The sequence below is a fragment of the Anser brachyrhynchus genome (genome assembly GCF_964034855.1).
Source record: "Anser brachyrhynchus genome assembly, chromosome: 10".
NCBI lineage: Eukaryota > Metazoa > Chordata > Aves > Anseriformes > Anatidae > Anser > Anser brachyrhynchus.
Window position 1 is genome coordinate 12,451,876 of NC_137705.1, and position 904,112 is coordinate 13,355,987.

General features: G+C 50.0%; 39 protein-coding genes, 4 long non-coding RNA genes and 1 pseudogene across 144 annotated transcripts; 18 read left to right on the forward strand and 26 right to left on the reverse strand.

Moving 5' to 3' along the window:
* Window positions 1-719: 719 nt before the first annotated feature.
* On the reverse strand, window positions 720-28,477 carry CELSR3 (cadherin EGF LAG seven-pass G-type receptor 3). 3 transcript variants are annotated; one of them, XM_080606119.1, is made up of 36 exons: window positions 25,316-28,472; window positions 19,863-20,495; window positions 18,511-18,733; window positions 18,263-18,378; window positions 17,866-17,954; window positions 17,464-17,621; window positions 17,091-17,254; window positions 16,782-16,907; window positions 16,269-16,438; window positions 15,897-16,082; window positions 15,659-15,769; window positions 15,240-15,408; window positions 14,833-14,974; window positions 14,535-14,655; window positions 14,069-14,252; window positions 13,878-13,979; window positions 13,338-13,352; window positions 11,689-11,783; window positions 11,266-11,475; window positions 10,624-10,807; window positions 10,313-10,462; window positions 9,800-9,980; window positions 9,399-9,566; window positions 8,929-9,055; window positions 8,565-8,771; window positions 8,305-8,479; window positions 7,989-8,101; window positions 7,624-7,703; window positions 6,866-6,992; window positions 6,066-6,179; window positions 5,812-5,948; window positions 5,610-5,716; window positions 4,728-4,901; window positions 4,367-4,567; window positions 3,106-4,186; window positions 720-2,683 (listed from the first exon to the last, which is right to left on the reverse strand). In XM_080606119.1, exons 1-36 carry the CDS (start codon window positions 28,398-28,400, stop codon window positions 2,656-2,658), a joined length of 9,453 nt encoding a protein of 3,150 aa, XP_080462245.1. In that variant the 5' UTR covers window positions 28,401-28,472; the 3' UTR covers window positions 720-2,655. The 3 variants fall into 3 exon arrangements, 2 of the variants coding, with proteins under 2 accessions (XP_080462245.1, XP_080462246.1); XM_080606120.1 differs by lacking the exon at window positions 13,338-13,352; XR_013955608.1 differs by lacking the exons at window positions 720-2,683; window positions 3,106-4,186; window positions 4,367-4,567; ... (1 more) ...; window positions 5,610-5,716; window positions 6,866-6,992 and having other exon boundaries at window positions 25,316-28,477.
* Window positions 28,478-29,984: 1,507 nt separating this feature from the next.
* NCKIPSD (NCK interacting protein with SH3 domain) lies at window positions 29,985-78,482 on the reverse strand. 2 transcript variants are annotated; one of them, XM_080606137.1, is made up of 13 exons: window positions 78,244-78,482; window positions 59,275-59,387; window positions 58,323-58,524; window positions 54,529-54,616; window positions 51,710-52,338; window positions 44,978-45,148; window positions 43,455-43,541; window positions 42,536-42,674; window positions 37,339-37,419; window positions 35,919-36,047; window positions 33,907-33,999; window positions 32,185-32,357; window positions 29,985-31,622 (listed from the first exon to the last, which is right to left on the reverse strand). In XM_080606137.1, exons 1-13 carry the CDS (start codon window positions 78,412-78,414, stop codon window positions 31,419-31,421), a joined length of 2,280 nt encoding a protein of 759 aa, XP_080462263.1. In that variant the 5' UTR covers window positions 78,415-78,482; the 3' UTR covers window positions 29,985-31,418. The 2 variants fall into 2 exon arrangements, with proteins under 2 accessions (XP_080462263.1, XP_080462264.1); XM_080606138.1 differs by lacking the exon at window positions 78,244-78,482 and adding an exon at window positions 64,976-65,133.
* An 8,054-nt stretch (window positions 78,483-86,536) lies between these two features.
* Window positions 86,537-107,903, reverse strand: IP6K2 (inositol hexakisphosphate kinase 2). 2 transcript variants are annotated; one of them, XM_080606230.1, is made up of 6 exons: window positions 107,764-107,903; window positions 93,347-93,642; window positions 91,016-91,238; window positions 90,133-90,308; window positions 88,668-88,843; window positions 86,537-87,321 (listed from the first exon to the last, which is right to left on the reverse strand). In XM_080606230.1, the coding sequence occupies exons 2-6, from the start codon at window positions 93,546-93,548 to the stop codon at window positions 86,824-86,826; spliced, it is 1,275 nt and encodes a 424-aa protein (XP_080462356.1). In that variant the 5' UTR covers window positions 93,549-93,642; window positions 107,764-107,903; the 3' UTR covers window positions 86,537-86,823. The 2 variants fall into 2 exon arrangements, with proteins under 2 accessions (XP_080462356.1, XP_080462357.1); XM_080606231.1 differs by lacking the exon at window positions 107,764-107,903 and having other exon boundaries at window positions 93,347-93,769.
* On the reverse strand, window positions 91,535-93,340 carry LOC308200441. The gene is made up of 2 exons (XR_013955616.1): window positions 93,108-93,340; window positions 91,535-92,291 (listed from the first exon to the last, which is right to left on the reverse strand). It is a non-coding gene; the product is annotated as an uncharacterized lncRNA (long non-coding RNA).
* Window positions 107,904-116,096: 8,193 nt separating the features above from the next.
* LOC308200440 lies at window positions 116,097-124,366 on the forward strand. The gene is made up of 3 exons (XR_013955615.1): window positions 116,097-122,682; window positions 123,881-123,985; window positions 124,103-124,366. It is a non-coding gene; the product is annotated as an uncharacterized lncRNA (long non-coding RNA).
* Window positions 124,367-125,924: 1,558 nt separating this feature from the next.
* Window positions 125,925-137,272, reverse strand: ABHD6 (abhydrolase domain containing 6, acylglycerol lipase). 4 transcript variants are annotated; one of them, XM_080606233.1, is made up of 10 exons: window positions 137,147-137,272; window positions 134,726-134,801; window positions 132,970-133,113; window positions 130,656-130,812; window positions 130,153-130,266; window positions 129,739-129,871; window positions 128,828-128,985; window positions 128,144-128,198; window positions 127,693-127,793; window positions 125,925-127,224 (listed from the first exon to the last, which is right to left on the reverse strand). In XM_080606233.1, exons 3-10 carry the CDS (start codon window positions 133,086-133,088, stop codon window positions 127,048-127,050), a joined length of 1,014 nt encoding a protein of 337 aa, XP_080462359.1. In that variant the 5' UTR covers window positions 133,089-133,113; window positions 134,726-134,801; window positions 137,147-137,272; the 3' UTR covers window positions 125,925-127,047. The 4 variants fall into 4 exon arrangements, with proteins under 4 accessions (XP_080462359.1, XP_080462360.1, XP_080462358.1 ...); XM_080606234.1 differs by lacking the exon at window positions 134,726-134,801 and having other exon boundaries at window positions 137,147-137,223; XM_080606232.1 differs by lacking the exon at window positions 137,147-137,272 and having other exon boundaries at window positions 134,726-134,864.
* Window positions 137,273-142,637: 5,365 nt separating this feature from the next.
* On the forward strand, window positions 142,638-147,501 carry DNASE1L3 (deoxyribonuclease 1L3). Of its 2 annotated transcripts, XM_080606242.1 has the most exons (9): window positions 142,638-142,696; window positions 142,788-142,881; window positions 143,957-144,045; window positions 144,404-144,496; window positions 144,635-144,747; window positions 145,118-145,230; window positions 145,937-146,094; window positions 146,815-146,911; window positions 147,158-147,501. In XM_080606242.1, the coding sequence occupies exons 2-9, from the start codon at window positions 142,864-142,866 to the stop codon at window positions 147,284-147,286; spliced, it is 810 nt and encodes a 269-aa protein (XP_080462368.1). In that variant the 5' UTR covers window positions 142,638-142,696; window positions 142,788-142,863; the 3' UTR covers window positions 147,287-147,501. The 2 variants fall into 2 exon arrangements, with proteins under 2 accessions (XP_080462368.1, XP_080462367.1); XM_080606241.1 differs by lacking the exon at window positions 142,638-142,696 and having other exon boundaries at window positions 142,712-142,881.
* Window positions 147,502-153,385: 5,884 nt separating this feature from the next.
* Window positions 153,386-241,247, reverse strand: FLNB (filamin B). 5 transcript variants are annotated; one of them, XM_080606151.1, is made up of 50 exons: window positions 241,162-241,247; window positions 238,491-238,547; window positions 226,881-226,978; window positions 225,147-225,537; window positions 201,412-201,660; window positions 200,373-200,470; window positions 199,364-199,511; window positions 196,704-196,822; window positions 195,917-195,994; window positions 195,093-195,255; window positions 193,645-193,842; window positions 191,789-191,926; window positions 190,552-190,678; window positions 189,790-189,926; window positions 189,186-189,379; window positions 188,723-188,836; window positions 188,058-188,201; window positions 187,587-187,710; window positions 187,163-187,323; window positions 186,480-186,570; window positions 186,056-186,225; window positions 183,551-183,668; window positions 182,531-182,793; window positions 181,332-181,929; window positions 180,925-181,098; window positions 180,377-180,539; window positions 179,844-180,004; window positions 178,409-178,576; window positions 177,579-177,665; window positions 176,620-176,743; window positions 175,831-175,987; window positions 174,022-174,211; window positions 171,831-172,078; window positions 171,098-171,172; window positions 170,264-170,366; window positions 169,277-169,417; window positions 167,616-167,744; window positions 166,921-167,094; window positions 166,611-166,769; window positions 166,035-166,238; window positions 165,256-165,408; window positions 164,827-164,949; window positions 163,992-164,258; window positions 163,392-163,529; window positions 163,186-163,301; window positions 161,175-161,307; window positions 159,912-160,088; window positions 157,206-157,424; window positions 156,046-156,249; window positions 153,386-155,211 (listed from the first exon to the last, which is right to left on the reverse strand). In XM_080606151.1, the coding sequence occupies exons 4-50, from the start codon at window positions 225,493-225,495 to the stop codon at window positions 155,024-155,026; spliced, it is 7,956 nt and encodes a 2,651-aa protein (XP_080462277.1). In that variant the 5' UTR covers window positions 225,496-225,537; window positions 226,881-226,978; window positions 238,491-238,547; window positions 241,162-241,247; the 3' UTR covers window positions 153,386-155,023. The 5 variants fall into 5 exon arrangements, with proteins under 5 accessions (XP_080462277.1, XP_080462273.1, XP_080462274.1 ...); XM_080606147.1 differs by lacking the exon at window positions 177,579-177,665 and having other exon boundaries at window positions 241,162-241,240; XM_080606148.1 differs by lacking the exons at window positions 171,098-171,172; window positions 177,579-177,665 and having other exon boundaries at window positions 241,162-241,240.
* Window positions 241,248-246,490: 5,243 nt separating this feature from the next.
* Window positions 246,491-347,440, reverse strand: SLMAP (sarcolemma associated protein). Of its 42 annotated transcripts, none has more exons than XM_080606163.1 (25): window positions 347,251-347,440; window positions 345,734-347,071; window positions 312,060-312,213; window positions 306,420-306,492; window positions 305,099-305,135; window positions 303,971-304,033; window positions 302,506-302,601; window positions 302,116-302,187; window positions 301,141-301,281; window positions 299,975-300,112; window positions 298,556-298,724; window positions 298,422-298,472; window positions 297,800-297,850; window positions 293,564-293,626; window positions 287,495-287,551; window positions 284,004-284,084; window positions 283,675-283,734; window positions 278,777-278,899; window positions 277,957-278,031; window positions 273,484-273,804; window positions 272,055-272,172; window positions 271,225-271,396; window positions 268,767-268,901; window positions 265,349-265,438; window positions 262,395-264,325 (listed from the first exon to the last, which is right to left on the reverse strand). In XM_080606163.1, the coding sequence occupies exons 2-24, from the start codon at window positions 345,929-345,931 to the stop codon at window positions 265,355-265,357; spliced, it is 2,532 nt and encodes an 843-aa protein (XP_080462289.1). In that variant the 5' UTR covers window positions 345,932-347,071; window positions 347,251-347,440; the 3' UTR covers window positions 262,395-264,325; window positions 265,349-265,354. The 42 variants fall into 42 exon arrangements, with proteins under 42 accessions (XP_080462311.1, XP_080462289.1, XP_080462315.1 ...); XM_080606189.1 differs by having other exon boundaries at window positions 312,066-312,213; window positions 347,251-347,434; XM_080606185.1 differs by lacking the exons at window positions 262,395-264,325; window positions 265,349-265,438 and adding an exon at window positions 246,491-252,627.
* Window positions 312,220-331,586, reverse strand: LOC308200442. Its single transcript, XR_013955617.1, has 3 exons — window positions 328,160-331,586; window positions 326,033-326,049; window positions 312,220-312,937 (listed from the first exon to the last, which is right to left on the reverse strand). It is a non-coding gene; the product is annotated as an uncharacterized lncRNA (long non-coding RNA).
* Window positions 347,441-354,817: 7,377 nt separating the features above from the next.
* DENND6A (DENN domain containing 6A) lies at window positions 354,818-381,143 on the forward strand. Of its 2 annotated transcripts, XM_080606210.1 has the most exons (21): window positions 354,818-355,043; window positions 358,287-358,325; window positions 358,419-358,461; window positions 361,999-362,111; window positions 363,058-363,138; window positions 363,503-363,608; window positions 364,667-364,746; window positions 366,097-366,159; window positions 366,814-366,869; window positions 367,195-367,317; window positions 367,494-367,589; window positions 370,599-370,693; window positions 372,582-372,647; window positions 372,750-372,814; window positions 373,375-373,464; window positions 376,320-376,373; window positions 376,472-376,581; window positions 377,060-377,162; window positions 378,659-378,733; window positions 378,842-378,932; window positions 379,251-379,388. In XM_080606210.1, the coding sequence occupies exons 1-20, from the start codon at window positions 354,861-354,863 to the stop codon at window positions 378,926-378,928; spliced, it is 1,728 nt and encodes a 575-aa protein (XP_080462336.1). In that variant the 5' UTR covers window positions 354,818-354,860; the 3' UTR covers window positions 378,929-378,932; window positions 379,251-379,388. The 2 variants fall into 2 exon arrangements, with proteins under 2 accessions (XP_080462336.1, XP_080462335.1); XM_080606209.1 differs by lacking the exon at window positions 378,842-378,932 and having other exon boundaries at window positions 354,820-355,043; window positions 379,251-381,143.
* Window positions 381,144-382,395: 1,252 nt separating this feature from the next.
* Window positions 382,396-392,659, forward strand: ARF4 (ARF GTPase 4). The gene is made up of 6 exons (XM_080606243.1): window positions 382,396-382,763; window positions 388,512-388,592; window positions 389,127-389,236; window positions 389,832-389,903; window positions 390,379-390,504; window positions 391,388-392,659. The coding sequence occupies exons 1-6, from the start codon at window positions 382,697-382,699 to the stop codon at window positions 391,472-391,474; spliced, it is 543 nt and encodes a 180-aa protein (XP_080462369.1). The 5' UTR covers window positions 382,396-382,696; the 3' UTR covers window positions 391,475-392,659.
* A 4,254-nt stretch (window positions 392,660-396,913) lies between these two features.
* PDE12 (phosphodiesterase 12) lies at window positions 396,914-401,574 on the reverse strand. Its single transcript, XM_080606212.1, has 3 exons — window positions 400,236-401,574; window positions 399,109-399,187; window positions 396,914-398,407 (listed from the first exon to the last, which is right to left on the reverse strand). The coding sequence occupies exons 1-3, from the start codon at window positions 401,484-401,486 to the stop codon at window positions 397,965-397,967; spliced, it is 1,773 nt and encodes a 590-aa protein (XP_080462338.1). The 5' UTR covers window positions 401,487-401,574; the 3' UTR covers window positions 396,914-397,964.
* Window positions 401,575-401,978: 404 nt separating this feature from the next.
* DNAH12 (dynein axonemal heavy chain 12) lies at window positions 401,979-471,003 on the forward strand (the record flags this gene model as incomplete). Of its 2 annotated transcripts, XM_080606146.1 has the most annotated exons (75): window positions 402,531-402,606; window positions 402,848-403,364; window positions 403,946-404,109; window positions 405,547-405,637; window positions 405,929-405,955; window positions 406,929-407,118; window positions 408,256-408,331; window positions 409,112-409,270; window positions 409,925-410,120; window positions 410,753-410,941; window positions 412,037-412,187; window positions 412,288-412,379; window positions 412,649-412,827; window positions 413,706-413,841; window positions 414,752-414,877; window positions 417,672-417,806; window positions 418,356-418,549; window positions 419,330-419,570; window positions 420,560-420,745; window positions 421,103-421,303; window positions 422,467-422,661; window positions 422,869-422,990; window positions 423,155-423,437; window positions 424,731-424,850; window positions 425,265-425,421; window positions 425,672-425,844; window positions 426,784-426,936; window positions 427,337-427,576; window positions 428,665-428,910; window positions 429,246-429,365; window positions 430,253-430,362; window positions 431,193-431,376; window positions 432,486-432,626; window positions 433,513-433,596; window positions 433,680-433,868; window positions 434,604-434,723; window positions 435,451-435,639; window positions 436,145-436,296; window positions 437,039-437,177; window positions 437,265-437,431; window positions 438,458-438,713; window positions 440,557-440,856; window positions 441,607-441,785; window positions 442,810-443,002; window positions 443,093-443,254; window positions 444,943-445,137; window positions 445,914-446,047; window positions 446,382-446,544; window positions 447,276-447,356; window positions 448,588-448,764; window positions 449,588-449,719; window positions 450,172-450,261; window positions 451,783-451,923; window positions 452,053-452,294; window positions 452,675-452,822; window positions 453,298-453,443; window positions 454,473-454,687; window positions 455,264-455,456; window positions 456,690-456,882; window positions 457,844-458,016; window positions 458,502-458,642; window positions 459,571-459,729; window positions 460,083-460,227; window positions 461,101-461,251; window positions 461,573-461,826; window positions 462,403-462,543; window positions 464,437-464,574; window positions 465,504-465,737; window positions 466,156-466,344; window positions 466,845-466,948; window positions 468,002-468,206; window positions 468,403-468,540; window positions 469,000-469,091; window positions 469,643-469,710; window positions 470,813-471,003. In XM_080606146.1, exons 3-75 carry the CDS (start codon window positions 403,946-403,948, stop codon window positions 471,001-471,003), a joined length of 11,880 nt encoding a protein of 3,959 aa, XP_080462272.1. In that variant the 5' UTR covers window positions 402,531-402,606; window positions 402,848-403,364. The 2 variants fall into 2 exon arrangements, with proteins under 2 accessions (XP_080462271.1, XP_080462272.1); XM_080606145.1 differs by lacking the exon at window positions 402,848-403,364 and having other exon boundaries at window positions 401,979-402,606.
* A 3,166-nt stretch (window positions 471,004-474,169) lies between these two features.
* Window positions 474,170-486,522, forward strand: ASB14 (ankyrin repeat and SOCS box containing 14). 3 transcript variants are annotated; one of them, XM_080606228.1, is made up of 9 exons: window positions 474,170-474,302; window positions 474,744-474,803; window positions 475,061-475,194; window positions 475,291-475,449; window positions 477,385-477,630; window positions 479,096-479,267; window positions 480,137-480,680; window positions 481,866-482,019; window positions 482,777-484,584. In XM_080606228.1, exons 1-9 carry the CDS (start codon window positions 474,175-474,177, stop codon window positions 482,968-482,970), a joined length of 1,791 nt encoding a protein of 596 aa, XP_080462354.1. In that variant the 5' UTR covers window positions 474,170-474,174; the 3' UTR covers window positions 482,971-484,584. The 3 variants fall into 3 exon arrangements, 2 of the variants coding, with proteins under 2 accessions (XP_080462354.1, XP_080462353.1); XR_013955614.1 differs by lacking the exons at window positions 474,170-474,302; window positions 474,744-474,803 and adding an exon at window positions 485,201-486,522 and having other exon boundaries at window positions 474,894-475,194; window positions 482,777-483,130; XM_080606227.1 differs by lacking the exons at window positions 474,170-474,302; window positions 474,744-474,803 and having other exon boundaries at window positions 474,895-475,194; window positions 475,265-475,445; window positions 479,116-479,267.
* A 201-nt stretch (window positions 486,523-486,723) lies between these two features.
* LOC308200433 (DCC-interacting protein 13-alpha-like) lies at window positions 486,724-519,856 on the reverse strand (annotated as a pseudogene). The gene is made up of 15 exons (XR_013956145.1): window positions 519,756-519,856; window positions 516,040-519,142; window positions 506,312-506,388; window positions 496,794-497,034; window positions 496,418-496,458; window positions 495,007-495,063; window positions 494,005-494,096; window positions 493,288-493,470; window positions 491,013-491,062; window positions 490,416-490,590; window positions 490,283-490,319; window positions 488,704-488,850; window positions 488,418-488,468; window positions 487,981-488,064; window positions 486,724-487,331 (listed from the first exon to the last, which is right to left on the reverse strand). The product of XR_013956145.1 is annotated as a DCC-interacting protein 13-alpha-like (transcript).
* A 4,421-nt stretch (window positions 519,857-524,277) lies between these two features.
* Window positions 524,278-531,560, forward strand: ALAS1 (5'-aminolevulinate synthase 1). The gene is made up of 10 exons (XM_080606211.1): window positions 524,278-524,594; window positions 525,222-525,428; window positions 526,364-526,519; window positions 526,602-526,824; window positions 527,270-527,454; window positions 528,075-528,254; window positions 528,428-528,592; window positions 529,691-529,959; window positions 530,443-530,605; window positions 531,166-531,560. The coding sequence occupies exons 1-10, from the start codon at window positions 524,396-524,398 to the stop codon at window positions 531,324-531,326; spliced, it is 1,908 nt and encodes a 635-aa protein (XP_080462337.1). The 5' UTR covers window positions 524,278-524,395; the 3' UTR covers window positions 531,327-531,560.
* On the reverse strand, window positions 531,165-566,036 carry TWF2 (twinfilin actin binding protein 2). Of its 3 annotated transcripts, none has more exons than XM_080606238.1 (10): window positions 565,879-566,036; window positions 554,518-554,595; window positions 549,828-550,006; window positions 547,769-547,864; window positions 546,735-546,839; window positions 540,705-540,830; window positions 540,470-540,620; window positions 539,932-540,053; window positions 535,036-539,223; window positions 531,165-534,955 (listed from the first exon to the last, which is right to left on the reverse strand). In XM_080606238.1, exons 1-9 carry the CDS (start codon window positions 565,901-565,903, stop codon window positions 539,056-539,058), a joined length of 1,050 nt encoding a protein of 349 aa, XP_080462364.1. In that variant the 5' UTR covers window positions 565,904-566,036; the 3' UTR covers window positions 531,165-534,955; window positions 535,036-539,055. The 3 variants fall into 3 exon arrangements, with proteins under 3 accessions (XP_080462364.1, XP_080462363.1, XP_080462362.1); XM_080606237.1 differs by lacking the exon at window positions 565,879-566,036 and adding an exon at window positions 558,071-558,522; XM_080606236.1 differs by lacking the exon at window positions 554,518-554,595 and having other exon boundaries at window positions 565,879-566,000.
* A 2,119-nt stretch (window positions 566,037-568,155) lies between these two features.
* On the forward strand, window positions 568,156-576,532 carry PPM1M (protein phosphatase, Mg2+/Mn2+ dependent 1M). The gene is made up of 10 exons (XM_080606229.1): window positions 568,156-568,442; window positions 569,724-569,847; window positions 570,850-571,104; window positions 571,473-571,585; window positions 572,191-572,275; window positions 572,602-572,720; window positions 573,222-573,285; window positions 574,180-574,287; window positions 574,810-574,958; window positions 575,228-576,532. The coding sequence occupies exons 1-10, from the start codon at window positions 568,216-568,218 to the stop codon at window positions 575,373-575,375; spliced, it is 1,392 nt and encodes a 463-aa protein (XP_080462355.1). The 5' UTR covers window positions 568,156-568,215; the 3' UTR covers window positions 575,376-576,532.
* Window positions 576,533-577,257: 725 nt separating this feature from the next.
* On the reverse strand, window positions 577,258-595,412 carry WDR82 (WD repeat domain 82). The gene is made up of 10 exons (XM_080606239.1): window positions 595,256-595,412; window positions 595,022-595,201; window positions 589,320-589,417; window positions 586,078-586,144; window positions 585,776-585,875; window positions 584,114-584,230; window positions 583,605-583,760; window positions 583,114-583,183; window positions 581,241-581,383; window positions 577,258-580,769 (listed from the first exon to the last, which is right to left on the reverse strand). The coding sequence occupies exons 2-10, from the start codon at window positions 595,180-595,182 to the stop codon at window positions 580,740-580,742; spliced, it is 942 nt and encodes a 313-aa protein (XP_080462365.1). The 5' UTR covers window positions 595,183-595,201; window positions 595,256-595,412; the 3' UTR covers window positions 577,258-580,739.
* Window positions 595,413-595,525: 113 nt separating this feature from the next.
* GLYCTK (glycerate kinase) lies at window positions 595,526-608,501 on the forward strand. 14 transcript variants are annotated; one of them, XM_080606214.1, is made up of 9 exons: window positions 595,526-595,653; window positions 595,996-596,073; window positions 596,173-596,770; window positions 599,011-599,058; window positions 601,992-602,097; window positions 604,033-604,423; window positions 604,792-604,943; window positions 606,795-606,970; window positions 607,592-608,501. In XM_080606214.1, exons 6-9 carry the CDS (start codon window positions 604,137-604,139, stop codon window positions 608,495-608,497), a joined length of 1,521 nt encoding a protein of 506 aa, XP_080462340.1. In that variant the 5' UTR covers window positions 595,526-595,653; window positions 595,996-596,073; window positions 596,173-596,770; window positions 599,011-599,058; window positions 601,992-602,097; window positions 604,033-604,136; the 3' UTR covers window positions 608,498-608,501. The 14 variants fall into 14 exon arrangements, with proteins under 14 accessions (XP_080462340.1, XP_080462350.1, XP_080462348.1 ...); XM_080606224.1 differs by having other exon boundaries at window positions 596,581-596,770; XM_080606215.1 differs by having other exon boundaries at window positions 595,530-595,691.
* A 1,617-nt stretch (window positions 608,502-610,118) lies between these two features.
* Window positions 610,119-622,621, reverse strand: LOC308200437 (mediator of RNA polymerase II transcription subunit 27-like; the record flags this gene model as incomplete). Its single annotated transcript, XM_080606240.1, is given in 3 exon segments — window positions 610,119-610,491; window positions 610,493-613,569; window positions 614,173-622,621. Coding segments are annotated over 2 exon segments (930 nt in total). The 5' UTR covers window positions 611,050-613,569; window positions 614,173-622,621.
* Window positions 622,622-657,365: 34,744 nt separating this feature from the next.
* DNAH1 (dynein axonemal heavy chain 1) lies at window positions 657,366-735,766 on the forward strand. 12 transcript variants are annotated; one of them, XM_080606254.1, is made up of 78 exons: window positions 657,366-658,111; window positions 662,215-662,467; window positions 663,038-663,110; window positions 665,477-665,651; window positions 666,749-666,905; window positions 667,748-667,880; window positions 668,838-668,999; window positions 669,527-669,779; window positions 671,001-671,158; window positions 671,968-672,179; window positions 673,190-673,488; window positions 674,483-674,633; window positions 675,204-675,397; window positions 676,739-676,964; window positions 677,739-677,858; window positions 679,735-679,817; window positions 681,223-681,364; window positions 681,832-681,987; window positions 682,930-683,128; window positions 684,527-684,780; window positions 685,701-685,913; window positions 687,611-687,775; window positions 689,369-689,490; window positions 690,044-690,149; window positions 691,567-691,746; window positions 692,592-692,732; window positions 693,729-693,892; window positions 694,360-694,473; window positions 695,083-695,271; window positions 696,343-696,448; window positions 697,524-697,637; window positions 697,975-698,124; window positions 698,611-698,697; window positions 698,803-698,989; window positions 699,107-699,198; window positions 699,712-699,866; window positions 701,470-701,647; window positions 701,887-702,081; window positions 702,578-702,697; window positions 703,312-703,470; window positions 703,759-703,863; window positions 705,042-705,182; window positions 705,685-705,845; window positions 706,556-706,713; window positions 706,845-707,018; window positions 708,475-708,653; window positions 709,450-709,680; window positions 711,064-711,260; window positions 712,076-712,211; window positions 713,075-713,283; window positions 714,074-714,245; window positions 714,605-714,796; window positions 714,930-715,040; window positions 716,145-716,330; window positions 721,249-721,440; window positions 721,905-722,072; window positions 722,686-722,877; window positions 723,261-723,392; window positions 723,779-723,904; window positions 724,558-724,677; window positions 725,691-725,840; window positions 726,248-726,408; window positions 726,508-726,733; window positions 726,818-727,013; window positions 727,806-727,957; window positions 728,443-728,643; window positions 729,051-729,191; window positions 729,680-729,838; window positions 730,286-730,417; window positions 730,894-731,064; window positions 731,495-731,674; window positions 731,762-731,938; window positions 732,697-732,867; window positions 733,055-733,185; window positions 733,596-733,740; window positions 733,994-734,200; window positions 734,613-734,847; window positions 735,179-735,766. In XM_080606254.1, the coding sequence occupies exons 2-78, from the start codon at window positions 662,258-662,260 to the stop codon at window positions 735,298-735,300; spliced, it is 12,633 nt and encodes a 4,210-aa protein (XP_080462380.1). In that variant the 5' UTR covers window positions 657,366-658,111; window positions 662,215-662,257; the 3' UTR covers window positions 735,301-735,766. The 12 variants fall into 12 exon arrangements, with proteins under 12 accessions (XP_080462380.1, XP_080462371.1, XP_080462375.1 ...); XM_080606245.1 differs by having other exon boundaries at window positions 734,689-734,847; XM_080606249.1 differs by lacking the exon at window positions 735,179-735,766 and having other exon boundaries at window positions 657,366-658,177; window positions 734,613-735,165.
* Window positions 673,355-708,461, reverse strand: LOC308200455. Its single transcript, XR_013955618.1, has 7 exons — window positions 707,456-708,461; window positions 707,308-707,361; window positions 705,755-705,955; window positions 705,515-705,614; window positions 689,802-689,919; window positions 681,735-681,944; window positions 673,355-673,482 (listed from the first exon to the last, which is right to left on the reverse strand). It is a non-coding gene; the product is annotated as an uncharacterized lncRNA (long non-coding RNA).
* Window positions 716,715-725,600, reverse strand: LOC308200447 (HAUS augmin-like complex subunit 3). 5 transcript variants are annotated; one of them, XM_080606264.1, is made up of 6 exons: window positions 725,033-725,600; window positions 723,204-723,314; window positions 719,539-720,760; window positions 718,930-719,369; window positions 718,047-718,263; window positions 716,715-717,643 (listed from the first exon to the last, which is right to left on the reverse strand). In XM_080606264.1, the coding sequence occupies exons 2-6, from the start codon at window positions 723,242-723,244 to the stop codon at window positions 717,392-717,394; spliced, it is 2,172 nt and encodes a 723-aa protein (XP_080462390.1). In that variant the 5' UTR covers window positions 723,245-723,314; window positions 725,033-725,600; the 3' UTR covers window positions 716,715-717,391. The 5 variants fall into 5 exon arrangements, with proteins under 5 accessions (XP_080462390.1, XP_080462389.1, XP_080462392.1 ...); XM_080606263.1 differs by having other exon boundaries at window positions 725,024-725,600; XM_080606266.1 differs by lacking the exon at window positions 723,204-723,314.
* On the reverse strand, window positions 735,584-749,207 carry BAP1 (BRCA1 associated deubiquitinase 1). 2 transcript variants are annotated; one of them, XM_080606268.1, is made up of 17 exons: window positions 749,060-749,207; window positions 746,895-746,924; window positions 746,739-746,793; window positions 745,860-745,992; window positions 745,174-745,293; window positions 744,637-744,698; window positions 744,415-744,557; window positions 743,449-743,527; window positions 742,066-742,189; window positions 741,605-741,722; window positions 740,987-741,174; window positions 740,167-740,300; window positions 738,914-739,386; window positions 738,665-738,825; window positions 737,853-737,945; window positions 737,313-737,385; window positions 735,584-737,118 (listed from the first exon to the last, which is right to left on the reverse strand). In XM_080606268.1, exons 1-17 carry the CDS (start codon window positions 749,094-749,096, stop codon window positions 736,985-736,987), a joined length of 2,157 nt encoding a protein of 718 aa, XP_080462394.1. In that variant the 5' UTR covers window positions 749,097-749,207; the 3' UTR covers window positions 735,584-736,984. The 2 variants fall into 2 exon arrangements, with proteins under 2 accessions (XP_080462394.1, XP_080462395.1); XM_080606269.1 differs by having other exon boundaries at window positions 738,719-738,825; window positions 749,060-749,201.
* Window positions 749,208-750,703: 1,496 nt separating this feature from the next.
* On the reverse strand, window positions 750,704-759,933 carry SEMA3G (semaphorin 3G). 3 transcript variants are annotated; one of them, XM_080606258.1, is made up of 16 exons: window positions 759,782-759,933; window positions 757,085-757,245; window positions 756,822-756,884; window positions 755,323-755,442; window positions 754,707-754,797; window positions 754,484-754,600; window positions 754,188-754,330; window positions 753,829-753,943; window positions 753,646-753,715; window positions 753,345-753,489; window positions 752,890-753,121; window positions 752,703-752,794; window positions 752,317-752,358; window positions 751,988-752,201; window positions 751,512-751,651; window positions 750,704-751,435 (listed from the first exon to the last, which is right to left on the reverse strand). In XM_080606258.1, exons 1-16 carry the CDS (start codon window positions 759,870-759,872, stop codon window positions 750,989-750,991), a joined length of 2,283 nt encoding a protein of 760 aa, XP_080462384.1. In that variant the 5' UTR covers window positions 759,873-759,933; the 3' UTR covers window positions 750,704-750,988. The 3 variants fall into 3 exon arrangements, with proteins under 3 accessions (XP_080462384.1, XP_080462383.1, XP_080462382.1); XM_080606257.1 differs by having other exon boundaries at window positions 754,197-754,330; window positions 754,707-754,818; XM_080606256.1 differs by having other exon boundaries at window positions 754,707-754,818.
* A 1,006-nt stretch (window positions 759,934-760,939) lies between these two features.
* On the reverse strand, window positions 760,940-765,885 carry ACY1 (aminoacylase 1). 2 transcript variants are annotated; one of them, XM_080606273.1, is made up of 15 exons: window positions 765,808-765,885; window positions 765,144-765,269; window positions 764,616-764,680; window positions 764,070-764,174; window positions 763,902-763,996; window positions 763,648-763,724; window positions 763,310-763,399; window positions 763,044-763,100; window positions 762,852-762,925; window positions 762,581-762,630; window positions 762,232-762,376; window positions 762,081-762,149; window positions 761,918-761,997; window positions 761,595-761,655; window positions 760,940-761,515 (listed from the first exon to the last, which is right to left on the reverse strand). In XM_080606273.1, exons 2-15 carry the CDS (start codon window positions 765,250-765,252, stop codon window positions 761,351-761,353), a joined length of 1,242 nt encoding a protein of 413 aa, XP_080462399.1. In that variant the 5' UTR covers window positions 765,253-765,269; window positions 765,808-765,885; the 3' UTR covers window positions 760,940-761,350. The 2 variants fall into 2 exon arrangements, with proteins under 2 accessions (XP_080462399.1, XP_080462400.1); XM_080606274.1 differs by lacking the exon at window positions 765,808-765,885 and adding an exon at window positions 765,651-765,801.
* Window positions 765,886-765,956: 71 nt separating this feature from the next.
* ABHD14A (abhydrolase domain containing 14A) lies at window positions 765,957-768,177 on the reverse strand. Its single transcript, XM_080606276.1, has 4 exons — window positions 767,476-768,177; window positions 767,249-767,364; window positions 766,788-767,023; window positions 765,957-766,602 (listed from the first exon to the last, which is right to left on the reverse strand). Exons 1-4 carry the CDS (start codon window positions 767,682-767,684, stop codon window positions 766,420-766,422), a joined length of 744 nt encoding a protein of 247 aa, XP_080462402.1. The 5' UTR covers window positions 767,685-768,177; the 3' UTR covers window positions 765,957-766,419.
* Window positions 768,178-768,225: 48 nt separating this feature from the next.
* LOC308200454 (putative protein-lysine deacylase ABHD14B) lies at window positions 768,226-769,442 on the forward strand. Its single transcript, XM_080606277.1, has 3 exons — window positions 768,226-768,573; window positions 768,728-768,969; window positions 769,175-769,442. Exons 1-3 carry the CDS (start codon window positions 768,366-768,368, stop codon window positions 769,355-769,357), a joined length of 633 nt encoding a protein of 210 aa, XP_080462403.1. The 5' UTR covers window positions 768,226-768,365; the 3' UTR covers window positions 769,358-769,442.
* Window positions 769,443-770,387: 945 nt separating this feature from the next.
* Window positions 770,388-775,783, forward strand: PCBP4 (poly(rC) binding protein 4). Of its 2 annotated transcripts, none has more exons than XM_080606272.1 (13): window positions 770,388-770,618; window positions 771,651-771,749; window positions 771,861-771,973; window positions 772,054-772,086; window positions 772,379-772,495; window positions 772,611-772,742; window positions 772,945-773,073; window positions 773,219-773,293; window positions 773,448-773,492; window positions 773,716-773,791; window positions 774,127-774,179; window positions 774,356-774,525; window positions 774,852-775,783. In XM_080606272.1, exons 5-13 carry the CDS (start codon window positions 772,472-772,474, stop codon window positions 775,165-775,167), a joined length of 1,020 nt encoding a protein of 339 aa, XP_080462398.1. In that variant the 5' UTR covers window positions 770,388-770,618; window positions 771,651-771,749; window positions 771,861-771,973; window positions 772,054-772,086; window positions 772,379-772,471; the 3' UTR covers window positions 775,168-775,783. The 2 variants fall into 2 exon arrangements, with proteins under 2 accessions (XP_080462398.1, XP_080462397.1); XM_080606271.1 differs by having other exon boundaries at window positions 771,950-771,973.
* LOC308200452 (putative G-protein coupled receptor) lies at window positions 775,715-779,020 on the reverse strand. Its single transcript, XM_080606275.1, has 2 exons — window positions 778,095-779,020; window positions 775,715-777,790 (listed from the first exon to the last, which is right to left on the reverse strand). The coding sequence occupies exon 2, from the start codon at window positions 777,666-777,668 to the stop codon at window positions 776,439-776,441; it is 1,230 nt and encodes a 409-aa protein (XP_080462401.1). The 5' UTR covers window positions 777,669-777,790; window positions 778,095-779,020; the 3' UTR covers window positions 775,715-776,438.
* A 39-nt stretch (window positions 779,021-779,059) lies between these two features.
* PARP3 (poly(ADP-ribose) polymerase family member 3) lies at window positions 779,060-784,816 on the reverse strand (the record flags this gene model as incomplete). The annotated part of the gene is made up of 11 exons (XM_080606350.1): window positions 779,060-779,229; window positions 779,315-779,461; window positions 779,625-779,802; window positions 779,963-780,040; window positions 780,196-780,683; window positions 780,870-781,005; window positions 781,425-781,616; window positions 781,879-782,004; window positions 782,203-782,421; window positions 784,178-784,599; window positions 784,699-784,816. The coding sequence occupies 11 exons, from the start codon at window positions 784,814-784,816 to the stop codon at window positions 779,060-779,062; spliced, it is 2,274 nt and encodes a 757-aa protein (XP_080462476.1).
* RBM5 (RNA binding motif protein 5) lies at window positions 784,590-800,501 on the forward strand. The gene is made up of 24 exons (XM_080606259.1): window positions 784,590-784,931; window positions 785,051-785,513; window positions 785,811-785,966; window positions 787,958-788,027; window positions 788,509-788,582; window positions 790,896-790,979; window positions 792,001-792,061; window positions 792,195-792,260; window positions 792,663-792,823; window positions 793,730-793,827; window positions 794,286-794,373; window positions 794,540-794,617; window positions 794,706-794,778; window positions 795,307-795,392; window positions 795,740-795,818; window positions 796,071-796,162; window positions 796,689-796,853; window positions 797,316-797,462; window positions 797,539-797,610; window positions 798,101-798,280; window positions 798,506-798,580; window positions 799,106-799,203; window positions 799,282-799,411; window positions 799,884-800,501. The coding sequence occupies exons 1-24, from the start codon at window positions 784,915-784,917 to the stop codon at window positions 800,007-800,009; spliced, it is 2,739 nt and encodes a 912-aa protein (XP_080462385.1). The 5' UTR covers window positions 784,590-784,914; the 3' UTR covers window positions 800,010-800,501.
* Window positions 800,502-806,785: 6,284 nt separating this feature from the next.
* Window positions 806,786-810,429, forward strand: LOC308200449 (uncharacterized protein). Its single transcript, XM_080606270.1, has 3 exons — window positions 806,786-806,859; window positions 807,186-807,278; window positions 808,114-810,429. The coding sequence occupies exon 3, from the start codon at window positions 808,249-808,251 to the stop codon at window positions 809,890-809,892; it is 1,644 nt and encodes a 547-aa protein (XP_080462396.1). The 5' UTR covers window positions 806,786-806,859; window positions 807,186-807,278; window positions 808,114-808,248; the 3' UTR covers window positions 809,893-810,429.
* Window positions 810,430-814,633: 4,204 nt separating this feature from the next.
* Window positions 814,634-834,706, forward strand: LOC308200446 (semaphorin-3F-like). 3 transcript variants are annotated; one of them, XM_080606260.1, is made up of 19 exons: window positions 814,652-814,808; window positions 817,662-817,825; window positions 824,316-824,476; window positions 824,628-824,690; window positions 825,239-825,358; window positions 826,323-826,412; window positions 828,770-828,863; window positions 829,174-829,293; window positions 830,249-830,388; window positions 830,471-830,585; window positions 830,839-830,908; window positions 831,064-831,208; window positions 831,303-831,525; window positions 832,261-832,349; window positions 832,575-832,616; window positions 832,870-833,027; window positions 833,101-833,168; window positions 833,989-834,122; window positions 834,197-834,706. In XM_080606260.1, the coding sequence occupies exons 2-19, from the start codon at window positions 817,714-817,716 to the stop codon at window positions 834,611-834,613; spliced, it is 2,361 nt and encodes a 786-aa protein (XP_080462386.1). In that variant the 5' UTR covers window positions 814,652-814,808; window positions 817,662-817,713; the 3' UTR covers window positions 834,614-834,706. The 3 variants fall into 3 exon arrangements, with proteins under 3 accessions (XP_080462388.1, XP_080462386.1, XP_080462387.1); XM_080606262.1 differs by lacking the exon at window positions 826,323-826,412 and having other exon boundaries at window positions 814,634-814,808; XM_080606261.1 differs by lacking the exon at window positions 814,652-814,808 and having other exon boundaries at window positions 817,555-817,825.
* A 2,413-nt stretch (window positions 834,707-837,119) lies between these two features.
* Window positions 837,120-841,290, forward strand: GNAT1 (G protein subunit alpha transducin 1). Of its 2 annotated transcripts, XM_080606279.1 has the most exons (8): window positions 837,120-837,777; window positions 838,609-838,651; window positions 838,742-838,883; window positions 838,964-839,121; window positions 839,210-839,338; window positions 839,425-839,554; window positions 839,631-839,784; window positions 839,990-841,290. In XM_080606279.1, the coding sequence occupies exons 1-8, from the start codon at window positions 837,672-837,674 to the stop codon at window positions 840,178-840,180; spliced, it is 1,053 nt and encodes a 350-aa protein (XP_080462405.1). In that variant the 5' UTR covers window positions 837,120-837,671; the 3' UTR covers window positions 840,181-841,290. The 2 variants fall into 2 exon arrangements, with proteins under 2 accessions (XP_080462405.1, XP_080462404.1); XM_080606278.1 differs by having other exon boundaries at window positions 839,631-841,290.
* On the reverse strand, window positions 840,726-854,524 carry GNAI2 (G protein subunit alpha i2). Its single transcript, XM_080606280.1, has 9 exons — window positions 854,339-854,524; window positions 846,894-846,936; window positions 846,172-846,313; window positions 845,689-845,849; window positions 843,560-843,688; window positions 842,698-842,827; window positions 842,350-842,503; window positions 841,797-841,997; window positions 840,726-841,682 (listed from the first exon to the last, which is right to left on the reverse strand). Exons 1-8 carry the CDS (start codon window positions 854,454-854,456, stop codon window positions 841,807-841,809), a joined length of 1,068 nt encoding a protein of 355 aa, XP_080462406.1. The 5' UTR covers window positions 854,457-854,524; the 3' UTR covers window positions 840,726-841,682; window positions 841,797-841,806.
* Window positions 854,525-857,293: 2,769 nt separating this feature from the next.
* SLC38A3 (solute carrier family 38 member 3) lies at window positions 857,294-868,459 on the reverse strand. Its single transcript, XM_080606970.1, has 16 exons — window positions 868,128-868,459; window positions 863,357-863,548; window positions 862,820-862,901; window positions 862,618-862,733; window positions 862,417-862,490; window positions 862,244-862,336; window positions 862,064-862,145; window positions 861,218-861,300; window positions 861,085-861,143; window positions 860,765-860,938; window positions 860,594-860,673; window positions 860,411-860,511; window positions 860,177-860,301; window positions 859,105-859,249; window positions 858,847-858,950; window positions 857,294-858,591 (listed from the first exon to the last, which is right to left on the reverse strand). Exons 2-16 carry the CDS (start codon window positions 863,464-863,466, stop codon window positions 858,487-858,489), a joined length of 1,533 nt encoding a protein of 510 aa, XP_080463096.1. The 5' UTR covers window positions 863,467-863,548; window positions 868,128-868,459; the 3' UTR covers window positions 857,294-858,486.
* A 3,929-nt stretch (window positions 868,460-872,388) lies between these two features.
* On the forward strand, window positions 872,389-880,849 carry SEMA3B (semaphorin 3B). Of its 3 annotated transcripts, none has more exons than XM_080606315.1 (18): window positions 872,389-872,489; window positions 876,242-876,384; window positions 877,123-877,280; window positions 877,395-877,457; window positions 877,539-877,658; window positions 877,733-877,826; window positions 877,914-878,033; window positions 878,252-878,397; window positions 878,482-878,596; window positions 878,696-878,765; window positions 878,839-878,983; window positions 879,081-879,300; window positions 879,384-879,475; window positions 879,586-879,627; window positions 879,725-879,882; window positions 879,970-880,025; window positions 880,096-880,235; window positions 880,313-880,849. In XM_080606315.1, the coding sequence occupies exons 2-18, from the start codon at window positions 876,270-876,272 to the stop codon at window positions 880,700-880,702; spliced, it is 2,244 nt and encodes a 747-aa protein (XP_080462441.1). In that variant the 5' UTR covers window positions 872,389-872,489; window positions 876,242-876,269; the 3' UTR covers window positions 880,703-880,849. The 3 variants fall into 3 exon arrangements, with proteins under 3 accessions (XP_080462441.1, XP_080462440.1, XP_080462442.1); XM_080606314.1 differs by lacking the exon at window positions 872,389-872,489 and adding an exon at window positions 875,367-875,508; XM_080606316.1 differs by lacking the exon at window positions 872,389-872,489 and adding an exon at window positions 875,670-875,776.
* Window positions 880,850-881,310: 461 nt separating this feature from the next.
* On the reverse strand, window positions 881,311-883,384 carry OASL (2'-5'-oligoadenylate synthetase like). Its single transcript, XM_080606317.1, has 6 exons — window positions 883,179-883,384; window positions 882,819-883,092; window positions 882,568-882,743; window positions 882,231-882,472; window positions 881,994-882,129; window positions 881,311-881,918 (listed from the first exon to the last, which is right to left on the reverse strand). The coding sequence occupies exons 1-6, from the start codon at window positions 883,344-883,346 to the stop codon at window positions 881,403-881,405; spliced, it is 1,512 nt and encodes a 503-aa protein (XP_080462443.1). The 5' UTR covers window positions 883,347-883,384; the 3' UTR covers window positions 881,311-881,402.
* Window positions 883,385-884,729: 1,345 nt separating this feature from the next.
* On the forward strand, window positions 884,730-887,415 carry IFRD2 (interferon related developmental regulator 2). Its single transcript, XM_080606318.1, is given in 12 exon segments — window positions 884,730-884,808; window positions 884,909-885,077; window positions 885,156-885,280; window positions 885,358-885,515; window positions 885,641-885,691; window positions 885,955-886,056; window positions 886,058-886,125; window positions 886,254-886,359; window positions 886,494-886,631; window positions 886,732-886,860; window positions 886,932-887,027; window positions 887,146-887,415. Coding segments are annotated over 12 exon segments (1,251 nt in total). The 5' UTR covers window positions 884,730-884,780; the 3' UTR covers window positions 887,227-887,415.
* Window positions 887,327-893,753, reverse strand: LOC308200462 (hyaluronidase-3-like). 4 transcript variants are annotated; one of them, XM_080606309.1, is made up of 5 exons: window positions 890,664-892,179; window positions 890,488-890,577; window positions 889,523-889,629; window positions 888,406-889,043; window positions 887,327-888,317 (listed from the first exon to the last, which is right to left on the reverse strand). In XM_080606309.1, exons 1-5 carry the CDS (start codon window positions 891,588-891,590, stop codon window positions 887,701-887,703), a joined length of 2,379 nt encoding a protein of 792 aa, XP_080462435.1. In that variant the 5' UTR covers window positions 891,591-892,179; the 3' UTR covers window positions 887,327-887,700. The 4 variants fall into 4 exon arrangements, with proteins under 4 accessions (XP_080462435.1, XP_080462437.1, XP_080462436.1 ...); XM_080606311.1 differs by having other exon boundaries at window positions 887,327-888,019; window positions 888,129-888,317; window positions 888,406-888,546; window positions 890,488-892,179; XM_080606310.1 differs by having other exon boundaries at window positions 888,406-888,546; window positions 890,488-892,179.
* NAA80 (N-alpha-acetyltransferase 80, NatH catalytic subunit) lies at window positions 892,335-893,592 on the reverse strand. Its single transcript, XM_080606329.1, has one exon. The coding sequence runs from the start codon at window positions 893,092-893,094 to the stop codon at window positions 892,384-892,386; it is 711 nt and encodes a 236-aa protein (XP_080462455.1). The 5' UTR covers window positions 893,095-893,592; the 3' UTR covers window positions 892,335-892,383.
* Window positions 893,754-904,112: the final 10,359 nt, after the last annotated feature.

The following is a 904,112-nucleotide window of genomic DNA, read 5'->3' on the forward strand; positions in this document are numbered from 1 at the left end:
CCCTCTGCCCACGGCCACCCACCCGAGCCCCTTGGCCATGGCCTGGCCACCCGACCGTCCCCAGCCCTTCTTTTTCAGCCTCAGGACCACCAACGTGGGAGTCCCCGTGGGATGCCCAGGACCGTCAGCGCGGGGCTCCCCAGGGGATGCGAGCAATGGCAGCGCCGCAGGCCCGCAGCTCGGGGGCTGCCTGGGCTCAGGCCAGCGATAAGGAGGGTGTAGGGAGGGACGGCGCTCGTCGATAGCAAACCTTGCTCAGGGTGCTTGGGTCAATACTGCCCTTTGCTCACCTGCTCTTTCCCCTCCATCAGTAAGGGAGGGACGGAAGACACGGGATCGCGCTCGGTGCCTCCTTTCCTTCCTCGTGGCCCAAGACCAATGCCGTTGCCTTCAGGTTTCCTCCCACTGGCCTCACCCAGGCTGCTGGCTGCGAGCACAGGCTGCTGCCAGGGCCCCACGGCTAACCACACACACGGCAGCTCCGCAGGCCTGCGGGATGCCAGCCAGGGCCACGGGGCACCGGAGCAGCTGACTCCATCTCCGGGTGACCTGGCCTGAAGTCCTCCGCCCGCTGGCAGGGCCTGCGGTCCCCCATCACCTGCCGTCACCTCACCCAGGGCCACCGAGACGGCAGCGCTGGCTGCGAGCCGCTGCCAAGCCCCTGGTGTGGATCCTCTGCCGCGTGCCCCGGGCGCAGGGAGAGAGAGCAGGGAGCCCGCTGCCGTTTTATAGACTTTTTATTTCCAAATCTGGCGCTTCCATGATACACTTTTACACAGCCAGGGAGGGAGTGCGGGCTTCTCCCTGCCCACAGAGTCGGGATATGGAGAGAGAACAACAACCGAAGAAAAACAAAAACAGAAAAAAAAAACAAAAACAAAAACAACCAAAAACCCCCAAAAGGAACAAACCCAAACCCCAGGAGGATGCTCCCCGGAGCCCAGGCCACAGCACCGCAGTCAGGGACCGGGCCGCAGCCCCACAGGCTGCCCCCTGCTCCCTGCCCAGACGCCACCAGCTCCGCTGCACGCTCTTTTTTTTTCCTGTTTTTTTTGGCACTTGTCACTTGCTCTCCGTTTGGCACTAGCAGGCTGCGGTCCCCTTGCCTGAGCTGCAGAGAAACGTGTAAACGAGTGGTCCCGTAGGGTGTGTAAACATGTCGGCGAGCCTCCCCGCCGCGGGGAGAGGGGCCGCAGCCCCCCCGGGCCCACAGAGCCGCTCAGCTCCGGGCCGGGAGCGGGCTGGAGGCCAGCCCTTCCCTCTGCTGCCCGGGCAGAGCCCCGGAGGACGGTGGCACAAGCACGAGTTCCCCCATGTAAACATCCCGGGCGGCGAGGCGAGGCGGCAGTAAGGCAGCGAGGGGCGCGCGGGGGCACGGCCCCGGTAGCACCGCGGGGACACGGCCTCGGGGGGGCCGGGGGGAGCGTGCCGGACCCCCGAGCCGGCGGCCCCCGCTCCCAGGCCGGTGTAGGCACAGAACGAGCTGCCTGGCAGGGGGAGGCTGGGGACGGGGCAAGCCCCCCGGCTCACAGAGAAGCCCGCAGAGCGGCCTGGATTCCCAGAGGGGGCAAAGTGCTGTTTTTCTTCATCTCCTGAAATCCAGGCTGCTCTGAGCTGGGAGCTTCCGCCGGCAGGGGAGCGCAGGGACGTGTGCGTGCATACACAGAGCCTGCAGGGAAGCCGCCAGGAATAACTTTTGTGGGCAATGCCAGCACCGGAGGCCAGAGCCATGTCTTGGTCATCCTCTGCAGGGCGAGCACCGGCTCTGAAACAGCCTCACCTACTGCTGAGCTGCCCCAAACGGGGCCAGGGCTATCCAGCTCCTTGCCCAGAGCCCTCTCGCTCATGCACAGCCCTGGTTTGCAGACGGGGGCAGCCCCAGTGAGAGCAGGGGGAGGCCTGGCTGCGGGGCCAGCAGGGCTGCAGGGGGCTGAGGGACACCGCGGCAGCAGGGGGACCCCACTGAGACGCGTGGGGAGCTGCAGGGCAAGATGGGCAGCAGGGCTGGCTGGGCACTCGCTGCCTGCCCTGGGGAGGGGAAGCAGTGGTGCTGGCAAAGCCCTGAGGGCTGCCCAGTGCTTTCTATCCAGCCCTCTGGTCCCTGGTACCCCAGGGATGCCAGAAAAGGGTGAGACAGGTGCCCCAGGTCCTGGGAACAGACCATCCGCAAAAATAACCATAGAAATTTCTCTTCTCTCTGATTACAAAGATACAAAAAGGTAGAAAACCCTCCCCTGCCCCCATGTCCTGGGCTCCCTTTCTATCCCCCTGCCCGCACACACACACACACACACACACACACACAGACACACGCACGCACATACGTGCCCCCCGCACAGAAACGGGTTGCAAAGGAAGAGTTCAGCCCCGGGGGGTCGGCGACGCGACCCTCGCCTGAGCGGGCTCCTGCGATACCTCTCACAGCGGGCAGGCGAGGGGAGCACAGCAGCAGGGAGCCTGCGGGCTCCCGGAGGCGGGTGGTTGGGTTGCTGGCCCCTCAGCCCGGAGGGCAGGGAAAGGCAGGGTTGGTTTTGGGGCCTCTGAGCACCATCAGTTCTGGCCCCCGCCCCTGGGGACACCAAACCTCAGCTGGCAGTGTCCGGCTAGGCGAAGGGCCCTGCCTCTTCTGTTTCTCTTGTGGACGGCTTCGGCCCCTCAGGAATGGCCCTCATTTCTCATTATTCTTCTCGGAGGAAAGAAAAACAGCGTTAAGCCACAGCACCTCCCCAGGGCTCCAGCTGCGCTCCCTACTGCCTCCTGGCTACGTCAGATGGGGACAGAAACCTGCTCCCGGGTCAGGGCAGGAACCACTGTGTCCAAGTCCCTGCGTTCAGGGAATAGGAAAAGGGGGATGGAATAGGAATGGATGGCGGCAGTGCCAGCAGGGCACAGAGCTGGATGTTTCTGCTTGTGCACTGCAACGGCCTGGAGCTGCCGCAGCCAAGGGTCCTCCCTACACAGCCACCTTTCAGGGCCAGGAGACATCTGCCACCCACCCTGGGGGCTCGCCTATACACGGCCCTCCCCTCCAAGCAAAAACCCCGAGGGAAGGAGCCAGGCAGCCGCACGACGCACGAGACCTGGCTGAGGAAGGGACGCACTTACTCTGAATCTGGCGACAGCTCCGAAATGCTGTGGGAGGTGGTGGAGCAAGGCGTCGAGGGGCACATTGCGGAGGGCGGCGAGGAGGTCTGCACAGCAGAGGGGGTGGCGGTGGTCTGGGGGCCCGAAGGCGTGCTGGAAGATTGCACCGAGGACAGGACGGAGGTGTTAAAAGAAGCAAGGATGGAAGAAAGGATATCTAACTGTTCAGTGGAAGGATGGCGGCTGGGGATGGCCTCCAGGTTCTCTCTGGAAGGCTGCCTCCTAGACAGCGGCTCTAGGCTTTCCCTAGACAGCTGTCTCCTAGAGAGACTCCCCAGATTCTCCTGCGAGGGCTGCCTGCTGGGCACCGTACCCAGAGGCTCTCTGGAATTAGATCTTCTGGAGAGAAAGTCCAGCTGCTCTCTTGAAGTTTGTCTAGCCGATGCTAGCTGGTCCCTTGAAGGCTGTCTTCTAGAAAGCAAATCCAATTGTTCTCGAGAAGTATCTCGACTTGGCAATGTATCTATTCGGTCTCTGGACACTTGCCTACTTGGCAATGTGTTTAGCCACTCTCTCGAGACCTCTCTTACCAGCCCACAGTCCAGCTGCTCTCTTGACCCAAATCTGCAGGGTAAAGTTTCAAGGTGGTCTCTGGAGCCCTGCCTCCGGGGCAGCGTGTTCCCGTGATCTCTCTGACTGGGCCGAGGAGCAAGCAGATCCAAGTTTTCTCTCGACCCATGTCTGCTCGGGATATTTTCTAGGTGTTCGGTAGACCCATGCCTGCTGGGGATAGTGTCCAGCTCCTCCCTGGACCCGTGTCGGCTGGGCACAGTCTCCAAGCACTCCCCCGAGTTGTTCCTGCTCAGCTGCTCCCGGGACATCTGTCTCCTCATCAGCATGTCGAGCTGCTCCCGCGACGAGTACCGGCTGGCCGGCTGCGACAGACTGCCCGCCCCGGAGTAGATCCTGCCGTAGGAGGCAGCGGGCACAGCCCTGTGACCCAGCGTGGAGGTCTTGTACCAGGACAGCTCGTTGGTCATCCTGCCCACGGACGGCAAGCCTTGGATAGCTGGAGGGTACTGGAGGCGGTTCTTCAAAATCCCTGCGCCAGACAGAACGAGAAGTCAGATCTTTGCAGAGCAGAGAAACCAGCACGGAAGTTGTGGGAGATGCATTGTACCTCCCCGGGGGCGTGACAAGATGGATCTGATGCTGAGCCTCTGGGGCCACAGTGACTTCAGACAGGCCAGACCGCGCTCGCCCGCCTGCTGCAGGCTGTTACCTTTTCTTTGCCGCTGGGTCTGGGTGAGGGAGTTCTCATCCCCGCTGGTCAGGGCCAGGTCCGGCTGGTTATTGTTGGCCGCATCCTTGTTGACGTCGAACCCCAGCTTCCTCTCGGAGCCCCACTTCTGCAGGGAGCAGGGGTGAACCTCGCACTCGCCCAGCGCCGGCCAGTACGACATCAGGTCGTTGCCGTCCACGTCTGGTGGAGGACGCAGCGAAACAGACCCCGGGGAAGAGGGAGAGAACACTTCTGTGAGGGGTGGACGAAGTCACAGCAAGACATGGCCCAGCCCCGTGCCTCCCCGTGGCACAGCAGACCCGAGGCCGCCCCTTCCCCTGCCAGAGCCCGCGGGCCTTGCCTTTGGGGGTGGTGTTGGCGGGGTTGGTGAGGAGGCGCTCGCTGTGCGCCGCTCGCTTGAACTGGCGCTGGAAGCGGCCCCGCAGGCGCACGTTCTCCTCGCTCTCCGAGGACGGGATGGAGAGGCTGCGCTCCTCGTCCAGAGACAGGTCGCTGTCCGAATCCGAGTCCTGGTCTGGAGGGACGTGTGTGGGGGAGACATTCGGGAAGAGGGTGGGTGAGGAAGGGCAGACTAGTGCCTGCGAGCAGTTAGGTGACAGACGCTGAGTAACAGAGGCAGGGAGGGACCAGGGGGCTCTGCTCCCAGGGCAGGGCCAGCTGCAGCAGCGTGACCAGCGCCTCAGCCAGCTGGGCTCTGATTGCCTCCAGGAACACAGAATCACCTGCACCGGGGCCGACTGCCCTCTCACAACTTACTGTCCGTCCCTATGGTGCAGCCTGTGCCTGCTGCCTCTGCCCTACCACCAGACACCCATGAGAAAAGCCCGGCTCCATCTCTCCACTCCCTTCAAGGGAACTAAGGTCCCTTTTGCCCCCTCCTCTTCCAGGCTGAGCAAACCCAGCTCCCTCAGCTTCTTCTCGTCCTGTATCACTGCCTGGGAACAACACATGTCCCCAGGGACCCCTTGACAGCTCCCAGGGCAATTCTTGCCTCCTCCATCTTTAGCTCCCCGGAGGCTCATTATGCCCTTTCCTATCTGTCCAGGGAAAGGCTGCGCTAAGCGACACAGGTGCTGCCTCTCCCTCATATCTGCAGCCTGTTTGGGAGTCACAGCCAAACACGGGCTGGAGGACACAACCATGCAGTCGCAGCCTACCCAAGGAATGATTTCTTTAAGCCCGAGTTAATTCAGGGCATGCTGGCTCAGTCCCAAAGCCTCACCTCCCCCAGCATCACGGTGGAACATGGCCACGTCGATGTCCGTGGGGCCGGCGTGACCCAGCAGGCTGTGATCCAGGGCCGAGCCCTGACGTGCCGTCATGTTGTCTCTGAAAGACACAGGGCCCGAGTGGTGACACTGCCACGAGCCCTTGGCTCTGCCCAGGCGCTCTGCGCACCCCGGAGCCCCGTGCCGCTCCCCTACCTGAGGTACCCCCGCTGGCTGGAGTGGGTGCGGGCAGAGCGCACGCTGCTCACCGATGAGATGGTGGAGGCCCCCAGGGTGATGCGGATGAGGCCGCTCTCCTCAAATAGCGCCGTGTTGTTGTAGGCGTTGGGGCCCTGTTAAGGCAGGGAGAGAAGCACGGGCTCTGTTAAGGAGACGCAGCCCAGGGGATGACCTTCCCTCCTTCCCACACCTCCAGGCGCCCAGCCGGGGCTGCTCTCGCTCTCCCCCACCTGCGTGCTCCGAGCAGCCTCCTCGCTCTGCCCCTTCTTGCCGAGACAGGCCAGCTTCCAGGCCTCCTGCACCTCCTCGTTCAGCACGCAGAAGAGGACCAGCACGGCCAGGCCCTGAGGGGAGACAGCGTGAGCCTGCGGGCCGTGGGGAGCCCCTGGCAGCGGGCTTGTGCTCCCTGCGGCAGGGGCAGGAGGGGTGGCTGGCTGCTGGCCTCCAACGTGGTGGCCCTCTTGGGCCCCCGAAGAGTCATCCCCACAAGAGCTACAGGCACAAGCCCCTGGGCCGGTGGCCGTGGGTGCGGGAGAAAGGGATGTTGAGTCCCCCAGGCAGGCAGTGCCCGAGGAGGGGCTGGCAGGTCCCCTGCAGCCCCACCAGCCCCACGCAGGTATCCCCAGCAAGGCGCCTCAGAGTGACCGTGGTGGTGGCCGTGGTGTTGCTGTGGGTCATGTTTGGGGTGCGACACCTCTTTTTGCAGGCTGTTCTCTTGCTCTGCCCTCCGAGAGCAGGGACGCCCCTTCAAGATGGCCCTCACTGCCCCGTGGGCGCCAGCTCTGAGCTCAGCACCTCGCGCCCACACGCGTGCCATTCCTGCCACCCCAGCACCTCCTCCCCGCAGCGGCACGCGGGGCCTGGAGGAGCTGCGAGTTCGGTGGCAGGGTGCTCCCGCCCCTCACACCCCAGCCTCACCGAAGGCCATCGCAGTCTCTGCAGGGGACCCCCCGCAGCCCCAGAGAGGGGTGGGGGGCACAGAAAGCACCTTCGCCCCCCAGGCCTCCCCTGGTGGAGGCTGGGCAGTTACCTGGAGGCTGCAGAGGACAGTGTAGAGGTAGTGGAAAGCCAGGACACTGTTGTTGACAGCCAAGAGGCCAAAGAGCCAGGTAGTGCTAATAACTAGAAGCAGAACAAAGGAGCTCCGTAACGTCATGCTGGAGGGAGAGAGACAGACAGACAGGCACACACACACACCCAGAGGTTAGTGCGTGTTGTTAATCTACAGTCTAGCGCTCGCAGACAGAGATCCAGAGGGGAAGGTGTGTCTCCTGCCCGGCCCTCCTCGCTGCCCCACGGGCTGCTCCCCGCTGCAGGCACGTCGCCACGCAGCAGTTCTGCTCCCCCCGTGCCCGGGGCCTTCCCTTCTGGATCACACGTGGCAAACACAGGGCCCAAACGACACAGGTCATTTGGAGCTGCAGAGAGCTGAGCCAAGCTCCGGGGCTGGCCCAAGAGGAGGGTGAGTGGGGAAAGGTTTTGCCAGGAGCATTTAAGGAGCAGAAGAAGCTGGCGCTGAGAGCTGGCAAGAGCAGATGTGACGGGTGGCTGTGAGGGCAGGCAGGGAAGGGGACAGACTGTCAGGACAGTGTGAAGACAGGGATGAAGGAACAGGAGGAAAGGACAAAGTTTAGGAAGAGTTAACATGGCCACCAGGTGGAGAGGAGAGCAGCTGCAAGGCTGACACTGATGCGCTCTGCGATGGTGGAAGAGGAGGGATGATCGCTGAAAATGCTGAAAACCATGAGCCACGGGAGCTCTGCTGGGAACTTGGCCACTAATACTCACAGAACCGATTTCTTCTTGGTCTCCTTTTGGCCTGGGGAACAGGACATCTTGGCCACAAGCAGGAACATCACCCCATTCATCTGAAAGTGTTGGCACTGATTAGAAGCTGTGCCAAGGGCTGGCTCTGACCCAATACACCCAGTACAGAGCATGGGCAGATTCCAGGTCCACCAGGCACACATGAAGCTCCCCTCCTTTCCCCGTAACGCCCAAGCCCTGGCCTCCCCCAGGCTTGGTTGGAGCCAGCAGGGACAGAGAGAGGGGCTCTAGCAGAGGGAGGAGAATACAGAGAAGGGCAGGCAGTGCCCGTGGTGCAGAGAAGGGAGGTAGGAGAGGGCTGTGGGTGAAACAGGACAGGGTTTTACCACAACGACGACAGTAATGGGGCCTGCAAAGCTCCAGACCAGCTTATCATGAATGGAAATCCAGCAGAAGTCAGGGTTCCCGTAGCCCTCAGGATCCAGGCCAACAGCCAGCCCTGGGGAAGGAAGGGAGAGGCCGGCTCCAGACCCAGCAGGCGCCCCGTGCCCATCCAGGGGGCCACAGAGAGACGCACCGAGGGATTGTTTGTCCCCGGGAAGCAAGGCAACAGCCCGTGCTACACATCCCCAGCTGGACAACGCGGCACTCCTCAGTGCCTGCACACTCTCCCTATCACAACCATATCTCCATCGCTCCTACCGGTGATGATGGCGGGCACCCCCCAGCCGATGGCGTAGTAGAAACGCATGGCCCCGAAGTTGACGTTGCGGGCTTCGGTCTGCATGCGGTAGATGTGGAGGCCCTGAACGAAGAGCCAGGCGAAGGTAGAGAGGAAGAAGCAGTGGAGGAGGATGGCAATCACAGTGCAGAGAAACTGGGGAGACAAAAGCCACTCAGAGACAGCCCCGCTGTGCCAGCGCTCATTGCCCTCACGGGTGTGCTTGTTCAACCCCACGGACCTGGTTCTCGGTGCGGTTGATGCCCAGGAGGAAGAGCAGCTCCGAGAAAAAGAGGGTGACTGATATGTTGGAGTGGATGCCACGCGTGTTGGACTTGAGGCCTTTGAGGCAGGTCAGGAAGGAGAAGGTGAGCAGCAGGGCCACCAGGGAGAGGGACACCAAGGAGTAGGTGACAATTGCCAGCGTCTCCAGGTCACCTTCCAGTTGCTGCAGCAGCAGAGAAGCAAAGGCAAATGGCAGCGTTAGGGGGAGACGTGGGAAGCTCTCAAACTATTTGCGTCCCACAGGGAATTTTCTGCCCGTGCCTGCTTATTCTGGTGGCTAAGTTCCCCCCGCTGCCCCCAGCCCTGCAGGCTGAGGTTACCTCTCGGTGCGAGCTGTCCATCAGAACCCCAAAGGTGCCAAACTGGGAGCACTGGCAATGGACGTGCGTGGTGTTTCGGTACACGAGCTCACAGTCTCTGGCTGTCCAGAAGCCCGACGGGTTGGTCCTGCAGCCACCAAAAAGCAGAGCGCGCTTAGGAGAGAGGGCAGATGAGCATGGTGCTTGGGGAAGGAACTGCAGAGGGACCATCAGCAAAGTTTTTCTACCAGCAGATACAGCTGCGCTCCCGCAGCTGAAATACTGGAGCCAGAGCCCTGCAGGGACCCCGCCATGCCCTACCAGCAGGAATGAAGCCCCTGGGAGAGGGCAGAACCCCCACAACCCAGTGCTGCCCAGGCACACAGCCTGTCACGGGCAGAGAGACTCTGGGAACTAGGAGCTGCCTGCGGAAAGCAGCTCAAAGCAAGCAGTTTGTGGGGCAGTGCTAAGCCCAGTCATGCCCAACTCACGGGCTGGAGTGGTTCCACTGGACGCAGAGAGGCTTGCTCCTGTTGGCCGTCTCCAGCAGGCGAAACTCCAGCACGAGAGGGGTGTCCAGGGGCCCCCGCAGGAAGGTGTGATTGCTGAACACGGACACGCTCACGATGGGGGAGTTCATCACGGGATTCTTGGGGAGCCTGCAAGGAGCGACAGAGCTCTGCCATCGCCGTGCCTGGGGGCTGCAGGGCTCCCTAAGGCCCCGTGCTGACACCTCGGGAGGAACAGCTCTGCCCAACCCACACCAAGGGGTCAGGAAGCATGGGGCAGAGTGCTGCGGGACCAAACCCCAGGCCCAGCACCCAGACTCGGGGGAGTCCAGGCAGCCTCTCCCCGCCAGTGCTCACAGAAGGTGAAGGGGAGGAGGACGTACCTGACGCTGCGGCGATCCACCTGGTAGCGCGGGGGGAGCAGCCCCCCCAGGGTGCGGTACATGATGAGGATGATGACAGTGAGGGAGGGCTCGGGCTCCGGCAGCGCCTGCCTCGGGGAGGAGCTCTCCACGGTGTAGTTCCCTTCGCCCCCACCAAGCGTAGGCACTGCCGTGGGGGCAGCTGAGGCACACGAGGGGACAGTAAGAATGGGCACACACACACACGGCCTCGAGCCTTCTTGGGGGACCCTAGCGGTGCCCTGGCCTCTGGGCCAGAGCCAGGCTGAAGGAGGCAGCCAGTGCCCTCTGCGTTCACTAGCCCACGGGATCTGGGGGCTTTTCTCCACAATCTTCACCCAAGGCTGGTGAGGACCGCAGAGAGAAGCGGTGCTGGCGTTTGCTGGCAGCAGCAGGGCTCCCAGGCTCGTGAGACCATCAGGAGCTAGGTCTCAGCGGGGGCACACATCCCCTGAAAGCCATGCCTGTACGCGCTGTGCCCCAAGCGATGCTCACCTTCAGCTTTCGGGGGGCTCAGCACCGACAGCGGCAGCACGACGTGGGTGTGGGGGTCCCAGGCGGGCTGGCCGCGGAAGAGGCTGCTGTGGTAGCGCGGGTAGCGCCGGCGGATGTGCGAGTGGTTCTCCATGCGGTCGATGCTGAGCACTGCGGAGGAGATGTTAGTGAACGCCAGCTCTAGGATGGCCACCTGGAGAGCAACCACGCTCCGGGGCACCCCAGGGTTGATGTCTCTGGCAAAGGGACTGCAGGAGCCACAGCTCTGCACCACCCCGGCCAGGCCCCACCGCCAGCCGGCTCCGACTCACTGATGTTGGGGGTGACGACGCCGACAGGGTTGAGGTAGGTGAGCTTCATGTTGCTGGCCAGCGTGCCCGAGTAGTCCCGCAGCTGCTCCATCAGGCTGGCGCTGCCGTGCTCGCTGTGCGGCAGCATGGCCCAGTGCTCCCGGTTCTCGGGCGCCAGCACGGAGCTGCCCGCGCGCAGCAGGTTCTGCACGGGAGAGACGGGGCACATGGGAGCACGGGGTGAGGGAAGCAGAGCCTTTGGGACACATCCTGCCCCCCAGGCTGCCAGCACCGTACCCCTCTGCCCAGCGCGGTAGTTTCCCTTACGATGGACATCCACCTTAATGTTCATCAGCGAGTGTCCTGCAGAGACATCTCTGCACCACCCCGTTAGGGAATTGGGGACAGCACTGAGACCCCTCTTTGCCTTCCCTCCCCCAGGCTGAGCAAACCTATCTCTGCCTCTCCTCATCCCTCCTGTGCTCCAGCCCTGGCCACGCAGGCGGCCTCCGCTGGTCTCGCTCCTGGGCCTCGATGCCTGCGCAGTGCTGGGGAGCCCAGCACCCCGAAGCGGCCTCACAACCTCCTCAAACCCCACAGAGACACGGGCGGCTGACAGAGGAGCAGCAGCAGCAGCCGCCCCGATGCAGGGGAAGGCCTCACCTCGTTGAAGTGGGCATCCTGCGTGGCTGTCAGCCCAAAGCCGCGCTGCCGGCTCTCGAAGGCCATCAGGCGAGACAGCAGGCGGTAGGTGATGTGCACGTCGTTGCCGAAGTAGTGCTCCATGTGGTCCGTCACCGCCCGCAGCCGGTGGGCCAGCTTCTTGGCTTCAATTGTGTTGAGCTCGGTCTCGTTCCTCTCCAAGCCCTCCAGCTGCCAGCAGGGAGAAAGGAGGGGGTTAGCCCGCAGTGGTTCCTCCCTGGGGAATCCCGCAGCTCCCAGGGAGCGGGCTGTGGGGTGCTGCGGGTCCTGCAGGGCCCAGGAATGACTTCTGAAACCACAGCACGAGCTGAGGACACTCGCAGCAGTGGTCACTTGGGCAGGGAGAGTCTCGGGCAGACAAAGGGACACGCAGCAGTGCATTACCAGGATGGAGAGCTCCTTGAAGGCAGGCGAAGTGCAGTTGAAGAGATCTGGCTCCAGCCAGCCTTTCTCCTCATCACAGTGTCTGACGGCTGCGCCTGAAGGCAGGAGGAAGATCGCATCAAAGGGTGCAGGACATGCAGCTCCCCCCCTGTGCCCCCCAGCAGAACACTGCACCAGGTAACCCCAAAGAGCAGCACCAGCAAGTGATGGGGAGGGCCTGTGGCACCCCAGAGCTGTCCTCCTGCTGTGCACCACCATCACCTCTGGTCTGCACCACCTCTGCAGGCTGCTGCCAGCCCCTCTCTCCGTGAGCTGGTTCCTCGTGTGGTTCACGCAGCCTGCATGGCAGCAGGCACCGTCACACAGAGTGGTAAAGAGCAATAAGTGACGTGGCAGGGCTAAGGGTGAACCCCCTGGCTCCTGGTGGGGCCGTGTCCCTGTCCTCAGGACACATCTGACCCCAACCTACAGAAGCCCGCGCAGCCCCAGGCTTCCCCTGGCTCAGTCTGCAACGCCTGCTGAGGGGCTGCCCCCGTCTGCATGGGGGAGCTGCCCTGGGACGAGAGCCCTGCAGTGGGACTGGTGAGCCTGCTCCAGGGGCTTGTCTTCCAAGGCAGTGGGGGACAACCCATCCGGCAGCATGGGTACAGCACCCACTGCAAGACCCCGTCCCTGGCTGGGGCCCGAGCACTGCTGGGCAGGAGCAGAGACACCAGCAGGGAACGGGATCGGCTGCTAACACCACCAAGAGCACTGCCAGCGCCCACACCGGGAGCGTCACCGTGCGCGCCTTGAGCACGAGGGAGCAGGGTGACCCCAGCGCACCAGTCCCTCCTGGGGAAGGTGCCAGGGCAGGGGAGCTCACCGAGCGCCCATGGCTGGGAGAAGGCAGCAGCGTGCCCAGGGAGGGGAGAGGGAGCCTGGGGCAGAGCCCAGCTCCTGCCTGGACAAGCCCCGTTGCCAAGCCTGCTCCCTCCCACCAGCCCCAGCTCCCCACTGCGCATCCCCACCGCCCCCTCCCCAGCTGCATAAGCACAGGGACCAGCACCACCGCAGCTGGGGGCAAACAGAACAAAGAAACCTCCTTGCTGCCGGCCTTCCCCCGGCAGAGAACAGGCCTTCACCCATGCCTGTGGCCAGGCTCGGCTGCAGAATCCGGACCCCGTGTGCCTCCGCCTTGCCTGCTGGGCAGCAGGAACGGGACCTTGCACAGCTCCTGCCCCCATTCCACCACACCAAGCAGCTCCCCCTTCTTCCGCCCCGCAGCCATTCCTCCCCACCTTGCCATCCAGCGCTCATCACCAGCTCCTTCCCCTCCCAGCCTAAGCAAGCAGCCCAGGACAGTCAGCAGCCATCCCGGCCGGGGCACAGAGCGCAGACCCCGCTCAGCAGCCCCCCGGGGCCACCCAGAGCCCATGCTGCAGGCTAAGGACAGCGGGAGCCAGGTTTGTGCTGGTTAGTGTGCTGGGAGCAGGGAAGCGACGTGTAGGAGCGGTGAGGCCAGGCAAAGCGTTGGGGAGACACTCGGCAGCTCCAGAAGCGGCAGGGAAAGCGCAGGGGTGTGCAGGGTGCCAGGCAGGGAGCAGGGAGGGAAAGCCACGTGGCACAGTCCTTAGAGCAGGGGAGGAGGGAGGTGGGAACAACCTTACCTGCACCCCTCAAACCTGAGCACGGATGGCGAGAGAACCGGGGAGAGAAGCGACAACAGTTAGGAGCCGAACCTGCCTCCTCCCGGAGCGAACGGCTGGAGAAGGACAGGGTTTGTATTGTCCCCTGGGGCTCGCGCTGCCCTGCAGTCCCAGACACCCTGCTCGCACCTCTTGCCGTCACCCAGGACAGCCTTCTCCAACCGGGGCCGTGACTTCTACCCGAGGCACTCACCAAACGCCGTGCCTGCTCCCTGCACAGCGCTCGCTGTGCCAGGCCTGACCCCAGCCTCGATGAAACCGAAAGGCAGCAGGGAGAAGGTGGGGACAGAGGCTGGGTGACGGCATTGGCCCTACAGCCTGCTCCCAGCCCCCTGTGCTCGCCCTCGGGCTGGGTGCTTTCTCCTCCACCTTCCTGCTCCCAGCCCTCCAGCCCAGCTAAACGGGACCGGCACAGTACTGCGAGGGGGTGACCTTGCTGGGGCTGCAACAGCCCCCACACGACGCCCGGATTCTCCCCTCCCCACTGCATCCCCAACTCACCCAAGGAGCCTTTGGGGCACAGCACCACAGCCGACAAGCCAAACTTGGTCTGGGGCCACCACACGCCTGCTTTCAGGCTTTTGGGGCATCCGTCGTAGAGCACTGCGGAGACAGGCGGCCCGGGGCCGGTCACGGCGGGGCAGCTCGCACCCAGCCCCGCGGTGCCGGCGCCCTGCCACGTCCCCGCTCACCCTCGCAGCCGCTGGGTGTCACCTCGGCAAAGGGGCTGTCACAGCTGTTGCACTGGCGGCCGATGACCCCGGGCCTGCAGTGGCAGCGGCCGGTCTCCTTGTCGCAGGAGCGCGAGGAGGAGCCCACGGGGTAGCAGTCGCAAGGCAGGCAGGTGTCGCTGCCTTTCGGGCGGTAGTGGAAGTCCTGGGGGAGACGGGGACGGCCGTCAGACTGCCCATGGGGACAGCAGCCCAGGCAGGTGCTTGGGGAACTGCTGGAGCCAGGGCTGCCCACTGGGGACTTGTCACAGAGATCCCCACTTGCAAGCACCGCTGGCTGGCCCCATCGCCACCTTGCTGGGCCGGGAGGGCCACAAGGAGGTGAGCAAGGGCCAAGCACACAAAGCAGCGCCCAGGCAGCTGCCAGGCCTGAGGAGGGGACAAGGCACAGGCGGGCCATGTCCCCATGGGCACAGCTGCCCCTCACCTTGCAGTGGCACTGCCCGTTGGTTTTGTTGCAGTCAGGATCGAAGCCCTTGTTCACATCGCAGTTACACGGCCCGCAGCTGGGGTTCCCCCACCAGCCCTTCGGACACTGCTGGTCCATCCTAGGGACAGAAACGTTCCCGCCGTTACACCGACCACATCTCCTGGGCCTTCTCCTCCCAGCAGCCCAGCAGCTCCAAGGAGCAGGGTGGCAGCGAGGTGTCACACAGCTGGGATGAGCGAGCAGCACGGAGCCAGGCACTGGAGGCCAAGGCCCTGCTGTGCGCCCTGCATCTCACCTGTGTTCGCAGTACTGCCCGAAAAAGTTCCCTGCGCACTCGCACACGTAGCCCAGGGGCGAGCCCGGCTTGCGGCGACACACGGACTTGTTCTTGCAGGGGTTGAGGTGACAGGCATCCACGCAGTCCCCTCCATAGTACCCTGAGGTGCAGACAGAGAGCACCACGTAAGGAAAGCACCTTCTCCACAGGAGCGGCCGGAGAGCCCAGGAGTGGATTCAAGGGGCTCAGGGGAGATTTTGCCCTCCACAAAAACCACTGCACGCCTGGCAGGGGTTTCTGGGCACACAACTTGCCCAAGGAAGGGGCAGGAGAGCAGTCACAGGCAGGCTGTGGGAGCCCCAGGGGCAGAGGAGAAGACGCGCAGTGTGGAGAGCCAAGGGGTGGCAGGGCTCTGCAGGCCCTACCTGGCAGGCACACGCACGAGTAGCTCTGCCACTCGTCCTTGCAGACGCTGTTGGCTGGGCAGGGGCTGGAGTCGCAGGGGCTCGGCACGCTGCAGCCAGCCTCCACCCTCAGGGCATGGCTGGGCTTGGGCAGCACGGTCCCGGTGACGCTGTCACCCAGTCGCACACCCTGCAACACAGGGGAGAGTCACACAACGCTCCAGTCTGCCTAACTTCCACAACCCCTGGGTGCAGCCACCCTTCCCCATTGACCCCGCTCCGTGGATTTAAGGCTGCCTCACAGCACCTCGGAGCCCTGAATGCTCAGAGGGGGAGCATCACCAGCAGGAGGGATGTTGGCAGCAGCTCCCAGGCCTGCGTTCCCACCTCTCCACCTAACAGACCCGCTTGAAAGGGAAGGCTCAGAGCAATGGACTCACCTGTATGCAGCCCCTCAGCCCGTTCTGCACCTCGCCAGAGCCCAGGACTCCCCCCACGTGCAGATGTTTCACCTTCAGGCCATGCAGCTCATTCCCGACAACCACCGTATCCTGCAGAACAAAAGGGATTAACGGGGGCCAACTGCCACCATCCCATCCCTGCCCCCTCTGAGGGTGCAGGCAAAGCATCCCCCAGTGGTTCCCGTCCCGGGGCTGGGGTCTCGCATGCAGCACGTACCTGGTAGAGCCCAAAGTCCAGGGTGAGGGTGATGACGTAGCGCGAGTCTCGCCCACTGCGGACATCCCGCAGCTCCAGCTGGAGGTCGTGCCATCGCCCGTCGCTGAGCTGCAGCTGGTCCAGCACCAGGCTGGTGCTGCGCCCCGAGCCCCTGCTCACCGTGAAGGAGAGCAGGCCCCCCGCCAGCTGCAGGGAGGGAAGCAGCAGAGGCAGCAGTGAGCCAAGCGAGCTGCCTCCATCCTACCTTCCCTGCGCACTCTGAGCACGGGGAGGGAAACCCAGCCCTGCCGAACACCACCCTCTGCTTGGGCTGGGGTCAGGGAGGAGGGCAGGGCCGCCCTGGGGAGGATGGTACGGGTGCTGAGGCCCTACCTGGCAGAGCAGGGTGGTGTACTGGCCGGCGTGTGCCTGCAGGAGCACCCCGTCGGGCTGGCGCGTCCGAAACGCCAGCCCCAGGTACCACGGCACCGAGATCTTCACGTCCGTCTTGAAGTCCCAGGTGAGGACACTGTTGCCCTGGAAATAGTGGGCATGGTGCATGGCTGGAAAGGAAAGTGGAGGTGAGAAGGGATGGGGAGCACCTTCTTCTGCCCTCATGCACTGCAGGACAAAGGGCCGTTGAAGGCTGAGGATGGACAGCAAGCAGCTCGTGCTGCTGGCTCAGTGACACCAGCACCCGCACGCAGCCACCTTGTCCTCCCTGACGCCTCCTGTGCATGGAGCCACAGCAACTCCATTTTCCAAGAACTGGTGTTGCTACACAGGGATCAGCAGACGCAGGGACAACAGAGCCAGCTCTCCCCACACGTACCCCCTACCCTGCTGCCACAGCACCACCCTGCCCACACCCACCCTGCCCGTGCTCAGGACCGCCCGCTCACTCACTGTGGCGGCAGTCTTTGCCCCCGAAGCCCACAGGACAGAGGCAGGAGTAGGTCCCCCAGCTGACCGAGCAGGTGCCGCCGTTCTTGCAGGGGTTGGAGTCGCAGAAGGTGTGCTTGGCGTGGCAGCCTGGAGGTACCAAAGGTGCCTATGTCAGCCTCGACCCTGTCACCCCCTCCCTCCAGCCCGCACGCGAGGCACCGCCACCCCCAGCCCTGCCCCGCTGCCCGAGGGGCAGACCCAGCCGCTCAGCACAGCCCCTGCTCCTTACGGCAGAAGACAGGCACTGGCAGGGGGCAGAGGCACCGGTACCTGTAGTGGTCCCGTTGTTGGCGATGTAGGAGGCCAGGTCGATGCGTTTGCTGTCGATGTACAGGTCTCTCATGCACCCCACAAAGTCCCGGTGAGTGACGGGGAAGTTCTCCGGCAGGTTGGGGACCCCTCCGAGGAGCAAGGGACCTGTGAGGTCCAGGGACCTGCAAGGAGAGAAGCCCAGTGACCTCAGGCTGGCCGGACGGCTCCCTTGGCGAGGGGCTGGGAGGCTGACATCCCCGGGGACAGGCACACACAGCTGGGGCCCCTGATGCTACAGCTGCCCCAGATGTAGGGCAGACTCTGCAGGGGACCCCATTGCCCTGCTCCTCTCTCCACTGCAGCAGCACCCGGCAGCCCCCGGGGAACTCACTTTTTGGAGCTGGTCTGTACTCCCTCGGCGGCACAGGAGTAGTTCCCAATCTCGCTGCCGAACTGCAGGGCCACCGAGGCGTCGCATTCGTCCACTGTCAGTATGGCCACCTTGTCCTTGGAGGGGCCCTGCACCACCCCCAGAGCGCTGACCTTGGGCTGAAACCAAAGGCGGGGTGTCAGCAGCTCACGGCCCCCCGGAGTCGGACACCCCACGGCTCACACTACAGCAGGGAAAGGGCGGGTGGCCCTGGCACCACCGCGCCGGGCACAGGTGAGCCACGAGGGACACGCCTGGCTGAGGACAGCACGTGGTGCGCGACGTGGGTGCAGGTGAGGACGAAGCGGGTGGCCCCACGGGCAGACAGACCCACACGCACAGGGGGACAGCAGGGGACAGTACCTTGTTGTAGTAGCGGAGCTGCAGCGTGTGCCACTGCCCGTCGCTCACGCCCCCAGGCAGGTAGGGGCTCACCACCGTGCTGGACTCCCCTGCGGAGACAGGGATAAGTGCTGTGGGGAGCCGGGTGGCCCTGCGGCGTGTCAGACCCTCCGGGTAGGGGACAGCAGCCCTGGGACGGTGCCCAGCAGCTCCAGGGCCCGAGACCTGCATGCAGGCTGTGCCCAGCGCTCCTAACTGCTGATCCTGGCACCCCCCGGGGCAGGCAAGGCAATGGGACCAGGAGGACAACCAGCACCCACCCAAGAGGGTCCTCATCCCCAGACCGGCTCGTGGCCAAGGCTGGAGGTGAAGCTCCCGGTGACACCCCACATCCCGCGACAGGCAGGGCTGAGCCTACCTGTGGAGTATTTCAGCTGCACCTGCCCCTGGATGATCTCCACCGCCAGGAAGTCGTGCCGCTCGTTCAGGCGCCCGTTGTAGAGCAGGAGGCCGCTGGGCTCCACCGTGCTGAACCTGGGCAGGGAGGGAGCGGGAGCGCAGGGTGTGCACGGGGCGCGTGCAGAAACCCCGCTGTCCCAGCACTGGGACGAGGCGAGGTAACACAGGGTCCCGAGGAGGGACCAGCAGAGGAGGGAGAGCACTCACGAGAGGGCGAGGGTGAGGTGGAAGCGCTGGCGCAGGCCCCGGAACATGACGAAGGAGCGGGGCGGGAAGGAGCGCGCGGACACCTCGCAGAAGGGCGCCTCGAAGCCGCCCGCCGGGCACTGGCAGCGGAAGCCGCCGTCGGCGCCGTTGGTGCAGGTGCCCCCGTTGCGGCACACGCCGGGCTGGCAGCGCCCCGAGCGGCTGTCCACCTCGCAGTTCTCGCCTGTGGGAGCACGACAAGGGGTTTGGGACACGTCCCCTCGGCCGACCCTCGCCCCGGGGCACAGGCCCAGCTGTGGGGCGGCTGGGGCAGGCGGAGGACGGGAATGATTCTATGAACCGGCTTGCTCAGCTCCAGCAGAGGGCTGGGAACTCCTCTCCCTCTCCCCCACACCCACAGCTGACCTCAGAGCCCAGCTTGCCACCTTTCCTTGGCCTCTCTTCAGCTGGCTTTGTCCACCCCAAAGGCCCCTGGTGAGGCTGATGCAGCAGCGGCATGGCACAGGGGGCTGTGCTGGCCCCACAGAGGGCCATGAATTGCTCAGCCGCAGTCCTACACCCCCGGCCCAGCTCCCGTTACTTGCTCAGAAGCACCCAAGGAGGAGGATGCAGGGACAGCACGAAGTGACAGGGAAACGAGCTCATTAACCCTTCTGCTAATGGCTGTTCACGCTTCAAACGCCAGGGGTTAATTACCACTGCCTCTGCTTATCTCACCAGGAGCCACGGTGGCTCCAAGGCAGCCATCTGCTGCCGCGCTCCCCTGCCTCCCCAGCACCCCTCCTGGCGGGCAGGGCAGGGCAGGGCCTCCTCCTCCTCCTCCCTGGTAGCCACGGGCCTCCTTCACCCGACCCCAAGCTGAGGGTGGCCAGCACGGCTCTCGGCAGCCTGGTGGGGGCTCGTGGCAGTGAGGCACTGGCTGTCCCCTGGCGTTACCCCAAAGCCAGGACTGGATCCCGCCCAGCGGGGCAGCGAGGCCCAGCCTCCCCTTCCACGCTCAGCGGGGAGGCTGAGGCAGCAGCTTCCCCATCGCCCGCAGTGCCAGCATGGGGTGCGCAGCCCCGCCACACCAGCCGGCACTGGCCAAAAAAACAGCGCCTCAGACAGTCCCGCAGCCCACCACAGGGGGAGAGGGCCGAGGACCCCGCACCCCAGCCAGGCGAGGCCCAGCTCGCTCCTCCCGCTCCGCCAAAGGTCCCCGGGAGCCCTCCATCCCAGCTCCCCGCACGGCACATTTCTATGGCAACCTCAGCCCTGCGCATCCAGCGCCATGGAAACAGGAGAGCGGGGAGCGCGGCCGGACCTCGGCGGTGAGGCCGAGACCCCCCCACCCCCCCCGGCCCGGCACTCACCACTGAAGTGCTGGCGGCAAACGCAGGTGTAGCCCCCTTCCCTGCGGGTGCAGGTGCCGCCGTTGAGGCAGGGGTTGGAGTAGCAGAGGTTGATCTCCGTCTCGCAGTAGTCGCCGGTGAAGCCCTGCGGGCAGCGGCACCGCAGGCCGGTGATGGGGTGGATGGGGCGGAAGAGGGTGGACGGGGAGGCGATGAAGGGGGCCGAGCTGTCGAACTTGAGGACGGAGATGCACTTCATGTAGTTCTGGCAGGGCTCCCGCAGGCAGACGTTGTCGTCGAAGGGCAGCACCTCCAGCATGGAGGCGCCCGTCAGCGCCATGCGCTTCATGTACAGCTGCTCCTGCAGCTCCTCCGAGCTGAAGTAGTGCCCGCCCCGCGGCGCCAGCGCCGAGAAGCTGACGTTGAGCACCGTGCCGCCCACGTCCGTGTCGTTCTGGATGTTGAAGATGAAGACGTCCTCCTTGGGCGTCGCGAGCACGGTGGCCACCCCTTCCAGGAAGGTGGCCAGCAGCGGGGAGAGGAAGCGCTCCTGCCACATGTTCTCCAGCCGCACCGTGATGCTGTTGGCCAGCATGTCCTCCGTGATGATGATCACCCGCAGGACGCACTGGGCCGTCACGCTGTGGATGCCGTCTGGGGGAGGGAACAGGGACGCGCTGCAGGTCTCCTCCTTCCCACCCCGGGCCATGCACCCGAAAACGGCCCCCGAAGGCCCGGGTCTTCAGCTAAGGAAGCTTGAAGCCACGGCCCAGGGAGCATCCAGCTGCCATGTGCCCCAGGGCGTCCCCACATGCACGCCTGAGCTTTGTCCCCCACGCCAGGATCTCCACTGAGATAACTCCCAGGTTTCCATCCAATCCTGGTTCTGGGCAGCAAACTGAGCTCTCGTCAGCAAGGATGGTGGTGAGAAACAGGCAGAAGGAGGTCCCAGCAGGAGGCTGGGCAAACACCGGAGCCCGATGCCAGCACCCGGGGTGTTTTCCGCCCCCTCTGCGCCCCGTGCCCCCTGCACGCTGCCTTTCCCCACGCTCTCTTCCTGCCGTTTCCTTCCTCTCTCCTCCAGGGCCTCCGAGGCTTTTGTACCCAGCTCCCTGCTTCCCCCTTCTCACCATCTGCTCCGCATCCCTTCCTCCCTGGGCCCATCTCTGGTTTGTTTAATTCCCTTTAATCTTTATTTTCCTTGGAAACAAACTCCCTGCCCCTTGGGACCCCGCACCACGTGAGCCACCTCCGAGCGTGGCTGCGCTCCGCCAGCGCCGGGGCTGTTGGCAGCAGCTTCGCCCCTGCCAGGCGTGCTGAAAAGCCACCGGCAGCCGCAGCCATGAGTCCTGGGGAAGGGGGACAGCCCGTGCAAAGCCACCGGGCCTGCCGTGACCTGCTGGGTTGCCTCCCAGCACGTGGCCATCCGAGCCTCTCACAGCCACCAGTACTTTGCAAAACACCGGTGTCGCGGTGCTGGCCACGTCTGGGTGGAAGCACAAGGGCTGCCAGGACAGACAGACAGAAGCGACCATGTTCCGACTTCCTCTAGGAGAGCCTGCACGCAGCACCTCTTCCAGCAGGATGGAGAGCCAGGGGTGTGCCAGGGCAGCGAGCCCCAACCCCTGCTCAGACACAGCCATCCCAGCTCGTTCCCCTGCCTCACCAGGTTACACTGCCCCAGACTCCAGCGCCTGGCCCTTTGCTGGCCCCACAAAACAGCCAACATCCCCCTCACTTGGGCCACCCCAGAAGCACCCCACCCGGGGAGCCCACCGCCACAAACGCCTGATGAGGCTCACCAAGAGCCCCACCGCTCCCGAGGAAACGGGGCGAGCCACCTCCCAGCCCATTCGCACCATCCCCACGTGCGTCGGCAGCACGTGGTGGTCACCCACGATTCCTTCTCCTACCCCGCACGGAACAGGGAGCCTGAAGCCTCCGAGTTTCTTTGGAAAGCCAGCTCTCCATCACCACCACCACCCCAAAACAGCACTTACACCAGCCCATCCCATACACACGGCCGACGGGTGAGGAACACCAGCCACCTCCTTCCCCTGGGGACCCAGCCTCCACCCCCTGCCCACGCCACGGCTCCATCCTCGCTGCCACGCCGCCTTCGCTGCTTCACACGCTGCAGAGCCTTTTGATTCCCCCCCGACCCCTTTTGAAGTTTGCGGTGCTGGAAGATTTAAGGCCCGAAACATCTCCCTTTTCTCTCGCTCCGTCTTCAGAAGGTGACGGCTCTCCAGCGACCCTGCAAATCCCAGGGCTGGCGCTCCGCAGATAAGGCAGGCGCGGGGCTGGGAGCGGGCGAGCAGAGGTGCCAGCAGCCGCCCGGGGGCTCATCTCCTGCTGAAGGGGGGGGCGCCTCCCTCTGAAATCAAACTGCTCCACGCTGACGTGGAAGCCGGCAGGCAGGCGTCCGCCTGATTTATGGCCGTTATTCAGCCTCAGCTAACGCCACGCTAAGGTCTGAGGCAGGCGGGGGAGCAGCGAAGTCTCCGAGGAGGATGGAGGCTGCAGCCTGGGAAGAGGTCGTGCTGCGGGGTGCCTGGCACCTCCAGCGCCATCCTCCACAGGGACGGGGGGCAAATCCCCCTGCGGTGTGAGGTCCTGCCCCAGCAGCACAGCTCTCCCCTGTAACTCCTTGCCCAGCCTCCACCCCGCACCCAGGGCTGCCTCCCCGCTGGCTCCGTGCAAGGGGAAGCAGATGGCTGGGAGAATGACCCTCGGTAAATAAGGAGGAAAAAAAAAAAAAAAAAAGGGAAGGAAAAAAAAGGCTACCAAAAGAAAGCCCAAAGCTGGCTGGAGGCACCGACCCCCCTGGGAGGCATTTTAATCATGGATGCTCACCCTTTCTGATTAAATCCTGGGGCCGGAGAGCTGGTGCCTGGTGAATATTCATGCGGCAGAGCGAGGAGCCCCAGAACACGCCTACAGGGAGAGAGGGGCCGCGGGAGGCTCCGACCCCGGTGCCGAGCAGCACCAGGTCATCACGGCTGCGTGTCCAAGTGTGACGCCCACCAGCTCCAAAAGCAGCAGGGGGGGCAGCTACAGCCAGGGCCAGACCGCATCCCTCCTGTCACCCCCCTTCTCCTACGTGGCACAAAGGCACGGGATCCAGCCCACACACCCACCCCGAGGACCTCGGGGTCCCCGTCACTGTCAGGGAACGCTGCGGCCCTCAGCCCCTCTCCTCCATCCCTCAGGCCTCAGGACAACTCCAAAACCATTCCCTAACCAGAAAGGAAGCCCACACCTCCCACCCTAACTCATGGTCAGCTCCTCCAGCCGTGATGGACCTAACAGGGGAGGAGGCTCCTGGATGGGGCTCCTCGAGAGAAGAGACACGCAAGTTGTACAGGGCAAAGGCAGCCCTGGGACCCCATCCCTGACTTGAAATGAAGGCTCGGAGCTGCTCAGACACAGGAGTGGGGACACACGTGTTCTGGGGGGCAGCCTCCCTGCCAGGAGACATCGTGGGTGAACGAAAGCACCAGGGCAAACCCGCCCAGCAGCCAGGAGGAGCCCAGGCCAGCACGGAGGGACACCAGGACAAGCACTTGGGCTCCTCTCAGCACCTCTCCAGCCCCCAGCCACACACCGACCCCACACCGCGCTGCTGGCCGCGGGCACAGCTGTTTAGAGCAGACGTCGGTGCCCGCACGTCTGCGAGGAGCTGCAGGCGGTTTTGAGCCCGTCGGTCCCCCAGAAAGGGGCCGGTTTCTGGTGGCCCCCTGCCTCTGCGAGGCTCCCCCTGCGGAGGACCCCGTGCCTTGGGTGCTGAGCCCTGCAGCACCCAGCTACGTGCTTTTGTCACCTTCCCGCAGGAGGCAGGAGCCGGCCGGGCAGACAATGCAGCCGGGTCTGGGCCACCCGGCCATCCTCTCTGCAAGCCCCCACCCCTGCACAGAGCCACAGCACGGGGGCTGTCGGCTGGGAGGTCTGATGGTAAAGAAAGAAAAACCCAAGCCAGACCCCTGCAGCTCCACCAAAGCCAACAAAAGGCCTGCTTTCCACTGCCTGGCTGCACACATCCCCCCGGCACAGCTCTTCCCCTCCATCCTCCCCTCCGCTGGCGCACCTCTCGCACTCTCCCTTCCCGCTGGAAGATGACGACACGCTAATTGCAGGGGCCCTCTCGCTGCCAGGCGGCTCAGCGCAGGACTTCAGGACGTGATTTTCTCCTGCCTTTGTGCGGGGTTAAGTGCGTGAGGAGGCAGGGCTCCTGTAAACACCGGGGCAGAAGCTGGAAAGGTCAAAACCGGCCCCCATCTCCGGCAACCCGCACGCATGTAGCACATAGCGTGCGGTGCCAGCCAGCCCTGCGGCTACTATTAGTCCCCAAAGAGCCCCGATCCACCGGCAGGCTGGAGCTGGCCATGCCGGATTGCCTTGAGCAGGTCTGCTTCCACCCCTCCATCTCCTGAAAGAAATCCTCCCCCTGCTCAATTAGCTGGATGGAGAGCGGGTGGAAGGGTGTCAGCTGGCGGCCAGGGGAGAACCGCGATTTAACGCACCGCTCCCCAGGCACGCTCGGGAATTTGGTGCTTGGTCCCTCCGAAAAGGGCTCCTGCCCTCCCTCCCCCAGCACTGCTCCTCAGTTCAGCCAGGGATGGATGGAGGGAGGGAGGGATGGATGGATGCCTCCATTTCAGATCACACATCCGCAGGCAAAGAAAGGCCCGTGGTACCGGCAGAGCTTGGGCAGCGGGGGGCTCCAGGTGCAGACCCCGCTCGCTCACAGACCAGCCCTGTCCATCTTCGCCCCATTCCCAGCTTGGCTGGAGGCAACCCTAGCACTTCCCCAAACAACCCCGGGGAGCTACCACGAGCATTCAGCTACCCCAGCAACACACACGATGCAAGAGTTTTAAGCACCTGAGGTCTGTTACAGCCGTCATCCGCAACACGAAGTTGGCTTCAGAACGGCGGCACCGCATTTTGGAAGCCCCAGCCACCGCTAGGTACCACGGCCAGCACCCAGACCCGAGCTGCTTGCTAACAGCACCCTCCAGCAGCCCGGCTTCGTCGCTCCCAGGCACGGCCGGGAAGCGCACCCGCTGCCGGCAGGGAGACGGCTCATTAGGGGCACGGGGAGAAGCGGCCACCCCAGGAACCCGCTGCTCGCCTGGCCGGCGCCCCACGGCACAGCTTTGCCGGTGACAGCACCTCCAAAGGTGCCTCGCTGGCAGCTGCACGCGATCCTCGCAGCCGAGTAACGATGCTTTGTTCTTACAGACCACCACCGACCTCAGCCCCCCTTGCAAAACGCTCTCGTACAGCACATCTCCCCTTCCACGATTCCCAGACTCTCCGGGATTTCCCGATTTGAAGCAAGTCCCCATCCAAACCTTGTTGCCAGTCCCCAACACCCCAGGTGCAGAACAGGCTGCCCATGAGGACCACGCAAAGCCCGCAGGCGTTATCACCCCAGAGCAACAAGGCATTTAAAGATTTTCGCAGCCTACCTGTGACGGTCACCAGCATGGAGGCCACGAGCGGACGGTTGTTGTCCAGCTTGCGGCTCAGCCTCAGCTCCCCGCTCGACTGATTTACAATCAACAAGTGCAGTTCGTTTCCCCGTTCAAAGGTGTAGAAGAGGCGGTCGGACACGTCGGGGTCATATGCTGGGACCTTCCCTATGACCCCTGAGGGGAAGGTGTTGGACTTATTGGACACGTAGTTATTGAACAGGATCTGGAAGTTCTTGAGAACAGGGCTGTTGTCGTTCTGGTCAATGAGTTTGATGTGGACCGTGGCTCTGCTGACCAAAGGGGCAGAGGTGGCTTGCACTACAATCACATACTCTGGTTTTGTCTCATAATCCAGGTCTATCAAGGCTGTGAGCTCCCCAGAAAAGATGTCCATCTGGAATATCTCGGGGATGTTGCCTTCCACAATTTGGTACATGATTTGGGCATTGGGTCCCTCATCTGGGTCGATGGCTGTGATCTGGGCCACGACAGAGCCTACGATGCTGTTCTCCTTTACCAAGACCTCGAACTCTTCAGCTGGAAAGACAGGGGCATTGTCATTCACGTCCTGAATGGTAACCTGGATATGGACAGGAGTTCGCTGAGGAGGAATGCCCCTGTCCACAGCGTACGCAGTCAACTCATAGACGGGGACGTTCTCACGGTCCAGCCTGCGGACGGTGCGAATGATGCCTGAGGTGGGCTCTATGGTGAAGTCTCCATCCCCGTCATCCCCGTTCTGGAAGGTGTACTGAACTCGCCCGTTGGTGTGGGCATCCCGGTCGGTGGCAGAGATCTGGAGCACACTGGTGAAGGGAGGTGCGTCCTCAGAGATCATGCCCTGGTAATGAGGGCTGACGAACTGGGGCGCATTGTCATTAACGTCATTCACCATGATTTCAACATAGGTGGTGTCTGCTTTCTGAGGGATCCCATTGTCCTTGGCAGTGATAGCCAACGTGTAGGTGACCTGGTCCTCGTAGTCCAGTTCTGCCTGGAGAGTGATGGCCCCGGAGTCTGGATCGATGCGAAACTGAGGGACATTGTCTTCTAGGTAGTATGTGATGCGGGCGTTTTCCCCCACGTCATCGTCCGTGGCACTGATCACCACCACAGTGCTGCCAACAGGCCGGTCCTCGTTGATGCTCACAGAGTAGTGGGCGCTCTGGAAGACGGGCCGGTGCGTGTTGGCGTCAGTGATGTTGATGTGAACATGGCAGTTGTCACGCAGGGTGCGGTCGGAGGCCGTCACGGTGAGCACGTAGCGCCTCTCCTGCTTGTAGTCCAGCGGCAGGGACAGAGTGATGATCCCCACCCCACCCTGCGTGCTGATGGAGAAGCGGTTCCGCGTGTTGCCTCCCGTGATCTGGTAGGTGATGGCGCTGTTCACGTCCCGATCAATTGCTGTGACACTGAGGACGCTGGTCCCCACAGCCGCATCCTCGTTCAGGCGGATAAAGTACTCTTTCTGGGTGAACTCGGGGCGGTTGTCGTTGACATCCATGACCGTGATGGTGACACTGGCAGACGCAGACAAAGACGGGGAGCCGTGATCCCGAGCCTCTACCCCAAAGAAATAGTGCTCTACCAACTCCCGGTCCAAGGGCCCGCTGACCGTGATCCACCCTGTGGCACTGTTCACCACGAAGGGCGTGTCGGCCGAGACCCCCGTCAGTTTGTACTCCAGGCGCGCGTTCTCGCCGTAGTCCGCGTCCACGGCCTGGATGTGGATGACGGAGTGGCCGAGGGGGGCGTTCTCCAGGACGGAGATTTGGAAAGGGGTGCTGACAAAGATGGGGGCATGGTCGTTGATGTCCACCACTTGGATGCTGGCCATGCCGGTGTTGTTGGAGAGGGGAGGGCGCCCTGCGTCCTGCGCCCGGATCCTCAGGGCGTACTCCCGCTCCACCTCAAAATCCAGTGGGGCCACCACCTGTATCTCCCCAGTGACGCTGTCGATGGAGAACTGGCCCCGGCTGTTCCCGCTGATGATGTTGTAGTGAACGAGTGCGTTGTTGTCCTTGTCCAAGTCCGTGGCGGTGACGCGCAGGATTTCCGTGTGGGGCCGTATGTCCTCCCTCACCTGGACGATGTAGCGCTTCTCGCTGAACTGTGGGGTGTTGTCGTTCTCGTCCAGCACCGTGATGTAGACCTTGACAGTGGCGGAGCGAGGCCCCGGCTCCCTCCCCTGGTCGTTGGCCTCCACCACCAGGGAGTACCTCTCCATCTTCTCCCTGTCCACCGGCCCGCTGGTGGTGATGAGGCCGGAGCGGGGGTCGATCTCGAAGACGGCGTGGGCGGCCCGCTCGTTGACGAAGCGGTAGCGGATGTTGGCGTTGGGCGGCGAGTCGACGTCGGTGGCCCGCAGCTGCAGGATGGGGTAGCCTTCCTCCACGTTCTCCCGGATGGTCTCCCGGTACTCGCCCTGCTCGAAGACCGGGTCGTGGTCGTTGCGGTCGGCCACGGCGATGGCCACCATGGTGGTGGCGGACAGCCGGGGCGCCCCGTGGTCGGCGGCCGTCACTCGGAAGTAGTGCAGCTCCATGCTCTCCCGGTCGAGGGCCTGGGTGGTGGTGATGAGCCCGGCCCGCGGGTCGATGCTGAAGAGCTCCCGCGACCGGCTGTTCATCAGGGCGTCCATGGAGTACACCAGCCGCCCCGCCTCGCCCCCGTCGGGGTCCTGCGCCGCCACCGCCACCACCGCCGTCCCCGCCGGCTGGTTCTCGGCCACCTCCGCCTGGTAGTTGTACTGCGGGAACAGCGGGTGCCGGTTGGGGGCCGCTCGCCTCCCCCGCGATGCCGGCGGCGGCGGCGGGGCGCTGCGGGGCGGGCAGCGCTGCGGGGACCGGCGGCGGAGCCCCGGGGGCAGCCCCGGGGGGGCGGCAGCAGCCGCCGCCACCCAGCACGGCGAGGCGGCGGGGCACCCCCCGCTGCCCGGCGGCGCGGCGGCCCCCAGCCCGGGGGGGAACAAAGGGAGCAGCAGCAGAAGGAGGAGGAGGAGAAGCGGCGGCGGTCCCCGCTGGCGGCGGCGGCTGGGGGCGGCCGGCGGCTGCTGCCGCTGCTGCTCCTCCGCCGCCATGGTGGCTCGGCGGCCGCCGCCCGGGCCGGGCGCTCGGCGGCTGGGCTCGGCGCCGCCCCCGCCTAGCGGCGGCGATGGGCGCCCCCCGCCCCGCTCCGCTCCGCCGCGGCCGGGGGTGGCGGCGGCTCCTCCCGCAGCCCCAACATGGCTCCCGCCGCCCCGCCCCGCCCCGCCCCGCCCGCCGCCGCCATCTTGAGGAGGGCGGGCGGGCGGCCGGGGGATCCTCGGCTTCGGTGCCGCCGGGTTGTGCCGAACCGACAGCCCTCGTTCTCGTTGTCACCTCGTTCTCGGTGCCGAACAGCGCGGCCCGAGATGCTGACGCTTGTAACGGGCTCCCCGGTAATGGGCTTTGTGGTCCCGTTAGCGTCCAGCACCAGGGAAGCGTGAGGTGCAGGTTACGGGGTGCGCGCTGGGGAAGAAAGGGACACGTCGGGGTGAGAGTATGTGAGGGAGCGGTGTGTGGGGAGGAGTGGGGATGGAGCAGGGCAGGGAGCACCCTGGGTGCACCCAGTGCCGCCCTGCACAGCCCAGCCCAGCTGGGTGACACACCTGGAGGAAGGCGAGGAGATGCTGTCAGCCCCTGGGCACAGCGGGCTGGGGGCCACCGAGGGGTTTGGGTCCCCAGAGGGGTTCAGCAGCCCCATACCGGCTGCAGACGGGGCCACAACACCCCACATACTGCTGCTGCAGCGCGAACCCCAGTGTCAAACCCACCTCTGGCCCCCGACCCTGCACCCACCAAGCGCAACCACCACCACTCAGGACAGCATGTGGTGGGTGCAGGTTGCTAAGCCCCGGAGAAGCTGGCACGAGAGCTTGTAACGGGCCAGTGTGTGTGTCAGCACCGAGCTGTGTGCGTGCGGTGCCCGGGGGGGATTCACATTCTCCGGGTGCCTGCCCCAGCCCTGTTAGCCTAACAGCAAGTGGCAGAGCAGCCCTGGCCCGGTGACAGCCTGACCTACTTCGGGGAAGTGTCACAGCCCTCAGGCCAGCATCGGAGACCGGGCGCTGTCACCTCCCCCCCAGGACGTGCCAGCTTCACGCCAGCCTCTGCCACCGGCTCCTTAGGCATCGTGCCTCCTTAACCACAGCATTTCCCATCAAGAAATCCAATCAGAAGAGAGGTGATGCTTTTAAAAAAATTATGAAAGCTTTCAAGTTTATTTGCTCTAATTACGCAGCTGGCAGCTCGGGAGGATGAGGAAGTCATCGGGGTATTACTGCCACAAAATAGTCATAATTGAATCATTCCAGACAATAAACCAGAGGTGGAGGTCGCAGACTGCTTCTGCTGCACCAGGCCCCCAACACCCCGAGCTGCCGCAAACACGCTGATACGAGGAGATAGCACCCTAATAACGGCCTGAAACGGCTAATGGAAACTCGTGTCTCAGTGCTGGAAGCCAAGTGTGGGAAAAGTGACTGCAGCACCACTCCCATTTGGGGTGAGCAGCCGGTGCTTTGCTTTCCAGGCAGCAGACACCCACCCCACAGCCGGCACCCAGCCACCCCTCTGCCTCGGTCCCCCCCTCGACAGGGCTCACCCACACCATGCTGGGACAGACAGAGCTACATTCACACAAGTCCAGTTTAAGACATTTTATTCCTCTGCATGTTACACTTAGTGTTTAAGAAAATACAGGACCCCTTTTGACATTCATACATTTTTACAGGGGAAAAATAGGTTTCTCTATTAGGGCGGTTATTATGCTTTGGACGCTCCCAGGCTGACTCGAGGGGGTCCTCACCCCTCTGTTCCTGAGCATCGCTGCCCCTGTGCCCAGAGCCCAGGCCTGCAGAGCAGAGCTCAGGTGTTGTTTCCTCAAGCTATAAAACACAGCGCCCAGTACTTCCAGTTCCAAATGCCAATAGCTCCTACCAGGATACTGCAAAGGAACAGCTGGGGACAGCGAGTGACCAGACTGCGGACACCAATATTTAAGAGACCCATGTTAGTGTGTGTGACCATCTGTAACAGGGAAACAGGTTAATCCCATTTGCTAGAAACATAGAGGAAATATAAATAAGGGTTCCCCACACTCGTGCATAGTCACAAACAGCTACTGGACACCAGGCTCACGCTGCCTCTGAGCGCTGCCGCATGGAGAGGAAGGGCAGCGAGGCAGAGCTGCTACAAAGCTCAAGGCAAGAAAATCCACAGGCTTTACAAAGAGAGTGCCCCTGCCCACACGCAGCCCCTCTGCCCGGGGCAATGCTGCTAGAGAGGCAGCAAGCAGCAGCTTCTGCTTGGCAGGACGTGTCTTTGCACTGTGTCCACGCCAAAGGCTTCCTAAGAGCAGCGTCGCCCAGGCAGCCGTTAGTTCTAGGCTGCCACAGTGGGCAAGAAATTCAGATTTAAACATCACTATAGAAAGCAGGTTGAAAAAAGCAGCTGCTGCGCTAAGACCTCTATGACCCTACGTGGACTGCTACCTCTAGTCAAAGCTGAGGGCCAGGAGGGAGGGGAAGGCTCACTAGACAAGGCGTTAGACAGCGAGCAGGCTACCTCCCTTGGCAGGGCTGCAGCACATTGGCACTAGCAGCAGCGAACAAAACAGATGTTACAAAAGCTTCTTCCAAGCACCAGCGGACTCCACTTGGACACTGCAGGGAGATGCACATGGAAAAGAAGTGATACTCGAAGGCAAAGGCCTTTCGCTTCGGGACCTCAGGACACCAGCGCAGCTGAACGCACACCGCCACCCTGGCTAAGTCCCTCTCGAGCTCTCTGCCCCTCGTGCCGGTTAAATGCCTCCTGCCCGAGTGCTGGAGGCAAACCACGTGCCAGCGCCCACCCCGCTCTGCCCAGCGCCAATCTCCCGGAGCGCCAGGCCCCAGGGCACCCCATGCCCTTTCTGCTGCTTGCGTTTCTAAAGGGCCGGTGAACACTGTCCGAACCTAGGCCTCGCACGGAGGAATATAAGGTATGAGCTGTACTGGAAGGAAACGAGGAGAAAGTGTCAACAAGAGACGTCTTTGATCCAAGTGGTTCGAACTCCAGTCCGAGCCGAGGGGCAGTTAGCTGGTACCAGGAGAGATTTCTGGGAACTCCTTGTAAATCTCCAAGATGATCAGTTTGTCCATCTGGCACTGCTGCCCCTCCTCCTCCTCCCCTAGGATGCGCTGCAAGATGCCCTGCAGGTCAGAGAGGCGGTGCTGGTGCTGCAGATACGGCGTGGAGCGGATGATGGCGTGCATCAGAGACAGATACTCCATCCTCAGCTGCCAAGTGGGAGGGGAGAAAAAACAGAGAGCACAATGAAAGATTCAAAGTGAGATAAACAAGCATGCCAGCCTCCATTACAGCATGAGCACAGGAACAGCTGCTGCTGCACGACCAGCCAGAGAGCAACTCCAAAGGCACCTGCTTTGCTTAAGGACTCAGTGGTATGGAAAACTGCACTTTTCCCACAGCACCTTAATATTGCTCTTGACCAACTCAAACAGACACACCCCCTCCTCTTGCACTAACAAAAAACAAGAGGTCCCTCCTACTTCTACGACTCACAGAGGGGCCCAAAAGTTGCTGGACAGAAGGGTGCAGACCACCAAAAGCCTGGCAGATGTTTCTTCAAATACACCTTTCTACGACGGTGTGCCAGGCAGGATAAATCCCCCCTCCTCCTCCCCAGACCCCAAGACAGATTTGGGCACCCAGAAATGTTGTGCCCACCCCAGGACTCCACTCCTGTCTGCATCAGCAGGCCCTACAGAGGACAAGGAAAAACACTATTTCTTAGGGACTGTGCTCCCTTTTTCAAAGCCTACAGCCTCCTGCGAGCACCTTGTCTCCAGGGGAGAGATCAGCGATCTGCCGCACCAGGATGTCTATCAGGACCATCATGTCTGTGTGGTAGAAGATGCTGGCTGTATCCTTGCTGGCAAAGATGTCCTGCAGAAACTTCAGCACTGAGTGCGGCGGCTGAGGCTGATGCTTGAAGATACAAACTGGATCATCTGGAGGTGGCAGAGAGATTGCATTAAGGCCAAGCACTCCTCCCACCTCCTCCATCTTCAGTGTCAACCCCTGCGTTAGGCCCTACAGGATTTGGAGGAGGCTGCCCCTGACCTCTGTGAGCTGCTCCCTGCCCTACAGCTAGCTTTTGTGCTGGCAGACCTCCGTGCCTCACACAAAGCTGTGTAATCAGGATGGCAGCTCTGCAGGGCACCAAGCAGAGTCCAAATTCATTAGCATTAGCATTAATCATTGTTTATGTTTCACCTAACATCCCAGGTGAAAGCTCATTAGTGCATCACCTCCTCCCAGTGCCTCCCCTCCTTGCTCAACAGCTACCACTCATTTTCGCCCTGGTTTATTAAGTCTGGTCGAATGACCCCTCTGAAAAGCCCACCAGGGCCTGTGTCAGAGACACGCTTTCACCATGGAGACAAGGCTAGTACCATCCTGGAAGCACGAAAAGAAACACCTCCAAGTTTAAATTAGCCGTCATGTCCTGTTTTCTACCAAAACACGTCCCTGCAGACCCCAAGAGGGGCTCTAGAACACTGCAGGACCCTCCAGCAGAAGGAGGGCACAAGAGAAGCATCTTCATTAGGTTTTCACCCCCCCCCCCCTTTCTTCCCCCAGCCCCTCACAGTAAGGTGATCCCTGTAGGGAATCTGGCATGGAAAAGGCTAAACAAAGGCTTTGGGACGAGGCCAGACAGAGGAGCACGGATATCCAGGCTGTCCTCAAGCTGATATAGCATGGAGACTGATTTGCAACCCCAAAGAGAACTAAAGCCTGAGTAAGATGAGCTGCAAGCATCACAGGATGAGTTATTTACCAGCAAATCAACAAAATGAATCTCAGGCAGCAAAGCCCCTGTGATCCAGAAGGTATTAGAAAGCACAATAGTGGCATGCAGCACAGGCAGAAATACCTGGCACTGCTCTGCCTGCAGCGATCTCCAGCTTTCTAACAATCTGCCGTGCAAAAGCTCTGCACATACAGCGGCTTTCACTCCACGCCTGGAGCAGGCACGGAGCTAACCCTCTGCTGGCAATTTTGAGATGGGAAGTTTCACTCTAAGCGGCCTGTCGGAAAGCAGGAACTCCCTCTGGATCTGTCCCCCGGAGCAGCTGACTGCCAGCACACGCTGTGGTTTGTGTGCCAGCGCTGACGGAGCCCCGTCTGTCCGAGGACAGAAGTGGCCCAGCACCAGCTTTCCTCCCGACAAGAGCTTGCCTAGAGGCAGCTGCACTGCGAGACGGGGCTGGTCTGACACAGGAACACCAGTTTGCATGGAAAAGCTGGCCCAGAGGCCTCTTCTCCCTTCCCTGCTGCAGTCAGTATCGCTTCATTCTTTATGCAGCTCCGTCCTCAGCAATGCAGCCTGTCACCCCCACAAACTCACCGGGAAGCACCGCATCCTGCCCGAGCCCCCAGCTCCTCAGCTACCTGCATCCGACACATCCCAGCCCTTCAGGAGCACCGGGCTCCTCTCCCTGAGTCACCATTAGCTGCGCCCCCCACCAGCCCCGTAACAATGCCACGAACACTCACCTCCCCTGTTCAGCAGCAGCAGCAGCTTCTCCGTGAACGTCTTGACATTCGAGTGCTTGCTTATCATAGTCATGATCACGCTGTGTTCTGGAACTAGGGAAGAAACCTCATTCAGCACATGCCTTTGTTTGCTGAGACCACAGTAACACCACCACCAACAACAAAAAAAAAGCAGCAGAGGGCTCCTACTCCACATCGTTGCTCTGGGGAGCTACCGGGAACCAGCGTGAACCAAAAAGTTTCAGCCCCCCAGAACGGGCAAGCAGGGAAAGGGACCGATAGGAGAGGTGAAACAAGTCTGGAAGCAATGCATTAAATAATTAGGTCTTTCTGTGTGCAGATTCACATGTGGGCTTCAGTTCAGCAAGCCAAAATACCTTGCAGAGGCTTTATATTGTGAAACGTGGCCCCTGCTCACAGCCCTCTGAAGCCAAGGGCTCCTCTCTCCAGCACCTTCACACTCTGCATCAGCAGTGCCCCGCTGGAATTTACTGCCTTGCAAGCTCTCACAAAAGGTGACGGCCAGCTCCTAGAAGCATGCCAGAAGGGAAAAGTACTTCTTCCCAACACTCAGCACTGGGCTGTGCCACAGGAAGGGTTGAAGAGTTCCTCCGGGAGATGTCCCCTGACCTGCTTTGGGGGTGAGTTCTTGTAGCTAAAATACACTCACCCCAGCAGACCTCATGCACATCAGTGTGCCTGCTGAGAAGCATCCGAACAGCACAGTGTGGCTACTTCTGCATCGGGATTGGCGACCCTGTAATATTTCATGGGCTGTGAAGGGCTTTAGGATCCTTCACATTGAAAGGCATCAGTTTAAAAAAAAATCTGCTAAAATGAATTATATTAACTCCACACAATTGAAATACAAGACAGATGAACCTTGCAGACAGAGGAATAAAAATTCCATCCACTAATAAGCAACCTGAAAATCATTTAACATGTTCTTAGCATCAGAGAACAAGTCACCGCTCTTGGCTATACCCCAGGTGGGCAATAATCCCCCAGAAACACACTGCCTGTCATGCATTATTGCCTAATTACTGCAGTCAGGAAGTATATGGGTAGCTGTGAGAAGGTGTAATGAACGAAAGCAGCAGAGACTATGCTTGATCAGCCTCTGTGCAATCAACTTTCACATGAAATTAGAAACTTTCCCACAAATATTAATGAAGCACAACTCAAGATAACAGGTAAATTACTGGACATGTCCTTGTTCCTTTATCCTCCCCTCTCTCCACAAAGCCAAGGATAAAGGCATGAAGCTGACCAAGAGGAAATAATTAAAAGACAACTGGAGCAATAGGAGGTTTTGCACACTCAGGGTGAACAAGTGGCCTCTCTTACCAGGACATGGCACTACTCCAGTCTTCCAACAGCAGACTTTGAAGCTCACAGACAGCCCTGGTAGGGATAGGGCAAATGCTCTTCTCTGGGGACCAGGGGTTTCGTCTATTAAGGAGCTCAGCAGGGAAGGGAGGATTGAGAATGAGGGGAGCCAGGAGAGCATGCAGCTCAGGCTAAGGTTGAAGAGCCTGGCCCCAGTGCATGAGCACTGAATGAAGCGCAAGAGGTGCAGCGACGTAAGCAGGTCTGTAAAGACCTACAAAAAGCAGACGACTTTCTTTTTGGACTGATTTCAAGAAATGCCCATTGGAGCATCTTCTCTTCCAAATTAACTGTGCCTGAGTCAGCCACGTGCACGCTCTACAAGCACAGGCCAGCAATTGCTTTGATCCAGCCAGCTTGCAAGTATGGAGAGAAATCCACTGGGCTTCAGAGGGTCAGCTGGTAGGAAATGGGCTCTCAGGCTGTTCTTTCCTCTGGGGTTTTGAACAATATTGAACAACACAAAAGCCTTGGGGGAAACAGCGTACTGCCAGAGGCTATGGGAGCTGGACAGGTTATCACAGCACCTTTAAGTCCCAGGGAGATTCAGCATCCCCATTCTTCATCCCCTTGCTGCTCCAGACCACTGAAATCCTGCCAAGGCAGAACAGCACCAAACCAACCTGGAATGTGGAGATTGAAGGCCAAAAGGACGTTGACAAACAAGTCAGGCAGCTGGTCAGTGGTGTCTGAGGGCAGCCCGTCCTCAATCACGTCCAGCAAGAACTGCACAAACTGAGAGTTGAGATGTTCTGCACAAGGAGAAAGATGGGCATTTACAGCACTGTGAAAATAAACCAAGTAACAAGGGACCGTGCAAACCACTTCCCCATGCTTTTATGCTTAAAACCATTAGTAGAGTGCCAGTGTCAGCCACCAGGGAATTAACAAATGTCTTTGTGCAAGAGACAAATGACTCAGAGAACTACCCACAGTTCAGACAAATGCTGAATGTTGGTCTCCCACTGGCAATTTTTTGGAGTAAATAAAATGCCAAATTCTGCTTTAGCTGTTGTTCCAGCATCACTGCTACCAAGGAAGGCTTCAGATAGGAAGAGATTTGTATTCTTGACCACGGGTCTAATCCGTCTGTTTAAAAAAGAATAATCATCCAGATCATTAGTAATAACCCATTTTTCAATTTAGCTATTAAGAAAGCTCAGGAGCTCATGCAAATAAGTCCACCTGCTGGAAATAATTGCCAGGGTTACACGAGGAGAGAAAAGCAGGAGATGTGGAGGCTCACTCCTCAGTCCCTGCTGCACCGGCTTAAATCTTGTACGTGTTTATTGGGGTGTTAAGGTGAAGCTGCTGAGGAGATGATTATGAAAATCTCTACTGTGTTTCTATAGGAAAACTGAGGAAAACTGAACCCAGAGCTTCCCAAGTATTGGGAAAACAATACCTGGCCAAGGAAAGAGACAGGCAGAGAGTGCTTTCTAGCTGAAGGTTGGAATGAGAGGACAATGGATAAAACAGATCTGGAACATTTGCACTTCCCTATTGATTGCAATACTCTCAATCATCTCTGCTCTCACTAAGAGCTTGAAACTCACAGGGCTGCACCACACTGTTACAAGGGAGAGCAAGGAGAGGCCACATTATGCAGCTGATGGATTTAGTGGGCGTTCGTGGAACAATCTGGACTCAGCCTCATCAGCAGACGGAATGTCTCAGACAAATGAGGCGCGTGTTATCCTGAAGGACAGCAGTAAAAAAAATATTTGGATAAGTATGCCACTTAGCCATAAGTGATGGGCCAAACTGCATCTTCTGCAGCATGGCATCAGCCCTCCACTGCTCCAACCCAGACGTGTGCTGCTTGTTCTGAAAATCTGTCATCTCAGCTGTTTCCAGCAGGCAGGCTCTAGTGGTGAAGAGCAGACCCCATTCTTGCCTTGCTGATGCTGAGCTCTCCCCTAGCTGTCCCTGATTTGGCCACCAGAAAAGCTCCCTCTCTTCTCCTGTGCCTGCTGACGTGCCCTAAATGTCCCAGCATCAGCTCTGCCATCCTACCCAGCCGCGAGCACGTGCCACTCTTACCGTAGTGATGATAGGGAAGGGGCTCCCCCATGGAGAATATCATTGCCAGCACCAGGGCAGAGTAGCACATCTTCTGATGATCTGCAAGACAAACCCAGAGGTCCTGCCATTAATTCTTCTGAGGGTGCAACACGCTATTCCCTAGCTGCAGAGGCAAAGTCACACATTTCGTACAGACATTTAACACTGATTAAACTGCTCTTTGTTCCTGTATTTATTGAACTATAAGGGTGTTTTCCCCTTGTTTAAGCACATGCCTTCTGTACCATGCATTTCTAAATCAATTTAAAAATACAACAAAATTCTCAATTTTTTTTTCCCTTCCACTTAAGAGGATCTGGGCAAACTCGATCTGAATAATTAAAAACCTCCCCTGCACAGTCCCAGGACGCATACCATAGTTATGCAATTACTGAACCCAAAAAAGCATCCATCTGGCCACCTTGAAATACCGCCTGTTCCAACCAGCACCACCCCCGGACCGCTGTGCTGCTCGTTACCGTCTCTGCACTGCTCCACTTGTGCTACCTCAGCTCTGCCCGGAGGTACGAGAGGTCTCTGGGGAGCCCAGATCCCCGCTCACGACTCCGGCTGTCCATCTGCCCGCTTCCCAGGCCACACGCATCTCCAGCGCTAACACGTCCTGCAGCCTGCTAGTCCAACACAATTTTTTGCTGGCAGCAGCTATATGTAAATATCCCACAGAACCACAGCCGGTGCCTTCCCGGAATTTTAATTAACTGATACACCTCAGTAGATATTTGCAGGGGGAAAAAAAAAGTCACAGAATACGATCTGTGTTGTAACAAAAGGCAGCCTCCATCCGTTTTAGCGATTCTGAGGATGATAAGAAAAGTTGTACTATTTTTATGAAGCAGGTTACCACATGTACTGGCTAAATAAAGTTCAGCTACATCTGTCCAAATAGCCTACAGGCACCTGTTACAAGAAAACCATGTGTTTTGTTATTAGAAGACCAAAACAGTACTTCTTATCGGACCAGAAAAAAACAGTCCCTTTGATGTCTGATCCTTCCCTGCAAGACATACTGGTTCCAGTTCCCCCACCGACCCATTACGACACATCACTGCTCTGTGCACAGATCGATCCAGCTCTAAGCACCTGTGTCCTGCAGTTTGACTTTGACTGCACAGGCTGATGCCTTCACTGCTACTAGGTGCTCCTGGAATTGGCCACTGGACTTGCAGCACTTGGCAGCTCACAGACTTACTGTTAGCAAGAGGGAAAAAATTAAATCCTGTCTGCCTACTAATCCTGAGAAGTCATCTCAATAAGCAGAGTCTCTGTAAATAAGGAACGTGCAGACTTCGTCTAAACTCCACAAGATGCTTGAGGTTTCGAACAGCAAATACTTTAGTAAGAACGTATCATTTGGGGCTTTATGCATTAAAAAGATTAAGAGTTTGTACGAGAGCAGTCTGGACCACGTGGCAGCAAAGAAAGCTGGGAACTGCTGTTTACTCTTGCTAAATGGAGAGGGAGGACATTCAATAACTTAACTATATTTCATACTTACATAAGGACCTCCCAGCTACAAGGTGTCAGTGATGCCAAAGCTCATTGTAGTAGGAAAAGACTCTGACAAAAGTAGCAGGAACCTGCACGGTTGGAGCTGACAGGTAAAAGTTGCTCCTAGGTGTAACCAACCAGCTACCGTGGGTATGTTCCCACACTTGGGAGTGCTTTTTTCCTAATTGTTCACTACGCGGTCTCTTCACTCCTTCCTCCAAGGCATCTGGAGCCGGTACCTGAGGCGGGATGCTGCAGTAGATATAGGGACCTGCTGTTCCTGTGTTCTTAATAAGGCTTTCACAATCAAAGCATTTTCTCTCATCGCATCAGGAGCGATAAAATAATGATCTGAGAACTAGAAGCCAGTGATAAACATACAGTTGTAGAAAATAGGGAAGGAGATTAATTAGATATGGATGGGGAGGGTGGTTTCACATGTCCTTGGCCCATCTGCCATGAACTATTGTCCATTCATCTTGGCTGACAGCAGACTCACTATTAGGTGGCAAATTTTGTTGGATTTGCCTAAGAATGCTGAATGAAAGGATGATGAAAACAGTCTGAAAGCTGAACTCGGAGAAAATCTGGATTAACCTGGTGCACTTGCTCACCACAGACTCTACAAGTTTTTGGAGTGTTCCTGCTGTCACAAGTCTCATCCAAGGCTGCGCCCTTTAAGATGCTGAAGAACAGAGTAATTGCCAGCCGAAGCACAGCCTTTTTTCCTTCCAGAGCAGCACGCGTGGCTGCAAGCACGTAAATAGCATTAACACAACTCTCCTGAAGCAGAGGGACGCTGTTGACGTCAGACCGATGAATGTCACTCAAGTGGCCACGAAGGGTGGCAGAGATGCGGCTGTGCGCTCACCGGCCTGCACTTCCCGAGCCTGCTGAGGTGCTGGCAAGAAAGCTGCTGTTATGTGTGACAGGAATTTCTCAGAGGCCTTCAAAGACCTTGCTTTCCACCTCTAAACACAGCAGCACGAATTCAGGCGCTGGGAGCAGACACAGCTGTCTACAACTCAAATAAAAGGAGCCTGACAGCTGACTTGCATGTACACTGAGCTGCAACAGGGGAGAAAGTCACAATTACTGAGTGGATTATCCCCGTCTGTTTTCTATGGAATTGTTCTGGCTAATTCTGCCTCACTGTGTCTTATTATAAGCTCTTCTAACACTGATAGATGTGCAGGCCAGGCGCATCAGAGGGAAGTGGCTGTCCAGAAGCAATAAGACCCAAGCATCTGGCAGAAGAACTGGCCAGCAGCCAACACGCCTGCCTCGACCCCAGGGTAAAGCTCCTTCTCATCAAAGGCACCCAGCATCCACGCGCAGAGCTTCAGCCTCGGCTGCTCTTCAGTAACAAGCCAGGAGGGATCCCACAGAGCTGCTGCAGCCAGTTCGACAGTCCCCGGTGGCTCAGTGCTGGCACTGATTGCTCCAGCCCCTGCCATCCGCAGAAGGGATTAGCTATTGCACGGGATGTCACGGATCAGCTGCTATTCCCCAGTTCCTAGTACCAAAATACGCTCAAGTCATTCCAGCATTCAAGGTCGTGTTTTCACACGAGGTACTGCTTGCCATTTGGCAGCAGGACACGAAGCAGTAAGCACCAGAATGGCAGCAGGGAACTACTAATGCCCTAAGTCACCTCTGAAGGACAGATACGTCTGGGTCAAGGATGGTTACTTCGCCGCAGCCCTGCCGAGAAGGCCAGGAGGATTGGATGCTGCACAGATGAGATGCTTGCAAGCATTAGCACGAGGAAGGCAGCAGAGCATCAGGACATCACTTTGGGGGGCTCCTGTAACCAAAGAAGAGCAGCTTTTAACTGTTTAACAGTATTGCCTACATATTACAGTGAAGAGGGCAAATAGCATCTCACTTGAGACAAAGTTAAGGAAAGAAGGGACACCACACAGCGGCAGGTTAGAAGTCCAGGGGACGTAGCAGAGCCACTTTCCGTTCACTTCCGCTGCAATGCTTTTAGGTCCCCAAAGCAGAGTCTCACACTTGCTAGGAGACGGGCCTGACTCAGCCCACCACAGGTAGATCAGCAAAGGTGTACAGAAGTCACCCATGTCAGAGCTTGATGCTCCAGCACAAGCAACAGGCAGAGGTAGCTGTGCTACTTGGGATGATGCAGCCCCTGGGAAAATGCCCTGGACAGCAACGCCGTGACCAGGCAGGACGTAACAAGGGGCTCTGAGACAGCTCCGGATCAGCTGAACAGAGCAGAAGACTAAAGGAACAGAGCAGAAGACTGAAGGCTGCTTGCATGGCACAGGAGAGGTTCACCTGGAGACAATCTTTACAAGTTAGTGACAGGTACATAATAAAGTTATTTTTGGCAGCACAAAATCAGTAGCATTGTCAGAGAAGCACAGTCATAGCTCTGTAACCGAGTATTATTTGCTTCTCAGGCAGAAATACCTCCGCCTAGGGAAGAGGCTTCTCATGCACATACTCAGAAAAAACACCAACAGCGTGACAGGTTCACTGCATATAATTGATATGCTGCGGTAACACAAGGAGAAAGCTTAGCCAACACAGCCGTAATGATCTCAGTCCCCCTCCACACTAACCCAGCGCACTTTGTGCAGCCCTCAGCTCAAACAGGATTTTTCAGTCAGTCCCCACACGAGAAATAACTGCACTCCAAAGCATCTAAGCAAAGGTGATCACAAAGCCTCGTGGCTTGGCTTTCACCCCCCACACCCCTGCCCAGACACCGGATTAACCCCATGAATCCTGTCCACCACACAGGCTGTTTGGCACAGGCTGTAGCAGCACGCTGCGGACAGGGACAACTATTATGCATGTCCAAGGCAGTCATCTTGGACATTTCCCTGGCTCACATGAAATGGGTGTGACGGTCCTGTTCTGAGCAGAACCGTCACCCTACAGGCTCATCTCCAAATTGCACTTCTCCATCGGCCCCAGGATGCTCACAGCAAACCAACAGGGTGCAGGCTGCAACCAGTGCGCAGGCAGCAAGACCTCAATATGCAGCTTCTTCTGATTTGATCCACACAGTCACTCAACAGCTACTTTAATTGCAGGCCGCAATTAGAACAAAACACATTTTCAATATCCACTTAAGGGAAAATGTAGTATATGCCACTGGCAACACTGGTGGCCTATAGACTGACCTCAAAATGAGAAGTAAAGTTGTGACTGCCCCAGGCCAGGAATGCATAAGGGGCTGGAATGTAATGTCATGGCAGTATTACTGCATGTTCACCTTGCTCTTTGGTTCTTCCTGGGAGACAAAGGATACCGAGCTAAGTAGGAGCTCTGGGGGACAACAACAGCAAAATCTGGCAACACAACCTCCAGGTCCGCAGGTGTCTCTGGTCAGCATCATGAATCAAACTGGAACAGCTCAAAACGTGCTTTAAGACCTGTACAAGCAGTGACACAGATCACTAGTGGCACGTTCAAGAGCTGAAGGGCCTTGCACCATTGGACTGAAACATCCTCTCCCATGCATTCTCCACTTACATCTGTAATAACCTAAAAAACTGTAAAAACAGACACCCTTATCCCCAGAGCACTGAGCATGTAGAGCAGTCAGGCAGTGACAGGCTACCAGCGCTGCTGTAATCCATCTATCTAAGGGAAAGATGTCCCTGGAGACCTGAGCACAGCAGCTCTGGCTCACCTTGTGTGTGAGTCTGCATGTCCCGGGCCAGCTCCATGGGCAGCACAGAGTTGACAAGCGTTGAGATAACTGCAGCATCCAAGTTGCACATGGCTCCAAAGCATTTCAACAGCAGCAGCCGCAGTGGCACCCTGTGTTCCTGCAAAAACAATTTACTAGATCAAATCATGTCACAGATGAGGGTTACCCAAAGGTGAGAGACATAACTGGCTAAAGTTCCCACTGCTGGGAAGGCTACAGATCCTCCCAGGGTAACAGAGAACCTAATGCTGAGCTCTGGGTTCAGATACAGATGTGCCAGATGACAGCTAAACGCAGCAAGGCTTGATGTGCTGCAGCTGGGGACTCAGACAGGATGGGGAAAAGCCTCCAAGCCCCGCAGCATCCTATGGCAGCAAGGTCCAGGAAAGAGGGGAGCAAAGCAATGCTGCGTAGCCATTGAAGGCAAAACTTCCATTCTTCCTGTGAATACTGATTTTCTTCCTCACTCCCAAGGCTTCTGCTCACAACCTACTTTCCTAAGCAAAGCCATTTACTAATGCACAGGAGTGCATCAATTAAATGAGGAGCAGTCACAGCCTGTCAGCTTACCCAAGGCATCCTCGGATATCCATTCTCTAGACATTAGAGATGGTGATTCTGTCCCTCAACGGAGCTAATAAAAGCAGCAAGCTTTCCCCTTCACAGGGCTAGCTTCCGCTTCGGCGTCTGTAGCGTCCTCTGCTCTTCCATGCAGCGTGCATGCATAACACGAGATTTGCCAGCACGGGGAAGAGACGTGCTACAACTCCAACAAGTTCACAGAACTGCCCTGTCCAGGGGGAACGTGTTTCATACATTCATCAGAGCAACCCTGCTCTTTTGCATCTTCAGGGAAGCCTCAAAAAGAAGAGATATTCAAGGCACGCTGCCACCTTACCATCTGATAATATGCCACAAGGGACAGGACGGATTCAAACTCATTCTTCTTGCACATTTTCTTGCAAACTTCTGGGTCTGCATCTGTCTGGAAGCAGGAATGAACTGGTCAGCCCAGTGACACATCAAAGCAGCAAGGCGGCCGCCGCAGAGAGCTCCAGGGAGGCTAGCTGCTCTTGGATTTCAGTAGCCCCAGCTCAACCACCTTACAAAGCAACCAAAGCTAGAGCACAAACAGCTCCAAACCCACCACCCTGGAGATTCTGCATCAAAGCGAATTCTTAAGAAACATCTCTGCAGTACAGCACGTCTTGGGCTGAAAACATCTAAAAACCCCTTGACCTGAGCAGTACCTTGATGAGCGCCTCCTGCAGTTCTGTATGGCAGCTCCAGTGCCGGTCCCGTACTGAGAAGCACTGTACCTCCCCCCACGCTGAATTTGGAGGAAATTGTTACACAAAGAAGCAGGCCCCGCAGTGAGACGGTAGCTCATGTTTTGAGCTAAAAAGACAACGGCATTTACTACACAAAAAAATAAAAATTTGTTCTGCTTATGTCAGAACCAGAGAGGAATACAAAACAGGTGCCACAGCAAAGTCAGTGCTGGCGCTTGTTTGTAACGCAGGCCATGTCACTGCACCAGGTGACAGCTCCCATACCGTTGTGCTCCCCGTACACAGGCGGGCTTATACGGCCTAGAGACAGCACCAGAACAGCATTTCTCCCTGCTGTGCACTGCGGGGATGCACCTCTCCCATACACACAAACGTTTTATAAATTTATAAGTGTTTTATACTTGCTCGCAAAACCAGCTTTGAAGCTCTCTTTCATGAGAACTGAAGAACTTTCACATTTTTGCATTTCCTGGGCATCACTCTCCAAGTACTTGTTGGAATAAAGGCAGGGAGAAAATAGCTTGGTCTGCCTGGACACACTGTATACTTGAGAAATTCCACGTATTTAGAGCCAGTTAAGACACTGGTTACAAAGACCAGCAGAGCTTTGGAAGCTACAATTTGGTGCAGCTCTGTATCACGCTTCCACTAAAGACTTACAGCAGGGAGGGTACGAGCAGACCACAGAAGGGAGCGCTCAGGATATGGCACAGACCCTGATGTCAACTTGCACACACTGGTCAGCCACACCAGCCACAGAAGGTGTTTTAAATGGACCTACCTGTGCAATATTTGCTCTGGGAGTTTTTTTGTTTGTTTGTTTTTGAAGGGGAGGTTAGTATTCTCCTGTGAGAGGTATATACCACAACCACCATGAGTAACAGTTCTGTGATTCCTTTCATAAGCGCTTTATAAGGTGGAGTGAAAGGTAGTTCAAGAGCACTGAGGACCCTGCACAGAAGGGGCAAGGCTTCACACCAACTGTAAGAGATGCACAAGAAGCCTATACTCCCTGAAACAGCAAATCTGATGGCAACACAAGGACAAAGGAGACCAGAAAAAAAAAAAAGAAGAACTTCACCAGCATCTGTCTGCTGTGCTATGCCTGCAAAGAGAGAAATTTGCTCACCAGGATGCGAAGCAGCTCCTCCAGGTAGCAGCAGATGACATTCTCGTCCTCGTAGAGTGCCCAGCTGCGCTGCTGAGCATCGTCCTTGTGCCTGGCCAGGTCTGCGAATATCACCTCCAGCCGCTGCTCATCGTGGCAGATCTGTCCCGAGGGCAGCCCTGAGCTCAGATCCTGCAAGAGGACAGTCAGTGGTCACTGGGGTCCTGACAGGTAGCTGTTGTTCGGGTGATTGTTTCATGCAATCTTCGTCTCAGGACTGGCAGTTGGCCTCATTCAGTCAAGAACTGGCAGCAAAAAGACAGTAAATTTAAGACCTGGCCATTATTTCAGCTTTCCTACTTTTTGGGGTCTCTACTCCCCCCGCTTTCCTTTCACAGCCAGTGCAGCCAATGAATCAAATTGGACTCCTGCCCTCAAAAATAGGTGCCAGAACTGGTGCACGGTCACAAAGTCTTTAAATCCAAGCTGTCATCACCCTGCTGGAGCTTTCACTGGCTTCCAAGGATGCTGAAATATCCAAGAAGCCTCCCTCAAGCAACTCACACCCTTTTTTCCTTACTGCCTGTAACAGCCTATGGCCGAGCCAGTCAAGCCAACGTTCCCAGCTCTTTTCTGGGTGACAGAACGGTAACATAGCAGACTCGCACATCACCAACTTCCCACTCCCTCAGCAGCAGGGCAGCGTGCTCACAGAACAGCAGCAGCCATCTCCCTGTGCAGGGGGTGAACGCTGCACTAAGGGGAATGCCCACGTACTATAAGACAAACTTACGGCAACAAGCCAGCTCAGATGACTACAGCCCTCTGCACATTTCTGAATATTTAAAGAAGATTCAAAACGCTTGGCCAGAGTACTACACCCAGCACCAGCCGAACCCTCATTCCCCCTTCCCACGGGGCAGCAAAACATTGCTGCAGCGTTCACAAAAGCAGCCCGGTGTGCACCACGAGTATCAGGCACCCCAACCTCGCTGAACCCCAGGGTTACTCCCTGCAAAACAAACAAGATGTTGAATGATGTGAGGGTATCGTAAGAACTACCTGGTTTCCTGAAAGCAGAGCAAGATCAGGAACCTGCACACGGAATGGGGCTGATTACAGATGATGAGCTTAGGCAGCATTAGGAGAGGTAAGGACTAATTTGCAGAAGAACCTAAATTATATACACAAGGGCTTGGCAGCAGTGACAACAAACAGCAGGAGATCAGCAAGGTAGAAGAGAAATGAGCTGAGAAATCCAGGCAACAGGGCTAACCAACTCACCGAGACCAAAGCCTTAGCAATTTCGGGATGAAGCTGTCTTGCAGCATGTGGTGACAAGTCACGAGCATTCAGTGTGAAGAGGCCTGCCCTGCTATCAGCCAGGGCACCCCGCTGCCGCGCAGCATCTTCACCTCCCGAACACCCAGAGAAGATTTAATCCTGCCCTGGCACAGCCCCTTTCAGCAGGTCGGCCGCGCAGCTGGTGGCAGCGAGCCTTAAGCAGAGCTCACAATACCAGCAGAGTGACTTTGCACAGAAAAACGAGCCCGTGTCCTCCGCCAGGGACAACAAACAGCCACACACCCAAAGTAAGGGCGGCACGCGCCTGCCAAGCGAAGGAGCACGCACCCCTCCTGTGCATCGTCAGCCCTGCAGCCTTCTTGGGAGAACGGCTCCAAGTTTATTAACTGTAACATTTAATCTGCTTTATTAGAGACGGGATTGTTAGCAATTTGCTTCGTGGTATTTGGGGTGTGAACTAATTAAGGCTTTGATTCAATGTTTCAATTACATAATAAGAAAATATTTTTGTTCCGGCTGTTCATTACATAATCGTTGCCAGCAGATAATGAAGGAGCACACGCGCAAGTTTAATTCTAACATCAGACTCTCTCTCAAACTACCGGGGAGCTGCGGATGGCCAAGCAGCTAACTGGGCAACCAGCTCTGAGAGAGGACGGACTGCTTTCCGTACGCGAGCACAGACAAGAAGTCGGTGCTGCGCGGTGTTTGAGCACAGAGCAGGTTTGCTGAGGGCTCGCTTGGCCCTGCCACCTCCCTCTCTGCAGGAGGACCTGCGGCACCACAGTGTCGCCTCCTGGCCTCACGTGCCCCAGCTGCCAGAGAGGGCTCCCCGCTCCCATACCTCGCTCCACTGCCGGGGTGTCTCGGGGTGAGCACTTTAACAATTACCTGTTTTAATCATCGCTTGATTCAACCTCTTATCACACATCTGCTTCCTCCGACCCCTCACCTGCAGCCCTTACACCTCCACCGAACATCGAGCTCCTAAAGGACTCGGAGGAGAGGAGCAGTCGTACAGTTGATGAAGTCATACAGCAGCTTTTCATACAGATTTGAGACAACTACTTGAGGGGGATCATTTTGGGAATTGCCTTTGCTGGGGCAGCAAACCTGGCCCCCGCGGGGATGCGGCGCTGCAGGGAGGCACAGCTGCCGCACGCAGGTGTCACAGAGACAGAGGGGAGCTGGGCTGGCTCCCACCACGCTGGCCGTGCTTTGGTAAGGTCTTCGCAGCCTTTGCTTTTCAGGTGTGCCATCTGCAGCCCAGCAAACGCTTGCTCTGCAGATGTACTGGTCTCTCTCCGGGTGACTGCGGCCCATCCAGCGCTGAGCGCAGACGGCTGCGTGAAGGCTGGCACGGCCCTGTGAAGGCTGCTCCTCTAGCAATTAGCGAGCAAAGGACTTGCCTAAGCACTAATGCATTCCTCCCCCCTCCACATTCACGTTTCTTACAATATCTCGCTAAGGAGGAGCCCTGCTTAGATACGCTAACAGCACAGCCAGATGAGTCAGCCTTGAAAGCACTCACCCCGCTGACTTCCCCATTATCCCAGGAAAGCAAAGGGACAAAGACTCCCTCGGAGAAAAGCCAAACCCCAGAGAAGCATTTGTGTCTCGGTAAAAGCAATTTCTTCTTTAAGCAGAGCCGAGCCAAAGAACGAAGGGGAACTGAAGGTGAGAGGCGGCGAGGGCTCGGGTCAGAGCTGGAGAAGCGCGACCACGCCAGCCTCGAGGTCTGACGGGGCTCGTCGGGGACAGCAGGCGGATCATGAGCACATGTGGTGGTGACAAGTCACAGCCCAGCCCTTCAAGGGAAGCCCTCTCACGTCCCACCCCGACCCCCTACCTTGCTCCTCCGTCTCCAGCATGGCCAAGAACCGTTTGACCTCACCCAGCAGCCCGGGCAGATCTCCACGCCCCAGCTGACCGACAGGGCTTTGTCGGTAGCTTCCGAGCTTCAATCGAAGGCAACCAGAGATGGTTGAGTAACAAGTGGCACTGCTAATTCAATAAAAAGCAGGTAAGTGATTTCTAAGCACGCTCACTCAAGGTGTAGCTATCTTATTAGGCGATTTTTCTTGCCTCACACTCAGCTTAACAAATCCTGAAATCGACCTCCCTAGACAAGACAGCTGCGGTGCTCTCCCCTCCTCTCAGACAAGAGATAATTCGGCAGAGCTGAATGCAATCACACATCACCGACACATACTAATTCCAGCGATTCTCTAGATGCTTGGAAATCAGGCAGCATCTATACTGTCTTCAGCTACAGCCAAATTTCAAAGAGATCCCATGAAAGCCAGCTCCACTTTATCGCTTACACGGTTCTTGCAGCGATGCATTTGAAAAGAAAACGAAAAGGAAGCTGTCATCTCCCTTCGCTTGCTTTGCCCAGTCACCACCCTGCTCACAAGGAGGGGACATTGCCAAGGCCAGGCCAATTCCTAAATGGGGAAGCCAATTGGGCACTTCTGCTCCCACGGGTCAGGCTTCCCAAAGCAGTGCGATATTTCTGAAGTCTCTCTTGAAAGAGATGAGCCCCTGCGGGCCCTCCTTGCCTGAGCTGTTCTCCCAGCCTACCTCTGCAGCACCTTTCCAGAGGCTGGGGTGCAAGGCTGCCCCAGCAGAGGGGTCTTGTCTCCCTCCACAAAACCCACTTCTGGGTTGTACAGACTCCGCAGTTGAGGAGCAAGGTAAATAAAAGGGAAATGCCACCGCGATTCAACCTTCAGAGAGCACTGGGAATAAGAGCGAGGTAATGGATTCTGAAATTGATTTAGTAAACCAGTGATTTGACTTCAAATTAAGACTGGAATAAGAGCAGAAAGGATACAACTAATTAAAGGCTGTGATATAACAGGTTGAAACACGTATACCTACTATAACCACAGCAAAGTTTTAATCAAGGATAAAATCTCACTTTGTTTTAGGGGGTAGAAGAAAAACCTTGAGGAAAACATGCAAAAATATCGACCATGTATTTGCATGGATTGGGGTGCAGAGGGATTTCAGAAGTTATAAATTAAAGAAGAAAATGCCCTTGACCTAGAACAGACGACTCAGCAACAAATCTACACAGAAATCCCTGAGATGGTGGAACGATTTGGTATACTGAGCAACACAAAGTCTACAGCAGTAATTTGTACCATTAAACTGGGCTGGTGGAGCCGCAGCAGTACAGCCATCTTGCAGTTAGAGCTGGTCTTTTACTCTAGAAGGAACAACCTCCCCTGGTACCAGGCTGCTGTCCATCAGCGGAGATACATCTCTGTGGGATGCTCAGGAAAAACACACGCCCTAACCACAACACTTACATCCGAGCGCTGGGCAAGCCAGCCCTGCCTCTCCCTCTGAGAGCAGCGCCGCTCAAGATACGTAATGAAGTCTCTTAAGCAGAGACAGGCAGACTGTACCAGGCATTTTTAAGCCTCACAGATGTTGTAAGTGACCTATCTATCAGCTGCAGGTAGATCCATCCTCGCCCCCGTGGCACCATCAGAATTTCTTCCCGTGCCTTTCAAACCGGTTGCAGCGATGGCCATGAAACAGGTTCTCAAATCCCAGCTGCAGAAACCTGGCACACCATCACCTTCTGCAACCTGACTTCTGTGGCGTTACGTTCAACACCTGTTCTCAGGATACAATAAAGATAAAAATAATATTCAAGTCTTGTCCACGATCCTAGTAACAGAGTCAGAGCCAAAGCATTTGTGTGAAACAGCTAATTTTTTTTTTTTGCTGAATCTAGCCCACACATTACCCTGCATTGTTATTGAAGCAGGAAGCAATTAACCGTCGGGTTATAGCCACAAACTGAGAACTGTTGATTGCTTACGGGACACTATTCCATGAGACGTTTAACTAGATCATGATTTGATCTGAAATTTGAATGCCAGTAGTTTTCATATTCAAATGCCTCTGAGCAGTTCATTATAATTTTGCCATCAGCAATGGAACTCCAATCTTAGATGTTGATAGGAAACGCACTCCTTGGGGCTGTATTTAACAAGTGGGAGCTAAAACTTATTATCCCTCCAACTAAAGCAGAGGGCTGCCCAGATGTGCTTTGCTATTTCAACGACTGCTGCAAGAAGCACTCTTATTTCCCCCTTCTCTGTCTGTAACAGAGGAAGGAAGAACAATGTGATCATTTGGTATAAGGTTTAGAACAAGGTCAAGATAATTCTCTTCCTCCAGTGGATGAAAAACTACTCCTTGGCAGTTGTTCTGAAAAAAAAAAAAAATAGGGCCGAGGAATGTTTTAATGTAATAATAGAGAAGTACACATCTGTGGAAAACTAGTTTTTATCACTTTGATGAAAGACCAAGCCAGACAAACAGAAACTTTGGGAACTCCACAGTCAAGAGAGACAAGAACCACACGGATTTATACTATGCACAGGCATGCTGAATCTATGCAGAGTATGTACAGCACAGTAGAAGAAAAAGTTTATACAATGCCTTATTTTATTACAAGGCTTTTATTAAAAAGCACTTATTACTAAGGCTCCATTTTCCACAGCTTCTATTTGTTGCATCTGTAGCAGAAAATACCTCTTTTAAAAGTCACTGTTAATTTCTCTCCGATTTTATGCTGCCACAATGGCTCTCCATAAGCTTTCACAATCAGTGGTCAACAACTTGCATCAGAGTAAAAAGAGAAGGAAAACAAGCAAGCTTGTTTTTTTTTTTCAATCCCAATCCATCTTTTTGCCACAGCCACAAGCTGGAATAGTTATTCTCCTTCTTGCTTCTGCACAGGTACAGTGAATTAATGCTAAACATTCAACATAGCCTCACTGGATTCTTCCCCATTCTTTGATAGCGAGTCTCTTGCAATTTTATTTATTTTTCCCTTTTAATTTCTTGAGTTCTTTAGGGTCCCTCTGCAAGCTTTCACCGATTAATGACAATCATGACTGCTAAGCACAGGCTTTCATGATTTCCCCTTCCCATCTGATCAAAAAAAATGCTCCCGAATAAACCCCACTTGTCACCTCAAGTCCTGCTGCATCCATCCCATCGCTGCTCGGTCACCAGCACCGCCCTTGGGACCCGGAAGGCGGTCATCTCCCAGCGATGCCCTCATGTGGTTCAATTCACTGCCGCCCACACCACCACCTCTTCCCCCGCTGAAACCTCCTCCGAAGCACCCACCCCTCCACCACCGCCTCCCAGCTCCAAACTCAGATTTAAGCTGGATATCTGCAGCTTGTTTGGGGAACAAACTCCCGTCTTCCATTTCCCTGAGGCCAGTACTCACGCCTGGTTTAAACCCTTGGTCTCCCCAGCTCGTTATTTACACCCAGCTCGTGCTTTCCCCTGTTCTTTGGCATCTCCCTGCACTTCCCAGCCCGAACACCAGGACAGAATTTCTCCTGAGCTCTTAACACTGGCGCCGTGGCCTTTCAGAGCAGCCAGCCAGCTGCACCCCACGTGCGTTACCTTACTCTCCACCACGGAGATGAGAATCTGCTCCATGATGCCGCTGGTTACCGGCACGGAGGTCTGGATGTGGCCGATCACCACGCCGATGGCCACGCGGGACAGCTCGTAGCTGAGGTGGGTGTTCCTGCGGACCAGCTCGATCAGTTCGGCACCTATCGTCTTGGGAACGGATGCCACCAGCCCACTGGGCTCTGGTGGCACCGGCTCCACCGCAGCCGCCTTCTTATCCTCGAGGCAGAGGGAGCTGAAAGCATCCAGGCTTGCTGGGGCTGCTGGGGCGGCTTTCTTCCCCTGCGGGGCCTTCTCCCCATCCACGGTGTGGGACCTCCGGACCCCGCCTTCAGACGGCGGTGCTGGGGCAGCCCGCTTGCTCTGGGGAGATTTGCTGGCCCCGTCCTTCGAGGAAGTCCCGTAGCGGGAGTGGGTGACGGAGCCGGCGTCCAAATTGCGCGTGATGGTGGTGTGCACGCTGCGGCTGGGCACGGGGGGAGGCGTGTTGGCAGGGCTGGAGGTGGCTGTCGGCAGAGCGGTCTCCGAGGCGGAGGAAGCGGTGTACAAGGTATCCAGGGATGTCGTGCTCATGGAGGAGGCACTAGAAGCTGACCCGGGGATAATTTCAACAGCATCTGAAAAGGGAACAATTAAAAATGCCTTAGCAACAGCATCAAAGGGAAAAAAGGAAAAAACAAATTGCTACAGCGCGGTCCATTAAAAGGTTCATTGTGCATGCTACCAGAGCAGTTTAACTCCTCTTCCTGCCTCACTTATCTCAAAGCAAAATTGTATCAAGTTCCCTCTGGAGCATTCCCACACAATCACCTCTTTAGAAAGGGGAAAACTACCCTATTGAGATAAATACCCTTCAAAGGGCTTAGTATTTTACGCAGGGGAAAGGAGGGAGGGAGAAACAGGACTAAGGGACAGAAAGAGTCTTTTCCCCTGGCTTAGCAAGGGCTTTTTTCTGGATTCAGGATATGAGCCCTCGCTTTTGAATACTGGTGCCCGAGAACTGCAAGCCACTGATGGCTTTGCATGCCAGCACCCCTCTCCTGCCCAGACCTCTCGCTGCAGCACCAGCGTGCACCACGGTCAGTGCAACAGCAAGGCTCACGTCTGGTTGGCACACACCTGCAGTCACTCCTTTTCAGCACACTTGAACGTTTGACCACAAGTCCCACAGGCCTGCTGGCACACACTGCTTTCACATCCCGCCACGTTATCTGCTCTACCCTACTTCTACACGCTTCTCTAGTGCTGACTCACTCTAGCAGGGGTGGCTGTCCAGCCTTTCCAGGAAAACACACACTACAACCAAAGAGGTGTTAAGAGTTTTCTTTCCTAGCATCCGCTCTAATATACAGTTGCGGTGAACCTTGCCCAGTTATTTCTAGGGGGCAGAAACATATCCAGGCCCTTCCCTGACTACAAAAACAGACACTTGCTTGGGCAAACACTGGGATATCTTCACCTAGAGCTCAGGGAGAGCAGCTGATGTCACCTGCCCAAGTAACCCTGCTGCCTTGCGGGGTTTGTTTGGTTTGGTTTGATACAACTGCTTATGTCCTTGCCTTCGGGCAAAATATCCTTCCCTTCACCAGATGAGGGTCCGGTGGGACAGACACGTGGAACACCTCCCGTGTGTCTCGCAGCCAGCACAAATCACACCCTTTGCTGTGCATTTGCTGGCCAGACCCCAGCTTTCCTGCCCTTTGTTTCTGGAAGCCCTCCACCAGTCCAGCCACCGGTAGGAAGGCTCCAATCTCATGGCAAAGCACAAGCTATGCAGAAAGGAAGGACCCCTCCCTCCCACTGTGGGGGGTCAGCATCCCTTTCTTCCCCCTCCCCTCCGTCACAGAGGAGGGCACACAAATTATAGCCCCCACTATGTTTCATTAATCAAGATAAAGAGTTCAAGGGAACTGACCTTTGCCATGTCCCACTACGAGGGTGAAAATGGCTCAATACCATTACGGAAGCTGGTGCCAGCCTCAAGTTTCCATCAACTACCTACAATTCAACACATCTGCCCTGCTTCTCACCAGGGGAGCAAGCTTGAAATGAGCTGTGTCACTAACTGCGTGTCTATCACAGCACAGGAGAGCCCTTGGGCAAGCTGACAGCATCTCAGCAAAAGGACTGCTCCCTCCCTCTGCCAGCCCTGCCGTGCTGAAGGCGGAGAAGCTCCTGTGCTGGCCCCGACGCCTGGCTCTGCTCAGAAGTGCTCACAAGTAGTGGTCCCCCTGCCTGCTGGCAGCACGTACATGCCCTTGGCATTACCACTGCTTCTTACAGAGACCAGCCGCTGATTTCATGAAAATCTCATCTGACCACTGTACAAAGAAAGCACCCGACGGGCAGGCAGCCAAAAGCAGACCTGAGCCTGTCCCAAAAGCACTACCTGTGAGCTCCCCCTGGTGAACCACTGCACTTAGCACAGCCTGGAAAAGTCCCAATGCGGTGTCAGGAGAGAAATGGCCACCAGGCTCCTGTACCCCGAGGCAGTGCTCTAGCTGGGTGAGCAGGCAGAAAGGCTGGTCTGATTCCCAGGGGGACACCGTACCCAGCATCTTTCTGCAGCCAGCAGGAGAAAGCACCGTGCCAGGCTGCCAGGGCCCCCCACGGACCAGAGGACACACAAAGGAGCACTGGCCACCAGCCCGACGTCACTGGGCCTGAAACCTGCAGGAATTTAAGACCTAGCGGTCTTGCTGGCACCGAAGGGATGTCTTTCTAAGCAGAAAGCAAAAGCAGCTGGTCACTGTGACTGCTGTGCTGCCTGTTTCTTGCCCACGATCCCCAAAGCAGGCTGTCCTTACTTTTCGCGGGTGCAGCAATCTGGGCGTTCTTGCGTTTCTCTGGAGGTGGGGGCGTGATAGGAGCAGCGCGTCGAGGCTGTGGTGGGATCTGTAAGGGAAGATTTCAGAGCAATCAAAGGAGGTAGACAATAAAGACATTCTCTGTTATGAAACCTTCTTTCTTGTGTGCGTGTGTAAATTTGTCCTTACATCTCTCTCATCATTCCGGGAAGTTTTCTCGGGAGGACAGATATTAATAGGCGGCTTCCTAGAAGAACAAAGCAGGACTCAAACCTGCTTCATCCCCTCCCCGCGACGGGAAAAGCAGCCCTTGTTTAATTGCTGTGTTCAGCAGCACACAGCACACGCCGTGTAGACCTGTCAAGCATTTACTCCTCCTTTCTTCCAAATGCAATCCCACACACTCACCGTGACTTTACATTACTCTCAATAGCTCCACAGAGGCTGCAAACAGAGCGCGTATTTAGACACTCTTCGGGAGAGATCCATTACATCAGCTACAAATACCCTTGCAGAAAGACAAAGCCAAGGACTGGAGATGTGTAAATGCCTTTTCCATGCTTTCATTGCTATTCCTGCTCATGCAGGAGGGAGAAAATAGGGCTGGACCCTCTGTGCAATCCTACACTACCTACAACAAAACCCGCTGGGAGAGGCTTTTGCTGGGGAGCTGCACTAACTCTGCTGTCCCTGCTGCACGTCTCCTCTGCTAGGAATGCCGAGGGAGGAACACGCAAGTTCCTGTGCTCTGATTCAGATACCGCGGTCCCCTACAGCTCTCTCACTCAGAATCTCCCCGGTGAGCTGCACCCTCAGGTTTAATCCCTGCTCAGCAGGAAGCTGAACACAACGGCCAAACTAAGCAGAAGCACGTTGCATCAGTACTCCGATGCCCTGGGTCAGGAGATGCGCATCTGGGTCTCTCGGGACTTCTGTTTCAGAGGCTGCCTGCCTGAAACGTGCCTCTGCTTTTATGGGATATTGCGGTTGCTGCCTGCAACAAAACCATTCAGCTCCGAATGGGAAGGGACAGGAGGTGATGGGTGAACATCTCTGACAGCCCAGGCTGGCACCAGCTGGAATCTGCCAGTGGCATTCAGGCCATCACACAGTGATGATTTTCTAGGTTTCTTTAGCCCTGGAAGAGAAGCCTTTCTGTGAACCAGACAGAGGAACCTTTAGAAAGGGGCTTTGTGATCCCCTTCTCCCACCTAACACCTAACGTATCCAACCTTTTACTACATCACGTAGCAAGGCACTTCTTTACAAGTGCCTTTAGCCAGTAGATGACAATGAGATACTGCTGCAAACTCCCAGGCTGAGCTCTGCTGTTATTGTCAATCCATCTCACACTGTTATCTGGGCAAAATGCTACATGATACTTGCACGCAGAACCAGATGGAATCCAGCAAGCAGGTACTTGTCCTTTTTTAAAGCGATCCAAAAAGAGACCGCACAGCTGAGAGCGCCAAAACTGATCAGGAGGGGCTCTGCAACGTGCAGCTGGGAGGCTGGTCCAAAATCTGGAAAGCTCAGCTGTGCTAAAAGCAGACCCCTCTCCGCAGACGGGCAGAGCTGACAGCACGAGTCAGAGCTGCTTGGCACAGCACAGCCACAATTACAGAAGCAGCAGGATTTAGCAGGCAGGCGGGCGTAGAGTTTAGAGCAGCAGCGTGACATTATTTGGAGACTGCTAGGGCTGGGTCATTCTGGAGTATTTCCATGGCTTCAGTCCCTTCCAAATTTACCATGCAAGTTTAACACAACTATTACGGATTAGTGTGTAAATTAATAGATGCACGGCTGCTGTTAGCTCAGAGCCCTACATAGCCTCACGCAGGCAGCTCTCCAGCCCCGTTCAGACAGCCCCATGCCGCAGCCCGAGCGGCTGCAATGGGAATGCGAAGCATCAAGTGAATTTCGCAGCATTAATGCCTGCCCAAGCTGCGAGCCGCGGCACGGCCAGGCGTCGGGGGGTGACAGATGGCTGCCCGCTCCCTTGGCCCTGCGCTCCAGCCACCGAGTGGGTTCAAGCAGAGGATGTACAACACCAAAATCGTCAAGGGAAGGGGAAGAAAGGGCAGAGAACACCCTCTGTCCAGCTGCCGTGGGGAAGGCGGCCATACAGGAGTCCTTGCAGCTCTGACGTCTCCTGTCCAGAGGCAAGAACAGAGGATGGAGCTTGCCAAGGGACCAGAGAAAATATTCCAAGAGCCCAACCTCCTCCTTTGGCAGCTGGTGTAGAACTGCCCCTGATTCCTGCCCCATGCTAACTACAGAGGAGAGACTCAGCATGGGTGCCATCACCAAGGACTTTATCCAGTTCAGCTCCCGGGGAGCAAAGCTACCAACAGGAAATTTGCACTTCAAATTCTGCTCAAGCTTTTATATGCAAACATAAAATGCACCTGAAAATCCAAAGCAACAAAAAGCACATCCCGAGACTTCTGCTTTTCTGGAGTTACTGATAAAAATGCAGATTTCAGTAGGTCTCTTAGGCAGCTGCATAACCAGATACAGTGGAAGAAAGCTATGATGCTTCCTCCATTTTCGTATTTTCAAAGCATACAGGAAATTCCTCTACTGAGCAGTTATAAGATCAACGAGCCCTTTCAGCACAGGGCAAAGCTAGGATCCCTTCGACTGCATCCTCAGTGTCACCCAGACAGAAACAGCTCTGTTAGCCAAGGAGTCCTTTTTGGCAAGCAACCAAACCACATGCCAGATAAAGAAGGAAAACCAGCACGGTGAATGGGCCTTAAGGTGCTCCATTTTCTTAGCTTATAACGTAGAGGCTTGAGAACGGAGCTGGTTTGGCTGCCCAGAAAAGAAAACTAAGAAGAAAAATGGGGTTTGTAGGGATCACTGCATTCTGCATGAGCCAGAGCTACCTTTCATCTCTGTAAACTTGCAATTCTTTATGTGTAAAAGAAGCCTCATCTGCTAAGGAGTGACAGAATATCAGTACCTTATAAACACTGCCCATTTAAGATAACTGCGTGGAGATGAAGACAAACTATGGTGTACATGATCATCTATAGGAGAAAAAAAATCTTTGTGCTCATCCCCGCTTAGCCTTTAGCCCTAACATCCAGTTATACCCACACAGCATAATCTGCCCCATCATTCTTCCTGAACAACTGCTGCATCCATCCTTGTCCTTGGCTACTTCTCTGAAGCCTCATTGACGCCACGCGGTAACCTTGGAACTGTATACCACTTAGATTAAAAATAAAAAATCCGCTCTAAATCATATTCCCTGCATTTTATCTTTAATGCAGCATGACAAGGAATATTCAGACAAAGGATCTTTTTTTTAAAAAAAAAAAAGTAGTTAACATTGGCAGCCACAGCAGATAAACACTTAAGAACCGAAGATGGTATTGTGCAGATTTAACAAGGGGGAAACAGAGCAGTGCTCAGTCCTCAGAGGGAGTTCTGCTTGCTTACATCAAAGCTGTTTTGCAAAGTATTCTCTGGGGAGCTTGCAACTCTTTTAGAAAGTCATCAGGAAACAGTCACGCAATCTAGACCAGCACTTGCACATCACCAAAAGATCTTGGATCTCGTCAAGGATCCCAAAAGCCATTACAAGTGTAAACGACAGAGGAACTGTTCCAGACTTCTTGGATAGAGCACAGGATCAATTTAGAGCACCCAGGGACACACTGAAACAGCCCCAGGCAAGCAACACAACACCTGATATGCTTCAGCTACAAAGGCATTTTATTAAACAAGAAAAGCAATATCACACCACTGAAGGAGGAACCTAGAAGGTATCCAGCTGCTGTTACCTGATAGAGACCTTCATCCTCCTCCTCGAACTCTGTGTTCGGAAGACTGTGATGTCGCTCGTATCCCGTCCGGCACACCCCGTTGGGCTGCCGTGCCACATCCAGATGGTGATCGCTGGTGGACTGTGTCATAACCATCCCCTGTGGGGTGGGAGAGTGACTTTTGCGGGACACGGTCTCCTTCCGGTGATGGATCAGTTTTCTGAAATGGAATGACGACATCAGGAACAGCAAAGCTAAAGGATGGGAGCGACTATGCTGAAACATTTAAATGATATATTGCTTTGGGGTTATATTTACCAGAACGGGTTATATTACCCTGAGTACCGACTCCAGTTTCATTAACAACTAAGGAAGCACTTTTGGGGGAGGAAGGAAGAGGCTTTGCAAGAAGCCTATGATTTATTCATCACTTCACAGGAGAAAAATGCCTCTTCCTCAAGGGAGAGTCACATATTGCATTGCAAGCTTCAGAAATTGCCTGCACTTTAGAATCACTGTTCAACTGAGATTAAACCAGTGTGCCTCAGTGCAGAGTGCAAGGTGTCAGAGGAGGAAAAAAATAAAATTCTCCTCACAAGCAATTATTTGAGAACATTTTAAGGGCTCTGTGCCACATAGCCGACAACCTCTACAATTCCTCGCTGGTGGAGAGGAGAAAATGTAGCCAGAGAGATTTTGGATTGCTCTTCTAAGCCTATAGTGCAGCTAAACGTTCCCTCTTCTTTACAGGTACAGGGAGAGAGTGGCAAGACCAAAGCACTGCTGTACTGGACATGGTCGACAGGAGTAGCATCAGCTCAAACACTAGCCAGCTCCGAGCACATCAGCACTTTGCAGCAGAGTGACTCAGATCAGTGACATCCAACTTCTCCCCCAGGAACAGAAAAGACACCCATCACACGGCGAGCACCCTCCACCTGCACCTCACCCCGGCTCCTGTCCTACTTACTGAAGGACATCCCTCTGCTCCAGGTTGTACTTCCCTCCATTCTTCATGGCTGCGTTGTGCACAGCCTCGATGGCACGGTCGATAGACTGGAGAACCACATCTTGCTCCAGCACCTGAGAAACACAACGTCCTGCACGTTACTGTACTGCCTCAGCCGTGACTCTTTTGGTGGGGCTGGGGGGAGCATCAGAGATTACCGCAGGAGAGACGGCAGTACACGAAACCCACGGCGCAGACACCGCATGAGCCGAAAGGCCAACATGCAGGTCCCTGAGCCTGAATCTATCTTGTGACAGGCTCACTTCTCCCTCCTCCCTCCAAAGGAAGCATACACGATTCTGTGCTTCAAACACGGTTTGCCCATTCCAGGCTTATGGTTGGAAAACAAAGTCCCTGTGTGGAGCTCCAGCAAGCACACCACAGCCCTGTTGTCTCCCTCACCCCTCCGGCACTCAAGTCCCACGATCACTGCAGGAAGACCAGGGCAGAGCTCCAGCAGCATGCAGCAGCCCCGGGTACTCGGCCTGCTACAGGGAGCCTTCGGGACCCCATTACTGCAAGCTCAACTCTCGCTGCTCTCACTGCCCTGGCTAGAGCAGATATGCAGCCATAAATATTACAGGCCCAGCCACAAGCTGGTGGCCTTCAAAGCCACCTGGCTCTGGGTTGGCATCTTTGCTTGCTGTTTTTCTTGACGGTTGTTTTGCAACTTGCAGTGGCTTTTCCAAATCTCCACCCAAACTGTCATAGCAACATTTATTCCTCCCGCCAGCCAGCTTAGCACTCGTTGCTGCAGCCGAAATAAACACCAGCCTTGAAACAAGAAATACCAAAAGGCGTCATTCCCCAGGCTTATGGGGGAGGCTGGGAGAGAGCTGTGGTGAAGGGGCAAGGGAACAACAAGCAGGTTTCCATGCCTAGGATGTTCTTCAAGGCTTTAACAACAGTTGACACATCTTCAAAAGAAAAGACCTTTACAAGAAAGAAGCTGAAGGCAAAGGACGTGCTACCAAGCCTTTCCCACATGTGCAGGAGAGCTGCAGGCCTGCCACAGGCCGCCAGAGCCATCTCCTCACCGCCAGCTCCTCAACACCTCCAGCGCCATCTCCTCTCACGGCCTCAGCCCTTGCACGCGGGGGGTGAGCAGGGGCAGGGGGGGAGGTTGGGCTCCGGCACCTGCAGCAGCTGTTTGAACACCGACATCCCCTTCATCTTGGCTCGCTGTGCCCCCCTCCCTGCATCACAGCAGCCATTTATCCAGCCAAGGAGCGGCTGGAATCTCATCAAGGATGCACCTTAATTGGCCTTAGGGGGCTGCCGAGCAGCAGAAGGCAACCCCTCCCTGCAGGGGCCAAAAGTGCCTGCCTCCATAGCACTGGCATGCAGCTTCCTGATAAACACGCTATGTATTATTTATATCCTGATTAATTACTAAACCAAACGTGAATTAACAGCGACTGCAGACTGTGGAAAAAAATACAAACCAAACAAGGTGGGGATGAGAGGCCTTCTCTGGAATATTCAGCTTTGAAAGTGAAAAATTTAGGAGGAATTTTTTTTGGTTGTTTTCCTAGGAAAGAAAGATAAAGAACAAAGCAATGCAGGAAATCTTAAAATAAATTTAAAAAGCAGGTATGTTAAAATAAATCTACAAAATCCATTAAGGTATCCAATCAAGGCCAAAAAAACACTGAGAATGCAACTTTGTGATAAAGCCTCCAAGCAGCCCCATCATGGTGAGAATTTCACCGCCTCTGACTGCAGCCCTAAGTAAGGAAATGGAGCACAGCTCATTCCAATGCATTCAAAGGGACGTTGGAAGGAAAGACACATTATTACATAGTTTTTGCTGACTTCCCCATCGTTTAAGCGAACCCTACTTCCCACCCTTGACTGAAAGGCCGCATAGATCAGCAAGGGCAGCACCCGGTGTACCCATAACACAGCTGCCCCTGGCACCACGGCCACAGAAACCCGCAGGCTGGTGCTGCTGCTCGCTCTGTGTGATGCCATTTGTTACGGAGACGGTGCTTCTTTTCTGATAAAGCACAGCGTTTTCACACTGATGCAACAGTGCTGTGACAACTGGCTTTTTGCTGCTGTGCTCTTTCCTTTGTTTTCACCACCCAACCCTCTATTAACACAGCCCTGTCAAAAAGGGATTGAATAAAAAAGCAGCATTAACTTGCCACTTGCACTTTATGATGATCATGCTGCTCATAAAGTATGTCCCTTTCCCTTGCTCGCTGGTCTGTTCAGCTGGCAGATCGGGGGTTTTTGGGATACGCAGCACTATGTTAATAAACTCAAAAAATACAAATCAAGATCCTGCATAAATCAGCGATTAGAAGGAACAAGTCAGCCACTCGTTCCTGGAGGTTAACCAAAACAGCATCGCTTTGTCTGAACAGGATGGGAGGGAAAAAACAAGCCCACTGCAGTTAAAAGGAGCACAGACTGCATGGAGGTAAAAGCCAGGTCTGCCAACACCTCAGCCACCGCTTCCCCCTGCCGAGGGCTCGCAGGGTGACCAGCTCACGGGCACTCTCCTGCAGTGGCTGGGGACCAGAGACCCCACACTGCCAGCTCCGGCAGAGACTCGCCTGCCGGGCCCGGCACCCGCTCCCAAGGAAGCTCAGAGTTCGTTGGACACACACAGGCACAGATCCTGGTCACGCAGTGCATTCCTGCACCTCCTTGCACACTTGTGTGCCGTCCTATGGCCTGCAGAACAGGGACACCAAGGACAGGGAGCAGAGCCACCAAGCTGATGCAAGGGAAACTCGCACCACTGTCCCCCCAGGGTCCTTCACTACAAACGTGCTCCCTGTCCCCTCCCACACTCGAGGATACACCGAGACGAAACCCTGCTCATCGCACGCTAAGCTCCGGCTCAGACGGGAGCAGATGAAAAGGGCACGGCTATATGGCATGCTGTCAGAGGAGACGCCGCACAAAGCCCAGGAATTCAGCCAGATTTATTGCAGTGTGCTGGTAATGGGGGCCAGAGGAGCCCTGAGCAGCCGCTGCATCACGCTAGCTGTTAACTACACACCCTAACAAATCCCCTAAAAGGCACAGGGTTGACAAGGCAGCGGAGATCCTGTGGGGACAGTGTCTGAAGGGCAGGCCCACATGGGATGAAGGTGCATGGTGGCACCCGCAGTCTCTTGTTCAGCAGGGGTGGCATAGACATCTGTGTGATAGGAAGCAACAGGACTTTCTTGTGCTCAAAGTAAGTGAAAAGAGAGGAGTATTTGGGTGATGCATTGATACATTTGAAGAGCCATTCCTACTGCATCTCATTCCGCAGAGGAGCGGCCATCACCCTGCTGTGAGATACCCCTAGTATCATCAAATGTGCTGCAGCAGAGAAACCCTGGACTCTATGAACAGCCTGCCAAGGCCAGTCTGGATATACCACGGGGCTGAGGAAGAGCAATCACCAACTAGACTGGTTAATGGGATGCACACGGCTTCAGTTGTGGTAGAGAATGAAGGGCACTTCCAGCACCCAACAGCTCCCCCCTGCAGGTGAGCTCCCCTCCAGGAAGGAGTTACATCTCAATTAGACCCAGGAATATCAGCGAGAAATCTGAATTTCTTCCTTCATAGCCCAGTGAAGGAGAATTACAGCAGCATCAATAAATCATTATTTCCTCTCTCCTTGCTAATAACATGAGCAAACAGAGGCTCTCCCCAGAGCCGCCAGCCAATTTCCTTCTGCCCCCATCCACAGGAGACTCCCCACGTGAGGAGGGGCAGGACCAGGCCCCAGCTCCTCACACCCCCCTCCCCGTTCCTCAGCCGGGAGGGGACGGATGCCTCTCCCAGAGCCACAGACATGCTTTCAAGAAGCATCTTTCCAGCACATTTTGCAGTACCTGAGCGTGGCCAACGCCGGGCACAGCCACGCTGAGGGGTGCGGATGCATGTGCATGAGCGAGGATGCGTTTGTCCCTGCAGCTCACGTTGCTTTCATCTTCTGCACGCTAGAAAACGCTGCCTCGGGAGAAGCCTCCCCAGAGAGAAGACATGCACAGGATGCCTCCTTCACAAGCCTCTGCCTTCCCCATGTGCAGAGGAATGGGCTGCGGAGAAAACTGAGTGTTTTCTGAACGGCTAAGACTGCCAGTGTCCTGACCAGGCAGGTAGCACCATCTCCTCCCCTGGTCTCCCAGGGGTACCCAAAACATCGTCCCCCTCCCTCCTTGTTTTGATTTCTTCCACGTGCGTGGCCCCGCTCAGCACCTGTGTTGTTTAAATGCAGTCACACAGAATAACTTGCTCAGTAGTCTAGAATAATCACACCTTTCAGAAAAGCATTTTCTAGACAAACAGGTTGACAGCTGCATCAGCGCAGCAAACACAGGCTGAGCCACCCTGTGCGTGCAAGACTCCTACATTTTATGAAAGTGGCCCATTAACGTATGGCAGGCTTTTCTTTGCCTCTGCAGGAAGCTGATCCAAGGAAAACAGAATTTTTTCCCTTGCCTCCCCAGTTTTTCATGATCAAAGGCGCTTGCTCTTCAGCATGTGCAGGAATCGGTGCCCTCATTTCAGCAGCTGCCACCAGCAGCTTTTGCCATAATAGCAGCGCCCAAGCAGGGCTGCTGATTTTTACCTTCATGTCATTGCTCCGGCTCTCATAACAAGACAGACAAAGTTTTGTCTCCAGTGACAGCTCAGTTTTCATGCAGCTGCACTGACACGGACTACTGCTGAAATTAGGATATTTATCCCGCTAGCGTACACAGGCACAGACTGGTTCTTTGTTGCTCAAATCAGAGACAAACACCACCTCTTAGGTCACATGCAGTTCGTCCCCAGTCACCGCCCGACTGTCTGCACACTGTAATCCTTCCAGATTTGCATGATCGCTGCAGCAATTTACAAAAAAAATCAACCAGCCTTTGTTCTGCCAGGCCCGTGACAGAGATGTACCCAATACGAGTTCCCTCTTCTGAAACACACAGCTCATACAAAAAAAAAAAAAACTCAGCTCATTTGTATCACTTTTGGAAATTCAGCTCTTTCCTCTTCCCCTTTTTAGAGCCCCAATCAGAATTTTTTAGTCCCAAGGCCGCTGGCTAAGAGATAGGCATTAACTTATTCTTGTCAGTGTGAATCTGCTGTGCCTTGCAGCGCTTAAAAACGCATGATAAAAATGCAAGTGAAACAACGGGCAACTGTCCTGGTTACTGAGCAAATAATATGAGAAATGCTCCCAAATAACCTGCAGCATCTCCTCCTAGCTAGTGAGCAAACAAAGACATGGCTGAGCTCTTCTGACAAAGAGTCAGCCCAGAAACGGATCTTGAATTCCTGCTGATACGCCGTAGTGGGTTTTTAACAGATCAGTGTTTTCTGCTGTACGCTGACAGCTGCTGCTCAAGCGGACAGCGTGCACAAATGAGAAATGAAGAGAAAGGAGAGCCAGGGAAAGGGCTTAAGTTGTGCAAATCATGCTAAAGCAGAAGCCAGAGTCCCTGGCAAGAGAGATATCCTAACTAGGGACAGCAGAGGCAGAAGTGGCTCTTGGAATACACAAAATCCCAAAGGCAGCAGAGGGACGCACAGCAACCAAGCTTCAACTGCTCTGCAGCCAGAGGCCGGTTTCTCCCTCGGCAGCAGGCAACTCTGCAGTCAGAGAGAAGGCGGCAGAGACACGCTGAGGGACAACGAAATGCATGCAACCCACCACTGCACACGTGTACTTCCGAAGGTGCCAACGCTTCATCCAGAGTCTCTCCAGTCATGCTCAGACCCTGCTTACTGGCCACGATGATCCCGTGCAGCTGATCAGCAGAATCAGCCCCTGCTTTCTTCCCTTTGCAATTCTGTGCCCTCCAGTAACCAGAACACGTCTCTTAAGCCAAAACACGCTAAGAGAATAAAAGCACAGAGACATAGGTTTTTAAAACAAAGCAGTCAACACATACTTACATATCTTGCCATTCCCTGATGCTTTAATTCTTATGGTTCTCAGTGCTTCGGGGGACTTCTCTGCCTCTGTCCCAGGCAAATAGCTGCCAGACAACAGAGCTCCCCCTCTTTAAGGTTTAGCTGTTTAATATCCTTTTGGCACACAATCGTCAAGAAGGGAAAATATCAGGCATGATCAAGTAACAATCACTGCATCTGTGCAAGGGAAACATGTTTCTACTTACATATGTGTGTATATATATATTTAATATATATTTTAGAGCTACCATCTGCTACTTACTGAAAAAGAAAGCTGCAGATAGTCTCTACACCGCAGAAAGTTCAGGATTACGAACGAGGATATATAAAGGTGGAAGGAAAGCTGCTGCAGTGAAGTGCAAGAAGCTATTCCAGGACTTTTGACATATTAGCAGTAAAAGAAGAAAAAAATACCACAACAGTTGTGCTAGTGTTTGCAGTTATCCTTAGTCTTCAGTTTGGTAACCCAAAAAAACCCACTGCAGATGCCCCTCATTTCTCAGGGAGATTCAGTACAGCTCCTAGGTTACATACATGCAGTTATTGCAAGTGGATTAAGAAGAATCTACATTAAGCATGATCACAAATGCAACTAATTTGTGACTTCCCAGAGCGTTGGAGACATGCAGTGCAGACTACAAGTCTCAGGCCATATTTATTTTGAATAACAAAGACATGGATGTGAGTCAAAAACCTAGCTGCAGAAACACTTTGCAGCTGATCACATTTGCTAAGTGTTAGTTAGACATGGGGCAAAGATGGAGCCCAGAAGAAACAAGCCTGGGAAACCATGCAAGTTCCTGGCTCCTCATTCAAGAAGGAAGGTCCTGCTTTCTCAAAATTTATTTCTATAGAAGGGATTGTAGCAAAATGCTGGGAAGGTAACAGTAATACAAGAGGCAGGACCAGGAAATTCAAGTTTTTGCCATGGAGTAAATTTCCAGCACACAAGAATCGACTAAGCAAGGTTTTCAGGGGTCAAGCACAAAAATCTGCAAACAGGTTGTCAATGCCATTGATGCATAAAGCCAGATGCGAGAGGAGAACATGTACGTGCGTGTAAACTGAAGGGGACTTTCCTACCGCATCCCCCAGCCTGACACAGATTCCAGAGCAGACAGCTACGTGAGACGGAGGCAATAACTTGTGATTCATCTCCATTTCTGATTTATCAGCTTTTCTTCCAAAATCCTTCCTCTCCTGTGGAACGGCAGAGGGAGAAGGCAAACTGCAGCTATGCTGCTCTCCGGGCATAATTAATGCACTGCCAAAAGCCAAAACGGCAGGCAAAGTGCGAAGCTCCTCTTAGCGAAGGAGCAGGAAGAGGGGGCTGTGGCAGAAAGCCCAGCTGCCGTCGCAGCCCACGCTGGACCAGTGGGGAACATCGGACAGAGAAGTCGGAGGCACGGCGGCTGCCAGCAGTGCTGGCCAGGGATGAAGGGAACAGGGAGAGGAGAGCTGACAGCTCCAGATCTGAGGGAACACAGAACCCACAGATTCGGGCTCGAACAACTCAGGCCCGTCACGCGGAGAACAAGCGCGGTTTTCCGGTGCCTGCTGCACGAACAGCCACACGGACTTTATTACAGCCACTAATGAGGAAAAGGAGTTGCCATCCTCATGGGGCGAGTGCAGGAAAGTCCTCAGCTCATTTTAATCCCAGACAGATGCAAATTGCACAAAATCATAAACCAAACATCGGTCCCCAGGATCTTTTTATCAGCTCCTTCCCACAAAGCCGTCACCGCGGGATGGAAACCTGCCTCGCGTTACCAGCAGCAAACCTGAGAGAGGCCTCGCAAAGCTCTCCCCAAACAAAGATTATTCCGGTCGGAAGGATGAAAGGCAGCCTGCCTGCCGCAGGATCAGCTGGCAGTCTGGAGAGAAAAAAATTTTCCAGCGTCCCAGGCTCTGCATGCAGAGCAAAAGCTGCTTCTGCCATGACGGGATGTGGCTCCCTCTTCAAGCCCCAAAATTAAAAGAAGGCCAGCAGGGCAGAATCAGAAACCATATTATGTCACCCAGAAAAACCAGTACTTTCCTCTGTAACAAGCACCTCTCGTCTTCAGGATATCTGCACGTCCTTTCGGAAATGCAGCTTATCACGGTAATGGGATCAGATACGACACCTATACTGTGAGATGAAACAGCCCCCAAAACACCATACGAAAATCCCTGAACATTTGTCACGAGGAGTGAAATTGCTCCATGCAACAGCAAGCAGAAAGGCCAGGCCTGCACCGCCGCCATGCCCAGGGAGAGCAGCACCACCTTCCCAAGGAGCAAGGCTCCGTTCCAAGGTGGACGGATGGTAAATAGTCCTCTTACCATCATCCTTTCAGACAACCCGGAGCACATCAGGTGGACCGAGATCCTTGAGGACTTCTGCTAACGATATTTCAAGCCAGGGACCCAGGAGAGCAAGCACACTTATGAAGTTTTTCCAAAGTAGGTACCCCATAAAAACAACTCATTTCTATATAACGCTCCCTCACTACGGATCTCACCAGCAACGTCTCTTCTGTCCACAGCCTCCCTGGGTCACAGGCACAGGTGTCTGAAGTATCAGTGCCAGGAGACCAGGATACCCTACGACATGCAGCCACTCCCTCCCCAGCACCTTCTGGCTGCACACATCGGCTCCACCGGTGCCCCCAAACAAGCCTTTCGCCCCAGCACCTCCCTCTTTCGTGACGTTAACCTGGGTGCAAAATACTCCGTAAGGGATTTAAACAAGAGCTACCTGACTCTTAAAAGGCACGTCCTGTTCCACCATCCTGTGAATAGACCGCACGTCATCCCAGGCTGCTGGTGGTGGTACGAGCAAACCATAAGGCCTCTGCAGACAGGGAGCAGACCGAGGACCTCCTCCCACAGCCTGCACACAACCTGACAGCTGGGCTCGAGACAAGATTCAAATGCTCATTTGCTTTCAGGTGGGCCATTAGGAACACCTGAACGACGATGGGCATCGCCCTTTTCCCCCATCACCACAGACTCTGGCAACCAGATGTACTGGCACGCTCTGAGCTGTGCTACACAGCAGGGGATGCTAGTCACACCGCTGCCTTATTAGCGAGCTATACAGAAAAGCTACACGAAGTTAAGTGTGCTGGCTAATTATAACAAAGCCATTTAAAGACCATTGAGGGTGCAGGTGCAGGGCAGCGAGGGAAAAGGCATCGGAAGGGCTGAAATATGCCCCAGGCTGCATTGTCAAGAGGTGGATCATGCTAATTGGCCATACACAAAAATCCCAAGTATGCCAACATGCTTATTAGTTAAGAGGTGCTGCTGCAAGCACATTTATTCCTGGTAAAGGGGATGCTTCTGCTGAAGCAATCAGCACCAAGACGCTACCCAAATTCAGGGAGTTGACGCAATTGAGCTATCTTGGGACAATGATAAATCTAACATGAACTCTTGCCCCAAAAGGAACAAAGACACCATCAAGATCCGTAGCTGCATCTTACAACTAGAACTGTTATGTGCACGACCAAAATGGCAGAGCATAAGCCAAAAAAAGCCAGAAATTTGTGAAATAAAGACTCTGCAGCCTTGTGAGTTGCTTTTTGACTGGCAGATGGTGGGAGTGGACAATGCACTATTTTTCTGTGCTGCAAAACTTAGACACAGTGACAGTTTCCACATTGACCTACAAAAGTATCTTGAGAATTGCAAGTTTAGCTATGTTTATCAGTGGAATGAGGCTAACTTGCTGTTATCGTCAGATTCAGTTCAAGAACAAATCCATGGGTTGTTTAGTGTTCTTCTCCCCCCTGTAGAGAAGATTAAAGGGTTCAACTAGATTTGCTGACATTTCACCCATAGTGAAATAGGAGGTGGGTCACGGAAGAAAAGCAATTCATTAGTGTCCCACACTATCTGCAGGAAAAAAATAGCCTCCTGCTCTAGCTGCAAGTTATAATCCCATCTCCTTTTGCAGCTTAGAATGGCGCTGGCTCCCCAGAAAACATGAAGAAATTGGAACAGGAGGGAAATGTCCTCTTAGGACATTGTGCTAAAGGCAGCAGAACAGCCATAATCCTGTTTTCCTCACTTCCCAAGGCAGCGGATAAGAAAAACCTACATTTGTTGGACTGCTCACTTCTCAGGCACAAAACTTTCACCCCAACTCATTTGCCTTATTACAGTATTGATTTCTCATGCCCACCTTTTCACATGCCCCACTCACCCTTGTCAGCTTTCACTTCACTCAACAGCACGAGAGCAAATTAAAATGAACACGTTGCAGGAAGCCTTTCCAGCCCATCTCCAGCACAACAAATCCCGTGGGAAGGGAGATGGCCAGGACCTTGCTCACGTCCAAGAGCCAGATGGTGGCCCCTCCATGGGGGGACCTGGAGAAGAACCCTCTGGTGCCCAAGACCCCAAGAAGTGGGTGGAAGCTGCCTGATAGCAAGCAAGAGGCAACAGGAGCTCTCATGTGTGCGCTTTGGGCAGCCCAAGCTGGCTGCCTCTCCCGTATTTCGCGCTCCAAACACCTACACGTTGAGCTGTTTGCTCTTCCTCACGCATTCATGATTTAGTGATGAGACTTGGTAGGTCAAGCTGGTGGTTAGCGATGGACTTGATGCTCTGGAAGATCTTTTCCAGCCTAGATGATTCTGCGCACCCCACGGCCCAACTCTCAGACGGTCAGGTGTTCCTCCACATCTCCAGAGCTACGCAAGACCAAACGTTGTCAACAGTGGTTTTGTCAGGAGAATTTTTTGCTCAGCCATTAATAGCATAGTACATTTAAAAGCTTTTGAAGCGATCAGAGCTCAATGTCATCTTGAGACCTTAAGCCTCTGAGTGAGAGCTCAAGAGCACACCCGGTTCAGACGTGGTTCATGCAGGTCGAAGTCTCAGATGCCAGCCCGTAACACAGGAGAAGGCTTCTACGAGAGCCTGAGACCACAGACAAGATGATGCTTCCCTGGTTGCTGGAGGGGTTTCTTTCTATCCCTGATGTAAAGTATTATTAAAAGGCCTGTGCAACGTAATAACAAATTATTTCATTGCAGTTATCTCTTGTAATCAAGCTACTGAAGACAGATGCCCTAAAATCAATTCCAAAAACAAGTTAAAGGGGATGAATTTGTTAGGCTCAGTCAATAAAGGTGATTCTAGGGCAGACAAAAACTTCATCACTTAGAACACAGCACTTCAAGGGACGTGATGTCAACTGGAAAAAGTCTTCAGCTACAAACACTTTGATTCTACAAGGCTGGCTCAGGGAAGTCCCTAAGCTTATGTATTAAGTATGTAAAGAATTTTTATTCTTATTGTTCTTAGTTAAGGTATTGGGTTTGAATGCAGCTATTATTTTTACTTGTCAACAAACGTGGGCTTCCACCGACAGCAGCACTTGACACAAAGACTCCCGACAGCTCCTGCACAGGCGACCGGCTGCTGCCTGCCTCTCCCACATGCTCCTCGGGAGCAGGACCAAAAGGAAGGGACCGCGGTCCTGCCATTTATCCACCGGGCATACCGCACTTCCTCTCAGATGGTCAAATCGCGTTAGTCCCTCTTTCCCCCGCAAACACGCATCCTTTCCTCAGGAGTGGAGGAGAAAAGGCTAACTTCGAGCAGCCTGGGAAGCCCCAGAACTCACCGAGTTCACCCAAAATGGAATTGTCACCACATTAGACCGAGAGGCTGTGGAGGTTTGTGTTTGTCTGCTTCGTGGGGAGCTTCAGTTTGATCTCTTCAGGCAGCCATCTGCTTTTTCTAGGAGCTGCCATTGCTCTCAGCACACCCATGGCAGCGCACAGACACTGCGCTGAACTCGACCGGCACCAAACCCCCGACTTTGAAAATCTGTCAGCAACAATTCTGATCTTCCACTTGCAAGAGGATGAAAATCGCCTGCTTGGCCTGCCAAGGCTTCCTTCCTACCTCCTCCTCCTCCTGAGGTGGGAGGATGCAGCCCTGGGGCTTGGCTCAGCCTCCTGCCCGTTGCTGGTGGGACGGACAGAGACCTTTCTCCAACAAAAGCACCACAGATCTCATCTGCAGGTGGCTCACTGAGCCAGGCAGCCCCAGGTCCTGAAGCAGCTTTGGAGAGCAAAGACAAGACCGTGACAGGCACTGAGGACTGTTCCTGTCCGCCCCATCTGAGCCCTTCCTCCTCGTAGGCAAGTCACTATTTTTGCCGGTCTTGCCAACATCTCCCCCTCACCCCTTTGGTTTTTTTACTAATATAATAAAAGCTTTGGAGCTGGGGCCTGCCCTCGGATTTCCATCCTGCAATGCACTACGCAACTTGTGCTGGGGGAAGAAAAATAAAGAGAAATAATAGCTATTACTTGGATCTAATCTGAATCTGGAACCAGTGATTTAGCAAGACATGACCCACAGCCTGGAATTATCTAGCACACTTAGTCCGACAGCTTCATTTTTTATTTTTTCTTTTAAATTAAACCTCTTGAGCAGCTGAACAAAGCGAAATATCAGTGTATGCTGGCATTTCCAGATGCCAGGCACAGAAGTCAGTGTCTCGGACTGCTTTCACGCTCACAAGCTCAAGCCCAGCAGCCTGAGCAGGACGCAGGGACAACATGGTGTAGATGGGACCCACGCTGCTGGAACAAAAGGCAACAGCCCAAGCTCGGGGAGTGGGTTTAATCCTCTCGCAGCTGCGTGCCGCTGGCTCCGTAGCTGCAGCAGACAGACAGGAGGACAGACACAGCCTGCATGCGATCAAAGCCACCTAGCTGCCAAGCAGGAAGGCAGTGACAGCTCCTTATAAACAACTCGCACAGGCAAACAAATAACCAGGAAACACAAAGCCGGGAACTTTCCATCCCATTCTAAAAAGCCCACGCTGCCAAAGTTTTACTTCCCCTTCTTGTCTAAGCCTTATTCGAAAAAGAGAACAAGTATTTAGTATTTTGTTCCCTTGCAAGGAAAGCACACAGCTCTGCCAAGCCAGCTCTGCACAGCAGGGCCTGAACAGAGATGAAGCTGACGCGAAGATACTTCTCCTCTCTTGCTGCAGGTTAGCAGGTCTTGCGTTTGGGACAGCTCTGCTCCTCTGCTAGTGGCGAGGGAGCTTTGCCCAAACCAGCACTTCATGTCCCCACGGCACAAAAGCAATGGCAGGCTGCAGGGGAGCAGAGAGAAACACACGCGGTCGTGAATCATGTCCTCGGATCCACTTCGCTTATGACAAATTCAAAGGGTTGCTGTTTTGCTTGTTTTTAAAGCAAAGGTTTCGCCGTGTGATAAAAATCAAGGCACATCAGGCCTGACAAGTAAAGGTCAAGCCTGACTTGTGAGCCAGCACACAGAGCTCCGTCAGAACCTGCGCCTTGTAAAATTTTGGTTATAGCACTGACCACATCGGACGGCAGCCTCTGTGAAGTCCAGTTTTCTCAGGGACTATCTAAGGCTACAGTCACACACAAAGGCTACCGTTTCCTCTCGCCTTATAACCCCTTCTGGAATTTTTTACCCTTTTTCCAGGGCCCAGACTGACAGTTCAAACGCTGAAGACATAACCTTGAATGGGAATGCCGAAGTTTAAATCCTTCATGAGGGAGTAAAGCTGGGATGCTCTTAAAAATTCTGTTTATTTTTATGCACATCTGAGCTATACAAGGAAGAAAAGGAGGAGGCTGTTCCTGTTCCAACAGAGCTCTCCTAGCAATGATCTTAACAGATTCAGCTGTTTTCCAGGTTTCAGCCGAGAGATGTAAATACCTATTTTGTACCTTGGGATTTGACCTTCCCCACAGGAATTAATGTGCCCCAGACCCTGCAGGGAATCCTCTCAGGCCAGTCAGCAACCACGATACAACCTGCTGCTGCCAAAGCCTCTCCCAGCACACAGCCCGCACCCAGCACGGAGGTCACTCTTCTCTAGCGCGGAGCCCTTCACCCTCTTTACGCTGTTTTCCCATCATCACTAACACCAGCACATTTTCCTTCAAGATAAAGCAACACAAATTTCTTCTCCCTGCTCTTCGGAGCTCCTTCTCTCCCATGGGCTGATCGCAGAGTCCATCACCTTCGATTCGCATCCACTACATTTTGCATCGTGGCCTCTTGCCTCCCTCCTCACTTGCAGGCCAGGGATCGAGACCTGGTAGAGAGAGCCACGTGCGTGGAGCCCCACAGCGAGCTGGTGGGGGATTTGAACAGAAACCAGATCCTGCGTCCCGTGTGTTAATCACAGACGCACCTCGCTCGATAAACGTACACAATTCAGTCATTACTGAAGTCTTTTCCCTGCAAATGGGTGAGAGGGAGGGTGGTTGCATTTTCTGCCCACAAGGCTCAGCACCTTGCCTACCATTTTGAGCAGACGCTTCTTGTCTTTGTCCAAACCCAGCAGTCCTTCCCTTTGATAACAAATAACAAATCAGTCATTTTGCAGGTGTAAACAAGGGAAGAAAGTTTAACCTTCCTCTCCTGATCAAAGTACTAATACGCACTCATAAGCGCAGCCTGCCCCTACTGCTCAAATGGGGGAGTCCAGCTCTTGGGGCAGACTGCATCTGAAACCAAAATGCCTAATTATTTTTAGTCAAAGTACCCTAAGTAAGAACATATCTTCGTAGCAAAGCAAAAGCTGAAGATCATTAGCGCATTTCTACTTTAATCATTCTGAGCTGTGAAAGATTGCAGAACTTCTGGCTAAAATTTCGAGTCTTTAGCTACAGTAATTAGAAATGGTTATAATTCCCCTGACTGTGTAATTTAGTTTCAAGAATAAAACTTGATCTCGAAGCATTAGCAGCTCTGATATGATAGCATCTCTGTTATTTCCACAGCCCAGGGAAAAATGTCTCATTCTTTCAGTTTCTTACGTGTGTCAAGAAACACAGCCTCAGCTGCAAAGCACTGCCAGCTGCTTATTCTCCAAAATAAAACTTTATTTTTAGTTTAAGTGCTTATTCAGGATCTGAGCGCTCTGATTAAGCTCTCACGCCCATTAAAAGCTCTGTCAAATCCGAAACAGATGACAAATGGCAATTGAGGCTCCAGAGCAGTGCAGGAGGTGGTCTGTACGTTCAACAGCTTGCACTTGTGTCTTCTGCCCAGGAGCAAGGGCAGAAACCTGCCAGCAGCCAGAGCCGGATTTGGCGCAGATGAGGGAGAACAGCTCTACCACGTAGCTCCCTTACAGCTGAGCACAATTGCTAAAGCTCAAATTTCCAGTGGCTGGGGATTTGCCTCCTAACAAGCATCACGAACGGAGCATCTGAGCATTCGGTGAGCACTGCAGCACGTGCTGCTTCGCTGCTGAACCAACGCGTTTGCTACCTCGGCAAAAAAGCAGCCAGATTAGCCCAGAGCGTGCGTCAACGCCACAAAATGAATCAGGAGTTTCCTGCGAGCAAATGGAGCTCACGTTTCACTCCTGGACAAAACCCTCGCTTCTCTCTGCAGCTCGGGGAGCGAAACCATTCCCGTGCCCACCAAACAAACCGGCAGTACCCGCGCTGTGCCTCTGTGCGTCTGCTTATGCTGCAGGGGGATTCTCAGTTGTTGCTAGGCTGCATGAAGCAGCCTCTTATTTTTATCACATGCCTGTTTGTTCTTGTAGAAGATACAGCAAATAGCAACCCGAGGCATCCTTAAAATGCTTGCTATACTCTTGGCTGTGTCCATTTTCTAACCAGATGGTCCAAAGCTTCTTGGCAACCAGCACGAGCACCTTCCCACCTAGACAGCTCCCTTCTTGCTCTTCCAGAGCTACAACAGGAATGCGCAAGAGCTAAGAGAAGGCCCCAACCGACCAGAGATTCAACGTTTCCAACCGTTTTTCAGTTATTAGAAATGAACTTTAAGGAATTTTGAAAAGGCTATTAATAATTTCAGAGCTATTTCCTAACTGCTCAGCTCAGCTGCGCAGCTGACTTGCCTCTGTCGGGCAGCGGGCAGCATGTGAAACCAGCCCCACAACTTGCTGCTTATTTTTGCGCCACCATCATACACCAACAAAGCCCGGTGGTTTCCAGCTGCCACCCCCACCTCAGTGTGTAGTATCAACACTGCTCTTGATGGGGGAATACAGCCTGGGCTAGGACGGACCGAGGACAGGGCAAAACCAGTTGTGGTGTCTGGAGAAGATGAGGGCCGACACAGACGCTGCTCCCTATGCAGGTCCCATATCCAGGAGCAAACCACTGCAGCCTTCAGCCGAAGCTGGAGTAATCCAGACTCCTGTTACGAAATTACATGGCCCACCATAATCATGGTAATGTATGTACTGCTTAAGCCAGTCACAGGACCCTAACTTGCTAGGCTTGGCATTCCCCCCGTCCCGACACCAAATCACCCCCTGCTCCTAAGGAAGCTTCCTGAACTGAACCTTTTACTACTTCCTATGAAGCACCAGAAGGCCCATCTGCTGGAGTGACTTTCTGACCCCAGAGGAACCCTGAGCTCCATTTTAACCTCCACGTTTTTCCACCATCCACCACGTAAGCACCAGCCCATCGCTGCAGACACGGGACCAACCTCGTGCAGACGGGCAGCTCTCTGCAGAGCCAGAAGCCACAGCACTCGTGCCGACACTTTCACTGCAGCAGCATTTGCCCGGCAGTAGATCCCCCAGACACCAGCGCTTGTCCCTCGCTCTGACGATTTTTCGAGGGGACCACGCTCGTGCTGCAGCCGGCCTGCTTGCGATCACCACCACGGGCCCGCGGAGCCAGGGCTCGGTCGCGCACGAGGCCAGCCTCTGGGCAAGCACCTCTCTGCTTTTAACTCGCATGCTACCCTCGTCCAGCAGCCCACGGCCTGATCCTCCCCTCCTGCTCCTTGGTGGCTCCAGTATTTATCCCTGGAGCCACACTCGACTTGAAATGACTCTTAATAACACAGCCAAAGGGGAACCACGGAAGAGTAAGATCAGCAGGAATACCGGCTGAAGTTGGGCCTTCCTAATTGACCACAATTAACTTCGCATCATGTGCAGCTCCACGTGCCCTGGCTGGGGCCCAGCTCGCTTCTTAGAGGCATTATGTGCTTCTGGAGAGTCTCTTTTTCTTTCCCCTACAACTCTCTGAATAGCAACACTGCTAGCCACAAGGATTTCAGTGCAAACTTCTGCAGCATTTGCGACAAGGAGACACCAGCCGAGAATAAGCTTTCAATAATAAATGGGAATTATTTTTTCCCCTCTAGAAAAGCCAAGGCGCGAGTTACCCGTACCTATGAAAGCTGAGCAAAAAAACTGAAAATTGAGAAGAGCCTGGAAGAAAGCTAATGCTCCTCATAGAGGATGGCACCAGCGAAAGCAGCCCAATCCTCTCCCACGAGCATCACTTTGGCGGGCTGCTGCGAGGGGCTTTCGGGAGATTTGCTGCTGGCTGCGACTGCTGTGCAACCTTGTGCTTACCTGAAACCTGACTGCACTGCTAACGAGCCCCAGGCTTACTTTTACAATGGTGACTCCTGTTGGCCACTGCTCTCCCTGCTAAGCATGCTAACACTCATCGTTACCCCTGTTTTTCCTGTGATGTATGGGGCAGCGCTAATTGCCTCCCAAATCACCGTTGCTAACTGGTATCGGTGTCCTTTTTAAAGCGAGGCTGGGTGACAAATTGCTTATACTCCTATGCAGACACTCAGACAGACACAAGCAAGCTTTCAGGCAGAGGATGCTCACTCCCAAGCTGGGCCTGCTTGCTTGCCGTGAATAAAAGCGGGTTCTGATTTCAGAGCCGGCAGGATGCTACGGCGGGAAGCAGCCAGGCACGCTGGGCACAACTGCAGCTGCAGAGCAGCAAACGAGGTCCTGCTGCCTCACGCACCACCAGGCCAGCCCTAGCTCCGGAAACCTAACTGCCAAAAAAAGATGGGAGGATGCAGGAAAGGCTCTTCTGTTTCCTGCCACCAGATCCAAGGGCATTTGGGAAGTTGCATCTAAACAAGAGGAGAGCGCCCACAAAGTCACCAGCAATTCTACACCAGTGTCAGTGAAGTAACAGACCGTCAGGAGTCACCCACGGCATGTTGCAAGCGACCTCGGAGCACTTTGAGCGTTAACATTAAGCACATTAAAATGAATGCAAGTTCAGCAAAACACGCTTTTCCTGTAAGATTTTGCAACCAGAGGGAGCGTGGTGGAACGACACAGGGAGGCTGCTCCAAAAGGAGTTGCTGCAAGGGAGAAGCCTCCTGCACCCACGGCCGAGCAGGCGTCACGCCACACAAGCAAACGCAGCGGGGGCTGCAGAGCGGCAACGCCACCGCGGGGGTTTACAACCCGGCGTTTAGCAGGGCCTTTGCCCTGCAACTAAACAGCCCCCGTAAGGAGCTTAAGGGCTTATTTATCCAGGGATGGCCCCTCCTGGCCGCCCGATCTGCCCAGCAGCAGAGGCCAGGGATCGGCTGGCTTTTTGCAGGGAGTGCTCCCGGTTCTGCACGGGCTGGGGCAGCGCCCTAGGGACCAGCACCACCAGCAGCACCAGCAGCACCAGGACCAGCAGCACCAGCAGCACCAGGACCAGCAGCACCAGCAGCACCATCCCGCCGGGATGCCGGGGCTTGGCCCCGCGGCCAGGCCCACGCAGGGCTGCGCGCAGCTGCCCCGCACTAACGCGGCCCCGCCACGCCGCGGGCCGGCACCGGAGCCGCTCGGTGAGGCCGGGAGCGGCGCTGGCCCCGCGGAGCTCCACCGAGGGACGGCGGGGCTGGACCCCCGGGGGCCCGGCCTCGGCACGGCGAGGTCCCCACGGTGGCTCCCGGTGCCGGTGGCTCCCGGTGCCGCTCCCCGTGCCGGTCCCGGTCCCAGTCCCGGTGCCGCTCCCGGTCCTATTCCCGGTGCCGATCCCAATGGGTCCCGGTCCTACCCCCGGTCCCAGTCCCAGTGGCTCCCGGTGCCGTTCCCGGTGCCGCTCCCGGTGCCGGTGGCTCCCGGTGCCGCTCCCGGTCCTATTCCCGGTGCCGCTCCCAGTGCCGGTGCCGGTCCCGGTGGGTCCCGGTCCTACCCCCGGTCCCAATCCCACTCCCACCCCCGGTCCCGGTGCCGCTGCCCACCTGCAGCCGCTGGAGGTAGGAGGCCGGCGCGTACCCCGTCTCCCCGGAGCCCGCCCGCGTGACGAGCCACCAGTGCTGGTTGCTGCGCTCCAGCAGCAGGAAGGTCTCCCCGGCGGCGAAGGGCAGCGAGTTGGGCTCGGCCGAGCGGAAGCTGTACAGGGCCCGGTACATGGCGGCACCGCCGCGCTCCCACCCCGCGCCGCCCGCTCGCCGCGCGCCACCCCGCGCCGCGCGCCCCGCCCCCCGCGCGTCACCGCGCGGCCACGCCCCCTCGTGGCCACGCCCACCGACGCCGCCGTGACCACGCCCCCTTCTCGTGGCCACGCCCCCCGCGCCCAGGTGTGCGGCAGCGCCCCCTGGCGGCACGGAGGGCACGGGGCGGGGAGGGTGCATGGGGAGAGGGGTGGGGGGATTGGGGGGTACAGGGGTGGGGATTTGGGGGTACGGGGTGGGGATTTGGGGGTACGGGGGTGGGGATTTGGGGTACAGGGGTGGGGATTTGGGGGTACGGGGGTGGGGATTTGGGGGTACGGGGGTGGGGATTTGGGGTACGGGGTGGGGATTTGGGGTACAGGGGTGGGGATTTGGGGGTACGGGGGGTGGGGATTTGGGGTACAGGGGTGGGGATTTGGGGGTACGGGGGTGGGGATTTGGGGGTACGGGGGTGGGGATTTGGGGTACGGGGTGGGGATTTGGGGTACAGGGGTGGGGATTTGGGGTACGGGGGTGGGGATTTGGGGGTACGGGGGTGGGGATGCAGGGCTGCAGGGTGCAGGGATGTAGGGTGCGGGATGCAGGTACAGGTGCAGGGTGCAGGGCTGGGGTGCAGTGATACAGGGCGCAGGGTGCAGGGATACAGGGTGCAGGGTGCAGGCTGTAGGGTTCAGGGATGCAGGGTGCAGGGTGTAGGATATAGGGGCAGGGGTGCAGTGATGAAGGGTTCGGGGTGCAGGATACAGGTGCAGGATGTAGGGTGCGGGTTGCAGGTACAGGTGCAGGGGTGGGGTGCAGTGATACAGGGCGCAGGATGTAGGGTGCAGGGGTGCAGAGCTGCAGTGATGCAGGGTGTAGGATACAGGTGCAGTGATGCGGGGGTGCAGGACGTAGGGTGCAGTGATGCAGTGATACAGGGTTCAGGGCTGCAGGATAAAGGTGCAGGGCTGCAGGGCTGCAGGATGTAGGGTGCAGGGGCGCAGTGATGCAGGGTGTAGGATACAGGTGCAGGGGTGCAGTCGCTCAGGGTTCAGGGGCACAGGATGCAGGTTCAGGGGTGCAGTGATTCAGGGGTGCAGGGCACAGGGATGCAGGTGTGGGATACGGGGTGCAGGGGTGCAGGATACAGGTGCAGTGATGCAGCGCGTAGGATCTAGGTGCAGGGTTACAGTGATGCAGGGTGCAGGGGTGCAGGGTGTAGGATATAAACGCGGGGTCGCAGGGGTGCAGGGTGCAGGTGCAGGGACGCAGGGGTGCAGCAATACGCAGTTCGCAGCTCACAGGTGCATGGTGCAGGTGCTCCCCAGCAGGCTGCTGCTCAGCAGAGGGCACCAATGGCTCGCGAATCGACGCGGACGCATTTCGGCTGCAGGTTTGTCTGCAGCGCTGTGCGGGCTGCAGGCTGCGGGGACAGGCACCGCTGCAGGCCCCGAGCTCAGCAGGACGGGGCGGCCGGGCAGGGTGCTGTGCGGCCCTCGGCACCCACCTGCAGCACCGCCGGCTGGGGAGGCCACGCAGCATGGCTGTGGGGTGCCTCTGCCTGGCACCGGGGCATGCACGGTGCCCTCCGGCCTGGGACACCCCAAAAACCCCTCTGCTGTGTGTGTTGTCACAAAGCACGGCGACAGCCAGGTGGGAGAGCACCCTGGTGCTGCAGAGCCGTCTTCGGGGCGGTTTCCAACCCGCCTTCAAGGACGGATGTTTGGGAAGGTCATTAGGACGCGTCTGGAAAAGCAGCACCTTGCCGGGGCACGGGTTCACACTGGGGTCCCAGCGGGGCTGTGCTCCCCCGGGGTGCAGGTCACCGCCCGGCTGGGGGGGCCCCGGGCTCCCCGTGCCCTTGCCAGCTGCAGGGGCCGTGGAAATCGCCCGGCGCCAATTGAGGGCACAGAAAGAATAGGTGGAGAGCCAGCGCTCAGAACAGGAGCGGTTTGGTGTTTCCGTAGAGATTAGCTGTATTCCAGGGTGAGGTTTCCTTGCTCTGGACAATATTAAATCTGTTTTGTGTTCCTCCGAGAGGGCTCCGCGTCCCCTATCGCGGCTGGCATCGCTGCGCCGAGCAGAACGGCCCCTCCGGGTTGGGCGTGCAGGAGCCCCACGGCACCAGCTACGTGACTGCTCAGCACCACCGCTCGCTGCAGACCCCCTGCAGTTATCCCCGAGGGGCCGGGACGGGCAGCGAATGCCCAGCACCCGTTGGCACAGGCGCTGCGGGCGTTACGGTCACCAGGCAGGGAGAGAAGTGCTGGAGCCTCTGGATCAGCACCATTTGCTGGGGGCTCGCTTTGGGCCGAGGTGTCTGCCCTGCAGGCCGCCGGGTGAGGGCCTGGATGCGGCCCAGCTCCTGTTTGCACTGGGATAAGGGAGCTCCGTTTCCGTGAAGCCAGCAGCACAGCGTGTGCCGGGAGGCGAAGGCAGCCCCGGGATGTGGAGGCCCCAGCCTCCCACAGGAGCACCGTGGGCACTCCCTCGGTTCAGCACATCGGGAAGGGGCCTGGGTTTCCTCCACCGGGGTGGGGAAGCCGAGGCGATGCTCTGCCTGTCCCATGGAGCCCCAAAGCAGCCCCTCTCCTTGCCCCAGGGTGTCGCGGCGGGGTGAGGACACCCGCCTGGGCTGGTCCCAGCAGACCCCCAAGGGGGGCTTTGTGCCGTGCCCCATGGCTGGGGCTCGCCCAGGGGCTCGCAGGGCAGCGCATTGAGCCCGCACCCGGCTGCGGTGCACTGAGGGCAAGGAGCCTCTGACGGCACCCTGAGAGCAGGGTGAGCGGCTGCTGCCCACGGTGATGAGGAACCGGCTCTTAATTGCGAGCCGCAGGTGATTTATCTAGGGCTGGGTGGGGCAACGAGCAAGGATCCCACTGCGTCATTCGTGTGACTTCAAGAGGTGACCTTCAGCCCCCAGATAACAGCACTTTCATCTGCTGCCCTCAAAGCAGGGGAGACCAACGCCGTCACACTGGGCGAGGGAAAAAGCGATAAAACGGTTCCCAGGCCTGGAGGTGGAACAGGGAGGCACGAGGCCTTCAATCCCTGCTGCCTCCACAGCACCCCCAGAGCCCCTAACGCGGGCAGGGGGCTGCTCCAGCGGGGGCTCGGTGCTGAGCAGCAGCAGTGGTCCCGGGGAAGCCGCTGCGGTGCCCGGATGGGAAGCGTTGCACAAGGGCGCTCATACGATCGCAACGCAAACCCGCCGGCGCTGTGTACACTTATATAACTCCGCACCGCCCGCTCGTCAACAAGTTGCAAAACAGCAGCGGGATCGATCCTTCCACTTTTAGGTGTGCAAATATTATTGTGCTCCCGCGGGGCCCCTCTGGGTGAAATGTCAGGCGGGGCGGGAGGCGCTGCGGGACCCCGGGCTCCGGAAACCGGGCAAGGCCACCGGGAAGCGGGGTGACCGTGAATGGCACCGGGAGGCGGCACCGGGATGCTGCTCTGCCATCCTCATGTTTCGTGGCATCCTGGCAGCTCATCCTCGTGGAAAAACTCACTAGGGTTGGGAGCGGGTGGCTCGGCACCCCCTGGTCCTGGCCACCCTGCTGGTGAGCACCCCAGAGGGGACGGCAGAGAGGGGGACACCCACCAGGGACACCTGGCTCCTGCCACCATCCCCATGAGGCCCCATTGTGCGCCCTGTGGGACCCTGCTCCCCCAAATCCCCGGCAGGAGAAGCCCTCAGACACACCCAGCAACGGGGAACAGCCAGACCGGGGCCGTGTGGGGCAGCTGGGGGGGCCCCAAATGGGAAGCAGCAGCATGGAGCCGAGCGGCCGGGGCTGCCTTGCGCAACGCTTGTACACGGAGCCTATGGACGGGCTGGCCGGGGCCCAGGGCCCCTCCTTCGGCTCTGGGGAAGGAACATCCAGCTGCTGTCAACAGCTGCAATTCCTAGAAACGACCAAGACAGAAGGTCGGACGGGTGTAGGGAGCGCAGCGGTCGCGGACAGCCGGGGGGCTCAGCCTGCACGCGCGGACACGCTGCAGGTTTCACGACGAGCGGCTCTCCTGGCCAGCTCCGCTCAGAAAAACAACCCCTCGGCTCCGTGCAGCTGCGCCCCGGACAGAAAAGAGGCAGTGGGACAGAGCCCACGGCCCCGGGAGGAGCTGTCAGCCCGGCGCAGACAGCCCGGCGTGGCGGCTGCCAGCCCGCAATGCAGGGCTCGGCGTGGGCTTTGTGCTGCCTCCGCCGGGCCGCAGGCTGCGAGGGAAGGCTCCGGGAGGCCGAAGGCTGCGGGAGGCCGCTCGTCTCGCCCTCATTTCCATACAATGCAGGGAAGGCGGCTTCGCCTCCTGGCAGCTCCCGTCCCGGGACACGCGCTGCTCCGTGTCCTCCCCACCCTGCCCCGGGGACTCCGGGCTGCGGCACCGGGCAAGCACCAGCACAGGACCCTCAGCTCCCGGTGCCACGGACGGACACGTGTGTGGGACAGATGGCTGCCCCAGCCCCGCTATGGCATATGGCTGTGGGTGCTCGTGGATGCCCTCGGGGATTGCCACGTGCAGCCGCGACACCCCAGCTCGTCCCCTGGCGGCGGCACTGCTGGCTGGGTGCAGCCTGACGCCTCGCTCTGCCGCAGGGTAGCAGTTTCTGTTCCCAGTTAATGGTCTTGTGGAAATGGCTCGAAACCAGTTTTATTGCCCCGGTTACATAAACCTGAATCCGGCACTGTTAGACACCACAGCGGGACGTGCCCTGCGCCTTGCCGGGGGCACAGCACTTTGCAGGCTGGGGGGACGCACGCTCGGGCGGGCATCGCAGCGCTGAGGAAACATTTTGCCCTTGCTCCGTGCTGCCTGGCGCTGCCTGCTGGCAGGGACCCAGCCGGGGGAAGCAGCCCGGCCCTGCCAGCCGCAGCACCCGGCACGGGGCCGCCCTGCGCCGCGGGACCTCCTCCACAGCCTGGGGACCCCCCGGCCACGAGTGCCAGGGACACGCTGCTGGCAGGTCCCCGCCGTCAAAGCGGGGCTCGGTTCACAGCTCCGGACACAGGAATGCGATTCATCTCCATCCAGCCGACCCGCGGCGATTCCCAGCAGCCGCCTCCTGCCCCAATTTTTGGGCTAGAAGTGACCTATTTGTGTAATGAGTGGTCCCCGTGAGCCCGGCGCAGCATCGTGCGGGGAGGCAGCGGGGCGGCGGGTGCCCGGCTCCCGGACCAGGCGCTGCACCTCGCTTGGCCCCTCAAAATGCCATCAGGCAGCAGCGGGAGGGAAGGCGGGGTGCTCAGGAGGGCTGGCAGGAAAAGGTGGGTCTCCTCCGAGCATCAGGAAACGGCTGGGGAGGAGACCAGACACCGGGGAGCCAGCGGCGCCACGAGGAAGGGGTCAGGGGAGCAGGGACGTGCACTCAGCATCACCCTCGGCCAAGGCAGTGCTCGGTCTGGAGCTCTCTGTGCTCTACAGCCACGGGAAGGGGGCTACTCTGCTTTAGGTTTCCTCCCTGGTACCTGCAGTGACACGTGGGTGTCCCTCCGGCCACGAGGGGACATCTCCAGAGCACAAGGTCAGCCTGCTGCTGCCTGCCAGCATCGGCCCTGTGCTGATGTTGGAAAAACAGGAAAAAAACAGGAGCATTGGAAGAAAAGCCTCGCACAAATACACAGCTCCAGGGCAGAGGGCGGCCGCCCTGGTCCCAAGGGAGCAAGGCAGGACAAGTGTCCGCTCCGGGCGTGCACAGCCCCAGGGAAAGGCAGGACAGTCCCCGAGAGCCCCGCACCCAGGGGTGCCAGCAGGAGCCCTGCTGCTGCCGCGGCCCGGCTTTACGTAATTCGCTTTCCACAAACACAAGGAACCGCTCGGAGGAATTTGTGCAGAGCAGCATGGAAGGAAAACAGCCCCGCTCTTGAACTTTGCAGGATAATGTTCCATTCAGAGCCGCTCGCTGTCTGGGTCGCCCCCGCGCTAACCCTGGAGGACGTGGGCTGGGCCAAGCGCCAGCAGGAGAAGGGGCTTAGATCACGGGCAGGCGAGGGACGTCCTCCTCCCAACATTTTGATCTTGCTCCTTTTAAAGCATCTAAAAGAAGAGCTGCCCCTGCTTTCCCCATCCCGCTCCCCGACCCTGTCTTTGCTTCTCTGTCAAGCAAAAGGACTGGCAAAAGGGTTTAAGCAGGGAGAAGCGAGGTCCATCTCCCCCTGTTCTCACGCACCCATTGCACCCGGATAATTGCCATCACACACCCCAACTGCGGGCACTGTGGGGCTCAGAGCAGTCTGGAGCCCCGTTACGCCGCTCCCCGGGCAGAGCCCTGCCTGCGAGCAGCAGAACAAAGAGGGCTTGTTGAGGAGGCAGCTTGCATCAGAGCAAATGCGATTGTTCTCATCGGATTTTATGAATTCCCTCCAGAGTTCATACGTAACACAAGTACATTAGAGGACTTTATCCCTGCTAATTTCAGACTACAAAGTCAAACCGTGTATCAGATGAATCTGCACAGCCAGGCTTATTTATATTCCGCAGCGGCGCTGGGTGACTGCAGCGCCTGCCAGGAGGCTCGGCATTAGCTCGTTAGCAGAGGGCACCGCAGCCTGCGCGGCAGAACCCGAAAGTAAACGTCACATTGCTTCAAGCAATCCTCCTCCTGCTTCCCAGTCCCCCTCCTGGTTCCCGGCACTGACTCACACCTGGGGCACAGGGCGGAGGGACGGCAGGGAGTTTCGCTGATCGCTGCCCAAAGCGTTTTGCAACCCAAAAGCACGCGGAGCCCACGGCCCCAGCCCCCTCCCCGGGCATTTTCACAGCTCAGGGCAGGAGCAGCTTAGCGGGGCTGAGCACGGAGACTCACGAAGCACAAAATGGCAAGGGAGTGATGGACAAACCTGCCTCCTGGGGAATCCCCCCACCTCCAAGTGGGGCCACAGAACAGCGGGGTGACTGCAAAACATAAAAAACCCTTCAATACCAACACCAGTTTGTGCACAGGTACTATGGAACAAACAAGAAAAGCAACCACCAACTCGTGTTGCAAGAGTAAAGGTAAAAAACCTCTCAGAAAAGTACAAAAGAGCACAGGACAGCCAGCAGACTTTGAACGGGAGAAGCCGATAGCAAGAGCCTGGCTGTCGCCCTGCCGATCACATGCTCCCTCCAGACACTGAGGGGTACCCAGGGACTCAGGAGGACGACCTCCCGCCCCGGTACCCGCAGCCTTCCCCGTGTCCCCCTGCCCTGGCATGCCTGTGGGCAGAGGATGGGCCAGGGAAGAGCACCCCAGCACCACCCCAACTCCACAACCCCTTCATTTCTGCATGCCCTCGCTGCTTTATTCCGAACAACTGCAATAAGCAACAGCACTCCTGTGCTCCTGCGCCCTCCTCACAGCCCGCTTCCCATTTGTGCTATCACCATGACTTGCAAGCTGCCCAAGGGGAGAAGTCAGCCAGCAAAAAATGGCTAGATAAATAATGGCTAGATAAACAAACAGGCCTCTTCCAAAAGGAAAAGTGGAGTTACTCTTATCTTTGGTGCCGTTATTCGCTGTCTTCTCACCTTTTGACACTTCTTCCCACCTATTTGTCCCGAGTAAGATTTTAAGCTACTTAGGGTAACTTTCAGGCTCTGCAGCCCTGCCCTGGGAGCTGCTGTAACAGCTAATCCTGTAGGAGTCTCTTACGTATGTCTTGGCTCAGCCTAGATTAAGAAAATGTATATAGAAACGGGTTACACAGCAGGGGATTCAGTTTACAAGGTCCTGAAATTGGAAACAGCTTGTTGGCTATTTTAAAAGACAAGTTCTCACTTAAAGTCACATTTTTTTTTTCTGGCTGGGAGACCTCTGGAGGTCTCCATCCAGCCTTTGTGTGTTTGGTTGCTCTGAGCTGTCTTTCTTTCCCTGACCTACAGAGGCCCTGTTCCTTGGCCTCTCCTCAAAGGCAGGTGCTCCGGCCCCTGGCCAGGCTGGCAGCTCTCCACTGGACTTGCTCATCGTTCTTGAGAGGAAGCCCAGAAGTGATGTTATTCTGCACGCAGCGTAACGAGCCAGGTGAGCCGTGCTGGTTTTACGCTGCCTTTGCATTACGCACCCAGGAAGATCTCAGAATTTCACCTCTTCCTCAGCCAGCAGCAATGACAGAAGCAGCGCTTACAATGAACAAAAAGAATTTTATTGGAACGTATACACACAGGGATAACAGAGGTATCTGAGTAATCAAATATGGAATGTTTAAGAAAGTTAAAATAAATAAGGATACCAAGTTTTGCCAGTGCTAGGTCCAGCACCAATGTAAGTAAATGCCCTCCGAACAAGTCTGACTCTGATGGGACCATCCCTGCAGAGCCTGTAAAGGTTCCTACCACCAGAAAGTGGCCAATAATTTTGGAATACGAAGAGTCACAATAGTGCTTTCTACCGCTGTGCATTCACACTGTTTATTCGCTACTTTCGTCTCTTATTTCTTTAATAATATCTATTAAATTCTGAAGTCCAAAAACATAACCCGTGTCTTGGCCCTCATGTACCACGCTATCTTCTCCATAGTACTTGCAGGTTGTGTGGGCAAAGTCTATCATGCGAACATCAACAGTACTAGCAGTGGGTTTGTAGGCATATGCTCCTGCTGACTCATCTGAAGACTCCTCTGAAAGGTCCTCCAAGTCCTCTGGGTCTGAGTCAACAGCAACTTCCTGCCTTTCCTTCCCATCATAAATGATCAGCAAGGAGCTCGAATAGAAGCGGTAAGACTCCTGTTTCTCCAGGACAGACTTCAGTTCAGTCAGTTTTTTAATAACAGATTCAAAGAGTTCCCTGCGCAGGTATTTGCCGTTATGAAAGAACTGGTAAAGTGCTTCTTTAAATCCTTGGACTGAGAGTTTTCTTCCATGGTATTTATTCATGAACATTAGCTGGCCAGTGCCTGCCTGGTAGACCTGCATGTTTCAAGGAGACAAGAGAAAAGAAGAGTTAAAATTGTTGGCAACAGTTTTGCGAAGACATGGGGACAAGGTGTGGGAGACATGCTATGCAAAGCTCTTGCAAGACAAGGTACTGCTCTTAAAACTGCTCTTGTAGTTACAGAAACTGTTAGCAACAACACATCCAGCCGTGTCTATGGAGCTTGGAGGCACAGAGGAAGTGGAAAATTCCTTCAGTTTAGATTTGAGCTTTTCCACTTGGAATGTAAGAATGGGGAGGTTAAGTGAGATGAGGAAAGCTGGGGCCAAGATCTCCAAAGTCACGCTCCAGCTTGTACCACAGCCACTCACTCAGTTCGTTACCTGCCTCTGCTCACAGGCACACCACGAGTCCCAGAATGCTGGGCTCTAAGTGACAGCAACCACCACTTTACAAGACAAGGTGTGCCCCATAATCCTCTGTATTTCAAAGAAGTCAGAATTGCTCCTGCAGGCAGATTGCTTCCTATAGCAGAGCGTTCTATATATCGCACAGCTCGCTAATGCCAAAGTATCTACATCACGTAAGGATTGCAGGTGCCTCTGTTTTCCGCCACAGGTCTAAACTGGAAAACGAACTGGCAAGCCAGCCCTGCAGTCAGAAATGCAGCTCCCACACTTTTGTTTCTGCCTTGTGCTTTTCTCCGAACTGAAACAGTGAGCTGAACACCAAGCATGCCAAGAGTCATGCTGTGGAACAAGTCCTAGCAAACACTGCTGGCATTCCTGGAATCTACTGGATGGGAGGAGAGAGGCTTCGGAAAAGCCTCAAAAACAAACAAGTTGTTTCCCACTTGTCACTCTAGGAATACAGAAACAAGTAAACAACTCAGGTGAAAGTCCGCACATCTATCTTGTTTGACCAATAGTTCTATCATGCTTATTAATCCACTTCTTGTCAACACTTCACAACAACTCCACTTTAAGCAGTGAAAGATCTATGGCTTTGCAAAGTCTGCAAGACGGACCTAATTACTAGTTAATATTTTGGCAAATTTCCGCATTTTATTTAAAACACATGTGCCAACAGACCTTCAATTGTTTCTTACGCTATCCTAAGATGTTAACCACATCAATAATTTTACTACACATTTTTCAGCTACTGTTATGGAGCAGGAGTCTGTTTCCTTGCTCAGAGAACACAATCACCGGGATGCACAAGGTGCTACAGGCTGCTCCTGCAGATGCTGCCACCTTCAACTGGTGGAAGGGAATGAAGCACAGCATCTCAAGGACAGCAACATACAGGATTACTACCTAAGCCAAAAAAACACCACGAGAAACGGGTGCAAGCTTGTCCCCTTGCATGTAATTCCTCTCACCTGCATGCCACAAACTCGGACTCCAATAACAGCTGATGTACTCTGCTGACATTTGCGAATCTGATTAGCCTTCTTCTCTTCTGATGCATCATCTCCGTGCTGTCGGGTTCCCATTTTAAGGTCCAACACGCATGGTACTTCATATCGAGATGTCAGGTTTTCCAGCAAAATGAATTCTGACTAGTTAAGGAACAACCCTCACAACAGAATGCAGCTTATTGCAGACAGATTTTAGTGTCACAATCTTCATTCTAAGCACACCAAGTATACAGTAGCCTATCAAAACTTAGGTAAGACTTGGTATCATAGTGGATATCTATTCCCAGTTCCAATGGTCTCTAAAAAAAGACAAGCGATTTTCTACATTAAGTGGGAAAAATATAACTAGGTCACACAGAAACACGATCTGGCAGATAAGCCAGACTTGGAATTATGAAGTATTGCCTACTTAGCAGAAGACTTATCTTCTTTTGTGGGAAATTAAGATTGCATGTGCTTCAGTTCCTACTGAAAAAATGCCGAAGCATTTCCACATCTGAAATGCCAAAGTTCAATAATACTTCAGAACATTTGCTATCTGTTTCAGAGACGTTACACACTAGTACTTAGATAATTCAATAATCGTCATGGCTTCACTGTAGGTGATAACAGCCATCAAGTACTTTCTACCAATCTGAACAGTTTTAGTCACCGAGTTGTTCTGGTAATTCATTCACCAGAACTCCTCACATAGGGGAATTTGCTTACGAAAGTGAATAGACACTAATATTTTTGCAAGATTTACTGGTTGCATGCAAGCCTGCATACAGCAATAACCCCCCAAGAATGCACAGGGGAGAGATGTTTACCTACAGCTGCAGAGCCCAGAAGTGGGCTTCAGCTTTTGCACTTTGTCACTTTTTTCTTTACTCCCATCCTGACAGTTTATATCCAACTTCTCTTTATCAAAAAGTCTCACTATGAGGAGACTCCTAGAAGCAGACAACTCCTTGCATCAGAACATCCTATCCCTTATATTTAAAGCAACACTGAGAAGTTGCTGGAAAAGCAAAGAGGAAGTTTGTTTTTAAGATCACCAATACTGAACGCAAATATTCGTGGTTCTTGCCAATGAAAAAAAAGCTACAGAATTCCTATTCTCCCTTGAAAGCTTACGCTAATAAACTGGTTTTGTGGAAGATCCCAAACACAGCATACTATAAAGCCTTTCCACTAACTAATGCACAGTATGTAGATTTAAATCAAGTTATTTAGATTTCTTAGCCTAGCTACTTTACTACATGCTACAAAAGCCTGCGTTTTGGAGCTGGCAATCCCTTCAAAGTCACCAAGTAAACGACTGCTTCACAGAGTCTCTCTGGATTACAGTTAAGCCTGTGCTGAGTTTTTTATCTGCCACGTCCAAGAAATAAAAAGCAGAGCCCTTCTCATTCCATTGTCATGAGGTCTTTTCAGGAAAGGATACTATATTGATTCCGATGTTTTGCATTTTCCTTCATCCGTTGTAACTGTTGCTGGTGACATTTCATGCTCCAAGGATTATGGTGTTTAAACTGTGAACTGACATTTCCTTTTTTCTCTACAGTATAATATAAAACTTCAGATTTCTTCAGCCACTCAAATTCTTCTTCCAATTTGTGACTAGAAAACAGAAGCAGTACATTAGAGTCAAATTCCAAAACAAGCTCCTCGAAAGGTTCATCAGTGGGTTTAACTTTTTGATCTGTTTTGCTCACCTTCACCAACAGCTAGCCTAAGTTTTGTTTTGCTTTCTGTATGTCTGGACAACTTCCAAATCAATAATGTATCAACCTTTGTAAAGCTACTTCCACATTAGTACAGACCAGCATACAGCCGAGTCATGTTACAGAACATTTAGTAATTCTATTTGTACATTCTTTATCTGAGCTACTTCTGCAGAAATAACCGATACTCTAAGGTCTACCCTTTGCTAAGGACAGTGGTTTAGCACAATGCATCACAGCTCAGAGTGGTCACAAGTATTGTAAATGTGGGGTGGGGGGAATGCATCACTAACAGGGACAAAGCAGGATCCTCCAGCACAGCAGAAATGTGGTGGTTTGTTTGTAATATATGTTGTCCAACACTGGAAAGCCCTTATCAACTGATCACAGCAAAAAGGACTCAATATGCTAGCAGGCTGAGCACAAAGTAGTTTCACTACTGACCCTGACTGCACTGAGATCAGGAAAAACAAAATGTGAAAAGAAACTGAAAGCTGGAGGTCTGGAGAATTCTCTGGAGTTCTGGAGATCACACCCCAGTTTGGCAGGAAAAAAACGTTCTGCTTTAACACTTTGCAGTCCAGTTCTCCCTAGCAAACCTACCTTTTCATTTTTTCCTCTTTCCTGTGCTGTCGTACCCACTCCTTAGATATCTTCTCGTTTTCTAACAACATTGTCTTTTTGTTAGTCCATCGCAACAGCTTACTTTTGGGTTCACAGTCAGAATTATCTAAGTTTTCCAAGTTATCGTGGTCCCCATTTAACGGATATGCTATTAGACACAAGTTTCCATCTTCATCCTCTTCAAAGCTCACTGACACCACACCTGAAGAGAGACAGAACATAAGAAGCTGTGAACTGCTGAAGTGAGGAGCGAGCCCTTTACAACACGTAATGTTACACTGAGAATAGAGCAACTTTTGGTTTGTTTCTCTTACCCTTGTCCTTAGTTTCTATCTCGCCACAGGCCAAACCTCATCTGTCAACCTAACAAATATCAAAAGACCTAGACAAAAATGACACCCCACAAAAGACAATTCATCACATTAACAAGACAACGATACAAAAAGTTCTTTTCTCTCTCTGATGCAGAATTAAGAACCAAATAATAACAGGAGACAATTTCAATTAATAAAAGCTTTTATTAATTTGAAAAACCTGACTGGTCTGACCCTAAGTGAGATGTAAAGCATGTGTTAACATCTTGCAGTGAGAAGTGACCTGCACAAAAAAACAACAAAAGCTGCAAGTTTTGCATGGCAGCAAAACAAAGAGCACTTATCCAAACAAGATCTGGTTAACAGAACCCCAGGGGAAAGGAAAGACTTGCAAGCAGGGCAACAACACAAGAAAACATCGCATTACAACAGAAACTAGTCCAAACGCTTCTCCTTAGAATCACCACGTTTAATTATACATTTTCTCCTCTGTTTTGGAATATATTTTATTGATACTGGTAATGCAGCAGTCTCGTGAAATAAATAACAGAATGCGATACAGAACAAATCTGACTGTGGTACACAGAAACAAGGTGAACCTTGAAAGCACTTCCTTCTCAAACTCCCTCTCAAGAGTCTCTAGAGCACTACACTGCGTCTTAAGAGTCTTAGCAGAGCGCTCTGACAGATGCCCTTAGTGCTACATTAGCACATTTCAACACTTAGCAAAGGAGCCATAACGATTGTCTGAATTGTCTTTTAATTTTATTTTTCAGTCCTCTCTCTTTATTCTCAAATCAATCAATCTGCACAGTTCTTGCAGCTCATCGCTAGGCCAGAGGGGAGAGGTCTCGGTGAGAGAGTGGCACTTCTGAGCTGGGCAGGCGGCTCTGAGACCTACAGTAGCTGGGGCAGGGAGCACAGAAGCTCTGACAGTCCTGCTGCCACAAAGGAAAGGACAACAGGAAAAAATGGGGAAAACCAGCCAGCAAATGGCCTTTGGCTTTATCCTGGAAAAAATAACAGAGAAGGACCGAGTGAGGCCCCTTATCCCTCCCCACACTCCCCCAAAAGCCACACACACTGGTACAATTGTTCTGTTACATTGTGAAAAGTATCATTCAATGACCACATTTTCTTCCAGTCCAACAGAACGTGTAGTACGATGTGCCAGAACGTCTCTGTAAGCACGCAGGGAGCATAACTCTGCGACATCTCCTCTGAAGTCTTCCACCAGTTTTACAAACAGTATGCAAAACTCGGTCACCCTTACAGCTGTTCAAGTCAGTGTGCTTTAAAAAGCAACTCCGTTCAAAAAATGCTTCGGTCATTATTTATTAATCACTAGGCAGCAGTGGATGGAATACCAAAGGGAAAGAGAAGTATTTCTGTTAACTAGCGCAACGCTTAGGAGAACTGGAATTTCCACTCCTACATAACATCTGACTCAGCCTCATCACGGCTACTTGATCCTTGCCTACCTCAATGCCATGAATTTTCATTTCCTTAATGGCAGAAACAACACTGCACATAGTTAACAAGACACTTTACCGACATGTATTTATTGTGATCAAAATGAGAGAGAGAGGACACATCCAAAAATAAGAGAGACCACAACTAAGCTCACATAAAACACCAGCAACCAATCTTATTAAATCCCTGTAAACAGACATTAAACAAGTGGCAAAAAAAAAAAGAATCCACAAAAAAAGCAGCAGCAAATTACTGAGAACATTTACAAGCTGTTAGCTACTTACCTGTGCCTAAGGGAGATATATGGGCTATCACCAGCAGAGCTGCTCTACTCTAATGCTGTTAGTCAGCCCAAACGCCAACTTGGCAAGCATTTCCACCCTGCCTCAGACAACATCAAAATACATGAAAAGAAAACCCTAAAATCTCTTCCTGTAGAAGAGACTTCAGAGACAACAGAGAGCACGGCACGCTCGCAGTTAGAGGAAACAGCGCCCAGCCCCGCTAAGCGTCGGCGACTTACCCTCGTACTGCGGAGTGAATTTACGCATTTCCGTCGGGAGGGTCTCGTAGAACTGGTGCTCCCGCTGGATGAGGGGCTTGCAGATGGTCTTGTCGTTAAACCGGAGGACGCAGGAGTGCCCCCCGACCTGGTGGACAAAGGGCTCGAGCAAGACTCCCTTGGAATAGTGCTCCACTTCCATGGCTCCGAACGCTGGGCTCATCCTTGTAGCGCATTAGACAGAGGCAGGGGACGGCGGCGGAGGCGGCAGCGGGGAGCCAGGGGGCTGGCCGAGGCGCGGGCTCCAGCGCGGCCGGCTGCGGAGGCAAGCACAGGGCGCCCGCTCAGCCCCGCACGCCGCCGCCCCACTGCGGCCGCGCCGGGGGAGCAGCCAGAAGGGCGCCACGGCAAGCCCCGCCCACCGCCCGCCGACCAATGGCGAGCGGAGGGGGGCGTGGCCAGCGAACCGGGGGGCGTGGTCATGGCTCGGTGGGCGGGGCCAGGGGTCATTCCCCCCCCCCCCCCCCCGCGGTGCGTTACAGGAGCGGTCCCGCACGGGCTGCCGGGCGTCCCGGGCACGGCTCTGCTTCTGCTCGGCCTCCCAGGCGCTCCCCTCGGAGAGCTGAGGACCGCTAGCACCTGCAGCCCGCCCCGTCCGTATTACTGGAAGTAAACACCTGATCGGAGAACCTCATCGATCAGCCCAGCTCAGCTCCCGGAATGTTTACCCGCGCCCGCGGATAACAGATCGATACCGGCTTACTCGCTACGCACCTCCTAGCTGGGTTTTTTCCTCCCCCTTTGCTTTTAAGACCCTCAAGAGCAGCACTGAATCAGCAAGCCTCCCCTCCCCAGCTGCTTTCCTGGTGTTTTTCATCACCTGCAGCTCCTCCCAGAGCACCCTCACCCCCCCTCAGCACCAACCAACAGGCAGGGAAAGCCTCCCGGCCTCACCCCGGACACCTGCCACTGCCAAATCCGCTTGGCTCCAAGCCCCACACCAGCACAGAGAGGGGCAGGCCCTGCCCGACCCCCACGGCACCGAGCACCGCCAGGTAGGACCCCTCTGCGCGCACGGGAGCCCACCCCAAGCTCACCTTGGGTAAGGCACCACCTCCCCAAACATGCCTCGGGAGCTGCTCCGCTCCCCAGCACGGCTCTGCCACGTGCTGCCAAAGAACTGCTACGCACCCGTCTGTACTTGCATAACGCAGCAGTGATTTTAGGACTCAGGAGTTTTAATGGGATCTCTTAGAGCCAACACCGCTCCTGGAATTTCCCAGCGAAAGCCAGAGCAGTGCTGCCGAGGCAGGGAGGCACGGCTAGGCGCACGCAGCGAGACCCCGTGCTGGGGGAGCCTTACACCAGCACGGCTGCGCCTCTAACAGCACCAGCACCGCAGCACATCACCCCTGCAAGGGGCGCTCCTCACAAGCTGCTGATCCTGAGGCCGCCTTCCTGCTTACCCCGCGGTACCGATGCCGACTGGCACCTGCAGTGGTTCAAAAGCGGCTCGCAACACCCCTGTCCTCTACCACCTGGAGAGCCCCGGTCCCGGCGCATCAGAGCTGCCCGAGCAGCTGAGCCTTGCGCAGGCTGCTGCTGCAGGAAGCACTGCCCGGCAAAAAGCACCTCCGGCACAGGCAACGCACCACCTCGTTTACCCAGCGCATCTTCAGGGAGCTCACTAGCAGCAGCTCAGGGAGTTCTCTTTAACAGGTGCCCAAGCACCCTGGACAACATCCCTCGCCACAGCGCGCACGCACTCAGATGGGATCGCGGAGCACAGCCCTGACTGCTCGCACCACTTCACTTTCCTGAAAGACCCAGACCTGGCAGCACATCACACGCTGCAACCTCTCATTCAAGGGCTCACAAAGCGAGGGTTTTTTATAGTTCTGATATTACAAAAATAGCCGTTACGCAATATTTAGGCAGGCTGCGAGAAATGTTAGAAACATCTCCACAAGTCAAACACAGAGCGCTTGGTCGGCGTGACCACAAGGCAAACGGGAATACCGAGGAGAAGGAGGGAACTCGCCTCAGAAAAGACAACTTTACCGTGCCTGCATTAACAAGCTCTGCTGGGTTTGTCTCCCAAAAACACAGCACAACTCTCAAGTGGTATTTCAGATTTTTGTACTACATCACCTGATTCTGTAACCAGCTTGTTTTCAATGCTCTTCAGAGAAAAAAGCGCACAGGCTAGCTGTTTTTCAGCGTTTTTCCCAGACGCTAAACTCAGGCTCGGTGTACTCTGCCCTTTACCCCACCACCACACGCTTCTAAGTGCCTTTGATGGAGTCTTTTGTTCAAAAAACACATCAGAAAAAAAAAGCAGATGTGCAATTCCTTCACAAGTGTCGAGAATTTTAAGAAAAACCTGACGTAACTTGAAGGAGGCAAACAAACTTGTCTAGACACAACAATAGCTTGAGCAATGTCATTCTCACAGTAAGCAGCAAAAGATGTTAAAAACCCCAATCTATAAAACAAGAGTGATGTGTAATGACATCTTATTCTCAGCCTAGCATGACAGTGACCAGCAACAGAACACCACAATGCACTCATCTTTGCAGAGTTTTAAAACTAAAATTAATCTCAGGTGACGGCATCCTTTGGCAGGTATTTCATGGCATTACAGATTCTCCGCTCAGTCCCACACGGAATTGCATTAACGAACGCAGCCTCTGGAGAGCATGGCTCTCAATTAGGCAGCGACTCCTTCCTGCACAACAAGCTGGCAAAAACAACCCCCTTCCCCCAGCCCCTGCGACAGCAGACTTTCTGATGCAGAGCTGCCCTCCGAACCAGTCTGCTTGAACCGGGCTCCCCCAGCAGAGACTTTTACATCAGGCGGCCACCCGCAGCTCCCAAGAGACCCAAGTCAGCTTTGCAGCACGACAGACAAGGCAAAGCTTTCTGCCTGCCTTCCCACGGCTCACCGGGCAGTGCAAAGGGGAAGCTGGCGGAGCAGCTACCTGCACGGCACAGCTGCTGCACGACGTGATAACCCTACCGAGCCAAAGTGGTTCTGAGGAAAGAGAAAATCACACAGCCAGCAACAGGAGAGAGGAAAATCCATGAGCCACTGAAGCAGCCAAAGAGAAAGCCGGCTCAACTTGAAGAATACTCAGAACGCCAGCTGAAAAGGGATGGAGGAACATGCGAACATCAGTGTCGAAGAGCTACGGAAAGCTGGCGAAACCCAACACCTGCTTTGTGCACAGATCTGGACTTATACCGCAGGTCTCAGAGGTAAGTCATTACAGCGACCGGAGAGAACGACCCTTCACAGCTGAAGCAAGAAGCACACCAAGAACCTACCACATCCCTAACTGCAGCAGTTACAGGTGTGCTACAAGTCCTCCTGTAGCACAGGAGGCCAGCCTCCTCTCCTGCTCCGCCACCAGCGCTGCAAGTCTTCCACTCCCGAGCAGTGAGGGACGTGAACCCAACAACGCGGAGCACCCAGCGCTGGGATATCAGAGCCATGAGACTGGTTAAATGGGCCCAGGCTCAAAGCTCTCGCTCAACATGTGGCTCATCGTGATGGAAACACACAGCACTATTTTATTAGTACACGTGCCCCATCTAGCACCAGTGAAGAACTGCTTCTAACATTCGCTGTGGTTGCTGCTTGGCTCATGAACAGAAGCTGCTCTGGTGTGTTTTACTCCACGAGATCTTAAGACAGGAACGGGGATACCCTAATCCTCCAGTGCTCAGTCAGTTACCTTACCACAGTGTCAGAAATACAAAACTATAGAAATAAACTGCATACAGAATAGGAACCAAGCCCTGTACAATAGGCTGTTTCTCGATAGGAAAAAAAAAACACCTTCCGCATTCTTTTATCACAACTGTTTTACTAGATTCCTAACTTTCAGGATCATTATACCTCTAAATAAGGTAAAAACAGCCCCACAAAATGCTTTTGAAACCTTTCCTACCTTGAATAACAACAATGTAATTAAGGTTAAACAGTAAAAGAGAGTTTCTAGCATTTTTTTCTCGTTAGGGTAGAAGTGCTGAGCCCACAGAGTAACACGCTTCCAAAAGCCACGGCTGAGAGCAGCCTCACATTCTGCGTGCTTCCAGAAAACAATCACCTATTCTGGTAACTGATTTTTAGGGAAAAGGTCATCTTCACTACACGCGTGTGCTCGCACTGTAAAGTCTCCAAAAACGTTTTTTGCTGTAAACAAGAAGCCCTTCCCCAAAGAGCAGAAGCGTAAGTGGAGCAGAGCAGATTTAATAGTGCTTCCAGCACAGGGCGAAGAGCCACAGAATCAGGAAGGGGAGACCCGACAGGCGAGCACACTGCGCTTTTTACTTCTCTCATTTCGTTTTCCCTAAATGCAGGAGCAAAGACAGACGGCAGCAGCACGCTGTAGGTCTTTGCAAGGTTCCTTAACAAATTTGGATAGCATATCCCCCAACACTCCACCCTGTATTTCAGAAAACTTCACAACTGAGCTCTCTTTTAAAGACTGACTAGATTGGAAAAAAACGTCTTTTTGTTAAGTGCGGTGTTAAGCCGAGCGGCTGTGATGCCTCTCGCTACACCACTTACTGAGACCACTAAGAAAAAAGCTGAGCTACAAGTTTCTATGCAAACCAACGTTACTTAAGCTCCTCTGCAGCAAATTCATCAATCTAATGATAATTAAGTTGTCTCCAGGACACGTACTCAGAGATGAGCAAGCATGAGGCTTTGTAAAAATACTCAGCATGAACACTTAAAGGAGTGAGCTATCGACTCCTCCACACCGAGGCTCCGCGTGCTTCATTCCCCAAGCAGAAATATTTCTGCTCTAGCCTTCGCTGCTAAGCCACGAGGGCGCTGGGAGTCAGGCGCTGCAATGACGGGCTCATCCCCACCGCCCCACGGCAAGCCACCCGTACAAAAATCCAAAAAAGCGAATCCTGCTTGGGGAACGTAAGGTGCTTGGGGCAGGCCAGGAGAAGAAACCACCCGCTTCTTAGAAGTGCTGACACAGGATAAGTTTTCCTCTAATCTGCCCTTATCAAATGGGTGGCAATTGCAGTGACACACTGATATAGTTTAGGACAATGAAAAAACTTCACCAAAGGAAAAAAAGATTCCTTGAAGTCCTTTACTAAATCCCACAAAACAGATGGACCTAGGGACCCAGAATTATTCATGAATCCTGGAACGGAGTTTACACAAAACAAGCTTGCAAAGCCCTTCTGGGCAAGTGACAGAACTAACCAGCTAGCAGCCTTGGCCCACTGAGGTAGAAATCTAATCCTGTTTTTAACATCAGACATACAAAAGACTCCCACCAACAAAAACGCATACTTATTGTCAGGTGGAAAGTACCTGCTCACCAGCTCAACAGACTAAAGCCGCAGCAGCGGCCCTCCTGCGCACAGTTACAGGCACTCCCATTCCAAGTTGTGTACACTTTTCCTGCTGGGCTATTGGAGGAACGTAGCAATAAATTCTGGAACACACCCACTGGCAGTAGCTTTTAAGAAAATTCTGTGCTCTGTGCCAGAGCTCATCCATCACTGGCACATGACAAGCAAAACACAGCTGGAAGCAGTTAGTTCTAAAAAAGTTTCACTGTTTTTTAAGCCTTTACCAGTTTTACAGCTCTTCGAAATTAGTGCTAAACAAACCAAAGAAGTTGAGGGGTGTTTAAAACAACTAGGATGTGCAGGAGAACCCCCTGAAATACCCCAGGCTCCTCTGAGGACATCGTCAGGTGTGTGACACTAGAGGCACTCGACCTTTTTCCCCCGCACTGAAAGGAGGGAAGGGCAGCCCGGCACTGGCTGCCACAGCCAGCACCTCTTACAGAGAGCCCCTTCTGCAGGGAGAGCGCTGGGCCCTTCCTGGCCAACACCACTTTCACCTGTAACATACAAACGAAAGATGAAGCATTCCAGTACTGATACACGTACAGAAAGAAGTCTATTTTCAGCGTATAATGGACTTTTTAGTAAAAATATTGCTGATTTTTATTTATCTCCTTTTACTCTCTTAACACAGAGTTCTATTTTTTTCCTTTAAATATAACCCAATCCCAGCAATATTTACTATGGGAGAAAGCCACTGCCCCACAGGTTAAGAGTCATTCACACCTGTAACTGTAACCCCACAGCTGCAGACCACCTCTTGTAGCAGATACCAGCAGGACTTTTGGATACAACTTCACAAAACAAACACAAAAGCCTGACTTGCATCATGTTCCATCACTGCGCCTCACGCAGGACCATCATCCCTACCTTAAACCAGCCCTACACCACCAGGAGAGCCCAGTTCCCCTACATTTTGTCTTAGAAAGCGAGGCAGTAACCAAGGCAGCCTCCAAGAGCTTCTGGCTTTTTCTTACCAGGAGCACACAGGGCAGCCGCTCAGCCAGGGAAGGCAGTTTCTCCAACCTCAACGCAGATTTTGGGTGCTCAGTACAAAGAGTACAAAGTACCAAAAAGCAACACTTTTGGCTTTCCCTACACCCTTTGTAATCTGCAAGCTTAACAACTACAGACGCAAAGCTGCAGAGAAATGCCAGATTTACCCCTCAAAGCTATTTTATCTCCCTAGAACTAAAATAAAGCCAAGTTACAGGTTACTAAGCATACCCAGCCAGAAAAGAACACACAATTCTGACCCATGCAGTTTTTCCAGTGATTGTGTAATTTAAGAACTAGCCTCTTTTCCAAGTAAAAATGCCATGGAAACTAAGAAACCCGAACCACCAAAGCTAAGCTACTTAAACTTCCTATTTAGAAACTGATCCATCTTAAAACAGCATTCTGGCACCAGTGGCTAAAAACACCAGTTGCTATAAAAAGACAATACTGCCCTTTGTAATGGAGAAGCCAGAATAGCACTCAGCCTTTAATCTTCTGAAAATATGACAGCAAGAGCTAAATTGCATGGACTGCACATGTGAAAGTGTTATTCAAGACACAAAAGAAAGCGAAATTCAAGCACTGAAGTTAAAATAAATTCATGTCCACACCTTTCTCATTACCATGAAGTCGGCAGCCTGGTAACTGTGTTTCCAACCCTTCCATCCAAGGACACGGCACGTTTAGGATTGGCCCTTGAAACTGTGACCAAGTTGTCCTAAATGAGAATTGCTCTGAAGTGCAGCTATCAAGTCCCTTCCAAAGGTCTTAAACTCAAGCTTACATGTCCAAATCCAGTCCAACTCCTTGAGCCAAAATTTCCAGGAATGCCATGCCAAACAATGATAATCTATAAATAAACTACAAGAAGAATAGCGCCAACAACCTACAGTTACCTATTTCATGCCTCCTAATTATACACATACTCATTTGTACCGTCACAGTATCACAGATTTCTAGGTTGGAAGAGACCTCAAGATCATCGAGTCCAACCTCCAACCTAACACTAAGTACTCCACTAAACCATATCGCTAAGCTCTACATCTAAACGTCTTTTAAAGACCTCCAGGGATGGTGACTCCACCACCTCCCTGGGCAGCCCGTTCCAATGCTTAATAACCCTTTCAGTAAAGAAGTACTTCCTAACATCCAACCTAAACCTCCCCTGTCGCAACTTTCGCCCATTCCCCCTTGTCCTGTCACCAGGCACGTAGGAGAACAGACCAACCCCCACCTCTTTACAGCCTCCTTTAAGGTAACTGTAGAGAGCGATAAGGTCGCCCCTGAGCCCCCTCTTCTCCAGGCTGAACAAGCCCAGCTCCCTCAGCCGCTCCTCGTAAGACTTGTTCTCCAGACCCCTCACCAGCTTGGTCGCCCTTCTCTGGACTCGCCCGAGCACGTCCATGTCCTTCCTGTAGCGAGGGGCCCAAAACTGAACACAGTACTCGAGGTGCGGCCTCACCAGAGCCGAGCACAGGGGCACAATCACTTCCCTCGACCTGCTGGCCACACTGCTTCTTATACAGGCCAGGATGCTGTTGGCCTTCTTGGCCGACATACTCCAAACAAAGTTTAGTCCCTTTTTGGAGAAACTAGTCAAAAAAGCAACCCGTTGTAGAAGAAACTGGTCAAAAACAACCCAGACAGAGCCAGTAAGCAGACGTGAAATGCTCATCCACAGTTCAAGCCACGGTTCCTCGAGTGTTGGCTTTGAGATGTTACTTCTGATGCTCATGACAGATGGAGTTTCCACTCCCCAGCAGCTGAGGTTCACGAGATGCATTTAACGGATCTTTTGAAACTGCATTTGTTTCAAAACACTTCAAGCTACTGAAAACACATCTCTAACCAACTAAAAGCCTGGACTCACAACCTAAAGGGAGATGATACATGACTCAGCAATTTTACACACTCTTCTTTCCCCTTTCATGCTTGTTAGAGGGATAATGAAATAAAATTCAGTCCCAAGACCTTGAACATGAGCTCCTTCCAGGATGCCTAAGCACTACAGAAATTTAATTCCAGAACACAGAAAAGAGTGATTTCACTGTGCTTCTTGCTGAAGTACAGATTGGACACGAGCAGGTCAGGACAGGAGAGGAGTTTTACAAGAATGACTCCAGTGCAGCACAGTAAAACCACAATATTATTTTATTTACACAATAAAAAGGGACAAGGGCCTTTTGTACAAGTATGCTTGCTAACATAAAAAAAATGTTTCTTTTAAAAAATATTTACGTTTTTCATCTTTCAGTGATCTCCCAGTACACCATTTGGGACCAATTACAGGCTCACATAATAATTACTGTCAAAGAATTAATCCATCCTCATCTCGCACAGTTTACATACTCAAACAGCGGTACAGAAACACTTGACAAAAATCTTATCAGTTTCAGTAATCCGTAAAAGGAAGCTTTCACAGGAGCTTGGCTGCATCGCTCTCATGCCCCAGCAGGCTGAAATACACTCAATAATGCAAAAAATGAGCTAGTTTTATTAGTCCATTAACTGGGACACAACCAGGATAATTTTTATGCCCTCAAAGACCTTTGCTGCTTTACAGGAAGTTTTTAGAGCACGAGCAAGCACGGCTTGCCCAAGTGCCTTCAAAGAGACACCATCACTAACCAAAAAGGGAAGGCTCAGACAGGATGACTGCCAAAAAACTATTTTTTCTTCAAAACCCTGCAATACTGCACCACCATCCATGCTGTGCTCACTTTCCAATTCTGTGTTTCTGAAAAACAGCCTACTGTTTGAAAAAAATGTGTCAGGGAAAAATCAAGCTCATGAAAGACCATTTTATTTTTTCAGATCAAACTGTGCGGTGATGTTAGATCATTATTCACTCTTAAACACAAGAAACCACCATTAGGCATTTACAGTTAAATATGTAAAAGGCTTTGTTTCAATAGAACGAGCCTCAGACAGCCCTCCTCTCACCACTCAACTCGCTGTGCCTCAATCAGCCTTTATTCAATTTACCCCCCATCCTTGGGAGACTACTTAATTCTATGAATTCTGAAGTGATTCTCCAACACATTGTTCCCTCATCTAGAACTTTCCCTTTGGTTTAATATTCACAGGCTTCCCTCCAGAAAACCGGCCAATTATATCGAGCTAAACCCGATTTTTTATTGTTTGCTTACATGTACTATTCCCTGTTACAAAGCTAATTATTTCAGTACGAACACATCCACCAAATTTAACCTCAAACCTCTAGTTAAATGGAACCAACCTTCTGAAAGAGCTAACACCTCAGAGACATCAAGATGATGCCTATCGTGCCCGCAGTTCCACTTCAGGACAAGGTACTACATTAGCATCTGTAGGCTGACGTCAGATTAAAGCGGTAATTTGCCATCGCATTCTTAACGTATATCCGAAGCACAAGACAGATAATGTGCCGTTCTTCTGGAAAAACATGTGAAAAGCAAAAGAGCAATTGTTAGAAGGAAGCTGTCATCCTCAATGAGCATAAAATTAGGCAGCACCCACAATTCCTGATAGGGTTTCAGGCACTGTTGAAGTTTTCTGCATCACAGCACCGCGCTGCTATTTGGGTACTGCCGTCAGAGCCATCTGTGCCTCAGGAAGAAAATCAACATTTCTGCTATGCCTGTTCTAATGCGGACCCGATGGTACTTGTGATACCGGTCTTGTTCTGGCATAAAGCCCCCAAACGCTTCCTTCTTCCAAATGCGATCTTCCGAGGCAGGACAGCCCCAACAGCTGTATCTGCTGCCCTTGGGTCTGCCTGCCCCATCCACAACCTGGGGCCTCATCAGCCAGTTTCCGCGAGTCGTCCCCACCTCGTCAGCTCCTTCCAGCTCCGTCAGTGTCAGCACAGCAGGATGAGAACACCGGGACCAAGACTCGCAGTCCCACTGACAGGCTGCTGTGTGAAGTCAGTAATTACTGTTTCTGTGGGGCCTACTAATTGGCCGATCAGCACGTACGCAGCTCCAAACCAACCCCAGCTCGTGCACTGCCTCCTAGCCGTTCATCACGGCACACGCACAGAGCTTGTCTTCACCAAGCAGGACTCTCAGAGACCCAAGTCATTTTATGAGCAAACCTTGACTTCTTCCAGTAAAACAATGCAAAACCGGGCACTTGCTGGCTCCAGCCGCCTCCAGGAAAAGACCTTCCATCCGCACCAGCAATCCGGGTGCAGAGTCATCAAAGATAATTTAAGAATCCGACAGCCAGCACAGCGGGAGTACTTTCTGTACCTATTATGAAGGTTATCACTGCCCTATTCCAACACACCCTGGCTTTCAGAGGCAGGCTCAGGATCTCAAAGACTTAGTCCTACACAAGTCAAGAGGCAGCATGAAACACCCAGTGAGGATTCCAAGCTCCTAAACACTTGATTAAACATCAGCAAACACCTTCATTTGAACAATTTTGCTTCCACTGCATCAGCAGAAATTCAGACTTTGCAGGAACAGAAATATTCTGGCTACTTCCAGCTCATTATGTTGTGTCACCGAGCTTTTTGCAAAGGGGAAGAAACGAATTATTTTGAAACCAAATCGTTATTATGAAAAGCCCCCAAATAACATTGTACTGAGGCATTTCTAAGAAAAGCTAGAGAAATATCCACCTACAATTATACCTTAAAACCATATAGCGTGGCCTCTTAATACCTGAAAACCATCCCTATACCGTTTCAAAGATACATTAACCTTGGGCAAGACGGAAAGCCAGATAAAAGAATTAGAGACAGAGGAAAAATCCTCTCCCCTGCAATGGAAAATTTTCAGCTCTGGGAGCGAGGCACGGAGATGCTCAGCCGGACCCGCGTTGCCTAGGCACCGCGCGCAGCCGCCTGCCAACAGGGACGAGCCGAGCGTCAGCACATTCAGCCGCCGCTCAGTGCGTGGAGCGGGTGCGAGGCAGCAGGTTTGTCCACGCCAGTGTAAAATACCTGGCTGCCTTGGTGCCGGGGCTCTAGTCTTTGCCCAACAGATGCACAAGACCCATGATGAATATAAAAATATTGACGTACTGAGGGCGTTCAAGTCTAAATTTTTATCTGCGGCTCCGTTTCTGCCCTTTCCACCTTTTGATGTAGCACCTCAGCTTTGGAAGGCATTGCTACCCATCACACCAGCTCTGCATTTAAACACTGGTACAGAAATATGAAGGAAACCAACGAACTTCTTCAAAAGGAGGAAGTTATACCTTGGCTCGGCGTCACAAGCCACATCAAACCGTACCTCACTCCAAAACCCCGCCTTCGCCACGGCTGCCCCACGTCTCTCCCACGCGAAGCGCGGCTCCCCCAGGCAGGGCAGCATCAAAGGGACACCACAGAGGCACTTACTCCGCATGCCGTGGGTCTGGAGCAGCTCCAGAGCTCAGGGAAGCACCAGCTCCGTTCCCTGGCCCTGCAGCAGCGCTCCTGCCTTCCTGGAGGCGCACCTGACCCGGCTCCCCTGATTTCCAAATGCCCCCAGAAGAAGATCACAAAATAAGTGACATTTAATACCAGTCAGCCCCAAATTCCCAACCTTTACCTGAGTTCCCTGAACTTAGACAGTGAAGATTTAAAGATTCAGAGTGTTTAAAGATTCAGAGTGACTACCATTTATCACTTTAGGTGAAATTTCTTCACAGACTCTCTATCACCAGCAGGTTTTTCACCATCAGCCTGACACCATACACTGCTGTGCCACCACCTTTCCCTAAGCCAAGGCAGACACTTGTGACCACAGCAACACTGCTGACAGACTGAGGCACTCTCCCTCATGACAAGGCATGCCTACTCTCCCCAACCTTCAGAAGAAAAAAGTCATCCCGAAAACATCCTCTCTCACCGCCCAGCTGATCAGAGGACAATTAGAAAGTGTCACCATACCACTGATCTGGCTGCGGGCCCAACCACTGACAGGCGGCTGAGAGTTTCTTTCTTTAACATCTTTTCTCATCCTGCTTTTACAAAACCTCATGCCTGACAAATCTGAAGTATTCTTTGCAAGCAACTGGTAGGGAAGGAATTTTTCAGAGCATACAGCCTCGCGTTCACATGTCTGACCACTATCCAGATTTCCAGCTTCATCCCGTTACTGTACCACATCGTTATGCTCATTCTGATCTATCTTGCTTCAAGAAGAGATAGCGACATAAATCTTATGTTATTAGCACAACCAAAGTACTGCAGACAAGTTAACAGATTACTCCAGGCAGATATAAACAGCAAAGGCAGAAGAGAGAAAAAGAGCTTTTCAATTACATTAATGAATCTAAATTTATGAAAAGCTACTTGGCTCCGTTTAAGGTCCTAATTTTTTAGGAAGAAGTATACATGAATGGCTATAATCCTTGCCAACATCTTACAGTTCTTCCCTGAAATCCTTCTGCAAGGCTTAACCAGGCTACACTTCTGGTCACCTGAGACTATTTTAGGAGAAGAAACACTCCTGGATGTTTGCAGTTCAATTGTTGTCCCCTGTTCTCCCTCTCCCCCCCCTACATTTACCAATTACAACAACAGTCTGGAAGATGCTGAAGAACCCAAATGGAAGTAAGCATTAGGTGGCAAATCCATTTTAAAGCACACATACTGGTGTGCTCATGTATGTATATATAAAAGCAGTCTCCACTCCAGGATATTATATGCCCTGAAAATATGCAAAAACAACTCAAAGGCAATTTTAAATGTTACAAATAGTTCATTTATCTTTAATAAACAAAGCCATGAGCACGGATACCAATTCTTCAAGACATTTAAAAAGCCAAAATAATCCTGATCTTTTTATTCTCAAGGATCATATTTGACCTGTAATATTCCCACTTAATTTCACACATTGAATACCAATAACACATCCCATGGCATCTAACTCAAAAGTTAAAAGAACTCAGAGCCGCATTAGCTTAACTCAGAGTCGCATTAGCTTAAACGTTTCAGAAATAAATACTAAAATTCTGACCTCATTATTTGGCACAGAAGGGCCCCCTTAGATGTCCATGAGGATAAGAAGCACACACGCACTGGATGCATTTTTTAAATATCTGAGTAGCCATGGGACACATAAGGCACCACGCCAAAAAGTAAAAGATGACAGACTAGAAGTAAGGGCAATTAAGTTCCAGCTTGTATCAGGAAAGGTATCTGTGTTCAACATGTGTACTTTTCACAGTGGAATTAAGGCCAAGGACATATCAGGGTGTAGCTACCAAGAGGCTGTTATTCTATCAACAACGATAACGTTTATTTCCTTTAGCTGAACGCCGACTTCCAAAGCCCCAACCCCAAGTGTTTTTGTCGGGGACCCGAGGGCCCCCAGCCGCGTTAGCAGGATGCCGCAGCAGCCCGCGATGCTCGGGGCAGCACGTAGCGAGACGTCCCCGAGCGCTTCCGACTTCGCGCGGCGGCGTCGCTGAACGGCACATCCCGTTACGCAACGCTCCCCAACACGTTATTTTGTCATTCCGCAATTTCACGAAGCAGACCCCAAACCTGCAGCACATCCCGCACAGGGCCAACACCTCACAAACCAACACCAGACCGTGTCGGAGGGGTTTTCCGACCTCGGCGACTCCACGAAGCAGGCTAACACCTACACCTACACCACTGCGGCCTCCCACAGACGGGCCAGAAGCCCCGCACCGGCGGGGGCACCGATGCAGGACGAGGCAGGACAAGGCAATACGAGGCAGGGCCAAGTGGGATGAGGCAGAATAAGGCTGAAAGCTCGTCGCAGGGCACAAATAGGGTGACACTGGGGCAGCACCCCCCATCCCATCCCATCCCATCCCATCCCATCCCATCCCATCCCACTCACCCCATCCCATCCTATCCCACACATCCCATCCCATCCCATCCCATCCCATCCCATCCCACTCACCCCACCCTCCCTCCCTCACCCCATCCCACCCTCACCCCACAGCCAACCCCAGCCACCACCACCCACCCCCGGAGCACCCCAGCGCGCAGCTTGGTGGGGAGAGGGCCCCCCCCACACCCCTCAGAGCCCACCCCCGGGACGCTGAGGAGGGCACGGAGCCGGCGGAGGGCCGCGGAGCGGCGGCCGGGCCATTACCTGCTGTCAGGGCCGGCGCCGGCGGCGGCTTCGCCTCTTTTGTTTCTCAGACGCCAAAATGGCGGCGCGGGGCCGGCCTCCCCCTCCCGTTCCCCCCCTCCCGTTCCCATCCCCACCCCGGCCCGAGGCCACGCCCCGCCTCCGGGCCCGCCTCGCCATTGGCTCGGCCCGCGCCGCCGCGCGCTGATTGGGCGGCCGCCAGCTGCCGCTGTTGCTAGGGGAGCGGGGCGGGAGGGAGCGGGGCGCCTCAGGCCGCCTGAGGGGGGGAGCTTGTCCCCCTCAGGGCCCCGCTGAGGTGGCAGGGGTCTTGCCCCGGGTTGTTGTCCAAAATCAGTACTAGTGGCCCAAAAACACTCAAATAATGCCCCCTCGGTGGCTCCCCAGCCTCCCCATCAAGGAGGAGCCCCGGTACTGAGGCCACACAGGCCCATGGGGCTGTGCGTGTTAGGCTCACCCTAAACATCTGACCCTAAACATCTGTAGGGTTACACAGGTTTTATAGGGGCGACCCTGCCTCAATTCACCCTGAGGGACCTCGTGGTGCCACTGCAGCAGTCAGGGCTTGTGTGCCGGCCCGCCGGTGGGCCTGTGACAACACGGGGCTGGGAAGGAAAAAGGCTGAATAATGGGATTGCTGCGGTTTAAATTACTAAGCGACAGTCTCTCTGGCAATGAACTTAGTGACGCCCTGCCGTCTATTTAATCACGTTAATGAGACAGAACAACTCCTCTTAGATACAAATTACTCCGCGTTTCATTTAAATAAAGGTCAGAGAGCTAAAAGCTGCGCAAGCCGCCACAATTCTGCTTTGCAAAACACCCAGCAAAAGGCACCCTTTGTCTGCGGAGGCAGGCTGACGTTTCTGGAGACCAGCTGCAGCGGGGCTGGGAGCACAGGGTGTCCCTGGGGACACGCACCGTGCACAGCTCCCACCGCCGAGCGCGGGCTTGGGGTGCAAATGCTTTCCACAGGGCCTGGGAACGCTGCTCGATCCAGAGGCCTGAGCATAGGTTCATGAAAGAGATTCAGAGGACAGGAGGTCTTGGGTTTCTCCTTGTACTAAAACACTAGCGTGCATACAGTCTTCTATAAGAAATAACAATGTGTGCTGGTTCTCACTGCTTAAAATACATCAGTCTCGCTCGGGTAACAGTTGAAGCCAAGCAGGGCTTCCTGTTGACAGTTTTCTGATTTATCTGGTTGGTGCCATAAGAATTGTCTTAATTTCAAAACGCATTTTCTTATGCGTCTCTCACCATTCACCACTGGTGACCTTCCTTGGGTTTTTAAAGATTTTAAGTCCAATCTCTTTGGGCTGAAGCTGGCCATGAGTGGTCAGGTCAGTAATTTACCCAAGAGACTGGCAGTTATGACTGGAGATTATCACTACATGCTACCAGTTTTAATCTGTGTTTGCAAGCCCAGGAATACTACAAACAGCCCAGAGCTGGTCCAAGCTCCTGCCTGATTTATGCCCCCAGCCACAGGGAGGTGGGAGCCGCAGAGCTCCCGTTGTGTGACAGCACGGTCCTTCCGAGCGCTGGGGACGTTCCCACAGGATCACGGAAGCATTAGGTTTCCTCAAGCCTTGCTTCTTGCTGCTCTTCTTTCCGTCCCTCTTAATTAGCCAGGGAGCAATTCCAGGCTACACGAGTCACTCAGACATCTCCTGCCTCCCTGCGATCAGCTTCCCCGATCCGGGTCATGCCTGTAATGCGAAGACGTTGACACCGAGCGTGGCTTGGCAGGGCTATGCTGTTGCTCGGCTCTCGCTGCCCCTTTCATTCCCCCGCTGCCCTTGACCGCACGTGGCTCACGGTCACTTCCCTGCCACCAGCCTGCAGCGAGCCCTGCTCACAGACACAGACCCGGGGCTGATCCTGGGGCTGCCCCACACCACTGCTGGGGAACATCGCACCCCAAGCAATGGCTCGGGGCTATGGAGCCGAAGCCGCTGAGCTCCGCAGGCCCCGGGGAGCTGCTCGCAGAGACAGCGGAGGTGTCTCTGGAGCCAGTAGGGATCTGCTCAGGCAGGCACTGGGAAAGGTGCCTGTCTCACACTGCCAAAACCATTCACAAAGTAAATAGGCAATAAACATCCTGCTTCCCTAAACACCCTCCTCTCCCTTGTGTGTGCGTGTATATCTATGTTCGCATTTTTAAAGAGCCGTTGAAAAGCACCAGACTGACAGTTTAAAGGAACAAGCACTTCCCTTTATTAACAGAACTCATACAATATAAGAAGCAGCAGAGAAAAATCCTCTTTGCTGGGCTGTGTTAAATACACGACCCAGAGGAAACACCCCTGAACATAAAGTTCATGCACGTTCATTTTGTTGTCTCCTGGCCAAGGGCCAAGGAACTGTTCCTCTTTTACAGGGAGCAGAGGAATGCTCTGAAGTTCCATGGTTCAATATTACTTTTGCCAGGATGAGGGCTGCAAAATTTCATTATATAAATGAAAACTGAGACCCTGAATCAGAAGATGTAAGCCAAAAAAATTCAGTCACTTCTCACCAGATCAGCCCAGTTCCAACCCAAGACAGTTTTCTTCCCCACTGCACAATCCTCACACTCAGTCTTCAGCCTGTGGTCTGTGCCATTTTTGTTGTGCCTACATTAGTTCAAATTAATGCACATGGTTCTCATTATTTACTTGCAAAACATTTCATCAGATGCTGTGTCTGATTCAGTACACAAAAAGCCAGGCCACTAAAGGAGGACAGCACTTAATTTAATAAGGAAGATGGGAAATGTCATGCTTTAAAGATGCCTTGCACGGAAATAGATTCCATGCTCTATCCTCAGTCCTGGCGGGGTCAAAAATAATAATATTAGGAGCATGGAGCTGGAAGGAGAAGGCTAGCGATGGGGGGATTTCTGTGCGTGGGCAGCAAAGCTGGTTGCCAGAGCCTCTGCAGCTCTGCTGCCGGCCTTGCCAAGCACCTTCTGTCACCCCTGAGCAGTTACAGGCTGAGGGCTGAGGCACAGGGATAAACACCGCATAAACACGGCCGGGCTCTGTTTACCAGGGTGGAAGCTCTGCTCTGGGATTTCTCAAGAGCTGTGGGGATGGGGAGCTGACAGCCACTGCCTGATGAGCCAGGGCATGAGGGGTCACAGGTGATGGATCCGCGCTTTCCTGCAGGAGGCTGTGATTAATGGAATGTTTTTTTTTTTCCCCCTCCAAGTTCCTTTTAACTGATTTGATCAGATCCAGGAACCACAAGCAAAAACATCTGTAGCTTATGGTTTACGGGCTCGGTTTGTTGGCTGCGCTGCAGGCGAGCGGGGAGGACACAGCAGTGCTGAAGCCGTGAGCAGCACCAGTGCCCAGCCAGGAAGAGCGGTCACCGAGCAGCACAGCCCAGCTGTATTCACTGGCCCAGCTGCGCCTCTCCATGTCCTGCAAAGCCTCGGATGCCCTACATGCGCCAGGGTCCTGCTGGGACCTGCTTGCACCCGGGAAAGCAGCAGGAGAGTGACCGGGAAAAGAGCTCTGAGCCAGGAATATGGGCAAACTGCTCCCTGCCCCTTCCCACAGAGTTGTTCACCCCCTTCAGAGATCTGGGTGTTACATAGATCCAGCTTGGGCTCCTGATAACAAAACACCAGCTACTGCCGTGTCTCTCCTTCCCCAGCCTTTATCGGCCGTGTCTCCTGCGGCTGCACTTCTCCAGCAGGACTCTCTCTTCCCTAGTGAGCTGCTGGCACAGCAGAATTCCTCTGCGCTCTTGCAAGATAAAACCATTACTCGTCAAAAGACACATGAGCAGAACAATATGTAGATAGCCCAAAGGTTAGGGCAGGCCAGAAGAATCTTTTTTCCTTGCGATTTTTCTATGTTTTCCTGCCCGGCAAGGCAGTGCCTGCAGTCCCGTGGGTGCCACCTCCCCGGGGCTTGCAGCCCTGGCACAGGGTGGCATTGCCGGGGCTCTGCGCCGTGGGCGAGCTCAGCCGTTTCGGTGCAGGGTGGCCGTCCCGACAGGAAAGCACCGGTGGTTTTGGTTTCCTCTTCTCGCTTCTCTGCTCAGGCAGCTCCGGCCCCCACCGTACGCCCTCCTGCAGCTTCACTTTCTATTTCTGCTTCTCCTGAGCCTCCCTCAGACGTTTCTCAGTGAATAAATCCCTGCTCTCCTGCTCGTCTCCGCATCCCAGTGGGGACAGGCAGTGGCACAGGGGCCATCTCGGCGCCCAGCCTGTGCCACGCCGAGCGGCTCTCTGCCCTCTGAGCATTCACCCTGCCGTGGTCTCACCTCAGCAAAGACCAGCTCCCCGGGGTGCGGAGGAGCACGGCTGGGAGGTGAAGCTCCTTGGGGCAACATTTTGAGAACTTCCCACGCCGGCTGACACCAGGGTTTGGTCAATGTGCCACGCTCCCACCCCACCGCAGCTCCCCACGCAGACATCGCCGTCACTGCTTGGAGGAGCTCAGCCATGCAGGCTATTTAGGGCAGGGAAAAGCCACTTTAGCTAAAAATATCAATCAAAACGAGAGAGCTCGTCCTTCAGCTGCTGCCAGCTTGCCATCCGCACCCTCCAATTACCATCTTCTCTGCAACTGCTCTGCACAGCCGGGTTTCACTCGGAGATGTGCCCCCCAAATTCTGCTGTCCTTGTGTTTCTGCAGGACCAGGGTCCCAGCAGACCCCGTGTGAGGTGTTTGCGAGGCAGGAGGAGGTCGGAGCTGCAGATGTCCCTCACTGAGCCACCCCGGTGAAGAACCAGTTTTGCAGAGAACTTCTCGTCCCCATTCAAGCCCATTTAATGCTTGCAAGGTTCTGCACAAGTAAATCAACTGAGGGAAAGAAACGCTGGCAAAAATAGCGGTTCAGAGGAGACTGTCTGTATTTCACACATCACAGGGTGCCTTTGTGCAGCCAAGCCAGGAAGAAAAGGGCTTGTGACTCCTCGCTCATCGCTCTTGCTGCAGATGGGCCGAGCGCTACATGGCAGATCTGCTTCCTTGCAGAAATTCAGCGTGACTCCTGCTCGTCGAGCTCGCTGGCAGCTCTGCTCCCTGCCAGCCAAACCTGCAGCCACCGAATAACCGCGGGGCTCGTGCCAAGGGCACACAGGCACTAACCTGCCGCAGCAGGGACCAAAGCCCCTCTGTCCTCCTCATCCCTTTAGCCATCTGTCCCCAGAGGCAGCCCCCGGTTTATCTCCCGTGGAGGAGCCTGGATGCATTTTTCCTCCTGTTATTTTCTCTTGCCTGCTCGTCCATCAGCCTGCCCCAAAATGCAGCCATCGGGGAGGAAGTAGGACTGGCAATGCCAAGGCATCAGGGCGAAGCAGCACTGATTGGAAATGTCATTTCTTGTGGATCCAGCCTGCCCATATCGCCCTCCCCGGCAGCTTCTCCTGCTGCTCCAGGGACTCTTCCTGCAGCTATTTTTGGTGCCGGGTTACATCACCGCCAGTCGAGCTGCTTTTAAACAGGAGCTGGCTGCGAACATCCAGGCATCAGCTACAGCAAGCCGCATTGCTGCCGTGACAGCAGCTGGGAGGTGCCCAGGCTGCACCCACCAGGGAAGAAGAAGCAAGGAGCACCTCCGTGCTGCTGGTGCCCCGAGCAGCGCCCACCGAAAGAGCCTGGCTCCCCCTGGCACCAGGGGATGCTTTCCGGCAGCATCGCTATTGCCTGGCTGTGAGATACCAAGCAAGTTAATTAATCGTCTCCACTTCTCCTCTTTCCAAAGAGAGATTTGATGCTGACCTACTTCTTAGAGGGGAATTTGCAGAGAGCTTCGGTGCCCGTGACAAGTGGATGGCACTGCAAGTGCCGCTGCTGCCCATTCCCAGCACCCCGACCACCGCGGGGCTGAAACAGCAGGGAGTGAATGCCAAATATCACGGCTGCAGGGCACATAACAGAGTGCTGCTCCTGCAAAAAGCTCACGATTTCCAGCCTGGCGAGAGGCTCTTGCTTTTGGGCGAGAGCAGTTCACGTGCTGGCCGGCCACGTGGCTCCGCTGTGAGCCTGCCACAGGCTTGCCATGTGCGGGGCCGCGAGCCCTCAGCGTGTCTGGCACTGTCACCGCCACCGCACTTCTCCCAGCCGCCCCGTCTTCCAGCCTCCCCTGCTAGCTACTGAAAGCTGTGCAGGAGAGATCAGCAGAAAGGGGGAAATAGGGGGACCCCTGCATGGCCCCTCAGCAGCATCCCACGCAGCCCCCCCAGCCCCCTGCATCCCAGACGGCCAAAATCCCTCCCCTGAGAGCCTGCGCCCAGAACGAGGGCCAGAGCCCTTAAGGAGGAAATTCTGCATTAAATTCCTTCCTCCCGAGTCACTTGCAGAAAGGGAACAGCGTGTGCTCCCAGCACACAGATGACGTCTCGCTGGCCGCCCGCCGCTCCTGGCTGCTGTCGCTGCACGGCCATGGCGGGGGGCCGGGGGACAAATACCTCCCCAGGGCCCCCCGCATCCCTGGCGGGCAGAGCATGCAGACGGTCACCGGAGAGCTGCACAGACCCCTCTCCCCTTCTCCTCCGTCCTCTGGAGGAAAGCAAAGGCAGAGTCACGCTGCAGGTTGTACGTGAGCCCAGGGCAAGGCAGCGATTAGCAAGGGCTCAATGACCAAGCCCAGGATTAAGCAGAAGGACCAAAGCCTCATCCGGTGCAAACGGACACAGCTGTGCAGAGGCCACCAGCAACACGTTAATTCGTCCTCAATTCCTCCAGGGGAATAATGAAACAGTTAAAGCGACCCAAAGAAGCAGTTAATTTTGTATTTGCATTGAGCTGCTTAAAAAATAAACAGAGAGCAAGGCCAGGCGTGCCAGCAGCTGCCACTGACCTCAAAATAAAAGATGTTGTGGGCTGATCTGGAGCAGGGCAGGCTTGTGAGCAAAGTGAGGAAAGAATGTGGCAGCTTTGCCTGGCACGGAGCAAGCGCTGCTGCCCCCTTCTTGGTCCCAATCTGCCAACAGGGGCATGACACTGGAGAAGTTATCTGAAAAAATATTCCCAGTGATTCTCTCTCATCTCAGAGATGAGGCAGACGTTGCCCTGATCTGGGCAATGCATGCAGGGATTATTCAAGCAAACTATCTGGGCCAAGGTTAATGAAAAAGCCTGCAAAATTCTGCTGGCCCCAGCGTTCTGGTTCCCTCGCCACGGGCGAACTGGCGTCATGGGGAGGTGCAAGGCCAGAGCCGGGCACGCACCCGGGCTCGCTTTGGGTTTCCCATCCTTGCGAAGGCGACAAGAGGCTTAGTTCCTCCCTGCCCATGAAGCACACAGAGCACCTCTGCTGAGAGCTGGGAGGGATTATTATTACAGTTATTATTATCATTATCCGTTACCTCCGTCATCCCGCAGGAACGAGCTCCGTGCTGCTCAGCAAGAGCTGGGGTCATCACAGAGCAAGCTCAGCTGGCACAGCCCTGCCCCAGTGGGCTACTCTGCGGGAGCAGCTTCCAGCATCTCAGCCCTGACTTTAAAATCATTATGTCTCTGGCCGTTAATGCAAGGAGCACCTAGACACCAGGGCACGGCAGTAATTGGGGCAAGAAGGTCTTTGCGAGTGTGCAGGCAGACACCAGGAGTCGTCTGAGGGCAGCACTGGCTCTGGAAATTGGGCTATGAGTCCTGCCCACACCTCTTTGCAGAGGTCCCCAGCTGCTTTCCCTGGGACAGTCCCCATCTTGGAGGTCCCAGGCTGCCTCTCCCTTCCGATGGCAGCTCTTTGACAGCTACCGGGTGGTGCTGTCACATTCCCCTCCATCCGCCAAGTGATCAATTCATTATGCACCAAAATTCATCCCGAACCTGTACGGGTTCACGGAGTTGGGCTCCTCAAGGTGGAAGCAGCTCCAGCGCCCAACCTCTTCTGTCAGCAGCCTCCACCCCTCAGCACAATTACCCGTTTGCTTAAGAGCAAGGGTAATTAACCGCGCAAATAGCTGCCAAGGAATGTCAGAGTCACAATGGTCCCTGTTACGGAGGAGATGGCACTAAATGGGGATCATTGTTCTTCTTGGCCCTAAAAATCTGCTGTTGGCACCCAGCACTGGAAACCAAACCCGTAGAAGCCTCAGGCTGAAGATGCACAGGGCACGGGCTCCTGCTTGTCTCCTCCTGCGTGGCCACCCCAGCGCGGTGTCCCCTGAGGCCACCAAGAGCCTGTCACCGCACCGGCTGGCACCAGGGCTCAGGATGCTGCAGGAAGGGGTGGTGCGGGGACATCCAGACAGCAGCGTCAGGGGGGGCTGTTGCCAAGAAATCGCCCAAAATAAGGTGAAGGGGAGGCGGCCCCAGACAGAGCCACTCGCCCACTGCCGCTCAAGTCCCTGCCGGGAGGCCAGCCGCTCACGTCATGCCTGGGAGGGGGACAGTGACAGCTGGGCCACGGCCATGGGGAGAAAAACCTATTTATAGTCCATATAATGAGCTACAACTGAGAGAAGATGACAGGGAAGGCGATGCGTCAGCAGGGCAAGCGGGGCTGAGCTTTCCCGCTAACGGGGCAGTTGTTTCACATAGAGCCATGGCCTGTGTCACTTCCAGCAGTGTCACCTCCAGCAAACGGCGGCTGACAGCCCTGTCCTGCCTCTGTGCCCAAATCACGGTGACCACCCCGCCACGGTGACCACCGGCTCCTGCTCGCCATCTCCGACCTTGCTGCAGGCAGCACGGGGAGCGCAGAGCACCCCTGTGAGCCACTGTCACCCACGGTCCTGTGGGGACCACTCACGTCCTCACACCGCCAAGGGCCACCAGCCGCCATGGCGGGGACACCTCTGCCCCAAATGAGGCCTACCCAAGCCTAGCTCCAGGGGAAAACAGACCAGGGCTCGGCCCTGGGACCAGCCTGCAAGCTCCAGGGTTAAATGTTGGTGAGGGTCCCCTCATCAACCTGGTGACTGCGCCACCAGGTCCCCTCCGCAGGAGCACAGGGCCCAGCAGCTCTGGCAGCCAGCGGCTCCCCGGGGTTATTTTTAGCCTCCTCGCTCAGCCTTTCGTTTCAAAGCCGCCCACGGGAAACATTTCCATTTTATCATGAAAACAGCTGGCCTGCAAAAATACATTATAAGGACATCAAAGTGCTGGAATAAAAGGGGGAGGAGGGGAGAGGCCTGCTTGCAGCAGAGCTGGGGAGAGCGGAGGGGCAGCCCCCCGCCATCCCATGGCTAGGGCACTGGGCGACCTCCTGAAGGAGAACTGTCCCCAAGGAGAACCCCTGTGGTGGTTGGGTGCGCAGAGACCCCAGGACCTGCTTGCTGGGAACCCCAACCAGGCCACCAGCCCCTGAGGTGTCAGCCGTGCATACAGACCACAAGCAGCTCCACCAAAACCCCTCAAAATGTCCCCTCCCACACGCAGCCCCACGCCACTAAGACGCTGCGGAGCGGTGGCCATGGGGAGCCACCAGGCTGGGGACGAGCCAAGAGCCTGACCTTCGCTTGGCCTCCCGCCTGGTGAAACCCAAACCTCGCCCATGGTGTCTCTTACCGAATTAACAGATCATAACCTGCCCGAGGAAATTAACCTGGGAGACGTGGGACAGAGCAGTCCCTGGGGTCTTCACAGGGCCCAGAAAAAAAAAATAAAAATAAAGGTAAAAATAATCAAAGAGCCTTCATTCAGCAGCCACAGGGGCCACAGGTACAACTTCTGCCCCACGATTATGGCCATTTGCCGGCCCCGAGGGGTCTCCGAACAAGCTACACGCTGAGGTGGGGGCACCAAGCAGGGCTCCCGCAGTGGTGGGAGACATTTCTGTGTCAGGCTGTGCTGCTTTCAGCAACTCAAACCCTCAGCCTGCTGAAAAAGCAGACTGAAATTCAGAGAGGAAGATGACACAAGCCCTCTCCCCTGTGGATACACACAGCAGGGGGGCCGCAAGCAGAATTGGCCAAAATCTGCCCGGCGTGCTGGAGAGAAATCCCAGAGGTGAGCCCTGGGGTGGGGACGCAAGGGGCAGGGACATGGGGACAACCCGAGGGAGCTGCTCGCGGGGCTGGCACCCAGCCGGGGGCACCCGTCCCCGTGGGGCCGGCTGTGACCCAGCTCTCAAGAGGCTCTGCCAAGCATTGCTGTGGTAGGCCCTTATGAACACTTCAGCTGTTTTATTTATTTTATTTTATTTTAGTGTTGCCAATTTAGCTGGCTGGGTGGGGAGCGCCGAATTACCCTGAGTCAGGGCTGGCACCCAGCAAACCGCCTGCTACTGTTAGCGATCACCTGCGCCCAGTGGAAGGGCTCTCCTCAGCCCAATTTTCCAATTAAAGAAATGCCCTCGGGGGAAAAAACACGTTGTATCACTGGAGATGGTATCAGCCTGCATTCACCCCGGGTGAGAAAGTCGGGCTGGCACGGGCAGCCGTGGGAGCTGGTTGTTTTTTCAGGCCGCCAGCATTGCAAAACGCCTTTTCCAGTGGCGATACCGATGGGGCAATTCTGCACCTCCGCACGCAGGGCTGTGCCGCTCTTACAGAGCCCTCCGCTGGGGACCAAACCACAGAGAAAACTGCTTTTGTTTCGGTCTCCCTGCCACAAACCCACTTTCTATCCATCCATTTCAAGCAGTCATCGGGGGCAGACGCGCACGGCTTTGTCTTTGGAGAGGCAGCCGCGGCGGCAGGGAGCCCGCCCTGTCATTAGGGTGTGGGTGTTCTGGGTGCTCGTGTTCGCCCTGGGGTTTGCCCGTGTGCTTGTTTTCCTCAGTGCTCAGCTCTGCAGCTGCAGCCCACCGCGCTGCCCAGCCTGGCTCCTGTCCTGCGGGCGAGGGGAGCATCCCCAGCATCAGCCATGGCACCCAAAATGATGGGTTTGTCGCCCACCTACAGCACACGGAGGGGATTCAGCGTGGGGCAGGGGGACAAGCTCGTCCCCAGCCCCATCCCTCATGGGGCAAAGGGGCAGTCGCAGAGCAGCAGTGCCCATCGCACACTCCTCCGTCCTCCTCCAGCCTTGCACTGCTGTGCCGGCTGCGAGGTTTTAGGCGTGTGATCACACCTACAACACAGACATACGTTTTAGTAACACACATTATGTATTGCCCTCGTATACAAGCACAAGTAAGGCGCCCTTCCCTGGGCTCCCGGCGCAGGCAGCCCAACGTTATTGTCATTTCATGCCCGATGCCGGAGCGCAGCCGCACCTCCCTCTTGGCTCTCCCCTTCCCCTGCCCTGCCCGCTCCCCGGGCCGAGCTGCCTGGCTCCTGCAGGTCTATTTCCGCACGGCAGACTGGTCATTTCCCTGTCACAGGTCCGGGTTTTTATTTAACTCCCTTTCAGCTTCCCAAATTAGTAAGGACGGGCTCCTGCTCTGTTTGCTTTGGAAGAAGATGCATTGCCGCAAATTATTTTTGATTAAAGTAAACAAAGTCTCTCTCTTTCTCTTTTTTCCTCCCTGCTTTGATGTCGTGGCTAATTTTAGCTCTCAGAGGAGTGATCCCAAGGGCACTGGCCAGGGCCCAGCACGGGGCACCGGGGACGCCCGATGCTGCCAGCGCTGCCCAGGCACCGCTGCCAGGGTCATGCGTGCCTCCGAGCCGTGAAACCGCCCTGGCTGGGGGCTTCCATGGGCAGCAGCCATCAGGAAATGCCCCCAGACACCAGAGCGAGCATCGGTGCTTGGGGCACCATCTCCAAACCTGCAGGAGTGGCACCAGGGTGCCCAACATCCCTCCTGTCCTGCTGGCCCTTTGTGACCCACAAGGCACAGGCCGCCCCAGAGCCGTTTCTGTTTCGTTTCCCAGCCTTGGGGACTTTCCGTGCGGAGCAGCCTGGCACAGCAGGAGACACCACAGCCATGAGAAACCAGGCTCTGGGACAGGCACAAGGTGCAGATCCCAAGCATGGGGGAACAGGAGGGGTGGCCGCATGGACAGGGGGAAAACACAGCCTATTTCCAGCACACGCACAGGGTTGCGAAATGCAGGATTTGTCCCGGCTGGGCTGTTCCTGGTGGCCGAGCCAAGGGATTAGCGGGTGCAGTAATTCCTATTTAACCTGCAGGGAACCAGTGCTGGTTCACATTCCCATTTCCTGAGTCTGTTTACTACCCACCCGTGCTCATCCACTGAGCCGGGGAAGCAGCCAGACGGGGGTGCAGGTGTTAAAGCAGGGGCTGCAGCAAGCCCTGGCTGGCATGGCACAGCACGGCACAGCACGGCAGCACGGGGCCAGGCCATGGGCAGGATGACACCAGCTCGGACCCACGCGGGGTCCTGCAGCCTGAACAGCGAGGGGGGGGTTCAGGTGAAGACTTGCACAAGGTCCTGAGTCAGCAAGGGCATACGGGGCGTTATTTACCCAGGCTATTTTTGGTAGCTGTTTTGCAAGGGGACAGCACCTCCTCACCCTGTCCCCATGTGTTCACCGCGGGGAGCATCCTTCCCACCCCAGCCAGCCCTCGCCTCAGGTTTGGGGTGGCTGTCCTTCTGGGGGGACATCTGTGTGCTGTCCCACGGAGGGTCCCCCACATCCTCCCCCTGCAGCCCCCACCGACGGGCCCCCTCCCGACAGCAATCCCGGTCGGCACAGACGAGGCTATTTATAGCTCGGGCTGATGTTGATTTGGATGAAGTGGGAGATAACCAGGTTATTTTTAGGTGCAGGGCAACATGCTCTGCTGGCTCAGGCAGGCTCTGTCCCACCTGCCGGGGCACGGCCGGGCGCTGGGGCAGGGCATGGCCCGAGCTGGCACCATGCCTGAGGATGGGGCAGGATGAGCCCAGTCCCTTCCCCTGGAGCCCAAACCCACGCTGCGGGGACCTCTACGACGTTAGGAATTAACAATATTTTCAGTAACAGCCGCCCCAGGCAGGCCACGGGTCATGTAAAACATCAGCCCACACAGCCAGGACCAAGAAAAGAAGCGAGCGGCTGAGCATCGAGCTTCCTAAAGGGAACCCCTGGGCAATTTTACTAACAAGTGGCACCAGCCCGTCCAGCCTGCAGCGGCTGTGATGCTTTGTGAGCGTTCAGACGGGCTCTAATGGCCAAAATCTGGTCTTATTGAAGGCTGCGCTGGCATGGGGTTCAGCGCCAGCTCTTTGATCCCTCTGCTCCAGCACGCTCGCAGGAACCATCGGGAAGGCCACGGCAGCGACAATTAACCTTCGGGCACGTTATGCAAGTGCATTGTGTTCAGGAAGGACGGGAGCGGCGCGGAGCCTGGAAGCGCGGAGCCAGCAGCAAGCAGGGGGGGGGATTCGCTGCGACCACAGGCACGGCCACAGAAAATCACCCCCGGGTGATAAAATCTTGGATAAATCCTCACTGCCCAACAGGAGCTGTAAAAAAACTCATCGCTCCTGGTGTCTGGAAGGGGAGCAGAGCTGCCCTGCTCCTGGCACCCGCAAACGACGGGAACAGCCCTGGCCATGGCGCGGTGTCACGTCCTGTCCCCACCGGCTGGGACACGGGGACGCCTCCCAGGAAAGCTCCTGGTGGCGGTGCAGCTTTTGATTTACAGCCACGCTTATCAAGGAAACTGTCTGTGCTCCGTATAATGGGGAAAAAGCAGCCGCACAGAGGTTTGTACGTCTGTTTTCCCCAGGTGCTGGTGGTGGCGGGCAGGAGGTCCTGTCCTCCCTGCGCCCCTGGCACCGGCAGCACAGCGGAGAGCTGGATGTGGCCCCAGCCGCGCTGCTGGCAGGCACCTCTTTGGCTTGATTAAAAGAAAACTGAGCGGGAGCAGTGCCCAGCCGCTCGCTGGAGTCGAGTGACAAACGCACGATTTCCAGCATGCCCTGCACGAGGGCAAGGTCTGGTTAATACAGGTCCAGCCAAAAGCAGGCGTGAACTCCAAAGAGGAGCCTGCCCTAAGCCGAGAGCTCACCCAACCCCGCTGGCACCCTGACGGATGAGGGGATCACATCGTGGGGGTGCCAGCAGGGCACGGCTGACAAAGCAGAGGGAGATTTAGCAGGCAGCCACCGGACCAGCCTCCCCCTCTCTACCCTGGCTTGTTCAAAGCACCAGAAGCACAGGTCAGCAAGCAGAGCCCTGTGTCACGGAGATACAAAACCCTGATGCCAGTGAAGACGTGAGCGTTACACCGGGCCAGCCAGCCGGATCACCCCAGGACGATCCAGGAGGGGACCAGGCCAAAACCCAGGCTGGGGAAGGCAGGGAAGGGGCAGGTGTGGGAGCACAGAGGGGCTCACGTCCCGGCACAAAGCCCCACAGGCAGAACTCACACGGGCCCACGTGGCAGGGGTCGAGCTCAGCAGTGCCACACAGCGCCTGGGGGTGTGGGGGGGCTGGTACCAAAGCCCAGGCTCCCCCAGTGCAGGCAGGGATGGTTGAGCAGCCCCATATCACGGGTTAAACTATTATATAAGGGCAGGACCACGTGCAGGCTGCGTGGTGAAAATGTAAATAACGTTTGTGCCAAAGCTCGGCCGCGGGGCCAGCAGGAGCGCAGAGCCACGCACGCGGACGCCGCGGCCAGGACAAGGGTGGCGGGGCTCATGGCAGCGCTTCGTGCCTCGGCCTGCGCTGTTTGAATCCCTCCCTTCTGAAAGCAAGACCTGAAACAAGCAAATAAACACTATCTGGAAGCACAAAAGGCCTGACAAATCTCCCAAAAATTCTCTACGTGGGCTGCTGGCGGCGGTTGCACAACAGGAAGAGGCTGTTGATCACATTTGCCGCGTGCCAGCTCCGTGCACGCGTGCTCCGGAGCTGGGCCGGCCCAGGCCCCGCGCTCAGCTGAAGCCAAAATTTTGCTGTGGGCCAGCACCCCTGGCTCTCGGCCTCCCACCCGTCCCGGTGCCCTGCTCCGAGCCAGAGCGCGGAGAAGCAGCCTTTGTGCCCCAGGAGCACCGAGGGCTTTGCTTTCAGTCTCAGCACAAGTTAATGAGTTAATCCCTGTCAGAGCTGACTTGTCCTTAAACTTCAAAGTCTGGACATCTCGTGGAAGGACAGAATTTGACCCCGAGTGCAGCCAGCTCCGAAGGCGAGGCGGGAGCTGGGCTTTGCCCTGGGATGGGTGACGTGCAGGTGGGTGCCATGGGACACCCAGCTCCCGACAGAGCCCGGCCGGACCCTGTGCTCTTGTAGGGCATCGACACCCAGCCCGGAGAGGGTGGGGAGTGGGCACGGGGACAGGGGCAGCTCCTCCTCCCCGTCAGCGATGCGCAGGGCCAAGCACACACGTGCTCTGCCTTCCCCCGGCCAGAGGGAGTTATTTCCGACCCCTACAAAAATAGATTTGGGCAACGTCTTAGATCCGCTTGTTGACATCGTATTGCTTCCTCGACTCTGCAAACGCTCCCCCAGGAGCCAGCCCAGCCAGGGCGTGCTGCAAGGACCGAACACCAAATGGGCTCCAGCGGGACCCGCAAACGGTGCCTGGGTGTTCTGGGGGGGGCCCGGGGCCCTGCTGCTGTGGGTGCAGCGGGTGCAGGAGCACCCAGGCCACCCCTGCTCCCTGGGTGCTGCAGCCTCTCCCCACGCCGGTCACTTGCTGCCACCTGGTGCCACCACGCCACAAGTGCTGGTGCACGGAGCTGGCCAAAGCAGGGACCCCACAGGCGCGTTTGTCCACGTTGCTTGCAACAGGGCAAAGAAAGAGCTACAGGAGCAATGTTTCTTTGGTGGTGTTTTTGTCATGCAGGACAATGTCATTCCCAATGGAAAAATAGGGACCCCCAGCTTACACCAGCCCGCAGCGATGCACGACATCTCGCAGCTCCAGCAGGACTTAGTTCCCTGTGCGAGCTGTGGGAGGGAGCTCAGCAGCCACCCAAAAGGTGCTGGGACTCGGGATCCTGGCAAATAGAACATAAAAAGGAGGAAAAGAAAGGGGGGGGGGATAATTCTGGAAAAACAAAGGTGAAATTCTGTGCTTAGGTATGAATAACCAGTTGCGCAAAGGCAGATGACAGGCTCGAAAGTAAGACTGCAGAAAAGGGTGGGGGTGAATCACGGCTGAGCAATGTCATTTGGGGGGGCTTGGGGGTGTTGGTCGGGAGTTTTACTTTAAACCATGCTGGCTGGTGCGTGTGTTCCTAACATGCTCGTGAAGTGAGCCCCCCACTGTCTGCAGGCAGCAAAGCTGGGGACTGGGTTGTTCCAGCTCTGTGCGTCGCCCCACCAGGTACACGAGGGGCAGCTGGCAGAGCCTGCAGGGTCAGGGAGATTTTGTCCCGCAGACACGCAAGAGGGAGCCGCAGGGAGCTATGAAGACACTCCTGGAGTCCTGCCTCGCGAGGACTTCATGCTACGTGCCCCAGGAATGCAGGTCACCCTGCGCCCAGGTAGCCCACGCCAAGGTGACAGACCTCAGTGCTCTTCTTTGGTCTTACAGCCCCCGCGTGACAAAGAACGCACCCTGTCCTCTCTGCTGGGACAAAGCACATTTGTCACTTCTCTAGGCTGACTTGGAATAAGAGCACCTGGCAAAAAAAGGCACCCCTGGCCCTATCGATCTTTAGCTTGAATTCTGCATGAGAGGAAGATGACTGATCAGAAGCAAACGCTGCCCTGGTGGGAGCAGCGCGCCGCTGGCCAGCACAGTTGGGAAAAAACATGAATCCCTGCTCTGTGAGCAGAAATCCGATGGCTCACCCCGTGCTCCCACACAGCTTTTCCCTGAATACACATTAAAAAAAATAATAAAAAAAATCAATAGAGCAGTACGTCAAGGCTGCGCGTGGGTCCCATTTTCCAGAGCAAACCAAGGGTTTCTAGGAAGCGGCTCAATGCAACGCCACTGCCTTCGGAGCAGCATTCTCACAGCTATTTGCTGGGCCCTAACATAATAATAAAAAGACAGCAGTTGCTGCCCCCTGGGACATATTGGGCAGCCCCAAAAAGGGCCTGCCAGAAGGGGGAAAAACACCAACACCGACCAAACAGAAAAAAACCACTATCCCATACTGAAAAAAAAAAAAACCAACCCAAACACAGATCCTATGCGTTTCCTTGGCGTTCCCCCTGCTGCTTTCAGTGGGGCAGCACGGCAGGGCTGGCAGGGCGCAGTGCTCTCCGCGGGCACCCCGTCCCATGCGGGCAGGACGGGCATGTCCCGGGGTGCTCCCATCCCGGCTTCCCCGGGATAAACACATTTCACGGCCAAGGGGGTTGCGAAACGCGTTGAGTCAGGGGAAGGTTCACCGGCCTGTTTGCAGAGCTGGGTGAAGGACTCGGGGGGAGCGGGGCTGCTCCCCACTGGCACCCTGCACCGTTCGCTCCTGCTCCCGGGTGCCACCAGCACCCCAACCGCAGCACCCACCACGGGACGGTGCCAGCAGCTGGCAGAGCCCCAGCCGTGTTCTCAGACGCAGCGTACAGAGTGCTACAAAGGCTTCGAGCCGAGCACCCAGCCCCACGTGTTTATCCACCGCTTACCAAGGCCTGCAAGCAGCCCAGGCCAGCAGCAGCAGCAGGACGCCCCTTTTTCCCAGCCCTGAGCACCCAGGAGCAGCTGCTACTGGCTTCATCCTCCCCTCCCACTGCCCAGGCTTACCCTAACTGGGACCCGCTGGGCTCCCAGTGCCCCAGCAGGGCAGCCAGACCCCCATCAAGCAGCAGGAGCCCCCCACCCCTTCCCAAGCCCCATTCTGGGGACACTGCCCTACCTTGGGGTGAGGAGGCCAGTGCCAAGGAGCAGCTGAAACTGCTGGAGCAGCCCTAAATGTTGGGCAGTGCTGGGCTTTGCTGGCTCCCAGCAGGAAATGAGGGGCAAGCCCCACCGTGCCCCACCAGCAGGTGTTTCTGCCGTGTTTCCTGCTGCTCATCAGTGGGCTCAGCTGCTGCCAGCCCCCTCCCCTAGAGGCGAGGGGTTTCTATCACCCAGGGACGCGCTGCCCCCAACCCCTTTCCCTGCGGCTGCTCCTGCAGAGACATCCAGCTACAGCCAGGAGCTGCTCTGAGCACACTTTTGACATGTTTTAAAGTTAATCTCTGCACTTAAAACCTAAATCTCCTGAGCTTTGAGGTTGTTTTGTGTTTCTTGAGTGTTTAGGGCTATCTCCACTTAAAAAAAAAAAAAGGGGGGGGAAATTCCTGTCCTCTTTGAAGAGGTGAGCATAGCCTTCCCCGCTTGCCACCATCTCTCCTGATATTACCAAGCATCCTCGTGGCAAAACCTGGAACTTGCAGAAATGTGGAGAGAAACGAAGGAAACAAGCAAGGCCCCGGTGCTGCCATCCCACACAAGCCCAGAGGAAAAAGAAATCACCACATGGCGCACTCTTTAAATTACTAGATTTTAATAGCCATATAAATCCCCTGAATACAGCAATCTGTGGCATATGAGAAACCATAGAGATCCAACAATTTTTTCTGCCTTTTACCACATAAAACTATCAATGATTTATTTATTTATTTTAAATCAACTCCTGTAGTAGAAACAATAACCAAGCAATTAACATCAAATTTCTAATTTTCTAAAAGAACAAACGTTTCTTCTCTCAAAAAGAGCAGAGAAACCACCGGGGAGTTTCAAATATATGTACAGGTCGTAGTACCTCGGACCGACGGCAAGAAGATGGCTCAGAAATACAAGCGCCGGGAGCCTCGCGGGCGCGCTGGAGCCACCCGTTAGTGCGACCACGCTTCCCCCTCTTCCACGCATTTCCAGCACCGTCACCACTCACAGAATTCACAGAATTCATTAAGGAGTTCGTTATTTACATCGGAGCGTTCAGCAGCACGACGGGATAGAAAAGAGCCGAGACACGCGCTCGCCCCTGCGCTGGCTGCACGCGCAGGCTGCCCGGGGGCTGTTAAGGCATCACACATGCACAGGAGCTGCTCGGGGATTGGAGAAAATCCGCTCGCCAGAAGTGTAAACAGGTTTGCACACACAGCCGTCTGCCTTCCACGCGTTTTTCTCGTGTGTTCTGCGTGACCGACAAGGTAAGGAGCTACACGGAGGGCGCTGCGCTGGAGCACGGGTTCTCGCAGCACGGCGGCATGCAACGAGGGGTCTGGGTGCAGGGGGCACAGCGAGTCTCGGCCCGGGGCGCTTCCCCCTTCCTGCGCTTGTATACTTCAGGTAAAGGTCATTAACAGCTATCTGCAGGTAACTGGGATAACACGGGCTGCATAGGGAGCTTCAGCACACTGCATGGCTAGCGTTTTGTCATTTCAGCTCACTTTTACCTAGGAGTAGAAAAGGTACGGATCCTGTTCCTGCATCTACGAAGGTTGCTCAGAGGTCCTAGATCAGTGTGTCAGCAGTGCTATAGGTTCGTGTATCAGCGGCTCTGCCCGCCTCAGGGACTTTGGCACGTTCACCACGGTTTGTACAAGATCCCTGAGAACTCATCGACGCTTCGGTAGGTTACGACTCCCAGGCACGGCGTCAGCCCCGTCACGCCTGCTTCTTGCTGTTGCCCGTGCTGTGCAGCAGCGCCAGGAACTCCAGCATGAGGTTCGCCGTCTTCCGCGGCCGCTCCACCACCACCGAGTGGCCGCAGTTCTCCAGGATGGACACGTGGCAGTCCGGGACGGCGCTCGCTAAGAGGTTGGCACCAGAAACATCCAGGACCTGGGCATCAGGGAAAAAACAATCACTGCCACGGAGCTGGGCTTTACTGGCCACAGTAGAAACCCTGCTGGAGACGCCTTTGCAAGCTCAGGCGAGATGCTGAGCAGGAACGTGGTCCTTGTGATGCCTCTGGGGGCTGGGGCCGTGCTGTACCCCCCTCCCTGGGGCTCTGTGCTGCGTGCCAGCTCATGCCTTTGCATGCCAGTGCCTTGCCCCCTTTCCCACCCTCCAGATGTCTTCGCTCTTCCCCCCATAACCGCACGGACACCCAGGGAGATGGAGCCCCACACTTCTCCCTTGCCGCCTACCCACGGAACAGCACAGAGCAGCACATCTCCCCCAGTTGCCAAGACAACTCTGCTGGCATGTTATTCCTCTTCCTAGCCCACACCAGCCTCGGCAGCGTTGATGTGGGCAGGGATGCAGATGCGGTCACCAAGAGCCCAAAGCCAAGAGGTGTCTACGTACCTGGTCCTGCTTTCCCCAGATGACCTGCGTCGGCGCTTTGATCTTGCCCATGTTCTCCTGGAGGGAGTGCCTGGACTTCTCATCCACGATTTCTAAAAACACTGGGGTGGGCAGGGGGGAGAGTCAGTCCCATGTGGGAGGCACACTTCGCAGGCAGCCCCTGTGACACCGGTGGGAACCAGCCCGTGGGCAGGGGCGATGGGCCGAGCCCCGAAGGGCTGTCCTTGCGAAGGTGTGACAGAGACATCCCCCTCCGACCCCACCTCCCCACAGACACCGGTAGGAGTTGGACCAGCTGGGAGGACGAGGGCAAAGCAGCAGCCCCACCACCCATGCATCCCCAAATCCACTCGCCCCCTTGCTCCCTTGGGCCCTCAGCACAGGAACGTGGGGCCAGGGCGCCAGGGACATGGTGACAGCCCGGGGGGCGTGGGTGCCACCTTGCACTTACGTTTCCGATAGAAATCGTTGTGTGGGATGCGGACGTCAACCAGGCCCTGGAGGATCTGCGGGGAGAGCACAGAGACCTGCCAGTGGGGCCGAGCACAGGGCAGGCGGCCAGGAGCATCGCTCGGCCCCAGAACGCCCGGCTGTCACAGGGCACTAAGGGAACACGCCTTTCAGCAACAACTATTTCGGTCTTTTATGATGCAAAGTGGCATTTTTCCTCCGATGGCTGGCAGGCTGTCTGTCTCAGCCATGACTCTGCTTTTCTTCCTTCTTTTATTCTTTTGCCAAAAAATTGGTTTTGGCATTATCTTACTGTTTTTTTTTTCTTATTCTCCAATCTACTCATCCCAGATTTCCTAAGGAAAACCAGCTAAATAGCGAGCCCCTTGCCAAGTTCCTCTCACCTCACAATGTGATGATTAACATTCCCATTGCTTCTGCTAGAAAAGCAACAAACAATCCCCCTCCAGGCCAGACAATAGCCTTCTTCTTTATTTGTTTAGCGCTTCCTGCCAGCCGTATTTATTGAAAAACACTTGTACATCCCAGCCCACTGCCCAAGCTCACGTGGGGATATTTCAGCTCGTGCTGCTGAAGGACAGGGGGAGAAGCAAGCTGCTGGAGGACAGAGCTGGGCAGAAGCAACCCTACTTCCACCCCAAAATCTCCCCTTCTTGCTTCTCACCTGCTGCGGCACCTTGAAGCGAACGTAGGAGCAGAGCTTCAGCATGTCGGCCATCTCCTCGGGCGTCGAGGGAATTAAAGGGATCCTGTCGATGCGCTCGGACTCCTGCAGCTCCCGGAGCTGCTTGACGAACTTGCTGTCGGTGGCACTCGGCAGACCTGGGCCGAAGGAGAAGGGGTGCACACGCTGGAACCCACGCGAGACCACCACGTGCCCAGCGGGCTGGTGCTACACGAGGTGTGTTCCCTGCAGGCAGGCGCGAATACCTGGGGAAAACTGCGGCACGTAGCCTCATGCATACAGTGGGTGCAAATACCAGTACCCAGCCTGCCAGGGCCAAGGAGAGGACATGAAATTGCAGGAGCGCCCCACCCGTGGGTGCCTCTGCAAGGGCTGTTCCCAAAGGGCTGGAAATCCGGCAGCAGTGCAGACCCCGCACAGGGGTCACGCATCCAGTAACACAGGGGGTATCAGCCAAAACCCCTCCAGAGAGGGAAGAGCAGGGCTCGTGGCGGCTAGGTGATGTTTTGATTTGCTTCGTTACTGATTTCTCATCTTGGAGCTGATCTGGTGCAGGAAGGAGCTGCTGGAGCAGCACAGCTGCAGCACAGCCCCCGGTGGAAGCCCTCTGCCCTGCACCCATTTGCCCCTGGCTCAGCTCTTGCTGTGGCACAGAAGGGCAAACTCCAAAGCCCTGGGGAACAGCAATCTGGGCAGGGCTGGGATTTCCTCCTGTGTGCTCTGTGCCCTGGCAGTGTGCCCTGCCAGAGAATTTCAGACTATGCATATTAATTATATCCAAAATTACTGCACTAACAGGCAAGGCCTACTTTGCCCTCAGCACTGCTCTGGGCTTTCGCACCAGCTCCCGCTCGCTCTCCTCCACGTTTCCCCCTCCTCACGTCACGCACCCGCGGGGCAGATAAGAGTCAGGCTGCAGATGTCCTCTGGGTACTGCGCGGCATAGACTCCAGCAACGTTCCCACCCATGGAGGTGCCGACCAGGTGGAAGGGCCTCTTGTTCAGCTTGATGCACTCCACGAACTGCACGGGGGCAGGAGGAGCATATTTAGGGCAGGGGAAGCAAGAGTGTGGGGTCATTAGAGAAATTCAACTCAAAACCTTGAGGCCAGTGGTCCCGGCAGCCCGGGAAGGGCCACGGGAGGGAGCGGGGCCACGCAGGAACCAGCATCCCTCACATCCCCGTGTGGTTTCAAGGCCAGGCACAGCAGGAGCAAAGCACCGAGAGCACCAGTGGCCTCACCAGCGCCGACACGCCGCAGGGCAGGCACAAGGAGCGGGACCGGGTGGCAACGGGGCTTTACCTGGTGGATCCTCTTTGCTTGTCCCATAATGGAGTAATCGTCCAAGGCCGAGCGGGTCGTGCCCTCGTGCCCAGGCATGTCAACGCACACCAAGTGCAGGTTCTTGGGGAGGAACTGCCGGAACAAAACAGGGGCGGTTACACCAGTGGGGAAATGCTGGGAAATTCATGGAGGGAAGGATGGGGGCTGGTAACTGTGGTGGGAATGTTTGTTTTTTTTTTTTTCCTCCCAGCAGCCCTCGATTACTCTTGCTCTAGAATAAATCAGCTCACATACCAGGGGTGAAATGCTGAGAAACCACAGGCGAGACTTGCTACCACTCTTACCCTGCATGTCAGAGGGATGCAAAGGATTCAATGGACACTGAGCACAGAGCTGGGGGTACTCCTAGCACCTTACAGACACCATCCCAGACCAATGCATGCAGCTCTGCGGTCCCCACACTGCCCACAAGCCCAGGACTGTTGATTCCCTAAGTAGTGACAGGAGGAGCGGCGCCCCACCTTGACTATGGACAGCCACATGTCCTTGTGGGCTGAGAAGCCGTGGAGCATCAGGATAGACGGCCGGTACCCAGGTCTCCCTCTATAGGAGTAACAAAACTGGTAGTCGTCGTAGTTGGCGTATCGGACCTGCATGCCCAGCGCTCGACGCCAGTACCTGGAAACAAGGAGAAAATAACTCCAGGAGCAAGGCAAGACCAGGGCACAAGAGGACCTCTTCCCCATATGCCACCCCAATGATCTTTAAAAACGTGCATACAACCACAAAAAGATTGGAGGTGGCCATCCCCACTCAGATGATACCGGCCTGACCCCAAGGAAAGCCGGGCCATTTCTCTGCAAGCAGGTGCAGACAGCTCCCAGCAGAGCAGGCTTGCAGCCTGCTGAAGGACGATGCAGTGAAATTACCAGCCAGAGGGGACCTGGGCAGAGATTATCGGTGACACTTTGGACACATGATGTGTACGTGCGGCCCAGGACTGAGGAGCAGGCACGGTTTCTCTGCATTTCCCCTTATGGCCAAAAGTGACCCTTGTCAGGGCAACTGCTGGGCGACTCCCAGCTGCCAAGATGCTTCCAGATACCTTTGTACAAAACATCAAAATTTACACGAGACACAAGAGCAAGGTCACCAACACTGTGCCGGACTGTCCTAGCTCTCTGCCCACTCAAAGCTTATGCATAGCGCAATCCTCTTTTATCATAATCCCTTTTTTTGAGGGAGTTAGGGGGACTTAGGCAGCATCGTGGCCGTGTGCCGGTCCTACAAGGAGAAGTGAATTTCTCCCTGAATAAGTGTCTTAAGAGTGCTCGCCTCAAAGGCACCGGTGTAAACTACCGATGGGCAAGATGATAACATTTTTAGCAACTGATCCCGATGGATCAATTGAGCAGAAGACAAAATAATCTGCGCAAAGCTGAACTGATCCCCTGCAAGGTGTTAACAGGCTTAGTGGCAGCAGCTAAACCGATTAACCCCGCGGGTAGCAGAGGCCGGTGGCCCCGGGTGCCTCCCAGCCCCCATTAGCGGCGGGGGGGCACGATCAGCCACCGAGGTCCCTGCGTGGCCCTGTGCCACGGCAGCTGAGGATGCGTGCAGCAATGGCAGTGGTGACAATACGGAGGGAAGTGAGTGATGGGAGAAAGGAGAGGTGTCCCGGGGATGTGCTGCTGCTTTCTCCTCTCACTCAGCCCCTGAAGGACAATGCTGTGGGCTCTTCTCTCGCCCCTTCTCAACACGAAGCTCCCCGGCGCCAGCCCCCCACCCCTCATTCCCCTGCCATCTCTGCCCACGTCCCTCCAAAGGCTTCGCTCCTACCAAACCCCACCCGGCACAAACACCTTTTTCTGGCCGTGCTCCTCTGACCTGCAGCCCATCATTGTCCCCCCTACCCTCCGTCATCCACTCAGGACGTGGGACGGAAAAATCCTTTCACTGACCGAGCTGGCAAGGTCTGCACCTATTCCCGGTCCCTGAGAAGCCGGCTCACTTAACTCACAGATACTGAGATGTCAGACACGGGAGAAGCACGTCCCCTTTGCCATGTGAGGCTCGGCCCCAGGTCCCACCGACGGCCCTTGGCACCCGCCCTGGTTCCTGAGGCGACGCATTGCCTCACCACGGGGTGTGAGGAGCTGTGTCCCCCTGTGCCGCTTCGGCTGCGGGGGCTGGAGCCGCCTCACCCCCTGCCAGCTCCCAGCTGCTTTGATCAAAGTGCTGCTGGTGAACGCTCCCTCGGGAAGACGGCCTTTGCGGGACAGCGGCCTGCTCCGTCGGGAGGTGACTTTGGTCGGGAACACCCGCGAGCAGGACGGCGGGAGCCACCATCTGCTGCTGGCACGTGCCGGCAGCCCACGCGGGAGGCCGGGTGAGACACCGGGACACTGCCCGGCTTCCCGCAGGAGCGCTAGTTCGGCTTTCCTCCGCGACAAACCCAGAAATGAAAGCCAACAGCATGCTTATCGCTCATTTCCAGGGACGAACCACGACTGAAGGACGTGGCGCCTGCCTGCTGTTATCAGAAAGGACAAGGTAAGGAAAACCATCGCTGAGACCTCTCTGGTGCCTCAGCCCAGAAGAGAGGGGGAGAATGGGGGGAGCCCCCTCCGTAACTGCTGGTGCGAGGATAGACCTTGCCCTCGGAGCAGATCCCAGACCAGGAGGGAGCCGGTGACCTCGGGGAGGCTGGGGGGGGCCCAGCCTGCTTGGGCTGAGGGCAGGAACAGCAATTCTTGGCCCGGCCACAGCCTCGTCCTTCCTAAAATGCCCAAGCCCCCCACGCTGAAATGCAAGCAGCCGGAGTAACTCACTCACCAGTAGTAGATCCGGATGAGCGCCGAGGGCCACAGGAGGAAGGAGGCCACGAAGGCCAGGATGGGGATGGCCAGGGTGCCGCCGGCTATGACGAACATGTTCAGCACATCCAGGTCCATGCTGCTCCTCACGGCCCGGCCCTACCTGTGTGCATCGAGTGAGGGTCAGTCGGTGCTAAATGACATCTCCGCAGCCAGGAGAAAAGGAAAGCGGCGGTGCAAGAGGCAAAGGAGAGCAAAAAGCAGTGCAGCAAGGTGTCTTTCAGTTTTAAAGCTCAGTATTTCTTCTGGCTCCCGAATGATGTCTACTGCAATGTTATCCTCTCAGAGAGCCCATCCCGAGAGGGCAATAAGCCTCCAGATGGGCACGGACTGAGGCAGCGTTGATGGGGTTCAGTTTCTGCAGCGCCTGGCAAACCCACCAAACGCAGCCCCACACCCATGAGATGCTGGGGGCCCCGCAGGGCTGCCCCCACGCCAGCTCCACGTTGCTTTAGGGTGCCCAGCTCCCTCCCACCTCCCCTGCCTGCTCCCAAATCCCCAGCACACAACCACTGACCTAGAATTCGCGGTTTGAGCCCGGCTCCAGACTCATTACCGCTCCGCACAGCCACCAACTAATCAAGGGAGCAGAGCCTATTAGTGCTCTCGGGAAGTGATGGAAGAAACCTGGCAGGGTGCTCTTTGGCCACCCGCCCTCATCTAAGACAAATTCATCCCCGTCCCTGATACAGCATTGAAATATCCCTGTCCTTCCCCCTGCCCTAGAAGCATTTTGCCCTTGCTGCCATTCCCAGGTCCCATCCCAGCTCCCGAGTGTCCTCAGGACAAAGTCTCCGGCAGGTATCGCGCACAAAGACAAGCGTTCATGCAGCTTCTTGCTCCGCTCTCCTGCTCATGGGCAGCATGGATATATTTTTCTCATTAAGGGATTAAACCCTGTTACATACACACAGCCTTTAATTCCTGCTGCTAACCAAGGTATGCCTCGTCCATTTCCTCAGCGCTAGCTCTTGGGTCACAGTTATAAAACAAAACGCTTCCAGTGCCTCGTGTCCCCCACCATCGCTCCTCCTGCCCCCCGCCTTTCCCCACGTCAGTGCAGGCAGGGTATTTCTGCTTCCTTTAACTGTCATGTTATGCTGCAAAACAGGAACCAAGTCACCACGGTGATATCCTCTCCCACACCGACACCGTAATACTGAGTCACATTAAAAACACAAATTACATATGGCCGAGATATAAAGTTTAGAGAAGCTCTGCAGCAAAATCCAGGTTCTCCCTCTTCCCCAGAGAGAAGAGGGAGTAACTGAAATTTGACGAATACAGTAAATATTTGCATTAGACACCTCCTTAACAAAACCAAACATCGGTTACTTCTTCAAGCCTCAACAACACACGTTATTTGTTTAATTAACATTTTCTAGAAAGACCTTTGTTCCCTGCGCAGCCTGCCCGTAAGCCCACATTTTGTGCAGCGGGTCCACCTTGTGCCCGGGAGCAGGGCTGCAGCACCCAGACCCACCCGTGAGCACTTGTTGCCTTTGGCTACGCCACTAAAATAGGGAAGAAATGAGGCACAGAAAACAGATGACACCGACCGACCCCCAAGGACAAGAAGCCCGCAGCGGGGCCGGTGCAGGGGCGAAGCGCAGGCCAGGGGCTACTGCCCCCGGGTCACCACCTCGGCTCTTCCACCTCCAAAGCTCTTGGAAAGCAAAACACCAAGGGGAGAGGCGTTGGAAAGCCCAGCTTACTCTGCAGAGATCCCCTCCTGCTCCTCCTCTCGGCACAGATCCCGCTTGCTGTGGGTGTCGGCGGCGCCCGCAAGCACTGTCAGAAGAGGAAAACAAGGTTAGGAGCTCTCCTGCTTGCCTTCTTTCTGACCCTGCAGGCACGGAAGGCGGCCACTTCAGGGTATTTAAGGAAGCAGCTCCCCTTCCAGATACATCATCGTTGCCTTCTGACCAACCTTTCCCCTATTTGTGTAAATATGGTGTTTTGTGCAATACAGTGCTATCAGGGCGCCCGTTCCGAGCAGGACCAAAGTGCGAGCCGCCGGCGGAGCCAAAAGGAAAAGCCGGGCAGTGCAAGTGTGGGGCACAAGAGGATGGCAGTGATAAGGCTGAGATCGTGGCAGGGCACGGGATGCTGAACCAGGGCCACCCGTTTGGCCCCCGCATCCCACAGCTGCTGGGAAGGGGCTGGGGGTGCCCCAGAGCCAGCGGTCCGGGCAGGCTGGAGGGGTGCCCCCAGCCCTGCCAAGCCCCTGCAGCTAGCGGGGTGCACCACCGATGGATGCTGATGACAGTCCCCAGGGCCACTGGCCAAAAGGACAAGTTACAGTGGGCAAGGTTGGAATCCCCATCAGTATTTTTTTCTCTTTCAAGCCTGTTGGATCATGCCAGGAGGCCAGAGAAGATCTAACGGTGCAGCTCAGATGTACATATTGATTTTTTTCAAGCCCCGTGTAAGACGCAGCAGCAGCACACGCCAGTGTGTGGGATTAGAAACCTGCATTTAGCTCAAAAGAAAAAAAAAACCAACACCCAAACCCACAAATGTGAAGCAGCTCAGCTCGTTACCCAGGGAGACCAGGAGGCTTTGCAATAGGATCGCTGCTGCTCACAGAGCAGGTCTCGGCTGCAACAGGCGCAGGGCGAACCCCTCTGATGGGACGAGGGCTGGCGGAGGCCGCACAGGGGTGCCGGGGGGGCTGTGGCCTCACAGTGCAGCCTGGTTCAGCAGGCTCTGGCTGGGGAGGGATGCACTGCACTGTGTGCAAGGCCGGGGAGGATTTTCACGGGGAGAAATCCCCTGTGCACACCCACTAATCAGACGTGTCAACGTTCAAGTGTAAAGGTTACGGGTCCATGCCGCACACGCAGGGCTGCTCCCCTGCACGCTGCTCCCCGTGCCCACGGCTGCTGGTTTCTGACCTGCAGACCAACCAATTTTAAATCTCCAAATATCCAGAAGACCAGCAGCACATTTAGGCATACTCGAATTTTTGCTTGAAGAGCAAACATCAGGCAATTTTAAGTTCCCACTGCAGAAACAGGGGGCTTTGGTGGGCCTCAGCAGCTGAAAGAGGGCCCCAGGAGCCCTGACACACCACTACCCGGGTAGGAAAACCCAGCAGCATGCAAATGAACATTTCCCTTGGAAACCACCTCCCCCTCGTCAGCCTCAACACCCAGCAAAACACCACTGACCATAATCCAGGACACCCCTAACATTACAGCTCCTCAGAGGTACGTTTTGCAGCGTGACCTTTCGGATACCACTCAGGGTGCAGTTATAATTTCAGATCTGTTGGTATTTGTATGATCTCTGTCCATCAGCCAGCTCTCTGTCTTAATCCAGCCTCTGGAGGGCTGGAAGTAGGAAATGTGCCCTTTCACCTTCACTTATTTATAGACGGCAGGAATGAGATCATTATTTCTGCAGCGCCGCTTCATAAAGCGCCCATCTCTGACCCACTTGCATCTGCACGGCGCGGCTCGCCAACGTGCGCGGGAGAGCCCCCGGCCCTGGTGCTGCACCCGGGGACGAGCCGTCAGCGTCACCGCCGGCAGCCTGGGGACAGCCGGAGCCGTGCCACCAGCCAGCCGATGGCTCGGGAACCCACAACGCGTCTGTCCCCATGCCGGGACCCCACCGCCGTCCCCATCCCGCTGCACACGCGGATGCTCGGCGAAGCTGATGTCACGAGTGCGCCCGGACTCAGCCCCCCCCGGGGGTGGGGTTGGGGTGCTGGGGGCCACCTCTCGGACCCCCCTGCCGGCACACAGCCGCCCCCCCCATACATCTCCCCCCACGCACACACCCGAAAGCTGCCCCAGCACCATGACGGCATCCTCTAGGCAGCGGTGCCCGAGCAGCATCGCTGCTCTCCTCCCCTTCGTGCCCTGCCTTCCGATTATTATTATTATTATTTTTTAATTTGAAAGCAAATTCTTTACGATTTTTAAACAAATCGTTAAAAATTCCCTCTTGCCTTCCAACCAAGGCCTTTCGGCTTCTCCCCCAGTCTCCTCCTCCCTCCCCGCCTCCGTCAATACCAGGGCCTGGAGGCACCGGGAGGCACCGGGGAGCGGGGGCGGACGGCGGAACGGTGCCCCCCGGCCCCGGCATTGCCTCCATCAGCTCCTCGCCCCCCCCCCCCCCCCGCTTACCGTGCCGAGCCGAGCCGTGCTGCGATGGCAGCGCTGGGCGAAACGAGACGGCTCCGCTGCGCCCTCCCTTCCGCGCCGGTACCGGCGAGGCTCCGCGGGGGCGCAGCGGAGCGCACCGGCGGCGCTGGAGAGGCGGGGGGGGTGCGGGGGGGGGATGCAACGGGGAGGTGCAAAGGGAGCTGCAGTGGGAGAGGAAGGGGGCTCAGGTGGGGTGCAAGGGGGTGGGGGGGAATGGGGTGAAGTGGGGTGCGGGGGGGGGATGTAATAGGGGTGCAAGGGGGGGCTGCAATGGGGGGGTTGTAATGGGGCTTCAATGGAGTTGTCCGTGGGGGTGCAATAGGGTTGCAGCGGGGGTCTGTGAGGGATACGAGTGAAAGGGGAGGATATAATGGAGCTGCAGTGGGACTTTAACCGTGGTGCAAGGGGGCCACGCAATAGGGATGCAGCGAGGATGCAACAGGGGTGCAACATCACGGGGCTTCCATGGGGGTACAAGGGGTACCGCAATGGGAGCGAGTGAGGTGATGCAATGGGAGGGCAGCGGGGTTACTACAGGATCCGAAGGGGCTGCAAGGGGGATGCAATGGGGTGGGAGGGGGCTGAAATGAGGCTGCAGAAGGGAGGTTGCAAGGAAGGCATGCTGGGGACATACAGAGGTATACAAAGTAAATACAGCTGGGGTGCAAGGGGGGTGCACTGAGGATGCAGCAGAGATAGAGGGGTTGCAATAGGGATATAGGAGGGGATTTGGTGTGGCTGCAACGGGGTTACAACAAGCATATACAGAAGTGGATGCAACGGGTTACATCAGGGATGTAAACGGGACGCAGCATAGTGGCTGCAGGGATACAAGGGCAAAATCCAGTGCTGCACCCTAAACAGAGGCTGCACAGCCCTCTTGCACCAGGCCCAAAAATATGAGATAATTAAATTAGAAATAACATCAGCTCCTGAATAATTGCAAGCAAACCGCATCAAATTCTCACCATATCTGTGCTTTGATAAAGCATGTTCCTTTGGCCTGCCTGGCTGGAAAAGCTGCAAGAACTGGCACGCACAGCTTTACAGGCCAGAGTTTACTCCAATAACCCAAAGCTTTTGATAACATGAGCTGTCAGAAGACATTCATCGAACCAAGTACAGGCAAGTTAAAGCAGACATAATCCAGCTGTGCTGCCAGCTCAGGATGGTGCCAGTAAACAAAATCCTGGTTTCTAACTGGGCTGGTGAAGCCAAGGCACAGATGTTTTAGGAGAGTCATTTAAAGAACTTCCCAGCCAAGTTAGGCTAAGCAAAGAAGAGCTCCGACTAAGGTGACCTAAGCAGACATATGAGTCATTTCATGAGTTTCTCAGCGCTGTTTGCATCATATTTGTTTGTCCACACCTGCTGTGCCAGGCGCGGGGCTGGGGCAGCCCAGGGCACCTCCCGCAGGACACGTGCGGGCAGTGAGTTACAAAGGGGGTGTTTGGTGCAAGTCACCTGGCAGGAACCCCCTGCAAACAGCCATGATGAACCACCACACTTAAATAGGGAAGCTGAAGCAGAAACTTGCAATGGTTTTGTGCTGAATCATGGTGGGAGCTAGCTGCGAGCCCACGTACCCCGTGCTGGCCTGCTCCAGCAATCCCAGCACTGGTGCTCACACTGAAGACCGGTGGCTGCACTAACCTGCCCTGTGTGCCTGGTGTCTCCTCTCAGTACAGACACGGCCCAGTTTGGCAGCTGAACAGGACGGGGGCACCCCCATCTCACCCCATGGCTGGTGGTGGTGTTTCGTAGCCAGGTGCTGGCCACCCTGTCCCTCAGCTGAAATGCTTCATTCCTGGTCCCAGCGTCAGGAGCGGTGCGTCCCACCAGGGCAGGAGCACAGCTGTGAAGTTGTGAGGAGAGGGGCAGATGACTTAGCATGTAGTCAGAAACAAAAACATTTCTAAATCAGAATAGCCACAGGATTTCAGCCAGGAAAAAAATAAATCAGAGTTGGCTGGCCTTTGCCCTCAGAAAGGAGGCAGCAGGACAACCACAAACCATCTTGTTTCCCATAGGAAAGTGGAAACTCTGGCTGTACCCAGGCCTGCGTAGCTACGGATAACCAAAGCTCTGGCTTCACCAAGCTGGAGAGCAGCACTGCTTCACCAGATAAAAGGCTTCCACGCTATTTTCCACCGCTGGGTCACGCATCCGCAGAGAGCACGGCGCGATTACTTGCAACCACAACAAGCGACCGCGCGCCGCTCCGGCGATGTGAGTCACCTTCCCGGGATGAATCCTCCCTGCCTGCTCCCACTCACCGCACGGTGCTGCCAGCAGCCCCAGGGACACCCCAGGACCGGCTGCTGAGAGCACCTCACTTGTAATACGGGAGGACAAAATGCAGCCCGGGGGCAGGGGCAGGCTCCCAGCACCTTCATCGCACAATCGGGGAGCACAGCAACAGGTGTACCTGGCTCCCACAGCGCTATGAAGCAAGACTTTTAGCAGCTTTCAGTGATACTTTTTTGACTCAAAGTCGTTGCACATATTACACGTGTTTTAATTGCATGTTTAACTGCTAACGATTGCTGCATACTAATCGTCACAAAAAAAACCCTTGCTTATTTGGTGGCTGCAACACCTTTGTGTCTGTGTACTTCAAAGCCCTGTGTAATTGCCACGCGTCAAGGGCTTCCTCGAGGGTTCAGTTCAGAGCATCCCAAGTTCTTCTGCGCCTCAGCTACACAGCCTTGCTCAAGAGGCTGAAAACATGACGGGGCACCCTACCTTGAACTGCCTTCGCAGGCAGGCTTTCCTGCTTTAAATCACTACTTGACCAACACAGAGGTATCACGTTTAAAGGAAAACCCTGCCAGAGCCCTGCACAGCAAGGAGCTGTGCTCCAGCAGTGACGTACCAGGCAGAACGTGCACCTTCCAGACCTGCAGACAGACTGAGCCAGGAAGGAGACCCTGCTGACTCCGAACAAACACCTTTCACCTTGCACAGCTCATTTTCACCCCCAGCTAACTCTAGATTCCCGCAGGGTGACGTGAGGACAACTGTTTGTGTTACAACAACATAAAAAACCCTTCCCAAATGGCCATATTTGGTCTGCAGCCTGGTTGTGAACTTTAGCAACACAGAACAGCCTCAGCCCTATTACTTATTAACTTGAAATTCCAAGGGACGGCAATAAAGCGCTGCCTGACAGCTGTGGTAAAGCCAAAGGCCCTCACCCAGGCCGCCCCACTCGCCCAGCGCCACCAGTGACCACAGGCCGGCTCCCACTGCCGACACACAATGGGATGCGGCCTGGCCCACGGCTTCCTCCCCCTTGCCCCTTCCAGTGGGGCGCAGGAAGCATCAGAGCGGCCAGCCCCGGCTCTCCAGCAGGGAAAACAAAGCTGCGAGTGCCCCGCATGGCAGCCAGGGCCATGACTGAAAGGAAGCGTCTGCGCCTGAGGGGTGAGGAGGCTGCTCCAGACATCCCGTGTCCCCGTAGGAACCCCAGTGAGACGCACAATGAGGAGACACGTCCCACCCCACCCATCCCTCAGCACCTTCCTGGGAAGGGAAGATGATGGAGAGCTGAATCGCTGCTCCAGAAATAGCAAGGCCCCAACACCTGCGTGGTGCAGGGCAAGCAGGCAGAGCCCCCACCACCACGAGCTGCCCCCAGCCCCACTGATCTCACCCTCTACACCCCAGCTGGGGGAGGTTTTATGGGAGGGTGAATTAGGGAACGGCCTGCAGCTGCTGCTCAGGTGGAGGCAACGTTTTCGTGCCAGCATCCCTCAGGGCAGGGGCAAATAGAAAAGGAAAAGCATCCCTTAGCGAAGCAAAAAGGATTCCTATATCTATGGCCAGTGCCAGGGGTGCTTGTCACCCGCGTGGTGGCAGGGACAGGTACGGCACCCACAGAGTGGCTGGAGGTGCTCTTGTGCAAGTCTGGGACAGCCCGGAGCTGGCAAGGGCTCACACTGCGTGTTACAGCTTGGTACGGAGCAAAGAGTACAAGCAGTGAACCGGGAGATAAAGCAGTGCGGGAAGGAGCAAGAGCCACCCAGTAACATCGTTGTGTTGCTGTCACCTCCGCAGAGGGTGACGCCGGCCGTACTTCTGATCAGGCGCGGCCCGGAGGGGAAAGTGGAGCTGAGTCAGGCTCTGACAGCAGCCGCCCTTGGGCAAACACAGCTGCAGGAGGCAGGGCACCCAGTTCAGGACTAAAAGCCCTCAGAGGCACCACAGCAAACCACAGCAAACGTTTTTGATGTAGCACAAGCAGGCCTGATGTGGCGTTTTGGTGTCTCAGACACACACTGAGGCTGTGCCCACGCCACAAGCATCCCAGGATGAGGTGGGAGGCAGGTTCACCCCCCTGAGCTGCTGCTCTCCCTCCTGGCCACCCACAGCTGGGAACACAGCAAATCTTTGGTCCCCCAAAATTACACGCAGCCATCTGTAGCCGAGGAGCTTCCCACTTACCTCCTTTAAAACAAGGCTACTCCTGAGCGTGGAAAGGCCCTTTACATCACTTTATAATTTACTGTTTTCCTGTGGAGTCTTGGCCCCAAGCAGGGCCCAAAGGAGAGAAAGCAGCTGGGACAGGCTCGCTCCTGTCCCCCTGGTGTCCAGGACAGTTGCTGTTATTTCTGACCACAGCACAAACCTGTTTAATTAATTAGGTGGTGATTAGAGCTTGTGCTTCTGGATATGGCATTAAGAGGGGCCCTCCCGCCCTTCCCCAGCACGTGGCCGTGCAGGCAGGGCAGGGGTGCGCTGGGGCTGTGGGGCTTTCTCAGGAAAAGCAGAGAGGATGTGAAAGCACGCTATCAACCGAGAGAAAATTCCAGAATGCATAACACCATCTGGCCTGACTTCTTGTTATACCTCCTTTCCCATCCACTGTGCAGCATGGGGCTGAGCCACATGCAGGCTCCTTGGGCCAGCAGCCCAGGACTGCTGTTTGCTGGGGACACTTGGCTGGGAGATTTTGGGGCTGGGGCCGTCACGTACCTGCCCGTTACTGGGCTGGGATGGCTGAGCCAGGGCGAAGAAGCAGAACAAAACATGGGCACAGTCAAACCCTCCATGTTCAGGGTATCCCACCACCATCCCCTCTCACCGGAGCTTTTGGTGCCCACCATTAGCGCCCTTCAGGCATCCCCATCTCCCCACCGCTGCCTCCCAGACCCGTTCACCACCCACCCCCTCCACCTCCTGCTCCTCCAGGCTCACCCAGGGAGCCTGGTCCTGACCCAGGGTGGCCCCAGCTGGTGGCCAGGGCTGGTGGGCACCCCACGGCGGGTGCCTCCCCATCAGGAGGGGTGCTGGGGGCCGGCAGAGCAGTTGCCTCTCTGGGACACAGAGGCCAGCTCAGAAAAGCGGGTTGTCCCCAAAGGGCAGAAGTTCAAAGTCTCAGTGCTGCCTTGGGAGATGGAAGTGAGGGAAAGGAGGAAATGGCAATTCCTGTTCGTGCTTTTGATTGACAAAACTGAGCGTGCGTTTTGACCTCTCAGCTGGCTGCAGGGGGACGGATGCACAAACGCACACACACGTGCACACACACGGGTATATATTTATAGGCACACTCCCAGCGGCTCATTTTGTCCGAGGCCCTGAAGATGTTGCTCTTTGTCTTGTTCTCGCTCTTCTATTTCAGCCCATCTCTGAGCCTAAAAATCTGCTCCTTCAATGTGAGGTCTTTCGGAGAGACAAAAATAGGCAGACCTGAAGTCATGGATGTCGTGGTAAAGGTACGTTCATTTGCCTGGGGGAAACAGATGTGGAGCTTTGCAGGGGCTTCTTATCCGCATAATCTCGCACTTTATTTATTCATACTTGAATTTCAAGTAAAAGAATGAGTGAATAATTGAAACCATTTATACTGTTAGAGTGAAAATCAAGCCTGCAGTTGAGCAGGGCATTCACAGTTATTTTAGCTTGCGTGAGAGTATAACAGAAACAGCATTTGCTATTTCCTTTGGAAATTGAGTTAGGAAAAGGATGAAAATTTCTGTGCACAGTAAAAATAGCTTTTGCTTTGAATCCACAGAGCTTTGTTTTGCGATACATTATTTACCTTTCTCATGTGCTAACTATTCTGAAATATCCTTGCCTAATTAAGTGTATTCTCAAGATAGCAGAGTATCATCTTGGAGTGTGGTGCAAAACTGAAAAACCTGAGTGCTAATTTATTTAAACAAAACCTCACCAACTTGCTAGCTCTGTGGCAGCTGAAGGTAACTTTTCCATTCGAGTGGAAGGAGCCAGGTTGCGGACTTGCAGCCTGGAAGCGCCACCCGTGACACCACGGTGGCGGAGGACGTGGTGCAGGTGCTCGTAGCATGCCCACGTGCACCAAGCTGCAGCAGGAGGGGCTGCTGCTCTCTGTGCTTTAATCCTGCCGTTGTGAAGAGCTGGAGAAGAGGGGTTTGTTGCAAAGGGATTAGACCTGCCGTTCGGGACTGTCTTTACTATAGTCCGTGCTACGTGCAAGATAAAGTAAATGATGGCAGTATATGCATTTGCTATGGTTTTAGGGGACGAAAGGGGCTCTTTCTCACAAATATCACCCGCAAAATTTGAACAACAAAACCAGCTCACACTGCAGCCCCAAAAATGCTCTGCTCCCAAGTTCCCTCTCCCAGCTCCTGCGTGGGCCGGCAGCAGCACCAAAGGAGAAGGGCTTTGCTCGAGTCGCTGCCCGCCTCCGGGACCCCGGGGGCAGCGCTCTGCTCCTTCCACAAAGGACTTCCTTCGCACCAGTAACCACTTCTTTCTAGCCTCTTCCTAATGCTCCAGGCTTGCTTCAGCTCTTTCCTGTTGCAGATCATCTCTCGCTGCGACATCATGCTGCTGATGGAAATAAAGGAAGCCAAGAACAGGACGTGTCCCCTCTTGGTGGAGAAGCTCTCCGGGTAAAACGATGTGTTGTGCCCCTGGGCCAGCACACGTGAGGCGCGGGCACCACGGGAGGGCAGGAGGCCGCGTGGCCAGGCGGGCGTCCCTGGGCTGCACAGACCAGCTCTGACCACAGCCTGGGCTGGATGTTTCTAAGGAAAGCTTAGAAATAAATAAACCTCACAGCAGGCAAGAACTGGGCACGACACTCAGTCTGTGCCCATCTCTAAGACGATTCTGTCTCCATATCCCCCTCTGAAGCCAGGCAGCCAGTCTCTCACCCGGGGCATAGGCGCTGATGTGAGACCCGTGGGACATCAGCTCCTCTGCCTCTGGCAACACGGGAGCGAGCTAAGGCAGCCCCTCTCCTTCCAGCCAGACGAAAGGGCAGAAGGAGGAATACAGCTGCATGGTCAGCGGGCGGCTGGGCAGGAAGACCTACAAGGAGCAGTACGCCTTCATCTACAGGCAAGTGAGCTCGGGAGGGACAGCACGCCCGTCCGTGGCCGGTCCACAGCACGTCACCCTGCCCTCCTGCAGCATGGGGACGGGATGCACGTCCAGCGAGCCACGAGCACCTCCAGGAGCTCTGCTATTCCATTGCAGGCAAAATCTGGTATCGGTGAAACAAACCTACCAGTACCCTGACACCCAGCCCGGGGACGAGGATGCCTTCTCCAGAGAGCCCTTCGTTGTCTGGTTCCAGTCGCCAAAAACTGGTGGGATGCTCTCAGAAACGTGTCCTTCTGCTGGTGGCGGGGCTGGGGTGGGTAAGGGGCAGCGTCCGAGCCCCTTGCCACAGCACCTGCCCCTCAGCAGCCCTAGGGGCCTGGCAGCTCTGTCCTGCACTGGTGGCACTGGGTCTGGAGCAGGTTTGCAGCAGCATGGCATGTCCTCACATCCCCAGCTTGGCCTCGGCGCTCGTGCTGCAGATGCTGCAATTACCCAGCAAACATCCTCTGATGTGCAGCCAAAGCAGAAGCTGTTTCTTCTTTCAGAAAATTCTTCTGGCTTCCAAGCCAGTCTCTTTGTGATTCATTGCGTGTTTAACCATTATATTATTTCCTTTTCTTTTGCTTTGTTTTTAAGCTGTCAAAGAGTTCGCTGTAGTCCCTCTGCACACCACACCGGAGATGGCAGTACGGGAGATCGACGAGCTCTATGATGTGTATTTAGACGTAAAACAGCGCTGGGACACCAAGGTTGGTTGCCACATATGTGTTACTATAGCAGCTCTGACACTCATTCACCCCGCACAGTACTCAGAGCCTGATAACCTGAAAACTGTTGACACTGAGCCCCAGATTTTGAGCATCTCTTTGACGTACGTTCATTGAGGTCTCCACCTTTTGACCAGTAAATGTGATCCCCGGTAAAACCGCCACACCTCAGAGGGGTGCATTGCCTGCCCCTTCTCTGCCAGCCCCTTCTCTGGCTCCCAGCCAGGCAGGGATGGAGCTGGGAAGCGCAGGGCTCATCCTGAGCAGCACAGCCATCAAAATCAGCAGCTCATTGGTAACTACATTACAGCAGAGGTGCAGAACGTCCTCCAGGAAAAGTACCTTTTTTTTTTTTTCATACTCTTTTCTGCTCTTCCATTAATGGACTAGTGTGTGCTTCCCTGGGATTGTAAAATATTTAGGTTTTTCTTCTTATGTGGGTCCAGATCAGGGAAACCTCCCCTGACATCAGCAGTGCCTCTCCCCTGTGCACCCCGGGGGTGCCAGCTTGGCACAGGCAGCAGCAGGCTGGGTGCACGGCCCCTGCCAAGCCCCACAGCGCTCCTGAGCGCTCGCTGCACGCACTGCAAGGGCCGCTCGTCACTTCTGCGGACCATGGAAACCCTTACTGGTCTTATTTTGAAGATCTGTCCTCACGACTGCCTTTGAAATCCCTCCTGCCTTGCAGAACTTCGTCTTCATGGGGGACTTCAACGCCGGGTGCAGCTACGTTCCCCGGAAGCATTGGAAGAACATCCGGCTGAGGACCTACTCGGAGTTCGCCTGGCTAATTGGTGACAAAAATGACACCACGGTGAAAAGCAGCACAAGCTGCCCATATGACAGGTAAACAGCTCACAGCCCAACCAGTCCCTGCACAAAACACTCTCATCAAAAAAAATAAAAGTAATGGGAAGGTGTCACTGACCATCAGACAAAGCAAACTGCGTTGCTTTGGGGATGGATCTGAAATCATCCCATCAGCAGGGAGAGTTGCAGCTGCCCTGCTGCAGAGGGGCCTTGGCGATGCCAGCTTTGTGCCCCGGTTTCGTGCTGAGGTTCTTGTTATTGCACTCATAATCTGAAGGGACAAACGCAGAGCCTTGTTCTGCACAGCTGGTGTGAAGCCTCGCCCGGACCCGGCATACGGCAAGTCCTGCTGGGGCAGGCAGCTCCCTCGGCAGGGACAGGGCATGCAGCAGCTTGCTAGAGCACGGGCAGCCAGGGCTTCAACCCCTTTAATGAGCTCCTGCACCAAAGCCTGACTTTGGGACACTCCAGTCCTCGGTGGCTTCTGTGTCCAGACTCCTGCTTTGAGCTCTGTGGTGGGTTTCGATGCACATCATTGCACGTTGGCTTCCAAGGCCAAGGTATTTGGGTGGCTCGCTGCCAAGGAAAGCAGTCAGACAGCTGTGGCACGACAGCAGCTGCTGGCACCTCTCCGCAGCCAGCCCCAGGTGGGGACAAACCTTTTGTAGCTGTGCCTGCGTGGAGGCCACCTCTCCGGCCACCGGCACGGCTGCCACTGGTTGTGGAACCGGTGCCCCATTCCCTCGCCCCTCGCAGGATCGTGGTCAGCGGGGAGCAGCTCAGCCAAGCCGTCATGCCGCACTCCGTCAATATCTTTGATTTCCAGACGGCTTTCCAGATGACCGAGGAGCAGGTAGGCACAGCACAGCCCACGCGGCACCACCGGGTTCCCCTAGGAGGGCCAACGCGGCGCACCTTGGCCAGCACAGAGCCATCTCCCTGCAGCAGGGAGGTGCAGACACGGGCACAGCTTGGGCCATGCATCCTCCCAAAGTGACACAGCATGCACGTGTCCCCCCCCAACGCCACCAGAACCCCTCCAAACAGGGCCTGGAAGGCGCGTGGATGCTCCCAGCACCCCTGTGCCCATCTCTTGCAGGCGCTGGGGGTGAGCGACCACTTCCCGGTGGAGTTTGAGTTGAAAGCAAAGGGCGGCTTCTTCGACTGGATAAAATCCAAGTTCTCAAAGAAGAGGAGAGGAAGAAAGAATCGCCAGGCAAACTCATGAGCATGCTGGATCTGCTCACACGGAGTGACAATACAAGGATGCCACCAGGTCTTTCAGCAGACCAGCATCACTATACTCACAGCAAGTGCAATATTTAGCAGGGGAAAAAAAAAAAAGGAGTTTGTTAAACCAAAAATAGAGTGCGAAGGTGAATTAAACCTTCAGGTTATTTTCCTGATTGTAAGTGCAGCAAAAATAAATCATCTAGAAGCAGCACGCTAGACTTACTGTACCAATTACCCATGTAAAGCAGTAACACAAAATGCTTCCCCGTGCTTTATTTGTAACACCCGAGGGGCAGAGGCCCCCCACACTGGCTCCACCACTCCCCCGTCAGCAGCAGAGGGGCTGCAGGACCTCTCTGCATCGTGTTGTGCTTCAGGGCTGCCACCGACAAGATGCAGGGCTGTGCGTGGCACCTTGCAATGAAAAACATGCAGAACGCCGCTGAACTCGACTACTTGGTCGGTCTGTGAAATGCAGAGCGCTCACAGCATCAAGGGCTTGGGGAAAGACAGAAGGAAAAGACAGATGGGCAGACAGCAAGAGTCCCTTCTCGGCGCCGACACAGCCACAAGGCAGCAGCAGTAACACACGGGTGTTTGCACGCCCGTCCCGCTGCCAGGTGCGCCCACCCTTCCTGGCTCACAAGCCTCAGGTGAGAAGTCTTGCAGAGGTCAGGTGAAAGGAGGGCAGGCTCAAAATTGCAATTAAAATCTGATTTCAGCACCCTGACATGCAAATAATCCAACAGTTTGTGAGGGCAAATATTCACAGTCCTTAATCCACGCCCCTCATTTTGTCTGCTGACCAGGGGAGGGCTGGCAAACAAGGTACTCTTGTAGGGGAGGAAAACAGTTTGGCCTTTGTGAAAACGGCCTGTCTGGGGAGAAAGAATTTGAAGAAAGAAAATAAATCTGGAGGAGATCATGCCAAAAGGGGGACAGCAACAGTCCCAATTTTCAGTAGCAATTAATCTGAAAGTGATACAGCATTTCATAAGCTCCCTTGATTAATGTCCCAGCCAAGGCAAAAGGAAAGAAAGAGCCTGATTTAGAACAAATATTTACATTGGGATTTTTATAGAAATGCCACTGTCTGGCTGACAGCAGCGATGTTTCATGTGAAGGTTGAAATCAATCTAAGTCTCTGGCCTCGCATCTTAGTCCACATGACAGATGCTTTCTGGCTTTCAGAAAGAGGCAATGCACACAGGAACAAAGCTCACTCCAGCAAAGTAATAATGGATATAGTCAATCATGAAAAATATGTAAATATGACTAAGCGTTACTGAAAAAGGTTTATCCTTATTTGCGACATCGAACATTATGTTTTATCCAGCATCTGAGAACAAGAGGCATGCTCAGATACTAATCACTGCAGTGGCTGCAGCATGGGGCATGGTGTTAGCAGATGGCACTCTGTGGATGGCACAGAGGATGAGAATTTGAACTGCAGAGAGACATCTTCTGCAAAGTGCTGCTCCTTTGCACTTTTGGAGGACTCAGAGCAGACAGACAGCATCGCTTCGTAACATTGCAGAGGGGCTGGGAGGTGCCCAAAGCTTGTACGGTCAGTGCAGCAGGTCTCTAGATATATTCCTATGCTTATCCCACACATTCATCAGACAATATTGCAAATATATATATATAAACTTTTAACAGTTTATGCCTTCTCTGAATTTTCCACACCAGGGGATCATTACCCAGTTCTCCCAGCTGCAGAGAGGTTTTTAAATAGTTCAAGCCTCCGGGATCCTGGATGCTCTGCAGCCAGAACAAAGCCCCTCTTTAGATGAAGGAGGCTTCTGGAGCTTTATTTATGACCAAACAGGAGTTTCACGCTAGAAATCAGAAATGGCCCGGGGAGACTTTGTCTTGCGCGAGCCAGGTCTCAGCTGAGGGCTGGGAGAGAAACAAAGAGGCTGTTCTGAGGCTGGGAACTCTCCGCTTCCTCCACCAGGGCCTTGGCCAAGCGCAAACAAAGAGCAGAAGGGGTTCAGCTAAACAAAAGGTGCCGAGCCCTTTGGCCCTGGGCAAGCATCGCCATGCCTCCCGTCGGGTACCAGAGGCTGGGAGAATGGGGAAATGGGTACCGGTGGCAGGAAGAGCAGGGGGACACCAGTACAAATCTGCACGGGGATCTGGCCGTTTGGGGGGGCTCTGCATGTGCCCCAGAGCAAACTGGCACAGAACACACTGCGGTTGAAAATGCAACGCTGGGAGAGCATTAAGAAATGATAAATAAATCATCATCAATCAGAACGTGCTGTTTAACCAACTGGGGTCAGCAGGACTGGGGACTGTCCCCTCTCTGCAGCAGTACAAGCATCCCCAGCTCCAAATTCCTCCAGCACAGCGATACCCACGTGCAGCACAGCCCCTTCTTTGTGTTTACACCCATGTTTGTTTTGCTTTTCCAAAAGTTTAACTGTGCACGAATACAAACAGAAGCAACTCCAGCCTGCACAGCTTCCAGCGCTCCTGCTGCTTTCCTGCTCCTGTGGCAAGGGGAGGCCAGCAGCAGGCACTGGCCACCCACCAAAGCCACACCAAACACGGGGTGTGCAGCGAGCCCCCAGGCTGCAGCCCCAAAGCGGGCTGTGCTGTGCATTCACCTCAAAGCAGGCCAGCAGCAGAAATATCAGAGGCAGAGAAATCAGGGAGCCTGCTTTCTTGGTCATTAAAAGCATTTCCACGACCTCTGTAAGCCCCACGCCCAGGATAACACCGGTTTCTGCCTTCCGCAAGCCTCTCTCCACCCCTCGCGTGGGGAGCTACGCGTGCAATAAATATTATTATGGCCCCCCCTGGTGGCACCATTATAAATCCCAGTGCCTGTGGTGGCACCGCTGCAAATCCCAGTATCTGCGTGGGCCCCGCGCTATCCGGACACCCATACCGCGGCACCACCGCCTGCAGACCTGGCACGGGAAGGAGACGCAGCTCCGACCGCAGAGCCTCACGGACCTGCATCCCCACACACGCCTCATGCAGCCCCTTCCCACTGACCCTCGAGAGTTGCCCCCAAAATGGCCCTGGTCTCACCATATCTGTAGGTGAGCCGGTCACAAACCCAGGCTGCAGTTGGAAACGCGCTGCGGTGACCATGAGGAAGCCTGCCCTGCCCAGCTGAGGCAGACAGCGTCGAGAAGCTGGGATTTTGGGGGGGGGGGTCTTCCTGCTCAGCCCCCCTGCCTTCCTGAGACGCGAGGCCACGTTTTCACCATCTGTCACCTGGTATAAAAGCATGAATGCCCTCTCTGTGCACTCTGGTTGTCTATCAGGAAGGAAAAAACAAGGTTAAATGCTTCAGGTGTCGTTTTAAATATAGCGTCTCAGCTGTCGGCATTTGCACGGTATTTTCTATTAGGCAGAAGGCAGATTTATAGGCGTTAATTTACATATTGGCAAAGGAGATAGAAACCTTCAGTGAAACGCTCTGTAAATGCTGGTAGTTGGACTGGGACCTCCTTTCTGTGCCTCCGAGCTAGGAGGGGGCTTGGCCCCAGCTATTTTCAGTGATGCCAGATGCAAAAAATCCCCCAATTCCCCCCAAAATCCTTAGGACGTTGCTGTCAGAAAGAAATATCCTCGCAACCTCTCAGAGCAGGGCCAGCTCCTCCACAGGGCTCAGAAGACTCACAGGCTTCAAGCTCAGCATATATGTAAATATTTGCAGTACCAAGGTCCTGCAGAAAGGCAGTTCATCATAGGAAGGAGCTGTCAAACATACCTCTGGGTCCTGCTAAATTATATTTTGCCTATCAATTTTTTTTTAAAACTCACATATATTAGCCTTTCATTCGTGTTGTATGAAGAATGCACTTTAAATTCACTCAAATTAATAGCGACACAACCATAAATCCAGCCTGATCTCGTGACATTGCCAGTATTTTTTCTAAGCGTGCAATATGAATTCATAGCCCTGGCAACAAACCCTGCAAGCCTGGGAAACGTAGGGAAGCAATGGAAAAGCTTTTTCCCAGGCGGCCCCGTGGAAGCAGGATAGCACACGCGGGATTTCTGGCAGCAGGGCTGTTTCGATGCCCTTCTGTGAGAGGGACCTGCTGGTGGGTAACTCAGCTGCAGCCTGTCCTGCTGCTTCTGCCCAGCTCTGTGCCCTGCCCTGCGTTAACACTCTCACTTCAGCATCCCAGCTGCTGCCAACCGATGCCTGTTTGTACGTAATCTCTCTGGGCAGTCTTTGAAATGCAATTAGGACGTGGTTTGTTTCCTTTAAGCAAGACAAGTGCATTAAAATGCAGAGTAAAAACAAACAAACAAAAAAAAAGGCAAAAATAAAATCAATTCAGTTTTAAATACATTTGGACGCTAAAACTGCCCACAGAATAAAACAACTGGAAATTTCACAATCTTGCTTTCCACAGAATGACAATTAGAGGGGGAAATGATTACAGGATTTGCACAATCTGAATAAAAACAGTCCTGCTAAGCAACAGCCCAGCGATCTGCACTGCCGATGCACGTCACGAACACCAGAACAGCTCGATGCCTGTCAGGGGGTGCAGGGAGACCCGTCCTGGACACACGAGGTACTCTGCACAGTCCGAGACCTAGCACAAGCTCCAGAAGAAATAAGCTAGGTTGCCTTTAAAATATAAATGTATATTTAAGGTCCACAGGGCTCTCCTGCTGGTGGCCTGGAGCAGGAGCAGCGGTGCCGCAGGAGGGAGCCAGGCCTTGAGGCGCTGACGCAGCAAGCCTGAGGTGGCTGAGGAAAACATGTCCCCAGGCCAGCAGGCCACGGCAATGAGAGGCTGTGGAGAAGCCACACTGTGGCACTACACACACGTGCTTAAAAACCAGCCAGTCCGCTCAGAAGACTGGAATTAAGCAGATGCGTGGCTGCCTACAGAATTAGGGCCACCTGGTACCTGAGGAGAAACAACACAAGTCCTGTTTGGACAAGCTCCGAAGAGCCCCCGCAAGCCACGCAGCCTGCGCTCTGACCGGCCTGTGCCCGGGCCCTGCCAAGCCTTGGGTTTTCCTTTGGGGTTTTCCCCCAAAAGGATGCACGAATTTGGGCCTACATCAGTGGGGTGCCACAGGGCAGTGGGCTTAGAAAGGCCGTCCTGTGCAGCTCACCCCGCAGTCCTCCTCCCAGTCTCTCTCCCAGGCGAGACCCCAGGGCATGGCAGGAAGGAGCACGGCGAGAGGCACCGGGACACCGGTAACCAGGCACACCGACATCCCAGCCCCACTGCAGCCTGCCTGCCGTGGTGTAACCCCGTGGTGTAACCCCTCAGACAAGCTAATGATCACAGCCCATCGACTTCAGACAACTCTCCTTAATTCCAGCTAACGTGATTAGACCAAGTGGTAACAGGCAAGAGGAGGCCTGACAAGAGCAGGGCAATTGGGTAACACCAGTTACACAGGCACAAGCCTCTCAGGTTTACTCAACCTGACAACTATATTCAGGCTTTTTTTTTTTTTCCTTTCAAAATTTTAAATAGGAGCTTCAAGCTGACACAGCACAAAGCTAATGAAACACAATTAACTACAAAAAGGAAACAATCTGATAAACCTGGGGCAGGAAAGTCCTTGGCAGCAGCTCCTGGCCCGCTGCCTCTCGGGTTTCAGTGGTGTTTCCAGTGGGAGCTGTGTTTGGGAAAACATCTGCTGGTTTCCATAGCCGTGCACTGGAGCCGGCTGGCCTGAGGTGCCACGCCAGGAGCCACCTTCTGCAAACAGCCCCACGGTGCTGCTGGAGAGCACCAGAGAGCTGCATGGGTGCCGCTGGCAGCGACGCAGGAGCAGCCTCGCAACCCCACAACACTTCTGCTCTCCAGCTCCGCTGATCCCCCATCACCGCGGTCTGTGCAGAAAGACCTGGCACAACACGGTCACGTCCTGCCATGCTGATGCCGTGGCTTAAGCTTTTGCAATACGTTTTGTTTTAGCAACAAAATAAGTGAGGTTACAGGAAAACATACAATGGCACTGAAGCTAGGCCCAAGTTTTTGGATGCCTCCTGCATGGCTCGTGGTCCGGAGGTCACTTGGCATGTCTGGAGCTGCTACACGCTGTAGTTTTGGTTTGGACTTTATGGACTACATATGAAAAGAACCCGGTGTTGTTTTTAACATGCACATTTTAATGAAGCAAACATTTCTATTTAATAAGTTATAAGATACAATTTTACAATCCTGCATTTTATTCCAGTTTATTTTGTTTTCACTTCCTAGTTTACAATGTAGTGAGCATTTCACATTAAGGCACAAAAAAGCACAGTAAAAAAACAAACAACCGTCCTTTATTTCCCAAATCAACTGTGCTCAAGGGTAGTGCATCCACAAGTAACTACAGAACTGTAAGCGTGAACTTCTCCATAGGGACAGACAGTGACATTTCAACACGTTTTCAACAAATCCTATCTTCTCCTAATCACAGAGTTAAAGCTCATTTGGAGAGTTTTACTAAAGCCCCAGCAGCTGACAGCAATTCCGATACACACTTGGAAAGTAGTATTGAGTAATCCAGGACAAACATATAAGTTACAATGGAAGTTTTCTCTCCTTGACCCTAAGCATGAATCTCCCTCACGGCACTAAAGGAAATTTTGGAAGAGATGAGCATGCTTCAGGCACGTCCTTGGACTGAGATATAATAAAACAGTTTGCACCAAAACCAAGGGTTTGTTGGGTCTTATTGCCATTGTGTCAGCACATTTACACACCCACCCGCCCTCCCGCCCACTACCCAAGTACAGATGTGGGTCTCCATGCCCAGGAGGGGTTTGCACCATCTCACTCATTGCCTGCCCAGCAGCAGCCAGGGAAACTGCTGATCCCTTCGCCATTAGACTGCTGTGCTCTGACCTGCGTGGATTTTGGGTCACTCAGATGAGAGCTATGCCTGGCTTGGCAAGCTAGGGACTTTATTTAATGCAGCCGAACTGGGAGTTGTTCTTAAAAAGAAAATAAATCAGTAAGCGTGTTGGGAGTTACCTGTAAAGCAAAGTTTTAGAAATTTCACCAGAATCCCAAGCTAATTAAAAAACGCATTGCTAGCATCACGGCCAAAAAGCTACCTGTATAGATTTACAAAGCATTAACATAAGGGCTGAAAGCTCTCAGGAAAGAATTTTAAGTCTGCTTTTGGTCTGCTATAAAAGATAAACTTTTCCTAAATGTAAACCATTAGCAATGCATTTCCAAAAACATTTTAAATTTGAGTGGTAAAGCCACTTTTAGTAGCCTTTTATTATGTTAAGCATTAAAATTGATCAAGTATACAAAGGCACCTATTATAGTACCAGTTTTATCTCATTTCTTTACAGAAAAGAATTTGAACTGGGGACAGCCCAAGTCATATTCCATAACTAAAATGTAAAGTCTCCAGTCAAATAAAATCAGTAGTTAAGATACCCAATTACAAAGACAAATTCCAGTTTTCAATTAACATCTAAAGTCTTTAACATCCACAAGGGAAATTAGTGTCTAGTTATCCACATGATTCTCCAAACATTGACAGTGACCTGGACAGTACTGCAAAGGTACAATTTGAAGAGGATATTAAATAGATTTACATTATGTTGATAAGTAGAAGAGAAGTGAAATGCTTGTAAAAACAAAGTTACAGAATTTACTTCTGAGCGTATTGAAATGTGAGCCGTGTGTATCTAGATACTGCATTTTGCAACAGGACTGCACCCAGTATAACTCTACATCTGAATTGCAAACACACAGACTGACTCGGATGTGGGTTGGGATTAAGGAACAGTGATATGGAAAGGACTCCCAGGAATGTGCTCGTCGCCCCACTTCACCGCCAGGACGTAGTCACCCCTCTCCTTGACGACGTAGGTCACATTGTACTGATGGCTGCCCAAATGCTTGATGGATACTTCTTCGCACGGTATTGTAGGCCCGTGGACGCCGACTAACAACATATTTGAACCTAAAGCAAAACAACAGACTGTTAGCATTCATAAGCTTAAACAAACAAGCGTGACGACTGTACCACATTAGCTCCATAATATTACCACAAGATTTTGTTATTTTAATTCACAATTCAGAGCAGTAATCTGAGGTATGGCTAAGGTAGTTTGGTTTAAGAGGGAATTTTATTTAAAAATCCTCAATCTCATAGAGGCAAGGGTCTATTTGTGCACTTTGCTGGACCTGACACGCTACCATTATCTAATTACAGCACAGGAGAGATGAACACTGTGAAAGCAAGCAGGCGCTGCCTCTCAGGTACTTCCTTAGAAGTCAGCAGCAGAGACCAGCAAGCACAGCTGGCCTGTCCTCTGCCCACCACAACGCCTGCAGGTGGTGATCAGCACTCAGCTTATGGGAACATCTGGCACTACAGGCTGCGATGCACCAAGAGGGATGCTTAAGCTTAGCAACCTGCCTGTTCTCATGCCATAACCCCATTTTTCTTTCAGGTGCTCCTGGCTAAGAAAAGCCATTTGGAGAGGACGTGGAATCTTTATAGCCTCTTAAGATTGATTTGGTGAGCACCATGCAGCACTTAGAGTGTTTCTTTACAGCCAGATCAGCACCTCGAGCTCTGAATTTCAACTTCACAAAATGCTGATTTACAGCTGAAGCTGAAATCAGGTCTCAGATTGCTGCTAAGAGCTCTCGTTAATTCATAGCTGCCAGCTCACAAAGTCATGCTTTTCCTCTTTCCTAACACAGAGTTCGCAATTAACTGAATGATGTTTTAATGCAAAAACCACCCAGCTAAGCCACCATAACATACAGCTAGTTCCTATACCCTTACCTGCTTTGCTGCAGTCCACAGAAAAGGAGCTTTTCTGACCCACAAAAGCCTTTGAGAGTCCTGCTCCCCGGGAAACCACTTTGCTGGCATCCGAGGTGGATTTGGGAATGGCACTATAGCAGGTTTCAGTCGATGACCTCGTCACTGACTCTACCATGATGGAAGAAGTTTCGTTTGCGCTGCCTGGGCTGACCAGTCGCTGTCCTGGAAACAGAAAAGACTTCTGACACTCAGATTCACCCCATCTGAAAGGCATCTAGCAGGAGGTTTTGAAATCCTCCTAGCAACTAGCATGCATTCTGCATCCAAAATGCATTTTCAGAGGAGCAATTTCCTTCTTCGGTATTTAAACCAACATCTTCCAGTAACACTGGCAACAGTCCCATCCCAGAGCCCTTAAGTGGTTAAAGGACCACAGGAACTTCAGGATTCATTAAGCAAAGCTGGCCGCTGGAGAAGAGTTAATTGTGCTCCAATCACCAAAATGCCAAAAATGGCTTGAGTTGGCAGAAAAGCAGGTGCAATTTCGCAACAATCCATTTTGAAAGCAGAGCATGTCCCAGCCCGGGGGAGTGCAGTCCCTACCATCTGCCCCCCAAGACCACCACCACGCCTGGGCACCAGGAAGGATTCCTCTAGCTCGGGGCAGCAGTAGAGCTAGCCTATGCTTCAACACAGCACTGAAGAGAAAGAGCTCCTAGATGTAAAACCAGCCTTCCTCACATCATCTGAAAGCCCCTAGACACTATGGCCTTTGGTCAGGCCATGGCAGCACCAAAATGAGACCAAGAGGGGCATCATTTGTGCTGCAAGTCTCCAGGTTTCAGGGGCTGGGGAGGAAGAGTGGGTAACCAAGTCGTATTTCCCCACTGCCAATGTAACACCTTAGAGCTAGGTCAAAGTCTAGCATTTCCCCTGAAGCTGTTTTAGAGCTGAGCTGGTGAGCTCCACGACTGATGCTTCTGCAGCCCGCAGGCAGTTCTCAGCATCTCCCCAAATCCCTATCTAGGGTTTGGAGGTGATGGGGAAAGTGTTTTTTGCCTCTCGTGTTTTTGGGCACCAGGCATCTAACCCTGACTGCTGCGCTATCTCAGAGGGACATACTTGCTGAGTGACACAAACTAATTCAGGCACGCAGTAAATACTGGTTAGCTTTTTACCTGTAACCTTTGCCTTGAAGGGGCTGCCCACTATGTGGTTAGGTCCACCATATTTAACTCCAATTAAATAGTTTCCTGGAGCCATGGGTGTGTACATGACTTTGTAACCTTCTGGAGTTTCCTGGCAGTCCATTTTCACCTTTGATGGCCCTTCAATTGTAACAGAGAGGGTACCTGGACCAGCCTTGGTCGTGTTAATGAAAAACTCCGACTGCAACCCTAGAAAGACGTAGCACAGTAAGACACACTCTTCCTCACAGCCGTTGTTACAAAAGCAGCCTCAGTTATTAAATAGGAGCTGGTGATTTGATGTAATGGACAAGACAGCCCTTCAGGACCGAAAGGGAAGTGTCTCGGCATCAAAAGGCCGACTTAACAAGGAAAGGCAGAACTCTTTAAACGAGGGCCCTTCTGCTGGGAGCTGGAGCCCGCACTGAGGCGAGTTCCTTCGTGTCTAAGCTCAGGGAAGTTCAGAGCCGTCCCACCACACAGACCATAAATCAGTGGTGAAGGGCCCACAAGAAAGCCTGAGAGACAAGGGCTGAGAGGTCTCCTGGAGGAGCCGGGTGTTTGAACTGCTCTGCAACAACACTCCAAGCAGTTTGTGGAAACAAAAGCTTGTTTAATTACAGCATCTGGCTAACAGAGCTGAATTACTGCTCTTAATACTAAGCCAATGACACAATGCCAGCAGCACGAGAAGAATTTAAAAGTGAGGCTTTTAGTCCTCAAGTAATTTACTGTCAAACTGGCTTCAAATATTTACGATCTTTGGTCGCTGTATCAGACGCTGCTGACAAGGAATAAAGGGCTCGAGTGCCATCAGAACCAAGACGGCTATGGGAAAGTTTACTACAGAGAGACTGAAGCATGTATGTGTGGTGGCAAACCCGGGGAAGTTTCTAGCCTTTCTGCACAAGCAGCCGCTGTGTTGCAATGCTGGAAGAGCCCGTAGCTCCCAGAGGCACCGTCCCCGAGCGTGGCAGCAGGAAGCCTTACCAAGGAGGCCGGGCAGCCAGCTTGCAACACGCACTGCTTAGCCACAGAGCGCTCCTGGTGCAGCCCCGTCCCCTCCCACACGCTGCTAACAGTAAACAGGCTCTGCCAATTAATACATCAGAAGCTGGAGGAAAATTAATTTCCCAGAGCAGCAAGCCTCACAGCTTCTCCCTGCAGACTCCTCGCTCAGGAGCCGCGGCTTTTTCCCGGTGCCCCCGCTGAAGGCCTGCCTTGTTGGAGGCTCCCGGGGGACACGTTTCAGGTGCTCAGCCCCCAGCTATCCAGGTCTGACACTGGGCCATTGTTCGAGAATGCTGCTCCCTTAGCAGTGGCCAGGATTCAACAAGGGGGCACAGAGTAACCTTGCTGAAGTTAAACAGTCTATTTAGATTAAAAACAACCCCAAGCACCTTTATAGATGGAGGAAAATTCCCCCGTCCCTGATGCATCAGTGGCTAGTATTAATGAGTGCTTTTGTTTCCACCTATTAAAGCAGCGCAGGCTGCAATATCTTTTTTTTACACAGTATATCCATACGCTTCCAAAACTAACTGCTTGGTTTCTCCAGAACAGCACAAGCTTTGGCTGAATAAACACAGTATTTCTTCCAGGGACAAAAAAAAAAAAAAAAAAAAAAAAAAAAAAAAAAAAAAAGGTATAAATAGAATCCTCAAAAGACAGCAGTGGATAGAATAAAGGGAACTAGCTGCTGCCTTGCATATCAAAGGGAAAAAAAAACAGCTTTATTCTGCTCTTCACCTGTGTGTGGCCCACAAAAGCACACAATTAAACAAATCAAAGCGCATATTCTGGAATGCTTTCATATTTTCTTACAAAGACCAAAATCATACAAATGAAAAAAAAAATATCTACATTTCTGAGTTGAGAACTGTCAGATGGGGCAGCCAAAGTAGATAAATAGGTGTCAGATTTCCAAGTAGTGTCAGTATTCATGCTGCATCTGAAGCATATATGAAATACTACGAACAGAACACAATTCATCATATTCCCTAGGTTTTACACGTCATGTTACATTTAACTTGACATTTCTTAGAGGTGCAAGCACTAAGGAAAAGCTAACTGGGTACACCCTCGCACCCAGTTGATTAACAGGGGTATGCAAGTTAAATGAGACTCCTTAAACTAGTCAGCCGGCTGAATAACTGCATTCACTACAGGAAAAGCTTCCAAAAACCCTGTTTTCTTCTCATTACCAAGTTTCAAGACAAAGGAAAATAAAAACTAATCGACTACATTTGTTCCCCCCCAGTATTTCGCCCACTCTGGAGCATACATGCAGGGCAGTCACTGACTGCTTTCTGACAGCTGTGTAACTCTGCAAAAGCCTCCGTCCCTTGCAGGTTCAAGTGTGGAACAGGGCCAAAGCATCTCCAGAGCTCTGGGGGACCACCTAAGCAGAGTTCGGCTAACCAGCTCAAGTGAACTTTTGCTGCAGTTGCTGCTTTACAAAGGTTTTAAGTTTATTAAGGCTCAGTGTAGCATGCAGACCTGCTAGTGATGGTTATGAGACTTCAGGAGCATGCGAGAAAGCAAAATTAGTCTGCACCCAGGTCAGCAAAGAATGTGTTAGTTCAGCTGCCTTAGCAGAGCAAGTCATGTAAAAATACGCCTACAAACAGCTTCTGGCTCCTTCAAGAAAGCCAGAAGGCCAACAGGTTTGTACAGGAGCTCTAAAAGAAGGGTTACCCGTGGTACCGCTCTCCAGGCCCGGTCCGTACGCCGTGACGAGCGCAGGGTTGCCCGCCTGCCCAGGCTCGCCAACGCGCACTTTGAAGGGGCTGCCCACCACGTGGCTTCCGTTGAACTTCACGTCGATGGAGTGGATTCCGTTCTCGTGGGGGATAAACCGAACAGCGTACTTGTCTGCAGGAGAGAAGAGGCTTTTCTGACATTTCGGAGATGACAGCAGCAGCAACTAAACCCAACGCGGAGCTGGTTAGCAGCCCAAGCAAGGCTTCCACGTTTCAACATATTTTGGTCCCAACATAAGCAAACTTGGCTTTACAAGCTGCTACACTCCTATTTAAGTAGAAAAACGATGTATTTATCACAGGAGGTGTCACGGATTGCATTTTCACCTTGTCTACCAGGAACTGATCTCAGCTGTCATCCAGCCAGCAGCGTGAGTCTCAGGGCTATGTGCCTCACCCGCGAAACCAGAGGTGACAGCTGAATCACAGCCCAACCTGTCAGTGGCAGACAGAGCAGCACACTGGGCTTCCTTACGAAAAGCAGCTGGGAAAAAGCAAGTCAAGTTGTACCAGCAGGCTGAGCGTGCTGCTCTGACACCACAGACGTGGCACCTTTAAGAGTTATCCAGCAATTTGCTGATATTTCATGTTTTTGATTAACCCAGAGGAGTGACTGACCTTCCCCAGCTGGACTACAGCTAGACTGGCACGGTACAGACCATAATTCATTCAAACTTCAATTGAAAAAGAAAAGCTCATTGCTGAAACAGGTGTTGAGCTTTCTGTAGCGTTTGCTTATATTCAGTTTCCTTAATGTTTCATATGAAGGAGTGCAAGTTAAAAATAAACTATTTGTCAAAGATGGAAGCATAGCTTTGAAAAATAAACTTCTTCACTGGCTAAATTCAACAACCACATCATATTTCACCCCCTTCCTTTACGAATAATATCGCTGTGCCTCCACTGGCAAGCCAAGACTTCATGCAAAAACTCTTTAGAGTTTGCCCTTAAATATTAGCATCTTACACAAGTTAGGACTCGGTCACTTCATTAGTTATCTAGGAAGAACATGAACGTAAACTTGATTGAACAGCTCTTAATGAAATTGCTGACAAGGAGAAGTCATTCTCCAAGCAAGCTGCTCACTCCTTGGGTACACTATTAGCAAGCCAAGGGATTAAATCCAGACACTGTGAGGCTGGGAGAGTGTTTTTGCAAGTCACCCCATGTGTTTTGATAAACGTAAAGCTGTTCTCACCTGGCTCCAGCTCAGACACATGGCACTCTTCTACAGCTCCGGAGGGGCTGTGGACTTTAGCATCAATCTTGCCCTTTGCCCCATTCAGCCTTATAGCAAAGGATGCTGGCTGATTAACTTTTAATCCAGACTCCTGAGAATGCAACAGTCAGATTTAAACCAAATTTAAACTTTTGTTTAAGATTAGTGACAGGGAAATAACCATTTCAACATAATTTTTTAGATTTCAACAAAAAGACAGCGTTATGACTTAACAGTAACTCTCAAATCAGAAGTTTTTTCTTCTCTATTCTTTTTAAACTCTTATGGAGTGACTGATTTAAGTCACCTACATCCACTCAGTTGATTTTTTTTTGATAGTAAAAGACCATTTTTGGAAGCCAGATGACACTCTGCCAAATCAGGCAAAGGCAGGTTTACAAGACTAGTCACCCATTATCACCGAGGTCAGACCCCTGTACGCAGGCACTTGATTTAAAGGATGTTTAAGTGATAGCTCCATTTTCAGCCCATTCATTCATTCCAGATTCATTCAGGGGAAAAGCCTCTGATAATCCAGTTGTCTGAAAGAGTAATAGGCATGTTTATATTTGCCACAAGAGGCTACATTTAGAACGCCACCACAAGATGTCTTAAAATGAGAAAGTAATTTAAAGCACGAAACCAGATGTTGCTGTGCTGTCAGACCATCGGCGCTGTGCAGCATTGCTTGCTGGAAGGTGACTCAGCTCAGCACCCATGCTGCACTGCTCGTCACAGCTAGAGGAAAGCTCTTGCAGCTATTAGAAGTAATATTTTATGCTGAACATACGTTACCTGATTTCATTTTCAACTAAATCCTGGAGAGGTAAATAAATGCAACTGAGTAGAACTGAGGTACAATATACAAAGCAAATCCCTGATGCAGGTTTAGCAGAGTGATGCTGCACACAGAGCTCCTTTACAGAGTACTCAGCTTTATCTGCCTCTCCAGGACTTAATTGAAGTGAGTATTCCTGTCAAAGAGTCTTTAAATGAAACACAAGAGAAACATCAATACCACAGTGACTAATTAACGCCCTTGTAACTCGTTGGCAGAAGAGACGCTACAGGAACAGGCTGTCACCATTTGTTTACACAGAGAAGGTGGAGAAGCCCAGGCAAAGTCCAGTACAGGCACATCAAAAATAGCCTCAACTGAAGTACTAATTGCTCGTCACCACTCAATGAGGACTGAGGTACAGTATATTTAGACACACACTCTACTCTCAGTCTCCCTTCCAAGTTTCTGGCTTTGGAGGTTTAAGTCAGACCTTTAATGTTACTTGTACTTTAATGCAAGTAACCACACACACAAAAATAATGGTAAGGTTAACAGATGAACCCGGACCAACTACAAAGCTGGAATTCTCTCCTACAGATTTGCTGCCATTCATGAATTATCTGCGCTGTGACTGTGGTTTCGTGACATCAGCCAGAGCGAATTCGTGCTCTGACTTCATCGGGGGGCCTCATCCATCTGCCTGTGCAGATGCTCAGCTCTCAGACAAGGCTGCAGTAATGTCCTGACCAAGCAGGCCTACACTGTCTCACCTGCAGAAACGCAGCTTTTCAGCGCACGTGCTGACACAGCAACTTAGTTATCAGCATGATCACTGCTTGTTCATTTTCATGCTTCAGTTGTAACTGGGCCTCCCCTAGCTAACTGTGGGGGAAAATCAAGTTTTAGCTCTACCAGTGCTGCTTCTAGAGCCTTTTATTTTTAATTCTCAAATGTTACTACCTGTAATAGACTTATTTTAGCCTTCTGCCTTCAAATCCTAGCTAGCTAAAGCTGGACCAACTCTACTGGCCTAAGTTACCAAGAGGCTAACTGTCAAAAACCTCTCCCTGTCTGCAAGCTGAACTTGAAAACAAGCACCAACCAAGGCAAGGTTATCCCTAAGAAGAAAGGACAACCATTTTGGTCTCAGAGAACAAGGACGAAATCAGTCTCTGTGGCAAGTTGTGGAGATGTTTCCTTATGTCTCACCTGAAGGCTAGTGACAGTGAGCCTGCGAGCATCATCAGACGGGGCGATGACTGGAACCAGGTAGGGGCTTTCAGGAATGTGCTCATCATTGAACTTTATGGACACCTCATAGTTGCCTGGGGGGAGAAAAGATGCAGTGAGTTTCCTTCATGTCTTTGGAAACAGCTTTCAGTTTTATTTCAGTACATTTTGGTCTTACTGTGTACCTGGCTCTTGAACTATGTATGATACACCACAAGATCCATCTTTATGGTCTTCAAAGGCAATTTCTGCTTTACTTGGGCCTTCTACTGCAATAGACAGTCCTCCAGCTCCAGCTTCCCGTGTCCATATGCTGAACTCAGCTGTTGAAACACACAAGAGCATACACAAGAGTAAGCTCACTGCTGCTGGGTTTCAGCTTCCTTCTAACAGACAACCCCTTTCTAATAGCAGCATCCCATAATTACGTGTATGAGAAATGGTACGTTGAGCCATGGTGCTGGGTGATAACACTTGGCAGCTTTTCCAAGAGCCTTGAATTAGCCTATTAGCTTCGAATAGTACACTAACAACTTCAGACTCATTCTGAGAGCAGTCACCCAAACATGGGTTTCCATGCTGTGAGCTTCTCCATCTGCACGATGCAGCAGTATTATTTCTTTGCACGTGTTTCTCCGCTGACCACCCCCAGGCGTGGGGCGAGCCTGCAGTGTTACACTGAGCTCCGCTCAGGCTCTCAGAAGCAGGACTTTCACAAAGGCCAACAGAAACCAAAGCACTGCACTGCAGACCCAGGCACTGAAGCCCAAGAGCAGAGGACTCACCTGGGATGCCTGTCTCTCCACGCTCCAGCCCCGGGCCTCCAGCTCTCACTTTATGAGCTCCACCCTCACCAAGCGGCCCCACGGTGAACTGGAAGGGGCTGCCCGGCACAGGCTGCCCTCTGTATTTGACATCCACAGTGTGAACTCCCATTTCTTGCGGTACAAAGCGGACGCAATAGGTGTTTTTGTCAACTTCTACTATTTCTGCATCAAAGTTTCTTCCAGAGGGACTAGTTACCTGGGCTGTCATGTCCGCGCAGTCAATTTCTAACAAGAACAGAATACAAAATGCAGAAGAGAGTGACAAAGGGGCTGGGTACTTTGTTTTTTGAAGCAGAAACTGAGTTCAGGTGATAATGATGACAGCACAGATGACAGAACAGGTACATAGGTGCTAGGTTGTACTGTCAGCTAGATGCATGCTGCTGAGCAGCAAGCCCGACCAGTTGCAGCTCTCCAGGTGCTACAAAGGCAGACGAAAAGGCTGGATAAGCACAGCCAGCTTATACTGGTCTATGATTCACATTTGCCAAGCAGCAGTACAAACACTTAACAGATTATCTTAAAACCCTGGAGACAGGCTGAGCTGTGCAGCCCATCCTCCAGCTTGCTTTACGCGGAACAGATTAAGGTCTCCCTGTTATTTATTTCTCCATTTGCTGATCATGGTTATGCATATTTTTAACAGTTCATAGAGACCACACTACCAGTATTTCTTCCCTACACTGCCTTAACACGAGGATGACTTAACACTGAAGTTCCTATGTCCATTGCTTCAGGTACACCTACACTATACAAGTGCAATTTATGGTTACGGGGAAAGAATGTTGCTTACCTGGAATTTTTAGGTTCAGATCACATATGCTTCCAACTGTTGCAACAGAGGGAGCCCGTCTTGTTCGTGTGATGCTCTCCTTAACTCTTCCCTCACCACTTATCTTCACAGTAAATGGGCTGCCTGCAAGTGCCACAGCAAGTCATTCCTCTTTTACTCACTACACACTGCATCAAGGGGAGGAGTGAAAGCTTCCTCTAACTTGCACGGTATCACAGTGGAAGTTTTACAGCCAGTTTACAGTGAAATACAGCCATGTAACTAGAACAGTTTTGGATGCCTGCTTGAAGCGTACTGGTAAGACCTCCTCAAATCTTCAGGACTTACGGTATGGTCCAGATCACACAGCCCACCCACAGTTCCAGCATGCTGGCCAGCTAGGTAAGACCTTTGCTGCACTAAACAAAGGTGCCAAACACTCCTGCTTACCTGGAATATGTTCATCTGCAAATTTAGTAGACACAATGTACACGCCAGGTACAGTTGGAAAATAGGACACTTTGCAAGTTCCATCTTCAAGGTCTTCGGTTTGGATATCTACCTTGCTGGGTCCTTCAACTGCCAGTGAGATGCCACCATAACCTACAAAATAGTTAAGTTAACGTCACATTTCTACAGTTGTATCATAAATTTGACATAATATAGTCTAAACCCAAAGCAGTAGCTAGTCATTAGCCAGCTTGTTTCAGAATGGGTATGCAGGAGCTGCATGATGACTTAATAGTACTTTGGTAGTCCTCATAGGTCAGATCACATTTAATGAATGCACAGAATGCATTCAGCTCCTAAAACGCTCTGACCATATCCCTTTTATTTCATTAACATTGAAAAGTTAGCTTCAAAGACTGCAGTCAAGGCTCCACGTCAAACCAACAGGAAAATATCTTCCTCATGTCCTTCTTGCTGTACACTACGATTCTAGAATCAGCACCATCAAATGGAAGAAAAGCTTTGTCAGTGCCTCAGTGACAGTCCCTGTTGGCTGTAAAGAAAGACACTGGCCAAAATACAAAGCACTTTAGAAGTTCATAGCATTGCCTGAAGTTAATAACTGAGAACAACAGTGCATGCTTAATGTGCTCTTTGCATTACAAACAGATCTGCTGCTTTGCAGCTTGTGACCTGGGGATTCCCTGCTGAGGAAGGCAATGCTGTCCTTCAGAGAGCGTGTCTCACAGCAACTCACAGTCCCGTGCAATGGAACTAACCCGCATCTCTTGTGTCTACAATGAAGTCACACATTTCAAAGGTTCGTCCTTCTACCAAACCACGTCCAAAAACTCTCGCTCGTCTGGCATCTCCTATCTCAGACTGGACCACCATGATCGTTACAGGGCTGTTTGGTACATGGCTCCCGTTTTTCTTGATGCTAACCAGATGTTCTCCTACTTCCCGTGGAATGAATGAGATACCTACAAAGCAGAGAAATGTGACAAACTTACTCACTTTTTACGCATGTTTTACTTGATTAAAAAGCCTTAAGCATACCAAGCAATACTGAAAGAACACTCTTTACACATGTTGAAGTGTTATTCTCAAATGGGCTACAAAACCATTCACATATGCTGACAAATAGCAGCTCAGTCACAGCCTGGAATGCTAACAGAAAAGGTCAGTATTCAGATCCTTCTGTGTTTCACCAACCGTACCAAACAACGACAACCATTTGGTTTGACAACATACTTTTGGGAAGGTGCAGAGAAGAATTAAGTCATTTTACATAGCAAAGAAAACTGGAGTAGAGGCTGCTAAACTGCTCCCAGATGAAGACTATCAGAACTTACCAATGTGGTTATTGGGCAGCCTCTTCAGAAGACAAGGCTCATCACGACCTGATGGGGCTTTAATGCTGGCTGTTAGGAGACTGAGATCAGTCTCAGTGATGTCCAATAAAAAGTCAGCAGCAGAACCAAGCTTAACCTGGGACCGTCTTCTGTTATCATCTGTGGAAATAAAGATAAATGAGTCCAAGATATCAGGGGGTTAAATGCAGAACAAGTTGGGGGACTTCATGCTCTTGCTGAAAACCAGCCCCCCATGCTATCAGAGGTTAACTTTCACTCTGAAGTGCTTCCAGAAGTCTAAGCTTTATACCTGTAATCTTGGCTGTGAACGGGCTGCCTGGGATGTGCTTGTCATTGTACTTGACCAGTATGCTGTAGTTCCCGGGTAGAGTAGGCAGGTATGTGACTGTGCACGTCCCATCTTTGTTATCAATGCAGCTGATTTCTGCTTTTGAAGGTCCTTCAATAGCCAAGTCCAGTCCACCTAGGAAATAAGGAAAACAGCACTGCTGTAAACCTTCATGCACAACAAGATCAACGACTTTTAAAGAGGAAGATCCAGTACTTGGTACTGGAAATGCAGCTCAGATTTACCTTTTCCAAGGATAGCAGCAAAAAGAGCTCAGGCCAATCCATCGAGGCCACGAAACCATTCGATCTGTTAGATTTACTTAATAGTGATTCTACATCCACTACTCATATTCCACCAAATCTAGGCTGCCTTCAGCTTAATTTTAATCAAGTGAACTATTTGTACCTTGTACCATATCCGAGTCTACTTCTCTCAGAAAGAAGTAATAAAACAGTTCAGTTGTCACTGCACAGAAGATGCAGCTTAATGAAAGCCATTTTGCATTGTATTTGCATAAACCATTATTTGTATTATACCAGAGATTCTTATTTGGACAAATGAATGCAAATTATGCTTCAAATTAAGGCTGACACACATTACACTTCTTAGAAGTTTCTAGTTTAGAGTAGGATGGATTTAAAGAACAGACTTACCCTCTCCTGCATCTTCTGTGACAATGGTAAAGGTCGCTGGCTTATTGGCAACCCCATAAATGAGGCCAGGCCCATAAGCAGACACACTGCCGCTGTTTGGATAATTCACATAGAATTGCAGAGGGCTCTCTAAAGAAAAAAAGGAAGAAGCACTTTTAAGGATGAGTGGCCTGGACTACAAGTTTGAAACAGGCATCAAGCTGCTCTGACCCAATGGAATCTTAGGCTATGAATATACCCACATTTTTCAATGCCATTCTCACCATTTGGTATTTGAAGAACCTTTGCATGACTCTAGGGCACTTTAAAATGAATAATCCTTCCCTTTCATCTTCAAAAGATACGTCTCCACAATTTGTTCCACATTTAGTCATGACAAAGTGCTACTCTAATCACCACAGATAAGCTTAAATGATGTCGTAAAAGGGTCTTGCGCATCACAATTTTATATTTAGCACATTACATCAGAACATGACTCAGAGAAGCGCTCTTTCAGTTCAGATACAAATCCTGAATTTCACTATTTCAGAATTAGGAACGAGCACCGCACACTGCCTGACTCAATGAACCTGAACTAGAGAATTTGAAGGGTATCCAGAAACACATTTGCCAGCCTCAGATTAGTAAAGCTGGTGCACAAGAACAAAAAGTACAGTCACCAAAAGCCAATAATAGTTTCAAGAAAAAAGGCACAGATAGCTCTCAAGTCCAAAACGAAATTTTGCAGCTGAGACAGAAGCAAGCTTAATTCATGATAGCCATCAAGAAGGAAGCATTGCAGCATATCATCCTTCTGGCCAGGCACAGGCCAGTGCTCTCACTGAGCCAATACGTCAGACAGTTTGGCACTTATTGAGGTGCTACATCCACACGCACTACTGCAGATACTGAAGTAGCACTGTGCATCACATTATCTGAGCTCCCTGTTTCAGCCGTTATCCTGTGTTTCCATGTACCAGCAGAACCAGCAGTGCTGATGGTATTTTGTCCCATGTCTGCACAATCTGCCATGGAGCTGTCATGCCTGTGATTACAGGGCAGCGTGAGCTGCCAGGCGAGGCAGAGCGCCGGTTGTAGAGCTGGTGAATTAAGGACAAAAGAAGAGAAGAGAAAGGGAATGAAAGGCAGTGGTTTCTCTTTGTTAAGAAGCAGCCAGGAAGAAAGAAAGATTACAGCACAGCCTGCATGAGTGTTTTATTTTATTGCAATGAGATGGAAAGAGTAACTATAGTGTTTTAACCACTTAGTCTTCCCCACAGATGACAGCTTTTATGCCAATGCAGTTTTAAGGATAAACATGTACTGTAACTATTAGTTTTGTTGAGCACCAAGGCAGTAAATTTCAACCTGAAAAAAATGGTAGTTAGAAAATTGTATGTTTCTTCTTCATAATAAAATGCCACAAAAGCTAGCTTCCAAAACCAAAATCCATTTTAAGCCTGGCTGGTACTATTAAACCACAATGGAAGCTCGCGTGTGCCTGCACTTACTCCTTTGCTTTCGATTCTCTTTGGACTGTCTGCAGATGAACTGCTGCTGAACAGTAAGATGTCCTAGGCAGCTTCTACTGCAGTGCGTACGACTAAGCTACAGAAACCTTAACAGGGAAAAGATGCATCAGGACACTTGACTCAGATCTGTGTGTCTGTTATCAGACTCACCTGGGATGTGCTTTCCCATATATTTAATGTGCATTTCATGCAGTCCAACTTCAGTAGGAGCATATCTCACTGTTACTGTGCCGTCCTTGTTATCCACAATATCTGGAGTATCGGTTTTTCCAGAGGGCATGTGTACTTCACCTACAAAAAGCCACCATGTGAGTTACAAAAGGAGAAACTGCCTGCTTCCTCTCTCCCACCCACAAAGAATGGTCCAGCCTTTTTAAACAAGCATTTTAAATTGTTAAACTTTTTACCCACAGGCACAAATAGGAGACTAATGGGAACACTAAACAGACATGCTTTCTACTAAGCTACATGAATACAGCACAGTGGTAGACATCTGGCAAACAGTCCTGTGACCTTACAAACTCCACAGGCAGAGCTGTTTGCTTCAGCCACTGGAATTTCCATGGCAAGCCCCAGGAAAGGCACTGATGTACTTCATCACAAGGCACCCCCCTCTCTAAGATCAAGAATCCCTTCAGCAGGGGCAGACCAGGGCTCGGGGTGGGACTGCTGAGCTAGAGAGCAAGGGGGCCCCAGCTTTGTGTGACTGGGGTGCTGCCAGATGAAGTTTCATGCAGAAGGGAATTGCTTTGGAGAAGGGAAGTGACAGGGATGCAAGATTAGATATTTTTTTTCAGCATCTGCACAAAATATATTCAAAGATAATCAAGGATGTATATAGCTGCTCCAGAGGGTAAAAAGCAGCAGCAGGTCCTGCAGCACGGTAATTCACAGCCTAGCGCCAAGGGCCATGGCAGCACCAAGAACTCCCTCGTTTAACTCAAACCAGCACATGGGTGTATCCCACTTAACCCTCAGCGGGTGCCACTTGATGTGAAATTAAGCAACTAAGTTACTGGCACAATACAATTCTTCTCCACATGCTATGGCCTAGACCACACAGACTGTTAGCTGCAAACGGCTAAACACGCTAACAAAGAGCAAAACCTCTCCGGAGACTCTGTGTCCTTTGGGTACCTGTTATTTCTCCTTTCCTTACAGCAAAGGGGATAACCATATCAAAGGGCCTGAATCCCATGCCGTTCATGTCTCCAACCGGTACATAAGCTTCTTCTGTCACCTGCAGGAAGCAAAAGGGTCAGTCACATTGTGGATGAAGGTAGGCACGAGATAGCTGAGCTCTGAGCAGCTCCACCGCGAGCAGAAGCAGGACAAGGCGCAGTGATTATGGTGGTCAGGCAGCCCCTGGACTGGGCCCAGCTAGAGCAGCGGCCAGTCAAGCTTTCCTCCACAACACCACCACATGGCAGAGCAGAGCAAATCAAACACGGTGCGGGTGGATGGGAGGCATGCTGGAAAAAAGTGAGGTCAAAATGGAACACGAGAGCATGGGAGACAACGTAGTGCACACAAGACCCAGAGTGGCTCCATCTGAAAGGATTTAGTTGCTAAGGCCTGGAAGAGAAAGTGATTTGAATGTGGCAGGGTGATTGCAACACAAAATTGACAAAAGAAACTAGTTTCACAATGCGACTCTGGACTCAAGACACGGTGCTATTTTACTGGGAAAACAGAGCAATGCAGTCAGGTTGCTTTTGCTAACAGGAGACATTGCAGAAGTAGAAGCTGTGGGCGTAATGATCCTCTTCGTGTTTAAGGTTATGGAGAGTTTACTTGGAGATTCCCTTCAAGCAACATGGAACAAGCAGGTCTGGATCCCAAGAACAATTGATCAAACAGAAAGAATGAATACAATGACCAGACAGAATCAAGCAGTCCCAAGAAGCAGGCCGTCATCTGAAATGGAACACAGATGGGGGAAACCAACCAAAAAATGTAAAAATTGTGTACCCAAGGGCGGAATCCAGCGGGGGGCGCACCCACTGTCTCCTGTGACCGCACGGCAGCAGCATCTGCATCTACAGCCTGGTTGGTGGTAAAGGCAGGTTAGGCGTTATTCCAGTGCCATTATTCCCACATTTCATGACAGAAGGCACGGCACCTGCCAGCTTCTGAACACCTTCCTCCCCCCACCGCCCCTCCCAGCGGTCCCAAAACCATGGCCACCTCCAGCTTTGGGGGCTGCTAAACCACCTGTACCCACCACCGGGCTGAGGCACGGGGGAATGTCACCGGTGGCACAGCAAAGGGACAACGCAGTTTGGGAGGGAAGCTGGAAAGCAGTGCCTAAACACGGGTCAAACTGAGTTGCACACCGTTTCTTAGTTTGGGGTCAACATTACAGAGTGAAAAACAGACAAGTCAGAGCACTGTATCTGATGACAGCTGAAATAATTAGCTATAGAAGCTGATTACAACCACCCTTACATCATTTAGAAAGAGAACTACATGGTCAGGAAATGAAATATTTTGTTCAGAGCAGCCAAGTGTTCAGCCTCTGATAGTTTCTATCCCTTTTCACCTAACCACATTGCCTACTCAAAATAAGCTCTGCAAGTAACAAGGACTCATTAGCTAGGCTAATAAATACCTAAAAAATTACACACACAGTTAACCTATCACTAAATAAAACATGGAAGCAGGAATCTGAGCGGGAGGTATTTGTGGAGCAGAGCTGGCTTACCATAACAGTGAAAGGACTGTTGGGAATGTCCACCCCACCAAAGCGGACATAAATCACATAGGTTCCTGGTTTGGCAGCAGTGTAGAAGATATCGTAAGTCCCGTCCTCATTTTCAACAACATCTGCCTCAGCTTCTGTCCCATCTGGTGTCAGGACGGTGCAAGTCACTTTTCCCTTCCCTGCTGATTTGGCATCGACCACAAAACCAACCTCCTCACCAGTCTTCACAGTGGGTGCAATCCCAGGACCTACAAGGCAAGTTTTGTTACAGAAACCATTCAGAGCGCAGCCTTCCCAGGCAGGCAGCCTGGCACCAGAGCCCCACAGAAATTGCTGGGGAAGCAGATGTATGGCAAGGGACGCTCACAGCACTGGCCAGCACAGGAAAGGCTGGCGGTGTGCAAGAGCTCACCACCCACCTTCCTCCTCCTCTGCAGTCATGGAGACTGGATGAGAATAGAGAAGAAGGAAGTTTGAAGGAAGCAGCGCCTTACACATGCCCTTATCACCATACTCTTTATGCAGTGCCACGGGCATTATCTTTTACTGCCCTGGCCAGTGGCTTAGCTTTAGCTATCACTGCTTTAACCCCAAACTCCCTGTGCAAGCATCTGCACCACCACAGCCTGTAAAATGGCACAGTAGCAGTCATGGCCATGCTTCTTCTTACATTTACAGCAAACAATTTTCCACTGCTTTGCCACGCGTCCAAAAAAATCATGAAACAATGCCCAAATCAAGCAGATCCAGCCTAAAGAGCGCTGTGTTTAAATGAGAACTATTAACTCTTGTTTGCAGTGTGTATTTGATACTCCTGCTTTTGACCACCGCTTGTTACTGGGTAAATGGCTCATTTTCAAATGGCAACAAACCTGCCATTTTAGTACCTGAACAGTATTCCAGCAGCTACTCCTACAGCGACTGCATTTCAGCTTGGCAGCTGCGAATCAAAGCCACTTCTTGGAAATGGGAAATTTAACCTGGCATCTGCGAGGAATTGCCATTACTGTTATTTTGAACAGTTAGGGACTTGAGTTACTTGGAACAGTATCAGATTCAGCAGTCATTAGGCTCTGAACAATTTTTGTAGCAAAGGGGATACATGCCGCTCTGTTCTTTCCATTGTGCCAGCAACATATTTCTGGTTTAAACAGGCCTGAAAGCAGCCAGCTGCTGGTCTGGCACTGGGTACACTCTCACTGCACAATTCAGGTCGGTACAATGCCCAGACAACTCTCACGGGTCTACAACCAGAGATTAAGTTTCCCTGTTCAGTTTGGTCTTGCCCAATATATTTATTTATAAATCACAGGACTTAACATTCAGTGATGTTGCTGTAACTAGTTCCTACCCCTTCTGCTCCTTCCCACAGCCTCTTGCTGCCTGGGAGGTGGCAGCTTGCCACGGTGGCCAGCCCAAAGCTGCATGATGACCACTCTGCATGAGAATGGGCAAGGGCTGAAGCTGTAAATGTGCTCCACCAGCAACAAATTCAGAATTCCTCCCCTCTACCGAGGTACTGATTTTTGAGTTGTAGTAACTTTTTACCTTGAAGATCTCTCCTTCCACTCCCCCTTCCAAAAGTCTGTCCGTACTCTGGCCAACTTCAACCAGACAGAAAAGCAGCAGAAAACATACCCAGCCTGAGCAGGATTTGCTAACCTTAAAGTACACAGCCAGCTACTTTCACCCACAGCACGAATTCTGCTCTTGCTCAGAATGAAAAGCTTCTTGCAATTCTAGCAGTGTAAAGAGCATGAATGCAGTGAACATGTGCAGATGTGTTATTCTTAAATCAACCTCACTGCAATTCTCAACAGGGCTTACCTAGGCCAAAATAAGCATCAAACTTCAGTTGCATCTAGCTGTTTATAACAACACCCCGGCCGGTTTAAAAGATTTTGCTAGAGAATGCAAGAGATTCTTGTTCATTCCATGGGATAGAGGGTTCTCTACCTTTATGAAAATCCCTCTTGTAAGAGCAGCCAGATTACACAAATCTCTAGTGTCTTCTACAGAGTCAGATCCCTCGTGCTCTTCCCCCCCTCAAATTAGCACTTTTTCAGAATTAACACTCATTAGACAGTGCACAGGGAGCACATGCAGCCTGTTGCATCAATTGTACCACACCCTCTGAAGGCAGCTTTACACCAAGTACAAACAACTGCAATACACAGGACCCAGCACACACCTGTAGCCAAACACTTGCTGGCATCCCCTGCTGGAGATGCCCGGATGCGGTAGGGAGAGGACGGGATGTCATCGCCACCGTACTTCACGCCGATTGTATAGCGGCCCGTTTTGTCGGGGACGTAGGTCACGGTGTAAGTGCCATCCTTGTTGTCATGAATGTCCACTCTCTTGGGCTTGCCCTCTTGGTCCTGAGGAAAGCAAAGCAGATGATCTAGGCACCATGAAGTTAGTTATGATTTCCTTCAGCAGGATAGCAAACCTTTCACAAACATATTTAGATGGTATCAAACAGGTTCAGAACTGAAGCTCGGAATCAAAGTACTAGGAATAGACTATTATAAGCACTGTAAAACAGTCAGTGCTATCAGCAGCTAGGCTTTGCTTGATACCAAAACCTTTAAGAGATGTAGCAAGCCATTTTAATTAACTTTGCATGAACTGTACGAAATTTTAGGCTTTGTTGTCATATAGCTGCTGGAAATGAAGAACACCTCCCACGTCCCCAAGGCACAGATCAGGAGTTAGACCAGGCATCTCTATCCTGATAAAGCACCGGGTTGCTTTGCCCAGCTGCTCCCTGAAAGTTTTGACGTCAGGAAGTACTGAGGAGGGCTGACAACAGACTCCAGTGTGAGGCATCGAGCTCTTGAGATACTGCAAGGTCTACAGTTAAAAGCAGGTCTGTGCAGTCCCTTCAAACACTACTTGTATACTGAATAGAAGAATTAAAGAGCTGCATAAACAATACAGACCTGAGCTTCAGCATCAAGCCTTCTTATCTAAAACCAAGATCAGTACTGTGTAAAATGATTTGGACAGAGCTAGTCCCAGCTTTCAATGCAACTCAACAGCTGCAAAGCGTGAAGCACTTTACAAAGTCCTCCAGGCCTGCTCACACACAAATCTACATGTTGATGCCATTTATAATTTATGGCTTAAACTGCCTGGACTACAGTATAAGCTGTGATGGACTTGAGATTTCAGGTACAGTGTGGAAGAGCTTGCTCCTTTCAGAGAGCCCTGTGAAACATTTGACATTCAAGAGCTGAGAACCACAAGCTGTAGCAAATGCATTCCCACCACGCAGGGCTTGTGGAACTTAATCTTCAAAGCCATAGCCATGCTGGGAGCTCTGATAAATATCCCGGATCCTTTAAAGGGCACACTTGCATTCCAGAATAAAGCCAATTGTTTTGCAGCACCTGAGCAGATGGGACAGCACGGGAGCAAGAATGCAGAATGGCAAGTACAACCGGCCATGCCATGACCTAGGCATGCCAGAGCTGAGAAATGTGCTTTATGGCCCACTAAACAGAGACATTTTTGCTGAGGCCATGGAGACCAAGCATCTGAAACTTCAGGGAAAGCAATAACCAAGTCAAACAAAAAACATTCCTGTAATATCTCTTTAAATGGCTTACGACTTCAAGCAACCTTGAGGGAAACTCGTTATCATCACATAATGCTCAGTGTGGATGTTACATCGTGGCCTTGCTGAACTACACTGATAGCAGGCTGTCTCCATTTCAAATTCCAGCATTTCTGTAATCTTGTAAAGAACCTGTATTTATCTCTTTTGGGGCATTTGCAGAGTGTAAGGTTAATTATGAGCCGAATATAGTACGGGTGATGACTAAGACAGAAGTCTCAGAGAAGCAATTTCAAGAGCTTCACAAACAGAGCTTAAGGCCCAGCCAGCAGTCCAGTCTTCAGAACACCAAAGGCTGTGCAGACTTCATACAGGAGCCACTCAATCCCACCTAGAAACAATTTGTTGCAACCCCTGCATGGCTTTGCAATTACTCACAGTTATCTGTACAGCGAGAAGCCCCTGCCCGGCATCTTTAGCATCCACAGCAAACTCCACAGGCAGGCTGGCTGGTATGCCATAGGAACTGAGACCTGGTCCGCTTGCTGTCACTTTACTGGCATCATACGTAGGAAGCACCTTCACCTTGAAGGGACTTTAAGAGAAACCCATTATCAACCCCTCCTCCTAAGTCACGGTTGATCATTGTTGCAGAACATACTACACAGGTGGACAACACAAGGGTCATTTGACAACACTACCAGCTTCATTTGAGCCTTTAGCCAATGCCCAATCACTGGGACAGTTTTCCCTTCCCTCAAAGATTGATACAGGACACTGCTAACTCAAGAGGAGATCTGACATGCTGTGGAGCCTTTGAGCTACTGGGGCACACGCGCATCCCAGAGTCTCTGCAGTGCCTGAACCCACGGAACAGTGTTCTGGTTACTGCCCTGAGGAGTAGGCATGGCTCTCCCAGTAACTGTCCGGAGTGGAAAGGAAAGCTTAAAGCAGAGCTTTGTCGCTGGGATGAACAACCTCAGAAAGATCACAGGCAGACAAGCTGAGACAGAGCCGGTGCTGAGGTGCAGATACACCTCCCCTCTGGCATCACCGCTGTAGAAGCAGCAGTCTCAAACCACCGCTAAACCCAGAAGCCGTGCATGTAGCTGCACTGGTTTTAGTAGAAAGGACCACAGCTAGGCCTTAAATGGTGCTCAAGTGCTGCAAGAGCACAATCAGGTCACAAATTCTTCAGGTTATCTAAGTTTATCCTCACCACCTTACCTCCGAGGAATCTCTTCATCAGCATACTTGACAGAGATCATATATGGTCCCTCCAGGGTAGGGGTGTACACCACTGTGTGGGTGCCATCTCCATTGTCTACCACATTAACGGGCTCCACGATTCCTAAAAAAGCAACAGACAATTCTCAGCTGCAATATTAAAACTCAATTCCTCATCAGCCATTTGATGCTCCAAGATGCTCTGCTGATTTACAGTTTGGAACAAGTTAAATTTCATTTTTTTTTTTATTTTTTTATTTTTTTGAATGAAGATAGTGGGCACGGATCAGTGATCAGTTTCCCTTATTTTGTATTTAAGAGCCATTAACTTAAGATAGTTTTGCCATCAACTGCTCTCTGGGCACCCATCTTCTCACTGCAAACAAAAGCTAGCATGAAAATACTGGAGAAAAAAATCTGCCTTTTTGTACAGTCCTGGTCAAGAGCAATTGCTCAAAATACTCTGAAGATCTTCCCACGAAGAAAATGAGTAATGGTTATAATTGCCTGAACTGCCATTTACAAGATTACATACTGCTACTGGGATTCACTGCACAGAGTTGAGCCCTAAAGCCTGTTAGTGCATAGCATTCACCAATTTGAGTCTTTCACAATCAGGTATTAGGAAAGGCAGGCTCACTGCCTAGACAGGAGAACCCTGCAAGCTGCCAAAGTCCTAAGAAAGCAGGATCAATTATTTCAATTTGCATTAAGCTAAACCTACAGCAGATAATGCGACATATCAGTCCAGATCGACACACAAAGCAGTCTACAATTACAACTTGGCTTGAAACACAGGAAAGATTAGCAGTATAGTGAGTGCAAAAGAAATGTATAGTTGTCATGCAAAGCCTGAAAAGGAGCACAGTTTGTTCCCACTCCCTCCTCCAGATGATTCTTGCTGTTGCCAGTTGGATTTCTGAGAGCCAAAGTTGCCAGTAGTTACTAAGAGTTCAAACCTGTTGCAGTGTCACCCTTTGGATCACCTTTAAAATCCGAAATCGTTTTCAAAGGAGAGCTCGATCCCTGGGAATCCGTCTCATCCACTAAAATTAAAGAACCGTTACCTGAAAGTCACTTGCACCAGGACGACCCGATACTTGAGCGGTGAACTGACTCTCACCTTCTAGCAAGGTGCAGCTTAGAGGCATCTGAACAGTTCAGTAGGGGCGACCTGTACACTACCCCTTGCTACTATTCTAGTAGGGCTTAAAGTTGCCCCTCAGCTGTGCCTCATGGATGGACAGTTATTTCACTGCTGGGCTCTGGGGATCTTTTTAGTGATGTTGCTCCACAGAGGGGCAAGGCTGTAGCAATGGTCCTGCAATGGTCTGAGCAGCGCCCTCGCTAACAGAGCTCTGCTGTGTGCTCAGCGAGCGGCGGCTGCCCTGACCGAGGGGCTGCTTGTTCTAGGTGAGATGCTGTGCTATGCCAGCCAGCCCAGGTTCAGATGGAGGCTGCTGTGAGATGTTGGATTTACTTGTTTATGCCTAAACCTAAGCCATGTTTGTTCCTCGGTGATGCTTACTCATCTCACTTCTCTAACCTCTGAAGATTAGGATAAAGCGATTTAAAGACATTGCTCAAAGCAGCCCTGCGCAGCACACAGTTCTCCTCCTCTTACAGCAACACAGGTGGATCAGCTCTCCAGATGCATGCACCAGAAGAATGGGAACCAAGGGAAATGCTCCTACAAGGGGCATCGCCACCCTTGCAAGTAGGACCAGGAGCATGATACCCACCCGAGTGCAGAGATGGGCACAGCCAGGTTGAGTTTTTCGCTTCTTACCTCTGGGTCCTGCCACCACCACCTCCAGGGGCGCTACTCCTGCCTTGCTGGTGTCTACAGTAAAGGACTGTGGGATTTTGGCTCGAACAGCTGTTCCCAGACCTGGCCCTGCAATCTTCACCTTGCTGGGATCCACAACATCCTTCACAGGAACCTTGAAAGGACTGCCTGGAAGTTAAGGCAGATAGTGTTAAATCAACACAGCTTTAACAGTTACAGTAAAATGCCCAAACGCCTGAAAGTGGCCGGCTCTGGCTTTGTGGGCTGAACCATTTTAATACCTTGGGCACTTCTGTGGTACCCAAACAAGACGAGTTACTATCAAAGACAGCACCAGTTCAACCTATGCTATGCACTAAATCAATATAGAATAAAACTTGCAAGGCACAGGCAACTGATCAAATGGCAGGTTGCAGTACATAACTTTAAATGTAGAAATAACACTTTTAAAGGGGAATATATGAAGGGTTGGCAGACTGCACCTGGAAGTAGCCAGGCTGAGTGCTGCAGACTGCTGAACCCAAATCGTCTGCTGTAAGTTTTAGTCCTCAGACCATCTGCTTCTGCTCTGATCACAGAGTAACAGTTGTGATTTATCAGCTTTGAACACCTGAGAAGAAATTCATGAAACCAACCAGAAGCACAAACAAAGCTTCACACAGGCACTTGTTTCTTTCATTTTTTTAACAGTTTCGGTATGTTGATAAATAAAATGGGGCCAATAGGAAAAAAACAGCTCCCTCTGAGTGCCTGGGAAAGAATATTAGATATATGCTCTATGACAGCACTAAGCACACAGTGCAGCAAAACGTGCCTGGTGTTTAGGAGCATTAATCACTGGTTTCAAGCAAAACATCCTTCTTTTAATTGTAAACTGCTGGCTTCCAGATGCATCTGGAACACTGCTTAAATCTACTTCAGCTTAATACCAGTGCAAATACACACACAGATTAATGCTTGCTTTCAGAAACGGTCACTACTCTTCCCTGCAGTGACCAAAACTTAGAGCATTTAATACAATCCCCATGACAATACACTTATTACATTGTCCATCCTCATGACAATATAGGCTTCATAAAACCCCCATTAGACCATATTACTGCAGAACAGTCTGGAAGGCATCCAACAAACCAAATGGCTATTTTCTTACCCTAACAAGTTACACTGCGCTTAAATCACATCCTCCCTGACCAAACACAACCAGCATGGGCTATATGTGCTGTTTGTCAAGGCTAGCGTCCCTGTCCTTATCCCACCCATCTGGACATGCTCTTTTGCTCCCCTGAGCCAGCTACTAAAGTTTCTTCTGGTACTCCCAAGAAAAGCAGAATGTTAAAACCTCAACATCCTCAGCAAGAGTGAGATGCAGCGAAGGCATCAAGTCCTTAGCTCAACACCTTCCCTCCTCAGAAAGCCACTGAGCAAGAGCTCTTACCAGGAATATGTTCTCCCCCATATGTGATGTTGACATCATAGTCTCCTGGAACATAAGGAACATACTCGGCGCTGCAGCTCCCGTCCTTGTTATCTTTACAGCTGATTTTAGATTCTGAAGGTCCCTCAACAGTTATTCCTAGGCCACCAATTCCTGCCCCTCTGCAAAAGAGAAATACAGATTGTTAGAATTACCCATTTGTAGGAGCACTCGTGCTACCTTTTTACCCTTAATGAAAATGCAGCAACCTGACTTGTGATGTCCAGCCTTTAGTGTGCTCTGGAATGCAAAGCAGTTCAGCGTAACCTCACCCACGTTTTCCCAAAATTTTATCCTCAACCATTATCAGCTTGTAATCTCTGCAGAGCAAAGTGCTCAGTAACCTATGAGGTAGCATACACATTAATCAAGAGTACATAGTTTGGCCCTTTTATAAATATTTGTACTGGATTTAGCATCTTGCACTGCACAACCCATTACGCTCCTCCCTCTCTCCCTCAGATATTCTTGAAAGATCAAGTAGGCCTAGGTACCTGGTCACAACCGAAAAGGCATTTGGCTGATTTGTGAAAGCTTCTTTGAGTCCGGGTCCTTGCGCCTTTACACGTGACGGGTGGCAGCCCTCTGTCACATTCACTCTGAAGGGACTGTTTGGCACAGGCACACCATCGTATGTTACGCTGACTGTGTGGGGACCTGTTAGAGGAGGAAAACACACACTAAATTCCCTAAATATTTTAAACACTTCACTTCTACAAGATCCTATGGACTTAGATGTCAGCAGATGCATAAGACCATCCTCCTGCATTTCACAAAATTTGAGTAGCATTTCATAACTGAGACACCACCTACACACTGTTCTTCTGAAGCTAAGTTACAGTAAGTCATTTATTCAAATTAAAATAGGTACTTTCTGTAGAATTAGCTTCTCTACTGGCAAAAAAAAACAACTGCCAGAATGCTAAGTTACTGGCAGACCTCAACAGTTTGCCAAATGAAAGTGTCAGAAGAGATGTTTGCTGTTGGTTTTCCCCTCTCAAGTGGAAAAAAAGACAAAAAACAACAAAACAACAGAGGTTACCCTTTTCAAACGGCGTGTACTCTACTGCATATGTTCCATCAGCATTGTCTTGGATCTGACAGTCTGCGGGGGAGCCAGATGGGCTTGTGATCTGTGTCCTGATGTGGTCACCACCAGCTTTTGTTAGAGGTCGAGCATCCACAGTGAACTCAGTTGTAGCTTCCCGGAATACATCTGCAAAACAACATTTTGAAGAGTCACTTCAAGAACCACATGCATTTCAGACGACAAAACATTTCATGAACCAGCATGATAAACAACTCGTTTGGGAACATAACAAAACAACCCCTTTGAAGGTCACCATGGAAACACACAAAGCTGTTACAACTTGAATTGTTTAGAATAGCCTGTGTAGGGTAAAAGACCTTCAGTCCTACAAACTCTGACAAGAGCTGGGTTATTCTCACCTTTCCCTTCCACTCCTGGTCCAAACACTTTAACTCTGCTTGTGTCCACTGCTGGCTCCACTTTGACCCGGGCAGGGAATTTAGGCACTTGCTCTCCTCCATATTTCATCTTGATTGTGTACATGCCAGCCGAGAGAGGCACATATGTCACAGCATAGGTCCCGTCTTTGTTGTCGTCAATCTGGACTTCAGCTTTAGAACCAGTATCCGACACCATGTCCACTCGAAGGTCACCGGGACCCGCTTCCGTACAGTCTACATTCAGCAGCCCTGCCTCACCTACTTTGCCACGTTCGAGACCTGGGCCTGTGGCAACAACTTTAGAGACATCAAATGGCATTTGTATGTCTGCTTTAAATGGTGAACCAGGAATGTGGACCTCTTCGAAGAGGATGTTTACGAAATACTCTCCAGGCTTTGTGGGCAGATAGGAGACAGAGCAGGTTCCATCACCGTTGTCTGAGCATTCAATCTTAGCTTCACATGGGCCTTCTACTGTCAAACCCAAACCACCAGTTCCTGCCCCTTTGGTATCTATCGTGAATTGGGCTGGTTTTCCAACAAGGCCTCCTCGAAGACCTGGGCCATGAGCTTTTACCTAGAAGAGAATATGCAGTTGAGCTTAACTTTTCATGTTATTAATAGCACAGACCACCTAGACAGTTGTTTATATGTGAGACTTGACTAACAAGCTCTTAAAAATAGACAGAAAGCAAAGTCTCTGTCACTCCTCCCAGCTTTACTGTACAGTTGGTGTCTCATTACTCCAAACAAGTTTCTAGACAAGGATATCCATGCTCTTGCCACAGTTATTTTTATCCAGCCACTGAATATAAGAGGTAGACATATTGAATAGTGGATAGCTGTGGACAAGTTTTCCTTGAAATTTATTTCCTTAGAAAGAAACATCTCAATTAATATATTTGATACAGTCATGAAGCCAACTTCTATTAAATTAGGAGCAACTCTTGCATGTGCCACACTATGCAAGATGCCTGCGGTATTCTTAATTAGTTCAAAATGTTTCCAAATGGCGTTTTAAGGATGACTTCCATGAGTCACAGAGTCTGCAAAAGAAACAACTCAACGCTCTGAGGAAGGATGTTCCAGGGACTAGTTCGGCCAAAAGTTTCATACCATAGCACACGATTCAGTTTTCAGTTATTATCTGCTGTTACAGCCATTAACCATTCCCTTACCTTGGAGGGATCTGGAGGTAGAGTGGCCTCCACAGTATAGGGGCTCCCTGGGATCGGATTGCCATCATAACTCACATCAACCATGTACAGTCCTTCTTCTCTTGGGATGTATTTCGCCGTACTGCACTCCTTACCCGGAACTGGCTCCACCAGACATGGCACAGCTTTCCTTGAAGGACTGGCAATATTAACATCTAGTTTACCTTGTCCACCAGCTCCTTTGGTGTCAATTACAAATTCCTGATCCTTCCCTACTTCCACTCCTGAAAAAAGTACAAAATCCATATTACTACATTGAGTACTTAATGTTTGACAATGCTCCAAGAAATCCCTAATGCACATATCATTGAGGGAGCAAGCACTGGCAGGGCCTTACTCAGCCTACGCCCTTCTACATAAAAAAAAAAAACCACACAACACAAAACGAACAAAAAAATCAAACAAAAAATAACAAAGTGCCCTGGCTAATTGGAAGTTACAAAGCTACAGTGCTAAACAAGGCTGCCAGACATGGTCTAACAGTGTAATAGAGGCTCATTTCAGGAACACAACATTTCACAGCCCTAAGTTGTTCTGCTTTCAGAAAATGAGACCGTATGAATGAAACTCCACACTGTGGCAGTTACATATATTTGAACAATGATCTAGCCCCAGGAAAACCAATTTCGTCAGCAGGTTCCTGGTTTGGTGAAAAATCCAGTCCTGTTCACCAAAAGGGACTAAACCCCAACACAAACCTTGCTACATATTTTTTTTTGCCACATTTTTTTTTCCAAAACAAAAACAAATAAAACAAAACAAGAAAAGAGGAAATTTGAAATTCAGTCCTCTAAAGGACCAGCTAAGTCAGAGTAGCAATGCTATGAAATTGCACGAAGCTGGTTTATCCCTCGATTACAGCAAGTTAAAGAAAAGCTTGTTTCGCCCACTTATGTTATAGCAGAACGTGTTGGCTGTTGCACAGACCTAGGAGACCCTTCAGAGGCAGGCTATGGGGCTTCCAAGCCCAGACGTACTTACTGTTTTCGAGTCCATTGACTTTAATTTTGCTTAGGTCAAGCGGAGCAGCAACTCCCACAGTGAAAGGGCTTTTAGGGATAGGATCACCACCATAAGTTACCAAGACCTTCATTGGACCCTAGTTGGAGAATTTATGAGTTAGATTAACGCCTCACTTCATACAGATGCACTAATATTCAAGCAGTACATAATCATTTCACCTAATCCGTTTTTTTCTCCTGGCATGGAGGCGGCACAGGCCGTCTCCCACCCTCCAGGCCCTGCAGACCAGGTATCCCACCCTGCTGCCCCGAGGCCAGGCCAGAGCCCGGCCTGCAAAGAGGCCATATTATTACAGCATTTCAAATACCAGGGCTTTAAGCTGTACAAGTCAGAAAGATTAATGCTCTTGTGTATTTTGGCTGAAATACCACACAGCCATGGCAAGTTCCAGCCCAAGATGTGTGCTCCTTTTATTCTCTTCTACCGCAGTCCATATTTTAGCTATATTCACTGTTTGCTTACTTTTCGTTCTTGGCTCGTTCAGCTCCCAAGTGAAATAATCATGGATGTTTCACACAAGCTAGTGAATAGCTTCCATGATTATTCTTAGTTGTTTTTAGAAAACACACACACGGGTAGCTGTAGCAACACCACAAGTGAGAGAGATAAGGCTGAGTAAACAGCATTAAACCAAGGATCCTCTGCTGCTGACGTGGTCCCTCAGGAATTTAACTACCTAGACAGTCCTCCCACCGCTCTTTAAGAGTACAGAGTCTCACCGCTCTGCTCTTAGGTAAGCTCCTGCTGGCGAGCCCTAAAAAGGCAGGGTTCAGGAATGATTTACGCACTCACAGGCTGGAGGAAAAGCAAGGCTACTAATTACTGTACAGTCTAATTTCACCTCTTTCTAACCACTGTTTTCCTACCACCGCTACCTGTGAGCATCTCCTGTCAGTCCACAGCTTTTCCACGACCCAGCATGCTCCCTCAGATGCAGGTTTCCACCACACGGCCACGTACACACTCACTCTGCAGCCAAGGGACTTGTACTGCCCCAATGTTGAAACACTACCAGCTGAGATGCTCCCCAGAGCGCTGCAGAGCTACCCCTGCAGCATCCGAATGCCACGGTCTAGCAGCTGAAGCTATGTTATTACACACCAAGTGTTGTCCATAGGTTCTTCAAGGTTTTCTTATTTTTCCCAGCTTTGGGACTACACAAGGAAAGATGTGAAAAGCTACCAGGTCTGCCCATGGCTTAATAAAATCCAAACTCATTCACTAACGAAACTATCCCTCACACAGAGACAATAAGCCAGAGGGTTTCTAATTCTGGCACCAGGGTGCAGTAACCCTGAGGACAACCTATGCAGAGGACACCTGGTTTCAGTATCTGGCTTGTCTCACCTCTGCCCTTTGCACGAAGCAAGGTCACTGCTCACAATACACACCCGCAGGGTTCGGGTTACTTTGCTCCCTCCTGCATACCAACCCTGACTGAACAAGCAAAAGCTTCTCCAAATAGACACACCAGCCACATCCTGAGATCACGCAGCTACTTTATTCAAAAACAAACGCTAGCTCTACGATGCGCCCAAGAATGCTAATCCGGTATTATCAGATAAATAATGTCGCAGCCCCCCATATCAGCCCATTTTTATACAGCTACATTCAAGGAAGTCAGTACAGATGACCATGAAGCTCACTTGTTTGCTCAGGATAGCAAAACACTTTAATCTCAGCACTACAGTGCCTGTGTCTTCAGAAATACATGAGAGTTAGGCATTCTGGAGTTTAACACCACTTTACAAACACACAAGCACAGCACAAGCAAAAATACTTCTAGTTATTAGCAGCTTCCACTTTCAGCTCTTTAATGGTGTTGCTAGGAAGCATCTGTCTGAACCAAAATGTTAGACTGAAGTTATTTTCAACCCAAGGGCAAACCTCAAATACAGGCAAATACTTTGACGTGTTTAATCTGCAGTCCAGCTTCCCTGCTCAGCACCAATTCCTTCACTTTTCTACTTGTGTGGGGCAGTACCATTGCCCAAATGCTGTGCTTTTTCACCTTGTTCTGGTTTTGCAGCAGAGCAGTGGCCCGCTGAAAGCTGGCACACTGCAGCCCCAGCATTACAGCACTGCAGACGGCAGCAGCAGCCAGGCCAGCTGTGCAGCAGCTGGCTCCGTTTCAGACCCCAGAATGGATCACCACCTTTCCTCTTCAACAGATAAGGCAGCACAGATATCACCAGTGTGGAATGACAACATGAGCTCTGTGCTGCTGCTTCAATAACTTGGTCCCAGGAAAGAAAACAGTGAAAAGCTACCCATAACTAAACCAGAAATCTGTACCACTAGCTTCCCATTCACTCTGTCATGACGGCTTTGTCTTAGCGGAACAGGACATCCTGGCAGGTTTTAACCACTAATTCCCCTGTGTACAGGCACCAGGGAAGGCAGTCATGGCATTACAGCAACATGAGACATTCTCTTTTGTATTCCTACAGGAGTCAGACCTACCTGCTGTATTGGGGTGTACCGAACGGTGTGGGAATAGTCATAGTTGTCAATGATATCCAGATCTGTCACTGCCTCTCCTGGCACAGGGCTGCTGAACTGCACATCCAGTGGTGCTTTTCCAGCTCCCTTGGTGAACACGGTGAAGTGTGTTGGCTTGCCATTTTCCACACCTGAAGAAAAATGTTAATTCTAATTTACGCAGAGCTCACACACAGAAACTCTTCTCAAGAAGCATTCAGTACCTATAAATGCTGCTCAAGCAAAAAGCCAAAGGAACAGAGCCCTTTCCAATTGCCTGCCACCCCAACCAGCTGTATCCAGCACTGCATTGCTGAATCCCGGCAGTGTCCAGCAAGGCAGCAGCTACCCCACAGCAGCTGCTCGTGGTCTAGCACTAGCCATGCCATCTCAACCTAGGTCTCACCAGTTTTGTTCAGCCCGGGTCCTTCAGCTTTCACTTTGCTGGCGTCATGTGAAGGGTCCACTTTAACTCTGAAAGGGCTGGCAGGAATTTCCTGCAATAGAAAATGGAGCTCTAAACATAACCATGTCACTCTTCACTACCCAAACTAGAAAGATAAAATGAAAGCAGCAACATCTTTAAATGGTTATCTCCAGCAGCATCTTAAGTAAAGTTTCACCTCACTTAAATGTTCTGCCTTACTGAACAGCAGCATTCAAAGTCTAGGACATTGTTAACAGCTGGACTGCTTGCAGGGGCCTCTCCCACTTTTTTCTTTAAGACCTTATTTTTATTCCCAAATTCCCTGGTGAGTAAGATAGGTTTTCTATCATTTAGAATGTAGCTTTGCCTTGCCTCTAGACCTAGGAGGTAAGCCATGACTCACACCACACTCACTATGCCAGCTCAACATGTTACTTGCTTGAACTTCTTGAACTTCATAGTCTCCAGCCAACTCCCCCTTATTTGTGTACCTTCAAGTATGAGAAAAGAGTTCTTAAAACACTGACTAGACAAGGTGCATGTAAGCGGAAGTGAGAAGAGCCATCTGTACATTGCCACAGTCAGCTGTTGAGTGCCAGGTGCTATGCGGCCGGAGAACACAGACTCTGGAAATATTAGGCTGTAAAATGAAGATTACAAACCTCTCCTGCAAAAAGCACTTTAATAGTGTAGCGCCCAGCGGCAGGTGGGGCATACTTCACTGTGAACGTATCGTTAGCATTGTGGATAATGTCAAAATCTATGTCTTCTTCCTCATCGCTGACCACACGAGCATCACACTTAATTCCGACACTGACATCACCTAGGAAAAGCAAATGGAAATTTTTCACCAGATGGTACAGACATCACTAGCCAAACAGCCAGCACATTCTGATTTCCAGCAGTTGCACAAGTCGCAACGTTAACTGATGAAATGGATCACATCACAACTCATTTTAACGTTCTGTTGCCCGAGGTTCTTCCATTTAAAAAAAAAGGAATACCAGCAGCAGGAAACAAAACATAATTCCCACCCCTGCATGACCTGCAGTTCTGATACCACAGCAAAACCCAGTTTGCCTTTACCTTCTCCTGCATCAGTGCAGTCAACAGTGAAGTGGGTTGGCTCGCTCGCTTTCAGGCCAGTTCTCTCCACACCAGGTCCGAACACCTTCACTTTCTGAGGATGACTCCCCTGACCTATTAGGACCTGTATGGATTCACAAGGGTCAGAATCACACACCTGAGTCATGCTTGAGATCAGAGTCAAGCTGGAGCATTACCTGGGCAGAGGCTATATGAAAACAGCACCAAGGTAAGAGCAAACTGCCCTAACTCCCCCAGGCTGCGTCTGGATTGATATTAGACCTCCAACATGTGAGCTTACAAAAGCAGAAAGCTCTTTCCAAGTGGAAATATTCCCACAAAAGACAACAGACAGGCACACTTTCTTCAGGATCACAGAAGGGGTTTATCATCCTAGATATAATGACAAGTAGTCTTAAGCACCAGTGTCCTGCTTGGATAGAAGTAGTAATATCCCCCATCTGTACTTACCCTAAATGGGCTATTGGGCACGTTGGCTCCTCCCCAGACAACAGAAATTGTATGTTTGATTGGCTTAACTGGCACATAGGAACAAGCAAACACACCGTCAGGCTTGCTCTTTATCTGGATATCAATAGGGTTTCCTTCTCCATCCTAAAGAGCAGGGAATGTAAGCAGAAGGGTCAGGTACTTCAAGAATCTTTGTATAATTTGAATATCCCAAGACTTTCAAAATGTTTTTTTCCTCAGAACTGCAGCTCAGAAACACTGAAGAAACATACAGATTACACTCCTGTAAGTCTTCCTCAACTAAACTGCTTGTTTCTAACATCATCTCACAATACATATTTCAACAAGTTCACCTGAGATTCACCGGCTCAAAGACACTCCAGGTGCTTTTTAATGACAAATCCATAAAATTACAGCCTGCCTCTTTGAGGAGGCTCCAAGTGCAGGAGTAAAGCCATGTGTTTCATACTCGAGGGAGAAGTCACCTCGTCTTCAGTTGGATTTGCTGCCTGACTACATTATACAGATCAAAGCACAGAGCTGCAACAGAATTACACACTCAGAATTAAGTGGTGTGTAATTGAGTAGAAATACTTAAGGCATTTTTCTCAATGGTTCTAAAGCCCTTTTGCTGGAGTTTCACATCTCTGCCTTTGGCTTTTTACCTGCGCATACATCTTCAGAGGCGCTTTTCCAGCATCCTTGGTTTCAACTGTGAACTCAGCAGGATTGTTCACTATACAGCCAGTTTTCTCCAAGCCTGGACCATAAGCCTTCACCTGAAAACAAAACCAAGAGTCTTAGCTTGCAATCCAGAAATTAGCAAAATTAAGCTATTTATTTCTACAGACCTTCCCTTCCCACAAAATTCATGAAGCACAGGATACAAGTAGAGGCTTGTCTGCAAGTTGATAATTTTGACTAATTCAGCAAGTTTCCATTATATTTAATTGAAACCACAGCAGTATTATTAGAAAAAGCTGAGTAATATCTGGCTGGAGCATGGCAAATTCAGAGCTGTAAGTAGAGTCAAGCTTAAGAGTCTAGTGTGTTACCAAAAGCCTTTAGAAACATCTCTGTAATAGTTTTATCAAGGACTCGTATGCCACAGTGAGCTCTATACACTACCTTATCCGGGTTGAAGTCTCCTGAAGCTGGTCGGATGAAGGCCATGTAAGGACTGTCTTTTATGTCCTCATCATCGCACATGATGTGCACAGCATATTCACCAGGCTCTTTGGGCCAATACCTTACATCACATGAACCATCATTCTTGTCATCACATTCAATTTTAGCCTGAGAAGGACCTTCTATTGCAAAGCCTGAAAAAGAAACACTTATTTACCAACTACACAATAGGTTTGTGGTAGCTGCTAATCTGTTTCCCCAAACTGCTTTTTATTAGCCTTAACCATTCCTTACGCTCTCTATCTCCCTTCTTCAGCAACATCATTTCCTTCTGTATCTCATCCCACAAAACTACAGAAAACATTCCCTGTCACAAGCATGCTCCTGTCTCTAGGACTTGCCTTCAGTACAGACTTCCGCCCTGATATATAAATTTGTGTTTAGACTAGAACATCTTACTGATCTGTTTTGGTTTTTTTTGTTGTTGTTGTTGTTGTTTTTGTTTTGTTTTTAGTTTGTTTTACTGCTTCTCACATTTCTCATTAGTTTGTTACTGGCATTGCAATATTTAAGTATTTCAGGCAAACTAAGTGAAGTAACATACCAAGAGAGCCAACTTCTGTGCCAATGGACTCTACCACAAAGTCAGCTGATTTGCCCACAATCCCTTCATGCAGTCCTGGCCCCCAGGCTCGTACTTTCTGAGGACCTGCTTCATGACCTATGTGAACCTCAAAGGGGCTACAAGAGAAAAGAAAAGCACACAATTAGAAACAAGGACACATACAGCATACATGCTTTTTCCCCAGGCATTTTAATAAGGCTTCACACTGGATTTCCCAAATTAACAGATGCTATCTTGTGGTGGCACAGCGCCCAGCAGACAGTCTTTCTAGCAGAGAGGTCATCTAATGTATCATGCACTTATACCTCGCACCACAGATCCTGAGTGTCAAGTACTTCGTTTGCGCTGCTTGCTGTAGTCTCTGACACTAAAATAACAGATCCCTTCAGAAACTTACAGTGAAGTTCAAGCTGCAGGAGTTACCTGAGCCATCAAGGTTGTGTGTGTGTTTTTTTGTTTTAATTTGTTTTTTGTGTGTGTTTTTGTTTTTTTTGGTATTTTTTGTTGGTTTGGTTTGCATTCACCATTTTGGGATTATCAAGACTCATGCGAATCACCTTTCAAAACCTTCCCAAAGCCTCTGCAGCCCTAAAACTGGCTGCAGATAAACTGTCACAGCAACTGCTGGCTGTAAATGTCCCACCAGAGCTTCTTCGAAAGTCAGCTTTGCTTTAAAAGCCTGCCAACTACACAACCTGCTGAATGACACAAAAACCTCAAACAACGCTACTTCTAACTCACCTTTTGGGGATGTTGTGTCCACCCCACGTAATCGTGACAATGTATTTCCCTGGGGTAGCTGGATAATATTCAAATGCATATACACCGTCCATAAAGCCTTTTTGTTTCACAAGCTCCTCCAAGCCCTCTGTTGAAAGATCAGTTCAGCATTAAACTTAACAGCTTCCATCCTGCCGTCAATTACTCAGACAAGTTCATGTTTTCTAGTATTTATTTTAACTTGTAAGAATAAATTTCTCCCACCAGAGGAAAAAAAAAAAAAAAAAGGTCAGGTTATAAAGGAAGTTAGTTCTAGTTGCCCTCTAGGACAAAGACAGCAAACACTTCCAGAAGAAATACAGCAGAAAGTATTTTAAGTTACCAGACTTAATAGGTTCCCTTGTGTTTTATTTTCTTAGTCTGCAGTATGATGCATGTCATATGTTAAAACAAAAAAGCTTAACATTTGTCAGACTTTGCAACCACAAGTATGCAGGGAATGCCTACTTTTCATTTTCTTCAAGATGAAGAATCTGGGGAGAAAAGCCTAATACACTAAAATTTACATCGCTACGGCTGCTGCTTCCCCCCGCCCCCCCGTAACCGCACGAAGCCACACAGTCAGAAGGCTGTGCGAGTGGAGGAGGTGAAGGCAATACAATGCACCTTTTAATACAGCCCCAGCCTGGGGGGAGGTGACTGACTCAAAGTACAACACAAACAAAGCCATTCCCTGAGCCCAAGCACGGGGAATGGGGAGCAGCAGCACAGCCACCACTGCTGCGCAGCCCCAGGACCCCCCAGCACAAGGCAGCGGCCACCAGTGCGCCCATTGCACTGCTGTGCTGTGGGCTGAGCTCGTGGCAGAGTGAAGGACCTGGGGCCAGATCCTGGCAGAACGTCTCCATGCCCGCCTGCAGGTTCCCTCGATCTTCTCCTTCCCTGTTCACGCAGTGCTGAGCACCCAGCGCAGCCAGGATGCTGCTCTAAGGCATTCCTAGCTTTATGAGGGCAGGTTTTCCACCTTGCCAGAGACCCTGGAGTATGACTTGCTCCCACAGACCAGATAAAGATGCAATGTGAGCCCATAAAGCTTGGAGGACAGACAGTGGTGTGGATTTTCTCAGTTATGCTATGGTGATGCAAACCCCACCGGCTCCAGTAGGCCACCATCTCCTCACTGCTCCTCCTCGCAATCTCTGCTTTGCTCCCTTCCCCAAAACCCATCCACGGCACAAGTTCATCCCACCACACTTACTTGGTCCTTTTATAGTCACGCCGAGGTCTCCGCTGCCCGCTGCTCTCGTATCAACCTTGAAGTCAGCTGTTTCCCTGATGCGGACGCCCTTGGGTTGCAGGCCTCTACCGGTGGCACGACAAGCATTTGGATTGCAGGCTGCAAGGGAATTTCAGACATCAATGCAGCCTTTGATTCTCAAAACACACGCAGCCTAGCCAGCTTGGAACAACCTTTAGTTAAATGTTGACTCAGGGCAACCACAGCTGAGCTTGCAGCACAAGTCTTAATGTTATGGTAGTAAGAAGAACGCATACAGAGTCTGCCTTGCCATTGTCCGTGTTCCCCAGCTTTTGGACAGCAGCATTCAGTGCAGCCAGGTGACACTGAACCCCTACAAGAGCCATATAAGAAGCAAAGCAACTCTGAAGCCATGTTGCTTTCTAATTTGATGACAGTTAAGAGAACAAAACTTTTCCATGGATATCACCCCCAGATATTCACTGTACTAGGCACAATCTTCTTTAGACTGTGCCACATGTAGAGGCACGCTGCAGTATGGGGTGAAATTCTCCTTTGCAGCTAAGCCCTAGTGAACAATGTTATTGTGCCGTTCTCCTTCAGACGCACCAGACTGGAACAGCAGTCACTACTGGAGCCAAGTTCTGCACTTGCTTCTTTAAGAGATGTCACATCAACCCTCTGCTTGCGGCAGCTCACACCTACAGAAGCAGAGCCATAAAGACCCCACAGACCAAAGTAGTCATGGGTCGGGGCAGAAGGTTACACATGGCGGAGCTTAACCTTAGGCTTGCCACCTTTACTCAAGTGCTTCTCCAGGCCTGCAGAGCTGCTACAGAAACAAGCTAACGCACACTTAGGAACGACTGTCGTTACATAATCCAACTATCAGGTGGTCTTCAATTCCAGAGACCTAGAGGGTTTGAAAAGACTTAGAAATCACAGTTTCCCGGTAGCTTAATCCCAACATGCGTTTCCCCACAATATGCCGTGCTTACAGCAGGAGCACCAATCTGCCAAGCTGCTCGTTAGGTTCTGACATGTTTCAGTAGCTTACCACCTTTACCCTCACCCCGGCAGCAGCCACACCACTACACGTCCCGTGCCGGACGGTACAAGCGCAGATCGCATGCCATCTGCTAGCTCTGAGAACTCGTGGGGTGGGAGCACACGTGAGCAAGCCTACCTGGGAGTGGGAAAGGCTGGTGGAACCCTTACACAACTGAGTCAGGCTGTTTGTGGTTAAGCAAGTTTCACTGACTGGGTCACACACCACTTCAGTTTGCTTGCAACTTTCTTCCCCAACCCCAACAAAAACAAAAACCCTTTTGGCTGGGACAAGCTGCAGGCTAGAAGCTTACAAAAAGCAAACATGACAGAGCATCCTGCACACCTCTTACCAACTATGAAGCCATTAGCAGTGAAGTCCAAAATTCCACAAATGGAGGGTAGCTCAGGAGAGATGAGCAGAGATCTAAAAGCATAGGAGCACGTAAGGATGGAACAGAAAGCAAGTTAGGTGTCAGTTAGGAAAGAAAACTGTAAATACAGTAATCTGAGGAACAAAGGTGGAAAATAGCAAGATACTGCATAGCTGCTTAAAACATCTCAACAAAATACAAAGGGCAGCTTAATGTTTAGAGTTCTAGGCAGAAAGAAAACTCTCACAGCAAAAGCAATATTACTGTTAGGGAGCACTGTTTTGACCAGGTGAACACTCAGGTGACCTGGTGAAATCAGGTCTAAGATGTTGAAAGGTAAAGAAAAGGCCCAAGGCGACATTTGAGCATATTCTGCGATCGTACCCAACGTGAAAAGTGACCATCTATATTTAGGTGCATTTTTAAAAAGCATACCCTCTCCAACGAGAACATTGCAAGGAGTTTTGGGAATTGCCTCCCCTGCAAAAGTCACTTTGACAACGTGAGGACCAGCTTGAACGGGTTTGTAGACACAGCGGTAGACTTGGTTGCCTTTGTCTTCAACTGTAACTTCAGCAAGGCTTCTCCCCTGAGGATCCTCCACTTCCACGTTCACATCACCCACACCGGCACCTGCAAAGGAAACCAGCCAAGCTGAGCCTTGGCTTCCCCACGGCAGCGCGCGGCGGCCAGGATCAGAGCCAGCACCTGGGCTCAGCTCTGCTGTCATCTCCGAGCACAGCCTAAATTTTCAGCCTCTACCGACAGCAACCAGCTGTGGAAGCAGGGTGGGGACAAGACAGCATGGTGGCATCTCCACGAAGCTATCAAACTGACAGGACCAGTTACGTGGCCCTCTCCACAAGGTTTATTACATTACTGGATACACATGTGGCCCGGTTACCCTACTGCTACTGCTCTGTCACAGAGTAGCCCATAACTTCAGGCAATTCAATTCGCTCATGCTTTGGAGCACTTTAGATTAAGAGCTCAGACAACAGACATCCTGGCCTGGGCAAGGATCCTTCTCTGTATATATTCACTTTTGCTTGGACACCTGCTCCGTACAGGTTTTATTTAACTCATCACGCAACAAAAACGGTTTTCCAGACACTTGCAGAGGCCAGACATGCCTTTACATGATTCAGACCACTCCCTCGCTCAATTAGAGACCGAATATAACACTTCCCCTCACCAAAACCACACTTAATTTTATTTCTGAGCACCCTCAGGTAGAAGGCAATTTAAAATATGATACTCAGCACATTTCAGTGTTTAATAATGCAAGTAACTACCCAAAGTAGTTTCGCATTGTTCAAACTGAATTGACAGCTGCAGCACCTTATTGACTCACTCCTCAAGGCTACAGCATTGGCCTAACAGCAGGCAACAAGCCACGTGATGGAGATGTTCTAATGAAGACAGAAGTCCTCTAATAATTAGAAGAGTTTGAAATCAGTTTGTCAGTGAAGTGTGAACTCAGAGTAGCACTAGATCAGATTCTTTTTTGGTAACGCTAAATACAGAGTCCACTAAGCATTTAGTTTATTTACAGTTCATCCTTCAGAGGCGGGTATTTCACATCCCTGTTTAAAATGAGTAGTGGGAAGAAACCAGCCGGGAACTTGCCTGCTACCATTCTGCAAGTTCGTGGCAAAAATCTGGGTAATACTTAGCATCTTCCTGCCCCAGCTCAGCTCAGCACTTCAAATGTTTCACCCACAGCAAAAGCCTCCAGAGCAGCTTATTATTTCACCTCTGAACTCAACAGGCTGCAAATCCTCATCTACTTTTCAGTTAGAGCTTGTTTGTTCCTCCGAGACCTAGGCTTTCTTCACATCTGAGGACACTGCAGAATTTCAGCCCCCGTTTGTTCTGCTTACCTGCAGTGTAGAGGTCAAAGTAGGTAGGCTTGTTGGCAATGTTTCCTGTCGCCTCCAATCCAGGTCCCTTTGCTGTCACTTTGCTCGCATCTCCCTGGGCTTTGTCAACGTTCACTTCAAAGGGGCTCTTCGAGATGTGCTGGCCGGCAAACAGGACCGAGACCTGGAGACAGACAGCGTCAGCTCTGACCCACGGGGCAGGGGCAGAGCTCAGCTCCACTGCCACACAGCTGAGCATGAGGCTGAGTGCATGCATGGCTCAGAGGCAAGAGAGACAATGTAGTGGACAACCCAAATAGTTGTATCTATCTTTTCAGGCTGGCTGTAGGGACCAGCAATCAATGCGCCAAGCAATGGCATCACTCAGCAAAAACCTGCTTCTGCAGGCCCCTGGGAACAGAGCTGGGTGGAGAACCTTCTCTGCAAAACCCCCACAGCAGACAGTGTTATCAGCAAAGAAACACCTCACAGAAACAACCTGATACTCTCCTCTGCACTTCTGTGACAAGCCACAAAACTGGTTTCATGAGCTGCAAGAAGTGGCCCCAGGTGAGAAGAGAGCCAGCTGTTGCACTGCCTACAAACCCGATTCCCTCAAACACCCACACATGTTCTCCCAACACATGCACACCCTCCCCCTTGAAAAGGTGGCAGCCCAATAGTCCAGACAAAGGATTAAGGCCACATCAGGTTACTGCTCCTTTAGGACGCCCAGAGAGGCTCTTACACCACTAGTAAACTTGCAGCCCTCATGGGCTCACACTAACAATCAGCAAAGCAGCTCATTTAGCAAGAGAATCCTGGGTATTTGACACACAACCTACCTTGTGAGGTCCGGTAACCTTTGGCACATACTGAACTGAATAGGTCTTGTTTTTGTCACTGGATGGCATTATCTTCGCCTAGGAAAGAAAACACATCTGCCTTCGAGCTGTGCCCATGCACACCAGCCTAAGACTTCGCTGGGTAGCACTTGATACTGCAGTCAGCAATGTCAGAGCCACGTTTCTGCGGAAGCAGGTATATACTTGCTAACTCCCCATTCCATATGGAAAAATGATTTGTCTTTAGATGAGAACCACGCTACCTTTTCCCCAGCCCCCTCCCTTGCTGTTAATTGCTCTACTAAGGCAGGCCAAAACTGAGGAGACATTAAGTCCAATGTACAGCTGTATTTTTCTGGAATGTCGTAACATGATCAAGTGGAGCACTTGGATGAGAAATTTCTATAAACATTAAAACCAGCATTTTAACTCAAAATGATTCATGGCTTCTAAATAGCTGCTTTAGCCATTCTTGCAGAATGAGTAAGGGCAGTGATTTAGTGCTGTGTGTTATCTAAACCCCCGTCAGAATGTACTTGGCCACTCAAGCTAAAGCACTACAACTACCGGACATTTGACTTGTGTTGCGTATTTGCAGGCAGTGAAGACTTTCAGGCTCACCCAGTAAGGCAATTATGAGGGAACGCTTGAAGCTTACACTTTTGATAGATGGTACCGTGCAGATTCTTTTCAGATTACTTATCTTGTGAAAGATGGAGGCTACTGCAAAAACTTCAGCGTTCAGACTAGCTTTATGTTTACCCAACAAAACATTTAGCATACACACCTCTTCCCTGTTTCCTTCTGGATCCTCTACAAAGACCATCAGGTCTCCCTGCCCAGCACTGATGGTGTCTACTGTGAAGATGGCAGGCTGCTTCACCATGTTCCCATGAGGCTCAATCCCTGCGAAGCAGATGCAGAGCGGCACGTTAGCTGTTGCTACAAAACTCAAGAGGTGCTCAGAAGTGCTCAGATTTACCATTCTTCGAAAGCTGCTCAAACTATTTTGCCAGTAAGCTCTGTACAAATGGCATGCAGGAACCTCTTCAAACCATGAAAATCCTGCAATCCAGTACCACTTCCATTTCACTTAATCAGAGTTTCCTTATTCCTTAGCACAGGGCCTGCTACAGCATGCAGTTACCAGCAGGGTTTCGTCATCTCTCTATACTTAGCCCCAAGTCATTACACCTGTCATGGTGGTGTCAGACTGGGCGGGAGGAAGAACTTCCCAAAGCTGCTGGTCCAGACTAGCCCAGACTTATTTATCTTCCTTCCAAGGGAATTACTCCTCAGCTTATTCATAAAACCGTGGGCACTGCTTCTCCGTCGTACAATTAGTGGAAAGTGCAATGTCTGAGAGATTATAAGGGAAGTGGTTGTGTACAACAGAATTCCTGAACTTGTTTATCTTTGGAAAACAATAACTTGAGAGCAATGCAAGGAAGATTGTGTTTTTACTAGGAAATCTGAGCATTCTGATAAGGTGTTAACAATTGACATATTCATTCTTTCAAACTAACCCCTAGATTATCATCTAGTTTAAACGGCTATAAATTCACTCTGCATATCTTCAATCCTCTGCACAGACATTACAATACAGTATTTGGGTATCCCTCCTCCTGCAGGCACAAAGACAAGGACAGCTTATCCTCGGAAGATGCTTTCAGACAGGACAGCATTAGTCATAGCTGTCCTATGCCTACGTTTAATCTTCTAGATTTCTCTCTCTTCTCAGAGATCTGCTTTGGCTGGTTCACTGAGAACTCATCATGCGTCACTCATGATCTGCACACTACCTCCACAGGCTCACTTCGCAGCAAGCCTGCAGACAGCAGACTCCCTAGGAATAAATCACAGCAGTGTCCAGGGAGATGTGCTGCACCTAAGATTCACGTTAGGATGTTCTTACTTCAGCACGTGAAAAAAACAATAATAAACAATTAAGACTGACCAACTTCACACTTGACAATTACCTTTTTCTGGAAGCATAAAGAAGTGTTATTTATTTGCTCAAAAGACCCTGCCCCGTTTGGCAGCACTTCTTGCTGTTGGAGTCACCTTTCAGTCCTGACACACGTTACCAGTCAGAACTGTCATTTATATTCAGTGACTCAATTTTGGCAATTAACTAACTATGGGAAAACATCCGTCTTTCAAGAAGAGCTGCTTATCCATTATATTTTCCATTAGAATGGCTTCAGAGCACAGTATGCAGTAAAGCTGACAGCAAAATTATTTCAATTTTTGAAAGAATGTGAATGTGACTAGAGCCAGACCTAGCAAACTGATGCAGGCTGATCAGTCATTTACGCAGTCTGACAGATGTGTCCATGTGCTGTGGTTTGCTGTGCAAGCCACCACCAAAGGATGTAAACCTAAAGCAGGGAAACTGCTGAACTTCTGACTACAGTAATTGCTTGTCAGTGCACAGGTAGCATGCTCATCCACTTGACTAGTTAAATTTCAATAGAAAATCAAGTCAAAAAAACAATCAAGAAAAAACAAAACAAAACTAAGGAAAGTCTCATTCCTTTCCATTCCATTTTTATACACCCAATTCTGAAATACACTAATTCTAAAAATCTTGAAGGACCAGCAGTAGGCTGCAGGTCTGAAACAAGACGGAAGGGAGAACAAAGTGCACTGCATAAATTATGTCTTGCTACGTACTAAGCACATTAAACATAAAAGTCTGTTATTCATTTAGCTGTTACTGTATTCCAACCTAGAGTAGAACCACATCAGAAGTTATGGGAATTTTCTATTTAAAACCTAAGTTAAAAATACGAATGTCTATGCAGATCTACAACTGCATAAACACCGTGGACGAGTCATTCCAATTAGGAAATACAACCTTTACAACAAAAGCTCAGCACTATTTAGCATTTGAAGGGTTACCAACCCACCTGTGTGCATGTGCAATAAAGTATTCACACCTATCAATCAATTCAAATAACTCATTTAGAATTAGCATACCCTAATATGTATTGCCACCTGTCCGGAAAACGGGACTCTCTGCCTCTACAGAGTGCCCACTCAGAGATGCACACAGATGCAAAGAGGTTTTTCTCTTTAAAGGCGTGCTGTTACCAGCAGAAGCATTTGCTGCTCTATCACTGACCACCAGCAGCAAGACAGCCAGCTCGAATTTCCTACCAGGGTTGTTTTAGCCCCCATGTCATGCTACTTCTTCCATCTGTGGACTGCAAGACCAACAGCTTGCAAAACAGGTTCAGAGAGCTCGGGGAATTCACGTTAGAACTAGGAGTGTCTTTTGGACTATATCCACGTATTTCTGAAACTAGGCACCACACCAAGAGTACACAAGTGAAACTTTGAAGTCTGTTACAGTAGGTCTGGAGTTCAACATAAGCAAAAAACCCCACCCAGCTTTCTGAAGAGTTAAATACTCTGCGCAGCTTAAGCTTACTGAGTCCTTACCTCTGCCATAAGCTCTTGCTTTCTTTGGATTCAGTTTGGGCTTTAAAGGAGCTCCTGGTTTCAGCTTGGCTTTAGGGAATTGTGACAGGTAAGTCATTACAGAGTGCTCATCCACATCAGGGTGGATAATTTCCTCAGGAGTAATAACCTGAAAGACAGTGCAATTAAGTATATGATATCAGTGCTTGGATACCGCATGTCAACACAGAAACAGAGCTACAGCACAAATTCTTGCATTTGAAAACTCCCACACGCTAATGTGCTTTCTTCCATTTATTTCCCTGTGATACACACTACTTCATTTATTATCTCATGGCAAGAAAATCAAGAAGCTCATTATGGTCCCAATGTGATTTGGGAGGCAGGGGGTTTTTGCACGTTCATTATCTAGGGGTTGTCAGGAGACTGTGACAAGCTGAATGGTAGCAAGCCAAGACAGCTGCAGCCATGCTCACCCCAAAAAGCACCACAGGATAACTGAAACTGAGAGAATCAAGAAATCAGAATCCTGCGTGCAACAGCCCTGAAGTGAGACTTGTGACCAGTTTCTTTTCGAGCTCCCAAGGTACAAGCTGCTCCAACAGCTCCAGAGACTTCAGCACTTTTGTCCAGCTTTATCAGCATGAAAACAAACTGGTCTGCAAATATACTGTTCTCTGTTTAGAAGTCATCTTTGCAGATGATTTTGTAGCCCGGTGAGTTTTTCTTCCACAGAATTCAATGCAGCAGAACAGACTCACCCCATGGACTAATAAGGCAAGCATCACCAAACGTGCCCTTTTCCCCCACTCCACCTACATGCTGCAACACTGGCTACCTTCAGCAGAGACACAAAGAAATAAAAACTCACAACTGGAGCACTGAAATATAATGGTGTTTTTCATTAAAATTTGTCCTCTCAGGCACTTTTGCTTAAATGAACTGTAACTTTTTCACCTGTTTTTCCCAATCTCAGTTCAAGCTAGCTGCAAGTACAAAGCTCAGCGCTGCGCCTCCCGCAGTGCCTTACCTGCGGCACACCCAGCCAGTCATCCGCCTGTTGCATGGCCTCGCGCGCGTTGTCGACGGGTTTGCTCGGGTCCCAGGTCTCCCAGTCAGGGCACAGGCCTGCAAATACATTTCAGCCATTAGGTGTCATCTGCAGAGAAGCTTCCTTAGCTAAAGAAGCAAGGTATAACCTCTGTAACTACTTGTATTACGCTACCATAAAGACATTTGGACCCTCATAAATGTAACCAAAATAGGGTGAGCAAAGCTGCTCACTGAAACGCTTCTTGGACAACCACCACCATCTCCAGGGGCTCTTCCAGCAAAGTATTAAAAAGCCGGTTCAAAAAGTCTCCCTCCCATCTTGCCTGTCAGCAGAAGAGACGTGTATCATTTCAGACAGCCACACAATGCATGGCTTTAAATTTAAATCGTGGAAGACACTGCTCTAAATTCAGCACAAATACATCTACGGATCCTTTATGTTCTGGTGGTTCTCCTGTGGCAAATTTCAGCAAGCAAATTTCAGCTGCCTGCCATAGAACCCCCGATAGCATTAGCGAGGCTGTATTACGAGGAAGTGAGGAAACTGCCTTTTTCACACTTCATCACATTGTTCGCCTTAAGCAGCGCAGCCATAACTTGCTAAACACTGAAGCTGCAGGTAGCGTGCAGCTTCTGGCTGCCCCGCTCTCCCTGTGCAGTCTTATTTCAGGAGGACACATGAAGCCTTGAAGTTGAAAGGCTGCTGGCACTTGCTGTGGGAACTTTCTGCCATTTGGGAGCCAGCATTTGCGCCTTCGTCCCGTGCACCCAATACAAAACTTAGAGGCGGCACCTCCAACAAAGCAGTCATGCATTCTGCTTGTATTTCTCTTGGCCAGGTCTTCTACAATGTGCTGCCCAGCAGCTGGCCTCTTCGGACTCGAGTTTTCTCAACAGCCTTGCTGTTGCTCAACAGCCTCCAGCACAGCGCTGAAAAACCTCCTCCTTCATGAGCAGCAGATCAGGCACAAGAAGAGAGAGCAAGAGAACACTGACCATCAGAGCAAAGGACTTACCTGGAGCACAGCTGTCAACAAGAGCCCCCAGTGCTTTGCCATCCTGCCAGTTCTGGTTGAAGTTTGTGATTGGCAAGTAAGGAATTTTGTTCTGAATCCAGCCCAGCAGCCTCTGCTTCGGGGTCTGCTTCTTTGCATCGTCATCACCCTCATCCTCCCACACGGGCATAGAAATCGAGTAGTGGAGGATCAGGGTCCATATTAGGCCAAGGATCAACTTCAAGTTTCCATCAACTATGGCTTTACTATCTGGAAGACAAAAGACATGCATCTCATTATTTCCCAGTACGTTCTTAAGTACTGCACTCATGTAATCAAGGAGAGAATCCTGCAGGCCACCACAAGCATGTGCTCAGCAACAACCTCAGTTTGTCCAAGCTCAGCCAAACGAGGGCTGCTCTGCAACGCTACAGGATGGCCTCAGACCAAGTGATCTTTTCGTGCACAGCAAGTTTTCAATACATGCTGTCAATACAAAAAGGTCTTGACTTTCAAAATAAAGTGATTATAGGGAACAGCTACCAAGAACAGTACGCACCAGGGCACTCCCTTTAACCCAATGCTCAGATGAAGCTGTTAATGCTCAGACAGTTTCACAATAGGTCAGTATGTCCCGAGCAGATAGTACCCTAACATCAGACCTTGAATGGCATTTTATCTTTGTGGATAGCTAACATCTCGTTTTGCTCAGGTTTTATTTGCCTTTCTTTTTTTTAATATCAGTTTTGACTAATCTTACAGGATATGATAAGTGTCTGGCACATCGCTGCTCAGAGCTGATTTCACATTCACTCTGAGACACGAGATAGATAGCCAGGAAGTGATTAAGCCCCAGTGGATTTTAATTACCGTCTTGAGGTGAAAGTCTGCCTTGCGCAAGCAGTGCCATCTCCTAGCACAAGCCCCACAGCCGGCCTCGTGTCCCTCCGCCTGCCTCCTCCCGTGTGAAGGGCAAGCTGTTCAGCAGAGCGAGATCGTTCCCTAATCAGTTCAAAGGGAACATCTCCTGTACCAGAGCCGAAGGCATAACTACATTTTCCATGGCAGTGACCCCCAGACCTTGCTGGCAGGCTTCACATGGTGCCTGAGCTCTGCGAACTGGAACCACGGGCTGGAGTGTGCCAAGACGTGACCAGCAGTGCCAGAGCATCTCTGTCCCATGGCAGGACCAACCCCCATAATACTGCACTGGAGCACACGGCTGGCCATCGCATCCTCATGCCAGAAATGTCTCTGAGCTTTAATTTGGGATTTATCCTGACATCGGCATTTTTACTAGAGTGGATGCAGCAATGATTTAGTGTATTATACGTAAACTCGTCTCAGAAAGCCAGCCACATTCCCGGGGATGAAAGCCAGCAGGACAGCCACCTCGAGCAGACATGTTACTCGGGATAAAGGATAGCCCGTCTCATGTTTACGGCACATAAATATGTCTCCGCACAGACGTGCCGCGGTCACTGCGGCAGCCGAGCGGCTTCCTCCAGCCCCACCGCCACCTCCGAGGGCAGGACACAGCAGAGGTCCTCAAGCAGGGTTAAGAGCCCGTGCACGAGGGCTTCTGCTGCAGCGCAGGAACCTCCGTCTCACCGGGCTCGGTGGGTGGCTGCCCGAGGGCAGGAAAAGGCCGCAGCAGGAGCGGGACGGCTCTTCCTCCCCAGGGCCGGTGTCATTCCCGCAGCAGTACTTGGGTAGCAAAGTCGGTTTGCTTTTTCAGTCTCCGCACTTCCTGACGCGCATAAGGATCTCATGATGTCATTTTTTCCAAGCCTGCTTGCAGGAGGACTTGTCTGCTTCCATTTGGGGTGGGGAGGAGAGCTGCAGAAGGCAGGCCAGACCCTAGCGGCGCCGCGCAGAGCACCCACGCGCCCTGCCTGCAGGGATGCATCCCGGCTTCCCACCCGCAGCTCATCACCACCATCTCCAACACGCCGCAAAAGGACGTGCTGAGGTTCAAGAAGAAACCAGAGCCCAAAGCAGCGGTGTGACGCTCAGCCCCGCCGGAGCACTCAGTCTCCAGAAGAGCCAGTTCAGCACCACCACGCCTGCAGCCGTCCCCACCAGCTCTACGCGCACGCCACCAGTGTAAAACATCCACAAGTTTGGAGCGGTGAAAAAAAAAATTGTTTCCGATGACACTTAAGCACCAACAATTACGACTCCAGGCACTGCCGCGTACCCCAGCTCGGCCGGTTTTCCAGTGGAATTCCCCCATTCCCTGGTTTGCTTCAAGCCACTTTTCCTGGCGGTACCAGAGTGGAAAATGAATGATACAAAGCGCAGATCTTGCAGCACTGCTTTCCTACCACAAATGCTACTTTTAGCCATACTTATTACTCATACAATCTCCACTGAAGCTTTACAGAGCCTTTCAAACTACGTTTCCTCAATGTCTCCCCTGGAGCTCACGGTACATTTGCAGCAGAGACATCCACCTACTGCGGTCACCGCCTCAGGATTACAACGCTGCTGCAGAGACCCTCCTCACACCTCACCCACCGAGACCACTGCAAGCAGTTTGAGGTAAGCGTTTTTGTGAAAGCGTGATCTGCATGATTTACCTCATTCATGTTATGACGCCTAAGTGAACGTCTGCAAGACCCACTTACGCATACGCTGGTGGAGCCACTGGGAGATGCCTGCCTTGGACTCGAGCCCAGCTGGGAACAGACACCCAGCTTTACTAGTGCCACCTAAGGCAACCAAGGGGGTTGGTGGTTTTTTTGTTTTGATTTTTTTTTGCATTAGAATTCAAAATATTTGGCCTGGTACGTGCAAGTACCGCTGACGCTCAGTTGCAGGCTGTGAATGCTGCTACATGACCACTTCCAGAACATCTGCAAGCATCACGGCCAGAGACCTGGTCCACAACCCACAGGCAGCAGAGCAAGCAGAAACCCCCACGTTCACATTTACCAGGAACCTTATCCCCACCTACCCCGTTCAATGCACATTTTAACTCGGGTTACACTAGAACTGCGACTCGCTTTCCTCCTGCGAAAGACGCGGACGGCAATCCAACCCCAACAGCGCCGCACGCCTCGCGCCGCCTTCCTCCCGCGGCACGGCCTGGCGGCCCGCAGGGACGCAGCGAGGCCGGGCTGCCGGTGCGGCGCTAGGCCCTGCCGACCCGCCGGCTGCTCGGGAAGGCCTGCCAGCGGGACTTAAGCTGTTCTGCAGAACCAACGCCGGCGCTGAACAAGCAAGCACTCACTCTTCTGTTTTAAGAAAGAAAGAAGAAAAAAAAAAAAAGCCTATATATAGCCTGCTACATTAAGTTTTATGTAGGAGTATCCTGCTTCTTAGTCAGCTATTAGGATTTAAGTGGCTGCCCGGTAGGGTAAAGAGGAAAACAGACCGAACCAGAGCTGGTTTGCTTCCCCCATCACACCTCAGAGTCTAGATTGTAATTCTTACCCTTTTATTATCCTATTAACTAAGTGGCAACCAGCCCAAAAAATGGATTATGGAGATTCCATAGGCCTGCAGTACACGCCACCAATTCCAGCCTTGAAAAGGAACCAAGTTTTAACTGCTCGAGCTGATTTATAATTGTTGCTCTATACTAAATATTAATATGATATGTTACACTTGGACTGTTAACATCGCAGTCTTTGCAGCACAAAGACATTACAGTGCCTAGTTCCAAGCCAGCAACGTAACTCATTGGAGCCCAAAACGTGGCCATCCCAAAACAAATGTGTGCCGTTCTTACAGCTTGGGCCACAACAGACCTCAGGACCCAACATACCACATGGAAAAGAGCCAACGCTGCAGAACTTGGTGCTCTGCGTTCGGACCTGCAGCTGCCCCAAGAGCAAGAGCCAAAACTGAAACCTGGCCTTGATCTGAAGCTTACAAATTCACTTCTTCTAGTAGAGATCTCTGAATTCCACCCAGTTCTGCGCCATTACAAGCAGGATGGTAAGGTAAGAGTTGTCTTAGGGTCTAAATCACCAGATCGCTAAGTAAATCCAGCATCTTTTGCCTTTAACCTCAGCACCGTGGACACACTACAATTTTATTTGAAGCTTCTTCAGAGCTATAAGAATATTAGACTATAATCATTGCTTGACTTCAAGAGCTCGTGCTTCAGGTGAAATTCCTGTGCTCTTATGCATCTTTCAGAACAGCTTCACTCATCCTGCTCAGGCTTTTTCCTAGCCCTGTCTACGTCCTTGATTTCAGTCAGCTTCATACTAGAAGCAGCATAGTTTCTGGAGTTTAAAAAAATAAATGAAAAGATCTTGTCCCATGTGCAGTGCTGGGGGCCCCTCACTCCTCTGCTAAAGAGCTTCCAAGTTGCAACATGGAAAATTCCAAGCAGATTTCTGGGAAAAAGGGGAAAGTCTTCTCCATCAGGGCTGCTGCGTACTGGAACAGGAGCCCAGGCAGGCCACAAGGTCTCCCTCCTCTGAGATATTCAAACTCAATGGATGCAGCCTTGAGCAACCTGAACGAGCTGAACCTACAAGTACATGGCTTGGACTATAAAGAAACAGAATATCCCGAGCTGGAAGGGGCCCACAGGTCATATAAGTCCATAAGGAGTCCATGATCCCTGCAGGTCTCTTCAAAATAAAATTATTCTACAATTCAAAAAAAAATCCTATCTTGCAAATAAGTCTTGGAATGGTATCTTTTGCTCATGTGCAAGTCTGCCTTACGTTCAGACAAAGGACAAGTATTACACTCAGCTGTGGCGAGGCTCCTTGAACTCTGCCCTACAGCAGAACTGCAAGTCATTTTCGTTGGACAATTAGTGGAAGCAAGATAAGCTACCGCAGCAGACAGTTTCCTCACTAAACTAAGCTACTAACACAGACTATAATAAGTCTTGTGAAACAAATGAAGGACTGAAAAACCAACTCAGAGTAGTGAATTTAAAACAGTTTCTTAGCTAAGCTGCAGTTGCTAGATCATTCTCAGCAAAGTCATCTCAAGTTTTGCTGTTGGTCTTCACACATGGAAGTTCTGTCACAACCAGGATAAATCTTCACATGCAGGTCCTCTACAAAGCTGTCGCCCTCTCCCATCTTGATGTCAGCTACATTTACAATTTAAGAAAGAAGACAAACCCAAAATGCCTGGTCCTTAACAGAAGACAAAGGCGTGGTTCCAACGACAGCACTTTCTCCGTATGTCCAGACGCGGAAGGAACTTTGTATAGTGCAAAGTTCATCTCGGTTACTTATCATCACTTATGCCCACATCTTAGGAATTTTAAATCCTGCTGTCCTGCAGCTTGTGAGCACTCTCCCACCTCTAATTATTCTCAAATATTATTGAACAGTTATAGCAACTCGGGAGGGGAGAGCAAAAGTTAAGCACTCATTAGGGCTTTATATTCTGCAACAGTTAAAACTGAGCACAGAACCGAGCTTCAAAGCCCTTCTCCACGCTGTGCACGCCGAACAGAAGTATGCAGATGAGATGGAGCTGAGCAAGCTAAGGAAATTCCTTGCTGAAGCATACAGTATGTGTTCACAGGCTTACCGTGGCTGCTAAAGACATTAGCAACAGCCTCTGCAGGGATAATATGTCTGTAAATCAATTACACGGGTTTCTCTGTGCTTTGAGAACATGCTTCAACCATTTCCTTCAATGACCCCTTAAGCCTAGGTGCACCTCTGAGCTCCTCAGGGCTCGGCGCAGAGCTGTCGCCTGGCCGCACGCGCTCGGCTCGCCCAGGGGAAGCACAGGCTGTGCTCGTCTCACATAGTTGGCACCACAGCCGCTGAATGCCGGCCAGTTTCTTGGGTTCCCAGCTATGACCTGGTAGCCTCTAACGGCAACGCGCTCCAGCCCGACCGCGTCGCGGCTTCTCAGCCGTGTTTGCAGTGTGCTGCGACCCGTGGGAGAGCTCTTCCTCCGCACCCAGCTCACCTGAACGCTGGCAGGTGGTCACCTCCTCGCCTCCAGCTCCGGCTTTGCACCGTGCCAAGAGTGAGCACAGCCACAGCTTCACTAACCAGCCTCAGGGCACCGTCCGCACCTTCAGGAAGTGTAAGTGACACCACGAGCACGTCGGCTCCACCAAGCTTTTCACAAGGGGAATTTTCCGAGGGGGATGGCATTACGCTGGAGGACCAAAACCACTGAGTGTTCATCTGGACACAGGCGGATGGAAAAAGTGTGGGGTTTTTTTTGCAAGAGGAGGGAAATGATTTTCCTCTGTGCCTACCAGGGTATCTAATTATTAAGAAATTTATAAGATTCCTCTATGAAAGGCTCACCTTTGTATTTAGGACATTAAACCCTGCAACCCAGGGGAGGGTTTTTTTTGCTTTGGTTTGGTTTGTGTTTTTTTTTACTTTAACTAGATTTGAAACCCTCCAGACCAGCGAGCAATCTTCAGGCAGCTACTGCATCCATGCCCCGGACTTCTCATTCCTGCACGCTGGGCCCTTGGAAGGATCTCTCAGGAGGTGGCACAGGCAACTGGAAAAATAAGGTCAAATTCCACCCCCCAGCGTAGGCTTGACAAAAGAATCAAACAGGCCTTTAATACAGAAAGGACTATAGAATCAAACCAGTTGGGCTCACAATGAAATACAGATTAAAACAGCTCTGCCCGACTTAGTGGGCACCTAGAGGCCACTGACTTCTCACATCTGGAAGGGTGAGGTGTAAGGCAGCAGAAGGGGTGAATTGAAGCCAGCAGTGTAACAGCCACAGCCACCAACCCAGTTTCTCCAGAAGTAAGTGGAAACCCTATAGGGTTGGGAGGAGAAGTCATGAATTTCAAAGTTGGGAACTGTTGGGGTAGGAGTGGAGGAAAAACAAAAGACTACAGGTGGCTTCTGATCAAATTCCTTCATACTCTCACTACACTAGGGCTTTTGTTGCCTTCAGAGCCATGTACCAAGTTATGGACGCAAGGAAAATGTGTGGAACTGGCCTTCAGGAAGAGCCACATGCGGCAGCTGCTGGCGCACACCTTCCTGACTCCTGCAGTGAGTGCTCCCTGGGGACACCCATATACCGCCAGCTCTCGCAGGAGAAGGCATTGGGGACACCCGGGCTTGGCGGCACTGCCACGGAGCACGAGGACACACCGGCTGTGCTCAGGCCAGGTTGCTCAGGAAAAGCATTTTCAGAGATGTCAGGAGGGCTTGGTATAGCCTGCAAGCTGCTGGGATGGACTGACAGAGAGCAAGGAAGCAGAGCAGCAGACTAAGAGCTGCTGTCCATGCCGGCTGTTTAAGACTCAGCTCCTCGTTGCCAAGCAGGTTTTGGTTTGCAGCAGGAGGACCAGGGATGCAGACACCCAGCCACCAAGCCGTGCACAGGAACACCACACTAACGATCTGAAACCCTTTTCAGGGAAAAACAAAACAAAAAAAAGTCAGTCTGAACTTATTCACTGCCAGCCAGCCCTGTGGGGCAGTGTGCCAGCCCCAGCCCGTGCCACCACCACGGTGCGACCCCAAGCCCTGGCTCGGCCAGCGAGCCCTGGCACGGCACCGCCAGCACCCCAACGCCGCCGGCTCCTGCAAGCCCCCCGCGGATCGCGACGGGCAGCAGGCCTGCCGCGGCACGCTGCGGGCCGTGACATCACCGCCGAAACCGCCCGGCCGCGGCCCCGCGCGCCGAACAAAGCGCATTCCCCGCTGCTGAGCTCATCCCCACGCTGTGCCGGTGCCGGCCGGGCCACCGCGGCTCCCGCTCGCCTCCGCTGGGGATGTGCCCTGCATCGCTGGCCCAGCCACCCTCGGCTCCAGAGCCCTGCTGTTGCGTGGAGGAAGGAGTGGAAGGTGGCTGCGGAGGCTGGCAGCCCCTGCGAACCACCCCGTGCGATGCAGACGGAGGGTTTGGTTCACGAGGGGTGTTGCATCTCCCCACTGGCATGTGGGGAAGGGTGCAGGCAGCAGCCCCCGTCCCCATAGCGGCGAGTGGCCGCAGCGAGCCCGCAGGGGACGAGTGGCCTGGGAAAGGCCATGGAAGGCGTGGGAATGCGCCCACACCGCCGCACGTCCCCATCGGCCGGGAGGGAAGCACCAAAGGCTGGGAGGACAGTCGGCGCAAGGCATCCCAGCGGTGACTAATCATCCAGGAATTCGTGCGAAGGAAAGTCCCCGTGGCTTGGGAGTGAGCTGCTGGGAAGTGGATTGCTGTGAAGCGATGGAGAGGGGGCAAGGAGGAAGGTGTTTTCCTGCCTTCGCCGTATCCTGTTAAGTTAGCCAGGAGAAACGCTCACCTCTGCTGCCGAAACCAAGTGCCGTGGTACAAACCACACGGCCCTCCTCCGGACGCGGGGCAGGGTGAGGGGAACGACCCCACCGCAGGTCTCTGCTCACCACGGGCCAGCACATTGCTACGGCACAGCAAGCCTCTGCCCTCCGCCACAGTGAGCTCGTACATCCAAGTCAGCAACACTGCCACCCGATTCAGAGGAATTAAGTTCCATTTTAAGCAAGACATGAAGATTTTAGACAATTTTGCATTTGACTAAGCTTAGCGAGAAATGCTTGTCTGATAAACTGGAGGACATTACTGCATGCATGCAAACAAAAAATGCCTTCTCACAACACACCACGGGCTTACACAACCAGAAAACCCAGCCTTGATCAGCAAGGCTGAACTGATAAAAACAGCCACGCAGTTAGATGTCTGCAAGTTTAACAACAAAACTCGGTATTTTCTCTGAAGAAGGAGAGCCCTGTAACCACCTCTGCAGGATTAAGATAGCCCTAAACCACCCTGGTTCGCATCAGGTTGGATCCAAGTTAAAAATCTGACTAGTTTTTGCAAAAACCTCCCAGGGCCATCAGAGACCCCAGCAGGCCAGATCCCGATGGCATTAATGCCATCACCTCCACGGAGCTCAGCCCCAGAGCTGTGCACGTCCAGTGCAGCAAGCTGTGCTGCATCTGCTTGGGAAAGGCTCTGCTCGCCCAAGAGCCCGACTCTTCCCATCTCCAGCCACACCTGAACTGGTCCCAGTTCACCACCCTGCTCCAGACCTTGGGTACGCTGCCTCTGTTCCCAGCACGGGCACCCCCACCGAGAGCGGCGAGGCCGAACAGGAGCAAGCAGCACGGAGGTTTCCAGACGCCAGGGTGACCTCTGCGCCCCTGAGGAGCGTGTTTACTCACACTGCGGGTAGGTCAGGACAGTTGTAAGAAACAGCACGGAGAGCTGTGCCGAGATAAATGAGCCCATTCAGATAGGGCTGCCTAATGCCTTCTGGTCCGCAGACGCCAGGCACGGAGGCTGCAGTGGATGGAGTTCCCGAAGCCAAAACCAACACGTTGGAAATTATCAGAAGTGATTGCTGTTTGGGGAAATCCTTGGCCACAACATACACCGAGATTCAATTTTTCCACCTGAAAAGCGGAATCATTGTATTGTCACGGGACCGTCTGAAGGAAATTCCCATTCATGCAGCCCTGCATGGCTCCACCAATCCCCACTCCGTGCTGCAGCACCAAGGAGCTCAAGATCAGAGCACGCTTTGTGCTCCTGGGCTGGTAACACGTCAAAAAAATATCCTGCCAGGTATTTCAGCTACTGAAAGGATTTGTGGCTTGTCCAAGCCTTGACGTTCTCTGATGCTGAGCACCTCACAGCACAGCTCCAGGTTTTTCTGGAAGCATGTAAGCACAGAAACCCTGTTACAGATGCTCTATAGCTGCCTACAGCTTAGTGATAAACTTACCCCTGAACTTACCAGCAGGTCAGCTCCCTGTCCTACCACTTCTCCGAGAAGCGGGAGGAAAGGTGATTAATCCCTACAATCACATCCTCACTACAGAGAGCACCAGTTACTTTGAAAATTACTTTGAAAAACTCTCTCCAACACCTGAGCCATTTTAACAACTCATGTCGGCACTGAGGCAGGTAGGCACTCTCAGCATGGCCACACAGCACCGAAAGCAGCCCTACAGCCACACGCTGCCACCAGCAAACACCCCGTCACCCCATCTCAGCCAAGCGTCAGGCTCAGCAACCACCCGCTGCCACTCGGGGCCACCACGACGGCACAAAGCGCCGGGGCCAGCAGTCGTTGTGCCTCCGAGCACTGCCACAAGTGTGTGCGCCCACCCAGAGGGGTGACGAACCCTCACAGAGCAGGCTGCTCCCTGTGGCCACGTGCCCCTGCCACCCCTCTGCCACCTGCGGGAGCCAACAACCCCGAGCCCCTAGCTCTATTCACACGTGGGGGATTCGTTCCAGGGTTTGAGGGTAGTTGTCGGGTTTTGTTTTGTTTTTCAAGTACGCTGCACAGCTGTATTGCTTTTCCATGACCGCTGCGAAAATGTCTTTGTGCTTTTGCATCCAGCTAGATGTTAGCTCCTCACTACCTTTCATAAACAGGTACCTGCGCTCCCCTCCACTGGAAACCGTGCCCATCCCATCTTTGGCAGCAATTCCGCACACCTGTACAGCCCAGCAGCACACACACTTCCACCTACATGGAGCACCAAGCACAAGGCTTGCCCCTGCACGGTCAGGATTTAAGACCTGCGTGCTGAACATCCTGCGCAGGACAGCACTGGGTTTACACAGCTTCAGCCAGAAGCTGCCAACACCAGAACAGCCGCCTGGCTCCAGGCCCGGGGAATTCACCCGTCGGTGGCAGCCACGATCAGACAGACCCCTCAGATGCAGGAGAGCGGTGGCAGATCCACGGAGAGGCACTGTCGCATGGGTGGTCTCCGAGCACCTTAAGAAGGACCGTATGGGATTAATGGCACAGCCTCAGCAGACATCAGCCACAGCTGCACCACACGCGCCTGTGCAGAGCGCATACCCACGCCTCCCGCCCCAGCACCCTGTCCCTGCCTGGTGCTCGCTGCACGGCAAAGCTCTAAGACGACTGCTTCGGACGCTCTCCAGCTCCGTGCACGGGCTCCCACCGCCTGCAGGCCCGCTGCTAACCAGCAGCAGCTCTGCCCATCTGACGCAGCCAGCCTAGCCCAACTTTGTCGGGAGCTGCTCACGCGTAACAGGCTCTGGCCGCTAACAGCGTTTCCGAGCCAGGCAGCGCCCAGAGGGACACCTCCTTTCCTCTCCGGAGGCTGGACCTGAAGCCTTCCAGCCGGGCGCTCCGTACAACCCCTCCCAAGCATTGCAAGCTCCCAGCCGTCTGCACAGCCTCCAGGGACAGCACTCTGCCACACACGAGCTGACTGCGCAGGGTGCAGCCAATTACCCAAATACTCACCAGCTGCAGGACCTAGCCGTTCACCTGCAGTCTCACATTGTCTGCATTTGCAAGCCAATTGTATTTTGCATTCCTAACATAACACAAAAATAAAGGACTGGCTTTAGGGGCAATTTTGCTAGAACCAGAACAGCTGCTCTGCCTGGTTGCCCTCTGTGCCACCTCCTGACTTCGCACCCATCAGTAGCACTGAAGACAAGCTCAACTAGCAATAAGCCTTATGCCCCGAGACAGTCAAAACTCACATCCCACAGCAAGGAGCAGCACCTCAGAGTTTACGTATCATTACCATTTCTGCACGTGCACGCCGCAGGCCTGCTATTTAAGCCACAGTCGGTTCCCAGGGATGAAGCCATGCCGTCCCAGCACAGATAACTGCACACAGATCCAGGCAGGCAAGTCCACTCTAGCCTGCACGAGACCCGTCTTTGCTTCTGGGACTCACACATTGGCACCTGTGACCATACCCCTCACAGTTACCCAGCAGACTATCAGGTATTTACACCTTGTTTGTTACCAAATCCTCAGTTTCACCATGAAAAGTGTTTAGTAGCATGCCTCACTGCTACCCCATCCAGAGGTATTTGCCCTGTTCCCATAAGGGACTGGCGTGCTCCTTGTTGTTTCAGTGCTCAGCCTGAATCCATTTGCTTGCCCAGGCACCACATCAGGAGCCTCAGCTCTTTTTCTCACAGGTAGGGTATGAAATATTCTACAGCTAGTTAAAGCCTATGTTTAAGTAATAAAGTTGGTTAATTAAAATATTTAAGTTTCCTCTGCCTTAGGCAGTATTTTCAACCAATAGGTGCAGCAGCTAGCGTTAGGCAGTTTATTTTTCTCCTTGCAATTAAAAATCTGTTAGGTGTTATGTAGCTTCAGTTATTTATCTCTATCAGAAGAGGCATTTCTTTAGTTTTAAGCACTGAGCTCACAGCTATGCTGCAGTACCGCAGCGAAACGTGAAGTACATTTACAGAAGTAGGTTTCTGTGCCACTGACTCCAGGGAAATTCCCTGGCTGAGTCAGGGGCGCCGGGCAGAGCTTTACTCAGCAAACCCCGCACACCTCAGCTGTTCCCAGGGACCGAGCCGGCAACATCTTACTCATGGCTGCCGCTCCTGGCATTGCAGCATCGCCTGCCAAATTGGCGTTTTACCTGTTCGACAGCACCAAAGCATACAGCAGGCCCCAGTGCCGCTGCTGATCACAGCTTTCCGTGAGCGCCTTGCAGAAAAGCTCCGTCCTGCAGGAGCTCACCAGGTCAGGCACTTCTGCCGACTCAGCAACCAGGAGCTCAAGAGCAGCCCAGAGGCAGCACGCAGCAGGCGCAGCTCGGCCTTCAGGACAGCCTCAGGGTGACCCAAGACCCAAGCTCGGGGCTCTGGTGTGCAGGCTGAGCCTGCTTCCACAGCAGAGCGAGACACCCCCAGGACCCTCGCGGGGTAGCTCCAAACCTCCACCTTTCAAAAAGCTCTTCCTAGGCAAAATCCTGACTTTTGGAGGCCTATTATTTTTAAGTTCCTATCACCCCCACAGTGCAGTGACAGATCTGGAAGCCCCCAGCTGGTGGTAAGGCACGCCATGCCCCAGCTGTCCCCAGGGGGTGCTCAGCCAGGAGCCAACCACCCTTTGCCCAGGCTGGCAAATGTGACCCTAAGAGAGGACAGCACAACCGTCTTGCCTCATGGCATTATAGATACCACACATATATAGGTGGGAGCAGAGGGAGAAGTATTCTATTAAGTGTAAGTGCCACACGTTTTGGGAGCATGCCATACTTTATGCCATGTGTCGGGAAGAGTCTAGGAATATGCCCAATAACCTTTGTGATATGCTCCTCCTGTGCTGAGGTTCACAGCAAATGAAGATGCCGGTGGCCACAGGGTTAATTCTTAGGGACAAGGTCTCTGCAATATCCTTGCTCAGGAGTCCCATATGCTGCTGTCTCTATAACTGCAGATGTCTGCAAGTCGTTAGCTTGTTCACTAATGCTCACTGAGCAGCCACTAATCATCCGGCTGTGACAGCACCAAGGTCAGGGCTGTGCCGTCCAGCCTTTAAAGTGGCCGTGTGCTGAATGAAAAGCTTAAATTGGTGCTTTTTCACCTCCTATGCACGAGGGGAGAATCTGAACCACTAGAAGACAATCTCAGAATTTTCCAGCTTTTTTTGTGTATGAAAATAGAAACTTTAACTGGCTAGCTGAGAGCTGTACCTGCTTCTGCACAGCTCCATGGGGCACTACGGCACATGGCAGCGCATGACCACAGCAATCCTCAACAACCTGATGCTGTAGTTCCTCAAGCAGACATCACCTTCTGCTTTTGGCAGCTGGGCTGAGCTGGCAATCCTTGCTCTTCCTCACTCCTAGGTTAGGTCAGGGAAATACAATCAGTACAGAAGTTGCTTTACCAGCACACTCTGCCAGCTGGGGTCTTCTGTGGTAGGGCTTCCTTGACCACTCTCATTTGTTGCAGCCATTCAGTTGTCTACTATGCACACCACATCCTCAGCTAAGAGGATCTAGTTCAGTTCAAACAGCACTAGACACCACAGGGATACATAGTTACCACAAAGCTCACATTCACACAAACTGCTGGGAGTTTCCACACCCAGCACCATGCTAGCTCTCACTGTACACATTTTTTCTCACATACAGGCTTTGTTTTCGGTCTATGAAGAAAAGAAGATACTTCATTCTTTTGGACATGTCACAGGCATGGCCTCTCAGATGTACAGTTACTCCCGAACACTCATTTTGGTTTTTTTTTTTGGGCAGCACATCACTGTGAGTGCAGCACAGACCAGCCAAAGGAGCCCGTTAGGCCTAATAAAGTTTTGGTGGACAGCAAGATGCAGTGCAGGCAATTACCATCACCTAGCCTGAGTCCCCCAAGGAGCAGAAAGACACTTCCCCACCCACCCTAGACTATGAATATTTGAGGAAGATTCACCATGACCTGTTTTGGCCATTCAGTATAGACCTCCAACCTAGCCCAGGCAGTTCGAGCTACTTCTGCACAGGGGGATCCCCACAAGGCAGTTTGTAAGAGGTCCTCACATGGTCAAAGTCAACAGGTCTATGGCTGGTAAGCTCTGTATGGTTATGGTAGCAGTCTGCACATCCACACTGGAAAGGGGAACCATTCATGGGTTGGGAGCATTATGATTTCATGGCTAGAGAAGATCCTACGGTGCCAGTCTAAAAGCTTCCACGCCTTTGTCCTCACATCCAACAGCTGCAGCATCGGGCACCCCCAAGGTTGGGCTGTGGCACTGAAGTTACATTTTTTTCCCCAGCAGTCACCAGCTTGTTTTTTTCTTTATAGCTGTATTTTCACCCCAAGCCTAAAAGAATTACTGAAAGAAATAATCCTCAGAGACAACCAAAGCTGTTTCCATTTGACTTTTAATTAGACCATTGATTTTGTTCAAGCAGTTACATAAGCTATCAGACATTTGCATGCAGCCACACTGTTAATCAACAGCCAGAACAGAGCTGAAACAATGTGATTAGCATCCCAGCCTTCCCACAGTCAGTAAGTTAGGTCTGCTCAGAAACCAACACTTCCCCCACAGAGGAATTTGATAACAAATTATGTCTGCGCAAGTGACAACCACTCACAGAGAACCACTGCAACTAATAGCTGCTGCAGCAAACAGCAGCTCTGCAAAAGCAGCCAGGTGTTGGAGCAGGCTCATCCAAGTCCACTCACAAATTAGTGGACTTAGTCCACTAATTAGTCCACTCACAAATGTTTAGCATTCAACAGCATTCCTGTTCTAGTCCGTGCATCAAAACTTGCTTTCCCGTGTTTGTGGAGCAACTCAGATTGATGCAAAGATCACTCAATTTGGTGTTTTAGAGCAGGCTCAGGGATGCCAGGGCTACAGATTATTTGTGAGAGCAATGAGAAGAGTTACAGGGTCTTGCAAAGAAGGAAACCCCACGGAAATCCACTGTCTAGCTATGAAGTGAGGTAACACTTGGTATCTTGCACAGTCAAGATGACAGTTTGACACCAACATTGTTTAGTAAGCTGCTGTTCCCCATTCTACGGCAGGGATCCGAAGTCAGATTAACCCAAGTTTTGGGTCTCACACCACAGCGGACAAGGTATGTTTGTCACACTGCCCCTTACCAGGCAGGGAGATGCCCTCGGGCAGATGCAGGCCCAAGGCAGCACCACCATCTCGGGCACTTCTCTCCCACAGCCTGAACCCAGGGACCTCCTTCATGCAGCAGGAGCGAGCGCACGTGCCTTGCAATAAAAGGATGATTGCACAGAGGTGAAGGTCCGCTCCAAGATGTATATGTCAGGGTTTTAGCCTTGAGACCTACACCAGCTCTGAGAACTGGTTTGCCAGTGGTTGGAAGTCCACCAAAACCGTGCTGCATCTACTTACCACTGCAGGATTGTTGTGAGAAAAGGGCATGTAAAACAGTTAATTACACCAATTAAAGGAAGGATAGCTAGCACATGTTAGTATCTAGCCAAAAGAGAGCACTATTTCCTCTTCTGTGTTTGAATAACCTTCAGATTCGCATATCATGGATGTTTGCTCAGAGCGCAGGTCTGCTCCCCCAGCTCTGTGCATTGTGCCCAGGAGGAGACATTTCAAAGCTTGTTTACATGACAGAGTTCACGAGCTGCCACCTACAGCTCATTTCAGCCCACCAACCACGCCAGTGCCCTTTAATACAGTCTCAGAAACGCATACACATGGGTTTTGTCTCCTCACAAGGGTGGCCGTAGACTAATCAAGACCAGCAGGCAGCCACGAGCGGCCCGGTCGGCCTGACATGGCCGCAGGCGAGGCCACAGCCACCCGGTGCACAGGCCGGCAGCAGCTGCCCTCCAGACCTCAGCACAGAAGGCCGGTGGGAACGGCGCAGCCAGGAGGCAGCAGGAAGGGTGGGCTCACAGCTTTCGGGTACTGCCCCGCAGCGGCACAAGCGCTGCCACCACACCCATGCTCACAGAAGACGGCCTCACGGATCCCACAGCCAGAGCTGGGAGCTGCTCGCGTGCACCTCAGCAGCGCCAGGACCGCATCTGAGGGCAGGCCTCACCCAGCTCAGCCCTGACGGTCACAGGGACACATTGTGCAGGGCACCTTCAGCGTATTCCTGCACTGACTTCAGCTTGAGGGGCCACAAGCAGAGGCAGAGACAGCAGGCCACCACCCCTTCTCGCTTCCTCAGGGGCACTGAGGGCTAGGGCTGCTGTTCCGCTCTCATAACCGCTGTCTCCAGCGACCTGTACCACCCAGGAAGGGTTCTGGTTACAGAAGCTCTCAGTAAAAACAGCACTAAGTGTCGCAGCCGCCTCAAGGCTCCCACCACCCAGCATCAGCCGCTCTGGGGCTGCTCTCCTCCTCCCCACCGAGCAGAGGCCCCTCGCAGCAGGCGGGCTGGGTTCCAGCACAGAAGTCTGTCTGTCCATCCGTGCCCACCTGGCCCTCAGAGGCACCACCTCCTGGGAGATGTGCTGTTGCTGCCACGGAGCCCGGCACAGCTCATGCTGGAGTAATTCAGTGCTCTGACAAAGAAATGCGTCATGCTTTGCTGAGTGCCCCGGAGCACGGCAGAAGGAGCGGCAGCCCATGATGTCACCGCAGCCCGCGGCCATTTTTATGCTATTGCTGGGTAACCCTGGCAGGGGAGCTCATGCAACCTGCTGTTGCTGTTAGGAACAGCTCATCCCTCCGCAAGAACAATCCCAGCCTGGATGTTCAAAGCTGCGCCAACAACCTGCAGGCTGATCACCACAGCTTGCTGTATTTCAGAGCTCTTTTCTGTAGGTCAGTGAAATATCAGCCGAATTTACGCTTTAAAGTTAGAGCTCGCCTTCAGCATTGATTAGTTCCTCCCCATTAGACGAGCTGTCTGCTTCTGTAAGCTGCAGGGAACAGAAGAGGACCATCACCCAACAGACTCAGAGGAAACACCCCATTAACGATGAGGCTGCGCAGCTATGAATGATCGTTCTCCTCAAAGGGTTTGTTAGAGAACCGTGGCTGCTTTGTTCAAGGGCAGTACCAGCAGGAGGCCCAAACCACCCCAATCCATCACAGCCGCAGAGACCAGATTGTGCTGCTCCAGCCTCTGCCCACCCCCGGGCAGGAGAGTGTCTGGTGTTACTCACCACAAGGCAGCCCACGCTTCCCAGGAACTTGGGCAAGGCTGCAGATGGCTGTTTGAAGTGGCCTAGCTTGTTTTCCCTAACAAAAAAAAAACTCCAATTCTATTCCTGCAAGGGTCTTGAGTATTACAGATGGAACATGCTAGCAAAGTAGAAGGCATTGCATACATCTTACTACAGATGTTAAGCTTCCAACTGCTTACAGCAGAACAGCGCCTGCACCAGGAATTGCAATCCATTGAGCCCACTGCAGCAGATCCACTCCTTACTATGATGCACCAGATGCTACGCAGACACCCCCAAAAACTCAAGGTTAGTTGTAGAAGGGGACGGTAGGCTGAAGGAAGCTCACATAGGCATCATTAGAGTCCAGAGAAACATCTGGTTATGATGCAACAAACTCACTGCAAGGCTTTCAACTACAAGATCCTAGATTTACCTCTGACCTGTGATGTGGAAGAAAGTGTCCTTCCTATTAGATTACAGAGTACTGGCCTTTATTCAGGAGGAAGGTTAAGGGATAGGATTTTTTTTTTTTTTTTTGCCTGGTGGGGGATAAAAATCTGTACCAAGCAAAAGCAAGGCTCGGGGAACAAACCTCTCTCAAACTTCACTAAATTAGTCCAAACCAACAGGCAGAGCTTGCTCAGCCCATTCAGAAGATAACCTCAGACATCGGTTGACTCAACTTGAACCCAAGATTAAGTTCTTCAGAGGAACCAGTGCAGCTCACCCCACCCCACCCCACCCAGGCACCCGTTACAGGAAGGGCGGGTGAGCACCCACCACTACCGCACTGACTGTGGCAATCGAGAAAAATATAACAGCGGCTAACGCAGACTTCAAATCCTCAATACTTTCATAGCAACTGCTACTCATTTCCCCAAACATAAGATAAAAGGGCATGTATCTGTTCCCTGCTGTTAGCAGTTCAGCCTGCAACAAACCAAGCCTTGTGAGTAGTGCCACACTCACACAGTGAAAGCTGTAGGAAAGTTCTCAGATTTCCTTTTCGGGATGGGCAGTGCCTTTCCTTAGCCTTTTTTACATGGGTTTTGTTTTACATTCTTCCCCCGACAGTTAACACTCAGCTACACAGCATTTCCTTCCTCCAGCACAGACATGCTTGGAACGTCTTTTTCTGTTTTGTTGCCAAGTCCAGGCGGATTGCAGCAACACATCCTCACCTACTTCTACCTGACATGCATCTCCATCACTACCTTGGTGCACCTTGCCCAGAGGTGAGAATCCCTCTTCAGGGAGAGCTGCTCTGGAACAGGGACCACAGCGCTATCATGGTGTGCACACACCAGAAAGAAGGAAGAAAACCTCACAGCAGCCTAGAGGTTTCTCTACAGAAAGCCTGGCTACTTCATCCAGAGCCCAAGTCAGATGTGATGCTTTGCAAATGATAACTGCTGGGACAGGCTCTTCATGCACATTGGTACCAAGCTGTAACAGAGCCAAACCCTGCATCTCAGAGCTTTGAATCCCCCTTTCATTACTGCAGCAGTTACAGGCCAGGTGCCCTGCCTGTGACCTGTGTACCGCTTCGGGCAGTGCAGGATGACACGTCCACGCGCAGGTACACCCGATGTTGGTGGCAGAGAACTGGGCAAGCGCTGCAGCACAGCACAAGTCTGTTCACACCAGCGTCACCTGCAACAACCATTTTGCTCTGGTGCGCTTGCTTCGCATCTATTATTGGTCTGAACTTGGCACGCCCTTGTTCAGGTCCCACGCAGGCTGCACAAAGCCTTTTCCTGATGGGCAGAGAGAAAACAGAATTCCTCTAAAGCTTGAGGGAGTCAGAGATCATTGTTTTACTTCCCATTGCTTGCAGCAGACACCAAACAATACTGGGAATGCAAAAACCCGGCCACACACGAGGCTAACCACATTCTTAGATTACAGTTGTAGGCTAGGAAAATAGTTATCCTGCCCACTTTAGGTTTAAACATCCCCACGTAAGTCAAACAGGACACAGCATTACAATATGGAACAGTCAAGACTTCAGTCCTTCTTGAATGGCTTGTATAGTTTTCAGTGCCTTAAACAAAAAAGCTGTTTAGCACATTAGCCTAACTGGTCCCAAGTAATTTTACGAAAGAATTTGATCACTTTACAAGTTTCCTCTCAGATGTAAAAGAATGCAAGAACAGCCTACCTAAGCTACTTTAAACTGTAACTTGGAGCAAATGGCTCAGGCAAAACCACTTACTCTTTAGTCCAACAGTCAGATTATTGAAATGCCAGGTCCTGAGGAGACCCAACCACCCCTTAAAACACAAAGCACCTCCAGTCTCCAGTAGTGAGGCCCATTGTCAGTCTATCAAAAATAATTTTAGAGGGGAAGGATTAAGTGTCATGTTTCCAAGAAGCAGAAAGCTGCTTCCAAGAAACACTGGATATTTTCCAGAAAACAGCCTCCAGGGCAGTCACAGGTAAGTGGCAGACAAAATGCAAGTGTGTTTTGACTACCTCCTTATGATGTGTTAATAGCACCTGGAGTGAGACAGAGAGAGACCCTAAGTGTATACAGGCTGAAAATACATTTGCCTTCTTTGAGGTTTCAAGCACCTAGCTCTAGGCATTAGACGATAATACATTTATCTAGTTTAAGAAATCTAAGACTCACTCTGTCACCCCATAGTGCATCAACAGCCTAGGGATAAAAAAAGAGCTGTCCCCCAACCATTTTCCTGGAATGACATTTCAAATGGGTACTCAAAGGACCCACAGGTTGAGACAACTCATCTTTACAGCATGCTGGAGGTCTGCACTACAGGGCACAGTGCACATCAAGTACTCAGCCCTTAGCCAAAAACCCACCTGAGACACAGGTTAGGATGGTCAGGCTGGGCCAGCAGATGTCCTTTCCAGAAGTTCTCCTGCAGCTGGGACATCAAGGCCACCAAGGTCCCCAGGAAGCAAGTACCAGCAGACCGTGATTACAACCCCATTCCCTCCTGGCATGGTTCAGCTCCCTCTAGGCACTGCAGTGGTGCTCAGGACAACCACAAAGACAAACCTTAAAAACCAACGCAAACTGCAGCTGATGCCAGATCCCAGGGACACAGGAGCAGGCGGCAGCACTGCCACGCAGCCCCCGCTGCCTCTCCCCACCTTTTTACTCATGTTACTGCTCAGCATCCTGCAGCTGGGAGGCAAGTCAGATCAGCTCACTTATCTGATGAAAGTGCAACCCAGCGAAGATAAACCACACGTTTTTCAGTTTGATCAATCTGAGTGCTGCACTCTAAGATTACCGTTTCACCAAACAAACAAGCCAGCTGCTCAGCACCCCTCTTGCTGCTGCCCGTGACACAGCACTGCAGGGCAAGCATTGGGTGCAAGCTACAGTACAGGCTTCAATCCATGGCCACAAACTGCCCGCCAGGCTTCAGACCATGAAGTCCTGATTCTAAGCTAAATCAGAGGACTCACTGCCTGATACCTGGTTTCTGGAGACAAGCTCAGTGCCAAACATAACCTCAACCCCCTCCCTGCAGTTTGCTGTGGCTTTTACCAAGGCACAATGTGGCTCCCATACAAAGTAATCTCTGGAGCCGATCAACTCCTTAGGCCCTTGTGCTCTGCATTCCTGGCGTCCTACTCTGCCTGTCACGCCGCACGCCACTCAGCACCCAGGAATCCGCAATTATCCTCAGTCTAGCAGGCAAAAAGAGCTAGACTTAACACTTGTTAACACTTCAGTAGCACAGCAGCCACCTCGCACTGAACAGAAGACTCCTTCCTGCCCAAGTCCCCTGCCCTAACTGCTTTTTCAGAGCTTTCAGTCCCACCTTTGCTGGCTGGCCCACAGCATGGACATGCTTTACATTTGTTCTTACAGTAGATCACACGGTCACAAACTTACTTGCACTGAAGTGAAGGAACCTCACACCTTGAGGAAAAGGCAGCTTGGAACTGCCCATGGACTCGGACCAATGGCTAGATAAGGCATAACAGCAGGAGAGGCTAACTCCTTCTCCCAGCTGGTACAAAAAAGGTTGTGGTCAAATATTACAGATTTGATTGATTTGATTTTTTGCATGTGGCTTTTTTTTTTTGGACAACATCTGAATGCCAAAATCCTTCAGTACCAGGCTTCTAGAAGCATGGGCTGTAGGACAGCAGCAGTAGCTAAGCCTTCGTGCATAGCTTCTAAAGCATTCCTGGAAGTTAAATAATAACTGGAACAGGCACTGCATCCATTTAGCAGAGGTTTGATGGCATTATTAATGCTAGAAATCCAGCAGCCACAGCTGTCTGTTTTCCCAACCGATTTGGCTCAGAGCTGGCCCCAGGTCCCAAAGGCCAACCTAGCCCTCGTAGTTCTCTACCTAAGAGCCCTTACTCGGACATAGCTCTAGGCCTCCAAATGACCTCATGTTTGTTCAGCAGCACAAAAGAGACAAAGTCCTAAATTCTCCAGAACCTAAAGCCAAAGGGAGAAAAGCACTAAGGGCAGGCAGTGTTTTACAGCCTTGGCTGTGCCTGCAGAAGGAGCAGTGTGGGCTTCAACCCATTTTGCTGAGCAGAATGCCACAAGGTTTATTTTGAATGTCTTTTTTGGAAGGCAAGTTCAGGATGTTTTTTCAGGAGTGGTTCAGTTTATCCAGGGCTGTACGTATAGTAGGACGCCTGTGCTACTGCTTGGCTTCTGCTCCAGTTGCACAGCACGAATGGGGCTGTAAACCCCTCCACGGAGAGGCACTAGCAGCCACAGACACCTCATTCTCCAAAACTTCAACAAGCTGTTACTGTAAGAGGCAATACAACACAAGTAATCTCCAGAACAGTTAAACATGTCTTCAGTAGCTATAGCCACTCCGCAGCTAAATCTTATCTTGTAAGAGCGCTGTGCTGCTGCAGCAGTGTTTCTAGAAAGGAAATCGCTCAAAGCCAGGCCTGACCAGACTAACCTTGATCTCCCAAACCCGTATCCGTCGGGAAGCCTCACAGCACAATAGGAAGGCAGCTGGAGCAGCTAAGTTTTCCTAGGTCAAACAATACAATAAGAGGGAAGCGCTCGCCTGGCCGTTAACGAGCTACTCCAGTGGCTGAGCAGAAAGGTGAGTTCAACCATCAGCAGCATTGAGAGCTGGCAAGAGAAAGCTCAGCAGAGAAGCCAGGCAGCTGCAAGTCAAACCCTGCTGTGTGAAGGGAATGCAGCTCTAAGTAAATAATTAGCACCAGCTCTGCTCCCAGCTGCGAGCACATTAGCTGTTCTCCCCTCCAAGGGGAGCCAGACATTCGGGACCCAAGAATCCTCATTTTGTCCACGTTAGCAATGAGAAACCACAGGGCACCCACCCACTCCACCGAGCACGTTTCTAGGGAGGGCTTCTGCAGCAACTCTTACCAAGTCTCTCCCACACCAGGAAAGTTCTTATTTTATTGCTGTTGTAGCTAATGCCTCTGAAGGGAAACAGCTTTCACCTTGGCGGAGAGTTTTAGACAGCCGAGCAGAGCTGAACTCACCCAAATTCAGCTGTGTAATTCATTGAGGCCAGAGTCATCAGGAGACAGTAATTAGAGTTATCTGGCAAAGAGCTAGAAGAAGCATTCACATTCTTTCCCAGAGATCTCTCAGGCATTCAAATTACGGCTTTACAGATTGTGCTGCGGCCACACCTGAGCAATCCCCAAAACGGTCACCACAGGCATTCCTGAGGGATCAGCTGCCATTTGCCCTGCATACCAGCCGCTGCAGCTTCCCGAGCGGGCTGCCAGCTACCCAGCAGTCGCACCCTCTGCTGCGGGACGGACAGCGAAGCCTAGCGCCAGCCAGGGCGAGCATCAGCTCCAACCCCGATCTCCAGGCGTTAGCAGAGCTCCTTGGGCATTTTCCACCGTGAGCTACCGCAGCACGAGGATTAAGGAGAAAGTGCAGCCCTGCTCAAAAGCAGGATGTAAGCTGCAATTGCACTCTGATAAGCATGCACGCTAGCCTGAGCACTGGCATCATCTACTGGGCTCTAGCATGTAAGAAGAGTCCTCTTACGCTCCTCTATCACCTATGGTAGTGCCTTTGGGGGATGCAGGCTGGGGCCAGCAGCATCCCAGCTGGATCTGCTGCCTGGGCTGACGAGGGACATCTGGGGAAAATGCTGCACAGAGAGAGAACGTGCTGCAGCTTTCCTCGGGAAGGCAAGCTACTTGGAAGCACAGCCAATGATACAGGAGAGGCATCGGGGAGGATAACACCATAGTGCTGACAGGCAGCTGGGGGACACAGCAGTGGCACAGGACCATGCACACAGCTCAGGAGCAGCACCCCGCTCTGCCCGGCGAGGGGACCCCACGGCCACGCAGCACCCAGGGGTGGCACCCCAGCCCGGGGAGCAAAGGTTCTGCACGTTAAGCCTTAAAAAAAAAAAAACCATACAAGAAGGCGACGGGGGGGCACTCACCGATGGAGACCAGCTTGATGCTCTCCCGCTCCAGGAACTCGAGGGCGACGGAGACGTTCTCCAGCTGCATCTGGCGGAAGGTGGGCCGCTGGTGGTACTTGCGGTACATGCGCTTCTGGCTGAGCACCTCGAGCAGCGCGATGAGGCGCAGCCCATCGCTCAGGTCGTGCTGCAGGTTGCCGATGCGCTTGTTGACGCAGCGCAGGTGCTCGTTGCACCAGCGGGTGAAGGTGTTCTGCTGGATCCGCTTCCAGGGCGCGTCCTCCGCCAGGTCCTTCTCGGTGGCCGGCATCTCGCCGTCGGGCTCGGCCGCTCTGCGCCCGCCCTGGCCCCGCGCCTGCGTGCTCATGGCGGGCCCCGCTCCGCCTCCGCCCCGCCCGGCCGCGCCCGCCTGAGGGGAGGGGAGGGAAAGCGGTGGAGGAGGGAGGGAGGGAAGGAGCGCGGCCTCGCGGTTGTCCCGCTCCTCCTGCAGCCGCCTCAGCCCGGCTCTGCCCGGGCCCCCGCGCCGCCGCCCGGCCTTTATCCGCGGCAGCGGGGCCCGCCCTCGGCCGCATCAGCCGCCCGCGCCCCGCCGGGCTCGGCCGGGCCGGCCCCCGGGCCGTGTGGGGCCGCTGCGGGGCCCGGGGCCGGTGTGGGGCCGGGGGCGGCCCCCGGGGCACCGGTGTGGGGTCGGGGGTTACAGGCCCCCTAGCGCTAACGTGTGGGCGGGGGGCTGCCCCCACGGCACCCACACAGAGCCAGGGGTGCGGCCCCTATAGCACTGCTGCGTGCCCGGGGTGCAGCCCCCTGGCACTAATACACATATTTGGGGTGCAGCCCCCCTGGCGCTAATGAACGTATCCGGGAGTACAGCCCTCCTGGCGCTAATACACATACCTGGGGATACAGCCCCCCTGGCAGTAATACATATATCTGGGGGTGCAGCCCCTATAGTACTAATGAACATATCTGTGGGTACAGCCCCTATAGCACTAATACACGTTATCTGGAGGTGCAGCCCCTATAGCACTAATGTGTATCCCCCCTGGCACAGGTGCACAGCCCCCGTGGCACCCGGGCACGAACAGAGCTGAGGCCAGCAGTGCAGCCACCAGTGCAGCCCCTGTATGCGCACAGCCGCAGCAGCGCGGCACCCCAAAGATAGCACGGCCGGCTGGGGGTACAGGCAGCCGTGGGTGGGTGAGCCCAGGCTGGGGCCTGCCCGGCACGGAGCTGTGCGGCAGAGGCCGGCAGAGCCTGGTCTCTTTGGGCAGGGAGGGGTTGGGTTGTCTGTAAAACGCTGCAGCCACCGGGCGCCGCCGTGCAAAGTACAGCGCGGAGCAGCGGAGGCTGTGGGCTTGCAGAAGATGCAGCACGCTGCTGGGGAATAGCACCCACCGTGCTGACAGACGCTATCTTATCAACTGCTTAAACAAAAAACAAACTTCAAAAAGCGAGCAAGTCAGGCTTGAATTCTCGGGGGTTTCTCTCTTTTTTTTTTTCACTTTTGTGACTGATTTCCTGGCGAGCCACTCCCTGCCGACATACAAGGCTGAGACTTGCCGCTGACTCATTTGATGACAGCAAAAAGTCAACAGAACTATCCCATCTGCAGTTGCTACATGCTGACTTGGTAGGGGTTGCTGAGTCTCATGACACTTAACTGGTCAACAAAAGCCGCAGGGAGGTGCCTTTGCCCGTCCCTGCCCCGAGGGACGCCTGAGCCCACCCGCGGGCCACATCCCGCGCACTTACCTATGCCCTTGGCTCTGCTCCTGGAGCTGCCCCGCTGATTCCAAGTGTCCGCGTGTGTCTATTTACACCAAGGCCGTCACACCAAAAGATGTGAGAGTCTGTCGGAGGAAGCACATCCATTAAAACACAATCAATAAAGTCTAATTTAATTAAATGACCACAGCCACTCTCCACTAAAATTAGAATACAGATGTCCAATGATTTTATCCCAGTTTTATTCTAATGCCTTTACTGAACTGGGGCACTGCAGTTTCTCTCCTGCTCCTTCCTCCAGACTCTTAAGTTTTATTTAATAAACTTGTTCACAGGAAAATAGGAAAGAAGCAAAGATGAAGGTGAGGTAAAGTGGGAGCCGTGCCCAAATTTCCGTCCCTCCCCAGCCAGCAGGCAGCATCGCCTCCTGTTTTACAGTTATCTCAGAAATCAGAGATCAGATTTAATGTACCGAAATGATGAGGTGTGTCTCACGGCACAGCAGCCATTGCCCTTTCCTCAAATTATTGACCGAGCAACAAAGAATTTGAATAAAAAACGCTTATGGAGTGTCAGGCTCCAGCTGAAGGACTTTATTTACAGAGCAGAAACAGCAGCAGGTCCCGGGGGAGACCTTGGAAGCTCCCTGCCATGGGCACAAACTGGTCCAGCCCAGGAGAAAGTTGGCTGGGAACAAGGAACTGAGCCTTTTTCCAAGGGCTCCTCTCCCATCACCCTATACTTCATCTCTTAATAGATGCTAATTGCTTATTGACTTTGGCCTGGGTTGGGGCTACTTAGCAACCATGCCACATCCGGATTAGCTGATTGCTTATAACATTTTAATTTCAGTTCCTTCCCACTCCCGCACCTAGTAATGCACACTCTTTAACAACACTTTGTGCCCAGGCACGCTGCAATTTGGAGCTTCAGCCTTTTTTTTTCCTGTAACAAAAGAAGCAAATAAAAATTAAACACGAAAAAGGTAGAAACAGTATCAGGACCTTAACTGTTAACTTAAGCTTAAAGTTTTCAGTGGAACTCGTCTTCTCCATAGAGCCATCAGAGAAAGTTCTCATCCCACAGATTATTGTGCAATGGCACACTCAGCACACACAAGGACGGCGGTTTCTCTGAGTGGTTTCGCACCGCTCCATCATCCACGCGTCCCACCAGCAGCTTCAAGGCATGCGCTCGGATGTGAAGCTGTAACCCCAGGCTCACCCCACCGGCATCGGGGAGAGGCAGAGCCCACAGCTGGGGCCAACTGTGCTGCTGCCCCCAGCCACTGACCCCAGGACCCGCAGGACAGAGCCTGTGTCCTACAGCTCGTGTGCGAACGGCTCCAGTGCTCCAGCTTTCGCACGAGCAGAAGAGAAATAAAAGCAGCCGGAAGGCAGCCCAAGAGGGAAAAACTCCCAGAGAAGTGGCCACCACTGGTGCACATCCTGTGGCCATCCAGCACCCATGGGGGAGCAGCACCAGGTCGCAGCAGCCGGCCGTGACCACCAAAGGCAGCGGCATGGTCGGGGCTGCTGCTGCTGGGGACGGCAGCGAGGCGGCGGGTGCTGGTGCTCTGGGTGCAGTATCGCACTCCAGCCCCTCTCCTCTGTGCATCGCAGGGATTTTAAACAGAATCCGGCCTTCTGCATCCCGATTGCTTTCACAATTTTGGGAACAAAGACTGCTTTATGGGAAGAGAATGAAAAGAAAGCAAAATAATTTCTGCTCTGAGGACCAGATCCTGTTTCCTTCCTTCCTTCCTTCCCGTTCACAGATGGTGCCTGAGCCGTGGTCCGAGCGAGGTTTCTGGCTGCTGGGCAGATGGGGCAGCCCACACGTGCACCCCCTCGCCTGCTCCTTTCTGATCGGGGCAGGAGGGCACCGTGTCCGGGAACTGTCCGGCCGTGGCTGTGGCCACTGCATGGTGCAGCTCCCCTGGCACCAACACCTGGTCCTCTGCAGCCCGTGCAAGAGATCCCCCGTGTGCTCCGCAGCCGGGCTGTTCTTGGGGTCACGTCTGACCTGAAAAACTGGCTTGACTTTGAAATGAAGTTGGAAGACATTTTGGAACACAAGTGAACACATTTCCTGTACTTCATTATAGATGAACTAATGTGTGCCTTGCATACCTTATACTTACAGGGATGATGTTTGTGTGGACATACGTACACATGCAGGGAGAGGGAAGGCGATTTCAACACTACACACTGTGGCAAATACTTTTTTCTTCTAATCTGTCCAGTTTGACAAGGAACTTTCCAACCCAGCTTTGCTCACTAGACACAGATATACGGAAGGAAGAATAGAGTCATTGCTTTTTCAGTTCTCTTTAAGTGGTTTCAAAAAAAAGCAGCATTGATTTTTTTCCAGTGTTTTATAAATACTCTTCCTCCCTCTTTATGATAATTTGCAAGGATGGGCTTAAAAAGACCCTGTTTATTCTGCACCAGAGGTCTTCCACTGTCCCACATTCACTGTTTTATCACGGAACTGCTCGGGATAGTTTGCATTTGAAAATGCAGTGCTGACAAATGGGATGAATTGTAACGGCATTTGGTTCCTTTACGTTTTGCAAAAAGACGCTGACGACTGTCCCAAAGGAGAATATGGCAGCAGGCTGTGCGAACCCACGAGGAATTGCTTTGTGGGCAGGAATAAAAAAAATCAGGAACATAGGTTACACCTGAGGAGTAAATAAAAGTTGGCCAGCCTTTACAAGACTGCTGCTGCTGCTGCTCCTGCTGGAATCAGGGATAATCCTTAATGGAAATTAAACCCCAGCACAGATCGGACAGGTCAGGGCCCTGGATGTGTGCTGTGTGACCCCACGGTGCACACTTGCCATTAGATTTTGGAGCATCCCAGTGGGGGGGGGACAGCAGCTCTGACTGCTGGCTGTTGCGTTCAGGAAAGGTCTGTCTAAACCTCCCTTGCAAAAGCAGAAGGGTGTGGGGAGCAGTGGCAAGGCTGGCACTGACGTCCATGGCCAGGCAGCGCATGACGGGTGACTAACGGGGTCTGAGTCTGCTCCAGAGGAGCCAAGAGCATCACGGCCCCGTGACAATGTGTTCCTGCACTCCTCTGAACCAGGGACCCCCCATTTGGGGCACTGTGCATGTCCTCTGCTTTACGCGACATTCAGCAATGGCTTGCTTTTATCACAGTGGACAAGGAGCAGAATTAACCTCAAGTGGTAATCCAGGGTTGGCACAGCTCGGTAAGAGCAGGCAGCATCGGGCTGAGCATTCAGGGCTGAGTCTTTGCAGGTGGAGGGGATTTCTCCACTGGCAGATCACATTCCTGTTAGTCCCTGTGCAAGCAGAGGCTGCATCTTGTAAAGACTTTGGTGATGCTGCTAATACACGAGGAGGGCTGACTTTTTTCCCACACTGCAACTAACCCCACACAAATGGCTTTGAAGATGCACTGCAGCCCAGCAGAAAAGTGTTGGGAAAAGCCAGCAAGATGCCTCCATCCCTTCCAAAGGCTTCTGTCAAACCCGCTGTGCTGGGAGGGTTTGTGCCCCAGGGCTGCCCAAGTTTGGGAGTTGTCAAGGCAACCGCTTGGAAAAAGAACTGGGCCATGGGCTATAGCACCCGGGTAGCTTTAGAAATTTATCAGGAGATTTTAAATATTCATAAGTTTTTGGCATGTAATGGCCTTACCCAAACACAGGACAGCATTGTGCACTGCAACAAAAGCCATGTGCAACAAATGCCGTAAAATAAACGACCACACGATCAAAACACTGCACAGATGTTAATCCTCGCAGTGCTGTGGGGAGACTCCTCCACCAACCCAGCCTTCACCCAGTAATTTCAGCAAAGCTGAGGCTCAGGGCAGCTAAAGCTTTGGCTCCTCGTGAGCGACAAACACCGTAATCCTATGGGATTTCGGTGGCAGCTGCCACTCACTAGCGTGGCCAAGTGACCGAGCACAGCATCTCCACGCAGCCAGCGGCACTCGCCCCGGCTCGGCTGTCACATCCCGGTCCCAGCCTCGCACCAAGGCTTCCCAAGCATACCACACATTTTCTTCTCCCCTTACACTATTTGCTGAGTTTTAAAAGACAATAGAAGTGTTTCTCCTCTATTGATGAAGTAGTCATTAAGCCTCTCCTTTCTCTACCAAGCGAAGCAAAACCCAGACAAGTCGGTCAAGTCAAAGCATGAATTCAATGGATTGCGTCATGGGCTGTGTTCTCATTATTCAGCAGCTATATGGAAGGCAAAGAAGTTCTGCATTATACAAATATCAGCTAGGACATCTGATACAACTTGTTCTCACTTTTTCCAGCTTCTTTTTCCTCCTCCCTTTGTTATCCAGGATTGTGAAGACAGCAATGTGAGAGCACGCAGCAGTGGTTCAATCCAAATCGGACAGAGGGACGTCTTTAGGCAGAGAGATCTCTAGAAACATACTGAAAAATATAAGACTTAGTCCTGGAATTTATATCGAAATTCATCATTTGAATGTCTACTTAGGCAACAGTTGCTTGCAGTAGCAGTTACGTCTGGGGCATTTTTTTCATCTCCCTGTGTCTGGAAGAACATGATTTTTCTTCTGTACGTAGAGGTCTCACTGCATTATGTATGTATCCAGAAGCTGGAAACGGTGCCAAAAGCAGCCATCCATCTGGCAAACACGGTGCCTTGCCAGAACTTACACTGCTGCTGCCTGCTGGATCCTGGGGAGGCTCGCAGCTGGGGTTCAAAGCTCTGCTTTTGACACAGGCTGTGAATGGCCCAAGAGCAAGCCTGCTTGTGCCTATTGCAAGCCCGTGGCAGCTGAGATCAGGGACACAACCGAACTGGGACCCATCGGGTACGTGCTGGGACAGAAAGGACAGGGGATTCCCCAGGAGCGTGTCTCATTCAGGAATTCACCTCCCTTCTTCATCTGAAACCCCCTCACTGCCTGTTCCTATGGCAATGCTGCAAAGATCATCAAACTTTCGAGGCTCTTAAGAGCAGAGGAAGGCGTGCAGGGGAACTGGCATCTGGGGAAGGATGTTTAATTTTACTTCCAACCCCTGCATATGGCTTCAAGTGAGAAGTATATGCTCTGAGCCGCAGATAGGCATCTCTGTTTGCAGAACCTCCCTAAAAGTTCTGCGGTGCCAGAGGAGGATGCCCGGCAGCACTGACATCCCCACGGCCGCCGCTCCCAGCAGAAGCCCCACCGCGCAGCGGGGCCTGAGCGAAACGCAGCTCTCCCAAATCAACGTGACTCGACATAGCAAACGCTAAGTCAAAAAACGATTTGAAATAGCAACTCATTTTTAAAATAGCTCAGGATCTGATTTCATGACCTAAGAAGTCAGATGCTGTGGCAGAAACACAATGCTCCAGTGTGCGTCTAATCGCGGCTTCCTGCCCGTATCAGATAGCTGCAGGCGCTGTGCTCGTTTGGCACTTCTTGTGGTTCCCTCCAGCTCTACCTACTGCTCGTATTTGCCTTCAGAGTGGCTGCGGCTCTCCCCCTGAGCTGGTCCACCCTTTTTTCTCAGAGTTTGAGCTCCTTTTCCTGTGCTTTTACTCCGTGAGTCAGAGTTTTCAAGAGTGACGGTGTAAAACCAGAATAAAACTGCTCACCTCCGCCAGCCCCTGCGGCCCGCACAAACTCCCAGGTGTTCCCCAGTTACTCCCCAGGAGCTGTTTTAACCTGGATGGAGAAGAACAGCTGTATTTGGCCAAGCTCCCCCTCGGGACAGCTGGATGAAGCATAGGAAGGAACGCTTTCCAGGGGAACAGCGTATATTTTTTAAACAAACCGAAGGCCTTCTGTGTGACATAAACAGAGCTGTTGATTTCTGTGCAGCCAGAGGGGGGGTCGTTCGGCGATCCTGGCGCTCGCCCCAGGACGCGGCGGCTGCGTGGACGAGCGGTGGTGCAGAGCGTGAGCAGAGCCACACGCGTCCTGGTGAACTCAGGGGAAAGGCACGACGCAGCGCAGCGCTCGTATCCATCGTCTCCGCTGTGTTGCTCTCTTGAGGGTAAATAATCGACCAAAAAAATACTTTAAATGGTTTTTCTTTCTGCAAAAGGCTGACGTCACTAAACATTTCTCACAAAAAAAATATTCCCAGACTGAAACCTTGCACAAGAAGCCTACTGGCTGATTTGGAAAGCTGCTTTATGAGCCCCTAGAAGGGCCGATAAGCCTTGGCTGGAGCGCAGGGACACAAAGGCAGGGCATTGTTCTGCTGCTCAGCCCACTAGGTGCTGGCAGCCTGGTCTCGATCCAGCCAAGCAATTAGAGTATTTGACTTCCTATATAAATGCTTGGATGCATATGCATGTGAGGCCATATACCTGGGGGCATTTCTCTGCTCGAATGGGAGCAAATCTTTTAAACGGGATCCCTGTGTGGCAGCCGGCCTCAAGCCACTGCTCCTCCGTGCAGTTGGTGTTATCACCTGCAGCACAGCAATGTCCCGTGGCTCAGCCCTGCCCTGCAATACTCTGCAAGAGGAGGACAACTGCAGGGTAAAACCCTGCAATTCCCGTGGCCCTGCTGAAAAATTGGGGATAATGGTGCTTCCTGGCTTTTGCAAAGCAGCTCCAAGAGCACCAGCTTAAAACGAGGCGATAAAAGGTATGCCCCTGGGAGAAGAGGGCATAGAAAGGTGCTCCTGGTGGAGTCAGCAGGGAAGCCAGGCAGCTGTGCCTCTCACCGTGCGTGTGCCCAGCAGAGCTGAAACAGGAGATGGGATCAAGGATAAGCCCGGTAACACGCTGTCGGATTGAAAAGGACCAAAAGTAAAAATAGATCCCTTTCAATCAAACAACAGTGTATTTCGCAGGGCAATTCAGCCTTGCTGGAGTAATGGGCACGGCACTTCACGGCAGACACCTGGTACAGTGCTCCCAGCTAGGAACATTGCCTTCATAAATCATACGCTCTGTTAAAACACCAACAGAGCAGCTGGCAATACAGCGGGGGGAAAGGAGCCCTACTGGTCCTGCTCATCTGGAGGGAGCACGAACAAAATACAGTGGGGCTGGGGCTTTGCTCGAGAGCCTTTTTTGAGGGTGGTCCCCGTGCCCTGGTGCTGGATGCCGCATTGCTGCAATGGTGCTGCTGGAGAGCGGAGAGGGAAGAGTGAAACGTGGAGCCAGCAGCCTCAGGTAAGTGGCTTCAGCTTTCTGCCACGGGGATAATGCTTGGTGGCCACCAAGCACCTCCAATAGCCCTTGTTGGTTTTCGTTCTCCCTGAGGCTCGAGGCCAGAGGCTATTCTGGTTACCAGCACCCCTGGTTTGCAACAGCCGCCAGCAAGGCAAAGCGTAGCCACCAGCAGCTCCCTCCTCCTTCATTCTGCACAGAAATGGTCTTCTGGGCCTACCTCCTTATTGTTGAACTTTGCACATAAAACATTTCTTCAGTCCTTTTGGTCCTTTGGTCCTTCGCTGGCTGGCAAGCTCCCGATACAACCGTGCCTCCCTCTCACTCCCCCGCCAGCCCTGGTGACGGCATGCCCAGGCACATGCAAACTGAGGGCGGCACTGGCACGCTGCGTCTCCTGCAGTCCTCACAGCAGCAGCGAGTTTTCCTTCGCCGAAGAAAAATCCTCTCTCTGGCTCCTCGACAGCAGCGAGCTTCCCGGAGGCAGGATGGGGGCATAATGAAATGGTTGCAAACTGGTGAAGTGCAGCAGCAGCCCAGCCTCACCGACGGTGTCCGGGGCTGGAAGCCTGTGGGCAGAGGGCACTTTCCCTTCTGGGAGAATCCCAGCCCCTTTGACAACACTTCGAGACACAAATCAGCATGAAATGCATTCATCTGCCAGCCCAGGAGGCCGGAGGGATACAGCCCCACTCCCGGGTGCGTGTCCCCAGCGCGGTGGCTTCGCGGTGGGGCTGTGGGCTGGGAGGGTAGGGGCGAGCTGCGAGGGCAGCCCTGCTGCCAGCCCCACGCCCCAGGAGGCACAAACCCCAAATGCAAACATTTTACAATGCTGCCATCTACTGCCACCAGCCTGGCCGGCCCCACGGGCTGTGCCCGGGGCCACGGACACCCTGCGGGCACCGCTGGGCCCACACGAGGTTTGCACCTAACTTTTCCTTACGGCTGCTCCTTGCAAGCAGCCAGGTCTGGTGCTCTGAGCATGGGACCAGCCCCAGAGAAACTAGCCAGCGGTTCGGTTCGATGAAAATCCCCGCAGCGGGGAAATCTCTAAGCCCGAGGCAGGCGAGCAGCTCGCCTGCTCTCCCCACGCCTCGAGAAAGGCAGCGGTTCGGTGGGAGGCAGGGAAGGGGATGTGCTGCCCCTGCCGCAGCCTGGGAATATCTCCTAATGCCGCAGGAATGCGGTTATGTCATGGCGAGTCCCCCACACGCCCTGCCACTGCCTCGCAGCCATCCGCCAGCACAGCGGGGCTCGCCGAAACCTCGGGGAAGCATCGTTCCGGCTGAAATCGAGGCGTAAATTTCTGCCGGTGCGGCTCCTGGCTGCGAAAACCTGTGAGCCCCAACAGCCTCTGACTGCGGCGAAGTCACACCGATGCTTCGCAGGGCCAGGACCGAGGTGCTGGTACCTGGCCCGTCTGTGAGAGCCGTAGTCGAGAGGAGGGGGGAAAAGTTTTTTAAAAAGCCTCCCGTTGAGTGTTACCAGGGGCAATACTTCGGACTCTGCAGGAATCCTTCCTGCCGCATTCACTGGCAATGACGCACCCACGGGAGGGTGAAGCATGCCCGAGACGAGAGCCGCTGAACCCCCTCCTGCTGAGCTGCTGTTTCTGAAGATTTGTAGCTCTTTGTCCAGCGGAGGAGCTTTATTATTACGGAAAGAACATGAGATTTTTATGAGTGATTTTACAAATTAGTTTCTCAAATTGTTTGCAGCAGCACGAGAGACGTTGCGGTCATTAAAGTTCATAGAAAGTATCAAATGTTCCTGCGCTGCGAAGGCCTTCCTCGTGCAGCAGGAGCGAAGCAAAGTCAGCCCCGGCGTGTTTAAACGCCTGACCCCGAGGTGCCGTTCGTTAACTCCCGGTGAGCGCACGGCCGCTCCTTCTGCCCATGTGCACAGGGGTGAAACGAGCAGGGAGCTAATCCAGCACAAACCCAGCTACAAACAGGATTTTCAAAACAAATTACTAATTATTTCCATTCACCTCATTTAATTTGGGCTCATAGAGAAACGCTGCTCATCCAACAGTCCAAAATATGTCATGTATTAGGAGCTCAGGAGTCCAACCCAATGAATGAGTCATCACCCAGCGGATGAAATCTCATATCTTCATGGCTGCTCATAAATAAGACAAGCTCAACTTTATAGTAAGTCATAAGTAAACAATGAACTATATGAAAATCAGAGTCAGCTGTGCTATAACTGCACGGGCACGGTGCCCACGCAGAAATGAAAAGCGAATGTGATACCATCACCGTCTGGCTGTGGAGACTCACTCCGGGGCCGAAGCTCCAGCAGGGGTTTTCATGCTCGTAGCAGGACGGCTGAACGCCCGAACCTCCGAGGCGGCTGCGGATGGCTGCTCGCAGCACACGAGGCATTATCATAGCTAACACCACGTCTGCAGCCCCGCAACCCAGCCGGGACATCCAGGCAGGACGGGAGGGGAAGCAGCAGGTGAGGTGCCCGGCGCCCGCTCTGCTCAGCACCCTCCTGGCCTTCTGCCCCCACCACCAGCACCCCTCAGGGGATTTCTGTTTTTTCGGACGCAGCCTTTGAAGCCTCCCAGGTCCTCGGGGGCTCGGTGGGGCGCTCCGAAAGGGAGGTGTCCTGCTGCTCCCTGCCCGACCCCTCGCCTCTTCAGTGCAGCCGAGCAGCTCAGGCTTCCACGAGCATGGCGGTAGGGCCAAGACAGTAGCTGCTTGACTATAGGAAGGGGAGAGAGACCAGAACAGCCTTTCCCTGAGAGCAATGCTCCAGTATGTGCCAAAATACACAGGGACACGGGCTGCCTTGCAACTGTCCCTGCAGAGCAGGGGCCGGGGCAACTCAGGATATCCTCTTTTCTCTGCAGCGATGTCTGTAGGCACAGGGGGAAACCGCCAAGATGAGGCAGAAGAATGAAAGCCCCAAAGAGGCACACGCCCGGCCGCAGCAGACTCACTGCAGGGCAGGGGATGCTGCATCTCGTGCCCATGGCCTCGCTGCCGGCTCTGCCCACCAAGCACGCCCTCAGTGGGAAGCACGCTTTGTTTTCCCAGCCCTGCTACAGCTGGGACAGGGCAAAGCACAGGCATAACCCAACCGGGGGCACGACTGCACAAGCCCCCACCTCTGCTTTCCCTGCAAGCGGGGGTTCTCTGTGTGCACGCACCTTTTAACATTGTTAATAAAGTCGCCAGTTGATGAGCAGTTTTCAGAAAGAATGCAAAACTTGCATCAGCACAATATTACCTCTAATCAAGAGATCTTCACAACCCTCCAGAACAAATGGAAATTCATATTTTCCATATGTAACCATCCTTGTCACCCAAAGCACTTTGTGTTCAATATAAATACCAGCTTTCATTAGAGGAAAAAAAAAAAAAAAAGCCTTGTGGTGCACGGTTTTCCTGGAATTACATATCTCTGCTTCCCTCACTCAACATGTTTAGAATTAAATCAGAAAACCTTAACTCACCCTCTAATGATCTGTTTGTTTCCAGATCCATATTCCCACAATATGTTTGCTGACAGCAGTTGGGCTTTTTGACAAAAGACAAGCATTTTTTCCCAACAATGTATATTTGATTTGTTCTGGTGCATTACAAGGGAAGAGTGCAGGCTGTATAAGCTGTCACCAGCAACGTGATTGCAAGGCTAAGTGTAATTTATTTAGTACAAACTAAATGTTTATACTAAATGTTCTTTGTTCTGAACATTATCACTTCAATGTTCAGCATTTTACGAAGAGAACAGTGAAAAGGTTGGGTCCTGTTTTGAAAGGATTTTTAAATTTAGCATCGCTATGAATCGGAGCCAGAACCCCAGTGCGTGAAGCTCTCAGGAGAAGGATCGTAAAAGCTGCTCCCCTCAGCTTCAGGCACTTCCAGACCGCCCCTTTCAGCTCTGTGTTATGTGTTCGATGTAAGAAAACCAAAATAGATCTTGAAAGGATATGCTGCTTCAAATAAGCATTACACTCTGAATAATGTTGCATGCAATATTTTGACATTACTGTAGCTTATTTCTTTCTCCTGCTCCCTTAAAAGAAAATTCCGTTCAAATTCCCCTCGCTTCCACAAAGCACTTTGACAGCAGCAGAAAAGGAAGGGGCTGTGATGAGACCCAGTCCCCCCAGCACCTCCGCAGCCCCGCACCTTCTCGCAGCAGGACAGCGCTGAGCCGGGGCACGGCGTCTGCAGCACCGCGCCACGAAGCAGTGAGAGCCAGCAGTTAGTTACTGGACAAGGGGCTCGCAGCCGAGCATGAAGCACACACAGGTTGGTAATACCTGGGGAGCCCCAGATGTGGCCTCTTCTAAAAGATAAGTTTATCTTATCTTTTTCTGGGTGCGGCCAAGTTCCTCTACCAGCAGGGAATTGCACGCCGCTGGTGGCATGAACAGCATCGCCCCTTATATGTACCTGCCGGTGCTGGACACGTGGCTCCAGCTGTGACATCCACCGCTCACAAAACAAATGGGGAGAGGGGAGGAGGATGGCTAAAGCACAGGACTCACCTCGTAGCGAAGAGCCTCGGGAGCCTGATCTGGGACGAGCCTCGGTCACTGCAGCACCTGCGCGGGATGAGAGGGCTCAGGCGGGGGCTCCCCCCCGAGGCAGCTGCAGCTGCGCAAAGCGATGCGCTGCAGAAACACGTCCCCAACAGGGGCAACCTGGTGACCAACCAACCCACGCCCCTACTCACTTACTACAAAGGATTTTCCACCACTACATGTTGAAAAACCAGCATCAGACGTTTCTCTAAAGCTAGCTTAAGTTGGAACTATTGGAGCTGGCTGTCCCCCCGCTACGCTGTACCTCATCGCTGGCTTTGCAGCCCCTCTTCCCCAGGGGGTGATTTCTCCTACAAACAGCATCTCCAACTCTTACTCCTAGAAAGAACTAAATATCTTACTTCCATTTCTACAGAATTATTCTTATTTGCTTATGGTAAAGCATTTTAGACCCAACAAATGAAATACCAGAAAGTTTATCTGGAGAAAGGAAATACTTTTTGTGGAATCCCATTTGCTCCCCGCTGAGAGGATGACTCACAAGGCTGCGAAGTCCCTCGGCAGCGCACAGGGGTGTTCCTCTGGGGTGTGAAGCTGGCCCTCCTTTATCACAGATAACGCCTGCATGGCACCAGCATTGTTCTGCTGCCAGTGCCCCATCCTAAATAGGCTTTCAATGGCAAAAATGCACACTGAGATCCAGAAGGCAAGTGACCTTTGTGCTTGCGATTCCGTGTTCGGTTACGCTTACTTTCCTAATTAACATACAGGTATTCCTTTTTGTTGTTGTCGTTAAGACAACTTTACTTAGTTTTAATAGGCTTTTTTGTTGTATTTAAAATGTAGAGGAAAAGAGAAAAAAAAAAAACACCATTGTTCTCCCACATGTTTGTTTTCACTACGACTGCTAAGAGGAAAAGCCCTCTACAAAAACAGGATGCAGCAGACTCCTCTGCTCTGCAATACCCCGCAGCCCCCGCGCCCTCCACGCTCAGGGCATATTGCAGTGTTCATCAGGAGTCCATAGAAAGTCATATGGAAACGAAAACCATCAACGGGAGTTTTATTACCCTCCTGAATGGGAGTGACATGAGGTCCCTGCTGAATAAACCCCACCAGCCTGGGCAGGTCCTGCTCCCTTTGGACAAAGCACAGGCTGCCGATAAAGCAGACGTCTTTCCCTGCAACCCTGCTTACAGACAACGAGGGGTGGATGGGGATGTCCATGGGGCAAACCCCACTGTTGTGGGAAGGCATCGAGCCAAGGGCTGCATGGCAATAGCCAAGGCACCCGGTGGTCTCATCCCATGCCCCTGCTCAGGTGGCCTACAAGGCTGAGCACAAGGGAGCCAGCCGATGCTGCCCAGCTTGGGCACTACCGGCCCTATAGGACATGTCTCCAGCCCCCTGGAAGCTTCACCCCAAACCTCACATCTCTGGGGTGCCTTCGGGAGCAGGATCCCACGTGCACTGTTTTTGTCCCACTCTGATCGCTGCTTCCCCTGCCTGCTTCTGGACCGAACACAAGCGGTCCCGGGCTGTGCCAGCAGCCTGCAGGAAAGGTGCCAGAAGCCAGGCAGGAGGGCTCGCTGCGAGCGCGTTCCTGCAGGCTGCTATTAGGGAGATGATAAAAAATCCTGCTTTCTTTCTCCCAACACATTGGCTTTTGGAGGAGCTCATCATTCCAGAGAATAACGCTGACTTGTTCTCGGTGATACGGAAGAATAAATCAAAGGCGGTGGCCAGGAGAGCTGCGTTTCTGTAACCAAGAGCCGCATCTCTGGCCAGAAAGCACCTCGTGGGAATCTGATTCTGGCGACTCAGGGGCCTGTAAAGAGCAACTCGAGCTTTTCCGACTCTGAAACACGGTGATTGCAATTCCATTCACCCTGCTCAGAAACTACCACTTAACAGCCATCCGCCTGGCAGCCTCCTTGAGACACCGAGCCAAAAGTGTTATAATAAGAAAAAAAAAAAAAAAAAAGTGGGTCTCAGATTTTAGGGAAATACTTTTTCTGGTTTCTTTCTAAGGAAAAATACATAATGCTGTAAGGTTGGAGGGTATTCTTTGGGGTGAGGGGAACAATCGGCTATTTTAGTTTTAGGTTTATGGGGATGGGGCACTGCCCGTTTTCCTTTGAACTAAGCGTAATGCTTGTTTCTGCAGCTGAAATAATCGCTTTTGAGCCAGCCTTAATTTCTGAACAAGAGGAATCACTGCTGTAATTCCAGCGTTTTACAATGTAAACGATATAGTAAACGTTTATACAAAAACCTTAGGTAAGACCCCGCTGCTTTATCACCGCAGCATGAAGAGAAGCCCAATGACGGGCACGCTGCGGGTCACCCGGCAGGTACTGCCTTCGTTCGGTAAACCAAAGGGCCGGGGAGACAACGCACACCTCGCACCGCAGCTACACCCGCTGTCACTTAGGACCAGACCCTGACACTTCCAGCCCCCAAAAGCCCCTCTCCGTTCACGCCGAGATCTTTCATCACTCACAAGCTGTAAGCAAACACCCGTCAGGAGACGAAAACCCACATCCATCGCTTCTTCCTCCCACACCCGCGGCATGCAGGGGGCTCCCCCCGGCACCACCCGGTCCCCGGAGCCTCTCCGCTCGTTCCCAGGACCAAGGCCCCGGCCGCCACCCCCCCGTCCCCCGGTACCTACCGGGGGCTGCCCGCTGCGGGAGGGCTCCGGGCGCTGCTCCGCTGCCGGCCCGCGGCCGAGCTCCCTGAGGCGGCGGGCGGGCTGAGGGAGGGGCGCGGGCAGGGCGGGCTCGGCCCCTCCTGGGCCGCACCTCAGGGCTGTTGGGGGGCAGCCAGGCCCTTACCCCCACGGCTGGGGGTGTGTGGGTACGGGGTGCCTTCCCTCAGGCCCCGGGGGTCACGCCTGGGGAGGTTTGGGGAGCACCGCTGGCAGCACTTCTTCCCCAAAATGCCACCTCGCCAAGCGGTTCAGGGCTGGGAATGGCTTCTGGGGGAGAAGCCCAGCTCTGGGAGAGGGTCCTGGGGTGCCTCAGCAATGGTCAGAGCCCGCTGGGCCCTACCTGGGCACCCAAATCCCAGTGGGTGACCTGGGGACAGGGCCGAGCTGGGCCCAAGCTGAGAGGGCACTTGCTCCTGTGAGGGAGCGTCTGGCCCTGCTCGCACCCAGTGTTCCCCAAACCCATGTGTACGTGGAGAGGGTAGGGCTGGTCCCCAGGAACTCAACCTCCCGTTACTTCCAGCAAGATGTGTAAATCCGCTACATGACAAGTCCTGACCTCCACGTTCCTCCTGCTCTGTGCTGCCATAAAGCCATTGCATTTTGGGGGCAAGCATTTCGGGGCACTGCTTTCTGCTGGGCTGTGTCCCTAAACCAGCTCTCACCTTGACCTATCACACACACCCCTACAGGTCATTCTGAGGTTGTAGATGGGAACCTTTGGGCTCCAGGCCCCCTAGGAAACTAAGCTAAACCCAGCCTTCTCTGAGGCTTCCTCAAAAACCCCTCATTCTGCACGAAATTGTGCCCCCGTGTAAAGCTCTGCTGCCACAGCTCACCCACCCCCTGGCCCAGCCACCCACCTCAGCTTCATCTCAAAGCTGAATTTCACCCCTGTGTGCCACAGCTGGTCCCCAGGTCCTGGAGTACAAGAGGGATTCTGCTCTCATTGGGGACCAGATTTGGGTTTGGGTCATGTCACTCGGTAGCGGCCTAGCGGGCTGCAGCCCCTGCTCTGGCTGGGGTTACTGAGCCAGCAACGCTGCGGTGCTGCCTGGGGGGCAAACATCCTCCCTCCGGGGCAAGAAGCGGGTTCAAATTGTTTAGAGAACAAAACTCTGTTAGAACGTTTCATTGGAGTCCGGGGAAATTACTTTTAAAATACATACACATCGCATTAGCAGCAATAATACGCTTTTTAAAAGTCCACTGTAAAAGTAATGATGTTTAGGGACAGAGCCAATGTTTCAAGCCCGTCTGTATGGAGATCGCATCAGGCGCGTGGTTCATGTTCCCAGGTTCTGCAGCATGAAAGAAAATCCTCTGCTAGCTTGCTAAATTGAGATAGTTCAGTTGTGTGATTGTTGGAACTTGGAAAACTTCATTAAAATTGGGGGTTTCATTAACAAATATAGGCTTTTCAGCTTGTACCTAAACTGCCCTTCTCCTCAGTCATCAGTGGGCTCTGCTGTCATAATGCTTAAATGAGCTGTTATATTTAAATTATTAGAAGATGACAAATGAAACCAGGAAATAAAGCATCCACAGGACCTGTGCTGGCAGCTGCCTCAGAGCACTACGTTGTGAGGTTTCCACTCACCGGGCAGACATCGGCTGCTCACCTTCCCCTGCAGCCGGGCACCACGGAGGCAATGCAGCCACCTCAGCACCTGGCCCTTGCTGACGCTTCGTTAAACACTGGTGACTTCTCAGCTGAAAGCAAATCAGGTTACCTCCAAGTGCATCTCATGTGAGCAGAAGCAAGGTCTCCTTGCCTTCACCTCCCCACAAGGAGGAGGCCATGGAGGGGCAATCGCAGCTGATTTGGACCCTGCATGGCCCAGGACGCACCACGTGCAAGCACATTATATATCACTTTTACTTATAGTTACCTGCCCTTGATGGCATTTTCTAGGGGAGCAGGAGCTCTGGAGAAGGACCAGCCCCACAGTCGTGGAGACGATCCCATCTGGAGCACAGAGATGGGTGCTGCGGCAGTGATCTGCTGGCATGCATGCTGTGAAGCCAGCCTGAAATTTCCACAATGTCTAAAATAATGAGTAAAAGGTATGAACAATGAGAATGATGAAATCCAAGTAAACACTGCTAATGGATTTTTTCCTAATTTCTTAAGCCACCTCCTACATTTTTAATGAAACAGAAACATCCAAAACTTTCCTACTTGGAGATCTCATTTCCTTGTTAGTCAGAAATGCCCCAAATACTTCTCCGTCTTTGTTTTCAGCGGTTGGCATTTCACAGAAATGACTAAAAGCATTCATCTTTTTGTTAAGAATACACTTTATTATTATTATTTATTTTAAAGAAGTGTTTCTTTTTTCTCTCTTATAACAATCCTAAGTTTTTCTTTTTTGATATGGGAACAAGCATTCTTCCAAATTTCAACCAGCACCTCAAAGAAACTTTTCACAGAAGGGGTGGAGATATGAAATATTTCTAAGATCCAGTTTTCTTTGATTTCCAAAGAATTTGATTCAAGAGCTAGAAAGCTGTGAAAAACAAGCCCAGTGAGAGAGCAGTAACACAGAGCCAGGTCCTTCCTAAGCCTCCGAGACCCTTTCAAGTCAGTCTGAAAACCTCTTTGTTAATCAAAATAATTGCATGAGAACCCATCAGGAAATTCTAAAACATTAAAAATGAAAAGTTGGCATTACAAATTCACCATTGTGGCTAAAAAACAGATTATCTCCGTCAAAAGCTGTGGGAAAGTTTGCTTTGCAGCGGTAGGGGCAGAAATAAATATTTGCCCAATCTGTTTTGTTTAAACTAAAAACATGCATACATGTGCAGTGTGCTTCAATTAAATGCTATTTTCTCCCCCCTCCCTGTGTGTGTCATCAAACTGCCCCCATGACGAGCTCTTACAGCATCTCTCCCAGGAGTTGGGCCAGCGGGTCACAGGGAGGGTTGTGCCATGCCAGGGCGGGATGGACCATTTTGAATTTTAAGCCTTTTTTCTTCGGCCTCACCTCCGAGCCCATTTAAACGTAGCTTGACCCAACATGGGGACCGGGAGCAGGGACTCCTCTGCAGCCACCCAGTGTTGTGTGTCCGCCCCGACCGACCCCAGCGCCAGGGTCAGGATCCTCAGCCATTTCGAGTTGAGTTGCCTTGCTTGAGGAAGGGAGCAGATCGCTTGGGGTCACCAGCCTCAAACTAATGGCTCCAAACCCAGCCGCACACAGCCCCACAGTGGTCAGGAGCTTCTCTTGTCACCTACCCCAAGAACAAAGTCCCCTGCACCAACGGTGGCTCCTGCAGGGACACATCCAGACTTACGAACGCTACGTGTCTCCACTCTGGGCTCTCATTCTTAACATCTGTTCACAAAGTTAGCCACGTGCTTTGTTTTGAAAATAAGGTCCGTACTTATAAACATGTCATTTAAAAATTCAGCTGTTTAAAAAGAACAACACCTCCACTCCAGCAGCCCTTCTGGTCCGCTCCTCGGTGGCAGCAACGTTCAAAGGGGTGAGGAAGAGAGAAAAGCAATGGCTGGACTAGAAATGAATGGTTGCCACATTTAAAATCACCTGCTGGAAGCAGCCACGGCAGAAAATGTTTCAGGATATTTTGGGAAATAAGTGGATGATGCCCATAACCCACTGCTGCTCCCGAGGGGGCTGGGGGCCTCTGGGCGCATCACCCCAGGACCACACCGGAGCAGCCGCTGATGCTGCTGGCATCACATGAAAGCGCAACAATTCTGTGTGTGGTACAAAGATCCTTTCAAAATGTGTTCTTGCCTGAAACAACTTGCAGCTAAACAGAAGCACAGCTTATTTTGTCCAGATTTAGCAAGTCTTGGCTCTCTGTCAGCTCGGGAGGTCAGGGTCTCAATGCTTCTCCCCCTCGAATCATGAGGAACGTGGCCACAGGCTCCAGACGGGAACCAGACCTTACCCTACGTGCTCATCTGTTGAGCTGACACCTTTTAACTTCGTAGCGCTCGCAGCAACAACACACGTGGTGCAGCTGAGGGCTGCCATGAGGAGCAGAGCAGGAGGGGCAGACAGCAGCAGCTCCCCGCAGGAGGTGACGATGCTCACCCGCCGCTGTGACCGTGCGTGTGCCTGCACCCAGCACCACTGGTCGTGCGAGAGGAAGGTGACCGATTTGACACAACGCTGTGTCCGAGCGAGGAGCGGTGGCTGCTGACAGGCTCAACCTGGGGGCGAAGGCACCTTCCTCCTGCCCCTCGGACAAACCGGAGAAGCCCAAAGGCAGTCGAAGGCACCTCAGGAGAGGAACAGGGACCAGCGGGGAGCCGTGCTGGGGAGGAAAAAGGCCACGGAGCAGGATTACAGATGAACACCACGTGCAGCGTAATTAAGCGAGATTAGTTTTTATTTTACAGCACGAGCAGCCCGCAGGCTCAGCATGTGGCGATCTGGCCCCGCGAGCTCCCAGGCGCGGGGCTGGGCTGGGCGCCTGCGCTGGGAGTGCTCCAGGCTCGACGTCAGCCCGCGGGAAGCGGTGCCGGTGACTCACCGAGTGCGTGCTTGCTCCGAGACTGATGAACCCCTGCCCGGCACTCTGGCCCTTTCCACGGCCCTGCTCCATTAATCTTCCGGTTAAAAAGCGTGGCAGCTGCTGGCGGGGGAATTTCCCACGGAGCAGAAGGGTCCGGGCCCGCAGCCCCCCGCACTAACTCGCTGCAGGGCCACGGGGATTCACGGCTCTGCCTGTGGCCAGAGCAGGGGCTGGCCACAGCATCGGGCAGCTCACGATGACATCTTTGCTGCCATGAAAGATCCACCTCGGTGCTTTTAGGCGGATTCCAGCTTCTGCAAGAGCAAGCTGCCCGGCTGCAATGCCCACAGCCGACCTCCCCCCTCCCCTCGCCCCTGCCCGCTACAAACCACAGAGATTTGGGTTTTTGTTTTCCCTAGATTACAAGTTGCTGTGTGCTGGCCCAGCACCAGCGTGCTGCCCCCAAAGGCCCACCTACCTTTGTGCTGTGAGCAATAACAGGACTTTGCCAGCCTCAAAAACCTGAAGCACGGTTACACACCATCTGCTAACGCTCCTGAGGCGCAAGAACTGCCCAGGGCCACAAGTGTCAGAAAGACCCAGGACACTGGGGAGACAGGCTCCACCGAGGAGCTACAGGGAACAGAACTCGGTGTCTCCGTCCCTTCTCATCCAGGACAGCCTGTACCTAACGCGGTATCTTCAGGCGGAGAACTCTTTGCTCACACTGGGGATGGGGACCTGGGGAACGGGATGACCAATGCAGCCAGGGACTGGGGTCCAGTTACCACACAGCTACTTTACTCCATCCTTTGACTTTATTTTATATCCATATTTCTTCAATATAATAGAATACAACTTATTTTACATAATGTATACAAACTATATCACAGTGCTTTACAGAGCAAAGCATGAATTACATGGTAAAAACTGGGAGAAAAATGATGGGATCCTCTGCACTGCCAAGCCCACTGATTTCCCTGTGGAAAATATTTTTCTCCCTAGTCAGTGACTACTCCCTGGACACCCTCAATCTACTCCGACCTGACCATGTCCTGCCCCAAGGTGACCGCGGCTGTCACCACAGCACCGTCCCCATCCCCAGCAGGAGGGCAGGGCTGGGGCTGCTGCTGCCTGTACTGAGGCTCCCGCTGCTCTCATCTCCATGTCTCACAAACCATAAAAAGCAGCTGCCTTCTGAGCATCACAGTTATTCCCAAGGTAATTACTGCAAACTCAAGGAAAGAGAAAAAAAAAATGGTACAACTCATTCTTTTCTCCAAGGATGAGTTTTTTTTTTTTTTTTTTCCCATAACACATGGGTGGCCCCAGATAAATCTCCGGGTTTGGCAATGCTGCTTGCTACATTTATGGAAGCAGTAAATCAGTTGCAGCTCCACAGTAACAGAGCCAGGGCAGGACGTGGACCTGTCTCCTCTGACAGCTTTTTTTTTCCTTTTTGCAGCTGCTTTATGAACACAGCTAGGAAAAGCACTCAGAACCATCACTCAAGATATTATGGGATACTGTAAGTGATGTTGGATTGATGACTGCTACATCTCTAGGAATGAAAATACTGACAAGGGGGAAGGGGATGGCTTTTCTGGAGGTGGTGGGCAGCAGAAGCTGCCGGGGGGGGGGGGAACGCAAAAAACAGGCAGACAGCAAGGAGAGACAGAGGGAGACTGGCCTTGCTGGTAGGAGAAAAAGATTAGACAGATCCCCTGATTGATCTCTGTAGGAATCCTGAACGAAACGCACACCTACGCAGACACACGAACACGTAGCCACAGAAGGAAGGTACTGGCTATGGCTTCCCGCGACGCCTGCGTCACTGCAGAACATCCCATGGTAAACGGGGCGCTATTTTAAAAATTATTTCTAATGAGTAATAAGAATAATAAAACACCCATTTTCCATTCTCTAACCTAACGGAATATATGTATAAGTTCACAGCATCTGTACAACAATGTCACGTCCAGAGCATTTCTCCAGAATTGGAAAGATCAGGTTCCCTTCCTGAAAGAGCAAAGCTGAACACACCCACGGCAGAACTGATGACAATGTGCAAAAAAAAAAAAAAAAAGAGTACAGGAAAGCATGTAGGAATGTTTCTCTGTGTCACTTAATTTAGAAACATAGGTCAAACATACATTTGATGGGTAGGAAAAAAGGGTTAGTGGACAAGAAAATATAGATGTTTCCTAAATTCCGAGTCTGCTTCCTCTCCTAATCCCTTCCATTCCAGTTCTCAAGCTGCCACACGTCAATGAATCAAACTTTGACCTCAAACCATGCAGCAGGAGAATTAGTTAAATGCTTGAACTAAATATTGCTCATAAAAATCTATTTCATTTTCTTAACTGCAAGCTTTCCAACTGGGAAAGGAGTTTTAGGCCCCGACACAGTCTAAATTGGTAGGAATAGAAGTTTCTCTTCTATCCCAACCCAAATAATCTGGAAAAGATACAAACTCACACATAGAGTTCTTTTCCAGGACAAACTCAGCATGATATTTGCTTAACCAGGAGGAATTCTCTACATCTAAACGATCCTTGAATGATCTCTTCATTTCTGACCACACTTCCTGTAGTCCTTGAAACCACTTCAAGTATGATGGGTCTCTGCTGACCCTTGCGGCTGCCGCTCAGCATTCCAAGAATTCCTCCTGACCAGGACCTGGAGCATCTGCTGCAGCATCTCTTGGGCCCAGCAGCCCTGGGACAATCCCACCTCAGCTTGGCTGCCAGGTCAAGCACTACTGTGAGGTCATTCCAGCAGAAAAAGATCTCAGGCCATGCCTGCACATCTGCACTCACCAAAAAAATATTATAATAATTTGTAAAAAATCTAACATGTCTCTTTCATTTTATAATGTATTTATATCATAATATGGGTATAATCCCTAGAGCAGAGCAGCCACAGCCCAGTAAGCAAGCACAAAATAAGCCCATGCAATGGCCTCACAAACAAAATAAATGCACTGCTGGATGACATCTGGCCACACAGGTGGAGCCAGGTGAACGACAGCTTCCAACGTAATCAAGAACAGATTAAGACCTGGGGATAGAAATGGGTCCCACCCAGACTCATTTTGCTTTTAATCAATAGTTACGTGAGCTTTTACCTTTATTTAAAGTTTGGATAACTGAAAACTGATAACCATAGTCTCAAATATTAAAAGAGCAAAGTGTTTATTAAATAAATATTGGGTAGTCATTATGAAGCTTCTCTTCCAGAGAAGGTTATGACTACAGTTAAAAAAAAACATTCAAACCCTACATAGAATAGAACTTCAGTGACTGTGTCTTGGCCCCATTTGTCAGCGCATCACACTCCTTTCTCTTGGCTCGCCACCTTACGAGCAGCAACCATTTCTCAGACCGTGGAGAGGAGGTTGCATCTTCCCTACAAGCAGGCAGAAGACTACTGCATTAAACTAACGAGGGAAGCTTTGCCTGTGGAAAATATCATCATTCAAGTTTCCATATTGGTGGCATAACTGGAATATCTAAGTAATCGTGCGAGTGTTTTCTTGGACTAGTTTTAAGATTACTGCATGAAAGGAAACGCTTTGAAGTTCTGGCAAAAATGAGAACTGGAACTGGTGGCTTTGTATCCTGCTGGGCCTTTTATGGGCCATAAGCATATATATAGAGCAGTGATTAGGTCAAGCTTTTTTACTGCTTTCAAGAAACATTTCTACATCTGAATTCTTCCTTAAGAATAGAGAAAAGGAGGCAGCAGCTCTCCCTGTTTTGCTCCTGGCCAGCAGAGGGTGGCTTTACGTGATGCTCTGCAGATACACAAGGATGGGCTGAAGGATCTTGTAGACCAAGGTCTGCTCCCTCCTGCGCAGAGGCATAAGGAAACAAGCCCAGAAAGACAGTGAACTTCAGGTGAGCCCATCTCTGTGGCCCGTGCACACGCAAAGACAGCTTGCTGCCTTCTCCGCCACACAGGCCTGCTGCAGCCACAGGGAAGATATCCTGCAGACCTTGTCTGGTGACTTCTTCTGAACCTCTGCCTCGGGCCTTAGGTTCTTGCAGGAACATGGGGCCACAGCTGAAGGCAAGACTGCAGCAGAGACCCCGCTGGCCTTCCCCAGTGCGGGTGGCACTCTGTCAGGCAGCTTTCACTGCACACAGGGTCAATTCCTATCCTCTGTATCCTATCTGCCTCCAAAAAGCCATTAAGACGTGCACACAAAGTTCACAATGATGTTATTTTGATGTGTAAACAACAACTCATGGCCAAGACAAAAAAAGGCAAAATATTGAGAGTCTAGTATGGCACCAGTTAGCTGAGAATATTCTTTTTCCTTCACCCTCCTTGCTTCAATAGGATCAGTACTTTTTAATGCGATCTTCATCACATCATCTTAAAAGACTACTCAATTCTGTTGAAGCATAATGAACTGCGTTGTAAAGTATAATTTCCTAGGATTTCACACTCATGATACTCCAAATTACACTGACTCCTGTTCCAGATGTGCAAAAAGATGTGCTGAATTTTAAAGGACAAAGAGAAGATGCTATTAAATACCCACTAAGTTAGCCCTTCTCTAGAAAGTGCTATATGTAGATATAATGACCACTGAAAGAATCCGGAAAACATAGACCATATCCTAAGGCAGTGATGCATCAAACATGTGCTGAAGCCCATAAAAATAAGTTAAAGGCTGTGTTGACAGACAGGATGAAGGGAAAATCTGTTTCTGGGATTAGTAGTTACAAAAGGTCTTCCAGATTCTGGAGGAATCACAGGATGAGATTTCCAGATGGCTATCCAGGATCTTAGGAAGACCAGAGAAGAGGCATGTGTCCCTAAAGTCACCAGGCACAGCAAATCTTCTGGGTAAATGGTATCTCAAGGTATTCCTGAGAACCTTCACGTGAAGGTGGCACCCAAAATATCCAAATGAGGGCAGGCTCTCCAAAAGCGGTCAAAATCTTCTAATGTATAGTTTCCCTCAGATTTTAGCCTGAGCTTGGGTATCAGAATAAGCAAAACACAGCAGATAGCACAAAAAGCAAGTGTGTGGCCCCTTCCAAACCGTCTCAGCAGCGTCGGAGCCCTTTGCAGGGCCAGGTGCCGGGCTGATGGGTCGGTCTCTAAGCGTTTCTCCCTCTCTGGCTGACAGCTTGGCAGCGCTGCAAGCAGCAACAAGGAAAAGGCAACAACCAGATGAGAGGAAGCAGGAATCTGACCCAAAAGCTCGTGAGACAGACCTGGCTTAGGGCCAGAGAGAAGTGGCAACAGCCACCAGAGTCTTGTGTCCTTCCACGAACAGTATGCGTGATGTTGCTTGCTGCCACGTGAGCCCATGTCTGTGCACAGAGTGCTAGGAAACGGGGAGCATGTACCTGCTTTTCTCATGACAATTCAATAGAAATCTGTTCTTTTTGGTAAACATGGCATAGAAAATCCAGGTGAGGAGAAAGCAGGGCTTTCTCTCTCCAGCAAGCAGAGGCATCGGTGCACTGCTGAGGGCCAGCCTGCACCAAGGTGGAGCCCGCCAAGCTGCGGCTCTCCCCACCGGAGCGAGTTTTCTCCCACTCAGACACAAAACCGATGCGTGAACCCAGCCCGGACAGCGCTCTTGGCTGCTGACAGGACAACTTCAAAAGCTGAATGACAAGCTGTAGAGCAGATGTTCACCCCTGGCAGCAACTACAGCCGTGCCGTGGTGCATCATTTTGCTTTTTAAGCCACGGCCAGAAAGGATGCGCGTGTTATATGAAGGAGGCTGAACCTGAACGTGGTGATATTTTCTGACAGACACCAGCAAACTTCACCAGCAACCTTTCTCCGGTAGGAAACCAAGCGCTTCCCCGACAGTTCATCAGTGCCCTGAGCACCAGCACCTCTCCAAATGACTAACACACTGAATCACAGCAGCAAGGCAGCGGTTCCCGTTACTTTATGGTTCAGGCATCATTTACAAAAGGCCTCTGGAGAAGTACAAAACCAGATTTCTGGAGGAAGCCTGAAGAGGACAAAAGAGCTGCCTGTGTTTGCCTAGCATTTCCCAGCAGGCTGCAAGCACTAATTTTCACATAGTTTTAAAAGGAAAAAAAAAAAAAGTGAATAGTTTTTGCTAATAAATTACAGTTTGATTCACAAAGCTGATCTGGCTCAGGACACAGCATCTCTTCAACATGCAACGTGAAGATGAATCACATGTAGCTCAGAAGGACATCGTTCTTAAAATTTGCTCTTCCAAAACTATTTAAGGTTCCTGTTCTATAATAAAAGATGATGTCATTCTTAATAAATGTAGTGGTGCTCAGATCAAACCTAGGAAACCAGTCTCTTCCCTCGAAGAGTTTAGTAACCATGTTAACTTTCTCATCAGGTAGGAGAGTGTAAAAACTGGCCATGGTATAAATAGAAGCACAGATAAAAAGAAAAATGTGCAAAAGTAACCAAAAACACATACTTGACACACACTTCTTTTGTTCCTAGAAAACTGGCTAAGTCAAAAGTGATATAGTTCTCATTGCTCTCCCTCTGTCCAAGTTAAGGAGATTAAACTTCCACACAGGAGAGCTGTAACTGAAAAGTATTGCCATTATTCTAAGCACAAATAGCTTTTTCTCTAATACCGAGCATGCATGTGGCCTCCCCTCTCCCCCCAGCTTACATTTTACGAGAGTTTGGACAGTCAGAGAAAACTCTCCTTCCACACGTTCAGGATGTTAAGATTTCAACCTCCTTGCAGCAGGAAAATAAAGTCATCTTCTTTGCAATGCCACCACACTGAGCATACACACAGCACTTAAAGAGTAACGCATGAACTGATCTCTGCCATTGCTGAACACTGCAGTGATCCCGAAGCAGGTCTTGGTCCTGTCATGTCTGCAGATGCTCTGTTAAGGACTCCAGGGACATAGAGCAATTACTAGGGTTTGTTTCTGCTTTCCAGGAGCAGTTCTGTTTAGGAGAGAATAAAAAGGGATTATTTTTACCTTATCGTTTGGACTTACAGGGTGTGAATTGAATATGTCTTCCCACAGAGATGCATCTAACAGCTAAGTGTTATAGTGCCTCGTAACGGGGGTTCCTCCCAGGCAGTGTACCCAGCCCTAAAGGCTAATGAGGGTGAAGCGTGGGGCCCAATTAGCAGCACAGCTGGGGGCTGCGTGGTCGATACCACCGCTGCGTTCAGGCCACACACTGAGGGCTGTCCAAAGTTCTTCTGGTTTGGAGTGGTTTGTTTGCTGGATTTGTTTTGCTTTAAGACTGTTATACTTGACATCTGATTCTGGTAAAAATAACAAACCATCTCATTTTACTTAACCTTAAATTTACATTAAAACAGTACTGTAAACTGCATTGTCTGAATCTGTGGGACTGTAGGAAGTCTCTATAAGGCATTTTCCATTTGCATGTGTATAGAGAAGAAAACATTTAAGTGAAGATAATTTTTTCCATATATATTCTGTACCTTATTATATATAAGAGAGAATGAGACAAAACAAAATTAGAACAAAGATTCTTTGAAGTTTCCAAAGAATCTTTGCCGTAACCATAGGGATGGCTAAAGCAAAGCTCCACGGATGAAGCAACGAATGAAATGACAGATGCATCGACAGCGTCTCGCTCAGAGCACAGGATTTAGCCAACACAATACCGAGACCTCGCAGAGGACGTGCTGACACCAACATCCTATTTCCTACAGCAGAAGAGGTCGACAGGTCTTACCTTCTCCTGACGCAGTCACCCTTCATTGTGCCCCACAACAAAGCCTGTTGTGGCTACGCCTGCCCCCGCGATGGCCCCGTACCAGGGCACACAGCACACGCACTGCGCGAGGCGACCGCCGCTACACCTCACCCTACGTTTCCTGCTGCAGCGACGGCCGAGGCAAAAGCCTCTGCTCCCTGGAGACCACGGTGACTAGAAGGCCATCTCTAACTAAACACCCTGGACGCGATTGCTACCTTCTTTGCTGTTCACCCGCTTGATGCCGCGAGGAAAGCTCCACGTCAACCTGATGTTGCTGCAAAAAGCAGAAGTCGCCTCACATGGGCCCGGCCTCGGCTGCTCAGGCGGCACTGAGAGGTGGTGACCTTGCGAGGTCAGTAGGAAACCCGGGCCCCAGCTGAATGCCAGGAAGGGGACAAGAATGGAGCAGGCTTCCCAAAAGGTTCAGGCACGGAGCAGGAAGGCAGATGCCGTCTCCAGGGCCCCTCTCTCTGGCAGTGCTCTAAGCAGCACCATCACCTCACTGCCTCTGAGGCCGTTCCTCCTGCGCGAGGCAGGCCAGCTCCCTGCCGTGCAGGCTGCTGGTGGCTGCAGGACATCCACCAGGGAGCACCAACCCAGCATGGGAGGCAGCAGGACAGCAGGCAGGGACCGAGGACATGGGGGTGCTCCTCCAAGGCCGTGAGAGGGCTTCCCTCCTCTGAAGCGGAACCCAGGAACACCCCTCTCCTTCCCAGACCTGCTCGCCTCACCCTTCCCTTCCTGATGCCCCCCGCGCCTCTCCTCTGCATGCTGTGAGAACTTTCCCCAAACACACAGTTTCTCCCCCATTTCCTTCCTCTCAAGACACCCGGAGCTTCCTCCTGCAGCAAACCCTGCCGACCTGCTGCAGTGACACCGGCCAAGCCTCGCTTCCCAGGCCCTCGGCTGGTTGTCTGTGACCTGGGAACAGCCACACAAACAGCACGGGGCTGCTGGGGCGGTGAATTCAGAGACAGCACAGCTAAGGATGTGAGGGCTGTTACATGCTGAAGATGACAGGTAGATTATTTCAGCAAAAATAGCCTGACATCCTCGAGGAAAAACAGAAGCAGAAACTACTGGCAAGGACTCTCTCAAGAAAGCTGTAGGGGAAGTATTTTCCGTCATGAAATGTGGGATAAAATGCATTTGAAATTTCTGTTTTGACATCTCAAGCTGTTACGGGAAGCCCCTTGTTGAAGGCAGTCAGTTTTGCATGCAATAAGCAGTGTAGCAACGAGACAGAAGAAAATTCCTTTCCAGTTTCAATGCCAGTGTAAAAGTTATTGAGAGGCAGCCAATATATTTGGGGATGCTTTTTACACTGCCCATTGCAAACAAAGAGGTGCCTCAGCAGAGATCTGCAGACACAGCAATTACCATTAATACCGACTCCAACTGCACCCTTTCAACACAGTGATTTTTAAAAGCCTGAAATGCTTTCAGTTTTGCCTGAATCCATCCCATTAAAACAGATCTGAGAAGCACAAGGCTTCATTCTGCTAAGACAGACTGCACAGGTGAGTTTTATACAGTGCCCTGCTACACCAAGCTGTTTCTGCTGTACTGTTCACTTGATTCAAAAATACAGGTAAACGCACGGCTTGGATGGCTGCTAGAATGTGTAGTTGTAAGATCAAAGTTGCATATGTACACTTAACACACAACTTGGACTCCAGCTGAAAGCCACAAGGCAGACTACAGGATACTGAGATACAAAAGACTGTGCTTTTCACCAGAGTGTAAATGTTCAGAGCGCAACCACGTGGGCACTGCTCAGGTTCAGTTCTCCCACCCTGGATCCTTGGACATGCTGGAGCAGATGTAATCACATCTCTAAATGCTGCGCTTGGCTTGAGCTGCTTTTGAACAGGTGAGCTACCTGCATACAAGATTTGGATAGCAACAGACCTCAGGAGGATTGTCTTTCCGTTTTTCACGTTCCACGAGACCTCTTTTCACTTTTTTTTCAGCTTGATTAGTCAGAACACGGAAGGGTGAAGCGGTGGTGTCCGTAACCAGCGTTAACAGGATGTGACTCCACCGTGACTCATCAGCCTCTTCATCCTCAATTGGAGACGGCTGCTTGCACATGTATTACTACCACCTATGGTAATCCTCATCAAGACAAACAGGCAGCTTTGCACGCTTGTCTCACAGGTAGCAACGTTCCTCTTAAACAGTTATAACTTGGTATTTTCACAATATATTCATACCAAAAAGGACTGAAGACCTCCAATACATGCTCAAAATCTAAAAAAAATAGCACAGCAGCTTCCCAATGAAATGTCCAAGCCAGCAGGATCTAGCTAAACCTGAATCCCACTTACAGTACATAAAACAAAAAAAGTTGACCCATATAATTGCAGAATATAACTAAATACCCAATTATTGATCTTTATTTTTATTTTTGGTTTTGGTTTTAAAACTTACCATGCTTTAATATTCTTCAGTGAAATGTTTTTCATTGGAACTGGAAAACATTTACATTAAACAAACCAAATTAACACCACTGTTATATGAGTTTGTGTGCATATGAGTAGAATTGAGATGCTTTTGAGAAAGATCTCTGCCAGTTCAACAGCTGCATCTTCCATCCTGATACACATTTCATCAATGCTTCATCGATGAATTTCCTTGCCCACCTAAGGGCGCTCAGTAGCAAAGACTCCCAGCAGACCCAGACCCACTTCCCGAGCAGATGCAGGATCCTGTGCATCTGATAAAGAGATTCAGTTCCACCAAAGAAATATCCCCAAAGCACTCTTTCTGATGGAATTATTCCAGTATTTGTTTCTTAATTACCGGGGAAAGCATCAGCTTGGAACAAATATACATATTTTTTTACCACTCTCTCTAGATTTGAAATGAGAAACACCTTTTAAGTCACAACATTTTTGCTGCTTTGCTATTAAAAATCTCCTCCTGAACAGGGGCATGGATGTACTTGGGAACACCCTCCCTCACTGCGCACACAGCGTAAGGTAATAATAAGGGAGACTGTTAATCACCTGTTATTGGCTAGGACATAACTGAGAACATATAAACATGATATTATGCAGCAGGTGTGTGATGGCAGCAACATGAAATTTGCTGTTTAAACAGACTGATGAGAGCCCTTTACATCTGAACATTTTGGAAACCAGGGAGGACTTATAATTCAGAGAAATCTCGGAGGAAGGACGTACAGGCGTACTGCTGGTGGAACATGTAGGGCCAGGACAGCAGAGACGCCGACACCCGGCCAACCCCAATCAGCAAGCGTAATGAAAATGACCGTGAAGTTGCTGCAGGCTACGTGTTCACTTACATGCCATTGCAATAAGTATGAAATGGGAAAAAATACTGAGCAATACATTTCTATTACAATGCCCAGCCACAGTCAGATCAGAGTTAAATTCTGTAACACAGAAACTGCCAATGAACTTGACTGCTATATACAATCAAAAAGCACACCTTCAATATCACATCTAAGCAGCCTGTAATACTGATACTGAATTCTCAGGAACAAGAAAACCTTATCACCACTTTCCACCCATAGAATTACTCACAAAAAAAACTAATTCAGTGTTTGTCTGCTTGGTCTAAGGATGAGTACTTTGCACTGGCATCTGGGAGACAGGCATCCAAGGCAAAGTTACTGGCAGGCAGAGTAATATCTGCTACCAACAACATCCGTGAAAAGCAGTTAGAGATGTTTAACACTATAGGCTTTTTTTCTTTAAAAGCCAACATCTACTGCACCTGGTAGAATGTTTTAACGTTAACTCAAAATTTAACTTTTTAGAAAGAGAAACAGAAAAGAGACAAGCTAGCTAGGCTTTTACACCACGACTTGTCAGGGCCTGGCGTGCAACCATGCTAACTCAAACCCCAGCCTGGGCTGGATCCAAAGCATGCAGCACACATGGAAGAGACTTCCCTCCATGAAAATACTAGAAAATATACTGTGAGAATACCTCCACTGCCGCAGCTCGCCGAGAGCCACCTGTCTGCCCTCAGTGAGTGCCCTTCTGCCGAGCCAGCACTGATCAGAACCGCACAGGTACACCGGATTTACAGCACAGGTTAGCAGCTGTAGGCTTTTCAGTTTTCTTATAGGATGATCCATGAATGATGTCCCCAAATCTGTGAAAGATGTCACTAAACAACAGGCAATGCCTGCACAAACTGGGGCTGCACTCACACCCTGCACCAAGTACCTCCAGCCCATCTTGCCCTGGGTTTGCGTGCAAAAACAAGCACTGCTTGGAGCCCTGCTTTACCTCGAAGCAAGGGAGGAAACGTCGTGTGTCTGTGAACCCCAGCTGTACCAAATAAACAGGTAATTAAATCCCAATTTATTTTAAAAAGTAAGTTTTAACTGGTTTCCTTAAAGAATTGTTGTCTGTTGCAATAAAGCAGTGCTGCATGTTACTGGGAAAACGTAGAGTGCTGAAATTTGGAGTTAGGCTGAATGAAAGACCATGTACAATACAAATCAACTTTCTGCTGTGTTGTAGGTTTATTCTTGTAAATTTTACTGTTTATTCATCCCAAAAGATATTGTATATTCGGAACATTTTAAATACGAGTTACTATATTCTTCAAGACAAGTATTGTTGCTGCATCAAAACTGATGACACATCCAATAAAGTATTTTCCAGAGTAAGAACTCCTAACAAGAAATATAAATATAATATTGACATAATGGTTTAACATGAAAAGATTAAAATAACTCCATTCCATACCGAAGCCCTTACTTAAACACTCGTTGTGTGTGTGTGGTGATTCTAAGGAATTCCTATCAGAGGTTACTGAAACAAATATGAGCTAGATTTTGGATAAATTTTATTCCAATGGAACAGAACAATCGCTTTTCTCTCGTTACTCATCAGGTTTGAGAAAATTACTTAAGCTTTGGTTTATCTTCATCAGATATGACAAAGAGAGAACACGCTTAGAGGCACACCTGCATTTTCAATATATCTCCTGCCATAATGAAATAATTACATCTCCATACTAACCTTCCTTTGCATGGTTGCTAAACGCAAGCAATTGCAATCTACTTTACCACACGCAAGCGCAGTCTCAAAGAGCAGTTATACGCATGCACACGTACCCTTGGTGCATTAGAAGTGTTACATTGCCAGCACTGGAAATAACGCTCAGACAGTGTCTGTAGGTTGAAAAATTTAGACAGTCACATGAATAATTTGGAATTAGAAATGCCTTTGAGAGGCAAGTGGCAGTAACAAGCAGCAATATAGCTACGAGAAAAGGAAAAGACAATATGGTCTTGGGAAAATGACTGGTTCTGCTTCACCTCTAATCGAATCACATTGTGTACAGAATGCAAGAACGCAGAATAATTTATACATAAAGCATTTTTTTAAAAATAAAATTCAGTTTTTGTAAGTTTTTTAAAAAGCAAATTTATTGGTGTTACTATACCAAGACTTCTGTAAGTCATTTGACAGCCCAATAAAAACGATCACTACATTACTAGCACTGCTACTAATAATCCAGATTAAAAAACAGCTGACATTGCAAAAACGAAGTGAAGTAATCATTGTGTGTTTTCTCTACTGTCCTGCAGAGATCTGGGATTTGGCTCACTCCTATTCAACAGTTTTTGATCAGTAATGTAGAAAAGCTTCAACAGTCATTGCTGTTAAAACCCGAAAGCTGTTAAAACCCGAAAGGAAAAAAAAAAAAGACAAACCAAACAAAGAATAACAAAACCAAAAAACCACTGATGATGTGGTGAACAGTAATGGGAACAGCTTTCTGTCTTGTGCTGCCCACTTACAGCAGTTACTGCTGAACAATCCTGCAGTCAGATACCACGCGGCTGGAGCAATGTGAGGAATGCACGGACTTGATTCGCAAGATTAAAATCCAAATGTTAGAGAAGCCAGTGAATACCAGAAAGGTCCTGGGGATCTGGTAGGCAGCCAAACAGGATTATCAGAGTGGGATACAAAACGTATTATTTATCCTATGTTAGTAGGTTGTCACTGTAAGAGCATGTTCTGTTCTGGCATCCCTTCCAAAAAAATAATGCTCATACAATTAGATATAAATTTAGAAGCTGACAACAAAAATCGGAGGAATGAAGAAAAAAATTCAACTCAATCCATTCATATAAAATAATATTAGAAGGTATTTTGATCATGGTGTGTCAAATCTCTGGATCAGGACATTTGCAGTAGTAGAACATCCTCTAAAAGATATATTGAAATCTAACAGCTGGGAGCCAAAACCAGATGAATTTAAGCTTTTTTTTTTAAATGAAGAGTACAGTAATTGCTCAAGTAACTTACCTAGAGAGGTGACCAATTCTTTTCCTGAAGTTCTTAAATCAAGATTTCTTTCTAAAATATGTGCTGTAGTTTAACTTGACGTTATGTTTCTGACATTAAAATCAGTGAAGTTTTATGACTGCGATACCCAGAGCAGTAATCAGATATGAATTCCCTCCACTTTTGAATGAATGGAAATTTGAGTCTCTGATGGCCATTACCACTGAAACTTTTGTTTCTTTTGCTAGTTTGCCTTCTACATTTCCATGCCAAATTCTGGTAATATGGTAGCAGTTTTTAAAGCAGTAATGTGTGCAACCCTTTCCCAGCAGAAGAATCTGGCTCTCTGGGCAAATCTTTGCTTACTAATTTGAAATAGCTGGCACAAAATAAAAACCCAGGGAAGCAGGAATGACTGGGAGACGCATACTGCAGCCTGATTCCTGCCAGAGGAAGACGGACAGAAGGATGGAAGAAAGGAAAGATGGAAGGAAGAAAGGAAGGAAGGAACTGTGCGTCCAGAAGTGCACACACAGAGGGACTGGGAACAGCAAGGCACCTGGATCTGAGGAATTCAGCACAGTTGTTTGCTAGAAACAGATCACCCTTAGAACAGATCCAGAGGTATACACTTGGAAGACAGAAGGGGAGAGAGGGAATACAGCTTCTAATTCTTTCCTATGACCTATTGATATTTTAAAGAAAATTCAAACTCTTGAAACAAGTCGCTAAGGGCAGATGAAAAACCAGAGGGGATAAAAGGTCCCAGGGGAAAACCAGACAACCTGCTGCAGAGCTGGTGTGAGCTACAGCAGCCTCCTGAAAGCCCCTGGGGTTAGGGTGACCTGGTGTTTTAAAGCACTCGGGTGCTGCTGGTGGAATGAATCTGCAGCAGGGCATTTATTACAGAGAAGATTGAAGCTGAAGAAATGACTCTTGCCAACGATAGAGCCACACAGATTAAGGCAGGAGAAATTCAAAATGTTACGTAAAGCACCCTGAAAATTTGAACAGATGATATACTTCAGAAGACTTGATTGAAAAAAATTTAAGAATATACCCTCAAAATACACCTTTGCCTCAGCTATCAGTCATTTGACACTAAATGTCCCTAAGACTGTTTTATGAGAAAACTCTGCAATACATTGTGCAGGCTCACAACTCTCTAGCACCAAAACATCCAGAGAATCTGGAATAAGGGTCAGGAAGACACTGGAAGAACACCTTTAGTTCAGCTGCAAGGAACAGCAAAGTTACAGTATAGTTTTTATGTTGTACATCAAATACCTGTTGCTGTAGTAGTCCCCAGGAAGGCAGAATTGCTATTAGAACTTAATAATAATAATAATAATAAAAAAAAGAAGTGCCTCATCAAGATTCCAGAGAAAAACTGAAGAAGCATTTGGATATTTTATTATGATAAATCTTCCAAATTGAACTATTAACCAATAAAATAACTCTCAGATGTATCTTCCTAGTATGAGAAACCTTTTTAAAACCTCAGAGTTTGGTTCAAGCTCAGAGCACTTATTTTACAAGTAGATTCAGAGCATCTTAAATGCTTGTGAAAAGCTGCTCTTGTTGCAGAAATTCCAAGGCTTAGCTAATCAAGCCTCAAAACTAAAAAAGAAAAAATCTGAATGTAAAAGAGCACAGATATTTACCATAAACAACACAATGAAAACCAGCTGAAAAGAGAGGTTTGTGGACAGACTGCTTACAAAACTCCACTTGCTGCTTTAGTGTCAACGCACTGGAGAACAGTAACTTCCCATTCCCCAGCCCTTCTCCAGGGATTCTCAGGGAGTGAACTGTGCTGATTCCTGATCATTTTGAACATGCAAATGTCAAGAACTCCTGGGAAAGGCCACGTATTAGGGAAACACAGGTATAATTGTAAGCATGAGCACCCATGCAATGTGTACTACGCATCTGTGTATGCGATGTAAATATGCACACATGCACGTAATTAATCTTTCTCCTTTAATACAGCCATGTTGGGTCTCAAATTTCAGCTCTCTGATGCACTAAAGATTTCTGAAAACACAACATTTGTCTTTAATACAAAACCAGGCCTACGTCACAGGCAGCGCTGCTCAGTATGGGGCACCCGTTGGCAGTGGGGGCCCCCCACCGATGTGGGTCCAAAGGAACTCAGCCCCTTCCCCGCTGCGAGCCACGAGGGACTCCTGCTCCTGGCCTCTGCTCCACCTCCTCACACCACATCTACATGCTACCCGCAGGGAGGAGGGAAGAGGATCGGTTGGAAAAGTGGCTGAAAGGGACAACCGGAGAGTGCAGGATGCTGAGGAACAGAGGCAGCATCAGGCTCCCTTCCCCCAGAAGGGCTTTCCATATCTGCAGCCACTGCTCCTGCAATCTCATGACCTCTGCCACAGGCGCAATCCAGCTTTCAGCTGTAAAAACTTTATTATTTTCTCCCCGGCAAGAATGCTCCCAAGTTCTTCACGGCCCTCTCCTCCCCCCTTTCTTTCTGAAAGCCACAGACAGGAGAGAGATCAGCTAGACAAAAACTTAAACCAGTGCAAATGTGAAATACAATGTAAAAAAAGTCTTGATATTACTGAACATGCTGCAGACATTGTGCCTAGTAATTGTGGCAACATCTAGCACAAAAGAAACTTAGCATGAGTATTGTTTTCAAATGAGATTCAACTCAAACATGCATAGGGAGAGTAAAGTTATTTTATTAAATCATGCACATCACGTGTGTTAGTGCAAATAGTTTAATCTGTACTCCAGAAATTCTATTGTATTTTTATATCTTTACAAAATAGATTTAAAACAATTATTTACTTTAAAAAAATGTAATTCTGAAGTTAAGCATTTCAGAACAATATTTGCAATAACCTATATACAAGAGGTACTGAGTACCACTGGCATACGAGTGTTCTGTGGTTGGGTGGCCTCCTGCAACTGAAAATGATGAAATGAATGAACTAAATGACAATATTTTCTACAAGTCACTTGTGGACTTTTTTCCATAACTAATAATCCTCCCAATAGCAAATCCCATGTAACTTAAGATAGAATCTTTGATTAAAGGACTATGACCCTCAAAACTTTACAAGGTAAATTATATACTAAATTTCTATTTAAATATTTAAACTACCTGTTGATTGCCTTAGAATTGTTTAAAGCCAATTCAATTGTTGAGATTATCTCCCTATGTTGAAGTTTCCTTTAGCAGAGCCATTTTACTTTACCATTCTTTAACATATTATTTAAGTCTTTAATAAACTTTTTTGACAGAACTGTTGAGCTGAACAAGACAACTAGAGCCTACATTTAATTCAGCACTAACTACAGTGATTCCCACCAAAAGTCAGCAAAAAGCAATAGGCATAGTACTTGGATAAGGAAAACAAACTTTGTGATGGGGACCACTGCATCGTACTTACAGCCATAGGATGAGGATGCACAAAATTCTACTACCAAATTAAAATCACATTCACCTGACAATACGTTACCAGGTGTATGATTCCAATTTTGTAGTATTTTATGTATCTTAGAATTTTTTCAGCTAATCACACTGTTGCAGTTCTCTTAATGAAGTTATGTCAATAAAAGCTTAATTAAAGAGTTTCTCCAGCTCATCAGAAAGTATCAAATGACTGAAAAAATAAATTGATACAATGTGATATGTGAGAAAGTATTCATACTTTTAAAGAACGCACCTCTTTAAATATATGAAATTTAATAAATTACATTCAAACTAAAGTTAACGTGAGTTGAACCACTGCACTATGTCCATCAAATGACCAAGTATTTGCTCCCAGAAATACCTTAGCTCACTCAAGAACACACACATGCTTATACTCGCACACGCGCACACTAAATAATCTAGGCTGGTCTCCACCATCAGTATCTCTATTTCTTTAAGGCTGGACATGAATTGTGTTTATTCCCCAAAAGTCATTAATAAAGCAATCCTTATCAAAGAAAAATACGTTTCCTTCAAAAGGCGTGATAAGAGAAGTTTTCTTAAGTCTTGTTCCCAACAGCTCAGTGACTAACAGCAAGTAAAATGGTACACTAGTTTAAAAAAAAGTCATACTGAAAGGCACTGAGCACACTGCATCCGTTTTCCAAGTATCTGCAAGGTTACTTGGCATGGGTATCCAAATCAGAAATGTGTTTTTCCTTTTAAATCTGGCAATCAGATTCTAAAGCACGTGTCTGCAAACCTAGCTATTATAAATAATTTGGTACCAAGAAGCCTACTTTAGGCCACCAATATAGTATTCAGAATCCCAACATACTAATTTAAAACTTGCAGGAAATTGTAAGCAAAAATATTGCTCACAGTATGATGAATCACAATTTTATTCCCTCTTTATAGACAGATACATTTTATACAGTTTAAAGCAAATGACCCTACTGCTGTTCTCACGCGGAGCTGTGCTGTATTAAGAGGTAAAAAGGAAGAGAATTAATCTGTTTTCCCTCAGTATATGAATGTTGCCAGCTTCTAAAGGGAGGACGGTGTATGGATTCAACAACAGTTCTCATGGAGAAGCTCTGGTTAGGCCTGGGTACAGCACCACGGCTGTTACAGCAACCAAAGCTGCCATCACAGGCATCCAAGGCCATTGTCTCTGTGTGGAAAGAAAAAAAAAATCAATATCATATTTGTTCTAATTCATACTAATCAGTTTACCCCATGGTTCCTGAAAGTCCTGAGTACCTGTTGATAGGCATCACTAAAATGTTACCCACGAGCCCTACTGCAGGCTAGTCCTGACTTGGAGGGGCACAGTGACCCGTGCTGCTTTGGCAAAGGGAGTTCCACAGCTCTTCACGACTGAAGGTCACCAGGAGAACCAGTTCCGTATTTCCAGCTTCGTTACCGTACGCACCTCAAAGAAATCTGCTATTAAACACGTGAGGGCTTAAGATGTTTAAAACATCACTTGAGCGAAGCAATTGCTAGCCAGGTGTACGTAGTACTGACATCTTTAACTTGGCTTTCGAAGGTTCAAACCCGGATCTATGAAGTTAGTTCATAACAGATCCTAACAAAATCATTTCCAACGGACTGTCACGACATTTTATGACGACAATAAGAGAAGGACACACTGGGAGACGTTAGAGGAAATGCAAGCTGAGAGGTCAGAATACAAACCAACCACCTATTTCTCATCTTGGTTTTATCCCATCTTCTTCACAGCCATAGTGAGAAAAATAAGGGTTTAAAGCCAGAGAGGAATTTCTTAGTCCGTAAATAAGAACTGAAGCTTGTTGACTTTTATTATTTAAAGGCAAACTCTTCATTTTTTCATAGTTAATTAAGCAATTAAACTTTCTTCCAGGCCCTAGCATCACAGCATTGTGCAAAAGGTAGCCCATTTGCTAAAGACAAACTGAGACCAAGTTAGAAGAGGCACATTCAGAACCAGTTAGAATGGAATTCATTGTTAGAATTAAAGAAATCAGACAGATGTTAAGTGATTAGTTGATCGCTCAGCTCATCAGTATCAACAGAATGGCAATATTAAATGAAGGGTTTGCTTCAGGTAAAGAAATACCTGTGAGCATTTCACCATGCACTATTTTATACAGAAATGGCACATACAGGTGAGAGGGACAAACATACATCGACTGAACAGTAGTGCTTGTACCTTTCGCTACCACAATGGGCCGTAACACCAATACAGGAAAGCCAGGATTAGGCCGATGAATACGGCTGGGACGGGTTGTAATATGGAAGGCTAAAGAAGGGAAGGGATATTAAAAATCACTTTGTGCTATAAATCAATCAGGTAAAGATGATTTAGAGAGGGGAAAATAAGTCAGTGAGGTTTGTTTTAAATGAAATGTATTAAAGACATCTAACACAATACAGCATTATCTAATCTGGTATACAAAGTTAGTACACCGTTCTACTCAAATGAACAGGAATGTTTAAAAATAAAGGGAAGGAGGCAGAAAATGTTCTAAGAAACTTCATCTCAACTTGGAATTTGCCTGTATCTTCATTCTATTTTGTTTGTTTTGTTTTTTGTTTTTCTTTTCTGAGTGATAGGAAATCCAAACTGGATTTCTTAAGGGAGAAAGACTCATACCAGGTATTAAATTCTTCAGCTGCTTTTTCATTCCACCTTTCTCATTTTCCATCACCAGCCTCCAGGAAAAACAATCTTTTTCCTTCATTAATGAATTAATTACAACTATGTCCACAGGCAAACCCAGTAGTTCAGACATTTCTGTAAGGTTATAGCATGACTGTACATTCAGCACCAAGGTACTATGAATCAGGGAAGTATATTGCTGTTAGAGACACCACAAAGATCAGCATCTCTGGCAGGGCATCAGCCTTGTGAGCAAATGCAATTCTAAAAATTGATCCAATGATGCAGCTGGGCCAAACTACCAGCTAGCAAGACTTCAGGGTTCATTTAGCTTATGCTTTTATTAGAAGAATCTAAATATTTTCTCAATTATTTTCAGTTAACTGTAAACTACTTCACATGTTAGATATATAGCCTCTATCCTTAAAATGATAAACTAGAAGCAAAAATGGACCTAATTTCTTTTTCAGCTGTCCTTGGAAGACATCTGCTTTCTCTGCATCTTAACCTATACATTTGTGCACACACACAGACACACAGAGGTTAAGTTCAAACCATGCTTTGTATTTTCTTAACTTTTTTGTGCTGAAGCCACCCTGATTTCTTTCAGCCAAATAAATACATGATCAATTCAGGTTTGAAGACTTCTAAAACATTGTGATTGAAAAACAGAATCTCACAAATCATGTGCAACTCAAAGTAATTTCCATGCAGTATTAATTTTTTTTTGTCATTGGTGCCACAAATCACAGTGCCATCTTCCCACAGAAAGCACATGGGTAGAAATAATCACAGCAGTGTTCAAAAAAGCGCCAAAAGTTTAAGTCAACCAGAGCAGCTAATGTTCTCAAACCATTCACATAAATAAATCCATCGTATGAAGCGCATCAGGAAATAATCAGTGACTACAAACATGCAAGCACAAGTAGTACACCACACTGCTAAGCGGTTCAGAACACAAAGCTTTTTTTTTTTTTTAAAGTAAACTTCATCCTTCCTAAAGGGAAAGTATAAAACCTTAATATTTAAATGGTATTCTAAATGGAAAAGAGAAGCCTTCTCTTTTCTAACATTTATTAGTTTACCAGACAACCTTATAAATGTAAATGGAAATGTAAACGGAAAAGAGAAGCCTTCTCTTTTCTAACATTTATTAGTTTACCAGACAACCTTATAGATTTGTTTATTTATCAGCAACACACATTCAAGTGTGGGGGCATCTTCACAAATGAGACAGATGACAAATATTCACCACATTAAATGAAGTGGCCTCCAAATGATTATATTTCCCCACTCATGAACTTATCAAAATACGTAAAAAATTCTCCTTATTGCTGAAGAGCACTTAACTAGGTGCTTCATCAAAAACATGCATCCTCTATTAGAATATGAAGATATGCAAAAACTCAGATATAGATGGGCTACAAAAAGGAACAAATCCCACACTGGGAAGTCACTTTCTGTGGGACACTGCCCTAAAGAATGAAGTAACGGATAATGTTTCCAGTAAAAAGGGGACAAGAGTACTTGAAAAATTAGAGTTTGGAGCTCAGCCCAGTATCCATGATGCTTCAAATAATCCACAAGATAGACATATTTTACATTGCTGATTGTGAGTAATGCTCGCTTGGATAAGCAAGCTTGTCCTGCGAGTCCTTATATGGTTGGATGCTCTTCATACCCTGACCTCCGGGCTTCAACTCTTGTAGCTCCTCTGGAAACAGATTTTGGCAACTGGTCTAGTTCCTCATTTCATTTAAACACCCACCTCAAATTCTTCCTAAAAAAAGTCCCTTACCTCACAAGCTTTCATCTGGTACTCCAATTCCCCTCGCAGTATTTTTCTTCCTTCAACTACCCCCCTTTTTCACTAATCACCTTAGGGCTGCGATTAGTGTTTTAACAGAACAGGAAGTCTCACATTCACAATTATTTCATTATGGTCTCTTCTATTAGAAAGTTCTGGTTTGTTTATTTCTGCACATCTGTCTATTTCAGTAACTCAACATTGTTTTGGCATTGCAGAAGAATTCTAAAAAGGAAGCAGGTTCCAAGAGGATATTAGCATCATAGTCATGATAACAGCTTTGAGTTCTTTACATCTTTGTTTAACTATGTCAGAGGTTTACTTTCGGTAAGTAGGCTATGGTAAGAGTATTCATATCAACTTTGGGCATGTAGCATACAGCTGATTTTAGAGGATAATACCTGTAAACTTTTTATTTTGTACTGACTACTACAGGAGTTGTTGACCCACCACAGATCATGGCAGCAGTACAGGAAGACAAACTGGCCATCCCAGAGCAGTAAGGTATCTAAAAAGGCTATAATTACCTTCTAACACATCTGCCACGCTTAACATTTGGAGGATCTCAGAAGCCTCATCGTAAGAAAAAGCTGTCCCTAGCTGTAAACTTAATTCTAATGATAGAACCTCTCAAATCAATTGTAGCAGAAAAGATTTCCATTAGTGAATAGAAAGAATGGTTCAACTACATGTATAAAGCATGAGCTGACCAGGGATAATCACTGTTAAGAAGCATAAGCAAGAGTGAGGAGAGAACAAACATAATATTCACTAATAAATAAAATAAAAGCATCTCGAAGAAGGTTGCTTAACTCTTTTGGACCCAGGTTTCTCAGCTTTTACTTATGTATCAGTCTGAAATTAGAAAGTTTTGCCTAGTTCTGGTTCACGATTAGTTAAGCTGGATTATTTCAATACAGCAGATATCTAAGGCCATACTTAAAACTGTCATGGAGCTGTAAATTTAACTTGCATGCATAATTGTACCAGTGTAATGACCTGCAAATTTGCATAGGTAGTACCAGAATGGAATTTTGCATATGATATGGTACATGGACCTTTTGTTAAAGCCAGCCTTTTCTATTCAACACTTAGGTGTTCTCTCAATCAACAAAATTGGTGTCATAACCAGACTTCCCCAAATATTTTGGACAGACTTACATTGTTTCCTTTTTCTTGTAGCAGCTTCAGGTTTTCTTTACACTGTTTAAGCTCTTCTGTGATTGACTGTTTTTCTTGCTCAGCCATCTCATACTTCGCCTTCAGTTCTGAGAGCGCTACCTGTGTTCTTTCATACTAAATGCAAAAAGAAAGAAGGCTGCAGATTTCTGGACATCCAAAGCATGCTTACAATTGCTTAGCACCCAGCTTTCTTTTCTGCCCAGCATAACTTGCCTTGGATCAGAACACTCTCTATTACTAAAAGCAAGACAAAAATATATATTTTTTTTTAAATGAAGATTTTGTTCCTGTCTTTGAAAAACTAGGACTCCTTGTATGCTTTTTCAGGATAATTAAGCGTAAATGCTGTGTTTATGTATAACATGATACAAAGAAGTGTAATAAATTTCATGGTAGATATGTAATGATCTCCCCTACTACTGGAGGAGAAAACACAACTCACTTAATGACTAAACAGGCAGCAAAAACATTACAACTTGCTTCAGAATCAGAAAGATTATTAGAGGTCACGTTACTAACAAAAATTCACAAGTAGATAGAATTAACAAATTAAGTCTAGAAACACAGATTAACTAGCTACATTTCTATATTAGGTTTCAAATATTTTAAGTGTCCAGAGCTTCAAAAATTTTCCACTTCAGACAAATGTAGCACCTGCCCATGCTGTATGACATTAAGAACATACAAGTGCAATAGTTCAGAATGAGCTCACCATTATCTCTCATTAAATAATCAATAACATTTTTATATTACTTGAGAGGATTCTTTTGCAGACAAATTTTGCCTGACTTGGAACTTCTTAGGAATATATTCACAGACAGCAAATCACTGAATAGAAAAGAATGTGTTTCTTTTTACCCGGGACATTCTAGAAGTAAACTACATTTTTAGTAGACTGTCACACATATTCTGAAAAAAATCACTGCATTGAGTACTGTGTCCTTTTCCAGAAAGCTTGCTCATACTCAACTGTGCCGAGTCCTTCCCAGAGCGAACAACTTACGTGCTGTACCAGTAACAATACAGTAACATGACATCTATCAATAATAATCATGGACAACAGTGCATGAAGAAATTAATATGAACGGTTCACAATTAACACATCTTCATGCTAACCTCAGAACTCAAGGCTAACACACAGCTTATCAACTCTTGCAATGATTTCCAAAGCAAAGAAATATGAAGTAAATTAACTCATCTCTCTTATCAAACAATTACTCATTAGCATATGGGACAGAACTGTAAGAGCTATAAAGACAAAACAAGATACAGGGGAATAAGGAGTCCTTTACATTTAAATAGTGGTCTTACAACTATGCTGATCAGTCAAATAGGTGCAAAAATCAACATTTTGTATGAAGCAAATAAAACTTTTTCCCACACACCAAAATCAATCGTAAGAGAAGGAAAGGCATTTTAAAAAAATAATATGCCACAATTCTTACTGTGGATTAAGTATAAACAATATGGGGACAATGCATCTCGTCTTTCTATCTTATGGACAGTTTCTCCTTTTTCAAACTTGCATTCAATTTTCTCTACAGATGACAAGTTTTCTAGTAGTCGTCATGACAGTGGTAAGTGAGGACAGAACCAATGACCTTCAATTTGTTCGTGGCATTTGCCACAAACTTAGAAGAGTAGGCAACTTTACAAACACGTCTGATTGCTAACACACAGATTAGCAAGACTGTTCAAATTAGAAAAACAGTAAGGAATGTGACACGGATGACCTAACGACAAAGCAAAGAAAAACACTGCAGTACACAAACTAATAGCAGTGACAGGGGAAAACTTCTCTCAAAATGCCTCTAGAAGAAAGCAAGTAACTAATGGAGATTATGGCCTTCTTCCAGACACGATCATTAGAAGCTAGGCTCAAAATGCTGGCTTTTCCTTATGCACTTGCTAATCATCTTTAGAAGCCTAGCGATCCATTACAATGAAAGGAAACCATCTCTAAAGAATGTGTAGTCCTGTTCTCAAATAAAGCTTAAATCCGACTAGGAAAATCATACTGACTAAGAAGAATACATTTTGACTCATAATAGCTAACTAGACTCTATACCATGACGATCAGTAACATTTCTGAATAAGGGTCACCTGTCTTTAACAGCTTGTAAGTAAGCTAATGCTCTTACTAAGATAATGCATGGAAGTAAGTTTCAGGAAGTTCTCAAAACACGTAAGTTATTTGAAATCTTCCCTTTGAGATTTAACCACTGATGTGTGTATGTGTATGTATGTGTACGTATGTGTGTGTATATATATATACATATATATATATATAGTTACTTAACATAAACGTACTTGAAATAAAAGAAAAAGTTCTGCTACTAAAAATTTTGAATTTTTTGACATTTAAGCTTCTATAGTGAAATAAAAGGAAAGTCACTGGGCATTGTATTCCTTCAAAACAGAAAACGTTTCTTGTTACCTCTTTCTGAACATCCTTTGCTTGACTCTCAGCTTCACTGAGTTGGCTTTTTAGACTAGCTGCATCCTGTTGATGTTTTTCTCTCAAAGATCCCATCTGATTTTCAAGTTCCTTTCGAGACATTTCAAGAACACTTATATTGCTGGTTAGCGCTAAACTCTGCTTCTGAGAGCTGAAAAATAAAATCCAATTGATTCTTTACATATTTTAAATTTAAACAAAAGATTTTTAAAGCAGTTTTCACTTTCAAAAGCTTCACATTTCTATTTAATACAGAAAAATCAGCTAGGAACAATCATAGAAGTGCAGATCATTACTGACTCCCTAATGCAAAGTGCTGACATAAAAGATTGTCCACGGACTTTTAAATGCATGTGCACACATTATCATGTTTAATGTAATTATAATCTATACTATAACTTATATTATCATTAATTTTTTTTAGTTTCATAATTTACTTTTTTTATTAGTCTCTAATTATATATTATATACATTAAAGCATTGTGAAACAAACTTGTAATTTGAAGAAGTCTGTCCAAGGTTGTTAGAAGTATTTCATTTGTTTGCACACGTTTCTTTTGCTTACTCCAATGGCATAAGCCAATAGCAAAATACATCAGGATACCATGTAACATATCTGAGAAGTAATACAGAAGCATTTGGGGAGAAATAAGTGGCAAAATTGTGCTCTGCCAAAAACTGAGATACAAACAAAATTTCAGTTCATTTAATCATGAACACTATCAGACATTTAGTACCAGTTTTGGGAAGAAATAAGAATAACCAGCCTTTCTTTGATACCTTCCTAGACAAATCCACCGTGCCCTTACCTAGAAAGCTCCTTCTCTTGTCGCTGAAGTTCAGATGTAAGCGAAGTATTTTCCTTTCTTAGTGTAACACATTCAGCTTCCAGAGCACTCCATTCTGCCTTCAACTTTTCAAGTTCACCTGCAATTAATAAAATTAAATTTTGAGTACAATAATTTCATGAATGCTTCAAGCAGCACTAGCTAATAAATGGTGGAAAACCTGGTATTAGCTGTAAAGCTCAAATTATTATAATCATGTTATATGAATTCTATTGCAATCATTTATAAAACATATCACAGTATCTTTTACTGTTAGGAAGAGCTTGCGAGCCAGTAAACAAGCTGGTGCTTTTTCTTAATGTGAGCTTCTTTAAGGCACAAAGCAGTAGAAAATTGTCTTGCTTATGTGTCTACTCGAGCATTTTAAAACCAGTGACAAAAAAAAGCATATTTGAAGCATATTTGATTTCACTTCTCAGCAGAAAATCGGAAACAAATTGAAAGTAACAAACAACTAAAATCATTAGATAACCATGTCTCTGCTATAGGGAACAGTATGTTTAAAGCAATAACTAAATGGTTAAAATAAGACCTTTGAAATAAATCAGTCTATGGTAAAATTGGTTTTTATCACATATTACATGTCTTCGTAATATAATGACGGAGACTGGAGTCTCAGCTGGGAAAAGGCTTTTCTGATGACTTCTAAGATTAACTAACTCAGAATTCAAAGCATATTTTACAGATACCAGCTTCTCTGTGGCATGTAGAATATTTTAGCATGAGCTTTTGACCTCTATTAGCGGATTCTCCAAGACCCGAAGCTATAGAACTCCAGTGTATTTACCTGCGTGTACGGCAGGTAAAGTGAAGAGCAAATGAATGAGCCTAGCAGATCTGGCTCAGCACCAAGTATTTGTGTATCTCTGCACATCATGCTTCCAAAATAAAACTAATTCTAAATGTATTTTAACATAAATGAACACAATATCATCTGTTTTATTAATCCATAATAAATGCAGGTTTCTCAAGTGAAGCTTTGCTATAAAAATTAAAAGTTCAGAAGCTACCCCTTTACAGGCTTTAGTTATATAGATTTAATTATACAGATTTCATGCAAGTCCTTTTGAAAACCTGTAGCAGTATCAATCTCTCTAACAACACAGGTTTTCCAAATGGCAATGCATTTGGCCTACTTTTGATATCAAAAGGGTACCTAAGCTAATTTAAGCATAATTGAAAGTTACTATTTAATGAAATATACAGAAGGGTTTTATTACACCATAAGCCTTGATACACATCTATAAATAAAAATATAGTAAGTGCATGTGTGTGCATGCATGATGGGAAGGAGGGATAGAGGAAGGGAGGAAAATTTGAATCACTGACATTCATCAGACTGAGAAGGATGCTGTTTGTGGTGGTCTGTGACATTGTATTAAACAAGTACCTTTCAAACGAGTAGCCTCTTCCTTGTGCTGCTCCTCACACTGCTGACACCTGAGCTGAAAACTGGCTTGTAGATTGACAATTTCTTTTTCATAATCTGAGGCATCTTTCCTCCACCGTTCAAGCTCTGCTCGCACAGTTTGGAGCTCTTCTTGAAGAGCAGAAATATCAGTATCTCGTTCTGATGCTGCCTTTTCGGCTACTTGTTGAAGGGACAGAATTTCATTCTGAGCACTGACGAGCTCATTTCGAGTGCTTGAAATTTCGCCCTCCTTCTCCTCACGAAGATTCTCAATATCTTCTTGCAACCTCCGCAATTGAGCTGGAAAACATACATAATTGTTACAATTTTTATAAACTTTATTTACAGAAAATCTAAACAAAACCCTCCCATTCTTGACCTGCTGATGTTTAAAAGAACTAAAGAAAACTAATGCAATTAAAAACATATTAATCTTAACAAATGATCTACGCGCATATGAGGGGTTGTGTATTACAGAGAGTTAAGAAACAGGAAAAAGGGTTTGACAAAGCTTTCTTAGACAGGGTTGTTATGTGGAGGACATTAAAGGAACTATCCTGAAATATGAAATCAAGATTTAGATCCAAATTTGTTGTAAGCAAAACAAGTATTACAGAATGGGGAAACTGGGGGGTTAGTGAACAACAGGGAAAGCAAGAAAGCTTCTGTGACAAGCCGAACAGATTCGCAATACTACATTGGAAATGTTTGCCTGTTAAGCAGCTAAAGTTAACTTGTGATGTCTACAAATATTTGAGGGACAGAGAGTAATTTCTACTCCATTCTCTCAACTTGTAAATTAAAAATTACTTCTTTGCAAAAAGTGTTTTGCAAGGCTCAAGATGAATTTTAGATCAAAAGCAATAGCTGCACCTAACATACTGAACTGTAAGAAGACCTTTAGTGCTCATGAGTGGCTGCAAACTGCAAATGTGCATCAGTCACCTAAGTGCTGAGTTATTCAGCATTTCACAACTGCATGAAGCAAACCTTATGAATTATTCCTATTCAAAACTGTTTCATTACTTAACATCCCTTCTCTGAGCACAATTATTTTTCATAAATATGCATGCAAATAGAATCCTGTGCAGATACTTACAAAAATACAGTACAGAAGAAAGGAAAGTATGAAAGGAAAAAGAACAAAATTATAGTTAAAACCCTGACTGATGGATGCAAAATGTATAATTTGCCCAGTGTTTTTGTTTTGCCTTTTAAAGTACACAAATGTACACAAAGCTCACACGTATTTCACTGATATTCAAAGAGAAAAGCAATTACCTAATTAATGAAGAAATGCTCTGAGAAAAGAACAAAGTTCTTTAGATCACTCGAAACCCTAATATCAAATATTGTAGAGGGTTAGAATTACACACTTACAGTAGTATGTTACTTTTTCTGAAGCAAAGGGCAAGCAAGGACAGTGGAAAGCACGGGGAAGATAACTGAGGCTAAGTAACCTTCACAGGTTTCTTGCATTTATTTTTGTTCTCTCAATCCATTACAGAAGATGACACCGAGAATGTGAACGAGTCATGCTGTAATCTGATATAGCATAAAAACTGCTCAGGATGGGCTTTCATGACAACTATCCATGATGCTTGATGTCTTTCAGACCTTTCATGTACAGAGATATAGGCACAATTCATGCACAGGTACAATCTAGAAACTTTGCTGCTAGTTGACATACAGTAAAGAAGAAACATGTAACTTTTTTTCTCTTCTGAACAGGCTCCAGCAAGACATTTAGCTCATTAGATGAGCTAAGGAACCTATGAACAACCCAGTTCTGCACTTTGGAAGGAAAATACAGCGTGGTAAAGACCATGATAGCTCCTATGTATTATAATACATAACAGCTATTATAGACTACACTAAATGAGCTTTCACAGCAATCCTGTGTAAGATGAAGCAGCATACCTGTTCCATAACAAAAACATCTGCAGCACGATGGATTTCTGAATATGTGAGCAACAAAATGCTTCCATCTCATTCATTTGGAAACAATTTCTACAGGATTATACTAACAGAATAGTAATCAAACTAGTAGATGAGAACAATCTGACAGAGTAAGACAACAGAACATTAACAATCACCTGTGTATTGTTGTATTTGAAGCTTTGAATCTACCAAACCCTTATTAAAAGTACATGTTTCTAAAACACCATGAATTAAGTCTTGTTAACACAGCAGGAGCCCATCAGTTAGCAAAGCAGGGATTTTTCAATATATATATCTTCCTGATATATGTGTTTTTTAATCAAGCCCAACTAAATTGCTGCTTCTCAGGCAGCTTTTCCAAGAAATTTTATTTTTTTGTCTGCATTATTTATGAGCAGCTCTCCCTTTAAATACTCAGGCATGAAAACAAGCATGGTATGAATGAAAATCCAAAAATATACAAGTGTTTCTAAAATTTGGTGGAGTTGTAGAAATAACTTACACAGAAGATTTACTACAAAGAATACTGGAATGGCTTCCGAGGCATGGGATATAATTTGAAATGGCTATTAGAAAAAAAAGCTTCCATTACATCTCTTTTTTATGTAAGCCATTACCTCACCCAAACTGAATGTTTCACTTTTTTTTTTTAATAGGCAATGACTAGTTACTTCAGATGGAAGAATTTCCTTGCTTTACCTGTCTGTGCATGTAAAGAACTTCACGTGTAGAGACAGGATTTCAGTTGTTTCTACAGCACTCTCTCTATGTCAAACACACGAGCCACGTAGCACTGGCTGGCCTAAAACACTGATTCCATGAAAATACCTCAACAAATGTTACCATATGAGATTGTCAGGATTTTTTTTTCTCCAGTACAGTTCACAGAGGCTGCCAAGATAGAACAGTGACATCATGACAACTTCTCCCAAGTTGTGTGATAAGTCACACCCTAAAAGTTTGGAAAGGAGCAAGCACACAGATAATATCAGAATGTTTTAAACCACAATGGAGTAATAAGAACAAGAATCATTAGCAAGAACTCACTTGGGAAGTGTTCAAGAGACAAAGAGCCACCTTGCAATTAAGCATGGCTCTGTCAAGCTTCTACTTTTTTCTTTTTTTTGAGAAAAGATGTAAAATTTCTTCCTCCTGCATAGAAATGCCTATCAAACCCTAATTTCTAGCTTTTCCTACAGCATTTTTTTCTTAGAGAATTTTCATTGTTAGCAGGACAGAAGTCAAAATTTAATCACTCTTATTCTGAAGAAGGCTCGTCTTTCTTAGAGGAATAATGGCAGAAGACCTAAATACGCTTCGCTGACATTCGTATAAAACAGTGCAGTCATAAGCTTCTCAGTAAGTGTAACTGGTATATGAGAAATATCACGTTCTACAACAAACTACTACCCATAAAAATAATTTTCTAAAGCTAATTTAATTTCCTAAGACAGTAAGACTTGTGTTGTCAGTCCATTTACCTGTCTGTTCATGTCTTCTAACCATTTTGATGTCCAAATCCAGCAGTATTACTGACAACGATCTCAAGGTATGAAGTTCCTACACATTCCTTCTCAATGGCTGAGTTCAAAATGATGGTGTTCATACCAACATTTGTTTTAAGGAAGAGTCCTAAAATAACCCTTATCAATTTTAAGGCAAGATAGCCGCTCGACCAGTGAACTCACTCGCACGTACAGGCTGACAAACAAGCAGGTGTGTAACGCCGAAACTGCTTACATGACATGCTACCACTAGCCCAACATACTGGGCGAGAGAGAGACTCTTGTCAAAGGTTGAGCTAGCACAGATCTCTTAAAACACCAGGGCAACACGAAGATGTTGGAGGGGCTGAGGTATTCAAGAAACCCGCAGAAAACCAAACTTGGCTAGTTTCACTGCTCTTCCAAAACCCTTCTGCTTTCAGTCAATAAGAACTTCACTAGCTTGAAAACAGTAGCTTCTGTGTCACAAGTAAGAGTTACGCAAATCATGGGACTCCATTCTGCTATAATCATTTTGGGCTGAAAGGAGCACGAATGCAGTCATAGCATTTTTCATAAAGCACAGACTGTGCTTCTGTTGAAGACATTTTAATGCATCCAACTTGAGTGCAGATCTGGAGTGATTAAAAATTATTTAAGAGGATTTTACTAATAAAGTGAAGAGACTGAGAAGTACAACAAAATAAACCTTCTGAGTGTTTAAGGAAAAGGTAAAACAGCCACAGTAAGAATCTCTGGATCATTCAAAGCTAAGAAAGACTGAAGGAAGAGAAAGGAGAAGAGGAATATGTTACAGATGACATTACTTGCATTTTTAAAGTTACGATTAAAACACAGACCTTGACAGGAAACATTTAACAACAGAATTCGGAGATACTGTGAAATGAATCATATTTAAAACATACACTCACTTAACATTTTCCTTCGTAAGTCCTTATGACGCCATGGAAACAGCTAAAGCAATATATTTCCCCTAGGAGACTGAGGTGAAAAAAATATTTCATACCTTGCAGAACATTTATTTGCTTGTTAGATTCTTCAACTTGCACTCGATATGCTCTTCTCTCTTCTTCCAAAAGTGCTACAAATGAAAGTGAAAATGTGCCCAAATGTTTGTTAGTAAGAAGTATTTCAGTTTTGTAATTAGTTTTAGTCATGACTTCCCCTTAATTGAAAAGATTAAAACAGTCAGATTATTCCAGTAAGTTATCAAAGCTGGTAACTGTGTAAGTAGTTTAATAAAAAGTTAATAGTAAATATATTATTATTGTGGTAGTATTGCAATTAATTTGAAATTAATATAATCGGTTGCCTGATCCAAAAACTCCATGTGTGCTAAATGCAAACTGGTGTAGGGGTGGGAAGAAAAAGCTTCAGCACGACCACTGAACAATGTGAGTTAAACTGGACTACGCTATTTCCTGCTAAAAACAACCCATGGTCTTGCTGATGACAATGATACAGCTCCATATTTGAAAGGACGATCTGAAGAGCTACCACTGAATGCATTAAATTATGTGTCTTATCTGAAATATGGATGAACCAATATGTCTAGATAAATATATCTTCTACAAATGAAACATATAGAGTTCATGTACGTATTCAATGCTATGAAAAGATGGTCAATCTTGAAGCAAAAAGTCAGGGGCTCAATCTGACTGCTTATATATATTAAAAAAAAAAGTTTCCGACTTTCTGTGCAGGAGATGGGAATGCTAGGAAACAGATCTATCCAACAGTCAACAAAGCTGGACCCCTTTTTAACATTACCTATTAAATACAATTTTAATGGATACCCTACATAATCAAGTTGATCTGAGTCTCACCTTGAAGTTCAAAGCATTTTTGTTTACTTGTTCTAGCTAGCTCTTGTGCTTCAATCAGCTCCTTGTGTAGTTGCTGAATTTCTTGCTTAGCCTCAGTCTCTGATTGTGCACCCTGCAATTCATCTGATAAAAGAACATTTTCTTTAAAGCATAAATTTGTACAACAGTTTAATTTGCACTGTCATGTGATGTCATGTGCCTTTTTATTCACATCATCCAGAGTTAGTTAAAGTAAACTCAAATTTGGATTAGGTAAATATTAGCAAAAATATTAATACACTTTAAAAAGGAGGTAAACATACGCATAGTTTAAAACATTCATTCTACATAACATGCAGTAAAAAAAATCATACATGAACTCAAAAATTTTTAAAAATACTGTACAGATTGGCAAGGATTTCTGTATTGACATAAATAAAGAAACAATAAGTGTAAGACAATCCTTGACTATATTTACAATTAGTCTATTTTTAAAAGGAAGCTACTGTAACCTTCTTTCCTAGCACAGACCTAGCAGTAATGATCCTGCATCAACTATCGCCCGAGCCCACCCTCCCACAGTCCTGCCCCTCCAAGCACATCCCAGCCTGGTCCAGCAGCATACCAGCACTCAGAAAAAAGACTGCGTCTTTCCTATTCTCACAGTAATGAATTGGTGGGATCACAGAGTATAGATATGGGTGCACATGTGCTTTTAGACCTTCTCAGAACCAAATTATGAGAGCAGAAAGAACAAAGAGGACTAAATATTTCACCCAAATACTCTTTTATAAATTTATTAAGAGTTCCAAATCCTAGTTGCTCTCTACTGGAGATGTTTTGTTCTTAGCTTCTCATGGATGAAGACTTGGAGCAATTAGACTTTCAGTCCTCCTTAATGAGACAGTTCAGCAGAAACGGATGAGGAAGTTGGCAAATTATGTTCTTGATAAAGAAGCAGTGTCCCAAATCAAACAATAGACACCCTAAATGAACTTTCTGGTGGACAGCATTTTCAAATCAATGAAAGCATACATCATGAAAGACAACACTGCTTCAAGGGAGATGAGAATCTTAAGTTATGGGACAGCATAATCAATTTCGCAGAGACGCAACGTACGTCAAAGTAAAAACTCTTTTCTACTCAAATGCAGCTGGGAAATTTCCATACACTTGATATGTTTTTAAATCAAAAGCCAAGAAACACAAGTATGCCTATGAAAAAAAAACAAACAGGTTTTTGGTCTTATACAAACTGACAAGCATCACGTTTGTGCTAAGATTCAAAACAAATTCTGTAGTAGGATTGCTCTATTCATAACTAGTAAAAACTGTTATTGGGCTTTGAAATAATTCTTTCCAGAAGCAATTTCATGTCATGAAAACTGGTTTGAGAACCAATGCAAAAAAACTGCAATTAAACAAGTATTTGAGCAATTTCCAGAAGTATTCAACATTGGACTAACTGTCCTCAGAAGTCTAAGGAGTTCTATCATTAATTATGAGGTATAAAAAAAAATAGGTCAAAATACAACCGTTTGAAAACCCTCATTCATTTATTCTAGTTCATGGAAAGTTTTCATCTATGATCAGATTTTTTGCCACGTTATAATAGATTCTTAATAAACTCGACTTTCTGTCCCACACCCCAACACAATTAAGATTTCCTTTAACATTTCTTTCATTTGTTTTTTACTCTACTGGTAGATTTAAAATCATTAAAAACAAAACAAAACAGTGTGATAAGTAACAAATTGTTTCCAAAGCATATGAAGTCTGCTTCTCCCTCAATCTGGCTCTAGAAAGAAGTCTAACTCACGGGTCAGTTCTAAGGAAAATTTAACATTTCCAATTCATTAAAGAATATCATAGATGGAAAATATTCCTTCACACACTAATATAAACCTGGATTTTGCAATTTCAGGATCTATAAAGCTTCAATAAAAAAGACAAAGTTGAGATTAAATCAACATGATTAAATCAGCTTGAGCACATTAGCAGAGCTCTGCTTACATGTTTGCCTTTATATTTTTGTTCTGATAACAGAGATGATAGAATGATACATAGGCTGCTGTCTTAATTCATCCCTTATCTGTGTGTCTGGTCTGTGGAAGCAACTACCTTAGTAGGCTGGTATTTCTCCAAGTCTCACAAAAGTTCCCTTTCAGAATTCTGCAGGATTTCTGACGTTGTTCAGATGAGTACTTTCAGAGTATTCAGATGAAGTCAGATAGACAATTTTAAATCTGAGTTTTCTTCAACTTTGTAAGGTTCACAGAAACCTTATAATGCACATAAAATAAATATTTGGCTATTACTGCAACATTAAAAAAAAACGGTTCCCAAACTTCTTGAACAAGACCTCTACTGATTCTTGATATTTATTATCTAAATTAACACTATTCAGCAAACAATTCAGCAAACCCTCAACGGAACACACTTTTTACTTAGATTCCACGGATCAGTCCCGGAGTTACAAAAAAAATAAGGAAGGTGACAAGAACAAGATTACTGAACTTCTGATGGCAGTTATTACTTTCCATCTGTTCAACATATACCTGTTTTTCACTTTACAATTTTTCTTTGTTATAGGTAGTCACAAGCCACTTACACAGCAACATCTAAGGAATTCTTATAAATGGCTAATAAAGATGTTTAGCTCTACTAATCTGTGCAGGGTCTTCCCCTTCCCCATCTTTGCCAGATTCTGACTTGCAGAAAGCTGAAGCAGATCCCTGAATGCTCTCAGAAGTTACTGATGGAAAATACACTTGGAGGAAACTACAACAATTTAACATCTCATCATTTTCTTGTTCCGTACATTTGTTTTGTAAATTCCGACAGTTAAACAAAAAGGAGCAGTGCTTTTTCCAACAGCCATTTCCGCATTCCAGCAGCTGCCAGATCAGAAATGTTCTCACTCTTCCTTAATTACATGAATGCATAACAAACCCAACTGGAAGTCTTTCTGTGGCAAATAAGATCCTTTTAAGGGCAAAGTCAAGAGCATGCAGTGGCTCTCTGACATAACTGCAAGCAAAACTGTGAGCTTACAGACTCTTCATAAAAATTACAAAGGCAAATGATTCACTGTACAGATATTCTTAAATGGTTTCAGGAGAACAAAATAGGAATGCCTATAAATAGCTTCAAGAGAAGAAGTTTTTCCAATTCCTTTAGTTAATTATAATATGCATTCTGATTGCAAAGCTGTCTATGCAAATAAGTATTTTTCTACTTCTTGGAAGTTCTGTGATGGTTATGGTTTAAGTCTAACTGGGTAAAGACAGATGAAACAATGACAATCACCCACATGAACACAAGACTGTTTTGATGTTACTACCAAAAATTTGATTTTAGCTTTTTAAGAGTTCAATTACCCCTCCCTGTCACTTCAATACAGCCCGGTCAGAAAAAGCGTTAAGTACACCCGACCCTTGACAGAACACGAGCCCATTCTAACCCAGGAAGCAGTATGCTCACAGAAGGCTTATCTCGTTCTTGGGCTATAAAAGGCAACCTTTCTGACAGAGCCTAGGAAGGCTTTATTTGCATTTAGGGAGAGTTCAGTCACCAGTGATTTTTCAATCTGAGGGTCCATGGACTACTTTTCATGTGCCTGCAGAGGATAACTAAGAAATCCAGCCTATTATGAGTAGTCTTCAGTTGGCTACACGTGAACATTCACTTTCACTGATTTAAAAAAATATATATACATACACATTTTTTTTTTTTTTTTGAGAATCCAGAAGGGTAGAAAAATCACTTAATCAGTGGACCTACCACTACAGATTTTTTATTTGTTTTTCCACCAAGCGTATATTTGCTTAAAACATTTAGCTAACTGCTTTTGAATTATAAATATAGTGTATGAGTAAGGTTATGTGCTTTAATATTTTGCTGTTCATTGCAGAGCAAATCGTAAACAGAACATGCTCAGTGTTATGAACACTCCTTTTTATATAGTTCTGTTGAACTGAAATTCACTAGAAAAATCTCATACTCAGTTTTAGTTTCTTGTTTGGAAATATATATACTATATATTTTAAAGTTCTTTCTATCAGAAAATCAGAGAAGTGTAAACAATTACAGAAAAAAAAGCTCTCTTACGGATTTCCTAAATTTCATTGTGGTTTCCTGTCTTTCTGAACCACGAAAAGCTCTCACATTCTTCTTTACTTGGGATGCCAATGTAAACATTATTTCATAGATATTCACAAATATGTGGCAGCACATAAAGCCAAGAAAGTTAACTTTCAGTATGCTAAATGTAACGATATCCCACAACACTTTTCAGATCATGTAAATATGTAAATAGCTTGCTAATCAAGTCTAAAGTACATGCCTTCAGAGCAGTAAAAAGTGTGATTTTGTAACTGTTAAGATCATAGCTAAGGTTCAACAATCATTCCAAATACTGTTAAAACAAGGAATTCAATCTTCACTATGTTAACAATAAAAAAAGACTTTACACTTTTCTTTTTTAGCCACCAGATGCAAATCAACAGAAACATTTCTGACAGTGATGGAAACTATGCAGGTAAAATGTCACAATGCTTAAAGTATTTGTCAGTGGTGGAGGAATCCCTTTTCTCCTTGGTTATTAGCCCTAAACTGAGTAAATGTTGAAACTATTTTTCAACAATACTTGAAGTTATAACATGTAAGTTCATAGAACAGTTTTGGTGAGTGCAGCTAACTTTAAGCACAAATTACTTCTATATTAACACTCGGCAGTATGCTTTTATATCACCCAAAGGAAACATCATTAAGTGCAACTCTTCCATACTACCATGATTTAAACATTTCTCGAGTCTTTGTACAAACACACATTTCATTAAAAATCAACAAAAAAAGCTGGTAGACTAACTTATAGACACAGATTATGAGTCTAAAATTACAAAAATAAATTTGTTTACCTTTCAGAAGAGCTACTTTAGCAATAGGTTCATTTAGATCTTGGTCATCCATTTGGGCATCTGGAAAAAACAACATACTTTCAGAGAACAGGTAGACCACAGACAGTTTTCATATATGCATTCTTTAAGCAAAGAACCTTTTATACTCTTCCCACATTACAACAGTTAATTATAAAGTTGCAAAGTAAACAACACTGCTTAAATTTATAACCGACTTATAATACATAACACACAATACAAATATTCTCTGCCCTTTTAGAAAATTCTCACGATTAAGTGATTTAATTCAAACTAATTAAATTTTACAGAAACGTCAGTTAAATCTTTACCTGTAGTGTCGTCGCTGCTTTTTTCCTTGCTTGGACTGAGAGTGTCTGACAAATCAGATTCTTTCACTCTTGCCTGATTCTCTGTAAGAGACAAGGAGATTCAGCTACAGTAAGTAAATACTTTGTTCAGTTTCTTAATCATAATTTTTTCTATACACATATCTAATGACTGTTAAATGTCACTAGAAAAAAAGCTGATAACACTTAAAAACCTGGTGTTTGCTTATTTCTTCATAAATCTGGGCTAAAATGGATTCAGTATTACTAAGTCATTATCTAGCCTAGCATCTAATAGGGGATGTAAGAGCCTCATGCACAGCTTGAACTTTTGTTTAAAGCTGTATTCTTGCCAGTTGGAACTCTGTGCAAAAGCTGATTGTTTTATTCAATCAGGGAACAAATAAGAAAAGAAAAGCAGAACAATGCAGATATTGTTACAAGTCAGAATGAAACTGCTATTAAGAATAAAACTGTGCTTCAGTATTTTGGACAAAAAAATAGCAGCAAGTCTTGTATATACTGTACTGTAAAAAAAGCGTAGTGTTAACCAATCACGAATCCCAGTAATATAAATTAATACACTAAGTAGTTTCTAGAAAGAATTTTTAGTTCAGATTGTATTACTACAAGGCAGTTGCTATGTCTTTTCCATAAAAAACCTTCATGAAATAACTGCACCACATTATTGCATGCAATTTAGTGAAGTCCCACACATTTTTTTCATCAGTTCTAAATTTTTTAATGGGAAGCAGAAATTTTCAGAAGTTGAGGGGACACAGCAGTAGCCCTGACTCCTAGTCTAAAGGCTTACTTTGTGAGCCCCCCCCCTTTTTTTTTTTTTTAGTTAACTATTTAAATTTAGTTATGATGGAACCATTAAACAAAGGCACAGCATCTCTTGACTAAACTCTGTAAGTTTGGCACCTATGAACCTTGACACCAACATGCAAGTGAGGTTAAACATAAGGAAGTCCTTCTTAGCCAACTACGCCCAGCCTTGGTTTGACAGCATTGCTGCCTACCACAGATTAACAGATGTTTCTTCTGAGTATCAAGTTCCAGGTGAAGAGAGATGCATACATACATACAAAGGCATCATTACAACATTCTCATTATACAGACTTCCCTTCTACCATAGATACAGAAAAGCATGGTGAACATAAATAATTTCTTCACATATAGATATTGTAGATTAAAAAGTGTCAAGTAGTAAACAAATCAAGTGTGTTATACCAACAGGGTTAGTATATGAAAATATTTAAAAAAAAGGCAAAGGAGTCATGAGAAAGTTTGGGGGAATTGTTTTTTCAAATAACAAGAGAACAAATGGAACTGAATGCCCCCAAAATGAGATGTGGATAAATGAAGACATATGCACTTACACTGGGAAATTAGCAAGATGACAAACACAACAGAAAGAAACCATTTTCTTCATTTAACATGAAACGTTTTCTATTTCTTTGGGCCAGAACATCTACTTTTAAATGAAACAGAAGAAGGCAAGTACAAAGAAGCTGATCAACAGCCAGACTTCCTACCTTAACATAACTGAAATCACTGGAGAGAGAAGGGTAAAGCATCTGTACACTTAAAACACGTTAGGGGTTCAGACCTGGCAGCTATTCCAAATAGAAGTCATATGACTTCACAGCTGACTTCAAAGCTCATATGGACTGAAGCAAATAACTTGATGTTTGGGGGTTCCTCTATGCTAAAATGAAAGCAGTACTTCCCTAGTTTAAAAACATTACTCCTTAAAAATAATGTCTGAAGATGTTATGATACAAAGCATTTTACAGGTATCAAATAGAAACAAGCCCACAAGACTGACATGAAAACTGTAATAATTATTAAAACAAGTAATACATTATTTGTGAAGCTTAGGTATTAAGAAAAGTATATCCTAAAAACCTCACCCATGTCAATCCAGAAGCGCTAAGCTGAGCAGTATTTGTATCCAGCTAACTTTACCATATCTGGGCATACATGGACACAGCTTCCTTCTTCTGTGAGAAATGGAGCAGTGCAAGTCCCAAACCCTGAATTAATTCTCTCTCTCCCCACCTCCTCCTATACTCCCCTCCCACACATCCTCAGGTACACAAATTCCTCCTCCCCCCCATCCTCCTCCTCCGGAAACAGGGACCAAGATCACGCACTAGAGGAAAGATATATATGCTATACATATATATATATATATATATATATTCTCTTTATATATTCTCTTTAAAAGAGAACATGTCACTGAAGTGACATAAAGCGAAGTTTGCTCCTCTTAAAACAAGGTTAGGAAAATAGCAACTATCTCCATCTGAAACAGCAGAAGTAAAAGAGAGAAATGGTTTAGAAACCTGCTTACTATTCTGGAGCCGCAGTCTTAAGGACAGAACTCATTTTTGTACTATATTATTTCACAGCAGTCATTCCTGTTTCCCATAATAAAACTGAGCTGCATAAATATAGCCAAAATGATAAAGTATATTAAAATGTGTTGACATCATACTTACTTGATGAGTTTGAGTATATTAACAAGCACTAAAAATAGCTTGTCATTTTGCAAGTTAAGTGGCATGCAAGTGTTAAGTTACAGTTATTGTATGCATTCTTCTGCCAAATATGGCACACTGTCTGTAACTTACTCACATACAGCAACAGATTAAAGGTGCAATTTCATACATAAGGTGAAAAGTTTCTAAAATACCAGAACTTTAAACAAGCTGACATTTATTCAATACAGTAACTCTTTGTAGAAGGACAGAGGATAAGGAAGTTAGTATGTCTGGACATGAAAAGCTACAAAAGTGGAATCAGCCTAAAAGTCCAAATGATTTTACATTATTAGACACACAAGAAATATTGATCTACACACTTTGAAACATTCCTGGTTTTGACACTGCTAGATAAGGATCACTTGTCTTTCAAAAGGTAAATCTTTTCTAATTAGACCTTTGTGTTTCACTTGTTTTACGCTGAAGAGCAAAAGAAGTTAGAGATGCACATTTATATTTTATTTGGAAAAGGCAAGTTTAGAAGGTTAATAGTTATTTTAAAATAATTATGAAGGTGTAAAGTATAAACAAGTCAAATTAAAAAACTCTTAATCACAACTTAAGTGAGGCTATACATTACTTCTATGTCCTTCTATAATAAAAACAAAATCATGATTGAAATTGATGCAGGCATGAGAGATTTAAATCAATTTGCAAAAAACACTTTCAATTTTTTAGAAGAAGTAGATTCAGGTTAAGAACTCAGTCAAAACTAGAATTTCGTGCACTCAGTCTTCAGAAATTAGTTTCCCCTAAACATTTTTAACCCCACAATAGTATTTGGAGCAGAGTTCAGTACACAATATAGCTCCCCTTCATTGGTTGTTTTTTTCTTAAACAAACATTCAACAACACTCGAACTGCTAGTTAAAGACAGAACAGGCATTAAAGTGACATAAAAGCCATGCTTCAAATACAATTATATAAATCCATAAGTCTAACCTTTCAAAAGCTTTGTTTCTTCCACTTTGGTTAGATGTCCTTCATCTATGATCTTGTCTGCCAAACAAAATAAGTGTTACTTTCCAAGCTCAAATTAAGCAAGCTTTTCCCTGCACACATCTACGTAGACTACATTCCATGACCAAATTAAAAGCTGATAATATTACAACTCAGGCTTGAACAAAAACTTTATTCTGGCATGGAATAATGAAACAGAGCACACAAACCTAGTGGAACTTGGTGATAAAGTACATAATTAGTTCATTTCCAATTTATTAAACTTACATTATTAATGCTTTGGTTCACTAATGAAAAGTTATGATTTTTTTAAATTAACTTTTTTTTTTTTTTAAATCTAAGTGGGAGCAAAAAATAATTAATAAATTCTCAAGTTATAACTAACAAAAAAAAGGAATTCTAAGAGCTGGTTGCTTGAAACGAACACCCACCAAATAGAGTGGAAATCTAGAAATACACCATGGTAAAATAGCAGTTGAGAAGCCACCTCCACATCACAACTGCTTTATCAGTGCCGAGGAAAAGTATACATAAATGGCCTTTATTAGCTTAAAACTTTCAGAACACTGCTTTCCAGAAGGCTGTGCATACATCACATTCAGGTTCACAAAACTGAGTTTACATAGCACAGACAGGGCAATCTATCCATGTATGTCAGGTGCATAAACAACTAAAAACTGAATTTGAGACTAGATTGCTAACTTCGAACTAAGTAGCCTATTCCAGGTAGGACACAAAGACAAACAGTAAGACCAAGGGAAATATAGGTTTGGATTCATCAGTGATACCAAGAGAACTACTGAACCAGCAATTAATTTCTTCTTACAGGATTTCATTATTTCAAATTCCTTAGCAAGCGGTTAGGCAATGCCAACATACAAAGTTACTGACGGTCAAGTATCTTACAGATCACATAATCAATTTCTAATGCAGTAAATCTTGCACTTTAGACAGTGTTGAAAGCATTCCTAAGGGCTATTAACACCCAGTGACACACCAGGCTGAAGCTGCCTCTCGTCCCCACTCGGCGCTCTCCCTGCTGGATCCCTGACAATCTGGCAGAGAACAGTTTGCTGGTTCAGCCATGTGCTTGCTCTTAACAGGTAATAGAGATGGAGAGAAGACAGGACATACAGTGCGTACAAGAGTTCAGATTAAGCTAGTTAGCTGACAGGAAATCCTTCTCAATTTCTTAGCAAAAAATAGCAAGTTTAGTCATGGTTTCTAGCTTCATGTAGGTCTGGAGATTAAGAAGTCTCTATATTCCTCTGATGGCATGTTGCTGTTAACATGACAATCTAAAGACAGATGCAGGACAAGAGCTGAATGGAGATATCTTTTTCAATCACGGATGGAAAAGAACAAGCTTTTAGACATGAAAACCTGAAGTCTGAAAATGTCTGTAAGACCAAAAGCTTGTCCCATCCCATTCCTGCCCCCCAGCCAGACAAACCACTCTATAAGAGATGCATCCTCCATCTGTTTTTATCTACCAATATTGTCCTGCATTTTCACAAGCTTTCACAAATACTGTTTCAGTAAAGCACTGAACTGCTCTCTGGATTTTCAGGATTGGATTCAGGAGGTCACTTGTCATCCAGTTCAGAAGAGTCTCATGTTTGTCAGAGCTGGAGAGAGACTGCAGAAGGACAACAGTGGGCATCAAGCTTCTACAGCTGCCAGAGAAGACTGACTGGATGATATCATGAGCCCTATTCTGTTTAAAAATAAATAAATCAAATCTAAACAAAAGCCTTCAAATGTTATTTTTTCCAGTTTCAGCTGAGGCTGGACGTGTGCGCAGGCAGGATGGCAGAGAGAGAGGAACTGAGGAATTCTGCCCTTATTTCTGAAAAAATGAGCTGAATGTAAAAACCTAGCACTCAAAGTAGCTATAAACTGCTTGATCTGAAGGGCTGATCTTCTATATGCTGGATGGTTAGCTTAAAATACACTTCTGTGGTCAGCTTACAGAAGAAAATTTTGCATAATGAACTGATGGATCTTGAAGTCTTCACATTGAAAAAACAGAATAATTATAACACAAAAGAAAGTAATTAGTCTTCTTGGCCCAGTCACTCAAACTCTCTGAACACTGGCAGCAGCTCTTTACATTTTTGAGAATTCTGAGTTCCCATGACTAAAAATTATGTGCAGATTTAAAAAGTTTTTGCCTTTCCCACAGTGGTTTACTGTTTTCTATTGCTCATTATGGCAGTTTTAATTTCAACATTTGTACCTAAGTTGCTTTCTTGACACTATTTCAGCAATAACACTCAAGTCCCCTTGTCCAATGTGACCCAAAGCTGATAGAGCAAGCATTTTTCACTTGGTGGCTGGCATCTCTCATAACTTACAAAAAGACTAAATACTCTGTGTTTTAAAAATAAAGCGTCAGTATACTTCAAAGCCAACAAGAAATAGCTTATTTCAGCATGCCTGTGTATACTTAGATAATAAATAGAAAATTGGATGTAGACATGAAATTAAATAGCATTGTATACTTCTATTCTGTACTCTTTACCTCCCTACTCATTAAAGACAGCAGAATCCAGACAACAATCAGAACTTCAGACAAAGTTGAAGTAGATATATCTGTATCTTTAAAACTTCCCTGTTTCAGATCTCTGCATCTTTTCATGTTACTATTTCAAAAAAAAAATCTTAATAAACTCCATCACTTAAATTTAAAAAATATGTAATTAAAAACAAAATCTCCATTTGTACTGAATCAGGATGTTCATTTTTGGACACGCCAAAAAAAAAAAAAGAGGATCCTAGCTTTAACCTTTGGCAGAAATAATTTTAATATTTCATGTTATCCAGTAATTACTTATCAAAAATTAAAGAGCTGTTGATATATACATATATATATATACACACAATATTTTCTATTGAAATACCATGCTTTGAAGTTAAGATTTGCAGTTCATATTTAAGTCAATTCCTGTCATTTAAATTTAAGAATTCCCCTTTAGATGTAGGTTGCCTATTACTATGTGCAATCCGATAGGATATCTTAGCATTACAATGATTGCTTAAGTGTCCCCTCTCAATATATTTCTGTTTTTGTATCAAATTAATCTTTCAAGGAAGCCAGTTTTGAAGACCAATGAAAGGAAACCTGGCCCTCTACAGAAATTTCAAAACATCTGAAGGGAAGTTGTACTAACCAGTTTTAACTTCGTTTGTCACCCGCAGGTCATAAATACGTTTTAAAAAGTTCAAAACAGCCATTCAATCCATCCAAAACCTACTCCATTTAGATAAATAAATTAAAATACAGAAATAAAAGCACAAAGACAGACATAGTAAAAAGGCAAAAATTGACTTGCATTTAAAATCATAAATGCAAAATCATAAAATGAGGAAAAAATAGGTCATAAGGAACAGCTAAATTGGAGCAAAAGATAGGAAGCTGACAGGGCACTAAACATCTCTTTTGTCTATTAATCATCACATTTGGCAATAACTCATACCCAGTACTAATTAAGAGGGAGAAGAACGTGTTTTTTTGCTATAGATTGCACTGGATTTCACCAGTAGTAACCGGAAAAAAAACAGTTATGAAATGAGCAACGGGTGAACTGGATGTAATGATCAGAAAGCAGCATACTTCTCAGATCATTCAGAGCAAGATTTCATAACATTTTATAGCTGCTGTAGATCAAGAGTTACTGGATGATGTTGTGAGCCCTACTGTTTGGAAAAACAAAACAAAACCAAAACACTAAAGAAGTCAGGTTTTACAAACAATGCTACACATATCAAACATCCATGCTGCATTGCAACTAAGATTTTAAGAGTCCTATTTTTTCTTCCCTACCAAAAAAAAAAAATCTATCTGGACTATCTTGAGGAGTCTGTTAACTTACAAGTACTTTTAATTGCCTTTACCTCCATAGCAACTGTTTATACAGAATATTAAGTTACTTAACCATCAAATTCTCCTTCTCATGTTACTTTACATACATTTCCTTGAGTCTTCATGCATTTTTCTTCACTTCCCTGCTGATGCTTCCCTGATTTAGTCCCTGCTTCTTCCCCAGAACTAGCAATATGCACACTTTCCTCTTCCTACCAGCACAAGTCAAAACCTTCTCTTCTCGAACTGCATCACAGCTGTCTCACTTCTCCTTTCTTTTTAGATTTCTCTTATGGTTTGCAGATGATAGAGTTTTAATGCCTCTGCTTCTATTATGAAACAGCAAACCCTACATAAGACTACTTAAATATGTGACATGCATTTCCAAGATTTTATTTTATTTTTATAATACACCTGCTCCTTTCCCAAAGAAAACCTTGGGGTGGGTGGGGTGGAGCAGAGTATAGTATGACAGGCTGCGCTTTCTCAATCCTGCCAGCCTTTGTCATGTTGTTCTAAACTTCAGTATTTGCTGAACATCTTAAAGCCTCGTTCCTGGTGACCCCCACCAACTCCCAACCTTCGCTGCTGCAGAGAGTGAAACACAGGAGCTGGACTAAAAGAACAGCTTTTACATATAAAGTTAAACAGACTTGGAATCTTTTTCTTACTTGATAGTAAAAACGTACACTGTCACGAAAAATGCAGAACACTGGACCCTTGAAGCTCATATCCATTCTGCTGAGTTCACCAAAGCCTTACAGTCTCTTTACTCTAGCTTTCAAACCCCTCAAGAAAGGGGAGACATATATAAATCAACCTTACTTAATACTACTTAAAATTGAATGTTAAAATCTTTCATTAGATCCTGATGGTTGCTTCTGCTTCTCAATAGTGACAAGACTGGCCACTTTTCTTTTGCAACCTTGGTACTAATTTAAGTTTTGCTAAAGTAGGTTAAGCTGATGTCCAAACAATGAAAACAGTCAACCAAGCTGTATTTGAACATGACTCAGCATGCCTGTTTTTTCAATCTAGACCAAAAAAAAAAATCAACTTCAGTTCAGATTATGTAATAAATGAACACGATTCTTTGTGAAATTTAAAATTATTTTAAACGTCAGCTCTCCAGGAGACAGCTACCACTCATTCTCTTTTAAAAATAAGTATTTTTCAATTCGATACAATTGAAGTTTTCTTTGATAAACATTAGTAGTAACCTGTCATTCGGTTTATAGCACTGCAATCGGTATCACAAGCAGTAAAGTCGAACAAGTCTGTTATGTTTCCCTACTGAAATACAAAGGGGAAGGAGCCCAACAGGTATAAATGTCAAAAAAAGACACCATCTTATTTCTGTTCAACTTAAGAGTTAACAGAAATTATGTATTAGGGGAAAAATAATTCCTTATGCTACCAAGGACCTTTCTTTGAAGTTTAAAAGCATTTTTCTCTTTTTCCTAACGATGTTTTTCTCCAATTGGAAAACAAGTATTAACACCTTAAGTGTTAATACACCCTCTTCTTTAATTACACATATGCAGATTCTGCTGCTTCATCACTCAATTTCAAAACCCATTTGCTTTGAAAAACAAGTTGCTCATTCCAGAATATTACATCTTTCCAAAGATCGGTATTGTGTATTTACACTATTTTTATTAAAAGAATCTCTTATATTTCCACAGAGAAATTAAGGTCTTGTTTCCCTTTTTGTTCTTTGTAACAGATAATTAGAAAATATGTAAAATCTTTAAATATCATATAAATTATAGATATAAAGTGAAATGGAGAAAAGGCATCATTACCTCATCTCTGTCCCACAGCAGCCTGTAATGTTTGCTTAAACTGACATTTGTAGGCTTTCAACTTCTTAATTTGTAACACAGATGAAAAATTACACTCAGTTTTAAGTATCAACCGGCAACGTTACCACCCTTTTATGGGTCGGAGGAAAATAATGGATTAACTGCTAAGAAAAGACAATTCGATCATTACTTTCCAAGAGCAAAGATATCCTCTTCCTACTACAGGCATCTGTTTAATACCACAATGCCACAGTTCTATGCTTAACAAGTTTCTGCTACTACAAAAATAATGAACAGAAGTGACAAATTCTGGGTTTTATCCACCTTTTCTGAGTTTTCTGTTGTTTTTAAAGCAAATGTGACAAACACTCTTGTACTCACTCTGACATTCTATGAACTGATGAATAAAAGTGCAGTCCCCTCCACTCTTTGAAAGAAAGTGCTCTAGTAAAGAAAGAAACACTGAAGTTTACATCTTCTTATCATTTTCAGGTTGATGCAACAAAAATGTGAAAGGTATATTAACAATATTTGTCATTGTGTATTTACAGTGAACTTTTGAGGTCTGGGTTAGATGCAAGTAGACAATACGTATTTGAAATAACATCTGATTGGGTGATACTAGAAAGAGATTACTCCATCTGATCAGCTTCAAAAGGGTACCTTTAAATGCTAAAGTCTAAGAGCAGTTCTTAAGCATGAGAAGAAGTCCCTTAGCTCAGTAGAAGCTATTTAAAAAAACACTTTATTTAGCAAATTTAGTAGGAACAAGTTAGAAAATTCCAAACGTTCCACATTTGGCATTTTCAGTATTACTCTTTCAGGTTAGGTGGTGACAAATGAATTCCACTGAATTCCCATTTACAACTTCAGACATCTGGCAAAAAGATTAATGCAGAAGTGATATTCAAATGACAATAAATTTAGAATACATAAGATGATACATTATTGAAACACGCAACTCCATAGTTCTGTCATCAATTCCTATTTGTTAATTCAAAATGAGACATGAATATCGGCAAATACCAAATCCAAATGCTGAAGACATAGGGAGCGTGTATTTAACCTACAGTCTTCAGCATTTTATTCTTAGCTTTAAAAAGGTATTTAATAAGTTTTTTTTTCCATCTTCTTGTTTATTCTTCATATGGCATACCCTCTTGAAATGCAAAAATATTTATTTTACAAGTGTAAATATCTTCCTTTACTCTTTTTAAAAAAAGTTTCACTGCACTGAAACAGTTGATTTTTGAAAGGAGGACATTCTGCAGTAAAGATCTAAAAACTGGGCTCAACTCCCAGGTTTATCTAAGTCTTTTATGAGACCTTGTTCAGCTCCCAGTTCCATCAGAACCTTGCATCTCTTAAAACAGTGCTAGCACTTCCATTCTGAAGAACCTTAAAATCCTTTGACCTCAAGAGTCTAACAATCTCAACAGAAAAGGCTGCTTTTTTGTACACAAACCAGCAAAATTTGTTACATTCAACAAACTTGCTCCATCATTAGCTTCTGATATCAGCAGTCTAGCTGTTAAGAGGAAGGACATAATATTAACCTTTACTAATTTGAAAGTAACTTTAAGAACATTAAAAAGTAAGCTTCATTTTTCTAACCCACAAGGACAAGGGTTTTAAAAGACAGCACCATGGATGCACATATGGCTCAAAAAAACTCTTAAATCTGAAAGCCAGGTGTGGTGGAACTCACTGCGAAAAATACAAGTTATTGAAATAACTCAGTTCTACACAATGTTTGTCAGGGGCTCGATGTAAGTTATCCTCTTCTGCACCAGAATTTCCACGTGTGCAATGAGAGAAAATGAATGCCTAACCATCAGCACTTTAAAACAGTTATAAGATGACTCTAGAGACACTATTAGAAGAGCTCTTTGTTCCTCTACTTCTGTGGCTGTCCACAATATTAAAAAGTCATGTAAAATCCTTGTTCTTGCAACAGTTTAAGTATTATGTCTAGAAATATACCTTAAGGACTTGACCTGAAGTTTTGAGAGAGACAAAAAGACAAAAGGAACATTAAAAAACATAAGAAGTTTGGACAATTTTACCTTTTTCCTCTTTAAATAAATAAATAAATGGGGGGGGGAGGTGTCATATGCAGCACATCAAAAAATATTTAAGAGAAAAATCTTGTCTGAGTGTTTTAGTTGTGTAGAGCATTTAATGATGGAAGAGTGTAATACTGTAATGATAAACAAATAGAGGGAACGTTTTTTCTCCTTTACAGGCTATACTATCTAGTACAAAACCAGTTCTAGAATTTCTAATTTCTACCTTTATCTATGAGTCTTTCCCTTATGCAAAATATCCACAACCTCTTTCACTGCAGGAGCAGCTGAATCTACATTACAACCCTTAAATTCTCAGTTCTTCTAAAATAATGCAAACCTGCTCAGCAAAACACAGTAACTGTTCCCTGCTGATTTCAAGAGGGCAAAATCCAAAACCTGGCAGAAAAAAAATTACTGCCCATCTGTCATTATATGAGAGCTGGATAAAGGACAGGAGAACAGAGAAAGGCACAGTCTGTCACGAAGAGAACAAGACAACAAGCTCTAAAGAGTCAGAGAAATGTCAATGGACTAGGTATAGCTGGAATATGCAGAAGAATGTGGTACAACAGAAAATATGCAAAGCTAAGCTAAAACACAGAACAAAATAACAGCAGATGCATGAGAGAAAAAGGTGACAGATTTCATAAACATGTACAAAGACAACTTGAATGGGAAGTCCTACAGTGTCTATAGTCAAAAAATGAAAATAAAAAAAACTGGCAGACAGCTTTCTAAAACTCCCAGGTTTAAGCATAAGTGCCTGTCCTACTGTTACACATTTTAAGGAGGAATATCTATTTCCATGCATTCATCCTGGTGACATTTTGACTATTACGTGATCCAAAATAAGCCAAAAAGGGATTGCTTCTTAAACTTTGAGAAAAAAATGAGTGAATAGCAAAGGTACATTGGTATTTAATTGCTATAATTGCATAATACTGAAATTGATTTTGACATAATATTTCAGACAACTTATCAATTTTGACTAATAAAGAGATGTCAGTATTTAGAAAGATAATGTGGTATTCCTGTGCACAAATTTAAAGCACGTGTTCATTAAAAAAAACAGGCATTTTTTCTACATTTACTATGATGTTGCAAGTTATTTCTCTGTAAAACAAAATATATTTAAGTTCATAGCTTGAAAGCTTTTAGTATATGTTTCGATTCGGTTCTAGGCTTTTTTTTTCCACAGTATTATAGGATTTTCTAAAAACTTCCAACAACCTAACTTACTAAGTCTTACAGTTTCTATGTTTAGAGCAAAGAATGGTGATCTTTATACCGTATTTCAGTTTTGCACTGTAGAGAAGTTAACTATTTTCTAGGGTGGAAAATTAAAAAAAATAAAAATAAAGGCAAGTTTATTTCTTAACCATTCTATCCATCAAGCATGAGGATACCAATTGAAACTTATGGAAACTTATGGAAAAGATGGATCGATGCTAAGGCAAAGGGATAACTAGCACTTAGATAAAAGAGTTTTTTACACAGTTCCTGTCAGCGTGTATGTTTCTCTCTTCCTGCTCCAAATGAGAAGTAGACATGAGGTTATGTCATGATTAACTGCTTTTATTTTGCTATTATTCTCCCTAATTAAAAAGCTCTTCATTTATAGTACAAAGAAATTAGGTAAAAAGCTAAAAATTAGAGCATAGGCAGCTTTTAAATTTTGTTTCCAAACACTTAAACAGCATAAATATTAGCTGGAACCACAAGTTCTCATCCAGCTATTGCCACCAGGATTCCTCAGAGCTTTCACTATCCAGCAAAACGCAGCAAATGCTCAAGAAAGCTACATCAAGGAATAATTTTAAATGAACACATGACAACAAATTTATCTTAGTTAATGGAACAATTTAGTGAATTTAGAATCATAACTGGAATAATGTTTTTATACATGAAGTCAGGCAGATAATTACTCAGAGCATTTTATTCTAAAATCCTCAAGTGTCTGTCAAATGTCTGTCTCTCAAATGTCAAGATGTATTGGTTAAAAAACCTAGCTTAGACTAATTTGTCTTAAAAAAATAGTTAATCTGTATTAAATCCTGTTTTGTAAATAGACACTCAAGTTTTAAAGATAGCTTCTGCTATTGGTATGTCATATACTTGCATTTTTCATACATTACAGACAGCAAAAAAAAATTTGCTGACTCTACTTACCATACCCAATTTAATAGAAAAATTGTGTGTGTCTGTATTGCAAGGGAAAACAAAGAGGAAAATGGTTAATGAAGGTTTTCCACTTTGTGTCATAGGTCTGACACCACTTCACTAGATTCCCGTGATTCCAGTGAGACTCCATCAAAAAAAAAAAAGAAAAGACAACTTCCAAGTTTGGCTCCTTAGAATGTACATAACTTGCTAAAAAAAAAAACCACCCTGGACTGAGAGCCTAAGAAAAAAAAATGCTGGTCAGAAGAGTGGACAAATGCTGTTTCATTTTTTAAAGAGAATATTATTCAAAGTAAGACTTCAGAGAACAAAAAGTATTTGTTCAAACATCAACCATAAGACAAAAGGTAGCCTTGAGATACACTACCTTTTTCTGTGCTCCCATTAATTTTAGGTATGAAGTCATCGACTTGTATGCCTAGGATTAAGAAAGGGTATTATTTCTAGAACCAAGCAAAATGTTTTGGTTTTGTTTGTTTATAAATACAGCACTGTGAAATGCAAATGGCTTTTCACGTTATTTCTTCTGAGTATCTAATCTAATCAAACAAAACAGATAAAATGTAACGCATTTTCCAGCAGTACAGATCATGTTTCCGATTGTTCAAATGTGTAAGATGTTGCTATCATCCAAAGAACTACTGTTCGTTACATATATATAATATATATATGAACAATTTAAACAAAACTAAAACTACAACAACAAAAATCTTTGAGGGGGTTAAGGGACAGGGAGGCAAAAAGCACTCAAATTGAGCAATGAAACCTAGGTCTGATCACTCACAACAGCAGTGCCCTCTGCTGGCACTCTGTTGTGGTCACATATATTTCAACGTTAACGATCTATGCAGAGAAGAATTCAATACTGGCAAACTTGTAAATACGTTATTCTATTGCCAGACACCGAGACAACATGATTATTATAATAAAAGGAATTGAACAGATATAGTCCGGAAACCAGCTTTAAACAAGAAACTGATCACACCTACCTAAGCTGTTGTGTTCTTTAAGTGTTTTCTCTTGAAGGTGTTCTAACCGTACTGTAAACAGAATTCCAAGAAAAAGATATTTCACAGATTAAAAGAAAAAACAAAAAAACAAATTTTCCCCACTAGTGACTAACCTTGTAAAGCAGTTAGCCGCTCATTGGTGAAGTCATTATCAGCCTGCAAAGCTTCTATTTTTGCTTGAAGCTCTTGCTCTCTCTCTTCCATCTCATCTATTTTATGCTGCAGTTCTTTTTTCTCAGCCAATCCTTTCTGTTGGATTTCTTCTTGTTTTCCTTCTGCTACCTGCTCAAAAGAAAAGAAAAATCCCCAAAGAAATGAAAATTAACATCTAAAGGAGTAGACTTCCTCGATATTTGTAGGACTAAACTCACTAAAGTAACTTTCTTTCGTAGTCAGATGAAGAACACATGAACAATGCAAAATTTTTCTACTGTTATTTTTCTACATGCTTCACTTTAGGAACAATAAGAGAAAGAATCTCAAAGCATTTCAACTGAATTTTTGTCTGAAGCACCTGAGTTCTGCAGAACAGTACCAGGGCCCAAGAACGAAGAAATACCTGAAGTCTCCCATCTCAAATTATCAGTCAAAACCCAAAAGGCCTTCTCAACTGAACATACATTGCACAGATCAACTTGATTGAAAGCCACAGTTTCTCACTTGCTGGACCTCATTGTAAGTTTCATAGATTTCCCTCCTCACAAAGCTAGGTAATAAGTTTCAGTTTTGATCCTTTTGTGTACACTCATCATCATCATCAATGATTAATTCATAATTGAGAAACCAGGGGCCTTAAGACCAACAACTTAATATTTTAATTTGGAAAGAAAAAATTTCCATCTGAAATGCTAAGCTAAGAACCTAAGTTAAAGAACCTAAGTCAAAATTCCAGTATTTATCCAGGACAACAACAACTGTCTCAGGGCTAAAAAAAGAATGCTACCTTCCTCCACAACATCTGCCAATCTAGACAGGAGTCTCTTTGGGAACAGGCTTTATCACACTGTCATTAGTTTTTTCTCCAGCATAAAGGACCTTTAAATATTAATACACTTAGAAGTTTGGTCGAATAAACATGACATCATGCTCCTCTCCACCTAGAAGCTGAGACACAATTTAACTGTTGTGGGCTATCTGCGCTTGAAACTGCACAATAAGGCAACGCGAAATGCAAATTTATTTCTAGATATAGCTTTCATTCCCATTAACTAAGTTTTTTTTAAGGTTGAAAGGTCTTGTTTATATAAAAGCAACTGAATATGAAATTTCATGTATTATATAGTTTTATATTAAAAAAACATACTGCAGCTTCAAAAATATGTTAACTCTTAAAGTGAATGAAAAGGGAACCTTTTTAGCAATTTAACTGATGACACTTTCAGGCATATCAAATGTAAACATTAATGTGCATCTTTCTTTCATTTACTTATTGTTTTAATAGTTTCTTAATCTCTACTTGATTGCTGCATTAGGAATTAAACTTTGTTTCATGCATTACAGTTCCATTGTAAGGCAGATAAGGTTGTCATTACCTTTAGCTTGTCAGAAAGATCTTTAATTTCATTTACAGCTCCGTTGTACTTATTAGCTAATTCTCTTAATTCTTCCTGAGTCCGCTCATTCATTTCTTTAAGATGAGTACATTCATCTTCTGTATTACTTAAACTTCGCTGTAAGATAGAATTACAATAAATAAAGATTTGTTACTAATAAAATACCAAACATTCCAGTTGATGATTTTTTTTCCATGAACAATATATGCAACTAATCATACTTGCTTTCAAACTGTTTTGTTCCTAGTTATTAAGGCTAAACACAACAAATCAAGTCCTTGCAAAAATGCTACCTGTATAAAAGTTGGTAATATTCTACTGGTAATGTTCTATAACAGAACAGATTATGTTAAAAGATATTAGCTTCATGCATGTGCAAAAAAAAAAAAGGCTATAAATTTAATTGGGAGTGGTAAGAATAAAGAACTGAAATGTGTGATTGGAAAGTAGGAGAAAGCTAGAAGTAAACATGAAACTCTGACCATTAACAAACCTGTCGAGAACTATTACAATATACAAAGGTGTATTTAACTGAAGTCTCTCAAGATTATTTATTACTGCACTAAATCTGTTGCATTCCTTAAAAAGCATGAAGTGGATACACACTTATTGAATATAATAAGCAAGTCTAGGATATTTCTTAACCGAAGGGGTCATAGCAAATAAGGATAACAGAAAGAGAATATAGAATTGGAAAAGATAGTAGTGAGAGATATTATAGGGGCAGAATCTTATTTAAACAGTGTCCAACACATCATCATCTTAACAGCTCATTCTTAAGTGTAATTCGTATGAGCAGTTCAGCTTCTATTTCCCCAAATTTTACAGTTTAAACAAGGTCTAACAGCAGTTTTTCTAAAGCATGTGTCATTTTAACCTTTGCTTCTTTCCCAGTCATACTAACTTCTATAAGACTACTTCATCCATTCTAAATTGTGAGCAAAGAGTTTCAAGACTAATTTCTCATTAATTTCTTTAACAATGCAAGTACTAGATTAGCATATAATAAACAATGTTATTTAATATACTGCAAGTGCTACAATACAACAGATAGTGGCCTGCTACAGCAAACAAACATGGATTTAAGCAGCAGCAGTTATAACTGTTTCAATATATCCAGAAGACTAGTTATGAAACTAGAATACCTCCACTTCAGACAGTTTTCTGACTACTTCAATTTTCTCCTGTAGGACCCGCCTCAGGGACTCTTTGGCTGTTGTCTCATAGTTGTGTTTGTCTTCTTGTAATGCTATAAGCTCTTTTCGTATACTGTCTTCTGTTTGATTCTGTACGTACAATTCAAATACACAGATAAAATATAAATTAATATTTTGCTGATTAAATACATTAGATTGTGATAAGACCTGTTCTATTCCAGAATATTTAGCAATTGCTGGCAAATGAGAAAAACATTACAGGCAAATCAGTGATCAAGGATTCTTGACATAACTGGGTGTAAACCACCTGTATGTATGACGGTACACATTCTATAATGAGCTTTGTCTTGTGTTCAAAAAAGGTATAGTTTTCCTATAATCAGTGTCAAACCTAGGAGACCCACAGTATGATAAACCAGAACCATCTCAGGTCCCAGTTTGAAAGACCTCAAACAGGCCCTGCAAAAAAGTTATAATCTAGGTAGATGTGAGTAAGAAAAAAAAATAATTTAGGCATAATAGTGGCCTTGCATGTTATATGCAAGGCATGGTATACTTGTTCCTTTGTCTCTGAATATGAAACAGCACATGCCTAATGCCTTTTTCCAAATTCCTACTTGAAAAGAAACATCCACAGTAAACAGGACTTAAAGAATGGCTGCTTCTCACTGATAACAAATTCCTTTTCTGTATTTCACTATACACATTTATATGCATATACGAAAAAAATCAGTTTGTGCTGAAAAGATGCTGAGAGAGAGCCATTTATTTAAATTTAGAATGATTCCATGAAATACAGAACAGACCTATAATTTTCATGATATCCAGCTTACCAAAACTGCACAGCCTCATTTCAGAAAGTTCATGTTCCAACTGCTTTCCTAAGTGTTTCATTTCAAAATACTTCAGAAAAGCTATCTTTCAGTATTCCTAGCGTGGAGTGCTATTAAATGAATTACTTACCTTTGAACATGCTTGTAGCTGATTTCCCATAACCTCTAATCTTGATAGCAGCCTGTCTTCATCTATTAAAGCCTAGAAGAGAAGTTTGACCCTTGCATTAATATTAGATGTGGCAAAACAAATAAACCATTTCAACAGAATATTGTGCTTTAAGTAGTTCAAGTAGACAAATGCTTTATTTTCATTTTATTGGACTATTTACCATTAATAGTTACTTCAAACTTGTACATAATTGCTAAACTTAGTAAGCATTGTCTTTTTCACAGTTTAAGAGAACCACTGCATGCTTTTTATTATTTTTTTTGGTCCCCCACTATCTGTAAAGTAACAGATTCAATTTATATATCACTATTTTTTCAGTCTACGAAGGGGAAGGATGGCTGCCAGTACCTGCCAACTAGTATCTGAAGCCTCTTGCGTGACAGCAAGTAGTCGCTGAAGGGTTGCCAGCTTCTGTTCCAACATTTGTTCCCGATGTAAGGCTTCCTACGATGAGAGCAGAGAGCCAAATGGTTAGTTCAGCTAGAACAACTCAGAAAAACAGAAGGAACAGAAGAAATACCTAATACTGTTAGACTGAAAGAAAAAAGGAAATGTGAGTAGCAAACACTGTCACATCCCATTTTATCCATACGCACTTTTATTTGGATATTTCAATTATAAAATGTTTTCCTATAACCTCAGGTTCCTAAAAAGCTTAAATTTTCATGCACATGTTGCACATGCCAAGTACACATAGTAATAAGTTAGTCATTCCAAGACTTGAAACAGTATACCCACTCGGACTTTTGGCAGTAATTTAAGCAACAGAATTGGTGTAATGACCTGAAGGCAGCTTTGGTAGCTCCCATGCAATTAGCTGCTAGTCCTTAAGTCAGGTCACAAAAGATAAATGCCAAGCAAGAAGTGATTTTTGTTTGTATTTCTTTTGAAACTGTAAGGAAAAAAAGAGCATCTTTGTTAACAATTCCAGGATACAAGAGTGAACAGACTGGTGAGCAAAACTGTATTTGCCCTCTCAAGAAAGAGCATATGCCTGAGCTGCTTCCTGCTGTGTCAACAAATACATATAAAGTTAATACCTGTCTCAAAAACCTCATCATTGTTTTGAGTAATTGCCATTAGCAAACAAAATACAGATAAAAATAAATCCGTAGAATAACACACAAAGCTACACAGAATTTACCAGTAAGAACATTTGATTTATTTTCCAGAAAGCTAGTTTTATTCTAATTTCTGAAGAGTTTATTTACATATGTTAACACACACTTTCAGTGTTGCCATTTTGCAATCTAACCCTTTCATGATATGGTATCTTTGGGAAAAAAAACACCCAATAAAAACTGACACAGGGACAGGCACAGAAAGGTTGGTGGTGCGAATAAGAAAAAAGAACTGCTGGCACTGTCACCTCTTTAATACTTTCCAATTAATCCAGAGACAGAGATAGTCACACTAAGAAGTTATATTCACAGAAACTAGTCCTTGATAAGCCAAGTGACACCTTGTTTTGCCATTCTTTTGGATTAGACAGTACATCTGCAGCAATACATGATGCCAAAAATACCAGGAGCAAATCAAAACTGGGGGCAGAGAGGCAGGAGAGGAGAAAGGCCAGGAAAAGTCATAGTTCATACTGCTCATGAACAATTCCAAAAGTTTACATAGAACTATACTATGTTAAATTACTACAATTTTTACACTGTTTCACTATAGAAAAAGGTAGTTAAATGCTTATCATGTTCCTGTTTATAAACTGGAAGCCAAACAAAGATATACAGACCATAAGGATTTGGGGTTTTTTGAACAGAGATTAAATATTTAGCCAAACTAATACTGTGATGAAAAACATTACCTGTAGATACTGTGAAAGCTGAAACAATTCCTGAGAATACATACTGGGAGTGTTAGCAGCAACCTGAGGAATAAGAGAATTTATGAATCAAAATGTTTTGGGATTTTTCACTAGACACAAATAATGCAAAGTTCATAATTTAAATCTAGTCATGAAGATAAACTTCAGACTATCTAACTAATAGTGTTTTCAATTATTTATTGTTCTACTATTATTTTCCCTTGCGTTAACACAGAACTTTGCAACTCTGGACCAAGGCCCCACTATGCTAACACCTTTACAAGTTTTTGAATCACCAAAGCCCCAAAGAACTTAATCTTGTCTGAAACAAAAGACACAACCTGACAAAAGAAACATGGCGCACAAAGGTGAAGCCATTCAACCAAGAATAAATACAAATCAGGGGCGTTCCAGAAATGAAATTAGTTTCTCATGTTCAAATTTGATGTGTCTCATCCTCCCCATTCAGACTTCATCATACATTTTCAGTTGACCTAACTTTATCATCTTCATCATTCCCCATAGAAATACGTGTTTCAGATTTGGTGAATACCTGTATTATCTTTAAGAATAATTGTTCTTGCTGCATATTAGCATCATCACCTAACTTAAACGTTCTTTAACTGGATGTCTATGAAAACCCACTATTCAGTGCCACCGCCTCAGCAAGGGTTAAGAAAGCCTGCTTTTTGCCAAGCCTTGCTTGAACTCTATACTTTCTCTGGCCCCAGAAACTATTCTGGATTTAGGGCTAAGGAGGTGATGTGGTTCATTGTTGCTGTTGGTTTACTTGCAGGCTCTCTACGCTGACATAATTTTGAAACTGTTTTTCACATAGTTATACCTACAGTCCCTCTTCAGAATTTCTGCCCTCACACCTTGGATTCACCTGGATACACCGTTTTGAAACCTTAAATGCAAAGTCTATGAACTCTTCAGGCTGCTGACTTCACAAATAAGTTTCCTTAGTTTCTCAAAATTTTGTTCTGTGCTTTGAAAACTTTGATTTGAACCTGTTTAAGTTAATCCTTTTTTTTTTGTAGGCTAGACAGACAATCAATTGATGGTCATTTGTCCCAGGCAAGTAATACCTATTAACAGATTTTCAACAGCAAGTTACTGAATTACCTTGTCAACAGGACTTGGTAATGGAGCATGGATAACACTAAAAAAGAAAAAAAAAGTAAACGCGAAGTACGGGACAGCAGTTCAAAATTCACAAGATCACTATTACTGTGCATTTAATCACGACACTTTTTACTAAAGTTTTTTTCTTCGGGTAAAATTGAAGAATTTATAACAATCGTGCAAAAACAGTTGATACTACACTAAGTGACATTTTTGAATTTACAGAACTATTTTCATATTATAAACCCAAGGTGTTTTCTAAGAACACTCTACCGACTTCTTCTGCAGTAATTACATATTTGATGTTTTAAAAACCAACTTACTAAGATTTTAAACGATTCGCATGCACAGAACAATGCTTATGGAAAGAGAGACAATATTGTACTCTTGGTCACAAATTCAGAGTATATCCAATGACTTACATAATTTTGTACACTTTCACTTGCACGTTTTCATCAGAAAAAAAATAATACTACACATTTCTAGTATTTCTTAGTGCATGCAGTTACACTGAAAACTTTTCATAATACTTCATTTTGACTTTAGCCTTCCAAGAAACAAACACCCTAAATGTTTCTGGATATTGATGATGTAGGAGTATTTAAATAATCAAAAACGTACAGTTGCTGAGGATGAAAGCTGGTTAAAATGATGTCATTTGTAATTTTCACTCAGTTACTGAAAATGTTATTGTTGTTTCTACTACTCTTTGAAATTTTCTCCAACATATACACATATCACCAAAAAGCCTCTTGGTATTCATCTGAGTTTGCAAATATTCTTTCATCCAATGTATTTTATGATTCCTTCCCCCCAACTCAGGCAAAACATTCCTTCATTGTAACACTGAGTAATTACATCATGACGAAACATTATATTACTTAGCTGAAGAATATAAAGTGTTATGTGTACACATGTACAGACAGAGATGATATTAGCTTCACTTTGGTAGAGTGTACATTTAAATGAACAAAAATAAAAATCCCGAATTATAAAACAGGGAAGGAGTATGCTTCTTTTGCTTTCTTTTTTCCTGTGTTATTGTGTTTTTAATACCATTTCAGTATACTAAGAATCGCATCCAAACAGAGAAGTTGAACTTGGTAAGACCTTATTTATTCTTTCATAGTTGCCATGATTTTTAAAACTGATAATCATATGAGATTTCTTTTTTCACAATGCCTACAAAAGAACCATGTTCTCAGTTATTTTCTTTGCTTAAATACACAAAAACGTTCATATGTTGATTTTAAATATAATATCCATCAAATCTTCAAAATGCAAAAATAAATTTTTGCCACACACAGATACTTATACTTACTCTGATCGCAATCGAGCTTCCATTCCATCTGGAAGAAAGAGTTTGATTGTGGAGACTATACATCCATGTGTAACTGAAAAGAAACAAATAGTACATCATCGTGATCCGTTACTACTTAATTAGAAGTTCAGTGCTTAATGATATAGTAGAACCAAGTGAACTGTCTTAAGAAACTCCAAGGCTGGTGAACAAGAAAAGGCACAAATGCCTTCAAGCACCAGTACTTTGGTCTGCCTTCTCAGCCCTTCTCTGGAGACAGGAAACTTTACCATTAGAAACTTGAACAGTTTAGGCTGTGTACTTAGTCCTGGACTATGAAGCAGTTGCAATGCCAATTCTTCCAAACGAGCAATGCCTGCAAGATTTCTTCACTGCAGTGAGTTAAAACATTATATTTGGTTCATAAAACAAGGGGAAAAAAAGAATGCATCTTACCTGTGTTAGTTAACAGGAATACAGAAGTATAAACATAATAATGACATAGCTTTTTGACACAATTCCTGTATCTAGAGACTTCAGAGGTAACAAACAATTTATGTCACCAGACACTCATTTGGCATGTGGAACTTGCCAAGTAATCACTATTTACAAACACGAGGATCAAAAAGGAAGCACAGAAGAGAGTACAGGAACATCCTCTTGGGCACTATGAACACCAGCGGCATTCAGGACAATATATCTCTACTACTGTATGCTTGTAGTATGTATCTGAAATACACAGCCCTAGTCATGAGACCTTTCATTTCAGAAAGAGAAAGCTTGCTTCTCCAGGACTGAATTCAGGATCTTTTGAACTGATGAAAGATCCTGAAGAATAAGAGGAGAAAATAGAGCATTTGACTCTCCAAATATTCAGGATACTCAAGATTCTTCAAATATTCTTCAAACATCAAGATCAATCTCTCTACATGTTTCCCAAAAATTATACTGATACCATTTTCAATAAGACTGCAAACAGTCAAATTACAGCTTTTTTTTTTTCTTGTGTAGTTCTATGATTTGGGAAGTAAATCTTCTCAGTCTCACAGAAAGAAAGATAGAAGTTGTTTGCAAAACACCCCATCAAGCTGGATCCAAGTAAGTATATGGTCTTCTATCACTACACCTAAGGAACCCACCAACGTGTAAGACACAGCTGCTCTACTTTCATGGTTATTAATATCAGCAAAAGTTAAACTGGCTTTGAAAAAAAAGGGCAATGGGTGTTTTAGGACAACGGTAGTACTCCAGGGAAGAGAGACAGGTCTTTGAGGAAGCTACCTGAATAGAATCTAAAAATACAGGAGATGATCCAACTAAAGAGTTCTTCCTTAACCTGCATTCAGTACTAAAAGCTAAGTACTTTGGAAGAATATCCTTTTGGCTATAGTGCCTTCGGTTGCTTTGCCTTTAAGTTGAAACATTGAATTTACATGCCAGCAAAGAACAAACAGGACCTTATTCTTGTAACAGATTGATCCATGAGTTTGGTGGTCTTTTTTTTTTCTCTGCAGAATTTACAAATCTGTTCTCAAGAAAACAGTATAAAAAATAAATAAAGGTACATTAGCAATATTAGTTGTAGCATGTTGTACTCACACAGCTTTCACATGGAAGGCTCCTTTCCTTTAAGGCATCATAAGGAAACCACTGATTTCAGGCAGAAAGTATTAGGGTATGTGAAATCAAAGGTAACACACAGCCTTACCGCTGCACCGTGTATCAGGTAAGCACACTGTGAGATTATGTAATTCTAAAGTTTTTTCCTTCACGCTCACACTGAAAACACATACTAAAATCTAAAGCTTTTTTGGTGTTAAATAAATAGGGGACTTAATAGTGACTGAAATAGTGACAGTGAAAAGGCACTGAGCATTTTGATTGGTTTATAAAACAAGAAATAAAATAAAATCTTACTCTATAATGAGCCGATAGCTTAAGGGTAAACAGAAGAAAAATCAGACAGCGTAAGGGAAAGATAAAGCAACATATTAAGCATTATAGTGGCAGCTGGAGAGGATAGTAGGAATTGCTTTACCTCCTGCCTCTATTATTTCCTTCAGGATAAACAATAATAAATTAAGAAAAGAGACCTGTGGTTGCCAAAAGGGCAGGGAAATGCCCCTCCAGCCACAGCAGGTCCCTCAGCCCCGTACCACTGCCCGCTCGCCTGCACTCACCTCCCGGGCTGAGGGACGCGGTGTCAAGAGGTCGCAGCGGGGCCTGCGGCCCGGCCCGGGTCGGGTCGGTTCCCGGCCCGGTTCTCGGCCCGGCTCGACTCGGTTCAGGGCTCGGTTCTCGGCCCGGCTCCGCTGACAGGACCCGGCCCGGCCGCGGAGCCGCGGCGGCTGCGAGGAGGCAGCAGAGGGCGATGCCCGCCCGCGGCTCGGCGCTGAAAGCCCCGGGGGAAGCGGGGCCTGGGAGGGCCGGGGCGGGGGGGCGGCGAGACCCAGGGCAAAGAAGGGAAAACTCTCTGCTTGCAGGAAACCTGACAGAGCCGACTGGAAAGCAGCACAAAAAGGGGTTTTTATCTTAGGTTTTGGTTTTGTTTTGTCTCAAAACTTTTGCTTCATGGATAGACAGATTACTGGCAAATGATGCTCTCGTCTTCGTTTTCACGTGTTACTGGGAAAACAACAGTCAGGGCAACAACCCCAAAAGCGCTAAGAGACTGCCTGCCTGCCTCTGTTACTTCACCTGGCTAGCTCCGTGCAGCTGGGACACGGCACGCAGCGGGTGCCCCACCTGCACAGGCTTTTACAAACTCCATGCCAAGGAAAAGAGGGATGAAGGGTCCAAACCTGACCAGAAAAAAGTGCACAAACTGTATTTGAACTGACTCATCAGGTATTACTGATGGCACTGGAAAGCCTCGCCCCCTTCCACGTGGGTACTGTTAACTCTTATAGCGTTCTGGCAAGGAGCGGGACATTTAGGCACTGCTAAAAGAAAATAAACCAAAGCACACCAACACAGGGAGAAAAGCACAGATTAATAGATAGACACGGCAATAAGGATAGAGAAATGAGCAGGCCTGGGTGCTCGCTAGTAATAGCAACAAGCGGACGAATAAGGAAGCAGGAGGGCTGGAAACATTTCTCTCAGGCCTGTTAATGACTTCAGCTCGGCAGCAGAACTTGGAAGAACCGGTGCTTACACAAGACAGCCCGAAAAAAAATCACTTACAGAACATGCCACTATTTTAACGATCCAAACCAAGGTCATATTTGCAAGGAAATGACTTACTAAAACACAGCCTGAACAATAAAATAAAAATAAATATATTCTAGCTATATTTACACAATTCAAAATTTACCTAGCCAAATACACTCTGCCTATCCAGTCATAACCTTATAATTGCATACAGCAAAACGCTGTGATGCCTTATGCAAGTAAGGTGTTATATCAGAATGCAAAATGGTTTTAAAGGGAACCACTAATTTAAAAACTCCTTTCATGTCTGTGTTTTGTTACTAGGTTAGGTTAACAGTAACATCTAAGATTACTGCAATGAATTGGTGGAAAAAAAGCTTTTATATGCATTCCAATTGCATTCATGTGTAACCACTTTAGCTGTGATGCAGCTGTTTCATGCCCCTGCATGATACAATTTTCATTCATTGCTTGAGGAGGCACGGAGGGCGAGAAAGCAAACTTGTACACCTTCCTCATTAGCTAGCTCAGCACATTCATGAGCAGTGCTGGAGTACAGTTCCTATGTTCAAAGCAAAAGGAAGGCAGCAAAACCAGATCGCTCATGACACAGAAGCTTGGTCACATGGATCGTGTCCTGTAAAGCTAAGAGAAAGACATTGGGAAGAACTACTGCTGTCATTCAGGTGACTATGCTTACAGTGAAACTTCCACAAACTTTCACATAAATGAATTGCAAATAATTGCTGATAAAAAAACAAAGGAACTAATTTTTTCTTCCAACTAAATCTTAAAATAAAAACTGTTTTAGGTCTGAATAGACACGAACAAATTTGGTTCCTTTTAGTGAGGTCAGTACCACATCAAATAGACAGTCCCAGGTTCACTGGAGATGCAAGGTATTCCTTTGACTTATTGATACACTGAATACTACTAGTATTCATAAATATTTGCAGTTGTGTCGGATGAAATAACATTTTAAGTAAATCCTAGATGATACCAACTAAACATCCAGGAGTTAAATTTTCAATAACATAATTTTTGAGAAAACTGAAACATTTTAATGACCTTTAATATCACGAATCACTCAAAAATACTATAGCTCCAGAAGTTCTTCATGATAAAGTACTAGCCACCTCCATGCTTAAATAGTGTTTTCTTTAAACATGTGTTCATTAACCTTCTTCCAATACTTCAGACTTATCTGGCTAAATACGGAGACAGAATTAATGAGTAAGAGATGGGGGAGCTTCATAGTTGTTTTGTTCACTTAAGGCTCTTCAAAAGATCTACTGCTGTATAATGTTTTTTGCTGTTGTTGTGTGCATGTGTGTCTGTGTGCTTTAAATAAAAACTTTACCATCAGCAAAAAAATCTAACATTCTTTCAGTTCATCCTTTTCTAATATACTTTCCTTTAAGGATAAGCACGGATAAGACCTATGAAGGTCTTATTCAAGATAGTAGTAAAGTAGAAATGCAGTGATGACAGTTCTGCCATTTTATTGCCAAATCAGTTACTGGATTAGGATCCTTCCACACACGGCCAGAATACTGATGTCCACAAAAGTAGCAGACCCATTATGTAACTTAAAAGTCTTAATATTTATTACCATCTCTTGATTACCATCTAATAATTCAAACACAGACCAGCAGCCTTTAGAAACAGAAATGGCTCCTGAGACACAGTACATAAATGCAAAAGAATAGAGACTGATGCTGCATTTTTAATTGATTAACAAGGACATAGAGCTTTTATCATAATACGAGATCTCCTGAATGCGCATACTGGGAGGGGGACAGGAACAAAACCAAACCGATCAAATCCCCATCACTTCATTTTTCAGCTAGCAGATTTTTTCTATCCTTATCCTTAAGTACCTGCAGGAACCAAAAGCAGTACCAGTTATAGAAAAAAAAGTAAGTGCCTAGATACCTTGACAAGAATAAAATTACCCTGTTCCACAGCTCTGCTTAGCACGTTATCCATAAACTCAGTTTCACACTTTTGCTGCATTATCAGCTGAAACTTTGGGGTTCATATGCTTGAAAGAAACGTAGTGACAAAAGCAAACCCAAAAGAACTACGCGCACAGCCCCATGCACACATGCTCACACTGAAGTTTTAAAATTGCTCTAAGCAATTTAAGTGAGACAACAGGTCAACATGGTCCTAGCTGAGCCTCCTTTTCTGCATCTGCATTACCTAGTCAAAAACACACCAGCACCCATACAGCCACCCAAGAGTGTGGTTTAGGGAAGCAAGTCAGTTGAAAATCTAGTTGTCAGGGTGGAGGGGGGACAGAGCTAGTGTTTTCAGCAAATCAGTTTCTTGATCTAGTTTACCCTGCAGACTCACTGCCAGCACAAAAGAGGGAAGGGAACCAAAAAAAAAAAAGGAAAAACTTTTTCCTTTCTTACAACAGGAATACCGTTTACTCTTAGAGTTTACACTGCAGCAAGATGTTCTAATAAATATAGTTGGGGAAAAAAAAAAAAAGATCCATACCCTTACCTTTCCGCGTGTTCTCCGTCACATCTACACCAAACTGGATGATGTCACCTGACATAATCTCACATGGTGGGCTCTCCTCAGATCCTCTACTCAGTCTCTGACTATTAATAAAGGTACCATTACTACTTTTAGTGTCTTGAAGATAGAACTGTAAAAACAAACAAAAAGAGTAGTAAGTGTAGTAAGTTATACAGAAAAAAACAAGTATGATGAAACTGGAGCTCCAGTAAATTTTTATTTGCTTTAAAATATAGCTTGATACCCAACGTAGAAATCAAGATATTCTCCTCAGGATGTAACACTTTTACATTATAAACAAATATTTTTATTTGATTTTTAATTGTTTAACATACGATTGAATACCAGCACATACATTATGCAAATAATTGCTATGAACTATACTTAACCTACTGCCTGCATGGAAAGAATCAGATGTTGTTAGCAACACTTTTTATGTAAGAATTTATGTTAGTTCACAACGATTCCAACTGCATACAGTTTATGATGGCAGCATTCCATGATACAAATGTGCTGGAGGGAAGACTAGCATTGAGGGTGGACAGAAAAGATTTGGAAGACGACAGGATTCGGGAACTGCAGTAACACTTCAGTGAAACTAAGGAAAACAAAATGAGGTTGCCTTCACTTCTCAGGGAAACTAGTTCACACTATTATGTTAATCTTAAGATTGCTGCATCATCAAGTACCTTTGCAAATATCCATTTATAGAATTAATTCAATTTTAATAGCCACTTACTGAATCTGAAATGGCTTACGACACAAGACTTCTACTCAGAGGAACTGCTGCATCTGAGGAGAGGTTACCTCGCAGGTGAGTCACCTGGCAGAGGACCGGTGCCACTGGCTAAGACCTGTTCAGCAGACAGCATGAAAGAGGGGACTGGAATGTTATTAAACAGCCAGGTGAAGCTCTGCTACGTGAGCCATTTTCAGAAGTTCAAGACAACGCCAGTTATTAAAGGATCCTTATGAGATGCTGGAAGTCCCTGACTGCCTGCACTTGTAAGGAATCTCATCATGTCCCAAACAAGTGTAAGGCTGGGGGACAAGTGTTGCCTTCAGAAATGAGGGTATTCACATGTTTTACCCATGAAAGCAATTGAAGATGATTACTATTATTTTTTCAGAATTCTGTGAAAAAAAACAACATGCTTTTATTTGTCTCTATTATCATATTCCTCAAAAAAAATGATAAATATAGCACCCCAAAAATATTGAAGGAAAATCTGGTCTTAAAATGGAGAGACTAGCTCTGGTATTCTTCAGATCTCATCTTGGAAATGACAGCAAGCACATGACACACGTGCTTGTCCTGAGTGGCATAAAGTAGCGTCCCTAACCTGAGAGCTTAAATGCCATTGCGTCCAGAAGCTGGGACTCAATACAGCAGGTAAGGTGAATGCCGAAACAGGAAAGCTCAGCTAGATGGTAACATGAAAAGCAATACATGAAAGACTTTTTTCTAAGAGATATGCCTTTGGTCTTAAAGAAAAAAATCAATTAGTCATATGCTCATAAAGGTGAAGGTAAACATGAATTATGGACAGATCAAGAAATATCACCTGCATTCATTGTATTAACAATCAGACCCACCCACTTTAAATAGTAGTCTGTATATATTATTAAATATTAATATAAACATAATAGTCATATAGCTTTTATAACAGTTTAAAAGTCAATCAAATTAATTAGCTCATTAATTTACTAATCTGAAAGTCTTCAACCCTCTCATGGTTCCGTGCAGAGGTAATTATTTTTACATCCTGTTTGTTTTCAATTAGTGTTCTGCTCCACTTGAAAAATCCTTCTGTTATGAAAAAGTGAGTCACAGGCAAGGAGAAACAAACATGTTATTTGCTTTTCCCCACCCTTTTCTTTCCTATGCATAATACCTGCCTCTTACTCCTCTAAATTTTTGATTCATCGCTGCCCCTTGTAAACACATTTCTGCAGAACCAGCAGGTGAAGCACAGACAATATAGCACACAGAAATACAGAAGAGTTACCGGAGGAAACGGAGTGCAACAAAGCATCAGCAACACCAAACTTACAAAATACCAGTGGGATCACAAAATTTAAGGTGGGGGAAAAAAAAGCTAAATAAATGGCTCTAAGAAACACACATTAGATTTGATATTATCAAATTGATGTCCATTAAAATGCACATTACTGAATTTCATTATGTAAATTTTAGAAAAGTGATGCTCTTTAAACGTCTTGAAGTTTTTATAAACAGGATTAAACTACTCTGCTTCTTGCAGCTAGTGAAGAAATCAGTAATACCAGCAACATGTTAATGAGCTGCTGTCTGGGTAGAAGTGCACTGACTTCAACTGAAACCTTCTTCCTAAGTGCTGTCTTGTCTTCGGTGCAGCAACTGGCCAGCAAGCCCAGCAATGGTCCCTTTCTTGTACCAAGTCCAAATGTTATTTCCCTACTAGTTTTCACCAGTTGACATGGTCTTTCTCAAAGGTCAATTTCTCCACCACTTTTGTAACATTGTTAGAAGTTATCCTCATGAACCAAACCCAGGCACAAGCCCTGAAACAGACACTTGTATCCATTAAGTGGTATTTATGGTAGGATACTGGTATTTAATACAGTATGAAATGTGCCATGTACTAGGTGGGTTCCCCAACTCCCCAGATGCCTGTTACACTGCAGGTAGGTAATACAGGGCCTTCTGTGAAAGCAGCATCAGCTGTTCTTCCTGATTTTCAGTGCGAACTGACAAACTTCAGCAGCAACCAGCTTGAAGACTAACCAAACATTTCACTTTCCCATTGCTCATCACTGAGTTTCACCACCACCTCCTCAGCTGTTCTGGCTCGAGCCTTTATTTAGCTCCAGCAAACCAGCTCTGAGAGCTGACACGAGTTGTACGAGTTGTACGAGGAGGTGCTTAAGCTGGTAGTGCCAGATAAAAGGGCAGCATATACTGACCTAATTATACCTGCTTTTGCAATCCCTGCTTCTCTTCAGATCACGCTGAAGGCTCAGCCCTTCCGTGCCTTACCTTAACTACTACCGCACTTCAGAGGGCAGACCGTGGGCGCTCAGAGCACCTCAGCTTTGGAGGCCTGTTAAAGAATTAGCGCATCCCTAGTGCGGACAACTACACTTAGGGTACAACAAGGCAACATGGAGTTATTTAAAAAAACTCACTCTCCAGTATCCTAACACCTTCTCGGACAGAAAAAAAATTCCATCCCACTTTTCTTCCATAGTCATTTATGGGTTTATGTTCATTTACATCCTCTCCCATTTACACCTCATTAATAAACTCAGTTAACTGTGGACATCCTACCACACTGCTTCCACAAAATTTAAGGAGACTACTTTAAAGTAAAACTTGCAGTTCATTTGTACACTCAAACTTCTCCAGGACAGCCCGTATTATTCAGAAATGGCGTTAAGTTCCAAAAAGTTATATTTCTGTTTCCACAACACTTTACAAGGAATTATGTAGCATTGCTCACATTTCAAGTTACTGTTCAGTTCTGCAAAGTGAAAAAAGTACCTCCTCTGCTTTGACCTGCGTTGGATAAAAAAATCTTACTCCATTTAAATTCCATTGCTTTCTAGGTCAATGACTCAAAAGAGTACCAGGAGCTTGCTAAATCACAGAACACATTTTACTTTCATGCAGTTAGATAGATAGCACTATGCATTTTTTCCCCCTGTAAAAAAAAACAAAACTAGTATTTTCTAAGTACTGACACAGAAAAAATCTTCCTGAGACAGCTCACGACTACGACAATACATGAAATTTACGCACAGTGTATGCATTCTAGCTAATATTAGAAAGTTACAGAATTGTGATGCTCCAGAAGGCCAGATTCTAGCTTTACATATGAAATGCAGGCGACTTTTCTTCAATGAAATAAAACCAAAGGAAAAAAAAAATCACTCTGATTAACATATACTAGGATAACACACTATTTCCAGCAGGTAGGCTGAAGGTAACTCCTCACTTAGCGTGTGCTTCCAAGCCATATGCAGTTCTGGTATAGGATGAGACACTTCCGACAGATCTCAGAAAAGACAAAGGACGGGGTCAGAGATGCACTGAAAATCTTGAAAGAGAGAAGCACGCTTTTCCAGCAATTTAATTACTTGAATTTAATTACAGTACAACACTAGGGCAAAACAAACAACCGATGTGCTTCTGTTTTAGTCTCTTCTACAAGACTTGCTTATAGCACTCCCTTCTTGCACCTTCATTTTGACTATATACAGCATTTCTCTCAGTACACTGCATTATTTCCCTACGGATCAACCTAGAAATTTAACATGAAGTTCTAGAATTAGCCTAAAGTGTAGGCAAACAGATCATCAGTGAACTTGCTAGTTTAACGTTTTAGCTTTCTCAGAACAAGATTAAGACCTCAAAACCCAGCAGTGTATAATAATCAATCACACACATGTAGAAGCCAAAGATAAGAGATCTGTCTATTGCGTAGCTTTTCATTGCAAAGCCCAAGGTAAAGGTGGAGAATGAAGGCTTCACATACTAGCCTAGAAGAAACCAATGTTTAAAGAGTAAGTACTCTATTGATGAGTTCTTGATCATTCAAATAATGTTCTTTTTTCCAAAAACTCATGATCTAACTACTGCAAGTACAATACAATGAACAGAAACCTCAAGCCTCCAGAATGGAAACACACCAATAATGCAGTAAGGCAGTAAACAAAGCACGGCGATCGAGACAGACTCGCAGAACATTTGCAATCACTACACAAAGCCATCCTTTTCCATTTCCATTTAAGAGTACACTACTGCTACCCCCTCAACCTCAAACTTCTGTTCAGGACAATTACACCGAGAATTAAAGAGAGAAGAATTACTGAAGAACTGAGGCACTTTGCCTCTGCAGATCTAAGACTCACTTCACGAAGAGGAGTGAACTCTCTCTAAAAACGCAGACACAGACCGCAGCATACACTTGCACATCATCCTTATTCCATTGCTAAATTATTAAGTAAATAATAAGCACCAAAATGTAGGCCATTGCTTATACCTTATTAATTCAATACATTACATGCCTAGACAAATGATATGGAAAGAATCTCCCTATTTCAGGGCTTCCTCGGTTACCCTTTTCCTCATCTTTATTTCCTGTGTGAAAGAAGCATGCACAACTCCCACGCACTTCAGAGCCCCGTTTCACAGACTTGAAGGCATCAATTTAGTCCAGCAAGATTTAAATGTCAAATTCTGATGCAAAGGAGATGACAAATTCCTTTTTGCTGTATTTACTACCACAAAGGTGCAGCAAGGCTGTCAGCCAGAACAGTAAAGCCAGAAATGCTGCAGCTGAAGATGAGAGGTTCTTCCCCCTTACCGTGCTACAAACTATAAGACCACTCACGGAATGATTAATGCTGGTATTACAAACACAGCCCCTGAGGACTAAAGCCAATACAGAAATGCAGCAAATAAATGAGGCTGTAAAAATTGGAATACTCAACTTTTAGTAATACTTAGTGAAAAACTGATCTAAATAACACAACTGTGGTTTTGCTTCACGCTGAGTATTCTACTGTGAGGTGAAGTACATTGCTTGTGCACAACCTGAATTGTGCACAAGGATCTTAAAACAATACATAATGGGGTCAAACCAACATGGCCAACATTTATCACACCGCAGCCAAAATTTTCTTCTCCCATACAATTAATAGATCACTTTATATTCCAGAAAGTATTAACACCGAGTATTTTCTGGATTTGGGAACAGCACTTCTGCTAACAGCGTGCACTGTACAAACCACAATGAATTCCAGGTCGCTCCTTTGGCTGTAAGATAGATGAGAAGTTCAAATGCTAAATTATCTCCAGATTCAATTGATTGAGTTCCTCATTCTGGTCTGCTTAGACACATCCTAAATTCCTTTCCTCTCACTCGACTAACTCCACCCACCTATCAAGGAAGTAGAAGTATTTTTCTCCATAAGCAAGCATAATTCACAGGGTGGGGTACATCAAGCAAAACTGCTTTTCTATTTAGTTTTATATTTGCTAAACACATGGACCTAATAGCTCATTGCTCACTGAACTCCAGCTCCTTAAACAATGTGGACACAAAACTAGGGCATTAACTTCTGAGTTCTCAGCAAATCTCTTTTTAAAGGGATTCCACCAGCTACCTGAGGCACGCACATGCTGTGAAACTACAAGTGACAAGCCGAAGAGAGGGATTTGCCATGCAGATTGTTTGGACTGAAGGAGAAGCAGCAGGTTATTCAGAGACCATAATTATTGAAGGTGCCCAGAGAGAAGCAGAAGTTGCTTTTTAGTTTACAGTAGCCTGTTTGGAAAATAAATTTAACCACTCTTTCCACGCATTAAGGAAAAAAAGAACAAAAATCCTCTTTGATACAAGACTGGGCAAAAATATTCACCCTAAGCTTTCAACTAGGATGTAAGCCTAATCTAAATCCACCATTTCTGTTGAAAAAGGCTGAAGTCTGAAGTCCTCAGGTATCCCCAGGAATTCAGCGCCATACGTCCAAAGCTGCCAGCAGGCCCAAGGGGCAGGAAGGAGAGGACAGCAGGGAACCGCTCTTCTGCTGCCCAAGTGGCTCGTGTCTGTTTACACCTTGAAGGTTTGTTGATTGTACTGCCAGGACAACCCTGCTGGTTGCTCCTATCTGTTGTCAAGCAAAATAAACTGCAGCAGTAAAAGCAGCTTTGTGCCTGCATAACTCAGTCGGGGTATAAACAGACAACCTTTTCTGGATGTGGCTGAAGTGCTCTGAAGTATTAATCCCTCTGCTGCTTGCCATGCCCTGATAGTTCGAGTGCTTTCAAATTCACTACGGGCCCTGTCATTCAGCGGAGCTTTGTTTGAGCTAACTCAGCCGCCTTTGCCTGAAATGGGCACAGGGTCTGCGACGGGGCAAGGAAGCCAAGAGGCAGGGGAGGAGGAACCACCTCAGGCAAAGGGGAGACGCGGAGCAGCCAGACGCTGACAGCTCAACCTGCGCCCAGAACATATGTCTACGTCCAGCCTCAAGTTACTCCAGTGTTTGCCTTTGTATCAAAAGGTCACCTTTCTCAATAAAACCGAGCAAACATTTCCAGATGCGTTGTACCTGCAAACGTTTCAGTGCAGTTCGTTCTTTCGACCTCTTCTTGACACAATTCTTACTTTAGCTGGCGAGTACACACTTACCACAATTCTAAATAACGGTATACTGAAAGCACTGGTGCACACAAAAACAACAACAAACCCACCAAAAACCATGTTTGTAGAGTTAATACCACCTCCTACCTGTCAGGCCAATCAGGCAGAAGTTACTTTCTAAGCTAGTACTAAAACCCCGTGTTTGCTAGTAGTTGTAACTTACTTGTTTGAAGATGAAAAGTTCAGGACTCAAGGTTACCTATGGTCAACAACATTATGCTATTCTTCAACGCGTAATCTTTAGATCAGGAAAATTCAGACAGGATGCCAAACATTTACTTCAAGAGAATTTTTTAATAACGACCATTTCCTAATATAATTGAAACACCATTAAAAAAATAAAAAAATGTTTAATTATTCAGCTTTAGAATGATCTACGTGGAACGTAAAGGACTTTTATGTAAATGGTTTGGGCTATTTATTATTAAATTAAATTCTCAACTTATATTGTTGTATTGTTCAGAGTAATTATATAGAACAGATTGGCAGAAGATGGCTAAAAGTATAACTTCAGGACCTCCAACTAAATCACAATCCAAGTTCTCCAGTTTAATAAAAAAAATCACGGTCACAATTTAAAGCTTATGGATATAAATAAAAGACTGTGGAATAATCTCTCTACTGTTTATCTCCCAAAGCGTACTGTAATTATGGATTGCTGCTTACAGGTCCAAACCAGTCCCACACACCTTTCACACCCACTGTACCATTCAGAGCCAAGGTGAATGGTACAATTGGTGAATGGTATCTTCAACTCACATGTGGCAATGGACAGAAGAACTGGGACAGCTGAATCTACCGCCACCCTAGTTTTCTGCTTTCTGTGATGGGGAAGGAGCAGATAAATTGGCTTGATGGCAAGTACAGCTGAACAACTCAGAGCAGTTTCAGATTTTTTTTTTTTCTTTGAGAAGAGCATGGCAGAGAGCAGCCTGCACTTACAATGCCAACTGTCTGGTTTCAAGCGATTGCTCTATGTCAGATTCTTAAGACTGCAAAGTACATATTGCAACCAGAATACGGAGTTGTCTGTATTACAAAGGCAGCTATCTGAAACTGGAGATAAACTTAGAAAACAATGAAAAACTACATCAGATTTGCTTTCATAAAATATTAGTGAATGAAGTGTGTCACGGTTCCTGGAACGCCGGTCAGTACAAAACTGTATGGCCATCACTAACCCACTTCCAGGTTTCTTTTATTTGCTTTAGCTCTATAAGGAACTATCAAAACCTAGAACAACATAACTTCTGGCAAAAAGACAGAAGTGTGTTGGGAAGTTTATATAGAAAATATCCTTTTATATGAGACACAGGTAAGATACCAATGTTAAAGTGATATTTTACACTGAGAGCAGTGCTTTTACTCTGTGCTTGTGCACTCATCCAAAACTTTGCACAAAAGATGCTCCTGTCTTTCTCTCTTTTTTTTTTTTTTTTTTAAACTGGAACCAACCAAGAAGAATAGAAGCATCATCGGAAAGGCTGACTACCCTTGCTAACTTACCTGACCTCACACTCCTCTGGCATAACTGCCAGCACTCTATTAACCTCACAAACTCTTCTTAGAAACAATTTATAACCTAGTTTGACAGCTGTGAATTTAATACCCCCAATAATCATTCTGTAACCGAAAAATGCCATAAAACACCCCATCACAGAATAGAAGGATGAGAGGATGAGTCCTGAACATCCTCTACTGCACAGGAACACTTCATAACTCAAACTTCCATAATCAACATCCATGTAGAAGACTGACGTTGAAGGATGTGACCTGAAGCAATCCTAGGCACAATGCACAATATTCGTTCTGCTTACTGAATAAAGTTTTCTGTGGTGAATAGAAGATGTGGAATAAGCTGGTTTAAAAAGGTAAAAGTTACTCACGAACACTGCTCTGTCCGTAGATTATGCAAATAATCCAGAAATACAGGCACAATCAGGAGCAGCAAGATGACAAGATACTCCAGAAAAACCTTGAGTTTTTTTTTTTTTTACCAAAAAATGTGAGAACGCTATGCAAAAATAGATCTCTCTCTACATCAATGTCACTAGTTTTGATGCAAAAGACTATTTTTAAAGAGATGAGATCTAGAGGAAGAGTTCTGATTTACAAGTAATTTGGTTTATATATAGCTGACTGACTTGCTACTGTAAGACATCTGTCACCATAGTTACTAATTACTACTCTTTAAAATACCTCTTTTACTTAACTTTTGTCCTCACAGTTCACTAGAATTCCCCCAAATCAGCCTTCAGTTACAAATGCTGGATGACTTTAGGACAACTAGAAAAGATTTCAATTAATTTTCTTCAGAGCTGAATCTTAATGTCAGTCACTTCACATACGGCCTGTTTTAAAACCCCTTGGTAAGTAACTCACAAAATAGCTACGGGCATTAACAGCATTGGAAAAGCAGCAGCAATTCCATTCTGAAAACAGAAACAGGACCGATTTCCCAACTCACTACTGATTTCACACAATGTTCTTGAGGGGGAAAAAAAAGGTGAATTTTCAGCCTGAAGATGCTGAGATATTTTAAGGTATATTGCTGCTGCAAGTGCTAAGCTAAAGGAAACGAACGATAAAGTGCAGTCCTGAGAATGGTTACTCACATGGTCCTGAGATGCCCAGGCTGACTCATTAGACTACAAATGCAATATAACGAAGAGACTTATTTTGCATGGCTGCTGTCACAGATGACAATATCTTTTACGACATACAGATACTTTGAAAAAAAATAATCCTGTAGCTTCATATTAAAAACCTGGCTAGTGTTACAGATTCATACAAACAGTAAAGGATAAAAAACAGGTTTTCCAGAAGGACATTATACTTGTTGCTGAGTAAGTAGTTGTTCTGCTCTACTTAAGAAAGCTAATTTTCTTATTACACAAGAATTATTATTATTATTACTACATTTAATATGGCTACGTATTATTTATCACAGTGATAACCAGTGATTACTTTGTATAATTTACATCAATTTCTATCACTATAACAAAGACTTAACCTGGGGCAAACATATGGACAAGGTGACTTTCTGGCATTCCTTTTAATGTTACTGCGTTCTCTGTATAAACCAGTTATGGAAATACACTGCAACTCAACATGGCTCTAAAAGAAAAAAGAAAAAAAGACTGAATAGGTGATTACCCAGAAATTCAAACTTCTTCAGGATAACCGCTTAAGATAGCACAAGAACCTCTAGGTGTAAAAAATTGCAGAAATATTCATCAATCCTGATGCCCTTGCATGAATACTTTCCTCCAAAACTCAACTAACTGCTCAATGCTATTGTTTGCTGTAATACTTTTATGGGACTTTGGCAATATGAAATATTTGAACTTTGCAATAATGAAAGTAAACAACATCCTGAAGCGTGCAGTCCTGAAGCCTGTATTCGTTGGAAACAGATATGCAGGTAAAATAAGCAAAGAATTACTAGCTCTACAAAGAACAGGTTCCCACATAACTAATTTCTTTTCAAATGTATGTTCCTAGAAGTCTGCAATTTATCACTGCAGTTTCTCACCTTTATGTGCGAAAAGCACCTGTACTAAATTTCTGCACCAGGGAAGAACACTAGAACTATTCAGAGAACTAAATTACTTATTCCTAAATTCATGATCAAGAGAATTGATTACACATGACAGTTACTTTCCCTAACCAACTTTATAGGAATGCTTGAGTACAGGATTGGAAAAAAAAACAGCAAAAAACAAAAACCATGGTCTTGTCGCTGACTATAGCGATGAAAAGTGTGACAAAAAGGCAGGTTTGTCATGTTTAAGCATAAGTTTGCTCTAATTTAAGACCAGAAGTAAGGCATAAATCTGTTCTACTCCTTAAATTGTAAGAGGATGACATTATTAAAATTTGGCACAAATAAAAATGAAACCCAAAGATCCATAACACCTACTAAAAGAAATGCTGAACTGTTTCAGTGGGAAGACACTGGAGGACAGGCAGAATTGACAGAAAAAGCAGAAGATAGATTTAAAAAAAGGTTAAAAAATAAAATCTTGAAATACTACCAGGAGCTGGCTCAGCAAAAAAATAGGAAAAGAAATTCAACACTAACATTATCCATTGTTTCTGCTTCCTCAAAAATCCTGAAGTAGCTAGGTAACTGATACATAAAAAATTAACTGAAATTGAAATTTTCCTTTAGAAAATTAATTAAATCACCAAACAGTATTTTTCATTTGCAAGAAAATGGAAAACAAAAGCAGAAGCCAACAAGATTACCCGATACTTCGCCAGATGAAGAGCCAGAAGAGAAAATCTACTTTACAGCAGCAGAAAGCACGAGGCTAGTAGGTGTATCAAGAAACTCCAACTCTCATCCACAACCCCAGGCAATCGGAGGTCGGTGCAGCACTGCAAAGGCTGCTAGCTATCTTGCCACACTGCTAAGTTTCTCCCTTTGGTTAATCATTACATCAAAGCTCCTCTACTTGCGAAGAAAAAAATCTCCTCTCACGTGTTCACTTTTAACTGTATAGAGAATACAGGGAGAATTTGCTGCAGCTGGTTTAACCTTTCCTCGTTTTCACTCCTTCCGCATAAGGTCCTGCCGTGTTTGCCTACAGTCATTAATGCCGTACTACTGCTGGTTTATGGCAGAGAAAATTCCCGGGGATCACACAGTCAGATACAGATAAAACACGCATTGGATTTCACAAACATTCCCAACTTGAAGTGTGGTCTGGTAAGCAATTTTCACAATAAAACCCTATAAAAACTTTTTAAAATCCTGAAGAACTTATGAAGGGGTTTCTTCCTTTTAGTAAGGGTCAGGTTCCACCTGCAAAGACTTGCGATGTGACTGCAGTGTTTGGTACTCACGTCTGGGCAGAGCTGGGTAATTCACCTCGCCTTTACGCAAACCAAAGACGTCTTGCTTTCTGACACCATCTGCTCCCAAACTATTTATTAACACAATAGATTTTAAAATGTTCAGCACGTTTCTAAACTACAGTTAAAATGACCGTACTGGGATAAGTTTTATGCTATGGTGCTATAAACTCCATGCAGCCAATAAAGAGGCAGAAGCACAAATTCTAACTCAAAACAACTGCCTAAGCACAAGTGACACCGCACTAATTTTAATCACATCAAACCAAGTATTTCTGTAAGAGGTCCAAAACACAAATATTTCCTTAACAGAGTGTGGTAAGTTCACTGCACACATCTCCACACTGAAAGCAGGAGGTCACCAGGGCGCTTTGCTCCTCCACCTGTTTCTGAAAACTTCTCTGGGTCACGTAAAGAGCAAAACATTTTTATTCTTTTTAAGTACTAAATTAAATTTATTTCCATTCTGTGTTTTGAACTTGACCATTCCATACAGAGAGCAAATGTAATTAACTGGAAACAAAACACTGTCAGAGAAGGGTGCGGCTCCGTCCAAAGATGGAAAATTCATTTTCCAGAACAGAGGAGAAATTTGACAATTGGGAGTTTATTTGTACTCAAGGCACTGCCAAGTCATACCTCCAACAAAGTGAGAGTGAAAATAGTCTGGGAGGAGGCTGGATTTATTTGCAACTCACTCTCAGGTCAAGACTTCCAAAGCAGGCAGCAACAAATATTTGCAAACAAAAGGCTGATTATTCTGGTGTCCTTTTGAGATCAATGATTAGACATTAAAAAAATGTTCACCATTTTTCTAGCTTAAGGAAGGAAATACCTAGAGCACACATCCACGTACTGAGACGAGTCTGCCAGTGACGCGATAGATGGTGCAAGCTGCTTCTGATGGGTGATCTTGGAGGATGTTAGTGAGCCATCTGTGCAGTCTCCTGGGGCCGGAAAGCCAGCCCAGCCCCGGCAGAGCGCAGGTAGGATGTTCAGGAGCACGGTAATTGCAGTTTCAAACACAGTGACTCACGATTTATACTGGTCTTAGTGAAGGGCAAAAATCACATCCACGGCACCTTGGGTTTACAGATTAAAAGCTTTGCTAACGTGGCAAAACTTACCAAGCTAATTATTGCAGCACAGCTCTCCATGCAAAGTCTTTCAGTATCCTTTTTTCTAGTTATTTTCCATCACTTTCAGAAAGTCACCAGGGACATCACGCTGATAACACCATGCCCACGACTTTTGTTCTTCGGACAAGGTAAAGAAACCTGAATGCCTTTTCAAATCTCTTTGTCAATAAAAAAAGCACTCAGAACACGTGCAAGCCCACATGACCAACCTGCCAGGGGGCACCAGGAGCACAGGGAAGGGAGCTGCAGAGCTCTGCTGGCAACCTCAGCCCTGCAGCTGCACAGCCAGAGAGGGAAGGAGCCCACACTAATCAGGAATATGTTATCAATCAACGCGCCGTATTTCCTTCTAAAGCAAACATTTTTTCAAAGTACAAAAAGAACTTCCTTCTAGCCCCAATGGATCTAGACTGTCACCCAAGAAATATCCCCCATGATAAATGTCATATGGGAATAAAAATTAGATGCTTTAATTCTTTAAACAGTCATCAGGCAATTTTTCAAATGGCAGATCCTTCAGTGTATGAAAACCAGAGGCATCTACAGGCAGATCTCAGGTCATATTATCCAAAGGTCAAAACACAATATAATATTATCCTTACTAACAGGACAGGCATTAATTACTAGAAACATGCAGTGGATTTTTTCCACAGTTCACACCCTGAGACCACCAATCGTAAGCTGCTGATGCTACATACATGTATTTACTCAGGCCATTCTTTGCACTTAAGTATCATCATCAGAAAAAAAATAATTTCACCTTCTTCCACCTCGACCCTTTGGGGAAAAAAAAAAAAAGGAGTTTAGATAAGCATTATTTTTTGCTCCAGACTGATTAAAAAAAAAGAGGGTGGGGTGTATAGATAGTTTCCACCTGAAAAGCACATACAAGATTATAGAAAAATGCCTGGTCCCTGACTAACATGCATTTCCATGCAGCTACGCATCAAGGGACCTTGTCCCGCTTAGCGTGGTGGCCTTGTACATTATTCATCCCTGAATGAAGGGCCATCAAGTGATTTTTCTCATTAATTCAGTCATGATACTTTAAAGTAGGCATAAATAAATAAATAAAGGCCAGTTGTAGAGAACATATAAAGCAAAACTATCCTACCTACCAAGAAAAGCTGCTGAACAGAACAGAATCACAAAAGGCGAAATTAGTGTAGGCCTAAATGACTTGAATACACTTTAAAAAAATAATAATAAAAAAATCCACTCAACTAAAAGGTGAACCTTACCAAAAGATTAGCAGCCTCGCCAAAAGGTTAGCAATGTCACATAATTCTTCCCATGTGGTTGCCAAGGGCATGTCCCAAAACGTTTAACTAACATACCAAAGGGGCCCAAATAATATTTTCTTAAGATTAGGAAATAATTAAATTATACATGAAATACATTTTTTTTTAATTACACCATAGTAATTACGGCCAGTATCCTCAGTATCCTCTATCAATTTACATAACATCAATATTATGTTTTTTCTTTGTAAAATCTTGGTGTTACTCATCTGACAAGGAAACACCATGCAGTCCCACAGACCAACAACGAAAAAAAAAGACAGTCTGCAAGCATGAAAATGTCTTTTTTCAACTATTTAAACCTGAGCTGCAACCACTAGAGGGCAACAATTACACGCACTCATCCAAATTTGGTAAAGTGAACAAATTCAATGGAAAAAAAAAAGCACCTATCAGAAAATAAACCAGGTCTGTTTATTTTATTTAAGTATTTTTCATATCGAGGTTGTCATTAATTGTAGCATATATATCGTTGGTTGTCTGAACTGTGAATTCCATCTTTACAGTCTAAAGTCTTCATACAGAAGCAACGTTTACACTACATTTCACAATTCACATTAACAATTCTTCTGCTTCTCAGATTTGAAAATTAGGTTTCTCAGCTTCAATGTTCCTGCTACCGAAATTACGTAAATTACTGAAATTCTATCCAGAGTAAGCATGTGTCAAAATCATAATGTTGTCAAAGCCTTTTCAGATTAAGCATAGGAAGTGAACTTCCTATTCAGTGGTAAAAAAAAAAATACCGTGCTAGTAGTTGGCCATATGCTCCAAAAGAACTGGAATCACCATGCAGATTTTTTCCATGTCTAATCAGCAGTTCAAAAATATTGCTGTTCTGAGAACAGGGAGGCTTTTTCTTCACAAAAACATTTTCTTGAAATGTGTTCCTGACATTTAATATATTAAGTTTTGCTACCATTCATTATCCAGACTCTCAGAAGAACAAAAGAGAAAGTCCAGAAACTAAAGCAAACCAGCAGAATGAGTCACTTACTAAAAGAGCGAGAATTAAAACAACTGGTAGGATATGCGTTGGTAACCCTAAGTAATAACATTTAAAGAATTGTTTCAAGATCTACAGTTCCATTAGGACACGGAAGGAAACTCAGCAAGCTTGGTTTCTGCAGTCATTAAGAATGATAATGACACTGAATAAACGCTTGATGCATTCAGGCATGCATCAGATCAGTCCCGTTCACACTGGCCCATCTACTCTGAAGGAAAACAAAAACCAGATGAACCTTCATATTCAGTTCACATGAAACTCCGGCTGCACCCCCAGTATAAACACAGCCTTCCCACAAAAAAACCAAGTTTGCTCTTAAGTAGTAAGCTTTCACATACCAAGAGGCTTGTCATCCAAACTTAAATTTAATATGGCTGTAGACAAGACTATTTATACTTTGATTAAAGAAAAATCAGCAAGTCTTTTACGCTACCTATAATTAGGTAGCATAGTCTAGTATTAGTATGAAGTTTTAATAACCTTGAATTAGGATTAGATGTTATCCATAGTTTGCTTCAAAGGAAAATAACTTGGGTTTCTGCGAATTGGCAGCATTAAGAGCAACATGACTACATACAAATTCAGGAGAAATGTGTTCCCCCATTGTTTCTTCTGTACTCCTCTGAATCATAGTTTTCTCCTGCAGCCTGGCAGTGTACTGAGGTCCTATGCAAATACCAGGCATATCAAAACCTGTAGATGATGAAGCCAGACAGAATGTTTTGTTGGATTATTATAGCTTTGCATTATTTTAACACCATCATTTATAAAAATAAAAATAAAAAAATGACTCTCTTGCTAGAACAATTGACTAGACGGATTTTTACAAACTGTTTACCTGTTGAAAACATGTAAAATGCTTCAGATTAAAGACTGCCTGCCCAGTCTTAAAACAAGATGCTATTATTATAATAAGAACGGAATGATCATTTTATATAGAGATCAGTAACAGCTCTCCTGCTTGCTTATATACAGATCCATGTGAATATTCACTGAAGCTACATAACCTGGAAGATAAAGGCAATAAATGGTGTGTAAGATTCTCTCACATCAAAGTACCTTTCCACGCTGCTTCCCTTAGTAGGCAGTAATTAGCCCTCCTATCCCGGGCTTCAAAAGGAGGAAGCAAGTCCTTTTCCTGCGGGATCTTAAAACTACCTCCTTCCTCTGTTGCCATCTGACAGCAGGGGTTTGAAGAACCAGCTTAATTTTAGATACTCTTAAATGAGAGACTCAATGGCAGTTCCTGGAAAGAAACGTGCACACAAGCTCAGCCTTTACACATCTCCTGGCTTTACTGGACAGCACATTCCTTGACAGCGCTCACTATCCCCCAGCTAAGTTTTTAGGGAAGTGTCAGGAGTCAGTTCTCAGCTTTCTTTGTGCGTTTCAATATCTTGCATCCTGACAAGTTCCCTCTTTCTCACCAGGTCTATGCCATGCAGCAGTAGCATTTCACAGGGCACCCAACTGCAGGGAAGGCATGCTGGGCAGCGTGCAGATATTCCCTTCTCCCAGCCATCTGCTTTCAGAGCTGCTCCACGCTGTGTCCCCAGCTTCCTCCCTGTTTACATGCTCTGGTTTCTTTTGTAAGGAAAATTGGGCATGTGGAGGACCCGAGTGCAGACAGGTTCCCTCCCACCACAGAACTGAGATGTGTCCAAAGCATGTAAGCGACCAGAAGCACACCACAGAACATCCTGCACTATAGGTTCAACCTTCAACAGAAGGTATCCTAAAAGCCAAGGAGTGCTGCACTTGCAGACATGAGCACAAATACTTTAGGAAATTCTTTACAAGTTCTCATGGGACAAATAAGCTACTTTTGTTTTCTCCCCTGATGTTTGTTTGTTGCACGGCTTGCTTTTCTCATCTCCTTCTTAAAGTTAGGTACAAGACCAAATAAGCACTTAACCAAGGTCCCCCCCTTACACTGTTAATTTGCATTTTACACACCTAATTCAAAGCTGGACAGCTTGAACAGCCTATCTACCTACTGACTGCACACGGGACAGCCTGCCAGATTCCAGGCTCGGCAGCTCACTGTCTCCAGACTCCCAACACCAGTCAGTCAAGCAGAGCTAACAAGAACCAGCTCAAAGCATTTCACTTATCGTCCACCGCCAGCCAGCAGCGTTCACCTTCTCTGAGTTTCTCAACGGTTTTATAACCTCAGTGTTTCTTAATAGGCGCATCAGGAATGGTGACGTTTTCTTCACTTCCTTTTGAAAGGTTTAGCTTGAACATTTAAATAACAGAAACAGTAAACATGAGTGTTAAGCCACAGCGATAGTTCAGAGTAACGAGGTAAAAAAAAAATGAAAAATCCCAGGCCAACTCGCACAGACACTGTTCTGAAAGAAAACCTGTAGGCATTTCAAACTCACTGAACTCAGTACTTTATTTCTAAGTATTCTACTAATGTCTAAATTATGGTGTTTAAAATCATTTACAAATGTACTAAACAATTTTAGAAAATCCCTCTGTACATAATCATTCATACATTCAATGTCTAACTGGCATTTTTTCCCCCCCCAGTTTTCCCTCAACTTTAAGAGAGCATTATAGTCATTAAGCAAAGCAATTCACTCAACAGTAAAATCCTGTAAGTTACAGTAAAACATTATTGCACTGGGCCAGAATGCCACACGTGTGCTTCCTTCCCAGTAAGACAAGAACTATTAGAAATCTTTATTCGGGAATAACCATCACCTTTTACTCTTCCACTCCCCTCTTTCTAAAGGTTTACACTTGCATTACAAATGCATATTTACAAGCATCTTGCCCTACAAACTCCAGGAGCAGGAGAGGTGTGCCCGTGGTGAGTCAATGGATCAGCTGGAACCTCCACACCACTTGAACTACAGAAGATCACTGCTTAACTTCTCTCAGATTTATGTGCAGCCACAATTTCAACTGAAAATTCAGTATATACCAGAAGAATTCAGTCCCTAAACCATTTCAAGAATAAAACAGAAATAAGATTTAAAAAAAGAAAAGCCTTAATTCAGCCAAATAATTATATAAAGCACTTCTAACTCTCCTCGTTTTGGAACACAGAAATCATTTTAAAGCAGTACTTAATCCTCCTTACCTTATGTTAAGAGTCACTCTGCAAATACATAACTAACAGAGCAAATAAAGATTTAACTTGAGTGACTGTATTTTTACTATTCACATTTTATCTAAATTTTTGTTTTCCATTCATTTCAGATACTGTTTACATGGATGTTCAAACTTAACAGATCAAAATCACTATTTACAGTCACAGAGTCTCAGAAAAAAATAAATGCCTTGGATTTCTGAAGACACCTATTAGAGCTTTTACATTCTGCAGATACAAAAAGTAATCCCTCGTGTCAATTTGAGGATGCAAGTGTTTATCTCTACTTAGTATCAACTACAGTGCAAACTGAATTGCTAGATTTTATGAAATGACACATTCAAAACTACATCAAGCACAAACTCTTTGAGCTGTGACAACAAAGTAAATGAACATCAGTAGCTCTATGCTGCTAATTAAAAATACAAAGCAAAACCACCGAAGCAAACCCTCAAATCCAATGATTTCCATTAAAGGGTCACAATAAACATTCAAAAAAACCTATTTTAAACCCATATAAAAACACGTGAAGTGGTAAACAAGAAGTTTCCGTAGAACAAACAGTTATGGCACAGAGACTGTGTATTTCTCACTGTGCTTAGGAACAGTCTTACACGGATTTCTGGAACTACCCTCCCTAAAATCTTTAATGGAAGACGACCTACCTTGCATTTGCAATGAAAACTTTGTCTGACCAAAAAAACATTTATCTTGCTGCACAAGAAGCTAATGATAAATGCTGCTCCTGCACTGCTCATAAAGATGGCTCTATTTAACATGCTAAGACTATTTTCATAGAACTGAAGAAATTCAGCTGAGAGAAGTACGCATTCTTAAAAATGAAACATTCAAGCAGCAAACTAACAGAAAATTTTCAAGGAAAAGCTTTGTTACCTTACATGATAACTAACCTTTACGATGATTTTTTTCACCAGCATAGAAGTCTGCTCGTCAAGTACTATGCTTAATGGTAGAAGTAAATTCAAAAAGGAGAAGTGGTAATACATGTTTCCTGTTATGTGTTTTTTTTTTTAAGAGCAACTTGCAATCTAAAGTGTGTAATCTAACTCCAATTGTTGTAAAGTTTCAATATTCCCTTTTGCATCACTTCACCCACTTGCAACATCGATCACCTGGTCTCTATCCCGTCTTCACTAAATCTTCAACTGAATCAGACTCCATGGCGTGTCCTCACTGCTTTGGTGCTTGTCTCACTTGACTCATTTGTTTACCCCTAACACTGAAACGTCATCTGTGCAGGAGTGCTGCTACAAGGCTCACCTCCACATTTCTCACACCTGAGTGTACAGAGCTGCTTCCCGTCCTTCGTACCACCTACGCACCTACAGACCACCCTTTGATACGGCCTGTAGTCTCAAATCACAGAAAGCAGGCTCAAGACTTGCATTCAGAAGGAATGAGAGACGCGGAACCAGAAAAGTTTATTTCAAACCTTGACCTCACTCTTCTTTTCCCCAATTTTCTCTCTCCAGTCCCTAAAAATGCTTATCCTTGACTTCTTCAGCAACTATCCAACATTTACACCTGGACACCTGCACAAAAGCTGCAAGGAAGCAAAGCTGCAGCTGAGACAGGACACTGCCACAGCCCCTGGGAATCCTGCCTTCCTACGCTGCAGAGAGGGATGGCCGGGAAGGGGAAGGCGGCAGCTAGGATCACAGTGACTTTTGGGAAGACACGTACAGACTGTGTAGTACCCAGTGAGAAAGGGGTGCTTGAAAACAGACAGCAAGTAGGTAAGGCAGCTCCTTATGAAAGGCTTGCATTTTTTTTCTTCCCCATGAATGGGTGGAATAGAGGAGCACACAGCTTGGAGCACAGGCAGGGAAGCTGACGTCTACGGCCAAGCTGTTGTCAGAGCAGCCTGAGTTAAGGGTAGGTGTGTGGATGGCAGCACGGATGGGGCACCAGTCATGGAGAAGGGCTCAACTGACTTCTGAGAACTACTTTGGGAAAATTAACAAGAAAACAGCCAGAACACCCACAACAAAAACTGAAACACGTACAGCTACATGGGCACTAGGTCTCAACTAGAAATATGAAACAAGGATCACTTCAGTCTGATGCTGTAGCTCAATGGTGCCTTTGTTGCCTACTCCATTTCACTCTCTGTTAGCTTACTGGCAAGAGCATCTTGCTCTCAATGACAATTATCAACCACATGCTTAGAAACGCACAGATTCAGTGATGCTGGACTTTCTAAAAGATATTTTCACTGGACAATACAGAACTCATTGACAAGGTTTTGCTTCATGCTATTTGATTTAGCTGTTCTGTGAAGGGAGCTAGAAAGTACATATTGAAACAAGCACTTTTTGAGGTGGACTGAAATCCTTCAAGACAGAAGAAGTGGAAACTAAAAAGCATGATCACTCTCTGAACTGCAGCACTGAGTCTTGCAGAAAGCAGCAAAGACTCCATCTTCTACCAGTTTTCATAATCCAATTTCTCATTAGCACTGTGGAAAGATGCAAGACATACAAGCTTCCCGCTGCAGGACACTTAGGTTTTACCCAAACGTAATACCAGCACGTCCGAAAAAATCTTAATGCTTTACTTTGTAAAGAGCAATCATTCAGGTCTATTTTCCAGATGTTGAGGTCATAACACTCAAGAAAAACTAAGAAGTATTTAAATATTTCCAAAACTCTAAAGTTTGGCTTAATACACTATTAGTATGTTAAGCAAATATATTAATTATTATAATTCAGGCATTTAAATGATAATGCCCTTTCTATGCCTCAAGTGCAGGCAGGTGTCTAAGTGCTTTGAACTTTAACTGAGCTGCACTGTAACTGACTTCACCACTTCTGGTTGTATAGAATAAATATTCAGGACATTCCTCCCATCATGGTTCTTCAAGCAAGGTCACAGAGCTCCTTCTAAAAGCTTGTTTTTCAAAGCAGATAAGCTTTCTCCTCCCTCCTCTAAGATGCCAGCAACCAACGCTCACACTTCAAAGGCTGCATTAAAAAAAAGTAAATTCTAATACAACTAACACTCTTTCAATTGGTCATAAATACAGTCCATCAGGAAAATAAGGAGCTCATCCCAACCAGCATAGACTCAACGTAGCATATGCTTAAAGCAAAAGAAAACTTGCAAAAAGGCCTCAAGACCTGCACATCGACACAGTTAAAGAAAACTGCCCTCCTGGCCAGCTGTATGAGTGAATGAAGTGCATCTAATACCTTTTTTTTTTTCCTGATTTATTACTGATGTTCTTTTCTTCCACTGAAATGGGACACTGCATCAAGAATTATAAAAAGCACAAACAGTGGGAAACTCTACTGCAATCTGAAATGTTGTAAACAATTCAAATACTATTTTAGTATTTCAATGAGTGCAATGAAGTAACGAAATACCACAAAAGGAACGATGATGGGGAAAAAAACAAAAACTGGAAGATCAGTAGCAGGGCATCCCCTCCACCCACTGTAGCTTCTTTAGCTTTATGGAAAGTAAACCCCAGAGCGTGAACTATAAGTAAAAAATCGTAAAAGCAAAGGCTGAATTGGCCCATTTTTCATATCTGACTCAGTGCGCTCACTAAAATCCTTTTTAATGTCCTAGCAATTACACAGCCACTAGTCATACTAAAACTGCAGAAAGCTGCCCGCTTGCTTTGGTGTAAAATATGTTTTGCTTGTGTGTTCCCACCACGTTATTTGTTATTTCAGACTACAACCAGAACTTCCCAAAAGTTGCAACTTCTCTTCAGACTGAAGGGACTATTCCTAGAAAGCATTTCTGCCTTTTGTTGTTTGCTGCTTGCTTACACTTCCACTCTCATCCACCAAACGCAATCAGTTTTAAAATAAAAATGCAAGTTGGCTGTATAAAGCAGTAATTCAGTTCTGAGTTAAAAAATGTTTTCTGACCACATACAATCACTGATTCTCATTCTAAAACTGACCCTGCCATGAAAGCTCCCTACTCAAATGCAATTTCCCAGCGTAACAGCATTTACTGCTGTGTTAGTAAATGCTAACAGCCTGGCCAGCACACAGGCTGTGCTGTCACATTACAAATTCTTATCAACATCTTGGGACTCAGAAGCCCAGCAGCTACCCACACACGTACTGTTAGCTTCTAAGTACAGACTAAACCAAAATACCTTGTGTTCGTCATAGATGTGACCATTCACACACAGGCAGCCACTCTTGAACGAAGACACTTGTTAAGCCACCAAACTTTTATCAGTGGTATCCTGCACAGTCGAGGACTAGAAATTTCAAATGAAAAAAAAATCTAAGAGGTTTTTTGTTCGCTGGTTTTGGTTGGTCAAAAAAGAAATATGAAGTAAACACCTCAAATCTGGAAGGTCAGTTGTTCCATTTCCTTTTTCTCTTACTTTTTAACATGGCATCAAGCAATTTCTCATGTTTTATTACAGCTTAAAAAAAAGCAAAACAGAATGAGAAGTTCACCAGATCTTTACTCTTTAATTGCCAAGTAACTTGTAATTTTAGTACTAAAGAGGAAATCAGAGTGTCTTGGAAAAACAGCTTCAACCTGATGGTACCAGAAAAGGTATCCTTAGTGCTAACACCAAAGAACTCATTAAACATCCCCAGGCAAAAGCTTCCTTTCGGATGCAGATAATAGACCTCAATTTTAGATCACTAAAATATACAAATTACCAATTCTAAGCACTGTCAACAATTAAGTAGAATTAAGAAGGAATACTTAGGAAACCTCAGCACGAGTACAACAGCGGAATAAAAGGATTACTTTTTCCAAACGTCCACAGGTATTAGTAAGCACTTACCATTTCTTACATCTTTCTATTAACTGCAGTGTTTGCACTGGATGGGAGACAATACATAGTTTTGGTTCAGCTTTGCTCACCTATGTAAAAACCGTCTAGAGCAACATTTAAAGCATCATTATGTAATGTACTTTTTAGACTTAATTTAGGTTGAGGCATGACACCAGCAGACAGATCCAGTCACTGAAATAATGTAACAAGATTACAGCTCTCCTAACATTACATAAAACTACATCTGCATTAAAGGTTTTTAAAGGATACTAAAAAGCAATTATTTTTGTAAATCTTTTGGAAACAAAACTGCAATTATAAAGGAAGATGTGCACAGCAAGTTTAAACTATAAAATACATCAAAGAGCACAAGTTACAGATCTCACAAGAAAGACTAGTCATCATTCTTTAATATTAGATCATAAAGCTTACATCATCATCTCAAACTCATCCAGTACCATCTACCCTGGGGAAGACTCGAAATAAAGCTTTGTGGGAAAGGGAAGAAGAAAATTGAATGCACTTTGATTTGATCAACCAGGGGAGACCAAATAACCCACCTATTCTTGTATCTGCATAGAAGATCATTCAATTTCAGGCACATTTACACCTTGCTATGAAGCAGGGAAAATCTCAGAACAAGGATGACTGAAAGAGCCCCCAGGAAGGCAATCTGGATCTCCCAGAGTAGCTCAAAGAAATCAGGGCGGCTGTGTTAGTGCAATGTTTTTACCAAACTAACACCTCTCAAACCCATTTCTGGAACGTGGGGTCAGATTAACTCAACCTGAAGCTAAAGGGTAGATAGATCTACATTAAAACTCTCTGAAAGCAACAGCCTGTGACGGGATGCATGTATAACTGCACTGACTTCAGTAGGTGGCAGAGTGATTGGACACAGATTCCAAAACAGAAAGCGAGTTTTGAAAGTTGTCAGTGTATGTCAACACAATGCATTTGTTCATGTACAAAAAACAGCAAACATTTTCCCTTCTGTTTATGTGATGGTTAAAAACCTATCCAAAACAAAGAGCGTTTTAATTTTCTAATTAACAGTCAGATTCATAAATTTAACCAAAAACCAGGATGAAGCTATGGTAAAGAGCATTCAAAGTGCCTAAAAATAACCACGTTTCTATATTACCATAAAAGTAGTCCATCAGTTCCTCCTTTAACTACTTCGGAAGGTCTCTGTCCACAGACCAAATCACTGACTTATAGTCACAAACAATATTTATATACCCACCGAAAGCCCTGCCTAAACAGCGCAATTGTAGCTTTATCTAGTGTCAACTAGCTACATAGATTTCAAAAACAGATATGCCCTTTCTATGATGATTTGTATTCTCGTCTTTCTCCTACAAACTCTGGAATATGCAGTCTAGGAAAAGTTCTCAAAGAGGAAGATTTAAAAAACCAGTTTCCCCTTTGAGTTTTTAAAAAGGAAGTGGCGGTTGAGAGCCGTAAGTGAAAGTGTTGAATTATTTCCACCCCTATGGAACTAGGGGAAGAACTAGGAACATGATCATGCCTTTCATCTAGTACTTCTTTTCTGTCAAGTACATTTTAAGAAAATTTCTAGCTGACATATTTGGGTGGGAATTTTATGTTACACCATAAAATTAGTACTCTAGGTATTTCATAATACTAGATTTATATATATATATATACATATATATATATGCATATATATACTCATACTGAAAGTTCTAGGTCCTCAGAAAATATACAGCCTTAAGACAATAGCAACATCAGGCAGCCTACCTAGCAGATATGCCTGACCCCATCCTTAAAAACTTATTTTGTTGTTGCAGTTAAAGATTAATTCTGTACCCAAAAATTCTATCCCAAGTCCACAAGCAACCTAATTAGTCCTACTGAGAAGCTGAGGACTGGGCTAGGTGACTTCCAGAGGCGCCTACCAACCTAACTTATTCTGTGACAATCCATCCATACCATGCAATTTGGCAGCCCTCATTCATAGCATTCTAATTTCCTTCCAAGTAGATACCACCCTAGCTATACATAGACTTACAGCTCTGCAATTTACAGAAACAAAAGATATTTAAACTTATAGTTTGTTCCTTAATAATATGAGATAATATGGACTCCACATAGCCTTAAAAATCCTGACATTCAGCAAAAGGAATCCCCATAACAACAGCAAGAAAATAACAAGGGATTGCAATTACCTATCTAGATCAAAGATTAGAAGAACATTTTGTCTGCAGAGTGGATTATTTCACATCCAAATATAAACATTTGGTTTGGTTTTGTTTTGTTTTTCCCTGCAAACAAAATTGAAAATGTTAAGAATTTCAAATAATTCATTATGCCTCCTGAAAGCTTTCAGAGTCTTCAAGCACCTGGAAATGGTAAGTCTAAGTACAGAAAACAGCAATGCTAGAATAAAATTGCAAGTAATACCACCATCAACATTGATTTGCAATGCCACTGCCTGTCAGTTCATTCAACTATCATAGCCAGCAACCAGACAAGCAGAGAGTGGCCAATTAATTGTGCCAGAAATCACTGGAAAGGTCACCAGAAATTTAAAAGGCAAACAAGCAGACAGGCTAAAAGCCCAGCTCTGCAAAACCAGGAGATCTGGCTTCTACCCTATATGGTTAAGTATAACACTTCAAGAAAAGCAATTTAATAATAGAAAACAAGACAAAGTCATCAAAATCTCTTTTGTTTTGTTTTTGAGAAGGGAGTAAAGCGTTAAACAAACCAACAAAACCCTTTTACAGAGCATTAATATTGCATCATCGAAAAGATATCAAAGTTTTAGAAAATCTATGTGTAAACTTAATCTTGCTCAACATCCAGAAAAGGCACAACTCTGAAAAACTGCCAGTCAAGAATATAAAATGCTGTATCAGGCAAGACCGATGGCATATGCAAATAGCAGCAGTCAGTACCAAATGTCCTCAAAAGAACGTGCTGTACAAATATCTATTTGGCCCATACCAAAGTTTTTCTTCTTTGATTTGAAACATACACATTTCTACTCCTTCCTTTTAAAAGGTTACTAATCTATACACAAACATCCACAACTTTTTAACCCTTAAGCCCTTGCATTAATTTTATTTGTATGGAAGACATATTACAGCTGTAATTATGAGAATATACAGAAATGAACCATTAATTAGTATATAACTTACTTTTGCAAAAATATTATAAATTCCTCAAGCCTTTAATTATTCTTGACTAATCCCAGTACTTTTAATATTTACTTTTTATGGTTGCAAGTTTGCTGCTAGGGTTTATTGTGCTTTTCCCCTCAACTACAGCGTTAATTCAGGATTTGGGACTTTCTGTCACAAGCCTGCTGGAAGTTCATCATTATTTTTGAGACTGAAATGAACTCTAAGACATCACTCAATCCCATACCTGTGTGTCTGGTGCAAGGTAACACCAAAATTGTATCTGATTGAGTGTCCAGCACAATTATTTTCTTTTTCAAAAAGGAAACTGTTCAGAGTCTCTGGCACACATCTTGCAGGGGCTTAAGATGGTGCAGCCCACTCCACCTTTCTTCCAGAGGTTCCCACTCCTAAACCAGACTGAAAAAAAGGTGTGGCTATACTGGACAAAAACCTGACAATGCTGCAAGCCTTCTTCTATCAATTCTGCTACATGAAGAAATATTCCTAGAAATACAGACAAGTTGGGAACATCAATGCATTGCCACAGCAAGACTTAACTTGGAGTTCTTAGATAATCCAAACTCAGCAAGTTAGTAACATCAACAGGAAGCAATTATTGATGTGACTCAAAAAAAATAATAATAATCCAGAGACAACAATCAATCATATAATTTAGTAGCAATAGCCTGTAAAATTGCTAGCTTTCGGGATGGAGACAGTATTCTTCCTTCCCTTTCACTTGCCAGGTTGGTCTGTAAACAACGAAGTTCACACCAGTTTCATTTTACATTACCTATTAAAAGAAATGACAAAAAACAGAACTCAATGAATCAGCTGATGAATTTGTCTACGTATTTTGCAAAGTTTTAGACAGATCAGACTGAAATCAACTCAAAGCAGCACACTGACACAGCTAAACACTACTAACCCATACGGCTCTTTAAAGGACACAACTTCAATCACATTCACTAGATAATGAAGCAACCACAACTGTTTAAACTCACTAAGAAAAATGAGAGGACAAAACCAAATGAAAAGTATTTCTCCAGTGTAATGTAAATCTACCTGCCAAAGAGCAATGGATTGCTGCGAATAATGTGTGGAAGTTTTTCAGATAAAAAAAGTTTAAGCGATTTTAAATAACAGACGTGTATTAGGGAGCAAAGTTTTACATTTATAAGCACAGAACCAGGAGCAAATGCAAACCACGGCATCAGAGGCTGAAGGGAAACACATTTACTGGCCTTCATTACTGCTAAGTAACATAATTCATTTGAGGTTTGTAAAAATTCATTTCAAATACAAAAGGGATTTTTGTTTGTTTTTAAAACCTAATCAATGTGGTGGCGTTCCTGGCTCAGTACGGATGCATCATGACTGCAATGGATCAGCTCCAAGAATTACAGTATTAGCTCTGCAGCAGTGGCTCTAGATGGTACCGCTGCAGGGAAATCCTTATCGGCAGCAGCTCACCTCTGCTATAAATGGCCGGCTGACCTTCTACATGGCTTCGAACGGAAACATTTTGGTGAAATTTGCCGAAATTGATAACTCCCTACTCTATCCTACTTACAATTATACCAGCATAAAATTGGATAGTTCATTTAGGGTGAGGGGCACTTACATAAAAATATTAACAAGTATCCGTACAAGGCTGGCTGATCTCACCCTCTCACTAAAAGCATCTAAGCACTGAAATTTCACCTCGGAGCATTAGGGAAGATCCCAGGTCTGTCTCCCAGGCCACTTGGAATAAACAATCAATGTCTGGAAGATAAAGTGTCTCTTCAACAGACTCTGCAGACTGCAAGCACAGAGCAACACTGAAAAATACTGATAGCACTATTCAGCTCTCAAAGACAATTGTAACAATGATGAAAAGATGTATTAGAGGAAAAATGAACATCAGATATGCTACCTATTTAAAGAAATGCTACTCATACATGAGAAGTTAAACATTTGATACATAGACCAGCATCAAGCAGCACAGAGTATCACACAAGGATCTCTATAGGTGGCAGAAGAAATAACCTCTCATGAAAATCCTGCAGTCCCAAATACCATTTTTCATATCCCACTAAGTTCTGTGAAACAGATTTACTCAAACACTTCTGAACATACACCATGTCCTAGAAAGGCGTCCCATGCTTCTTGAGTCTTCTCGAAGTCTTGACCTCCAAACAACATAACGTGTAATGTTATTTGAACAGCATAATTCCTTTTTATATTTTTTTTCCTTCCACAGTCAAAATATGTTTATCCCTTGTATAATACAGCAAGAAAAAAGAGCAACTAATCTTCTGACTCCCGCTTACCAATGTGTTTCTTATATTGTTGGTCCAAATTGGATGTAGTACCTTAGACACAGCATAACAAAGTGTTGAGGGGGATAATCGTTGGCTGTGCTCCTCTTACAGCCCAACACGTTCTCAGCCTTCTTTGCTACTTAGGCACGCTACGGGATCCTGTTCGGCCTGCTGTGCCCACCAGGACCATCCAAGTCCTTTCAGCACAGCTGCTCACCAGGCAGTCTATCTCTGGCTAGGAGAACTGCATGGGGTTCCTCCTTCCCAGGTGCAGAACTTCATGTTTGTCCCTGTTTGGGGTCCTGAGGTTTCCTTCGGCAAGGCGACGTCCCTCTGGATGGCAGCCCTGTCCTCAAGCGTATCCTCTTAGTGACCCTGCCTCAGAGAGTGCACTCCAGTACCTCCCTCAGGTCATCGATAAAGATGTTAAATACAAGAGGTCACAGTACAGACTCCCGTAGCATTCGGCTCATTACCAACATTCAGGTGGAGTGCCACCTATTAACCACTACTCCCTGAGCTTCATCCTCCAACCAGTTGTTTGTTTGTTTTTAAATCATCTACTTGTTTAGCCATCCAGTCCGCAATGCCCTACCTGGGACAGAAGTCTGCCACGGAAAACACTGTCTTCAGCAGGGCTTTTGACAAAGTAATAGTGTGTGCTGCTTTCCCCTGCACACAAATGTAGTGAATTATTCATAAAAGGCAACCACACTCACCAGAGATGATTTGTCCCTGCTGAATCCATGCTGACTTTTACCAAATCACCTCCTTCACGTGGCCAAAAATGTGTTCGAAAACTTGTTCCAAGATTTTCCCAGGGACCAACACAAATCCGTCCAGCCTGTAGTTCCCTGGCTGTATCTGTGAGGTTGTTTTTTTGTTGTTTTGTTTGAAGAGGGTGCTCCCTGCAGGGAACATTCTTTAACATTCTTTTATCCCACATAATTTAAGGCTAGAAGCCATGAAATACAGCCTTAATAAACTTCATCTGCTATCATGTTGACTATTTGGCTTTTAATCTACTAATTAGCATTTCTGTAACCAAGATAACATGAGCCTGTTCAACTCAATTCATACCCACACTGACTTAAACGAAAACAGTAGTATTAACTGCCACCCTAACATGGAAGCTTGCGCCTACAGATTTTTTCAGTTGTTAAAAATGACCAGTAATTTGTAGTCCTTTTGGTCTAAGACAATACTTTACTTCTCACACAGCTGAATTCTCTGTTATAAAAGCCACTCACAACAATCTACCTCAGGCACTGGATTAACTCCGAGAAGTTCTTTTTTGAAAGTCTGAATATCTGCTGGAAACTTCAGGTTTGTACCAAAAGCTTCTTTCCCATCTGCCAGAAGCATTTCAGCCTGGGAGGAGTCACACACAAATTATCAAGGCTTTTTAACTTACTGTTTTAAAAAAACAAAACAAAACGAGAACAACTCAGGTTTAATACTATTCCAATTAAACAGCTTTTACATCGTTTCTGTCCATTTGCAGTGATAGAAGCTGAACTAACACATTTAGATTTTCTGAAGTATAGCATGCTTTCTTTTGCTTTGATTCACACTTTTTGGAACACTCCTTGCTCAGCACAACATCCACTTCCTACATATCTAGTGACTCATTTCTACAGGCCTCTCTTAAAAAGATCCACATGTAATTACTCTCCCCCCCCAAAAATATCAAAATCAATTCTAAGCATAAGCTTCTCATGTTACTCATATATGAAAAATCCACAAAAAGCAAAAGGATGCATTGCACTGTTTCTATAAACACAAGCAAATGGAGACATTGCATTGTTTTTCTATAAATATTCTACTAAGCACAGAAATAAAACAAGTACAGGTTTCCCTCTCCACTGCTTCCACCATTACTTTTTCAGGTTTACATGCTCAAAAGGCTTACATGTGCTCAAAAACATTTTAAAAAAGAAATGTAACTTTAAACATCTGCTTTTAATTGCTATTTACTTGTGATCTTGAAGACTCATCCTGCTTTTATCATTAATAATGCCAGCGTTACACAGACATTATCTCCTTTGGGCAGACAGCTTTTCCCATGCATAGTTAGAGTGTCTTTATACAAGGTCAATATTCACCTGTCTCAACCCAGAATAGCATATCATCTTCAACTTGGTGTATTTATGTGATTCACTTCAGCTTAAGCATATCCCTGCCTCAAAAAAAATTGTTTAATAGTTCCCTCGCCAATATTTACTGACGTTCCCTCTCCCCACTTTCCACCCTTCCCTCCTGATTATGCTGATGCTATTGTTTACAGGCTATGTAGCAAACAGGATCACTCACATGATTCACTAAAATAAAAACAAACAAAACTTCAAACCCTCAAGGAAAAAAAAATATTAGAGTACAACTGAAAGACAGTTCAAGAGGCAGCAAAGAGGATGGACTGGGAATACTGGAAACTGGTATTGCCATTGAAGTACACAGCTTTTCAAAGCATAGCCCCAGATGATTCATGAACTATTCTGAATTATTCAAAGATTCCACTTAGTAACAAAGTTGACATTTCAAGGTCCTTTATCTTTCATAAGAAACAGTATTGGTAAAAGTCCTATACATAAGCTCCTAAGAAACGTTAACAAATACTGTGGCAAAAATAATTTATGTAGGTTTAAATATACGTTACTGATAGGATAATGACATATTCCTAGATGAGACATACTTATTTGAAGTTCTGTAAACAATGATAATAAACGTTCTCACATGCAAATAATTTTAGGGTTTTGTTTATTCTTTTAAAACACCACAATTTTTTAAAATCACTTTTGTGATACAAGATTAAGACTATTTACCAACAGCTCATCTGCCTGCCTTTTCCCAACAGCTTGTATGTATTATCTCTTAGGATGCATTTTCTCCTCTCCTTCAACTATCAATCTTCCCAAAATTTACCATTCAGATACTCAGCCAGATCCAAAAATCAGGTGATATTGCTAATGAAACAAACACACACAAACCAAAATTCTACATCCTGCTTTACACTTTTTACAACACTACGTATAAAATTTATAGTAACGTATTCCTACACATCACCCAAAACCCACTCTATTCAGTTGATCATTATGGCTGCTGATCAAGATGCTCACGTGGGCAATTATCATCAGGACCCCCATCAACTCATCGCACGACAGTATTTCAAGAGATATCACATTACCATCTTATTTACTACTTATTTACTACTTATTCACTACTACTAAGTTACTATTTTAGATCAGCTAGATAAAAGGAATAATCATATATATTTTTTTGACATATATTAGAAAAGCCAAGCTAAGTAAACATTTAAAAACAGAACTAAAAACCAGCTGACTCTTTTAAACTCCTCTATTAGCAGACTTGCTCACCACCCAATGCTTTATCAAATTAAACCTTCTTTAATACGGCTAAATAATGTATAGCTATCACAGGGTATATGAGGGTCTTAAAATGTTTATAAATCATGAGAAATATTAATAAAAAGCTGTACATACAATGCTTTTGAATTTAAAAACAGTACAATAAACTGGAACAATTTATTGAGTCAAAGGTTAAAAATTAAGCTTAAACTAAAAATAGCAATATTTCCTGCCTGTAAGTTGTTTTCTGAAGTGTCCAAGAACGCACATTATATACACTAGAGAGCCAAAACAACATTTTTAATGAAACACACAGATAGCAGTTTGCACAATTACACGCAGGTAACTTGAAAGCCAAGCCATAACCCAGCCTTAAGAAATTAAATGCTTGTCTTGTCCCATCATGCCCAAGTATTGCATAACATGGGATAGTTAACAATGGAAGGTTTAAGAACTTTGACTGCATTCTACTATTCTTCATGCTGTGTCATACTACTAAGAAATACTGCATTAATTACAGACCATATTATTGTCAAAATCGAGAGCTACACTGACCATATTTCACAGAAGGGCATGCAGGGAAGCTAAAAAAAAAAAAAGAGCTAATTTATAGCAGATGAAGTTCTAGGGTGGAATATCAATACATTTAAAAAATACTGTGCTGAGCAACTGTAATCTGCACTTTGTTCATTTCTTGTTGGAAATTTAAAATTAACTTGACAGACATTAAGTAAAATGGCTTTACTTGTCCCAGTTCAATCCCTAGTGGACAAAGCATGCACTGCAAAGCCCCTCAATTTCACTTAACAAGATATCCACTGTCTTTTTGAGACAAACAGTGATGGGTTAATAAAACACAGGCATATTTTAATATCATTTTCACTATCATTGAGAAAATACTTTGTATGCCATTTGCTACATTCCTGCTGACATAACAAGCCTTCTATCAGACCCAAACAAAACACATTATACACAATTTCAAAATGACAAGTAGGAAGAGTGGCACGCGAACCCAGCATTTTTTAAAACCAGCTTTTTGATGGCTCCTCACGATGAGATTTATTTACGTGCTCTGTGAATAATTTCTCAGCATTTGAAAAAAAATACTGTTATGCCACTTCCTTCATACAATCCTATGCTTTCGGATTTATAATTATTACTCACCTCAAAATCACTTACTCTCAGCAATGAACAATAAGCATGCAAATTCTTCATCACTTATCTTCAACTGCTTTTTTATGTACTTTTAACAATAGGTAAAATTTTTGCACGGTCAGAAATTACCAACTTACCTGAGAATTAATCACTTTAACACAAATCTTACTCCTTCCACATGTAACCATATTTATTACAGTGAAACTAAAGTGACCCGCAACACACAGGGTCTTGTTAAATAAGCGTGAAGGTCGCTATTTTTAAATAAAGAAAACAAAACGTCTTACCTTGCCTGTCTTGTGATCAAACCAGACAAGAGCATGGTTCCTGGACAGCACCTTACAGTCAAAAGTTGCATTATTCTGAGCTGGCCTGCAGCGAGCCACTGAGCGGCCAATCTTGACAGGCTCGTCCAGGTAGACATGACGCTCCTGAAACGGATGAGAGTTCGGGCGGCAAGTGAAGATGGCCAAGGCTGAAGGCATCGAGGACAGATTGGGGTTGCCACACCAACCAGAGATGAAGAGAACCTCTTCCGATGCAGACTGTCCTCCACAATTTTTAAGCCGAACCTCCACAGCAACTTTACATTAAAGCACGACAAACATTATCACGTATGAGAGGCCTAACAACTCATTGTTTCAGTGTGTAAACTAATTCTGGCAATAATCCAGTGAAAAAGCCCCATTATGTCTTTTAACAACATCAGCAGTGGCCCAGAAAAAGTCTAAAATGCACAACTTTCAATCCATCCTCCTCTGGAAGAATAGGAACAAGCATCTGATTCCTTCAATGAGAAGCAAAGGCTCCTTGAAAGAAGGATAGAATGTCTCAAATCCAAGTAGATGAGTCATACAAATACTTTTGTTTGGGACCTCAACTGCCTTCTTTTTTTTCCCCCTTCCGTAAACAACACTGACCAAAATTCTGACCCACGTAACATGGAAGCAAAGACAGGTTTAGGGAAGGGGGAAAAGGATTAACGTCCTCTCTCAAAGCACACAGGTGAGGAGTTGGAAGGTGACCACGAAGCCCTCGCTCCACAACAGGGATCTAGTCGCCTCACAGGGCAAGCCGCATTTCATCATCTTCACGTATTAAAACAAAGCAGGATAGATGGTCCTCGATTTAGGAGCTACGCTGTTTTCCTCCCCTACCCCTGATAAAGCCGAACTGCTCTACAGTTCCTCGCAGCCACTCAGATAAGGAACTTGATAAGGCATGGAGAGGGCTTCAAACTGCTTCTCTCGGGGACAAGCCGAGGCGGGGGCAGGCTCCTCCGGGGCCGGCCTAGGAGCAGGCTGACAGGTTGCTGCCAGCGGGGCCGGGCGCGGGGCAGGCTCCCTCCGGGCGGCGAGCGGGGGGTCCCGGCCAGGAGCCCCCTGCTCGGGGAGAGAAGGAGGAGGACGAGGAGGAGGAGGATGAAGAGGAGGAGAAGGCGGCCGCAGCTCCGCTCCTCTCAGCCCCTCCGCAGGTGGCTGCGCATCGGAGGGGGGCCGCCCCTCGGCCCCTCACGCTTCTCCGCCCGGCGGCGGCGGGAGAGGCCTGGCGGCCGGGCCCGGGCGCCTCCCGCTCGGTAGCTCGGCCTCTCAGGCGACCGCCGGCCGCGAAAACTTTCCTCCGACCTGCGGAGGCGAAAACAAACCGGGTCAGACGCGGCCCTCGCCCGGCGCCCCCCTTCCTCCTCCTCCTCCTCACTCCCCCACCCCCCCCCACCCCGTCCCCGGCCTAGCGGTGCCCGGCCCCGAGGGAGGCTCGGGTCGGCCCGCGGGGAGGGGGGGGGGACTCGGTCTCCCTCCCTTACCTTCAGCGCAGCGGCCGCCATAGTGACTGGAAACCTACCCGGTGCGGCAGCCGGGGAGGGGCTGGGGTCGGGGAGGGGGGGGGGGGGAGGGCAGGCGGAGGGAGGAGCCGGCCTCGGCGGGGCCTGACCGGAGGCGAGGCGAGGCGAGGAGGCCGCCCCCAGCCTCCGCGCGGGAGGCTGCGCAGGCGCCGGGGGGGGGAGGGAGCCGCGCAGCCGCCTTGCGGCCCCGTGAAGCCGCCGCTGCCGCCCTGGGGCCGCTGCTGCCCTCTGCAGGGCGCGGGGGGAGCGGGGGGGGGGACGTCCCGTGAGGGGGTCTCCCGTGAGGGGGGGTTCTGTGAGGGAGTCTCCTGTGAGGGGCTGCACGCAGGGCTGTGAGGGGCTCGGGGGCTGCGAAGGGGGAAAAGGGCTGCGCAGAAAGGGCACGGTTATGAGGTGGGAGCGGGGGCATGTCGCTGAGGTGAGTGAGCCCCCAGGGTGGGCACCATCTGCTTCTCCTACAGGGTGGGTGCGCCCCCCTGGGTGGGAAGGAGCGAGGGGGCTCGCCCTGAGGTGGGGGCTCGCCCGCCCTGAGGTGGGGGCTCGCCCACCCTGAGGTGAGGGGTTCATCCTGAGGTGGGGGCTTGCTCTCCCTAAGGTGAGGGCGCCCCAAGGCAGAGCAGGGTTTCTGCACTGTCTCCAATATCTTGTTTATTCAGGGTGCTCCGCAACACCTTCCGCCTTCCTTCCTTGTGTTTTTCATGCCATTTTGTGATCCTAGGTGTGAAATTTGGGAATGTCGCGTGACGGAGAGGCTGGCTGTGTTTCGCTGGCTCTGGTAACGATTTGGCAGCTGGGGTGGACCCCTTGAAGCGGTTGCTGCAGGCCCAAGGCAGAGCGACAAAAAGGTCAGGGGAGGATGGAGGTGGGGTTCGCTGGCCCAGTGTTTTCTTTCAGCTGTTCAGGGAGCATCGCACAAGGCCATAGTTATCCCCGTTTTATAGAGATCGAGGAAAGGGTGTTACTTTTTCAAGGTCATACAGTAGGCTAGTGCAGAACAGGTCTCTCCAGTCCGAATTCATTTTTAAGTCAGTCAGTCCCTATAAAGCAAACAAGCAGAGATTGTTTGATATAGGATAGATCCTGGGGTTGCGCCAGCACTATAATTACCCTGTGACAAGGTGTTGGGATTAGGGAGATGGGAGGGTTTTGTGATGCCAGGAAGGCCAGGCAGCCGTGGAGGAAAGAAGTGGAGCCGTGCCAGGCAGTTTAGCCAGCAATATAGGAGAGAAATACATAGCAGTTGAGGTAAGGCAGTGAAGTGCCTAAGAGAAAGAATGATTACTGTGTTATTAGTTATAGCACAGTAAAATCTCAGGGTAATTTTTTAACCTTTTTTTTTTTGACTCTTATTATTGGGGGTGTAGGGTTGGATTCATTGCAGCCTAGTTTTCTATTTTTCTTCTAATGATCCCAAGAAAAAAACAACAGCAAAAACATGTTTGTGTATCTGTGTTTGAAGCAAGGAGATGAAATCCAAAATGAGACACAAGTTTGATTTTTGAGGACAAAAACAGACTAGTATATGGAAGCTTTAGGGTTGTATATCTGTAGTTTTTAATTCTACAGATGGTGTATGTATATGATACACCACCTCATAGCTTCCATCAGCTTGTTTGTAAGATTTTACTATTGTGACAACTATATTTCTAATTTACTCTTTTATGTAGATGGAAATTTGATATGTCTGTTGTTTATAGCATACAGGCTGCCGTAATTAATCAAAAAGAGGAAAGGAACATAACAAGAAGATGGGGAAATGGGAAAATAAAAGTCTACCAGGAGTTAAATTTGAGGGAAAGAGCTGCGAAAGTAGAAATAATTGAGAACATTTTGGAATTGGAAAGGAGTAAGAAGTAGAGGGAACAAATGCTTCTAACAGGTGTTGGAATGAAAAGAATGTTTATGAGAGCATTTCTCATATTTGTGTATGCGTGTTTAATTGAGAAAGGAGTTTGAAAGTCAAATCCAAGATGAAGAAGCAGCATTAGCATTTATAGGGAGTAAGAGAATCAAGAGAACTAAGAGGGATATTAGTTACTGATGTTCTCTGTAAGTACTATTTTTTAGATATTAATGAGATTCAAACATATTTCATACTGTATTGTCTGTACAATATCTTCCTCAAGGTTTTCTGTGACCAGTAGAACAAACTAATACACCACGTTTAAGCGTCTTTTAAGCCTGTGCTATCCATGTAATGGTATCCTGAACCTTTCTCCCTCTATCCCCTGGAGAAATCCCATTACGACAATCCCAAGGGGCAAGCAGTGGCATGTGCCAGCTGCCTAGTACTTCTGGGCGCTGCCAAGTGGCTCAGCAAACAGAGTTCTGCCTGCTTTCATCAAGGGGCCTAATTCGAGCCCTCCTCTTCTGTGTGAGTGCCAGCTTTCGGAGAAGTTGGATGAATTTAGTTCTCTCAGACTTTTTAAATCCTATTTCAAATTGGCTAATGAGTTCAAAAGTTATTAGAGGCTGACTCGTAGACTTAAATTAAAAATACAGAAAGTGGTTGCATTCTGAATTGGGGAAACACACTATAATATGAGTATTTTATGAGGTATTTGATACTTATCAAAAAGTGTCCATCTTCCAACAGTGGAAAGCAACAGGATGATGCAGAGAGTTCAGTATGGAGCAATCAACCACTATACTCTGCTCAGCAGGAGTACGGAGGATGTGTAAGCATATACATCTTTTCTGCAAGCCACTGCTGGCCACACCACCAAAAGAGGTAGTGAGCTTTGGCAGCCATGTTAGGCAAGGGCAGCAAGATGCCACCTCGGTGGCCATCCTTTTTCTGGGCAGGAAGTCCATAAAATTTAATGATAGCCATCATAACTGAGGGCAGCTACAGCACGCTCTATAGCCATCTTGGATAAGGGAAATGAAAGGGAGGCGTCTGTTGCATTTGTCCCCCAAAGAACTGGTGTCTGTTTCAGAATGATGAAATGTGGCAGGGTTACGGTTTATGTATGTACCTGCTAAGTATCTGGATTTTGGTTTGAGTGTGCCAAAGTGCAGGAGAGACCCTTTGGTTCTAAGGACTTGCTGAAAAATAGGATCTTCTGCTGAAGAAAGCCTGCTGTGAATTCTAAATTATCTGTAACTGCCAAGAGGGGGGAAAAAAAAAAAAAATCACTGAGCATCATTATAGCCAATTCAGTGACAAATTTCTGAATGTTGTATAATGATCTAGAAGGCTACTAAAATGTTGTATGTTAGATTAAGGTTGTCACTGAGAAGGTGTTGTGAACTGATTGCTTAGTGGGAGATCCTGAGTAAAGAGAGATTGTTAGATATGGAATGAATGAGGCATGCTGTGTGGAAAAAGTTCAATTTGCAATATAAAAATTATGATGTAAGTTGAACATGAAAACAGAATAAATAGATAAGGAGAAAGTTGGAGTTGCACAATTTTCTGCTGTGTTCTCACCCCTGAAACTCATTCAGCAGCAGCTAACTAAATCAATTTCTTATGATTCCCAGAAATAAATAATATGCATAACTGCCCTACATGAAGCCATACCAAATTTTAAAATATAACACTACATAAAGGGATGTACAGTTACGTAATGTGGAAACATACAACAAAGTTTGAACTGCTATCTGTGTCCTGATGTTATATCTCTTGCAAAACAAGCTCGCCTTGCAAGTCGCTGCAGAGACATACAGAGTGAAGCTGAAGCATCAAAAAGTGAAAAATTGTTTCATAGCAGTAGGTTGGTTTTCCTGCAGCTATAAATGTGTCAGTTCGGATGAGAACAGACAATAATATTTTGGTTCATAGCAATCACTTGTCCGCTAGAGGGCCACGGGGAGGACCAACTGCATGTCATCTCAGACTAGCTAACTCAGACAAGTGTTTGCTGATCTACAGTTACTTTTCAGATCCAGTGACTGAATATATAGTATTTTTTTTCCTAAGCGGGAAAAGTGGCCTCACAAAATAAGGTAAGCAAGGAGTGGCAAGATTCTTGTGACACTGGTGATTCTACAATTTGTTGAAATATACTGCTTGCAGTTCTTGATAAAATTCACAATATTCTGTGAGTGCATGATAGCATGTATCTCTGGACGGTGGCAAGACTAAATGGTGTGGTTGCAGAGCGTATCAATACAGCAACAATCCACTTTGAATTTTCAGATACATGTTGTTTTCAGGAGCTGCTGAATGCATATACTTTTTACAAATGTTTTCTCTAGCAGTGTGTTTCTGTCCTTGCTGATACATCATGAGAAATAAATGGAACAAGATCATTTCCTCAGAATAACGATCATTATTGGAAAAGAATAACAGGCATTTGCTAATAAACTATTTGCTAGTTTCATGATCATGTTTAAAGAGAGTCAAATTATCCCAGTAACTAAAGATCATAGAAAACAAAAAGCCCGTAATACATATCAGAGCTGCATTGCACTTTATATTTAACTACAAACCTTGCATTGCAGTGTTTGAAGCACTGCATGTAAATGACTTTTGGAAAAGATTCTGTATGATGATTCTGTAAACACTGGTATGTGAGTGAGAAGGATCCAACTCCTGAGTCCCGTAGCTTCCAGTGGCCACACAAAAAACTTTCTACAAGCTCACCATGCTCTTCCTAAAAACTTAGGACTCTAGTCCTCAGTACTCCTGTTGGGACATTTCCTTCAAAACCTTGCTTCTCCAATGATTAGAAAATTTGTTCTGATTATCAGCCAGAATTTATTCAAGAGTGGTTATACCTGCAGTGCTACCATTTTTCTTTAGTTTCAAAATTATTTTCTGTTCTTTCACCTCTCTGACTAAAGAACCATTGCATTATCTTTCAGCCTTAACTTTGAAGGACAAAGCAACTCAGCTGGTTTAATCCTCTCTTGTCAGGTAGACTCTCCATTTATCTTGTTTCACTGTATACAGTTATAACAGTGTAATATGATAGTAAGTTTTATATACTATGTAAAGTAAATGTTATATGTAAAATGTATTCTCTATATAATCTTTGTTATGTACAATATGTCGTATATTGATAATATTAATACAATGTATATAGCAAATATAATGTAACATACTGTTAATAGTTAATCAGTTTATATTAATTCTAATATATAACTAATTTTACGTAGAATGTTTCTTTATTTCTAATGAAATTCTCTAAGTTGGTCTACCTGGCCTCTTCTCTGCTTTATCATTTTAGTAGAACACAGGCATCGTGTGATGAGCTCTTAGTTGCCTTTCTGTTAATATGAGGTTAACATTCTTGGGATGTTTGAAATTTTCCGTGGTTTGAAGAGTAAGAAAAAGACAGTATTAAATACATTTTTATAAATGTATTTATTACACCTATTTTTCTGATACAAATGAAGTATTATTTTAAATAAGAATCTCAAACGTGGGAGGCGAGGGGAGATTAGCAGAAGATGTTTCAGTCCTTTGGTGTTACGCAGTGGATATGTGCAGTCCGCACTGTCACTCCCTACTGAAGCTGATGGAAATTGGCCAGCCAACAGCCAATGCTACATTGGCTGCTACCTGGTAGGAAGCTTCCTGCTGAGAGGCAGGACAGAACAGCAGAGAGAGCAGTTGTGGTTGAAAGAGGGTGGAAGAAAGCAAGATAGCTTCAAATGCTGAACAGCGTTGGACTTTAAGAATCCACCTGTCCTGCATAGGCCTATACTCATCAGCTGTCATTACAGAGGACAGTTTTTTCAGAAGGTACTCATGTCCAAACCTCGTAGAATATTTATATGAACGGATTGCTGTCTTTCTGCAAAATAAGGCAGAGTTCAAAGAGATTTGTAAGTGCAGACTCCACATGCAGAGCCCTACAGTTTCACGTGCAACTTGTAGCAATGCATTCTGAGTTGACAGGTTCCCAACTTTGAAGCTTGTACTTTGTCCTGCACTGATTTGACCCAGTATAAGCTTCCTGAAGGAGAAAGCAGTCAGCCTCAGTTGTTATTACAATACCTAAAATACACGCAGGAACATTTTAATTCTTTTTCTTAAACAACTGACATCCATTCTCAACCAAGAAAGATCATTGCACTTTTTGAAAACTAAAATGCATTTGAAACGTCTATGTAAAAATTTTCCTGAACTGATTATTTCCCTAGTAGTTAGGAAAATCTCCACTAAGTGAGAACCCTTCTTTCTCAATGATGCTATCTCTGTTCTCTAAACTTTCTCCTTACAAAAGTTTATTCCTGTTAAGCATCAGGTGGAATTAACTTACTGGTTATTGCCTATGTTTAACAAAACGAGCAGAGAATATCAATCTTACTAAAGGACTTTATTCTCCGTAGTTTACTTGTGCACAAATATATAGAGAGACATATTTAGGAGTATACTTTTTGTTTTCATGAAGACTTAAAAATAGAGACCAACGAAAACTAGAAAGGAATGCATAATATAAAGGTCTATAAGAAGCCATGACACATCATCTTTTCTTAAACCAAGCGATAAAAGCTTTTGGCCAGGCCTTGTTTCAGCTTCTAAACGGAACCAGCAAATTAAATACCACTGCTGTGAGTTTAACCGGATGAAGCTAAGCCTTAGTCACATCATATTTTGGATGGCAATCTTTTACAGAGTCTGGGAATTAGCTACTGGAAAAGTTCATGAGTCTGAAATGGCATCATGGTAAAATACCTGAAGCAACGGGAGACAGTGCGAGCCTTCCTGTACAGCCGCTCCCATTGCACGCTACATAACTCCTTCCATATCTTAGTTTATATCTAAAATTCACTTTGCCACTAATGGCTTACGATAACAGAAGGTTGCTATATCTTAAATTATTACAATGATAATTTTGTGTATTATAATTTTATTTGCCTGAGTTATATATTAATTTCTCCTTTGTCTAGGAAATTACTATAATGATCAAAGCATGGTTTAATTTCTTCCAGTTTGGTTTTGATAGATAAACAAATGTTGTTAATGAGTTAAGGAAACAGTGCATCCAAATAGTCCTAACTTTTCTGTTAAGTATGCACAGGTGTGGTGTCTTGGTTTCAATATTTGCAAGTCCGAATTGGAAGAAGTGTCAGGGCGTAATTCAGGCAACCAGCCTGGCTGCACCTACTACAGGTGACGGTTTTCTGGTAGCAGTCAAGCAAAAGCCTAGTATGAGTAACCAAATAAAAGGAGTGACGGGTTAGGAAAGCCTTTTTTTTCCGCTCTGGAGGGAGATGTGTGATTTTTTTATTTCTCAGAGTAGCTGTGTAGCACATTACCTTGAATGCCACGAACTCCGTGGGACATGGACTGTGCTAAAAGAACACTTGGAAGAATATTTTGGAAGCATTAAATGATGAGCAACCCTTGGCTTCTGGCTAAGACACCGACACAGGCTTTAAGAGCTGTGTTTCCTTCCCCATCTGTTAGCTCAATTTCCCGTGCAGCCCAGCTCCAGCCGGCCCGGGGGCGCAGAAGTACCCCAAGGCTCCCCCCCGCGGTGACGATGGTTGTGCCCGGCGGCGCCGCCCGCCCCCTCCCCCGCGGCCCCGCGCGGCCTCTCCCACTCGCGGCGCAGGGGGGGGCCCGGCGGAGGCGGTGCTGCCGGGCCCGTCACGTGACGCGCGGCGGCGCCATGGCGCTGCGGGAGCCGGGCCCGTGCAGCGGCGGCTCTGGGGATGGCGGCGGCGGGGCCGGTACCGGGGGCGGGCAGGACGCGGAGCCGTGCCTGGCGCTGCTGCCCTGGGACCGCTTCTCGGCCTGGCTGCACTGCGTGTGCGTCGTGGGCTTCGACCTGGAGCTGGGCCAGGCGGTGGAGGTACGTGAGGCGGCCGCGCGGGCACCGTTAGGTGCGGGCAGCGCGGCCGCGTTTCTCCCTCCCCGGGCCGCCCGGCTCCGGGCAGGGCCCCCCCTGCACCCCGCCGGCATCGGGAGCGTCCTCTGGGGGCATCGGGAGCGTCCTCTGGGGGCATCGGGAGCGTCCTCCGGGGCCGGCGTTACGCGGCGGGGGGTGTGAGGGAAGCGGGGTGGACAAAATGTCACGGGGAGCCCTTGGGGAGCCCTGAAGGAGCCCAAAATAAGTGTTTGAAGTACGTTCTTTGCACTATTAAATGACCGTCGAGTTGCGAGATACTGATGCTGCCCCACACTGCAGCTTTTTCGCTCCCAGCTGCCTGTTACCATCTTGCACAGACATCTCTGGAGCAGCATATTGAACTGCATTGGGCCAGGTGATCTTTTCCAAGGCCTTTTCCGACCTTAATGATTATATGATTGGGATGAAAAACAAACTAAAAGAGTACTTTCATTTGGATCAGTTTCACATCCTGTTCCACTGTGTTCATCATATGACTGTGCAGCAAACACAGTTGGTGTGGAAGGAAAAGTGTCCTTTCTCTAGTTTTTTGGGTTGTTAAAGTGCTGCTAGCATAAGCGTATGGCAGACTGGCTTAAAATTCAACAAAGATAGCTACTACAATATTTAAAATGTGTAATTGATATGCATTGTTGGCTGCAAGAGAAATACAAATAATAAACGGGCATACTGGGGTTATTGTCTGAGTTACGTTCACCTAACGTTATAAGGTGTTGCTAGCAACTAAGACAGGTATTTCTTTATAACCTGTGGCTTGACCAGATAATGTTCGCGGTGGATGAGGGAAACACAGAGTATCCCTTGTCCTGTCAGCAAACAGCTCAAAACTGTTAGCAGTCCCATTAATTTTAGTTGAAAGCCCAAAATGAAACTCAAAATGTATACAGAAGTAAGGCCTGAGTTGTTTCAGTTATGTTGCTGCAGGACAAATAATTAAGTTAGTTTCCATTGGAATCCTTAACAATTAGGTTACTTAACATTACAGACAATTAAGACATGGAAATGCAAAGTAAACACTTGCATTGCTTCAAACCCACAAGATGTGTTATTTCTTTTTTGGAAACTCCTTAGACAGAAGCAGCTCCGTGCCCAAATCTGCAATTCTAGGAGAAAGTTCTGATGACTGTTCGGGGGGGAATAGGAGGGAGGTGGTTTCCAAGTAGGTGCAAAGTTACATTTCCTTCAATAATCACACTTTGTGAGTTACTTTTCTTTAAGGAACTTTTCAAGTTTCACTTATAAGAACATGCACTTATAATAAAGTTGGAGTTTGTGACACTGGATCTGCTGTAACCCTGGAATCCATTTTTCAGAAAATGAATCTTTTGGGCTTATTGTTTTCTTTCTTGCCCAGCAAGTTAATTTATTGATTCAGTCAGGAAAGAAGAATGTGTGTAAAGGACATGTAGATTGCAAAGGGAAATGTTTGGAAACAAGGGATTGATGGTCTCCCATAATTCTGCTTCTTTGTGTTCACTTTGCATTCTTTTCTTTTGTCCACCTTGCGCTCTCGTTTTGTCCTTGCTTTCATTCGTTTGATAGGCAGCTTCATTTTCAACACCTTCTTGCATAGCGGTAGCTCGCAAGAATGGTGTTCATGTTCTTTTCTATTTGGACTTCTTTAGTAAGGTCATTCAGAATATTGGGAAAAGTTTTAAAACTTCGCCTGTGCTGTGCTTGCATTCGTTATCACAGTATCGTTCTGACATGGGTGTGCAGGTCAGAAAGGCTGAGGAGATGCAACAGTTGGCCTCCATTCTGTCATAACTGTTTTTAACACTAAATTCCTTTAACTTCTGGGAAGACAGCGGCTAGTGAGCAAAAGGAATATGAATTCAAGTCAGGTCTATAGTCCTAATTATCTGACTAGAGGCAGATCATTTCAGCATTGTTCAACTGCTGAAGGAGTTCTGATCAAGTGTATTACTTCTGGTAAGTTCATTACATCATCACATTAGTACAGAAGAATATAAGAGGTTAAGAAGCATGAAGATAGGAATTGCAATTTAGTGCATGCAGTATGCGGTGTTTCACCTGTTCCACTATGTCTGGAAGTCACTGGATAGAAGGAGACTGAGGAAAAAAGAAATGAAGAGGGGATTTAATGGCCAGGGGATGGCAAGTCTGCATATTTGGAGACCTGGCAATTGATGTATTTGTTGCTTTCTATAAAGCAGAATGGCATTATATTTTCAGGAGATACATTTACTTGTTGTAGAAAACAAGATTAAATGAGATAAATGAATATGGTCAACTTGCGTTAATGGTATGGTAGTATGAAAGGACGCTACACTGTGTTACTGTTCTTGCATTGAACCTCCGTTCTTACAGAGGTTCTCATCTGCGGAAGCCATGAAACCACCTTTGAAACGTCATTTTTGAATTTATGTTGGATTTTCTTTGCTTACAGGCTAGCCACCCATTTTAGTAGTTTGGGATTTTTTTAGTACCTTTTAGTTGAAGTTCAAGCATCTCATTATTTTTTTTCCTCTATGTTCTGTTCTTACTTATTGGCATAATAATGAATTTTGTACATCCAGTTCCTTTTTTTTGTAAATGATGTTTCCATGTCTTACATCGTGTTGCACTTTTTTTTGATTTATGCATTGTAAACAATATGAAATGTATATATACATTTTTTTTGTTCTGTCAGTTCAAGTGGCTTTTTGAGTTTATTCATTGAGCTTTCACAGTTGCCAGCTCTCATTAGGGGCCAGTGTTCATCCTTCACCAGTTAGTAGTAATCTATATTAATACTGCAATTGAATTTTGATTATTCCTACCTAACTATCCAGTGCAACAGATTTCTGACAATAAAACATTACTGACATTCTGTGGAATCATTCGCTGCATCTCCTAGGTACAAGTTAAATATAAAGGCTGTGATCTTGCTCTTCCTTAAGACCAGTTGCACCAAAATGTCAAGTACTCTGAATTTTTGAGTGTACCTGTATGGTCTGCAACTGGCACTCAGAACACCATGTAAAGATATTTATCTTTACTCTCTAAGATCGTTAGCCTAAAAGCATTTGAGAAACAAGAACAGACACGCAGTGTTAATAACTTGTCACTGAAAATAGCCAAAGCCTGCAAGTATTTTTTAGGGTTGTATTGTAAAAATGTTTGGGAAGCTTTTTGCTTATATCCAGTTTATTTTCAAATAAAATATTACTTTTTTTCCTGTAGGTAATATATCCTCCACATTCAAAACTCACAGATAAAGAGGTAAGTCTTAGTTGCTGTGTAAGTATATCATTTGTTTTTAGTTTAGTAATTTCAGGAGATATAACTGCTCTCTTCCTTTTTCCTATTCCTTAGAAAACCAGTATTTGCTATTTGTCTTTTCCAGATTCCAACTCAGGTAAGTGCTTCTTTTAATCTGTATTCATCTGTTGCTATGTTAAAAAAGAATTTAACAGTAAATATCAGTGGTTTTAGATTAAATTCTTCATGTGCAAATCTTAATATCACAGTTTAATATAACTTCATATAGCTGTATTGCAGTAAGTTCTGAGAACTCTTCATTTAGTGTAAGTGAAATACTGGGAATGTATGTAACAACTTCCAAGTGACATGCATGCAGAAGTTTTAAAGTTCTTTGCCAATAAAGAATGAATATCTTAATATCTCCTTTAAACAAAGTAAAAATATTGTTGTTGAAAAGAATAGTGTAGGCACAGAGTTCAGAAATGCATGGAAGGGATTTGGGACCCTCTTCTCGTAAAGGAGTAAATGTGTATTTTCTAAATTCTTAACATTGAAATGGACTTTTAAATTCAAGAGAGAATGGTCCTGAAGGAAAAACTTACATTATCTTAAATTTTCTTCTCTGTTCTTTGCTTTTGTTGCTGTGTGGTCCTGCTTGCTGAATTCTTCATTCATCTAAACTTTTCCTTTTCTGCTGCCAAAGAGGAATTAGAGGCATGTGGCCGATGACTTAGACCACCTGCAGAAAGAGATGGCAAAAGTACAGACACTTCTTTGCACATTCTTTTCTTTACAAAAATCAAAGCCTGTAGTAGCAGATTTGTCCCTATACTGCTCTTAACCTCTGGTTGTTCTGCAGCATAACTCTGATATCAAGTGATGCAGATGTATGCTTTTAATACATATGAGAGAGCTCTGACATCCACCATTTAAAAAAAATGCCTTAGCTATTTTTCCTCTTTGTCTTAATGTCATTAAACTTAAGATATTTTCACTGTTCTTGATATCCTATCTATAAATAAAGCAAAAGCGTCTTTCTGTTATTGAAAGAGAAAATGTGTTAATTGTCTTCTTATTACTCTCATTGTTAATGATAATAAATTTGTCCAACCTTTGAAAGGTATTAAAGGTACAAAATAATGCGTTAGGAACAAAGACTGATTTTTTTTTTCCTTTTCCAAGTAAGTGTTAGTAAAGTTATTTTAGGCAGAATAGGTGTATGTAAAGAGGGTTTCCTTTCAGCAGGAAAAAAAAAAAAAACACCTTTCTTCTCTTTATGATGTGACTGCAGGTTCTTGAGCATCCTTGATTTTCAGTAGGCCGATTTCAAATGGTGTAGAGGGATTACCTGCATAAAACCCACGTTTAAAAATTAGCTGGAAGTATATGCTATCCTTTCTGATTTATTTTTGATTGTAGGATGTAACATATAAATAAAAGCTTTGTGTAATACAGCAGTAGAGGAAGTTACTAGCTTGTAGCTAAATTTGAGGTCAGTCTTTCCTAGGTTTTCATGGCTTAAAAAGGCATAAAGGGCCTGGGAGGGGTTGTTTGGTTTGGGTATTTATTTGTGTGGAGAACTTGACAGATCACTTCATCTTTTTGTTTTTATATCTATGAATAGAAGTCATCCTAAGACTCTTAGTGACCATGAATTTAGAGAAAAAAAAATTTAATCAGGTGTTAGGTCATAACACTTGTGTTTTTATGTGAAGTTATATGATACTGTTATTTTTAAAACAGTATATTTGACTCTTCTGCATGGGTAGTAAAGAAAAGAACAGTCATTTACCATTCTTTTTGAATTTTATGTACATGAAGAACTTCATATTGTGAATGATATTTATTTAAGAATTCTCCAGAGTGTTAATGATAAAGGGTAATTTACTTTTAGGTCCTCTGTGGTAGCTTTTTATAATAGCTGGTTTTGCTCTGAATAAAGGGAACTAACTGAAAACATGGAGTAACTTCTTAGTGCTTTGTTATTGGCGTGTAAGATATTTTTCTTGTGATGATTAGGCCCGTGTTCTAAGAACTTGTTTCAGCTACCTGTTTGAATTGGTTGGCTATCCCAGGGTACAGTGTTGTGGTGTTTTTGGCTTTGTCTTGGCGCATTGTGGTTTCCCACTGCAGCTTCAAGGGATTCTGAGCCACGGGTCTGGATGCTCTGACCATGCCATTATTAATCCATGCTGCCAGTTGCACGGGAAGGATTTGGGCTACCTGTGGTTGCTGTAGCAGTAAGCATGTGGTTGATGGAGAAGTAAAAAAAAAAATAAAAAAATAAAAAAAAATGAGCTTGTTAGTCTGAAAAAGAGTTAGCTGGAGTGTGGAGCTTTGCCACGCTGTTCAGTCAATTAGCACTGGCTAGTATAAGGACAGCTGTTAAGAATCCAGATTATCAGTAGTCACTTCCTGATTTTTCTTTTCCTGTAGAGCTTGACAAATGTTGTCTAACAGCTGTAAGAGCAAAACTCTAATGAAGAAGTTACACTTGCTTCCCCATGCTGAATGTCCTTTACCATCTGGAAACCTACTGCAATAACAATAGCTATAGGTTTAGCAATAGATCTTTTTTATAGTCACTTACATGAAGGTTTCCATTGTTAGAGTAAAAATAGTCTGCTTACCATAGCTTGGCAATGCCTGGGAGGTTGCTTTTCAATTTATTGTTTTCATGTTAATAACACTGCATTCCAAAGGGGCAATTTTTTTAACAGGTTTGTCGCAGTGCGCAATGTGCTTGCGTGTTCTTAAGATTCTGGCCAAACAGCAGTCTGCTCAGCTTATCTAGCTTCTACTTGAACGGCAGGTATTTTTTTTGGAGCATCCTCTGTTTTGACGGCAAGCAACATTTTTAATGGCAAGAACATAGTCACGAGGGCATCAGTGCTACAAGTTCTGGTGCTATAGTTCTCGTGTTCCACCTGGAGAAAGTTTCTTTCATGTCTGGTACGAAGTTGGCCAAAATTTATTTTCAGACTGCAAATAGTCAGTATACTTAATTAGATTTTCCTGTCAGAAATTTTTTCAATAGCAATGAAGGGAAACTTTACTCTTTGTGGGTATTATGGGACAGTCTGTTTTTGTCCTTTCCTGGAATTCTTCTGATGTGACTTTGTGTTAGTAGCAAATACTTGTGTTTAAATATATGTATTATATTTATGTTTTGACAGCATGTTCAGAATGTCTAAATTTCATTCAGTTTTATGCAGTTAATTTTTGCAACCCTCGAAGTTATTTAGTCCTAGGCTTGCTCTTACAGTGCAACTGCTCAATTAATTTGGCCCAGCTTGATATCAAAAAAAAGGCTAAATGCTGTCATTGAACAGAGAAAAGAAATTTGGTCAAGATCAGAACTGTACAACCAGACCAATAAAATAGGTGATAACAGTAGGAGGACAGCTGTTAGTGGAGCTCTTCAGGGACATTATGGTCTTAAGTCTTTACAGCTAATAAACTCACTGTGAGGTAGAATGACTTTACTTTCTCTTGTTGAAGAAAAGCTATTTATTGCTGCCACGGGTGCCAAATCACTCACCCCAAATTTATATATTTATAAATAAATGGGCATAATAGCAGTGCAAAATAATTGAACCAGAACTATTTTACCTCTTTCTGTGGACAAGTCCTAATGTTTAAACAAATTCAAAATACTGTTATTTGCTGTTTATTTCTTCCCCCTGTGTAGGTTGTCTTGGGGACACGCAGTTTTGTTTTAGATTTCGACGGTCTCCTGGAAGGAAAGTTTCATTGTGTTGTTTTCTGGACCAATTGGATAGAGATCTACCAGTTTACTTAAAGGTTGGAAATTAAAAAAATAAATAAAGTTAATTTCTTTTGGATAATGTTAATTAATAGGTCTTAACACTTAGATTAATGCTCGAAAAACAAAAACTGAACTGGATGTCCTGAAAGACGAAGCTGAGCAGATGTTTTTTCGAGTACATCATTATCATAATAAGTAACTAATAATGGATTTTGGACTGCAGAGAGTCAAACTGATGACCAGAGCTGTTTTGTTGCTGACTGGAAACCTGAATATCAGATTGCAGGAACCCTTACCTTATAGGGAATCTGTAGTACTTTATAATGTTAACAAATAAGACAAAGACAAACAAAAACCCACAAAGTTGAGAGGTCTCTCTCTGTTTCCTCTCTTCATGTTCTTGAAGATGGAGGAGTTGTCTAAAAGAGGTAGTGACCAAAAAGTCATTCTTGGTATTTTAACTATGCTAGTGGGAGTTTGACTCTCAGATTCAATTTGAATCTGTTTATGCGGCAAATAGTTGAATTCCTGCATGTAGGAAGTATGATGTTTTACTGTTGAAATGTGAGAGCATGCTTCCTTAATATTCCAAGCATATTTTATAACACTTATACATTAAAAGACTAGCTTTTATCTTCTCAAGTCGGGATTTCTTCAATTTTTTTTAACTGCTAAAATCTTTTTAGTGCAACTTTGCAAAATTTGAGTGTTGATTCCTCAGGGAATTAACTCTATTTTTGCTTTCACGGTATTTCAGGAGAATGTAGATATTAAAATAGTAAAGCCAGAAAGCACAACTATTTCCACACACTGGTGCTTTCTCTTTGAAATAATTGAAAATATTTTAATGCAGAGTACTCTTTTTGTGCCTAATCAACTTAGGAGCTTGCAGGTAAATAAACTTCTAAAATACATATAGAATCCTTCCGAAAGACAGACATTATCAGGTTGATATATTTAATTATTTTGGTTCTTTTGCAGAAAGATCCAGCATATTACTATGGCTATGTATATTTCAGACAAGTTCGAGACAAATCATTAAAAAGAGGCTATTTCCAGAAGGTAATTTCAGTTATCCTAGGAAAACACAAATTTCAAAGTTAATTATTTTTCAGTGACCTTAGAGAAGCAGGAAGAATATCTTGCTCTCTTAACTAAATTCTTTGGTGATTTGTAGTAAACTGATTTAATTTTACGTCAGCTTTGTTATGTTCCAGCAGCACTGTTTGGAAGAAAACTATTTTGTTAAAACAAAAAGTTGGGAACTTTGGGGAGTTCTTTCTCAACTGCCTGCAGTAAAATGTGTGGTTAGCTTGTATGTGTGTGGGAAAAGTCACACTTGGTGTTCTCTGAGGATAATCAGTAGAACTGCAATACAAGTGATTAACTTAAAGTTATTTTTTTGTTTTGTAACTCTTTATTCCAGTCACTGGTCCTCATCAGCAAGCTGCCATATGTCCACCTCTTTCGCACTGTTCTTAAGCAAATAGCACCAGAATATTTCGAAAAAAGTGAAGCTTTCCTGGAAGCAGGTAGTGCTATTATTATGTAGTTCTGGAAGCGCTCCTACAATATCACATACCTGTTTTGGAAAAAATAACAAACCGTCACAGTCGAGTTTGTGCATTTGTGTTTTTGCAGGGTAGAGGGCTAAAACTTCAGCAAACTGGCTTGATTTCTATCTAGATCATTGAACAGAACTAATCTGGTTTTGGATCCTTTGTGGGAGAGTTGATCCCCACTCAAAAATATTTAAGATTTTGTCATACATTTCAGAACTAGCTGTTTGGTACAAGTAGCTGATGGCAACCTTTAATGTGTACTCTTCTCAAATTGAGTCCTCTTGGGCATTCTGACAACTTTTGTTAAGCAACTGTACAAATGTCATCTTGCACTGGGGGGGGGGGGGGGGGTGTTTTAACCAAATATGAGAAGCAACAGGGCAGCACTGATAACAGGTGCATCAGCCTGCCCCATATAAAATCTGAGTCTTCGTACTTTCACTGAGCAGCAATTTATGGAAACCGTTCTTGCTAAAAGAGTTACCTGTGTATAGGCAGACTTTTGACAGGTTGTATTATGAACAAAGTAAGTTCTAAAACAAAATTATTACTAGAATTAGTAATGATACTTGTAATTGCTTATAACAAAATGCTGGAAAACTTTGTAGGCAAACCTTTTATATCTCTTAGGACTTTTTTCCCCCATAATTACTTGTGTCTATCTGTTCTACAGTAGCTGATTTGCTGAAGTGTTTATGCAGTGTTCACAGTTTATTAATAATGTGCTTTCATGCTTTCTCATAATATTTCTTCAATGAATTACAAATCTGCTATAAAAACAGAAGACAAGATGACAGTATTTTCTTGAAATGAAAAATTTTCTAGTTCTAATGAAATAGTATATTAAGAAAGTCAACAATGCTGTAAAACTTCCTTAGAGTATGGAGTGAAGAAAAGATAAAGTTGTGGGGTATTAGCACTAACTTAAAAATTCAGTGTGCACAAAGGTGACTACAATACTGTGAGTTAATGCATATACATACTAGCTGTATGTATATGTGGTATACTTTATACTTTTTTTCTTTAAGTCTGTAGTGATGTTGATCGCTGGCCACCACCAATTCCAGGGGAGATACTACATTTGCCTATCATGGGTATTATAATGAAGGTAAGTATTTCAGCACTTCTTTTCTCTGGGGGTGGTTTCTTTTCCATTTGTTGTGTATGTACTCGCTGTATTCTGCCTTGTTTTCAGTGTCTCATACTTCATTCAGAACAAGAATAGACTTATATTCCACTCTGAGTAAAAGCTGGGGTTGTCTTCATTAGGTTCCTTGATTGAGGGGGTAATTTTTTATTAATTTTTTGTGGTGCATAGGTTAACATTTGTTTTTTTGTGGATATTAAAGAGAGATATTTCAAGACGACTATTAATTGCAGTCTCTATATTAACTGTCTGGAATATGTAGGAGGCTTTAATGCTAATTATATTTGTCAAATATTAAGTAACACTTGAAAATACTGATAATTAAATTGCAGTCAACTAAATGAAATGTATTGATGAAAAACATTCTTGTTATTGAAATTTGACAAACAAAAATCTGTTTTGGCCCATGCACCAGAAATTGATTTCTTGGCCTGTTGATAATTCTCAATGAAACTGAAATACGTCTGAAGAAATCTATTAAAGAAGTTGGATCTAGTGCATGGAGAACTGTGGAGATTAAATGGTGGCCAATAATTGTGCCTGTGGGAGCCACAGTATCTTTATTTGAAATGCAATTAAATGGAGTTGATGGATCTAGAGGTTACAGGCAGAAATACATTCTTAGCAGATAGTTTCAAGCTTATGGCCAGACACATTTGCCTTACCAGGGAGACGTTTCTAAAGCTATTTTGCTTTATATATCTTTAGAAATAGTAGAATATAGGATAATATAATAATAGAATAATAAGTAGAATAATAATAGATAATAAAATATAAAATATATAATTCTATAATAATAGAATAATAAATATCTTTAGAAAAAGATATTTATGTTGTTCACTATATTTGGGTTTTGTACCATACCCACCAAGAAGTCTGATGTTTTGACAGTCTTTTTTGTTTTCCCCCTCCTAACAGTAATTCTGTATCACCTTAAAACCCCATAACCTTGTTTTAGATTGTTCGCTAAAGCATTTGAATGTTTTTGGTTGGTTTGAATTTATTTTAATTTGAATTTATTGTAAGAGTTGTGACTAATGTAACCAGTGGTCTTTTTATTGAAGTATAGTTTTCATATTCTAATATTCAAATTGCAATATAGTGCTATGTAGCATTGCATATCAATTCCTGTAATAATTATCTGTAGTCTTAAGCTATGTATTCTTTGTTATGTGAATGTTCTGGAGAGTAAGTTAAGCACAGTACTGTATTACATTCTTTTTAAATGTTGCAATTTATCTGTAAGTGATTATTTTAGGTCAATGCCAGATTTGATACAAGGAGGAGAAATTATTTGTCTTTCTTTCTTAGCTGCGGATTCCGACATACCGTGACAAGCCTGGAACAACCCAAATAGTACAGAACATGCACCAGGTAGAGATTAGATGCTGCTATTGTGTATAGCCATAAGACAAAGCTAAATAGCTGCCTTCATTCCTTTCTCTTTAAACTTGTTCATAAAAGATTGATAGCAAATCCTTATGTATTTTGATAATAATGAAATTCTGTCCTGAAAATTTGAATAGAAGAGTCTAGTGTTGGATTCTTCATATAAAAGTATTTTAATCGTGCTGCCCTGGGCACTTCAGGAGATGACACGAGTTGTCCTGCTGCTGGAAGAGGATAGTTGGCTAACAAAATTACTTAACTTAAGCATCCTTTTAAAGAGTGAAGCTATACAAAACTGTTTTTTGGAGGACAAAAATCTTTTCCCATAGAAGCTGGTTATAAAATAAATCTGTCTATGCCTTCATATGCTGCACAGCTCTTGTTTGAAACAGCTTCAGCGTTTTTTATCATTTTCAGCCTGGCAGTCGCATAAGGGGGTGGGTGGGTGGGTGAGTGTGTTTGTGCTGGGGAAATCTTGCTTTTATCATAAAAAAAGTTACTTGGGGAGACAGTGCACTATGACCGCAGTAGTACAGTGGTTGTACATAAGGTATATAGCATCTACTATATATAAACCCTTAAGGCAAACTGTTTTAATACCTGTGATGACTAAAAAGCTAGTATTGTGATGTCTTTTAGGCAAATGCTCAGATCTCTATGGCCTTACCAACTGTTCATGAAGTAGACCTTTTCAGGTAGGACTGATTTATTCCTAACTGTGAATTTCCCACAAGTCAAAAATTGAGGGTTCCATAACACATAGTTAACAGGTCACAAGCTATTGTTTATCAGTATTATTTTTAATACTCTTTTTCCGTAAAGCTGTCTAAAAAAGAATTCAGACAACACGAAACTGCAATAAATAAGCAAGTTCATTAAATGTTCCCTTTTACAATAATATTTTATATTTTTCAAATGACTCAAATTCTCCTGGAAGCCTTCTTTTTATACAGTTATTAACCAGATATGTATTCCTTCTGGTTATGTTAAATGTATTAAAATCTCTCAATCTGTTTTCAGGTGTTTCTGTCCAGTGTTCTTTCACATCCAGATGCTTTGGGAACTAGTACTGCTAGGAGAACCGCTTGTTGTGATGGCACCGTCACCGTCAGAATCTTCAGAAACCGTGTTGGCACTTGTTAGGTAAATGTAATGGAGCTGCCAAACTGATGACCAACTGGGTCATTGTTGATTGCAGCTGATTGCAATTGGAGTTGATCTGAATATAACAAAGCCTTACAAATTTTAGATTAGCTTTTTCTTTCATGAAATTTTGTATTGTATACATACAACAAACTTTTACTCTTTCTACCCTGCAGTTGTATTTCACCATTAAAGTACTGCAGTGATTTCAGGCCGTACTTTACCATACATGACAGTGAATTCAAAGAATATACAACTCGCACACAAGCCCCGTAAGTAAACCAAACTTTGTTGTGAAGGTGTTGCTTAAAGTCACTTGTAACTGTAAATCTGCTTTAAGATACTGCTCAGCTATTCTGATTTTAAGATTTATCTTATGGAATACAATAATTAGACATTTAAAATTGTCACTGCAGTTAGATAGGATAAAGAAGTTATTCAACAATGCCATAATTTGAGCTTCATAGGACTCTTGTGTACAGCATAAATAAAAGTGGAACTCTGAAAGCAAGATTAAGTTTGGCTTTTCAGTAACACTTTGCCTATGCAGTATCAGCTCTGGAGTAGCTCCTCTGGAAATTGTTTTGTACTCATTTTAAGCAATAATTGAACACAGTGACATCTAGAATTCAACATCTGTACGTCTGTTTTGCAAAGTTAATTCATTTAGTGTCCTAGCTGAGACTCTCCTTTCAAAAGTATCTCTTCACTAAATTTGCTAGAAAAACATTGTAAATACTTCAGAAGTTAAGATCCTTTTTTAAGAGCATGAGTCTCAAATCCTGTACGAAACAGTTGTTTAAAACTGCTCTAAGGACATTTGCTTCTTTTTAAAAAAAGATTAATATATTCTACTTTTATTTTAAGAGTATACACCTACGGTATTTCTTATGCTATTTAAATGCAGCTTGATTTGGAAATGGAGTACGTGTGTTAGATTCACTGATATTTTTTAAACAATTTTTTCTAGTTCCTCAACAGGCAGTGGCAGTTGTGTTGGGTTTTTCATTTGTTTGTTTTTTACTGTGTTTTTCCTCTCAAAAAAGTATTGCCAGTGGAAAAACATCTAAACATAGGCATTGTGCTTCCAGTTGTATTCCAGGGGCATAGTTATACAGTATGTAATTTAATTTCTAAAAATAATTTCAAGAAGAATTTAGCTAAACTTTAGTCACCCATGTTTTACTCATCTGTAGCAAAATATAAAGGTTGTTCAGTACCTTAGAATTTCTCTGGCTTTCTTACAGAAAAATGGCTAGAAACAGGTGTTTAAAGCGGTAGCTCTAAGAAGGGGAAGAATTCAGATGATGCAGATTCTGTGTATTTCATTCTCTTTACGGAGAGGAGAGCAAGGAGTGTTTTTCCTCTTTGTTTTGACTTAGGCTTTTTCAAATGTTACTTTAGTGATGCAGAATCAGAATTGGTTCTGGTAAGTATGCTCCTAAAAGTGACCAAGTAGTTTACCACAAAATCTTGCTATTGTGTTACCTGTAGCAATAAAACAACATTCTTCACGATTTTCTACCAATTTACCTTGGCCTGGAGAAGCTTCTCTGTGTGAAAGAAAGCCTTACTTTAAACCTTGGTGGTTTTCCTCCAGTTAGTAAAAGAATGTCAGTTCGTGTACATTGGTCCAAATCAATTGTGTGTGAAAGCTGCTTTTTAGTTCCCACACAATAAGCATGAAATAATTGCTGTGTTAAGTTAGGCTAGGCTAGACTTATCCATCCCTAGGGTTGTGGTCTTTTGAGACTGTTTACTGTTTCTTATGTTGATTATTTATCATGACGATTATAAGAATATTAGATAAGTCATCACAAACCGATTTTTTTTCAGAGTACAACGGAGGAATGTGTTGAAACATTTTTATGGACGCTGATCTTTATATTGTTTTGGAAGAGAAAATATAAGTCTCCTGTGATAACATGGAAAAATCATGAGCAATATTTGCAAATCCCACTGAATTTAAATCAACAATAGTAATGACTTTAGCAGGATTATAGAAACACCAAAAATAATGAAGCTGAATTCACAAGGGTGTGTGAGTGGGGAAATATGTAACAAATATGTGGAATGAAATGTTTCCAGGTGAACATGCTTGAGCAGCGGTAGGACTGGGAAGAAGTGATTTACTGGTGAAGCTTGATTCAGTGACAAGCAAGCAAAGACTTCAGAGTTACTGATGTGATTTTGCACTTCTCAGTCTATGGTGTAATGGGGCTGAGAGATGAAAATTGCTATTTCCATAGCTCAGGCATTATACCAAGCTACAAAGCTGTGTGTTCAGATTTTTGTCCTATCTCTGAATGCCTGAGTTTAAAAAATATATATTGTTATAATTAGTAAGTGGAGGCAGGAAAGTAAGTCAAAAATAGTTGTAGATTAGCATAAAAAATTTATACTGACTTGTCATCATGTTAAAAACATGAGATTCTTAAAACCAATCTGAAGAAGTAATGATAAGCTATTTTTAGCATAGCAGTTCCAGTGAGGTTTGCAGTTGTACTCTCTCCTTAGCTAACATTTGGCTATAAAATGGATGGCAGCCACTATATAGAAAAATATAGGATTAATATGATGTAATCGTAATAAAAGACACAGATTCTGCAGCGCTGCTCTTACTGCCTCTCTTTCTGCCTGTATGCATCCTCAAAGCCAGTTTCTATACAGAGTAGAAAGGAAAATCTGGCAATTTAATAGGATTGTGCCCAAGCTTACAATATTCATGTACTTAATAACCTAATAATTGCTTTTTAACAAAGGACACTGAAGTGTTGGAAAGGAAGTAGAACAGCAAGTGTCTTTTTCCTTAATCTTGTCCTCTGAGTGGTAGCTCAACTGAGAAGTCTTGAACAAACAGCAGCTGCATTGGACATCAACGTTGAAGTACTGAGAGTCCGTCATAATCAAACTTTGAAACATAGCAATTAGCCTTTCAAATATAGGGTTAAATTTCTGCTCATGTAAAACAAAAAAACAAAGCCCACAGTAATGTTAGATAATACCCTGTTCTCATTGTAAGTGGGCAGGAAATAGCTGAGAGTGTCAAGTGGAAGGTATGGCACTTTTATTCTCTGCTCCTGTTCAGACTTTGAGACATCTGTCCAGCTGTTTTCTAAAACTTAGAATCTTTAAACATGTTGTCTTACCTGCAGCTTAAAATTTAACTCTTAAATACAAAGCCAGAATAATTTCAAGTTAAGAATTATAGTTGACTTCTTGTATTGATTAAGACACATGCTCTTGCTATCATATTTTAAATGTTATCGTTATTTTTCTAGACCATCTGTCATTCTAGGGGTGACGAATCCTTTTTTTGCTAAAACACTCCAGCACTGGCCCCACATTATTCGGATTGGAGATATTAAACTTCCAGGTAAAGTATAAACATCCTCTACAATCCTGTGTGACAAGATCTGTGTACTTACTTATAAACAAACATGTAATTTAGTTTTAGTTTAATGAATTTAGTTTACTACTAAACAAATAGCTGTCAAAAAAAAACCATAACCAAATACTTGTCAAAAAACAAACAACAACAACAAAAACTGTCAAAAAAAAATCTGTCAAGTGAAATTAGGCTCTCCAGTACCCTATGTCTTGTATTGCCCAATCTGGTATATTTAATGTAAAAGGTGGCAATATTCATCAGTAATAATGTTTTCTCTAAACTTTCACACAATCCTGGTTCTGTATTCTACCAAAAATGTATTAAATTGAGAAACGTCAATTCTGATACTAATTTTAGGATTAACAGAATGTAATAGATCAGTTGCAGTAAGTGCACGGAAAGTAAGATCCATTAAAAAAGCTAAGTTAATAAAATAGTTCTAATCTTCTGACATTTCAGTAATTATTATTTGTTCAAGGTGGATGACTTCCTTAATTTTAATGTAATATTTGATAACATATGAATGGCTAGTCTGTAATAAAATCCTGCAGTGCTCCATTTATGATAGGAAATTCCTGAATGTAGTTGTTTGCTGTGACAGGTTCTCTGTTCTGAAAGTAGGACAGTATAAATATCCAGTTAGGGTAATATACCATAAAGTTTGTAAAAACAAGTTACCTTGCATTTCTGTATGTACCAAAGTAATTAAAGATTACTGTGTTCAATATAATCATGGAAGTTTTTTTATAATCATGTTTTTTTATAATCATGGAAGTTTTTGCTTTACTTCAAAATATTATCCCTGTCCATGCTTCAGAATACCTGTTTCATAAGGAGGAAGATGGAACTGTGTAGTTAAAATCTGAAAAATAGAATCTTACTTAGACTATCGATCTGAAAGGCCATGTACCGGGTTGCTTTCAAATTGGATACACGATTTTCAAGTGTGAAACTCTAAAGTTTTGGAGGAACTGTGTAAAATGCTTAGTTGGGAAGTTCTGGAGATGAATCTGTCTGACCTGCCTTTAAAAATTTAAACTTTAAAAAATTTAAACTTTATTTATTTATGGACAAAGAGAGGGCTTGTGATTTATTTTTATTTTTTCCTTTTCTCGCCACTCTGCAGTTTCAGTAGTAATTTATACTACTACAAGTGTACTAGATATACTAGATATAAGAAGAAAATTCTGCCAAGGCTGCAAGGTTGTTAACAGGATTTAGGGTCTTAGGGTTGGACAAGAATATATTTGACTAGAAGCAAAACAAAACAAACAAACAAAAGAACACTTACTTTGAAACAGTGACTTAAATGGATTTTGTTATAACACGTAGTCTGTGACTACTGTTTAGTTTCATATATATCTAATGACTTTAATTTTGGCTAAGGTACTAATGATTTGTTCCTGAAAGTGTTTACCCTAAGAGAAATAAAGGAAGATGGAATAAAATTTGAAGCGAATGAAACAAACATTCATTGCTCAACAGTCAATATTTTTCTTTGGCTACTTTGGTTCAGAAGGTTGTCAGTTTTTTTTTTTTGTTTTTGTTTTTCAACAGAGAACCTTTACATAAATTAAAAGCCTGTGTGATGGTGTTAATGTTCTTACTGGATGTTTCTGTATATTTACTTGGATGCTTGTTAACGTTTCTGATACCTCTTAGAATAGATAACGTCTTAGATAATATTATACGTGGTAATATTATAAATATTACAAATATTTGATAATATAATAAAATTTTATAACATTATTGTAAATTATTATATTATTATAAATATTATAAAGTTTCTAAAAATCGTTGCAACATATAGCATACTAATACTTAGCAACAGGAATGGAGATTTCTAGTAAGGTGGCTTTGAATGTTTTGGCAGGTGATGTTCCAAAGCAGGTGAAAGTGAAAAAACTGAAGAACCTAAAAACTTTGGACTCCAAACCTGGTAATCAAGTTGCCTCAGAGTTGAATTACCAGTATTTTTAGTTTAAAACAAACAAACAAACCATTTTTCCTTTGGCTATATGCTACTGCTTTTTTTCTTTAGGTGTTTATACGTCTTACAAGCCATACTTGAACAAAGACGAAGAAATTGTTAAACAGTTACAAAAGGTAATACTGTAAGTCTCTTCATGGAAACTGTATAGTATGCTGTCTGACAATGTTCTCATTTAGGGTTGATCTCTGTCTACATAACTAAAATGAAACTGCATTCTGATTCCTTTGCCCTGATTCATAACTGAATAGATACTTTGAAATCCTCATTGTAGACGAAAGGCCTTCTTTTATATGTTTCTATAACAACATGAATGGTGAAATTCACGAAGCTAGCTTAATGTTTTAGATAATTGAAATGAGCGATCAGTCTATCTGTTTTGGCTTTTCCACCTTCTGCTATCCTCCTCGTGTCTCTTTAGTCCAGAAATTTCACCCATGAGGTGTTCAAGAATCAGAGCTGACAAACTAAAAAATTAGCTATTGAAGGCTTGAATGTGCAGAAAGAACTTGATCCTATTGCTTTCCTTTCATGGTTCAGGAGAGGGGGTGCAGTGTGTAAGCTTACGGCAAATGAGTACAGCAATATTAGAACAAATATTCTTTTTTTGTAAAAAAAAAAAAAAAAAAAATCAGCCCTACTTACATATCAGATTTACTCTGATTTCTTTTTTAAGGGTGTGCAACAGAAACGTCCTACAGAAGCACAGAGTGTGATTCTTCGGAGATACTTTTTGGAATTGACAGAAAGTTTCATTATTCCACTAGTAAGTTGTTAGACTCTTTTTTTGTATACGTAATACAAGGTAGGTTTTCTTTGGTGACAGTGTACCCCAGGGGTCAATACTGGTCCAGTACTATTCAACATCTTCATTAATGACTTGGATGATGGGGCAGCTTTTACCCTCAGCAAGTTTACAGGTGACAACTCTGGGAAGAGTGGCTGATACTCTGAAGGGCTGTCCTGCCACTCAGGGACCTCAACAGGATGGAGAAATGAGCTGACAGGAACCTCATGCAGCTCAGCAAAGAGAAATGCAAAATCCTATACCTGGAGAGGAATAACCCTATGCATCATTCCATATGGGGCCCGGCCAGCTGGAAAGCAGATCTGCAGAAAAGGATCCGGGGGTCCTGGTGAACACCGGGTGAACCACGAGTCAGCAGTGTGCCCTTGTAGCAAAGAGAACCAGTGGTATCCTGGGCTGCAGGAGGAGGGCTGTTTCCAGCAGATCCAAAGGGGTGACCCTTCTCTTTTAGTCAGCACTGGTGAAGCCACACCTGATACCTGCAGTATCGTGTCTAGGTCTGGGCTCCTCAGTACAAGAGTCATATGGAACTACTGGGGAGAGTCCAGCAAAGGGCCAGTAGGGTGATTGACTGAGGAACTGGAGCACACCAGGAAAGGCTAAGACAGTTGGGACTGTTTAGTATAGTAGCATAGGGAAGAGAAGAATCAACCATTCTGTGATTCTATGAATAATATTTGAGCTGCAGAAATTTACCATTAGGCTATGTCTTGACTTTTCTAAAATTCGGTAGTCTTAAGTTTCTTCAGGTATGGTAATTAGCATAAAAACGATGTGGTAGCTTAATATCAAAGGAGGAAACGTTTATATTCCTCGACAACAGGTTCAGATTTCAAAAAAATGAATGCTCTATTGTGTATGTTCATAGCATTTTCAGATGCTTGCTTGTGATGTACTGTGTAGCATTTATGTAAAGTATAACTGTGCGTATATTTTAACGTGGGTTAAGAAGGAAGTTTGTTTAATCCTTCCTCAACACTTGGAATTGACACCCCTGCCCCTTGTCTGTTTGAACTTTTTTTGATGGAGGTTTTTATTTTTGTCTGTGTGTGCATTTAAATACGGGGGTGTTTCCCCTGAACTTGAGAAATGGCAGTACTGAAAAAGTAGAGTTGGAAAGTACTTGGTGATGAGAAGAGCTCTAAAAATGTTGATTCTTATAGTAATTTGTTATGATAGCTGAGGGGTAATCTCTCTACTAATGCATGACAGATCAGCCAGCTCAACCTGTAAAGGAATGATTCTCACAAGAGTTTGCTTTATCAAGTGATACTTTTTCTGGTTTTGGGTGCAATAAAACCAGTTCCCAGCAAACTCTGCGTGTTCAGATGACTCTAGAAGATGCTGTTAAAATTTTACAAAGGAGAGACTGACTTACATTGAAGGTTGAGATATGTATTCTTTTCATCTAATATAAAGGGGTGTCATATAGATTATTGTTTTTCAATTAATCAGAATAATTTATTTTACAGTATCCTGCTCTTCAGCAAGTGGCGAATGCTTGCTGTTTAGCTCTTTAAATGTGTTACTTCACCTGTTCAAATCTCTAAGTGTAAGCTGAGGGGGCAAATTTTGCCTGATTTCTAACCAGTAAGCAGGGTTTCTTGGAATGCTAAACGTTCACCAGATTGTTTTTAATTCTTGACTGAGATGAGAATTGGCTGAAAGAAACTTAAAAGTAGGAAAACTTATGTACTCTAATAGTAAAAACTTACCTGCCCTGTAAACTGAAATCCTGTTCTAGTGGTTGGAGGCTAGTGATATACATTTATGCTGACAGATGAATGTTGAGTTTAGGTTGCTGAATCCGTGCAGACTGACAGCTTGGAGGCTTTGACTAGCACTGAAACTGAGATTTGCCATCTGTTCTCTAGTCCTTGGGATGATGTTAAATGTGTTCTAACGCGCTCTTACCTAGCATTTGGAGTTAGGACGTTCGCAAACAGTTCTGTATAAGGTTGAGTCATGTCTCTGGGCAAGTGTTTAAAAACAGGGAAGTGATACCTAAGGCATTGGATTCTACATACTGATGATCCCTTTCTGAGCTCCATAAACACTCTGTGGATGAGCTGAACTTTTCATCATTTTAGAGCATGCCATGATTGGCATCCAATTTCTGTTTTCATAATGTTACCAAAGCCAATTATGTTTGTAGATCAAAAAAGCATGGCCATGTGCAACAGCTTGTATTGATGTGCTTGTGTGAGCTGGCAAGGTGGAGCTGTCTCCTGTAGTCAGAGTTTAAGCTTCGGATTGGCATTCCTAAGAAATGTCTCTACCACTGATGCTTGAGATAACCAGCTGAAGTGCTGCCAGTGCCTTTGCCAAGCATTGCTACTGCAGAGAGGCCCACAGCTGATACAGCGTTTGGTATGGTAGTTCTATATTTCTTTGTGCAAGAGACTCTTAAACACCCCTTCCAAATACTTGGTGCAATACAGGATTAGTGTTTGGCATTCACCCAGGGTACGAAGGTACCTGTGAACTACCAAAATAGGAGGAGAAACTATTAACTAGTGGCTGGAGTTCAGGATATATATATTTCACATATTTGTTTGCTTCCTATCCTGCTTTACTTTTTCCTACGTCCTTCTAGAACCTTGCTGATGTCAGGTTCTGTAGTTGAGAAATGCAAATGGAATTAGATAAGCTCCTTCTTATATTCTCATGTGGTAAATATGTATGACCCCACCCTGTACCATTACTTAGAAGAGAACGCTCTGTGGTCACAAGTGATAAGTAAATATACACGTGGACTGTGTATCTTAAATACTGGTTATGCAAGCAACCATTTTTTTTTTCCCTTTCCCTAGGAACGTTATGTGGCAAGCCTAATGCCTTTGCAAAAATGTATATCACCATGGAAGGTAAGGAAATAGAATCGGCATGAGCTGGAGATCGGTGATTGGAGAAGACAGTTACGGTATTCTAATGATTTTTTTCTTTTTTTTTCTTCTTTCTGTAGAGTCCACCACAACTGAGGCATTTTAGCCAAGATGAATTCATGAAGACGCTAGAAAAAGCAGGACCACAGCTCACTTCTGGTTTAAAAGGAGATTGGATAGGACTTTACAGGTCATTTCTTTCATCAGCATTAATTTTTTTTTTTTCCTGAGCATGTTTATTGTCAGTATTGGTTTGAGTAAGACTTTTTAAAATTGACTTTTGGAAAATATACTTTAATAGAAATTGTCCTGGTAAACAAGTATTATCTGTCAGGAGGTTAGAACTGGACTTTCCCCTTAACTTCATACCTGATTCCAATTAAACACAAAAATAAAAATAAGGATATTTAAAATTCAGCCTTGCTTTTATCTTGACAAAATGTCTAACGTTTATTGTCTCTCAGACACCTTTTATTTATGTTGATTTCTCAATACTTTTATGGATTAATAGAAGTTACTGTTACACCACGGTTTTGTGAAAGTAAACAGAGAAAGGGTCCTGATCCTTATTCAACATCAAACGTAACTACTTTACAGTTTATGATATAGAAAACTGTTATTAGAATTGTAATTAAAATAAAAATTTTATTTTGTTTGTGTTTTAACAGGCATTTTTTGAAATCACCAAATTTTGATGGCTGGTTTAGGAGCCGGCAGAAAGAAATGACACAGAAGTTGGAGGCCCTTCATTTAGAGGCACTCTGTAATGAGGTTAGAAAAATGCGTGCTTATGATTGTATTTATCAACTTGTAATAATAAAAATATCTCCCTCAAGTCAGTTTTACTTCTGTTTGCATTGGTTGAACATAAAAAAGTTGATAACTTTGTCAAGTACATGTAACAAAACATGAATTTGTTAACCAAGTACAGGCTAGAACTAAGATAACACAAGAGAAAAGTATGACAGTTCACTTTCTTTAATGACTGTCATCATTTATAAAACAAATCTTTAATCATTTTCTTTTTATATATTTTGAATTTCACATTTTTCCTCAAAAAAGATGTTGTTTTCCTCCTATTTGGCAATGTTATTTCATTCATCTTCTTTTCCCTCTGTTTCATTTGACATAACACACTTTGAGCTGCTATTTAACTTTGAAGGTATAAACCAAGTGAATACCACAGAAAGTTGACAACTGATTATTTATTGATAGGAAATAAGCCTACAACTAATCAATAATAATTAGAAACTGAGATGCGAAATCTGTTATTGATATGTAATGATCATATGTTGTAAGATCCATTCTTTACATAAGCAGCTGAGGTATATATCAGCATAATTTGTCAGAACAATTGGCTGAAATAAAGGCATCACAAAAAGAGAAGAGATTGTACAGCTAAACAGAGAATAGGAAGCAAATAGTACATCACAGCAAATAGCAAATAGAAAGCAAAAAGTACATCACAGTTTTAAAATTAAATATATATAGATAGATCCACTAGTTAATTTAAAATAAGCTATTGATTTTTATCCCTGGATTTGTCAATTCCTAAACACTACTTTATAGGAATCCAAACAGATTGTTCAAGTAGAGCAGCCTAATAGTTTGCAGGGCAATAGCTAGGTCAGTTAGCTCACCTAGAATATATCCAACTATATTTGATACTCATTTATTACAAAGAGAAGGATTTATGTCACAAATTTATTACAGTTTCTGCTCCTTGTTAGCTTTTTCTTTAGATCTAATAGTTAAAATCTTTCTGTACATGAGAAAATGTCTTTAATAGGTGAATAGTAAAGGAAGAGGAGACCAGAATTGGCATAAGGAAATTCACTTAAGTACATTTTGCTGGTTATCAGCTATGCGATAGATTTCCTTTAATGCCCTAGAAACAAGAAGTACAGCTTGGCACTATTTTAATCTATAATCATGCTGGCCAATCTGATTTGGAAAATACTCACTGCCATTTTGCATTGTAGATGCTATTTTTGAAAGTAAGCCTGTTTGGCATGATTTTTTTTTCTATATTTGTTCGTATTGTGGTTGTGCCTTAGTCTCCTTTTATGTTAAGTCCTGGGTGAACCTGCAAATAAAGCAGATTTTGCAGTTCAGAGACAGTATGTGAGTAAAACAAGTTATGTAAATGGCATAAAAATAAGGAAAAGGAGAAGACCCACTATGAACAGTAGGTGTAAATTAATTCCACTTTTGAAAATTATATGTGTTGCCATAAATACTTCATTGCTTAATTTTTATTCTGTTAGAATTTGGTTTTCTGGAGTCAGAAGCATACTGAAGTAGAAACGGTGGATCTTGTCTTAAAGTTAAAGAACAAACTGGTAAGTGTGTGAATTAAACATGGCTGTAATTTGTCTTGATAAACCAGATAGAAGCATTATATAGTTGTGTTCACAAGTACTTCAGCAAAAATGTTCTTTAAAATCTAGGTGGCTAAAGGAATCAGTCATTCCAGTTATTATAAACAAACAAACAGTTCAGCCATGACTGAAAGCGAGCCAGCTTCCCAACATTAGCCAGGTATGTTAGAAGCATTGCAGAGAGATCTCGTTAAAACCACTTGGAACTGCTTGGGAGCAAGGCTGAATCCTCACAGAAGCAGAAAACCAAACTTTCTTGTCATTTCTGGAAGTCCAAATCAGCGTTAGCTCATGCTGGTGTATGCATGTTGAGGAAACCTGATGTGGCAGGTTTCTGACCAGAACAGCAGATCCAAATCTCTATTCGGTTGACAAATGAGGAATTAATTTTCCAGATTTGCTAATATGTTATTTTTGGTGTCTCTTGAGGTAAACTGGCATTTTTGGTAGAAGTCATTTCTTATTGTACATTTTGCAGTTGCAGGCTGACAGAGAGCATCTTCCTGTGAAAACTGACACACTGAAAAAGCTGCAGGCACACATCCACGATATTATACTAGCACTTCCAGATGACTTGCAGGACATCTTGCTCAAAACTGGCACAACGTGATTTCTACTGGCCTTTTGTGTGTGTGTGTTTGTATGTGTGTAGAAAATGGAAGGTGAATGTAGTGTCATGGAAGACAGTGGCTTACAAAGTTCAGGACACATATCTAAATAGTAGGTTAACACTACAAACGGACTACACTACTAGTATAGTCCACTGTAATATTTTCACTGTTTTTTTCCCCACTTAAGTACCAATGCAACTAAAGGAATTCCTGTGTCTAATAATGTTTCAAATAAGTGCTCTTAAAGAAAAATCTGTGGGCATCTGAAATTACACCACAGTATAGGACCACAGTGCAGTGCTGGCATTGCAGAATGTTTTCTAATTGGTGCTGCTATACCCAGTCCTGTTAACTCAGGGGTAAGCAATATTGATCCTGTACTGTCCTGTTGATGTAGTATCTGCCTTTTGTTTGTTTGTTTGTTTGTTTGTTTTTTAAAAAAACTTGGATAATATGTGACTTGGTCAGTATACATCATATTTGAGGTATTTTACTGGTAAACCATCAACAGTTTACAAAACTGTTTCAGGGACAGCTGAAATCATCAGACTGGTTCTTAACTTCCTTCCTTTCACCTTCTTAACCTCTTTCCAAAGACCATATTGATTTAGAGAATCATTAGAGAACAGAAGGCAGCTGACAGAAATTTCCTGAAGAGAAGCCTTTTCTATTCAATGTCAGTTAATTAGGGTGCTCTTATTCACATGCCTTAAATAAATATATACTAATTTGTGGCTTTAAACTGCTGACATTCAGGATTTAAAGTGGATCACCAGTGTAAATGTATTCATCACGGTAACAGTATTCATCACAGGAAGTAAGCAGTAGTGTTCTAAAACAGAATTTAAATCAATGACTTCAGTAGAGTTAGCTGATACACAATCTGTTTCGGTTGGAGATCATAGCTTCTGTTTGAAATTTTTATAAATATATTTTTTTAAATTATTTTTGTTTGTTTTTACTTACACCAGTAGGGTCTTTGACGAGCTAACAGGGTGGGAGGAGATGATGTTGGCTTCAGCTGACAAAAGCCTACAGAGAGGTCAAACTGTGGCAAGAAAAGATTGTAGCAGGAAATTGTTCTTGGTATATGCATGTAGCAGACGTGCATAAAGAATAATTTCCTCTTGCATGCTAAGCAACAAGAACATGATGTTTTTCTTGAACAAGGTTCCGTGGTATATTAAAACTCAGCTGCTCCACATGCAGTGTTGTACTTTGACCAATTTCAAGTAGAATAAACTTAATGCTATAGTGTACGCACAGCATAAACTTTTACATAACAAGTGGATCACAGTTATCAAAAAAATCTGCTTTTAAGTGCTTGGATAGAATTTTTTAAAACATATGACATTGTAATCCTGCTATAAGAAAATGCTTTTGTATGATATTTCATATCATCTTTCTAAAAATGTCTTATTTAGATAGTGTCACAATTGTATTTTTATGAAAATGTGTATTTTAATACTGTTATGGTTTGTATACAATTATTCATGACCAAAAGTTTAATGTATCTATTATGTTACTTAAACTACTTCACTTTAGCATTACTTTCTAACTTGGAATTTCTTTTGCACACCATGATGAATATAATTTCTAATGTAGAAATTAATAAGTGGCCATTCTTATACTAAATTTAACTTGGAGCACTGTGTAGTTTCTTGGAACCGTATAAGCTGGTAACAACTGATAAATATTATTACATGACTGCAAATATGTATTTTTGTAAAAGAAAATAAACTTTTTTTTTTTTGGAAGTTGTGTGTCTTAGATGCAGGGTGTGACTTTTTCCTTTTTTTCCTCTCAGCTCTTAGAGAGAGACCTCTGCTTAGTCTGACTTTGTGAAGCTGTATGGTGTAGGTGACCAGAAATACATGATACAATGGAGTGTTGCTGTAGTTTGATCATGCATCATGGTTATGGTGTGATAGAGTCCGCAGATCCTTAAGAATCCAAATAGCAGGGACTGATTCCAAGCAACACTTATCCATTCTTCAGTTTCCTGTACACAGCTGATGGGCCCTGGAGAAACATGGCAGTGGGAAGCAGGTTCCAAGCGAAGTTCAATTCGCCTTTCTTTAATGGAGATGGCATTAGGTTAAATGCCTGAACTGGATGTTTAAACAGAATTATTTGAACCTTGCTCAAAAGAAAGGCAAAAGGGAAAGTTGTACTGGGTTGTTTGCCATCTTTGTCAGTGCTCTGTAATGCTTTTTGTAATGGTGGTTCAGAAGGCCCTTAAGCTAGAGCTGCAAGCCCTGGCCAGAGGTGGTCAGGATGGTGGGAGCAGCCCTGTCCTGCTCCCTGCAGCTTTCTGGTTGCCCCTTGCTCTTCCACCTGCCCCTTTCACCAGAGGGCTCAGAACCCAGAGCCAGGCTTGAAAATAAACACAGTTCTACACAGACTAAAGAAACCTTTGTCTGGGGATTGGAGATTTTCCTTTTCACGTCATACCCTCCAAAAAGGAGCACGTTGCAACTAAAACGTGGCTTGTTTCGGTTTTCATTCCTGCGTTTGTGTGCTGCCTCCTTCCTGCTGGGGCAGCCGCACACATGCCGTTAGTGCCAGCATCACCCTTGTTTACGTTCCCTCTGCGCCTTCCGGCTCCAGTCAGAGAAACAACATCAGGAAAAGTCCTGCTGCAATCAGCGCTCCTGGGGCTGGGGGTTTGGGGTTTTGTTGTTTTTCACTTTTTTGTTTTTTACTGCGTGTTCTGTTAGTTACTGGGACATTTTTGGGGTCTCGCTGGGGCTGTTTTACCCCCAAAACCACCCTCTCCCATGTTCTGAGCAGCCCTTTGACCCTGCTGGCTGTGCCGGCGAGGCTGGGGGCGAGGTGGGCGAGCCCCAGGGGCCGGTGGGCGAGCCGGGGCCGCGCGTGGTGCAAGGCCTGGGCCTCCGCGCGCCCCGCGGACTACATTTCCCGGCATGCCGCGCTCCGGGGGGGCAGCCGGAAGCAGCGGCGAGGCGGGAGCGAAGCCCTTCGCCTACATCCCCCGGCACGCACCAGCGGCGGCGCTGAGAGGCGAGCGAAGCGCGGAGCGGCCGCGGCGCCTGCCGGGAAGCGTAGTCCCCGCCGCCGTTGGGCGTTCGGGCAGGGCGGCGGGCGGGGATGTGGCGAGCGTGACGTGATTTTGTCCGCGTTGGAGCCGGGGCGGCCGTGGCGAGCGTGACGTGGCACAGAGCGAGCGAGGGAGCGACGAGGCTCCGGGCACCGAGCAGCCGCCGCCGCCCGCCCCGTATAAATCGGCGCCGCCCGCCCGCCGCCAGCTGTCCCCGGAGCTGGGCCGCGCTCCCCTCCCGCTGCCGCCGCCATGGGCCTCACCATCTCCTCGCTCTTCTCCCGCCTCTTCGGCAAGAAGCAGATGCGCATCCTCATGGGTAAGGGCCCGCCGGGCCTCGCGTCCTGCCCGCCGCCGGGCCTGGTGTCCTCCTCCTCCTCCTCCTTCCCTCACGGCTGGGCCGGGCGCCTCCCTCCCGCTCTCCTCAGGGTCGTTGGGGAGCGAAGGGTGGGGATGGGGGTGGCGGAGGGGCTGCCCTTCCTTCTCCTCATCCTTGTTCTCCTCACCCGTCCTCGCCCTCTCCTGCTGGCCCCCAGACAGCTGTTTGAACCCCGAGGTTCGCCCCTCAGGGCTGGGGAGTCCTGGGGTTCGCCCCTCGCCCCCGCCATGGCCGATGTTCTGGCAGCCGAGGTCTCGGCGCCGCTGCCTTGTAAAGGAGGCCCTGGCAGAGCATCTGCGCGCTGGGATTCCTCCCGCTCGGCGCACGAGACCGTAAAACCCCCTAGGTTGGCTTTTTTAATGCTTAATTATTTTTACTGCCTGGCCGTAATTATTTACTTCGAGTTGGATTATGGTTCTTCGGGAGCAGATCGTGCAGCAGCTGAAGCCAGGGGCTGTTGAAGATTCCCACTGTAAGGTTGCAGTTCAAAAGGTCAAAGCGAGCACACACTGCCTGCCTTCACCATTTCCTCCTCCGCTCCAACTCTTCCCTTCCTTCCTCCACCCCGCCGAGCTTTATGCACAACCGGATCTTAACCCCCCATTTTTTTTTTCTCACATTCTTTTACCAAAGCGACTGGAACTTGACTCGTAGTTGACTGAAGTAGCTTGTCCTAAGAAATTTTATGAATTGTTCTGTTTGACGTAGCCAGCAATAGGACTGGGTCCTGACTATGAAACTTCTTGGCACACTGGCTCAGCCTTAATGCTGCACTGCAGACACCAAATGCACCTTTTTTAAATGATACTTTTTCATGCTCTGCATACGTTTTGTGATGACGAAGTTCTTTGTTACACGCGCAGTAATTTTTATTGTAAATTCTGTGCTTGAGATGAGAGACTCTCATCCATTTCAAAATAACCTGAGTAATTTTTGTGTTTTGAGACAACACAGGGCATCTGTTAGTTTCAAGGAAGTGATTTGACTGTCTGCCTAGCAGTCGGACTCTTCATATGACTCTAAATGAGTGATGCGAAATCTTCAAATGAGCTCGACTGTAACATGAGATGGTGTCAATGATGCTTGTAGCTCTTTTGCATTCTGCAAAATAATGAAAACAGGCACGCAATGCCAGACAAATCAAAAGAACTTGCCAGGGCTTTAGTTTCTTCACTGGTAATTAGTTCAAATGAGGTTAGATATGGGTTAGGGAGTCGTGCTTTCTACTAGTTGGTTCAACTGCATCAGTTTCTTCTGACTATGATTTCAGCGCTTTTACCCTCTTCAAATATAGGGCAGGGCGAGAACAGGAGAGTGCTCCATGCTTGTTATGCAGTATGAGAGGGAAAAACGTTTCCTATATCATGATGAGGGTGTAGTGGAGGTCCTAAACTGGGTGTTTAGAAGAAGAATATGTTCTGTGAATTGCATAATTTGCTTATACCTGGCGAAGAAGCTCTATGTAGCGTTGTACATTGTATATTGGCACTTTGAGGAGAGATGTCTGAACAGTGAGACTGAATTAAACTTTTCCTCAGAGGTGGTAACTTTAGACTTACGATTTGAAAATGAGCTCAGCAAGGTTGGGCAGTTAATATTTTTGCATGTAGTGTACTGGTGAAGTAACTGCATGGGGTAAGATGTTCATGAAGAAATATTTAGGGGGGAAATATCATAGGAGTGAGTTGGTAGTGAACAGATGACTCATTTATAATTCATACTTCCCTTTCACAGCTTTCTTTTGTTTCTGTGAAATTGAAGTTAAGTAGAATTAATCTAGTTCTTAAAACAGACCCGATGTTACTGAGTTCTGCAGAATTCGAGTACATATAATTGGGTATTTTGAGGGCACCTGAAGCTTTCATTGCCAACAGCAAACAGCACGTTATCTTTCATAGTCTCAAGCTACATTTGTAGTGAAAGGTGGCTGGTATGTCATTACGGAGCTTTCTTTTCAAGTGCACTTGAGTAATAAGGTATATTTCAGAAATATTAAGTTAACTTGCTTTTGAAGAAAGGAATGTAAAATAATTCCTGGATCTACTTTATAAATGGAAGTGACGTAAGAGAAGAGAAAAGAAATAACAAAAGGGAAGGATCAAATGACTTAATGTTAGACAAGGCAACCGGGGCATTACAGCGGAGAAACCAAGTCCTGATCCTTCATGTACATGTCTGTAAAACTTTACTCGTACTTCTCATGCTTAAAAAGGAACAGTACTCGTTGTGCGCCTTTCAGTGCCATAATTCAGCCTCCTATCTTCTGGTGTAGTTGTGTGAATGTTAACCAAGATAATAGCTACTCAGAAGCTTCAAATACAAAGGTAATTGTTAAATAAATTTTTTAAAAAAAGGCCAGATTCTTTGGAGAACGTTATCGTGGAGGACACAACTATTTAGCAGTTTTTGTTGTGTTTTTTTTTTTTTAAACTACCGTCCACTTGCATGCTGTTGGCTTTCTTCATGCATGTGTTTTCTTGAAACTGTGTTGAGAATTGCCCCTTTGGGGCCTCCAGAGAGTTACCACTTGAAACTAAGCCTGAAAGAGGACTAGTATGTAAAGGATTAATAAAGACAAGTGTTGAGAGAACTGGTACCAAGGTAAAAGAAAAGTGAAGGAGTAACCATCTCTAATGAATTGGGCTATGTTAATTTTGTGTATCTTTAAGCTGTTGTTTGTCACAAGGTAGACTTCTTTAATTAGTTAAATCCAGTGGAAGCTCCCCCCATCCCCTCCTCTGATCAAAGTAGGAAGCTGGGGATTGTTGGAGGGATGTGGTGTGGTGGAGTTGCTGTTCCCACAGACAAGCAAACTCTACACTGGAGATGTAGAAGCGTGATGGACAGACTATAAATAAAACGTCCTGAAGAGAAGTAAAGGACCTACAACTACCCTTGTTTTAACAGCAGCTGGAAGCGCTGTAGGTGTTTTTTCTCTAGCTAGAGGAAGAGGATGTTTGACTTAAATTGTTTCAAGTGCAAGTCTGAGCTTCCCATTTGTACTTGAATTGTAATCTCAGTGCTTTGTGCTGTAACTGTTGGCTGTAATACCCTACATCGAGATTCTTACACTTACACCTTGTCCTCTTGGTGATGGGTAGTCACAGTGGGAGCAGAGCGGACATCTAGAGTTGGAAATTTATATTATTTGAGGGTTTAAGACTTAAACTGAGGTTACTCTCAAGATCAAAACCTGAACTTTATGATACGGAAGTAACTCATAGATTTACATTTAGTGTTACAGAGTAAACATAAATGTGTTTATTCTTGGAAAACACATGATCCAGCAAGTAGTGTAAACTGCTGGACTCCTAAAAGCAATAGATACACTTCCTAGTGGCTCTAAAAATTAAATGTGACTTGGTGCTCTGACCCCTTTTGTCCTTAAAAAAAGGGGTAAATCAGCAAACTGGTGTATGAACAGAGGCTATGCTGCTGGTAGCTATTGATTATTTAAAATTCAGGTTTGTAATTTGACTCAAAGTGGCAGTTTCTGCAGACGGGGTCATGGTGATTTGCAGAAACTCTTTCCCTCTGTTAAAAGCTGCTGTCTCAACAGTGGAGTCAGAAGAAGAAAACATCTTTCCATAACTCAGCCTGCCTCCGTGCAAAGTCCAACGGCTTAATTAAAATTGTGGATAAGAGTGGGTTTAAGCAAAGGCTCTGGGCTTTGTGCTCACATAGCTAACGTGGCCTGCCAATGCCATCAAGGCAGCAGTAGGTTCTGGAGCAAGAGCAGGGTGGGTAGCTGTGGCAGTCATTTCTGAAGGTCAGACAACTTCAAGTCCTTGACTAATTTCTAACTGTTTTTTTTTTGTTGTTGTTGATTGGGGAGAGTTTGTGAGTATGTGTAGCTTTAATTTGGTGGTTCACGTCAAATTCACTTACTGGAAAACTTTTATATATGATGCATGTACACCATGTGCTTTCTTGTAGATATCTAGGCATCCTAGAAACATTTGCTTGAGGATGACCTACATAATAATATTGGGTTTCAAGCACTGTGCTATTAAAACATTGTTTTTCAGCTTAGATGGAGTGTATGAGGGTTTCAGAGTTTGCTTAAAGGGTTTTTAAGGCTACCTGGCACTTTACTGATACAGGGGAAAATGCTAATGCTTACAAGTTTCATGACTTGTTCCTGTGAAACTGCACTCTGTTTTTTGTTCTTGTGCGTTTGGTTCTAGACCAATGCTGAGACAGTGACTTTAAGTAAGACTTTAAGGCTTTTAAGGTTAATTTGAGCATTTGGGGAGTCTGTTCGTCCTCAAAGAGCTTTGTTCATGATCGTAGGTTTTTTTTTCCCCTTTTACTCCATTATATTAGTAATTAGAACAACGTTTGTATTTATTTTTTTTACACAATGACAATACCAAAGAAACTGCATTCACATGTATGATCCTGTTCGTGGTATTGAAATAAAGGACGTTTAGGTTTTGTAAATAGTTTCCTGTAACAGCAGTTTCTGTCTTGAGAAGGAGGCAGCTTTTTAAGAGTTGGGTTTCGTTCTGAATAAGTAGGGTATTTTCAATTCCATGTTATTGCAATGCCAAGGAAACGGTTGTATTATTAGCAGTCAAGTCATCAAGCACTCAAAGCTTATGTATGGCAGCCACCAAGTAGGAAATTAATGGAGAACACTTAGCAGTGTTATCAAGCAAGGATGACAGTTGGTTTCTGCTACAAGTATTATTTAATTCTTCTATGTGGGTTTTATTTTTGCTTGGGCAAAAATTTTGAATTGCACAAATAGACATCTTATTCAAGCTGTTGCTTGCTGAGTGCTTAGAACCTACTTTTTATTTAGGTGTTTGTGATCAGCATTGGATTATAACATAAATAATTGTATTTTGAGTTGCTCTTGCAAGCTCTGAAATGTCTAACACTAAGCAGTTGCACAAACAACTTTAGGAAACTACAGTGTGTGCCTACAATCTCAGTGATGTTTCTCAAAAAAACATCTTCAAGGCTCCAGTTTCCTTTTTTTAAGGATCGTGTTTTTACCCTAGAACTTGCCTTTTTAAACAGCAAGCTTAATTTTAGTTGTAGCACCAGAAGAGCAAATTCCAGTGCAGCAGGCCTTCTATAAGGATCAAAAGTGGAGAGTCTCCTAAAGAAAGCATCCTTGGGGGTCTCAATGAGTAGAAGTGATGTCACGGAGAGAATTACAGCCCTTATGGTCTACATGGAGGGAGGGCAGGATTTACATAACATGCTTGTGGTTTGTTACTGCAAAAGAAATATCTTAGTGAAGGAACAAGGGGCTGCAGTGAGGGAGAGTAGCAGTTGTGTGATCAGTTAGAAGCGACATTCTGCTTGTAGAATGTTTCCAGGCACTTAAGACCATCCTGACTTACAGAGAAGAAACTTTCAAAGAGAATGAGAAAACTTAAGTAGCACAAACATGAGGGAAGATGACTAGAAGCTTCTGCGTCTGTAGGTTGTGGTTGAAAATGTGTTACTGAGCTTGTTTTCTTTGCTGCCTGTGTTCTGTCTCAGTGCTGGGTAGAGAAGGTGGGGCAAAGCATACAGTACTATATCAACAGTGACTTAAAGTATTTAAACAGTTGTATCCTCTTGGGGTGGAAAAAAAGAAAGTTAATACTCTATGTTTAAAATGGCCTACCTTTGAAATTAAGAGGTTGTAGTTCGTATTGTGAACTAAACCAAATTTTCTGTTTCTTTTAGTTGGTTTGGATGCTGCTGGTAAGACAACCATCCTTTATAAGCTGAAGCTAGGAGAAATTGTCACCACAATCCCCACTATTGGTAAGATAACCAATTCTCATGGTTTTTAACCAGTTCTTGTCTTCATTCTCATTACTCTGTATTTCTGTTGTGGAGGTGGGCTGCTGAAGCGTGTAGAAATTTGCTGTCCTTGCTGTTAGTGAAGGAATTAAGACAAACGTGGGCTTTTCAGAGTAATCTGTAAGATCTGGTAATGCCGTGGCAGAATAACTGTCCTACTGTATCCCACCAAATATGCACCCAAACTGGAATCTGGTGTCTGACAGTGGCCAGCAGCAGGTGCTCAGGAGTATGGGAACCAACGAGGTATCAGTACTTAGCCCAAACACCATGAGCCCCCAGCAGGTTGTGGCTGAAAGACTCTGAACTAAAAGTGGTGAACTTGGGTGTGAGTAATTTTCTTTTTTCCTTCAGTCTGTTTTTGCTTTGATCTCCTAAAAGATAAAATGGCTTAACAGGAATAAATTGCTAGAAGTAAAACTTGAAGTTGCTGTCCTTAACATGATTAGAATTACATTTTAGCAATAGCATTAACTACTTGACTCTTTGTTTCAGGTTTTAATGTGGAAACAGTAGAATACAAAAACATTTGTTTCACGGTTTGGGATGTTGGTGGTCAAGATAAAATTAGACCTCTTTGGAGGCATTATTTCCAAAACACACAGGTAAGAGTTTTAAGACAACAGTAGTTAATGACCTGTTCTGTAAAGACTCATTGTTCTGTACTCTACATACTCCATGTTCTGTAGAATAAATATGGGAAGTTGTCTTCTGTTCCTTCCTGTCAGAAGGGTTCCTCATTATCTTCCTCAAGTTGTGAGGATACCCAGATTTTATTCTAGTGGAAGCTAGGTTGTTACTATGAAGGCTTCAGGTCTTAGTCATGAGCGTAGTCTGGCAAGGATGAAGCCCTTAGAATCTGTCAGTATTCAGTAATATGTTAGCTTATGAAATCTTGCTGTTTTTTTTTTTTTGGCTTGTTTTTTTTTTCCAAATTACCAGTTCCCAATCTAGCGTATAAACTGACATTTCTGGGTTACATTTTTTTTATTTAAAAGATGTAGCTTAATTTTGCAGTTGCTACTCATTGTGTAGTTGTTCAGACAGGTATCTTGCATTCCTTGAACAATTTTTTTGTCAAATTTGCTTCCATAAGAGGGGGGACATTCACAATATTCCATAAGAGTTCTTTAATTTTTAAAATGATATTGCATGTTTGCATTTTACAGTGGTTTTTCAAAACTGCTTAACTTCTTGCAGGGCCTCATTTTTGTGGTGGATAGCAATGACAGAGAGAGAATCCAGGAAGCAGCGGAAGAGCTGCAGAAAATGGTAAATGTTGATACCTTCCTTTTTTTTTATGTATCAGATTCCTGAACAGATTTTTTTTTAAGTTGAGGGAGTTTGTAGAGTGCATATTGTATGCACCGGCTAGTGCTAGATTAAGTAGTGCATTGAGTTGTAGTTACGACTCCATGGAGAGCTTTAGCTCAAGAACTACCAATGTGTCAAAACCTTTCTTTCATTTGCTAGAACATTAAGAGAAATGCAGCAGATGGAAGAACAGTTTTAGTAAAAGAGAGTTTTGTGGCAATGTCTTAATAAATTTAAATGCCTAATGAAAGAATATTTCATTACCTTTGGAAATTAAGTTGGTACCAGATAAATTTCACTATGGACTTGCTAGTGACTTCAGGAGCAAGAATTAAAAAAACCTATGCTTTAAACAGTATTTAGATTTCTTTAGTGCTTGTTGACGTACTTAACTGAGATAATTCAATAATGTGGCCATTTTTTTTCCTGTTAGCTTCAAGAGGATGAGCTGCGAGATGCAGTGCTGCTTCTGTTTGCAAACAAACAAGATCTGCCAAATGCCATGGCAATCAGTGAAATGACAGATAAACTAGGTCTTCAGTCCCTGCGCAGCAGAACTGTAAGTGCTGAACTTGCCTGGTTGCTAACTCTAGCTTCCCTTATTATATATCATAAAAATAATTTCTCTTTAAAGGAAAGGGAAGTTTCTACCTCTTTTTGTAGAATACCAGATATACTCATCTTTCAACTCTGTGGACATTGCTTAAGGTTTTCCTTCAAAATAGGTGATTTAGAAGTATAATCCAATTTGTACAGCTGTTGCAGGTGCTTCATCTCTTACCTCTTTCTGGAAAAATAGAAATACTCCAGGCTGTTACTGAACTGTAGCTGTCAATGTTTGACAGAGTGTGGTGGGCTTTCCTGTTGTCCCAGTACTAGCTATTCTTGGGGAGAAAATGCATTCAGCATTCTTACCTCTACAAAGATGGGAGGAAATTAAGTAGCTCCGGAGTCATTAGATTCCATCTATGCAAGCCGTAGAGATCATATGGTTGTTTCACATAAACTGTCTATTTTTAGGTAATACTCGATCTCTTTGTTGACACACCAAGATTATAATTTAAGATGTCTTAGAGGTCCATTAAATTAGATAATTCCACGCCCATTTCTTGGCAAGCTGTCTTGGAAAACCAAGAAGCTATCTTTCTGCATAGAAGACAAATGCAAATTCTGAATTATTTTTTTTCTTGATGCACTAAACGGTGTTCTGGCATTTGGTAGGCCAACACTGAGCTTTTGGATGATGTCTAAACCCTACCTATCTTGCATATATTTTTCAAAACTTAGAAAATACCCTCTGCTCAATATTGATTCTATGGTGCAAAATGATGCTTAAAGAATGCTCTTTGAGCATTGATCTGAGCGTCACATACAGTGATATTTTAAATACTAGCAAAATGCAAACTAAGCTTACTCTTTTTGTCTGTTTTCTGTGTTAACAGTGGTATGTCCAAGCTACCTGTGCTACGCAAGGAACTGGTCTGTATGAGGGACTTGACTGGCTGTCAAATGAACTCTCAAAACGCTAACTCAAACTGGATGACTCTTTCACCAGGGACATGTTTGATATAAGTGGTCTAGGCTTGTTACAACAAAATTAGTTTGCATCTTGGTTATTACAGTATCTGGAACTGATATTTGGGCAGGATATTAAAGCGTTTCAACTTATTTTGTTGCCAATTATTGTTTACCGAGCTACATGTTGCAAAGGTAGCAATATGCTTGGGTAAAAATCTCCTTAACTTGGAAAAAGTGTATCTTCTGATTTTATTCCCCTTGTTAGTCTAAATGCCTGAATATAGTTATTGTGACATCTTTGAGATCTGTTTTGAATACTTTTTTTGAGCCCCGATAAATTAATGTTTTAATTTTTTTTCTCCCTGCTACTTTTAGTTTACTGATGCCCTGTTTCATTCCTCAGACAGTCTGCTGATTTAAAAATGTAGCATTCTGTATGTATTTATTTCTATCCCTTGCCAAGAAGAATTCCTAATATTGCTTGTTCCCGCCAAGAAAATGCTCTAAAACACTATTCAAATCTACTGCACTGAGGAACATTTTTATTAATCTTTAGGTTCTATTAGCCCAACTTGCCTTTGTGTGAATTGGATTCGATGGGTAGAATAGTTCTGTGCTGGTTGCGAAGAGCTCATGTTGAGGTTGTTTTTAATATTCAGCAGATTGTCTTCCTTTATATTGTATCTTTTTTTATGTTGCATGTTGCTTTTTGGTATCAGCCTGACTATTTTTGCCCAGTGTATAATAGTTCTGCTGAAGTTTTACTGTTTGTTGGTGAACATATCTTCATAAAGAAATTTTGGAAAATTCATCAAACTCAATGGATTAGTTTATTCATAACCCACTTGGAATTATTCCTAATAAAATGATAAAATGTATAGTTCTGTGTATGCTCTTCTTGATTCCTGAAATAGTTGAATTGCAAGTTGTCACTTAATCATTTTCTATAAACTGAGTTTTCCTGCAGCTTGAATGTGAACATAAATCTCATTTTCACTTGTTTGGAGCTATATAGATGGGGACACAAAGTGGGCAACAAAGTTGTATACAGTGCAGTAGAGTAGTTGTCGTAAAGACATATGATTCTGTAAGTGTCTTTTGAAGTTGTAAATCTAAAATTCTTTTTAAGATGTCCAGATATGAAAATACTAACAGTTACAAAAATGGTAATAAAACAAGTACGAACTGCCTGAAAAGCATGCATGTCTGTTTCGTAGTTGTTTCTACCTTTAAAAAACAACCTGGGGGCTAGCAGGAGAATCACAAATTCTGTTGGTGGCTAGCTAGAAAGCTAACTCAAACGCTTATACAGGGCTTTAACCAATACTATGTTTATGGTGATGGTCACCCCCAAAAATAAGGCCTATGTAACTGCTACTGCGTGCTTTCATACTTCTGTCCCCCCTCATCCCTACCATGGTTCCAAAATATTTAAATTAACATGTTTTTTAGAATGTTTTTCTCTTGTTCTGTCTGCTGTACAGATGCAAACATGACTCAACCTTGCATATTGATTATATGTCTTTAGGAACCCAAAACATGATTTCACTGCAGATTTAGCTCACGCTCTTCTCTTATTTTCAGACCAGGTCTTGCTATTTTGCTACAAGAAATCCCAGTGACAAGGTCTGATAAACTCAAGCAAGTTTAGATTAAGAGCAGCTCCCAAGGCAGGCTCTGCTGTAGCTGAGACTGAAGTTTCTAGGAAGTAGTGTTACTGCAAACACACATAACTGGAGGAAATTCCAGAGCTCTTGAAACGAGTCATTGACTCTCCTCAGTATGTAACAGAAACCCAGGGGATAGTTAAGGTGAGTAAGGTTTTGCTTGCACCTTTAATGGGTTGCTGATTACATATTAACCTGAGTGGATACATCTGCTCTTTGGATCAGCAGCTGTTAATACCCATATTTCTTGTAAGGCAGTTGCTTGGAATAAACCTTGAAAGGAACACCTTGCTCAAAAGAGCTGGTTGGTCTGTAATGTGGGATGTATTGTTAGTCCCGGGGGGGTAAAATGAAATGATTATTGTGACACATTAAATGCCATCTCCTCTTCCAAGGCAGACATTAGACTAAAAACACGGCAGGTACATGGAAAAAAGATGACTTTTCTTGAAAGAAACATTATTTTCTGTACAGATAGATGACTTCATTGTTTTAATTCTTTAAAATACTTTTGAGTAATTAAATGTGGTAGCAACTACACTTCTGAGTTACGGCATGTGAGTAGCAGTTAATATTGCAAAGGGTCACCATGTCTGGCATTTGTACCAGTAGGTTGTAATTCTGCTATAAAAGGAGTGATTTACAAAATCAGTCAAAGTAGTAAAGATCTTCAGCCTCAGTTAAAAGTGCAGGGAGGTCTGCACGAGGTGTGAGTGAAAACTACAGCTTACACTGGAAGGCAGGAGCTAATGAGAGAAGAAATGTCTGCCTCCTGAGATAGCAGATAGAGCATATGCTGGAGCAGTGCTCTCCTGAGTTTATTGCATCCTATATCAGAGAAGGGAAAACAGAAGGCAAAATGAGATGTTCCTTTTTCCTTTAACTGGCTAGAAAGGTGTAGTAATGAACATACTTGAAAAATGCTAAAAGAATACTGCCCGATTTCTTTATGTTTTATGTGGAGGATATGGAGAATTCCAATTGCTGGAACCATAGTTGAGTTCGGGGTTATGAAATAAAATGGCAACAAGCTTTATAGGGCTCCTATTAATGTGGGATCTAGAGCTGCTTAGGGAAGAATTAATTGCTAGGCAAGATATGGGTATAGGGTGAACTAAAATGAGATCTAAAAGCACCTTGTGTAGTTGTGTAGAGTGGGAAGTATAGTAGGAAGTATGATGCGTAACTTCACAAGAGGTAAAAACAGGCTGGGAGCATGGGAGGTGTGGGTAAGTGGTGTATCTAAGGCTTGCTCCTTCCACCACTCCACTCATCCCTTACCTCCCAGGAAGAAAATCAGAATTCTTTTGTTTTTCCTTACCTAAACCCCGGTGCTGTGTTCTCGCTCCAGAAATGCCTGCCTAATGCCTGACACATTGCTGCTATTGGCAGTCAGCCCGGGCTGCTGCATTTTACTAATTAAACCAGGGATACTTGTGCTGGAGAACAGCCAGCGCTAACTTGTGGGGCTCTATTTCTTCCCAAAGATATTAAGGGATTAAATGCCATGTGCAAGGACCGTCTACTGGGCCTGTACTGGGCCATGCTTTCCCTTATCAGTTGCTTCCTCCAGATGCCAGCTGTTCCGTGCTCTTCCTCTCCCTAGTCTGCAAGGAGGCAAAAGAAGCAACCCAAATTACCAATACGGGGATTAAGAGGGACCTGCTGCTGCTTGGAATGGAGACACACTACCAGGAAAGTCTGTTCTCTATGCAGCTCCATCTTGTGGTACTATGGAGAAATTAAAGTGTTTTTTTTTTCCAATGTTTTAGATAGAGTAACACAGTTGTAATGGATAGGTATTAAAAAGGAGGAAAAGCATGCTTGTTTTCAATCTCTAAGGGGAGCTTAGCCTATGTAAGCAATACAACTTCACATCCAAGCTTACAATTGCAATAAGGGATCTTAACATGGCTGAGAGGTTTCTCTTTGACTTGCCATATGCTTGTGAACTTCAGGTCTTCAGCTGTAAGCTTTCCCTCATTTACTAAATCAGTAATTATTCTTTAACCAGGTATGAGGTTTCCAGTCTCCATTCTGTGCACAAAACTTTCTCCTTATTTCTGTATCTTGAAGTTCTGTTATAAACCATGGATGTTTTTTACTATCAGCTCTGTAGTGTACAAGAGGACAGATACCACCACCAAATAGTATGCAAAGCTGAATTTCACTTCCCTTTTCAATTAATTAGCAGAGACCAGTAACTGACCAAGGACCAATCCAAAGTACTTAGGGTCTGATTTTACAGGTTGGGTACTGTCCTTCACTCTGTATTGCAATGATCTAATGTCATTTGTTGTCATACTTTGCGTTCTGCTTCCACTTTAATCATTCAAAGGCCTTTGGCTACCATTTGGCTTGGTTAAAATGCTAATTAGCAAAAACTGACATCTGAAGGTTTTACATATAAGCTTACCAAAGCTCATTACTGTAAATGAGAGCACTTTCAATGATGTTGAAATGATGCTGAAGCAGGTACTGCCTTGATGACTTATTCCCACTTCCAAGCCTGAATCTTGTTTTTAGGGCACAAGATGCTTATGGTGAACCAACTCAGGAAAATGACCCAGTGAAATGTTAATTAAGAAAAGACCTGGATTTTAGCTGGATCATTTCCGTATTTTAGTCTGGTATGCATAAGCAGGAACAAATAGCGAGAACTCAGAGGTGGTGGAGTAGGACCAGGTAAAAGAGGTTGGGATGAGAGGGAAAATAGAAAATGACTGCTTACGTTGCTTGAAAAATGAACAAAAAAAACCCCCACATATTACTGGAACAGTCCTTTTGTCAGTTCCTGTTTACCTTTGTGGAAAAAGTTACCTCTCCCTGCAACTGAAGCCAGTTACAAGCACCCTTTGTGACTACAGGGGCACAAGTTTCAGCTCCTGTTTATTTGAAGGTAATCCTTACTTGATTTTTTTTCCTATATAGTAGGAAAGGGTTCAGAGATCCGCTTTGTCTGCAATTCCTTAACCCTCTCCTTTTAACTTTTTAGATCCCTTTCTAGCCTCTCTTAAGAAAGCATTTCTCATGCCCTCTGTGAGGGTATTTCACTAAGGTCTCCTGCTATTAAAGGTGGCTTTATGAGCTACAGAATCAGGGATAGCATCAACTCAATCTGGAAAGGCTCTGGACAAGTGGTACACTCAAGGGATAGTATGTATGTCAAGGCAAGTTATCATACTATGCTTGCTCTTACACCAGCTCAGTGTCAGAGCCAGCTGCATCTATCCAGCTGCTTTTTCTCAGAAATAGCACAGCTACAGTCTTTCTACAAGGAGGAAGCACCCAGTTCTGCAGCACACCTACAAGGCAAAAGCACACGCTCTCATGAACCCTTATAAGGTTAGATTACGATGTTTCTCAAGGCTACCAGCTATCCAAGCAGGACTAAGTTACCTCCTGGCTTTTTCCAGAGACTTTAAAAACTGAATAGCAATTTCACCATTAGCATGGAAGGCAGAGTTTTGAAGTATTGTAAGCACAGAACTAAGGACAGCATTGGATTTTAGCTCTACTTCCTAGAGAGTTACCCAGCCCACAAAGTTCTGAATTACCTTTTTTATTCTCTTCCTTAGCATTTTTCTTCTGTTTAAGCACAGATTGTTAAATCTTTTAACATACTTGCTATTGTAAGTTTTCAGTCTGCAGATACGTTAACAGTTCTGCTTGTTTCTTTTGCTTCTTAGAATATAGAGAACTTTTTTTTCAGTAGCACTTTAGGACATCTTTTGCCATGAGAGATACCAGTAACTAGAAAGAAGTCAAATGAGAACAGTGACAAACAATTGAAAAGGGAACTTTATTAGTCAACATCTAGTGGAGGTGTTTTTAAATGGTGTTTTGTTTCATATAAACTAATTATGCAAGGAAATAATAGTTAATGATTCATACCCCTCCAACACCTTCAGTGATGGTATGGATAAAATACATTTCCCAACATCCAAATTATCTCCTACACAACAGGGAATTCAGGTCTAGGCAGGAAAAAAATACAGAAAAAAACTATTCAAAATATTTTTAATAGAACCTTATGAAGGTTTTCAATCACTTTTTTTTTAATTTAGGCATAGATAACATACCACCTTAATTATTCTGCCCCTTCCCGTGCTTGAAGACAGGTTGTTAGACTGAAAAAGTTCCCTCCCACCAAGTCAGCTGCCTTAAACTTAAATATTTCTTATATTCCTAATGACAACAGACAACAGAAGAAACATGTGGATGCAGCCTATATATGGAATCCAGTTTTAACAGGTGCTGAAATTACCCTCATTACCCATACTAGGTGGGCAAAGTGCTTCCAAATGAATGATGATATTCAATTTAACACAGTTGTTGACTGAACAAGACCTTCTTTTCAGAAAGTAGCCAATACATCCATCATGCTGCTTGCTAAAAAACTAGGCACAAGACAATTTCTGAATTTATTTTAAAAGTTTTGTCTTCAACAGTGATCACCATAAGATTGAACTAACTGAAGTAATTTCAAGTTCTGTATTTGGTTCTGAATTAAACAGGGTTCAGTTTGTACACTTACTAAATTCATATAGCTTTTTTAACAAAGTTTTTAATCTTTAAAAACCTATAAAAAGGCAAATGATAATCCAATTTTCAAAACTCCCCATCTTAAATATTTTCCTATTAGCATATAAAAAAGGGAAAAATTATCATGCAAATATTCTGAACAGTGAGTTAATGTTTGGTAGAACCATTAAACACATTTTTCAGTAGTTCTAACTTTCCTTTTAGTAGCATACAAGCCAGGGCACAACCTCAGTTTCCCAAAGGTAAACGAATGATTGAAAACCCTAAAAAGCACCATAGAAGAACTGATCTATTTCCACTTTAGGTCACATATTAGTGCTATATGATCAGAAGGATGTGAAACACTTGGCAAAGCCTGATGGGTTGTTACTTCTTCATGACTTGGCAATGGAATGACCTGTTCAACCTCTAGAGCAGTTTTGTCAATGAAAATGTAGTCCAGACATCCATGAAACCCACCAACATAGTTTGTGTAAGCAGGTTCTCCACAAGCGCTTTGCAGTTTGAAAGGATGGGTTAAAGGCATATTGCACCTTTCTTCTTCCCCATTAGAGACCCAGTCTTCATGATCTTCAGCAATGCCACCGCTGCTGATAAAACTGTAAGTTCCAGATGATGGCGTGCTGTTAAAGTCTCCACAGAATATGACAGGTATACTGGGATGCAAGTCACATGCTACATGCTTGAGGTGAGACAGGGCTACAGCGATCTGGATGAGACGGATGTTCCCACCTGAGAATGTAAGAACGTATTGCTTAAATTACTTCATAGTAGCTCTGGAAGAGTTTTCAAAAGTTGTTAATTTAGGCATACGTCACGCATGGCTCTAAAACGGTAATCTTGCTTTAAATTCCCTGTGCACTTTATTTTAGAATAGTTTTCATACATAAAGACGCCTTTATTCGCGACTACAAAATTTTGCAGAAGCAGACAATGTTTAACTTCAAATTCACAAATCTAAGTACTACAAACCTTAGACATCCATATCACAGGAGTTTTACAATACTTGGAAACCATCCTAGTTCTGTTCCTTTTAGGAACAGTATTAAGATAAAACTAATTTAAAGAAGGAGAGCCTTTTCTGAAAGCTTCTCTAGGCAAACCTGGTTCCCTTTCAGGTACAAAAGGACTGGGGAGCCATGAGCACACACAGGGCTGTATTTTATAGTCTGTGCTTCAGGCAAATTGTGCATAGCATGACTGACTTTCAGCTGTATTCTACCAACTTCCTGGCAAGCTAGAACAATCTCACTATATGGAAGATAATAAATCTAATAGCCTGGCTTGGTTTTATCTATATAAGGAATTGAGCAGGAAATCTCACAAGATCTTTCCACAAGAAAAGGTAATAGCTGAAAAAAAATAAGGTTAAATCAATTCTCCCCAGGAAGGAGAATGCAGTCATCCCATATACAGGAATGCAGGAAAGTTACCTTTTGGATGCCAGTACAAATGGGTGTTAGCTACACAAATCTTCTTGGAAGGATCAGTTGCAGACTGAAGAACAGAAACCTTTAAGAAAAAGAAATCTTTGATAAATTTTAAATAAAGGCACTAGACATTTTTTTTTAAAAGTGCATTAGTTAGCTTATGCCTTGATGCCATTCCAGACAACAGAATCTAAGACTTATAAACCAATGAATGGTACGGCTCTTAAATTGAGTCTGTTTATCCTCTATGTAAAGTGTAGATATCAGCCACTTATATTGTCAGTATTACCACTACAGAATTCCACTGACATCAGATATTTGACAGATTTTCTCTTGTTTTTAAGTTTCTGGTTCGAATGGACTGAAGGAAAAAATATGGCCAAGATTTTTTCATATTATGTTGCTAATACCGTACCATTCTTGGTTATTTTACTTTCTCTTCCCCTACCCCGACAACAGCTTTAGCAAGCAAACAGCAGCACTGTACTGTTGCCGAATTAAACTTAAATTTGAGATGATTTCAGTTATCAAGGAAAGTTTGTTATTCCTACCCACACCATAGAAAACTTGTAGCAATAAGCATTTCTGAAATTTCAGACACAGACCTAGCAGGCAGCCCTTCTGCCATCCACAAGCTCACAAATCCATCCAACTTTATTTCTCTACCCCCTGTCACTTTGTAAAGTGGCACCATTAAAGCAAGCTAAAATAACTTAATCTCACAACTGGCAAGATTAAGTTCTGTGAAATGTGTTATGACATGAGAGTAAATAAGTGGTGAACAACCAGGCAGCAAATGCCACAAACCAGCAATCAACACCAAGCCCAGATTGATCCTCAAACAGCTGATTTCATCTTCAAGCACAGTAAGCTTGCATTTTTTCCAAATTTTATGTTGTTCCATATATCAAGTCCAATTGTCAACATTTCCTTCACGTTAAGTTGCTCATTTGCCCTACTTGTTATTGTTACCCTAGCTGGTGGGGAACATCCCCCTGTTCTGTCATTGTTTCACATTCCTAGTGCTTTGTCTCCCTTCCTCCTGCAGCTGGGCACTCAAACACACCTGGCTCAGCTGCCAGGGTACAGCGGGAAGGGGAAGGAGGGAGCAGGCATATAAAAGCTGGTACCTGCAGCACAGATGATCTCTGCAGCACCTTCTCCCGCACTGTGGGGTATTCGGCCAGCTTATCACACAGCTCCTTGTGCAGTGGGTCCGAGAGCAGGGCTTCACTGAACGCTATGTCGTGCTGGCTGAGCAGGCTGAACTTGTCCCTGCGGTAGAAAGTGGCCAGGCCCTCGTGCTGTTTCTCCTTAATCTTGAAGAGCCCTTCGAGTCCGAAGGCATCCAGAGCCGGAGCCAGGCTGTCCACGAAGACGGACTTGTCCACTTCTTGCAGGCAGATGAGGTCGGCGCTGTAGCCCGCCAGCTCCTTCTTGAGCAGGTTCTGCCGGTAGTCGATCTCCAGCGCGTACGGGGCGCAGTACGGGTACAGCACGGTGCGGGAAAACTCCGTCTGGGCATAGGTGTCGGCCAGGATGTTGTAGGAGACGGTGCGGACGGAGCCGTGGCCGCACACTTTCCTGGTGTACAGGTGCCGCGAGTCGAAGGTGCAGGCGCCGGGGCCGGCCTCCACGGGGCCGCTGCTCTCCACCTCGCAGGGCTGCCCATAGCGCCGCTCCCCGTCGCCGGGCGTGCAGCGCAGCTTCAGCCGCAGCCCCACGAGCGCGTTGCAGGGCGTGAAGACCCGCTCGGTGCCCGCCGCCTCCTCCACCCAGGCCGCGTCTCCTCCACCGTCTTCCCCGTCCGCGGGCCGCCGCTGGCGGTACCAGCGGAAGACGCAGTGCCTCGGGGCGGCGAACTCGGCGCTCACCTTGGGGCACACGGGGAAGCCGGCCAGCAGCGAGCGGGGCAGCCGCAGCTCGGTGACGGCGGGCGGGTTGCGCTCCACGCGGTACCGCGCCTCGCCCACCTGCAGCACGGCGCCGTCCTGCCACGCCGCCGCGTTCGGCACCTCCTCGGCCACTGCCAGCCCGTCGCGGGAGAAAAGCCGCACGGCCGGCACCGCCGCCGCCTCCCCCCCGGCCGCCGCCGCCGCCTCCTCCCCGGGCTCGGCCCGCGCCTTCTTGCTCTTCTTGGCCGCCTTGGCTCGGCCCTTGGCGGCGGTGGCGGCGAGGCGGGCCAGCGCCCGGCCCAGCGGCTCCGCCTGGTCGCGCTGCATGTGCCTGGTGCTGCCGTCGGGCAGCACGAGCCGCAGGCTCAGCTTGGGCTCTGCCGGCACGCAGCGCACCACGGCCCGCTCCATGCCTGCGGGGACGGGGCCCGGGGCCGGGCCGCCCGCGCGGAGCCGGCCGACAGCGGCGCGCAGCCTCTGCCACATGGAGACGGCGCCGCCCGCCCGCTTCCGGCCGGAAGTGACGCCACACGCACAGCCTCGTGGCGGCGGGGCGGGGCGCCCAACCGCCGCGGCTCGTGCCCGAGCGGGGGGGCGGGGCCTGGGGGAGGCAGGCGGGGCTGCGCTGAGGCGGGAGGCTGGGACGGGGCGGTGACGTCACGGCCCCCCCGACGCCTGCTTCCCCCCCTCAGGGGGCTGGGGGGGTGCGGGTCCGACCGTCCCGCGGGGCTCCCTGAGGGCGTCACCTGCCCCTGTGCCACGGGTTGGGGCTTGTGTGCCGCTCAGAAACGGTTACGGAAGCTGAAATGAAATCGTCCTTGTGAGAAACACTCTGTAGCCAATAACACAGGCTCAGGCGAGGATCTCAGTGAAGTAGCAATTTTATTCGCGATTGCAACGGCGGGCGTCCCGCAAGCAGGAGCGCGCCTACTAGTTCCATAACACAGTTTATATATATATATATATATATATATATATATATATATATATTTTTCTCGACGACCGGGACCCTCCCGTTTCCCCATTGACTGGGTAATCCAGGTTCACAATCTATCCAGTGCTTCACAGACAATACGTGGCTTTCAGTTGCCGGCCTGTTATAGGTCAAATTTGACTTTTTTACTCTTTGAGGTGGTAATGTTTCTTACACCGTGATTTCCGCCTAATTGCCCTAAGGATTGTGGTTGTCTGCATTTTACAAGGTTGTCTGTTAAGCTTTCTTATCGCTGCAAGCGTATCTCAATACCACATTCCTTCCCTCCACACAGTGCAACTGCGCAAAAACATTTCTATTCCCACAGTCCTGGGCTGCCAACGTCCGTTATAAAGGCGCTCGGCTCTGTCGAAAATGGCTCTCGAGCTGCTGCCCCCAACGGCCTCAGCCCCCACACCACACACAGCCCCCGCCGGGCGCGGCTCGCTGTGGAGGCGCCGAGCCGAGATGGCGCCGCTGAGGGAAGGCGGCCGGGCGGCCCCCGCGGGGCGGTGACCAACGGTGGCGGCCCCGGGCCCCGCCTCGCCCCGCCCGGCAGCGCCGCCCGCTCGGCTCCCGGCAACCGCGGTGCTATCCCGACCGGCCGCCGTTGTGCCCGGCAGCCCCGGGGAGGTGAGGGCGGCGGGGACCGGGGGTCCTACGGGGAGGCTGGGGCTGGGCTGGGCTGGGCTGGGCTGGGCTGGGGCTGGGCTGGGGCTGCTGTTCCCCCTCTTTCTCAACAGGGCTGTGTCCGGTCCTGCTGGGCCGGGGGAGCTGACAGGAGGAGCCCCTCGGCTCTCCCCAGCCCAACTGTGTTTCTTTTGCCGGGCCCTTACTCGTCCCTCTCCCCGTCCCCGTTTTAATTCACTTTTAGGACGTAGCACTAATGTAGGAGGCGGCTCTGGCTTTCTGTTCCCCGGCGGGAACCTGAGGAAACGCAATCGCGAGTTTGGGCATCGTGTTTCCAGGGGAACCCTGCCGTGAGGCTGTGGGGATTGCCGTGCTTGGCTGCACGCAACACTGAAGCCCTTGCAGAAAGACATTCTTTTAGTGCACCTGAATCCAGTCATACATCAGTGTTTTTTCTATTTTCCAGTCCTTATACGAGGAGATTAACAAATTTTGTTTGCTAAATGTCTGTAACCGTGGTGGTTACTATTCTTTCCTCACCTCCTTTTCCTTGCTACACATCTTCATCCGGCCCCCTGACCAAGATTCCTACTTCAAATCCTTATCGGTCTCCACTCTCTTGTTGCGCAGCCCAACTACTTCGCAAAACTGTGATCGCAAACCAAAACTCCTGTCTGTCTCTCAGACACACCACTTAGTTTGAATCCCATATCCACCCGCCCAAATTACAGCCCCCTGTGAAACCAACCGTAATTTGAATAGTAATTCACTCTGCACACACAAGCCAGGACTTAGCCACATTCCTTCAACCACGTTAACACCTCACTTTTCTCTTGTTTTAGTAATCTCACTTTAGTCTTTGCTAACTCACGCTGAAATTGCTTCTTACCTATTTGGGCCCCATATTCAGTAACATTGTTTGAGGCCACAGAACAGGAACTGTGAGACTGAGCTGTTTTGGTGCAGTCTGCCCAGGGCTGGGGGTTGATAGACTCATTTGCTGGTATCTTCTGTGCTTTGTACAGATGGTGGGTTAGCACCTGAAGAATTTTGTAACAGAACTTGACTCTTATGCAATGTACAAATCTTGAGTTAATGAAATGTACCATCATTTTCTACGATTGCAGACTTTGTATGTACCTTCTGTTGAACTTTGCAATTTTAGCATGTACTGTATTTTTCTGTTTTCTGAAACATAAATTTTCATATCTAAATTGTAGATATCCTTGTGGCTACCACATTTTATGTCTTATGTAAATTCAATTTAATATATGCACCTGTTAAGTTGCTTTCTGGACATGAATAATTGTATTCTCCTATTGCCTTTTTGTTATGGTTTTAGATGCTACACTCAGGTGGAGCACCTTCCAATAAAAAGACTTTGAGAACTTTGTTTCTTCCCACGGTTTTACCTTCAACAGTCACATCAGATATGTCACCATTACAGAATAAGCTACTGACATACCGAAGAAGCAAAGAACAGCAAGAGATGCTTAATCAATTACTGTGAGTTTCATGCAATTCAAGAAATGCTGAAGTTCAAATGAAGGAAACATCACACTCTAGACATCAGGGAAATAATAATGGTGTTTGTTAATTTTAGTAGAAGAGCATTTGTTTGTTGGAATCTCTGATTGTTTTTATTTTACAGCACCTAAAATCCGATTGAGGTGTGTTTGTTGGGGCTAGTCGTGAGGAAAAAAATAACCTTCCAGTTTTGAACATTATGACAGGCTGCGAAAAACAATTCAAAGAGAATCAAAATCTGGATCACTTGTTTTCTTTTGTATGAGTGATCCAAATATGGGTCTCCTTCTAAAAGGCTTCTTTGTCACTAACCTTAGTGGATTTGCTCCTGAAGTTAGCGATCTGTGTTACTTGCAGAGGAGCACAGCTGCCAGGATGATAGGTAAATTTTTTTTAGAGGGCTGATTATTTCATATAATTTTCTGACTAGTGTATACTCAAGATTTAAAAGTGTACCTTTTTAAGTATACATGTACAATGTGAAACCAAATAGTATTTTAAACAGAAATATGCAAATATTATTATGCGAAATCTTTTAGTAGTGTGATTAAAGAGCCAAAAGTGTTCCTGGAGAGTATTTCCATACTGTATGTACTCCTGAATTCATTTTGCCCAGTTCAGTTCATTTGCATGGATAGAGGAGTTGCAATCTTAATTTCCTTGGTCTGATAAATTAAAGAGCCTGCAAGAAGGATCCACCTTGCTGAAAGTGAATAAGAAGTATATTTTTGCATGTGTATCTGCTCAGTAAGTTAACTGTACTGTTGCTCTGTTTCTAGCAGGGGGTTCTCGTAAGTATAATAGATCAGTAGGACTTTGCATCTTTTTGGCTTTTTCATGAAGTGTTAATACACGCGTATACTTGGAACTGGCAGTCTTACTTCCATTTGGGAGTTTTTTAGCTGAGTTATATTGAGGTGAAGCTGGAATACTCTTTGTAAGATATGCACAGGCTATATCGCAGAAGGATGGACTGAAATCTTTTAATGCATAAGGTCATGCCAACGTTAACCTTTAAAGTTTTCTGATAGTTATTTAGCAATTTATAACCAGAGGCAGTAAAAAAGAACTAGGAGTTCTATTCTGTACATTATTTCTTGTTTCATAATACAGTTGGGCAAGATCTGTTGTAGTTTGTTGAGGAAAAGTATGATCCCAGCAGGAGCACTGGGCAATTGGTGAGACTGATCAAGATGTATATATAGAAATACATACGTATGTGTATATTGATTGTGATTAAGATAAATGTGGCTCTTTCTGTAAGAGAAGACAGAACATGCAAAAAGAGCCTCACTTTTTAGTGATCAGACAGTTGGCAAACATGAAAAAACAGGTTAGATCAATTAAAATAACTGCATTATTTTTAATATAGTATTTGTATTTTTTCTGAACTTCTGACTGTACATTTTACTTTAGAATTGATCGAGCTTTAAAAGTCTATTCTGAATCCATGGAAGAAAAATATCACAGAGTTCCTGCACCCCCTATCCCAGAACTACCTGCCACTGTGAGTGTGTATTTCTTCAGCATTATTGCCAATTTTATGCTTTGTTATTGGGCATTTATGCTCTTACTTCTCAGTATTTACTTGAAGATACTTCTTATCTCAGTTCTTAGTAATTCATAAATAGATTTATATGCACAAGTAGTCCTATTGAAATTGATACCTGTATATATACAGTTAAGTCTTTACTTAGGAATCATACCTGTTAAATTTAAAAATCAACATTTATATTTCTGACTTTTTTTTGTGTATATGTTCTTAATACATTAGGATTTTTTGTTCTTTTTTATACAGATGAACAGTGAGCAAAAACAACGACGAGTGAGTTAAATTCTTTCTTCTGCTTTTTTAAAGTGGAATAATAAATTATATCTATTCAGAAGAGTTGAGTATGTTATGTGGAATTTGTATCTGTTAAACAGAAAAAAACTTTGCAATAGTCTTGTAGGGGGAAAAATGCAATCGAAGGCAAAAATGGGAATCCTTTCTTGTGATCCAGAAGGAAAGAGTTTTCTGTTACAGAAAGCATGTGTATGTCCAGCAGTAATTAAAGTTTTGATCTAAAATTTACTTAAGCTCATTACATAGAAAATATCCTATGAGGCTTCAGAGTTTTTTTCAGTTGAGGTCATAGATCATACTTTAGCCTTTACAAAAAGTAGTCTTTGACATTGTTCATTTGATTTCAACAAGGAATAAAGATGTGCGAATATTGGTATAATTTTTAAAATTGAATTGTGTATAGTTTTAAAAATAATTTATCTCTGAAAGCCACTTTCAACTTAAATTAACATTGAAATACTTGTGTTAAGTAAGCTAAGGGAGCTTCTGGTTTTTTTTGGTCGATGTTAGGTAAACTCATTTTGAAGACAATATATATACCGTTTTATAACAAATGCATCACTCAAAAGCATAGATACCTATTTGTTTGGCAAAACAAAACCAAAAAAACACACCTATTTGTGCATACTCTTTGCTAGATGAATGTTTGTCCAAAGAACAGTAGTATGAACTTGGAACTCTTTTATTATCAGTCAGGAACTTCTTCAGAGAAACAAGGAAAATACTAAAAAGGTACAATACTTCGTACTTGAGTACTAAGACAGGGAGACCGTTTTATCAGCTTGTGAGTAGCTTTTAGTGCACTACTGAGTGAATACTTAAAAGATTTGATTATGTCTCCCACCCATAGGTATAAAAAATGACAAATAAAAAGGAACTTCATTGTGAAACCTAATGTAAAAAAATATTTACACAGCCCATTATTAGACCTCTGATAATACTGTCCTTTCAGACCAACTATCTCTTTATGAAGAAGTGTGTGCAAAGTAACCCGGTGGTTCCCATTCAGCAGCAATGTCTAAAGTCTGTGCTTGCTCTGGTGCCACAGTCACTCATGGAAGGCAAAGACAGAGAGCTGTTAGTTGAAAAGCTTTTAGGGCAGATAATAAAGGACTTTGAAAAGAGCATGAAAAGATGTGTGGGTAAGTACCACAAGCTCCACAGTATTAATATTACTGTATGTGTGTGTATGTGTATATGTGTGTGTGTATATAATATGTAACAGCTTATAATGTGATATGTTATCTATGATAATAATATATATAGCACATGTGTATTATATGTACACACGCATATATATTATATAGATTTTATAAGCTGTTACATATTCTCCCACAGAAAATATTTTTCTAGATTGTTCTTTCAGCGAGGCATGACTTCTGCAATTAGCCATTCATTTCTTTCATTTGGACTAGTAAAAAGTTATATAATCCTATCTTAACCAGTCTCAAGCTATGGCTCTGGCAAAGGCAGCTGTAGACTTCACACTCACGTCCGTATTTCATTAAGCCTTTAACCTTTTCATATAATTTGGTGCATGAATGTATGGCTGTTTTCTACTAAAGACAGTAGAACCTTTCTATGTACTAGTCATCCTTTATTTTTTTTACAGCTTCAGGAATAGCAGCTTTTTTAAGCCGTTTGACCACAAGCACATGCATAATTTTTCTAATGCTGCTTTCTCTCATGAATAAGATCCCAATGAAAATTTGCAAAGATAATTAACTATTTTAGAAATCACTCACAACTCATCTGAAATTTTAAACTTTTAAAAGAGATTCATAAACTTGAATTTTGAAAGTGGATTCCCTTGAATTCATGTCTTAACATCTTTATTTACATCTTTAATATCTGAAAACTAAAATTTAGCCATTTTTTGTCAATATTTTAGTGAAGGGTTGATCTTTTTTAAAACACCAATTAAAAAGATCAACAATTTAAACTGTGACCAACTTTATAATGTCATCAGTGGGATAATTATAGTATCCCACTATATTTATATGTAAAAAAATGCTATTAATACCTAATTATTTAAATACTAGTTTATCTAGTGAATAAGGGACAGAGTGGCTGGAAGTTAGCCACCTGATTCTGTATGGGTATTTTCAAAAGCTGTGATTTTGAGCTACCTTTGGGAGAATGATTTTTTGGAGACTTGGATGTACAGTTACCTTTCCATCCCACTATGTGTGTAGGCCAACGTGGAGAATGACAGAGGAAGTACAGTGCCTATCGAACATGCTCATACATTTATTGATTTTTACTTTTTTTCTTCGTAGTGCGAAGTGTTCTTATTAAGCCAGATGTAAAAGGGCTTGAATACGAAGAGGAGGCACCTTTGCCTTTATCACCTTTGTGAGTGGATTAAATTAGCAAATTACCCATAGGCAAAACACTCAGTTGCATGTGAGAAATTCTAATTGAGCTGCATGAACAGAGTTATGGTATAATATTAATCCTGGAGACCCTTAATGAGGTGGTTTTTTCTGTTCATAGTGGATTTTATATCTGAAGTTCAGAATTACAATGACAATGTTTTAATGCTTTTGCTACAGTTACACTGAGTAGAACCAATGAGTGCAAATGAGACTTCCAGCCCTGAGAGCCTAGATACTAAAGTTGCTTCTGGAATGAAGTGTGTCCAGGCAGGACACTTTATCCACAGACAGCAACATCATGCAGTAGGTTAACATGCTGAAACTGCATCCAGTGCCAAGGTTTCATTTGGCCTTGGTGCTATGGGGTGAAACCTTGAGACCAAATGCAAAGTAGAAGAGGAATTGAGGTAGACAGAATATAATTATCTGAATTGTACAATTTCTGGAACATTAGAACATCTGCCACCTAAACGTTGATGATAAATACTTCCTGTTAGCAGTTTATTGAAGTTTGAAGTTTACATTGATAGAGCTTCTGGAGGAGCAGGTGATTTGAAAATACTCTGGAGTATAAAATCATGGATGATTAGACAGATTATGGCTTCCACAGCATTATACTGAGGATGTATGTATGGCACTTAAGTAAATGTTTGTTTTCATGAATAAGGTTTTTGATACTTTTGTTTATCTGTAAGAATGTTTTACTCGAGTATTACTTGAACTCCACTTGTGTTTGTTTGTTTGTTTGTTTATTCAGGGGCCTAGATTTTTCTAGACCATGGCATAACAGTTTTATCCACGCAAAAAATCGGATCCTTTCTAACTTGCATATTCTTCACCCCACAATGAAAACTTTACTGGATTTTGGTTATTCAGCATTTTCTACCTTTCTTATAGCGGATTTTTCAAGTTTCAGGTAAAGTCTGTTTTGGTGAATTATTAACCGATAGATTTTTGAAGCTGGTAAACAAAAGAGTTTGTGCATTTCTATTACTTACTGTGTTTTGGGGCTTTTTTCTATAATAAATTTGTTCAATCTGTCATTTAAAGTTCTTTGAGCAGGTTACTTTGTGCTCATAGAATCATAGTGTTGTGTTGTCACAACTTTGTGTTGTCACACATTTAATTTAACTTTTCTTCTAAGCATAAATATTTTACTTGCCCTTAAATTTCTGGTAATATCAGCTGTTTCGGTTGATGTTTTGTCTGTAATTCTGTTAAGGTCCACTCATTATTTAGTTAATGTCAATGCCATGATCTCCATGAAACGCTGGTTTAAGTGGATCATATTTCTTATTCTTACTATTTTTCATCAGTTATTGAATTTTATTTTTAATCTTGGAACTTCATTGTCTTTACCTCGTTTTTTTTCTGGTAACTGTTCTTCATTTTCTAAGGTTTGAGGTATTGTTTTTTTTCTTTTAAGACTGCAGAAGTGGTACTTAGGTTCCCACTCTGCTTACTGCTAAGAAAGAATGTGTTTCTAATACAGTATAACATTAGTATCGCTTCACTCCTTTTTTTTTTTTACTATTTTCTGTATACAGTAGGCTGCAATTTTCTTTTGTAGATTGAAGGGGCCAATTGACTGTGAATCTTTAAAGACCGATGTCTCTTTATGCTGTTCAAAAGCAGAAGAGAAGATACTGAATACATGGTATCAAAGAGTTATCAGCCTCTTCGCTCAGAAGGAGGCATTGAATAGTATAAACTTAGATCAGGTTGACTCTTTCTACAACTGTGTGGCTACGCTCATGATTAATCAGGTAAATATGCTTCCTCCTTGTGATTAACTTCATGTGAAATGTAAGGGGGTTTTGAGTTTACCGAAAATTAACAGTCCTTTAACATCAAGTTAACTTGAAGCATCTGTTGTTTACATTGTTCTGTTTATGAATATAATAATCAGTGGGAATATCTAAGTTCAGCATTTCAAGAAGGCAGACATTTTTAGGATCAAACCTTTATTTACTCTGTAGAAAAATAAAGGAAAATATTCTAATCAAATTATTGTCATATTAAAAAAAACACAGCACATCAAAAACCAAACAGAAAAAACAAACACCAAAAAAACCACCACCGCATTTAGAGGAAAATGCATTCCATTTATTTCATTTATATTTAAGGCACATATTACTAATAGACTTACTTTTGTAGCAAGAATAGATGCATGGACTTTACTGAAGTGTTTGTGTACATGTTTATTAGTTTGCGCTCTTAAAGGGTTGAGACTAATACCCACTGAAGTCATCAGAAAGATTCATACTACTTCAGCTATCTATGAATCAGGCCAAAAGTACTACAACGAATGGAAAACCTGATTTACTGAATGAAGGGAAGGTGGGATGGGGCTCCCTGTTCTTTCAACTAGTAATAGGAGATATGTTTTATGATCTAGCTGAAAGAATTCTTGAGAAGAAATGTTGAAGCATTTGTGAAACTTTTTGATCCTGAAGACAGAAGTCGTCTACCTTTATTTAAGATGGAACTGATTCTTGATGAAAAAAAAATGGAATTTTATCCAAGCTTCCAAGACCTGGAAGAAGCAATTCTGTTTATAGTGAATCGTATAGGACAGACTCTCCAGGTATGCTTTTATCTTTATTTAAATATGTAAGTGCTAAGCAGCTCAGCATGTGTAGATATTAGTAATTTAGGATGCCGACTATGATGGTAATGAGAAGCAGAATGCATCTCCTGATAATTATTTTCCCTGAGGATTCTGCAGGTCTTATAATGAATCGTGATGCTCAGCAGAACTCTAGGCTCTGAAACTCATTTTGCTGTTCCTTGTTCATGAAAAATTGGCACATTTGCTACTGGTTGTTTTAGTCTGCTGTTTTAAACTGCAAAACTGTGTATATGTCCACAAATGAATAGTCGGTCTGTTCATTGAATAGAAATCAGTCTGAAAACTTAACCAGGAAGGAAAGCTAGCTAGAAGATAACCTTTTATATATTTTTTTTTTCTTTTGTATGTTTAGAAAACCTGGAGGTGCTTTAAATACAAATAGACACACTTAACAATTTATTTATGTATTTTTTAAGGCATGTCTTTTTAACACTGAAAATCAAGTAGTTTTGCAGTGTATACTGTGAACTAATATTTTGCATAGAAATATCTCTAACACCTTATTTATGTGTGATGATTTACCATAAACTTGCATTAATAATTAAGATCCACAAAGAAAAACAAAGAAAATCAGAGTTGATATGCCTTGCTTAAAAAAAAAAAAAAAGGCACCAAACAACTAGTATATACAATACCTAAGGATTTATATTATAGGAACCAATCTGTGACGCAGGGAAGGCAAGCCTTTTCTAGTGGCTTTTAAGTGTATCCCTGCAAACTGAGTATTGGCCTTTAATCATATGTGATAGCACTTTCAGAAAAGTGTTTTGGATTTAGTTGTGTTATTTTGCATGTAGGACAGAATTCCAATTTATGTAAGATTGGATAATGTAGTTAATTTTTGTCCGTCTTACATGTTTCTTGTTAAGCTTCTTGAATCTGGAGGAATTGTTCTAGGTCTGTGTCACGTGCCTGGCCTTAATTGTGATTAGGGTCTCATACTTTTCTGATATAGTGTCTTCTGGAGATTGCAATTTACTTTTAAAATAAATGTATCCCTGTATTGCTTTTATATTTAAATTAAATAATCAGAAGTTGCACTTCTATTAGAACGTCCAAACAGTACATTCTTGGCTAGCGGGAGACACTACTTGTCTGGACACTGAGCTTCCTACTCACGTCATATCATGGGCCACATCTACACTGAAAAGCTCTATCAAAGGCAACTTAGAAGGTCCAAAGGAATATTTTGAAAACTATGGTGAGTGATAAAAGAGTATGTTTAAATAATGGCTGTGTTACTTTGAAATAAGTAACTTACTGTACAGTGTGTTATAAAATGTGTATTTCTCAAATTGCAGTTGAAAAGTATGGCTGGCTTGTGGATGGAACTGCACAGGCACGTGTAGAAAGATTTGAAGCAGAACAACACAGTTTTGGTGAATACACTGCTGTAAGTTTTTATTTCTACGTTTTGTAAGTAATATTTACAGTATGTATAGCAGTAATAAAAAGGGATCAGAGAATAACAGGTATTCAGCCTTTAGCTAAAAGTTATGTTGACTGCCTCCAAATGTACAAAATAAGCTTTTTCTTTCCGTAGAAGTTTATGTGGTAAATAGAAAAAACTAGTATTTATTTTCTCGGATGTGTAATACTTGTTCATTTAGCCAACTATTTAAATAACAGCCCTGCAATGTAAAATCTAATGTTCTTTTGAAGTTCATAGATGAATTCTTCACCCTCGAGAAGGAAATCTTGAGTTTACCAGAGATGGCTTATTTTCCAATGATCTGTTTGAATTGTGAGGATTTAAAGCAAGGTTTGGCTAGTAGTGCAAACACCTTTGCAAAAATGTTGATGGACAGAATAGTTGCAAATTACAGAGAGGAAAACGAAAAGTAAGTAGAATTTTCTGTTTGTGAACGTTATGTGTGCTAAATCCATAGTGGAAATATTTAGAAGAAATGCAAATATACCATACTCTTTTTTATGAAGGCTCTTGGCTAAGTAAAAATTTCATGGAAGTTGCTCCAGCTGATGCATTTTTTCCTCTGCTCTAGGCTTAAAAACTAGTGGAGGAAATTATTATTAAGCTTGGATAATGGGAGAGCTAAAAGATCAAAAGGCTTCATTACTACTACGGCTTTTTAAGTGTGAAATACAGTAGTACAGCACTGTCAAAGACCGGATGGATTCTTGTATTACATGATAGATACCTCTAGGCTTTCATAGATAATGCCAGATAGTAATACTAATGGATTCTAATGGTTAACTTGCAGGTATAGATTAGATCATTAGTGAAGTCATATTAAATTGTTCAGTTAAAATGGACAAATTATGGTCCTGTTTTACAGTGATTCCATATTAGCAGAATGAAAGAATATGTAATAGGGATGTGTTTGAGTGTGTGCTAATGATACTGTGCTTAAGTTACTTAAGTATTTTATGTACTTATTAAAAATAATTGAAGCATTTGTTGCAAAAGAATACCGCCAAATTCAAACAAACCTATTATTGTAAGATAATAAATAGTATTTTGCTAGGCTTACTTGTTCATATTCTCTATTTAATTTCGTATATTTAATTTCATAAAGTAATGGAGCTGTACAGGGGTAATACTTAAAAGACAGTGATTTGAACTTTAGTTCTATTCAAGCTGAACTAAAATCTTAAAAAGTTTTTTAAAATCTTTAAATCTTTAAAATCTTTAAAAATCTTTAAAAAGCCAAACTAAAATATTAAAAAATTGATATTTTATGTAAAAATTAATTTATAGGATATGTAGAGAATTTGAAACAATTAAAGAACGTGCATTAAAAGTTCCTGAGACCACAGAGGAAATGATGGAAACAATAGCTTACATAAAGGAGGTCAAAACCAAAGGTGTTCAGGACCTTTTGCGAAGGATCAAGGTAAATGACTATTCTTTCATTCTTATTTTTTACCAAACGTGCTGGTGTATACAAATACAGAATTCATTCTGGAGTGCAGAGAATTTAGTCTAGTCTTATTGCGTGTATTAATAAACTGTACCCTCAGTGTTGCTTCATATTAAAGTGGAAAGTTCTGCTCATTCTTTGACATATGCCTTTCTTTGAGAAACAACCTAGGCTTGTGATTCCCCATTCCCATGTGTTCTGCACATCTGTGAGGAAATGCAGCTTTTGATAAAATAAAGCAGACTGAAAGGCATTCAGGTTATTGGTTGTGCCTAGAAACTTATTTCAGGGTTGCTTAAAAAATCTATTTCTGTAAAAGCAAAGATAATTTTAAAATTATTACTTTAAAAGTAAAGATAATTTTATGTATAATAAATCATGGCTTTGAACACACAAGAAGCAATTTGCTATTTGAGCAGAACATAGATGATGATATGTTAGCACTAGTACCACGTGTGTGCTTGGAGAACAAACCTGGAAAATTGTGTAAGGTGTGTGTCAGCCAAAAACATTATTGGATAAGAACCTCTGTGCTTTATTATACATTAGGATGATGTGCATCAGATTTTCTGGTTTGGTAATACGGCTTTAAGGATAACATATTTATGTTGCATAATGTTATAAAATGATATCTGAAGATTTCACACTTATATTAACTGGCCACAGAAGTCATATTTAGAGAAAGAAGTTCATGAAGGGGGCAGGGATTTGAGTAACTTTTTACATATTTTGAATGTTAATATTCAATTGCCTGACATAGCTCTAAATTCTGAGAAGTCCATGAAATGTAGATTCCTATTGCATCATTGTAGATCATTTTTTTCCTACCTTGTGTCTTAAATAGGCCTATGATACATAAAGTTTTGTGATATGTCTATTATAGGAGTGCTGTTGGCAAATGAATTACTTCTTAGATGTTTTTTTATTTGCTCCTGAAGACATTGCACTGAATGCAACAGTTCTTCTATGGCCAAAGAAGATTGACCCTATTTTTGATGAACATGATAATGTAAGGGTATTTTCTTTGTTTATGGTATATTTTGACTTGTTAGATTTTTCACTTTTCTTGAGCTATTTATTTTTTCAGCAGCTAGATATATCTGTACATATAACATGAACCTTACTCATTTTGAAGAGCTTAAATAATGCATTTCCAGGTTTTTATATCAAAAGAGGGCTTTTTGGAGTAATTTAAAAATGCAGAAAATTGTCATTGCAGCTTAAAACACTCAACAAGTCCTAATATCTTAATTTGTTTGTGCTCAATACTACGTAATTCATAGGAATGTAAAAAATTACTACAATGCAATTGACTGTTACTGAAAATATAACTGCCAGCCCTTAATAACATTTGTTAGTAATGAACGGTAGGAATTGTGTTACTTAGGTAGCTATCACTAATAGGAAATACACGACATCTACAGTTACAAAGAGAACATTAGATTATTAGATTTTTTTTTTCTTTTTTTTTTTTTTTCTTCCTCTGGTCTACATTTGTCTTGCTAGCATTCTTTCTCTCTGGCTAAGATATAGTAAGTCAAGCCTTTTGGTGTTCTTTTTTCTCTTTGTAGTAATTGTGTAGAATTTGTCCTTGGATTTATTAATGACTTTTAGAAATGGCATTTAACATTTTTTATAAAAATAGCAATACCTTTTAAATATCACAGTTGAGGATTTCTCTTCTGCTATGTTTGATTTCCATACTACAGAATATGTCCAAGGATATTGAATAAATCTCTAACTTAAAATATACCCAGACAGTGAGATTGTCTGATAACATGCAAACAAAATATTTTACATTAATGTAACACCCCCCCCCCAAATGAGTGGAATTAATTTTATACTTGTACACAGAGAATTCATGACGCTTGTTCAAATTATTTTAATGAAAATGTTGCTACAGAGTGTATCTGACTTATTAATGGGAGTCCCTCAGAAGTGTATCTCTCGGTAGCTGACTATCTGGCAACTTGCATTGTGCTAGAACTTAAGGAAAAGAATATTTTTACATCAGATCTTCACAAGTCTGCAAGTCTGAATTTTATACTGTTAGATATAAGTCCATTCCTCATAGAATCCCAGCATCATAGAACGGACCCTTAAAATTCATCTAGCCCAACCTCCGTGCTGAATGGGATCTTTCACTAGATCAGGTTGCTGAAAATCCTGTCCAAACCAACTGTGAACATTTCCAGTCACAGAATCACAGAATCGTCTAGGTTGGAAGAGACCTCCAAGATCACCGAGTCCAACCTCTGCCCTAACACTAACAAGTCCTACACTAAACCATATCACTAAGGGCTACATCTAAACGTCTTTTAAAGACCTCCAGGGATGGTGACTCAACCACCTCCCTGGGCAGCCCATTCCAGTGCCTCACAACCCTTCCCGTAAAGAAGTTCTTCCTAACATCCAACCTAAACCTCCCCTGGCGCAACTTTAGCCCATTCCCCCTCGTCCTGTCACCAGGCACGTGGGAGAACAGACCAACCCCCACCTCTTTACAGCCTCCTTTAAGGTACCTATAGAGAGCGATGAGGTCTCCCCTGAGCCTCCTCTTCTCCAGGCTAAACAACCCCAGCTCCCTCAGCCGCTCCTCGTAAGCCTTGTTCTCCAGACCCCTCACCAGCTTCGTCGCCCTTCTCTGGACTCTCTCAAGCACCTCCATGTCCTTCTTGTAGCGAGGGGCCCAAAACTGAACACAGTACTCGAGGTGCGGCCTCACCAGAGCCAAGTACAGGGGCACAATCACCTCCCTAGCCGTGCTGGCCACACTGCTTCTTATACAGGCCAGGATGCTGTTGGCCTTCTTGGCCACCTGAGCACACTGCTGGCTCATATTCAGCTGCCTATCAACCAGTACTCCCAGGTCCTTCTCTGCCAGGTAGCTCTCCAACCACTCATCTCCCAGCCTGTAGCGCTGCTTAGGGTTGTTACACCCCAGATGCAGGACCCGGCACTTGGCCTTGTTGAACTTCATGCAGCTGACCTCAGCCCATCGGTCCAGCCTATCCAGATCAAGTCATTGGGTACCCACAACTTTTCTGTGCAACCTGTTGCAGTGTCTCACCACCCTCATTGCGGAAAATTTTTTCCTTATATCCAATCTAAATCTACCCTCTTTCAGTTTAAAACTGCTGCCAATCATACTGTAATGCAGTTGAAAAGGACTGGTTCCTCTGGAGAAGTTCTGTTTGTCCTTCACAATTTTTGTGTGGCAGTAGTATTCTTGTCTTAGGAGATCTCCTTTGCAGAGATTGATTTCTTAGTTGATACCTTAAAAGTAACCCACTTTTGTGCAGATCCTGTGCTTTAGAGTTTTCCTGTGTTCTATAATTTCTGCCTTTTATAGCAGTAGATACATGTGGGATAGCATTGGCCTTCAACAACTGTAGATGTCTCCTTTTTTGGCAATAAAGCATTGAATCCTAAAGATAAGAATCTCTTTATTCTTTGCTGTAATACATCTGGTCTTTATGGTGTCAACATTTACCCTGTGCTGTAGCAATTGGAGCTTCCCTATCTTTTTCTGAAGGAGTCCTTCATGCAATTCTAACTGCTATGATTGTTGACGTACGGGTTCCACATTAACGTACAGAGGCTGCACACACTTAAATGGGACATACAGGAAGCAACTCATCAAGAAATGTGTTTATTTTAAGGGTAATAACTTATCTGTATCATTTATTTCCTGCCTGTGCTAAATATTTAATTTAGACAGCACTGTGTATGTTAATTATTGTGGGGATTTACAACCGCTTCTGCATTGCTTTTTACTATAAAAACAATTACCTGTTTTGTAGATGATTGAAGAGTCCAAAAGTAAAGGAGAACAAGAATTAATACAGAAGTCTGAGAAACTGATGGTGGAATTAGAAAAGCTGGCACATTCTGTAACAGAATTTGAAGAATACTCAGAACTGGACTGCATGCAACAGGTATGACCAGCATTTAGCGTGAAATGGATAGAAATGTTCTGTATGTTTAAAACACAGGGGTCCTGGAAGGAATTTAGAATTAAGTAATCAATTCTGTTAGCAAATGTGAACTACAAAGTGTATTACCCTCTTGCCACAATGTCAAAACTCATTAAAAGCTCTACCCCCACCTGTCTGTTTTCTTGGTCTATACTGGTAATAACATTTGACTCAAATGAAAGTTTACTATAAAATTGTGCTTAAATTAGCTGATAGGTTCCTTCCCCTTGGGAGGAAGCTGCAGGCTGCCATGAGGCCTCCCCTCAGCCTGCTCTGCTCTGGGCTGAACAAACCAAATATGCCAGGACCAGAATCCAGCATTTGTTCTTAAATTTCATATGTCTGGTGATTGCCCAGCACTCTATCAAGATCTCTCTGCAAGGCCTCTCTACCCCTGGGGGAATCAACAAACAAAAATACGAAGACTTACTATGTTTTGATGCTTTATTTTGATAGCTGTTCAGAGTATAGCTTAGTTATTTCTCAAGACATTCAATTATTTGATTTCAGTATGTAGCTGACCTGAGAGCATTACAGAAACGCATACAAGAGGCAGATGAAACAGTAGCTCATATTAATAAAGAAGAGACTCTGTTCAAGTGGAAATTGAGTGACTTCCCACTCCTCAGCAACTTAAAAGTTGATATTGAACCATATCAGAAACTCTTCCAACTTATACTGAAATGGCAGCAAACACAGAAGAGGTATTTCAATATTACATACTTGAGGGTAAATGAGGGAGAGTGGACAAAATACTCATGCTAATTTTGTTCATGTCAGCTATAGAACTTGCCATTTGTTTTCTTGTAAGCTTTTATCAGTTGCTAGAAATCCAAGTTTAATGGTACTATAGTTTATATATTAGGGTTGTTGTTTTTAATTCAGCTAGAAAACATCTTTTTTTTAAATGCAATACAAATAAGTATATTTCATATTGGATTCTAACTGTATTGGTCACACTGGTAAGTCTATAAATAAGACAAGTTCTGTGAAAGAAATGTATTGGGACAAAAAAAAATGGTTAGGTATGAGCCATTTTGTATGCCAGAAGAGGAAGAAGTTTAATTAGGAAGGTCACAGTCTGCATGTAATGAAAACCATACTTTATCTAATGTCCGTCCAAAGTGCCATGTAGATGTGCTCAAATGATTATGTTGCTTTCCAGTGGTTAGATATTACCACAAAAATTGTAATATGACTCTAAATAAAGTGAGATATCTTACCAGTTCTTGCATTCTTTCAATAAGACTATAAAGTATTAATCTTTTTTAAGAGCAGGACAGAAATACACAGAAGAGCATGATCAAGCCACCCTTAGTAGTGCGTTAGAATTTTGTGTAAAATGATGGTAACTGGAAACAAGAGCTTTACTCTCATGTAAATAACTATTAAATTAATCTGACTCATTTGTGTTGCAAAACAAAGTGTTAAATGTTTGTGGAGTACGTTTGCTATTCTGTTTTTTAACTTTGTTTTTTCCTCAGATGGATGGATGGTGCCTTTTTGGAACTAAATGGGGAAAGCATGGAGGCTGAGGTTGATGATTTTTCTCGAGAGATATACAAAATGTCAAAACTCTTCCAACAAAAACAGAAGAAAATTCAGCAGGAGTTGAAAAAGACATCACAACACAGAACTGTAGAAGAGAAGAAAGGAGAAGAAATAAAGGCAAATCCAACTCTTACAATGTGTTCTTCAGTTCTTGAGCAGATTAAAGACTTTAAGGTAAAAATAAAATGGCGAGGGTTATTAATATTTAATGCTAAGGGACAAATCCTAAATTAATTACTCAGTATGGGTAAATGCTGCAGTGTCAGAGTTTTCCTCTTTAAGTTAGGATATTGAAGTTTCATACAAGTAAAACTCATTTAGAACTACTAACTTTCCTAGTAAGTTGGATGGTGCACCAGGGCCAAATTTCTTCTGATCTCACACAAATGTTCAGAGACGCAGGAGGGCAAAACCTTTCCTCTTCCATTCTGTCCAGCAGGGCCTCAAAAGGAAGGCCAGATAGCAGAAAGCTACTGCTTGTTTGAGTAATAGTTATGGCTATGCAATTTTTTTTAAGAATGTCTGTTAAACTTGCATTGATTAGACCCTAGATGAACTAGTGTACAAGGATTTACTCTTTTGCTACTCTGTGTTTGTGGACATCTAAATCTAGTCACGGGAAACTAAAGAAAAATGCTTGAACCTAAGCACCCTGAAGTATCCTCTGTAAGTTATTTCTTCTTCCTATTGTGATAGAGAGAGCCAGAGCTCCGAATCACCATGCCTATATTGTACTGTCACATTTATTTTAATAGGATTGTAGAATTTTTAGCAGTTTTAGGGATGTGGACAGTTAAAGAGTGAATGCATACAGGGGAAAAGTGTTTTGGGGATTCAGGGAAACATTTAAGAATGTAGTTAAGAATTTTGACCTGGGACCATGTATTATATTAAGTAGAAGTCTGATTTAACATAACATAGTTGAAATTTTGTTCCTTTTCACTTTCTTGCCAAGACCTTTGCTTCATAGTATTATATTTCTTCTCCAATAATTTAATGCAATTATTTAGGAATGGAATGGATATGTCTGCACTTTTCAGAAAAGACTTTTCATGTCATCAGCTACTGCAACAGAATTTTAAATGCAAAACAAGGATGAGAAAAAAGTTGAGAAATAATGCACATTGCAATTTTTATGTTATAAATGTTTTTTCCTCAATTAGGAGAATATTCCCACTGTGAATGTCTTTTGTAACCCTGGCATGCGAACTCGGCATTGGCAGCAGATGTCAAATATAGTAGGATATGATTTAACACCAGACTCTGGAACTACCCTGAGAAAAGTTTTAAAGCAGAATCTAGCCCCTTATTTGGAAGAATTTGAAGCTATAAGTGTGGGTGCGAGTAAGGTAAGCATGGAGATTTGATAGTGACAAATATAATGTCAGGTCACTTTGTGCTGGCTTTTATGACCTGCCAGACTTTTTGCCTTTGCCCTTATATTAAAGAGATTTGGTGAGACTTTGGCCCATTAAAAGATATCTGTGAGTGTGTAAACATTTGTCTTTCACGTTACGTTCTTTGTATTTCCTGAGGGTACTGCTTTCTATGCACTAGAAAGTGAATTACTAAGAAAAACATTAAAAATAACTTATGCTGTTAGATCAAAATAGTTTATTCAGCTCAGTAGGATTATGTACTGAATTAATCAACCTGAGAAAAATAATAAAGTAAGTAGAATAAATTATTTTCTTTTCATATGGTAGGAATTTTCCTTAGAAAAAGCAATGCATGCCATGATGGAAACCTGGGATTCGATTTCCTTCAATATGACTGTGTATCGTGAAACTGGTGTTCACATTCTGTCTGCAGTGGATGAGATTCAAGCCATTCTCGATGATCAGATTGTGAAAACTCAGACAATGAGGGGATCGCCTTTCATTAAACCATTTGACAAAGAAATCAGAGTATGATGAGAAAAACATACTTTTTTTTCCATTTTGATTTGCCTAATAACTGTAATGCAAGAGTAAGCCAACAGTGTTACAATATTATTATTTGATGTTAGTGAAATGCATTATTGTTTCTTCAGCAAGATTCTTTGGAGTTCATTTAAGTCCTTCCTACATTATTTCTCAGTGTTGCAGTTCCCTCTACATCTCAAGTTTTGGTTCCTCTCTCGTTTGCCATTCAGATACAAGTGCAACCAAAAAAACTTTGGTTCACATACTTTGAAAACTGCTGTTTCATTTATGGTCTTTAACTTTGCTTCTTAATATCTTCAAAGTAAGATTTCATTATTGTTCAAATAATCGACATTTAGTGATGTAGTCCTTGAGTTTTGGAATCAAATTTTGAACTATAGTGTTTACTTTTGGGCAGGGAAACTTTTGGAGGGCTGGGAAAATTTTTCTTTTTTTTTTTTTTTTTTACATCAGGCCTCAGAACAATGATGGGATCAATTTACAGCTGCTTGTCTATTTGCAGAGATAGAGTAGTCTTTGTGGTGCTAATGCTATGTCTGCTGTCAGGAGAGAAGGTGGTCAATTTGCTATGCAGTTACCCTCTCTAATTCCTTCTATTTGTTTAGAAACAGGTGATTCAGGCAGGGCCAGTTAACATGTAATAATCCTGTAAAGGGTACTTATCCTTTACAGACAGCCTCTTCCAGAGTCATCAGCTATTGTCTACTTTTGAGACAGGATACTGGTCTGGCTGGATCGGTCCTCTGATCTAGTGATCTTTCTGGTATGCTTGTCCCTACTATAATTCAGCTGCAAACCAAGAGCTCCTTGCTGTGGGAGATGGAATATAATTTGTCACTGGTAACCTCCAGGGTGTTACTGAACCAGTAAGTTATTAAAAGATCGTAACACTGAAGTGATAACTGCATTTTGGGAAATTCATTTCCAGATATATTAAATTTCTGAACTCCTTTGGCCATCTATATAAGTGAAAGAACCTAAATACTCCTAAATATTTTTCCATTATTTTGCAGACTGCTAGACAGTTTTGTTTAATTTTCTTCTTGGGAACTAGAGCATCACAGTGTCCTCTTTTCCTCTAATTATTCTCTTTAATACTATTTGCGTGGAAATATCCATGTAACATTCTTTAAATATTTATTAAGGAATGGGAAAATCGCCTAATTCAAATTCAGGAGATAATTGATGAATGGCTGAAAGTGCAAGCACAATGGCTTTATTTGGAACCCATTTTTTCTTCTGAGGATATCATGCAACAGATGCCAGAAGAGGGGCATCTCTTTCAGACTGTTGATAAAAACTGGAAGGATATTATGAAATATTGTGCCAAAGACCCAAAGGTAAGGAAGAAAGACTGTATTAAAAAGAAACAGTAGTTTCTCTGTTTCTTTTTGGCATTGTTTTTGTTTATAGAATATACAATGATCAGCTACGTTAGCTGCCTAGGCTTTCTAGGAATAAAACAATGTTGTACCTTAGTTGAGCAACTTTTGCTGTGCAAAGTATCTTATTTATAACTTACAGTTTGCATGTGTTTGTTATTACAGGTTCTTGTTGCTACTTCCTTGCTAGGGTTGTTGGGGAAGCTTCAGAACTGTAATGAGCTTCTTGACAAAATCATGAAAGGGCTTAATGCTTATCTTGAGAAAAAGCGTCTCTTCTTTCCCCGGTACGATGTGCTTAGGCTATTTCAAAAACAAAAGTTTTGAACATTTATATTGTTGTTCAGTAAGGTCGGCCTTTAAAGTAGCTTGATAATTCAGTTAGCTTCCTTTCTTTTTTTTTACGTTTTTTTTTTTACTCTTTTTTTTTTTGTTCTCAATCTTTTTCTAGCTTCTTTTTCTTGTCTAATGATGAAATGCTGGAGATCCTATCAGAGACTAAAGATCCTCTCCGAGTTCAGCCTCACTTGAAGAAGTGTTTTGAAGGCATTGCTAAGCTACATTTCCTTCCCAATCTGGATATTAAAGCAATGTATAGTTCTGAAGGAGAATGTGTTGAACTGATTTCAAAGATTTCTACTACTGAAGCTCGAGGTGCAGTGGAGAAGTGGTTAATTCAAGTAGAAGATATTATGCTGAAGAGTGTACATGATGTTATTGCTAAGTCAAGAATGGTATGGATTTTGTAGTATGTTTTTTGTAATAATTTAATAACAATGGCACAAAGAGAAATAGACCTTTATTTTAAGGATGTCTCTTGGCTTCCTAAAATTCTTACTGATCACAAGTGTTCATATAGATGAAGTTATGGCACCAGGAACAAGTTAACATGACTTGCATTTATAGTGAGTTAAGTAAGAGTTTACTTTGAATAAGAATTAAGTTGTTTTCCTGTAACCGTGGATTTAATCTTTTTTTTTTTTTTAAAGATTCACAGCAATACGGTGTTTCTTGGATATATAATTTGAAGTTAATGAATTATTTAGCATTTTTTATTTAACTAGAAGTTAGAAATAAATAAAACATTTACCATGTGCTTGCTCCCTCCTAAAAGAAAATCATTTACCAGAGTATTTATATAATATGGAAAGAGAAGTACATGAATCTTAAAAATTATTTGATAACAAATTGCAAATCTAAAGGGAAGAAGGCATTTAAAAGATAACTTGGACTTGGAAAAAAAGAATAGATTGTTTTCAGCAAAGAATGTTAATAGGATCACAATATATGCTTCTGTATTATATCACGAAAACATAGAATGATTTGATTTGGATGAGACCTTAAAGATCATCTAGTCACAAGCCCCCTGCTGTCAGCAGGGACACCTCCCACCAAACCAGGTTGCCCAAAGTCCCATCTAACTTGGCCTTGAACAATTCCAGAGATGGGGCATCCACAACTTTCCTGGGCAGTCTGTTCCTGCACCTCAGGACCTCCATAGTAAAGCATTTTTTCCTTATATTTAATCTAAATCTACAGTCTTTTACTTTAAAGCCATTACCCCTTGTCTGTTGTTACACTCCCCGCTGAAGAGTCCCTCTTCAGTTTTCTTGTAGGCCCACTTTCAAGTACTGGTAGGCCACTAAGGTCTCCCAGGAGCCTTCATTTGTCCAAGGTGAACAACACCAACTCCATCAGCCTTCTTCATAGGAGAGAAGCTCCAGCCATCTGATCATCCTCGTGGCCCTCCTCTGGACTCACCCTAACAGGTCCACATCCTTCCTGTGCTGGGGGCTGCAGAGCTGAATGCAGGGCTCCAGGTGGGGTCTCATGAGAGTGGAGCACAGGGGGAGAATGACCTCCTTCAACCCGCTAGCTGCACTTCTTTTGATGCAGGCCAGGATACAGCTGGCTTTCTGGGCTGCAGGTGCACATTGCCAGCTCTTGTTGAGCTTTTCATCCAGCAATACCCCATTATTTAAGTATGCACTGACACTGTATTGGTACACTGTATTTATCTCTTTCAGGCATATCTAGAGACAGAGAGAAAAAGTTGGGTTCTGGAGTGGCCTGGACAAGTAGTTTTGTGTGTGTCTCAAATGTTCTGGACAAGTGAGGTACATGAAGTTCTTTGCAATGGACCAGAGGTACTATGTAATGCATATTTTATTTTATTTTATTTTTAAATTTTTATTCATTTTTCATTTCAGCTGATGTATTTTGCCTAGTCAAATCTTCTCTTTCTACAATCAAAATTAAATTTGATAAAACATCAGCATATGAGTTTGATATGCATGAATATCTGTAAAGTGATTTATACCTTTGATTCAGGTACTTGAATACTCTTGTTTAGAGCAAGCCTGGATTAAAATGTAGTTTTGGAACATACATGAAAAACTGTGACTGAGAGAAAAGTTGATGCAAAAAAAAAAAAAAAGATGATGTATGAATATATAGGTTTAATAAGCAATCTCCATTAAGGTATTTAGTTACTGTGAAGAAGTCTGGAACACTTGAAGCTGTCATATACTCAGTTTCATAATTACCTTTGTTTTTCCCAGGGGTTAAAGGATTACTATAACACACTTCAGCTTCAACTTAGTGATATCGTAGAACTGGTAAGAGGAAAACTTTCAAAGCAAACAAGGACTACACTGGGTGCCTTGGTTACTATTGATGTTCATGCTAGAGATGTCGTCATGGAAATGATTCAAAGTGGTACTTCTCTTTTAAAAATATTTTTCTTTCTGTGTGTCTTTAATTCCATAATGCTGAATTAATCAAAAATAGCTAACCAATCTGATTTTGCTGCATAAAACACCACGGTTTTAAGACGTGAGCATCAAATGTATGTGAGTATTTGGATGCGAACATAAACAGTAATAATTTCAAAGTTGTTTTAAATTTAAATCTAATAGAAAATCCAGTTATCTAAAACTTCTTTTACTTTTAATTATGCATTTATCAGGTGTACAGAGTGAAACAGACTTTCAGTGGCTTGCACAACTACGGTATTACTGGGAATCTGAGAACGTTCGTGTCTGCATCATTAATTGCAATGTAAAATATGCTTATGAATACCTTGGAAACTCACCACGCCTTGTCATTACTCCTCTAACAGACAGGTGTTATCGCACCTTGGTATGATCTCAACAATAAGTGGTACTAAATACCATATTTGCTGTAGTATGTTATTTTTTGCATTGTTCATTATAGCCATACTTTTAGGGCTTTCAGTTGTTGTGAGACTGCTATTTCTGTAAAAGGCAATTTTCAAAGATCATAATTTCTATAGATTATTGAAAATGAAATTGAGCTACAGTAGCAAATCTGGACAGCCCATCAACATGACTTAAATTTTAGTGGATTGTTTTGTTGTGAATGTGATTTTTAAAATATGTACAGAAAAACTTCCCTGTTTAGGTTTCGTCGCTTTCTAGGTTACGAGAACACGAAATCCATTTCTTATGCCCTGTAGTTGTTAAATGAAATGGAGAAGGAACCACTTGTGATCATAGCTTTCCTAAGGCTAGTAGGAGTTTAGCAACTTTTTAGTCTCCCTGCTCCTGCTAGAGGTGTTTATCTTTGTACTGTTCTATCATCAACTAACCTGACAATGGAAAATTACCATGCATACCAAAATGATATACTGTGAGGAGTACAAATGCAACAGAGGGGGACAGGGTAGGAAAGAAAAAGAAAAAAGGAAAAAGTATATTAAAGTAGAAGTGGAGGTAGAAAAGAGTAAACTAATTGCTTGAAGTCTGGTGTGAAAGATGTATCTAAACAAGACCTGAAAGACTGGATTCAATAAAGTTCGAGTAACTAATCATGGTCATGATCATAATGTATAAAACTAAATTCTCTTTTAGGGAAAATTCATTTCTCTTGTCTCTATTTCTAAGCCATAAGTAAATTTCAGATTATTTTTAGATTTGCATAATATATAAATGTACTTTTTCTTTTAGTTTCATACAGTCATTTTATTTATCTAATGCAATTTAAAGTAAGACTTTCATTCAGAATAATTTCATATGAATGAAGTACTAATAATTTCCATAAACTATTTCTGTTCCTTAGATTGGAGCTTTTTATTTAAATCTTGGTGGGGCCCCAGAGGGTCCAGCAGGAACAGGTAAAACAGAGACCACCAAAGATTTAGCTAAAGCTTTGGCTGTGCAGTGTGTTGTCTTCAACTGTTCTGATGGCCTCGATTACCTGGCAATGGGAAAGGTAAATAGAATTAAATGTTAGGCTTTGTATTTTATTTATTAGGATGAAAAACTGTAGGGTGCCCACTTTGCAGGGACACTTGAATAAATGAGGCTTGCTACCCTTGGACACAATATAATGGTCCCTACATATGTTAAATTTTCTATGCATCATGAAATCCTGTAAGTCACTAATTAAAACACAAAAAGAAACAAGTTTGCCAGAACAGAATCTTGTGATTTAGCTTTCTTTAAAACAAAGACTTTGTCATTATATCACTGACTTTTGCTCTAAACAGGCTTAGATATTATCAAAATTGTATCTTTCATATAATTAAACTTCCAACATGATACTCTTAGTTTCTTTAGAATCCTTGAAAATTGTGTTAGAGATGTTATTGCTGTCTTTCTTAATTTAACAGTTTTTCAAGGGATTGGCTTCGTCAGGTGCATGGGCATGTTTTGATGAATTCAATCGCATTGAACTGGAAGTATTGTCTGTTGTGGCACAGCAGATTCTTTGCATCCAGAGAGCCATACAGATAAAGCTAGAAAAGTTTGTTTTTGAAGGAACTGAACTGAAGCTTAACCCCAACTGTTTTGTAGCTATCACTATGAACCCAGGTTATGCAGGACGTTCTGAACTTCCAGATAATCTGAAGGTAAAATTGTAAAATATATGCGTTTGCTTAAAAAAAATATTTTAAAAATAGTAATAAAAAATACGTATTTCTGGTATTATTTCAGGTTTACTTCATATTTTACCACACACTTGTTTTGTGATTTACACATACCAAATCTCTTTTTTCCTAACTACTTCTGTTATTTCTGAAAGAATTTAAACCTTTTTTTTTTTTTTTTCCTCTTGTGTCTATTTCTGTTTTTCATGCTTATTTTTCCAGGCCAAAGACTTCAATACCGTAACAAGTAAACTGGCAAGTGTCAGACTGTTATTAGATTGTATGATTTGGATGATAACTTTGTTAAGTTGGAAGGATATTTTGGAAGAATGCTTTAAGAAAAGTATTTTTACATAGCATTTATTGTAGGCTTGCTTAAAAGAAGTTCTGGTGAACTACACTTCATACATATAATGAGTTTGCTTAGATTACATGGTTAAATAAAAACTAAGGGATTATTTTTGTGACTAGATTAGCTGTTTCATTGAGGTGGTTTGGCTTTAACAAAGTAATTTGGAGCCTTTTGGAAGCAGTGCTACAGTGTACTGTTCCTTAACACTCAGGGTAGGGCAGAGTAGGTGCTATACTATACATGTCAATTTAAAGCAGACTTAATATGGTATGAAAATATGTCAAGCACTGATTACCTCAGGAAAGGAAGTGCATTCTCTCATGCTATCTACATCACTTACTGCTGTGTTGGATGCGTCAGTGTAAGCGGCAAACTGCACTTCTGAGGCAGTGTTGAGGGGAAATAGCTGCAGAGTGTCTTTCCTGCATTGACGTGTACATGGAGATGAATCTTGATGGTGTTGTGTTTACATTAGCTTCCTAGCAAGTCATAAACTGTCTCTGCATAAATTAGCAGATTTTATTAGCAAATTTTTCTATTTGATTGGCTCCCAGTGTTCTGCACACTACTGCTTTCCAGTGTGACAGTGTAAATGATCCACAGCTTATCTACATAATCATATTAAGCAGTACTTCAGTAGAAAGTAGAAATGCTGTGGTGGGATGATCCATTACCCACAAAAATTATCTAAAGATATTTCTTTGGGTATATGTTTCAGGTTCTTTTCCGAACAGTAGCCATGATGGTTCCTAACTATGCTCTGATAGCAGAAATTTCTCTGTATTCATATGGATTTCTGAATGCAAAGTCACTGTCGGTGAAGATAGTAATGACCTACAGGCTTTGCTCAGAACAGCTTTCCTCTCAGTATCACTATGACTATGGTATGCGAGCAGTTAAAGCTGTTTTGGTGGCTGCTGGGAATCTAAAATTGAAATTTCCGAAGCAAGATGAAGATGTATTGGTGAGTTCAAGGAATAATTCATGAGGAATTTTACTGGTGCATGCAGTTCTGAGTTCTGAGGGTATTTCCACCACATCTTCACTGTCATGTCACTGCTCCACTTTATTTAGGTTCCCTATTTGTGAAACAAAGATTGTCTTTTTTTATTTTTTAGTAACATCTGTTAAGTACATGCTGCACTTTCCAGTGCTCTTCTGCTGATTGCACAGTTGTGTTTAACTGCTTATCAAAGGCACCATATAATTAATAATCTTTGTTACATATTGTTTTAATTTCTGAACAGTTTATTCTTTGTTTCTAATGAGAACAATAAGCTGTGTAATTGTTTTCTCTAGCTTCTTAGATCAATTAAGGACGTGAACGAGCCCAAATTTTTGTCATGTGATATACCTCTGTTCATGGGTATAACTAGTGATCTATTTCCTGGAATCAAACTTCCTGATGCAGACTACAATGTAAGTATATTTGTAACTTTTTGTTGGTAAAAATTATCAGTTTTGCTTGTTTATCTTGTAACCAAGTGTAATTAATACAGTAATCTGTGAGTTGTTGTGAGATATGGAAAATTGTGAATGTTTGCAATGAAACTTTGTACCACAGAAAATTCTTGGATCTGTTGTGAGTTTAATTCACATCTGAGTTCCCTTATGTCCAGAAGGGCTGTGTAAAGCATCTTACAAATCAGAAACTGATCTGCAAATTTACCGGATTTCAGAGTCTGGCTGATTTCCATCCTAATTTTGGATGTAATTGATCCTAATTGTTGGATATATTTCAGTGAGATTAAGCTTTGTGCTTGCATTTTGTTTTGCTTATAACAAATAAAGCACAGTTCCTTTGTAGGAGGATCACTGGGAAAAAGATAAAGATGGTGGAAAAAACAGAATGGATTCACTTTTAAAAATTTTCCAGTAAATACTAGACTCCTGTCAAAAGTGTAGTATACTGATGCACAGTGTTGCTTTGCTGCTGCTGATATGCCTTTCCTGCAGGATAAAATTTGTAGTTAACTCCTGTTCTAGCATAGGAAGTACAGAAGTGATTTTTTTTGCAGGGATGTTTGCTGTATTCTGATTAGTAGTATTTCAGTTATTAATTAATGTGAAACCCTTGACAATGATCATAAACTGTTCTACTGTAGTCCAAGAGATGAATTTAATTGATATGGTGTGATGAATATTTACTTGTAATTTTACTAATGAATAAAATTAATAAATATACTTAATCTGGAATTATACATTTATAATTTGTAAACACAAGAACAGGGTTTTAAAAGTGGGAGGGGAGGAAAAGAAAAGAAAAACTTGTAGCAAATGATAAGACTGATTTGTTTTGATTTTAGGATTTTCTGGAATGTGCGAGTGAATGTTGTATTCGACATAATGTCCAACCTGTAAAAGCTTTCATAGAGAAAATGATACAGACGTATGAAATGATGATTGTTAGACATGGGTAAGATTCCCATTGCTGTTTCACAAGCTGTATTTGTTGTCATTTGGGTTTATACCGTGGTTGTCTATATCACATATAAAAGGTTTTAATGGTGGCAAAATGTTTGTGTTGAAACAGTTGGTTACCAATACTACTTTAACGTGTACCAAAATTCTCGTGAATCTAGTGTCCAGATTTTGGCCTGGATAGAGCCAATTTTCTTCATAGTGGCTGGCATGGTGCTGTGTTTTGGATTTAGCATGAGAATAACGCTGGTAACACACCGATGTTACAGTCATTGCAGAGCAGTGCTTATACTGAGTCAAGGACTTTGCAGCTTCTCATACCACTGGCTAGTGGGCAGGCTGGGGGTGCACAAGGAGCTGGAAAGGGACAACCAGGACAGCTGGCCCAGCCTGGCCAAAGGGATATTCCGTGCCATGTGGCATTGTGCTGAGCAATGGAACTGGGGGCACTTGGCCAGGGGGGCTGCCATTGCTCGGAGATTGACTGGCCATCAGTCAGCTGTAGTGAGCAATGGTGTTGTGTGTTGGTTATCAGATCTCTGCTGTTGTGTTCCTAGGGGGTGGGTGGGGGTGATGTGTGTGTGTGTGCGTGTTGTAAAAATCAGGCAGATACACAATATAGGCTTGCAAGTTCATGTATGATTTTGATTGCAACACCTTTAAAAAGTTATTTTCTAGGTATATGGGCCAGATCTACCAAAATATTTAAGCATATGGATGATGATGTTGGCCTTCATGTGGTCTGTAAGAGTAAAAATTGCAAGACATCTATTAATAGCTTTTTTTTTTTTCTTTCCTCCTTTTTTTTTTTCTTCCATCTAACAGCTTTATGCTGGTAGGGGAACCGTTTTCTGGGAAGACCAAAGTTCTACATGTGTTGGCGGATACGCTGTCTCTTATGAAAGAGCGTAGTTATGGTGAAGAAGAAAGAGTAATTTTTAGGACTGTGAATCCAAAATCAATCACTATGGGTCAGCTTTTTGGGCAGTTTGATTTGGTATCTCATGAGGTAATGCATGTTTTTAAAATAGTGTGTAGCAATTGCCTGTCTTTATCTGTTTCTTCCTGTCACATGCTGTGGCTTTCATGGCGATTGTATGAATGTACTTTTTAAACTGCATTTTAACTTTAGGTTAACTCATGGTGTTATTGCACAGCTGTTTTCAGGCCAGGAAAGGCTTCTGCTTTTTTAAGTCCCACTTCCAGACAGTGTTTCTTCATTCTCTGGAATCCAGTGTTTGTAGGGTTGTATTGTTAATAACATTACTGGTTCGTTGGTTTTAAGAATCAATAAACAAACATAACAGTATGGGTTCTTTCTTTTTTTTTTAACTTTTCCCATATATGTGAGACCTCCTTGATCCTTGATAGTAAACAGTTGAATTTGTGGTTTTATCACTTTAAACGCACATGAGAACACTATTTTAATTAGTGTTGTTCTAACTCATACTTAGATGGCTGGTTTCAAATTAGTGTTGAAAATAATGCAGCAGTAAGTGTGTATGAAGTTATGTAGGTTTTAATATGCAAAAGAAGCAATGCCATTCTGAGAGGCATTGTCCTAATATAGCTCTATCCATGCTAGGGAGACATACCAAACTTAACTGGATTCATTTCTCTGTCAGTTCTGAACTAGTGTAATCAAAGTAGTGCCAAAACTATCTGGAAAAACTTACAAACTCATCAGTTCCCCACTGTAAAACTTAGGTTTGGAGAAAAAAGGATATAGAAAAGTGAATATGAAATACTGAAACTTAGGATGAGTCTGGGAAGAAGCCAATGCAAGCCAGAAAAAAAAACACTTCTAACTTTCTGTGAAATGAATTCCCTGTCTTCTGTTTATTTTAACAAAATGGATTTTTAAAGGCGAAAGATCACCGTCTGTTTTTAAATTTGCTGATGTTGCATGGCCCTTTGTGAAACTGCAAAGCTGTACTCTGCTCTCTGCAGAGCAAGAGAATAGTTAAAGAGAAGAAAAATGAAAAGGAATAGTTTACTTTTTTCAGTTCAATTAAAAAAGCCTTTGACAAATACTTACTAATAGGATTACTGGTAGTTTAAATTGAAATATGTATACTATGTCTTTTTACCTTTCCTTCCTACATTCTCCCCTTCTAGTGGACAGATGGTATAGTTGCTAATACTTTCAGAGAATTTGCATTATCTGAGACTCCTGAACGCAAGTGGGTTATCTTTGATGGCCCAATTGATACTCTGTGGATAGAAAGCATGAACACCGTTCTGGATGACAACAAAAAGGTATCAGTGTAAATAAACGCCTAAATGATATATGACATTTTGAAAGTATTCTTCTACCTATAAAAACACAAAAGCAAACAGACAAACTTGGCATTTCAAATGCAAGGTGGCTTTGGGAATAAGTCATTACGTTTTGTGTTTGGTTTTTGTTGTTTTCTTTTTTCTGTATTGGAATCATAATCATAGTATCAACCTGTAAGATGTTTAATGTATACTAATCCCTTAATATAAGATGTTCTTAATGAAAATGAATAATTCAATTTTAAATTAAAAAAAAAATAAATTACAATTAATGTAAAGTCCACAGTTTCAAAAGTTGTCTCTAATTGTAAGTGCTTAAATTTCTGCAATCCCAACTGAAAACAAAAAAGGTTGCATTTTCAATATTAAATTCTGAAGTTAAAGTTGTAACCATACAACTTCTAAAAATGGGCCTTAGGAATTTGCAAGTGTATATAAAAATTACAGACAACATTTTGCATTTGAATTTTGGATAATTTGTGAAAATACTCAATTTGAACTATTGTTCTTATAAGCAGGAAAGGTGGATCTCCAACTGGAATGCTTCGTTATTAGCAACAAGAGTAGCAGATATCCTTTCTGCTTGCTGCCTTTCTTTATCCTGTCATATATAGGGTTGATAGTTATTGGTAATGAACCTACTGGTGGGATAATGTGGAGTACTATGGTGTAAGTGAAGAATTTAGGTATTTCTTGTAAACTACTGGTTATTGCTCCAAATTATTAAACATTTTATGTGGTTGGCATTGCTTCTGATTAAACTTGGATTTGCTAATTTTCATGTATATCTCCAGTGTGATAGGAAGGGTAACTGACAACTGCATGTTTTCTTTTTTTGTAATCTTCCTTTTTTTCTTAATTGAAGCTTTGTTTGATGAGTGGAGAAATCATCCAAATGTCCCTTCAGATGAGTCTAATTTTTGAAACAATGGACCTTTCCCAGGCATCTGTAAGTTCTGTATTTAATGGAAATATAAAACTAAGTTCAATAAATTAAATATATAATAAAGCGAGTTTACTGTTCTTCCCTAGCCTGCTACAGTCAGTCGCTGTGGCATGATTTATTTGGAGCCTTCACAACTGGGCTGGACACCACTTGTTACCTCTTGGTTAAGTAAACTGCCTGAACCTCTTAACCTAAAAGTACATCAAGATCTTCTGCAGGGACTTTTTGATTGGTTAATACCACCAGCATTACAACTCCGTCAGAAACAGTGCAAGGTATTGTTTGTAATTTTTTCCTGCAGTAGTTAGGTATCCACCTGCATTCTTGTTACTTGGGTAGTGAGAGCTGTTCTCTTTTGACGAGGATAATTACAGTGTCTATGCAGCAGCCACCCATTATTTTGGGAAGTGCAACCCTTGTGTCCGGTGTGAAAAGTTGGAAAGAGAACATTAGGTAAGATGTGTTGTAAGTTCATCATAGTTTCCACCTTGTTCTTTTCAAAAATAAATTAATCATTCAAAGTACTGAGTGGAAAGTCACCCCTTTTTGCATTTTTGGTGATGGTTTTCTGTGTGTTGTGTTTTTTTTTTTTTTCTCTTTTTTTTTTTCCTTTAAAGATGTTGTTTTGAATAGAGAAAGCACTTTTTTAAGTTTTAGGGAAATGTACATGTAGTTTTTTTTGCAAACTATGCATTTTTTAGTGCATGCTTTTTAGTGCATGGGCTTTTGCTTGTTCATTGTTGTAGTTGTTTCTGTGTGTTTTCTTTTTATTTTAAGATGTAAGAATAGGAGGTCCCATGGTAGCTCTGAACATGGTTAACAACCTATATGTTGTGACATTTCAAAGGTAGAGAGAAGTAAATGATCTTTTGAATGAAAATCAGTGAAAATCTTGCCTTCGAGTATTTGTTCTGAATTAGCTAATCGTTTAATTACTTCAGTATTTTGACTCCAAAATGTAAGCTAACTTAACTCGTAATGTATAATACCCCTCCTTTTGCATCTCTTAGGAACTGGTACCTACAAGCAATAGCAGTATTGTAGTAGCTCTTACACGGCTTTTTGAAATGTTGATTTGTCAACATGTACAAGAAGATCCCACCAACAAAAACATCCATGTGTGGATTATGGTTGGTTTTGTGTGTTTTTTGTTTGCTTGTTTTTTAATCATGCTGTAAAATGTGTATGTATCTGTTTCTGCATATGCCTGTTTTCAAAACTAATTGGACTAACAAAAACAATTTAGTTTAGGAGTAAAAGATATGAGAAACAACTTTGCTTCTTTGTTGTTCCCTTCCCACAAACTTTGGAAGTACCCAGGTGTGACAGCAGCAAAGCAAGTAACAAATGTGATTAGATATTTTACTGTTTTTCCAGTTATCTGAGATAACTACTGTTACCAATTGACTTGTTTGAGCAAAATTTCCTTGGGACAAGTTTTCTCTAGAAGTTATAGTAGGTGGACCCTCTGTCTAACCCTGTTTGGTGGTTCTTAAGATAGATGGGGAAAAAAACAAACACCAGAATGTAGGAACCTGTATTTAAAATTGAATTTGAAAATTCCTAGATTCTGGTTTGCTATTAGAGAATCCATGAGACCACAACTGAGCTATTCTCAGGCTCTGTCATGTGACATAATAATTTACTCCATGGCCTCTATTTTTTTTTTCTCAAGTTGGTTTTAGTTTGCTCTGTCATTACTCAGATTTCTAGATTTCTTTAGACCAAGTTTATTCAAGGGCAACCTGTAACACCTTTATGCTTAAATACTTTTCAGAATTATGTTTGTTAATGAGATTATACAGTGTTAGATTATGTCATCTTTTTAGACAGTTGCTCACCTTTTTGCCTTTGCAGGGTTGCTTTGCTTTTGCCACAATCTGGTCCATTGGTGGAACTTGTGATGGTGATAGCAGAATTATTTTTGATAGTTTCTTGAGGGAAATTTTGGCTGGAAAATCTGGAAGAAATCCTGCACCAAAGGTAGTGGGAAAATGGGAATGTCCCTTTGAAGAGAAAGGCTTGGTCTATGACTACGTGTTTGAGGTAAGATTGCTTGCTTCTGTCTTGATTGAAGTAAATTTTTGCAGTTTGAAAGGAAGGAAAATAGAGGTAGATGTATATTTTAACTTTACAAAGATTGTTGGATGTTGTAAAGTGTTGGTGTTGAATCAAATCCTATAGTGCATATTTCATTTATTATTATTTTTAAAATACTAATATGCTGACCAATTTGTTTTTTCAGACAATACCTAGCTGTGCACAGCAGTTATGGTCCCTTTTTAGATAAAGCTAAGCTGACAGGGTCAAGTCTGGTTTTGCATAGAAGGAAAGATGGCTACTTTCTATAAAGATGGATATTGTGTCTGTGGGCAACTTGTTTATGTTACAGTTGTGTTTATCGTATCCATTGGAAATGTTAGATTCTACTTGCTGTTCTAAAGTTAGGCATATGTTCTTTTTTTTTTTTTTGTCTGGTTGCTTTTTGTTTTGTTTTGTTTTTCTTTTTCCTAACCAAAAGCCTTAATTTTACCTCTGTATTTTTTCCTAGCTGAAAGGCAGAGGATGTTGGGTTCATTGGAATGGATTTATTAAAAATATTAATTACAGTGATAAAAACTTGAAGATTCAAGATATTATAGTCCCAACTATGGACACAGTCAGATATACCTATTTGATGGAACTATTCATTGCCCATGGAAAGTCAGTAACTTCAATACAAATCTCAGAACTATTTGTCATATGTAGAAACATCTTTTACTCTTTCCATTGACTTCATGTTTTTTATCAAGCCCTCAAAGTTTGTTTGGCTTGTTAAAAATAGGCATTTATTATGAAGAATACAATTTGTTGCCTTAAAGTCTAGGTTTGTTTTGTTTTGTTTCAATGAAGTCCTGTTATAATTCTGCTTTAGTGTGTTCATTCTGTGTCTTTCTGATGATTCAGTTACAACAACAGCTTGAGGAATTTTTGTACTCTTTCTTCTTTAGTACTGAAATATATATTTTTTCTTTGATTTGTCCTAAGTTAAAATCAATTATATTATATATATGTGTGTGTATAAATATATTATTATATATTATTATACAAAAGAACGAAATGTAACAATTTCAGGTTGAATTTCAAGGCTGAAAGTTTTATGAAGTTTAAATTACTGAAAGACCTATCAGGATAAATTTAAGTTCCACATAAGTCCATATATACTCCAAAGCCAGTAGAATGAGAGAATGAGAAATGTCTCTTTCTCCACCTCTGATCCCTTTGTCAATTACAAAGAGGTTATGTGAATGAGTATTTTAAAACATTATAGCTTCTTTTTTTAAGGCTTTTAATATTTTTAGAGATAGGAAAACTTAGAGCCTTTGTCTTCTAGTTGTGATTAATTTGTAGTTGTTTAGATTTCTGTGGTCTATGCTTTCTTTTCTTTCTTTCTTTCTTGGTGAAGACCACTGCTTTTAGTGGGACCAACAGGTACTGGGAAATCTGTATATGTCAAGGACAAGTTAATGAACAACTTGGAAAAGGAGCGCTATTTTCCCTTCTTCATTAATTTTTCAGCTCGAACCAGTGCCAATCAGACTCAGGTTGGTAGAACAGACAATTAGTGCTTCAAAAAGATGATCTATATGAATATTTAATCAGTGTTCTGAATATTCCTGTCTGCATTGTAGAACATTATTATGGCAAGGCTGGACAAGAGGCGTAAAGGAGTCTTTGGCCCTCCAATGGGAAAAAAGTGCATTATTTTTGTAGATGATATGAATATGCCTGCTTTGGAGAAGTACGGTGCACAGCCTCCTATAGAACTTTTAAGACAGTTCTTTGACCATGGAATTTGGTAATTATTTGAAATAAAAGTGAAAAGTTCAAGTTGCTGCCTTTGGTGATATTATTATTCGCTTGAATTTTCTTTTTAAAACTTTCTTAAAATACTTTGTAAATTTTATGATAGCTTTGGTTTGTATGAAAAACATATTATTTAAAGTTGAAGCAACTTTTATGTTGCTCTTTAAGTGATTTTTCGATTTAGGAAATTGATAATCAGGGTTTTTTTTGTGCATTGGCTATTGCTGAAATTCAGTATTTTTACATATAAATAAAATCATTCTTTTACACTTTAATTTTTCTGTGTCAGCATTTATCTTTGTTTTTATTTTTTTCAGTGTTCTTTGTTACTTTCCATTCTCTTCCTCCCCCTCACAGTGAATTGGCAGACCTATTTTTTAGAATGCAATTATATGTAACTTTTGATTTTACTCAATACATTGTTTTTTACTGATATCCAAGATTCTCTTGGTCATTAGAATATTTTTAATTAACTTTTGTTTTTTTAATAACATTGAAATCAGATCTGGTAGTAGGCATGAAGAGAAACAAGCTGTATCTCTTCCTAGCTTTTGAGATTTTTTGGTTCAGCTTTGATTGGAAGATTGAACCAGGTGGTCTCCTGGGGTCGCTTCCAGCCTGAATTACTCTGTGATTCCAGGCATTTCTTGAATACTGTTACTTTTGTGATTCCAGGCACTGCTCAAATGTCTGATACTCTTGTATAGAGAGAATATATATTTTGCCACACTACAGTTTTAAATATTTGTTTCAAAATTTCAGATCAGGTTTTATTTAACCCTTATTAAACAAATAATCTTTCTTTCAGGCCAGCTTGATGTGTTAAGATGATCTGGGGCATAATTAGTTACAAGACTAGTTTGGGGTTTTATTGTTTTTTGGCTTTAATTGTTATATTTTTATATGTATGTACATATGTTATGCACACAGAGCATTCTGTAGTATGGGTGCATTTAACCTTTAACAAATGTGTTATATCTTTCTCTAACTAAATGTCACATTACGATTTATTTTGAAGGTACGATTTAAAGGATACATCCAAAATTACACTCGTTGATATACAGTTACTTGCTGCTATGGGGCCTCCAGGTGGTGGGAGGAATCCTGTTACTCCTCGATTTTTGCGACACTTCAACATTTGCACTATTAATTCTTTTAGTGATGAAACAATGGTCCGCATCTTCTCTACTGTAGTAGTTTTCTACCTACGGGCTCAGGAATTTCCTCCTGAGTTCTTCTCAATTGGAAATCAAATTGTCACTGCCACTTTAGAGGTAAGAGGAGAGTACTTTAATGGAAGTTTCCTTTAGTTTGTTTAGTAAAATTCCACTAGCTCTATAATAACTTAATTGGTGAAATAGAGATTTTATATATTTTGTTCCTTGTTGTTTTTAACATACAGCCTCATATGCTGTGATAAAATTGTCTTAGCTTTATGGCTGCAGTAACTTTCTTATTCTAGGAAAAGTCTTTTTGAATGTATGTTAATAAGGGCTTCATGGTACCTATCCACATACATCAAGTAGGTCAGACTGCAGTCTCTTTGGGGTTAGACAGGCACAAGAAGCTATTTCATGCAAAGGCAAAATGAAAATAGCAGTTGCAACACTCCCCAGATCCTTCTTTGAGAGACTAAGATTGAAGAAATCATGCTCTCCACTTCTGTGGAGACTCTTCCAACTTCCATGTTGCAGATTTTGGCAAGTATCATATTTGCAAGGTACCACGTGCAAAAAAGGAATGGCAATTGGTGACATCTTTGCAAAGAAGCATCAAGTTGAAGACAACGTCTTACACATACATATAGCTTTAACAGCTTATGTAGCCCAAACTAGTAGCAATGTTAACAAATCTAATGCCTACCATTAAGTATTCAAAATTGAAATGCATCAGGTAGCTCATATTTGACCGGTGAGGAATTCTGACAAAAAATCCGATAAGCTCCAAAGGCAAAATCAAGTGGCTCAAGTTTCACAGGGGACATGAGTTTGGAATTATAGCAAGTGACTTTCTCTTCTGCTGCAGAACTGAGGCCTTTCTTACATGTACACACTAGTTCTGCTTATACCCAAGGCTGTATTCAAGACTGAATCCACCTTGTTCCAAGGCCTTATAGAGCTGATATTTGGGAACTCCTGTCAGATAAGACATTCAAAGTGTGAATGATGAGGCTGACTGAATATTGCCACTGGAAATCTCTTTGTGCTTTCAGTTATCCTTCTAAAAAAAAGGAAGAAATTTGCAAGAAAGTTTTGCTTCTTTGGGCAGAAAATAATAGTAGCAGCCCAGTACAGTTATTACATACAGCTGTTTGAGTGCATTTGACTATATATGCTATTTAAACTGTTCACTGCTGTCAGGATAGAGAATCTATTCTAGCATGGATTTACATCCAAGTAAGTAGTATCTTCTGACTCCTAGGATTAAAGTGTAATGGAAGAACTAGGCTTTGGATATGAGATAACAGGTGAAATAAGTGTGTAGACAGTACCATGGATATAGTATGACTGTTAAACTTTTGTTTTAGCATTTTGTTTTGTTTTGTTTTGCAAGTTTAATGTTTGATAATTTTCTTCACATGAGTACACAGAGACAGATCAAAAGTGTCCTCTGCTGGCATTCCCTTAACATGTTACATATGTTAAATGTAATGTCAAATGACATTATTTCCATCATACAACATAAGCTATTGACAACTGATGCATTCAAAGTTACAGTAAAACATCATCAAAAATATTTTCTTAATCTGACCATTCATCATTTTTGTGGGTTTTCTTTTTATTTTTGAGTAATTTGTAGGTATACAAACAAAGAGATTCAAACACCTGAAAACTGGGAAATTAGCATTAAATAACTGATTACTTATCCCATTTGGAAATTTAGATTAATATTGCATATATGTTCCAGAACTTCATGAGAAGAATCCGATATATTCACAGGACTTTGAGATCTTTAGATATTATTAGGAAATATAAATGTTTTCCTTAGAAAAATACAATTTTGGAAGAAAGATGTTTTAAAATATTTATTATAAGAATAATTATAATAATTATAATAATACAGTCAGTGTTAATGTCTTGTCAATTTTTGCTCATTTTTTTTTTTTATTGCCTTTAGGTGTATAAGAAAGCTATCAAAAATCTTTTGCCCACACCAGCCAAATCTCATTATACATTCAACTTGCGTGACTTTTCACGTGTTATCCATGGCTGTTTGCTCATTAAGAGAAATTCAGTTGAAAGCAAACACATAATGATTCGTTTGTTTGTACATGAGGTATTTCGTGTCTTCTATGACCGTCTAGTGGAAGACGATGATAGAGCATGGTTGTTCAATTTAGTTAAAGATATTGTCAAAGAACATTTCAAAGAAGCATTTGATTCAGTTTTTGCACATCTGAGGCAGAAAAACACCCCTGTGAGTATCTCATTTAAGCGGTTGCAAAATCATTGTTTTTGTTAAAAATTTAGGACTAGAAAATTTCTCTATCACAAGTGTGACTTTGGATTATGTATGCTTGAAAATTAGAGTTGAATTTGGCAAAATGACTTTGAAAAAAACGAGTGAAAATGTTTGGAAGGTGTTTGACTGTCATATATAAACTTCTTTTTCAAAATAACATTTAATTTAAAATGTAACTTCCAGAGACCTGATTTACTGAGAAAAAAAACATTCCCTTTTTAAATCTAGCCCATGTTTGAATTATCATGTGGTAAGCTGCGTTCTGTAATTGTAACGACATTTTAATATTTTGAATGTTGTATAAGTCATGTCATATTCCTTGACCCACCCCGCCCCCCCCCCCCCCCCCCCCAATTCTTTGCTGTATAGAAGAAATAACTTGGTGGTCGTAGTTGCCCATTTCATATGTTGAAATTTGTGAAACATACATCTTACAAATTTGATATAATCTGGCAGTTACTATCATGAGACTATAAATGGCTAATCAAGACAATTATGTTCAAGAACAAATTTTTTTAAAAGAATATTGTTTAATCTGGGAAATACAGAATTTTGAGGTGGTTGTTGTTTGTGAGTTAAAATATTTCAGAGTGCTTATTCTGCTCTCTTGAGTATTTGTCTAAATTCTCCTTTCTTTCCTAAAATTCCTACTGAGAAATATTATTATTAAACACTACTTCATAATTTGTTGTATATATACAATAGGTGACAGAAGAAAACATGAGAAGTTTGTTTTTTGGTGACTACATGAATCCAGAACTTGAGGGAGATGAAAGACTTTATGTTGAAATTCCAAACGTTCAGCTGTTCGGTGATGTTGTAGAGCAGTGTCTGGATGAATATAATCAAACGCACAAAACAGGAATGAACCTTGTGGTCTTCAGGTGTGTACACTCTGTATTATTGTAATACAAAGAGCTCTGACCAGTAGTTGCTAATTCAGCGTATCCAATTTTGCAGGCTGTGTTTTTTGTTTCGTCCCTTTTATGTGTTCCTGGTATTCCACTTTTTTGGATGGAAATGAACTAATTTTTCTGTTACGGCTCTGCATTTTTCTATCGGAGAGTAAATAATGAGAAGTTTTTTTTTTTTTTTCCTGAGAGACTCTTTGAATGTATTCTTCAGCTGTTACAGAAGCCTTGTGCACCAAATCTGGTGGGTGCTTGACTTCTGCTGGGCTTCTGTTACCAGTGAAGATTGATGTCAGTTTAGCCTGCAGCCACCTCCCTGTTGGTAGAGGTTACTGTCCCGTCATAATTGCCAGTGTAATTTGACCTGTAGATGATCTGTGAAGATGACTAGTTCGTTTACACACAGTTTATTTAGTCTAGGTCATTTTGACAATCTGGATTTGTAAGTACCTGTATATACAACTGTACTGGGAGTGTGAAGAGCTGACAGCCTCAGATTGAAGGCTTCTTCCTGAGCATAGAAGCAATAACCCAGTTACCTCACAGAAGGGTAGCCAGGAGGAAGGAGAAACATGTATGACTTTAGCCTTAGAGATACATCTAGAGATTATCCCTCTCATGGATAACATCCTCATTTGACTACATTATTTTTCTAATCAATCAAAATGAACAAGACTTCTTTGAAGTGCTTTAACTATTTTTAAGACATATTCCAAAATAAACCATGGTTGTGTTTCCACAGTAGGCAGGGCTCTCAGTGATGTGCAGATACTGCTTTCTGAAGATGTTGTTCCCTTCTCTATTTCACATATAAATTATAAAACATTTGGTTTTGATTTTATTTTATCGTGGTGTATATAACTCCCTTTCTCACCCTCCATGTGCCTTCAGAAATTTGTTTTGGAGATGGCACTTCTGTACATTTTTAATGGGTTTATTGGTGCACAGATGTATATATATTTCTGCCATTCTGGTAATTAACACATTTCAAATTTAGGTATGTGTTGGAACATTTGTCTCGTATAAGCCGTATACTGAAGCAGCCAGGGGGTAATGCTTTGTTGGTTGGAATGGGAGGAAGTGGACGTCAGTCTTTGACTCGTCTAGCAGCATTTATGTCAAAAATGTGCGTTTTTCAACCAGAGATTTCAAAAACCTATGGCACAAATGAGTGGAGAGAAGACCTGAAAGTGAGTATTAATAACCTGTTTGCATTTTGACTTGATTTTGAGAAAGGATGTTTCAGACTATACGATATTTTAATTGTCTTGCATTTTTAGAGGCTGCTGAAGAACGCAGGTGTAAAGGGCTTGAAAACTGTATTCATAATCACAGACGCACAAATTAAAGAAGAAAGTTTTTTAGAAGACATTGACAGTGTCCTCAACACTGGGGAGGTACCCAATCTTTTTGCAGCAGATGAAAAACAAGAAATTATAGAGGTATCTTTATAAATTCTCTGTCATTTCCCATTTAAGCTACTTTATCAGTTCAGTATGAAGTATGCCTTAATTCAAAGTCGCTTTTGGATATATGCATTCAATTTTGTGAGTTTTTTTGAGATTTTTAGATAAATCAGCTAGTTATTAGTAAGCTGGAATAGTTTATGCCTACTACATGCTTTAATTCTAACCTCACACTCTGTTCACAAACCCCTTAAGATGTGCACATAGGGAACGTTGTTCACAAATATGTTAATATGCTGGAGCCATAGTTATTTTTTGCATTATATTGTGCAGAAGAAGAATGTACCTCATAATGTTTTCATTGATCCATTCAGGACAAAGATGTATTTTGAGAAAAAGACAGCCTGTCTTTGTCAGTAGACTCTTGTAGTCTAGGGCACTGTTTGACAGCATTTCATAGTCTTGACACATCTGATCAGAGAGAAGCTGGGAGAGGGTGCTCCATGAAATCAGGCTTAGAAGTAAAGATGCAGTGTACTTGGGCAATTAATAAATAAACAAATATAACTTAAATCATGCTTGGAATTTTCAAAATAGCAATCACTGGTTGGGGGAGGTAGGGGCATCAATCTCTGTATATCTCAAGTTGCATACATAATGTGTCCCTTTTACAATTTTACAGTTTGTACAAACATACCCAATTGGTGTATGCTAGCACTTGGTAGCTACCTGTAATATGCCAGCTGGGACAAAGTTACTTGTTACTCATTTAAATCTGCTTCATCAAAACATTTCCACTTTATTGCTACTAATCTGATTTTTGTCATTTATTTTAATTGCAGGGTTATATAAAGCATACATGTTCTTGTGGTGGAATAAGTTGAGTTGTAGGGAGTTAATAGTAAGGCCTAAGTGTTTCATGGATTGTTAATTGAGGATAATACTTTCATGAAGTAGTCTTTTTTTTTTTTTAAGAGAGAGAGAGAGGGTTTTTTTGAAGTAAATCAATAGAATATGTTTGAAACTTGAATATTCCTCTCCAATTAGGTAAATACAGCATATTTTAGTGTAATATTAATATTGAAAATGTTCTCAGTAAGTTAATGTCTTGAAGTGTTGTTTAGGGAACTTATATAGCACTTAAATGTAGATGAGAACAACATGTGTTCTTGCGTAATGGGAGTACTAATTTGCCTCATCTGTTCATATATCCTAAATCTGTTTGAGTGACTGAAGATGGGTTGTAATTAAGTCTAATTTTATTTGTTCATCACCTGAAGACTTTGGCCCTTTATTTCATGAGGGAGCTAATTTAAATTTTTGATTTTCAAAATGTGTCTTAGCCATCTGTCTTATCCTAACGTGTCTTGTCTATCTGGCAGTTGGAATCTATTTTTTTTCCAATTTTTGTTCTGATGTATTCTCAGTTGTTCAGCGCAACAGGTGATCTTTTCTAGAATTATTTGTTAGTGTCACAGATTTACAGTAAATGTAGTATTTACTCATGTTTACATACTCATAAATATTTACAATATTTATTCATTTACTTATTCTCAACTAGTACTTAGTATTCATTTTTTCTTTCTAGTTTAGTCTACTTATTTCATTTATCAATTAAAAAAATATTTCATGGTGTTACTGTCATTAACAGGATTGTTAAAGGACTTCTGAAGTACTTATTGAGAAATTATATAACAGCTTTTACCCTATGTATCATTCCCAAGGGTGTTCGTACACTAGCTCAGGCTGGCAATAAACATGAAGAACTCAGTCCCTTGGCCTTATTTGCATTTTTCGTGAACTGCTGCAAAGAAAATCTCCATATCGTGGTAGCATTCAGCCCAATTGGAGATGCTTTCCGCAATCGCCTGAGACAGTTTCCCTCACTCATCAACTGCTGTACTATTGATTGGTTCCAGGTATGTGAAAATATTTGTGTTTGTGTTTTTTTTTTTTGTCAATAAACTATGTCAGTTTTTTAACCATGTCTGTGTTTTCATGATATAGAATTACTCTTTTTCAAAATTTTGAAATAGCATAGACAGTTTTGGCAATATTTTGGGAGCTCTTTGGTGTGTAGTCTCAGTATTTCTTGAACTAAAGAAATTCATGTTTTGTTGCTACAAATTTTACACTTCTACAGGAGTGAGTAGTGATGTAGTTTGGTGATGGTAATTTGTCATTTTTTTCATAATATATATGTTTTAAAGGACTAGAGAAAACATTTCAGTGTGATTGCACAATGGTTGTAATTTCTGCTGTCTGTTAAGCAAATACAAGTCCTGTTGGAATACTGTAAGTAAATCTTTTATATCAGAATAAAACTTGGAAAACTACTGATCCTTGCTAAAAAGAAAAGTTATTCTCAGTTAAAGTGCAGTTAACTTTATAGGTTGGCTTGGTGCTGAAGTCAATTGATTCATCTACCAAAGGATAACATAGATGCAGAAATGTTTGGATAGCGTGACAATATGCAGCTTTTAACTAGAAGATCATCCAGGAGTCACCAGAACAGATTGCATGGGTAGTGACCTTGCTGCCTGATGTAACTCTCATATCAGTTCATCGTTCCTGAGACCTAGTTGGGACTAGTGTGTCTCATACTGGTATTTCAAATGGTGAAAAATCTCTTTAAATTATGAAGACTGCCAGCAGCTAAATTTTACACATTCTTCTCTCCTCATTTCTCCATCAGCCATGGCCCGAAGATGCCCTTCAGCGTGTGGCAAATAAGTTCTTAGAAACACTTGAGCTCACAGACAGTGAGCGTCAGGAGGTTGTGCCCATCTGTCAATACTTTCATACTTCAGTTTTATCACTTTCCTCAAGGTCAGTCTGTTTCTTTTAAAAACAACACATTAATTTCTAGAAATATTAAGAATAAAAAGATTATGCTAATGAAAGGAGTAAAATGAACATCAGAGAACTCAAAAATTGATTTGTAAGGGGCAAGGAACAAGATAGGTGGCTGAGTTTCATTACTACTCATTTCTGTCTTATAAATTAATGTATAAGCTTTGTCTGCCTAAAATATATAAAATTGTGGAAACCATTTACTTCTGTTAACTGACAAATAGTTCACTGCATACCTTTTCTACCAATAGTTAAGCCAATAACAATAATAATAACAACAACAATTAAAGGTATTCTTTATTTCTAATAGGTTTTTTCAAAGTCTCAAACGCCATAATTATGTTACTCCCACTTCTTATCTTGAACTTATTGCTGCCTTTCGGAAACTTCTGACTGAGAAACGAGACTCTGTAATGACAGCCAAGAAGAAATACGTGAATGGACTAGATAAACTAGCTTTTGCTGAATCACAGGTGATTTGGGACGGAAGTGGAACTGAAAATACAGAGTGGTTGGCAGAAGCAGGTCTTTTGCTAGAGAGATAAGTCAAAAGCACTACTTCAGATCTTTAAGTATGTGGAGGTTTAGAAATGGATTAAAATCCTTAAAATGGGGAGCAGCCTTAATTTTCTGGTTCCAAATCTGGTTAAAATTAAGAAATGATTTGCATTCTAGTTTGGGTCTGTGTGAACAAAATATTTATTGTTTAAAAAATATATTTTCTAATAATGAGGGGCAGTACATTTCAGCAAATATAAAAGTGACCCATACAGGTTTTTTATGATATATTATTTTTCTGTTATACCTAATAATTTGTGTGATTAATTTCAAACAAATTATCTCAAGATTCTGGTCAATCTTAAACAGTAAAAATACAATAAATTTGTTTTGCCTTTTTTTCCTGCATTCATAGCTGTCATGTTAGAGTCCAAAGGCCTCTAAGCATGCATTTCTAAGCAGTATGTGAACAGAGCTTCCCTTCCTAAACAGTTATGTGAATGTACTAAAAATGAATGTACTTCGTAAAATTAGTGATTGTACACGAGATAAAAATAAGTCTCTGAAGTGTTTTGATTTGAAAACAAATGGTTTTTTTTCTTCCACCAGTAAATTAGTCATTGGATAAAATCTGGGTTCTAAATAAATTGTTGGAAATTATATTTTGCAATTCAGAATCATGGTTAATTCTTTTGCATATGTATAGGTTGGTGAGATGAAACAAGAGCTAGTTCAGCTGCAGCCCAAACTGGAAGAGGCTAAATTGGATAATGCAAACATGATGAAGGTAGAGTTGCATAAAACATTGTATTTTTAACACAGGCATGTGCATATATATATATATATGTGGTATCCATAATTTCACCTTCATAGTAATTAGTTTTGAATGAGGAATCTAATCATACAATGCAGTTCTGTGTCTCAGCTGACTGCTGACAGATTCTAAAGAATATGCCTACATATGGTTACCGATATGTATCTTTTAGAAAATAAGAGCTGAGTTCGTGTTTTTGAGCTTCTTGTTTACTGCGGTTAGCAGTACGGTAAAATTTGCCGCTGTTTGTGCTTATATCCTTTGAACTGGAAGAAAATTTTACTTTTTATCTAAAATACATATACAGTCAAATGAATATACATTCCTTGCCTAAGCTCCGTGCTAAAGGATGTTAGAGAAACATTCACGCTAATAGGGGTTAGACTGGGTTTCTCGCAATTATTCACAAACATTGTAGTTTTTCAGCATACAAAATAAATAAGGTAAGTATTGCATGGTTTGTCTTTGTGTGCACAGGGATTATACAGTTGATATTTAAAAGGATCCTAAAAAGGAGTAACTTCATAAAAATTTATTGGGATTTGGGAACAGTCTCTTAAGTGTATTTGAAAACTCTGACTTGAGAAAAGACACTTATCTAGTAAGTTACTGTTGCATCACAAAAAAGCGAAATTTGAATAACATTTCTGTGCACCTGCTTCTGGTGCTTGTAAGTGTTTTTACAGATACAGTGGTATGTCTTCTACCTACTCTAAGAAACTGAGGTTTCAGCTCCACCACTACCAGCGAACAGCATCTAAGAAAAATAAATACCACTTCTGCAGAACTGAAGAGGGAGTACTTGGTTGAAGGGTTGACTTGTCCCTGAACATAAAATAAATTTCTGTAGTCAGTATTACAAACTGAAGCTATGAAAACTCACTGTAAAAGCTAGTCATTTTTGAATTACAGCCTTATGCACAAACTTGTTTTCTTTCATGAACTTCGAACATACTTTAGCTTTTATTGATGGTAATCTGATTACATGCAGTGTACCTACTGTTAAAGATCCATAACAATGCTGCAAGATCCATAACAATGCTAAGAAATAAATTATTCCATTAATGTAAATTGAAAATACATGAAAATATTGAAATACTGAAAAATAAAAAGAGAATATCAAATTATTCCATAACTGCTAACCTAGGTGATCTCAATTTGTTTCATCATTCAATAGGAAGCTCACCCATATCTTTTTCTTTAGACTATAGAAATAGAATCTGCAGAAGTAGAACAAAAAAGAAAAATTGTAAAAGTAGATGAAGAAATTGCGACAGAAAAAGCTGAAGAAGCTCAGGCTTTGAAAAATGAGTGTGAAAGTGATCTGGCAGAGGCGATCCCAGCACTGGAGGCTGCACTTAATGCTCTTGACACTTTAAAGGCAAGCTAATCTAAACTTCAACAGTCAGAAGAGTTACTTAATATGATGATACTCTTCCATTTATTTGGGAAAGCATGCACTGAAATGAAAGGATATTAAAAAGTACTAAATTTCCTGGGCTTTGGCAAAAGAGATATAATACCTGTTAACGGTTGTGGTTCAGTAGATGTTCATTCCAATGTACTCAGATTACAGGAGGGGGGTGGGTAGGGGAGGGAAGAGAGGGGTTGTGCATTAAAAATTTTTTTTGTTCCTTTGCAAGAAAGTCCACCTCTGGGGAAAATACCCAAAACCTGAAGTTATCAACAGTGGTATCAGCTGAATTTTCTCTTTCAGCTAAGTTAAAGTTGACCACCAATGTGTAAGAAGGCCTATGTTTGTGGCTAAGAATTATCTGGATCTTTAAGTGCTCTTTGTCATGACTTTGTCATGACTTAGACATGATCTGAAAGCAGTATTTTTTACAAAGTCCTGCAGGACTTGCTTTGTAGGAGTTACAAAGTATATGAGATGTATATTAGATGATGCTTATGAAAGCATATAAAAGAATTCTGACCTAGACTTTTAAAAATATAATTTTAGTTAATCATTAGTTTACAGTTACCAGTATTTCTTTCATTTTTATTACCTCTGCATAGGATAATGTTTTTTTTTTAATCGTCTTGCTAATGCTGTATCATCCCTTCTAAAAGTCCTTAAAGTCCTTTATAATTATGTTCATTGGCAATGGTGCTATAATTTCCTTTTTTTTTTTTTTCTGTTCATTTATCTTAGTGGTGAGAAAAGCATAACATCATTTTTTTTAATGTGATTTTTATTTTAGCCTTCTGATATATCAATTGTCAAATCAATGAAAAATCCTCCGTCTGGTGTCAAACTTGTCATGGCTGCTGTCTGTGTCATGAAAGACATAAAACCTGAAAGAATTCCAGATCCTTCGGGGACTGGAGGCAAGGTAATATGACAGACTTTGAGTTTCAAATAAAAGTGTAATTCATGTTCTTTGTCACAACACAGAGCACTTGTTCAATAAGTAAAATAACCTGAGGTCCAGTAAAGTAAGAAAGTATTTACAGCCTCCATTCATTATTTTGCTGAAAACTATGCTTCAGACATTTTAAGTGTCCAACTTACATAATTTGGAATTCTGAAACATGCAAAGAGAACTCATGTAATTTGCTTAACTCATATATAGGTAAAGAGATAATAAATAATTCTTCCTTGAGTCACTGCCTGGTTTTTAGATATGGTTGGGGGAAAATATTTGATATGATAGACTTCATTCCTGTGTCAATGAGATACAAGATCATCAGTATTAAATATACATGAGCTAATTAGAAAAGGTTTCTCTTTTTTGTGTGTGTTTGTTTTAAAGTTTGAAAAGTTATTTCCTGCTTTCTTTTGTAGATTTTAGATTACTGGGGTCCAAGCAAGAAGCTGCTTGGTGACATGAATTTCTTAAAGGATTTGAAAGAGTATGACAAGGACAATATTCCGGTATGGTTTTTGTTTAAATTTTCAGTAGTTTTTGCCATGTATATGTTTTCTTCCGGGGGAAAAAATTAGAAAATATTATATTAGTGGCCACATTTGGCCCGAATTTGTCAACTTATTATGACCAACAATGTTTACAAGATTACAAGGCATCTTTATAGGATGAATATTGTCATGGCAAATGAGTTAAATTTTCTCAGGGCGACCCTTGTAAGTGGCATTTCAGAAGGATTTAAAATTCCCTTTGGGAGTTTCTAAGGCTTCTATTTTGCCTATTTTCTATTTGAATGAAATGTCCTTCTGTGCACAAATTTTTCTAACTTTGCAATTTATAAGTACTATCTCATAAAAAAAGACATAAAAATAACACAAACTGTCATCTGTCTTACCCAAAAATGGCCATAATTAGGTGCCTTGAAAAGAATAGTGTGTATGATACTTTCACCAAATATTTTTCCACCCTCCCACAATTTAAATGAAGGATGCCCTAAGTTAGGTAGTTTCTGTGTTTAGTAGCTTTTGGTGGATCACTCTTCTTTAACTTCTCTAGTCCCCTTAAGATCATACCCGCTTTCAATAGCCACAAGATCTTTTCACAAAGCACTCCAGAAGTCTATTTTAAGTGATATGAAAAGCTGTGTTGTTTCTTCTGAAGCTTGGTCCTCTTAGCCACATTTCATGTATTTTGTTTTGGTTTTATTTTTATTTATTTATTATTTATTTTGTAAAGACAGTGGACTTATGATCCCTGTCCAACCTTTCCATGCCTTTTTTTTTCAAGATAGTTTTTCTCAGTCAATTATTCCAGTATTATGATGTTTTCATTTTTTAAAATAACTGTCTACATTGGTTCTTTTTATAATGGTTGTTTCTAATTGTGTAATTTTGATTTTTTCAGCATGCATCCAATGGGCAATATTTTTTTACATATACTAGAAGATACACAATAAACCAGGAAGTGTACTAGCTACATAACTTTAAATTATGACCTTCTCCCCTAAAGATCATACTGTTCAAGAGTGTGATTCTTGCAATTTTCCAAGTTCAGTAGAGATTGAACTTGCTTTGCCCTTTATAAAGCTGGTCCCAAAAAGTAGGCACAAGCAATGTAATTCATTCAGATCTTGTCTTATGTTAGTAGATACACATTCTTATAATCAATCCCAATAGCTGTGTCAAGAAATGATAGCAAATAATGAAATTAGCATGTTTTGCATCAAGGGACAGTGTAAATTATGGCTTCTATATGACTATAATGCTCTTAACACTTAAGTAACTGCCACGTGGAAAATATACTAATTGTGTGATTATGAAGGATAAGGATAGGATTAGGATGAAAACATGAAGGACTGCAAAGAGTGACAGGGAAATTTAAGGAAACAAATGAGAAGTGGTTTCTAGAACAATTAATAAATGCTGAGCAGTTCTTTACTATTTCGGTGTATAGAGAAATGGCAATCAGTGTCAGCAGCAAGCCTTTGCCATATGAAAACTTTAATGACCTGTAATGCATTCATTATCCAGGCAGCTGTCATGCAGAAGATTCGGGCTGAATACCTGACTAATCCAGAGTTTGATCCACCAAAGGTGGCTAAAGCTTCCTCAGCAGCAGAGGGTTTGTGTAAGTGGATAATGGCAATGGAGGTATATGACAGGGTTGCAAAGGTAAGTTTTTGATCCTAATCCCACAGTGATTATGAAATTTTTCCTTTGCTTGGTATCTTTACCTTAAGCATTGTTATTAAATAATAAATATACAAAATGTGCATTTGTGTATTATTTGCAATTGAATAGGTGGTTGCACCCAAGAAAGATCGTTTGAGAGAGGCACAGCAATCCTTAGCAGAGACACTGGAACTTTTGAATCAGAAGAGAGATGAACTTGCAGCAGTTGAAAATCGTTTGGCTGCTTTGGAACGAACCTTTACTGAGAAAACTGAAGAAAAGGCTCGTTTAGAATTCCAGGTTGATCTGTGTGCTAAAAAACTAGAACGAGCAGAGAAGTTGATTGGAGGCCTTGGTGGAGAGAAATCAAGGTCAGATTAAAGCTCAAATGTCAGATATAGTATCTATTGTAGAAACATTAGTTTCTACATCAGTTCTCTGAGCCTTTAATGCTGTATCTCTATCTGAAGGCTGTATAGTTTGGGACTGTAGCTGTTTGGGCCGTTGAAAGATCCTTAATTATTTGTAATATAAAAATGCAGGCAGCAGCATTGGGAGAATTGTAGAGAAAGTCTTCAAAATGTGAAGAAACAACAATGTAATATATAGAACAACATCTCTCTAGAGATACAGATATAACATGTACATACATATATGATATAAGAACAACAAAAAGGTTGATGTTTGTCATCAATGCCATAAATGTGGAGGTTTCAGCACCATTTTATTCTTTAACTTCTGCTTGTCATAGATGGAATAACGCTGCAAATGATCTTCAAGACGCATATGATAATTTGACAGGAGATGTTCTGATATCAGCTGGTGTGATAGCTTATCTGGGAGCATTTACTGCTGGATTTCGACAAGAATGTACGAAAGATTGGAGCAAGCTGTGCAAGGTTAGAACATTATCTTATTTTTTTAATAGTGGTTTGTTGTTGTTGTTTTTTAGACTACTGCAAAAGGCTTCTTAATGTGGGCCTAAACCTAAAATCCCTTTTAATTTGTTTATTACTAGCCTAATAAAACTCATTAGAATAAGTGAGATAAATTCTGCTAATCCAATATTCTGTAAATTTAGGCTTCACTGAATCAGTGAATTTACTTCAGACCTAAAGTAGCATATCTGAAATTGAGAGCACATCATTGACTTTGTGAGGCCTGATTATTATTTAAATATAATCTCAGAATTTTCTCTCGTTTGCCTTTAAATGGAAGAATTAACTTTAAAATCTCTTTAAAAAACTCTTAAAAGGAAATGCACTTTGCCCGTCTGAATTGAAGGCATTTAATAAAAGATGTAAAGAAACATGTAATAAAGGTTTGGTTTTTTTCTTTCTTTCTTTGTTTCTTTCTATTTTTCTTTTCTTGCAGGAGAAAAATATCCCTTGTTCTGATAATTTCTCTTTGAGTAATACTCTTGGTGACCCAATAAAAATAAGAGCCTGGAATATTGCTGGTTTACCAACTGATGTCTTTTCTGTAGACAATGGGGTCATTGTTGAGAATTCAAGACGTTGGTAGGTGACAAAAAGGTTTAATTTTCTAATCCAAACAAAAACAAGATTTCACTTAAACACACACACACGAACAAACAAAACAAACAAACAAAAACCTTAAACATCTAGAGACACTTTAGCCTCTGTAAATACAATGTACCAGAATGCAGAACTGGAAACCTTTTATCCTGGTCCTGTGAATTTAATAAATTTGAGAGGTATTAGACTAGAGGAATTTTAATATGTAGTTACTGGAAGCTTTCTGGAGGTGCAGTGATGTGAAAGCTCCCATTAGCTATCTACAAATTGTCTGCACTCAGCTGGAACATAAGATTATAAAACTTCCTAGTAATGTTCCTGTGATCTGTGTTGTCTTAAGAGTCTTAACTATAGATTCAGATTGCATTTGGATTACAGTGTGTAATTCCATTCTTTGAATGTTACTTAAATTCTCTGAAGGGTGCAGTAAGAGGAGATGTTTTATGTTGTTCATTCTTGACTTCTATTAAAATACATAAATATGGATAAAATCAGCAAGAGTAAAGGGGAACGAATTTTGTTCAACAAAATTAAAATAGTCATCTTGCCCTGCCCTTCTTACAATTCCAGCCTTATACCAACTAACACACTAACGTCTCAGATTCAAATTGCAACTGATTGTTGATTTTTTTTTTTAGGTGCAAAGATATGTGAGAGAGAACTCAAAACTATCAGAATTTGTAAAAATAAATTTAATTTAAAAATACAGATAAATAAATGGTAATAAATGGTGGTAATTCTAGTGGAGGGACAGAACAAGATTTTCATAGAATTCTGCATTCAGATGTATTTTATGAAAAAAGTTATGAACGTTTTTTGCACCCCTTAAAACTATTTTTGCTATTACTTTTCAAGTTGTGATAAAACACTTGTTCCTCCATTTGTCAATGAAGTTTTAAAATAACTGAAATCAAGATTTTATCACTTTTCCCTTGACAACCTGACACAGAAGCATTTTAAGATAGTTTTCTCAGTTCTTGCAGAAATTTCAAGCTGTCTTGTATATTCTAGGCCATTAATGATTGATCCTCAAGGTCAAGCAAATAAATGGATCAAGAATCTTGAGAAAGAAAACCACCTGAATGTTATCAAGGTCAGTGATGCAGATTATATGAGAACCCTGGAGAACTGCATTCAGTTTGGAACTCCACTTCTGCTGGAAAATGTTGGGGAAGAACTAGACCCATCACTTGAACCTCTACTACTTAAACAGACTTTTAAGCAAGGTACATCAAAATTAATTTTGAACCATGGATTACATTACTGTTCATCTTTTAGTCTATGATATTGTCTGGTTTACTTCCTGGTTTACTGCTGCCTCCACAGTTTTCTTGTGCTTCTCTGAAACTTGCTGAGTAGCTGTGACTTTGGTTTTCAACTTTTATTTCTCTTTTATCTGGAAAAAGATGGAAAACGCAGACAAACACAAGTATGTGTTCCGCCCTTCTGAAATAAAAAGGGGAAACGTTGAAACACTGTTCACTGGAGTTTATTTCAGAGAGATAATTGAAGGAAAGGGTAGTCCCTAAGAATTCGGTGTTTGAGAGTAATTTCACTGTTCTCAATTGCCATCTCTGGTATTGTATATGTACATTGAAAGTACAGTAGAATTTGGATTGAATCAGTTTGAAAATTTCACTCAATGTGAAAATTTTGCAGAGTATCAGATTTATTTATTTGTTTTTACTTTTCAGAAAATTGACATTGAAAAGAAATTTGCTTTTAATTCATCATAGAAATAATGTTTTTTCCTTAAGCAATTGACATAAAGTTTTTCTTAATGTTTCTGATCTTAACTTTAGGAGGCATGGATTGTATCAAGCTTGGTGAGATCATTATTGAGTATTCCAGTGATTTCAAGTTTTTTATTACCACAAAACTGAGAAATCCACATTATTTGCCTGAACTTGCTACAAAAGTTTCTTTACTCAATTTTATGATAACACCAGAGGGACTTGAAGACCAATTGCTAGGTATTGTTGTAGCGAAAGAGAGGTAAGTGTCTCTGTATGGCAAAAGGCCATTTAAAATATTTTATGGCATAATTCCAAGGAATCACAGAATCACACAGAATCACAGAATTGAAGGGGTTGGAAGGGAGCTCGAAAGATCATCGGGTCCAACCCCCCTGGCAAAGCAGGTTCTTTAGAGCAGGCTGCCCAGGTAGGTGTCCAGACGGGCCTTGAATATCTCCAGGGAAGGAGACTCCACAACCTCCCTGGGCAGGCTGTTCCAGTGCTCTGTCACCCTCACCGTGAATATCTTTCTCATGTTCATGCGGAACTTCTGTGCTCCATCTTGTGGCCATTGCCTCTTGTCCTGTCCCCACAAACCACTGAAAAGAGGTTGGCCAAATCCCTCTGTCTCCCACACCTCAGGTATTTATACACATTGATGAGGTCAAAATGGAAACGAGAGGTGAATTTGTTGTAAAGCATAATGAACGTTACGTGTTGTGTTGCTCAGTAACAGCTTAAAAAAAATTTTTGGTTTTCTAAGTTGTCCTATACAAAGTTTACTAGGACTTCACTGAAATGCAAGTAGATTATGTCACGTTTACTGTGAGGTAAGTGTCAACAGGATAATCAAAATAGCAGATGTAAAATCATTGTGTTGTTTTTTTTTTAATGGCAGTTTTCTCCTGTAATATTCCTTGATTGTTTAAATAATATTAACATAGTTTTCTATGTTTAAATCATTACTGTGTTTTTGAAAGTCGATTAAGCTGCCAGACATAGGTGCTGAATTATTAGGACTTAGTTTTAATTTCTTACGAAATAAATACAGAGTACCTCTGAAACTTAATACGGGTCTTATCTGAACCTTCACAGAGACATAAAGTAGTTTCTGGGTCATACAGAACTGTCTATGCAATTGGGCTAAATTCTATTTGCTAAAAAAGTGCTTCCAGGAGCAAACTTACTCCGCATATCACACTTTTTTTTCAGACACCAGAAATATAATAAAGTAAAACTTGGATGTGCCGACATTTGTAAAGCGCTAAGATGTTAAAACTCAGTAATTCATTTCCAAATACTGAACTGAAGTTATGCAAAGAAATCTGTACTCTGTTATAAATATATGCTCAACAGTAGCAACCCATTTAAACTGATGAGAATACTCACAAATATTTATGGTGGGAACAGAGAGTTGTCTTCATGGGCTTCCTTTATAGTCAGTGGAAGATGATAATTGACTGTGTTTGCTATACGTGTTTTTCTTCATCAGACCAGAATTAGAAGAGGAAAGAAATATTCTCATCCTTCAGTCTGCAGCCAATAAAAAGAATCTAAAAGAAATCGAGAGGAAAATTTTAGAAACCTTACAGTCATCTGAAGGGAATATTCTGGAAGATGAGAGTGCTATTGAGATCTTGGATTCTGCTAAAATAATGGCTAACGAAATCACAAAAAAACAGCAGGTAAGGAATAATAATGTTTTTTCCTTAATAATATGTAGAAATTAAATGTAAAAATGTAACTAGCAAAAGAACTGTGGATTAGATGCAAGGAGGAAATTCTGTGCTTGTGAAATATGAAGAAATAAAGTTTGGACTATTCTAGAATCTCCACAGGTTGTTTATTCAGTCTCCAATTTACAAACGTTTTGAAGAATACATATCTATCTAAAGGACTGAATAAAAAGTGGCAAATCCTGAAGTTAAGGTAATATGTTAAGCTAGAGGAAGGGCCTAATTTTAAAAACAGAAAGAAAATTCAGACACATTAATAATCTGGGTGACTAATACAGGTATGCAAGCCTAGATTCTTTTGTTATATATAATGCATAAAGTACCGTCTGAAGTCAATGAGAGCCAAGTAATAAGAGAATAAAGATGTTTTTAAAATTAATATAGACTTAACAGAAATCAGAATTTCTTTAAACTGATGTTGTCCATTCGTTAATGCCTATTAAGGGTAATCTTAGAATATATCTAACGGTTTAATTCTGAAAAACCTTTTTATATTCAAAGTATTATTTTGTATAAAGCTGATTTATACTAGAATAAATAGAGCTTAAATACATGAGCAGTCTGAAATTGCCCATATTTTTTAATATTGCAGAGATAAAGATTGATACAGTTGCTGCTAAATGATGCATCAGAACTGTTGTGCTGTGTTTGTCCTTTGTTTTGACTACTGCATCCTGCAGTATAGATAAATAGATTAGGCACTACTGCGTTAAAGTGCTTATTTTACTAGTGTAGGCATCACCTGTTGTGATTGTGCATTTTGGAACATTAAAATTGTCTTACTGTGGTGTTAGAAAGTGCTGTGTAGAAATAATTTAATGATGTTATTAGATAGGAACATTTTTGTTCCAAAGAGAATATTGAAAGATTGTCTTTGGGAAAAAAACTTGAAATTACTATTGATATGTAGGTTGCAGAGAAAACGGAACTTAAAATAGCTGAATCTCGAGAAGGCTATCGACCAATTGCAAAGCATTCATCGGTGCTGTTCTTCAGTATTGCAGACCTGGCAAACATAGATCCCATGTATCAATACTCCCTTAGCTGGTTTGTTAATCTCTTCATCATCTCTATTCATGATAGGTAAATACAGTATTTGTGGTGTAAAATAAGATGTTTTCATTCTCTTCTGAACAGTTCCCTCTGTTTTTAAACCATTTACCTCTCAGCCCTCTTTAAATGTAGGCTTTTGAAACAAAATATAATTTGTTAGTAAAATAAATGTTCTTTTTAGTCATTGTTTGAGCAAATCATGAACTGTAAGCATGCACTGGAGACTAATACTTAAGTATTTTTAAGAATGTTGCTTATAGAAAGGGTGTTCACTATGAACACTACAAGAGTGCTGCCACCTAACTCCAGCAAATCAGTTCATTATTTTGCTTGGAACTCTCAACAGAGCTGTAAAGCATTGAGTATAATTGAATTTGGGGGGAAATGGGCATCTAAGTCTCTTGTGGAGCATGCAGGCTTAATATGATTCATCCACAAAGTTAGATTTAGATTCTTAACTGATTTGCTTAAGTTATTAAATCTGAAGTCTCACCTTATCATTTGTTTCTTTTTAGTAACAAATCCAAAATTTTGGAGAAGCGACTTCGATACCTAACTGATCACTTTACATACAATTTGTACTGCAATGTATGTCGGTCACTGTTTGAAAAGGACAAACTACTCTTTTCCTTTTTACTCTGCTGTAATCTTCTCATGTAAGCTCATTTTTCTGAAGTTTTTAATAATAGAAACTAATGATTTTCTTATTGGGGAAAAAGTCAAGAATATCTGGGGGTTTTAATACTCATAATATGTATAGGTGAAAGATGTAGGTACATGTATCACTACTATAGCCTTTGGGCACATTATGGAAAAAATGTTTGTGTTCATCTTTAAACCAATGGCTTTGTCACTGATACATCTTTTAAAGAAAATACTTCCCTTTAAAGAAAATGGATAGTGCTACGTAGTATCAAAAGCTGTTGCAATTACTTAAGACCAAGTTTATAAATAGAAGTCTGACACTATTGTGCTATTCTAGCAACTTCTAGGCTTTTGTCTTTTTTTTTTTCCATTTTCCCTCGTCTTCCTCTTATACCCTTTTGCATCCATCATGAGATCTCAGTTGTAGTCTTCTCTCTTCTACTGTCTTATTATTTGTCTTCCTGTGTTTTGGTTTTTTTTTCTGTAATTTTCTGCTAATACATTCTGAAGGGAAATATAAATTCAAAATTGCATGGTCATGACTATAATGCGCATATCTATTTAATAGCAGTGTGTACACACCTGTTTATGGACCATTCTTCCTGGCACAATTTGTTGCTTTATTGTGTTCCCAGAATCTATTTTTTCTATTAAGCCTTTAAAAATTAGGAATAATAGCACTTTTTAAAAACAAATATATAGATATATACTTTTAAATCTTGAAACTATTACTGTAGTTGTTATCAGTCATTGTTTACCGTACAATTTATTGATTGTCTAGAATACTGTGATCTGATCTCAGCTTTTACTGCAGTAGAAGTATTGCTAAATGGTAGTGAAGTATAATTCATTAAAACAACTCTTTGTTATATAAAATTATATCTCAATAACAGAATATTATTCAGTTCTTTTTTTTTTTTTCCCCTGCCTGGAATATAGGGCTAAAAATGAAATTGAACGTCAAGAGTTTATGTTCTTACTGACTGGTGGTGTGGGTCTCAAGAATAAATACAAGAATCCAGATCCGTCTTGGCTACCAGATAAGAGCTGGGATGAATTATGTCGTGCAAGTGAAATCCCAGCTTTGAAAGGACTGAGGTATAGTAAAATGATATGAATTATCCATAATTGTTTTTGACCAAATTACGCATAACATGCTGAAAAGAAGTGTTCTAAAGTGGAGTTTTTCCTGAAATACAAGAAGCCAAAAATTCATGCCATCATCCCACACCTATGATTCTTTCAAGTACCACACAATGCTGTATAGAAGAGGAAGCAGAGCTTACTGTCAACTCGGAACCCTTCAGATGAAGTTTTGTATTTCTGCAACAGCATGCTGGGAAAAGAGCTTCATTCAGTTGTTGGATTATTTTCTGATATAGATGTATTTTTGATAAACGTCAAAATACACTCCAGGTATTTGCAGTAATTGTAAGCACTTTTTCCTCTAGGAATAACGTGACTGAAAATATAGGCGAATGGCAAAAAATTTATGAAAGCAAAGAGCCACAAAACTTTCCATTACCAGAACAATGGAATAATACATTGAATGAATTACAAAAGATGATAATTCTTCGGTGCTTAAGGCCAGACAAGGTAAAATGATACATTATCATGTGTTTCTAGACTGTTGCAGGTGTTGTACCATAGTTTGCAATAGCTGTTAAAAGAAAATATGAAGAACAGATTGGTTATTAAGTAAATAAATGCTATTCTTATTTTTCAATTAAGCAGTTAAAACACCAGAAGCATCATCTGAGATATTCTGTTTGATGTGATTTTAATGCATTTTTCAGAGTATACTCATCGTTACAGTTTTCTTCAAGTGCTCATTCGTGTTCAGTCTGTTCTTTGATGCACCCCATATACATAAGAGCAGGACATGTTAACAAGAAGAAATGCAGTGTCCAGTACCATGTACTTTCATACTAAGGGTTAAATGTGAATAGAGAGATGAAATGTGTTGAACAGCCAAATAGAACTTTTAACACATTCTTCCTTATTTCACTTAGCAAATTGTATTGTGTGCTGTTTAGGAACAACCAATGTTAGGATTTAAAGTACATATTGCAACTGCTTATTAGTGAACATTAGTGTAATTATTTGTAATTAATTCTAAGGGGGAAACATGCTGGTCCTTCACACTAGGCCTCAATTAAAGTTTTAATGTGATTCAGTATTGCTCATATGAGTTATTTTACCTTTTATTTACTAAAAAAATTTTTATCACCTGTGGGAGAAAAAGAAAAAAAAAAAGAAAAGAAAGGGAGGGGGTGACAACATGAGCTGAAACCTATGCTTCTGAAGCATTCAGCAAAACTAGTCTCACATCTGTGCAAACTAGAGAGGTCTCTCTCTAGGTGTTTTGCTGAGGAATTTAACTGAGTTAGGGTACAGTGTACTTTGAAGATGCTGTGAAATAATCATTTATGTTTGATTTCAGTTAATAGTCTGTATTTACTTCACCAGATTGGTCCAGCTATAACAACGTTTGTAACAGATAAACTGGGGAAGAAATTTGTAGAGCCACCACCTTTTGATCTAACAAAAAGTTACTTAGATTCAAATTCTACAATCCCTCTAATATTTGTGCTATCTCCAGGAGCAGATCCCATGTCCAGTAAGTATATACACAAAGAGAAAATGAAAGCCAAGAACAATTTTTCAAATTAGAGACCTGCGCTTCCTCTTCAATACACAGTGGGGATTATTTTGCCCTTAGCACAAGTAGATTTGAGTGCATTATGTCAGACTGATACAATCATGTGCTCCCTAAAAAGGACAATGGTATTTAATACTGAATAATTACACTCTATACCAAAGCTATACCGTCTTGTTTTATGTACATTTTTAAAAAATAGTAATTAACGTTTTTTCATTTTTTTATGATATAACTTCTTTTTAATGAAGAAGTGCTAAAATCGTGTGCTTTCTGTTCAAGGCCTTCTGAAATTTGCAAATGACAAAGAAATGGTTGGAAATAAGTTTCAGTCCATCTCATTAGGACAAGGACAAGGACCTCTTGCTATGAAAATGATTCAAGAAGGAATGGAAGAAGGAACCTGGGTTTGTTTACAAAATTGTCATTTAGCTGTCTCCTGGATGCCGGTACTGGAGAAAATATGTGAAGAGTTTAGCAGTGAAAAATGTCATCCAGCCTTCAGACTTTGGCTTACTAGTTACCCGTCCCCAAAGGTACATGTATTGACAAACAGTATTTATTCATAGAAGGGTAAAGCTGGTGAAATTTTAACCAAAATTTTCATATCCCTGAAGGAACTAATAATGTGGCACTTCTCTAAAATGATTAGAGGCTGTTGAAGAGATAATTTAATCAAGAAAGGTCATTTGAAAATTAGTTCTAAAAATAACAATAGCAATCTTCTTTTTTAATACTTTGATATTGTGATGTGTGATATTTTGTATAGTAGTGAATGGAACTGCATATTGCCAGCATGTGTAATTAAGGAGATTTTTTGTTCTCTGTGAGGTTTTCTTTCACATAAATTTAAAAAATTAATTTCGCAGCATACATTTTACCTGTAGGGTATTGAATACCAACAAAACTCTAAAATACAGGTTTGTAGTTTACAGCACGGTCTTAGCTTTCTGTATCTTTGAGTACTTTTTTAAGCTGTTGATGTTTAAAATGTGACTTCTTACAGATAACTGATAATATAACAAACACAATATAATAATATATTGTTATAAAAATATAACGTATATTCCATACTTTGAGTGCAGTTTTGCTATTTTTTTTTTAATTTCTAGTTCCCAGTAACTATTCTGCAAAACGGAGTAAAGATGACAAATGAACCTCCTACTGGTCTCCGGTTAAACCTACTTCAGTCATTTCTTTCTGATCCTATTTCTGATCCTGCATTCTTCTCCGGATGCCCTGAAAAGGAGCTGGTAATTTTCTCATCTCTTTGTCTCTTGACGGTTTGTTTGTTTGTGTGTGGTGGTGGTGTTTTTGTTGTTGGCTGTCTTTGTTTTGATCCACAAATACACTGATTTCTGTCCAATGAATATCATAAGCTGAAGTGATTGTGAGTTTAGGTTTTAGAATGATTAAAATGATGAGCTGAGAATTGCTATACTGGGTAATTTCACGTGGCAATAGCTAGAATGTTTTCTTTGGCTTTATTAAATTACACAAAACTAAAATGTTACATGTACATATTACACAGTTTGCATAAATTTTGAACATTCATTAGTAGATGATACCTGTCCAAGTTGCGTAACTGAGGGGCAGAACTCAGCCGTAATGAACAGAAGCACATGCAAAGCCAAACTTCCTTTTGAAAGTATAAAATTAGGATAATATAAGCATTATCACTATTGAGATGGTAAGGGTAAGCACTCAAATCCTTTTCTTGCTCACAGGGACTAGTACTGCAGCGCCCATATCTCTTCCTGATAAGTAAGGAGCCCCTTAGGTAATCATCACCTGTGAAGGAAGTGAAAAAATAGTGGGATTAGTCAGCAAAGAATATTGTAATCATTATATACAGCTGTGAGTGGTTGCAACTAAGGGTTTACATTTAACAGTACAACTTTATTTTATATGTTTGTCTATTGAGGCTTAAAATTAAATATCTGATATTTGAATTCTTACGAAGTCAGCACCCCTCTACATGGAAAAAGAGAAAAATCTTGTATAAAACTTTAACATTTTCATTGGTCACATGGACAGTGGGTTTGAATGTCCTCTCTGCAAGTCTCCAGATAACATCTAGCTGGGTGGTGCAGATGACACTTTAGAGGGAAGGGATGCCATCCAGACGGACCTTGACAGGTTTGAGAGATGGACACAAGCAAAGCTCATGCAGTTCAACAAAGCCAAGTGCAAGGTGCTGCACCAGGGTCAGCAATCCCCAACATCACCAGACTGGGTGATGGACAGATTGAGAGCAGCCTTGTAGATAAAGACATGGGGTTCTCATGGTTGAGAAGCTCAATATGAGCCAGCAATGTGTATTATCAGCCCAGAAAGCCAACTGTGTCCTGGGCTGCGTCAAAAGAAACATGGCAAGCAGGTGAAGGGAGGTGATTCTCCTCTACTTTGCCCCCTCATGAGACATCACCTGGAGTACTGCATCCAGATCTGGGGCCTCCAGCACAAGAGAGACGTGGACCTATTAGAGTGGGTCCAGAGGAGGGACACAAAAATGATCCAGAGAGCTGGGACAGTTCTCCTGTGAAGAGAGGCTGAGAGAGCTGGGAGTTGTTTAGCCTAAAGAAGCTTTGTGGAGACCTTCAAGTACATAAAGGGGGACTACAGGGAAGATGGGGATACTCTTTATCAGGGTGTGTAGTGACAGGACATGGGGAAATGGTTTTAAAATGAAAGCGAGTAGATTTAACTTAGATATAAGGAAGAAATTATTTACTATGAGGATGGTTAGATGCTGCAACAGGTTGCCCAGAGAGGCTCTGGATGCCCCCCTCCCTGGAGGTGTTCAAGGACAGGTTGGATGGGACCTGGAGCAACTGGTCTAGTGGAATGTGTCCCTGCCCATGGCAGGGGTATTGGAACTAGAGGATATTTAAAAGTCCCTTCCAACTCAAACCATTCTGTGATATTTATGATAACAGCACACCTAAGTGTGTTTGCATACGTGGCAAATGTGTGCATATCTATTCCCAAGTCAAATAATCACGATGTACTTCATAGTTGCCTGTATTTGCACACTAGACAGAGAGTGGTAATCAAATGGTGTGTTCTTGGTATAAATTCCTGAATAGCATGAACATGTAAGTCAGTTAATGATACTTTTTTGTTTTGTTTTGTTTTTCTTGAAGGTATGGGAGAAACTGCTCTTTGGAGTCTGTTTTTTCCATGCTCTGGTTCAGGAGAGAAGAAAATTTGGGCCTCTTGGTTGGAATATACCGTATGGGTTTAATGAATCAGACTTGAGGATTAGTATCAGACAGCTGCAGGTAAAATCATCTATCACTGCTTGTATTTAATCTCTGATCTTATGAACCGTAGGAAAGAGCCTGATAGTCAGAAAGCAGCATCCACTTCAGTTATATCAAATGTTCACAGAGTTTTAATCAGAATTCCATGACTTCACTTCAGCCACAAAGGCAAGGAACATCAATCATATTATAAATATTTTCAGAATGACAAATGAAATAAAACTGTTCTGCATGCGATTTTGGTGCATACGGACTTATGGCATATAATGAGTATATATGAGTACAATAAATTTTTAATTGTCATATGTAAGAGCTCGCTGTCCTATAAGTAACACCATGTTAGTAACAGTCACCTATTGTGGTGGCTTTTGTGATTAGCAAAAGGAATTTTGTTTTTATATATATAACGTTAATTAAACAGAGTCCCAGACTGTTCTTGTCCCCTAAAACAAAGTACTCTACACTTCTTGGCCTTGAGTCTTCTGCAGGCCCTTTAATAAATCAAAATCAGGACAGCTAAAACTGAAGTCAAGGTTGAGCTGTTAAAGTTATCAAGCAGTTAATTAAAGAGATCAGAAGGTTCTGGAGGTTGGAAGAAAAATTCTGTGAAACACATTTCTACATGCACAAGAAAGAGAAGTGTCCTTCTAGAAAGTTTATGTTGAAGAAATTATCCATTTGTAAATAATTCAAGAATTATTTATTAATTTTGGTGTTCATGAGAGGTTTTTACTACTAACTCCTGTTAATTTTAAACAGTAATTTTACCTGGGAGGGGTGTTGGGGGGTAGGGGGTGGGGGTGTCAGAACTTTGGAAATTCTTTGTGGGGAAAGTGGGGAGAAAACTGTAAGTGGCAGTTTTACATGCACTACAGCTTCCAGGCCTTCACTTTGTAGGTCAGACTGTTGCTCTGCAGATATTTCAGATATTCTCTCTTGTGTTTCAGTTATTCATAAATGAATATAGCCATGTTCCGTTTGAAGCTGTATCTTACCTGACTGGTGAGTGCAATTATGGAGGTCGTGTGACAGATGACTGGGACAGACGCTTACTGCTGACGATGCTGGATGACTTTTATAATCCTGAAATAATTGAAAATCCTCGTTACACTTTTTCTCCCAGTGGAATCTATTATGCTCCACCAAAAGGCACCTATGAGGACTACATTGAATTTATTAAGGTAAAAAGTAGCACTGTATTAATGAAGATGGGCTAAGAACACATCCCTTAAAAGCTTCACTGCATTAAAAAAAAATAGGTTTGCAGCATGTTTAACTGGGTGCTTGGCTTCTTGCCTAACATCCTTGTAAGATCCTTGCTATGGTCTAGTATGTGTTTCTGCAGGGGAGAGGGACTCAATAAAGTAGATAGGAGGATGTAGCGCAGATAATCAAGAATTCCTTAGAAATGGCTTTCTGTGTGTAAGTTGATGGCTCTATCACCAGTAATATTGTCTATAAATACCCATCATTGAGGTCCTTATCCACTTTCTGTTGAAGTCAGTAGTAGTTTTTCACTCAGCTTCTTAAACAAGTCTTGGATTTAATTCTCAGTCCATTGCTTTATCTCATGCAAATGTTTACTGTATTTTGTCCTAGAGTCTTCCCTTTAGTCAGGAACCAGAGGTATTTGGTTTGCATGAAAATGTGGATATTTCAAAAGATCTTCAGCAAATTAAGATCCTCTTTGAATCTCTGCTTTTAACACAAGGAGGAGACATTCAGGGAACTTCTTCTGGAGGTGGTGACAGCACTCTTTATGAAATTGCAGATGATATTCTCAGCAAGGTATTGTAGTATACCAATGACTCCAATTTATCTTTTTACAAAGCAGAAATTCTTTAGACAGAATTTTCAGTGTAAAATTGATTTCATATTGGAGGAAAAATCTACTGGAAGGAATTAAGTGCAATATGAAAGTAAGACATTGTGTGGCTGTATTTCATTTGAAACTATTTTTACAAAGTAGACAGGAGATAGGACAGAGAAAACAGCAAATGAAGTTTGAAAGAATACTTGTTTCATTCATGTGAACAAGTTTAAAATTAAAGAAAATGGAAATGTATTTATAGTTTTTCATGGTAAGGAAAAATCTTGGTGGTTTTTAAAAGATAAATATAACTTAATTGCTTTTATTTGGATTATGCTACTACAGTATCGATTAGATACTCATGAGCAAGTTTAACGGTGTCTAATTACTCTGCAGTTTTTCATATCTGCATGCTTTTAGTATAACTCCAATTTATAACGATATGTGGAATGATTTCTAAATATGTTGACATTTACAGCTTCCAAATGATTTTGACATTGAAAGTTGCCTGACTAAATATCCTGTGAGATATGAAGAAAGTATGAACACTGTGTTGGTGCAAGAAATGGAAAGATTTAACAAGTAAGAGAGTTCTATTTTATTAAGTGTAAAAGTGTAACCCAAACCACTCCATTAACAGAGGATGTTTTTCTGCCACTCATATACTGTAAACACTGGAAATTCAGAGTGTAGGATAGATTTTGGGAAAAATGATCTAGTGGCAAAATGAACTGAAAGAGAAAAAATGCATGATAGAAGACGGGAGTCTTAAGAGTCTAAGTAGCATTTTAAAAGAATGTGAACAATATTTTTATGTTTTTTATTTTTTTAAAACTACTTTTTCAATGTATTTCATTATATTTTACTTTCTTCCTTCACATTTCTGGCGTGCAGGGCAAAGGGGTAAGAAACTGTAATATACACACAGTTTATTTCCTTTGTAGCTGGAAGTATGTCTGCTTATTTCTACATTATCTCATATGCTTTTGTTTTTAAATTCTTACTTTTTTTTCCCCTTTCCTGATGCCTTTCTTGCTATAATTCTCTTTAACGTTTTGTTTTTTTTTTTCCTGGGATTACATATCTCTATCCATTTTTATTTTTGTCTTTGGGTCCTTAGTCTCTCTCTTGTTTTGTTTTCCTAGTTTTCTTTCTTATCTTTACCTGCTCCTCCATTCTTTCTTTCTTATTTTTCTCTGTTCTACTTTTTCTTTATTTCTCTGTTCATCTCTTCTACTTCAGTTTCTCCCAAAATTTTAATAATACTCTGTGGCCTTAATTCTCCAAGTTTTCCTTTGTTTCAGACCTTACCCACCCTTATTTTATAATTTAAACTTTTTCCTTCATCTAGTATACAGTGTATATACATTTGGAGTTCCAAATTTATCTTCTTACCATACAGTATAGGTTATATTAAAGATTAAAAAAAGAATGTATTAGACTCTTTGTAGTCTCAAATAACTTTTGTAACTTTAAATACGTGTCTTTAAAAAAGTAATTACAGTTATATACCAGTTATACAAGTTCCGTAGATCATTCCATAGTCCGTTTTTTTTTTCAGTGAGGATTTAGTATCTTACAAATCATAATTCTGTATCTTACAAATCATAATTCTGTGTTATTTTTTAATTCTAGTTTAATACGAACTATTCGTATTACGCTAATTAACCTGAAGAAAGCCATTAAAGGATTGGTTGTTATGGATGCAGAATTGGAGGCTCTGTGTGGCAGTCTACTTATTGGAAAAGTTCCTGAGAATTGGGCTAAGCATTCATATCCTAGTCTAAAACCATTAGGGAGCTATATTCTAGATTTTCTGGAAAGGCTGAAATTTTTACAGGTAAAGTACAAGAGGCAGTACTACTAATTATTTAATCTACTTTTTTTCATATAACTTGCCATTTATGTTAAAGGAATATTGGGAAAGAAGTGATAGAGTTTGCTAGATTTTCTAAATCCAATTATGTAGAAAGTGATCAAAGAACATAGAATTTGTCTCTTTCTGATTATTGAATGTATCATATTCCTCTTTCCAGGATTGGTATGAATTAGGGAAGCCCACAGTTTTTTGGCTGTCAGGATTCTATTTTACTCAAGCGTTTTTAACTGGAGCTATGCAAAACTATGCTAGGAAGCACAGAATCCCTATTGACCTTCTGGGATATGAATTTCAGGTACAGATAAATTATAAGCATGTATTTTATTAATCTGGGTCCTGATGTCACAGTGAGATGCACTAAGTAAATCCTGACTGAAATGTTCATTTTGCAATTGTCACGCTGCAATTGAAGACATACATTTAATTCTGTGATAAGGTAGGCACATTTCTGTAAAATAAATTTTGAAAGTAGTTCTCTCATTGGACCTGGGCCTTCACTCAGAGGAAAAAAACAGCCTACACAGTGTGTATTTGTCTGTGTGATTAAAGCCTTATTTTAAAACCTACAGTAAGGGCAACTAACAAACCACAGAAAGCTTCTGTCTTTATGGTTTTGTATAAAAGTAGTACCCAAAAGAAGGTACTACATTATTCTGATTTTGGATTGATTTTCTGAAAATTGGCAGTAGGTATAATACCCGAAAAAGCAAACACCTATGAAAGTTTATTAACATGGATCACTTATTTCTTGTAGGTTATTCCTCAGGATACTGCTGATACTGCACCAGCAGATGGTGTTTATATACACGGATTATTTTTAGATGGAGCTCGCTGGGACAGGACAAAGTCAGTAACAAATTATTTTAGTACAGTTCTAGAAAGCTTTCTTAAGTCCTCAAACAAGATTTACGTATTTTAAGTGTTACTTTTCATACTACTACAATAACACACTTGAAAATATATTCATTCTTCTCATGGTCTCAAGAAAATAAAACAGTGACTCTTTTAAATATTATTGTGCTGGAAGTGTTGGGATGTGCTAATCTGCATTAAAATACAAATCCTTCAAAAAATCGTCTGGCAGCATGAGCTGCAGAAGGATTTCAAGCAGATGCTCCAAATTTTTTTAAAATAAGCAATAATTGGTATCTAGCCTGAGTCATCTTAAGACTGTAAGACTGTTGTGACTGTAGCACTTTCTTTGCTTTTCTTACAAGTTCTTCAAGTAAATGTTATATTGCCAGACAGAAGTGTTTTATATATAAAAATACTTTTTCATGCATGGAAAATGGAAAACAAACATCAAAAAAGAGCACTAAAATGTTGTTCTTTCTCTCACCCTTGGCTTGGTTTAATACCAAGCCACAAATAATGACTTCGTTGCTTTCTCTCACCAGGGGAATGTTAGCTGAGCAGCATCCCAAATTGCTCTTTGATATAATGCCAATCATCTGGATAAAGCCAAGTGAGTATAATTACCTTGAAGTATGTGCTATTTGACAAGATATTTGAACGAGTTCCTTTGTTACAGAAGACCAATGCTCATACCCTCACCAAAGCACCCAAATGTGCACTTGACCTTTGACTTTTACATAAAAGATTGAATGAGTCAAGCTGGCAACCACAGTCTCATCTCATCTGAGCAATAGACCTGTCCCCCTCTCCACAGGTGTTTGCAATTATTAATTTGAAAAATGGATTATTTAGATTTACCTGATCTGTTTCTCAATCAAAAGGTAATTTTGGTAGGAAAAGCACATGGTGTTTGAATTCCTGGCTTACTCAACTTGAGGAGAACTTAGAATTGACTTACAGAGACTTACTGTTTTATTTCGCATGATTTAGCAAGGTTTGCTCAGATTATTTTTATCTGCTCCTAGTTTTCTGTGATGCCAATAAAATATTTTCTATGACTCTTTTCCTTGATTAGGAACAGTAAATAGGTGATTTTCATTTATTTGCTTAAGCAAGACTTTATATTGCAGTTGTTGCAACTTAGATGTTTACATCTAATATGCAGTCACACAAAGTTTCCACTTTTTCTGTCTGTGCCTTCTTTTCACATTGGCTGAATCTGCTCTCAGAATTGCACAATTTTAAACGCTGTGCAAGTTGCATGTGAACAGTCTGGTTATAAGAGGATTGTTGAATCTCCAGTGATTTGAATTGCAGATAGGCTCTGTGGCTGCTGGACTATAATTCTTAGGGAGATTCTAAAAGCTTCGTCTAAATGTTAACCCTAACATGAAAGCAGAATGCAAAATGCTTTAATTATGCAACTATTCAGATTTTAATGTGTTTTTGAATTATTACAAAGTTTGTAGAATTGCAGAAAAGCATAAATTCCTGAAAACAAATTGTAATTAAACTAGTTTTCTGGCTTTTTTTAAAGGAGGAAAAAAAAAAAAGATATTGTGTTGCTCACAAAGCAATATTGCTATTTTTATTTAGCTTTAAAGATGTTCCTGTAAGTACTTAATGTTTAGATTAGTACTTAATGTGGAGGTTATATTCCTATCAATAAATCTGCTGTACGTAGTATCTTGGTTTCTTTTGTTTTTTTAAAGCTGCAAAATCGGATATAAAGAAATCTAACGCGTATGTTTGCCCTCTCTACAAGACAAGTGAGCGTAAAGGAGTCTTATCTACTACTGGACACTCCACTAACTTTGTCATTGCTCTGACGCTTAACACGGATAAACCAGTCCAACACTGGATCAAGCGAGGTGTTGCATTGCTCTGCCAGCTGGACGACTAACTTTGAACAGTTCAGATACAAATGTCAAAAGATACCTTTCTTTTTGTTTGCTTACAGAGGTGGAGCATGCTGCATAACAGAAACTTACAGATTTATTTTTTTTTAATTTTAAAAGAGGGCATGTGTTTTCTGATCCTCAGTATTTTGCCTTAAAAAAGTATGTGTTATTAGCACCTTTACAATCTGTAAAAGGTACGGTTATGCTTTTAGCCTTTGGAAACATTATTAATGTGTAAACATAAAATTTATGCATTACTAAAATATCACTAAATACATCTTAACTGAAAGCAAAGCATCTGCACTTTCTGTGAGAAACATTACAGTTAATGAACTTGAAGCATTAAGAGTGCTTAATTGTGTGAGTGGAAACCCAATAGATAGTAAGTTTGGGGATTTCAGTCTTGTGTTATATATAGCCTATGTTCTGTTCTGCAATAATGAAGACTGCAGTATGAGAAATTTTTAAACTATCTGTACTAGGCACTACCAAGTCTCTTCCTTGCTCAGCAAATTCATCTTTCCAGGATTTAATTTGGATTTTTTTTATTTTTATTTTTTTTTTTTACTTTTCCAAACGGTTTCCATTAAGCAGAAATGATCAGAACCTCCCTTATGACTGCCTGCCATAAAATGTTATTTCTGCTTCTTTGTTGCTCCAGAGAGGCAGTCCAGTTTCAATTCCTTAATTCCTTTTGTTTTCTTAAAAAAATAATAATAATTAGTCAAGCATTCTACCTTAGCTCTCCTCTACTAAAGAACTATTTCCACCTTGCACGCAGACACAGCTATCATCATTTCTTTGTGAGAATCCCTCCACAAAATACAGTGAGTGAATTAGGCACAGAAAAGTCTCACTCCAGCCTACCTTCACTGTTATAATTAGACAACTTTGTTTTTCATTTCATTGCTTACTGTGTGTTACACATAGAAGAGGTTTGGGATGTTTCTTTTTGAAAAACTCCTTTTCCCTCTACAGACTCTATACTGTCTTTTGTTTGCTTTTCTATTTCTATTAATATTTATATGTAAATTGTGATTAGGCAATCAGAGGTGCATAGTAATTTTAATAGGGTCATCTCTTTATTTTGTCTGATAGTTTATACTTACTTTTATTGGTTGTATTGTTTTCTTTATGTGTCGCCTTATCCATTTTTAAACAAGCTCCTGCCAGTATCTGTAGTTAACTCTTGTGAAGTACTAATATTTTTTTTCTCTCCGTAAGGTAATACTTACCACTTGCAGTTCTCAGCTTCTCATTCCAAAAACTTAAACAAGAGTATTTGGTAAATAAACAGAACTTCACATTCTTCTTTTGCTGTACCATTTGTCAGATCAGATTATGAAATGTAGCTAACCTGTATGAAAGAAACATGGAGAAAGTCCCAGAGTATCTTATGATAGGTTATTTATAGTGAGCTATTAACGGACACAAACTCTACTGAGATCATTTTCTAGCCTGCAAATATTGCTTTCAACTTAATAATCACTTCTTCAAAGTGTGAAGCCTTCCACAAGGTGAGGAAAAACTGCTTTTTCTCAATTCCTAGGAAAATTAGTACTTTTTAAAAAAGTGTTTATGTACACATTGTGCTACTATAGGTATAATTGAATGCTAATAGATACTTATATGTATGTTTTCTTACTAAATTTCTCTTTCTTGATACATATGCAATTACAGAGCAAGGCCTTGCAATCACACATTAGGTGGATCGCATAACAAATGAAACGACGCAGGATTGCTATGAGTTACTGCTGCTCAACTTTAAGACATTTCTAGGATTATTCCAAGTGTTGTATTGACATTTCTTCATTTTGCTGTGCTTATTCATTTTCTCATTTATTTATTTGTCTTCAGTTTTATTTGTTCATTTTATTTTATTTTGCCCTGTATTTTTAGTGTTTTGTTTTGTTTTCAGGTCAACTCTCTTGAAAGACAGAAGTGCAAGTTTTGATGAGGTAAAATGGATGAAAGGTTTGAGTCTAACAGAACATCTTTGATTTTAATCTATAGTAACATAGCCAAATATACAAAGGAATAGGGCTACAGATTATGCATATAAAAAGTGTACATCTACACACATAATATTTAATGATCGATTTGAGTGTAAAGATTTTCTAATTTTTTTTATTTGAACATTTAGACTTGAATAGTATAAATTGGATTTCTGTGCTACACTGTTTGTATTATAATCTTAAAAGATTCCTAAAAACGTTCTTAATTGAATCCTTTCAATTTGGTAAACATTTTCTTTTCTTTTAACTGTGGTGATGTTCTTAAGCTTTTTATTATTATTATTAACTCCATTGTGATTACACCAGTGTTTTCTGATTTCTGCATATATTTGAATTTATATTGTTGCAGTATTTTTATATATATCCCTTACAACTGTTAGGCAAGTACAAGTACGCATTAACAAAGAATGCACACTTGTAGGTTTCTCTCTGCCAAATGGCTGCAGGTGATGTACATAAGGTGGCAGGTTTGGTCTTTTTTCAGCCATGGAGTATGATGTTGTTTCAGTTGAAAGACTGAAGTACATGATGTTAGCACAAATTTGCAGTATTTTTTCTGACTACAAGATAGGGCTCCAATGATATCTTTGTTGAAACACGTTGAGCAAAAGGTATTAGTAATCTTGTATCTTTCAGCTACTTTTCACTACCAGGCCCTCTGTGAACAAAATGAAAAAACATCCCAAATTTTGTTGCAGATCTGCTTTCCTATTAAGGAAGCATCAGAGCATGTTTGTGGTATTTGAGTGTCTGAAAGATTTAAGGGGGGAGGACTATTTAAACTATCTGGAAATTGTATTTTACTTATTTTTATTCTTTCTAGTAGTAATGCCAGATGAAGTACCTATTCTGTATGTTCAGCCTGTGGAATAGAGATAAAATCTGGCACATGCTATTGGACTAGAAGACCTTTATTCTGTTCTAGAGTAGAACAGCTCTCTTTGCAGTGTTCCAGACTAAATACCTGGGAGAAGACGATAGCTTGAGAAGGAGAAGTTCTGATTCATTTATTTTAGGCTATGCTTTGTTTCTCTTGATAGTTAAAAAAACAATTGCTGTTTCTATTACTGCAGACATAACCTGAAGACTTAACATCTGTGTCCAATTAAAAAGCAGTGTTTTCCTACAAAAAGGTGATCCAAGTTGTGCTGATTGGCCATGTATAATGCTGTATATATATCTGATGATAATTCTGATGATGAAATCCCTACCCAGCAAGCTATTCAGGAAAGCTTACAAGATATGCATAAAAATGAAACAAGTGCCAATGCAACAGAGGATGAAAGGTAAGGTGTTATTAGTTCTGTTTTGGGTGTTTTATTGGCATTATTATATGTCTGGCCTTGTGTCATGGATACTAGAAACCACTTGTAGCTTGCTTGTTCTGAGTTCTCCCTGGAAAAGTACACTTGTTTCCTCAAAAATATGGAATGTATGAAGCTGTCAGGTGACGTTTTATCTAATATCTAGGTGAGTACAAGGCTTCACTGAGGTAGATTAGGATGTGATATAAGACATAGGTTGGTGTGGTCTTTGGGTGGAAACCCAATATTTCTAGTGGCACAGGCAGACCAACAAAAATGCATTTTAATGTGTTAAAGTCTGACAAAACCTACATAACTCAAAGAAATCTAACGTGGTCTAGTCATGAGTATGTAAGTTAAGGTATAATTATATCCTGAACTTCTCATTAATTATAGCACTTTATTTTTATTGTGTTTATGCAGTTTCCAGTTTGTTGCCAGTAAAGAACATGGAATGATAATTGCAGCAATTCGGACAGTTAAGTACAAATACACTGCACTAAGCCTATACCCTAGGAATCACTTTGGTTCTGCATTGTTGAGCAATGCCTACGTTTTATGTATTTGATCAGCTGATTTAAGTGCAGTTTTTCGTGTAAACAACCGCTAGATTAAAAATTGCTTTCTCAAAATAATTTTTTTACTCTTGATACGCTTGGATAAATAGCACTCAATATATTAGTTGCGTTAATTTTGTTTTATGATGAGTAATCAAATGTGTGTCTCTCTCAAAATATCACAGGCGAAGAAGAGGTCCTGAAGAAGCTGGTGAGGCACAGTTCTGCTTTTGAGGAGGCAGATCAGCAAGGCTGGCTTCCCGTGCATGAAGCTGCATCGCAGCTAAATATGAACATCCTTGAAATAACGTTCAAAGGTATGGAGTCCTCCTGGTTTTCCACTAAAAAGTATTACAAAGGCAGGTCTGTTGAAGAACTCAGCTTCAGATGTGTTCTGCTTTTCTGTATTTCAGCCTCCCGTGCCATTACGTGGGAACAGACCACACTTAAAGGGGAAACACCTCTCTTGGTGGCAGTAAGAAATTGCTTTGTAGACCATGTCCGCTTTCTCCTGTTCAATGGCTGCAATCCCAATGTTAAGAATGAAGAGGGAGATTCTCCTTTAGTTGTAGGTGAATATCTTGTTTGGGGGTGGAGAGATGAGGGAATGAAGTGAGATTATAGTTAAAAGTTTTAGGTTGCAATTTGACTTCTTTGACTTGTGCAGTATCTAAAATATTTTGCTGTAAGGAGCAAAAAATGTTAATCTCAGTATTTAATGTGTTTGTTTGTTTTTCTTAAAAGATCTAAGGCTTTAAATGAGCTTACATTCCAAGTTAGGAACTGTCACTACAAGGTTCTTAGCATTATTTATTAAAGTATTGTCCTTATTGGTCTATTGAAGCATGGGAAGCACAGAGCTAGGAGAAACTGATCTAGTGCAAGGAGCTCCAGGTGACCTATCTTCTATCAGTTGCAACGAATTTGAGGTTCAGGTTGAACACGCATCTTTTTCCTTAAAGAATCAAATAACTTTCTTCATAAAGTACTAGAGTGTCTTCCCCTGCTTTCCTTGGCATCACTTATGTAGTTGTGCCAGATAACCAAGTCCCCCTGCTTCTTCATACTATCACTGTTCTTCATGTCTGCGGGCATAAAACGTTCACATTCTCTACTTCCTGGTATCACTTTTGTTGCATCAATTCCTGTTTCTCAAACAAACAAACCACCAGAGTAATTGGTTTTGATTTTCAAAAGTAGTAGCAAAGCAGCCTGATTTACCAGCACTACGTTGACCATAAAGCAGTTCAGGCACTGCTGGAATTAATCCACATATAAGTGATGAGGTGAGCCAGGCCAAAATTCTTGATTCACTTCTGTTTGAATTTTTTAAATCTAAGGAGAAAGTCCTATAGCTCATACCACTCTCCATGTGGATGCCATTTTAATTTAGTCATGTACAAGTACTATAAGCCTTGATTTGTAAAGAACCAGTCCTAGTATTTTGCCAAGATGATTTTCAGAACACTTCTATGTACATTGTCTCCTCTGATTTGGACTACTGTGCTATTGTTATTGCTGAGTTCTAGCCAATAAAAGGAAGGTCTGTTCTCATTATCTGAGTTCTGAAGGAGCTCTGTAAGTTTATGGAACAAACCTGTAAGTTTTTCCCTATTAGAAGGGTGGCTTTTTTCAAAACAATAGTCAAAGAAAGAGGAAAAATCCTATGAACCATCTGTAGGACTCTCTGTTCATTCTTTTGAAATGACTAAAGCTTCTGTTCAGGGCTACCCATTTAGAAAAGATGCAGAATATTCCTAGATACTTTTAAGTGCACTATATTAAAGTACATCATCCCCCAAGAAGGGGATGTATGAGATTTACCTAAAGCAGCCACACAGGTTACAGATGATGGAACGTCACGGGTTACAGTGTGCTGTCAATGCTATTTCAGGTAGCTGTGGCACTCTATTCAGTCCTGCACAGCCAGGAAGATCAAAGAGAGGAGAGGAAGGTGTTGCCTATAAATTCCATTTTCTGGAGCCAACGCAAATCACTCTTAAAAGCTCCTTACTGTCTTGACAGATGAGGCTTATTAAGATGAGAAGGTATATGGCACAGTCATTGTAAACTTTTTTGTATTATGGTAACTGCCTATGAAATTTAACTATAGCAGGCCGGCTTCTGACTAGAGTAAGCCCATGTATATGAACTCCATCTAGTGGCAGGAAACCTTGCATTCTGTTACAAGAGCAAACACAACAGATGAGTAGAGAGAGGAAAAGAGATTACCGTAAAATTATTCCTTTGTATAGTTTTTTTATCCTGAAAACGAAGAACAAACGTGGTGAAAACTTAAACCTTTCAGTGTAGCTTGGCATTTCTTGCAGTATAAATAGTGACATTGCTTCTTGTATAAATAGCAGTGTGGGAACAGTTTGAGCATTCCTGGGCTGCCACCTACCAGAAGCCAGGCTGCACGGAACAGTGTGGGCTAACAGTCTGGCTAATGTTTTTTTTTGTTTGTTTGTTTTTATTTTATTTTATTTTTTATTATTATCTTACAGCAATTAAATACAATTCATATGAGATTGCCACCTTGTTGATAAATTCTGGTGCAAAAGTGAATTTGCAGTGTGTCCACAAGAGGACTGCTTTGCATGAAGCAGCCAGACTAGGCAGAAAGGATCTGGTGAAGCTTCTGCTTCGTTCTGGAGCAGATCCTGACCCTCGCAGCGGATATGGGCTCACACCTCTTGCACTGGCTGCACAAGCTGGACACACAGAAATCATGGAACTCTTATTGCAAAAAGGTGAGACTTGATTATACGGGATGTTACAGGAAATGAAGGCTCAGGGCAGAGGAATCTTGCCAATGTCGTAAATATCTGAGGGGAGGTTGTAAAGAAGACAGACGCAGCTTCTTCTCTGTGGTGCCTATTAAGGGCAGGAGGCAATGGACACAAATTGAAACCTAGGAAGTGCTTGGAAATCCTTAAAGCCAAGCAAGGACCTGGACCGTCTGCTGTAGCTGACACGGCTTGAGCGCAGGGTTGGACCGGACAGTCTCCAGAGGTCTTTTCCAACCTCAGCTGAACAGTGGACCTGTTTTAAAATGCAGTAGATTCATTTAGTAACATATAGGTTCACTGTTGTTCCAGTGAGTAGAAATTGTAAGCTACACGTTATATGAAATGTTTAAAGTCCAAATGGAACAAAATGAATCCTCTTTCACTTACAGAAGTGAAAGGAAATAAAAGGATTGTTATGTTATTGATTATACAGTCTGTCATGATAACAGAAACAAATATACAATAAATATTTTGAGAGATTACTTTTCTACAGCCAACTATAGTCAGCAGTGAGTGCTTTGCAAAACTGATACATTGCAGGAGAGTTTTGTTTGCATTTTTGGGTGATTACTAAATTATGTCTTACATTATTTGAAACTTTTAAATCCCAAATCACATGGATTGAGGTATGCCCGGAGAATTCTTAGTATCTAAATTTCATGTTATAAGACATCTATATATATTACCTCTAAAATAGTTATCCTCGTTACACACATTTTATTGGTCTTTGCAAAGCTCTGTGATTGGATTATAACCAGTTGTTGTAAGACATGCCTTTAGAGTTATCAGCAAAAGTAACTTTCATTACTAAAGCAAGTAAAATGCTATCTGTGCCCCAGGGATTGTTGTGATTTAGTTAAGGTCTGAAAAAGACTACACCTTTTGTAATATTCAAGCCATACATTAATGTCTTAGTGAGTAGTTGTAATTTTTATTTAATATGCAATATTGTTTTCTCAGGTAGACAGCTAACCTGAGGGAAGGCCTGACAGACTTTTGTGGTGGGAAGTTATATGTGATGCTCAGCAGCACTGGACTAGATTGTATGACCTGTTTCGATACTGGATTCTCTGACATTTCCTGTTATATCTGTTAGGCCTTTGTAAAGGAGAGCTGAAATTCATTGTGTGTAAGCCAAAAAAAAATTATTTTTATGAATAAGAACTAAACCTCTTGCTTGCGTAATGCTCTCCTATCAGGTCTTATTGTGTTATAGAGTTCAAAGTAATTTGGACCTTCCTGTTTCCAGATTACATAATCACTTTTAAAATCAAGGATCCAGCATAAAAGCTTATGACATAATGGTTTTATGTGGTGAAGAATAGAATTCGCAATATCTTGTCACTGGAGGAGAAGGGTTGGAGATACTAATTATTGCTGAAAATTTACAGTGAATACGGTGAACATCCTTGATGCTTCTTTTCAGGTGCTGATGTTCTTTCACAGGCAATGGACTGTTCGTCTGTATTATTTGAAGCAGCAGGAGGAGGAAATCCTGATTCCCTGAGCCTTTTGCTAGAATACGGGGCTGATGCCAATGTACCAAAGCACTCAGGTCATTTGCCAATCCACAGAGCTGCATATAGAGGACACTTTCTGTAAGTTAATATACTTAAAAACCAACTAAAAATGACATCAAAAATATCACTTTTGCGAATTCTGCCATATTCAAAGCAGGTGGTGAATCTGTAGTTTTGTTGAAAAAAATTCTAGCCAAGTAAATAGGAGTTTTCTGTGTCTGAACGTAAGAGACCAATCAGGATAAAAGCTTCACCATTTTAGGATGAACATACTCTCTTTGGATAAATCTCATCTCCATCTTATCATAGGAACAGAAACATACTAAATACTTTAATAGTTTGAGGAGATATGGATTATCCCTATTTTAAAGACATGAAAGTCAGTGGAAGATAGTGATGTTAAAATCGCAACCAATAAGTAAAAAACAACTCTTTGATACTGGGAATGTTCCATGGTGCTTAAGAATCTAAGGATTTTTAATTCCTCTATTAATACATATATTTAAACTATTTTTAAACATCATGTATTAATTTAAACATTATGTTGTACTATGTAGGTATTAATATTAGAATATATTGTATTAATTCCTTGATTCCTATAGATTAAACAACAACACGTTGCTCTCAACATTCACAGAAAGCTTTTTTTTGAGATGGAACAACTATTCCTCTGGCAAGGACGGGGCTGTCCATGAATAATAGTATACAATTTTATGAGAAGCTGGTGTAAAGTCATAGTATCCATTGCTGGCTAACTATTTAATTCTTAGCAATTAAAGTTAATGCAGAGGTATAGCATGCCATGGTACTGATTTCTTAATTAAGACATTGAATACCGTCAGGATAAATTTTGAAGCCCAGCAACACAAAAATTCAAAGATTGATGTAGGTGAGCCAGTGTGCTTCAGATTCCAAGAGTCTCTCTCTTTTTTTTTAATCTTCTTCAGTGCCTTAAAGAATTTAGTTCCAGTTACTAATTTTGATGCCATTAAAGAAAGTGGAATAAGTCCGATTCACTCAGCAGCAGCAGGAGCTCATCCTCAGTGCCTTGAGTTTCTTCTCAAATCTGGGTTTGATGCCAATTTTATGTTGGATCAAAGAATTCGCAAAGGCTACGATGACCGCCGGAAATCAGCGTTATACTTTGCTGTTTCAAATGGGGATATCTGTTCAACACAGCTGCTGCTGAATGCTGGAGCCTTGCCAAACCAAGATCCCATCAACTGTCTGCAAATAGCCTTGAGAATGGGCAACTATGAGTTGATGAATCTACTGCTCCGACATGGGGCTAATGTCAATTACTTCTGCAGAGTGAATACAACGCATTTCCCATCAGCTCTACAGTATGCTTTGAAAGATGAAGTCATGCTGAGAATGCTGATGAACTATGGCTACGATGTGCACAGCTGCTTTGATTGCCCTCAGGGAAACACTTCCCATTCACAGTACGTGACTGATGGATGGACTTCTACTGTTATCAAAGACACAATGGTAAGTGTATAAGGTGGCTTCGTATGTTGGTGTTTTACTGCCAGTATCCTTCATACAACTGTGTGAAAACATACTAATGAATGTGATCTGTCTGAAAAGGAAATGTTGGAACAGTAAGACAGTTTACACATAAAGTTTTCAAAATTAGATAGTTTGCTGTCATGAATGAGGCTTCATGGCAACATCTATCATAAACAATGTTATAGAACTGTGAAAATACAGCTAATGATATGCTGTTGATAAGTACAGAATTTGCTCTCCAGGGCAGTCTTGTCCATGCTGTGAAAGCAGGGACTTGCATGGTGGCTCGCTGGGTTGTCTTGTATCACATCACTAATAGTGGAAGCCTGTTGTAGGAACCCCATAATCTGGCATGATAAACACTGAGCAAAAATTAACAAACCTGGATTGACCTAAACAGGTTCCTAGAGACACCCATCAGAGTTACTATACTTTTTTGTAAAGTCCATTTGAATGTAATAAATCTTTATTTAACCTGAAGATCATAAAATCATAGAATACCCTGAGCTGAAAGGGACCCACAAGGGTCATCGAGTCCAGTCCCTGGGTCCCTAAAAGCACCACCAAAAAATCAGGCCATGTGTGTGAGAGCATTGTCACTTGAACTCTGGCAGGCTGGGGGCCATGCCCTGGGGAGCTTGTTCCAGTGCCCGACCACCCTTTTCCTGATACCCAGCCTGAATCCATCCTCTGTTGCACCTCAAACTCTTTCCTCAGGTCCTATCTCTGGTCACCAGGGAGAAGAGATCAGTGCCTGCCCCTCCACTCCCAAGATAAAGGGGTGCAGCATGCACCAGGCTGGCAGGTTCCCTCTTCAGCATGTTGGGACATAGGTGTCCTCCAGCACTGTCCATAAGTTTAAATTCCCAACTGAGGGTTTGGCATTTCTCTTAGGGAATGGTAGTACTTCTGTTTAATCACTTAGTGATGCAGCTGTTTAAGTTCATTTTTGGGTATAGTACAGAATAAGTCTCTCAGATTTTCAGACTGTACTAGTGAGGCTTAACACAAGCTGTGACAACCTCTAAAGCTCCTCTCACAGACTGAACACTTGCTCTTCCTAGCGTTCTGCTTAAGTTAAATAATTGTTCTTGTCCTGCAGAGGAGGAAGTCATTTACAGGAGTATTGAACGTTTTCTTATTAAACGTTTTTTTTCCCCTCAGTTCTGTGAAGTGATAACCTTGTCATGGCTGAAGCATCTTTCTGGGAAAGTGGTGAGAGTAATGTTAGATTATGTTGATCACGTTAACATCTGCTGGAAGCTAGAAGCAGTTCTTAAAGAACAGGAACTCTGGGCAGACATCAATTCAATTTTAAGTAAGTATCTGATATTTAGATGTGAAATGACACGCAAGTTGTTCTGGGATTGGGACCTTTGTTGTTGGCGTTATTTTTATTTATTCTTGACCCTTGTTAGGCCAAAGTTATGTTTTGACAATAAGGTATCTCTGCAACAAAACTCAGTCTGTGTAGCATTTAAATTAAGTCTCTTTCAGAAGTCTGACAGACTGCACAGTTCATGTGGAGTACTGGGGAACTTCAATTACAAGGTAGACAACACAATCCTCTTCAAGGGGAGAAAAGCTCTTCCCCCATCTCAAGATGATGGAATAACTAATAAATTACTGTCTTTAACTAAGTGATTGGAATTCCAGTCTAGATTAACTCTGTCCTTTTCATTTGTACACAGATTAAAAAGCAGTAAGTAAAAATTCTACTTTTAGTAGCTTCTTCAGGTTGAAAGAGAAAATTGAACAACTATTTGGGGTTAAAGTATGTTTGCTTGACTTAGACTACTTCTACTCCATTACCATACATTTAGCTAACTTGACAGAAACACAGTCTGTTGCTTTAGCTGACAGGACTTGTAAATATAACTGAGAAAGGCATGGGCTGAGGTAAAAATGCTAGACCCTGACAGGTCCGGTCATCCAGGGACAGTCACGTTGATTTTATCCATCAATTCACAGAAAGAACATATGGCGAAATCTGGAGCAAAGTTTTTGAAAGGTGTAGGCAAATAATTGCACAGAAATGAATAAATAACTTATCAATCTCACCTTCCTATTTCTAGCAAATCCTCGCTCTCTAAAGCACCTTTGTCGGCTGAAGATACGGGAATGCATGGGTCGGTTGCGTCTCCGTTGTCCTGTCTTCATGACCTTCCTTCCACTGCCAAACTGCCTGAAAGACTACATACTATACAAGGAGTATGATCTTTATGGACAGAAGAACTTCCTGGGAACCTCCAACCTCAACTGCGCTTAATTATTAGCTCTATAATTTGGAGGGAATGTTGAAGTGGATAAGACTACCTTATGCATCTCTTTTTTCTTTGGGGATTTTTATCTCATTTGTATATTAAGGAATATGAAGCTTCAGCATTTCCCCCCCTTACCCCTGAAGAAAATGGGGACAATCTCAAACTGTAAGTATTGGTGATCCCATTCTATATGAATATGGTGGAATATAAAATATCTGAAAGTTATGGCCATACTGCTTTAAATGCTTAGTGTGAAAATTTAAAGAACTGTTAAAATCACAGGTAGGGCTGTAAACCTTGCATTATTGCTAGGTTAAAGGCTGTCATAACATGTAATGCTACCTCCAACTGCAAGGTTAAACTCAGGGTTTGGTTGAAGGCCATGAAGTTAACTAAAACCAGGAAGGGACATAATTGTTTTTAAATCTTGTACCTTCCCTTCTCTTGCCACGAAGTAGAGGTTTTATTTATGAAGACCTACAGCAAAGTTCTAGAAAGCAGCATAAGTAGATTTTTTTTCACCCAGTTACATGATCCCACTTCATAAGCATTAAACTTGGATTAACAGCTACAGATGCCTGCTTATTACAGCAGCTAGTGTGAAACACCAGTGTTTCAACAAGGCAACAGTACTTCTGAAACAGGTTAGTTCTGCATCTCAGTCTCAGGTATTGACATATCTCATCCACTACGTATTGGATTGCTCTCTCTAGAACTAGCTTCCTTTCACAGTGCTGTCCCAAGCCATGCTTGCATTTTTTTTTTGGAGTTGCTCCTGAAACAGTTGCAGCTTAAGCTTAGGAAGCATTTACCTGAGAGCAATCACCACTGTTGTCTTAAGAAAGTCTTACGTGATGCACACAGACAAGGCAAAAAAGCCTTGGAGACTGACTGACTTGCAAGAAAATTTATAAAAGAAAGCAAAGGAAAGAATACAAAATATCAGCTCTTGCTGTTAGACTAGATGTTATCTCAGTTAAACTCAGTAAGCAGAGGCAGATTTTCATTCTCTTTCTGAATTCTGAAATAATAAAAGACTGTATAACAAAACTTCCTCCAATGGCTTCTCCTACATTCTGTGCAACTGTAATTCATCGGAATTCACCTTAAACATATGCACAGTCAGTTTTGTTTCTTTATATCAATGTACATCAATTACATCTTTATAAATGGTTTAGCAGTATTAGGTTTTTTAGCTGTGGGTTCACATCCATATAAAGATGAAATTTGACTGGATTGTAGAAGGGAAATATTTCTGAACATTACTGACTGTTAGATAGTAAGTAAATTGTCTTGATATAGTTTGAAACCTAAAAAGATTAAGGAAATAATAGACTATCAAATCCACGTTAGCTAATACAACACACTTGTTACCAGTTCTGTGTGGCTAAGTTGCGTATGACCGTTAACTTGTCCTCTAGTTTAGACTTCAAGAAATATATTCCTGGCCATAGAGGGAGTGCTAGGTATTATCTGTAATGCAATAAAATGCATTTTCATAGTTTGCCCATGCTTCTTATGTGTTTTGATATTCATGACGTTATATACATAAAGAACGTATGTAGCTTGAAACAACTGACAGCAAGACTTGCATGGTCTACATAGTGTAATAAACTTAATATCCCTTACCCAAGGGAAAAAAAATGTCAGTAACCATTAGGCTGGAATTAGCAACATAACTTAGTCCTAAAAAAAACACTGCTGACCTATGCAACATCCTTTCAAAATTGTGTACTTGAAAAAATAGTTTCTGAAATAATACCAGGTTCACATGAAGCAAACTACAGCTTCAGCTGAAAGTGCCTGGAAGTTCAGTCCCTAACTAAAAAGTAACAGGAAATATTAATCAGGAGAAATAAATTATGGGAACAGAAACCAATCAGTAATTTACTTACAATAATAGGCGGTGAAATTCTACCCCAGTAGCTTCCAGGAGAACTTGAGGTGTTTATGTTAAAAATTGTACTTTTAAGGTAAATATTAAGCATTTTATGTTTTTTAATCAACAAAAATATTTTTTAATGAATTAGTTCTGTTCTACTTTAATGTCCTGATCTTCCTTGACTTGCCATTTGCTCCTGCAGCTTGTGTCACTCTCCTGGATGTATTTCTATATTTTTACTTATTTTATACCAGCAAAAGTCTCCTAAACAAGCAAAAAAACCTGATTTCATTCACGTTATCTCGTTGTTTTTGTTAAGCACTGCTCTCCTCATTAATTTCTCTTCTTTTCAGTGGTTATGAGAGAAGAATCATCCACTGCAAGTGAAATGCAATTCACACCTACACTGTTTTAGAAAACTAGATTTAATGGCAATAGATGGGAAAGCCTGAGCTAAAAATGAAGTAATTCCAGTCATAAATAGTGGAATCTGAAAAATTCCTTAAGTTATTTCATGTCTCATCTTTTTCTCCTGATTTCCTCCTCATAGTTACATGCTTAAATCTAAGACATTAATGGTAGGGGTCAAGAAAAAATATATCCATTCTCTGTCAGCAGTGCTTTCTGGTGGGATTGCTCATCTATTATCCGTTTTCCCCGTGGAGCGGTGGCTATTGCAGCTAATCTTACTCTGACAGCTCGGTGACTAGCTTCTAGAAACTGGATACCACTAATCACATTCTTCCTGAGCTGTTTCACACTTACTTTGTCTTCAGCATGTACTTAAGGAAGACACAATAACCTTGAGCTATGTTGGCATGTTATTTGATTGACAGAAAGCAGAAATAGTGCAAAAAACAAAGACCATAAGAGAAAGAAACACAAACTAGATCAGTTTCCAGAAACTGACTGCCATGCAACTATCTGTAAGTCTGTATTTAGGCACAAAAAGGAGAAAAAAGATGCATTTGCTGCCTTTCTGTACTTTTTTCCCGAAAGAATAAAAACAGTCTCTTACAGATGAGATGAGAATACGAGACTATAAATAAAATAAAAATGCCATTTAAGGTGGTTTTTTTTAAAAAAAAAAAAAAGCCTCAGATTTGTATGGTCCATGTGACAGTGTGCTGGCCAAATCTGGCCACAGACTGATGCCATTGGGCCTGACTGGGCAACACCAAAAGCAGGTACTTCTGCAACTGGCTACACTGGGGATGAAACATGCTGGAACTGGAGCTGCTAACTACCTCAGTAAGAGAGCCTCAAGTCTCTTTGTTGCTCAGCCTCCCACGCCACCTCCTCTTTCAAGGCAGGAATATTGTGACCACTTCCATGGCTGCTCAGTCCCTTCTATATGCTATGGGGCCTGCGGCATCACAGGAGCTGCTCTAGCTCCTGTTGCAGTAGCAGCCCCAGCGCAGCAGACTTACTCCTGCAGCAGGCACTGCTCCCTTCTCTCTTCTGCAACAGGAGTCAGATGCAGTTAAGTTTCTGCATAGAACTTTTCATCTCCAGCAGAAAGAGCAGGAGGAGATTGCCGTTATTAGCCACAACTCCTGTGTGCGAGGAGAGTTAAGGATAGCGTTCCCTCTGTGCACCTACAGATGTCTAGCAGAGAGGTCCTGAGCTTCCTCCCTTACTTACTTTATCAGTGCCAATTTATACATTCCTCATGCAGCAAAGTGCAACTGCATCTTTTCAGCTCTTATATAGGTCTGACAAAGTATTTTTTTCTCTCCTGTTCAAAGAAGCCTTCCAGTATTATATTCAACAAAAAAAAAAAAGAAAAAAAAATTGCAAGACATACAATACGAAACAAAAAATATGATCTTTCTGTTTAGAACTATTGCACATCTCATTGATATTAATAGGGATTTTTCTTTCTAAGAACAGTTATGTGCAACAAGTTATGTAAAGCTTAGCACTGCCTTATTTGGACATCCACTTTTGTTTCCAACAATGTGTTCTGCATACTTGTGTAAAGAACAAATTTCACCATACTGTTTAAGATTAGTGAGAGTTAAGTCTTGTTTCAAAAGCAGTCAATTACGTAGGCAGGTAAAAGGGAAAAAATATAAGAGTTTTTCCATACTGCAGAGAATTTTTTGAGAAAACAATTTTGTAATAAACATGGTAGCATCGCCATGCTTTACCTGGCATACAAAAGAGAAATTATACTGACATGAAAGTGGAAATCACTTAATTGATAAAGAAAAATCAAGGCATATAAGGGTCTACACATCATGAAGTCTTTTATACAACAGACCCTCCACTTACATTTCACTACTTGTAGAACTTAAATCCATGATTCCAATTTTAATCAAGTAGGCACCCTTAGGTTTCAGATTCTCTCTTCTTCTTTCCATCTTCTCCTAAATTGCTGTCTTCTGACTGGCTACTTCTAAGGACAACAAACTGTCCTTCTCCCCCACGTGGGTTTGATCTGCTGGAAGCAGCTATCAATCGGCTTTGCTCCTCTAAGTCCTAATTCGAGGAGAGGGGGGAGCAAAGGGGAAGAAATCAGCAAAATAATACTCATTTTAAAGTTGTCTAAAGTGGAAACAGGATACCATTATTCTGATTTGTAAACTGTCTTTTAATATTTTCAACGGACAAGTTTTGTAGAGACGGAGTTAAAAGAACAAGCAGGAAACGAAAATATTTTGGTTTCAGTAGCTGGCATTATTAGAACAGCTAATGCATTTAACACATCTGTACCAGCAACCCATAAAAAAAAGCAGGTCAGAACAAAGAGCTTGGCCTACAGCCTGCAGCCCGTTCCTCACTATGTAGCAAACGAACCGCCTCGGTACATGGCAGATGGTTACTTGCCACAAAAGGAGCAGTTCATGCATGTGACAACAGCGTTTTTATTTTGGGCCTGTGATAGTCCTTCAAGCACTGCTCCTGAGTGCACCTATAAAGGTGTTCTGTGGTTTATCTCCTCAGAAGAGCTCTTTTTAAAAACGACTGTGTGTACAAAATCTGCACAGGAAATACTTTCAACAATTAACTTCATTCCACAATGTTCTGTGAATTCGTACTAAAGACTGTGAGACTGTAGCTGGAAGTAAAAAACTAGAAAATAAAGATAGTAAGTAGGAAAAAAAAAAAGCATTAAGAAATAACGTACCTTTTTGATTTGTTTTTGTTTACTTAATTCTTTTTGTTGTTTATCTTTGACTATTTCTTTTGCCTTTTCTGATGCTTTTCGATCCTGAAGGGTAAAAATGTAAACAAAAGTAATGGACAACAGTCTGACGTGTTTGATACAGTACTGATTTATATAAGTTTGTTCAAAACCATTAAACACTTAATTAGTCTTCTCTTAATGAACAGGTATGTTTGGTAAAGGTATTAAGAAGTCATCTTGAATATTGTTCCAAAGTAAACATGGCTCAAAGTCTTTTTATCTCGGGTTTAAGTTCAATAAAACAAATCCCTTCGAGTACTCTACAGCAGCATTCACTGCATCTAGAAGCATCTTGCAGAATATATTCTATTACACATACTAAATATACCATCTCCATTCCATTCATGAGGGTACCTTCCCCTAAAAAAGATTCTTACCAGTTCTTCATGAAAAGCTATCTGTTTTGCCAGTCCAATGGAGTCACAAATCTAAATACAAATCAGATTTGAAATAATCTGTAAAAATCTAATAAAAAATGCCTTTAAAAATACACCATATTGTCATGTCAGATATGACAGTATATTAAAACATTTTGTGGTACTATCAGGTTAACTCTTTTTCAGTACATAAACAAAATACTTAGCCAGCTTGAATGGACTGGATCTAACATCTTGGAATCCATGTCAGGTTCCAAACCGATACAAATATAACTATCACCAATACCTTTTCCCCTTCGTTATTTGATTCAAATATATAGCAGACGGAAGTTTTTCAGTTGTCAACTCTCCCTCCTGAAGTTTTAAGCACAAATCCAAAGAGGTGCTTATTCTCCTGGTACCTAGCATACAAGACTACGTTGGGCAAAGGAAACTGCCAGAAAGGATCAAATATGGAGATATTAAAACCGGTTTCAGATACTTTCTATATGAAGTTTCACTGTACTGCACATTACTTTGTTATCAAAAACATGCAACCACGCCAGAGAAATTTACAATCTGACTGGACATGCAACTGCCAAACAAAAAAATAAGTTAGAAGGGAAAGATTAAATGATTTAAACGAGAGAGGAGGGAATTACATTTGCCATGAGATTCAGTCATCTTTCTAAATGCAAACAAGCATTTTATTTATTTTTATTTTTAAAAAACAGACACACATACAAATTGCATTTTTGACTAAGCTTTCAGTATTTGGTGCACTTCTCTAAAACTAACTGCAAATAGTTCAGCTCACCTGAACTATATAAGCAAGAAAACAAAGAAGCAAAAAAAATAATAAAAATCCATATAGCCTTATTATTTTGTCACAATAAAAATACTTTGCATTCTCAGTTCCTAAAAGAAGTCAGACTAGACATTTCAAATAATTTTTTTAAAACTTAAAAAAGGATAAGTTTTTAAATTCTGAAGGTCCCTATTGCAAGTGTTATAAACTGACAGGATAAGAGTTCTTCCTAAACTTAACTGCACACATTTAGAATACTAGACATTCGCTCCGTTGCTTTATCTCACCTTTAATAGCTCCCAGCTTTGGGGCACTGTTGAACTTAGTGTCACAAAGGTAAAGAAAGAAAAGGGGAAAAAAAAAACACAGCTTGAAATATTAGAAAGGTTTCATACACTTAGGATTTCTTTTTATGGAAATGATAATTTAGAGTTCCTGACAAGCTGAGCATCTTTAAAGGACCCAAAGAAGTTAAATGACGGACCTGAAACTGTGCAGAAACAAAGGGCAGAGAGGGGAGGAAGAGTTTCGAAATACGAAAAATAAAGATTGCTAACACTGAAGAATCAAGTTTGCCACATTTCATATGCTATGAAGAATTCTACCTTTTTTTTCATGTATATTTATTGCAAAAAATTAAATAAACAACCAAAAAACATACAACACTAAACATAATTATGGATTAAAAACAACACACAAAACCAAACACCAACCAAAACCCGTTGGACTTCTGAACTTACTTAACTCCAATGTTAATGATACTTCTCTACCACATCTATATTTCAAAACAAACACATTATTAAAATAGAATATTCTTATTTTCTTAAGATTTTACCCTATCAAATCACAGGAAAAAATGTTTCAAAACCCTATTTCTCCTATTAAGATCACTCCCCTTAAACCTGATTTTCTAGTGTTTTTCTGTTTATGTTTAGATGTTTGCATCTGTCTCCCAGTTTTCATGGAAATTTTTTTAGAAATTTCATTCTGTCAGTGATTTTTGACAACATTTCATAATATTTTCAAAGTAAGAGAAATATGTTGCTGGGTATTTATCTCAAAATGTACAGTTACTTACTCGTAGTCTTGTAACTTGTGTCTGTGGATTGATTAACCTAAAAATTGTTTTTAAGAACAAATCAGAAAGTAAATTTTATCAAAGTGAATGAAGATTATAAGTAAACATCAGTAGAAGTCAGAAGCAAACTTACTTTAAACAGTCACAAGTGACTAATAAATGTGATTCTGTCATCCGGAAAATGTTATGGATAGCTCGAGCTGCTAGTATTTAACGCATTGATTCATAAACAATGTCTGGGCTTTCATCAGACTTCACCACCATAGAGCCAAGAAATCTTACAATAAACAACTGATGAAGAATTGAATCTAAGAGAAACAGAAGTACTGAGTAAGTGATCTCCACTTTGGGTCTTCCATTCAAAACTACTTCTTCCAAGACCAAAGATGGACTGCAGTCAGGAAAACTCCAGGCTTCCAATAACTTGAGAAGAGTTTGCTTGTACTTATGAATTACAGGTACAATTACTAAACAGCAAGTCACATATCTTTTCATTTGATTTCATGAATACAAAAGATGCAATACAATGATTAAAAAAAACAAAAAACAAAAAAAACAGGACTTTCAGACAGTCTGATTTAACTTGTCTAATAATACATTGCTAGTGTAATATAACTAAGCACTCTAAAACTGGTGTTAAATAAGAAGGTACAGATGAAAGCACAAAATTAATTTGTAAGTTCTATTATTCACTCTGTATTTAAGTTTTGTTGTTGTGTTTTTTTTTAACCTCCTGTTTCAGATTTTGAGCCTCCAGATTCACCAAAAGAATTTGTGCATCTATTAAAAAATGAAAACATTAAACCAGGAGTCAGATTACAAGAACCACTAATGAATAATGTTGCAGTCTCATGTTGCATCAAATAAGATCAAGATGTAATGATTTCACAATTTATAATCTGGAGGAATAATGTATTATAAATCATAAGAGCAAGCAATTTTATTTGAAGAAAGACATAAATTGCTATATTTGAGGGCTCAAATTATGGGCAAAGTACCAGGTATTACTGTCTTATTGCTACCACAGACAATTTGACTCACACGGTATTTCTTATACTCGAATTAAGCCCAAGTCAAAGCTTTGTTAATATTTGAAAAGGTACAGCTTTAGGCAATGAAATATAGAATTCAGGAATTACAGCCTAAAGCTAGTACTTTCATTATTCCATAGGAGCATCACATCTCTCATCACTGTCTCAAGCTGTTGAATTACTTACTGAAAAAAGTCACTGGTTTTATTTCAAATGCAGCTTTCTGAAAACATCACTGGGGTTTTACTCCTAGAGAGTCAAGAGAAATGTGTCTGTTTCTGGCTCTCAAAGACAGAAGTGCTATCAGTAACAACAAAAAGTGAAAATACTCTAGGCTTCCAAGTCTACATTTTCAGTAACACTATAGCAATGCTGAAAAGAATAGAGGGAATGGGAAATCAGTTAAAACTTCTAAACCCTTTCTCCTTGGCTAAATGGCAGCTCAAAAACTCTTGTCAAGGGTTTGTAAACTTCAAATTAGGTTTTAATAGGGGAGTGATGAAGCTATCACCTCTCAACGGTTAACATTCTAAAAGCAAATTTTGGAACAAAGAGAAAAATTATGTCTACATGACAGAAATCTTAACTAAGAGATGTCCAGTTTAATAAAATTGTTCTAGATTGAACTCTGAAGTCAAGATTGCATTGCTACAATGCTTAAATAACATGGACTCAATCAAGAATCCTCCCAGTGGATGTTGACCTCTGTAAATATACTACAGACAAATTCTTTCTATTAGCATCTTTTATCACTTAGATTCTTCTGGACATTTAAGACTAGATGGGAACAGTAAATGCAAAATCTCACAGGATCTCACAAAAAAAAATAAAAAAAGATTAAATATATGTCATCAGTATCAGAAAGTAAGGAAAGCCTTTTTTTTAAAAAAAATAGTTATAAAGTTGCAGTGTTTGGTACAGATGGCAACACTATTCTTTACTGATCGTGTACGGTTATGGTTAATTGAAAATACTGAGCACAACTCTGAATCATTTTTGCTATGAAAAATAAGATTTTTTTAGAATAACTGATGACTTTAATTTAGCTCCAATATTAAGCTTTTCAATTCCTGAAATACAGTTCAAGATTGATTTTAAATCAGTATGTTCCCACAGGTCTAATTAGCCAACTGATTATCCCCTGTAATACCAAACAACAACAACAAAAATGTCAAAAAATGTTAAATGTATATCATTTTAACTCTTATGTATCTGTGGTACAACTGAACGTTTTTTATCTAGAGGACAGGGGAATACAACACACATTACTGTGACTAGAGTCACATCAATTAGTTTTCAGCCATTTTTCTTTTTCTACAAGAGCAGCTGAATCTGCAAAAGTTTTCTCAGCATCTGAATTCTATACGTACAGTTCCAGAAATGCAGTGCAGATTGACAGGGTTTTATTATTATTTTTGAATGGGAAGGTTTAAAAAAATTATAAAAACAGGAAAAAGGGTTTTTATTTTTGGGATGAGCTCTTAGACAATTTTAACTTGTCTGTATGTCAGATTACTCTAGAAGCCTAGATCATTTTCACTCACCTTTCAGGTTAAGAAGAGTGTCATCGTATGCCATCATCACCTGGAAGCAGGGCTACCAGATTTCTCTTGAATTTTCAAGAGGAAATAACCCAAGCTGCTGGGTAAGCAAGCAATAGGAAAGGAAAATACTTTGTTAAACCAAATGATTAAAATAAATCAATAAATAAATCATTAGCTGATAAAGTAAGAAGAGCTGCCGCAAAGTAGAAAATAACATTCTGAATCTAATGTATTTAAATAAGCCACATTTTACAACCAAATTTAACCAAAAAATACTTGTTTTGCTTTGCTGGTCACTGTAAATTTTTTGACAAGAAAGAGAGTAGGGACAGAGGCAATGTGTGTGTTGGAGCTGCTGCCTAAACATATATTTTTTTTAATTAATATTTATTTGGGGATTTTTTTTTTTCCTTCTCTCTACATTTTCTACCTGCCTGCCTGCCCTGAAGATTTTGCTTGACCAGGCAGATCTTCACTAACTGGAGATATTATGTCAAATTGTATAGGAGTGTCAGGGGCGACAAATGAATCCAAGGGAAGTGCAGATAAAGTTGCTGATTCAGATCCCAGTGACCCTGTGCTGCTAGTACGAGCTGCAGTAGGATGAGATTGCCTGAAACAAAACAAAAAATGAACATGAAGATGTGTTAATTTCAGGTTGGTTGATAATAAATTCAACTATATGGAGGACGAATACAGTATTCCAAAACAAAACCTAAGAAACTGAACAGAATTAGGATATAGTAAATACAACGGAGTCTACCTTCCAAACAAATCTGAAAACTTTATAGTTACTACTTGCATTAATAATGCCATCAGATGGTCTTAACACATATGAAATATACTACAATCTGAGGTCTGCTTCCAGGAGTTGTACACATTAAGAAAAATCTCTTCAATACATAGAACAAACAAGCCAGATGTGATAAAACTAACAAAACTGTCCATGCTCAGCTGGAAGTCTGAATCATTTGTAACATTATTGGATGCTAAACAATGATAAAAAGATGAATTCAGGACACGTTCCTCTAGCCTATGAAAGCATTAGTTCTGAACATTTTTGCAATTTTTTTTTTTTTACTGGAGCTTTATCCAGGATTCTTTTTATATAAGTGTTCTTCAAATGATCCATAGTTCAGCAACTTACACAATTGGACGCATGCTCTCGTGCCTCTGCTGAAAGGAAGGGGATGGAGTAACAGCTTCTAAAGCTGACTGATTTACACGTGCAGCAATTTCCTGCAATAGAGAGGTGGGAAAAACTAACTGAAAACATTGCCCTCACAGCACATTTTCAGATTTTAGTTTTACATGCAATTGACAGAAGTTATAAACTGTCCCCTTTCAGTAACATAGTTGTAGTATTTTCTTTAACTTGTAACATTTCCTGCTATTGCACTTGCATTATAATACTATATATGTTAGTAAAAGCCAGCAGTAAAATTGTGATGGTAAGTCTGACAAAATAAGCAAACGTAGCCATGCAGAAAAAATAAAAATCTCACTTGAGTCACGTTGTCTTTAACTACTAACTAACAAAACATGGAGATTCAAAAGTCTGCACTTGAAATTAGGGAACATTTATAGGTTTCTGAAAAACCAAGACATGAATGACTATCAAGTAAGCACCATGTAACAATGTTATTTCATCAAATAATGGACCTTGTACAGCTGAAGAATTCCACTTTAATCTTTCATTAAATCACTAATTCTGAAGTATCAGTATTTAATATTGATGGCTTCACTTCATAGGGTAAAGCCAGTGGAAGAAATCACTGGGTAAAGAGGATTTTAGAGAGGGAAAATATCTGTATCTGTCCAGATATTTGTCATGTTAATTTGCAACAAAGTATCATATATACAATACAACTAAAAGGTCTTGGAGCTGTCAAAATGTTATAGCAAACAAAAGCCATACCATTTTAATGCTTTCTACATAAGCATTCAGATGAATGAAACAACGGAATGTATGCTTTCATTAATTCATGAAGCACCATCAACCCATACAATGACAAGCTTCAGATTAGGCATGTAGGAAGTACTCAGCTTAATCCCATGCTACCCAATTAGGTCCAGTTAATCCCTTTTTAATTTTCTGTACACCTATATCTGAAGAGATTACTGATACTAACAATCTTAGTGAAGTTACCTCAGGGTTTTCACTTAGATATATCTGTTTAGGTATGTTGTTTATTGTGCATATCCACTGAAAAAGAGAGGGAAAAGAAAAAAAAGAGAAAACATTAATTTTTTCATAACTTTTTCAAGAAACTTGATTAAATACCTGAGTTGACTAGTTTCATCTTTGTCACTTCCTTTGTAATTTCAGGAAGCCAAACCAGTATTCTGCACACACAGTTTGCCATTAAATTCACTGTTATCTGCATACTGGACCTTACAACATCAGATTTTACTTATAGAATTGTTTCAGTCACACTGAAGACCAAAACAAAAACAAGCTTAAATCATGATTCTATAGAATGCAATTAAAAAAAAAAAAAGTATTGTTCCTGCTCCAGCAGGGGGATTGAACTAGGTGATATTTCAAGGTCCCTTCCAATCCCTAATTTTCTGTGTAATTCTGCATCTATGTGTGTATTCTCTGAACTCCATTATTTACTGACTGCAAATTACATTGTTTCCTCCAAATACTATAAAAATTCCATCTGCTCTTGCACCTCTAAGCTAAAACCTCTTTTCTCACTGTACTATGAAAAACCCTTTGTTCCTGCTCCTTGCTTTTCAATTTTTGGATTATAACTCCAAATTTTCAACTAACTGGATTATATATATGCATGCTAGCACCGCTGTTCCACTGAACCAGAGCAGCTTGTTTTTAGGCGTGTCACCTGAGCTATCTAAAAGCACAGAAGCTACAGCCCAGGAAATCACAATTCTGAGCTACTGAGGCTGACTACAAGCTCCCTTCGTATGGTGGGCCTTCTGAGGGTACATGTTTCACTTAGGCTATACAACTTCAAGAGAACAAACGGACCAAGGCCAACCTGACACAGCCCAGTTAAATACCTTAGAAATAGCATCAAAGGTTTACATCAATGTACCATTAAAGATCTCAGAGGAACGTGAATCGAGGCTGAAAGTACCATATTTTCTGTATTTCCTTATTCTGTATTCTATAAACTATCATTTATTAAGTATGTTTCCCTAACTGTGCATCGGGGGGCACAAAACAGTTTTTCCTCACTTTTCAGCTGCTTGTATCATTCATTACCTGTGTCCTAACCTTTATTTTCCTTTATTTTCCATTCCTGACAAGCAGGGTTGTTTTTTTTTATGTGGGCTTTTCTTTGTGGGCTTTTTATTATTCTGTAGTACTGAAAACAAATTGACAATAATCACAACAAGATTTTTTTTCCTCCAGTATTTAAACACAGTAATATTTTGTCAGACCCCCTGAAACTTGTTATTATTATGGATAGCAAGTTCACTATTTATTACCTAAAACATATAAAACGTGCTCTCCAATTTTTCTTACTAATTTATTCCCCTCTGTGCTACAGAAAATCACTGGACTCCATGCGAACCTCCTGTAAGCTTACCTCTTCATAGTCTTTTTTACTCTCTGCCTGTAAGATTGAAGACCCGAAAGAGGAGAATGAAAAAGAAAGTTTTGTCTACTTAAAATGCCTCAATTCCATTTAGACAGGAAACCCCATTTTCATGTTCGTACATTGCACAACAAATTAATAAAGTCTGAAGATTCTGCATACATGCTGAGCACAGTCAACATTTAATGAGTAAAAAGTCTTATGTTTTCAATTCGATTGAAAATGAACAAAATTCTTTTCCCATATAATAAGCACTCACATAATGTAGTCAAACCTTTTTATGTATTTTCTACCACATTGACACAGCTACAGCAATTGTGAGTACACTATTACTTAGCAGATAGATAACAGTAACGTAAGAATACTTACTTTTTACCATCAAAAGATGTTATCTGAAAACAGTAATGTCTGTCTTCGCAGTCCACAGCCATTACTGAGCAATTGTCTATATCCATGACAAGTCCTCCAGCTACATCACCTCTTGCTTGGCTCATCAAATTTCCACCTTGAGTGAAGGAAAACTGTCTCTCCCAAATGGAAGATACCAGCCCTTTCTTACTAAAACACAAAAAGAAATCCTTACTTAGTAGGTTAGGAGTTCAGCTGATCTGTATAAATTAGAAAAAATAAATAAAAATTTCATGAGCAAGCCATCTGGGCACTTAAGAAAAAATATATTCCTCATGCTTTAAGTTAACTTTACAGCTAAATTATTCTGTTTCCATCAGTTGCTTTTTTTATTCTGTATCCACTGCTGGGCAAAGTATACATAGATTTGCTTTCTTAGATTATATGAAACTTAATTCAGAATAAAAAGGCATAAATTATTTAGTTTTCATTATCAGTTCTTACAGTGTTGCTTAATAAAATACGCATATTCAACTGATACACATTATCAACATCATTTCTAAGACCTCTGAACCCTACGCAGCCTTACGTTGTTAAAAAGACTAAGTGTTGGAGAACTTTGTGTTAAGCACTAGAAAAGACATGTAATGCAAGATACCTCAATTTTCCAAGTATTTTGTATCATTCAGTAAGATTCCCAAAATTTTGCTTTGAGCATTTTTTTTTAAATTTTTTTTTAATTTTTCTTCCAGAAGGAAGGAAAGGAACCCGAAACAAAAAGTCACTAACACTTGTGGTTTAGCCTTCCTTTTTGGTCAGATACTCCTTCACTATTAATTGCTGCAATGGATCTTTATGGATCACTTTATGGATCAATCGACTATAACACTATCTTGCAATTAACGTTTTTGAGGCGAGAAGAAAAATAGGATGAAACGTTGTATACTGATATGCTGTTTCAGCATCTTAGAGGGAAAAGGTATGGAATTAAGTTGGCCCCTGACTGAGCCTTCGGTGTTGGCATTAGAAAAGTACAGGCTAGAGAAAGATAAAAGAAGTGTCAAAAGGGTTGTTGAAGGTGTTAAAGGTGTGGCATGTAGTATTCGACAGAGCTGTTTGAAGTTGAATGAGCAGGGAAAGAGGATGTAGGAATGTTAGTAGTTCTGCCTCAACTGCTGGTTATAAAAATGAAGCTGGGGAAGGAGGGAAAAGAGGTGGAACTTATGGTGGATACGGGTGCAACATATTCAGTTTTAAATAAAGCATTAGTACCAGTGGGGAATGATTACGTTGTAGTGAAGGGGGCAACTGGCCAATCTGAAATAGCACATTTCTGCAAATCATTGAAATATAAATATGGGAAACAGTGGGGTATTCACGAGTTCCTATACACGCCCAACTCTCTAAAGTCACTCTTAGGGGGAGAGTGCCTAGGGGCCCTAAAAATGAGGGTTTGTACTTTCAAATAAGGTTTGAACTCCAAAAAGGAGGATTTGCACCTTAAGATAAGTCTGTGGACCCTAAAAATAAGGCTTTGGGCCCCCAAAATGAGACCATGGGCCCAAAAACATGGGGGTTTAGGTGATAAAAAGAAGGCTTTGTATCCCAAATTGAGGTTCTGGTCCCTGAAAATGGGGGTTTGGACTGTCAAAAAGGGGGCTGGACACTTGAAGTAAAGCTTTGGGCCCTAAAAATGGGGTGTTGGAGCTCTAAGAATTATTTTTTGAACATGAAATTGAGGTTTTCAGCCCTAAAAATGAGGCTTGGGACACTAAAAAAGGGGTGTTTGGATTTTTTAAGGAGACTTTGGGGTTGGAACCTAAAATGAGGCTTTTAACTCTAAAAATAAGGCTCGGTGTCATTTCCGTTATCTCCAGCAATTGGGAACGGGCCCGAGCAGTCACAAGGTGGCGACTGCGGCCCACGTCTTCATCCTCTGCCTTACCACCACATCCCACAAACTCAGCCTTCCCTCTTGTAATTTCCTCCTCTTCTGCGATAGCAGGCGTGGATATTTACCACGGAAGGCATCAGACCGAGACTAGGTCTTGAGTTTCAGACAATAAAGATCTCACATCACCCGATTGCACTGTCCTCCCTCAGTGAGCTTCTGGCTGAAGGGGGCTGTCCACGAGGCTGTTAATCCTACAAATGCTGAAATGAGGACACGTCCCATGGTGTCTGTAGTGCAATGGAGGTGGAACAGCTGAACATGTAATCCATCAAGGCCACTCAAAACCCATCACTGGAGAAATTTAGGAATACAGCTTTCATAGAAATCAAATCCTTCTGCTTTTCTTGAAGCTAAAGAGCCTTTCTCCCCCACTATTATATCACATATATATATTATATTATGTTATAGGTTATATATTTTATATATATATATATATATATATATATAAAAAACTGGAAGCATTTTCTAGGGAAATGTGCTTGGATGATTAGCAGTAACACCAATGGGAGCCTACAGTAAGCAAAGTCCTCCTGTGGGCACTGAGACATGCAGGTGCTGTATGAACAGATAAATGGAAGCAATGCCATTTTCAGATCATTGCCTCCAATAAGTAGGCCCAAACCCCTTTTAAGGCCTCTTTGCCTTGGGTGGAAATCTAAGATGTGCTAAGAAACCGAAGCATGAGGTTGCAAAGGAAAGTGGGCATAAGATTTTCTTCCTGGGCTGACTTCCCATTTGGCATGTGTTAAAAATCAAGCATGGTCTTTGCTGCAGTATACAGTGGCTCAGAGAAGCACTGAAGCCTACTCCCACATACCCAATTTCTGACTCTTCTGCAGCCCCTCCACCTCTGACATGTACCTGAGACAAGGCTCTGGCAGTTCGCAGTCCACATGTGGTAGACAGAATCAGGACAGAGCTGCAGCTGCTCCTGAAAGGAACAGCTTTTGGGCTTGTTGGTTACATGAGGAAGCCAGGGGTGTAAATACAAGGGATAGAAACAAGTTCCAGACCCTTTCCAATTCCACTTTCCTTTCTCACCATTATATGGTAATTCCCTGGGGGTGGTTTGTGTGACCATGAATCAGGATGAGACCAGAAACCCCAGGATCTGCTACCTCTATCACAATGACCAAGAGCCCTATGCTGGCAGCACAGTTTATGAGTGGCTGTGTACAAGGCAACAGGCAACCACGTTGGGTTGAAATTACAGCTAACCTTTGACTTCGAGCCCAGTTCAGAAAGCACTGAACTTCTTCCTAGAGTGGGTCTAAGTTTAGCAACTAAGCTGAATGTTTACCTTCAGTATTGCAAACCCCACTTTTCACGTGTCCTATTAATACTTAAAATACTGAACACGCCAGTCTCTGCTCATACTTTTGCATCATTAAGAATATACCAACTGGGGGACAGAGCTAGGCTTTAGACAGCCACAGTGAAAACCATTTTTTTAATGCAAAAGCTGAGGTTCTCAGTGAGATCAGTGATGGGGAGAAATATTTGCAGCGTAAAGAAGAGGCACAAAGAGAAATGGAGTTGGTCAAGGCAACGCATACTATCTAAGGTGGAACCAGCAACTGCTCCCAGGTCACCCAGTCACTAGCAGCACTCTCAGAGCAAGGTCATCCTGTCTTCCAGGCCACAGTATGGGTCTTCCACGGCTGTTTTCTGTCCCATCACAATACACCTTGAAGATGGACACGGGCTCAAGCAACCAACTCTGCAATACTTTGAAGGGTGTCAGCCCAACCAGCTGGGATGGGACAGACGCACTGTTATTGCCACTTTCCATCCAGAGACCACAGCAGAGATTTAAGCAGCCTAAGCAGGCAGCTACTAGGAACCAAAAATCACAGGTAAAGATCGATGTAGTTGAGACTTGCTGTCCATACCTCCCTCATTGCTGTTGTGAAAGGAGGCAGCTGCAGACAGCTTTGACACCCCAGAAGAGATTAGGTCTACCAAGGTGGGAAGCTCACCTGATGACAGTGATGGTCCCATTGCTTCCATGGGTAGATATTGCTTGTGATTTTCTCTCCTCCTTATGACTTCATCCTCACATCTGTGCCAAACCCATTTGTTCATAAGCCATAGTTGTGGTTTTTTGTTGTTTGTTTGTTTTTTTTCCCTCCCACCTGCCTTTCTGATTACCTTCCTTTCTTAAGGAATTAAGAAAAATGACAGTAGGACAAAACCTTTACCTCAGGTAAATCTCTCACTGTCCCACATGCAAATTTGCTCAAGCAAACTGGGAGGGATTTGGCCTGTGAAGGTTAAATGGGGGAAGGAGAGGGGAGCAGGCTCTGTCTGTATCAGAACTGATCTTTGCTGCTGGGTTACAACTAGACAATGAAGCAAAAGCCAGCAGAGTTTGAAGAGGAAGCTCAGCCAAAGGTCACTAGGCTGTCCTTAGAAGCTTGTTATCAGAACCTTGAAAACAGGGAGGAAGGTCATATGAGTTGACTGTAGCAATAACCAGAAAAGGTTGACAGAGTTTGGGGAGCTTATCATGCTTATTCATCTAGCTCAAATGGCGAGGGAAGGGTGACAAGGGGACAGAGACATACTGACACAGGGATACAGCTAACCCTGGAATGCCAGGGGAATACACTGTCACTTTTTGTGTGAAGGTCTCGGTGCTTTCGGTCAGTTGTTCAAGAGACGTAGAGGGAAGGGAGTTCAGACATGCCTGTTTCCAGAACTGGCCTAAAGGGGCAGAAAGATTCAGGAGTGAGAAATCCTGGCAAGCTGAATCTGGGCAGAATCTCCTCGGCGTCTTTCTGGTCACCTGTGAAGTTGTCCCTGACCACTTGCACTGTTTCTAGCATCATAAGGCACTGTAAGACCTTCAAATCTGTTGCATGAATGTAGATCAAAACCACCTTAAAAATATTTCCTAATATAGGTGACCCCAGATATGGAGCTGCTCCTTCCAGATACATACACCTCTTTAGTCCATAGGTTTCCCCCTTCTGTGGCATGAATAAGAACTTTCTTCTCTACATTACAGGCTAGCCCCAAACACTTTGGCTCCAGAGGCATTAGTTTTATTTAAATTTAGGTGCTTGCTAAGCAAACGGAGTCTCTCTGCTGATGTCACTGACCAAGTACATGCAGCTGCTTTCAGTCCCTGAACTTTGTTGCTTCCCACAGGGGTGAACAGAGTTCAGACTTGGCTGAGCTCCCGAATGCATGAACCCAGACAGCATGGAGATCAGTACCAGGAAAACGTGTGCTGCGTGCACAGGAATGTAGCAGAGACCTCTGGGGCAAAGAGTTCCCTGCTCACAGGGCCATCACAGAAGAGACCCTGATGGTGGAACAGGACTGGTCAGAGTGGGTAATGCTGCACCATCCAGCACCACCTGAGTCCTCAGCATGCAGATTAACAGAGGGTAGGAGGAGGTCGAGCTTTCCAGAGAAGCTCCTGTTGGGAGCACTGAGTTTGATCAGGTGAGCACAGATGAGCACAAGTCTGCTCCTTGCTGTAAAACCTTTATGCACCAGTGGTCTTGCACCTCCAGAGGACCCAGGGATGCTGTTTGCTCTCCTTTCTGCACCATTTCTGCACACCATAGAGGGAAACAGTTCAACACGACCAGGGGAGACCGCAGAACAAAACAAAGCATCTGTTACGTTTGCTGCCTTTACATACCAAAAGGAAAGATTCAACAGAACATCTGTTAGCAGGAGGTCAGGGCAGCCCTGTCTCAAATGAGCATTAACTCTGTAGCATCCTCCTAACCATCTCCCCTGCAGCTTCTTTCCCCTCTCTTAGCACTACCATAACAACACATGCTTGTGCTGGGATGTGTTGCCATCACCACTAAAGGGAAAGTAGGAGCATTAAAGTCACAGCAATATAAGAACAGTGTTTTTCCTTTGACGTTCGTGTTGTATTTGCACACTGGACCCCCTTCCCTGACAACCAAGCTACAGCAATAAGAAAGGTGGCACAAGCAACAGAAAGCATTATTTTCATATAGTTGTTGGCCAGCTTGTGATCCACTGGAGAAACATCTTAAAAGCCTTGGCTGCATTTTTTTTTTTTAAACCAAGCAAAATTCTTCCACCTCTAAAAACACTGCAGGACTGCACAGTAATTTCTAGTCCCCCCATCACTGATTATATTTGTGCTGCCGGAGAAGCCTAAGAGCTAGTGGAAGATCAACATCTCCCCCTCTGAGCTGCAGATCGTCTCTTAGAGGAGCCCAGCACCCCGGGGGGGGGCAAGCTGTGACTGACATGCCATGTAGCAACCGCCGTCACAGCCACCAGGCACTGTCCAACCCTGGCAGTTCCCCGCATGCTGCGGGCACGCGGCACCAGGATGAAGCTCCGACCTTTTGGAGCGCTCCCACCTTTCAGAGCACTTTCTCCTGGGGACTGGCTGTGTTGTGACCTTCACGCTTTGACTTCTCCAGCCTCAGAGGAGTTTAACCAGGAAGAATATGTTTGGCCTTATATTGGACAAGAAGGGGAAGGGGGTGCATGAGGAAGCTTGCCCCAAAATACCCTCCCTGGGTTTGAAGAGCTGGCAGCAGCTCTTGCTGAGCCAGCTTTGTCTTTGACACAGGCTATATTGGCCCAATGCTCTGGGCACTGGCACAATGCTGATAAAATTCTTTCAGGCCAGAATCTAAAGACCTGTGAACAAGGACTCCCCATATGCCCCAAGATCTGCAGCTGAAAAAGCTCCCCAGTAACAAAATAACCTTGCAAAAGGGCTGCAAACCCTTCCAGTGAGCGAGGAGAGAAGGTTCCCATGTAGAAACACATCACAGCAAGCATTTGTGTATTATAAACCCTCTTCGTGTCAGCAGGAGTGATGCAGAGAAGCAGCCTGTCCTAAGCACCAGCTTGGAAACAGTGCTAAAATCAGACTTGCCACTATCATGCCAGAAAATGAAGAGCTTGGCAACAGAGGGAGATTCACCAGCAGCAGCACAAATATTTCCCATACAGAATGCTTTATTTCTACACCTGAGTCCTCCAAAACCCACTGGACTGCACTGCAATAGAGCTTTAATAGTGTGATGAGTACTGGGAAATGAGAGGAGCAGAGCGTTTCAATTGACTTCAATCTCCAATGCACAACAATGATTCAACCAACAAGCCCATTCCTTTCATGTTCAAACCCTTGAAAAGGGTCTGTATTGAACTTTTGGCTTTCACTACACATCCAGAAACTCCTCAGCAATTTAAGTTTGCTACAAGGTTGAAGTTCTCCGAGTGTTTACACAAGCCAAGGAACAGTAAGCAACATGCAGTAGCTGCCAGCAGGACAAAGCCTTCAGGGTGGACCCAGAGATTGCAGCCACCTCTCCTAACTCTGCCTTCAGGAACTGACTCGTTCCTTTTTCTCCTGGGAAAGCAGAGATGGGAAAACAGGAGCTGGTTGTCACAGGAAGATGGAGAAGTCAAAGAGAAATGCTGTAACTGTCTTCAGTTTGAGACGTGCTGCTTTGTCATCCTAAGGTGCAGGAGAAGTCAGCGCCCCCTGCAGCACCTCAGAGCAATTTCCTTTCCACTACAAGTCAAGCAGCCCTGCATCTCTTGGTCAGGTTCCCTCCCTCTTGGAGGGCAGACACATTCCTTTGCCGCTGCCTTTCAGCTCAATGTCAGGTCTGCAATGCGCCTGGTAGATAAAGCAAGCCCTATCAAGACCAAGTGCGTTCTTGTCTATCACTGTACCTTGATCCGTTGTACCAGATCTTTTTTTTTTTATCAGCTCCTGGAGCTGTGGGAAGCAGCTGCAACTCATGATCTGTGGGAGGAAGGGGCAGCACATCAAGCATCTCAAAAATAGAGCAGAAAGATTAGACAGGCTAGACTCAAACTAAGTGAGGCAGACAAAGCCCATAACCCCTGCCAGTAGGGCAAGCAATGCAAACAGTGGATGCCTATATCTAAAGAAGAGATTTTTTTTCCCCCAGTCACAGCAGAGGAATGTGTTTTAAGTAGCTGCCTCTTGGCCTTTTGTTTTGTTTACTCCTCCAAAGACAAACACAAGTGTGATGCCATATCCCGCATTACTGAAGTGCAGAAGGAAGTAGCTGGGAAGGAAGGGCGGATCACAGTGACAAAATCCAGGCCAGCCTAAAGGCAGACAAGTACAAACACTCTTGCTTAGCCTGCTAAATAAGTAGATATTTATCTACACAGCCTGCTACCACTGCCTGTGGATTTTTTCCAAATGGAAAGTATGTGCTGGGCTTTGGGATGCTCCAAGCAGCCAGGAGAACACAGGGAGTTCAACTCAACTGCTCCTCAGGTTTGCTTGGTTTCTTTAATGAGCACGCCAGCACAGAAGGACCAGACCTCAGCTAACCTGAGCAGGCTTCACAGCCTCCAACATGACTGCATTCCTATTTACACCAGTTCAAGAGCTACGTGGCCACTGCCTGTTTTTCACGCTCAAAGTAACTTTGAATCTGCGCAAGTACAAGCAGAAGAGCAAAATGAGGAAGTGACCCACAGAAACTTGTCCCATATGAGGCATTTCCATGGAGAAGCAACGCAGGAATGGTGCTGCCTGCCCGGGGTACTGGTTCAAAGTGGGTGCTTCATTCACAGAAGACTGTACCTATGCCAAGTGTGGGTAGTGTCTGAATACTATTATAAATAATTATAGATAAGGTGCCAGGGAGTTGTTTCCAATTCCTGCTGTTTTTATTGCACACCCTTCTGTATTTTGTAGTCTCCTGAAGATCACCGGTGCCTGATTTCAGGGTGTAGGAGAACTTCGTGCTAAGAACATCCAGCCATTTGCTTTCATAGTTATGCAGAATGGTCCTTGTCACAAACCCGAGTACACCATAAAGGATCACAACCAGAAGGCAGAGGGAAAGGACCCAACTTGAACCACCCTTCAAATAATCAGAGAGATTAAGTCAACTTCTTGAACAATTAGGCTTGGCAGCATTTAGTTCTGTCAAATTACTCCAAGGGTGTTTTTCTAGTAAGCAAACATTTATTAGAAAGTGCAGATGTACAGTAAGCACAAGGAGGGTTACACAATTTTATCGTCAACTGTCCTGACCTTCAGGGAAAAAACTCTCCAGCAAAGCACAGTTGCCATAAATACTTACACTATGACAAAAGATGTCTGAAATGCAAGCTATTGACTGCATACTTAGCCAGAAGGAAACCTTATACCTTTCAAACTGTGAGCTGTAAAGACCAGCAAGCTTTATCACAGTGTGATACACTGGCCTAGAGTTTAGAGGGCAGGAAAACTGCAGCTGACATTTAGCACACAATAATTTATTGAAGGAAGTACTTTTTCAGATGATACAGGACTAACTTCTTGCCAAGTTCTAGAGCCAACCCAAGCAAGTTCATAAAAGGGTTAGGCAGATCAACGGGGAACTGGCTCACCAGCACTCTCAGGTCCTGGGCTGTATCAGGGGATTGCCACAAGTATAGTGCACACCAGCAGGACATCTTTTAGCGTCTGATGGATGAGCCTTTGGTGTGACTCATTTGTTGCCTACACTGAGCTGAGAAACAAGACGTGACACTGCGTTTCTTACCAAGTGTTTGAAGCTCAGTTTTGTTTGCACAAAGTAAAGCGTCCTCACCTGGAGCAGTGGGATTTTGCACACTTGTTTCTCAAGGTGTCTCATGCATTTAGTTCTTCCTTCTGTCTCTTGTGAGCCTGAGCAGAAGAAAAGCCACTGTCTCCGACAAGAGCAGACACCTCTGCACTGGGCCTGCTCTGCTTCTTGTTTGTGAAGTATTACAACATGCTGTGCAAACAAACAGTCCAACCTTGGACGAAACAGACATCTTATACAAATCCCATGCATGGGATTAGTCATGCTAATGTTGCAATCAGTGATATCATGGGTAAAAACAACCCAAGGAAGAGGAGTTTGAAAAACTTACGTCACTGATTACTTGAATTATAAACAAAGATTTCCAACTGTCTTGTGCGAGCCCAACAAGCAGTTGTACCTACCTTTTGTCTGCCATCTTAGCTCAGGACTGCACTGGGGCAGAACCTCTGCCCCACCTCTGGAGTGGGCTGCCTTACTATCACAATTGCAACCAAACAGCAAAAGCATGATTTTACTGCTTTATATATGTTTATTCAACAGTTATAGGTACAATTCTTTGCTGTTGTAAAGATATACCCTCATCTCACCTTCAGATGAGGTAATTATAAGGTAGAATTCCTGGTGCAAACCACCCTGTAAGATCTTACATGGGTGAAGAACTTTTTTTCAGGGTGGTGTGGCACCAACACGGACCTTGAGCAGAGTCATGGTTGCTGCTGTGCCAGAAATATTACCACTCATTGCTTGCTCTGGGTTTAGAGCATGGAGAAGAGTCTTAAAATTCACTGGTAACCTCATTAAATCCTTTAAAGTTAAACATATCTTTTATTCATCCCTCCCCTCCCCAAGAAAATACAGCTGTACAGCTGTGATGCTCTTACAGCTTTTGATTTAATCTTTTTATGCAGTAGAGGAGGTGGAAAGATGTGTTCAAATACAGAAAGAAAATCAAAAGATTTACATAGCAAAAGCAACTATGGAGAGTCAGGTCATTGGACTACAGCTGTACGTCAGGTGGATAAACAGATATTGGACTGATTTTCTTAGGAGTAACCAGTCACACGGACTGTGCAACTGCTCTGTCTCTGCTCTGCAAACACAGCCTGCTATCCAAACACCCGTATAAGTACTGGCGTTAGCCTGTATTCCTCTCTTTTGCATGCATTTGTCTATAAAAAGTGACTCACAACTGACAGGGCTAAGAGAAACCCAGGGCAGAGGTTATAACACAGGTGAAGTCATCACCTCCTCATTTGTCTGACAATACCACCACGTGTAATGGGACTGACTGCAGCAGGGTAACTCCAGAGAAGAAGCAGCCCCGGGTACCAAGAGCAAATCCTCCTGGCCCATGCTTGCCACGAGGAGCGCCTTGCCTGGGACAGAGTTGGGACAGAGTCCCAGCTCGGTTGTGTTTGGTATGGCCAGCCACAGAATCGCATGCCCTGCAGGACATCCTGCAGAGGTGGACATCCACATTGTATCTTCACCCAAAACACCTCTTCTTCCCCCCACCCCTGTGTATGCCATCCCACCCTCCAGACAGCCGTGCTGAATTAGCATGGAGCAAATGAAAAAGAAAAACAAAGTCAAAAAACAAAGCTGCATCTCTTACTGTAGAAAATACTACGTAGAAATTAACCTTTCCCTGCCTTACGTTACTGGCAGATAGTTGCAGTCAATCCAGAAACTTTTCAACTCACTTGGTTTCTAATTTGGAGGATGGTTGCTCCTCTGCCACGCAAGGAGCTCCAGCAACAGCAAGAGTAAAGAATCCTAGTCCCTGATGGATTTGCTATTTGGATAACTAGTTTTTGTATGTTTTTTTTTGTTGTTGTTGTTTGTTTTTCCTCATGGCTGTGATGGTTCAAATCTGCTACAGCCTCTTTCATGGTCAGGGTACCGTAAGGACTCTATCCTCTAGCTATGCAGTTTTGGAGATCTCTTGGAGACCTTTAAAAGCTTCACTGCTCTTTGAGCTTTTCAAACTGCAACATTGCCACTGCAGTCAAAGCTGCTTGCAGGCAATCAGCACAGCCACAGCACAACCATACCATCATGAATTTCAGAATAAAACAGCTGCCAAAAGAGGCCAGTAGAGAATCATACAGCAGCCAGCAAAAATCCTCTCACTTGCAATAGAATTGCAATGCCAAAGCTGAAAAGGCATCACATCAGAAAATCCTTGCTTGTATCTCACCTCCTCAATTTCCAGAGATGCAGCCTGAATCTCCAAACCAAACAGCTTGAGCAGTCTTGATCTAGCTACCAGCTCTTTAGCTCTGAAAACCTAGACAGTAGCAAAGCTCTTCGGTCCAGATCCAGAGTCTTGTTCTTCTCTTGTGAACACCAGCCAGTCACAACTGCCTAGCATGAAACGTCCTGCCACAAGAGGAGAGTTGGTCCTTTATGCTTTCAGCCCGTCACCCTGCAGGACTAACTGGTACCATCGGAGAAGCAAGTTGTATGTAAATGGATGGCTGATTCACGCTGGGACACTGGTCTATTTTCCTGTCCCCATACATAATGTCACCCAGCACAGAGAGCTGTGGAGCTGCATTAGCCTCTCTGCACCCTCAGGACTCTTCTGCCCTGGGCCGTTCCTCTATGAAGGTGGTGGGCTGAAAGATGTTTTTATGAAAGATGCTTTTTACGATGCTTTTAAAGCTGGGCCACCCCAAAATTATCATTTCAGGCAGAGAGACCACATCATCAGCCAACTTGAGCCTATCCATTGGGGTTTTGGGACATGACCAATGCTGGACCTGGTGTTATGGCATTACCACCACCTCTATTTTTAATACCACATGGAAAGTACAAGAAGCCTCCACCCAATAGCACACAGCACCCTTCCATACACATCAGAGGTCAGTGTCAGGATGTCAGAGGGAACAGGGGCACAGAAATCAGCACAGAACACCACCCAGGCAAGAAGTGGTATAACAGGGGACCAAATCCATGAGTCCCAGGCCCACACAAGCCATGCCACAAAGGACAGTGAAGAATTTGAGCCTGGGATTCACCTAGAGCCATCTGAGGGCACATTTGGCTGATATAAATCAAGGTTTTTAGTCCCTGCTGAACTGTTTTCCTCTAGCATAGATCAAGGTGGTGATTTTTAGGTGGTGACAAAGGAGGTGTAGCTGCAAGCTGTGTACGAGCCCCTCCCTGCTTTAAGATGCAGCGTTCCAAACAAACAAACAAACAAACCTTGCACAGATTTGTCCTCAGATTTCATCCTTACCTACTCCCAGTTATTTTAGTTAATTATGCCCCACAGCACAGCCAGTTCTGGACTAAGCAGACTAACAAGCATTTATTTACATCCCTAAAGAAAGCAGCAGCACCAAGTACCAAAGCCTCTGATAACAGCCTGCAAGTGGGTCTCCTGCACAGGCACAAACATATTTCACTTTCCCTGCATGGTCTCACTCCAAGCTGCTGTGGCTGCACTGGGCTGAGCTCACAGAGAAGTCAGTGGCCAACAAGGGGCTGCCATCCTTACGGGTTTGTCTGGTTTTAATTAAGCCATGTCATTCTTCTTGAGGTAGGCTTGGTGGGGAAGGTGGCCTGCTTGCTTTCTTTGAAGAACAAAGCTTGTGAAAGAGGAACAAAGAAGAACAAAGTCTTGTGAACAAAACAAAGTCTTTGAAGAACAAAGTCTTGTGAACAAGCGAGCAGTGCACGGTCACTACAGTTTGGCAACACATGGGGCTACAGTAACCGTTAAACTGTTATCCTGTGGTTTGGGTGAAAACCTGCGTTAAAAAACATCACAACTTATCTTGATATGAACTAACTGAAGATGAGCAAATAAGCGATATGCTCTTGCAACAGAGAGCTGCACAGAGCCCCGGGCTACGCAGAGTATTGCCAGCTCCTCCATCACAAGAAGCTGAGTCCAAGGGCCACCTAGCCTTGTCCCTTATCCTGAGCAGCACCAGATGCTTCCCGAGGACATGCAAGAACCCCAGCCTGCTTGCACAGATCTCAACCTGCCCTCCAACACCTTGGGACTGGTTTACGTCTGGACCATAGAACCCATTAACCCCTTGGGAAAGCATCACCATTCATTACAGCACCAGATTGCCTCACTTCGCACTCAAGAACCCGAGTTAAGACACTCCATCTCATTGCATTTATGGCCTCACCAACTTGTGGACACAATGGGACAGACATAAGTAAGCTCAGTTAATCAATGGTTAAAATGATTTATTTCACAGCCGAACCATCCAATTTTGTGGAAACAAGCCCCAAACAGGCTGAAGATGTTGGAACAGGAGGTTCTCCCCAGCTGCCATACAATACATACCATCCCTGGGTAGTTACTTGTTGCCATCAATTGTGCTAGAAGCATCACTGAACCCACTGACACAGAGGATTTGAAGCTTGATTTAAAATAAAAACAGAAGGAGGAAAAAAAAATAAGGCAGCCTTGACAAGATCTGCTTGACTCACCCTGGCTGCGGTATTTAATGTTGTTGGAGAATTGCTCCATGCAGGGAGTGATTCAGAATAAGCTCAATGAGGAAAAGCTTGTGACGAGGGAGGCTCATCTGCCTTCCTTCAGAGCAGCTGCCTGGCTGCCGAGGACAGATGCTCTTGGCACGTTTATGGAGATGGCTCATATATAGTAAGTGAGCAACGCATTCAATAACCACACATTTATGAGACAGTTTCTAATCAAATCCTTCCTCCAAGCAAAGATAAGAGCTATCCTCCATGTTTTCAGCGTGAGTACATGACAGCTCCAGCTGTCCGCATTGTGCACAGCCACTGCATTGCGCAAGGATCCACCAGGCTGACGTGACAATCCCAGCTCCAGGGCACCGATCACTGCCTAACTGCGAAGATCTTGTGCTAGGAACTTATCCTAATTCTGCTTCTCGAGTAAGACGTCCCAGCTGTCTTTGGTCCACCAGCAGATCACACGTCAGTGCCCTGAGCTGGGACACGCACTTGCTTTCTGCTTTCCTGATGTTCTGCTCCACGAGGGCATGCGAAGCGCAGGAAATGTCTTCTTACTGTGGGTGAAAGACTATCATTCTGTTGAAGCTGTCGTTGCTCTACTGCTTCCTACATTGACTTCTCTACACTACTGTGGTGTGATGAGACAAGGACTGCCTACCCTTGGGTGAGACAGCTACAAGCAACAGGAGCAGTCCTCGAGACTTTCTCCTAGAGCCACAGCTGCCTGCCTGAGCCAAGGGGAAGCATGCTGCATGTTAGTTGAGTCTGCTCAGATAGTGGGAGGAAGTGTGATTCACCTGGCAGATGAACAAGTACGTTGGTGCCGTCCTTAAAGGAGTTGAAAATAGGTGGAGGAGGTTTCTTCACTGCTTCGCATTGCCAGGTTGGTGTCTCAGGAGTCAGAGAAAACCCTTCATGGTCTGGGTAAGGATCAACAAGGCAGAGGAACTGAGGTCTGGGGAAGAGATCTTCATGAGCTAGAGACCACAAAAATCAAGATGCTGAAGAGGAAGGACAGTCCAGTCAGACAAACGAGTGCATTTTATCTAGACATCACAGCGGATGCCAGTACAAAATGAGGTGTAACGGCTGCAGGAGATAGCACATGTGAAAGAAAGCAGCTTCACAAGAAGCCATGTTCTGGGAAAAGATCAGCTGGACCTTCAAGGTCTGTGCCAGGAGCCTCCTGCAGCTGGAGAGGCTTCAAACACTCAGGCTTTGCAGGGGTGGACGCGGTGAGATATGGCTGTGATGGAGACCCAGTGAAGGGACCTGGCCAACACCAAGGCAGAGGGGGGCAGAGCCGTCTGCTCACCGCACACCCACGCTCCTCTTCACCTCCTTTCTGATTACTAGTGAGGCCTTTTAGTGGTTTCAGGCTCTCCTATCAAGTCTGTCTGTCTCAAACACATCACATTCCTACACATTTTGAAGGAAAGGAGAAATCCCTCGGTGAGCAAGTAGAACAGGGAGGCACATCGGTGCTCCTGCACAGGAAAGGGCTGCAGCTGCCTGCCTACCTGCCTGACCAGCAAACACAAACACACTTCCCCAAGGAAGAAGTAGCCAGGGTGCAGGGTGTCTCCAGCTGATATCTGGGGGATTTGTGAAGGAAAAGAGGATAGCGAGGGGTAGTAAGAGTTATTGCATCACAGGTAAGCATGAGTGAAGTTGGACTTCACCAAACCTCCTCCCAGCCACACAGCAATTTGTCCCTTGCCTAGGTTCCAGGTCCCCCTAAGGGCTCTCTCTCTTCTCAGTGAGCATCACAAAGTGTCAGCTCTGCTGCAGGCAAAGCGGAGCAGTCCCAGACTAAAAGCACTGGCACAACGCAGAGAGGAATTTTGGTCCAGGTCCCAGTTTTACTATTGGCATCCAGAGGCAACTGCTTATTCCGTGTCCCCTTTTTATAGTGGGACTGTCCCGTCTCCCAGCAGGGACTGCTCCCCCCGCACACATGGCAGAAGTCTCTGCTGTGCAGACACACGACTGGCAGGACGGGCCTCCTAATTACTGAAACCAAGCTCAAGGAAGTCATTAAAGGACAAAAATCCCAGACCACTGGACTCAAGTCCCTGTTGTCTGCCTTAATGCACTGTTCATTCGTCCCAGGGGACACTGAATCCTGGGGAGTCTGCCTGCTTTCAGGGTATCACACATCCCTCCAGCTGCAGTTTTCCTCCTCCATCATCCTAAGCAGAACAGGTGGAGAGGGGAGAGGCCAGGCTGCCTGCCACCACAACTCTCTGTGCTTTTGCAGAAAGAACTGCTCAGTGGAGGAGCCCTGCTGGATTTCTCCTACTTCTGAGATTGTTTTTTCCTTTCAGCTGATGATGACCTACATAATAAGCAGGTCACTGTAACATAAGAGATTTTTTCCGAGGCAGAGGAGAAAAGCCAAACACAATTCCCCCGCTGTGCGTGCTTCCAAGGACAAAGCAAAACGCTGCTTCCCAGGGGTCCCATTCAGCTCAAGAGCCAGCTCTTCCCATCTGAAATCAGTGGGAGCTGCTGGGATCCCACTGTGGAGACCACCAGACCCTGCTCAAAACAACAGGCTAGTGAAGGACCATCTCCATGGGGTGGGGACGAGGAGAGTCTTGGGAACATGAGCCATCCTCAAGTGGGCAGCAAATGCACCACGTGCAGCCCCTGTGCACATGGCTGTGAGCCCACGCAGTGGCCTTACTGCTTGAGATTCAACCCGCTGTGCAAGGCAAACTCATCGAACAAGCAGCAAAGGGAGGGAAGGAGAGAGCAGGAAGATGTGGAGGGGACAGGTCGCCGTAATGGTCCTCGTGGTGCAACCCATCCCCAGCTGGAGGAAGGTCTCATGGCAGTAAACCACAGGAATACAGGACTGAATCATTCCCAGATGGAACAGTGCCTTGGCTGAAATTCTGGCAGGCAACAAACAGTATTAGAGGAGCCTGAACTTAATTTGCTTCTCATTCTCTAGTCATTTCTGCTCCTTTGCAAAAAGCATTCCTAAAGGTTTGCTGCAGTAAAGTGTAAACTGGAAATGAGAAGGAATTGTGTAGCCTTAAGGAAGACCCTAGAATATCCCTTCAGCACGGTTTAAGGCTTGGTAGCACAGAACCAGACCATCCCAAGCCATTGTCTTCAGCACTGCTCTCCCTAATCTTGCAGCTGATCTCTCCCCACTTTCAGCCCCCCCAAACAGGAGACAACACTGCAAGATGTAGGCCAGCATCCCTAATCTCACCCGCCGAGCTGGTGCACTGCTGGCAGGAAGCTTGCAGCTCCCTACCCCACAGTCAGGGGAGATTATCTGTTACAGAAATGGGTGCAACACGATCCCACCTGGGGCTCAGCAACGGTCCCAGAAGGACAGAGCAAGCGGGTAACCAGAGCAGAGAAGGGTTAGAAGCTCTCTCAGCCTGACGGCTCCCGGAGCTTCGGTAACAGTAACACCAGCTTGGTAACTAGGTCACAGTTATGATCCTTAATTAATCCTGAAGAGCCCCCATCTGCCATGGGGAAGATGACAGATAAGTTAGCTCATTAAGCCCACAAACAGGCCAGGGGGAACGTCATACCCTAGCCTAACCCCCGGAGGCATGGGGACAAAATCCTGTTTGGCAGCAGCGACTGCTTTGCCCAGCCTGCGCTCAGCCAGCAGACGCACCAGGCTCTCCCTATTCCCCCTGAGGAAAGGGAGGCAGCCTCTTCACCAACCACCACACAAACCACACTGATATAAGCCATGAAACAGGAGAGAGCTTGGACCAAAACCAGCCCGGGTCCAGGCAGAGATAGGCTCCAACAAAGGAGCCTTACCAAGTCCCGAGCCCCGGGTCCCTGTGCTGCGCTTACTCCATCACCCCACTCTTCTCCCCACACCTCTGGGTGCTGTGCACCCCCCGGAGCCCATCTGCCTGTGGGGTGGCTGTGCACGTAGCTACAGGTGGCTGATACCTGGCAGAACTGCCCAGGTGCCTGTGATCTGTCCTGCCTCCAGAGCCTGTGTTTGGCATCCACACATGATTAATATTAACGTCTTGATCTGCTTAAATCCCCCTCTTCACAAGCAGATAAGCTCAGATAATGCTGATTGAGTTTTCAAGTCCCACTTCTCACACCTGGGCAATGAAAAAACAGCCACCATCAGCAAAACATAACAGGGCTTCTGAGGACTCAGCCCAGAGCAGGAGTATTAAAAACAATGTTTTCAAAGAAGCGATGGGTGACTAATAAGCCGTAAACTAGCAAAAGGTGTTAGATGGGGGCAGCTTAGTACTGAAGCCATGTCTCCAGAGACCCTTATTAAGGCATCACTTGTGCTCACTAACACCCTCAAAGGCACTGAGTGCAGCACGGTGCACATCTGACAGCACACCAGGGATCAGATGTAACTGCATATGATTAAACCAAAACACGTAGCAGGTAGAAAAGTTGCCAAGTAAATATAAAACAGTATTTGTACCCAAAGAAACTTTACGTAGCAGAGCAACTGAGCTCCAGCCATATGTACCATCCCTGTACATGCACATTGTTCCCTCTGATCCAAGCGCAGCTTGATGAGGGACCACGCTGCTAAGGGGTCGATCCGTGAAAACAAGGTCACTGTCACATTGGGTCACTAGACCAAGAGCTAGTGCAAGGACCTTAGGAAGGTTGTACTGAAATCACTTCTTCCAATTATAAAGCACACTTAGCAGTTCTAGTTTATTTCCTCTTGTAATTGGAGTTTTAAGTCTCATCATCCTTCATGGCAAATATATCTTAACAGGGAGGTTGCTATGAAGGAGACATGCAGTTTTGGGAACCACACCGAAGCAAACACATGAAAGGTTATCACCTTTCTGAGGCAGTCATACAGAGAGCACAAGTAGTGTGGAGCAAGCTGCAATCCCAAAGGCTCACAAGGAAACTAAGAGCTCACCCCCCTTGCTCACCTGCAGGTGAGCAGCACACTCCTTTGGTGTGCCCAGCACCAACCTCTGGTCAAAGTGCAACTCCAAGCATTAGGCCAGCCCTGAGGACCTTCTGGATACCAACACACAAGGATCTGGAGGGCTGGCATATCTTTACATGTTAGAACTGTGGGCTCCTGTTTCGTGACTGAAGCCACAGCTGCTCCCCTCCCAAATGCCCCACTTTTCACTACAGGTTCTCATTCCTGCTGCAGGTCAGACAGGATAAACACCAGCTTCATATCTTACAGCCTGGCCTGGTAAAGGTGTGTTGACAACTGCCTAAGCTGCCCCAAGCAACACCTCTCCCCACCATCCCCACCGGACACCCCAGTTCTTCACCTGAGATCTGCTGCAGCAGGAGGTCAGGCAGCTGCTGACTTGGTGGGTAGAGAACACAAATGCCTCCACCAAGGTATCATCACCACACAAAATGCAACTCACAAAGAGAATCCCTACCCCATACCACCCCAGTAAGAATTAAATAGTGAGTGGCCTGGGAAAAACTTGGTAATCACCTCCCTACTTGTTAAACAATGAACTTCAGCTGTGCTGCATTTGTAGACTTCAACATGTGAACCAATAGAAGAGAATAGAACAGATTTCAGTTGGTGGGGTCCTACAAAGATCATTGAGTCCAACTGTCAGACTGCTTTGAGGCTGACCCGAAGTTAAAACATCATTAAGAACATTATCCAAATGCCTCTTAAGCACTGACAGGCACGGGGCACCAACCACCTCTCTAGGAAGCCTGCTCCAGTGTCTGACCACTTTCATGGTAAAGAATTTTTTTCTAAAGTCCAGGCTGAACCTCCCTGGCACAGCTGTGAGCCATTCCTGTGCATCCTGTCACTAGATACCAGGGAGAAGAGACCATCACCTTTGTCTCCACTTCCCCTCCTCAGGAAGCTGTAGAGAGCAGTGGGGTCACCCCTCAACCTCCTTGTCTCCAAGCTCAACGAACCCGGTGTCCAAGGCCTACCAGCCTTCTAACCAGCTTTGTTGCCCTCCTCTGGATGCATTCAAGTATCTTCCCATCCTTTAAACTGTGGAGCCTGGAATTGCACACAATATTTCAAGTGAGGCTGCAAAAGAAATGCAAAATTGTCATCGGGGCTTTTGGGGAAAGCGTTCAGACACTGCTTAAGCCCTAGCGTCCCAGCACTATCATTGTGCAGCGGAGTTAGTCTGAAAACTTGCTGGTGGTGCTGTTGGCTGGAGAGAGCCAGTTACCCCTCACCCCAAACTTCTTCTCTGGGTAGGGGCATCAGCCCTCCCCACCACATTCTCTCACGGCTTGCTACTTTCTCCCTGTTTGAGCCAGGAGATAAACTTGGACTGATCAGCCTTTATCAGTGCTGAGGGGGGTGTCTCAGGAGAGATATCCTGTACTAACATTGATCTTAAAAATAAATAAACAAACACATTATGAAATATCGCACTGGAAACAAGATGCTGCATTTTAAGAATGTAAACTCTGAATTGCTTTTTTAAGTTAAACTTTGAAGCACAGACTTGCCAAGACTAGAGGTCAAGTTTGGAAATACTTCAAAAAAAACCATCACAGCTACACTCCAGTTCACCTAGAAGCTCATGGGGCGGCTGCAGGAATCTTTGGGCAAAGTGCTGTAACCTGCAAGAGACTCTTCTCTCTGAAGAGAACAGATTTTCTAACGTATATTAAAGTTCCCTAGGGTAAACAAAGCTCTATATATAACCACAGCACAAAGGTCGATCAAATGATCCGTCACTAATGCTAAGCCAGCAACACACAGCAACTCTCCACCCTCCCTTGGTTTGATCCTGCATTCAATTCAACATGAGAAACTGGGCATGGAAGTGAAGAAAATTACTTAACCCTGTGTTTTGATTTTCAACATTTCAGTCTCAATTGCATATCTGATCCCTTTTAACTTCTTTGTTTTACAGTCTTTGCATTTCCATCTCTTTCTAGGACGTTTCCTAGAATCAGCTTTTATCTTCCTTGGCAAGGGCTGGGGCAATGCACAGTTATAAGAGAAACCAAGTGAACTTCACCCCATTAGGTGGAGAAATTCCTGAAAGACATTGGAGGCTCCAGGTTATTTACCATGTCCCCTGGAGATACAAGAACAACACAATAAACCTTTTCCAGCCATTACCACCACCCCAGGCCAATACCTGACAAGACTCAGCACACCAAGTCAGAGACTTCAAAAGTTTGTTCCTCTAGGCCACCTAGTGTCATAGATCTAAGCTGAAATGGCGTTCAAATCTGCTGCAAAAACATCAAGTCAAATAACCCGCATGCAGAAGAGGCTGCCAGCTGGGTCACAGTACCCCAGGAAACTCCCATCCCCAGCTCTCCTGGCTGATCTTCACTTGTATTCCTCCTGGTACTGCCTCTGCTGTTTGGCAGGCAGATTGGCCCAGGAGCGTTGAAAATAGAGCCCAGAGCTTTGCGTGACTTAGGTTGTTTGTGAGACAGTGCAAACAGAGCATTTGCCAGCTTTTTGAAGAGTTCAGTACAAAGTCAAATGAGGAATGAAAGCCTGCTGTACTCCAGTAACCCAAATACATTGTAGAGTTTTTCTGGTCTGCAGCTCACAGTTTGGAGTTATAATATACTAATTTCCTTCCTTGATATTCAGCACTGGCTCCTTCTCATCTATTGCTGACGCTCTTATCATTTTAATAACTTATTGATGTCCTCTAACCTTATCTGTAATCTTTAGAACACGGGGAGGAAAAATAAGTCTTGCACCTCAAAGGTTAAGCAACAAGAGCTATTGCAAAACAGCAGAGAAGCCTCATGGGCAGCAGGAACCAACACACTGGGAGATGAAAAGATTTGCAGAGGAAGGAGCTGGACACCAAGCTCATCCTTCCAGATTTCTGCAGGCTAGGGCATTACACAGACTTTTCTCCCACTCATAGGAGTGGGTTTGGCCCTGTGATGTTTTGTGCTCCCATATTTTTTGATTTCTGGAACATGTCCACTTAGTGAGGCATCCTTCCACTCTCCTGCTTTACCACTTTCTATCACCCTTTGGATTCTTTCTTTCAAGAAGCTAATTCAAATTAATTATACAACTATAACAACTTGTGTTACTAACAATTAAATATAACAACTAATTTTGTAATTATAAAGTTTTCCTGGCCATTGATGGAAACAATAAAAGATCGAAACTGCTTTACACTTCCCTTTGTTTATTGCTTGCTTTCTCTAAGACAGTTCTTCAGACAATTTCAAGACAAGCAATATCTGACACTGGGTAAGAGGAAAAGCCACGCAGGTAACGGAAGAGTCCTGTTGCCTCAGTGTGTGCTCGTTCATGGGACAACCCACACTCAGGAACTCATGGGTTGGGTCTAGTCAGGAGGGGGTTTCCCTCACTTTCTCACGTCATCAGCAGGTGTCCTGTTCTGCTGTGCTTCTACTCTTTACTTCACTGAAATGTTGATTCTTGCAGAAGAAATTAAAATACCAGATGCATAAGAAAAGATTAGACTTTTGCTGAAACAAACCTCAATAACTGGCCTTGCTGGTAGGTGAGAGAGGAGCATACAAGAGAGTGAGGGCAAATGTGAGGCAAAGCTCACAGCAGATGGAAAGAGCTGTATACGAGTTCCTGCTGCGTACTGCACAAAGCTAGACAAACTTGAGGATGCAAGATAAAAACAAGACTCTCAGATTTCCAAATCTGAAGCAACTTGAGGGAAGTCAAGGAGATATTCTGGAATCAAGATAAATCAGCTGGGCTCTAAACTGCAGCAGCCCCCACGAGGGAGTGGTGCCCTGCAGCAGAAGGGCAGGGTACCTGTAAGAGGGAGGCATCAGCTTCTGCTGTCCCAGCTGAGTGTGAGTCATGCCCCTGTAATGGGACTTTACCAAGTGAATGAACCCCTCCACATTCACGGGAACTACCTGGGGCCTGGCAAACGGGCAAAAATGCCCTGACCCCACACCCTGTGAAGACTCACAGGCCGATCGTCAATTTTAAATGACATCCAGCACACTGGAGAGAAAAACAACTTGGTGCTTGTTTGCATGAGATGGGGTAAGAAGCTAGCCTCACCTGTGCCTATAAAGCAGGGGTGCTGCTCAGTCACTTGACAGATCATGGTTGCCTCAGCGTTTAATAGCTCCTCCAGACAGATTGAATTTTCTGGTGATCACAGGGTCCTAGAGAGAAATGAGATTTCCTCTTCCGTCATGTGAGAAAGACATGGAGGGCACTGGATTCAAATGAGGAAAATCTGCTAAAGAAATTCAGCATGGGAGGAATTGTTACTATGCTACTCTTGCAACTCTAAAGTTTTGCCTTAAAAGGTAAAGTAAGTTCTAAGAAATGCTGGTCTCAGCACTGGAGATGAAAATTCTCAGATCTAAGCCTGGAATTTGAGTCTGGATTAAATCCAGATGTCAAGTTCATATCCACTCCCTTAGAAGATTCAGCTCTCAATATAGACAGTGGCTTGTGCGTGGGGAGGGAGAATTGTTTTTCTGTCTTGCCCTCTCGTGACACTGACTGGGTGGGAAAAAATAAGGAATGTGTGCATCTGAGTTGAGAAGTGGGCAAAATGTTGCTAATGTTACATGCTTTCATTTGGACAAGCTGGGTATAGAGGGGCTTTGACTCTTGCTTTTCTCATGGAGTACTTAAATGCTCCCTTAAAAGCATAAAATCCATTAAAATTCCAAGAAAGGAGCTAGCTGCTGACAGATGTGAGACTGGGTGAAGGTTACACACCTGTGCATCACATTTTGCTTCCAGGAATACTTGGAAAACTTAACCAAGAGATGAGGAATGGGAAGGAAGTACTGAACGTACCTTCCACCTGAGCCTCCCTGATAAATCAGTAGCATGAAAAGAGACCATTTTCCACAGCAACTATTCATGGACAACTGCAGAAAACCCCTGTGGTAGGGGATTATTTTTTTTTCCATTTAAATTTCAATATAGGAAACACTTTCTATGGCTTCTCATCCATCTCCCAAATTGCTGGAATTTAACCTTTTTTTTCCCCTCTTGCAACTTACTTAGCAAAGAAATGGACAAATCATCAGAATGGAATGGGCTTAAAAAAGATAAAATCAGCAGAGACTCTCGGGGTGGCTGAGCCCTTCCCCTGACCTACACCACAGATCCATCTTCCTCTGCTGAAGCCAGCTGGTACGCAGCATCTCAGGGACTCTTCCCAGAAGGCTGCTCTGAAACATGCTTACAGCTAGGAACTACCCAGCTTCCAACCCAAACTTTTTGAAGGTCACTTGAGTAAGTTTGTTCTCACACCAGCGCTATCCCTTCAGCTTAAATAATTTTCCTGCTCTATGACATGCTGCTCCATCCCTTCAGAGGCAGCCGTTCCATCTCCCCTGTCTGCCATACCTGCCAGCTCCCCCTGAGCGGGCTACGTAGGCCCACTCTCTCACAGGATGGGCTCCCTGTTCTCCAGTCAGCCAAAATGGTGTTGCCCGTTTTGTGGCTCCTCTTTATTGGAGTATGGCAAAGGGTGTTTGTGTGGCAGTCCAAGCTAGTTTCTCCTTAGCCCTGTGGGATTACAGTAACATGTTGCAGCAATAAAATACCATTTAACTAATCCACTGAAACCCTAAGAAATTCTAGTTAATGGCAGCTTTATTAGTATTTCCTTTACTTCCAACATATAAACTCTGGCAATACTTGGGGATTGTTCAGAAGACACCCTTTTCCCCTGATTTTCCCCCATTTTGTTGGTCCCAGAGCTCACAACCTTCTCTGTGCGCTGACAACGACATGTTCCTTCGGCAACTCTCCGAGATCAGGGTCAAGTTAATGGCATTCCATTGCTGTTTAGCTCAGTGCAACTCCTGTCACGTACAAGGTTAAATAAATTCACCAAACCAAGCTCTAAAGAAGTGTTATTATGGCATCTGATTAATAGTGCAGATTGCAGGGAAGTCTGATAGGAAAGCTGAGAGCTCTCTTTCACTTGGAGATCTCTGTATTGTAGCCAAGGTCACTGTCTCAGCTTCCAGCCTTGAATCAAGTTTGAGTAAAAAGCAGATGTTCTTCAGGCTTCCTACTTGACGTGTACACTTCTGAATACAAAACCAGAAGTTTCTGAATTCCAGCAACAGAACAGACTAATTTACTTCATCTCTCAACCTTGCAACATGCTAAGGTGCTGCTATTAAGATAATCAGGATAAAGAAGCATTATCAGATTTTTGTGGGATTGAACCTGCTGTGGCAGGTGTCCACAAGCGATGAGCTCTGCACTCTGCTGCAGTCCTCTGCCAGCGTACTTGCACAACGCCTCTCTGGTGCATCTTACAATGAAACAAGTATTCCCTCTGCCCCTCCTAAGTCAAGCATCATAGTCACTGAGTATGGGAGGAGTGGGAGGAGAAAGAAAAATACCGTCAACATTCTGTAAATTAAGCTTATGTGACTTGATTTCCATTGTTAAAACCAAAATTAATCCATTGCACAGAAATAATCCCTTAGGTTCAGAGACATTAACTCTGCTCTAGGAACACTCACCAGATATCTGCACTGTAGAATTTTGTGATGTTTCCTCATTTTTAAAAATAACCAATGTGATTGAAAGATTCAGGGTAGGGAGACAGATGTTGATGGTTGAACATTGAAGAGTGGTAATCTGAAACACAGATTAGGTATCTTTAAATTTGAAGTGCTTAACTATTGTATTTTGCAAAATGCAAATAGCTAAGGCACGTAACACTAACTGAAAGCCAGTGACAAAAAGAGAGCACTCTCCATGAGCAAGCTAGACTAATAAATTGAAGCCTAGTCCTTGTGTTACCAGGTGACCAAGACTCCTATTAACACAACCACTATACAGGCTGAGGTCAAATGCCATAGCTTTAGTTCAATCATTTATTACAGAGCAAAATAAAACTGTTTCATGTTGTTTTATTTATTTATTTATTTTAGTTTAACGATGGTCACTGATGAAAGAAAGCTTGTTGCTTAATAGTAACTTCTGCATTACGTTGTTGGAATAATGAGTTGTTTAAGATCAAGACTTCTTGACTTCTTAAGTCTTCATCAAGACTTATTAAACAATGCCATAGATTCCTAATAAGCAACAAGCAAACTGTGCTTAAAAAATCATTCAGCCCTATTAAAGCCCAAATCCCATGCCTCTGCCTTGTAAAGTCTTCTACTTCCTTAGGGCTGCATGAAGAGGGCAGAATTCTGTCCTCTTTCCAGAGTTTAGCAACATGCTGAAGTTGACAGCAAGCCTGTTATTGAACAGCATTTGTGAAGCTTGCCTTCCTCTGGATCTACTTCCTTAGATCATGTTTACATATTGTGACCAGCACCCTCCAAGCAAGTCAGTAACAAAGGGAGGAGGGCCAGGCAAATATCCTGCTAGTCTTCCCCCTGCCTTCCTACACAGGAGCTGTCTAAAGCTTGATCTGCGGCATGTAAATACTGACCAGTGCTTCCTGTGTGCCTTTGGTACCCAAACGTCAGTTCAGCAGCGAGTTCTATGTCAGTTTTGTATTTCCCCCATCACCGTACTATGAGTGCCTTCTAGCAGCTATGTGACTTCTGAGATACTTGTCAAGTAAAAGTGAGCTTTAGGAGCCCTCCTCAAACCTCTGTGCCTGTTACAAAAAGTATATTACCTCAAAGGGCCCTAGGGCCGGCTCCTTCCTGGGTAAGAGGTGTGTGAGGCTGGGCCTGGCAGCACTCTGCCCGAATCCTGTCTTCTGTAAAATCATTATTTCGCAAGATGGGGGAGAGGGAAATGCATCATCTTCCTTCTCTGTTCCTTCCACACTTCAGAAGTTAGCATATCCCTTACGGGAATTAGCACTATGGCAGCTTGGATAGCCAGATTTATCAGGGGAGGTCCTTTTATCACTACCCGCTTGTAAATATTCTAAAAAAAAAAGAGAGAAACTTCACTGTTCACTGCAAACCAGAGGATGCAAGATTCGACTTCGCTTTGCCGCTGCCATTTTCACGAGGGTATTATTAACCTCCAAACCCTGACCGTTGGCACCGCGCCTCAAAAACGAGGCAGCCTGAGCACCTCCGCCAGCGGAACGGCGAGGGCCGGGGTCCTGCCGCCACCGGTGAGCCCCCCGGCTGCTCGAGGGCTCTGCGGGTCAGGGGGGACAGGCGCCAGGGGACACCGGAGGTGCTGGGTTTCCGCCAAGCGCGCCCGAGCACCAGGCACAAGCGCAGAAGCTGGGCTTTCTTCTTTACGGAAAGGGTTGTGAGGCACTGGAATGGGCTGCCCATGGCCGTGGTTCAGTCACCATCCCTGGAGGTCTTTAAGAGACGTTTAGATGTAGAGCTCAGTGATACGGTTCAGTGGAGGACTTGTTAGTGTTAGGTCAGAGGTTGGACTCGGTGGTCTTGGAGGTCTGTTCCAACCTAGATGATTCTGTGATTCTGGGGTTCTGGAATTCTGTGAAGCGCGGTCCCTGCCCGCTCACGGCCCCCTCACGGTCCCGCCCCGCCCCGCCGAGCTCCCCCAGGCCCCGCCCCCACCCCTCAGGACGCCCCGCCCCACGCGCTCCCGCGCCTGCGCCCTTAGGGGCTTGGCGGCGGGTTGGCCGCAGCGCGCCTGCGCGGCGCCGGGCGGGGCTATATAAGGGGCAGCGGCTGTGCCCGCGAGCGGGCGGTGTGCCGGGTGTGCGGCGGGGGCGTCACTTCCGGGCTGCCAGCTGAGGCGACGAGGAAGCTGAGGCGATGGAGGCGGTGGTGCGGCGCTGCCCGTTCCTGGCCCGCGTCTCGCAGGCCTTCCTGCAGAAGGCCGGGCCCTCGCTGCTGCTCTACGCCCAGCACTGCCCCAAGATGATGGAGGCGGCACCCCCGGCCGCCGCCCGAGGCCTAGCCGGCTCCGCCGCCCGCGGGCAGCAGGCGGGGGAGACCCCCGCGGCCCAGCCGGGTGAGTAGGGGCCCCCCCGCGCCAGGGGCAGGCGGCCCCTCCGGGGGCCGCGATCGGGCCCTGCGGCCGCGGAGAGGCCGAGCTGCCCTTGAACGGCAGCTGTGGCACGTCGCGGGAGAAGCTTCTGGAAGGGCCGGCTTTCTCGATAAGGGTTGCTTAATGCCCCGGGCGCCCGCGGTGATTAAACGCGGGTGCTGTCAGCCCGTCTCGGAGATCAGGGACGGGCAGCTCTGGCGTGCCGACGGCGAGGCCGTCGGCCTCCCTCACGCCCGAGCGGCTTGTCGTTGGACTTGGTACCGCCCCTTGGGGCGCTCCTGCCCTGGCACTAAGGACAAAGAGCTGAGGCAGCGAAGGGGTGGCAGGAAACAACTGAAGCCTTCGAAATAAAAATCTGCTCTTTTGGGATGAAGGAGAGGTTTTTATCCTGAGAAGGGTACTTTGCTGCATCAGGGATCTTAAATCAGGTGCCCGTTGGGTGTTCATACTTGTATAAATAAGATGTGAGCACTCGGTTAAATAATTCTTAGTGGCTTGTGCTAAATTATTTGCTAGAATAGTGGATAGGAAAGCTCAAGTCACTATTAAGATGATGAAACTGAAGTGCTTTCATTTCTGTGCCTTCCTCAGAGGGCAAAAATGCCAAAGATGTGGCCCAGCAGAGTACGGATGGATCCCAGCCACCTGCTGGCCACCCGCCTGCTGCTGCTGGCCATAGCTCTGCTATGAAATGCCCGTTCCTGGCAGCTCAGATGAGCCACAAGAACAGCAATGTATTCTGCAAAGCCAGCATTGAACTTCAAGAGGATGTGAAGGAAATGCAGGCGGACAGGAAAGGTATGTATTGTGTGTGCCAAAGTGTTGGCTCCTTCCTAGAACCTTTGGTGCTCGACTTTCCTCTGTTGTGTGCCAAGTCTGACAGTTGCTGCTTACCCTGTGTGGGTAGGGTTATGGTAAATTGCAGTAAAAACTTGTTGAGGAATGCACGTGTTAATGGCATACCTGCAGAGTTGTGCGGTGATTGCCCTCAGTAATCTTGATGCAGGAATTCTTTAGACCATATTTTGATGCCTTGGTTCTAAACGTGTGAATCAAGCTGTTTGTGCACCCAAAGCAGGTGCTTGGGATCGAAGAGAGCCTTACCAGGGTGCTGGTATAAATGAGGATGGTATATCCAGAGATGGAAGAAACACTGTCAGGGTATTACACAAATAGCAGAATGAATCCAAGCTGGAAAGCAAGCAAGCAACTAACTGGTTTTTGGTTTATGGAACTACTGGGTGTTACAGGCTGGCTTGCAGTCTGATGTAGAAGGGCTGTCCTTCAAAGGAAGGAACTTTTCATCAATACTTGTAAAACCTTGCTGTCTGTCTCAGAGAGGAAGCCTGTCTTCTTTTTATTTCTTAGCAGAACAAAGTACTAGAATGGAAAGAAAGCTGCCAACCTTAATTCTGCCTTCAGTTACCGATGTACTGATTTTCAGATGAGTGCTGTAGCTCTATAGGGTGGGTTTTTGGGTCATGCTGAATCAATTGTGTTATAAGGTAACTACATCAAATGTTGTCATTGATTAGAAAGATTTTCCTTTTGTCTCATACAATGCAAAGTTAGAAGCAGATGCAGTAGCTGATCCCAGCAGGAGTCTTTAGATTCAGGTATGTGCTTTCTAAAGAATGAAGAGTTAAGCTACTTAAAGTGTTGCAGTGTTGAACTCAACTCAGAAACCTCTATTTGAAACTGATTAGCTTGACATAATTCATTGATGTCTGTAGGTAAAGAATTTGCCGATGTAACAACTACTTCCACAGTGAGGAACACTGAGACAGAGGGAGAAGAGCAGAGTGGCTTGCTCAAGAGGTTTAACGATATTATGCTGAAGCAAAGACCTGAGAGTGTGTCTCATCTGCTTCAGGATAACTTGCCAAAATGTAAGATAATATAGCAAAACCCTCACAGACCTGATCCCTTGTGATTTTTTTTTCCTGTGTGCTGAAGTCTGTCTCATTTCAGCCGTATCCACCTTCCAGTATGATCAGTTCTTTGAGAGAAAGATAGATGAAAAGAAGAAAGATCATACCTATCGAGTATTCAAAACAGTGAACCGAAAGGCACAGATCTTTCCCATGGCAGATGACTACTCTGATTCTCTGATCACCAAGAAGGAGGTGTCCGTCTGGTGCAGCAACGATTATCTGGGCATGAGTCGTCATCCCCGTGTGTGTGGAGCAGTTATGTGAGTAGTGCCGTATTAAGGGTCATTCACAAGCCTAGGGTGCTCTGCAGAAGCTTTTGTAGGAAGACGTCTGAAGAACTGACCTCTGCGCTATGCTACGTAACCTGCTTCTAGTGTTGTTATAATCAAGTTCCTCTTGAGTTAGAGTAGATAAATTTCTACTGCTGTAGAACCAAATAGTATTTACTTGCCAGTCCATGACCTCACTTGATTTTTTTCCTCAAATTTCTAAATACTACTGGACAAACTGGATGGTACATTGTAGCTGTACTGATTCCTTAGCTTATTGAACCCCTGAGTTGTGCTGTTTGCTCAAGACCTTAAAACTAACAGCAGCTTTTGACAGCTAGTTCCACTTTAAGACAATATTGATTAGGTACTAGAATGTCTTGAGCAATGATCCTGTGGTGCTCAGTAACACTGTCTTTCTCTGGGACCTTTGTAGGGATACTCTGAAACAGCATGGTGCTGGAGCAGGAGGCACAAGAAATATTTCGGGAACAAGCAAATTTCATGTTGATTTGGAGAAAGAACTAGCTGATCTTCATGGAAAAGATGCAGCACTGCTGTTCTCCTCCTGTTTTGTAGCCAATGATTCCACCCTCTTCACTCTAGCTAAAATGCTGCCAGGTGAGATCTCAAAGTGCATCTTGTATTTACCACAAAAACAAACTCGCACTGAGCAGTCGGGAGTATGTTTTGCAAATGGCCACCCAAAGTGTGTGTGTGTGTGGGGGGATTCATCCTACTCAACCAGAAGAGTATATTTTGTTTAAATGCTATAAATTGTGTGCAGCTTGTGCGAGTCATACTTGTAGCCTACTGAGACTGAATAGGCTGCTATGAACTGCAGAAGGAATTGAGCAAAAGCACTGGGTCTCTTATTTTCCCTTAAATTCTACCTGAAAATGAGGCAGCAGGGATGTAGTAACCTTACACCTGAGGGTGTGAACTTGTCTCTCTCTGATGTAGTTCAGGACAGGTTTGCTTTAACTCCAGAAGTTGTTACATAAAGTGTTAAGGACTTGGAAGAACCCTTCTGCATTTCTGTAGGCTCAAATTTCTATTGGTTTAGACACAAAGTAAGCCTTAAATATTATTTTTGACTTATGATTTTTAACTTTTTCCTCCGGCCAAGAGAACTTTCTAGAACTTTCTCTTGCTGCTTGAGCACTTAACCGTGTGTGAAATGATGCTGGGAATTAGCCAGTGCTTTCTGTACTTGACTTGTAACTGGGTTGTTCCCTCAGGCTGTGAGATCTACTCTGATTCTGGAAACCATGCCTCCATGATCCAGGGGATTCGGAACAGCAGGGTACCGAAACACATATTTCGCCATAACGATGTCAGCCATCTTCGAGAACTATTGAAGAAGTCTGATCCATCTACCCCTAAAATTGTTGCATTTGAAACTGTGCACTCAATGGATGGTAAGGTGGCATAAACTCCTCTCTCCTTCCAGTGCAGTCAGCGCTCAAATCATCTGTGTTTTGGGTCTAAAAGTAGATTTCTGTTATCTAAACCCTTACAGCATTTTAGCGCAATGTTTATCCAAGTTGAATACAGGGAATCCTAAGCTGCCTACTGGTGCTTTGGTCTGTAGGTGCTGTCTGCCCTCTGGAAGAGCTGTGTGATGTGGCCCACGAACACGGAGCAATCACTTTTGTGGACGAAGTGCATGCTGTGGGGCTGTATGGAGCTCGAGGTGGCGGTATCGGAGACCGGGATGGAATCATGCACAAGATGGACATCATCTCTGGAACGCTTGGTATGCGTGGCCTGGTGGTTTCACAGCAGCTTATGTATTCTAAGGCAGTAAAGCTTCTGAGCAGCCAAATTAAGTGGGTTAGCTCAAAATCAGTCTATTGAAATGAACTTGCTAAGGATTTATGGGGGGGTAGTGTTTTTCAGAAAGCCCAAAGGATTTAAGTATGTCCTGCATTTTGGAAAGTATTTAAGCTACTTACCTTGCCTTACTAATCAGCAAAGGCAGCATTTTTACTTTAACAAGCTAGCAAAAAAATCCGTTTTGTAGCATATTGTACAAGTCCTGAGGAAATTCAGGTGAGAAGGATAGTAAGGTAGTACTCTATACTTAGTAGTACTTGGTTCTTTTATATGAAATGGAGTGCTCCTAATCCAGAAACCTGAGATGGGGAGTTACATAAAAAGACTTGGCAAGAATGGAAGCAACTGCTATTATCAAAGTAGAATGCAGGCTTGGGTGTAAGTTTACTGCTGCAAATTGGAAAGGTTTTTCTAAACAGCTTCCCAAACATACAACTTACCAGGAAAGCTAATGTCTCAAACTCTTACTGACTTGTTACAGCCTAATACAAATAGAATTCCTCACCAGACACCATGTTTTTATTTGTTGCTCTGTTCTGGTACCTGAGCATTCCCCCCTTGTTTGGAAAAGAGGGACTTGTATTCACCACAGTAACAACGTGTGCTCCTTAGGAGTGTAGACTATTTCTAGCATCTCTGGAACAGATTACTTTAAATCTGTTGAGAGACTTAGTGTTGATCTTCTAGGGTCACTACAGAAGTCTGTGCTTGATGATTGTACTTAAAAGCTCTTCCCCAAAATCAGAATTTGAATGTTTGAGATGATCTTGAGCTGTGCTTGCTGTGTAATAACTAGCCCAATTGTTACTGGGACAGGTTTTAAAAACAAAGCTGCAACATGTGCTGAGTAAATACAAGATTGGGGGGGGGGGGCTGGAACTGTTTTCTGCTGTGTACTTAATGTTGTCAAAATAACTCAATCCTTATAAGCGAAAATGAAGTAAGGCTGTAATACTTCAAGCTGTTCTAATGGGTGGAATGAATAAGTTGGGATGATCTTACTTTTGTATTTTCTTAGGCAAAGCATTTGGTTGTGTAGGAGGATACATCTCCAGTACAAGTTCCCTGATAGACACTGTTCGTTCATATGCTGCTGGCTTTATCTTCACAACATCCCTGCCACCCATGCTCTTAGCTGGTGCCCTAGAATCTGTCCGAACTCTGAAGAGCGCGGAGGGGCAAGTGCTGAGGCGCCAGCACCAACGCAATGTGAAGCTTATGAGACAAATGCTGATGGATGCAGGGCTTCCTGTGGTGCACTGCCCGAGTCACATCATTCCAGTAAGGGTGAGTACTAGGATATCTCTGACACAGGACCACGGTGCCTGTTTTCATGGCTATGATCACATTGTTTCCAGGTATTAATAAACATTCACAAAGTTCAAACCTGCCATAGTGTTCAGCAGTGATGTGCTAGGAGTCTGGCTTACCTTCCTTGTCTGAATAAGGCTGTGATTAAGTGGACTTCTGCCTGATAAAAATGTTGTAAAGCACAATGGTAGTGTACAAAACCCACCATCTAACAGTATAGAGAAATCAAAGATAGTAGTAATAAGCCAGTAAAAAGAAGAGTTCAGGTATTAAGTTACCTGCTAAGGCCCGGAGGGCACTAGAGTAAAAGCTTTTAGTCTTTCTGTCTGATGCATGTTCTGTTTAGTGGGCACAAGGAAGCCTCGTTGTGCTTGACTTGTGGCTGGCAAAGCTGGGCTGGCAACTCTGCTACTTTACATGTTTTTGTTAATCTTAAAACTCTATGATTTTGAATTTCAGGTTGCAGATGCTGCTAAAAATACAGAGATCTGTGACAGGCTAATGAGCCAACACAGCATCTATGTCCAAGCAATCAACTACCCCACAGTCCCCCGTGGAGAAGAGCTGCTACGTATTGCCCCTACACCTCACCATACCCCTCAGATGATGAGTTATTTTCTTGGTGAGTGGTGCAGTGGAAACTCTGGGCTGTCTATGCGCTCTCAATATTAAAGACTAGGAAATAGTTTAAATCATATTAGCTGGACAATGTCTTTCCACTGCTGCAGCATACATAGCACACTTCTGTACTTAACTGGCTTTGAGCATGACCTGTGAAAGCCAGCATGCTGTGACCTAGAATAGTGTGCAAGCCCAGTGCAGTCCTACATACAGCTGGTTCCATCCCAGCCATTTCTGGGGATCTGTTTGCATTGTCCAAACCAATCTTTACTTGTTAGGAGGGGGAGGGGTGTCCAGAGAAGTCTGCTGTGCTCAGCTGAGCTTTTAATCTGTCTTAAACACTGATCTTTATGGGGGAAGCAGTTACTCTTGTATCCTGTCAGAAGAGGTAGTGTGAGCATACCTTTTTAAGGTGAAGGCTTTACTGCAGTCCAGTCATGTTGTGTCAGACAATTCCTATAGCTTCCTTTGCTAGGAGAATAGGTATGCTGATGCTTCTGTTGTGCTGCTTCTCTAAAGTGATTTGATGTTATATGACTTGAACTTTTCTGTTTATAACAGAAAAACTGCTGGCTACATGGAAGGATGTTGGTCTGGAGCTGAAACCACACTCATCAGCTGAATGTAACTTCTGTAGAAGACCCCTACATTTTGAAGTGATGAGTGAACGGGAAAGATCTTACTTCAGTGGAATGAGCAAACTAGTATCTGTCAGTGCATGAAAGTAATGGTGTTAATCTTACTCTCATCTAGTTCTAGTACCCAGTCAGTAGCATTTTTAAATTGCTTATAAGCATTTTAATCATAGTTAAAGCACTAAGCTCTGAAAATAAATTTCTAGAGCCACTGTTTAGTTGTATTTTTATTTTTCATATTCAGCTTCCATAAGATGAATTGTCAGTGGTTAAAAGGACATCCCTGGAATAAAAAGTGATCTACACTGACCTTCATCTGAAGTACTGCCTTCTCAATGAGTGTAAACCAGAACTTTCAGTAGCACTTCCTTGTGTAGTGTGAGGTATGAGTTTATCTATTAAAAGAAGGCTTACAGGTACTTAAAGCTCCTCAGGAACTTATACCTTAAATTTGTTGAGACTATGTCTAGGCTCCCCTCTGCTTCTCCATTCTTTCACATGGATTTTGTGGGCATCTAGCCCTGTGGTACACTCCATGTACATCCTAATTCTATCTGGGAGTGGGTGTAAAGCATTATGCCTTATCCCTGGGCTGTTATTTTTTTAGTCAGTCCCAGGGCACCTTACATGTTGGGAGGTGCTAACCCATATCAGTACAAACAAAGGTTAGGATAGTGCTATACAGAAGCTGAGATGGGATGTTCTTAACCACTCATGAGCTACAGAAGGGTGCAACATTCACAACAGTTCTGGCACCACATGGGTGCTACTCCCCCAGGGCCATGAGGGAGCCGAACAGCCTGTGCCATGTGGGCAGGGAAGCAGGTCTAGTGTTCGCCAAGGCAGCTACAGTCAGCAAGCAGAAATCAGCTGTCAGGTGTTGATAGCCCAAGAACTAATGCAGTTTAGGTTTTAGGTGCTTAGGTTTTGCAGTAAGCCAAGTCTCTAGAGGTTGCCCCTGAGCTGTAGTCAGAACTTTAAAGCTAGCAGATGTGTTGATGTATGCACAGAAACTTAGTATATTCTTACTTAAGATATGCTGCAGTATGAGCAGGAGAGCATTTAGAAGGGGTTCTGCTAGCAGCCCTCTGCTGCTTTACTCTTGGTTAGCTGTGTGCAGGGTAGTCTCACACAGGTGCTCCCACCTGAGTGCTCAGCAGGGTCCTTTTTTGTACCTGAGAAGCATTCTGTTGTTTCAAGAGGAAAATTGCCAATGGGATTTAATAAGTGGTATTTTGTGACTGCTTGACACAGTTCTTTTTTTCTTTAAAAAAAAAAAAGTCAGGGTGTAATGCCCTAGGAAGGGAGGGCCTATATACCATGATATGGATGGGAGGTGCAAGGTTGCTTGTGGTTGCCCAAGTTCACTCCAGTTGCGTGTTCTTTCATGTGCGCTCCACGCTAACCTTCAGTGGAAAATCTGCTTATCAGTGAGCACTTCCTAATAATTCAGGTCTTTGAGAGAAGTAGCTTGTAATAGAATATCAATGCAGCTTTTGCAACCTCTGACAATTTGCATGTCAATTAGGCAACAGGCCTATGTAATGCTTTCATGAATAGCAAGTGCATACTTTAATCAGGGAGAAGTAGTTCCAAGTATGTATGTAGCAATATGGGTGCATATATGTATTGAGAGGACACTATTGTCATGAAGTCTAGAGCAGAGCACAACACTACTTTTTTCATGCAGTGGTGTGTCCTTTAACTGCTACAGGCACGTTTTCACAAGTTACTGCACAACTCTTGCTTTCAGGAGGTAACAAGTCCCCCTGGCACTGGCTGTTGCTGTTATTATTGCTGTCAATATTGCAGTAATATTACTGTAATATTACAAAGCCACTTTTGGGAGTTAGACTGTAGTCAATCTGCAGACATCACCTCCACCCATTGGCAATCACCAGTACTTTCAGTATGTACTGAAGGACACTGTTTTTCCTGAAAGAATTCCTTTCAAAAGACTCAGCTTCCTAAGTCAATGAGTTCCATTTAAAAAGTCACTTGCAAGCCAGGCAAGTGCCTACTGCCTCCGCCTGGCACAGTGTCGCACGGAAGGGCAGGAACTACCTGACCTCAGGCACTAGGATTAATACGGCAATTTAGGTCTATTGCTAAACAAGGCAGTTGATAAAGTAGCTTGCTAAAACCCACCCCCAGATTATGGTGTATGCAAGCAGTTTCTTTGCTACTCCCAAGGGATTAGCTTTCACTTGCTGTGACATTAACCTGATCTTACTAAGGCATGTTCCAGAGCTACTTGAAGGAAAATGTAGTGCCCCACCCTGGTTTCCTTGCATTGCAACAAGCAGCTTGTGGCTAAGGCTTCGTGAATGTGCAGCTCCATTGCACATCTCTTCTCATTAGATACTAAGTTGTATTAGTAACTTGAGACATAGCTATAAAGCTGCAGGTCCTTCAAGATCCTCATCATCCTTTCCTTGATGAGTGTCCTAATGCCATAATGCACCTTTGATGACGTTTGGAGTGTAAGCAATCCATATGTGGATGGGGACATGTTGACTAATCTATAGCCACAAGCCAAAAGTATAAGGTTACTTGCATTTCTAGTTTCTTCACTGATAGCATTCAAACTTGGACCAACACATTTTGTATACCAGCTAATAGAGCCGATTTTTTTTTCTTCTAGTTCTCATAGCAGGTTCTCCACACTCCTTCATGGTGCAGGGGAGAAGAAATAAGACAGAGAGGGCTCCAGCTATCAGAAATCTCAAACACAATTCCAAATTAGTTGCAGGTGAGAGCGGAATCCCAAGGTTCAAAACTAGCATTGTTTGCAGTGGCAGGAGCACAATGAGCATCAGCACGTGGTAGTCCGTCCCTCTGCACCCATTCACATCCCATGTGATAACTTATCTTCCAGTGCTGGTAAGCAAGGGTGTGAAGGTAGAAGCAGAGCGCAGTAAGAGACTGGCAGAGATGTTCGTCACAACTGCGAAAAGTGACAGAGCCAATGGCACACAGGATATATTTCCTCCATTGAAAAGGACAAAGAATGAATAAACAAACACATATTGTTTCCCAGCAAACAAAGCTTGAATGGTGGGTTGCATAACTACTGATGGTTACATAAGCACTAGTTTGGCTTCTGGAAAATAACTGGTAAAAGATGTTTAAAGTTGGGGACAAATAGTCCATAGCACTGACAGAGTAAGCAAGCAAGAACGCAGCTGTACAGACTGTTAAGATTTGTCTGGGAACCCATAGGGGCAAATAATTCATCCAGCTGAGTGTTGCATAGCCTTAATCTCATATCCTCTATTTCTCAACCTATTTACGTAACAGAGAAACTCCAGGCAGTGCAATGCAGTAAAAGCACCTGAACGCAAACAAAAGCACCCACCACTGGGGCAGTGGTCAGGCCAGCAGGCCCTGACATCCTCTGCCGCCTCCACCCAATGATGTGATGAAAACCCAATGCACCTTCTAGGCCTGGAGGTAGTCCCTCTGGTGGGGAGGAGGAGATACTCGGTGCAGACCTAATGCCACAGCCCCCTCCAAGGCAAGCCACCAGCCTGCCTGGTCAGCGCAGCTGGTCCTGAGCTGCTGTCAGGAGACACAAGCACCATGGGGCAGAGTCCCCACAGGGATTTCCGGCCATGCCATTGTCCTTGTGTCACTGCTGGTGGTCATTTGTGCTGCTGGATGCTGCTTGGGGGCCACCTGAGCAGGAGCAGCCCTTGCCTGGGCATCGAGGCATCCTAGACAGGAATAATAATAATAATAATAATAATAATAATAATAATTAATAATAGCATTATTAATGCTGCCAGATCCACACCTCTGTCATATCTCTGCTGCCCTGCAGACACATATTTTGGGGCACATCTCTTGCTGTGGTGAACAAGGTGATGAAGAAGGCGTCTCTCCCGGCACAGACGGGCCCACAAAGATCTGAGCGGGTGCTCCTGAGGGCCTGACCAGCCCACGTCGCCTGTGTTCACATGGACAGCTCTCAGCTACATGTCGGTAAGGGGTCGGTCCTGGGTCCAGTGCTGTTTAATATCTTCATCAATGATATAGACAGTGGGATTGAGTGCACCCTCAGCAAGTTTGCAGATGACACCAAGCTGAGAGGTACGGCTGATACGCCAGAAGGAAGGGATGCCATCCAAAGGGACCTGGACAAGCTTGAGAAGCGGGCCTGTGAGACCCTACTGAGGTTCAACAAGTCCAAGTGCAAGGTGCTGAACCTGGGCCAGGGCAATCCGAGACAGGAGGACAGACTGGGAGAAGAGCTCATTGAGAACAGCCCTGCAGAGAAGGACTTGGGGGCTCTGGTGGATGAGAAGCTCGACACGAGCCAGCAGTGCACGCTTGCAGCCCAGAAGGGCAACCGTGTCCTGGGCTGTGTCAAAAGGAGTGGCCAGCAGGGGAGGGAGGTGATTGTCCCCCTCTGCTCTGCCCCTGTGAGGCCCCACCTGGAGTGCTGCATCCAGGTCTGGGGCCCCCAGCACAAGAAGGATGTGGGGCTGTTAGAGCGGGTCCAGAGGAGGGCCACAAAGCTCATCAGAGGCTGGATCAGCTCTCCTATGAAGAAAGGCTGAGAGAGCTGGGGATGTTCTGCCTGGAGAAGAGAAGGCTCCGTGGCGACCTCATTGCAGCTTTCAAATAATTCAAGGGGGCTTCTTATAAAAGAGATGGAGTGCGACTTTTTGCTTCCTCAGATAATGACAGGAGGTTAGGAGGAAATTCTTCACTCAGAGGGTGGTGAGGCCCTGGCCCAGGCTGCCCAGAGAAGCTGTGGATGCCCCATCCCTGGAGGTGTTCAAGGCCAGGTTGGATGGGGCTTTGAGCAACCTGATCTAGTGGGTGGTGTCCCTGCCCATGGCGGGGGGGTTGGAACTGGGTGATCTTTAAGGTCCCTTCCAACCTGAGCCATTCTGAGTTTCTATGAGAGCCGGAGCAGGGTGAGGCGGTGGCACAGTACACCCCAGCGGGGTGCAGAGGGGCAGCAGTCCGGTTTGCGGGTGCTTGAGCTGAGCCAGGGAATTGCTGTGTGTGGAGCTGGGACTGGCTTTTTAACCCGGTTTCCAAACAAAACTGATCACATGCAATAATTGGTGCTCTGCCTGCTCTTTATCCAACTCCTCTCCTGCCCCCGTAACTCTTCAGCACCCTGTTTCAACCCAAACTGGCAGAGGGTGAGTTTCTGATGCTCTTGAATCCTGCCAGCCCTCCTCCCCGCCATACACCAGGGTGGCGAACCTGCTCTGGGCGCAGGATTCATGACCAGGGCACAGGATGCAGCAAGCACCCAGAGCAGAGCCAACCGACTGGAGACACACTGTCATTATTTGAATTACCCAGAAATGCACGGGAGAGTCAAGGACAGCTTACTACATATGAAAATGAGAACTGCAGACTATATGAAAAGGAAAAAGTGCACAGTTCTGACCGGGGCTGGGGGTGAGGACCTGGCCCAGGATGCAGGCAGACCGTCTCCCCAACCGATCTCGGCTCAGCATCCCCTGGCCTGATCCAGCATTAAAATGTTGCTGGGTGCAAAAGGACTGCCCCTGCCCCAGCTTACAGCATAAAAGCCGCTTGGGAGGGGTGCACCCGTGAAGCAGAGCGAGGGAAAGCAGGGCTGAGCACCACAGGCGGCTGCAGGGGAGTGCAGGGGGTGACGGTTGCTCGCTCAGGGCTGGCAGCACCTGAGCAATTCCCTCTGCAGAGGGACAGGAGAGGACCAAGGGGACGAGACCGCCGAGCCGGAGCCATCAGAGGAGCTTCATTTCCTGATATAAGGGCAAATCTGGGGACTCCGGCAGCCCCCAAAGAGTGGCAGGGCAGCAGACTGTTTTAAAAATACTTTATTCTTTAGAAAATACAGCGTTCAGTACAGTATGCTCTGCTCCCCCCAGCCTTCACACCCCACCTTGCCAGGGCACCCTGGCTCCTGCAGCCAGCACCCCAACATGGTCAAGGCAATGTCGGCACATTCACCGGCGAGCAGGGAAGGGCAGGGGGCACAGCCCCGGTGTTTCCAGCGCCTGGAGAGTGCAGGGGGGAAGGCAGGCAGCTCTTGAGACCTCACTAGTACCCAGCAGCAAGGCACGCTCCCCCTACAAAATCCCCTCATGAAGCCAAAGCTGCAGCACCAACCTCGGCCCTTGGTGGCCAGGGACGTGCACCGTGCCCTAACCCAGCCCCGAACGGGAGAGGGGACAGCCCGCAGGCTGGGCAGAGCTGCTGAGGGACATGCCAGTGCTGCCAGCCTTCCCCACACCAGGATTTGGGGTAGCCCACAGAATTTTTAAGACAGGCTCAGGGCTTTATCCCATCTCCCACCCTGTTTCCTTGCAATTGTCCGTCCATCCCCTCCATCCCACAGGTGCCAGGACCAGAAGTTTCTCCCAGGAATGACAAAACTGAGGATCAGGGCAGAGTCAGGCCAGCCCCAGCCCCTGCTGCTGGCTTGCGATCACACCACAGACACCAAGACCCCCCCCCCCATGCCAGTAAAACACAGGGAGGCGGATGAAGCAAACGGGGGAGGCTGAAGAACAAGGAGACGGTGCAGGTTGCAGGGATGCCATGGAACCAGTGCCGGCCCCCATCCTTAACCCAGCCTGGTCAGCGGGGTCAGGGCTGAGTCCGGGCTGTAACAGCTCCCTCCAAGGGAAAAGAATGTGGTTGGGTGGGGTCAAAAAGGGATCCAAACACTGCCAAAAGGCAGAGTAACTCTGCTCCAGGGTCAAGCTGACCTCAAGACTCACGGAAGACCTTCCACCTTACCCTTTTCCACCTAAAGAGAGCGATCAGAGGGGGAAGAAGAGCCGGGTACTGTCCTTCCTCCTCCTCTGCCCACCATCTGCATGCATGGCTGTGAAAAATAGGCTTTAAAATCTGCCTCTCTCTGTCCTGCCAGCACCGAGGACCAAGCTCAGACCTGAGGGGCTTCACAGCCACCCCGGCATGGGAGGCACTGGAGCAGGGCTCAAGAGCAGCACAGGGGGGCTGAGTGGGGCAGCTTCCTCTGCGGGAGCCCCCAAGGCAGCCACAAGCAGCATCAAGAGCAGGGCAGCTGGAAAACAAAAGCTGCTGCTTGGTTTCCAGTGCTCTGGCCACAAGGGCTGCTCCGTATGACATCAGGGAAGGAGAGGGGAAGGGAAGAGACATCTGCACTGCCTGAACTTCAAATTCCAATAAAATACAGGCTGGCTCTCATAAGAGACAAACTCTCCTGCCAGACGCTGAGGCCACAGCAGCAACGCCCACCCTGGAGGCATGGGGGCTTGGCTGCAGCCTGGCAGGGCCTGGATTACCGCAGGACTTGCATAGCAGGACTGCGCACACAGACGTGGTGAGCAAAGTCTGTAGGAAGGGGGAGCAGGGAAAGAAGCATTTCATGTTTTCAGCTATCAAGTCAATGCCAGATGTCATCTCCTTCCTTTGCATAGAGCAGCTTGCAGGTGAGTGAGTCCTTCACTTGGCGCAGGTAAACCAGGGGAAAGCAAGAGCAGCAGCTGTGATCCCAGGTGGGACCAGAGCAGGCTGGGGACGTGGTCCCTGCTGCTCCTATCCTCCTCCAGCTGCCCCAAGGCTTGTGCAAGGACAGGGGGAAAGCAACACAAACACCTAGAACCTGCCCCCTCCCCACCACTCTACCCGTGAGTGAAACAGCCCGTCCTGATGCTCGAAAAGGAATGAGAAAGGAAAAAGGGGGCGAGGGGGAAGGCTGAGATGGAGGGAAAGATCTCCAGGTCAGCAGAAAGGCCTGGAAGCGGAGAGGTGGAAGCCGGGAAATGCCATAGGGATGCTGTCCGTTCACTGCCCGGTCCTGCCCCGTCCAGATCTAACTGTCTTCGCCATTCTCTCCCGGGCCTTTGATCAGCCGCTTCTGTCCCCGTTTCCCCACGGGCCCCTTGGGCTTGGCGAAGGCCTGCTTGAAGGCGTGCTGCTTGGGGTGCACCTCGTCATAGAGGAACTCGGCCGTCAGCTCAGCTCCATCATCGATCTCAATCTGCACACGGCAACAGAGCGTTAGTGGCTCCCGAGCTCTCCCCACCATCTCAGTTACCCAGGCTGAAAAAGGCCTTGAAGGTCACCAAGTCCAGCCACTGGCTGAGCTACCAGGTCCCTTGAAGTCCCCTAATGCCATGCCCACATGTCTCTTGAATACCTCCTGGGATGGGGACTCCACCACCACCCTGGGCAGCCCGTTCCAGTGCTCCATCACCCTCTCCTCTCATCCCCTGCCTTGAGGGCACCAAAAGGCTGCTCCCCTCAGGGACACACAAAATCCTCTCTGATTTCATTGATAGGTCTGGGCACAAGGGGCGGGAGTGAAGGGGGCCTCCATCTGCACTGAGAAGCGCCGCGGCCCTGCGAGAGAAAGTGTTTGGGTCATCTCACTCTCCCAAACCTCTTGGGCCAGGGAAATCCATCCTCTCCCACTGGGTAAGGGCCTCAGACCACAGATACTGGGACTCCTCTTGGGGCTGGGTTGCACAGGTCAGCGCAGGACTGTTCCCCTTTTTCTCCAGCCCTTTGTCCAGGCCACTTTGAAACAACTCTAGCGACACTCGAGGCTTCCCAGACTTGAAAGAGGCCCCAGTCAAAGCCACGGGTAATGCTGCCACCTGGACATGCCTGTGATTTGGCCGCAGCATGTTTCCCTGCACATGCCCTGCACAGGTTCCGCAGTCACCTCCGGGTGGCTCGGACTTACCTTCTTTGCTATCTCCAGACAAAACTCTTGCTCCACAGTGTCAAGCAACCGGCTCTTGCAGCTGGAGTAGAGCATGCGTTCCTTGATGCTGCACTTGTACCCAGGCATGGAGTAGATAAACACTGCAAGAGAGAGGAGGGGGGGCTCACAGCACTGCCCAGGCTCACAGCCAAGGAGCAGCCAGATCTTCCAGCCCACAGAGTCCCAGACCACTCAGGTAAAGAAGCCAAGCCCTCCCACTGACCAGAGGCCCTGCCCAGTCAGCCCTCCCCAAACCTTTCCTGGCTTACTGTGCAACACAACAGGCGCCACGCCACCTGCAGAAACCCTCTCCAGCATCTCCCCGATGCATTGTGCTCAGACTCCTGCACCGTGAGCTCACCACGTTGTCCAGGCCCCAAAAGGCTTGCTAACACCCATCATGGGGGGACAGCAAGTGGGAACCCACTCAAGATCCCCCCGTACCACCCACGTCAGAGACGCGGGCAGGGCAGGGACCAGTGCAGCCTGAAGGAGGAGCAGGGGAGCCGTGACTCACCGACAGACTCCAGGTAGTCTCCCTCATGTGAGTGCTTGTACAGGAAGAAATGGTAGCGAGCTGAGTCCTGGGGGATCCGCTTGGGCAGGTCAGCTATCTCTGTGGGGCTTGTGTGCACCAGGTCAATGGTCTCCCGCTCCAGATCCAGCTTCTGGTTGATAAAAGGGGATGGGGAGCAAGATGCTGCGGCGAGGAGTGCTCAGAGTGGGTAGGAGGAGATGCAGCAGGGACTTACCAGCTGGATGTAGTTGATTTTCTTCTGCTTTAGTGCCTGGATAGCCTGCTGCGCGTCCAGCTGCAGGGGGAAGGCCAGGCCCTGCAGGGTCTGGTGCTTGCTCTCCACACTGATCTCTGTCTTCACCTGGGGACAGAAACAACCCTGCGTGTCAGGGCAGAGATGGGCTGGGTGGCACAGGCCACTGGTGCGTGCCAGGTGAGCCCAGACATCTGCGTCTGCCCCACGGTGTAGCAGCGGCCCTGTGCTTGCCTCTGCTGGGGCCATGGAGGTGCAGGCACAGAGTACAACAAAAACCTGCCCACGCTGGGGCTGGGAGCATCCCTACCCTCCCACAGAAGGGATCCTGGGGGCAGGACTGCCCTGCCAACCTGTGGTGCCTGCCCCAGAGCTGCCTGAAAATACACCGGCTTGACTGGGAGCAGACGAGACCATGCAAAGCTCCCAGGCAGAGGTGACACTTGGGACCCAGCACACCGCGAACGCAGCACCACGATTTAGGTGGTTAGCCAGCCTCAGGGCTGCGGTGCTTCTCAGAGCGTGGAAATCACCTGGAGCCTGCCCCACGCACTCCGGAGACCCCCAGCTCTGCCCTCTCCCCCTGCCCCATTACTCTTAGCAAAGAGCACCTCGACCAGCCCCCAGCACCACCGGGGGCTCCCAGCACGAGGCTGTGTGCAGCAAATTCCCAGCAGGGGACGGGGAGGGGTGCCGTAACCAACCCCACGGCACGTTCACCTTATCCTTTCCAGCTGCAACGTGCGCATGAGAAGGGCAGGGAGCCCTGAAATCACAGCGTTCAGCTTTGTGTGTCCTGAGCCACCCGTGCTGGGATCAATGGTTGCAGGCGGGTGCCCCCTGCTCCCACCAGAGCGGGGATTTAGAAACCCGCAGCTCAGACAGGTCCTGGTTTCACGCCAAACCCTGACGAGCAGAGGCTGCAGCCCTGCTTTGCAAACCCCCTTTCCAGAAGGCCAAACCCTCCGCAGAGAGGAAGAGACGCGGAGCGGTTGCATCACCCCAGGCACCTCCACCCTGAACAGAGCTGCCACGGCCGGGCGATGCGGTCCCGCGGGAGGGAGCGGGGAGCAAGACAGGCGGCAGGCACGGCATACCTCCTCGGGGCCGGGGTACTCTACCAGCGATGGGCAGCAGCAACAGCCCCCTACCATCTGCCACAGAATACAGGGAGACGGAGTCACACCAACGGCAGAGGAGCTCTTCCCACCCAGCCCGCACAGCTCCAGGCGGGCAACTTGCCCCACGGGCACTCGGCAGTGGGTGGGGGTTGGTTTCATTTGGGAGCAGGTCAGGGGATTTTGTGCAAAGATGGAAAAAGGCTTTTTTTTTTTTATGGAGATAAGGATGAAAAAAATATCAGAACATGCCAAGACAAATTCAGAAGACAGCAAGAGTCTCAAATACAGCTCGGAGACAGCCAGGGAAGTTTGGCACGTGAGCAGCTCGTGCCTGAGGTCTGGCTTGCACCAGACAGTGCTCGGGGCACGTGCAAGAGCTGCACTTGTCGGTGCAGGGCTCCCTACGCTGGCTCCTTCCCCCAGTGTTGCAGGGTTGCTGCTCACCAAGCTGTCTCAGCAGCCCCGGCAGGACCAGAGCTCTGGGAAGGTGGTGCCGGGCGCTTGGGTGCATGCTGAGCCCACCAGACCCAGGTGGGCACCCATCACCGTCTTGAAGTATCAGAAAAAAAAAACCAAGAGTGATACGATCCCCGCTTCTAGCCCGGTTCAACACAGACCTTTGTCACCAGGTCCCTTGGGGATGGTTTTGGGAGCCTGGCGGCAATCCCGTGGGAGCGAGCGAGGGGCTCGGCTCACCGGGACGGAGGGAGGAGAGGGTAGAGGGAGCGGGGCATGCAGGAGAACAGCGCCGGGCGTGGGGCAGCCGGGCAGCGAGCAGGCAGAGCAGCCTACCACCTCCGTGCTCGAGTCCTGGGAGCAGGAGCCCTGCGAGCGTGGGGAGAGGAGACACCGTCAACAGCACCCCACGCGGGGACAGGCCAGGGGTCTCGTTCGAAACGAGAAGGGGGAAAGGAACATGCTGGGGGGGTGGAGGCCTACCATGTCTCTGCTGGCAGCCAGGGAAGGCAGGTCCTGGGTGCGGGCATGGAGAGCGACAAAAACGACACAGCAGACATCAGCACCGGGGAGGGATGGAAGGGAGAATCCCCTAGCACGGCGTTCCCAGCCCTCGCTGCTAGGCCCACTCGCACCCAGCATCCGCAGGGACATCTCCACCCCTGCCCTACCTCCTGCCCAGCCCGGGCGGCCCCAGGTGGTCCCAGCTCAGGACATGGAGACGAAGGAGTTACAGGAGCAGATCTGGGGCTGTCGCCCCCCACGCAGCGTGCTGAGTGAGAGTCCAGTGAATAGGAGCACACCAAAGGTCTGGGAGAAAAATTGCCCAAGCTCCTTTCCAAGCTAAGCACCTCGGAGGATAAGCAGGGCGGTACCTGGGTGTAAGCACACAGCTCTTGGGGTATAATTACTCAAGGGTGAGGTGAGGGCAAGCAGGAGGTCTGGTTGGCCCCTGAGCTCTGCTTTCTCCAGCCCTGAGGACACCACGGGCATCAGCAAGGGACCAAAGGCAGGGCAAGCACACAGGCTCACCCTGTCCTACCCTGCAGAGATGCATGGCACATGGGATTTACCACTGCCAACACCTCCAGACCTTCATGTTTCTCCCTGATAAATGCCTTGGAAATTAAACGAGGCTGGGAGGAGGAGCAGGACTGAAGAGTGAATGCTTCAACACTAAGCATGCTCAAGTCAGAAAACCCCAAGGGACGGAGGGTTGTCCCAGAAACGTTAACTCTGCCACATGCCCTCGCCCCCTTTTTTGTTTCTTTCTTTCTTTCTTTCTTTCTTTCTCCTTCCAACAAGGGCTGCTGTCTGCGTGCTCATCAGCACTCGATAAACCTGGCTCCTGGAAGCCTCTGCATGCCTCTAGAAAGACTTCCACGTGTGGGTATTAAAATACCTCAATCTCAATTCAAAAGCCACAGGCTGCTGACAGCTTCCCGCTCAGGAAGGATGCATTTTGTGACTGTTTAAAAATAAACAAACCCAAAGCAAACGGCACACTTCTGAGACCTCCCGCCATACTTCGCCCGGCGACCGAGGAGGAGGATAGCTTCACAACAGCACCGCTTTCTGTGCAGTTTTCAAACCACAGGAGCAGCCCGCATCGCAGGTGAAAGCTCACAGGGCGTCTTGCTTTACAGAAGGCTGTGCAGCTTCCTGCGAGGGACAAACCCTACTTGCAGAGGTGCATTCCGGTTCGATTCCTTCCTCTCCTGGCGTACCAGGCTGCTGAGCTGGCACTGAAGCCGCTGTCATGCAGCCGCCACCTCCACCCTCCTGCTTTGCTGTTGCCTTTTGCCTCCCACTGCCGTTTGCGGGATCCCAGAGAGCTGCAGGGAGCCCAGAAACACGGGCACCTTTGGGGTGAAAACTGCAAAAGTGGCCGGCACCTCGGGCAGGCGCGCGTCAGGAGGATTAGAGACCAGTGATGAAAGATGCACCAACAGCGGCAACTCCAGGCAAGGGGGAATGACATGCACAGCAAAGCACTTGCAAGCAGGTGGCTTTTAAAGAAACAGTGTCCCTTGTGTCACTTCCAAAACCCTGATCGATTTGTCAAACTCAGGGGTACGTGCAGGGTTCTGAACCTCTAGCAGTGAGACGGCCAGAAACACAGAACTGCTGAGGCTAGAGAGCTTGCTGCCTTCCAGATCACTGCCAGTCTGGGCTGTTCGCTCACAGGCATAGTTTTCTCCTCCCAAATGAGGGAGCTGCCCGTGTTTCAGCTGCAGAGGGCACAGAGCTCTCTGTCCCCCCGCCACGGTACGTTTGGGTGGGTGGGGAGACAGCAAGGGAAGGGAGGAAAGCAGGCTCTGGAGCGCCGCCGTGCTGCAGAGTAAATGCAAGCCAGCAGCACGGCGCTCGCACTGCACACGTGGTCGCCGCAGCCCCCCATCCAGGGGCCCTCGTGCAGCAGCAGGATTGGGGTTTTGCACAGATCGCCTGCCCAGGGGCCCTTGTGCAGCAGCAGGATTGGGGTTTTGCACAGATCGCCTGCCCAGGGGCCCTCGTGCAGCAGCACGATTGGGGTTTTGCACAGAGACAGCCTGCTGTCACCCTGCTTCGGGAGCACCGCACGTGCCCACGCAGGGCACCACGGAACGGGACGCCGCAGGCTGAAAGCTGCTCGCACAGCCCCTCCTCTGCATCGCCCTGCTCCAGGAACTGGCTGTAAATTGAAATTATTGCAGAGTTGTGAGTTCTCTGCCACCCTGGGGAAGTGAGCGTGGCACCGGGCCACGGAGCAGTAGCTCCCAGGAACTCCTGCTTAGGGCAAGGGGACAAGCAGGGGCAGCACCAACACACAGACTCTTCAGCAACCTGAGCATCCAGGTGCTTCGCACCCTTAAATTCACGGGCAAAATATTGATTTTCCCTCTCTTTCTAGACGCAGATGCCCACTCCCTGCGGTACAGGCTTACACAGGGGACAGCGTACCTTTAAAATGAAACCCAACCAAGCAAAACTTCAGCAGCTCATTCACTCAGGAGCCACTTCTTGCAATCATGAGGGTGGGAAGCAGAGCAAAGCAGATCAATCACAAAAAAAAAAAAAAAGGCACCGTAAGCAACACTTACCTGGGCCACTTTACCCTGCAAGACACAGCCAAGAAAAAGCACTTAATCCTACAATATCGGCAAGCTGGGAAGCTGGCACAAGTGTGACTGCAGAAGCCCAAAGGAGACACGAAACAAACGGCAGAGTCCAGAGCCGCTATCTCAAGGCACCAGCACCTCTCTCTTCTTCAAACATGGGAAGCACCTTGGATCCTCCGGCGCAAATCCTGCCCATCCCCTCCAGGATGGGAGCTGGGACAACTCCACCGAGCCCCATGTGGTGGGGTCTCCCAAAAGCCGCTCATCTCGTCTGCCACAGCACCACACCAGCAGCTGTGGCGCCACAGGACAACGAACCCCACTGTTCTCCAGGCTTACAGGGAAAGGAGGTTTTAGACATCACCCAAGAAAGAAGGATGCGGTTCTTGCCCTTCGGTGCTAAAAGAGGGCCAGAACCTGGTTAGGCCCTTCCCAGTTTGTAAGGGAAAGCATGAGTGGGGAGGGGAGGACCAGCAACAGCACTGCACTGGGGGAGGCACTGGCCACAGATCTGCTCGGGCAGGTGGGAACCTCCCACCTTGTCCTTGCCACTCCCAACCAGACTGCTGGGCTCCGCGTCTCCCAGGCCTGTCCCGATCCACCTGCAAGCTCCAAAAGGCCTAGCACAGGAGGAAGAGAGGCATGCTCTTTCCACGACATCCAAATGAAATTCTGCTCCCATGTGGCCTTCCCACCCCACGAACGGTCTCAGCGCTCCCACAGCACCACGAAGAGGTTGGCACGGGTGCCCCACAGCGCTGGCTGGGAGACCAACGCGGTGTTACAGATGTGCCTGGCCCCCACCCTGCCCTGTGCCGCTTCCACACCTCCTTCCAGCACAAAAAAAACACACAAAAATGTAGGTTAAGACCTCTGCCCTTTGGGCAGCGCCCCTCGTACTTACAGCCCCAGAGGAAGAATATGGGCAGGTACACCTCTGCAGCCAAAAGATGAGCCAGAATTCTTCCTGATTTCCCCCCAAATTCACATTCAACTCCGGGTTTTGCCCCAATACCTGAAGACTAGATAACACTGCCTGCTTTCAGCCTCAAACTGTCTTCTAATTGCCAATTACAGCAAGCAAAGCAGATATCTGAGCTTGCGTCCTAGTGAGGAAAAAGTCTGTAAATTCCTCTTTACACCATCAAATTGAGCACGAGACCACACAGACACTTGGTCCACCTCGGCAAGTTCAGGAACGGGCTAAAGAGCATAGGTGTGAGAAAGCTTTGTAAGAACGAGCCACCTTTGTAGCCCCAAGCTCAGTCCAGACACGCTCACCCCTGGGCCCCCAGGAAGCCCACGCCGCGGAGCGGGGCCGGGAGGACGCGCACCTCGTTGATGCGGATCTGCTGGAGCTCCTGTTCGGCTGCAGTCAGCGGGGCGGGCGCGGAGCAGGAGGAGACGTGCTTCTGGTAGCCGCTCAGGGACACGTCCTCCTGCAGGCAGACAGACGGGAGGGAAAGCGTCAGGGGTGGTCACTGCCATGCAGCGGGCAGGGCAGGGCTGGACGCGACCCCAGTCCCGATGGCGTGTCAGAGCTCCCGAACTGGTCTCTGGCATTCTCCTTGCTGAGGTGTAAGGTCAGTCTGAGTTACGCTCTCAGACACCTCCCTGCAAATCCCACCTTTGATTTAAGCTCTGCCTGTTCGGGCCACCCCACCCCGCTCTGGATGCCTGCAGCACACCTGCGACCTTCGCTGCAGCAGCGTGGCCTCTCTGGGCGACGAGCGAAGCTTATGAGCACAAAAGCAAGAAGGAAAGAGGGAGATCGCAGCCTGAGTGCAGCAGAGAGGGGATGTGAAGCAGGGTGGCAGCAGCTGGAGATGCTCAATGGTTCCCATCAGTACCAGTGCAGGTACCCTAAGACCTAGAAAAGGTCTGATGCCTCAGAGGCCCTTAAAATGTAGCTCCCTTTGCACAAAGCCTATGAAAATAGGAGGAGAACCTCCCACCAACTGCTGCCAGACAGAGAAGTGCAGTCACATTGCTGCAACTGCTCTGGCTCCACAACAGCCTTCTGCTGGAGTGACGCTGCTGCTGCGTGCCACTTCTTTTCTCTTTAAACATAAACGTCTGGACCTCTCTAGAGCCTTCCTCCCACCTCTTTCACAATCACAGCCAACCCCGCCACCTCTGCAGCCTCTCCATGCCTGAACAGCCAACCCCTTGTCACACAAAGTGGCAGCAAACTACCAGGAGACCAAAGCAGCAGGGGCAAAACCTCAGTGCTGCCCTCCCCAAATGCCAGCACCCCACGTCCCACCTGACTTCAGCACTGAGTTTTGGGCAGGCTCCTGAAGCTCAGTTTTTATTAACCCAACAGGCTTGAGGGGGGAGTGTGACTTTGCAGGAACCACGTCTGTACCTTTACTGTTCCAAACATCTCGTCCTTTATGTGCCCCCCTCCAAACTCCTTCTTCACCGTTGCTCTGGTTGCGGCATACAGCATCTTCAGCCTGACCTGCGCAAGGAGGGAGACAGCAAACACGGTCAGAGGGAGGTGGTGGGACTGGAGAGCACCACCTTCACCCAAGAGGCACCCGATGTTCTCCGCCTCCCCCCTGCCCATCGATGACAGCAGCACTGCCTTCCCAAGGTTTAGCCTGCCTGGTTACAATCTCAGCCCGCCACTGCTTCCGTTTGCAACTAAAACCGTATCTGACATCGTCGCTTGCTACTCGACCCATCCCCGGGAGCTGGCTTGCTCCAGGAACTCTGTGGCACGACAAGGAACAACGTCACCTCCGTGCTTGTTGTTTCACGTTCGTTAACCATGGGCTGTTCTGGTTACCCACACACACACAAAACCAGAACTGATGCAGAGAACCCAGGTTCTCCCTTGGAGCAGAAACCCCTCAGTAGCTACTTGCACCACAGAAAACTGTACTACAAACCACCTGGAAACAACCGCCTGGTTTCTACCTAAGCCTCATTTCTAACTGCAGCATCTCCAGCTCCAGGGGATTGCTCCAAGCACAGAGTGGGCACAGGGCCACCAGGAAAACATATCAGCAATATTTCTGTGACTGCGCACGTATGCACACACATGCCGCAGCCCTGATAAGCTCTGGCCGCAATCCACAGCCCGCTGGTTTGTTCTGAACTTTGCTGTCTTATCACAGAGCTCTGGAACATCCGTCACAACGTTCTTCGTGGCACCTGAGTGAGTGAAGGTGCAAATACTGCTGGAGTCCCTTAAAAGCAGACAGACACCCTGTCGAAGGGTGTTGTGTGCTTCAGCCAGCGCTTCTACGAGGAACAAAGCTCCTGAGGACATACTGGACACATTGCCCTGGAACACAGCTGGAAAATCCCACCCGTGAACCAACAACCAGTGATGAACTGAGACAACGGTACTGAGGGGTTTGGTTTTGTTGTTGCTGGGCTGACATAAGGGAACACACATTTCGAATGAAAACTTCCTGCTGACAAAGAAAAACGCTGACTCCATCCACCAGCACTTCTCCTGCAAAACCCTGCTCAGGGGAGAACATTTGCAAGCGCTCCCCAGTTCCTCTGCAACGAGCCCCTCCACGTTTTGTCGAATACCCACCCGATGACAGTGGCTGTCAACGCAGCAGGGCAATTTTGTGCTTGCTGGAAGCCCATTAGGGAGATGTGCTCAGCAAAACAGCGTTTTCCAAATGATAAACCATACTTCTGAAATACCCTACATTAGCATCAAATGCAACTTGGTCCTTTTTGCACCGTCTCTCCGATGCTGCCTTAAGGTGTCACCTTCCTGACAAGGGTAAAACAAGCAAACTCTCTCTCATGGTAGCTTCCAGACCGTGAGACGCCCTAGGGACACCGCCGCACGCTGCAGAAACACCAACAACAGCCCAAGAGCCAGCAGGTGTCGTTGCTGCCCTACAGTCCTGCACCTCGGAGGGAAGCGGCCATCCACGGCCCATTTAAGGGTGGTTTTTGGGACAGCCCAGTTCCAAGGCACAGCCAAGAGCTTGGGCTGGGGAGGCGAGGGCCCGGAGGTGGGCCATGAGCTCCGGCACATCAGGTCTCGTGTCGAGGACTTGGTGCCAGGGCCTGCCCCACAAGCCAGCCCTTCCTAGTGGTGTTTTTGGCCAGGGCAGCAGAGTCCCCTTCCCGGCAGGGCGCCTACAGCTCCCCGGGCCCAGCTGCATCGTCACGCAGCGCCGCAAGGACAAGGAGGCGATCCTGCACACACTGCTGTCTTAAGAAATACTCCCGTCCCCAAAAGCAATCTGCGTGGTCTCTACTTCTCTTCAGCTGAGGCGCAGCGATGGAGGGCGCGAATGTTCCTCCTCAGGCTCAGCGCAAAGTCGGCTGCCTTGGCTCACGCCTCCTTCACTCCTCAGCCCCAGCCGTGCCTTCGCTGCCCTCTGCTCCCAGACAAGTCAGTGCCACAAATCCTCGCGCACAGGTGACCAGAGAGCGAAGCTTACCGGGGAGTTGTCAGGGGACCAGGAGATGAAGAGCCACTCGTAGCCCTGGGCATTCTGGCTGTCCAGGCGATATAGCACATAGCACGGCTGCTGCTCATCCAACAAGGGCAGCACGAAGGCATCGTAGTCCATGTCCCAGCGCCGGGACAGCTCTTTGTGCGCTCCCAGAACGAGCTGCTCTGGAAGGAGAAGGAAGAAAAGACAGCGTTATGCAAAGGCCAGGCTTAGCTCACCTCCAGGGCTGCAGAACAGCTCGGCCAGGGCTCGCCGCAACTCCAGCGCTGAGAACGACCCCGTTCTGCGGAGAACCAGATCAAGGTGTTGGAGCACGCACACGTGTACATTCCTCCTCTGTCTTTAGGTGGGCTTGGTGAGGACCTCACAAGGAACCACGTCAGGGCAGATTTTGAGTGCTGAGAAAAATAAAAATGCCCATAGCAAAAGCCAAGCAAGCCGGGAAGATGAGCCAAAGCTGAGCCAAAGTTGCTCTTACCAGAGGCCCTGTAACCTAAGATGTGTCAAAACCCCTGCTCTGGGGGAAAAGGAGCTTGGGGTCCCCACTGTGCCCCCCTGCAGCAGGCTGTGCTGCCAGGACAGCCCAAGTCTCTGGAAGTGACCTACATATTTCACGCACATGGTAGCATCTCAAGTGTCCGGAGAGTATTTTTTCCCTGCTACGCAAGCATCGATGGGGCTGGAAGCAGCAAACGAGAGGACAGCAAGCTGGACAGTGCGGTGCTGGGACTTAAACGTCAGCGCAGGCATCATAAAACAAACACACAAAGAAACATCTGAGAGAATCAAAGCAGAGAATAAAGGGTTTGCCACTCCAGGCCTGGGGTAACTTACTCCCACCCTGCAGTAGCGTCAGCCAGGGGTGCTTCCCTCCAGGCAGCAGTTTCCCCCCCTCCCTCCAAAACACCGCCCTGTACAGCTGTGATGATTTGAGGGCCAGGTGCTACTGGCAAGGGCCTTCACTTGTGTAATGACAAGAACAAACACTAGTGCAACTCAAAACACTCGCAGCAGATGTGGTCCCACCACCTCGGAGCCAACTCCTCCACCAAGACAGCTTTCCCAGGAGGGAGCCAGCTTCTGTCTGCTCTCTCCAAAGCCTACTCACAAGAGCTCTGATAAGGCAGGAACAGCACGTTTCTGCGTGCCTGAAGCGCAGCAGTGAGGTTTCGCACTCATCGTGGGTCTGCTCCTGGGTTGCAGGGCACCCTAAACCCGAGAGCTGTTTTTAGCAAATGTTCCCCCATCCAATTTGCAGGAAAGAAAAGAGGCCTCGAGCTGCAGGACAGTTAGCAGCTTGCCTAGAGCTGCTCTGCCAGCGCTGCTCCACAGAGTTGCCATCCCCAGCCTGCACTTTTCAGCACAGAAAAGGGTACTGAAAATACATTATCTTCAACAAAACCACCTGTTTGGAGAAAGCAAGGACAAAAAAGCATAAAAACCTCAATGTACCCTTAAAAACCACAAAGCAGACATGCAAAAGGACGTGGCTTTTTGCAAAGCCCCAAGACCTAGGCTCCCAGAGACCACAATAAATTTCACCTGGCCAAACCTACTGGCAGCTCCTAACTACTCCCATCTGCTAGGTGTCCCAGCATCTTATGCACGAGGCAGTCAGGCCCAATAAATTCACTGCAGGTGAATTGGGTTGCGTTTGAGCCAGACCCAGCAGGGTCCTCAAGAGCCAGCAGCATCCAGGTGTTCCCTAGGCAGAAAATGCCCAAAATGCCATACCAGTGCCAGCATCGGCACCCACCTCCAGCCCTGCAAACTGGAGCTGAATAGCTGCAAGGATTGTCTTAGTCGGCAGATTCTGGGAAACACGGAACTTATTTAGAAATTAAAAAAAAAAAAAAGAACAGAAGTGTGTTTGCACTTGTGACTTCTCTCTGCAGAGCCAGCAGGACTTCCTGAATTGCATCACCTCTCCTCAAAGCCGGCGTGGGCAGGAGCTCTGAGCAGCCACGAGCAGCGAGTGATGGAGAGCTGCGAGCGCCTCTGTTACTGCTGAAGAAGGGGAGAGTTGTGGATCAAATCCCAAGTGCCCACCATCCCCAGAGAGCACCCTCCACAGGACCATCTGCAGCATCGCCCTTTTCAGCCTCCCTCGTTTGCTCTGCGACTTATTCTGCTTCCTCCCACTGACTCTCTGCAGCTCAGCTTGATCCCTTCAGGGCAAATTTTCCTCCCTAGCCCCTGCAGCAAAGGCAAATGCTGCAGCAGCCTCCCACGGCTGGCGTTCCCATTAGCTTGGAAAGCGTCAGAAAAGGGAAACTAAAAGCTGCAGCGCTTCACCAAACCGTCACTGGTAGTGATGGAGACTGTTGCCACCTCTTTCTGCAGCACCCTGGGAGCACTGCTGACCCTCGAGAGGTGCCCAGCACCCAGCTGTACGCAGGCAGCTTTGCTCTGAAATGCCCGTGCAAAGCATCGGTCCCCACGGGGACATCACAGGAGACAGGCAGCCGCAAGACTACCGCACAGCGCCACTTTTGTGCAAAGAACCAGAAACCTGCTGGGGCAGGACCCAGCAAAGCATGTCAAGAAACCCACGGACACCGCGGAGTGACTAGAGCAGATTTCCCCCATCATTTAAAAATGTTTTGGACCACAAGTCACTCTCAGGCCAGGAAAACATTGCTGAGCCTCGGCACGGAGCTGAGCTCACAGCGACGGCCCGAGATGACGCTAAGGAAGCGTCACTGCTCTGCGGGTGTTCGGCACGTCCAGCTTGCACGGCCGTCGGGTCCTCGCTCAGGTCTCTCTGCACCCACTCCTGACGCACCGAAGCGCCCCAAATCCCCTGCAGCCCTGCCCTGCAGGGCAGAGGGTCCTCTGCACCCACGAGCAGAGCAGGAGGCTCCTCTTGCAGCGAGGTTACAGAGCGGAGCGGTGGCACGGAGGGGCTAAGCGACTCGTCCCAAGGGTCCCCGAGCCAGGCTGGTGGGGCCATCGCTGACTTGCCCCCAGCAGACCGAGCCCCTCAGGCACAGAGGTACTCCCAGCTCTCCTGCTCACCGCCAGGCAAGGCTGGCGTACAAGGCAGCTGCTGACAATGACACATCACGCAGATAAATATAGCCCATTCAGCCAGAGCAGGGCTGGTGGGACGTGGTTTCCATTGATGGTAAAAAGTCGTCCTTGCTGCTGTCGTCAGCCACAACCCAAAGCCAACAGCACGAGGCCTCGCACTCTAACTACAGGCTGGGCTTCTGTGATTTATCCTAACAGGACCCTGGTTCACGCATTTTAAAAGCAAATGGTGACAAGAGAGCAAAATTGTTGAAGATGCTCCTGGCTCCCATCGATGAAGCAGACGTAGCATCCCAGCACGCAGGGAAGGAGTAATCGTGCTGAGGACAGAGCCAACACCGGCAAACTCTGCGGTGGCACTGCCGCCATGTCCCCCGTGCTCCAAGCCCAGGCCACATCGCTCTCCCAGGAGGGGCTCTGCACCTCCCAGACCCTCTGAGGGCTGCTCCCCGAGCACCATCCAGCTCCAGGCTGAAGCACAAATTGCACATCTGCAGTCAGTGGGGTCTTGCTTGTTTTACTCCAGCTCCTAACATTCAGCCAGACACAGAGAGCTGGACACGGGCGTGGGACATCCCCCAGCGCAGTGCTGAGGCACCAGAAGAAGGCAGGGTACGGACGTGAAGTCGGCTGCTGAGCTCCAGACTGGCTGATGCCACCTTGGGCCTGATGGCCCAGCCGTGACCAGTGACAGCAGCTCAGCAGGGCAGTAACCTCGTGCGTTCACCGCGACACAAGGCATCCATATGTAATCGCACCAGGCTGAGGCTACAGAAAACCTACACCGTGGAGGTTCCCTGCTGGGATGCTAAATCAGTGCATTAGTTCCGCTTGCTTATTTGATCAATATTGAGGCCAAAGTCACCTTTTGCCGGGCCACAGCCTGCAAACGGCTACACGCAGCACAGCGGCGGCAGAACAGAGCAGACGCTGGAACTGGGGGCACTGAAGAGCCCCCGCAGCTGTTCTAAAGAGCTGCAGAGAGCCTGCAAACAGGGCCAAGCGCAGCCTCCTGCCCACTTCTGCTTGCACCTGGGGCAAGGCATCTGCTTGCCTGGTTCGGGATGCCACATCCAAGTAGGACAGACAGCCGTGGGACAGGCTGCACATCGCTCCTGAACGTCCTTGGACCCTCTCCCTCACTGCAAGGGGCATGGGCTGCTCCACTGCTCTGGGAGGCTGCCACCCCCTTCTCCTGTGTTTGTGCCAGCACAGCAGCCTCTCGCTGGGCTCCCCAAAACAACACGCCTCACTCAAAGCTGCCCAGCACCCAGCACCGCCTCCCTTTAGCAAGAGAAGGCACCAGCATTGAGAAGAGCTGGTCCAAAGTCAGCGGAAAGCAAAGGCACTGCTTTTCCCAAGCTACGATAGCACAGCAAAGCCGCTCTGGCAGAGGCTCTAAGGCTGTCGCTGCCAAGAGCTCGCTCACCAGCTCACATGAATTTTATGCTTGTATTTCACCCCAACCCCGCAGCAGTCTGCTGTGTGCCAGGAAGCCCCGGCAGGATTTTGTACGGTGTTTCCAGAAACGCAAGCTCTTCTTTGGCACGTTTGACCACGGTGACAAAGAGGAAAGAAAGGAGGAGAGGCGAACTACAGAGCTGGTATAGGGTGAATCAAAGCACTTAAAAATGGGGCTTACCGTCCTCAATGATGACCTTGATGAGCCGAACCGAACCATTTCGGGCTCTGGCAAAAAAGTCCCTTAACTCCGTGGTGGCTGAAAGAACCAGAAACATTGTGATCAGATTTAACAGGCAAAGCAGGCGCTGCTTGTTGATGGGCTGTGGGGACAGGCAACTTGGCAGGAGAGAAATTGAAAATAATAAAAAATTAAAAAAAAAAAATCACTGGTGCCAAAAGAGTTTTAATAAAAATAATACTACAAAATCCAAACAGCTGGCCTCATCAGTGGAAGTAAAGTGCTGCGTCTCCCTGAGGCTTCAGAGTTAAATAGCAGCTGGGAGCACATGTGATCCAGATAACTTGATACTTGGCCTGGGTGAACATAATCACCCAAATTTAGATGATGGCTTGGCCGGTGCAGGCGGGCAGAGCTCAAGTGACAAGTTTATTAACTTTACAGAGCTGCGAGGTTTGCATACAGGGTGGCTGGAAGATGTCACAACAGGCAGAGCTCTGACGTCCAGGGCTCACGATGCGCAGCGGGGATGCTGCTGAGCCCTGACGCCGTGCACCAGGATGGGTCCAAACCAGAGACACCAGTTTGAAATCCTCCAGCAGGTAAAGAACCTCAGGGCGCTCCCCGCTTGCAAACCTGCGGCGGCAGGCGATGGCACCCTGCAAATTTTGCTCCGGAGCCTGCAGGGCTTTGGTTACAAGGCTGTTGGGAAACTCGGTGTGGAGCCACACTCCTCCTTATCCCCCTTGACCGCTGGGAACACACAACTTCGTTGTCCCATCAGAAGGGACCATCAGGCTCTGGCAGCAGACAGATACCTAAGTGGCAGCCCACAGTTGGCATTACTCAACCTGGAGGCACCACGGGCACACATCTCCCCACCCCACCAGGGATATTCTACCTGCAGGCCCTCGGGCAAAGGCAATGCCAAAGAGATGCAGCTTGGAGAGGGGAGCCCCAGGGGACAGAGCATCTCCCAGCCCCAGAGAGTGGGAGGTCTGCAGGGATCCTGCCTGGAGAGCTGGGACCGACAGGGTTTGAACCTCACCTGGAACCCAGGCTAAGGCAGTCAGTGGCTGCCTGTCACCAGGAGGCTCACAAGGGCAGCACGTGGAAGTGCAAACAGTACTCATTTTCTGCGCTTCTTCTTACCTGCCTGTCGGCAGCGCCCAAATTTGCCTTGCTGCCTGACAGCCTCAGGCTCCCTGAGGACCCCTGGAGCCACTCACTCATTTCAGCCCCCACCAGGCTCCCACGTGCAACCCAGACTCTGCATTTCTCTCCAGCCGGGTTCCTGCTCGCTCCTCCCACCCATGCACCCCATGTAACAGACCCTTTCATGCTGGTGCACATCTTCTTCCCCAGCCTTGCTCTGTGCGCACCCATTTTAAAGGAACGGGTACCCAGTCAGGGTGTTGATTCCAGGGGAACCTGGCTGGAAGATCCCATTCCTGTGACTTAAAAGCTGCAGAGAGCTCCAGCACTCAATAGAAATACCGCAGAAACCAGCAATGCAAAAGTAAGAGATGCTTCTCGCCAGGCAGACACCCCACTTAGGCTGCACCAGGACCCATGCTTGGACCCAGCAGCAGCACCGAAAGGGGATATCCCACGGAGCCCCATGCCTTGTGTGGGCCACCAGCAGGGTGGCTGGTGCAGACTGGTTTTCCCCCCTCCCGTGTGACAAATCTGAGCTGCATCTGCTTCACCAGCTCAAGAACCGTCCCGGTCAGAGATCTTGAGGTTCTCCCTTCCCTTCTGCGCAGAGAAAAGGCACGAATGGAACCAGCTCCCAGGCTGGTGTTCTGCAAACAGCAGAGGTCACGCAGAAACCCAGATATTACACCCAAGCAGGACCATTTTAGAAAAACCACCCTTTCTTTCCCCCCTGTCAGCATCAAGGCACGCAGCTCCCCCGGTTTGCAGCACGCCTGCTCAGACCTTTCTCTTCTCCCAGCAGCAGCTCGCCGCTCAGCCCGCTCCCACCAGTACCACCCAAGGCGGCTCGGTTATTTTTAGCCCTTTCCCTGTTGAGACAGGCTGTTTCCTTCCGGCAGCATCTGCGGTTGTTGCAAATACAAGAGGTTTCTCCCAGGGCGGAAGAGGAGGAGAAAAAGAGATGTTTATACGCCCAGGAAACGTAGCACAAGAGCCAAAAGGTCCTAATAAGCAGTAAGCTTCACTCACGGCACTGCCAAAACAGGGAATAACAACGTTGGCCTTGGATATTCCTACAGCATCAGCTGCTGAGAAGAGAGACAAAAGCCCTGCGGTGCTAACAGGCTTGCAAATACCTGCAGACGGACCCACCCTTTCTAGAGGCCAAGGGCGTGCAGGGCTCGGGAAAGCCAGGAGACTGGGCAAGTGTACCCCTCCTGCACCCGGAAATGGTGGGACTGGCCAAAACCATCGGACTGACAGACCAGGCACTGGCACTTTCTGCACAGACAGAAGGATTTAAGCAGGTACAGAAAAGCATGCACGCTTCCTGAGGACCCTGCTGCCCAACTGGAAGCACCGCAAGGTCTGCCAAGAGGAGGAGCACTTTCCAGAGAAGACAGCATCAGAACCTTCAAAAAAAAAAAATAGATTTCTGTTCTTTAATTCTGCTGAAAAAAAAGTGATTTTCATTAAATAAAAAAATCACTGGGGTGTCTTTGGCATTCCCTTCTGTCTCTTGCAACACAGAGCAAAACCCAGGGAAGAGGAAAAGGAACAAGCTAGCTGTGAAGGCTTTCGGCATGAACTCAGCCACTGTTTCATTACAGCATGATTATGACTTAATTGGCACAGCAGACTTGATGAGACAGCTTGCGTGCCTGAAATATTAATATTAAAGTCCACATCCTGCTCTGGAAGAAAAGCAGGGCGAAGGGAAGAGGCCTTACCCTGGAGATGGAGGTGAGCAGCACCTTTGCCCCAAGGTGTGGGGTGACACAGAGAGCAGGGAAGTCTCTCGGATGCAATTCGAGGGCTGAAAACCCTGCATGTAATCAAACAAGAGCATCTGCAAGGCATCTGGAGCCACAGGAGGTCAGAGGGGCAGGAGGTGGGTGAGTATGGAGGCAAGCCAAGAAAAGATCCTTACTGTGGGCAATTCCTCAGGGAAATCACAGTTTGTGCTCACACCTCTGCACCTTCCCCATTCGGGATGGGAAGAAGCCAGTCAGGGTAAATCACAAGAATTGGCCTTACTCCTGACGCTTCCCTATCAGCATTTGACAACAAGACAAGGTGGGAGAGGAGGAGAGGAAGGAGAAGCTGGGCACACACCAGCACACCCGACGTCAGCCAGGATCTGCACCAATCCCCGCAGTGACGCGGCTGCTGGGGCGAGCCGACGGCGTGCAGGCAGCGAGCCTGGCTGATACCCACGGCAAAGAGGGCATGACCATGGGGAACGGTGGTTTAGAGAGCGCTCAGGTGAGGCAGGTGCTTTCCGGCTGGCTGGAGCTCGTCAGGGAAGGGAGGAGCAACGGAGCTGAGACAGGGGCAGGCTGCACACGTCTCCTGCCTTAGAAGGGGAGGGAGGGGAAGGGGCAAGCAAACTCACCCGCTTAGCAGGGGTTCCTGGAAAACCCTGGAACAACCCATCAGTCCCGAAACAAACACACGCTGGGCTGCAGCCAGCAGGGATCCCTTGAGGACAACTTGCATCACACCAACCTAACTTCTTCCAGCAGAGCCACCAGCCTGCAGGCCAGGCAAAAGCAGGGGGCTTCGAGGATCGCAGCTTGCTATGTGTCTTGAAGTTTCAAAAGCTGTGGTGTTGGTGAACCCCTACAGCACCAGCACAAAACCGTGCCGATAACTCGCTCTGAAAGTTACTAAAGGCTGGATCAAGCAAGAACTCCTGGGGATCTGTTGTGGGTCCGGTTACAGTCCACACTTCCACGATCAGCTCTGGCAACTGTAATAGCGTTTTCTGCAGATGAAAGTTGGGAAGCTAGAGGAGGTGCAAGTGTGCACTGGAAGACAAGGAGAATTCCCCGTACTCTCAGCAGATTGGAGAAACAGGCTGGAAAAAAAGAAATAGGATGAAACTCAATAGGAAGCAAAATACCACAGTAGGAGAGCAACCTGCACAGACGGAGGGTCCAGCCACTCCGGAGAAGAGAGGGTTACGCTGGGTTGCAAAGCCAGACACAGGTTAATTGCTTCATGTCACTGCAGGCAAAGTCATTCGCCAAGGCACAAACAAGAGCGTGGCTCTCAAGCTCAGCCGTGTTATTTGGTGCTGACAAGGCTTCGGGCTCAGCAGGAACAACGCATCCAGGCTCGGCATCATGCAAGGAGAAAGGCACAGGCACACCGCGAGTGCCCAACAGATGGCAGCTGTGGGAGCGCAGAGTGCAGGGCAAGCCTGAAGGAACCGGGGTTGGTCAGCTCCGAGAGAAGAAAAACAGTGAGCAGCAAATTGTACCAGGTTTTCAACCCGAACGGCCACACGATCTGAGGTCCCACCTCAGCACTTGGGAAGTCTCGTAACGATGGTGACCAAACCATGATGCCTCCATCCCTGCCCAGCCTGAAAGACCTCCAGAAACTGGCCAGGGATGCTGCTGCTTTGAGGCAGGGCAGGCTCAGTGGCATCTGAAGAAACCTTCCGGTCTTTCTCCAACAAAGCCCTGCCGTGGACCCTCCTCACGGACAGCCCACTTTGACCAGGAGCCCCGCAGAAGGCTAAGCGTGGTGCGAGTGCCCGCGCCTCCCCCTGCACCTCCCACCACACGGGACAATACGTCAGGCCTCGTGTTTCGGTGAGCCCAGAAATTGCCTCCGGCCAGCCCGAGCCATGCAACGCCTCCCCTCTCCCACACGTCTGCGGATGAGCTGCCCACATTGCATTCACGACGTGCTGAAACGTTCAGCTGCCAGCACAACGTGCTGGACGTGCGCAGCGGCCACGTTGTTGGGCCTGCTCGGCAAACGCGCCTCTCGCAGCCTGACTGGGCTGCTCGTCTCTGGTACGGGGCTGTCCCGCGGAGATTTTAGTGCGGGGCCTGATGTCTTTCATCAGCTGAAAATGCTGAGAGGCTGGGCCCCACCCCAAGCCGGGCCCAAAGTCGATCCTTTCCAATGTTTACAGCCCCAAACAGCTTATCTGAGAAGAGCTGGGCTGTAACAAGGCCCAAGGCGCGGCACGCCACCGCTCTGCTCCCTCTCCCCGGGATCACCGGCAGCCCGAACCATGAGGGACAGGCACCGCTGAGTGATGCCGGCCGGCCTCCCCCCGTGGACGTGATGGCGTTAGAAGAGCCGCTGCCTGCACAGCACCTGGGGGAGCCCCGGGGGACCGGACCCGCCAGGGATGGAGGTGACGGAGCTCGATGCTCACCCCAAAGCTCTGCGCGCTTCAGCCCTCCCGCTCGCCCCCCGTCTGCACGACAGCTCAGTGCTCCCGGATCAATAATACATGCTCCCTGAAACAGATGCCTCTCTGAATATGTCGAGTCCCCTTCGTCCTCCTGACAGGAAACCCGAGCCTCCGGCCATCAATCTTTCATCCTCCAGACATAATCCTCAAGTTGAAGCAACTCCAAGCAGCTGCTTCCCTTTCAGTGCCGCAGCCCCTCCAGCCAGGGGCACAGCACCCGCAGTTCCCCGCGTGGCATGGAGGCCAGCCCCATGGAAGTGCACGACGGCCACAGGCACAGGATTGCTGCTGCTGCTGCTAAAATGGCTCCTGTTCAGTCCATTCCAGCCTAACTCCATCGTGCACCACCTGCTCACCCTGCTTGCTACTGAGCGCTTTCACACTGATAGGCTTGGCTGGCTGGCTGAAGCACTAAGAGGATTTTATTTCTCACCATAAAATATATATATATATCTACCTATCCTTGCAGGTACTCTTTTATCTGGAAAAAAAAAAAGCTACAGACATCAGAAGAAAATAGAATGAAAGGGCAAAACATTCTGAGCAAGAGAGGACACAACGAAAGCTTGTTCCAATTTTCCATGATGCTGGGCTCTGCTCCACAGAAGGATTTCGTGCGGATGAGTCCTGGCCATATCGCAAATCCTGTCTGGGGACGTCCAGCCACTTGCTCACTCCCGTGAAGCCATTCGCCTCTCAGCACCTAATTTTCCATGCGTGTCCCTGGGAAGCCATCTTCTCTCCACTCCAGCACCTCCCAGTTTCCGATCAGAGCCAGGCCTCCCCCTCCCCACCCTGGGGTCAGCAATACCCATTTGGCAGCCGCCGAGAGCAAAGCACGCTGCTGCCTCACCCCCGGAATCGCCTTGCTGGTCCCTGCTCCTCTTCTCTCCCAGTCTCCCAAGAGCAAAGGCACAACTGGGAGCACTGGAGCAGGTGTCAGGAGCCTGGTAGTGATCTCGTTGCATTTAGAGACTCCTGACACACACTTTCCAAGGGACTTCCTCTTCTCCACAGCTTTCAGGGGCATTAATTATTTACACATCCTCAAAATTACAGCTTGAATGGAACTTCTGCAGGGGTGAGAGCTTCCCTCTGCGTTTTCTGAGCCATGGGGGCATTTGCTCCACGTTTAGCATATGCCTAGGGCATTTGTCTGGCCTTTGCTGCAAAGCGCAGCGAGGCCAGGAGCTGGGGCATTGCTGATTGTCACCCGCCTGGCATGCCACCTGCCGTCACCCCAAGCAATGGGGCAGCCTTCAGACCCAATAATGCAGGTGCTCAGCCCAGAAAAAGCAGCTGCTGCTGCCAAGTGGGGACCTGCTCCCCAAAGACATCTTTGCAGCAGGTCAACGGCCTCTCCTCCGTGTGGAGGCCAGAAACGGGGACATTTCCCTTCCTGCACCTCAGTGGAAGCCTTATCACCCCGGCTCCTCCCTGCCTGCCGCAGAGCGGACCTACAACCACATCTGCTGCAAGTCCGGATCCAGCTTCTGGCACAGGGCAAGCACAGCATAACGTCAGAACCAAGATAACGGGAACCACCTAGCCAAACCCATCACCGCAACGTTTTCCTTCCCGGCGCACACCAGCCCTACATTCGCACCAGTGACCTTCCCATCAAGGACCACGCACCCCTCCTCTCCATCCGCTGAAGGTACAGTGGGATGCACCTGGTTAGTGAGTTACCTCCCATCCCCAAAGCCACCATCAAAGTCAGGCAGCCCAGCACAGCCAGGAGGACAAAGGGACCAGGGAAGCAGTAGGAGGAGTCGTCTTCTTCCTTCTTGGGCTTTCTTCTCACTGAAGAGCCAGAAAGCTCTTGCAGGTGGTCTTTGCACCTCCGAGCAGACGCAGCAGCTCCTGCAGGGCCACTGCCCCCCCAGGGCCGCGTGGCCAGGCAGAGGGACCTGCTGGGGATGGGCAGGGGACAGCCCAGGAGCCACACCATCGCCATCCCCTGCCAGGTGCGGTGTTGCAGGGTCTGCTCACAGCTTCAGGCAGGCCGGGAGGGGACACGGCCAGGGAAGGTCCAGCTCTCTGAGCTCAGCGTATTTAGGAAACAAAGCAGGATAGGAGATACGCCTATGCTCCCCGTTTGCTCTCCAGTTTCACAATTACCTCCCCCCCACACACAGAAGCAGGTGGTAGACACCACACGTGGGCATGGGAAGGTCATCCCCACGCTCCTACAGCCCCACATCTTGTCCCTCCCCAAGCAGAGCAGGAACCAAACTCTATTTTTTTTTTGGTTGACGGAACACAGGCATTTGCAGTCTCCCACAGAAACTACAAAACTGATTTTTTTTCTTTTCAGATGAAAAAAAAAAAATCACCCCGAAGTAACTTTTTCTCTCTGGATGGAGGTTAAGAAAGAGCACCCAGAGGTAACCAAAAAACAGTGGGCAACTTCCCACCCATGCCAAAGCCTTGGTTCAGCACCTCCTTATTACAGCACAACGGCCAGTCCTGCCAGGACAGAGAGTGCTGTCCCCGTCTATCACAGCTCCGGGCAGAAGAGACAGCAAAACTACCCAGTAAATCCTCGTAGTAGCTAAAAAGCAGGTTTCCAGTCACAAGAAACCCTCAGCAACCCTTGCCAGCTTCCTAATGCCCGCAATAATATACTTTAACTTTTGGTTAGCCCTGAAGCGGTCAGGCAGTCGGAGGGGATAATCTCCGAAGGTCCCTGCCAGCTGAGCTGCTCTGTTCTATGGCACCTCCCCAGCCGGGCAGTCTCCGTGGCAGCCTAGTTTTCTCATCAGCACCTTTGAGAGAGGTGCCACAGATACCTCAAAAATTAGCCTTTAAGGCAGAGGCAAGAGGCTGAGCCCTGACGAACACCCCAAACTCTTCACCCTCGTGTTCCTGCAACCCGAGCAGGCGCCGCTATCGCCTCCCTCTTCCCAGGACCAAATATGTTTTCCCAAAAAGTCGGCACACACAAAGCAGTGATGCTCCTCCCTCCCCACGTCCCATGGCGTGCCTGCTTCTTGCTGCCAGCTGTGCAGGGAAAAGGAGGTCACTCGAGTTTCTGAGGCATTCAGGCCCGGCCCTCCCCTGTGCCACTTACACCAAATTCTTGCTTTTGAGCTACCACTGAAAGCTGGGCTCACAGATGGAGCTGGGTCGATTATCCACAACGTCTTCCTCAGGTGCCCGCTGGATGCTCTGACGCTGGAGGCATCCAGAATGCAGCAAACAAAGCTTTTATTCCTACGGAGCAACTGGGGGCAGACTGATGGCACCGACGTCAGCCACAAGCTGAGGACAGGAGGAAACCTCATGCCCACCTCCGCCTGTTGCTGGGGGTGCCCCACAGCTCCACCTGCCCCACAGCTACAGCTCCTGCACCACCTCCAGCCCCCCGGGCTGACTGGGGCGTGCCATCCTAGTTCCCCCGGGTGGCAGATGCCTTCCTGTAAATGGGAGAGGGAAAAAAAACAAAAACAAAAACAAGCAATGCATACCCCAAAAAATTCATAACGAGGCCTGTGAAACTGGGAAGAGCTGGAAAATCCCTCCTCCTTGGCAAACAACAGAGCTCAGACGCTCAGCAGAGGAGAAGAAAGCAGCAGTGGGATTGCTAGTTCTCATCTGAGAGTGAGTCAGCTTGCTGCCAAGGGAAGGAGTTAATTCGACCGCTGTGCCAGGGCAGGGAAGACCAAAAGACACCCAGACCATTTGTGGGGTTCCCCGATGCGCCGACTGCCTCTGACCCAGCTCTGCATCGCAGGCGCTCGCCCAGCAGCTTCAGGCAGCGAGAAAACTGCTTTGCCTGGAGGACAGGGCGCACAGCACAGGCAGCGAGCGGCTTCGGAGAGCCATCGGCCCTTTTGTCCAAGGCAAAGAGAAGGGACAAAGAGGCAGAACGAAGGGGAACACCGCAGAAAGCGCTGGACGGCCGCCTGCATCACCACAGCCTGTTTCTGCTGATGTTGATCCCAGAGCAGCACGCCAGTTCGGTTATCGGAGGTGAGCAAAATTGCCTCAGAGACCTGCACACCCAGGAAGACATCAAAGATGCCGCGGGACTGAGACCACCCAACGCAAGCTGCTCTCTCCAAAACCCCGAACGAGCAAGGAAGTTTTAAGTCCATCCGTTTCCTCCCCAAGGAGGGAACACGGTTCGGGGGGCACCCCCCCACACCCAGCCCAGCTGCTGAGGCAGAGCCTGTGGAGCCGTCCAGGCCCATCTCACCCTGCACAGGCTGCGGCTCCCGGTGGGGAGCACCAGTCCCTTCCCCTTTCCACCAGAAAGCTGCTGACAGTGCACCTTATGAACTACAGACAACAATGATCCGAACCGATAATCCCAGCAGGGTTTTCCAAGCACCGCGCTGCAGGAATGGGATGCGGCCACCTTGCTGCCCCTCTGCCCAAGGCTGGCAAAGGTTGGCGCTCCCCGAGAGCAGCTCAGCAGCTTCGCAGGGCCGGCACCTCTCTTCCAGCTCTGTTTCAAGCCCCAGGGCACCCATAGGGCCTGCCAGGGTGGGTGGCATCAGTGAGCGGCCACGGGGCCGAGCAGCAGGGGCACGGGGCAAGCAACAAGCCTCACCCACACCAAGCCCCAGCGGAGAGCTCTGGGTGCACCAAGAGCTCGGCTGGATGCTGGGGTCCATCCCGCTGATTTATTTCTGGTTTTATTTTTACAATAGAGTGAACATTTAAGCAGATCCTGGACTTTGACATCTCAGCTTAAACTAGAGGCAATGAGTCGGACCCAAACGTTGTCAGCTACCAGCACTCCCAGGCAAAGCAGGAGAAGCGCCTCAGCACCACCCCTAGCGCCTCAGTGGATGCTCCAAGAGCATCTGAAGGGGAAGGATGCTCCCGACTGTCCTCAAGCGAAGGCAACGTGCACAGGGAGGAAGGAACAGCAGCCGTAAATTCACCACGCTTGCAGACAGACATTTGCCACGAGGAAGGGCGCCGCGATGCCCACGCACGCCTCTGCCCGTTCTCCTGCCGGGAGCAGCGGCGCTAAGTTCACACCCGACCTGGCACAGCTCGGGCCGGCACCTCTCACATCTCTGCTCGCATATTGATTCACTCCCATCAATTATGCAGCACCTCTGGTCCTGATGAACGCTGCCAAGCGAGCCGGCAGGCGGAGAGCAGGGGGGAAATGCCACGACGACGCGCGCCGTCACGTCCAGCTGCACTCACAGATCCGCGAACTGCCATCGCTGCCTCTTGGAGCCCCTCCCCAGTTATTATTTTTTTTTTTTTTACAGAAATCGGCCTTCTCCATCCGACGTAAAAGTTTCAGAGACACCTCTTTGCCGTGCTTTCCTTCCCTTTGTTTGAACGCGCTCCTTCCGCGCTGAGGTGGGAGAGACGCGGGCGATGGCGGGGGCACGGCAGGACGCTGTCCCCCTCGTGCTCCCCCCCTTCCCTTCGGCAGCTGGTTTTGGCTGTCCCGGCCCCTCACAACGGGCAGCACCCTCGGGGCCAGGCTTCGCGGGGCCGAGCGGCCGGGGGGGAAGCGGGCCTGCCCTGCTCGCGGAGCTGCCACAGCAGGAGGCGGCTTCGCGCCCGAGCCCAGCTGCCTTACGGCCTCTTTTTTCACCGAGCGGCAGCCAGACAAAAGGATGCGCGAAGCCACCGCCGCCGGCAGCGCCTGCGGATCGGCCGAGCTCCCCCAGCCGCCTCCCCGCAGGGCCGGGCTGCGTGAGCCGCCCCCGGGCCGCCCCCCCATCATCCCCGGGCGGCGGAACCCGCCCGCGGCTCCGGGCAGCTCCGCGCGGTGATGCCGGCACCGGCCTCCCGCGGGGGGCGGACCCCCGGCCGCCGGGGCCCGGGGCCGGAACGGGCCCGCGATGCTCGGGGGGCGGCCCCCGGGGGTTCCCGCCCGGGGCTCGGCGGAGCCGCTCCGCGGTGCGGCCCGGGGAGGGGGTGGGAAGGGGGGCGGCCCCGGAGCGGCCCGCAGCGGACCCCGCTGAGGGGGCGGCGGCCCCCGGGGAGCCGGCGGCCCCGCTTACCGTGGATGCCGGTCTGGTGAGTCATGGCTCCGAGCCGCTCCGCTCCGCTCCGCCGCGTCCCGGGCAGGAAACGGCTCCGCCGGCAGCGCCTCCCGCTTCCGGAGCCGGAGCCGGAGCCGGGCGGGGCCGCTGCCCGCACCGCCCCCCCGGGAGGAGCCGGCCCGGGGCGGCCGGGGGCTCGGTGCGGGGCGAGGAGGCCTGCGGCAGCGCTGGGTGTCCCTGCCCGCCGCGGGGAGGGGACAGCCCCCCCTTCAAAAACAGCAGCCCCCCCAAAAAAAACAGCAGCTCCCCCCAAAAGCAGTAGCTCCCCCCAAACCATCAGCCCCCCTCCAAACCCAGCAGCTCCCCCCCAAACCAGCAGCCCCCCCCAAACCAGCAGCTCACCCCCCAAACCCAGCAGCCCCCCTCCAAAGCCCCATCTCTGTACACGGTGGCGTGCCCGGCGACTGAAATGCAGCGCGTAGGTGCGGAGCTCGGTGACACGGTTTAATGGTGGGCTTGGCAGCGCTAAGCGAAAGGTTGGACCGGATGATCTTCAGAGGCCTTTCCAACCTACGTGATTCCGTGAAATGCCAACTGAAATGATTCTGTGCTTCTGTGAAATGCCACAGCTTCCCTCTTCAGGAGCCCTGAGCCTGCAGTGGCAGAACCTGCAAAGCCCTGCCCAGGAGCTTGCACTGCTGTGATGTGGAGCCCACCTGCACGAACCCGTCCCCATCGCTGCCAACGTGCCACACCACGCAGGTGGCGTTTGCCACCAAGGATCCTGTGGCAAGGCCAGAAATAAAAATGGGGTTTGACCACGGTGGCTTTTCGATGTATCTGCAGGCACCAACTCCTCCCCGCCCACAGAGCACGCAGGATCGGGTGCTTGTGTTGTGCTCGCCGAGAGCTGCCCAGGGAGCACGCAGCCGGGCTGCGTGGGACTCACCGACATCACTGACTCAGCTGCAGCTTCCAGCAGCTTCCTTCTCCTACACGTGCCAGTGACATCCGTGATCGAAGCACTGCTGCCACAGCTTGGCAAGCTCACGATGCTGACTGTATTTGCCAGAGCAACCCCCAGGCGTGGGCCAGGCTGCGCTTCCCTCAAGCTCACTCTGGAGAGGAGAGGGGCTTTGAGGCAGAGCCACCAGCCTGCGCCGGGGCCGCTCACCGCCCCATGGGACCCGAGGACATCGGCACACGGTGGTATGCAAAACAAAGGGCAAAGGGGCACCGCCACTTCCTCAGCCTTCATTTGGGCCTGCACACATAACCTCAGTGCAGAGGGAAAGTTACCAGCAAGTGCCTGGCACCACCCACCTGGGAGAGGTCTGACTCAAACACAGATGGCTTTTTTTTTTTTTTTTTTTGCTGGTGACTCAGTTTGGACCCTGCAGACAGCTTCTGGTTTTGCCAGCAGAGGCTTTCACTTCCTGCAGCAGCACAGGGCTGGAGAGGGAAGAGACCAGGGATGGGTTTTCAAGCCAAACAGGAACAAGAGTGCTCTTTAGGCCAGTTTTGCCATTCCCTCTCTGGCCTTACCCACCCTGGACAATGTTTTAGGGGGGCTCTGGGGCCGCTTGTTCACATCTCCAGTGCCTTTGTGCATCCTTTCCACCAGCCCCACCAACATGTCTGTGGGCTTTCAGTTCTGTTTCAGTTCTGTCTTTCGGTGAGCTTCTCTGCAGAACCCATGAGGGCTCCGTGACTGTGGTGCGTGGTCCCCAGCCCACCTTCGGAGGCCCAGACGCTGTTCTGAAGGCCTCTGGTCGGTCGCCGAGCTGAAACTGGACCTGGGGAGCAAGTAGCATGAGACAAGGGGCCGTGTAAGCGATCCAGCACGGAGGAGCTGGGAACCTGAGACCCGCTCACCTCCGAGATGTGCTGACCCGCAGCAGGCTGCTGCTTTGCGCGCCCAGCAGCTGCGGTGGCACACCGAGCGCACGACAGGGTCGCTGCCAAGCCCCTCTCCCGGCTGCCGGGGCTGCCTCTCCCTCGCCTTCCTGTGCTCTCCTCAAGTCTCTGGCCGTGCAGGAGGAAAATCGTGGGGACCCCGCGCTAGCCCACCCCCGGGCGCTTTGGGCAGCGCTGCTCGGGGCTCCGTCTCCGCCACCCCGCGGCTCCAGCCTTGGCGTCCCCAGCTCCGAGGAGAGGCGACGCGGCTGTGGCGAGGAGCCGGCCGGCAGTTACCCCGCTTCGGCCCGGCGTTGGGAGCCGGCCCCGCGGCCGCCATCCCAGCTCCCCCCTTCCCTCCCTCCCGCGGCGGAGGCAGGGCCAGGGGGCGGGCCGGGGCCGGGCAGGGGAGGGAGGCGCCGCAGGCCGGGCCAGGCCGCGCCGGGCCCCGGCGCCCCCATGTCCGCCGAGTGGCTGCGGTGGGTGCGGCGGGGCGGCCCCGCGGAGCGGCCCGGAGGCAGCCAGGAGCCGGGGCCGCGGCCCCCGCCCGCCGCTCCGTGCTACCGCCGGCCCAAGTTCCTGCGCGGCGGCGGCGGCGAGGAGAGCCCGCGGGGCGGGCGGGGCGGGCGGGCCGTGCGGGGCACCGGGCCCGAGCGGCCCCTGCCCTGGGGCTCGGGCTACGCCGAGTGAGTGCGGCCGCTGCCGGGGAACGGGGCCCCGTGGGGGGAGGGTGTGGGGGGCGTGGGGCCGGCTGTGCGGCGCTGGGGGGCTCCCAGGTCTGCGGGTGGCGCGGGGGCTCTGCGGGATGCGGGGCCGCGGGGAGGGGGGCGCGGTGTGCTCAGGGGAGCGGGGCTGTGGGGGCAGCCTGGGCACGGCCGGGAGCCCCCCCCCGCCGTGCCTTGTGCTCTGCCGGCCGTGCTGCGGTGAGGGGAGGCCCTCGGCCTGGATGGCCCCGCAACTTTTCGGGGATCCGAAAGCAGGATCCCGGCTGCTGCTGCTGCTGCTGCTTCCGTGAGGAGAGGGGCACAGGCCGGGCGGGTTGGCCCCGAGGTGCGTGCACCCACCCCCAGCCGATTGCCCGGGCACAGCGGGGCGCAGGCAGCTCCTCCTTGCCCCTGCTCCTTCTCCCCGTCTGTGGCCGGCCGCCCGCCGCAGCGCTCGTACCCCGCACTTGGTGGCTGGGGCAGCCCCAAAAGCAGCGCTGGGGTAGCAGCGGATCAGCTCAGGCGTCTCGTCTCCTAACCCAGCCCTGTGATTTTACTGCTGGGACATCGCCTGTCTGCTGTTCCGCGCTCCTGGAGCAGCGAGCAAAGAAAACCCTCCCTTGTCAGGGGAAGGGATTTCTGACCGTTGAGTACGAGTCACTGCGGCGTGCCTGAGAGCCAGGCTGCCAGCGCTGCCTGGAGCAGGTGGTGGGGAGCAGCCTCCTGGGGCAAGCAGCACCAGAGAGCTGTCCCCTGGCTCCTAGCAGAGTGCCGTAAAAGCAAAGGGCAAAGCAGAATATCAGAAATCCCTGGTTTTGCCTTGTTTGTGGGCAGAGGCGCGTTGTGGTAGGCCCACGGTGTGACGTGGTGGCGGTGGGGTTGCGATGTGCAGAGCGATGAGCTGTGCGAGGAGACAAGGTGTTCACCCAGGGACCAACATCAGCAAGGCTAGGACACTGCCAGCAGGCGTGCAGCTCCCTGTGTCACCAGCACAGCCCAGCTGCCTTGGCTGCCAGCAAGGGCTGACAGAGGCAGGAGTGCTTCCAAACCACTTCTGCCCCATAACTCACGGTGTCCCTGGCGGAGGCGTTTCTCACCGTTGTAAAGGATGCGATGTTTATGTTGTTACCAGCAAAGAGATCCTTGAGTTTGAAAAGGGAGCAGCAAGCTTGGAGCTGGAAGGAAGGAGCAGGGGATCATTCCCACGCGCACCTGTTGGATGGGCAGTGCTTCGTGCCTAATCTGGAGTGTTTGAACCTGCAGGGTTATCAATGCCGAGAAGTCGGAGTTCAATGAGGACCAGGCGACATGCTGCCAGATCTCCATCCGCAGGAGGGAGCTGGGCCTGGAAGAGGACAAGGAGTGGCTGATCCTGTGCTCCACACAGGTATGGCCCATGGTCAGGCTGTGTTAACCCTGCTGCCAGCCCTGCCTTGAATCCAGGGGCCCAGGTATAGAAAATACAGAATTATGGAATGGTAGAATGGTTTGGGTTGGAGTGGACCTTTAAGGATCATCCAAATCCAACACACTGCCACAGACACAACACCTCGCACCAGCCCAGGCTGCCCAAGGCCCCATCCAGCCTGGCCTTGAATACCTCCAGGGATGGGGCATCCAAAGCTTCTCTGGGCAGCCTGTGCCAGTGCCTCACCACCCTCATGGGAAAGAATTTCTTCCTGGTGTCTAATCTAAACCTACCCTCTTTTAGCTGAAAGATGTTACTCCTTGTCCTCTCATTATATTCCCTGATAAAGAGACCCTTCCCAGCTTTCCCGTAGGTCCCCTTTAGGTACTGGAAGGACAATGTAGTTGCCCCATCAGTCCTGCACACCCCCAGGCTGAAACCCTTTCTTGGATGTGTTTAGGGGAGCCGTGACTGGCCAGCAAAGGCACAGCTCTGCCCATATATACCATTTCTATTTCCTTGACCTGTGTCTTGCAGCGTTTGTGGTTGTCCTAGCCCTTTACTATGTTCCCTAAGCTTTTTTTTTAACTTGTACTTGCTCTGCTTCCAAAGACTGCGTGTTAGTCATCATCACTTGGGCACAACAGATGCTCTCACCTTATAAAGACTGGGAACAGTGCTGCCTTTTCTCCTGTAAACAGAAATTCTCCAAATGCAGAGGAGGAATAGCATGTGAGGGTGTGCAGTGATGCCTCTGGAAGCTCAGAGCTGAGCTGGCAGGTCTGATGGATGGAGCAGCACATCCATCAGCGTGGTCATCATATGAGTTTGAGCTGTGCAGGGGATTCACCAGTGGTCGGGAAGGGTGGCTGGGATGGAAGAGCCAGGCAGAACACATTCAGCGCATCCTGACTGTACGCCCACTGTCCATATGGCCTCTCTCCACCTTTCTTCCCCCCATCTTCACTCTTTTCGTTGCAGTTTTTGACTGGTTACTACTGGGCACTCTTTGACGGCCATGGTGGCCCAGCAGCTGCCATCATTGCCTCCAACTATTTGCATTACTGCATCAAGCAGAAGCTGGAGGAGGTTGCGGGGGCCATCACAGAGGCCCATCCCCCCATGCACATGAGCGGACGCTGCGTTTGCGACAGTGACCCCCAGTTCGTGGAGGAGAAGCACATTCGTGTGGAAGACATGGTGGTGGGAGCCTTGGAGAATGCCTTCCAGGAATGCGTGAGTCCTCCGTTCCTGCTGACACAGGTGGACAAGTCTGTCCCTCCTCCCTGCCCCACGTGGGCTCCCTCGTTCTCAGCTCTCTCCTTAGGAAGTGCCCGGGCGCTGGTCACCCAGGTGCTTTAGCCTGCCACATGGACAAGGCTTGGCTGAGGGTGCCCAAATTAGTTCTGCAGCCTGTCCTTAGCATCTAGTCCAGTAGCAACAGTTTCATTGGCTGCACTGAAGCAATGCTGTCTTCGGCCTTGCTGATTTTCTGCTGACCATTTTCCATCAGTTTTGGCTCTAGATTTTTGCTAGGAGGCACAAGGCAGCTGCAGAAAACAACACCCCAGTTCATGTCATTCTGAACTTGCTTAAACCAACAGGACGAAGTCATTGGCCAGGAGATGGAAGCCACTGGCCAGACAGGAGGCTGCACTGCTCTGGCTGCTCTTTATCTCCAGGGAAAACTGTATGTGGCTAATGCTGGGGACAGCAGGTGAGCAACAAGAAAAGGGAGAAGTTGCTTGGGACCCAGAGCTGGGAGATGAGCAGGGTTTCCAGCACCTTACATAATCCTACAAAAGGTGAATGTGCAGCCCCTCTGGCCGCAGCATGGCTGCCTGCCTGCTACAGGAGCTGTTGGGTAGATGGACGGATGGATGCTCTCATGTCTTTAGATGGGCTTTCAGATTTCAAAGGACTAATGCTGCCTGGCCATGGGGCAGTGCTGAGGCCTTAGTGCAGCAGTAAGCTCATCCAGGCAGGAGTTCAAAAGTGGGAGGTGATTTCAAAGCATCTTAAAGAGCTTCCTCATCTGTCCTTGGCTGCCTTTCCTCTGAGGTGTGCCATTGTTAAACCAGGCAGGCTCAATTCTCTGCTGTGACAGCAGAGTTGCAATTGAGTCACTTAAAATACACGAGCATTTTTAAACATTCCTAGGTGCGTAGCTGTTCTCTGGGATTGCTCTGCTGTGAGTTGTGCTGCTCCCACAGCTGGCTGACCCTGGTGCCTTCCTCAGTAAGGGGAGGTCAACAGAGATGGGGCTGCAGCGATGCTTATATGGCAGGGGACAGATCAGCTCTTTACCTCTTCCTCTTGTAGGGCCATTCTTGTTCTGAAGGACACCGTCGTGCCCATGAGCTGCGAGTTCACGCCCGAGACAGAGAGGCAGCGACTCCAGCACTTGGTGAGTGACTCCTTTCACACATCAGACAACCAAGTTTGGTCCAGGAGAGCTTGTGACAAGAGCATCACTTGCTTCCTTAAGGACTGTAAGCACTATGGGGCCAGAATGTCATTTGACACCTGCCATGGAGGGCTGTGAACAAGATTCAACTAACAGCATTTAGCATTGGAGAGGCTAACGTCCAGCTTGTCCCCTTGTTTTCCTGGTTTTGTTCCCATTCTGCAGGCAGGGGTGCCAGTCCCAAGGCAGGAGCAGAGCACGGGCTTGGTGCTCATCTCTGCTGAAGCGAAGCCTGTCTATCCTCGTGCCTTTGTTCCCTCCTCCAGGCTTTTCTCTTCCCCAAACTCCTGGATGGAGAGTTCACGCGCTTTGAGTTTCCACGGAGGTTGAAGGGAGATGACGTGGGTCAGAAAGTCCTGTACCGGGATTACTTCATGGAGGGCTGGTGAGTCCTTTCTGTGTGAGGACAGGGCAGTGGCGCAGGGCAGCTTTACCTGCTAGTAGCAATGGGAAGGTGAAGGGGAAAGGGACTATCTGAATGCAGCAGCAGGGAATGTGAGAGCAGTGGGTGTAAAACCGTGTTATCTAAGTAAAGGATGCTGCAAGCAGCCTCCCAGCAGCAGCTCTGCCCTGCCTGAAAGACTGGGACCAGTGGAGGGAGGTTAAGGAACTTCTGTGAGAGATGGTCCTGGGCTCTTACAACCTCAGGCAGCGAGCCCCAGCTTGGTGCAGGTACAAGGAAAGGAAGGGGAGAGGGAGGAACAGTTGGGCATTCAGCAAAGGGTCATTCTTTACTGCATCTGCTTCAACAAGTCACCTTATCCCTTCTTCAGTCAGCTCCCTGTGCATGGGCACACCACGAGGGTTGAACCGCAGTTGAAATGCTCAGACTGAGTTGTACCACCAAATGGACAAATCTAAACCAACACTCACTCCTCTGTTCTAGGGGATACAAGCTGGTGGAGAAAGCTGACCTCAAGTATCCTCTTGTCCATGGTCATGGGAAGCAGGTAGGTCAATGCTTTACACGCTGGGAGGGCAGAGACAAGTCTGCTGGGCGTTCTCAGAGCATCCCAATCACTCACATTCATGCTCTGAGGCTCTCCAGCATGGCACAGACGCGCAGCTCTGCACAGCGCTGACACAGCAGCTTCCGTTGCAACAAACTGCCTGTGAGCAAGTGCAGAGCAGGAGGAGGTGTGTACCAGATCCTCCAGAGCCAAGAGGTTTCATCCTCCTCCAAAACACCTTCTAGTGGAGTGGATGGCAGCCCCGATCTGGCCTGGCCTTTCCTCCTCTCCATTTGCACACAAGAAACCATTCCAGCTCTCATTTCCTGTTGCTGTCAAAAGATCCCAACTCAGATGTTAACCTCCAGCTCTAACCAGTGCCTTTCCCAGAGGAGCAGCTGAGGAAAGGAGTCTGGAGAGGGAAGGAGGCGGGGAGAAGCAATGACTGCACACAGCCAGTGCTTGCCCTACCACCACCAGTGGTGCAACCCACGTGCTGGCCCTTTGCAAAGATTCGGTGCAGAACCTCCTTTGCGAAAACGAAGGACCATTTATTTCAAGGCAGCCTAATTCTCTTCCTTGCCATCTCAAATCAAAAACAGATACCACCATGGGCTTCCCGAGGTCTGGAGTACACACCACTGACTCCGGAGCACACCACGGGCCATCACCGTGAGCTACTACCATGAGCGGCCATCCATGTGCTGGCTGTCCATCTCCATGCTCACATTAGGGCATCACTTCTAATCACTCCTCCATCTCTGAAGATTCCAGGGGCGGCTCTGGGTGATATTTGGATAAAGGTTCTAAAGGCAGTGCATAAATCATTCAGGACAAACCGTGCATCTGCCTTTAAAGGTGACACGTTCTTATATTTGCTTTCTTTGGGGCCAGGCTCGCTTGCTGGGGACTCTGGCTGTCTCTCGAGGTTTAGGGGATCATCAACTCAAAGTCATCGACACCAACATTGAAGTGAAACCTTTTCTCTCCTGCATTCCTAAGGTTAGTCACGGCATGTGGGAGTTGCAGGGTGGTGGTGGAATTATGCCGCTCCTCCTCTCTAGCACCCACGTTTTGGAGACCAGGCAGGTCTCAGCCACGTCCTTTTTCCATCTTCCTTCTCTCCGCATACTGCCCAGAGAATCCCCAAGGCAGAATAATCTAGAAGCACAGCAGCAAGGGGACATAAAACATTGAAAGCATCCTGATCCCACTGTAAGTCCTCTCAGGGGAAGTCATCTTCCTTACCCCTCCTGTACGTTGCAGCAATTGAAGTTACTGTCAGCATCCTGACCAGAACGGAATACACTCACCTGCTAGAGGAGGTTTTAGAGGAGGTATACACTCACCTACTCGGAGGAGTTTTGCAGTCTGTGATTACCCTCACACAGGGAAGCCAAAAATCACAGAGCTGTTTGATGCTTCCCAAAGCCAGGTGCAATATGGGAAACATGACAACCCTTGGTAAATACCTGGAGTTTTCACACGTGAGAAAACCCTCTGATTTACTCCTGTGCTTTCCAGGTGAACATATTTGACTTCGCTCTGCATGACATTAAAGAAAACGATGTCCTCATCATGGCAACTGACGGCCTTTGGGACATTTTGTGCAACAAAGAGGTGGCCCACATGACCAGGAGCTTCCTTGCAGAAAACAGGACAGATCCCCACAGGTAACAACAGTCTTGCCATCATTTCTGTTTCCAAAGAACCTGTCTGGACCAGCAGGCTGAGCTCACGTGGCTTCTAGGTCAGCTCCAGCATGACCAAGCGCTCTTTTCTGTGACTCTGAAAGGACTGGACACCAGTCTTTCCCAATCCTGAAGAAGCAGCGACAAAGCTGGTGTCTTAAGAAATCTAGTAACGCAAAGCCCCCTCTCAGTGTTGTTCTTGAGAGGCAGCGTTGTGTTAGACCAAAACTCACTTCTCTTTCTACACACAGATTTTCAGAACTGGCCAAGTGCTTGGTATGCAGGGCAAGAGGAAAGAAGATAGGCCACCAGTGGATGCTGGATGATAGCCGTGAGGCATCCTACGATGACATCTCTGTATTTGTCATCCCACTGCACAACAGGGATGAGGACTGTTAGCATGATGTGCAGCATCTTGGTGCCCCCCTACTGCGGCACCGTTCAGCATCAATGCAAGACTGAGGGATTTCTGCTGTGCGTGCACACTCTTCCAGTAAAACCACCTGATACAGAACCTGAAAATGCACAGCCAGCCTTTACGCAGAGGATCAACAAGAACATGAACTTCTTATAAACATGCACAAGAAGAACAGCTGACAACAAGTCATTCCTCGTACTCCCTTTTTTTTCTGTTGTGCCAATAACAAATGGCCAAAGTGGCCATACAAGCCAAAGAGCAATATTTAAGGTCTTTGCAGGACAATGAGCCTCAAATCCACATTTCTAGTGGTTTTAGTGGCCTGTCCTCCTTTTTAATATTAAAGAATGAGGATCAGCTAAGATCCAACCAGTCTTGAGTGCTGGATTTTAATCAGACTTGAACTGAGTTTTGTAAAACTGGATGTATAAGCTACGAGTGTCCCTCATGTCCATTTGCTGCAACACAAGATCAACTTAAAAAAAAAAAAACAGAAGCTGTTGCTAGGACAGCATTACATACAGCAGTGGCCCAGACCTCTACCAGCTGAGAAAGTTGCCATTTATAGGCAGTACCACCTCAAAACAGAAGATGGTATTGGATGGAGCTACACATCAGTGCACAGAAGCTTCCCCTGCAAGGGTAGATGCCTTACTTATTTAAGAGCGTGTGTGTAATGTGCTACGTACCCAGCGTACAGATCTCTATTGAAATTTTAGTCCAGAATGCTCACTAACACTTTAGAGGTCATTTCCACCACTGACAGTGAGGCTGGTTTCGTAGCAGTAGTGCTGATGAGAACTGGTTAAATACAGCAGCTGATTTCTTAGAAGAGCTCCAAGCAAGATAGAACTGGTCAAATTTGTCTGGAGTGCTGAACCGCAAGTGCTATGCTCATTACAACAGCAGACAAGCCCAAATGAGCTGTGCCTTAAACTTTTATGATACGCTCTTAACCTGTTCAGTAGCCAGGTGAATTCAGGTCTGGACAAGCTTCCCATCTCCCCAGGTCCTCACTTTGTTTTCATTATTCCTTGCACAAGTTGCAGTGTTCCCGAGTGAAGTGGACAAACCCACACATCTTTGTTAAGTGCTTGAGTTCCGTAAGGATGAAAGACCTAATAAAAGAAAGTTTTCCTATCTTCTTCCAGCTTTGTTCCTGTTCAGTTTTACGCAGACCTGACATGAAAGAAAAATGGCCATAGAAAACCACAGGGGAGCTTTTGCTTCAGAGTTGTCTTTTGCCCCTAACCTATTTGTTGCTAGAAGTATTCCCCAAGCAGTACCACCCCAAAAGGCTTGGTGTCAGATTATTTCTTGCAGTACAAGGCCTGGACCCAGGAAGGAGGAAGCCTTCTAAGGTATCTCCTCATGGTTTAAGCAAGCAGTATAAAAAAAAAAAAAACAAAAAAAAACTCTCCAGCTTCACTTTCTCCCATCCTCTTGAGTTTAACCGGAAAGTAACACATGGGATTTTACCTAGGTTAACTCAGTGCTGCCATCCCCTGTATGGAGCTTGACTATAATGATCCAAGTCTCCTGTTACACCAACTCAGCAAGCTATTTCCCCACCTTCCTACTGAGAGAGGGCTCTGCTCATATCCAGATCGGTCTCCTGTGAACACTCCTCTACCTAGAGCACTGTACCTCAACAAGACTGCTTCCCTATCCCAATACATTTCTAGGCAAGAAAGTCCTCTTAAGGTTATATAGGCATAGCTTTAGAGCCTCACAGTTTGCACTACACAACTTCTGACTTTCCAAAGTAAATGAGATTTTTAAAATAGATTTCTCCCGCTCCCCTCTATGAAACCAGCAAGTCGTATCACACCAGACAAAGGCAGAATTTACAGCACTCAGCAATCTGTCTACAAAATATTTATTGGTAACAGCCACAATATTGAATTTTCCACATATGTAATATTTCGTGACAAAGAATAATTTGACTTCATGTATTTACACTCATCTGCAGATACCACCTAGCAGTAAAATTTACAATACCAGCTCAAAACCAAAGAGACCAGCTTCTTCTCAACAGGAGACTCTTAAAGTGCAAATATAGTCAGAAGCAGCACTGGGAAAGATACACTGCTGCTTCCAAATTTGTTCACTCAAGTGCTTCCATGTCCTCCAGAGCAGTAGCTGGGACATTAACCAAGGATGTGGGATCCTCAAGAAGTCAGAAAGACTAACAGCCTCCTACAGCCCAAGCAGATGAGCTCAGCCAACATCACTCATTCAGGGGTGGGCTGTTGAGTCTCGGTTCCCCCTCATTTTTATTTCATCCCCAAAAACAGAGGGCTCCTCTTAAAGATCTCAGATTTGGGTGGTGGGGCACAGAATGCTGTTTCCTGCTTGGCTTTACAGAAGTGCAGACACCGCTATATTCAGGAGCGCTGTTTTTAATGAGGTATGTTTCTCATTAGCTGGGTGCCAGGAAGAGCACGGGAGGTACAGTCCTGATACTTTCAGAGAAGCATGTAGAAGCTGGAAGCCAAAACCTTTATTCACCTAGTCTAGAAACGCACAATACTGAAGTTTCTTGACAATCCTTGGCACACTTCCCTCTTTTAAAGGCAAACGGAAAACACTCACTGCTACATCGACCAATAAAGATGTCTTTACCACTGTGTAGGTGGCAGCAGGCCTCTGGAAAGCATTGTTTTAACTTTGAACTGAGCATTAGTGCGGTGTTGTGCACAAACCTGTGAATTTATCATCACTCCAGAATGCCGCTGATATTCTTAATGTGTATGTCCTTCTAGATTGGTCCTTTGGTCCTCTTTTTAAAACATTTCATGCTGCAATGCACACAAAGTTTACAACACTGCAAGCAGAAGAGAACTGAACGTTTCTTAAACAAGCACTCAAACCACATCAGCAAAGAACATTTTTAGAATAACAGACTTCCAAATGCTTCCCTGTCAAAAATAACAAGAAAAAACATTTGGGGGGTATCCATTCACTTCTTCAGGCATCAGACTTTAAAACCCTGAAAGACCATTTGCTACTGAAAGTCAAACTGTTAAAATGCACTACAAATCCCAAATAGCTGCATGTTACAAACCACTGCAAAATACGGCTGCTTACAGGAACACTGACAATGGTAAAATAGCACCAAGCAGCCTGAAGTGCAACAACACTGAGCTTAGGAGGTGGCTGTGGAAACTTTGTCAACCGTGAGGACTGAGATACCCTTCTCCCCGGGCATTTATAGGTGCTGGTGGGACAGTACATGCTGGGAAAAGGGATGCTGGTGTGGCAGCATGAATCTCTCATCTGCAACTCTAACAGCCCAATAGCTTGGTGAGATCACAACTACTGTTCCGTTGTTCCCTTCAGTCCTCCACCCTGGGGGAAGGACACGCTCACATCACAGGTGATGCCATTAGAAATGGCTCTAAATATGTGCAAGAGCATTAGGGTAGGCAAGCCAGAGCCTAAGCAGAAACCAACCACAGCATTGATTCAAACATCAGGTTTATCAGGCTGCCTCGTGCACAGCAGTCTTTCTGACAACTGTCACAGGCAGATACTGCAGCTGGGTGCGCACCACTGCTTTAAAGGAACCAGCAGTGGAGAACACTCATTCCAAATCCCCAGCTCTTAGCACAGCACATTTCCACTTGACAAGGGCTAAAAAAAAGAAAAAAAAGGGGGGGGGGGGCAAGGAAAAGCAAAACAGAAGCTGTTCTATAAGCCAATTTACTTGCGGAGAGAGACATGTTCTGAATTATATACAGGGCCCCACAGTCGAGATGAACATTGGTGTAATATGGAAGACACAGACAACTGACCTAAGGCAAAATGCTCGAGCACTGTTTTCCAGTACGGACTGAAGCTTGAGAGCACAGAGAACATGCCCATTATTGTTTGCCACCTTGCCAGCATTTTGCATTTGGGAGAGGGCATGTACGTGTGACAGTGAGGGAAAGAATGGACTTTCCAAGCTGTGACCCAGTATATAAAACCAAGCACACCGAGAAAGAATACAATGAATAATGAATTGCTGAGCCTGTCATGGCCTACCGTTGGATGCATCTGATCAGCAGTGTTTCAGGAGAAAGAACCTGGAACCAGGCCTGAAGACTGGCTTGCCAACATTTCTGTACCGTTTGCCATCGAGCCCCTCTGGGACAGGAGAGCGCGTCCCTCCCATCTCCCTTGGTGCAGGGCCACAGCAGAGCGAAGCCACCATGACCGCGTTAGATTTCTTTTAAATGCAACTCCATCTAACAAAGGAGGCATCACTCTTTTGGGGCTGAAAACCTGCAAACCCTGTTAACAAGATGCATAATGGACTAACCGCACGCTGTTGGCGTCAAAGGGATACAGGTCTAAGCCCAGTTCGGGCTTAATTTAATGGAGCTTATTTACAAACCAGGAGGGGAAAATTGCATTGGTAGGTAGGTAAGGTAAACAGCCTAGACACCCCACAATACTGGCCCACATCAAGTTCTTTAATATCTAAAAGTAAAAAAATATGGCCCATTCCCACTGCCCTCCCCCCATATTATTTACAAGTAAGATCAGCCAAGATGATACATAAGGAAGATACACAGGCAGACTGTGCTTTCAGTCTCAGTTTGGTTTCTCCATCTTCCTGCTGACAGACTCCTTTATTGCTTGGGACACTGACCAGACCTCATCAGTACTGTGTGCGCCCTTTGGGATGCTGGCACAGCGAACAGCAGGGAGGCTTCTTCAAGCTCTGGCAGTGGAAAAAAACTGCACGGTTTGTTGCACGCTAAAATCGCCAAAAAAGGATGATAGGATGTATGATGTAAATTTACAGTCACCCACTCTCAGCATGTGTTCAACGGCAGGAGACTTCAACATCTGCTATTTGAGTTGAAAATCGTCAGTGTTCACATTTGGCACAGAAGTAACTTTCCATCTGTGGATTGCAGTGAAACAGAGATCCCAGATGTAAAAAACGTGCACTTATGGGAAGTAACTGCACAATCCACTTCGGAACATCAATTGCCTTGTGCACTTACAGAAGAACAAACAATTACAGCTTAAAAACTGCCACAAGCATTTTGTAAATATAGCAGTCTCCATTGCTCTCAGAAATAATACTGTGCCAGTTCCAACTTCAGCTGAAGCCTGCTGGGCATGGACTGGAAGGTAAGAAAGCATTGCATGGTACTTCCGAGCACACTAGGAGGTCAAGTGGAGGAGTCCTTGGAAAGGAATGCAGCCAATAATGTAAGACATACGGAAACATACATAGGAATGGGAGCACAGTCTAGGAGATGTAGGCAATTCCAATACTATTCTTGCAAGAATATGCTGCTGTTAGCAGTATGGAAAGTCATCTGACAGTAGCCGCAGTGTAGGAATTAGTCATCAATAGTTGGCAACCAAAAGGCCTATAAAAGAGGAAAGAAAGAACATCTTTTACAGAGCAGAATATAAATCTCTTACAGAACAAGGCAGGAGGTGCTCACTGCTCCCCTCCACAAGTGCTCAGGCAGAAACTAGTGGAGAGGCACTAACACCCTCCCAGGGCTTTAAATCCTTTCTTATACTGGTTAGGTTTGCATTGCACATTCTCCAGAGCAAGCCAGTCTTTTGCAGAATGAAAATACCAGCTATGTACAGCAACCTAAACACTCACACTTCTGCTGGCACATCCGTTCACTGCCCCATCTTCATGCCCCTGTTTTCTTGCCAGTATCTGGTGTGCTGCCCCATGTACCTACCCACCGGGTAAGGTGCAACCAAGGCATGACAGAGGCCTGGCTGTCACCAAAAGCCCAAGGTAATGCCCACCAGCGGCACAGAACTTTGAGATTCCTTTGCAAAACGGTCAGCACATCATCAAACTAGGAGGAACTTACCATATTTGAACATGCACTAGCAAAAGTCATGAATTTGGGGTTGAACTGCAGACAGGTTATAGGACCTGTGTGTTTCCCATCCAGCACAGCCACTTTCATCCCGCTTTCCCCGTTCCATACATGGATCTTTCCATCCTCTGATCCTACAGAGAGGAATGGAAAAACAAGATGCACAAGATATATTGGAGAGGCCAGAAGAGAAAGTAAAGTTCATAATCTGTCAGCAAACCATAGAACAAGCAGAGCTCCTCTTCATAGCTTAACTTTCCAAATTCTCAAAAGCATCACTACAGCAATTACAAAATATCACTGGAGTTCACACACCTGTATTCAAACATAAGGTTTGTATCTTTGCACCATGGAGACCCAACACAGTGCAACACTTGCTGGCCTGCATAAGAAGCAGTGTGGCCAGCAGGTCGAGGGAAGTGATTGTGCCCCTGTACTCGGCTCTGGTGAGGCCGCACCTCGAGTACTGTGTTCAGTTTTGGGCCCCTCGCTACAGGAAGGACATGGACGTGCTCGGGCGAGTCCAGAGAAGGGCGACCAAGCTGGTGAGGGGTCTGGAGAACAAGTCTTACGAGGAGCGGCTGAGGGAGCTGGGCTTGTTCAGCCTGGAGAAGAGGAGGCTCAGGGGCGACCTTATCGCTCTCTACAGTTACCTTAAAGGAGGCTGTAGCGAGGTGGGGGTTGGTCTGTTCTCCTACGTGCCTGGTGACAGGACGAGGGGGAATGGGCGAAAGTTGCGACAGGGGAGTTTTAGGTTGGATGTTAGGAAGTACTTCTTTACCGAAAGGGTTATTAAGCATTGGAATGGGCTGCCCAGGGAGGTGGTGGAGTCACCATCCCTGGAGGTCTTTAAAAGACGTTTAGATGTAGAGCTTAGCGATATGGTTTAGTGGAGTACTTAGTGTTAGGTCGGAGGTTGGACTCGATCTTGAGGTCTCTTCCAACCTAGAAATCTGTGATACTGTGATACTGTGAACACTATTCTGGCAAAGACATTAACAGCCACAGTCACTCATTTGAAAACGAGAGCTGATACCAACCAAGTAAGGAGGAAAGACCCTTGTCAACTTGCACTGACATATGAGAGGACAAAATCTGTGTGTAAGAATCACTGTTCATACAAGTTCTCAGTTCAGGCACAGAACTAGATAAATATTTCATTAGGTAGGCACAGAATCAACTCAAAGGCTTTCCATTGAAGCTTTCAGTGCGCTATGCCAAATACCAGAAGTTCAATGGAGACATGGACTCCCAAAATTACAACAATAAGGTAGGTTTTTTCACTTTAAAATGTCGTTTTACAAACATCACTATTTTCAGGATGAACTCTGAAGCTGGGTGCTTAGCTTTGTTTCACTATTTTAAATAGTATTCCCAATAAAATGCATGAAATTTTCTTATGCTTCTGTATTTACACATGTGGCCTTTCAGGTAGGAAAGATTAAGGAGCACAAGTTACAACTTAACCATATTTAAAACTTGAACAGATAAGAATTTTGGAACTTCTTCCACCAAAATTTTCATTTGGAAGGCCACAGTAGGAAGGTAAATTTATGCAATAAAGTGCCCCCCATAGACAGACTAAACATCAGGTTGAAGAAAGTAAGAACAATCCCTTCTTCTCCACAGTGAGGAAGTTCTCAGCCAGAACAAAATAAAGTTTTGCCAAGACATATACAGGCTCGTGTAAATTTCATTCTCAAAGAGTAAATTACTAATGAAACAGAATATTCCTGCCAACCTAAAGGGGGCTTACAGCTACATTGTATTATTTAAATACTTTCTGTTTCCCAAAGACACAGTTGGAGACCTGAAAAAACAGACAATTTAAGAGCACTTAAATTTCTTCAAAGAAGTGTCTTACCTATCATGATGAACTGGGAGTCTGGTGTGAATGACGCCTCCAGTGTGACAGCCTTACTATTGTTGTATCCCTATGGCACAAAACAGGAGAATATGTGGTAGAGTGTTCAGTAAACTCACAGCCAAAGGGCAAAACCCCCTCCATGATACTGCAGAGCTCTCCGCATGCAGGTGGGCTGGAAGGCTACAACTGCTTTCTGTCATAACGTGCCTAAATTTATTTGCCCTCACTGATGAGAAACCAGAAACCTGCACAGAGGTACAGCACCAGCGTTTAAGGGGGAAATAAAGCTTCAAAGAATGACTAACAATCAAAATAAATTAGAAGACCAGCCAGCTGGCAAACATCTGCCTTTCGTACCTGTACAGGAGACTGAGACAGAGCCCAGAAGCTCTCAAAAAAAATCCTACTTATTTATCATTTGTGTTCATCTCATCCCAAACCAGCACCTAATGCTGAATTCCAAGCAGGTAACACATCAATGTGCTCACCCCAAACGTATGCAGGACAGCTCCTTTAAAGGCATCAATCAGTCGAATGAAGCCTCCGTTAGTTGATATAAGGATGAGTTTGCCATCGTTACTGAACTTCAGGCCTGTCCACTCACACGTTCGGTCATACTGCATCTTAAACGTAGCAAACGGCCCCTTCAAAGAAAAAAGGAGAAATATGATGCATTACTGCTAACAAGAATCCGCTTTTAACCTTAGCTCAGAAAGAAACAATATGAAATGAAAAAAGAAAAGAATAATGACAAAGCCTGAATCTGTTGGAACAGGTTAGAGTTAGTGGATATGAACTTTAACATTGGGTTCAAGAGTGGATTTCAGGAACTGGTGACGTCTCTGTCTACTAGACACGCACCAACCAAAAACTCTCTAGGTGCTACGTAGAGGCACCCCAGATAGTGAGTTGGAACAAACAAAACGAGTCTCTGAGCACTGAGTTTGTTACTTCTTGCAAGCTGAAAAGTGTAGGAAATGAAGTTAGAGTAGCTCACCTTGTCAAAAGAACGGAGATCATAAAGCTTCACCATTTCAGAATTGACTCCAGCAGCAAAAATCAAGCCTTCTGGGTCAAAAGAACACACAGGTTTCCCCTGGAGATGCATTAAACCCTACAAAACAGAGGAACTCCAAGTTAGTTTGCTGAACTGATATTTGCATTTCTACCAGCACCCTTGGAGAGCCCACTGTGAGCAGGACAACAGCCTACAGGCGGAATGACTGAATTTCAATTATGAATGTTGAGGTTTTATGAAGTTTCAAAGTCAGCTGCTCAAAAGCAACTTGACTATTTCATATCATCACACAGAGCTTCCAGTTTGCTGCAACGACAAAGATTACCTTGGAACAAATCAAGATCTCATTAGAACTGTCATTCACTCAAAAAGTATATTGAGAGGGGGGGATGTTGTGGCTGTATCAGCAATCATATCAGGCAGTTCCACAAAACACTGCTGCTGGAATCGATAGCGATGTGCTACCAATTATGGTTGTGAAGAAGGAGGGGAGAAAAAAAAAAAAAGGTATTTTGGAAGCAAGTTGAAACAGCTCTGGTAAACACCACCGCTGAACTTTCCATGCCAGCTTAATGAAAACTCATACTCTGGAAGCTATCAGACCTTGCCTATTTTTATGGCTTACTTTTAGTGAGAATTTTTCCTTAATTGACATTAGAAAAGACCTGAGATATATGATTTATGTATATATGTGTATATATATATACACACAGCCCTGATGAGAAAGACCTGGGGGTGTCCTTCCAATGGAAAGGACCCGTCCAACCCAAATTATTTTATGATTTTCTGTAAACTGACTGGCAGGCCTGTGTGTTAGCCAAATGTTTTTATGCCACTGTTGATTAAAGTGAACAATACACTTAAGAAACTTCTGCATTTCTGGAACACCGTTCCTCAGCAGCTTTTACTACTTCTCTATTTTCTAATTTAGGTCAGTTTCTCCCTGACATCTCTCAAGGCTAGGCAGTAAGCTAGCCAATGCTCAGGACCCTCAAAATCGGGACATCCTTGAGGTTTCACGATCATGTTTCAAGCCACTGTGGCTGCCATCTGATGGGCAAATGGAATATTACAAGTAACGCCTCCTCAACCCATTTCCCAACCTCTGCTGGATGCAGCTTCTAGTTACAAGCCTTGGTTTTGCTATTCTTAAAACTTCAAACATTAGTGTAAATCACAGAGCTGCCACCAAATTTACAACCTAGGCATCTGTTGCAACTTCAAGACTGAGATCCATTCCAAAGCAAACTTACACGTTCACATTAAAGGCACACTCCCACAGACAGGCAAAATTAAAATCTCTAGTTAGAAAAAGGTTATTTTTAGGGCCACTAAAACAATTTTGTGAGAAACGTAACCTTTATTTCCTTTTGCACTTACAGCTACAACACCTGAAATCAGTAACTAGCCCTCTTATGGGTGGTCTCAGTGAGATGAGCATACAGTGCTACGGTATGACCTATAGGGAACTGACAAACAGCTCAGCACCACTGAAAGGTGGAGATTTACTGCCAGTCTTATTTTCTTGCCATCTGCTGCCAGCTTGGATTTTTTTTCACTACGTGCAAGCATACATCCATTTTGCATCCTTCTAACTGAAAACACAACACACAAAGTATGCACATGAATTTGATATCGTACCTGGCAATTTGGAGAGCGGAGATCCCAAAGGCGAATAGTTTTATCAAGGGATCCAGAAATAAAAGTATCATCCACTGGAGACATTGAAAGGGCAACCACTCTGCAACACAGAAGATAACATGCCTCAAAGACAGAGGAAAGGAGTTAATGGAGCAACACAACCCACCAGCTGTGTACAAGCCCGTAATTGCCATGAACAGTTCTACAAAGCAAAAACCAGAGTGAATTGAGCACAACACAATTCAAGCTCATCACAGGCATTATTTCAATTTCTCCTGTACTGTCCCCAAGCCACATCTTACCTTTTGGTATGCCCCGGGAAATACCGGATGTATTTGTTGTCATGCAGCGAGAGGTATCGGATTGTATCTGAAACCATAAACAAACCATAAGCTTTATTACACCATGAGCCTAACCTTAGCTAAAAAGCTGTCACACGGTAAACTTGCTCTCCACAGCAACAGCAGTTTTGCCACAGTGAGTAAGTCTGGTCATTTGATTTCAAGTCAGACCTCAAGCAAACAAGTTTCCAAGGCAGAAGAGGAAGCCAAGCACCAGGAAGGATACTTCCCACAGCCTGAAGTCCTATTACATCTTAAAGACAAACCTTCATGTGATTTTTACATGTCAATTTCAAAGTTGTTCAAATTAAAGCACCAGTAGGTTTTATTCCCTCATTCTCACAAAATCAGGACATTCTAAGTTGCTAACATTTTATTTTTTGCTTTACAGGATGAATATTGCTGTTTTACCTACATACCTATCCATCAAGTAAGTCTCCAACTGAACAGTAAGCTTAGGAAATATGTGAATTTATCCAGAGAGGAGAAAATATAAACTTCCAAGCCAGGACAAGATCGTTTCAAAAATTAAATGAGAGCAGCACTATTTCTCAATTGGTGACTTTATTCTGAATAAAGACTAACATACTAAGAGTAGCCCAGAATTTTGGAAGACATTGTTGAGACTTCTGTCCAAGATTCAAATAAATCTTTGTAAGAGAAAGCAATTTGATGACATATCAGAGCACAGAGGTAATTTTTTTTAAACCTTCCTATGCAGATGCATTTGAGCAGTGAAACATGAGGAGTGAAAAGCTAAACATCTGACATCCGAAGGCAGCTTTCAGAAGGAAGGACTAACAGCATCAAAATCATTTCTAACGCTAATTAAAGGAAACTAGTTTAAGCTACTGCTGGATGGAAAAGATTGGCATGATGCACCTGCTCCATACAGTGCTGAGACGCCACACTGCTGTAACAAGAGGCTCCAAGGAAACCGAAGGAAAAGGACATTTTTACTTTTGACTCAGGAGAACAAGAGTCAACAGGATGCAATATGCAAGGAGCATTTTAACACTCGGGCTACGGTGTTTGGGTTTCTTTTTTTTTTTGAAAGGATCATTTTGCAAAATGTGGTCTCTGAAGAAGTTACCATTTTTGCCTGAAACTTCACATCAGAGATCAGAGTTCCAAACCATCCTCCAGCATTTGACAATAAAATGAAGGCTGACTGATCAAGCAGGAAAGATAACGCTGGTGACACACTGTTCTAAAAGCCTCTACGTGACCTTGGGTGGCTATCCAAAACACAAATCCCGAAGATCAGTGTCACATTCCATCATGACAAGAATCAACCTGCTTCAAGCACGCTGTTAAAGCACATCCGTACTTCCTCCCACAAGACCCATCGTTACCTGATTTCCAAAGTACCCATGCAGAATTCTTGGCAAAAGAGGAAGCCCTTGGGAACTGCAATCGCGTGATCCATTTTGTTGCCAGCGCTCTGTCCCAGGCAAGGCAGTGGCCTGTACAGTTATCTCCTGTACCGGGTGGTATCATAGACCCTCAAACTGTACAAACTACTACCTCAGCCTGGAATCAGGCAAGAGGAACTTGATTCGAAGGTCTTGAGGAAATCTTCAGAAATAAATGGATTGGTAGCAATTCCAACGTGCAACTTGCTTGGGAGCAAGCGGCAGCAGTCCTACACATTCCTCAGTTTATTTATCCTTCCCATTAGTGCAGGAAGGGCTACCACACACTTCGCCTGTATTAGAGGCTACAGAGTGTCTGGAATCCTACAGAACGCACTTTTGTTTTTATTACACTTAGATATACTTACACATTCTACCTTTTTATTTCATTCTAATTCAGTATTTGTCATAATGTTTTAATTCAGGATCAACACATTTTAAGTTTTGGTTCCTCAAAGACTTACCAATGCTTATAAACAAAAGCTTCAAATGCAAAATAGCATTAAAAACTGTTGATTCCATTGTTAACCATTAATTAATTGCAAATTAAAATAACAGCCAAGTCAGAATTGCTACATAATGACGTAATACCATAATAAAAAACAGTAAGCAGGCTGTGAAACAGACTGAAAAGGCAAGTGTTTCCAGTCACACGCCTAATCATTAAATCCAATTCTATTGGTAACTTCCTTGTTCCTACAGTTTCAGGCCCAGCTTGCTCTAGTTTAACTCAACTTCCTAACTCTTAACTTTCATCTGCTCCAGATTCATACTCCTTTGGCAACTTAGCACGCGTACACACACACACACACACACCACCAGTATCTCCACCTCCGCATAGGCAAAAACCGAACTACTATTCCAGAAATTGAGTTTACAAATACAATGTTAGAAACAATTTATGAAGTGCTGTGCTAAGACACTTGGTCACTGAAGAACAGTTAGATACTAACAGTGAGACAGAATTTGAAGAACCAATTGACCCTAGCTGGTTCTAGCTGTGGGAAGAAGCATTGCCTTATAGAAGGATTAACGATCTATTTATACATGTCCTTTTATTTGAAAGTCAAATTAAACTCGAATCCTTACATTAACAGAGTCTGTCACGAGGCTCTATAAAGCCACTTGATGTCACTGATTTAAAGAATGTAGCCATCACGGACAGCGACTGTGGGAAATGTAAGGTGGAAACCAGTGCTTTGTCTATGCCTATCACAAAAAAAGCAGTGAGCTTCGCTTCTGTTCAGTAGCCCCATCTCAGAAGAGCTCTACTACCTCCTCCAGGCTTGTCTGGTGATTTGCAGAGTTACCTGATTTTCCTGCCCTCCCTGCTGCAGAAGGGCAGAAGAACCATCCCCTTTCTTTGCAGCTGACTTGCCAGTGTACCAGGCAGGGCTATAGCACCTAGCCCACCTTTTGGCCTCATTCTCCTTCTTTGGCATTTCACGGGAGGAAGAAAGTAAGGCACACAAGCTGACTGACTACACTGGTAGCAAAGTGAATTTTGAATTTTTATTTTTCTCAGCTCCCCAGAGTCAGGAACTGATTTTTACCTCATTAACCATGCCTAAACACTTTGATGCTGCAGCAATATAACTCATGGCAGTATGCTTGAGGGACTTTCAGTGAGGTGTGCATTAGAGTTGAACATTAAATCCCATCTCAGACAGCATGCTCATCACTTAAAAGTTGCTCTAAGGTTTTTCCAGCTCTTCAGTGCTGTTTATCTAGGCTTGTAATTTCAAGTGTACAGAGATTAAAAATGCTGACCTACAGTGGATCACTTACCATCTATTTTGTTGGAGCTGTACACGACAGTGTTGGCTGCGTGCGTGTATCTGATGAGGTCCACCCCATACTTCTTACTGTACAACGTTCTCTTTGGTCTGTCAGAAGAAAGCAGAAATAATTGTACCCACTGCAACAAAAAGCTCAAACCGAAACTGCTCACACTGACAGTGCCCGTTTTCATTACCATATTACAGGATTGTTTCAAGAAGTCAGATGTTTTTATACAAAGAGAAGCATTTGTATTTCGTTGTCAAACAAGCACCTTGGTACTTTCTCCAAGACCATCCCTAGACTTGAGTTCCCCATGACGCCCATGAAATTCACTTATTAGTCTCCTTCAAAAATTCCCCACCAATGTCTACTATAAAGAGTTGGAACAGCTACCTTAAGAAGCCCTTAATGTCAAGCAGCACTACTTCAGCAGTACATTGCCCTTCAAAATCTCTAGTCCATTTGCTGCATATTTTAGATTCAGAATTTGTCTTCTCATTCTATGCTAGCTCAAAACCTAGAACAAAGTGTCTCATTCATACTAGGACTTCTTGGTATTAACACAAATATATAGCAGTGGTATAAAAAAAGCACTGGTAACAGAGTAGCTCTCAAACTGCTGGAGAATTGTACTCAAATCCTATCTTAATTAGAGCACAAAACTCAAGTGTAACATTACATGACAGAATTAGAGACATTCTAGAGAAAAAAGACATAACTGTTTTTAAAGGTCCAGTATGCAAGTGATGTACTGCAGTAAAAGAAATTTAAACTGCAAAGTAAATGTAGAAGCAGCAGTTTAGTAAGTGTATCTTTCAGGAGTGGCAGCACTGAAATGTGGTGCGAGGTCTCCACTGTGCTCCTTCCTCTTTCTTTCTCAGCTGAGGCAGCACAGTGGTTCCCGAGCTGGGCAGTGAGCCATCACGGGTACTGATCAGCATTAGAAACAGTAATTCCCGGAAGAGATTGTATTTTGAATCCAGAAATTGGTAACTCTCATTATTACCCAGGCCCACCCATAAAATGTTTTACTAATGCAAACAGAAGATGACAGCACGGGAATGGAATTGAGCAACAGGAGCAGTTTAAACCAATACTACTGCCAAAGAAGAGTTCACCAGACTACCCCCCCTCAACCGTTTCCTTGTTTCCATCAGCCCCAAACTGACACACCCAAACACGAGAAGGAGTCAGAGACTTGTCCTATCAGAACTAAAACAGATATCAATTCTTAAAGACTGATTCTTAAACAGCAGAAGCCATGGGGCTTTACTTCGAACATGTTTGCTAGGGACAAGTTTCCATCAACTGAAAGCCAATACAGCACGGGTAAGTAAAAACCCTACACCACCTGTACCACTTGCACCCAATCCCAACAGATTCTTCCTCAGTTTCTTCCAGCATATCGCTGTTTCAAAAGCGTCGCAGACGCAAACACGGTACAAATTTAGAACTGTACATACATAATGTACTTTAAAATACGAAATTTGAATTTGGACAGTGAAATTCTGTAATTTTATGCCTGACATACTTCCCTATACTGTTTCTGTAGCTATGTCAGCTGTGCTGTTGACCAATTTTGTTAGTTAAAAAACCATACTAAGACTCAGGTCTATTCCAGCTTTCCCTTATCAATGAAAAGTTTAAAGCTTAGAAGCTCTATTCAGAATAGAAAAGCAAATTATTGGAAGACCTGCTACAAACAAGAAGAACTACCAGCAGCAGCACAGCACCCAGGGACACCTGAAGGAGAGCAGTGACAAGAGCTGGCAGGAGGGAAGGCGCAGGCGCGCTCTGGCAGAGAACAGAGAGCACGCGCAGGGCAGCACTGATTCACTGGAGCGCACCTTTTGAGACAAACTTTGGGATTCAGTGTCAGTACCCAGAGCGCCAGGTACGAGGCCTCTGGGCTACACAACGGTCTAACCAGAAGAAAAAAAAACAGGGGAGTGCCATGGAAAGCAAGCACTAAAACCACCTTGGTAACTCCTGCTTTATAGGAGGCTGAGCTCTGCTAGCTCTGACAGCTCCAACTAGTTGAATTTGCAAGTTTCTCCACACTAGTTAAAATAACGTAGTAAAGAATACCCACACATACACAAGTGCGCTCTGAATGTGAGAAATGCCATGGCTATACGTAGCTGCTTTTGTCTCCCTTTTTTTAAACTGAGAGGAAAAATCCTTTAAAAGCCTGAGAATACAAAATGTTAACTCCAAGAGCCAAAGTCAAGCAAACACAGAATATGCACAGAGATAAAGACTAACAGATAGACAAAAGCCCCAATTTGCCAAAAAAGAAGGAAAGAACTTCTATGTTTTAGGCAAGGTGAAGTTTTCATGTAAAATGATGCAAGCAAAAACACGTCACTCCCCACATAAGACTGCCTGTTCCCAATTTACTTTTTAAAAATAAAACCAAGAAAACTAAATTTTACTTAAAAAAAAAATCACTATCAGTGACCATAACCCAAGTTTAAGGTCAATCTATCCAGCCCACTTAAAGACCAAGCAACGTCCCCAAAGTGAAGTACTTTAGGAGATTACAAATTTGCTATAAAGAATAGACGAAGCAGGCAAGGTTTGTAATATCATCCATACCTTGGTTTTTGTCACTCCTACAGCTACTGCTGGTAAAACCATCACCCAGAAGCAGGCTCCCTGAACACCCAGCGAACACCACAGCCATGTAGGAACACAGCTCCAGCACCTCTCGATTTGTACACAACTGATACTTACCAGAATACAAACTAAACCTTAGCTGAACCACCGTTACATCATTCCGGGTTACAGATTCACAGCCATGAGCCTCCTGGTCGAGTCTCAAGGACCACTCACTGCACATCCCCACACAATTCCATTCCGAAACTTTCCAGCATTCATTCTTAAGCCCTCACGGATGCAGCTAAGCCTCTTGGTTATGCTTTTGAGGCAGCCTATTACAGCGGTATTTCTTGATGCAGAACAGGTTAAAAAAGAACCACCGCTTAGTTGTTTACACGCTTTGAAATACAAGTGGAATCTCACGTCCAGAATTATTAGGTGTTCATGAAGAAGCAGCACACCGTTTTCGAGCTTGTCTATGCTCTGACTAGACATGACAAGAGAATCTGTCTTTCAAGGAGATGATCTTGTCCTGTCGGCTCTTTGCTACACATCGCTGTTCAAACTGTCCCAACACATTCAGAAACCGAAGTTCACTTCTGTGGGCTTGCTTATGCTGACAACACGATTCTCATATTGGTATGGCTTATGCCTGAATGGCAAAACAAAGCAAACCAGCATACCTGTACTACAACTAAACACAACTGCATTTTTAATTCAACCAACAGAACTCTTCGTAACAAGGTGGGAGGACTTGTCACTTTTACATGGGAAAAAGTTTTAACTCTCGGACCATTTGCTTAAGCAGGGTATGGCATACCAAAACCCAGCACACAGGAAGCTTGAGTTCCATGGCCTTGAAATGCTCGCTTAAGATAAAGAAAAAAGAAATCTGCAGGCCTAAAAATGTCAACTGCTCACAGCAACGATCATCCACAGACTCAACTTTTCACTGGGAAAGAGTGCCCTGCATCCCTAGGTACCTCTCAAAATCGCTTACATGTTGAAGTCAATTGACAGTACAGCAATTTTCAAATTAATTTTATAACCACTAGAGAAACACAACCTGAAACCTGAGTTACCTTGATGGAACGCGTCTGCCCTGTCCCCCTGCAGTAGAAAGCCATTATCTTCTACATTTAACTTAATTAAAGCAAACCCTCTCACTGTAAAGCATATTTCATTATTAGATGGAGATGAAAGCACTAAATGCCTCCCAACCCATCAAACTATTCTTTACAAGTTTGAAAGGGAAAAAGCAATCAATAGTATCTACATTAGCATCACTCAAACCTTCTACTGTTGTATATAATTAGGATCTAGAACACAACCCACGGCAGAAACCATCCATACAACATTACCTACTCTTACAAAAATGAAAATGAATTCATTTCAAAAAGAAGTTCACTGTATCAGATTGGGAACAGCAACAAGTTTCAATTGAAGAGCAAGCAAACTGAACAGAAGTATAAAACAACTGTCAAAAGCGGTCTGTAAACTTAAGAGAATATGCAGGACGTAATATTTCAAACACATTAAGCCTTGGTCTGCTGGAAAAAAGCAGGAGGGTTAGGAGTACCTGGCTAACTAGAAAACACGTTACACTGACACATCTACCACCTGGTACTCCCAGTCACTTCTTTTTCTCCCCCGCCTTATTACCCTGTCCTTTTCACTCTCTCCTACAGTACACACACTTGTTTTCCTTTCGCTTTCTGCATGGATATGATGCTGCCTAGTCTGATTTTACCCCCACCCACCCAAAAAATCACCTGTGAATTAAGTCTCTAAGACAAGCAGCACATTAAAATTTAAACAAAATGTACAAGAATTTAAAGAAGCCAAGTGTGTATTTGTACCAGTGAGAAAATGCAATCTCTAGTCTTAGCTTTTCTTTGCATCATCCCCAACGTTTCATTGCTATTGCACGGTACATCAAAAAAACAGCTCAGGATCTAGGCCCTCTTTAGCTTCCAATCCTCAGCTCCAGGATCAGCACCATTCTCTGCTACAGCTTTTACTGAAAACCAGCATCGAAACCATGCCAATTACTTTTTTTTTTTTTTAGAGCTTGAAATTATCCAAACACTGAGTTTTTAATGGAATAATGACATCATTTGGATCCATTTGCTTCAACTCTTACAGAATGTAAATATCTTTTGCTTACTTTCCAAAACATAAACCACCAATTCATACTATTGTTTGCCTCATTTGCATGTTTTTATCTTCTGAACAGCAGCACCATGTCTCAATGGCTGTACAAATTTCTGGAGTTTTATCTATAACTCAGGACAACCATCTCATGAAAGAAAGAAAGAAAGAAAACTGGGTAATTCTGTTCAAGGAGAAACAAGCACATCTTAGCTCATCAGCATGAAGTAGTATCAGTAAATAAACATCTTAGTTCATTAAATTGATATTGAATAGTGTTTGGGGATGTATATTTCAAGTGTCCTTTACAGATAAAAATACAACTACCAAAAGACATTCAGAGCACAGAAGACCACCTTTACGCACAACAGTCCCAGGTGCCACTTGGGAACTAGGCTTTACCGAAAATACCATCAAGCTTTTCTAAGTTATAGTGAACACACATTGCACCTTCTTAACCTTTCAGTTTGCTTACCTAACAGTTGAATGAAGTTGATCAAACCAAAGCATCCATACGCTGCTCACAGTAACTGCTACTATTTTAATGAGCGAGACTTAGGGCTGGAGAAGCCTGAGAATTCAGTTTGCATCCTTGTAACGATCTCTAGGCCTGGAAACGCGACTGGATTCAAACCCCCTCAACTTCAGCACTATTTAGTTCTCGCTACAGTGAACTCTCTATCACACTTGGGAAATTACCAGCTCCAGCCTAATTACCAGCACCAACCTAGCGGAGATAACGAGCAGAGACACCCACCAGACTGCAGCGCTCCCACCTCCGCACCCCACTTCACCCCTTTATCCAAAGCCTCCCAGGGCATATCGCCGCCCTGCTGCTTCCCAGCCTCAACTAAAAGCGAGGGAGGAAGAAGCGGGGGGCGGCAGCCCAGCAGCCCGCGGACAGCCCCGGAGCCCTGAGGGCCTCGCCCCCGGCGGGGCCGGGCTCCCTCACTCACTTGCCCTCCTGGCAGTCGTAGAGCACGATGGAGTCGTCGTCGCTGCTGGAGATGACGGTCTCGCCGTTGGGGCTGAAGTCGAAGCAGTTGATCTTGTCGGAATTCTCGCGGAAGACCTTGGCCACGCGGAAGCTCCGCAGCACGTTGTCCGTCAGCTTCATCGCGCCGAGGGCGGCGGCGCTAAGGGGAGCCGGGCGGGGCCGGGCCGGGCCGGGCCGGGCCCGGCGGTGCGGCGGGGAGGAACGGCGGGCCGGGCCGGGCCGTGCCCTGCCGGGCCGTGCCGCGCCAGGCCAGGCGGCGCCCCGCGGCTGTGCTGTGCTGTGCTGGGCCGGGCCGGGCCGCTTCAGGCGGCGGCGAGGCGGCTCCCCCTCATTGTGTCCGCCATCTTGCTGCAACGCCTGAGGGAGGGGCGGCGCGCGGGGCACCCTGGGGGAGAACGGCGGGGCGCGCGCACAGCCCGCTGGGATTGAGAAGGGCACCGGGGTGTGCGTGTGGGGGGTGGCGGGCGGCCATTTTGAGAGTGGCGGGCGGGACGCGGCTGTCAGCCGGCGGGGGCCCCCTCACGGCCCCCTCACGGCTCCCTCACGGCCCCCTCGCGGCCCCCTCACGGCCCCTCCGGGCGCTCCGCAAACGTGAGGCGAAGCTCACGGCGCGGGGCTCGAGTGTGCGTGTGTGTGCGGGGGGGAAATAAGCGGAGAAGTGGGGTTTGGGGGGCTCAGAGAGGCGCGGGGCGGTTTTCCTCAGGGGTCCTGGCCCTAAGGGGGTCGGGGTTGGTGTGCGCTGAGGGCGCCGTGCCTTGGCGTGGGGGGCGCCTCCTGGATTCCCCTCCGAGAGCAGTTTCTCTTCTTTACATCCCCGCTGTAGACCCGTCGTTGAAACGTGATAGATTTCGCTTTTAAAATTTTATCTTCAGTTTTATTATTACGCTTTAATTTCTCGGTATTTTTAATTCTGCCACAAACTGGCCTTCGCAGCAATACAAGTGCTGTGGCACCATGGTCTTATGAGTGACAAACACAAAAGCCTCTACGAAAGACAGCCTGGGCTTTGAGGTAGGTGTTCTGGTACAGGTACCTTGGGGTTGTTTTTTATCCGTTATAGATCTTGCTACCAGGTTCTGTTCATGTTTTTATACTTCTCATGCCTTAAAGAGTTATTCCTGGGGTGAGAATCTCCAACCACCGCGAAGATTTCCAGCACCCTGGTATTTTAGAAGAAAACCAGGTCATTTGTTGTTTCAGTCCCCAAGAAACTTAGACTCAAACCACAACAAACAAACAAACAAAAAGAACAAACAACAAGAACGAAAAAAACAGCGCCAAAGCCCCAGTCACTTCATAAATGGTAACTGCATTTTCCTTCCGTAGTCTCCAGAACAGTTTGCTTTAGGATAATATTGCCCTCTTGTGGACAAAGAACAGTAAGTCTGGGACCTGTTGTCAGAGGGCTGTTCGCATGTCATTCAAACACGTTCAATTATTTTCCGTGCATATGTGATTTAGTCAGTGAAATAAAAGTCTTTTCTGAGATAACTGGCTCTTACCGCTTGTTTCCTACAGCTCACCATTACAGGTTTTGACATCTAGCCTGGTTCACCCCCTCATATTGCGATCTGATTGGCCTGTCAGAATGATTCACTGAGCTTTATTCTGGAATGGACGCGAGATTTTAACACGGGAGCTTAGGGAGACCCAACAGAAGACACATTCATTACTTCAGAGGGTCTCAGAGTCAGCTACTCCATTACAGGTCAGTTTGAAACCTACAATCGATTTTAATGTAATGAAAGATTTTAGAGAAGTTCAGAACAGCATGCCTCTTGCACACTGTAAATTGCATGATGAAAGCCTGGATTATCTCATGTGGGCCCAGAAGATGACTCACCAATACCATCATAAGACAATTTACTTCAAAACACCTACAATACTTAGCCAAGTTTTAGAGTTGTATAACACCGTGGGTTGTTGATTTGATATTTTGTCACTCCCTTTTTATTCTTTCTTCTGCCTTTTTCCCCAATCATTGGAGCTTAGTTTGTCAGTTTATACGGAGCTGGAATTTATCTGGCAGGATAATTGGATCTCCTAGCAAAATGTCACATTAGGTAGGAAGTATGGATGATGCCCTTGCAAAACTAGTTAATAGAAAAAAGGCTTAATTGCTGCTTGAGTAATATTGATCAAATGCAGTCATTCTACCTATGCATTTCTATATTAGGTACCACTGTAACCTGCACAATACAAACAGTCCCACGCTTGCATTTGCTCAGATGAGTGGATGTTAATTTCCTAGAGATGTTTCTGGAAACAGTGCTACTCAGGTGAATAAATTTTTGTTGGCCTCTGCTGGGAGTGATGATTCTCAGTGGGTGACAGCTATGACTGAAGGCCTGTGTAGAGAACTTGTGTCCCACAATTTGGCATCTCTTTATGGGCTCTTGAAGCTAAACGTGATGCTCTGGGGTCCTTGCTGTTATCTCTGAGATTATCTTCTGAGATTGTATGTAATCTCAGAAGTGCTGGTGGAAGGGACCTCTGGAGCTGCCTGCTCCACCCTCCGGCTCAGTGCCAGACAATCACCAATGCAAGGCTGGCTTGACCATGGCTTGTCTAGCCAAATCCTGAAAGACTCCTAGCTCAGAGACCACAGCTCCTCTGGGCAGCCTGATCCAGAGCTGCGCTATGGTCACTATAAAGAATATTTTGCTCACAACCAGCGTGAACATCCTGAGTCGCAAATTGTGGCCATTTAATACTTCCTGCCACTGCCAAGAAGGTTTCATCTCTACTGTCTTCATAACTACCTTTCAGGTAGTTGTAGCTGCTGTCGGGTTGCTTCTAAGCTGGTTCTCAGCCTGCCCTGATACAGAGAGATCCTGCCCCAGCAGCAGAACCTCATACTTCTTGTTGAGCATCATGAGGTTTCTGTTGGCCCTGACCTAAAGTTTATCATCATGGTGCCTCTGGAAGGTGTTTCCACTATTCAGTATGTCAGCGCTTTCCCTAAATTAGAGTCAGCCACAAAGTTACTGAAGAGGCACTCTTCGGTAACTGTGCCTCCAGCTAACTAATTAATTGTAGTTTTATATATATAAAATATATATATACACATATATAATATATAGAATATATAATTAATTCTAATTACTAAATACTTAGTGCCCTCAGGTTAGTAATGAAGCAATGGGGCGACACAAACCCCAATAGAGACCCAGGTCTTCCCTGTTCATTACCGGCCCTCATCTGGACAGAGAATCACTGATGTCTGCGCTCTGAGCCCAGTGGCCAAGCTGTTTTTCAGCCAGCATAACAGGGTGTTTACCCAGCCCAAACTTCTTCAGCTTGCTAATGAGTGTGGTGTCAAAAGCCTCACTGAAGTCAAGGTAGATCACATCTGCTGCTTTCCACTTTCCCCATAGCCTGTCGTCTCAGCCTAGAGGGCAGCTGTAATTGTCATCCTGACTGATTAATATTCCTGGCTCTTTCTCCTCATGTTACTTCCACCTAAGGAGCTCATAATTTTTTGCTGTTAATCCCAAAGGCTGTGACCTTGTATTTTGCAGTACTGAATTTTGACCCTTTTCGATCATTTCAGTCCTCAAGGCTAGCAACTTTTTTTCTTCTCTAGAATACTATGATCCTTCCCTATGTTTTAAATGGCTCTCAACCGTGATTGCGAGTTGACTCAGAATAGGGAGTTTGAGAAATTGCAGCATGAAAGGAAGTAGACTTGGCATGGACTTGGCTTCAGGGCAGGACTGTTCTGCATTGAGCTACAGAAGGATTTTTTTAGTGAAAAATTTTTCTTCCATACAATCCCCAGTGCAAGGGAGAAACATTTCCAAAAGGTATGCAGGGAGTGAAGGGAGTGTGACCTAGAAAAACTAGTACGATGCATATGTCAAATACAGTTAATTTTTTTACTAATGATACTGATCTATATGTATAAAATGCTGAACAGAACACTTACTTCTCTGTGTTTGGCCTTAGGCTACATTCCTCATCAAAGGCAAAGAAACCCTGTTGACACTTTTCCTGGTGAGTAAATCAGTCATAAGAGCACCATATTTCTTTTCCAAGAAACATACAGAAAAATGTACATTGGAAATTAGGACTCCTGGGTTTTTCCCCAGAGCTCAGCATATTCTTGAAACAAAGGTGCTCAGATTCCTTCTTAGTTTCTCTCCTGCCTGCCTAGCAAACTTCCTGTGCAGCTGTCTGGTCTCATTGCACTTCTTCTGTCCACCATCTTCCTCTTTCCCAGTGAACCCTGAAGGAGCACCATGGTGAGTAGGGGCAAAAGGACTCTACACCCCACCCCTGCACACCTACTTGTGTACTGGACTCTTTGTAGCAGGCCGGTGAGCAGCTGGTCCATCCTAGACATGTTCCCTTTTACAAAGAGTGAAGGAGGCAGCACGGTAATTTTATGCAAATCCATGTGCAGATTAAAAAATTAATCAAATTCTGAAATTTTCATTTAAAGAGATTAGTCTTGAAAAATCCCCCATCTAATCCTCCCCAAATAGTCACTTGGAACAAACCTTCACTGCTTTGTTTTCCTCCTGGGTTCAGTGCATCTCCTAGAAAATTTTCTTGTGATGCTTTTGGGACCATCTGGAACAGCAAGTTTGAGTTTGAGCAGGGCTCAGCAGGCAAATTAAATTTGATATATCAAATGATAGAGAAGATGTGTCAGTAAGTGGGGACATGGGAGTTGAACGCAGTGAAGTCTGTGCACTCAGTACACTGTGCTGTACTTCACAGGTAAACTCCCACGGTAGTGCATGAAAAATGGAAGCGGTAAGCCTCGGTGAGTCTAACGGTAATTTACATACCAAGAGGCCAGAAGAAAGTCATGTAGCAAGTAAAACGAGTAGCAAGAGACACCGTTAAAACTTGCTGTATCTGGTAGTTTGCTACAGTAACAAAGATGTAATCTGTCTTTTACAGCTTGAGCTCAAAATTATCCTCAAGCAATTGGGGTTTGATCTAGTGCCATCTCAGATTTTCTTCCGATCCCCTCAAGGCTTTTGGAGTCAACTCGGTACGCGGTGGGCCAACCACCAATCATTGCCACACTAAAGGAAAACCATGGAAGTCCTGATGACATTAGAAATAAACTACCTTAGAACACTGAAGATCTCAATTAAATCATATGTCCCAGAGCGTTAATGTACAGCATCCTCACATCTTGCAGCATGTGAAACTGGGGATGTGTGGCTGAATCAGCCTGCAGCAAGCCCAATTGCCCCAGCTTTAAGAAAACCCCAAGCCTGTGACGCAAACCCTTGAACAAACCTCTGACCATAGCACCCAGAATAATTCAGCTCTGCTCAGTGATGGCAGACTAGTCCCTAGAAGGGAATATTTTCCCACTTTTCAAATACCTGCCATGGAGTCTGGCACTGGCTCATTTTTCTCACTGCATAGGCAGCTCGTTTGTGAACTCTTTTCCTCCCCAGTGTGACTCCAAGCTTATGGCTTAGACTGTTCCCCTCTGTGCCCATGCTTTTGGTCTCATGCCACCATCCCGTTTACCTGGCAGCTTGCCACGTGTCTGCCCCTGGTGCTGGATTGTTTCTGTCTCCTTCTGACTTTGGCTCCTAGCCTGCAGAATTGCTTTAATTAAAAAGTTAATGAAAGGTAATGCAAACGAGTGTTTTGCCTGTGTTTTATCACAGTCCAGCTCCTCTCCCAGAGAAGGTGAAAATGAGGAGCTAGGGTTTTGCTGCTTTTTGTGGTAACAGTTACCAGTGGAAGTTTCTGCAGTCTTAGGAGGAGTCCTATGAAGAAAAAGCTTATCATGGTAGTGCATGCAAACAAGTGTGTTGATGGTGAACATTATTCACCAATGAAAGCTGAGGAAGTTTTCATTTAGAGGGGATTGATCTAAGCCCCTTCCAGTCTGCCAGCTCTCATTGTAACAGGTAATTCTCAACATCATTTTCCTCCTAAGATTAGTGCAAACTTCTGGAAAACTTCCTAAAAGTCTTTCTAAATATACCACAATCCCAAAAATGTCCCATGCAGGGACAAAGGGAAGGCAAAACCTCAGCCCCGCTAGTGCCCATAGCGTGACCGTATATACAGAGAGAAGAGGGCTAGTGCATCCCTATGTGATTTCCCTGAGAAACTGGGAAATGGAGGTCACTACATGAAGCAACGTAGGTCATATCATAAGCCCCTTTTTCCAGCCCAGGTTCCTCCCAGCCAGCAGTGGGAAGGGGAGTAGCAGCAGTAACTGGCAGTTACACCATTTCTATACCCTCCATCTATGGAGGTAATCTGAGAGCTGCCATTTAAATTATTTTTCTTTCCTATGCTGTCTCTCCCTGGGTGTGGGGTGATATTCGGTTCTCTTGATCTTGTTAAAAAAAGCCCTGGTAAAATGAGTAGGAGTTTTTATTTTTTTAATATCTACACTGGATTTCATAGCTCTGATTTATAGCTGTTCCCTGATGACATTTAGCACCTGGTGCCTGAGACTATAAATAAATTACATAAAAATGGATTTGTGACATCATTAGTAGCACCCCCATTCCAAGGGGAGCCTCCAGTGAGCCTGTGTGTCTAATCAGAGCTGACAGGGAGCAGAATTACACACGGAGACCTCCAAAGCTGATGGGTTTGTGCCAAATTCAGCCCTCCATTGCATTGGTGTAAGGTTGGATAACCCCTGAATGCAAGGAGATTTGCACCGGATTTATTCTGCTTTTACACCTGTGCACTGAGGTCGGTCTCAGTGACGGTGTGCCTTAAAATCTTCCGAAGCAATGGAAGGACATGCACTGACTTCAGCAGAATCTGGATCAGACCTTGATGGTTAAATTATAATCTGAGTTCAGAGTGCAGAAAACAGATTACATGCCTGCTATTGTAGTGAAATGCTTTCCAGACCAGAGCAAGCATTAGCAGTATGCACACAAGTACCAGATGAATTAAGCTGGCATTTATTTTTTCATCTCCAGTAGGAGAGGATTGCTTTTAAACGACTCACGCCTGCTGTGTCATGTCTGGAGCTGGAGCTGAGAGGAGCCGCTGGGAGGGTGCATGTGACAGGATCCGCAGTTGCAGGTCTGGTTGTACTCAATTCCCCTGGTCTTCAGGGTCAGTCATGCACAGAAACATCAAGGCAGAGACAGAGCCTGTTAAAAGCTTTGGGGTTTTATTTTCTTAAACTTGCCTTGCTCTATTTAGGCCTTTTTTTCCAGCCTTCTCTGTAAACCCTGTATCACAACTCGGACGAGGCGACCTGGAGCATGATGCACCTCTTGTTTTGTAACACCTTTCTCTGATTGCACTATGCTGCCTGCCAGGTGAATTAGAGACCTCCTGGGAAAGGAGATGCCAATCTCGGTTCCTGAGAGGTGCATGGTTCACTTCACTGGTATTAGCACGGTTACTCAGGCCCTCATTGTGAGATGGCTGAGGCTCAGTGGTTTAAAGTGCTTACAGCACCAGCTGCCATGAGATTTAGGAACCTAATAACAAAGTGGTCAGTACACCTTCTCTTTCCCATCTCTTCTCATGATTGAAGAGACAGTCTGGAGCGGTATCTAAGGGGAGCTTAGATAGGTAGCTTATCTGCCCTGGGTTTTACCTTTAAAATATGTTTCTCCTAAGCATAGAATCTTTTTTTCTTTTTTCTCCAGCAAACCTATGATTCACCACACTATGGTTTTGCCTGCGAGTCCTTTGTCCAATGGATTTCAGAGTGTGCCCAAGTTTCATTGCCTGAGAAAGTGCTTGGGTGGAGTTTTCACAGAGCCTTTGGGTCTGTCCTCTGTCTTTGCAGCAAAGGCTGATTTAGACCCAGAGGAGCTGTTGGAAAGCTTGTTGGCTTAATGATTAACACCTGTCAGTGCTAGGGGTGCATTAGGACAAAGAGACCTCTGAACTTGTGTGTTCTTACAAAAGAGGAACCAGACACTGGCCTTGTACTGAAACACATCCTTTTAGTAGAGAGAGAATTAACTGGCAGGTAATTTGAATGGTTCTGTGATTAAGCGTGTTGCAAGGGCTGCCTCAGCCTCCCGGCACCCTTCCCTAATTGCCTGCACCATAATTGCCATGAGCTAGAGAGATGCACATTGCAAGGGTCTTTGGTTCTGAGAAACCAGCAACGAGCTTGCTGCCAGTTAATGGAGGGAAGAAGTGCTGTGAGGGAACAGACACGTGCATGCTGGCAGTGGCCGCCTTTCCTCTGTCTGGGTGAGCGTTTGCCCTTGAGCAGTTGAGATTCTTCAGTCCATGCTCATATCTGCTGCATGTAATTCTAATACTTAGTGGAGACTAGCTCAAATGGACTTTCACAGCCCCAGCTGGGAACTTTGCCTGGATCCAAAGTCTTACTTGATCTCTAAATATGACTTTAATGCATAATGAGAGGACTGAAAAATAAAGGAGAATGAAGCCCTGTGTTAATTTGCTGTTTGGTGGGGAAACCTCATTACTGGTCTTTCTGTGGCCACCAGCAGCAAGGGATCAGGCAGCCAACAAGCACGTTGTTTTTGGTTTTGATTCTCCAAAGTCTGTACGTGGTACTGTGGGGGAAAATGGGGCAATGCACAGCCATAGAATGAGGTCAGCATTTGGCTAGCACATGGAAGGGAGTTTATGTAGTGAAAAGCTGTTCCACTCGGATGCCCTGCTCTCTCCGGGACAGAGAGCAGCTTCCATGGTTTGGAAAAGTGTCAGACACGGAGCAAATTGAAATGATGGCTTGCCAGTGGCAAATTTACAATGACAGAGAAGCTGTCTGGCAGGGCTCACCTTCCCTGTGGGAGGCGATGAGATTGCAGGGGAACCACAAGCTGACAGGTAGTTTGAATGTGACACTGTCCTTCTGTCCCTCCCGCCTGGGGAGAGGTGGGAAAATGCAGCTGATAGAGCACCATAATCTTAGGAGGAAACAGGAGCTAGCGTTCCAAGGGTCACGATTTGGCTTCCTTGCTCTCCCTCTAACAGCCCTGTCTCTTTTCCTAGTGAACAAAGTGCCTTCCCTTGCAGGCTGGAGGGTGCTGTCTGCCTGAGCTCCTGAGGCCTCGTCGGCGTCGGCAAAGTGTGTGCAAGCCCACCCCACCGAGCAGCTCAGCCCGGCCACCCTAGGCAGCATGTCCCTTCGCGAGCACGCGCTGTCCCTCTTCCGCAGTGCGGTGGGCACCGTCCGGCCGGCTCCAATGCTGAAGCGGGCTGTGAAGCTCCAGGGAGATGGGTGCCCTCAGCTGGTAGTGAAGGGCCGGGCCTTTCCAGTGAAGAGGAACCTGTACTTGGTGGGTTTTGGCAAGGCTGTGCTGGGGATGGCAGCAGCAGCAGAAGAGATCCTGGGGGACCACCTCATTCGGGGGATCGTCAACGTGCCACTAGGCATCCAGGAGAGCCTGCAGCGAGCGGGAATGCAGTAAGGGAGCCTATGACTGGGCAGTTTGGGTGGGGGTAAACTTTCAGGTTTGTCCTCTGGGGGATGTTGCTGTGGACCCTCTGAATCCTTTCCATCTGCCCTTGCTCTGTTGCCCGCCCTGTCCACCACGCCCTGACCTTCAACCTCCATTGCTCCATCATGTCCCAGTGGCACCAGTGACAGTCTTTTGCACTGACTGCACTGCCTCCCCAGCCCTGGGAAGAGATGCACAGCAAAGGCCACCTCCCTGTCCTGGTCACTTGCTGTTTCCCTCTGGTGCACCAGGCCTGTCTCCCTGCCGGGTGACAGCCTGGCTGCCTGTGTGGGTGCTCGTGTCAGCGGTGTGATTGCCTTCCTTACCCCTCCAGGGAGATGCTGCTGAAGCCGCACAGCAGAATCCAGGTCATCGAAGGTGCGAAGAACAACCTCCCTGACCCAGAGGCTCTGAGGGGAGCAGGTGCTATTCAGGAGCTGGCTGAGGGCCTGACAGCAGACGACCTGCTCCTTGTGCTCATCTCAGGTGGGGATCCCAGGGAATGGGCCCTGCTGAAGGCCCCTGTTGCTGCTGTAGTCCCTCCAGATGCATGCGCGCATGCGGCTGTGCAGCAGGGGACTGCTGTGCTGTGCCGGCCTTTGCAGTGATTTTTCCTCTCCCTTCTCCCACAAACTTTTCTCCAGGAACGCAGCAGGGGAGAGCAGGGGGCTGCCAGCTGCTGCAGTGGACGCGCTGCCTCCCAGCACTGGGGAGAGGCTGAGCTCTGCAGGCTGGGCCCACTGCTGTGAGACGGTGGCACACAGCTTCTCAGCTGCCCTCACCTTTTGGCAAGGGAGGCACTTTCTTCCTGCCCCCTCCTTACGGCTGCAGGTGCAGGCTTGGGAGAATCAGTGCTCGGTTGATTCACAAGCTCCGAATTTGTGTAGGGATGTGAGTCCGTAAGCTGAAGTTCGGGACTAGCCTCCCTAGGGCTTTGCTGTTTCCCCGGACTCTTACTGTGGCCAGTGGAAATGAAGCCCCTGAGGGAGCTGCACACCTCGCAGGGGCAGCCCTGACCAAATCCAGGGGAACGCTCCCAGGCCTGGAGCATTGGGCCAGGCTGTCCCCAGACCGGGGACTGTGTGGGGCAGCACATTGCCACAGCCTGAGCTCAGCTGGGTGAATCGGGGCAAAAGCAAGCAGGGGCTTGGAGCAGCTCTGTTGAAACCCCTTGGTCTCTGCTTGGTAATTTTCACCATTTGCTTTGTGGATGCTGGAGCACGATCTAGTGCAGGGAGCGCAGTGCCGCCAGGCAAACACCCAAGTGGCTGGCATCTAGCTGTGCTTGCTGGGGATTCCCTTGGGTTTCCTCCTGTCCTCTGGCTACCGGCATCTCCAAGAGCCTCCTCAGCCCTTCAGGGAGCCTGCAGAGGATCTACCCGTGGCTGCAGCTCCCTGTGCACGTGCACTCCCACACAGCAGCCGGTCCCCAACTGCTCCTGCCTCTCAGCTAGATCCCTGGCTATTGACTGAAACACAGGCATTTGCATTTGTTTTTCTTGCTCATCATGTTTTATTGATGCTGATTTGTCTCAAACCTCTGAGCAGGTTTTGCCTTTTGACGGTAGCTTTCAGTTGTACTTTTGTGCATGTTCACTCTCTGTTCAGATCTTGCTCTTTTCTATTCTGTATTTTCCATCCATTTCACTTCTCCATTCTAGTCTTTTTTCTTGCCTTCTTTTCTGCATTTCCAATGCCCACTTGTATCAGTTGCACTGTCAGAATTCCCATTGATAAGACTGTCACCCTGGGTGTGCTTTATCTTGTCATTCTGTCCCCCTTTTCTTTCCTCCCAGGCCTAGATGAGTGCAGTTTCAGGGGTAGTTTCTTATCTTGCTGCAGCCATAGCTGGTGCTTTTATAAACCGTCTTGAATAAATGGAACCAGCAAAGCAGGCAGCATCTCCGTGTGCTTAATGCTGAGCACCATGTGAGTCCTGAAGCCTGTGGTCCCCACTCACCCATGCAAGTAGCCCTTGAAAATCAGCGTGGCAACCCACTAGTAGTCTGATGTAGTGGGGATAGTAATTACTGGCCCTTCTCTGCATTCCCCACCACGCTGCAGATGTGCGGTACCATGTTCCAGTGAGGTTTATGCTGCCCATGTAAAGTGTAGCTGACTGCAGACAGTGCAAGGCTGCCATGATTCACTCCTGTTGGTGAAGAAGACTTCATTTTCCAGAGGTGCTGGCATAGTTCCCCAACCAGCTCTGCCTTCCCGCCACTGACTGCTAAGGGAAATGGAAAGGTTGCTGCTGCTTAGGTGTCGGGCAGCCCAGCTTTACTCGTGTCCTGATGGAAAACGTGCTCAATCCCCGCCATCTCTTCCGCATTCTAGGGGGTGGTTCAGCCCTCCTGCCTGCTCCCATCCCTCCCATCCTCCTCGAAGAGAAAGAGAAACTGACAAAGATGCTGGCTTCCAGAGGAGCTGCCATACAGGAGCTGAACACTGTCCGGAAGACTCTGTCCTTGCTGAAGGGTGGAGGGCTGGCCCGGCTCGCATATCCCGCACAGGTAACAGGGATAAGCCTCTGCTTGTGCAGAGATCACCCGTCCACCTTCAAACAGTGGTTTAAGCAAGTCCCAGGGCTTTTTTCCTCACTGAGTGAACAACATACGTGTGTTGTTTTGGAACTGTGCCTCAGATTTCACTGAGGATCCAAACTCTCAGGGAGATGGGTGTAAGGAGGGGAATTCAGACCTGGCCATCCCATCACAGCACTCAGCAGTCCCCAGCCCTCCCCCAGCAGCAGTTTATGATGTGCTGGTGCATTGCTGTGCTGACTCCCACGGCGCTTTCAGGCCAGCTCTGACCCTTAGCTCACCCAGCGGCTGTTTTCAGTGTGCGCCATCACTGGCACGTAGGCTCAGCCTGCACTAGGTTATCAGCCTAAGAGCCGGCTGTTTTCTAACATGATGGTCCAGCATCAAAAGACACTGTAGGTCTTTGCGTTCAAGGGGGGCAAGGTGACTCTCACGGGACTATAAACAAAAATGGGCCAAGATCTGCCTGTTTCTAGCTGCTTTGAGATGGGGATAGCACAAGTGTAACTCAGAGCAGCGTTTATGCCACGACTCTGGCGTGGTCACCTGCCTCTGCCTTCCACAATAATCCTCTGGTATTGCTCCTGGTAGGTGGTGAGCCTCATCCTTTCTGACGTGATTGGCGACCCTCTGGACATCATAGCGAGCGGGCCCACCGCTGCCAGCTCCCACAGTGTCCAGGACTGCCTTCAGATACTGGCCAAATACAACCTGCTGCACAGCCTGCCCAAGTCAGTGGAAACGGTCCTCTCCAGCTCTCCCACCACGCGCACTGCTCCAGAAGGCTACTCCCACGTTTGCAACGTCATCATCGGATCAAACACGCTGGCTTTGGATGAGGCCAAACGCCAGGCTGAGGGCCTGGGCTATGTGGCCCTGATTCTGAGCTCAGCAGTCTGCGGGGACATCGGCCACGTTGCTGCGCTATACTGCCAGCTGATACGGCTGCTCTGCCTGGGCTTTGCTGGCCTCGGAGAAGGGCCTCTGGGCAACGAGGTGAGGGGGAATCTTCTGCAGCTGGCAGCAGAGCTGGATATCCCGGGCTTGAACCTGGCTGAGTTTCTGCAGGCCCTCCGAGGATTAGGGCCTGAAAAACCAGTCTGCATCCTTGCTGGCGGAGAAACCACGGTTCAGCTTCAAGGAACCGGGAAGGGAGGAAGGAACCAGGAGCTGGCCCTGCGAGTGGGGCTGGGGCTGCACAGGGCACAGGGCGCTGAGGCCAGCAGCCCCCTGGGGAGGTGCGAGATCATCTTCCTCAGCGGGGGGACGGACGGGCAGGACGGGCCGACAGGAGCGGCAGGGGCCTTCTGCAGCCCGCAGCTGGTGGACGAGGCGTTCCAGGAAGGCCTCGATGCGGAGGCCTTCCTCAGCAACAACGACTCCTATACCTTCTTCAGCCACTTCCAACGTGGGCATCACCTCCTGGTGACAGGCTTGACAGGCACCAATGTCATGGATATCCAGGCTGTTTTAATTAGACCCACAGACAGATCATAAGAGCTCCCTCTGCAGATATTCAGATGCATTTAATTAGGACCAGGGGTAAATGAGACAATAAGCACTGCAGACAAAACTACTAAAATTAGGGCTAGCTGTCAAGGGTGCTAATATCTTTGATAGAAAGATTCCACTAATTAATCACGAGTGGATGTCCACAGCAAATGCACTGGGAACAGTCAAGCACTTGTAATTGGGATCTGAGAAAGGTAAGCAGTCACATTGTGGACATGGAGGTTGCAGTTAGCACTTCTGCTGAGAGCCACTGCTACTGTGACAGCTTCATAGAACAGAATAGAATGGCCTGGGTTGAAAAGGACCTTAAAGCTCATCTAGTTTCAACCCCCCCCAAATCCGGGCAGGGTTGCCAACCACTAGAGCAGGCTGCCCAGAGCCTCATCCAGCCTGGCCCTGAATGCCTCCAGGGATGGGGCATCCACAGCCTCTCTGGGCAACCTGTGCCAGTGCCTCACCGCCCTCTTGAGTGCTGAGTGAAAAACTTCCTCCTAATATCTAACCTAAATCTCCCATCTTAGTTTAAAACCATTCCCCCTTGTCCTGTCACTATTAACACATATAAACAGGCGTTCCCCCTCCTGTTTATACGCTCCCTTCAAGTACTGGAAGGCTGCAATGAGGTCTCCACAGAGCCTTCTCTTCTCCAAGCTACACAAGCCCAGTTCCCTCAACCTTTCTTCATAGGAGAGGTGCTCCAGCCCTCTGATCATCTTAGTGGCCCTCCTCTGGACCTGTGCTGGGGGCCCCAGGCCTGCATGCAATATTCCAGGTGGGGTCTCACAAGAGCAGAGTAGAGGGGGACAGTCACCTCCCTCTCCCTGCTGGCCACCCCTTTTGTAATGCAGCCCAGGATGCAGTTGCCCTTCCGGGCTGCAAGCGCGCAGTGCTGGCTCACGTCCAGCTTCTCGTCCAGCAGGACCCCCAAGTCCTTCTGCGCAGGGCTGCTCTCGAGTTCTTCTTCACCCCGTCTATATAAATACTTGGGATTGCCCCAGCCCAAGTGCAACACCTTGCACTTGGCCTTGTTGAACCTCATTAGGTTCTCACGAGCCCACTTCTCCAGCCTGTCCAGGTCCCTTTGGATGGCATTACTTCCCTCTGTTGTATCAACTGCACCACTCAACTTGGTGTCATCTTGGTGTCACTCGATTCCATCGTCTATGTCATTGATAAAGATGTTGAAGAGCACCGGTCCTAAGACTGACCCCTGAGGGACACCACTTGTGGTTTTTGTTTTGTTTTTTTCTGGAATACAAAATTTATTTCAAGCTTATAAAAGACTTCAACATTGCAAATTCTGTTTCAAAACACAAACTGTACACAGATATTTTCTGTAACATTTAGGATAAAGATCATTGATGTCAGATCTCCCCAGTTATACCATTTCAGCTGAGAAGCATCAAGCAATCACACACAGATTTTTACCCTCTTCTCCAAAATACAATAGACTCACATCTGCCTTGCCATATATTAATGTATTAATGCAACCCCAACATTTAGTACAGGGTGAAAGGGCCAGAAATAGAACCAGCAATTAAACCATCAGCTCTCTTTCCAGCCCGACATTGTTCTCTGCACACGTGCCAACTGCTGGGCTGTGCTACTATTGCCTGCAAGTGCCATGAAAAGCTTCAAGTGTTTGGAAATGCCTCCACACGGGCGGCAGGCCATCCTGCAGGAACTTCCTGCAGCGCTGGCATGGAGCCTGGAACAGCTTTATGTAACTTCTTAACCAGGTCATGAAAGACCTGACTACCACATCGGGCATCCAAGGCAGCTGGCAGGGCAATAGAGCAGTGGTCGCATGATCCATCACCTTCTGAAAAACCTGGTAGTTGGATTTGGACCATATGTCAAGCTTGCCATCTTCGGTATAGACATTTTCATTGTAGCCTTTTACTATTGTCGGGTCAATGAAGAGGCTCCGCATCACCACTATCGCTTTTAGCACTTTTCCTAGGGTAACTAGAAGCATTGGTCCCGTTTGGCCGGGATAGCTGGATAGTCCTTTCAGGGAACATCCTATCAATGCGACTGATCACATCATCGACATATTGAGGAGGCGAGATGAGAGTTGTTGCCTGGGCTTTTGGTCTGCGTTTTGCAGATACTCCCACCTGGTTGGCTGACCGTCTCAAAGACTGCTGACTCAGAAGGCCAGCTGCTAGCCCTGCATGGTACTGCAACTTATTTGCCCGTTTGTAGGCTTGAAGAAGTTCGCTGTAAAGAGATCTTTTGTCCTGAACAGGCTCTAGGCTCAACAGTCCACTGCTGTGCAAGGGACGGTTCTTGGACAGTTCACCAACTAGACTGCTCAGACACTCCAGCTCACCCAGGTCACGGCTGACGGAGTGCAGGCTCTCCTGGAAGGCGGCCACGAAGCCCTTCTCGCATCCCTCCAGCGTCTCCTTGTTCCGCATGCCATCCTTCAGGCAGTCAAGGACCCTTTTCATGCTGGAGCGCAGCGCCTGGATGGCGGCAATAGCCTGGGAGGCCTCCAGGTTCACGCCAGGGCTCAGCACCCCGTCTGCCATCTTAGCCCAGGCCCAGCCGGCCTCCCTCCACTCCGGAGCATGGCGAGGTTATGGTTAAAAGACATGAAGAAAGCGAGACCATGGCTTGGCTGCTGGGGAGAGCTCCCACTGTGGCTTTTGCAACCCCCACTGATCCCAGGAGAGCTTCCGTGCCAGCAGTGTGTATGTTAAGAGCTTTCATGGTGATGTTTTCCAACCGGCCGGAAAACAGTCATGCATCCAGCCTGAGCCAGTGACCTTTCTTCTGTGCTGAGGCAGAAGTCGCTGTCACTCTGATTAACTCCGCTAATTCTGCAGAACAAAAGGCAAGGAAACCTTCACACTCAGCTCTCCTGACCCATGCTGCTGAGCTGATCAAAGGGCAAAGCTGCCGGAGCCTTGCTTTGACAGGGAGCTGCTCCACCACACATAGGAGAATGCTGTGGTTATCACAGTTTCACCACTGACTGCAGCGCAATGCATGGGAGAGCAGAGATGAGATGGCTTTCCCAGGACATGGAGCCCACGGTAGAGCTGAATTTTAGAAGGGCTCTGCCTGTAGCAACAGGCATGGTGATGGTTTTGGCTAGCTATTCAAAGGACTTCAGCTCAGCAGCCAGTATGACCCAACACGTTCAAGTCCTTTTGAAAAACCTGCCTATTTGTCACAGAGCCTAAGTGGAAGCTGAGCTCCTTTGAAAATCCAGCCCTAATTTAATAGGACACGCTTGACTCAGACTCTTCCCAGACAGACAAGCCTACTGCATGTGGCTGATCTAATCTCGTGACATAAATACAGTGTCCTGCCAACGCTGCGAGTAGTGGTGTCACTGAACAGCTGCTATACAGCAGCACTGAGCCGCTCAGAGATGGATGGGAGGGTGGATTTCTGAGAAGGATGTGACACCTCCTGCTTTGTTTTTTTAAGCCAATGCCTAACGAGTAGGGGTATCAGCAGGACTGCCATGGGAGCCAGCCCCTTCCCCTCGGTATCAGTGCCAGGCTGGCTGCTGGACTGACCGGGCCACAGCCAGAGCCGGGATCAGTCCCTGCTCACAGCCCAGGGGAAGTGGCAAGGCACAAGCCTGGAGATTTCAAAACCTGGGTCTTTCCCCTGGTATTTAAACACATCCCCACATCTCCTTTGTGCTCTGAGTCTGAAGGTCTTCTGTAACATGCCCGAACTTGCTCGTGCTGGCAGACGGCTTTGAGGTCTGCTGCAAGAGACCTGCCAACCACTGCAAGGCTGGCCGTGCCGCTATAACGCTGGGTGACGATGGCGGGGGAGAAGCTGCTTCGTGTTGTGAGTTTTCTCCAGAGGTTGCCAGTGGGCTTCAGAACATTTGGCTTTTGCTGTGTGCCCGGCATGCCAGCACCGCAGGGGCACTGACACGAGTAGATTTACAGCCAAAAAGTGGTCTGGGGCCAGATTAACTGGCTGAAGCTGGCCCTGCAGTGCTGCTAATGCTTCCTGTCAAATTCTGCTCCACTGCAGTCCTGAGTGGCTCCAGCTCCAGCTCTTCCCAGCACAGAAGTGCCACGGGTCTGGTGTGCCAGCTTGGGCAGACCACCACGGACCCTGCGTACCCCTGTGCTCTGCCTGCAGCCTTCCACATCACCGAGCACCGTGCTAGTCCTTGGAGCTGCTGCTTGTGCTGAGCTGCACTCAAGTTCAGAAGACCTTGGGTGAGCGCTCGCTGGCTTTCCCTGGGAAATGCCTGTGCTGTTAATACCGCGCGTACCCTGAGCAGTGTCCTTGCTTTCTAAACAGTCGATTTTCACTAATGATTAAAAAGAGTTTGCAGCGGTGGGGAGAGAAGGCTGATAAAAGGTTTGTTGAAAGGATGGAACTGTTTGAAGTGCATTTCACATCTACATTCACTTGGCCTCCATATACGGTTTTATTCTTGTTCCTTCTCTTCTAATGAGGAGATAACAGGACAGGGGGAGGTTGACCAAGGACACCCAGGTTACAGAGACACTCTTCATCTTCTGATGTTTCTACCTGGAGACATTGAAGCTTTTTTTTTGACTGATTGCTTGAGTGGGCCATATCCATCTGTCCAGGGAGGAAGGAGCTCTGCAAGACGTAACTCTCTTCAGCGTGTGCATCCCTTACAGACAAGGCATCGTTTTACTCCTCTAGAGGATGGTGAGCACAGAATCGCACATTAATGCTGCCACCCTGACTAGTATTTCCTTTGCTGACAGAAGACCCCGTGCACAAGGCAGCCTAAATTTGGGCTGCACTGGTCAGGGCTTGCAAAGATTTGTTAGTTAGCAGGTGCGTCCGAAGATAGAGAGCACCACTTACCTGCCAAGTACCGCTTTGTCTCTGGGCTGTTGCAGCCTGTCAGGAGCAGTGACTTTGCAGGTGGGGACCTGGGGCTGTACCTGCCCTGGATGGGACACCAGCGTCACTCGAGCCTGCCTTGGTAAAGGAAGAAGCCAAGGGTGGGACTGTGGTTGCAGTGAGTGATTCCACCATGAGAGCCGTGCTGGGGCCAGCTCCTCACCATCCTGGCTCCGGGGTGCACGTGCCTAAGGAGACAAGCCACAGAGTGCAAGGACACCAAGAGCTGCTTCGTTTTGATGCTCCCAGTCCCTGCCCTTTTCACCTGAAAAGCAAATCTCTTCTACGCCAGCCTCTGGGCAGGAAGAGGGGACCAACAGCTCCCTGCTCTCATCCCCACGCGGGAGGCATGGGGACAGCTGTCGGAAAAAGCACGGGCAAGGGAGAGAGCAAAGCTGGGGCATACGCGTTCAGGGTGGGCTTGCTCTCCAAAGTGGGCTGCTCGTAGCCAAACGGCGCTAATGGCCGGGAGAAGTAACTGTGTTATTAACAGTGCAAGCTTTTGGCAGTAAATTAAAAATCTTGGCTGCTGCCCTTGGCTCTGCTCTTGCCTCTTAGGAGACATTAATATCACAGCTCCCCAGCATTCCCATTATCACTTCATTAAGGATCCAATAATGATAAATGTGGATGGTTTTATTTTGCGCAGAGCCTGATTAATGGCTAATATTTCACTAGGTGTTAATGGGGCCCTTCCTTTATGAAGTGATCGGAAGGGGTCTGCCTTTAATCTCCTCCACAAGCTGGGTAATTTCCACTATTTTCGCTAATGTGACAGATTTAATGCAAACCTTTAAAGAGCAGTGGCAGCCTCTTGAGAAACTTTGAAGAGCGTTGCATTTGGGGCAGCCCTCACTGCTGCAGCCGTTCCCCAGCTTCTTCCTCCTCCTTTCCCTCCACCTCCTGCATCCTCGGTGACGAAGCACAACCACGTCAGAAAGCCACTGGCGACCCCGGGAACCCCGGGTGCAGGACGGAGCTCAGGCTGGCTTTGGTGGCTCCTCCGAGGCTGGCTCCCGCGGTGCACGGGCTGCTCTCCGCTGTAGGACCCCAGCGTATTGCACGGCTTCAATCCCTATATGAAGCGGGATGTATAATCACATAGGAATAAAAAGCCATACAAGACGGTGAGGTGCTGCGCGCCGGCAGGGCGACAGGCTGTTCCCTCTGCTGCTGGTGGCCGGGATCAACCCAGGGAGCCCCTGGCCCTGTCGTGGGGAGGCAGAGGAGCCCTGTGTTAAACAGAAGAGAGGTGACATTGCAGTCAGGCGGGGGACAGCAGCTGGAGGGGGGGTCCTGCAGAGCATTGGTGCTTGCTCCCAGCTCTCCCAGCTAACAGGGGCCCCATCCCTGCATGACTTCCCCCATGGAGCTGGGACAAGCATCACCGTCTTGTCCCGGAGCGTCACCATCCTGGGTCTGCTTGCACCACGGCCGTCCCTGGGCTTTTCCAGCTCCGAGCATCCCCCCATTGCAAACGCGGGGTGGGGAGAAGAAGGGGGTTCGCGTGCAACCAGCCCCCTCCAAGCGGAGCACCACTGCTCATCCCTCTGCTGTCTGAAGATGAGCGAGCAATTTCCAGTCCCACGGGCGGAGCGAGCCGTTCCAGGGAGCTGTCAGCGCCCGGCGCACGCTACTGTCAGAGCGCAAATCCCCTGGCAGCCCATTAGGAGCAGCTCCAGGCTGCCTGCAGGAGCTCTTGACAGGAGGCCAGACAGCGGCGCGAACAAACACAGCTTCTCCACTAAGAAGGTGGACGTGGGTGGAATGAAACCAGGGATCACTTCCCCCGGTCGCGGCCGTTTGATGGATGCTCAAGGAGTGGCCGCTGCAGGCAGGACCGGAGCGAGCCCTGGGGGCACCGCGGTGCAGGTTCCCCCAGACCGCGGAAACCCGTCCAAGCAATGCCGGGGAGAAGCGCTAAGGCCAAGTGGGGGCAGCAGAAGGGATTTGTGTCTCCTTTCTTCCTGCCTCTCCCTGGGAACTGCTCACATCCCAGCATCGATTCGGGCATCCGCAGGAGGGGAGACCTGGGGCTAAAAGCATGGGGTGGCAGCAGAAGAGAGCGGGCTGCGAGCGCAGCCTCGTGCAAGGGCAAAGCTCCTTTTAGCCAGAAAAGCAAATGAACCCTCAGCTTCTAAAACCTCTTTTTCTTCTCCCGCCTGATGGCTATAGCATCTGACCTGGCGCTGCTGTGCAAAGCACCAGGAAGCACCAACACTCAAAAGCACCCTCAGAAACCTTCCTCCGTCTCGGGGCTGGGGTCTCTCCCAAGGCCAGGAGCAGCTCAGCGGGTCGGGTGCTGCAGCAGCCGGTCCGACCGTGCTGCCGGAGCGCACGGGGCGCGCGGTGGGTGCTGCTGGGCCCTCGATCGCTTCTTCAACGCCTCCGAACAAAGTCAGCGAGGAAGGGGTTGTTGTGTGATGAATTGTAAGGAAAGATGCAGGCGTGAATCACTGTACCCAGGTTGGGTAAGAACACCGATGGTGCTGTGTTTGGGAGTAATTACTCTCCACGAGCATGTGAATCATTAGGTATAATTGCCCTAATAAATAAAAGTGAGATAACTTCAGTCTCTAGCCTAATCTGTAAGAGCAGCGCAAGTTACTGTCAGGGTGAGCCTGATAAAAGAAAACCAGGAGGAGAGGGAAAACGGAAAGAGCTGAGCTTCAAAACCTGGGTGCACCATGGAATCGTCCCGCACCCACTGCGGCAGCAACGCCTAACGGGGCCTGGCCGGTGCGTGCCCGCTGGGGGTCGGCAGCAGAGGAGTTTCTGGACCTGGATCAGGCGCGGCTGAGCCACGGCCGTCCTGCCAGTGCCAGCGCCCACCGAGGACTGGAGCCGGGGCACAACTTCTCCAGGCAGAAGTTTTCCCCGCTGCAAAAAAGCAATTGAATCGTACAATCGTTCAGGTTGGAGAAGACCTCTAAGATCATCCAGTCCAACCTTGAACCTAGTACTGAAGTCCCCACTACACCGCACTACTGAATTCTACATCTGCACGTTTCTCAAACACCTCCGGGGATGGTGACAATTGAGTTAAAAAGGCCTGTATTTGGGGGTGGCAGTGGGGTTACTCAAACAAAACCATTTCACTTCTCCCCTGGGGAATGCTGGAATGAAAAAGAAAAACCCACCCCACTCTAAGATGACATTTTGAAACGAAGCAGAAATTTTCTTCTCCACTTAAAATGTCATCACAGACTTTTGCTTAAAAAAAGAAGCCTTCTCAGAGTGACATTTTAAGGGGAAATGTTGACTTAAAACCAGAAAGAAACCCCCCAAACCACGCAATGAAACATTTTAAGCTGCAATGAGCCTACTTGCAGGGAAATCAATATTTTTGCAGAAAAAAAAAAAAGAAGAATATCTCAAGGAAATACAGATCCTTAGTGGATTGAATTTCCCACGGGACAAAACCAGCCTCGCTCTGCCCAGCCCTGAGGAAGCAATACTTCTCTGTTCAGCCCACAAGGAGAAGGATGAAGCAGCAGCATCTCCCTTCCCGGGCAAGCAATTTTTCCCCAAATTCCTGCCTGGCAGAGGGAGACAACCTGGTGCCCATGTGTCACCAATCGCACCAGATCCTGCTGTCATCAAGCAGGGTCTTGCTGCATCCCCAGCCCTGCCAAACCCAGCTCCAGCTCTGCCCAGAGATGCTCCAGGAGACCCAAGTGGACCGAGCAGAGCCATGCCGTGCCGCCCCTTCTGCTGGGGGAGGTCTGGCCAGCAGCAATCCGTGCTTCAGCTCTCCCCGTGCCGCAGTTATCGCTGCCTGGCTTGTGGTTTTTTAATAACCTGTAATATGAGAAGCCCGCCCTGGGGAGCGGAGGGATTATTGTCAAATATCACCTCCCATTTGCTGGGCTTCGAGGGGCTTTAGCCACGTAGAAAGGCGTGGGATTAGCCGGCAGTGGGGAGAGGGACCCAAATCGCCAGGCTGGGGCTGGCTGGGACCGCAGCAAAACCTCACAGACAGCAAGGATCCTCCCAAGGAGAGTGCTGGGTGGAGAGGGCTGCAGAATCCTAATTAGATTTTCAAAATTAATGAATTGGCACCAAAACAAACAAAACAGAAACAGCGGCTGGTGCGGCTCCTGCCGCCACCTCCCGGTCCCAGGGGAGCAAGCACAAGGGGGCTCGGTAGCACAGGCCCCCAGGATGGTAACAGATGGGGACAGAAGCCACCCTGCCAGGGAGAGGAGTCCCACACGCTGCACAGACACACAAGATCACAGCCGCAGCGGGGAGGACACAGCGCCTTCAGGACCCTGGCAGCCCCATGGTGCCCACCCAGGGGAGCGGGGACGCCGCCTGCCTCGACCCCACGGGCTCCAGGCTCCGCTGCCATCCCGCGCCCCGCAGCTGATGCTGGGGCTTGCACCAGCACACCACGGAGGCCAGTTGCAGCGCCCATCCTGCTGGCTTGGACATCTAAAAGCCGGTAGCTGGAGACAGGAGGCATCCTAATAACCTCTCACAGCAAGCATCCATGCCCCTGGCTGTATTTCACGGCTCCGGGGCAGCCAGCAGCCAAGCCAGCTGCGAGAGGGCGCAAAGCATCTCCCAAGGGACTGCAGGGGCAAGGCCGGGCTGGGCTTGAAACACGGCTCTGCCATCTCCCTATTCATCGGGGCCCCACATCCCACAGGGATGCCCTGCAATATTAATTAGCACTATTATTTATTAAATGCTGTTGGTCTCCCAGGCCCCAGGGAGAGCAGGTGACTGACAGCTCTTTTCTTCCCTCTGGGGCTAAAGGCTGCTAAGGGGGAGGGCAAAGGCAGCTTCAGGGTGGAGGCTCATCCTCCTGAAGAGGCCAAGGCACATGGCAGTGGTGGCTGGGCTGTTCCTGGCTCTCCTTGCCCATCCCAGTGTTCTCCCGCTGCTTTCCTCAGCTGCTGTTGAAAGAGGGACCCAGACCCTGTTTTAAGAAGGTCCCATCTGTGCCACCACCTGACACCCGCACTGGGAGCCTGGGGTGCTGGCAGCCCACAGGATACCCCCTGGACCTGGCACCGTGGCTCAGTGGCCTTCCAGACGTCCCCCCAGTGCCTTGGGAGCATCCACTGACGTGCCAGCGAGCCTGGACAGTGGCTGCGCGACCCAGCTGCGGCCCCACAGCTAGCAGGGAGCACCCCAGAGCACAAAATCCCTGGTCTGGTAGGGGCCATGGGGGACGATGCCCTGCTGAATCCCCTCTGAGCTCAGCATAATGCAGAAAACAAGCAGCGAGGGCATTTTTGCCCCAAAGCATGGGCTCCTTGAACCCATCTCACCTGCCTTTGCTCCAGCCTGGAGAGATACGCGGGGCTTGTCCCCACCCTAACCTCACTGAGACCCGCCTGCAGGACCCTACCCTGGAGACTCCATCCCAACCCTCCCCCGGCTGCTTTAACCTCCCAGAAACCCTCCTGGAAAGGCAGGAATCGCCGTGTGCTGTGTACAGCCACCAGAAGTTGATTAAGCCCTAATTAATTGCATTAAGGTCAGCCAATGTACTCTGCTAAGGAAGAAAGCCAATAATTAAACTCCACGTGGGGCATGCCTCTGCCATCAGCTCCGCAGGCTGCAGGAACAGCGCCGGGCTCAGCAGGGGCACGGCCAGCGCCGCTCGCCATCACGTGCCGGTGGGAATCGGGAAATAATTAAGTGCCACACATAAAACTATCAGCACTTCACCAGCCTCTTGACAAAACCCACCCCGCGGCCCTGCTGGGGCCAGCAGCCAAGCGCCAAAGGGATGGACAGGCGGACGCGCGGACGGACGGACAGAGGATGCAAGCAACGCAGCTGACGGCCACCCTGGGTCTTCCACCTTCCCGGAGGCCTCGAGCCCAGCGAAGCTCTGTCTTTTTCCTCCCCGCACTGGGCGAAGCGTGCTGGCAGCTGCTTGGTGCCCCCGGCGCCACCCGGGATGGCGCGAGGCGGGGGGACCGCAGCGGCTCCGGCTGCTCGCGGGGCAGCACCAGGTTGTTCCTCGCTGCTCCGCACCCCGGGCAGGTGAGGATGCTGCAGGGAGCCCCAGCCCTGAGCTGAAAGCTCGCCCGGCCTCGGACCTCCCGCGGGGGGAGCAGGGAGCATCCGTCCTCCCCGCCAGCTGGGGACGGGGCCATGGGGCAGCGCCAGGGGAGGGACGGGGTCCTGCTGCTTCTGGGGAGCAAGGGGGCACCGGGGGCTCTGCCCATCCCATCCCTTCCCAGGAGCGAGCTCATTTAAGGCTTTTCTTTGCTCCCGGCTGAAAAAATAAAGGCCAAAGTAATCTGCCTGCCTGTCCCTCTTTGTCTCAGGGATAATAGCAGCCAGTGCTGCGTGCAGCCCCCCAGGGCTTTGCAGATTGCAGCTCTCAGAGATGCGTGGACAAAACCGAGAGGTGCCGGAGCAGGACGGTAGAGACGCCACAAGGTCGCCCGTGCCCTGCCCAATTGTCCCCTCCCTCCGGTGCTGGTCCAGGCGACGGGATGGGACCAGGCAGGTGACGGGGACCCCGCGGGTGCTGGGCCACGCAGCCAGGCGCTCACGGGCCTGGGATTTCCAGTTCCAGGGCCTGACCCTCGGCTGAGGGCAGAGCTATGAATATTTCAGGGAGGTCTTAGCTTTAAAATTTACACTCCGCTGATTCTGATAATTACCCTTCTGATCCGGTGGGGAAATGGAGACAAAACCATGTAACCCAGCGCAGTAACCACGACAGTCGGAGCTGTCACTCTCATCCTTACAGTGACTTGTTTGCAAACCACCTACAGACCCAAAATTACCGGCTGGAGACACGCATGAATCATTTCATATGATTCTGCAGCTGAACCTTGAATAATTCGAAGGGTCAAAACAGGGAAGAAAAATCACAGAAACCATTCCCTCATTTCCCATTAGTTTCATCTGATGGGTGCTGTTTTGGCCCCAACAACTGAGATCTACTCAGGAATTTCTCCCAACTAATCACGCCTCAGATAGCAGGAAAACAAAAACAAAAAAAAAAAAGGAGGTGGGGAGGAAACTCTCCTGCATCCCCCTCTGTATTGGAGAGGTGGCTGCCCCACGGTGATGGAGAGGGCAGAGGCTGGGTGCTTCGTGTCACGGAGCAGACCCAAGGAAGACGACGGATGCTTCTGCATCCCTCTCTCTGGCTCACCTCCTCCTTCCCCATCGCATGCTGGCAGCCAAGTCCCCAGACGTCCCCGCCAGCACACGGCCTCAGTGTGGTGAGCTCGAGGCTTGGTGATGGGCTCCACCTCCCACCCGTCCCCAACTCATCGCTCCTCCAGACACAGCCCGCGGCACCACTGCTGACACCGGAGCTGCTGGCTTGTCCCCTGCGCCTGACAGCCCAGCGAAACCTCCAACAACACGGGGGGCTGCTCAGAGCCCCCCGCAAGCCAGCGCCTGAGGTGCCAGCCCCCACCTGGGACCACAGGGCTCAAGGTGGCAGCGGGAACGCGCCAGGGTGGCTGGGCTGGGCTGGCCTGGCGCTGCTGGTGTGTTTGCAGCAAAACGAGGATTTTTGCAGCTCAGCTCGCAGAGTTGCACTGAACGAGTACCCAAGACACGCTGCGGGGTGGCTGTCCCCTCCTGCTGCGCTGCAGTCACCCAAGCCCCATGGAGCAGGGTTTCGGTGGGCTCAGGTGTGCTCTGCCCTGTTTTTTTGGGGGGGCTGGTGGGGGGTAGGTTGAGACCATCAGGTTCCCACAGCCACAATGGAAGCCTTGAAAAAAAACTTCCTGGGGAGAGACATCGGTGCGTGTGCTTTGCAGACGTAGGCACAAAGCCCCACGTGCCCCGCCAGGCTCCCCCACGTCCCCGTGGAGTGCCACGGGCACCCAGCGCTACCTCGTTTTGCGCCTTTTGGAGCCAGCCCTGAGATAGAGGAGAAAGCGGAGGGAGCAGAACAGGGATGGAAACACCAGACAATGAAACTGCAGCGACCCCGAGCTCCTCCAGCAGAAGCTCAGTGTCCATGCTTGTGTCTTCCATGAGCGTTTTGGGATGACCGTGCCAAGCCCGGTGTCACCGCATCCCCTGAGGGACCCCTGGCGCTGGCAGCCCCATCCCGCTGCCACTCACAGCATCCTGTTGAAACCCTAGCACCGGGACGGAGATAACGACAGAACTACTCCTGGCAATAAACAAGGGGCCAGATTCTGCTGTTGGCATCCGGCAGGTGACACCTGAGATGATGACACGAAACCGAGCACCTCCCCAAGAGCCGGCCGAGGCCACAAAGCAGCCCCTGTGCAGGGACGCAGGCAGCGGCGGCACCAGGCCAGCTCTGTCCTTTTTCACCTGGGGATGCGCTAATCCCACTGAAAGCAAAGGTGGCTTTGGGAAACGGGATCCCCTCCCAGGGACACAACGCCGTATCGAAGACGCACAGAAATGGCAAACAAATACAAGACTGACTCCCTCCCCGTTCCAGCCAGGCAGACAAAGGCAAACCTGTGCACACATGAAAGGCGACGCTCGCCCCAAGCCCCGCGGGACCACCAGTGCTGGGGGGAGCGGCCCCACACACAGCCCTGGTGGGGACACAGTGCTGGGAGAGCAGCCCAGCCCTGGGAAGCAGCGGCGTGGAGCTACCTGTGCAGTGCCTGGCGCCGTGCAGCCCCGAACTGCGGGGACCCCAGCGCCGCCTTTTCCCCCGCTGTCCCTAGGAGGTGACAGGGATTTACTGGGGCGAGTGGCAGCTGGCCCCAGCACTGGGGACTGAGGCTGCCTCCCGTGCCAGCCCGGGCAGCATCGCTCTCCGGAGGCTCTGCCAGGGCCAACTTTACAAGGGAAGCTTTTTTTTTTTTTTTTTTTCCCCAGCTGAAACAAAGACGAAGGCTCGAGCAAGCGAGAGCACGGATGAGAAAACAGGCGGCGGGGTGGGGGGGGAGGTGGAAAAAAAATAATAAAAAAAAACCACAACCCACAGATCCTGAGACAGGAGAGAAAGGAAAAAAAAAAAAGAAACCGGAGGCTGCAGAGGTAGACGCGGAGATGGGAGGGAAGGGAAGGCAGCCGGGAGCGGAGCGGGCAGCGCCTCTGTGTCACGCGTGGCACAGCCCCGGCTGCCGCCGGCCCCTGGAAGGCTGCGGGGGGGTCCCGTGCCCCACAGGCAGCGCCCGGTGGGGACGGGGAGAAGGGGGCGCGGGGCAGAAGGAGAAGGGGCGCAGCGGGATGCCTCTGTCACCGCTGACAAGGGAGAGACCCCTGAGGACGGGGGGAGCGCCCGCGCCCCCGGGGCCCTGCCCGGCCCCCCCCCCGCTTGCCGCCGGGCTCCCGGCGCCCCGAGCCCGCCCCGGCCGCGTCCCACCGGGGCACCGAGACGTCGCTGTCACCCGGCGGCGTCCCGGGAGCTCCGGTTCCGCCTCCCGGCTGGCGACCCGGAGCCGTTTCTCCCCGACCACCCTCAGCACCGCCAAGGCCGGGGAAGGAGCCGCTGACCCCCGAGCTCCGGCCCCGGGATGCTGCGGCGAAGGCGGCCGCAGGGAGACGGGGGCCGGGGGGGGCACCCCCGAGACCCCCGGGCAGGCAGCGCTCAGCCCGGGGAGGGGCCGAGCCTGGGGAGGGGGGGGGGTCTGATCCCCGACCCCCGCCGCTGGGGACCCCCGGCAGCCCCCCCCCCGGCAGCCGAGCGCAGCGCGGAGCCGCCCGGGGCTTATTTCGGGGCTCCCCCCGGGCAAGGGCAGGAGCCGGTCCCGCTCCCCGCCTTCGTCCTGCACCCACCGGGCCGGGCCGGGCCGGGCCGCACCCTGCGCGCCTCCTCCCCGCCCCGCTGCCGCAGCGGAGCCCCCGCCGGTGCCGGTGCCGGTCCCGGCCCTACCTGCGCGGCGCCTCCGCCGGCCCCGTCTGCCGCCGCCGCCGCCGAGCCGCGCTGCCGCGGGGGTGGGCGGGGAGGGGAGGGGACGGGGGGAGGACGGGGGGGGGGGGGAGGACGAGCGCCCCCTCCCCGCCCCCGGCCCGGCCCCGCGCCCCCCGCCCCCCGGCCCGCCCCGGCCCCGGCACCCACCCGCTGCTCCCGCTCCCACGGGAGAGCCCCGGGGGCGCCCACGCGTGTCCCTCTCGCCGCCGCCGCTTCGCCTTTCCCTGCGGCTCCGGGCTGGGCCTTCGCGGGGAGGGGGCTCGGGGGGCTCCGCGGCTTCCCCTTCGCCCGCGTCGGTCCCAAAAAGCGCGTGGGGGGTGGGGGGCGGCTGGGCTCGGAGAGGGGCTTCGGTCGCTTGCCGACAGCCGGGGGCAAATGTGGGGCGAAAGCCCGGGGGGCCCAGCCCAAGCATCCCCCCGGGCCCGGGGTCCCACCGCTAACGAAGCTGCTAATGAACGAACGGGCCAGAGGCACCTGTTAGCACGACGTGCCTGGCTTGGCATCACCGAGATATGCCCACTCCTGAAGGCGAAAGGCGTTTGCATGCCAGGACGGGTGCTTAGTGCAGGCAAATCCTTCCCACCCTGCACACCCCGAGCGCAGCCCTGCGAAGGAAGAAGCGCCAGATTAGCTGGGTTTCCCAGAAGAAAAGCCCCAAAAGGGGCAGCCAGCTGGGCACAGGGGGGACTTGGCCACTGTGCTGCACGTCTCCTTACAAAGGGCTCAGCTCTGCCCCTATGCAAGAGGGATTTTCAGGCTGATGCGGCAACAAAGGCACTTAAGCTGGCCAGGTAAGAGGCTTTCGAGGTTAGCTGGCCATTCCCACAGCACAGGCTTTTTTTTTTTCCCCTCTTTTTTAAGGGGAATTATTTTTTGTAATCCGTGTTGCTGCCGGCTGGGCGCTGGAGCAGAAGTAAGCAGGTAACCGGTGCTTTCATCCCCGAGCTGGCTTCCCACCGCGGCCGGGCTCCAGACACAGGCTGGGAACAGCAAAGGCAGCCGCAAAGGCAGCCAGAGTGGCAGGAGGCTTGTGGCAGCTGGGAATCGCTTTTTTTCTTTATTTCTTTATTTCTTTTTTATTTTTTGGTAAGTGCTGGCAGCAGGAAGCTACCTGGGGATTAACAGCTTTCACCCCAAACGCCTGCTGCACGGGTGAGTTCCCTGCCGAAGGCTGAAGCCGTCTCGCCCCGATGGGGACACTCGAAGAAGCCGAGTCCAGCTGGGTGGCAGCTGCATCCCTTTGCCCCCACTGGAAGCACCCCTGGGTGGCTCGGGGTGCTGGCACCCAACGGGACACGGCGCTGGGGGGCTGGAGGAGGGTGCTCACAAGATTTGCAGCTCCGGTTCGTGTGCTTGGCAGCCCCCCAGCACCGAGTAGTCTCCCCTTGCCTGGCAGAGACGGGGGGGATGGAGCTGAGCTGGGGGGGGGACGCAACTTGGGCCCCCGGCAGAGCTCATCCTCCTCCTACAGCCCCTGGAAGGTCCCTGGGCAGAGGGGAGGTGAGGGAGAATTCCTCTTCCTCTCTCCTCCTCCCTGCTTGGCCGGCATCCGCTGCTGCACCGAGATTAAAACAATCTCACCGTTATTTGTTTCATATTTAATAACCAATTGAGCAGCAGATCTCCCAGCAAGCCCCTGCTATCAATCAAACCCGCACAAAGTCCCCCTCCGAGCCCCTGTTTCCAAGAAGAAAGAAAACAAAATTGGACTAATTTATTATTCATTTGTTCATTAAGCCTGCATTAACCAGATATATTATAAAGGAAAACAGGATTTTGATCGGCGAACTCTCTGCTCATGAATATCCATCAGGAGTGGGCCAGTGCGGGACCGGGCCGGCACCAGTTCCTCCGTGGGGATCATCCCTCGCTCCCAGGTGGGGACGAGCAGGGCCCAGGATGCTGTCCAAGCGGGAGGGAAAAACGCTGGGATGCCGAGCAACTTGCCCAGCTTTAAGCCCCCGGGGAGGCACAGCGGCGGCAAGCGCCCACGTGGCCACCAGGAGCTGTGTCCTGGCCCCACGGGGCTGCGGGTGCCAGCCTGGGAGGATCGGGCACCCGTGGTGACACCAGCACGGGCAGCACACCCAGCCGGACCTGTATCTGCACATATGGTGCAGCCGCACCAAAAAATAGGTTGGTTTAAAAAATGCATCACTTTGAAGTTATGTAAATGCAAAGCAGCGGCAAGCAGAGCACACTGGCAAAAAGGTTCCCTCTTTTTTTTTTTTTTTTTTCTTTTTTTCTCTCCCCTCTTTGCCAGCTTCCTCCGGTTAAAATTGGGTTGCAATTCATTAATAAAGGAACAGTTGTATTGAATAAGCTCCCATGCTTAAATCAGGACAGAGAGGCGTAATTAACCCAGCTCCGGTCTGATGTGATGGGAGAGGAAAATGCGCCTCTGTTTTGGGCCCTTCTCTTAAAAGCCCGGCGCGTTCTCCCGGCCTCCTGGGAACTGAATCGAGCTTCTTATTTAAAAATGAAGCTTGCAGCCTGGCGGAGCAGGTTCATGTATATATATAAAAGCTGTCACGATGATATTTTATTCATACCCCTCTCCCCTTCCCTCTGCTTGGAAAATCCAGGAGCAGCCAGCAGGCAGCATGGAGAGAGAGAAAGCAAGAATCCCCTTTTAAAAATAAATTACACATGCAAGTCACATTAGTTGGAGCCACAGGATGAGCCAGATTCGCAAGGCGGGCAGGCGAGCGGCACCGCTGGCGCTGAGCATTTGTGCCAGCCCCAACCGGGCTCTGCGGTCTCCTGTTGTCCCCTGCTTGAGGCCAGGGGACGTGGCAGCTGGGGTGGCCACAATGTCCCCATCCCCTCCCCGAGCATTACAGCGGAGCGGGACCGGAGCAGCGTTGGGCTGAGACCTCCCCAGGAGACATCCGCTGGCGCAGGGGGAATAAACAGCCAGGAGGATCCCTGGGTGTGGGGTGGGGAGGGGGCTGACCCCTCACTGCTGCTTCTGGGGGTGGCTTTGCCACCTGTCCCCGCTGCGGCTTGTCTCGGTGAGCGCGGTGCCGTCCAGCCACTGCCGGGATGCTCAGCATCGGCGCGACGCTGTGCATGTTGATGCGGCATCCCTGCGGCTCGCCGGAGCCCTTCCCGTCTGTGCCCCCCTTCCTCTACCGCCGCTTCCTCACCTGTTTTAAAACTAGAAAGGCAAAATTAAAAGGCAAAGCGCGTTTTGGTCGCGGCAGGGAAAAGCTGCCCACGCAGCCTGTGCCGCTCCCCAGGCAGGCTCTGACCCACTGGCCGCATCCTGCCCCTCGCTGCCTTTCCACATACTCCCCAAAGCATTGTTTAGCTCATTATTTACTTAATTAACCTATCAGAATAATGAACATGGCTCTATTTGACCCCAATATCAGGATGGGACTGGCCACAGCTGCAGCAGCGTCACCACTGCCCCGGCCAGTGCAAGTGGAGGAGCCGTGACGGCCCTGGTGGCACTGGGAGCAGCACGGGGCTGAGAGCCTGGAGGGTGTGGCAGAGCCGTGCCATGCAGGGGCACCCACCTGAGGGGGATGTGCACCCCTGCACAGGGATGAGCAGGAGCTGCCCTGCAGCCACCTTCCCTGCCCTGCACCTGGAACACTTCGGGGGTGGATTGCAAGGAGAAAACCTTCCAGGAATTCACACTCCTTTTTAATTCCCCACGATCATTGAGCATCCCAACACGTCCCCAGTGCACACGATGCTGGCCAGCCACCTCCTGCCTGTCCTCCGTCACCCCACATCACCACCCCAGCCACCGGGGACCTCCTTGGATACCTTCCCCGTGCTGCCCCTGCGTCCCGCACCCCTTCCCCGCAGGGATTCGGTGGCTGCAAAAAAAAAAAGGTTGTTTGTTTCTTTTTGGGGAAGATTGTTCTCCATGCGCTCCTTGTATTTAGTGATTATTATGAGTTGTTTTGCTGTCAGTGAAAGCCTGCAATTATGTGCTTGCTCTCTTTTTTCCTGCCTGTCACCACTTTTCCCCATAAATGCGTTGCCCACAATTTCAGCGCTTTGCATTGCAATGTGGGGCTGCCCTAGCTTGGTGCTGGTCTGGTGGAGGCGTGGGGGCTGGTGCATGCTCAGCAATGACCCGGCTTTTTCTTCGACAAAAAATGCTACAGAAGTGGGAGAATAAAACGCATTTATGATCAGGAAAGAAAAATCCTAAAACTTCCATCTGAAAAGGCAGGTTAACATGGTGACCTTGCTGGAGCCAGCTCCACAAAGCTGGCTTTCACTTTTGGTCCATGAGCACTGCTATGGGGGAAAAAAAAAAAGCAAACTATTGTTTTCATTAAAATCCTTGGGCTAAATCTCCCCATTTTGAGATGAGCTGCCATTTGGTCAAAAAAAAAAAAAAAAAAGGCAGCTGATTGCTAAAACCACGCTTAATGCATTGCCTCTGCCTAGGACTTCGCGCCACCCATGCTGTAAATCCCTGTGTGGGATGTCCCCAGACAGAGCCGCTGTCCCTGCAGGACGTGGGGACACCGCAGATGGAGCAGCCCTGGCTCTGCCAGACCTCGCTTTCCTGCTCTCCCTGGAGAGACCCCCAGCGCTCAGAGGCTCGCTGCAGCCCACCTCCCCGTCTCTGGCTGCTCATCCAGCGCGGCTAATTTTAACCAGAGCTGCCCTTCCCCTGACATCCGTCTCCCTGTGGCATTGAAATTAAACGTAGGCTGTAATTTGGCATTTGAGAAGCGAAAGGGATGGTGGCCCTAAGGGAAAAGCTAACAGCTTGGCTGTTTGTGTTAAATAGCTGTCTGCAAGCTTCAAACCGCGGCGTGCACGGGAGCCGGCCGCCGGGCGGGCTGCCAGGAGCTGCGCTGCTTCCCCAGCCCGGCTGCCTCGCAGCAGGGTGCTGGGCAGGGGTCCGGACCCTGCATCTGCTTTTCTGCACCTTCCACGGCTTCTGCTCCCAGCTCCGGAGAGGGCTGGCTGTGGGGATGGAGCCATGGCTTCAAAGCAGGAGCCCCCCAGGGGGGCTCCGCAACCGGCACGGGGCAGCGCAGCCCGGCGGGTATGGCCCCGTTGCACCTCGCATGGTGCATAGAGGGGAGCCCAGCAGGTACACCTCTGGTCCCTGTTCACCTTGCGGGGAACAGCCCTACGGGGTCACCCCACATCGCACGTCACCCACTCGTGTGCTGGCTGAGGAGGGACAAGCCTGGGGACACCGCACACAAGCGCCCCGGGTGGCACCGGCCCTTGCGCCAAGCCCGGGACGGCAGCAGGTGGCTGTGAAGGCTGAAGCTGCAGTGCAAAAGCAAAGCCAGGGCAGGGACAAGCCGCCACCAAGGGAGCAGCTTCCACCGTCCTGCGTGGGTCCCCGCTCCCGACACCAGCAGCCCCACGTGCGAATGCTGCTTGCGACAGGAGGCAGGAGCTCGGCAGCTCCAACCCCGGCTCTCCTCTAAATAAAACTTTGCTTCGGTCAGACAAAATGTTTTCCTTGGCCTGGGCCTGCAACAAAAAATAATTCGAATTTCAAGCTTTCTTTTTTAAATCAAATAGATGTTGTTAATAAAAGGCAGACTTTGAAATAGTCATTTCCATGCCTGCTTTGGGGCTAGTTTGCTTTAAACCGGTGAGATTTGCCAAGCCAGTGTGAATTTGCCTGGGTTTGCACTCCTCCCAGCCCTTTGTACGACTCGGCTCCATCCTCCCCTTTGTTTAGCATTTTAATTATTTTAATTACCTTGTTTGCCAGCTTATCGCGGCGCTCAAACCCATCTGCGTGCGCACACGCAGACACCCAGACTTTTATCTGCAGCCCTCTGCCAGTGCTATTTGCATTTTTTGCTCCGGCGTTTGGTGGAGGAAAGGAGAAATTAGCATTTTCTCCCCTCACCAACAATACCTCGTCTTGCAGGGTCGCTTTATTCTTCCCAGAAGAATGGGGCTAATTTATCTTTCTTCCCCCCCCCCCCCCATATCCATTTCAAATGAGGGATTAGAAAATAAACACAAAGCCCGGACTGGGGGATGCTGCGCCCTGCCCTGGGGCTTTCCCTCCAGGGGACGCCGGAGGAGAGCGTGGTCCCAGCCCCGGGAGCACCCGGCAGGGCTCCACGCACGAGATGTCACTGGAAGCATCCGTGTCAGCTCCGCTCCACACGCAGTCCCGCTTTCTCTCACTGCGGCAAAATCAAAATACAATAAAATAATAAAGTAACAGGGATGGCTTGGGGAACGGCTGGAAGCATCACCGGGAGGTCCGCGCCTCGTGGTGGCTTCGGCTCTGTGCTCTGCTGGCTGCAGGCAGCCTCCGGCTCCTGGTGCTCCCCCATCCTCAAGGACAGCCGGGTGACGGTGCCACCTGCTGAAAAGCCACCTTGGCCCAGTAAAGCCCCGAGGACAAGTGCCCCGGTGCCCAAGGCACTGGTGCCACCGACACTGCGGCACTCAGGGCTTGCCGTCTGGGCTCAGTCACCCAGAGGGCATGGGGGCAAAACGATAGGGTGGGACAGGGCACCCCAGGGACAGGACCCTTGTCCGGTGCCCCCCAGGAACATGGGTGTCCCTCTGCCAGCCCTCCCTGCTCGACACCATCACCTCCACCTGGGCACGCTGTCACACCTGTGGCACGCTTCAACGAGTGTGCTCCTGACCCATGCCATTGGGGAGAACAGAGGGAATTCAATTCCAGATAAGGACAAATCCCCCCAAAGCCGCCTTTCAACGAGCCCAACCTGGGCTTCTCCTGCAGCTGGTGAAATCCTTTAACACCCAGAAAAGGCAAATTTCATCATCCAGAGCCACCTAAACCCACTGAAGGGACACGGAGGTGTCCATCAGGGCAGGCTGGAGAGAGGCAGGCAGGGAAGCGCTGCCTCTCCCAGGTATGGCCCGCTTCCCTGAGCTGTGGGCAGCGAGAACTGGAAGAGGAAGAAGTTAGAAATAAAACCCCTGTTAAAAGAGCATTGATACAGGGACATCGTCCCGCCGAACAGATAGTACGAGCATTCCTCCCTGGGCACAAAGCCAGCTTGTCCTCAGCTGGCACCAGGAATGCTACGAGAGCTCTGGGGGCAGCAGGGCTCAGAGCCCCAAAACGGGAGCACTCGAAGTGCTGGGAGGAAGGTGCTGCCCTGGCAGGGTGCTGCAGCCACCGGCACTGGGTGCTGAGGAGGACACAGGGCCAGCTCCGGGACCACAGCCTCCTCCCAGCCCACCACTGGCTGTCATGTCCTCCTGCTCCCCACCTGGCTCACTGCCTCTTTCACTCCCCCAAAACCCAGGGAGGGGACGGAAGGCCAGGAACCACAGGCGTGGAGGGGCAGGGTGGAGAAGACCAACGGGGACGAGAAGTACAACGTCCCCGTGTTCCCCAGGGCTGACTATCCAGCAGGAGAAACCTTTGCCAGATCCCAAGGAGCACAAAACCCCAGCCAAGCCCTACATCGCCATTTCCATCCTCTCTGCCCCCTCCTCTTGCTCCCCGTACCCCACATTCAGCCTCAGCAGGGAGGCTGGGGAAGCCGTGGTCCCTGCCACCCCCGTGAGCCAGGCTGGTGCTCGCTGGGCACCCCGCACGCGGCAGCCCCACTCCCCAGGATCAGGATGGATGATGTAGCACCCTGCCAGAACGGAGGAAACCAGGCAAAACCTCTCCATCCATCAGGACCCCCACTTTCTGCCAAGCACATTAGGGGATAATTAAGTAAAAATAGGCCTTCCGACCAGTGTAGCTCATTAAGGGCTAATTAAGTTAATTAGTGCCAGGTGTGGATTGCAGCGCTTGTGTGCGTGGCTGTTGTTTGCTGTAATTGCATTTGCTCAGCAGCTTCCTCTGCCAGGCTGGAGTGCGGCCAGCACGGAAGGTGTTGGGTGCCCACGAGCTAACGAGCACCTAACAGCAGCACCCAAAGGTGGCCAATTAACCCTTCCCTCCCCGCAGCCCCCAGTGTAGGTCTCCCACCCCAAAGCCAAGGCTCGGCTGGGGGGCAGCCCTGCTGGCGTGGTTCCACCTGCGTGCACGGGAGGGATGAGGACACTTTTCACGTCACCAGAAGCAGTGGACAGCAGGTCACCGGGATCTGTGGAGGCATTTGAAGGGAGATACGGGCAGGGAAGAAGCAGTGGAGGCAGCTGAGCGCGCCGCTCGTGTTGGTGCCAGCAAAAGAAAGAGGGAAGGCAGGAGGAGGGGGAAGGAGGGAGAGAAGAAAGCAGGAGACGGCGAGAAGAGGCTCTGATCGCTGCTCCCAACACCAGGGAGCAATTAGAGCTGCTCCGCCTGTGCCCGCAGAGATGCTGCAGGGATGAAGATGTGACAAAGAGCAGGCAATTTTTCGCGGAGGTCATCCTTGCTAATGAACGGAGAGCATCCCTTGCCACACGCTCCAGCTCCTTCCAGTATCTGGGCGCTTTGCGTCCTCCCCCATGCGCAGCAGCCCCACTCAGCCCTGAGCCTGCAGAGAGGCAAGACTCAGAAATAACCCCATGAAATATGGCCCGGGAGGGGATGCTCGGGCATCTGCTTTTGGCAGCGTGCCCCAGCCCCACCACGAATCGGTGCCAGCGAGGCAGGAGCTGTGCAGAGCCCATCCGTAACCGATGCCGAGGAGCATCGCAGCGTCCCCCCAGGGGGCTGTCTGTATGTTCAGGCCGGTGCAAAGTCGCTGCTGCCTCCACTGCCCTGCCAAGGAGGAAGGGGAAAAGGGGGCTGGAGGGGAGGCAGGTCAGGAGCATCCCCGCCGCTACCTTGCTGTGCGGAGATAATTGCCTGCGGGTGACAGCTGAGGTCAGGCATGAGCGGTCTGTCCCCGTTTCCAGCCTCCCCACAGCCCTCCCCAGCGCTGCTGAAGGCTGCTGTAGGCTGGGGTGGAAAATGGGCAAGAGCAGCCCCGAGGAACCCTGCACGGGGAGGATGCGGAGCGGGGCGCACCCAGGGTGGTGGGGCCTGGGGTGGGTGCACCCCTGGGCTCAGCAGCAGAGCAGGTGCCTGGGCAGGGGCTCTCTGGGTGAAAAGCCTGGTCTGGCTAGTCCAGAGGTGCCGGAGCAGGTGCTGGCATGGGGCACGGGGAACAGGGCATTTTGCAAGGCTCCATCCACCTCCAAATCCTTCCCTTGTTTGACCCCAGCATACCCATTCTGTAGGAGGGTTGGGAAAAAATAACGGGTAAAGCAGACAGTGTGCTGACTGAACAGGGCATCTTTGCTCTAAAGTGCAAGCTAAAGCTGCTGAGCACCAACAGGCCCAACAAAACCTTCTTCATTACTGGGGTTGAGCGACAATTTCCCTGATATCCCCAAGCGCGCGTTGCCTCTGGGCACATGGGGCCCGGGCATCCATCCTTTGCACCCCCCTGCCTTCAGCCCACCTGCAGCCTCATCAAATGACCCGACACAGGCTCCCACAGTGGTCTGTACCCCTGGAGACAGATGGGGAGGGATGGAGGAGGAGGTGGGTAGAAAGCTGCAACCCCTGGAGCTTCTGGAGAGCCCCCAGAAGCAGGGGTAGGGCAGGCGAGGGAGCCAGCATCTTGCGCTGAGCATCTCCTACCGTGGAGCCTGGTGCAGATGCTGGCAGGATTGTTGCAGCTGCTATCCGGGCTCCCTGTCTCGTCCCTCTCCCCTTCTCCTTTTGCATAATGGATAGGCTGTGAGTAATGGGAAATGGCAGGCCAGCCGCGTTCACTGGCAGCCCCTTAATGAAGAATATGGAAATCTCATCAGTCCAATCAGGCCAGCAAATGAAACCGCTTTCCCCCGCCGATGTGAGCAGAAGGCTAACGACCCGCGCTTGCCGGCTCCATCCCTCTCCTAGGAAGCCCCCCCCTTCCCCTTCCCCTGGTGACAACCAAGCTGTGAACTTAATCTTTATTGCAAGCAGAGCCCCATCTCTTCTTCCTTGCTGCCCTTTTGCAGAGCCTGTGCCACTTCCTGAGCCTTCGTCCTGCTCCTTCGTTTTCCTCCCGTGGTGGGCTTTAGCCGGGCTCCGTGGGCTGTGTCTTCCTCTGCAGGCACACCTGCAATGAGCTGCAGCAGAGGGAAGCCACTGTTTCCTCCCTTTCTTTCACCAGCACCATTTGCCTTCGCTCTGTAGCCCCGAGCCCGGTGTGGAGAGGACAGGTCCACCTGCGCTTACCTGCTACACCTCCAGGCAGGGCTTCTGCCCATGCCACCCGTGCAGCGATGCCTCCACTTTTGGGGCATCTTTCAAGAAACCGTGTGCTTTTGTCATGCAGGGGCCATCCAGCAAGGAGCTGGAAACAGCACCTGTCCCCTCCAGCCACGCTCCCCTTTGGTGTCATCTGCAAACCTGGAGACATGGCTTTTGTCTCCTCCTCACCATAAGGGCTTCTGCGCTCTCTTGGTCCTGAGCAGCCTGGAAATGCCTCCAGATCCCATCCGGTGGCTTTTGCACTTGCTCTGGGCTTCTGAGCTGCTGCCTCCGTGCAGGCAGTTGCATACACAGAACTGCGAAATGGTGTCCTTCAACATGCCCACCATGCGGGTCTGCTAAAGGCTCTCCTTCAGTGTGCTCATCATGGTGCTTCAGTAGTTCGGCTTCTGTATCTTGGGTGGAAGTTTACCTGAGGATACCTGGCCCTGTTAGTAGTGGGACATGAGCCATAGCCAGTACCGGGATCTCAGTTCATCCCGGGACATGCAGAAGGATGCGGCTTTGGATAAGGACCTGGGACATCCAGGCTCAGCTCTGCCTCAAACTCCTTGCACACACCATTGCCCCAAAATCCACACCAAGACTTCGCAGCTGGACTTTCTGGGTCCAAAACAGGGGTGGATATAGGTGTCTACAATGCACCTTGCATAAGCAGGTCCTCACCTCCATGGCAGTATCATCTTCACTCTGTTGCAGTGCTTCAGGTAGGGGAGTGCCCACAGACCAGCAGCTTGGTGCGCTTCATCTGCCTGCTCCATGGGCAAAGGCGGGAGCTGGCAGAAGAAGAGCCTCTTGCTGGTTTAGGGGAATGTTTAATTGCTGGCTTTCACAGCCAGTGCAGGGCTCCTAAACTGATGATGTGCTTCAGCTGTGAACTTGCCCAGAAGCACTGAGGTGGGTAAGTGTTTTAATAAAATCCACCCAGGGCATTTATCTCCACATAAATATATACATAGTGTACGCTCTTTGTACAGCAGAGGATGCTAGCTCGAGGCTGGAGGAAACCATTTGTTTCCGTGAGTTATAAGATCATATCTGCAAACACCCCTAACAAGCAAAGATCGGCGCGGCGGCGGAGCTGGAGCTGGTCCCCAGCACAAGCTGTTTGCATACAGCAGTAATGATGCAAACGGGCTGCTGTTCAACATGCTGATCAACATAAAGCCGTCGAAATTAAAGGCTGAGGAGACACAGGAGCATGGCCATAAACATTTATTGCAGCTCTCTGTGTATCATCAGCTGCTGATTTTGAGGCAATGGAAGTGTGCAGCTGAAATAATGGGGTTTATCAGAGGCTGTGATGAACCGTTCTTGATGGATGGTCGTAGAAGCGAAGCAACGTGTCATCTCCAGCACAAGGCTGTTCTTAAAATAAAGTGAGAAGGGAGGATTTGTTGCCTTTATTAACACTAATCTCTTATGATTTTGGAGTCCACGCAAGCAGTCAGGACCCGGCTGCTGCTGAATGAGAAAGGCAGCTTGAAGATGATGTGCTGGAATATCCCAGGGGAATGGAAATAAAAGTTGTGGTCTCTAAACTCCAAGTGTGTCATCTGCTGGAAAGTTGACACCGCTTCTGCTTCGTCTCGATGCGTTTTTCATTTGTTTGATCTCCTATACATTTTTATCTCCTTTCTTCAGACAGAAAAGCAAACTTAGAAATTTATTCAGCTATTTTCTTTTTTCTTCCTCACTGCGGGGAGACAACCCAAGTTCATTAATAGCGATAGTGAAAATTTGCCTATAGACCTGACGCCCTTATGTATCACGTCACCCACTGCAACAAGGATGCACACCTGGGGGGGGGGGGGGGGAAGCTGCTGTGCCCCCCGCCCCGCAAGCAGCATTTCTGCCCAACAGGCTGAGGCAGAGACACCTGCAGAGTGCAGAGCCGCTGTTATAAAGTCATCTCCTGTCAGCTCGGAGCACCCTGTAACGCTGATAGAAAACCATTTAATAGATATTTTTCTTACATCGATCTGAAAATCGAGGATATGGATTGTTTTATAAAAGGAACTTCTGATAAAATCTCTCTCTCTGCTAGAGGTGATCCCAAGGAAATATTTTTGTGCCAAAGTCTCTGACTTACAAATCATCCAGGGGTTTTCTGTACCTTATATTTGAAACCAGAGACAACCCAATGGACTTCATCAGAGTTGCAGATGGCTTCGCTCTGGCTGCTTTTAACATCTTCAGCAAGCCACATGAAGAACTGTCTTGTACCCTGCACCTGCTCCTGTTTTGGAGACTCCTGGGCATGGTGGATGCAGAAGGGCTGCCAGTGGAGAAGCTGGCCATAGCTTGTCCTCCAGAGGGGGATCAGCATCCCAGATAATGCCTTGTCAGAACTCTATGGCACAGAAAAACTTGAGCCAAAGCAAGAAGCAATGCAATGACATCCCTGTCCCAGCTCCACGTGTCAACCTGAGACATCCCTGACACCCCATGATTTAGCGCAATATTGATACCACACTGGTTTTCTTACTACTCCCTCGACACCAGCCTCTCTGATAAAACCAGCCTGCCCATGTGCCTCTACTGTATCTCATTTTTCTCGTTCAAATGGGTTGCAGAAGGGACTTGATTTTGTTTCCACCAACACAAAGCTGAAAAAAAAACAAGGCTACATCAGTAGGGGATGTGGGCGGTTGGAGAAAAATGGGTTTCCTGCTGCTTTGTATGTCCTACAGCCTATTAACTGGTGCTCTGTTTCAACTGCTTCTTGTTTTGCCTGACAGGTTAAGCCCGTGTTGGCTTGATGAGACATCAGTGGAAGAGCTTTTGTTCCAGCCTGCCATGATTTCCACTCCCAAAATTCAGAAGTTCAGCGTTTAGCCGCTGTTGAAGACAGCTTTTCCTTTGAAGACAGTCATCACTTGATGTCACCACACCACATCTCCCTCACTGAGACCTCATGCAGACCCTGCTGAAGGCTGCCGCAGGCTACGGAGAAAGGAAATCAGTTTCTTCAAGACAAGGGTGGATGCAGTGAGCGATGGAGGCAGTGTGGCGGTACAGGGGCATCAAACCAGAGTTTTGCTGCCTGTGTGACGCTTTGGGCATTTGGATCCCTGCTGCCCCAGTCCCTGCAGCACGCCTTCCTCACTGGGACATCGCCACTTCGCAGACCTCTCTCGGAAACAAAGCTGCTAATCCCACCTCTTCACGAAGGATTCTTTGAGGAGTAATCCATGAGATAGCTAAAAGGGCTGAGGTCTGGAGAGGGTCTGATCCATAATGCTGTGACAGTCTTGCCTTGATGATGTAGGTCCCAAGAGCAGCCGCCACTTGGCATCCTTTCCCTGGGGATGTAACCTGGGGCTGGAAGATCTGGGAGCAAACTCCCCTTTGACGTTTTCAGGAACATGAAAGAGCAAATTTCAACTAGTCACTGTCAGTGAAGAACACCTCTTGTGATTTCTGCTGGTTCTGCTGGTTTAGAAGCCTGGAGCTGAACTCATCACATCGGCTCTCCGTAGCATCAGGAGAGAGAGGGTCTGCCACACAAGGCAAGTCTCCCCCTGTTCAAACACACGTCCTGGGGGGAGATACATTTCCCTTTCTCTGCAGCCCCTTTCTAAGAGAAAGTCTGAGATCAGGTGGCCCATGTTTCTAAAGAGCAGTCCCCTCTCTTGGTTCCTAACACTACCGTGGGATGCTTGGACAAGCATCTGTCAAGTCAAAGGTGCCATCCCAATCCCACAGGTGGGAGCTGGCTAGAAATCTTGGCTCCACACCAGCACCTTCAGCATCTGTTCGAGTTTGGAAAGGTCTCCGGAGAGCAGAGCTACGGTGGAGGTTTGCGGGGCAGCAGCCCAGCACACACCCCTGCATTACGTGATGTCCTAGGAGAGAGAAACATTTGCCATAGCTAAACTGTGGAAGACAACGAGGTGGAAAAAGGACATCTGTGCTCTACCTCCTGCTCACTGAACGAGAGTTTCTAGACTTGCTTTTAAAGGAAGACACTCTGCCATGACTAGCAAAACTTCAGCCTGCCCAGCCAAGCCAGCTGGACAGCCGTGTATCATCCAGGTCTCTATCGCAGTACTTGGAGGAGGGAAGCTTTTGGGGCATCACTTTGAGAAGCCAGTGCAAGATGTTGCCAAAAATTTCTGGGTTTCTGGTGACATTCTGGAGCCCTGCTCTTTACACATTTCCAGCCAGCTGTCCCCAGACATCAGAAGGAGCCTGAATCACTGGGGACCCTCCCTGCTTAGGTGTGTGGAGGAAAAGGGAAGCCGGCATCTTTCTCTACATTATTATCCTGGCCAGTGCTGCTTCTGGGCTGCAGAGAAGTTTGGAGAGCCACTTGCTTGATGACACACTATGCCAGTTTCCCCTGTGTCTCAAACCTTCCCTACCATAATACCTTGTTGCCTTCTCTTTTGTGCCTTAAGAATCGCTGCCTCAGCCCTTGGTCTTCCTCCTGAACTGCTCATGCCTCCCCCAGCCCTACAAGAGCCCTGTGCCATCAGCGATGGCCTCTCCGAAATTCACTCCCCATTTCTTCTCATCCACTCCTCACGTCTTAGTAGAGATCCAGACACCTGAAGCTGCTTCCTCTAACCTGCCCTGAGCTCTTCTTCAGGGATGGAAACCTGAGAAACATGGACACTAGCGCTCCTAGGAGTTCAAGAAAAGGGACCTTTTCAGCGTGGCTTCAATCTCAGGGGTTGCTCAGAAGCCATTTGTCAGCACTTGAGTTCCCATGATGGAATTTGCAGCTCTGGCAACCTTTTGAAAGGGGGCCAGCACTTGGAAACTAAATCCTTGGGTAACCTGATTATGTCTGTGGACATACTCCGTTTGAGTGTGACCCAGGAGGGCTCACCTTAATAGCAGCTTTCGGAAAGAGTTTGCCAAGAGTGGACTAAGGGAAAGGCTGCAGCGTGTTTCTGTTTGCATTGACACATTTGCCCCATTATTCATGGCTGGTGTGTGTTTTGTTTCCACTTGGTTCCCAGCATACTTTATAGATGGGTTTTCATGCCTTCAAGGCAAACAGCATTGAAATGGTGCCAGCACAACAGTCCTTTGCCAAGAGCCAATTGTGCTTGCCCTGGGCTTCGGTTTTCTTTGGCTATAGTCCCAGGAGAAGGTGTCTGTGGTCCTCCCTTGTCTGCGCTGCCTCTCCTCTCCCCTGCCTTGCTCACTAATTACTTTTTGAATCCATTGGCTGTTTGGGGGTTTTTGGTTTTGTTTTATGTTTGTTTGTTGTTGGTTTTGTTTTGTTTTTTATTGGATGTGATGGAAAAGCAGGAGTCCCAAAGATGTGTGCTATGAACACAGGTGTCTGAGTCTTTTTTCTCCATTTTCCTTCAGTGCCAGCTGAAGGGCAAGGCTGTGACATTGGAGCTTCCCTCTCATTAGACACCAGCTAACGCAGCTGGGAGAGAACGACACCAAGCAGACCTGTTCGGGGGTGAAGGAAAGCTGCCACCAGCACCCCTCAGAAGCCATAATGCGCCCAGTGGCTGCTGTGAGTTGCAGACCCTCTGCCGCCACCAGGAAGCTGGAGAGAGGAGCCCCGGGATGGTGCCCAGCCCCGCAGGACTGCTCCACAGGTCCTTGACCAGTCAGATGATGGTGACCTGGGCCCTGCTTTCTGTTCATCTCAGCAGAACTGGAGAAACCCCGCTCACAGCTCACTCACCAGGGCTCTCTGCAAGGGGAATCGCCTCCATCTCTCTGCTTAGAACACAAAAAAATGGAACAGGGGGTGGATGGGGACATTGGAAATGCCACCAACAGGTCTTCAAAGTCTTTTACCCAACCCCAGTCCTTGTTTGCCTTCTCCTAAGACTTTACAAGGCCTGGAGGACAGGAAGAGAGCCGTGCTGAGGGTTTCAACTCCTCTGAAATGAGCTACACTGACCAGCCCATGTCTGCTAAAAAGTTTCTCCGGGGGCTTTTTGCTGCTGCTGGAGCTGCTCAGCAGCACAGGGGGACAAGACAAAGGGTTTGCCTTTGCCCTCTGTAAAGGCACGACTCACGGCACCCGTGTGGCTCCTCTCCCGGGCCGGGAGGGTGCTGCAGCTCTGCTGGTGCCTGGCAGAAGAAAAGCAAACTGTCTGCCGTCGGCATTTGATGGAAGGCTTTCCACAAACACAAGCTAATGGGAATTCCTCAGCGGTGTCCCTGGGAGCTTCAATATTGGATCTGGGGGCAGCCTTTTGTCCTCTCAGCAGGCAGCTGGACCCAATGGGCTTAACCCTTCACAGCCTACGCTGCAGCAGGGTCTCGCTGCAGACAGGGGTCCTGCCCCTGCCTTGGCCCATCCTCACGTCGTGGCGGCTGCTGCCCCAGCCCCAGAGCAAAGCGCTGCTGCTCCTGCAAACCCTTCACTTTGCTGGCGAGGAGCCGAGAGCATCCCACAGTGTAGTGTGGGCAGGCGCATGGGGCAGCTGGAGGGTTCTGCCTGTGCCCGAGGAGAGCAGCTGGAAGCACGAGTGGGCAAGGGGGGAAGCGACAAAAAGAGAAATAAGGAAACAAAAGGAGCTTTTTTTGGGGGGTGGGGGATGTTTGCATGAGGGAGGGCAGGAATTTCTTTTCTTTGCCCGAAAGTCTGAAGTGCTTTCTTCAGTGCCTCCGTCGCTGCATGGGGCCCCGGTCAATAACATTCCTCGCTCGGCCTGCGGAAGGAGACGGGCCAAGCACGGCGCGACTGAATGAAATTCCTCTCACCTCACCCCGTAAACATCCCAAGAGCCTGGCCCCATTACGGCTGGGTACAAAAGTCCGGGTCCGAGGCCCAACAAAAGGATGGGGAAGAAAGTGCTGGTTGCCACGGCAACGCTGTCCAGGCCGCCTGGTTTTATCAGCAAGGGGCCCGGGTTTTCTGCCTGAGTTGCAGGAATCCGAGGCAATTTATTTCCACTGCAAGACGGAGGCTTTGGAGAGAGGGCAAGGGAGACTGCAGTTCCGCACAGGCCTTGGGCTGGGAGGCCTGGTGCCGGCACTCTGTGGAGAACCAGGCCCCGCAGTGCCGGCGACACCCCAGGGAGCAAAGCGACCACCCAAAGCCGCTCCTGCAAAGGTTACAGCATGGCAGCCCCTCCACGGGGCTCCGTCCCACCTTCCTGCCCCACGACATGCACTCGCCCCAGCCTGCTCTGCAATGCATGGAGCCCACCCGTCCCCCTCCGTCTACACATGCCCAATGCACCCCTTTGTCCCTGCTCCCAGAGCCCCGGTGGGTTCAATTGAATGGGGAAAGTCTGATTCTTTAGTAGCCTGAGAGCAAGGGTTTGGGAATTTAATCAGCATATGCTTTATTATTTTACTTCCAAATAAACTCCGGTGAGTTCCAGTTCCAGCATGGTCTCTACTGCTCAGAGAGCATCCAAGTGGCTTCTGATCAACCTGGATTGTGGTGGGAACATCTGTCACCCAACACCCATGGGCCAGAAGAAGAGGGAATACTTACTGCCCTTGCGTATCATTTAGCTAAGCTAATGTAAAGCATTAAAGCTCCCTCAACCCCAGCTGATGGCTGGATTTGGGGTGAGATGGCTTTGTGTTGACATGAGGAGTTCAGCTGCAGGACCTCCCATTCTAACTGGATCCATGTCCTCCCCTACCACTTCTGGCGACAAGAGAAATGATGTGCTAAAGGCCTGGAAGCAGTAGGGATAACATCGCAAGCCGTGCTGAGATAAATCTTACAAAGGGTATTAGACAGAAGAAAAGATTGTTCAGGCGTCACCATGGGGAATTCAAAATAGTATGTGTATTGGGCATCAGAGATGCTTGGGACATGACCCCCAACCAGCCTGCAGGAGACAATAGTGCTGGTTGCAGGGTCTATATGCAAGATAGAGAATGACAGTATAAAGACAGAACAGTATAACAAAATGACAGACAAAAGTCAGATATTTGGATGTGCTGAGGTCAGCATAAGCTTGCAGATTCCAAGCAAAAGTGTCAGACTGCAGGTTTGGTGGCAAGGTTTTCAGAGGCAGAAGCTGTCATGGAAGAGGAAGAACCAAACTGAAGATTGTAAATGTAATTCCACATTTTTTTATTTTTTTTTTTTTACTTTTTGGGGGATGGAGGGGTTGTAGGATGGGTCGGGAGCATGCAAAGCTTTACAGCAAAACTTGCAGACCAAAATGATTAAGCAGCTAGAGGAAAACTAGATAAACCCTAGCTAGGCATGCCACAGATAGCGTTCAACTGAGACAGCCTGCTCACCTCTCGTAACTGATTCTTTTATCCAGAAAAATTTCTAGACAAATGCAGCAAACTGTGCTCTGTGCAGTAAGAGGGAAATTACTAGCTAAGCTGAAGATGATGTAAGAAATAGAAGACAACTACAGAAGACATACCTCGGGAAGGAGGGGGTAGTGGGCTAGACAGAGTTCACCACTGGAGTCTCTCTAGAATCGATCCTGGGATAGATCTTGTTTATTCTCTTCATGAATGATGTTGTCATCAGCAGTGGAGGTGCTTAGGCTAAGCTGGCTGATGACGCCAAAGAGGGAGGCACTTTGAATGCAGAGGATAAGGGGAGATCTGGCAGAAAGCAGCAGACAACCCTGAGCAGGAGAAGCAAGAAAAAAAGTTGAAATTCAAGAGCATGAAATGCAAGACTAGTCCCAGGGCTTTTTGTGATAGACAGGGAGTGTGTCAGCTGGACATGCCAGAGGAGGAGGTGAATTTCATTGCAGCAGTCACAGGTAATTATCAACCACCAATGAGCTAAAGACACAAAAAGGCAAAAGATGCCCTAGGGGCCTGGGATATTTCCAGTGGAAGCAGAAAATTATTAATAACACGTAAAAAGTACTGACAAGACCTCATCTAGACAAGGGTATAAGTCCTGGGCAGGTAGGCTGAATTCACACCAAGAAGCTGTGCAGAAAATCCTTCTGGGATGGTGAAGAGGCTGGAGATGTCATTTCACACCTGGCCTTATGAAACAAAGGCTGCAGGGAGTTTACGTCTCCATAGGCTTGCTAGTCAGGGTGGTAAAAGAACTCACGGGAGGAAGAAAAGCTCTATAAAGTGATGGGTGATGCTGGCACATGAATAAGAAAGATGCAAGCAGTCCATAAAAAATTGGATAGTGTTTGGGAGGCAGGTCCTGACCAGGGGAGCAAGGATGCTCAGGAGCAGCCCTTCACTAGACTAGGGGAAGTGAAGAATTCTTGGATAAGTTAGAAAAGACTTCACTCTGCAATTGCCTGAAACATCTGAGCAAAGACCTTGATGACCCCAAAGACCCTGTGCCCCCAGTGTCTCTAGCCCACCCGAAGGACATCTCTGTCCTTACATTCCCCTGGGCACTCTGTAGGGTCTCCTTTGCAGTGTCTGCCTGCGCCCTGCTCTGTCTCCCACACCGCATGCTTGCCTGGAAACTGATCCCCACTTCAGCTTTACAGAGGAAAAAAGAAAAGGAAAGCCAGCAGACTGGGCCTTTTGTACTGCAAAGCAGATTAGGGGCCTCCCAGGGACCTGCAGCTTGTGCTCAGTGGAAGGGAGGGCTGGGAGGGCAGGAGGGAGGGGAGGCTCTGCTCTCAGCCCTGCCTTCACTCTGCTCCTTGCAAACTCTTAAACTCTTTTCTGTCCAACTTCCTTCCTTTTTTTTTTTCTTTTTTTTTTCCCTGCTTGTCACTATGGATCAGCATCTCGGGCATGAAGATCCTTCCAGTTCCTGTACCGCATTTAACTCCTGAAACGTGTGTCATGTTCCCCCGCTCCCATCCTGAATCAGGAAAGCATTCACCCAAACAAAAGCCAAATCCCTCTCCTAGGGGCAATCAGGAAAAGGGGTCCCCGTAGTAGTCTCTAGTCTGATGACAAAAGGTTTCCTGGACTATAGACAAGAAGGCCAATGCTGCCTGGGATTATAGAAGCAGCTGTGGGCAGCAGGGATTAGCCACCACCTGTGTGATGAACGCGACATGGCTCTGGTCCTGGGGCCAGGAGGCCACATGCCAGATGCTTGGTGCTACCTGTCTGCCCAGGCTTGACTCCACAGTTACCTTCTGTATTTTTGAATGATTGATACCTCCTTGTTATAGCTTGTAGGAAAGAATCTGGCACTGGTGAGTGAGGCAGAGTGATGCATGTGTAGGATGCCAGCACTCACACATCTTGTTGCACTCAGGCACAGGGCTGTTTCTAGGACAGCAACTTGGTTTAACACCTCCTTATGTGCTGGCTTGGGCTTCGTTTTCCAGGTGCCTGCCATAGGGTGGCCAGCTTTGAGAAAGACGGAGCACCCCCAGCATAACCCTCTTTAAGTGCACCCCAAAATCTCTTCCCTTAACCCTCTTGGACTCAAGTTTTCTCATTTGTAAAACAGCCATAGTACAGACCTATCCTCTAGCAAGGGAGTTGCAAAGCCAAAATCATTAACAGTTTTGAAGCATTCAGCTATTATAGTGAGCTTGGTTGAAAAGCTCTTTAGGAGACTAATAATTTTACCTCCTTAGAAGAGATTGAATAATGTGCAGTGAGTCCTGCCTGAGGCTTCGTGCACTGAACAATGAGGTGGAAACAAAGTATTGTGAGAATTTTTGTTCACTGTGCAATGCTCGTCCTGTGAGCAGGATGAACTGGGGTCCTCTAAAAAATGGCTCGATTGTGTAATTAACATTAAAATTAAAAATCAGTGCATTTAAAAAAAAAAAACTGTGAAAATGACTTTGACCTTGTATTTCTCATGCTGCAAACAGCTTGGTCTTTGAGCATTTTGCATGTGTATGCTTTGTTCAATAATAGTCAAACTTTATAACCTATACGACTCTTTTTGCCTAAGATTTTAGGATTTTGGCTGAATTTGGGTATATTTCACAAGTGTAGCAAGAACTGGGATGAATGAGAACTTCTGTTTGAATGTTAAAAAAACACCTTGTGATTGAACACCTGCACTGGTTGCCTGGGAAGGTTGTGGGGTCTCCATCCTTGGAGATACTCAAAACCTGATGAGACACAGTCCTGGTCAGTCTGCTCAAGCTGACTCTGTTTTGAGCCAGGCAGTTGGACTAGATGGTTTCCAAAGGTTCCTGCTAGCCTCAACTTTTCTATGATTTCTAAATAGTTGTAGGTGGTAGAGTAAATATATACATATACTTCCCCCAAACTCAGGTAGATGCTCTACAGAGAAAACTCACTGAAAAAAATTGAAGTTGGGGAAAGTTATAAGCAACTGAAAAATTGGCCTTCTATTGGGAAATGCTGAGCAGTCCCAACTGATACTTCTGAGCCTGCTGAAATGGGATCATCTCTTCTGTTTTAGTTATTTTCTGCAAACTCGAAGGCTATGTTAGGTGTTTGGAGATGCAACCTGCTGCGATAAGATAAGCACAGCAACAGAAGCTTGAATTTTGTTGGGAGATGTGAACAAGCTAGCTTTTCCAATCCTATTTCAGAATATTGTAATCAGGTTTCTTCATCATATTGGACCGGACCCCAAAACTGACCTCTTGTAGCACTACTTCTGCTGGTGGCCATGTGTGGCTGCTTGGAGCAGAGATGGTGTGTCATCCTTCCCCAGGCTCCTGACAAGCAGGTTTGGAGAAGACGGTTTAGCCTTTAACCTTCAGGCGCTTAGGTTGGCCCTGGGAATTGACCATCCCGAGGTAATGGCACTGAGCCCTTGTGAGCCGAGTTCAGGGTGGCATCCTGATACCCACAGCGTATGAAAAGCCTCTTCCCTTTCCTTCTTCCATTCAGTGGACAGAAAAAGAGAGTGCTGGTGGCAGACCCTGAATTATGGCACTTGTGGCTTTTTCCTGTCACTGACAATAGCAAGGGGCATCATTAGTTTCCAAGCAACTGGTTTAGTGGCTTTCCAAAGGCCTTTTGCACTGGGGTTTCTCTCTGAGGGCCCTGTTTTCTTTCCCTCCCTTTCAAAACATTATGCTTTCAGCCAAATCCAGATCCCACTCTTCTGCTTGCAGGTTTTTTTGCTGTTCCTTGGCTTTGATTTTCAGACCCTCATAGGTGTCTTTTTTTCCAATAACAGCTAATATGGGCTCTCTTCATGGATGTCCCAAAAGGGATTAGATCTGCAGAGGCAGCAACATGAAGTGAGGACGGCAGAGATTAAAAAACTGCGCTGGTGAGGTTGGCAGAAGAAGACACAGTGGTAAGGCATAGTCCCACATAAAGGCTTGTAAGCTTGGTGGTTCTCATAGCCTGGAGTAGTCAGACTGGAGGAGAAAGACAATGAACTGGACGGAACTGGGATCAGCACACAGCTTTGGTGAGACTTCATACCTACCAGTTCTAGAAAGCCACTTGAAAGAAATTTGGCTGAACTCAACATAGTCATCATCTTGGGTCACAGTGACATCACAGCAGGGAAAGAGACACCGATGATGATGCTAAATGCCATAGCATATTCCCTGCTAACATCAGGGTTATCTCACTGATGAGCCTGGGGCTTCTGAAGAAGAATAAAACTAAAATACCGGTCTTTACCATGTAAACCTGAATAAAGCTGGGTATTTCTAGGGATGAGGGAAATGAAATTCTCCAGACTGCATTGTTTAAGTGGTCCCCAGCATTCCGCTGGCCCTAAAACACATAGAAATGTATGTGCGCATCTTTCAGCCAGACTTTTCAGAACCAGAATGATGAGTATTTTGTTCCTGGAGCTATACTTTTCTTTGTCTTTACGATGTGAAATTCCAGAAGAGAAGGAGAGCTTACAGGCTTCAAGGAGCAGTAAGGAGCAGCAGCTCCCTAAAGGAAAGCCAGCCAAGAGCCAAAGGTGACTCCATTACAGGCAGTGCCCTCACAATCAGGGCACTGTCCTACAGCACCTGAACCTGGCAGGCAGAAGCAATGGAAATACCTTAAACCCTACAAAACCCAAGAGGCAGATGCTGCACGTGCCACTAATAACTGCTAATAACCCCCTGAATTTTTCCTGACGCCCTCTTGTGTATCATGTGCATCTGGGAAATGGGGGAAATAGAGCTGGGAATCAGAGAGCTCGGGTCAACCCCAGAGACACAGCAAACATACTAGATGTGCCCAACATGAAACAGGATCTAATGAGGAAAAGAAGAGGGAAGGTGGAGGGGGATCCATTATTCATAAAGGCAATAGTAGTACAACACAGTCTCCATAGACCGATGTGGCACTGGATAAGGTTACTGCAGAGACATGGGTTGGTAATAGCATGCCAGACTGGATACAGAAAGCAGAGAGGTGCTGAGCCCTTCCCTTCCCTTCCCTTCCCTTCCCTTCCCTTCCCTTCCCTTCCCTTCCCTTCCCTTCCCTTCCCTTCCCTTCCCTTCCCTTCCCTTCCCTTCCCTTCCCTTCCCTTCCCTTCCCTTCCCTTCCCTTCCCTTCCCTTCCCTTCCCTTCCCTTCCCTTCCCTTCCCTTCCCTTCCCTTCCCTTCCCTTCCCTTCCCTTCCCTTCCCTTCCCTTCCCTTCCCTTCCCTTCCCTTCCCTTCCCTTCCCTTCCCTTCCCTTCCCTTCCCTTCCCTTCCCTTCCCTTCCCTTCCCTTCCCTTCCCTTCCCTTCCCTTCCCTTCCCTTCCCTTCCCTTCCCTTCCCTTCCCTTCCCTTCCCTTCCCTTCCCTTCCCTTCCCTTCCCTTCCCTTCCCTTCCCTTCCCTTCCCTTCCCTTCCCTTCCCTTCCCTTCCCTTCCCTTCCCTTCCCTTCCCTTCCCTTCCCTTCCCTTCCCTTCCCTTCCCTTCCCTTCCCTTCCCTTCCCTTCCCTTCCCTTCCCTTCCCTTCCCTTCCCTTCCCTTCCCTTCCCTTCCCTTCCCTTCCCTTCCCTTCCCTTCCCTTCCCTTCCCTTCCCTTCCCTTCCCTTCCCTTCCCTTCCCTTCCCTTCCCTTCCCTTCCCTTCCCTTCCCTTCCCTTCCCTTCCCTTCCCTTCCCTTCCCTTCCCTTCCCTTCCCTTCCCTTCCCTTCCCTTCCCTTCCCTTCCCTTCCCTTCCCTTCCCTTCCCTTCCCTTCCCTTCCCTTCCCTTCCCTTCCCTTCCCTTCCCTTCCCTTCCCTTCCCTTCCCTTCCCTTCCCTTCCCTTCCCTTCCCTTCCCTTCCCTTCCCTTCCCTTCCCTTCCCTTCCTTTCCCATCAGATAACACTCTGGGGTATATGACAGAAGAAATAAGCTCCCTTGGAAAGCTCTGCTCTTGGTCCTCTGGGGAAGATTTGGGAAATCAGAAGCACACACAGCACAGGAAAAGGGAGAAACAGCTCCCCAGAGAGGAGTGAGGCAGAGGATGTCATGGTAGCAAGGAAGCAAAGGAAGCATGAGCATGAATCAGACCTTAGAGGTCAGCCTCAGAGCATGGGGTCCAAGAGCTTTGGTGCAGGCTTGATGGGTGTATTGGAGCTTCCTGTGTTGCTGTGAGTGTTGTCTGCTCCCCTTCTCTGTCTCTCACCAAGGGTGATCCCGATTTTATCAGGAAATCTATCAGGGCTTGGCACTTGTCTCCAATTACAGCATGTATTTGCTATGGCTTTGCCACTTCTCACAGAACAATGATTTCTATCACATCTCCTGGACTTGCTGCTTTCTCTCTTTTCTCCCCTTGTCACCTGTCTCCTGCTCGGAAGGCTGGTGGCCAGACATTTCTGACACCAGGACGAGTGAGCAGGCATCTGTGTCATGCTGACCGTGACACCATGCAGGAGATATCCCAGCCAGTGTCCTCAGGAATTAAACATCTTGTCTGGCTGGGCAGGAGCCTGAGCTCTGGCTTTGGAGCACTCAGCTCACAAGCACCCTTGGAGTATGCTGGAGTGTTTGCTGCAGAGAGGGCAGCGGGTGGCTGGTGGCAAGGTGGAGGTTAAAGGGAGAGGGAGCAATTTCCAGAGAAAGGGCCGTAGTGTTTGCAGCTCTTGTTTCCCTTGGATGCGTCACCTGCAGTGGTTTCTAAACCAGTGCTACTTAAATCGTGTATGATTAGCTAGACTTAGCTCCTATTTCAGGTTGTGAATGGCAGCTATTATCTGCACTGCAGCGGATGCTAGAGCTCAGTCAGGTCTGCGGGGCAGCTTCCTAGGCACTTGGCGGGGTAGATACAAGGCGGTCATTGAGTAGAACACATGATGAGCTATTTTGTCCAAGGGGTATGGTGCTGCTAACCTGTTGGGCCTATTTGATGTGTAAGGGAGAGGAAATGGGGGAGAGGATTATCTATTAATGAACATAATTAGATGTTGAATGTAAATATGGACTACAGACTATCATCCAGGGGAAAAATCCACCACTAACTACGATGCTTTTGCTCTGCCTTCAACAGAATCAGACCTGAAAACCTGGGGCTGGTAGAAAATGAAATATTTCCTACCTCAGGCAGCTTGTGTAAGGCAGAAATGTGTGCAGGCACGCAAAGATGATCTCCCTACTTAACAGGTGAGGAGGCAGCAACAGATGCAAGCTCGTGCTAGCAAGGTGGTGGCCTCGGGACTCTAACACATCCCTAGAGGATGCTTGGATGCGGTAAAGAAATGATTTTACAGTGCAGGCTGTACCCTCATGCTTGGTGTGACTGGCTACTCACTCCACACTGCACACTGAAAGAACGTCCCCTGGCTTTGTGGAAGAGGCATTTGAAAAGAAGGAACAGAGATGGTCCCAGAGAACTGCATGTTTCTTCTAAAGCCTTGCCCTCAAACTCAGAGCTGGACACCAGCTCAGATGTCAACACACGGGCCTGGGTACCAGTAGCTGTCCTTGCCACAGGCTCACTCTGGCTCTCACCTTGGCCTCCTGCAATTCTAGCCATGTTGTCTGTTCCCAATACAACAGGACCGCTCCTGTCTGACGATTGGGGTTGATACCTGGAGTGAGTTCCCCAGTAGTTTCACCTGCTTGGTAGATGCTCTGCTCATTCCCCAAACTCCTTAGAGTGGTTACAAACTGCAGACCTGCCCCTCAGCTCTTACGCAGCTGAGGAAAACTCTGCAGGATCAGACCCTGCTGGTGCTGCAGGGGGTGCTGATGCCCAATCCGTGCGTGCCATTCTCAAGCTGTTCCTGGAGGGGTGCATGGCTTGAGCACACTTCTTGGATCACGTCCCAGCTACAGCATCCAGGCTGCCAAGCACTGCAGCCAGAAACACTTACCTCTCACCTGGAATAGGCTGCGTGATATATTTAGAAACCCACTTTTTTCATTGTTTTTAATTACATTCAGCTTTTCTGATAGTCCTGCTGGTGGTCGGCCACACAGTTTTTAGAAAATGCCACCCAGCAGCGTGTGGGCCCTGTGTCTGCCTGTGAGCCAGGTCCCATCTGGCTGTAATTACTAGCTTCACATCAGCAGAAGAATGTAATATTTAAACACAAATGTTCGATGTTTGCATAGAAAACCTTGGGATAGAAAGCTCTTGATGATCAGCCTGCAGGAGAGAAGGTGGGGCTGCTGCAGGTGAGCCTTGAGGTGTATCAGTAGAGTTATAACAAGACTTTGGAGGGCACACAGAATCATAGAATCATAAAATATCCCGAGTTGAATATCATCGAGTCCAACTCCTGGCCCCACACAGGTCTACCCAAAAATTCAGACCATATGACTAAGAGCACAGTCCAAATGCTTCTTAAACTCTGACAGGCTTGGTGCCGTGACTATGTCCTTGGGGAGCCTGTTCCAGTGCACAACAACCCTCTCAGTGAAGAACCTCTTCCTGATATCCAGCTGAACCTCCCCTGTCGCAGCTTGACGCCATTCCCTCGGGTCCTATCACTGGTCGCTAAACGGAAGAGATCAGTGCCAGCCACTCCACTCCTCCTCGCGAGGAAGCTGTAGGCCGCGATGAGGTCTCCCCTCAGCCTCCTCTTTTCCAGGCTGAACAGGCCCAGTGACCTCAGCCGCTCCTGGTATGTCTTCCCCTCTAGGCCCTTCACCATCTTCATAGCCCTCTGCTGGACACTCTCCAACAGTTTCACGTCCTTTTTGTACTGTGTCACCCAGGACTGCACACAGTGCTCGAGGTGAGGCCACACAGTGCAGAGCAGAGCGGGACAAACACTTCCCTCGACCAACTAGCGATGCCGTGCTTGGTGCGCCCCAGGATACGGTTGGCTACATGGATACATGGAGAGAGAAGGAAGCCCAACACTGAGGCCAGGCCCTCTGTGCCTCGCTGCAGGCAGAAGTTCCCCACAACCTTGCAACTGTCACTTCTTGCTTGGACAGAGAGAAGCTGCAGGCAGAGAAGCTCTGACTTTAGGCCCACAGAGCTGTGCAGCACCAGGCAGCCGACCCTGGCAGGGGTTTCACGGGCCTTGTTACCCGGGATTGCTTCCTGGGGCTGAGGATGAGCTCCCAGGCCATGGCTGGCTGACCACCATCCCCTCTGCTGGCCTTTGGTGCCATGCCCACTTTAGATGGATCTGTCCCTACTGGGAAAGACATACTCAAAGGCACATTGAAGACTTGCAGCAGGGCTCCTCCTCCAGTCCTTTTCTTGTCCCTGTGGACAAGACATTGATTTCTGGTTGGGAGTGCCTTGCTGTGTGCAGATACAGGTGGGGCCATTCAGCGTTTGGGCTTTCCAGTACTGCTGATGCCTTCAGAGGTGCAAGGAGTTCCTCCAGTGCCCAGCTCTGAGTCCCAAGCAGCAAGTCAGATAGCTGCCCAGCTGCCCTGCAAGTTGGGCGGTGTGGGATGGAGAAGAGGAACCCTAGAGACATGATTCAGTGAGGTGTTGCAAGGAAGAAAAGAAGTTTTAGGAAACTGGTGTGGACAAGGTCTGTTTGCTCTGAGTGGTCCCTTCTTCCATCCTTCTGGTGACTTGAGCTCCACTAAGCAGAGAGACCTGTGCCAAAGATGTGGTCTGACCTGTGGAGGACAAAATGCCTTCATTCTCCAAAAGCTTAACTCCACTGGCTGAAAAAAGGTCAGAGGGTGGGAGAGAGCAAACCAGAGAGAAATGGAACCTACCCATCCAAAGCAATCCCGTCTCCTCCAATTCAGTAGGTGTGAGGTGGTCATCCAGATTCTTAAGGTGCTAGAAGAGCTACTGAAATCATCACAGGCTTCTTGCCCAGAGCAGTAGCCATCAGGATGATCATAACATCATAACATCTGGGGGACCTTGGCTGCTCAGTCCCCAGAGAAGAGTGCAGGCTCTGACATGTTTCTTGAGTACCCAAGCTCAAAGAAATACAGAAGATGTATTACAATGGCCCCTAAAATGTAACGTTGAGAGTACAGTGGGTGTTAGCTACTACAGGGCAGACCTTGCCTCCCCCAGAGAAACTGGCTGATGGTGAGCCCCATCGCATCCAAGGGATCTTCCTCCACTTGCAGGGATCAGTCTGATCACTCTTGTGTATGAGGCTTTGCCTCACTGCCTGATGATCCTTTGGAGAAGGATCCACTGATGATCCTTTGGAGAAAGTAAAAAATGAGGCACTGGGCTGACAAATAAGAAAACAGCTTCATCCATTCCCAGGCAACTCTGGGAGGTCACAGAGATATGTGTGCTGTCTGCAGCATCCTCCTTTTCACATTAAGGTCCAAGGACTACGTGGCACACCCAGCTGAATGACAGCCCTGAAGCTGCTGCTGGTCTGTGTTCCACCTCTTGTAGGGTCAATGGAACCCTGCATCATTTGCTTTCCCAGTGGGTGTTTCCCCATTATCTCCCCTCTTTTATTTTTTTTTAACACACCTTGAGATGGCTTTCATTCATGATGCCACCGTGTGGCTGGTGGCTGTTTCTTCCTGGGCTTTTCCTTGTCATTTTATACCAGCAGGAGATGAGGTTAGAGCAGATGCAGGCTACCAAATGCTTCCTCACTGTCTCAGGGGGGTTCAGGGCCTTTTTTCTGCAGCTTGTGCACCCAAGGCAAGCAGCCTTACTGTCGTCATTGCCTCTGAGAAGCATTGCTCATCTCGGCAAACTTTAAAGCCGCATCCTGACAGACCAAAATAAATCAATCAATAAATAAATCGTCCGTCTCGTCTACTGGATTCTGCAGTTTATTTCCTCGGTGCTGATGAAAAATAGTTGGATGCTTAGTAGCTTCATGAGACTAATTATGATAAACGGTCCCATCGCTGCTAATATCCGGCCATTAATTCCCAGATGGAGCTGCAGAAAATGTCAGGAATGGAAATGTCAGCTCTCTAAAAGGACCTGGCAGGTATTGAAGTGGGGACTGGAGCGTCAGCAGAGGAGGCAGCAGGGGGAGAGACAGGAATTAGCCAGATGACGATACACATTTGGAAGTTTTACTTTTTCTGACTTGATCACCCAGTTTCTGCCAGTTACGTCTCTCGCAAGCAGTGCCATGACCATGGCTCCCTTCAAATTTTCGAGCTGTCTTCACTGAGGCAAAAGACCTGGTGCCTACTAGGTGGATGACACTTCCTTTGGGGAGAGGGAGCTCAACCTTATGCTTCAGGAATTTCTTTCCCGTGGAGCTCCCAGAAACGTCATTTCTGGTAGTGCTGGCAAGAGTGACCAGCAGCAGCACTGACCTGAGTGCCCCATAGCACGCGGAGGTGCTGTGGAAGCAGACACCTGGTTCTGATAACAATGGCAGGTTGCTTTGGCCATCACATGAGGGTGACGTGCGACTTGCCAAGGCTGAGCCCAGTGGGACACACTTCCAGATGCCAGACACTGTAATGTCAACTCTTTTGTCTCCTTTCTCCTCCCAAGGTGGCAGTGGCCATTGCTGGACTCAGACATCACCCAGACATGGCTTCTCTGCAGGTTGCTGTGCAGGACGGACACACCAGTAACACCCATTACACCCAGTGCAGGCCAGGGAGGCTACTTGCAACAAAAGGTCAAGCTCATCTTCCATTTTCCTATCAGTTTCATGTTTGCATTCACATTCATATTTGTGTTATTGCAATAATCACAGTTGCATACAAAAACAAACAAAACAAAACAAAAAACAGACAGAAAACAGCAAAAACACTTGTTTTTTTGCTTTCTACCAATAGTTTTTAATGGTTTCCCTCTGTGTTAGACACAGCTCTTTATATTCACTACTAAGCAGGAAGGCACTTCAAGAATAGATGCACCAGCCACACAGATGATGTGAATGCCCAGATATTGATGATGCTGTTACTAAAGGCAAGAAGTCAGGCTGACACTTCAGTGCAATAAATCAGCCAACAAACAAATGTCAGGAAGATATGTTTTGAAGTCATTCTAAATCCCAAAATGTAGGGTTGTCCTCCTGTGTGGAAAGCCACCACTCTGACACATTGGCATGCTCAAGCCTCTGTTTCTGTTCTTGTTAGACCCATTCTAAGACCTGGTACAAAGAAATACATCTATTTTAATAGAGCCCATCTATTTTATTCAGCCCATTGGCTCAGGCCTTGCTTTGTACAGCTTTTGCAATATTATTGTTCAGATGAGGAGCTATTCCAGCTTTTGGCACACGCTTTCAAGTAGAAAAAAACCAAGCAGGTCGGGGATTCCTTGATAAAATGCCAGTTGGTTGAAATAAAGTTTTTGTTTGTTTTGTTTTTGTAGAAATTCATTAGTTTGAGCAATGCCGTTTGTCAGCAGAGGATGGAATTTTCACCCCAAACTAAATGATTTGGACACTTACCTGTTGGGTAACATTGAGCCTGATCAGTCTGGTCCAGAACACAGAGCTGAAGTGAGGTTCCGCACACCCTGCACTGAACACCCAAACCACAGCCCTCCTGGTAGGGAGCCAAGACACCTCTACTTCTCTCATGAAAATCTTGATGTTCCTCAAGAGGCTTCAGGGAAAAATGACCTTCAGGTCATTTCCCCCAGTCTTATTTTTTTTAAAAAATAAACCTCCCTGAATGCACAAAGTTAATAGGCTGAGGACCTCGATCCCTGTATGTAATCTGGGAAAGCCGGAGTTGTAAGACTGCTAGTATCTCTTCAGAAGTGGCTTGCAGTTCTTTTGGGATGGTTTTCACTGGAGGCGGGTGATACATTTCCTAGAAGAGAGCAGTTCTATCTATAGTTTCCTGAGTGTTGTGTTTTGCATGCTTGAAGGTTGTTTGTATTTCTGAGATTTCTGCAGAGTGCCAGGAAATGTCACCTCTCAGGCTACATTCCCAGCACAGACTGGCCATATTGGCTTCCTCGTGAGGCAGAACCTGCTACTCTCACCTTGGATGACTTGTGTCCCAGCTGCCAACAGCCTCCTCTCCTCAGCAAGAGCTGCTGACACCTGCTTTGCTGCTCCTGGGGGCCAGGAGTTAGGCCGAGGGCTTGATTTTGATGCTTTCTCCAAGGAAGATGGAGAAGTGCCAGGACCATGTCTGCTGGGGTGGGGGGCCATGGTGCTCCAAGTCCCCCGTGAACATCCTGACGGATGGCCTGCCCAGGTATCCCCTCAGGCTGCATGAAACCTGGCTGCTCATCTGGCTGGGGCTTCTGAGGTATTAAGGGGTCTAGCTGCAGGGGATTTGGGAGCCAGAGGGTGGGATCCTCAGGAAAATCTCTGATACCAAGATCCCAATAAAAGTACATGTACGTTCTCCTCAGAAATATCTCCCAGCTCGATGGTGGCTGAAAGGATTTTTCTATTTGTGGCCATATAGAGAAGATGGCAGCATTGTATTAGAGATGGTTCTGGCCAATTCAGCCAAGAAAAGCCTACTGCAAGCTTTGCTGCCCATGTCTGCTGAGAGCTCATCATCTGAGTCTTGCTGAGCTCCATCACCACCACTCCCTGCTGCTCAGGTGTGGCCCTGGCAACCCTCACTACCATCTTCCTACTTCTGGCCAGCCCCATGCTTTCTGCGCACCTTCCACAGATAAGCAACCAACGCCTGCAAAATCCTCTCTGAAGCCTTCTGGCTGGGCTGGTGGTGGGATCCTGACTGTGAGAGAATGTGCCCTGGAGAGACACTTTGCTGACGCATGGTGGTGGAGATGAGGGAGAAAACTAACCAACACAAATATCAAAGTCTCATTCATTGTTTGAGATTAAGGGTAAAATTAGAGTTTGAAAGCACAGAATTCACAGCTGGCTGGTATGAACTGCTACACCAGTCCCAGCCTTTGTGAATTCAAGGTAACCATCTGCCCTGTATTGAGAAAGCTGTGACAAGTAGTAGGAATATAAAGGTGAATCTGTCTTGATGTTGCTTTCCCAGAAACAAATTGCATTTTCAGGAGAAAGGCATCAGGAAACATGAAGCCAGACCTCATCCTGACTCTCCCTGCTTTGTGACTTCCTTGTGGGTTTGCATTTTGGGGGTTGATCTAAGTAGATTCTGTCAAATGTACCGTTAGCGTTGTCAACATGTGGTGTTTTACTCTAGATTAATGCTGTCTCTTGTGTGTGGGAACACACGTAGGTGTGGAGACAGAGAAATCTAGGGCCTTATTCTCCAGTGGCCTTGCGTTTAGAGGATCATTTACACCTTCAGCAAAATGCGTGTGGGGTGGGTATGGAAACACTGCTAAATCTGAAGGTGCTCACCACCCACGTTGGAGAGGTGCAAGTGATGAAACAACTCACGCATCATCTCTGAGGTCCACAGAAGCTGGGCATTTTGGTATTTTATTATTCCTCCTATAACTAGAGGAAGGCCATTCCCTGTAAGAGTGTACTTGTATGTGATACTCTGTTCTGGTGTTTTCTGAGCTGGTTTGGGGATAGATGCTTCAGAGCTAAAGGGGTGAAAGTTGAGGGGAGGAAAAGTGCCTACAACAGCTCTTGGACAATATAAAGCAGAGGAGCCAGGCTTTTCAGACAGAGAAGAGAAACAAGGTCTTGTAAATAGAGCCTCACTGATCAAGCTAGTCCGGTAGAAACTCAGGAACCTGTCCTTGGAGAACCATTTTCTTGGGATCTCATCACCACTTGTAACTACTGGCAGACCTGTGGTCTGGAAAGAGCACATGGCAGAAAAGGAGCAGGAAGAACTGTCAGAAGGAAGACAGAGCTGAACGTTTTGTGCCAGCCCAGCTGGGGACAGTATCTAAACTCAGGCTGAGACAAGGAGAAACCACAAAGATGTTCAGCAACACTATAGCTGGCTATGCCAAATGCCAGCCACTACCACTTTGGATCTGCTGGTGGAAATGGGACATGGTATTGGCACACCCTGCTGCACCCATGGGGAATGAGTTTCTTGGGAACCAGAAGGCCCTTTTGAAAGCAGATCAGGAAATGAAACAACCATCACTCAGGACACTGATGGGGAGCATGATCGATTGCACACTCGTCTAGCTTCTGTTCTGGCTTGGTAGGTTTTTGAAGGCCCAACCAATTGAAACTGTTCAGTTTTCATCTCCTGGCTTGCCGAAGCATTTTGTATCAAACTTTGAAAGCCTGGTCAAAAATGAAGCACAGCTAACCAGAGGGACAGGAAGACCTGCAGTGAATTCAAACCCACTGCAAGAGGCACAAGGCTAGTGTGAAAATACCGGGCATTTTCCCATGCAAAGCGCGATGGAGCTCCATCTTTGTATCCTCTGGGCCAAGAGGCACAATCTGTGATACCACCCCTGGGATCTCCAGGAAGAACCATAATTACGTTAAACTTAATCAAGGCAAGCCAGCATGTGCTCCTTTCTTAAATAAAGCAACGAGGCCATCAGTGTAATCGAGAACCTACTCCTGGGGGTTTCCTAAGCAAATTCGGGGATGACAAAGTGCTTCCCTCCTAAACTCCAAGACCTGACAGGGTGAGGAGACGGTGCTCATTGCCTGGGCTCTGCTGCCTCCTGGTGGCACAGCCCCTTGCCCCGCTGCCATACAGCCAGGACACGGGCCTGATCCTCTGTCCCCCTGGACAGGACACACACCATCTCCAGGGCTACCCAGGAAGCCCTGCTGAACTATCCCCACCTGGCCGTGCTTTTGAGTACATAGCCCCAAAGCAGTTGTCCATCCAAACCTGTTCATCTCCCTGGGGCTGCATGAGGATGCGAGCAGGGTGAGCTCCTTCCTCCTGCAGCCCCTCGTCTTGCTGGGTGTCTGCCCATCTGGTGGTCATTATGTTCTCCAGGGACACATCCCATAGGGTTATTCAACCGTCCCAGGTGGCATGACCCAGAAGATGTGATGGCTTAGGATGTTCACGGGTACATAAACTCATCTGTAAATAACCCCAGGGGCTGGCAGCCCTGGAAGGCAGAGGCTGGTGATAGCTTGGTGGTGGCGGCCTCTGCTAGTGGTTCTGTGGTGGCTCTGTGGCAACGGTGGCTCTGTCACAGCCCTATGGCAGCTCTGTGGTGACCCCACGGTGGCAGTGGCAGCTCTGTTGTGGCAGTGGTGGCTCTGTGGCTGTGAAGGTGGCCCTGTAATGGTGGTGCCTTTGTGGCAGCTCAGTGATGACAATGGTGGCTCTGAGGTGGCTTGAAGTCAATGATTGCTCCCCTTTGGTGCTAGTGGCATCTCTGTAGTGGCTTTTTGGTGGCAGTGGTTCTTTGGTAGCAGCAGGGACTCAGAGGTGACTCTGTGGTAGCCCTATGGTGGTGGCGGGCACTCTGTGGGGGCAGCTCTGAGGTGACCCTATGGCAGCACCAGTGGCCGTGTGGCACTGGCTGGGGGGGGGGGGGGGGGGGGGACTCTGCGGTGACTCCGGCGGCAGCGGTGAACCTGTGGCGGCGGCTCTGCGGTGCCAGCTCGAGCGGTGCCCCCGGGGCCCCTGTGGCGGCGGAGGGGGCTCTGTGGCGTCCCTGCGGTGCCGGGGGCAGCCCGGGGAGGGGTGGGGCAGCGCGGCCGTTGGCAGCAACGGCCGCACGGGGCCGCCACACGGACGAGCCCAAGCGCCCGCGGCGGATTCCGCCCCCCGGCAGGGACCGTTGGCGCCCGGCCCCTCCGTTGAGGACGAGACCGGCGGCGGGCGGCCCGGTGCGTACCGGCCGCCGGGCAAGCCCCGAGCCCGGGCTGCGGCCGGGGGAGGCGGGGAAGGAGCGGGTAGGGCAGCGGAGGGCGAGAAAGGGATCGGGACGGTGAGAGCGTCCCCCGGGCGGTTTCCAAGGCGCTGCGGACGCCGCCCGGGTTGGCTTCCTCCGCCAGGCGCTTGGCGTTCCCCCAGCCGCCTGCGCTGGTGCCGAGGCCCGGGGGCTGCCCCCGGCCCGGCTCCGGGGGGCTCGGAGCGAACCGGCCGTTGTGGGGGGCTCGGCTGAGGCCTTGCGGGGTGCCCCGCCGCGCCCAGGGGAACAGGCTGGTGCGAAACTCCGAATTCCTTTCAGCTCCCTTTTTAAAGCAGAAGGAGGGTTGGGGCAAGGGGTGGCGTTGAAAGAGGTTTGTTGAGAGCTCGTCGACTCGCCTGAGCTCAGAGTGTGGGGCTTAAATTAGAGCAAAAAAGAGTTTCTGCACGGCGATGTCTGATGGTGTCGTAGCTGGGGTTCTGGCTAGCAAGAGATAAATAGATTTCAGATTAATGACTGTTAGGTTTCGATCTACAGCTTTGCTTAGGGGGTAGCTTATTTTTAAGTACTCTTCTGTTGCGATTTTTAGGCCGGTTTGAATGTTATTTGAAAGAAAAGAGGCTTTCTTAGAGCATTTTGTTGAAGCTTTGCATCAAAGAATAGAAGTAGAGGCAACAGATCAAAAGTTCTTACCAGACATTGAAAAAGACACATGGGAGTTTTTCTTCTCAGATATGTAAAGCCTGGATTTACTGAGAAATTGTAATTACAGTTTTGCCACGATGACACACAGACGCTGTAGCTAATGTTGTGTCAGCAGTGCCATTAGAATATGCTCTCATTTTGAGTAGCTCAATTTAGCCCAAAACAGCGCACCTGGTATATCTAGGAAACACGCTTTTCAGGTGTGAGAGACCCTGACTGAGCAGCTGGGGAAACGTGCGTTTTGGCAGGAAAAAGGTTTTCAAAGCTTCTTGTGGCTAAAGCTGGGAGGACTTGAGGCCAGGCGGGTGTTTGCCATTGCAGGGAGGTGCTCCTGGATGCCGGGGATGAGGGGGTTTTGGTGTCTGCGGAGGACCTGCTTTCAAGCAGAAACCTTCAAAGCTCTCCACGTCTCATTGCTTTGCAGTGAGCTTGCTTGCTCAGCTTTGAACCTCGCCTTGTCAGCGAGCAGCTCTGGCCCTTGTAGGCTGAGGGAAGTGCTCCAAGTGGGAAGGCAGAGAAAGCTGCAGAGGTGGCGGGCGACTGGAGTGTGACACCAACAGGGCTCAAGCCAGGTTTGCTGCTTTTCCAGCATCTCTCCGACAACAAAGAAATCTTCAAGTGCCGGCTGTTTCACACTGTCTGAGGTTGCTGTAGCAGATATGGCTGAAATCTCAGGCAGCCAACAGACTTGACAATCCACGCCAAGTCCTCCTGCCCATGGATGGGAGCTCGGGGTCACCACAGGATGGAGATTTGGGAGGACATCTCCGGAGCCTGGGTGCTGTTCTTTCTGGGGGAGCTAGAGGCTGGGGAAGAGCACATTGCTCCACAGTAAACCCCTTGGCACAGCATCTAGGTTGAGCGAAAGAGATGGGGTCTCTCTTTTTCTTAAACCAGCGTGGAGCCCGTTCCTGGGAGCTGGGTGGGAGCACCAAGCCACGTGCTGGGAAACCTCCTTGGTGGTGGTGGGCTGGCTGGAAAGCAGCATTCCCTTTGTGTTCAGCAGTTCTCCATCTCTCAGTCAGCTGTAGCATGCTCAGACAAGCTGTTTCACTCATCTGTCTGACAGTAAAACATTGGAGGCCTGGTTTTGTTCTTTAGTTTGGGTGGTATGTGTCAGTTTTGTGTTGGCAGTTACAAACACCGGGCCCTCTCTCGGTGCATCTGCAAGAGCATGACAGGTGTTTTCAAGCTGGACACCGACAGGGGTTTGATTAACTGTGAGAAAAGGGCTCAGCAGGGACTGCACAGAGGTGTGAGTGAGTACCTAGGGAGCAAAGCAGTGAAGAGGTAGCCCTGCTGTGGGCAGGCTTAGCGCATGCTTTCTCTGTCTTGGGTGCTTGGCCATAGCTTGCAGCAGCCTGGCTGTGGGTTCTGGGCAGATATTGCCAGACCTGCTAAAAGGAGCACGGGCTAAAGGTTTGGATGAACCTTGCCTCTTGGAGATAGCTTTTTGAATTGGTTGGGTTATGGATTCTGGTCCTAAAAGGTAAAAGCACAGTGAGTCACACTGCTACCTCCGCCCCTTCTCCCAGGAGGGATGCTCAGGTGATGAGGCAGGAGAGCCGCAGCAGGGCTCGTTCCGCATTGCTGCTGTTCTCTGTGCCGGTGCAGCCGGCAAGGAGTCCAGCAGCGATTCATCAGGAATCCTTGGATCTTGGCTGATACCAATCAATCCTGCTGGGCTGCTAAAATAGATGTGGCCAGAGCATAAAATAGCTAATAAAAACAAAATCCTCCATGGAAAATTCATTCTTCAAGGTATGAGGTTCCAGTTGCCATGCCAAAGAGAAGCTGAGAGAAGGATTTGAGATTTTTCTAGCTTGAAGGAGGGGAGAGAGTATTATTGATCTCATCTCCCAAGCCTCTGCAATCTGTTCGTTCACTCCGTGTCACTTAAAGGATTCGCATCATGGTAACCTTGATTTATTATCCGATTTCTTTTTTGATTCAGCCTCTCAAAATTGTGCACTGGCGTGAACCTACAGTAATAAACCCACACAGTCATTCCCTCTTATCTCAGGCGTGCATGTAATGCTTTCTCTGCTATGTGTACCTGATTCATTCTTGCAGACAGACAGCAAGGTGAATTTTAGAAAAAAAAAATCTGATCCAGAATGTAGGCTGGGCACAGTTTTCACTCTGTCGAAGAGCAGAGCAGAGGGCATGGCAGGAAGGGGCAGCGTGTCGTCACCTCACAGTCAGAGTGGGACCAGACAGGTACACACCAGCAGTGGCCTACAGGAGCAGGTGAGATCTTTCTAAGGATTAGCTGCAGCGAGCCAAACGACTCCCACTCAGCATCCTGCTGCGGCGGCTTGGCCTCCAGAAGTAAGCGAGGCAGGTGCCTGAGTCTTAGGAAGGGTGCAGGATGCAAATGTACTCACGTAGGGCTAGGTGAGGACTCCGGGTCTAGCTCTGAGCAGGAAGTGATGAATAAGCCATATCATGGTCAGAATAGCATCGAGAGACTCTGCAGAGGGCTTTGACTCATAATTTATAGGAATAAGCTATGCAGCTATGTGTGCATGGTTCTGTCAGCACATGTGTGTACAGGCTGGAGGGGCTTGTGTTACTTTAGCTGTACTAATTAGTGACACCAGTCATCTCTGTGTTTAGACAAGCCTAAAATCAAGGGTTGCATTATCATCATGCCAAAAGTCCGAGGGCTGCTCTTAATTAGTTTCTCTCAGTGCATGAAGGTTTTTATAAAATACAGCCATGCAGCTGTGATACTTGCCTGGACTTGCAGCTCCTGAAGTGGAAGAATAGGAATTATTTGTGAGCTGAGATCACCAGCAAAATTATCCCCTGCAGGAGGATAGGGAGGGGAGCTTCTGGCTATATTTTAATATTCGTCAGGCAATACTTAAACATCTCTCCTGAATTATTTAAATGAAAGAGTCAGACCTCACATCGGAGTCGCTGTGTTGGTATCTAGGCTGTAGCCTACTCCCACTGGAGTCAAGTGTGACAAGGTTTTTAAGGGGGTTTGGTACAGCAAAAGTAGCACTTCTGTTGTAGTCCCAGTTTACTCAAATCCTCCTGGCAGCCTTCTGCTTGTTGCCACAGATCCGGGAAGCCCCTGCTGCTTCAGGAGAGCAGCTTTTCATGTGCATACTGTTGGCTTTTCCCTCCAGAACCCATGTGGAATAATAGAATGTTCTCTTTCCCCAGGGTTAGTGAGCCAGCCAGCCAGCCATGTGAGACCAATGCCCCCCAGGTCTTGAAGGCAGCACTTGGTACCAAAGCAGGGGGCTGAACCTTCCTTGTTACCCACTCATCTTCTTAGCAAGCCAACGATATCCAGCACAGTGGGGGGGGTGTGGAGGAGTGCCAAGGATGGTGTTTAACAGGCTCGATGTCTTTTTGCAGTAGCAAGCCCAGGGTTGCATCGCAGCATTGTTCTCCTTGGAAGATGGATAAAGCAACAAAGGATTTGATGAAATCTCTGGGTAGTAGACCCAAACTTCCCTGTACCAGTGATGAGGCTTCATGCTTGGACAGCAGCCCAAGAATGAATTTGTTGCTTCCCGATAGCTGCAACAAGAAGGCAAAAAAATACTCAGCCTTTAGACAAAAGACTTACTCTGATGTCATCACTCCAGGAGCCTCCAGCATCTCAGGGGTAAGTGCAAAGAGCAATTCTTTTTCTACCACTGACCTTAAATGGAAAAAAGTGTACCTATGGTGCACCTGGTGTGGAGAAATACAACTTTCATTCCAGGTCCTAGCCCTTCACTTTGTTCAGAGGCTTTTGTGCAGGGCCTTGACCCTTACAAAGTAAAGCCATAAGGCTCTTCCTGATCACAGATGTGCTGCTCTCCTCAGTGGCCAGTGCCGTCTCGGTCCTCATGGTGCTGCTGGGTTTAGGATACCAGCGCAGCAGGGCAGACCAGACAGAAGATATCTGGAAGTAAAACCCTGGTGACTGCCTGCCTCATCAGTCCACATTTTAAGTTGACTTCAGGCTGCACTTTGATGACAAATCCCCTGCTTCTCTGTCTGTTGGACTGAGGTTCCCAGGGTCGTGTGCCTCTCTGAGCCTTTTCTGACTTATTAACAGTCTCATTTGTCCCTAAAGCTCTGGTAAAGTGAGTTTTATTGTCTCACCATCTCTTCAGACACCTAAGCCCACCCTCCCACTGTGCTATAACTGTGCTCTGTTATCTCTGACACTTCCGTCACTGTATTTCAGGATGTTTCTGCTGCCCCTCGTATGTACCATGCTTTAGTAAAACAGGCGGACCTCGAACAGCACACCCCTAAAGGTAAATATACTGAGAGGAAAGGTGACGTGGCAAGAAGCAGAGCCATGAGCCTTATGGGTGCTTGTACTGAGTGTGCCAGGAACGAGGCTGATCATTATAGGTTAGTGCACTGCTTTCATTCTCCCCTCTCAGCCAGGAAAGGTGCTGAGCTGCCTGAACGTCCCATAAAAATGAGTTTCATGTAGAGGTAGAGCAATGTTGTCTGTGTGGGTGGTAAAACCATGCTCCCTTTTCTCCTGGATGTAGCTACCCCCAAGGTTCTGGGTGGCGTGCATTGCTGTCCATGGGAGTTTGGTCCCAAAATCCCATGTGGAGTTTGGCATATGGCATTCAGCAGTGCCATATGCCGGGAGAGTGCTGAGTTTACGTGCGTTGTCGTTGGGTGTGGAGCTGGCAGTGCCCCTTCCCTGGTTATGCAGAGCGGTGAAATGGGACCTGCCCTCTAAAACCGTATTGGGGATCTGGGTACTGTAGCCAAAATCATCATCCTCTCTCATTTATTCGTTCTGCATCCAAGTGCGCCCCCGAGTGCCTTGTTCTCTCTTTGATGCAAGGGATCATTGTGCATACTGAGCTGCTGGTCCCACCTGCGTACGAGAGCTTCTTGTCTCATGGATGCTCAAATACAGGCACAGAGCATAGCTGAAAAGTCTGCTGGCACTCTCCCTGCCCCTACAGCATTCCTGGGGGTATGGATCATAGGCTGGCAGCGAGTGGGGAGAAAGTGTGCATTAGAGAGGATTTTAGTCTTAGAGAGATGGTAACTATATATACACCACTTTCCTGTGCTTAGAAGTGACATTTATTTTCATGAGTGAGGACAAATGATTGCATCCTCAAGTGAATCTTGACAAGACAGACTCATCCCTAACAAGTGCAGACAGATCTCTATTTATGATCTGCTGCTTCTTCAAGGGGGAAGAAGCTATCAGGCTGGAAATGTAAATGCAAATGAAACACTGAGTATTGACATAAATAGTTGATGGTGCACAAAGTGCCATAATGGATGGTGCGGTGGATTTTGCAACAATGGAGTGACAAAATCGCAACAGCTGTGCTCCCTGACAACAAATACAAATCAGGGCCATTCTGCAAAGACCCCAAGCGAGAGATGTGCATGAGGCTAAAGGAGCAGTAGTAAACCCTCTGCATTTTAGGGATTCCTCAAAATTATCATAAGCTTGTATATTGATATGGACAGTGCAAATGTTTAGGATCCTGTTTATTCCATGTGAGGAGTCCTTCCTAAGAGAGGAGAATAGAGGGAGGAGTAAGCTGTCTTCTTGAGTCCCTAAGCAGGCAGTGTACAGCTACAAGGGTGCTGTCGGGGTCCGCTTAAGAAAGGCAAACAAATGACCTTATTAGAGGACCCCCTCAGGGTCAGGAAATGTCTGGTTTCAGCACTGTTGCCTGCTCTACGCCATTACCTTGAATTCAAGGGGTCTCAGCCCTGATGCAGACAGAAGCACGTGTTGCAGGGTGAAGGACTGGGACCAAAGCTTGACTTCCACAATACACACTTAAGAACCAGAACCTTAAGTTTCTCCTTGGTCAAGTGTGAAAGTTCATCAGATGAAAAGCTCTCACTCCACCAAAATCTATTTTTTGGCTCAGCGTTCAGCTCTGTCTAGGGAATAGTGCTTTTTAAAGCTTGCATGCAATTACTTAATTTAGGTTAAGCTTCAAATTCCCAGTTTGCTGCTGTTCTATTATTTGCAGCTTGTTTAGCTATACAAACAGTTTGGTTTATTTATGGAGTAAATGACATGGTTTAATTTCAGCCAATTCTTGGAAATGCATACTTTTTGCTTAGTCCACATTTCCATTGAGAACATTTGGCTGAGTTGTGAGATTGTTAGCTCTTTAACCCATTTTTTTCTCACACCACTGCTGATGTGAGTAGGAGGTTTGCTTGAGCAAGCTACAACTGAACCTTGCTCTCAGAGCAACCTGGCAAAACAGGGGAATCCCACCCTTTTCTGAGACTGAGGGAAGCCATGCACTAGAGACAGAACCTTGCCCACAGTCACGTAGAAAGTCTGTAGCAAAGCTGGGAACGGAACTCCTCCAAGCCAGGTCAGTGCCCTGCATGCTAATAAGGCTCATTAGAGTCAGTCTCAGGCTTCTTCTGTGCCATCATTTTAATAGTGAAAAAACGTAATGACATCTTGCATTGGGCAAAAAGATCTTCCATCTCCGAGGCATTAAAGTTTGTTTCCCCTTTGCCTGTTTGATTTCTCTCTCACAAATCTAGTGAAGCAACTTCTGCAGATAACCCGGTAGATAGCACAGTGCTCCTGTGTGTGTGGATATAAAGTGGAGTGATGTCTGGTGATTTCAGATATTTACTTCTCTTTGTCTCTTAGTCACAACCTTCAAGATGCCTGAGGACTTTGAAAGTGTCCTGGATGCGCAAGTGACTGGACCAACCACTAAGAACCTCATCAAGTCAGATTTCCCAGTAGAGTCATTTAAGCCCAAAGTGCAGATTGCCTTCCAAAGGCTTCCAGGGCAGTGCCCTCAGAGGATTGAAGCAGAGAGGTATGTAAGCAGATAGTGGCTAAAGACTTCATCATGGAATGGGCTCAGCAGGTTAAGGTGTTGATTCCTGCTTTTATGAGCTGGCATATAAAAAATACCTAGGAAAATACTGTCTTGTAAGGCAGTGGTGTCCAAAAGGCAGTGTGTGGACCCCAGAGGGTGTACAAGACAATCCACTGAGGAGCAGTAAGAGAATATTTTTGTACCATTAATAAATAAAATTAAAAAATTAAAATGGTGTTTATTTAATCTTTCTCATCCCTTTTTAATTTATATTTTTGTTTGTTTTGTAATGTATGTAATAGTACATGTATATAATTTGTAAATAAATAGACATGTATGGGCTAGTGTTAAAAACTTTTTACTGATAGAGGTGCATGATCAGAAAGTTTGGAGACTACTGCTGTATGGGTTTTGTATCACTTCTGAGTGCTCAGACTGCACTGGTAACTTAGAATTAGACTTAAATAATCATCTTTGCGATAAAAAAGCTTCTCAGTTCCTGGTTCTTCCTGGCCCCAGTGCTCCTTGCAGTTCTCCTGCTGCTTGTCCCTGTCCTGCCAGTTGAGCCAATTGAATTGTGGGTGTGGGAGTTCTTGACATCAATGAGGCAATCCACATTTAAGGGAAAAAAAAAAAAAAAAACCACCCACCAACTAGTAAGTCATCTTGAAGAAGAAAGCAAGCCTTGCTGCTGGAAAAATTATGTAGAACAACCCTGGTAGGATCCACAAAGAGTGGAACACGTGTGCACTAGGTCCCTGAGAGTGCTCTGTGATCCAGCAGTTCTCTGCCATTGTGAGGCTGATCCCCACAGCAGTTGCTTTGGACTGAAACCAGATGCTTTTCCGCATTGGCTCAGCTTGGTGTACACAGCTAACTGTGGCAGTTATTGTTGGCAACGGCAGTAGGCTGGCAATGGAGCCTCCTGCAACCCTGCTCTCAGTGTGTCAGCTTGTCAGATTTTAAAGCTCTGATGACCTCTTATGCCTTCTGGTAAGCCCGCAACATCCCGGTGCAAGGATGTGCAGAGTTATAGGTACGGGAGCCCTTCTAGGTGCTTTAAATGGTTATTTCTCCTATCCAATTCAAAACAGGAGAAGACGACTATATCTCAGCTTCGATATTGCTCAGCTCTTGGCCAGTGAGGGGATAGACTCCAATCAGCTGATGCCAAGGCACCATGATTCTGAAAATATGCCAACTATTGAGGAGAAAAAAGATCCTGTCTTTCCTACCTACCTCCCGCTAAAGGTAAGAAAACACATTTAGCACTTGTGGTCTCATTGCTTATACCACAGGATGTTTCTGAGAATCACAGGACGCTTAGCTGTCACTGATATGACAAGGAATAAAGCAATGCTTTGGAGCACCGGGCCCTGACGGATATCTACATGATGGTGAGCATCTTCCACAGGGCATCCTTAACTTCCATTAGATCCTCATTGAGGATGTTCCACATTGTCATGTGTGTGTTCAAATAAAAGGTATTGTTTCATGTTTCCTTCTGGATGCAATAGTCAACAGTATTTTTGTATGGAACCTCTCCAGGTGGTGGCCTCTCCCTTGGAGAGGACTAGAGGTGCAGATATTGCTCTTTGGGAGAAGACTGTTGATCAAAGATCAGCACAGCTTTTGTGCCTTAACTGTTTTTACTTTTTGTAGCCTGTTTAGGAACTGCAAACTTCTACAATTTCCTCACGAGGGGGAACAGAGGGTCAGGCACTGATCTATTCTCTGGTGACAGTGATACGACCCGAGGGAATGACATGAAACTGCATCAGGGCAAGTTCAGCTTGGATATTAGGAAAGGGTTCTTCACTGAGAAAGTGGTGGGGCCCTAGAACAGGCTCCCCAAGGTAGTAGTCATGACAGCAAGCCTGTTGGTGTTCAAGAAGTGTTTGGACAACACTCCGACATATGATTTGATTTTTGGGTGGTCTTGTGTGGAGCCAGGAGTTGGACTCAATGATCCTTGTGGGTCCCTTCCAACTCAAGATGTTCTGTGTTTTACTTCTTCTTTCATTAAATTTTGTACCAGGTATTTTCTTCTTTCTGAAACAAGACTTAATTTCACTCATGCCCTGGCTTTTTAGATATTTGACAATGAAGAGTATGACTGTCGAACACCAGAAGAGTGGATCTCACTAGGACTGGAGCCAGGATGTCATGATAGAAAGCCAGTGCCTGGAAAAGCACTTTTACCTACAGATGACGTGCTGGGACATGGTAAAGCTTGAATGAGTTACTGTTCAAGTGAGGCAGTGCTAACAATTATGGGCCCATTTCACAGAAGGGAACGTAGATTCTGATGAATGCAGCTCTGAACAGCAGAAAAGCAATAGCTCATTCTGACTAGGTTAAAGCAGAGCAAGAGACCAAGGATCTCGATGACTGTCAGTCCTGCCCTAGACTGACTGTTTGTACATTTTATAAATAGCCTCTGATTTTTACCTTCCTGTTTCTGTGCCTGGAATTCAGTACAGTCAAAATTTTGCTTTATTGATAGGTAGGCTGAAGTTAGCTTGAACATATTATGTTCTGCCTGGATTTCAGGAAAGATCAGAAGTCAAGTGTAGTTTGCAGTGAAAATCCAAGGGGTAAATCTGGGGTATATTAAATGACGTGAATGTATGTTGTTTTCTTGTCACCCAGAGCCTTCCCAATGAGAAGACATTACTAGGTACACCTATAGTGGAGTCCAGTTGTGACTGCAGCTCCTATCAACACATATGCACTAGCTTTAGAAGCATAGGAGCTGGCACGAGTACTGACTGCAGCTCTGGAGTAACCTCCGGAGGCTTGGCTGGCTGCAAAACCAAAATGTCTAAAAGCTAAGCTGTGTAAATTCTTGGGCAGCCAGCATGTGATGGCTGATTTCTGCTTGCTGTTTGTGTGCAGCTGCCCTGGGGAACACTACACCTGATCACAACCCAGAGGAGGGAAATGGAGGGCTCTGGTATTGCAAACAATTGGCAATGCTGAACAGTGAGACCTGAGTTTGTTATTTAGCTGATCACAGCAGAAATGAGATTGACAGACTGAAGCTAGTAAATGGATTTGACTGTAGCCGTACCACTCTTATCAGAAAAGTGCTTGCTATAGCCCTCTGGAAAAGGGCTAAAAATCCCCTAACCTGTTAGTTAGAAAAACTAACCATGTTTTAATCCTTGATTCTTCTCTCAGAGGACCCCAAAAGCCAGAAGTTAATTTACAAGTGGATTGATGTCGGTGTTCTGGATTATGACAAGGAGACAAAGCTTTACTTGGTCCATAAGACAGATGAAAATGGGATGGTGCGTGATGAAGAAGGGAGACCCATCCTCAATGGAGGAAAAACTCCAGAAGGTGTGTTTCAAGTAAGGCTTTTGGGGATCTGGCATATATTCAGAAAGCCAGTCCACTACCCACACTAGTCCTAAGCAAAGATGGGAGGGATGTTAAGAAGTCATTTAATCCTCTCCCTGATACCACTTTTGACATGTCTGTTTAACCTGTCCTGAAAAACTTCCAGATGAGAGAAGTCCATGCCTCATTTTGACAACCTATTTGAGGGCTTCCCTGCGGAGATGCCTTTGCTTTTTCCGTCTCTTATCTTTCCTGCCTTTGTGACAACTTAAATATCGGTCTTTCTGGACCAATGTCATTTTGAAGGGGTTGTGGACAGATTAAAATGAACTTGCACCTTTTGAAAGGCTTGGAGATACTGCTAATTCCGTGCTCCTTGCTTCTTTCTTTCCTCAGAATTGGTCCCTCATTTTGATCTCCATTAAGCCAATGCAGTTACATTGTCCATCAAATGTTGTCAGCACCACAAGCCATTCTGAGTTTTGTGTTCCCTGTAGACTTTTGTAAACTTCACTTTCATTTCTCAGGAAGAGCCCCACTGCTGTCGTGTCAGTACTGGGTGCCACGAGTTTGCTTGCTATTTCTGGCTGAAGATCCTCGAGTGTTTGCACTGCGGGTAGTTTCTGCCAACAACTTGCGTAAAAAGACACAGGCACTGATGCTCTATCACCTGTATGTGGACTGCATGCCCACAGATGGGCTAAATAGCATCAGCGAGAAGAGCCTGGGGAGAATGAAGCTGTGGGCTCTGCATACTCCCAAACTGAAGAAGGAGAAGAGGTAAAATATCGAGTACATGTCCTGTGTCTCAGCCTTCAGCCCATTACCGTTGTAAGGCTTCACAGGGATACAAAGTGGGTGGCAGTTGAGGCAGATCCTGAACAGCCAACTCATAGCCTCATTTGGTTTCCAGCATGTGCACATCTCTTGCCCAGAATGTCATCAGAAGTAGGTAGGATGGGAGGCCCAGTGACTGTGCAGGATGGGGTAATCTGGGTGAAGGAGATAGACTTCACGTGCAGATCCACTGAGCCGTGCTTACACATGCAGTTAAGTGGCCTTCAACAGCAGAAAGTTGGACAGAAATGGCCTGGTTGACCTTGCTGTCTCCCTGTGCTTCCAGTGCACAGATCAGTCATTTTTGAATTATTTGCAGACCAACTGCCTCCAGAGAGTTGGCTGTTTTTTTCTGGTGACAATTCTACTTGTTAACAGCTCCAAAAAGCAAATCAAAAGATCTGCACAGGGTGAAGCAAACAGAACGTGAGATCTCCACCTGGATATAGTCGAGTGTCTCTCTGAGATGCAGTTCATGTCAGGAAGGCGTTTTAAGAGTTCCTGGGTTGATGAATCATGAGCCATTAGTGGTTTTGCTGAGAATCAGCCATGACTGATTGCCCTGCTCAGGAAGGTGTTAGGGTCCATACAGTCCGCAAGCCTAAACAGAAGTGTAGGAGAGTAATTGGTCTCTGTGAACAGAAATATAGGCACAAAGAAAAGTACTATGTGTGCCTGAAGTGAAAGATGATGATGATTTCCTAGGGTAAGCAGAGCAGGTGTTCAGCACTTATACACATGTTCTGGCTAAGGAAGCTAACATCAAGAGGTGTTCAGCAGGAGGCAGTTGGGAAGATGCTCCAGATAGCCCTGCTTCTCCGGAATTGCCAGCTGGCTTCCTCAGCTCTTTGTTATTAACCCTCCCCTCTGTAATGCTTCTCTGTTTGCATGCCCCCAGTAGAGATTTTGCTTGGATATGAAAAGACATTTGAGAAGACTGCAGTCCTACTTCTAGGTTCCCATTTACCTCCATCATTAAATGTCGAGTTGATAGCTTTGATGGCTGTTCTGTTTTCTGCACAGCTGTGCTAATACATTTAGCAGTAAGTGAGCTTCTGGGTTAGCAGATCCAGGAGTGAGTGAAGGATACATCTTTCATTAAAGCTACAGACACACTTCTGCTTAGACATAGTGGGTTATCATTGTTCCCGTGTCTTGTAACAGAGTGTTAGACTGTATGGGCTGTCTGGAGAAAGAAGTGAGATTAGACTATGAGCGCACCATGAACAGGATCATCTTTGACAAAGTCGTCACTTCCGAACCTCAGACGTTTTCTTACGTCACCCTGCCAGACAAAGAGGAGAATAAAGTACCAGAGAAAGGTATGGGATGCAGCGGAATAGTTTGAAATTGGTGTGCTTATAGGACGTCTGTCTATGATAGGTTTTATACTTTATTACAGAAACTCTCAGGTTCACAATGATGATTAGGGCTCATAAGGGACAGCAGGAAGAGATGATATGAGACTTTTGAGTATGCTTGCTCTTTTTTAGAGTGTATTTGCATGTTCATGTTATCTCAGTATAACACATTACCATCTGTCAGCTAAGCTGCAGTAAGTCTGCACCTTTAATGGCACCAAATGCATGGCAGTATAATTAACTGTCTTTCACTCTGCACTATGCTAGGGCTGGCTGCCTTCTATTTGCTGTGCTCAGCTGTGGCATACTTCAGGTGTGAAAGAAGTCAGGCTCTTTTATGCCCTCACACTGGAGGGAAATGATCACAGTAAAAGGGATGAGGGGAGGGGTACTTTGTGCACTAAAATCTTCCAAAAATTGGAACACCTTGAGGTGGTTCAGAAGTAGCTTGAGATGATCCAGCTGTGTTCTGAAGCCTCAATGAGAAGATTCCACAAGTCCTATGTTCTTTGTCTTGGAAACTTCATGACTCAGGAATGTCAGGGACCAACAGTCCCTCAGCTCCTAATGGGAGGCTGCAGAATGTCTCTGCTGCAGGGCAGACACTCTTTCATTCAGCCGTGTGATGAAACTGCTTTCATGATAAGGCTCATGCACTGGAGAAGAGTCCTTTTCACAAGCCCTACCCTTAAAAGGAGCTGTACTCTTCCTCTGTAACAGAAATTGAGTTACTGTTGCAAGTAATAATGTGTTCTTTTGTTTGGTGCCAGGGCTCACCTGCATCCCAGACTACCCTTTTGGCAAACAACAAGCAGACTTCAATTTTGTCTCACTCCTGACCAAGCCAGAAGTTATCCTTGTCCTTGCACAGGTTCATGAAGAGTGCAACAAGGCAGCTACCATGTCTCTGTTTAATTCAACCTTAGCCAAGCATGTCAGCTTGGAGGAGTTTGAAGAGATCCAGATCCAGACCTTCACCCAGGTGAGGGAAGCCGCAGGCCCCCTAGTCAGCCTCAGCCAGTGCTGTCCATGCTCTTAGTTCTGTGTTGAACAAACAGCCACACAGGGCTACACAGCCCCTCCTCTTCCCTCCTCATCTTCTGCAGATTACAGTCCTGGCTGGCACTTACAGGTTTCTAGTTTGTTTTTTTCCCCTATCCCTTCTGCTGCAAGGCACAAGATTCTTCCTGAAGCACTCGTGGGGGTAATGCTTTTCTACGCTCTGTTCTTTATGTACTTAATTAGATTACTCTGCTTGCACTGTCAATAGACAGACTAGGACAAAAAATTGCAACTCTGTACTAACTCTCACCAGAAGATTTTTGTGCTCTCTAAATGAGGACAGCACTTTGCACACTGGGTATGGCCATGCAGAGTAGCTACACATCTTACCAAGGGTTATGCAGTAAGTCAGTGGCAGAGGGCATGTGCCAGTCCTTCCCAGTCCCATGCTGTTTCAGCTAGGCAGTGCTGTCATCCACTCGGTGACTGAGAGTGTGTTATCGTACACAAGCAGCAGCTGCCTGTGGAGCAAAAGTGACACTTGGTGGTATTTTAATAAATTAAAACACTGCAGGTTGCTGCTGCCCTTGGTTGCTTCCCCCCTTTCTCCTCACTTGTCAAGAGAAGACAACGTTATGTCCTTTACTTGCTCATCATACTGTCTACACAACTTTTTATAAGGGACCCTGACACAGGCAGCTCCAGGGATACTGTTCTATAGAAAAGAGAACAAAAAGGAAAGACTATGTATAAAAAGAAAGAATAGAGCACTCCTGCTTTTTCATATCAGGCTTTATTTTGTAGGTCTTTTGTCAGTGAAGATGTATAGCAGGTCTTCAGTGCCACAAGTGTATGTATGGATTTGTGAGTTACAGTACTAAACAGTTACTTTTCACAGAGAAAAGTCCAGCAGACACAGCAAACCTGGCCATACTGTTTTCCTGTCAGCCCTCGGAGGATTACACAGCTTGCTTTGTTTATTTGCCCTAGGTTCAGACATTTCTCAAGGATACTTGGATCAATACTCTAAAGACTGCAGTAAAGAGCAGCCTGAGAAATGCAGGCAAAGGCTGGTACAACCTGGAACAGAGCAATTGGGATATCTACCAGATGTCCAAACTACATAAGCTGATGAAGCGCATCAAATTCATCATGCAGGACTCTGTGCGCAGTCTGGTCCAGAAATCACTGGTCAGCTTCACTCAGCTTTTTCTGGATGCTTGCCATAGTGTCCTGAATTGCTCAGAGGACATGGAATGGGGAGATGACCTCATCAATAGTTCCTACAGGTAAGGAAGGGAGAGAAAAGAAGGTCAAAGGGTGGAAATAGCATAAAAGTGCCATTGTCTTTCAAATTACTGTTTTGCAAGCAAGTTTTGAGCTGTATGGGAGCTTTAAGCTGGGCTGTTTTCCCCAGCCCTCCATCTGACTGAGACCATCTGTGAGACCAACACATAGCTTGCTGCTCTGTTAGTACAGCTTTCAAGTTGCTGATTTAATGATGTGAGGCACCCCAACAGAAGCAAGGTCTGCTACCTTTACATCCTGTTCTAAAGATTAACCCCTTCCAGCATCCTGGAAGGAGCGAGTAATTACTGCTAACTTCTTTTTGGAGCCCAGGAAGAAGAACACCAGGAAGCATTATGGGCGCTAATTCCCCTCGTTCTTGGGTTAAAGCCCAGGATTAGGATCTGTCCTGGGATCTCTAAGGAATACCAAATTCAGGCTGTCATTGTGCCTAGGTTTTTTTTTCCCCCTGGAGTATTGATTTAAGGATTTCTGTCCTTTGTGGTATTAAAAAACAAAGGCTTAGAAATTGAAAACAGGAGGAAAAGAAAAAAACCTGCCACTCACATGAGGCTCTTACTAGAGACCTTGTAATCAGTGGAAGTCTACACTGACTTCAGCTGATCCTGAGCTGTGCTGCTGACGTGAGATTGGGAGATACTCGATATAATTTCCGGAAGGCATTTTAGAGTATATTGGAGATGCTGAATGTGGTTCTTCTGTAAAGCTGCTCCAATTCTCAACATAAGGTTATGTCTTTTGGGGATCTCGGTCATGATTGCCACTTCCTTCTTAGGCAGATGAGAGGTCTCAGTGTTTTTACAAAACGCTGCATTCTGAAGTTACCCGTACCTTCATCTGTATGGATCAGTCCTCCTTTCCTCTGCTTTCATCTGCTATGCAGTAGGCAATTTTAGTATCAACACCACTGCGATATAGTTGTGTGCTGTTTTCTCAAAAAACATCTCTGTTCTTCCTCGTCTCTTCCCACTGCAGGCCTCAAAGGAATCCAATCTTTGTAATAGACCTTGTCCTAGATGACGGTGGTGTTCATTTCAGTCCCTCTCTGGAGAGCTTTGAGGAGTCCCTCCTTTCTCTGTTTGACAAGGGAATACTGGTGACTCACACTGTCCCACAGCTGGAGAAGGTAACTATTCTGCATCAGCTGTGATCCAGCTGTGCACATCTCCCCAGCGCATTGCAGCTTGGCGTAAACACCCACAAGCTTGTACTGAGGGAGAGAGCTGCAGAAGTAGGTAGCTAGGAATCCAGTTTAGTTAATTCGGGCACAGTGCTGTGCTAATGCAGCTCTGTTCTAACAGTGTTTCTTTGTGCACTGCATCTCTGTAACTATTCTGCATGGTTCCTATCTCTTCTTTGGGTGCTGCAGGTTCTGTGGAGCCGTGTCCTAAGTAGCCCGGTTGTCCAGAGCGCATGGCAGCTAATAAAAATAGATTCATAAAGGAAATAGCACCTTTTCCAGTGCCATTAGCGTAGTACAGATCTCTTCTGCATATGCATCCTTCTCCCTGTTATTTTGAAAGACCCGTCTCCCTAGATCTTCCTTCTTTGGGGAATAGCTTAAAACTGATAAAACAATTCCTGACACAACTAAGGATGGTCTGCATGACTTCCAAAAGAAGCTGCCTCTCCTGTCGGGGCCACAGCTAGCTCTGCTAGTCCTGAAAGACCTCTCTTCTTCCTCTTCCTCTTCCAGTATGTGATAGAGAACATACTCATCACGGGCACACCTTTGCTAGACTCAGTGGGCTTGCATGAACCAGAAGTGGAAGAACTACGTGAGACTCTGTGGTCTGCCATTCAAAAGACACTGATCCTTCTCCAAGCCTATGCCAGGAAATACAAGAAGTTCCTAGAGCTCAATAACAATGATATCCAGTACTTGCTAAAGTAAGTGGTGTCTCACAGGGGTGCCTCTGACACAAACACGAGACTTTTTTGAAAGCTTTTGAGGGGATGTGTGTGAGAATGTGGGACCTGATTTGAGCCCCCAAATGTGTGTGACATGTCTCAGATGTTCATATGTTAGATCAGACATCCATCAGAGGCAGCCTTCTGCCATGGGCAGTGGTCCGTGCTTTCAAAGGAAATTGATGGCGGCAGAGAGAATTTCTTTGTACCTCTGACAGCAGTCACATTCCTGACATGTTTGTAAGTGTAATTGGAGATATTAATGGCCCTAAAAATGACTCATCCTGTTTGAAAATCTAATCAGCATACTTGACTCTGACTTCAAATAGTGTCTGTTCAGGCTGATAGCATTCTGTAGAAAGTAATGTTTTCTTTTGCTTCAGCCTCATTGTTTTCACTGCCAAAACTCCTCTTCACACCTGTGCTGTCCTTTACCCTCCAGTTACTTTAATGGTCTTTTTCTGGTGCCTTTTGTTTTTTCCAGTCAGTCCAAACCGTTGAACTGAAGCCGTTTTTCTTTTGTTATTACAACTACAGAAATTTACAAATCCCATCTAACAAGTTTGTGTCTTCTCAGAAAACGTTGCTTCCTAATCTTGCCCTGTTTACACCAGTGCTTTCATTTTGTCTCTCCCTTTCCTCTTGCCTTGATACCTCTCTTATCATTCTTCCACTCCCTTTCTACAGTTAAATTATTTTTTGCATGTTTTCCTATCATCACACCTGTTGTGCTCTAAAATCCATTGCAGAGTTGAATCTGTCCCTTCCCTTTCTCCCCAGTAACATTATCCAGCTACAAACCAATTTGATGTCTTGTATGTGTGCCTTCTGTAACTGGGGGCCTGTCTACCTTGCTACGTGTGCGTGGCTGTAACGCAGGTAGGCACAGGCAGCCTGGCTTCCTCTGCTTGGAGGTGGAAGCTGTAGCAGTGAAGACAGTACTGCAGAGCCTTCTGAGCAGGCTGGTCACCCATCAGTGGACTTACCTCTGCTAACATGGTGGACTTTACACCGAAGCCCATGAGACGTCTTTGCTAGCGCTCATGTACTTTACTATGATATTAAAAACACCCCTCACGTCCTATGTGGACAAATCTACAGCTGTAAGGTCTAGAAGGAGTTGACTGCCTTTCAGTCTGCATTTGCAAAAGTTGCATGCATTCAAACAGATGTATGTTTTAATAACTGTGAACACACACATCATTCATTTCATGCGTTGATCATTTAGGTGGACATGTCTGGACATCCTTCAAGCAGCAGGGATGTTCAAATAATTTTAAGGTCTATTTTACCTTTTTTTGTTGATGTTTTTACTTACAGAGACTACCAAGAGCAATGTCCATCTGCTCAGGATGTAATGACCGTAGTAAACACACACTTGTCTGAAATGGAGAATTTGGACAACTCTCTGCCTACTTCTATTGTCATTGGTCCCTTCCATGTCAGCGTGGAAGGTGTTAAGCAAAATTTGTCCAAAAAATACAAAGCACTTGCCACTTCCATGTTGGACTTACTGGCTAAAAATCTCCATTTGCAGGTGGAGAATGTAAGTTACCTTGTTCCATATTGCCTGTCAGTGTCCTGTCTTGTCGTGCTTTTGAAGTCAGTGTGTTTGTGGGATGGCCAAGAGACAACAACTGAGGCTTAGTTATTGAGAACATTCTAAACGTTGCATTGGAGTTATTAGTTAAAAAAATGACAAGAAGGGTGATGTGCAGACTGTTGAATATATTATGTGCCTGAAAAAAAGTCTGTTGAGATGCAAGTCGTCAATACCCTACCGTCTTATAAAAAAAAGTATCTGTGGATTGAAAAGATCTGTCTGCTAGACAGCTGGCAAATCCTTTTCATTGCTCTGAAGATAACTGAAATACAGACAGTTGCATCTTTCAGAGGTTTGTCTAAATCTGTTTTCATCATCATTTCAAACATATACCTGCCATTCCTCTTCCTCTTTTTTTTTTTTCCCCCAACCTCTTTTCACTCGACCTCATATGAGGTGGGTGGAGCAAGACTGTGGAAAGAAAAAGAACGGCACTGTGTACTCATAACTGTAGACCACCTTCAGAGTGGGAAGTGGGTGGATCATGACACATTTTACAGTTTGACCATTAGTGATTAATGACTTGATTTTTAAAAGGTGTTGCTTACCTCAGTTTTGGTTGGCTCAAGTGGGGGGTTATGAGCTCAGTACCGTAACAACCTTTGCCATTGCTTATTTATGGAAAAGATCAGTCCTCAGACTGATGAAGCTTGGTAGCCCCATGCTGAAGCTGCAGACCTGTGGGGGTGCTCTTTTCTTTGCTGTGTCCTGTTGCAGATCTGTGATGCATACAAAGCTGTCAGCTTGAAGATGCATGAGAAACCAAACAGTATTGAGGAGCTGGCAGAGCTGCGGGAGTGGATGAAGGGAGTCCCTGAGCAGCTGGCTGTGCAGAAGGTAGGGCAAACTCTCCTCATGGGCAGGGTACACCCAGGGGAGTAAGGAGAAAACTTATCGGTGCGATGTATGGGGTCTCAGAAGCATAACTCCACTTTTTTTGCGAATATGTCAATGTATGGAAGACCATAAGATTCCTAATTATTAGATTTATATTTTTAAATATATAACTTTAATGTAAATAGCTACATCAACAAACCTAAAATAGCAGTTTAAAATGTTGCCCCCTGCAGGGGCGTTGGAACTAGATGATCGTTGAGGTCCCTTCCAACCCAGGCCATTCTATTCTATCTCTGTTCCCAGAGAGTGGTGGTCAATGCCTCTATGTCCAGATGGAGGCCGGTGATGAGCGGTGTCCCTCAGGGGTCTGTCTTGGGACCAGTGCTTTTCAATATCCTCATCAATGACTTAAATGATGGGATCGAGTGCACCCTCAGCAAGTTTGCAGGTGACATCAAGCTGAGTGGTGCAGTCGATACACCAGAAGGAAGGGATGCCATCCAAAGGGACCTGGACAAGCTGGAGAAGTGGGCCCACGTGAACCAAATGAGGTTCAACAAGTCCAAGTGCAAGGTGCTGCACCTGGGCTGGGGCAATCCCAGGCATTAGTATGAACTGGGAAAAGAACTCATTGAGAGCAGCCCTGCAGAGAAGGACTTGGGGGTTCTGGTGTATGAGAAGCTCGACACAAGCCAGCCGTGCACATTTGCAGCCCATAAGGCCAACCGTATCCTGGGCTGTGTCAACAGAGGGGTGGCCAGCAGGTGGAGGGAGGTGATTGACCCCCTTTGCTCTGCCCTCGTGAGGCCCCACTTGGAGTGCTGTGTCCATGTCTGGAACCCCCAGCACAAGAAAGATGTCAACCTGTTAGAACGGGTCCAGAGGAGGGCCACAAAGATGCTCAGAGGGCTGGAGCACCTCTCCTATGAAGAAAGGCTGAGAGAGCTGGGGGTGTTCAGCCTGGAGAAGAGAAGGCTCCGTGGAGACCTCGTTGTGGCCTTTTAATACTTAAATGGTTCTTATAAAAAGGATGGAGAGGGACTCTTTACTTGTGTAGATAATGATAGGACAAGGGGGAATGGTTTTAAACTGAAAGAGGGGAGATTTAAATTGGATGTTAGGAGGAAATTCTTCACTTAGAGAATGGTGAGGCACTGGAACAGGCTGCCCAGAGAGGTTGGGGATGCCCCATTCCTGGAGGTGTCAAGGCCAGGCTGGATGGGGCCTTGGCAACCTGATCTAGTGGGTGGCATCCCTGCCTATGGCAGTGGGGTTGGAACTAGATGATCTTTAAAGTCCCTTCCAACCCGAGCCATTCTGTGATTCTATGAAGGGCTTATATATGCTTTCTGCTACCTTCATGACGCGTTCTGCATTTGTTTATCGAAAATCTGTCTTCTAAAAATGTAATGCTGTTTTCAAGAAAATGTATCTGCTACCAAATGTTTGTTTTGCTGTTAACTAATTTCTTCTAGTAGGACATCTTGGTGCTGAGTTACCTCAAAGCAATTTGTGATGGTAGTCTCCTTCCAGTTGAACACATGAGGAACAACGGCACCAAGCTATAAACTGACTTGTCCATGCAAAATGAGAAACCTGGAGGATAACCTGGAGGATAACACTCAATTTCTGTCCAGCACAATTTTTTTCGTTCATATAGAACAGAGGGTGATACGATGACTTGATCATTAGCAGAACAAGGGCTTGGAAATCCATTCTCACTGCTTACACAGCAGAGAAGCAGCCTTACATCACATTAAGCTCATGTGACTAAGGCCCTTCAAAGGTGCCTCATGAAAATGAGGTATAAGCCAGAGCTGGAATCAGTCTGGTCTGAAGGCGCCTATTTTTTGTCTCTTTCTCTCACCACGTGCAGGAACTGATTCGTGAAGTCATGGAAGATTACAAGGTCCTGGAGGAATTCCTTTACAATCTCACCGAAGAAGACTTCAGTCAAAAGTGAGCACAAATCATTCCTCCCACTGTTAAAGTGGGACACTTTGCAGCAATTACCACTCTCAGTGCTTCAGGGTCTATGTGTCTATCAAGAGCTCCAGCAGAACTTTTAAGTGCCTCTCAGCTGTATGATCACTGAATTCTTAAAATGAAGCTAATAGAGAAGCATGGATTCATGCTGCCTTCAGGCCTGGGGCAAGGCAAACTAGTAGCTATTAACCTATTTAACACGTTAAGCCTCTTTTCTCTTTTGTTTATTTTTGTTTGTTTGTTTTTTTGGAGGCCTTTGCAAGATCTCAAACTACATTGTTTAGTGTGTGTCTGAAACTGAACGGACACTTCCAAGGTCTTGGTAGAAACACTCCCAGTACTTGCTGAGGAATAAGAAGGAATATAAACCTGTATCATTATTACTGTATTTCTTCTCTGTGCAGTCTCCTCTTAATTTTTACCTTGACAATGTTATTTAGATTGGGACTTGACTATGCCCCAGGAGCAGAGTCAGCTCACACACACAGTTACAGAGCTTCTAAAGTCAGCTCAGCCCTGCAAACTGCTCTCATATGTTATGGACATGGTCCATTATGTCTACAACTTCAGTGAGTCTTTGCAGCATGCTTCTGAAACTAGAATGATGGGGTGGACAGTGGGGGAAAAATAAAGAAAGAAACCCACAGAAACCGCACAGGAAAGCAGCTCAGCTCTAGGACAGCTTAGCACAGATATAGCTGTGTGCCCACTGGCACGTGCAGAACTAGCAGATCACTGCATTCCCAGGTGCTTGGAAGGGGTATGACCTTGAACATAATGCTGCAAAACTTTTATTTGGCATTGTACACAAACTAACAAGTCCAAATGGAATAACAGTAGGCAGTGGCTGAGAAAGAACCAAGAAACATGCCTTAAAATGAGCAGCCACATTGTGCAGCCTTTCCTGTATCTGCATCACACCCCAGGGCACTCTGCATTTTATCTGGGTTATCCTGGCCACTGATTTCCTTACTTAATAGGAGGCTGGCTTTTTCAGGAGCCCTGAAAAGCCACAAATCAAGACTGTCACCCCATTTTTTCAAGTTCCTTGTGAATACGGTCAAAGAAAGACATTCCCACTGGATGCCTACTGTTATTTTGCCATGTCCTAGCTTTTCAGCAACATATTTGATTTGTTCCTTTTGAAAAGGCCCTCCACCTCTCCTGAGACCACTCCAATTCAATAGGCTAGTCACAAGGACTGCATACCAACAAGAAAAGCTGGAAGAAAATGCTTTGTTGAAACCACATGTGTTTCTGTTGTTGTAAAGCCTCCTTGTTTGGTGGGAGCTGGGGAGTTGGTTTTCTCATTCTTTTAAGCATTAGAAACATACGCTCAAAAAGTCTCTCTTTCTGTCATTATATCATGTGAGTACAGGTGGACTGCAAGTTACTGGCCCCTGAAAATAACTATGCAAGCTGAGTCCATTCGTCTCCAGCACATGAAGGATGAAGACAAATTTCGCAAAATCCAGGTCATGAATCACAGCAGCTTTCAAGAGAAACTGGAGGAGATGCAGGTATTAAGCCTCTGACAATAAACTGTCCAGAGAAGAGGGCCTGGAAGGTCTTATGGTCATCCAGGGAAACTTTCAGGTGTCAGTTTAGTGTTTTTAGGTTAATATATTGTTGGACCAAAAATTATCCAGTATTTCCTGCAGTACTCTGCAGGAAACACTGACTTTTCACCAGGAAGATGTTCAGCAAGATACAATTTTCTGATTCTTGGTGCTCAGGCACCACATGCTCCTCCTCTCTTGCTTACTCAGTTCTCTGCAGAGCTTCTTCCTTGATGTGCTGCCGTCAAGGGGGGAAATACAGCATTCAGTCAGGGAACTCACTTTGTGTGGAAGACCATGAAATAATATCAGAGTTTTGGAAAAATCTTACCTTTGAGTATAATAAAGAACACACCAGGAAGCTGAGATTCCCAGAGGCAGCCCTCAGGTTCTGAGCCATACCTCATGACTGTGTTTTTTTCTTCCAGCTGACTGTAGGTGGATTTTCCGTTCAGGTGGACATTAACCAAGCTCACAGTTTGGCTAACGAAGCAAGGCAGGTCAGGAAGGAGTTGAAGGAGCTTCAGAATTTGGCAGTTCTCTACAACAACAGGGAAAGAATATTTGGGATGAAAGTTACTAATGTAAGTGTCAGATCCTTATACCTACAGAATGCTAACTATTGTTGGGCCTTCGAAGTGATAGGTAGAGCAAATAATGAGTCACAGTTCCTCAGGGAGGAATCCTTCATGCTATTTTGTTTTTTCTGACACTGACTAGGGAGGCTCCATAGACCTGTAGAGTGACCATGCTGTTCCATCACTCCACTGTTGTGGAGCTTGTCCCAGATGAATGTTCATGGGCCTGATACTGCCCCTTCTGTGAGAGACTCTGGGTGTCCATGCACAGATTCGAGTGATTTTAATGCGGAAGAATTAGATAGGGAAGGTCTTGATGCAACAGTTAACATGCGTCAATTTCTGTCAGGCTGTTACTGCAGTTGTGTAGACATGAATGACAATGTGCAAAGCACTGTGTAGTTCACTGGATGGGCTCAGATGGTAGCCTCTCTCCATGTTCTCTCTCCTAAGGCAACAGTTTATACAGTTGCAAAGACTCATTTTGCTTGTAGTTGTTCAGATGCCAGCGAATCATTGTCACCCACATGCGACCCGGTCTGGCTGCAGAGTAGGAGCAGAGTTTACATAATCCTTTTCTACCCCTCAGTCTGTGGTTACTTCTTCGCTGTACGGACTCAAATTTCAGTATGTTTAATATGATGTGCAACATGTGCTTTTTCTGAGTGTGTATAGACTGCCTATCAAAATGTTGTCATTTGCAACAGAGCATTTGTAAAGGCAAGGGGAGAGAGTGCTTCCCATGCCGTACATGTGCTGCAGGCACAGCTCCACTGGATGCATTTTTGCCTGAATGCAATCCCTTGGAATCTACGTTGTGACTCCGGTAGAAAACAGTCTCATACATACTCTTGAAAGTACAATTTTCTCATTGATTACTGAGATTCAAAAAAGATCTGTGCCCTTTATAGCCTTTTGGCATGCTTATTTTTTTCTCTCTTTCCAAAGTACAGTAAACTATCTGGGATGGTTAAGGAGTTCCAGCCATACTGTGATCTCTGGACTACAGTGTCAGACTGGGTGCGCTGGTATGGGAGTTGGATGAATGATCCTCTCATTGAAATTGAGGCTGAACAGCTAGAAAAGAATGTCAATGACTCTCTTAAGACAATGCAGAGATGCGTGAAGCAGTTCAAGGACTCACCAGGTAGCTACACAGTCTGGGGAAAGGATGTTGGTGCATATTGGCATATTGATGTGAGGGATGTCACAGAATGCTCAGAACAGGGAATATGAGGCTGTCATATGGATGTGTTGTGTATATTAGAGCCAGCTGAGAAACTGCTAACAAGATTGTTTTCCAGGAAAAAAAAAAGTGGAAGTATAATGATTCACATCAAGATATGTTTGCTGCTTAAAGTACTAGTTTGGCATGGAAACAACCAGGCTGCAAATTCCCAGGACAGCACTGAGATAAAAGCCATCCTCTTACTTTGAAGTTTATTCTACTTCATACAAATTATTAAATATTATCCAGATTACTCACAGAGAATTATTATATAGCCTAGTGGCAAGTGACCGGAGATGTGTAGATTTAAACCCTTACTCAGGTCAGGCAGCAAAGGAACTTGAATCTGAGTGCTGTTCTCTTGGCCAATCTTATTTTCTTCATTGGCCAACTAATTTAGTGGAAAGCCAGAAAAGATCTCATTAAAAAAAATTACGAAGTCTGGAAATTACCTGTGCAATGTAATAACTGTTTTCTTTCTGCCCAAACGTGTATGAATTTTAGGTGATGCAATTCATGTGAAGATCTTTTTTTTTAATCATGGCTCCTAGTAAAACTGGAATTAAGCCTTCAGTCATAGCTTAACTTCCCATTCCATATTTCTCTGAGACACATTGGTCATTTAGAGATAATTCTAAAATTTTCTGCCAGATGGCTTAGATTGAAATATATTTTGCAGTGGGAGATTTTTGATTCATCCTTTTTAACTCAAACTCTCTCTTAAACAATGCTGTGAATCAGCCCCAATGGAGGAGGTGATGAGTGGATGCATGAGTAACTATGAATCATTATGGTAAACAGAAATACTAAGAATACCTGCTCGTATTCATTGCAATATTCCCTAGCACCTGGTATAATGTGTGTTTTGGCCTTCAGACTCCTTGCCTTTGCATACCACCCAGCAGGGAGTGTGAGGTGCTCACATTGTTGCTGTGACTCTGCAGTGCAGCTACTCAGTGTGTAATCAAAAAGAGGCACGTGCTGTAGTCATGTCTCAGAAAGGAAGTCTCATGGTGAGCTCTAGGCTAAGGCATACTTCTTCTTAGCATGGACTTGCCTGTAACAGATTTGAGGCTAATAGGCAGGTCCACTTCTGGGAGCGGGCTTGTATCCTTGGTTAGTAGCAGCATTGAGAGAGCCTTTGTGTCCTCATTGCTTGAAGCCTGCATTTTCCATTGCTCTCTCTCCTGCTGCTTACCCCTATACTCCGTATCTACAAGCACACCAGGCTTTAGACAACAACTTTTAGGAAGTTTCTTAAGACAACTTCCTCACGTGCTATTGTCGTTGATGTTTTTCTGTTTCTCTCCCTGAAAGCATGCCAGGTTGTAGCAATGGAATTCCGAGACAAGATTGAAGAATTCAGATTATATATCCCCTTAATTCAAGGGCTTCACAATCCTGGCATGAGAAAACGGCACTGGGAAATGCTGTCAGAAGCTATTAACATTGATATCAAGCTAGAACCCGATCTGACACTTCGTCGCTGCTTGGATATGAACCTGCTGGACCATATCGAGAGCATTACCAAAGTAGCTGAGATAGCTGGCAAGGAATATGCCATCGAGAATGTGAGGAGGAGAGAGTGACTTGTTTCTTTGGTTGTCTTCAGAGATATTTCTGTTGGATTTCTGCTGAGCTGTTGAGCAGGCAGTCATTGCCTTGGGTAGTGTTCATGTTCTCTCAGAGCATTATGCACATTCTGCATCACAAATGAGAAGTCTGCTGCCCTTAGAGATGGGAGCAGTGACCACCCAATTGAATTCACACACTAGAATAAGTTATTTTTGCCTTGCATGGAATCTACAGTTACAGCATAACAGCATTGTCTGATGGTTATGCTAGTCTACTGGTTGGTTCCCACACCTCAGTGTGTGATCAGTAACTGTTTAAATTGAAATAATTTGATTGTCTGCATTCTCCCAGTCAAAAGTCATGTCAGGAAAATTAGCTGTTTCTGGAAATCAAGGTGATAAATCCTTTATCACAGTAAATGTGTGCATGGAGGACTTGGTGGCTCTGGAGATTCATAGGCTGGATAGTCTTTCAGCTTCAGTTCATACATTCTGATGTGACCTAAGATGGTCTTGATCGAAAGTCATTACTGTCTGGCAGCTTTTGTTCTCTGAAATCTCAGATGAGTTCCAAGTAGAGAGCAACCCCTTTCACAAAGCTATCATTACAGTAATCATTACTTGGAACTACACTGGCATCCTCTGTGCATCCAGTAGATGTCTGAAAGGGAAACTACCCTTTCTCCCCTCAAGGTGTTCCTTTCAGGACAGTGTTGAGGTGTTGAGTCCGTGGGCAATGCTGAGGAAACATGCTGTTGCTCAGTGTGTGATGCATTAAATACATAGCCACAGTTTTCAGTGGAATCCGAGAGCAAAAGTCTGCCTGCTAGAGAGGCACATTAAGAGAGATGTGGAAGGTGGGATAACCACTGCACAGGTTGTATTTGAAAATTAAATTACTCATCCCTCTGTTCCAGGTACTCAACAAGATGGAGAATGAATGGAGCTCTGTTTCATTTACTGTGTCACTTTACAAAGACACAGGCACTTTTATCCTGAAAAACACTGATGAGGCTTCTCAGCTCCTAGATGATCATATTGTCATGATTCAGAGCATGTCCTTCTCACCATTCAAGAAAGCTTTTGAGGATAGGATGAACACATGGGAAAACAAGCTGAAGATGACACAGGTATTAGTTTCCCCACACACGCATGGAGCAGGCAGGCATCTGGTCTGTGCTTTAATATGGACACTGTGGACAACTGTCAAGAGGATAGTCTCTGTGGAGGAAGAGGGTCTGTTAAAGCCCTCTGACTCTAGTAAAGGAGTTAATCTCACCGCCTTACTCTGCAATTAAAAGTGATGTAATTTCAGGCCTTTGCTACCTTTGACAACACCTTTTAGTGTTGTCGTACTGGCATCTCTAACAACATTACACTTAGTGGACCTTACAGATTCTTTACAGGCACTATGGTAATCGTGTCAAGCTGAAGGCTGAATCCTATTCATGTCAGTGTGGGAAAACACATGGAAGACTGCTGTTCAGAACAGGATCTGGCAGACTGTGCCAGCACTTCCACATCAGACCTGAGCCTGAATGTTCAACACCCAGCAAGACACCACCTGCAGAATAGCACTTTGCTGCAGGAGAAAAATTCCTGTACAAGTATCTTACTGTATCTTACTCTCTGTAAATGCCATGTAAATGTACAGCAGCATTGTTACCTGTTATTCATCACTGCCTTATTCTGTTCATTGGTGCTTACCATCTGGGTGTGCTGGGGCCATAGGCTTCTAGAGTGCTGGTCGTGTCTCATAAGGATGCAGAAATGCTACTCTAAGCCCTAAAGCAGAAAGTGATATGGGGAAATTCAGCTATTTACTGTGTCGTTTTGACTGAGATATTTTATGTGTTTTCGCCCTGCATTCTTACTCCTCCTTTTGATTGCATTCATTCCTGTCACTAAAGACCCATGAAGCCTCTTCTGGGAACTGGCTTATTGGGTTAGCTGATGGGGTATGGCAAACACAGTTGTCTGCATTACAAGAAAAAACAGTCTTGCTAGGTTGAGTGACTGCCTGTGCACAGGGAATGGTAGGGGACAGCTGCCTGTAAGCAAGGCTGCTTTCCTCTGGCAGTCTGAAAGGCAGTCAAACACACTGCTTTGCAGCGTTGGGCAGGTTCCCTATACCTTCCAGTCTCCCGTGGCTGAAAATGTAAGACGAGGTTGTTCTTCCAGCCTAATTCTTGCTCTTATGAATGCCTGATAAACAGGATTTCCTCTCTGATGTGTAACTTAAATGTCTAGCTTTTCATTCATTTTCTTGATTCAGAGTGTTACTTGAAAATCTAATCATGGATTATTCTGTAGGCAAGGTTGGGGCTGGTTTATGTGAGACAGGAGAGAGGATATGGCAGAATTGCAGAGTATGGGGAATTTTATTTGTCATTCTTCTCCCCACATAAAGCTCTTTTCATAAAATAAAATACCATCTCACTTTACAGAAGTGGTATCTTCTGTAAAATACAGAAACAGTAGCCACAGAAATTTGACCTAGCACCACAAAGTCCCTTTGAGCTTTAGTATTGGCTTATACATAGGTCTAAGCTGCCTCCATTAAACTTGTCAATGTTGATTCTGATGCTTACTGACAACAGTCAGTAGAAGGGATGTTTGCATTATTGCATTGCTGATTTTTTGGGAAGGAACTTCCAGCTCCTGGCTCTGCAAGTAGATTTTAAAATTGTGGAAGCTCTAAGCACAGCATTACTTCTTTTTTGTTCTGTTTATTTATATATTTAACCCATTCTTGTGCACAGTTTTGATTGATTTAGTCAAACAGGTTCACAGAGTGGTGTCATGTACTCTTTTCCCTTCCCACTAGGATGTCCTAGAGGAATGGCTGAAATGCCAGTGCTCTTGGCTCTACTTGGAGCCCATCTTTAGGTCAGAAGACATCAAAAGACAGCTCCCAGTGGAAAGTGAGCGCTACCATGCCATGGATATGGACTGGAGGATCATCATGAAGAATGCTAATGAAAATCCTGAGGTGTGTACCTTGATGAAAACTAATGCAAGTATCCCAAATTCCTCAGACCTGTACTCACATGAGGGTTGCCTATGAGTCTTTGCTTTGTAGTGGTCTGGGCATGAACAGCAGGGTATAAACTGTGAGACCTTGCCCCAGGTGGTGTGCTGTGTTTCTTCTCTTGGAACATGGCCTTTCCTTCTGGTGTTGAAGTCCACAGTTCTGTGATGCTTTGCACCAGTCTCTCCACCCCCTCTGAGTTCTCCCCAGCATGCAGAGTCCCTTCCTCCAACAACTCTTGTAACCAGCTTAAATCCTAACCATAAGATATCTCCTTTGATTCCTCCTGAGGTCTGACTCTGTAAAACTATTTAGAGATGTTGCTTGGCTCTTCTGTTGCCCATGTCTGCTTTCTGTGTCCTGGTAAAAGTGCTCTGCACTCATTTTTTTCTCCAGTTACCACTTCCCAGGACTACTACATCACCACTCGTCTTCCATATTATCATCAAGGCTTTTGACACTGTCTCCTATGGCATCCCCATAGGCAAGCTCAGGAAGTGTGGGGATAGATGAGTGGGCAGTGAGGTGGATTGAGAACTGGCTGGATGGCAGAGCTCAGAGGGTTGCGCACAGCAGCACAGGGTCTAATTGGAGGCCTGTAGCTAGCGGTGTCCCCCAGGGGTCAGTACTGGGTGCAGTCTCATTCATCTTATCTGTCAACGACCCGGATGAGGGAACAGAGTGCACTCTCCACAAGTTTGCTGATGACACAAAGCTGGGAGGAGTGGCTGATACCCCCGAGGGCTGTGCTGCCATTCAGAGGGACCTGGACAGGTTGGAGCATTGGGCAGTGCAGAACCTCGTAAAGTTCAACAAAGGCAAGTGCAGGGTCCCGCACCTAGGGCGGAATAACCCCGTGCACCAGCGCAGGCTGGGGGCTGACCTGCTGGAGAACAGCTCTGCAGAGTAGGACCTGGGAGTCCTGGTGGACAGCAGGCTGACCAGGAGCCAGCAACGTGGCCTTGTGGCCAAGAAGGCCATCGGGATCCTGGGGTGCCTTAGGAAGTGTGGCCAGCAGGTCGAGGGAGGTGATCCTGCCCCTCTGCTCGGCCCTGGTGAGGCCCCACCTGGAGTGGTGTGTCCAGGTCTGGGCTCCCCAGGACAAGAGGGACATGGAGCTGCTGGAGCGAGGCCAGCGGAGGGCTACGAAGATGCTGAGAGAGGGCAGGGGCATCTCTCCTATGAAAGGCTGAGAGAGCTGGCCCTGTTTAGCTTGGAGGAGAGAAGACAGAGAGGGGATCTTATCAATGTGTGCAAATACCTGAAGGGAGGATGTCAAGAGGATGGGGCCAGACGCTTTTCAGTGGTGCCCAGTGACAAGACAAGAGGCAACAGGCACAAACTGAGACCCCTTCTTTGCCGTGAAGGTGACAGAGTGCTGGAGCAGGTTGCCCAGAGAGGCTGTGGGGTTTCCCTCTCTGGAGATACTCAAGAGAGATATCTCCATAGGTGCCTTCCTACCTCAGCCATTCTGTGATTAAAATTATCTCCATTGCCTTATCTCCCACATGCTCACAATACTGATGCTTCCTATGTTCTCTGCTCTGTTTATAGGTGATGTCTTTGTGCCCTGATCCTGCACTACTAGAAAACCTGCAAAAATGTAACAAACTACTAGAACTTGTACAGAAAAGGCTGAGTGAATACCTGGAGACCAAGAGAGGTGCTTTTCCCAGGTAACCTCAAAGTTCAGTGCGCTGTATCACACTTCCTGGTTCAGAAATTATGAAAGGAGAGGCTCATTCTAGTTAACTCTGCCAAGAAAGAGCACAGCAAAACAAGTGTATGCTTATGATACTGTCAGAAGACTGCAAACATCAGTAAAGCCTGTACCTTTCAATGCTGCCATCTGATGGGGAGAAAACAGGCAGACACAAATGTTCTAAGGGCTGTCCAGTAGCGTCTCGCACATCTGTGTGTTTTGGTCATCATTCGTCTAGAAAGGATTAAGTGGAGTAAAATGAAAACCTCTATGTAACTCTCTTACCTCTGAAGGAATACTACTTTTCTTTGAAAGCTCCTTTTCACGGGAGTAACTGACTTCTGCAGATGAAGAAATCTGTCTCTGCCGAGAGATAGATGGCTGTACCATGGCTGCTACTCTCCTGCACAAACACAGAGATCAGTGAGCAGTCACAAACATGGGACTTGTTCCTCATCTTCTGAGGACTCACTCCCTGATGCCACAGTAAAGTGAGCCTCCCTTCACCCCTCACTTTTTGTTTCCAGGTTCTACTTCCTTTCAGATGATGAGCTGCTGGAAATACTGTCTCAGACAAAGGACCCCACTGCTGTACAACCTCACCTCCGCAAATGCTTTGAGAACATTGCACAGGTAGGCAAAGCAAGCACCTTAGAGGTTTGGCCCACCTTTGGGAAGCTGATATCATGGGAACTGAGAGGCATTCTGAGATCTGGAGGAGAGTTCATGCTCTGCTCTGTGGAAATGGAAAACCTGTAACTGTAACTGTATGTAGGCATTGCAAGATGCAGGCTCAGCCATCAGGAAAACACAATAACTTGATTTTTAGAGACAGCTTCTCTTTTCCATGTGGGATAAAAGAGTTGAGTTGATTCTGCCCCTTTCTAAACAACGTTAAGAAAGGAGGTAGGATATAAAAGACTCCCAGTCTGCAAAGCAGAATAAAACACTTCCAGCATGTCCATGGAAGCAGAGCAGTGCCCCACAGTTAACTGGCTACCCTGGAGTGGGATTCAAGCAACTTCACTTTAGACATTTCAGAGCCAGACATGTGCCTATGAACTGGATACCCTCAATTTTCTTTTCGACCTTCTGTTTCCTTTAGTGAGGGGAAAAATAGGCATCTGCAAAGGGCAGCTTACTAGAAGTCTCAGATAACCATCTTAGGAGGAGAGGACACTCCCTCTGGAGATGCCTGTCTGTCCCACCATGGAGGTTAAGAGAAATACAATCATCAAAAGGTTTGGGTTGGGAGGGACTTTTAAAGATTGTCAAGTCCAGCCACACTGCCATGGGTAGGGACACTAGATCAGGTTGTCCAATAGCCCAATTGATAAATAGCTCAGACTTAGCTGTGCTTACAGACAGCTGGTTAGGGTGGAATCCCACACTTGCTAGCAGTGTCAGGAGGGAGTAAACAAGCCTGAACTGAACTAAGTTTCTTCTTTCATCCTGACTTAGGAGCTGGGGTTAACCCTGCTATTTTCCTCTTTATTATTTCTAACTGACTTCAAACTCCATGGCTAGACACAGCTCATACCACCACCAATATTCAGACATGAAAACCAATCTCCTAGTCATTAGCTTGGGAAAATAGAAAGGAAATTGAACTGGAAATCTGGTGCAAAGTCATTGGAATAAATAAGGGAACTTCCAATGATTTGCTGGGGCACTGGAGAAGCTGTTAAAATTTTACTCTTAAAACCAGGCACTCTGACCTCAAGGGAAATGATCTGAATCTACAGAATTGAACAGGAATCAAGGGTTTGAATCCCAGACAGGCACTGAAAAATGTTTGTCCCACATATAATTAGATTTGCTTCACTCAAGTTAAGCCTGCGATGTGAATCACTTATCATACAATCATCCTCCACTTTTTTGAAGAGGTCATTTTGCACATCTGTGACATGTTTTATTATTATTATTACTATTGACAACCAAATTTATAGCAAGCATGCAGTGCTACAGCCTGGCTGTCCCTCAGTGGCAGGAAGGCAGGGGCAGAAAGGAAACTCGCCATTCGTGTCTCCTGTTGTGCTTCCTTCATTAGCTGCAGTTCCAGGAGGACCTACAGATCACACACATGTACTCTGCTGAAGGAGAAGAGGTGAAGCTGTTTGCTCCTATCTATCCCACTGACAGTGTGGAGGACTGGCTGCTGGAAGTGGAGAAATCCATGAAGGCCAGTATACAGGACAACATCGAAAGATCAATTGGTGTTTATCCAGAGGTAAGAATTTTATCAGAGACTGGCCAGTCTCTGGTGTCTTGGTTCCAGGCTTGCCACAGAGATCACCAGTGATGGAGCTGATGAATCCGTGATATTCTACTAGTTTTAAAATACAGCCTTTAATCTAGTTCTGTGTGGGTCAAGTGCAGAAGGCACAGTTCAGCAAACGGTTAATGCTCCAGAGAATGCAAACCACTGATTCAACAAGCATGGAATACTTTCCAGTGTCATAGAACAGCCCTATATGAATCCATTTCTATTCGTCTCTCCAGGCAGCTTCTTTCTTGTAAGAATCTACCCTCTTATGTCTTCTCCTTCAGCTCTCATGTCGCACACACTGTGCTAGGGGCCATCAAAGGCAACAGTCAGTGTACACAGGGGATGCATCTTGGTTCTAGTTTCTGCATAAAAGCTATACTGTTGGAAAATCTAAGTTTTGTTTGGATCTAGGGAGATACAAACAAACAAACAAAAAAGCCTTAAAAAAAAAAGCCTTCTGATATTTTCCATTACGGTTTTCTACTCAGTCCAAAAATTTGAAACTAGAGAAGTTAGAACAGGCCAGAGGAGGGAAAACATGTTTTTGGCTCACACAGATGTCTGCTCTTTACCTGCTGCTGGCCACTTGCAACTGGTTACTAATCTACAAGTGGCAAGGCAGAGAGAATGGGGTACCGAGCGTCCAGGGAGTTCATGCCTGGAGAAGATTCCCTCATAGCAACTAGCAGGAAAAAAAAAAGTCTCTTAAACAAGTTCAGTTCTTATTTGTTAATGATGTATCTCAGAGCAGGGAAACTTAGAAATTAAAAAATCATTCTTATCACTATTTTTCACTTGTCTTTAAGATGTCACGTACTACATGGGTCTTGCAATGGCCTGGCCAAGTGACCATTGCTGGCTGTCAGATTTTCTGGACAAAGGAAGTGTCTGAAGCTCTGGAAGCTGGAGATTTGTCCAGCAGGCTTTTCCCACAGCTGACTAGTCAGGTAGGAAGATGAACATAAAGGTAAGATTTTGTCAGGAGGGGATTTGTCAATCATCAGATAGCTTATAAATACAGGCAGGACAATACTATAGGAGAAGTCATCTGATGTCCTGTACCTCCAGTTTCCAATGATTGTGCTTTTGTTGTCATAACCCAAACCACCGCACATATGTTACCTGAAATTTGCTCCCAAAACCCGGTCAGTTCCATGCATGTCACAACAGTGTATTTTTTGGAGATGCAATCCTGCATAGCACAGCTTTAAAATCGGTAATTAGCTGTCATCATTTTAATCATTAGGATATTTGTCATCATAAACCTCAAATAATGTACAGGATTGACAATATCAGTAGGTGAAGACAGAAAGAGGGTGAAACATAATATATCCAGAGTCACCCAAGAAGTCAAAAGTGGGGGGGGGTGGAGGGTGCAGGAAGAACAGGACTGAAGTTGGATCTACAGTGATGGACAGTAGAAATCAAAATGTAATTACATCCTTCTTACCTATTCCACGCATCTAATCAGGCCTAAGACCTGGGAGAAATGGGCTTCTGGGCTTCATGGTGCCTGCAACTTTTCATGTGAGTATGGTAAGGGTGTAGACAAAAGTCTACCGTACCCTGCGGTGCATCAGGCACAGCATTGATAGCCAGTCGAGGGAAGTGACTGTCCTGCTTGACTCTGCACTTGTGTGGCTTCAGCTCGAGCACTGTGTGCGGTTTTGGGTGCCACAATATAAGGAGGTCATAAAACTATTAGGGAGTGTCTAAACTCAGGATATTCTATGATTCTACAAAAAAATCAGCTCTGAGACAGCCCTGAGCAGTATTTGCTTGCTGACCAGTCATTCCTGTCTCTGACAAGAAAGGGGCAGAAGTTACCTGGACACAGCTTGTGATCTGGACTTAATGGGCCGTAAGGTTGATTGCATTGTGTTAGTACAGCCTGGGTCTTTGGGATATGGAGTGCTCCAGAGTGCTTTCCTTTCCTTATCCAGCTGGGTGATTTGGTTGCCGTGGTCCGTGGAAAGCTGTCTAAGATGCAGCGAGCAGTGTTGTCAGCTCTCATTGTGATTGAGGTCCATGCCAAGGATGTTGCAGCAAAGCTGATTGAGGAGAATGTGACAAGCGTGAATGATTTCGAGTGGATCTCCCAGCTCAGGTAGAGAACTTAGCTGTGGAACCTCACCTGGCCTCCCTGGCCAGTCTTCATTTTCCTTACCCATCAGCCGTGTCCATGACAAATGGAAACGAGTTTGCACAATCTGTAAGCAGTATTCCTGAGGCACCTCTAACATCCCAGGAGGATGTCAGTTCTAAGGCATCTGAGACAGGTTTGGTGACATCCGCTTTGGCAATACAGACTATGCCATACCATGGTATCTTAAGTGCCTCACTGAAAAGGGAATGCTCCGGCCCAGGTAGGAGTCCAGTGCTTGATAAAACACCTAATTTCAGGTCCTGTGAGAACTCCTGGGCATCCCATTGTGTTACCTTATCCTTTCTTTTCACTAGAGGCAAATTCCGTGGCATGCAGGTCTCCAAATCCGTGGTCTGTAGTCCTATCAGCTCATGTATTGTCTGCCAGAAAGTTTTTATCTTTCCGATGTCATGTTCACTCATCATTAGATACTACTGGACGAGGGGGGACCTGTACATCAGAGCAGTCAACGCTGAATTTATGTATGGCTATGAGTATCTGGGGAACAGTGGCCGTCTGGTTATCACACCCCTCACTGACAGGTAAGGAAATTTTTTTCTGGGTGGTAAATGTACCTTTTTTTTTTTTCCTGGATGAACAAGCCTCATCAGGGGTTAAACCAAGGATCTGAGCATGTCAGGCTTACTTCTTTATGTATGTAAATAGAAACCATTTGTACAGTGAAGGCTTACTTGAGATGAGGGTGTAGAAACATCCTTGCATGAGTCCTACTGTGCTCCTAGTGATCAGTGCTCACCCTGATTTGCTTACTTTCTCCTGATTCTCAGTGTAGTGCTCTGACTCATGTAAAATGCCTTCCTGATAGCTAAGGAGCTCTTCTGCAAACCACTGTACAAGGTATCTAATACTCTGGAATATGCAGCAGTAATAATAGTTACACCCTTTTTTAACTGTCCTTTTTCTAGAGAGTAAATTTACAGCAGTGGCAGAAGGATTTATCCATGCAGGCCCTTATGAATACTAATCAAGGTCGCATAGCTAACTCCTTTGCAAAGTGCTGCATATATAAGCAGTTCTGCAGAATAATAAATGGGGGATTTCTGCTTGTCTCCAGATGGATAGATCATGTCTCCTTTACTGAAACGAGCAGTAGGAATGCTTCTCATTAGCTGGTCTCATATTTGTTGTAGGTGTTACCTGACACTTACAGGAGCTCTGCATCTGAAATTTGGAGGAGCACCTGCAGGACCAGCAGGAACAGGCAAAACAGAAACAACAAAAGACCTGGGGAAAGCACTAGCAATCCAAACCGTAGTGTTCAACTGCTCTGACCAGCTTGACTTTATGGCAATGGGAAAGTTTTTCAAGGGACTAGCCAGGTACAGTGAAATACTGTGTGTCATTATCAAGGAGCAAGTAGGATACGGGGATGCTGGCCACCAGGTGGAATATTTTTTATCCACCAGGTGGATATTTTTTATAACAGCCCAGAAGAACAAGCAAAGCCCTACTTAGAGAGTTGCTGTGTTCCAGAATGAGCAAAGTTATAAAGCTTCTGCCAAAATAGTAAGACAGTTGAGCCAATTAAAAAAAAAAAAGGATAAAAAGAGATCCTGTTAATTTAAAGCAAAATTAAAATGCCTTGCACCATCCACTGTTTGACACCTGTAAAAATGTTTCCAGCTCTGACTTTTGTTTTAATATTGTGCACGTTGGACTGAGATGCAGCCCACAAGCTGCTTAATCTTAAGAAGGAGAGTCTGCAGAGTGTATCCAAAATTGAGTAGCCAAGAGAGACTGTTTTAAGCTCTGAGGAATCCTCTCAGAGATACTTCCCTCTTCTCTACATATCAAACAGAGCTGGTCCAATTAGTCTGTTGCATGCTGGTGAATCTGAATTAGTTACTCCAGCCGATACTGATGCTCCTTTCTCAGATGTTTTCTTTGTAAGTAATTTCACTTCTTTCTTAAACCATGCCCTGTGGGAAGATCACCTTTCTCATATACATGCTTCCAGCTTTATACATACTTTTCCAGACTTTACAAAATGGATTTGACCTGGGATACATAGCCAGGGTGATGAGCTATGATGAGCTATGACCAGTACACTGTGATTGTATCTGCTACACTTACATTTCAGGTACAAAATAGGACTTCACCATTACACTTCTTTCAAGCCCAAATTTGTGCCAGGCTGTAGGGTCAGACATTGCCATGATCTTGCAAGTACCATGCACCTTTTAGCTCATCACATGACCTGGGACGCATAGTCAGGGTGAGAGGCTATGTCCCCTTCTACTATACCAGTATACTGTGAGTGTGGAAGGGTGGGTTTGTTTCTTGTTCCTCATTATGTGGATTTATAATTTCTAGACCTAGACGAACCTGCAACTGTGAGTTTGCTCCTGTTTGATGTTCCTGACTTCCCTCATTTTTCTTTCCTTGCCCAGCTCTGGTGCGTGGGCTTGCTTTGATGAGTTCAACCGCATTGATATTGAGGTGCTGTCTGTGGTGGCTCAGCAGATCACAACTATTCAGAAAGCCCAACAGCAGAGGGTAAGTAACATGGGGTATGCAAAGGCAGATAAAAAGTCGTCTCCACTTGAGCTAGTCTAGGTAAGTCCTTGTCTTTGCACGCATCTTCACAGAGGACCAGATTCACTGTCCAAGTGCAGCTCAGACATACTTGAGCTCAGAGAGGCGTGAGTAATGCCCTAGCTGTGGTGCATCGTATCAGGTTATTACATATTCGGCATCCTGGGTGGGTTTTGTAACTTCACCTTAGTCTGTGCTACCACAGTTGCCCACGTTCTGTCTCAGCTTGAGCTACAGTGCCAGCAGACTTCAGTGTGGGAGACACTCTTTGAAAAAGACCCAATGAGCTGATACAAATTGAAGATGTGATATAAGGCAGCCACTGTTTTACTGTGAGTTGCTTGGTACCACATATATCTAAATGTGTTATTCAAGCTCTAGTGGATTCACAAAACTCAATGTGTGCAGACAAATGCATTCTCATGTGCACACAGTTGCAATGCAAAGTAAATTGTTGGCTTTACATGGAGACTCAGCTCAGCCAGTCTGACAGCCAGCCTCTGCTTTGCTCCCCTGGAGACTCAGAGAGGTTAAGACCTGAATCTCCTTGACTTTGGCTTGGAATTAGAAACCTGCTGTCTGTGAATTCTTCTGCATTGCTTTATCACCCATCTGAAATTACTGCTTACATGGATTTAAAAAGGATTTAGGTTTCTCTTTGCCCTTCCTGCCACAAATTAATTCACGTCCAAACTCTCCTGCAGAAAGAATGAAAAGATGTTTGCCTGTTTACAACTGGAGGAACAGAAGTCTGTTCAAGAGCCAAAAAAATAAAAAATAGTGTCGTATCAATAAATCTTCAATGAGCCCAGTTTCTTAAGCAGGAAAAAATACTGCTGGTAATACCGTATTCCTGTAGTGGCACTAGATTTGAATCTAGTCTGCAGTGTCTGTAGCTGCACACTACAATTGTGTACAGCTGTGTGTGTCTGTGCTTCATAATTTAACTACTGAAAGCCATCGTCTTCCTTTTGGAAGATCCTACTACTTTTCTGCAAATCAGTCTTTGAGAATGATCACATTTTTCATTTTCTAGGTAGATCGTTTCATGTTTGAAGGCATGGAGATCCCACTAGTCCCATCCTGTGCAGTCTTCATCACAATGAACCCAGGGTATGCTGGACGCACTGAATTACCTGATAACCTCAAGGTAAGGAGAGCAGACTGCACAGACAGAAAGAAGAGGGGCGATACAGGTGCTGGATGCTATTCAGTCCACCAGTGTGTCCATGGCAAGGATTAGGAAATAATGTTTTTAGAAGGTTTCTAGGATCACATTCAGTTTGGAATCACATCCATAAGCAAATGGCAGTCCTCATATTTCAGTCTGCAGGGATGCTGACCTAGTGGGTGTCAAGCACGCTCATGCTATGTCCTCTACGCAGTCTGTGATGGAAACTCAGCCTTTTCAGCTTGCTAGGAAAAAAAAAAAGAAAAAAGAAAGAAAAAACAGTGGTTTTATCTTGTGTTGGAACTGTACATTTCAGGCTCTCTTCCGCCCAGTGGCTATGATGGTCCCAGATTACTCCATGATTGCTGAGATCTCTCTATATTCATTTGGGTTTAATGAAGCCAAAGTCCTCGCAAAGAAGATCACTACAACGTTCAAACTATTGTCAGAGCAGCTCAGTACCCAGGTAGATGCCTTAATATCCGTGAATATGTTTTTATGAATATGTGATGTTTTCTCAGCCTAGGCACAAAGTACCTGGATAGTTCTCTTGGTGCTTTGTGATAGTGTATCACAAAAAGTTCAATAACCAGTCTTCATCCACCTTCCACCTTTTAAACTCTTGTTTCCCATTCTGTGGCTGGACTTGTATTCACCTTATAGTCCTAGCTAGGATTACAGTGGCAGAACAGTTGTGCCAAGCAGCCCTGCCTACTTCTCCCTCCGTTTAAGGGTTTTTTTGTCATTCGGTTGTTCTTATCTTCCTCATCCAGAGTCTGTACAGCTGAGGACTAGTTAGTTGTTTGAAGGATCCAGGAAGACTTGAATGGAAGATTGGTTGTTATGAAGGCATAATTCTTCTTTTCTTACCTGCTAACTGACTACATGCATAGGTTCTCCCTTTGGGGGATGCTTATGTATCTGATGACTGTTTCCTCTGTGCCTTTTCCAGGACCACTATGACTTTGGAATGAGAGCTGTAAAGACTGTCATCTCAACAGCTGGCAACCTGAAAAGAGAGAATCCTACCATGGATGAGGTAGGTGTGCTTGTACTTCACACTGTCAGAGACTTACACAGCTTTTTCTGCAGCCACGGAAGAGAGGAAGGATCTTTGAAATTACAAATTCTTAAATCTTTGCAGGATCTGATCTGCCTGCGGGCTATCAGGGATGCCAACATACCCAAATTTCTGCAGGATGACCTCAAGCTCTTCAATGGTATTGTCTCAGATTTATTTCCCAAGATCAAAGAAAAGCCTGTTGATTATGGCATCCTGGAAGAAGCCATTCGCAAAGCCTGCATCGAAAAGAATCTGAAGGATGCTGACGGTGAGGGGAAAGGCTCCCTACAAGTCCTCTCCCTGGGTCTGTGCTTTTAGTCCAGTGCTGTGCCCTAGGAAACAGATGGATACTCCCAGACTCAGTCTACATCATCTTCCTCTACAGGTTTTGTGACTAAGTGCATCCAGCTGTATGAAACCACTGTGGTTCGTCATGGCCTTATGTTAGTGGGGCCCACAGGCTCTGGGAAGACAAAGGTATGGTTGAGACACTGCACTGGCCCCAGCAAACTGTCACCTATCTAGCGATGCAGAGGATTTACCTTCGCAGAAGACTCACGTCAGCATTTCTAGCTTCTCTCAGATAGAACCCAGGGGACAGAGGTGTTTTTGTGGTGCCTTTTAATATTGAGTTGTAGCCATGGGGAAGTATATGAGTAGCTTGCTCTTTAAAACTGGGAGACTAAGGTAAGGCTTATTGGCACTGCTGTGGACTTCTACGGCTGAGACATACTTTGAGCTTCAACATCTGCAGTCAGCATCATGTGGCATCTAAAGATACTTCAGGCTTTCTGCAGGAGATCTAACTTCCTCCCCCTGCGTCTGGAAACCTGCATTTCTGTGCATACAGCTAGGCATCTCCTTGCTATAACATTATCTTTCACTATGTTTCCTTTCTCACTGCCCTTGAAATACAGTTGCTGTGAGAGCACATGGCCTTGTTGTTATGGAGCCATAGCAATTAATTCTCTTGTTCTCCTGCTTTTGCAGAGTTATGAAGTCCTGGCAGCTGCAATGACATCACTGCAAGGTCAGCCTGCAGCCAGTGGTGGGAATTACGAAGCAGTCAGCTACTTTGTACTGAATCCCAAATCCATCACCATGGGCCAGCTTTATGGAGAGTTCAACTTGTTAACGCATGAGTGGTAAAGTACAAAACTTCCTATAAGTCTGGAAACTCTTATCTTATTTTCTTGAGAGTCTTCTCTTCAAGGCTGAGAACTCTTTAGGATAGTGGCATAAAATCAAAAGCAGTCAAGTTCTTATCCCTCACCAAGCTACAGTAGCCAGTCATGACAATTGAAGCTGACATCTTTTGTTGTGCACTTGGCCTGGCTGCCAACACATGCCCAGACAGTACAGCAGCTCAGTTGGCAGTATTAATGTAACATTGGCATAACAAGGAATAATTCAATTGCTTTGAAGCAAATTCCTCTGCTGTAAGACAAGGCAGCTTAAAAACTTACTTTGCTTCTGAAGAAAAGTGACCTGTGTGTGGCACGCTTGGATTGTTCTGTATAAGTATGCCGGGGATAGCTTTCATGCATAAAGGGGCATTTCATTCCCAATGTCAAGGCTCCTGTTTGTTTGTCTGGTTTGGAAGCAACAACCAAGAGCCCAGCTGTATTCCTGATAGCCAGGTCCTACTGGTTGAGTTTCCACTTGTGACCTGAGGTGTGAGAACCAGTGTGAAACTCCTTATGGTCCTGTCACCCATTGCTTGCTTATGGACAAATGATAGAGTGTGTTCCCTAAAAACGGGGAAACTAAACGAGTAAGAAACCAAGTGCCTCTAGGAAAAGTGCAAGTAAGTAAACACTACTGATGATGAGAACAGAGCTTCCAAGCCTGGGCTCTGGTGTATCTTTACTGAAGGACGTTTTATAGGATATTCCAATTAAGCTCGATAGTTTGTTTGATGTGACTCTACCCAAGGGCAGCGTACAGGCATATCAACATGACAAAAAAAATATGGCAGCCACATAAAATGCATTTATAGACATAAACCCATCTGTTTTAATCAGCTGAGCTTTAGAACAGAATGTTTTCCCTTGATCTCAGTAAAATACCCTGGACTTCACAATCACTGTATAAATAAAAAATAATTCTTCAACAATGGGAGTGGAGTTTAGGACCTTAGCAGAAATTGGACTCCAGCTTCCATGTACAGATTAAGTTCTTGCTGTCAACAGACAGCTTTCTTTGTGTCTGCTCTCTTGTTCATTAGCTCCAGCACCACCTGGATTCAGATACAGCTGAAGATGGGGAACTTCAGTTATAAAGAGGGTAGAGTCAGGCTCCTTAGCATTGATTCGTCCTCCTAACCTATAGTTACCCAACTCAAAAATCATTAGCAGAGTAGCTGTCCTGAGTCTTCCTTTAACATTTGGTGGTGAAAAAGAGGCACCTGTAGAGAGCAGGTAAATTGCCTATGACATGTACTTGATACTTGTGAGGCCTCTTCACTATTCACTGATGACAGAGATGTTAAAAGGAAACTTGACATTTTATAGTTAGATGACATGAAGTCCAGCTCCTGATGGCCAAAGATAGTCATAGTGCCACTCAGACTGGGCTGTGAGTCTCAGTACAAGAAAGACTGAGGTGGACCTTTATACAACTCATCAGCAGGTGAGGAACATGAACTAAGGTAAGATTCTGGCTCTGTTGCTTTTTGTGGTGGAAGCTTTGCCGTGGATTTCAGCAAAAAGAGACTGATCCAAGCCCTGCTTTCCTCCCATCTTTCAGGACAGATGGGATCCTTTCCTCACTCATTCGGCGGGGAGCCATGGCTGCTGATGCTCGTAAGAAGTGGTACATGTTTGACGGGCCGGTTGATGCTCTGTGGATTGAGAACATGAACACAGTACTGGATGACAATAAGAAGTTGTGTCTCAGTTCAGGGGAAATCATCAAGATGACAGAGGTAACTCATTCCTCTCCCTTTTGCTGCCTGTTGTCTGTCTTACTTGCCTTTTACTTTCCACTCAATGCACATGATGGACTTGTTCAGAAACTGATGTCTCAGTAGTATCCCTGTGCTGGCCAGACCTCTGCAGTGCTGCACAAACTGCTCAAAGGGGGGTCCTGCAACAACAAGAGAGACTGCAGCTGCACCAAGTTATGCTGAGAGATCCTTGCTTTCTTCTTTTTTGGAATTTACAGAGCATGACCATGATGTTTGAAGTCCAGGATTTGGCTGTTGCTTCCCCTGCCACAGTCTCCCGCTGTGGCATGGTTTACCTGGAACCCAGCATCTTGGGGCTGGAGCCCTTCACTGAGTGCTGGCTGCAAAAAATCCCAGGTGTCATGCAGCCCTTCTCACAGCAGTTGGCATCCCTCTTCAGGAGATTCCTCAAGGTAAGCTGCCATGCTGTTCCAGACCTTCTATGGATGTTTTATTTTTAAACTGCCTTCTGGATAAAATCATCCCTGGTGCAGCTCTATTTCTTACAGTGGAGTTACTCCAGGGAGAAAGTTATGAGAACAAGTTTTGATATTTCTACTCTGCTCCTGAGCCACTGGTTTAATGAATAACCCAGAGCTGCAAAAGAAAAGTCCTGAAAGGAGAAAACCACTTAGGGCAGTGATGGCAAAAGATGTGTATCACTGTTGCATAGACTCAAAAGACAGACCCAAAGGCTTCTTGCACTTAAGACTGAACCAAGTGGTTTGACGTAATTCTCTGCAGTTAAAAGAGTGGTACTTGAGACACAGGGAGAAATGGCAGCATTCTCAGTTGTACCCTCCCTGCTAAATGTAGCCTGCAGGGAGGCAAGGAGAAACCAGAACCCTAGAAGGTAGAAGTCAAATGCGTTGGATGGTAACACTGAACTGTTCCCGCCTCTTCTTACAGGAAGCCATTGGCTTTGTCCGGAGATTTGTGAAGGAGATAATTGCCTCAACAGATGGTAACCTCACAAGAAGCCTCCTCATGCTGTTGGAATGTTTGTTTCAGCCTTTCATTCCTGTTGAGGTAAGGTTTTGCTGCTATTGCATGTGTGCGCCTGTAGCTCTTAAGGGCAGTAAGTCGTGCAGTGCTAATCACTGGAATACAAGGTGTTGGTGAAGAAAGGTTACCCTATAGCACATCTACATGGCAGAAGGCAATACCGCATCTTGCGGAGAGCAGGTAAGCTTGAAAGGATTACGCTTTACCCATTGAAAAAGCAGAAGATAAGCTCCAGGCCTATCAGGCTGGAGAAAAGAGGTTCACATTTATTTACAGCAGAGGGAATTGGAGAGTGAGTGGAAAGCAGAGATCAGAGCTGTGCAGCAAAACACTTCAGACTGCAGGTTCTTTGAGAGATAATGTTGAGGAAGGCTGGAAAGCTTTCAAATTAAAAACAAAAAACTAAATTCTTCTCCCAACTCATGTTGAGAGACCTTAGTTCAGCAAACAGAGCGTCTTAAGAACACAAATGAAATAGCACATTTTAATCCTCGGAATATTTTTTAAAGGCCTGTAAAATTGGCTAGAAAGAGCTACACGTATTCTGAGTAGAATTACAAGCACATTGAAAAGTGCCTGATATTTGTTCACATTAACCCTGCTTGAGAATTTTACTTCTGCTGTCCTCTGTTTCCCAGGGCATTAGGAAGATTCCCCAGGAGAAGGCAGTTCGTATCAGAGAGCTGATTGAGCCCTGGTTTATATTTGCCTTGATCTGGAGCGTGGGTGCTACTGGGGATTCCCAAGGCCGTGTGGCCTTCAGCATGTGGCTGAGGGAGAAGATGGCAAAAGAAAAGGTGAGTAAAAGGAAAGCAGATACTTTCTCATTATAGAGGAAGTGGTAATGAGGAGTGGGAGTGAGAGCTTCTTGAATAGCTGGAAAATGTGCATGGGCTTCTTTTTGGGATCTGGCATACAAGATCTTCTTCAAAAATTCAAAGGACCCTTGAGCTGGGAGCTCTAGGAGAGAGAGCTGACCCCCCTGGCCTGGGCAGCATTCCATTACTAAATTCTTGCAGTAATGTAGATCCTCCTGTGAATTCAGATGAGTGGCAGCTACGTTCACCATAGTTTTATTCCCACAGATCCAGTTACTTTTCCCAGAAGAAGGACTGGTTTATGACTATAAACTGAATGATGCTGGACTTAACAATGCTGAAGATGATCTGGATGAGGATGTCATTAGGGAGGTAAAATATTTCACTTCCAACTCTAAGCTGGGAAATTTGAGGGAGGGACCTGTAAATAACACAGTCCTGCAGGATGTGACAGAATCTTCTCATCAAGGGCAAATATAAAAAGCCTATAGGAACTCAGTGATAATATTTCAAGTGAAATCAAGCCTTTCATTAAAGGAAGAAGACAGCTTCTTGCCCTGAGGGTTGCGAAGCATATCTTTCAAACCTTAACCAAGTGCCGGTCAAATCAGACCTGTGTGCTTCTGCCAATGCTCAGGAAAGTGAGAGGGCTCTACAAGTGTGGCTGCCACAGGGAAAAGCTCAGATGGAAAGGTCTGTCTGCATTAAAAAGCAGTGCACGACGACAGAAGAGCCGGGTACAGCAGTCTGGAGGAGGAGCAGGGCAGAAAAATATGCCATCCTTTCCACAGCAGATAGCAGAGCAGCAGGGCATGCAAGGCCCAGCTGACTGACAGTCACCAGCCCCTGGGCTGGAAGTAAAAAACAAGAGGGAAAATGCTCTGATTTCAGAAAGGGGAGGCAAAGCGGGGAGACCTACGTGAGTGTAAAATACTTAGCAAAGTTGCCAAGGCTGTCTCAGTGTCTGTGGGGAAGCCATGTGGGGTGCTCAGGAATATGTTTTTTCTGTCACCGTTCTCTAGCATATCCCTGACAAAACCTCTGTTTCACATGTATAGTGGCCTGTGAGACATTAGCCTGTGACTTGATTCTAGTGCAAGTCATCCATGTCCTGTAAAATACAAAACCTCAGTGTGCCTCTGAGTGCAACAGCACCAACTATGAAGACAGGATCCCAGCAAGGCCTTCTTTGCCCTTCTGCCACGGGGGCACTTACAGCATAGGTCAGCTTAGGACAGACTTCCACTTCTTGCGAATATCACAAATGCTCTGTCTCCCTTTGATCCCCGTTTTCAGAAGGAAGGGCAAGTGTGTTGCTGTTGGGGCTCTTAGGCTACCTCCCTCCCAAAGGAAGCAAGTCAAGTGCTTACAGCTTTGCTGTACAAAAAGGTGTAGGTGTCTAGACAGAGGGACTGAGAACCTGATGTCTTAGTCAGAATCTGAGCTACTGCACAAGGAGCTGTGACGGGAAAACACAGCAGAAATACTATTTTCCTATTCCCATAGCAGAATGATGCAGCTGCCCCCTCTAAATGTACCTCTACTTTCAGGTGTGCTGGGAGAAGTGGCTGGACCCCACAGCAGAGTTCACCATGGTTCCTGAAACCAACTTTGCTGACGTTATTGTGCCCACAGTGAACACAGTCCGAATGGCCCAACTGCTGGGTCTGTTGCTCATCAACTGTAAGCCGGTATGTGCCCACCCTTGTCTCTGATTTTGGATTCAATGTTTTTCTCTTCAAGTGGGGCATGTTTTCTTCTTCCAGTGCAATCAGAACCTGACAGCTACCTGACACTTTTAGATAATTTCCCACTCTCATGGATTTGCATTTCTCTGCTCAAGAGCTGTGCCTAAGCAACAAGAATTCTCCATTCAGACCCCAGGCACCATGCTGAAGCTCCAACGGAATATTAACTTTCACAAGTTCAGTTAAAATGCAGCAACTTCTAGATCCCCTCCCAAACAGGGTGATGGCCCCATCACCACCTCTCTTTACCTGTTTCCTGCTATTGCATTTCATACCTCTCTGCTTGGATTCCTTCCATGCCGAGAGATCTGTTAACTCAAACAGCTGTCCTTACTGAAGAAGTGAGCCTTCTGTCTTCTCTGCTCCTTTGAAAGCCTAAGGGGACAGGAACCAGCAAGTACTGCTGATACTTTCCTCCAGCAAGTACTTCTGATTGTTCTTCTAGGTTCTCTGCATTGGTCCCACTGGCACAGGAAAGACTCTCACAATTACAGACAAACTATTGAAGAACTTGCCTCTCAAATACGTCACCCATTTCCTGATGTTTTCTGCACGCACCTCTGCCAACCAAACCCAGGATCTCATTGATAGCAAACTGGATAAGAGGCAAGTTTCCTTTTGGTGTTTGCAAAGGTGGCATCCCTGAGCTCAGTATTTCCATCAGCTTGATCATTTAGTTTCATCCTGAGACCTGAAGGGGCTCCAATCACATAGATCTGTGGATAAGAAACAGGACAAACAGCAAAGCTGAGCTGGGTTTGAGAGATCCAGTAATAACCTGATACGCTGTCAAGAATGTGAGAAGGGTAAGTGAGGGTCTGTAAAAATTGTTCCAATCCTAGTTATTCCAGAAATACAACATTTCATGACACAAGTGTTTGCAAAACCCACTGTGGGACCTTTATAGAAACTAATGAAGGGAGAATATTGGCTACTGATCCCTAGTCCCACCTCCACCCTCCCCCCATGGTTAGCAGCTTCCCTTTTCCTTTTCAAACCAGCCAGCCATGGTTTGAAATTTCCAACATGTTCATGGCCTTGAGCCCATGCTATCTCTTTGTTCCCATTGCCACTGTGCATAAGTAGACAAAATTGTACCCATGTGATTGCAAAGAAGCCCATGCCTCAGACATTGCTGTAGATCTTTTTCATGCAAAGGCCCATATATAAAGGCATGTATAGAGCATAAGTGTAAAGACAACTGAAACTGCTGACCCAGGAAGCATCTAGAGGAAAAGCTGCTTTTTGGGACAAGTTAGGAGTGCTTTCGCAATAGGAGCTGTCCTGTGTCCTTACGCATCTTTTTGTCCTTACAGGCGGAAGGGTGTGTTTGGGCCTCCAGTTGGGCGGTACTTCATATTTTTCATTGATGACTTGAACATGCCCATGCCAGAGGCGTACGGTGCTCAGCCACCCATCGAGCTGCTGCGGCAGTGGTTGGACCACCAGGGCTGGTACGACAGGAAACAAATCGGTACGACACAGATCTTTGCCCAGTACTCCTGGCAAGAGTTGGCCTGTTGATATAGATACACATACTTTCTGGGGAGATCTGTGGCGAGGGTTTTTGGCTCAGCATTCATTCCTGCTTTTATACTCCTCAAGGTACTTTTAAGAAGCTGGTAGATATTAATTTTGTCTGTGCCATGGGACCTCCTGGAGGGGGAAGGAATGCTGTTACTCCACGCCTCACACGTCATTTCAATTACCTCTCCTTCACGGAGATGGAGGACAGCAGCAAGAAGACAATCTTCTCCACCATCCTTGGCAGCTGGATGGGTAAGCCTCCTCCTCGTTATCTCAAGTCAGCCCAATGGTAATGGATGTAGAAAGGGGAGAAACTAATATTTGTGATCTAATCAAAGGGTTAGAAGCTGGAACTTGCATTAGTTATTTGAAGATGCTTTTGAAAAACTGGTGTTTGAGCCTTGGCAGAGAACTCATACACTAGTCTCTGGGCCAAACTAGCCAACTTCAACTTTGACTCTAAGAATTTCATAAGATATTCCATAGCCTGTGCCTTCCAGAGAGAGTTGTGTTTGTGATAGATGATGCAGATATTCTTCACCTCCACAAGTAAAGCAGAGAACTCGTGTTCTGTCTTGGTTTCCTATCTGGACTCCTAGGAGAAAGAAGTTACAGAGATCCAGTGTGTAAGAGCAGAAAGACGCAAGAGAGACTGAACAGGCTGGTGGGCACAGCATGGCGCAGTTTACCTGTGCTTTCGGCAGGCAGACACTTCCCCAGACAACAGCTTTCTGCAGAAGCTAAGCCTTCTGTTACTTCCCATCTGTTGCAGCCTGTGGACAGCTGAGAAGGGAGGATCTGAGCATGGTGCTACAGCCACACAGAAAAAAAGGGTTCATCTGAAGTGAAATGTGTACCTCTTATATTTGACAGGGTGGGAATTTAGGATCATCTTTGCAAATGTGTCCTCCTCTGCAAATCTGCCAGTAGGAAGGAGTGAGAATAGTGGGCTATGGGAAGACAAAGCCAAGCTTTCTGAGTGCTTGCAGTATTCACAAGTGCCAGTACCTGGCTATGAGCTCAGGAACACACTGGAGTGTCTAGCTTCACTTTAAAAGAAAATTAAAGAATTTTGGAAATAATGCAAAAAAGCGTGAAGTGCTAGAGTGTCACAGGGCTCCCCTTCCACAGGAGTTTTGGTAATGAACTTGATTAGAATTGAGAAATTTATTGTGTGCTCTGAAACTGGCAGCTATGTTTAAATCTTGCCACTATCACATAAGAAGTCATCCCTTAGCCATTCCTCAGAGACTTTGCATTTGCTGAGCTCAGTGAATTGCCAGGTGGTTTAGCTAAAAGGACACCTAGCTTAAAAGTATCTGAGACTACACTGGCGGAGTACGAAGAGGGAGAAGGAAAACCTGAGTGTTTCAGGTAGCACCATTACCTGCATGGCAGCATCTCCTTTCTCCATGGGGTGCACAGACTCTTAACACTGCAGAATTGTTGTGATGCATTCTTCCCTCCTCAGGTCTGATTCCGATTTGGTTGGGAAACTCATTGGCAAGTTCTCCACTGCAAAGAGCTGAGACTTTGTCAGGGCCCCACACAGTCTCCATATAGGAAGTCAGGGGGGAAAAAGTGCAGTTCTGGTCAAATCCTAGCAACAAATCCTCTGCCACTTGGTGCCATCTGTCTGCACTGCTAGGACCTTCTTGTCTCAGAGTTGCCACCTTGACATCCTTTCTACCTTCCTGTGTCTCTGCAGCTGGAGCACCTGCAGTCAAAGACTTGAATGAGCCCTTGGTTGATGCCACTATCTGCGTGTATTCGACCATCACATCCCAGCTGCTGCCCACACCAGCCAAGTCACATTACACCTTTAACCTGAGGGACCTCTCCAAGGTGTTCCAGGGCATGCTCATGGCTGAGTCCAGCAATATCGAGGTCAGTCCTCTCGGCAGCACAGTCGTGCTTCTCAGGGGAAGAACAGGAATGTTCCAGTCCAAACTCAGTTTCCTGTTGAAACTGTATTTTTGTACTGTTCAATGAATTTAGTGATGTTCCCTTTGGTTATATCGCCTAGTACTGGCAGTACACAGACCACCCCAAGCCTTCCTTGGTGTGTTATCTGTCAGGTGCGTGGCCATGGGGAGTCAGTGCCACCCAGCCTAGCCATTCATTCCTGCAGGGCTGGACAGAGCCGTAGGGGACCAGATGGGACCATGCAGGGACAGAGGTTTTGTCCTGCAAAACCAACTTACACCAATGGAGGCTTCTGTCCCTTCAGTTCTCCTGTGGACCTTGCTTTGTAGGTCCAGCTTAGCCTGTAGGTGTTGATTTATCACAGAAAGTACTTGGGGATCTTGTTCTGTGCCACACCTGAATAGAAGGATCTTTCCAGAAAATACGAGAACTCGTGAAAACAGTAAAAAATTAAGTCATACTGAAGGAAGGATTAGGACAAACACGAGACTTAAATTTCTCAAAGAAACCCTGGCAGATGGACTAATAGGGTATTAACTGCAGCTATAATGAGCTTTCTGCAGAGCAGCTGTTTTGACAAGAGTTGCTTTTGAGAAGGGAATGCAGCTTCTTCTGCACAGTTCTTCTCCACTCCAGCTGCTTTCTAGTAGGAGTGGGGCTGTCCATGTGCCTGGCAGGAACCAACCTTCCTGACAGAGAGGCCTTTAACACTTCTCTGCTTTTCTCATGAGGGTGTTTTGCTGGGATTTCCTACCAGGACAAATCACACCTGCTGCGACTGTGGTACCATGAGAGCTGTCGGGTCTTCTCTGATCGCCTGGTCACTAAAGAGGACCAGACCTGGTTTGATAACCTGATGAAAAGCATGATGGAGGAACTAGGCACCACTTTTGAGGAGGTTGTCCCTTCCCAGCCAGTTCTGTTTGGCGACTTCATGGAACGAGACGCCCACATCAGACTGTACAAAGAAATCAACAGCCAGGAAAAGGTAACGATCCTAAGAAATCATGACAGTATGAATTATGTTCACATCTTCCAAGTCTTCTGCAAACAAAAAGAAAGAAGTTAATAACCATGGGGTTGCTAGAACTGAAGGTCTCTGGAATCATACATCGTCCTAAAGCTCTCCTGTGAAATCCTACCCCAGACATGGGTAGTGGTTGCATTTGGTACAGATGGGAATTTGAGGTGGAACAAGCTGTCTCTGCATTGCCTTCCTGGAGGCAGTCTGCTATGCAAAGTCTCCCAAATAAGCCCTACTCAGGAACAAAAAGTGAAATTTGCTGGAAAGAAATGGCACATTACCCCCAAACAATTCTACATTTACCATTAAAGCCTTCACAATTGACCTTTGCAACTAATTAATGTTATTGCTGGATTCCCTGTTGGAGAAGATACTGTGAATAGTTTGGTAGTGGTAATTAAGCAAAGGCAATGAGTAGTGTTTTGCGCTCATTATCAGAAACAGATGATTATCCTGTCATCTCCCCTCTTGTGATAGCTGTGTGACAAGGACCGATAATTAACTGAGCTTTCTAATCATTTTTGCAAAGGATGTAGGCCTGTCCCCCAGTGAGGTGAGCCCAGCTGAGACAGCCAGACTTCCCAAGCTGCTGCACAGTCCCCTGATGTACAAAGGACTTGGTCACCTAGGCAGGGACCTCAGTGCTGTATCAATTCTGGCTGATGTTGCTTGCCCAGGTTTACAGCGAGAGTGCTGAAGGAGTATGACCAAATCCTGGATATCTTTGTCTCATCTGCTCTGCCCTGAGACTGCTGTTACAGAGAGCCCTGGAAAAATCAGGAGGCACTGGTTATATGGTTATCCTGTGCAATGGCTGGACCACAAGAGGAGTGCACTTCTCAACCTTGCTGGCCATAGACAATTATTCTTCCAGCACCTGCCCTTTTATTGCCCTGACCGCAGGACCTGCAGCAGGAGGCAGCTATAGAGCCAGGAAGCCCTCCCAGATGCAGACCCTGGAACAGCACAGGTCAGGTAGCCACAAGCTGCTTTAATTTGAACCGTGCCTTGCTGCTTTTCCAGGTAAACAGCATCATCAGGAACAGCAAACTGTAGTCACTTAGCCTGAGTTTAAGGTCTCCATTCAGCAGTTGCTGCCGCCACCACCAGCTAAATTCAGCCTGGTCCCATAGCAGTTCCTGTAGGAACACGGAGTGAACACAGCCATCACCTCCCTACAGGTAGCTCCCAAGCAGCAGCTGACAGAGGCAGCTGCTCCCAGGTCTCCCTGAGCACCAGGTTCTGTCCTCCCAGAGGGCTGGTTGTGCTTACACACAATTACAGTCACACCTCCCCACCACTGATTGCTTTTATCTGTTGGCCATAAGTGTCTGTTTCTGCCTGCAGCTGAAGATTGTGATTGAGGATTACCTGGAAGAGTACAATCAAACCCACACCACAGAGCTGAGGCTGGAGCTTTTCATGGATGCAGTGCAGCACATCTGCCGAATCAGCCGGATCCTGCGGCAGGCCCCAGGGAATGCTCTTCTCCTGGGTGTTGGGGGGAGTGGGAGGCAGTCTCTCACCAGGCTGGCATCTCACATGTAAGTGATGGGCTCCATTCACATAAAGTGGAGCAGCTCCATCGGGGCTGCCTCCAGAGATTCTCTTTTCCTGCCCTTTCTGCTACTGTTTGCACATTTTTGAGGTTGCTGACTCTTCAGATACAACAGTCAAGAGCTAGGGCTCAGTTAACACGCACATCTACACCAGAAAAATTAGACTTTTGCTTGCTGGTAGTTCAGTTACTGTTGTGTGCATGCAGCAAATTAGCAAATACAATGCAGTCCACATCAACTCAAGGGCCTGTGTAGCATAGTTCTGGGAGAGATGGGGGGGCTCCTTCCTTGGAGCCAGGCAGCAGGAAGACAAAGACAGGAGCTCCTAGTGACAAATGATCAATTGACACTGACAGCCTGGCAAGTGCCATCTGTGAATATTGGGAGCCAGGGAAATGGGCTGGGGAAGCAAGTTCTTCCAGTCCTGAATATAGGATGTGAACACAGAAAACACAGCCATGGTGCCCTGGCACACCGTCCTCCAAGTGCTACATCACAAAAAAAAAGTGGTGAATTGCTCTCTTTTACTGTGAGGCTCTGTGTAAGGGTTTGCAGTTGGACACGTACAGTGTGATGCTGTTAGCTAATGAAGTTATATTTCAGCTTCCTATCTAGCTCAGGTATTGCTACTGTGAGTAAAACATATTTTTGGATGGGTAGCTAGAGATGTTCAAGGACAGATGTGTGCTTAGCACTCTGTAGGAAAACAACATGGTTGGGTCTTCTCCTCTGTGTCCATGATATGCTCAGGGTTGACAAAAGAGGAGACTTCCACTGGATGTAACTTCTCTTTCCTTTAGGGCAGATTATGAGTGTTTCCAGATAGAATTGTCCAAAAATTACGACATGACTGAATGGCGAGATGACATGAAGAAGATCATGATGAAAGCAGGCCTTGAAAGTCTACCCAAAACCTTCCTATTTGTAGACACACAGGTATGGGAGTGTTAGCATGATTGATTCCTTCTCATGAGGAGTCAGGAATATACCTCCAAGTTCAAGAAATGCCCCTGAAGAGGGTTGAGGAGCTTGATCCAGGATAACATTGGCTTGTTACTGTAAAGTGTCGCTTCCTAATGACTAAGCCAACTTCTGGAGTTCGTGGTTATGCTCCCAATAGGCTTTTATACTGTCTTCATTATCATAGGAACCAGGTTGCTTCTGGCAGTGCCCTAAGCAGTGAGATAAGCATCTGTCAAATGCTTGTTCACTCATCCTTTTCCCTGCAGGGAGAAGCATATGTGGGCGAAGGTTGGGGGGGGCATTGGAGGGTACATTTAGACAAGTAGATGGATGCTGTGTATGACTGATTTAGTAAAGACAGAGAGGCAAGTGTATCTCTGGAGGGGGAATCATCCCACAGACTTGACACGTCCCTACAATTACTCTGCCTCCTGTACCGATGAGCTTTATCCTAATGGCAAAGCATTCTGCTGTGCCGGAGGAACAAAGACCTAGAGCACACGGTCAACTGGGGCCTGCTTAGAGTCACTATGACGAGGCAGGGAGCTAGACCCTGAATGCTATTTATCTGTAAGAAAACAGTGAATGAGCAGAAGGAGTACTTGTTCCCAGACACCCCACCCCTGAAATGGCTGAACATGGCTGTTCAATTGTAAATCGTGGCCGTGAGACAGAGCATGCTTTACTGGAGCTCAGTGACCACAGAAATTATTTCTTCTAGCAGAGGCTGAGGTCTGTATTTATCCACAAGTAATCTACATGGCATGTGGAAACCTGACTCTCTGATGACTTAGGAAACTGCTTTTTTTCTCTTCCTCCCCCTCTCGTCTACTTAGATTAAAAATGAATCCTTCCTTGAAGATATCAACAACCTGCTCAACTCAGGTGACGTTCCCAACATTTACAGCCCTGACGATCAAGAACAGATCATGACAGCTATGAAGCCTGTTGTGCGAGAACTAGGGCAGCAGCCCACCAAGGCCAACCTGATGGCTGCATACACAGGACGGGTTCGCAGCAATATCCACATGGTTCTGTGCATGAGGTATAGCTCAAGGGTAGAACTCTATGCTGCCAATGTTAATTATTCCCTTGTTGTTCTCTGTCTTCCATCACTCTTTGTCAGGGGAGCTTTATTTCTCAGCCTCTGACTCTGGAGGAGGAGTCACATTTGCATATCACTCTCCTCTAGGAGTAGATACTTTTTAATATATATATTTTTTTTCTGATTTTTAAGATGAAGCTTGATAAGTTTAAGAATATGATTGTATGTGATTCGGATTAAATATAAGCTTCCTCCTTCCTTCATGTGCCACTGAGGTGCTTGCTACAAAAATATCTTGCTTAAATTTGGGGTTCAATTGCACTGTATTTAATCATGAATGCAGTGCATAGTCCATGAGCAGTTTACCTGCTTGCCTGCAGAAAAGCTGCATGAAAATACAGGGTGGTCTCAGCACATGGACATGTAGAAGAATCAGGGCCATTATTTTGGTCTGGTGACGTGATCACTATAGTCCATCTCTTGACATGGACTTCAAATCTTGTTTTATTTCTTACCTCCTGCATATTCTCCATAGGCAGGGACCTAGAAAGCATCACCCCACCACCATCTTAATCATTCCAGAATATAACCGGGACTTCCAAGAAGTTATCTGTGGATGGTAGACATGGTGGAATACTGCCTAAACTTCCATTCCCTATTTCCCCTCCCTCCCTCCTCAGGTATACCCCCTTCCTGGTGTAAGACATCACGATTGCTCTAGGGAAGTAGGAAATCTATCTTTTTATCTATAGGTAGTTATAACTTTTTTTTGGCATGTCTTTCCACCCAGCCCTATTGGAGAAGTCTTCCGTGCACGCTTGAGACAGTTCCCCTCTCTCGTGAACTGCTGTACCATTGACTGGTTTGATGAGTGGCCTGCTGAAGCTCTGCAGTGTGTTGCCTCCTCCTTCTTTCAGGAGATTCCACATCTTGGTGCCAGCACTGAAGTTGTTAATGGGATGGTAGGTGCTACACTCAACACACAGAGCACAACTGTATGCTCATGTGCCACCTCTCCATATGTACGCAGATGGGCAACAGCTGCAAGACACGTGCAGAAAAGTCCTCTGCTCTAGTAGTAGTAATGTTTCCTAATTGCTTCATTCAAATCCAGACTCAGTTAGCCTTTGGATGCCTTGAAATGGCCATGTTCATTTCTTACCTGCTGTGTGTCATTGAAGCCCACGTGCACATACTAGCTCTGCTGTGAATGTGTACATAAGCTCTTTGTAATCCTAGCCCTGGGCTCTCTATGGGCACCTCATAGGCCTGCGTAATGTGCAGTTCTGGATAAGATTGTTTATTTCCTTTCTCCTTGTAGATTCAAATGTGTGTAGAAATTCATCAGAGTGTAGCAAGGAAGTGTCAAGTGTACCTGGCGGAGCTGGCCAGACACAATTACGTCACTCCCAAGAGCTACCTTGATTTCCTCAGCATCTTCAGTTCCCTGATTGGAAAGAAGAAACAGGAGCTGAGGACAGCCAGGAAGAAGATGAGAAGTGGCCTGGACAAGGTTTGTCCCTCACAACCACTGCTCTGAGCAGTGATTTTAAAGCTGCAGAGATGCAGTGAGATGCCTCCCACAGAGCACCCACTAGGGCAGCACAGACCTTCCCTGGGGCTCTCACTCTGTTCTGCTCCTGCAGCTCCAGCAGACAGCAGAGGATGTAGCGAGGATGCAGGAGGAGCTGGAGTCCGCCCGCCCTCTCCTGGCACAGGCAGCCAAGGACACGCTGGCAACTATGGAACAGCTGCAGGTACTGCTGCTGGGCAGCCCTGCAATTTACACATCTGACTGCTCAGATTTGCACAGCACACAGGGAGGCCTTGCAGGGATTGCATAAGGTTCTGCTTGATCTGAAAGCATAAGGGCCCCAGATTAGCACAGCAGGTATTTGTGCAGAACAGCACTACCAGGGAGAATAGCCTCCTGCTGTGAGGACCCTGCCCTGCTGTTGGTGGGTACCAGTCACAACCTCCCAGCCTGCTAGCAGAAGCAATGGTTCATGTGCCCCTGTATGAAACCACAGCCTAGTGGAGCAGGAAACCAAACTACCAGCTCCTTTTCCTGGTTTAGCTCTTCACAGACACAGACTACTACTAACTCAGTCCCGAGGTGGCCTGAGCAGCTCTAAGACCAGACTGCTGCCTATGCAAGATCTCCTTTCTGTGCATCCCAACATCAGGGAGCTGATCCAGCTACAGCCTGCTCCTGCCAGCCCAAAGCTCAGAGACCATCACACAGCCACTCATATCACTGCAGAAAAGGGAATTGTCCTCTGTGGGCTCTCAATTATCTTCCCTCCTCGTGTTCCTCCCTTCCCTGCCTGTCTCCCACTGTAGAATGGCCAGATTGAGACACAAACACCATACAACTCTGTGGGGGGGGGCAACACACAAGTCTTCACTTTCTCATCTCTCACGCTTCCCAGAGGTGGTCTGATCCACTCACAGAATAAGGTTTGGCTATATTCCATATCCCCTCTGCACCTCCTGGTAGTGCTTTAATCCTTAGGGGCAGGCAGAAGTGATAGTTACAGAGAAAAAAGCCTCAGCACATCTTCCTGTTCCTCCATATCCCTATGCACTTGCTGTCACATCCATTCCCTATGCTAACATGAAAAATGGGTAGAGCAGATAATTCCTGCAGGGCTAACGCTGTTCCAGGGCAGGCAGAGCTGAAACTTATGGATCATCTCTACAATCTCCTGCTGGAGATTGGAGCAGCTAGGCCTCAGCATGTGCCTGCTGGAAGAAAACACATGACCTGACAGGACAGCTGTGATTCTTACCTAGCAATGCAGAGCACCAAATAGGTGCTGTCTCCAGCCATGCTTCTGAGGTTGTCTTTGCTGCTGCAGGTAGACACAGCTGTGGCCGAAGAGACAAGAAATGCTGTGCAGGCTGAGGAGATGAAGGCCAAAGAAAAAGCCCAGAAAGCCCAAGCCATTGCAGACGATGCTCAGAAGGACCTGGCTGAAGCCCTCCCAGCCCTAGATGCTGCTCTGGCCAGCCTGAGGAAGCTAAACAAAAATGATGTTACAGAGGTAACTGACTGGGGGGGGGCGGGGGGAGAGGTGCTTGTGTTCATGGAGGACATCTCTGAGGTGCATCAAGGCTGGCAAGGCACTGCACATAGCTTGCTCTTGCTGTAGCTGATCTCAACAGTACTTTGCAGCAATTCCTCTTCTATAAGCTTGCAGTATCCACAGCCTTTTTCAGCATCTCCATCCTTTCCCTTGGGCTTGTGCAGTGGGCTGCTTGTCCATCTACACATCCTCCACCAGCCACCTCTTTTTCACTTCCCTGTCTTACAGAGAAAGTCATATTGTAGTCAGTTGCAGGGCTGTCCTTGTCCATGGGGGTAAGTGGCAGGCCATGCTATGATGTGGCCCTGAGTGTTGACTGCATGGCATGGATATAGATCTAGCAGCACACTGAGCCAGCAAGCTCTTTAGAATGGGGATCCACCACCAGAAAAGAGAAAGAGGCAAGGGCCAGGGGACTGACTTCAAGGAAATCTGGCTTGAAATAGGACGGTCAGAGAAAAGAAGGTGGTCCTGAGTCTGCAGTGGGAAGTGGCAAAGTCCATACCCATAGCTTAGAGAAACCTCAACAACTGTCAGCTGCAAATACAGTGATCAGCAAGGAATGGTGCTGGTAGATATAAGGTATGAGTTTTCACTGCATAGGGTATGACAGCTATGAAGGAGAACAGGCTTATTGCTCTGCAACTGTGAATAACAGACTTTTATTCCCCACAAAACATGCACAATTTTTCCCCATGAAGGTTGGGAAAGACACAGTGTCAGTCCACTTCCCCCCCAGCACCAATCCTCTTACAGAGCTGGTGTGGAAAGTCTCATAACTATTCAGAGCTTCCAATACCAACTCACAAGATGCTTCAGTTTCTTACACATCAAACCCACCCATTGGTTTCTGGAAAATTCAAGGATTAAGCAACACGCTTATCTTAAGCCTAGCTGCTGCACCACGACCTGCCACTAAAGCCAGGACCACCAGGGATCTCTCCCAGTCCAAGATTTTTGGCTCAGCCCAACCAGAAGAGAACACCACCTCTACAGCAAGGAGAAAGCACCACTTTGGCCTACTCCTTTGTGTTGGGCAGCTCCATCAGCAGCCTCTTGGAGGAAGCCAACGCTTCCTTCTCCAGCTCCTCCACCACCTCTCTCAGCCGATCCTCACTGCAGAAAAAATAAATGTAGAGGTTGCGCTCCACCTGCAGGATAGGGTTCTGCAGAGATCTGCGCTTGACCTTCAAGTCACTCAGGAGGTCTGTCAACTTCTGGTAGAGCGTGTCCTGCATAGCAATCAGTTGGTGCGTCAGTTCAGTGGTCTCCTGAGGGGCAGAACGCAAATGCATCTGAATGCACAGAAGGGATTTCTTCCCAACCTTGGAACATCTCAGTTCACCAGAAACAAACTACCTGCCTGATCCTCACCTCCACCTATATCCAGGTCAAGGCCTCTCTGAACAGATGTGGCTTACTGGGCCACCTTGTCACCTTAGTCTCTATAGTTAAGAGCCCATGCAATGACAATCACTCTTGACCAGCTCAGCCACTGCCTCACTGTGTAGCTTTCTGTACAAGGCAAGGATCAGGCCATCCTCTTCCCCTTTAGTAGGGTGAGATGCAGTAAGTACCCACCCACGTGGGCCCAGAAGGATGGCACAGCCAGCTGTGACTTGCAGCCCTGTGCCATCCTGGAAGAACAGAAGGCAACCAGAGGTCCTCGCTTACCGGAGAGCAAAGCTGCAGCTGGTTGGAGTTGTTGTACAGCAGCCGGTAGAGCTTCTCTGTGGCAGACTCCAGGGCAGGGAGCTGGGGCATAGGAGCTGCCAGCTGTATTTCCAGTGCCCTCCGATCCTTGACCAACTGGGAACTGCAAGCTGCTATGGCCTCATAGCTGCAGGAGAGCTGCTCATCCCGATCTTGCCCCACCAGCACGTCCCAGAGCCTGCAGGAGGGGACAGCCAGCCAGAGGTGTGAGCATCTGCCAGCACTGAGGAAAAACAGGGCTCAGGGGGATGGTGTGCTATGGGAGTAGGATGCCAGTGGTCATGACATGACAGTGAGAGGACAGCCACTCCCTATGAGCAGCCCATGATCTGAGGATTTGGAAAGAGCACCATAGAGGACAATTGCCAAGCTGACTCAAGAGCTGAGCTTTTATAGTCGGGGACTCCTTGCTGGCAGACACCAACAGCAGGTACTGCAGAGCAGTGCAGGAAGGACCGGGAATCCGCTATCAGGGCAGGGCATCCAACTGCAGAAAGCATTTGCATTGCCAGAGGAGTTCCAAGCAGCTTCTGCTTCCCACTGGCACATCTCATCCATCCTCTTCATGCCTGAAGATGTGCCTCTACATTTCATCCTAGGAAAACTTCTCTCCATACTCCTTCCCTTCTTCAAGCCTATGTTTTACTGCATCACCCTAAGACATCCATTTCTTCCTGGCTACCATCTCCTGGGGAATTTCATACCACCAAGAAGTCGGAGTGTTCTGCACTGGTAGCGGAGCACTACCTGGTAGCTTGTATCAAGCCAGATGCCCTCCCTGTTCCCATGCCACCTCCTCCATGTGGAGTTTGTTCCCCATGCACACACATATCCAGGTCCTTACCGCATGGTGGTGAGGTCTTTGGGCTCTGTCTGTGTGCGTACGCAACCCTTCACGGAGGAGTCAGCCTCTTTGAAATAGTCGTGATACTCCTGCAGCTTGGTCTGGGCATCCTTCAGGAGAGTTTCCATCTCTCTCAGCCAAGCAGCCTTCTGGTCCAGTTCCTTTCTCTCCTGCTTCAGCTGGAGCCCCAACAGATCCAGGCGGCTGTGCTGGCTCGCCAGCCACGCCGCTGCCTCCTCCTGCCTCTGGGCAATGTCCTGCAGGCGAGCAGTTTCCAGGCTGAGCTGCGCCTGCAGGACGGGCAGGAGAAAGAGGCAGGCTGCTGCCTTCAGCAGGGGCAGCAGCTGCTGGGCATGGGTGTGCGCAATGTCACAGCGCAGGGCACAAAGCTGCTCCTGGAGCATGGGGGTATGGCTCTGGAGCTGGGCCTCCACTGCACGCTGTGTGAGGGAAGATGAAGGAGAGCAGTGTCAGGGCACGCTGCTAACGCTGCCTAGCCCAGCCGCAGACTCCACACACTGCAGTGCTCCAGCATCTGGTGGGAGGACTGCTGCGGCACAGTCACACCGCGCCACAACGAGCGTGGTTGGGAAGGAGCACTGACCCTACCTTGTTCTCCTTGATAGCTTTCAGAGTCTTCTGGGCCCACTGCAGCGCAGCACTGTGGCCTTCCACTTTGGCCGTCATGGTTATAACCTCCCTCTGGGCACAGATATATGCGTTCTCCATTTGTTTCAGCTCCTTCCAGTAACTGCATTGGTTCCCTGATAGCTCATCTACATTGGTCCTGAGGCTTTTCACCACCCTTGTTTGCTTGGTGTCTGTTCTCTCTGGGGCTTTTTGGCTGCCACCTCTCTTCTCCGCATCCCCCATACTCGGCATCTCACTCCCACTGCTCCCCTCTGCTAGCAGTTCTGCCCTTGAGCCTTGGAGTATTATTTCTTGGTTTTCTTCTGCTGCCACCTGCTGTGTCTCTGCACACTCTGGACAAAGAGCTACTTGTCTCCCTTCCAGTATTTCCCAGGCTAAGTCCATCTCTGTCCAAGCCTCCAGCGTTTCCTGCAGACTGCTCTCTCTCCGCACATCTGCCCCCTGAGCATCGGGAGCGTGGGCAGTCCGTGGCAGGACCTGCTGGAAGAACTGCTCAAACACATCTGCCGACAGTTGTTCCAGCTCGATGTAAGAACTGAGGTCCATCTCATACAGCATCGCTGGTGACCGGTCTTTGTCCACTTCCCCGTGCCAGTTCACCAGCTGCTTTGCAACCTCGCTGATCTGGTTCAGAACAGCACTGGCTTGGAAAACCTCCACTTCCAGGTCCGCTTGAGCCTTCCTCAAGGCCCGCTTCACCACCTTCTCCTCCTTCTGCAAATAGCTCAGCTCCTGCTGCAGACCGGCTGCCCAAACCTGCAGCTTGTTGTGCCGCCAGAGCTGACGCGCACGATAGTCCTTCAGCTCCTGGACCTCCCGCTCCAGGGCCTCTAGAGAGGGTCCCTCAGCCTCTGGTATCACGCGTGGGACCCGGTGACACTTCTGCAATGCCTGCTCAAGTTCATCACCTTCCAGGATGGGCTTGCCTGCAGCCACCAGCGCATCGTAGGCCTGCACCTCAGCTGGGCTCAGCACGTTCTCCTCACCCACTGTTTTGCAGAACCACTCAAGGAACTGCTCTGTCTCGGGACAGTCAAAGAGCCAGTCAAAGTCACTCTCACAAAGGGTTTCTGCCTGAGGGTAGACCAGCTGAAGGGTTTTCACGAACTCTGCTCCTCTGTTGACTGTGTCCAGGAAGGTCTGGGTGCGTCTCTGGCCGAACATGGCAAGGTGGCCAACACTAGAAGGGACAAAGCTGGAGTTATTCTTCCCACATCCATCTCAAAGGTTCTCTAGCAGCACTCCTACCAGTCTGATTGAGGAAAGACTCCATCAGTCTCTCCGCAACTGCTGCAGACCACAGGGCGCAGGCCCTGCAGCATTTCCAGGGTGGGATACAAGACAAACAAGAGCCCTCAGAGCAAGGGAGAAAGCCTGCCCATGCCCTGTGTCTGTACTGCCCCCTTCCCAGGGCTGTACAGCTCTGGCTTCTTTATTAAGACACCTACATCCTGTAAATACCCATCACAGAGCACTAGGACAGGCTTTTTCAGCTTACTCACATTTTTCTCCATGCCCTTTCTGATAATCAGCTCTTTCTTCTGATACTACCTCTCCTGCCTGCCTGTGTGCTGCATCCTCTAGGTGTCCTTCCTCTGGTCCAGAGGAGGTTGAGCACCCCATCTCACCGAGGACCAGGCCAACCCATTCTCTTTGTTTGGATTTAAGGTACGAGCAATGCAGCGGCCTCCCCTTGGTGTGAAAATGGTGATTGAAGCAGTGTGCATCATGAAAGAAATCAAGCCCAAAAAAGTGGCAGGAGAAAAACTGGGCTCCAAGGTGGATGATTACTGGGAGCCAGGCAGGGCCCTTCTTCAGGACCCTGGGAAGTTCTTGGATAGCCTGTTTAAGTATGATAAGGTAAGTGGTGACAGAGGGAATCTGTGACTAGGGATCAGGTATTGCCTTACACAGCTCCTCCTCACAACAGTGAAGCCTAAAGCTCCTTCCAGGCAACACCCTTCAGCAGCACTGGGGATGTGTTTGGCCTGGAAGTCCTCATGACAGCTGACTGCTCTTCATGAATTTGGGCAGTGGGACCCAGACACACAGGTCCTCCCCTTCTCTCCCTCTGCTCTTTCTGCTTGGAGGAGCTGGATAGAAATCCTGACATGGGATGGGAAGGGATTTACCCAACCCTACAGCAGTGTCTCCCAGGCCTCAGCACACAGCAGTGTGATTCTCACTCCAGCGTGATGCCTAAACCACCCTGACAGGTCCTGGACCAGGCTGCAGTCACTGTGAGAAGCCTTTTCTGACCTCCCTCAGTCAGATCTCCGGCACCCTCATCTCCAGTCTCCTTTGTCTCCCACCGTTCCTCACAGGACAACATTGCAGACACCGTGATCAGGGCCATCCAGCCATACATCGACAGTAAGGAGTTTCAGCCAGCCGCCATCGCCAAAGTCTCCAAAGCTTGCACCTCCATCTGCCAGTGGGTGCGTGCCATGCACAAGTACCACTTTGTGGCCAAGGTCGTGGAGCCCAAGCGGGTAAGAGGCAACATGGCTGGGTTGCTCTTGGTGTTAGGGAATGCAGGACTAGCAGTCCCCTCCTGCAGGCAGTGCTGAGAGTTACCAGCTGTGTTGTACAAGTCAGGGCTTACACTCAGATCAAGCCCTGGCAAAGCCACCAGGCCCAAAAGCCCATTAGATTAACGAATTCAGCTTAGGACACACTGAAACAGAGTTAATCCTGTGCTTCCAGAGTCATTCCCACATTGCACTTGTGCTTCAGTCTTAATTCTCTCCAAGCCTAGTGTTTTCTGTGTTATTTTGGGGCAAGCAGAGGAACCTTTCCTTCTGTTCAACAGTGGGCCACATCCTGAACTTGTGTAGGCTCACACAGGCTGCTGTTTTTTTTGGAGCTATACAGAAAAGTCTTCCTCACACCTGTCTTTATTTCTGGGCTTGCAGAACCTGACATTAGAGTTCAGCAGGTCAACCTTTTGTGTACAGGGAAGGATCTCAGTTCCAGCTAGTGCCCTTATGGGGGAAAAAAAAAATTCTTCCCCAAACCAGCTTCTGCTCTAAGATCTCTGGCTTTCCGGGGAAGAGCCTGGCCACATGCTCAGCATATCCACTGTCTGCTTGTCTATCTCCTCAGCGAGCCTGGCGGGAGGCAGAAGAGGACCTGCGTGCCACTCAGCAGGTCCTTGAGGCAGCTAAGGAACGCCTGAGGGATGTTGAAAGTGGTATTGCCGTGCTGCAAGCCAAGTACAAGAGTTGCATAGCCAAGAAGGAAGAGCTGGAGATGAAGTGTGAGCAATGTCAGCAGAGACTGGACCGTGCTGATACGGTAGGGGACACAACCAGGTTCTTCCTGCTTATATGAGACAGCAGGATTTCAGGCCGAGGAGCACAGTGCTGAAAATCCCTGTGCCTGCCACTTCCAACAGCCTGCGGGTCATGGCAATACTAGGTTGGAGCTGGTTGGCCAGATCTCAGCAGCACATTAGGGTTGGTGAAGCTAAGCTTCCCCGTGCCACAGCTTTCTTAGCTAGCAACGGGGCTCCGGGGACAGTGAAGAGCATCCCAGTACACCCAGGACAAAGTGCTTAAAGCTGGGGACAGAATTTAGGATATGCAGGCACCTCTGGTCCCTAAAGTCACCTGCAGTATTACCCAGAGATTAGCAGGTCCAGGACAGAGCAGCTCTCACCCATGTAACTTCTCCCACAGCTTATAAACAACCTGGCCGATGAAAAGGTGCGCTGGCAGGACACCGTCGAGAACCTGGATTACAAGATCAACAACATTGCTGGGGATGTGCTGGTCGCAGCTGGCTTTGTTGCCTACCTGGGCCCCTTCACAGTAAGTGTGCAGTGCTTCCTGCGAGGGGCTCAGTAGCCACTCTGCTTTCCTGGCCAGATGGGCTGCAGGTCACATTCTGTCAGCTCTTAACCCCAAAGCAGGGTGCAACCTGGTGCACTTCCCAGCCCCTCTGGTAACCTCGTTGCCCAGGATGTCTGCTAGCACATCCTCACTGTGTGCTCTGAGCAAGGTCAAAGCTGTAGCACCATAATCCCTTCAAGCAGGGCACACGGAATAGGGCAAAAGGATGCAATATCCCTCCTGGATCTCTCCATTCGTGCTGGAGGCTACACAGAATCACACTTGAACAGAAACAGGAGAATGAAATGCACACAGTATAATAGCTGCTACAAAAAGAACAGCTCTGATTGTGCTTCTTGTGGCAGGGACACTACCGCATAGCGCTGTGCAAGGAGTGGCTAAGCCAGCTCTCAGAAAACAACATTCCTCACACCAAGGAACCAAACCTGATCAGCACACTTGGAGACCCCGTGGAAATCCGCTCCTGGCAGGTAAATTGCAGAAAAGACAAACACCCCAGACTGAAGATGCAGGGGATAGGTCTGCCTCAAGCAAAGGCTAAAACACTCAGCGTGCAATTCACTGGGAGCTACTGTACCAGAGGAGAGACTCCAAACCAAACAGCTCAACAATTGCTGCCAGGGCTCCTTGTACAACGAGCAGGAGAGGACCAACAGCATCCAGGGCAGCAGCAGCAGCTCTGGGGGCATCACACACCTCAGTGCACTGGGTTTATGCTTTATGTAGTGCGCCATTAGAGCAAAGCCCTGGCCATAGCATGCCTATGCCTAACTCCACAAGCATGGCTCTGTCCCGTGGCTCAGCCCCTTTTCAGGCAGAACTGCATCTCTGCAGTACCAGCATCCCACCATCATCCCCCACCCAGCCACAAGCACTAGCACACAGGCACCAGGGTAGTAAGAGCTTCTCAGGATAGGCCCTATTACGTATCACAGCTACCATCCTGGATGACTAAACAGAGCCCAAATGCTTGGAACTCCCTGAATCTGGGCCCAAGAATCAATCCAACATACAGCAGGCACACACATTAAAGGGAGAACAGGCCACTTAGCATCTGAAACGTTAGATGAGTTGTACCACATTTCAAAGCATTCCCAGCAAACAGACTTTTCTTCCCAAACAGATTGCTGGCTTACCCAATGACACCCTGTCTGTGGAGAACGGGGTAATAACCCAATTCTCCCAGCGCTGGACTCACTACATAGATCCCCAAGGACAAGCAAACAAGTGGATCAAGAACCTGGTAAGAGCTGTGAGGCAGAAAGCCAAGCCTGCAGAACTGGAGAAGCAGCTTTCTGCTAGGAGCTGTGCAGAGCAGCCTCAGGTCTTGTGCTGCAGAGCTGCCAGAACCCCCACTACTGCCCCAGCCTGGCCCTTCCAATACCAGGCAGGGACTGCATTCATCCCAGCTGAATTTCCCTGCTTGGGGAAATCAGCACAGGGAAGCAGGCTTGGGCTTTTGTAAGCAAGTGAGGCCTCTGATTCTGGGAACCTTACACTCTTCACCATTACCCTAAAACAGAACAATACTAGCATGACCCATAACAGCCTTTAAAGCCTCTAGGACAGAGGGCTCAGGGTGACATTACCCAACTCACGAGCACAATACCTGCTGCCAGACCGCTGGGAACACAGGCCACTGCCTCTTCTCTCCCTCCAGAGGGCGACCCACTGCCCTTTTAAAGGGCTACGAGGAAGACTGACAGCTGCTCCCGTTGTGCTCCCCCATGGGCTTTTCCCACCCACCTGCTCTCACTTTGCAGACAGATGAAGCGGGAGTTGCCAGTACAGGGCTCTGCAGAGGCAGAGCTGCCTGAAGGAGTCTTTCCTGAGCGCCCTCCCCCCCGCCATTTCTGCTGCCCAGCTGGGCTCTGTGTAGTGTCTGGTGATGCCTTGTGAGTGGGCTAAACTTGCCAAAATAGCAAAAAAACTAGCTGAGCAAGAAGATGTATAATTTCTGCTGCTTTGGGGAGTTAAATCTGCCCAGCAAGAGGTGTACAGTGCATGTGAAGGGTGGGCAAGGCGCATCAGAAATGGGATTAGATGCCCTTGGTTGACTGAGCCTTAGCCTGCACACCTGAGCAAACATCCCATCAGCGAACATGCTGCAGGCCTGGCCTCAAAGTTAGGACCCAGGTGTGCCATTCCCCCCATACACCCTTCATCTCCTCAGCATGGTGGGAATGGAGCCCTTAGGAGAACACCTGCACAGCACCGTGCTCTTCTCCATCCCTGCCTGCTCCTGCTGCTTTTCAGGAGAAGGTGAACAGCCTGGAGGTGGCCAAGCTGAGCGACCGGGACTTTCTCTGCAGTCTGGAAAAAGCCATTACTTTTGGGAAGCCTTTCCTGCTGGAGAACGTCGGCGAGGAGCTGGATCCAGCCCTCGAGCCCGTCTTGCTGAAACAGGTTCTTTATCTTGCGGTGGTGAGGGGTGACTGTGGTGGCCAGGCTGGAAGGGGGCTTCCTGCCCTGGGTGCAATGGGACTCGGCGGGTTTGCAGGTCTCCCTGGGCAGGCAGCTTTCACCTGAGTGCTCCCTCTTCAGTGCTCATATGTCTTGGCCAGGGCTCCGATGCGTTGGCAGCCTCCCTCACACCCCAGTCTCCTGCCAGCAGGCATTTTGTCTGTGCCTGGCAGTTAGGGCCATGAAATGTGGAATATAGGTTCAGGTGTTCAGGTCTTCCAGGCACCTTTGAGCTCCTCTGCCCATCTCTTCAGGCTCTCTCCTCACCACAGAGCCCAGGACACAATGAGGTGCCTTCCCTCACAAGAGGTAGGTGTCCCAGCCCTTCTGCCTTTGTCTCTCTGACACAGACCTACAAACAGCAAGGCAACACAGTGCTGAAGCTGGGGGATACGGTGATCCCTTACCATGAGGATTTCAAGCTGTACATCACCACCAACCTGCCAAACCCTCATTACAGTCCCGAAGTTTCCACAAAGCTCACCCTCATCAACTTCACCCTCTCGCCCAGGTACGTGCTTACTCCTGTAGCTGCTCAGCCTCATTCCTCACTGTCCTCAAGCCTTTGGGCTTGTTGTCCCTACCCTCGTCCCTGTGGCTTTTGGTGCAGTGGCTTGGAAGACCAGCTGCTGGGACAAGTGGTGGCTGAGGAGCGGCCTGACTTAGAAGAGGCTCGAAACCAGCTGATTGTTAGCAACGCTGAGATGCATCAGGAGCTGAAGGAGATAGAAGACCAGATCCTGTATCGGCTCAGCTCTTCTGAAGGAAACCCTGTAGATGACTTGGAGCTCATCAAAGTGCTGGAAGCATCCAAGCTCAAGGCAGGGGAGATCCAGGTAGGAGATAGGGGTGCTCTTCCCCTGTAGCTGCACATCCCCTGCCAGCACTGCACAAACCGTGATGTCTCCTGTGTCCCTCAGGCCAAGGTGAAGGTGGCAGAGCAGACAGAGAAGGACATCAACGCCACACGCTTGCAGTACGCGCCTGTCGCTGTCCGCACACAGATCCTCTACTTCTGTGTCTCAGACCTGTCCAACGTGGACCCCATGTACCAGTACTCACTGGAGTGGTTCCTCAACATCTTCCTCATGGGGATCAGTAACTCCAAGAGAGCAGGTGCCTGCCTGAAACGTCATCTTCTTCATCACACCATGTTCCTGGCCTAGAAGTTAGGGCCCTAAAGAGTAAAGGCAAACGTGCCCACTTGCCTCAGCTTTCGGCATGGCTCAGAGCTGCCCGTGGTTGTGTCCGCACAGCAGGGTAGTTGTGGGCTCAGCCTGCCCTCCACTCGCTTCCCCACTACTCTGCTGCCACGGCTGACCAGGCTGGAGAGGTGTTAGTGCCACTCACAAGCTGCATGCCATCCTGGCATGGTGTGGTTCTGCTTCTCAGGGAGCTGCCTCCACGCACAGGTTCTGGCTGCTGCTGTCAGGCTGCAGGAGCCCTCCCCTGCCTGGTTGTGCGTCCTAGGCAAGGGGGTATCATGGTGGCTGGGCCCCTTTAGCCTGCTGTGGTGCAGTGACTCTCTCCCGGTGCTGGGGCAGCGCTTTCTTCCATGCCAGCTCTCTCCTGAGCAAGAGCAGAGGCAAGCACCTCTTCATCCACCTGCAGAAAACACCCCTTTGGGGGCTGCTTTCTCCAGGTATGACACCTGTCCCGAGCCCTTCCTCTGCCATGCAGTGATCACACACCCACACCAGGAAACCTCTGGCACATCTGGATGGCACGCTGAATCTTACAGCCTTTCTCAGGGGTTTCTGTGCCAAGTCTGTGTTTGAGGGCAACATCTCTTCTTCCTAGGCAGAGAGTGGCTGTGTCCCTGTGACCGGGCACTGACAGCACCCTTGCACTGACAGCGCACCCTCTGCTTCACCCACCACCTTTGTCTGCTTGCTGCCTTTTTTCCAGATACCGTGAAGGAGCGAATCACAAACATCAACAACTACATCACCTTCAGTCTGTACAGCAACGTGTGCCGTAGCCTCTTTGAGAAGCACAAGCTCATGTTTGCCTTCCTGCTTTGTGCGCGGATCCTGATGAATGACGGGCAGATTGATATGGTGAGCAAGTCACCCCAGTCCTTGAATATGATCCCTGCGGGGCAGCTCGAGCCCAGGTGGTCAGCTCCCTCGCTTAGCATGCTGGCATGGAAAAGGACCCTTGTTCCCTGGGGCTGGGCATGGATGCGACAGGCTGGTGGGCAAACCTAGGGCTTTTCTGTTCATTCAAGAGCTCAAACCTTTCCCTGTGCCTATATGCAGGCTGCCTAGCCTGAACCACTGCAGCTTCTGCCAGTCTGCTGCTAAAGTTAGTGAGTTCAGAAGGGGCAGGCAGGGATTCGAGGCTGCAGCACCGCAGAGGAAAGCTAACAGCGACTGAATGGCAACACTGATCTCACCAGACCCTCTGGTTCACTTATGCCTCCACACACTCCCCTGGCCGGAGAGGCGGCCAGAAAGTTGCTACAGAATATTTCTGAAACGTGGCGTGAACCCACATGCTCCGGGTCCAGGCAGGTAAGCTGCAATCCCTGACCTGTTCCCAGGAGGAGTGGCGGTACCTGCTGTCAGGGGGAGCCATAAAGGAGATGCGGGAGAACCCAGCTCCAGACTGGCTGTGTGAGCGAGCGTGGGGAGACATCCTGGCCTTGAGCAACCTGAAGAACTTCTCTGGCTTTGCAGATGACTTTGCAGCTAATCTTCAAGCGTTCAGGGCCATTTTTGACAGCCCTGAGCCTCACAGGCAAGTATCGCGTGCTTTGTTGATCTTGCTGTACTGCACCTGGCATGTAATGGCATCCCTGGGAGAGCACGAGGAGCTGATCCAGCCAGCTCCACTCATAGTGCCACACAAGGGAGAAGACGAGGCATTGTCTTGTCTCCTTAAGGGTAGAGCTTGCCTGTGCAGGCCTGGCTGGGGTTTGGGTTTCTGGCCCTGTTGCTTGCCCACGGCAGAGCCCAGAAGCAGCTGTGGCTCTGGTTTGGCCACTGACGGTTTCAAAGCTATGGACAACAACCTCAGCCAACTGGCTGGATGGTCCTTGATCCTCCTGAAACCCCGTGGCTTCTTGCAGGTAGCTTGGGTGCTTCTTGAGGAGCTGCAGGATCTGACGCATTCCCCCCCAAAAAATACATCTAATTGCTTTGCAGAGAGCCCCTGCCCCAGAAGTGGGATGCTGGGCTTGATGCCTTCCAGAGGCTGCTGGTTCTGCGGTGTCTGCGGGGAGATAAGATCACCAATGCCATGCAGGACTTCGTGGCGCTGAACCTGGATCAAACCTTCATTGAGCCGCAGGTACCAGCCAGAAGGAAGCAATGTTGGGGCCAGGAGGAGAGCAGGAGGCCTCAAGCCGGCTGCAAAGTGGCCTTCAGCATTTCCCAGTTGCAGTGAAGCTGCTCGTGCCTCTCTCCAGACATAGAGTTAGGGCTGCACCAACAGAGCCCCCAAAGCTGGAGAATACTTCTGTCTGAGAGGAAGGATATCCTGCCTCTTGTCCACAAGTTAAACTGTGCTGGGAGAGAGCAGTTAGTGCAGGTGTACAAGAGTTTAAACAGCAAACGGGAAAGTAGTCACTGCCCTGCCCGTAACCCTGCCCAAAGGAGAGCTGTACCAGGCCCTTATTGAACGTGCTCCTGGCCTCAGTCCCCAGGACCACGCTGGGGACACAGAGAGGAGCTGGGGGTCGGGCTGGGGGAGGCAGTGCTGCGCGTGGTGCCACAACGCAGCCATGGCGCTCGCTCCCACTACAGTCCCTGCGCTACAACAAGCTGTCTGTGTTGCAGACCACCGACCTCTCCGTCGTGTTCAGGGAGTCCAGTGCCACCACCCCGCTCGTGTTTGTGCTGTCTCCAGGCACTGACCCAGCTGCCGACCTTTACAAGTTTGCTGAAGAGATGAAGTTCTCCAAAAAGCTCTCTGCCATTTCTCTGGGCCAAGGCCAGGTAAACTGCTGGTGCTGACCCGGGGCAGGACTGTCCTGCTAGCACCCCTGTGATCTCACCTGGTTCCAAGGAGGCCAAACGCTCTTGCAGGACAGTGACAGCATCCTCCTGCCCTGGGGCCCTCACTGTCCAATATTCTGCTAGCTGGAGGAGCCAATTCATCAGGGAGGGCTGCAGCTCTTCCCCTGATAGAGCCCTCCAACTTCCTGAATCCATCCCGAATTCTTCCATTGCACCCTCCCACACCACGGCCCACAGACTCGGTGAGCTGTGAAGGGCCCTTGCTGCACCCTCAGCAGGTGGTGGTGGTTCACTTGCGCCCCAGGGACAAAGCCAGGCTATCGATCTGGAAAGGGGTCCTGCCACCCAGCGGCATTCTCTCTGTCCAGCTCAGCAGGATGCAGCCTGATGGGCTGGGGCCTGATCTCCTCTCATCTGCCCCCTCAGGGCCCCCGTGCTGAAGCCATGATGCACAGCGCCATGGAGCAGGGCAACTGGGTCTTCTTCCAGAATTGCCACCTGGCTCCCAGCTGGATGCCTTCACTGGAGAGACTCATCGAAGGCATTAACCCCAACAAGGTGACGCCCACCCCCTGGCTGAGGAAAACCTTTGTTCCCACCCCACACAACAGGGTGGCTCTGCTGCCCAGCAAGCAGTTTGCTGTGCCCCCCTGGGATCTCCTCCTCCAGCTGCATTGCTTTGCAAGCAGCCCTGTTCCTCCCGCTCTGCGAACCAAAGGAAACCACCTCACCTGGTGGCCACTGGAGCAGGGGGACATGACGTTTGCATCTCCCCTCTCACAGAGGACTGCAGCTTTGCTGCTGCTGTAGCCATTTGCTGAGGTTTCCAGTCTTTGGGCCCTTTGGTGTCACACACAGCCCTGGGGTTCCAGCAACTGGAGGCTTGCATTGAGCTGTTTTACCCGGCAGCTTCCCCTCTGAGAGGGAGACTGGAGCACCAGGAGGAGCCCAGACCTAGTTCCAGCCCGCCCACAAGTTCCCCAACAAACCAGGGCATCGGTGCAGGGAGCACTCACTGCCTTCTGACCCTCTAGGTGCAGCAGGACTTCCGCCTCTGGCTCACCAGTCTGCCGAGCAACCGCTTCCCTGTGTCCATCCTCCAGAACAGCTCCAAGGTGACCATTGAGCCCCCCCGTGGGGTCAAGGCCAACCTGCTCAAGTCATACAGTAGTTTCAGCGATGACTTCTTGAATTCCTGCTCCAAGGTAAGGAAGGCCCAGGTTCTGCTTCCCAGTCTGTGCCTGCTCCTATGCACGTACTCCCCTAGCCGTTGCTTTTCTTTGGGTACAGATCTTCTCTCCTAGAGCTCTCACATGCCAGAAGAGGGCTGGTGGCAGCTCTCGTAAGCCTACACCTACTCCATGAGGAACCAATTAGAAGTTTCAATATGAGAAACAGAAGCAACAGTATTGTGGAGACCTGGTGAAGACACTTGCAAATTTGTTTAAGCAAGGGAGCAGGCCCACAACCTTCCCTAGTGCAGCAGCTTGTCTGAGGTTTCTACCTCTCTGGGCTCCACGCTGAGTTGGCGCATGTCATTTTTTCCCTGCCACCAGGTCCCAGCAGGAGCTTACCTCATCCAACAACATCTCCTCCCAAGCTGAGCACCTCTTCTCCCTGCTTCTCTTCCCACAGGTCACAGAGTTTAAATCCTTGTTGCTGTCACTTTGCTTCTTCCACGGGAACATGCTGGAGAGGAGGAAGTTTGGGCCTCTGGGATTCAACATCCCCTATGAGTTCACAGACGGAGACCTCCGCATCTGCATCAGCCAACTAGAGATGTTCCTGAGTGAATACACAGACATCCCGTACAAGGTGGGTGTGTGAGCTGGCCCCTCCTGGGCAGAGAGCAGGCTCACGAAGCGTGCACGGGACGGACAGCCGTTGTGGGGTCCCTCACAGGTTCTGAAGTACACGGCTGGGGAGATCAACTACGGCGGCCGCGTGACTGATGACTGGGACAGGCGTTGCATCATGAATATTTTGGAAGACTTCTACAAGCCGGAGGTTCTAATTCCGGAGTTTGCTTATTCTGAGTCTGGGATCTACAAACAGATCAATACTTCCTCAGACCTCAATGTAAGTACTTGAGTAACGGTACGCAGCTTCATAAATCTGGGCGGGGATGTCACCGGAGTACAGTGGGGCTGTACTTTTCCCTGAAACCCACAGCTTTTCCATTTCCCTGGGGGAATATAAGTTTGTAAGAAACTGGGGATCATCAGCGGTTTTCGGGAAGCTGCATCTGATTTAAGCAACAGGAAGAAAATCTTGTCCATGTGCACAGGAGGAAGTTGTAGCTATTGCCAGAATTCCCCATCTGAAGGCAGTTAGTTATACTCTGAACCACTTTGATGTCACATACCTAAAGTGCCTGAAGAGCTTTGTGCAGAGGCCACTACAGGAGGCTCACTGCCAAGCTGTCCACTCTTGTAGAATATATTTGTTTTGACACAAGTGTGATTTAATTCCCCAGTCAAACCATGAACTAGGGCTATAGCTTTTGTTCAGCCACTACAGCTGGCTCAAAGGAGCTGCAACTCCCTCAGCGTCCCCTTCTGCATCAGCCGCTGCCCCTGATTCAAAGCTGGGAGTTACATTTCCTGGCTGAACAGGAGACAAGGAGCTGTGTAAAAGTCAGAATCTCAAGCCCTAAGACAAGGAGTAGCTTCCACCTGCACCTGCAGGTTTGCGGTCTGCTGGGTTTAAGCTCATCAAGCAGCCCTGGTTTTAGTTGTTTCTTTCTGACCAGGCCCATGGCAGCCCTAAAGGGTACCACAGCTCCGGGGCTCCCAGACCTGCCGTCTGCCTCACAGCCCTTGTGGCTTCCTCTCCAGGGGTACCTACAGTACATCAGAAGCCTGCCGCTCAACGATAGCCCGGAGCTCTTTGGTTTACATGAGAACGCCAACATCACCTTTGCTCAGAAGGAGACCTTTGCCCTGCTGGGGGCCATAATGCAGCTGCAACCCAAGATGTTGACGCTGGGCGGCCGCAGCAGGGAGGAGGTGGGTGCCCCCTTCCCATCCGTGCGGTGCCGTGAGCGGCACACACAGGAACACCGGCTCTCCACGGGAGCAACGCCAGCGCCACGCTGCCTTCCGGCCGACGGCACTGCCATCCGGGTGGTGGTTCTCTCCCTTCCCAGCGGCTGCGGCCGGCAGGATACTCACCTGCTTGCTGCTTGCTTTCCAGCTCGTGGAGGAGACCTCAAGGGACATCCTGGCAAAGCTGCCTGCCCCCATGGACTTGCAGGAGGTGATCCGCAAATACCCACTGCTTTATGAGGAGTCCATGAACACGGTGCTGGTGCAGGAGGTGATCAGGTAACCCCTTGTGGGGTCCTGTCCTGGGCCAGCAATCTGCTGGGCCCTTGGGGAATGGCAGGGATGTGCGAGCCCCTGCTTCCACCCCCGCTCCCTTCCCCAAGGAACTTCATTACTGAGCGTGGCAGGGAGGTGGCAGCAATGGTAATGACTCTGCTGTCCCAGACAGAGCCTTCAGCTGCTCCCTGTTGTGCAGGGGCTGATCCGTGTCTCTATCTGCTACTGGCAGCAGTCCAGGGCTTGGGGAGGGAGGCAGTTACAAGGACCCCATCCAAGAGGATGGAAGATGGAGGTTACATGGGGCTTCGCTCATCGTACAGCGAGCCAGACCCTCTGGGCAGACGCGGTGATGAAGCCCTGTACCGGGTCACTCTGATCCCTCTGCAGAAATACCAGCTTTTTCTCTGTAGGTACAACGGTCTCCTGGAGGTGATTGCACAGACACTGAAGGATTTGCTGAAAGCTCTCAAGGGCCTGGTTGTGATGTCTTCTCAGCTAGAGCTGATGGCCAACAGCTTGTACAACAACGCCGTCCCTGCGATGTGGAACACCAAGGTACAGCCCAGCTGCCCAGGGGAGCTCACCTGACCCAGGGGTGAGCTGGACAAATTCCACAGCTGGGCTGTGCTGTCTCACACAGCACAGACTCCTGCCCCTGGGGCTTGCAGATGTCCCCTGCCTCATGCAGGAGGTTCTCAGCCCTAGGCTGGATGAATCCCTGGGCTCTGGGCAGCTGTCAGCAACTCAGGCACGAGGTTTAGGGTATCCTTGTATGAATTCACCACCTTCCCCTGTTGGTCCCCCACAGGCCTACCCGTCACTGAAGCCCTTGGCATCCTGGGTGAACGACTTGGTGCAGCGGATTGAATTCCTGAAGAAATGGATCAACCACGGGATCCCCTCCGTGTTCTGGATCAGCGGGTTCTTCTTCCCACAGGCTTTCCTCACAGGGACACTGCAGAACTTCGCCAGGAAGTCTGTTATCTCCATCGACACTATCTCATTTAGCTTCAAGGTAAGTGAGGCAGCCAGATTTTTTGCTGGATTGCTTCGGAATTTGCTGATTGATAGAACAAAGCAGCACACAGGCATAGCTCTAGCCCCAACCTGCTCAAAAGTGGAGCCAGTTGCTGCACGTGGAGCCCATCATCCGCGATGTGCTCAGATACATACACCACCACCACCAGACACCTTCACGAGGCAACCAGAGACCTCTCCATCTCTCCAGACCTGCTCGCATTTCTCTCCGCAGGCTTTTCCTCAGACTGCTGGAAAACCCAGCCAGCACCTCCGAGAGCTGGGGCAGGCTCCCCTTTGGTAGCGCTGACTTAGCCAAGAGCAGCGTAAGGGGTTTCACGGGAGGTCCTGGGGGCTGAGCCTCCACGGCTGTGCCTTGCTCACAGCCCTGGGCCCACTCTCCACCGCAGGTCATGAAGGAGTCAGCAAGCGAGCTCTCTTGCCCTCCCGCCGAAGGCTGCTACATCCACGGCTTGTTTCTCGAAGGCGCCCGCTGGGACCCCTCTGCATTTCAGTTGGCGGAGTCCCGTCCCAAGGAGCTGTACACCGAGATGGCGGTCATCTGGCTGCTTCCTGTCCCCAGTCGCAAGCCTCCAGCCAACGGCATCTACCTGTGCCCCATTTATAAGACGCTCACTCGTGCAGGTAGGTGCCGTGAAGCCAGGCCTCCAAAAACCAAGGAGACCATAGAACTAGCTAGGAAAGGCAGCCCAGGAGAGGCTTCAGGAGCTCTTCCGCCTCCTGCTGTGCACTGGCATTGGAGCAAGGAAAAAATTGGATTGTGCCTGCTCTGGTTGTGGAGAGTGTAGCCAGGCACCCTACTGACACAGCTGGCCCCAAGCCCTCACCCTAAAATACTCAGCCTGCCACCTTGCACCGGGATGGGACATGGGGGTCACTTGTACAGGACTGCTGCAGCTGCCCCGGCAGCCGGGCTGCAGTATCTCCCTCCCTCCTTTGCTTCCCCCCATCACAGGAACACTGTCGACCACAGGCCACTCCACCAACTACGTGATCGCTGTGGAGCTCCCCACAGACAAGCCGCAGCAGCACTGGATCAAACGGGGCACAGCCTTGATCTGCTCCCTGGACTTCTAGCAGGGGAACCTGCGCGGGCAGGGTAAGCAGCAGGGGCAGGCACTGACAGGTAACAACCACTGCCCCTCCTCCTGAGCTGCTCCTCGTACCCTTCACTACACCTGAGAAGCTCAGCTCCACCAGCAGCACGTTCACTTGTTGCTGCAATCCCCACAATTGCACCAAGTTTTTTAGCGCCACAGAAGAGCTGCCAGTTTGTCAAAAATACAGCGCTGGACCCAGCGCTAGTACCCACAGGCGCATGCAGGTGCCTCACCCTTCCCTCACGCCCCACTCCCTTGGATGGCTGTTACAGGATAGCTTTATTCCTTCAGACAGATCCATTATGTACAGCACTTGGTATTAGACACAGCAAGAAGTAGAAGGATTTTCTTTCCTTCAACAAATAATAAAAAAAAAAAAAGACAGTTTCATTCCACAGTGAAGATCTGTACAAGTTTTCACGTTTGGCAAATTCAGTCCTCCTGTGTCTGTTCCCCTTGTCCCCATCTCAGCTGCTCCTGCCTTCACCTCAGGGGAGAGGCACCAACCTCTGGCTTCCGAGATTTCTGCCAGGCTGCTGAGGATGGGGGAGAAAGCCATGTGCAGGAGCGCTGACAGGGCAGGTAGGCAGGCTGTGCCAGTGTGCTGCAGTACGAACCAGGGCGCTGCCCACACCAGCAAGCTCCTGGGTAGCAAGCAGTGAGCGGCTTGGGCAGGAGCAGCAGCTTTGGGCTCCCCTCAGTTTCTGCCTGCCACTGAAGCTTTGTGCCTTGGGTATTTCGCTGTCACCTCTTCCACGCTGAAAGGCTCCGTCAAGGGCACCAAGCAACTCCAGATCCAGCTTCCACCCCAGCACCAAGCCCCACAGCACCAAGGCCAACCTGGGACAAGGTCTGGAGCAACCCTGTGTGACCCAAAGGCACGGGCCAGGGCCACAGAGCTGGCCCCTAGGAGAGCAGCTGTGGAAGCAGGGCCCGCCAGCACCCCCACTGGACTGGGGACAAGGCCCCACGCCAGGGCTGAGCCCACCCACAGGGGCAATGCCCAAGGGGGAGCCTGGCTGTGTGGGCAGGTGGCACTGCCACCCCTGGAGCATCAGCCCTCTCGGGGAACCGAGCAGCACGGAGCTATGTTCATGCAGGCCAGCCGTGCTGGAGAAGAGCTCTGTCCAGGAGCCACCTTGCTCAGCAACAGCCAAAGTGTGGATCAGAACCAGAAAATAGATTTTGTAAAGGGAGGGAGAGGAACAGAAAACAGACGTGACTGTCTTGGGGAAGCACAGAGCTGAAGGCCTGCACACACAGGAGCATGCAAGCCACAGCCAGCTGCGGCCAGCACAGCCTCACACCAGCATCGCCGGTGTCCCCACACCGGGCCCACCACTACCAGGTGGGCTCTTCCCCTCCTGCCGCAGTCCTCAGCCACGGCACGGAGACACAGGCCCAGGGCATCTGCGCGTGGCCACGGCCCAGTCCGGCAGCTCAGGCTCGCCTGTTGCTGCAGGGTCCCTCCTTGAGACAAGGCGTTTCTGCCTTTCACAACTCAGGCTCAGAGGAAAACCCAATTTCTGTTTGTCCCGAGGCTCCACCTCAGCCAAGGGCTTCTCACTGGGGTCCCTCTTCCTCGGGCAAAGGGTAAGATACATCCAAGTGCCACTGCCCAAAGCCCCAAGGGCCAGTTCCTCACAGTCTTGACCCCAAGGCTACTGACGCTTGGCTTTATATGGACGGGAGCGTTTCCGGCGGTCGGGCTTCCTCTGCTTGTGGAGACGGCCGATGCTGACTCCCTGCCGCCTGCGGACGGAGATGTTCTGCTCCACAAGACTTGCCAGCATGCCTGCAGGGACAGAGGCAGCAAAGGTGCTGTAACAAAGTGCTGCAGACAGCCACCACGCGCTGGAGAGGGTGCTGGCATTGCTGACACCAGAGCACAGCGCTCCCTCTCACCCAAAGCCCATGAAGCTCCCTGCAGCTCAGTGCCGAGAGGTCCCAGGCTGAACCCGAACCCCACGCTCTGTTTCCACATCTCACCTTCCTGGGCCAGCATGGAGATGAAGGTACAGATGAACTCATCGTAGTTGTGGGTTCTCCTCTGGTCATCAATCTACAAATAGAATGCAAGTTCATACGTAATTACAGATGGGGCAGGGAGAAAGGAGAGCTCACGGGGCCAAGAACCAGTGCAGTACCTGGCCCATCCCCAGGCTGAGGGGAACAGAGCAGGAAGGGTCTGAGCCCCCAGCCCAGCACACAAGAAGGCACAGGAGGAACCCTGCCAGGCCTGCAGGCACAGAGGTGCCCACCCTTCCTCCTCGCAGTGCTGATGCTCAGCAGTGTCCCAGCTGCAGAGCTCCTCCGCCCTCCTCCAGCCCGGGCTGCCCAGGGGCCTCAATCTGCCCCAGCAGGAGCGCTCCCGTACCTGGCTGCTTGGTAATGGGAAAGAGACCTCAGATGCTCCCATCACTCTTCTCAGCTGAACCACCCTCCCTCCACTTTGACATAAGCTTGACCACAGATGGAAGCCTTCAGGGAGCTCAATCAGCAACGCAAGTGATCCAGCAACAAACACACCTTGAATTTCTTCCTCTTCTCCACCTCTTCCTTCAGGCAGGCCTCGTAGTTTGCAATCTCTGCCTCCACACACTTCAGCAGCGCCAGCAGCTCCTGACAGGATCAAGCAGAGCAAACGTGAGCAGACGGACCCCGTGCCTGCCAGCACACAGCCCTAGAGCTGCAGGGGTGAGCTGGGGGTGTTCCTCTCTGTGCTAGGATTCATCAAAACAAAAAAACACTTGCCAGAGGGGAGAAAAAAATTTTAAAAAATTGCATTTCATTATAGGGAACATCAGAGTCAAGATAATCAATCAGCTGGTGCTAAGGCTAGCCATGGGTGAGCTGTTATTCACAGGCGTATTCTGCCTGAGCCCAGCCCTGGTTCTTTTCACTAACACAGCTTGAGGATTTCCCTTCTGAGTAAAACAGAAGACGTTTCCAGGCAGCTATCCTGCAGGGAGGCCTCCGTGTGCTCGTGCTGCCCAAGCCTGGTCCTGTTGCTGGCTAGGGGGCAGAGACAGGCGATAAAGTTACAGCAGGCTGGGAGCTGGGGTGCCAAGGGACCTGGGCAGGGTCTCAGCAGGGTCCCAAAGTAGAGCACGGAGAACATCTCAACTGCAGGAAGCAGCGGCTCTACCCACTGCCAACACGGGCGTCCCAAGACGATACAAGGCACAAAACCTGCACTGCCCTGTGCCTCAAGGCACAGCTGCGGCCGCACGTGCGCGGGACGCCGTGCACGCGTGGTTCGGTCACTGCCAGTGCTGCTGCGTCTCTGGGCGAGCACAGGGGGCTCCATGTTCCTAGGGCTGTCGCAGCACAAAACTCACCTTGGGAGAATACTTTTCCCCCCCAGGGTGATCACTGGTCCTGCCAAGTCCCACCTTCTCTTTGCTGTCACTGGCCTCACTGCCCTCCTTCTCCTCCAGTTTGATGGCAACCTGGGCCTCTTCACCGGGTTTGATGGACGAGGGGGAGCTTTTCCCCCCATCTGCGCGCAGGGGAAAAGCGTTAGGAGCCACAGCGAAGGACACAGCCCCATCACCCCAGGGCACCCCCCAGGGACAGCGGGCACCTACCTGCAACAGCCAGCGGGCAAAACACGCCGTCCTCCGTGAGGTGCAGCAGCCCAGAGCTGATGATGGGCCCCAGGTCCCTGACGGCCCGGTTGTAGCGCATGCAGTCGATGCGCAGCAGACCGTCCTCCTCGCCGAAGAGGACCTTGGAGATGTGGGAGGTGACGGGGCTGGAGGGGCGGGTGGGGTTGGCCGAGCGGATGGGAGAGCGCAGCGGGGAGTTGAAGGCGCTGCCGATCTCGGAGGCGGTGTCTGTGCTCTCGTTGCTGGGGGTGGGAGAGGGCTGGGAGTGAGTGACAACCGCCACGGCAGCTCCGCCGCTGCTCGTCTTGATGGACAGGGGGATGGAGAGATCCTTCTGCGACTCTTTCAGCTTCTCGGCCAGGACGTTGATGGTGTTCGGCTGGAGGACAGAGAGCTGGCCATCCGCAGCCCCTGCTGCATGCTCTTGCTTTACTTGCCCTTTCCTTTTGTACCTGCCCAGGGATGCAGAAGGGAAGGTGAAGCCGGGGGGGAGGGAGCTGGGGGGCCCAGCTGCGGCAGCACAGGCACTGCCAGCCCCACACTCAGCACCTGAGGCCATGTCCTAGGACGAAGCGAGGCCTGGAACATTTCTAGCTTGCTCTCCTTGCCACCAGCATCTCTGGCAGCAGCCCACCCCACCAAGCTGCTCAGCTGCAGGTACCCCTACAGAGGGGTGAAAAAATGAAGCCCCCCAAGCAGAGCACACCACATTTCCTCAACCTCCAGGCACCCTGATGCGCAGCTGACACCCTCTGCCCAAAAAGCACGGCAATTTATCGGCCATGAGGTGACCTTCCCCAGATCGAGCTCCACCACCCACACGGCAACCAGAAAAGCCCTAGGAGAAAGAAAAGAAAAGCTGGGCAGGCTATGAAGGAGCCCCCCAGTGCTGGCCCATTCACTTTGTCCGGGAATGTTTGGAGCAGGGGGGAAGCAGAGGAGCCCCAGATACACAGTTACTCAGGGCAGCCAAAATTCAGAGTTGATTATGAAGAGCAACAGAAGGGTTTCACAAAATCCAAGGAGTGAACAGTAAAATGCCAGGCAAACTAAAAAACAGTCCGAATTGCACACACGTTACAGTCAGACTGTAACATACTGCAACATAGCTAATCGTGCTCAGGAAAGAGATCTGGAAGTCACTGCAGGCAGTCCTGCGAAGGTCAGCACCCCTCAGAGCCAGGCACAAAGATAAGCCTCCCTCTGTCCTCTGCCTCAGCTCGAGCCGTTACCTGATGGCCGAGTTGGTGTTACGAACTTCCTCTTCCTCATCATCGTCATAGTCATCCTCATCATCCGAGTACTGCTGGTGCTGTCGGACTGGGACCCGGCTGCGACCCACTCCTGCCGCAAGGTCTTCCTCCTCCTGCAAAATACCATCACTGACAGCCTGCCGACGGCTGGGCGAGGAGGAAGAGCCCCGCGGACAGGAACTCTTATGTATGCTTGCTCGGCTGGAAATCGCTGCCCCTGTGCCCCTGAGGAACAGCTGCCCCCCGTGCAACTGCTCTGGCCACGAGCTTGTCCGCAGTACTTCAGGACCTGGACACACGGTGTCAGCAGCCAGGAGACACCTGAGCTCACAGTTTGGGTCCATTTAAGCACTACTGGCTTGCGTATACCCAGGTCAGCAGCAAAAAAGGGAGCTGGGCTCTGTCCTTTGCCACCCCACACCCCTCAACCCAGATCCCCCAGTCCTCCAACAGCAGCTCCTGGATGTGGTTCCCATGGGAAGCTCCTTCCTCTGCACTTCGCTCACGCAGACTTCATGCTCAAGCCAACTGTTTGTCCCTGCCCAGCCCCCTTCACGCCAAAACCGCTGTTCCCCCGCAACGCAGTGATTCACACCAACTAAGCGACCCACGTTAAAGCCAACCTCTTTTGTCGGGTCATTTTTTACCCTCCGCCCTTCCAGCCTGAGCAGCACGAGGGCAGGCACGCTGCGAGGCAGGGAAAGGGCCGGGACCTGCTCAGCAGCAATCCCCTGGAGGTGGGGGACTCGAAGTGGAAGGCCAGCAGCACCCTTGACTGGAGCCTGGAGCTCCAACCCACCTGCATGGGGGATTTGGCGTAGTTGTGATTATCCAGGAAGGCTGGCAACCTCTGCATGATGGGGTTGGGGTTTGCTGGAGGCGCCCCGTTGATGGTGCTTGCTGACGTCTTCACCACTGGCTTGGATCGGGTGGGTGGGCTCTGTGTGGCCGCGGGGTGGCCCTGGCTCGTGGGCTCATCAGTGCTGTCTGCAACACAAGCACCGCGCAGCCTCTCACATCCACTGCTGGTTACTCAGTGTCCTCTGCCACCCCTCTCCTGTCCCACGTAGCAGAAGAGCTCGTATGCTCCACCAGACGATCAGCAGAGCATCACAGCCACTTCCCATTCCGCTTCCAGCCATCACAAGTGTCCCCAAACTTAAGCCCTCCCCCCTTTTCAAGCTCCCTTTCCCTCCAACACTCCTCCCAGGCACTCAGGCATCTACAGCAGACCTGGTCAGCCACATCCCAGCACACTGCACACGGAGCTGGGGCCAGAGAAAAAAGAAACAAACGAAGCCAACCACAGAAGTTTCTCAAGCTCCGGGTCAGCCAGACCATCACCAGCCTGTGCCCAGATGTGCTCGCTTCACAGCAGGCCACGCTGGCTTGCAACACCCCTGGCACGGGGGCCTACCTGGATGGGTGCTCTCTGGAGTCACGGTCTTGCTGCTGGCTGGCTTCGCCTCTTCAGTAGGCTGAGATTCCTGAGACTTCTGGGTCTGGATCAGCTCAGGCTGAGTGACTCGGATAAGCTTGAAGGCAAATGATAGACCAGAAGTGAGCACCGGACCAGGGCGATCCGAACCACACTGCTCCCACTAGGGCATCATCGAAGGAGAATTTGCGAGGGCAAGCCAACCTCTGAGCACCCGCGCACACGATCAACCATCAACTTTATGGATAACCTCCCACGTGAGCGGCAAAAGGGCAAGCAGCAACGAGGATATCTCCTCTTCCCAGAGGAGGTCTCACAGAGAGAAAAAAAAACAAACAAAAAAGAACCATGCAGGGTGCCTACAGCACAGCGAGATCCCCCGATAGCAGAGCCTGTTACCATCTGAACCGTGCACTCCCTCGGGACCTGGGCTCTCCTACCTGCTGCAGGGCCTCCAGCACAGTCTGGCGGTTCATCTTCAGGATGTGAAGCTTGGACTCGTACTTCATCCTCCGATCGGGCACTACTGCCATCAGGTTGAACCGGATGTCGTGGTACGGCTCCCTGCAGGGAGTCAGGGCACACATCACGCTTACTGACCCCCGCGGTACTCCGCTAGCTCCCGGCCTCCAACAAGACCGTGCCCCTGACCACCACCCTCTGAACCTGGCTGTTCAGCCAGGCTTCAAACCACCTCACTGCCCGCTCATCTAAAACCATAATGCATCGTCTTCTCTACGAGAATCTCCTGGGAGACAGATCAAAAGCCTTGCTGAAGTCAAGGCAGAGAATATCCACGTCTCTTCCCTCATCCACAAGCTTCCCTCATCCACAAGCCAGTCACCTCATCACAGGAGGATACCTGGTAGGTCAGGCACAACTGCCCCGTGGCGTACTCCACGCTGACTACCTCTGATCCCCTTCCTGTCATTCACGTGGCTGGAAGTGGTTTCCAGGATGAGCTGTTCCATCACAGTTCCAGGCGCCCAGGTAAGGCTGACTGGCCTGCAGGTCCCTGGGCCCTCCCTCTGACCTTCTTGAAGGCAGAAGTGACGTTTGCTTTCCCCCAGTCCCCAAATCTCTCCCCCAGCTGCCGAGATCAGTACCTGCCCTCCAGCAGACACTGGGAGGGCTGAAGTCCCCCATGAGGACCAAGGCCTGGGAACATGAGGCTACCTCTGGCTGTCTGGGGAAGGCCTCATCCACTTGTCTTCCTGGTTAGGCAGCCCACAGCTGACACCCGCTGCGATGCCACCCATACCCACCTCCTCTCTAATCCTGTCCCTCGAGCTCTCAGCTGGCTCGTGACCCACCCCCAGGCAGAGCTCCCTGCACTCCAACTGCTCCCCCGCTCCCCTCGTCGTTTCTGCCTGTCCCGCAGAGCCCGTCTCTCTCCTCCGCAGCACTCCGGTCACGCAAGCCGCCCCACCACACCTCCATGATCCCAACAAGCCCGCAGCCCTGCAGCACAGATCTCTAATTCCTCGTGTTTCCTCCCCACGCTGCAGGCAGCAGCGTTCAGATTTCTGCCCACGTCAGGAGGCCCAGCCCAGGACCCGCGGCCCCATTCTCTCTCCCACGGACTTCAGCAAACAGGGACCTGACGCGGCCACTCCTGTCCTGCACGGCGCTTTGCAGGGACTGCGCCGCGCAGAGCGCGGCTCCTCTGCACGCTCCAGGGCAGGGGCAGAGAAAGGGAACAGGCAGTGCACCCGCACCCCTCCCAAGCAACGTTCTCCCCCCCACAACTCATCAGAGACCAGCAGAAATGAGCCAGGGGCAGCGGAGGTGAGCCAGAGCCCGCAGCAGGGCCGGGACATTACCCTGCAGTGGCCAGGCCGATGCGCTCCATGATCACTCTCCTGGCTTTGTCTGTCCATTCTTCATCGTCAGCCCACGGCCCTGGAGTAAGGCAGAGCGAGAATTAGCAGCGCAGGCCAAGGCTCCTGCTTCAGACTCAGAACAGCAACAGGCAGGGACCCTGCCGTTCCCACCGGGCAGTCTCACGGCTCCCTTGCAGGGAACAAGAGACCCAGTCGAGAAGGGGGCCAGGGGCCGGAAGGACCAACCTCGCTGCCAGCACCACGCAGCCCATACGTGGAACACCCTGCCTCCGTCTGCCGAACGGAAACCGTTAGTTACCTGCAGGGCTGCGAGGTGGATTTTGAACCCTATCGAACGCAAGGAATTCACAGGCTCTGCACTCACAAAATCCAAGGAAATCCCAGCTCTGGAGCTTAGCCCTCACCTGGCACTGGATCTGCTGCTGTCCTTAAGAAACCCAAGCAGGTTTCTCTAAGCGGCTGCCTTACAAAAGGGCCTGAGAAACAGAAGCAAAGCCCTAGCAGGGATAAATAAGTGTCTGAAAGACAGAACGGAGCAGTCAGATTGCAAGAGGAGCAACCCAAGCAGTGCTGCTGGGATCTGTTGGGGACCTCAGGCCTCAGCATGCAGCAGTGATTTGGCACAGGGGTGGGCAAGGAGGGGACAGGTTCTGCTCGTGACGCCACATCGCAGAGCTGCAGAAGGACCTCACGGCCCTGAGCAACTGCGGAGGAAAACGGCACGGCTGGAAAACAGCAATGCGATGCACTTGGAAATAATTGTTTTCTACACACAGACTCCGACACAGAGGCTCCAAAAGGAGCTATCAAAACTCAGGACAAACCTGGGAGCCGCTGGAATGATTCTCCACAGAGCCCAGCTAACGCTCACTGACATCGAAAAACAACGCAAACGTGGGCAAGCCAGGGTGTCCCTTCAACAAGCGGTGGCAGGCAGGTTCTTACCGTGGTCGATGGGATAGACCTTCAGCCCATCCAGCTCGAACAGCCGTCCCTTGATGGGGACGTAGCTGACAAAGTGAAAAGCCTCCATGGTTCGCACAGCGCTGATGCCGTTCTGCTTCTCCGGCAGGTGCCGCGGCTCTGGTCTGCGAGGGCGAGAGAGGCAGGAGGTCAGCGGGGAGCCCGCTCCCGCGGAACCGAGCTGCGAGAGGCATCCCCGCTCACCTGGCATGGCTGTTGTGGGCCTTGGCCAGCTCGGGGGCGTTGCCGATGGCATAGCCTTTACTCTGCAGCGAAGAGCAGGAGAGGGAAACAACGGAGAAGCGGTAAGAAAATAATAAAATACTCCACCCACCAGCTCCCCGCTCCCTCCGTCCACACGCAGGGCTTTAAGAACAGCCTCCAGCAGCTCGTAACCGTGCTCTGCTGAGTTACACGGTAAAGACCCGTGATGAGAGGAACATGCGACTGCCAAGGAGACGTGAGGGGGATTACAGCTGCGGAGAGCACAGACTTCGAGCTAGGTCTGAAGGCAGGCGTGCATCTGAGCACAGACTTGGAGCGCGTCTGGGCTAGGGAACGACACAGCAGAAGACGCTCCCTGCCTCCCAGTGACCAGCGCGTGGAGGGAAGGTCCAGGAGAGGAGGCGATGCTCAGGCAGCCACGAAGGGCTGCGGAGAAGCCAGCTCGCCAAAGCACGGTCCTGAGGGGAGCAGGAGAGGGCCGCGGCAGCGCACAGCCCTGCACACCTCTGCCCCTACCTCAGGGCTGAATCCTTTGGTGAAATCCTTCATGCGACTCAGCGTGGGGCCCAGGTCGACATTGTTGCAGTTCAGGAGGACGCTCAGCAGGGCATGGGTGGCACAGGAATTGGGGATCAGCTGGGAGGGCGACACAAGGACCTCTCAACGGCAGGAACAGCGCAACTGTTTGACGACCCCCCCATCACCAATAACCAAAGCAAAGCAGCGACGCGAGAACCGCTCGTAGAACAGCGACCTGAGGGACAGCTGGTCTCTCGGGCGGGCAGAGGAGATCGGCTTCCTTCAGCAGGCCCCACCGTGCCCCTGTGGGCACCTGCTGGCAGCGCGGGCCCCAGGCGGGCTCTCAGCCCTCCTGGGCCCCTCCAACCTGCGGCTCAGGGCAGAGACTCCCGGGAAGGAGATGCAACCCCCAGGAACTGTGAAAGCAGCGCAGCCGCTCGGTGCTGCGCCGCCTCCTCCTGGGCACCCAGCGGGGTCTGCGCAGCACTCCAAGCCCTGCAGAGGCGCTGCGCTGCCACCGAGACCGCTCGGCCGCTCCCCGGAGCTCTGAAGGTGCCCCCAAATCCCCAGCGCCAGGCTGGCGTCTCCTCCTTCCCCACCCGCAGCTCCTTCTGCCTCACCACCCAGGGGAGATCGTGCGGCCAGCCCTCCCCGAGGTGCCGCAGGGGCTGCCCGCAGCCTACCTGGTGAGCAAAGAACATGTTATTAACGATGTCATCGTCGATCACCGACGTCTCATCCACCAGGGTAGAGACCTTGCGGCGCGACCGGCGCTCCTCGATCCACTTGAACAGGAAGATGAAGCCGTACACAGGGCTGCGGGGAGGAGTCGGCGACTGCACCGCGCTGGGCAGAGCACGCCGGTGGGGCTGCTCCGCCCGGAGCCGCGGCCGTCGCCTCACAAGGCAGAGAGGCAGGGAAAGCAGAACCACCAGCCACGTCCCGCTGGGAGCGCCCATCCCTGCCACGAGCCCCCCGTTACCCAGGGCACCCCCCTGAACTGATGCTCTGGACAACGGCAAGCTCGAAAAGTTTTCAGGTTTGACGGTTCTTATGAGGCTCACGACGGAGAAATAGGAGGAGAGACCCGCCTCTGGGCACTCGCTGCCTTCCAGAACAGTGCCTGGCCACCAAACAATCCCTTCTTTTATAACTACCTGGTACTCCTTTTCAAAAGGAGATCGGCCTGAAGCTTTTAAGAAACTCACGAAGCCATTTCAAAGCACCGAGACGGGGAGAAATCCCCCACTCCGGGCACGCAGGCTTGACACCGGACCTCTCCCCGGGGCAGAGGGGTTAATCCCTGAAGGCCGCCCCACACGAGGTCTGGCTCTGTGCATTTCTGTGCCTGGGGCCAGCCTGCCATCACAGCCTGCGGCGCCGGCCGGGTTCCCACAAGAGCATGAGCCCGCCCGCCCCAACGCTCCTGGCTCCTCGCTGTCAGCGCCGACCTCTGGGACCGACGGCCTCGCGCGCGCCCTTCCCAGCGCCTGGCGAGGAGCTCCCAGGCCCACGGACATGTTTTGCTTAACAAAACCCCCGCCGTCGAGCCTGTGACTTACCCCTGGCACTTGCTCTGCAGATCGTAAATCTCCTCAACCTGCACCCCCTTGACCCCTGGAAACAAAGGGCAGAAGCTGGTACCGAGGCTACCAAGAAAGGGCGAGAGGCAGCATCAAGCACAGAGCCAGCTTCCCAGGGGGGCGCCTTGGACTCACCAAAATCTTCGACCAGGAGCGTGAAGAGACCTGGAAAGGGACAAAACCCAAAGGTTACTTCTGGCCAAAAAACACCACGCAGAGCGCGGAGGGGGCCACCACCAGCCCAGGGAGGGCACGCGCGGTCCCAGGCCCCGGTGCAGCCAGAGGAGCGGCCCGAGGGCCAAAAGACTCATCGGCTTCTTCCTCTCTCTCCTGGGGTCCGCATCCACCCCCAGCGACTGCAACACCCCCACCACAGAGGGGCTGGCGGGCGACACGGGGACGAGGGGAGGACGACCAGGCACCAGCGACCAAGCAGGAGCCTCCACCGCGGTGCCACAGCGAAGGCAGTCGGCCCGGCTCCCAGGCACTTCCCCCTGCACGCGGGGCGAGCGAGCTCGGGACTGGAATAACAAACCCGCGTCCTGAAACGGGCTGCTGAAAGCCGGCGGTAAGGATTCAAGCGTGAGACACAGCTGTATGCGCAGAGGATTTAAGGAACCCGATGTAAGCGGTTTAACCGAGAAGGGCGGACCCTGGGGGCTTCACCACCAAAGCTAAAAGTCACTAAAGCAGGGAGAAAGTTCCTGAGAGCAAAAACACCTCCGGTAATTTAGCCGAAGGACTCGCACTCGCATTCAGGAGCTATGAGATGAAACTTGAAGTATTTTCAGCGGGAGGTAGCGCGCTACTGAAACAACATGCCTCAAAGCGGCAACACCTCCTCCCCCTGCAAAGCTTTTGGGCCCGGCCCCGGCGCCTGCCTGCAGCAAACCCAAGGGGACACAGCCAGGAAGCTGCAGCACGGACCCCGGCAGCCGGCTCGGGTCTGATCTGCCGGCACCGCCGGGCGTCCGCACCCGAAACTCGGGGAGCAGGGCTCAGCCGCGGGGCAGAAACAGCCGGCGTGCAGCTCACTGTAAGGAGCCGGTGCTGATGCCGCGTGGGGAGGCATCGCAAGAAAACAGCCTCCCCTGCCATGTGCCAGGGTCCTGCTTTTGGCATCAAGCGATGAAGAAGACGGGAACGATGTGGGCTATCGCTAAGCATCAGTAAATGGGTAAAGAACAGGAAAACTTTGGCTGACAGGAGACCTACAGCACACAGAACCCTCTGCTGAGCGCAGCCAAGGCAAACGCCGTGCAGGTAGCCTGGTTTCGTCACCTACGAGCTCAGCAATCCACGCAGAGCTCCCCACTGCACCCTCCCGTAGGATCGGCTCGCACCCAGCCGCAGCAGCCTGAAGGCCCCGGAGCGACGCCCAGCTCGGATCCCAGCTCACGGATCCGACACTGGCACCGCACAAGTGGTCGCTCGGCCACAGCGGGAAGGGGCAGAGACACACACACGCACCGTGCCCGGCTCCTCGGCACCTTCCCTGGGGAGGCGGCGCTCTCCCCCCGCCTGCCCGCAGCCACACGCGCGGGGTGCAGGAGCCACCTCGCAAGCCCCGGACACCTGCGAGGCTGGGGGCAGGACCCCCAGGACCAGGGCCCCCCCTGGCTCACACGAGTCGCCCGCTCCCCTCTTTGGGGCCGTTTCGCGGAGCACTGACGAGCCCCGGCGGCGTCCCACACCCCACGGCCGCACCCCGCAGAGCCCCCCCTGGAGCTCAGAGCCCCCCGAGGCACCCTGAGAGCGCCCAGGCCCTGCCTCCCGCCTCCCCCCCCCCAGCTCCACTGCGCCTCCCCCACCCCACGGCCTCCCCCTGAGCCGATCGGGGCCTGGCGGTGCTTCCACCCCCAAACAGCCCCCACACCTCCCTCACAGCCCCCCCTCACAGCCCACCCACACCCCTCACAGCTCCCCCACCCCCCAAACAGACCCCCCACACCCCCCTCACAGCCCACCCACACCCCTCACAGCACCCCCCCACCCCCCAAACAGCCCCCACACCCCCCTCACAGCCCCCACACACCCCCTCACACACACACAGCCCCTCAAAGCCCCCTCACAGCCCCCACACACACCCTCCTCACAGCCCCCCCCAGCCCCCTCAACCCCCCCCCCAGAGCCCCCACTCCCCTCACAGCCCCCCCAGCCCCCCCGCAGCCCCCTCAGCCCCCCCCACCCCTCACAGCCCGCCCCACAGCCCCTCCCCCACTCCCCTCACGGCCCCCTCACGGCCCCCCCCCAGCCCCTCCCACCCCTCCGAGCCCCCCCCAGCCCCCCGCTCCCCTCACCGGGGTCGCTCTCGAGCTCCAGCCAGCCCTTATTCATCTTCCCGCGGCCCGGCCCGCGCCGCCATGTCCCGTCCGGCCCCGCCGCCGCCGCCCGGCCCCGCTCCGGGCCCCTCCGGCCCCGCGCGTCAGCGCCGCGCGCCGCTGCGTGACGTCACCGCGCCGCCGCCGCCGGGCTCGGGAGGCGGCGCCACAGAAGCCCGGGGTGGGGGGGGGCGGCCGCGGGCGGCCCGGGCAGCGGCGGGGCCCGGCGCTTCCCCCGCCTCCCCCCTCTCCTCCCCGGCCTCTCGGGGCTTTCGTGCGGCGGAGCCGGGGCCGGGCACCGCGGCGCCGGGCCCTGCGGCCCGGCCCGGGGCGGGGCTGCGGCCTACGGTGTGGGCCTAGGCCTCGGCGCTGCCCGCTGGGGCAGCGTGGGGCGGGGACCCCGGGGCAGCCCCTCACGGACGCTCCGGGGAAATCGGCCCCACGCAGGTCTGAGTCCCACAGCTCAGCCCCACAGGTGGCTCAGCCCCACACAGGGCTCAGCCCCACGCAGGTCTGAGTCCCACGGCTCAGCCCCACGCAGGTCTGAGTCCCGCAGCTCAGCCCCACGCAGGTCTGAGTCCCGCAGCTCAGCCCCACGCAGGTCTGAGTCCCACGGCTCAGCCCCACGCAGGTCTGAGTCCCGCAGCTCAGCCCCACGCAGGTCTGAGTCCCACGGCTCAGCCCCACGCAGGTCTGAGTCCCACAGCTCAGCCCCACGCAGGTCTGAGTCCCACAGCTCAGCCCCACAGCCACACGTGGGGCAGGGCAGCGCACCCGGGGACTTTGCCCCCACCAAAGGCTCCGCACACAGCCGTTGTGCTGCGGCACCAGAGCTCTTGAGGGAGGAGCGATGATATCACCCAGCCCGGGCTTTGTGCGAGCTATTTTGGGGTTTAATTATTATTATTTTCTTTCCCCTTCCTCTGCCTTCGAACAATGCCGGGGCCGCGGTTCACACCATTGTGTGGGGCCGTGCTGCCTGGGGAAAGGGGAGATCCTTATCAGCCCGGCTGCCGGAGCTCACAGCAGGCGAGTGCCTCACCCACGGCGGCCTGCAGCACCCACATCATGGCAGAGTTCTGCAAGGCACCTGCGTTTCGGGGAGGCCCTGGGGCTCAGCAGCCACCCCCCACATCCCACCGCCCCCTCTGCCTGTGCCCCCTGCCGTCCTGGCGCAGTTACGCCCTGGCTGCGGGACCTTACCCCAAGCCTCTCCCATGTTTACCCAGGGATGGATCTAACGTGCCCACAGCCGTTTGCCACCCTCCCTGCCCAGCCCCAAAACGGTCTGCGGTTTCCCTCGGGGGCAAGATGAGGTTGAAGGAGGGCTGGGGATGAGCCTGCGATCCCTTTCCAGGAACGGGAGCAGCAGCGCTGGCCCCATGCCTGCCCTGGTTCTGCTTTTCCCCTTTCATACAAAGGCCGCTCTGCTTCCCAGCACAGAGGCTGGGCTCGGGCCAGGGGCTGTGCCGTGACAGCCCCTGTCCCACGCTGCACCCGCCGCAGCGTGGCCCCAGCTCCCCCGTCCAGCCGATGGGGCTCGGTTTTTACCCGCGAGAGCAAGTGTCTTTCCCAGGCTCCGGGCCGGCGGTGTGGAAAGAGCCTGGAGCGACGCCCCACAGGTGAAGAGGGGGCTGGCACTGTGCTCGGCCCATTTATTTGCAGAGAAAGCCAGGAAGCTCCCCGGGGTCACTGCCACCCCACCGACCGTGGCTCCATACCCACCCAAGGCGACCGGTGGCACCTGGCAAGAGCGAGGGGCCCAGTGCCATCGCATCTCCCCCACACACCCCCCTTTTGGAGGTGGCCCTGCAGCCCCTGAGGTGACAGGGGCCTGCCCAGGAGCCAGCCCTGGGGATGGAAGGACTTCGTGCAGCCGCAAGCCCGCTCGAGGACAGGTCCCCTGCTCTAAGTGGCCGCGGCTTGCCGGGGCACGCGGATCCTCTCGCCCTGGGGCTTGGCTGTGCGCGCCTTCTTGCCCGCATCCAAGCCAGCCAGGGCGTGCTTGCCCTTGGCCAGCTTGCCCTTGCGGTGGCCACACCAGAGGCGCAGGCACTGCTCCTCCACCCGCTGCCGGTCAGCCGAGCTGACGAGGTGGAGGATGTCCTTGAACCAGGCTTTCGGCGCTGGCACCGCCAGCCGGGGCTCAGGGCAGGGCGGGCGCTCATCCTCGCGCTGCCGGGGGGAGGCACGGGCCAGCTGCTCGCCCCTGAGCACCTGCAGGGAGGTCCTGGCCACCGTCTGCGTGAAGCCGTGCTCCAGCGTCTTGCAGTAGTAGACCCCGGCGTCGCGGCTGTGCAGCTGGCGGAAGAGCAGCCCTCGCTCCGTCTGCAGGACCCGCTCGTCCGTCTTCACCTGGTGGCCACGGCCGTGAGGTTGGGTCCTTGGCAGGGGCAGGGGGAAGGGGAAGAGCAGGCGCTGGGGGCCTCACCTCGTCCCGCTGCTCGTCCGGGGGTCTCTGCACGAACCACTGCACGCTGGCCTGCGGGGAGCGGGGCACGCACTCCAGGAAGGTGCTGTTGTGCTCCATGCCGTACAGCACCTTCTCTTCAACGTGCTCAAAATCATCCACTGGGGCGGAGACAGGGGCGTGCACGTGGTGGGGACAGAGCCAAACCACCGTGCACCCCACCACCTCCACAGGACAGGGGGTTGTGGCTTAAGTGCCCGTCTCCCACCAGCAACAGAGCTCCCCAGGGTCCCCCAGCTTCTCCTGGGGGGAACCACGGGCTGTGGCAATCAGGGTGCCCCCAGCCCGTCTATGATGCCCCCAAGCCCCTCTGGGTGCCCCCAGCCCAACCGTGACGTCCCCAAGCCCTGCTGCGCACCAGCTGCTCGTGCTGGGACGCCTTGGGGCACGTTGGATGAGGGGCGCTTCACCCCAGCGTCCCCCCCCAGGCCTCTCACCAGTCAGGTTCTGGTCCAGACACTGGTACACGGGGCTGGTGTGGCGGACGTAGCGGCGCTTGCCCGAGGGCACGTAGCGGGTGCAGGCGGTGCCGTCCCAGGCGCAGTACGGGTCCCTGGCCAGGCAGCACTCGGCGCAGGCGGTGCCGTAGCTCTCGCACCGGTGCAGCCGCACCTGGGCCACCCCCAGGCTGGCGCCCACGTAGAGCGTTTGCTGGAGGGCAGCAGCGACACGGCGATGCCGGCGGCAGCTCCCTCGTGGCCGGGTGACACCCGGCCCCTCCCAGCCACCCACCCTCGCCCCCCAGCCCCGGGAGAAATGTACTCACGCGCTTGACAGAAATCTCCATCTGGGTGATCGGCACAGGCGCCTGCAGGGGAGGGATGCAGGCATGAGGCCGGACCGAGCCTCTCCCCAGGGAGCCCTGCGCATGTGGGGTCTCTGGGGCTTTGGGGGACACCAGGAGATTTGGAGGGGAGGGGAGAAAATGCTGTGCATCCCCCCCTTCTGGCTGCTGGAGCCTGGAGGGGGTGGGCACCTCTGCCACCCCGGGGAAGGGGACGACAGGAACCCGCAGCTGCCCTGTCCCAAGGCCTCCCGGTGCCCAGCAGCACGGTGACATCCCTCCAGCCAAGCTCTCTATCCCCGCGTGCATCCCCCACCTGCACCCACCATGCCCACCCCACCGCTCCCTTCCCTCGCAGCAAAATTCACCTTAAAAACCTGCAGCTCCTCCAGGACGATGTCCTCGGTCACGGCCGAGTTTTGCTTCTGCAGGACCACCACCTTCAGCACCGAGCCCGCATCTGCCAGGAGGGGGACAGAGGCGCGACCTCCTGCCGTCGCGGGCAACCCCAGCGTCATCGCCCTGTGTGCCGCCCGCCCTGCCCGCCCCGCTCACCCGTCCCCAGGAAGAGGACGTCGTGCTGCCCGTCCTCAGCGTCCACGCGGTCCGCCACGAGCTGGCGCAGGCGGTGCTGCAGGTCGGTCTTCACCAGCAGCGGCCGGCGGTGCCGCGGGCGCACGGGCTTGTGCATGAGGGGGTGAGCGCGGGCGAAGTGCAGCACTTCGTCGGGGAAGTCCTTGGTGGTGCCATACGGCCGCCGGGGCTGGTTGGTGGTCTTGCTGGGACACTGCGGGGACAGGAGGGACCCCGCTCGCCCAGCCCGACCTGGTGAGAACTGTTTGGGTTTCTCCCCAAAATAGGGATCCATCGTCTCCACCTCGGGCATCCCGGGGCGGATCCCACAGGGACCCCATCGGGGCAGATCCCTTAGGGACCCCATCGGGGCGGGGGGGCTCGGCCCCATCGCCCCCTCCCTGGAGGAGGGGATCAGCCCCCCAGGGACCGCTCACCACGCCTGGGCGGGGGTAGGGCACGCGGCCCTCGTAGGCTGCCCACTGGTGGAGGGGGCTCTCCCGGTGGGCGAAGGGCCCGTTGAAGACCTCGCGGACGTCGGCCATGCGGTAGACGCAGACAGCGGAGCCCCGAAAGACGTGGCTGAAAGGGGACAGCAAAGGGGGCTCAGACCCAGGCACATCGGTGGAGCTCTGCCAGCTCTGCCAGAGCGACCACGCAAGCTGCCGTGCCCGCAGCGACGTGGCGATGGGCAGGCCAGGGCTGGGTGTCCCCAGGGGCTGGGGCTGAGCCACCCACCTGACGGTGCTGAAGAGGGCGTAGATCTCCGGGCTCTTCCCATCCCTTGTCCTCAGCAAAAAGACATCCTCTGGGGAGGAGAAACCCAAGCCCTGGAATTCGCTGGTGGCCCAAGAGCCTCCCAGAGCCACCAAACGAGGGAGCAGCACCGGCAGGGTCCCTGGGGTGCTCCCCACCCCTTACCCAGCTCGTCAAAGTGGGTGTCGATGCCGCCGGGGCCAGGGACAGAACACACCAGGCGGGCTTTGTTGAAGGTGCTCCACTTGTTGACCAGCACCCTTTGGCCTCCAGCATCATTCTGCAGGGACGGGGAGCGTCAGGGCCACCGCTACGACTGAGCAGACAGCCCCTCGGCAGCCCCCTAGGTGGGGAGCACCTGCCAGCCTTCTGCGCCACCTTCCGCGTACAGCCACCACTACAAAAACCCATCCCAGGACTTCCGTCCCCAAAAACGGGCGCCGAGCAGGCACAGGGGTGAGCTGGGGACCACTGTCACATCCCCATCCCCTGCGGTGTTCGCGGCGGTGCCGCTGGCGTCTCACCACGCAGACCCGTGCCACCCGGCTGACGACGGCATGCTCCTTGCCATCTGCCTCCACCACCTTCTCCGTGAAGAAGAAATAGGCCTTGTCGTTGTCCCGGTCGTCGTTGTCCGGGATCAGGTAGGCCGCCACGAATTTGGGGTCTACGAGAGAGCTAGGAGCATCAGATGGGGAGAAGGGGCACGGCTGCCGCCTCCAGACCGCGCGGGACAGCGGGGAATGGGCGAGGAAGGCCCGGCGTGAGGGCTTCCCCCCTGTGCCCCCCAGGCTGTGCCGTGGGGCCGGGGCGCTGTTACCGTTGAGCAGGCGCTGGTCCACCTCGGTGCGCAGGGCGGAGCGCGTCCCCGTGCTGCGGAAGATGCCGGGGTCTCGGCCGAGGAAGTCTGCGGTGAGGCCGGCGTAGAGCTCCCCACCTGGCAGAGACACCCTGAGAGCCCCCGGCCACCCCCAGCTGGTGGCACGGGGACCGGCCCCGGTCCCTGCGCCCGGCACCCGAGGTCCCCGGGGACGGCAACCCACCGATGACTGTGCTGGCGAACGCGCCGTCGGGCTCGTGCGGGCACCTGCCCCGGCCGCTCTCCACGGTGGCGGGATCCAGGCTGAAGGCATGCTGGGGTCGGGGACAGCGCGGCTGTGACGGGGACACGCCGGGGGGCCCACCTGGGGCTCACGCCGGTCCCTGCCCGGCTCGCAGGCTCCCCAGCGTGCCTAAAGGGACCTGGAGCTGGGGCCTGTGCCTTTGGGGATAGCTGATGCCCACCGGCAGGAGCCGGGTTTGCCGGCTGCTCCACAAGGACGCGCGGCAGCTGGAGGGGCCCGCGAGCCTGCCTGGCACCGTTGTGCCACCCCCCAGGCTGCGGGGGGTGACAGGAGCACCCTGCCCTCCCAGCCCAGCCGGCATGGTCCACATGCTGTGACTCAAGCTGGGGACTGGGAGAGGAGGAAACGCCACCCACGCCGCTGCCACCAAGGGGACACAATGGCCTGAGAGGTGGGGAAGGGCAAGGGCAACACGGGGCCGGTTCCTGGCTGGGGCAAACACCAGGTCCAGCATCCCCACACGGCCTAAAACCCCCGGAAAGGAGGAGGATGGGGACAAGCAGGCTGAGGACGCCGCCCCGAGCCAGGTCCCTACCTCGCTGCGGTGCCCCACGTAGACGAAGGCGCAGACGGGGTGGAAGGCGCCCGTCCCGCAGGCCAGCAGGTGGGTCCGGTTGTAGGGGTGCAGCAGGCGGATGTAGTTGGCGCAGTCGGTCTGGGGAGAGGGCCGCGAGGGGGGAGGCTTGCAGGGACCTGCTGCATCGCCCCCCCCAGCGACACAGGGCCTCCGAGCTCTGCCTTCACCCGCAGGTGCCAGAGGGCAGCTCACGCCTCCGGCTGGGCTGGCCGGGGGTGGGCTCTGCCAACCGAAGCCCCCCGGCTCATCGCAGAGGGACCGGGCTTTTCGCTGGTCCTTCCCCCATCGCGTTCCTGCTCGCACTGGGTGAAGGGGAGGAAACAAAGGGAGGAAACGCAGGAGACAGAGCCGGAGCCCCACGGCCGCCCTCAGCTGCCTCCGGACACAGGGCAACCCCTGTCGCTGCCGCCCGGGATGGTCCCTTCCTCTGGGGACCGGCAGCTATGACTTCCCTGGGGACACCTTCCCAGCCGTCGTGGGGGCCCAGCGATGAGGAATTCACCCTCCACGCCACGGCCGTATCCCCTGCGCCCCCCAAAGAGCTCGCCCCAGTACCCACCGTCCTCTTCCAAACCAGCTCATGTCATGGGCCAGGCTACAGGGCTGACCGATGGACAGGGGAGGCAAGGTGGGATGGTCCCCATCGAGTTTGTCCTTCTGCTCGGCTGCTTGCCCAGCCCTGCCCGCCCTCCTCTGTGGTCCCCTGCGCAGGGCGTGAGGCCCCCGTCTGCTGGGAGCCCCACCACTGAGCTGCCCCAGGGGTCCCCGGCCTCCCCGCTGTTTATTTTCCCTTTGCAAAGAGCCTCTGAAATGGTGAGTTAAAAAAAATACATGTAAGGAAAAAAAGAGTCGAGGCTCCTCCAGCTTGGATCTGTCAGAGCTTGGAAAATAAACATGCTGGGAGTGATTTGTCTGGGCTGGGGGAGCCTCGGGGCTCTGGCCGGCTCCCCCCTGCCTTACTCCTGTTTCACGTCAGGGCAGGGGGGACGCAAAGTAATTGCAAAGAGGGGAATGAGGTCACCGAACGGGATCGAGCTGCAGATTTCCCATCGCTGGGGGATGGCCGGGATGGCCAGCTCTCCCTCCAGCACGGCGCACCCCCCTCCGTAAGCTCCCTGCTGAGACCACGCACAGCTCGGCGCACGGGTACTCCGCCACACGGGGATGCAGAGAAGCTCCCGGACCGGGGCTTGGGACCCCCTGAGCTCAGGTTTCCAAGCCCGGCTGCTCCTGCCTGCGTGGGGCATCCACACTGGGGCTGCCCTGGCCGCAGAGATGGGACGTGCAGAGCCCAGTGCCAGCATCACACACCACCAGGCCCGGTCACCAGCTCCCTGCCTCAGTTTCCCCCGGGCACACCGTAGCCCCGTGGTGCCACATCCCGTCCTAGCAGTAACCAGCTCCAGGGTGGGGTACAAGGGGACCCCCTCAGCTCAGGGGCGTGGGGCGAGACTCACCCCTGGGTCCTTCCCCTTCCGAAAACACTCCTCCGTCTGCCCGGGCAGGGGCGGCCAGTAGATCTGGAACACAAAGCGCCTTTTGGGGCAGGTGGAGGGGACGGCAGGCGCGGACCCCTTGTGAAGCCACATCCCCAGGCTGCCGGGACCCTGCTCAGCACCCAGGAGCTGCGGGTGGCCTGCACCTCCCCGGCTGCCACCCACAGCTAACTGCCAGCTAATTGCCCTCCGACCGCCACTGTTGGGTGCGGGACGCAGCTCACCTCCTTGGTGTCGGTGCTGGCCCTGTCCAGGCGCAGAGAGTAGAGCGCGTCCTTGCCCCCAACGAAGAGCCGGTCCCGGTACTCGTCCAGGTAGAGCGAGCGGAAGCCCAGGAAGCCTCGGTGGCCAAAGAAAAGGACGGAGCGGTTCGTGCTCAGCAGCTCTGTCGGGCAGGGAAGGCAGCATCAGCAGGAGCCACCCCGGCCCCAAAAGCCCCCAGCGTCCTGGCTGGTGTCACCAGCGCTCCCGCCCCCGGGAAGGAGCCCCCTGCTCTGCGGGGGGCTGCAGCAGCCAGGGCACAGGAGGATGCTGGAGCAAAGGGGCATCGTGGCGTGGAAGAACAGAGAGGGCCAACGCAGCGTATGGCGGAGGTGTCCCAGGGCGTGGGACAGCTGGGCTCGCTTGCAGCCCGGGAGGGTGGTGGGAGCGCTCACAGCGGGGGCGTGCAACGGGTTCCTCCCCACCATGGCATGGGGCCGGTGCTCGGGGTGAAGGCACCGGCATGGGGACACCGCATCCCGGGGGAGGACATTGCCACTCGGCCCAGAGCAACCAGCTCCGGGCTCCCCAAGCGGGTCCGTGCCTGAATCCCATGGGATGCCAAGACAACAGGAAATGATTTCGGGGGTGACAGAATGGGGAAGTGGAGGCTTGCCAAAGCTCAGCACCATGGCACCCCCCAGCTGGGAGGGAGAGGGCAAGGGGAGGTGGTTCAGCTTCACCAGGCCCCAAAACCGCGGCGCCGACCCCGGGCCAGGCCTCCGAGACTGCCGAGCGGAGGAGGAGGAGGAGGACAAAGAGCCATTGACGGGCACGGCTGTCCCCAGACGCACCGCACCCTCTGCAGCCTGCCCTGGGGGAGCCTGCAGCTGCTGCAGTCCCTGTCCCCAGCCGGGGTGTCCCCCCCCATGGCTCGGATCTGTCCCCACGAGCAGAGGAGGCACTGGGAGCACTCAGCTTGAATGCCATCAGCCCGGGATACCCGGTGGCCCCAGCCCCATCTCTCCGGGTCATTCGGCCCCCAAGCACCCCCCCAGCACACACTGTGCGTGCCAGCATCTCTGCTCCTCCTGCTTCCCTGGGCCCAGCCCGGGAAAACACCATCGTCTCCTTCTATTCTTGCCCAGCAATAATATTTTCCCAGCTCAGAATAACATTGGCAAAGCCGTCAGGCTGCTTATATTGTTTCAAGCAAGGTTTTCCCTTCTCCCCAGCCCCAGCAAATTCCTCCTGCGCCTCGTGTTATGCTGGCGCCGGGCACCTTCCCCTCCAAAAAAGCATCACCCTGCCATGCCCCGTCCTTCCCCCAGCATGGGAAGCTCTGAGGAGCCCCCCCCCCTGGCTTTGCCAGCACCACCACGGCAGGACGGGAGCCCCTCGAGGGGACGGCAGGGAGCTCGGGGCTGCGACGTGCTGGGATGTGCAGCAGAGACCTGCCCTTCTCCATGCTCGGTCCCGCTGCTGGAAGCCAACGCGGAAGGAAAAGGGTGACTTAGAGCAGCAGCAGGGTGAGCTGGGGACACGGCCACCGCCACCCCAGCAATGCCACCGGAGGAGGTGACATGCCGGCACCCCCCGGCTGCGGAGCACGGAGACTTCCCCTCTTTCCACCTCAAAAGCCGCTCCTGCGAACGGAGCCAAGCGCACCCCGGGCTGACGAACTAAGTGAAAGCAGCTTCGGTTTTGCCCAGTTTTCATTTCTGAGGCTGTTCAGAGGCTCCTAATGGTTTTAATTGAAATGTTCGTTTGTTTCGTGGGAAATCTCAGCTTCTGCTTCCAATTTGGAAGAGGAACAGAGCAATCAACTTAAGAAGGAAAAATAAGAAATAAAAAAAGCTTCAAAAGGTTGCTCGTTCCCCTGGGGAGCCCGCCTGTCCCCAGGAGCTCTCACAGGACGGACTTCGTGCCGGAGCCCATCAGGCACCGAAGCAGCACCCAAACCCCACAGCCCAGCTCTGCTGGGGGCCCTGAAACCTCCCCGTGCTGCTGCCAACCCCAGCCCGAAGCCACAGGACCCCGCCGTGGGCACCTGTCGCCTCCTGGGGCGAGGAGCCCCCTCTGTGCCTCGGTTTCCCCCTTCCTACCCGGGGGGTGGCTGCAAGAAGGAGCCGGGACGCAGCCAGCCTCCACCCCAGGGCTCCGCTCCCACCCCGGTGCTTGGCCGGGGGGGCCCGCAGCAGCTTTCCCTCGGCACAGGGCTGCGTTGGGCAGCTCCTGGGGCTCTGCAGGAGCTGGGCTTCCCCGGCCCCTTCCCTTCCCCGGCCGTTATGCAAGGGTCGTTATTTTTCTCTTTTTAGAGGCTCCTCGCTTTGATGCGCCCCGGGCGCTCCAGCCCCCTGCCCGGGTGCCGAGCCGGGCTCCAACCTGCCCGGGGGTTAAGCCGGGGGCTTCATGAGGCAGGGGCTGGACCCCGGGGAGGGTTTGAATTAAAACCAGGCAGGCGCAGCGCCCGCTTGGCACCCAGGGCTGCCGGCAGCAGAGCACCCGGGGGGCGCCCACGCCGCGCTCCCAGGGCAGCCCCCGCTCGCCCCGTGCCTCAGTTTCCCCGCTCCCCCGAAACGCCCCCCTTGGTTCCCCCCATCCGCGGAGCCCGCACGGCGAGGTGCGATCCCCCCCACCCCCCCGGCCCCCAAAAGCCCCCTTTCCCCCCCCCCCCCCCTTCTCCCCGGCCCGCTGCGGGTGCCCCCGGCCCGGCTCACCGCGGTGGGGCAGGCGGAGCCGGGGCAGGCTGCGCCCCGCGGCCAGCAGCGAGCCCCACAGCCAGCAAAGCGCCGCCGCCGCCGCCCGCATCCTCCTCCCGGGGCCGCAGCTCCCGGGGCCGCCGCTTTTATGGGGCCGCGCTCCGCCCCGGCCCGCCCCGGCCCCGGCCCCGGCCCCGGCCCCGGGCGCTCCCCCCCCAGCCCCGGGAGCTGGCGCTGGGGGCGCCCCGGAGGCCGCATCCCTCGGGGAACGGGTGCGCGGGGGGGGGGGGCTGGCGGCCGATGTCCCCGCTGCTTCAGCCCCCCCCCGCCAAGTGTCGCCTGGCACCGGCTGTGCGGCGGGGAGCAGCAGCTGCCCAGCCCCGCGGTCCCCTCCTCGGTTCCCCCCACGTCGAGGACACGGAGCAAGGAGGGGGAAGGCGGGTGTCCCCCCCCCCCCGGCTTGTCCGCACGAGGGACAGCGAGGACGGTGCTCCCCTCCCCAAGCACGGCTGGTCCCACACCAGCTGGGGACACGAGGGGAGCGGGGCACGGGAGGGGACCTCGGGGACTGAGCCCCCACCGCCTGCCCCCGGGCCGGGCACCCCGAGCCCTCTGCCATGCCCCCAACCCTTCGCACCCAGCAGCAGGCGGGAACCCCGCGGCGCGTGCAGAGCTCTGCAGCGCAGCCAGCACCAGCTTGCCCAAAACCGCCCCGATTCAGCTCGGTGAGCCCCTGGCCTGGCTCCCCGGGGGAAGGCACAGCAAGCAGCTGGAGCAAACGTAGCACCTTGGGTGCTGGGGCACAGCACGGGGCGGGGATGGGAGCAAGAGGCAGATCCGAGCCCCGAGGCACCTCTGGCAGATAGGGGCGGAGGCTCCTGCCCAGGCTCGCCCATCGCTCCGCGCCCCGAGGGTCCTGGGGAGCCACCCTGGGAAGATCCCGTAGGAAGGGAGCAGGATTAACCTCAGCACCGCCAGCTGCTCCTGCCCCCAGCCCCGGTGCCCCAGGCCGAGCCGGATCCTGCCCGGGCAGGCTCCTGCCAGCGCAGCCCCTTCCCCCTCCCCAGCCCGATGAACCCAGGTGAAGCAGGGGAAGATAAAAATCCTCCGTGCCCGGCCTCTCCGAGGTGCTGGAGTTGCCCCTGGACAGACGGACAGACCCCCCTGCTCCTGGCCTTGCTTACCAAGGAGATTTATTGAGTGAATCTGTGTGGTGGGGACAGGGAGGCACCGGCTGGGTGGCACGGCCCCAGCACCCCTGACAGCGGGCAGGGAAGCAGGACGAGCCGTGGGCACGCAGCCCAGGGCTCACGCAAGCCCCAGTGGCTGTGGTGGCACGGGGCAGGAGGCGCCTGGGGCTGCGCTGAGACGTGGGCAAGGGGACACGGTCCTCAGCGTGGCGCCTAGGAATGGCCAGACCCAGCCTTCGAGGGCACAGCCAGGACACGTGTCACCATCAGGCCAGCCCTTTGCACAGCCACAGTAGAGGGACACTTAAGAGAGGTGGCACGATGCCTGCAGGCTCCCTGGCGCGCTGACCGGCATCTTCTGCTCCCCCCGGTCCCGTCCCTGTCCCCTCCTAAAGGCTTAGCCCTCAGCGGGCAGCGGGGGCACGGAGGCCAGGGCGGGCAGGAGGTGGGCGTAGATGTCAATGCCCCGCAGGAAGACGTCTTCGTTGAGGAACTCGTTGTGGTCATGCAGCAACACCGGGGTGCGGTTCATAGGCGAGAAGCCGATGGCCGGGTGTCCTGCCTGGGGACAGGAGAGCGGGGTGAGAATGGGGCTGGGACAAGCACCAGGGACACGCGGGGAGGCTGGCATCAGCACTCACTGCTCGGATGTAGCGGCTGTCAGTGGCAGCTGGGAAGATCTCAAGCTTGAGCTGCAGCTTCCTATAAAGCGAGACGCGGTGTCAGCACGGCACGGGGACAGCCGGGTCCCACAAAAACAAGCCAGAAAGGTCCCTAAGCCATGAGCCCTGCGGGACACTCAATCCTCTCCTTTCCAGGGGAAATGGGGTGCGGCGAGATGCTGGCGTAGCAAAGGGCACTCTCTCCCAACCCTGCCGTGACGCCAGAGGACCCCCCCGCCCTGGGGACCAGAGGATGTCCCCCAGGTGCCCGCCGTCTCTCTCTTCCTGGCGGCACTACTCACATGTCCCTGCAGACCCCACTGAAGGCCTTCCACCATGGGTCAGACTCCTCGGTGGAGGTGATGTGCTGGTCCATGCATTTCTGAGCGATGGAGAGAAGGGGTGAGCACGCTGCAAGGGGGGGACGGGCACAGTGTGCTGAGCCCTTTATCCCTGAGCCCTCACCTGGTGAAACTCATAAGTGACACCATCCCCAGCCGCCTGGCACCAGCCGGCCACCTGCTTCTCAAAGGCCTGCGGCAGACAGCAAAGGAGCGGTGTGAGTGGGGGCACCCCCAGCCCCAGCCCCCCCCGGCAGGGCCAGCATCGTGCCCACCTTGAGGTCCACGGTGGGTGGGATGCGGATGTCGAAGCCGGCGGCCATCTCGGAGGGCACCACGTTGAAGGAGACGCCCCCCTCCAGCATGGTTAGGTTGAGCGAGGTGACGTCCCCCAGGGTCAGTCTCGTGTCAGATTTGAGCCTCGGGGACACAGGGGAGAGTCACCCTCCGTCCCTGGAGGAGGAGTGAAAGTGCACCCTGCCACCACCCCCACACAGGTAAACCGAGGCAAGGGGACACGGCGCTGGATCTGAGCCTCCCTTCAGGTCCCCGAGACGCCAAGAGAGGGCAGGGCCCCTCCAAGGACCGAAGCAAAGCTGATGCCACCCCGTGGCCACGTCCTACCTCTGTTTCTCGCTCTCCCTGAAGGCCAGGAAGGAGGTGATCACTTTGTGCTGGGGAGGCAAACACAGGGGTTAAGCGCCCCCGGGACCAGCTGGGCAGGGAGCACCATGCCCCAGCCGGCCCTCCAGCCCTGCAGGAGCCCCACTCGCCCATCCCCAGCCCCAAGAGCAGCTCCCAAGCACAGGCCAGGTGCCCATCCCAAGAGGGACCCTGAAAGGTGCTCCCACCCCTGGGTCCCCCGCAGGGCACGCCGCTGTCCCCGCTCACTTACCATCTTCTCGGCCGCCGTGTTGCTGATGAAGCGGGACCCGTGCCCGGGGCTGCCCGTGCACTTCACCTTGATCCCTGCCGCCACGGGGGACGAGGGAGAGGCGTTGAGCAGAAGCCCAGGGTGTACCCGGCATCCCGATGCCGAAGCACCCAGCAGAGCAAGGGACAGGACGGCGGGTACGTGATTACTCACACCAAGGGCTCTTTTCACCGTAGAAGACGCTGAAGGTGTCGGAAGGACTGGCCAAGCCTGGGGTGGGCACAGAAAGGTGTCAGAGGGGCACAGACACGGCCCTGGTGCAGGAGGCTGGCACTGCGGGCGTCACTGGCTGGGGTGCCCCAGTAGGACCCCAGAGGCCGTACTGGGTGCCCCTGCCTTGGGGGTGATGCCAACGTGCAGGGGGTGCCAGACGAGAAAAGATCCCCTGGGGGTCCCACGCCAACCCTGCCGCCACTCACCCTCATCCAGGGCAAAGCCCACGTTGAGCGCTTTGAACTCCGGGCGCTGCACGAACATCTCCATGCCCTTGTGTCCGCCCACCTCCTCATCTGCAGGGAGAAGCCTGGTGGGGATAAATGCGTCCCCCAGCCCAGCACCCCTGGGCCCTCCTTCCCCACCAGCCTGGCTGCCACCAGCTGTCCTCAGAGCTGGGCACCCCCTCAGCCCTGAGCTAGGAGAATCCAAAATCCGAGCAGGGAGGCAGAAGTCCCCCATGCCAGACTGTGAGGAGCTACAAAGTGTCACCCGGCTGCCGGCCCACCCTGTCCCCTCGACAGGGCGCTCCCTGGGGACTTACCAGGCACGAAGGTCAGGTGGATGGTGCGGGCAAAGCACTTTCCCTCTGCCTTCAGCCTTCGGATGGCCTCGAGGTACCTGTGGGGAGGGGGTGGTGTAAGGGTGCTTGGGTGCAAGGAGAGGGGCTGGCGTCCCCTGGGCCACCCCAGCCAGGTGGCACCCGCATGCTGCTCCGTCTCAGCACCAAGGGAAGGCAGCATCCTCTCCCGCCCTGCTCCGAGGCCGCGTCCAGCCAGCACCGAGCCCTCCACTCACTGGATGGAGATGCACTTCATGTCCTGGGCACCCCGGGCGTAGATGTTGCCTTGCGAATCCTTAACGGCCTCGAGGGGCGGGTAGGTCCAGTGCTCCTGCAGGGAACAACGGCCATGACCTCCTGCCGCGCGCCTTCTCCGCTGTGCCCAGCCTGCCCCGTACCCGTACCTCGAAAACCGGCACGACATCGGTGTGAGAGTTGAGCAGGATAGAGCGCAGGCGGGGGTTCGTGCCCAGCCAGGTGAGGACCAGCACCACACGGCCCTGGCACACCTGCAAGCAAAGGCAGGATGTCACTAGGGTGGGGACAGGGGCACCCGGTGGGTTGGGGCACACTTGTCCCCTCACCAGAGCCCCTTGGCTGCGGCCGTGAGCGGCCACAAGCTCCTGGCTGCAATTCAGATAGAGATGAGGGGAGGCTCCCAGCCCCTCTGCGTCCCCTGTGCCAGCCAGGCATGAGGGACATCTTCAGCCAACATCGCCCTGCCCGGTCCCCGGCTAATCATAGCACAGCCGGCCATAAAGGTCAGCGGGGACCGGCAGAAATACAGGCTGCAAGAGGAGCTTAAGGAAGCACTCGGGTCAGCAGAGGATTAGGAGCAGCAGGGAAGTCACCTCCTGCCCATCTCCTGGGTGGTGAGGAGGGGACAGCCCCACGGCCGGGCTGGGATGGGACAGGCACAGCGGCAGCAGGGCCAGTGCTGCCTCGCTCACCTCCACTTTCTGGCTGGCCAAGCCCAGGTCGGTGCCGACGCGCTCCAAAAACTGGATGGCCGCATCTGGGGATGACAAAAAGATGAAGGGAGCGAGTTCAGGACAAAGCAAGGGTGGCAGTGCCCTGCGTAAGGCAAAGTCCAGCGGGGGAGCCCGTCGCCTGCAGGTGCCTGAGACAAACATCTTGACGCACTTTTGTGGGAGGCTGGAAATACTAACAGGAGAGAGAGGTACGTAGGGGTAACGCAAACGTTTGTCCCGGAGCCAGGGCAGCATGGAAAGAGGAGGCTGGGCCGTGGGTCTGCCACGCCACAGGAGGAAGAAAGTCCCTGCAAGGGCCCCAAACCGCAGGCACCAGCAGAGATAAGGCGCAGCTGCATTCCCCTACACCTGGATCATGACAGGCCTGGCCCAAGGAACCAGGCAGGTGGGTCCAAAGGCCAGTCCAAAGCCTGGTGGAAGGGAAGGAGCCGTGCCGCCAGCCCTGCCGCCCGCATTGCCCCCCTGTCCCACCCGTCCCCTCCTCACCATAGTCAGGCTTGGGGTGGACGGTGTCAATCCGCAGGTACTCCCGGAATAGCGTCACCGAGGGGTCCTCCGAGGCCCCCGCACTCTTCCCTGGCTTCCCGGGTGCCATTCCTGGGCTGCAGAGCTCTGGGGGAAGAGCAAAGGGGGTGGTTAATCACCCACCACCCCCTCCAAAGTCCGCTGTCGTTAAAAGCGTGGGGCAAAGTTCGCCCCGGCGTGCAAGAAATGCCCCCGGGAAGGAAAGGGGCTGGGGGTGCGGGGAAAGCACGGGTGGCCGAGGGCGTGCGGGTGTCTGCGGGGGGCTACAGGAGGGGCGCGGGGCGGCCGGGGGGGGGGTGCACACGGGGTGCGGGGGGTACACAGGGGAGCGGGAGCACAGGGGGACACCGCGGGTGTGCGGAGCTGGGGGGCTGCAAGGCGGGGCTGCGCTCAAAGGGGACCGAGGCTGCGGAGGGGGGGCGGGGGGGGTGCAAGGGGGCACGGGCAGGGAGCGGGGGGGGAACGGACCCCGGCAGCACGGCGGGGAGCGGGGGCACCGCGCTCGGGGCGGCGAGGCCGGGGGGTCCCGCGATGGGGGCGCGGCGTGGGGACAAGGGCAGAGGGGCACGGGCACGGGGCCGCCGCTCGCTGCCGGCCCCCGGCCCCCCGTTGCACCGGGCCCTACCTCCGCGCCGCCGCCGCCGCCGCTGGGCTTCCGCCCGGCCCCGCTCCGCCCCCCCCCGGGCCGGCCCCGCTCCGCCTCCCCCCCCCCCCGGGCCGGGAGCCCGGTGCCCGCCGCTCAGCCCGAAGAAGCGCTCGGAGAGGCGAGCGGAGCCCGGAGCAGATCGGTTTATTGGCCTCGCGTGTCGCCCCCAGATGTGCCGTCCCCCCTCCAGGCGACGTTCTCGGCCCCCTTGGGGGCACCCCAAAAGACAACGGCCGCGTCCCGTCCCGTCTCCGTCCCGTCCCCATCGCCCCAAGCCACGGCGCTCAGAGCCACGGTGCCGGGGAAGGGGACACCGGGGGAGACCTGCCCAGGTCAGCGGGCAGCCCCCTGGGAATGCCCCGTGGCTGCGAAACGTCTCTCAAAATCCGGCAAAGCGACGTGGAACCTCTGGATGCCTCTGGCAGGTGCTGCTGCAGAGCGGGTGCTGTTCGGAGAAGCCCCCCCCAGCTCCCTGCTGTCTCTCAGGGCCGGGCGCGCTGCCACCCAGCATGGTACGGGGATGAACGGCCCAGCTGTGTGACAAAGCAGGGCGCCACCACCCCGCCATCCTCCGCTCCGTGGGGACATCGCTCACTGCAGCTGGCCGAGGAAGCCCAGCAGCGCCCGGTGGAAGTCCCCCGGCTTGTCCAGGTAGCAGGCATGGCCAGCGCCAGGCAGCACGACCACACGGTGCCTGGGGAGGTGCCGGAGGCTCTGCAGGGCCTGGTGGCCCAGGCCGGTGTCCCGGTCACCGTACAGGATCAGGGTGGGCGTCTGAAGAAGAGAGGAGAGAGACGGGACGTCAGGGAGGGAGATGCCAATCCCTACCCGTCGCCTCAGGAGCCTGCAGGCCTCCGGAAAGCTGAGGGAGGGCAGAGCCCAGCGTCCCCCAAGGTGGGGGCACAGCTCCCCATCTCCACCCAGCGCACCCCCATCCTCCGCGACCTCAGCCACCTCACCTGGACCTGCTGGTACTGCCCCACGGCATAGTCCCGGGTGCCCACGGGCGCAATGGGCACGAAGCCCGCCAGGCGGTCCCCGCGCAGCAGGAGGAAGGGCAGGGCAAAGCGGCCGCTCATGGACGGGCTGACGAGGACGGGCCTCCGCAGGCCCAGCTCCTCCAGGATGCGCTCCAGGAAGGCCACCCGGCCCTGCTGCGTGGCCACCGTCCCCGTGGGGGGCGAGTCCCCATAGCCTAGCGTGGGCAAAGGGTGCAAGGTTGGCGTCAAGGCTGGGGAGCCCCTGAGGCTCAGCTGGGCAAAAACGGGCACCAGCGCGAGCCCCAGAAGCGCCAGGCAGTGTCACACAGGGTCTGTGTGGCCGGGCGGGTGACACCCCGCGGTGACGGCCCAGCCCTAGCTCCCTAAAGAGCTCCAGAGCCCGCTCACGGCCCGTGATGAGCGCAGCCCCGCGGTCCTACCGGGCAGATCTATTGCGACCGCACGGTGCCCTTCTCCGGCGAGCAGCGCCAGCGTCCCCAAGGCCTCCCAGGTGGCGGAGGTGAAGGCCTGGCCGTGCAGGAACAGGACGTCCGGCCTGCGGCAGGGGACAGACGCGGGCAGGGGGCTCAGCACGGGGCCGTGCCCGCAGCACCGGGCGGCCGCCAGCCCCCGGGGCACGGGGCTCCAGCCCGCGGGCGCGACCCACCTGCCGGGGCCGGGGGCGCGGGGCCCGGCTGCCTCCCGGTAGGCGACGGCGGGGTCGGCCCCAGCCGCCGTCCCCCTCCGCACCGTGCTGTTGGCCGGGGCGCCGCGGCCCGGGGCCGGGGGGCGGCGGCGGGCGGCGGGCAGCAGCAGGACGAGGGCGCAGGCGAGCAGCGCCCCGAGGGCCAGCAGCGCCGGGCGGCTGCGGCTCATGGCAGCGCTGCGGGGAGAGCCCCCCCGCTCCTCCGCGCCCCCGGTCCTCGCCGCCCCAGGCCCCGCCTGGAGGGGCGGTGGCGGCGCAGACAGGCCCGGCCCCCCGCACCCCCGGTCCCCCCCCCTTGGTGCCAGCCCGGGGGCTGCCCCCGCCCGGCCCGGAGGGAGAGGATGGGGCCCGGAGGGCGGCTCGGCTCGGCTCGGCTCGGCTCGGCCCGGCTCGGCTCGGCCCGGCTCGGCTCGGCTCGGCTCGGCTCGGCTCGGCTCGGCTCGGCTCGGCTCGGCTCGGCTCGGCTCGGCTCGGCTGGGCTCGGCCCGGCTCGGCTCGGCTCGGCTCGGCTGGGCTGGGCTCGGCTCGGCTCGGCTCGGCTCGGCTGAGCTCGGCTCGGCTCGGCTCGGCTCGGCTCGGCTCGGTTGAGCTCGGCTGGGCTCGGCTCGGCTCGGCTCGGCTCGGTTGAGCTCGGCTGGGCTCGGCTCGGCTCCGCTCGGCTCCGCTCGGGTAGCGCTCGGCGGCGCTCGTCTCGCCCCGGCGGCCCCGCCCGGCCCCGCCGCTCTCCGCCCCCGCCGCCCTTTGGCCCCGGGGCCTGTCCCGGCGGAGCGGGGCACGGAGGGAGGCGAAGGAGCGGGGGGACGGGACAGCGGGGAGCCGAGCCCCGCCGCCGAGCCCCCGGGCCCCCCGGCATGGCCGCCCCGCAGCTCACCGAGGGCACCGTGGCCGCGGCGGGGCAGAGCCTCTTCTACCGGCAGGCCCAACCGGGCGGGCGGGCGCCGCGGCTGAGCGTGCTGCTGCTGCACGGCATCCGCTTCTCCTCCGACACCTGGCTCCAGCTGCAGACGCTGGCCGTGCTGGCTGACGCCGGCCACCGAGCCGTGGCCATCGACCTGCCCGGTAAGGCGCGGGCGGCGCCGAGCACCGGCAGGCGGAGGCCGCTCGTGCCGGTGCCCGGTGGCGGGCCCCGAGCCGCCGCTGCCGCCCGTCGTCCCGTGGGCGACGTGTGGCACGGGCCCTTGGGTGACGTCCCCTCTCTTGTCCCGCACCGCAGGGCTGGGGCGCTCCAAGGACGCCGTGGCCCCCGCGCCTGTGGGGCAGCCGGTGCCAGGGGATTTCCTGAAGGCCGTCGTGGAGGCGCTGAGCCTCGGCCCGGCCGTGGTGGTCAGCCCCTCGCTCAGCGGCATGTACTCCTTGCCCTTCCTCTTCCAGCACGGGCACCTGGTGAAAGCCTACGTGCCCGTGGCACCCATCTGCACCGACAAGTTCCCGGTGGAGCAGTACGCCCAGATCAAAGTAAGGGCGATGGGGGGCACGAGGAGGGGGGCGGGAGCACATCCCCTCTCCGTCCTGGGCCAGGAGCATCCCCCTCCCCGTCCCCATCTCCCGTCTCCCGGGGGACAGAGATCGGAGATGCTTGTGCCGTCCACACGATGCTTTGGTGGGCACGGAGGAGAGCGAGCATCTCCCTGCCTCATCCTCAGTGTGTTCCCTTCTGCAGACGCCCACGCTGATCGTGTACGGGGACCAGGACGTGGAGCTGGGCCAGGCCAGCCTGAACAACCTGCGGCACCTCCCTGAGCACCAGGTGCTGGTGCTGCAGGGCGCCGGGCACGCCTGCTACCTGGACAAGCCCGAGGAGTGGCACCGCGGGCTCCTGGCCTTCCTACAGCAGCTGGAGTGAGCGGGACGGGGCACGGGGCCAGCGGGGGAGCCTGGCACCACCCCCCCCACCGGGACCAAATAAAGCCGCGAGCTTTGCTGCTGCCCTCCTGCTTCATTCTCCCCGGTTCCCCCCTCGCCTTCCACTGTCCTCCACGGCCACCGTGTTACGCGCATCAGGTGACAGCCACCGAGGAGGGCCAGGACATCCAGGTGTTTGGCCACAGGGCATTGCTCCCGTGTCCCGGCCTCCTCCGCCTCCTCCCTCTCCTCCTCTTCCTCTTCCCACCCCTCTGGCCGCGCACCCACACCCAGGGTAATCCGAAGGGGCTTAAAAGGTGACTGCCAGCCCTGGCTGTCCCCTGCCCACGGCGGCAGCAGCGTGTTCAAGCACCCAGGGGATTTATTGCCGTGAACAGATGGAGGGGCGGGGAGGCCAGACAGACGCCTGGCCGGACAGACGGAGGGACAAACCGTGCCCACCACCTGCCTTTCCCCCCTTGGAGCTGCCGAGCCGGCCGCTCGGGGTGCAGATGGGGCCAGCAGCGGGGTGCCAAGCCCCCCTGCTCCCTGTACTCCCCCTCCAAGCCTGCCTGGGCTTTAGCCGCTTACGCCAGGGCCCAGGAGGATTTAGTGGGGCCGCGGGGGCGGGGGGGTGACACCGGCAGGGTGGCAGCGTGCGGCCGCCCGCGCTGGGGACACCTGCTTGGGGGCGCGGGGCGGGGGGCAGGAGCCTCCTAGCATCCTGCTGCCCTCGGTGGGTCCGGCGTGGTGTTGGGGGGGGGGGGTCCTCACCACATCCCTCTCCCGCCGTCCAGACGGGCTCCAGGGCGCTCCCAGCAGCACCCCTGGGTGCCGGAGGGCCCTCGGGTGCCGGCCGCCATCCGCGGCCCTGCCCGCCCGCCCGGTGCCCTTGAGCCCTTTGAGCCCTGCCAGCTGATCGGCTTCCAGGAAACAAAATGCAATTACAAAGAGGGGCGATGTGCGAGCCAAGGGGGGGGCGGGGGGGGGGCAGGAATGTCCCCAGCGGTGGCAGATGGCCTTACCCAGGGTGCATTGTTCCTCCCAGTGTCTCTTATCCGCTGTAATAGGATCCCGGAGGGAGGGATGTGGGAGAGGGGAAGAGCGAGGGGGGCCCCAGCGGGCCGGGGTGGGGGCCGGGGCTGCCAGGCTGGCCCGAGCCCGTCAAGCGGCTCATTGTCCCTGCCCCGGGTGTCACTCGGCGGCACCGGCAGCGATGTGGCACTGAGCGGGGCCGGCGGCGGCACCGGGCGCACGGAAAGGTACCGGACGGGCGGCACCCGGGGGGGCGGGGGGGGGATACGTTTCCTTCTGGGAAATGGGGGCGGGGGGGGGATGCCCGCCCTGTCGTGTCCAACCCCCCCTCGCCACCACCTCCTCCTGCCCCCCTCGGGGCTGGCAGCTCCGACGCCGCGCAGGGGACGGGGACAGGGACAGGGACAGGGACAGGGACAGGGACAGGGACAGGGACAGGGACAGGGACAGGGAGGCGCCCATCGGCACCCAGCCCCCGGCCCCGCCGCTCCCTCCCCCCGGCGGGCGGGGGGACACGGACACTCCCCCCCCCCCCACCCCCACCCATGTCCCCTCTTTTGTCCCCGCTGCCGCTCACCCAGGGGCACAGAGACGCCCCCCCCCCCCCCAAAAAAAAATCCCGTTTCCCCGATGTGCCGTGGTCGGCGGGGAGCCCTGGCAGAGCCCCCGAAATAGCCGTGCCCCCCCCCCATCCCATCCCCCCCCCCCCCCCCCCCCCCCGGGCCCGGCCCCGACACGGGTGCTTTGTTTCCCAGCCCGCTTGGCATCGCCGCCGGCAGCCAGCCGGGGCCGCCCACCCGCGGCCGGACACGCGGCGATTGTCCTCCGCTGCTGTCCCCTCCCCTGCTGGCACCGCGGGGACGAGCCGCCCCCGGGCCCCCCGGGGTGCTGCTGGGGGGAGGGGGGGCCGCGGCGGCCTCGGTTTCCCCTGGGCAGGGTGGGCGTGCGAAGCCGGACCCCCTCCCGCAGCCCGCTCCCCGCAGGCAGCCGGCCCCTGCCTCAGTTTCTCCTCTTCTATGGGTGGGGGGGGGGAGAGCAGAGTCTGGGTCTCCCCCCCCCCCCCGCCCCCCCCGGCTATGGGCAGGAGCCAGAGCAGGGCTGGTCCCCCCCCCGCCCGGGGGTCCACGGCGCGCCAGGCCACCCCTCTGCATCCCCGGTGCTGGCAGCTGGGTGTGGTGGCAGCGGGGGGATGTACCCCGGCCACGTCCCCGGCTGCCCCCCCCCCAAGGAGACTCCCCCCCCCCCCCCGTGTCCCCCAGGCCATGGCATCGCCGGACGGACTGAGCGGCGCGGAGGGTGGCCCCGAGGAGCCGGAGCTCAGCATCACCCTGACCCTGCGCATGCTCATGCACGGCAAGGTAACTGCTGGAGGGGGGGGCCGTGCTGGAGCGCCCACCCCCCGGGGATGAGCGTCTCCAGGAGGATTCCTTGCCCCCATCCTAAGCCCGGGCTCTCCTCGCCCCTGCCAGCTCTGCCCCGGTGTCACCGGCCGCGTGTCCCCGGGGCCGGGCTGGGGCGCTGCCCACTAACGGGGCTGCCCTGGCCTCTGCTCCCGCAGGAGATCGGCAGCATCATCGGCAAGGTAAGAGCTGGGGGGCCCTGGGCTCTGCTGGCCCTGGGGGCTCCTGGCCCTGACCACCGGCCCTGTTCCTCTCCCCGCAGAAAGGAGAGACGGTTAAGAGGATACGAGAGCAGGTAAGGGCGTACCGGGCGGCTGCGGGGTCCTCTGTCCCGGTGCCTCCCACCGTCTGGCAGGGTCCCTGCCCAGCCCGGGCACCCCAGGCTGGACGCACGGGGCAGTGGGATGGGGAGAGCCCGGGGGCATGGGGAAAGGAAAAGCCGGAGGGGGGCAGCATCAAGGATGAAGCCCCCGGTGAGCTCTCTGCCAGGGGGGAAGTTAAGCCCAAGGGCCTGCAACGTGCCGCCCCCCCCGCCCCGTGCTGGCCGAGCACAAGGCCCCCCTGACAGGGCGCGCCACCGTCCCCAGAGCAGCGCACGCATCACCATCTCGGAGGGGTCCTGCCCCGAGCGCATCACCACCATCACCGGCTCCACCGATGCCGTCTTCCGTGCCGTCTCCATGATCGCCTTCAAGCTGGAGGAGGTGGGCAGCCCCCCCCTTCCCCAGCAAGGTGCCGGGATCGCCCCCCCCCCCCCCTCCAATGCCTGGGGGTCCAATGCCACGCGTGTCCGTCCCCCCCCCCTCCTCGCCTCCGCAGGACCTGGGAGCAGGGAGCGCCGAGGGGGCCGCGGCGGGCAGAGCGCCGGTGACGCTGCGCCTCGTCATCCCCGCCAGCCAGTGCGGCTCGCTCATCGGCAAGGCCGGAGCGAAGATCAGAGAGATCCGGGAGGTGAGGCTGGGGAGGCCAGGCCCCGGGGGGAAGCCCCGTCGCCCGCCCCACGGCTCGGGTGCCACCGCGCTCCCCGAGGAGTGATGCAGGAGCCAGAGCATCACCCCACGGGCCCCACAAAGGTCCCAGGAGGGGCTGGGAGGAGAGCGAGAGGCATCGCAGGCCCCCCCCCCCCCCCCAGCAGCCCCCTTTGCCTCCCCAGAGCACGGGGGCTCAGGTGCAGGTGGCTGGCGACCTCCTGCCCAACTCCACTGAGCGCGCTGTCACCGTCTCGGGGGTGCCGGACACCATCATCCAGTGCGTGAGGCAGATCTGCGCCGTCATCCTGGAGGTAGCCGCCCAGCCCCGGGCACGGCAGCCCGCGGGAGCACCCCTGCCCAGCCTGCCGGCGGTGTGGGAGGCCGTAGGTGCTGGGGGGGGGAACACACGTACCCGACCCCATCTCATCCCCTCCACCTCCTTCCCTCCCTTTCCAGTCGCCTCCGAAGGGGGCCACCATCCCCTACCACCCCGGGCTCTCCCTGGGCACCATCCTGCTCTCTGCCAACCAGGTAAGGGGCTCGGGGCGGGGGGGCCCAGCCTCTGCCGGCAATGGGTAGCTCTGGTGGGCTCGGGGCTTGGGGGCGGGGGTCTCCTTGCTGTCCCCTGTCTGTGCGGGCAGGGGTCCCCCTGTGGCCCCCAGCTGACACCCATCGTCCCCCCCAGGGTTTCTCCATGCAGGGGCAGTACGGTGGGGTCTCTCCAGCAGAGGTGAGTCTTTCCCACCCCCTGGCGCACGGGGTGCAGCTCTGTCCCCGTCCCCCGTGCTGGGGCACAGGTGGGACCCTGGGGGATGTCCCCGTGGGCACGAGGTGTGTGCCAGCCCCCAGCTGGAATGGGCTGTGCGCTGCATGGGTGCCAGAGCCCGGCCTGGGGGATAAGGGGGCTCTGCCATCACCCCTGATGCCTCTGTCTCCTCGCAATGCCCGGGCAGGTCACGAAGCTGCAGCAGCTGTCGGGGCACACGGTGCCCTTCACGTCCCTGGGCCACCCACCCTCCATGGTGCCAGGTGAGCTCCCCTCGGGGCTGGGCACTGGGGGGCTATGCCCCTTCTGACCTACTCCTGGCCCTGGCAATGGCAGGGGGGTCCCCATCCCTTGTGCCCTCCCCAGTCCCACCTCCTTGGTATGCCCTCCCCACCCCAAGACCCCTTTTTTTGGTTTCCTGGGGTGCCCATGCTGCCCCGAGCCCCCCAGCCTCATGGCAGGAGACCAGTGCCCACATCCCATCCTCCCCACGGCCCCTCCCAACGGCTCCTTCAGGTCTGTCCCCACGGCCAGCATGGGGTTGGGGGGCACGGGGCTGCTGGAGACCCCCCCCTAACACTTCCACCTCTCCCTCCAGGCCTGGACTCCAGCTCGCAGAGCAGCTCCCAGGAGTTCCTGGTGCCCAACGATGTACGTGTGGGTCCTGGGACCAGCGGGGGGGGGGTGGCGGCATGGCTTGCACCCACCCGTGCCCCCTCCGCAGCCCCTGGGAGCTCCCTGCTCCAGCAGAGCGCGGCCTCGCAAAGTCCCGATTTTCCCCCGCGACGCCCAGCCCCGCTCAGCCTGGTTCTGTGTCCCCCCCCCAGCTGATCGGCTGCATCATCGGCCGGCACGGCAGCAAGATCAGCGAGATCCGGCAGATGTCGGGCGCCCACATCAAGATCGGGAACCAGACCGAGGGCTCCAGTGAGCGGCACGTCACCATCACCGGGTCCCCCGTCAGCATCACCCTGGCTCAGTACCTCATCACCGCCTGGTAAGCTCCCCACCCCCCAAAAAGCAGCGGGGGGGGGGGGATGCTGGCTGCAAGAGTGGCACCTCCCAGCACCGCAGCTTTTGGGGACCCCCCACACGTGAAGGCGGGCATCTTGAGGTCCTGAGACAATAGGGCAGGGCCCCGGACCCCGCAGGGTCTCAGCCCCCCTGCCCCAGCGGGGTGCCCAGGATGCGCCGCAGGGACCCGTGCCTGAAGGGATGGGGCGTGGGGTCTACATGCCCTACAGCGGGCAGGTGACCCCCCCCCCCCCCTTTGTCACCGTGCCCCTCACCACCCTGTCCCTCCCTCTTGCCCCCCCCCCATAGCTTAGAGACGGCCAAATCTACCTCCCAGGTGCCACCCGGCCCTGGCTCCGTGGACCTCGGCGTGGGCTTCTCCCAGCCGCTCGCCCCGGGCTCCGGCGCAGCCCTGCCTGCCGTGGCTGCCGCCCCGCCGGCCCTGCTGGGCACCCCCTACGCCCTCTCCCTCTCCAACTTCATCGGCCTGAAGCCGGTCTCCTTCCTGGCACTGTCCCCGTCCTCCGTGGCGGGTGCCAACGGCGGCACCGCCACCTACACGACCAAGATCTCGGCGGCCAACGGCACCAAGAAAGCTGACCGGCAGAAGTTCTCCCCCTATTGAGCCCCTCCGCGGGTGGAAAACGGGGGGGTCCTGGGGCCACCCCGTGCCGAGGACACCCCCTGCCCGCCACCCTGTCCCCCAGCCCCTGCCAGGCACCCACCCCAGCGTCCCATGCCCAGGGGATGGCGCTCCCGGGGTCGATGCCTGCTGGAGCAAAGGGTTTGCTCTGATGCGCGTCCTGGCAGCACTGTGCCCCCTCTTCCCCCTCCCCCCCAAGCTTTCCTACATGTCCCCTGGTATTGGTGGGGGGCTGTCCCCATCAGGGGGGCCACCCTCCCAGTGCCAGGTGTCCCTTGTCCCGTGTCCCTCGCCCTCCTGCCCATGCCCCTGCCCACAATGCTGCCCCTCTCCTGCCATCCCTGGCCCCGTGGGCTGCACCTGAAGGCCAGATCCTGCTGATGAGGGGCTGCCTGGGCTCTCTGGGGTCCCCCATCCCTTGGCTGTGGTGGGGGGGCCCTCCCCTGGCTGCCCTGTGGCTGTCGCCTCCCTCCCAGCAACCCCCTCCGAGAGCCTGCTGGCTTCGAAATGCTGTATATATAAGTCTATATTTTTCCTCCTTTGTAACTTATCAATGGTTTAATAAAAAGATAAAATTTACGGGTGAAAAAAAAAAAATTCCATCCCCCCGGGGGAGACACCCCCAGTTCTGGGGGTGACTCCAGAGGGGTGGCGGTGGCCCTGTGTGGCCAGGGGTGCTGGCCCTTGGTCTCAAGCTCTCTGAAAGTCTTCCCAGAGCCCCCTCCCTGCCGTGGGCAGCTTCCCCCCAGTTAGTACGGGGGCAGGGGGGTCTCCCCTTCTGGGTGGCAATGTGTCCCCCCAGCGTCCCCTCAGTGTCCCTGACTCCTTTCTTTCAAGAGAGGAGGTGCTGGGGGCCTGATCCCCCGCCCCAAGGGAGGGTCCCCGAGCTGCCGCCCAGAGCGCTGGTGTTACTGGTGTTAGTGGTGTTAGCTGGGCCGGGGAAGGGTGCAGGGGGGCCCGCTCCTTCCCTGCTGCGAGCGCCCTGGCAGGGGTCCCACGGGACAATGGGGGGTCCGTGTGGGAGCCCCTCAGCTTCCCGCGTCCCACATCCACGCAGCTGGGCCGTGCTGGCGGCTCCCAGCGTGCAGAAGGGAGATGAAGGCTCACGAAATCTGGTGTGGAAACTTTCCTCCACCACGCAAGCTCAGAGGGGAGGCAAAACCTGGCCAAAGACCCCCCCCAGGTCCAAGGGGCTGGGTCCCAGAGGGCTGATCAGTCCCTGCCCGGCGTGGTGGGACAGGGCTCCCTGCTCCTCAGCCGCTCTCCTCAGGAACTTGCCCTGGGATGGGGAAGCCCACCTTGCTCTGGTCCAGCCTGTTCCTGGGGCTGGGGCCGATGCAGCTGGAGCGGGTTTCCAGCGTGCACGTTGCTCGCTGGAGGAACTGCAGGAAGTTTTCCTGGACAGAGGCCTCCGAGACGGACAAACACAGCTCCTGGCCCAGGGGCCGGTTGAGGCAGCTGCGCCAGAGCCGGGCCAGCTCCTCCCGGATCTGGCGGTTCAGCAGCCCGTAGAAGAAGGGGTTGATGGCGAAGGAGGAGTAGGCGATCCAGGTGACCGTCATCTCCCCGTGCCCACCGCCCACCGCGCCAGCGGTGACGGAGGAGTGCAGGTGGAAAGCGAAGAAGGGCAGCCAGCAGCACAAGAACTGTCCCACGATGAGGACCAAGGTGAGGATGGCTTTGTGGCCTCCCAAAAAGCGCTCGGGCAACAGCCTGGGCAGCGGCAGGTTCCTGGCGGTGACAATGGTCACTTGGCTGGCAGCGGAGCCGGAGCGGTGCCCCGGGACAGCCGCCTGTGCCGGCATGGGCGCGTGCTGCAGGGACGCCAGCCGAGCCACTCGGTACACGCTGCAGTAGACAGCAAAGATGATGATGGTGGGCAAGACGAAGCAGACGATGCTGAAGATGATCACAAACGCCTTCTTGTGGGCCCCGGGGCTCCAGTAGACTGTGCACCGGCTTGCACTGGTGGCCCCGTTGTCTTGAGGCCAGCCCACCAATGCTAAGACAGTGATGAGAACGGACTTGACCCAAATGAAGATGACGCCGGCCACTGCCAGCCTGATGGTCATCTTGACCTCGTACCGCATGGGGTGGACGATGTAGTAGTACCGCTCCACGCTGATGATGGAGATGGTGAGGATGGAGGCGCTGATGAAGCAGACGTTCAGGAATATCAAGGCCTGGCACTCGGCAATGCTATAGATGACGCTGTCGAAGCAGGAGGAGCTGGAGATGATCCCCAGGGGCATGAGGAAAATGGCAGAGAGGAGGTCAACCGCACAGAGATGGCAGACGAAGATGAACTTCCTGAGAAGGGGGGTTTTGAGGATGACGACCATCACCACTACGTTGGCCACCAAGGCGGTGATGGTGAGCAGCACCATGCAGAGGAGGCCGACAACCTCCTGCGCGGCGGATTGCTCTGGGATGGGGGGCGCCTCGAGGCCGTCTGTGGTGTTGGGCCCCACCCGGCTCGCCATGCCACCCGAGGACTAAGCCAGCAGCTCTGGTGCCCGTGTCACAGGGACAATTCTCCTGCCTCCCGCGGAGGGAAGCCCCACCGCAGCCATGGCCACTGTCTTCTCGTGAGCAGGCCCCTTGCCTGTTGGGGAGGGGAGAGGGGTGTGAAGGAGAAGGAGCAGAACAAGGAAGAGCCGTGGAGAAACCCATGGAGGGTCTCCAGAACGCCCCGGAGATGCTGGAGCAGGGAGAGGTGCCCGGGGAGGTGGCAGCAAAGGGCTGGCACTGCCGGGACCCGCTGGCACCCCGGCCGGCCTGACGGCCACCCTGTCCCCCTGCCCACCAGGGGCAAAGCAAACCCCACGTGCCCCATCCCCGCAACCCCCGCTCTGGGTCCCCCTCCTCGCGGCCGGGGGTCCCTGGGTGGCGGCGTGGGACCCACGCACCTCTTCTCCTCGGGAGATGGGTGACGCTCCCCTCGCCGCCGGGCCGCTCCTCCTCGCCGGCGCTGCTCCCACGGCGGGACTGGGGCTCCCGGAGGCCACGTCCCCCCCCCCGGTCCCCCCTTCCCCGCGGCTGTCACCCGTTAGTCATCGTGTTTGCCTGCCGCGGATGGCACCGGCTGTCACACCCGGGCTCTGCCTGCCCGCTGGCAGCAGCGGTCCCACGGGGAGAGCTGCTGGGTCCTAGCAGCCGGCGGGTGCCGGGGCAGGGGGGACCCAAGGGTCCCCAGCCCGTGGGGCCCTTCCCTCAGCAAAGTGCACAGCAAAGGGTGGGAGGGCGGCACGCCGAGGAGGGGGACCGGAGGGTGTCCCCCACGCAGGGGGATGTCACTTGGGCATCGGGGTGGGACAGCCAGGTGTCTCCGTGGGGACATGGGGACATGTTCCTGGGGGGACTCAGGGTACGGAGAGGGGCTTGGTGGGGCCAGCGTGGCTGGCACTGCACCAAAGGGAGGGCAGGCGCTGCGGACATGGGGACAGGCCCCTCCACGCGTGGGCAATGCAGAGGGACAGCAGCACGTCTCCCTCGTCCGCGTCCCTTCTGCAGCCCTGACACCACGGTGGTGGGCACCAGCCCGGCTACAGTGACGAGGGCGATCCGCTTGGCCAAGCCATCGGATTTCACCTCAAGTCTGCCGACACCGGTGGCTGCGACAGGCTGTGGCCCTCCCGGAGCCACCCATGCTGCGGGGTGACACCAGCCAGGGTGCCCTACTCTGCCCCCTCCACACCCGGCAGGAAAGCAAGGCACCGCTGGGCACGGGGCACGGCAGATTTATTGATGTCCAGAGCAGGCTGGGCCCCTCCGTCCCTCACCCCGGTGGAATGACCGGAGAGCCCAGAGCGCTGCGCTCCAGGCTTGTGGCACCGCCGCTGCCGGGAGGGGGATGCGAGGAGCCCAGGCGCCCTCAGAAGCGGAGCTGAACGAGGTAGCGGATCCGGCACTGGCTCTCCTGATAGATGAGGTACTCGGTCTGGCTGAAGGAGGACTCCTTGTAGGCGGGCATGGGGATGGGCTTGCCCTGGCACACCAGCACCTCCTTCCCATCCAGCAGCACCTCCTCATCCTGCGCGGGGTCTGGGCGAGAAGACCCCGCACCGCGTCAGCCCCGAGACCCGGCCTGTCCGCCCCATGCCCCCAGCCCCTCGTGCCCCAGTCTCACCCGGCTCGGTGCGGCCACAGGCCAGGATGCTGTCGTAGCCGGTGGGCGGCTGGCGCAGCGTGGGGTCGTCGCAGGTGATGCGGTACGGCTTGCCCAGGGCCACCTCCATCAGGAACGTGATGCCCACCCTCTGGGCTGTGCAGCCCACTGCCACCAGAGGAGGGAAGGGATGGGAAAGGGGTGATGGCGCCAGCACCAGCAGTCCCACCCAGCTGTTGCCCAGCACGGAAGGGGCTCAGCCCAGTGGGTGGCACGGGGATCTGGGCTTGCACGAACCCCACGGGCATCCCCATCGGCCTGGCATGCTCACCGTAGCAGGCAGACTTGCTGTTCTCGGAGGCGAAGTAGATGCCCCTGCCCACGCACCCACCCGAGTGGGGCATGATGCGCAGCCCATTCTTGAGGATGGCCGCGATCACCGCCACGTTGGTGCCGTGCCAAAGCAGGCGCCGATGCTCCAGGTGGTCGTGGGCCTTGAAGGACTTGTCCTGGAGAGATGTGGAGCTAAGGGCTGGCCAGGGCAGGGGATGTGGGGCTGCCCCAGCTCAAGACCCCCCCGGACCAGAGATGCCTCCTGCAGACCAAGCCCAGTCCCAGGGGCACAGCCGGGCTTTCCCCAGGTGGGGACAAGCAGCTCCTTCTTCTCACCTCCCCCTCTCGGGCCACCACCCAGATGTTGAGGATGCGGGCCTTGTTCCCTGTCTGCACCACGTAGTTTTGGATCACCTGCCGGGAAGGGAGGCAGGGACGCGGTGTCACTGCAGGCAGCCATCCAGCCGTGTCCCTGCCACGCTGCCGAGGAGGTGGCACTCGGAGGGCTGTGCGCAGCCGGGCTCCCCGCAGTGCCTGTGGTCCCTGCGTGCCCGTGGGGACCTTTGCACCTGGTGCTCCCGGGAGGCCGGGTCCGGCAGGGAGAGCTGGCAGCAGAGCAGGGCGTAATCCTGGTCCAGGGGGTGGGCAACCTCCTCCTCCTCTTCCTCTGCCTTCTGCGCCTGCAGACTCTGTGCCACCTCGATGTCAGCCAGCACCTGGCAGGGACTGAGAAGGGACGCCGTCACGGGGGACCAGGGACCCTGCCATGGCACCGCCTCCCTGCCCCACGGGGACGGATGCCAGTCGCCACTGGCCGGACAGCATCTCACCAGCAGCATGTCCTTCTTGGCACGCAGCAGGTCGGGGGAGTCGATGGGGGGCGGCCGTGCCCGCCCGAAGTTGTGGGGGACGATGGTGTAGAAGCGGGAGGAGAGTTCCTCCAGGCGGGCGGCCTGGGGGGGCTGCTCCCGCAGCGCTGCCTCCAGCTCTTCCAGCGCCTCGAAGCCCCGCGTGATCTGCTGCTGGCTCAGCTTCCCCAGCGGCATCTTCTTCACGTCTGGACAGGGGCAGAGGGGATGTCGTCACCCCCTTTTCCACACCAAGCACCCCCCAGCCCTGCTCCTCCCTCGGTGCTCTTCCCAGCATCGCCGTGGTCCCGGCTGCCCAAGGGGACGCTCTGAAGACCACCAGCATCTCCGCCGCAACCAGCAGGGTCCCTCCCCGCCCCCCCGGCACCTCCCACCAATATTCATGGTCTTCATGGCGTCCCGGAACATGTCGCTGCTGAAGATGAGGGCCACCAGATCCTGCGTGGCCTTGTCCAAGGTGCAGGGCAGCACACGCCGCTTGGAGACCTTCTCCCCGGCCACGCCATCTGCCTGCGGGTGCAGCCCCCAGCTTCGCTGAGCTGCAAGAGGCTGTGGGCAGGCTCTGCCCGCTTGCCGTGACCAACACCACCAGATGCCTACGGTGCTCCAGAGAGAGGCATGCCCCCTCCCACCCCATCTCAACCCATCATCCCAAATCTCTGCTTGTGGGCTGCTTCAGCTCTCACTCACAGAATTACAGAATATCCCGAGTTGGAAGGGACCCACAAGGATCATCGAGTCCAACTGCTGGCACCACACAGGTCTACCCAAAAACGCAGACCATATGACTAAGAGCACAGTCCAAACACTTCTTAAACCCCGACAGGCTTGGTGCCGTGACTACGTCCCTGGGGAGCCTGTTCCAGTGCACAACAACCCTCTCGGTGAAGAACCACTGCCCTTGGGCGATGCCGTGGCTGCCTGCTCACCCTGACGGTGACCTCCAGCTCCTGCCCGGCCCCCGGCTGCACCTCGATGAGCGTGTACTTCCCCGGCTGGGCCACGAAGCTCTCCCGTGCCGCCCAGCTGTTCTTGGTCTTCTCTCGGAACTTCTTCTCAAAGTCCTTCTTGGCAGCTTCCAGAGAGGCGAAGGGCATGAGCTTGGACTGGCCCACCTCCCCCTGGAGCAGACACGGCGTCAGGGGCACCGAGCATGAACCGCGGGTGCCTGACATCCTTGCTGAGCTGTCACATAGCCTGGGGACATGTCCTTGATGCCCCCACCCCCAAGGAGGGCTTGTGGCAAAGCCACTCGCTCTCTCATTTCGGGACGGGGAAGGTGGGATGGGGAAGCAGGCAGGGAGCACCTGGTTCTCCCCAGCCGCCTGGGGGACCCTGGGCACGGCTCCCCTTGCGGGGACGGCCGCAGGAGGATGGGCTCACCACGCGTCCCCAGCGGCTCCAGGTGCTGTAGGCGCCGCCGTGCTCAATCAGCTGGATGACGTAGAACTTGTTGTTGTTGGCGCTGATGTTGGTCTGGTTCAGGGTGCAGTCATAGTCCTCGTAGACCTACAGCAGGCAGCAGGCTTGGGGCTGCAACCAGGGTGGCATTTGAGGGGCAGAGGGCACTCTGCGGAGCTGGGGACGGGGGGGTCTGCAAGGGGACTCGGGGCTGCCCCCGTGCCAGCAGGGCAGGGGCTGCCTCCCTGCCCCTCGCACCCCCTCCCCAGCTCCAACACGCACTGGGTGCCCCCACCCCACACTCACCTGTGCTCCCAGGGGGCACAGCCCATCGATGGTGGCTGGGGGCTTCTCCTTGGGGGCCGTCTTCAGGGCAGCCAGCGTGGAGCTCCAGGCATCCTCCTCCTCCTCCTCCCTCCCCTTTGCTTTCTTGCCCCCACCTGGGGGCTGTGGAGCGGGGGGAGCTCGGCACTTGGGGCCCTTGGGCGAGCTGCCCTTGCGGGTCTTCAGCCTCCGAGCAGGAGCCTGTGGGGCGTGAGGGATATCGAGCGCCCTTCCAGGAAAGTCTAGCTGGGCTGTGCCTTGCCTGCCCTACGTCTACAGCCGGGGAGCCCGGCCAGGCAGGAGGAGGGGACTGCAGGGCTCCCCTCAAGCTGCTGGGGCTGGGGGCCGAGCCCCACGGCACCCCCCTGCCCCGGGGATCCCGGATTCCCCAGGCAGGAGGCGCGGGGCGGCTCGCTGAGGGGAACCACGGCTGCTGGCGCCGCAAACTGAGCTGGGCGAGGGAGAGAGTTTGCTGGAGCGGCAGGGAAAGCCCGAGGAGCCCTGCCCAGCCCCTCGCCTGGAGGGGGCACCGGGGTCCCCAACAAGAGGAGCGTGCTCCAGAGGGTCCCCGAGCCCTGTGCCCGCAGGAGAGCAAGCTCTGCCCTCCCTCCCCCGAAATGCCTCCCCCCAAATCTCAGCGCGGCGCCCTGCAGGGCGAGGTGCTGGGGCTCGGGGGGGCTCGGACAGCCCCTCGCCACCTGTGCCGTCCTCTCCCCTCCTTTCAGTGGGTGCTGGGGGCAGCAAGGGGAGCGAGGGGAGGGGAGGGGCAGCCCTCGCCAAAATTTCTCACTCCCCCCAAAAAAGCAGGCAGCAGCCAAGGACAAGCGGAATCAGCAGGCAGGCCAGCACGCCTCCGGGCAGCAGTCCCCTCGGTGCTGTTCAGAAAACAGCCTCCAAGGAACCAAAACCCGTGCTTGTGCCGAAGCTGTGTGTTGCAGGTGGAGTCTCCTTTCTCTTCAGTACCTCGGGAGGCGAGAAATGACCGCAGGAACACTTCCCAGCTGGTTTCTGTCAGTCGGCAGCCCGGCTCCCCAGGGGACAGGCGGCAAAACAGTGTCACCGCGCCTGCCCAGAGCATCCTGGAGGCCCCGCTGGCTGCTGGCAGCTGGTCTCGGGTTTGAAGACCGTTCAGAGACAGCAACAGGCGACAGCCTGACGTGCCGCGCGGACTTCTAACATCTGCAAAACGCGGTGCTGTCCTTCCTGCCAAGGTGACGCAGGGGACAGCGCCGCTTGGGTGGCTTTGGAGCTCCCCAGCTCACAACAGCCGAAGCCCACACCATCAAGGGGACGGCCCCAGGTCCTCCCCGGGGCAGCGCATGACAGAGAGGGCGATTTGTTTCCAAGGCCCAACCTTACCAAGGCAGGTACCCCCCAAAAGGTCTGCAGCCCACGTTGGATAAGAAGCCAGGAGCAGCAGGAGGGGACCAAGAGCACTGACTCTGACCTGACCTGCCTCACGGGAGGGACGGGGAAGGACCTGTTTGGAGAGCGGGGTGGTGGTGGTGGCGGTCTGAAGCTGAGCCTGGGGAAGGGGGAGGAAAGCTCCTTCCCCTAGTGCTTGCTTTACGTTGTCTTCTTTGTTCCTCGACACCTGAATCAGTAAGTTACAGTTTGTGTTTACTGACTGTAAATCAGATAAATTCCCTGAGTGAGAGCTGTTCTTCCTGCAACTTATATTCTGCTCTGATTCGCCTCGGTCCCCACTCTGGAGCCGGGGCGCATCCTGCTCGTGCTCCAGCTCTGCTCGCATTCACGCGCAGGGGGCTTTTTACCAACACAGCTGGTGGATGAGGCTGTGCTGCTATAACGAGGTGTCAGAAGACCCCGTCATGGAGCGTAGCCATGCTGACCCAAGGAGCAAGAAGCGCTGCTTACCAGGTGAGTGCTCCCCAGCTGTATGCCTGTTGCCTTAGCTGGAAGCACAGACCCAGCGTGCAGAGCCGCACGCCTTTACCTGCCTGGGGAAAGCAGGGGTTTCATCTTGTTTCCCAGAGATCCGACATGAAGGAGGAGGACCTGGATTTCCCCCTTGTTTCCCTCCCCAGGAGCTGCCGCAGAAGGAAGGTACCCGTGGTTTCTGGCTCCCTTCCTGGGGAGCAGCGCCAAAGGAGCTGGCGCAGGGCACCGCACCGGGCGTGTTTTGCTTTTGCAAGTAAAAAACTGAAGCGAGGCACAACAAAGAACATGTGGCATTTGGTTTATTCACTGTGGGGCTTATTGCAGCCCTGCTCGAAGCTCTCGCAAGGACTCTCAGCCTCCTGCTGCCCTGTCCCCAGCCCGTCCCAGTCCTCCTGCACTGGGAGGAGCTCACTGCTGGATCTACAGGGGGACAGCCATCTTCTGGGGTGGAGGGAACGGTTCCAGGGCTCCAGAGGGCTCAGCAGCAGCTGTTTTTGCATTGCACAACATGAAAAGGACAGCGCAGGCCCCCAGCTGCGCTGGGGATGAACCTGGCGGTGGGACATCCTGCACTACAACTCCCGGCGTGCCCCGCGGCGGGCGGCTGCCGTTGCGCTTGCGCGGCGCCTGGAAACTTCCAGGCGGCGGGCGCGGTGCCCCCTGGGTAGAAGACGGCCAGTCGCCTCGGCGCCATTTTGTGGCGAGGGAGCGAGGGGGTGCGCGCGTGTGTGCTGGGCGCCCCGTGGTGGCGGTTAGCGCCGTGCGGGGGCTTTGCGGATCGTGGCCGGCGCCATGGGCTCGGACAAGCGGTGAGTGCTGGGGGAAGGGTGCGGGGGGCGCGGGGAGGGTGGGGGGCGGTGCGGTGCGGTGCAGAGGTGGGGGGGTGCTGCGGGAGCGGGCTCTGAGCCCGGCCCTGTGCCCCCCGCAGCGTGAGCAGGACGGAGCGGAGCGGCCGCTACGGCTCCATCGTGGAGAGGGAGGATCGCGACGAGCGCGAGTCCCGGAGCCGGCGCAGGGACTCCGACTACAAGCGGTCCAGCGAGGAGCGTCGCGGCGATCGCTACGATGATTACCGCGACTACGATAGTCGGGACTACGATAGCCGAGACTATGACAGCCGTGATAGCCGAGACTGCCGCGACTACGACAGCCGCGACTACGATAGTCGCGACAGCCGGGACTGCAGAGACTACGATAGTCGCGACAGCAGGGACTGCAGGGACTACGATAGCCGAGACTGCAGAGACTACGACAGCCGCGACAGCCGCGACTACGATTGCCGGGACTACGACAGCCGAGATTGCCGAGACTACGATAGTCGCGACAGCCGAGACTACGATAGCCGGGACTATGACAGAGACTACGATAGCCGCGACTACGATAGTCCTGAGGTGAGCGGGGCGGGGGAGCGGGGCTGGGACGGGGCCGCCCCTGCTGCGGACGGCCCTGGTCTCGGCGGCCCCGCGGCAGCACGGGGGCGTGGGCCGAGGGGGCCCCGGGGCACAGCCGGGTTTGTGTCCCCGGGACTTGGTGGGGGAAGCACGAGAGCCTGGGGTCGAGCTTGGGGTTTGCGTCTGAGGCTGGGAAGGAAAGGTGGTTGTGTGTGGAAGCGGTGTCTCGTTTTAGCGGTGCGGTGTTGGCGTGCTGTTGGAAAGCACAGCGGTTAATTCTGGGCGCTGGTTTCTCAGAGGGAGCGGGAGCGCAGGAACAGTGATAAATCAGAAGATGGATACCACTCTGATGGTGACTATGGAGAGCACGACTACAGGAATGACATTAACGATGAGAAAGAAAGCAAGACCATCATGTTGCGTGGCCTTCCCATCACGGTTACAGAGAACGATGTAAGTAGCCAGCAAGGGGCTTCTCTCTTCTTGCTCACGGGGAAGTCTGCGGCTTTGTATCAGCACGTCTGTGTGGTTGCTGCTGCCATTTTGTTAAAAGCTGCATCATGGTGGCTCCCTTTTAAACGTATTGGTAGCGCTTCCATTTTGAATCCTGAAAGGATTCAAACTGTCGCTGTTAAGTAACAGGTCATTTGAATGTTAAGCTGTTAATTTTAAACAGAATTGTCTCTGAATAGTCTATTTTCATGCACGTTTGGATGCTTCCCCTAAAATTTCATTGATTTTATGTTGTGTTCTTTTTCGCTTTTTCCGTTTAGTATATGGGAGATGCATATAGACATTCCCCCCCCCCCCCCCCCCCCCCCGTAGAGTGAGGGGAGGGGGGCAGTTGGAGAGGCGTTTTAGTTTTATTTTTGGTGTTATTATTGAAGCTAGAAGTTGTAAGCAGATGCAGAGCTCCTCAGCTAAGCACAGCCCTGCACAAAACTGCTTTGTGTGGGTACAGCTGTGGAAGTCATAAAATGGCTGCTGCGGAGCTGACGGAGGAAGTAGGAAAGAGCTTGGTATGTGGTCATCTAACTTTGATAGAAGGACCTTGAAGGTGATCAGCTTTGCATTTGTGTTTTTTTTTCCTCCCTCGGTGGAATATTTTTGTTACCGAGATACAAGCTGCTATCTGAAGGGGAAAAAACCTGTAAAAGCTAAGCTGTATCATTTTTTTTCAGGCAGACTCCCCTTCTGACTCTATCTTCGTGCATCAGTTGCTAACATAGAGAATCCTTTTGCACCACTTGTGCAGTGGACTTTTTTTTTGCCTTTTTTTGGATTATTTATTTTTCTGCTAATATAAATACTCTTTTTTTTTAATCGCTGTGTACTTTTATGGCTAAGGGCTGGATAAAGCATAGGCTTCTGCGTCAAAGTGATGGAACCCTGTCAGGCGTTATGTGAAACACCTTAAAACAATTTTTGTTGCTGAAGTATTAATGCTGTAGTTTTACAGTTGTGGAAATAACTGCATTATAATTTGTGGGAAAGTTGAACGTAACTTTAATTCTGAACTCATCCTTAGATAATGCTTCTTAGAACTGCTGTCTTCTTTCCACTGAAGTTAGTGTCTTATTGGTGCTTCTGATTGTAGTTGTGCACATTTTCCAGCTTTTTCTACTTTTTTTCATGAAAAGCTACTTAAATTTAAGATCCTAGGTCAGTTCCACCTAGCACATGAACAGGCATCTTTAGATCGGTTTTGAGTCCTGTCTGCTGAACAGCATTGTTGTATGTAATGTAGTTTGAGCTCTCTAAGAGCTGCTGAAAAATCTCGCTTTGTCATCATCTCTTACGTTTAAAAAAAGTTAATGTTTCTTTCTACTGCTACTTCTCCACAATAATTTATCTAGCTTGTGACACAACTTAAGCAGCTTTGTTGTGGCTGAGGACCTGATGTCCCTTTAGCATGGTGTTTGACAATAAATCATAAATCTAGCTTATTTTCTGAAAAGCACAAGGAAAACAGTTGGAGGACTTGGAGGACAACAACCATAGTTTAAGACTTAATACATGTATCATGGAGCCTTGTAGTACTGCGTTCCTGTTTACCTCTTCTAGGTGTTGGATGTATTTACATGTGCAGGGAGAGGGATGCTAATGGTGTTCTTTATAAAAACTTTGGAACGAGCACAGTATCTGTCAGATTTTTGTACAAATAGCCTTGCGATACAAGATCATAGTGATTCAGATTCTGGATGATTCTGTGGGCTAAGTGAGGGTGGCCATTATTTTAGTGTCGCAAAGGACTGCATGGGTTCTCTGATGCTCGCCGGTATCCTGCTAAGTTTTCCTTAAAGGTTTTCCTTTTATCTAAGATGGTGTATAGACTTCCATGTTTGTGTTCTCCTTGCACGTACTGTAAGCGAGGTTGCTTCTGTATCTGTTAGCTGTCTGCCAAGATCTGAAACCTTAACTGTCTGTTTAAAAATCTCACGCAGATTCGGGAGCTTATTGAGTCCTTTGAAGGTCCTCAGCCTGCAGACGTGAGGCTGATGAAAAGAAAGACAGGTGAGAGCTCTTATCCAGTTTTTGACATCACCTTCCTCTTCCCCAGCCCAAAAGAGTATCCAGAATAATCCCCAAACTGCAAGCACGTGCAATCAATAAAAAAAAAAAAAAGGTTTGCCATGGCTAAGGAATGTGGCTTTTTGGAAGACTTTAGATAGCTGGTCATCATGTTAAAAAGAAGTCTGTCTACAGGGGTTTTTGTTAACAGGTATTGGTAAGTAATATTAGTATAAACCTGTTTAGTAGTATGTAGTCTGTTGCATGGTTACCTGTAAACATCGATTCAAATCGAGTGAAATGTAGCCAGTTGTGGGAGCTTGGTTCCTTGCCATGGCAAAATAACAAGCAGATCCCAGCAGTTGACGTCGCATTTGTAAAGCTGCTTTGTCATGAAGTAATGAAGCAGTTGGAGAGAGATTCACCTGTTTTAAAGGAACTGACTAACACAAGTATCCCGTCTATATCTGAATGCTGTCTCTAGGTGTAAGCCGTGGTTTCGCCTTCGTGGAGTTTTATCACTTTCAAGATGCTACCAGCTGGATGGAAGCCAATCAGGTTGCTTCACTCACCAAGTCTAGATATTCCTGAAAATGGAAAAAGTCTGTACAGTTTAAAAAAAAAAAAAAAAAGGAAAAAATAAAGGTGGACGGAGTGGTTTGTTCCATAACAGTGATTTAAAAGAATAAAAGCTTTGTATATATTAAAATTTATAACAGGTAATGTTAGGAGAGAAAATCAGCTATTTTGAGCACTCCCTCATAAAACGTGCAATTGTACTAAATTACAGGGTGCCAGTTTAATTGGCTCTTCAACATACAGCACGTAGTCTGTAGAAAAGTCTAACCTATTTCCACCTGGTATTTCCTTTGTTGCCAGAAACGGCACCAGATACCACAATCATTGCATTACATTGGTAGTAACCCTGAGTAAAGTTCAGAAAAAATGTGGCAGTTCATCAGAATGGTGTGTTCCTGGAGTTAAAGGAAGAGAAATGGCTCTTCTAGAGGGAAAAAAGCATGATTATTCCAAATAAATCCAATAGAAACTGAGTTCTTTTAAAAGTTATTCTGTGTATTTTGGCTTTTCTGGAGTATGACTTGATAAGGAGCCAAAATGCAAAGAGTCCTCTAGTTTTCTTTCCAGTGGGGTTTTCCTGTTGCACCATAAATATGTTTAGATTTGCTCATTTTGGGGTCTTCATAATCTGTTTTAACAACAGATCTTAAATGTGCTCTTGAAGTGAGCGAAGTTTATTGAGCCACTTTTTTACATCTGAATATGTGCTGTGAAAGTCTTTGGGCAGCACGAGGAATGGAATTGGGCTGTGTTGGTTTCACACATAAAGGAGTGGCCTTGTAACAGCTTTGCAGGCAGTTAGTTCCTGCCGATGGAAGCTGCTGTGTGCCCTGTGCTGGAATGGCCTTCCCATGTCTTGTACCACGGGTAACTTCCCATGGTGTGGTTCAAGTTCTGTTCTCTGATGTGCTGCTTTGTTGGGTGGGTGCAGCGGAAAGACTCAGGTCAGGAAATTAACGCTGAGCGTGTTTTCAGATACAAGATAATTTTAATATATACAAAGCTGTATTGATGCATAATTTATTGAAGCAAATATTCAAATTCACTCCAGTAACCCAGCCACCCTAGTAGTAGGGAAAACATAGAATCTCCCCAGCAGCCCGGTTGCTGACTGTTAGATGAAAGAATGATGTATTGCAGCTGTGCCAGCAGCTTTGTTTCTATGTGTGCATATCCAGTGAGTGCTGGGCCCTCCAACCCTCCCTCCTGCCGGTAGGAGAAATGGCTTTGCCCTCTTTAGTTGTGCAGAATGTGAGAGCCTTATTCATGCTACATGCTAGACCTATCTGTCAGACCCTGTTACAAGAAAAGCCACTGGTCCTGACGCTCCTGTGTTACCTCTGCAATAAGCCAGCCTGTCATAAAAATAGTTCCTGTTTTAAAATGTCTGGGGGTTGGCCTCTAATGCACGTTTCCTCAGACACTTGCACCTGTTTGAAATATTTTGATGTCCGTGCACTGAAAGGGCATTCTGCATACCCACACTTGGCAAAGTGTGAGGCTGAGAGCTGAGACTTCTAAAATAAATCAAAATTCCTAATTCCTGTAAAGTGAGAGGATAAGCTGAAAGCATTATGAACTTTTCCTACCCCTGGAGAAGCTTCACTCTAGTTACCCATTTTGGAGAGTTCCTGCCTGAATGAAGAACACAAACCTCTTGTGCAGGCTTCCAATTGAACTGATGCTTTTGTCAAAGGAAACCACTCTGAGTTACATTTCAGTTGATGGCACTTGTAATCCAGCCTCCGGGAACTCTAACCAGGGTCCCTTTGGGAGGAATTACTGTATTTGCAAAGGGACACTTCTGAAGAAAGTGCTTGGAAAAGTAATCCAAATGTGGTTGTTTAAAGGTCTGGGGAATTTGGAGTAGGGGAAGAAGTGAAGCAGTCACCTAACGACATGTTTAAAAAGTCGCTCAATACTATACCAGAAGTGAATAGAAACGGGGCAAAGAGACTCCTAAAAATGTGTCAGTCCTGAACACAGCAGGTTAGGACTTTGTCTCCTTCGAGACACTTCCTGGTTCCATATCAGCGTTTAGTGTTTGGCAACTTTTTCAACACTCCCTGATTCCGTTTATCTTTGCTCCACATCCCATTCTCTTACTGCCCTCGTCCTCCTCTCTGCAGGATTGGATGGGCAGGGTGTAGGTGGCGGTGGTTGTCCTCCACATCCTCCCCATATGTTGTCCATTTAATTCAGGAGCACTGATTCCTCCGAAGGGTGCTCTGCCATGGGAAAATGAACATGTGTGCCTTGATCCAGGAATAATTGAAACCACTTTTTTTGCAGAAAAAGCTCGTGATTCAAGGGAAGCAGATCGCGATGCACTACAGCAATCCCAGGCCTAAATTTGAGGACTGGCTCTGCAACAAGGTACAGCACGTGTTTTTATTAGTTTTTCTTTGCTTCAGTTCCTTTCACCAGCTCAGTGATTTGAACAAAGCGATGCTTATCCTGCTGGTCCCTGCAATTACAGAGGAATACTAAAACGTGAATGAAAAGGTTTTGTAAACCTGATAGCAAAAAATAGATGGAGTGATGGCGGTGTTTAACCAGATGACGTGGGTCTTGGGCCACAAGCTGAGGCTTGGGGCTAAGTGGTGTACTTGCCATCTGCAGCGGATCACAGGCTGTACCAGGGAAGCTGTGCGGTGTTCCCGTTAATGGGTGATTGATCCAGAGGATATCTTCCGAGAGTATACTTACTGTTCACACCTGGGCTGGTAGAACAGCTGTCATCCGGAGGGAATTCTCCTGAGTCTGCCGCCTCTACTTAGAAAATCAATACTACTTCAGCCGTAGTTTGACCTTCAGCTCCTGCTGGTGGCTGTGTGCATATTGTAGGACAGAAACAAGAACACGGTCATCTTTGCTTTAAACAAAGATCAGGCAGTGAATTGTACTAGAACAGGAAGTCACTGGGTGAATTCTCTATTCCCAGGGTGACTGCTGGTCTAGTGTAGAACTGGGGGTCTGCTCCTACTGCTGTGCTCTATTTGTTTGACCCCCTCTAAATGGAGATACGTACAGCAAGATGAAAACCAGGCTGTTTAGTTGTGCTTCAACTGTGTAAACATAATTCGTTTTCTAGCCTGTGCTTTGGTTTAATGTCATGCTCTTTACTGCATCTGGGATTGTAAGTTGACCATGCAGTTAAAGTAGCTAAACAATTCAGGATATTTTTACTGACTTGAACAAAGAAAGGTAACTGGGGTGTTCTGAAAAGCAGCTGTGATACAGATGAGGACAGGTTTTGCTGTTCTTGATTGCTCTAGGAGGTTCAGCTTTGTTGTTGTACTTGGTTTGAATGTCTTGTTTTCGGTATTACACAGCAAATGTCACCGTTGCTGCAAATTAACTAAATTCTTACTAGACCTTCTCTTGTTTCTCATAGTGCTGCCTTTACAACTTCAGAAGGAGGCTAAAATGCTTCCGCTGTGGAGCGGACAAATTTGGTAAGTTGCGTTCGTCTCTGTGGAGATTGTGTTTGAATTTGGAGGAGACTGCAGGTCCTAGGCTGTTCTGTGGAATGATGTGTTTGAGCAATTGAGCAATGTCATGACTAAAATTTTTCTTTTTCCGTTGAAGATTCAGAACAGGAGGTACCACCTGGAGCAGCAGAAGCCGTTCAGTCTGTGGATTATTACTGTGATAGTAAGTTATCTCTGGTTTACTGTGTGAAGTGCCATGTGAAAGCATGCACAGAAGTCCTTGTCGTGCCTCAGACTGCCCTTTGGAGCCCACGTTGAACTCTCCTAAGTGCGCGGTGCTCACAACTGTTAGGTTGTTCCTGATTTGTAGGCAGGAATGTGCAAATGTTGGCAAGTGCTTCTGCTCGGGAAGTTCTTTCCTTTCTTTGGAAGGGTATTGACACCCCTCCCGTCTTCCCAGTGAAGCAGGTTCTTCCCGCAAACCCCGCAAACACTGTTCTCTTGACATGGAAACACATTTGTGTCCAAAACTGCTGGGTTTTCTTTTTTTTTTCTTTGAAGACGTTGAAGTACTCTGGAAAGCCTTTATGTGCACACCTAATGTCTTACTTTCTTTTTTCCTCAGCCATCATTCTCCGAAACATTGCTCCTCACACAGTAGTGGAATCCATCATGACTGCCTTGTCTCCGTATGCCTCTCTGGCAGTCAATAATATTCGTCTTATCAAAGACAAGCAGACTCAGCAAAATAGAGGCTTTGCATTTGTGCAGCTGTCTTCTGCCATGGTGAGGGCCTTGCTGGTGTATTGGAGAGAGACAGCTTGTTGATGTGCTTCTGTAGCTGAAGCAGTTAGAGCTTTTGTGCTGTGGACTGCCCTAGTTCCCTGAGGGTTAATAGATCATTAGACACACAGCGAATGTGTCAAAGCCTTTCATCGTTAGCTGCTGCTCGGAAGAGAGGTGGGGGGATGTTGTGAACCCATGGGAAACGTCTTCCGTAGCAGAGTGCTGTTCTGGATTGAAGGCTAGCTTCATATTTGGGTCACAAATAATGGTCTGGGGTCACTTTTGGATCAGAAAAAATGGCTGGAGCATACAGTGTATGAGGAAGTGCATAGAATTGGGCTGCTTCTGCCTTGCGAAGGTGAAGGAGGGGGGGGGATCTTGCTGCTCTCTGCAGCATCCAGAGGGAGGGGATAGGGAAAGCAGAGTAGGCAGCAGGCATGGGAAATTGGAGTGAGGTACAAGGAAAATGTCTTCACTAGGTGGGAAGTTGACATGGGCCCCAGAGGGGTGCCGGAACCCCCATTGCTGGAGATATTCAAATTGATGAGCAACGTGGTCTGTTCGGACTTGCTTTCAGCAGGGTTGAACAGTTTGATACTGGATGAAAGTGGGTAGCTGATCTGATTCTGCTGGCCTGCCTTTTGGAGTAACTTGGGGCAAACAAATAGCTGCTTTATAAAGCTAAGATTTTTAGATGTTGAATAGTCAGTGAAACTCATACCGTCTGTGCGTGGGCAGTAGTCGGTCCCGTTGTACTCGGAACGTGTACAGTATGAGAGGAGGTGGAGGTGTTTTTACAGCTTTAACTGGTTTTGGTGATGTATTTGTGAAAAGGTGAAACTCTGGGAACTTCTGAATCCTCCTTGATAACCTGCCTTTCATAATAATGAGTGTTTCTCGTTGTAGGATGCTTCTCAACTGTTGCAGATTTTACAAAGTCTTCAGCCACCATTAAAAATTGATGGCAAAACAATTGGTGTTGACTTTGCAAAGAGTGCCAGAAAGTGAGTTGTGGTAGCAGTTGATTTCTCCTCCCCCACCTCCTTATTCTTTATATTAAAGATCCGTAGTTGTCACTGTGGCTTTTGCTAAGATTACTGTCACTCCAGAGTTTTTCTTCCCTTAAGTGTTTCGTGTTGCATGGTCCTTGTCCTCATTGTGAGAAGAGTAGACAGTAAGAAACGCCGCTCTTCTATTTCCAGTCTGCTGAAGCTGCCGTTGTAACTGCTTGCTTACACAGCACGGTGGTTTCACTGGAAAGTTAGTGACTGCTTATTGACTGCACAACAACAAGCCTGAAGTGCCCTTACCTGCCAAGCAGTTCTTCGGCTCATTCATTACAATCAGAAAGTTTAAGAACTGCAAAGAAATCCTCACATAAGGGCAGACCCTACCTCCTCGTGTAGTAGCCATGCTAGAAAAAAACAGTGCTTACTCAGGTGCATGATCTTTGTGGTTTCAGAGACTTGCTTCTCCCCGATGGTAACAGGGTCAGCGCCTTCTCTGTGGCAAGTACAGCCATTGCTGCAGCGCAGTGGTCGTCCACTCAGGTATGGTTTGGAGACTGTTGCTCACAGTACTGTTTTCCTTAAAAATGAAAGTTGAGATCTGCTGTGATAGTTAGGCTGGAGCCTAACCAGTGTTGAAATTCTTAAATGCAATAACTCTTACCTTCACTGATTTAAAAATAATAATAACAACCTGCTTGAATTTTAGCCGCAGACTGGAGAAGGCAGCACCCTTGACTACAGCTACCTCCAGTCAGGACAGGATGGCTACACGCAGTACGCTCAGGTTAGCGGTGGCCGTTGCGCTGTAACTGGTAGGTTGTTACAATTTGGGCATCTGCTCACCCTGTGTTGTCACTCATTTTCCTTTGCAGTACTCCCAGGATTATCAGCAGTACTACCAAAATCAAGGAGGCGTGTTGGACACGGATTCGGCTACCATATCAGGTAGTGCTTCCAACACGCGGGAGGCGCTGTTGGTGGTGATGATTTGCAAGAGTGGTGTTTTATCTTAGGTTTTGTGTTAGTTACCTGTGTAAAGGGAGATTGCCTCATACTGTTTGTCAGGATGTGTGAATGAGTGCGTGTCACTAGAGGAGCATTGCCTGTTTGCTGAAGTGAGACCTCTAGTCTGTGGGATGAGAGTACAGCGTCTGTATCAGGCTGTTGACAGAAAGCCTTGAACTCATGAGAACTGTGTAAACAGCTCTAGACAGATTCTCAGCACTGGCAACTGTTGGAGGCCAGGAATCACTGGCTTGGAGAGCAAAACTTCCTCCCGAAAAGGAAACTATTCCTTGTCTGGGTAGAAAATGCCCACTGTGTATCTGTCTCCTTTTGAATGTTTATTGCCTTGTTTGGCTGCTGGAGCTGGAATTGGGAGCTGAAATTGTAAACAGAGTAATTTTAGCCCTAGGATGAAGTACTGTTTTACAAATGATTTGGCTTATCCACTACTGCTCTCTATGTTGGCAGGAGCTCCAGTCACTACCACCACAGCTGCAGTTGTGTCCCAGAGTCCTCAGTTATATAATCAACAGACAAACTCACCTGACTCTCCGGTAATTACAGCACTCCTCGCTTTCAGTGCCAGGGCAATGCTTGCGTGGGATATCTGACTTAGCTGTGGCCTCTGCTCGTTTCAGTGGGTGTGGGTACAGCAGAGCTGTTAAGTGTCCACGGGTGAAGTTAGTCACAGCGCTTGTGTTTATAACAGTGTCATCTGCCGTTTCTTTTCTGTGATAGTTCTGTTCTTTGTTAAAGGCGAGTACTAAGTGTACTGACGAAGAAGAGCTAGCTCTCGTGTGCGTAGTGTGGGTTGCTTATGCCTTGGCTCACTGTCCCTGTTCTTTTGAACTTCAGTGACAGATTTTTCTCATCGAGGTTACTTCTGTTCTTTTTTTTCCAGACACAAGCAGCACCAGCTACCACCAGCACTCAGGCACAAACGGCTGCCCCAACTGGTGTAGTCCCTGGAACCAAGTATGGTAAGTTGTGAGGAATTTGCTGGCGGGGGCAGGTGTCTCCCTGTCAGTCTCTCTCCTGTCTGTCAGGAGAGAGACTTTGCTTTGGCTGAGTGTTCCACCACTGTAAGGCCGTGGTGAAGCTGTCCCCGGAGAGCTTCTGCACGGATTGTACGAGTGCTTTGCAGACATGTCTGCCCTCGTAGCTGCTGCTAATCTCAGGTGCTGATCTGAATTTAACTGGAATGACTGTGTCCCCTGCTCTGTTTTTTGCAGCTGTCCCTGACACATCTACCTACCAATATGATGAATCTTCAGGATATTATTATGATCCTGTAACAGGGCTCTACTATGATCCTAACTCCCAGGTAAACACAAATTCTAACCACCTGTCTTAGCTGGTGATGTCTGTTAGCTTGGTATTTGTTACCGAATGAGTGAAACCGATACTCTGAGGGGAACAAAATACCTGTTGTAGCAGATAACTGTCAGCAGGGGCTGTGACTTCACTTCCCTCTGGTTATAGTGCTTAATTCTTCTCTCCTCAATTTTTCTCCCGGTTTGGCCTGGGGAGGGTTATCACTTGTCACAGATACTGTCAGTGAGCTGTTCTGTTGTGAAGCATCCAGCGAAGTGCACCTACCTCTGGGTTTTGGTGGGTCCACTCTTAGGAGAGGCGATAAAGTTCTCCATCATGCTGTTGTGCACAACGTTTGTGTTTGGGGACAGAGGTTTCAGTCACTCTGTGCCTTCTGACTCCTCCCAAGGCCTGGGATGCTCTGGAAAGCTCCTCATTTGATGCATTAGTCTGAATCAAACAGCTTTCTTGGGTTCTCTCTTGGACGCTCAGGTTTTATGAAGTGTGTAACTTGTGATTCTTTCTGTCTTTGTCAGTATTACTACAATGCCTTAACCCAGCAATATCTGTACTGGGATGGCGAAAAGGAGACCTACATGCCTGCCGCAGAAGGTATCACGTATCAGCAAACAGCGACCACAACCACCACCAAAGAAGTGAAGGAGAAGAAAGAGAAGCCTAAGAGTAAAACAGCTCAACAGGTAAAAGATGAAATAGGATCATAACTGGGCTGACATCTTCTGTGGAGTGAGATTATACTCTGCCTTCTTGGTGACAAAGGCAATCCTAGTTATTTGGTGAATGCATACCAGCAGGTTGCAGGCATTGTGCAGGGCTGAAGAGAGGCGGAGTTGGCAAAGACTTCAGTGCAGAAATAACTACTGCATAAGAGAAACGCGTACAAAATCATGCCAGGAGCAGTGGGAGTATAACTGAGCTGTTGCTTAGAGTGGGTTGATAGAAGGGTTCACAGGGTGAAACAGGCAAACTGCAGTGTTTTTGAATGCTGTGTCCAGGGAAACAGCTGCACTACGTTCAGTGTAAAAAGTAGTGGGTTGCTGTTTTCTGGAATGTGTATGCAAGTGGAACGATCGAGTCAGTGTGGTAGGAGACGGGTATCCGTGAAGGGAGCTGTCTGAGAAACCACTCTGCGCCTATTTCAGATCGCTAAAGACATGGAGCGCTGGGCAAAGAGTTTGAACAAGCAGAAGGAGAACTTCAAGAACAGTTTCCAGCCACTGAGCACCAGGGAGGAGGAACGGAAAGAATCAGCGGCTGCAGATGCAGGCTTTGCCCTCTTTGAGAAAAAGGTAAGGGAGGTGAGAAGTGTGTGGCAGAGCGCGATATGGCAGAGCTTAGTGCTCATTGTGTTCTTGTCTCATCTAGGGTGCTCTGTCTGAGAGACAGCAGATCTTGCCAGAGGTGATGAAGAATGGTGAAGATGAAAATCCGTTGAAGGTGAGCGTGAGATAGCAGGTGGATTGCTTTGTGGCTGAAAGCGGTGGGATTCCTGTATTCACAAAGATGATGGGCACATGTAAAACACTCTTCAGAGGGGGACTGGCAGATGCCTGCTTTCCAGCCTGGATTTCCGTAGCATCCTCTGTAGAAGGCCGTGGTTGTTACAGTGATTCCATGCAAGTGCAGTAGGCTGGGAGGCTGAGAGATGCTGGGAGAGGTTGTGATTTCCTCTAGCCTCAAAGGCTCAGTTGACATTCTGAGGTTTCCAAAACCTCTGTATTCAGACTACTGTTTGGCTAGCGGGAGCAAGGCTTGCAGCCACTGTAACTAGTGGTTCTTCTGAGCTGCATTTCATCCTTTAGCATCCAGAAAGTGACGTCTCTCCTGCACAACAAACACATGTAACAGCCTTTGTGTTATCTTTCTGGACTCTTCTTAACTGTGATGACGCTGTTGCACTCACCTTAATGCTATCCTCCTTTTCCAGCGTGGTCTTGTGGCTGCCTACAGTGGCGACAGCGATAATGATGAGGACTTACTGGAAAGAATGGAGAACGAGGAAGAGAAGCTGACTGACTGGAAGAAAATGGCTTGTCTGCTGTGTAGAAGGCAGTTCCCAAACAAAGATGCGCTGATTAGGCACCAGCAGCTGTCTGACTTGCACAAGGTGAGTCTGGTGCTGTCAGGAAGGTAGTTGGCTGCTGTGATTCCTTGTAAACCAAGTGATGCTGCATGTTGCTGTTCGGAATACGTTTTGTCTTGCTGCAAAAAATAATTGCAGGTGGATCGCTTTTCTCCTCGAAGTCAGCTACTTAAAAAGAGCTGCTGCGCAGCCTGCTTGCTGAGGTGTTCTGCATCTCACCTTGTTAATGTGAATCTCTTCTTGTTGCAGCAAAACATGGATATCTATAGGAGATCGAAGCTTTCAGAGCAGGAACTTGAAGCCTTGGAGCTGCGTGAGAGAGAGGTCAGTGTTGAAATGAACAGATGAGTGGCTAATGGAAAAGGGCTTGCACAGATAATGCTGAGCTCTCCTTATCCTGACTTGATGCTAATGAGATAAGCCTTGTAAGCCAACCCCTTCTTGGGTCGAGGTTCAGAGCTGTCCTGTTAAGTGGAGGGAGGTGTCTCCTATAGCACAGCTACTGCTTATCAGGAAGGGGCCTTCCCCTCCAGCTCAGGGGCGGTGTAGCAGTGCTGGGGCCGGTGACCTTGCAGTGGCAGTGATACAGCTGAGGGTGCAGGCGTGGGGAGCTGCTCCCCTTCTGCTTTCTGGTGGTGGTGGTCAGGCCGTGTGCCGGCGGGCTGCAGTGCTCAGCTTTCTGTAAGAGCGGGCATCGAGTGTACTTCTGTAGCTCAGAGGTGAGCTGTGTATCTTCAGTATAAATATTTAGTATTGATATAAATACTAATACTGAATATAAGTACACATGTGTAAATACTAAATATAAGCAACTTCAAACCATTGCTAAATCTGGTTACGTCATTACAGATGAAATACAGAGACAGAGCAGCTGAGAGGCGGGAGAAGTACGGCATTCCAGAGCCCCCTGAGCCAAAGCGCAAGAAGGTTTATGATGCTGGCACAGTGTATGTATCTGCAAGCTCCTCGGTGATTGCATCAACTTCTGACAAGCAGTGTCATTAATTGATCTTTTCTTTCTGCAGTAATTATGAGCAGCCCACCAAAGATGGCCTTGACAACAGTAATATTGGCAACAAGATGCTCCAGGCCATGGGCTGGAGGGAAGGTTCAGGCTTGGGAAGAAAATGTCAGGGCATTACTGCACCGATTGAGGTAAGTAGAGGTGGATGTTTGCTCAGCTGGGTTTGGTGCCTTTTTGTATTCAGAAGCACTCGCTGTTGAGATCCCTGGAAGACACCGTGCTGCCACTGCCTCTTTGTCCCATCTGGTGGTGAAGCTGCCCCCTGTGTGGTGGGCAGGGCAAGTGTCTTCCTCTTGGGCAGCATCCTCGGTGGGGTGGGGAAGGCCTCTTCGCTTGTAGGTCCCTCTCTGGGTTGCGCTGCTAGGAACTATGTTCCTGTGCGGTTTCCCTTAAGCTGCTGGGGTGGGGTGAGAGTGGTGTTAAGGCTACAAACGTGGGATTTCTTCCCCAGCGTCCAGTCCGGTCTGGTGTTGGTCTGTAACGAGATGCATCACGCTGGCTTGATGGAGCATTTCCCTCACTGCTCTGGAGAGGGGATTGTGCGTGGGAGGGCAGGCGGTTAGCCTCTCACCCCAGAGCTGACGCTCGTCTGTTCCCTTGCAGGCCCAGGTGCGGATGAGAGGAGCCGGCCTGGGAGCGAAGGGCAGCTCGTACGGCGTCTCTACTGCGGATTCGTACAAAGATGCGGTGCGGAAAGCCATGTTCGCTCGCTTCACAGAGATGGAGTAGTGTGCTCTGGCTCCTCGGTCAACAGTAAACTTGTTAGCCAGAACTGACTGTTAAACTCTGTAGCCTTGGTGGCCTGGCTGTATTCTGGTTATGGGTTAGAGCTGACCATTTCATTCCCTTGGACTTTTTCCCTCTCAGCATGTTACACTTCCATGAGCAGATCGTCCAAGCTGCCCCAACTTCATGCTGGAGAGCTCCTTGCTAGACCAAAGGGGATGCTGATCTTTATACGGTCGTGTATATAGTGTAATGTATTTTGTGTTTGGAGCGTGTTGTCTGGATGCTGCTCCTGCCCTCCAGAGCAGGGCTGGGACGTGGTAGCTGTGGTTTCACACCGTCTCTGCTCTCCTTTTGTTGTATTGTCTGTCTGTTTTTTTGAGAACTTCCCTGTACATTTTGTATGATACATCTTTGTATAGACTTTTTGAAGACTTGGATTCTAGGTGCCAGTTTGGCTCATTTCCAAATGAAATACATCCAAAAGTGCTTCTCTTCCTGTTTCTCGGTGGGTGAATGAAGAATAAGCTGCCAACGCTGTTCGTCCTTTCTCTGATTCTGCTTCTTTCTTCATGAGGCTTCGTCCTGGGTTCTCCCTGCAGCACTCTGCCTCCTTCCTTCCACCCCTACCCTGTGCTGCACCTTGCCCCCGGTGTCTGCACAGCTCCAGCACGGAGGCTGGCAGGTGCCACCCCTTCTCTCTCCAGGCAGGTCCAAGCCCCAGCTCCCCTTGCTGTGGGGCCGGGGGCAGAGCCCCCCCCTGTGTGCTCATGCAGCTCGCTCCGGGGCTGCCCTCCGGCTGTCCCTGTGAGGGGAGCCTTGCCCTGAGGCAGGGCCGGGGGAGGGCAGGCAGGCCGTGCTACTGCTGTGTGTGAACCCCTGCGGCCAGCACAGGATTTCTGTCCTTCAGCCTTGCCTGGGGCTTGTTGGGCCGTGGGGGTGGAGCTGCTCGAGGCTGGGTAACCACAAAACTCCTCTCCTCTGACAGAGGTTATTCCTTCCTGCAGCTGCTTAGTTAACAACAGCTCTACCACGTCTCCTCACCTTCCCCCTGGTGCTCGCGTTTTAGCCTCCTGAGCCCACTCGCCTGTCACCCGTGTGTCTGCTGTGGCCACAATGAGCAAAGAAAGGTGGGCTCAGCCCTGCCCCGTGCTTTTGGTGGTGGAGGAGCAGCTTCTTCCCCATGACCTGTGGCTTCACAGCGGTGACTGAATCCTGCATGGCGTGGCTCCGCGTCCCTCTCTGGGCACTGCAGCACGTGGTGGCCGTTGCCTCGTTTTTGGGGTACGGGTGGCTGCCTGTTGGCCGTGGCTGGCAACCCGCTGGGTGCTGCTGGGGTTGGGCTGTGCCAACGGGGCCGTGCCACCAGGTGGCAGGCGTGGCCCAGCCCTTGTGCCCCGGGGATGGGAGATGGCACCGGGCTGGGCCCCTCGTCCTGCCTCGTCCTCTCCAGGCCTGCGTGGGAAGGGACAGGGCACAAGGTCCCTGGGCGCCTTTGTCACCCACAGGACGGGTGGTGCCAGCCTCAGGGTTCACCAGCCCTGGGGCTTCTCCCCCATCTGCCAAGGAAGCCAGGTGGGTAGAAACAGCCCCGGAGGGCCAGCTGCGTGCCTCAGTTTCCCTGTGTGGCCTGGTGCAGCCTTTCTCTCCCCTTCCTGCATGTCCCAGCCGGCAGCCTTGCAAAGTGCTTTGCTCTGGGCTCTCAGGGAGAGGAGTTGTTTCCCGGCGTGTGTGCTTGTGGATCAGCAGCTCAGCGCCTTCCCTGCCCGTCCATCCCCAGCCAGAGCCTTGCTGCAGCTGGGCAGGTCCAGGCCGCAGAGCCTGAAGGCGCAGAGGTCACCCTAACCCAGCACAGGCTGTGCTGCCGTGTGCCTCAGTGCCTTGATTTCTCTTTCCAGATGGGGCACCCCCATAGAGGGGCTTTGGGAAGCCCTCACCGCCCCCCACTGGGCTGACCATACCGCAGAACCCACCGCCGTGATGCTCGATGCTAAAGCACTGCCTGAGGCCAGCCGGGGAAACTGAGGCACGGGACTTTGGCTGCGGGGCGAGCAGATCCTGGCACCAGCCGTCCTCTGGTCGGTGACGTGCTGGGCAGTGACACACTGGGCGACTGCAGCAGGGACCCAGCGAGGTCCCGACCCCACTGCAAGAGGACGGCCGCTCGTGGCAGCCTCCCTGAGCTGCCGTGGCAGGGGCAGAGCCCGTGTCCCCTCGCCCCGTCGGGAGGGGACAAGCTGCCGCAGGGGGCAGGCCAGCGTGCGGCCCCAACAGGACACGGGGCTGCCAGCGCCTGCCGGTGCCCGCAGCTCCAATTTAGGCAGTGAAATGTGTCTGTGCGTGAGTGAATGTGCTGTGGCCCACTGCCTTCGGGGGGACCTGGTGTCCCTGCTTCCCTGGGGACCCGTCTCTGGGAGGAAAGAAGCCACGTGGGCTGGTGGGCGCGGTGGGAGCAGGCTTAGGGACGTGCCTGGCACCACGTGCCCCATCCCAGGGGCCAGGCTGCTGCCCTGCGCTTGGGCCTTGTTTTGCAGCCTGTCGTTGTTTTTGGCCATCCTCTGTCATTCTTCCCGTGCCGAGGCGGCCGGGTCCCCGGGGCTTTCCCTGGGCTCCGGAGCCGTTCTCAAACACCCTCATCCGTGGGGCAGAAAGAGACGTGGCACTGGCTTAACGGGTCCCTGAAGGGCATCCCTGGTGGGGCAGGACCCCTGCAGGAGAGGGGAGCCCTCGTGGCCCTTGTGGCCCCTTGGCCTGATCCTGACCCGTGTCGCTGCCAGCTGGGGCTGCGCTGGTTTGCTCAACCCAGGCCCAGGGGGTCTTATCCCTGCTCCCCCTGCTCCGTGGGGGGACGTACAGGAGCTGGGAATGCAGAGAGAGAAATTCCCTTGGGAGAAAGGGATAAATCTGCACCCCCCCGCCTTGCGGTGCAAGTGGGGCAGCTCTGGGAGATGCCAGGGAACATCTCCCTCCTTGGGGACCTCGTCCCTAAATGTCCAACTGAGGCAGCATGCGACAAGGAAGGCCTTGATTACGCAGTGCCACCAGCCCTTCCTGCCCCTGCACCACCCAGGAGTTCCCGCTGGGCTCTTGCCTCTGCCTCCTGCTGAGCTCACCCCCCTTGGGAAGCCAGCAGGGTCCGGCCGTGAGCTGCTGCGCCCCGCTCGCGGTCCCCTGTGTGTGACGGGGACCTGGGCCCACGTGGGAGGGCTCGAGGGGGGTGCTGAGAGGAGGGGCAGCAGGGCGGTGGGGAAAGATTCGGGGGCCACGTCTGCGTGGGCAGGGCTGCGCTGGTGCGGGGATCGTGTCCCCGTCCCTCCCCGCCTCGCTCTCCCTATTGCCGAGCAGCGGCCTCTGTAGAGGAAGAGGAAGAGGAAGGGCTGCCACGGCCTTGGGCTCAACCAGGCTGCAGCTCCTTCCAGCGCTACACACGCACAGTTAAAGGTCACTCTCGTCTTGTTTTTAAGGTTTATGATTTTTTCTGGCTGGCATTCAGAATTACTAACGTTAACGCTCCTGAGCCTGATGTGCCCCGGCTTTCCAGGAGGCCTTCTCGCGCCGCGAGCTTTGGCGCGCTAATTGAGGCGAGGAAAGCGGCCAAGTGGCTCGCGCAGGCAGCCTCTCCCTGCAGCGCTCATCAATCACCGGCACCGCCGACCTGGGGCGCAGCTCGGCGTGCGGCGGGGACGGGCAGCGCCGCTCGGCCCGCGCCTCGTCCCTGGATCCCCGGGGGGTTTGTGCCCAGCACCCTGAGATGAGGGGCGGGGGGGCTGGGGCTGCGCTCGGAGCTCTCGGGCTGCACGCGTGTGCTCGTGCACCTATGTGTGCACTTGTGCCCCTGTGCACGCGTGCACACGTGCGTGCGGATGCCAGCACCGCACGTGAGCATCCTTGCCCCCCTCCGAGGGCTGTGGGGGGTGGCGCAGGGTTCCCCTCCGTCACCTTTCACCGCTGCAGGGAGTTTAAACACAGCTGTGTCCCCTCCTCCTGCTAAACGTGGCTGAAGCGGTGTTGGGTTACACCGGAGCGGTTTTCCCTTCTGTGTCAATATTTTTCGCCCAAATGCCCCGCAGCCGCCCCTGCTCCAGCCCCAGCGGAGGGGCTCAGCTGCAGTGATCCCGGCCTCACGGGGAAGGGGTGCGGGCTGCAGGCACGGAGGGGTTTGGGAAGGGGAATGGGAGCCAGGCACTCGGCAGAGGGCCGGGGAAAGTTCCCCAGGGCTGTGGTTATGCTGTGCTGCAGCCCCGGGGTCTCCCCACAGCTTTCCCCGTGCCTCAGTTTCCCCACCTGGGGCTGGCAGCAGCAAGGCAGTGGCGTGCCGCTCTGACCGAGAGGCTCGGGAATCGCCTGCTTTGGGTTCCCCCGCTCAGGCAGAAAAAAAGATGGTTTTAATCGACTTGCCATGTGCAGCAATGTGGATGCAATTTCCCGCCCAGGGGGTGGAGCGGGGGGCTCCGGTGTTGCTTGAAGAAACTGAAAGCAGATGGGTGCTGGGATCCGGGGCCCTGCTGGCCTCGGGGCTCACCCGTCCCGGGCTCCATCTAGCACCGGGCTCCGCTGGGGGAGATGCTCCGGGATCCGGAGGCCAAACAAGCGGTGTCCCCGGTGGAGAGCTCCAGCCAGAATCCCACTGCAGTGAACGGGAGCACCCAGAGCGCTCCTGCTCCTCCCCACAGAGCTCTCCTCTCGAGGAAAGTGCCCCATCCTTTCTTCTCCCCGGCTCCCCGCCAGCCCTCGCCTGCCAGGCACGCGGGCTGCGGGGCTGAGCCCCTCGGCTGGAGGGCAGCAGGGTAAGGGGCGAGGAAAACGGTGGGGCCCCGCACTCGGGGTGCCCACGGGCACTTCTCCGCCAAACCCAGCGCAGCACGAGCCCCTCAGTGGGGCCGGGGGCTGGCAGGGGGACCCGGGGCGAGCGATTGACAGGCGAGGAAAGCGACAGCAGCGAGGGGCGGCGGTGCCGTGCCGGGGTCCCGCGGCTGGATGCGAATGCGCAGCCGGGCCCTCTGCCAGGCGCGGGTGTGGGGAGCGACTTGGATGGGAGACGGCTCCGTGTCAGGAACGTTTTCGCAGGGATTTGTCACCACCTACAAACGTTTTCCCCCCACCCCCCCCCCTTTAACAGCAAACAGGGCTGAGGGGTGCACGCGCGGGCGTGTGGGCAGGCGCCGCAGGGGAAGCAGCGGCTGGGTCTCGCTCCGGTTCCTGGGAGGAACGACTGGGGGCTCGTTCCCCTCCTGGCGCGGGGGGAGAACCGCTCCTGCAGCTCGGCTCGTGCAGCGAAAAGCCAGGCGAGGCTTTGGGCGTGGGGAACAGGGCGCCCCAAAACAGCCTGGGCTGCTAACCCCCACCCCCATCCCTGGACGGGGGGGGCAGCTCTGCCCCTGCCGCCTGGGCTCCCCATGGGGAGCGGCTGCGCTGGGAGCGCCTCCGGCATCATTAGCGCTCCTCTAGCCGGCACGGCGGTTCGAGCCCATTTGAAGTGCACTTGAAAAGGGTGGATTTGATGGGAGGAATGTGACGGGTTTTTGTTCTCTGCCTCTCGAGCCCCCCGGTTGAAGATGTGCGTAATGAAGAGCTGTGACTTTCACTCGGGTTATTTTGGGATGGACTACTTTTTTTTCCGAGCTGGTGGAAGACCATCAAAGCAGCGCTTTGAAAAATGTCCCAGTGTATAAATAACTCTGCTGAGAGCATAATAACGCGGGCTCCCGCGTGCGGCGCGCGGAGACGAGGCAGACGGCATCTGCCGCACCACGTTGCATTATAAAAAGGAATTATTCATCCCTTCCTCTAATTAACCAGGAACCGCGAACTTGGCTTGGGGAGCCTGCAGAGGGTACCCCCCGAGGCCGGCTGGGGGCACGTCCTTGTCTCCCCGTTAGCCTGCAGACCCCGAGACCGACATCTGCTGGGGCTCGCGGCTCTCGCTTGGGGCCAAACGCGTGGGGCATCCTGCAGCAGGATGAGACCTTTGTGGGGACCCTTCCCGCAGACCGACTTTGGGGTGCAGGCCACGGATAAGCGGTGCCTGGGGATGGTTTTGGGGAGCCATGGGGTGGGTGGGCGCAGCGAGGGGGCAGCTCGGCTCTGCAGAGCTGAGACTGGTGCCAGGCCCGGGGGGGGGCATGGGATCGCCCTGGGGGGAAGCCCGCTGCAGCCCCCGCCCCACGGCTGTGCCCTGGCAAGGACATGCAGCCAGGACCTCCCGGCAGGGAGACTAATTTTAGGCGCGCTCCGGAGGGGCTATTTTGGACCCTTTGCCTCTGCGTGAGTCACCTGCTATTTTTCTGCTCCACTGGGGCTATTTCCGTGGCCAAGTGATTTACGTGCGCTCAGACAATGCTGCCCATGGTCATCTGGGGGCTGTGAGCCAAAAGCATCACCCGGACGCCCCCCCCCCCGCCCCGAGCAGGGGCTCCCCGTGCCAGCTGGCTGTCGCATGTTCCCCGTGGGCCTGGGTGGCCAAACCAGCATGGGCTGGGGGCACCTGGGGCGCATCGCACCTCCCTGCCACCTCCTGGGACCACTGCACGCCTCGGTTCGGAGCCCCGCGGTCCTCCCGAGCCCTTCCCGAGGGCTGGAGGTGGTGGTGGGGCGGCCGGGCGGCGAGGGTGGGCATGCCGCCCTCCACCCGCTCCCTCCCCAAAACCCGCTGCCTTGGAGCCCTCGAGGCAAAACCTGGGTGTTTCAGGGTTGTCACAGCAACGTGATGCACCTTTCCGGTTGCCACGGCAACCCGGGGAGAAGTTTTTAAAATTCAGGCAAGGTAATTTCTCCTCACCGCTGCGATTTCGTTATCGCTCGGCTTGCCGCTCCCGGGGGACGCGGCGTCCTGCCTCGCTCCTCCGCCGGCAAGGTGGGATCTCAGAGATAACGAGCGCCGGCAGCAGCCGAGCTGGGGATGGCGGGGGCTGAGAGTGGGGAGCAGGGTGCCCCGGTGCTGGGCCCGGCTTCGGCAACGTGTTCTGGTACCTAACGAGCAGCGGGGGGGCTGCTCGCGCACCCCGGGCTCGAGGGGAGCTGGGGGGGGCACAGAAGGACGAGGGGACGCGGGCAGATGTGGACGGGCGGGTGCCTGGTGGGCGGAGGGACGAGGAGAGTATGGGGTGGTGGGCCCCGTGGGACCCCTGGGGGTCGCCTCGGCAGGAGGTTGGGTTGCTGCCCCCTCCTTTCTCCCCACAGAGAGCCCGCGGCGTGCCTTCGTCCCCGGGGCCCCGGGGGACGCTCTGCAGTTCCCCCTCCTGCTCTCCTGGACCCCACGGCCAGGAGCCAGAGGTAGGTCTTGGACTGGCCACGGCGGTACCCGCACCCCGGTATCGGGGGTCCCCCCTGGTGCTTTGGGGGCGTCACAGCGTGGTCCCTGGGGAGGGGCTGGGGGGAGAGCGGGCACAGGCGCAGAGCTGCCTCTCCTCCTGCCCGCACCGCCCAGCGGGGCACGGCTGCTGGGGAGCACGTGGCCCCAGCCCATATGTTGTTTATTGGGAAGAACTAACAAACTTAATTAGAAATGTGCCTGCGATTAGGTTATCGACTCGTTAAATGCACTGGTCCCCCCGATGGGAGCCAGCAGCTCCCGAACGAGCCCGTCGTCCCCCACCAGGCGGCTGCGGCACTGGCTGGGGACGTGGGCTCCAGGAGGGTTTTGTGCTGCGCTCGCCAGAGCCAAGTGGGGAGAGGAGGCAGCGGTGGGAGGTGAGCCACGGCTGGACAGGCCACGGCCTTGGGAGGGATGAGGCACAGGGTAAACCCTGTGGAGCTTGCTTCCAGCAACACACAGCAGGATACCAAAGGACCGTGCCCCACCATTAGGTTTCAGAGTGAACGCTTACTTGTAAGGACGGAAGAAATCGTCCCCCAGCCTCATGATGCCCATAGCAATGGACAATTTCCTGAGAGGGTCCACAGGCGCTTTGAGGGGGGAGCAGCCCACTTTGCTCCACTTTGCCCCCAGGACCAGGACAGGTCCTGCTGCAGGGGAAGGGCCAGGTGACCTTGTCGGTGGGGTGGAGGATGCATTGTGAATCTCATTGCACTGAGTGCTTGCTGCCATCTTCCTCGGGCGTCTCCTGCCGCTGCTGGATCTCCTCCTGCTTCCTCCTGGCCCTGGAAGGACCCAGCCCACTGGGGGTCCTGGAGGTGGTGGGCAGAGGGCCCGTGCACCGCCGATGTCCCCAGGAGCAGCTCTGCCACCGCCACCCCGCTGTCCAGGAGAAATGACAATGACAACGACAGTGCTCACCGGGAGATGTTATTCCAGCCAAATTCGCACAGCGGGGCCCCGACCTCCATCCTGCCCCCCGACAAAGGCCGCTCCTGGGCCTCCTGGGACTGGCAGCTCCGGGCGAGGGCTGCAGCGTGCGTGGGGGATGCGCCGCCAGCCGCCCCCCTGGGATCCCGGCTGTCACCACCCCCCGCGGGGGCTGCTGTCAGCCTGGGGGGACAGGCAGGCAGCCTCTCGCTGCCGGTACCTGCTGCAGCGCTTTCCTTAATGATGAGTTCAGCTCGCCTGTCCCCCCAATTAACTCCGCCGCTCCAGCTCGTCAGGCTGCACTCCCGGAGCAGCGCCTCGGCGAAGGGCTGCGCACACCGCTCAGCACAGCCGCACGGGCACAGCAGCGGGCCCAGCGTTTTCCCCCGCAGCCACTGCCGGTCGTTACGGAGCCGACGGGCGTCTGGAAGTTTGGAGGGAACGCGTCCGGGGCGCGTGGCGCTGGGAGCAGGGTGCAGGGCGCTGCTCCTGCGCCCATCGCTGCCCCGGGGCCGGCAGGCAGCGCGGCCACGTCGCGCACATCGAGCTGCCCGCCTGCCTCCTGGCCTCCGTCCGGGAGGGCAGCAGGTGACGGGAAAGCGAGACCCGGCCTGGACGGAGATGAAAGGCGGCCTCGCAGCTGCGGACACCCGATGCCACCTGCCCCGGCGCGCGGGCGGGCCGGCAGCCGGGATGTCCTTGTCCCCACGCGCTGCGCCCTGGCGGTGCCGTGCCAGCAGCTCCCTGCCCGCCGGGGAGCCCCCTGCTCCCCACGCCGCGGCGCAGAGCCCCCGGGGCCTCCTTCCAGAGAGAGGACAGGGCCCGGCTGTCCGTCCCAGCCGCCCGCCCGCCCCATGCCAGCAGATCCCCCGCACCCTCACCCACCCGAGGGTGCTCACCCCCCACAGCGGGCTCACTCGCATGCCGTGCCACCGACCCTCCCCAGTCCCTAAGACCACCAGCCCAGGGAATTTGCTTGTTTTTCCCAGCCTGTTGTCCCTCCCAGGTCGTGCCCACCCATCTCTTGTGCTGCCAGCGTGGTACCCAGCCAGCTGTCCGTCCGTCCGCCCGTCCGTCCAGCAGTGCACACCCCCCTGCCTCCCTCCAGCCAAGCCAGAGGACGCCTGGGGCACGCTTGGGGGGCAGAGGGGCTCTGGGACACGGCCACTGGCCCTGCTGTCACCTGGAAGGGGTGACAAAACTTGTGCAAGCATCCCTGCCCGGTGCCTCCTGGGGCCCCCACATGTTTTTCAAGGCTGGAAGGGGGGAAATAGCTGCCTGTCACCAACCGCCCTGTCGCCTCACCACCTCCCTCCCAGGGCGCCAATAAATACCCTGCCCCACACCTGCGTGGTTATTAGCCTCCTCTCGCCCCGGGGAAGTTGTTCCTACTGTTTCCTTCCTGCCTCCGAGCCAGGTTTGCTTCCAAAACAGGTGTTTCCCCAGGGATGCTGCAGGCACCCCCGCTGCGGTATCCCAGGCCAATGTCTCCCGGCCTGCCCTCAGCCCCGGGGGAGCTGCAGGGAGGTGCTCGGTCTTTGGGGGAAGAGCCTCGGCTGGTTATTAACTGCCCCCCGAGGAGTTCTCCCACCTCGAGTCTCTGCAAAGCTCACGTTGATGGTGGGGAAAAAAATAAAATAAGCCAGCACCGGGGCTTGTGACCTTCCCGCAAACCCGGCCAAGGCTTTGTGAGCCGGGAACGCGGTAGTGCTGCTCCTAGCAGGGTGTGTTTGCATTCGCGGTGCTGGAGGCAGCTCTGCCTCCCCAGCACGTTTGCAGCAGCAGCAGCAGGGCTCAGGTGAGCGCTTCCTCCCCGTTTCATCTCCCCGCCTGCTGTGGCTGTCTCCCGCTCCGCAGCCTCTCCCGGCACGGCTCGCCCCGGGCTGTTTTTCTCCTCCATCGGTTGCTGCGGCACAGCCGACACCGGGCACACGCCGCAGTGCTCCCGGGGCTCGGGGCTGCCAGCCCCCCGCCTGCTTCCTCGGCCGCTTGCCCCCCAGCCCGGCCGCCCGCAGCTCTGCGTGACCCACCGGGGCCTGGCCTGTCGCCCCCCGTGGCCCCAAGGGATTTATTTCCCCTCGGTGCTGGGCAGCGGCGGGGTGGCTCGGGGCCAGCCCCCGGCCCCACACAGGGGGTGGGAAGGGGTCGAGGTGCGGCGGCCCCCCCCCCCAGCCCACCCCCTCCCTGGTGGGTTTCATCTTTTTAGCTGACAAAGACGGGGCTGGGGAGGTGGGGGGGGCTGGAGAGGAAAGAGAGAGAAAAGAGGAACAAAGAGGGAAAAGGCTCCTTTTCACTGGGGTTTGAAAATGGAAATTACCCTGCGGAGGAGGCGACAGGGGCTGGGGGCTTTCAAAGCATCCCCCCTGCCCTGGAAGGCAGGCAGGGAGCTCCCGGCCGCTGTCCTCGGGGGGCTCGGAAGCGCCGGAGGTGGCCGGGCAGGGACGGCCGGGCAGGGCGAGCGGCTTCCCCGGGGCGCCGCCCGGGACCCTCCGCTGGGGCCTGGGGCGGGGGTTGGGGGGAGGCTGCAGGGGCGCTGGGTCGGCGGCCAGCGGGGGCCAGATCCTGCGCAGCCCCCGCGCCGGTTGCCACGGCGACCCGCCTCTGCCGGAGCATCGCCTCCACGGGGATTTGGTGCGCGGCCGGGGAAGGGGAGGCGGGAGGGGAGGGCACGAAGCTGGGGGGGAGCCAGGGGATGGGGAGCCAGGGGATGGGGAGCCAGGGGATGGGGAGCCAGGAGGGCCCCCCCCCTCTGTGTCCCCGTCGGAGGTGCTGTGCACGGCTCTGCACCAAGCCCGCGCGTCCTTTCCCCACCTCGGAAGGATGCTGCGGGCGGCGGGCCGTGGTGGCAGCGTCCTACCCACGTGCAGGGGAAGGGAGGGAGGCAGGCAGCCCTGGCGAGCAGTCCTGGGGGGCGGCCGCTGAGTCCCACAGCCCGGATTCAGGACCGAGAACTCCCCCGGAGGTGGGCACCGAGGGGTCCTGGTGGCAGCAGCTGGCAGAGGGCACCGCTGGCGCCATGCCTCGGCCTCTGCAAAATCTTGTGGACAACGCCGAGTGCCAGCACAGGTTTGGGGTCGGGTGGCCGTCCCTGAGCACATCCCCAGCACCACTGTTTGCTGCTGCTTTTTCCTCCCCATGCTCTCATCCAGCTCCTGGCCAAACTTCTCTTCGTGGACCCACGTGCACGGAGGTGTCCCAGTTTCTTTCAGCCCTTGAGCTGTTCCTGCTGCCACTCGCGTGTCCTCTCCAGCTCCTCGGCGCCCGCCGATGCCCACGGCTGTGCCACTGACCCACTTACATGGCACTTCGGTGTCTCAGAGCTGCTGCATCCCCAAAAGCTGGCCAGCGCGTCTGGGCAATGCGCTGCTTTCTCCACGGAAGGGAGCCCGGAAAGGACCCTGTGGCTACAGGGATGGACACACCTGGCCCAAACTGCAGCTGGGGTGTCCCACCCGTGTCCCCAGCCTGGGAAGGGCTCCAGCTGTGCCCCAAGCCAGGCAGCTCGCTGCCCACCTTGCCAGGATCAGCTCCTGCCCCTGAAGGAGGCTATCGATCCGCCCGGAGCGTCTCCATTACCCGCTCTTTGAACATGCTCAGCTCCCAAGCTGGGCTCAGCATCGATCTGCTGGGGGAAGAGCTGCTGCCTTTCATGCTCTTGCTGCCTCCAGTTCCTGGAAAAGCTCAGCTGGGCCGTCCTCTCACTGCTCCCCCGAGCTTCTCCTCCTCATGCTGCACCAGCGAGCAGCCACGGCAGCGCCTGGCCCCGCAGGAGATGCCGCAGAGCCCGGCGCCGTCACCAGCGCTTGGAGCAGAAGCCACGAGGCTGTGCCCAGCAGTGGGAGTGAAGGGAGCTGAACCCCTCCTCTCCTGCCTCCGTTTCCTCATGGGCCAAGCGAGACCTGCTGGGGGCATCCCCACCCGTGGGGCTACTGAGTGGGAGCCGTGGCCCCATATTCCTGGGTCCCTGCGCGTGGTGGGACAGGCTTCTTGCTCTCCGCCAGGGCCGATGGCTCCCGGGCCATCTTGGTGGCTCCCAGGCCCCCTGGGGACACCCTCCCAGCGCAGCCCCCCGCCGCCTTTCCCAGCTCGTCACCCCGCGAGGCAGAGGAGATGACATCCTTGCCCCTGCCAAGACAAACACGGCGCCGTCCAAACACGCAGGGCTTGGCAAGCCCCGCGCCTTGGCCATCCATCACGGCAGCCCGGTGGGGTGCGCGGGGCAGCCTTCCCCTGGCACCGCCACAGGGCTTGGTGGGGCTCAGCACCCCAGCTCTGCAGAGCGAAGGATGGGTGCTCTCTGCTTCTCTCCCCACCCGGGGCCTTGCCCATCCTTGGGATGCCGGGGGACGATGCTTTGGTCCCCAGCCCCTTGGTGTGCAGAGGGGACCCCGGGAGGAACAGCTCGGCTGCTGGCTTGTCCCCAGGCAGAAAGTTGGCCAGAGCCACCTCCAGGCTCTTACAATAATAAAACCCCATTTAAGAAAGCGTTTGACACCCTTGCTGTAGAGGCAAAGGCCCAGATACCCCAAACATGCAGGGGGGTGGGGTCACGGGGGAGTCCAGCAAGGAACCAGCCCTGGGCTCCATCCCGCCTTCGTCAAATCCTCCTTTGTCACCCCCACCTCTGCATCAGGGCTGTGGCATCGGGGGGAGCCTCGTGCCTTTGTCACCTCCACTCAGAGGGACCGGGGAGGACAGGGAGGTGATGGGGATGGGGATGAGGACCGTAACGGGGATGGGGACAGGGACAGGGCGGTGGGATGGTGGTGGGTGCCCACCTGGGGCCCGTGGGCAGGGGTCGAGGCGCTGACACCAGGCTCCCAGGGCCCGGGGGAGGCTGTCCCCCCCTTCCCGTTGGGAGGGATGGGGGGATCAGCCGCCCGACGGGGGGACACGGTGACCCGTGGCGAGGCTTGGAGGTGTCATGGAGAGACCGGGGGGGGACCAATGAACCTCAGCACTGAACGAGGACAGGAAGCCCCAGGCCTGAAGTGGAGCAGGGAAGCTGCAGGAAGGCTGATTTACAGCACCGGGGACCTGGGAGAGGCTGGGCCCCTTAATGGCTCAGTCCCGGGTTAATGATACACCGGAGCTTGGCGGTCAGCCCCATCCCACGATGTGGGGCAGGGCTGGGCCGGGGGCACCCACCTCCTTTGCAGGTCCTGGGCACCCCCCACGGGCACCCAGAGCCCCCGGGGCTGGGGAGGAAGGGGTGGGGGGGGAGCCGGGTGCAGCCGGCGGCAGCGGCTGCCCCAGTTTCTTCCTCTGCCAAATGTGGGTCACCACCTCCGGAGCGGTGACGGGCGGACACGGGGGGCACGGGGGCTCCTGCCCGGTGCTTGGTGGCAGCCCGACGTCCCGGCAAGGAGAGGAGGGGAGCGGGGGAAACCAGGGCAGGCTTTGTTCAGCCCCGGCCTCGAGGGACGGGGGGCTCCCGGGGGGGCGGGGGGGAGACGCCAGCTCCTCTTCCGACTTGTTTCAGCCCGGGGGAGCTCCCGCAGGTCGGGTTTCGTGCCGTGTATTCGCGCTGCTGCTGGGAGGCACCGGGCACGCACCCTCACGCCCGCAGCAACCGGCCGGCGGTGAGGAGCCGGTGACAAAACTCCCGGTTTTTAAGGCAAACCAAAGGAAAAAAGCACCGGGGGATGGCTGGGCACGGGGAGGGGAGCAGAGCAGAGCGAGGCGCCCGGCTCCCCCCCGCTGCAGGCCCGGGGGGGGGTGCTCGGGCGGCCCTGCCTCGCCAAACCCCTGCCCCACAAAGCGGGGTTCGGGGCCTTTTGGGGCCGGCCCCGGGGGGGGCTGTGCAGGGCTCCGGCCCCCTGCTCGGGCCGGGGGCTCTCCGGGGAGCCCGGGCGGGGGTCGCAGCGGCAGCGGTACCGCGGGGGGAAGGAGCCCGGCCGCCGGCCTGCCCGGCCGCTCTTTGTCGGGGTTGGTTTCGGAGCCGGAGCCCCGCCGCTCGCTGCCGCCGCCTCGGCGCCTCTCCCGCTGCGCCCGGGGAGCCCCCGGCACCCCGAGGCCCTGCAGACAAAGGAGGTGGCGGTGGCGCTGGGGGCGGGGGGCGGGCGGCGCGGTCCCGGTCCTTCCCTTCCCTTCCCAGCGACGGCTCCCGGAGGCGGCCGCCGCCGGCCTCCCCCCCCCCCCAACCCCCCCCGGCCTCGCCCGGCGCGGAGGCTCCGGAGCGGGGCAACAAAAGGCAGGAGCCGGAGGTGAGCGGGGGCGGGGCTCGAACCCGCGGCCCCGGCGGGCGGGCGGGGCGGGGCCGGGGCGGGGCCGGGGGGCGGGGCTATGCAAACGAGCCCGCGGAGCCCCATGGCGAGCGCACGGGCTGCGGCGCCCACTCGGAGCCGGGCCGCCGCCGCCGCCGCCGCCGCCCGCGCAGCCCCCGGCCCGCCCCGCCGCGGGTTCGAGTCCCGCCCGCGCCGCCCCGCCCCGCCGCCGCCGCCGCCGCCGCTCCATGGGCCGGGGACGCGGCGGTAGTTGCGGCCGCGACATGGCGGGGGGCCGCGGGTGCCCGGCGCGGCGCTGAGCCCCGCCGTCGCCCTCCCCCGCCGCCCGAGGTAAGCGCGGGGGGGGGATGGGGGAGGTGGGGGGGGGGGGCTGCCTCCGGTGCCGCCGCCGCAACGGGGCCGCGGCCGGGGGCTGCCGCCCCCCAGCAGGAAACTTTCCGCCGCCCGCAACTCGCCCGCGACGTCCCGGGCTGGGGGCGCGGGGCCGCGCGTGTCGCCGTGCCCACGCGTGTCCCCCGGCCCGGCACCCCGCTGCCGGGCGGCTCCGGGGGTGTCCCGCTGCCCTCCCCCCGGCCCCCCCCCGCCGCGAGCATCCCCGGGGCGCGAGCGGGGCCGCGGGGCCGCTGCTCTCCGTCCCGCCCCGGGCCGGGATCAGGGGGCACACGGCGAGAGCGAGGGACGCGGAGAGCCGGCGGCGGCACCGCGCGGGAGGCGGCTGGGTGGCGGGCACCCACTCGCGGAGGGGGCGGACACGAGTGGGGCGGCCGCGGGACCTTCCTCCCCCCCCCCCCCCCCCATCCATACGGGGCCGGGGAGAGCAGCGAGGAATGCCCGGGGCTGGGGGCTGAGCTCCCCGGGGAGGGCCCGGCTGCTTGGAGGGCCCGCGCCGGGGTGAAAGGCGGCGCAAAGTTGTGCAAAGTTATTCCTCGGGTCTGCAGCGATTTTTCTTTTCTTCCTTTTTTTTTTTTTTCTTTTCTTTTTTTTTCTTTTTAAGCCTTTTATTTTTTTATTCCCCCCCCCCCCCCCCCCCCCCCCCTTCCCGCTGCCTCCTCGGCGGAGACACGCGGGGGGATCGCTCCCCTCCGGCGGCTTTTCCTCCCCGCCCGCTCCCTGCCGCCCGCCCCGGCTGCCTGCGAGCGGCCGAGCCCCGGGGGGCTGCGTCCCGGGCGCGCTCCCGTCCCCGCCGTGCCCGGGGCGCGCAGCCCACAATGAGCCGGGCGGCGGGGCCGGGGGCCGCTGGTGGGCAGGAATGCGGCCCCCCCCCCCCCCCCCCCCTCCCGGCGCCGGAGTTTCCAGTTTCCCCGGAGCGCAGATGACCCTGGAGGTGAAGGTTTCCCGGCCGAGGTGCGCTGGCCGGAGCCGTTTCCCCCGCTGCCCCCTCGGGATCGGCCTCCTCTCGCCCAGCCTCGGCGCCCCCGGCCCTCCCCAGGCTCCCCCTTCGCCGCCGTCCCCTTCCTCCCCTCCTCGCCGTGCGCTCTCTCCTCTCCCCTCCTCTCCCTCTTTTCCTTTGTTTGCCATCTCGCTCCCTGTCTCTGACGCGTACGCAGCTCCATCCAAGTGCAAGAGTGGGATTTGCCAGAATTATTTCCGAAAAGCTGCCCGGGGAGGGGGGGGGGGGTTGGGGGGCGGCTGCTGGGGAGGGGGGCTCTTTAACTGCAACCAACTGTGGGTTTAGCTGGTGGAGGAGCGGGGGGTCCCCGCCTGCCCCGGCTGCAGGGGGCACCGCGGTGATGGCCAGGGCAGAGCCTGGGAACGGGCGGGCGGCGGGGGCCTGGCCGGGGCCCGAATGCCAGCACAATGGAGCGGAGCTGGGTGTGCGCGCGGGGAGACGAGCAAATCTAAATATTTACCGGCTCCAAAGGCAATAGTGAGAAAAATATGGAGCCCTGGGGAGAGGCAGCTCCTCGCCGCGCAGCCCGGCCGCCCCTCGCGCATCCCCTCCGTCCCTGGCCACCGGCGCTGCAGCCGCTGCCCTCGCCCCGTGCGGGGCAGGAGCCCGGGGGTACCACCGCCTCGCGTCGGGGACTGGGTCCCCGTCCCTCTCCCGGCGTGACTCTCGCTCTGGGGCAGCCATGCTCGGGGGCCGGTGGCCGTCCGCCTGCCCGTCCAGCCTGCCCAGCCCCAGGTGGGTCTGCGATGTCGCAGCGCTGCAGGACACGTCCCCAGGGGACAGGCAGCGCTCTCCCCCCACCACCCAGAGACCCCGAGCACTCCCAGGTGGCCGAGCCCCCGCCCCAGATGTGGGACTTCCCACCAGATGCCTCCGAAATCCTAAAGCCAGGCTCCGGAGTGCGCGGGGACGATGCTTGGTCACCCTGGTCACCTCAGGAGGGGGACGCACGCCGGGGGCACGGTCCCCAGGCTCTGGGGACATCGTGAGCAGCGTGCTGAGCCGGGTGCGTGTGTGGCTTGCTGGAGGCAGCTTGGCGGACTCTGCTCCGTGCCGGAGCCCCAGGGAGTCCAGCTGCCTGGCACACAGGCAGGGCTTTTTTTTTTTTTTCCTCTTTTATTTATGAAAAAAAAATCCTTTTTTTTTTTTTTTCTTTTTTGGTGTGTGTGTTCGTTCTCAGAATAATGAAGTCCAGATTTCCCTCATGTTGGAAAGATTTGATCCCGGCTCTGCTCGCTGCGCCTTTGCTTGGGGCTGGGAGGAGGTGGGGGGGCAGGAGGGATGGGGATGGGACCCCCAGGGAGCGGGGGGGTGCGGGGGGGGGGGGGGATGCTCCTCACCTGGGCGAAGCGGGAGCGTGCCGCAGTGCTCGCCGCTGCGCTCGCCTCGCCCTGCAGCTTGGCGTTGTGCCCGCAGCTGGGGGTGAGCCAGCCCCCCCATTTCTGCCCCCTCCCAGGCTGCAGAGTGGGGCTTGGCTGCCACCTGCCCCCCCCTCCTCGCCCTCAGGGGCCCTTCCTACATGACGAGATGTGCGGACGGGCGATGAGCGCGGTGGGGGGACGTTGGGCTTGCTTCCCCCTCCGTGGGGAGGGTGCCCCCTGCTCGCTGCCGGTGGGGTCGGGCTGGGTGGGCACTGCGGGGTCTCTGCCTTCTCCCTCCAGGCTCGTGCTGCAGCTCTGGGAGGGGACCTCTGCGAGGACGGGGACGCCGGCATGCCGGCTTTGTCTACCCGACACCGCTCCGTCCTACGGCATCCTGAACTGACGTCCACCCTCCTGTGCCTTCTCCGGCAGGCGCGCCCCCCCCGGACAGCCCCGTGCCCTGGGACCCCGGCGTGCGCACACCATGCCTGTGGTCAGCGTCCTCCTGTGGGCCACCCTGCTGACTCTGGGCTGGCGGGCCGCCCACGCCAAGGACTACGTGCCTGCCACCCCCAGGGTGCAGCTCTCCTTCAAAGGTAAGAGCAGCAGGCGGGGGGGTGGGGGGGGGCAAGGGGAGGGTGGGAGGTGACCCCCGCAGCCCTTTACGGGGCCACCGTTCTCTGGGCATCTCCTTGCTGGGAAATCCCACTGGGATCCGCGTCCCTGTGGGGTTCCTGTGCCGTTCTCCCCCCCCAGCACATGGCTGGGTGCCCCCCTCCATCTGGAGGGGCTCCGTGGCTGGGCGGGGGGAGCCCCAGCGTGGAGCACGGTGGCTGGCGGGGCCAGACAGCAGCTTGACGCCGACCCCAAGCTGGTATTAACGCCTGGAGCTGGCAGGGAGCCGGGGGGATTGGGGGGGGGGGGGAAGGGGTTAACCCTTCGGTACCAGGGGGCGTAGGTGCTTCCTGACTCACCCTGGGGGGGGGCGGTGGGATGGATCCATTTCATGCTCCCAGCCTGTGCTGGGAGAGGTGATGGACGGAGCGGGGCTGGGGGCCGGGGTGCCCGCACCCTCCTCCCTGCGTCCCGGGGGGGCTGTGAAGCACGTTGTCCCCACCGCTCTTCGTCTCTTCAGACTCTGCACCCCGGGGACCCCCCCAGAACGAGCTCTCCTGGTCAGGGCTTGGGTGTGCGCCCGGCTCTCCCCACCCTGCAGTCCGGGGGGGTTACGGGCTCCGCTGGCTGCTTACAGGGTGCTGGGGGGCTGCAGCCGCTGCCTTGCAGCCCCCCCGCCTGCTGGGGCCGGCAGAGCCCCCCCCCCCCCCCGGGGGTTGCAGAGCGAAGCAGCGGAGGGCACCAGCCGCAACCCCCGGCGGGTCAGGGCGGGCTGCTGGAGGTGAAGGTTGGCCTCGGCACGAAAATCTGTGGTATGAAGAGGCCGGGGACAAGCCCGGGCGAGAGGCAAGGGAGCGATTCCTGCCCGGAGCGGGGCTGGCTGCTGCTTGCGCGGCTGAGCCGGGTCCCGCAGGCACCCCGCGACCCGGCAGGGCCGCCTGGAAGAGACCGCGGGAGGGGTTTTGGCCGCTGCCAGGGCAAGGCCGGGGCGTTCGGAGGCCGTGCTGCTGTTTGCCACCTGCAGACGCGTCCTTACCCCCCCGGCGCAGGGACATCCTCGTGTCCCCCCCGGGCTGCAGGTAGGTCAGGGGCGTTGGGGTGCCCCAGCTGGCAGAAGGGAGCGGGGTGCTTTGAGGCAGGGGTCCACGTCCTCGCCCCACTCTGTCCCGCAGGAAGGCTCCCGGGGAAGCCGGGGACGTGCTCCTGCTGCCTGGCACGGTGCGCGTTAACGCCTGTCGCTGCTATGCAGCCACCTGGCAAGCCCCAGGCAGCCAAATTAATCCCGAATAAGCACGGCTTGGGCCGGGTATGCCGTGGGATTGGGTCCTTCACGCGCACGTCCAGCCCCGGCCCGCTACCTGTGGGGTCTCTGAGCCATGTCACCCGTCCCTTCCCAAGCCCCACTCCTGCAGCAGCTCCAGCGGAGGAGAACGGGCCTCAGGCAGGGCTGGGGCGCTGCTGGGATGGGGACAGGGACGGGGACAGGGACGTGCCCCCAGGGACAGCCCTGGGAAGGGGACAGGGCCGAGGCGGGCTCGGGTGCCACCGCCGCCCGCAGCATCCTTCTGGCCGGAGCTGCCCGTCGGAGGCCGGAGCATTGCTGCCGGGGCTGGATGTGGTCCTGCGGAGTGCTGGGGGGGCTGGCGGCACCCCCGTGTGTCCCCCCCCCGCCCCTCCGGCCTCAGACGCGCTGCCTGGAGCCCGGCCAGCGCCGGGAGCATCTCCGGGTTTGTTTGCCTCGCTTGTTATCGCTCGCTCGGGGAGGAAGTGGCGTTCGTCGCAGCTCCCGGGGGCCTGCGTCATCCTCTACTAAATTGTGCTCGTAGTGCTTAGGGGAAAGGGAAAAAAAAAAAAAAACAAAAAACAAGGAAAGGCTGCGGTGTCAAGGGGCTGGTGCCTGCGTCCCTCGCCCTGGGGTGGGACCGGTGGGGACCCTGCGGCTCCGCTGCCCGTCCTCCCTGTCAAGGCTTTCCTGTGCCGGCGTCCCCGCGGCCGCGGTGGCCGGGCAGGAAGGTGGCCAGCATGGAAAGAACAGCGCGGTCCCGTGCTTCCCTGGAAGAGGGAGAGGCCGCGGAGCGGCTCTGTTTTGCCAACAGCTCTTCCCGGCTCTCTGCTCCGTGCTGGCCAGAAATAGGGTGGATATTTTTAATCATCTTCTTGCTAGCAATTTCCCCCTCTCCCGGGCGCATCCTGCTGCCCCCCTCTCCTCCGGTTTCCTCCGGGCCGGGTGGGCTCGGGCACCGAGGACGTCAGCTCCCCGGGCTGGGCTTTCCCAGGAGGTGATGGGGAGAGGATGCGGGAGGTGGCGGTGATTCAGCGGCGGCGGTGCGGGGAGGAAGGCACAGCGCCGCGGGGCGCCTGCGGGGTCAGGGCCCCGGGCTGGGCTTCAAAAGGGAGCCGCTGTCCCCGGCGGTCACGGCTGTCACCTCTGGGAACCGTCCCAGCCGGCGGGGTCACCGTCCCACCCGGGCAGCGGGAAGGGCTGGGTGGGCAGCAGGGCGGGTTCCGCTCCTTCCCACCTATTTCCCCCATCTGAGTGGGGGAAAAAAAAAATAATAAATCACTTTAAATGAAAAATTATAATAATAAAAAAAAAAAACACGTCCCGGAGCGGGACCGCGCTGCCGCCCGCTCCCTGCCTCAGTTTCCCTGCCCGGGTCCTGGGACGCCGCGTGCCCGCCGGGGGGCTGCCGGTGGCAGATGGCCGGAGGGGGGCCGGGGGCCGGGGCCGCCCAGGCGCCCGCCTAAGCTGCTGCAGCTGTGGGACGCGCGTGATGCCGGCGGCTTCAAATAAACACGGCCAGATGGGGGGGACGCGCGGGCAGGGACAAGGACAGCCAGCTCCGGGGACGCACCAGGCTCCCGCAGCGCCCTGTCCCCTCGCCCACTGCCTCCTCCCTCTGATATTTTGCCCTTCCTCTGATTTTTTTTTTTTTTTTTCCCCCAAAAGCAGCGGCGGTGAACGGTCCTGAATTTGATACCGCTGGAAGAAGGGGAAGGATCCAACCGCCTTGAAAAATGTGGCAGGATCCGCCGCCGGCCCCCTACCTGGAGCAATCTGAGCTGCTTCCTTCCCCGCCGCCTTTTTGGCGGGCAGCAAATTGCCTGGAAAAACGCGCGGCACTCCCGCGCAGCGCCGGGGCCGGCTGCTCCCGGGGCCGGGGGAACCAAGGTTTCCCAAAACCACAGAGCAGCGAAGGCGGTGCGTGGCGGCGGCTCTCGCCGAGTAGGTTTCCAGGGGTCATTTTTCAGCTAGGCTTTCCAAAACCCCGCTCCCTCTTGGCTGGGGATGAATCAGCGTTTTGGCTGACAAAAAAAAAAAAAAAAAGCTTTTTTTTTTTTGCTTTTTTTTTTTATTTTTTTGGACCGTGCCCAAATCTGGAGCTGGCCGCTTTGATGCGGGGCTTGACCGGGTGCCGCGGCACCTGTCACGGGGAGGACCGGGACCCGTCCCCAGGGGGCTGCGAGCGGCTCACGGGCACAGCGAGCAGCGCTGGCAGCCGCCGTGCTCGGTGGCGCGGGAGCCGGAGCCATTTCATCTCCGAGCCCCCGTCGGGCTCCTTCGGCTCCCTACCACCTGTGAGTCGGTTAAATGGGAAAAGAGCTTGGCTCGGGGCCACAGAAACTCTCTTATTACATGTAATTAGCTTAATTACATCATAAATAACCCATCAAGGGGTAGCGAAGTGATGCTCAAACAAATAAGCAATTCCGCTTTCATAAGGCAACCCACCCGGCTCTTTGATCAGCCCCAATAACAACAAATGGGGACAAATCCAGACCCACCCTGGTCCCCTGGTCCCTGTCCCAGCCTGGTTTGGGCCCTCCACCCTCCCCGGAAGGCAGCACCCGCAAAGCAGCCTGCAAAAATTTGGGGAAATTGGAGAAACCTCCCCAAAACGTGGGGAGCAGGCAGGGCGAAAGGCTCTGGGCAGGTCCGTGGGAAGCGGCCGTGCCCCCGGCTGCCGGCATCGCGCTGCGTCGGCCCCGATCCCGGCACGGCTCCGCACTGATCCCTGCCCCGCTGGGGCCGCTCTGCCTGTCCCCAGCTGTCTCCGCGCCCCGGGGACCGGTGCAGGCATCGCAGCGCAGCCGGGCGGCTCTGTCGGCACGTGAATTAAATTCATTCCCCCAGATTAGAATAAAGAAAAGGGCTCCCAAAAGGCACCGTCATCTCTGCTGCCAGGAGCGGGCAGAGCGGTTATTGAATATAAACACGGCGTGTAATTTACATGCTAATTATGTTGAATGCACTACAAGCCCGTAATTAGAAACTAATTAGGTGAGATCGGGTGTAATTGGTTTCGCAGGCGCAGCGGATGGGCTGATGGAGCACCTGGGGAGGTGGCCGCCCTGTCCCTAATGGGATTAACCCTTTGCACCAGCCCCCCACCCCCGGGGTGTGCCCAGTTCTGCTTTTTAGGGACCTGCAAAACCTCACCTGTGCTTCGGGGACCACGACCATGGCGCACGGGGGTCCGTGCCACCCCACTGCTGTCCCCTCGGAGCTGGGGACAGCTCCTTCCTCCCGGCTGGGACAAGGGCACGCGCCTGGCCGCGTGGGCGGCAGCCGCTAGGTGCGAGGAAGAGCTGTAAATATGGGACAAAACCGAGGGGAATTGGGCTTTACGGAGCGTGTGATGGGGCTGCGCTGCTCCCAGCTTCTCCTCGCCGCTCAGCGGGCCGGCTCCCGGGCTGCTGGCGTCTCCTGTGGCCGCTGGTGGGCCGGGGTCGTTAAATCTCTGGTGGGCCGGGGTCGTTAAATCTCGTGCTCCCAGCCACGTAACGGCGATGGAGAGGTGACACCACGAGGCCCGTGTGGCAAGAAAGCTTGCCACACCGCCCTGCGGTGCTGCGCCAGGGGGCTTGGTCCCCCCGTCCCCAGGGAGGCCACCTGTGCGGGTAAGGGGCAGCTGGGGGGGGCTCGCCCCCAGGCGGGGGCCTGCAGGCAATTAAAAGGGGATTAAGCTCAGGGCCAGGCGGGAGCGGGGTGTGCTCATCAGGTGTGTCCGCTAACGAGCTGGCTCCTCCGGATCCCTGCCAGCTGGGGGCCGGGGGGGCCCCGGGAGCGGGAGGTCGGAGGCCGCGGGGGGGTTCACCCCCCTGCCCGTCAGCGGCAGAGCGAGGGGCCGCGCGTGCCCTTGGTGTCACGGGGCTGTGGGCAGCACCGCAGGGGTGCAGCCCCCCGGCCGTGATCGCTGGGGCGTGGGGGTGCCGCCTCCCGTGGTGCTGTTTCCCAGAGCAGGATGGGGCCGCGTCATGTCACCCCCCCATCCCCGACGGGCATCCCCAGGGGTGGGCGAGCACCCCTGCCCAGAGGCTCCCCCTCCCTGAGCAGATCAGGGGAGATCCCCCCCCCCCCACGTCCCGGAGGTGCTGGGATGGGAGGGGACCGCTGGGACGCGGCCGGCGCCCCGCGGGACTCGGGAGCAGAAGGTCGGGGAGGTCTCAGGCGCTCGGCGTCCTGGCCAGGAGCGGCCGCCGGCCGCTGGCTCCGTGCCCGGCCGTGCCTGGAAGCCAGCTCGCTCCTTCCCGGAGCAGACCCAGCGCTGCGTGCGTGCCTGCCCTGCGGGGAGGGGAGGCCGGGGGGCTGCCCCCAGCCCCACAGGGCCACCCGCAGCACCCATCACACGCCAACCGGGTCTGGCGTCTGCTGGAGTTGGCTTCCGACGGATGCTGGTGGCGTGCCCTCGGGGCGGCACCTCCCGAAGGAGCAGCACCCGGCACAGGCGGCATCCCCGGGGGGGTAGCGGCAGAGCCACCCCAGCCCCTTGTGCTCTGCGGGCGCTGGGGGATGCCTGGCACCGGGGATGGGGGCAGGGAGGTGTGGGGGGGGCAGGGGGAGCAGCATTCCTCCTTCTGCCCCCCCCCCCCCCCAAGTCTCGCCGGTGCCCTGCCCTTGCCGCGTGGTCCTTGGCACCGTCCCACATCATCTGCAGCACTTCTGCCTTCCATCTGGCTGCCTCGCTGCACTTGTGAATATTCATGACCCTCATTATCCTCTTTCACTCGTTTCTCCCACACTCAGGCTAAAAATAACTCCCAAAGGGGGGCGCGGGGTGGGGGGGGATCTGTCCCACACCCGGCAGTCGTCTCTTTCGGGTCCCTGCTCCCCTGTCCTAGGGGTTGGGACGTGGGGACACTTCAACAGGGGACTGGAGCAGGGGGACAGTGCTGATGCCAGAGATTTCAGGAGCCGCAGGCTCCTGGCTGGGACAACCAGCCCCCTTCGTGCCCCGTCTCAGTGGGCATCCCCATTCTGCTGCTGGGGGCTGGCCCTCGGCGCTGCCCCGTGTCCTGGCCACCCTTGGCCGTCCCAGCTCGCCCCCGTCCCAGCTCACCCCCGTGCCAGCCGGTGTCCCCCGTGCCAGCCGGTGTCCCCAGCCGGGCCGGCAGGGCTGGATGCTCCGCGGCGCTGGGGCCGGGTGCTGACACCGGCAGGGTGCTGATGTGCTGCCCCGCGCCCTGCAGAGCTGAAGGCCACCGGCACCGCGCACTTCTTCAACTTCCTGCTCAACTCCAGCGACTACCGCATCCTGCTGAAGGACGAGGACCATGACCGCATGTACGTGGGCAGCAAGGACTACGTCCTCTCACTGGACCTGCACGACATCAACCGCGAGCCCCTCATTGTAAGCTGCCGCCGCTCGGGACGGAGGGCTGGGGGCCCGGCGGGGACGTGGGGCTGGGTGTCCCGAGGGTCCTGCGTGGTGGTGCTGGGGCTGGGAGGGGACAGGGCAGGGGCCAGCAGCCCCGCACTCCCCATCTCCTGTGTTTCTGCAGATCCACTGGCCTGCCCCCCCGCAGAGGATTGAGGAGTGCATCCTGTCCGGCAAGAACAGCAACGTAAGTGCGACCAGCGCCCGCCGAGCTGCCCCTGCTGCTCCCACCCTGTCTCTGGAGCTGGCGTCCTGCTCCGAGGCCCTGCTTGGGTCTCCGGTGGCTTTCGAGTCCCTGTGTTGTTGGTGACTCCAGCCGTCCCCGGGGCTTTCGTGTCCACCGTGAGCCCCCTTCTGGTAGCGGCAGAGGGGTTGGTGGCCACCACGCTGAGGGGAATTCGTGCCATCATGTCCTCCCTTGGAAAAGGCATCCCCGGGGTCTGCTGTGCCTTGGGTGTGCTGGGACGGGGGCGGCACTCGGAGGTGTCGCCGTGTCCTGCCATCCCTTCTGTGCCAGCCGGGCACGTCCAGGGGAGCCTTCGTGGGCGAGCAGGAGGCACAGCTCCCCATGTGGCTTCATCCCCCTGGCAGAGCTGTGCCCCCAGGTGTGCCAGAGCCATGGCCCATGCCAACCCATGACCCGTGCCAGCTCGTGCCCAGCACCAGCACGTGTTCTGTGCCAGCCCATGCCCAGTGCCACTTTGCGTGGCTGCCACCCCATCCTCTTCTTCCCAGGGGGAGTGTGGTAACTTCATCCGCCTGATCCAGCCCTGGAACCGGACCCACCTCTACGTGTGTGGCACTGGCGCCTACAACCCCATCTGCGCCTTCATCAACCGCGGGCGCAAAGCGCAGGTGAGGGGCGGGAGGGACGGGGGCTGCGGCCGGTCCTGCTGCCGGGCAGGTCCCGGGGGCCAGCACCAGGGGGCTCGGGGGGCAGCGACACGCTGAGCGCCGGTGGGGCGATGCTGAGCGTGGCCGAGCCACCTCTGCAGACCGAGGACTCGTCTTCACACCTGGATCGGCTGGACCCGGCGCGGGCTCCGCTCCGACGTGCCCTCCTGCCCCGCTGCGAGGGATGCGCTGGCTCACGGGGACCCCGTGGCGCAGATGGAGAAGACGCCTGACTCCATGCCAGCGTTGGCATTTTGCAAGGAGGAGCGTGGTGGCCCGGTGCCATGGGTGAGCAGGCACAGCGGTGGCATGCGCCGTGGGACGCTCGGCTGCCAGCAAGGGAGAACAACGTCACCTTGCCCCGATGACCGTGGAGTAACCCAAGAGGGTGGTGTCGGAGCCCCGCTGGGTTGGACGTGCAGTGGAAGAAGCAGTTCCAGGGTGACCGCTGTGGCACACTGCAAGGGTGGCCGGGGGGCTCTGCTTGCCGCGGGGGCAGCCCCAGCTCCGCATCACCCCCAGCCCCCGGCCGCGTCCTCGTCTTGTCCACGTGGAGCAGGTCGGGCTCGGCGAGCCGAGCCGAGGGAGGCGTGTGGTGCCAGACAAGGATGGGGGCTGCCCCAGTGCCCCCCAGGACGGGTGCAGGGAGAGGCTGACGTGGCTTAAACCACCCCGGACTGCGACCGTCGGTGACATTTCATGGGTGCTGCAGCACTCGAGGACGACCAGGGATGCCCACGCAGTCGAGGACAGCACGATAGCCCTGGAGACAAGGCTGCTGCTGTCCCCTCCGGCTGCGTGCGGAGCCAGTGAAGAGCACTGTGCCGTGGGGACAGGGGTTGCCAGAGCCGTCCCACAGCCCCCAGCCCGGGGGACCCTCTCCAACCCCCTGGCGCTAACTCTCTGCCCTGCTCCTTTTCCCCAGGGGTTTCCGCCGAGCCAGCCCGTCCCTCCGGGAGGCCGGGAAAGCAGAGCCGCCGACGGCCCCCGCAGCCCAAGACCGGCAGAAAGCAAGGTGGGAACGGGTCTGGGAGCCCGCCGCAGCTGTGCCCACCTCTCCCCGGGCGCACCGGAGCCGCGGGCTCCTTCTCCTTCCCACCAGCAGCTCCCGGGTTGGGGGTCTGTCACCGTGCCCCCCCCGCCCCGCTGCCTCCCCTCCTCTCTGCAAAGCATTCTCCGGCAACGGCCCGGCATCTCCCCCCTCCTGCTCTCACTAACTCCTTCCCCCTCGCACGCGTCCCAGCAGGGGACACTGTCAGGGATGGCAGTCCTCCCCCCGCCTCCACTGCCGGCTTTTCCCATCTCTGGGCTCGCTGTGTCCCTTCAAATCCGATTGTCCACAGAGGCAGGGGACTCGGGACGGCCATGTGCAGGAGGTGTTTTGGTAGGGTCTACAAAAGTGTCGCTGAGCAGCTGCCTTGCCAGCATCCATCTGCTTTGCCCTGCCTGGGGAGAGGGCCTTGTTGCACCAGAGTGGGCGGCAGGCTCGGGGAGGTGGTGGTGTCCCCAGCTTCTCCTGGGGACAGCCAGCATCCAGCCTGCCCTGACAGTGTCCCCCCCCCTTGGACTAACATGGGTCAGCGCATGGGCGTGGGGCCCCCAGCCTGGGTCCTCCCTGTCCCTGTCCCTGCCCCATCCTGCCCACGCGTCCCTCTGCCCCATCTCCTCCTCTCCAAAGGGAACATCCCTGTCAGCTCGGGGGGGACAGCCTGATGTTCTCAGCCACCAGCATCGCGGCAGCTGCAGGCACCTCCTGCCCCATGCCGGGGGCTTGAACCACTTCTCCCCCATTGCCCGTGGGGGACACAGCAGTGCTCAGCACACACCTGCGAGGGCTCACAGCCTGCTGGCGGGGAGGGTGACGTGGCACCACCAGGGCTTGTCCCCAGAGAGGTCTTGGTGCCGGTGCCAGGCAGGGTAAGGAGGTGACCTAGATGTGGTGCAGCGATGGGGCTGGAGGAAGCGGGGCCGTCCCAGCAGGCCCATGCCCACCTCTGGGTGCTGGGCTGGGTGCCCTGGCTGCCCCCGGGTGCCAGGAGGAGCTGGCGAGAGGACGTCTTGCAGAGGGAGAAGATGGGAGAGGAAGAACCTCCCACGGCTGGTGTCCCTGCGGCGAGCATCCCTGCAGCAAGTGTGAGCAGGATGTAGAGCATCCTCATGCCTGGTGTCCTCATGGCTAGCGCCCCTGTGGTAGCATCCCCATGGCTAGTGTCCCCATGGCTAGCATCCCTATGGCTAACGTTCCCATGGCTAATGTCCCCATGGCTGGTGTCCCCATAGCTAGCATCCTCATGGCTAGCATCTCCCGGGCTAGCATTCCCATGGCTAATATCCCCGTGGCTAGCATCTCCACGGCTAGCATCCCCATGGCTAGTGCTCCCATGGCCAACATCCCCATGGCCACTATCCCCATGGCTAGCATTCCCATGGCTAGTGTCCCCATGGCCAGTATCCCCCTGGCTAGCGTCCCCACAGCCAGTATCCCCACAGCCAGTATCCCCATGGCTAGTGTCCCCATGGCTAGTGTCCCCGTGGCTAGTGTCCCTGTGGGTAGCACCCCTCTGGCGAGTGTCCCTGGCCTGGCCTGCCCTTCCCAGAGCCCAGGTGCTCTGCAGTGACCCTCTTGTCCCCCCAGCCCCTCCTGCCGTGCAGGGACCGTACCACCCGAGGCACGGCCATGCTGGGTTGCCCGGTGGGTGCCGGCTTGGTGCTGCTTCGCCCTGTCCTCAGAGCTGTGTTCTGGGGACACTCAGGGTGTCCTGGCCGGCAGGGCAGGAGGTTCTGCGTGGTCTGCGGGAGGCAGGCTGTGTTTCGCCCTGGCACGGGGGTGTGGTGGCCTGGGGAGGGCAGCGGTGACAGCGGAGAGAGCGGCTCCTGGCAGCGCGGGGTGGCTGGCCCCAAAGCTCGTGGTGGATGCTGGTGGAAGATGGGTCCTTGCCAGGACACGTGCCGAGTTCCTTGCCAGGTCTGGCAGCCAAGCTGTGCCTGCAGCCAAGCCCTGCCCACCAGTGGCTGGAGTCAGCGCGATGCCAGTGGTCCCAGCAGCCCCGCGATGGCCGGGCCACCCTCGTGCCAGCGGGCCACGAAGCGGCCTTAGGGAGCGCCCCGCGTTCATCCTGTCCAAGACGAGCGGTGACAGACCCGCGCGGCGGAGGGCACAGAGCAGCATCCAGCAACACCTGCGGAGCACTTCCCGGAGACCTCGGCTTCTCGGGAGTCCTACAGACACTGCTGTGGTCCCATCACGTTCATCTTCAGCGGGCAGCGTTGGTGGCCGCTGTGCTCCACCCCGAGGAGGCTTCTGCTTTGGAAGGTGCCACGGGGACAGAGGGGGAAAATGTCACAAGCTCCTTGTTCTGCTTCCTTCCCCAGGATTATATCTTCTACCTGGAGCCGGACAAGCTGGAGTCGGGCAAAGGGAAGTGTTCCTATGACCCCAAGGTGGACACCGTCTCTGCATTAATAAGTGAGTCCTGTGGCTCCCCAAGGCCCGTGGATGTGCAGAGGGAGCACTCCCTGCGTGGCCCCGAGAAGCTGGGCTCCGGCTCCTGCCACCCTGGCCGCGAGTGGTGGCACTGGGCACCTGGCTGGCTCCAGTCCTGCAGACTGGGGGTTCCTTGCAGACCAGTCACATCCTCCAGTGCTCTCCGGGATGCATTTCTTGGTGGCCTGGTGACTCCTGACCAGGGCTGGATGGAGCCTGGGGGCAGTGGGAGAAGGTGGGTGGACAGGGGTGTCTGGGGGCTGACTGACCTCTGCCCCCCCCCCATCTGCAGATGAAGAGCTCTATGCCGGCGTATACATTGATTTCATGGGCACTGACGCAGCCATCTTCCGCACCATGGGCAAGCAGACGGCCATGAGGACGGACCAGTACAATTCACGCTGGCTCAATGGTTGGTAGGGGGTGGCATTGGCCCAGGTTCCTCAGGGACCCCATGGCTCCAGCCTTAGAGATGCGATGGAGTGTGTCACACTGCGTCCTTCTCCCCGCGCAGAGACGGTAGCCAGTGTGGGCAGGTGCATGCGTGGTGGTGCGGGACAGGCGATGGATGCGTGCAGGCATGGGGGACAGATGGGTAGGGGATGGACGGATGGATGCCAGGTGAATGGATGGACAGATGCGTGGGTGGGTGGATAGGTGGGCAGATGGATGATGGGTGGGTGGCTGATGGACGGCTGGGCGGGTGAATGAGTGGATGGATGGGTGGGTGGGTGGATGAGTGATGGATGGGTGGGTGGATGGATGATGGACGGGTGAGTGATGGATGGATGGGTGGATGGATGGATGGGGGATGGCTCGTTGGGTGGATGGATGGATGTGGGATGGCTCGTTGGATGGATGGATGGATGGATGGATAGATGGAAATCTAGGGCAGATGGATAGAGGGGTACCTGCCTGGGGCATGGTGACAGATATGCCTGGGGCTTTGCAGTGTGGTGGGAGTATCCAGCAGGGCTGTCTCTGTTGGAGCCTGTGCGGGGGTTTCCGCAGGGCTGAGCTTTCAACCGTGTCGCCTGCAGTCAGTGACCCCAAGCGCTCCTCCTGCCCCCGTGGAGCACCCCCGGCCCCAGGGCAGCAGCTGAGTAAACAGAGCAGAGCAGATGGGATGGTCCTGCTGGGCCTGGGAGCTGCCGGGGCAGGGATTGAAGAGGGGGAGCTGTCAGCACCGGCGGGGCACGGGCTGATGGATGGCAAGGAGAGGCTTCCCACCATCCAGCGTGGACCCCCCAGCCGATGACCGCTGGAGAGACCTGGCAGGTCTCCCCATGCCACCACGCCTGTGGCTCTGCAGGAGCGGGGGGCTGGGGGTGCCCCCAGGCTGACGGCACTGCCCCGTGCCCTTGCAGACCCAGCCTTCATCCGTGCCCAGCTCATCCCCGACAGCAGCGAGAGGAACGACGACAAACTCTACTTCTTCTTCCGCGAGAAGTCCGCTGATGCCCCGATGAGCCCGGGGGTCTATTCCCGCATCGGGCGCATCTGCCTGGTGCGTGCGGCGGGGCAGCAGTGGCACGGGCAGGGTGCCGGTGCCGAGCCGCGCCGGGCTGAGCATCGTCCCTGTGCCGCAGAACGACGATGGGGGCCACTGCTGCCTGGTGAACAAGTGGAGCACCTTCTTGAAGGCCCGTCTCGTCTGCTCAGTGCCGGGACCCGATGGGATTGAGACGCACTTTGATGAGCTCCGTGAGCACGTGGGCGCTGTGGGAGGGGGCTGGGTCACCCTGGTGGTCGTTCTGCACCCCTGGAGGCTTTCAGGGCAGCCTGGGGAGGGGACACGGTGCCCCTTCTCTTTGGGAGGTCTGGGAGTCCCGTTGCTGGTCCTGGCTGGGAGAGGAGCGAGGCACTGCTCCCGCACCGTCCTCCCTCTCACCCGGCACCACGGCAAGGGGTCCCTGCCCATCCCCTGGTGGTGACACACTCTTCCTTCTGTCCCAAGAGGACGTCTTCATCCAGCAGACACAGGACACCAAGAACCCCGTTATCTACGCCGTCTTCTCCGCATCGGGGTGAGCACAGTGCCCTTGTGGCATGGCGGTCCCTGGGGCTAGGGGGCTCCTGCCGAGGTGGGTGGGGGTCCTGGGGATGCTGAGGTGGGCACGGGGTGAGGGGGGGTCAGCCTGGAGGTGGCCGCAGGTCCATGAGGCCATGCCACTCCTGCCAGGTCAGTGTTCAAGGGCTCAGCCGTCTGCGTCTACTCCATGGCCGACATCCGCATGGTGTTCAACGGGCCCTTCGCGCACAAGGAGGGCCCCAACTACCAGTGGATGCCCTACACGGGCAAGATGCCCTACCCCAGGCCAGGCACTGTAAGTACCCCGGGCACACGTGGGCACGGCACCCGGTGCCTCCTCCTGTCCCAGGGCAGCTGGGACCCCACCGCTGCATTCCGCCTGCCCGCAGTGCCCCGGGGGGACCTTCACGCCCTCCATGAAGTCAACCAAGGACTACCCCGACGAGGTGATCAACTTCATGCGCGCGCACCCGCTGATGTACCACGCCGTGTACCCGACCCACCGCCAGCCGCTGGTCGTGCGCACCAACGTCAACTACCGCTTCACCACCATCGCTGTCGACCAGGTGGACGCGGCAGACGGGCGCTATGAGGTGCTTTTCCTGGGCACAGGTACCCACGCCGCACACCGCAGAGAACGCAGCATGCTCCAGCGCGGCCTTGGAGGGCACGGGCACCGCAAGGGCTGGCCAGAGTGCGGGGCCCTCTGCTGGCACCCCCGTGGGAGCAGGGCGAGGGGCTGAGAGCCCTGTGCCGTGCGCCCCGTGAGCGTCAGGGCCCATCCCCTGCCCTGGTGTCCATTCTAGGACACCACCATCTGTCCCGGTCCCTCTCTTGTCCCACTGCCCATCTTAGGACACCGCCATCCGTCCTGGTCCCTCCCCTGTCCCACTGCTCGTGCTGGGGTTGCTACAATCCAGCTTTGCCCTTCCCCTGCCCCGGTGCCCACCCCAGGACACCACCATCCAGCTTGGTCCCTCCCACCTCCCAGACCCAGCTCTCCAGCCCCGTTCCCCATGCTGGGGGCACCATCATCCAGCTTGGTGCTTCCCCTTCCATATTGCCCATCCTAGGGCCACCGTGCTCTATCCCGGTCCTTCCCCTGACCCAGTGTCCATCCCCAGCAGCTGTCCCCCTGCCCTGAGCAGTGGCAGCCCCTCGCTGGGAACAGTGACTCGAGTGGCACACTACACCCATGGCAGCAGAAGGAGGCAGATGAAGATGTGCTTGGAGGGCGGGGGGTCCTTCCCTACATCCCTGGCCCCATCAGGGACCCCCTTCTAGGAGGGGAGGGCGCGGGTGCCCTGCCGGTGGCACTGAGCATCCAGGCACCCTGGTGTCTTGCAGATCGGGGCACAGTGCAGAAAGTCATTGTGCTGCCCCGGGACGACATGGAGACAGAGGAGCTGATGCTGGAGGAGATTGAGGTGTTCAAGGTAAGGGCTGGCTCGTCCTGCTCCTGCTGCTGAGTATCCCCAGCCCAGCCGTGCCCCATTCCACCCCTTGCCTGCAGCTGGCACCAACCAGTCCCTTGGGCAGCTCAGGGGGACCTGCTGGCCCCTCATCCTCCCCAGCTGCCCAGGGCGGGTCTGGGGTGCCCACCCTGGGCACCCGGCATCACGCTGGGCCCCTCCATGTCCCTCGCTCCTGCCCCAATCTAGGTGCCGGCACCCATCAAGACGATGACCATCTCCTCCAAGAGGGTGAGTGGAGCACATGGCTGGGGACCAGCACTGGCTGCAGCACTGCCTGTTGTCACCACCCCATGGCAGCGGCCTTCAGGGAGGCCTGCAAGTGGCCCCAGGGCGAGCTGGCGCCGGGTGGCTCCAGGCTGAGCTGTCTCCACTGCTCCCAGCACTGGGAGGCTGCAGCTAACTGGTGCTGGTCCCTCATGGCTGGAGACAAGGCCACGCGGCCAGAGAACATCTTACCCTGTCCTCTCTGTCCCCCCAACAGCAACAGCTTTACGTGTCCTCGGCCGTAGGAGTGACCCACCTGGCCCTGCACCGGTGCGACGTGTACGGAGAAGCCTGCGCTGACTGCTGCCTGGCGCGGGACCCCTACTGTGCCTGGGATGGCAAGGCCTGCAGCCGCTACTCGGCATCCTCCAAGAGGTGGGAGTCTGGGGGGGGGGTGGGCACGGGGGTCCCCAGGAGGTTCCCCAGGTCACCTCCTGCCTCCCTGCAGGCGGAGCAGGCGGCAGGACATCCGACACGGCAACCCCATGCGCCAGTGCCGGGGCTACAACTCCAATGGTGAGGGGGCATGGGGCGCAGCCCCACGGGGTGGGGGGCAAGGGGCAGGCAGATGGGGGGCAGTCCCTGGGAGGGCATGGGGGTAGGAGGCAGGGGAATGCAGGCAATGGCCAGATAGCGGGTGTCCTCGAGGGAGGATGGATGTATTGTGGAGGGATGTATTGGGAAAAGGCGAGCATGGATGGATGGAGGGAGGGAAGGATGGAAGGAGGGAGGGAGGGAGGGAGGGATGGGTGGAATACATTGAGGAAGAAGGTGAGCACAGACGGATGGACAAGTGGATAGATGAATGACTAGAAATGCTGGAGATTGAAGATGGATGGATGGATGGATGGATGGATGGATGGATGGATGGATGGATGGATGGATGGATACACAGATACACACACTGGGGAGAAGGAAGAGCACAGGTGGATGGATGGATGGATGGATGGATGGATGGATGGATGGATGGACGGACGGATGGAGGAATACATTGGGGAAGAAGGTGAGCACAGATGGATGGACAAGTGGATAGATGAATGACTAGTAACGTTGGAGATTGAAGATGGATGGATGGATGGATGGATGGATGGATAGATGGATGGACGGACAGACAGACGGCTACACTGGGGAGAAGGAAGAACATAGGTGGAGGGATGGACACTTCAGAAGAGGATGACCGTGGGTGGGTGCATGGATGCACTAACAGGGGCTGGGTGGGCGGGCAGCAGGCAGACCCCTGGCTGGTGCTGCCCAGGGCAGAGCTATACGTGCAGGAGGGAGGTGGGGCGTGGGGACGTGCGTGAGCGGACTGCCATGCCGTGCCCTGCCACCGCAGCCAACAAGAACGCGGTGGAGGCCGTGCAGTACGGGGTGGAGGGCAGCACCGCCTTCCTCGAGTGCCAGCCACGCTCGCCGCAGGCCACCGTCAAGTGGCTGCTGCAGAAGGACAACAGCGACCGGCGGAAAGAGGTAGGAGCCGGGTGCCGCGGGCTGGGCCCGGCAGCACCACGGCAGCCGGCTGAGCTCCCCTCGTCCCCCCGCAGCTGCGCACCGAGGGTGGCCGGGTGCTGCGGACGGAGCAGGGCTTGCTGCTGCGCGCCCTGCAGCTCTCCGACAGCGGCCTCTACTCCTGCACCGCCACCGAGAACAACTTCAAGCACACGGTGACCAGGGTGCAGCTCCGCGTCCTGGCCGCCCGTGCTGTCCACGCCGTCCTGCTCCAAGCCGAGGTGCCCCCCGCCGGGCTGCCGGGAGCCCCCACGCCACGCTACCAGGACCTGCTGCAGCTCCTCAGCCGCCCTGAGCTGGGACTCCTCGACCAGTACTGCCAGGGCTACTGGCGGCCCCCGGCCCCCGGCCCCCCCGAGCCACTGGCTGCCCTCAAAGCCAAGGAGCTGCAGGACCAGAAGAAGCCACGGAGCCGCCGGAATCACCCGCCAGAGACCTGCGGGCACACATGAACCCCTCGCCAGGGACTTTGCTAGCACAGTGGTCTATTTTCCCCCCTTTTAATATTAAAAATATCTATAAATAAATAAATATATATAAATATATATATATATACACACACATGCAGGCAGACACGCATGCATGCGCCCCGGCCCCCCCGCTGACAGCGGTATTTATTTGCAGGTCGTACATAGCCACTCGGTGACACGAGCATCACCTCCCAGCACCGGGCAGAGCGGAGGACCCTGGGGGGGGGGGGGCGCATCCTGCATCCTTCCTCCCTGCCCCCCCAAGCCCCATGGGGTCCAGGATCCCGGCTTGCACCGCCGAGGGCTGGGTGCCAGGGCCTGGTTCACGAGGGGGTGATGCCCTTGGGGGGGGTACAGTGGGGGATGAGCCAGGGGCAGGGGGGACGAGCCAGGGACGGGGGAGAGGTGGCACTGGACAAACTCAGCCTGTCCCTGGCCTCAGTGCCTCAGTTTCCCCACTTTCCCAGTTTCTCCAGTTATTTGGCACCAGGCTGGGCAAGGCGGCTGCGGGCACGGGGACGTGGACTCAGTCCCCTCTGGGGACAGGACCCGTGCCATGGCGGGGGCACATCCAGGAGGGGTGAGACAGGGCTGCGGTGGGACGGACTCCAGCACCCATGGGTGCTGCAGCACCCTGCCCATTGCTTGGCGTTGTAAATAGTTGTAGGTGAGGAGTGTGGGGATGGCCACAAGGATCATTTCACCCCCACCCCCCCCCACCCCCCCGCAGCCTGGAGCACGCCCAAATAAATGCTGGCTTTGGGATGGATGCGGGCGCCTGCGTGTGCTCTGTTGGGGACAGGGAGCAGGCGGCTGGGGGTGTCACTTAGCACTGCGGGGGGGGCGGGGGGGGGGGTTGAGGAGGGGGACAGGGAGGGGACCAGGGCACCGCGTGGCAGGGGGTCGTGCTGGGAGCACAGGGGTGCGGGGGGGAGGCAGCAGTACGGGGGGGACACCACTGGGGGCACTCGGGGTTGGTAGTGGGGGAAGGACCGGGGCTCTGGGTTTTGGTACTGGGATCCAGTACTGGGTGGTACTGGGAGCGTGGTGGTGGTGGTGGGTGTTAATGGGCAGTACGGACGGCACTCTGGCTGGTGCTGGGGGCAGTGGGTGTGGTGCTGGGATGGACTGGGCAGTTCTGGGCCATACTAGGGAAGCGCTGGGCTGTACAGGGCTGTACGGGGCTGTATTGGGCTGCATGGAGCTATACAGGGCTGTACGGGGCTGTGCTGGGGTGTGCTGGGCTGTATGGGGCTGTGCTGGGCTGTATGGGGTTGTACTAGGCTGTACAGGGCTGTGCTGGGCTGTACGGGGCTGTGCTGGGCTGTATGGGGCTGTGCTGGGCTATATGGGGCTGTATGGGGCTGTATGGGGCTTTATGGGGGCTGTACGGGGCTGTACAGGGCTGTGCTGGGCTGTACTGGGCTGTGCTGGGCTGTACGGGGCTGTGCTGGGCTGTATGGGGCTGTGCTGGGCTGTGCTGGGCTGTGCTGGGCTGTACGGGGCTGTGCTGGGCTGTATGGGGCTGTGCTGGGCTGTGCTGGGCTGTGCTGGGCTGTATGGGGCTGTGCTGGGCTATATGGGGCTTTACTGGGCTGTGCTGGGCTGTGCTGGGCTGTATGGGGCTGTGCTGGGCTGTGCTGGGCTGTACTGGGCTGTACTGGGCTGTACTGGGCTGTATGGGGCTGTGCTGGGCTGTGCTGGGCTGTACTGGGCTGTGCTGGGCTGTATGGGGCTGTACTGGGCTGTGCTGGGCTGTATGGGGCTGTGCTGGGCTGTACTGGGCTGTGCTGGGCTGTACTGGGCTGTGCTGGGCTGTATGGGGCTGTGCTGGGCTGTACTGGGCTGTGCTGGGCTGTACTGGGCTGTACTGGGCTGTATGGGGCTGTGCTGGGCTGTGCTGGGCTGTGCTGGGCTGTACTGGGCTGTGCTGGGCTGTATGGGGCTGTACTGGGCTGTACTGGGCTGTATGGGGCTGTACTGGGCTGTACGGGGCCGTACTGGGCTGTGCTGGGCTGTATGGGGCTGTGCTGGGCTGTACGGGGCCGTACTGGGCTGTACTGGGCTGTATGGGGCTGTACTGGGCTGTACGGGGCCGTACTGGGCTGTGCTGGGTCCTTCCGCCCCCTGGCGGCCAGAATCGGCGCTGCAGGAGCCCAAGGATCGGCGTCGGCAGGGAGGGGGGGACACAGCGGGGACAGCGCGGGGTGGGGGGGGGGACACGGGGCTGGGGGCACGGGGCTGGGGGACATGGGGCTGGGGGGCACGGGGCTGGGGGACACGGGGCTGGGGGGCACGGGGCACAGGGTACTGCTGGGGACAGGGGGAGGGGGACACATCGAGCTCACTGGGGTGTCCCTGGGGGTACTGGGGGGCACTGGGGTTTCCCCTTAGGATACTGGGGGATGTTACTATGGGGGGGGAATGGGGGGGTCCCCGGTGGTGCGGGATGGGGCCCTGGGGACACCGAGAGGGGCAGGGAGGGGTGTCACTGGGCCTGCTGGGGGGCACTGGGAGTGCAACAGGGGAACACTGGGAACACAGCTTGGGGGGGGTTGGAAAGGGACACGGGTGGGGTGACCTGGGTGGGTGCTGGGAACATTGGGGGGGGGCACTCGGATGGCTCGTGAGGGAGCCTGGGGAGGGAGGGCAGGACCTCCCTGAGCCTGGGGACAACAGGGACACCCCCACCACGGGGCCCCCACAGCCACGGGGCTGGCCTGGGGGCAGCAAGACACCGTCCCCATGCCCACGGAGGGGACAGCTGGGTGCCCCCCCCCCTCCCCATGGCAGAAGCGCTGACGCTGGGAGCCAGGGGATTGCTGAGCTCAGCCCGGGGCAGATTTCGGGGCTTTATCCGGGGGCCTGGCTTAAGCCGAGCTCCTTGTCCCCGTCCTTGGCCCACTTGGGGCAGCGGCGGCGGCGGCGGCGGCAGTCGGGCGGTGGGCGAGCGCTGGAGGCGTCGGGGGGCTGGCGCACGCTGCCCGTCCTGGTGCTGACCTCCACCGAGCGGGCGAGCCGGCGGGCGGCGGAGGCGAGGATGGGCGCAGGGGCCAGCGCCGAGGAGAAGCACTCGCGCGAGCTGGAGAAGAAGCTGAAGGAGGACGCTGAGAAGGATGCCAGGACCGTCAAGCTGCTGCTGCTGGGTAGGCGGGCACGGCCTCGCGGTGGGTTGGGGGGTGAGGGTTGGGGGGGGGTGCCCAGACCTCCACCCAGCACTCCTCAGAGCCCCACACCCCAAAACCCGCTCCCCATCGCCCCGCTCACACACAATCGGCCAGCCCCAGCTGTGCCCGCTCCCCAGCACCCCAAAGCCCCTCACCAACCCTTCCCATCTGTCCCATCCGTCCATCCACTCCTGCCCCCCCCCCCCCAGCCTGCCCCGCAGCCCACCCAACAGCCACCGTTTCAGGCGCCCCTGAACCCAACAGCCCACCCCAACAGCCCCAAGCTCCCCAGCACCCCTTAAACTCACCCAGCCCACCCTACAAACTGCCCTCTACCCCCACCCCAAGCACCCCACACACATTCCTGGGCATCCCCAAACCCACCCCAGCCCCCCGCTGCTCCGAGGCACCTTCAAGTCCCTCCCAGCCACGGCTCCAGCTCCAGGGTCTCCCCCTGTGCCCCCCCAGCACTGCGGGTCCCTCCCGGTCCCCCCGCTGGTGCTCAGTGCTCCCACGGGTGCTGTCTCTCCCCATGTCCAGGCCCAGGGTGTTCCCCCCTCCCTGCACTGCCACACCGTGCCCCCAACCCCGACCCTGGTCCCCCCAGAATGTCCCTAGCTGAGCCCCCCACGGCTCCCATCGCCCCGTCCTGGGGGCTGCAGCATCACTACAACCCTGGTGTCCTCCCAGACCCCACCGTGACCCCCTCCCCACCCGGGGGCTGCAGGATGCTTTCCTGTGCACGCAGCACCCCCCCCGAAAGGCGACCACCGCTGCGACCACCGCTGTGACCCTGCTTTGTCTCCACAGGGGCAGGGGAGTCGGGGAAGAGCACCATTGTCAAGCAGATGAAGTAAGTGTTGGGGGGCTGGTGGGGGGGCAGCCCATGGGTCCCCCCCACCTCTTGGTGCCCATCTCAGCCCCACGCCCCCGTCCCGGCCAGGATCATCCACCAGGATGGCTACTCGCTGGAGGAATGCTTGGAGTTCATCGCCATCATCTACAGCAACACGCTCCAGTCCATGCTGGCCATCGTGCGGGCCATGACCACCCTCAACATCCAGTACGGCGACTCGGCCCGCCAGGTGAGGGGCACTCAGCGCAGGGCACAGGGACCCCCCCACACCGAGCCCCCCCGGCCCTGCTGAGTCCCTGTCCCGCGCAGGATGATGCCCGCAAGCTGCTGCACCTCTCGGACACCATCGAGGAGGGCACCATGCCCAAGGAGATGTCAGACATCATTGGGCGGCTCTGGAAGGACGCGGGCATCCAAGCCTGCTTCGACCGTGCCTCCGAGTACCAGCTCAACGACTCGGCTGGATAGTATGTGCTGGGGGGCGGGGGGCACCCGTGGGTGCCGGGGCGCAGACCCTGGTGGGAGATGTCTGATGCCCACGGTGTGCCTGGGCAGCTACCTGTCGGACCTGGAGCGCCTGGTGACCCCCGGCTACGTCCCCACGGAGCAGGACGTGCTGCGCTCCCGTGTCAAAACCACCGGCATCATCGAGACCCAGTTCTCCTTCAAGGACCTCAACTTCAGGTAGGGGCTGACCCCCCCCCCGCGGGGCTCCAGCATGGTGGTGGTCACGGGGTGGGGGAGTGCTGAGCCCTCCTCGTCCTGCCCAGGATGTTCGACGTGGGCGGCCAGCGCTCGGAGCGCAAGAAGTGGATCCACTGCTTCGAGGGGGTGACCTGCATCATCTTCATCGCGGCCCTCAGCGCCTACGACATGGTCCTGGTGGAGGACGACGAAGTGGTGAGTGGCTGTGCTGGGGGTGATGGGGGGGCTGGCAGGGCTGCCGTGGGGCTAATGGGGCCGTGTCCCTCCACAGAACCGCATGCACGAGAGCCTGCACCTCTTCAACAGCATCTGCAACCACCGCTACTTCGCCACCACCTCCATCGTCCTTTTCCTGAACAAGAAGGACGTCTTCCTGGAGAAGATCAAGAAGGCCCATCTCAGCATCTGCTTCCCCGACTATGACGGTGAGGCGGCCGTGGCTCCTCCGCCGGGTGCAGGCAGCGAGGGGGGTGGTGAAGTTTGGGTGCCAGCACCCTTTGAGGGGCACCCACCAGGTGTCCCCAGCACCCCACGCGAGCTGCGCCCGCCCCAGGGCCTGCCTCCCGCAGGCTGGGCCGGGGGGGTACTGGGAAGGGGTGGGGGGGGACACTCGGCCCTGCCTGCCACCAGGTCCCAACACCTACGACGATGCCGGCAACTACATCAAGCTGCAGTTCCTGGAGCTGAACATGCGGCGGGACGTGAAGGAGATCTACTCGCACATGACCTGTGCCACCGATACCGAGAACGTCAAGTTCGTCTTCGACGCCGTCACCGACATCATCATCAAGGAGAACCTCAAGGATTGCGGGCTCTTCTGAGCCCCAGCCCCCACCAACCCCCTCCCACACCCCCACCCCGCTGGTGCCCCTAACCCCCCTCTGCCACCGCCTCTGCTCGTCCCCAGATGCCGGCGATGTGACCTGCGCAGCTCCAGAGCCCCCCGGGGCCTGGGCCACAGCCCTGCCCCCTCCCCGAGGTCACCCCCCAGCTGTGAGCACCATGGGTGACACTGGGGGCTTGGGGTCCTTGGGGGGGGCACTAGGTGCCCGGGGTGATGGATCTCCCTGGGGACCGCAGGTCACCGGATGCCCCTGGAGCCACGTCCCCAAAGTGCTGCGGACCCCTGGGTGCCATTGTCCCACCGCAGGGCGCCTGCAGCACCGTGGCAGCACCCCCCCAGCAAAGCGGCAGCCAGCGCTGCTGGGGGACCCCCGACCACGTGGGGACAACCTGCGGGGCTCCAGGTCCGTAGTTCCCACCCCCAGGGGCCCCCTCCTGCATCTCTGCCCCCCCCCTTCAGCCCCCCAGTCCCTCCCCAGGGAGGAGGAAAGCAGCCACATCAAGGGAGGGGGGGGGGGTATTCTTTTTTTTTTTTTTCTTTCTACATTTTATTATTTCAAACCACGTGAACAATTCGGTAAAACATCCCGTGGGAAAAGCAGGGCCTGGCTCCGGGGGGGGGAACGGGGGGGGGACAGAGCTGGGGGGAAGAGAGGGGGGCCGCTCTGTACAGCAGGGTCTCCCCCGCCAGCGCAGCTAGACCTATGCACTAGGCTCTATTAGAGAGGGGCTGGGGGGGCGGCCGCCCTCTCCCCCTGGCCCAGCGCCGGACAAGGTGGGGGGGGGGGGGGCACGCAGCCCCCCCGTGCGCCGGAGGGGCCCCCCCACAAGGCACACGGTTTCGGCATTACCTGCACCAAGACGACGCGACCACTTAGCACTTGACGCTTTTAAATAGTTTCTTAAAAAGGTTTCTTTAAAAAGCAACGTAAACCAAGCTTCGTGTGTGTGTCTGTGTGTGTGTGTTGGTGTTTGTCGGTGTGTGGGTTGGGTTTTTTTTGTGTGTGTGGTTTTTTGTTTTTTTTTTTTTGTCTTTTCTGTTTTTTAAAAGGAATGTTATCAGTCGTGGTTCCCTGGGGGGGGGGGGGTCCCCTCACCGGCCCCTGCGGTGGTGGGAGCCCCGCAGCACCCCCACGAGCACGACTTTTTGGATGTAAACGGTGCAGAAGTGATTTCCTGGAACCCAATAAAAAAGGGGCTGGGGTGATGGCGACCGGTTAGCAACCACGAGGGAAAAGCCCCTGCCCCCGGCCCCACTGGTGGGGGGGGGGGGGGCACGGGGGGAGGACGGAGGGACCGGCGGTTGCGGGGGACGGTGGGGACGGCCCCAGGCTGGGCGCCACGGGCAGCGCGCTCCCACCCCACTGCCACAGTCGTCACCAAAACGTCTCTTTAGGGGGTCGGGGCCGGGGGGGGGATGAAACCAAAGAGGAGAAGCAGAAGTCGCTGGGCAGCGTGCTCCTTCCTTCGTCGGCACGGCCTGAGGGAGAGAGAGACCCGTGAGCTGGACCGGGGCTGGGGACTGGGGTTCGGGGGGGGGGACACGGGACGCAGGGCTGAGGGCAATGCTCCTCCCGTCCCTGCCAGCACCCACCTCGCCACCCTCAGAAGAGCCCGCAGTCCTTCAGGTTGTTTTTGATGATGACATCAGTGACGGCGTCAAAGACAAACTGCACATTTTTGGTGTCGGTGGCGCAGGTGAAGTGCGTGTAGATCTCCTTGGTGTCCTTCCGCTTGTTCAGGTCCTCAAACTTGCTCTGGATGTAGCCGGCTGCCTCGTCATACTTGTTGGCACCTGGAGAGGGGAAAGCGAGGCTGGGGATGCCCCACGGCACCACACAGCAGCGGCAGAGCCACCCTCACGCAGACCCACCTGGGCTAACCCCAAACCCACCCGTCCCCACTGCACCCCACACGCCACCAAACCCCACGCTGCCAGGGGCCACTGCGTTGCTCCCCAGGGCCCATGGCATGATGGCCACATCAGGACCCCACCCACACGCACTGCGGGGACACTCCTCCAGCCCTACGGATTCACTGCACAGAGCCCCAAAGGCTTCTTGGGCAGGGACCACCGCCGCCGAGCCCACCGCCAGCCTCCCCTAGCAGAGGAAGCCCCCGCGCAGCCGCTGCTGCCTGCTCCGTACCGCTGTACTCGGGGAAGCAGATGGTCAGGGGGCTGTGCACGATCTTCTCCTCGAAGAGATCCTTCTTGTTGAGGAAGAGGATGATGGACGTGTCCGTGAACCACTTGTTGTTGCAGATGCTGTCGAACAGCTTCATGCTCTCGTGCATCCGGTTCTGGCAGGGGACAGCACCATGTGAGGCAGGGGCGCGCACCGCACCACCTCCCTTCCACTTGGCCACTAGGCTGGGCTGGGACACTCGTGGCCACCAGAGCAGAGCACGGGGTCCAGCATTGCATGGTGGGCTCCTGGAGAGGGCACCCCAAAGCTGGACCATCCCGAACCTGGACCTCCGCCCCCCTCACTTACCATCTCCTCGTCTTCAGCCAGCACCAGGTCGTAGGCGCTGAGGGCCACGCAGAAGATGATGGCCGTAACCCCCTCGAAGCAGTGGATCCACTTCTTGCGCTCTGAGCGCTGGCCGCCCACGTCGAACATCCTGCGGAGCAGGGGCAGCGTGGGCAGGCAGCACTCCCGGGCCCCGCCAGCACCCCCAGCCCTGCCTCAGTTTCCCCAGCAGACCCAGGAGAAGGTGTCCATCAAAGCGCTGCCCCTATTTCCCAGCCAGCGCCGCTCCCCCTGGCAAACAGGGGCAGGATCAGGCCGCCCGTGCCTGGAGGCATCACAGCCGTGTTCCCACCTCCAGCAGACGACCTTGCAGACCCGCTCCAGAGTGGGTGCTGCTGGGTTTGGGCTAGAGCTGGGGACGTACCTATGGGATGACGGACGGGATGAAGTGCACCATGTGCCTCTCCCACTCTGGGCACCAGAGGATGCACTGGCTCCACAGAGCAGAGCCTGACAGCAGCGCTGCATCCTCCACAGATTTTTCTGACTGCTCGGCTGCTGGAGGGGTTCCATCCCTGTTGTGTCCCCCCCCCCCCCCCCCCAACCCAGGGACCCTAGACCCATTCTGCCCATCATCTGCTGGCTCCTCCAAGCCCTGGAGCGGTGTGGAACAGCCACTGCGTAGCCTTGGTTGAGGCGGGCGTTTCGGCAGATGTGCTCCCATCCCAATCCCAGAGCAACCCCAACATCACCACCACCAGAAGCTCAGCACCAGCCCTGCACACCGGCAAGGCTGGGGCATGCTGGCCCCAGCACCCAAACAGGATTCAGCCCTCTGAGGCCAGGGGAGGAGGACTTGTGTCTGAGGAAGGGCTGGGCGTACTTGAAATGGAGGTCCTTGAAGGTGAAGTGGGTCTCCACGATGCCGGTGGTCTTCACCCTGGTCCGCAGCACATCCTGCTGGGTGGGGATGTAGTCGGCCCGGGCTATCCTCTCCAGGTCATTCAGGTAGCTGGGGAGGGAGCAGAAGGGCGCTGTGTAAGCCGGGTGGTGGGGCAGGGGACATCCCGCGTGCTGGGGGACATCCCGGGGGTGGCACCAGGCACCCCCATGGCGCCTGCGCCAACCAGGCTGGGCAACGCTGAGCCCCCGGCACAGAGACACCCCCCACCCATACCCCAGAGACCCCCTGCAGGCTGGGAACACGGGGACAGGGCCGTGCAGCCCCCCGGGGAGCCGCCAGCCCCACCTGATGACGCAGCAATGGGGACACACGGAGACGAGGCCGCGGCACCGGGGCCCGCGCAGCCTTAACGCTTCCCCGGCTCACGGCGGGGGGGGGGGGGGGGGGGGGGAACGGAAAGAGGAAAGTATTCATCGCCACGGCAACGGGCCACAGCGCCAGCGGAAACAATTTCTGGCGCCGTGCCATTTATAGTCAAAAAAAAAAAAAGAAAAAAGAAAAAACAAACACAAAGGGCCTCATCCCCGGAGGAAACGGGCACAGGCCTCGGCTCCCGGCAGGGACGTCCCCGCTCCCCGCCGGAGCGGCCGCCAGCTTTAATCGCTCCGGCTCAAGTTAATTGGGTTACGATAAGCAGGCTTCCCCTCGGCAAATTCGGCCCCCCGTAATCTGGGGAGAGCCGCACCGAGCTCACGGGCACCACGGCCGCGGTGGGCGCGGGGCCCCTGCCGCGGGGCCGTCCTCACGCGCTGCTGCGGGGCCGGGGGGCGCTGGGGTGGGTGCGGGCAGCGCGGCGCAGGCACAGCCGGAGCCAGGCCGCACCTCCCCGGCGCGCTCGAAAAACAGCCGGAAACGCACCCGGCCTCCGGCTGACACAAAAACAGGAAACGAGCGCTGGGGAGGCAGGGCCGTGGCGGTGGCTGTGGCGGTGCTCGGACCCGGCGCCCAGCCTGCCGCCACCTCCGCGCCCCGCAGCTGCGGCGTCCCCAGCCCCGCGGTGTCCCCAGCCCCGCGGCACCGCACGGCGCAGCGCCCGGTGCCCTGCTGCAGGCGTCGCCCCCGGCCCACCGGGTAAAGGCCGAGACCGCAGCTCACTAGCGCGAGCTGGAGAAGCCTCTTAATTAACACTAGTCCGACACTCATAACACACTGGATGCGGCACGAACGCTGTTAGGACGATCTCGTTCGGAAGACACGCGTGCATGAATTGCAGGCCTGAGCGTCCCCGGAGCTGCAGGGACGGCGGGGAGGCTCTGGCCTGGCGCCTCTGCCAGAGGGACCGAACGCGGCGGGTGCCTGCGACTGAGCACGGGGCCGCCACCGCACCTCCTCCAGCACCGGCTCCGGCAGTCGGCTCTCAGGCATCGTTTGTGCCGGTGATCCCAGCGCAGAAGAGCAATCATGCTTTAGGCAGCTTAACTTATTTATTAAATCTCTTTAGGGATAAATTGAACCAGATGCAGTCAATTTACCTATCTAAGCACGAGTTTGCCAGCTAATACGCTAGCATAATGCCAATTTTTTCCCACGTGAACTCATTTGAAAAAAAAAAAAACAACAAACCAAAGAAGCTGTCTTGTGCATCCCACTCAGAACAAGCATCCCCACATTTCTTTGGGGTTTGTCCCTGCGTGGTTACTCGCTCCCCATGCAGACAAGCAGCCGTGGGGGCAAAGCGACCAGGAGGAACCCCTGGTCGCCGAATGGCAGAGCCATCTCGCCAGGCTCTCCCCTTCCCATTTAAGGGACCATAGCAAGGGGGGAAAAGCAAAAAAACAAAACAAAAAAACAGAAAACCTCTACCCAGAAAGAAATTCAGCACTAACCATCTCTTTGCAAGGTGAACCAGCACTGGAAGCAGCACCCGCGCAAAGAAACCCTGCGCCCAGCATGGAGCGGGATGAGGGGCCCGAGCCTGGAAAGGAGGGTCCCGGCTGGGGAGCGGGGACACTGCAGGGACCTGGCGTGAGTACGTGACAGGGGGGCACAGCCCCAACCCTGCTCCTAAACCCCACCGAAAGAGGAAGAGAAGGAAGAAGGGTACTCACTAGGCAGCAGAGTCATTCAGCTGGTATTCACGGGAGCGGTTAAAGCAGGCCTGGACCCCGTGGTCAGCCCACAGCCTCCGGATCACGTTGGCAAGGTCCTCGGGCATGATGCCCTGCTCTTCCGCGGCGCAGGAGAGCGCAAAGAGCTGGCGAGCATCGTCCTGCAGGAGAACAGGGTCAGGCGTCAGCCCCACCACCCTCCGCAAGCCCTGGGGACACTGCCCCACGCCAAGGCTGCCCATCGCAGACACGTGCAGGAAAAATACACAAGATTGGCAAAAATCACCTCTCCCAACCCAGAAAGCCCGTGGCTTTCCCCTTTCCTCCCACTGTTCATGCTTCGGGTCCCCCCACCCTATCCTCAGGGCCAGGAGGTCACAGCCCAGGGGACAGCAGAGCTTGGGAAGGGCCACCCTGAGCCCAGGTCCAGTGCTGGCAGCTTCTGCTCCCCAGAGGGACTGGGGCACACATGGGGGCACGCACCGCTCTGGAGGAATCCCCGAAGTCAATCTGCAGGTTCCCCATGGCCTTGATGATGGCCATGATGGACTGGATTGTGTTGCTGTAGACCACGGCTTTGTACTGCCGGCACTCCTCCTCCGAGTAGCCATCTTCGTGGATGATCCTGGGGGCAGGGGACAGGGTCAGGCTCTGCCCTGAGCGTGGTGCCAGCAGCCGGGGGCTTCCCACAGCCTCTTCAAGCCTGGGAAGCTGCTCCAGCTCCGGCATCGCCTCAGATAGACACCGAGGACACGCTCAGTGCCACAGTACCACAGCGGCCAGCACCACTTCGGGGGCTGGCACCACCAGCTCGGAGCTTTTCCCGTACTGGGGACAAGACACGGGGCAGCGTGGTGCTGCGGGAGGGGACAGCGCTCCCCCCAGCCTCCCCACCTGCGCTAGGCAGGAGGATGAACCCAGTGGCACCCACAGTGCCCCACCAGGGACGGGGACGTTCCCGGCTGCCCCGCTCCTCCCCGCCAGGTATTGGCTTTCACAGTGGCGCTCTGCGGCCGGCAGAGCCACAGGCACCTGAGCTCACCGCCTCCTCTAACTGCACGCCGATGAAATATTCAAAGGACAGCTGGCTGGATAACAACCCCCCTGGCACTAGCCTGGCGGCAGGGACGCTGGGGACATTGGGGACAACAGTAACCAGTCCTTGGGGTACTGGGAGGGACGGGGCAGGCCTGCGGACTACTCACTTCATCTGTTTGACGATGGTGCTCTTCCCAGACTCGCCGGCACCTGCAGAGGAAGGGGACAGACAAACGGACGAGCTGTGAGCTGCAGCCTGAAGCCAGGGATCCCCCTGCCACCGCGGATACCCCACCACACGCTGGGACCCCGGCTGTCCCGCAGCTGAGGCGGCACTACAACAGCAGGAGAGCAGGGCCGGGGGGACAGAACCCAGCACAGGGCCACTCCGTGACACCCAGGGTCATCTGCATGGCTGGGGAAAACCCAGGCTGGTCTGGCGTTGGCCGGGGATGTGTCACCCTCGGTGGCAGCTCCGCCACCACCCCGAGAAGAGGGGACGTGCAGCTCCCGCCAGGCTGTCCCTCCCCGGGCCGGGAGGGCGGAAGGAGTGAAGTCATCCTGGCTGCAGAAAGGGGAAGCTGAAAGGGGAAGCTCGAAGGGACGCTGCCCATCCCTTGTCCCTTCTCTGGGCTGGGACAACCGCCCGGAGCGATCCCACAGCGCGGAGGCTTTGAGCAGCACCGCTGGGGGATGCCAACGGCAGAGCTGGGTGGGATGCAAGCCCCGGGGTCCTCCGGTGCGAGGTCCCAGCAGCACGGCAGCTGGGGCAGCCTCTTCCAGCCCTCCCTGGGGATCCCCCAGCCTGGGCCACGCTTCAGGCCTGGCCCCAGCCCCCCGCCACATGGGCTGCTCGCACCCCGGGCACTGCTGGAAGGTCCCGGTGGCCGCAGAGCCGCCCTTAAAGAGGGCCCCAAGCAGCCAACAGCAGGGCTGCTCTGCCGCTGGCCACAGAGGGGGAAGAGAGATTACAGAGGAGCTCAAAAAATGGAGATTATGCTAAAATTAACCTGCAAAAGCACAGCTCGTGGTTGCGGCTGAGACGCAGCAGCAGGGAGCAAGGCAGTGGCGGCTCGAGGGGCACGGGCAGACGTCACCTTCTTCACGGGTGACAGCCGTGTGCCCTTGTGGAGAGCAGCGTGGCCCCACACAGCCCAGGTACGACGAGGCCACACAGGGGTTATACGCTTGCCGCAGCACTGGGAGCCCGCTGCCTGCTTCAGCTGCTCCGCTCTTGCGAAAACGCGGCAGCGCCGCACTTGTGGCTGCGAGCGCAGCAGGGCAGGAGCCCAGCGCCCCTCCGTAGCCACCGCTGTCCCCTCCCGCCCTGGACAGCCAGCGTCACGCCGTGCCCGTCCACCTACCTTCAGGACCACGCACCCCGATCCCCCTGCAACGCTCGCTCACAACAAAAAGCACGATGCTTTTCTTGGCGCTTGCCCCCGGTGTCCCCTATCGCATCTCCCGCGCTGCTGCTGCTCTCCCCCATCCAAGTCCCTGAAGCCACCGTCCTTCTTAACCCTAACTGCTGTCCCCAAAGCCGAGTGCCAGCAGCGAGGGTCACACCCCGGTACCTGCCGGGCAGAGCATCCCTCTATCTCCAGCCCGTGCCGCAGGGCCACAAGGCAGCAGCACCCCGCACCCAAGGCAGGACCCAGCACGCATCTGCAGCATCTTTCTTTGGTTACGGGGCTCCGCAGATGACACGTGTTTCTCATTTGGCCCAAAATACACAATTTGGCTGGAACCTCGCAGGCTTGACCCGACGGAAATAAAACTGTACTTGGTTTGGAGAGGCGGATCGGGTTTCTTTCTTTCTTTCCACCCAGAGCTTCCCCCGTCTCTGAAGGCCGTCTCCTTTGGAAAAGGATCCCCGCAGCCAGCCGCGCCACGCGGAAAATCCCTGCTCAGACGGGCTGGCTGCAGGGCCACGGCGCAGGGCAGGTCCCCACGCAGGGACAGCGCCCGGCCCCAGGGGACCCCAGGCCATGCAAGCGCCCCACGCACGGAGAAGGGTCCTGGGAGCTACGTCAGTGCCGGCCCCATGCGGGGACACCGTGGCAGCAGGAGCTGGCCTAGGGCATCAAGCATCGTCCCCACGGACCCCGAGCATCCCCGAAGCCCACCGTTGCAGCCCGTAGAGGTGTCCCTGTGGCGGGGGCTGCGCAGCCAGCCCGCTCCCTGCCAGCACATCGCTGCTCTCCTCTCCCCACGGCCTCGAGGGCCCCACAACTGCTCCCCAGACGTGACCCTTGCCTGCAGCAGGGCCCGCGGCAGGAGGAGCGCAGGGAGGGACGGAGCCCGGCCGCGAGCGCACGCGTGCAGAGCCGGTTTTCAAACCGAGTGTTGAGTCTGAGTCACGTTAGCTGCGGGGAAGGCATTTTTTCCTTTCGTAATCTGTATTTAGCAGGAGCACTTTAGTACCTCATTAACTCTGACAGCCTAATCCCAGCCTGAGCAGTGCCTCCAGAGGTGGGGGTGCCAGCGTTGGGCAGGACGGGGCCCCCGCACCCCACAGCACCCAGACCTGGGCACCGCTCGGCACGGGCAGAGCCCTCGGACACGTGCGGCAGCACCCAGCAGGACACCGGGATCACCGCAATGAGTCTCCCCCTCCAATTTCCCTTCCAAATCACCTCCTTTCCCTAATGAACCTGTAATTGCCTGGGGAGCTGCACTCGGTGTGACCGGGTGCTGCCGCCAGCGTGCAGACAGCAGCTGGGACAGGGACGCTGGGCAGTAGTCACACAACGCTGGGCAGGTATGGGGAGCCAAACCGTCCCCTCGCAACCCCACACAGACGGCACAAGGGCTCTGGGCACCCCTGGAAGCTGCTGCCGAGCAGCCCAGCCTTGGGGCCGGGCTGGGAGCTCCCCCCTGTCCACAGCTCCAGGCCCCCGAGGAAGGTACCGTACCGGCCACCGGCTGCCAGCCCCAACACAACCAGCGGGCAGGGGGCCAGGCAGCGCACGCGCTTCCAGAGAGGGGCGGCTTCCTCGCGGCGAGGAAGGATGCTCCTGCCCGGCCCAAACGGCCTGCCCGGTGCCCCCATACTGCCATCACTGGCTGCATCCCCCCCGGTGCACTCCAGAGGGTCCCAAGCCTGCGTGCTGCCTACGGGCCCCAGGGACGGAGGCGTGATGCTGCCACCCGCGCCCTGTCACAGCTGGGTCTGGCCCGGATCACGGCCGCTGGGACACGACCGCGCTCGTTCCCAGACCGTCCTACAAAAATAGGAGGAGAGCGCGCACTCTTGGGCTGCTTTTCCCTGTTGAAAATAATCTTTTAAAATTTTAAAAGTAAGCAAGCAGATGGCCAGCTCCAAAACACAACCTCCCAGCCGAGGAGAAACTTGTTCAGCTGCGGATCCAGCTTCTTTTCAGAGAGCCCCAGAGCCCACTCCTGGGGACCCCGGCACCACCGGGAGCAGGGCTGGAAAACATCCCCAGCCCTGGGCAGCCACCAGGGTGCACCCCTCGGGCAGGCGAGGGACAGGGGCAGCAGGGACTGGTCCCTCAGACTGGCCACTGAATGGGATTTTCAAAGCTCTTCATTAAAAGCATAGTCACCATGGGTGGGAGAAAAAGACTTAAAAAAAAAAAAAAAAAAAGATTCCCCTCGACATTTTCCTTGCTATCTAAAATAGATGGAAAATTGCTTTAAAAATAATTGCATGTAAAAAAAAAAAAAAAAAGCCACAGCAACGCCGAGTGTTTTTCCAAGCGGCCATCTGACTGCTGCACAGAGCTGGCCACTCTCCAGGAGGGCCCTGCCAGCCCCAGGGGAGCCGGGTGGGTGCTGCCACCCGGGGGTCCCCACGTGCCCCCCACACATGTGCCGCGAGGGGAGAGGGGACAGCACCGTGCCGGGGCTGCCTGCACAGAGCTCGGAGCAGAGGGTGGAGGGGACAGCACCCCCTGTGCCCCCATCGCACCCCAGCGTGCCCCCCCCAGCCCGTCCCAGGGGGCCAAGCACCAGAGCTTGACTTTGAAGGCGCTGAATTGGGGCTCAAAAGGGGTGCAGGGCGACTCGGGGGCACCTGGACACGCAGCATGGGCTGGACCGCAGCTGCATCCAGCCACGCCATCCACTTCCAGGCAGCCGATGGAGACGCGACTCAGCCTGTGGCTTTCTGGCAAAAAGTGCTGAAAGCACACCAAAAAAAAAATCCTCTGCGGGAAGGATGTTCGGAGCAAGCAGGGGAGGAGTGTCTGGGCCAGGAACGGCTTTTCTGAACACCCCCCTGCCACCGACAAGGGACGCTGACGTTTACAAGCCGGACAGAACTATTCCTGTGCCTTTTTTCCAGGAACTAAGAAACTTTCCTTCTTGCTTTCTGCCTCTGAAATCCCAGAACTGCAACTCTCTCCCACCATCCCACCGGCACCTTCACGCTCTTGCCCCCGGGGCCGCGGTGACACCGGGTCCTTTGTGCCCCTGCAGGGACGTGGGGCAGCGAGTTGTCCTGCCCCGGACGGGGTCAGGGCCACCAGCACCCACCCCTGGGTGCTGCACGGGGAGGTTTCTGTAACCTGCAGCAGGTTTGCACGCCCATGTCACCAACACATCCGCAGACGTGGGCAAGCACCAAGGCCAAGGCTGGGTGCCCGGGGCGCACCCAGCACCCATGGGGGCACCGCTCAGACCCGCTGGGCGCTCCCCAGCCTGCCCCCACCCCACAGCCGGGTGCCCCCCGATCGCTGCCCCCAGGTCGCGGAGCGGTGCGGGTTGGAGCAGCGGGCACTGCCCCGGGGTGCTCGCAGCCCCATCGGGCCCAGCCGCCTCCCCCTGCCTGCGCACACCGCGACGAGCGGCGCAGGGCGGGGAGGAAGGAAAAGCAGCGAGGCAGGAGCAGGCGCTGCAGGGCCGGCTGCCCGCAGGCACGCGAGCCAGCGGCAGCCCCGTGAGCACCGGGGAAACGCCGCCGCCGAAAGTCGCAGCTGGTCCCTCCCTTCCTCTATTTTTGTGCAAGCAGAAGAAGTAGCTGAGCCCGGGTGCCGCAGCCACCTCCCCGGCGAGGCCCGGCTGGGGAGCAAACCCGGGGCCTGGCACCGCCGTCACCCAGCCCGGGACGGAGCCGCCGTCACCCCGAGGGACGGCATCACCTCGACAGCACCCCGAAGCCACACGCAGCACCCCTGCCAGCTCGCCGCAGGCCTCCGAGTGAGAGCCGGCGCTAGGGAGCACCCAGCTCCCAGCGGGGAGGGCACAGGGTAGGGCTTTGGTTTGCCAGCGGCGCCTGCGGGGGCTTCCCACGAAACCCGGGCGAGAGGCACGGATCACCTCCGTGCTACAGCCTGAGAGCTGGCAGCCAAGAAATCCCTCTTCCTTCTTAATCCTAAGCAGGCAGGAAATGGTTTAGGGACTGTTCGCTCGGGGTACCGCTTGTCCGCCGCCAGCAACACGTCGGAACGGGCGGCAGGAGCACCGAGGACCACACGCGTCTTCCCCACCAAACCCCAAACCAAACCCCGCTGAGTTTGAGGGGTGGGTCGGGGGGGGGGGGGGTCTCCCTCTTAACTGTATTTCTCCTGCTGTCTGCAAGCCCTGCCCTCAGTGACAGGCCCCGAGGCACACACGGGTCTGCTTCACCAAACTAACACAAAAATAGGCGGAGAATGAAAAAGCCATCAGGGAGGAAGGGGCCAGTGGCCCCGCACGCCCAGCGCCGCTTTTGGCAGCAGCGAGGATTCGGCAGCACCGAGGGTTTCACTTCTGCCTCGCGCCAGGCAGAACGAGCCAGGAACACGAAGCCTGTGCTGGGGGGGGGGCAGAGGCTCGCGCCCTGCGTTGCAGAGGCCGGGTGGAGGCAGCGCGAAGCCCGCCCGCGGAGGAGGACGCGGCGGTTGAGGAGCCGCCAGGCGGCAACTGAGGGGCTTTGATTTGCGGGCGCAGCGCCGGGAGCCCCGCCAGCACGCACAGAAGCCGCGGTGTCTGCTGGCGGCGGCGGGCAGCTCCCGTCGCCCTCCCCATCCGGGGGGGGCTCTCAGCTCCTCCTGCGCAGCACCCGGGACCCCGCGGCAGGTGCCACCCCGGCGGGCTCCGGTGCGTTTTCCAGGCGCATGGTTCAGAAATGGTCAATAACAGCGGAGGGCTTCAGCGCTGTTTATACTTGAACAGCTGCTAGGCGGAAAATAATAATAATAATAATAATAATAATAATAATAATAATAATAATAATAATAATAATAATAATGAGTGGTTTCGTTCTGTTTTTGGCTTTGGAAACCCACTGAGATCAGAAAACCGGACTGGCCCCGTAACTGCCCTCCTCCTCAGCTCCACTTCAGGGCCAGCGCAGTGCCCAGCCCCGGGGAGTGCTGTGGGCACCCGGCGCTGCCCCGCGTGCCCTCGGCCGCCCCGCGCTGCCCCGGCCAGCCAGCAGCGAGCAGGGAGCGCCGCTCCCGCATCGCCCACCCCACGCCAGGGGCACGCCGCCGCCAAGCACCCGGCTGCCCTCCGCAGCCACGCGGGGTGCCCCGGGCCCGCCCGAGCACCGCCGCTCTCCCCTGGGAGGAGATAACGGGGGGCCACGTCGGGCACCGCCGCGACGCGACGGAGGCACCACGTGTCCGCCCTGCAACACCCGCGGGGTTTCGCTCCGCCAGCGCCTTCCCCTCCCCGGAAACGAGCGGGGCTGGGGCTGCCCGTGCCTCCTGCCGGCTCGCACGGAGCGGGGGCAGCCCCCGGCCCCCAGCCCACCCCCCCCAAGTCCCGGAGCCGTCCCCGGGCAGCAGCGAGCCGGGAGCCGCGGCCCCGCGGGAAGGGGCGCGCGGGGCCAAGCATCGCGGCGATGAAGCGCCGGCCTTGCGGCGGTACCTCCGGACATCTCGGGGCAGGCGGCGGCTGCACAAATAAGCGGCTGCCTGATTTCACCATGACTTCCTGCTGCTCTCGGCTTCCTCTCTCCAAGAGGGCGACGAGAAGACGGCGGCCGCTGGCAAGAGGCAGCCGGAGGGAGGCCGGGGGGGGGGTTCTCCTCCAGGCTCGACCCGTGCCCGGGGCTGGGGGGGTCCCCGGGGGAGAGAAGCCGGGCGGCAGCCCCGAAAGCGAGCGAACGACGTGCGGGCGAGGCGGGGAGAGGGCCCCACGCAGCATCCCCGGCGCACCGGTCCCGTTAGGGGAGCGGCCCCGCGGGGGGCTCAGGGGGAGGAAGGGGGTGCGCGGGGGGGGGGGGGTCCCGGCGCCCCGCACCGAGCCGGGGGGGTTTGGGGGTGCCCGGGATGGGCGCCGCTGGGGGGGTGGGGGCAGCACGGCGGGGGGAGGGGGGTGGGGGGCAGCGCCCCCTTTGCGAGGGGGGGTCCCAGGAGATGGGGGGGGTGGAAGCGCAGGGCGGCTGCGGGCCGGCCCCCAAAAGAGGGAAGGGGGTGGGGAGTCACGGGGAAGGGCGGGGGCACAGCCGGGGGATGCCCGGGACTGGGGGGGGAGGCAGGAAGGGGGGGGGGAAGTACCGGTGGGCGATACCGGGGATGGGGGGGGGGGGGGGCGGCGGCCAGCGGGGGGGTGCCCCGGGGTACCGGGATGGGGGGGGGGGGGGGGTGATGCCGGCGGGGGCGGCGCACGGGGGGAAGGGGGGGGGGGGGGGGGATGCCCGTCGGGGGGCGCCGCTCACCCAACAGCAGCAGCTTCACCTCCCGCGCCGCCTTCTCGCCGTCCTCCCGCAGGTTGCGGTCGATCATGCGGGAGCGCTCGGCGGCCGCCTTGTCCTCGGCGCTGACGGTGCAGCCCATGGCGGCGGCGCCTCCGCTCCGCGCTCCGCCGGCTCTGCCCTGCCCTGCGCGGCGCGGGCGGGGCCGGGCGGGGCGGGGCCGGGGGGCGGGGCCTGGAGGGAAGGGGGCGGGGCCTGGAGGGAAGGGGCGGGGCCAGATGGAAGGGGCGGGGCCTGGAGGGAAGGGGGCGGGGCCAGATTGAAGGGGGCGGGGCCACGGGGAGGGGGCGGGGCCACGGGGAAGGGGCGGGGTCACGGGCGCGGGAAGGGGCGGGAGCGGGAGGGTGCGGAGCGGGGCCGTGGGGTGCGGGGTGCGGGATGCGGGTAGTGGGGCCGTGGGGTGCAGGGTGCGGGGTGGGGGCCGTGGGGTGCGGGGTGCGGGATGCGGGTAGTGGGGCCGTGGGGTGCGGGGCCGTGGGGCGCCCAGCCCAGCCGTGCCCGGGGCCGTCGGACACCCGTGGGTTGCTCCCCAGCGTGCCCCATGCCAGGCTTCATGGGGCCATCCCGCGCCCAAGGAAGGAGCTGCGTGGGGCCCGCGCAGCGCAGAGGGGCTCGGGGCGATGCTGTGCCCTGGGACAGGTGTGCGTCGGGCCGCGGCGCGCTCCAGCACGGTCGTGCATCGCACCACCCTTCACGTGCGCGCAAGCGGAGGTGCACGGTGCTGTGGTGTGCCCCAGGACAGACGTGTAAAGGGCCCTGGTGTGCCCCAGGACGTTGCTCGTTGTTCCGTAGTGTGCCCCGGCACAGCCGTGCAGGGGGCCACGAAGTGTCCGTGACGGATGTGTGCGAGCTGCGATGTGCCTCAGGACACAGGGGGTGTCACGGGGAGCCCCTTAGCAGGTGTGCAGGGGGCCATGGTGTGCCCTAGAACAGACATGCATGTGGCAATGGTGTTCCCTGGGACAGCGATGCACGGGGCCATGAGGTGCCCCCGGACAAACAAACGCAGCGCTGTGGGGTGCACAGGACAGAGGTGTGGGGGGAAATCGCTTCCCCGGGAGAGGCATGCAGTGGGCCACCGTGCTCCTGAGGACAGGCCATGTATGGCTCAGGACAGAGGTGCACAGGATCGCGGTCGCATGGGCATTTTGTGCCCAGGACCGATGTGACTTGAGGCGCGATTTGCCCCAGGACCTTGTGCATCGATCTGTGTTTTGCACCTGGACGGATGTGCAATGCACCATGGTGTGCCAGGGACAGATGTGCACGTGGCCACAGTGTGCCTGGGACAGCTGTGCTCGGGGACATCGCATTCCCCAGTACGGATGTGCGCTGTGCCTTGTTGTGCCCCAGAACAGACACGCAAGGGGCATGGTGTGTCCTTGGCGGATGTGCAGGGGGCATGGAGTGACCTGGGGCCTCCTGCCCTGGCCCCAGCTTGGCTCTTGCCATGTCCCATGGGTGCTCTGCATGGGGCCAGTCTTTGCCCTGGGGGTGCCTTGTCCTCATGGTGCCATGCGCTATGCTGCTTGGCCCAGGGGTGCTATGCAATGTGTGGGAGCAGAATGCGTGCAAAGGTGCTCAGCCTTTGGGTGCTGTCCCTGTTTAGGAACTCTCCCCCAGGCCCTACAGACGCTACTGAGGACTGTGTATCCTGTGACGTCCCTGCAGCTCCCTTGGGAGATGCGATGTGGGGCCAGCCTGCATCCCAAGGGGGGGGAGCTGGGGGTGTGGGGCAGGAGGCAGCACCTGGGCGCTGCATTTTAGGCCGCCTGGGGGCTGGGGTGCTTTGGGCACAGTGAGGTAGGGACGGCCCTGGGGCCGGCAGTGCATGTCCCTGTGTCCCAAGGCAGCCTTCAGAGTGGACCGGGTGGCACTGGGTGGCAACATCGAGCTTGGGGACCTGCTGTTCCCGTCACGGGCCGTGGGGCTCAGCACCTGGGGACCCATGTGCCACACAGCCGGATGGCCACTGCTGCTCAGGGCCCCGCGTGGCTCGGGACGGGAGGTCACACTCCTGACGTGCCACTGCCAGTGCCCCCAGCTTGCGGGGAGCACTGGTGCCAGGCTGAGCTCTCCCCATGGGGACCCTCATTTCCCAGAACCAAGGACCCACAAGATTAGCCCCCCCGTTGTCGCTGGGGGGAAGACGTGTCCCCACACACATCGCGCAGGGGTCTGCCCCCCCCCCCCCTCCCCGGCCACCCTGCGGCACCCCCGTGGCTCCCAGCTGCAGCCACCGGTGAGGTTGTTTGGTGCCAGGGATCCGGATTTGCTTCCAGTTGTCATCGAGGGCTTTCCTAGGGGATTGTTCCGGGAAAACAGCCTCCCGCGTGGGAGGTCCCACGCTGTGCCAGCCCCGCGGGCTGCCAGGACCCGCGCCTCCCGTGGGAGGGGGGCCCACGGGGCAGCCGCGGGGAGGGGGCCGGGTGCTGGCACCGCGGGGCTGAGGGGTCCCCGCGGCGTCCCGAGGGCAGCCGGGGATCGCCCGCGCCGTGCTGCAGCCCCACGGCCCGCGTGGGCAGGGCGGCAGCGCCCCACGGCGCCCGCGGAGCTCCGCGCATGAGCCCGGCCGGCCGCGGCCGTCGGCGTGGGCGCAGCGCCGCCGTGCGCCCGTGGAGCCTGGCGCTGTCCCCGCGTCCCTGCTGTCCCCCTGTCCCCACAGCCCCGCTGTCCCCGTGTCCCGCTGTCCCCGTGTCCCCACGGCCCCGCTGTCCCCGTGTCCCGCTGTCCCCGTGTCCCCACGGCCCCGCTGTCCCCGTGTCCCCACGGCCCCGCTGTCCCCGTGTCCCGCTGTCCCCGTGTCCCCACGGCCCCGCTGTCCCCGTGTCCCCACGGCCCCGCTGTCCCCGCGTCCCCCCGTGCGCGCCCCCGCAGCCGGCAGCTCCCCTCCCGCCGCAGCCACCCCGGCACGTCTCACACCTTCTTTTACTCTTTATTGTTACTCGCACGGGTTTCCTCGGTCGCACTCCTCCAGCACAGCGCTAACCCCCGCTTATAATTTAAAAGCGCCGTCCCCGGGCAGCCCGGCACGCTGGGCACGGGCAGGGGTGCTGGGGCTGGTGCCCTGCCAGCCACCCCGATCCCGTACACGGCCCAGAGCTACCGAGAGCCACGCAACGCGTTAAAAAAGATCTACTCTTATATACAGTATTTATAAAAAGCATCCCAGCCTCCACCACCCCCGTAAAAAAATACGTCTCTTATTTACTTGGCGAGCCCCCAGCCTCACTCTCTGCCCGCCTACGTCCCCACTGCCCACCGTGGAGGGAGCCATCCCCGCACCTCGGCATGGCTGGGCGATCCCAATGGCACGGACGGACAGACGGACGGACGGACGGACGGGCCGGTGGCAGGAGAAGGGCGCGGGCTGGGCGGTGCCCGTCACCCTGGCATCAGGGGATGCGTGCAGGAGAGCAGCTCCAAAGCTTCCCCCCACCCACCGAGCCGTCCCCAAGCCACGCTGCCCCGTGCACCCCGGCCAGCACCCCGGGGGGGCTCAGGGTGCTCGCACTGCCCCGGGGCGCAGCAAAATGGCCCCAGCGTGGCGGCTACCGGTGGCCAAACCGCAGCACCTACAGATGCCAGCGGCAGCCACCCCCGGTGTGTGTCACCTTCCCAAAGTGACAGGGACAGTCCCTGGGTACCTGGGCTGACAGGAGCCAGCCATCCCCCGGCGAGCTCAGGAGCTGGGCACCGCCAGCCACGGCGTGCCGGGTGCCACGGGGGGCGAAGGGGAGCTGGCTCTCAGGGGACGGGGACAGCAGGGGACGGGGCGGGTGGCTCGGGCACTGCCAAGGGCTGGCCACCAGCCCCGCAGACACTGCCGTCAGGGCTCTGGTGCCAGCGGAGGACAAGAGGCTGCCCACGAGCCGGGCTGGCCCCCGACCCCTCCGTCCCCTGGTGAGGTAGGGAAGCGCTGTTCTCCCCGTTTCACAGATGGGGAAACTGAGGCGCAGAGCAGGGAGGTGCGGGCACGGGCTGGGGTCCCCTATGCTGGCCGTGTCTCGTGCCCCCCCCCCCCAGCCAAGGGCAAGGGCAGGAGGCAAAGGTGGGGGCCCCGGGGGGGTCCTGGCAGGGTTGGGGGGGGTCAGGGTGGGCAGCCAGGGTGGCTAGTGGCTGCCGCCACTCCTGCCCCCCCCCGTGGCCCAGTCGATGATGATGAAGCTCAGGCTCATGATCATGAAGAGCACCCCGAGGAGAGCGAAGCAGGCTGCCTGCAAGGGGACAGAGCAGAGGATGGGGGCTGCCCACCACCACCCACCGCCCCAGGCAGAGCCAGGAGGGGGGCCAGGGGGCCCCCACCCCAGTGAAGACTCAGGAGACCTCAGCCACGTCTCCTCCGTCCTCAAGCCCCTGGTGTCACCCTGCAGGGGACGGCAGCTTGGCGCATCCCTGAGGCGCAAGGGCTGACCCTGTCCCCGTACTCGTCCTCCCCCAGCACCACCCAGGGGTGGGGGCCCAGGGCTTACCAGGATTTTGGGGGTGGAGCGCAGGGGCTCCTTGTCCTTGGGCATGATGCGGATGTAAAAGATGGCCGGGAAGATGAAGATGAGGCAGGGGGCAGAGGTGGCACCTGCGGCAGACGGCGATGGAGCGGGCAGGGTGAGCCCTGCAGCCCTGGCCAGGTCCTGCCCTGCCCTGGGGAGCAGCCCGGGGTGACAGGGACGGGGCTGGGGGCTGCTGGCGGGGGGTACGTGGGCGGGCCGGGTGCCAGCGCTGCTGCTCACCGATCATGCCAAAGATGCCAAGGATGGAGGGGGCAAAAATGACCAGGAGGTTGATGAAGGTCAGCAGGACCACAGCGATGGCGACGTGGCGGATCCAGCTGAAGTTCTTGCCATGGAATAGCATCTGCTGGATGGCCCGGCGCACCTGGGGATGGGCACAGGGAGGGGAGGTCACGCTCCATCCGTGGAGCCAGGGGTCACCCCATCCCATCCCCTCCCATATGCTCCCTTCCCATATGCACCCATCCCATACACTCCCAAACCATACGCTGCCATCCCATCCCATCTCATCTGCTCCCATCCCATCCCACCCAACCCATCCCATTCCATCCATTCCCACCCCATCCCATCCCCATCCCATCCCCTCCTGTCCCATCCCATCAATCCATCCCATCCCCATCCCACTCCACCCCCATCCCATCCCATCAATCCATCCAGTCCCCATCCCGTTCCCATCCCATCCCGTCCCCAACCCCATCCCATCTGCTCCCCTCCCCTCCCCTTCCCTCCCTTCCCATCCCACCCACCCCATCCCACTCCATCCACTCCCATCCCATCCCCATCCCATCCTGTCCCCTCCCATCCCATCAATCCATCCCAACCCCATCCCATCCCCTCCCATCAATCCATTCCATCCCATCCCCATCCCATCCTGTCCCCTCCCGTCCCATCAATCCATCCCATTCCCATCCCATCCCCTCCCATCTCGTCCCCTCCCATCCCAACCCATCCCCATCCCATCCCATCCCCTCCCATCAATCCATCCCCTCCCCTCCCATCCCCTCCCATCCCCATTCCATCTGCTCCCAAACCATCCCATCCCATCCTGTCCAGTCCCATCCCATCCCATCCCATCCCATCCCATCCCATCCCATCTCCATCCTCTCCCCTCCCACCTTGTCCCGTCCCATCCCCTCCCACCCCCACAGCCCCACTGCTGCCCAGCCCTGTCCCCGCGCCCCCACCCCCACTCCCTGTCCCCATCGCTGCCTCAGTTTCTCCTCGCAGCGCTTGGAGCTGAGGCCGGAGGTTGGCCGTGGGGGCAGCCCGGCGTCCCCAAGGGGCCCCTCACCGGGAAGAGGACGATGGGGACGGTGAGCGTGACGGCCGTCAGCACGGCCACCCGCACGCAGAGGATCAGCACGTCGAAGGGGTCCACCCTGCTGTAGGTGTGCAGCAGCTCCGACTCCACGCGCCCTGGGGGCACCGCGGACGCGGGGTCAGCGCCGGCACCACCGCGACATCCGGCCCAGGGACACCCCCGGGGCGTCACGGCACCGCCGTCCCCGGCCTGCCCGGGGCTCACCGTAGAACGTGAGGTAGCCAAAGAGGGCGGCCAGGAAGTACATGAGGTACATGACGGCGATGGAGATGTTGGAGATGCACTGCATCTTCTTCTTGGAGGGGCTGCAGGAGGTGGGTGTCAGCGCAGGCCCCCGGGGGCAGCAGGCACCCCCCCGGGCACCCCGCCCGCCCTGCCCACACTCACTCCTTCAGCTCCGTGTAGATGGGCAGCACCTCGGGGTGGCACACGAAGGCGAAGGCCATGATGGGGATGGTGTAGGCCGTCTGCGAGGCGGGGCGGGGGGGAGGCTGAGCGCAGGGCACGGGCAGCCTGCCCCGGGCCGGGCGCCCCCCGCCGCAGCCCCCGAAGCCCTACCTGGGAGTTGAGGGTGAAGAAGCTGGGGGTGCAGGCGCCCGGCTCGGGGGGCTGCAGGCCCGCGGAGCCGTCCCAGTGCCCGCTGCCGCTGGCTGCCGTGTAGTTGAGGCCGCCCGTGCCGTTCCCCCCTTGCTCGGGGAGAGGGCAGGGGATATGAAACTTCTTGTAGATGACCTGGGAGGGTTGGGGGAGGAGGGGAGGGGGTCACCATGTCAGCTGCCCGGGCTTGCATAAACAAAACCAGGCAAAAACGGGGTGGCGGGGCCCAGCCGCCGGAGGGGTGCTCGGTGCCGCGTGGCGGAGCGACGTCCCCTGCTCACCGAGATGAGGAAGAAGACCATGCAGCTGAGGGAGAAGCCGCTGGCGTAGCCGAGGTAGCCTGGGGGGACAGGAGAGCAGTGGTGGGCACAGGGCCGCCCCCAGCCCCCCGTGCCCCCCCCGGCCCCCACTTACCCAGCTGCTTCATGAGGGCCAGGGGCAGGATGATGGTGACGGAGACCAGGATCACCAGGTAGTTCCCGTTCAGGTACCAGTCCCTGGAAGCAGAGGCTGCTCACAGCCCCGCTCAGCTGGGGAACAAGCCTCACCTGATGCGGGGGGGGGGACATAAGCTTCGGGGGACCTGTCTGCCTTCTGGGGGGGGCCCTGAGCTGGCAGCACCAGGGACCCCTGGACTGACATCCCTGGACCTTTGACCTGGTGTCCCCAGGGATGTTGGCATCCCTTGAGGCCATGGAGACTTCTGTGCTGGCGTCCCTGGGGACACTTGAGATGGCACCTCCGGGGATCACTGAGGCTGGCATCCATGGAGACCTCTGCATCAGCACGGGGACCCCAAAGTTGGGTTCTCTGGACCCCATGGCTGGTGTCCTCAGGGTTGCTGGTGTCCACAAGGATGCTGGTGTCCCCGGGGATGCTGGTGTCCCCGGGGATGCTCGCGTCCCCGGGGATGCTCGCATCCCCTGAGGCCACAGAGACCTCTGTGCTGACGTGGAGACCGCAGTCCTGGCACCCCCGGGGCTCCCCGGGTCTCCTTGGGGGCCCTCGAGCTGGCATCCCCCGGGAGGAGGAACAGGTGGGCTGATCCCACTGGGGGGCGAGGAGCGGGGATTGGAAGTTCAACCCGGTCTAATCCCACCCAGGGGCTTATTCAGCGCTGACAGCGATCAAAAATAGCAGTGGCTTAACGCCACTAAATCCCGCCAGGGGCTGCACAGCTGGAGAGGAATCCAGGGCGCCTGCCGGGCGGGGACTCAGGGGGGACGCGGCTGGAGCCGCAGCGGGGTCGGGGACACTCACGCGGTCTTCTCCTCCAGGTTGAGGAAGGTCTGGATGACGAGGGGCACCTCGGACTTGACGATGTACAGGTAGCTGGACATAGCTGTGGGGCAGAGCGAGGACAGCGTGGTGGGGGCTGCCTGGTGCCCCCTGTCCCCGTGCCCCCACCCCGCAGAGGGCCCCCCGCTGCCCCGTCCTCACCTCCGATGTTCTGCAGCGTTATGGCGATGGCCGCAGCCAGCTTGCCCGGCGTGCCGAAGGCTCGGTAGCCCAACTGCTCGTAGGCACGGATGCCTGTGGGGAGAGGGGATGCGGTGAGGGCTGAGGGGGGACCCGGGCACAGCCCCGCCGGCTGCTGGGGTCCTGGCGCTCACCCACGATGCCCGAAGACTTCAGCAGGAGGTGGATGGAGTAGCTGGAGAGCAGGGCCACGGCCGTCAGGAGGAAGCTGCGGGGGGACAGCATGGTCAACAAGCCGGCCCCCCCGGCACCAGCGCTGGCCACCGTGCCTCTGGTGACACCAGTCCTCCCATCACCCGAACCCAGGGACCCCCTGGGTGCCCGGCACCACTCACAGGAAGAGGACGATGCCGGTGTTGGCCATGGCGTACGCCAGCCCCAGGATGCCGCTGCCCATGATGGCGTTGCTCAGGTTGAAGACGGACATCCCAAACGACGTCTTGCCTTCAAACTGCGCACACGAGACACGAGGGGGGACGGTCACACGGGCGGGATGCTGCCGGGGGGGTCTAGGGGGGGGCCCGTGCCGCCACTCACGTCGGTGAAGTGCGTCTGCTTCTTCTCAGCGCCGTGGGGCAGGAACTCCTCCATCTCCGCGCTGCGCTGGTTCTCGTCAAACCTGGGCGCCGGAGGGAGGAGCGGGGGAAGCGGCAGGCCAAGCAGAGACGGGGACGCCACGGCCCCCCCAGCAGCGCCAGGGCATGGGGGCCAGGGCTGGGGCCGGGGCAGCTCCCCCCCACCCCTGAGCCCCCTGTGCACCCCAAGTGCTCTGAGCCCCACGAGAGACCCAAGCCCCCAACGTGCCCTGAGCCCCACCAGCCCCCTAACAGCACCGAGCGCCCTGAGCCCCCCCAAGTCCCATGAGCAGCCCCAAGCACCCCAAAAGCCCCAAGTACCCAGAGCCCCGAGTCCCCTCGAGCTCCCTGCACGCCCAGTGCGCCAAGCCCCCAATCTCCCTGAGCCCCCAGGACCCCCAGAGCCCCCAGCCCCAAGCAGGGCCAGGCCGCGGGCACCCAGGAGCGGATGGGGGTGCCCAACCCCGGCCGAGGAAGCCGCCTGTCCCCAGAGCCCTACCTGTCACCCGCCAGCGAGGGGAGGGCGGTGGTGCTGAGCGCGGCCGCGTGCTTCCCGTTGGGCACCAGCTCCACCATCTCTGCCTGCACGGGCAGCTCCGGGGCCTCCATGGCAGGCGGCAGGGATGTGGCCGCGGGGCTCCTCGAGGCTGGGCGAGACGCGGGGTCCGGCTCCGGGTGGGAGCTGCAGGGCCTGGCGGCGGGGTCCCCGCGGGGGCCACGTCAGCAGGGCGGCAAGGCGGCACCAGCACGGGTGGCTGGGCAGGGACGGGCACCCCGGCGCATCCCCGCGGTGACTGGGACCTCACGGCTCAGGTGGCCCAGCCTCCCCAGCAGGGCTTGGCTCCCAGCCTCAGTTTCCCCTCCCAGCACCGGTGGTTCGGGGGAGGCGGCGTGGGACGGGGCAGGGAGCTCGGGGACCCCCCGCTGCCACCACTGCCGGGCGCTGCAGCAGGGGGGCTCAGGGGCACGTCAGGGCTGGCAAGCGGAGCAGGAAAGCGCGGGGCTGTGAGACGAGTCCTTGGCAGGGGATGGCGGCCGGGCTGCCGAGCGGGGACGCCTTGGCAAGCGGCACAAAGCCGCCTCTGTGCAAGCCCAGCCCTCCCCGCCCCGCTGGGAAACGGCACAGGGCCGCTTTCTGGGGCAGGCTGGCAGCCGGGGCACGGCCCCGCTGCCCCACACCGTCCCCTGCCACCCCCACCGCCACCCCCCCGCTGTCCCTGCCACCCAAGGGTTTCCGTGCCGGGGCCCCACCGGGACGGGAGGTGTCACCGGCCCCGGGGGATGCAGCGCGGTCCCAGCCCCGGGAGGATGCAGCGGCTCCATCAGCCCGGGGCTGCAGGTCCCCACGGGCAGCGGGGCCTGCAGCCGTCCCTGCGGTCCTGACTTGCGGTCCAAGTCCTGTGGGACTTGGGGTCCCACGGTGGCCCTGGGGACCAGGTGGCTCTCTCTGTGGCTCTGCCCACTGCTGAGACCCCGGGATGGGGGGGGGGATGATAGCGGGGATAGCAGCCCCGCTGGCTGCACTGGGGAAGGTCTCCAGCACCCCTGAGCCCCCACGGCTCTCGCCCTGTTCCCACTGCCAGGGGGATGAGAAGCCCTGGCAGGGTCACCCCAGGCCACGCGGTGGCTCACAGCAACAGGCAGCCCTCAGGGGGTCGGCGAGGCTAAGCCGTGGGGTGGGGGCACACATCTGCCCTCCCCCCCCCCTTTTGTGGCACCTGCCCACGTGGAGAAACTGAGGCACAGCGGGGGCCACGTCCTCCAGCCCCAGACCGGCAAGGCCGAGCCATGCGGGGGAAGAGAGTGAACCGCAGGCGGCCGCTGGGCGATGATTTATCCCCTCCACTGGGCCTCAGCTTGGGCCGCATCCAGGCACGGACGGGGCTGCCAGCACGTCCCAGCGCTGCCGTTAGCTCCGCGCCTTCCCACCGCCACGGACACGTCCCTCGCTGGTGCCGGTGCCAGGCCGCGAGGTCCCCAAGCCCCCCGCTCTCCCCTCCGCAGCCCCCTCCTCCTGCAGGGGCCACGGCTGCAGCCCGGGGAACGCCAGCCTCCCCCAGCACCTCCCGGCACGGCCAGGCGACGGCCGGGCTTGTTTCTTATGCGGTGAGCGTCGCGCCCGGCTTCCTCCCGCCGGCAGAGCTGGCACGGCCCCGCCAGCGCTCGCTGCCACCTCGGCGGCCAGACCGGCCTTTGGTCCCTGCCCGGTGGCACCAGGGGAAGGGGCGAGGGACCCGTGACGCTTCGGTCGTGCCCCTCGTGGGTGTTATTTGCTTTGCGATAAGGTTCTGCAGAACAGCAAATAAACGGCGCAACGGATGTCCCCGGGGTGGCCCCCAGGTCGGGGACTCGCACAGCTCCCCGCAGCGGGGCGGTGGGCGCCTCGGTGGCGCAGTGCCCTGTCTGGGGACCGGTGGCGGGGGAGGACTGAGCAGAGCGCACAGGGCTGCCACCCGCAGTGCCACCAAACCCCCTGGGCTCAGCTGTCGCTTGCCTAGGGGCCGTTCCCGGTGCCACTGAGCTCGAAGACACGGTACTGACACTGCCAGCCAGCCCGCTCACGTCCCAGTGACGCGTGCTGGGCCCCAAGCGCAGGGGTGCCCCGAGCCACCAAAGCCCTGCGCGGATGCAGGCGCTGCCCCAGGCAGGGATGCAGTGCCCAGACCCCATCCCGGCTAATCCGCCCCACTTGGGGCGGGGGATGCGGCACTGGCGGCTGTAATCCGGCTTTAGCGCCGAGCCCGACGCAGCTGCCGGCCTGCACGCGGGCAGCCAGGCGTTGCGCCTCGCGGGCTGGGGGCTACGCAGCCCTCCTTGTGCCTGCCGGCCTCGAAGGCATCGCAGCACAGCTCCTGGCTCGGGGAGGCGGCGGCAGTGGGGCGAGGGCACGGCCACCAGCCCCGCCAGCCCCCCGGGGCCAGGAGCAGAGCCCCCCCCAGGCGCCGCAGCCGGGCCTCCCTCCCGCAGCCCGGCACAAGGCAGACCTGTGTTTTTCCCCTGACCTGCCTTCCTAAATTTAGCACCCAGCCCTGCTTTTAGCTGCGTGCTGCGCTCCCACCTCCCGACTACGCAAGTACGGCCTCGCCCAGGGCCGCAGGCTGGCGCCGGGACAGCAGGGTGAGGTGAGACCCTCCCCAGACAGCCCTGCTGGAGACCCTCGCCAGAGAGCTCTGGTGGAGACCACCGTGAGCCCCGGGGCTCAGCGCGGCAGAACGTCACCGCTGGCAGCTGGGGACAGGGTGCGCAAATGCCACATCCCCCGGCAGCCCCATGCCAGCAGCCCCAGGTCCCTTCTCCAAGTCAGCAAAGCCCCCGTGTCTGTGCCAAGTGACAGGCTCGCTGCTGTCACCAGCCCCAGCGCCGTCCCGCAGCGGTGGATTTGCCGGGGTCGGGGACACCGTGAGCAGGGGGAGGCAAAGCCAAACATTGCCACACATCACCCACCCTCTGGCAGGCAACGGGGAAACCGAGGCACAGCGTGGGGGCACAGCGCAAGGATGCCAAGCCCGTGATGGGGCTGGTGTCATCTGGACAGGACGGCGCCACCGCAGGGATTAAATGGCCAGAAAACACCTGAAAACACTATTTTAGCTTTTCTCTCGCGCCTTTCTCCTGGGAAGCGAGATGTCTCTCAGGAGCTCACTCCCTAAAGCACACGTGCCTTCGCGGGACGCCACCAGGAGCTCAGCACCCGAACTGTGGGCTGTGATCTGGGGGGGACCCAGCTGGCCCCAGCCCTGCGTCAGCAGCCCCGTGGCGGTGGGGGATGCGGGGGTGGCCAGGACCCACGCGGCGAGAAGGGCAGGGGCAGGGGCCTCTGTTTTCTCAGCCAGAGGAACCCGTGGGATCCCAGTCCTCCCCCCAGTACCCCCATGCCAAGGAAAACAGCCTCTGCCGGGGCCCGTTTGTTTGCCGTGGCCGCGGCCCCAGCGTGCGAGTGCAGCTGCAGCCCGGCCAGGCGCTGCGGGGACCTTTGCACCTCGGCCAGGCTCCCCGTGGGGGCAGCACCCCGATGCCCCCCCCCCCCCCCCGGGACTGCCCAAGAATCCCTGCCGGACCCCGGCCGCTGGCGGCTGGGTGGGGGGGTACAGGCAGCGCCGCAGGGAGCGCCACGCTGTGCCCACGGTGACAGCCGGGGGTTACGGCGCGCTGCCGGACCGGCCGATGCAACCGCTCTGCTTGGGCCTGATCCAGATGCCAGTGGAAAATTCCCGTCTCCTCCCCCTGCCCAGGCGCAGCACCCAGGGACCCCCCCGGCCCCCCCGAGCCGGGGCTGTCCTGCGGCCCTGCGGCGGACACGGTGCTAGCGGCATCCACCACCACGCGGTGCCTCAGTTTCCCCCGGCTGGTTTCTCCCCGGCCGGCGCAAGACGCCCGGGAACGCCGTGAGCCTCCCGCCTGGCTGCGCTGCCCTAAAAATACCCGGCCCTGGCGGCACGGCACGCACGGCCCCGCCGCCCGGGAGCCCCTGTGACGCCCTGACACCCGATCCCGCTACGGCACTTTCCAGCTGTAACAAACATACGCGGCTGCCACAGCTGATTAAAAATTAAAGTGGAAAAACGGGGAGCTCGGGGGTGGCTGTTATCGGCAAAGCCAGGGGCAACACTTGTGGGGTGGCTGCAGGGCCCCCCCCCCGGCAGCGTGGTGCCACGGAGGGCGGTGAGCGTTAGGCTTCAGCTCCGGCAAGGCAGGCTCTGCCTTTTTATGAGCATTCGCAGGATTTTTTTATACGTTGTGGGAGGGTTTCAGCAGCTGGAGAGGGAAGAGGAAGGCAACGGCAAAGCAAACAGCCCCTGCGCTCCGGCTCTGCCACCTGCAAGCTGCCGTGGCGTGGGGCGGCGTGGGGCGGCGTGGGGCGGCGTGGGGCGGCGTGGGGCGGCGTGGGGCGGCGTGGGGCGGCGTGGGGCGGCGTGGGGCGGCGTGGGGCGGCGTGGGGCGGCGTGGGGCGGCGTGGGGCGGCGTGGGGCGGCGTGGGGAGCGCTCCTGCCAGCAGCTCGGGGCAAGACTGAGCGGCTCCGTCCTCCTCCAGCAGAACAGCTGGCGGCGAGAGCGGGGCTCGGAGCAAGTTTGGAAGTTAGGGGAGGAGAAGGTGAGCGGGCGCCGGGGGCTACGTGCGCCGGCGCTGGGGCGAACTGACGCGGCGGGGGGCACGGGGGGGGGGGGGGGGGGGGCGAGGGGGGGGGGGCGACCCGCTGCAGCCTTCGACCCCAGCAAAGGCCGGGAGAAAGCAGGGGAGAGCGTGGGGCCGCGGGTCCCGCGGGACCTACCTGCCCGTCCCCTCAGTGCTGCCAGCCCAGCCAACGGCGCCGGGTGTGCGCCGAGCCGCCGGCAGATTACCGAGCCTCCTCCGGCCCTAATCCCGACGGAGCGGCGATTAAACGGGAGCGCAGGCCCGCCCCCCGTGCCACGGCTCCCAATCTCTGCGCAGCCGGGGCAGAGTCAGTGCGAAGCGCTGGGGAGGCCGGTGGCGAGGGGGAGGCGCACGCACAGCCGGCCCCGCCGGCCCCGCCGCCACCGGGCACGGCCACGGCCACCCGCGGCCCCCGCAGCGGCCAGCGCCGACGGCTGGGGCTGGCTCAGCCGCCCCGACCCCACCCCAAGGCCCGAGAGCGGCGAGGGGCTGGGCACTGGCTTCTCTCCCGAGGGGGAACAGGGCACGTTTTCAGCCCTCTGCCCCTCAGGGGGGCAGCCGGTGCCTCCGCCGTGGGGATAAAAGGGGCAGGGCGGGACCCTCCAAGCTTCCCAACCCGCGCTGAAGCTGCCTTTTCCACTCAAAATAGTGGGGTTTGACCCCCAAAAGAGCCCCAAAGGGGATTTCTTCTTTTTTTTTTTTTTCTCTGAGGAGCATTCCGCGTGCTGCAGGGATGCCCAGGGAGCCTGGTTGCCAGCCTGCCGCTGCCCCTGGCACGCCGGGGGGCCTGAGTGCCGCGTGAGGCACAGCCCCCCGCTTGCCCACACTGGGGCATGCTGAGCCCCGCCGGTTCCCACGGGGTTTTTCTTAGGGGGAAAATCTGCTGGATCCACGCTGCGGTGACGGGGGACTCCATGAATGTTTCTCCCCTTGCAGAACAGCCCTGTGTCGTTGTACCCAATGGGCTGGCTACTCTGGGGGTTTTCTCCTTAAACACCTTGTGGCTTGCAGCAGCAGCAGCGAGGCACCTTGCTACCCCCCCCAAAAACATGCCCCCCAGCCCCACACTCTCCTAGGACGCTGTATTTATGTTACATATATGCATGATGTACATAAACCCGGATGGGGCAGATTTACATATACAGCTACATATACATACAGCAGGTTACATATACACATATATACATGATGTACATAAACCCTGATGGAGCGGATCGGGCGGGCTCCTCCGGCTGGCGGTGAGCATCAAGGTCCGGCCATGGGGAGGAGAACGTGCCCGGCCCCAGCGCAGCGGGCGGCAGCAGCGCCGGCTTGCCTGGGCGCACTGGGGCAGCTGCTAAATACCGCACCAACAGCCACGGCTGGTTCTGCCCCCTGCTCCCGCGCCTGTTACCACCGCTCTCGTTCGGCTGGAGACATCCATTAACTAATTTCTAATAACAGCATCATGCGTAAGTGCTGAACCAGCGCTGGCCGGCGTGCCGGGGCGAGGCGGCCAGGTTCGGCGCCGGGGGGGTCAGGGCACCCAGAGCCGTGCTCCATCCGCTTAACCCTCCCCACCCCGGCGAGGGCGGGCACCCGCCGGCCACGTGGCACCGCGCTCCCCGGGGACGGGCGGCAGCGCACAGCCTCGTCCGGGGCTTGTAAACGGCAGCCGCGAGCAGCCGCCCAGAGCGCAAACACAGCCCCAGCAGCCAGCACCCGCGGGCTGCGCTCAGTGGCAGGACAGGGACGGGGACGAGGACAGGGATGGGGATGGGGAGAGGGACGGGGATGGGGAGAGGTCTTGCTCCTCTGCAACCCAGTGACTTAGAAACACCGCCGGTGATTCTTGGTCCCCAAATCCTCCGTCTCCTTTTGTTACAAAATGAAGGAGTGCCCCACTGTGCCATCCCCTCCCTTGTCTCCTGACACACAGCATGCTTCTCCCCCTCCCCTCCTTTTCGGCTGGGCAGATGAACACAAACCGTGCACACAAACCCAGACGGAGCTTTGTGGAAAATCGGAGCAGGCAGTAGGAAGAAGAGGGAGAAAAGCCACCAAGCCCCAGGACTGGAGCACTCCCCAGGGCTCCCCGCGCCCAGCTCCCCTCTGTCTGCCCTGTGCCACCCGCAGCCACTGCCTCGTGCAGCCGCAGCCATGCGCGTCCCCTGGCTCAGCCAGCCCACGAAAGCCACGGCCCTGGGAGCCAGCCCTGCCTGGCGCTGGATGAAGGCGGCCGGAACGGGGACCTGGGTGGATCCGAGCATCCTCAGCCATGAAGGACGGGCGCAGGGCGCCGGGGGCTGACCGGGTGCACGCCGAGGGTCACGCTCGGCTTCCTTGCCGAACAACCTTCCTGGGGCCAAGATCGGTGATCCCAGGAGCACATGGCTGAGGTGACGGCTTTAGCCGTGGCCCTAGCAGCTCTCCCAAGTGCTGCCACACGGCCTCTCGAGCAAGAAGCCTCCAGGCACTCGTCCTTGCTGGGGACAAAGCCAGTGGGTGCCTCTGGTCCCTGGTGCCAGGCATCACCGGCCGCCCCGCTGGTAGGACAGGCACGGCTCCCCGGCCTCCCCCTCGCCTCGGTGGCCGCCACCACCATGCACACGCTGTCCTGCGGCTGGGCACAACAACAACAAGGAATAATTGGTTAATGTGATTTCAAAACATGATTTGCAATTATAACTCGCCAGAGAGCATTCAATGGCCCCACACACCGGGAGAGTGTTTTTCTCCTTCGTTTGTTCCTGGAAACTCTAAACCAATTAACTTTACAGAAGCCAGGAGCAGAACGCGGCTCCCCGGACCTGGCAGGGTGGGTTTATCGCTGCTCAATCACCTGCCCCCTCAGTGCGTCCTGCGGCGCCGCAACGAGGGACACCGGGACAAGGGGACGGGGCAGTGGCCACCCGGTCCAGGCCGCCGCGCACCAGCTCCGCTGGGATGCACTGCTCGGGGGACGCCCGAGTCCCAGGAGGGGGGGGGACGAGCAGCGTGCCTGGGCTTGGGCAGCACCCCTCCCGCACCCCTGTCCCGCGGGAGGTCTGCCACCCTGCCCCACGCAGCCCTGCCACTGCTCCTGGTGCCCCGAGGACGCTCGGGGAATTCCTGGTGAAGCTGCCCCGGTTCTGTGCCCAGCCCCGCTCCGCCCGGCCGGGGGGGTCCCTGCCTGCCCCCGCGGGACACCCGTGCCCGCAGGTGTCCCCAAGCGCAGCTGGGTCGGGCACGGGACACGAGGCCCTGGGGACGCCAGGTTAATGTTTAGTGGGGCGGGGGGGGGGGGGTGGGGATGTGCGGGGCAGGGGGGGATGCGTGGGGCAGCCGTGGGGTGCGCATCGCCCCCTCTCTCCCGTGGGCTGCCGGGGGGGGGGGGGCCGCCCGCTCCCCCCCTGCCTGCCGTTGGCTGCGGGCACCGGCCTTGACCCGCGCCTCCGGCCGGCCCCGCGGCCCCCCCCGCGGCCGAGCAAACAGGGGGACGGCGGCCGGCAGTGCCCGCGGGGCCGGGGGCGGTGGGCAGGGGGTAAGGGGACCGCGGGAAGCGGGGACGCTCCGGGGACGCGCCGGGGGCAGCGCGGCTCGCAGCCGTGCCGGGACCCCGGGCAGGGGCCGCGCCCCCCGCCCCCGCCGCCTCCCGGTGGGGCCCGGGTGCCCCCTGGTGGCCGCCGCGGGGCCGGGGCCGGGGCCGGGGCCGGGCTCCCCGCAGCCGGGGGCTCCCCCCGGGCCCGCCCGTGGCTCTCTCGCCCCGGCCCCGCCCCGGCGCTGCGCAGCGGGGAAGGGTCGCCCCCGTGTGCCGGAGGGGGCCCCGCGTGGCAGCGGGGCACGGGGCTGGCCGGGGGCCAGCAGGGCTGCGGGGCCCGGCGCCGTTCGTCCCGGCGAAGCCTCTCCCGGCCCGCGCCTCCGGCCTGCCCGGGTCCCCCCGGACCGCAGCAGCAGCCTCCGGGGCCTCCGCCGCTCCTCCCAGCCCCGCCGCCCTCCGCGGCCCCGCTGCGAGCAGCGCTCTGCTCCGCGGCCTGCGTGGCGGTGACGGGGCGAGGCGGCGCTGGACGCGGCACTGCCGCCGCCGCTGCCCGTCTCCCTCCCCCGTGGGTGCCTGGGATGGCTCTCGTGTCCACCCGGCACCCGTGGGGTGGCCACGGCCTCCGCCCTACAGATGCTCCGTGGCCACCCAAGCGGTCCCGCGCCCTCAGCCGGGGGTGCCAGGGGCCTGGGGTCACCGAGATGCTCGGGGGCTGCCGGGACACGGGCCGTGACATTTCCCGGCCGCTGCGGTCAAGGGACCGGGGCCAGCCTGGCCGCCAGGACCGGGTGCTCCCGTGCCCCCCGGGTCCCGATGGACGTCTCCGGGTGGGGAGGACACAGCGCCCTTTGTTGCTGCCGGTCCCGACGGCAGGGACCAGGCTCCGCGTCCCTCCCTCCACCCCCGCCCTCGGGACTGGCACCCGTCAGCGATTTGGGGTTTAAAGAGCGGGCGGCAGCCGCTGCCCCAGCCCAAAGCATCCCGGGCGAGGAGGCGGAGGTGAGACAACGGCTGTGGGGCTGCGCCGGGGGCCAGGGGGGCTGGGGGGCAGGCTCTGCAAGCACTGCAGTTTCGGGGGGCTTCAGAGCACCCCTGGGTGCTGGCTTGGGGACAGAGGCTCAGCCCCACACCGGGGCAAGCCCAAGCAGCAGTGGGGCACCGGGCCGGGACAAGGCCCCGTTGTGCCGCTGCGGCCACCACAGTGCCCATCAATGGCCGCTTTATGCGCGGTGGCCGCCCGGCCCAGCCGTCCCCGCCGCAGTGGCGCTGTGCGAGGCCCACGGGGAGCCACCAGGTCCCGCAGGGACAGGGTAGCCGCGGCCGGGCCTGGGGTGGGGGACGAGCGAGCAGGTAGTGAGGGGCTGACATTAGCGTGGGGCTGCGGGAGTGGGCAAAGGGCCTGTGCGTTTCCCCGGCTGTGTGGGGGCTCGGTGGGTCGGGACCCAAACTTCTTTCCTCTGTGCCTTGAGGGGGGGGGGGGGGGAACACTGGCACCACCCGCCCCAGGGCTCACCGTAGCCCCCACAGAGGGACAGCTCGGTGGTGATGCCCCAAAGCCCCGTGGGCCCTGCTCGGCCCAGCACAGAGGGGGCTGTTATGGGGGGATTAGCTGGCGCGGCCGGGGCTGCCACCTAATCCCGGCAGGAATGCGCGGGGGCCTTGCTTGTTCCATTGGCTCTGGGGTGAGGGACAGCGCCGGGGGCTCCATCCCAACCCTGGCACAGCCCCCCACGCGCTGCGGGGGCAGACGGCCACGTCTGCATCCCGGTGCCAGGTAAAGCTCACACCAAGGTGCCCGGTGCCAGCCAGGGCATGGGAGCCGGCTTCGGGATGGTGGGGGAAGGAGGTGGAGAGATGGCAGCTGGGGGTGCCACCTGCCCTTGCTGTGTGCCAGATGAGCTCCAAACCCCACCTCTGTTGTGCCATCACAAGGCATTAGGGGGTTTGGGGTGCCCAGCATTGGGGTGCAGGTGGGTGACAGGAGGCCTCTCCTGCCTCCGTGTGCTCCCCCTGGCCAAGAAGCGGTGCCACAGGGACAGCAGCACGGCCACCTGGCTGCCCCACTGCACAAAGCCCATCTTTTGCTCCTGTCCCCACCATGGCCTCCCCATGCCGTGGCCGAGGACCTGGGGCGGGGGGCTCTGGATGGGTGTCCCCACGGGCAGGGGGGGACTACAGCTGGGGCTGGCATGTCCCCACGCTGACGGCAAGGCCGACGGTGGCCGTCCTTCGGGGAGGCCCCCCCGCGCTGCACAGACAAAGCCCATTGCTGGGGTCTGGCTGGGAACAGGAGACAAAACGCGGGCTGAAAAGCAGCGTGGTGGAAAATTGATGAGTTCCCTGCTTTGCTAGGGATGGGGAGGAGCGGGGGGGTGAGGCCGCACGGCTCCCTGGGACACGCCAGGCCGTGGGGACGGTCTCCCTGGCCCACAGCACCGGCCCTGGCACAGCCCCACAGACAAAATCTGTGCGATCCTGGCCATCTCTCAGGGCACGCATGGGGCTGGCTCCCAGCTTTGCCCCCTGGCAGAGCCAGCACCCTGTCCCCAGGGGTCCTCACAGCATCGCCAGGCGCCCTTCCAGGGTCGCTTGGGACACGGGACCGTGCTCATCCTGGAACTGGAGGAGGCCTGTCCCGTGTCCTCCTGGGCTGTCAGGGAGTCCCGCTCCTTGTCACCCCGCCACAGGGAGCTGCTGTGGAGCAGGGGGGGCTGGTGGCAACGTGGCGCACCCCCCCCCCCCCCCCCGCAACTGCCCGGCCCTGGCAGCTCCGGCGCTGTTTTTCCGGGATGGAGCCACGGCCCTTGTGACGCCTGATGGCTTCTGCAGGCGGAGCCGCTGCTGGCAGGGCCCTGCAGCGCTCCGGGGCTCGGGCCGTGCTGGCACTGGCCGCCCTCGGGCCACCTCGCCACGTCCCCGCCGGGCCTCATGGTGCTGGGAGCCATCCCGGCCCCCGGGGAGGGGTGACATCCCCCCCGCCATTGCTCCCTGTGTCCCGTCCCACTCCCGGCTGGGAGCAGGGACGGTGGGGGGCACTGGGCCCCCCGTCCCCGCTGCCATGGCCAGCCCTAGGACACCGTGCGGCAGGCAGGAGGTGATGGCAGGGCCAGCAGGCACAGGCCCCCCCACGGCGCTTTCCCTTGGCTGGAGCCACCCTCTGCCCAGCCCGAAGTCCCGCGGCGCCTCACGGCCCGGGCAAAGTCTTGCGGACAAGCAAAGCCCTCTGCACCCGTCCGGGCCGGGGGGACGAGGCAGGGGGTGGCCCCCAAGGGCAGCCCAGTCCCCGTGTCCCTCCCCGGCCCCCCTTGCCGGCCGAGGCGCGCGTGGACCCGCTGCCGGCACCTCTCAGCACTTGCTATTCTTGGCAGCGCTGGCTGGAAAATGGGAGGCAGCGGAGGAATTTTGTTTGCTGCAGCCTGGGCCCGGGCCAGACATCTGGGCTGCAGCTGAGCGGGGCCCCCCCCGGGTCCCGGCCCCCCCCCAAGCCCTCACGCCCGCAGCTGCCCCCGTGGGTGCGCTGAGCGTGGCGGTGCTCAGCTCTCACCTGGGGGCGGGGGCGCCGCGGGGTGGGGGCACCGCAGGTGGCACGGCGGGCCACACGGGCGGGTGCCACCGGCCACGGCGCGGCGTGTGGCTACGTGCGTGCCAGCGGCGCTGGCGTGGCGTGTGCGTGTGCGTGTGCGTGTGCGACGGGCGTGCCGGGGAGCACCGGGGCCCTGCTGCTGCGGGCAGAGGCGTGTGCCGGGGGGTGCCCGGGGGGGTGCACGGCGTGCGCCTCTGCGAGCGTGCACGCGCAGGTGCGTGTGCAGGTGCTTGCAGGTGCCCGCGTGTTTGCGCGTGTCTGCACGTGTTAGCACGTGCGTGCCCCCCCCCACCCCCGCCCCCCTTCCGCCCTCCGGGCCGGGCCGGGCCGTTCCGGGCCGCCCCCCGCCCCGCCCCGCCCCGCCGGGGCCGCCCCGCCGCCCTCCGGGTCGGGGCGGGGCCGTGCGGGACCGGGCCGAGCCGCGCCGAGCCCCAGGTGGGTGCCGCCGCCCGGGCGGGACGGGACCGGACCGGGAGTGGGGGGGGGGGCGGGGGGTCAAGGGCCGCGCCGCCGACTCGCGCAGCCTCCGCCGGGACGGCGGCAGCGGGGCCGAGCCGGGCCGGGCCGGGCCCGGAGGGAGCAGCCCCGGTGGGGCCCCGCGGGCCGGTGCCGGTGCCGGGCCGTGCCACCTGCTCGGCCCCGCAGCCAGGCGGAGCCCCACCCCGGGAAGGGCAGAGGCGGCCGCAGCGGTGGGGAAACTGAGGTACGGGAGGGGGACGCGGTTGTCGCCGCCCCGGTGCTCGCCCCGTCCCCACGGGGCAGCGCGGAGCCCTCCCGGGGCGGCTCTGTGCTGCCGGGGCGGCTGCCTCAGTTTCCCCAGGGTCAGGGCAGGGCGAGGGCTCGCGGAGCCCGTTACGTTTGGGGTCGGACTCGGCGGGGCTTCCAAATGCGGGGAGCGACGGGCAGCCGGCCAGCACCCCCCCCACCTGCGCACCCCAACCGGCACCCGGCAACGGGGTCCCCTCAGCCAGCCCCCCGCGCTGTGCCGGGCTCGCCGTATGGCGATGCCCAGGGCACCCTCGCCCTCGCCGTGTCCCCGCGCTGGCCAAACCAGAGGGGTCCGGCCGGGGGCACCGCTGCCAGCCATGCATGGGGCGGGGGGGAGCCCCCCGGGGGCCAACGGGGAGGGGGCTGTAACCCGAGCTGACGTCCCCTCCTCTGCCTCCAGCCGAGGGGCTGCGAGCCAGGCACCAGCCATGAGCAGCCCGCTGCTCCTGCTGCTGCTCCTGCTGCTGCTCCTGCTGCGCGGCCCGGCCGCCGGGCGCCCCCCGCCCGCCACCGCTACCCCCCGCCTCAGGCTGGCCTTCCCGGGTGAGTGCGGGCAACCGGCGGGGTGGGCCGGGCGAGGGGACGCACCGCAGCCACCGAGCAGGGACGGTGCAGGTGCAACGGGGGAGCGTGGGGACGCTGGGCCCACCGGGGGACCCTGTGTCGCGGCCCCCTGGCTCCCAGCACCGGGGTGCCGGGTCGGGGCGTCACCCCGGTGCCCCCAGCCGTGGGTACGGGGTCCCAGTGAGCGGCCATCACAAAGAGCCGTTTGTTCCTGCCGCGAGGGATTAGCTCCGCGGGGCAGAGAAAAGGCCCTTTCTCCCCGCCGCCCGCTGTGCCGAGATGGATGGTGGGCCGCTGCGGGGGCGGCGGAGCTGGGAAAGCCGGTGGGACGGGTCTGGGGGATGGGACCGGGCGGCGGGGGGCCGCGGCCCCTGCCCAGGCACCTCGGAGACACGGCCGCACCGTGGGGCTGGGGCTGGGCTCTCGGCCCTGCCCTGGGCTTGCCTGCACCTGGGTTGGGTGTTGGGGCGCCCGGGGGGTTGGGGCACCCCACTGCCTCCAGGCGCGTTGGCTGCGGCAGCTCACGGGACCCAGCACTGAGCTCCGCCGCAGCCCCCGTGCTCTGGCAGAGGGGCTGATGTGGGGGCAGCTGCGGGTCCCCCAGGACCCCCACGTCCTCTGTGGGACGGGATGGGAGCACGCTTGGGGGGCCCCTGGGTGCCCTCCAGCGCAGGGGCTGCAGCGGGCAGGGCTGAGCGGGGTGGCCTGGCTCCGCAGAGCTGCGGGCCCGCCACGGGCTGCGCCTCTTCCAGCTGGAGCGCTCGTGCTGCTACGAGGCCCTGCTGCTGGACGAGGAGCGCGGCCGCCTCTTCGTGGGCGCCAAGAACCACCTGGTGTCGCTGAGCCTGGACAACATCAGCCAGCGGGACAGGAAGGTAACGGGGCCGGGAGGGTGGAGCAGGGTGGAGGCGGCCTCCTGTGATGTGCCACGGGTTTGGTGGCCCTCATCTGGGTCCTGGGAGCTGCTACCATTCCCCTCCCACCTGCAGATCTACTGGCCTGCACCGGTGGAGTGGAGGGAAGAGTGCAACTGGGCTGGCAAGGACATCACCGTGAGTGCAGGATGGGGCGGGCAGGGTGCTGGTTGAGGTGCCGGTGAAGCGGGGGCCTCAGAGCCGCCCCTGTCCCCCCAGGCTGAGTGCATGAACTTCGTGAAGATCCTGCACGCCTACAACCGGACCCACCTGTATGCCTGTGGCACCGGCGCCTTCCACCCCACCTGTGCCTTCGTGGAGGTTGGCCAGCACACGGAGGTGAGCTGCAGCGCGGCGCGGCACGGCATGGCACGGCATGGCCCCGGCTGCCGGCGCTGACCCCATTCCCCCAGGACCATGTCTTCAAGCTGGACCCACGGCACGCTGAGGACGGCAAGGGAAAGAGCCCCTATGACCCCCGGCACACGGCCGCCTCTGTTCTCGTGGGTAGGAGGGGAGCGAGGGAGGAGCTGGGGCTGTCGCAGCGGTCGGCGGGAGCGGGCTCCCAGTGACACTTCCCTTGGTGCCTGCCAGGTGAGGAGCTCTACTCCGGGGTGGCCACCGATTTGATGGGGCGCGACTTTACCATCTTCCGCAGCCTGGGTCCGCGCCCGTCCGTCCGTACTGAGCAGCACGACTCCCGCTGGCTCAACGGTCAGTACAGGGCACAGGGGGCGGGAGGGCTTGGGCACCCCGCTGCAGCATTGCTGCGGGATGCAGCCGTCCGGGTGACAAGCTCACCGGGCTCCGCTGCACCCGTCCTCTCCTACTGTGGGGCCTGACGGGGTGGGAGCGCTGCCCACAGCGCTCCGGGGGTCCCTGTGCCTACCAGGTGCCTGCAGGCTCTGGATGTGGCACCTCTCTGCCCCCAGAGCCCAAGTTCGTGGACGTTTTTTGGGTGCCTGAGAGCGAGAACCCTGACGACGACAAAATCTACTTCTTCTTCCGCGAGACGGCGGTGGAGCGGCAGCAGGGGCTGGGCAAGACCAGCTTCACCCGCATCGGCCAGATCTGCAGGGTGGGTGCAGGCAGCCGCGGCGGGGCAGTGGTGCCCGGGGTGCGGGCGCCGCCGCTCACCCACCGGCTGCCCCTCGCCCGGCAGAACGACGTGGGCGGGCAGAGGAGCCTGGTGAACAAGTGGACGACGTTCCTGAAGGCCCGGCTGGTCTGTGCCGTGCCGGGCGCCGACGGTGCTGACACGTACTTCGACGAGCTCCGTGAGTACTCGCCAGGGTGGCCAGCAGGTAGGCCCCCTTGCGCCCTGCAGGGCCAGGGTGGCCACGCTGACGCTGTCCCTTCCTCCTGCCTGCCCACAGGTGACGTCTTCCTGCTGCAGACAAGGGACAAGCGCAACCCTTTGGTCTATGCGGTCTTCTCCACCTCCAGGTAAAGCTGGTCTCCCCCCCCCGGTGTGTCCCAGGCGTGCTCACCCCTCACATTGCCCTGTCTCTCTCGCCAGCTCCGTCTTCCAGGGCTCGGCTGTCTGTGTCTACACCATGGCTGACATCCGCCGGGCTTTCCTGGGGCCCTTTGCGCACAAGGAGGGCCCCAACTACCAGTGGGTGCCGTACCAGGCTCGTGTGCCGTACCCCCGCCCAGGCATGGTACGTGGCAGGGCGGGTGGCACCCAGTCTGCCCCGGGGGGGGGGGGGGCTGGATGTGGGGAGTGGGACCCCGCTCACCCAGCGCTGCCTCCTGCAGTGCCCCAGCAAAACCTTCGGCACCTTCAGCTCCACCAAGGACTTCCCAGATGAGGTGATCCAGTTTGCCCGGCACCACCCGCTCATGTACAACCCGGTGCTGCCCCACGGCCAGCGGCCCCTCTTCCTGCAAGCCGGCGTGCCCTACACCTTCACCCGCATTGCCGTTGACCGCGTCTCTGCCGCCGATGGCCACTACGACGTCCTCTTCATTGGCACAGGCACGTGCTGCCCTGGGCCAAGGGGTGAGAGCTGCGGCTGCGGGGCCATGCCTGGGACCTCCGCCTCACCACCCTCCCCACAGATGTCGGCACCGTGCTGAAGGTGGTCTCAGTGCCCCAGGAGCGGTGGCATGGCATGGAGGAGCTGCTGCTGGAGGAGCTGCAGGTCTTCCAGGTGAGGGGCAGCCGCCTGCCCTCCCCCATCGCTGGGGGTGGCTGCTCGGGGCTCCCCACCCCCAGTGAGCCCCCAGCTCTCCACAACACCCACCCTTGCTCTCCTGGCAGGATGCGTCCCCCATCATCAGCCTGCAACTCTCCTCCAAGCGGGTAAGGGGAGCAGGCAAGGGGGCTGAGACGCTGCCAGCCCCGTGGGGAGGGTCCCTGTGTCCCCCAGTGGGGGTGCTGAGCCCCCCTCTCCCTGCAGCAACAGCTCTATGCCGGCTCGACCACGGCAGTGGCCCAGCTGCCTCTGCACCGCTGCGGTGCCTACGGCAAAGCCTGCGCCGAGTGCTGCCTGGCCAGGGACCCGTACTGTGCCTGGGACGGCACCGCCTGCACCCGCTACGTGCCCAGCACCAAAAGGTAGGCACCGCCAGGGGCACCTGCCCAAAACCAGGGCAAGGCACAGGCCCTGCCGCCGCAGCTCCCCATTTCCCTCCGTTCCCGCAGGCGTTCCCGCCGGCAGGACGTCCGCAATGGGGACCCCAACCTGCTCTGCTCTGAAGGTGAGGGGGGGACCGGTGGGGCACGGCGGCCCTGCCGGGCTGGGGGCTGACATGAGGCCTCGTCCTGCAGAGCCACGGCGGGGCCGCGTGCCCCAGAGGCAGCTCTACGCAGTGGAGGGTAGCAGCACCTTCCTGGAGTGCGTGCCCAGGTCCCTGCAAGCCCGCGTGCTCTGGACCTACCAACACAGCCCCGATGCTCCCCAGCGAGAGGTAGGTGCTGGGGCTTGGGTGGGGTCTCCCTACGTCCGTCCCCCCCCCCATGCCCTGACCTCCTGCTGGTGCCGCAGGTGCAGCCGGACGAGCGGGTGGTTTGGACGGAGCGGGGGCTGCTCCTGCGCAGCGTCCAGCGCTCCGACGCTGGCCTCTACCTGTGCCGCGCCACCGAGCACGGCTTTACCCAGCCCCTGCTGCGCCTGGCGCTGGAGGTGATCGCCGCCAGCCGGGCGGCAGGGCCGCTGTCCCCGGGCGCCCCCGCGCCCTCCCGCACGCTCTGGTACCGGGACTTCCTCCAGCTGCTGGAGCGGCCGGAGGCGGCCTGCGAGGGGCCGAGGGGCGGCTCGCGGTCCCCCCGCACCCAGGCCGGGCCCCCCGCGCGGCCCGGAGAGGAGCCGCGGGCCGCCCGCCGCCGCCGCACCCGGGGAGGGCCACGGGGCCCCCGCAGCGCTTCCCCCTGGTGACACCGGGCCCGGGCACCGGGCGCTGCCTAGGAGCGGGGACCGGGCCTGGCTCTGCCGCTGCCGCGTGGCGAGAGGGGCCCGCAGTGGCCGTGGGGGGGCTCCCAGCCGGGCGCGGGCCCCGCTCTATTTATTAACAGCTGGTAGCAGCGGACGCGCACCTGGCCGAGGCGGCCCCAGTATGGCAAGGGGGCCGTGGGGGCAGCCGCACTGCAGGGTCGGAGGGGGGGGCCCGGGCGATGCAGGCGGGGGGCAGGTGGGAGTCACCCCCCTCTTGTACTAATTGAGCTCAATAAAGCAGAGGAGTCAGCACAGGGGCCCCGTGAGCGTGCCCCCTGTGTGTGTGTCGTGTCCTCATCCCCCCAGGCGCTCCTGGGATCTAGCAGCCCCAGGCACCTATGGCACCAGGGCTCTTCCCCCCACCCTATTTTCACTTCCACAGAATTAAAACCAAAGTGCGGCGGTTTCCACCCGCCCCAGGGAGATGAACTCGTGCCCAACACCTGTCCCCTCCCTTGCAGTGACACTGACACCAGCCCTGACTCTGGGCACCACTGTCACCCCCCCGCTCCTTGTCCCGTCCCCCCTTCCCAAAGCACCGGCAGCACAAGGGTCTTTCAAAGGTTTTATTTCCAGGGAGAAATAAAAGGGGATGGGATGGGATGGGGGGGGTCCAGCAAAGTGGGCTGGTGCCTGGGGGTGCTTAGGAGGGCTGGCAGCAAGGGTGTTGGGGCCCCACTCCCCCCCGTAGCTGCAGAAGCAGGAAGATAGTGCTCTTGGGCTGGACATTATAGTGCTCCAGCGTATGGTGGTTCTCCAGGTTCTTGGAGTCGTAGGTCAGGCGCTGCTGCTGCACGGGGATACCCTGGCGGGTGTTGATCTTTGTCTTCAGTTGCAAGACGGTGTCGGTGGGCTGCACAGTGTACGTCATCGTCTGGTTCTTGATGTCCTTCACAAAGATGTCCATCTGCCGGGGCTGGGTTTGCAGCAGCACCAGTGTGGTGTCGTAGTAGATGCCGTAGGAGGCCAGGCTGTTGTTGTCCTGCAGGATCAGGGGGGTCCCGGCCGGCTGCTGGGACAGGCGCTGCTGGTAGCGGGAGATTCTCCATTCCCGCTCGATCATTTCCTTCATCTGCCAGATGGTGGTGCTGGGGCTGACGGTGGTGCGCAGCCTGGCGCCCTGCAGCCCCTTCACCTCCACCGTCACGGGCTTGGCCGGCTGCAGGAGAGACTGCGGGTGAGCGGCGGCAGCAGGGCTGGGGGCCGCGGGGCCGGTGGGTGTGGGCAGCCCTACCTGCACGTTCCAGGGGTTGACGCCGGTGAGGCAGGGCAGGGAAGCGCAACACCGGGCGGCTTCCTCGGCCACCAGGTCCCACTGCCTGTCCTGGCCCAGGATGCCGGTGGGGTCGGCGGGATCCAGGATGATGGGGCTGTGAATGCAGACGGGGCATCGCTGTCAGGCTGGTGCGGGGAGCCCGGCACAGAACTGGGGCTGGGAGCAGCGTGACAGGGCAGGGGTGCGGGTCCTTACCAGGGCTTCCGCAGCAGCTGCTTCAGGTGGGTGCCAATCTGCTCATGCTGCAGCGAGTAGTACTTCTCCCAGTAGACGCAGATGTCCCGGTACCGGCAGAGCAGCTTCAGCACTGTGCAGAAGCCCTCTGCCAGGCTGAAGGCTTCCTTGCTGCCTGTGCCCTGCTCCCACGCATAGATGGTCAGCAGCTCCAGGGCGTATTTGGGGGGCAGGTCTGCACGGGGGTACTGTGGCTTCAGCATCTGGGGGGAGACAGAGGTGGGGAGCCAGCAGGTAGGGGGGTCCCTGGCAGGGGGTGGGGGCTGTGTGGGCACGGTGGGGCTGGGCAGTCCCTCACCTGCTTGTACCAGTGCTTGACCAGGCGCAGCAGGTCCTTCAGCTTGGCGGGGCAGCGCTTCACAAACTTCTTCTGCAGCTCAGTGAAGCAGGTGGAGAATTCCCCGGGGCTGCTGTGCGCCTTCAGCAGTTCGACATAGACCTGTGGGTCCGGCGGGCCATCCTCTGTCACCTGCCCTGTGGGGAGAAAGGGACCTTGACCCCTGTCCCGCACCATGCCCCCTGCCTGCCCCATCCCATCCCAGTCCCTACCCAGGGCATCGTAGGTGGGCAGGATGTCGACGTCAATGGACTCGGTGTTGGAGAAGAGCGTGAGGCTGAGGGAGCGGCCCTTGTAGCGGGGCGAGCTGATCCTGACAGTGAACGACAGGCTCTGCATGCACTCAAGGAGCCGCTTCTCGATGAGGAGACGGATCTTGGGGTGCTCCTGCCGCTGGTCCAGGTAGCTGGAGAAGCAGCTGAGGAAGAGCACCACGTCGGCGTCCGAGTTGTTGCGCAGGGCCGTGCCCTTGCCCGCCGAGCCGCCCTGCGGGAGGGGAGGACAGCGGCCGCTCAGCCCCCGGCCCCAGCCCCGGCACGGGCAGGACGGGGTCCCGGGGGGGCAGCTCGCACCTTGACCGTCTTGAAGACGCGGATTTTGTCCTCGAAGCACTGCTCCTTGAGGAAGTCGCAGATCTGCCGCACCGTATTCTTCACCGCCCCCGTGAAGGCCGTGCTGGGCTGCAGGGTGCTGGCCACCCAGCCGTCCAGCTGCCCGGCGGGCACGTCCCACAGCTCCATCGCGGCTCCCGCAGCTCAGCGCCGCTGCCCGCTCGCCGCGGCTTTAAACCCTCCCGCCCGGCCCCCCCCTCCCCCGGGTCGTCCCCCCCCCCCCCCGGCGGCACCGCCCCCGGTTAAGGTGGCTCTGATCCCCCCCCCCCCCCCCCCCGTTCTCCCCCTGCTGAGCGTCCCCCGGGGGGGCGGCGGGGTCGGGGGGCGCTGAGCGGGGCCGGTGGCGCCGGGGCCGGGCGGCCCGGGCGGAGCGGGTGGCACCGGGGGTGCCGGAGCCCCCCCCGGCCCCGCGCTGCCTTAACCGCAGCCGCCGCCGGTTTCGGTCTCGGCTCCGTTCCGCTTTCGGTTTCCGTCTCTGACGGCGGCAGCGGCGCGGCTGGAAACGAAACTGCGGGGGGACCCCGCCCCCGGTGCGGGGAAAAACGGGGAGGGGGAAACCGAAACTGGGGACGGGGTCAGGGACAGGGACAGGGCTGGGCGGGGATGGGACAGCGGGGGAAGCAAGGCTGGGATGGGGACAGGCACACGGATGGGACGTGGAGGGAGATGAGGATGGGATGAGAATAGGGTCTGAGCTGGGACAAGTATGGGCACAGATGGGACAGGGATGGGGACAGGAATAGGATGGAGATGGGGCAGGGATGGAGACTGAAACGGAGCAGGGATGGGACACTGAGGGAGATGAGGATGGGATGAGGATAGGGACAGAGCTGGGACAGAGCTGGGAACAGGGGAGGGGACAGGGATGGGGACAGGGATGGGGACAGGAATAGGATGGAGCTGGGGCAGGGATGGAGACTGAAATAGGGCAGGGATGGGACACCGAAGGAGATGGAGATGGGATGAGGATAGGGTCAGATCTGGGGCAGAGGATCATAGGATCACAGAATCATTAAATTTGGAAAACACCTCCGAGATCATCTGGTGCAACTGTCCGGGATCTGGGGACAGCTGGGGACAAGTGTGGGCACAGACGGGGCAGGGATGGGGACAGGAATAGGATGGAGATGGGGCAGGGATGGAGACCGATAACAGGGCAGGGGCGGGACATGGAGGGAGACGAGGGTGGGACGAGAATAGGGTCGGACCTGGGGACAGGGATGGGCACAGGTGGGACAGGGATGGGGACAGGAATAGGATGGAGCTGGGGCAGGGACGGGATGGAGAAGGGGACAGATACGGGTCAGGGATGGGCACAGGGGTGGGACGGGGCCGGTGAGCGGGGGGCCGGGGCTGGAGGGGGGCCGGGGTCCTGGGGGCACCGAGCGGGCCGGGCCGGGGCGGCACAGGGACACTGGGGGGGGGGGGGGGGTGCGGTGCACGCCGGGAGTTGTAGTCCGCGGCGGGCCGCGCGAGGGGCGCATGCGCAGTTGAGGGCGCTGCCCCGGGGGCGGGCGGGGCCTCAGGGCTCGGTGCCGGCGGCGGGAGGGCCACGTGACGGCCATGCCGCGATCGCGCCGCGCCGCGCGCCGTGAGTGGGGCCGGGGCCGGGCCGGGGGCGGGGGGGGGCGGCCGCGGGCGGGCGGGCGGCGCTGGCGCCCCTCCGGTGCCGCTCACCCGGTGCCGCCCAGGGGCCGCGGCGGCCGCCAGGGCCGGCGGGGAGGAGGCGGCCGGGGAGGCGCTGAGCCAGCGCGGCGGCAGCAAGGGGCCCGGCCCGGCGGAGGACGAGGAGGAGGAGGAGGAGGAGGGGGATGAGGAGCGGAGGCTGGCGGAGCTCCTGGGAGGCCTCCAGGCCGGCAGGTGAGGGCTCGCCGCCCCGGGCCGCGGGTGCCGCCCGCCGGGTGCCGGCCCCCCGCCACGGCCCCGCTCTCCCCGCAGCGCCCGGACGCGGCGGGCGGCCCTGCAGGGCCTGCGGCGGGCCCTCGCCGCCCGGAGCCTCGCCGCCTTCCTGCTGGAGCGGCGCCTGACGCTGGCCGACGGCCTGGAGAGGAGCCTGAGGAGAGGTCCGGCCGCGGGGCGCGGGGCCGGGGGCTGGCGGGGCCGGGGCCGGGCCCTGAGCGGGGTCTGGCTGCGCCCGCAGGTACGGGCGAGGAGCAGGCGCTGGCGGGCTCCGTCCTCGCCCTCCTCTGCCTCCAGGTGGGCCCTGGCCCGCAGGGGGAGGAGGTGTTTCGCAGCACGAAGCCGCTACTTGTCAGCGTCCTGACCGACGGCGCGGCCGGCCTCCCGGCCCGGCAGAGCATAAGCCCGGCGCCTCCGGCAGCACCGGCTCGGAGACGGCCGGGACCCCCGCGGTGGCAGAAGGGTGGCGGGGACGGTGCCGCACCGGCCTCCTCTGACCGCCCCTTCCCCGCATCTCTCGCCAGTGCGCCACGGCCCTGGGCGTCTGCTACTACGTCGCTGCGGCCAACCCCGAGGTAACGGCGCCGGGGCTGCCCTGTGGCCTGGCCCCTGTGCCAGCAGGGCGCTGGGCTGTCACTGCGTCCCCTGCCCCGCACGGAGGCGGGCGGGGTGGGAAGCTGCACCGCCAAGCTGGGGTGTCCTGAGTGGATGAGCCCCTCGTGCCGCGGGGGATCCTGGATACCTGGTGGGACCAGCCCTGGGCTCTGCTGCGCCCACCTGGCATGTGGACCTGTCCTGGTGTCAGCTGGGGTCCGACGGGTGGCTTTTCCCTCTCCAGGACCTGTTCTCATGTCTGTCCTGCTTGGAGGGCATCTTCAGTGACCCCAGTGCAGACGAGGGTGGCTCGGGGCTGACCCAGCACGGACCCCTCCACTGCAGTTGCTCTCCAGTCCTGGTCCCTGCTGCTCACCATCTGCCCCCCGTCCCACATCAGGAGCCTCCTGGACAGGTGGGTGAGCAGGGACGGGCGGCCCGGGCACCATCACGAGGCGTGGAGCCACCCGGTCCCCAGCCGCTGAGCAGGGTGCACGATGAGCCTCGGGTGCGCTGACCCTCCGCTGTGCCTTCTCATCGCAGCCTCTGGCTGAAGCTGCCCCCGCTGCTGTCCAGCAATAGCGTCGCTCTGCGTATCGTGGCCGGGGAGACCATCGCGCTGGTCTTCGAGCTGGCCCAGGAGATGGAGGTGCGGTGGGGTGCTGCGCGGAGGCAAGCAGCTGGAGTGGGAGCGGGGGTTGCGGCTGGCACCGCCAGCATGCGCCCCGAGTCCTGGCGATGGCAGCGGGGCCATGTCCCTCCCAAAGCCCCCTTCTTTGGTAGGAGGGCTTGTGCCACCGAGACACAGAGTTCCTGCGGGCCCAGCTCAAAGTCTTGGCTACCGAGAACAGCAAGCACCGAGCCAAGACAGAGCGGCGGAAGCAGCACTCCGTCTTCCGAGATGTCCTGCGCTTCATCGAGGTACTGCCCCCAGCACCGCCTGGTTCCCCACGCCCTGCTCAGAGCCAGGACAGTCGTGGCTGATGCCCGGGTTGTGGCTGATGCCCCTCTGCCCGCTCAGAGCGGGGAGCACCCGGAGGAGACCATCCGCTTTGGCCTGGAGTGCCTGTACCTAGACAGCTGGGCACGCCAGCGGACGTACCAAGCCTTCAGAGAGGTTCTGGGCTCCAGCATCTGCCACCACCTCCAGGTAGGGGCTGGCAGCCTCATCAGGGGTACGGGGACAGCACTGGCAGGGGCTGATGGCCTCTCCTCCCGCAGAATAACGAGCTGCTACGGGAGATCTTCAGCCTTGGGCCTCCCGTGGTGCTGGACGCAGCTGCTCTGAAGGCCAGCAAGGTCTCCCGCTTGGAGAAGGTGGGTGCCAGGTGCTGGGCGCCGCTGCTCAAATTTGTGCCCCCAGGGCCCTGGGTGAGTGCTGGTAGGGGTGGCCCGCGGGCACCTCTGACCTCTTCTTCCTCCCCTCTCCTCACAGCACCTCTACAACTCGGCTGCCTCCAAAGCCCGCACCAAAGCCCGGAGCCGGGTGCGGGACAAACGTGCGGATGTGTTGTGATGGCGGAGCAGGGCAGCGTCCCGGCCCTCAGGACTGCAGACCCAGCACTGTGAGGGGCCAGCGCCCCAGCCCTCGGGCTTTTATACGTGTACAGCAGAGTATTTAATGCCTGGAGCCGCCCCACAGGGGGCTGCCCCTTCTTTTATTTTTTTAACCAAAGAAAGGATAAAAGGAGAGCCGAGGCGGGGAGCTAGTGATGTGCTGCTGCGTGCCTCCTCTGTGTCAGGGCCAGCGGACCGCTGCGGCCCCTTGTCGTGCCAGATGCTTCACGTGGCATAGTCCTCTTGTGGGACACAAGTGCCGGGTGGGTGGCACAGGGGCCCCCCCAGTGCTGCCTGTGCCTCCCGGGGTCGGGCTGGCGCCGCTCCCCAGGCACTGCTGCAGCTGGGCTGGGGCTGTGCCTGCTGGCAGCACCGGCCACCCCGGGAATGTGGTTGCGGTGGTGATTTTCTAAGACTTGATTAGAGGAGGTAATTAACGGGAGGGTGCCTTCTGCCTCGTGGAGGAAGGGCCGGGGCAGGTGCCCGTCCTTGCAGGCCCTTCCCTTTCTCCGACGGCGCACGGCAGGGGCAGGCTGGCCCCTGTGTGCCCTGGGGGTGACGCCGCCAGGGAGGAGCGGGACGGGGCGATAAATGCTGGGGCTCCTCCTCCTCTGCTGGGGCGGCTCAGCGGCGCTCGGCGCTGGCGTTGAGGTGAGCCCAGAGCTGCCTGCTGGCAGCTCGCAGCTGACGCATGGCGTCCTCCTGGCTCTCCAGCCACTGGGCCAGCGCCTGCACCGACTGGCTCTGCAGCACTGCAGGGGAGGACAGGGGATGCTGGGGACGGGCCACCAGCCGTCCCCGAGCCCCCGGCGCCGTGTGGCACCGTATCCACCTCCCCCTGCCCTGCCTGGTCCCACGTACCGCTCAGGTAGATGGCCATCGTGGCCAGGACCAGGCTGGCCAGTGCCAGGAGGCCCAGGAGGGCGAGGAAGAGGGGGCGGCCGGGGCAAGGGCAGGTGGTGGTAGCCGGCACGGGGCGCAGCGTGGGCAGGTGTGGGGGGCTGTGGGGCAGGCAGTGCAGCCGGGCGCCAGATGGAGCGGGGCCGTTCCCTGCAGCGGTGGGGAGAAGAGCAGGGTCAGTGCCTGGCCCCGCTCCCCCCAGGCAGCAGTGCCCTGGTGTCCGCTGCCCCGCTCTCACCTTCGGTGCCCTTGTGCCCAGCCGAGGCCCAGTGCAGGTCGCTGATGGACTCCACGGGGCGCAGGCTGATGGCTCCGGGATCAGCCCCCTCGGGGTCAGCAGGCTCTGACGGTGCAGCGCCCTCCGCCCTGCCCGCGCCGTCTGCCAGGAGCAGAGAAAGGGGTGAACGCAGCCTGGGCACCCCTGTGGGGACCAGAGGCCCCCACCTGCCCATGTCCCCTCCTGGTGGTGATGCTGACTGGTGCCAACCCAGTGCTCTCTTGGCATGGAGCTGCCGCAGACGGGACAGGGCCAGGCGAGCTGGCTGTCCCCTCAGCCTCCGCACGCTGTCATCGGAGCAGTAAGTGGGAGCCTGGTGGCCACGGTCCCAGAGCCTGTTAGTGGGGCTGGCAGCCGCCCAGGGCCAGGAATGTGCTCCTGCCCCCTCCGGCTCCCTGTGGGCACAGGCAGCCCCGTGCCAGGCTGCCGCCAGGGCTGGCTGTCCCTGCAGGCACTGTGCCCGAGCGCTCGGGTGCTGCTTGGGGATGCACAGCTGGAGGTGTGGGGACGGGGACTTGGTGCCCCACGCTGCAGTGGCGTGTCCCCCGGAGGATGGCGAGGGGGCCTGGGGAGCACGCAGGGTTCCAGCTGGGTCCACGCTGTCCCAGGAAGCAGTTGGGGATGAGGGAAGGGGGATTTTATAGATATTTGTGTGGTTTGGGGCAGGGGGCAGGGCTGGTGGGCTGTGCCTGTGGCCAAGCACGGTAGGGTAGCCCCGTGCCCGCTCCTGGGGTCAGCGGTGGCTGTGGGGGCCTCCAGCAGCACTGGTGCATGGCAGGGCCGTGCCCTCTGGGGCTGGGTGCTCCCGGCCGCCCCCAAGGCACCCTGCAGGCGCTGTGGGTCCCTGCCCTTTGCTGCAGGCCGCCCCTGGGAACCCAGCGCCCCCACGCCTGCAGCTGGCCGGGTGCTGTGCCAGCTGCTGCCCCCGCAGCCCCCCGCGCCCCTCCTGCCCTTCCCTGGGCTGGCATCCCTGCCCGCAGCCCCGCGGTGTGGGGAGAGCTTGGCTGCTGCCTCCAACCCGCGCGGTTCCCCCCGGGTGCCAGTGTCCCCACCAGCCCCTCGCCTGTCCCCAGCCTACCTTCTGCAGCCTCCCTGGGCATGGCTCCCCTGCCCCGCTCCCCTGGGCAGCGAGGCGGTCTGGGGCCCCCAGGAGCCGGGCGCTGGGCTCCTGGTGCGCCAACTGCTCTGCTTAAAATAGGACAGGATGAAATGTGTTTGGGGGGATAAAAATAGCCCTGGGGAGGGGGGCCTGGCGGCTGCATCAAGGCCGCCGGCAGTGCGGAGCCAGCACGGCAGAGGGAAAACCGGCTCCCCCCCCCCGCCGTGCTCCCTTTCCCCCAGGGCGTAGCTGGGACAGGGAAACTGAGGCAGAGGCGGGTCCCTGCTCAGCCCCAGTGGGGGCTCTGCCCCATGGCGCACCCGGCCTGGGGGCACCAAGGACCCCCTCCAGCTTTGCCCACGAGGACCATGCCAGCTGCACTGCGCCAATTTATTTAAATTAACGAGACCGTAGGACGCACCAGGCTGCTCCAGCTGGGGCGGTCCCCGGTCACCAGCCCCAGAGGCCACGCGGCAGGCAGGCGTCGGGGGGCTGGAGGCCGTCGTGCCTGTAGAGGCTGTGGGCGCGGGTGGGCGCTGGGCAGGCGGCAGGGTCGGGCCGCTCTTGCTGGGCACAGCCCCGGCCGGCCCAGCCGCGGTAGCAGTGGCAGCGGAAGGGCAGCCACGGGCTCGCACCGAGGTGCAGGAGGCTGCCCAGGTCCCGGGGCTGCCGACGCACGCAGCGCCCGTGGCCGTGGCACTGCTCGAGGCTGCACGCCCGCGCTGCCGCCGTCACGTTGGCCACGTAGGGACCCAGGGTGGACACAAGGTAGCGGCGTAGGCTGGCACAGCTCTCCTGAGGGGGGGAGGCTGCCGTGAGGACCAGCCCTGTGGGGCAGCCTGGGGTCCCTGCAGCCTCCCCTCCCCTCCCGAGCCTGTCCCACTCCCAAGCTGCTTCCTGAGCCGGTTCCAGCCCATGGCGGGGCAGCAAGCAGCCATACTCACCGCCGAGCGGGAGTAAGACATGTCCCCCCACAGCACGACTCCAGCTGCCCCCAGGGCTGCGCTCTCCCCGATCGTGTGCTCCAGATCGGCCTGCAAGGGCGGGCAGAGATGTGGCTGCGGGGGGGACGCGCGTGCCCCAGCGCTGAGCGGTGCCCCCGGCCCTCCCCAGCCCTTACCAGCTCCAGGAAGCGGGGCGACCGGCGGTAGGAGAGCCGTGAGTAGGCGACCACGGGCAGGCGGCTGGCGGCCCCGCGGGCGGCCATGCGCAGGGCCTCGCGCAGCCGGTGGTGCACGTAGCGGCGGCGCAGGGCGGGCGGCAGCGGCAGCGGCAGGTAGATGCTGGGGTAGAGGGCGGCCGAGGCGGCCCAGAGCCAGCCCAGCTGGTTGTTGCGCCGCGCCTCAGCCGGCCTGCAGCGCCCAGTGTAGTTGGCCACCTTGGCCCAGTTGCCATTGAAGCAGTCGGGGAAGCGGTAGAAGCCCCAAAGACCCCCCGGGCACAGGCTCCTGCCCAGCAGCAGCGTCTGCTCCATGAGGGCCTGCGCCGCCCGCTCGAACGCCCGCCGGGCCAGCCGGGGCCCCCGGTGCCGTTCGCGCGCCCACTCCTCCGAGGCCACCCGGTAGATGCGCTTGGCCCCCCAGTTCTGGGCCCAGAGGGGCCTCCACTCCTCCCAGTCCACCACGGCCAGGCCCCTGAAAGCGGGCTGGAGGCGCAGGCGGATGTCGTCCGCCACCCGGGCGAGATGGGCGCGGAGGGGCACCTGCTGGGGAATGCCCCCGTTGTGGGCGACGCCCCCGGGGGAGATGTAGGGGTAGAGCCCGAACTTGTTCTTGTAGAAGATGGTGATGTTCTGGCCGGCGAAGTGGCCGCCCCGGTTCTCCACGATGCCGTAGTCGGCAAGGGGCAGCCCCACACCGAAGCGGTGCTGGCAGCGGCCTGTGGGGATGTTCCAGACCACGGCGAAGGGCTGCCCGCCCGCCAGGGGTGCGGGCGCTGGGCCCTTCCCGCCTGCTACCCCCAGTGCCAGCCAGACCCACAGCGCCAGCACTGGCCCCATGCCCATGGGGCGCTGCCTGTGGGGAGAGAGCAGCGGGGTAGGCAGCATGCACAGCTGCACCACTGCCCACCCAAAAATCCCACTTCCCCTCTCCCGTCTCCCGTTCCATCCCTCCCGCGGTACGGCTCTGCCAGCCACGGAGCCCAGGGCCTGCCCGGCACGCCTGCCCCCCGCCTCAATTCCCCTCCTGGCTTCCAGCCCTGCTGCAAGCAGGAGCACTGCGACCACCTCATCCCCATTTGATGGGGTGCTGAGCCTGGCACCCCTCTGGGGGCTGTGCCCCACAGGAGCCCCCAGCCCGGGCAGGGGGTTGCATGTTCCCACCCTGTGCCCGTGGCAGGGGTCAGGCTGGCAGCCGGGGATTAGGTGGCTGAGCAACCTCGGGGCCACATCCACTTTGCTGCCCGTGCTCCAGGGCCTCCTATCACAGAGAGCTCCAGCCCCCTCACGGGGTCTGTACTGGGGGGACACGACCCCCACGGGCACAGCCCTTGCCCCCTGCTCCCTGCTCTGCGCACAGGCTGGCACCACTCAAGCCAGCGCACACCCCGCTTTCCCCAGGGACAGGGACAGGCGAGCGGGATGGAGGCCAGCCCCAGCAACCCCACGGCAAGCCGCCTGGGCAGTGGTGGCACTGGTGGCACTGGGCAGCACTCACCGGCCCCAGCACGCTGTGCTGCAGCGCCCCGAGCTCGGACTGGGCGCGAGGACCCCCCCATCCCCACCCCAGGGGCAGACGGGGGTCCGGAGGCAGCCCGTAAGAACAGCAGCCAGGCAGCACAGGGGGCAGCTGCCTCCGCCCGCGCTTGCTTTTTAATCACCGGCTTTCGCCCCCCCGCCCTCAGATGTCCTTCTTCATCCAGAAGACGGGCAGCCCCCTGGCGTCGCGGTGCGGGGTCTCCAGGAGGCTCTGCCCACAGCTCTCGGCCTGGCCTCCCCCTGCCCGGGCCGGGGGCGGCAGAGGGGGCGGCGGGGGCGCAGCAGGAGGGGGCAGAGGGGGCCGGGGGGCAGGGGGCCCCCCCGGGGCAGCTGCGGCGGGGCTGGCAGGGGCGGCGAACGCCCGCAGCACCTCGGCGGGCATGGCGGGGCTGAGGAAGGGCACGCTCTGCACCGGCTCGGCCAGGGCGAAGCCCAGGCGGGCGTAGAAGTGCTGCTTGTCGTGGGTGCTGAGGTGCAGGCGGCGGAAGCCGCGGGCGCGGGCGTAGCGCTCGGCGGCCTCCATCAGCTGCCGCCCGTAGCCAGCGCCCCGCAGCGCCCGGGCCACCACCACGCTCTCCACGAAGAGGCCGTGGGGCTGGCCGGCCACCCGGGACAGCCGGACGTGCCCCACCAGCCGGCAGGGACCCCCCGGCGCGGCGGGGGGCTCGGCGGGGCCCGGGGTCCGCAGCAGCACCAGGCAGGTGGGGAAGGCGTCCGAGGAGCGCTGCAGCGCGTGGAGCCGCAGCGCCCGGCTCTTGCCCCACTCCTCGGCCAGCAGCTCGGCGCAGGCCTCCAGCAGCTCCGGCCGCCGGTGCAGGGGGACGAGGCTGAGCTCCTCCGGCACCGAGCCCATTCTTCGCACTGCCGGGACAGCGACCGGGGGCAGCTCAGCGCCCGCCACGGAGGGGGGGGGGGGCTCGGTGGCATCGGCGCTGCAAGCCAGCGGTGCCCCGCGTCGCGCCAGCCCCGGTGCCCGAGCCGTGCCGTGCCGTGCCGAGCCGAGCCGAGCCGTGCCGTGCCCAGCCGTGCCGAGCCGAGCCGTGCCGAGCCGAGCCGTGCCGTGCCCAGGGCAGAGGAGCGGGTCCCGGCAGCCGCCCCCCCTTGCGCAGGCGAAGCCGCAGGCAAGAGGAACCGCGGTGCCAACCGACCGGCCGGGTTGCACAAGCCGCCCTTGGCGGGGCGGGGGGTGGGGGGGATGCAGCAGCGCCGCTCCCCGCCGCCCCCCGGCCACCGCCGGGCCCGGCCCGGCCCGGCTGGGAGCGCCCCGCGGTGCCCGCCCCCCCCGGGGAGCCGCCGGCCCGCCTCGCTCCCTCCGCCGCCCGGCGAGCCCCTGCCGACCCCCCCCGCGGCACCTTCCCGCCGCCCCCCCCCCCCCCCGCTGCGTGGTCCCGGGGCGGGGAGGAGCCGCCCCCCCCAGCCCCCCCCCCCCCCCCCGCCGCTCACCCGCCGCCGCCGCCGCCGGCCCCGCGCCCTCGGTTCCCGCGCGGCTCCGGCCCGGGGACCCCGCCCCCGGCCCCGCCCCCGGCCCAGGCCCCGCCCCCGGCCCCGCCCCCACAGCGCCCCCTGGCGGCCGGAGCGCGCAGTGACGTCAGCGCGGGGCGGGCTGAGGCGCCCGAAATGGCCGCCGGGCCGGGGGGGGGGGGTAGGGGGTCAGAGCTGTGGAGCCTTAGTGCCTAAAGCCTTCTTCCAGGGTCCAAACACCCATTTGTAAAGCTTAAAGAATCATTTTAGCATCCAGCCCCCTTGTTTGAGAACTCAAAGCCCCATTTTGGGGGTTCAAGCCATCATTTTAAGGTCCAAACGATCAATTTTAGGGCATAAGCCACCTTTTCAGGATCCAAGGCATCATTTTAATAGCCCAAAGCCTTAGTTTGAGGCAAAAAACCTAATCTTTAGGGCCCAGGGCCTCCATTTGGGATACAACGCCTTAGGGTTAGTGTTTAATGTTATGTTTAGCTTTAATGTTAGGGCTGTGGTTAAGGTTAGGGTTAGTGTTACGGTTAGGGGTTATGGATGGGTTTGTTGGTAATAGAAGATGAAATATACAATATTGCTTAATATGTGTTACATTTGCGATGTACTGTTCTGGGGCTGCGCTTGGAAGATACAAAATATATGTGCAAGGATAGCATGAGAGAACGCACCGATTCATGATGAGGAGTAAGAAGGAGGACTAAAAGAATGCCCAATTTGCAAGACATCTAGATAACTGGGGCCTCTCGGACCCCGGGAACTGGATCAAACCAACCCTGCGGTTTGGTCTGAGACCAAGGGCTTAGAGAGCATGCATAAGAAAAGGTTAAAAAGTTCATCTCTGATGAAGACATCTTACTTCATCCCAACGACCACCCGGACGACCACCAGAGAGTAATACGCAAGCGCAGAAGGACTGATAAGATAATTAGCATACGAAGCGGGGCTAGGCGGAGCTAGGAAATGAATATGCATAGATGTGTTATGAAACCTAATACATATGTAATATTTTAGGAGATAAAAGAGAGCTGAGTGAACAAATCGGACGAAGTTAGATTTGGGCAGGCATGCCCCTAACTTCCGGCGCCTAATAAAGCACCTTCATATAATCACTTTGTGGATTATGTGTCTTCATGAATGCTAACAGGTTTATGGTTAAGGTTAGGGCTTGCTGTTAGGGTTTAGCATTAGAGTTACAGTAAGGGTTAGGATTAGGGTTAGGGGACTGAATTAGGCTTAGGTTTAGACTTGGGATGTAAGATTAGGGGAAAGGATTAGGGTTAATGCTTCGGTTAGGGTCTAGGGTTAGGATTAGAGTTACATTTAGTGTTACAGTTAGGTTTAAGGGAGCGGGTTAGGGTTATGGTTAGGGTTAGCTTTAAGGTTAGGTTAAGGATCGAAATTTAGTTTTCCAGTTAAGGTTAGGGGTTAGGTTTAGGGTTATGGTTTAGTTTATTTTTAAGGTTAGGATTAAGGGTTAAGTTTGGTGGTTAGCTGTTATGGTTAGGGGTATCCACAATCATTAGGATTAGGGTTATATTTATGGCTTTGTTTAGCTTTAGGGTAAGGCATTAGGTTTTGTGCTTAGGTTTAGGTTTAGGGTCATGGATGGGGTTTAGGGTTAGGGTTAATGTCACTAGGGTTAGGATTGGCATTTAGTGTTAGGTTTAGCTTTAGGGTCGGGGGTTAGGTTTAATGGATAGGTGTTAGGGTTAGGGTTATCCATGAGGGCTAGTGCTTTGCGTTAGGGTTTGAGGTTAGGGTTAGGCTTGGGGTTAGTGGTCATAAAGCTGTTTCCTTTCAATTTTGGTGACCACAGATGGAAAATCATTGCTCCCGCAGTCATGGTCCTCCAGCTCTGAGGACTGGGCAGCCCAAAATCTGTTGTTCCTATTAAAAATGAGGCAAAAAAGCAAACGGAGCACAGACAATTCCCTCACTTCACCACAGATAGATTCAGCAAAGGCCAGGCCTGGCAAGAAAGCCACAGACAGACTGGAGAGAGCCCAAGGAAGGGCCACAAAGATGCTGAAGGCACCAGAGTCTCTCTCCTGGGAGGAGAGGCTGGGAGAGCTGGGAAGAGCATCTTCAGCACAGGCATCCTGCACAGCCCAGCTGCCTTTGGATGTGCATTGCTGAGAATCCCACCTGGGTGCTGCGGGAGATCACTGTGACATGGAGGGTAGAGCAGCTGCTTCTGCCTTGTCTTTGGGGGCTGAAATACAAATACTGGAGCCTGGGATTGCACTGGTGGTGAAATCACAGCACGGGCCCCAGGCCTGGCTGTCTGCAGCAGTCAGGACAAATGCTGCTGAGCAGCACCTGGTGCGTTTCACTTACGGAGCCATAGCTGCTCGGACACAAGAGCCAAGGAGTAAATAAAACCGTATTTTATTGTCACAGGTGATGTGAGCAGAGTGTGATCTCCAGTTGCCTCTAGAGGCTGATGCCCAGGGGAAGGCTGCAGTGCTAGGTGTAAACGTGGACTATCAGCGGGCCGAGCAGAGTCACGGCACTGCTGAGTGCTGTATTTTGAAGGACGGGAATGATGGTGGTGATCAATGAGGATGTACTGGATGGGGGGGACCTGAGCATGATGTAAATTGTATGGAATAAGGGGTGCAGATTTATTTTTTTTTTCCTGGAACAGAGTTAATTTTCTTCATAACAGCTTGAATAGTGCTACATTTGGGTTTTGTGATGAGAACGGTGTTGATGCCACAGTGATGGTTTAGTTGTTGCTGAGCAGTGCTTACACAGACACGGCCTTTTCCCTTTCCCAAAGCACCCTGCCAGCAAGTAGACTGGTGGTGCTCTGAGGCCTCTGAGCCCTCACAATATAGACCCAAGTCTTCCAAACTGAGCTTTGGACTGAAAAACTGAGCTTCAGACCCTGAAACAAGGCTTTGAGCTCTGGAAATGGGGCTTTGAGCCTTTAGCATTAGGTCTTGGACTAAAAAGGACTCTTTTGACCCTGAAATGAGGTTTTGGTTCCTTCAGCTGAGGCTTTGAGCCCTCAAAGAGGCTTTGAATTCTCAAAATGAAGGTTTGGACTGAAAAATGAAGCTTTACGCCCTGAAGTGACGCTTAATGCCTCTATTTTGAGGAATGAAAGCTTTATTTTGAGGGCTCAAACCCCCATTTAGAGGGCCCAAAGCCTCCGTTTGGGGCCCAAAGCCTCGTTTCTCACTTCAAGGTACTTTCTCCATTTTAAGAGCCCAAAGCTTCACTTTATGGTCCTCAAGTGTCTGTAGGGGCCAAACTCTGAGCTTTGGGTCTATAGAATCATTCTTACGGTCGATACGTTCAGGGCACAAGCGCCTTTTTTAGGCCCCCAACTCATTTTTGGGCCCAAAGTCTCCTTTTGGGGCCTAAGGCGCAGGGAACGGCGCCTGAGACCCGCGGAGCGCAGGCTGCCGGGGAGTCCGTTCCGGGCCTACATCGCCCAGCATGCCACGGGGCAGTGCGCGCGCACTGTTGCCGGGGTGGGGCGCTCTGGGCGCCGTGCTGAAGGACTACATTTCCCAGCGTGCCTCGGGGCCCCGCGCACACCCTCTGCCTCTGGAAGCCAGGCAAGGCCTGGTCTTGAGAGCCCATAGCGTTGTTTTACGACCCACGCCCTCACTATGGCCAGTGGCCTCGATTTAAAGCCCGAGGTGTAATTTTAGGGTTTAAAACTTAGTATGAAGAGTTCAAAACCTCCTTTTTGTTAACCAAACAATCCTTGCTAGTGTCCAAAGTCAAGTTGTTTGGGCCTAAACCCTCCCATTCACAGTCCCAATCCTTCTTTAAGTGTTCAAACACTCATTTTGAGGGTACAAAGCCTCATTCATAGAACCCAAAGTCTGATTTTAGGGTGAAAATACTCATTTTGTAAGCTTTAAACCTCATGTTGAGGATTGAAATGGGAGGTCAGCTCGACCACCATTTTGAGGGTTCAAGCTCCCATTTTGAGGTCTCAACCCCCCATTTGAAGGACCCAAAGCCTCATATGAGTCACCCAAAGCCTCATTTCAGAGTCTAAAGGCTCCTTTCTCAATTTAAACCCCCCATTTTGAGGGCCCAAAGCCTCATTTCCCTATCAAAAACCCAGTTTTGAGAACTTTAAGTCTGATTTTCAGGACATGGAATTTTGTTTCATGGTTCAATACCTCCTTTTCCAGTTCAAAACCCCTATTTTGTGGGCAGAAAGACTCATTTATCTGTTGAAAACCCCATTTTGAGAACTTAAAGCCTCATTTTTGTGACAGAGTTTTGTTTCATGATTCAAAACCTCCTTTTTCAGTCCAAACCCCCAATTAGAGGGCCCAAAGGCTCATTTTAGGTTCTAAAGCTTCATTTCAGGGCTCAAAGCTCACTTTTTCACTCCATCATTTATAGAGCATAAACTCCAGTTCTGGGGGTCTTAAGCCTCCCTTTTCATTCCACCATATCCATTTGGGGGGAGCGAAAGCCTCATTTCAGAGTTTAAGTGCTTCTTTCTCTCTCTCCCTCCTTCCTTCCCTCCCTCCCTTTCTTTCTTTTCTCTTTTCTTTCTTTTCTTTCTTTCTTTTTCAGGGCCCAAACCTTATTTTTCAGTCCAAGCTCTCATTTTGAGGGCTTATACCCCAATTTGGAGGTTCCAAAGCCTCATTTCAGGAACCAAATCCTCCTTCTTCAGGCCAGTCTCCCATTTTGAGGGCTCAACCCCCCATTTTCATAATCTAAAGCCATGTTTTCAGAGTTCAAAGACTCATTTCAGTCAAAAGATTCCCTTTTCAGTCTAACCCCCCATTCTGAGTGCAAAAAGCATCATTTTAGGACCCAAAGCCTCATTTCAGGGTTCAAAGCCTCCTTTTTTAGTTCAAACCTTCATTTATAGAGCTTAAATCCCCATTCTGATGGCCCAAATCTTCATTTCATGATCCTTGGGGGTGTAGAAAGCCCTAGAGAGGACATAGAGATTATTGAGGGGCTCTAGACAGACAGCACTGGTGGCACTGGGAAGCTCTAGATAGCACTGATGGGCACCTGAAGTGTACTAGGAGGCTCTAGACATCACTGGTGTGTCACTGGGAGTATATTTAAAAGGAGTTACTGGGGACCCCCAGTAACCTTTAATTGCCCCCCAACTACTGCCTGAGCCCCCAGGATGCTCCCAGTGCTGGGATAATGGGAGTTACACGGCTAGATCTGGAGATGTTGCTCTAATAGAAGCACTAAATATTCATCTCCTGGATGGCAGATAACTGCAGCGTGTTGGTAAAACTTCGTGCAACTGCAGCAGTCCCATGGAGATTCATCTTTCAGTAGGTTCTCTCATCCACTGCTGCTCCCCTTGCTCGTAGGCAGTATTCTGTAGTCCAAGAGAATGTAACGCTCGCTAGCAGCAGCTAGGAGAGGACTGTGTATCACCAGCAACTCCTCAGGGAGGTAGCGTAGCTTGATGGATTTGTCTGCTACGAAACCGGCTGGGAATGGTCCCTAGCCAGCACACTGAGAGAAGTTGGTACGGAGGTGATTCAAAATGTCTATGGTGAAATCTTGTCTTTATCTCAGTCACCGTCATCCCTCATATTTCAAGGACTCAGGGATCTTGCTGCCATGATCCAAAGAAAGAAGAATGTAAACCTCAGTACACACAGCCATAACTCTGCTTTATGTGAATAAGGAAATAGCATCCTGGCCTCAAAAGTGGTTAAACATGCCTCCCTTTTCCCTCCTGGCTCACAGCTTTGTGTCTTTTGCTAAAATCTCTTGTGAGTTGTGCTGTGCCAACAGCCTATAAAGCCATAAGTGTATCTAATCACTTCATCCTATCCTTTTAACTTCTCATTGGGCTAAAGCAGTGTTTCCATCCAAGACTGCACATAAGATTACTGTCCAGGCACTGTATTAATTGTAGTATTGCATTACAACGAGCATACAAACATTACATTAAGCACAAACATACATCGGGCTTGAATTGTAAAATAAGGTAGTAAAGGGAAAATTCTTGTCAGTGCTATGAAAGGAATCGTGCTGGTGGTCTGATAGGCCCAACAGTTCTGAAGGATCTTTTCCTCTGAATAAGACTTTAAGCAGAAAGAATACAGAGGGGGAAGAAAATTAAAAAAGTAATAGTAAATTGTCTATTCTTCTCAGTGGGGAATGCCAAAGCTATTCCTCCAAAATACCCCTGCTTCATAATTCCTTGCATTTTACCACAGTTTAGCAATCCTATTACAGCAGGTACACCTCACAGATGGCAATGTGGCCTGCAGTAAGGTGCCACTTCTTAGGTGATGACAGTGTTCCTGAGAGCCAGGTTTGAGTGGTGCCCTGCAAATGTGACTCGCTATGTTGTGGCAGGTTTATTAGCAGGCTGTGAATGATGCACACCAACAGCCCATTTTACTGCTGAGCATTTGCGTGTTTACATGCTGGAGTGTATCGTTCACTGCCTGCTCATATACTCAGCTCCAGAAGCAGAGAATATGTTTGGATATTTTTCTGCTTAGCATCTGCCAATTCTGGCTTTAGAATAAGGATAAGGATCTGCATCCCAGAGGAATAGATGGCTATATAAAATCCCTTCGCTCATATAAATGGAACTAAATGTTCAAAACGAAGCTCCCCAAAGAGCAAAGCCCATGAGGATGTCTCTGCAATTGCTAACACAATACAGAGTGCCCTGCGAGGCAGTGGCATTTTTCTCCTTTGTGGGTTGGCACCTGGTTGAATTCCTACAAATTTACCTCTTTTCCCTCCCCCTTCCACCCCAAGTGCATCTTCAAGCACTTCTGTTTTGTTCATGCAAATAAATGTATGAAGTTTTGTTCTTGCTGTATACCCTCCCTGTGGGCTAGGATTTTGAAGCAGCTGGAGGAGAGACAAGACAGCATTGTCTGTGCAAGGTGGGTGCGGGGGAGAGGAAGAGGGAGAGGAAGAGCCCTGGGGCCAGGGTCGCCATCCTGGCCTGGAATTTTGAGTTCAGCAGCAGAACTGGCACCTTATGAAGTCACCCAAGATCATCTGGGTTGGTGGCTGTTAACGTCCTGCACCAGGCCTGCCTGTGTCTCCAAGGTAGGTGGGCTTGGTGGTGCTCAGTGCTTCAGTAAGCTGCCCTGAGACATCCCTGTCCTGCTGGCAGCATTTCTGGGGCCACGGAGTCAGGGCAGCATGAAGAGAGGTATTGGCAGAGGAATTTAGTCCTTTTGGCTGAAAAACACAAACTGCTTCATGGGAGAGGGAAACTTAAGGCAAGTGTCTTGGGTAAGTCACAGAACAAGGTCCTGCAGCCTGTCCCTCTTTGTAGCTTTACATTACCTCCCTTCAGCTGATAATTTTTTGGACTTTAAAGTCTGTTAAATACTCTCTGCTGCTAGGGCAGCTTCAGGGCTTCTTTATATGTGTGGTTGAATTTAGGTGTGAGTTGAGTGATCGGTGGTCCAGGTCCAAACGTATCAGTAGCAGTTGCAGTGGTGCCGAGGCCGTGTGGCTGCTGGGAGCTGATAGCTGGTAGAGCTCTGAGAGCTGCAAACACGACCACTGTGAAACTACAGATTAGGCTCACCACATATTGCAGAACATCACAAACATTCCATCACTAAGACCCTCGGTGATAAAACAACTAATGAATATTAACAACATTAACATGCATCTACGGTGCCTGTATGTGCTATAGCCCATCTTCACCAATTTGCTTATTGTTTCTGCATGCATCAAAACTATCACATACAGACACCTCACCCAGTTACCTCTTGTAGAGAGGTCATGGAGAAAAGAGGGCAGATATAGAACCTGCACTTAAGGCTTGATAATCTCTCTTTAGAGGAGAACAAACAAACAAACAAAAAGCTCTCCCTTCTCTTAAAAGGATAGTTGTCTTAAAACCATCCTTTTCCCTGGTTTTCTTTAGTCTTTGCTAGTCAGCTGCTGTTGTTACGATTAATCCCAAAGATCCCTATTGCTGCAATGTATCAGGAGGAATTCGTTTATATTCCCAGTGTGTGTCTTGCAGGCATCTCATGGTATTCTGTGTATAATCTTTTCTTCCTTCTTTCAGTATGAATAGTGTTCTTTGCTGATTGAGTGACTGCTTCCTATAGTAACAAAAGAGATAAAAAAGAAAAACTCTTGTAAAACCACAAAAACGAGCAAGGGATTTCATACGGTGCCTGAAATGAACATTTAATTCATTCTCAGTTGGAGTTTACTCAGACAACTACATATGCTATTGCCTTAATGCCACTTTCTTCATATTTACTATCCCTTACTTTCTTTATGTTCTACCTTTCATATCTTGTGCACATGGTTTATCTTTGCACTTCCACTCTCCGAATGTTTTTTTCCTCACTGCTGGATCACGGGTGCATATAGTCATCTCTTTGGGCAATATACAGCCCGCACAACACAGGGCACAGCAACAACCCCACCTTACAGTGATTTGGGGGAGAGGAGAGGTCTGGATATCTGCCTGAAGCTGCTAGATGACCATGAGAATCTGTGGATAAAGCTCTCAGCAAGACTCTGCCCGGTGCCGGGTCCCATGCGGCGTTATGACAACACGGTCGGGATTGTGGCAGCGCATGACCCCTTACTTCCCCCAAGAGTGGTCAGTCTGTATTATTTAACTTTCCTGTAGGCTCCTAGCTTGGGAACACAGGTGTGCAGCCATTCAGATGCTTAACTAGGCAGTTATGTGCTCTTGGCATCAGACTGTCAGGATGAAGGGATTTGGCACCGGCCTGTTCGGAAGAAAGCTGTTTGCCTGCTCATTGCTCATTAGTATCAGTGCTGATGAACAATATTCTCTTGCATTTCTGTGTTCCCAGATACAGACCTGTTTTCTCTGGGCTAAATTCTCAGCCAAACCATTGCTCAGGTGGAAGCTGACTGGTGAGCTTGTGTCTGCATTGCTGAAACCATATAAACACTCTGAGAGCCTGAGGTGCCTGACGGCAAGTCCTGAGGACCCTGCGAGCACCCAGGAGAGCTAGCAGAGCTGGCCATGTCCTCGGTGATTTCAGCAGTGAACTGCTTCTACTGGCCTACAGTAGCACAGCAATGCACAATGGTAGCTGGGCTTCTTCCAAAACGTAGATCTCTCCCCAGCCCCTCCTCATAAATACCTTGGGTTTAGCTTGTGTTGCTGTGTTAGCTCCAGCTCAAAGAAAATTCTCTATCTGGGAAGCAGAGAAGCTTGATCTGCTGCAAGAAACTTCTCTTTGCTTAGCCTCCTCTGCTAGACAGAAAACCCAAATGCTTGCTCTCAGCACACAGGTGCAGGCTCAGCTCTCAAAAGAGGCAGTATTTGCATCCCCTAGAACAGCTTCCAGCTCTGCTGCCCCCTGTATTTCTTCTTCGCACTCCGTGTATGAGCTGGGCTCCCCTGCCTTGCCTCCTGTCACTTGGAAATGGCAAAGGAGACCAGGCAGAACTTGAATGAGTGGACAAATTTTGTATGCACTTCTACATTTTATTTCTCCACCCTGTTGTTGGACGTTTTTGCTCTATGTGTGTGCGCACGAGTGTCTTTTTCTAAGCACTTCAGGCCAAGTTAATTGCTTGTTAATTTGTGTTTTGGGTTGTTTTGCTCTCTTTCCCATCTTCCCAAGACGCTGGTCTGGTGTGATGATGCCGGTGTGCCACCTAGTGACTGGACTCTTGTTGTCTTCTCTACAAGTCTGCAACTCCTGTTGCACAACATCTAGCACGGACATTTGGGCCCCATTTGCCCATGTCACCTGCACTGCAGGCAACCTGTGGCAATGTCTGCAACCCCTCCGCTGTGCTCAGTCTGTCCTGGCAGAGAAGTCCCTCTGCACTGCTTTTCTCTACTCGACCTCACTTTCTGTCTCTCTTCTCTCATCCTTGTTCGTACAGGCAAGGAACAGGGGCAGACCATTTGCTGATGATGTTTTGCCTGCCAGCTTGCAGATATTCACGGCCATAATCTAATCCTTCAATCAATATATTTTGCATGGCATGTAAAAATGTAGCATTATTATATAGATAGCAAACAAGTGCTCCTGGGGAGTTTGGACAGTGTGTAAAGCCCCTGGGGCACGAGGGATATTTTTGCAGATGCAGACTGCTGCAGCTCTGCATCACCCCTCATAAAACAACCCCTGAACTATCCAGGGAGATAAAGGCTGGCAGAGTGATAGATGGTACCAAGGCTGGAGCTGAGGCTTCCTGGGAGAGCTTTGTGTCTGCTGCTCACGCACCATGGGCCCATGGGCACTTCAGGGGAGTGCCAGGGTGCAAGGGAGGAGAGCACTCTCCAGCAGAGCACATCATGGTTGAACTGACCTCCACTGCACTCCTGGAAAATGTCCTCCATTCCCTGGTGCAGGTCCCCAGACGTCTGACCTCCCGCCTGATTCATGTAGTCCCCTGCCTGGGGCATGGGAGTTGCAGAGAAACACCCTGGTT

What these genes read in the sequence shown, in the direction of transcription:
- LOC308200452 (XM_080606275.1), bottom strand. Translation starts at nt 777,668, where the DNA reads ATGGCGAGCCGGGTGGGGCCCAACACCACAGACGGCCTCGAGGCGCCC.
- PDE12 (XM_080606212.1), bottom strand. Translation starts at nt 401,486, where the DNA reads ATGTGGCAGAGGCTGCGCGCCGCTGTCGGCCGGCTCCGCGCGGGCGGC. An exon ending in AGAGATCATCTGTGCTGCAG is followed by an intron (nt 399,188 to 400,235) that starts GTACCAGCTTTT and finishes TTTTTCTTAAAG; the next exon opens with GTTTCTGTTCTTCAGTCTGC. An exon ending in TTTGTACTGGCATCCAAAAG is followed by an intron (nt 398,408 to 399,108) that starts GTAACTTTCCTG and finishes TTACATTCTCAG; the next exon opens with GTGGGAACATCCGTCTCATC.
- SEMA3B (XM_080606315.1), top strand. Translation starts at nt 876,270, where the DNA reads ATGAGCAGCCCGCTGCTCCTGCTGCTGCTCCTGCTGCTGCTCCTGCTG. An exon ending in GGCCGCCTCTGTTCTCGTGG is followed by an intron (nt 877,827 to 877,913) that starts GTAGGAGGGGAG and finishes GGTGCCTGCCAG; the next exon opens with GTGAGGAGCTCTACTCCGGG. An exon ending in GCATCGGCCAGATCTGCAGG is followed by an intron (nt 878,398 to 878,481) that starts GTGGGTGCAGGC and finishes CTCGCCCGGCAG; the next exon opens with AACGACGTGGGCGGGCAGAG.
- DNAH1 (XM_080606249.1), top strand. Translation starts at nt 662,258, where the DNA reads ATGGATAAAGCAACAAAGGATTTGATGAAATCTCTGGGTAGTAGACCC. An exon ending in AAACTGAAGAAGGAGAAGAG is followed by an intron (nt 669,780 to 671,000) that starts GTAAAATATCGA and finishes GTCTTGTAACAG; the next exon opens with AGTGTTAGACTGTATGGGCT. An exon ending in CTGCGATGTGGAACACCAAG is followed by an intron (nt 733,741 to 733,993) that starts GTACAGCCCAGC and finishes GGTCCCCCACAG; the next exon opens with GCCTACCCGTCACTGAAGCC.
- LOC308200454 (XM_080606277.1), top strand. Translation starts at nt 768,366, where the DNA reads ATGGCCGCCCCGCAGCTCACCGAGGGCACCGTGGCCGCGGCGGGGCAG. An exon ending in CGTGGCCATCGACCTGCCCG is followed by an intron (nt 768,574 to 768,727) that starts GTAAGGCGCGGG and finishes CCCGCACCGCAG; the next exon opens with GGCTGGGGCGCTCCAAGGAC. An exon ending in AGCAGTACGCCCAGATCAAA is followed by an intron (nt 768,970 to 769,174) that starts GTAAGGGCGATG and finishes TCCCTTCTGCAG; the next exon opens with ACGCCCACGCTGATCGTGTA.
- SLMAP (XM_080606152.1), bottom strand. Translation starts at nt 345,931, where the DNA reads ATGCCTTCAGCCTTGGCCATCTTCACTTGCCGCCCGAACTCTCATCCG. An exon ending in GAACACGCGGAAAGGTAAGG is followed by an intron (nt 306,493 to 312,059) that starts GTATGGATCTTT and finishes GTTTCTTTTCAG; the next exon opens with TTACACATGGATGTATAGTC. An exon ending in TCAGTTCATAGAATGTCAGA is followed by an intron (nt 287,552 to 293,563) that starts GTGAGTACAAGA and finishes TTTGTTTGGCAG; the next exon opens with ACAAGATCATAGATGAAGGA.
- IP6K2 (XM_080606230.1), bottom strand. Translation starts at nt 93,548, where the DNA reads ATGAGCCCAGCGTTCGGAGCCATGGAAGTGGAGCACTATTCCAAGGGA. An exon ending in ATTCACTCCGCAGTACGAGG is followed by an intron (nt 91,239 to 93,346) that starts GTAAGTCGCCGA and finishes GTCTCTCTTCAG; the next exon opens with GTGTGGTGTCAGTGAGCTTT. An exon ending in TCCGAGTTTGTGGCATGCAG is followed by an intron (nt 87,322 to 88,667) that starts GTGAGAGGAATT and finishes TGAAACATGCAG; the next exon opens with GTCTACCAGGCAGGCACTGG.
- CELSR3 (XM_080606119.1), bottom strand. Translation starts at nt 28,400, where the DNA reads ATGGCGGCGGAGGAGCAGCAGCGGCAGCAGCCGCCGGCCGCCCCCAGC. An exon ending in CAACAACGGGACCACTACAG is followed by an intron (nt 16,908 to 17,090) that starts GTACCGGTGCCT and finishes TGGTACCTCCAG; the next exon opens with GCTGCCACGCCAAGCACACC. An exon ending in AGGCTGCTCGGAGCACGCAG is followed by an intron (nt 5,949 to 6,065) that starts GTGGGGGAGAGC and finishes CTGCCTTAACAG; the next exon opens with GGCCCCAACGCCTACAACAA.
- PPM1M (XM_080606229.1), top strand. Translation starts at nt 568,216, where the DNA reads ATGTCCGCCGAGTGGCTGCGGTGGGTGCGGCGGGGCGGCCCCGCGGAG. An exon ending in AGAATGCCTTCCAGGAATGC is followed by an intron (nt 571,105 to 571,472) that starts GTGAGTCCTCCG and finishes TTAAACCAACAG; the next exon opens with GACGAAGTCATTGGCCAGGA. An exon ending in GATTACTTCATGGAGGGCTG is followed by an intron (nt 572,721 to 573,221) that starts GTGAGTCCTTTC and finishes CCTCTGTTCTAG; the next exon opens with GGGATACAAGCTGGTGGAGA.
- SLC38A3 (XM_080606970.1), bottom strand. Translation starts at nt 863,466, where the DNA reads ATGGAGGCCCCGGAGCTGCCCGTGCAGGCAGAGATGGTGGAGCTGGTG. An exon ending in TGGTCTTCTTCCTCATCTCG is followed by an intron (nt 860,939 to 861,084) that starts GTGAGCAGGGGA and finishes CAACCCTCCCAG; the next exon opens with GTCATCTACAAGAAGTTTCA. An exon ending in GCTCCACCCCCAAAATCCTG is followed by an intron (nt 858,592 to 858,846) that starts GTAAGCCCTGGG and finishes GTCCCCTTGCAG; the next exon opens with GCAGCCTGCTTCGCTCTCCT.
- GNAI2 (XM_080606280.1), bottom strand. Translation starts at nt 854,456, where the DNA reads ATGGGCTGCACCGTCAGCGCCGAGGACAAGGCGGCCGCCGAGCGCTCC. An exon ending in ACCATCGTCAAACAGATGAA is followed by an intron (nt 846,314 to 846,893) that starts GTGAGTAGTCCG and finishes CCCTGCCCCCAG; the next exon opens with GATCATCCACGAAGATGGCT. An exon ending in TCGGGGATTCCTCCAGAGCG is followed by an intron (nt 845,850 to 846,171) that starts GTGCGTGCCCCC and finishes GTTCTCCTGCAG; the next exon opens with GACGATGCTCGCCAGCTCTT.
- RBM5 (XM_080606259.1), top strand. An exon ending in TGCAGCTGTCTTCTGCCATG is followed by an intron (nt 792,824 to 793,729) that starts GTGAGGGCCTTG and finishes TTCTCGTTGTAG; the next exon opens with GATGCTTCTCAACTGTTGCA. An exon ending in GCTACACGCAGTACGCTCAG is followed by an intron (nt 794,618 to 794,705) that starts GTTAGCGGTGGC and finishes TTTCCTTTGCAG; the next exon opens with TACTCCCAGGATTATCAGCA.
- GLYCTK (XM_080606222.1), top strand. Translation starts at nt 604,137, where the DNA reads ATGTCCCTTCGCGAGCACGCGCTGTCCCTCTTCCGCAGTGCGGTGGGC. An exon ending in GCTCCTTGTGCTCATCTCAG is followed by an intron (nt 604,944 to 606,794) that starts GTGGGGATCCCA and finishes TCCGCATTCTAG; the next exon opens with GGGGTGGTTCAGCCCTCCTG. An exon ending in GGCTCGCATATCCCGCACAG is followed by an intron (nt 606,971 to 607,591) that starts GTAACAGGGATA and finishes TGCTCCTGGTAG; the next exon opens with GTGGTGAGCCTCATCCTTTC.
- LOC308200449 (XM_080606270.1), top strand. Translation starts at nt 808,249, where the DNA reads ATGTTATTCCAGCCAAATTCGCACAGCGGGGCCCCGACCTCCATCCTG.
- LOC308200447 (XM_080606264.1), bottom strand. Translation starts at nt 723,244, where the DNA reads ATGGGTGAGAGCTGCTCTGTCCTGGACCTGCTAATCTCTGG. An exon ending in AAAGACCTCACCACCATGCG is followed by an intron (nt 718,264 to 718,929) that starts GTAAGGACCTGG and finishes CCCCTCCTGCAG; the next exon opens with GCTCTGGGACGTGCTGGTGG. An exon ending in AGCTGCAGCTTTGCTCTCCG is followed by an intron (nt 717,644 to 718,046) that starts GTAAGCGAGGAC and finishes TCTGCCCCTCAG; the next exon opens with GAGACCACTGAACTGACGCA.
- DENND6A (XM_080606209.1), top strand. Translation starts at nt 354,861, where the DNA reads ATGGCGCTGCGGGAGCCGGGCCCGTGCAGCGGCGGCTCTGGGGATGGC. An exon ending in ATCTACCAGTTTACTTAAAG is followed by an intron (nt 362,112 to 363,057) that starts GTTGGAAATTAA and finishes GTTCTTTTGCAG; the next exon opens with AAAGATCCAGCATATTACTA. An exon ending in TGAAGCTTTCCTGGAAGCAG is followed by an intron (nt 363,609 to 364,666) that starts GTAGTGCTATTA and finishes TTTTTCTTTAAG; the next exon opens with TCTGTAGTGATGTTGATCGC.
- ABHD6 (XM_080606233.1), bottom strand. Translation starts at nt 133,088, where the DNA reads ATGGACCTGGATGTGCTGAACATGTTCGTCATAGCCGGCGGCACCCTG. An exon ending in TGTGGCTGTCCATAGTCAAG is followed by an intron (nt 130,267 to 130,655) that starts GTGGGGCGCCGC and finishes TTGTTCCGGCAG; the next exon opens with TTCCTCCCCAAGAACCTGCA. An exon ending in AAGCAAAGAGGATCCACCAG is followed by an intron (nt 129,872 to 130,152) that starts GTAAAGCCCCGT and finishes GCCCCCGTGCAG; the next exon opens with TTCGTGGAGTGCATCAAGCT.
- DNASE1L3 (XM_080606241.1), top strand. Translation starts at nt 142,750, where the DNA reads ATGTTGCTCTTTGTCTTGTTCTCGCTCTTCTATTTCAGCCCATCTCTG. An exon ending in TCATGGATGTCGTGGTAAAG is followed by an intron (nt 142,882 to 143,956) that starts GTACGTTCATTT and finishes TTCCTGTTGCAG; the next exon opens with ATCATCTCTCGCTGCGACAT. An exon ending in GTTCCAGTCGCCAAAAACTG is followed by an intron (nt 144,748 to 145,117) that starts GTGGGATGCTCT and finishes TTTGTTTTTAAG; the next exon opens with CTGTCAAAGAGTTCGCTGTA.
- ACY1 (XM_080606273.1), bottom strand. Translation starts at nt 765,252, where the DNA reads ATGGCACCCGGGAAGCCAGGGAAGAGTGCGGGGGCCTCGGAGGACCCC. An exon ending in ATGAAGTGCATCTCCATCCA is followed by an intron (nt 763,725 to 763,901) that starts GTGAGTGGAGGG and finishes CCCTCCCCACAG; the next exon opens with GTACCTCGAGGCCATCCGAA. An exon ending in ACACGGCGGCCGAGAAGATG is followed by an intron (nt 762,631 to 762,851) that starts GTAAGTGAGCGG and finishes TTGCCTCCCCAG; the next exon opens with CACAAAGTGATCACCTCCTT.
- FLNB (XM_080606151.1), bottom strand. Translation starts at nt 225,495, where the DNA reads ATGAGCACGCAGGCGCGGGGCCAGGGCGGGCGCAGAGCGGCCGAGCCC. An exon ending in CACAGAAGTTGGCTCTCTTG is followed by an intron (nt 189,380 to 189,789) that starts GTATGTTACTTC and finishes TTTCTTTTTCAG; the next exon opens with GCTTTGCAATAGAAGGTCCT. An exon ending in GAGACTTCAACCCGGATAAG is followed by an intron (nt 188,837 to 189,185) that starts GTAGTGTATAGA and finishes TTTTGTTTTCAG; the next exon opens with GTGAAGGCTTATGGTCCAGG.
- BAP1 (XM_080606268.1), bottom strand. Translation starts at nt 749,096, where the DNA reads ATGAATAAGGGCTGGCTGGAGCTCGAGAGCGACCCCG. An exon ending in GGTCTATCCCATCGACCACG is followed by an intron (nt 743,528 to 744,414) that starts GTAAGAACCTGC and finishes GCCTTACTCCAG; the next exon opens with GGCCGTGGGCTGACGATGAA. An exon ending in ACGCCAAATCCCCCATGCAG is followed by an intron (nt 740,301 to 740,986) that starts GTGGGTTGGAGC and finishes GGTATTTTGCAG; the next exon opens with GAGGAGGAAGACCTTGCGGC.
- TWF2 (XM_080606238.1), bottom strand. Translation starts at nt 565,903, where the DNA reads ATGACTCACCAGACCGGCATCCACG. An exon ending in AGACTACCTGGAGTCTGTCG is followed by an intron (nt 540,054 to 540,469) that starts GTGAGTCACGGC and finishes TCTCTCTTGCAG; the next exon opens with TGTTTATCTACTCCATGCCT. An exon ending in GTCTGGAGATAGCAAAGAAG is followed by an intron (nt 539,224 to 539,931) that starts GTAAGTCCGAGC and finishes TGCCGTGTGCAG; the next exon opens with ATTGAGATCGATGATGGAGC.
- NCKIPSD (XM_080606137.1), bottom strand. Translation starts at nt 78,414, where the DNA reads ATGTACCGGGCCCTGTACAGCTTCCGCTCGGCCGAGCCCAACTCGCTG. An exon ending in GATTGCTGCACCCGCGAAAA is followed by an intron (nt 52,339 to 54,528) that starts GTAAGGACAGCC and finishes TTCCCTTTTCAG; the next exon opens with ATGCTGTTGAAATTATCCCC. An exon ending in GCTGCTGCTGAACAGGGGAG is followed by an intron (nt 32,358 to 33,906) that starts GTGAGTGTTCGT and finishes TGCCACCTCCAG; the next exon opens with ATGATCCAGTTTGTATCTTC.
- WDR82 (XM_080606239.1), bottom strand. Translation starts at nt 595,182, where the DNA reads ATGAAGCTGACGGACAACGTGCTGCGGAGCTTCCGCGTGGCCAAGGTC. An exon ending in CAGCTCCAACAAAATAGATG is followed by an intron (nt 586,145 to 589,319) that starts GTAAGTGATCCA and finishes TTATGGTTTCAG; the next exon opens with ATACAATCCGATACCTCTCG. An exon ending in ATCTCCGTTCTTTTGACAAG is followed by an intron (nt 583,761 to 584,113) that starts GTGAGCTACTCT and finishes TTTTCTTTGAAG; the next exon opens with GGGCCGTTTGCTACGTTTAA.
- ARF4 (XM_080606243.1), top strand. Translation starts at nt 382,697, where the DNA reads ATGGGCCTCACCATCTCCTCGCTCTTCTCCCGCCTCTTCGGCAAGAAG. An exon ending in ATTATTTCCAAAACACACAG is followed by an intron (nt 389,237 to 389,831) that starts GTAAGAGTTTTA and finishes AACTTCTTGCAG; the next exon opens with GGCCTCATTTTTGTGGTGGA. An exon ending in AGTCCCTGCGCAGCAGAACT is followed by an intron (nt 390,505 to 391,387) that starts GTAAGTGCTGAA and finishes CTGTGTTAACAG; the next exon opens with TGGTATGTCCAAGCTACCTG.
- PCBP4 (XM_080606271.1), top strand. Translation starts at nt 771,654, where the DNA reads ATGGCATCGCCGGACGGACTGAGCGGCGCGGAGGGTGGCCCCGAGGAG. An exon ending in TCGGCAGCATCATCGGCAAG is followed by an intron (nt 771,974 to 772,053) that starts GTAAGAGCTGGG and finishes CTCTCCCCGCAG; the next exon opens with AAAGGAGAGACGGTTAAGAG. An exon ending in TCGCCTTCAAGCTGGAGGAG is followed by an intron (nt 772,496 to 772,610) that starts GTGGGCAGCCCC and finishes TCGCCTCCGCAG; the next exon opens with GACCTGGGAGCAGGGAGCGC.
- SEMA3G (XM_080606256.1), bottom strand. Translation starts at nt 759,872, where the DNA reads ATGCGGGCGGCGGCGGCGGCGCTTTGCTGGCTGTGGGGCTCGCTGCTG. An exon ending in GGAAGGGGAAGGACCCAGGG is followed by an intron (nt 755,443 to 756,821) that starts GTGAGTCTCGCC and finishes CCCTCTCCCCAG; the next exon opens with ACCGACTGCGCCAACTACAT. An exon ending in CGTCCTCTTCCTGGGGACGG is followed by an intron (nt 752,795 to 752,889) that starts GTGAGCGGGGCG and finishes CCCTCCTGGCAG; the next exon opens with ATGCGGGCTCGGTGCTGAAG.
- ALAS1 (XM_080606211.1), top strand. Translation starts at nt 524,396, where the DNA reads ATGGAGGCGGTGGTGCGGCGCTGCCCGTTCCTGGCCCGCGTCTCGCAG. An exon ending in GACCCCCGCGGCCCAGCCGG is followed by an intron (nt 524,595 to 525,221) that starts GTGAGTAGGGGC and finishes TGCCTTCCTCAG; the next exon opens with AGGGCAAAAATGCCAAAGAT. An exon ending in GTCACATCATTCCAGTAAGG is followed by an intron (nt 529,960 to 530,442) that starts GTGAGTACTAGG and finishes TTTGAATTTCAG; the next exon opens with GTTGCAGATGCTGCTAAAAA.
- LOC308200446 (XM_080606260.1), top strand. Translation starts at nt 817,714, where the DNA reads ATGCCTGTGGTCAGCGTCCTCCTGTGGGCCACCCTGCTGACTCTGGGC. An exon ending in CAAGACCGGCAGAAAGCAAG is followed by an intron (nt 826,413 to 828,769) that starts GTGGGAACGGGT and finishes TTCCTTCCCCAG; the next exon opens with GATTATATCTTCTACCTGGA. An exon ending in CCTACCCCAGGCCAGGCACT is followed by an intron (nt 831,209 to 831,302) that starts GTAAGTACCCCG and finishes GCCTGCCCGCAG; the next exon opens with TGCCCCGGGGGGACCTTCAC.
- NAA80 (XM_080606329.1), bottom strand. Translation starts at nt 893,094, where the DNA reads ATGGGCTCGGTGCCGGAGGAGCTCAGCCTCGTCCCCCTGCACCGGCGG.
- GNAT1 (XM_080606278.1), top strand. Translation starts at nt 837,672, where the DNA reads ATGGGCGCAGGGGCCAGCGCCGAGGAGAAGCACTCGCGCGAGCTGGAG. An exon ending in ACCATTGTCAAGCAGATGAA is followed by an intron (nt 838,652 to 838,741) that starts GTAAGTGTTGGG and finishes CGTCCCGGCCAG; the next exon opens with GATCATCCACCAGGATGGCT. An exon ending in TGGTGGAGGACGACGAAGTG is followed by an intron (nt 839,555 to 839,630) that starts GTGAGTGGCTGT and finishes GTCCCTCCACAG; the next exon opens with AACCGCATGCACGAGAGCCT.
- LOC308200462 (XM_080606309.1), bottom strand. Translation starts at nt 891,590, where the DNA reads ATGCTGCCTACCCCGCTGCTCTCTCCCCACAGGCAGCGCCCCATGGGC. An exon ending in CGCCCCGCTTCCTGGAGCTG is followed by an intron (nt 890,578 to 890,663) that starts GTAAGGGCTGGG and finishes CCGCCCTTGCAG; the next exon opens with GCCGATCTGGAGCACACGAT. An exon ending in TGTCTTACTCCCGCTCGGCG is followed by an intron (nt 889,630 to 890,487) that starts GTGAGTATGGCT and finishes TATTTTAAGCAG; the next exon opens with AGCAGTTGGCGCACCAGGAG.
- ASB14 (XM_080606228.1), top strand. Translation starts at nt 474,175, where the DNA reads ATGTATAATGCTGTATATATATCTGATGATAATTCTGATGATGAAATC. An exon ending in CCTTGAAATAACGTTCAAAG is followed by an intron (nt 475,195 to 475,290) that starts GTATGGAGTCCT and finishes TCTGTATTTCAG; the next exon opens with CCTCCCGTGCCATTACGTGG. An exon ending in GCATATAGAGGACACTTTCT is followed by an intron (nt 479,268 to 480,136) that starts GTAAGTTAATAT and finishes AATCTTCTTCAG; the next exon opens with TGCCTTAAAGAATTTAGTTC.
- OASL (XM_080606317.1), bottom strand. Translation starts at nt 883,346, where the DNA reads ATGGAGCTGTGGGACGTGCCCGCCGGGCAGCTGGACGGCTGGGTGGCC. An exon ending in GCGTCTTCAAGACGGTCAAG is followed by an intron (nt 883,093 to 883,178) that starts GTGCGAGCTGCC and finishes CCCCTCCCGCAG; the next exon opens with GGCGGCTCGGCGGGCAAGGG. An exon ending in GCCCACCTACGATGCCCTGG is followed by an intron (nt 882,744 to 882,818) that starts GTAGGGACTGGG and finishes TTCTCCCCACAG; the next exon opens with GGCAGGTGACAGAGGATGGC.
- ABHD14A (XM_080606276.1), bottom strand. Translation starts at nt 767,684, where the DNA reads ATGAGCCGCAGCCGCCCGGCGCTGCTGGCCCTCGGGGCGCTGCTCGCC. An exon ending in CGCGCCCCCGGCCCCGGCAG is followed by an intron (nt 767,365 to 767,475) that starts GTGGGTCGCGCC and finishes CCCCTGCCGCAG; the next exon opens with GCCGGACGTCCTGTTCCTGC. An exon ending in GGTCGCAATAGATCTGCCCG is followed by an intron (nt 767,024 to 767,248) that starts GTAGGACCGCGG and finishes TGCCCACGCTAG; the next exon opens with GCTATGGGGACTCGCCCCCC.